The sequence below is a fragment of the Callorhinchus milii genome, unplaced genomic scaffold (assembly GCF_018977255.1).
Source record: "Callorhinchus milii isolate IMCB2004 unplaced genomic scaffold, IMCB_Cmil_1.0 Scaffold12, whole genome shotgun sequence".
NCBI lineage: Eukaryota > Metazoa > Chordata > Chondrichthyes > Chimaeriformes > Callorhinchidae > Callorhinchus > Callorhinchus milii.
In genome coordinates, this window is record NW_024704753.1 from 7598115 (window position 1) to 8609327 (window position 1011213).

General features: G+C 40.7%; 3 protein-coding genes, 1 long non-coding RNA gene and 2 other non-coding genes across 14 annotated transcripts; 4 read left to right on the forward strand and 2 right to left on the reverse strand.

Annotated features, from left to right (window-relative positions):
- Window positions 1-1834: 1834 nt before the first annotated feature.
- On the reverse strand, window positions 1835-9035 carry cunh3orf14 (chromosome unknown C3orf14 homolog). Of its 2 annotated transcripts, XR_488016.2 has the most exons (6): window positions 8976-9035; window positions 6382-6507; window positions 5268-5391; window positions 4640-4714; window positions 4213-4293; window positions 2078-2129 (listed from the first exon to the last, which is right to left on the reverse strand). XR_488016.2 is itself a non-coding variant. In XM_007895166.2 (5 exons), exons 2-5 carry the CDS (start codon window positions 6429-6431, stop codon window positions 1941-1943), a joined length of 438 nt encoding a protein of 145 aa, XP_007893357.1. In that variant the 5' UTR covers window positions 6432-6507; window positions 8976-9035; the 3' UTR covers window positions 1835-1940. The 2 variants fall into 2 exon arrangements, 1 of the variants encoding a protein (XP_007893357.1); XM_007895166.2 differs by lacking the exon at window positions 4213-4293 and having other exon boundaries at window positions 1835-2129.
- A 23794-nt stretch (window positions 9036-32829) lies between these two features.
- Window positions 32830-333449, reverse strand: LOC103179801 (protein tyrosine phosphatase receptor type G). 2 transcript variants are annotated; one of them, XM_042339618.1, is made up of 29 exons: window positions 333317-333449; window positions 309308-309412; window positions 188356-188535; window positions 186022-186170; window positions 150791-150883; window positions 135995-136061; window positions 125687-125844; window positions 123309-123489; window positions 103571-103755; window positions 99216-99324; window positions 96911-96960; window positions 91892-92678; window positions 84041-84179; window positions 73894-73985; window positions 65725-65816; window positions 57960-58056; window positions 57345-57427; window positions 51106-51240; window positions 50745-50879; window positions 50034-50206; window positions 47963-48098; window positions 47566-47712; window positions 46357-46450; window positions 45837-45913; window positions 44799-44927; window positions 39568-39714; window positions 38751-38893; window positions 34665-34800; window positions 32830-34157 (listed from the first exon to the last, which is right to left on the reverse strand). In XM_042339618.1, exons 1-29 carry the CDS (start codon window positions 333396-333398, stop codon window positions 34011-34013), a joined length of 4248 nt encoding a protein of 1415 aa, XP_042195552.1. In that variant the 5' UTR covers window positions 333399-333449; the 3' UTR covers window positions 32830-34010. The 2 variants fall into 2 exon arrangements, with proteins under 2 accessions (XP_042195552.1, XP_042195551.1); XM_042339617.1 differs by lacking the exons at window positions 186022-186170; window positions 309308-309412; window positions 333317-333449 and having other exon boundaries at window positions 188356-188385.
- trnaa-ggc lies at window positions 261427-261500 on the forward strand. The gene has a single exon. It is a non-coding gene; the product is annotated as a tRNA-Ala (tRNA).
- Window positions 333450-335723: 2274 nt separating the features above from the next.
- On the forward strand, window positions 335724-874819 carry fhit (fragile histidine triad diadenosine triphosphatase). Of its 7 annotated transcripts, XM_007895159.2 has the most exons (9): window positions 335724-335900; window positions 336514-336584; window positions 365810-365858; window positions 506848-506978; window positions 709935-710080; window positions 710624-710653; window positions 749808-749876; window positions 873491-873607; window positions 873848-874819. In XM_007895159.2, exons 4-8 carry the CDS (start codon window positions 506873-506875, stop codon window positions 873590-873592), a joined length of 453 nt encoding a protein of 150 aa, XP_007893350.1. In that variant the 5' UTR covers window positions 335724-335900; window positions 336514-336584; window positions 365810-365858; window positions 506848-506872; the 3' UTR covers window positions 873593-873607; window positions 873848-874819. The 7 variants fall into 7 exon arrangements, with proteins under 7 accessions (XP_007893350.1, XP_007893351.1, XP_007893353.1 ...); XM_007895160.2 differs by lacking the exon at window positions 365810-365858; XM_007895162.2 differs by lacking the exons at window positions 335724-335900; window positions 336514-336584; window positions 365810-365858 and adding an exon at window positions 366730-366778.
- On the forward strand, window positions 385893-385964 carry trnae-uuc. Its single transcript has one exon. It is a non-coding gene; the product is annotated as a tRNA-Glu (tRNA).
- A 99142-nt stretch (window positions 874820-973961) lies between the features above and the next one.
- On the forward strand, window positions 973962-979777 carry LOC103179759. Its single transcript, XR_488012.2, has 3 exons — window positions 973962-974016; window positions 975858-976088; window positions 979615-979777. It is a non-coding gene; the product is annotated as an uncharacterized LOC103179759 (long non-coding RNA).
- Window positions 979778-1011213: the final 31436 nt, after the last annotated feature.

The following is a 1011213-nucleotide window of genomic DNA, read 5'->3' on the forward strand; positions in this document are numbered from 1 at the left end:
AAGTATAAACACCCCTGCCTTATATACTTCTTGGCACTCGTTGGAGCTTTCAGTACTCCCAACTTATCATTTGTTTGCTTATATTTCTTTGTTGATTTTTATGAGATTACATAAGGATTTCAACAAAGTATCATTATAAATAGCTAAATAACAATTTATTGATGAGTTGAATATAAAGTTCCTGATTCCTCTGATCTCTGTTCTAGCTACAAATATTTGCTCTTATAGAGCAGAAAGGACAAGTAAGTATTGTAACATGAGAGCAAGAAATGATTGTCTCCACACTACCTTTGATCGTATTTACTGTGTCTTATCAGATCGAGCTCAGACTGTTCATGCGTGGAAGGTTATTTAGGGTCTATGTTGAATGTTTCAAATGAGAACATTCAGAAACATTTTAATAGTAAAAAGAGGCAGTTGACTAATTGTTGTGTTTAAACTCAGTTCCCAGTTATTGTTGTTTTATTGTTTAAAATCTGGGAGCAGGTGGCACGTACGAGGTTAAATCTGGTGGGGAGGGGGGGGGGGGGGGCATGAGTCAGACCAGATCTCAGCCACAGACAGAAAATACAAGTAACAAGAAACATTGATGAGTAACACATCATACCAGACTGTTCTAACCCTCTAACCCAGATGGAGAGATTTGAACCATGCTGCTTTGAACCATTCTACCACTGGAACTGATCCATTTCTCCAGTGATACCAAAGTGCCATGTTAGGAAGCTGTTTCTCTCCTTTCAGATGGGGTTGGTCTGGATAGTGTGGAGGGACCAACACTTAGCTATGCTGCACCTTCTCGCATTTCACTAATGAAATGGGACACCAATTTTCTGCACTGGGTCTGCCATTGAGCACAAAGAACATTAGTGGCATCTATTGTGCAGCATCACTTATGCAGGCCAAAGACTGATAATGAGTATTTCCCTAGCTCCCTCCCAATCTCAGGACATTGATTCTAATTGGAGAAATTTCACTGCCACCCAGCACAGACCAACAACAACAATAATATCAACAAGATTGTATTTATAGAGCGCCTTTCATGTCGGGAGGACGTCCCAAGGCGCTAGACAGTTGCGTCGGGACCCGAGCAGGGGGGAAATGGTCAGGGTGAGGGGAGGGAAGGGAGGGAGCGAGGAGGGGGTAGAGAGTCGAGAGGGGAGCTGAAGGCATGGCTGAAGAGAAAGGTCTTGAGACTGGCCTTGAAGGAGGAAAGGGAGGAAGCGGCGAAGGCACTGGGGGATGGAGTTCCAGAGCCTAGGGGCTGAAAGGCTGAAAGCCCGGCCACCGATGGTAGCGTGGTTAGGGCGGGGGATGTGGAGCAGACCGCAGCCAGAGGAACGGAGGGTACGGGCAGGTAGGTAGGGGGATAGTAGGTCAGAGAGGTAGGAGGGTGCAAGGCCGTGAATGGTCTTGTAGGTGAAGATGAGGATCTTGAATTCGAGAATCAAATCTGCAACATCCTTGGTTTGTATGACTTAGTGCTACATTTGTCTAAGCATTTACTCACCAAGCCAAGTTATGTTGTTTCATCTTTGAGCGCTGCATACATATTCAAATATATACCCAGATACGACAACATTCCTTTGGTTCAACAACATTTGTCTTTATCATACAAGTAAAGAAAATTCATACAAAACCATTCAGAATACAATTTACATAGCACCTTTCAGGTCAGCAGGACATCTCAAAGATCTTCTCAGGATATACTGTAAGGTGTAGTGCCTGTATTTTGTAGGCAAACTGAACTATTAAAATACAAATACAGCATTCAACCACCATTTGAGAACTCTAATAATAATAATCCTTGCATTTGATATAGTGCCTTATCACGTCTTCGAGACGTCTCAAAGTGCTTCATAGAAGAAATCAGCAAACAAAAACAAGTTTTAGGTTACACAATAAATTGTTCAAAATATATTTGAGATACAGTTTAATGGACCTCAGCTTTTCAGTTTGGGTGAGTGTGGAGGAGTCGTGAGATGAGCAACTTTGCCTTTCTCTTGCGTTATTTCTTTTTGTGTTTTTTTCTCATATTTCCGTTTTCTGACTTGGATAGGACTCATTCTTTGCCCAAGTAAAAACTGTTCCCAGTTAGGAAGCTCTTGTTCAACAGATGCCCAGTACCTCGTCTGCATAGGATATAAATAGCAATGGTTTATGCATTGAACTTCCCTACTGCAGTCAATAACATCTGAAGAACATTAAAATCTCAAATGGAACACAATTTTGTTTTACTTCTGCATTCCCTAGTTATTCTATTCATTTTTTCCTCCCTATTTCTGGTCCCGTCACAACAGATTCTAGTCAAGAAGGCCACTATAAAGTGCATGAAATTTTGCCTTACTCTCCAATATTTCCTTCCTCAATGGGACAAACTTTTTGCATAAGCAAAGAACACCTGAGGTCACCTTAAGTAACCTTCTGGTAATCACAAATATGAATCTGAGTCCAAGTGCCACATAGTTCAACATACTTTAGTAGAAGATCACTCTATCAAACATAATTTTCTTTTAGTTGAGACTTACATTGTTTGCAAAAGATCAGCTAAAATAGGTTAGGTTAAACAGTCAGCAGACATTTGTTAAAAAATAGCTCTCTCCCCCTGCCCCATTTAAAAAAATCCCTGACCCAAACCAAAAGTAACAATTTCTGATTTCCTCACATGACTGTCTTTAAATTTCCTCCAAATGGATGCAGGCACCACTAAAATCATTAGTGTATGATAAATGATTGTGTTGAGTTTTTGTTTCTACATTAGATTGCTGTAAACCAGTGAACATAAAAGCAACGCAACAATAAAAGAGCTGATGAAGATGGAAAAGGTGTTATCTTCTATTTTTTGGACTATCGAGACTACCACGAGGGCTGGCTCGATTCCAACATTACAAAGCCAGGCATGCCTGAAAGGGTGGCCGAGGCCAATTCGATAACAACGTTTAAAAACGCAGTGGATGGGTATTTGAGGAGGACGGGTTTGCAGGGTTATGGGGAAAGGGCTGGGGAGTGGGATTGACATTAATTGCTCTATTCAAAGAGCCGGCACAGACTCGATGGGCCGAATGGCCTCTTTTTGTGCTGTATGATTCTATGATTCTATGTCACCTTGGAGCCAGTTCAGCTTCAAGGAGTCCCCGCTTACCTCCTCCCACCAGGGAGGATAGTCACTGGTCGGTTGTTTGACATCCGACAAGCGGAGGTTTGAGCCCTCAGTTAGGGGATTCAAGTGGAGAGCCATCCACTAGGAGGTGCATTGCACTGGCCATGGGTGACGACTAATTTTTCTCCTTACTTCTGAAGGTGTCCCTTGCCTCCAGTGAAGCCCTTTTACATAAGGGCAAGATGAAATAGATAATAATTGATAGAGTGCCTTATCACATCAAAACAGAATTTTTCTGTGAAGTGTAAACACTGTGTATTTTGTAGGCGAAAGCAGAAGCCAATGTCCCTCCCACACACAACCATAAAGCGAATGACCATTTTTTGATCTGGAGGACGATTGCCCAAAACAGTGGGAGAAACTCCCTTTTCTTTTTAAACAGAGAAATCTTATCTGAACAGACAGACAGAACAGATAGTTTAACGTCTCAGTTTAACATCACGAAGAACTGATAAGGAACTTTAAGAATGATTACCCCCTTGCTTCTGGATAGATTAATATGTCTTACTACAATGTTTATTCAATAAATCTTTGGAAAGAACTTAAGTGTAGTATGGTCAATCATTTCTTATTTTCTTTTAAAGAGCAGTTACATGTTACAATCATATGTCCTAATGATTTCATTAGTTGTTTATTTTCTCCCATTTAGCTTTGTTGATAAAATACATGCCTGTGTCTGTTTCTGTGGGCAATATTTATTTGTTCCCATGGAGACTGAAGTGCAAGCCTTCAGTCATCCATATGAACAGAACCAATGTGGACGTATAATGTCAAAAAGGTTTTCCTTCTAAACACCTTGCAAATATGATACTGCAGTTCAGCATTACTTGAAAAAATGGTAAAATAGTTAAAATGTGACCAATCGTTTGAATGATAAGATGGTAGCTCTCTAACTTCTGAATCAGACAATCGTGAATTTCAGTCCACAACAAAACTTGCCTGACACTCCAATGACGGAGTACTGCATGTGCGGTCCTTCAAATGAGATGTTAAACTGAGAGACTATCTACTTGTTCGGTTAGTGCATGTGGATGTTAAATTTCTCATGGCTCTACCTTGAAGAAGAGTAGCAGGCTCTCCTAGTGCCCTCCTTGCTTCTGGATAGATTACCCCTTTGCCCCCTATTCCTCCTTCACCTAAATTCACAGATTAATCTTTCAGTCATCTTAATGCTATTTGTGGGATGCTGCTAATGCCAAATAGTTGCTGACACAGATTAGGTACTACATTTTTCTCCATAATAAAAATGAAATGAGTTAACGGAAGGGTGGCTGAGACCAAAAAANGTTGCAGTAAATTTCATTAGGTTTTCCATTTCCTTATCTTCCTTGCTTACAAAAGCACTAGAGGGCACTGCACTGCAACAGCAGAAAATATTCAATAAAAATGCAGTTCATTGGGCTTCAAACATTCACATGAAGCAAACCAAATGGAAGCATTACTTTAAAGAAAATGTGAATAATATTGGAAGTGAATATCTACCTTGAGTGTGGCAACACTGGGATGAGGATGCATGTGTGAACTAGCCTCTAATCTTTCTTCTGCTGCTTCCAAATCCTGAAAATTAACAAAATGATTTATAACTTTTATAAAGAAATAAGGTTCAGGAAAACAGTTTTACAGTCAACCAACTGACTTGATATCAGTAGTTAGGATTTTTCACTTTGAAAAATGCACAATGTGCCTGTAGAAATTAAATCTATATTTTGTTTGTCATATTACAGAGATATATGCAGATTTTGGCTACATTTTTTAAATCACTTAATTCTTAATTCTTGCAATAAAAACTTAAAATCATGTTATTTATTTGTACTCTGTCTTTAACATTATATTTGACAGCAATTCCTTCAGCCAACTAACTTTAATTCACAATCTGGTATAGGATTCTGCAGATCACAGATTATGCATTTCATGCAAGACCACAAGAGAAAGATCAAACAGGGATCGCATGCTGTAAATCTTTTTTTTAAGCATCTTCTACATAACAATTACATTAGACCTTTTAAAAAATGCTGATGAGAGGATGAGTCACACTAAAAAATAATTTTGATTCCTGACATCAAACATAAAAATCTATAACAAAAATAAGACCTGCAAAAAGCCTCCTTACTTTTAAAAGAGTTGCATTTCTTTTATTAGCTGCTTTCGACTCTATTGCTTGAAGCTGTTTTCCACTTTTCTGATCTTCGAGCTGACTTTCCATTTGCTGAAGCAGTATAGTTCTTTGAGCTAATCTGGAGAGAACAAAAGGAAAAATGCATCTGGCAGTTTTCCTGTAGGCTTTCAAGCAAACATATTGAAATACCCTATCAGATCCCAATACATGTGTATTTTACATTAATTTGGTTTATTAATCTGTGTAAACAATTCTATTTCAACAAGATCTGGATAGTTAGTGGCTATGGGTTATTTTGGTAACACATTTGCCTGATAAATTATTTTTCTACGTCTACTATGATACAAGGATTCAAAATTGTTATTCCCACACAGCATTTTACCCACAGGGAAAGGCAAAAAAATCTAATAAAAAACAGGTTTGCTCCTGTGCACCTCTGAGTGGCGAACTGAAGAAGATCACAAGCAAAGGCAAATAAACGCATAATTTTAAAATAAAAACTGGAAATATACAGCGAATCAATCCCTTAATCACAACTGTAATAGGTTGGCATAAAGAGGCCCTTTAAAGAACAGTGAACAGAGAAATGGATATGAGTAAGGTTAAACTTTTGAAGCTGCTCTTGTACATAGGTCTAAAAGGTAATGAAGTGAGTCAAAAATGAATGTTTCAGCATCCGATCTTGCACCTCACGTGCACTTTACTGTTTCAAATAAAATTCAAAATGAATTTCAAAAGTCAGAATCAAAATTTCAGCACAATTTGGTCACAACTACAAGGTCAGCAAATAGCCTTCAATTTTCCCTTCACACAACCTTTATTTCCGTTACCATCTACAGCTTCATTAAATATTCTGGCAGTGACGTTATTCAAACCATAATTAGAGAGGATTGGTTAAGTATTTTTTCTTAACAAATTCCATATTAACCACTGGATGTTGGTGAAAATTCAATATTGTATTCATAGCAACTTACATGCTGCTAGTATAATTTTGACAAAATCCATATGCTGAATGACATACCAGCCAATTGAGAAAAATAGCAAAGAAAAGTAGTTTTAAACAAATACAGATTAGTCTATGCATACACTTCTGTTAACGCTCACTTACATTTCTTCGTGACGCTTGCTCAGTTGAACTTCATGAGTTAAATAGGACATTTTGATTCATGTAAGCCTATCTGTGCCGTTCAAGGGTATAATTCCTTGACAAAGCACCTTTAACAAAAGGAAGTGTCTGCAGGTAGGAGCAAAAAACAGCTCAGTTAAGGCACGGGAACTTGTGGATTCATTATAGATCCAAGCTAAGTAACAGTTTTCCTTTCCAGCTGATTCTACAGGTCCCAATACAAATTACTAGCTACAATATATAAAGTCACCACACTTTACATTAAATTCCGTGAAGCACTTTGAAACATGCTCCTGATGTGAAAGCACCATCTCCTGCAAGATAACATTTTGGGAGTGCTTCACAATGATGGGGTTGGATGCCGAGCAAGTGGAAATGGAGAGGGAATACTGGCACATTCAACAAGGTAGGATTTGAGGTAGAACTTAAAGAAAGTGTGTGTGTGGGGCAGGCAGATGGTAGAGGAATGGTTAGGATGCATCAGAAATGAAAGCTCGTCCACCAGTGATGAGAGGGCAGGGGATGCGCAGCAAGCCTGAGTGAGCTGAATGGAGAACGGCATGTCCAACAACGCGATTCTCCCCCCTAAGCACTGCACTGGAGTGTCAGAGCTTAAAAAGTCAGGGACACAGGGCTTGAACCTGCAAATCTTGTATGGGTGACATGGTATTATTAATATACAATACAACATTACATTTGTGTAGCGCCTTTCATGTCAGGATGACAACAACAACAAAATTACATTTGTATAGCACCTTTCATGTCGGGAGAACATCCCAAGGCGCTGGACAGACAGAATTTCAGACCTGAGCTGGGGGTTGGGGTTGGGGAGGGTGGAGGGCAGGGGAGGAAGCAGGGAGATCGAAAGCACGGTCAAAGAGGTGGGGCGAGCCAGGATGGTAGTGAGTTTGGAGGTTGCAGAGGTAAGGGGAGTAAGACCATGGAGAGCTTTGAAGGTGAGTATCAGGATCTTGAACTGTAGTTTCTGTGTGATGGAAAGCCAGTGGAGTTGGGCGAGGATGGGGGTGATAAGGTCACGGAGCCTAGTACGGGAGAGGTCACGGGCTGCAGAGTTCTGGATGATCTGCAGCCTATAGAGGGAGGAGTTGGGGAGGTCAACAAGCAATGAGTTTGCATAGTCGAGCCTCGATGTAATGAAAGCATGTATGAGGATTTGGGCGGCCTGCAGTGTGAGACAGTGGCGGAGCTGGGTGATGTTGCGGCGGAGGGAGAAGGCAGAGTGGGTCATGGTGCTGGACAGTCAGGGATTTGGATCTGAGCTGAGGGTTGGGAACGGGGAAGGTGGAGGTCAGGGAGGGTGGCCGAAGGCTCGGTGGAAGAGGAGAGTTTTCAGATGCACCTTGAAGGAGGCAAGCGAGAGAGCGAGGCAAAGGGAAAGTGGGATGGAGTTCCATAGGGCGGGTGCAGGAAGGCTGAAGGACCGACCGCCAATGGGGCGAGCCAGGTGGGGGATGTGGAGCAGGCCATAGTCTGCTGAGCGGAGGGAGTGGACAGGTTGATTTGGGGTCAGCAGGTCCGAGGTAAGGACAGTATTGTTAATATATTGTCAACACTATCAGTATTATGGTAGCCTGATGAGGCCAGAGCGCTACCAAGCGAGCCAGCTAGGTTAACTGATAGCTGTTAAACACTGCCGTTACAACAACAACAAATTATGCTCCATAATTCCTGGGGGTGGGGGGGAGAGGAGAAATAAACTGGGAAACTGGGCCTTCTTGGAACTAAAATGGCTCCAAGGTGACACATTTGGCGACATCATGTTGGAATTGAGCCAGCCATCTTTGGCAGTCTTGGTAGTCCAAGTCCTGAGTCAGGCGAGTTCACAGTATTCCAAAGCACTGCAGATGACAGCACAGCTCAGCCTGACTCATCAGCTGGACCTGGAAGGGCGGACCAGTCACTGGTGAAAATATGTAATAAATATGTAAGAAAATATTACATTTGTATAGTGCTTTCACGCCCTGGTCAGTGATTTGAACTCGAGTTGGGGGTTGGGATTTTGTGGGCATTTCGCTATATCAAATGGATAGGCTCTGGAACTCTATCCCCCAGTGCCTTCGCCGCTTCCTCCCTTTCCTCCTTCAAGGCCGGTCTCAAGACCTTTCTCTTTGACCGAGCCTTCAGCTCTCCTCTCGACTCTCTAACCCCCTCCTCACTCCCTCCCTTCCCTCCCCTCCCCCTGACCATTTCCCCCCAATGCTCGGGTCCTGACCCAACTATCCAGCGCCTTGGGACGTCCTCCCGACGTGAAAGACGCTCTATAAATGGAATCTTGTTGTTGTTGTTGTATTATTATTGTCATCAAAAGGGGTGGACGGCAGGATGGGAGGGAGAGATAGACTGGTGTTTATCAGCTGTTTTACACTGCGCTTTGTGCTGCTGATGTAATGTGGTAATGTAATGATGTAAAAGACGGTCAGGGCGTCCAGGGGGCGGAGCTGTTGATTGTGACCGGGCTGAGCGGCCCTCGCCCGGGGGAGAGCCCGGGGGCCGGCGGAGCAGTGGTTACTCGCGACGCTCGTCCACATCCTCTCCCCGGAGCCACCACCGCTCACCTCAAACCCCGGCCTCCGCCCAGCCACAGCCCGGCCCCGGCCCGACAGCCACAGCCCGGCCCCGACGCCACAGCCACAGCCCGGCCCCGGCCCGACAGCCACAGCCACAGCCCGGCCCCGGCCCGACAGCCACAGCCCCGGCCCGACAGCCACAGCCCGGCCCCGGCAGCCACAGCCACAGCCCGGCCCCGGCAGCCACAGCCCGGCCGCTGCCGTGGCAACAACCGCACCGCAATGCACCCTGGGATAACGTCTCTCTGGCAACAACACTGCATTCTGGGACAGTGGCTTCACATCCGCACGCGGTGCTGCGGTTCTGGGTGGGTTCTGTTTTGGTTGTTTCTGTGCGTGAAACAATGGCTTTGGGCCGGTGCCTAATTTTTTAAACCTCCAAAAGTCTTATCCCCGCCCCACCGAAGCCCTTTTCGATTTCAAGATCCTGTTACTGGTTTTCCAATCCCTCCATGCTCTGGCATGAACAAAGTTGCTGTTGTTTTCTTACACAGCTTCAAAAGCACTGACCTAAATGGGCGACTGCTACCCTTAGGAGGTAATGCATAATATTGGGCTACCTTTGGGCTAGTATTTGGTTGATTTGGCTACAAATGTATTTTAATTTTTGGCAAAACCCTGCCCACACCCCACCCTGGAAAAGTGACCTGCACCTGCATCACACTTTTGTGTTCATCATGAAACTCATAATTCAATATAATAAAGGCTGTGGAATTAGAGATGACAAAGCAATTGTAAGTCTCCAAATAGCAGATTTTAATGATCCATCAATAATTAATTGTATAAATAGTATCTTGAATATGTTTTCATATATTGCAGATCTATGTTTTTCTATATTTTGTATTGCTCTGCTGTTTCTATTTGCAACTCATCGATGCCAGTTTCCATTAATAAATAAAGCAGCAGCAGCAGCAAAGCAATAAAAATTCAGCTGTGCAGGATCAATTTTAATTGAAAACAACAAATCTGTAATACGTTTAAAAATCCTCCCATAAAACAATTGTGTAATTAATGGTTCATCAAGATGAAATTGCCATTTTATTGCCATTTTGCTTAGGTTTATCATCTGATCTTATTACCTTTAGATTACTATATTTATATTAGAAGATATATATGATTTGCTTCCTTTTATAAACATCCAGTTCAAAATAATGGAACCAATTATTATTATCAACCAATGCAGCTTAAAGTAATAATACAACTTTATTGAAGAAAAGTAATAAATAGAAGAAATAAACTGGAAGAGGTATTCATGAAGAGCAGAATTCGAAAATTGAGATCGTAAGCTTTCTGTAAACGTTTTTCCTGTTGTTTGACTCACTCAGAACAATCATTTTTCTTGTAATAATTAATAATTATGTAAAATGAAAAACTCTGAGCATGGATATACAAAGACTTTCACACCCTCCTTCCGCATGACCCACTCCAGTAGGCTGACCTTGCTACGCTGACCCTGTTCTTAGTCTCGCCGTGCACATTTTGGCTGCCGCCACCAAACCGAGCTGCTTCTCCCAAAAATGTTCCCACCCTTGCCCTCCATTAGTCCTGCTCAACCCTTTTCTCTCACTGCCCTCCCTGCCTCCTATCCTTGTTCGACCCTCCCTCAGCCTTCCTCTGCTCCAGCCTGTAAATCCTCCATCATGCCCGCCATGGCTGACCCCGCTGGCTGTTCAACAGTCGCCACCCTGACTGCTCCATCCCTCACCTCTGGCTCAAAGCTCATTGGTCCCTGACCCGGGGGCCAACCTCTCCTACCTTGAGATCCACATCCCCACCCTCCCTGTCAATCCTCCCCACCCTAGGTGACACACTCCCTCTGCTCAGCGGGATCCAGCCTTCTTCATGTCCCCCACCTCGCCCGCCCCACCATTGTTCGACGGGCCTTTTGTCTCTCTGACCCCACCCTCTGAAACTGCATCCCGTAGTCCCTCCACCTCAACCCCTCCCTTGCCTCCTTCAAGACCCGTGTCAAGACCCTCCTCCTCGATCGTGCCTTTGGTCACCCTCCTTTCCCCCCCTGCTCTCCACCCACCCTGATCCCGACCTGCAACACTGATTATCCAGCACCTTGGGACGACCTCCGATGTGAAAAGCGCTATACAAAGGTAATTTTGTTTTGTTGTAGTGTGTAATGTAATATCCTTGGCAAATTCTTAAATAGAATCTTAATTTTGAAGCAATTTTGTTGCAAGTTCTTTAAAGAAATGCGAAAAAATAGCTTGAAATTCAGGATTAAATTCAACAACTTGCCATGTTTTGGACACTCTGAAATTGTAAAAAAAAATCATGATCCAGCTGGAGTTTCTCTTCCATTGATCCTGTGCCCCTACATCCAGAGTTCAAAATATGAAAGATTTTCTTTACCTCAGATGAAAGAATCTGTGCGAGATCATCTGCAATGCACGTGCTGGTTATAGGTACTCTAATATTGGAAATCACATCAATGAATATTTCTTTTAAAAAATATATGCTGTCACCTGTTCAATGACTTAACTCTAGAATAAAATGTGTTTCCATAGGGGGCAAAGGGTTTGTAGAACTTTGCCTCTGATTTGTGAGTATGCCTGGCTCAGCACTCTCACCTCTGAAACACAACAAAACTTTTAAGTTGATAGTCTAGGGAGGATGAAACTCCAATGCAGTGATGGAAGAGCAAGGTACTGTCAGAGATGCCATTTTTTGGATAAGATGTTAAATCAGGATCTGTCTGTTCAGGTGGATGTTAAAAGATTTCATGGCACTATTAAAAGTTTCTTCCTATCCTAGACAATTCCCAAGATAAATTGGACATTCACTTCATGGCCATTTGTGGGACATATAAATGCACAATCTAAGTGCACTTACAGAAACTTTGAGATGTTTACGTGCTATATCAAATGCAATAATTATTGTAATTATAAATACTCAAAGCCATTGCTGTATTGGTATGTCTCAATGACTTAAAAGAGTTTGAAGTTACATAACGTTCTGCCTTTTTTGTATTACTGCTTTAGTGCTCAGAAGAAGTGTAGGTAATTGTGCTCCTTTTTGGAATGCATCACAGGGCTTCTTGTGAACCCGTCATGTGGATTTTAAAAGAAATACAGTAGTGGTTTCCAAACCTGACTTGGAAGTAGAATAAAAAAAATTGAATGTACAGCAAGTTATGAGTGAAGAGACAGAAGCTTGGTATAAATTATTTACTTTGCTTTTCCTTCCATCATATAATCTAAAATGATGCTGTAGATTAAAATTGGAATCTATGAGCACTTGGCTACCATTGTTTATCACAATACCGTGTATTCATAGAATCATAGAATTATACAGCACAGAAGGAGGCCGTTCGGCCCATCATGCCTGTGCCAGCTCTTTGAAAAGAGCTATCCAATTCAAATCCCACTCCCCCGCTTTCTCCCCATAGCCCTGCAAACTTGTCCTCCCCAAATAATTATCTACTTCCCTCTTAAAAGCTGTTATTGAATCGGCTTTCACCACCCTTTCCGGCAATGCATTCCAGATCCGAACAACTTGCTGTGTAAAAAAAATTCTCACCACCCCTGTTTTAACTGCTATTTTGAATCGGTGCCCTTGAGTTACTGACCCACCCGCCAGTGGAAATAGTTTCTCCTTGTTCACCCTATCGAATCCCCTCATAATTTTGAAAACTTCTATTAAGTCTCCTCTTAACCTTTGCTCCAAGGAGAATAATCCTAATAGCTTCTCTCGCCTCTCCTGATAACTGAAGTCCCTCATTCCTGGTACCATTCTGGTAACTCTCCTTTGCCCCCTCTCCAATACCTTGACATCCTTCCTAAAGTGTGGGGCCCAGAACTGAACACAGTCTCTCGCTGAGGCCTAACCAGTGTTTTATAAAGGTTCATCATAACTTCCTGACTTTTGTATTCTATGCCCCTATTTATAAAGCCTAGTATCCCTAATAATAATCCCTCCAAAAAAAAAACCAATAATAAATTGGTCATTTTCAATCTACGACTGTTTGTGGGACATCACTGTGCGCAATTGGCTGCCGCGTTCGCCCACAAATATACAGTCAATTCACTTTACAGTATATTCTGTGAAGCGCTTTGGGACGTCCTCCCGACGTGAAAAGCGCTATATCAAATGCAAGGATTATTATTATTATTATTATTATCCCGTACGCTTTTTTAACAGCTTTATCTACCTGTTCTGCCGCCTTCAAAGATTTCCCTATATGACCCCCAGGTCTCTCTGTCCCTTCACCCCCTTTAAGATTATACCATCGGCTTATATTGCCTCTCCTCGTTCTTCCTCCCAAAATGCAGCACTTCGCATTTCTTCACATTAAACTTTATCTGCCACCTGTCGGCCCATTATACCAGTCTGTCTGTGTCCTCTTGCAGTCTGTTACTATCCTCCTCACTATTTTCTACTTTTCCTAACTTAGTATCATCTGCAAACTTGGAACTTGTACTCCTATGCCCAAGTCCAGGTCATTTATATAGATCAAAAAGAGCACTGATCTCTGGGGACACCACTGCACATTTCCCTCCAGTCAGAAAAGCCACCACTCTCTGCTTTCTGTCTCTCAGACAGTTCTGTATCCACTGCCACTGTCCTTTTAATACCGTGGGTTTCTATTTTGCTTACAAGGCTCTTATGTGGCACTTTATCAACCAATGAAGTTCTGTTCTATTCTCATTCTTTCTCTTGGAACTATTTTTTTGCGCAACATTTGTTTAATTGCAGAGATCTTCCATCAGATGGCGCTGTGCGTATATGGTTTGCAGAAATAACTGAGATAACTTTAATACGCAGTTTGGGAGCTAAAGAGTAATGACGGTCGATCAGGTCAGTTTCTTTTTAAAATCTTCTTGTGAGACTCAAAGCTGTTCATTTACTGTTTTACTTTGGATAGGAAAGTTAGGTTTAAGATGGGCTAGTAAACTATGTGCCATGACATTTCGCTCACAAAATATACAGTCAGTTCACTTTACAGTATATTCTGTGAACCGCTTTGAGACGTCTCGAAGATGTGATAAGTTGCTATATCAAATGCAAGTATTATTACTATTATTACTCCTGATTCTGATTCTTCTCATCACCAGCTCAGGCTCCAAGTCAGCTCTTTGAAGTGCTTTAAGACATCCTTCTAATGTGAAAGGTGCGATATAAATTTAAAATTTATCTTGTTATGTTGTACAGCCTCTCAACTCTAGGAGTGTAGAAAGACAGCACCTGGGGTTTATTGCTTGAAAATTCAATTGATGGTCCCTGACCCCGGGACAGCCACTAAAGGGATTGGAGGATACATAGCAGGCCTGTGCCAGCTGAGTGAAGGGGGTGGGCTGAGGAGCAGGGTACAAGCAGGTCAGAGGAGTAGGGAGGTGCCAGTGTGTAAAGGAATTTCTATGTAAGAGTGAGGATCTCAAACTATTCAGAGATAGGGAGCCAGTGGAGCCTGGTGAGGGTTGGGGGATTGGCATTTGGAGAGTGGCGCATGTGAGGATCCGGCGGCGCAGTTTTATATTAGTTGGACCTTTTGGATGGGGAGACCAGCAAGGAAGTGTTTCAGAAATCAAGGCATGAGGTGACAAAAAGGTAGATACGTTTTGACGGCATGAAGTGTGAGGTAGGGAAGAGGCAGGTACTGTGAAGGAGGTAAACAGTCCTGGTCAGGGATTGAATGTGGGGTAGGAAGGGCAGCTGGGGCTCAGATGCTGAGGTTGTGCACTGGTGAGTTTGAGAGATAGGCTGGGGAGTTTGAGGACATTTAGCCGGTGGTAAGGAGACATTGATGGGAGCCAAGGATGGTTTCTGTCTTGTTCATATTAAGCTGCAGTAAGTTGGTGCTCATCCAGACCTTGATGTCTGATGTCTGACAAGCAGGCAGACAGAACGTCAGTGAACCTGGGTTTGCAACTAAAGGAATATAATGCTGGATCTTCTCCTGTCTGTCTGTGTTAAGTATCCTGCTTGTGTTCCTAAGGAAAGACAATTCCTTGTGGCTTTGTAACCAACATTGACTTATGTGAACCATCGAAACCGTGTTCCATTATCAGCTGTATCCCCAGAGGCAGAAGAAAATGTATCAATCAGATGTTCTCAAGTTTTCTGTAAGGCACTTCAATAATGAATAACTTTTATTGACAGGTTCATGTAAACAATACATGTTTATCTGTAGACACAATGAAATATATAGAATTTACTGACACACAGGTCAACTAAATCTGATCAATTATTCTTGTCAATAATTTATTCTCGTGAGTATAAATACACAGTAGTCAAAGAACCTTCATGATGTTGACTGGAAAGCATATTTGGGGAGGAAGTCTACTTTAATGACTAAAAACATTATTTTTAATTCATCAAGGTATTATTTCAAAATCTTTATGAAAATTTATTATTGGGGTTTAGAAAACTGGGGGAAATCTGACTTTTTATTTCTAGTGCGCCAAGTGCGAAGAGTTCCTAGACTTTGCCTCAAAGATTGAAAACATCCGCTTGGCCTCTCCCTCCACCCTCCTCGAGCCACTGCAGTCTGGTTTTCGCCCTGCCCACAGCACAAAGGTAGTGCTTGTCAAAGTCACAAACGACGTCCTCTCTATCTGTGACCAAGGCTCCCTCTGCCTACTCGTTCTCCTGGATCTCTCTGCTGTATTCGACACAGTCAACGATGCCATCCTCCTCCATCACCTCTCCCTCATCCACCTTAGTGGGACCGCACTCACATGATTCGAATCCTACTTAACCAACCACCTCTGTTTCATCCCAGCATATGTTTTTTCCTCCCACCCTCACCTGGTCACCTGAAGTGTACCCCAGAGCTCCATCTTTGGCCATCTTCTTTTCCTTATCTATATGCTCCTTCTGGGCAGTGTCATCCGCAGACACGGGGTAAACTTCCATTTGTATGTGGATGACACACAAATCTACTTTGCCTCCTCCAGGATCGACTCCAGGTCCGCCGATGTTCTGTCAGCTTGTCTGGCAGACATCAGGGCCTGGATGAGTGTAAACTTCCTGCAGCTGAATGTGGACAAGACGGACGTCATACTCCTTGGCTCCCATCAACGTCTTCACTTCTGTGGCTCTGAACTCCTGGGGCTCTCACTCACATTCACCGAACCAGTGCGCAATCTAGGTGTCCCGTTCGAACCCCAGCTGTCCTTCCTCCCCCACATCCGGTCCAGGACCACCTTCTTCCACTTCCGCCACATTGCCCGCCTCCGACCGTACCTTACCCCAAATGCAGCTGAAATCCTCTTGGATGCGTTTGTCACCTCCCACCTGGATTCCTCAAATGCACTCCTCGCCGGTCTTCCCATCTCCACTATTCAAAAAATCCAGCTCATTCAGAACTCTGCAAACTTACCAGGACCAAATTCTCTCCACGCAGGGTAGCGTCTCAGAGCGTTTAACAGTGGCAGAGCCTGACTCCGAGCCGGGGGGAGGCGGGAGAGGGTATGTGGTTGTAAGCACACAAAGAAGAAAGTTTTCAGGCGGGACTTGAAAGAGGGGAGAGAAAGGGCAAGGCGAAAGGATTGAGGGAGAGTTTTACAGAGTTTTGGGGCATAGTGGCTGAAAGCATGACCTCCGATGGTAGCAGAGAATGCGAGGGACGAGCAGGAGGCCGGTGCCAGTTGAGCGGAGGTACCGGATGGTGGACTGGGGAGTGAGGAGGTCGGAGAGGTAGGGAGTGAATGGATTTGAACACGAGTGTGAGGATCTTGAAGTCAATCCATTCGGTGATGGGGAGCCAGTGGAGCCTGGCCAGAACTGGTGAGATGTGGGTACGGAATTTGGTCCAGGTAAGTATGCGGGCGGCAGAGTTTTGAATGAGCTGGATCTTGTAATTAGTGGAGCTGGGGAGGCCAGCAAGGAGTGCGTTTGAGTAATCCAGGCCGGAGGTGACAGACACATGCACAAGTGTTTTGGCTGCATTTGGGGTAAGGTACAGTCAGAGGCGGGCAATATGGCGGAAGTGGAAGAAGACGGTCCTGGTCAGTGACCGGATGTGGGGGAGGAAGGACAGCTGGAGGTCGAACCGGATGCCTAGGTTGTGCACAGATATAGTCAATTCACTTTACAGTGTATAGACAAATTTACTTGACACCATGTTACTTTCAAATATAGGTTTTATTAACGTTTGAACAGACAAATCAGCTACACTGTATCACACAGAATCAAATCATATTTACCTGATTCGACTCTGGACAACGGCAACAGCTCCTGGAACTCCCACAATCCACCACTACTCCCACTGGAGAAAGCCCTCCTTCTTATGGACCTCACTACTCCTCTTCCAAGTTTAATGGTCACTTTCTTACTGGAGTTAAATTCCTTCACCCCTGTACATATACATAGATACGGTAGAAGTGCGCTGACCCCCTACACAACTCCATCTATTTCAAAATTACATCTTTTATGTGTTTCTAACTCCACCTCCCCTTGTCACAGAGATAGCCCCCACCCTTCACAGACTGCTTTGTAGAGACAGAGATATGGACAACTTCTGGGTAGCCTTTCACAACCTGCTTGTTTCTCAGCCTGGAGATAGGTAGGTGTCTGAGGTTGCAGCCTTTTCTTTCAGTTTTCCGTTGTTCTTCCATCTATGCTCAATGATTGCTCATTATCTCAGAGGAGTGAACATCTTCCCAGGAAAATATGAAATGTAATCAGAAGCTGACCACAGCCCGTCCAGCAAAGCTACTTTTAACCATTTAACTATCAAACCTTCTGGAACATTCGGTTGCTGTTTGAAACATACTAAGGCATCCTGAGGTGATAGTCGGTATATTCCAACAAATGTATCTTGTGAAGCTCTCTGAGATATCTAGAAGACGTGAAAAGGCACTATATCAAATGCAAGCATTATTATTATTTAGACTCTGTCTTCTAGTGATAAGACTGGTTTGCTAATAGCACATTGGAACTATGTCCAACATGTCCAACACATGAGTGTACTATTATTCATTCTTACTGGCCTTTTCCAGCCTAAAGAATCACAAGTGAGCTTGAGTTTAATGAGGCCCATTTGATAATGCTATTTTCCAAATAAGGATGGAGTCCATGTTAATATTTTGTTCTATTAATATAAAACTGTTGGAAGGTACAGAACACAAATGAAATACCACTGCTAAGTCAATTTCCGGACAAAGCAGAATTTTCTCTCAAATGAGGTAGAGCTTGATTATGCAATAAGTTAACCTGTGTGAATCACATCTCTTGCATATTAATTGTGGAACAATATTGACAACAGACATAGAACACTTTTAAATCATTTCACCTTCTTGCACTGGAGAACGTTTAATGAGCAGTACCAACAAGGCAAGGAGTCAACAGAGGACAAATATAGGTGAACATAATAATAATCCTTGCATTTGATATAGCGCTTTTCACGTCTGGAGGACGTCCCAAAGCGCTTCACAGAACACACTGTAAAGTGAATTGACTGTATATTTGTGGGCAAACGCGGCAGCCAATTGCGCACAGCAATGTCCCACAAACAGTTGTAGATTGAAAATGACCAATTTATTCTTGTTTTTCGTTTTTGGAGGGATTATTATTAGGCTCTGTGTGGAGTAAGGAGTAAGGGCCCAAGGTTTCGCCCTCTGCCTGGAATTGAACTCAGGTCTCTCACTTGCAAAGCGAGTGCTCTAACCACTGAGCTACAGGACTCCACAATCTATCACAGCTTCATCTGTGTTTCTGTTTATCATGTTAATTAAATGAACTTTACATTTTAGTGTATCCTATTGCATTAATATTGCCTGCATACTTGGTTTTGCTTCAGGCTAGAAAAATTACCTTTGATACATCTGAAAATCATTTTTCAACATCACCCGCCTGCTTTTAAATTCAATCATATTCATAAACATTGCTTTTGTGCTGAATTTACAATTTTGACCTAATGGTGGAATAGATTATCTGCTACTTTTTGATAGTATCTTTGTCAGTAAACACTTACTCTTGCTTTGCCTACAAACAGAATACGATTATAGTAATGACATGTAATAATCTTAGGTCAGGCACACAGAAAATGAAAGCATTGCAAGTAGTGGATATAATAATTCAAAAACAGAAGTGGATATAATGTATTATATACACACATACATGTAGAAAATAATGATTCCTAGTCACATATACTTGAATCACTTTATCATATTGATTTAGATTTCAGGACAAAGAAATCCATGCAAAAATGGATGTTCCATATTAATATGAATGTTGACATTTCTATTATGTTTTTAGGCCACAGCAGTAATAAAAATAATAATCCTTGCATTTGGTATAGCGCCTTATCACGTCTTCGAGATGTCTCAAAGTTATTCTGTAAAGTGAATTGACTGAATTTTGTGGCCGAAAAGTGGCAGCCAATTGCACACATAAGTCATAAGCTACATTGATGGCACGCATAAGAAAAGGTTTCAATTTTCAAAAGAAATTCAAACTGTTGGTTAATCTGAAAAGAATTGCCAAAGAAATTACAAATCCACAATACAATATTCTGAAGCTGTATGTAAACTGGTGTTTTGATGTACATATTCTGATGTATGTAAACTGCTACATACATCAGTAGCAGTTTATTTGTTCTTGCTAGAGGCTAGGATGATGTTTTGACCTGTAGTGAGCTGTTATAAGCACAGTATGGGTGTGTGTGTGTGTGTGTGTGAAAGCTTCAGAATATTGTATTGTGGATTTGTAATTTCTTTGGCAATTCTTTTCAGATTAACCAACAGTTTGAATTTCTTTTGAAAATTGAAACTGTTTCTTATGCGTGCCATCAATGTAGCTTATGACTTCAGATGGACCAGTAATGTACTTTACAATTTACCATCATTAGGAGAGACATTGTCTGGTACTGCACTGTAATTAATCAAAAAGTCCTCATTGATTTGCTTTTAACCATTGAAAAATTATTGCATTAAGTGGCACAGCTTGCTAACTCAGGAACCTCAGTCACTGTCTGTGAACTGGTCATCCAGGGTAATGAGATAAATGCTTCCTTACACTGCCAGATGTTAAGGGTCATAGGTTATTTGGATGGTTCTCTTGTTTCATATCATTCCATAATACACAGAACTACCAGAGAGATGGAACCCAATTCAGTAATTTCAACTTTGAAAAGCCTATAAACTGAGTTTGAAAAGCCTATAAACTCCTATTAGTGAGGAAGCGAAGTCCATTGAAAGTCACCTATTTCTAAATAGTTTATTCTAAATAGTGTAAAGCCTTGGGTGACCAAATAATCTACCAACACTAGTTGCCTAGGCTCACACATAAGGAATGGTAACCTCTGCATTACAGCTCAGGGAGCAAATGAGTAGGAATCAGAATCTTTAGGAATGGGGAAAAGGTGAGTGAATTGGAGAAGAAAAAATAAATCCAAGGTTACAGAAGAGATAATCGAACACCAATTGGTTTCTATGGTACAGAACCAGGTTAAGCAGATTTTTCTCAAGTACTCTGCGTTAGCAGAAGTTTCACAGTGGAAATAAATAGTCATTCAAATTCTAAAAGAATTTTCGTGGGAGGGAAATGTGATTTGTTGATATATTACTGAAGTTACCTTCTGGGAAGCAATAACCAAGGAGTGAGATCGATGCTGTTCAGCAAATGTCTTCGGGTTCAAGTCTGCTGACCTCAGAGAGAAGAAAATGGGAATCTAAGTTGGGCTGTGGGAAGATAACCTGTCTTTTGTTTACTTGACTTGAATGGATAATAACATTTTCAGGCCAGACCTGGGATTACAAATGATGAATTGATAGGGATCATATATCCAGTTTGTCAGACAAGGCAGACAGTCTAAAGAAAACCAGAATAAAATTCATTCAGCCTTATACACAGTCTTGTACCAATGATTGATTCAAAGGCTTTCATCTTTGATATTAGCAATATTTTGGTTAATTTCTATATGAATTTACTGGACTTGCTTTCATTTGACTAAATTAATCTGCTTTCTGGATTTTTAATGTAAGCAAACAAGTTAGACAACAAGCAAATAATCAATACTAATGTTATACTTCAATATAGTACTTAATGATGTTTGCATTTTTCATGTTCCAGCTGCTTCTATAAAACTATATAAAACTATACAAAACATGAATCAAAGTTCAAATCATCACCTTCATCTGATCTCTTTTCATGTGCTGTTGCTTTCTGCGGGCAATACTTTTATATCTACCAAAATGCAGTTGTAGAAAGATTGCTCTGGAAAATCTTTATCAGCAGGTCTGCGTGTTGTGAATGTGAAATGAAATAGACATATTCTTGACAGAAAGCTTTCTCTCAGATGTTCTCAGACTAAGACTACTGCGGCAATTGCCTCTCTTGCCTCAGCAATTGCCAGCAGCAGAACGAAAATTCCTTTACGTTGTCCACGTTCAAATCCCTGACCCAATTAGTATTCAAATTTAGAGATCCTCAATGCCAAAATTGTGCACAGCAATCAATGCCCCACAAAACAGCCATCAAGCAAATGACCAGTTTTATTTGGGGGATTGTTGGCTGTGACACTGGGAGAAACTCGCTTCTCTTTTCAAATACTGCCATGAAATCTTTAACATCTACCTGAAAACCAGCAGAACATTTGCAAACACTCAGGAGTTTCTATTTGTTTCTAAATTAGTTTTTAAAGTAATTTGATTAAATTATATTTCAAATTAATCACATGACATGTGCTGCAACATTATTCAGCCTATATGTGCTTTAATTTACAAAAGGATAGCACTTTCTTCAAGAATGATCCTAACTTGAAAGTAATGCATAGTCAATGTCTTAGAATGCATAGTCAATACATCGTTGCAATAAGTCTGGCATTCCAGCTGAATGCTACAGAAAGGATTAAAAGTGGTTAAACTGTACAGCTTGCCAATAAAAATAATGATTGGTAATGTTTCGATGTTCTGCATACGATAAGCTTAGCACAGCAATTGCTATCCTATAAACAAGTTCTGCTCAAGATAGCTGAGGAAAGAACATGATTATTCCTCTAGCCTCTGTCTCACTTTGACTCCAGGAATATAGTCTTGGGAGTCTGAATAGATGTCTAGTTCTATAGTGCTGTACATATACACAATTCATCTTAAAAAATGGGAAGTTGAATGACACTGAACTAAAATTGTTCTCATCATGTCTGCTCATACTTTCTTGCTAATGTCCTTACTAAAATGGAACAGTGTGCTTGATGGTCACGCTTAAGATTTGTGGTGTTTCTAGGTTTGTGCAGTGAGCATATCTGTGAAACCAGAGGCACCAACAAAGTGGCTATTAATTGTTCCAGTGCTTTTAAGATGAATTGTCTAAAATACACAATCACTTTTCAGTAAATCCTGTGAAGCGCTTTGAGACTTGCCCCCCTCCCCAAAAAAGCTGCTTTATCAAATGCAAGGATTATTACAAATGCAATTTAATTGTGTGTATGCTCCATGTTTCTGCTCAATGACTGTACACTTTTATAACAGCTGTCAATTTGATGTGCAAAGGTATAAAAAAAATAACAATTTGATATAGCACCTTATCACGTCTTCGAGATATCTCAAAGCGCTTCACAAAATATACTGTAAAGTAAATTGACTATATTTTGTGGGCGAAAGAAAGAAAAATAAAGGTAAAAAGAGTGCAATATACAATTTCAGCTGTGGGTGGATGCATGGTAGATGATTTACCCACTAAATCAACACTGTCAGAATCTTCAGTTCATGACATGAATGCAGATGTTTGAAGCAGATGTCAGAATTGAAAAGGGATATTCAACAACAACACCTTGGATTTATATAGCGCCCTCCACGCCGGACTGCGTCTCAGAGTGCTTCACAGTAACGGATCCCGGGGCCGAGCCGGGGGGGGGGGGATCGAAAAGAAAAGGTCTTCAGCAGAAACCTGAAAATAGGAAGAGAGGGAGCGAGGCGAAGGGAGTGAGGAAGGGAGTTCCAGAGCCTCGGGGCATAGTGGCTGAAGGCACGGCTGCCGAGGGTGGAGCGGAGGACTCGGGGGACAAGGAGGAAGCCAGACCCGTGGTTTGAGTCTCAGGTTTGCAGGCCCTCCCTTCAGGTTTGCCACTATTTACATTCCTATTTGCCTCCTATTAGGAGTGAACCACTGTTATTTTTGCATTTCTGCAAGAAAGAGAATGAAAGGAGAGTCGATGAGGACCAGATCGGCAGATGGGCAACTATGTAACATATATTCTTGTTTTCCAAACAAAAATGACACGAGACAATAGTCCTACTTTTGCATATACCTACTGGATGCAGCTTTATGGGTTATTCACTGCATCAGCTGTTTCTGCATTAAATTGAACAGAAATGACACTTAATTCAGCATAGATTTTGTTTGTCAAACATCCTGTGTGGTTTTATGCTGTATTTTGAAAGAGGTGGTTTATTTCATATTCCTGCAGCAGCTTGGCATGAATTTAGTGAATTATGTTCTCAGGTACATAATTCAACATTAAACAGCCACACATTAAATTACAAATTCACCAGAAAACATGCAGGTTCTGCTCTCCCTGACATAGAAGACCAATGTAAATCCAGGTTAATCCTGGAGGCGAAGGGCAACCCAAGGCTCCTGTTCTCCACCACCAACCGGCTCCTCCGCCCTCTCCGCCACGCCTCGCAGATTCTTTCCTCTGACTCTCATTGCGAGAAAATGCTGGACTTCCTCTAGTCCAAAATCGAGGGAATCCGTTCAGCTGCCACTGCCCTCCCAACTTCCACCCCCTCCCTACCCCCCGCCCACACTCAGACAATTACCCATCCCCATCCCTCCTTCCACACCTTTGAACCTGTCACCCCTTCCTCTGTCTTCACCACCATATACTCCATGAAGCCCACCACCTGCTCCCTGGACCCCATCCCCACCCCTCTCCTTAAAATCCCAGCTCCACCTCCTTGCCCCACTACTCGCCGACATAATTAACCTCTCCCTGTCATCTGGCACTGTTCCTTCCCCCCTCAAAATAGCCATTATCACCTCCAACTTGAAGAAACCCTCCCTTGACCCATCAAGGCTATCCAGCTACCGGTCCATCTCAAATCTCCCCTTCCTATCCAAGGTCCTTAAGAGAGCCGTTGCCTCCCAGCTTCGCTCTTTACTCTCCTCCCACTCCCTCCATGAACCCCTCCAATCAGGTTTCGGTGCTGCCCACAGCACAGAAACTGCTCTGGTCAAGGTCACAAACGACATCCTGACCATATGCGACCAGGGCTCCCTCGTCCTCCTCGTCGTCTCCGATGCTTTTGACACCGTGAACCACTCAATCCTCCTCCACTGCCTCTCCTCCCACCTTAACCTCAGGTCCTACCTTTCACGCCGCCTCCACTTCATCGCAGCAAATGGCTCCTCCAGTCCCCACACCATCTCATGCGGTGTTCCTCAGGGCTCTGTCCTCGGTCCCCTCCTCTTCACCCTCTACATGCTCCCCCTTGGTGACGTCATCCGCAGACATGGGGTAAATTTCCACATGTATGAGCATGACATCCAACTCTATCTCTCTGCCTCACCCTCAACTCCAGGACTAATGGTGTCCTGACCGACTGCCTGTCTGACACCAAATCCTGGACGAGGGACAACTTTCTCCAACTCAATGTCAGCAAGACTGATTGGCTCGCACCAGTGCCTCCGCATCTCAGGCGCTGGCAGCATCAGCCTCCACAGCTACACACTCAACCTCACTAAGCCAGTCAGGAGCCTGGGTGTCTTGTTTGACCCTGAACTGTCCTTTCTCCCCCACATCCGTGCCATGACCGGCACTGCCTACCACCACCTCCGCAACATTGCCAGACTCTGCCACTGCCTGACCCCTCAGGCTACCGAAACCCTCACCCACGCATTCGTCACTTCAAGGCTCGATTACGGAAATTCCCTCCTCATCGGCCTTCCCAACTCTTCCCTTCACAAGCTGCAGGTCATCCAAAACTCTCCAGCTTGTGTACTCTCGCGCGACATGTTCCTCGACCCCATCAGTCCCACCCTCGCCCAACTCCACTGGCTCCCCATCCCCCAGAGGATCGAGTTCAAAATCCTCGTCCTCACTTTCAAGGCCATCCATGGCCTTGCCCCCTCCTACCTCTCTGACCTGCTGACTCCCTACCAACCTGCCTGCTCCCTCCGTTCAGCGGGCTCCGGCCTGCTCCATGTCTCCCACCCGACCCGCCCAAACATCGGTGACCGGCTTTCAGCCTCTCTGCCCCCACACTCTGGAACTCCATTCCACGGTCCCTTCGCCTCGCTTCCTCCCTTGCCTTCTTCAAGGCCGGTCTCAAGATCCTTCTCTTCGATCGTGCCTTTGGTCACCCTCCAACCTCTCTGCCTTCCCTCACCCCTGAAGCACCCCTCCCCCATGCTCGGGCCCCGTTCAGCACCTTGGGACTTCCTCCCGACGTGAAAGGCGCTCTATAAATGTAATTTTGCTGTTGTTGTAATAACAGCAAACCATATTATTACAAATGTGCAGGTTTTTCAATAAATCTTTTGTTTACACAAAAGATGAATGATCAATTCCATCATAGAATCCATTACAAAACTAGATTGCAATCCCGAAACATGAATGGTTTTAATGTGCAGGTAGTTAATTAACCATGACATTTTTGGAGGCTCGCATTTCAATCATAGCTCATGCACCTGCTTCCCCTCTTATTGGTATCTGCTTACTTGTTTAACCACCCCTTTCGGGCTGATATGGATGGTGGTATGATAGTTACAGAAAACCCTCTGGCTTCTAATGAGTGTGTGTTATATTCCCTACAGTGGAGCAAATGCTATCCACACTCATATGACTTGCACTGGAAGGAGTATCATAATATTGAACTGGAACCCATGGTCACAATTGTACTTTGATGTATCTTTTAGTGTGGTTGCAACTTGAGTGCCATTGCAAGTGGATCTCATGGCATAATATGGTCAGTGTGGAGATGGCAGATGGTGGGTCTCCATCTGTGGTTTTAATTTGGGGAAAAAGTAGGGGAATGAGCTAAGAGTATGTGGTTCCAAAAAGACAGCCATCACCAGTACAATGTTCCAGCTGGTTTGTCAAAATAGATTCTTTCTGAGCTGTAAACATTCTACAGCCTGGAGAAAGATTTTCAGAAAAGGTGCAGTTTAACTGGTGGTGATTCTTACATGCAGCAGAACCTGAGGCCAAACAATATTAGTTCACACAGTCACTGCACTTGAGACTAATTATTTGTGAAGTGCTTTGAGATGCTTCTACAGAATTGATGCATGCAGTATTAAATTACAACGACAACAACAAGATTCCATTTATTGAGCGCCTTTCACGTCGGGAGGATGTCCCAAGGCGCTGTACAGTTGGGTCAGGACCCGAGCAGTGAGGAAATGGTCAGGGTGAGGGGAGGGAAGGGAGGGAGCGAGGAGGGGGTAGAGAGTCGAGAGGAGAGCTGAAGGCACAGTCAAAGAGAAAGGTCTTGAGACCGGCCTTGAAGGAGGAAAGGGAGGAGGCAGCGAAGGCACTGGGGGATAGAGTTCCAGAGCCGAGGGGCTGAGAGGCTGAAGGCCCGGCCACCGATAGTAGGGCGGTTGGGGCGGGGGATGTGGAGCAGACCGGAGCCAGAGGAACGGAGGGTACGGGCGGGATTAAATTACAGATTCCAGACTCTGAAAATCAGAAGCAATCAATCGTTGAGTCCATCGCAACTAAGTTTGATCTTGAAATTTGTACAACTTGAAACTTGCCCTTAGTACGTTGAAGATTATCATGAAATTAGCAAGGCAGTGTTCAATCCATAGCAAATTGGCTCAATTTACGATGTGTTTGTGAATATATCAATTGTTGAACACTTGTGATAAGTTCTGCAACTGTATAACTTCATCCAGTTTCATTCACAGTTTTCATTTCACAGTTGCCCACCTCATGTTAGGTACAGTAATCCAACCGATACCAATCACTGAAATTCAATCTCGTGCGATGCCTTTTAAATTGGATTTGGTGCAAATTAGCCACAGGTGCAGCTCAATGAAACGCAGCATATTTTGCAAACCTACTGAAATATGGCACTGATGTGGGAAATGAGATGCAAACAGAGGCTTGTATTTCCAGTTCCTCATGAGAGAGTTTCAGTTGTCTTATTCTCTTTGCAGTTCTACCATCTGCTTACTGGCACTCATTCGTACACTTGGAAGAAATGAGGTAAAATACAAATTTTAATCGAATCTGTGAAATTTCAATCATCAAAGATGTGCTCCATTATGCATTGGTTTCTCCTGTGTTTATTAACGGTAGATAAGTTTGCTAGTTGTATAGTTATAGTGTGTTAGGGATTACTATTTCAATGTTGCGACCGTTTTCATGTTTAACGGGCAGTGTAAGTAAGGCATAGGGTTTGTGAATAATCAATAAAAATATCATTGAGCTTTCTTAATCGTGTTTTTCAAATCTCTGTCCAAATCAAAGGAGGGAGGGGTTTTATATTCACAGGTTGAGCCTACGTTACAGTCTGTTAGTGCGAAGGCCTCTGAAGGAAGCTTCCCTTTGCTAGAATTATAAAGCACTGGTAGAACCTGTTGTCGTGTTGACTCATTAGTGAAGTTTTTATATAGCGAGGGAACTTGCACGACACAGAGAAGGATTCACACAGAGACCACCTAGTATATCACCCAAGTTACATATCGCAGGTTTACAAACGGGTGAGAACCGTCGCACCTTCAAGTATTCAAATCTATCATCTGAACAATGAGACAAAGTTGTAAGCTCATGGTAATGTATATTAAACAATTTTGATAGCATTCAATGGTACCTATTGGAAAATGGAGTCAGGACGAGACTGAACAGAACACTATGTTGTACAGAAGCAGAACTATTTAATAATAATATAATAATCCTTGCATTTGATATAGCGCTTTTCACGTCTTCTCGACATCTCAAAGCGTAAAGTGAATTGACCGTATATTAGTGGGCAAAACACAGCAGCCATAGCAGTGTCCCACAAACAGTCGTGGATTGAAAATGACCAATTTATTATTGTTTTGTTTTGGAGGGATTATTATTAGGTGTGTGGAGTAAGGAAACTTGCCCAAGGTTTCGCCCTGCCTGGAATTGAACCCCGGTGTCTTGCTTGCAAAGCGAGTGCTCTAACCACTGAGCTACAGGATTAAGTATTTGTTTACTTACAGGAAGTGTGTGTATAGTGTGTGTGTCTGAGGAAGTATGATTTTTAAGAAAGGTTGCAATGCTTCAAAACATTCTGCAAAAGCCACAGGACAACAGGAAATAGATTACCACAATGTGAAACAAGGGTATAATAAGCAAAACATCCAAAGCAAAACACAGAAGCCTTGAAGTGCCATATAAACACTCACATTCTCTGGACAGATGACTAAAAAGCAATTTCACACACTCCACAAGGAAGGATGTGTTTTCCCGAGTCCCCACTGTTTGGTAAATATATACTATTTCAAAACAGTTTCTATGTGCAGTTAAAATAATTTGAAAGCATATTTATCACTTTATTCAGCTATTTCTATATTTTATGATTCCCTAATTGTTTGTTAGTTCCAGCCTTGGCCAATTTTAAAAGGCATAATTAACATTGGGTTTATTATGATCGCAATTTTGCAGTATAAACTGATCATTTACATGGTAACTAATCCAAACTCAGAACTCAGCAAGATGACTTGGTTGTGTAAATAGATATCTTTGACTTGATTTTCAAGCAAGAAAACATCATGTTTTATCATATGACGTTAGCATATCAGCTAACAACAATACCAGCAGCCTGACTGTATTGACAAGATAATTTGTTCACCTGATTCGAATGTCTAATTCCTATACGTTTTATGAAAAACAGCTATAAAGGATATTTGGCTACAGTGGCATATTTAGTTTATTGTAGTCAGGGGTATGCTTATTGCTTACTTGACATTACTCTTCCTTGTGTTGCCTTCCTCACCTGAGGAATAAAATTAATTTTCTTGTCTCCCTCTTGGCACAATTTTATATCACCAGAAGAAATGGCGTAGTGCACTGTTGTTGGCACAATATCTTATGTAGGCATGTAGCAGATGGGATTTCAGAGTCAGATAAGGGGTCTGAAGAGCTACTGCTGCTTTTTAACATCCCTGAATAAAAAAAAAGGAAAAAAATCATATTTATTATCCTTTATAATTATTAGGCTTTATATGTTATTCAACATATTCGATTCAAGGTTCCTGAGTGGGGTGGTATGCCATGGTAGGAACATAGTGAACTATAGGCAACAACAAGGGACTATAGAATTTAATGTCTTCCAGGTACAGTTTGGACCTTTAGTTACCAAAGGTACAATTTGTTGCTTTGATAAACTGACCTTTTGAAGACAAAGGAAACATGGGTAAAAAAAAATATGGTTTGTTTCTTTAAAGGATTTTTGTGTCCCAAACGATGTTAACATATAATGGAAAATTAAATAGGATAATGAGAGGACAAAATTGAGGTTTACATCGATTAATATGTCAATTTCAGGATTAATTCTACCTTTGCTTTGTTGTAGTTCAAAGATAAAACTCATGAATTCAGGGGAAAGTGGAATTCACTTTCTGGTAATACTGACACATGGTGAAATATCACCATCAGGGGTGGTTCAAAGACATGGCTCTCAATTTAGATTCCTATCTTTGAATCTAGATCAGTAATTGGCCAGTGTAAAACATCTTTGAGACAAGTTTCAAGAAAATTTCAATAAATTGCATTTATATAGTTCTCTTGAACTATATAAATGCAACGTGGAGTCCTGTGGCTCAGTGGTTAGAGCACTTGCTTTGCAAGCAAGACACCTGGGTTCAATTCCAGGCAGGGCGAAACCTTGGGCAAGTTTCCTTACTCCACACGCCTAATAATAATCCCTCCAAAACCCCAAACAATAATAAATTGGTCATTTTCAATCTACGACTGTTTGTGGGACATTGCTGTGCGCAATTGGCTGCCGCGTTCGCCCACAAATATACAGTCAATTCACTTTACAGTATATTCTGTGAAGCGCTTTGGGACGTCCTCCCGACGTGAAAAGCGCTATATCAAATGCAAGGATTATTATTATTATTATTATTGACATATGATGATACCTTGGATTAGTTCTCAGAGAAAGAGTCAGTCAGACACAAAGCAAGGGAGGAGTGGAAGGAAAGGGGAAGTGACCAAAGGCATTGTCAGTGTAGTAGGTTTTTAGGTGATATTTGAAGATATTCCAGAGGTTAGGGCTAGTTAGAGGTTAATTGTAAAAACAGATAGGTAAACAGCTCAGATAATAAGATAAAACTGGATTAAAGAGTGTACAGAAAGGTAAAAACAGCACATTAATTCAGGCCAAAATTATTGGCAACTGCCTCTATTACAATTACAGTACTTTTAATGGTGTTTTGAACCTTTTACAGATTTGATCAATGGGTTTTCTTGATAAATAGAAATTATTTTATTTTTGAAAGACTTGCTCCTAATTGATATCACAAATAATGCTTTTCAAAATATAAATATTGAGCTCTTTCTGGATCCTTCGCCCAGAGAAAATTCTTTACTCTCTAAAATTAACCTACATGGAGATCAATAATGAAGTGATGCAGTTAATTGAGGGATACTTTAAAAGCAATTATATTTCTTGAAAAAACAAGACCTACTTTTTCTATTGAAGAGAAAAATGAAATGAACTGCTCCAAAACACTGTTTTTAAATTCTTGCCTAATATCATCATTGACCAAGATAAAAATAGAATTAATGAGTATAAATCCTTCTATATATAAAAACCTCTATATAAGAACTCTTAAATTCTTACTGTGATCGAGCTGATCATGTACCAACTGCTGTGGTACAATATGTTCTGTGTGTAGTTATTCCAGCACCAGTGCTGGCATGAGAAATGCAAACAGCTCAGCCAGGTTCATAAAATTTAATGGCAATAGATGATAGATTTCAGGAAATCACAAAGTAAGCAACAAATGCCGCAGATCAGCCATTGAAGAGACAGTCACAGACAAACGTACTTCTAAATAAGCACAAGAATGCTGGGGGAGAGAGAACATAGCATCATTGGGGTTATTTCACTTCTGCACTATTCAATTTATTTCTACAAAGAAAAACACAATCTAAATAATGAAATTAAAAACATTCTAATGTTTTTCAAAGATGCAAAAATGCGATAGAAAAGGAAAATAAATAAAAGGAATTATTGAAAAGTGATTTCGGATGGGTTCAACAGCTGGTCAAAGAAAACGTTAGGCTGCATTGCCAAATGTGTAGTATCCAAAAGCATGGATTTAATAAAATTATTAGTAAATCAAAAGTCAAAGTAAATCATCCAGTGTTGGTCACCATACATTCAATCTGGGCATTAGAAAATATGCAGAGTTAGCCATCAAAGATGAAGAGGCTCAGTTAACTGAGGTAATGTATATCACACGGTTTGGGACATCCTCCCACTGGGAAAGTCACTGTATAAGTAGAAAATGTATTCTACTGTATCAAATATATTCACTTAAGTCTCCATCCCAGAGGGATTTTTTTCTTACATCAGGTTGTGGACATGCTTGTAATGATTATTTGAAAAAGGAGTTAGATAGATTTCAGGATATAAACTTAGGTGTATAGTACGATGGTGGACCTTTATAACTTCACACAACAAAAATATTGGGAGATTTAAAATCCAACTTGAATGTTATTATGAAGCAAAAGTCAAATAAAGACTTCCACCGAGTCATAACAGTGTCACCCTTAGGTCCATCAAAACCCATACTTTATTTCAGGTATAGCAATACAATTTACATATTAAATAACACTATAATAGAACAATTTAATATAGTTTCAACAGAACAAAGCAGATTATTTCAAGTTACAAAACACCACATTTTCAAATGGGTCATGAGACAAACTTATTCAGCAACTGCCTAGATCTATTCCTATTGCACACACCGACAATATCATTGAAAATACCTGCAACTTCAACAACCACTGCTCCCAAGAAGTAATATATGTTGAATGCCTTTGAAATGTGATGACACAGTATTCATGGGTACTACCTCAATGCACAGACAGCTTTTCCACATAGCCACCACAAAACTATGAAGGAATTGAGACTAGAAAAAAATTAGCTTTATATGAAAATATAAAATTCTGTGATTATATACCATAGATACAAAGTCCCCACAAGATGCTCATTGAAGCAACAAAATATTTACAGTTTGATTGTATCTGCTACCCTAAAGAATGAATAAGGATTATGGTTCTCGAGACATGATGCTTAAACTATCTTTGTTTTCCTCTAAAATACTGAAACAAAATTCTTTTGAAACACCACTACCCCAAATGTTGGAGAAACACGAGGATTTAAAAAAATTCAAAAATCTCCTCTTTGTTGAGAAAAGGTCTTTTTTTTATTTTTTCCATTTTTTTTCTTGAAAACAACAAACTTTTTTTAATTCTCTAAAAGTCTGATTAATGTTTTCCACATCAAATGTTTAACCGGTTATATAGAAAATGTCTCCCACTTTGTGAAAATACCTCTCATTAACAAAAATTGTGAAACTTTTTTTTCAATTCAGGTAGCAGTTTTTTTTTGTCTCGTCAGAAAGAAGACTGACAATGTTTTTTTGTTCCACCATTATTATTGTGTTCTTCTCAGGAAGAGAAAATTGCCACATTTGCACGCAAGTAACTGAATATCACACATGGTTCTGATGTACAAATATGGTCAAATCTTTAAAGAGGAAGGCTCCGTTGATATTCCCAATCTGTACAATTCTAAATTATAATAGATGTGAATATTTTTATGTGGATACTATTGTTATCTAATCATGAAAAGAAATATGAACTGGCACCTTGAGGACATTCATCTTATTGAATTACTGTTTGCAAATAAACACAAACAAACCCTGGACTGTAGAGATAGTTTTAAAAAAAGACAATTAGAACCATACTTTTTTTTGGGGGGAGAGAAAAATCCTAAATTCTGCTGAGAACTAGTTTATATCTTTGGTAAAGTTAATAAATTCTGCTTCACTGTCAGTTTTAAGAAAAGGAAAGAAAAGCGTGTCAGATAGCACAATATTCTCAAAACACTGATTATTGACAAGGCAGATGTGCTACGTTATTGATGGATCACTTTCCTCAAGTACACATCACTTGGTAGTGGTTTAAGTTTTTATCACCAAACATAATTCAGTCTCAGGTTGGATCTACACAACCCACTGTGCAAAAACCATGCTTCTAATTTGCCTTTTGACATACACATCCGCAACACCTGCAAAAACAACCAGACTCAGAGTGTTAACGTAAAAAAGTCAGTTTCTAATCTTCAACAATCCTGTTCACTTATTAAGATTCTTTCCACATTTTCTGTCAGAGACGACTTTTCTGTGTATCGTTAGTTACAGCCTCAAGCAATACGTTGTTGCAGATAATATTTCAAGACACCCAGTAAAACAAATTGTTCTATTCATGTGCAGTACAGCATACCTTCCTTTCAGTAATCTACTCTGCGGTGAAGTTTACAGCAAGTGTGACATTTTGTGAATATCTGTAGTCTTGATCGCTGGAATGTAGGCGCTTATGTTATTGGTACTTTACAGAAAATTGCCAGGTTCACACGATGTACAACTTATATATATATAAAATAAGAAATACACCACTATCCATGAAAATAAGGTTTGTTCTGAAGTTAGTCAACAATCAAAATGTGGAATGAGTTTGCTTGCAAGATTGCCTCACAGCCGTCTTGGATCACTAGGTTCTTTGCTACAAAACTCAGATCATATAGGGTTACACATAGAATCTTTTTGTGGAATGTTGTAACATCAGGGAAATCACACATCTTGAACTAGATTTTGTATAGGCAGTAACACTGATCAGATAGTGCAAACTAGAAAGAATTGTGTTTTCTTTTTGTTAAAATAAGAGGTGCAAATACTCAGCAGGATAATAAGACTCAGAATGGTTAAAATCAACATAAAAACATCTCTCATCAGTGTAAAAAGTACGGTCTTTAAACTTTAAACTTTATCTTTAAACTTGGAACCTGGCAAAAAAGGCCTCAAAAGTTCACCCAGTCCTTAAAAGTTTTTCCAATGAAGTGCCTCAGATTACACAAGAGATTCCATGCTTTCTGCTGGATCCGAATCGTCGGTGACAATCACGGTGCCATTTCTGTCGAATGATGAGGGTCCATTTCCATTCTCCTTTGTGCTAACTAAGCTGAGCATTGCTTTATATAAGAAATGATATTGGTCCTATGTAAAAAGGTAGACAAAATATGAAATCAAAAAGAGCATGACAGATCATTATTTGGATACATAATTATTTCAAAACTAAAAGTCGGTTTACAAAGGCAATTTCCCTTCTTCAATTACCGTTGAATCCTAGCTTTACAAAGTGCCCGTCCAAATTTACCATTGGGATGTTCAATGTACAGGTTGTTTTAGCTTTTCTAAATATATAAAATCAACGGTAGTAAGTGATACATAATTTCAGATAGCTAACTGTCAACAACTTGTGCATATTATCTGTGATGCCACAGATGGTCTTTGTAACTTGCAATCAGCCTTTTCATGTTGCACCACATGTTTTAAATATTCATCATAGAATCTGCCTTGTGAGTAATGTAAGCCGTTTAACTTGCAAGGGCTGAAGATCATTTCCATAAAATAAACAACAGCTAGGGAAACACTGCAAGAAATTATTGATTGTGAAAATTAATACAAAATGCCAATCCTTATTATTTTTCACATCACACTTACAATATCTGTGAACACTCCTGGCCTCATGAGGTTTATCATCTTTGCAACTTGATAGACGTCCACAGCAAATTCACTCTCTAGTTGCTGTGACAAGGTGGTAAGGGCACAGAACAATCCAGCAGAGACACCACCAAACCTGCACAACAGAATACAATTAAGTTTTGCTTCAATTCCTCGAATCTCTCTTTCAATGACTTCCTTTTCTTTCCTCCCGTATTTATACCTCCCAGGCAAACATTTGTTTAAAATGACCATTTTAAGAACCCTTAGATCATATGTCGATTAACTGTCTTAACTCAAATTCCTTATAACCATTGCATGAACATATATCACATGAACATAAAATCAAGAAATTTACTTTTGCTGATTAACAGTGTACTCTCATTAGATCAAAAACTCCCAATAGAAAATGGGATTTAACATGCAGCTTCAATTTAGGAATTGAGGTTAAAATACCAACGTGAAACACCGCCTCTCCGCTTTACTCAATCTTCACGGATCTTCACGGAACTCACTAAGCCCTTGCCTGGTTCAATTCCTATCTCTCACCATCACCAATTTGTTGCCTCCACTGGTTTCTCCTCAGCCCCTGCACTGTCAAATCTGGCATCCGCCAGGGTTCTGTCCTTGGCCCTCTCTCTCTTTTAATATCTACAAGCTCCCCTCTTGGTGACATCATCCGCAGACATAGGGTCAACTTCCACATGTATGCGGATGACATCCAACTCTACCTTTCTGCCTCCACCCTCAACTCCAGGACCACTGCTGACCTGACAGACTGTCTTTCGGACATCAAGTCCTGGATGAGGGCTAATTTCCTACAGTTGAATGTGAACAAGACTGAGGCCCTCCTGATTGGCTTGTGCCAGCGCCTCAGCACCTCAGGCTCTGGCAACATCAACCTCCATGGTTGCTCACTACAACTCACCAAGCCAGTCAAGAACCTCGGTGTCTTGTTCGACCCTCAACTGTCTTTTCTCCCCCACATTCAAGCCATGACCCGCTCTGCCTTCCCTCACCCCCGCAACATCGCCCGACTCCGCCATTACCTCACCCCTCAGGCCACTGAAACTCTTGTTCATGCCTTCATCACCTCCAGGCTCAACTATGCAAATGCCCTGCGTGTCGGCCTTCCCGACTCCTCCCTCCACAGGCTGTAGATAATCCAGAACTCTGCAGCCCGTGTCCTCTCCTGCACCAAACTCCGTGACCCCATCTCCCCCATTCTCACCCATCTCCATTGGCTCCCTATCCTTCAGAGGATCCAGTTCAAGATCCTGGTCCTCACAATCAAAGCCCTCCATGGCCTCCCCCCACCCTACCTCTGTGACCTCCTAACCCCCTACCAACCCGCCCGGTCCCTCCGCTCAGCCGGCTCTGGCCTGCTCCACGTCCCCCGACCCACCCGCCCCACCCGCCCCACCACTGGTGGGAGAGCCTTCAGCCACTCTGCCCCCAACCTCTGGAATTCCATCCGCCAATCACTCCGCCTCGCCCCCTCCTTAGCCTCCTTCATGACTGGCCTCAAGACTGTCCTTTTTGACCGTGCCATCGGTCCCCTTCCCCTCCACTCCCTTACCCCCCCGACCCCAGCTCGGGTCTGAAATGCTGTACACTGTCCAGCGCCTTGGGACGTCCTCCTGACGTGAAAGGAGCTATGCAAATGTAATCTTGTTGTTGTTGAACCCAAGTCATGAATTCAACTTCCAGATCTAAAACTACCCCAAAAAATCTTGGTCGAACATGGTAGTTGTGGTGGTGATAGTAGGGTGGGGAGGGGGTTTGGATGGGATGGTGTTTCGCCTACGTCTGCCTAGCAGGCTCAGGTCTTAATAATCCTTGTATTTCATGTAGGGCCTTATCTAGGCCTCAACTAGAGTACTGTGTTCTGGGCACCACGCTTTAGGAAGGATGTCAAGGAAATGGAGAGGGCTCAAAGGAGATTTTCCAGTTTGGTACCAGGAATGAGGGACTTCAGTTATCAGGAGAGGCGAGAGAAGCTAAGATTATTCTCCTTGGAGCAGAGAAGGTTAAGAGGAGAGTTATTAGAAGGTTACAAAATTATGAGGGGATTCGATAGGGTGAACAAGGAGAAACTATTTCCACTGGTGGGTGGGTCGGTAACCCGAGGACACCGATTTAAAATTGTAGTTAAAACAAACAAAGGGGAGGTGAGGAGAAATTTTTTCACACAGCAAGTTGTTCGGATCTGGAATGCATTGCCTGAAAGGGTGATGAAGCCAATTCGATAATAACTTTTAAGAGAGAAGTAGATAATTATTTGGGAAGGAGAAGTTTGCAGGGCTATGGGGAGAAAGCGGAGGAGTGGGATTGAATTGGATAGCTCTTTTCAAAGAGCCGTCACAGACACAATGGGCTGAATGGCCTCCTTCTGTGCTCTATAATTCTATGATTCTATGACTTCTACGAAATGGCTTAAAGTACTTCACAGAATAATACTGTAAAATGAGTTGACTATATTTTGTGGGCGAAACAGCCAATTGCACACAGCAGTGTCCAACAAACAGTCTTGGATTGAGTGACCAATTTATAATTTTTTTATTTTGAAGGAATTATTAGCCTTGGAAAAGCAATCTGCCCATCAACTAACAACCAGGTTTCTATTTACTACTAGGTAAACAGAGGAGTGTGGAGTAAGGAAACTTGCCCAGTGTTTCGTCCTGTTGGGAATTGAACCCAGATCTCTCACTGAGCCACAGGACTCCTTATAATAATAATAATAATAATAATAATCCTTGCATTTGATATAACGCTTTTCACGTCGGGAGGACGTCTCAAAGCGCTTCACAGAACACACTGTAAAGTGAATTGACTGTATATTTGTGGGCGAACGCGGCAGCCAATTGCGCGCAGCAATGTCCCACAAACAGTCGTGGATTGAAAATGACCAATTTATTATTGTTTTTGGTTTTGGAGGGATTATTATTAGGTGTGTGGAGTAAGGAAACTTGCCCAAGGTTTCGCCCTGCCTGGAAATGAACCCAGGTCTCTCGCTTGCAAAGCGAGTGCTCCAACTACTGAGCTACAGGACTCCACAAATCTCGATCTTAATCTTAATCTTAATCAACCTTAATCTCAAACTGCATATCACACCACTAATATTTAAATTTTAACTACATGTTAAACTCCACTGTATTAATTTCACAACCACTAGGTTCATCGGTGTCTTTCATCCACAGACAACTTTTCCTACTAATGAATCCTGCCATCACAAGTAGAGTTGCAGACCGATTGAAATAAAGGCAGCATATGCCATTGGATTACTAATAGCACTTGCTGTGGCCGAGTGAGCCAACACAGACATTAATTATAATGACAAGGTGCTTCAGGAAAACAACATGCTTTTAATCTTTCAAATTTCACAGAACAGTATGTGCAGGAAGTGAATGAGAAAGAGACACTTATTTTATTATTCCGGATCTGTGCATTTTAACCATTTATTGGATATTGCAGAGGATGTGTGTGCTTTAATAAAAAAAGTGTAACGTCCAGTTGACCTTTGTGCTTCCTATATTAGATATTTCTTGGAACTGAATTAAGAATTTGCAAGTGCCATTTAGAAGCAATGGTCCAGAGTTCAAAGTGTCAAGTAATATCCTTATGTTTAGTAACTTCAAAATACTGTATTGCTACTTTTCACCAATTCTGTGAAACAAATGATGGTGTATAGCACATTGTCTCCAATAAGAGGAAAACATCACTGATGGTAGGCATGAGAATTAAGATGCAATAAGAAAAAAGCCATTTCGCCCACCAAACACAGTCTCTCCATAGAACCAAATTTCTCTGCCTTACCCATGACCCAGACAATGCTGCTCTCTGACTGAATCAATGTGCTTGCAGCAGTTATTAATGGGCTGCAGAAAAGGAGACGTTGAAGATTGTCCTGGGTCACTGGCACCAGAAGGTAATGATTGGTGGGCAGGTAAAGGAAGACATCAGCAGGATTTAGAGGTTAAAAAGTAAACAGTCTTCCTCACCACCCACATGTTTGTGTTTGCTTGCTTGTGTGTGTGTGTGTGTTAATTGTCAACAAATTAAAGTAGAAATAATAAAAGTACATACTCATCATGAATGATTGTTGGTCCATCCCTGCTCAAAGCTTCCTCCTTTATTACATTAATAAGTTCAAAGGTGCTGCTGATAGGAGCGTCTGGATTAGGCCACTTCGGGCACTGGAAGTGCCGCACTTCCAGTACGTAATCATCCTGAAATAAAGCAGTTACAGAATGAGGTAACTCACAAACTATTCCATCTTTCCCATCTCATCAATCTTCGTGTAGATGAAAATCAATAATAATAATAATAATCCTTGCATTTGATATAGCGCTTTTCACGTTGGGAGGACGTCCCAAAGCGCTTCACAGAACACACTGTAAAGTGAATTGACTGTATATTTGTGGGCGAACGCGGCAGCCAATTGCACACAGCAATGTCCCACAAACAGTCGTGGATTGAAAATGACCAATTTATTATTGTTTTTTTTTTTTGGAGGGATTATTATTAGGCGTGTGGAGTAAGGAAACTTGCCCAAGGTTTCGTCCTGCCTGGAATTGAACTCAGGTCTCTCACTTGCAAAGCAAGTGCTCTAACCACTGAGCTACAGGACTCCAACTAATACTAATAATAGTTGACCAGGTCATTTGTTACTCAAAATCCCGCACATTTCTTCACAACTAAGACCTATATCTGAGATCGAACCTATCGTTGCCTTCCCCTCCTTTCAAAAGCATTCAACCTTTTCATTGTAAAGTGCTCCAAAATGTTATCATACATGAAGGGTGCTATATAAATGCAAGTAGTATTATAAATAACTAATATACATATTTCTTACTGAAGTTCTTTCTAATGATGTAAAATAATACAGAATAGTTCAATCTACCTGCGTTGCTTCCAAAATGAAATCATGGATGATAATTTGCTCTTCATTCGAGAGGCACAATCTGTCTTTGCTGATGAGGGTTACAGTGAAGGTTTCACAATTCATGGACTCCTCACGGCTGGGCCAGTACACAGACTCATCCTCTGCCTGGAAGAAAGGAAATCACAGGTCGTTTTCGAAAACAATAGCGTCTAGAATTGAATTATGTTTATCAAAATCTGCCACAATTAGGTAACCAGTAAAAACACAACCAATCAACAAAATATAGTATAGTGGCAGGGTTACCCTACACATGTAAGTGCTACCACAGGTAAGGCATAGACTGGTTCACATAAAAAGATAACTGGCCTCTTGAGTAGTGCAGCAGAAATTCGAAGGACCTGGAACTTTTATATTAACACTGATTTACTGCACTTGAGACTTGTAATTTTGTACCAAATTTATACCTAGCCATTGGTGAATCATTGGATTCACAAGCCAGGGATTCAGAACTCAAAACCCAGTCTGAACAACCCAACGCCCATTCACAAAGGACGAGTTTCACAAGTGGCTAAAATGGCCATAGGGTACAGTAGCTCCTTGTGGTGGATTTGGTGGGTGGGGGAGTGGAGGAGGAATGTGTCCCTTTGGCCAGCAAGCCACATCTCATGAAGGTAAAGGTCTTATTTACACCAGTGAGAGCTGGAGGAGAGAGAAAAAGAGAGAAAGTGCAGGTGAGAGGATGATAGTGAAATGCACAAAAACCTTGATTAATACATACCAGGTTAATAATCACTTATTATCTTAGCATAAATTGATGAAAAGTTTAGATTCAATCCTTTTGTTTAAAAGTCTTTTATGGACCATACAATTTGAAAGCATCAACAATTTTACAAGACACATGATATATTTTATGGTTCCAGCTACTGGTTTCAAAATTAATATTTAACAACAGTAATAATTCACGCTGTGTAAATAAAAGATCTATAGCTGCTGCTGAATGGCTCTCTTAGTGTCAATACTCATAATAAACCACATCTAACAAGAATATCCTAACAACTAACTGACCTTTAACCACATTCTTTTCACAGCACTTTAGAACAACTGTAAGGAACGATCTCAGAGGAATATTTGGAACCGGCAGATGCCAGAACTGTCACATCAATGGCTAGAACCAGTAGAATAGATTTATTTTCTGAACATATCAAAGCTGGTTGCTTACAAGCTGTAAAATAGCAACTCTTTTCATACATGTAAGAACAGCGTCAAAAGAACAGCAGATGGTCCTCTGGAGGGAGCCAAGAGTCTCAAAGATCCCTCTGGTGCTGCCCAGCTGGGAAAGATTCGCTGAGCAATTTGTCAGTGTGTGAGGGAGCTAAGGTATGAATATTCAAAAGACATGTTGGCCTCTGTCCATTCTGCCACCACAAGATGACTTGCATTTGGCCAAACACAGTGGGTAGGTTTTACTAGTTGAGAAGCTGACCGCTAAATAGAGCTCCTTGTGATGTCAATTTGGGATTGGGACAGACAGATATTCAGAACCTTGATTGCTTATTTGCACAATGTTGTATTTGTGTTGTTTATCTGTGATTTACATGGCACCTTTTGTCAAAACCAGGACATTCTCCACAAAATAATAATGATAATAATCCTTGCATTTGGTATAGCGCTTTTCACGTCGGGAGGACGTCCCAAAGCGCGTCACAGAATACACTGTAAAGTGAATTGACTGTATATTTGTGGGTGAACGCGGCAGCCAATTGCGCACAGCAGTGTCCCACAAACAGTCAAAGATTGAAAATGACCAATTTTTATTATTGTTTTTGGTTTTGGAGGAATTATTATTAGGCTCTGTGTGGACTAAGGAAACTTGCCCAACGTTTCGCCCTCTGCCTGGAATTGAACTCAGGTCTCTCACTTGCAAAGCGAGTGTTCTAACCACTGAGCTACAGGACTCCACAAAAGAAGAAATGCCATTCTGTAAAAGTAAAGCTGATTATTGTATTTAAGATTTGCATTATTATTTACTCAAAATTATTTTGTAGAATTATAATCCATACATCTCTTTAAGGGTTAGCTTTTCTTCCATATACTACAAAAGGGGTCAAATTTTAAAGAACTACACCCTCCAAGAAAGAACAAGTCATATGTTACAAGATCAAAATCTTCTCCTTCCAAGAGTCTCAAAGAGACCTTATGTGCAATCCAGCAGTGAGGGATTTTCTGAGCAATTTGTCAGTGTGCAAGAGACCATATTGGACAGAACAACTCTGTCTGGGAACCTTTTTCAGTCATTAATTATCCTCTTGGTAAAGATATACCTCTAGTGTCTGTCTGGAACTGTTCTTTGTAACCCTAAACCTTGCTGTTACGTGTACCCAAACGTATCGTTCCAAGTTTACTTTCTCAATTCTATAAAATCTTATAAAATACATTGGAAGTTGGTTAAGTCAGACTCATCGAGGATGGCCATTTGGTCTGGCTAAGAAGTGTCCGAGGGTAATCGAAATACCATTCCCGTCCAGCAGAGGATCGACACTGACTCTGTATAAAAGTATGTAATGATGTTGTTTTACTTGAAGCAATGTTAACTAACCAAACAACACTAAATATTTTAACCTAGGAGGTAAAGTTAAAATCCTATACTCTTAGTGGAATCCTGTAGTGTAGTGGTTAAGTGCACTCGCCTCTCAAGTGAGAGACCTGTGTTCGATTCCCAGCAGGGTGAAACGTTGGGCAAGTTTCCTTATAGCACACGCCTCTTTACCTAGCAGTAAGTGGGAACCCGGTTGTTAGCCGATTGGCAGATTTCTTTTCCGGGGGTAATAATTCCTTCAAAAAAAATGAATTGGTCACTCAATCCACGACTATTTGTGGGACACTGCTGTGCGCAATTGGCTGCCGCATTTCGCCCACAAAATATACAGTCAATTCATTTTACAGTATATACTGTGAAGCGCTTTGAGACCTCACGAAGACGTGATAAGGTGCTATATCAAATGCAAGGATTATTTGATATTTACCTTTGTTTGGCTGCAAATTACCAGCAGAGGAGCAGCGCGGCTTCCTCCATCCCATTGGACGGGAAGGGGACCAATTAGCGGCGAATTAGAGGTGATTGACAGTCTGCAGCCACTTGTGAGTGGATGGGCTCCAGCCATTCACAAGCAACTCAGCTGTCAATCAATCCCAATTTCCCTCCCCATATCTCCGCCCCCCCACTCACTGATTAACAGCCCAACTCCAGCCGCTTGTGAATGGCTGGAGTCCACTTGGAGTTGCCTCTTTAAGACTGAAGAGGAGTTGCCTCTTTAAGACTGAAGAGGAGTTGCCTCTTTAAGACCCTAGCTTGAATGATCACCGTACAAAGCTTATTTCTCTAAAACTAGGGATCATTCTCATTGCTGTCCTTTAGCCCCTGGTATTGTGTCAAGGTGCCCAGAACTGTGCAGTACTTGTGTAAGTACTCTAGGTGTGGCCTGACGAGAGCACTATAAAGCTTCAACATGACGTCTGGGGATTTGAACTGAACTGATTTGGCAATCTTGCCCAGCATCCTGTTTGCCTTGTTTATTGCTGCCTCACACTGTTTTGACATATTGAGCACAGGAGTCATCTAACACCCCTAGAAATCTTTCAGCTTTCCCCTCGGCTAATTTCATCCCTTCCATAGAATACCTGTGCCTCCTATTCTTACCTCCTACATGTTACGCCTTGGCATTTATCTGTATTAAACTTAATATACCAGTCATCAGATAATGTTCATACTTGATCAAGGTCACTTTGTAAGATCTTTTCTCTCTTCTGTAATTCCATACCTCCCTCTGCCCACCACCAACAACTTGGTATCATTTGCAAATGAGCTATTTTACACTAAAGCTGAGAATCCAGTCCAAGTCATTTGTATTATTTATAAATATTACCTCCACAATTCACTTTACAGTATATTCTGTGAACTGTGGGAAGAATGAAGACCTCAGCACAATTTAATGATAAAACCCCCAATAACAAAATCCTAACTGAGTCTTTCTCATTAATTCAGTGCTGAACAGACATCTTGACTCACAGCCTCCTGCAGTGAAGATACGCCAGTAAGTTGAAACAAACATTTTTACACTCCAGCTGTTTCAACCATTACAGTCATCCTCTCCTCAGCTACTATTCTAACACTCAGAAAGTAGATAATTACTTTGTTTAGGCTTGAGACAGCCATAGCTTATAAATGTTAAGGATGAATGTTACCGCTAAACAAATGAACATTTGACACTAGTTTATTCAAACACACAAGTATAAAGTATACAATTGGCACGTCAGGTTCAAAGCAATAGGCAACCCATGACAAATGAAATCCAAAGTTCCATTTACGGTGCTGAAATGCAGGAGTGATTGTCTTAAGAAAAGCACTGTGGTCAGTGCTTTACAGGCTTCATCAAACTCATATAAACTAATGATGAAATATAAATTATTAGGGGAAAGAAACATTGCAACCAACTTGCATTTTGTACAGCATCTTTCACTCCGTACTTGATAAATTTACCAATGGGCTCTGCGTGCCTATTACTCCTAAAACAACACTACAATGGACAATGAAAAATAAGATCAGTATCAAAAAGTCCATAATTTTTAATGTAATATTATATTTCTTTCTTGCAATTTATCCTCTCTTTGGTCTGTCTGACCTTTACACCTCTGCTGCTCAGAATCGTCACTGCTTCCTACCCAGTTAGCCATCAATACTCTCTCCAGCCAACCTTAGCCTCTTTTAAGATGCTACTGACTAGTTGAATAAAGCAGCAATTAATAAAAAGACCTACAGATGAATGACCATTTGGCACACACTTAGCAGAAGCACACATATAAACAGTGAATCACAGAGATATCCAGGCATTTATTTTCCTATTTTCTGAGCAGGACAATTGTCAGCATCACTATTGAAGGGGAAATTAGCATTTGTACAATAGAGCAATGTAGTTGGGGGGGAAAATGTGGGAAACCTTCAAACTTGATTTGCAAAAATCGAAACATTTATAAATCCTGTTTCAATGAAATTAACATGTCATTATACAACCAAATCCCTCGCTGTTCTCCACTAAACCATTTCAAATTGTTAGGATTAATCAAGGGCTATGGTGCCGCCACTCTCTTTACATTTGAAAATAAAATATTAGAAGTTAAACCTGGAAGCAATCTCGTAAAATAAAACACTGGAGGAAGGAGGAGAAGCAAGTATTACAAGATGGGATACATACCAGTCCCTGGTTGTCTGGTAACATGACAATAATCTGAGCATTGTGGTCCCAGATCATTCGCCAGAAGTCCTTTGTCGTGTGTGGCAATGGGTGTTGAGTGACAATGAACTCATTGCTTCTGTAATAGCCCTGTAAAGGAAGCAGTGGACACTGTTTATCAGTAATATTTCTATTGCCCATACAATCCCTCGAAAGTTGGAGAGCTAGCAATGCTTCATTGATACAGAATTTTTTAGCAGTAAGTTAGGAACATGGGAATGAGGGAGGCTATTCAACCCATCAGGACAGTTTCATAGATCATTGAAGTTCTTTTCATCCCACTTCCTTCAGTACCCATTAAATTTCTTACTTCCCAGGCATTTTTTAACCATTCTCATTTGATTTTGTTTGGACACCTTGCCAAGGCAATGCATTCCATTATCACTATTGCTAATGCTAAACTGCAGTTGGCTCACTCCTGTGATCTAATGAATTATCTGTGGACTTTCAGAGTTAAGTGGATCACATAGTCTCAGCATTTAGTTCATGAAAGAAGACACATACTGTCCATGCCGTCCTACATTACACAGAGGAACAATTTATTTTTCACAGCTACAAACGTAGACTGATATCACCAACATAGTTGGAAACAAACACACTTTCCTATTCCAAGAAAATACTTAGAAATACGTGAATATGTAAAAGAACAAGAGGAAAATTGGGCTGTAAATTTGTTTTCTGTGATGGGAATAAAAGAGAAAAACCTTAGGCATTCCGTATTCCAGCAAAAGAGCCCAAATATTCTTGGCAAATGAAAATTAATCTTGAACCTATTTGCCACATCAGAATGGTTTGTAGGTTATGTAGATATTGTGCAAAACCATAATTTAAAATCCTCTCAATTCGTATTTCAAAGCACTCAGCAGGAAAAGGAACATTTGCATTATAAAATACTCCAAAAGTGTGATATTTTTTCACTATTCTTCTTCCTTGGAAAGTTAGAATTACGTGTTTATGACACAGGCCAAAGGAATAAAAAGGATATTGCTTCTGACTCACCATTATATATGAGGCATTAATATAATCGGTTCCTTTCATACCAGGTAATGGTGCAAGTCCCACCCGGGCTCGTTCAGCTGAAAAGATAGGATAAAACCTCCAAAAACAATTCACAACAGACGGTTGGTTGAAAAATAATTCTATTCTATTCAACCTGACTCTACTCCTGACCTCCAAACAAATTCTAAGAAGAATACAGCAGACTTAATCTGCAGTAAAACCAGGATTTTATCTTTAAACCTTTTATCATCAGCCACCCAGATAGGATTACATAAGTGCATTTAGAAAAAAAAACAAGGCATTTTTCCAGCTTACCAACTTCATAGCTATTTTACCCACAACAATCAGAGGTTATTGCCCTTGGCAGAACAGACCAAATCTAAAAGGTCTTCAGAGAATAGATAACTTGGCATCCTCTTTCCCCACCATCTATCATTTGAGAAGCCTTGTTGCTATGATACGTAATCTCCTTAAAATTAAGCCTATAATATGCAAAATGGTAAAATAGTGAGCATCTTACATGGTACAACGGAAGAGTTTCTGTTCTTCTCTTTATTACATTCTTTCTGAGCATTGAAGCACTCTACAAATTTTGCATTGCACTGAGTCACCAGCTGAAAATTAATATTAAAAAAAGAAAGTCTTCATCCATTTCTGTAGTGAGCACAAACACTGTTTAGAATTCAAAGTGGATTTATTTTTGGGGGAGAATTATTAATAATAAGCAACCATAATATATCAGCTTTAAGATTCAATAATGAATATATAGAAAAAAAACATTCCCAACTTATATTAAAAAAACCTGTGACTATTACCATAAAAGAGGCTTACTTTGCATGCACACACGAACACACACACGTGTGCACAGAGCTGCTCAGCTGGATACCCAGTGATCACAAACTTGGAATTATTCTTTCCACAAAAACAATTCTTTAAAGGAATTATGCGCATACATAAAGCAGCCATACTGTTTAAATGGCCCAAGGAAAACATCTTGTAAACATGAAATTGTATATCTCTATCTCTGGAACAGAGACTCAGACAAATGGCATTGAAAACTGGCCAAATTAATGCAGGACTACCATATAGACGACAGTATCAGCAAATCTGAAATATTTCTCTTTTCTATATGCAGTCAACAGAAGGAAAGTACTGCTTGCAGTGGAAAAGAAAAGTTTACTAATAGTAATTTTTGCATTTGACATAGCACCTTATCACGGCAGCAAACATCTCAATCACTTCACAGAATTTAGCTGCATTGTAGTGACTTTTTTTATCCAAGACATTTTCAAACTGGTTCGTGTTCACTAATTTGCCATTTCATTTAAATACAAACTGGGATAAATCTACAATTTTTTGATTATGAAATTGAAGGAATGAATGTGTCTTCCTTTGTACATTAAAAAAAATGAACATTTGGTTGCACTTTGGAAAATGAACCTTGGAAGTGGTAGTCGTTACAGCATTCTGACTGAATAGACTTGGTTCAGTAGGGCTGCTTTCAGATTGCACACTAAAGGAGGTAATATTGTATTTCCTGTGTTGACTGAAGCAATGCTTGCTGCAAATATCATTTTACAGTATTATTCATTCAGATTCCCATGGGGGAAACTGGAAGAAGAAAAAAACATAGCCCCAATCCTTGCTTGATAACGTATCAAATAATATGGCAAAAAAAATTGCATTTTCATTTCAATAACCCCAAAACATTCCCATTTCAGTAACTGACCTTAAACTGCTTCTCGATCCTCATCTTCCCAGACAGACCAGGGGTCAAAATGCTGTTGACATAACTGTGGAGCTGAGTGGCTGGTACCTCAGTCTCTTTCCCATGTATTGCTTCCCGCAAAGTTTCATGGATAAAAATGTATTGCTCCTTAAAAGGAAACGAAAGCACTTTCAAAATAAGAGCACAGTATAAATGTATCATTAAAGAATTTTGCTCCCCAAATATATTGGTCTGATTTTAAACCCCAAATCCATCAAATGTGGGCCTCATTCTGGAATTAACCCAGGAGATTCAAACCATCATTTGTGAAAGATTGCGAAAGTTAGCTTTGCAAACTTACTCAGTTTCCTTTTGAAATCACAACAGTCCACAGGTGTCACTTACAACTGGTTCTTACCTCGGTCTGGACGAGGTAATTTCTCTGAGTCCTGATGTGTTTAAGAAACCCTAGGATATTGACTGTGCTTTTGTCCTTTATTTGCTGGAGCATGCTGTCGAGAACAATATAGGTACCGGTTCTGCCAACACCAGCGCTGGAGAGAAAGGTTGGAAGAAAGCAGAGCATCAGTAAATGTAATTTCTAAGCGCTCTGAGACGCTACTCTGGTAAGAGGGCGCTATATAAGTGCAAGTTGTTGTAACTGCGCACGACAGCCAATTGCTGAATAGAAAACAAATTGCTGATTTTGTTGATTTAATTACTCTCCATTTCCACTCAAAAAGATTTTCTTTAATTTGACTGGAACACTTTGCTAATTAACAGTAGTGGATTAATTTTGTTAATAAGTGGTTCAATATAGATGGGTCAATTTTGCAGCATTTAACAGATTTCTTAATTAAGCAACCCAGAAGCCTGTGACACCAAATCAAAGGAATGCCATTCCAACTCGATCTATTTTTGAAGCATGGTTCCCTTGAGTCACAGTGTCGTGTGACGTACTTTAACTATAAGTCCCTTCCTGAACTTTTATTTAAGAATTTCATTAGGAAATGTTCCACATTGACCACCCCCCGCCCCCCACAGTGTTTAAATGAAAATGTAAGTGTATTATGGGACAGATGCTGGCTGTACAAGGGCAATTAGGACCAAGACACAGCAGTTGATACAAATGTTAGAATTTACACTTTTTGTATAATGTTAGAATCATAATAGATGTTGCGAACAGGTTAACTTTTAAGTTAAGTGTGGGGGGCAACTGGACTGACACTCATGATTAACACTCAAGAGCAACAAAAGGCAACCCTCAAGAATAGCAGCTAACGAGCAAGTTGCTTAAACTAGAGGATTTGGTGCCATCCCGGGATACTGGTAAGAAATAACCAGTCACTTAAAAGGAATGTACTAATGATCCCACCTTACAAAATAACAAACATCAGATAACAGGGGTCTTAAGGACAATGTGTATGTGTGTTGAGGCACGTACACCCCATGAGGTGTTCACGTGAACCCATCATGATTTTGACCAGGTGATCTAATGTCCGCACCATGATTGGACGAACATCGGTATAAAAGTTCTGATAACTGTGTACGGGGCCGTCCCGGGTCACGGAGACAAGGGTACAGGAGATGGGGCCATCCCGGGTCACGGAGACAAGGGTACAGGAGATGGGGCCATCCCGGGTCGCGGAGACAAGGGTACGGGAGATGGAAGACTGAGAGCTAGAAACACTAAGACTGAGGATATCAGATGGAAGATTGAAAGCTGTAAGCAAGAAGACTGAAAGCATGAAGAATCAAGCTTGTGTACTGGAAAGACACAGTGTTGAACTCGAGATATCTACGGTGGTATTACTCTGTTATAAGATCTGTTGACTGTACCGGCCTTTGGTCTGACCCATCGGGATATTGGGGAATAACGAACGAATAATAATAAAACAGTCAGATATCTGGTTAAAGGAATTAGCGTTATTCCCTTACAGATTTGGTTGATTTTATTTTCTGACACAGACAGAACTAACTGGACAAATCGATCGATGGTTTTTAAAAAAAGGTATGTCCTCCCTGGTTGTTTCTCTGTATTTCTTTCCCCTTCTGAGCACTGTAGAAATTGTAACCTCTGATCAACTGTAAACAGACTATCCCAGACCTCTGTCCAATATACCCCCTGATCTGGTTACTGGGCAGCATATGAGTGCAGATCCTTGATTGTCCAGAGCCTTGGGAAGTCATCCTGATGTGAAAGGCCCCATACAAATGTAATTTGGTGGTGGTGTTGGTCTGGGGCCTACTTGCTCTCTGATTCTGCCTCTGTCTCTCACTGTGAAGGATTGAACATGTATCCATCCCACTGCTATATTATTCAGCAGATAAGTTCCCTTAAACTTCTTTGCATTGTCTTCATTATGTATATGTTATAGTACAAAACAAGAATGACAAGCGATCCCTATAGCTGGAAAAAAAATTAAATAAGCAAATTCAAGCGCAATGAACTAGAGTACAATATTCATCTTGAATCTTCACACACGTACCTGCAATGCACCACTACTGGTCCCATGTCTGGTGTCCTGGCAGCAGATGATTTCCTTACAAAGGTGAGCACAGGTAGAGAATACTCTGGTACCCCCATGTCGGGCCACTGTGTGTAATGATATTGGATAACCATTCGTTCATTCTGACGCCCCTTGGGGTTTCCTTTCTGTCCCTGTAACCACAGTTTATTAATGTTAGTATAACATGAAATCTCACTTGGAGAAATGATCTCCAAACCTCAAAATGTTTCCCTGGGAGAAGCCTGATGGTACAGTGGTTACAGCTGCATCATATACACCAACAGCCTGCTGGTTTGAATCCCAGTCCTTGTCGTCTATAATGGGGCTGCAGGTGGAGGCTAAATTGTCTCTTTCCTTCCCTGGATCATGGAGGTTAAAATCAGCCAGGTTTCTGGCTCCTGCTGGTAGTATGAGTGTATAGCTGCCAGGTGGAGAGGTCAGAGTGGCCTTGTTGCACTCTTCAGTTAGGTGGCTGCCAGCCCTCACTGCCAAGGCTCACACATGAGCAATGCCCACGTGAGTTAGAGGGCAACTAGCAACTATGGATGTGTATATACCCCAACGTGAGGAAGCGAGGGACAAGGAGCAGAGGCATATGCCAATGGGGAGAAAATCAATGTTCTTCCCACAGCTGGGATCCGGTTCTGTGTGCGAACGTCATAACCAAAACAGAATGATTTCCACATTTACCCTTTTCAGTTTTGTGTTCCTTATGCTGAAGCGCCGCACAGTGCAACAGGCACGCACTTTTGTGCTCTTCAAAGTGACAATAATGTTGCCGTACTCCTCATTATTCTCAGAAGGCCAGTATTGGTCACATTTTCGCTGAAGTTCAAAAGTAAATTCAGAGGTTTAATATTATACAGATGAATTGGTTACATTGTAATCAACAGCAGAGATGACTATCTTTCACCAAATTCAGTGTACATTACTGAACTAATATTTTCATCTCACTGTATGAATTGTTTTGATAAGTACAATAAAGAATATATCGTATTCACTGAATTAGACTTGATGCAAAAGTCTGAAAACAAATTGAATAGTTACATACCCTTCCCTTTTCCACCAAATTTGTGATCATAACAATGATTCCTGTATTCTGTTCCCAGATCATTCTCCAAAAATCTTCAAATGTGGGCTTAAGGGGCCCCTGTGTTGCTATGTAGGCCTTTGCCTTGTTGTAACCCTATGAGGGGAAAACGCATATATACAAAGCAAACTTTGATACATGGTTCAAAATTAGAAGCATTTGATATGTAATATTCACAATATAAGGTAACCCAGTTATAACAAGCCCCAGTATAGAAAATGTTCCCTTATTGTATAATGTAGGCCCACAGTAAAATTATACAGTTTACTGAAAGTGAGTTATACTTTGAGCTTCTGGCATTAACTGGTTCGCTTCCTCCAAAGTACCTGGGCACAAGTCTTCTGTCTAGCGTTATGCTAAATTACTGGAAACACTCATGAGGGACGTTGCTGGTTTTCTGCATAGCGCGCGCTAACTGATGACAATATACAACAACAACTTGCATTTATATAGGGCCCTTCAAGCCGGACGGCTTCTCAGAGCGCTTAACAGTGGTGGAAGCCCGATGCCGAGCCATACAAGAGTGAGGATCTTGAAATCGATTCAATCTGTGACAGAGACCCAATGGAATTTGATAAGGACTGGGATAATGGAGGTACACAGGTACAATATAATAATCCTTGTATTTGGACCTACTGCCTTTAACATCAGGAAAACATCTCAAAGTACATTACAGGAATATAAGTACAAGTTACTGTTGTTGAATTACTATGTGGTGACCGTTTTATTTGTAGACATCCTAATGACCTGCAATTGCTGACCAAGGGGGAGGGGGGGCTTTTTTTTAAAGATTGTCCTATTATAACAGGGGATCTGAGGTAGACAGGCCAAAACCTTCTGTTATAACAGGGTCTGCCTGTAATTGAAAATCAAGTTATTGTCAATTAAGTGCTAGAGGCTGTTTCTGTGCTTTCTGCTTTGATATTTCTTACTTCTGAAAGTGACATCATCCTTAGTGACATCATCCGCAGACATGGGGTTAACTTCCACATGTATGCGGATGACACCCAACTCTACCTTTCCTCCTCTACCCTCAACTCCACGACCACCGATGTCCTGACAGCTGCCTGTCCGACATCGAGTTCTGGACGAGAGACAACTTTCTTCAGCTCAACGTGCGCAAAACTGAGGCCCTCCTGATTGGCTCACGTCAGCGCCTCCGCACCTCAGGCGCTGACAGCATCAGCATCCAAGGCTGCACTCTCCACCTCTCAAAGCCGGTCAGGAACCTCGGGGTTCTGTTCGACCCTGAGCTGTCCTTTCTCCCTCATATCCGCACCACAACTGGCACCGCCTTCCATCACCTCCGGAACATCGCCAGACTATGGCACTACCTCACCCCTCACGCTGCTGAAACTCTGGTCCACGTCTTTATCACCTCAAGGCTGGACTATGGGAACTCTCTCCTCGCCGGCCTTCCCGGCACCTCCCTCCACAAGCTGCAGGTCATTCAGAACTCTGCAGCTCGTGTACTGTCCCGCACCAGGCTTCGCGACCACATCACTCCCACCCTCGCTCGCCTCCACTGGCTCCCCATCCCCCAGAGGATCGAATTCAAGATCCTCATCCTCACCTACAAGGCCATTCACTGCTCCCTCCTACCTCTCTGACCTACTATCCCCCTACCTACCTGCCCGTACCCTCCGTTCCTCTGGTTCCGGTCTGCTCCACATCCCCCGCCCCAACCGCCCTACCATCGGTGGTCGGGCCTTCAGCCTCTCAGCCCCGAGCCTCTGGAACTCCATCCCCCAGTGCCTTCGCCGCCTCCTCCCTTTCCTCCTTCAAGGCTGGTCTCAAGACCTTTCTCTTTGACCGTGCCTTCAGCTCCCCTCTTGACTCTCTACCCCCTCCTCGACCCCTCCCTTCCCTCCCCTCCCCCTGACCATTTCCCCCCTGCTCGGGTCCTGACCCAACCGTCCAGCGCCTTGGGACATCCTCCCGACGTGAAAGGCGCTCTATAAATGAAATCTTGTTGTTGTTGTTGTTGAAAGTGACGATTCATACTGGTTTTGCAAGAGCTTGTAACCCCTTGGTACCAAGTGCTGATCTTCACATGTCTTCATGGACTAATTCACCAGCTTCTCCAATGTAAAAATGAAAGGGAGACAATGGTGAGTGTGTTTGGAAGGAGGAGAAATTATGTGCCTTGGACCAGTGATGGTCTTTATAAAATCTAAATATTTACAGCGTGGAAGGAAGCCATTCGACCATTCATATCTGTGCTGCTGTTAGCTCTCTCATTAACTATTTACTTTCATCAAATAAAAAGTCAATTCACTTTACAGTATATTCTCTGAAGCGCTTTGAGACATCTCAAAGGTGCGATAAGGCGTACTATCAAAATGCAACGATTATTATTATATGCCATTCACTGTTCTTTTTCCATAACTCTTTAATATTATTTTTCTTAAAAAGTATTTATCAAATTCCCTTTTAAATTGTCCCAAGGACTTAGCTTAACCATCTCTTTGTGATATTTTTATAACCTTCTGAATAAAACAGGCAGTCCCACACTTTCAACAGTGTTTTAGTCAGTGTTCTGTTACAGAGTCTCCTTCATCACTGCAAAGAAAAGTAACGACTTGATTTGCCTCCCATTGTTCTCATTCACTGAACAGTGAAGCACTTTGAGACGTCTAGAAGACGTGAAAAGCGCTATAACAAATGCAAGGATTGGTATTATTATTGTCTCATTTCCAGCCGACCATGCTGTGATTCACTGAACAGAACAAAGGAGTAAAACACAAAATACTGCAGATGCTGGAATCTGAAACAAAAACAGAGAGAGCTGGAAAAATTCAGCAGGTCAGGCAGCATCTATGGAGAAAGGAAGGTGAGTCAATGTTTTGGGTCCACGACCCTTCGAAGCGTTTTCCCAACTCTCTGTTTTTGTTTTAGAACAAAGGAGTAAATGAGCTTTGTAGCATTGATTTATCTATCTATACAACACTTGCTTGCAGCAGACAAATGAAGGGCATATATGTGTATATGTGCTACATAGAACTTTTCTGAAGTTTCAGACTTCATGGATCTCAAGTTCACTCCGAAATGATTTTATTAGAGAGGTGAGTGGGGTGGGTGGGGGCGGGGGGTGCGGGGGTTTAATAATAATAATAATCCTTGCATTTGATATAGCGCTTTTCATGTCAAAAGCGCTTCACAGAACACACTGTAAAGTGAATTGACTGTATATTTGTGGGCGAACGCGGCAGCCAATTGCGCACAGCAATGTCCCACAAACAGTCGTAGAATGAAAATGACCAATTTATTATTGTTTTTGGTTTTGGGGGGATTATTATTAGGCTCTGTGTGGAGTAAGGAAACTTGCCCAAGGTTTCGCCCTGACCTGCCTGGAATTGAACTCAGGTCTCTCGCTTGCAAAGCGAGTACTCTAACCACTGAGCTACAGGACTCCACAATGCCTGAATGGCTTCCTTCCATGCTGTAAATATTTAGATTTTATAAAGGGCATCACTGGTCCAACGCTGGCAGTATATGGCTGGATGCTCTCTTTACTCTGCCACACATGCATGGACCTCAAACTCAAGACAGTACACTCAGAATGGCCAGTTTTCCCACATCAGACATGTTTACTTATGCTTTAAATGAGGATAATCAAATTGGTGCCAAATTACAACAGCAACAAAACTACATTTGTACCTTAGGCTCTGTTAGCATCAACCTCCATGGTCACACACTACAACTCACCAAGCCAGTCAGGAATCTCAACTGTCTTTTCTTTCCCACATCCAAGCCACTCTGCCTTTCCTCACCTCTGTAACATCGCCCAACTCCGCCACTACCTCACCCCTCAGGCCGCTAAAACTCTTGTTCATTCCTTCATCACCTCCAGGCTTGACTATGCAAACGCTCTGCTTGTCGGTCTTTCCAACTCCTCCATCCGGAACTCTGCAGCCCGAGTCCTCTCCCGCACCAAACTCCATGACCCCATCTCCCCCGACTCCATTGGCTCCCTATCCTTCAGAGGATCCAGTTCAAGATCCTGGGCCTCACATACAAAGCCCTCCATGGCCTCGCCCCACCCTACCTCTGCGACCTCCTAACCCCCTACCAACCCGCCCGCTCCCTCTGCTAAGCCAGCTCTGCCTGCTCCATGTCCCCCGACACACCCGCCCCACCATTGGCAGGAGAGCCTTCAGCCACTCTGCCCCCAACCTCTGGAATTTTATCCCCAATCACTCTGCCTCGCTCCGTCTTAGCCTCCTTCAAGTCCCACCTCAAGATCCTCCTCTTCGACCGTGCCATCAGCCACCCACCTTCCCCTCCCCCCTCGCTCCTCCCCCACTGACCCCAGCTCGGGTCTGAAATGCTGTACACTGTCCAGCGCCTTGGGACGTCCTGCCAACGTGAAAGGTGCTTTACAAATGTAATCTTGTTGTTGTTGCATAGCGCCTTTCAAGTCAGGAGGATGACCCAAGGCGCTGGACAGTCAGTCTTTCGGACCCATGCTTGGGGTCTGGATTGGGGAGGGTGGAGGGCAGTGGGGGAAGCAGGGTGAACGAAGGCACGGTCGAAGAGGAGGATCTTGAGATGGGTCTTGAAGGGGGCAAGGTGGTCGGACTGTGGGATGGAGTTCCAGATGTTAGGGGCAGAGTGGCAGAAGGCCCGCCTGCCAATAGTGTGGCAGGCGAGGCGTGGGATGTGAAGCAGGCCGCACCCCGCTGAGAGGAGGGAGTAGGCAAGCTGGAAGGGGGTTAGGAGGTTGCAGAGGTAGGGAGGAGCAAGGCCATGGAGGGCTTTGAAGGTGAGATCCAAGATCGTGAACTGTATCCTCTGAGTAATGGGAAGCCAGTGGAGTTGGGTGAGGATGGGGGTGATAGGGTTGCGGAGCCTAGTAAGGGAGAGGACATGGCTGCAGAGTTCTGGATGATTCTTTGGAGGGAGGAGTTGGGGAGGCCGACAAGCAAGAAGTCTGCATAGTCAAGCCTCAATGTTATGAAAGCGCGTATGAGGGTTTCGGCGGCTTGCGGTGTTAAGACAGTTCCAGAGCCGGGCAATGTTGCGGAGGTGGGGGAAGGCAGAGCAGGTCATGGCACGGATATGGGGTAGAAAGGATAGTTGAGGCCAACGTTCCGGACTGGCTTAGCAAGGTGGAGTGCAACCATGGATGGTGATGCTGTCAGCGCCTGAGGTCAGCATCTGAGCTGACGGTAGCAAATCAGGAGAACCTCGGTCTTGTTGACATTCAACTGAAGAAAGTAGCTCTCATCCAGGACTTGATGTCTGAGAGACATTATATCAGGACAGCAGTGGTCCTAGTGTCAAGGGGGAAGATAGAGGTACAGTTGGGTGTTATCCGCATACATGTGGAAGTTGACTGCAGATGGTGTCACCAAGAGGGAGCATATAGGTATTGAAGAGGAGGGGACCAAGGACAGAACCCTGAGGAATGCTGCAAAAGACAGTGCGGGAGCTAGAGGAGAAACCATTTGTGGAGATGAAGTGGATGCGGTGTGAGAGGTTACAATCTGAACCATTCAAGGACAGAACCATGAAGGTTGAGGTGAGAGGAGAGGTGGTGGATGAGGATAGAGTGGTCAACGATGACGAAGGCAGTAGAGAGGTCGAGGAGGCAGAGGGAGCCCTGGTTCCAGATAGACAGAATGTCATTTGTCACTTTGACCAGGGCTGTTTCTGTGCTGTGGCGGCATGGAAACCCGATTGGTGGAGTTTGTGAAGGGAGTGGCGGGTTTGTACTTCACATTATAGGCAGGTTTGTACTTCACATTCACGAGGAACTGGACTAAGACTGCTTAACTCCTGTTACTTTGGTTTCCCAAAGCCAACAAGCTTCCCACTGCTTGGGCAGCTGGGACCAAGTGGGAAGAATCCTAGTTCCCAGATACTGGGCTCCTTCTTCAAATCCTGCCAACAAACAAGGCTGGCTGACCCTTCATCATCATCAGAGCTCTGGAGGGACTGAGAGCACCAAGAGGATTTACTTTATTCTGATCTTCTATTGTCATGTGTGTTACTATCTCAGACAACAGCAACAACAAAATACATTTGGAATGCGCCTTTCACGTCAGGTGGATGGCCCAAGGTGCTGGACAGATAGATTCAAAGAGGTACCCCATTATACCTGTCCTCCTTCCACAATACAGTATTTTGGTGAATAAGAGAAATAAGAGAATACATATTTTAGTAAATAAGAGAAATATTGATAAATAATAACTTACGTCAACATAATTGGCATTGATGTAGTCACTGTGCTTCGAATCCTTCCCAGCTAATGGTCTTAGCTTAACTCTACTGTGATCATCTGCGGAATGAAATGTCAGTCTAGTAAGAATAATCTCCTTGAACTGCAAAATTCATTGTAAAACCTATGTTAATTGCTGTAAAACCACAGTAAGTATTATGTGAATGGTGCAGTTCAGTGTAAATATTCAACTGTTAGAGAGTTAATAACTGAAATTCATGTTTAAGCTGAACAGAATTTGTAATTAAAATCAAATCTCTGGGTAAATAAATCCCAGTTTCCATACATATTATGGGCAATACATTCCTCTTATCGCTAAGTGCAATGACAAAATATTCATATTTCACATTACAAGTGCACATCATCAATGTTACTAACTTCGTGACAAGAAGCCTTATAATATGCATTTAAATAACACCCTTCATGTAAAACAAACTTCTCAAAACAATTCCTGAAATAAACTTGCATATCATCCCTTATATTTCTTCCTTATACTATTTGAACCCCAAGGCCACAATTACAACACTCTTTATATACCTCAGTAAGATAGATTTGAATAATGTGTTGGAAATATAATATAATGTAGTCTTACATGCTACAATGTTGATGTATCGATTTTTGTGCTTGTTATCTGGATGATTGGAATGTTCTGCTGTGATGTTCATATCAGCTGTGCAGCGTTGCACTTCCTGGAAATTGAAAAAGGCAGGAAAAAAATCTTAATTATTCCCTATATGAGGATTCCAAACATATTTACTACATAAGAACAAAACAAACGACACTACGCACAATAATTGACCAAACCAAAATTTATGTTTGATGTGCAAATTACACAGCAGTAAATATTTTGATTATGGAAATATATAACTGGTGGCTTTGTTTTGAAAAAAAGTTTTATTTCAGTTACTGGAACAAATAACTAGTATTTTATGTTGGTTCAAAATAAAAATCATATGCACTTTACAAATAACAATCCTTGCGTTTGCTATAAAACCTATAACAACCACGACGAGTTGCACTAATATAATGCCTGACTCCTAGCCAGGCAGGGGAGGTGACCGTAAGCTTAGCCAAAAAGGAAGGGTTTTGGGCAGGACTTGAAAAAGGGGAGAGGTGGGGCAAGGCGGTGGGATTGAGGGAGAGTGTTCCAGTTTTGGGGCGTGGTGGCTGAAAGAGTGACCTCCAGAGGATGAGAGGGACGAGCAGGAGGCCGGTGCCAGTCGAGCTGAGGCGCCAGGTGGTGGATTGGGGAGTGAGTTGGTCGGAGAGGTAGGGAGGTGTCAGTGAGTGAATGGATTTGAACATGAGTGTGTGGATCTTGAAGTCGATCCGTTCGGTGATGGGGAGCCAGTGGAGCCCGGCCAGAACTGGGGAGATCATGATAAAATATCTCAAAAAGAATGTCATAAGGAATTGCTGTCAAGTGTATTTTTGTAGGAATATGACTTCCCTTTCCCTTATCCATGGAAATATATTATGGAGGATATTGTATAATTTATTCATTTATATTTGAGTAGTGTAAACCAAGTGTAGAAGGGTTAGGCATTATTGTCATGAAAATATGTCTGCTTTACATATGTTTGCTTTTTAAACACTATAAAATCGTATATACAATGTTTATATTGTATATGGATTAATAATTATTGGAACACTTAAAACGGTTCATTTAGCAGTCTGTGCAGGAAGCTAGGCCAATAATCCCAAATGGGCATTTGGTAATTTTTACCCAGTATTTTTGAAAACCTGATCAAAGTTTCAGTCCCACTGCCCCAGCATTGCATTTATGATATACCAGTTAGTGGGTCCAGCCTCCATCTTATGTAATATTAAAGGGAAGAACGTTTTTTCATTCAAGTTAATATTCCAGTTAAATATTTTAGGTTACTAACGTAATGATAATGTTTACAAGCACAAGGCCTAGGCCTACTCTACCGAAGTCTTTAAAAGTGCGCTTATCATAACAACCCATTTGTCACCATCTACAGCTCTGTAAATGAGCAACCAAGATAATTCAAACATGGTACTCTGTCTCTACTGAGGGTAAAATGTTTAGAAAAAATGTAAACAAAATCACATAAAGATGTTTGAAAATTGAAGCAACAATAAATGTTCAAACCGGGACAGTATCATTAATAATCTATCCTCGCTTCAACTAAAGTGCATTAAAATGATTTATGTGAAAGATGATTTAGATAGGATGTTACTTCATCAAAACTGAATTCATGTGCAGCTAACTTGCAAAGAAATGCTTGAATAAAAAACAATGGGAGTTAAATGAAATAATCCTTTGAAATCACCCGGATTAAAGAACATGCATGTGCTTATCCAGATTCCACTGTAATAAAGCTACGATATAGTAGACAATTACAAATTTAGCTCAGAAAATGTAATTCAACAAATATCTTATTTAAAGTTATCAAAGTTGTAACTTTTCTACAATATGCTTTACTATTTTTAATCTTATCTGCATGTATTTTTTATTTAGAGGTTATGTAAAATATATAGGAACAGGTATTTTACTACCAAATGTATCCCGGTCATATGCAGTTGTGGTTCCAATAGTCAAAAGCCTCCGAAGGTTGTCAGATTTCAAATAAACTTGTAATTTTCTTCAAACATATAATTGTTTAGGCTCACATCAATGATGAGGGGTATCAGTGTTGGGGAATGGAACCCTATTACTTTAGGATGCAGTTTTAGTTCAGTAGTTCTCAGGTTAAGTATAGTACAGGCGAGAGTCACAGTAAAGCTTTTACTTCACCCAGCAATGTGCCTTACACCGATCTTAGAGCAGCCCCTGGTGTGGATTTTTCAACTTTCTCGTCACCTAATTGGCACATATGTCCAGTCTCAATGCCAATGTATCTGCAGTTTTGTCTTGTGGGCTTCACGGACCCTAATTAAATGGTAATTTTAACTCAGTCCACCATCCAATCACCTTCAAAAAAANTTTTACCAGAAGAAATTTCTCAGTTGCTGTTTTATTCTGACATGCAGATGAAGTATGTGAACAACTCAACTTTCAATTAGATTACAACTTTAGAATACTCTCTTGGGTATTACATATTTTAATAGTGTGAGCAGATCACTGTTAACTGGAGAAAATACCAGTACCCGTTCTGATAGAAAATAAGATTTATTTAGTATCGGAAAACCAATTAATTACAATCCTGAGTTCAGATAATATAGATAAACTACCTACAATTTGCTTAGCATAACAATTTTTGTAATGCTCATGTTGTCACTAAATTTTGAAATGATTTTAGATGTCATTAAATAGAAAATCCCTGCTGCTATTATGTCAAAACAAATGTGACCATTCTCCAGTGGAAGGGAAAAGCGGGTGGGGGGGGGAAGGAGGCAGTCTAGTGAATTTCAAGGAATTGAATACCTCCATTGTGCTCAAATTTTAGTCTCATGTTCATGTTACTGCAATCAGCAGCAAAACATACATATGAACCTTCAGCGCAGTCCTGCAATAGGTACGGTTGTGGTCTTGGAACAGTTTAGTTCTGTCAGTTCCAGTTGAACAGAAAAGCACCAGCACAACACAAATACCATTGCACATCATGACACTCTAGTCTTCGTGCAGTGAATAATGCCGTTTGGGTGAAGAGGCAGCAATTTCTTTCCAAATGAACAGGGAACAAATAGGATGAATCCTTCTAGCAGTGTATCCGTGTTTATCAGCAGTATTGCTTAAACAAGCGTCTGATTAACTTTTGCTTTATTCAATCTATGAAAGTCACGTATCTTATTCAACACAACCAACTGATTACTGAACCTCTCCTGGAATGGAACATTGCATTCTGTTTGGCACAGCAATTTATTCTGTGGGGTTGCTAAGTGACTGGGTGTTAGTATACCACAGCAAATAAAACATATACATGACAAGAATAGGAAAAGCCAAATTTAACTGAATCCAAAAGAAAAAGCATTAATAGACTGCTTGGATGCAGATCTGCATAGAACAAATAGAAAACTACAAAGGTGAGGTTTTTGCATGCCCTATATTCCAGTGTCTCACACTGCATGAGCAGGGAACCTGATTTCTATTTACTGCACATTACAAAAATGTCCTGATCCACTTCAATAATAAATTGGTGAGTCATATTTTATTGTGAAATTTACACCTATTCATTCACATGAACTGCAGCACAAATCTACATTCTATACTATGGAGAAATGCCATTGTCTGAGCTCTCTTTTATTTTTAAAGCTGAGGCAGGTGAGAAGGAGTTTTCATTTTCACTGGCAATATCTTAAATATCCACTCTAAGTAAATCTACCTAACTGCATGCTAAAATTCCCTCCCCATCAACACAGATTTGACATTTCAGCTCACATCATAAGACACAGCTTTAATAAAACATCAACGCTGGAAATCCACAGAAGATCAATCAGCATGTGAAGAGAAAAATAGCTTAACATTTTGGGGACTCAGTTCTGCAGCAGGATTGTATCTGTAACGTTAACCTATTTTTCCTCTTTTTCAATGCCAATTTACCTGTTGTGGATTTCCAATACTTCACTTTCAGGACAACAATATTCCACAATAATTTAAACCGTTGACTTGTGAGAATGCAGAATATGTCCAAAGGCTTGAATATAATGCATTTTACAGTGTGCCATAGGAGAGAACGTCAACAGGAGGTTGTGCTTCCAGGAAAGGAAGTTTAATAACATTTCAGTGACATTACTGTTACATCAGTAATGATGCACATTTCTAACTCTCTTCGTAAAAGAAAGCTTTATTTCTCCACCCGCCATCCATTATTTCTGATGGAATGTAAATAGTATTACACTGGATACAGATTGATCATTTTGTGTTGAAAGAAAGATCCAGGCAATTAACAAGTGAGGAAGATGTCACACCAAAGAAACTAAATAACGAATTTTCTCCATATGAATTTCAGAATCAAAATTGAGTCAAAACCACATTAAGAAAAGCAGAATAATCTGTTATATAATGTTTTTGTGTGGGGAGAAGGGAGGTAAATTATGGCCGAGGGATTATATAAAATACATTTTATGGCAAACTTTTATTTCAGTTGGTTTATACCGCACATATGATTTACATCATGAGCTGTGATACTCATGATCCAAAATGAGTCAAGGTTATGTGACAACACACAATTGACAACAGGTAAAACATAATCACTGGTAAATGTAAATCACATAAATATAGATCTTGTGAAGGGCAGCTTCAGGTGCCCTGTACTCTCATTCCCTGGATTATCCGTCCAGTTTATTTCCATTCCTTCCTCCTCTCCCTACTCACAACCATCATGTGGATTGTGCTTCTGAATTATCCAGACTTTTCTCACAAATTATATGAAAGACAGATTATATTGAGAAGCAAGTTCACCTTTATTTCTCTAATCACAAATGTCAGATGTTGAACATTTTTTTTAAACATAACTCTACGTAAACATATGTACTTTAAAGTTGTTCTGGGATCTACGCAGTAATCGCATAGCAAAACTCGCTCTTTTAACAAGAGATTGAGATTTCAATGGACACATTTAATGAACCCAGTAAACAGCCCGGGCTCCAGTAAACAAGAGGGTTAACAATGATACATTCCCATATCCATGTTAATATACATGGCAAAAGGTACCATGAAAAGCTTTAGACATTATTGAATGCTCTATTTAGAAAGACAACCCTTCCTAAACATTACAGCTTTTTACACAATTGTCTATCAGTTAAAAATTGTCTGCCAGCTTCAGGTATTGCAGTATATAGATCTTTATTCTGACTGCAAAATAACATAAAAATTCAGAACAAAGCATACCAATTGTTCACAACAGATTCACAAAACTGACCTTTAGAAACAGACTGCAGTAAGGTTTAAAACAAGATATTGTAAAGTAATCAAGGCAGCCTGAAGGAAACGTGATTAAAAAAAACAAGAAATGCAATTAGCAGCGCAGTATTGTAGCAAGTCAGTGAACTTAACACTGAACCACGCAGAGCAAGGACACAGGTCTTCAACATACCAAGAACCCAATTTGGGCAGAGTCATCCGAAGGCAGTGACCAGACAGCAAGAGAGAGAGAGTAAATGTTAGTGAAAGTGTTACCCTGGGTCACTCTTACACAGATTGCCTGGCCACCTTATTGTCAGGGAAATGGATAATGGAGGACCTACTGTTGGCAAGGATGGGGAAACGGGGGTCGACAGGGAGAATATAGCTTGCAAACAAACAAAAAAAATTACATCAAATATATATTAGATCTCGATGACTGCATTAATTTAGCTAAAAACACAAAGTCTACTATAAATATGGCTGCATTGAAGACATGTAAGACATTATTTTATAATAAACACATCACCTTAACATATATTTTGCTATTTATGAAGACAGTAGAAGTGCACAGATGGGAAGTTATTTACTTTGAAAGACCAAATGATGATTGAGCAGAGATACAGAGGCTTTTAATTGTGTTGACAGTATGCAGGACAAACATTTGGCCCTAGAGAATTGCATTTGATCAAGATGATCTAACTCAAACCAGCTCAAATCTATTATTCATGATCTGGCAGACTATTGCTATTAATCACATCTATTTGTTATACTATTAAATGTACTACCGAATAATTTCATCTTATAAACAAATCAGGATGTGTGATGAAAAATGAATTAATTTATCCAAATGGCTGTTGTGCTCCATCACCTTTCAATCTTGTGTTCCGAATTCCAGCCATATTCATTTTTGTAACAGTTTAAGGTGTTTATCAGAAAAAGAGTTGAAACACATTTTGAAGCCTTACGAAGGACTTTTGTTTGTCTGGTTTGTGAAAAATCCAGTGTATTTGCATCAGTGGAAATTTCATTGTAATTTCATAACAATATTGAAGAACACGCAAAAATCAATTTTTAGCTGTGGGAAAATAGTCTCCATTTACAGGACGTAAGAAAAATTGAAAATTCCAATCATTTGAATACTTAGCAAGTGAATAAATCACCAGTACAAACGTCATAGACTTAATGTCGGGGATGGGGTGGGGGGAGTGGGGTAGAATTCTATGCCATTTGCAATGATGGTAATACACCATTTCTGACAGCAGTACTGTGTACTATGCAGGCTTGTGACAGAGTATTAAGAGAGCAAATGTAATTGAAAGTAGTATTAGGATCACTAAACTTAGAAATGTAGTGACTAAAGGAGCAAGCCTAGGAAAGTATTCATAGATCAACAAGAGCCGTGATAAAATAATTTTCAGGTAATAACTTTATCTTGCTAACATTTGTTATGTGTTCGAATTATTGGAATTTTCGATTTTCCTTAGGTCCTGTTTAGGAGACTATTTTCCAAGAACTAAATTGATTTTCGTGTGTTCTTTAATATTGTTATGAAATTACAGTGAAAGACCCACCGATCCAAAATACACTGGATTCTTCACAAACCGGACAAGCAAAAGTCCTTTGTAAGCCCTCAAAATGTCTGCCTCAGCTCTTTTTCTTATAAACACTTCACACTGCTGCGAAAATAAGAATAAGAATTGCATGGATTTGGGAAGCAAACTTTGGGACCAAGGAGGGGGAAAAAAGAGAGATTTCTTTTACAAAATACACAAACAGTCAATGAAGCACAGCAGCTGGAAGAGATCACATCGTAGAATGCAGGAAGTGGATATCATGAGGCTCTTTGAATCTTGAAAGGGATGACATGCAGAAGAACAAGCACCACTCCAATCCAAATTTCCGCAACACTTCTTCATGAGAGTGCTCCAAGATGCAGACATATGCTGTGCTTAAACCAGTGAAGTATTTTCCAGCCCTAAAGCAGGAAATGCAAAAACTGTGCAGTCACAGACGGTTGATATCAAGAGGCACTTTTAAGTGCCTTCTGAACCAGATCCCCCAATAAAGAAAGCATCTCCACATTTAAATGCTGTATATCTAAAATGTCACAGTATTGAATTCCGCTATACGTTCACCTATACGTTTACAGAATGACACCAGGATATTTTTTTTCTAGAACTTCCAGGGATTTTTCTAGGTGTTTCAAATGAACAAAATGAAAGTGTGGAGCATCTAGAAAAAAATACAGCGACATTTTTCATAATTCACACAGGTACAAGTTGGATAAATGCGTGGACAAATAGCCAATTGTAAGATTATGTGAAGCAGGAAGTTACCAATTACTACCAGCTACAATAAAAAGGAATGTACTGAACTTGCATCTTCAGTACTACCCTAGCTTCCACTTTACAACTTCATTTAAGTGATATCACATAATGAACCGATACAAATCAGTTACAAGCTGAAAACCTTCAATTTATCTAGTGCACAACACCGAGAGAGACAAAAAAAACAAGTTTTATAACTGTTGGAACAGTTGACGTACCTCAAATTCTTCTGAGAATCCATGTTGATTATTGGCCCACAGTTCATTGATATGCTTAACAAACTGCTTGACTGGAATGGCCTCCATGTCATCTGTGGGGGGAGGGAGGGGGGGGGGGGGAATTGAGAAGAATTAGCATTAGGATTTTGCTAAGCAATTCACAGAGGTCTGTGTAGGAGAACAGGACAGATAATTTGTTTTTCTACAAATCTGAAGGTGTTAAATTCAAAACAAAGCACATGTGGGAAGCAGACTCAAACACAGCAGAATTACATTTTAACTAAACTAGGAAAGCAATCCGGTGGGAATTGAGAGCTTCCAATTATTTATTTAATGATGGGAGCAGAATCACACCTGCGCTAGGCGTGAAACAATTAATTCTTCAGAACAAAGCATCGCCGAATATTAGCTTCATTTCCACAGAGGGGTTACACAATGCAGAACCTTTTTTGCGCATTTGGAGTAAGTTAACAAATCTGGTTTGATTTTTCTGGGCAGACAATTAAATTTGAATGCAATAGGAATCAAAATCCTAGTACTAAAATAAAAAAAAGTGAGATTATGTAAAACTCATAAAACATAGTACCTCAATCGGAAATACAAACAGTATGAATCTGACAACAACAACAACAAATTGCATTTATATAGTGCCTTTCATGTCAGGAGGATTAAAATATTTTGAATTGATTTGGACAAAAACTGTGGTTTAAAGATTTCTAGATCAAACAGCAAATTCCAATCAAACTTGTGAAAAATGAAGCCTCAGGCATTAGGTAAGTGTAAGTGGAATTTCAAAGAGGAAACAAAGTAGTGATTTCAAATCATTCGCAAAGGTTAAAGCTCCATTCTTAACTGACATTTGAAAACTCAAAAGTGTATTAGAACAATATGCTAAATAAAACTCCCTTGAAACATAGGACAATATCAGTAGAAATTAAGGCAACTCTGGGGGAAAGGATCTCCATCACTGACATGTTTGAAAGCATTGTATCTCACTGCTTTTCTCAACATTGCCTTTTAGCTCTGGCACTTCAGCAAATTCTGTCTATTGACATTTTGAGCCGTGGAACATGGTTGAAAGCAAAATGTCAGATGAATGGATCATTATTTATTCCAGATTTCTCAATGACTGACATCCCCAGGCTTATTTGGTTCAATAGCCCTTAAAATTCAATTCTCTTAATCAAACCAAAACAGTACAATATGCTTATAGATAGAGTGGCATTGATGCTGTGCATGTTAATTTCAGAACAGATACAGTACCTTGAACTACAAAATGAAAGTGACAACAAATAGCTGAAATTGAGGGTGAGAAGGAAGAGGAATGTCTCTCTTGTAATAAAATACTCAACTGCAGGTTACGCTATTGGCTGAATTAAAGATTGTATATGTGTGGAAATCCATGGGCAATCCATCTGTGTATCTTTCTGATTGCTCCTTAGAAACTAATCAAAGTAGCTCCATCTGACACCTGGGTCACCCCATTCTATTGAAGGCACAGTTGGACCATACAGCAACTTGATATGGGAAGCAATTAGGAGTGTATTGCATTGTGAATCAATTAACAGCACCAGGTTAGAATTGCCAATGGAATACACCCAGAAGGGACATTATTTAAATGTATGACCTCTGGCTTTCTGACGAGTGTCAGACACGTACAACAGGAATGGAGACTTTTCCCTAGGGTGATTGGGCTTTACGTTGAAAATGTTTCATTGTATTGGTAAAGTCACTATTTAACAGGAACACTGAGGTTTGTTAATTAAAGGGAGCTGCTTGCCTTAATTTTGGACCAAACTTTACTTGAAATAAAATGTATTTATATTTACAGAATTGATAAGTTGCTGGGCTGATATGGATCCTCCACCACAGGATTGCACTCGGGATGCAGTGGAAAGTCAGCTGCAATGAAACGGCACCTGGCCTCACAACATCTGTACAAGGAGTTCAGACATATCTGATAAGCTACAGACTTGCAGAAAGGATGGGAACTGCATTTGGTGGCCCAAAATAATTATACTTTACATACTGCTTTGTTTGTAAATATTAGTGCATTCTAGCGCATACTGAGATAGGTTTTGGTTGCCATTTTCCATTTTTGGGATATCGTCCCGACGGGAAAGGTACGACTGTTTGTGGGACACTTTTGTGCGCAATTGGTGGCCACATTTTGCCCACAAATATACAGTCAATTCACTTTATAGTATATTCTGTGAAGTGCTTTGAGACGTCTAGAAGACTTGATAAGACGCTATATCAAATGCAAGGATGATTATTATTTATAATACTAATAGCAATATGCTGTTTTTGTTGTCCACTGAAAAAGCATCATAAAAACATTGATTTGCAGTAGAGCAGTTGTTAAAGAGGTTCTTTTCAATCAACACTGGATGCCTGAAATTCTTGTTGGAAATTGTTAACAACAACAAGATTACATTTGTATAGCGCCTTTCATGTTGGGAGGACATCTCAAGGTGCTGGACAGTGTACAGTATTTCAGACCCGAGCTGGGGTCACGGGGGGGAGAAGGGAGGGGAGGGGAAGGGCAATGGCATGGTCGAAGAGGAGGGTTTTGAAGCCGGACATGAAGGAGGCTAAGGAGGGGGTGAGGCGGAGTGATTGGCTGATGGAATTCCAGAGGTTGGGGGCAGAGTGGCTGAAGGCTCTCCCGCCAATAGTGGGGCGGGTGGGTCGGGGGATGTGGAGCAGGCCGGAGCCGGCTGAGCAAAGGGAGCCGGCGGGTTTGTAGGGGTTTAGGAGGTCGCAGAGGTAGGGTGGGGGGAGGCCATGGAGGGCTTTGTATGTGAGGACCAGGATCTTGAACTGGATCCTCTGAAGGATAAGGAGACAATGGAGTCGGGGGATAATGGGGGAGATGGGGTCACGGAGTCTGGTGCGGGAGAGGACACGAGATGCAGAGTTCTGGATTATCTGCAGCCTGTGGAGGGAGGAGTTGGGAAGGCCGACATGCAGGGCATTTGCATAGTTGAGCCTGGAGGTGATGAAGACATGAACAAGAGTTTCAGTGGTCTGAGGGGGAGGTATTGGCGGAGTTGGGCGGAGGTTACGGAGGTGAGGGAAAGCAGAGCGGGTCATGGCTTGGATGTGGGGAAGAAAAGACAGTTGAGGGTCGAACAAGACACCTAGGTTCCTGACTGGCTTGGTGAGTTATAGTGTGTAACCATGGAGGTTGATGTTGCCAGAGCCTGAGGTGCTGAGGTGCTGGCGCGAGCCAATTAGGAGCGCCTCAGTCTTGTTCACATTCAACTGTAGGAAATTTGCCCTCATCCAGGACTTGATGTCCGACAGGCAGTCTGTCAGGTCAGCAGTGGTCCTGGAGTTGAGGGTGGAGGCAGAAAGGTAGAGTTGGGTGCCATCTGCATACATGTGGAAGTTGACCCCATGTCTGTGGATGATGTCACCAAGAGGGGAGCATATAGATATTAAAGAGGAGAGAAAGAGCCAAGGATAGAGCCCTGGGGCACACTAGACGTGACAGTGCGGGGGCTGGAGGAGAAACCGTTAGAAGCAACAAAGTGGAGACGGTGAGAGAGACAGGAATCGAACCAGGCAAGGGCAGATCCGTGAAGATTAAGTAAAGCGGAGAGGCAGTGTATGAGGATGGAGTGGTCGACAGTGTCGCAGGCGGCAGAGAGGTCGAGGAGTACAAGGAGGGAGGCCTGATCACAGATGTTCAGAATGTCATTAGTTAAGAAGAACTTAGTCAAAATATTAATAACTGAACAATGGTAAACATCATTGATAAATCCCTTTATACAATGGAAGCCGATTCAGACGGACACATTGGGGACCGCCATTTTGTTCGGCACAAGGGGTATCTGAGGTTAGCTGAAATACCATCCCCATCCAGCAGAGGAACACTGCCAACACCGTACAGAACATACGAGTTTACTAGGTGAAAGAAGACCAAGGTGCATCCATCTAGTTCGCCGTACACCATCCTGGCAGTCGCTTGATGTATCGTGTCCCAAACTATATGCTGTATTCCGAGATATTATTTTCTAGCAGAAATCTAGCTAATTTATTCTTGAAACAAATTACATTTTTTGCTTCCACTGTCTCCCGAGGGAGCTTGTTCCATAAGTTTACTACTTGCTCGCTGAAGTCGTGTTTCTGTGGATTTATTCTGAATTTACTGCCCTTCAATTGCAGTATAATAATATGTAATAATGTTGTTTCAGTTGAAGCAATGTTAACTAACCAGTTAAAGTTAAAAATACTCTCACACAATTCAGTACAATATATTTTCCTTTGTTTGGCTGCAAAATATAGTCCAGGATTTTACTGCCCAGCAGAGGTGAGGCGGTGCTTCCTCCCTCCCATTGGACGGGAATGCACCAATTAGCGGCGGATTAGAGGTGATTGACAGCCTGCAGACGCTTGTGAGTGGATGGGCTCCAGCCATTCACAAGCAGCTCAGCTGTCAATCAATCATGATAGTCCCTCCCTTGTTCTTTCCCATTTCTCCGCCCCCCCCAATGATTAACAGCCCAACTCCAGCCGCTTGTGATTGGCTGGAGTCCACTGTCAATCGTAATTTGACTCCTCCCATTTATATCCAGGAGCCCCTTGTGGTTGAAATGCAGCTTCTGGACACATAGAAGGCCTGAGAGAGTAAACACAGCGGTGACCAGTACGCTATTTTGCCCAGAGTAACCGCATTTTTGTCCTAATCAACCGGGATATTTAAAACATCTATTTAGATTTACCCGACATTTGGGATTAACCGGCATCGGATAAAAGCGGATTCCATTGTATTTGCATGGGCTATGGTATGCTCAATCATTTCTTCCTCTAATTTTATGTCACTTTCAAAATAAAGCATATTTTTCCCAGAAGCTCAATATTTTAATGATGTCCCCAAATAGAATTTAAAAACTATTATGTGATGATGCCGTTTCAAGCGTACTGTAAAGTATCATATTCTACATCTCACATATAAACTTAAATCCATAAAATACACATTATGCTCACGACAAGAAACACTCATAATTTCATCCTGCATAATCCAAATTACCCTCATTCTTGCATTCACTCTGCCTCTAGTCTTTGTATTTGTATCTGATCTTCAGTGCAGTCTGGCCTGACATTTTAGTTCTGATTTGATTGTAATAATTTCATAAACTAACAATTTTGGACAACTCAGAATGTACAGCACTGACAAACCTAATATGCTACCCAGAGTATTTATTTGCTTCCGAGATATTCATTTCACTCATTCTTTTTATAGTCAGGTTATGAACTTGTTTATCCCATTAAGTGACACAAATTAATTTACAAGCTCTGGCTGTGACAAAGTCCTTTTGATCCTGTAGCAAAATAGAACCAAAACATCTCTAGTGTTACCCTCATTTGAGAACATTGAAGTTCAAGTGTAGCCTTGAGACTGCTCTGAATTAAGGATGTTCCCTCTGTATTGAGGATTGCCCAGCTGACTCCCCACAGCTCTATGGCACACAAGGGAATTTCAAGACAAAAGTTGCAAAAGCACAGAGGAGTTTGTCTACCCCACCATCCCCTCTTGTTAAGAGTTGTTGAAATTTTTATTCTTATACAGTATTATGCAAGTCAGAAGTTTTAAACATTGGAAGCAATCAGAGGTAACTGAAGAAAAGACCTCAGGGCTCAACTTGGGTCAAAACACTGAATTGAGCAATATAGCAATGATCAAAATAACTTCCCATGATGTTTAATACACCAATGGTTCAAGTTTCTTTTCAGATATTCTTTTACACTGGTGGATGTACAGCAGAATATTCATACTATTTTTTGAAGGTTGCACTAATTCCTTCAAATACTGTTCCAACTGCAACTGGCTATCTGCAACAGCAGATTATGCTGCAAATGGAATTATAGATTAGCTAACTGTTGTGCAACGAGAATGAAAATAGAAACAAATTTTGTATTTTTTCTACTAATGATCCAGAAAAGGGAATTAGTGTACCATTATCAAGATTTACACAATGCCAATTGCTGAAATGCATGCTGCTGTGTCTTTGGTTGCTAAGTAACTGAACACACTCCAGTTTAATAAAAGTCTTCACACTGTTGCTATGTACGTCTCAATAAATTGAGAATATGGTTCTACATTAAAAAAAATCATCCCATTTGGTTGACTACTGGAATTGGGACTAGAGGTTCACTCAGCCTCTCTCCTTTTCAAGAGCTCTGAGACACTATCCTGCATGAGGGGCACTATATAAATGCAAGTTGTTGTTTTTGAGATTGACAAAATGAGTAACATTGCCTAAAATATTCTGTGTGGGGTTGTGAAGGGCGGGTGAAGGAGTGGAGGCAAGTAGGTCTCCACAAGATTGAACTTGCTCTGAGCAGACATGTCTGTATAAGCCAGAGGTCTGCAGCATTGCAAGGCACCAGTGATGGTAGACTGGCTTGTCTGGCTCACCAATGAGACTTGGAGCTGCAGTTATGCCCTCAACCCAGTCAGTTGAAGTCTGAACTCCTTCTCCCAATGCAGTAACTAAATCATTTGTTTAACGACACTCCAGATGTTAGCTGAAACCATATTGGAAATTAATTTACAAATCATTTGCTGAAATAAAATAAGCTAATTTATAATTTGTCACAGATTTCTTGAAGAATGTCGAGTCTGGGTAAGAAATGTGAATTTTGCCATTTTCTAACTGATGTGTAGTGCGAGTGGAATTTTAGCCATGCAGCTGCTATATACAATTTGCAGGAAATGAAAAAAAACTAAAGTACAAAAAAAACACAATAGCACCAAAAATTCAGCGAGTACTGCTGATACAGTGGGAGCCCTGCATGTATTTGCAAAGCGCTTCTCTAGGCTAATGTAACCGTGTCAACATACAGCCTTGCAACAATTATTCAAAGTAAACAGGAGATGCTGATCAACAGCAACCAATGAAAATCCATGACAGTCAGTCAATGAAGATAATTTATCCAGGCAACCTTGTTTGTTACTGCACAGAGCAATAAAGCAATATGCATTCACTGCTACATCTGCTACACTGCTACTAGTATGAACTTATGAACAAGGTGCTGCAAGTAAAATAAACTGTAAATCCTCTAAAGTTAGCTTTCAAAAATATCTTTGTAGATGGCTACAAACTGGTAAAATCTTTGCCCTCTTATTTAAGGGTTAAGTAGCAATGAGTCTTTAACATTAAGTCTGCTGACAGTACTGTGAAGAAGGCGTTGCAGCATAAGGACTGTGGCTTCCGTTCTTACAATCTTACAGCTTATAACCAAATCATTGCCGTCTATCACTTTACTTACAGTTACTTGACAGACAAGAAAATTCAGAACATTTTTGCTTTTTGCTGTTGAGTGCCTGCAATCGAAGAGAAACCCTAATCCACGAAGCAGCATTATATTGACTGAGACATGTAAATGGTTTCAATATTTGTCCAAACCCAGCAGACATTGTTAAAATTTATTCTACATTATCTTGCTAGATGATAATGAAAAATTGTGCAGAAATTTCAATGTGTCCAAGATGATCTGTCTGTTATCCACACTCTGTTCAAAATGATCGTGAATGGCTAAAATACTACAATTTTCATAAAAACATAATAAATACACATGCATTAAACAGAATTCCTTATATGTTAAGTGCACTCACATTCTATGCACATGGACCTCTGAAGTTACCAACCTACTCTTCTTTCCCACCAACCAGCTTAAACAATGTCAAAATAGCTTGTTGTAAACCACGTTTGGAATTTTGACAGAATTTTATTTTTACATGAAATCAATCCTACTCTGCATTCAGCAAGCCCATAAATCATTTACTTCTATTGACAAACTTGAAATATCAATTAATGATTTAATCAGAATATGACATTTTCAATGTGAGGTGGCCAAGACATTCCAGCTAACATTTCTAGCTGACGTTTTCTGTTAATGAAATAAAATACATAAGCTTTTTTTAAAATTACCTTTAAATGTAAAAAAAAGTGTGCCACAGGACCCATATTCACAAAGAGCACTGACACACATTGTTACCTGAAAAGAAGGCAGACTTCAAAGGGAATTTGTGAACTGCAAATTGCTTGTGTAAATATAAAACTGAGCTCAATGGTATTTGCAGATTTGTAGTTGCATTGAGCATGCAAAAAAAAACCTCAGCATCTTAAAAGAATAAGCAAGGCATAATTCACTTACCTGGAATTGGGATAATAGGAATGGTTTCATTGGGAACGACGCGGGGAGAATTGCTATCCTCCACGTAAAAGTGAGCTGTCTGGAAACATTTTCTGCAGAGCAAAAAACAAATAAGATGGTCATTCCCTGGAAAAGTCTATGCCCAGACAGGAATTCAAGCTTTTGAATTGTTGGGGCCTGTAAATAGATCCCTGGCACAATGCCACTCTAAGTTGGTTCCTCATTGTTAACCACTGAATGCTTTTTCGAGTCTTTCAAAAAGTAATCCAAGAATTCAAACCATTACTAATTTAGATTCCTTCTGGAGTTTTTCAAGGGTATCAAAGCCACATCTTCACAAGTTTTAAAAGATAACAAAGCTACACTTTTGCAAATCGAATCCTCTAAAGCTAAACAGAAATTAAACAGTCTGCCCATAGCTTTCAGGTCAATATGTAGCAATAAAGGCTAAATTGAATTACAGCTACTGAGAAAGGGAAAAATCAATAGAAATTGCTCATGAAAAGGCCTCAAAATCAGGCCCCGAAAGGAAGAATATAAACATCACATAGGAGGATTCGAGCTAAACAAATCTGAGTCTGCAAAAGGCATGTGGGCACCCGATTTTACCTGTACTTGATGCAAAGTAATGAACACAAATTGGTCATCATTGAGAAGGCACAGACAAGGAAAGCACATAGAGCTCTGAACATCCTTTGCATGGTGATGTTGAGTGAAGTCAGACTCTAAAACTCCAGCGTCATTGCTCTTCTGATTTAATGACTTGCTTTGGGCTGGAACTGAATATCAAGTGAGTCTCTGTGTGCTCCTGTGACAGGAGGAGGGACTGGTCTGTCCATCAGGGTTTTCTCACAAAAGAATTATTACACTGCAATGATGCCCTTAATAAACCAATTGTGAGCACCTTGCATGCAAGCCTTAATGCTGCTGTTTCCCCACTCATATAAATTTATTGTTATCTCCCCGTAAACAAAAATGCCCTTAATGTTTTTCTAATGCACTGTTCTGTTACAAAGGGCAATCACACACTGTATAATTACTAAGTGATAATTACTGTCTGGTAATTAAGGCCTCATCAGTACTCAGCCCCAGATAAAGGGTTTGATGTGTGTATATTTATTACTCTGCTTCATCTCAACACTTCATGATCAACGTACCTAGTTATTTTCAATATTTTCAATAATTTCAAGCATGATGAATGTCAAGGATTCTGAATAAATGTACTATTCAAACCACACACAGACATGTCTTTGAGGTTTTATCACTTAATTTTCTCCATTAATTAGCAAACCTTTTCAACTCTGTTAATACTGCTCTTTTTATTCAGAGCTAAAGGACTAAATATAATCTTTACCTGGATTTAATGTGAGGATTTAATTAGCATTTTACAGTGTATGTAATTAACATGTGACTTTTGCAGTATATCTACAGCTGCTGTCTCCTGCAACGGAACATCAGCTGTAAAAAACACCAGTTTGGCTCACTAGTAGCACTCGCGCCTCTGAGTTTGAGATGTGGGTTCAAATCCCACTTCAGGACTTGAACTCACAAAGTGTAAGTCTGATAACACTCCAATTCAATGCTGGGGATGTGTTGCAATGTCGGAGGTGCCCTCTTCGGACAAGATTAAACTGGGGTCCCATTTGCCTGTTCAGGTGAATGTTAAAGATCCCATGGCACTACTTGAAAAGAGAAGAAAGTTTCTTCTCAAAGAAAATGTGTAAGTTTCTTCTCAAAGAAAATATGTAAGGTCAATTTATTCATCAGTCTATATACGCGCATAAGAATAAGTCTGGATTGTTTGTGAACACAGTGCCTGACTGACAACACTACATTAGTAGGGCTAGAGGCTACGGCAATGCAAAATTGATCAAAGATCAAACAGAATACACATTAAACCAAGCAGAGGGGCAACCCCAAGTGACAGAACAGATTCCTAATTATTCCTAAAATTATGCTCTTTTTATTCCTCTCCATACACGGCTGATCACATCCAACACATGCAGGAGACCAGGTTTTAGACATCAGCATAATTTCCAATACCTAAGATCCCCTGAGCTTTGGCTGGCAATAGGCAGGTTTCCCAAATGATGGCTGAGCGCATTGTAAAGGCTTTGTTTAGAACATACTTATTGGTAAGCACTAAAATTACAATGAAAAATGGTGATCATGCTTTTCTGTAACTTTATTCATAATAATAAGTAATCCTTGAACTTGATACAGCACCTCATCTTGTCAAAATGTCTCAAAGACCGTTGTAGACAATTGTTGTGAAGTGAACGGATTGTATATCTGTAGCAATCGTAGCAACCACTTGTGCACAGCAAGGTCCCACAACACACATGAGATGAATGACTGATTCATCCCAGACAGGGGAGAAATTCTTTTGTCTTTTCAAATTCGTGTCATGGGATCTTTCTTTTCCTGAGGACCAGCTGACAGGATTGGAGATCTCAGTTTTACAACTGATCCAGAGTGTTGCACCTTTGATAGTGTAGTGTTCCCCTGGCACTGCACTGAAATGTCAGCCTGTGCAGAGTATGGTAGTTGCAAATAGTATAGTTTTGTCATTGCTATTCAGAATACTCCCAATTTCAATTCAACCTTAAACTGTCACAAAGTGCAGCAATAGGTAAACTGTCAGAATTTCTCTGATGTCCATCAGGCTACTTGATGGCACACCACGGAGGGAACTAAATTCAGTAAGGAGATCTGTCTATCTCACACAGACACTATAGTGCAGCATCGGCAGTGGTTGATAGAGATGGTTGGAACTCCAGAAAGAACATAGGTTTCAATTTGAAAATGACATCCATTTTTAAAATTCATCGCCCCTCCTTTTAAGCAAGTTATTTTATTTCTTCCCACTAGGATAGTAGGCACACAACCTGTTCCTTACACCCCTGTTATGCCACTTTTGTCAGAATCTGAGAAAGTTTGGCATGGGTTGACTCTGATCACCTCAAGTTTTGTCTTTGGAAGAATATCTCTTTGCATTAACTTCGGAGAAACATACAACCCATGGAGCTCAGCCTAAAAATAAACAACCTTCCACAATACTGGAAAACGTAATAATTCTCTTCCCCCTCCCAATATGATTATGTGGAATAGACTCAAAGTAAAACAAACTGTGTAATTATCTTATTAAGAATCAGATTGAGAATGATAGGAATACGACTGGTAGAGGGTGATTCATATATAATAATAATAATCCTGAGACTTGATATCGCATCTTATCACATCTTTGAGACGTCTGAAAGAGCTTCGCAGAATATACTGTAAAGTGAGTTGACTATATTTTGTGGGCGAAACGTGGCAGCCAATTGCACACAGCAGTGTCTCACAAACAGTCGTGGATTGAAGTGACCAATTTATTATTAATTTATTTTTTTGAAGGAATTATTACTCCCGGAAAAGCTAATCGACTAACAACCAGGTTTCTACTTACAGCTAGGTAAACAGAGGTGTGTGGAGTAAAGAAACTTGCCCAACATTTCGCCCTGCCGGAAATTGAACCCTGGTCTCTCGCTTGTGAGGTGTGTGCTCTAATCACTGAGCTACAGGTTTTAATGCATGATGATTCCTGTGCAGTTGTGACTAACAAAGAAATTAGCCAGGGCTCAACAGTAAAGATATGGGGGGGGGGGGGAGGGAGGGAGGGATATATAGATAGATATTCTGAAGTTTGGCTCCACTATCTTTCCTAAACTTAGCATAACAATCCCTTAGTGAATTAAATAAGGTTCCCTAATGTAAAGTGAAATACAACATTAGCAAATGCAAGATTATTATAATAATATTATTATAATAAGTAAATCCACAGTATGCGGATGGATTTGATGGACTCAATGACAATTTCTCAATCTACTTGTTTATACTCTTCCAAACTTCCACTACAGAAGAGTGGCTGAGACTGGGAATTGCAACTTGAAAGACATGACCTATCTGTCACCATTCCAGGCCACACCGCAGGTTCAACAATAAATATTTTTAATTAAACAATTTTAGTAATAACAATTGAATATTTATAAGCAAAAGAGTGTCAGCTATTGGCATGATCTGATCTTTCGGCACTCCTGAAATGCCAGAAAAACATATTTTCTGAATTATTCACACTAATTACCAAATTAAGCATGAAAATGCATAAGTTTTTTTTCCAATATTCAGAAGCAGCTAACATTATACAAAATCATCAACAGAATAATTCATTAGCACTATAATAGGTGCACAGAAAGGATACCTCCAGCTTTCCCGAAAGCAAAACGCACAGTTTTATAGGCCTTTAGCCAGAATGTTTATCCTTGTGGGACCAATGCTGTCGAGGGTCTCATCAGCAAGTATACAGTGGAAATGCCACATATGGGATAAAGGAAGTAACTCATGCAAATCACCAATAAGGATGGATGAATCCAGATATTTCAAGAAGAGAAACCAGATTCCAAATGTCTAACTTAATCCCTGGAGTGTTCATTATATGAAATCGGAAATTTGACAAGGCAGCATTCAAAAGAAAACACTTAAAAAAGTTTGCATAACATTTTAATATGAAAGGGCAATAATGAACAACTTAGGCAACAATATGCATATTGTTGTTTCTGATGTGCATAGACAGCAGCATAATATTCTAACATCTACCCTCAGGGATAATTTCTTCAGTAAAAATCTCATAATATCTGTGCATTAGATATCAGTGCTTTCTCTAATCTATTTCACGTGTGGTGGTTAATAGCTTTAGGGATTTAGGGCAACATGGATACATCCCAGCTCAGTGAAATGCACCTTTATTGAATAATGGTTCAGGAATAATTGCAGATGTTTTGGAGGTATTGTACTTGGGACATAATCAGATGCAAGCCCATGTCCTGAAACAGCCAAAAGCAGTGTCGTCTGATAACTCCCACGTACAGCTTACCTTGGGCAAGTTTCCTTACTCCGCACGCCTAATAATAAACCCTCCAAAAAAGAAATTGGTCATTTTCAATCCATGACTGTTTGTGGGACACTGCTGTGCGCAATTGGCTGCCGCGTTCGCCCACAAATATACAGTCAATTCACTTTACAGTATATTTTGTGAAGCGCTTTGGGACGTCTAGAAGACATGAAAAGCGCTATATCAAATGCAAGGATTATTATTATTATTATTCTGCATTAAACACAGTGCAGGTAAGAAGTTCATGGGTTATGTTGATTTTAGCACAGATGTATTCTTACATGACGGTATTCAGTGATGTACTTATCATACTGGCATAAACTGAAGTTTATGAAGTTTACTAGATGAAAGATGGGAGAAGCTAGAATCGTTTTTCTACATGCTAGGTTAGAATGTGGAACCCAAATGGCTGTTGGAGCATAGCTCATTAACAGCATTTAAAAGAGAACTGGATAAATTCATGGAAAAAANTCATTAAAGGTTACAAGGAAAGATCAGGGGAATAGGATTGGAGTAGATACAATAGCTTGGTTAGTGGAGCTGGCATCAGGCTGAATGACCATTCGTTCATGCTGTGTCGATCTCCAATGTCAATTGAAGAATATTCATTCATTCACCATTAAAAAGGTAGAAATCAACAGTTTTTTTTAGTAAGATGATACTCCTTTGGGCAGAATTTAGTTGGATGCAAACTGATTTCCTACGATATTGGAACAAGTTTTAAAATAATTAAAAACCTAAAGTCTAGGGTCATCATAAATTTATTTTAAAAATCAGTTGTTCTCTGAGTATTATTTAGCGTATTAAACTGTACTGACTTACAATGATCCAAGACAGCTCTACGCTATTCTCCAAGAATGATATTCAATACTAATTATGCTTAGAAAGGAACATATCAATAAGAAAAAAATAGAAATTATGCAAATTGACTAAGTAGCATTGATGTTGAAGCAAACACCCCATCTGTAGCTTGAAGCGTCTTAATTATCTGTACTAGAAAGCAGGAGGATGCATGTGAAGGTAGCATGTGTCCCACTAAGTCAATAAAATTACTAGAGAACAAATCTTGATGTAACCAAATTAAACATTTCCAATGGCCTCTGCTCCCCTCCCCTAACACAATTCAGGAGATGAGAAGACAATTGCTGAAACCTTCTTGCCAGCCCCTGACACCCAGGAGTAATTTGGAAAGTGATTATCCATTATGTGATCTTTGACACAGCCAATAAAAGTTTCGCTTTCTGGCTGTTGATCAATACAAGGAACATCTGCGTTGGCTATGCTCAATGATTTTTAGTGAGACACACTGCAGTACTCTTCATCCACTTGCCTAGTATGGCACAACCAATAAACAGGATAGCCCAACTTCCCCCAGCCTTTAAATAAAATTAGCATTTTACTAGTGGATTATCAAAATAGTAACAAACATTTGACTTGTTAGCTAATTCAACAATGAATATGTTGTGTGTCCACACATTTTAGAGACATTAACTCTTGAAGAGATCTGCTGCAATCCTTTGAACTTCATACCCTTGGATGAGAAAAAAGTTGAGAGTTTATTTGTTTTTTCTCCCCTGCCACACACGTATAGGGAAATCAAGTTGAAACAATGCAACAATGGATATGACCTATCAAACTCTTTGGCTGGGACCACTGAGCTATTCTCACATCGACATCGTTTTTCAAAACAAGAGAAGGGAGTTTCTCATCATGTCCTGGCCAACAATCCCCCAGATAAAATTTGTCCCTCACTTTATGGCTGTTTTTGAGACATTTGTGGCTTTTACCGACAAGTACACAGTTGCTACACTTTACAGTAAAAATCCTATGAAGCGCTTTGAGATGTTTTGATGGCATGATAAAGTGTCATATCAATTGCAAGTATTATTATCAGAAGTGTTTGGGTGTCCCAGAACATTAAATAGCTAATAGCATAAAACCTTCAAGAATTTTAAATGTTATCAAACCAACTTGTTTCTGAAAAGAAAACTTTGAAATGAACCCCAAAAATTGCCAAGACAACACAAAACCTGCTCTCACACACTATCCCTGCAGTGAAGACCAAACCAACCATTACCCACTGAGAATAATTTCACAGTATTTTTATGAGATTCTCTTTGTTCCACTTGGGCACAAACAACTATTAAAACGTAAACTTCAACAGGAATTCCTTAATCTACAAACAACTAAAGAATGTTCCTCAACATTAATTTTCTAATTTTCCAGTAGAATTCATAATCAGTACTGCATTTATTTTTAAATTCCAATAATGTACTCAATTTATGAACTATAACATATTGATGAATAATGTGCACGGTACACGGTATGCAAATCAGAGGTCTTAGGTAATCCCTCCAAAAATAATCTCTCCAAAAACCCAAAACAATAATAAATTGGTCATTTTCAATCTACGACTGTTTGTGGGACATTGCTGTGCGCAATTGGCTGCCGCGTTCGCCCACAAATATACAGTCAATTCACTTTACAGTGTGTGAAAAGCGTTATATCAAATGCAAGGATTATTATTATTATTAGGTATCCCATTTGGAATAATAGAAAATCAGTTTTAGAACAGTTATATTTTGCCAAACAATACCTAACTTCTCCAAAAACACCATTGTTGTTCTGAAATTCCACCTAGTCAGGTTGTAAGATAATTTTGTCATAACATTTAAGATTGTGCTGGAATTGTGGAAAATTCTTAAATTTTGCTTAATTTGGAAGCTAGTTTTCTACAGCTCATATAAAGAACCAGCATCTAAATAATGAGTGAATTTAAGAATTTTCTACAATTCTGCATAATCTTAAATTTTAAGACAAAGTTGTCGTATAGGTGGAAATTCAGGGGTTGAAAGACTTAATTTCTCATATGTATAACATTTTTCGAATGAAGTAAAAATGCATTTTTAAATGCGTTGGACAACCAAGAGAAAAGATTGTGTGTGGAGATCTAAAGTTCTTCTTTTAGTGGACATGCAAAATACGTGCAGTTATTGCACAGCGGTAAGATGGCCATTTTCTGCATTCTGCCATATGATGAATTTAATAAATAGTCAGTCACAATCTTGGCCAATAATATTAGCATGGATTTCATTGATAGGAAGAACACTCCAAAGTACAAGATGGAGTGCAGCTATCAGCCTTAGTTACCAAGAACAAACCCACCCTGAAACTACTGCTACTCAGACTTTGAGCTCACTGAGGATAGTACATCTCAACTACATTACATTTTTAAGAGGTTATAATACTGGCAGGATAACCATCGATTCAGGTAAGCATCTCTAAATACACACCTTGAGTAATATGAAAACAAAATTGGGATTCCTTAGGTCATTGTCTTAACAATTAAGATAAAGCAAAATTTTAGGAAAATGTGTCTTAAATTCAGTCGTAATTTGGAAGCCGATTTTTCATAGTCCTTTTTGAATAAAGGAACCATATCATCCAAAAGTGTATTCAAAAACAAATGCAAATGATCTTATTCAATTTTATTTCTTACAAATAAATTTGCACAACCACTGACTCAGGACAAAACCGTCAAATATTGGTGGTATTTATAGTAATTGGCAATCTGTTTCTTATTCCTTTCCAACATTTTGCCAGGATAGCACTTTAATAAATATGAGGTTCATTTAATTAAATTTGAGTCTACACAGCGATTTGATGCATCTTGGAATTTACACTTCTTAATGATAAAAATAATTGATTCAGCTCAGTTCTCCCTGCACTAGGATGTCAACAGGAAGTTGGCTCAACCTACCATGGCTCCCTGCAATTAAGGATGGTCACAATTGGTTGTTAGATGAACAAGTATAAGTTATAGAATCAGAACTGACGAAACGTCATAGAGCTGAAACGTTAACTCATTTTCTTCTCTCCATAGATGCTGCCTGACCCACTAAGTGTTCCTAGCGACTTCTGTTCTTATTTCAGATTACCAGCATCTGCAGTATTTTGCTTTTTGTTAAGTATAAGATATATGTTTGGTGTCCAACTACATGAACAATCACAACTAGGATTCCCTTCTGAACATGTACAGCTGCACATAAAGAACCCAAATCTGTTGCCACTGACTTCAGGTCCACAAAACATTGCCCATCGCTCGGCCACAACAAAGTACATGCAGCAATTGCAGCTCTCTGAATTTTCCAAAGTATTCTGGAATGTTAGAAGGATAAAAATGTAATGCATAAAAGCAGAGTAAACATAGTAAACTCCATCCCCCAATGCCTTCGCCTTGCTTCCTCCCTTTCCTCCTTCAAGGCCGGTCTCAAGACCTTTCTCTTTGACCGTGCCTTCAGCTCCCCTCTCGACTCTCTACCCCCTCCTCGCTCCCTCCCTTCCCTCCCCTCACCCTGACCACTCCCCCCCTGCTCGGGTCCTGACCCAACTGTACAGTGCCTTGGGACGTCCTCCCGACGTGAAAGGCGCTCTATAAATGGAATCTTGTTGTTGTTGTAAACACCACCAAAATGAAATGGAGCCAAGAATCCTTCTACTAGGGCCACCTCCTGATATCAGCACATGCCCATTGAATTGTCTTTAACAACCAAATGGCAACTGATAACTTTGCTCTTTGATTATAATAGCCCTGAATATTTGAGTAATTACCAGTAAAGGACTCTGGAACAAAAAGCAGTCTGACCAGATCTGCATTTATAATGCATACATTTTGTCTTTAATTATTTTTTTTAATAATAATCCTTGCATTTGATATAGCGCTTTTCACGTCGGGAGGATGTCCCAAAGCGCTTCACAGAACACACTGTAAAGTGAATTGACTGTATATTTGTGGGCATACGTTTCTTTTTAACTTTTATCATTGGAGAAAATGTGTGCCATGTAGATTGCTAAGTTTATTCCATTCCCAAGGGACCACCATTTAACTTTAACGGTATTTGAGTAAAGGTTGCATGTCGGGCTCTTAAAGATGATTGAAACTTATGGATTTGTGACAATTCATTTAGCTACAGAAGGTGTGTGGCAGAGTACTCTTGTGCTGTCAGCTGGAAAGGATAGGGGAATAAAAGATGTCAGAAGGCTCAAAAAGAAAGAACTGCTAAAGATATTATTTATTTCAACATTGAAAAACGACCTCACTAGGCCTCACTTTTCCATAAACAGCAGAGTAAAAGTTAAAGCCTATGCCTCATAAATTAGGTCGATTAGCTAGGCCTCAAATATTTGGCAATGGCAAATTAGCAGCTCCGAGCTTACCTCCAGTAAACCAGCACTCCCACCAGGAGAATCAAGCACACAAATGTTAATGCTGAGACAACCACCAGTGGGATTATCCATTCCATCTTGCTGGAGGGTAAATACGGTTGTGTGGCCATGCTGGAAAAGGATTTGCTGTCTGTTTCAAAATAGAAATAAAATGTCAAAAATGCAGAAATTGAAAAGTTCTTGGATACATTAAATTAATAAATTAATGCAGCACAGCTTAATCCTGCTTTACTGTGAATAGCAACAACTACTAATTCTATGCTTCTTACCTGTACAGTTCCAGGGCACCATTCCTATCTGCTTACACAGACTTAATTTGCAATAAAAATGTCAGCCAGATGTCAGGTATAAATGCTTAGTCACAGACAGTGGAGATTTCAATCGCAATTGTGATCTCCAGATGCCACAATGTCTGATGCCATTTTATGTTTAAATAAAGTTTACACCATTTTTCTGCAGTGCTGGAACAAGACGCAGATGCTAGACAAGCCTTGTAAATGCTTTCCCAGACAATTCAAACACAAAGCAAAAGCAAATGCAGGTGCAAGTTTGCACAGCAAGAGTTTGTTCTCATTTAAAAAGAGACCACTGCACCACTGATGGAGTTAATGCCCTAAAATGAAAAGGCATTGTGAAGGTGTTAATCAAACAATGTGGGAGGCGAGTATGCGTGGTGTATGAATGCAGCAAAAGACCTGCAATTTCCAGTGCACCTGGCATCCAACCAAGCAGCAGGAGTCAAATAGTACTTTGCAAAGGAAAGCTAGCAGGGAAACATTTTTTTCAGTCTTCATGGATAAATATTGTACAATAAAAATAATCCCAAATTCTGCAATATTGAACTGCACCCTGAGCCCCAAAAATTCAGCCTACATTTTTATTTCAATTTATTTAAACTTAAACGTAGGCAAACTCCCATTACAGTACAGTGGTTGGTTGTCAAATCCTGCGCATTGCTTGCAATGTGCACTATGCACAGGAATATGTAACTGTCTGTGCTTTGTGCATGTTTTCTACTGCTAAGCTGGGGCACATAACAATGGCATCATCCTCTATTAAACTTTAATTTAAAGCAGACTCCAATTTGTTTTAAATTACTTGGAAAGTAAGTCTCGTGGAAGTTTGCTCATTAAAAAAAGATTTAGGAGGGTGTATTCTTGTTCTTTGATAATAATAATCCTTGCATTTGATATAGCGCCTTATCAAGTCTTCGAGCAACAACAACAAATTACATTTGGATAGGACCTTTCACGTACCAAGGCGCTGGATAGTCAGTGGACACAAGCAGAGGGTTGGGATCAGGAGGGGTGGAGGGCTAGGCGGTTAGGGATAGGAGGATGGCGTGATTGAAGAAGAGGGTCTTGAGGCGTGCCTTGAAGGAGGCAAGGGAGGGAGCAAGGCAAAGGGACTGTGGGATAGAATTCCAAAGGGTGAGGGCAGAGAGGCTGAAGGCCCGCCCCACCATCGGGGCCTAGCGGGGGCCATTGAGCAGGCCGCAGTCTGCTGAGTGGAGAACGCGGACAGGTTGCTATGGGGTTAGCAGGTCACAGAGGTAGGAAGGAGCAAGGCTGTGGAGGCCTTGAAGGTGAGAACGAGGATCTTGAACTCTGTCCTCTGGGGAATGAGGAGCCAGTGGAGCCGACATTCAGCTGCAGGACATTTGCGCACATCCAGGCTTTGATGTCCATCAAACAAGCTGAGAGGTTGAGGAGAATGAGGAAGCAGCGGGAGCTCTGGTCACACAGAGAGAGAGGACATCATTTGTTACTTTGACGAGTGCTGTCTCTGCTGTGGGCAGGAGAAATCCGGACTGGAGGGGTTCGAGTAGGGAGTGGATGGAGAGGTGCGAGAGAAGTTGATTTGCAACCATGCATTCCAAAACAAACCCTGAAACACGATTGGAGGGGTTCGTGAAGGAAGTGGCAGGAGAGGAAGGAGTGAAGCTGGGAAGCAACGACTCATTCCAGGATCTTGGAAAAGAAAGGGAGGTTGGAGATGGGTAATTTGAGAGCAGATATGGGTCCAGGGAAATTTTTTTGGTGTAGCCTCAGTCAGGGGAAGGTGTTGCCTGGGGTGATCCAGGTTTATGTGAGGGCAAGGATGTCAATGTTTCTATTAACAATTAGGTCGTTGAAGGTGAGGGCTTTGTTGGAGAGGGAGCGGACATGTTGTAGGGGACAGAGGGGACAGTTGGTAGAGAAATGTGCGAGACAAGAGGGGGGATAGAGAGGATTGACAGGGAGGGTGGGAACATGGATGAGGGAGGACAGGTTTGTCCCCAGGTTCTGGGGTCGGTGGACCTTGTGATGATAATTGGGGATGGGGCAGTCAGTGTGGCTGCTGCTGGACAGTAAACGGCAAGTACCACGGTGAGCCTGACAGGATTCCCAGGCTGGAGCCGAGGGAGGCTGTGGGATGGTCAAGTGGGGATAGGGGGTGAGGAGGACGGAGGGTGAGGAGGACGGAGGGAGAGTGGGACAGAGTGGGAGTGATGCAGGGTAGAGGACAGGGATGGGGGCATTTTGGGGGAAAGCAGCTCGGGTCGGGGGCGGCAGCCAAAATGCACACGTGAGACTGGAGACAAAGCATAGGGCTAGAGGAGACAGCGAGAGGTGGGAGGGCACTCACTGCGTTATTTACCAGGTTGCCCAACAGAGAAGTTTACAGAGAATAACAGAGAAGTTTACAGGGAGAAGAGAGAGAAAGGGAAGGAGATGGTAGTAATAAAAATAGAACTGTACTAAACCTGATTTCAAACAAAAATGACGTCACACAGGGAGTTTCAGCTGTTGTTTCAGATTTTGAAATGGCATCTCTGCACCTGTACCCACTGATGGCTGTGACTCCCGCACTGATTCCCGAGCTTTGAGACTTTGAGATGTCTCAAAGAGCTTCACAGAATATAATAATCTACTCGGTGAATTGACTGTATATTTTGTAGGCGAAACGCGGCAGCCAATTGTGCACAGCAGTGCCCCACAAACAGTTGTTGATTGAGTGCCCAAATTCTACTTATTTAAAAAAATTTTAGAAGGGAAAGCAATCTGCCAATCGACTAACAATCGGATTCCTACTTTCTGCTGGGTAAACAGAGGCATATGGAGTAAGGAAACTTATCCAACGTTTTGCCCTGCCTGGGAATCAAACCCAGGTCCTCTCGCTTGCGAGGCGAGTGCTCTAACCACTGAGCTGCAGGACATTACTGTGACTAAAGCAGGATATGATTAATAGCCAAGAATGACTGAGGGCGAAGATGAGGTAGATAATAAAAATAAATAATCCTTGGATTTTACATAGCGCCTTTCAAGCCGTGAGAATATCGTGAAGCACTTAACAGGATTTACTGTAAAGGGTAGCAATTGTGTATTTTCTGATGGGTAAAAGTACAGAAGCATGAGATGGAAGCACATTACTTGACTTTGACTGGGATGAACACATATTGTATAAGATGATGATACTGGAGAAATGAGCTTGCAGTGGTTGCTTCACTCACTTCACAAAAAAAGGCCTCATATATTTTCTAATAAAATCTAAAGAAACAAATATTATTACAAATGGAAATTTTTCTCGTAAATAAGAAATTTACTGCATCTGCTGGAAAACAAGCACTTCTCTGAATGAAAATTCATGTCAGTTATTCAACCTATGAGGATGTGGGCAGATACTCCAGAATTCTAATATTCTGTACATACATGTCTGGCCATACAAAATAACTTTGATCTTGGATTGTTTATATAATTTATAGTCAAGAAGTAGAATTGTAACAACACAAGAGACAGGGAGTGAATGAGTTATTGCTACGAATGGCACATAAATTGTGTCTCAAGTTTTATACCACATTTTGGACAAGTAATTAAAATGGAAACAGCTATGAATGTAAAATGCAAACTATTCGGACACAAGCAATGACATCATGGTTATACTTACCATGTCACGGATTATATGCAATGCGAAAACCATGCATCAACGCAGATGTATGGAGGGAACTACAGGTGCACTAGTTTAATTGATAACTAATAAAAAGATTGGTTCATAATTATGGACAAATGTAATTTCCCCTATAATGCACATTGTGCATCGTACACCTTATCTCTATGTATAAGATCATCTGCAATGAACACAGAAAAGAGCTAATATTGTACTATGAAATTCTAATGAACTTTAAATACAAATATGACATTGTTCAAATTTTACTGAAATCATGTCCAGATATATTGTATTGCATATAATGTATCATTCTGGGGCATAGGGCAAAGCAATTAACCCATGTAAACTTGCAATTAATTGCAATGAGCGATAGAATGAGCGTGTACGCTGCAAAAAGGCCTAAAACAGTGCATTTATATTTGGGTACAAATTGTATCAAATGTCACGCAAACTACAGCTTTACGGAAGAATAGCCACTTCGACTCAATCATTTCAGATTGTACTGTACCAATTTGTGCAGCATCAACTGTTCATTGACCTTGTACAAGGGATTAGATTTCTAATCACTGTATGGAATCTTTCGGCAGACATGTATCTAAGATTAGAAATCTACCTAGAACTAGATTACATATGACGTTGGCAAATAAAACAATATGGCAATTTTTAAAAAAAAAACAGAAGCAAATTCCTTTTCAAGTTTTCACTGAAATTTGATCTGAGTGTTGATATATTATGCAGCTCCAAATCAAAGACAGACACAAATGAAAGAGAGTGTTAGAACTTAATAAATGCAACAGATTCTTAACAATAAGGACATTTTCTCTACTTTTTCTTCACAGAAACATGGACAATATAAACTGCAGAAAAGATTTGATCGATGCTTTCTCACGAAAGTCACATTCTGATATATTCCAGGAATCTGAGTAAAGAACACTTTTAGTACATGGCAGTTCCTTAAAACCTTGGTTTGATATGTGCAGAATTCCATGATTGTCAAGATGAAACCATATGGTCTCTTCTACCTGCCAGAGATCACAGGGAACACAGCTGCCTCTTCAGTCTTAATTCACTACACTTTTCCAGCTCATTTGCTCTTTTTAACTTTCCTTCTACCACAGCTTGAGAAGCTGTCTTTGTGTGTAGAGTGGGAAAGGAGGAGAAAAGCCATTTATTCAAGCGTTTGCTGCAGTTTGTGGCTGACTTTCTTGAGCAAGAGAAGTCCTTTCTACAGAGGCTTATTTTAATACTGGCCAAGAGTAGAAAGCAAGGCCATTTGTTCTCAGCATTCAAAAGCAGCAATGAATGATGAAATGCATTCTATAATAAATGTTCAATCATTACTGTAATGGGTTTAAGCACCATCAGCATAAGCTTGTATAGTGCTCACACACATTGCATGAGTAAAACTGCATTTGGCTCCATCTGAACATTATTCCCTTCTCACTTGTTGGTCACAACTCGAATCTCAAATCATTACACAAACTTTGCCAAAAAGTTTAAAACACATTATTTTCACAATAGGAGAAAAAAGTTTTCCTTCATAATTTGCAAACATCAGTTCTTCTCAGGAATGAATGAAAGTATTTAAAGGTAACAAGTTCTCCCCACCAAACAGTTCTGTGAAAAGATATACAACAGTGGCTTCTAACTTTCATTTTGTGACAATATGGATGAGGAAATGTGGTTTACAGTCTAGTTTACTGTCTTCTGTGAATTAAACTGAATTGTTGTAAAGTAACGTGACAGCAAGTTGTAAAGTGAATAAATGTTTATCACAAAGTTCATTCTCCAAATTCCACTTGGCAATGGGTTAAAAGAGAGGTGACTGTTGACATAGTTGAAGAGGTAGATTTTTAAGTGGCCAAAAGCATTTGAAAGCGAATTGAATAAACACAGAACATTAAAAATTTAAAAGGCAACAGAAAAATAGTAGGGAATTGGATTGTAACAGGGAATTAGATTAGAGTAGCTCTAGTGGAGAAGCACCAGCATGGGTTTGATGGGCAAAATCGGTTCCATCTATTGGTGCAATTTCCATGTTCCATGAAATCAGCCAAGCAGAAACACGTGAAGCTTTAGACTCATATTTTTCATATAATTTGCTTAATTATCAGCAAGTGATTGGAAACCTTTACTTATATACAGTCCTACCTGTTTATATTGACAATGCAGGGACCCAGCAAATTTTGTCGACATAAGTGGTAATAATGCTAGTTAGCGACTTGAACATTTTTCAAATTTATGTAGACATGCATCTATATAAACGGGCTTGAGATAAGTGGGGAGCACTGTAATACATGAACTTAGATTATCAATAAAGGGGACAGCAGTGATGACAGACAATACATTTTCTAATCCTTGAAATTGTTCGGATAATAATAATAATCCTTGCATTTGATATAGCGCTTTTCACGTCTTCTAGACGTCTCAAAGCGCTTCACAGAATATACTGTAAAGTGAATTGACTGTATATTTGTGGGCGAAATGACAAATTTGACAATATATATTTTTACAGTAATCAATCGAATTACCAATGAAAACTGCTACTATCTTGGATATGTTACTCAAGCAAACAACAATCGCAATGAATAAACCTCAGTAATTGAATCTAATGGTGGGTTCGGAGGGGAGATGTTATCTAAATATGCTGAACATGTTCCATGATGTACATCAAGCCAGTAGGCTAACTTACAAAATACTGCTTTAAAAAACTGATATTTACTTTTCACATTGAATTTAGCAACAAAGCAAATATAACAGCTGCCTGCCTTATTGCCACCTAGCGTACAAATGGTGTTATAACAGCTTGCTTCTTCATTCATTCCGAATTTACCACAGAATGATGTATAATAAGGTACACTTTACAACAACAAGATTACATTTGTATAGCGCCTTTCACGTCGGGAGGACATCCCAAGGCACTGGACAGTGTATAGCATTTCAGACCAGAGCTGGGGTCAGGGGGGGAGAAGGGAGGGGAAGCAGGGTGAGCGATGGCATGGTCAAAGATGCGGGTCTTGAGGCGGACTTGAAGGAGGCTAAGGAGGGGGTGAGGCGGAGTGATTCGGGGATGTAATTTCAGAGGTTGGGGGCAGAGTGGCTGAAGGCTCTCCCGCCAATGGTGGGGCGGGTGGATTGGGGGACGTGGAGCAGGCCAGAGCTGGCTGAGCGGAGGGAATGGGCGGGTTTGGTAGGGGGTTAGGAGGTCACAGAGGTAGGGTGGGGCGAGACCATTGAGGGCTTTGTAGGTGAAGACCAGGATCTTGAACTGGATTCTCTGAAGGATAGGGAGCCAATGGAGTCAGGCGAGATGGGGTCACGGAGTTTGGTGCGGGAGAGGACAGAGTTCTGGATTATCTGCAGCCTGTGGAGGGAGGAGTCGGGAAGGCCGACAAGCGGGGCATTTGAATAGTCGAGCCTGGAGGTGATGAAGGCATGAGTAAGAGTTTCAGCGGCCTGAGGGGTAAGGTAATGGCGGAGTCGGGCGATGTTACGGAGGTGAGGGAAAGCAGAGCGGGTCATTGCTTGGATGTGGGGAAGAAAAGACAGTTGAGGGTCAAACAAGACACCTGGGTTCCTGACGGGCTTGGTGAGTTATAGTGTGCAACCATGGAGGTTGATGCTGCCAGAACATCCTAACCAAAGTCAATTTTAATGGCGAGGATTCTCTCCATTTCATGACATATATTGAACACTTTTAGACCATCTCAAAGCCAGGTACGTCAGTTTTGATGAAAGATCCAAATATATCCACACTATGACATATGCTTTGTGTTACTAGAATTGTATTGTCTTTATAACAAAGTGTCAAATAAACTGGCAAGTGATAAAGCAAAATCTAAGCTGCACATAAGACAGACATTCTGTTCTAAACAAAACACAAAACACATGAAACAAGAACTATCATCAACTAACCTTGATCCACCATGACAAACTTATTTCCAGCAGAACTGTCACTGTCCAGCCCATTCTGCGTTTTTGATAGGGTTGTAGGTTTGCCGACTGTTTTAACTTGATAGTTCTCGGTTGTTGCAACTCTTGATGATGCTTGTGATGGTTCAACTGTTGTTTGTAGAAAAGTGTCACTTGTATGAACCGCGACTGTGTTTGAAAGGTTTTGTTGACTGGTTGGCTTTTTGACTTCTTCTGTTGAGCCGCTCGGATCTCCAGGGGAGGTTCCTGGCTCAGTCCTATTTTGCGACTCTGTAGTTGTTGGAGTTACAGCATTCTCCTCATTCTTCGCAACCTCTTTCCTCGAACCTTCTTCTTGTTCACTCTCTTCTTCACCCCCTTCACTTTCTTCCCCCTCTCCTTTCTTGCCTTCACTCTCTTTCTTTTCATCTTCACTTTCTGCCTCGTCTGTTTTGTTAAGTGCAGAGCCACTTTCGGAGCTTGGGGACGATAACGCTTCAGTAGTTGAAACTACAGGTCTGGCTCGCTGCTTGGTGGCTGAAGACACAGAGGGGATGCGGGTGGGCCACACAGTACCAGAAAAGGAAGGGACAATACTACCACCGAAACCAAGACTTGCAAGTAAAGTACTTGTTACCACAGAGGCCACAGTTGTTTGGCTTCCACTGGATGAAGGGCCCATTCCAGTTGCCATAGAAACAAAGGGTAAAGTAAGGCCAGAAGAAGTCCATGTAGATGACCCAGAACTGATTGGAGCCATATCAGCAGAAGAAGCAGGGGAGGCTGTGGGCTTGAGTGAAGAAGCAGAGGAATTTGAAAGGGAAAAACAATTTACAGGGTAAGTTACAATAATTGTTTGAAATGGTTCCACATTCATTTTTTTTAGAAAAATAAAATTTCCAAAAGAACTCCCGCAGTCCTATCTCCAACAACCTCCTTTCCATGATCACGATAACTTCATTCCTTTTCTGTTATTGAGAATTCCATTAAAGTTCCATTCAATTCCACATTTCCAAGCCCACAGTATTGACTAAACTGTGTATTAACATTGCAGTAATTGATATAGTTATTCATCATCTTAAATCTATTTGAATATGAACCAAATATGTACATGCTGAAGCCAAAAAGGCATCAAATAAGACAATATCCAGACCACACATACTCGTACGATGGTTCTTTCTGCCTTTACTTCACATCAACACTCGGATAAACAAGAAAAATAAGCTTTCCGTTTTAAACTTTTAGATTTAATCATAGATAAATTATGAGAGCAGGTCCTTCAGGAAGGCACCATTGCATTTTAAAAATAAAATATATGACAGCAAGAAAAAACAAAGTAGCGAAGCGCAGACAATAATCAAGTGCTTATAAAAACATACCTTTGCAAAAAATAATATGCAACACTGCAATTAGTTTATCAAACTGCAGGTGGATAACATTTTCCACATAGTATATTGCCTCAGCAACACCATCTGCAAAGAATTTCCCCATGGGTAGATTTGGGGGAAGTCGGAATAGATCAAAATTGGAGCTTTGGAATATATAGGATTGAAATGCAATCTATTTAGTCTAACATGAAATGAAATATATACTTTATATATTGTATAAAGACATATACAATTTTTTTTACAATATATCTATCTTTCATCCTTCTCAATTGAATTATTTGCCAAATAGCTGAGTCAGTTGAGAATTTGTTGATTCAATCTGTCTCCACTACTCCCCTTGTCTATTACACTTATTAATCGGTCTTGGCGTAAATTATTTAATTCTGAACTTTCTTTTCATCTTCCTTTTTTGCTTGAATCTGTACACCTGGTCCCACCACAGCCTCCTCCCCCCACCCACTCCACTCGCCTCCCCACCTCCGGGGTAGTGATGCAAAATAATTTTAACTCAAGCCTGCAGAATTAAAAGGAAAAGATTCCTCTGGGGAAATCCTTGAATGGTTTGTTAAGTGTCTGAATGTGAAAGCATTAGCAGAACGATGCATCCCCTTATTGCTGTCTTCAAGGACATGATTTTATCAATATTTTTTTAAAAAGATGCAGGACCCACATGAGTTGCGGCCGCTGATTATGTAAATTGATCACAAAACTATTTTTCTTCCATTCCTTAATTAGAGTGTCATCTTATAATAAATTGCTAAACATGTTCTAAATATTCCTAAACCAACAAATAGCTGCTGTCCGGGAAGAAGAATAAATTATCCCAAACTGTCCCATTTATATCAGGCACCTTAATTCATTATCCTCCTATTCTTGGCGTTCAGCTGTGACTTTACTGCTAAGATTGAAATGTTCACTTTTATAGCAGTATAGAGCATGATGAGCAATGATGAATGCTTAGCTGTGACATACAAAAGGAAAGCGCTACTGGCATGTGGGCTGCCACAATAGTGTGCACATTGAGAGATTATCATTGTAAGCATACAGTTCCTCACAATTGATTATGATTTTTTGTGTTTGGTGCCTTTCATGAATCAGGGCAATATTTTTTTTCTTGAATGTTAGTTCCTACCGAGACTTTTAACACCATCAGAGAGCGGGGGAGGCTTTTATTCTGATTTCCAGTGAATTTGAACAAATATCTGTGAGGTGTAACACTAGCATTATGGGCATCGGGAGAGGTTGGAGGACAGAGAGAAGAGAAATTCCACCTTGGTAAATTTATCATTTTTTTTAGCATTTCAGAGAGTGCAAAATCTGGCAAATTCTTGAATGAAGTCTTACAATGAAACCAGTTTTCTGTAATTCTTTAAAGAACCTGAGGAAGACCGCTTTATTTTTAAAACCGCCTTTATGACTGCAAAGGAATCTCTCCGATTCTGCAAAGCGCATTTTCCTTCAGCCAATGTGAAGGATACAAACTACTGATGCTGAGAAAGCTCAGTCTCTCTCCCCGGCAGGTTTAAAATTGTAAGACTCTAATTATGACTTTAACATTTGAGTCGATTGAACCCCTGCCATGTCTTATTGTTTGAACCAATCATACGGTCAGTATGATTGGTTCACTTTACAGTCTATTCTGTGAAGCGCTTTGAGACATTGAAAAGACGTGAAAAGCGCTATATCAAATGCAAGGATTATTATTATTATTATAGTGTCTTACAATTTTAAATATAATCGGATTTAGAACAGAGGAACAGACTATATTAACAGGTGAAGATCCATGATAATATAAAGGTTATTAGGAAAGGTAGTTCAAGAAACAGCATGCGGCTGTAAGGGGAGGAGCAAGCTGAGTATTCTGGAAGGATTAGATTAAATGGATCAAAGAGTCATCTTCATCTGGCCCTCTCTTCTAATCTTGTGATAACATCTTTATATTGCAAACCTAGTCATCAATCTGGATGCCCTGCCCATACAGTTCTTACTTCAAACTCCATCTGCTGTCTATTATGTCAGGCACACGTATTATGCATTATCATCTTCATTTGCATGAAATTACAGTCAGTTATTATTACCTTTTTTAAGTTTCATGCAAAATTATTGAAAAATAGTTCTGCATTTTATTGCTCACACTCACTTAAGATTTTACATAATTTAATACCATAGATATCATGGGGATATTGCAAAAGCAGAATTAAATGTAGAACTGAAATGGTTAAATGACCAAAAAACGTGTTCATAAGAGGCATTAATAGCATTAAATGAACCTATTCATCACATAAAACACTGAACAAATCCTACTGTAAATATTTGATAGCTTCTAATAATCATTACTACTTCAACTAACACTACAAGAGGTTAACATTAAAATTAATGTTCCAGAATACAATATCATCCTGCTCCGTGGTTAATGGAATTATGTTCTTTGATTGATGTGATTAAGCACATCCTTAAATCCTGCGTGTGTAGAAGGCATGAAGAAAATGAATAGCAATAAAGGTCAATAAAAAAATCTAATGGGGGAGGCGGTGGCACGAGAATATATAAATTAATGCTGGCCAGAGAATCCTAGCAGTTTGTAGAAATCCAAAGTGATTGCTTTGCTCTTTCATAAAACGCTAATACTTTGCAAGTCAAAATATTGTCGGCACTTAAGAAGGTACTTATTATTACGATCAGATCAACATTAAGTGTTTTGCCACTCGGAAGACAAGTGCTTCATGTCGTGGACAAACAATGGAAGGCCTATTAAATAGGCTTAACAATCATTTTGCTGCCACCTACTGGTGAACTCTGAGCATCAGGAGATGGGCAACGTGCTTACGAATCAGGAGAATAGTGCTGTTGAAATTCAAATTTCTTCCTTCCTTACATTTCAGATGCGGCAACCTATTATTCAACGTAAATGGAGGAAACCTACTGATAATGTGAAGTCCTGCAATAATTTTAAGCGTGTCAAATCTGGAACGTCCTTAAATATGTTCACAGCAATGACCTTTCTACAAGTACAGCTATAACACGCTTTTGCAGAAAGGTAAGGTAACCTGCCTTTCTGAAACCCACATAGCAACATAGATTTCTTCCAGGTGCCTATAATTCCCTTATTTGTTTTCTTTTTCAAAACCTGGAGCAGGCTTGTTTGATCAAATTCAGCTTTGTACATCCTATTAAAATTAAAACTAAACATTAAACAGTAGCCCAATTCATCTATTTTGTCTTTATTTTTTTTCTAATTCATATTTTTTCCTCCTTTAAGAACAATTGTGCTGCAAATTGAATTTTTAATTTATTTGTGTGATTTGATAATTATCACCGGTGATCATAAGGACAAGCCTGGGACTGAAATTGTCCCTTATACTTCTTGAGAAAGTCTCAAGGATTTACAGAATCAAATTCACTGCCTTTTTCCACTTTAATTTTTAAATCTTAATATAAAAAACGGTATCTGATGAAGAAGCATTAAATTGCCACTTTCCTTAGTTTGGAATAAAAGCCTTCTGGATTCCCATTAGCCCAAAAATATCTCTTGACAATTGTTCACAGATGTACATTCTACCCATTGTTATGAGATAGGCCATTGGTTTGAAATGATTCAAATACAGAAATTCAACAGATTAATTCCTATACTTACCATTCTTGTTTTTATTATCCTGGTTCCTTCAAATATTCTTGTTGTATTAGCTTAAATAAGAACAAAAAGTGATTTAAATGTAAATAAATAATGAACAATACATCTGAGTTTGCAATATTCAAAGGAATTAGAAAAATACTGTAACAAAAAAGGAATTATCTTCTGGCCTTGGCTGCTTTATAGAGACGAACAGGAAACCCTGTTATAATATGGTTGTGTGGGTCCAATATCACAGAGGCTATGTTCTAAGCAAAGTGGAAAAAAAAGCCAACTTCCGGGTTATCAGGTCGCCATCGATGTAACTTCCTGTGCACAAGAGGTCAGCTATTTTTTTAGCCAGCTAGTCAGAACCAGACTCCGTGTGTACTGAAATGCTGGGGGTGAGGGCATTATCACAAGGTTGCAATTTATTTCGAAACAGATATTTTAAACCTCAGGCTCCTTCCCACAAGCTATTTGCTTATTATGATAGAGACCCCCCAAAAAAACTCTCTAGATTCCTCACCATCCATTAAACAAAGTATTACTTTTCTAAAGTTATTTCCAAACTGAAAATGTATGGCTCTCCAGCCAAAAGGCAGGACAATAGTCTCCATACTTTCAAGCAAAACCTAAATGAGAATATCATTCAAGTACAGAATTAAATGTGAAATGAACACACTCGTTGTGCAAGTTCTTGAGTTAGTTTGAAACAGTGATAAAATTGTGTTTTTTACATATGGTGTGCATCCCTTAACCCTTGGACTGAATAATTGCTTTCATCTAAAGATTCCCATATCTGAATTGTCTTTTGGGCTTTTATATCATCTATCTCACTCTCTATAGCGAGTGTGTACTGCACCACCTTATGATTGATTTTGAATTACTTCAACTGTTCCCCATCTTCTGTATGACAATACGCAACAGACATCAATCTTCTCTTACAGCAATGGCATCTTGGTGCTGTTTACTAAGCTCAATGCGTTACCAAACACAGCTTTATCATGGTGTGCAATGCATGTGCAAGAAGGCGATAACAAAAACGTTTTCATCATTCCGCAATACGACTATATTATTATTGAACTCAGCAAGCTACAAGAATGAAAAAAACTGTCACCATGAGTTATGGGAAAGAACAAGAGAGATTGGGAAGAAGGATGATGCCACAATGTTTTTACTTCAGCAGAACGATGCAGCTATAGACTTCACTGCATGAGAAAAACTCCTATGTGAAATTTGGTTCCATCTCCCCTTTTAATGACTAGCTTAGCTGATTGTATTCCCTTTGCAAGTCAGTTTCGTTTTAATATAGTAGCTTATATCTCATTAAATCTAGTGTTGTAAAACACACCACTTCTGGTCTGAAGACAGCAGATTAGGAAAAGTATAGCAGGCATATGGCAAAGCATAGCAACACAAGGAGCCAAAAGGAGGTCAAAAAAGACAAAAGAGCATGAATTATAAATATAAAACACCTCCAAGAGCAGTTTCAAAGGCACATGTAACATTAGGTTGTCAGCAGTCTATGACTGCTTAAGATTTGCTCTTGCCGCCCATGAACTAACCCAAATCCCACAATGTGTCAGGGCCTTGAAATACATTCCTATACATTTTCTACAGCAGAAATTCACATAAAATGCAGGCACCCTGAAGACGCGTAGTTACTGTGTTCTGGTAACTAGCTGGATGGACAGTCAGTCACAACTTGTTTTCATGAGCACAAAAAGCATTATGGAGAGCAGTCAAGGGTGACTAATTCGCTTCCTATTACGTTTTAATGGAGGTACCTGTATTCATACCAATCATTCATTGCAGATCACATAGAATCAACTATTTTAAGGTATTTACACAATAGTTGGAGCTTCTCAAAAGCCTTCTAAATATTCATTTTCAAAAAATTAATGAATCTTTTAACAATCTGAGTTGAATTTGCAGAAGCCCAAAATATTTAGCACCTTACATTACTTATGTTGACCTAGTTGTCAACTATTTTACCAATATTTCCATTATAGTTTCTAGGACAGTTGCCTGTTACCATAATTTGCATACCATAATGCCATAGATTTAGATTTTGTGCACTCAGGAATTGATCAGATGTGTTAAATCCTCTCCTGGCGTAGAACAGAAATATCACAACAAAGGAGTAGAAGATGCACGGCAGGGAAGACACAAAAGCAAATAAGAATAAAAATGAAACAACTAATTCCACGCGAAAAAAGATGGGAAATAAAATAATTGATTAGTGCTTAATAAATATAAATATTTCAAGCTATTGGTCACTCTCCCTATACACATGAACAGAAGAATGTTCGTCACTTCAACTCACCTTGAAACAACATTGTTTGGCTAAAATCACTCCGCAGATCATTCTGACAGACCGCTTGAACACGAAACAGGTACAGTTTATCCAGGGAAACATGATTAATAATTGCTTCCTGTGTTGGAAATACAAGAAAACAAATTACATATTTCACATTCATTAAATAAATTGTGCAAGCAATTAGTATCAGACACGGTCTTAAAATGACTAAAGCTCTTCAGGCAAGAACATGCCACCTTTTGTTAATTTTAAGCACAAACTAACATTAGTTGTGTACTCTAGGTTCATTAACTTGGGTTAATAAGAATCGTTTGGAAAAACAAAATACGAGTTAGGAAGGTTCCACACCCATCTGTTTAAGAATAAGAATGATCTTGCCTGGAGGGATTCAACTATTCCCTAAATCACAGACATACAGATACTTAAGAGACTCCATTTAAACATACTCCAGTATAAAGCCATTATCTTGTAGGTGATAAGGAATAGATTTATGAAGAGATAAGTCAGTCTCCAGTGTGACTTACTGTGATTAGACTGTAGCAAATGGACAAATGCAAGAAAAATAATTTCAATTCAGCTTATTCTAAAGCGGGGAAAGTTACACAAAAGATGTATCCCACGCTTAACACACAAGTATGGACTCTAGGCTTCAGCATTTAACAAGTAAGGCTGAGGGCGAACTTGAAGAACAGTATGGCAAATTCATATTTGTATTGGCCATCTTTAGATTTTTTCTATTCTGAGGAAAAAAAGGGCAAAAGCAGTACCATGCAATGTGGTGGATCAGGCACAGGATAATAGGTAACAACGTATCAGAGTTTGATACAATGCATCGTAAGCTTGAAATAGCGTTGAATTGCAAAAATGAAATGGTTCGTTTTGGGTTAACTCCCCCACCTTCTCCTTCCAACTGCCCAACAAGTGAGCGGCTTCCAGATGGTAAGTCCCAACAGAACTCCCTGATGTGGGAGAAACTGAATCTACAATGCGTGGATTGGTGTTACTCACCAGTACAGCATGTTCTAATCTGTCCACAACTACATCCATGTTAAACTGTATTTGAGTGATCAGGCTACCCAATTATGCCGTCTTTGTAAAGCAATACTCAACAGCAGCCTGCAAAACTCTTACTTCAATTTAATTTATTCTGTTAATTTACTTTATAAAGATCTTAAATCCTCCACTCTACTGAAGGATAGATATTCAATAGGAGTGCATGAAGTAGGGGAAAACATTACAAGATGGTCTAATGTATAATGTTTAATGAAACAGTTATCTTGATGTCATTCTCTAGTGTATGCAAATTGATTTTATCAAATTCCTCCCAAAGTAAATAATCCAAAGTAAGCACATTGCCTTTGTTCTTCCTGCCATATGTGATTTATGCCTGTAATTATTTATTTAATTTAGACAAAGATCTGATCCAAAATAGCCAGCTATGACAAAGGAGAACACAGCAATGCATCACAACACTGACTGTATTTTGATCGATCCCTAGAAGACTTCATAAAATGAGTTATCTATTATTGGAACCCAGATAACAATGTTTTTTTAAAAAGATATTGTAAGTAGAAATGGAAATGAATAAAAGAACCTTGAAATATAACAAATAGACAAAATCTGATTCTATAAAACAGTAAAACAAGGCATGGGATGGTGCCTTTGCATAAAGGATAGTGAAACACTCACATTTCATGCAATCAAAATGCTAGGAACTAAAACATTCTGTCCAGAAAATCTGTGTTTTTTGTGAGGATACAGTAAATTAGTGAACAAGATACAAATACAAATGATACAAAAACAACAAGATACAAAAGATACCAATGAAATTCATGATGTGATATTTTAGAGAAAAGAGCCGGGGAGTGAGAGAATATCAAAATTCCTTCAAGATTTCTCCACTTTAAGTTGAGAATTCACCCTGTAAGTTATTAATTCAGCCCGATTCAGCCTGGGCAGGATGAAACATCGGGTAAGATTCCTTACTCCACAGAACCCGGTTGATAGTCAATCAGCGGATCGCTTTTCTGGGGGTAATAATCCCTTCAAAAAAAATGCATAGCATGCTTTCTCTCTATAAGCCACATTGCAATAAAGTTAAGCAAGGCTAGTAAAAGAAAATGCTGCTTTTGCCTCTCCCCCACCCCAGCGAATTTCAGCAACACTTGCATTGAAAGGGATTTTACATTTAATTTTAGAGGCAGCAACTTTGTGAATGTTATTTCGTACAGTTTCCTAGTTTTATTCTTTGCTGTGCATTTATCAAACTTGTAACTCATGATTCAAAAAACAATTTATCCCTTGCTTTATCCAACATATCCTGCTGAGAACAAAACATGCCTTTTTGACCTCTCTGCTACCTTTGATACCATTGACCACTCTGTCCTCCTCCACTGCCTCTCCTCTCACCTCAACCTTCATGGTTCTGTCCTTGAATGGTTCAGATTGTACCTATCACACCGTCTCTACTTCATCTCTACGAACGGATTCTCCTCTAGCCTCCGCACCGTCTCGTGTGGCGTTCCTCAGGGCTCTGTCCTTGGTCCTCTCCTCTTCAATATCTATATGCTCCCTCTTTGGTGACATCATCCGCAGACATGGGGTCAACTTCCATGTGTATGCGGATGACACCCAACTGTACCTCTCTGCCTCCACACTCGACTCCAGGACCACTGATGTCCTGACAGAATGTCTTGGATGAGAGCTAACTTTCTACGGTTGAACATCAACAAGACCAAGGCCCTCCTGATTGGGTCCGGTCAGCGCCTTCATACCTCTGCAGCCCGTGTCTCCTCCCATACCAGGCTCTGTCACCCTATCACCCCCATCCTCATCCGACTCCACTGGCTTCCCATCACAGAGAGGATACAGTTCAAGATCCTGGTCCTCAGCTTCAAAGCCCTCCATGGCCTTGCACCCCCTACCTCCTAACTCCCTGCCATCCTGCTCGCTCCCTCCACTCAGCAGGCTCCGGCCTGCTTTACGGCCCCTACCTTACTCGCCTCACCACAGCAAGTAGGCCTTCTGCCACTCTGCCCCCACCCTCTGGAACACCATCCCGCAGTCCCTCCGCCTCACCCCCTCCCTTGCCTCCTTCAAGACCCTCTTCTTCGACTGTGCCTTTGATCACCCTCCTTCCCTCCCCCTCCTCTCCACCTTTCCCGTTCCCGACCCCCAGCTCGGGTCCAAAACACTGACTGTCCACGCTTTGGGACATCCTCCTGACGTGAAATGCGCTATACAAATATAATTTTTGTTGTTGTTGTTGCATCGAAATCCAACAAAAATGTGTTGGATGGACCTGTGCACAAAAAACTGAAGAGAACAATGTTCAGAGGAGTGTTCAATGCCAAGGTCTTCCAATGTCCATGGCCAGTACAGTTCTGGTGACTGACTGCCTTTAACGAATCCTGCTAACTAGTTTTTATTACAGTACAATAACATCATTCTTTGCAGTGCCTCTTGTGATTCAGTGTTATCAGTTAATTAGTCTAAGTAAATTTGATTGCTCATTTTCTAATGATTTCATTATTATCCTGGAAAGTGGGTCCGTATTGTTATATAATTAGCTGAGGTTTAATTTAATCAGTTTCCTTCCATTGATGACATTTTGACCCTGAAAAAAATTGGATATTTCTCAGAGGCTTGACTTTGAAAGCTTCATCAAATCAGAAGAACCATCAATGTTTAGCAAAATTAAAATCTTAGAAGAGCTAATGACCTTCTGTTACATTGTTCTATGAAAGAATGTTATTGGGAAAGAAAATGAAACTATTTGTGCAGTGCACATTGAGTTAGACATTCCCTGCTGCATTTGGTGAATCTGCAATTTCTTTCCCCAGCAAAATAAGGCTCTTGGCAGGGCATAGCCTAGGAAGAATTAAAATGGCAAGTCATTCCAAGTGAGAGATTGCTTTCATTAAACCTTAAAACAGAATAAACTTCTGATAGAAAAAGACCAATGCGCTCATTTTGTAAGTTGGTGGAAGTTATTAATTCAGCCTGATTAAGCCCGGGCAGGAACAAGTTTCCTTACTCCACAGAACCCGGTTGTTAGTCGATTAACAAATCGCTTTTCCGGGGTAATAATCCCTTCTATATTTTTAAAATAAATAATATTCATTTGGTCACTAAATCCACGACTGCTTGTGGGACACTGTTGTGTGCAACTAGCTGCCATGTTTCGCCCACAAAATATACAGTCAATTCACATTACAGAATATTCTGTGAAGTGCTTTGAGATGTCTCAAGATGTGATAAGATGCTATATCAAATGCAAGGATTATTATTAAGAAGCTATTGAGTCTGATGTTCATTTTATCTATGGATGCTGGTAAAACTTTGTCTTGAAAGGGACGTACCAAATTGTGATCATTGTTCTTCCTGAAAGTCTGCTCCTTTTCCTCTTTATCTTTAGTCCAGCTGTAGGAGATCAAGTAATTGATAATGGGTGGGTTATAGATGTTTTCTGGTTTGGTCCAGGTGACAAGTAGCGCTGTCCTGTTTACCGGCTGCATAGTCATGTTCACTGGTGGGCTGCTGCACACTGAAACAAAAGCGAGGTTGAATCACTAAGTCGACAAACATAGGAGAGCCAGGAAATATTTTCTTCATCTGCACCAAATAATTTGCAATTCACAACAGATTCACAAATCTGACCTGAACACTTCAAAATGCATTACATCAGCCTGAAGTGCTGAACTTTCATCAGTACTTGATATTTGTAATAACAATTAGGATAATTTAATGCTTTGTATGATAAAAGGAAATGTTGAACAAAAGGGAGAAAGCATTCTTTCACGAATGCACCCCACCCACATTATAATGAGTTGCGCACTTCATGTCCTGGATGAGAGCAACAATAACATATATTTAAATAGCAACATTTACATAAAAGAATGACTCAAAGTGTTTAACAAGCTGAACAATATGTAGAAGGTAAGAAGTAGGAGAAATTTAGAGGTGACTGAAGATAGTCAAAGAGTTTAGTTTTTAGGAGATTTCTGAAAGCAGGAAGGAGGGGTTTGGTGACTACCAGGATTGGTAAATATTCAGACTAATGGTGGAGCAAGAGGGAACAAGTCACGAGCAATGAATCAAAGGCAAATGATTGGAAGGTGAGATTTGAGGCATTTGTTTGGATAGAGTTTGAAAACAAAGACTAGAGTTTTGAAAATCAGCCTACTGTGGTGCAGGGAGCCAGTGAACCAAGGATCGAGGTGATTGGACTTGGGAATCTGAACAGTGCAATAGAATTCTGGATAAACTGAACTTCCCAAAAGTTGAGTCCAAGAAGGGCCAGTTGAGAAGAAATTGTCACAAGCTATCATTCAGCTGATAAAAGGCATGGAAAGGGTTCAAAAGCAGTTGTAAAGGGTATATGGTCAGCATTCTGGAGCGAGGCAGTCCTGGCAATACATCAGATGTGGGGTTGAAACCTCCACTAAGGGTTGAACACTGACGTTGCACATCACTGCATTCTGGCTGGTCGAGAAGTAAGGGAGGTTAATGGAATCCGGAAGCATGGAATCAGCAATGCAACATGAAACACTTGGAAATCATTGTTGCTTATAAATGATATAACAGAGGCTTATAAGTCAGGGTGAGGGGCAACCTATCTGGAATGGCTAAAAAGCTGCTCGTAGCAAAATATTTTAAAGCTGCGTAGAAATACTGGCATGCTTGACAAGCTAATTGTACATTTTCAGAATGAATTATTAAATCACTTTGGGAGATGGGAGTTAATTGGAAGAGAATTTATTATTATGAAAAAAATCTTACTTGTCCTATCCAACTGTCCTGTGACAATTTTGCTTTGAGTAAAGCACTAGAATTACATCATTAAATATTTGATGCAATAACTACTGCAACTAGCTCCTTTCACAGTGTACATACATTGAGCAGTCACTTTTTTTGTTCCGGAGTTTTAAAAAGGTTTTAGGAGAGGTAGATAACTGAAAGCTCTTTAAAATTCATCATTGTGAACAAAACACACAATTTAAATGATTCAAGTATTTAAATTACGATGTAAAAACTAACTTTGTAACACATTCTGAAAGCAGAACCCTTTTGATTTTGTGAATTGCTCTGACAGACAAAGGACCTACACTATAACCCAATTCTGAATTTGTTGATGGCAAATTGGGCAATCTATATTTGGTTAGAAAGTACATTACAAAGGGCAATACATTATTAATTAAAACACAGATTTCCTTCCCTTTCCCTCCTCTCTTAGTTCCTCACACATTTTATTTATTAATCCTGAATGCAGACAAATAACTTGTCTCTAAAACTGTGCCAATCCTGCTCTATCATCAGCAATTTTAAAGCGTTTACATGAGAGGAAGAGGCTGGTTTGCCTACCTTCTCTTTTACTGTGTACAAAAGTTGAGGTGAAGAACAGCATGAGAGAATCCTGAGGGATCAACCTAGCTGAGCACTTCCAAGCACAACAGGTTGTGTTGAAATCTTTGAAAATTCCATCGGTGTACAGCCAGGACCAAAGCACTTACTGGTTTAAGATAACTGAATAACAACTTACAAGCAGCATAATTATGTTTATCCTTCCTATCTGCAAATCTCTTTCCAATTTTAGTTTTATGCTACATCTGATTGTTGTGCTCCTATCCCACTAACTAGCTCCTATCTTTAACACAAGAGAGTTTATTTAAAAAATTTAAAAAAGTCCAAGGAACAGTTTAGGAGAAAACTAATTTGGAAACGTTTTTAAAAACTCTGCTTTCCAAGAGATGCATAAGGTTTTCAATAATTTTTAATAATATTCAGCCAGAATACACTGTGCTAAAGAAACTGTCTGAAGAAGACATTTTGTTTTTTTAGACGATGCCTGCAAAGGTGAAACATCTTCATTGAAAAATCAAATGGTACTCGTGTGAAGGGTGCTATAAAAATGCAAGCTGTTGTTGTAGTAAACTTTAACTTAATGGAATATTAGTTTCATCAGTAAAGCAGGAAGAATTTCAATTTATATTGCTTGATCCCAATGGCTTCTGTTAGGGACTTGCAATTCAGGGCACAGGCAGAGCTCCATGAACCAGCACCAAACAATGGTCAATTTTAATGCTGTTGAAGACCTGGGAGTGTGACCAGGAATAGCATTATTAAGAAGGATCTCTTAAAAGTTCATAGGTTTGAAGAGGCAGACTGTGATGGAAGCCAAATCCATTTGAAAAAATATTTATTTCTCAAAGTTGTTTTGACAAACTGGTTCCAGCACAAATTTCTTCAGTGAAACATCACAGATTGGATCAATAAATAAAAATAATCCTTGCATTTGATATAGCGCTTTTCACGTCTTCCAGACATCTCAACGTGCTTCACAGAATAGACTGTAAAGTGAATTGACTGTATTTTTGTGGCGAAACACAGCAACCAATTGCGCAAAGCAGTGTCCCTCAAACAGTGCTGGATTGAATGACCAAATTATTATTATTATTTATTTATTTATTTTGAGGGGATTATTATCGCCGGAAAAGTGATCCGCCCACCCATTCGACTGACAACCGGGTACCTACTTACTGCTAGGTAAACAGAGGCGTGTGGAGTAATGAAACTTGTCCAACGTTTTGCCCTGCCGGGAATCAAACTCAAGTCCTCTCATTTGCGAGGCGAGTGCCCTAACCACTAAGCTACAGGATTCCACTTTGAGAAAGACAGCACTGTAAACATAGGAGAATATGTGTTCCATTTTGTCACGTACTCCTAGGATTTCTAAAATGGTTTCAAAAACCAATTCACATAGGTTTTGGAATTATTAAATCATCAAATATTTGTGGGAGAAATGTGGCAGCCAATTGCGCACAGCAGTGTCCCACAAACAGTCGTCGATTGAAATGACTACTTTTTTTTGAGGGATTATTATCAGGCGTGTGGAGTAAGAAAACTTGCCCAAGGTTTCACCCTGCTGTTTAATGTAAATCGGGCAATAAAAAAAATTTTCTTCCGAATAATTTTCTATGCCATGCGATCTTTAGTAAAAGCCAGCTTTAGGTTTCAATGGACATTTGCTTCAAAATGAACTCCTGGACATCTGATCAGATGGAGAATAGCAGCTGTGATCCTTGGCAGCAGATGGCACTATAACTCCACAAAACACTAAAAAGCATCCAAATTCAATTCAACACATCAGTCAACATTAGTGTTGACATTTTCATCACCTAACCCTGACAATTTATTTAACATGAAGCTTTTAAATTAAACACTTGATTTGATTAATCAAACCTGCATGATTCTTATAGCAGGAACAGAGTTGCCACACAACTTCAGTTTCCACACAAATTCTTCCAGATATTATGAAAGCAAACCATTACTACATTACCCTCTTCCAATTAACAGAATTTCCATGAATATTTCATTTTTCAGTAGTAGGGATTTCCATACTCTTTATTCAACTTAGCCTAAAATACCTTTGGGGGACATACTTTCGAGTTTTTCCTCATTTACATTTTAAAATAAATTGGCTACGCTGGCGCAGAATTGCATTAAATATAATGATTCAAGTTGATTGATTTATTTCCAGCAGTAGAAATAGTAAATACCTGGAGCAATTGAACACTCACTGACCCCAAAACAACAGAATTTACATTGTGGTTCAACTTTATTTTCTTGTAAATTGGGTTGCCAAGTCATGGCATTTAAGTTGATTTTGGAAATGATCACAATTTATTAACTTTTGACTGTTGAAATACTTACACATCACATCACCAATGTAATTTAAGCTGCAGTGTCCAGTAATGCCAAACTAATTTGGCATGAAGATTAAAGTCAACAAGGTCAAATTAGTCGCTAACTTTTTTTNAAAAGAGTATTATCAGTTACGAAAACATCAAAGTCTTCACATCACAGCTCAATTTCAACAACAATCAGTTTATCTACTATTGCTAATGACTTTTGCTTAGCGGTAAAGAGCAAAGGTTAACAGCACAATTGCACAAACCGTGCATTCCTGAAATTGACCTCTGCAGCAAAACAAGCGATATCTTTGCACAGATGTTATCAAGAAGTTTCTGTTTTATTTAAATACATTGTTGTTTTTAGCATCTATCAGTACAGTATAAGTTTTTACACTTTTGTTTCTCATCATGTGAATGATTAGTTACCAAACCTATATTTTGTTTCATTCTCCATTCTTCCTAATAGACACGTGATCATCGTGTGAATGAGGTTCTTGTTCTAGTATACTATATCATAGATATATCTACATGAAAATTCATCTTCTATGCCTTTGTTATATGTCCTATTATATCTCTAATTTTCTTTCAGGAGCTTTAACCATCTCCAAAAGCCTCACATATAGAACTTTCTCAAATGTTTTTTCAAGATGCAAGTTAATTAAGAATTCAATAGATTCATAAAGCATTACCTGTTACTTCTAAACTGTGCTGACAAATCCTCATGTTCCCTGTGCCTTTTAACTGAACAATGTACTTTGTATACTTTGTATACTGCCTTCAAACATCACAATCTGGTCTAGAATTTTAGTTTCACTTTTTTCTAAATATTGGGTATATATTAAAATTTTACATCTCATAGATTTCAGATCAAACTCCTGTCTGTATGGAAATCCTAGAATGATTGATTGAGTGATATTTTCCCGTTAATTTCCTTTTACTTAATTTTACACGTAATTCAACTCAACTCATTCATCCACGCCAGTGTTTATAATCCACGTGCTTCCACTCTCTCCCATGCACTTCTATTCCATTCTCCCACATTCAAGTTTGTGTGCACTTGAAAACAATCAACACTTTGCAGGTATTTCATGATTTTACTTATTTATAAAACACGCTCTGCTGTGCCATGAGCATACATTCCGTGCAGTTCCCCAATATTGACAGATTGTGTTTTAAGCCTGTAGGACAGACCGAATGCTTTGCAGTGCAGTTCATACAAATTGTCTTCCTGTCTGTTTACCGTTAAACAAGTTTGTGCCATGTAAGTCTGTACAGTATTCTGTTAGCGCCTCCCTTCTGTTGTAACTTGGCTGCAAGCAGGAGGACTGAGAATGCAGTGAGCTCTGCGTTCAGGCACGGGTGTATGTGCATGTGACTGTGTGTGTGTGTAAGCTTTCAAAGTGCTTTTTAATTCTATTGCATTTTTTTTGGCAAGAAGGAACTTGGACATTTAAAGTGCCTACAATTTCGCAACCTCAGGCCCGGTGCAGTCGCTAGTGTAATGACTGTTTTTTGCAGACGGTTTTTCTTCAACAAGTGCGTTTGAAAGTATTGATTCAGTACACAGTGTAATTGAATAGTTGTTTTCAGAAGGAGTGTCATCTAAACGTTTCTTGAGACACTTGCCGAGGATCTTGGTCCCTCAATCCATGACAGTTTGTGGGACACTGCTGTGCCCAATTGGTTACCGTGTTTCGCTCACAAAATATACAGTCAATTCACTTTACAGTATATACTGTGAAGCGCATTGAGACGTGTCGAAGACGTGATAAGGCGTTATATCAAATGCAAGTATTATTATTATTGTTTATTTACGTCTGCTTGGGGTATACTTCCTGAGTCAAAAATATAGGTTAGGAGACTGGTGGGTAGAATCTATTCCACACATCTGCAATTTCCTGATTTGATCAGGAAGAGATTGATCTTAAGGTGGGTTATGAAGGTGAGTAGGGAAGGAGGCAAGGACTGCTAGATGAATTCCAGAGAGTGGGGACAAAGTAGGTGAAGGGTTGTACCCAATTGGCAAGTTTAAGGAATTTGTGCAATGAATAACACTGATAACACACCATTTCTGCTACTACAAACACAGCTAAAATAGTTATTGATTTATGCAATGCCCTTCCCTATACTGCTCTCTTCCATTTTCTTACAATGTTTTGATTGAGCTTAATTTTATATGCCTCCCAGTCCTCATTATTTTTATTTCCTTGCAGACAATAATTTTAGCAAAGGGCTTTAAAGTCAGGTACACAAGAGAACATTTGGTAGGAAAATGTAAAATGAAAGATAATTAGGCATAGTGAGCTTGAAGAGAATGGAGATAAAGTGAAAATGGCAAAAACAGAATATCTTTTAATCAAAAATAAAAAAGTATTGACGCTTTGTAGATAAGGGTTAATATTATAACAATAAAATTTCTGCCATCCAAGTATTTTTATTATTATAGTATTAATTAGTTTACGTTTCATGATGAATATATCAAAATTGTACAAAACTGAACAACCCAGTTGGGAGTGAAATTTCTTTTGACGTCCAGGCAAATCTAAGGGATATAAGGGATCCCTTTATTTAAAGTATACTCTTTATTTAAAAATGTTTTGGAGCCCATCTTAGAAGTTTCTTATCGTCAAATTCTTGCTTCATTTCTTAAGTTGGCATTCTGGGAAACCATATGTCCAAAACCACACTCGTCACTTGGGAGCAGAAATATCAGTAGTTTTAACAAATCCCTGTTTTCAAGCTTCATTGAACAGCAGGCACTTTTAAGCACTTAACTGTCATGAAACTACAAAACTCCCCAACCTAATTATCTTGTCAGAAGCAGGTATCAGATTTGCAAAGGCAGCTGGACTGTTTCTTTCAAAATATGGAACAAAAAGTTAAAGTTAGAATAAAAAACATTTCCACTACATTTTTCTCAAAATAGCAGGAACAGCAGATGGAAATTAGGCAGCTTTTATTTTTGAATCCTTTCTCAGTTGGGCGTGGGGTTGGGAGGGGAGATTGGTGCTTCTCAGTGAATGGTCCGTTAGCCTACACATCAGCTCAGAATCTTAAAAAAGGACCATTAACAGATTAATTCCCTGTGTTATTACGAATCCTCCAATCTTTGGGTTTGAATATCACATGTAACATTAGCTTTATTCTGCATTTCCTATGCCATCCCAGATTTGTTTTGGTTTCATTTTTTTTCCATTATTGGAAACTGAGTTGTACTGGAATGTCACATATTCTTACTGCTGTTTCATCCGGTTGCTTTTTCCTAAACATCCATTGAACAGCATTTCACAAACTATTATTGACCTGTCAAGCTGCTGTTCAATGCATTCTGGTCATTTCTGATGAAAGGTCATGTCATGATCAAAATCCTAACATTTTGTTTTAGTTGCTGATTGACTTGCTGCAGATTTCCAGCATTTCTGTTTTTTTTCTATTTTGCATTAATTTTTCACTTCCTCTATATTTCTCTTCTCCTCTCCCAAAGGTGCTTGACTCCTTTCTTTCTCTTGGATATGGTTCTACGGACATCGGATTTTCACTGGGATCTAACCCAAGTGGCCTTTATTACTGGGTGTGCCTCGACAGTATGCACCTTCCAACAGGAGTCTCAGGAAATCAGGAGCAGGAACACTGGCTAGTTGTTCCTTCCCCATCTGAGGGATTCTACGTATAAATTAGGTTCTTAACTGATGCTCTGACTGGAATGAGCACAGACGTGATGAGAACCTGCAACTAAACTGGCTCTGCATGGGTTGTGCCTTTGGCCACTAGGTCTCGCGGGAGATAACATTCCTGTTGTTATTTCAGATTCCTGATATTTGCACGGCATTCTACTCCAAGCAGACACAAGCTCTCTGCAAAGCAGACATAGATTGAATTGCCCAAGAGTAGACAGGAAGCAATGTGTCTAAGGCATGTGCATATTGATGAGAACCAGGCTTTTTCCAAGTAGGACACTTAAAATGCTTCTTAAATGATTTCCAAAATTTAACTTCCAATTCTGACCTGCATTTGTTTCTCACTTGTGTTTATATATATGAAAAGTCTCCTAGTATTTAACGACGACCAATGCAGTAAAGAATTTTAAGGTGCGGTAAAACCCAATTGAAACACCTCCTTTAAATTAATTACTGCAACTGTCAGTGGAAGTTAAACTGTTCTTGCATAAAAATCTTGGCTGATCTTTTCTGCTATTAGGTATTCAGCACAGAATTTCAGGATAAACAGCCATGAATGACTGCTTGGTTACCATGGTTGCTATGCTTCATGACTATAACAATACCCCTGCAGCATGTAAGGAACATGCTTTTGAAATGAGTGGGAATAGAAATAATTTTCCTGTGGAGAAATATTCACATGCTTGGTATCTTTCTGTCCATTTGCAAAATAGTTACAAAAAAGTGTAGACACAAACACTGAGTGAAAGAAACATCTTGGAGGGAAACAGAAAATATAATCTATTCCCCTTGAAGATCTAGCTTGTCTTAAATGTTGAGGCTGCGCACACCCTTAATTAATGAAGGAAGCTGGCTGAGTTTGACTGTTAGGTCGCCCACTTATCAGAAAAACACAGCGGTATCTTTATACGGTCTGGAAAGAAACACTTTGGTTATTCATTAGCAATGAATAGATCTAAAGCACGAAAGCTACTTATTAAATATGAATACCTGCTCTTTGATGATTTCAACCTAAGTGAATTGGTTTTTGAAACCATTTTAGAAATCCTAGGAGTACATGACAAAATGGAACACAGTCTCCTATGTTTACAGTGCTGTCTTTCACAAAGTGGAATCCTGTAGCTTAGTGGTTAGGGCACTCGCCTCGCAATGAGAGGACTTGGGTTTGATTCCCGGCAGGGCAAAACGTTGGGCAAGTTTCATTACTCCACACGCCTCTGTTTACCTAGCAGTAAGTAGGTACCCGGTTGTCAGTCGAATGGGATGTCTGGAAGACGTGAAAATCGCTATATCAAATGCAAGAATTATTATATTATTATTTAAATTGCCTTATTTTATGCATCATCATAACACATATAGGAAAAAATCATTTTCTGGACTTTTGTACCTGAGGTGAGCTAAGCAAAGTCACAGTGAACTCTGAACCTTGAGTTTCCATTCAAAACAAAAATACACATACTGGGAACTCAGTTGGTGGAACACTGACACTGGACTGGAAAGTTATGCATTTGAATCATGTTGAGTCAACTAAGAGCTTCATCCCTTTGAGATCAATTAATTGGATCCTCCTGGGAGAGGGGAGGTAAGCAAGTTGTGAACTGCATTGCAGTGGAGTCCTGTAGCTCAGTGGTTACAGCACCCGCCTCACAAGTGAGAGACTTGGGTTTGATTCCTGGCAGGGTGAAACCTTGGGCAAGTTTCCTTACTCCAAACACCTGATAATAATCCCTCAAGAAAAAAAGACCAATAATAATTTGGTCACTTCAACCACGCCTGTTTGTGGAACACTGCCGCGATTCGCCCACAAAAATGCAGTCAATTCACTTTACAGTATGTTCTGTGAAGCGATTTGAGACGTCTAGAAAACATGAAAAGCGCTATATCAAATTCAAGGATTATTATTATGATATACCAGGCACACCAGCAGGAATCCGAGGCAGATCTGAAAGTATCTATATAAAAGTACATTGAATGTTACACATCATTTGGCACAACTAGTCTGTGCTGGTGTTTAATCTCCATATGATCTTCCACCCCTCCTAATTTCCTCTCTCATACCCCTCAATTCCATCTTCCTCATGCAATTATTCCCTTCTCCCTAGTGTCCTCAACCCCATGAGCCAAATCTCCAACAAGAGATGCGATCCTCAGGCAACCAGTATCAAGTTTCTAGGTTACCATTTGAAACTAAAAAGATAATCTTTAGACATAGTATACGTTATAGCCCCCAAAAGGGTGAAATGATGAGTAGAGCTATTAAAATTTGAACCTACTAGTCCCAGGTTCACTAATCAATTCACTGAATTCAAGATCCTCATCCTCGCCTACAAGGCCATTCATGGCCTTGCTCCCTCCTACCTCTCTAACCTACTATCCCCCTACCTACCTGCCCGTACCCTCCGTTCCTCTGGCTCCGGTCTGCTCCACATCCCCCGCCCCAACCGCCCTACCATCGGTGGTCGGGCCTTCAGCCTCTCAGCCCCGAGGCTCTGGAACTCCATCCCCCAGTGCCTTCGCCGCCTCCTCCCTTTCCTCCTTCAAGGCCGGTCTCAAGACCTTTCTCTTTGACTGTGCCTTCAGCTCTCCTCTCAACTCTCTACCCCCTCCTCGCTCCCTCCCTTCCCTCCCCTCACCCTGACCATTTCCTCACTGCTCGGGTCCTGACCCAACTGTACAGCTCCTTGGGACGTCCTCCCGATGTGAAAGGCGCTCTGTAAATGAAATCTTGTTGTTGTTGTTGTTGAGCAACACAAATGCTTTACACCGATACTTCATAATCAGGAATGTTAACAACAATGAAATTAATCTGGATTTCAAAAATGGATTTTCACTGTCAATTCTTTTTTTAAAAATTCAGAGTGGCCTGGACACTGCAGTCAATAATGCAGCTGGAAAAATTGCGACAGGTTTAAATAATGTGCAATATAGTTTATTAATAAACAATTCTGAAGAGATTTCATTTAAATTTTGATGGGTCTGCATGTTACAAGAGATTACTAATGAATATGTCGGAAGACATAATGAAGCTCAGTATCTGTGAAGTGAAATGCTGAGCAATTAAGAATGAATGAATAAAATCTCTGAGCAGTGAGAGACACTGCACAGCAAGAGGTCAAAAGAGCGAATTGGAAGAAACAAAACAAAAATAGGGATTTCTTTGCTGGTAAGTTTAACACACCTAAGTTGTTCAGAACCATGGACATGTGCAACCCAAATTGTAGAACCAAGAAGGAACCACTTGCAAAACAAAAAAAACACTTCAAACAAAATCAAAATCAAAAGAATTGCTTTTTTGTGCAGATTGGCCTGACTTTAAGGGAGCACTCTTTCATAAATCAAGCAGCCTTTGCTGAAACTGCTAACTGGAATTTTGTGCAGCATTTGTCTATATGTGTAATGTTTAGTGGAACAAGAGTAAAGAGTTAACACGAGCCATTCCAAAAACCAATTACACTGACAGAGGAGAACAGGTTATCTACTCCCTGAAAGGAAATGATGCAATAATAATAATAATAATCCTTGCATTTGATAAAGCACAATAACCGTTGCATTTGATATGGGACATTGCTGTGCACAATTGGCTGCCCTGTTTCACCCACAGAGTATACAGTCAATTCACTTTACAGTGTATTCTGTGACGTGCTTAGAGACGTCTCGAAGAGGATTATATCAAATTATATCAAATGCAAATATTATTATTATTATTACAGTGCCTTATCATGTTTGTGTCCCACAAACAGTTGTGGATTGAGTGACCAAATTATTATTTATTTTGAAGGAATTATTACCCCCGGAAAAGTTATCCGGTAATTGACTAATAACCGGGTTCCTACTTACTGCTAGGTAAACAGAGGCGTGTTGGAGTAAGGAAACTTGCCCATGTTTTGCCCTGGCGGGAACTGAACCCAGGTCCTCTCACTTGCGAGACGAGTGCTCTAACCTTTGGGTGAGAGATCCTGCCTGTCTGTTCAAGAAGACGTCAAAGAACCCACAACACTAGTCTTGTGTTCACCTACAAACCAGTCACTGCACTTAACAGTAATTACTGTGAAGTGTGTTTCATTTGGATAAGGAGCTATTTCAAATGCAAATAGTTAGTCATAAATTTCTCTGTATCTCACTCTGTCTATAAGCCAAATTATTATAGTTGTCGACTGATGCTACATATGCTGGATTTGCTGCTTGTTTACAACATTATTTGTGCGTGCAGCTATTGAACTGTTTATACAGCTCAGCCACCAGAGATTGCTCATTAATGATGTAATGTTCCTCAATCTGCTGCCCAGGCAAAATATTCTCAAGAAACCAACTATCCCCAGTCATTATAATCTTAAGTGTTTCCAATTGACAATGACTTGCTGTCTTTGGATATAATCAAGAGTAAAACTAGATTTATTACAATTGGCTGACAACACTGTCATCAGCTTGAGCATAAGGATTTTTGGGAACCTAGAATATCGCTGTAATATGAGCATCAGTAATCCTACTTTATTTAGTTGATTTTTTATAGTGTGACAAATTAATAATATTACACTATATTTTACAGTTACCAAAGCTGCTTATAAATGGAAAGCTTGAACATGCTTGCTTGTAATTTTTGAATTGGGGTACATTTCTCTCGGCTTTGGGAAAAACTGCAGCAAAGAAACTCCAAATGATACATTCTTTCTGCCATGCCCAATCTACCAGCCTGATAAATGCCTGCAGCAGAAGCAGAAATACTCTGTGACTAAATGCCAAATAATATTTTCCTTAGAGGATAGAGACAGCATACTTTGAAGAGCATGCTGAATGATAGATGGCTATCCAACAACAACAACAACTTGCATTTGTTCTCTCTCTCTCTTAGGTCAGACCTTCGGGGCTAGGGTGGGGGTGGTGGGAAGGCTATCTTTCCCGCTGCTTGTCCAGCTAGGACCACTCTACTCATTAGTTAGGGCTTTCGCTTGCAGGGTTAACAGGAGCTTATCTCCCCTCCCAGCCCTGACCAAGGAGTCCTGTAGCACAGTGGTTAGAGCACTCGCCTCGCATGCAAGAGGACCTGGGTTCAAATCCCGGACGGTTCAGGGTGGTACCTTAGGCGTGTTTTCCTACTCCACACATACACCTCTATTTACCTAGCAGTAAGTAGGAACCCGCTTGTTAGTAGATTAGCAGATCGCTTTTCTGGGGTAATAAGCCCACCCCCTGCAAAAATAATAATAATAATTTGGTCACTCAATCCACGACTGTTTGTGGGACACTGCTGTGTGCAATTGGCTGTCGCGTTTCGCCCGCAAAATAAGCAATCAATTCACTTTACATTGTATCTTGTGAAGCACTTTGAGACATTTAGAAGACGTGATGAAGCGCTATATCAAATGCAAGGATTATTATTATTATAAGCCCCCTTCACGCAAGGAACAGTTTACAGTCTGACCCCTGAGCCAGGGTAGAGGGAGGCGGGAGGTCACTGTAAGCACGATCAAAAAGGAAGGTCTTTAAGTGGGATTTGAAGGTGGGGAGGAAATGGACATGGCGGAGGGATTGAGGAAGAGAGTGCCAGAGATTCGGGGTGTAATGGTGAAGGCAAGAGCACCGATTTTGGAAAGCAGGGGACAAGGGACAAAGCCAGAGCCAGCTGAGCGGAGACAGCGAGTAGTGGATTTTGAATTAATTGGATTTTGTGTACGGCGTAGCTGAGGCGACCAGCGAGGAGGGCATTGGAATAGTCCAGCTGGGAATTAACAAAGGCATGAATGAGGGTTTCAGCTGCATCGGGCAATGTGGCGGAGGTGGAAAAAAGCATTCCTGGTCAGGGAACGGATGTGTGGAAGAAAGGAAAGCTGGCGATCGAACTGACGCCCAACCTGATCAATCCAGAGCTATGAAGAAGAAAAGGTACAGTATATTTGGTCTTATAAAATTTGTTTATGGGTCTCCAAAACAGTACACATTGTTCAGTGCAAAACATGACATTAGTATGGTAACCGTATTTCATAAATTTAAGTAACTTTGATGAATTTACAACACCAACAAAATTACATTTGTAATGCGCCTTTCACGTCTGGAGGACGTCCCAAGGCGCTGGACAGACAGAGTTACGGACCCGAGGTGGGGGTCGGGGTGGGGGAGGGTGGAGGGCAGGGGGGGAAGCAGGGAGATCAAAAGCACGGTCGAAGAGGAGGGTCTTGAGGTGGGTCTTAAAGGTGGCGAGGGAGGGGGCGAGACGGAGGGACTGTGGGATGGAGTTCCAGACGGTGGGGGCAGAATGGCAGAAGGCCCTCCCGCCAATAGTGGGGCGAGCGAGGCCGGGGTCGTGAAGCAGGCTGGAGCCCGCTGAGCGGAGGGAGCGAGCAGGGTGGTTGGGGGTTAGGAGGTCGGAGAGGTAGGGGGGAGGGAGCAAGACCATGGAGGGCTTTGAAGATGAGGACCAGGATGTTGAACTGTATCCTCTGTGTGATGGGGAGCCAGTGGAGTCGGGGGGGATGGGGGTGAGAGGATCGCGGAGCCTGGTGCAGGAGAGAACATGGGCTGGAGAATTCTGAATGATCTTGTTTGTTTACCTGCAGTTTTGTTACAGTCTAAATTAACTTTTAATGCACCACAGACCGGATTTCCTTAAAACCAAGTCCCAAGGTTCATACAATGACTCAGTGACTTTAATCATTGAGGTTTGATGCATTGATACTGATGTCACTTCCCGTGTGTCCTGTATCTCCCTAAAACAAGATTTCCCAGTACTCAGCTGTCAAGGATCAAAAAAGAATAATGCTAACCTGGTGAGGTACATAAGCATCCATGAAGCTTATTGAAAGGAAATTCTTTCAGAAGAGTCGGGAGAAGGGAGAAAATCTTTGAGGGAATAACACTAGGTTGGTTATTTTGGAGTCCTGTAGCTCAGTGGTTAGTACACTCGCCTCGCAAGCAAGAGACCTAGGTTCGATTCCCAGCAGAGCAAAACGTTTCCTTATTCCACACGCCTCTGTTTACCTAGCAGTAAGTAGGAACCCGGTTGTTAGTCGATTGGTGGATCACTTTTCCGGGGGTAATAATTCCTTCAGAAACCCCTGTTAGAATTTACACTTTTTGTATAATGTTAGAATCATAATAGATGTTGCGAACGGGTTAACTTTTAAGTTAAGTGTGTTGTGGGCAGCTGGACTGAAACTCCCTGCACGTACACGAGATAACGGACTGTCTCAAGGACAGTGTGTTTGTGTGTGTGAGGCATGTACACCCCATGAGGTGTTCACGTGAACCCAGCATGATTTCGACCGGGTGATCTGATATCCACACCATGATTGGATGAATATTGGTATAAGAGTTCCGATAACTTTGTGTACGGGGCCGTCCCGGGTCGCGGAGACAAGGATATGGGAGATGGAGCCGTCCCGGGTCGCGGAGACAAGGATACGGGAGATGGAGCCGTCCCGGGTCGCGGAGACAAGGATACGGGAGATGGAGCCGTCCCGGGTCCCGGAGACAAGGATACGGGAGATGGAGCCGTCCCGGGTCGCGGAGACAAGGATACGGGAGATGGAGCCGTCCCGGGTCACGGAGACAAGGATACGGGAGATGGAGCCGTCCCGGGTCGCAGAGACAAGGATACAGAGATGAAAGACTGAGAGCTGGAAACACTAAGACTGAGGATATCAGATGGAAGATTGAAAGCTGTAAGCAAGAAGACTGAAATAATAATAATAATAATAAACCTTGCATTTGATATAGCGCTTTTCACGTCGGGAGGACATCCCAAAGCGCTTCACAGAACACACTGTAAAGTGAATTGACTGTATATTTGTGGGCGAACGCGGCAGCCAATTGCGCACAGCAATGTCCCACAAACAGTCGTAGATTGAAAATGACCAATTTAATTATTGTTTTTGTTTGAAAGCATGAAGAATCAAGCTTGTGTGCTGGAAAGACACAGTGTTGAACTCTTGAACTCGAGATATCTATAGTGGTGTTATTCTGTTATAAGATCTGTTGATTGTACCGGCCTTTGGTCTGACCCATCGGGATATTGGGGAATAACGAACGAATTATAATAAAACAGTCTGATATCTGGTTAGAGGAATTAGCGTTATTTCCTTGCAGATTTGGCTGATTTTATTTTCTAACACCCCCCCCCCCCCAAATAATAAATTGGTCACTTCAATCCACGGCTGTTTGTGGGACATTGCTGTGCGCAACTGGCTGCGCTTTTCAACCACAAAATACACAGTCAATTCACTTTACAGTATATACTGTGAAGTGCTTTGAGACGTCTCAAAGATGTGATAAGGTGCTATATCAAATGCAAGGATTATTATTATGGTTATTTTGGAGGGGACTTATTTATTTATTTTGTATGTTAGTCTTGTTATTATTTTCTAGCCTGATCTACTGCATATAAGCACTGCATGTGGTTTGTAACCAATTCTGTAAAAGTTCACACAAATATTTCAAAGTGCTAATAAGTTTACTTCTTGAAGCGTTAATCATAAATTCAAGTTTTAAGACTTCAGAATGACACAATCATTCCATTTGAAGTTTAAATACTAATTTAGTCAACTAGAAACTTGGTAATAGCATTCTCACCCTGAAATTGTGATTAATGTGGCAGTCTTAGGTCTGAACAATTATAATTTTCTAATCTGATTTCAATTGCATGCATCACTCCTGATCAGATTGGCAAAAACTGCAGTCAGCGGTTAGTAGACATTTCCAGAAAGGCACATATTCTAATCAATTTGTTAGAGCTAAAAATGACAGAAAAAAATAAGAAAGTGTATGAATTGAACTTGAAAGTAAAATGCCCTTTTGATGAAATTTAAATTCCTAAAATTTCAGCATCAATTATGATTTATGTTCCTGTAGAATTTTCCAAAGACACAGTAATCAAAGTCATAGAGTTCTCTTTATCCTCCCTTTAGTAACTTAAGCAGAATTGGTGCTGTAATTCAGTACCCCTTGATATCAATGAATCAATAGTATTCCATGACCAAGGCATTTTTTCTGATTTGTATCAGAAAAAAAGGACCAAATGAGGGCCGCTGAGTCATGGTATGGCAGAACTGAGGTTCACACTTAAGCCTATGACAGCAGACTGAGAAGAGCTTGGGAGCTGGAAGCCAGATGATAAGTGCACCTGAGCAGAGTATGATTACAGGTATAAGGGGGAGATAGACCAGCAACTGGTGAAAGCACAACCAAGCCTTTTATTGAGTACTTTCCTTTGAATTCTCCTTTTCACTTTATCCACATTTTGTTTTAATATTTATAAAATATTTTGTGGGTTTACTTCCCTCCCCATATGAACACACAGAGCAGAAAGGATTAGAGTTTCACTATACATCTTAAACTTATAAGTCTAGGTCTGATGCATAACAGTTTGTATTCACAAAGTTTTAACATTGGTAAATGAAAAATAATCAACAGCAATTTTTTTTACACTCAATTGTTGTTTGTAGTTCTCTTCTACGTTAAAATCAATTAAATGGCAAATGGATCCCTAAAAGAAAAGTAATTTTTTAAAGGCATACTAATCATAACACTGTAAATTCTTTAACGGAAATACGAAAAAGTGTCATGTTCTTAATGTCTGCTGTAGTTTCCAAATGGGACCATCATTCTCTTAACAGTGAGAAGTTAGAAAGCAATTATGATTCACTTAGACTATCTTTTCTAATCTTCCTGTGACTTTGAAAACTAAACAAATAACAAAAATATTAGCTGAATTTGTTTGCATCAGTTAAGTGCAAGAATTGAATATATAAACTTCAAAACAATAAGGACGTAGCAATTGCAATGGAGAATGACTTCACCTACTGGTATTTACTGAATTCTTTTTTCATAATCTCAATATCCTCACAGCCAGTTTACCCAATTAACATGATGGGTATTTGAAGAAATAATATTCTATGCTCAGAACAGTAATAATCTGTGCATTTGATATAGCACCTTTCATGTCGAGAAGATGTCTCAAAGCATTTCATAGGATTTATTGTAAAGTGTAGTGACAGTGTATTTTGTTGGCAAATTGAACTTTTGGAAATATTATTTTCTGTTAACTGATCACATTATGATGATGTGCCATAGATCGAGCCCCATGATGCCAAATGGATTGGTTCAATTTTTTGAGATGGCTTAATGTTAAAATCAATTCATTGTAGTTATGTATACTGGATGCCTCACTTGCACTTCAAATCTGCTGCAATCAGTTTGTCCAGGAATGTTTAATTTGATTCAAATTGATTCCACCAGTGACCCTAGTGAGACACAATAGCACTACTGATAAAAAGCCTTCAACAGAACAGGTCCCAATCATTTTCCTTTGTCCATACCTGCTTATTCTCCACTCCTTCAAAACGAAGAGAAAGTTGAAACCTAATTTTAAAATAAGTTTTGAAATTGCAGTCTCAGAGTCTGATCAAACTGATGACAAAAACAAGTTAAATTATAGAATTAATATAAACAATACAGTTTGCATTCATTTTGCCTCAGCAAAAATGAGACTATTTTAAAATGAGATAACACTCTCTCAAACAATCATTGTCAGTCACATGATGACAAAATTGTAAGCAAGGTGAATTTTATATCATCATTCAAGGTCAGGATTATCGTTAAACATGTTAGTCAGCCTTCTGCAATTGAATCTGATTCATTGTGTTGTCAAGGCAATCAGTTAAGATGGACTCCAGCACTGGTGTAGCACATCCTAAGGGTTTGTTACAGGAAACCAATGCCAGAACACTTATTAATAGTGTAGCTTTGAGCTACAGAAGCTTCAGTGGTAGCATATTCAACTCCTATCCAATAGGACCAAGTTCAAATCCCGGCCTAGCATATCAAAGCCCTGAATGAGCGAGTTTCTGCATGTTCATTCCTCACCCTCAGGTTGAAAGACTTCACAGTTATCAGACAGCTCCATTTCAGAACAAAGGGATAACTGGCAGAACCAGTGCAATCCCCACAAGCACACTTCCTGTCAGTAAATGATGGAATGGCAACATGGCTGCTGCTTCAGCCTCCTGGCTAAAGAAAAAAACTTCTGTTGGAAGGAGGTGATAATGCAACAGTCGACACCAGTGTCCGCTTTCATCAGCTTTTGATCCCTGTTCATTCCCAAACCACATTATAAGTGATCCACATTGTCTTTGTTAAGTGTTTTGAGGCATTCATCCAATTGAAAGATGCTGCATAAATTCAGGCATAAAAAGAAACAGTCTTTAACTACCCCAATAATCAGTTTATTATCTATCCTGGCAATTTATAGGCCAATTTTATTTCAGGATCTATTGTCATATTGGTAACCCATTTGTAATCAACAGTGCGATGTACAATGCTCCACTAAATAAAGAGTGTAGAGTCCTTCACAAAGTGTTGTAAAAAAAACCTTCAGGTTCAACTTTTTAAACTTTTCTTCGCAGTCATTGTTCATTACACTGGTCTGAAGCCAAAGCAAAAGTATGACCATCTTTTATGAGAGTCTTTAATCAACTCTTGGCTGACGAAGGGTCGAGGACCCGAATTATTGACTCACTTTCCTTTCTCCATAGATGCTGCCTGACCTGCTGAGTGTTCCCAGCAACTTCTGTTTTTGTTTCAGATTCCAGCATCTGCAGTATTTTGCATTTTGTCTAATCAATTCTGTTGAACTCAGATCAGTCATGTAAAGCCAGATTACTGAAGCATAATCATTTCCTGGGCATTATCATTTTGAATAAATCTGTTAAATTGATGGAAAGCTTCAAGAAAAAAAATACCTTCTGTGATGTGCAGAATTCCAGGGTTCTCAGTCACCTGGCTCCAAGAGTCTTTGACTGCAGACTTGTAGATGATCCTGTCATTCAGATTCTGCAGTGGTCGGAAATTGTTTCTTAAGTAATCCACCGATTTGACATGGTCATGCTGTTCAGTAGTAAATATGGAATAAAAGGCGTCCAGCTGTATACAGCAATTAGAAAGGAAGAAATGAACATTTGTCAAAAAAAGCAAATCTTTCAAAACACAAAGAAGATAAGGATGTAAAATGGCAGGAAGTTATGATGCCAAAGCTGATGGCTGTACAGAAAGCGGAGCTGCCCACTGAATCAATGCCAGGAATCTTATCTCAGTGCCTATCCTGCCCATACCCTGGTAACACACTGAACCTGAAGATCCAGCAGCAGATGCTGCCAAGTTAATCTCAACACAAAAGGGACAGCAACCTTCTGTTGCTGAACAGTTATTTCACACACATTTTATTTAATATACCAAAACACAACCTTGTAATCACAAACAATCACTAAACCCTCTCTAGCGAGCTATGTTTAAGAAATACGGAACAACTACTTATAGAGTAGTTCTTTTTAGGGCGTCCTCGTAACGTGAAAGGCGCTATCCAAATATAATTTGTTGTTGGTTCACACTATGTTTTTTAGTTTAACTAGTTACACAAGAAACTGCGGTATTGCATGTTATATCAGATATCATATTGTATTATATTGTATCACACGTTATGCATTTCAACTGCTTAAAATCAAAGACACAACAATCAAAAATATTGCAAACCATAGTATTCATACAATTTTCTTCCAAATCCTGCAAATAATTTGGGCTTAACAAAAGGCATCCGTGTAAATATGAGGAGGCTGCTCATATAAATGTAGTGTGGTTCATTATTTTTCTATCTTGTTCCCCTATGTCTCTCTGGCCTCCTCTTGCTGGGATGCAGTTCCATGGGTTCCAGTATCCCAAGTAGCCATTGCTCACGTGTGAGCCTTGGCGGTGAATGTTGGCAGGGTACTCAACAGCAGAAAGCAGGTGAGCCTGACCTTTACCCGCTGGGCGGCCACACTGCGCACAACCAGTAGCTCATTTCATACAGGATGCAATAATTACAACACAGATGACAACAATTAAAGGTGATAAAACACGTCTCCACATTTGTCTGGTGCTGCTGATGCGCTGCTACTTTGATGTAATTTGCATTGCTTCCTGCTTCTTCTGTAACTAATTTAACTAAAAAACGTAACCAAAGCTAATACTATGTGTGTGTATATATTTGCACAGTGAGAAGAACCACATGAGGATTTAAAGGATAAGGTTAACCAAAAATAATCTATTTTAAACTGGGACTGAAGAAATTGTTGCAAGATGGTAAATTATGCGGAAGATCAGCAGAAAGATACATATAAAGTAGGTAGTTATGGCTGCGTGCCAAAGGAATAATCTCAGGTGTTAGATATATTCTTAAATCAGCACTAGTGCTAATAATGGTCACTTAGAGAAAATTACAAAGTAAAGTCTAACCTGTCTGATAACAGGGTCTACTAAAAAAGAAAAATAATTCTAAAACTATTTATGGAGATATTATACGTCGACCTATATTTTCAGGACTCAAGTTATGAAAAATAGTTTAACCTTTACACACAGCAATTTTCCAGATTTCTCTTTCCAGGCTCATCAATAATAATTTGTCCTTATGACAGAGCTGATTGCCTATTCACATTGTAGAGCTATCCGCCTGATTCAGCATTACAGAGCTAATTAGTTTTAATAGACCAACCTTCTATCTTACATTCTAAACTTCAACAAACATCTTAAACAGAGATATAAAGGCTATTTGGGTATGGAATAAAGTATTTACATCAATATGAATCAGCACAACAAAAGAAAATAGAATACTGTGCTTCAAGAACCTAGGTGTACTCATTTCTTGCATCACCACATTCCAATAAAGATGCTAAACATTACTGACATATATTAAATGTCTACAGACATTGTGCCACAAGTATTCACGGAAACATCAGGCAAGTAAGGTTGAACTATCCATTGGTGAAACATATGCATTTATTAAATTATAATAGTGCATAGTAATTCTTAAATGTGATCAAAGGTTCCCTTGACCTTTGCAAGGTCAAAATGATGTAGGAGATAGCTTAAAGTGCTAAATATAAATGGTAGATAAGCCTGAATTGTTTTCTCACACTACATTTGTTTTACCATATCTTTATTGTGCACAACAGCAGCTATTCACTCATGAGAGCTGAACCAAGAAAAAATGCATTGGTCTGCTGGCAAACAAATTGTGCTTTAGAAACCTCTACAGGAGAGGGCAGAGGGCAAATTCATGCATTCTCATGTTACCAATGATACACACCTGCTCAAGGGAAATGAAGACAGGCCTACTGAAGACTATCCATTCCACAATCTCACTGCACGGTGGAGTTGTCAGGGATCCAGTGTATCTGTAATAGCTTCCAAGTAAGCTTGGCAGTAAGCCTCTTAGGACAAAGGGATCCAGAAAAGTTTCTTTTTCTGCAGCAAAAGAATGAATAGCAATGAACACTTTTATACATCTACAAAATAAGCATTATATTAATTCACCATGAAATAGAATTGCTCACACCACATAGATTCCCATCACATTTGTTTTGCAATAGAACACTGGATCTATAGTGTAACTGCTGTTTGTTAGGGATGTCATTGGTGTATGTCTACATCATCATCATGTTAGTTCAAAATCTGAACGTTGAAAGAATTGAGGAGGGTTGCAGTTGGATTACAGTACAGCTTCCAATGGACAATCTAATCAGAAGGTAAGACGTAGTTTTAAAATTGTGGATTTACTACAGAGTATCTTCTGATAGATCTGGAATATATATAAATAAAAGGGCTTGTCTGCTCTAAAATTACCTGTCAACATTCACAGACAAAGGTCAATCAGAATGGCCATTTGGACGAGCTTGGTTTAAGATCTCAGTCTCCTTTCGATCATAAATCTTACTTCTAAAATGCTCCTGATGTTTGACAGCTCTGCAAATAAGTCAAAACAGCCACACAGAAAGGGGACACACATCCTAAAGTCTTGTTAAGTGTTGTAGATCCAGGTACGCTGCTCGCATACCTCAGTGGCAACTTTCAAATAAATCACTAGTTGTTCCAACTATAAAGTACTTGGGCTTCAAAGTCAAATGTTGCAATAGTGATTGGAAGGATAAAGGAAAGAATACGAGTAGAATACGATACATGCAAGCAGGAAAGCAGAAAGCGAGAAAAACAAAGAAAAATGGAGAAAATAGAAATCGAAGGCAAAAGGAAAAAAGGCTGAAAGTAGTGAAAATCAAAACTGATCAAGCATGGCTGAGAAAACAGCATTTGGTTCAACTCGATTTTTTCCGTAGACCATACATTAACTAGGCCAACTAAGATAATAATAATAATAATCCTGGCATTTGATATAGCGCTTTTCACGTGGGGAGGACGTCCCAAAGCGCTTCACAGAACACACTGTAAAGTGAATTGACTGTATATTTGTGGGCGAACGCTGCAGCCAATTGTGCACAGCAATGTCCCACAAACAGTCGTAGATTGAAAATGACCAATTTATTATTGTTTTTGGTGTTTTGGAGGGATTATTATTAGGCTCTGTGTGGAGTAAGGAAACTTGCCCAAGGTTTCGCCCTCTGCCTGGAATTGAACTCAGGTCTCTCACTTGCAAAGCGAGTGCTCTAACCACTGAGCTACAGGACTCCAGATCTCTCATTTGTCAACATATTTGTATAGATACCACCACACTCCAAAGGTAATTAAGTTAAAACTTCAGAATATTTATAATTTGCCCATTTCCTTTACCCTGTGCGTGTTTGTGTGTGTGTGGTGAAGGGGGGGGGGGGGGGGGCAGGGGTAGAAACAACAAACCTCTTTTGATTTTTGAGGCTTGTTAAACTTATTACCTATAAAGATCAAAATCATCCTCAACTCTGCAGCACTTGTGCCTCAGCAGTTTAAAGGGCTCAAGTGTATAAAAAACGTTGACAGCTTTGCATAAGCCCAAATTTTTCACTGCAGAAGGGACTTAAGGTAATTGTGTTGAAATCTGCACTGGATGATGAGCAGTGTATGAGAAAGCATGTGCAATAAAGTCTGTAGTCACATTCAGGTACTCTTAATGATCCAAGTCCAAGGATATTAATTCAACAGATAAGCTATACTTGCAAAACTTGAGATGGTAATAAGATATTCTGACAGATTTCAGCAAAAAGTTCTTGTGAATACTAATTGTGCCAAAAGTGGCATTCAGAAAACTACATGGAAGTGTTGATATGAAATAGTGATAGCTTACCACAGTTTAAAATCACCCTATCAAAATGGCTTCAATTTTTTGTTTACAGGATGCTGACAGGCTGACCCTCTGACTGCATTTTTTCTTAAATAAATAACATGCATTTGCACCTCTGAAAGGAAACTCATGATATAACGAAGTGCTTACATGTTGCTATACATCCATATATATGTTCCGTCGAATCTGGATATGGGATTTAATCTAATTGACCTCTAATGCAAAAACTACATGGTATTTTAATCCCAAGAATGACCCGTACTTAAGAAAACAATTATATATACTTCAGATGACAAGATAAGTACCATCATCAACTAACAAATTACATTTGTATAGTGCCTTTAACGTTGGGAGCACATCCCAAGATGCTGGAGAGTCAGGGATTTGGACCCAAGTTAGGGGGTTGGGATCAGAAGCGGCGGAAGGCAGGGAGGGTAGGGGTAGGAGGCTGACTGAAGGCGCGGTGGAAGAGGAGGGTCTTGAGACGTGTAAAAAAACTCATAATATAATGAAGTGCTTACTTTGCTACTATACATCCATATATATGTTCTGTCAAAACCCATTAAAGTATTTAATCTAACTGACCTCTAATGCAAAAACCACATGGTGGGGTGGATCAGGTGGGGATGTGGAGAAGGCAGGAGCCTGCTGAGCGGAGGGAGCGGACAGGTCGATATGGCCTCGGTTTTGTTGACATTCAACCGTAGAAAGTTAGCTCTCATCCAGGACTTGATGTCTGACAGACATTCTGTCAGAACAGCAGTGGTCCTGGAGTCAAGGGTGGATGCAGAGAGGTAGAGTTGGGTGTCATCCACATACATGTGGAAGTTGACCCCATGTCTGCAGATGATGTCACCAAGATATTGAAGAGGAGGGGACCAAGGTCAGAGCCCTGAGGAACGCCACACGAGATGGTGCCGGGGTCTGAAGGAGAAGCGTTCAAACAGACAAATTGGAGACAGTGCGAAAGGTAGTCAAGGACAGGACCATGAAGGTTGAGGTGAGGGGAGAGCTGGCGGAATAGGAAAGAATAGTCAACAGTGGCAAATAGAGCAAAGGGGTCAAGGAGGATGAGGAGACAGAGGAAGCCCTGGTTACAGATGGACAAGATGTCATTTGTCACTTTGACCAAGGCTGTTTCGGAAACCCAGTTGGAGGGGTTCATAGAGGGAGTGGCAGGAGAGGAAGGAGTGAAGCTGGGAAGCAATGACTCCATTCCAGCAGAGAGGTCATCATCAAATACTCAGATATGTTATGTGTTCCTCTTAAAAAAACAGTTTATGTGTTGGAACATAATAAAGGCATATAGTGTTTTAATCTATCCAGGCAATCATTATATTCGGGTCCTAATCCTTGATTGTTCAGCAACTTGGGACATCCTCCCGACGTGAAAGGCGCTTCACAAATGTAATTTTGTATTGTATATTCCAGCTCTTAGTTTACAATGACCCCTTTCTCTATCTACAACTCTAAAAGGGGTTTCCACAATGGCAATTTTCACTGGACTAATTTTAACAAGGTATTTGCCAACTTCAATGATAAAATACTCACCAAAAACAGTGCTGTAGAAAATGAACATTAGGTTCAAGGTAATCCAAATCAAGGAAATGAATAATGTATCCTTGTTGCATAGGGAAAGTGCCTAATTGCTGCTCCACCATTGAATTAGTACTGATGCTATATAGGAAAAGGAGTGTTAAAATGATTGTTCTTTCTGCACCTTAGGTTCTCTCACATATCACCTCCATTCCTATTTTCCGTTAAACATTTATATAATTCTTTTTGGGGGACTTGATTGAGTCTTAATCAAGTCTACCGACCGATTCTGTAGAAGTGGGTGAGAGGAGGTTTTGTATAATTGCCATTGTACAATAGCAATTATGCATTTTATGCCTAAGTTTAGTTTTACATGTTTGGTATTTTGATCAATAAGGACTGCTTTGCTTTGCAGTTGTTATTGGTCAAATACAAACATTCAAAAATAAACTTATGTGATGTATGTCCCTCATCTTGTTACATAACTACAGATTAATGTCAACAGATTTTACCTCCAGTACTGAACACCAAGATTACCCTGGTCAAGTAATTGGAAATATTAGAATTGTCCATTGAATAGCATGAACCATCTGAGAATAATCCTATGCTCGCTCACTCAATATTCACATGTATTTATCTCTAGCAGAATCAGAATCAAGAGTAGAAACCTGATTCTCATTAGTCAGGGATACTGAAGCCGAGATCAGCTAAATCAACTGAGAGAAGGGATCAAGATTGGCTGCTTTTCACAAACGCTCATTTAAACACAAAGCTGTTAGGTTTGTGTTCAATTCAATTTTCTCATCCTGCTCTTGCAGATCAACAAAACATACCCTAATCTCCAACCTTTTATCAACAAATGATTTGTAAGATTTGAATAACACAAAAGCTCTAAATTCCAACCGAATCCTCACTTTGAACATATCATAACAGATTTATTTTCTTTATAAATTATGATGAGGAAAAACAGATATCCAAACATAACAACTGCTTTAGGGGATCGACTTTAAGTGTAGAGTGGGAGAATAAACCACCAGAGGGAATCAACCAAAACACAGAGTGAATGGAAGAAATATGGCATCAATCAATGATAAAGCACTTATTTAGGCATCTCAACAATTCCTAGCGATTAAACCAACAGAAGTTATCTGTAAAGACACATCTGCTGAATATTGTCCTGAAGATTTGTTCTAAACAGGAGCAGTGATAAACAGAAAAACAGAAGGTTTGAACTGTATGTATTGGCAACTGGAGCTGGGGAGATCCTGAATACATTTTGATGCTTGAGCTTTCCCTCTGTACAAATGGTTTCTGGCCAAGAAACTTGTGTCACATTTCTGTATGAAGCAGGACACAGAGAAAGTCATGCTTTTCAGTTCTAGTCAAGATTTTCTCAGTCACAAATGGTTGCAGGAGGATTGTGGTCCCAATAACATTAGACTTTGTCTACTCAACTTTTATAAACTTTAAAATTACTTTACAGAGGAAAGTAAGCATGAAATACGACAAAACACAGAGAGGACATTGTAATGGAATCAAATAAAAATTGCAAGAGTATTCTACATGCCTAAAGATGTTTTGGGATTCTTTTAACTATAACACTGCTTTCAATGTCAACATCATTTTCAGAATACTCAAGACTCATCCTGTAGCATGTTTTTTTCTGATGTCAAAAATGCATCACAGTAAGGACGAGATTATATACCTTATGCTTCATATCGCTCCTACTTCAGTAAGAAAATCATTCAGGCATCAGAGTGCAGTAAAGAAGGATATTATTATACACTGGATTTTTACTTTATGGAAATTTTAAATTGCCAGCTTTTAAATATTCAGACACTTCTCTGATCCTTTGACATACATTGATATAAAGTATCCACAACGACAACTTGCATTTATATAGCGCTTCTCACGCAGGATAGCGTTCCAGAGCGCTTGACAGTGGTGAAGCACAACGCAAAGCCGGGAGGAGGGGTGACGGTAGGCACGGTCGAATAGGAAGGTCTTCAGGTGCGACCTGAACAACAACAACAAAATTACATTTATAGAGCGCCTTTCATATCGGGAAGACATCCCAAGGTGCTGGACAGTCAGTGGTCAGGACCCGAGCATGGGGCAGGAGTGGGGTAGGGATGAGGGAAGGCAGAGAGGTGGGAGGGAGACCAAAGGCACAATCGAAGAGGAGGGTCTTGAGACCGGCCTTGAAGAAGGCAAGGGAGGAAGTGAGGCGAAGGGACTGTGGGATGGAGCTCCAGAGTGTGGGGGCAGAGAGGCTGAAAGCCGGACCACCGATGGTAGGCCGGGTCGGGCGGGAGACGTGGAGCAGGCCGGAGCCCGCTGAATGGAGGGAGCGGACAGGTTGGTAGGGAGTCAGCAGGTCAGAGAGGTCGGAGGGGGCAAGGCCATGGATAGCCTTGAAAGTGAAGACGAGGATCTTGAATTCGATCCTCTGAGGGATCAGGAGCCAGTGGAGTCGGGTGAGGGTGGGAGTGATGGGGTCACAGAGCCTTGTGCGTGAGAGTACATGAGCTGCAGAGTTTTGGTAAGGAGGTGGGAGAGGTAGGGAGGTGTCAGGGCATGAAGGGAATTGAAAACGAGTATGAGGATCTTGAAATGGATCTGTTCGGTGACAGGGAGTCAGTGGAGCCTGGCTAGTACTGGTGTAATGGAGATCCACAACTATTATAATGTGATTAAAGACTTACCTGCAGTTAAACACTAGGTTACTCACCACCTTGTATATACTATGAATAGGTTTGTCCTTGGATCACATGCTATGCTGAGCTCCAATTGTAATTTACTTTGCTCGTGAATGGTTGAGTAAGTTAAAGGACTGTTTGTACGTGAGAATATGGGTAGTGGGAGGGAGGTGGAAAACTACCCAGAACAGCTGCAGAACTTTAATTAAACTAATTAGAACTAAATTTGGATTATATGGAGAGTACATTGGCAGAAGTGGCAACCAGTCAAATAAAATTAGCCAATGCTTCTTGCCAATGCAGAACTGGGGAGATTTGCATTGCTGGAAATACATTGCACTATCACATTGTGCCATAATCAACGTGCTATCATTTATAACTGTTATTTGTCAGTACAAAATACACTAATAAATAAATCAGTCATAAATGAAATAAACAGACTATACTTTCTCTAGCAGTAGTTTGGTAGCAACAGAAGGTGAGCAACATCGAGGTTTCAAAAACACACACAGGAGCTTCAAATTGAGATGAAATGCAATATTTCAAATCATACATTTCTTTTCCCATATATTAAAAAAGAGTCATTTACTGCATTGTAACAGTGTACTGTAGGAAAATAAAATCTATATGAAGTACGTTTTTTTTTAAAACTTGTAAATGAATTCCAAGGTCATCTAATAGCAAAACATACTTTTATGCCATAATAAAACCCCTGAGGAACAAGTTTATGCTTCCCATCTATTTGGATTGATACAATTTAGACCAAAGTTGCTTCTGTTGCATGTAATATCATACTGTAATTAATAAGAAGCATGTATACATCAGAATAACTACAGACTATCCAGTTATCTGTCCTCCGACGTAGAGGATGCTTTACAAATGTAATTTTGTATTGTATTATAATCCAGCTCTCGGTTTGTTAGTGGCTACTCACCGACACTGACCTAAATAGTTTAGAGAAACATAGAAACATGGTTTGCTGTTTAGGTAGTTGTGAGACACAACATACATTGACCAGCTCTGTTGCAAAGAGCTTGGTGAAGGAGAAAAATAATATAGTACTCTAGCACTATTCTCAGTGTTCTGTGGTTACAGAGACACAATTGTAAAGTACATTTGTGGATGCACATTAGAGAGAGAATCATCATTGCACACTCATCACAAAGTTAAGAAACAGTGAGTTAGTTTACTTTTTCGATACTCTTGATGAAAGTATGTATTTTCTTTGGGAGACTGAAATTGAAGATAAGGAGGCACCAAGGTGTGGCTAGAGTGTGCATTTTCAATGTATCTGGGTGTATTATGTATCTGAGATGCCATCCAGCATGATGGACAACATATAAAGCAAATGTTGTTGTTGTTTGGATGTGTAAAACACAGGTGTGAGGAGCAATGCAATTCTCACTTGTGCAGCATAAATGTGAGAGCAAGTCACATTGATTTCTCTCCTAGATCCATTGACTGGTTGGACAGTCTGCAAACAGAGCTTTGTTAACATTGTTAAAGAACCACTGTGGGACCGACCAGCTCTTTCTAAATTGTAAATTAATGCCTGATTTTGGTGTTCTCATGTGCCAAGGCATACAAATGCCTCAATGTCAGGTATTATTTTTTTTCTAACTCTGCAGGCAGTATAAACGTAAAGTCCTGCTCACCATTGCTATACTGCTCATCCATCTTCCCCTTCTCCCCTCTCCCCCAAATGAGTTCCCAAATAATCATTAATGCTGCTGTCTGATTTACTAAAAAAAAGACTGTTACTTTATGACAGCAAAATCAGCCCTTAAAACCATACAGCTATAAATACTAAAAATATTCCCAGTCTTATTAGATCTTGTAAGATGTCAGAATGCTTATATTTCTCTGGTAGGCATTTCAAAAAGGCTTAATACTTGTATTCATGCCCAGTGATATTGGTACGCTAAAAACATCAACATGACAGAGCATGGAGCACCTATAACCCATATGCATATGCACATGAAGACTGTGACGGCAACTCTCAGTTATGATTCTGTCACACTACATTGGTTATAGATGTCACATTGCCCTTCCGTCAAAGGAAAATAAATAAAACACAAACAATGGCTTTTGCACTTTGCACTTTATAAATAAAATCAATATATGAATGATGGCGCTTTTTAAAAAAAATGTAATGATGACCACAATCTCTTAATCGTATCAAGAGTAAATATTTCAACTCTAAAGCCTGATGTCCATGTTCCTACGTTGTAAGGTATATAGATATATTAAATGACAATTAAACAAAATGGTTGTCAGTGCAAAACTGGTGAGATTATGATCAAGTTGAAGTTTTTCAATTTCTACAGTATGTGGCACTTTTATTCTGGCGGGCAATTGAACTCATAAATGTTCAATGAAATACATTTTCTTTTGCAGAAATGTTATGCTTTATTTAGGTTCAATATTCTCAGTTTCTTTTGTCTACATGAATATATCCTTAGTTTTATGTCTCTTGGGAAAGAACCTCAGTTTCTGTGTCTATCTGGACATCTTTACAAAGCTAAATCTGTGATACTTTGAAGTCAGAGCTTGATTTACATTTGTTCCATACAGTTTCAATGACAAAAACAAATTTTATTTTCTCTCCCCAATAGCCATATAATCTTATGCCTGACATGTTCAATTCCCTGCTATTGTACTTTGATTTTTTAAAAAATGTCATAAGGATTAAATTCAGTGAATCTATAATGCATTATAAAAGTACAGTTGACACAGTGTTTATAAATGCAATGATTATAGTGTTATTTCTTGCATATTTATACTTTTCAACATACATCAGATCTATCTAAAGATTAAATTGGTCTGTCAGAATAATTAATGACATAACTACCAGTCTTGATGCCCGGAGATTGAAATTGAGCATATCAACATGGCAAAAAAGCATAAATTCATTGACTAAGACATGGCACAATTATTAAATTAGCTTTCATAGACAAGAAACCGCTTATAAAATAATCATTATCATTTTAACACAAGAGGAAGGCAGTATACTATAACTTCATTATTAATGTGATCTGACTGACCAATTTACTGAACTCTTAGCTTGTCTTCCTCCCTCTTTACATCTGCGCACAATCCTCCTCTATAGAAATACTTCTTTAAAAAAAATCAGATTTCTACATCTGTGTTGTTCTGCTCTATGTCTCGGTTAGGAGAAGGCAAGTTTTCACAAACTCAGTTGAATAAATCTTTCTTTATCCTTATGCACCCAAGTACTATTGTGAGACTTTACAGTTGGACTCTGTAAAGTCTGCTTCCTCCAGGCTAACTCACCGTACAAAGTTGTGATCAACCCACTAACCTGCTAAACGGGTCAGTAGTGTCTAAAAAATACCATGAGAATACTCTAGAGAATCATTGTTCTAAGTCTTTGGTTACCTTGCCTCAACACAATGAGGTCTATGTGAATTCATAGATTGAGACATATGAACCAACTGCTTTATGAAGATAAACGTACTTCCTCTACAAATTGTAGCAGTTAATTGATCATTTAAGTTTAGTCGCTATGAACTGCAACAAATTCTGATTGGCTAAATGCCCAAGCTGACAAGGTAGTTCAGTAGTTTATCTAGTCAGTAATATACTGTATGTATTGAACTTCGTAACCAAAAAACATGACATTTGTGATAGGCCGACATTTTCATTGACTTTCATAATCAGAATAATATAATCGCACAGTTAATTCAGAAATCAATTTGTTTTCATCAGAGGCTGATTTTGCTTTAATTTTTGTAGTGGGAAACAAAACTGCGCCTTACCAATTGCAAGTTATATCAGAGATGAAAATACTGTACATTTATATTGCTTTACCACAAAACAGGCGGCACTGGAATTAATCTCTTCTGCTCATTTTTCATGAAAAAAATTTAAATATTAGTAAAAGTCAGGGTCTTCATAATCATTATATTTTAAACTAAAACTCTAAAACAATTAACATATTTAATTTAACAATGCTAGTAAAACCAATAAAATATGCAAGCTAAGCACTCCTGCACACTTATTTTAAATTGAGAGATAAACCAAATGGTGAAGGACATAATTCCAACCAATCTCCCTTTTCTATAAAAGGAACTCTAAGTTGCTTACTCACCATGATGTACGACTCCCTTCAATCCACTGATAATAGGAACCAGTGCGAGATTGTCCTGGTGGGTGACCTATGTGTAAAGGATATGCATTCTGTTAAATCCTTTCAGGCAATAGATAAAATGATCTTCAATTTTAATCTTTAAAGGAAAGATGCTATCTTGCAAGGAGCTCTGCTTTTGGAGCTATCCATGGAGATTACACTGAAGTAAATAAGATTAAAATATGAACAACTGACACCAAAGCTAACAAAAGATAATTACATTCTGGAGAGCCAACCACTTTTCTGAGAGATGCAACTTCACACACTGTGTCCCACCTCATACAAATTAAAGAGGGTATATTCAGAATAACTGAAGTACTAAAGAACTGCAGCTTCTTGCGACAATGCTCCTGCCTTTTTTTTAGATTACGTAAACATTTCTGTTGGCAGCCTCAAGAATCCCACAAATACCTATTACCAATGCCAAAAGACGTAAGACAGTAACAGTAAAACATAGATAGTTTTGTAACCCATATGGCATAAAAATATTATGTATTGAAAATTTTTGGAATGAGCATTTACAATCTGAACTCTCCAAAATAAATGTTTGATGACTCTTTGGTTTCCAAATACCCACAGAATAAAAGATCTGCACTGTTGCAGGACATGGACCAGTAATCCAGTACCACAGAATGCAAGCAGGAGACCCCCACAAAGAGTCAGAAGAGAATTTATTTGGTCACCTAAATGTTTCACAAATTACAATAAATGCACAATGTCAATTCATAGTCTATTGTTTGCTAAATAAAAATCTGGAAATTAGAGGTTAATGAGACTTGTATTCTTTGCCAGTTGTGTTGTTTACTGACGAAATATACAAATTGGTTTGTTCACTGCGACAATTAATGAATCTCAGAACACATAATTTTGAAACTTGTAATTTTCTTTGTGGCTGATAATCCACATTCAAATTGTCATGGTTTGTTCCATGCAATGTACATGGAAGAGGACAAGTTTACAGATGCTAACATCTCTGCCTCAACTTCTACCTCAAACATGAATAAATGAGTCACAAATTGAGTTCGAAGGCAACATGAGAAATCTCAGTGGTAAGACGTAGTTTGGAGTTTTTTTCTGATCATATGTAATCTGATGCATCACCATGACAACATGGTAATTTCAGTCTCATTTTACTGATATGCAGCACACAACATGCCAACTCATGGCTGTTTGTGGAGCTTAGCTGGCCTACAACAAATGCCTACCGCGTATGTCTCCAAAATCAGTTGCTACACTTGGAAATAATTACTATATATAAAAAAAATACTAATAATATTTCCTTGCATTTGATATAGTGCCTTATCACGTCATTGAGATGTCTTGAAGCGCTTCACAGAATATACTGTTAGGTGAATTGACTGCATATTTTAGTTGGTTACACTCCAGCTGTATCCCAACACACACTTCGGGGGTCCCTAAGCCTTGCTAACTTGCACCTAATACTTTCCAATAAACAGGTCTGGAATTTCCAGGTATAGGTGAGATGCATGGAATTTTTAGTTTGGTTTGGATAATCTTAAGGACAGTGATGGATTTCCTCACGGCAGGCAGTCAAAAAAATCTATCTAGATTGTAGCACTTCTAGGTCTTCACGCCGTTTTAGAAGAATCGAATAGAAATGCAGTATTCAAAATATTTCCCTTGATTTAAAATAATAACATATAATAATCTTTGCATTTGATATAGCGCCTTATCATGTCTTTGATACATCTCAAAGCGCTTCACAGAAATATATTTTAAAATAAATTGACTGTGTTTTCTGGGTGAAATGTGGCAGCCAATTGCACACAGCAGTGTCCCACTAACAATTATGGATTGAGTGACCAAATTATTATTATTTTTTGAAGGGATTATTACCCCTGGAAAAGCAATCCGCCAATCCACTAACAACCGGGTTCAGTACTTATGGTTCAGTAAACAGAGGTGTGTGAAGTAAGGAAACTTGTCTAACGTTTCACCCTGCCCGGGAATCAAACCCATGTCCTCTCGCTTGCAAGGTGAGCACACTAACCACTATGCCACAGGACTCGTACATTTGCTACGTGTCAGAAAAGATCCTCCTGCAAACTATTCAGGTTTTCTTCCCTTTCCAGCCACGCTGACCAGTTTGTCACGCCTTCCGACATGAAAGGCGCTCTATAAATTGAATCTTGTTGTTGTTGTTGTTATGATGATGAGAGGACTCATAGATACCGACGACAGTTCCATTCATTTCAAGTGGTGGATGGGGGAAAGAGTTGTGGCAATATGGATCGGAAAGAAGCAATAGAATTAAAACATGCCATTATATTAACTAAAAGGGCTTTCTTTGATCAAAGTAATCCCCTACAGCTTTCCTTCCCTTTTAACAAACACCTGGTAATGGGAACATCTGTTTAAAGGAAACACCTGTTTAAAGGGAAGAGTTGCTGAGCCAACACTTAATTTCCATGAACTCCTCAGTGTTTGATTACAGTAATTGCAACTGTTGCTTGAAGAGAACACTTTGGTTACAATATAGAGCATTTCCCATTCAGACTATTTTCTTTAAATAGGTGCAAATACGGTTCGCAAGGATTTCAATCTTCTAATACTAAATGTCAGTCGTATGAAATTGCAGCTCTTCCCTGCTCCCTCTAGCAAAGTATTTGAATACTTTTACACTGAAATCAATAATGTTTATTAGAGGTTTATCTGTTTATTCTTGAAGCAAAGCAAATATTGAATTCACAACACCTTTACATAAATCATTTGTTTTTATACATTCATTAAACCACCACTTTTGGCCTTTATTCTGTCATTCTGCCAAATATGTTACAATTTAACTTACCATAGTCACCCTTTGAAAATGTTCAGACTAAAATACTAATTGAAGGTGTCTACATTCATTAGTAGTACATATTCTGGGAGAATGGTGCTTTCAGTAATAGTAAAGCTCCATTCTGATGCTATCTCCCAAGCTACAATGTTCAGCAGTTCTCAGCTGGTCATCAACAGCTTTTGCAGAATAAAACACTTTCTCCAGGATGGGGGAGGGAAAGGAAAAAGTGCATGTTGTATGGTGGAAAAAACGAAAACCTGCCAGAAATCATCACAAAGTTACTTTGATTGGAAGCAGAATGGGAACCAATGTAACTTCTTGGCAGAACAACAGCATTGCAGTGATAAATTGGAGCTTTGCGAAAGGAAGAAAGTAGAAGGATGGGACTAGAGAATACTGATAAATATTTCACATTATAAAAAGTAATAAGTCACGGGCATACAACATCTGGCACAGTAGTAGAACTCTTGTCTCTAAGTCAGAAGGTTGCAGGCTCATGCCACTTCGTCGGGACTTAGAATCATATAGTTTAAGCTGACACTCCAATGCAGGGCTGGGTGGAGAGGGGTTGCAGTGGTGGAGGTGCTGTCCTTCGGATGAAACGTTAAATCGAGGCCCCGTCTGCCTGTTCAAGTAGATATTAAAGATCCCATAATAATAATAATAATCCTTGCATTTGATATAGCGCCTTATCATGTCTTTGAGACGTCTCAAAGCACTTCACAGAATATACTGTAAAGTGAATTGACTGTATATTTTGTGGGTGAAACACGGCAGCCAATTGCGCACAGCAGTGTCCCACAAACAGTGGATTGAAGTGACCAAATTTTTTTTTTTTTTAAATTCTTAAGGGATTATTATCAGGCATGTGGAATAAGGAAACTTACCCAAGATTTTGCCTTGCCGGGAATCAAACCCAGGTCTCTCACTTGCAAGGTGAGTGCTTTAACCACTGAGGTACAGGCACTATTCTAAAAGAGAAGGGAGTTTCTGTCTTCCAGTGCCCTGGCCAACAACCCCCAAATAAAAAAAATTGTCACTCACTCCACGGCTGTTTGTGTGACACTGTTGGGCGCAACTGGCTGCAGTGTTTCGCCCACAAATCTGGCAGTCAATCCACTTTACAGAATATCATGTGTAGCGTTTTGATATGTCTCAACTACGTGATAAGGCACTATATCAAATCCAAGGGTTATTATTATATATCTGATACAATCTAGCTCCAAGTCACTAATTTTGTCACTTGAGTAACATAAAAATGCCCTTTCTGTGTTTTTCAAACCTGTTGAAACCACTAAGCTACAGAACATGGAGTCCTGTAGCTTAGAGCAAGCGAGAGGACCTGGATTCGATTCCCGGGCAGGGCAAAACATTAGGCAAGTTTTCTTATTCCACACGCCTCTGTTTACCTAGCAGTAAGTAGGAACGCTTAGTTAGTCTATTGGCAGATCGGTTTTCCAGGGGTAATTATCCCTATAAATAATTAAAATTAATAATAATTTGGTCACTCAATCTACGACGATTTGTGGGACACTGCTGCGCGCAATTGGCAGCTGCATTTCACTCACAAAATATACAGTCAATTCACCTAATAGTATATTCTCTGAAGTGCTTTGAGACGTCTCGAAGACGTGATAAGGCGCGATATCAAATGCAAGGATTATTATTACGTTGAGTGACTTCTCAAATTGCAAGGTATTTTTGAAAACAAGCAGGTTTGAATATGAGCAGGAGTTCAGCAATATAAAACTGTTACTTCATTTAACTTAATAATGACACAGCTGACCTTATATCAACAGACTCTCTTTGGATGCCAAAACTGTCTCAAAAGAAATTGAGGCCAATATTGTGGATAAAAAGCAATTAGTTCAACATTTGAAGCACAAACATGATGCAAATTGTTTTCAGGTTGGCCCTTCTGAACGAACTAGGAGTCAGATGTACAAGATTTTTTCACACTGCCAATTTTTTTCTCTCACCCTCTATTGGTGACATTTAATTCCTTCTTTTCTTTCCCAGGATAGCCTATGACTTGGTAGACTCACTCAAGAGGCCATTATTCATTTGTGAGATTTGATTGTGCACTTGTGCCACACGCATCAAAGTTTGATCCTGTCCTTGTTTGATGCCCACAGATATGCTCTTTCTAATAGGTGCCTCCCTGAATAATGATCAGAAAAGGAATCCTAGCAGCAAAATTGGAGCACCCCAACTGATGTCAGCTGACATAGGTCATGTAATTCTGTGAAGATCAGAATTCAAACATGCATATTTCTGGTTCGGGTGGCTCAGAAGCTGACTGGGCAATACTTTACCCACTAGGCTATCAGAGGAGCTGATGTTAGCTAAATTAATATACAATATTTCCATTGTAACTACACAATAACTTTCCTCTCCCAGCAACTGGACAAATGTAAAACTGGACAGCTTTTGTTACAAACAAAACAAACAAAAAAAAACAATTTAATCAGATATTATTATAAGGAAATGGCATAATCAAATCTAAATTGTTCCAAACATAGATATATTCTCCATCTACCTAGAAAGAGAGCACAGGATGTGCCTGAGAGGACACACTCCAATAAATAGTAATGCAGCCATCAACAGGAGTTACATTTTGGCACAGTCCTACGGAAGATAAATAGGGTGTTGGTGAGAGCCAAGCTAACAGAACCACATCCATCAGATGATACTCAATCTTGTGAGCAATACCTCAAATAGGCTTAAATAGAAAGTTTGTTTGCAGGAGGTCTGTTATGAAACAGTGCAGCCCCTTTGAGAATTGAAAAGCGTTCTCCATGGAGCATGGAGCAGGCTGAGTATGCTAGATCTCGTCGACTCCTTCAGAAAGGAATCTGGCTGACACTGCATCACAAGAACACCATCTTCTCAAGGAGATAAATAGTGACATCTTTGGGAGTCCCGATAAGAAAACAAATCTTGCCTAACTTTCGTTCTTATTGGATAATGGGCTGAATATACATACATCAACAATGTTGCAAATTGTTAATCTCTGAAAAAGTACATTATTTTGAACACAGATATGATGGAATATACTCTCAAGAAAATAAATATAAGAAATAATTAACAAAAATAACAACAACAACCACAAGATTCCATTTCCAGAGCGTCTTTCACGTCGGGAGGACGTCCCAAGGCACTGTAAAGTTGGTCAGGACCCGAGCAGGGGGGAAATGGTCAGGGGGAGGGGAGGGAAGGGAGGGAGCGAGGAGGGGGTAGAGAGTCGAGAGGGGAGCTGAAGGCACGGTCGAAGAGAAAGGTCTTGAGACCGGCCTTGAAGGAGGAAAGGGAGGAAGCGGCGAAGACACTGGGGGATGGAGTTCCAGAGTCTAGGGGCTGGAGCGGCTGAAGGCCCGGCCACCGATGGTAGGGCGGGCGATGTGGAGCAGACCGGAGCCAGAGGAATGGAGGGTACGGGCAGGTAGGTAGGGGGATAGTAGGTCAGAGAGGTAGGAGGCAGCAAGGCCGTGAATGGCCTTGTAGGTGAGGATGAGGATCTTGAATTCGATCCTCTGGGGGATGGGGAGCCAGTGGAGGCGAGCGAGGGTGGGAGTGATGTGGTCGCGAAGCCTGGTGCGGGACAGTACACGAGCTGCAGAATTCTGAATGACCTGCAGCTTGTGGAGGGAGGTGCCGGGAAGGCCGGCGAGGAGAGAGTTCCCATAGTCCAGCCTTGAGGTGATAAAGGCGTGGACCAGAGTTTCAGCAGCGTGAGGGGTGAGGTAGTGCCGTAGTCTGGCGATGTTCCGGAGGGGGTGGAAGGCGGTGCCAGTTGTGGCGCGGATATGAGGGAGAAAGGACAGCTCAGGGTCGAACAGAACACCGAGGTTCCTGATGGCTTTGAGAGGTGGAGAGTGCAGCCTTGGATGCTGATGGTGTCAGCGCCTGAGGTGCGGAGGCGCTGACGTGAGCCAATCAGGAGGGCCTCAGTTTTACGCACGTTGAGCTGAAGAAAGTTGTCTCTCATCCAGGACTCGATGTCAGACAGGCAGCTGTCAGGACATCGGTGGTCGTGGAGTTGAGGGTAGAGGAGGAAAGGTAGAGTTGGGTGTCATCCACATACATGTGGAAGTTAATCCCATGTCTGCGGATGATGTCACTAAGGGGGAGCATATAGAGGGTGAAGAGGAGGGGACCGAGGACAGAGACCTGAAGGACACCGCACGAGACAGTGCGGGGGGTGGAGGAAAAGCCGTTTGCAGAGACAAAATGAAGATGGTGGGAGAGTTAGGACCTAAACCACTCAAGGACAGGGCCTTGAAGGTTGAGGTGGGAGGACAAGCGGTGGAGGAGAATAGAGTGGTCGACCGTATCGAATGCGGCCGATAGGTCGATAAGGACGAGGAGGCAGAGGTCAAGATGTCATTGGTGACCTTGACCAGGGCGGTTTCCATGCTATGGGCAGCATGGAAACTCGACTGGAGGGGTTCGAAAAGTGAGTGGGTGGAGAGGAAAGAGCGCAGCTGGGAGGCGACGACTCTTTCGAGGACCTTGGATAGGAAGGGGAGGTTGGAGATGCGCCGGTAGCTTGATAGCTGCAACGCATCAAGGGAGGGTTTTTTCAATGTGGTAGTGATGGTGGCAGTTTTGAGGGGAATGGGAACAGAGCCAGAGGAGAGGGACAGGTTAATGGTGTCTGTGAGAAGTGGGGCAAGGAGGTGGAGCTAGGAGATAAGGAGTGGATTGGGGATGGGGTCCAGGGAGCAGGTGGTGGGTTTCAAGGACAGGATGAGGTTGGTGACAGAGGGTGGGGAAACGGGTTCGAAGGCGTGTAGGGGAGGATGGGTAGGAGTCGGAGTGTGGGAGGGAAGGGGTGGGGGGACGTTGGAGGGGCAGCAATTTCAAGGAAATCCAACATCCCCTCACAGTGAAGGTTAGAAGAGATGACCTGCGCGTGGTGGCGGATGGAGGAGTCAGGATGTGGTAGAGAACAATAGCCTGAGGTTGTTCTTCGTCTCCAGCATTATCCTGGAGTAGAAGAACGACTTGGCCGAGGCTAGAGTGGAGCAGTAGGTTTTGAGGAGGTCCAGCCAGATTTGCCGGTGGACCGTTAGGCCAGCGTTGAGGCAGGTGCGTTCAGCGGCCCGCACCTGGCTCTTCAGTGAGCGGAGGTGGGTGGTGAACCAGGGGGAGGAGCGAGAATAAGAGACAGTACGGGAGGTGATGGGGGCAAGAGTGTCTAGTGTGGAGGAGAGGGTGTTGTGGAGGAGGGTGAGAGCAGAAGAGGGTTTGGTGAGGTATGAAGGCCAGAGGGAGAGGAGTTCAGAGGACTCCAAGGCAGCGGTTAGGGATTGTGGGGGTAACTTCTTCCAGGGGTGGTAGAAGATGGTGGTGGGTCTGGTGGAGGTAGGGAGGGGGGTGAAGGTGGTGAAGGAGATGAAGTGGTGATCGGAGACTGCCTTACGGTAATGGTGACATCCGAGACACTGATGATGATTCAGTCTTTAGTACTGCTTGTATATATTAGGGTGGCTGATACAGACCAACTGTAAAATGTGGAATTGTACCTCAATACAGAGCTTTAGACTGTTGACCTGCCTCATTTGATCACAAACATGCAACCAAAGACCATGAGTGAAAAACAAGGCACTCTCTCACAGGAAGGGGAGAGGGAGAAGACTCATTGAGCACGTTTTAGTGTCTGCTTACAAAATTACACAGGAAAGGCTTCTAAATCCATCCCTTGAGCTGCAAAAGATGTTTTATATATATGAATCCCCACAGAGGAAAAGGAAAGGGAAAAAAGTCAATCTGTGTTGCATGTGGCTCACTTAACAAATCTAAGTTCTGTCATCGCAAATTAAAAATTCCTTAAGTCAAATATTCAAATGTTAGGCAGCTTGCACAAACTATTTGATGCGATTTTCGGTGCTGTGATCAAGATCAAGCGCAGGAATGATGTTGATCTTCATTTCCACAGCTAGCTGGAGAGACAGAGCAGATCGCCTATCCAAGCAGGTCATTGCCAGTTTGGGGATTTGACGTGGCTGCTTTGACAAATAACACACAAGAGGCACTGTCATGCATCAGCACACTTCTGCATATCCAAATTTGTCAGATAAAAAGCATCGTTGATATATGAATTTTTAGTAACTGGAGTTAGTTGAATAAAACGCAGAATATTGCGCAAGAGGCCTGAAACATCCTCTAGTTTTAGCCTTAAGACGATTCTCTTAAAGTTTAAGATCATGCTACATTTTGGAAACTATTACATTCAATGTTAATTTGGAAACTCCTTTTCCGTAATTATTTTCTTGTTTGCCTGGTTAGGTGGTTAAAATTCCCGTGAAACCTTTGGAAAAATTGGGGTTTTCTCCCGGTGTCCTAATCTCTTTCCGAATCATGCCATTGGATCTTTAATGTTTGTCTGAACAGACAGACAGGACCTCTGTCTAACATGACATTTGAAGGATAGCACCTTCCCCTGGATTTTAATGTAAAACACACATTATATCTAAACGTTTAAAGCAGTAGAAAAGGAATTATTGGAATATTATTGGAATACTAGTACAGAACTGCATTCGAAAACAGATTAGCAGGAGTCAAAATGTATTTAAACTGCTTTATCCCTGACAAAGGTCAAGGTACCATATGTTCAGCTGTATTGTGTTAAAGGTTTACCACTTCCTTCTACTGCATTTTAATATTTACAGTAAATTACTTTGAAGCACACTATACCAATCCAAAACAGTGCCAAATGCTCTTATGGTGTTTTTTTTATTTAAAAGCTACAATATCCCAAGAAATGGAACAAAGGATCTCATCTTTTCAATGGATGAAAATTAGTATTTTTGAGATTTTTACTTCACCATCTCTTTTCGGAATGGGTGGGAAAAACTCACCTGGGTCAAGATTTACTCAATGTAACATTTTAGAGTGTACAGAATTTGGCAAATTGTTCAATATAGTCTACAACAACAACAACAACAACAAAATTACATTTGTAAAGCGCCTTTCACATTGGGATGACGTCCCAAAGTGCTGGACAGTCAGTATTTCGGACCCAAGCTGAGGGTTTGGATTGGGGAGGGTGGAGGGCAGGGGGGGGGAGAAGCAGGGAGATCGAAAGCACGGTCGAAGAGGAGGGTCTTGAGGTGGGTCTTGAAGGTGGCGAGGGAGGGGGCGAGACGGAGGGACTGCGGGGCAGAGTGGCAGAAGGCCCTCCCGCTAATAGTGGGGCGAGTGAGGCCGGGGTCGTGAAGCAGGCTGGAGCCCGCTGAGCGGAGGGAGCGAGCAGGGTGGTAGGGTTAGGAGGTCGGAGAGGTAGGGGGAGCAAGACCATGGAGTGCTTTGAAGGTGAGGACCATGATCTTGAACTGTATCCTCTGTGTGATAGGAAGCCAGTGGAGTCGGGGGGGGAAGGGGGTGAGAGTGTCACAGAGCCTGGTGCGGGAGAGGACACGGGCTGCGGAGTTCTGAATAATCTGCAGCCCATGGAGGGAGGAGTTGGGGGGGCCGACAAGTGGGGAGTTTGCATAGTCAAGCCTGAATGTTATGAATACGTGTATGAGAGTTTGGCGGCCTGCGGTGTGAGGCATTGGCGGAGCTGGGCGATGTTGCAGAGGTGGTGGATGTGGGATAAAAAAATGGTGTCAGCAACCAACCTGCCCGCTCCCTCTGGGTCATGGCACGGATGCAGGGAAGAAAGGATAGTTGAGGGTCAAACAAGACATCAAGGTTCCAGACTGGCTCAGCAAGGTGGAGTGTGAATTCATGGATGGTGATGCTGTCAGTGCCTGAGGTGTGGAGGCACTGATGGGAGCCAATCAGGAGAGCCTCGGTCTTGTTGACGTTCAACTGAAGAAAGTTAGCTCTCATCCAGGACTTGATGTCAGGACATCAGCGGTCCAAGGGTGGAGGCAGAGAGGTAGAGTTGGATGTCATCCGCATACACGTGGAAGTTGAACCCATGCCTGCGGATGATGTCACCAAGAGGGAGCATATAGATATTGAAGAGGAGGGGACCAAGGACAGAGCCCTGAGGAACGCCACACGAGACGGTGCGGGGGCTAGAGGAGAAACTGTATGTGGAGATGAAGTGGAGGCAGTGTGAGTGGTACATTCTGAATCATTCAAGAAAAGAACCGTGAAGGTTGAGGTGAGAGGAGAGGAGGTGGATGAGAATAGAATGGTCAACAGTGTCAAATGCAGCAGAGAGGTCAAAGGGGATGGAGGAGGCAGAGTTAGTCTAAACTCTAAAGTTAGGTTTTCTGTAGCTCTTAAAAGAAACTTAAAAGAATTTGCCAAATTCTAGATATTCTGAAGCGCTAATAAATAAGAGTAAATCCATACTCAGGCAAAAATTCTCGAAATGGGTGTCTGCTATAATCACGTTACATTTTGTGTTACATTCTGTGGAGTCCTGTAACTCAGTGGTTAGAGCACTCGCTTTGCAAGTGAGAGACATGAGTTCATTTCCAGGCAGAGGGCGAAACCTTGGGCAAGTTTCCTTACTCCACACAGAGCCTAATAATAATCCCTCCAAAACCAAAAACAATAATAAATTGGTCATTTTCAATCTACGACTGTTTGTGGGACATTGCTGTGCGCAATTGGCTGCCGCGTTCACCCACAAATATACAGTCAATTCACTTTACAGTGTGTTCTGTGAAGCGCTTTGGGATGTCCTCCCGACGTGAAAAGCGCTATATCAAATGCAAGGATTATTATTATTATTATTTTCCAAAGATAATATCCACCCCAAAATAGCTGAATGGACATCAGAGGAGGTTAATCTTCCTACTATTGCTGAAGCATTGCTGACGCCATTGTTTTATCCCATACCAACTGATCTGAATTACCAAAGGCACCTCACCCCAGTGAACCACTGTTTGCAATTGATAAGATCATAGGGAAGGAATCAGAAATTTTAGCACCGAATGACATCAAGTTTTGGTCCCATTTGGACAAGGGGGAATTGTGATGACATTGATGAGTGCTCTCTATCCTGAGCTTTAAGATCCTGAAAAAAAATTGGACCTGTATTAAGTCTCTAAGTTGTTTGCCCCTTTGTATTTCCAATCCACCCCTGAGTGACTTGTGTGGGGTTACTTTGCGACAGGAGTGCTGAGGCCATAAATAAGTATAAATTGGTCACTCAATCCACGACTGTTTGTGGGACACTGCTGTGCGCAGATGGAGTTTCGCCCACAGAATATACAATCGGTTTACTTTATAGTGTATCCTGTGAAGCGCTTTGAGATGTTTCAACAATCTGATAAGGCGTTATATCGAATGCAAGTATTATTATTATTATCATATTCAGTCCATCATTCACATCTGTGCTAGCTCTCTAAGAACACCACATACACACTGTCGGGAGGTCACTGGCTTGTATCAATCACTGGTTTGCATAGAGTTCCAGTTGGCGTTCCTACTTCTCTACTGTAATGACTCCTAACATATACAGTATATTACTTAAGACCTGTTTTTNACGAAATGTACAATATGATCAGATATATTCTAAATTTAATTGTATGCAAATGTTCAAATTCAATTCAAGGATTCAAATGGACCAGGAGCTAGTTCAAATTGGTTAACGAGTAATTTCCACCAGATTGGATCCATCATTGTCGAAAGAACAGTTACATCTATCGCTAACAACAACAACAAGATTACATTTGTACAGCACCTTTCACGTCGGGAGGATGTCCCAAGGGCGCTGGACAGAGTACAGCATTTCAGAAAAAAGCTAAACCTTTTTCTCTTTGTGCTTTCGTTCAACTAGAAACAATAAACTTAGCGATAATGTTGTTTACAAGTGTTCCCTTTCAACACAAAGGAGGAAATCAATTTTTTTTCAATCTATATTTTATAAATATTACATTTGACAAACTGGAAAGAAAACCGATTACTTTGCTTAAAAGTTAATAGATAGCACTGTCATTAGCTACTGGGCTTTCTCTATTTGTAATTTTCAGAGTGGAGCAGAAAGAGAACTTTTTCACTATCCAAACCAATTTCCATATTAATTATATGCTGACTTTCTTTAGCAACTTTACTGCTCAGTGTTCTAGGGATTGTCTTATTACCATACTGTGCACAACAGAACAGAATTAAGAATGCTATATAATCCCTTTTTGGTCTCATAAACAAACTGCTGGAGTTACGTACACAAGAAGTGCAATATAATTAACATGACAGAACTTACATTGGACAAACCTGGTATGAATTCAAAGAAAAATTTGCTAAGAGGACAGAGCAACCCTATTAATATTTTGACAGATTTCTTGCAAATGAAGTGTGCTAAGATTCTCCTCGAATAACCCTGAGACAATCAGCTGCTGATGGAATGGCTAACATTTAGGTCTGTATTTGGCTACAGGAAATACATTGTAAAAGTTACGGGGAGAATGCACACATAATAATTTGAGATTAAAAAGAGACTTGATTTTGAACTTTTTTTAAAAATTCCATCACACACGTCCGTCTTCTGTGAGGAGTGCACAGTTGCAGATAGCGGCACAGTTTTGGCTGGCTGGTGTTACTCTGCGTCAGACATCTCAGTACAGATGGCAGAAGCCTGCTGATGAATTAGGCAAAGCATACGTTGCTGAAATGTGCTATTTCTCCCCTCCCTCCCATCCCCCAACCACATTGTTGTGGCACTGCCAAGCCGGAAACCATATTGTGACTGCTCTTGAAGTGGGAAAGAATCAGTTTCAGCTTTGCCAGTTTATGAGGGATCTGATTGAAAACCTAAAACTGGCAGCTACATACTGTATTATTTAGTTATCATCTTCGATGCATTAGTTGCACCCTGGGAAAGATTTCAGTTGAATAAAAGAATATTCATGCAAAATAACTGACTTATTAGGTAATTAAATGAATTGCAATACATTTTCGCAAATGTTCTATTTATGTCATTACTGTTGTAGCACATTATTCTATACAGACAAAACCTAGTTGATTTGTTTTATCAAATTGAAACTTTGTAAATGTTATCTTCAGATAACACAGCCATTAAACATCCTGTGGTCAAGAAAAAATAAAATGATTAACTAAACAGTTGAATACTTTGTTAAAGGAAAAACGCGAGTGTAATGAAAGCGATTCTCTCATACACAGTTACACAAAGATATGGCAAAGACATAAATAATAATATAGAGGAACAAGTTATTAAAGAGGCAAACGGGCAGATCCTAAGTGATGCGGAATTGCAAAAAAAATTATAATTTTAAAAATATAGCATAAATATATTTTTATTTTATAGTTACATAGTATTTTGCACAGAAATTTCTCCAGACGTTTTCTTCACATTAAGGAGTCAGTGTTAGGTTTGGAACATACTGTTATGGAATGCAAATTAGGTTTGAGGTTTACTGAACTGCTCTTGGGTCAAAGGCAGATAGTTAGTATTCTGCAAGTTTTACATCTTGAGAAATCTGGGCAATTTTTAAAAAAAAAGCCTATTCTGGCTCCAGCTTTAATGGGCTTGGATCACCTTGAATTCAATTGATCTGTAGAAATAAGGCTCGGGTGTACCTCCAACTGCACTGCTGAAACATTTCCATTCCTCTTTCATGCTATGACCCCCTCTGAGAAAGACTACAGATTCTGTGCCAATGAGTGGCAAATAGCCACTGCTAAAAATCTCCCATTTACAATCTTTTTTTCTCTCTTTCACCAATTTATCTCCTCCAATTTTCTATCCTTTCCGGAATGCATTGTGACTTGTTTTTCCTTCTGCAGGATGGGATGAGACTCCACAGTAATCATCCAGTGTCTCACTCAAGTGGCAATTATTCATAAATAAGTCTTGACAATGAGCACTGACCAAGGGAGAGTATTTTAGTGGATCTCAACCCTATCCTCGGTACCCCTCTAAATGTGCACCTTCCAGCAAGGATGTAAGTTAGCTTGGCACATATTAAGATTTGAACCTAAAATCTCTGTTCTGTGTGGATTAATATATTAAAGTATATAACTTATCTTACCTGAAAGAATATCACCATTCCTCCAATAACTCCTTTGCTTGTAATTGCAGACTCAATATCTTCAAAGTCAGGGTTATAAAAATAAATCTGCATCTGTTTTTAAAAAAGGGAGAAAACAGAATAATTTAATTTCTTTAAGTTACAGTTATTTTCTCTGCCTTTATTAATATTTAAATCAGACCTGCAACAGGTACTAAAAATCAAATTGGTCATTCAAAACCTTTGTTAAATCCATCATCAATCACTGGAAATTGCATCAGTTAAGCCATGCACATTCAGCAACAATATTCTGGTATAATACGTAAACTCCCAAAAGATTGTCTAACATGTATGAGAATAAAGAATGCCATTTCAAAATGACCTTCTGCAAAAGAGGCACCATTAAGAAGGTAATTCTATTGCAGTAATTAGCAGTATTCAGCAAATTAACAACAACAACAAAATTACATTTATAGAGCGCCTTCCACGTCAGGAGGACGTCCCAAAGCGCTGAACAGTCAGATGCCGGGGTCCGAGCATGGGGGAGGGGTGGTTTAGCGGTGAGGGAAGGCAGAGAGATAGGAGGGAGACCAAAGGCACGGTCGAAGAGAAGGATCTTGAGACCGGCCTTGAAGGAGGCAAGGGAGGAAGCGAGGCAAAGGGACCGTGGGATGGAGTTCCAGAGTGTGGGGGCAGAGAGGCTGAAAGCCCGGCCACCAATGTTAGGGCGGGTCGGGCAGGAGACATGGAGCAGGCCAGAGCCTGATGAACGGAGGTTGGGAAGTTGGTTGGGAATCAGCCAGTCAGAGACGTAGGAGGGGGCAAGGCCATGGATGGCCTTGAAAGTGAGAACGAGGATCTTAAACTCGATCCTCTGTGGGATGGGGAGCCAGTGGAGTCAGGCGAAGGTGGGAGTGATGGGGTCGGGTGAGGGTGGGAGTGATGGGGTCATGGAGCCTGGTTCGTGAGAGTACACGAGCTGCAGAGTTTTGGATGATCTGCAGCTTGTGAAGGGAAGAGTTGGGAAGGCCGATGAGGAGGGAGTTCCCGTAATCAAGCCTTGACGTGACGAATGCGTGGGTGAGGGTTTTGGCAGCCTGAGGGGTGAGGCAGTGGCGGAGTCTGGCAATGTTGTGGAGGTGGTGGTAGGCAGTGCCAGTCATGGCACGGATGTGGGGGAGAAAGGACAGTTTGGGATCAAACAAGACACCCAGGCTCCTGACTGGCTTAGTGAGGTTGAGTGTGTAGCTGTGGAGGCTGATGCTGCCAGCGCCTGAGGTGTGGAGGCGCTGGCGCGAGCCAATCAGGAGGGCCTCGGTCTTGCTGACGTTGAGTTGGAGAAAGTTGGCCCTCGTCCAGTACTTGATGTCGGACAGGCAGTCGGTCAGGACGCCAGTAGTCCTGGAGTTGGGGGTGGAGGCAGATAGGTAGAGTTGGGTGTCATCCGCATACATGTGGAAATTTATCCCATGTCTGCGGATGATGTCACCAAGGGGGAGCATGTAGAGGGTGAGGAAGAGGGGACCGAGGGCAGAGCCCTGAGGAATACTCCACGAAATGGTGCGGGAGGAGAAAATGGTTACCGCAACAAAGTGGAGGCGGTGTGAAAGGAAGGACCTGAACCAGTCAAGGACAGAGCTTTGAAGGTTGAAGTGGGAGGAGAGGCGGTGGAGGAGGATTGAGTGGTCCACAGTATCAAAGGCAGCGGAGAGGACGAGGAGACAGAGGGAGTTCTGGTCACGCATGGTCAAGATGTCATTTGTGACCTTGACCAGAGCAGTTTCTGTGCTGTGGGCAGCACGGAAACCCGACTGGAGGGGCTCATGGAGGGAGTGAGAGGAAAGAGCGAAGCTGGGAGGCAACGGCTCTCTCAAGGACCTTGGATAGGGGAGTCTTGAGATGGGCCGGTAGCTGGATAGCTGTGATGGGTCAAGGGAAGGTTTCTTCAAGGTGGGAGTGATAACTCCATATGAAAACATGTTTTGATGGGACTAATACAGATTAGTTGTAGTATTAATAGCTGCTGGCTAAAATAAAACTGGGCACGACAGGATCCATGACATCTTCAGAAACATTTTTATAATACACCAAAATCATGCAGACGTATCTGGAAATTTTTTGTTATTGAAGTGGAATATCTAACTTCGGTGACAACTGCCCCTGCCCAATTGTTTGCTAAATGTGGATAGACTGTTACCTAAAACAAATTTGCGTTCTTCCTGTGTGAATTCTACAATCTTCTTTTATTTTTACAGACTGCCACTGTAATGTATTATTCAATAATCATAGTCAGCCACCCAGCCAGGCAATCATATTTCAGGAAATCATCCATGGTATTATACAATTTTCAGTGGTTGGCAGAATATGAAAAAAGCAAACAGTCCATTGTTAGATGTTTTACGCTGCTGCTCCACCTTCCTGTTGAGAACCTTTATCTTTAACAAGTAAATGGGGAGACAGTCATTGTAAGAATGTTCAACATTTATTGAGATTTGGAAATGTTTTAAAAATAAATTTAATTCATCTTAATTACGTAGGGGCTAATTGCTTTTTTTAAAAAAATTGTAGCTTTGCTCATTTGATCAATAAGAGATTTATAAAAAAGGAGATAAGCGAACATAGTTAATTCACATTACACTGAAGGTTGTTAGAAGTTCCACTGACACCGTAATATTCCACTGCCAGCCCATTTCTGAATCCATTCTCTGGTTCATCTTAATGCTCTTCGAATTCTTTAGGGATCAAATCTGTGTAAACATCTGGTATATTTCAGTTTCAAAGCTGGAGAATATTTCAGCTTTAAACAGATGCTGGATTGATTGTTGGAAATGGTATTTATAGCAAATTCTCAATTAGGATCTTAGTAGAAACAGGACCATCAAGGTGGTTTTGTTATGATCCGATACTGGACTGTTGCATTAGAACTGGCAGATTTTGTGATTTAGAACCAGTGTAGAGTTAGAAGGATGTCTCTACAATTGAACAGCACCGATTGCAAATAAAAATATTCTTCAATCTTGTAGATCAGTGTGGTCCAATGCCAGTAACCTGGTGGGTGATTTTATGAGGCCTGCGACCATTTCCAACATTCCAACGTCCATTCACTCCCTCCCTCGCTGGTGAACATCCTCCCAAGGCAACAACAACAACTTGCACTTATATAGCACCCTCCATGTAGGTTAGCGTCCCAGAGCACTAAACAGTGGCAGAGTCTGATTCCGAGCCGGGGGGAGGGGGTAGGTGCCTGTAAGCACGGTCGAACAGGAAAGTTTTCAGGCGGGACTTGAAGGAGGGGAGAGGGGGGGGCAAGACGGAGGGATTGAGAGAGTGGGCAGCGGCAGGAGCCGGCTATTAAGGGACCCAGCGCCCAGAGCCTTTACTGCAGTCCGTCAGGAAAGCAAGTGTGTTTCTTACCAACCGCATCCTTAGCAATGAACTGCAGGCTCCTGCCACTGCAGATAGTGACCCGCGCTTGGGAGCTAGAATAGGGGAGAGAGTGGGGGAGCGCGTGGAGGAGAGAACAGGAGGGGGAGAGAGTGGAAGGGGGAGAGCGCGGAAGGGGGAGAGAGTGGGAGAGAGCAGGAGAGCGTGGGGGAGAGCACGGGGGAGAGGGGCAGAGAGGGGGAGAAAATGGAGAGAGAGAGTGGGGGAGGGGGGGAAGAATGGGAGATTGGGGGGGAAAGGGTGGGAGGGGGGGAGAGAGAGGGGAAAGAGCGGGAGGAAGAGGTGAGAGGGAGTAGAGAAGGGGAGAGGGATGGGTAGGGGGAGAGAGAGATTGGGAGATGGGGGGGAGAGAGAAATTAGGTGAGAGGAGGGGAGAGAGAGATTAGGAGTGGGGAGAGGGTAGAGGGGGGAGAGGGAGAGAGTGTATGTGTGTGAGAAGTAAGAAGGCGGAGTGAGAGAGAGACTGTGAGAGTAATTGAAAGAGGGAGAGCAGAGAGAGACTGCGAGAGAGTGAGAGGAGAGTGTGGGGCGGGAGAGAGTGAATGTGAGGGAGAGGGGAGAGAAATAAAAAGAGGGGGAAGATTGAGAGAGGGTGTTTGAGAAGGGATAGAGAAATTGTGTGGGAGAGAGAGAAGGAAAGGAGTGGGAGAGAGTGATTGAGAGGGAAGAGAGAGTGTCAGAGAAGGGGAGTGAGAGATTAGTTGAGAGAGAGTGTGTGTGAGAGAAAAGAGTGCCTGAGAGAGAGAGAGAGAGAGAGAGTCACCCCCCTCTCGCTCCCCCCTCCCCTCATCCCTCTCTCCTCCCCTCTCTCTCTCTCTCCCCACCCCCCTCCTCATCCCCCCTCTCCTCATTCCCTCTCTCCCCCCCTCCCCACCCCCCCCCCCCCCCCTCCCAAGCGCGGGTCACTATCTGCAGTGGCAGGAGCTGGTGGTTTGTTGCTAAGGCCCCGGTTGGTAAGAGATGCCCTTGCCTTCCTGACAGACTGCAGTGAAGGCTCTGGGCGCTGGGTCCACCCGACCGCCGGCTCCTGCCGCTGCCCTGGGAGGACGTTCACGGGGGAGGGGGGGAGGGCTGGAATGTCGGAATTGGTCTTGAGCTGGATGTGCCCAGGACCTTTCTCAAATAGGGAACGCGGCCCGCGGCAGCCAAAAGGTTGTCCCGCCCTGCAGCACATCAAGGCACACAAACAGACCGGCGGATGTTGAAGAGAATTTCAGTTACATCTTCAAATATATTGCATGTACAGTAACACCACTGTCATTAGAAAAGGCCATGGAATTAGCTGAAGGGAAATAATACTGTAATGACCGCAGCACTTTCTAGAGGCTGATACTCCACGAACCTTACATTCTTTCGGTAGAATCATCATGCCAACTATTACAATAAGGAATTGCATATTTGTAAAGGAAACATATAACTGGTACGCAATGAGAAGTAGGAATGATTAATAACCATTCACTGAAAGCATCCAGTTGACGTGAAGTTGTTAAAAAATGAAATGTACCTTGAGGGAATTTGATTAGAAGTCAAAAGAAGTTGCTCTGACCTTGCACAGTTAAAAAAATGCACGAGGAGCATTTCTCTGAGGCCCCCATCTTTAAGGAATGTGCTGTATTAGGAGAAACAATTTTTCCACAACAGATTTCCAGAAAAAGTTGTTATTGTGCGGATCATCATCTTCAAAAGGGGTATGAATGAATATTGGGTTATGAATAGAATTCAAATTACAATGTTACAATACTAAGTATAAGTGGGGGATATAAAATACTCTATGCAACACGATTTCTAAAGTTTCTGGGCCATAACTTTATGGAAAGCAAATGATAACAGTGGAGCTTACTTATAAAAAATAAAGTTAGACTTTCTGGTGTTTCACTGGAATAACTGAAGTGAACCAGAGTGAAACTGCAAAATCTTCTTTCAGGAGGTTAATCAAGAATAACATTCACAATGGGGAAAACTCTGTGCACGACCATTGAAAAGATTGCATTTAATTGGCCATACGCATTTTTGCATTTAGTCCTTCATACTATTAAACAATCTCAGCTCCTAAGCTGCTCAAAACTTTAATTCACTCATAAACCAGATAATGATTTGCCAAAAGATCATTATAGATGGCTCATTTGTAGCTAGCAACAACTTACATTATTTTACAAATGAGCTGTGGAGGTAATTTGCAGAGAATACAAAGACATGAGAGTGCTTCTCATTTATTGGCATGAGTTTCTTTGTGAGTATGTATAATGGCACCTGCGTGTGCAATTGCTACCTGACACTCTCCATGTTCCATTATCCATAATGGGTATTCAGAAAGGATATTGTAGCATTGGAAAAGCTTAGATTTCACAAAGATTTTCCCGGGGATGAATGGATGCAGCTGTCAAGAAAGACATGGTGAGCTTTTCTCTGGAGATGAGTTGATTCAGAGGGGAAATGATACAAATGTTACAGATTTGTAAAGTTTTGTAAAATTATGAAAGTATTTCATTTATCTACATTAATAGGCTGCTTCCATTTATTGGCAAGTTCAAAATGAAGGGGTAGGCATAAATATAAGAGAGCTAGTAGCAGATCTAAAAGGATATTTAGGATTAATGTAGAGGGTGAGAGAATTTGAAACTCAAAGCTGGAAGCTGTGATTGAAACAAAAAGCACCAATGTACTTAAGAGGAAACTCGAGGGAGAAGGGAGTAGTGGTATAGGTAGGGATGACGATGGATGGCATAGTTGAATGGTCTGTTTCCCTGCTGTATCATACTATGCAATTCTATGATTGCATAAAGCTGAAGTGTTGCCTCAGTTATACTGATAATAAGAATTATCAGTGGAGTCCTGTAGCTCAGTGGTTAGAGCATTCACCTTGCAAGCGAGAGGACTGGGTTCGATTCACGAACAGGGCGAAACGTTGGGCGAGTTTCCTTACTCCACACGCCTCAGTTTACGTAGCGGTAAGTAGGAACCCGGTTGTTAGTTGATTGGTGGATCACTTTTCCGGGGGTAATAATTCCGGGGGCAATAAATTGGTCACTCAATCCACGGCTGTTTGTGGGACACTGCTGTGGGCAACTGGCTGCCTGTCGCGTTTCGCCCACAAAATATACAATCAATTCACTTTACAGTATGTTCTGTGAAGCGCTTTGAGACTTAAGGTGGCGTGTGCATACTTGCATGGTGATGCTGTCAGCGCCTGAGATTTGGAGGTGCTGACGGGAGTCAATCAGGAGAACCTCGGTCTTGTCGTCGTTCAACTGAAGAAAGTTAGCTCTCATCCAGGACTTGACATCTGACAGACATTCTGTCAGCACAGCAGTGGTCAAGGGTGGAGGTGGAGAGATAGAGTTGGTGTCATCCGCATACATGTGGAAGTTGACCCCATGTCTGCGGATGATGTCACCAAAGGAGAGCATATAGATATTGAAGAAGAGGGGACCAAGGACAGACCCCTGAGGAATGCTACACAAGGCAATGTGGAGGCTAGAGGAGAAGCCATTTGTGGAGATGAAGTGAAGACAGTACAATCTGAACCATTCATGGACAGAACCATGAAAGTTGAGGTGAGAGGAGAGGTGGTGGAGAAGGATAGAGTGGTCAACAGTATCCGAAGGCAGCAGAGGGGTCAAGGAAGACGAGGAGGCAGAGGTCGCAAGTTGTTGCTGACACTGCTGTGTGCAATTGGCTGCTGTGTTTCTCCCACAAAATATACAGTCAATTCACTTTACAGTATATTCTATGAAGCTCTTGGAGACGTCTCGAAGACGTGATAAGGCGCTATATCAAATCCAAGGATTATTATTATTATCAGTATAACTGAGGTAACATCTCAGCTTTATGTGTATGTTTGTTCATGAACTTTGCTAATAGCCAAATGCCACTTCCTTAAATGTAGAAGGTGCAAAGATACCTATCTGGCAGAGGCTGACCCGCAAAGACAGCTGGGCTTGTTGGGGTAGAGATCTTCCGAAAAAGAAAATAATATTTTAAAAGAAGTCAAAGGATTACTTTTTAAATTCCATTTCCTGTAGCAAACATTTCTCCAGATGGATAACCAACCACTTTACTTGAATCCACCTTCTGTAAAAGTACCCAATGGAATACCACCCATGACAATTTGTCTTATCCTCTCTGTTTAATTGATAAAAATAAAATTCAGTTAATATAAATAAATCTTGGGATATTTTTAAGGGAGTTGTTGTGCAATCTTTATTCAAAAACATGCAAAAAACTTGTCAAAGTTTAGAATCCAATCTTGTTAATGAAACGAGCGTCGTAAGCCTTAAAATGGATGTGGAAAGTGATCTCCAGTGAAAAGATACCTCAAGCATGCACACTGATAGATTTCTTGCACACAAGTTTCTATTAATCCTCAAAAACATCTGAGAATAAATCTTAAGTGACAGAACCTATTTGGTGATACAGCATATCTCTTCCCCCCAAAACGTTTAATAGATCTTGTTAACAGTTAAATTGCAAAACATTTTTCAAACTAAATCTATTTCATCATACATACTATCAGTAGATAATATTCTGTGCCCTGTATGCAAGCAATAAAACACCTGAGACAATATTTATCATCTTCCATTTCCATCTTTTTACTTTTGCTGTGCTAGCAAACAATCCTCCAGATAAAATTGGTCAGTTTGTTATGAGCAAATTGTCTGCTGTGTTTTGCATTACACTTTACAGCAAATCCTGTGAGGCACTTTGAGACATTTTGATGACATAAAGCGCGATATCAAATACAAGGTTAATTATTTTAATCAGTGATACAGTACTCTGGCTTGCTTAGTGACTAAAATTGTGTTCAGAGTTTTTTTAAATGGAATACAAAGTCACTTCCAAAATAAATGGAAAACTTTAGTACACTGACACAAATATAGCAACATATGCTTCACAAATCATCTACATCAACAATCTCAACAAAATTTCTAATCAGCCATAAATGAGTGTAAAATGCTTCATCTGTACTGGATGAAGATTTGATGGGTACCATATTCTGGTTAAGCAGATGTGTTTAAATAATGGCTAAGTGTAAATGGCTTTCATTTATCACTAAGTTCTTTCAAAAATAAAATGCTTCAAATTGTTCTCAGAAACTAAATTACAATGAAAGCTTTAAGACCTGCATGCATAGTCTTCTGTATGAAATGCTCTCCTATTTTCCACAGGTTTCTATGGCAACATCAATGATTTGTTATTTTCCAAAATGTGCAGCATTTGTCAAAAACTCAACATGTACGTGGAGACCTGTAGCTCAGTGGTTAGAGCACTCGCTTTGCAAGCGAGAGACCTGAGTTCAATTCCAGGCAGAGGGCGAAACCTTGGGCAAGTTTCCTTACTCCACACAGAGCCTAATAATAATCCCTCCAAAAAAAACAAAAACAATAATATATTGGTCATTTTCAATCTACGACTATTTGTGGGACATTGCTGTGCGCAATTGGCTGCCGCGTTCGCCCACAAATATACAGTCAATTCACTTTACAGTGTGTTCTGTGCAGCGCTTTGGGATGTCCTCCCGACGTGAAAAGCGCTATATCAAATGCAAGGATTATTATTATTATTATGTAGCAAAGCATGCCCCCACAGAGATGAATGTAACACTGTTTTCAGAACTACTCGGGTAGATTTGCTTCATGGGAAATATAATGGCAGTAGAAAGGCTGGTCTTAAGTTCACTTTAGCCTCATATTAAATAGGATTATTTTTTAAAAAATCAGACAACTTGCTTTAGGCTTAAGATACCTATTTGGGGAGGACGAGTTTGCAGGGCTATGGGGAGAGAATGGGGGGATGGGACTGATTTGGACAGCTTTTTTAAAAGAGCCGGCACAGACACGATGGGCCGAATGGCCTCCTTCTGTGCTGTATATTTCTCAGATTCTATGATAATCACAGATTGGGGCAAATATAATACTTTATTCAGGGTAAAATGCTTGCAATCAAAGTAAAAAGCCCTGCAATCAGAGTAAAAATGGCATTAAACACACCAGTGAAGAAAACAATGCATCACACACATATGCATAAGCGCACATATGATACCACATAGACTCGGGTACTGCAACAGTTTAAGTGAGAATTTTAAGAATTTTTATATTTGTGTCTCTGTTGATGTGGTTGATGTTCTACAGATGTGTCAGCATTTGCTTGTTGGCATATTTGACAATCAATATGTACATGATTTGCAAACATCTGCTTATACCACTTGCAAAATACTTATCCATGGAGTGGATCTATTTCTCTCGTATCAAAAATCCAAACAAAACTGTTCAAAACCTCAGGGTTTCTGACTGACTTCACAAACAACTAATTAGAAGTTCAACAAGGATATAAGATACGCAAATGTACAGCCCAGTCAAAAGAAGCTGAAGTTACATTTAGAGTTTACCAATTACCTGAGGACCAGTTCAAATAAAGCCAGTTACTCACATAGTTGGAGATGTTGGATTTGCCTCATTTATTTCCACAAAGAGGCACAACAGTTAGCATACTCTCGTATGCACTGATGTGTATAAGCCGCAACCTCCTTGAGAATGAACCTTCTTCAGCTACCAATGGCAAAAGCACACCAATACTTCTTTTCACTTCTGACAGAAAACAAGGCGATCAGACACCTCTTGAACTTCCTATGCCAATGTGGCACTGGAGCAATGTGGTTAATGCGGAATTACCTTAATCTGTTAAATTTGCGTTTTTAAATGCTGTAAACAAAAGGCACACACTGAGTAATGAATGAGATTGGTGTATATATTGGAAGGTTTACTGTTATCAAATATGCAATACATTTTAAGAAATAACTGATCCATAACAAGCATCTCCAATGTTCACGCCTTTTTACTGTGGGTTTACTTTTATCTTATGCAATAATTTAAAAAAAACTGAACTCTAATCCATAATTGATCTTTAAACATTTTCCAAAGGCCAATCAATAATTGAAGCAGGTTGCCAGGATGGGTGGTTAAGGATGGAACAATGAAATCAAATGAGCCAAAGTGTTAGCCATTCTAACCTCGGGAGGAAGCTAGAGGGCCAACATTTGGCTTCGGTGGTCCTGACAAACAAGGGGAAAATTGCCAATAATAATAATCCTTGCATTTGAGATTGCATCTTCGAGACGACTCAAAGCGCTTCACAGGATATGCTGTAAAGTAAATTGACTGTATATTTTTGTGGGCGAAAAGCATAGCCAATTGTGCACAGCAGTGTCCCAAAAACAGTCGTGGATTGAAATAATCAATTTATTATTTTTTTGTTGAAGGAATTATTACCCCCAGAAAAGTGATCCCCCAATTGACTAACAACCAGCTTCCTATTCACTGCTAGGTAAACCGAGGTGTGTGGAGTAAGGAAACTTGCCCAACATTTCGCCCTGCCGGGAATCGAATCCAAGTCTCTCGCTTGTGAGGCGAGTGCTCTAAGCACTGAGCTACAGGACTCCACAATGCATTGCTTTACAAATATACAGGTTTGGCTGTGTTGTCCTCACAGATGGAAGGATGGAAAATTTCGAGCGAGAGATAAGCAACAGGAGGGATAAAAAAGTGAGGAACAAATTTACAGGATCCTGTATCCTGGATCCTGACGAGAAAAGAACAGCTGTGAATTTTTATTTTAAAAACATTTAACTGGACTCTCAACTCAAAATCCAAAAGTGGCTTACAGTTGAACAGTTCTGTGTAGAAGTTTCATACTTTAACCTCGCAGACTTGTATCAGCGTGGGTACTGAATTCATAACCCAGAGTCCAATGCACACTTGGATGCAGCTATTCTAAAAGTACACATAACAAGACAACTTGAAAGGAAATTTGTTGTTTTAATTGAAGATAACCGACCAAGGTTTTGTGTGGTAGATTCTCCAGAACTAGTCTTTTGTCTTACAAGTATTCATGTTTTGAAACTATTTTAAAGCCCTAACAAATCAGTAATTTAAGAAGACTACTGGGAAATTGGGAGAGTGAGGAGCTCAGATATGCAGTTATGATAAGTCCGTTTCGCAACAGTAAGATTTTGTTCACTGGGATTTCTCCACATTGAGAGACTTTGATGTGATAGGGCACTATATCAAATATAAGGATTATTATTATATAGGAAGGCCTACCAAAGCAGGAAACAAAATGGAACTTTTGAAACTAAAAAATGGATCAGTAAGAAAACGGCCGCCCTGCTGGCACTAATGACGTTCCCACTATGCACTCCTGCTAGCAGCTCTATTATTATTCCAATGGTTTCAAATGTACAGAGGCCAGCCTGCCAGCACTTACTATCAAATCTTACACATTATAGTTGGGTGAGGTACAATATATATATTGGTACAAAGTATAGTTGGATGAGAGCAATCTGTCTGTGAACCCAAACCCCAGCAAAAGAGCAGAAAATGAATAAAAATGGTGAGGAGAAAAAAATGTACTCAAACAATTTAAATAAATAAAATACATCTATGGAAGAAACAAAAGAATGACAATTTTTTTAAAAAAAATGTAGATTAACTGGCAAAATCCTTACTTGACAAGCCTTAAATAAAAAGGCCATTTTAGTTAGATCATTCTAAAATGCTTTGTTTTAATCTCAATATTAAAACATGTCATGCTTGCAATTGCAATACACAATTTGCAAACAGATTACTTTTCACCCAAACACTCGACTTCTACAGTATTTATTGAACTATGTAGCATAATTATTCTAGTTCCACCTCCACACTCAGCATTCAAAAGTTTTAATAAAAAAAACTACATTAGGGTGGTGAATGTTAGGGGAAGTTACTACTGTATCACAAGATTCTGTATCCCAAGAAGTCTGTTGGTTCAGACAATTAATTTTGATTGCACGCAGGCTTTTATCTAACACATAGGCGAAAAACAATCATTAGTCAGTGTGGGTAAATATTACCGAGTACTATTTATCAAATAACATCACTTTTTGTAGAAATGACAGCACTTCAAGCTCTAAGTGTATATTAAGGGTTATTATGAGAATGTTGATAAACAGTTGAAAGCTGGATCAAAACCCATCAAAAATGCAGTTGCATTAATTCATGAAGATATAATGGATCTGGTATGACTTGTTCACTTCAGGATGTTTCAGATCTTAGTCAGCTTTGGCAGGTTCGAAGCTGACAAGGAACATTTCTAGCTTTCCTACTGAATGTAATTGCAATCTTGCTGCAAGAGTAAAATAAGTGTATTTGGGATTGACAGAGATTCTCAACTTTGGAGGGCAGGGCATGGGGGATCCAATTTCAAATACCAAGGGGAAGTATATTCCCTTCTCAATTTTATTATGTAGACTTTTTCCCAATTTTCACTGTAAATTCCACTCTCCTGGATGTGACAATCTATGTTGGATGGATTCAGATCCACAGCTGCTGACTACTTTGCCAAAGCACCAGTCTGGCTCACTTAACAGCATTTCTGCCTCTGGGTCGGAAGGTTGTGGGTTCATGCCCTGCAAGGGGACGTGAACATTATTCATAATCTCATAATTATCAAGGGAATGTGGGTGAAAGTCACCAGCATGTAATTTTAAAATGCAGAAAATTCCTTGTCTACACAGACTGCCTGAAGTCATATGATCCAGTTTCATTATAGTTATTTCAGAGGACAGGCATCAGCAATGACAAAGAAATTCTGGGTGGCTAGGACGAGAACTTCTGAGGATATTGGGAGGCAGACAAAGAGAAGACAGACAGGTTCAATGGAGAACCTTTGACTCTATGAACCCAGAACGAAAAGCAATTTTGTAAAATTGTAGACAGGCATCACGGGTAACCACAATCCCCATGCTTACAGTCTTTTGGATCTTGTTACATTTTTAAGTTTCACTGCACTGTGACCTCTTGTAAAAAAAANGTCTGGTTAGAGCTCCGGAACCGTCCCCAGATCAGCGTGATCTTTTGAATCTATGCTGTGCTTATCAGCTTTGCTGGATGTGTCCAAGGAGTTAATTATCCCACATTAAATCGTTCTACTTGCTCTGTTGACATACAAAACTCAATTTACAAAGGGGGATATTACCAGAATAAAACATGAACACATTCATTTTCATCAATTAGAAATAATGAACAATGTTAACAAGCAAATAAATGTATTGCAATACCAAATCAAAGGTATTCAGAGATACCATTGAAACAGCATAGTCCTTTTTTTCTTTTAAACAACAGCAGACTTCTGTTATGAAGAGTCCTCTATTATACACACCAAAAGTGCTTTGAGTTTATCGCCTATTCACAGCTTTCTGCTCTCAAGAGACTTATATTTCTAGTTTATGAGTAAGGTAAAGAATTCTGTGACACCACATATCCTACAAATGTCCACAACTTAAAACGACAATTTTTGTCATCAGCCACTACCAAAATAATGGTGATGGGATCAAGAGAAGAGGTCCAGATAAAAGTTGTCACATTAGAAGTCATAGCTCTCAGCTTTTGCTATAGTTATTTCAGTGGTCATTTATGGAGAAATGGGTAGCCCATGTTTCTGTGAATGTGTGAGGTCGCTACATATAGGAACACAATAATATTCCTGGTTTTACCCATCCGCAGAAATGAACCTGAAAACCCAGCAATCGTTTTAATATAAAAGCTTAGAGTGTACAAAGAGTCATGCTAAAGTGTTCAGGTGTCAAAGCTTCCAGGGAACAACGATCTGCACATTAGAAGGCATAAAATAACCTGAATATTAAGCCACCTCTTTCTTTATACTACAATGAGACACCTAAACAGCTGAAGGATTTCTTTTGAAGTTTTCATGTAACTTTGATTTTTAATGACATTTCCAAGCATGGTGTATTTTGATCCAGACAATTTTGTTAAAAACAATAATGGTTCAGAATATGTGAATTGCTCAGTTCCTTTCCATAATTTTAATTTTAAGTGGTATTAACTCAACCTACCCACACATTCAATGTTAAATGCCTTTATAATCCTTAAAATGAAATTGCAGACAACTATAACAATCTAACACCTCTCTGATCTTAATCAGAAATGGAGTCCTGTAACTCAGTGGTTAGAGCACTAGCCTTGCAAGCGAGAGACCTGGGCTCGATTTCCAGCAGGGTGAAACCTTGGGCAAGTTTCCTTACTCTACATGTCTGATAATAATCTCTCAAGAAAAAAAAAGCAGTAATAATTTGGTTAGGGTCACTCAATCCACAACTGTTTGTGGGACACTGCTGTGCACAATTGGCTGCGCGTTTCGCCCACAAATATACAATCAATTCACTTTACAGTCTACAGACATGAAAAGTGCTATATCAAATGCAAAGATTATTATTATTATAAATCACAGTCTACGGGGTTGTTTTTCATGAACATCTTACTCATGGCACAAACTTGACTTATGATTCAGGACTGATGCTGGGAATTCTTTCAAATGATACTTGGTTAGTTGACATTGGTAACTTATATAATATTCCTACAATCAATTAAAATAACAAAGGAATGTACCAAACTGACTATTGCCATCTGCCTAGCCAGTCCCAAAGCACTTCACTTGCTTTTCTCTCTCGTACCTCTCAATCGATTTATTTTCTAAATTACAATTTAATTCCCTCTTGAATTTGCTGACTCAATCTGCTTTCACTGATTCTTTGTTAGTCCATTCTGCATTTAATCACTATGGGTTCAAAGTAATTGCATTTAAATGGTGTGTTCACCTTTCTCTTCTGATCCAGAGACTTTGCCCCCATGTTGTAAAGACTGTGACGATGTTAAACATATTAGGGTTTCATTTCCTGGGCCCTTTTGGATCTTCAATACTATTCAGAATTTTTTCATTGTTGGCGTAATTCCAGCTATCCACTTAGGTCATCTTAAATTTCCTGTCTTTTGCCCAAAGATATATATTTTTTAATATTGATTCACCAAGGCCTATTTCTGTGGTGAAATGGAGAATCTGATTAGTTGGGGTGAGAAGCACGAAAGAGGATGAATGGATACGAACATTACGTGTTTGTACATGTAGTGCTTGATGTGTTCTATCTGATCAGCCTCCTAATTTCAAAAATTAAGTCCATTAAATCTTTATAAACTAACAACTACCACAAACAAAGACCATTTTCAATAACACCAAAGATAACAGCAGGAGACAAAATCCACTAAAACTAATCACACTTTTTGCATTGCCTGAGTAGATTCATTAATCAGTTGGAAAACATCCTGAATTATTTTGCATTTTGTACCTACACACTTCCAAGAAAAATATTGACTACCTGATTTGAAACAGTTATTTCATTTGTCAATTAAATCAACCCAAAGGCCTATTTATACATTTGTTAACAAGACAATATCGATATAGCACCACTGTGCAAAAAGAAAAGATCTTAAATGCTTTAAGTAACAGATATGGGGGTGAAAATGCAGCATTTGCAAATCAGAAGACACCACGCTAATTGTAACTTTAGTTTATAACAATAATCCTTGCATTTGATATAGAGACTTATCACGTTGTTGAGACATCTCAAAGCGTTTCACAGGATAAACTGTAAAGTGGTTTAATTGTGTAATTTGTAGGTGAAACACAGTAGCCAGTTTGTGCACAACAATGTCCCACAAACAGTCACTCAGTGAATGACCAATTTTATCTGGGGGATTGAAATTGCATTCCTTACAGAAAATGTACAATTTCCCCTTTGTGGACTCCATTCACTTTACTCACTTTCTGAGGGAATTTTTTGTAAATGTATTGATGTTGTACAGTATTTATATTTTTTAATAATGGGAAGAAACTACACAGTCTTTTCTCGAGAGAAGGACATATCTGGGTGCAATACAATACAAAATTATATTTGTAGAGCGCCTTTCACGTCGGGAGGACATCCCAAGGCACTGATAGCCTGTGGAGAACAGCAAGCTCAGTCAGCCTTGCCCATTTACCTCCTACCACAAACAGTACTTGATCTCTGCTCTTTCTTACTTTGTTTCATATGTTTCTCATTTTGTTTGCCTTACTTTCCTTTCTCTGGGTTTATGCAAAAGAGGTGAGATTTATCCTTTCTTCTGAACAAGGCTAAAACCACTCTATGGGTTCCCCTCTCACTGAGCTGTTTATGGAGTTAGCAGTTTGTCTTTCTCAACCTTGAAGGGGAGCAGGAAAGACACAGCATAAGCTAGCACTTTCATATATTGCATCATGTGTGATGTTCGCTTAAAAATTCCTGGTTTAATATACTTAATGAGCTTAGGCGAACACTAAAAAGAGCTTCTTGTCCTTTACATTATTATTGCCAATTATTAAACATTATTAAAAAGCCTGATAATAATCCCTAAAAAAAACAGAATAATAAATTGGTCATTTCAATCCACGACTGTTTGTGGGACACTGCTGTGTGCAATTGGCTGCCGCATTTCGCCCACAAATATACAGTCAATTCACTTTACAGTATATTCTGTGAAGCGCTTTGAGACGTCTAGAAAATGTGAAAAGCACTATATTATTATCATTACATCTTCTGTATTTCCAACTTTTTTCTTGTATGCTACATGTTCACTATTAACCTAGTTGCAATTAATTCTGAAGGAACTGATTTGGCATAACATCCATGAACAGTCAATGGACCATTAGACCATGATCTCCTGGAGGCAGAGATGCAGATCTTAAATTCATTAAGAAAAATGTCAAAGCAACATTTTGTTACTAATTAAGAGAGTCAGTGATCCAAATGTTTGAAAAAAAGTCATTCTTTAAGAGAGAATAATTACAACATATAATATATAATAATCCTTGCATTTGATACAGGGCTTCTCGCATCTTCTTAGACGTCTCAAAGTGCTTCACAGAATATACTGTAAAGTGATTTGACTGTATACTTGTGGGCGAAACGCGGCAGCCAAATGTGCACAGGAGTGTCCCACAAACAGTCGTGGATTGAGTGATCAAATTATTATTGCTTTTTTTTGTGGGATCATTATCCCCGGAAAAGTGATCTGCCAATTGACTAACAACCAGGCTCCTACTTACTGCTAGGTAAACAGTGGCGTGTGGAGTAAGGAAACTTGCCCAACATTTTGCCCTGCTGGCGAACATGAAACATCTTTAACAAAATAACTAAGGCTGTGAAAAGCTGGAGCGCTCCATAGTGGTTTCATATTTAATCTTCATATTTAAGATGATCATAATTTGGAAACACAATTCCATGACACAACCAGCACATGACTCCTGAAAGTCCAAATCCTTTCTCATTTCAACCATTGATGTGCTTGGGAAAAAAANTCTTAGTTATTGGCTCTTAGACCCTAAACAGTCTACAATAAACAAGAACAAAAAAATCAAAGGAAGCAAGCTCTGTCTGTCGGTGGCTACATTTCACATTTTCACATTCCTTTAGTGCAGCAGTGTGTATCTTATGGTCATCCATATAATTTCCTGCTACAATTCCTGTCTATTGCCTCTTAAAATAATTCAGTGTATGCTTTCACTTCATCATCATTTTTGTATCACACCAAATACAAGCATTCACATGTATAGCAATGTTACTAGAAGCTTCATTAAACAATGGGAACAAGCACAGAACAGAGTGACAAGCTAGTGATTTTAGAGCAAAACAATTGAAGTGGGTCAAATGTATTATATACATTTAAGTAAAATATAAACATTAGTAATGAAATCTACATCAGTATTCTTCTTCAGATTGGAGACCAGGAAGATCTGGGCAACAGTCACCTCAATAATAATACTAATAATAATCTTTGCATTTGGTATTGGGTTTCATGTTGGGAGGATATTTCTAAGCCCTTCACATGGCTTACTATGATGTAAAGTGTACTGACTGTGTATTTTGTATTGTGACAGCAATTTGCACAAAGCAATTTCTCACAAACAGTCATGAAGTGAATGACCAATTGTATCTGGGGACTATTGGCCAGGACACCAGGAGACACTCCCTTCTCTACTGTAATCAGCTGACAGAAAGTGGTGTAGATTGTTCCCTTCTGCTGAGAGGGAGCATTGTTGTTTGTGCAACATAGCAGCCCAGCAGCCCAACAGCAAGGCACAACAAAAACATACTCAAGGAGAAAAATCAAGTTCAAATGACAGTGGAAATCCAAGCTCTTTCAAGGCATATTCAACAATATTCTAATACACCACCAATACAATCAATCCAAGACTGGTATTGTAAATCTACCAGTAGAACCAAGGCTACATTTTAAAACTACATTGGAATCCCACAGAAATGTAGAGAGGTTGTTGCTGCAGCCTTTAAAAAGACTTAAATATTCAGAGGATACTTTCTAATAAAAAGGCTCATGAACTGATCCACTAATACACTCACTCAACAGTGGAAGACAAAGGTCAATATCATTTTTTATCATTGCTAATGCAAGGTCAGAAAACAAACTACAATTGAAGGCACATTAAACTTTCAGTCGTGTGGAGTTCATACAGTTTGACTGTACTAAAAAAAATTGTTTAATTACAATCTGTAACAAAGGCAGCAAGAGAGAGGCATTCATCCTAAGCAATTAGTCCCCTGCGATTTAAACAGTAACCATCACTGATGCTGAAAAAAATTGTCTTGAGTGAAGCAAGTGAAGAGGAGTGAGAACAACCTTGAGGTAATCTGGATTCCTTCAAGGGCAATTAGCAATATGGGCAGATGAAAAATAAAAAATAGTCTATTTTCTCATTAATGGTCACTGTAAACTCAATTCAATGGAGGTGGTAGAAAATGGTGTGTCCTCACAAATCTAGGTAGCTTAGATAAAAAAAAGGTCACTCAATCCACGACTGTTTGTGGGATACTACTATGCGTGATTGGCTGCCGTGTTTCACCCACAAAGTATACAATCAATTCACTTTACAGTATATTCTGTGAAGCGCTTTGAGACATCTCAAAGACGTGATAAGGCGCCTATATCAAATGTAAGGATTATTATTATTATTCTTGGGCTGGAAGGTTCTGGGTTTGGGTTCACTCAGCTATTGTCCTTTCGAGGTTTCTAAACATCAGGTCTAAAATATGTTAGAATTTTCTCCTCAAACTTATCAGTTGGCCATAGAAGTTAACATTGGTGCATTCCATATTATTAACATCATCGTATACCATCATATACGAAAGCTTCTATTGTTCTTCCATTTGAAACTTCATAAAAAATAATCTTTGAAAAAGTTAATTATAATTTAAGCTGCTGAGCTATTTTTAACGAGCTTAGTATGACATTGAAAAAACATCTTACAATGTTTCAAGCACTGACTAGGGTATTGCCAAACAGATCAGCCTTAGACAAGACTTGAATGTATTACTGTTAACATTAAATGCTGGATTAGACACCAAATATTAAATGTAATTTTGATTTGAAATTGAGGAGTAACAAGCTACAAATAGAATTTAATTTCATGGGCTATTTGTCAATTTGAAAACTTGTTATTACATCATGTGAACCCTCCAGTTTGAAAGCAGTCTATGTAAGCTATAAATTGTACACGAATCAACAAAAAAAACACAAAACGTATTACTTGGCACAAGTCACAAAGCAGATCCAATGTTTCTGTATATTTAAGAATATTTAATATTGAGCATTAAATTCACTATAGTTTTCCTGAAAGAAGGCAGGATATAATTCCAAGGGACTGACACCCTCATGTATTTTATACAAGGTACAAGATCCACTTGGTACAGTCTGTGGTTTTGACAGACTTAGCTCCATTACTACAGCTATTCAGTATGGCAATACTCAAAATTGGCAATCTAGCTCAGAGGTCACAGGATGGGTGGGATTAGAAGTGAAAAGCACTGATGCAGTGATGGCAGAGAATACAGATTTACATGTAACCCTGCTATATCCAGTTTGACAGTTTGGTGCGGTCAATGAATTTTCAAAATGTTCCAGCCCAATCACAAAGGTTATAAGAATCAATAAGCACGACCAAAGGAAAACCCAAATAAATAAAATCATTGTACAAATTGCATTTGGTCTCTATTATGATGTATCTGAGGTTCTCGCATCATTACGAATGGGGACTGATGAGCCACTTTTGAGCTGATTCTGACAGATGGGGAGCAGAATAAATTACTGAAACCACACTGTTTGCACAGAGCATTTAAAACTTTTCTTGTAAAATTTGGCCTATGGAAAGTAATTATCAAATGATTTAACAAAAGCCTTCCTAGCTCCAAATTCAGTTATTATTGTTTGGGACATTGCATTATAATTCAAAGGAATTAGCACCACAGAATGAGTGAGAGAGAGTTGCATGATGTTGCTACAGATGAGGAGTTTAACAATCGCAAACTGCAGACAAAGCTCAAATAGCTAATTAAGCGACAACTTGTGTTTGTGTGACCTGTATAAGATAAGTAGCTTCTGGACTGATTAAATGTCAAGGCAGTTAATGAGTGTGAAAGCCATTTATGTGAAGGACACAATGGACAGAGATCTCTCTCAGCAGCAAATAATTTATGATGACTGAAAATTACAGAACAGCTTGTCCAAATAATTTTATTGTAAAGTTGTAGCTGCCTTGGACATAGTAAAAACACTAACACTTCCAACACATCTATATAAAAATGGTCTTAAGATCACCAAACTGTTCCTTCTCAGAAGCCTGAATTTCGGAAGTTACCTATTGAAAAAAAGTCATAATAATTTTCCTTTAATTTATTGGCAATGGGGGAATAATTATGAAAGGACAATTTAGTCACTACTGTATCTGTGGTAGACAGGTCATAAAACTTTGCTCAAGATTGATTTCCAACTCAACAAATCAAGAAAACCTTTTCTAAAACCATTCCCAAATTAATTTTAAACAGATTTTTTTCATAGATTTATAGATTGTACACAACATATTCAAACAGTACTCCACTATATTATATGATTCAACAAGAATGGAAAGACAAGGTGCATTAAAATTCCCTGAAGGCCTAGTGAGTAAAAGCAGCATCTAAATGTAGGAGTGAACCATTGAGTGGAAAATGCCAGGTTCAAATATGAGTTTGTGCTAGGGAAACTGATCTCATCCAGGGCAACAGTAGAGGCTCCTCTGGTTCAGGGAGGGGGAAAATCAAACTTGGCACCTGCTCCAAATTGCTATCCGAAGCTGAATTTACGAAATCAGTTTCTGGCAGAGCCAGGATTGAACTGGAAATGGTATTGTGGTGCCCTGGTTTGTGGGTGGAAAACAAATTGAAGCATAATACGTTTCAATGCTATAACTGAAGGGATTGGCCTATGATGCAGAACAATTACAGAGATGAAACATAATCAAGTTAATAAAATGAATACCAAGCATTACTCTCTTTAATTTCCTCATTGCTACTCAGATTCCATTTTAAAATGGAGAATCAACATCATTAATCCATATTAGAATGTTAGAAGTCCAATGACATTTTGCTTTCATGGTTTTGCATTTAGCCCAAATCTTGTATTTTAGTATGCTGATAATCTCCTTCAAACAAACCTGTATTTTAGACTGTGAGATGCTATTTGAGAAATCAATTAAATTATATTTCATGAAAATACTACATTTTGAGGGAATGGCCTTCTTCTGTGGCACAAATTTCTATGATGCTATACGCCTTCTACCTTTCATGTCACAGTATGCTGATTTATGATAACTATTCCTTCTATGCAATATGTATCTGTGTAACATTCAAATTATACCAGCCCACTTAAAATGAAAATAAAAGCCCAATAAGCTTGCTCGTGGCAAGGTTTTCCCTTAAGTAATCCTCTCTTCTATTCAGAACATAGAAATGCTCCTCATATTTGTATTATGTACCAAACGATAAAAGAAAGTTGTTGCCCATTTGTTACCTGGAGCTAAAAAGTCAATACACATAGTCATAGACTGCATGTTTCAATCAGCAGCTTCTGGATATTTACATTGTGCAGATTGATTCTGTAATTCTGAAATAGCCATTTGCTATTAATTGTGGCATTAAACTGCTGTGAATTAGAGTTTAGTCCGATTACCTAACATTTCAAATAGGCTTTTAGCTGCTATCCATTTATTATCTTGTTATATAGCAAAACAGTTATTTCAGGCAACATGAAATTTCCACAGACGCCCATATTTTCTGCAGATTTCACAGTCTTTCACACCATCTTTGCCACAAAATGGAAATGCTCAATTTCCATCCAGTTAGTTTGTAGATTTTTTTGTACTATTTAAATAATAATCGTTGCATTTGACATTGTGTCTTACCATGTCATTGAAACATCTTAAAGCGCTTCACAGATTTTCTGCAAGCACATGGACTTCATTTTGTAGACCAACTTGCTATTTGAATGTCTATAATTGTATTTAACAGATGTAAAATTGACTTTTGAACTTCTTTTAAAACATCTTCAAATTTCACTTAATAAAATCTCTGTAGAATTTTAAAAAAGCAAGAGAAGAAAGCTTTGCATGAGTAAGGTCATTGAGTCTAAGAATCCTGTTCTATTTATTTACATAAAATACAAAAATCAACCCCATCATTTACTCATAACTGAGTCTTAAAATCATTCTGGATACTCTTTGGAAACTTGACAAAACTATCCAAATGCTGCAGAATATAGGTTGTCAAACATTTCCCATATGTCTAACAAGTAATCTAAACAAGGTTAGAATAACTTCTTCCAACCTGCAGTCAAATGCCCTTGAAGTGTAGCTACAATTTGATTAGCTATGGTGATACGGACTTCACACTGAATGAAAGCTTCAGTGAATAACTAATGATCAATCCTTTTCCACCTCCATTCTATGCCAAAAAGGAGGAAAATGGGAGCATTAATGTATACAGCACTTTCAGAACAATACAGCTAATCTCCCTTTGGGTAGTCTGCTTTTGATTAGTGCACACTTTTGTCTTGCATTGATATGCAAATCTTCATCTTTTGTCTTCAACCTCAAGCAGTTTAACCAGCCATACAAATGAACTTTAAATATATATACGTTCGCACATATCTACATCTCTCCAAGGAGTTGTGCTCTTGTTTAAGTGGTAGTTCACACATTCACAAATCTGCTTTATCAGAGACTGTAAAATCATCCATTGCACCACAAGTTTATTTTTAATGCAAATTCGCATCTCTTGGGTATTCCCCAAATGGGAAAACACCATCTTGTGCACTGATAGATATTACAGTAAAGTTCCATTATTGTCAAGCCTCATTTGATGTCACATATTTGGCTTGCCACTGTGTTTGAGATGCTACCAACAGCGCGTGCATGTAATAATAAGCTCTCACTTAATCACAAAGCCCATTTAATAGGACTAAAATCTAAAGTATCATTTTTTTTCCTCGAACGTAAATATAAATCATAACATTGGTTCCTTTTAGCTATGTAATTTACAAGGTTTGGGATTTTAGATGGATTCTCATTAATTTGCACATTTCATCAAGATACCACTGATCTAACAAACAGGACAGGCTGAGATGCTAAAATACAAGGCAATTAAGAATGAAGTAGTGTACTTCACTGCATTTTGTTACAAATTTAATCTCCCCTCCTCTTTCCAGAAGGTGTAAGCACACTTGATTCGGAATGGTTCTGGAGGCTACTGGCTGCCCTCTGAAAGCTCACCAAGTAAGTGGTCATTCTTAATAAATAATAAATATTTGTCAAGATTCAATAATATCAGCAGGCTATTTCTCCATGATGGGCAGCAAATTTGAATGCTTTCTCCCCTTCCTAACTAGAGGATGCCAATAGGGGATTGAAGCAGCTCATCTGAGCCAAGCAAATGCAACATAGCATGGTTAGTGCATCTGCACTACAGACCATTGGGAGAGCTAACAACTTCATTATTTCAATAATCTGTACTTTTTTTATACATTTATCTGAAAATATAGTGAAAACCAGAAGTACTGTATTTTTGAGTACTGTAAGTATAATCAAGGATTGTAAACTGGATACATTACAATGCATATACATCCTAGTCTCAATACAATATGAATAAAGGTATACTCTCCAGGAAAAGCCTTAAGAAAAGCCTCATTCTCAGGCCTACAGACCTGTGCCTTTCTAAATCTTTCACTTTAGAAGTCCCACACCATTTTGTGCCCCAGATAAAGGTAGGTGGGACAAGTGTTGTTAAATGGATGGGTGATTTGATTCTAATTCAATCAAGATTAGATGAAGTGTGCACTAAACTCAATCAAGCTTCTCAAACTATTCATTTTTAAAAATCCTGAAGTAAAAGGATTATAACCAACCAGTATGAAAATTGTTAGAACACAAGAGACTTAACATGGGAAGGTTCAATGTTTTGTTGACCGTGAAACAGAAAGGTTTGTGACCTGTACAGTTGACACACTGCACGTTCTTGAACACTCTGTTTCTCAATGTGCATGAATGAAAGGAACAAGAGAAATACAGAGGTAGGTTTTAATGCATCTTCAAAGCCAAATTTAGCATGACTGCATAATATACTGTAATTAAATATGAGGGAAATGGGATTCCAAGATTTAGATTGACATTGCCTATGAAATACAATGATTAAACTCTACAATATGTTCTTCGAAGCATTTAAGACGTCCCCGACATGAAAGAAGCTATCAGGATTATTGTATCTGTAGATGTGGCAATGTGCATTAGTGCTTTCAACCTTGAGCCTCAGTCACATTGTGTATTTACAGCCACCTTGTTCAAGAGATCATTATTTATGTGTAAACCAGGCAGAGAATCAGTTGCATCACATTCCAGCCCAACCCTGTCCTCCTCCAACCTCTAAACACACAAACTTTATTTATAACAGGAATCACTGGATAGTGATCAATAATATTTATCAGTGGGAAATCTGACTGAATTTTATCCTACCTGTTCCATGAGTCTTATCCCTATGGTATTGTCCTCCAGCTGTTGGCCTGGCTAATATCAGTTAACATAGCAGAGATAAAGGACTAAAACTTATGACCTTCTGGTCTGTATGGCTTAGTGTTCCAGTAGGCTAGGCCTTTACCTATGAGGCTATCAGTTAAGCCTCAAAAAATGTAGTCTTCATTGACTTTTATTCATCAAAGAATTATAATTTGCATTGAATTATGTTCGGAAATAATGCCTCTCGTTTGTGATCTTATACATAAAGTTTGTGTCAAAACAATTTAATTACAACTATCTTTACATGGAAAAGAGTGCAGCCCATAACATTGAGACTCAGAGTAAATGGCATGCAGTGAGACAACAAAACTGCTGCAGAGAAATTCAGGAAGAATCCCAATCTTTGCTAGGCTGGAAGAAGCTAACGTGCCAGACAAAAAACACTGCAGAAAACAATGCACTGAGCTGAACACATACATAACGTGCTGCTTTAAACCTCAAGTGACAAAAGGTGAAAAATTAAATACGGCAAAATTAAATCCTGCATAAATAGATGCATCCTGCATAATTAAGATGGACTTCACTCATGATTTAAGAATGCCTTTGAAAAGATTTAGCAGATTAAACACCATTGTGAGTTCCTTCAACATATGAAACTGAACCACACAACCTGAACATAAAATCCTACTTGGGTACATTCTGTATCAAAACTGATTCAGCGAACTTGTACATTGACACTGCTTTGGTTGGAGAAGAGGGAAAAAATGATGTTTTACCTCATCTCACATTTTCCCCTAATAATATTTCTTTGAATAAATAAGTGTCCTGTTATAGTGGCTTTCACATAGGAAAACACCTCAAAGCCCTTCAAGCGACAAAATGCCTTTTCCTTTTACCACACATCCAGTGCATTTGAAGCTCACCAAGTCAAGAAAATGAGAAGAAAATATGACACTGACAGAAACCCCTCTCCCAATGTCACAGATGTAAATTAATTTGGTATTTTATTGTACTGAAATATTTCTATGGTATGTATCCTGAAAGGACCATCTGATACCAGCATTCAAAACACAATAACTGACAACACATTAATGCAGTGGTTGAGAAATTGTTTCAAAGCACTGTATCTGTGAATTTGATCAACCCTTATTCCAGGGCCCAAACTTGCCTGTGGAAGATTTTATAAATGTTAGTTTATCTGAATGGGATTGTGCCATTTTACTTCTGAGATTGGATCTGCCCCAAAGACCTATTTCCATTGGCTGGAAATGTAACTATATTCATAAAAGGCGTCTGGTGGAAGCTTAACCTAGTTGCTGGCTGAAGAAAAAGCGAAAGAAAGAAGGCAAGAGAGGAAAATGGAAACATTAGTGGGAAGTGCTGTTTTATGCTGTAACTTAGCAATGTTGCCATGTTTGGGAAACAACTTGAATTTATATAGAATTTATACTTGACCTTGGATAACATCTCAGAGCATTTCACAATGACATTTTTAAAAAAAAAATTGACTACACAATGTAAACCAAAAGACAATGAGCTTTACTTATCTGTAATGCAAAGCATGGATATTGGTTCTTTCCAGGTGTACTCTCAATGGCAATAACCATCTAATTATAATTTAACAAAAAGTGCTGCATAAATTATATGTTACCTTGTCCCTTGTGTGCTTGCATCTAATACTAGGCAATAGACAAGTCATTTTATGAAGATTCCATGGGAAACAGAATTCACCAATCTGATTGAGAATAGACATTTTTGTGTTAGGAAAATGAACTACCCAACCAGTTAGAACTGAAGGATATGATACAGCATGCATATTGGGAGAACACAGGGGAAAAGAAGAAATTCACATACAATTATTGAAGCAAACAAGAAGTACTTTGGGGAAATGGTGGGTACTAATTATAAGGGATCTTAATTACCCACCTTAAAGTGGAATGCGGGTGTGGTTCATCCAAAAGTCTAAATAAATTCATGAAGCTCATGTAGAGCTGCGTCTTGACACAGGGGGACAAAACACTGGCCATACTTCAATCTTGTATCTTATGAGCTTGACAAGAGGGAGAATTTAGAAGCTGGAGAGCACTTCAGCACCAGTGATTAAATGATATTTGAAATCACAGCACGGTTGGAGTAAGGGATAATAAAATTAATTATTCAGATTTTAGGAGGAGAACTGATTTCCCATGGAGAAATCAACTCGAACAGGATATATTCATAAAAATTAAAGAAAAAACATATAAAAACATATAAAAGTACTGTATAATGGAGAGAGTTCAAATAAAATTGATACCGTATAGAAATAGGAGTGTATTACAATATTTAAATCTAGACAAACAGTGAAGTTATAAATAGCAGAGAGACACAATCTCAAGGATGCTAAAGCTAAGACGACCAAGAAAGAGTGACTTAGTTTAACAAATAAATAATAAACAAATTGATCCCTAATTTAAGATCAATTGCAGACAAGATCAGGCTTGTGCTAAGACAAAAGTGGGTTTGAAGCAACTGTGAGATCTTAAAAGGACCAAGAATTGGGGAGTCCTGTAGCTCATTGGTTAGAGCACTCGCCTGGCAAGCAAGATTCCTGGGTTCAATTCCAGGCAGGGCGAAACCTTGGGCAAGTTTCCTTACTCCACACACCTAATAATAATCCCTCCAAAACAAAACAATAATAAATTGGTCATTTTCAATCCACAACTGTTTGTGGGACACTACTGTGCGCAATTGGCTGCTGCGTTTCGCCCGCACGTATACGGTCAATTCACATTCTATGAAGCGCTTTGAGACGTCTAGAAGAGTGAAAAGCGCTATATCAAATGCAAGGATTATTATTAAGAACTAAGAAAGAAGCTAAAATGGTTGATTGGACAACTTATTACACCAATCATATTGCCTATTTTATACAAATATAATAAAGTAATTGATAATTGATCAGGGTTCATCCTGGATTTGAGTTTTCAGTTTGGGGTTTGTGAGTTTACTTACTAAATTTCTTACATCTGTTGTCACTATAGAAAACGAATGGTAAAATGTGAAGCATGTTGTTAAGTTCACAAAGGTAGAAAAACACCAAAGATAAAGCAGGCAATATAGCTGAAATTTAAAACAAAACTCTTTTTTAGTAAAAGTGCTGTGAGAAAAAAATCAAACACCAGGATAATGTCTGTTTTTCATTCTATTTGAGGCATTTTTCAGAATTTTAAGTGCCCTGGGATGCTACCCTGCGTGAGGGGCGCTAAATAAATGCAAGTTGTTGTTTATTATTTATTGAAAACACTAAAAGCACAACAACATATTTGCAAAACAGACATTCAAACTTGGTCCCGCAAAACCTAGTCACAGAACATGTTATCATTCAGATAGATTTCAAAATGTTTCCAAATAAGACTTAAACTTATTGGATTTCTAAAGATAAAAACTTTCAAAGTCGTGAGAATCATGTGGGAAAGAAATACAAGTATTTGATCAAAAGTATGAGGGAAATGTAACTTGGGTTTAATTTTGCCACAAAGGGATCTACTTGCAGTGAGATATCAGCCTGGTTATCAACATGTAATGTTGGATATTCTCTGGTGTAACACTGCAACCCATCAATGCAAAGCATCAATCATATTCCCCAAGGAATATTTGACACACCAGATGGATTGAAAGCCTTCTCAAACCAAAGATCCCTGCCAACACTGATCTCTATCCATCTTTCACTCCAATAATCTGATCAAATTCAAGAAACCCTACAAGCAAGTTCTGCTCTCCTCGATTCACTCCTGAGTGGCCATTGGAGGTAACACAAAGCATACCTGCCAGTCAAAATGTCACACAAATGTGCTTAACAATGAGCTGGAGAATAAATGAGCCCAATAAAAGAAAATGCCACTGTGGTTTCTGCTTTGACAACCACTTTTCATTGGTGATGTGAAACTCTCGACACCCTGCAAGCAACATTTCAAGGACAGGACATTGTCTGCATGCCGCTGCTATCTGATGGCAACAGACCTGCTCAATCTGAACACTGAGTCAAGTATCATTAATCCCAGTCAATAGACAGCTTTCCCTGCCACACAAGTGGAAGTTCCTTGGGGTCTGTCAATCAGTTGAAGTTAGTAAACTCATTCACAAGAAAATACAGCAAAATAAAAAAGAAATGTGTAAGCTTCACTACCATTTCTGAGCTACAGGACTCCATGTGGAGCTCAGTGGTTAGAGCACTCGCTTTGCAAGTGAGAGACCTGAGTTCAATTCCAGGCAGAGGGCGAAACCTTGGGCAAGTTTCCTTACTCCACACAGAGCCTAATAATAATCCCTCCAAAACAAAACAGTAATAAATTGGTCATTTTCAATCTACAACTGTTTGTGGGACATTGCTGTGCGCAATTGGCTGCCGCGTTCGCCCACAAATATAGTCAATTCACTTTACAGTGTGTTGTGTGAAGCGCTTTGGGACGTCCTCCCGACGTGAAAAGCGCTATATCAAATGCAAGGATTATTATTATTATTATGAGGGGTGTTATATAAAGCAAGTTGTTGTTGTCGTCTCTCTCTGCGAGTGCGTGTCTGTGTGTGTCTCTCTCTGTCTGAGAGTGCGCGCATGTCTCTCTCTCTCTCTGTCTGAGAGCGCGCGCGCGTCTCTCTCTCTCTCCGTGTCTGAGAGCGCGCGTGTCTCTCTCTCTCCGTGTCTGAGAGCACGCGTCTCTCTCTCTCTCCGTGTCTGAGAGCGCGCGTCTCTCTCACTCTCCGTGTCTGAGAGCACGCGTCTCTCTCTCTCTCTCCGTGTCTGAGAGCGCGCGTGTCTCTCTCTCCGTGTCTGAGTGCGCGCGTGTCTCTCTCTCCGTGTCTGTGAGCGCGCGTCTCTCGCTCCGTGTCTGTCAGCGCGCGTGTCTCTCTCTCTCCGTGTCTGTGAGCACGCGTGTCTCTCTCTCTCCGTGTCTGAGAGCGCGCGTGTCTCTCTCTCTCCGTGTCTGAGAGCGCGCGTGTCTCTCTCTCTCCGTGTCTGTGAGCGCGCGTCTCTCGCTCCGTGTCTGTGAGCGCGCGTGTCTCTCTCTCTCCGTGTCTGTGAGCGCGCGTGTCTCTCTCTCTCCGTGTCTGAGAGCTCGCGTGTCTCTCTCTCTCCGTGTCTGAGAGCGCGTGTGTCTCTCTCTCTCCGTGTCTGAGAGCGCGCGTGTCAACAACAAGTCCTGCCTGAAAACCTTCCTCTTTGATCGTGCTTATGGCCACCTCCTCCCACACCCCCAACCCGACTCAGAGTCAGGCGTTGCCACTGTTAAACGCTCTGAGATGCTACCCTGCGTGGAGGGGGTTATATACGTGCAAGTTGTTGCTGTTGTTTGCAATTTAGCTCACCTTTGTTCAGCTTTGAAATAAAAGGTAGAAAAACACCAAAGATAAAGCAGGCAAGCAATACAGCTGAAATTTAAAAGAAACTCTTTCTAAGTCAAAGAACTGTGAGAAAAATTCAATCAAACACCAAAATAATGGCTGTTTTGGAAGGCGAGGATGTTTGTTTTTCATTCTCTGAGGCATTTTTCTGAATTTGAATGCAAAAAAAATGCAACAGTTAAAGAGCACATGAATCCAAATGTCAATTTGAAATTTTGATGCTAAGGAGTGAACAGCAGAAGTGAAGGTGTGAATCCAACATGGATTTGTTAAAGGCAAATCATGTCTAACAAACCTGATAGAGTTTTTTGATGAAGTAACGGAGAGAGGGTGGATGAAGGTAGTGCAGTTGATGTAGTTTATATGGATTTTCAAAACAACAACAAGATTCCATTTATAGAGTGCCTTTCACGTCGGGCGTCCCAAGGCGCTGTACAAAAGGCGTTTGACAAAGTGCTGCATAATAGGCTTGTAAGCAAAATTGAAACCCACGGTATAAAGGGACAATGGCAGCATGAATACAGAACTGGCTGGGAGACAGAAAGCAGAGTGGTGGTGAACGGTTGTTTTTCTGACTAGGGGGAAGTGTACAGTGGTGTCCCCCAGGGGTCGGTATTGGGACACTGCTCTTTTTGATCTATATAAATGACCTGGACTTGGGTATAGGAATACAATTTCCAAGTTTGCAGATGATACTAAGCTAGGAAAAGTAGAAAACAGTGAAAGTTATCAGGAGAGGCTAGAGAAGCTGGGATTATTCTCCTTGGAGCAGAGAAGGTTAAGAGGAGGATAGTAACAGACTGCAAGAGGACACAGACAGACTGGTATAATGGGCCGACAGGTGGCAGATAAAGTTTAATGTGAAGAAATGCGAAGTGCTGCATTTTGGGAGGAAGAACGAGGAGAGGCAATATAAGCCGATGGTATAATCTTAAAGGGGTGAAGGGACAGAGAGACCTGGGGGTCATATAGGGAAATCTTTGAAGGCGGCAGAACAGGTAGATAAAGCTGTTAAAAAAGCGTACGGGATACTAGGCTTTATAAATAGGGGCATAGAATACAAAAGTCAGGAAGTTATGATGAACCTTTATAAAACACTGGTTAGGCCTCAGCGAGAGACTGTGTTCAGTTCTGGGCCCCACACTTTAGGAAGGATATCAAGCCATTGGAGAGGGGGCAAAGGAGATTTACCAGAATGGTACCAGGAATGAGGGACTTCAGTTATCAGGAGAGGCGAGAGAAGCTATTAGGATTAATCTCCTTGGAGCAGAGAAGGTTAAGAGGAGACTTAATAGAAGTTTTCAAAATTATGAGGGGATTCGATAGGGTGAACAAGGAGAAACTATTTCCACTGGCGGGTGGGTCAGTAACTCAAGGGCACCGATTTAAAATAGTTGTTAAAAGAAACAAAGGAGAGGTCTGAAAGGGTGATGGAAGCCAATTCGATAACAACCTTCAAGAGAGTAGATAATTATTTGGAGAGGACAAGTTTGCAGGGATATGAGGAAAGAGTGGGGGTGTGGGATTGAATTGGATAGCTCTTTTCAAAGAGCTGGCACAGACACGATGGGCTGAATGGCCTCCTTCTGTGCTGTATAATTCTATGATTCTATGAATCTTGAAATCGATTTGTTGGGAGACAGTGAAAGGAGTGAAGGACAAGTGTGATGGGCGTACAGAGTTTGACGTACCTAAATTTAAGCAATTGTTGGATAAACAGGAGCTTATGGAGTTAAGCAAGGAGTGCATTTGAAAACTCCAACCAGTCTCTTTTCATCATATTTACATAGCAGCTGAGTTCAGTTCAGGAATTCATAGGCCTGAAAAATTTAACCTGAATCCCTTTGCACTCTGGCACTGCTTGCTGGTGACCAACACATTACCATTTGGCACAACCCAACCTCTGCCAAACCCAGATTGAAAATGTTGAAATAAATGAAAAGGAAAGGTGTCTGTGAGAGGGAAAATCTCAAACCCTTCAGATCATTTCACATTGATTTGCTGTGTGTTCTCCAAGGAAAATTGGTACAGGAGTGAACTGAAATGTTTAATCAAATGTTTAATCAAATAACATATTAGAATATTAATCTGCTTAATAGTTATATTTAGGAATGACCATTAATAATACATGGTGACAAAAAAGTTGTGATAACATTACAATGTCTAATAAGTCTTAAAGAATTTTTTTTAGATAATAGGATAGATATCACAACTTTTTGATCACCCTGTATTATAGTAAGAGGTAAGTGTTCAGTGAAGAGAAGCATTTGCAATGTAAAGTACTCAACCGACTCAAGTAATATTAAAAATACATACAATTGTTTCTCCTCATCCACGGAGAGAGTTTCACCAACAAAGTATACAGTCACTTTACAGTATATTCTGTGAAACGCTTTGAGACGTCTCATAGACGTGATAAGGCGCTACATCAAATGCAAGGCTTATTATTATTACTATAGATGTCATTTAGGGTATTCATACACAAGGAGCCACTCAGCCACATCAGCGAATGTCTTCATTAAAACAAACTGTGATCCTAAATCATGGAATCTTCAACACCAGTTGGAGCATGCCAATCAGCCCACAGAAAGACAAATCCTGCATCCAACAGCATTGTGCTTGTTTGCTGAGTGTGTAGCCCTGAAATAGCAGGTCCATACAGAAGAGGACAATTCTGCTAAAAGTTCAGGATGCCTTTTTTTATAAATATTCCTCCCTTCATCACCTTTTCATTCGGAGTCAATCTCCTTAAACTTTCACATATATATGTTTCATAATTCAGTCATTCAGTAACTAGTTGTAATCAAGTGGTAAGCATATGCACTTAGTAAATTGCATGCACATTAAGGAGAAGGAAGAGCTGGGGTCATAGCTTTCTGAGTCCTTTCTGTTTGCAATAGGTTGAGCAGGACAACAACAACAGTACAGTACAAAATTATATTTGTATAGCGCCTTTCACGTCTGGAGGTCACCCCAAGGTGCTGATTGAACACAATAAGAACCAATATGAACCAAAGAAAATAAATTGTGATCATTGTGATCAAAATGGAAATGCTTTCACCATCAATCCACCAACTTTTATTGGAGCCTATTCCTGATGGTGATCTTTTGATCAAGTGATCCTATCCTAACAACGACACAAATGTTTTTTCCTCCCGCCCTTGCCCAGTCACCTGTGGGGTACCCCAAGGCTCCATCCTTGACCCCCTTCTTTTTGTTATCTCTCCCTCTCGTTGATGTCATCCGCAGACATGGGGCCAGCTTCCACATGTATGTGGATGACATTCAAATCTACTTCTCCTCCTCCAGCTGTGACCCTCAGTCCACTGATGTCCTGTCAGCTTCTTTGACGAACATCAAGGCCTGGATGAGCGCAAATTTCCTGCAGCTGAACGTCGGCAAGACGGAAGCCATACTCTTAGGCTCCCGTCAACTTCTTCTGCCCTGCGGGTCTGAACTCCTCAACCTCCCCAGGCTCTCCCTCAGACTCAGTAAACCGGTGCACTACCGCTTGGCTGACTCTGGCCTCCTATTTGTCCCCTGTCCCCTCCGCTCCACCATCAGTGGCCGTGGTACTATATGAATGCAAGTTGTTGTTGTTATCCCTGCTTCAAACAAGGACACATGCCAAGAGCTAATTGGATGTTAGCCACAAAGGAACAATGTTTGACCCCGAACAAGTTGCTGTTCTCAGCTGATGAAGACAGAGGCACTTTCCACTGAATGAATTGTAAACAAAAGACAAGAGTTAGTATCTGTGGGGAATACCAATTATAGGAGCATAACTGAACCAAGGTTAGCAAACATATTTGCTTTTCTGCCAGAAAACTGATCAGCTTAGGATGTCAAGTTGCTAAAAAAAAGTTTGGTATTGCCCATGTGAGGTTTCCAATCTTTATTTATCTGGTACCAATCCTTTCCTTTTTACAATTCATCACTCGGGTCTTAATGCAAACTGGGGCATACAACACACATGCAGTTTATTGCAGCTAACATAATCCTCATGCAGATTAAGACACTGGTTTGAAATCCTCTTTTCTCTCCATCCAGCCATAAGAGTTTGGGTTCCCATAATATAGTTTCAAATTGGTGCAAGTCTGCAACACAAAACAGCGTGTATGTAACTTGGCGTTAATTGGCAATATCAAATTGAGAGGCCAGAAGGATTGCTGCTGTTGAATTCACAGCCTTGAGTCATTTGTATTGAGGCAAATGTACATAGCTAATGCTTGATGTTGACACTGGATAACAAGTCTGCATTTGCATTCCTAATGGATGTTTATCATCAATAAAACTTCGAATTATTTTCTTTCTTTAATTCTGCAATATGTAAATTGAGCAAAAACATGATAAACATACAATCCACAAATTATCTTTTGTATATTCTGCTTTAATCAGAAATTGCACTTCATCTACATCAATGACTGTTATAGCCCTGCGGCGAAACATAGAGACTGAATTGCAAGGTAAATCCTAGCAATTCATGTTAAAAGCTTCAAACTGAAGAGAAAATAGCAAATTGCAGGTAAGGTTATCAAACTGCTTTAAGCACACTATACAATTGTGATTCTGAATGGTAATCGAGTTCCAATTCTCTGTCCTAGAAATAAATCAACTAACATCAAAACAGCACCGGTATAACTTACGTTTGCATGATCAGACAAAACCACCGTTCACCAACTAAAATCCTTTCTCACCTCAATGGGATATCTCTTTCCTTCAAGGCTATGCTCTGAACCTGGGAATCCCCTATTTTGACCCCAGTGAAACTCCAGCTTTGCTGCTTTAAGTCTGCCTGGCAGATCAGCTCCACTGATAAAATAATCATCCTTCAGCAGAATAGCAACTGAAAGACAAAAAAGGTGGCAACAAGGTGATGTTAGCAAGTCAAAGGCACTCAAACATTTGAATGCATTTCTCAAATTTAACTTCATGTCATCCAAAGATCCATTGTTTGTAATGCTTGGCAGTGCACTGATTTTGTTGTTGTGAAGTCCTTTTAAGTTTCTATTTGGTTGAAAGTTTAATTTTTAAGGAAATGTTGTACGTATTAAAACAGTTACCTGTAGAAGTGTGCTATATCTATCACGCTGTTATCAAGGAGGCAGCTTGATCAATCTGAAATATTCCTTTACATCAATGAATTTATTACAAAATATCACAGCAATCACACCAGGAGAAATAGTAAAAAATATATGGAAAACGCGTTGGGTGTTTGTGCATCTTGCATATTTGAGAAAAATACATATGAAAATAGGGGAGAATTTAAATAAGGGAAATTTATCCTTTACATTTTTCTACAATTTAGAAATGCCTGAATTGCCATTAATAAGTGCTTGCAGTTATGCCTTCTCTGCATTTGCCAGCTGACAAGATGATACATTGTAGGAATTGTAAACCACAGAAAAGGTGGGATCAGTTAGTAATTGGCCCAACCATAAAATATGGCCAAAAAGGAGTGGATCCGATCTCAAATACAAATTATTCAATGTGCTCAAAAAGCAGATCAATAAATTGGCTAACATGCAACACTAAACCGTATAAAAAGTATCTGTTAATAATTGTGAGATGGGTCACATTGGTTGCGATGTTTGACTATGCTCTTTAAAAAGCAGGGGAAATGTAGTTTTACATATACGGCAGAGCAACTGTGAGAAACATTACAGAATAAATGATAAAAAAAAGTTCTTATTTGAACAAAGGGTGGAAATAGTTTGAAATTGAAACGTCTATTAAAAAAATAAAAATTGGCACACTCCTTCCACAAACTCTTGCAATCCTCTTCCATCATCATGCCTTCTAACCAGTGTTTAATAAACAACACTGGTAATATAACCTGTACTGCCAGGCAGAGAATATGAGAACCCAACTGGTATACAGCTTTATGACGAAGATTAATTTTATATCCGGCTCATAAATGTCTTGATAAATGATTTGTAAATGCTAACAGAATTACAAACTTACTTCCATTTTCAATTTGAAAAAGTCTACACTCAAATTATCTAGTAATCCTCGTCTTAAAATACAGTAACTCGAATAACATTCTTTGAATGTTGTTACCCTAATAGTTTGCCTTTTCCTTCAAATCTAAACCTTTCCATCTGAAAATAATCAAAAGGTATCAAGCATGCATTCAAATGGAATGGATATATTTTTTGTACCACAAGATGTTTCATTGGCTCCAGTCATATGTAGCAAGCAACACTGGCTCTGAGGTAATGCAACGCTTCTCACTGGAATTTCATCATATCTGAAGTGCGACACTACAAAGAGGGAATTTTGTTTCAGATCATCAATTTTTTAAGTTTAAAATTAAATCCATAATTTATTTGGCAGTTAGGAATCATGTTTCTGATCTAAATGAATCATTAAAGGGATAATTTGGAGGCAGGAACATTTGGAATACTCTCATAATTATTCAGTTGCATAGCTTATCGCTTGTAAAAGAATACAGTACAAACTAAACTGTGAGTCAATTAAAAAAAGGTTCCAATTTCACCGGGTATTTAGGCTGTGTACATCCAGCAATAATGATTGATGTGCACTATCCACAGAAAAGCTAAATTTGGAATAATTCTGGAGAACTGTGAAACAAAACTGGATAAAACATATTGGCAGCTTTGAGTGCTCTTCAATTACTGGGCATTTGGTGTTGGGCTGAAATTTCAGCACATCCTGAAATACAATTTTACATATAATTTTCTCCCCTCAAGTTGGGATATGGTTCCAAAGCATTTGAAGCGGTTTGGGACTTTGTCCAAATGCCTGTTGCTGAGATGTGAGTTTCTTATTTTATTTAAAGTTGTTGAAAAAGTTTGGAGACAACACCCCATTCACATTAAAAATGGGCCACCCTCTAACAAAATGCATTGTCATGGGGCTGCACTAAATAGTTCTTACAGGTTGAGGAAGGACAAAAGCTCCTACATGCTCATTTCTATAAAATGATTGCAATTAAATGTCCCCAGATTATTTTAATTGGCAGTTCAGGTGACTAGAAAAGCTCTGGCTATTCAGATTAAAGGACCTACTTGTCTTTCCAGTATTTTTCATCCGTGTCCTGTTGGAGGATTCAAACTCAAATCCATCGACCTGGATTTCCTGCAGGGTGTCTTTCTCGCTCGCCGTCTGATCTACAATATCAATTGGGGACTGCTTGGTGCCAGAGCAATCAATGTAAGACGTGGCCCAACTTTCCGGTCCATGGATCCCTGAAAGGAAAATAGTTTAATTAGAGCCTCAGTTGGTCAGATATTCCAGGCAGTCTCCACCAATGTAAATTACAAACCTAAAGCACAAGATTCACTGAATTTACACTCACAGTTCTTGTGCCAGTACGTATAAACATTACACACAAGTTAAACATTAATGAAGTTCATGTCTGAAGAATATTTCGAAGGTCAAACTTTTAAAAAAATAGTATTCTGCTTATAAAGACTTTTCAAGATATATGAAACCATCAAATATCATATCAATTGCCTGGATTGCAAAGGCAATTGAGCATCAAATTGGGGGCTAGACAATTTAGGGTTCCAATTCTAGTGGGTTAACTCAGCCCTTCGCCCTTTCAAAGATATTTGAAAAAAGTGCACCACGTATAAACAAGGTAAGATAAACCATTTTCCATAGATTGAGCTGGCTCCATTTGGAGTAGGCCCTACCCATCCCACCCTCCACACCTTCGAACCGGTCTCCCCTTCCTCTCTCACCACATTATAACCCACATGAAATCCACCACCTGCTCCCTCAACCCCATCCCTACCCCTCTCCTTACTTTCCAGCTACACCTCCTTGCCCCTCTACTTGGGATGACACCCAACTCCATTTCTCTGCCTCCACCCCCATTTCAGGACAACTGAATGTCTGTCAGACATCAAGTCCTGGATGAGAGCTAACTTGCTACAGTTGAACATCAACAAGTCTGAGTCCCTCCTGATTGGCTCCCGTCAGCACCTCCACACCTCAGGCACTGGCTGCATCACCATCCATGGATGCACACTCCACCTCACTGAGCCAGTCTGGAACCTTGGCATCTTGTTTGACCCTCAACTGTCCTTTCTACTCCACGTCCTTGCCATAATCCGCTCTGCCTTCCCTACCTCTGCAAAATCGCCCGGCTCCGCCACTGTCTCACCCCTCAGGTCACTAAAACCCTCATTCACGCGCTCATCATATCTAGGCTCGACTACGCCTACTCCCTGCTTGTTGGCCTTCCCAACTCTTCGCTCCACAAGCTGCAGATCATCCAGAACTGGCTCCCAATCCTCCAAATGATAAGAGTTTAAAATCCTCGTCCTCGCCTTCATGGCCCTCCACAGCCTTGCTCCTTCCTACCTTATGAACCTGTCCACTCCTTCCACTCAGCAGGCTCCAGCTTGCTCCACATCCCACACCTGTCCTACTCCACCATCGGCGGTTGGGCCTTCAGCCTCTCTGCCCACCCTTTGCAACTCCATCCCATGTTCCCTTTGCCTCTCTCCCTCCCTTGACTCCTTCAACCTCTTGGACAGCGCCTTTGGCCACCCTCCTACCCTTGCCTGCCATTCAACCTCCCTGATCCCAACCACCCCCCCCAGCTCGGGTCAAATCCCTGACTGTCCAGCGCCTTGGGACGTCCTCCCAACATGAAAGGCGCTATACAAATGTCATTTTGTATTGTATGATGAAGGTAATTAAAGGCAAACATGGAGGTAGAACCATTTTGCTCCACTCTGCAAATTAAAACTCTCACTCATGCTGTGCGGTTACTTGAATTATTTCATGTTTAAAAATACAACCAAACCACAAACTATGCCAAGTGCATAGAAACACCACTACAGTAAAGAAAATAAGCAACTTAAAATACATGGCTTCTACATACAGAGACCACTTAGTATTTCATGCAAGTTACTGCCCAACTCATTACCAGCAGCATCTCCAATGAATAACCGATGCAAGCCTTTTTGTTTCTGAAAAGACAAATCAACCACAACTCTAGATTCTCATGTAACTCAGTAATGTACATCTTCTGTCCTGTCACCAATAATCTATGCACTTTGAGCCTGGGCACTTTGCTCTGAACTCAACATCAAAGGATGACATGCCCAAAGCACACAATTGTGAAAATCTCTACAGAAAGGAAACATAACATTCTGAAATCTAAAATGGCCAAATTATTATCTATTTTACTTGGAGGCCTCTAAGTAGTAGACCGAAAAGATGATTATTAAATGTAACTCTTGTGAAATTAACAAACCACTCTCCTATCATATATGCACCCACACACACACCCACACAAAACGTGTACTTTAAATAAGGGAGAAAATTTTTCAAATGATGGGCAAAGTGGTATGCAGGAGTTGAGAGAGTGGCACTCGCTGAGTATTTCCCGGAAACTTAATTTACTTGCAAGTGCACATTGCCCAATTATTGCAGCTGGTGACAAGTAACCAATATTCTCTGGGGACAATAATGTAGGACACTGCAGGAGTCAACCACTGTTTTCAGATCTGAAACTGCACGACTAAGAAAGCAGTGTAGTTTAAAACATATTTTAAACAGCATTATATAGGCTTACATTTTTATATAAATCCAGTACATTTCATCTCTGTTTTACTCAAGTGTAGTGCTGCAGTGCTGAGATAAATCAGACTAAGGAAACACCAGCCTGAGATAAACATAAGTTAAATGGGAGATCGGTCGACACAAGCCCTGAAATTCCACCTGGACCTAGTCCACAACATTATTTTGTCTTTAAATTCAAAGAATTCATACATTCAGTCTGAATTTGCTAGCTAGTTTCCTACAGTTGTAAATGAACCCTGTTTCCAAATTATATCTTAATTTAATAACTTTCTATTATCTCAAGCCATCTAGTATTTTGAGACAAAATGGCCTTACTTGCTAAGACAAAGTGAAGTTTTGAGCCTACAGTGTTTAGTTTTGATGCTTGAAATACTCTTCATGAAAAATATATTGGTCAAAAGAAAAGTATTCAGAATTTTAGAGAGAATGGTTGGCTAAATATGAATTTTAAAGGTGCTATACAAATGTAATTTTGTTGCTGTTGAATTTTCAACTCTCAAAATAAATTAAATGTTAGTCTCAACTCATACATATGACGCAAGTGGAAAATAAATAAAGCAAGTAACTGCAATTGAACTAAGAAAATAGTAACCATCAAATACGCAAAATGCATTCATATGCAACAGCATGGTCCAAATGGTGGCCCACGGGCCACATCTGGCCCGGCCGGTGATTTTATCCGGTCCAAGATCATTCCCAACATTCCAACTTCTGCTCCCTCCCTCCCTGGTGAGCGTCCTCCCAGGGCAGAGGCAGGAGCCGGCAGTTGGGAGGACTCAGCACGGAGAGTGGAAATAATACCAGCCGTTGCTGCAGTCTGTCAAGAAGGCAAGTGCGTCTCTTTATCCACTGCGTCCTTAGCAACCGCCGGCTCCTGCCTCTGCAGATAGTGAAGAGGGACGGGGGGAGGGACTGAGAGGGGGAGAAGGATTGATAGGGCGAGAGGGGGAGATTGAGAGAGCGTGTGGGTAAGAGGAAAGAGAGGGGGAGATTGAGAGAATGTGAGGGAGAGGGGGAGAGAAAGAAATAGAGAGAGGGAGGGAGAGAAAGGGAGAGCAGAGAGAGAGTGATTGAGAGAGTGTGTGAGAAGGGACGGAGAGAGTGTGTGGGAAACAGTGAGGGAGAGTAATTGAGAGAGGAAGAGTGTGTGAGAGGGGGAGAGGGATTGAGAGGGAGCGGAGAGAAAGAGTGCGAGAGGGAAGAGAGAGTGTGAGAGGAGAGAGAGAGGGTGTGAGAGTGTGTGCGAGAAATGCATGAGCGAGGGTAGAGAGAGAGTGATTGAGAGAGGGGGAAAAGAGTGATTGAGAGAAGGGGGAGAATGATTGAGAGAGAGAGAGAGAGAACATGAAAGGGGAGAGAGAGAAAAAAAATGAGAGAGCAGAGAGAGAAGTGTTTCGTGGTTCACTGTCAGGATAGACGATCTGAGTCTCCCTTGGTCACGGGTGGGGGGGCAAGGACAGAGACCGAGTGATGTGATGTGAGGTTTCCTCACAGAAAACTCCCTCTTTCCCCAGTGAGAAACTCCTGTACATCCATCATTCCGCTCCCCTCTGGAACCTCCCAACCTGGCTGTTCCCTTTGCAGAGCAAACACCAGCTTGCCCCACCATCGCCATTTTGCCCCTGCTCTCTGGAGTTCCATTCCTGGAGTCCCTCCGACTCGCTCTCTCCCTCCCCTCTTTCAAGCCATGTCAAACCTAACTCTTTGACCACGTTTTCGGTCATCTTTTCCCCTCCCCATCCCATCTCCCTTGGCTCCCACTCCCAGCTCAGATGCCCGGTCGACAGTGTCGAGCGCTTTGAGATGTCCTTCCAACATGAAAAAGGTGCTGTGTAAATGTGATGTTTCTGAGGGAAACAAAATATTGCTTATGTGGCCCGCAGACATTTCTCAAATAGGGAATCCGGTCCTCGGCAGCGAAAAGGTTGGACCACCCTGGTCCAGCTGAAATTATTTTTTCATTGTAACAATTTCAAAGCCTCTCCTGGAAATAGATATAGGCTGGGCCCCTGGGAAGGTGTCCAAGGGCTGCTGAGGCTATTTATCATGTGAGCCTCAATTATGAGTTATCACAATATTCAACCATATGTGCACCCCAATTAAACCCGATCCTATCTTTAACAGTTTCCATAACATGTCAATGATAGTGACTGCAAACACTATTTGATTTCCCCAACCCTGCTTAGGGAAACAGAGGTCACCTATACCACTACCTACTCCTGTTTATAAGTCAGTAAATATAGAGACAAGAAGGAAAACCCACATATTGACACAGTTCATTCATGTTAGCTGTAGCAAACCAAAACATTTAGCAACACTTATAAATGTATTAGTGGGACTCTGTCAACACACTGCAGAAATGGAGAGAATGGTTTGCTATTTTAAGAACTGCACAGTAAACAGATTTAGTGAGACCGGGGAACTCTGACATGTAAATATGGAGCATTTAAGACAGCAAAATACTACCCTTCCACCATTGGGTTATTTGATGAAAAATCAAAAGCACAACAAAAAGCTGTTTGCTGATCCATGCTGTAATTATCTGTCTTGGGCTTTGATCACATTTAATGAATTGTGTGTAAAGGTTTATGAAGCCTAACATGCTATTCGGAAGATATTAGATACACATGAAACAAGTTAGTTTCCAGTTAAATACTAGAATGCCAAAAAGCAACTAACCAAGCATCTGGGGAAAATATATGGAACAAAGCGAGCTTTTGTTAACCACTTGGAAACTACGTAGATCCCTCTCCAACACAGCATTCTGTACAGTGAATTAAATTAATCTCACATTTGAGCAGGCACTCGTCACAGTTTAATCCAGTCATCTCTCTCTTGTTGGTCACATTTAGTTTTTATCTTAATTTCAGTTTTCTATTTTCATAGCCTATGGGTTTCTAATTCCGAAAGGGTTTGTGTTTTTGCACGAGGTGCTTAGTAGGAAGTCTACCCGAAGAGGACAGGATTTCTACTCCTGATCCTTCACTAACCTGACAATAGAAAGCAGCAGGCGGTTGCACTCCGTAAATGCAATCATGAACTACGCCCAGTGGGATTCAGCTAAACATCTTTTGCTCTGAGCAAATTTAATGCAAACTTTCACGTTTCTTTCTGGTACAATTTTGATGAAACTGATCTTGCGTTGCAGATGTAAAATTAATTCTGCTCTTGAAGCATCTCACAATTCACGTGAGCTGGTGATGCAAAACCTTTTATAATTAAGAACGGGAAATGGAACAATCCTGCCTACTTGGGAGTTGCTGATTGTAACACATGAAATGACCAACCACAGGGTGCATTTCAGATTTCCTACAAATAACGTGTATTATACTGTATTAGAAATTAATCTGAAAAGAATCTATACAGTAGATATATAACCAGCAAGGGATACTTCCCCTCCTCCTCCAAGGATCAAAGAAAATAAATTGAGTATGAGATAAGCAGCAGTTAGGTATGATCCAATATCTTCAACTGACTTTCTCTTATTTTGGGCTGTGTTCTTGCATTGTGTTTAGGAAGAAATCTGAAAAACAAACTTAGATACAAGTGCATGATCATAGATTATTTTTATTTAAAACAAATGTATAATTAAAACACAGTAAGAAACTGATTACCAACATAAATTTATTCTCCAAACATGGTGACATTCAATTCGATACTCGCAACTCATGACTGAAGAATGATTGGACAGATATAAATGACACAACACAAACCAGTACAGAAAAGACACTAGTTGATGAATGGGCCATCGGATGGGTAAGCTATGAATCAAATCAAGTTCAATATGAACTTCCAGCAGCCAAATACCAATTTTCATTCCACATTTTACAAATAGAAGAGTACTCAGTGTAGGAAAAGTCTATGCTATCTGATGGATTTAGCGAACCCCCCCCTTTAATGCTTGTACTGATCAATTGTTTGACCAAAGCTTATTTTTAAAAGATAATGTCTTTATAATTTGGATTGCATGAACATTATTTAGACATGCACAGATACAAATGCTCTGAATGTTGCAACTGGAGAAGCGTAAACGCTTGGAGCACTTTGTGCTGTTGTGTTGGAATAACCCAACTGTTTGCCTAGAATGGTTGAGCAAGACCACACCCCTTGTTCCACCATTCTCTGGTCTCCCTGAATTTTCTCCAGTGTAATAAGTGCTGATTGATTTTGCAATGATTTGGTCTGTTATGCTTAAAAAACCTTATTCCTACAAATAGTAAAAAGGTGGTTTAAACCTACTTGAGAACTGGTCAGGGATTATAGCCAAATTAATCAAAAAGAACATGCAGTTTTATAGTACCTTATGTCTCAAAACATTTCAAAGCATTTCACAGTAATTATTTTCATTTTTTNAAATGGGGAAGGTATGAGCTCCAATTAATGGGAGGGATATAGCATCTGAAAGTACTGTATTAAGTTACAGTTGTAATGTACAAAAGCTTGAATGGATGAACGTACTATATGAATAAGAGGAAATAAATATTTGCTATTAGTGTGTGGCAATGAAAAGAACAGTTAAATTGTACCACCTGCACTTTGGAAGCACTAGTGCTAACAGCAGCAGGATATCAATAAAAGATTTCAAACATCTTAAAGTTTTTCCCTGCACTCTCCTGGACCTGGTATACAATTGCTGTAACATTGGAACAAGTGCTGAAGATCTGACAACCTGGTTGAAATAATACAAATTGAACATAAAATCTTTTTAAGAACCTTATGAAATGCTGAGTATCTATTGCTTGAGAGTAGAAGTTTCCTGCTGTTTCTTCTCTGGATGTACAAGGGTGACTATATTTGATCTGCATGGGATTGAAGGTGTTGCTTGCTGTTTTCGGTGACACATTCCCTTATAGCCTTCCTTCCTTTTGGCTGATAAAACAGGCTGTGGAATCATTTAACTCCATTCACATCCTTCCTTTGATCAAACTTCAATTCAGCATTGCTTGTTTATAAACATAAGACATGATAACTTTGTCCACTCAAACAGCAGCAGCAGTCTGTAAGTTGGTCTTTGATCCCTATTGTTTTCGCCCACAAATATACAGTCAATTCACTTTACAGTGTGTTCTGTGAAGCGCTTTCGGATGTCCTCCCGACGTGAAAAGCGCTATATCAAATGCAAGGATTATTATTATTATGAGCTCTATAAATGCAGCTGAGCAAAAGACTGCAGTACTTGCATCCTAGGGGAACAAAGCTCTGCGAATGTAACAATGAAACCTATTTATGTAGAAATCTAGAACATTTTGCCAACATAGGTCACAAACACAAGGTTCCAGGTAAGAAGAGACAATGAATGATAAGGAACAGTGTTCAAGCTCAATTGACCAATCCAAACATCAAATAACCACAATGGAGAGACATTGGTAGTATAACAGACATCTTGTCTTTCTGACTGGGAAGAGATACAGATAGATACTATGTCAATTACAAAATAATCATTAAATAAAGCACATGTGCAATTGTGTGGCAGAATGGGTTAGCACACCATTAATTCACCTCAGTATTGTGGATTTGAATATCAGGGATAAGAATCTGTTCTCTGGATGGTTTTGTGAGGCTCATATTAATTGCATTCTCACAGTTTTAACTTAGTTTTTTGGGGGAATGGGCTTAGATTTGGGTATGGGTGAAATAGCTTTCCGAAGAACCAAGCACCTCAGAGACTACAAGAAGCAAACAAATCACCATTGCTGTTAAAAGAGGAAAAGTAAAACAATTGGGGGATGGGGAGAGCCACATTGGAATATTTTGCAAGGCCTCAAATGCTGCTGCAAAAGGACTTGGGAACAGCACAATGTTTTATCATTGCCATCTGATTGCCATCTGAACCCCAACTTTGTATTGCAGCCCATGATTCATTCCAAATATAATTTCTGTTGCCTGAATAGAGAGAAGGGAGGCACAGGAGATCAGACATTTTATGTCTTCAATTTTGAAACTGCAGGGCAACATCTTTTCATTACCTTACACAACTTCAATTAAAACACATGGAAAATCTCTGAAGAGACAATCTTCCTGGAATCCACAGTACTTTGTTTTAGTACAGTATGAACACCCCCAATGTTCCACTATGCCCCATTGTTCTACTTTTTCTAGCACATTAGTCAATTGCCTTGCAATATTTAGGTTTTGTTTCAGTAAAATGTGATGAGAACTCTTAAATGCGATAACTGATATATTAATTCCAACACTGTACTGTTTATAAAGCTCTGGCACAAAAGAAAACTACTCCCACTAGCTGCACACATCTCATTTTGTTTGTTATTGCTCACTATACTGCAACCCAGCCTTCTAACTACTATTTTGGTATGTACTCATTGATCAATGTCAGCCTTACAAAAACTGGAACTTCACTAAATGGTTTCAGCTCCTCATCCAAAACGAGCCCCATTTTCTCCTGGGTCTGCATCAATCGTGATTCAAGACAGCTTTTGCCCCAGTGACAGCAGCTGATGTTGGACCCACTCCTATAATAGCACCCATGCAATTTTTGCTATCATTTGCAAATCAACGTCACATAATTTGGGAGCTGGTTAGATGTACATCACATGTCCACAAAACTATTTTCCAGAAATGATTTGCACTGATGGCCATAATTAACCCCAAAATTCAAGCACAGAAAAAGAACCATGTAATCTACACATGCCCTGTTCTTTGGGAGATCATCTGGTGTTTTGCAGGGTTGGTTTATGGATCTTTGAGATGAATTTTATAAACAAAAAAGTTGAAGTACTGGTTCAGGCACATTTTTTGCACACAAACTTTTCATGCCACACAATGTTTGATAAACCAACCCAATAAATATTGAACATAGAATGTTATCTTGTACCAGAAATGTATCAGAAATTCTCAATAAATATGAAATTTCTCCATAAACCCAATTAGATCCAAATAGGGTCTTTGGACTAAAACTTCAGCCAAGTATGTACAGTGCATTGCTCCAATATCAACTCTTCAATTCCACTCTCCCACCATGGAAATGAACACGACAGATCAATAGTTCTTCTCATCAGAAAAGACACATTTTGAAAACTAAGCAAGCCAAGGGCAATTTGTCATCTGAATCGCTGTTGTGAGCTTGTAATCAACAGGAAAGCAAGTACCTCTAGGTTTTGCACGATAACTTCAAGGTTGCCCTCAGTGATGTAAAATCTGACCAGTCATGCCATGATGCACAGAATGGCTTATTAAGCAGCAGCTGCAATATTAAACCAATATTAATCCATTGCACTCATAAACAATTAGTTGTGCAATCTTTCATAAGAAAAACCTGCAAGGATAGATATACTCGCAACAGAATTTGATGTAGCCAAATCCATGAGATGATCTGCAGTAATAATCAAAATGGATGAAGATCAACCTTCAGGTAACAATTTCACGAGATGCTGTCACCAACTAACAAGCTGCTCAATTGTTCAATGTTGAGCCTCCAGAGATAAGACCGCTACATTTTGTTTGAAAGGAAAATAAAAAGGAACACATCGCCTGAAACAAGATTGGACCCGAAGGAAAATAAAATCACAAAAAATACTCTGCTGACCACTTTAAAGACAAGACAGGAAGTGAGATTTCCTAATAGTTTTCTTAAAATATAGTGACCTTGGTTAGCACTAAAAACGAGTCCAAACTACTTGTTTCAATTGAAATACAGTGTGTAACATCAATTTTTCCACAGTTGTGATGAAAATAGAAACACATAAAACAGGAGTAGGCCATTCAGCCCCTTGCGCCTGTTCCGCCATTCTATAAGATCATGGCTGATCTGTACCTCAACTCCAATTACCTGCCCTTGCCCCATATACCTTGATACCCTGACCTAACAAATATCTATCCATCTCAGTCTTGAAATTATCTTAATAATAATCCTTGCATTTAATATAGTGCATCGCGTCTTAGAGACGTCTGAAAGCACTTCAGTAAGTGTGAATGGATCCAGCATCTAAAGCCTTTTAGGGGAGAGAGTTCCAGATTTCCACTATCCTTTGGGTGAAAAACTGCTTCCTGCTTCCTAAATGGCCTAGCTCTAATTTTAAAATTATGCCCCCTTGTTCTGGATTCCCCCACCAGAGGAAATAGTTTCTCTGTATCTACCCTATCGAATCCCTTTATTATTTTAAAAAATCTCAATCAGATCACTCCTTAAACTTTTAAATTCAAGGGCAAAGAGAGAGACCAAGTTTAACAACAACAACAAGATTCCATTTATTGAGCGCCTTTCACGTCGGGAGGACGTCCCAAGGCGCTGTACAGTTGGGTCAGGACCCAAGCAGGGGGGAAATGGTGAGGGGAGGGAAGGGAGGGAGCGAGGAGGGGGTAGAGAGTCGAGAGGGGAGCTGAAGGCACGGTCAAAGAGAAAGGTCTTGAGACCGGCCTTGAAGGAGGAAAGGGAGGAAGCGGCGAAGGCACTGGGGGATAGAGTTCCAGAGCCTCGGGGCTGAGAGGCTGAAGGCCCGGCCACCGATGGTAGGGCGGTTGGGGCGGGGAATGTGGAGCAAACCGGAGCCAGAGGAACGGAGGGTACGGGCAGGTAGGTAGGGGGATAGTAGGTCAGAGAGGTAGGAGGGAGCAAGGCTGTGAATGGCCTTGCGAGGATGAGGATCTTGAATTCGAGCAAACTGTCTTCATAATTTATATTAAAAAAAAAGATAAATCCAACATTGCCACTTTCCAAAGATCACTAAAAGGCCTGGCATAATAAAAAAAAAGCCTCTTACTTTTCGCTCACCTGAGTCCCTGGTAGACCTAGCATATTTGTCATGCATAATTGACCATCTGGTCTGAACTCTCAAACTACTCCATATCTGAAATTACCTTTCTGGGAAAGAATCTCCTGAATTGCTGCAAGTTAAATGTTAGACGATAAAATTCAGATGGTTAAATAGGGATGGAAATGATTGTAATGACAGTAAATGGAGTGCTGATATTGATTTCACATTGCACATACAATGCAGTAGCAACCATTATTGCAGCCCTCAGCATTGGGACCTTCAAGTGCAATACTAAGATGCATTAACCTATTTTTTCTCTGTGTCAGTCTCGACCCTCAATGTGGCCTTTTGTATTAAGTAGGAGATGGTTAAAATGCAAGGAACGCCATATTAGGAATTAAAGAAGCTTGCATCAAAAAAAAGTCAAATTATAAAACAACAGAGAGATTATGTCCCACAGCGATTTTCCTTCGTTAACCCATAGTCAATATATCTTCTGTTTGGACGTACTCAATCTTTTGCAGATATAAACATGTCAAAAATTAAATATTGTACCCAGGACATTAAAACCTTCAAAATAAAAACAAGTTTCCCTATGAATGAAAAACTGCTCTATAGCTTTGTGAATTTTTAAATTCATGAAATGGCAAAAATATCAAATTATGGCTTCCAATATACATATATTTTATGGAAGTAGATTAAACAGATTTACTGTTTGAATGATAAAAAAATATAATTAGAAATAGAATATTATATTGATGTTTAATATTTCACTTCAGTTCATTTCTTTTGGTCTGGGCAGTCTGAATCTAAAACACCCCTTGGATTTCTCACCTTAGCTTTACATTAACTTCCCTCCTTTTTAGACCTCTGTTCAAACCAAGTCAAGACAGATAGGATGAATGTCTTGAAGTCTTCTCTCTCTGCTCCACTGCAACAAATCTGTTTGACAGTTTAAATAAAGCAACTAGTAACTATGGACTCAAAAGATTAAAAAAAACTCAAATTTACCAACAGATTAGAAATCTCATTCATAGGTCACCAAGATCATTTATGTGGGAAATCAAAAATATCACACTGGGGGAATAGGAGTGTTCTTACGACGTTGGAGCTACAGCACATTGTTGAGACACAGAAGAGGAAATTCTGATATCTGGCTTGCTGTGCTGTACCCGATATGGGAGTACTTATTGTCAACATGCATGGCTGAAGTGGGAAAGTGTCCCATTTCACATTTTAGTAGGTACAGAATATTCCCTTCCTTTCTGAATATTTTACACATTTCTCCCACTCGAGAGAATAACTTGACGGGAACCTATTCCCAAACCTTTAGCCGAAGTCACTACGCAACCAGCTAATGGAAAATATATGAGCAGCTGAACATGACCCTTTCAAATTTCTTCTTCCAATGCGAGGGAGGAATTGTCACTTGGTACCTCCCACAGAAGCAAAATTAAGGTAAGCAAGAGTTTGGCCAAGAGTTTGCATTTAACCATTTCCAAAATGAAGGGCACAGGGCTTTCATTTGCTGCCCCGTCATACTGTGGTCGCCATCACACTGCCCCACCATTACACTATCCTTTCGCAGTGCCCCATCATCGCACTATACCTTCACACCTCCCCACCATCACACTGCCCCACCAACAAATGGGTCATATACTGTACAAGATTACCTTCACTTTCCTAGGGTGACACCATTGTCAAAGGAGAACACAGCTCGTCATGTCATTACAATGTTAAGACTTAATGGACTAACTGGGAAGCAGAGGAATCGATTTACCAGCACATTCATTAAAATGCTACAGTATATTTGGATAAAGGAGTCTTTTCTATAATAAAGATTAATGGGCTAAGTGCTGCACTGAGCTAACATTTAAAATTTTGCCTAGCAGAACTTGGTCATAATTACATTGGACATGTGATTAGGAATTAGAATACAAGAATTGAATAACAATTGACTGAAGTCCACTAGATGAGCCTTCATGGTCAAACAATGGATTAAGGTATCATTTTAAAACTTAAAAATAAAACAAAATAAATATATCTAACATTTCTTCTGGCAGAAGGTGAACCCGTAAAATGCTGTTCCTCACTGTTCATGTAAAATTGCTGGAAGCATTTGACATACACACTTAACCATAGAATATACTCAGCTTTTTCCATAAAGTTAAAGATTCAGATATTTATTAACAATTCTTTACTTAACAGCACCTGTGAAAAACGAACCTAATTAATACCACAGGTTCTGGTATCAATTTCAGGACAAATTTTTATAACCACCCTCACTGCTCTTTAATTCAAACCACAGCTGAAGTCAAAGCAGCAGGAGATGCCTGCCTCCAGATAGTCTTATACTAACTGCGAGAATATTTCACCCACAAATATACAGTCAATTCACTTCTGTGAATATATTCTGTGAACTGCTTTGAGACGTCTAGAAGACGTGAAAAGCGCTATATCAAATGCAAGGATTATTATTATTATCATCAATTGTCCTACCTTCATTGGAACAGAATGGATGTTATATTTTGCTTCTTCTACACCAGTCATGCAAAATGGTCACCCCAATACAGGGTGTAGTGAACTGCTCAAATAAAATTCATAAATTGTATTAATTTATTCTTTATAAGAAATTAAGATTAAGCTCTAGATGTAAGAATTTGCTCTCTAATAATCTGAAAGCACCATTATCTGCCAGAACTATTTTGCTTCTCTCTTCCCTTGAAAAAGAATGCGTTTTAACCAAATGGCCCTAATAGCCAATATCGCGACTCTGTGTGGGACACTTACAAGAAAACACTATTTGATGGACAAAAGAATAAAGAAATCAAGTATGTTAGGAGTGGGAGAAGAAAGAGCAAAGAAGAATAAAGAGTCACAGACATTTAGTTGCAGAGGTGACACATTTAAATTAATTCCACAAATGAGTCAAGGACATAGATTCAGTTCTCAGTAACAGATATTATACTCAGCACCCAACAAGAGGTAGAAGAAAAAGAATCTATTCAGTTGTGTACCTAGATTTCAAAAGCAAATAGTTTTGATAATCGAAAGAAAGAAAAATAATAATATCTAAAAGAACCCATCATTTTATGTGTGTAACAAAGTCATTATATGTTTTTTTTCAAAATGGGTTCAGTGTAACTAAACATATATCAGACCAAACATAATCGCCCAATATATCCTATAAATTGATGACTTTAAACAAAGTGTCAGGTCATTCAAGATTGGGAAAGTGGTTGTTGCTCGATTTCAGCTGTTAATGGGGGAAAAATAAAGAAGGGGGAAAAATAACAACTGGATTGGGTGTATGAATATTTTTTGAACCGTTCATTACTTCTGCCCATTTTCAGTTCCCTTAACAACACATTATATTCTCTCCCATATCTGTGATGGCTAACAGTTCTTCATTTTCTGCAGTATCACCCTGCAAACAGAGGCAAAGCAAAAAAAATCATGAGCACAGCAACCTGAATCCATAAAAGCTCCATCACACATATTCAAATTGATAACCTAGCACGAACCCTTGCGAAGACCTTTTATCTCTTAAAGGTATGACCAGATGTCTCCAATTTATGGGTGAGAATGAATCTAATATTCTAAAGGCTTTGCTGAATATATTTCTTTAGAATTATTTGTGTGCATATGAAGCATCTTTTCGAGGCAGTTCTGCACTGTTTATACAAATATAATTTTGTTGTAGTTGTTTATACTATTTAAATCACTCTTCTCTGGAAAAGGCAAACTTCAAAATCAGTGCCAAATTTCCAAACATTCAATTCATAAATCAAACAGGTGCAGTTCAGAACATATGGGTCTCAGGAAAATAGGATGGTTGGAATTGGTTAATTATTTCAAGTTGTTTTGCCAAATTAAGAGAATCACTGCTCTTTTTCTAACTGTTAAAATAGGAACAAAAACTCTAATCTGTTTTTGTCATGCACTATGCCCTGTTTAGTTTGTAGTTCAATATTTAAGGTGCATCAGGAAAATCCTGGCAAAACTTAATTTGATCTGCTATTCTAAGTCTAATTTTTATACTATGGGCAAATATCCACTTTTTACACTGTGGGCAAAAGCAAATATCCTCCATTTGCTACTGCACATAAACTCTCAGGGTTGTTTAGCTATTTACATTTCTCTATGATGGTTATATTCACTAAATGGCAAAGTGTCTGGTGGGAACCAGGTTTGTCTTCCCACCGAGCACCACAATGATATGCTTTGCTATGGTTTCTTTTGGTTCAGAAGTAATTAGTTTACTGTGTTCGACTTGTTGCATACGCTGCACTACTGAGGCATCATTCATGTGAGAGCACAAGGTTAGAATAACAGTCACATATCACGTTACCTACAAACCGTTAAAATGAAGACTGTAATGGACTATTAGACAAGTGGAGTATGTGGAGCATTACAAATTAGTTATTTTACAGATGTAAGTTAGGAGGGAGACACCAATATTGGAAATAGAACACAATTTTATTCTTTGTAACATTTGTCAGTTTGCTAGTGTTTTTGGCACCTTAAGAGCTGCTGGAAGTCATTAAAGCTTGTTTCAAGGAAAGATATATATTTAGCTTGCAAATCTGCATTATTTGCTGTAACTGCAGTTTCCCTAAAAAATAATCCTCTACTTCTACAATTTGACCCTTCAAATGACAGATTATAATCTGTCATAATAATAATTATAATCTGCATAAGCTTGTGAATACATTTAATTGGAAGATTCTACTCGACTCACAGTAACAGTCCAAAATTTTATTTTTCTTTACTATATGATGATGGATTATTGAATAATTATGTTTCTCTTTTACAACTACTTCGTAAATATTCATCTTTAGAAAAGGCACAGACCAGGTCTATAGATATTGATGAATCTTCAACAATGAAGAAGTTGACAGAAGACAACCACTGAAGCTCACTGTGACTCACTGTGGAGGCACTGGAGGAGAATTGGAACTGAATAGATTCTTATTGATTATATTCACCTCCTGCTCACGTTTATGAGCAAAACAAGAAAAGCGAATGACAAATGTGCTTTTCTTTTTAACAGAAAGAAACAGGAATTGCACAGAACTGTTTATCTATGTTTGATGCATGTCACATGGATTTGTGCCTAGTTTGAATCAGGGATATTGTCGATCTGTGTCCTTTTTTCCCCTTAACATAAATAACTTGGCCTCAGCACCCTGCGCTAGGGGGGATGAGTGGTTGAAGAAAGAAAAATTAGTCAAAATTCGTCCTCCTTATCGCAACCCACATACCCTATAGGAAAGTTTCATTTGTGGACACCAGGTGAATTAAGGATCAAGGCCAGCTGTTATGCTGCCCGATGCAAAGTCAAACAGCCGGTGACATTTATGCTTTTAGCTCAGACATGAATAGACATTTGGATAAGGTATGCACTGCACTTCCTGTGCAACCCTATGTAGAAGGAAATAGGAATCGATGGACCTTGAGAACGGGCGGGAGGGACAATTGGAACTAAATGGGCAAAGAAAAAAATCGTCCTCAATAAAAATGTCTTTAGTCCGTTTGCATTCAGCCAATCAGAACATTGCATTTTCAAACATTGGTGTCATTAAATTTTAATAAGCATCACAGAAATTAGGTCAGTGTATTTTTAAGAGATCCTCACTGTACTTCACTGCAGTTTCAATGTTACACAGATAAAATGACACACAGCACAACACCATGCTCCACATTAGACTTTCAGACCGGTTGTCAACTGATTTACTGCATCTAAAATATAAATGGAAGTAGAGGCTACACATTGGTACTCGGCAGTTCAGGTACTTAGGGATTATAATAACCAGGGCTGATTCATTTTCTGCAGTCCACAGAGATAAAATGATTAGAAACAGAAGAGCTGTATTATGTAGGGTGTTACCATGGCAGAAGCCCTGTGGTACAGGGTTGCTATAATGCGCCATGATCACATGGTCATTAAAGAGCTCAGTGTGGAGCTGTAAATTGTGGAGCAAAACAGAAGTAATGTTCAAGAAATGGATGTTGCAGCAAAGATTTAAACAATGGCACAAGAGAGGTCAGATTAAAAAGCATCATCCACAAAGCACACTTGTATATGTGTCAAGGGACAAGTCACGCCAATTAGGGTGTTCAAAACACATTAAAGCTCCGTTTGCTCTAACTCAACAATCTCCCACAAAAGCACCTCATTATTGCACCAGTGTGACATTTATCCATTTCCCATTCAACCTATCCTGCAGCTCGTCAGTGAAAGTCCCAATTAAGAGGCAGTTTTGTGCTGTGGGCCTGTATTCACCAGAAACCTGCCAAACAGAAATTCTCAAAGTAAGGAGATACCATTACAGTTGGTTTGCGATGAGTTCAAACTGAGATCACAGAGATAAAAGATTACTCAACCCTTCATCCCAATCTTACAGGGACACCCTCTTGAAAACTTCAGCCACAATGAAATGATTCTCACCAATACAAATGTCACCAAACATGACCATATGTCCTGCAAATATTTTCTGCAAAAAGACTTGAAAATGAAATATTGCAAGGAAAAGGTGCAAAGAATCAGGATCCACTTAACTCCATTTTTGTTGGTTAGTACGATTACATACTATTGACAACACTGAGGCATTTGAGCTTTGACTGTGAGGATCAAACTAATTTTATCAAGTTTATCAAAAATGGATTTCAAACAAAATAAATAGAATGTTGTGAAATATCACGCACAGTTGGAGAGGAGAGAACATTACATAGGGCGCTACTTCATTAGCCGACATCTAATTGCTAACTACTTTTGACATGGAACCAGCAATTACTGCAGCAGTAGGCTTTCACTTGAGATTACATGTTTCTTTGTGTATTGGGTTATCTCAGCACAGTTTGATACCCAGATGCAGAATTGAAGCTGAGGCACCTGCACCACACCTACAGATGGTTCAAACCCCTCGTTGGGACCAGTGCCCATGGAACCAGAAAACATCAAGAATCAGCAACTTTGGGAGTGAACGGGAGAAAAACCATGTGTTTTGGGGATTTATTTTAGCGGGCTAAATTCAACATCACTTTCTACTCAGATGATAAAAGGAGGAGATCTTGCAGGTGCTGATCCAAGGTGGGGCCCGCAAGCTCCAACCCCTCCAAAGAATCAGCCAGAAAACAACCCATTTCATCCTGGGCTGGAGACAGCTTTACGGCCCCTTCTGCCAGGTTAAGGATTTGAAGTTGTTCGGAATGTCCATACCTTCATACCGATCTCCCATCCATAAAATCCAGATCATTCAAAACTCTGCCGCCCACATTCTCACCCGCACCAAACTCCGCTCCCTGAAAACCCCAGACTGCACTGGCTGCCTGTCCCAGAGAGGATCGACTTCAAGATCCTCACAGTGTATTCAAATCCCTCCACTCTTCTGCATCCACCGACCTCTCTGACCTCCTCTCTCCTCAAAACAGTACCCGTTGCCTTCGTTCCTCTGGGTCGGGCCTCCTTCTCATCCTCCGAATCCTCCGCTCCACCCTCGGCAGCCGTGCCTTCAGCCACTAGGCCCCGAGCCTCTGGAATTCCCTTCCTCAATCCCTTCGTCTCGCTCCCTCTCTTCCTATTTTCAGGTCTCTGCTGAAGACCTTTCTTTTCGAACGCGCCTTTGGTCACCTTCCTCCCCCTCCCCCTGGCTTGGCTCTGGGATCATTACTGTGAAGCGCTCTGAGACGCCACCCGGCGTGGAGGGCGTTATATAAATCCAAGTTGTTGTAAACGAGCTGAGCTCGATGAGATTGTGAGAGGTTTTGGGGCTGTCGTTTCTCTGCTCTCTAATAATAATAATCCACAAATGTTTGTGGGGCACTGCTGTGAGCAATAGGCTGCCGCGTTTCACCCACAAAACACATAGTCACTACACTTTACAGTATATTTTGCGAAGTGCTTTGAAACATCTCAACGACATGATAAGGCGCTATATCAAATGCAAAGATTATTATTATTATTATTACATTTGAGTGTTTTATTCCACAGTTGTGCACAGTTCCATGCAGTGCACAAGCTCATAAGAGGCATGAGTCTGAAGAAATGTGCAGCACTCTGGATGGAACAGAAATCACCCCATATCCTTTAGATTATTAGATACCTACAAGTGATTTATGACAATGGTACCACCTTCTTAGTGTTCCAAGTTCCCTGAAGGACACTGATTAATTTGTTTACAATACATTTCTGGGAGGGGTTAGTGAAATAGCACGTAATGCTCCAATGAACACAATTAGGAATCATCTTGTAGGGTGGGAAATAAATATGATCAAATGGGCAGCTCATAACACTGGATACAACAACAACAAGATTATATTTGTATAGCGCCTTTCACGTCGGGAGGACGTCCCAATACTGCATTATTGAGGAAGTGGTACATTGGATCTGATACTTGTACGTATTATGTATAGTATACTGTACATTAAATGAAGCCTCATTATTTTTCTAGATGTGGTAATGAACTTAATTGTAATTGTTCTGTATCAGGTGCGTAAGAAAACCCAATGGACGATGTACTGCATCTCACATGAGAGATGCAGGAGTGAAACAGAACATTACACAGGAGGCTTTATGAGCTAATCAGGATATTGAGCTGAGAACTGCTTTAGAATTAAAATGGCACAACAAAGAAAAACTATACAGGTTGAAGACTCGTTATTGTACCCTAAACAAATCTTGAGATAGTGAAAGCTTAATTAAACTATCTTAGTCATAGTAATTAAGAGTTTCCCTTCAACTTCACATTTCTGCTCATCTTAAAACACTTTTAAAAAGGTTTTGCACAACACAGAATAAAAGGTTTGGACATAACTGTCCAGACCCCAAAATTACAGACTTTACACAACAGATTATTGCACAATTATACCATAGAATTCATTTGTAACAGATGTTATAATTGTACTCTATAGACACAAAAAAGCATTTATTAAAACATTTTCTTCTTGGAGTTGATAATATAAATTGTTGAAAAATGCAGTTTTTACATTTGCAATGCAAAAGCCTCATTGTTTATCTCAGAGGCTGTTCAACATTCCAAGGTTCCCTACTCAATTTACTCTGTCTATTTGAATATTCAGAACTGTCACTTTGAACATTGGTTTTGTATGACCACAGATGTGTAAAATTGTCTTTCAACTAGTCCCTTGTTTATAAAATGGCACCTCCCATTACAATTTATGTTTTTCTATATTGTGGATTTAGGTATTGCTGTTCTAGTTTCTTTTACTGAATATACATCAGGAACTTCATGAACTTAACCCATTCCTTCCAACATCCAGCGTTAATTTTCAGAAAATATACTGTATCCAAAATCTTAAAAATCTGAATTTTACAGATGCAGATGTGACCCAATTTTTCTAGAACTACGCCCTAAAATATTTAATTCAGGCTGCATATAATTAATGAGTTCTGCAACATTTATTGTGTCCTTCCAACTATTAACTATTTGGATAAGTACTTGTGAGCAGATAATCATAAGATAGGAAAAGTGATGAATTGGAATAATTGAGAACTTACAGAGAAATAGTTTTTTGAACACAAGTAGACATTTCCAAGCACTTTATCTTACAAATAGAACAATAGTTCCATGTGCACGATCAGCCATCTTGTCCTCAGTCTCTGGAACTCTCTCCCTTCAAAATCTCCTCTTTGACTGCTCCTTTGTGCATTTCCCTCCTATCCTCCCTATCTCCCACCCTGCTCGAGCTCCCACACACATCTTTCTGAAGCATTTTAGGATGTTTATCTATGTGAAAGATGCTGTAGAAGTGCAAGGAGCTGCTGGGATATACAGTTTTGTTCATCAATCTTTTTTGTACACTGAAGAAATAATAACAACAAAATTACATTTGTAAAGTGCCTTCCATGTTGGGAGGGCACCCCAATGCGCTGAACAGTTGGGGATCAGGACCCGAGCATGGTGGGGGGGGGACAAGGTTGGGATGAGGGAGGACATAGAGGTTGGGGGCAGCTGAAGGCACGGTCGAAAAGGAGGGTCTTGAGTTGTGCCTTGAAGGAGGCAAGTAAGGGAGGAAGGCAAAGGGATTGTGGGATGGTGTTCCAAAGGGTGAAAGCCCTTCTCCCAATGGTAAGGCGGGTCAGGCGTGACACATGGAGCAGGCCGGAGCTTACTGAACGGAGGGTGCGGACAGGTTGATAGGATGCAGCAGGTCAGAGAGGCAGGAGGGGAAAAGGCCATGGAGGGCCTTGAAAGTGAGGATGCGGATTTTGAACTTGATCCTCTGAGGGATGGGGAGCCAGTGGAGCCGGGCAAGGATGGGGTTGATGGGTCACGGAGCCTGGTCTGGGAGAGGACACGAGCTGCAGAATTCTGGATGATCTGCAGCTTGTGGAGGCAAGAGTTGGGGAGGCCCCACAAGGAGGGAGTTCCTATAGTCGAGCCTTGAGCAGCAGAGAGGTCGAAGAGAACGAGGAGGCAGAGGGAGCCCTGGTCACAGATGGACAGTATGGCATTTGTGACCTTGACAAGACCAATTTCCGTGCTGTGAGCAGCACGGAAACCTGATTGGAGGGGCTCATGAAAGGAATGGTAGGAGAGGAAGGAGCAAAGCTGGGAAGCTCTTTCAAGGTCCTTGGAAAGAAAAGGGTGTTGTGAAATAGGTAGAAAAATCTCATTTTTGTATTTCATCATTGCTCTCTTCAACATCCATATACTAATAAAAATTTTGGGTACAATTTTTTTGCATGAATCATTAAAAGACACACACAGGTACAGTCAGCAGATTAGGCTCTTCATAAAAATATACTTTCCAAACCCTTTACAAATCTTTATGATTAGGTAATGGATCTTACTTCCAATGTGACCAGAATTACAGGTACATTAAAATTTAATTTTTTCCACATTTAGATTTTAATAACAAGTAAAACTGTAAGTCATCATTTTCCAGGAATTACCTACACTTGAAGTCGCACTATTGATGACTCAGACATTATTCTATGAAGTCTAGACCTTTCAAGAATTATATATGTAAATATATACGCACAGCTAGGAGAAGGGACATTAATTCTAGTCTTGATTGTATTTATATTTACAAGATACATATTTTTGAAACTGATTATGGAAACTGTTTTGTAAAAAGAGAAAGTGACAGCATATTTTTGTAGATGAAGTATGTGTAATTTGTTGATGTGCTATAGATTTGGCTTCCAGATTTTCCTGTGATCCAGTTGTGTATTTTTTTACACGACACTGCTGATGAACATAGTCTTTTCCATAAATTGATTTCTTCTCAAGCTTTCCTTTTCTATTTGATTTGCTAAGCACTGGCTGATGGGACTTTTGCTGACTGGAGTTCCCTTGTGTCATACTTGTCTTGACAGTTCTTGCAGGACTCAAACCCTGAATGATCTATCATAAAGGTGTTATTTCTGTACTCTACATACTGTATATTTCAGCAGCAAAAAACATTCTACAGGTTTCAGATACTTGGTTTCCTAATTAATGTTTTACATGCATGGTGATCTGATCTTTTTTTTCGTATGTAATTTTTACTACAATAATTTCTAAACATTTGGAAAACATCAATAAAATGTACAAATGAGTGCACACCCAATGAATGAGGCTGTTTTTCTATATTGAAAACACAAATTTATACAATAATGGTTCCCTTATAGCTTAATGGATGAAAAGGTCTATTGGTAAAGCAATTGAAGCAGACAAACCAGGAAGTCCTGACAATTAATCGCTTGGCTATACTGGGCAGGCCAAAGCAATTCAGCAGAATTCAAAGGCAAGAGTTGAAGAATTTGCCTCTCTCCTAGGATTCAAGAAAATTAATCATTTATTATTTCCACTCCTTATCTATATCCAGTGCCGGAATGGTTGTGTGTACAAACAAGACTGAGCTAAGCAATGCCACTTGCTTCCCATGGTCCTGTATGAAGTGCTATAGCTCAGTGGTTAGAGCACTCACCTCGCAAGCAAAAACCTGGGTTCTATTCCCATCAGGGCGAAATGTTGGGCAAGTTTCCTTACTCCACACGCTTCTGTTTACCTAGCAGTAAGTAGGAACCCAGTTGTTAGTCAATTGGCGGATTGTTTTTCTGAGGAAAATAATCCTTCACAAAACCCTCACCAAAAAAACAATAATAATTTGGTCACTCAATCCACGACTTTGTGAGACACTGCTGTGTGCAATTGGCTGCTTTTCGCCCACAAATATACAGTCAATTCACTTTACAGTATATTCTGTGAAGCACATTGAGATGTCTAGAAGACATGAAAAGTGCTACATCAACTGCAAGGATTATGGTCTATCGACACTGGGTTTACACATTAAGAGTAGCCACCTTGCCAAGCTCCTCAAGGGATGCTAACACACATATTCAAAGGGCAAGAATGTCTTGGAAGGGGGGAGGGAGGAAGGTGAGGAAGGGAGAGAGGACGGGGAGGGAGGGAGGATTATATTGCCACTTATTTGAATAGTTTCCTACTACCTTGCATACAGTTCTGCAGCATAAAACTGCTTTGATGGAGACAGTTCCACCCAGTTGCCTGTACTCACAAGATTAAAAAATGCATAAACAAAACACCTGTGAGAGCTACATCTTCGTCCTCAGAATTATTTAACACAAAAAGCTAGACTTTTAACTCAAATTAATCCAAATACAAACTTGCACATCCAAGCTCATTTATGATGACTATTCATGGAAACCCACACTTATGTTTCAGCTTTGACTGTATTCTTTCCTTCACTCTACACCTCATATTGTCGGTGACAAAAAAAAATAAAGGTGCTGGAAATGTACAGCAGATTGTAATGCACCTGAAACATGACAGGGTGATGTTTTATTGTGGCCCTTCATTACAATTGACCTGATGTTCTTTTTCAGTTGCTGATCAACCTGCTGAGTATTTCCAGTTTTCCCATTTGATCTCTGCATAATTTGTATCATTTTACCAATTGAAAATGTTATGTCAAATGGTTTGTATTTAATTCACTTTGTATGCCACCTTGGCTCAGTTGGTAGCATTCTCGCTGATGTGGTATCTTTCAGACAAGATGTTAAAACAAGATGTCATCTGCTTATTCAGGTAAATGTTCAAGATTTCACAACACTATCCAAAAAGACAAGAGTTTCTCCTTGTGTCCTGGCCAACAACCCTACAGATGAATTGGATCATTCACCTCATGACTGTTTATGGGACCTTACCAATGCCGCTGTCTACAATTATAAAACTCATTCTGCTCGTGAAAGTAATTATCCAGAAAGCGCTTTTAGTTGTTTTGACATAAGACTCTATAAAAATGTGAGTTGTTTCTTTATCTTATTGGACAGAATCAATCTACCGCTATGCATTTCTCTTGCCAATTCAACACAGATCCTGGATTCAAACTGTATGGCTCAGCACTGTATTAGGTGGTGCTTTACAAGTTATCTTGTAAAAGATAACTTCCCAATCCATCACCCGCCACCTCCACTCGACTGGCACTGACCTCCTACTCGTCCCTCGCACCCTACCTCGCACCATCGGACGTCATGCTTTCAGCCACTACTCCCCAAAACTCTGGAACACTTTCCCTTAATCCCCCCGCCTTGCCCACTCTCTTCCCCTTTTCAAGTCCCGCCTGAAAACCTTCCTCTTCAACCGTGCTTATGGTTACTTCCCCCTCCCCGTCTCAGAGTCAGGCTCCGCCACTGTTAAGCTCTCTTAGACGCTATTCTGCATGGATGGCGCTATATAAATGCAAGTTGTTGTTATCATAATAATCCTTGCATTTGATATAGCACCTTATTACGTCATTGAGATGTCTCAAAGTGCTTCACATGATATACTGTAAAGTAAATCAATTTGTGTATTTTGTAGGCATAATGTGGTAGCTAATTGTGCACAGCAGTGTCCCACATACAGTTGTGGATTAAGTGACCAAAGTATTATTTTGGGCTGTGGGGAAGAGGAAGGCACTAAACATGGGGAGAAATTGCACCCGAGTTTAGATCGACCTCACTGACACAGCAATGTGATGCTCCATCTCAACCGGACCTATTTTGAGAGACTTTCTCTAAATCCTTTGTCTCTTAAACTCCACCAGGTCTCGACTGATATAAATATAACCCAGCCCGTTATTATTTCAGAGAATAATAAATAATATTCTCCTCCCCTTTGCGTTCAAAGCCCTTTCACTCACTCTGAGAGGGTATCTTGACGCACTTCACTGGGAATTTTGTTTACTGGAAAGTGTAGTGACTGTGCGGGGTGAGTGGTGGGGGAGAGGAAACAATGGTGGTCAGGCGGGGGTTGGGACCGGAAACAAATAGAGGCGGGTTATTCCAAACTTGAAGGATCATTCCATGTAGAAGAGGATTATTCCAATCAGGTTAGTCTTCCCAAATATAAGCTATGTCTCTGGTTGTTTATGTCCCCTCATTTCACTCTTATCTGTGTTTAAGGAATCCACAATAAATGTACTCAGCTAAAGGTTACAAAACTGCATTCACAAGAGTAACCTGTGATAGCCATTTAATAAAATACTGACTCACAGCTCAAAGTCCAGTAACTCAAAATGGTTCCCAATGGTTAGAGCAACACAGCTGTGAATTGCTCAGGATGTTCCACTTCCAGCTTAGCAGGGTCAACATTCAGAGTACTGCAGATGTAAAGATCACACTCAATGCTCTGTGGGGTGTAGGAGAAAGCTGGATTGCAGCAGTTTCACTGGAACATCTCACTTGACCTGAAAAACTGAAAATGCTGCATTCACTATCTTAATACACACCAGGGGCAAGAGAAATGAATGAGACTCATCCTGTCTCAAATCACCGATTGAACCTGAGCTCTCAGTCTGCCAGCCGCTACTTTAACACAATGCAATTACCTTAAAATCCAGGTGATGAGTTTTTCAACCCTTAGGCTTCTGATGCTGAAACATTGATGGCTTCCATTGTGGCAATATGTGGAAATATTCAAATTCTGTCAGCAAACAACATACTTCTTTAGCATAAGAGATTTATTCGAACACTTCCATAACATTGCTTTTTTAAAACAAAATGATAAGTAAAAAAAATGAAGTTGTACGTTATCAAGATTGTACTGGATAGAATTTCAACAATGTCAATTGGACCCCAATTGAAGTTGACTTAAAGTGCATGTGATAAAATGAAAGTTACTGTACTGTAGTATTCAGCCGGGCATTTCATAGCCTGTAGGAAGATCTGAACAACACCACCGTGTACAGTTCTTCAGTTTTATTTGCTCCAATGCATAACCAGTTTTCATCAAATGGTAAAAAAAAACACTTTTAGGGCTGCCTCAGATTCATCAATATCCCGTTTGAAAAATCGGATTCCAAGATTCTAATTGTCTAAAAGTTATAGTAAAACAGTAGAGTATAGCTTCAATGAACATTTCTTTGTTTACTTTGAAAGTTTTAAATAGCTGCACAGGCTCCCTCCATAAAAAGGTAATGTACTTGAAGTTCACTCCTGCAACAACCTCTTCAGCATGACATGCGCCATAATTGATGAATACATAAGTGGTTCAACTAAAGGGTCCTCGTTACATTTTCACAAGGCCAATGCATGCGAATCGAAGGTTCTAAAAGAAACCAACTCTTGTTCCGTCCGATAACCTCAAATCAGTGTTGACAGTCTAGAAATTCTGCTGTCCAGCCTTTGCTACTCTTAGCTAGAGGAAGAAACGTGGTATGAAAGGATGTGAAAGCTCAATTTTACCTCCCCTAGATATCCCCTTGGAAGCAACATCATCCATTGGATTAGAATAATGTTTCATGGATTGCAACAGCTCTCTCTCTACTTGTCAGGTGAACCTAGCAATTTGACTCTTGGTGCCATCAAGCCCAGCCCATTACTGTATTATTGCCAGCAGAGGGCCCTGCATGGCAAATATGCAAAGGGAATCCAATTAAATTCTTCCATTCCTCACCCAGACATATCAAACAACTCCTTTCATTCAACCAAGGCTGAGATTAACTCATTTACCACAGATCAGAGATTGAATCCAGATTGTTCCTTGTTTTATGCTGTTCAGGACCACACTCTATTGTCTTGTGCAAAAATACATGCACACAAACATATATACACTTTGGCGTATTATTTGTGAAAGTAAGGTGAATTCATAACTCAAATCAAAGGTAATAATACAAACGAAAAACAAGTTGAATACCTGTCAATATTAAAAAGGCAACTGTTAGACAAAGCTCTACTCTGAATATTGCTCTCCTAAATTATATGGCCTTGGTATTGTATATACTTTTAGGGCTTTCAACAAATAACTTTAAAGCCAACTAAAATCAAGGTTAAAAGTCACCTTGAGCTGATTTCTCAGCAGCTTGAGTTGCTGCCGATCAAGCTATCATTTTTTTTCTACAAAAACAACACCCAAGAAAGACTGGTAAGATTCCAAGAGTATTAACACCAGATTAGACTACATTTTTCCCATCGTCAAAAGCAATTCGGGTATCATTGTCATTCAACATTACAAATGCTGTTTTTAAAACTATAAACCATACATCCGTTAGGACTCATATATCATGCCCTGTATTCTGTCGATAAACTAGGCAGCCAACTTGTGCACAGCAATGTCCCACAAATAGCCTGAAGTGAATGACTAATTTTGTCTGACGGATAGTTGGAGAAGTTGGCCAGGACACACTTGAAGAAACTCTCTTCTCTTTTAAATGAAATATCAAATCCCATGGGAGCTTGAACATCCACCTGAAAAGAGATCCAGGACCTCGGTTTAATACCTCATCCGAAGGATGGCATCTCACACAATGCAGAACATCCTTTGCACAACACTAGAGTGACTTGATGAGTTCAAAGTCTTGACATAGGGATTGAACCCATAATCTTCAATCTTCTGACTCAGAGGCAAGAGTGATATCAGCTGACCCAGAATGACATAGAAATACCCAACTATATTGTTGAAATGAATGTAACAGTGTTCACAAACATCATACAGCTGTTAGCCTAACCTGATCACAAAAACTGGTGTTTATGCTAAGAAAAAAATCACCTCACCTCATCATGCACTATGCACACCTAGCTGTAGGTCCATATTCACTGTAATTTTACAGCTGAATGGGTTTTCAAGGCAGACTGTAAAGGGTCTAGTGGTATTTGCTCAGATTGTACTTCACAGTAAGAAATTTCAACCTTTTGATCTTAGAGTTGCCCTGGGATGTGAAGCAAGTGATTTAGATGGATAAAAACACCTGCTGTCAAACTCCTAAGGGTATTGTGTGAATTTTTAACATGCATCTGGCTGGTATCCTAGGACCACTTGGCACATAAACTGGATCTGGACATCTGTACAATGGTCAGCAGCAGCCTGGGATCATCCTGATGTTAACCAAATAGTCTCTATGGTATATGAATGAGGCAGCTGTTTTGTATGACTAACAAATGCAAGTATACTTTGATCAAATTTCAGCCTGCCCCCAATGCTCATAACATCTAGTGCATTGAGGAATGAGCTCCAGGTCTGCACTTAATAGCTCTAAAACCTTAACCTCTACTCAAAGCTGTGAAAGTTTTGAGTTGTACAGACTGGAGACTGCCATTAACATTTTTTTCCCGCATCTCCATGGACTATTTTGGAATAAGTAGAAGTCTTAATACTCTGCATTCAATAACATACTCTCTTAGAAAAAGGCAAGTGGGAGAAACAGAATGAAGAGCAATTGTTAAAAACAACACAAATTCCAAAACCATCAGGTCAAGAGACCCAAGTTCTCAACATTGAAATAAAGCACATTATAGCCCAAGATGTCTTCCCCAAACTCGTCTGAGGATTATTTCTGCAGCATCAGTAGCACCAATGTATTTGATGTTCAAAGCCTCTTGTGGTAACGAGTGCTAAGTAATGAGCAGTTATTAGTACTGTTCTTTATGCACAGATGGTACATTACTACTGACAGCTGCGATGTACAATTTGTTTTTATGAAAAAAATAAACTTTATTAACTTAAAGTGTCATAATAAGTCAGTCACCAGCACACATGCTCTCCTTAACGCTCCTGCACCACCCACCCATATATAATCCTTAACTTGAGACGGCTCAGTAGGTAGTCCAGCAGTCTTCTCAAACAGAAGACTATATTTTTCAATCCCAATGATACTTTTGACTCCCATGTGGACATAAATTCCATGCAAAATTGAGTTAATGAAAAATGGAGTTTCTCTCTGGTTGTGATAGAAGCTGCACGTTCAGTGATCCCATTAACAAGTCATGTGCCAATATATACAGGGAACTCTGTGAGAAGAAACCAAAAGTTTTAAAAAGAAACAAAAAAATGCAACTTTTGTTTTCATAAATTGAAGAGAACTAGTGGAAGTAAAAGTGGGCATTTTACTCACCAGTGACTCAGACCTTCTGGAAGGTTGGAGTTCATCTCCAAACCTCTGGCTGTTTAGATGTTTTGATCAGACACCCAGCTGACCAAAAAAGAGTTGCATCAGTTCCCAAGCACTTGAGTCACAATTGGAACACTTGGATTTGATTCTGCTAAGTAAATTTATAGCAGATACAAAGTTGCTTACAAATGGTGCTATGGAGAGCTGCTAAACTATTATGAACAGATGCCTCCAACTGTTTTTGATCAGCCAGGTGTTTGACGTACAAGGAATTCCATGCTTAAGAGTCTCCAAACCAAACCACAAAGTTCCACATATATATGGTTTCAATCAGTCTGATATGGAGTGCACAATTTCTCCCTTGAGGACACACACTGCTCATCTAATCCCAGAGAATTTGAGTGCAGATTAGTAAATGCCAAGATTAGGGAACTCAAAATGTGCATTTGGAGTTCAACCAGCCTACCATTATAGATTGCATCTAGGTCCATCCTTTAGGGCTTTGACTTGGAAGGTTTTAAGGAGACAAATTGAATGAACCTCAGCCACAGTTACTGATCTTCTCCAAGACCTGCTAACAAGCTGATTCATCATCAACAATGCCAGGAGTAATGTGTACTTGCCTGGCTCAGATATTAAACTACAAAAGACCACAGTCCATTGCCAGGAGTGTAATCTTGAAAAGAAACCTTGCGTACCTCTTCCCTCCCCAGGTGAAATTCACTTCTGCCTGTAAATATGTACAACAATTAACAAATCTCTTGTTTTCAAATTATCAGCCAAAACTAGGTTTTGACTTTTTATTGCTGAGTGTACCTTCTTCAGGTAATTTTCAATAATGATTAATAATAATAATTAAGAACAAAATGTCAAGAAACAAAGAATACGATTGTATATTTGTAAGATAGAAGCGTTCCGGGATGCTACCCCGTGTGAAGGGCACTATAAGAGTAGGGAAGTCTTGCTTCAACTGTGTAAGGCCCTGGTGAGACCACACCTATAGTATTGCGTGCAGTTTTGGTCTCCTTATTTAAGAAAGGATGTACTCGCCTTGGAGGGGTACAACGTAGATTCACTAGGTTGGTACCAGGGATGAGGGGAATGAGTTATGAGGATAAGTTAAGCAATTTAGGCCTATATTCTCTAGAATATAGAAGAATGAGAGGTGATCTTATAGAAACCTATAAGATTATTAAGGGGCACGACAGAATAGACAGTGGGGGATTTTTTCTCCTGCTTGGAGAAATTATAACCATGGGTCACAGTCTTAAAATTAGGGGTAAGCTCTTTCACACTGAGTTGAGGAAAAACTTCTTCACTCAGAAGGTAGTGAATTTATGGAATTCTCTACCCCAAAGGGCTGCAGATGCTCAGTCCTTGAATATATTCAAGACTGAGATTGATAGATTTCTTGTGGGTAAAGGGATTAAGGGATATGGGAATAAGGTGGGTAGGTGGAGTTAGAATAGATCAGCCATGATCTTGTTGAATGGCGGGGCAGGCTAGAGGGGCTGAATGGCCTACTCCTGCTCCTAATTCTTATGTTCTATATAGCAAGTTGTTGTTTTTGTTGTAGAAGCCTCCATTGACGTCAAGGACTAAACGGCAAATGTAACCAAATAATGTACATTATCTACTGTTTACACCATAAATGGACAAAGAATACATCCATCCCAGAATTTAATATCAGTTAACCAGCCAATAAAATTATTTTAAATCTGTACAAGAATAAATGAACCTCAGGAGTCTGTTTCATGCCATTGCTGATTCTGGTACTGATAGTGGATTTGCAACTGAATTAGTTTCTTTCTTCCCTCAGTACCTATTGTAATTGCCATTTTAATATTTGTAATTGCTTTTTCCATTTCTGCTATGCATGCTCACATCTGTCACGCAAACTATCTTCATGGATATATCTTAAAACAAAACAACAATTAAACCGCCCTGTAGTTTAAAAATGGCATAGATACTCCTGAGTAAACCACCCTGATTTAATTAATAATAATAATAATCCTTGCATTTGATATAGCACTTTTCACATCTTCTAGATGTCTCAAAGCGCTTCACAGAATATACTGCAAAGTGAATTGACTGTATATTTGTGGGCGAAATATTGATGTATATTGATGTCACCAGATTACCGCATGCATTTGGACAAGACATAGGGGCAACAGAGATCACTATATTTAAAGCTGTACAGAGCATATGTTAAGTAATCCCAACCAGAGAAAAATAAAAAATTGCAAAAGTCACACTGCGCAACAGAAATTTGAGGCAACGTCAATAATTCTTAACATGAAGGATTTCAAGGAAAAATAAGCATAGAGTGATTTTAATTTTTAAGGTGTGAATGCTGCAAGACTACAGATGCCATCCTTCCTCCATTAAAATAGCAGTTAATGTTACAGTGGAAGTAGAGTATTTGATAAAAAAAACTGTGCTCTTGCCAAAATTTTCACTTCATCCCAAATCACAAACTAAATATGATCATTCATCTCCCGGTTGATTATAGGACACTGCTGTTGCAGATGAGCTACCACAATTGCCTACATAACAGTCAATGTTAAACTACAACAACAACAACAAGATTACATTTGTATAGCACCTTTCACGTCGGGAGGACGTCCCAAGGCACTGGACAGCGTACAGCATTTCACACCCGAGCAGGGGATGGGGTGGGAAGGGAGGGGAAGGGGGTGGCTGATGACATGGTCGAAGAGGAGGGTCTTGAGGCTAAGGAGGGGGCAAGGCGGAGTGACTGGGGGATGCAATTCCAGAGGTTGGGGGCAGAGTGGCTAAAGGCTCTCCCGCTAATGGTGGGGCGAGTGGGTCGGGGGACGTGGAGCAGGCCAGAGCCGGCTAAGTGGAGTGAACGAGTGGGTTGGTAGGGGGTTAGGAGGTCGCAGAGGTAGGGCGGGGTGAGGCAATGGAGGGCTTTGTAGGTGAGGACCAGGATCTTGAACTGGATCCTCTGAAGGATAGGGAGCCACTGGAGTCGGGCGAGAGTAGGGGAGATGGGGTCATGGAGTTTGGTGCAGGAGAGGACACGGGCTGCAGAGTTGGGAAGGTTGAAAAGCAGGGCGTTTGCATAGTTGAGCCTGGAGGTGATGAAGGCATGGACAAGAGTTTCAGCAGCCTGAGGGGTGAGGTAGTGGCGGAGTCGGGCGATGTTACGGAGATGAGGGAAGGCAGAGCGGGTCATGGCTTGGATGTGGGGGAGAAAAGACAGTTGAGGGTCGAAGACACCTAGGTTCCTGACTGGCTTGATGAGTTGTAGTGTGCAACCATGGAGGTTGATGTTGCCAGAGCCTGAGGTGCTGAGGCACTGGCGCGAGCCAATCAGGAGGGCCTCAGTCTTGTTCACATTTGCCCTCATCCAGGACTTGATGTCCGACAGACAGTCTGTCAGGTCAGCAGTGGTCCTGGAGTTGAGGGTGGAGGCAGAAAGATAGAGTTTGATGTAATCCCAATACATGTGGAAGTTGACCCCATGTTTGCGGATGATGTCACCAAGGGGGAGCATGTAGACATTAAAGAGGAGAGAGAGGGCCAAGGACAGAGCCCTGGGGGAGCCAGATGTGACAGTGCGGGGGCTGGAGGAGAAACTGTTAGAGGCAACAAAGTGGAGACGGTGAGAGAGATAGGAATCGAACCAGGCAAGGGCAAGTCCGTGAAGATTGAGTAAAGCGGAGAGGCGGTGTATGAAGATGAAGTGGTCGACAGTGTCGAAGGCGGCAGAGAGATCGAGGAGAACAAGGAGGCAAAGGGAACCCTGATCACAGATGTTCAGAATGTCATTGGTGACTTTGATCAGGGCTGTTTCCGTGCTGTGGGCAGCACGGAAGCTGGATTGGAGGGGTTCAAAGAGGGACTGGCGAGTGAGAAAGGAGCGGAGCTGGGACACAACGACTCGTTCCAGGACCTTGGAGAGGAATGGGAGGTTAGAGATGGGGTGGTAGCTGGTGAGGAGGGATGGGTCCAGGGAAGGTTTTTTCAGGAAGAAGGTGATGACGGCTGTTTTTAGGAGGTTGGGAGCTGAACCGGTGGACAGGGAGAGGTTGATGACATCGGATAGGATGGGGGCCAGAAGGTGGAGCTGGGAGACAAGGAGAGAGGTGGGGGTGGGATCGAGGGAGCAGGTGGTGGGTTTGAGTTTGCGGACAGTCGTAGTGAGGGAGGAGGGAGGGATAGGGTCGAAGAAGTATAGGGTGGGGGGGTGGGTCATGAGAGAAAGGTGATATGGGGTTGGCTGTGGTGGCTGAACGTATCCCTTCGATTTTAGATTTGAGGAAGTCTAGCATCTCCTCATAGTTGGCGTTTGAGGAGAGGATGAGCGAGGTATGGGAAGGTGGACGGGGGAGACGGTTAGTGGTGGAAAAAAGAAGCTGGGGATTGTCCTTTGCCTTCAAGATAACCTTGGAATAGGAGGATATGGCGGAGGTAAGAGCGCAGCGGTAGATCTTAAACTAACTCATTATGTGAAGTGATTTGAGACTTTATGGCAAGATGCATGATATCAAAAGCAAATATATTTAAAGTGAAACTCAGTGACACCAACTTGAAAAGTCTCATGTCTGTTGAGCTATCTAATCTCAGAAGGGGCAGTGGTAGGTCCATTACAGTGACCTCAGTACAAAGTAATGGGTGGGGGTGAAGTAGAGAAAGAGAGAATCAGCTGGGATTCCTACACTGATCGTTGTTCAGTGATTTTTGGGGTCTAAAACATATGACAATCCACCACCAGGCTTAAGAATATCCAAACCAAACGGAGGGTTCCATGCATCCCACCTATACAAGCAAATTCCAGAGATACATTTGTTGGAATGGAATGTGCCCTCTCTCCCGAGAGGGATGCATCTTGCATATCTAATTCCGGAAAGTATTAGGTGCAGGTGGCAACAGCCAAGGATTGGGGACCCCAGAGTGTGTATTGGGATACTGCTAACCAGCTAAACCTGCATAGATTGCCATTGAGAACACTGGCAATAATCAATCCAGCTGGGACCACTCTATCCATTCGGGCTTTGGCTTGCAGGGTTAATGGGAGCTGAGTGTCAAGAGTCCCTGCCCCTTCCAAATGTTGCTGATGAGCCAGGCTGGCTGTGCTGTCATCAGCAGAAACCTGGAGAGCAGCTGACCCGCCTGGCTCAGGAACTGAACTACAGAGGGTTGGCTCCATTCTGACATTGCTTTACCAGATATACCACCTTGGAGCCAGTTCAGCTCCAAGAAGACCCCATTTAGCTCCCCACCTCAAGAAGGAGCTCTACTACAAAGTGGAAATCAATGAACCTCAAATGAGAACAGCATAACCCTTTATTAATAAGTTTGCATTCCTCAATCAATTGTGGAGTCCTGTGGCTCAGTGGTTAGAGCACTCGCTTTGCAAGCGAGAGACCTGAGTTCAATTCCAGGCAGGGCGAAACCTTGGGCAAGTTTCCTTACTCCACACGCCTAATAATAATCCCTCCAAAAAACAAAAACAATAATAAATTGGTCATTTTCAATCTACGACTGTTTGTGGGATATTGCTGTGCGCAATTGACTGCCGCGTTTGCCCACAAATATACAGTCAATTCACTTTACAGTGTGTTCTGTGAAGCGCTTTGGGACGTCCTCCTGACGTGAAAAGCGCTATATCAAATGCAAGGATTATTATTATTATTATTATTATAAATAGCTTTCAACTGGAGTTTGTTGGCACCTGTGTGGATGGGAAAAAAAGCATTTTAAGGATTATACTCCGTAGACTTTGAAGAATTCTACCCTAAGCAACCCTATGTTAAGTTGTTGTAATGGAAGAAAAGTCTTGTGAAACCTTATAATATTTTCCCCTTTTATTTTATTACAAGTGGAGATCCTGTTCGTCAGGACTCCCACTCAACACCTGAGGCTTTGAAGGACTGACTTCAAAGCTAATTTGATTCTGCATTCTTGTCACTCGCCTGAATGAAAATGTTAAGAATTATGCAGCACATCTTTGGCATCATGCGGCAAGTGGATCACAGATGGCTTACTACTATGAGTAAGCAATCCAGGTTAACAAGATTACTGTCAACTCAACTGTAAGTGGAATCTGAAAATTGAACAGAATGCCTCAGATGAATGATACCTGGGACGATGTAATCCTGGAGAGAATTTTTCATTTGAAAAAAATCAGTAATTGGGAAATAACAGGAAAGACCATTAAAAGTAAAATAAAAACAGCTTTTCTCCCCATGTGCCAAAACCCATTTTACCATAAAGCAGGAAGGCATGTTGCCAGACATCTGGCAATGTGAATCAAAGGTGGTGCACACAAACTGAGTAAGTGAACTCATCTTCATTATTTTCACGTTCTCGGTACAAAGAAATCACCTCCCTCTGTCACCCCTAATGAAATTAGAAACTGCCTATGGGGGAAACCTGGGTGTGAATCCACAGCCTTCCATTTTGTGGCACAGCGCTACCTTGCTTTACCACCAAACCACCCCAACAAGATTGGAAGCTTATCAACCAATCCATTCAGGTCATTGATGTGAACAAAATACTTTTTATCATTTGATTAACCATGTACTAATTCAGAGAAAGTGTTTTGAATCGCTGACGTGGAAAGCAGCAAACAACATTTTTGAAAATAAATGGCTTTAAAAATTCAATTTGGATATTCACAGGATCACAGCAATATATATTATTGCAAAGTTCCATACTGTATTTAAGGTGTGAAATTTTGATTTTGTTAAAAAAAAATGCTAATTTTTTGGGTCAGCCATGCTAAAGAGCATCCAAACCAAACTGAGATTTCCATGCATCCCACCTTCACATGCAAATCCCACAGATACTTTGTTGGAATGGAATGCGCTCTCTCTCCTCTGGCTCCAGTCTGCTCCACATCCCCCGCCGGGCCTTCAGCCTCTCAGCCCGTAGGCTCTGAAACTCCACCCCCCAGTGCCTTCGCCGCTTCCTCCCTTTTCTCCTTCAAGGCCGGTCTCAAGACCTTTCTCTTTGACCGTGCCTTTAGCTCCCCTCTCGACTCTCTACCCCCTCCTCGCTCCCTCCCTTCCCCTCACCATTTCCCCCCAATGCTCGGGTCCTGACCCAACTGTCCAGCGCCTTGGGACGTTCTCCCGACGTGAAAGGCGCTCTATAAATGAAATCTTGTTGTTGTTGTTGAGGGACGCATCCTGCTTACCTAATTCCAGAAAGTATTAGGCGCAGGTGGCAAGAACCAAGGCTCGGGGGTCTCAGAGTGTGCGCTGGGATACTGCTTAAGTCTAACTTGCTTATCCAGCTAGGACCACCCAACCTGTTTCGGGCTTTCGTTTGCAGGGTTAACAGCAACTCAATGGGATGACTCCCTGCCCCCAGTGACTGGTCTGGCCTTCCAGGTCCAAATAGGAAAGTGCGGAAATATTTGCCACAAATTGCAGGGAAATTTGGCAAAATTTGCTGACGGTTGGTTAGTGCTATTGAAGTACATTTTACTGCCAACCTACATTTTTTCCACTTTATTGATCAAAACTAAACATGAGGAAATAACACATATTAGATTGCTGAATTTTTTAAAATTAATTTGTTCTTAACAAAAACTGGGTTGGCCATTTGGGGGATACACCAGCGCAGGCCCAAAGGGCCTGGAGATCCGCCAAAAAACAGATACTCAGGATCAGACTGTGGGGTTACAGGAGCTCACCACCTCCTGCCTTTCAGGACCCGGCTACCACACACAGACCCAGAGAGAGACATACACACACAGACCCAGAGAGAGACACACACAGACCCAGAGAGAGACATACACACACAAACCCAGAGAGAGACACACACAGACCCAGAGAGAGACATACACACACAGACCCAGAGAGAGACACACACAGACCCAGAGAGAGACATACACACACAGACCCAGAGAGAGACACACACAGACCCAGAGAGAGACATACACACACAGACCCAGAGAGAGACACACACAGACCCAGAGAGAGACATACACACACAGACCCAGAGAGAGACATACACACACAGACCCAGAGAGAGACACACACAGACCCAGAGAGAGACATACACACACAGACCCAGAGAGAGACACACACAGACCCAGAGAGAGACATACACACACAGACCCAGAGAGAGACATACACACACAGACCCAGAGAGAGACACACACACACAGACCCAGAGAGAGACACACACAGACCCAGAGAGAGACATACACACACAGACCCAGAGAGAGACACACACAGACCCAGAGAGAGACATACACACACAGACCCAGAGAGAGACACACACAGACCCAGAGAGAGACATACACACACAGACCCAGAGAGAGACACACACAGACCCAGAGAGAGACATGAGGAAATAACACATATTAGATTGCTGAATTTTTTAAAATTAATTTGTTCTTAACACACAGAACCAGAGAGAGACACACACACACAGACCCAGAGAGAGACACACACAGACCCAGAGAGAGACACACACACACAGACCCAGAGACACACACACACACACACACACAGACCGAGAGAGACACACACACACAGACCCAGAGAGAGAGACACACACACACAGACCCAGAGAGAGGGTCACACTCAAGTACACAGACACGCACACAGAGGAAAGAAAGACGCACACACACATTCACACAGACACACACATAAACAAATACACATATAGAAGAGACAGACACACTCACAAACACATACATATAGAGGAGAGAGACACATAGACACACCTACAGAGGAGAAATATATAATATATAATATATTACTTGCATACTCACACACTCATAAACACAGAGAGGAGAGAGACACACTCACATGACATTCACAAACACTCACCCACACAGACACTCATAGACACATAGGGGACAAATGCACACACATATAGAGAGAGACACTCATTTAGAAACATTCACAAACACACAAATCATAGAGCGAGAGAAATACTCACAAACGCATACAGAGCAGAGACACCAGACACACACATACAGACAATCCCCACAATGGGGCTTCTGAGTGGAGCGAAGCCCATTTTCCGCTCACGTCACACTGCGCATGCATGTTTGGAGCCGCTCCACCCACAGTGATGTCATGTAAACAGCATGGGAGTCTTTAAACGTCATTTAATGGCGGGTTTGTAGCGGAGGCGCTGTTTATAGCGGATTCTGCAGAAAAAAAGTGTGGCCACACTTTTCTATTGGCCCAGCCGATGAGCTGTGCTGTCATTAGCAGTGCCCTGGAATACTGCGGACCCACCTGGCTCAAGAACCAGATCCCTGAGCCCGCCACAGAGGGCTGGCTCAATTCTGATATTCCGTTGCCAGGCTTGTCACCTTGGTGTCAGTTCAGCTGCAAGGAGACCCCACTTACCCCACCCCAAGGAGGATAGTCACCCATGCTAAAAGGCGATCAGAATTCTATAAGAGCAGGCAATGCTCCTTACCATTAAACAATCTTTTCACAGTTTGTCAAAACTATATTTAAATTGCTTTCTGTTATATAGGGAACTGGAACCCTATGGGCAAAATCCCTTATTTAGTGTTCGATTTTCCAACTCCTTGTTTTTTCATTAACAGATCACAAATTTATACACTGAGGTGGACTACAAAGGGGGGGGCAAAGGGAACACGACTTAGCCGTTTCCTCTCAGGATCAGCACCAAAAATTCCAGGTCAGGTACAATATAATACTGTAAAATTAAATGCAAAAGGTGACAAGGTTCAATTGATATGTAATAATAATAATCCTTGCATTTGATGTAGCGCTTTTCACGTCGGGAGGACGTCCCAAAGCGCTTCACAGAATACACTGTAAAGTGAATTGACTGTATATTTATGGGCAAACGCGGCAGCCAATTGCGCACAGCAATGTCCCACAAACAGTCGTAGATTGAAAATGACCAATTTAATTATTGTTTTTGGTTTTGGAGGATTATTAGGCGTGTGGAGTAAGGAAACTTGCCCAAGGTTTCGCCCTCTGCCTGGAATTGAACTCAGGTCTCTCGCTTGCAAAACGAGTGCTCTAACCACTGAGCTACAGGACTCAGAATATACTGTAAAGTGAATTGACTATATTTTGTGGGCGAAATGCAGGAGCCAATTGCACAGCAAACAGTTGTGAATCATTAATATAATTTTTTAAATTTTTTTTAAGGTATTGTTACCTCCGGAAAAGTGATCTGCCAATCGACCAACAACTGCGTTCCTACTTACTGCTAGATAAACAGAGACCTGTAGAGTAAGGAAGCTTGCCTAATATTTCTCCCAGCCTGGGAATTGAACCTGGGTCTTCTAGCTTGCAAGACGAGCGCTCTAACCACTAAGCTACAGAACTCCACGTAAGGAATCATTGGAGCTTCATGAGGGAGGTGAATAAGAAATAATACAGAAAAATTCACAATTAAAAAAAAATCCATAACTTGCTTCACTGAGAATTTAGTCCCATTATAAAATTCTAGATTTATACATGGTCCAAACCTATTTGCCATACTTAATCTTAAGTGGCAAGCCTTGTCTGTTGAAGAATATATGCAGCTCACAAGAAGCCCCCTAGCAATAAAAAGAGTGCTGCAGCATTCCTTCACAAACTAACATTCTGCAGTAATGTGTTTTATGACACACTGTAACTTAACCGTAAATTTGTGATCTAAATTGGACTAAAAAAGATGCCATACAATTGCATTGGAAACTAATACCACCTTTGCTTGTCAGACATTGTAGGACACAGCATTTACAACGTGTGCTTCTACAGTAGCACTGTAATTGAGTTTTGAATCCAAACTAGACTGCATCTAAAAGTCTAATTTACTTGCCCACCAATAAATATTCATCTAGACCTGGGCATCTGTCAGGAGAGCTTTTTTAGAGCAGCTTGTCATCCATTCTAATAAAAATTGGGAGTTCCAGCTGTAGGCAAGAAATAGGCATGGCTTTAGTCAGACTGCATTGAAATTTTAAATAGAAATGGTTCAGACCAGCTGCTACCTGATTGATACAAAATTGGATCACATGTGGAGGAAATAATTAAAGTACTGGTAGGTAATACTAATCCTTAATCAAAAGTGTGAACTACCTGACAAAGCTGCTTTATCACCTAAACTGCTTGCATGCAGCAACAATTATATGCATGAACTTCGCTTAAAATGCAGCAAAGAGTGATTCTGAAAGGCCATATTTGGATTAAAGACCTAATTTAGGTTGTGCATCAGATGGCAACATCCTTCCAGTGCACTCATTTCACAAAACACTGGAGAAAAGTGAGATTCTCATTTAGAATTCTGATTAAAATTAAGATCATCAGTTAAAAAAATTATGTAATTCTTGAACTCCTTTTTGAAAAAAAACTAAACTGCAGCCACCATTTTATTTTGAATTACTAAATAATGAACAACTGAGCATTTAGTAATTTAAAAAAAAAGTAATAATCATTTGCTGCAAGTTTTCAAATTTAATTCATTTCTATTCTAGGCTGCAAAATTCCACTAGCCATGGAAAGGCTATTTAACAGTTTACAAAGCAATTGTGCATCTTTAAGATAATACTAGTGTTTTTCTCACTTTAAATCCATTCCCATTTTTCTAAGGGTTAATCTCCATGGATTGAGATTCAATGGAAAGTGCTGCAGAGCAGAAAGTATTCACCAAACAAGTAAATTTTAAAAAATCACATTTACCGCACTGTTCTGCAATCCTACATCAGAAGACCTGTGGTTATCAAGTGGGCGTTGAGAGCTTGAATCTCTGTTCTACTAAATGCGTGCAGAGCACTGAAAACAAAATGGACCATTGTGCAATTGCCAAGTCAAATTTAGCTTCAGACTGGCCGAGCACCTTCAAATGTGCACTTCCCCTGTTTACACTGCACTGGGATTTGTAGTCTACTCTATTACTCTAAAATTGAATAATTTGTTTTCATGCATTTACTTCAGAAGTTCGAAGGCGAAAGCACACAACGGTTACACTCATGAAGCCCTTAACCCAGTGCCAGACGTTCCCAATTTGTCCCTTAATCTTTTCATCTGTTTCAAAGTGGACCTTTTAAGCTTGATTTTGAGCCAATGAAAGTCAGTTTTTTTTTAAACAGTTGCTCCATCTTCCAAATACACTCACACTATACGTAAAACTAAGCTCTGGACAGGAAAGCGGTGCTGATACAATCCATTCTCTGGGGTTGATATCCTGCATGCTGTAAGGTGGCAAATGAGTTGAACACCTGGATGCCTTGAATTAGTCATAGATTTTCACTCAGAATCAATAATACAGTATAAATATGTTTCTCAAAGAGAGAAATTAAAATTTATTTTTCATGCATCACATACTTAGTTGTTTTGCTAGAACTGTTTATAAATGAGTGTGTGTAATTTGATCGATCCAAAAATGTACTTATGTTTCTATTTCTCTGTAATAAACAAACATGACAGGAAAATTAGCCACTTGGGAATCGTGTTCTTTCCTTTTTGCACGTATAGCAAAATGATGTTTAAAGTATTGGGTTTCATGGCTCAAGGTGAATACCATTAAAACCTTATTTAAATACATATTTGTTTAAGCAATGTCAAATTCTTTAAGAACTCTGTAGCTGTAACAAGACTGCAATCATTGTAAATTGACCTTTACACTGAACTGTCAAAGGTTACTATGAATCTTTACACAAAATAGAAATACTGAAGTACTTAGATGTAAATTATAAAAGGATGGTACTCTCAGGATATACTCTTGAAATCCTCTCTTGATGTTGGGAATGTTTTCTGCAATTCATGTAAAGATTTCAAAACACCTTAAACACTTAAAACTTTGTAAAAACCTATTAAGTTATTGCTAACTAGTACTAAAACAAACAAAAGTTTGTTTAAAATAATTCCTTGCTGTTTAGTCCAATTGAAGAGGTGGTGGTGAAGATGCAACTTGGATGGAGTCAGACCAGTGTTGGTGTGCATCGATTCAAGTCTGACATCACTCTTTTGCTTTTGTGAGGTCAAGATTACATCAAAGCAACTCAAGTTCATTTATTTCAAACCCAGGCAGATTAACAACAATCCAATGCATAATAAACCACATTGATTTGAAACAAACAGTCCTCCATAACTGAGCACAGATAATCCGCATGAATGTTTGTAGCTGCAGTATTTGGGCACAACTTGAGGACATTCACAACAAAGTGTGGCATCAAGTGGTAAAACAATAACAGAAAGATCTACAAAGTGAGAAGTTGTGGTCTGTAAGAATTTTTTTCTACAAAATATTTGATACATGAATTCTGCAAGATGTTTTAATTTACCTTTTTAATCACTAAATTATTTGCCACAATGGGACTATCTGTAGCAAAGGTACATGTTTAGGTTAAATCGTATTTGCAATTTAAATATGACAGATATTGCGATATGTGGGGAATTTTATGGATTTCCACTATAAGTATTAATTTTAACAGTAAAATACACCTATAAAGTGAGGGAGAACAAATATAGTGACCTTGAAAACAATAATTTTGAGCTGTGCTCTAACTTGAACTGCAGAGCAGCACTTTCTGTTTTGAATTTGCAGTTTATTCAAATTTTGCTGGTTGTCAATCATACAAGAGGCCTACATGTAGACAATGCATTTTGTCATACAATTGGCCTTTCGGGTAGTGATGGATGATTATGACAAAGGATGTCACTTTTCAGGGCTTGTGATATGAATGGGGCATGGGGTGTGATTCTATCGCTGAATCTTTTAAAGTTCATCTTTGTTGTCATCCCAGAAGGATGTCAGTAGTGGGAATAACAATACACTTGCGTGTGCAAGGCTCTGTCTCCGTCTGTCCTTCTCTAACAGTCCTCTCTCTCCATTTTCTCTGCTCCAACATGCCTCCACTGTTTGTGTGTGCAGTACTTGCCTAAAAATATGCAGTCAGTATATGTGACAATTTTTGTGTAATGCTTTGAGAAATTGACATGATAGCCATTCTATTACATGCAAAGATTATTATTATTATTTCACTTAGTCCCCATTGATTACATTTTTTTACTACTTATTTCTCTCTTAGTACAATTTGTCTTTTTCCACCTGCTGATGCCAAAGACTTCTTTCAACCAGTATTAATGATGTTGGGTATTGACTGACAGACAAGCCAGGAGCAATTCCTCCCCCTAAGATAAAACGCTGTACTGAACCAGCTGGTAATGCTCACCAACTGTGGATCGGAGAATTTGACTGTTAACACAACTCTGGTATTTGAACTTGGGGTCCAGTATTTCACAATGTTAGTTTTTTTTATTTGCTTATTTTTGGAGCAAAGTGATATTCATTGGTTCAGTTTCCTTCCACTCATTACAGCTGAAAAAGACAATGACATAATTATCTAAAATGGGTTGCAGATTGCTTCCAGCATCAAGTGTGGCATTCAAAATGGTACATCCAATTACAGTAATTTCCCCTGTATCTCTACAGTGCAGCTTTGTTAAAAAGTCATTTAAAAAGGAGCCATTTCAGAATGTTACAGACACCCCATTATTTGTTCTTAACCTTCTTTTAATATATATCTGTACCTAGGTATTGTCGAGAGCTTCAGTAAGCCTGTTGAAGGCTTGATGTTTGCGCAATTGAAAAGCTTGCACATGCGCAATTACAGTGTATAACTTTAAGAGCGATTTAAAGTCCATAGCCAGTATTTTAATTTAAAGGAAAATATCTCGTTAACGACATCAAATCTAGATTTGGCAACAATTTGGCATGAAAAAGATCGGAAAGGATCCAGGGAATGGAGCTACAGCGAAACATTGTAAATTTACTAATACTTAAGATACTTTTTAAAAGAGGAGAGGCTAAATGCCCTTAAAAGTAGTAAGCCCAAATACCTCGTGGTTGCTATTCACCTTGTTTTGTCATCAAAGAAGTACATGCCTGACCTGAGGAGGAGTCCTCTGGGTCAAGTTTGTTTTTTCTGTTGTTATACTAACGTGTTTACAAGGCTGCTAGCTGTAGAGTATAGTGTGTAAGGGATTACAGTTCAATGTTGTGACTGTTTTCAGATTTAACGGGCAGATAAGTAAGGCATAGGGTTGTGTTTGAGATGAGTTAAGATTAATCTTAACTTTACACTAGGGGTGAGAACCGTCGCAAGAAGCTCCCATTTACTTGAGATCAGTACAGAACACAATGTGCACTTTGGGAAGTTGACTCACATCGGTGGAAATAATCAGAAATATGAGATTAAAAGTATCATTCTATGACATTTGTTGGAAAAGGCAACATCATTTAAAATTTTGTTCTAACCTTTACACTCATACTCAACCAAGCTCCCTTTCAGATTGTAAAATGTGGCGGTTTGCTTCTGAAATTCATTATCTGCACACTTCTTTCAGAAGAGTTCATCAGAAGAAATATTTGAGGTCTTAAATGTGTAAAAAANCAGGTACAGTTCATAACATCTAATGTTTTCTTGATAACAGTTAACTGTATGCACATGTTAACCGTTAAATAAACAGATACATAAATACAGTAATAATAATCCTTGCATTTGATATAGGGCTTTTCACGTCTTCTAGAATGCTTCACAGAATATACTGTAAAGTGAATTGACTGTATATTTTTGGGCGAAACGCGGCAACCAATTTTGTCCCACAAACAATCGTGGATTGAAGTGACCAATTTATTATTGTTTTTTTTTCTTGAGGCATTATTATCAGGCGTGTGGGGTGGAGTAAGGAAATTTGCCCAAGGTTTTGCCCCGCCAGGAGTCGAACCCAGATCTCTCGCTTGCGAGGCAAGTGCTCTACCCACTGAGCTTCAGGACATAGTGATATGTATGTAAAGAATTTAAAAGGAAATAATAATAGGACAGAAGTAGCAAATGCTTTTTCAGACTTCTATTTGCTATATGTTTTACTGTGTGTTTACTTAGAAGGGAAGTATTCTGGCTCCAATCCTTCAGTAGTTTGCTGTGTAAAGAAAGGTGAGTACCCAGTTGGGCAAAGTTCAAACATTTGATTCAGCAGAATGTTTGCATTGCTTAGTTTCAGGAGCAGCTATCGTCAGAAATGGTATGAAGTTATTGGGACACTGCACATACTTATTTCCTGTAAAAGAAATGTTTATTTGGTGACAATGTCTCTTTGAAGGAAAATAAATGCCCGGGGTGGGACCTTATAGAGGTATATAACATTCTAAATTGGATTGAGAAAGCAAACCATTAACACCATTGCAGTAGAATAAGAGGTCACAAGTTCAGGGTTGCAAAGGACAATTTCAGTATCATTTTCAATTTCAAGACAGACATCAGGAAGGATTTCTTTACCCAGAGGGTAATTAATGACTGGAATGAGTTATCAGGAAAGATGGTTTGCTGGGACTCGATTTAAAAACAGCTTGATACTGTAATGGGAGGACAGTAGGGTGGATACTCTGGAAGGAAATGATCAGATGGGCCGAAGGGCCTTCTTCACCTCAATCTCTCTTGTGAAAGCTGGGCCAACTATACTACACAAATAAATTGCAATGAAGAATTATTTTTATTGAGTCTACTCTAAATGGTGTTCTTTACATTCCTTTAGGGTTTCTTTTGAACAGGGAATTAATAGGAGATGGTATTTCCACAATCACAGTTTCAAACATAAAAAAATAATTTGGATATCTCCTATTCAAATCAATTAAAATGGTTAATGGCAGTAGGACAAGAGGGGGAGTGTCTGTAATTCCTCCAATCTGCTGAATTACCCATTTTACTGTTACTGTGAGAGGAGAACCACAAGGTTCTGCTAGTCTAGTTTGTCTGCCCACTTCCAAACTAATATTGGCAAGTGTTTAGGAGCACTTCTTCTCACTGATAATGCCAAATGGCACCAGGAGAAGAGTAAGCTAAGAAAAATAGAAGTAATTCTCTTTCAGAAAAAAACTAAAACATTCCTATTCACCCAAATACAGTGGGATCCTGGGTGGCTAATGAGCTGCCACCAGAATTTTTTTCAATTTACAATAAGAGGCAGCCAGAGTTCCCTCAGTGAATAATTAAACTACATGCTGAGGCGCTGATCCATACAGTCCAGGAAGGTCTTTGGGTCAATCTCTGTTCTGCACTGAGATTGCTAATCTCAGGTGAAATAATGATGGGGTCACTTTTAATTGGGCTTTGTAAGGCTGAACTAACGAGAGGTTAAAAAAAATCTTATTAGTACCAAGTAAATCCAGCTGGAAAGTCAAGTGAGTGCATTGTAAAATAGGCAGCAAATGTGTGATGTCAAGACTACGGGCTCAGCCATGACATGCGTATCAGTAGGTGAGTCTGGACTGTCGGCTTATCACTGTTGAATTTTCCCATCACTCTCCATTATACCTGCAATGTCCAGAAGGGAAGACTCTGAAAGCAATCAGGGAGTGAAACTTTTATTTATTCTTCCCTTCCTGAACCCCCGACATTGTTCCTCCTCCCCTGCTGCCTCAACATAGATCAGGGTCCCGCTATCAGGAGTTTACTATACATTTCAGTGAAAGGTTTGTGATTTAGTAGGAAGGGAGGGGAGCGAAAATCTCTCTCTCTTCCCCTTCACTGTTCGATACTATTCAGTCAAATCCCTTCTCTCCCACACCTCTCTCTCTCGCTGCCCCCTGAGCAAACCCTCTCCCAGACTGTGAACAGTTTCCCTATGTCATTTTTATAACATAATTTTAATTTAAATGAAGCAATTTAATTTTTTTAATCTCCGAAATAATAATAATCCTTGCATTTGATATAGCGCTTTTCACGTCTTCTTGACGTCTCAAAGCGCTTCACAGAATAGACTGTAAAGTGAATTGACTGTATATTTGTGGGCGAAAAGCAGCAGTGTCCTGCAAACAGTCGTGGATTGAAGTGACCAATTTTATTATTTTTTTTGAGGGATTATTATCAGGCTGTGGAGTAAGGAAACTTGCCCAAGCTTTCACCCTGCTGGGAATCAAACCCAGGTCTCTCGCTTGTGAGGTGAGTGTTCTAACCACTGAGCTACAGGACTCCTATTGAGAAATCTCCTAAGAAATCTGATTATATTGTGGAAGTTAAGTTTAAGTGGGGGGAGGGCGGGGAAAGAGGGAACGGGAGAGTGAGAGAGTCTAGAACTGTTGTCTTTTTCCATATAAAATGGGACAAAAATAATTGAATTTTTTAGATAAATCTACACAGACCAGAACACACTGTCTCTCTGTCCCTCTCGCTGGGTATCCTGTTTTGTTAATAGGATTGCAGAGGTGTGTGGGGGGGTGTTATAATAATAATAATCCTTGCATTTGATATAGCGCTTTTCACGTCGGGAGGACGTCCCAAAGCGCTTCACAGAACACACTGTAAAGTGAATTGACTGTATATTTGTGGGCGAACGCGGCAGCCAATTGCGCACAGCAATGTCCCACAAACAGTCGTAGATTGAATATGACCAATTTATTATTGTTTTTGGTTTTGGAGGGATTATTATTAGGCGTGTGGAGTAAGGAAACTTGCCCAAGGTTTCGCCCTGCCTGGAATTGAACTCAGGTCTCTCGCTTGCAAGGCGAGTGCTCTAACCACTGAGCTACAGGACTCCACGAGTTTGGGATGAGGGGTGAGGGGAAGGTTGTGGAAACCAAATAAAGCTGTTTCGAATTATGTCATTTTACAATCCTACATGTTCACAGAATTTGGAGAATAACACAATATAACAGGTGGATTCCTGTTGCATAGTGGTTAGTGCGCTCACCTCGCAAGTGAGACAACCTGGGTTCAATTCTCAGGCAGGGCAAAACTTTAGGGAAGTTTCCTTACTCCACTCACACGCCTCTATTTACCTCGCAGTTAGTAGGAACCTGCTTGTTAGTCGATTGGCGGATTGCTTTCCTGGGGTAATAATCCCCAAAAAACAACAATTTGGTCACAGTCCACGACTGTTTGTGGGACACTACTGTGCACAATTGGCTGCCATGTTTCATCCACAAAATACAAAGTCACTACTCTTAAGAATATATTCCTTTGAGATGTCTCGAAGATGTGATGAGGTGCTATATGAAATGCAAGGATTATTATTATAAAGCCCAGCACATGCCAGGCATTAAACACACGATTTTCACTGTCAATGTGGTTCAGGAACACACTAAATAAATTCACTAAAATAAACAGCTGAGTTGAATTTCTTTTAATCACACATGATTTGCTACAACTCTGAAATGTGTCAACCATCAGAAAGTGAGGCATTTATCTCCTTCAGTTAATCACATTTACTTTCTTCAGTTAGTCCCATTTACTCAATTCAAACTGCCTTGCCCTGCTTTCAGTGCCATAGCATAGGATTTCCTTTATTGTTCCCCCATGCTGCAGAACTCAGTGCAGGTATCTCTAAATCAAACACTGATGTGCTTTTGTGTCATTCTTGACCATTTTCCAAAATTCAAGTGTTTCATCAATGGCTAAAAGTGAAAATCGAAAAAATGGTTGCATTAGAAAAAAAGCAGTTTGGAATACTGTACAATTAAGTTGCACTATGAAACTTGCAGAAACGTATTTTGCATTAAAATTTATGCTGTAATTTAACCTTTGCCAAGTATAGTGGAAATCATTTTGCAGAACAGGTCAGAGAAGACCTGTGTGTATTAGCAAATGTCCAGGTCACTTGTTCTGCAGACGAGGGCTATCCTGTAGTTCTCTAACCAGCTAAATTTTTGATCAGCATTTTCGTCACGCATTTGAAACAGTTTCTCCCCATTTACTCTATCAAAACCCCTCATAATTTTGAACAGCTCTATTAAATCTCCCCACCATGCATTTGTATCAGGATACCTGCTCAATACAGAAAAAGCAGAGATTTTGCAAAATATTTGTCCCACTCTCTATTCAATTATTCAGTATTTGAACCTGAATGCATTTGATACAGAACAGATTAAACTTTTATAAAGTGCTGAGTGCCAACAAACATATCATTTGTTTGAACAGTTTGTGATGTGATGGTTATGAACCATTCCAAGCCCTAGATCAAGACATTTACTTCCAGACAGTCAAAGTGAAATTGATTTTTACTGCCTATTGCCTGATACAAATATAAATCCAGTCGGGGTCCTGCTCCAGAGACCGCTGCTGGTAAGTAAGCAGAGGTTGCTGCTCAGGTGTTATTTCCCCCCTCCCCCACCACAGTGAAATAGTCTGCTGACAGTGACTGGAATCCCAGGTTATGTTTGAACAAAGTGGTCTAAAATTAGTTACTATGAAACAAGCTAAATTAAAATGATAATAAACTATCAAGACTTTAATGAGGTCAAGTTATGTCATGCGGGGGATGCTGGGACAGAGGGAGCATGAAGTCAGAGTGGATGAATTGTTCTGGTGTGGAAAGTAGTGTCACTATAGATTGTATTAAAAATATTGGCTGAATATTGCCACTGTAAAAATTCAGAAACAAAGTGCAGATCATTTGCTGAGTCAGATTCAGATTGTGACTGCTTTAAAACACCATCTATTTCCCAAAACTTGGTGGTCTGCTCATTTGGTGGTGATGAAATAATGTCTTGAAGGTTTACAAGGGTCTGAAGATTGGGATCTGGTTGCGGAAGTTAAATTCCAGCTGAAATAGAGCTGGGATTCAAACAATATTAGCCCTTAAACAAGTGAATCATTGAGTCTTATCTTTCTCTCAATGTATTTCAACTATGACAATTTGTGAGCATAGAGCAGAGTACATGAACATGGAAGCACAGAAGGAAGCTATTTGGCCAATTGCGCCTGTGCGGCTCTTTGGAAGAGCTACCCAATCGTCCCCCATTGTCTTACAAATTTTTCCTCTTCCAAGTACCTTTTGAAAGTTGTTATTTAATCTGTTTCCACCACCCTTTTAGGTAGTGCATTCCAGATCGTAACAACTCACTGTGTGTTTAAAAAAAAAGTCTCCTCATCTCACCTCTGGTTCTTTTGCGAATTATCTTGAATCTATGTCCCCTGATTATCCACCCACCTGCAAGTGGAAACAGTTTCTCCTCTCATAATTTTGAATAGTTCTATTAAATTACCCTTTAATTTTCTCTGCTCTAAGGAGAACAATCCCAGCTTCTCTAGTCTCTCCACATAACTAAAACTTGGTACCAATCTGGTAAATTTCCTCTGCACCTTCTCCAAGTCCTTGATATCCTTCCTAAAGTGTGGTGCCCATAATTGGACACAATACTCCAGCTGAGACCTAACCAGTGAAGTTTACAGGTTTAGCAGAACTTCCTTTATAAAGCCAAGGATCCCATATGATTTTTTAACAGTTCTATCCAACTGTCCTGCCACCTTCAAAGATCTGTATATGTGAACACCCAGGTCTCTCTGCTCCCACTTTAAAACTGTACCATTTATTGTATATTGCCTCTCCTCAATCTTTCTTCCATTGCATCACCCCACACTTCTCTGCATTAAACTTCATCTGTCATGTTTTATTTTAAATGAAAAAGTGCCCATTTCACCAGTCTGTCTGTGTCCTCCTGCAGTCTGCTACACCCTCCTCACTGTTTACTATGTGTCATCTGCAAACTTTAAAATTTTGCCCTCTCTATCCAAGTCATTTATGTATATCAAAAAGAGCAGTGGACCTAATACTGGCCCCTGGGGGACACTATTGTATACAACAACAAAATTACAATTATATAACGACTTTCACGTTGGGAGGACGTCCCAAGGTGCTGGACAGAGTTTCGGACCCGGGCTGAGGGTTGGGGTGGGGGAGGGTGGAGGGAAGGCGGAGAAGCAGGGAGCTCGAATGCATGGTAAGAGAAGGCTCGTGAGGTGGGTCTTGAAGGTGGCGAGACAGAGGGACTGCGGGATGGAGTTCCAGAGGGGGGATGCAGAGTGGTGGAAGGCCCACCTACCGATAGTGGGGCGAGCAAGGCGGGGGACTTGAAGAAAGCCAGAGCCCGCTGAGCCGAGGGAGCGAACAGGATGGTAGGGAGTTAGGAGGTCAGAGAGATAGAGGGGGAGCAAGACCATGGAGAGCTTTGAAGGTGAGGACCAGGATCTTGATCTGTATCCTCTGTGTGATGGGAAGCCAGTGGAGTTGAGCAAGGATGAGGGTGATAGGGTCACGGAGCCTAGTGGGGGAAAGGACATGGGCTGCGAGTTCTGGATGGTCTGCAGCCTGTGGAGGGAGGAGTTGAGGAGGCCGACAAGCAGTGAACCTCGATATAATGAAGGGGTGTGAGGGTTTCGGCAGCCTTAGGTGTGAGACAGTGTCGGAGCCGGGCGACGTTGCGGAGGTGGGGGAAGGCAGAGCGGGTCATAGTGCAAATATGGGGCAGAACTTGCTGTGCGCAATTAGCTGCCGCGTTCACCCACAAATATACAGTCAATTCACTTTACAGTGTGTTCTGTGAAGCGCTTTGGGACGTCCTCCCGACGTGAAAAGCGCTATATCAAATGCAAGGATTATTTATTATTTATTATTAGAAAGGATAGTTAAGGGTCGAACAAGATCCCAAGGTTCCAAACTAACTTAGTAAGGTGCAGTGTGCACCATGGATAGTGATACTGTCAGCGCCTGAGTTGAGGAGGCGCTGATGGGAGCCAATCAGGAGAGCCTCGGTCTTGTTGACGTTCAACTGAAGAAAGTTAGCTCTCATCCAGGACTTGATGCCACCCGATCCCTTTATTCCATGGACTTCAATTCTGCTAACTAGTCTATCATGTGGCACCTTATCAAAAGATTTAGTCCCATTATTTTCTCCATTACCAGTTTTTATTTATATTAAATCCATTTAGTACTTTGCTTTGGCATAATGTTTACATGTAAACAAAAAAGCAAATGACATGAAGCAACATTTCAAATAATGTTTACTAGGACTGCAAAATATTATTCTTTTTGTATAATCTTCTCAACAGTAATATGCTCCTTTTAGACACTTTAGAAGTTAAAGCACCGGTATATTTTACAATTTTTTTTTCAGAATATCCGTCTGAAACGTTCTTTACAACTTTTTATTTCACATCATGTACATTTGAAGAAACTGCAAAACCAATTATACAAACCTAGTTCTTTCATTCCACACCATTACTGTGTATTAACTGCTTCTCCTTAACAAGGCAAGGCACCAAGATCAAATAATGTACATGAAAGATTTGCTTTAATCTACCCGGTTTTGAACTTTAAATCAATCACTTTGACGAAGGCACCAGTTCAGAATTAAAGGGTACTTGTTCTGCACTGTTGTGAAATTTCAAGTGCTGCAGTTCATGGACCTGCATTCTTTCAGTAATGTCTATATTTGCCATTAATTTTACCATAAAAGAAATTAATGAATAGCTCGATATGCATAAACTTGAGTAATGGATTCTATGTTCTTCTCACTCCCACCCATTCTTTCAAGTTCATGACTTTTGTGAAATGTAGAGTACTTTACTTCGAAATCCATTCCACAGCATAAAAGAATGAATAAGATAAACGTTACCCACGTGATCATATTACAACTGAGGAAAAAAGTAAGGTAGTTTGGAAAGCTCTATGGTTTGTCCACTGTTGATACAATTTTTTTTCAAAAGATAAATAATTGTAGGGAAGGGCAGATCGTAAAACGTTAACTAAGGTGGACAAAAAACAGCTTTTTTACACATTCCTCCCAGTCATTCGTCAGCCATGGACTGTAAGACATACGTTTTAATGGAGTAACACCAATGGAGTGTTGATTTTCCCCGTAGTGGGATGGTACAGGTTGAGGACAGATACATGTATGTGTGACAGCCTTGACTGGGACACGGCCTTCAAACTGCAATGTGTGAGGAAGCAATTTGCTACACCACTGAGTTTCTTACAGATAAGTATCTACACAGAAAAGTGATACTGTACAACTTTCAACACACATATGAGATTGGTACACCATTTGTGCAAAGCAAGTTTTTTTTCTCTCCAAACAATGGAAAGCAAAGACTGCTTGGAAAACTAATGGAAATAATAAATAGAACTTGAGTAGAAAATTTTAAATTTTGCATATTAATCATAATTCCAGATTGGGAATCACTTGTGCTGACCATCTAATGCATTGCTATCTCTGTTCCTTTCGGAACATTGATGTTGATTCCATTTACTAAATACTAAATAAAGGTTGGGGATGGAACCTTACCACCAGAGCTTTGTAACATTGATATACTTGGCATCATAATTCATAACTAAGTTCAGTTTGGAGAAAATAATTTTGTATTTGTTTTCTTGAGGAATTGTAGAAATTTCACTGCAGAGGAGGTCATTCTATCTGTGCCAGCTCCACCACAGGATGTATTTCATAAACCCCATCTTTAACCCCATATCCCTGACATTTTCCCATACCCCATTAATTCTTTTCATGTTTAGATTTATCTTTAAATGTTGTAATTGACTTGGCTTCAACAGCCATTTGTGATAATACTTTGTGCATCCTTAGTGTAATAAAATTCTTCAAACTTCCAAGTGTAACAATTGAGTTTATGCCGTAGACTCATCCATTACTAAGTACACAGAGAAACAAATACTGACTGTACAATGTAAAAATCTGGCTTCACAATATGTTTAATTAATTATATTAATTATAAAATTAAGGTTGTCATCTTCCACAAATTATTAAAATATGTTTTAAATATTAAATTGGTAAGGCTTAGCGCCACTGCTGCAAACAGAATAAGGAAATCTTAACTTGTATTTTTAAAATATATAGATGTATAATTTTCCAAATTTTTACATGTTAACCATGGATTGAAATCTATTCACATATTAAACACTGTTTTCAAGAACTTAATATCCATGGTTTACATATAACTTGTACAACTTCCTTTTAGTTTAATGGATCAGTAGGAGGTTAATGAAAACTGGCAGTAACAATGCAAACCAATGTCACGTTCGTCACAAAAGCAACACCCCATTCAGAATGTTTGCTACAATTCAACCAAATCACAGTTGGTCTTCTAATGTACCAAGCGTAGACAATTCCTGCAAAAAAACTGAAGGCAAACGTTAGCTTTGGCCAAACGCCAACAGCTACAAAGTACTGCTGGATTCAAACATACTACGCAAGAGAGTTATGGCTTATAACCCATTGGCAATTCTCTGATAATTTTACAATTTACAAGTACCATTCACATTTATCATCAGGAGGACACCTGAAAGCGCTTCACACAGCTGGCTGGGGACCTGGGCTGAAGAGCAGGAGCTAAGGAAGGTAGGTACAGATTAATGAAAATGCTATCAAAATGGCAAGGCTTTGATAGTGGAGGGTCAGAGGGACTCTGGAATGCAGTCCCAAAGATCGGGTGCAGAATGAGAATACTGTAGTTTTATAATTTTTAATATCACCAAGGGTTTCTCCCAATTCTGCCTAACAGATTTGGATACCTCAATGAGTGCAAGCAATACATTTTGTATGTTCAGCTTTCATAATATTTGCACTGAGAATTAAACTGATTTACCTTATAAAATGCACCTGTATTGTATCGTTGTGTAAGTCACATTAATTGAAAGGCTTCATAATTTTAATTGGAAAATAATTAAGCCAAAACATTTTTAAACCATATCAAGATGTAAAATTGTTTCATACTCCAGTGTCAGAGGTGACACCAGTTGCCTCTGACTGGCAACTGCCCACAGACATAGTTTAGTGCAATGTAAATGAGGAGGAATAGTAGAAACAAAGTAAACACACATCCAGAGCAACTGAATCAAAATAATTCAAAGGAAAGCAAGCTGACCGGCTGACAGGTCAACCACACATCTGTTCAGTTTCAAGCTATCATCTGACTACTTTGCAGGAATAGCGAAGAAGACTTGTCTGATCATGATAATATATACAAGAATACACAGTGTGTGGCTGGAAATGACAATTTTAGGAATTTTCCACCTCAGTTTGTAATATTAGACAGTTTATTCTATTATTCTAATGTATTGCATCTTGAGTGATCCCCATTGCCAAATAATGAAGCTCTTGAAATCAAAACATTACACAGCATCATATTGGGAAGTATTCAGCACAGCCTGCACTGAAACGTTTTTGCAATACAGCTGTTTTGATCACCAGATTAACTCCATGGTACAGTCATACCTATCTGCTGTGAAGTTTTTATAGTACTATTAGTTTTTTAAAAAAAGCATGCTATTATTTTGGGGCTACAAAAAAATCAGCCAATATGGACGAATTAGGATTTCTATTAAACATGAACTAAGGAGAAGATCAATACCATTTCTACTGAATTACTCTCAACTCTAAACAACTATTAATTTTTCATTGGTGAAAAAATCAAAAACACAGACAAAGTGAAGAGGAGCAAAACGATCAAATACTGGATCAGCATTAAGGGCATCGAAGCAGCAAAATGACAGACATTCCTACACATTACGATGGATATGTGAAAAATCCAGTTTCAAAGTCTAACTGATGTAAATTTGCACAAGCACGCACGTTGAATTCAACAGGATCTTTACAGATCCATCTAATATTGATTCACTTCACACACGATATAATTCTAGCTGTTTAAAATCGCACTAAGTTTGCAACAATGCTAAAATATGATTTAAAAAAAGGGTCATACATCTAGGATCAGAATTTACTCCTTCATCCTCTCAAATTTAGTAAAATGAACAGGGAAACTCTCCAGGAGAGGCAAAGAAACTGAGTTGTATCCCTCAATCTTGAACTAGTTCTCCAGAGATATAGCTGGTGAAGCTGTAGTGTGGGGACACAGAGGAGATTAGAGTATCGTAGAATTAATACAGCACAGAAGGAGACCATTTGGCCCAATGTGTCTGTGTCGGCTCTTTGAAAAAAGCTATCCAAATCGATCCCACTCCCCCGCTCTCTCCCCATAGCCCTGCAAACTTGTCCTCTCCAAATAATTATCTACTTCTTTCTTAAAAGCTGTTATCGAATCGGCTTCCACCACCCTTTCAGGCAATGCATTCCAGATCCGAACAGTTCGCTGAGTGAAAACATTTCTCCTCACCTCCCCTGTTTTAACAACTATTTTAAATCGGAGCCCTTGGGTAACTGAGAACCAACAGACCAAGCTGTGAACATGTGACCTTCTTGTCTGTAATGTATGTAAAGGTACACCCTTTATCGTCAAACCTGTGAAGAGATAGCTTTTGAACAATGAACGATTGTTCATAGTTGTTTATTTTTGATACAGCAGAGGATGTGATCAAGCGTTTACACAACTCTCATGGGAATTGCAGTCCATTTAAGAGTATAATTTCCAGAGTGTGTGCCTACTGACTCCACATATACACACCAAATAGAAAGCACTAGTTTCAAATAAGACTGGTCATTTGCATTACCTCATAACAAGCAGAAAATAGACAATAAAGTAATCACTGAGAACAATACTGAAATTTGGCAGACAATTGATTGACCCAATAGTACATTTTGAGGGCAACTAATAGTTAAATGTCAAGTGATAGAGATGGAAGTCCTAAAGATTTGATATTTACATAAACATGCATTCCTACTGTGTGAAATAGAATAGAGAAAAATGCATGTACACTAATTGCTACTGACTCGTCTCTCCAAATTGTTTGTCCTTGTGAAATATTCTATTGAATGAAAGTTCAGTTTCTACCAGTTATCTACTGCTTCACAATCCATGGCATTGGCATCTCTTCCTCACTTTCTCTCCTCCCCCACACACACAAACCCACACTTAGCTCAAATATAAAAGTGTGCAGAAATAAGCTGGTATCCCAAACAGTAAATCATCTCACCTAATCCTAAAATAACACAATTTGTACTTTGCATCAGTAAACACTTGTTAATCAAGAACAGGGACTGCAACCTCTTGGTTGGGACAGATAACTACTGACGAGGGAAGCAGCGCTGTTAATAAAAGGACCTGTGGAAAGTTGAGAATGCATTGCCTCAGCTAATATCTGTGGATGAGAGAGAGAGAGAAAAAGAGTGTGAGTGGACCTGAAAGAAAAGACACTGTCTAATTCAGTGGGCAGTGTTTTGCCATTATTCATTTGGTGCTGGTTTCTTTTGAATTATGTAGGAGCAAAATTGCTCCCTTTTTAGTTCCAAAAGTGGCTTCAGCTGGCTTCATTGTGGCCACAAGTACCACCATCTCTCATACCCCTGGTAAGCACAAGGATATGAAGGCCAACTGAGGTCTGTATGGATCAGCACTATTTGGTACAGTGCACATATTCACAACACCAAACCATTGGAAAAGTCCTCATCTATATAGTATTAAATGGACTCAGTTTTCTGACAGAGTGAAACCTTGGGCAAGTTTCCTTACTCCACACGCCTGATAATAATCCCTCAAGAAAAAAAACAATAATAATTTGGTCACTTCAATCTACGACTATTTGTGGGACACTGCTGTGTGCAAGTGGCTGCCGCATTTTGCCCACAAATATACAGTCAATTCACTTTACAGTCTATTCTGTGAAGTGCTTTGAGACTCTAGAAGATGTGAAAAGCCCTATATCAAATGCAAGGATTATTATTATTAACTAACTGAAAGTGGCTTTGAATTTGTTGAGCTCCAAAGTTTCTGCTTTCAACAAAAATAAATGCAGTACATTTTGTCTCAATTTTGCTATAACGATATCTTGAAAGCTTATTTTAACAGGAGAAATTTTGATTCAGATGAGCACAGAAATATAAACAAGCAAATCTTAGTTAAAAAAATCTAGAAACAATGGTGGGTTACACCCCTTTGCAAAAGGCCTTTGTTTCCACTCACACAAGCCCAGACACGACTTACTTCACCACAAGCATCATTTTATTTCCGTCTTTAAAATAAGGAAGGTGTAGGATTAGTAAGCCAGCAGGTTGCAGAAGATGCAATGGAAAATTAAGTTTACATCTCTGGAGATTGAAATTCAATGAAATCTTGAAAATCTAGCATTGTTACTTACAAAAACACTATGCCAGTTTTGAACCAGAACACACACACACAAGCTATCACATTTCCTGCATCACTTGTTAAATAAATTCAGATATCAATGCATGCGGTGTGACTCATTTGCGGTAACGAGCCAATGATATTCATCAGGTGAGTTACTCTTTGCTAATATGAATACACTCTGCATTACATCTGGGGATTGAGATGATGTTAATAATATCGAATAACTTTTGTGGGAGGTTAGCAGGGTGTCTTCAGGGCTGAACTGGTGCCAAGGTGTTGTGTTTTTTAATCGAAAACTGGAATCAAGTTGATCCTTTGTGGGGGTCTGATTAGTTCAGTTTCTCAGAAAATTTCTAAAGGGTAGAGTGGCCAGGCAGTGCTCTCAATGGCGAGTTATGGGGTTTTAATTGTGGTTCAAACTCCAAAAGTACCCCCACGCACATTCTGCAAAGTCCCCAGGCTCTTGCCAACCTCGCCCATTTGTGGAATTAGTTAATTAGTGTGCGTCCTTCCAGGGGGAAGAGTACTACTCCATTCCAGCAAAGGGAATTTTCTATCTGGAGGTGGCATCCATTCGAGGAACTCTGTCTGGTTTAAACACCTTTAGGCAGGGGGATGGGTTTCGATATGAGTCAGAATCGCTGTTGACCAAACAGAAGACTCATCTGTGAAGTCAGTGCCCCATCAGGAGCAGAGCCTGTGCCCCATGCATTATAGGCTATTCTACAAGAACCCCTTCTACGTGCAAATAGTAATTATATCCTGACAATATAATTCAAAGGTATTGAAAAAATACTTGAAACATTGTAAGGTACAAATACTTCCACTGAATAGGCATTTAAACACATGTTGTACTCACTACTGCATATGTACTTATAATAATAATACTTACATTTGATAAAGCATCCCACTTTGGGAGGATGTACCAAAACTGTTCACTAGATATACTGTAAAGTGTAGCGATTGTGCATTTTGTAAGTGAAGGCAGCAGTTAATTTGCGAACAGCATTGTCCCTCCCACAAATGGCCATGAATGACTAATTTTAATAAGGGGATTGGTGGCCAAGGCACCATGAAATGACTTGGATATCCTAGGATGAAAATAATAACAATCCTTCTGTCTGATTGAAGAATTAAGCACTATTTGCACACAAAGTGGATCATTTTACATTTAAGAATTGGTCTGAAACCTATGTTTGCTCTTTAAATGGATATTTTTTTGCACTGACCAGGAATAATGTAGAAATGTATACGTAAAAACATGTGGTCCTTGTGCAATGATCAAACAACACCATTTCAAACCATTCTAAAAATACATATTATTCTAAAAATACATAGATTGGGCCCTATACATTCATTCAATTTTCTAGTAAAATGTGTAAATTTAAGGACCAAAATCCAAGGGAGAAGAACTCCATTTCACAGCCTGACCTAATTGGAAACTCTGACAAAGTAGGCAATGATTTCACTTACAGAATGTATGAAATGAGACAGAATGTACCAAAATAATGACTGACATTTGCACTTAAACTAGAACAGCCCTTTTTAACTTAAGATGAAAATAAGAGGACCAGACTGTGCATTAGAAGCATTACTCATTAGTTCTCCAAACATTATTCAAATGAATGGTGCATTTCCATTTTATCTGCTTGTACCATTCTGAAAATGGTACCAATATCGGAACGGTACCCAGGCTTGTAAGAAATAGCACTTGTCACACAGGTTTTGGGTTTGCTTGCCAATTTATGCCAAATCAGAGCACTTTTGTACCCTGCGAACACAACCACGCTCAAAGAACAACCCGGCAGGACTTGAATGCAGAAAGGACTGGAAGAAAACCGCAAAATGAGTTGCCCCCTCAAACAACACTTCAGCTGGACTTTGACGTAGAAAGGCATGCTAGAACATGGCAAAATGCCGCCTAGAGGCAGAGGTCACTCCATTTAGCTGCGCACAACTATGATCCAGGCAGAGACTACAAATCAGATGGCACCCATCATCACTGAAATCTACATTCCATATTGGATGCTTTAGTTGTAAGCGAAACTGCAATGGGTACAGCTAGTAAAAATATAAAAGTAATTTTAACATCTCTGCAGAGGAGTTTTTTAAATCACAGTACAGTATAATTAATACAAAGTCTGACTGATTTAACCGAATATGCATTTAACATTTTAGTGTGAGCAATAATCTGGAATTCTTTGTTCATTTGTTAAACAAATTCATTCATTTGTCAGCTGGCAGCAGCAGCACTTGCAGCATAGACAGATCTGCTAATAACCAATTAGTGCAAGCAAACGCCTAATTATGCACCTCAACTTCACCTGCGATTGAAGAGCACCTTTCTTCACAGAGAACCCACACAATAGAATTACAAGATTTGAGAATTCTCACAGTAAACTGATCACCAGGAAAGGAGTTGAAAGAGCAATGACCTTTATGTATATACTATTAAATATAAAATCCCCTCTATCAGCCCCTCATTCAAGTACTGGGGCTGGTGACCCAATGCGAGATCTATGGGAATGCTGCTCAGGTTGACAATTGCAATATGCAAAAGAAAGGTGTATAGGGTCAAGCCTCAGTTTTTTCTTCTGTTCCTCACAGAAGTTAAGGAATTAGCTTCCTCATAGCACCATGGAACCTTAAAAAAACTCAGGAGGAGGAGGATAAACCTTTGCAGCAACAATCCACATTTCACAGCAAATCTGAGTTCTGTATTTGCTAAAGTAAAATGATGCCAAGTAAGATTTATTTGAAGGTTATGGATGCAGTGACTAAGTAAAACTAAATGGAAATAAAAATAATTAGTATTACTTCCATTGTCAAACAAATAGTGTTCGAAGTGAGGACGTTTAAATGTTTATAACAACAATCTATTCCTTACAACAGGTGGAAAATATGGCTATAATTTATCTAACCAAGAGCAGGTTTACCTTGCACTGCCTGTAGCCTTCACTGTACCTCATCTTACGAATGATGATTATCATGGGATATAATCAGGAAAAACCCTTCAGTCTCTTGATGCAAGATGAACATTAAATATTAATTCAAGCTCTCTGGGACGCTACCCTGCATGAAGGGCGCTGTATGATTGTTGTTGTTGTATTAATGACTAGCTGTATCCATTGGAGTTTGCAACCAAAGGATCCAATATGGAATGTAGATTTCAGTGATACCATTCACAAACCATTTAACATGCTATAAACACCGTCGGTACACCTTAAGCAAAACTGCCATACATGTGCAATGAGCTTGTTTGGGTCATAGCTCATGAAAGATAGAAGATCTTATCAAAGCTACGCTAACCTAAGGGGTTTTACTGTGTGATCGGCAGGTCTTCGAGTTACTGCAATGCAGCCATGCTGTTCTTTGTTCTTCAGATTCTTCAGTTTCATTTAATCGGCTTTCTTTTTTTGTCTGGCATTTTTATTTGTAATTGAAAGGCTAAAAATTGTTCATTTAGGCATCTTTATCTTGTACCCGCCGCTTGGCTTCGTCGGAGTGCGTGCTCCGCACATGCTCTAGGTACATGCTCTGTGACCCATGATCCCACAGCACCACTGGGAGTTGGTGCAGCGCAAAACTGCCATATTTATGTGATGAGCTTGTGTAGGTCATAACTCATCAACAATAGGAGATTCCCGAAAAACAACAACGAGATTACATTTGTATAGCGCCTTTCACATCGGGAGGACGTCCAAAGGCGCTGGACAATGTACAGCATTTCAGTCCTGAGCTGGGGTCGGGGGGGAGAACGGAGGGGAGGATGGATGGACGATGGCATGATCGAAGAGGAGGGTCTTGATGCGGGATTTGAAGAAAGCTAAGGAGGGGGCGAGGCAGAGTGACAATGCCCATGACACTCCCAAAAACAAGACCTTTCCGATGAGGCAAAATCATGTCTCTGCGTCAATTGGTTATTGAGATCTTGGCTGACACACAGACAGACATTTTTGTTTTATTAGTATATATATATAAGCAAGAAGATTAAGAGATATTAGCAATTTAGCACACCAAAGAAAACACATAATTTTAATCAAGAGGCTAATTGGTAGTTGAACTAAGTCAATCATGTTGATTTAAATTTCCAAAAATTTAAAAAACAATGGTGATTGGGAATAACCTATTTTATGCTGTGCACACGCAAATATAATGTGGGCTAAGCACACAGATCTGATAGAAAAGTATGACAACAACAACAAATTACATTTGTACAGCAACTTTCACATCAGGGGTACGAGCCAAGGTGCTGATACAACTGATTTCAAAGATAACCTGAAAGACCTGAAAGAAAGCAGTTTAGTAATCTAGAATAATCTTTGGCAGATCAATTTTACAAAAAGATGGCAAGAAACTTATCACACATCGGGTGACTGTAGTTTCACCAGACCCAATCCTATAGAGATTTTGTGTGTTCATTAACCATCTACAGAAAGCTTTACATAATCTGCTGTTGCAGGACCTAACCCAACGTGAGATGTTCATCATGTAATGCAGTACATTATATTTACATAAGGACTAGTTGTCATATTTCTTATTTGTTGCAATCAAATGATGTTCAGCTTTGCAAAAAAGGCAAACAAGTCCACAAGATTAAATTATTATTATTATGTTCACTTTGAAAAAAAAAGGCAAACAAGTCCACAAGATTGTACACAGGATATTAAATTACATTGTGCTGCATAACAAGTAACAAACATACCCAGGCATCAAGGCAAAGGGAAACAAACCTTTTGAGATCGCAACATAACCAATTGACTTAGTTTGTAATCTGAATGGATATTCACATCAATTCTAATAATGTACACTGCAATAATAATAACAATCCGTGCATTAATATATAGCGCTTTTCATGTCTTCTAGACAAGCACCCATAATAAAATAAATACCACTAAATTCTAAATATTAAGGATTTAAACAATAGATGAGTAAGAAAGGTAAATTAAATCCATAGATCAGAACACAGACAACATTAAAAAACAGTGCATCTGGACACCCACCCACATTAATAACAGTAGAAATCGACCACCTCATAAAACCACAAAAACAAATACGTATTGATTTTAAAAAATCAAGCCAGGAAACGAGCACCTAGTTTTTATTTCAAGTTGCTGTCAGAAAAATTAAAAATTCACAGTTCAATTCTTTGAGGCACTACGAAAAAATTTTAGTTCTTCATGAATTATCTTCATACAGACTCATCTAGAATTTCCATGCCTCACAGCAAGTTTTGCGAGATCAGTGAACGGGAGCTGAGCAAATTGGGTGAGCCCGGCGTGGGAGCAAGGCCTTCGGTCACTATCCTACCCCGATCCTCCCTGCCCTCCACCCCTCCTGATCCCAATTACCAGCTCAGGTGTGGATCCCTGACTGTCCTCCTGACGTGAAAGGCGCTATACAAATGTAGTTTGTTGTTGTTGTTGGCACAGGAGCAAGGCCAGTGGGTGAATGGTGCTGCCCAAGGAGTAAAGGACATCGAGAGAGGGGCCAACACATTGTGTATGCTTGAAGGGCCCGTTGCCATGGTAACATGTTCGCTTGGTTTGACAAACTCATAGATTGCTTACTATGCTGAAAGAATGAGCTCAAATGTGCCAGAGTTTTCTTCATCCTATTGACTTGTCATCAAAATCTTGTGTTGGCTCTCCCCCTCTGTACAACTAATTATAGAGTACAAGTGTATTTTTTGTAAAAAAAGAGGAAAATCCCCAATTATTCCAGTAAATGTTGTTCTTTGTTCAATTTCAATCAATTAAATTACATCATGAGTAAAAGATCAAAAACACATTTCTGTCAGATATCTCCTCCTTTTGCCCTTCAATATTCGGCCTTCTTCATGGCAAGATGTTCACCTTCTCTGGATACAGTGATAGCAGCAACTCCTTCGGGCCAGCTCTTCACCCACATTTTCTATATAAATTAATCGATTTTCACAGACAGTGGGCACTTTTGTAGCCTTTTTAATGTGCTGTCATAATAATAATAATAATAATCCTTGCATTTGATATAGCGCTTTTCACGTCGGGAGGACGTCCCAAAGCGCTTCACAGAACACACTGTAAAGTGAATTGACTGTATATTTGTGGGGGAACGCGGCAGCCAATTGCGCACAGCAATGTCCCACAGACAGTCGTAGATTGAAAATGACCAATTTTATTATTGTTTTTGGTGTTTTGGAGGGATTATTATTAGGCGTGTGGAGTAAGGAAACTTGCCCAAGGTTTTGCCCTGCCTGGAATTGAACTCAGGTCTCTCACTTGCAAAGCGAGTGCTCTAACCACTGAGCTACAGGACTCCACATAATAATATAAAAAAGAAAACAATAGAGGGGGGAAGTTTGTCAAGTCCTGACATGGAGACAATACTCCTTTAAAGTAGCAAGTATCTTAACACATATAGAAATAATTATTTGACAGCTAAATTTGAACAATAAGTTTTGTTCTGTTGAAAGGAATTTAGAATACTGCAAATGTCACAAATGAACATCCAGGTTGGTTTAGTGTTGTTCCTGGTATGTTTATTGAAGATCAAAATTTAGGTGGTTCTCACTCTGAAACAAAAGACTCTCTGTGTGTGGATTTGAAAAACTTTGGAGGCAAAGAAGAATAAATGGCAGTTTGTCCATCAAGTCTTCTCCTACTACAGACCACTTAAAACCTACCTATCATATACATCACCCTACTTATCTCTTGGGGGAAAGCTCTGTGTAGGTATTCCCTAACTCCTCCAAAGACAACTGAGCGAATACCCATTTTTTCCAGAAGACTTTCTCCTCCTAAATTCCAGTCTTTTTGAAAATATTAACAATGTCATTAGTTACAGGATAACAGAGAAGAAACAAGTCATGTAATAACAACAACAATAATTCTTACATTTAAAACAGCGTCCCATCACGTCCTCGAGATGTCTCAAAGCACCCCACAGGACATATTGCAAAGTGGAGTGACCGCACATCCAGTGGGTGAAACGCGGCAGCCAACTGCACACAGCAGCATCCATCATGTCAGATAACATTCCAACTCCATCCGTGAGGTCCAGCATCATAGACATTATTGTGGACAGAGGACTTAGTCATCTCAAACTATAACTATTCCCATATCCTGAGAAAATCTGTTTACCCCATCTAACTTTGGCGAGGCCAGGCTCCAACAGGGAAGCAGAAACTAGGACCTAGCATTATTTGAACAATGACCAGATGGGGCACAGACACACCAGTCACATACCAAAAGTCACAGCAAATTGGCTGTTTTCACTTTTGGCACTACCTCCACCTCAGTTGTTCACGTCAGTATAGTGGGAGGTAGACTAATTATTTATCGGCATAGGGCAAAGGGATTTGTGCTTTAAAATTGTGCAATTAAGTCAAGCAAAAAGAGTGTGTGGAAGTGTATCGTTGCTTGCCACTGTAAATGGCTCAGGTGTTGTAGCTGTCTGAGCTATCATTGCTACGAGTTTAATTGAGTGATCTCAGCCACCCACTTTAGAGTGCAGCAGCCAGCTCACAAAAACACATTTACCCTTTTTAAAAGCTATTAATATACATGACAATTGGAGATTATATCTATCAAAAGGCAAATTATTCCAAATGATGCACAATCCATAGTTCATTAGATCTATGACAGTGCCTATATAATGTATTCAAATAATTTCTTAAGGATTTTCAAAAAAATCACTTGTCAACAGTTTTTGCCATTACTGTTTGTGAACAATCTGTGAAGAAGGAAAGACAAAAGGCCTAAAATATAAAGTACCCTTTTCATTGGTGAATTTTGACATAGGGCCAACACTAAATTTTGTCCAAAATGTTGTACCTTGAATTCCAGAATGCCCCACATGAATGAAATCCTATATTAGATCAAAGCAATGGAGGCACAATTGTGAATTTCTCAGTAGAGTCTTCCATTACGCATATTTTTGAGCGTCTTCCTTGCACTGGTTTATGAAGATATCAAGCAGACGCATGCCAGTGGTATCCACTGCTTTAAATAAATGCTGACTTAAAAGCAAAATGAGGCCACCTGATGGATGGAGAAGCACAAATATGTATTAATACAAAATATTGTGTTGCTCTCTTGGTTTCCTTGGCTACCCCAAACATGCTTTTACTAAAAGAAATGAACTGTGCAAAATATATTGATGTTTTCCATACATCCCCTTTAAAGTTGCAATAATTGGTTTTCCAGGAATCTAATAACACCTAAAAAGCTTTTAAATACAAATGTTTTTCTCTCAAAAGTAGCTACATCACATGTGTGAATCAAACTTTCATAACATACTAAACAAACATTGATTAAGGCTTTAAATAGGAGTGCATTACTCACTCAGCTGCTCTTACATGACATTTTGCTAATTGATTAAAAGCTGTTGTTCTTCCAAATCAATTTGCCGATCTAAGCTACAGTTACTGCAAGCATCTAAGAAAACATTTAATTACTGTATCGACTCTATTAGGGCCAAAAATAACAGAATATTTTATTAAAGATTACAGAATTTCTTTCTGCAAACAGAAATCATTCCAACCTCTAATTTGATTTATTTACCATTGAAACATCCAATTGAAACATACTGCCGGTGCAAGTAACTTACACGTGCACAACAATTAATTGTTTGCAGACTTTGATGAACAGGAATACTGTACTCAAGGATAACATCCTGTGGTGAGTTTATCCTCGAGGACAGTGTTTTAAAGAAGACTCCCATGAATGGGTGAAAATAATTCACAGCAGAAGGGACTGGGAAAGCGGGTGGGAGCAGAGATGAGGTGAAGCAAAACACTGCTATTTTCCAGCCCTTACTGCCAGAAATGTGGCAAAAGATGGTGGTCTGACATCTCATGGAAATTTTTTTTTAAATATTGTGAATTTATACTTCATTTTTGTAGAATAGAAACTTACAGTGTTGTATTTTCAAACAAACACTTGGGGAAAAAAAGACAATAGATTTATCATTGAAGTAATCAATTCACTTAACAAGTTATTTTTAAAAGTCCTTTATTCAATTTGCAATTCCTGACATTATGTGGGGGAAATTCAAAGAATGCCATTTTTATATAGTACTAACTGTATCCTTTGCAGCTACGTTTGCAACCAAAGGATCCAATATGGAATGTAGATTGACACACAGACGGACATTTCATCTTTCTCTAATACTCAACTGCCAGGGCTCCTGTGGAGGACTCAGTGGAAGGACTCAGTGGGAGGACTCAGCACTTTAAAAATGTAATTTTGTTGCTGTTGCCGCAGCTTAGCTTCGTATGTGTTCTTTATTTTGTTCCCACCGCTTAGCTACGTATATGTGCTCTGTGATGCAGGATACCTCAGCGCCACTTTGACTTGGTGGCCAACAGGAGTAACTGCAGCAAAAAACGCAAAACTGAAAATACTTCATGAGCGATAGGAGATACCTGAAAACAAATGTGCCCATGTCACTCTCAGACGCAAGACCTTTCTGATGAAGTATACATCATAATAATAATAATAATTCTTGCATTTGATAGAGCGCTTTTCACGTCGGGAGGACGTCCCAAAGCGCTTCACAGAACACACTGTAAAGTGAATTGACTGTATATTTGTGGGCAAACGCGGCAGCCAATTGCGCACAGCAATGTCCCACAAACAGTCGTGGATTGAAAATGACCAATTTATTATTGTTTTTGGTTTTGGAGGGATTATTATTAGGCTCTGTGTGGAGTAAGAAAACTTGCCCAAGGTTTCGCCCTCTGCCTGGAATTGAACTCAGGTCTCTCGCTTACAAAGCGAGTGCTCTAACCACTGAGCTACAGGACTCCATATCTCTACATCAATCTTTTATTGAGATCCTTCTTGAAGCGCAGACAGACATGGTTGTTTTATTAGTATATAATAAAGATACATTAAATAAAAATATAGAATAACTATGCACAATATGATTTCCATCCATTTTTCCAGCTATCTCTTCTCACCTATATTTGCTCCAGTTAAACAGGTGATATAACTTGGTTGCTTTACTTATGTGGCCCTTCTCACAGTTAGACAATAAATAAAGCAAGGGATAAACTAACAAAAGGTCCAGCGAGGTAATTTGCTGAGCTTAAAATATATGTTAAATGCATCAGAAGATGCAGATGATTTGCTTACTTAGCTTTAATTTTAACTCTTTTACTTCCATTAATTTTAGTCAATTCTAAAAAGCTAAAAGTTTAGGAAAGAAAACCTGTATGGTGCCACCTTAATTGGCATATTCTTCTACATTCATTCTGAAATGCTTTCTAATAGTTCAGGTTATACTTACTAATAAGTGTAAAATGCATTAAGTTGTCTGAAATTGTGTTTATTATAATAAAAACATTTTAACAGCACATTAATATAGTAGTTACCTACATAATTTATGTCAGAGGTTTCCACTTTGATATCGCACTCTACAGATGAATAATTACAATAATTACAAGGTTCTTATGGTCATTATGCTTTCAACTATCTGTTAAATGACAATTTGTGTTTTGTTCGTCATTTTAACATTTAATGAAGCCTTTCGTTACTAGGTGGGCAACATTTAATTATAGGATATCAAAGAATGGTCCCGAGATCCCATGTGAATTTTTTTTTGATTTTGCTGTGCTAATTTAGATGCTGATTTTGTGCAGCCAATGCTGGAGCATTACCAATTCTGCTTGAAGTGCTCTTATTAGGCCATATATACAAATGTCATTTCTTATTTACATTTTGTTTGCTTCTGGGCTTTGAAAGGTCATACTGGTTATCATTTCACTCAGCTCCAAGCTTTTCTGTCTTGCTTAAAGTATCTTCACAGAGGCAAAAATAAAATGGAATGTACATCTGTTGAGACGGTTTTGTTCAGACTTTGTTTTTCTTTATCCAGATGAATTAAAACGGAGATCAATTTCTACCGAAAATTAGGGAATTTCACAGTCACCAAGATATTTTTCACCAAACACAATCAGAATTAAATTTTCATTGATGTTTGTGTCAAAACTGTGCAAAATAACACGCAATATTCCTCCCCAAGTTATTTGAAATGCAAGTTTAAAAAATGTAGAAAGATGTAGAATGCTTAAAGTCTATTTCTGAAAAATGTGCTGCTTTCTTCAAACTTACATCTCAGTCATTTGATAGTATTTTAATCATTTTAAATCACTTCAGAGTCTCAATATCAGAATCCCCTTTAAAAACAAGGACTTGATGTGCAGATCAGCCATGGCTGATAGAATGGCAGAACAGGCTTGAGGGGCTGAATGGCCTACTCATGTTTCTATGAAAGTGAAGATCCACTTAAAAGGCCCATTTCAATTTTTCCCTATCATTTTGGTGATTTTTTAAATTATTATTATTACGGAAGCATAAATTCTCATGTCATCATCGGGGATTTTGCCTTGGGGACTTCACTGATTTTTTTAAAAAACACATCAAGGAAACTGATTTTAACCTGACACTACCATTAACCTAAAGTGGTTCACTGTGTATGCTAAATCAGCTCCCTTACAGTATACAATCAGGCTTGATAATTCCTCAAAGCAATTCCCATCAATAATATCATCAGCCCTCTCTTTCTGAGGGAAAAAAAGCAGAAATGATGGAAAACACACGCAAAGCAATGTCACTGTAAATTATGATTCTTCTTTGTTCCAAGATAACTGGTTATAGTGTTGTGAATTCTGCTCAGTGTACTTTGTGTGGAAAGATCTACAGAATCGTCAGGAACAAGCAAATAATTGCTTGGTCTGAATCACAACTATTTTGTGGTAATGCACACAGTATTGTGGTAGCTCCACAACATCAATAAAACAAGGCTCTTAACAAGACTTGGGTTGTATTACATCTTGAGGAGAGTCTTCAACCCACCTCGGTAAGTATTAGTGCCAGAAATAGTTGCCACTCTTTAGAAAAAGACTGCAGATAAACAATGCTCCCTGTGTACCTTCTCTGATGCATCAATAACATAAATTTTCAGCCAAATTTATAGTGACCATCTCTGCCCAGACGCTCAAGAAAGAGTACTTCTTCTACTATCTCTGGCACTACCCACCTCAAAATTTATCACCAACCAACTGCAAGTAAACAGCCTCATTTTATTGATATTGTGGAGCTACCACAGAACTCAACTGTCAGCAGTAGGTGTGTTGCAACAGAAAACATATCATTTAGTCATGTGATTTTGAAAAATGGGACTTTGACAGCAATACTCTATCTTTACAGCTTCCACACCTTTTTTATTCAGTACTTGTCACATTGAGGCATTAGACATTTTATACATTTTTACCTTGTGGGGTTGAGGAAGATGATTTTTCCTTTCCAATTTTCTCCTGTCTGGAGGGTTTCGAAAATTGGGCTATGGTTCTGTAAGCTATTAGCTCTGTAGTATCTTACACAGTGGACATTGACACACACACAAACCTACGTCTATATCAAATGCAATGACTATTATTATTATCTATCAGCAATAATAAAACTTGATTGGATTTGATTAATCCAGCTGGTGATGCAAAAGGTTTAAACATTAGAAACTACCAACCATTGTGAAATAATGGGTTCTAATCCCTAAAAAAGGTTAAATATTGGTAGTTCACTGGCAATAAATTTACTGTTGTGTTAAACTGATATTAACATATAGAATAAAACTGAGTGGGTCTGTACAGTTTAAGGGATTGAGTGTTGGACCCACTGTTGCTCAGGTAGTTACAAACAAGAATGCATCAAAGTGTAGATTATATCAGTCAGGGTCTTACAGTTACTGGAGATAGTGAATATTCCAAGGTCACATCCAGTTTATATTTTAATTATATTTGCATTTCTGTGCAAGTATGTTTACAGTAACATGCTGTGTAAATATATTTTACCACTTCTCAGGAAAATATCAAAATCCTAAATTTCTGAGGTTGTGTTGTGTAGCTTTGATGAATCTCTACAGAATCTAACTATCAGCTTCATAAATGTATACTTCCATTCAAGGTACAAAGAATGGATATTAGAACTGAAGGATAGAAGTCTTATACCTGGAATAAATTCATCACTAATGTCCCTAGGATAACAAAATCAAACACTTGTTTCTCTTTCACTGTAGCCAACTCAGTGATCATCGTCAAACAGGCACAGTGGCTTCAAACGCCCACTATCTCTTTGTGTAATGTGCATGAGAACATAGGTCAGTCTGACTGGTTGCTTTAGCACGAATGCCTGTAGTGCTTTGTAGGATAACTAAGTGAATAAACAAGGCTGTCTGTCCACAAACTGAACATCTGTATGCATAGTACGCTATCTGAAAGTCAAAGGAACCAGTGAAGTAAAATCATTTATTTTGTTTGAATCTCGCAAGTTAAATCAACATACATCTGATCTGAGCTTCAAGATTGACTTAGTCATAAGAATTAAAATTAAATATCTCGGGTTTTCTTTGAAATCCCAAGATAAAGCCAAATCTGTGTTAAATTATGTTGAATCAAAACTGTGTGATACAAACAATATTTCTAACAGTAACACAAGCAGGGTGTTCCTGTTAAACTGCTGTTGGCAAGGTAAATCTCTAGAAATATGCACTTGATCCCATGCAAAAAATGCTGCTTCACAGCCACTTACTACTGGTGTAATGTTTAAAATGAAATTTAGTTCTTGAGAATAGCAATTAAATTGAAATTAAATCACAGTCTTAAGATATCTACCAAAAGAAGCAGAGGGGAGGTTAGAAGAAATGTTTTCACTCAGCGAGTTGTTCGAATTTGGAATGATCTGCCTGAAAGGGCAGTGAAGTCCGATTCGATAACAACTTTTCAGAGAGAACTGGATAGGTATCTGGGGAAGACGGGTTTGCAGGGTTATGGGGAGAAAGCTGGTGATTGGGGTTAGTGAAAATGACTTGCTCTATCAAAGAGCCGACACAGACTCGATGGGCCGAATGGCCTCCTATGAATCTTTATGTTGACTGTAATTGTACAACAATCAGCTAAGTGGCATAATCACCACTTAGCAGTGATAATAATAATAATCCTTGCATTTGATATAGCGCCTTATCAAGTCTTCGAGACATCTCAAAGCGCTTCGCAAAATAGACTGTAAAGTGAATTGACTGTATATTTTGTGGGCGAAACGCGGCATCCAATTGAGCACAGCAGTGTCCCACAAACAGTCGTGCACTGAGTGAACAAATTATTATTTAAACATTTTTTTTGAGGGGATAATTACCCCTGGAAAAGCAATCTTCCAATCACTAATAACCAGGTTTCTATTTACTGCTACAGAGGCTTGTAGAGTAAGGAAACTTGCCTAAGCACTCCACCCAGAAACTCTAACTACCTTACACTCAAGCAGACCTGTACTCGTAGCAAGAAACTTCTCTTTTGGCACTTGTGTACTGAAAGGTCAGTCTAACACTGATGCCAAATGTGTACGCCAATATGTAGTCCAAAGGTAAAGAATCCATCTTGTGCCCTGGATCTATTTTAAATTTTCGCTACAAAGAGGCAATTACATCTTGGCACCAGTGGTAGTTCCTCTGCCAGTCTTCCTCTCGTCTGTCTGGAGGCATCATCAAAATCACGTCCAACTATTCTGCCATCCTTTTGGACCTGGCAAACTGCAAGGAATTTTCTGGCATTGCCTTCACTGAGTTGGTGCTGGTGGCCTTCCAAATAGCTTCCCCCCATTGTGCAGTAAATCCATTTCATTAGTCCCAGAATACAATTACACACTGCCACACAATCCCATTTCCTGTGGAGTCCTGTATCTTAGTGGTAAGAGCACTCGCCTGGCAAGTGAGAGGACCTGGGTTCGATTCCCAGGCAGGGCAAAACGTTGGGCAAGTTTCCTTACTCCACACCCCTCTGTTTACCAAGCAGTAAGTAGGAACCTGGTTGTTAGTCGATTGGTGGATCGCTTTTCTGGGGGTAATAATCCTTTCCAAAAAAAAATTTTAAATAATAATTTGGTCACTCAATCCCCGATTGTGGGACACTGCTGTGGGACTCTGATGCAGAGTTTCGCCCTCTAAATATACAGTCAATTCACTTTACAGTATATGCTGTGAAGCACTTTAAGATGTCTAGAAGATGTGGGGTGGAGGGGGTGGCGGGCTCCCACCCCCAGCTAGTGTGCCCAGTCGACAGTGTTGCCTTTCCAACATGAAAAAGGTGCTGTGTAAATGTTGTTATGTTTCTGGAAGGGAAACACAAAATATTACTTATGCGATATTATCAAATAGGGAATCCGGCCCGCAACAGCCAAAAGGTTGAACCACCCTGATTTAATTGAATGTCTTTGAGGGGAGATTGCACAATACTGGAGATGGTTATTGGATTAAAGATGCAAAGAACAAGTTTTAGTGCACCTAAATAAAACAATCAAGTCATTTGTACATTGATTAGTAAAAGAATAGAAAGCTGTTTGAACCATTTTAAAATTGTTGACCCCTCACTTACTATTGGCATACAGGAAAGCTTTTCTTATGGGCAAAATTCTGGCTGAATTAACTAGTTTATTATTTGGTAAACCAAGTTTAATTGCTTGGGAATCATTATTTCATGATCTCTGACTATCTTAATAGCCTTCAATCCGACTCCTAATCAAACATTTAACTCATTCAAAAAAAAGCTAATGTATTCAGCATCATTTGCTTGCAGCCTGTTCCACATAGCTGCAATTCTGTGGGGAAATCTTTTAATCACCAGGCTTGCTTGAAGCTTGTTAATTTTGTGTTCTGTACTTGTGTTTTCTGTACTTCAGTCCCAGTTAAATGACCTGCTTACATGCACATTATCCATGCCTCTCAGCAATTTAAAATCCCGAGTCATCTCCCTCTCTGTATTTTTTAAAAAAGTTTTAGTTCCCAATTTAGTGCCTTGGGACGTCCTCCCGGTGTGAAAGGCGCTATACGAATGTAATTTTGTTTTGTTGTTCTCTGCATTGCTTCACAAGACTCATAAAACCCCAAATCATCCTTGTCGTTCTTTTGTGAAACATTTTCTACACATTAATTTCTGTTTTGTACAACAGTAATTTTAAGAAAAATTGCAAGCATAGTAATATTAATATTCTCTCTCCCCACCATCTCGCAGAATTTAAAACTGAACTGTCAGGCTATCTAGTTTGCAGCAAGTCAAAAAGTACAAATACTTTTGTTAGGGACTCTCTATAATAGCATACACAAAATCTCCTGAACAAAACACATTACAGCACTATAACTTCAATTCACAATACTGCTCCTGCAGAAGTACGACATTATGGTTGCAAAGTCCTGTATAGAGCAGATTTATAGCAGGGTGAAGCCAGAAAGGATTAAGAGTTTTGAATCTTCCACAAATGCAATGTTTTTTGCAACATGCTCCCCCCTGTGATAAGGGTTTGTCCCAAGCGGTTCCCAAATGAACACTGTATTTTGTCTCATCTACCTCACCAGCAATAAAATAGGAAGTTATAAGGTTCCTCACAAAATAATCATTCCTCTATGACTTACCACCCTTGGGTACACCACCCAGTAAAATAGCAGCCAGAACACATCAGCCCTGTGATATTTTTTGAAGAAATGTTTTATGGTGTGCCAGTTTTGCTCCCCTCCTCTTAGTGCAGACACTAGGAGCTCTTCAGTACTTCACCTAACTGGCCACTCTACATGTTGGACTCCAGGCCAACATAACAAAAGATTGATCATTTGATCATAGGAACACAGTATCAGGCCTTTCAGCCCCTCGAGCCTGTTCTGCCATTCTATTAGATCGCACCTGATCTGTACCTCAACTCCAATTACCCGCCCTTGCCCCATATCCCTTGATACCCATATCTAACCAAAATATATTCAACTCAGGCTTGAAAATTTAAATGGATCCAGCAACCAGCCTTTTGTAGAGGAGAGTTCCACATTTCCACTTCCCTTTGCATGAGAAAAATGAATCATAGAAATATACAGCACAGAAGGAGGGCATTCGGCCCATCGTGCCCGTGCCGGCTCTTTGAAAGAACTATCCAAATTAATTCCACTGACCCGCTCTCTCCCCACAGCTTTGCAAATTTGTCATCCCAAATATCTAACCACTTCTCCCTTGAAAGTTGTTATCAAATCTGCTTCTAGCACCCTTTCAAACAGATAAAAGCTTTTGTAAATAATCATGATATCATATCAATTCAATGCTTTTGGATTTCAGTCCTAAATGGCCTAGCTCTAATTTTAAGATTATACCCCCTTGTTCTGGATAGTTCTACATCACAGTGTATTATTTTGGCACAAATATTTTTTTAAAGAGAGAATATGAATTAGTTAGGATTTTTGCTTTGCACTTCAAGCTGGAACCAGCGTGAAATATAATAATAATCCTTGGATTTGATATAGTGCTCTTTACATCTTCTAGACGTCTCAAAGCGCTTCACAGAATATGCTGCAAAGTGAATTGACTGTATATTTGTGGGCGAAACGCGGCAGCCAATTGCGCACAGCAGTGTCCCACAAACAGTCGTGCATTGAAAATTACCAACTATTTATCGGTTTGTTTTTTGGAGGGATTATTATTAGGCAAAATGCAAAAAAATCTATAAATGCAATCTCGTTGTAGGCGTGTGAAGTAAGGAAACTGGCCCAAGGTTTCGCCCTGCCTGGAATTGAACTCAGGTGTCTCGCTTGCAAGGTGAGTGCTCTAACCACTGAGCTACAGGACTCGATATCAGCTCTTCACTCAACAAGCTACCGATCAATCATAACACTGCACCTTGTATTATCTCTTGCACAAGGCAATGCCAGCCTTCCACATCCTCCCTTGTTTAAACACTCCGAGACGCGACTCGACATGAAGGGCACTATATAAAAAACAAGTTGTTGTTGTTAGGCTCCACTATTCTCCAGCAATTCAGCTAAGGTCTAATTTTTATCTTATAGCTTTTATCCCACTCATTAGCTGCAGTCTCCTTAGATGCCACTCCCCAGCCCTCTGCGTTCACTTTGTAAACTCAGGTCTTCTTCATGTCCCCACTCAAACTTGTTAGCAAGTTTTCAGCCACTTTGCTCCTGTCTCTGGAACTTTGACCTAAATCCTTCCACCTTGGTCCCTCCCACTTGGCTATCAAAATATGTCTTAAAAACTTATATCTTTGACTCAGCCTTTGACAATCCACCAAAACAACTCCAACGAAATTTAGGCTTCCACCCAGTCTCAAGAAAACATTTTGAGATTGGTTTTCTTATGGGAAAGATGCTCTACAAGTACAAATTATTGTTGAGCTACCTACTGTAACAGTGCATTGATGTTTTACGTTCCAGGACTGAATTTGGATCAGGACAAGGACAGATGAAAGCTTTTGAGAATAACAGGTCAGACATGATATCATATAAATTCAATACTGCAATTACTTATTTTACCCTTTAGTAGTGAATAATATAATTTACTTAAGAGTACATTAATTCACTATGCAAAGAAGAACTTAATCAACTGCCATTAGCAACACTCCAAGACCCCACACCAATTTATTGAAAACCACAGCGACTAATTTTGTCACACAGAGCTGAAAATTGGTTGTTAAAACACAAATGTCAGATTACTGTTTTCTGCTTTAAAAAGTGCAGACTCATCACTTTGCACAAGCTGTGTAAATGTAGCATTCATCATGAAGCTGCAAAGCTAAAAAAAATTAAAAGGTTTTTTAAATTATTCATATTGAAACAACTCCAGCACATTTGATTGCCAACATAACCGCTGTTGGTTGCGATTGTAGCCAGCTATTTGGACTTGACTAACAATCTTCCACGGCTTGACTGTCACAACAACAACAAAATTACATTTGTAAAGAGCCTTTCACGTCGGGAGGACGTCCCAAGGCACTGAACTACACTTAGTGACAGCTACAAAGGTAACATTAGTTTCTAAGAGCTCTTCAAATACAAAGGGCTTGAACAAGAATATTCTGTGTAGAATAATAATGGAGTAGCTTCTACTTCAAAAAAGATGAAAACAGACTTTGTGTGGAAGGTGTAATCTTCTTCCAAGTCATCATGATCTGAAAGGATAATAATTAGTATAACAAATCACCAATCAGTGTAAATATTCTTGAAGAGCAGTCAATGCAAGACTTGGTAGAAACAAAAATGCAGCACTGAATATCAACCAATGATGAGGAAATATTATTCCGAACTCAAAAGGGTCCAAGCAGAATTTCCTCTCTCTTTTCATCATGTGGTTATCACTCCCAGGTAAAATTTGGGCCTGGCAAATCTGGTGAAGTGAGGAAGTTGAAGAGAGAGCAAGAAAAAAAGAGGTAGAGAGAGATAAGGAAAGAGAAAAAAGAAAGAACTCTACGTCTATTCACTGGAAAAAAAAGGTTTCAATAAATTAATCCACGGATGGCTGGACTTGCACCTATATAGCCCTATACAACTTGCACCTATATAGCCCCCCCATGCAGGTAGCGTTTCAGAGCGCTTAACAGTGGCGGAGCCTGACTCTGAGCCGATGGGGGGTGGGGGAGGGGAGGTTGCCATAGAGGAAGGTTATCAGGTGGGACTTGAAAAAGTGGAGAGAGAAGCACGGCGGAGGGATTGAGGAAGAGTGCTCCAGAGTTTCAGGGCATAGTGGCTGAAAACGAAACCTCTGATGGTGGAGGGGAAGGTGCGAGCAGGAGGCTGGTGCCAGTTGAGTGGAGGCACTGGGTGGTGGATTGGGGAGTGAGGAGGACAGAGAGGTTCTGTTATTCTCAGCATAATATGCTACCAAATATTACATTATAATGGTTAATATAGAAAACATAGTGTAGAAATCACCAATGGTGGGTATAGTCAAACATATGTATCACAGATATTCTTATTATTTAAAATACCAACATTTCAAGAGGTAGATTTATTTCAGCAAAGAATAAGGAAACCCTTGCATTTTGAACTCCAATTCTGATAGACATGGGTGCTGTATCCTTTTGGTGTTGTTACAATTGAGTACTTCCACAGGAAATAGGATGAGAAACGAAAGGTTGGTGAAAATTGCAGATGGGAAATTTGCACTTTTATAGCTTATGAGAGGCAGATGAAGAAATAGGGGGTGGCCATTTAGCCCATGTGAGCCTGTTTCACCAGTTTATTAGATCTTGGCAGATCTTTTATTCACCATAACCTTTTAACACCAAGACCCAAGTATATGTCAGTCTCAATTAAACAATTATAATCTGTGCATTTGATATAGTGCACGTCACACTAGGAAGAAAATCAGAACGCTTCACAGGATTTTCTGTGAAGTGTAGCGCCTGTGTGTTTTGTAGGTAATCTCGGCAATCAATTTACACACAATCGTGAAGTGAATAACAATTTTTTATCTGGTGTTTGCTGGCTAAGACACTTGCAGAAACTCATTTCAGTTTTTGAATACTGCCATCGAGTCTTTAATGTTCACCTGAACAGTTAGATGGGACCTCAGTTTAACATCTCATCTGAAGGATGGCATCACTGGCAATATGGGCCTCCCCAAGCCTACAGTAGAGTGTCAGACGGGGCTGTGAGTTCAAAGTCCTGACAACCCACAATTTTCTGACTCAGACTCGAGAAATGCATTACTTGCATGTTATTGAATCAATTTGCATTTTAATACTTTATGGTCTTATGAAGAGCAAGTTTAGTAATTTTCCACAAATACAGGAGTCCTACAAGTGAAGGGCAGAAAATAAGCTACTTTGTCTTTTACAGCATTCAGTTTTTTTAAAAATCAGAAACCTAAACTTGACAGTACATGTATTTAACAATGACTTGTGAAGAAGTATTGCTGATGACAGTTGTATTCCATCAGTGGCTTTCCACATAAGGTAAAGCTCTAAATCCCTCTGGACATTTAATATTCTTACATTCTACAATTTCTCTGTGGAACACATTGTCTTCTTCCATAGAAGTTTAGCCCTCAGTGCAATCAGGGTCATCCAGCAGTTGAACATTACAGCACTGATTATACCAGTGTCAGGTGCCTTGTGATTGCGGCCCAAGCACAGTAATGGGTAGCGAGTGCCCTGGAAACATCTGAAGCTGCTGGGTACTTGCACCTGAGGTATACTCTGTGTGGAGGCGGCTCTCATAGAGGGTGCACCATTTGGTTTCATATGCCCTTCAGCAAGTCAGTGATTATGATTGTTGTCCTTCACCTAAAGTCAGCCAGCACCTTGATTTCACCACTGAAACACTCACTTATTTCATACAATTTACGCTCTTCTATTCTAAAATATATAACTTCAATTCTGTCGTTTAATAAATATTATTGATATTATGATACAATATAAATAATCCTTGTATTTGATCACATCATCAAGACATCTCAAAGCACTTCACAGGATATATTATAAAATGTAGTGACTGTGGCTTTTAAGTCAGAACACAGCAGGCAATTTACACAAAGCAACATCTCACAAACAGCTATGGAGTGAATGGCAATTTTATTTAGGACAAGGTGCACGGTCTCAACCACTATCCCCAACTCTCCTCCCTTGCTCGTCATCCTGTTTTTTGGAAACACTCCAAGATCTTATCCTATGTAAATTGTTGTTGCTGATATTGCAGTTCATTTTACATTACTCCTCTGAAACACATGCTCCTGAGACAAGTGAAAATTAAGGAAAATCAGTTACACCTAATGGAATTCTTACTGCTTCTTTGTGGCTTGACCAAACTTTAGAAGTTTTTTTTATTGTAGGCTATCATGACAACACACTTGCATCTTGACTATTCACATTTAGTTTTAAAATGTTTGTGTCATGGCAGCGATAAAAGATACATTTCTAGTGCTGAACACTGGACAATCGGTTCTTCCATTCCCCAGTGCTCACTTACTTTCTTAGTCAATGTGTGGCACGCACAAAAAAAAACAAATAATGAAAGAGAGATTCAAAAGAAATAAACAAGAATTTTGCAAATAATGTTTTAATGAACCAGTTGTGTCAGCATTCCTAAAATGCAATGGTCAAGAGTGCTATGACTTTAAAATGTCTAATTTATAAAATTAGTAAATTTTGAAAAATGATCAGCTCCAACGAGTCCCCATTTACTGCTCCCCCTCAAGCAGGATAGTCATGAGTTGTTGAGTTGGTTATTTGAAATCCGACAAGCACGGGTTTGTGTCCTAATGTATTAAATACATGATTTTGCTGTACCATTATCTAAACGTTTCACACAATGAGATATGTGATGCAAATAATGCAAATGTATTAATGAGCCAGTGATGTCCTATAAATAGGAATTAGATGAACTGTCAAATTCAATCTTATTTTGCACGAGAGAGGAATGTTAGCAAAAGCATCAGGAGAACTCTCTGCTCTTCAAATATTACCGTTGGATCTTTAAAGACTGCTTGAACCATCAGAGTAGGCAGATGGGACTTCGCAATAATATAATGTTCTAACATTATAATTTCTGCACAGCATACCCTACTCAGTTACAAGTTTCAAGAAGAACACTGGATAATGAATTTTGCATTTTAGCACCATACTTAGAGGAAGCACAACCTCCATCAAACACTTAATAACAATTGCTCTGCAATTATCACTTTATCAGCTCAATAAAAAAACATTTATAGAACATTTAAACATATACAAGGATTTAAAATCCAAATACAGCTACTCCATTACCTCCTTGATTAATAAACACCAGCACTCTGTGATACAAAGAAAATAACAATCAATAAGTTATCACTTTCAGTTGGACCACTTAACGTTACTCACTGCCCTGCTGTTAAGCATAGGAAGGTTAAATAAATCTGTCATGATAAAAGGATGTTACATCATACTCTAAGATCCTTAAAACTAAAATATAAGGGCAAAATAGTTAGGAGGGGCGTCATTTAAAATCGAAATGTACCGGAAAGTTGCTGCAATATCCGCTTTGCATATTCACTCAATTAATTGATCATCATCTTTCCTTGATGCACTGAGAAGTGGGAAATTTCCATCTTTTCTTCGACACTAGCAGGACATGTTTTTATTCTTCTAAAATGCGTTTCACCCACAAAGCACAGTCAATTCACTTGCTAGTATATCCTGTGAAGCGCTTTGAGACGTCTTGAAGATGTGATAAGGCGCTATATCAAATGCAAGGATTATTATTATTATTCTTGAACTCACCTGAATATATAAAGATTAAAATGCTCTGAATACAACCATTTTAAATCATCTACACAACCATTTCAAATTACCAACTAAAACAGGGAACGTCGGGATAGTTAAGTGACTGGGTCAGAGCCTCTGCTAATTCCTCTTCAGTAGCCATTAGATGACGAGAAAGAGCAGGCAGCATGACTTTCCCGGGCAATATTTCCTCTGGGAAAGTGCTAAGCTGCCACCCAACAATTATTTCCCACTGACACAGAAGAGGTCGTAAAACTGCTCTAAAAGAAATCACTGCAAAAGGAGGCTAAATTTCTTGATTTTATCAACCATTTTTCACCTTTAGGCCTACATGATAACTTTCCAACCATCTGCTTGAAATTTACAGTAAAAAGTCCAAATGGGAATGATATATTCACAGTTCCAATGAATCATGATGTTATCTTCAATTGGCTAGATGTATTGAAGGATCTGCGACTGTCCATTCATTTTGTGACTTTGATTTTAACTATTGTTAATCATCTTTGGAAATGATTACACTTCAGCTATTTACCGACACACTTCACTATGAAATCAAGTGTCTATAGCAGTGCCCATTTCAAAGCAATAATAATTTGGCCACTCAATCCACGACTGTTTATGGGATACTGCTGCATACAATTGGCTGCCGCGTTTTGCCCACAAAATACACAGTAATTCCACTTTACACTATATCCTGTGAAGCGCTTTAAAACGTCTCAGCGATGTGATAAGGCATAATATCAAATGCAAGAATTATTATTATAAATCAAGGTTAAATAATTAAGCTTCATATAAACAGAATGGAGTAGATTTGGCTGCATATTAAACGTTCATTTCTACACCAATACTCCATGTTTTGTAATTACTGAATACCCTATTTTAAACAGAAGCATTTGCAATGCCAAATGTAACATTGCTGATTTAAAATTTGCTCTGTAAGCTCTTTTGAAAAAGTTAGAATTTAAATTGCTGATTCAAAATTTTGCAAAACGAAAACTGATCCCATTCATGGTCTTAAACTGGATCCAGGCATTTCACCCAATTAATTGCTTAATTCAAAACAACATGTAGGTAGGCACAAATAGATGACATTGAAACAATGTAAAGCAGTCTTGTGAACCTTGACCACCAACGCTTCTGCACAGAACATAAACAAACCTGGCTCAAGGTTAACTTCTTAATACCACTCTACGTCTTTCTAGTTTGTCAGCTTGAAAGATGTGAACAATGAAAATATGCAGTGTAGCACGAACAATGTGTATCCTGCACCACCAAAGCAGATGGCTCTGGGAATCGATTCAGACCATTAATTTAACTATCAACAGTACAGGGTAATTACACTGTCAAACTTAAATTCCAGTCATGTTCCCACTAAATAGCTATTCAGAATATGCAATATGGAAAAACTCTCAAACAGTTCACACAAATAAACAAATAAAACCTCTACACAATGCACAAACCACTTACGTTTGTTAAAAAGAAACTCCTCTCACAGGATGGGGGGAACAGAGGCCGTCAAGTCTAAACTATTTCTTGTTCATCCACTGGAGCTAGGTCATCGACTCTAATTTGAATTCTCTGCTCTTTTATCATACCATGTTATATTTTTCCTCATCAAAATGTTCCTTTTCAAATGTTATAGTGTCAATACCCACTTTGTAGCTTTGCTTTGCTACAAAGAGGATATTGACATAATAAGAATTAAAAGCTATTTCAAATTCTAGCATTTACAGGAAAGTTTCTTCTAATATCCCCTGTACTGTTCCAGTGACACTCCAGACCTGATGCCTCCTCGTCATCAATGTTTCAAACAGTGTGAATAATCCTTCAATATTTACCTTCTCAAAACTTTTCAGGGCTTTGGTGACCCATAGATTTTCTGTTCCGGATCCAACTTTTGGGGCCACAACACATCCCTAAATAAAATAACCAAATTCAGCAGAGACAAAATTCAAACCTATTTTTTCTCACCTGTGTTGAATTGTTACCTACCAGACCCAGGGCAGGGCAACAAATTATCAAGAAGCCATGAAATAAGGAAGCTATGGGGAGGCACTATTTAAATGAATGCCATGTTCAATGTTACAAAATATGCTATTAATATTTAAAATGTTGTCTTTGTACAGCTGGTAATTTGATTGCAACTAAAGAATTCAAGACTCCCATCTCACTTGCAGCAAGCATGTGTGTTCAGACACGCCGTGCCCTGCCCACGGTGACGTGGGATAAACAGCACGAGAGACCCGGGGCAGAAACTATATTTTATTTTAGTGGGTTTGTAGCGGAGGCGCTGTTCATAAAGGATTCCACGGAAAAATTGCGGCCACACTTTTTTATTGTCCAACAACAACAACAAGATTGCATTTACAGAGCGCCTTTCACGTCGGGAGGATGTCCCAAGGCGCTGGACAGTTGGGTCGGGACCCGAGCAGAGGGAAAATGGTCAGGGTGAGGGGAGGGAAGGGAGGGAGTGAGGAGAGGGTAGAGAGTCAAGAGGGGAGCTGAAGGCACGGTTGAAGAGAAAGATCCAAGGTCATAACACGTTGGAATTCCTCTATGCCATTAGACTAGAATCAAATGGCTTTTGGAGGATCTTCAAATTTACTGTGTTTATTAACTTCAAGGTATCAAGATTGGAATTAAAAATACAGGAGAGTTTTAAGCTTTTAAAATGATAAAAGAGAATATTGGAAATTATTTCAGTCTAAAAAAAATAATATTCAGATGTACTGCTATGAATTTCAATTAAAATGACTTGTTCTTCCATAGGGGCCAGCCAATTATTTATGCATGTACATTGCTCAACCTTCAGCAGATCATACGTCAGGACAAAATCTATTATGGTGTCAGTCGTCAAATGTTGACCAGACTGCACTCTCATTTATCATAAATTTCCAAGTATCCCTAAAACCTGTAACACTTTTGTAGGCATGTGATTTGATCATTCCTATTAAAACATCTGGAAAAAAAAATCGAAATCTAATATTTAAATTGAAAAATCACCACTTGTCATATGAATGATTAAAGCTTATAGTCAAACTTTGTTTTCTCTTAGATAAAGATTAATGATTCCCAATATCTGGTTTACTTCGAGATCTAAAGCATTTTAGATAAATCCACGACTGTGTGTGAGATACTGCTGTGCGCAATTGGTTGCCATGTTTCACCCACAAAATATACAGTCATTACACTTTACAGTATATCCTGTGAAGTACTTTGAGACGTCTTGAAGAGGTGATAACGATTATCAAGTGCAAGGATTATTATTATTAATATTTACAATTTTTTCATTACTATTTCTTCCCAATCTGAACACACAGTATTTTCCTAAATACTAGTATTAAAAGTTAGATGATCCAGTGAATACTAGTTGCTTTCCAGCCATTACTATACAGCTGGACATCTGCAAAAGAGTGCCAAGGGAAAAAAATCTGGTCCAGCCAATGCACAAGCAAATGGGTAGGTATTCTCCTGCAGATAAATTTCCTGTTTTGAAAAATGGTAAATTGTAAATTGTGTGTCAGGGGCCAATACATTTCACGCACAACAATGTCCCACAAACAGCCATGAGGTGAATGACCAATATAATCTAGTGGACTGTTGGCCACGATACTTTTCAAATAGAGTCATTCGCCTTTTAATGTCCACTTAAGCAGGCAGATGGGATCTCAATTTAACATCTCATTTGAAGGATGGGACCTTTATAGTTTATAGTATTTGGTTTATAGTAAAGATAGGTTTGTTTGTGACTAGGCATTGTGGTTATTCTTGTGCCAACTGTGCCTCACAATAATGCAACCAATGATTCCAGGAATATAATCCCTGAACCTTCAAATACTTTAGAGACTGAGCTGGTGGATTTAATAGTGGAGTACTACAACTCATTTCCCCAGGGCCTGGAAAAGCTTTACATGCAATGTTCGCAGAATAAAGCTTTGTTATCTGTTAAGTGTTCTACTGGCTATATAAAAAAAATTATAAAAAGAGAGCAGACCAAGGATTACATTACACTGTACTGTTTTGACAATTTAAAATTATTGAAATTAGCAATTAAGGAAAAACTTATTTGATCATTTTTACAAGTTAAAATACTTTTGTTATTTGAATGTTACAAATATGGCATTAATCCATATTCAAAAAGTATCCTTAAATAGATTTTATTTTTAAAATTGTTTACTTATTATAGAAGTTTGTTGGCACGAAAGTTACATTATATGTTACAAAATAGTCAGTTCACTTTACAGTATATTCTGTGAAAAGCTTTGAGACATCTCAAAGACATGATAAGATGCTAATATCAAATGTAAGGATTATTATTATTAGACATATCCAAGCAGATTTAAACTAGACGTTATATTTGGCCATTAAACTGGATATTCAAAACAAAAAAAAATCAAGTATTACAAAATGAATTCCTGAATTTTCACAAAGGCTTTTTGACCTAGAATACAGACAACAAAACAAATAAGATCTAACCCTTTCCACTTAGCTTTCTTTCGGTGCACAAAAAAATCACTGGTGTACATCTCCTGCCAAGTGGAAGCATTATAGAGTATTGCATTATTTGAGATTTGTAGGATTACTAAACTAAAATATGTAAAATTAAGGCTTAACAATTGATTTATTATTCCTTGAATACACTAGATGGAAGATTTCTTGTTTTCCTCTTTCCTCAGCTGCACTGCACCTTGTGGTGAAAAACAGCAATGCATTTTGGATTATGTGAAAACAAAGCACAGCAAAAATAGTGCTGAAGCAAATAGAAATAATAATGTTCTGTTCAACTTCAAATCATCAGCATAAATGACAGAGTAGAAAAACATCCTCAAGTCTTTTCAACCAACTCACATTTACCAATGCTCTTAGCCTAAATTCTAAAACAGAAAAGCTTCCATGCAATATTCTCTGCAGGAAGAGCAAACACTATATCAATATTCGAGACAGCATCAAAACATCTTGCTAATTAAAACCTGAATTCTTATAGTCATTATGGTAAAACTGTAATGGGCTCTTCCAGACAGCAGCTCAATACTTCTGCTGACTTGCAAATGTTCAGAAGTATTCAGACACTTGTGTATACTGTAAAGCCCATTACAATTTCAGTAGTTCTCCAGCTCAATTACAAGAAGGCAATTTTATTTGAAAAAAAAATAGACAAAGCATAGAAAATATATCCTTTTCTAGTATAGGGCTGATTTTCTGATAGCACGGCTGTTTTGTTTCACGCAAATATTCTGACGTGCCAAGGCACACGTGTGTAAAATTCCATTTAGAATTTAACCTCACCAGCAGCTTACAATAACAGTCAACATTCTAACAAATCAATCCATTGGCTGCGACCTTGAAAACTAACTTTTCAGTTTTGTCTGAAAAAGTGAACATCCCCACATGCTGCTTTGAGGCAATAGTACACACCCTTAATTACAAATGCTAACAGGGCCACAGTAATTCCCACTTCTCTCAATACATTTTTCCAATAATTAGATTGGGGAAAGAGGAGAAACCAGATCCATACTTTTTCAGCAGACAAAAAAGATAATTCAATATTTATTTAATAAAAGTGAATTCTATAAGAAATGAATTGTGAAGGCGTATTATCTATAGAGGGTCTTTTGACCCACTTTATGAATTGTTGGATAGCACAATGACATTATCACCAGTCAAAATGTAAACTTATATGCATAAAGCATGATGATCCAAATTCTATGAATACACAAAGTCAACAAGTCAAAATTGTTGAATTCCCTACATAACACCAACATGGAAGCAAAGACAACATTAAATAAATAAATAAATAAATAAATAAATAAATAAATAAATGAATGAATGAATGAATGAATGAATGAATGAATGAATGAATGAATGAATGAATGAATGAATGAATGAATGAATGAATGAATGAATGAATGAATGAGAAGGTCCACTAGCCTCTCAGGGCAACTTGCTTCGAAAAAGAAAACGACTCAAATTATACTCTGTTGCCTGTAGATCCAACCCTACAGAATGGCAACACCTATACATTTCCTTTCCTTAAGAAAGGTTTAGACTGACTCAACACAAGGTATCAGATATAGATATAGGCCGCTGCTTCATCTTGCACTTATTCATCAATGTTTTTCTGTCAAACCGGATTAGCTGTAATGGAACAGATGCTCATATTTAAAAGCACCTGTTATTCATAGAATCATAGAATTATACAGTACAGAAAGAGGTCATTCACCCATCGTGTCCATGCAGGCTCTTTGAAAGAGCTATCCAAATTAATCTCACTCTTCCGCTCTCTCCCCATAGCCCTGCAAATTTATCCTCCCCAAATATCTATCTACTTCTCTCTTGAAAGTTACTATCAAATCGGCTTCCATCACCCTTTCAGGCAATGCATTCCAGATCTGAACTGTGTGAAAACATTTCTCCTCACCTCCCCTTTGGTTCTTTTTAGCAACAATTTTAAACCTGTGTCCTCTGATTACCGATCCACCCGCCAGTGGAAACAGTTTCTCCCTGTTCACCCTATCGAATCCCTTCATAATTTTGAACCACTCTATTAAATCTCGCTCTTAACCTTCTCTGCTCCAAGGAGAATAATCCCAGCTTCTCCAGCCTCTCCTCAAAACTGAAGTTCCTCATTCCTGGTATTATCCTGGTAAATCTCCTCTGCACCCTCTCCAATGCCTTGACATCCTTACTAAAGTGTGATGCCCAGAACTGAACACCGTCTCTAGCTGAGGCCTAACCAGTGTTTTATAAAGGTTCATCATAATCTCCTTATGGTTGTATTCTATGCCCCTATTTATAAAGCCAAGTATCCCTTATGCTCTTTTAACAGCTTTATCTACCTGTCCTGCCACCTTCAAAGACGCAGAAAATATTGAACAAACCTTTTTTTGTAAGTTAGGACCCCCAATGGAGAGCACAAACAATTTCCAATTTCAGTTTATTCAAATATATATATATTTTTAATAAACATTAGATAGAAAATATCTGTGTTCTAAAATCATAAAAATCACAAAGCTGACAGATCAAGGCAAAGACAATTCTACATTTCTATTCATAGTACCCCAACACTACATAAGAGAGTACTACACAACAAGCATAGCAAAGAAACCTGTCAAAAGAAACTTGCCTTCTTATTCTTGTCAGGTTACATCCTCCCCACATCATTCACAGCTGCGAAGCTCTCAAGAAGCAACAAAGACTTCAATCCAGAAACAGAATGAAAATAATTTCATGGAAACTGAAGAAAACATTAAGGCTGATGGAGGGAAAAATGTGGAGAAACATTGATAAATAATAAAGGAAGCTGATGGCACTTTATATTTGTTACCAGAAAATTTTGTTACCAGCAAATGTCAAGTTGCCAAGGAATCCATTACGTTTGTAAAATGTTCAAGTTTTCAAATTTCTGTGTGCACTATAAATCTAGTTGGTTGGCTATGCAGAAATTTAACAAATGTATTTTCCATTGTGCACCTTATTATCAGAATGTCTGCTCCATCTCAAATAAAGCTCTTACAATCCACAACCTTATCCTGGAAGAGCAAATAGACATTCTCAGGCTCACAGAAACCTGGCTCTCCCCGGTGACCCCATCCCCCTTGTCAAAACCTCCCCCCCCAGTTACACTTCTCACCACACTCCCCCCACCCCAACCAATGCGGCAGGGTGGCCCTCATCTCCAAAACCTCCCTTGGTCTATCCCCCTACTCCTCTGGCTGTTTCCCCTCTTTTGAGCACCTCACCCTCTACCATCCCTCCTCTGTCTCCTTCAAAATTCTCCTAGTTTCCCACCCCCTCCAGAACCTCCTAGCTCTTTCCTTGTGGATATCTCCTGTCTTCTCTCATCCCTGTCCCTCTGCAAAAAAAGCCTGCTCATAATGGGCGATTTCAATCCTCACCTCAATTCTCCCTGCCCCATCTCCTCTGACGTTCCCGCTGTCCTCTCCACCCTAAACCTCACTCTCCACGTAAACTCCCCGCCCCACAACTGTGGCCACCCTCTCGACCTCGTCATCATCCATGGCCTAGACATTTCTGATCTGACCATCACACACAAGGTCATCTCAGACCACTTCCTCATCTCCTTTTCCTCTCACATTATCCTCCCCTTTTCCAAGCCCTCTACCATCTTTTTCTACCCATGGAAAAAGCTTCCTCCCAATTCCCTCACAAATGTCCTCTCATTCTCGGACCGTCTCTCCCTCTGGCTTTCCACCCGCAGTGATCCAAATGCAGCCGTCAAGCTGCTAAATGATCACCTCTCCTCCACCTTCAATTCCCTTGTCCCTCTGAAAACCAGGTCCGTCTCCAAGCCTACCTGCTCCCCCTGGTACAACAGTCATCTCCGCTTCCTCAAATCCCAAACCCGGTGGCAAAAGCCCAGATAGCACAACCCTGGCCTCATGGTTCATGGTCAAATGTGGCTCAAGCATCTTCACACCATCTGCTGCTCCCTTTCTCAAGCGAAAACTTCTTTTTACTCTCAGATTATTCTCAAGGCCAAAAACAACCCCCAAATTCTGTTCTCCACTACCCAGCACCTCCTCCTCGTCCCCTCTCAAGCACCCCCGATCCTCACTTCCGATGCCGAGTGTGAGGAAGTCCTGGATTTCGTTATTTCTAAGGTAGATAACATCCACCTGGCTGCCTCCTCCGCCTACTCAACCGCCATGTGGCCTACCACCCCCACATGCCTCCTTCATTGTCCTCTTCTCCTACCACGGCTCCTAACACAACCTCCACCCTTACACTCCTTTCCTCCATCTCTCCCTCCTCCCTTTCCACCACCATCCCCGAACTGCCTCAACCCGCTCCCCACTCGGCTTCTGGTCACTTAACTCTGCCCTCTGCCCTCAATTAATCCCTCTCCTCAGACACTGTCCCACCCCCCTCAAAACTGCTGTCATCAACCCTCTCCTTAAAAATCCTGCCCTCGATCCCTCGAACCTCACAAACTTCAGACCTATCTGAAACCTGCCCTCCCTGGCCAAAGTTTTGGAACACATTGTTGCAAGTCAACTTTGCTCACACCTCGCCCTCCACTCCCTACTCGAAAACCTCCACTCTGATTTTCGCCCTGCCCACAGCACAGAGACAGCGCTCACCAAACCAACAAATTACATCTTCTCTCTGTGTGACCAGAACTCCATCGGCTTCTCATTCTCCTGGATCTCTCCGCCGCGCTCGACACAGTCGATCACACCATCCTCCTCCACCTCCTCTCCTCCCTCATCCACTTTAGTGGGACCAAACTCGCATGGTTCCAGTCCTACTTACCAAACCACCAACAATATATCTCAGCAAATATTTTTTCCTCCCGTCCTCGCCCGGTCACCTGTGGGGTACCCCAAGCTTCCATCCTTAGCTCCTTTTTCCCTCATCTACATGCTCCCTCTCAGCAATGTCATCCACAGACACGGGGCCAACTTCCATATCATAAAATCGACTCTTAAAAGAGCAATCCAACTCAATCCCATTGGCCCGCTTTCTCTCCATAGCCCCGCAATCCTGTCCTCCTCTGTACATGTATGTGAATGACACCCAAATCTAGTTCTTCTTCTCCAGCTGTGACTCCCAGTCCGCTGATGTCCTGTTAACGTGTTTGACGGACATCAAGGTCTGGATCAGCGCAAATTTCCTGCAGCTGAGTATCGGCAAGACGGAAGGCATACTCTTTGGGTTAGGGTTAGGGTTGAACATCCTTCAACATCTTCTCTCCTGTGGGTCTGATCTCCTCAACCTTCCCTGGCTCTCCCTCAGACTCACCAAACCCATGCGCAACTTAAGGTTCAGGTTCAATCCCCAGCTTTCCTTTCTACTCCGCACCTGTTCCCTGACCAGGACCGCTTTTTTCCACCTCCATTACATTGCTGCCTCCGTCCGTACCTCATAACCAATGCACCCAAAATACTCCTCCACCCCGTCGTCACTTCCCAGCTGGACTATTCCAATGTCCTCCTCGCTTGTCTCCCCAGCTACGCCATACACAAAACGCAACTGCTCCATAACTCTCGCCCGGATACTCACCCTCACAAACTCCGTACGCCCATCACACCAGTCTTGCCAGGCCCCACTGGATCTCAATTACCGAATGGATCGTTTTCAAATCCCTTCTGCCCTGGCAATTCCCTACCTATCCAATTTGCATACACCCCCATTCCCCCAACTGGTGCCTCCACTCAGCTTGCTCCGGCCTCCTGTTTGTCCCTCGTCCCCTCCGCTCCACCATCAGTAACCGTGCTTTCAGCCACTTCGCCCCGAAGCTCTGGAACTCTCTCTCTCAATCCCTCCACACTTTCAAATCCTGCCTAAAGACCTTCCTTTTTGATTGTGCTTACGGTCACCTCTCCCACTGCTCAGCCTCAGACTCCGCCACTGTCAAGCGCCCTGGGATGCTACCCCGCATGAAGGCTATATAAAAGCAAGTCGTTCTTCTTGTATTACAACCTAGTGAATATTTTAATGTTGAATTTGCATCAAATCAAATTTGGAGTCCTGTAGCTCAGTGGTTAGAGCACTCGCTTTGCAAGCGAGAGACCTGAGTTCAATTCCAGGCAGGTCAGGGCAAAACTTTGGGCAAGTTTCCTTACTCCACACAGAGCCTAATGATAATCCCTCCAAAACCAAAAACAATAATAAATTGGTCATTTTCAATCCACGACTGTTTGTGGGGCATTGCTGTGCGCAATTGGCTGCCGCGTTCGCCCACAAATATACAGTCAATTCACTTTACAGTGTGTTCTGTGAAGCGCTTTGGGACGTCCTCCCGACGTGAAAAGCGCTATATCAAATGCAAGGATTATTATTATTATTATTATTATTAAATCAAAACCTGGAACGACTATTATGTATTTTTGATATTCTTCCCTTCACTGCAGCATGCCATTAAATAATAATCTTTGCATTTATTATTATATTATCACATCGTTGAGACCTTCCTTTATACTACTGTACTTTGGTGCGCTCTCTTGAACTATTTCATTAAACTTATGGAAGGGCAATGCAGAGGCAATTATAAACAATAAGGATTTTTGTTTATTTCAGCAGATCTTTCAAACAGAGGATAAATAAAAAGGGCAGAGTTTAATACAAATGTTCGGTAATATGCTTTACGTTGCATTCCATTCCCTAACTACTTGATTTTGTTCCCTTCCAACAATCTATCTCTGGGATTTCCAAATGCAGGTGGGATGCATGGAAATTTCAGCTTGGTTTGGATACTTTTAAGCACAATGATGGGCACGATGATGGGTGATCATCAGACACCCGGCTGACCATAAAATAAAAAACTACTTGAGAAAAGTAGTTCTGTCATGTCACCCTATTCTTGCAGTCCATAGTAATGTGTAAATATATATATATATCATTTAAGGGAAATTGGGAGGCCTGTTCCTTTAAATAGATTCTGCTGCAGAAGCTGTTTGCAAAAGACTGAGCAGCAGAGGATATGAGGTATCTGAGTTGCAACAATGGTCCAGAGCTGTTTGATTGAAAGTCAGTTAACAAGCAACCTGGAGAGAAAAATAACACGTGGGCACCAGTGCGGGAAAAACCCCTCACACTCACATCATAGGATGGGTGGAGCCACACACCTATAAAAGGCAATGGGTCACTTTTGAAATAGGGACTCACACTGACAGGTTAGGAGAGAACAGAGGCCACTCAGTACAAAAGCGTTACTAAAATTTGCACATAATATAATCCTGGCATTTGATATAGTGCTTTTCATGTCTTCTAGACGTCTCAACGCACTTCACAGAATATGCTGTAAAGTGAATTGACTGTATATTTGTGAGCGAAACACAGCAGCCAATTGCACACAGCAATGTCCCACAAACAGTCATGGTTTGAAGTGACCAATTTATTATTGTGTTTTTTTTCTTGAGATATGTACATCAAGGAGTGAGAACCGTCGTAGTTCAAACAGAACCGAGACCGATGGCATCAATTTAGTTTGTGAGGTGCAATTCCAAGCAAACGCAAAATGGTAACTAGACAGCCAAAAATTTCATCCACTGTGGTTTCAATCTTTCAACTCACAAATGTTTTTTCCCAGCATGATGGCCATGAACACCAAGTATTTTGTTTGCTATATTAGATGCTGTTGCCTCTTAAATCTACATTGAGGTATAGTGGTATCAAACCCAGAAACACATTACAAATGATATAAATCTTAATGCTTGGTTGATTGCAGGGGGTAAGATTATGATGCTGAAATCTTTTCAGGATTAGGTTTCAGGTCAGCCTCTGAATGCGTTATCATCTCAGTTCAACCGACAACAATAAGGGTAGTCTCCTTTGAGGTAACCAGTGGCTGAACCAATTCAGTTACTGGAAAAGTCTTCTCCTTCACCTTCATTGAAAGGTGGAGGAGGAGCCAGTAGCTGAACAGATGCCATCAACAAGTTCATTTATGCTTAACCAAACTGCAAATTAAACCCCAAAGAATTTTGTTTCCTACATATTTTGCAAAACAAAATTAAAACCATACAACTGCAGGAATAGCATAAACCAGCAATGACAGCGCTGCTGCCCAAGAGAAAACTGCAGCAAGACCTTAGTGTAATGGTGTAAATCAAATAGAACTTGTTTAAGACTCTACTTGCAGTTAATCCAAGTAATTAAAATCAATCTGTTTGAAGGTACTCGCATTTCAAATAGGTTTAACACAAAATAAAAGCAAACTACAATACTGTATAAGTAATACAAAGCAGTTGATTATGTTAGTCTAAACTATAAATTTGTCAATTCAACAGCAATAATTCTTCATGCTCTGACTTCCATAGAAGTGTCTAGTTTACAAGTTGGGCTAACAGCCCATGTGCAACATGTGAAGGTTGGGTTAACCATAAGCAAATACTAAGGCAATTATAGGTTTTCTTCATTATGTAATTAACAATTGAAAAGGATTACAATAATTAAATAATAATTATCCTTGCATTTGATAAAGCACCTTATCACGTCTTTGAGACATCTCAAGGTGCATCACAGATTATACCGTGATGTGTAGTGACTGTGTAGTGTGTGGGCGAAACGCGGCAGCCAATAGCGCACAACAGTGTCTCACAAACAGTCGTGGATTGAGTGACCAAATTATTATTTTTTTTTGGAGGAATTATTACCCCCGGAAAGCAATCTGCCAAATGACAAACAACCGGTTTCCTACTTACTGCAAGGTAAACAGAGGTATGTGTGGAGTAAGGAAACTTGTCTAATGTTTCTCTCCGACCCGCCCGGGAATCGACCCTGGGTCCTCTTGCTCCAAGGTACGCGCTAACAACCATAAAATAAAAAGTAGTTCTGTCATGATTATCCTCTTCTTGTAGTCCGTAGTAAAGTGCAAATATATATATATTATTTAAGGGAAATTGGGAGGCCTGTTCCTTTAAATAGATTCTGCTGCAGAAGCTGTTTGCAAAAGACTGAGCAGCAGAGGATATGAGGTATCTGAGTTGCAACAATGGTCCAGAGCTGTTTGATTGAAAGTCAGTTAACAAGCAACCTGGAGAGCCTCTCCGCCCCCACCCTTTTGAACTCCGCCTCACTCCCTCCCTTGCCTTCTTCAAGGCCAGCCTCAAGACCTTCCTCTTTGACAACACCCCCTCCCTCCCCAACTTGGTGGGCTGCTAAACTGACATGATGCAGTTGTACTTGGTTAATCCACAAGCCACAAATTCTTGTTATGGCCCTATTAACCAGTGTGCAAATTAGACCTCAGATTCTTTTCCTTTACATTTTTCAACAAAATCCACAGAAAATAAAAATCAATTTCTCTTGAGATTGTTAAAGCTCTGAACAGACAAATTTTAGAAATTTAATCCAACAGAATATTTTTATAGAATTCTTAAAAGTGTTCAATACAATATGTAAGCGTTTCAATTGCAAATTAAAAATGCAATGACCTTGTGAATGGTTTGATAGAAAATCGTTTCAGCACTTTACAGTATGGTCCTAATGGGGGTAGAGAAGATCCCTCAACAGAATGATCTTAAGCAGCAATAATGAAATAGATCTGAGCAAACGGTAGTTATAATCTCAAAATAGTAAAATTCTTTTGGCTTTCTCTAGTGAAGATATATAGCATGAAGCTTTCTTTAAACACCTTATTCTTCAAGTCAAAGTCAGCAAAGTAGAATTCTTTAGGCTCAATGTCTCTTTGAAATGTGCTGCTGGATTTGAATTTCTAAATAATTAGATTGAGGAAGAACTATCTTTTTAGTATGCATGAGCGCGAGTTTATTTTTTTAAAAAATCCTATAATTTCTAATAAGGTCACTTGCTAGGTACGACTGAAGCTTTTATGACCAAAATGTACATTTTGTACATTTATCACCACGCAGTTGGCATCAATGATTGTGGTTTCTGCATCAAATTGATAGTAAAAGTACCAGCAATAAATCAGGTTTTAGGGTCATTGATTGGATTCCAGGTCTAATTTGATTCTATCCATCAGTGCAGTATGTGATCAAGTTTTACTGCAACTGATATGAAAAACTTTTAAACTAACAAAAAAATAATAATCCCTCCAAAACAAAACAACAATAAATTGTTCATTTTCAATCCACGACTGTCTGTGGGGCACTGCTGTGCGTAATTGGCTGCCGCGTTTCGTGCACAAATATATGGTCAATTCAATTTACAGTATATTCTGTGAAGCGCTTTGAGATATCGAGAAGACGTGAAAAGTGCTATATAAAATGCAAGGATTATTATATATAAAAAAGGTAACATTTCTTGTGTGGTCAATTGGTCATACAGTATGGCCAACACTGGTTCCGATGTGAAGAGCGGAATTTTGGGAAATCATCAGCGGAACCATATCCCAAAAAGAATTGAAATCCTCAAAATAAACTGAGTGCAACTAAACAGTACAACTATACCAGGAATCACTCACTAGAAAGTAAAGTTGTTCACTTTGGTTTAAAAAAAATTGAATGCATTTTGATGGATGTCACTTGGATAAATAAACTGATGGATTTGGAAAGGTGTGCAATCCTGGTCACTTCTGCTACAGATCTGATGCTCTCAAGTTGACAGCTTGGACACTTGTGTATGGAATTTAAAAAGCTGCTAAACCTGTCACTGTGCCTTGACAACGCCTTCAGGTCCTCCAGTCAATGTCGCTACCTTTACACTGTTCCAAGGACAGGCACAGAAAGACATTTGGCTTTTGCTCGCAGAATTACCATTTGCTTTTACTGGAAAAATCAGGAGCCAATAATATGTAAATGAGTTTAATATTTCCAAGATTCAGCTTAAATATTATCCATTCAGAGCTGGTCCATTTGATACTTGAAAATATAGATTTTTAAAAAGTTGCTGGGGTTTATTTTCATAGAATTAAGGAAAAAGATATTCTATTCCCAGACTTTTTCCCAAATTATTTATTTAAAAGATGTATAAAGTTAGACTTAAATTGTCTTAAATTGTTATGCATTAAAACAGGAAATAGAATTGCTTCATTTTTTAAATTCATTGGGCACATTGGGCTATTTCCTTTATAGACCCACCTTCATACTAAATGTTGATCCATGTTCCATTTTCCCTAAACATAAACTGCTTCTCGTGATGTTCAAAATCATCTTACACTAGTGATTGATACTAATGTATTTGGCTGAAAGCCATACACACTTTTACAACAGCATTAGCCACTCTTCTGGAAAGGGCATTCTTGCACAATCTATTCTTTCTGGAGATGCTTCTAGTTTATATTGATGCAATCAAGGCATTAATGTGGAGGAAGGGACGTGCCCATTCAGAATAAGTCCTTATCCATTTGCAACCATGCACGTAGTAGACTTCCTTTTTAAAAATCAAATACAGTCATAACAGACTTTGTAAAACATGGGGTGCACTATAAATTAAAATAAATGCACAAGAGAACAAGGGATAAGATTGGGGTGAGGCAGTGAACCTTATTCAAATATGATGCTTCTTTTCTACACAAAATGAGACAATTTTAAATTGAAGAAATCGATTTTAATTGCTGGCTTCTTTGTGGTCTAGACATGGATGTTTGTGCTCTTTTTGCAGTGGATGCAGCAGATGGTGAGCAGGCCTAAAGTCTGTGTTTTTGGTTCCCTGCACTGCCTGTTTACTGCCTTTACCAATTTTTTTTGGAGGTGGGGGGGCATTTTTGTTATTCAAAGGTATTTCTCTCTGGGCATTTACTGAAATCCTGTCCATAGCCCCACTAAACTGAGGTCTGCCATGGTCAATACTCCACCAAAAGGTCCATTAGAACAATTGTGATGATCATCTCATTAGTTGAGATCAATTAAAACAAGGTGTATGGCAAAAATATTTGAACGCTGTTAAAAAATATATCTGAAGGACTTGTCATGTGCTTTTTTTTTAAAAGATATTTTCCACTGTGGAGCTATACAAGTACAAGTAACCACACTGCTGCATGCAGAGGCTGCAGACGAGCAGCAGAGTGATTTGCCAATGGGGAGAAAATTTGAAAATAAATGAACTTATTATTTTTTTATTGCTGCTCACTGGGCTCAATCAGGGAGAGGGCTCTCTGCTGGTCATGTCCTGGGTCAATAGAAAAGTGAGGGAATATTTGCCAAAAATTGAAGGGAGATTTGACAATTTTGTCGAACCTTGCGGGTGAAATTTTGACAAATTTTGCAAGAAATTGCAGGGAGTTGATTGGTGCGATTGAGATTCATTTTACTGCCAACCTAATTTTTTTCATTTTATTGCTAAAAACTAAACATGAGGAAATAGCACATATTAGATTGTTGCAAAACAAATTATTAATTGCTTCTTTAACAAAAGATACTCACACGGACATTCACAGAGAGACACACACACACAGACACAGAGAGAGAGACACACACACACACAGACAGAGAGACACACACAGACACACACACACACAGAAACAGAGAGAGAGACACACACACATAGACACAGAGAGACACATACACACAAAGAAACACACGGAGAGAGACACAGAGAGAGAGAGAGACACACACAGACAGCGAGAGAGAGAGACACACACACACCCACAGAAACACACACAGAGGACACACACACACACAGACAGCGAGTCACACACACACAGAGAATCACAATAGCGGGGCCTCAGAGTGGAATGAAGCACACTTGCCGCTTTCACAGCACAGCTCGCACAGCTCGTCCGCATCCGCTCAGCCCACAACGACATCGGATAAACATCACCTCAGGGCCCGGGCCTGAAACTACACTTTATGGCGGGTTTGTCGCGGAGTCACTGTTTATGGCGGATTCTGCAGAAAAAGTGTGGCGGCGCTTTTCTATTGGCCCAGGCCATGTCTGCCCACGTGCCACACCTGGAACTGCACAGCAAAAATAAACAGGGCAACACCAACACTCATTTAAAATAGTAAATTTAGCAAAGGATCATCTCTCTCTAGTTAATTTGCTTAATACAACTGGATGCCCTTGTGACTGGCAATATTTTAAACGTTATCTGACAACCACTAAACATTCAGCAGCCATTCTGCAGCACCCATACCTTCTGAGGTTTTTTTTAGACTGCAAAAGGCCCAAGGAATATAACCTCCAGTGTCTGTGTAAGCAACAAACATTCAGGAAACTGCAAACCTGAGCAATTCTCACAAAGCTCAGCTCACCAAAAGTGTTGATCGAAGAAAATTGTGGAAATAATAAACACAAACTGCCAAGAGCAGAAAGCATGCAAAAATGCAAATTATCGTTTTAATTTACAATACCAATTTTCTAAGCTATTGCACTATAAAAATTATACTAAATAAGCATTTTATGTGTTCATATGTGCTATTATTAACTGTGTGCTTTGCGTCAGTTTGAAATGTTGATTCAGAGGAATATAAATGTAAATAGAATGGTTAATCCTTCACTGGCAGCAGCTCTGGGGAATTCTGGGCTGTCTATGGTGCCCATTTGTTATAAGCTTCAATTCAGATACCGCAATTCCAAACAAAACCTGAATGTAACAGGCATAAAGCGAAGAGACTCCACTGATACCTCAGTTGGAAAAGTCTCCACCTGGTGTGAAATTGTATCAAGAAAACCCGGGAGGTATCTGTGCTGTGTTATCTACTCTCACGTAGGTCTGTAATAGCGGTACCTCGCTTTGCCTTGCCTTCAAGATTCTGGGTGACCAGAATGATGTTGGGGAGAGTAAGAAGAATGTACTCCCAATTGCTATCCAGTGACCAATACTGAAAAGTGCTGTCATGCCCACTTGCCTGGAAGTCAGCCAGACAAGGAAACCACAGTCATGACTCCGTTATTTAGATGTGAATAATGTGCGCCAAACACAAGAACACAGCTGCATGATTGGTTCTCTCATTTGTCCCACCAGGAGCTTGAATGCACCCAGATCACAGAACTCATATCAGACACTTCTCCCAGAACTTTGAGAAAAAAACAGTATAATTTACAAAGAAGAGAAACACTTAGTTAAAATAAATTAAGTATTTCATAAAATATATCAAGAACATGTTGAATCACACACAATACACACTTGAGAAATGTTTGGAGTTACCATTCTATACTTTATTGATGTATTGTAATTCACTTGTATTTCTCTTACTGCAGAGATTTTTTTTAAAAAACAGCAAGGGTGGTCAAGTATTCAGTCAGAAATTAGCAAAACTTTGGAGAGGTTACTGGTTTAGAGGCAGAACCAAATAAGCAAATGGGAATCTATTTCTGAAACAGGATATGTACTTGACAACAGCTAAAGTAGCCTGAAGCAGCATTTTTGCCCCCCTCCCCTCTATTATTTACACATAAATATATATATACACACACATATATATATGTGTGGATACTGATCTTAAACAGGAAACTTCGCCGAAATGTTTCACTGTGAGCCAGGTCAACGCCTGGATATTCAGATCATTGATTAGAAACTCCAAAACAGCGGTAGGTTTGTTCTTAAATTAGTCACACAACTGTTTGGAGTAGAACAAGGAAATACTTCCCTTCACATAGTGCCTCAGGTTGGCTTGCCGCCCCATTAGTCCATTTAATGTTTTCCTGTCTGAAACCCATTTCCTGTTGGAATAAATAGAATTGGGAGAGGCAAGCAGAATAACTAAAATGAGGCACTTATAAAATCTGTTACCACAGAGTATCCCCTTTTGCAAGAAGTTAATCCCTCTGACAGATTTTGAACTGCAAAGTGGTAAATTTTAAAATGTTTATATGTATACTTGTGTTTTTTTAATAAAAAGTGCCGAACATATTAAACATCAATGAGCCAAGACATTATAAATGTAGTAATACACCATTTAATCTTCATTATTTTTAATGGTTTAAATCTCAACTGCCAAAAATGCAACTTTTGAATAATTATCCTAGATTGTCCTGTTCTAGAAGGTACAGAAACTGAATAAATGAAATACAGGAACTTAAAATCTCTGCTCAATAGAGACGATAAGAGATACTTACACCAACACAATTGAAGAAAACAAAGAGACCATCACTTCTCAATCGCCTGGGCCAATAGAAGAGTGCGGCCACAATTTTCCGAGGAATCCATTACAAATACCACCCACCCCCCACCCCCCCCGCTACAACCACAGTGAACCTCGGGACTCTGTGTGCTGCTGCTGCCCGTTTACTCAATTGTACTACTGTGGCGGAGCTGTTCCGAACAATCATTTACCGGGCGGCATGAGCGGAAAATGGGCTTCCCTCACCCCTCATCACTCTCTCTGTGTCTGTATGTCTCTGTGTGAGTGTCTCTCTCTGTGAGTGTGTGTGTGTCTCTCTGTGTCTGAGGTGATGTAATCCGCAGACATGGGATAAACTCCACATGTTTGCGGACAACCCATAAATCTACTTCTCCTCCCCCTGCAACTCCAGGTCCTCCGATTTCCTCTCAGCTTGTCTGACTGATATCAGGGCCTGGATGAGCGAAAATTTCCTACAAATCAATGTTGACAAGACGGAAGTCATACTCATTGCTCCCGTCAACTTCTTCTATCCTGCAACTCCAACCTCCTCAACATCCCTGGCTGATCCCTCAGAATTCCCAAACCAGTGCGCAACCTAGGCATCAGATTTGACCCACGGCCATTCTTCCTTCCCCACATCCAGTCCCTGACCAGGACTACCTTCCTCCACCACTGCCAAATTGCCGCCTTACCCCAGACGAAGACTAAACACTCGTCCATGCATTCGTCATCTCCCAACTTAACTTCTCAAATGCCCTGTTTGCTGGTCTCCCCAGCTCCACCATGCACAGGATACAGCTGATCCAAAACTTTGTCCGTCGCCCGCACACTCACCGTACTGAACTCGGTGTCCTCATCACACCAGTTCTAGCCAGGCTTCACTGGCTCCCTATCGCCAAATGGATCAACTTCAAGATCCTTACACTCGTTTTCAAATTCCTTCATGACCTGGCACAAGCTGCAGATCAGCCAAAACTCTGCAGCTCGTGTACTCTCACGCACCAGGCTCCGTAACCTCATTACTCCCACCCCCACCCCCCAGAGGATCGAGTTCAAGATCCTCGTCCTCACCTTTAACTACCTCTCTGACCTGCTGACTCCCTACCAACCCTGTTCATTGGGCTACGGTCTACTCCATGTCTCCCGCCCGTCCCACCCTACCATCGGTGGCCGGGCTTTCAGCCTCTCTGCCCCCACACTCTGGAACTCCATCCCACGGTCCCTTCCCCTCGCTTCCTCCCTTGCCTCCTTCAAGGCCGGTCTCAAGACCCTTCTCTTCGACCGTGCCTTTGGTCTCCCTCCCACCTCTCTGCCTTCCCTCCCCCTACACCACCCCTCCCCCATGCTCGGGCCCCGACACCTGACTGTTCAGCACTTTGGGACGTCCTCCCGACGTGAAAGGCGCTCTATAAATGTAATTTTGTTGTTGTTGGCACCTCTCCGACCTGCTTAATCCACAACCCACTGTTTCCGCTCGACTGGCTCTGGCCTTCTGCATGTTCCTCACCAATGGTGGCCACATTTTCAGCCCCAAAACTCTGGAACACTCAGCCTCTAACCCTTTGCCTTGCCCCTTCTTTCCCCATCTTCAGGTCACCTACAATCACCTCCCCTTCCCCGTGGCGTCGTGCTCTGTCACTGTTAAGCGATCTGGGGCACTACCTTGTATGAGTCCTGTAGCTCAGTGGTTAGAGCACTCGCTTTGCAAGTGAGAGACCTGAGTTCAATTCCAGGCAGAGGGCGAAACCTTGGGCAAGTTTCCTTACTCCACACAGAGCCTAATAATAATCCCTCCAAAACCAAAACCAATAATAAATTGGTCATTTTCAATCTACGACTGTTTGTGGGACATTGCTGTGCGCAATTGGCTGCCGCGTTCGCCCACAAATATACAGTCAATTCACTTTACAGTGTATTCTGTGAAGCGCTTTAGGACGTCCTCCCGACGTGAAAAGCGCTATATCAAATGCAAGGATTATTATTATTATTATTATTATGAGGGGTGTTATATAAAGCAAGTTGTTGTTGTCGTCTCTCTCTGCGAGTGCGTGTCTGTGCGTCTCTCTCTCTCCGTGTCTGAGAGCGCGCGCGTCTCTCTCTCTCCGTGTCTGAGAGCGCGCGTGTCTCTCTCTCTCTCCGTGTCTGAGAGCGCGTGCGTCTCTCTCTCTCGTGCGCGCGCGTCTCTCTCTCTCGTGCGCGCGCGTCTCTCTCTCTCGTGCGCGCGCGTCTCTCTCTCTCGTGCGCGCGCGTCTCTCTCTCTCCGTGTCTGAGAGCGCGCGCCTCTCTCTCTCTCCGTGTCTGAGAGCGCAGTGTCTCTCTCTCTCCGTGTCTGAGAGCGCGCGTGTCTCTCTCTCTCCGTGTCTGAGAGCGCGCGTGTCTCTCTCTCTCCGTGTCTGAGAGCGCGCGTGTCTCTCTCTCTCCGTGTCTGAGAGCGCGCGTGTCTCTCTCTCTCCGTGTCTGAGAGCCCGCGTGTCTCTCTCTCTCCGTGTCTGAGAGCCCGCGTGTCTCTCTCTCTCCGTGTCTGAGAGCCCGCGTGTCTCTCTCTCTGTGTCTGTGAGTCCGCGTGTCTCTCTCTCCGTGTCTGTGAGCCCGCGTGTCTCTCTCTCCGTGTCTGTGAGCCCGCGTGTCTCTCTCTCCGTGTCTGCGCGTGTCTCTCTCTCCGTGTCTGTGAGCCCGCGTGTCTCTCTCTCCGTGTCTGTGAGCCCGCGTGTCTCTCTCTCCGTGTCTGTGAGCCCGCGTCTCTCTCTCTCCGTGTCTGTGAGCGCGCGTCTCTCTCTCTCCGTGTCTGTGAGCGCGCGTCTCTCTCTCTCCGTGTCTGTGAGCGCGCGTCTCTCTCTCTCCGTGTCTGTGAGCGCGCGTGTCTCTCTCTCTCCGTGTCTGAGAGCGCGCGTGTCTCTCTCTCTCCGTGTCTGAGAGCGCGCGTGTCTCTCTCTCCGTGTCTGAGAGCGCGCGTGTCTCTCTCTCTCTCCGTGTCTGAGAGCGCGCGTGTCTCTCTCTCTCTCCGTGTCTGAGAGCGCGCGTGTCTCTCTCTCTCTCCGTGTCTGAGAGCGCGCGCGTCTCTCTCTCTCCGTGTCTGAGAGCGCGCGCGTCTCTCTCTCTCCGTGTCTGAGAGCGCGCGCGTCTCTCTCTCCGTGTCTGAGAGCGCGCGTGTCTCTCTCTCCGTGTCTGAGAGCGCGCGTGTCTCTCTCTCTGTGTCTGTGAGCGCGCGTCTCTCTCTCTGTGTCTGTGAGCGCGCGTGTCTCTCTCTCTCTATGTCTGAGAGCGCGCGTGTCTCTCTCTCTGTGTCTGTGAGCCCGCGTGTCTCTCTCTCTGTGTCTGTGAGCGCGCGTGTCTCTCTCTCTGTGTCTGTGAGCGCGCGTGTCTCTCTCTCTGTGTCTGTGAGCCCGCGTGTCTCTCTCTCTGTGTCTGTGAGCCCGCGTGTCTCTCTCTCTGTGTCTGTGAGCCCGCGTGTCTCTCTCTCTGTGTCTGTGAGCCCGCGTGTCTCTCTCTCTGTGTCTGTGAGCCCGCGTGTCTCTCTCTCTGTGTCTGTGAGCCCGCGTGTCTCTCTCTCTGTGTCTGTGAGCCCGCGTGTCTCTCTCTCTGTGTCTGTGAGCCCGCGTGTCTCTCTCTCTGTGTCTGTGAGCCCGCGTGTCTCTCTCTCTGTGTCTGTGAGCCCGCGTGTCTCTCTCTCAGTGTCTGTGAGCCCGCGTGTCTCTCTCTCCGTGTCTGTGAGCCCGCGTGTCTCTCTCTCCGTGTCTGTGAGCCCGCGTGTCTCTCTCTCCGTGTCTGTGAGCCCGCGTGTCTCTCTCCGTGTCTGTGAGCCCGCGTCTCTCTCTCTCCGTGTCTGTGAGCGCGCGTCTCTCTCTCTCCGTGTCTGTGAGCGCGCGTCTCTCTCTCTCCGTGTCTGTGAGCGCGCGTGTCTCTCTCTCTCCGTGTCTGAGAGCGCGCGTGTCTCTCTCTCTCCGTGTCTGAGAGCGCGCGTGTCTCTCTCTCTCCGTGTCTGAGAGCGCGCGTTTCTCTCTCTCTCCGTGTCTGAGAGCGCGCGTGTCTCTCTCTCTGTGTCTGAGAGCGCGCGTGTCTCTCTCTCTTTGTGTCTGAGAGCGCGCGTGTCTCTCTCTCTCTCCGTGTCTGAGAGCGCGCGCGTGTCTCTCTCTCCGTGTCTGAGAGCGCGCGCGTCTCTCTCTCTCCGTGTCTGAGAGCGCGCGTGTCTCTCTCTCCGTGTCTGAGAGCGCGCGTGTCTCTCTCTCCATGTCTGAGAGCGCGCGTGTCTCTCTCTCTGTGTCTGTGAGCGCGCGTCTCTCTCTCTGTGTCTGTGAGCGCGCGTGTCTCTCTCTCTCTATGTCTGAGAGCGCGCGTGTCTCTCTCTCTGTGTCTGTGAGCCCGCGTGTCTCTCTCTCTGTGTCTATGAGCGCGCGTGTCTCTCTCTCTGTGTCTGTGAGCCCACGTGTCTCTCTCTCTGTGTCTGTGAGCGCGTGTGTCTCTCTCTCTGTGTCTGTGAGCGCGCGTGTCTCTCTCTCTCTATGGCTGAGAGCGCGCGTGTCTCTCTCTCTGTGTCTGTGAGCCCGCGTGTCTCTCTCTCTGTGTCTATGAGCGCGCGTGTCTCTCTCTCTGTGTCTGTGAGCCCGCGTGTCTCTCTCTCTGTGTCTGTGAGCGCGCGTGTCTCTCTCTCTGTGTCTGTGAGCCCGCGTGTCTCTCTCTCTGTGTCTATGAGCGCGCGTGTCTCTCTCTCTGTGTCTGTGAGCCCGCGTGTCTCTCTCTCTGTGTCTGTGAGCGCGCGTGTCTCTCTCTCTGTATCTGTTAGTGTGTGACTCTCTCTCTGTGTCTGGGAGTGTCTCTCTCTCTGTGTCTGTGTCCCTCTCTCTGTAAGTGTGTCCCTCTCTCTGTGAGTGTGTGTCTCTCTCTGTGAGTGTGTGTCTCTCTCTGTGAGTGTGTGTCTCTCTCTGTGTCTGTGAGTGTGTCTCTTTCTCCATATCTCTGCAGGGTGGCGGCCCCGAGAGAGTGGAGGTGGTGACTTCCTGGAGCCCCTTGTCAGGACAATCGCCTAATTATAGATCCGAGGGCCCTGCCAATGTAGGGTTATTGAAAAGATTCCCAACTTAAAAATCTGGGCATAGAGAATACCAGCACATATATTCCAGCATCAAGCACTCTTGGATCAGGTACAGCAACATGCTGGAGGCAAAGTACAATTTGCTGTATCTTGGCTTCTGAAGAAAATTTAGCAATAGCTCCTCCTCATCATCATCACTATCACTACTTGGGATAGACTTGCTGGAAGCAAAATTTTGTACTAGGATTAATTCTGCCAACATTTCAACACATACAAAAACAGAAAATAAGTTTTAAACTCCATTCACTCAAGATCCTCGGAACAGTCAAGAGTTTAATACCCCATTCACCTGCTTTGGATGCCAAAAAGTTTGTACTCCATTGTTAAGTTCACCTCAGTTACAAATTATAACAGATAAGAATTTAATATCACATCTGATGCACAATGCAGATGGAAGGATCTAACATCAGTTGGATCCTAAAAATAGAAATCTTCAAATTACATGGAAATGGGATCCTCTGGAGAGACAAATATACTTTTTTTTGGAAAGAAAAAAGGTTATTTTTTTGAATAAAGATTACTTTTTTTGAAAGAATAAAGTTATGTAAAATCTTTCAAATTACCCAAACTTTTAATGAGTCATCAGCTGGACCAAAAGAAAAGTACAATTGCACTTTCTCCGTGGAATCCACTACAAATGTCCTCTTTCGCTATAAATGTAATTTCTGACCGTAGGCCTCGCGTTGTTTTCCTGACATCAGTGTGGGCTGCGGCGGCTCGAGACGCACATATGTGGTGCAAGCGGAAAATGGGCTTCGCTCAGAGGCCCCGCTGTTGTCATTGTCTGTGAATCTATGTGTGTGTCTCTCTCTGTTTGTAAGTGCCTGTGTGAGTGTCTCTCCCTAAGTGTACGTGAGTTTGTGTGTGTCTATGTGTGTGTGTGTCTGCTTCAGTCTGTACGTCTGCTTCTGTACGTATATGTCTGTGTCTCTTCTATATGTGTGTGGGTTGAGTATCTTTATGCGAATGTGTAAGTGTGCATCTCTCTCTCCTGTGAATGTCCCCCTCTCTCTGAGTCTCTGTGTTTGTCTGTGGTGCCAGACCCTGAGGCAGGAGGTGGTGAGCCTCTATAGACACGCTGGTGTCCTCTGCCCCCCAAAAATAACATGGGCCACCCAGTTATTTTTAAAAGAAGCAATTAATATTTTTTTTTGCAACAATTAATGTTATTTCCTCATGTTTAGTTTTTATCAATAAAGTGAAAAAATGCAGGCTGTGCAAATTTCCACGCTTTGTTTGGCAAATATTTCTGCACTTTCCTTTTGGCCCAGGTCATCAGCTAAGTGTACACATAACTTTACATCAATTAATTAGAAATTTTAAAACTCACTTACCTTTTTGTTCAAACTAAATTTGAGTAAAAATTGATTTACATTAGGTAGCTTCAAGCTAATGTTATTTAGGACTTTGAAAATGGTTATTGGACAACAATACTTCCCAACTGGTAGGAGAAACAGCAACATTTGATTGTCGTCATAATTAGCAGTATTCTGTTAACACACTTTTTCAATTGTCTTCCCTGTTCTGACCTATCTTCTCCCCTCTGGACTCTAATTTCCTGCTTCATACTCTGCAGTAAGCCTCTGCATTAAGCCAATCTGACGTTAAAAAGTGGATTCTTCTAAAAAAAATCTCAACAAGCCAAGGGATACTACAAAATTTGTATTCCAATCTCTTCAAAGCTCTCACACGTTGAAGGGCAAATGAGAAAGCTAATCACGCTAATTCAATTAAGACACTACTGCAAAGAAATTTATTTGAATTAAATGCTTCATGTTTAAGTGGACAATGGAAAACTAAAAACCCTGCAAGGAAACAATAATGAACAAATCACTGTTACCACTCATACCTGGAACCGAAAGAATTAAACTGCCCTTTACGATTTTTTTTATTTCAAGCTCATTTTCTGCAAAAATATTGAACACAATTAAATATTCAGTGGCTTTTCACGGTGATGAGAAATTAAGGACTTAACAGATTAGCAGGCTACATTGAACTCTGACACTAGACTCTTGTTGGACCACGCTGATTTATGCAATAGAAATCAGCACAATGGAATAATTGGGAGCCACAGTATATGCACCTCAGGCTTTATGGTTGGGAGTCAACTGCTGAGGCAACAACATTACATTTATAGAGCACCTTTCACGTCAGGAGGATGTCCCAAAGCACTGAACAGTCAGGTGTCGGGGCCCGAGGATGGGGGAGGGGTGAGGGAAGGCAGAGAGGTGGGAGGGAGACCAAAGGCACGGTTGACGAGAAGGGTCTTGAGACCGGCCTTGAAGGATGTGAAGGAGGAAGTGAGGCGAAGGGACTGTGCGATGGAGTTCCAGAGTGTGGGGTCAGAGAGGCTGAAAGTCCGGCCACCCATGGTAGGGCGGGTCAGGCGGGAGACATGGAGCAGGCCGGAGCCTGATGAACAGAGGGAGCGGGCAGGTTGGTAGGGAGTCGGCAGGTCAGAGAGGTAGGAGGGAGCAAGGCCAGAATTAACCAATCATGTTATGAAAATCTGCTGAATGGAAGAAAGTGCACAAGTGTGGATTTCATCTACCAGGATCAGTTTGGCTAAATAGTCAAACAGCACATTACATGTTACACAGTCTGAATTCATGCAATGAATTGTGGAACCATGTCCCAGTATGGGTTGACATCTTTAAAAGGAGGGAAGACCATTTTTAATTGAGGAAACTTTCAGAACGTCCTGATTTACCTTGCATAATATAAAAAAGTTTCCTGTGAAAATTTAAAAAATATTCTTTATAAGTTGCAAATCAATGGATCTTAAAATATATGTTCAACAAAAGCTCCATTTTTGCAGTATTTATGCTTCAATATACAGTAATTGAAGTCATTATTTTTGTAGAAATGAAAAGCAAATAACAACCTGCAACTTAGCTTTGAATTTCATTATTTTACATAAGTTATTTCACTTGAATGATCACCACATAAGATACTAAATAGCATCTTATGTATCTGTACCGCAGTATAAGTTACCACTGGAGAGATAAGAAAATGGAAAAAAATTCTCAAAATTAAAAACATATCCATTCAGGCAAAAATAAGCTAGTGGATAGAATTTACAAAGTTATGAGAGACTGACAGAATTCAATTCAGGGGAAAGTTAAAAAATACTAAGAATCGGCATCATTATCATTGTTTAGTATCTTCTGCAGAGAAAGCACTTCTCAATTGTTAATCACCGACATTACTCTTGATGCACCCACCACGCATTCAAAATCATGTCAGGGATGTGCTGGAGGCACAAGTGTCAATTTTTCAAAAGTTCCGTTCTTTTGAGAATTGCAGGGAAATTTGCATAAATAAATAAAAATTATGTGAAGTTTGCGAAAAGTCCAGTGCATGTGAACAACACTGTGTGTGCCGAGTTTAGTAAAATACTTTGTCTTTCAAAACGGTGACATAAATTTTCCAAATGAGAAAAATATATAAAAGCAGTTAACACTAGGAATATCCTACAAACCCTTTTCAGCTACTATAACTTCCTCAGAGAATGCATTCCCCCAGCTAGTCACAAAACTTGTCAGAATCATTCGAAGTACCCATTTGTCAAACACTGACACCTTCTGTCAAAGCAAGATTGCAATCAGTCTGCAGCTGCTGAACAGATATAAATGTTTTTTTCAGGCTACAATAAACTCTAACAGCAGCCATGAGGCCTGCCAAACTCTCTTCTGCCTTTCACAAGATGAATGTTCGACCTCCTGCAAAGTTGCAACCAACACGCTCCTCATTAGCCAGAGCAGTCACTGAGGGCAATGCTTCCCCATTTACAGGACAGCTGGCTAATGAGCTTCGACACTCAGCGGAGCTGTGAGTGCAAGGACATCAATGAATATGACAGCTACCATATATTGGGAAGCACTTCATCTTGTGCGTTCAGTCCAGCTTGCAGAGCTTACCTTTGACTGAAGAGCATCATGCAGTTATCATCTGGATCTAATTGAAATTAGTTAATATATTACACTACTTGTACCCATTGCAGCTTCACTTGCAAACAAAGGATCCAATATATAATGTAGTTTAACACACAGACATTTCATCTTTATCTATACTCAGCTGGGAGGACTCCTGTGGGAGGACTCCTTTAATATATTTTCTCTCAGTCTATCCCAATTTCCTTCTTTCTTTCACTCAGTCGCGCTCTCCCAGTCTATCTCTCTCAGTCTTTCTCTGTCTCTCCCACAAAACACACAGTCACTACACTTTATAATATATTCCCTCTCACAGTCTCTCTCCCTCTCACAGTCTCTCTGTCTGTCCCACGTGGGAGGACTCTAGCTCCTATGACAACCAGAAAAAAGTGCCATACATTTGTTGCAGAATATAGATGCATCTCTCTGAACCGTGTGTGCGGTTCTCTGTCGCTATGTCGTTGTAGAATACGATGCATACCTCATATTTTGGAGCTCAATTAAAGGATTTTTTTAATATAGCTGATCAACGATAAGAAAATAAAATCAAAAAATAAGCCTATGACACTGCCAGTTGCAAGACCTTCCCGATGAGGTATAAATCGTATCTCTACTTCAATTGCTAATTGCGTGAGTATCAGATACACAGATAGATACTTCATCTTTATTAGTATCGATAGATTAGTTACTTTCTAGACTCATAGTCTTTACTTGGTACATCATCATCAACCAGTTACAAACTGCTGTATATTACTATACTTGTTTTTTTAAAGAAACTTACTCTCTTAAATGCATTTGAACAGCTTTTCTCAATGATCTTTTCAAACTTATTGCCCAGTGGATATAAAATATTTCCACCCGATATCCATTAATTCTTGTAACGATCAACTTGCTTCCTTGGGCATTAAAATCCTCTACAATAATGAATAATTTCCTTAGATCAACCCCTATTTCATCATTATGAAAATTAAAATCAGGTTATCTCATTTTCCCCAAAAAGAACAAGCAAAGTTCATCAGAACTTAGGTTGCCAATGCCTGCAAACATCTTAGCTGCTTGTCTTAGTCTCCTCTCAGAAACAACTTCCTTCCCAATTCTGGTAACCAAAACTACATACAGTGCTTTAGGTGGAATGTAATTAATACATTATACAGCAACAATTTTTTGGATTTATAACTTATCTCTTTGCTGATAGAATATAGAACCGGTGCCTTTTTTAAAAAAAGAAAGTCCAATAGTGAGGCATCTCTTTGTTACCATTGTATGTGTATTCCAATCTGGAATTCTGGGCCATATACCAATTGCTATATTTGTTCACTTATTACAGTGCAAAATAAAAGATTTATATCAGGGAGGCTGCATTGTTTATTCATTGCTCAATATTTATTCTACAACCTGTTTTTCCTTTTCCTGCTGCTTCCCCTCCCTCCCTTTTTCTCCCTGGCCCTAGATCTGCAAAGTAGCGACTCATGCCAGCTGTAGTTTCAAAGCAACCGGGAACAATAATCTATCTGCCTCTTCCTCAATTAGTGGGAGCCTCAATCTTGAGTAATCTGATATGGTCAGCTGGGTGTGACAGAAACCCACCATCGTGTTTAAGAGTATCCAAACCAAACATAGAGTTCCATACATACCACCACATGGAAATTCCAGATGCAATATTAATTAGAATGCAATGTGCACTCTCTCCCAAAAGGGACACATCCTGCTTACCTAATTCTGGAGAGTATAAGGCACAGGTTGGGAAACGCCAATGCTTGGGGACTCCAGAGAGGGTGTTGGAGTACTGCTGGAGTCTAACCAGCAGCTTGCTATTGAAAATATTGTCTGGCAAGCTTTCCCACTGCTTGTCTGGATAGGACCACACTACCCGAGTATCTGAGTGAGAAGAGTTCCTGGCCCTACATAATGTTACAAAGCAATGTCCAAGTGAAATGCATAATTTACTATTCTTCTATTTTCCCTCAGATCTCCCAGGATAAGAGAACATCTTGTGTATTTCATTTGTCTGCATACACTGAAATCTACATACCAGTCTACCACCCAAAAAGAGGGTCAGACTCAAACATTAATGAGATATACTGTTTTTTATGCACATTAGGGCATGCAGCAAATGAGCAATAACACACTGGCAGAAAGCTGCAACTTAAATGAGCTGACATTTGAAGTTCAAATGTAGAGTTAACCATTAGTTAGTAAAGCAGGATTGTCAGAGATTCCATTAGGCTATGGTAAATTGATGGCATGCCCCTGACAATTTCCACATATCTTTCAGTCTTTCCAGCAATAAACAGAATCCAAAGCAGGAGACAACAGACTTAATCATAAATTCCTCCAGCTGCATTTCATTATTCTAGCTAATGTTAAAAGAACTTCAATAACAAGCAGCAAGTCAAAGCTATCTACCCGAGAAAAATGGGAATATGATGAAATGACTTTTTTTAAAAAGAAAAAACTGTTCAAAAGAAAGCTGAGGTAGGTACTCCACTAAAGTATTGTACCACCCACTATAAAAGTATGGAATTATTTTCATACAATACGTGAGCTTTGCCTTTTGTTTATTACACTGTTTACTTATTAGACCAAACTTTCAGGATCTAATCCAACAAACAGCAAGTATTGGCATTACTTCAAAACAAAGGTGGTCATTGGAATAGTAACAAAATATACATACTAGTAAACTCAGATCTGTGATGAAGAGCCGATCAAACATCTCGTGATTTACTCTCCATCACAGATCATTGGAAGGTTTGAACATTAGCAAGTGACAGGCGCAAGAAATAATGCAGGGAGCACCCACCCAATGTTTGATAAAAATAAATAGCAGACAGGCATGTTGTAATATTCTCTTCAGTCATTGTAAACATCAGCACAAATAGAAACAGGAAAGTAAACTTGCCCAAGGCAAGATGGAGTTCTGTTGGGCTAAGATTATTTAATCATTTATGAGTGGAAGCATACACAAAGATTTGTTACAACAAAGGATACATAATTCAAGTACATAATTTCTAGAATGAGAATTAAATAATATTGGTTTGAAAAAATAATCCTAACAGTTTTTTGCAGAATTCTTTGTTTGTTATGAAGGAACATTACAATTTTTGTTGCAAGTGCAGTGACATTTATGCTTATTCCAGCAGTGCTGAGCTGTAAAAGGGAGCAATCATTTGCACCTAGTATTCCAGGTAATTTTCCAAATCCAATTTTACTGCTGGGAAGCCCATACATTAAGGTGTCATATTGTCCCAGTGGCATGAGAAATTCCAATACAAACTTAATTTCTCCTGAATAGCAGAATTATGATAAAAACAGAATTTTGTGTTTGGTCTTTAATATACCATTTACTCAAGACTGGAGATATTTTGTTGCATTCTGAATAAATGTATCTGGACTTGGTTCTATTTTCGCCTTAACCATTTCAGCATTTAAACAAATTCTGCTCAATACAGTACTTCCATCATTTCTACTAAGATGATCAACAACAAAACACTGGAATCGAACAAAATGTTTAGTAATAATAATCCTTGCATTTGATACAGCACCTTACCACATCGTCAAGATTTCTCAAAGCACTTCACTGTAAAGTGGATTCACTGTATTTTGTGAGTGAAAACTTGTAATAAAAATATTCATTTTATAAATAACTATTTAACACAGGGAATAAAGTTTAAAATCACAATTTCCATCTGTATTGAAGAACTCTAGTTTCTAAAGAAAAATAATTTTCTCTAAGAAATACTTCTTTTAAAAAAAATGTTGATAAAGGTTTTTTGTTGGGTATCAGTAAAACTCTAGAGGAAATTGAGAAATAGATTTAACAAAGGAGCATGAGAGTCACTGCAAATAAAAAAGTATCCTCTCTGGAGTACAGTATTGACTAACTGAGAAACAGGGAAATATCATTTGTATGTAGAACCCCTTTCCCAGGTCGATGGCAGATATTGTATTATGTAAAACATTGTTTAAATTCATAAGCACTGTTAATTTAGGATCATTTATAATAATAATCCTTACATTTGATATAGCACCTTTCATGTCAGTAAGCTGTCTCAACATGCTTCACAAGATTTTATTGTGAAGTGTAGTGACTATTTTTGTGATTGAACAGTTAGGTTCTTACACATTCACTGTATCCATGCTGTATTCCAGTCACAAACTGAAATAATCTATTTAGCAGTAAGTTAGTGACTTTTTAAGTTCAAAAGGCTCAGTTGGTAGCACTCTCTCCTCTGAGTCAGACGGTTGTCGGTTCAAGATTTATATTAGGAAGTTGAAATTAGTCTAGAATCACAATCCAATACAGTGCTGGGGTGGCAGGGGGCTTCATTGTCAGAGATGCCTCCTTTTGGACGAGACAAGAAGCAGAGGTCTATCTATTCAGGTGGACGTTAAAGATCTCAAAGATAATGAACTTTTTCCCAGTATCCTGACCAACAAACCCCTCATTTTATGACTATTTGTGGGACATTTCTGAGCACAAATTGTCTGCCTCGATCATCTACAAACAGTCACAACACTTTATAGTAAATCCTGTGAAGTTATTTGAGATGTGTTCTCAATGTGATAAAGCACAATATCAGATGCAAGAGATTTTATTTTAAATGTAGTTAAAGTATAATTACTTTGAAAAGTTTTCATTTCAATACTACAAGCTGAAAAGCTTTTCATCTTATATTGGCCTACACCATTCACAAGAGCCAGTCACACTCAGTTTAATTTAAAAAAATAAATATTCACAATTCACATCTATATAGCACCTTTCACATAAAAGAACACCTCAAAGTGCTTTACATATTGAAATTAAGTGAATATTAAGTAAGGAAAATTGGCATTTAATTTGCAGCCATCAACATTCTACAAACAATTAGACAAGGTGACCACATGAATTTTTCTAGTCAACAGTCCCCCAGATAAAATTGGTCATTCACTTCATCACTTCTTCGATATAAGATCAAAATGTTCATGTCCATATGAATCACAAGGTAGATACGATCTTTGTTTAATGACTCATTTGAAAAATGAATGATCTGAAAAATCCAGGATTGATGTTAATATTATGTGATTAAGACCATTCAGTCATATCAATTAGGACAATTTCAATTCATTGGAACAGGAGTCTTTACTGTACTGGCAGACACTTATATTGCAGGATACTTGTTCCTAAATTCAATAAGCATTTGTTCTGTACATTAATTATGTAAAGGCTATTGAATTGAAACAAAAAACGCTCGGAACTATGTCCCCGAGATAGCTGACAACAATATTAGTAGATTGCTGTGGGACAATTGGAGGATACATAAATCTGCCAGAGAAGGTGAGCCAAAATGCAGGATAAGATGATCAATACATCATATCGAGTGGCCAATGGGTTGAAATCAGACACATTTTAACAAATATAGATTCATGTTGGTGTTGGTTATAAAAGGATTAAGGGCATATTATAACATATTTTATGGTGCTGTTCCAGCTTAATGTTTTTAGGAATTCCAGTCTTAAAGGCTATCATAGATATAGCTGTGTTCCAGATTCCTGCTGATTTTAAGTGATTTCACTCAAACCAACTTACCAGTCCAGGGGGGATGGATGGGGATATGTACTGGATGTGGGACTCATGCAGCCTGAGGGGAGAGGTCATAGTGGAGGTGGGTAATATTGTGAAGGTGGGCAATGTTGTGGAGGTACGAGTAGACAGAATGGGTCATGGCATGTACGTGAGGTTTAAAAGAGAGTTGATGGATGACCACAGGGACAGTCAAAGAGGGAAGGAAGTCTTGAATTGGGATTTAAAGATAGATAAAAAGGGGGCGAGGCGGAGTTCCAGAGATTTGGATGAAGGCACGGCTACTGATGGTGGAGTGGAGGGGTTGGGGGATTTTATTGTGATCCAGATTAGTTTGACCATGGTGAGAAAGGGCTACCTACATTTTTAATATTTAAAATATTCTGGTTTTCCTTTAAGTTTACAATACACAATGCAAATTATCGGATCCACTCACTGGAAGCAAAACAATTTGTGAAAGCTGGTTTCACACTTTTCAGTTTGGATTTCAGAGGTCATTACAACCAGGAGTGGGTTAGGATTGCATTCACAAAGTGCATAATTTGAGAGTGGGGAAAAGGAAAGAGAAGAAAAAAAAGGAACAGAGTGAAAGCAACCAACTTAATACATGAAATAGACCAACCCTCCACTGTTCAGCGGATATTTCAGTTTACAAACATATCTGTGAGGGAGAAATAATACAACTAGGTTTTAATTTTGATTGGTACCAGTGTTAATAAATCAGCTACTGAGTTTCATCTCAAAGTCCAACTTTTCCTTCTAAAAAGAATACTGCTTCATGATGCCATGACCTACGCCAGAGTCTGGAGGCAGCGGCTGTATTTAATCTATCCTCAGTTATCAGCCCTATCCAGCTGGCAGAGACCAGGCTCTGATCGGTATTGATAAGAATTACATGGAATGTGAGATGAGTTTGTCAATGCACTTTCAAAACCACTCAATCTACATCCGAAAAGCCAGTTTCATTTCATAAAATATGCTGCAAATCATTTTCATACAATAGACTGTAAATCACTAATAACATTTGAAAATAAATTATTTTATTTTCTAACTAATGATTGAAGGATGTGCGAGTTGTATTATTTTACTTTAGGATCATTCTTACCTTATGGGCTTTACAAAGTGCTATATATAAAATTGTAAATAGTGTATTGTACATACAATACATATTATAAAAAACCTAATCAGCTTCTTTGGTGGCGTGTTATCTGCACTGCAATATTAATTCTGGGAATCAGACAACACAAACTCAGAATTACAGATTCTAAAAGATTTATTTTTCCAATGATAAAAAAAATCGTCAAACAATGTATGTTTTACCCCCACTTCAATTTTCGCCCATTACCTCTCTTCTACTGAAAGCTGAAACTGCAGCTCATGCTACAGTTCCAACATCAACTTGAAGTCATATAGCAAGGTAGTGTCTTAGAGCGCTTAATAGTGGCGGGGTTGGAAGAAGGGGAAGGTGAGCACATATTATTTTGGTATGATGGTGGCTTCTTTATTGATTTTAGCATGCATAGCAAATTAGGAAGACCTGCTTCAGAGGAGATTAATTAATGCCATCTTGAGCTTTCAAATCAAAATTATGACCCATGTGATTTTGATGTGATAAATTAAAACATTCACAACCTTAGTTACAAATTCTGAAAGGATGTTGCGAAACGTGCAGATGTTGGTTTTCATATAAATTTAGCTTGCAAAATAAAGAACTCAGCAAAATTGGAGATTCTGGATCATTTAGCTCAGGTTTCTAGACAGCAAGATTGATTTGATTTAAAAGTTAAAAATCTTCACTAAAACAGTCTTAATACTCACTGTACCAGGATTCTAAATAGTCTTAAATTGGCGACACATTTTACTAACAAAAGGTCGTTTTTGCCTCCTGCCAGATGTTGCTTTGCTCCACTCAGGTGTAACAGTGATAATCTCAGTAATCTGCCTTTATTCCCCTGGCAAGGGGTGGTAAATTTATCCCCTATTCAGTCTTTGGATTCATTTCATTTATCAGTTGAAGCCCCCCAACAGGTATCTAATTAGGCATGCCACTAATCAGGTAGAATTGTACATGATTGACGACTAAGGATTTGCTATCTGGTCTGCACAAAAAGTAAGATATTCACTTACAAGAGCAAGAGATTCATCAGTACATACAGGGATGCAACAAAATCCAGCAGTTAAGTTTAAGCTAGATGCCAACTCCAAAACATTTTGCTACATAATAATACAGCTTAGAAGGTGGAAATGTTTTAATATGCAAGTATTTCAAATTTGTTTTAAAGCAAGTTTGACTTGTGATGGGTACAAATTAAAATGATAAAGTACAGTGAAATACATAATACTGTATGCAAAAAGTTAGGATGTGCAAATCTTTCATGCAACAATAACTATTTTATACACCAACAGAGAAGTAAATTACAAGCATGTTCCAACAACGTTACAAATTTATTTTTGTCATCAATAATTTAGTCCCAGTCAACAACAACTTGCATTTATATAATGCCCTCCACATAGGGAAGTGTCTTGACCCTGTCTTAATGTGTCATTACCACGTATCCTATCAATATCTCGGCCACATTTATTTATGTATTTATACATGTGCCTGACTCACCACTCTTGCCGCTTGTTACTGAGCTCTTTTCCCTTGGAGTGACAAGTTATCAGGAATTTACTGCATATCCAAAGCAAACATGTGTTTCCATACCATACAGATATTTCCTATTAAACAAGTGGCATGGTTCTGGCAAAAAAATTACCAAAATTGTTTTCACCTTTTCAGTTCTCTCCGAGAACCTCACTCCCACCTTCACAGTTCATTACAGCCAATTGCTTAATATTGCATGAATCTTGGTTGTACTATAGTTTTAAGCAATTATTGAGACTCATTCAATTTTAAACATTTGATTAATAAGGTAATCAGCTCCAGCAGATTTTGTAGTACTCCAATACAACGAGGAGAGAAAAAGTATTAGATTGGCACATTCAGATGATGAAAAGCTTCCATAATCTACGTTGCTAATGCAAACGTAACATTTATTTTATTTTTGGCTTTTCATCAACAAATCAAGGATGTTCAGTTACAGTGTAGGTGGACTGCCTGATAATAAATAAAACATTTCAAATAAAATTAAAAGTACAAAGATTACATTACTTGTACCAATTTTTTAAAGTTTATTAATAACACTAAAACTTAGTTTTATTTTTAACCAGTCCCAGTAAAACTATTTCTTATTCACAGTAAAGCACCTTATAGTACGTGAGGAAAGTTGTTCGTAGCTGTACTAACAGGCATAAGAGGAACCCAGCTTCGACATTTTCAAATAGTTGAACAGAAATATAGCAATTGCAATTCTGGACTAATACATTTTCTGACAGATTTAACTCTGAAGCTACATACAATGCTTAGAATTTTCAGAAATGAAGTCCAAGGCTGAATGTTCTTTCACTGGCTATCATACATAACGGTGAAGCTGTTGTTCAGGTTATCACAATACAATTTTCAATAATATACATTTTTAAAGGGATTGAACTACAAAAAGTTGTTTTCAGGTTTGCTGAAAATAACGTTGCATTGATATAGCATCTTTCATGTAGTTAAACATGCTTCACAAAATATTCTAAAAATGGTATTGATAATTACAAATTGGCATTCAAGGACAAATTATTCACAAAATTGAATACTGCTGGTTCCAGCCAGCACATTTGTGAAGAAGGTTCAAACACAGATGCAAGTAGTAAAGGAAGCAATCTTTTAAGCTTTGCTTTTGATATGCCTATTATGTCAAAAGTTGCAAAGAGCTCCACAGCTTTCTGTCAAGTCTGCCATTTTTAGGTAAATATGACAGCCAATTTGTGCTCAGCAAGTTCCCATTAACAGCGATGAAGTGAATGACCAATTTTATCTGGGGGACTGTTGATTAGGATACTTGGAGAAATTCCCTTCTATTTTCAAATAGTGCCATGGAATCTTTCACTTCTTTCTGAACAGGCAGATGACATCTCAAAAGGTATCACCTGAAGAAAGGTAACCCTGACAATGCAGATTTCCCAGTGCTATATTGGAGCATCATTCTATGCCATGAGTCTCAATATCTCGGTATAGGGCTTGAATCCTCAACCTTCACATATGGAATCAAGTGAGCAAGTGACTTGTGATAACACCATTTTCACCTCACCAATTTAAATGTAACACATATTTGGTCCCTCAACTGCTTTGAGGATGTATATTACAAGCAAGATCAACATGCATTCCAGAAAAACTTTGGAGCCTAGCACCTCTGCAAAACTGGAGGTGACTGACCCCAGAAAAATCTGAGTTGTTTCTATATCCAACTCCCCTCCACCCCACCATGGTCAAACAGTTCTTAATCCGCTCATAGAACAGTTTCCATTTAATTAAACAAGTCCATCTGGATCACACAGAGGCCTCCTCTGCAACATATATAAAAAAGTTATAAAACGAAGATTTAGAACAGTAGCTGCAAAGATGAAATGCTGTGACAGGATAACCCAATTATAACACTCCTCACTGTAATGTGGATTTGTGTATGATGAGATTGGGTTGTGGACCCCAACAACTTATTACTTGAAAATCGGAATTTCGTCATTACACATCAAATTGTATCACTCTGCTTCAAATCAAATGTTGTGATGACCTAATTTGAAGCACAACCATGGGATTGGAAGTGCAATAACATGATTTGAAGCACACTTCAATCTCATTGTCAAGACACTGTAGCTGCACAGGCATTGTCGCACCCAACATCATTGACTTGTAGCATTACAAGGCAGGCTGTCAACTACCACTTTACAATGGGGCCATTCTGTATTTATGTTGACTTTTATTCCTCCCTATATTGATGGGGGGGTGGGGGCAGGGGCAGGAGGGAGGAAACAAACTACTTTTAATCGCAAAATATACCCCATGGCTTCCACTTCTTTTAAATTATTGCTTTTAAATTATGAAACAAATGTTGTCTACTCTATGCTTCTCACAAAGCATTTTAAAAGACCAAAGCTTTCCTTTATTCATTTATAATTGAGTTCTACAAAACAATCCACCATGTTCATGTATTCTAAGTTTGTCCAAACACTTTAAACATGCACTTGTGAAAATAAAGCAAAGTTGACTCGTAGATTGTTTCTAGTAAGCACAACATGAGACAAGCCATTCATATCACATTAATGATAAACTGTTTTCTCTTTCCAATGGCATTGAATGCAATGTGATGAAGTATGAGCAAAAGGTGTACCAGCAGCAACAACACTACTTCTGTTATACACCCTATATGGTTTAGGCAACAAGAAATGAATAATATCGCATTCCACATTTGGTCTTCAGGGACAAAATACAAGTCATGTTTCACTGTAAGAAACGTTCATACTAAAGGCAAATGAGTCTCCAAGGCAAGGACTCAAAAGCTGTGGAAAAACAACATTTTGCAACTGGGAGACATTTTTCATAATCTCAGTCACCAGAGAAGTCCTTTGCTTGTCATCCTGTCAAAATCGCTCTTACCTGAATAAGCCCAGTATGGATCCCCAGATTCTTTGCGCCTTCGTATATGAATAACATTTTTGAGCTTGTTCTCCTGCAGAGATCCAACATGACCTTCTGTCAAAGCTAACAAAAGGGGAAAATGCAAGACAATATTTAGATTAATCAATAAAATAATTTGTTTGTAGATTTATTTTAAAGCTGAAGAAACAAGACTGAAGTTAATGCAGCATATGTTCAATAAAAAATATGTTCAATACATTTTAAATGGTATAAAATTACAACCCATCTTTCCATCATTCAAATACTTATGTATGAATAATGAAGTTGTGCGCAAATGGCTGCCGTGTTTCACCCACAAAAATATACAGTCAATTCACCTTACAGTATATTCTGTCAAACGCTTTGAGACGACTCAGACGTGATAAGGTGCTATATCAAATGCAAGGATTTGTCAGGCATGTCACCTTGGAGCCAGTTCAGTTCCAAGGAGACACTGCTTACCTCCTCCCCAAGGAACATTTTGCCTATCCATACCAAGTCTCATTTCAGATTGTTTTCTTTCCAATCTCATTTCCCCATCTTTTCTTCATATCCCTGTGGATTCCAGTAGCTTAGTTGTTAGAGCAAGTGAGAGGACCTGGGTTCGATTCCTGTGTAGGGTGAAACGTTGGACAAGTTTCCTTACTCCACACGCCACTGATTACCTAGCAGTAAATAGGAACCCAGTTGTTAGTCAATTGGCGGATCGCTTTTCTGGAGGTAATGATCCCATCAAAAAGAAATAATAATTTGGTCACTCAATCTACGACTGTTTGTGGGACACTGCTGTGTGTAATTGGCTGCCGCATTTCGCCCACAATAATAGTCAATTGAACAACAACAACCTGCACTTATATAGTGTCCTCCACACAGAACAGCATTTCAAAGCGCTTAACAATGGCGGAGCCTAACTCCAAGCCTGGTGGGAGGTGGCTGTAAGCATGGTTGAAGAGGAAAATTTTCAGGCAGGGCTTGAAAGAGGGGAGAGAAGAGAGGAGGCAAGGCAGAGGGATTGAGGGAGAGCGTTCCAGAATTTTGGGGCGTAGTGGCTGAAAGCACGACCTCCTTATATTCAGTGAAGCGCTTTGAGACATGTGAAAGGCACTATGGAGACCTGCAGCTCAGTGGTTAGAACACTAGTGTCGCAACTGAGAGATCTGGGTTCAATTCCCAGCAGCTCAAAACCTTGTGCAAGTTTCCTTACTCCACACACCTGATAATAATCCCTCAAGAAAAAAAAATAATAAATTACCCCTGGTAAAGCAATCCTGCAATCGACTAACAACCAGGTTCCAACTTAATGCTAGGTAAACAGGCGTGTATAATAAGGAAACTTGCCCATCGTTTCGTCCCACCCTGGAATTGAACATAGGTTCTCTTGCTTGCGATGCGAGTGCTCTAACCACTAAGTTACAGGGCTCCGCAGCAGCAGAAAACAGAGCACACATCCTATTCAGCATTGCTGCACCATTTATTTCGAACTATGTATGAAATAAAATTCAACAAAGTTCTTTGCTGAAATTTCTAACACCATTAGATCCCAATTGCAGGCCAAATAGAACCAAAATGAAAAAGTTGATATGTATGTATGAGCAAATACAATACATTTAGGTTACAGAATGGCATGGTGCACGCGCACACACACAACAGAAACAACAAATTACTTTCCTAGTTACAATAACATGGGTCGATTGAAAAGCCTGTTTTTTTTATGGCAGCTGCTCATGCTGTAATTATTGAAGCTTCTAAGAAGTAGAGATTCAAACTTCAATACAGCACAGTACTGAGAATTGAAGATAAGCAGGAATGTTTGCCAAAAACCCATCAATGGTTGTACATACAGATTTGGGGCTTAAAGCAAAATTACCGTGTTTCAAAGCTTCATCAAGCATGGCTTTGATATGTACATGTCAACTTCAAAAGCTTTGTTACCATCCCCAATTGCTGTTCACGCTTCCTAATCCAATTTTTCATCTCTCCAGCTTCAGTTCACACAGGTACTGAAACTGAGAAGGGTTTGTTGCAGTCTTTTTATCAACTGTTCATAGAAAGATTACCACCTCTACTAAGAGACCAATTAGAGAAAACACTTTTTCAAATAATTAAAATGGATACTTGTGTTCCTAAGCACTCTGTTTAAAGACGGTCTCATACATACATGTACATCACTTGAAAACTAGGTTTAAATGATACCCAGAAATCCCTGATTGTAGAGAAAGTGAATGGGACCAAATAGATCAGGAACACCAGTGGAAGATTCCGACCCTTCTGTTTTAAGTTACCTGATTTCAACTGGCATATCAGAACACCAGAAAAAAATCAGACAACTTTCACCAACATTGGCTCTTGGTCACAGGAATAGGGAATGGAAGGAAAATGAAGTCATCTGAGATTTCAGGTTCAAATCAATTTTCATTGATCTCTGCTGGAAAGTATATATGCGTGAACATTAGGTCCAGCTTCAGAGGGCAGTGTCATATTTAACTATGTACATCGTTGTCTCACATTAAGAAAAGTCTTTCGAGGGGTGCTTAAGGTTGGAGAGCATCGTAAAGCTGTATCCCAGATTAAATCAGTGCATTCAGTATAAAGAAAATAAATGGGGGAATGGAAGAGTATGGGTTAGGGTTATTTTCAGGGACCTTACAGAACTCTAAAATCACAGATCTGCAATGGTGTGCAGCACAAAACAATACCCGGTACTACACAAAACACACACCAATATAGTCACTTCAAATACTGAGCATAATAATCCTTGCATTTGATACAGCGCCTTATCACGTCTTCCAAGACGTCTCAAAGCACTTCACAGAATATACTGTAAAGTGAATCGACTGTATTTTGTGGGTGAAACACAGCAGCCAATTGTGTACAGCAGTGTCCTACAAAGAGTTGTGGACTGAAGTGACCAATTTTTTTAGCAGAATTATTACCCCCAGAAAAGCGATTCGCCAATTGATTAACAGCTGAGTTCCTACTTACTGCTAGGTAACCGGAGGCGTATGGAGAAAGGAAATTTGCCCAACATTTTGCCCTGCCAGGGAATCGAACCAGGTCTCTCGCTTTTCGAGGCAAGTGTTCTAACCACTATCAATGTTTCTCAGCATACTGATTTACAGTAGAACATCTGTACTTCAAATGTATGATAATAGATTGTAGATCTGTTGTATACTCAGTACTTCATTGAGAGGTAACTATACAAGATAGATTAATAGTTGAAATATGGCAAGAACTGTAGCATAGTATAAAAAAGCAATTTTGCAAATTGCTGTAAAATATTGGAGAATATAAATATTTATAAATATAAATAAATATATCCTGTGATGCAGGAATCATTCCTTTTGCTGTTGAGGCTTGAACCTCAACAGAAAGTTACGACTGACAGGTGAGAACAGCTTTATTTGGAAGAATCTTTACTTATTAATTTATCTTATTGTATTTAAGCAGCTCTAAAGTTCGTAGTTTGAGGTGGGAAAACAAGGATTTTTTTTTAAAAAAGCACTATATGCTTAGGATGCAACTAGAAAAAAATATCTGAAATTAAGATTTCTAATTCTGTAGTAATAAGTTGGAGAACTCGAAGGCTGAATTGCCTTCAAAGTTTTAATTTCTCTGATTCAATGAAGAAATCTAGGGATAAGTTCATTTGGGAAATAAATAATTACAAAAAAATGGTTTGTTTCTTGCCCTCCCAAAAAACTGCTTACAAAATAACCAGTCAACAAGACATAAAATAAACAACAGCATTTTCTAAAATAGATACATTTTGAACAATTCTGATGGGGTTTCCCAGGTCTCCACAGCCTTATCCTGTGTTGCAGGAATCATTCCTTTTGCTGTTGAGGATAAAATAGGACATCATTGGAAAGCATGTTGCTGCAGAGCATTGGAGCACTGAATTGTGGTTTTGCAAATTAGCTTTCCCAATTCACGCACTTTACAATCTCAGCTGTGCTTTTAATGTGTTCACCAGTCATGTGTACCATTCCGCACACTTTGGCATCCCAAAAAATTGCCAGTCATTGAAAGCGCAAACCGTGAACGTAAACATGGTCAAATAAAATCTCACATAATATGAAAGGATAAAGCTTCAAGATGAAACTTGCATTTCGCCCCATCTTTCCTGGGTGGAGCGAAACAGGCAAGTTTCCCTACTCCATGAGCACACACCACACACATGTTTACCTAGTAGTAAGTTTGTGGCAATAGGTGGATCGCTTTCTGGGGGTAATAATCCCTCAAAAAAAAATCTGGTCACCCAATCCATGATTGTTTGTGGACACTGCTGTGCGCAATTGGCTACTGCGTTTCGCCCACAAAATACAGTCAATCCACTTTACAATATGTTCTGAGAAGCGCTTTGAGAGATCTCTGCTACGTGATAAAATGCTATATTAAATGCAAGGTTTATTATATTATTATGAAACAGCAATGATTTGAATGCTTCATGTTGTTAAAAGGTAGGTACCCCTCCCAAGATGACTGTTGTCGGTCCATACTGGAGTCCTGTAGCTTAGTGTGGAGTTCTGTAGCTTAGCTGTTAGAGCACTTGACTCGCAAGCGAGAGGACCTCGGTTTGATTTCTGGCAGGGCAAAACGTTGGGCAAGTTCCTTACTCCATACCCCTCTGGTATGGAACCCGATTGTTAGTTGATTGGCGGATTGCTTTTCCAGGGGTAATAATCCCTTCCAATAAATAAATAATAATTTAGTCATTCAATCCATGACTGTTTGTGGGACACTGGTGTGCGCAATTGGCTTCTGCATCTCCCACAAAATATCAATTCACTTTTCAATATATTCCGTGAAACGCTTTGAGACATCTCAAAGACGTGATAAGGCTATATCAAATGCAAGGATTATTACTGATAATTTAACCTTATTTTGACTTTGGTGCCTGCATACTTCAAATAAAATATTATTACTTTATTTCTCAGCTAGCTTGACATATGTCATAATTCATTAGTTTAACAAATTAGGTGCTGACAAGACAAGAAGAGCAGGCATCTTAAGGCCCTAAAATAGGGGTGGAAATCACAATCAAAATACACTAACTGTTCTGAGCGGATTATTTTCTGTCGAGGGCAGCTCACCCATCTGTTGTCAAGCTGTTCTGTTGATCTGCAAGATTTTATCTAATCACCATTTCTTCCAACAGTGGACACGAGCACAGCTGTGAAGAACCTTTTTCTGCTCTTTAGTTGACTGTTCCATCGAGCAAGAGTATTTAAGCCCCACATGTCACCCTCTGCTGCCATAAAAAGAAATCCATTTTAGCTTGTAGGCAACATAGTTTTCCCAAGGAAAACTGGGTTGAATACAGTAACAACTTCGAAGCAATTTTTCAGTAGTTGTTAAAAGAATGTACAGAATAGGTGTTTCAAAATTAAGACTATTTTAGAATTTGCCAAATTATGGACACTCTGATTGCTGAGAAATCAAAGAACTTGGTGCCTGTTGAAAATATCTCCTCGTCATCTAGTGCTCTTCATTCTATCGTTTTTGACTCTGAATTCAAACAATTGTAATTATTCCCCTGCAGACTCTTGAAGAGTCTGAAAAAAGCGCCCGATATAATATGGTACAAAACCTAATACGAGGAAATAAATCTGCATGGGTTCATTCAGGCTAAAATACTAAATAAATCATATAGAATGATAAATGATCCTGAAAAATACAGTCACTATACCTTAGAATAAGAGGGAGTTTTAACTCACAAGTCCAAGCTAACACTGCAAAGCAGTGCTGTGTGGTGTGTGCAGTGTGGCGTTGTTAGATTTACCGTCCTTTGGATTAGATGTTAAACCAAACTCACATCTGTCTGTTCAAGTGGTCTTTAAAGATCCCGTGGCATGATTCGAAAAGAGAAGGGAGTTTCTCCCAGTGTTTTGGTCAACTATCCCCAAATAAAATGAGTTACACACTTCATGGCTCTTTGAGAGACATTGGTGTTTACAACCTGGCTACCACATCACCTATATATAGTACAAACTATAGTAAATCCTGTGAAGAGCTTTGAGATTATTTCACGGTGTGAATGGTGCTGTATCAAATGCAAGTATTATTATCTGCACTGTTTTTCAGGTGGACGTTGTACAATTGCATGGCACAATTAGAAAGAGAAATAAATTTCTCCTGATTCAAGCAAACATTCATAATAAAATGAGCATTTACCTCATAACTGTGTACAACCTTGCAAATGCATGCGCCTGCAAAACTAGTTACTACACTTGACAGTGTTTACTTGTGAAGAGCTTGGAGGCATTCAACATGAAAAGTATTATAAAAATAAGCTCTTTCCACATAACAACTTGCACTTATATAGCAACCCCCACGCAGGGTATCATCTCAGGACAGAATGCTGTGTGCAATGATTACAAATTTGCAGCATGATTTAATTTAATTGGGATTCACCCTACAGCAATTGGCTCAAGTGATGTTATTGGTTTACTGACAAAACCTGTTTCAGCTGTGTTGTAAATATACAGTGGAATATGTGAAGAGGCACTAACATTAACCAAAGAAGCTTTACATGTCCAAAATAGTATATTCTACTTCACTTTATCAATTAAGAAACATTTTGAAAGGCATCATCCTAGCTCTCTCCATGTTTACTTCAAATTTTGTGCTCACATTGAGCTTTGTTTTCCTTATACAAAAACAATGTTAACTACAGGGGGGTGGAGGGAGCTCAAAGCTCCAACTGTTTGGTTGGAATGAGGAAAGAACTTACTTTTTCCTTTGTTGTATAAAAAAGTGGGCATTCAACATTTCCATTTTTTTCAACAATTTAAAAAAATGTCTTTTACATTCTTGCGGAGTTTCAAATTAGTTTATATATTAGCTAAAATATTATCATTCTTTATAAATGCAAAGTGTGCATCAACATGGTTTGTAAGTCCACTTAGTTCCCTTTTCATTTCCTGTGTTTTGGGAAAGAATGTATTGTTCCCTTTATGTATCCTAACTCTGCATCTTGCACTATAAGGTGAATGTCATAATTGTTTTTGGCTAGCACATAGGGTAATAGGGTCTTGAGGGGTGCCTTGAAGGAGGCAAGGGAGGGAGCAAGACGCAGGGAATGTGCAATGGAGTTTCAGAGGGTGGGGGCAGAGAGGCTAAACGCCTGATAGTGGGTGGGCTGGGCAGGGGACAAGGAGCAGGCCAGAGCCTTCTGAGTGGAGGGAGCGGACAGGATCATAAGCAGTTAACAGGTCGGAGAGGGCAAGGCCATGGAGGGCTTTGAAGGTGAGGACGAGAATTTGTAACTCAATCCTGAGAGATGGGGAGCCAGACGAGGGTGGGTGCGTTGGGAGGCATGGAGCCTGGTGTGCGAGAGGACACGAGCTGCAGAATTCTGGATGATGTGCAGCTTGTGGAGGGAAGAGTTGTGAAGGCTGACAAGCAGGGCGTTGGCATTGTTGAGCCTGGTTGTAATGAAGGCATGTATGAGGGTTTCGGCGGCCTGAGGGGTGATGCAGTGGCGGAATGCGGCAATGTTGATGGGGGAAGGCAGAGCAGACCATGACACAGATGTGGGGGAAAAAGGACAGTTGAGTCAAACAAGACGCCTAGGTTCCTGACTGGCTTGGTGAAGTGGAGTGTGCAACCGTGGATGCTGATGCTGCCAGTACCTGAGATGTGGAGGTGCTGGCACGAGCCAATCAGGAGAGCCTCGGTCTTGCTGACGTTCAACTGTAGAAAGTTGGCTCTCATCCAGGACTTGATGTCTGACAGACAGTCTGTCAGGACATTAGTGGTCCTGGCATTGAAGGTGGAGGCAGAGAGATAAAGTTAGGTGTCTTCCACGTACATGTGGAAGTCGACCCTCTGTGGAAGGTCTAGATTTCTAAGGACAGGGAGTGGACCTCTTAAAGCAAAAAAATTTTTCCCCCCAAATAGTCATTTCACGATTTGGGCCCCAAGCTCAAAATCCAAGAAGACTTGATCCACAAACATAGGTGCCTTGAACTGAAGTGTCAACATAGCTACTGAAAATATTTGGGGACGAAAGTTCCACTTATTGCCCATAGTTGGAGGAACATATTGCATTAGATGATATTTCAATAAGATTCTTAAGGAACTCATATCAAAGCATAAAGTTACAACATGAACTGTGGTCCAATATTTGTCAAACTGCTCTGACATCAGTGGAATAATTCTGAGCAAGAAACCAGGTTTTATTTCCCCAGAATCATTCTCATCTTCTCTTCCCTTATGTGACAAAATACAAAATGTTCCCTGATGAGAATCCATTTCAGACACTCCTGGAAGAGAATCTTAACACGAATAAGGAGTTCTTCCCAATGGGATGCCTGAAGGTCTCCTTTTCTTTGGACAAATTAGGTTTTGACATTCTTGATGCCTGGATGGCCTTCCAGCAGATCAGGTTACTGTGACACGTGCTACTGCGACGGTTCTCACTCCTAAATATTTACCTGCTTTATGTAAAGCACATGGCGTACTAGGTGGCCTCTGCGTAAATTCCTTTCTGTGATGTGCAAGTTCCCTCTCTACGAGAAACTTCACTTTGTGAGAATTAACACGACGACAGGTCATCCCAATGCCTTATAAAGCAACAACAGGATACTTCAGGCAGTGCCCTTTGCACTACCAGATAGCTGACTCTCAGTCACCCGTTTGTGTCTCTCCCTCCCTGAACTTAATAGAGACTCGAGATACACTTTTTAAGAAACCACAACAGTATTTCTTGGTCCTTAAAACCATATGCCTTACTTACACAGCTAATAACAAGATAAACGGTCGCAAATTTAAGAAGCAGAAAAAACATGATACCATAACTATGACACTAGCAGCTTTACTCAAACTTAGTAGACAAAGAAAAAACAATCTTGACCTGGAGGTCAGGCACGTACCTCCTTGATGACACTAAAGGTGAAGAGCAACCCTGAGTTTAAAACCCCTCCTTTTATGTTTTTCTAACACCTTTTTCAATGTATCTCTCGATACCTTTCCCATCATTTCCAATCTCCTCCTTCCAATGTATCACTTGGTTCCCCTCCAGGACACATATGACCCTTTCCTGCTTTTTCTGTTGCAACACTCACCCAGGTCACAGACTCTGTAGTCAAGGCTTTACCGCTTTAAAATTATATTCTGGTCCCTGGACCATAATTGCGCTTAAACTCAAACTCTCTATACACAAGACTATCTACAGCAAATATCATTAGAACAAGTTAGAGCATTAATAAAAACAAGGTATCCATGACACTCCACAAGCTTTGCAATGCAGAAAATTATGAAATGTGAGTCAACAGTGAAGACCAACATATGGAAATGACTGAATCCAGAAATTGGGTGTCAATATTGACTGATAAATGGAAGTCTATTAACTGAAGGTCTCCATAGCCTCATGTGGGAACAAGTAAATATTGAAGAGAAAATAGATTTTTCAACAAAATAAATGTTTACCTATCTGAACAGCTACTCCTTTAATGCACACTTATAGTTCAGACAACAATAGATAGTCATATTCCACAGTTGTTAACTGATCCAGACCTTACTTCATAACATTTGACCTCACTTGACAAATTTGCAGAGTACACCATAGATCAGCAAAGGTTCAGCTGAATAAAGTGTCGCTTGTGAAACTAAGCTATGCTGTGGAAGTAATTGTCAACACACGTCTTAATATAAGAAATGTTTTGAAAGACCTTTCAAACTAATATAAAGGTTCATCCAGGTCCAGTTTCTTCAATGAACTGGCAAAATGTTTATCAACCTACGGACACTATTACTTACAAAAATCTCAATAGTATTACAAGGAAAAATCAAATAATAATAATAATCCTTGCATTTAATATAGCGCTTTTCATGTCGGAAGGACGTCCCAAAGCGCTTCACAGAACACACTGTAAAGTGAATTGACTGTATATTTGTGGGCGAACGCACAGCAATGTCCCACAAACAGTCGTAGATTGAAAATGACCAATTTAATTATTTTTTTTTGTTTTTTTGGAGGGATTATTATTAGGCTCTGTGTGGAGTAAGGAAACTTGCCCACGGTTTCGCCCTCTGCCTGGAATTGAACTCAGGTCTCTCACTTGCAAAGCGAGTGCTCTAACCACTGAGCTACAGGACTCCACGAGTCCTTATACCATGAAAATCTAAAATTGGGCCCAATACAAGCAGCAGGAGAAAGATAATCCATTATGAACAAAATGAAGGAAGCACAGGTAATTCAGCACAACCCTTAGACCACTCAAACGCAAGGCTCAATCCAACTTCCCAGTTCACCTTCCACACAATGATAAGTGGGTAAGCACCACTGCCTCTGGCTGACACTTACATTCGCAGCTGAAGACATTTGGCAGATCAGTGTAACAAGCAACAAGAGTTCATGGATTTTATCTGAGAAGCCATGCTCTTAAGCTGTCCCTCGTGGAAACTATTTGATGCCATGGGTAGCAGCCCTGAGGTATATTACCATGGAAGTGCCTTATGACTAATGATCATCTGAAAGAATACAGGCTTTCAAGGTAGGAATGCACAGTCAAGACAGACAATCTTATGCTCCTTATAAACTTAACAAGGCAATGTTTTCAATAGTTTACATCAATTGTATTGCTGCTTTACTGGAAGATTCAAAATTCTAATATAATGGTTTAATGAGATAAATAAATAAAAGCAGGAACTTAAGGAAAACACAAATACAATCAACTGAAGTATCCAGGAATTTTCATTTTAAAGTCACACCAGGACCTTGTAATCAGGTGATTTTTTGTAAGAGGTCAAGGAGTTTTGACTTTAAACTTCTTCACACCCCTCCCCCCATTAAGTAATATTTCTCCACAACTATATTGTGCACATTTCTAGATGTATTTTTCCTCTGAAAAAAAGATTGTTCAATTGCAACTGCAATGACTGGCCATCCAGGGTTGAACTAAAGACAGGAGATCTGGAGAATGCACGCTACAGAAAAAATGCTAAATGGAAGTTAAAATAAATATTGATCAATAACTGGTCCAGTAAAATAAATCAGACTCAAAACAACTGTTTCATTAGGGCAACAATGAGACACGCCTGCTCAAAATTGATGGGATCTTGGTATTTGCATCGCACAGAAACTGTGAGAATTGAATTAATGGGCACTATTCTAACACAACTTTACAACTTTCATCAGAAAGAACATTATAAATGGAGGATAATCAAACAATGAATTAGAACAATGTCCTCTCTGACGGACCCATATTCAGAAAACATAGGAAGAGAAAGAGATATCAGTAAGTTCCCACCAACACAGCCCCTCTCAAAGGTAGTCATTTTTGTGATACTCTGCTTCCCATGTCCTCACCCGTACCAGGCTCTGCACCCTCATCATACAGGTTTTTGCCAGGTTCCACTGCCTCCCTATTGCAGGAGGGATTGATTCCTAAGAAAAAAAATTGAGATCCTGACTTTCAAATTACACACCTTGCACCCGCCCCCACCCCCTGCCTGACCCCGACTCCCAGCTCGGGTCAAAAAAAAACATGACTGTCCGGCGCCCTGGGACATCTTATTTAAGGGAAAGCTAGGTAGTTACATGAGGGAGAAATGAATAGAAGGTTATGCTTGAAGGTTTAGTTGAGAAAGGGCAGGAAGAGGCTCATGTGGAGCATAAACACCAGCATAGACCAGTTGGGCCGAATGGCCTGTTTCTGTGCTGTATATTCTGATGTATCTTTCCAATGTGAAGGGCGCTATACAAGTGCAATTTGTTGTTGTTTCACTTGGCTAGCTCAGGTCTTCTGCACATCCTTTATCCCCTCTACTTCACCATTGGCAACCATGCTTTCAGTCACTATGCCCAGAATCTCTTGAACTCTCTGTATCAATCCTTCTATCTTGCCCCTTTTTTGCCAGTTTTCAAATCACACCTGCAGATTTTCTTCTTCAACCTGCAGATTTTCTTCTTCTTTCAGTCACCTCCCTTCTGTGTCAAATTGCACCTCTATTAAATGCTCGGAGATGCTACTCATGTGAAGGTTGCTATATAAATTCAATCTCTTATTGTTGGTGTCTGTAGTCAAAAGTCGGTTGCAGTGTAGCCAAAGGATCACTCCTATGGTCAACTCCTTTAAATTAGTCACAGGCAAAATTAGAACAATTGCCGATGTGTAAAAACCTCAGCCAAAAGGACTAGGTCCTAAATAGCAAAAACATAAAGAATTTTTCTTGCAGTTGAAAAAATATATTAAACTATCCATCATCAAAATGCAGAAAGCAGCCTGCACAAGAAAAAAAGGATGTCATTCTGTTATTTTTCACCTTAAACTGTTTAGTAGCATCTTTCCACTCAGCAATAAAGAAATAACTATGGCTAAACCCAAAGGAAATAGAGAAGCTCAAACACTGTGGATGAATCTCATTAATATTTTACAGTTTTCCTGCAAATCATTTCTACTACTTTGCACAAATTGAAAAGGTGTTGTTTTAATAAACATGCAATAACATTACTGAAGAATATTCAGATAGTCAGACTTCAGGACCCTACTGCATTGCACTGACCTATGTACCTCAGCGATTGACAGTATGGAGTGTCCAGAAATGTGTTTGAGACCACCGTCATAGCAGTTTAATTAGATATTCAAGTTTGTTGGAAATCACCTTTTGATAGTCAACAATTTTCCTCTCTCCTTCTTTGTCCTCAATTAACAGGCCCAAGTTCTTGCCCCTACTCATCTGAAATAATGTCCTTAATTTAAATCAGTTATGTTGTGTTCATAATTTAATCTGCCAGAACACTAGAAACCACATCATGCCACAACACAATAGCAAATATTGTCTCATTAAAAGGAATACAAAATGGCAAATTATATCATGCTGATACAGTAAGTCATTGCCCGAATGTGCAATCTTGGAATACTGTAGGCAACAACCATTAGTTCTCAAAACAAAATCTGTAAAAAAGAAAGGAAAATTTAAATTAAAAAGCAGTTAAATTCTGTTGAAAAAGGGAATTATTTTGGAATATCCGCCTAATACACGCCTCGAAAGAATGCTAGTTTCAGAAAAGCATGTAGGTTTACTACGTATTGCTAGAATCAAGCACATTTCCGAAACCAGCACAACATGCAAGTGGGTTTCCAGATAGAATATTTACATTTATTTAGTTATTTCACGTTGCTAGGACGTTCACACTGCTGGAAGGGCTCCTAAGCTGGAGGAGGTGTGGGGGGATGGGAGAAAGAAATGACCAAATCCGCATTCAAAGCAAGTTTTGAGGTGTGCTTTGAGCATAGGGAGGGTGGGAGAAAATCAGAGGGATTCCGAGATGGAGTTCCACAGAGGGAGGGCAAAATGGATGAAAACTCACCAACTGATGGTGGGGCAGATTAGGACCATTGTCGATTCATAAAAATCTCAGCACAAAAGGATTAGGTTGCAAATTGCAAAAACATAATTTTTTCAAAAAAGATATGGGAGACATGATGCAGGCCAGTATTTGTTGAGCAAAGGAAGTTATAATAATAATAATAATAATAATAATCCTTGCATTTGATATAGCGCTTTTCACGTCGGAAGGACGTCCCAAAGCGCTTCACAGAACACACTGTAAAGTGAATTGACTGTATATTTGTGGGCGAACGCGGCAGCCAATTGCGCACAGCAATTTGCCAGCTTGATACAGTTCTAGGAGGTTGCAACGGTAGGATGGGTCTGTGCTATGTAGGGATTTAAAAGAGAACTAGGATCTTGAATTGGAACTACTGGGAAGCCAGAAAAAAGTCAGTTCAGGTTTTAAAATATTAAATATTTTAAAAATGATTTTTTAACAAAGATTTATCAGTGAAAAATAATTGTTCTCCAGTTATCAAGGCAAACACACAAAAAACTGTTGTTTTCAGGTTATACAGAGTCTGATTCTCCTGGGGAGTAGTAATTTGTTCTTAAAATGAACAGTATTCCCAGTACAGTATTAGAAATTTTCCAGTTTAATTAGGAAATTTCTCTTGGATGCGTGTTAATTTATCACAGCAGTGGACTCCATAACAAAGCTGCAAAATTTCAGCTATACAATCGTATTCCAATTCTACTCCCAAATAAGCTTTTTTTTTAAAAAAAGTTACTTTTAAAGAAACAGGGAATACATTAAACCCATAATACATATTCTAAAGCAATCTTGACTTGTCATAGCCTTGTTGAGAAGCTGAAGAGACTTTGGGTTCATCAACATTAAGAATGGATTTAGAAGATAAAACAAAAACTGGTTTGTATGATTAGATTATAGATTCTTAGCAGAATCCTGCATGCCCAAACTGATGTTTTCTTCAAACTGGTCTATTCCGTTCAGCAACTCAAAAGCACTATATGTTCCCTCTCAGTTGTGACAAAAAAAATCCATTCAAATTAAATATAAGCCAAGTTTCTGTAGCTCAGCAACTCAGAAGGCTTCCTTAATCATAGATATATCATTCATATCCTGACTATCAATCACAATGTATATTACGGTTCTCCCACAATTGATACAATCCATTCATGTCAGAATGATCACAAAACCACATATCAAAACACAAAGTATACTTTAGGTTTTCCCTATCTGGCTTTGGTCAGTAACATTTAATCATTTCAAATCCAATGCTTCACAGGGCAGAATAAGTTGTGTAACATCTGATATTTGGTAGCTTTGGATTGAATTTTGCAGGCCTCGTAGGTAATTGATAATATATGCACATGTATTCTGCAAGTAGCTTTGATTACACATCTGAGGCATTTAGTACACTGCAAGTGATTCTTAGTCATTTTGATAATAAAGTGGTCAAATAATGCTATCCCCTAGGTAAAATTGTACATCTGTACCAATAAAAACGAAATGTCTGTGTGTCTGTCTGCCAAGAACACAATAACTGATTGATGTAGAGACATGATTTATACCTCAGTAGAAAGGTCTTGCATGGAGGAGTGTCATGGGCATATTTCTTTTTGGGGATCTCCTATCTTTGATGAGCTATATTAAAAAAATATTAAAACATGCTTTAATTCAACCCCCAAAATGTATGCATGGTATTCTGCAACAAAGTAGCAGCATAAGTCACACATCCTTCCAGAGAGATATATCTATACTAATAAAAAAAATGTCTGTTTGTGTCTGTCTAACCAATTCATAAGTTCAATAGCACATTTTCTTAATCTTAACGGATAAAGATGCTTAAGAAGCGAGGATCAAGCTTTTTAAGGACAAATAAAAATGCTGACGAAAGAGAGAAGGCCGATTAAATGAAACTGGTTGCAAGCGTTGCTGCAACGGGTCCAGCTGGTTATCTATTAATACTGTAAATATGCTGGACAACATATCCTCTGAACAAATGGCAAGTTCCCAAACACTCTTTCACCACACTTAAGGCTCATGTGGAGCATAAATACCGGCATAGACCAGTTGGGCCAAATGGCCTGTTTCTGTGCTGTATATTCTAATGTATTCCCCATACATAAAGGTTCCTATATAATTGATAATACAGATACAAACCTTAATTGCTTCATTCAGTTCTTAAAGCACAAAATTGTTAGAAGATCACTATTAATAGCATCCTATGAACTAAACTAATATGTTGAGGGCTACCAAAGTATGTAGTCAACACATAGTGCCATTTTGTATTTAACCTACTTAAACCTCAGGGCCTGCTCAAGTTTATCGTTATAATTTTGACAGTGAATTACAGAGTGGAATAGGGTGCAATTATGTCATACCTGCTGTTGGAGAGGAAGGTAATTTATATGACATACATACAGCTTGGGAGAAATAAAAAATGTTTGTAGAATTATGGAAAATTCTCACATGTCTTAATTTGGAAGCTAATTTTCCACAGTTCTTAAAAAGAAAGCTTGCAAGTTAAGAACCTTTCACAATTCTATACTATTTTAAATTTTAAGACAAAATGGTCTTGCAGGCTAAAACTGTCAAATTTCTAGCCTTCATAGGCTCCGCCAAATCAATTCAAACCTTTTGCTGTGGTGTGGTGGTAAAGATGCAAGTAGAGGCATTAAACCTGGGTGAATAAATTACAGCATTTAAACGATAAAGGACGTTGTCAGATATAACACATGATACTCACTGTAAGAATATTTCTTGGGTGATAATTTACTGAGTCAGTCTGTGGTCAAGGCTGGGTTCTCTTGCTGTACAATAGGTTCTGAGCTCAAAATTCATTTTTGATGCAAAGTACACAATTTTAGACATTATTGACAAGAGAAGGGTATCCATAGATGTGCCAGACAAATCTAATGGGTTTATTTGAGATGATGAAGCTGTTTTTTGGGGAATTGGAAGTGGATGTTACCTACCTCAATTTCAAAATGTTCCTTCACTTAGGGAACCTGGAAAAAGTTAAGGAGACAGAAGTTGGGGCAAGATTACAGGACTGAAATTTAGCTGATGGGGAAATAAAGGTTGCTGATCCAAATCAGGAGACAGCCTCCAGTGTGTTGCCCACGGGTCCAGTCTGGTTTATAAACTTCAGGATTCTACCTCCGGACCCATATACAACATCTTCTTCTGGTTGAGCAAGCATGAGGCAGTTAATAATAAATAATAATGCTGACATTTGGTATAGCACCTTTCGTGTTGGGAGGATGTCTCAAAGCACTTAACAGCATTTACTGTAATGTGGGATGGTCACTGTCAAAATTAGAGATATAAATTTGAAAAATCCAAGTCGAGGAATATTTTTTTTTCTCTTTTTACAAAGGATTATGATAGTGGAAATGGGATGATATCAAAGGAGATAAAGCAATTACAAAAGATGGCTATATAAAAATAAGTTGACAGAAGTCTAAAAGTGGACAAATTAACGTGGACAATTTAACATGGCCTCAGGGCATGCATCCTGGAACACTTAGGGAATAGCAGAGGCTCTGACAACAACCTTTTAAACATCCTCAGATATGAAAGCTATACCGGAAGACTGGAGAGTTGCCATTGTAACACTTCTATGCAAGAATGGAGAAAGGGATAAGTTGGGTAACTAAAGACTAATTAGCCTCACATCCGTAGAATGTATAAACTTTCAAAAGCAATATGAGCTAACATGAATTACTTGCAAAGGTGATAGGATCATTGTTTTTTTCCCATTCATATAAATGATCTGCACTCCTTATAAGGGGACACAATATCAAAATTGGCAATGACACGAAAATGTGGTTAATGGTGAAAAGAACTGTGCCCTCCCACAATTCGATACATACATCACCAGCACTGCACTGGAACGTCAGCCGAGGCTGAGTTCAAAGGCCCGATTTGGGGCTTGAACCCACATCCTTCTAACTCATAGGCAAGAGTTCTACCAACTAAGCAAGGCTGACACCCAGCTGAAATTAGATAAATATCTGAAAAGGAAAAATATAAAAGGTAACAGTATTGGACAAAACAAATAACTGTTTCAGCAGAAAGCCAGGACTGGCATGGTGGGCCGAACAGCCTCCTTTTGTGGTAAATTCCTAAGATTCTGAAGCTAATGTAAACTTCTACAAAGAATGCGAGAGATTTGAATGTCACACAACACTGACTTGAATAGAGGGTTTGTAGCCACCATTAAATATATGCTTTGCTACATATACCCAAATCTACCAGTTTCTCTGCATAATACAAAAATACGCAGATCTAACAGTTCAACTTCAAAGTCAGTATTGTCACACTACTTAAAATATCTGATCCACAACTTTAATTTAAAGATTTTTAATGACTTAATTTTGTCTGGCTCAGGTTGCACATTAAAACACTTTCCCTGGGTAAAACAAATTGAAATGGAGATTTAAAATATAAAAATCGAATATACACCACCAGGAGACTCAACTATACATATTGTGAGATACGACAAAATAGAAAGTAATCATAAATTACAATAAAACAAAACCTAAAAGTTCAAAAATACTGTCTGTACACCAATAAAATGTGCAATTGTTTGCATGATCCTATATAAAGTACTTGCATTTCAGTTAGATATTTATTATTAACTGCATAGATCACCTCCTAGGAGTATTTCTGGTCACCTAATGTCACGCAAGTGTAAATAACTGGAACACTTCCAGTTCTTAAAAGCTTCACAATCATGCAGCAATGAATTCTATTTGACTTCACTGACTGACTCACAGTCATCTCAAAGCTGAATCTATTTTGCCTCCCATATCAACCAAGAATGAAATCACTACTGTTATAAATAAATCCGTGTGGCACTTTGAATACTGAATATACAGAACACAGAACATTCATAAACCAATGCACCATCTATATTTTTGATTGTCCAACACCAAACAGACAATAAATCTGAAGTGTATTTTCCCGCATCAATGAAGTGAAAAAGATGCTTTTCCCTGCACATGTGTGTGTGTGTGTGTGTGTGTGTATAGAGCAAAGAGTATAGAACGAGCAGGGAATGGTTGTTTAAAAACTAAATTTGAAATCAGATATTGTTTTAAACCCTTTATTTAAAATATCGATCGGATACTGAATGCTTTGCGGATGGAGCCTTTCTTAATCGCTTGTTCTGTATTGTGAGCAAAACTACCTCACCTATTCTGAGTTCATCTTTGATTCTTTACTTTATTAAGTAAGTCATAATTCACTTAAGAAACTCAATTTCAATGTTGTGTAACTTGAGGAATTTATTTGAACATAAAAGCCGATCCTTAAGAAATTGAAGATAAATAGCGAATCAGTGCACCCTTTGCAGAAAAATAGGTATTGTTTTGAATGCATGTTTTATAAAAAGATACATGCAAATGCTTGTGGGTGGTGGTGTACTGGCCAACAAATCCCCCAAATAAAATTGGTTACTCACTCCATGGCTGTTTGTGGAATATTCTTGTAGCAAATTGGCTGCCGCGTTTCGCTCACAAAATACAGTCAAAATACACTTTCATAGTATATCCTATGAAGCGCTTTTAGACATTTGAACAATATGATAAGGTGCTGTATCAAATGCAAGGATTATTATTTATTATTACATTTCAGCTAAACTGCAACCAAACCACAATGTTCACGGCAAGGCACTGAACAGTTTAATGGCAAGTCATACTGCTTCAGGGCAACCACAAAGTTTTTGATTAGACTTCACAGGATTACTATGCAGACCATTAAATAACAAAAGCAGCTTGAATTTATAGCGCCCTTCATGCGGGGTAGCGTCCCGGAACGCTTCACAGTGGCGGAGTCTGACAATGAGCTAGGGGGAGAGGCAGGTGATCGTAAGCAAGATCAAAGAGGAAGGTCTTTAGGTGGGATTTGAAAGTGGGGAGGGAGAGTTCCAGAGTTTCAGGGAGTAGTAGCTGAAAGCACGGCTACCGATGGTGGAACAGAGGGCAGAAGGAACAAACAGGAGTCTGGAGCTAGCCAAATGGAGGGATAAGCAGGTTGGATAGGTAGGGAGTTGCGATGGCATGAAGAGATTTGAAAACGAGTGAGAAGATCTTGAAATCGATCCATTCGGTGATTGGGAGCCAGTGGAGCCTGGCAAGGACTGGTGTGATGGGGTACAGAGTTTAAGTATGCTTTATTTGTTTACTGCTCCCAGGTACACATTTCTGCACAAGTCACAACTTCAGTCAGCTAGGAAAGTGTGAGGAAGTAATCTGCAAACTTTGCCTACAAAATACAGTACAGTACAAAGTGCTTTACAGTAAATCCTGTGAAGCATTTTGAGATGTGCTCCTGATGTGAAATACAAATTGAAGGATTTTTTTCCATAATGGATGATTAATGCCAAATCACATTTGAATCACATGCACCACGCCAGTAATGGAACAAAATGCTCCATCTACAGGTTCAGCTAAGAACCAGCCATCACCACCTCCATGCAAGCAGATTTAATCATAAGACACAACCCTGCAAGGCTTAATTTGTTTTCAATCCCAATTTTTACATTGAAAATTAGATATTTACAGTTAAAAAGGCATTAAACGTTTCAGATTAACACAAGTATTTGTACAATTTTTTTAAAAACGGCACTTTGTCATAAACAAACTTTCATTTCTTACCCCACCCCTCCCTTGCTGGGGCTACAAAAATGGTTAAATCCAACCCTGAAAGTCCTAAGTCATACATTACACATTGCCCATTATATTCAAGTTCCTGTGTTTCCAAATCACTCAATGCAGCCACATTTTGTAAGTAAAAACATTCTCTCAACCCGCTTACTTATAAATAATTGATCTAAATGCAGCATATAAAAGTTAGAAATTATTAAAGATAGTTCAATTTAATGGTCTCAACTTTGCTGGGTACAGTTTGAAATTTTACTGCAACACTACATTCACCACCAATCCACATTTCTCTCCCTGCTTCCTTAAAAAAACACTCCCTCACACAATTCTATCGAACACACAAGAATGCCTCTGAGCCATCTTTAGCATTGTACACTATACATAGTTATATAACAGTAGACATTTGAGGCTGCAAATTTGAAAAGAATACATCACTAAAGGAATGACTGGAGTGTGGTAATATACTGTTAAATACATAACCAGGCCTGTATCCTAAAAAGGAAGCCCACCATAATCCTGTCTAACAATTTCCTTGTAGATTTTTGATCATCATTAATATCAGTTACATTGAACATTTTAAACAAAGCTAAACTTCAGCACCAAGTTCTGACAAATTCATGCATTTTCACTTGGCCAATTATTCCAATTATTGTTTCACAGTTATTTTAGAAACAACTGAGGCTCATTGACCGACTCCAGCCAAAATCAAGTCAATTCAAACATCATACTGTTCATTATTGTCCAGAGTTTGAGATAGGGTAGTGTTCAGCAATGGTAACAAAATGACACACATAAAATCCTTACACTTGATGTAGCACATTACACATCATGAGGATATCTCACTCAGTGTTTTGCAAGATATACTGCAATTGGAGTGACTGTGTATTTTGCAGGTGAACAACAATAATAATCCTTGCATTTGATATAGTGCTTTTCACACCGTCTAGACGTCTCAAAGCGCTTCACAGAAAATACTGCAAAGTGAATTGACTGTATATTTGTGGGTGAAACACAGCAGCCAATTGCACACAGCAGTGTCCCACAAACAGTGGTGGATTAAGTGACCAAATTGTTATTGTTTTTTAAGGGATTATTATCTCCGGAAAAGCGATCCGCTAATCGATGAACAACCAGGTTCCTACTTACTGCTAGGTAAACAGAGGAGTGTGGCGTCAGGAAGCTTGCCCAACATTTCGCCCTGCCGGGAATAGAACCCAAGTATCTGCTTGCGAGGCGAGCGCTCTAACCAGAGCTACAGAACTCCAATAGACCAAATCACACAATGATTATCTACAGTGCTTTTAACATTGAGGTGGAATGGGTCAAAATAATTTGCCCAAAACGTTTCCTTTTTTAAAAAATAGTTGCACATTGTCAAGATTGCAAAGAAATCATTTGATGCAATATAAACTTGGAACAGATTCCAAAGAAGCAATTACAAATTTATGAAACCCAACATTGTGCAAATTTACCCATTCCGAACTCTCCGAGTAGAACTGCTAATCGCAGTTGTAAAATACGCCCAATTTCAAGAATCCTGCCAACAAGATTACCAAAGGGTAAGTCAATTCATGTTGTGAAAAATAATGTCACGCAAAACTACTTCTTTTGTTCAATAACTTGACTATTTGGAATTTACTTTTTAAAAAGTAATTGACAGAATTACAATGACAATGTACGAAAACCGACAATTTATTGTTCAAAGTTTGCTTCATTTTGGAGGCATGAAGATATGAAAACTGTGTCGCTTGTGTCTTGTTTTAAGTTTATGCAATATCGCTCGCCTCGGAATCTCTGAAAGTTAATGCATATTTGATTGTTATTTGAAAACCTGATACAAGTTACGGCATTTTCTATTAACACCGGTACACACGAACTGAACGGTGAGGGAGGGAGGATTATGTGAACGATGACGGTTCAACCTCTGACCACACTAAGTACAACATGTTAATGTTGGTAACGATTTGGTGTTAGATCTGCCCAACAGCTTCAGCTTTGAACAACGCTCTAAGCTGAAGTGGACTCACTGGAATCGAGCAGGAACCCCCCCACAGCTCCCCACCATTATACACACAGACACGAGGCAAACATAAGAAATCCAACCAAAAGGTACTGTTTATCCCCGTCGAGGCTCAACATTATGACAGAACAGACTGCACTGGATTTCCGGGGTTACAGGACGAAATGAGCGCTGTACTTTCCTGTAAACACAGAGCTTTTCTCTCTGATGATGGTGGAGATGTTTCTCCTCTCGGGCTTTCCGGGCTTCTCTGGCTCTTTCGCGATGTATTTATTTATTGCGAAAGGATATAATTACTTGGTGACAACTCCGGGCCGAGGTAAATGCGTTGGACTTGCAATTTACCAGACACACATACAAACATATATATATATATATATAGTTCCTTTAGCTGGTCTGGATCTAAATAATCTGCCTCGACTATTCTGTGTTCCCGTCTGCGAACTATTTTGACCCCTTAATGGACAGTGGAGCCAAAAGCACAACTGGATCTGTGCGACTCCTATTGCTCTGAAAAGAAGCAATTGATAAATCAACATCAGGTATACATGTCGCAACTTCAGATCTTAAGAGCGAAAGATGTTAATCTGAGACAAAAAGCTACACCGACATTTCACACAATGACACCGTCTTATTCCATCCATCATTCCTGCCCTCCGGATAAGGTATAATAGTAACCATAGGCGGGCAATTTAGAAAAGATTTCCCTACTTTTTTTAAAAAAAGGCATATTCTCCAATGTTGGTTCTGGTTGGTTTAGGTAAAGACGCTCGTTTTTTTTCATTGCGAAATCAGGATCCCTTTAGCGTTTACAAAAGACTTTTGACGACGCGATTTGCCCTATAATAAGGTTCAGAGTCAACAAAACAATCCATTTCCAAACACTCGGTCCCTCAACCTTCAGACTCGCGGCTCACACTAAGAAGTGGTTCATCGGCATCAATCAATCAATCACAACTCACTACACTGTCAAATCCAGACACCACCACATGCTGTTCCCTTTAATGCACCTTTGGGTTTCAGACTCATTAATATAATTACAGAACAAACAGTATTATCGGCCAAAGGGATCCGTGTCCCCCTCTTCCCTGTGATGTTCAAGTCGAGATTCAATCAATACAGAGACACAACCAAAAAAGAAAATAAATACACGTGTTTTTTTAAACAAACAAACAAACACGGTTTTCATAGTTATTTACCTGAGAAAAAAAAGGGAACTTCATTAAATAATAAACACTGCAAATCAATTTGAAATCCAGGTTAGGTGTGTGTTTAAATAACTGTCCCAATCATAATCACAGCATCGACTTCCCAGCAATGTTAGTACTGTGGGAGTCTGACCGTACACTCAAGGTCAGCCAAGAGTGAGGCGCAATCAATGAGAAGACTTGTTTTGTACCAAAACTGACTTTGATGGCCACAGTCCCCAACACCAGATGTTTTTAGCCTTTCTGGTATTTCAATAAGGAGCCAAATGAAATATTGTTTTAATATTAGATCGTTACGAAGGCGACTCCGAAGTCCAATTATTGCGTGTTATGCTGTTCTAAATTCCACTTACGCCAACACTGCACCAAAATGAGGGGTTAACGTTTTTTTTAAGAAAAGAGTAAAAGCTGAGTTTAGAATAAATCTCCGCTTCTCACACTCGGCGCATCTTCACAACCTCCCGGAGCTGAAGCTCAGCTCCAGGCGGACACCAACCTCCCGCCCTGTGCCAGAGCGGCGGCGGCGGCGGCGGCCCCTCCGCTCAGACCCCCCCCCCCCCCCGCCGCCGCCGCCGCCGCCGTGTGTGTGTGTGTGTGTGTGTTTTTTAAAAAAACAGAAAACGTTGGGTGTTTTTATATAAAAATAAAAAAAATGTATTTTATACCTGAAAAAAGACTCACATCGCACACGGCGCCACGTCAACCCGAAATAAACACGTACATTAAAAACAATCGGCTTTTTTTTTGCTCAAGTTTTTCTGTCATATATGAAAAAAAACTTACTGGGGAGAGAGTCGCTGGAATAAACCCCACAGACTGTGCAACAGAAGAACAGCGCAAAACCCCGTTCCAGTAGCCTCCACATGACAAATGCACATCCAAAGGCAACTTGTTGAATAGTTTTACTGTCAGAGAGGAGGGGGGAGAGGGGGGGGAGAGGGGGGGGACAGACACAAAAATTTGGAGCGAGCGAGGGAGGAATTTGGGAGGAAAAAAAGAGCCCTAAAATTGAAAAGTCCACGGCTCCACCACAGGGCCTCGACGATGAGCTGAAGAGAGGGAGAGGGAGAGACGGGGGACGGACTGTTCCTCTCCACCAAAAGTGAAACTGCACCAACCGGGAATCTGAGGGGACAGAGAAACCTTTAATCCTGAAGCATATTCCGCCTTTGTCGCGGTAGCGGAGTCACCTCATTCTGTTATAGCGAAGCAGCGAGTGGAGAAGGCAGCGGAGAGAGAGAGAGAGAGAGGCAGAGAGAGAGAGAGGCAGGGGGAGGGGGAGGGGGGGAGGGGGGCGGTGGGGGGGGGAGGGGGGGGGTCCGCCGCTGCAGTTGGAAGCTTTTCCATTCTTCGAAACAGGAAGTGCCATGTGCGCCTCCGGGCACTTTAAAGGCAGATCGTCAAACTCTCGTGCACGCGTGTGGGAGGAGGGAGGGAGTATGTGGGGGGGCAGATGATGTTGTGGGGGGGGGCAGATGATTGTGGGGGGGGGGGGGGGGGCAGATGATGTGGGGGGGGGGGCAGATGATGTGTGGGGGGGGCAGATGATGGAGTGAGGGGGGGGCAGATGTGTGGGGGGGCAGATGATGTGTGGGGGGGGCAGATGATGTGGTGGGGGGCAGATGATGTGTGGGGGGGGCAGTTGATGGAGTGAGGGGGGGCAGATGATGTGTGGGGGGGGCAGATGATGTGTGGGGGGGGGGCAGATGATGTGTGGGGGGGCAGATGATGTGTGGGGGGGGCAGATGATGTGTGGGGGGGGGCAGATGATGTGTGTGGGGGGGGCAGATGATGTGTGGGGGGGCAGATGATGTGTGGGGGGTGGCAGATGATGTGTGTGGGGGGGGGCAGATGATGTGGTGGGGGGCAGATGATGTGTGTGGGGGGGGCAGATGATGTGTGGGGGAGCAGATGATGGGGGGGCAGATGATGGAAGGGGGCAGATGATAGGTGGGGGGGAGATGATGTGTGTGGGGGGGGGCAGATGATGTGTGGGGGGCAGTTGATGGAGTGAGGGGGGGCAGATGATGTGTGGGGGGGCAGATGATGTGTGGGGGGGCAGATGATGTGGTGGGGGGCAGATGATGTGTGGGGGGGGGCAGTTGATGGAGTGAGGGGGGCAGATGATGTGGTGGGGGGCAGATGATGTGTGGGGGGTGGCAGATGTGTGTGGGGGGCAGATGATGGAAGGGGGGGCAGATGATAGGTGGGGGGGGAGATGATGTGTGTGGGGGGGGCAGATGTGTGTGGGGGGGGCAGATGATGTGTGTGGGGGGCAGATGATGTGTGGGGGGCAGATGATGTGTGTGTGGGGGGCAGATGTGTGTGGGGGGGCAGATGATGGAGTGAGGGGGGGCAGATGATGGAAGGGGGGCAGATGATAGGTGGGGGGGCAGATGATGTGTGTGTGGGGGGCAAATGTGTGTGGGGGGCAGATGATGTGTGGGGGGCAGATGATGTGTGGGGGGCAGATGATGTGTGGGGGGGCAGATGATGTGTGGGGGCAGATGATGTGTGTGGGGGCAGATGATGTGTGTGGGGGGGCAGATGATGTGTGGGGGGGCAGATGATGTGTGGGGGGGCAGATGTGTGTGGGGGGCAGATGATGTGTGGGGGGGCAGATGATGTGGTGGGGGCAGATGATGTGTGTGGGGGCAGATGATGTGTGGGGGGCAGATGATGTGTGGGGGGCAGATGATGTGTGTGGGGGCAGATGATGTGTGTGGGGGGGCAGATGATGTGTGGGGGGGCAGATGATGTGTGTGGGGGGGGCAGATGATGTGTGGGGGGGCAGATGTGTGTGTGGGGGCAGATGATGTGTGGGGGGGCAGGAGTGAAGGGGAGTGGGAGAGCGGGAGTGAGGGGGAGTGGGGGCGGGAGTGGAGCTTGTGCGTGTCCGAGGGAGTTTGCTTGTGTGTGTGGTGGGGGGGGGGGGGAGATGGAGTTTTGGGGTGTGGGGTGTTTGTGATGTGCGTGTTTTGGGGTGTGTTTGCGGGGGTTGGTGTGGGTATGTGGGGGGAGGGTTACGATGTTTGGGGGAGAGGGGGAAGAGGAAGCGTCTCACGCGCGCGGCGCGGCCCATGACTAACAACCGCCTCAGCCAATCACGTTTCACAAGATCCGCTCTGACCCCGCCTCCCATTGTCCTCAACCGCAGCCACTCACAGCGGCCAGTAGCGGGGGCGGGGTGTGTGGACTGTTGGCTGCATTGAGCGACGTGCGCGTTGCCGCCGCACTGGCCGCAGGGAGTTGTAGATCTCGCCTTGACTGCTGACGCGAGTGAGTAAGTGAAAAGAACTACAAAGGACCAGCATGCAACGCTCCCCTCCCCGCACACACTTGCTTCCGGAGCCTGTCAGCGATGCCGGTGAGTGTCCCGCTCTTTGAGCCAGAAAGAGATGTGATGTTGAGCGGAGAGAGTGTGATCGCATCCTTTTTTGCTTGTGTTCGAATATAAAGATCGGTGAAAGCACTAAAAAAAACTTCAACATTGACGGCTTTGAGTTTTTGAATCGCCAGAAACGGCGGCGAACGAACCGTCGTCTCAGGTTCACCGGGACTCGCGCCGGGTGACAACCGTCCATGTGTCATAGAAAAGTTGTCAAATTAGACAAGGGAATGGGTCAGAAACAGTATGTTTCATTGTGTTTTTCGCAGATGGTTTTTTTTGCGCCCCTTAATTTCTTATCGTTAATTGAGAGAGCAAGTGTATCATGTATATACGAATACAGTGTATTGTGCACACAGACACACACACACACACACACACAGTGAAGCCGGGAGGGTGCAGCAGGTTTGTTAACCCAACTGTCAACTGGGGTCCACGGCAGTCATCCCCGAAGCAAATCACGCCCGCAGGACTCGTGTTGAAACTTATCAAATAGGGTAGGGAATGGCTCTGAAGCAATGGTAGTCACTCAGTCTATCTCTTCCATTACTCTCCCGAGTGTTCTGATCAATACCCCACTGTCTTCTTTCAGATCTACTGAGCAGAGAGCCGATGCTAACTGCCCTCCAGAAAAGGTCCCGGCCTGAGCCAGCAAAATTTACGGTGTGTTTTTTTGATTCAAGACTAGCAACAAAATCCAGAACAAAACCAGTTTTACCGATCTATTGGGTCTAACGAGAACACAATTTCAGTAAACTCCGAAAAATAATGGTGGCGGGAATGCGTAATTAATACCACTACCAACACAGATTTATACCCGTTCAATAGTTTACGCATAGCTTTATCCAAACGGGAATATTTTACAGTATGTAACAAACAAGTTGTTGAGGATGAAGACCTTTGTTCTCAAGTGACATTTGGATTTATAAGATATTTTTGCACAATAGTAGCTAACAGAATATAAAATATCCACCCTAAAAACTTCTGGATAAAGAAAAATAACTAAGTAATATTTTAGTGCTTTTTTACCACAAAACACTTTATATGAAGGTCTTTATTTCCACATACTGGAACATCATCCATGAGTGTATCAGAAGCCTTTTTTGTAATCGAGAGTTGCCTAAAACTATTGGTTCAACGCTGCGCTGCAATGCAAGGGTCTGGAGTCGGTTCTCCGCTGGGACAATAGAAAACTGCGGAAATATTGTGGGGAGATTTGAAATTGTTGCGGAGAATTGCGGGGTAACTTTTGACATATTTTGCAGAAAATGGGCGGGGAGTTGATTGGTGCTATTGAGATACATTTTACTGCCCACCTACATTTTTCACTTTACTGATGAATATTAAGCATGAGGAAATAACACATATTAGATTGTTGCAAAAAATACTAATTGCTTCTTTAACAAAAAACTGGGGGGCCTTTTTGGGGGGGGAGTGGGGACAGCAGCGAAGCTACCGGGCCCAGCACTGCACATACACCCAAAGAGAGACACACGCTCAGAAACAGAGAGGCACCCACCCACACGGGCACAAACAAAGAGAGAGACACATACACACACAGAAACACAGACACTCATGAATACATACAGAGAGATACACACAGACAATCCACACAAACAATTACAACAGCGCGGCTTCCGAGTGAAGCCCATTTGCCGCTTGCACCGCGCATGCGCGTCTGGACCGCCCCGCCCACAGTGACGTCAGGTAAACAGCCATGAGCCCCGCGCGCCACAAACTACATTTGTAACGGAGGAGGCGGTTTGTTGCGGATTCCGCGGAAAATGCGGCCGCACATATCGGCTCAGGTTCTCGGCTTCATTCAGAGTGGCTTTGTATAGCTATACATTTCGAGGCACTGAGTAGTTCAAAATAAACACCCGATAGCTAATAAGAGACATGGAATACTGTAGTTTACGTATTTTGACATCGATTTACAACAGAGAAGGGGGAAATTGGTCATTTTATTGAGTAGAATAACCTGTTCATTTTTCCTCAGCAAACATGAAATTATGGTGTTGCATATTTTAATGATGATCGAGTCTATCAAATAGAAAACGAATGCAGAGGGGATTTTGAAGTTCATTATTGCAATCAAAAGAAGGTGTACCTGTATTTAGCGTTGTAAGATAGATCATAATAAAAAACTTCATTTGCTTATCATCCTGAAACATCACAAATATCAGGCATTTAATTACTTTGAAATTTGACTCGTTATTCCATTCCACAAACAGTCGTGAATTGAGTGACCAAGTTCCAATTTTTTTTAAAAAAACAACAACTTGCACTTGTATAGCGCCCTCCACGCAGTGCAAACAACTGGGTTCCTACTTACTGCTATGCAAACAGGCGAGTGGAGTAAGGAAACTTGCCCGAGGGTTTCTCCCTGCCCAAGAAATTCTGGCACTTTACTTGAAGGCAATTCCCTGTAAAATACTTTGAGGCATTTTGACATTATAGGTGCTATATTAAATGCAAGGATTATTATAGTTTGCAGATTAGTGAAATTTTGGTCAGGCAAGATGTTTTCATATTCCGATATAGTGGTTTGCAGGAAGTGTCAACCAAAAGATATATGAGTACAATCTGATACAATGCTGAACTGCAATACCTTGACTGAAATTCAAACTGGTCTGTTCTCAGTGACCAAATTTCACTGTTTTGGGTGGACTGTTTGCTGAGCACCGGATAGTGAGGTTGCAGGGAGGCAGATGCAGACCGGGCTTCTAGCTGCTAACATTGAAGAATTTCTTTGAGCAAGATTTACTCCCCTAATTTTTGATAAAATAGAGAACAAGAAATGGGAATAGATATAGAAATTAATGGAGCAGTTAGAGGTGATAGTGTACATTTTTGTAATACAACTATCACAACGGCCAGCAGTAACTGCTAAAAATATCTGATAAATCCAAATGTCACTTGAGAACAAGTGTCTTTATCCTCAACAAACATTTGTTCCTAGAACAGGAATCCTTTTAATTCATTGTTATGTATGTTATAAAATGGGATCAAGGTGCCAGCTGTCATTCAATGAAGACTGTTGGTAATGATTGTCGGAGTTTATCAACTGATTGTGAGAATCATGCATTAGGAATCTGTTTTTACTATTCCACGTATAGCAAAGTGTGACACTGAGCCATGCAGATCAGGTAGCTCAAATTGCCATCACAGTTAGTTATTTTTTATCCTGTGAGAGGGGGATGTTGTTGGATGTTGCATCCCCAGGTCAGCTGGGGGGGTGGGGGGGTGGGGAGGGAATTGTGCAATAAAGGGATGTTTAGCATCCAGTGACTCCCACTAAAACTACAATATTTGTGTGTATGTGTGGACATTATGTGAGGAAAGGATTACTTGGCTGCAATAGCTTAAGTGGTTCATTGCTTCATTGATATTAAATGTCCTGACTATCACATGAAAAATGGCTACTTGTCCAGGTTACTTCAACTCAAGAAATTTAACTTTCATATAGTGCAGCTTTGAGGATTGGAAGAGTAAAGGGAGGAATAAAACTGTCTTACAGGCTGTATATCTTAAGAGTTCTTTGTCAAATGTAAAATGAGCATGATATTGCTTTCTGTTATTTTAACAATAGGAGAATTCATTCAAATGATGTTATAATCGGTCTTTTGTGATTAGGTTATGAATCCTAATCTTAATTTATTGATCTGCGCAGGAAAGAATGTTAAAATAATGCAATTCTACATTTTTCTTCAAAAATAATTATTTATTTCAATACCCTATAGGAAGGGGAGTGTGTACAATATTTTAGATAGTAATAAAAAACAATGTTTTTTCATCCAATCTCAACCAAATAAGTGTACAAAATGTCTGTCATATATCATGATTGACACAGTATATTATGAGCATTAACGTGTGATGGATTTTGGGAGCTTTTTGATGATACAATGTTAATTCAATTGCAGAGGTACACTCTGTTTCTGTACTTCACTATGAAGTGGTAAAATGTGGGTAAATTGCCGCAATGCTACCTCTGATGAAAAAAATATCTCTTGTTCTGTAACATTTCTAAACAGAGGGAGGATCTTGAAGGCTGAAAAAGCTCCTTCTATGCCTTTGCACCCAGTATTTGCTGACAGTAAAGTTGTTTAGCAGCTTGAGGGCAGATTGTGTCGTTCTTGAGTTTTCTGGATGGAAAGATCTAGAGATGAGGATTAATCACTAAAAAGAATGGGGACAAGATTTTTCTTTGACTGACTGGTGCAGTTTCAACTCAGCTCTTGTGCATTTGGGCCCCAAACCTGGCAATCTCACATAAAATAGATTTCAAAATGAATGATAAATAGAAAGTTTGTTGAATTGAAATCATTTCTTTTCTAATTGCACTCACAGCTGTCAGTCACTGTGTCACCTGGGATTAGACCGATTTCACAGAGATTACTGCTATTAGAACCACCATTGTTTTTTTTTACCAGTAAAGATAATAATAATAATCCTTACATTTGACGTAGCACCTTATCACGTCTTCAAGACATCTCAAAGCACTTCACAGAATATACTGTAAAGTGAATTGACTATGTATTTTGTGGGCAGTCAATTGCGCACCGCAATATCCCACAACCAGTCGTGGATTGAAGTGACCAATTTATTATTATTTTTTTGAAGGAATTATTACCCACATAAAAGCGATCTGCCACTCGACGAATAACAGGGTTCCTACTTACTGCTAGGTAAACAGGCGGGTGCATAAGGAAACTTGCCCAACTTTTCACCCTACCAGGAATCAAATCCAGGTCTTTCGCTTGCGAGCCAAGTGCTCTCACCACTGAGCTACAGGACTCTGATGATACCAGATCTTTTTCAGATTTTCCATGATAAACAAAGGGAATTTTACTTTCATAAGAACGTCAAGTGATAAAGGTAAAATGTTTTTTTTAAAAAAAAGCTTTTAGTATTTTTTTCCCAATGCATGAATACAATTTTAGTGGAGGTGTATAGATTTTTGGTCATCACAACCTAGAATGTTAATTTTTTATTCTAATTTCAATACAGTTAAATCTAAATGCAGCACAGTAAAATTAATTAGGCCATATAATTTCGAAGATAAAAGTCATTTAACTCAATGTATGCTTAAGTCATCAAGGTTAAGACTGGATCAGTAGACACTTTTTAATTTACAACTCATGAAAAATATTTGCTTAAAATTTTTTCCAGATGATTTAATAATGAACTCTTGTCCAAAAAATTGTGTTCTTGTGTCTTTGCTAGTGATAACAATTAAAATGAAAATTATTCAGGTTCCCCACAGACTCTGCCATCATGACAGTGTTGTGTAGGTGGATTCATGTTTTCGTTCCATAACAAAAAATGTCCCTACATGGAAAAAAGGCTGGAAGAGCTATTAAGATCCAGTTACCTAGTACCTTTGGTGGAAACCTGTGAGCAGGTTTGATACCCATTCACACGCTTCAAATAATGCTTAAGAAAAAGGAGAGGTGAGTTTGCAACTAAGTATCAAATGCAAGGATTATTATTATTATTAATTATAGATTAATTTAGTTATTTTTAAGTTATGATCTTCAGTTTGCATAGATCCTCCTTTCTAGTTCCCAAAGTGACAAGGATTATTTTTCTCCTCCAATTTGCTCCTTTAAAATTAAGTAAATAGTAGATTTGGTTCCACTGTTCTGCATCATTAATTATAGCAGAAGAATTTCACCAGTGATTATCTGACAAAGCACAGATATGATTTTGGTGCAGGTTTTGCTCTGCCTCCCCAAAGAGGAGGAGAACATAAAGGGGAAGAAAAACATTCAAGGGAAAGTGACAGTAGGAAAGAATAATAATAATCTTTTTTGCATTTGATATAGCGCTTTTCACGTCTTCTCGACGTCTCAAAGCGCTTCACAGAATAGACTGTAAAGTAAATTGACCGTATATTTGTGGGCGAAACGCGGCAGCCAATTGTGCACAGCAGCGTCCCACAAACAGTTGTGGATTGAAAATGACCAATTTATTATTGTTTTGTTTTTGAGGGATTATTATTAGGTGTGTGGAGTAAGGAAACGTGCCCAAGGTTTCGCCCTGCCTGGAATTGAACCCAGGTATCTTGCTTGCAAGGCGAGTGCTCTAACCACTGAGCTACAGAACTCCACAAAAGATCCCTAAAAAAAAATTTGCATTGCATTTCTGTACCACACACAGTAGGTAGGATTACCTCTCTACCTATTTGGAGTGAAATTATGATTGTCACCAAACCAGATGTGACAGAAACAGATAAGAGTTTGTGTTTCGGTGTAGCATGGTGTTGGGATCTGGAAGTTTGGAGAAGGGGTGTTGAATCTATCCTACCAATCTATGGTATCACTCATCAATGCTTCATCAGTTACACTAATTTGTAATGATGACAATATTAATAAAAATCCTTGCATTTGATATAGTAGCACCTTTCACATCAAGAAAGCATCTCATAGTGCTTCACAGGATGTCTGGTAAAGTGTAGTGTCTGTGTATTTTGTAGGCAAGGTAACTTGAAGGTTGATGATACTGGTGAAAGAGCATATAACAAAAGCCCGGTGAACAAAGGTGTGTTTTTGTCAAAAGGCTCTAAAAGTAGCAAACATAAATTACCAACTCATTCTACCAAGACATTTACTGCTTCCAAAGATGTTAAAATGTCACTGCAAATGAATTCATGTCCCTCCTGACATTATCCACTAAGCACTTTGAGGCGTTTCTTCGTGTAAATTGTGCTGTATAAATGCAAGGTGTTGTTAAATTCTGACCTTTAATTGAACTTTAATTGAATAGTTTGATCATAATATTTAGATGGAGACTCTTACGTCTCATGACCACGATCTTAAAATTTTAATTGAGGAATCAAAATGGGCTGTATCATGGCCTCATAGAATGTGTCCCTTTTACCACAGCCTTGGGTCTGATTCAAACCCTTTAACAGTGAAATATTACATATTTAGCTGTCTGACCTCTTGATCCGACCTAGAATTATTCATCTGGATGTTACCTGGACATCCCACAGGCAAATCTTGGGTCTAAGTCTGATGGCTGGTTGAGATTTGATAGGAATCCTTTTCATCACTGTCACATCTGGAGAATTAGATTTGCCCTTAGACTATTTGACTCCCTCAGACTCAAAAAAAGCAAACAGCCTTCCTGATGCTATTTACCTCGTTGGTTTCTACTTCAATCCTAGGCCCCTCAATTTACAATCCTTTTTGCTTATTACATAATTATGCATTTTGCAATTATTTCTTTTTTTCTAGCTTTGGCCGGACACCAGTTTATGTTGTTTACATTTAAAAAAATCTATTGGAAACAAATTTGTGATCATACCTATGTGTATTTGTTACCATTAAGGAATCAATATTGTACTTTGTTCAGCCCTAACTAATGCATTTAAACTAATGCCCCTAGGTACTTTGCAGGGCTCCTTCTTCAGAAGCAGCTTTGGCTCATACTGTTTACTGAAACAACAACAACAAAATTACATTTGTATAGCGCCTTTCACATCGGGAGGACATCCCAAGGTGCTGGACAGTCAGAGTTTCGGACCCAAGCTGGGGGGGGGGTCGGGATTGGGAAGGGTGCAGGGCAAGGGGGGGAAGCAGGGTGATTGAAAGCACGGTTGAAGAGGAGGGTCTTGAGATGGTTCTTGAAGGAGGCGAGGGAGGGGGCGAGGCGAAGTGACTGCAGGATGGAATTCCAGAGGGTGGGGGCAGTGTGGCAGAAGGCCTCCCGCCAATGGTGGGGCGGGCGAGGTGGGGGACTTGAAGCAGGCCGGAGTTAGGAGGTTGCAGAGGTAGGGAGGAGCAAGGTCATGGAGGCTTTGAAGGTGAGGACCAAGATCTTGAACTGTATCCTCTGAATGATGGGAAGCCAATGGAGTCAGGTGAGGTTGGGGCTGATAGGGTCACGAAGCCTGGTGTGGGAGAGGACATGGGTTGCAGAGTTCTCGATGATCTGCAGCCTATGGAGGGAGGAGTTGGGGAGGCCGACAAGCGTGAATTTGCATAGTCAAGCCTGGATGTTATGAATGCGTGTATTCCTGTTCATTATAATCATTATAAAAACATGTGATTTAGCTCTGCAACAGAGTTGAAAGTCGATCTCAACTTGGAAGTTCATCAGAAGTAACATATAAGGTTGTGGGAATAACATATAGGGTTGTTGCTCAAAAATATTGTTGCTGAAATGTAAGAATTCTAATTTCGGTGTAGAAATTAATATTTCATGTGAGAAATACAAGTCAACATTTAGGATGATAAACACAAATCCTCGTATGAAAACTACAGAGATTCAAAATGTACAGTAAATGATATATTATACTGTATTAGCAGTGCTTTACGTGAACAGTGAACCATTGTGAATAAAGCTAAATATAAAATATAGTGTTTATATAAAATATTTCTGCTTGGTCTAATGTCCCCATTAAACCTATTTTTGAAACCTGTGAAAGGAAACATTCTTGAAGTGAGAAAATTGTTACTTCCCATTTAATTAAAGGTATTGATATTGTAGTTCTGAAACTTGTGGCTATGCTTAGATTTTTAAACGTTTTATTATTTTCATTGCCGAGCATGAAGAGAATTTCTTTTCCCGTCCCAATTTGTTCCCCTCTGACCAGAACTCAGATTTAATGTGATGTTGGATTGCAGATCAATGTATGCTGGGAGCCCTCTGGCACATTGCCTTAGCGGCCATTGTCTTTGTGTGACTCCGAACAGTTAGTGTTGGGATGCTGTTCAACTGCGAGAACTGATCTTGACTGCCATACTCTTGCACTTTACAGCAGAAACCCCTGGTTAGTGATCAACAACAACAACTTGCACTTATTTAGCGCCCGCCACATAGGGTAGGGTCTCAGAGCGCTTAACAGTGGCGGAGCCTGACTCCGATCCGGGGGTTGGGGGTGTGGGGGGAGGTGACCTTAAGCATGGTCGAAAAGGAAGGTTTTCTGGCGGGTCCACATTCAGCTGCAGGAAGTTTGGACTCATCCAGGCCCTGATGTCTGACAGACAAGCTGATAGGACATCGGCGGACCTGGAGTTAGTATTGAAAGAGGCAAAGTAGATTTGTGTGTCATCTGCATGTGGAAGTTTACCCCGTGTCTGTGGATGACATCGCCCAGAGGGAGCATATAGATAAGGAAAAGAAGGGGGCCAAGGATGGAGCCCTGGGGTACCTCGCAGGTAACTGGGTGGGGGCGGGAGGAGAAACCATTTACCAAGATGAAGTGGAGGTGGTTGGTTAAGTAGGACTCGAACCATGCGTGTGCTGTCTCACTAAGGTGGATGAGGGAGGAGAGGCAGTGGAGGAGGATGGCGTGATCGACTATGGCAGAGAGATCCAGTAGGATGAGGAGGCAGAGGGAGCCCTGGTCACAGATAGAGAGGACGTCCTGTGTGACTTTGACAAGCGCTGTCTGTGCTGTGGGCAGGGCAAAAACCAGACTGCGGGGGCTTGAGAGGGGAGTGGAGGGAGAGGTGTGACCGAAGCTGACCTGCAACAATACATTCCAGGACTTTAGCAAGGAAGGGTAGGTTGGAAATGGGACGCTAGTGTGAGAGATTAAAGGGATTGAGGGTGAGTTTATTGAGGAGGGGTGTGATAACAGAGGTTTTCAGGGGGAATGGAACACAGCCTGAGGAGAGAGACTAGGTGATTGTGTCAGTCAGCAGGGGGGAGAGGAGGGTAAGTTGAGTGACCAGCAGCTGGGTTGGGAGAGGGTCGAGGCAGTAGGTGGGGAACTTCATGTGGGTGATTGTGGTTAAGAGGGAGGAGGGAGAAATGTGGGCAAAGGAGTGTAAGGAGTGGGGAGTGGCAGGAGCCATGGTGGAGGGAGAAGGCGGTGTGGATGGTCTGGGTGGGGTGGAAGGTATCATGGGCGGGAGGACAATGCAGCCAAGCGAATGTTTTCAATCTTTGAGGCGAAGAAGTCTAGGACCTCTTCGCACTTGGTGTTTGATGTGAGGATAGAGGGGGCTTGAGGGGGTGCACGATGGAGGAGGAGATGGATGGTGGCAAACAGCACCTTGAATTGTTGTTTGCCTCCAGGATGACTTTGGAGTAAAAGTCACTTTTGGTCTGTGAGAGGCAGTAGGTGCGGAGGTGCTCGAGCCACAGCTGGTGGTGAATCATGAGGCCGGATTTCTGCCATCTGCGCTCAAGCATTCAGGTTTGTGTTTTGAGTGAGCAGAGATGACTGTTGTACCAGGGGGAGTGGGTGGGTTTGGAAACAGACTTGGATTTCAGTGGAACCAGGGAATTAAAGGTTGTGGAGAGACAGTGATTCAGCAGCTTGACGGCTGCATCAGGATCACTGCGGGTGGATGGCCAGAGGGAGAGGAAGTCCGAGGAAGAGAGGGCATTTGTGAAGGACTCAGGGAGAGGCTTTTTCCAGGGGAGACAAAGAAATGGTGGAGGGATTGGAAGAGGGGAGAGGGAGGTGGGAGCAGAGGGAGATGAGGAAATGGTCCAAGATGGACAGGTCGGAAATGTCAAGGCCATGTGTGATGACAAGGTTGAGGGGGTGGCCACGGTTGTGGGTTGCCAAGTTGATGTGGACGGTGAGGTTTAGGGAGGAGAGGAGGCAGTGAAATCCAAGGAGGTGGTGCAAGGGGAGTTAAGGTGGGGGTTGAAATCATCCATTATGAGCTGGTGTTCAATGCAGAGCGACAGGGATGAGAGGGCGAGGAGATATCAGTGAGGAAGGAGCCAGGAGATTTTGGGGGGGCAGTAAACTAGCAGAATTTTGAGGGAAAGAGAGGAGGAATGGTAGAGGGTGAGGTGCACAAAGGAAGAGAAACAGCCAGAGGAATAGGGGGATAGACCAAGGGAAGCTTGGGAGATGAGGGCCACTCCGTCGCCATGTTGGTTGAGGAGGGGGTTGTGGTGAAAGGTGTAGCTAGGAGGAGAGGCATCAACGAGGAGGACGGGGTCACCGGGGAGAGCCAGGTTTCCTTAAGCCCAAGAATATCGATATGCTCATCCAAGATGAGATCATGGTTAGTAAGGGCTTTATTGGAGAGGGAGCAGATATTTTGGAGGGAAATGTGGATATCCTGGTGGTGGTGGGGGGATGGAGGAAGCTAAGATAAAGAATAGGAAGTTTGACTGTTTTACATTCCTTTGCGTTGGTGTACTGTATCAACTTAACAACGAGGAAGGCCTGAATTAAGAACTATGTCTGTATGACTAAGTACCACACAGGACGGTTCACTTTATCCACCGTTTTTTGTAGGATCACTTTCTGTTTGCTTAACTCCAGAAGTGATATAGTAGCATGCACCAAATTTGTTCTCAGCAGGATAGCTTTGTGCTCTATAGGATAGCTTTGTTTGTACGCTGATCAAATAACTGGAACACCATCAAGCAGTAGCATAAAGACATACACTGACTGGTTGGTACATTTATAAATATGCCAAATGTTAGCACAAAATCCCGCACAACAAATAGGAAAAATGCAAGCCCAGCTGATGTGCTTGCACAGATTTTTGCCTCCAGGCATGCCCTTTATCTTGAATCCGCTGCACATACAACAAAACACCATGTGTCTCAAAGTTTTCTTAGAACTGTCTGATCTCATTCTGACAGTGTTAAGAATACTACTGTAACATTTTAGGAACTGTGAAACATCATGAATGAAGTAATGATGATCATTTTAATTTTAATTCTTTTGTTTAAATTAATCACGCCATTTGTATATTTTTCCATTGGAATACAGTTTGTTCAAATTACAAACTAGCATTGTTAACTCTCTTTGATAGAAAATATGTTTCAAACTTACAATGGCACGTTCAATTGTTTTAAAGCTAGAGTTGGTGATAGCTCCACAACAGGTGATGTTGAATGAAGTTTTTGACAATTCGTGAAATAACGTCATTGGTTTTCAAGTATACAATAAAAAACGGAAGTTGCTGGGAACATTCAGCTACGATGGAGAGAGGAAAGTGAGTTAACGTTTCAGGTCGATGACCTTTCATTAGAAAGCTTTGTTTTTCAGTCAGACTAATGAACTAATGAATGTTACGGCAAGTAATTTTTCAACAATTTCAATGAGTTTTAAAACAGAAGTCACAATCAAGAAGCATCATTTAATCTGTATTTCAAGTTGACTCCACCATTCCATGCCTAACATTAGGTAGATGATTTGATGATCCTCTTAAGCTGGCCATTTAGAAAAATGCAAGAGTGATCACGTCTAATTTTCCCTTGAGAAAGTTATCAGCCTCAATTTAACATATTTTCAAGTTGTCAAGGCTTGGACTTGAAGTTATGTGAGATCGGGGGAACAGACATTCTATCATCATGTTCGAGCACTACGTTCTGTAACACCACATCCCAATGCCCTGTTTTTCTTCTTAATAAGATGTAACAAAATGCCGCTGATTGATGAGTTGCAGCATTTACAGCTGAATTATGTGTTACATTGCCCACCAACATTCCTAACACAATTAAACCCAACAAAACCCCAACACAGCTGAAATCGTCATCCACGTTTTTTTNGTCTCTGGACTTGATTTCTCACATGCCCTTTTAAGAAATCTTTATGAAAAACCTTTTAAGATGCACCTTTTACAAATCTATAATATTGTAATGTGCTGATTATATTGCATTTTTAGATTACTAAAAATCTGCTAAAATTTCCTTCCTCCACACACGTCTGTTTACCTAGCAGTAAGTAGAAACCAGGTTGTTAGTCAATTGGTGGATCACTTTTCGGGACTAATAATTTCTTCAGAAAAAAAATTGGTCACTTCAATCCACGACTATTTGTAGGACACCGCTGTGCATAATTAGCTGCCGTGTTTCATCGACAAAATATACAGTCAATTCACTTTACAGTATAACCAAAATGCAAAATACTGCAGATGCTGGCAATCTGAAACAAGAACAGAAGTCGCTGGGAACCCGTCAGACGAAGGGTCATGGACCCAAAACATTGACTCACTTTTCCTTTCTCCATGGATGTTGGCTGACCTGCTGAGTGTTCCCAGCGACTTCTGTTTTTGTTTCACTTTACAGTATATTCTGTGAAGTGCTTTGAGACATCTTGAAGACATGATAAGGCGCAATATCAAATGGCAGGATTATTATTATAAAGCCTGATTTCCAAACTACAGTGTGTTTAGTTAATTTATTTGTGCTCTTTCATGTTATAAAGATGGCTACCATTATTCTTGCACTGACTAAATGGTAATTTTAACTCAAAATCATTCCCATTGCAACAACCAGGCCCTGCCAGATTCCATGAGGTAATCAGTGATTGTCATTTACCCTTTCTGCTTTTTTGAAGGCTGATAAATGCTTTATGTTGGAGTATGTATCCATAAGCAAGAGTAACAAGGGTAATTCTTATACTCCAGTTTATAAAGAAATCCTCACAGAACCAAACTTATTAATATTGGAGAAAATAAATCTGAGGCAAGCATATCCAGGTTTAACATGTTGAATGACATGGATAATCAGGCTATAAAGTAGGCCTAAACTGAATGCTGAGAGCCAAACTAAAGGACACAAATACAAGGGAGATACGTTTAGATTAATTCTATCTCCTGAAGGAGCAATCTTGGCCAAGAATCTTCCAGATTAATTGGTCATTCACCTCATCAACAACAACAACAAAATTACATTTATGGATCACCTTTCACATCGGGAAGAAGTCCCAAGGTGCTGGGACAGTCAGGGGTCAGGACCTGAGCATGGGGGAGGGGTGGGGTAGGGGTGAGGGAAAGCAGAGAGGTGGGAAGGTGACTGAAGGCACGCTCGAAGAGGAAGGTCTTGAGACTGGCCTTGAAGGGGGCAAGGGAGGAAGCGAGGCGAAGGGACTGTGGGATGGAGTTCCAGAGTGTGGGGGCAGAGAGGCTGAAAGACCGCCCACCGATAGTAGGGCAGGTCGGGTGGGAGACATGGAGCAGGCCAGATCCCGCTGAATGGAGAGAGCAGGCAGGTTGGTAGAGAGTCAGCAGGTCAAAGAGGTAGGAGGGGCAAGGCCATGGATGACCTTGAAAGTGAGGATGAGGATCTGGAATTCGATCCTCTGAGGGATGGGGAGCCAGTGGAGTCGGGCGAGGGTGGGAGTGATGGGGTCACGGAGCCTGATGCGCGAGAGTACACAAGCTGCAGAGTTTTGGATGATCTGCAGCTTGTGAAGGGAAGAGTTGGGAAGGCCGATGTGGAGGGAGTTTCCGTAATTGAGCCTTGATATGACGAATGTGTGGGTGAGGGTTTCGGTAGCCTGAGGGGTGAGGCAGTGGCGGAGTCTGGCAATGTTGCTGAGTTGGTGGTAGGCAGTGCCGGTCATGGCGCGGATGTGGGGAAGAAAGGACAGTTCAGAGTTAAACAAGACACCCGGGTTCCTGACTGGCTTAGTGAGGTTGAGTGTGTAGCCGTGGAGGCTGATGCTGCCAGCGCCTGAGGTACGGAGGCGCTGGTGTGAGCCAATCAGGAGGGCCTCGGTCTTGCTGACGTTGAGTTGGAGAAAGTTGTCCCTTGTCCAGGACTTTATTTCGGACAGGCAGTTGGTCAGGACGCCAATAGTCCTGGAATTGAGGGTGGAGGCAGAGAGGTAGAGTTGGGTGTCATCCGCATACATGTGGAAATTTACCCCATATCTGCGGATGATGTCACCAAGGGGGAGCATGTAGAGGGTGAAGAGGAGGGGACCGAGGACAGAGCCTTGAGGAACGCCGCACAAGATGGTGCGGGGGCTGGAGGAAAAGCTGTTTGCAGAGACGAAGTGGAGGCGGTGTGAAAGGAAGGACCTGAACCAGTCAAGGACAGAGCCTTGAAGGTTGAGGTGGGAGGAGAGGCGGTGGAGGAGGATTGAGTGGTCCACAGTATCAAAGGCGGCGGAGAGGACGAGGAGACAGAGGGAGTTCTGGTCATCCATGGTCAAGATGTCATTTGTGACCTTGACCAGAGCAATTTCTGTGCTGTGGGCAGCACAGAAACCCGATTGGAGGGGCTCATGGAGGGAGTGAGAGGAGAGGAAAGAGCGAAGCTGGGAGGCAACGGCTCTCTCAAGGACCTTGGATAGGAAGGGGAGATTTGAGATGGGCCGGTAGCTGGATAGCTGTGATGGGTCAAGGGAAGGTTTCTTCAAGGTGGGGGTGATAGTGGCTGTTTTGAGGGGGGAAGGAATAGTGCCAGATGACAGGGAGAGTTTGACGATGTTGGCGAGTAGTGGGACAAGGAGGTGGAGCTGGGATTTAAGGAGAGGGGTGGGGATGGGGTCCAGGGAGCAGGTGGTGAGCTTCATGGAGGATATGGTGGTGATGACAGACGAAGGGATGACAGGTTCAAAGGTGTGGAAGGAGGGATGGATAGTGGTCGGAGTGTGGGCGGGGGGTAGGGAGGGGGTGGAAGTTGGGAGAGCACTGGTAGCTGAGCGGATTCCCTTGATTTTGGACTTGAGGAAGTCCAGCATTTCCTTGCAGTGGGAGTCGGAGGAAAGAATTTGCGAAGTGTGGCGGGGAGGGCGGAGGAGCCGGTTGATGGTGGAGAACAGGAGCCTGGGGTTGCCCTTCGCCTCCATACTTAAGTAGAAGGACGATTTGGCCGAGGTGAGAGCGGAGCGGTAGGTTTTGATGAGGTCCAGCCAGATATGCCGGTGGACCGTTAGGCCGAATTTGAGCCAAGTGCATTCGGCAGCCTGCACCTGGCCCTTAAGCGAGCGGAGGCGGCTGGTGAACCGGGGTGAGGATCGGGAATAGAAGGGAGTTTGGGAGGTGAGGGTGTCAAGGGCATCGAGTGTGGTGGAGAGGGTGCTGTGGAGGAGAGTAAATGCAGAGGGTAATAGATAATAGTTTGTGGGACCTTTCCAGGGCTATTTTTGCCGAGAATCATCTGTGAAGTGCTTTTGAGATGTTTTGATGTGATAAGGTGCTGTAAAAATACAAATTATTTCTCCTTTTAATCAATATTTGAAACCGATGCCTGGAAAAAGCTGATGCCTTCAAAAAAAATTAAAAATTGAATAATATCTGCTCAGGAATAGATGAAAGGTTGTATAAATAAGTCTACCCAATGACGATTGAATACTGCATGGAATACATGCTCTATGTAATAACTGGGAAGCAGTTCAGGAAACTGGCCATATTTGAATACTGAAAAATATTTAAGTGCAGACATTGTGAAGCTTTTCTCATTATTAACCATGGTAGTGGTAGGGGGTGTAGTCTGCTAGTGTGAAATTTTGTAGAGCTTTCCTTCAGATGATTAAAGCGGTAGAATCTGTAATAAGATGGATTATAAATGATATGTACAAGGAAAGGCTTCTTAAGTCAAATACCTTTTTTTGTTACATTCAACTTCCTATGAATATCTGATGACAGTAATTTTGGTCAAGGATTACAGAGCAGAAGGTTACAGGTTTAATTCCTTGCCTGTATCTGACTTCAGCCAAAGCTGCAGCCGTGATGCTACAACTTTAGTGTCCTTGAACTAGGGAGAGGAAAAAAAACAAATTGTTGCTTGGTTGTTATCAAGTCACCACTGCTGCAAAGTGCACTTGGCTGTAATGACTACTGTGACAAAATAGGTTTACTCTCTAGTTTCATGACTTGAAATCCTTTATTGGATATTCACTTCATGGAACAATCTGCCAGCATGAGTCAGTGCCTTCAGGAGTAGATGAGGACATCTTTTTACTTATTAAGTATTTAGGTAGTCAATATTGCTTCACTTTTTAAAAGTGGATTATTATTTTTTTCCCATTAGAACAGTGTTGTGTAATATGTATTGCAGAACAGGTATAACTTTCAGTGTCTTTGTACTTGTGATACTTTCCATTCTTGCCCTTGTATATTTAAGAGAAATTAGCAACACAGACAGCTCAGGTTTTTGATATTTTTCTACTTTAGAAATATTACACAGAATAAAAGTTGAGAAAAACCTAGTTCAGTTTTCTGTGATTGTATATAATTTTTTAAAGGATACAAGTGATGGTATTAAAGAATTAGTCATATCTTTCAAGCTTCTGTAATTACAAAATGTTGAAAATTTGTTCTAAAATGTCATCAGACAATTCCCATTGCCCTCAGCCAGAAGTGTAATTCAATCAATGAATGATCTTGGTTTTCTGTGAATATTTAGACTATCTCCCCTAATTAGCACTATGGTATTAATGAATATTAATCATTGAGATCAAAGTAGATTGTAGAAATCAAAAAAAAACCTTTAAAAAATCACAACATATGTTTGTAAATTGTATTGGCATTATTTGTTTCATACAATCAATTGGGGTACATCATTACTCTCAAGAATTTCAGTGTGTTCCTTAGGATTTTTGTTATTAATAATAATGCTAACATTTGATATATTTAGGTGGACATCTCAAAGTGCTTCACTGTAAAGTGTAGTGATGATGTATTTTGTAGGTGAAAGTGGAAGCTAATTCATGCACAGCAATGTCTTACAAACAACCATGAAGCCATGACCAAAATTATCTTGGGGGTTGGTTGTTTCTGAACATTGGGAGAAACTGTTCTGTTTTAGATCTTTAATGTCCTCCTGAACAGAAAGACTGAACCTCAGTTGAACATCTCAGCTGACTGACTGCAACTTAGTTGTTTTCCATGTTTTTGCTCTAATTTTCTTTGGATAGGTTTTCCTCAACATCAACAAATCATCAACCAGTAAAGAATTTGATGTTTATTTCCAAAGGCATTCATTGGAGACGCCTTTGAATAAGTTCAGAAAATTGAAGGGGAATTTTATCATCTGCATTATGTACAGTTTTGTAAGTACCCACAGGTACATTTGTAATATCAAAATACATACTATGCAAATGCTCACCATTTTATTTCATAATGTATTTTATACAATTATTTTTCAATGGAGATTTGATGGGCATGTGTTCTGCAGAATGCAACCAGTCAGGGATGAATAATGTAGACTGTAATGTTAATTGGCACCATGGAGTAGTAACCATAGATGCTCAGCGGACGAAAATAGAGATTTATCTTGGAAAATCTTCCTGTGATTATTCACCTCCCTTAATAGATTAAATGAGGTGGGAAGAGTCAAAGACTAAATTCTTGCACCATCTGTTGCGAGCAATGGTCTTAATGATCTTCTTTCTTGTTCATACTTGTGCTCCAATGACAGGAACATTTACATAAAAATTTGTCCCATTACCCTGTTTTGAACTTTAGATGGCTTGCATACAGGACCATTAAGCCTATTATCAAGAATGTAAAAGTCTATAAAATTCACATGGCAAAATCCTTTCTCTAAAATGATAGTATAGAAAAATTCCTATAGTTACACTGTGACTTGAGAAATGGATTATCTTGATTTTGTAATTTTTTTTCAAGTTTGGTGAGCCTTCACTAAATAATAGAAGAAGTAATCTTCAATTACACTTATTTCCATATCATAGAATGCACTAGAATAAAATGTAATAGTGCCAGTCTTTGATGACTTAATATGGGCAAAATCTATGTTTCCATTTAAACTTTAACGAACATAACATATTCTAGCGATAAGAAAGGATAGATCAGTTGCTTCATACTTTCTTTCCTAAGCTAGAAAAGTTATGGTGAAGTTACACATAAGTGTTGCCCGCCTATACCAGTTCTGCATCAGTTCAGACTTTTGAGAAGCATGGTTGGTTTCAAGGTTTTTCGGCTCAAATCTACCAGCACATCAAAAAAAGTTATGGTGGATTGTAAAATAGACCCTTTTGTTTTTACCTCTATGATTTGGGATGAAATTTAGTCTGATCAGGTCTGACTTTTCTTTCTAATTGGTGTTATGTACTCTATGGGAAATGAGATAAATTCTGAATTAAGTTCCCAGTAAGTAAAAGACCTCAATGCAAAATTGACCATTTTTAATGCCAATTTATTCAGAGATGTCATAAGAATGCCTGCTATGGGAATATGGAAATATCACACTGGTGTAGTTTGGAGTAGTGTTATTTTTCTGAGACAAGTTAAGACACCCATCTGTGAGCAGTTCAGACAACCAGTTCAGACTTTTGAGAAATTAAGATTTTAAGGTTTCTCAGCTCACTAGGATTTGGGATTGCATGGCGGATGTATCCTTCCTGAAAGCAGTTAACATTCATCAATGCAGTGCAGTATAAATAGAACCTACTTTGATTGCTTCAAAACATAGAACTCTTGGTCCTTCGTGTAAGCATTTATGCTCAGAATACTCTTAAGCCTGACTCCTAAGTGAACTGGAGTACATTATTTTTTTCCGTTCCAGTTTTCTGCCCTGCTATATTTTGAGGTGTTTAACTCATTTTCCTTCTCCTGGGGTATGATTTCAGTGGCTGTCTTCCGGTATCTTGATCAAGTAGACATTATTCATGAGTGACAATTCACGGTGAATGTGGACTGATCAACATAACAGGCCAAAGTCTAGACAGATGTACCTACAGCAAGAATGACTGAATGGTGATTGGAACTAAAAAGGTTGGCTAATTTCTCCTCCTTAGGGTGCTGAGGCCATTTGTGATTTGTTGCTGAATGGAGGCTATCAAGCAGCAGATATTTTACCTAGATTCTGCAATGAATATACAGGTCAATGAGGAATGTTACTAATTTAGAGCCCTTGTATAACAAGTTTAAACATGTCATTGGTTTCTGTGATTGCGAAACCTCTTAGCAGTTATCTATCCATTCATTCTTTGAAATTAAGCACAAATCAAGCTGAGCTAGGCAACTGACAGATGGGAAATGTAAATAATATATCAGGAATAGTGGGTGTGGCACAAGGGAAGTGAATATGAGAGCAGTTTTTCCCAGTCCATGGATTAAGTGAAAGCTGTAATGTGTTTTTAATTTTTAAGCAAATATGTTTGCTTAAGGCTTACTTCATACCGTGCAAGTACAGTTCTCTGATGTATGTAATGTCTTGGTGACCTGAAGCAGAGGTAGAAATATCATTGCTTGCAGTCTTTAAACTGAATCTATAAATTGTGAAAGTAAGCAATATAGTTAAAATTAATTGGATGCAGTGCCAAATCCTAAATCCTAAAGGAGTGACCAAGTTGAGAATAGGCCAATGCATCTGACATTCGGACCCTTTGGCCGTTTGTGGGACATTGCTGTGCGCAAACTGACTTGTGATTCACCTACAAAATACATAGTCAATCTACTTTACAGTATATCCTGTGAAATGCTTTGGGACATCTCGACGAAGTGCTGTATCAAATGCAAGGTTTGTTGTAATACTTTTCATTTGAAAACAAATGCTGAAATTATTGACCAAAGTTATCTTACTCATTTAATAATCCTTGCATTTGATATTGCAAAGAGGAGGTAGTAGGTAACTGAGGTAAATAAATATATTGAAAGGCTACTATTTATGTAACTATCGTAGAATGAATTACCATATTCAGTTAAGGGGAAAAAATGGGAATCGGCATTTTACTGCCCAGAGTGATTACAATGCAATGTAAACTCTAGTGTACAAGGGACAGAGATTCTGATTACAATGTCTATTTGAATGTTTCAACTGAAAGGTACAGCTGAAATATTCAATGGGCATTGTAATCAGAATCTCTGTCTGCAGTATAAACTAGAGTTTATATTGCAGAATTCATGTGTGGAAAATATGATTCTAAGAACTCCCTAAATATTTCTACAGATCTAACTCAACAATCTCAAAATGTTATCAAAATAATTTTATGCTCAATTCTTAAATGTAACTGGGAAGGGACGTAGGAACAGGAGTAGACCATTCAGTCCTTCGAGTCTGTTCCGCCATTTAATTAGATCATAGCAGATCTGTACCTCAACTAATCCTTTCAATTCCAATTTCCCGTTTTCTCCCCATATCCCTTAATACTTTAATTTTATCTCAAACTTTGAAATATATAATCCATACATTGTTTTGTTGAACTATTAAAACATGTCATTACTTTCAGAAAATGTCTAAGACATGTTTTAAACAACAATCAATGGATTTCACCGAATCTTACTGAAAATACACAGCACATAAAAATATTTTAAAAACGTTTTTAAACACACCCATATGTTTAATTTGTGTTAGCATGCTCAATCCCCACTCTGCCAACCAAATATTTTTGGAATTCATTATTGCAACTACACGTTTCTCATGCAGAAACTTTTCCTGAACTTGCCATGCTGGTTCAAAACAAAATCACCATCACGTCACAGTGAGTAGTCAACTCAAGATAACCTACCAAAAATCTATCAACCTCACTCTTGAAGGTGTGGATGGATCCAGCATCCACGGCCTTTTGGGGGAGAGAATTCTAGCTTTCTACCACCCTTTGAGTGAAAAGATGCTTCCCGATTTCACTCTTAAATGGCCGGGTTCTAATTTTAAGTCTATGCCCCTTTGTTTTGGATTCCCCCACCAGCAGAAATAGCTTCTCTGTATCTACGCTATCGAATCCCTTTATCATCTTACAGCCCTCAATCAAATCATCCCTCAACCTTCTAAACTCAGGGGAATACAATCCAAGTTTACACAGCCTTTCCTCGTAACTTAACCCTTTTAGGCCTGGTAACATTCTGGTAAACCTGCGCTGCACCCCCTCCGGGGCCAATATATCTTTGCTGAGGTGTGGTGCCCAAAACTGAACGCAGTACTCCAGATGGGGTCTGACTAACGCTCTATACAGCTGAAGCATCATTTCTTACACTTTGTATTCCAGGCCCCTTGAGATAAAGGCCAACATTTAATTCGCCTTTTTGCTTACAGGCATGTAGTGATTCAGAATTATGTGTCTCAGAGAAAGAAAAAATCAGTTGGGATTGGGATTTATCCTTAAGTGTCACATGTCTGTGATGACCACCAGAGCTAATGTTCTTCATCTTGAGTTGACTACTCACTGTGACGTGATGGTGATTTTGTTTTGAACCAGCATGGCAAGTTCAGGAAAAATTTCTGCATGAGAAACGTGTAGTTGCAATAATGAATTCCAAAAATATTTGGTTGGCAGAGTGGGGATTGAGCATGCTAACACAAATTAAACATGGGTGTGTTTAAAAACGTTTTTAAAATATTTTTATGTGCTGTGTATTTTCAGTAAGATTCGGTGAAATCCATTGATTGTTGTTTAAAACATGTCTTAGACATTTTCTGAAAGTAATGACATGTTTTAATAGTTCAACAAAACAATGCATGGATTATATATTTCAAAGTTTGAGATAAAATTAAAGTCAGCATTTTTCTGTTGGATACATGGGTGACATTTTCTGCAGGTAGCTTGACAGTTTTCCTCTTAATTAAGCAGTGATGGTAGATCTGCATGAAATGATGTCTGCACAGTATGTATAAATAGGTGATTGAGATTCTTTTTAAGGATGGAATGGCTTCATTTAGAAAATGTGGAATGAAAACATAGCGAGTAATGGCTCTGATAGTAAGGGTGTGTTTTTACATGAGCAGTTAAGCAACTTGGACTTGAATCCCCACCAAAAAACTGTTTTGCCTTGTCTGCATCTGTTTTCTAGCATACAGCATACCATGTTACTTGTGGAGACTACAATAATTTAGCGGTTATAGAAACCTTGCTGTCTCTAAAATAGCACAGATAAATATGTGCTACTGAACCATTTTGCAAGTTTAGGAAGAAATAATTTGAGAGATTACTGTAATAAATCAGGATGAAACCACTGCACAAAAAACTTTGTGGCATTTAAAAGTGGCAGAGTATAATGGCAAGGTGCTATAAAGGATAATGCAATACTGTGTACCATGAAATACAGTAAAAACAACCAATGATGAAGGGGGGGGAATTGATTGTAGCTAAGAGTTTGTGTATTGTAAATAGATAAGTGCAACATCCTATATGATTTGCCAAATTATGGACTCTCGAACATGTAAGAAAATAGAGTAAATCTTGACTGAGGTGGAATTTCTCCTCCGGCAGTGTTGTAGGAATACATATAGTGTTACAGAATACATGTTGTTGAGCTAATGAGATATATTTGAGTTTTTATCATTTAAGCAAAAGAATAAATATACAGGTGAGTTCTATTCTGAATACATTTACAGTTTACTGAAATTAGAGTAACTATTGGAATAATCAATCATTTTACCTATTTTTTTGGTCAGCCGGGTGTCTGACACGTGCAGAGACCCATCACCATGCTTAAAAGTATCCAACCAAGCTGAGATTTCCATGTATCCTACCTTCACATGGAAATCCCAGAAACAGATTGTCAGAATGGAATACACACTCTCTCCCTGGAGGGACACATCCTGCTTACATAATTCCAGAAAGTATTAGACTTGGCAAGGCCCAAGACTTGGGGACCCCAGAGTGTGCGTTGGGATACTGCTGAAATCTACACATAGCTTGCCATTGATATTGCTGACTGGCAAGCTTTCCAGCTGTGTGGGATGACTCCCTGCCCTCAGTGACTGGTCTGCCCATTCCAGGACCTGCCAATGAGCTGACATCAGCAGTGCCCGGGAATACTGCGGATCCGCCTGGCTCAGGAACCGGACTGCAAAGACGGCTACAGAGGGCTGGCTCGATTCAGACATTCTGTTGTCAGGCATGTCACCTTGGAGCCAGCTCAGGCCCAAGGAGATCCTGCTTAACTCGTCCCCAAGAAAGATTTTGCCTATCCATACCAAGTCTTAGCCATTAATTAGTTAATTAATTAGCCATTAATTAGTTAATTAAAGAAATTAGTTAATTTCAGGTTGTTTTCTTTCAAATCCCATTTCCCCATCTTTTCTCCATATCCCTGTGGAGTCCTGTAGCTTAGTGGTTAGAGCACTCACCTCGCAAGCAAGAGGACCTGGGTTTGATTCCAGGGAAGGGCTAAACGTTTGGCAAGTTTCCTTACTCCACACGCCTCTGTTTACCTAGCAGTAAGTAGGAACCGGGTTGTTAGTCGCTTGGCGGATCGCTTGGCGGATCGCTCTTCCAAAAAAGAAATAATAATAATAATTTGGTCACTCAATCCACGACTGCTGTGCGCAATTGGCTGCTGCATTTCATCCACAAAGTATACAGTCAATTCACGTTACAGTATATTCTGTGAAGTGCTTGTTGACATCTCGAAGACATGTTAAGGCGCTATATCAAATGCAAGGATTATTATATTATATCCCTTTAAACTCTTACTTTGCACATACCTCTATCTTTTAATTTTTTAAGCAATTGGCTGCCATGTTTCGTCCACAAAATATAGTCCATTCACTTTACAGTATATCCTGTGAAGTGCTTTGAGATGTCTTGAAGTTGTAATAAGGCACTATATCAAATGCAGGGATTATTATTATCATTATTATTGTTTATCTGTCATTTAAACACCTCAATTGATTCTACATCAATCATTCCATATTTTGGCAACACTGCACGAAGAAAGACTTCTGGTCTTTCTGGTTCTTCTGTTGTAAAATTATTGCAGACACTGACTGAATGGTTATGTGCTGCTGCATTTTGCCCTCTGCTAAACTTGAGAAAATATATGAGAAAGGCCCTAGAATAAAATTGGAAGGAGAGCAATCATTGATGTCATGATTTTAAATGTGTTTGTTAGTTGAATAAATCTCGCAAAGCATTATAACTGCTAGCCTATTTTATCTAATTTATGCAGGTAAAGAACAAAACAATAATAGTCTATTTATATTTATTATTCAATTATAAAACCCCAAAGCTTACTTGGTCTTAAATGACGCTGACTTGAATTTTAATTCAGTTGTGATTGGAATAATTTACTGTAAAATTTAAAATTTTTAAATTTTTAAAATTAAATACATTTTCACTGATATTAAACACATCACTGTTGAAATTTTATTTTGCAGTAATATAAAACCACTTTGCAGAATGAAATGTTTTTTCTGTTAATTCTTTACATTTTTGCAACTGTACAGTTTCACCAATATTCTAATAAAGAAAATGGTTGCGGAACTACTGTGAACATGACTTGGTCTCATTGATAACTTCAATGATGTGAAGATAAAAATCATTCAAAAAGCCAATGGGCAGCCATTTAGAGACTCATAATTATTTTAAAATCGAGTGATTTCTATTTAATCACAATGACTTCCTCAAATATATATGACATCAAATGTAACCTTTTTAAGTTAGTACTGCAATCCTTACAAACTAAGGAGGACAGAGGACATTTAATAGTGATGCTATTCAACACCAAATGCAGCGATGATTTCATTGTTCACTATTGAAATCATTGCTATATTTGTTTTTGCCTTTGAAATTTATTACCAGGTATTTTGCGACCATCTTTGAGATAGATGACCATAAGAGATTTATGGCAGTGACCGTAACTCGCTCACAGGTTTGATGACCACAAGTACTGTAGTTGATCTGCCCGTATGTAAAACATAAAATTGTGTGCCATAGGTCTGAGTGGAACCACATTTATATTCATAGGTTCTTGCAATGATTTTTTTAATGCTTTGCTGAGGTTTTTGCAGCTCCAATGTTAGAGCAAACAGTGGAGTTGATGGACAGGATGCTTACTTCAAATCTCAGTGTAATCTAAAGGTTGGAGATGCATAGGGTCTGGGAGTACTGCTGACAGAAGTTCAGTATGCATGATTAGAGATCTGTTCAAAATTAATAGTGAACTACATGTCAAGTATTTCTGATCAATTTCATCAAAGACTCACCACATCAGGGGAAAAGAAACTGTTTGGTGTCCAGATTGGATGCCAGATGGATAATTTAAACAAATTGTCTTGCGTTATCTCATGAAAAGCTGTTAGCTGTGAAATCACATTATTCATAAATGACTTGGAGGAGAGTACTTCATGTAATATTTCAAAATCTTCTAATGATAAGCAAGCTATGTGAACATATGATGAATACATAGGATAAATAGCCTTCATGAGGATCTCAACCAATTATGTAGACGAGCTAAGGAGTGACAGATGAAGTTTAACATAGATTAATGTAAAATAATGCATATTTAGAACAGAAATGGTAACCAGGTACAAGATCAAGGGGTATCAATTTAGCAAAGTTCGAGAAGGAAAAAGGATTTTGCTTTTGATCAGTCACTTAAGATGAATAAAATGAATCACATTCAAGGTTGATATTGAGTACATTGGGCTACATGTCAGTTATTTTAAATGGTGAGGCCATTTTTGGAATGTCGTCTGTAATCGTGGGCACCCTAAACTCCAAAAGGGCATTCATGCATTGTAAAGTTTTCAGAGGTAATCAACCTGAATGAGTATTAGAACTTAAGGGCTATAAGTGATAAAGAATGCAGACTTGATCCTGAATTTGCTTTCATTGGGAAGATTGAAGGATACATGGCTGTGGACTATAAAATGCTGAGAGAAGATGTAGATGGAAACAAGTTTAAACCAGAATTGTAGAATCAGATGACATAAGTTTGAATTGAACAAACTACAAGCAAAGGTAGAGATTAGAAGGATTTTTTCCACCCTGCAAAGAATTTGCTATGTAGAAAAGACTTGTAACAATAACAATTGTTGCCTGGCTGATCATTCAAAAAGGAATGGATGTGTGTCTGGGTGGGAGGAGTACTGGATCAGATTCTGTATTTAAACAGAATATTTCTCCAGAAAAGAGAGTGGGGAGACATTGATTGTTTTTTGGAAGATGTGTAATGGCAATTTTTTTCCCTCTCCATGCCGTATCATTTTAAATCTACTGCATGACTCAAACTGCATATTTTGCTCTTGTCCCTTTCTATCATATGGTAGCAAGACCACTGTTAAGGGGAAATGCACAATTTCCAGAATTATAAAAATAATCCTTACATTTGATATAGCGCCTTATCACATCACTGAGACCTCTCAAGAGCTTCACAGAACATGCTGTAAAGTAAAATGACTATATATTTTGTTGGCGAAACGCGGCAACCAAAAGCACAGCAGTTTGAGGGGATTATTTCCCCCGGAAAAGAGATCCGCCAATCAACTAACAACCGGGTTCCTACTTACTGCCAGGTAAACAGGGGCATGTGGAGAAAGGAAACTTGCCCAACATTTCGCTCACCTCAGAAATCAAACCCAGGTTCTCTTGCTTGCGAGGGGAGTGCTTTAACTACAGGATTCCACATTGAAGCCATTGTCCCATCATTATTGGCTTTTAATGCAGTTTTTTGGAAACTACAAGTCAAGTCTTGCTCAGTAATGTAGGGAAAACATCAAAAGTGCAGCCAGACGATCTTGTGCTGGTGCATCTGTTGTACTAGCAGTTTCTCAGGAACCTCATGGATTGAGAACATCTCAAGAACAATCTCTGAGGTGTTTTACACTGAGAAAACGGCAGGTCAGAGCAAAAGTATCCAAGACAATACAAATGTTTGCTACTGCCAATCAAACTTAACAACTTGAATTAACTGATAGTTAGTTACCTACCAAGGCCAGCAATCTCACAACCTGTTTTCTCCTTGAGAAACCACATGTATTCAGCTTTGCTTCTAAGGATCTCGTTCATCTTACGTTTGGGATCTGTTGCTGTACACGGATTTGGTGTGGCAACATGCAGCTCCTTAATTAATTTCCATCTTCTGGATCTCAGCCTCCGGCTCCCTCTTCTGGAGAAGCAGTACATTGTACATTGATGCAGTACATTGCATCCCTGGACCCGAAGGGTGGACAGTGCTTATCGGTTGAATTGCACTTATTACCCTTTATATGATTTCAGGTGGTATTTATACTTAGTTATTTCTGGCCGCGGTGGGGGTGTTGGTGTTGGCTGAGGCAGTGGATTAACATGCTTTGCTCAGATTGGTGGCAAGAAAGATGCCTCTGTGTTCTTGTGAAGGTCCAAAATGGAACGATTTGAATGGTTTTCATTAAGTTCCAAGAAGGATGAGTCCACAAGCACAAAGTTCAGGCACAAAATTGGCCTTGTCACCTAGAGCCATATGCTCAGCTGGTGTGGGAAGTGGAACATTTACAGCACTGCAAATAAGTTGTTCTTCTTAGATTAGGTTTGAGCCATTTTATTGTGATAGAGTAGAAAGAGCTTGTCTTTATATCTAGTCATATCTAAATCTGACCTGAAAGTTCTTGTTACACTCACTGGGTATCTGTCTAAAGTGGAATATTATTTTGTTCCAAAGAAACCAAACATAGTTTTCACACAACGAGTTGTTCGGATCTGGAGTGCATTGCCTGAAAATGTGGTGGAAGCCAATTCGATAACAACTTTTAAGAGAGAAGCAGATAATTATTTGGGGAGAACAATTTTGCAGAGCTATAGGGAGAGAGTGGGGGAGTGGGATTGATTTGGATAGCTCTTTTAAAAGAGCTGGCATAGACACGATGGGCCAAATGGCCTCCTTCTGTGCTGTTTAATTCTATGATTCTATGATAGATGGATTAAGGTGACTTTGGTATTAAACTGCATTATTACAAAATAAAGAATAGAATAAAGTAAAACACACACCATGATTGTTATGAGGTTTCTTATCCTGTGTTTGTCCCACATGATGTCATTTTAGATGTAACAATGTAGTGTTGCTCACTGGCAGAACTTGTTCATATTTTCAATTAAATCTCTGAATTAAGGGTGTCACGGTGAGTTGTACCAGTCCTGTTCCACTGAATGCCAGAAAATGGGATTGAAGCCAATGATCGCTTGTAGTTTGAGTTTTAACCAAAAGGTTGAGGGAGTGCAATGCAGAATCTAGGGCGAGGCACTTCCTCACAGAAATAGAAAAAATTGTATTATGCATCTCATACCAGTTACCTGAAGAGGGACATAGATAAAGACTTACAAAGAGCATGTCAACAGTCTAGCCCTTGGTATAGGTATAAGACATGGGAAGGGTAAACCTGCCCAAGAGGAGAAAAACAAAATATCCTGAAAATGGGAGAAAGGGAATTGCGTTTTCAAAAGATACTCATCCACGTATTTTCTGAAATAAATTCCTTGAATATTCTTGGTATGATTTCTCTTCAGCTGAAATTCTATGCCATTTTCGAGTTTGTGTTCCATTTCAGTTCCATATCAAGTTTAGTGGTTTCATGGAATAAGGTTAGCCCGTCCCTTGGTTGCAAATGGAATATGAGTTTAAAATGTGTTAACCTGAAAATGCTGCCGAGTGTATACAGAAAGATTTTCAGGAAGATTTGTGCCTGACAGTGTGATTTGATTTGATGCTCAAATCTGGTATGCAGTATTTCTATGGAAGTAGCCTTGAGTTATCAATCATTGGTTTAAAAGTATTGTTCTCAAAAGTATTGTTAAATGATTATCTTCAAATTGGAACATATTTCTACATAACCACTGAAGTACTAAATAGTACAAGTACAATAACGTAGTTTAATTAAATATTTAATTATATTGAAATTGTTCTCTTTTGCTTTTGTATGCAGAACTAATTGCTTAGTCAAAGAAGATGAGTCTTTAAGTTTTGGAAGCAGAGAAGGAGGTGGCAAGACAGAATGCTTTTGGAAGAGTTTGGAAGTGGGAACAAAGTGACTGGAAGCTTGACCACCGATTTCTGTGGGGCAGAGCAAGTGGGGGTGGGGTGGGGAAGGAGGTGAAGTGATGGAGGGAGTCGCTGGTAGTACAGTCCCAGAAAATTGTGGAGCAAGGCATAAGAGGAATTTGAAAGTGAGAGTCTCACAGTTGATTCATGGGGTTAGGGAGCTAGTGGAGTTGGGCAAGGATATGGGAAATAGGGTAATTAAAATAGCTGCTTTGATTTAAGCAACATGTCAACTTTTGTAAATTAAAACTCAATGATTTTTTACAATGAAAATGTTCATATGAATGCTATCATTGTCATTCAATGATATGTCCTGAGGGATGTTTGTAGTTTTTAATGTCTGTGATGTAAAGTAACAAAGCTGGAACAATTGAGTTTAACATCTGGAAATGCTTTCTGTGCATTTTCCTTATTTTGTATTTCAGTAAGTAATATTAATAATATAAGTAAATTTTCAGCAAGAAACTAAAATGTTTGCATGCATAGAGCAGAACTTAGTCTGTGTTTTCACTTTGCTTACAGTTGTCAAGTGCTCTGCTCAGTTTGGGTCCACAGAGGGTGATCCGTGAAGGTAAGTGTATTTATTGCCTTGGATTGACAATAACACTGCTTTACAGCATTGATTTTCTCTCATTCTGGGATTTGTGCATTTTGATTAAGATGACACGAGTCAGGGAGGTCTAAATGCCTGCCGGTCTGTTCCTGCAGAACAAGAACACCAAATAGAGTTCAAGAGAACAAGTGATTTGTTGAAATGCTGAGGATGGACGAAACAATCCCCCAAAATAGCTGATTCTGACTTTCTGAGTCTGTCCAAACTTTTTTTTTGTAGCACACCATAGACTTTGATTCATATTGAAAAAACATAGGATTACTTGCAAAACAAATATTTTCCGCACTGAATACATCATCTACTAATAAACCAATATTGAGATTTATCTGCTCAAAAATGATTCTGTGAGTTGGGTAGGTCAATTCACAGAATCATTTTAGTGTTTATTCGAGTAGACTATCTGCAAATCCTGTGAAGTTCTGGACTGGAAATTGTTGGAAAGACATTGTGCAAGTGATTTGCTCCGCTGAAATCGGGTGTTTAGGTCTTTTTGGTACCATTGCCCCAGTAACTGCTGTGGACAAAGGTTATGTTTTCTACTGACTGCAAAACCTCCAACAGTTCTGACAAATGCCAGTTTTTTAAACAAATAAAACTACTGATTTATTGCTATGTCTTTTCATCAGATTCTATTATCATGGTTCATCTTAGCTCATTATTGCTGTGATTGTATTTACTGTTCTAAAGAAATTATGGTAAACATGGTGTGGAAATCCACATATATACGTGGTTGTATCTTCTTTGATAAATATCTATTTGACTCATTCATTAATTGTTTAAGGGCAAAGTTTGATTAAAGGCTGACGATGTATTTGTTGGCACTTTTCAGAAACGGAAAACATTTATTTACCATTTCAGACAATGGTCTGAAGCAAAAGGTATGACCATTTGAACTCTTGAATTAACGACTGGGGATTGTGTTATGATGGGATACTGAAATACCTAATCATTACAGAGGTTTATTCTGCTCATCCAGTCAGTGATCAAAGATGGCTGGGATGGCTCCCAGTGCAGTTTTTCCTAGCTTTTCTCTGGCAAAGTTCCTGAATTTGATCAGGTGTCTTCCATAAATCCATAGGCAAATCACCTTGTGGGTAAGTGTGGGTACATTGCTGTTACCAGTCTAAGGCATGTTACATTGATGGACCAATGTATTGAACCCTTCCTATCACTGCAGAGTGATTCTATGTGGCACATTATAATACAAAATAGCCACAATATACTGTACTTTTGGTCCACTGAATAGTGTCCGAACCTTATACATTTAACCCTCTTCTTATTATTAGTTATGGCTGTATTTCCTTCTCCTTTAGGATCTTGGCACCAAACAACATTTCCGGTTTAACGGGTAGACTGCCACACAGACAACCTTTTCCCTGCCCTAAGTGTAAAATGTTTCAAATGGGCATGTCTGAGGTCAAAATTCGCCATGTGAATTGAAGCATAAAACCATGTCCTGCTACTCTAGTGAGCTGTAATAGTAAACTAATCATCTGTGTTGCTGGTCTGCTGCGTATGCCTATTGAAGATCTTTGGATTTTACTGTTTGTTTGTTTTATACCACTTAAGAAAACCTGAAGGCCTAAAGAGGACATCCATTTCTGATTGTTCACTTAAATATCTTATTCTAAAAGCACTCTCTTTTCTCATGGCTATGAGCTTCTGAATGCCTTGTTGTCTTGCAAGCACAGTGGTTTGTTGAACAAGTAGATTCAGAACACAAAATCGCCTTGGATTTCAAGAGGGATGGGCTGTGCACTAAGTAACATTTCTGCATGTCACATTTGGCTTCCAAGTTACTTGGTGCATTTTGTTTCTTAAAAGACTGGTTTGTTGAACCGGTCGGTGCTGGAGGCACATTTCATAAGTAACTGAAGAAAACAGAGTTCATTGTGCAGTAGTTAACAGAAAAGGCCTAGGGGCTACTGTACAGTAATTTATCTTCTGCAATTACATGCTTCAGATGTTTTTAGTTATTTAGGCTGGAGGTTTTAAAAAAGCCTGTCTGAGATAGCACATGTAGGTTTGAGTGTACTTTACTCTGAGAAGCAAAATATGTGCAGGGAGAAGGTTTGTGACCATGAAATTTAAACAAGAATTGTGCTGAATTAATCATGTTTTCTGAATAATCTAAACAAATAAATGTCTTGTTTTGGTGCTGAAACTGGCGCTGTAGTCCTCGGAAAGTTAAAAGGGAATTTTTCTTGCACAGATCAATGGTTAGAGATGTATATTTTTTTCAAAGGATTACTATTCTTTGATTAGTTGCAGTCTATAATAATAAAACTCAAATGTCAGGAAATTGAGCGTCAGCCTTGGAGCCTCAAATACCCTCAAACTTTCGCCAATAAAAGTCAAAGGGGAAAAAAATCAATTTGTAAAATATTCTAAATATGATCCAAAAGTACAAAGATTTTTTAATTAACCTGTGTGGTGACATCGTCAACCTGTCCTTCTCCTCTGGCTCTATTCCCATTCCCTTAAAAACTGCCACCATCACTCCCACCTTAAAAAAACCCTCCCTTGATGCGTCGCAGCTATCAAGCTACCGGCCCATCTCCAACCTCCCCTTCCTATCCAAGGTCCTGGAACGAGTTGTCGCCTCCCAGCTGCGCTCTTTCCTCTCCAACCATTCACTATTCGAACCCCTTCAATCGGGTTTCCGTGCTGCCCATAGCACAGAAACTGCCCTGGTCAAGGTCACCAATGACATCCTGACCATCTGTGACCAGGGCTCCCTCTGCATCCTCGTCCTCCTCGACCTATCGGCAGCATTTGATACGGTCGACCACGCTATCCTCCTCCATCGCTTGTCCTCCCACCTAAACCTTCAAGGCCCTGTCCTTGAGTGGTTTAGGTCGTACCTCTCCCACCGTCTTCACTTTGTCTCCACAAATGGTTTTTCCTCCACCCCCCGCACTGTCTCGTGCGGTGTCCCTCAAGGCTCTGTCCTCGGTCACCTACTCTTCACCCTCTACATGCTCCCCCTTGGTGATATCATCCGCAGACATGGGGTTAACTTCCACATGTATGCGGATGACACCCAACTCTACCTTTCCTCTTCTACCCTCAACTCCACGACCACCGATGTCCTGACAGCTGCCTGTCCGACATCGAGTCCTGGACGAGAGACAACTTTCTTCAGCTCAACGTGCGCAAAACTGAGGCCCTCCTGATTGGCTCACGTCAGCGCCTCCGCACCTCAGGCGCTGACAGCATCAGCATCCAAGGCTGCACTCTCCACCTCTCAAAGCCGGTCAGGAACCTCGGGGTTCTGTTCGACCCTGAGCTGTCCTTTCTCCCCCATATCCGCGCCACAACTGGCACCGCCTTCCATCACCTCCGGAATGTCGCCAGACTACGGCACTACCTCACCCCTCACGCTGCTGAAACTCTGGTCCACGCCTTTATCACCTCAAGGCTGGACTATGGGAACTCTCTCCTCGCCGGCCTTCCCGGCCCTCCCTCCACACTGCAGGTCATTCAGAACTCTGCAGCTCGTGTACTGTCCCGCGCCAGGCTTCGCGACCACATCACTCCCACCCTCGCTCGCCTCCACTGGCTCCCCATCCCCCAGAGGATCGAATTCAAGATCCTCATCCTCACCTACAAGGCCATTCACGGCCTTGCTCCCTCCTACCTCTCCGACCTACTATCCTCCTACCTACCCGCCCGTACCCTCCGTTCCTCTGGCTCCGGTCTGCTCTACATCCCCCGCCCCAACCGCCCTACTATCGGTGGCCGGGCCTTCAGCCTCTCAGCCCCTAGGCTTTGGAACTCTATCCCCCAGTGCCTTCGTCTTGCTTCCTCCCTTTCCTCCTTCAAGGCCGGTCTCAAGACCTTTCTCTTTGACCGTGCCTTCAGCTCTCCTCTCGACTCTCTACCCCCTCCTCGCTCCCTCCCTTCCCTCCCCTCACCCTGACCATTTCCCCCCTGTTCGGGTCCTGACCCAACTGTACAGTGCCTTGGGACGTCCTCCCGACATGAAAGGCGCTCAATAAATGGAATCTTGTTGTTGTTGTTGTTTTAGGTCTGTATATTAACCACAATCTACTCAAAGTTTATAAAAGTCAAACCACTATTGTGGTCTTTTTAAAGAGCTTTTCTGATGAAAAACAGCAGCATCCCTGTACTCCAATTAACTCTTCAGGAGATATATTATGTTTAAGTTTAAAAAGGCCATTCACTGGAGAGGTTTGGATGAAGAAAGCCCTTATTATTTAATCCCATCCTTCCAAAATACCCATCCCAGCAGCTTCTGCAGAAGTTATTTCTTAAATGAATCCAGCATTCTGGCCTTAACCACCATACCTGTTCCAGTTATTAATTGCTTCTGAGATAAATTAATATTTCCTGGTGCCCATCCTGAAACTGCTGTTTCATACCTTGGATCTGTAATCTCTTATTCTGCTGCCCTTTCAGATATGCTGGAATAACTGTAAGCATCGTTTGGGGTTTATTTTCTGTTTGAAATCTTGTATATCTCTATAAGCTTCCATCTAAGATATCTCTTTTCAAGGAAGAAGTGCCCAAGCGTCTCTAATAATTTCTTGTTGCTCATTCCTGTAACATTGTAGATCATCCTCGTTGCTTGGGAGGTCAGTGCCTTGGGATGCCCTCCAGAAGTAAAAGGCGCTATATAAATGCAATTTTTTGTTCTCCTTGCATTGCTTCTTGGGCCTGGGTAGCTCCCTTATGTTGTAGCAACCAGAACTGAATGTAGTAGTGCAGGTATGACCTGAGCAGCGCACAATACAACTTGAGCATGATTTCTGGTTATCTAAAATTGACTGGTTTAGTTATATAACTCTTTGCCTTTATTTTGAACATTTTTAAAGTACTAGAAAATCTTTCTCCCTTTCTTCCCACAGTATTAACTCACCAAACAACCTTTAATGTTCCCTGAATGAACTATGCTGGGATACACCTGACATAACAGTCCATTCAATCAGTTGCAGCTTCTGCTTTCAATAAGGGAAGAAGGGGAGGCTTAAATAATTTGGTCATTCCATCCACGATTGTTCGTGGGATACTGCTGTGCGCAAATGGCTGCCGCGTTTCACCCACAAAATATACAGTCAATTCTCTTTAACATCTTCTGTGAAGCGCTTTGAGACATCTCCTTAGCCTCCTTCATGTCCGGCCTCAAAACCCTTCTCTTCGACTATGGCATTGGTCACCCCCCTTCGCCTCCCCTCCCTCTCCCCCCCTGACCCCAGCTCGGGTCTGAAATGCTGTACACTGTCCAGCGCCTTGGGACATCCTCCCGACGTGAAAGGCGCTATACAAATGTAATCTAGTTGTTGTCTCTAAGACGTGATAAGACACTATATCAAATGTAAGGATTATTATTATTAAAAACTGTCTGCTTGAGAGAGAATGGTGCAGAACGGGGAAGTGGTAGAGAAGAACCAATAGGTGGAAGATACCATAGTTTCAAAGATTTTTGCAACAATTGATATGAAACTTACTGACACACACTTTTCAAGTATCTCTTGTCCTTTTTACTAAATAATGGAGTTATAATATCTACTTTCTAGTCCTTAGGAATTTCTTCCGAATTCATTAAAGACACAAAAGAGTGTTTAAAGCGTCACTAATTTCAATCCTCATTTCCTTCAAGATACATGCCTGTAGTTGGTAGATAGATTGAAAACGAGAGATGTTACACTTGATTCACAATGGAGAGGAGGGTAAGGGATTAAAGCTAAAGGAATGGTCAGATTACTTGTGAATCCTGCCCTTAAACTAAATGACTGGTTGAACTGGAATGTCTGAGTAAAGATGAATCAGTTCATCTTTCAATGATCTGATTGATTGAAACTCACTTGAGGTGGGAGAAATCTCTTATTTCAGTGTTGTTAACTGCAGTATTAGTAAACCAAAGATCACATGAAATACTTTCATGTACTGTTCAAAACAAATCAAGTCTCAAACAAGATTGCTTTGAATAGATTTGCCTTACTTTTTGTTTTGCAGTGAATCAAGAAAAAAAGATACAAAGCCTCTTTTCATTCATGAAATTTTAATATTAGTACTGCACTGTGTTTTCAGAATATTGTGAAGCCAAGTGATTGCTCAGCTGAAACACACTGAACCAGCTCATTAAACCCTGGGTTTAATAAGATGCTGATTGTTGGACATTTAAAGGAAAACACCATCCTAAGGTGGTTTTATAGGTTTATCTTGCTGTTATTGAAATGTTAATGGTTTCCAGGGACAGATTGATGGATTCTGCAATGTGTGGATCACATGGTGAGTGAAATTGGTAATGCGCATTTACGCTTTCATTTATTGGCTCCGGCAAATAAAATCTCAGCACCAGGCATATCTCTCCCATTCACCCATGCTCATCGGCTTGCTCTATTTACCCTCCTTAAAATGTAGTGCAGCAAAAAGATATTGTGATTTATTTATTTCATTAAGATTTATTTCAAATACTTTTATTGTACCATATGTGGTTATCATCTGTTTGGATAGAATGATTCAGGAAACAATTTGTTTGACCCCGTGTTGTGTAAAACTACCTTTACTGCCATTTTTTAAAATAGTTGATAAATATGTTTATCAACTATCAATCAGGCAACACAGACTGAGGTATTCAATCATAGAATTGTTCAGCGCAGAAGGAGGCTATTCGGCCCATTGTGCCAATGCCGACTGTTTGAAAGAGCTATCCAAATTAATCCACTCCCCCATTCTCTCCCCATAGCCCTGCAAATTTGTCCTCCCTAAATATCTCTTGAAAGTTGTTATCGAATTGGCTTCCACCACCTTTTCAGGCAATGCATTCCAGATCCAAACAACTCGCTGTGTGAAAAAAATTCTCTCCATCTCCCCTCTGGTTCTTTTGACAACTATCTTAAATCTGTGTCCTCTGATTACTGATCCACCCGCCAGTGGAAACAGTGTCTCCCTGTTCACTCTATCAAATCCCTCATATTTTTGAACATCTCTTATTAAATCTTCCCTTAACAATTCTCTGCTCCAAGGAGAATAATCCTATCTTCTCTCGCCTCTCCCGATAACAAGTCCCTCATTCCTGGTACCATCCTGGTAAATCTCCTCTGCACCATCTTCAAGGCCTTGACGTCCTTCCTAAAGTGTGATGCCCAGAACTGAACACAGTCTCTCGCTGAGGCCTAACCAGTGTTTTATAACGGTTCATCATAACCTCCCGACATTTGTATTCTATGCCCTTTTTTATAAAGCCAAGTATCCTTTATGCTTTTTTAACTGCTTTATCTACCTGTTCTGCCGCCTTTAAAGATTTGCTTATATGATCCTCAGGTCTCTCTGTTCCTTCACCCCTTTAAGATTGTACCATCGGCTTATACTGTCTCTCATTCTTCCTCCCAAAATGCATCACTTCACATTTCTCTGCATTAAATTTTATCTGCCACCTGTCTGCCCATGTCACCAGACTGTCTAAGTCTTCCTGCAGTCTGCTACTATTTTCCTCTCCTTTACCTAGCTTAGTATCATCTGCAAACTTGGAAATTGTGCTCCCTGTATTATTATTATTATTATAAGTCCAGGTCAATTATATAGATTAAAAAGAGCAGTAGTCCTAATACCGACCCTTGGGGGACACCACTGTATACTTTCCTCCAGTCAGAAGAACAAACATTCACCACTAAGCTCTGCTTTCTCCCAGCCAATTTTGCATCCAGGCTGCCACTGTCCCTTTAATACAGTGGGCTGGAATTTTGCTACCAAGTCTATTATGTGGCACTTTATTAAACACCTTTTGAAAATCCATATATACTACATCAACTGTACTACCTTCATCCACCCTCTCTGTTACTTCATCAAAAAACTGTTATCAGTTTTTAATATATGAGTTTAATGCAGAATAACTGTGTGCCATTACTATTTGTTTCATATATTTTTACAATTGTGCAAGATAATCTAAACATACCAGATTGTTTTTGTTCTGTTGTGGCACTGAGCCATGGTTATTTTATCATAAAATGTATTGTCTTTGAAAGCATTTATTAGTTAATGTTGGATACCCAAGTACATGGGTACTAATAATTCCTCCAAAAAACAAAAACAATAATAAATTGGTCATTTTCAATCTACGACTGTTTGTGGGACATTGCTGTGGGACATTGGCTGCCGCGTTCGCCCACAAATATACAGTCAATTCACTTTACAGTATATTCTGTGAAGCGCTTTGGGACGTCTAGAAGACGTGAAAAGCACTATATCAAATGCAAGGATTATTATTATTATTACTATGACACACGTGAAAACCCATCACCATCATCTATTAAATTAGTTGGCAACTATTTCCAGTTCAGGCGAAGCAAATTGTGTTGTATGAGATAAGTACAGTATTTGGCATCTGAAGTTTTGATATGATCAGAAAAGGGGTTCACAATATATGTAAGAATGTATACTGCAGTTTGTATGATATCGGATTGAGTCATCTTTTTAATGTGTTTTTACCAATTATTTAATCGTAGGACAAATAAGATGCCAAAATGCAATTCATTTTGCAGCTTAAACTAAATGATAGCCTCTTGTGTAAATGATGTCAAACACCAATCAATTCAAATTTGCCTGAATGCTTCAATTATGTTGTGCATGTGACAAAGATTGTTAAGACAATGTAAATGTACTTTGTACCAGTTTAATAAGTAGGTATGTGTGAGTAGAATACAGCAATATTTCATGAGTAAACAATTCCATAATGCTTGAGTAATATGAATTCTAATGAGCAATGTAGATTATTTTCCACTAAAATGTGTTCTTTCTCACTCGTACCTTGTTATAAAGTATTGAATGGGAATAGATTAACATGTTTCAGATCCTGTTGCTATACATATTTTCAAACCAAAGTGGATTTCAAAAAGTTATTTTATTTCAAAGTTAATTTGGTGTTTGCTTTTTCCATTACAGTGGCTGGAAAGGAGGTGAAAATTAAACTGAGAAACACAAAGTTAGATGAGCTATACTCCAGGATACTCAGAGAGACGAAAGAGTAGTATTGATCATTCTAAGGGAGTCGAACACTGGGGAAGTTCAGATAGACTGGAAACTAGTATATATTATTCCTATATCCCCAAAGTGAACTCAGAACTTTCAGATATGCCAAAACAGTAGGAAAAGAGGGTATAAGGTCAAAATTGTGAAGAGCAGGTTTGGATAACATCAATAAATATTTCCAAGGGTAAATGATAGTTGAAACAAGTTACTTGAGAGCTGTGATGCTTAACAGGAAGTCAGAAAGTTAGCATTTTTTTGAAGGGATTATTACCCCCGGAAAAACAATCCACCAATTGATTAACATCCAGGTTCCTTCTTACCGCAGGTAAACAGAGGTGTGTGGAGTTAGGAAACTTGCCCATTGTTTCGCCCAGCCCGGCAATCGGACCCAGATCCTCTCGCTTGCGAGGCGAGTACTACAACCACTAAGCTATAAGACCATAACACTTAGGAGCAGGAATAGGCCATTCGGTCCCCTCGAGCCTACCCCACTATTTAATAAGATAATGGCTGATCTTCTAACCTAATTCCATTTACCCGCCCTATCCCCATATCCCTTAATCCCTCTATCCTTTAGAAATGTATCAACCTCAGTCTTGAATATCCACACCGATAGCCTTCCGGGGTAGAGAATTCCATAAATTCCCTACCCTCTGAGTGAAGAAGTGTTTCCTCAAATCAGTTCGAAAAGGCTGACCGTTAATCTTGAGATTATGAGCCCTAGTTTTAGATTCTCCAACCAAGGGAAATAGTCTCACGACATCTAGCCTGTCAAGACCCTTGAGAATCTTGTAGGTTTCTATAAGATCACCTCTAATTCTTCTATATTCTAGAGAATATAGCCCTAGTTTACTCAGCCTATCCTCATAGGTCAACCCCCTCATCCCAGGAATCAACCCAGTGAATCTATGCTGCACCCCCTCTAAGACGAGTATGTCCTTTCTTAAATAAGGAGACCAAAACTGCACACAATATTCTAGGTGCGATCTCACCAAGGCCTTATACAACTGCAGCAAGACTTCCTATTCTTGTACTCTAACCCTTTTGGAACGAACGCCAACATGGCACTAGCCTTCCTAGTTGCTTGATGTACCTGCATGCTAACTTTTTGTAACTGGTGTACAAGGACACCCAAATCCCTCTGAACACTAACACTACATAGTCTCTCCCCCTCTAGAAAATAATCCGCTTTTCTATTTTTACTACCCAGGTGAATAACTTCACACTTCCCCATGTTATACTCCACCTGCCACCTTCTTGCCTATTCACCTAGCCTGTCTATTTCCCTTTGCAACACAACATGATATGAGATTGAAGCCTTCTTCATACAAATCTCTGTTGTGAACAACTACATCTTGTAGGTACCTCTAGCCCTCCTACAAACCAAATATCTTATACGGTGGGTGGCTGGATATCTTATATGGTATCTATTTGTTTTCTAGCTTATCTCTTCATATGAAATTCTTGGAAAATACTGCCAATATTTTCATGCTATTTGAGTTTTGGAACCATTTGCTTTGTTGGCCAATATGTTTTTTCAACCTCCTAGAAACCTTTACACTGTAAAGTTTACAGGATCATGTTTTAGTTGTTGTAAACCATTTTGTTACTTTCAATTGTAATATGCTGTATTTGACCACTTTTTTTTCAAAACAAAATGCAATTAACGTCTGTATTCTGCAAACTTGTAACTCAGAGTTATAGATAACTTCTAGTCCCACGGTGTCTTGAATAATTGAAGTTTGGCTATGTTGCTCTGAACCACAATGCATTAGTGCACAAGTAGGTATGACATCCACAATCTTACAAATGGATTGAAACTGTTCACATATTTTTGCGGAGGGTGAGTTTTGCAAAATACTATTTTGAATATTGGAGTACATGGAAAAAACAGATGGTTGGTTATAGATAAAACGGATGGTTGGTTATAGACTATTGGCATGCATATATAACTGCATCAGGATTTATTTGTAACTTCTCTAACAATCAAGGGAATATCCAGAAGCTATCGACTATGGAGGCAAAACATTTTTTTCCCCTTTCCAACACAACAATCTACCATTTCTGCCGGTTAAAATGAACAGAATGCTGTTTTATTAGGTTGAGAAGAACTCTGCAGCTCGTGTACTGTCCCGCACCAGGCTTCGGGACCACATCACTCCCACCCTCGCTCGCCTCCACTGGCTCCCCATCCCCCAGAGGATCGAATTCAAGATTCAAGATCCTCATCCACACCTACAAAGGCCATCCCTCCTACCTCTCTGACCTACTATCCCCCTACCTACCTGCCCGTACCCTCCGTTCCTCTGGCTCCGGTCTGCTCCACATCCCCCGCCCCAACCGCCCTACCATCGGTGACCGGGCCTTCAGCCTCTCAGCCCCGAGGCTCTGGAACTCCATCCCCCAGTGCCTTCGCCGCTTCCTCCCTTTCCTCCTTCAAGGCCGGTCTCAAGACCTTTCTCTTTGACCGTGCCTTCAGCTCCCCTCTTGACTCTCTACCCCCTCCTCGCTCCCTCCCTTCCCTCCCCTTGACCATTTCCCCCTTACTCGGGTCCTGACCCAACTGTACAGCGCCTTGGGACGTCCTCCCGACGTGAAAGGCGCTCAATAAATGGAATCTTGTTGTTGTTGTTGTTGTTGTTGCAATAAAAAAATGGAAGGAATCTAGAGGACCACTCATCCTTACAACTGTAAAAAAAATTAACTGCATTCAAAATCAACTTCCAAGCTCCATATTGCACTCCGCAGATGGCATGAGCTACAAGCTCATAGTATTTTTAAACCATCTCCAGCCTAGTTTGCAGAAACAATTTGGGCCCTGTGACTGTAGCCCACTGGCAAACTGGAAAAGCACAGCAACTTTAAAATGCTGGTATGTAGGGAGATGATGAGGTAAATGACTGTTTCTGAAAATCACTGCATGAGCATTTACCAGCTGCAGTGACAAACTATCGCAGGACACTTACCAGCTGCATTAAAGTATGCATAGTGTAGATTGTTGATTAAATCGGATTTTCTATGACTTATTGTCTGCAACTCAGAGTTCACTTAAGTCGATTTAATGTTATGGTCTCGACTGATACAACTTGCGTGAGTTTTACTGTATTCACTCTTATGGAAGCATCATGTGGCAAGATTTCTCTTCTATGTTTTTTTTGTTATGCATTGGTTTGAATATTGGAATACCTGGAAAAACAGAGGATTAGTGATAGATTATTGGCATGTGTAACTGGTCTCTTTTATGTTCCAAACTGCATGACCTTAATAATTTATCCTCAGCTACCTGGTATTTACTGGTTAATTCTACAACCGATGCAGATTTTACAGTGAGACATTTTCTTTCTCTGTTGAATTTCCAATAGATCATCTCTAGCATTTATATTCTTGTCTGACAGTGGGTTACTAAAATTATTTTTTCATTACTTTACCAGCAAAACCCAGAATATCTCAGACAGAAATTAATAGCAATTATATTGCAGACCTGGCACATTTTCACAAATGCTTTGTGTAAAACATGAAGTAAAAGCGATCAATCTTACCAAGCTTCATGATATAAAACTGATACACACTAACAAAAAAGATACAGATATGGAGAACGGCTGTGAAAAAAATATGATCAACATTCAAACAGTTTGATCCAGTAAAACTTTGTCTTGCTCAGCTATTTATTCAGTTCAGCTCGGGCTACTGAAATAAGCTAAGATAATTGGGCAACCTCGATGCAACAGTTTATATTGCAGTTCCAATTAGTAGAAAATACTTGAGAGAAACGTGAATTAGAGTATTTTTCTTGACCACTATATAAGGCTGTATTGAAAGACTGGAGGAATGTGTCGGTTTGGTGCAGTGTGTGCTGGAATTACAATTAACGGTTCATTTCCTTGAGGGATTACGATTACCTAAACTGCTGGTCAGATGTAATGTTTTTTTCTCCCCTCAATCTGTGGTTACCCAGTCAGTGACAGACTGAAGTCAATTATTGTAGCATATGCACTATTGTTACAGTACTGATTACACTTATGCTTGCAGTTATTTCTATTTGGCATGGAAGGCATTGCATTTCTGTGCTATGCACAATTCTTTTTAATGCTAATTCCCTCCCTCCCCTGTACTATTTCCTTTTTTTCCCTTTATCAAGCTGCATCAATGCTTCAAGCAGGCGAGAAACCAACTGGGCCATAGACTGAACATGTTTTCATCCCATTAATCTGGGCTGGTTTCAGACCATTCTTCAGAGATGAAAACAATTGATCTGTCATAATGTCATTCAACCTCTTAAACTAACGTTATTGGTGACTCGAAAAAGAAAAATTTAATGAGGTGGTTGACTCGGAATCAATTTTGTGGTATAATCACTGCACTGAATATTGCCACAGTGGACCTTTCAGCTCGGTTTTCAATGGTGGGAACAATGAAGTGGACCTCTTAGAGTTGGATGTCTCACTTGCCAGTTGCTATTTTGACTGACATTTAGCGGAATTCCGGCTACAATAGTTTCTTTAGTAAGAAGTTGATACCCTGCTGATTAGCAGTGGAAATCATGACCATTGAAACCTCCTTAAAATGCTATTGGCATATAACAGTTTTATATATAGTTCCTATGCTCTTCATCGAGGAGACAAAGGTTTTATAATTTTAAATGGGTTATGTTCTTAGGATGTTGAATCAAAACATTGGTAAAAATCTTGGTATGCCCGCTTCAACTTGTACATGCTCCCACTTGGTGACATCATCCGCAGACATGGGGTCAACTTCCACATGTATGCGGATGACACCCAACTCTATCTCTCTGCCTCCACCCTTGACCCCAGGACCACTGCTGTCTGACACAATGTCTGTCAGACATCAAGTCCTGGATGAGAGCTAACTTTCTTCAGTTGAAAATCAACAAAACCGAGGCTCTCCTGATTAGCTCCGGTCAGCGCCTCCACACCTCAGGCACTGGCAGGGTCACCATCCGAGGATGCACACTCCATCTCACTGAGCCAGTCTGGAACCTTGGCGTCTTGTTTGACCCTCAACTGTCCTTTCTCCCCCACATCTGTGCTATGCCTTTCCCCATCTCTGCAACATCACCCAGCTCCGCCACTACATCACACCTCAGGCCACCGAAATGCTCATGCATGCATTCTTCACATTTAGGGTCGACTACGCCAACTCCCTGCTTTTCGGCCTTCCTAACTCTTTCCTCTACAAGCTGCAGATCATCCAGGAGTCTGCAGCTCGTGACCTCTCCCACACCAGGCTCTGTGACCCTATCACCCTCACCCTCGCCCGGCTCCACTGGCTCCCCTCCCCCAGAGGATAGAGTTCAAAATCCTTGTCCTCGCCTTCATAGCCCTCCACAGCCTTGCTCCTTCCAACCTCTGCAATCTGCTAACTCCATATCAACCTGTCCGCTCCCTCCGCTCAGCAGGCTCTGGCCTGCTCCATGTCCCCTTCCGGCATGCCCCACTATTGGCGGTCAGGCCTTCAGCCTTTCTGTCCCCTACCCTTTAGTATTCCATTCCACAGTCCCTTTGCCTCGCTGACCCTCCTCTTCAACTGCACCTTCGGCCAACCTCCTACCCCTGCCCTCCCTGCCCCCCATTCCTCCTGATCCCAAACCCCTACTCGGGTCCAAATCCGACTGTCCAGCATCTTGGGACGTCCTCCCAACATGAAAGGCACGATACAAATGTAATTTTGTATTGTAACAATGCATTTCACTGCAAAACCGAGAACAAGCATTTAGAAGTACCACTGAAACAAGTTAAGTTTCACCCGATTGTCTGATCAAAAAAAATTGAAGATACGAAAGCAGAATATTTTAAAGCTTCATTAATACAACCAATTCTGTGTATCATCTATTCCTTAATTATTTTACCTCATTGTCCAGACCATAAAATCGATTATATGTTCAACTTAGTTGAAACATTCTTTGCTTCATGTGACTTTCTCATGTGAGAAATTGCTAAATTTCTCGGGGCTTCTTTCTGACCTTCATTACCTTGTGGTCGATTGGTCCCGCGACTGTTTTAAAGATCAATCCTACACTGTTCTTGTGCTTACACGAGCAACATAACCACAGGGAAGGCCAGTTGATGTGTTATGTATAATCACAAGGTCTCCAGAATTCAAGAATAATGGTGAGACAAAGACCTCGGAGGAGAAGAAAAGTCTCTAGAGTTGGAATTGACTGTGCTCTAGAACTAACATTTAATCCTATGTCTGTCGGAATCTAAAGCGGTGGTTGCGTAAAGTAGTGTGTTTTATTCCCCAGGCTTCACTTGAATGACTCAGCAAAAGTGGTAAAAGTCATCTGTAAGGGAACTTGGAGTACAAATGTTAGATTCTGTTAGATTTGTACCTGAATCTCCTAGTTAGAGATCATGTCCTCCAGTCTTTCAGCAAGTTAACAGTTACCTTTTGTTTGACCTGCTGGCAAATCTACTGTACCGACAATCCCAATGCAGGAAGAGGAACTGGAGGGGCAGCTATAAAGTTTTTCTGGAAAAGGAACAGTGTTGAATACTTATTGAACCACAAAATATTTATTTAGCCATTCAACACAGAAACCTGCATTAAAAAAATACTTTTGTGGATGTTGTAGAATCTAGTGTTTTTTAGCTATCAAACACAAATTGCGGCTACTTCAATAGTTGTGTTGTGTTTCTGTTTCTGGACCAGCCAATGTTCATGTTACAATGAAGTAATTAATGGTTTAACACAACATTAATAATAGTAATAATCTTTGCATTTGCTATTGATCCTTATCATGCCCAAAACATCTCCAAAGCTTTTCACACATTTTTGCAATGTGTAGTGTCTGTATTTAAAGATAAGCATAGAAGCCAATTTGCAAAGAGTAATATACAGACAAACAACCATAAAATGAATGACCAACTTTTATCTGGAGGTTTGTTGGTCAGGATACCAAGATATACTTCCTTGTGTTTTTGAAAAGTGCCATGATATCTTAATGTCCAACTGAAAAGGCAGAAGGGACTTTGATTAAATAACTCATAATAATAATAATCCTTGCATTTGACACAATACCTTATCACGCCTTTGAGACGTCTCAAAGTGCTTCACAGAATATACTGTAAAATAAATTGACTGTATATTTTGTGGGCGAAATGCAGGAGGCAATTGCACACAGCAGTGTCCCACAAACAGTTGTGGATTGAAGTGACAAATATTTATATTTTTTGAAGGAATTAAAACCCCCGGAAAAGCGACCTGCCAATCGACTACCAACTGGGTTCCTACTTACTGCTCGGTAAACAGAGGCGCGTGGAGGAAGGCAACTTGCCCAACATTTCGCCCTGACAGGAATCTTGCTTGTGAGGCGCGTGCTCTAACCACTGAGCTACATGACTCGTTCGAAGAAAGGCAATTCCAACTCTCTGCATTGGAGTCAGTTTTAGACTAAGAACTCAAAGTTCTGACATGGGGTTTGAACAGCCAACTTTCTGACTCTGAAGCAAGAATGGTTAACATCTGACAAAATGTGGTTGATTCGTGGGTCAATCATAAACGTTTAGATTTTTAAATATTGAGTTTAGAGCGGGGAGATGAACTTTTTTAAAATAATAAAGGAATTTGATAGGGTAGATACAGAGAAATTATTTGTCTCTGGTGGGGGAATCCAGAACGAGGGGGCATAATCTCAAAATTTGAGCTAGCCCATTTAGGAGTGAAATTAAGAGGCAATTTTTCACCCAAAGCATAGTGAAAATCTGGAACTTGCTCCCCCAAAAGTCTATGGATGCTGGATGCATTAAAATTTTCAAGACTGGGGTGGATAGATATTTGTTAGGTCAGTGCATCAAGCGATATGGGGCAAGGGCGGGTAATTGGAGGTGTGGGACAGATCAGCCTTGATCTTATAGAAGGTGGAACAGGCTTGAGGGGCTGAATGGCCTACTTCTATGTTCCTGTATATTCAGTGTATAGTATTCAAGAAAAATAAAACAGCCTTTTTGTTATAATTTCTATTTTGGAGAGATTATTAAGCATGTTAGTTTTATCAGTAGGCAAGAACAAAAAAAACAAGATACAAAAGATACAAGGAACACTAGTTATAATTCAGTTTCAAAAACTGGAGTGATTTCATCAGGCACTTTACTTCAGGTTCTTTGTGACCACAGCTGTGACCATTATATATTCTTTTATTACTAATGGAAGAAATAGAGATTCATCACTCTTCTGTTGTCGAAATGAAATCAACCAAATAAAAGACTTCAGGAGAAGGTAGAGTTGCTTATGGAAATAACAGTAGAGTATAATCTGCTTTGAAATAGAGTTGACGAAGTAGCTTGATTTTATACCAGATGGAACATTTGCTTCTGTGTACCGATATAGTACATTTGAGTGTTCATGGTGGTTAACTTGGTGAGCAACTTAGTAAGCCTTCCTGAGTGGTCAGAATTGACACACTTTCCACCTTGGCCCGTCTTAATCTCCTGCCTGGGGCATTAACTTTGCACCCATATTAGCAATGAATACAGCCAATTTATTTTTCTTATTTGGGACTTTGTGTCTTTGACTTTGGGTCCCAGCACTTTGGGACGTCCTCCCGACGTGAAAGGAGCTCTATAAATGTAATTTTGTTGTTGTTGTAATTTTGTTGTTGTTGTTGGGAAATGTCGCAAAATTATATTAAAACAGAATCCCCAGAGCAGTATTTGTGGATCAAAACAAGAGAAATTGGAAGGAAAAAAAATCAAAGGCAAACCAGAAGTACAAGTGCAGATTTCTGACTGTAATTTCTCCTTTGAGGTTTTGAATAAATTGTAATAATCCTTGCATTTGATACAGTGCCTTATGTTGCTGAGGCATCTCAAAGCACTTCACAAGCTTTTATTCTGAAGTGTAGTGATGATTTGTTGACAAATGAGGCAGCCAGGTTGCACACAGCACCACAAACAGCCATGAAGTGGATGACCGATTTTATCTGGAGGATTGCCGGCCAGGTCACTCAGAGAAACTCCCTTCTCTTTTTGAATGATGCCAGGCAGTGGTGGAATGGCTCCCTGGAAGGGCTTGAGATTGCGGCTAAAATTGGGGCGCCAATTAGTACGTGTGGGGGTGATGCCTAAAACTTCCACTTGTTTAGAAACTTTATCAAGCTTAAATGGAACTTCTGAACTCTGCTGCATGGGGTGGTAAACATCAGGAGCCATTCACAGATGTTCGGGAACCACTCAGGAAATTTTCAGTTTTTTTTTCCCGTATACCCAAGTCCGCACCTATGGTCATAGGAGCTTTAGCATGCACCTGAACAAGTAGACTGGACCTCGATTTAACATCTCAATCAAAGGACAACACTTCTGACAATGCAGCGTTCCCCCAAAACATAGCCTAGACTGAGTTCAAAATCACAAAGTGAGGCTTGAACCTGCATCTTTCTGACCTGGATTCCCTGGATTTGTAAAAAAAAAGTAAATTTTGCATTCAACATTTTTTCCAAAATAAGCAACACAGTAATTTGTGGCAAGAATATTGTGAGGATCTTCCAATGAAGCTTTTCATAAAGCTGCTCTGGTTCTCATAGTAGAAGAAGCAACTGAAAACCACTTGATCTGTTTTGGTGGTGACAGAATAAATAGCTATAAAAAGAAAGATGAAAAGTTAGGAAAATTTCAGCAATATGAATAATGCATATGATGCAGTTATGTTGAAAAGTATATTGGCACTACTTTTTGGATTGTAAATGGTTGGCTGTCGTTCTGAATTTTTTATATTTATTTGCCAACAATGACATAGATAGAAAACTGCTGGAAATTAATTATGCATTTTCCCCTATGCTCTTTGCTGCATTATTCATTCTTAGTTATATTTAATAATACGTCTCTCATGCATTTTAATGGCAATGGATATATGTTAGAATGATATTGTGAACTGACTCGATGCATTTATGATGAATGCATATTGTTTACCTTTCAGTTTTTGATGAAACTATGTGAGACTGGTTGTGTCAATGAGATTCCTAATACGTTTTACAAACATTTGCAAAATCATGTCCGCCTTATCTTGATCTTACCATTGTTTTAAAATAGGTTTTCTAACTCCACCAAACAGAAAATGAAAGACAAATTATTGACATACTGATTTGTAAATGTGCTTTCATCCACAGAAACTCAGATAGCTTCCATTCTCTTTCGAATATATAAGAACAACAACTTGTGCCCTTCATATAGTGCCCTTCATGTGTGGTAGCGTCCTGGAATGCTTGACAGTGGCAGAGTCTGACCCCGAGCCAGGGGTTGAGTGAGGGGGAAGCGACCGTAAACACAATCAAAAAGTAAGGTCTTCAGGCAGGATTTGAAAGTGGGGGGGGGGGGGCAAGACGGATGGATTGAGGGAGAGAGTTCCAGTGCTTTGGGGAGTAGTGGTTGAAAGCACGGCCACCAATGGTGGAGCAGAGGGGGCGAGGGACAAACAGGAGGATGGAGCCAGCCGAGTGGAGGCAGCGGGTGGTGGAATGGGGAGTAAGCAAATCTGATAGGTAGGGAGGTGTGAGGGCATGAAGGGATTTGAAAATGAGTGAGAGGATCTTAAAGTCGATGTGTTCGGTAATTGGGAGCCTGTGCAGCCTGGCAAGGACTGGTGTGATGAGGTGAAGAAGCCACCAGAATAAACATACACGATTAGTGTTTCTGTTTAAAGTGGTCCTTGCTTTCCTACACAAACAATACAAGGTTTGTACAGACATTAGAGTAAAAGTAAATCATTAAACCTGCAGATTAATGATGGAATATGGTCTGTGGTGAGCCATAGTAAATAGTCACACAGAAAGTTCTTCCTTTCAAAAGATTCACTCCTTTAGTAAAAAAATTCCCGTTGAATTGTTGACACATATGAAAAATAGCGTTAATATGCAACTCACATCCAATCAGCAGTTTATTAGTTGGTTGCTTCATTACGATTTCTGAAGAGGACTGTCATCTGCCTTGGACAGCACAGGGTTTTGGTTCATGAATTGTATTTGCCTCCTGCAGTATGAATAATGTGAGTCCTGTAGCTCAGTGGTTAGAGCACTCGCCTTTCAAGCGAGAGACTTGGGTTCGATTTCCGACAGGGCAAAACCTTGGGCAAGTTTCCTTACTCCACACGCCTGATAATAATCCCTCAAGAAAAAAAATAATAAATTGATCACTTCAATCCACGACTGTTTGTGGAACACTGCTGTGCGCGATTGGCTGCCAAGTTTCGCCCACAGATATACAGTCAATTCACTTTACAGTATTTTCTGAGAAGTGCTTTGAGACGTCTAGAAGATGTGACAAGCGCTATACCAAATGCAAGGATTATTATTATTATTATAATCACTGAGAGAGAAGACATCTCCTTCAAGGGAATTGGACACCAATCCATACTAAGTACTTCATAAGAAGAGACTGTTTAAGAAAATAAAATCAAGGTGGCATGAATAGAGAGATGGCTCCAAAATGAAATGCAAACCGGAGGTGAATGGATGTTTCTCAGATGTTACTTGCATTGGCTGTATGTAGTTTGTGGTGTGGCCACAACAATCTGTACTGGGACATTTATTGTATTCCATCCATATTAATGATCTAGAAATAGACTTCGGGAGCATAATTCCTCTGGATGCTTGTGATGCCAATTGCTATCACTATTTTCTGATCAAAGGTGTGAGAATCTCTTAAATCCTCTCTCAGTCCAAAACATGCTTCTACTTTCCTGGGAAATCATTGCTTGTTTACTGCTATAAACTGCAATGTGGGCAGTTGCTCCAATTACACTTCAGTTTCTCAGCTGCATAATCTTCTGACCATTTTGTTAATTTGTAAGTATGTGTATTATTCACTCAGCTGCACAGAAGATAAACCTATGTTGACTATCTTGGAAGTTTGGACCTTGTATCCTGGGATTCTTGTAGATTCATTCTCCCCAAATGAATTGTTCACTTGCCCAAATGAGAAGCTCAAACCAGGGATTGAACTTGGGACTTACCTGGTCTTTATGGTTCAACATTGACCTAATCAATGTATTTAGGGATACACCAAGATTCCCTTGGGGGGGGGGGGGGGCTCAACACTTTTAAAATGGGCAATATTGAGGACAAATGTAACCTGATCTGGTTTGTTTTAAGATGAGCTATCAATAATTTTATACATTCTTAAAATCCTCAAAGCTTTAGCTGCTACATTGCAATTGCAAATAGGTTATATACTCTCTGGTCAACCCAAGCTGTTTAGTCTCTGTGCTGGTACTTGAGAAAACCTGTCGCTAGCTTACCTAGTGAATGCTTGCATTCTCTTCAGATGGAGGAGTTGAGAGCGGGGAGTTGAGGGAGGGGTAGTATCACAGCTGAGGAGATACTGTCCTTCACTGACTTCCATACTGCAAACTTATCAGCAAGGATCAGTGCACAACAATTATGATTGGGAACTGACTCGCAAACAATTTTGATGTGGGTTTAATTGTTGTGCATCTTTTAAGAGAGGCACCTCTCACCTGCTTGAGTCATGCTTCAAAACCCAACTGTCTGAAATTTTCAAAAAGAATCCAACCTCTTAAATGATGTATCTACTACATGAAATATAGTAATTTGTTTGTTATGGAGGCTTGTGTTATATTTGAAGCTTGTAATTCCTTTCTGATAATATTGCTACAACAATTATCGCACCTCATTGAATGAATAGCTTGCTGACAAGAAATGGCACAAAACTATACCCGAAGAGCATTTCTTGTGTCTGTAAACAGAAAATGATTGCGCCATAAATCCTGTCTATTGCTGGTGCATTACCTGTTTGTCACATTGCATAGTGCTCCTTAATGGCAGTGTCTGTAACAGGAAGCAATTTAAATGATGCAGATAGCTGCACAAGTGCTTGAAGGACTCAGGATTGAAATTGCTACTGTTTGTTAGCATCATAGCGATGTGTGTCTTCGTGATTACTGTGAATTGGATCAAAGCTTTTAATATAATACTATGATTGTGGACTGAAAGAAAACATCTGTTTTGTACAAAAATATTCCTTAATACAAAGAAGGTATTCACATGCATCAGATTATTGATTGATAAAGCATTTAGTAATTAATAAATTTCTTGTGTTACTCGGAAGCAGTTGGCACTACAGTATATTCTGTAGACTAAGAATTAAAATGAAAAAGTTGCATTCAATGCTAGTTGACTATCTTTACATCAAAAAGCATGAGTAATCAAAATACCTTTTTTACATTTTTAATAGCATTCATTTGCTATCACTAGTTTTTTCATTTGCCGTTGTCACCTCTCGGCTGGACTACTGCAACACCTTCCTCGCCAGTCTCCCATCCAATACCATCCATAAAATCCAAATCATTCAGAACTCTGCCGCCTGCATTCTCACCCACACGAAACTCCGTTCCCCGATCACCCCAGTCCTTGCCAGACTGCACTGTCTGCCTATCCCAGAGAGGATCGACTTCAAGATCCTCACCCTCGTATTCAAGTCCCTGCACTCCTCTGCACCCCCGACCTCTCTGACCTCCTCTCTCCTCAAAACAGTACCCGTTGCCTTCGTTCCTCTGGGTCTGGCCCCCTCCTCATCCCCCGAGTCCTCCCACCACCCTCGGCGGCTGTGCCTTCAGCCACTATGCCCCGAGGCTCTGGAACTGCCTTCCTCACTCTCTTCGTCTCGCTCCCTCCCTTCCCATTTTCAGGTCTCTGCTGAAGACCTTTCTTTTCGACCGCGCCTATGGTCACCTTCCTCCCCCTCCCCCTGGCTCCTCCCCCTCCCCCTGGCTCCTCCCCCTCTCCCTGGCTCCTCCCCCTCTCCCTGGCTCCTCCCCCTCTCCCTGGCTTGGCCCCAGGATCCGTTACTGTGAAGTGCTCTGAGACGCCGCCCGGCGTGGAGGGCGTTATATAAATCCAAGTTGTTGTTGTTGTTTAATAGATTTTTTAAAAAATACAATTATTGGTGTTCAAGAGACAAGTTTGGAGTGTTGAGAATTGTATCGAAGTACCAAAATATAGTCCTCATGCCGAGGGAACTAAGCAGTGTCTCCTTGGAGCTGAACTGGCTCTGAGGTAAAATGCTTGGCAACGGAATCCCACAATTGAGTCCCGTGACACTATCTGAAAGAGGAGAGAGTTTCTCCTGGCATCCTGACCAACAATCTACAAGTTAAATGGGAGATTGCTGTGTGCAAATTGGCTGCTGCATTCACCCATCATCAAATACATTTACATTCAGGATGAAAATTGGATAGAAATTAAATAATGATAGAAATTAGATAATCATAACTCTGATTTCCTAGATTCTTAAATTTCTTCATTAATGCATTGCATATTGTTGCACTTTTTTTTGACTCCTTTCAGATCACCTATAAAAAGATTGGTGCTGATATTCACTTGTATGACTGCTATTTTGATAAAGATGAAAAGATTGAATGCTGTGAACGAAACTGCTGTTTAATTTTACAACCAGTCTTCTTTCCCTGACCAAAGTCTCTTCCGTTTTATAACTGCGAACATCATCATTGATATCCTTGATGCATTCTGCAGTAGCTAAGTCTTAAGAAAACTAACGGGACTCCCTTGAGGGATTTTTAATGTAATTTACAGGGAACATAATAATGTTAAACTTTGCTCCCATAATCTGATTGTTATTACACTGCAGTGCTGGTTTTGGGGCAATAGTACACTTGGAAATGTAATGTTTGCAACCTTAACATCAAAATTCTGATTGGGAATCAGATGCTTGATGCACTGTGCCACAGAATATGAGCTTATACCTGTTAGTTCATCTTTCAGTTGTTGACCTCAGTTATATTACTGGAAGGTAGTGTTGAACAGAAACCAGGCACTGATGCACCTCATGTATTTGAATGGGGAGGTTGAAGGGTGTCTTCCATTTAGAGCATTGTTAGATCTCTGAGACCAGGTCAGCCAATAATGGTACACAATGCAGGGAGTCGAAAATGTGGTAATGTTCTTGCTGAAAAGTCCTTCATCTTCATCTTTGTAACAAAGATTGTGTGAAGACTTGCAGGTTTACCTAGCAGAGATCAGCTTGCACTATAGACTTGCAAGTTTATGTAGCTGAGATCAGCTTGGACTTCCCTTGATTCAGAAAATATTGTTAAGATAAATGGTCTCTCCTTCTCCAAAAAACGAATTAGATTTACATCATTGCCTTTCAGGAATGAATACTATCAGATGTCAGCTTCTCAGCCTAAGATTAATTCCCATCTTTCCTGAGTGAGACAGAGAAGAAAAGTCATCCATTGACTATCCTAACTTTTGGGCAGCAGTGAGGGGGAAACAAAGTTCTACATCACAATATTTATCCATTTACTTAATTATAAAATGTTTGTCATTCACCAATAAGTCATGATTCCAAAACAATCATGCTTTTCACTGAATTAATTGAGGATTTTTCATGCCTTTAATAGAAAACGCTCTGCATTCTTGCTCTTCTCCAATGGCTTTAAAAAGATTTACAATACTTTGGAAAAGGAAATGCTGTTATTTTTCAAACATTCGGTATATCCCAAATCAAATTTCAAAGTTGCAAGAGCAAAAATATACATTAAACATAGATTTATAGATTGTTTTGAAGCACACTGTTGACCTAGGATTGCACTTTTATTGTCTCATTACAGTGCAAACTTGGATACAAATCGCTTTGCTGATCATTGCCTTTCAGGAATGTTATTTCCTTGGGATTTTGCAATACTGTATTATGGATGATTCAGTAGAGCAGGTAAAGGACAAATGACAGCAAGGGAAACCAGGAGACTGATATTTTATAGATGTGGTGCAGAAAATAAATAAGACTCTTGAGAATAAATGCTTTCCTAAAGTGCTCTTTGGTTAAATGCTCTATTGGTGATATGGCTGAAGAATGTTCATGACAAACTGCTACTGTATAGGCTTTATATCAGTTGTTGATTTCAGACAAAGTCAAATCACATAGTTACTCAATGCTCACAAAATTCAGTTGCTCAATGAAAATTTTCTTACCCCATTTTATTTTTCACATTCGTATCTCGAAATGTATCCATTTGATTTGCAATTTTTTAATAAAATCTATGGTTTATACCGTATATTAAAAAGTCACAGTGGGTTTTGTGCATGCAATTTAAATATTCAAATTGTACCTTTGTTGAATGTATGAGCTAATGAGCCATTTTCTTTATTGTTTTGGCACAACACTCAGAAATGGGCATTTATATTATGTTTACACTGCGGGTGTGAAGCAGCAGAAAGCCTGATTTTTGCTTTGCACTCGGACCCATTGGGACAATTTAAAAACGAATAGCGCCCAGTTTTAGAGTTGGAATTTGGTGTTAGTTATTAAAGTCATCATCAAGGTTTTAATAACATTAAAATTTAGCCTAGGGAATGTTCTTGAAAGCTTATAAGAGAGCGTGAAACCCAAATTTGATTTCATTCACTGTGTTTATCACATAACTGCACTCTTTCTAAAACCACCTCATTGACATTGGATGAGGGGAGTGACTCTGCCAAAAGTGCAGCAAAAAATGTTGCATATTTTCCCCATTTGATTAATACATTGTTTGATTGAGACAAAAAATAAACATTTTAGTTAGATATAAGCCATTTTTTCCATTCCCAATTACATTCTCTGAAATGTTCTATTAATAATACAGCAGATAACATTTCATCCAAATAGATGTAGTATTTTGGGTCATTCTTAAGGTTTAGCATACTTACAGAGCAATTTGTTTCCAACAACAAATTAACTTTGTATAGCACCTTTCGTATCAGGAGGACGTTTCCTTTCAGGCATCGCCAATGAAACTCACAAATCATTTACTAATTTGAAGTTATAAATTGGAATTTTTTTATACTATACAGATGTAATGTCTGTTTGTATGTCTGTGTGTGTGTCCACCAAGAACTGAATAACTGATTGATGTAGAGACATGATTTATACCTCATCGGAAAGGTCTTGAATAGTGGGGTGTCATGGGTATTTTTTTTTCGGGGATCTCCTATCGTTGATGAGCTATATTAAAAGATATATTCAAAATTGCTTTCATTAAGCCCCCCAAAAGGTATACATGGTATATACATGCAATAACTGGTTGCAAGCGTAGCTGCAAACAGGTACTGATAAAACTGCTAATTTGCTCATTTGGATATTCATTACGTGGCTATTTGTGAGACGTCCTCCCGATGTGAAAGGCGCTATACAAATGTAATTTATTGTAGTTATTGTTATGCCAAATGGCTGTTGCATTTGCCTGCAAAATACACTATTCTGACACTTTATAGTGTGCTGTGATATAGTGTGCTGTGTGCCGTTTTGATATTTCTCAACAACGTGATAAGGCGATATTTCAAATGCAAGGATTACTGAATAATTAACCATGATATAATACAATGACTGCACCGACACATATAAATGACATTAACAACTACAGAGTCAAAATATCAAAATGGCACACAGCACACTATATCACAGCACACTATAAAGTGTCAGAATAGTGTATTTTGCAGGCAAATGCAACAGCCACTGTTGATACATATTCGGCATCAGAATATTCTTACCTTTTCTAAAAGCCATAATATATGCTTGTGTGAGAAATATTTTTTGAGGAAAAGTAAATGCTCACCCCAGCTTTTGAACTGTATGTAATATTGTTAATATAAAGTGATCCGTCCTGCAAATCATCCCAAGTGCATTACACCAGTTACGTGCGTTATGCACTGAACTATAATATTCAGTGTATTGTAGAGTAATAAATATTATTGTGGTTACTTCTGGCATTTTATGGGAACACATTTTACTCCTGATTGGCTCGCGCCAGTGCCTCTGTACCTCAGGTTCTGGCGACATTAACCTCCATGGTTGCACACTACAACTCACCAGCCAGTCAGGAACCGAGGTGTCCTGTTCGACCCTCAACTGTCTTTACTCCCTCACATCCAAGCCATGACCCGCTCTGCCTTCTCTCACCTCCGTAACATTGCCCGACTCTGCCACTACCTCACCCCTCAGGCCGCTGAAACTCTTGTTCATGCCTTCATCACCTCCAGGCTCAACTATGCAAACTCCCTGCTTGTCATCCTTCCCAACTCCTCCCTCCACAGGCTGCAGATAATCCAGAACTCAGCAGCCCGTGTCCTCTCCCGCACCAAACTGCGTGATCCCATCTCCCCCATTCTCGCCCGACTCCATTGGCTCCCTATCCTTTAGAGGATCCAGTTCAAAATCCTGGTCCTCACATACAAAGCCCTCCAGGCCTCGCCCCACCCTACCTCTGTGACCTCCTAACCCCTTACCAACCCGCCCGTTCCCTCCGCTCAGGACGTCTCCCGACCCACCCGACCCACAATTAGCGGGAGAGCCTTCAGCCACTCTGCCCCCAACCTCTGGAATTCCATCCCCCAGTCACTCCACCTCGCCCCCTCCTTAGCCTCCTTCAAGTCCCGCCTGAAGACCCTCCTCTTCGACCGTGCCATCAGCCACCCCCCTTCCCCTCCCCTCCCTTTCCCCCCCAACCCCAGCTCGGGTCTGAAATGCTGTACCTCTGTCCAATGCCTTGGGACGTCCTCCCGACATGAAAGACGCTATACAAATGTAATCTTGTTGTTGTTTACAACAATACATTTTCTATGCATAGTGCATGATCACATTCTCAGCCAGAACATATGCGTTCCAATAGATTTGATGCTCTGGAATTATGGACATGTAATTGAATTCGAGTTTGGTAAAGTTCCGGTTCAACTTGTTGTACTTTTGGATCGCTTTCTGAGTCTATTTCTGCTTGGATGCAACCAATATAGAAATCTTGTAAATCCATTCCACTTTATTTTCCCCCATCTACTAATCCATATAGGAAAGATCATCCAATTATTACAAACTCAATTGTAATTTCTTCCCTTAGGGTGTGGTTTGAATCTTGTTCTCATTTAAAGATTATTTTTCTATTGCTTCTGTTAAATCTCCTGTGATACAACTGCTTAATTACAGTTGGCTTTCTCCTCTGGGCTTTTTTGGAAGAAAGTCAAATTATCATCTTGCAGTTCAGGATTTTTTATGCTCTTACACATTTACACTGCAAAAGTATCTTTGTTTGGCATGTACCTCCTACTTCTCTCTTAATTCAATGCAAAGTAATATTATACTTACGGATTTAAATCTACATTGAACAAAGACAGATTGTCCGTGTTGAAGCAAGGAGGATTTTAGTTGAGACAAAATAGGTTCCAATTGTTCCTCAAGTGATTAATAATATTCAGTCGTCTGTACTATTGTACTCTGGGACAAAAAACAGCAAATGTGTAGACTATGATCATCTCCTTTAATAGAGATTGAGATGGAACATCATTTGGCTGCGATTATTGATCATTTAATGAATGTTTGTTGTCATTGTAAAGGAGTTAACAAAGTTAACCAACTATTGGTTTGCACCTAAAGGTCATTTGACTGCAAGTGTATTGGTTAACAAATCCAATTATTCACTTCATGGCGACTCGGTGGGTGGGGGAGTGGACCTTGCTGTGGTCAAATAAAGCATTGTTAGGCACTCTGAAATTCACTCGCTTATTTTTAGGGGAGATTAAATTAATTGTTTGATTTCACGATTGTTTTGAATTTATCTGATCTCCAGAAAGATGATGCTTAATGGGCTGAATTATCTTTTTACATTCTACGCTTAATGTTCTCAGGGATCAACATCAACAATAACTTGCATTTATATGGTGCCTTTCATGCAGGGTAGGATCTTATAGCAATTACTTAATAGTTTATTTCCATAATGCAATGATATGATTTTGAATGAGCTGCTTTGTCTTGGATTCCATGTGGTCGCATAAACTTCCAGTATGTCCAAGTGGACATATAAGATTATCTGCCTTTGTGTGTTCTTGATGTGTTTCTGTGGCAGGTGAAAGGAAGACAGTTTGAGATGAGATCCCTGGGTTACTGCTAATTGGCTACTGAGGAAGAAAAAGAACATGGGATCCTACCGTATGTTATATAAAATCTATTTTTTGCTCCTAATGGCATTGATGGCCATTTGGCCTAAAACCTTAGCGCTTTGGTTGGCATCAGTTTTGAATACTGAGTAATGAGAAGTAATGAGAAATTATAATACCAACTGTGATGGTTCACGCCCCTTGATGTACGTGCAAATTTTATTAAAACTATTGTTCTAAGTGGCTTCTGCTTCTCTCCTAAGCCTGTCAATGTGAGTCCCTATTTCCAAGGTGACTGAACCAAGTCAGAATCACACACAATTCCCAAATATCCCTAATGCCCGGTAACTGGATTGTCTAATTGGAGTCTGCTTGCACTAGTAGATCTCCGATGTTGAAAACTACCATCTGAAGTGCTTATTCATTTTCTTGTCTAGATTACAAGAAACTCGAGGATACATTCGGTGGAAACAACAGCTCTTTATTTAAACCTAGCAACCCTAGACCATCTTGCATATAAGGAACACAACAATGGAAGATATACAACAATGGGAGCAAACACATAACTATAATAACTGGCAGCACAATACTACATTAGTATTGAAATATAAACCAACCCTGACTGTCCAGTAGTCCTGTACATGTCAATGCGTAACGGATGATGACCATTAGTTAGCGACCACGAGGAGCGCTGAGCATTGCTTTATATAGGCTTGTGGCTCTGCCCACCGTATTATGCGAATGCGAGGGTTTTTCCCTCCATGTTGTTTTACTCCGCAGGCTGCTTGTTTAGCCGACTGTCCAGCAAACCCTGAATCTACACTTTGTTGCAATTGGTGTAGGGCTACTGCTAACTCTGTTGCAAGCAGCTTCTGCCATGTGCAATCATACAGAGCCCATTTAAAGGGGCGGCTTCCCCATTTAGCTTAAATGGTATATAGTTATATATACATATTATTTACACATTACAAAAGACTGCAATAATAGGGTAACCGTGACACAACCTTAAAAACACTGCCTATTCACAGATGACTCTCAAAGCAGCTTCAAAAGTCAATACCTGTGCAGCAAATATGCTCTGTGGTAGGGATAAATCCTTACCTAACCACTGGAGTGAAGTGCTTTAGAATGTGAAGGCTCTGGTTTACTTGAAAGATTACTTTGTTAAAAAAAATGAGACAAATGTCCATTCAATGCCTTAATTAAATTACTATTTTAATGTATCACTTAACATCGCTGTGGCTACTTTCACACAGCTCCTGCGGTGTTTGTTAGTATTCATAGATTCATAGAGCACAGAAAGAGACCATTCAGCCCATTGTGTTTGTGCCGCCTCCGAAAAGTTGCCCCGGCAACTCAATCCCACTGGTCCGGTTTCTCTCCATAGCCCTGCAATCCTGTCCCCCTCAAATACCCATCTACTTCTCTCTTAAAAATTGTTATTGAATCGGCTTCCACTATCCTTTCAGGTAATGCATTCCAACTCCAACAACTCGCTGAGTGAAAAAAATTTTCCTAACCTCCCCTCTGTTTCTTTTAACAGCTATCTTAAATCGGTGTCCTCGGGTTACTGACCCACATGCCAGTGGAAACAGTTTTTCCCGGTTCAACCAATCAAATCCGTTCATGATCTTGAAAACCTCTATTAAATCCCCTTTTAATCTTCTCTGCTCCAGGGAGAATAATCCTAGTTTCGCTAACCTCTCCGCATGACTAAGGTCCTTCATTCCTGGTACCATCCTGGTAAACCTCCTTTGCACCCTCTCCAATGCCCTAAAGTGCAGTGCCCAGAACTGAACGTAGTCTCCAACTGAGGCCTAACCAGCATTTTATGAATATTCAACATAACCTTCTGACTTTTGTATTCTATGCCCCTATTTATAAAGCGTTGTATCCAGTATGCTTTTTTAACAGCTTTATCTACCCGTCCTGCCACCTTCAGAGATTTGCTTATGTGGATCCCCAGGTCTCTCTGTTCATTTGCCTCCTTTAAGATTGTACCATCAGCTTATATTGCCTCTCCTCATTCTTCCTACCAAATCTCCGCATTAACTCTCATCTGCCACGTTTCTGCCCATTTTACCAATCTGTCTAAGTCCTCTTGGAGTCTGTTGTTATCCTCCTCACCATTTACTACTTTTCCTAGTGTCCTCTGCACATGTGGATATTGTGCTCCCTATGTCCGGGTCCAATCATTAATATAGATCAGAAAGAGCAGTGGTCCCAATACCGACCCCTGAGCGACACCACTACACACTCCCTCCAGTCAGAAAAGCAACCGTTTACTACCACTCTCGGCTTTCTGTCTCCAAGCCAGTTCTGGATCCATGTTGCCACAGTCCCTTTAATACTGTGGGCTTCTATTTTGTTTATAAGTCTCCCATAATAATAAACCTTGCATTTTGATACAGCGTTTTTCACGTCTTCCAGACGTCTCAAAGCGCTTCACAGAATAATAATAATAATAATAATCCTTGCATTTGATATAGCGCTTTTCACGTCGGGAGGACGTCCCAAAGCGCTTCACAGAACACACTGTAAAGTGAATTGACTGTATATTTGTGGGCGAACGCGGCAGCCAATTGCGCACAGCAATGTCCCACAAACAGTCGGAGATTCAAAATGACCAATTTATCATTGTTTTTTGTTTTGGAGGGATTATTATTAGGCTCTGTGTGGAGTAAGGAAACTTGCCCAAGGTTTCGCCCTGACCTGCCTTGAATTGAACTCAGGTCTCTCGCTTGCAAAGCGAGTGCTCTAACCACTGAGCTACAGGACTCCACACTTATGTGGCACTTTGTCAAATGCCTTTTGAAAATCTAAATAAACTACATCTACTGCACTACCTTCATCCACCCTCTCAGTCACTTCATCAAAAAATTCTATTTGGTTTGTCAGACACGATCTGCCTTTAACAAATCCGTGTTGACTGTCCTTCATTAAACCATATTTTTCTAAGTGAGAATTTATATTGTCCCAGATTATAGTCTCCAGAAGTTTCCCTACTACTGATATTAGGCTAAATGGCCTGTAGTTTTCAGGTTTATCCTTTTGCTCCTTTTTGTACAGGGGAGTAACATTTGCAATCTTTCAGTCCTCTGGCACCACTCCAGTGTCCAAAGAGGATTGAAAGATTGTGGCCAGAGCCTCTGCTATTTCCACCCTTGCTTTCCTCAGTAACCTAGGATGCATCTCGTGCGGACCAGGTGACTTACCTATGTTGAGCACCGACAGCCTTTTTAGTACCTCCTCTCCGTTGATTTTTATCATATCCAATTTCTGTTCACACACACACCTGTGATATTGTGGCATTGGTTTCATCGTCTTCTTTTGTGAAGACAGTTGCAAAGTACTTATTTCGTACATCAGCCATGCCCTCTGCCTCAACAAGATTTCCACTATGGTCCCTAATTGGACCCACCCTACCTTTGACTAACCTTTTACTCTTGATATGCTTGTAAAATACCTTAGGGTTCCCTTTTATGTTTCCTGCTAATCTTTTCTCGTACAATCTCTTCGCCCCTCTTATTTCCCTTTTCACTTCTCCTCTGTACTTCCTATATTCTATTCGATTATCCTGTGTGTTTTGGATCTGACATTTGTCATAAGCCTCTTTTTTCTGTTTTATTTTAATCCCAATTTCCTTAGTTATCCATGGAGGTTTGACTGTCCTACCTTTCCCCTTTTTGGGAATGTATTTGCTCTGTCCTGGAATTATCTCCTCCTTGAAGACTTCCCATTGTTCGTTTGCTATCTTACCTGCCAATCTTTCTTTCCAATCTATCTTGGCCAGGTCCCTTTTTAGCTCACTGAAATTAGTCCGCTTCCAGTTGAGGGTCTTTACCTTTGATTGATTGTTGTCCTTTTCCATAACTATTCTGAACCTAATGATATTGTGATCACTGTTGTCCAGATGCTCTCCGACTGAAACCTGCTCCCCTTGCCCCACTTCATTTCCCAGAACTAAGTTGAGCACTGCTTCCTTCCTCGTTGGGCTGGAAACATACTGATCCAGAAAGTTCTCCTGCACACATTTCAGGAATTCCTCCCCTTCCTTGCCCTTTACGCTGTGTGTTTCCCAGTCTATGTTAGTCTATGTTAGGATAATTGAAGTCCGCCATTGTCACTACTCTATTGGCTTTGCATCTCTCCGAAATCTGCTTGCAGATTTGCTCATCTATCTCCATCTTACTATTTGGAGGTCTTTAGTAAATACCTAACAGAGTAACAGCTCCTTTTCTGCTGCATAACTCTAACCAAATAGATTCAGTTTTTGGACCGTCTAACACATCGTCCTTTTCCAGGACCACGACCGTGTCCCTAATGAGTATTGCCGCCTCTCCTCCTTTTTTCCCTTCCCTATCCTTCCTGAATGGGTTGTAGCCAGGAACATTCAGCTCCCATTCCTGTCCTTGCTTGAGCCAAGTCTCCGTAATTGCCACTACATCATAACCCCATGTGGCAACTTGAGCCTCAGCTCACCACGCTTATTGGTCACGCTCCGTGCATTTACACACATGCACTCCAAGACCGACTTAATCCGCTCTATATTTCTCCCCCGTCTCTTTCCACTTTTTGCTGGACTATTCCTTGTTTCATTTCGATTTGTCTCTCCTTGACCACTATGTAACTCGTTTCCCCTCCTTAATGTTACATTCTGATCCCCATCCCCCCTCGAAATCAGTTTAAACGCTTCCCCACAGCATTTGTTATCCTTGTTGCAATGACATTGGTCCCAGCCCTGCTCCGGTGTAACCCATCCCTTGTGTACAGGTCCCATTTGCCCCAGAAGTGGTCCCAGTGGTTCAGAAACCTGAAGCCCTCCTTCCTGCACCATTTCTCCAGCCAGGCATTCATAAGTTTGATCCTCCCGGTTTGGTATTCACTTGCATAAGGCATTGGGAGTAATCCCGAGATCACCACCATTGAGGTCCTGCTCTTTAGCTTCTTCCCAAGCTTATGATATTCTCCCTGTAGGGCCTCGGGCCCTTTTAGCATCTACATCATGGATCCCGACATGGACCACAGCTTCCAGATTTTCCCCTTCCCCCTGTAGTATATTTTGCACCTGTTCTGTGACGTCATGCACCCTGGCCCCAGTCCCGTCTTTTATGGCAGAAACGCCTGTCTATCCCTTTAACTGTTGTATCGCCGATAACAACAGCATTGGTGTTTTTCCCCTTGTCCCCCTGAACATCTATTACCTTTTGACTCTTCTCGCCTGAGGCGTCCTCAATGGTATCCAGTACCGAGAATCGGTTTGTGAGTGCCACACTCTTAGGGGATTTCTGTACTGCCTGATCTTTTTTTCCTCCATGTCGGATGGTCACCCTTCCTCTGAGCCCTCTGTGTAGCTGGGGTGACCACCTCCTGAACTCTCTGTGGATGTGGGGTGACCACCTCCTGAACTCTCTGTGGATGTGGGGTGACCACCTCCTGAACTCTCTGTGGATGTGGGTGACCATCTCCTGAACTCTCTGTGGATGTGGTGTGACCACCTCCTAAACTCTCTGTGGCTGTGGGGTGACCACCTCCTGATCTCTCTGTGGATGTGGGGTGACCACCTCCTGAAAACTTCGATCCATAAATTCTTTAACATCTCATATCCTATGTAGTGACTGTAGCCTCTCCTCAAGCTCAGCGATCCTGAGCTCAAGCAGCCAGAGGCACTTCCTACACACGTGTTTGTCCAGAACACAAGAACCATCCTGGACTTCCCACATGGCACACAGTATGCATGGAACGGGTCTCAGCTGTGCTGCCAGGTTTTCAGACATGATTTGTAATATATCTCAACAGTTTCAGGGTAAATAGGTAAAAACAAGTATTTTCACACCTTTTATTCCCTTGCTCAGACTCCTTATATACTAAGCGCTTACTCAACACCTACTGCCACAGGAATGTGACCTTTTTTGCAGGCTCTTGGGGGTTTTGTTTCTTCTTTACAAGTTCTCACCTGCACCAAATTCCCCTTCTCACCTGATTCCCAAATAGAATTCTTACTCCGTTCCCTCCTCACCCTCCTGGGCTCTCTGCACGTATTGATTGACATAAAAATAATTTGATAACTTACTTATTGTCTGTTGAAATAGAAACGCAGTGTTGCAATCGCTGCAAGGAGCGCTATACAGACATACTGTGTCCTTGCGAGGGATATTTGAAGAAATATTTACAATCTTCAGTATTCTCATGTGCATAATGTACATTTTTTGAAGAGGAACTGATTTAGAACTAAGGATTCAAGTAACTCACGTTATACATCTTGAGCTTAATCGGACAAGAATGTTGCATGGGTTACCATTAGTCGATGTGCTAAGTTCGCCATATTGAGAGTGAAGCATGGTTTCTGTAAAGCTAAATCTTGTAAATCAATACCATTTCATTCAAATATTTGAATTGCCACATATAATGTGCCATTTTGGAGACAGTGACCTGATTCTGTGTGTTCTACGAATATCATTTTCATTACGATTCTGCGGAAATAGGAATATCACATGATTGTTGAAAGCTCAATTACACACCAAACCTCCTAAAAAGCTTAGACAGTTTAATCGCTGTCTTAAATTGTGAGTGATATGCCTGTTTTTCTGGAAAGAGTTGTTGCTTCCCAGCTTCGCTCCTTCCTCTCCCACCACTCCCTTCACAAACCCCTCCAATCGGGTTTCCGTGCCGCCCACAGCCCAGAAACAGCCCTGGTCAAAGTGAAAAATGACATTCTATCCGTCTGTGACCAGGGCTCCCTCTGCCTCCTCATCCTCCTTGACCTCTCTGCTGTTTTCGACACTGTCAACCACTCTATCCTCATCCACCACCTCTCTTCTCACCTCAATCTTCACGGCGCTGTCCTTGACTGGTTCAGATCATACCTCTCACACCACCTGCACTTCATCTCCACAAATGGCTTCTCTTCTAGCCCCCGCACCGTCTCGTGTGGCGTTCCTCACGGCTCTGTCCTTGGTCCCCTCCTCAATATCTATATGCTCCCTCTTGGTGACATCATTCGCAGACATAGAATCAACTTCCACGTGTATGCAGATAACACCCAACTCTATCTCTCTGCCTCACCCTTGACTCCAGGACCACTATTGTCCTGTCAGAAGGTCTGTCAGACATCAAGTCCTGGATGAGAGTTAATTTGCTTCAGTTGAACGTCAACAAGACCGAGGCTCTCCTGATTGGCTCTCGTCAGCGCCTTCTCACCTCAGGTGCTGACAGCATCACCATCCATGGTGCACACTCCACCTTACTAAGTCAGTCCGGTAAATTGGCGTCTTGTTTGACCCTCAATTATTCTTTCTACCCCACATCTGCGCCATGACCCGCTCTGCCTTCCCCCACCTCCGCAACATTACCCGGCTTTGCCGCTGCCTCACACCGCAGGACGCAGAAACCCTTTCATTACATCGCAGCTTAATTATACAAACTCATTGCTTGTCGGCCTCCCCAACTCCTCCCTCCATAGGTTGCAGATCATCCAGAACTCTGCAGCCCGTGTCCTCTCCTGTACTAGGCTACGTGACCCTATCACCCCGATCCTCGCCCGACTCCACTGGCTTCCCAACACACAGAGGATACAGTTCAAGATCCTGGTCCTCACCTTCAAAGCCTTCCATGGTCTTGCTCCCACCTACCTCTGTGACCTCCTAACCCCCTACCATCCTGCTCGCTGCCTCCGCTCAGGGAGCTTCGGCCTGCTTCATGTCCCGTGCCTTCCTCATCCCACTATCGATGGGTGGGCCTTCTGCCCCCGCCCTCTGGAACACCATCCCGCCATCTCTGCGCCTCGCTCCCTCCCTTGCCCATCGCAAGACCCATCTCAAGACCCTCCTCTTCGACCGTGCTTTCGATCTCCCTGCTTCCCACCCTGCCCTCCATCCTCCCCGAACCACAGCTTGGATCCAAAACTCTGTCTGTCCAGCACCTTGGGACGTCCTCCCGACGAGAAAGGTGCTATACAAATGTCATTTTGTTATTGTTTTTAAATATTTTAGCGTAAAATTAAAGCCCGAATAGTCATTTTTCCAGACAATCAAAGGGTTAAAATCATAGCCATTGGATGGCTTTCCCTTACATTTTGAAGGATTTAAGTGTGCTACTTTAATAGTGAGGTGCACAAAAAACTTTCTGAAGTGAATTCTGAGAGTTTAATACCAATTTTACACAAAGGACTTGTGTGCCATAGAATCATTGTACAACCAATTCTATAATGTAATCCAAAAGCAGCATTAATGTCTGATTTATATAGTGCTGCATCCAGTGTGTTTAATAAGCTTCAGATACAGTTAGCTTATTTATTTAGGTTTTGTGCGATATTCCACCAGGTGCATGTGTCCATTGTTTTGGCCCTATTCAAATTTGTCAAGATATCTGGTACCTCTCCTGATTGATTAAGGATTCTGCAGCTTGAAAAAGGCATACTTTACTTCATTGAAAAACTATCAAACAATTTGTTGGACAAAGAATGATGCGGGGTAACAATCACGTTTTTGTGTCACACAAATTCTTCCCTGTGCAAATTAAACACTTTGTGCAAATGAAAACATATCTGTCATTGAGTGACATTACATGTTTACATGGACTAAGCAAATCTACTGTGCCTCTTTAATTTCTGTATCGAAAATAACTGAGCTTATTTTTATCTATGAAAGACCAATACGCATACCTTGAATGAACAATTTCCAATTACTTGTAAATAATTGTCTTTTGTGCTTATTTGGTATTTTTTTCTTATTTTGCGTTCCTGCTTAATTTTTTCAATAAACATAATTAGTTTTAGCTTAAAAATTTGTGTTTTTCAAGTAATATTCTCTGGCTTTGGAATTAAGATCGGTGGCAGAGCAAGAGATTACATTTGATCTAATATTGTTTATTTCTTCTGAGTTTATTGTTGGATCCACTTAACATAACAATCGCCTATCTTATATCCTGAAATGAATTGGTGCAAGTGAGCTCGAATTAGTAACAGCCACCCAAACTAAATATAGTTTTCTTGCATTCCTTCTGAGTTTTAGTGAAATTTACTCATTTGAAATGCTGGTAGAAATTAAAATACTTGCCTAGCAAATGAACTGTCTTTTAATTTCCAGTGGAAATCCACAGAAGATTTACGTGAATCTTTTATAATAGTCTGATGCAAATTTGCTTAGTAACCCAAGACAAAATGGGAAGAGGTCAGTTTTTATTTAGTCCAAGATATGAACTGTGTAAATAAGTCCCCAATGTACATTTTACTAGAGCTGCTGCTTTGCAGAACAAAGTCTAAATTATAGTTAATGTTAGAGACTAGCACAGTTATCAAAGTGGCTAAAATTGAGATTGCTCATTGCCATTAACAAATATAAAATGACCTGTTTAATAGCTGTGCTGCAAATTCATCCAACTCATCTCCGGAGGTTTGAGGTACAAAGAGAGCATTTAACCTACAATGCAGCATTATTAGGTTTTGCATGAGCACGCAGATCTTTTGCAACATAACTGTCTCTCCAGGAGTATCTAAGCCTGGAAAGACTTTGCTGATGGATCCTTCCACTCAGTCCATTTACTGTAGTTTGTTTATAGTCTTGTTTTGTAAATATATAAGAATGTATTGATTCAAATATTTAGTGATGTTGGAAATGTACTTGATTATATGCATGGACTGAGGTGTATTTTGATCTATAAATAATGTTATTTTTCTAAGACCTGCTTCACTGCTAAATCATTGTTCGTTATAGCTGTACTTATATGTGCAATGCTGGTTGTTGCTGGTCAATTCTTATCTGTCAACCTGACCCACAATCTCATAGTTTTTCAGATGGCATCAATAGATCAAAGGGAAATTTTGAACCAGTCTTCCTTCACAGATATTTGAGCTTGATTTGAGCATGATCAGTACTGAAGGTCATACTTCAATAATGAAAATGAAATGAGGAGTGGCAGGACAGTATAACCCATTAAAGATCATTTTTAATAAGGTTGCTTCCTTAGTAATGTCATAGTAGACAATCAGTTTTGATGCCTGCCTCGATTTCAAGATCCTCACACTCGTTTTCAAATCCCTTCATCCCCTGGCACCCCCCTTCCTCTCCGACCTGCTTACCCCCAAACACACCACCTGCTGTCTCTGCTCGACTGGCTCCGGCCTCCTGCAGTCCCTCTGTTCCACCATCGGTGGTCGCGCTTTCAGCCACTACGCCCGAAATTCTTGAAACTGTTCCTCTTGTGGACTCTTGTGGAGTCCTGTAGCTCAGTGGTTAGAGCACTCGCCTTGCAAGCGAGACACCTGAGTTCAATTCCAGACAGGGCGAAACCTTGGGCAAGTTTCCTTACTCCACACGCCTAATAATAATACCTCCAAAACCAAAAACAATAATAAATTGGTCATTTTCAATCTACGACTGTTTGTGGGACATTGCTGTGCGCAATTGGCTGCTGCATTCGCCCACAAATATACAGTCAATTCACTTTACAGTGTGTTCTGTGAAGCGCTTTGGGACGTCCTCCCGACGTGAAAAGCGCTATATCAAATGCAAGGATTATTATTATTATTATTATTATTATTATTATTATCTGCCTTGCCTCTTCCTTTCCCATCTTCAGATCGCACCTGAAAACTTTCCGCTTCGACTGTGACTACAGTTATGTCTCCCTCCCCTGGCTTGGTGTTATGCTTCGCCACTATCATGTGCTCTGGGACGCTACCCTGCGTGAGGGGTGCTATATAAATGGAAGTTGTTATTGGGTTGAGGAGACTGATAATTGAAGCTTCACAATAGTTTCACAAAATGTTTGATTTTTAGATCTAGTTAGCAAACTCCACATAAATAAAGTACGAGTGCTGGATCCATCCACACCTTCAAGGATGAGGTTGATAGATTTTTGGTAGGTCAGGGTATTAAGGGATATGGGGAGAAATTGGAATTGAAAGGATTAGTTGAGGTACAGATCAGCTATGATCTAATTAAATGGCAGAACAGGTTCGAAGGCCTCCTCCTGTTCCTATGTGTCAATCCTTGCACAGAAATTTGGCCTCCAATGCCAGCAACTATTGTACGTTCTTTAACTAAAAATATTCTTCAAACTTTTCCACAATTCTTTCTTCAGCCTTTCCATTTATCCACCATTACAACAGGTTAACTATGACCATCTCCACTTGGAGCTGCAATATATCTGGGAGCTTGACAAAACGCAGCCAAAATTGGAATGTTACCATGACCAGGATTTGACTCCTCATTTACCAATCTGCATTGCAGCCCTCTAACACAGTACACCAATGGCTACCAAATGCAGGCATTGTGTTTATTAGGATTTAGTTTGCTCAGAATTTGTGGAGCAATATTTTCAAGTGTTACAATGTTTGATTGGAAAAGCAATAGTGAAGGTTAGATCACTTGCCCTGTCACCTCCTCCCTGTGGACAACAGTTGAGCACGACTGAAAGCAGAAATTTATCAACAGAAGCATACTCTGAGTAATAAAAGAATGTTGGAAAATTCTTTCAAATTAAATCATACAGTAAATGGCTGCATAAAATAATGTGATGTTCAAGACTTAAATTTTAATTTTTCATTATCTTTCAGTTAGTGGTAACTATATTTGATATTTATGCAACTAAATTGGCACATTGCTTTCCGAAGTCAAGTCTATTAAGATACTATCATTTGTAAATTATCACAACCCATTATGCACCAGCATGCCCGTCAGCCTGGAAACCTCTATTTCATCTAATGATTTTTTCTCTGACTATGCTTTTCATTAGTGCAGAACTGCAAATCTCTTTTAAAGCTTAAATCTGCACTTTATGTAATACATTTAGTAATGACAAAATAACAGATGCTTTTCACGCTTTTGTTCCTGACTCCTTTCTTCTCATGTAAGGGTAGAGGTGGGGGAAGAAATTCCACCGGGATCTAGATTTACTCTCTTTTCTTTGCATTTCAGAGCACCCAGAATTTGTCCAATAGTTTGTTTTAACTTACTCTTAACTTTGAAGACGTTTTCTGTAATTCTTCAAAGAACTTGCTGGAAAGCAGTTTCAAAATCAAGACTGTAATTTAGATTTATCATTCGACATGCTCGGAAATGTTAAGAAATTAGAATGAATCTAGAATTTCTCCCACCCCTTCCCCATAAGAAAGGAGTCTGGAAAAATCAGTTGTAAGAACATATAACATAACAACATAAGAAGGCGAAAGAAAACCAAGGTCCATCTAGTTCGCCTTCCACCATCCTGGCAGCAGCTTGACATTTTGTGTCCCAAACTTATATACTGAATCCTGAGATATTATTTTCTAGCAGAAATCAATGTAATTTGTTCTTGAAACAAACAACTTTTTCTGCTTCCACCGTCTCCCAAGGGATCCTGTTCCATAAGTTTACTACTTACTTTACTAAGATGTGAAATCCATCTGTTAATTTCTGGAGAATATTTATAAAGTATTGTGTGTGTATGTTTTTCTGTATTTATGTGTGTTTGTCTGTGTTGGTGTGTAAATATAAAATATGTGTGTGTGTTTTTGTGTTTGTGTGATGCATCTTCATGCACGACTGTATGTTTCCCCTCCATGACCTCCCACGTGAACCCATTCAAGTGGAAACAGATGGAAGAATTTACTCTCTGTAGAAAGCATGTGTATATATGGACATTCGTGAGCACTGGGGACACTAATGATAATGTAACTTCAGTACTGGATTATTTTATTATTTTCTGCAGAGCAGGAAGAACTGCTTGGAGTGAGAATAGGTTATCCCAAAACTTCTCTAGTAGAGTTCTGTATTGTGTTCCACTATAATATGGATTAATATGAGTCATGATAATTATTTGGGGAGGACATGTTTGCAGGGTTATGGGGAGAGAATTGGGGAGTGGGATTGATTTGGATAGCTCTTTTCAAAGAGCCAGCACAGGCATGATGGGCCGAATGGCTTCTGTGCTGTATAATTCTATGATTCTATGAGCACTGGTTGAATGAGAAGAAAACATATACATACACTTTTTAGGTTTTTGTTTCTGATTTGGACACTGCCTTTCCTATTTACCCAGGGCTAAGGGTTATCTAACAATCTAAGGGTTATCTAACAATTTTACGCTTGGCTGTTGGGAAGGGTTTCTGTAGATGTTTCCATTTTACTTGGAAGTCCTGTAGCACCTAGAATTGAATAATTAAAAAATTATGTAGAAGCAGCCTCTACTTACACTACAAAACCCTAACATCCTGTTTAGCCAAGATGAATATAGCTATGGGTTATTGCTCATAGACTTGCTAACAGCTTGGGTCCATCACTTTCTGATGATCAAGGTGAATCAATGAGGTGTAAACCACTCCTCTCCACAACTGAGGTTTCTGTCTAATATGAGATAAAAACAAACTTCAGCCCCATTTGTCACTTGAGAACTTCTTTAAAGAGAGCATGCTGATTCTCTGTGACGGATCCGAGCTGGGCAGTCTCAGAGAAGGAGTGGCATCAGAGTTAGATGAACAATTCTCATACACCCTCCCTCTCTCCACCCCCTCCCTCTCTCTCTCCCCCTCCCTCTCTCTCCCCCCTCCCTCTCTCTTTTCCCCCCTCCCTGCTCTCAGCCCCCTCTCTCTCTCTATCTCCTCCCTCTCTCTCCCCACTCCCTCTATCTCCCCTCCCTCTCTCCTGCTCCCCCTCTCTCTCCCGCTTCCCTGTCTCTGCAGAGAGCCCAGCAGAGTGAGGAGGGAACTGAGTGAGACTTCCATTAAGGAAGTTGGTGAGAGTGAGAATTAGGTGCAGAGGGAGAAGGAGGTGCAGGTGAGAAAACCTAACTAGTGCTGAAGTTTATAAATACCGTATATAACAATGAAATACTTCATGCGCTGCAGAGTTGCGAGATGTTTGCCTTCCAGGCCCAGGTTTTGAAGGGATTCATCTGCAGTAACTGCAAGCTGGTGGATTCACTCAAGCCTTAGCGAGCGATTGGCCACACACCAAAGTATTAAGGAGGGAGAAGTCTTTATAAATGACATATTAGAGGAGAGGAGCCCCAGTACCTAGAGGAGGGGAGTGGGTTTCTGCTAGAAAAGGAGTCAGAAGTAAGGAACGGGCATCCCTGGTGCTCTCCAACAGTTTCTCTCCTCTGAAGAGAGATGTTGTGGAAGCCCAAGCGATGGCTGAGACAGGCAATGTAATGCCGTGCACTGAGGCATTCCAGCAGCCTGCCAGGGAAGGAGGGAGAAGAGAAAGAGTAGCAGCCACCCAAGCCAGGGTGAAAGCCTTGATCTGGAACTGTGGGATGAGATAAGGAAAGCCACTAGTAAGGGACCAACCATAGTAGTTGAAGATTTTAACGTACCCAAAATTGATTGGGATAATAATGTGTCTACTGGTAAGATAGGGAAGGGGTTTCTAGAGTTAAAGGAAGACTGTTTTATGACTCAGTTTGTAAAAGAGCCAAGCCAACAAGGGGAGATAACATCTAATATTTGATAATGAGTAACAGGGATGATCAAATCTCCAACATAAAGGTGGGAGAAGCATTAATCAACAGTGGTCACAATACAGTCACATTTCACATCACAAGAATTGGTGAGGTTATAAAAACCCAAAGAAAACTGCAAATTTCAAGAGGACTAATTTTGTGTGCTTGAAAAGTTTAGTCGGAGTGGGCCTGGCAGGCTTAAATATGCCAATGGCAGTGAAGGACCTATGGAGTTTCTTCGAGGAGGTGATTATGAAGGCAATGGAACAATATGTACAAATGCGAAGCAAAGGTATCAATTTTAAAGGCACTCCTACCTGGTTGGACAGGGCTACAAAATAAATCATAAGAGGAAAAAAAAGTATTTAAAACCATGAAGAAAAATGGCACAGAAGTTGGATTGAATACCAGAAGGCATGCAAAAAAGGCATCAGAATGGCAAAGAAAACTTTTGAATTGAACATGGCAAAAGATGTGATAATAACAAAAAAGTTTTTTTAGTTGCATTAAGAGTAAATTAAAAATAAGGAACGGAATAGGGCCACTGAAGGTGGGTTTGGGAGAGAACATGACAAGTAATGCTGCACAGGCTGGAACAACAACAAGATTACATTTGTATAGCGCCTTTCATGTCGGGAGGACGTCCCAAGTCGCTGGACAGTGTACAGCGTTTCAGACCCGAGCTGGGGTCAGGGGGGGAAGAAGGAAGAGGAGGGGAAGGGGAGTGACCAATGGCATAGTCGAAGAGGAGGGTTTTGAGGCTAAGGAGGGGGTGAGGCGGAGTAATTAGGGGATGGAGTTCCAGAGGTTGGGGGCAGAGTGGCTGATGGCTCTCCCGACAATGGTGGAGCGGGTGGGTCGGGGGACGTGGAGCAGGCCAGAGCCGGCTGAGAGGAGGGAGCGTGTGGGTTGGTAGGGGGTTAGGAGGTCACAGACGTAGGGTGGGGTAAGACCATTGAGGGCTTTGTATATGAGGACTAGGATTTTGAACTGGATCCTCTGAAGGATAGGGAGCCAATGGAGATGGGTGAGAATGGGGGAGATGGGGTCACAGAGTTTGGTGCGGGAGAGGACATGGGCTGCAAAGTTCTGGACTATCTGCAGCCTGTGGAGGGAGGAGTTGGGAAGGTTGACAAGCAGGGCGTTTGCATAGTCGAGCCTGGAGGTGATGAAGGCATGAACAAGAGTTTCAGCGGCCTGAGGGGTGGGGTAATGGCGGAGTCGGGCGATGTTACGGAGGTGAGGGAAGACAGAACGGGTCATGGCTTGAAAAAGTGCTAAATAAGTTTTTTGCATCAGCCTTTACTAAGGAGGAGGCGGGTAACCTATCTGATCTGGAAAGAGAACTCAAGGATATCACAGAGGAAAGTTGCGACACTATTCATATCACTAAAAGCATGGTTGCCAAACAGCTGTGCAGACTTAAGGTAAATAAATCTCAGGGGCCGGATAAATTGCATCTGAGGATCCTTAAGGAACTAAGGGAGGAAGTCGCAGAAAAGCTGGCACAAATCTTTCAAAAATTACTGAATACTGGAGAGGTGCCGGGGGACCGGAGAATGACAGATGTTACTCCTATTTTTAGGAAAGGTAACAAAAGTGACCCAGGAAACTACAGACCAGTAAGTTTGACGTTCATTGTGGGTAAAATTATGGAGGCTCTTATTAAGGATAAAATCATAAATGGTAGCCAATATGGGTTCATGAAAGGGAGGTCTTACCAATCTAATTTACTGCTTTTTTTTGATGATATGACAAAGGAGCTTAATAAGGGTGAGGCTTTGGATGTTGTACATCTGGATTTCAGTAAGGCCTTTGATACAGTTCCTCTTGAGAGGCTGGTACTGAAAGTAAAGAAAGCGGGAATCAGCGGAGGTATATTAGAATGGATACATAACTGGTTGACTGGATGAACCCAGAGGGTAATGGTACAAGGAATGTCATGAGACTGGGAAAATATTACCAATGGAGTTCCACAAGAATCTGTTTTGGGACCTCTTTTAATATTTTTATAAATTATCTGAAACTAGAAGTCACAAGCACAGTGGCTAACTTTGCAGATGACATCAAGCTAATGAAGGTGGTAGATTGTGAAACTGAACAAGACAGGTTACAGGAGGATTTGAACATACTTGGGAATTGAGCAGATCAGTGGCAGATGAAATTAAATGTGGCGAAAGGTAAAGTACTTCACATAAGAACAAAAATCCTGGAAGGAACTAATATTTGAATGGAAAGAAAATAAGATGTATGGAAAATAGAAAGGATCTGGGCGTCCTGATTGACAATAAATTGAAGCTCTCCTAACAATGGTCTGTGACAATGAGTAAAGTAAACCAGATGTTGGGATGTATCAAAGAATCGATAGCAAGCCAAAAAGTGCGGTAAACTTGCCACTGTATAAATCATTGGTGAGACCATACTTAGAGTACTATGTACAGTTCTGGTTGTTGCAGAACAAAAAGGATATTGGAGAAATCAAGAAGAAATAGAGGTGGGCAACAACAACAACAATTTGAACAACAACTTGCACTTATATAATGCCAACCACACAGGGTAGCGTCTCAGAACGCTTACCAGTGGAGGAGTCTGCAACCAAAATGATCGAAGGAATAGAGGGACTGTACTCTAGGAGCGACTAAATAAATTGGACATGTTCATGCTGGAAAAGAGAAGATTGAGAGGTGACATGATTGCTGTCTTTCAGATTCTAAAGGGGCAAGGCAATATGGATCATGACAGGCTGTTTCAACTTGTCCAGAATAGTAAAATCAGAGGGCACTGCTTGCGATTGAAGGGGGGAAATTCAGAATGAATCTATATAAACACTATTTTAGTGAGTGAATAGTGAGGGAGATGGTTGAAGTGGGAAGTGTTGATTCTTTCAAACATAGATTAGATAGTTTTCTTTAAGGAAATAACATTATGGGATATAATACCAAGGTAGTTTGGGACATATGTGCATATGACCTCCCCGATAGTGGAAGACAAACTAGATGGACCTTGGTCTTTTTTCGTCTAGCATTTTTTATGTTCTTATGTTCCTGCACATGTGGTTGACCAGTACAAAGAAAACACACTGGATTTCCTACATGGCACACAATGTGCATGCAACAGGTCTTAGCTGTTCTGCCATATTCCCAGAATATTTTTAAAAAAATTATATAAACACCTACTGTACCGAATTCCCACTCTCACCAAATTCCTTCACTAAAGTCTCACTCTGTTCCCACCTCACTCTGTTCAACCAGTTTCTACTGGTCAGCTAACAATTAACACCAGTTAACTGCCAACTGACTTGTTATTCCTAAATTAAGTTTAAATTTCAATTGGTAAACAACAAGGAATTCCCATTCTCATCAAATTCCTTCACTAAAGTTTCACTCTGTTCCTACTCTGTTCTCTCTGCTTGAGCCCAATGTAGTAGTAGAAAATTAAATTTGTAACAGAATTCTTGAGAAAACTAAAAGCTGATATCACAATGAAAGAATGACAATAGCACACTACAAGAACATTGCAGACTGCCAAGTTCCTGTAGGAATCGTCAGGACAGCTTTTTAATCAATCACCCTTAGCAACAGATGAAGTAATTTTTGCCTTGATAGTCAGGCTTTTTAAAACTATAAGTAAAGCCATTTTCCTTGCTGAAAATGGGAAGTGCGTTTTTATCTGCGAACATTATCTTTCAGATTCTCTCACAATAATGTTACTTAACAGCTGTCCAGTAATATTGTTGAAATGTAAAGCAGTGAAAGCCTAGATCTTGTTTGGTTAATTCACTTTCACATATTCCCAGTCTTCATACTAAATACTTTTATCTCAGGTGAGTTTCCATCTTACCCATCAAAGATATTTTTGAAATCTAGATCCACAGCCAATTATTAACAGTAATTCAGGTAACATTGTCAAAGATCTTGCTAATTATTGGTCTGCAACATTAGGAGCCGCTATTTTAAAGGGCAAATACCGGGAGCATCTACTGGAGGTAGAAATGGTAGGCAATTCCTGAATGGCACAAAATAATTGCAAGGGATACAGTTGTTTTTAGATAATGGCAATATTGAGTGGGAACCCAAAAAGGAAAGCCTTTAATAGCAACAAAAAGTGGAAAAGTATATTTGTTTTAAAACATCCCAGCAAAATAATAAATACCATAACTGTATAATAAATTTAATTGGTGAATAGGTTCTACCTTTTTCTTTGTAGAATTTAATGAGGTTCCCTTTAAAACCACAGATACACTTTGTGAGTCAATAGCTTGCCGAACATTTGGCTTTGAACTAAAGGCCACCAATAAGGCTGGGGAAGCGGGAGGGAGTCAACTAGGCTCATTAAGATCTCTGGAGGTAAGGGCAGAGGGTGAATTGATTTCAAATTGAGTTGAAATTTTGACGATGAATTACATTAGTTACAGAGAAGTAGAAGCAGAGAAGTAAAAAAGATACTGCTACAATTCTAAAATAAACTCTACAGGGGACATTAAGGGTTTTGACAGATGTATCAGACAGCCATGAGGTTAATATTAAATCATTTGTGATCTGGTGGATTGGGTAAGCAAGGGATAACCTGTGATGGATCATGTTGTGTATATTTATGCACTTTTTATTCTTTGAAATGCTTCCTGTCTTTCTTGTTTCTGAATATGGATGCCGAAAGCATAGCTGGTGACTTGTGGGTTTATGTGCAAATTGTTTGATAAACAGGCTTAGGTTTCAGTGGTGCTGAGCCTAGCAGTTTTCCATGTAGGATGGTTAGAGACGAAGGCATTAAAATGAGTGAAAAGGATTAAAAATACAGCTACACCCCAGAGAAGTACTGTATATGCAGTTCCAGGCAGAAGGTATGATTTGAATACAAAGAAAAGCTCAAGAAACCCAAGGGATTTATTTGAAAAAGAATTGATTACACATGACTTCTGAAAGGAAGTGTGACCGAGTGAGAGATTATAAATGATGGAGTAATATAACCAGGGACTGAGGAGAGTGTTTGGTAGATAAACAAAGGATGAGGAAGGCAGCAATGCAAATGGGACACTTCCCTGAGCAACAAGAGTATGCACTCAGACCAGATCAGAGAACATTTGGGTGTAAAACAACGGCCTTAAATGAACGACATGAAACAACCTTTCTCACGGCCCCTTCGAGTGAGATTGCTAATTTGTGACACACTGATAACCTGAAGAAACCAGCAGGAGTCTGGGATGATTGACTTACATCCATGGAGGGTGAAATAGCATCTAAAAAATCATCAATAAAAAGTATAATTGTACATTGCTCACCCTCATCCTCTATCTAATTAGGTTTTCAGTTCCACAAAATGCATAGAAAATCAACTCCATTTTACTGATTTCCAGTTAAGAAGATAAGGTTTATGGTTATTTAACTGAAACTGTTTACATTATCATACTGAAGGAGAGGTAAGACTCATTTTTATTGCTTTAAACAATTTCTACATTAATTTACTTTCTTACTCGGCTTGTGTGAATTGTTCTCTGGCCCTGCTTCTTTCCCTGCCCCATCTTCACAGAAATGCTTCTTTTTGCTTTGACAATATGGGGTACTATGTGGAGCCACATTCTCTTTTGCTTTGCTTCAAGACAGAGTAAATTTACTTTGACTGTTGTTTTGCATTTTTTGGATCTCGGTTAGCGGATGATTGAAAATTCAAATAATCAAACTATCTTAACAAGTTAAATCCATCTCCGTTTGTTAAAATGCTGCTTTACCTTCATTCTGTAACATGCTATGCAAACAGTTTAGGCATTTAAATTAAGTCATCGTAACATTTGTTTCTCATTCATTTCCCTGGATTTATACCTGTCCATTGATCAGTTCACACAAACTACTGAGCAAGCATTCCGTGCCAAAAAGGAGCAAATGACAATTGTGAAATTTGCTGCTGATTTCACACTAAAGTTGGTGCTCGTGCCAAGAAAGAGGAAATTCAGTCCATTCTTTATGTGGTTGTTTGCTTTCATATCGCTGATCCATGTTGGGTTCAAATTTTGTGCTTGGAAACCTGAAGGAATAATGGTTATGTTTGATGGTGGTGTAGTATGAGGAATGTAATTAGAATTTTGAATCTAATTTACAATATTTCTAAATGGAACTCATTGATAAGGAACCTGAGCTACACATTGGGGGCTCTTTCTGGTATCAATTAATCACATCATGCTGATCGGCAAAAGTTCTCCTCTGATGCTATTATCGTCCAGAGCGAAACTTAAGCAATTCCATTAACAAATACTACAATTAAAACCCCAACGTGTGCATATGAACGACCGTGAGAGGGGGAGCTACAATGAATTTGATACTGGCAACATTGTAAAGGCTAAGTGCTGATCATTGAATTTATTTCTCTTTTGATCTGTGTGGTGATAGTTGTGTGCAAATATTCTAATTAAAAACTTTGTGATGAGCTGGATTTGGGATACGACCTTCTCATGCCAATGAGTTGGTGTGAAATACTGCTGTTTATTCAATGTCCTGTGAGTCTGTATTTCTGAATTTTAATAATAAATTTAAATGACAAAACACCACAAATCCCCCATCAGTCTGACTGTGATCCTGTAGCTCAGTGGTTAGAGCACTCACCTCTCAATTGAGAGACCTGGGTTTGATTCCCAGCAGGGCAAAACCTTGGGCAAGTTTCTTTATTCCACACGTCCGTTAATGATCCCTCAAGAAAAAAACCCGATAATAAATTGGTCACTTCAATCCACGACTGTTTGTGGGACACTGCTGTGCGCAATTGGCTGCCGCGTTTTGCCCACAAATATACAGTCAATTCACTTTACAGTATATTCTGTGAAGTGCTTTGAATCGTCTAGAAGACGTGAAAAGCGCTATATCAAATGCAAGGAATATTATTATTATCCTGTTATGAAATGATCAGTAATGTGTGGGTTTTTCCACTCATAGTCAGTATATTAATATTCTATCATGTTTCATTCAGAGCAAGAAGTTGCTCTAGGTACATTGTTGACTTATCTTATCTCTGTATAACGAAGGATAGGTTAGCATTTATCATTCCTCAAATTGCTTAGAGAAATTTCTGTCCCTACGTGCAGAAGTCTGAAGGCTCTGATTCACAGTATCATACCAGTCCCTTTTGTTCTATAGCAGCTGTGAATGAAGCTTAGAAATTAATGTGAATGCTTTGGATAGTGAGCCAGGTGGCCTTTTATTGCAGTGTTCTCTTTGTGAAACCTCCTCATGCATTATTGACAAGAGTTAAAACTCAGTAATCCCAATAGGCATTCAAAACTTCCTGAGTTTTCATTTTAATGTATGCCATTTTTGCACATTTTTGTTAGTACCCATATCATTCCGCTGTAGCAGATTGGGCTTACTTAACATTCCAGTATTTTGTTGTCATTCTCACAGAAATGTATTAGTTTTCAGAGATGCTATGCCATATGTAGTTTGAAATTCTCTATCTTCTAAAATGAGTCATTTGAGTCAAATTGCTCTGATTAATGCAGAGAAAATTTCAGCACATAAACCAACTTTTAGGTCTTTTACTAAGACTTTTCCTGCCCTGATGCATCGCAGACTTGTACTGTGTAGATTTATTCCTATATTTCTTCCATGTTTTAAATCCCTTGTTATGTGTCAGATAATCCAGGAAGGCCTTAAACAAAGTCCAGGTACTTACCCCACAGCAAAAAAGAACTGCTGGGTAAGTCCCACCTCTTGCACGTCCTTGGCCAATTATAGAATGTCACTTGCAGAAGCCTTGAGTGCAAATCACCTGCCTGCCCTCCTCATTCAAATTTCCGAATCTCAACAACTATGAATCTCATTCTTGTTTGTCGTACTTTGCTAGTGCAAATTGACTGCCGCATTTGACCACTTAACAGCATTGCTAATTAATTTCATTCTGTAAAGCACTTTGAGACATTTCCTTTCACATGAAAGGCAAATTGTAAATGTAAATTGTAATATGTTTGACTAGAACAGTCTACCCTGAGAATAATCTCAATCTCAGATCAGTACTCCATGATACAATGTTACATTTTCAAAATAATTAGAACTATCGGATTGATAATCTGCTGTATTTGCTGTATTTACTGTAGTTATTTGGTATAATGCTAGAAACTGTCTTTCTGTTTTTTTAAAAAAAAGGTCCTGTAAAACTAGTACAGAAGCATTTTACCAGCTGCACTGCGCTGTGGCCAACTTGCACAATACATATTGACTTGGGCATCAAGAGTGGATGTGCGGAAATTACATGAGTTTAAATGGATTTATTGTGTTTGGCATAAAATTTGACATCTGATCTTCAGTATATATTGTGTGAGGTTTAAACAAGATTTCCTGCTGCCTTAAATGTATAAAAGGAATTGCTGGCGGCTTCACAGCCCAGCGCGTTGCTTGAGAACCCCAGTGGAATTTGGAAGTAACGCACTTTTAAATGGATTCATTACCAGTGACAACTCAAAGATCAGTTTTAGCTTCTTTTAATTTTTTTTAACTCCTTCAGTGAGAACTGCAAGTCTGAATCAGTGTGACTGAACAAAACCATGGTAGGCAGGAGAATCTTAAATGTTTTGCAGTGAAGATTTGGATGAACTTTGACTATGGGAACTCTCTCCTCGCCGGCCTTCCCGGCACCTCCCTCCACACTGCAGGTCATTCAGAACTCTGCAGCTCGTGTACTGTCCCGCACCAGACACCGCGACCACATCACTCCCACCCTCGCTCCCCTCCACTGGCTCCCCATCCCCCAGAGGATTGATTTCAAGATCCTCATCCTCACCTATAAGGCCATCCACGGCCTTGCTCCCTCCTACCTCTCTGACCTACTATCCCCCTACCTACCTGCCAGTACCCTCCGTTCCTCCGGCTCCGGTCTGCTCCACGTCCCCCGCCCCAACCGCCCTACCATCGGTGGCCTGGTTTTTAGCCTCTCAGCCCCCAGGCTCTGGAACTCTATCCCCCAGTGCCTTCGCCGCCTCCTCCCTCTCCTCCTTCAAGGCTGGTCTCAAAACCTTTCTCTTTGACCGAGCCTTCAGCTCCCCTCTCGACTCTCTTCCCCCTCCTCGCTCCCTCCCTTCCCTCCCCTCACCCTGACCATTTCCCCCCTCCTCGCTCCCTCCCTTCCCTCCCCTCACCCTGACCATTTCCCCCCTGCTCAGGTCATGACCCAACTGTGCAGCGCCTTGGGACGTCCTCCTGACGTGAAAGGCGCTTTATAAATGGAATCTTGATGTTGATTTATCATTAATATAGATACTCTACAAAAAGCTCCTTTATTTCTTTGCAAATAAATAACGTAAAAAAATTCAAAATCTTAAATGCTCTGATGTTTCACTATTGACATGGCACAACTTTTAAACTATTTAAATTAAATAAACTCTGTGGGTTACGAACACATTTCAAAGGATTGTGCAGCATGAGATGATGTATGAGATATAGTAAAATCCAATTAAAATCAATATGTCAGATGGACGAGAAAAAATTAGAAGTATACCAATCTGCCTTTGTGTATAAGAAGACAAATATAGCACAATCGTATCTGTACTATACTGAGTACTGGATAATGAAATAGGAGACTGTAATATGAACATAATGGTAAAGAAATCTTGCTATAGAAAATGTTCCATTTTCCATATCAGGATAAGTCCAGATAACTTGTCACTCCAAGGAAAAAAGGCTCAGTGACGAGTTATCCAGAGTGGGGAATTAGTCATATATATCAATAAATGCCGCCAGGATATTGACTGCTTGATGACATAAGTGATAGTGACAAGTTAAGCCAGGGTCGAGTAATCAGTATATGTCATCTTAGTATAACACCTTGAGGAGTGAGTATCCATATGTTTAAAAGTTTTATGTTTCTTAAATGTCTTCCTGTTTTAATCCTTGCAGTTGACAATAGCGCTTTTCATGTCTTCTCGACGTCTCAAAGCGCGTCACAGAATATATTGTAAAGTAAATTGACTGTATATTTGGGCGAAACGCGGCAGCCAATTGCGCACAGAGTGTCCCACAAACAGGATTGAGTGACCAAATTATTAGTGTTTTTTTGGGGGGATTATTATCCGCGGAAAAGCGATCCCCCAATTGACTAACAACCAGGTTCCTACTTCCTGCTTGGTAAACAGAAGCGGGTGGAGTAAGGAAACTTTCCCAACATTTCGCCCTGCCGGGAATAGCACCCAGGTCTTTCGCTTGCAAGGCAAGTGCTCTAACCACTGAGCTACAGGACTCCATGTTTTGAACGAAATGGCAAAAGTGGGCGAAGATGAATGCAGATCTAACATAAATGTGGCTCTAATAGTGTAGTCATGGTATGAACTGGTCTTACCCTGGAATTGTACTGTTGGCTGGAGCCAGCACAACAGATCACAATTCATGTTGCATTTAAGCAACAGTGCTGCCATTCAGCATTGTTAAATACATTGAATTTAACTTCGAGGATGATTGATTGATGTGCTAGCAGGCACCTGAAATTTATGTATGAGATTGTGTTCCTTTCAAATATAAGTGGAATCCTGCATATATGCAAGTGCATGCAAAAAGCATGACCAAATGTGACTCTGAGCATGTATTCTTTTGTTTGACAATGTACGAGGGGAGAGCATATGGTGAAGTTATCAGGGAACAGTATGTGCTATCGAGAAGAGTATCATGGACAGCTTATTGGACAGAAGGCAGTTATTAGCGTAGATATTTCCAACACTTGACAGATAAGATAAGATTATTGCATCATGCAATTTCTGAAATAATAATAAATAATAAATAATAAGAGATTTCTGAGTATAACCTCAAATTATTCATTTACTAACAATAGCTAATCGAAGATGAATGAATCAAAGTACATTTCTATTTATTGGTACAACATCTGTACATATGCTAAAGACATGCCTCAAAATTGTATGGGCTTCTAATATTCTGATTTTAAAAGGAAAACCTGTGCAAAAATCTCTTAAGTTCTTACCAGCTACTTGTACAGAAATTTAATCAAAATATTTATAGAAAATAAAACCTGCGCCTGAAATTCTGCTGATTTTCATTGCTATACCCTTGAGTAAATTTGTTACGTTTGTTTCCTATGTTTTTTTCTTGGTGCATTTTAAGGAATTATGTCTGACTTCAAACAGCACACCTAAATATTTATTTGGCTTTACCAGATCATAACAAGGAAAGCTTTATAAGCATTGAATGAAAGTGAATAAAATTGTAATCCTGTTGTACACATTGCTGTGTATTTTGGGACGTTTGAGCCACTTCACCTTTATGTTAACCTGTAATACCTGTGAACTCATGTGTTTACAGTACTTGCAGCATTACAACTGCTTGTGCTGTGGCTGTGAAACAGTCGAAGGGGAGAAGGGGGGATGCAACAACAACAAGATTACATTTGTATAGCGCCTTTCATGTCGGAAGGACGTCCCATTGGGGTTGAGATTGGGGTCAGAGAGGCTGAAGACTCTCTCGCCAATGGTGGGGTGGGTGCGGCGGGTGGGTCGGGGGACGTGGAGCAGGCCGGAGCCGACTGAGAGGAGGGAACGGGCGGGTTGGTAGGGGGTTAGAAGGTCACGGAGATAGAGTGGGGCGAGGCTATGGAGGGCTTTGTAGGTGAGGCACAGGATCTTGAACTGGATCCTCTGAAGGATAGGGAGCCAATGGAGACGGGTGAGAATGGGGGAGATGGGGTCACGCGGAGTTTGGTGCGGGAGAGGACACGGGCTGCAGAGTTCTGGATTATCTGCAGCCTGTGGAGGGGGGAGTTGGGAAGGCCAACAAGCAGGGAGTTTGCATAGTCGAGCCTGGAGGTGATGAAGACATGAACAAGAGTTTCAGTGGCCTGAGGGGTGAGGTAATGGCGGAGTCGGGCAATGTTATGGAGGTGAGGGAAGGCAGAGCGGGTCATGGCTTGGATGTGGGAAAGAAAAGACAGTTGAGGGTCGAACAAGACACCTGGTTCCTGACTGGCTGGTGAGTTGTAGTGAGCAACCATGGAGGTTGATGCTGCCAGAGCCTGAGGTGCTGAGGCGCTGGCGCGAGCCAATCAGGAGGGCCTCAGTCTTGTTCACATTCAATTGTAGGAAGTTTGTCCTCATCCAGGACTTGATGTCCGACAGACAGTCTGTCAGGTCAGCAGTGGTCCTGGAATTGAGGGTGGAGGCAGAATGATAGAGTTGGATGTCATCCCCATACATGTGGAAGTTGACCCCATGTCTGCAGATGATGTCACCAAGGGGGGAGCATGTCGATATTAAAGAGGAGAGAGAGGGCCAAGGACAGAGCCCTGGGGGACGCCAGACGTGACAGTGCGGGGGCTGGAGGAGAAACCGTTAGAGGCACGTGAGTGAGTGGGAGGGAGGGAATGAACCAACAGTGTAAATGCAAATACATTTTTTTTCTTGTGATGACTGAAATGGGAGTGGGGGGGTGGGGGAGAAAGAAAAATAATTCTGGAATTAATTTGGGAATCATTAAACCCTGAGCCATTTGGTTTATTGAAGAAATAACATTAACACAGTATGTCATGAGGCACTAAAGTGAATTATTACATACTTATTACTACCTGCATGTCATCTGTGTCAAGCATCAGAATTAAAATTCATCCAAATCAATTCAGTTAACTTTGAGTACAAGACTAAAACTGTCACTGATTATTCAAGTACTTGTTGGTACAGTATTTATTAAGCCAGATTTTAAAATCATAATGGGTTGTACAGTTTAAATGATGTGATCGCAGACATTCTGTATTCTTTTGAGGAGATGCAATGTATGTCAAGGTTTTTGGCATAAGATTATCTAACAATATACAGCGATCGTCTCAAAAAAGAGCTTTGAAAGAATAGGTTAAAATCTGTTTAATCTGTTTTCTAAACTATGCGGATTTACAGAATTAATTGACTTCAGTTTCCTGCTGGTATTCATTTCCACCCTATCAATTGAATAGTATGCTTACCCTTGTTTCTTATGATTATTTTGTATGATTAAGCCTTACCTTTTATTTAAACTGTTATAATGATAGGATAGTTCTAATGCCATGGATGTGTTTACATGACATTTGTAAAGTTAAATTTCTTTTCAAATGTGCTTCAAACTAGCATTTTTCCCATATACCTTAAGTGGAAAGCTTGCTTTTAAAATGTGGTCACATCCTGCAAGGATTTTTATTATTTGGGGACTGGTTGAAAGTATAGCAGAAATTGCTTGAAATGTACAATGGGACAACAAGTAGAGTCAAGAAAGGTTAATGTTTTGGGTGTTTTGGGTTTATCAGAACGATTCGGTTGGATAAGCCCTTTTATTGAGGAGAGCAAATAACACCTGATTAAGAAAATCAAATAAAATGCACGTGGGGAACCTCCAAAGAGATGATATACCATGATTTCTAATATAACGCCTTAATAAAGAAACATCAATTGGCAGGAATTCTTCATCAATGTGAGCCATTTATTGGAGTGAAACTGTGGAACAGAATGACTGAGATATTTTGGTTAGCAGGAGCCCTCGCTCTGTCTCCTTATATTAAGGATTCCCATTGATCTCCTCCACATATTAAGCTTCAATGAGTCATTAATTGTCAAATTCTGGAAAGACTTAACAAGCTGAATCCAATAAAAGGTAATTAAAGTTCACCTCACTTCCGGTGCAGATCCACAGGGGAGGGTTCAATTCTGTTCAGGGTGTATTGGTTTATCAGCTGATTTTAAGGGCCTTTTCCTCGTCTTAGATTAGCCAAGATGGCTTCCCAGCAGGGGAGTGTCACTATAGAGAATATTTTGTTAAATGCAAGGTCACAAAGGCTGGAAAGTGGCTGATCGTGCCCTCCTCTCTCCGATGATGCTAAAATTTTAGCAGGTCAATTAAGCATCCCACAAAAAGATGGAAACACCTTGATCCTATAACTAATGCCTTTAGACTTCCACTGTAACCACCATGCATATAGCCATGGATCAAACTTTTTTATTGTATTCATCATTTGAAACAGGAATAATGGACTCTATCCTCAAACTAAAGTCACCTTTGAATTTGTTTGTTTCTGAGTCCATATTAATCTCCACCAGCTGATGTGGCAGGAGGCTAATGCACGATGGTAAACCCTGCTTCACATCTCTGGTGAAATGTCCATCATTCCATGGGAGACATTGCAGGTTTCTGTAGTTGTTTTTGCTTGACAGATTTTGTTTTATTACCATTTGCATTTTTCCGATGGTGCTAATGTTTTATTCAGTTTATCTCCATACAGTGCACACAAAGATTTATTTTTGGATGCCGAAACTTAAAACATCCCCCGAAAACATTTGTTCTTTGTTAATTAAAACACATTACCATAATCTATGGAAACTACTACCTGACAAGAGAGACAATTTGAAGTCTTTGGAAAGAAGAACAACAAAAAAGCTTTGTTACAATTTATTCTTAATGAAAAATTCATTATTATGAATAGCAGCTTTGGTCATAGAGGTTCATTTAAGCACTTGATTTATTCAGTCATCAGGATTAATGTCATTCTTACAAACAGCACCATACAGCAATCTATTTGTTGTGTATATAAATTAATAATTTAGTCATATTAGAATTGAATATTTTTATTCCTTACTCATTATAAATTAATAACTATTAATATCCTTCATCTTGATGAGGAAATTCCTCTCCTGAATTATGTAGTCATAAAGTTACTCTACAGTTTGCTTGAAATTGATTCAGTATTTTATTATTTACTTGCATATGGGATACCTTTATTGAATTCATTCTATTTTGTCAACCTATGAGGAATACATTTTTACAGCTATTTAAAATTCTATTGCTGCAATATTCATGTCCATGTGTAAAATCAAATCTCTGCAAAACCTTTGCTCATGTTTGTTAAAAAGAAAGTATTTGGTTTTTAAAAAAAATGTTCCAGCTCAAGTGTCTTCTGATTGCTGGTCTTCTTTGATCATTAACTTTGGCATTCCAAGTGTGTTGTGGCGTGCTGAAAAGGGGTGCCATGTCATTTTTATTTTTAATGTTTAGACATTAGTTGAGCGAATACTGTTTCTAAAATACATTAAAATCTGCCTGAAAGTCTAGATCCCATGGGAAATCCTGCCATTTTCAGAGGTAATCGATAATGTCATTTTCAAATCTTACCACAATCGTGTAATGAGTTTGGATTGAGTTGGATTTAGACTGAACGACATTAGCATCTATCAGTATTTACAAATCCATCCTTTTCTTCAGTTCAGAACTACTTAGGGAATGGTGAGGTTGTGCCTGAATTCCATTTGAAATTTTGCTGCGCAACAACAAAGGTGACAAATTAGTATTTTGATAATACTAAGCCTTGGGGCAAGATCCCGGCAAGGTCATTGAAGATGAGGAGTCGGCTGTTGCCAAGGGCAAAGTTGTTAAATTTTTTTGTCTGTTGCACAATGAAGGAAACAATAAAAATTTCAACACAGTACATTAACTCATCAGCATCTGCAGCATTAAATAAGAATGTGGAACAGAAGTAAGGCCCATTATATCTCACTCATGTATCTCCTACAAGGTGTTGTAGACATACATGAATGATATTAATGGAGGGTGGACATTGACTGTGGGTTTGAACAATCCCCCAGTATGATTCCCCAGCCTTTGTAGGGGAGTAATATATAAAAATATTGATGTGGAAGAAACGTTTGAAGTCCCAGACTAAAATTACCAGAAGCTGATCAACACTATGACTCAAATTGATTTGTTACAAATTAAATAATTGGCAAAGAGGTTGAAATAACCATTTTGGAGCCAGGAAGGATGCCTGTCATAAAAGTAATTTGATTAGCTGCATTTATATTAAATAGAGTAAAATTATCACAGTAGTGATTAAAAAGATTAACATACTAATTAATTGAAATTGGTTTGTAAAATAACTGTTTATGGTAAATTTTAGTCTGATATCTTTTGAATAACTGATTTGATCATCTGTAACCATTAGATGATTCATAATGAAATAATTAGATTAATTATTCAAAATCTCTAGGTAATTAGATATTGAACATTAAAGAGATTATGTACTTCATTAGAAATTGCTGTTATTATGCACAAAAATTGGTCTTTGAAATGAAATCAAAGCAATAGAAGTAGGGTTAACTGGGATGCCCTGTTGAATGTAGACCAAATGCTTAATTTTTTTTAGAAAATTGAGTTGCCCACAATCTCTGTAATGCAATTAAACTTTCTCTTGATTGAGATGGGTAGCATTTGGTCGAAGATAACAGGAGGACAGAGTAAAAACGTAACCAATGTGCACTGAAAGAAATCATCAGGAAAACGTAATAAGATGAGCTGAGTCCAGGTGCTGCCTGCTTTGCACAGCTTTACGGTATCACCTGACCACACTATTGTCTTTCCAATGTAATCTTTAAATAACTTGCGGTCTGAGTCATGTCATGTTGCTCAGTTTCCTGGCCTTTGAAGTTAAAGATATTGTCTTTTGCTTTAGCAAGATTACCATTTGTCATAACTGCATAAATAAGCTTGTATTCTTATCTTTACTTTCTCCACTTTCTAAAATCTCAGTAAAAGCTGGCAATATTTTATCGCTGGAACTCCCTTTACCTTTTTTTTAAAACTAATAAATATCTCCGATTTCCATGCTCTCAAATAAAATGATTAATTTTTTTTAGCCCAGGAGCTGATGGCCCTGGTTCTCTTGTAATTTCTTTGATAAAGGAACCTGCCTTCATTTAAAAATATACAGTTGGGTTGTAAGTCATCTATTTGTGATATTAGAATTCAGTGTTATAGAAATGCCATCATGTTTAATCCAGAACAACCGTACTGCTCTGGGCTCATTCACCTAAAAATGATAGCATTTATTTCTCTTGATTTCCGCTAAGGATATATAAAACTCCAGAATATTTATTTGCTCATATGGTTCCATTGTTCAACCTTAGCCTGCAACCCTCTCTATAGACAAAACTCCCCCAACTTTCCAGCAGAACTAGAAACAGGAGCCTCTCGCGCCTGTTCTGCCATTTTATAAGATCATGGCTGATCTGTACCTCAAGTCCAGTTACCCCCCCTTGCTCCATATCCCTTAATACCTTGCACTAACAAATATCAAGAGAACAATTGTTCTCTTGAATAATAAATACCTATTGTTTTTTTTAAAAAAACACCCTATATCTGTCCTGTAATACCCAATTCTATTGCCAACTAATTGGAGTTTATAACTAGAAGAGAGAAAAGGCTTTTATCGCATCAGTTTGGGGCTGGATTCACACTCGGGTCCTGGAGGGAAAAAGACCCCAGGATACAGTTCCAAAAATAACATCTAGTAAACTAATGTCAGTTCATTCACCATTGGTAACAATGGCCACAGCCATTTAAGTTTACACTTGGAAAAGAACTCTCAACTGCCACTTGACTTACTATGTTTAGTAGGTGCAGTTGAGCAAAATGTGCTGTGCAGTAATTTTACAGGGTAATGCGAAGTAGAATGTGCAGTTAGCAATATATTATGTACTAACTGTACCCGCTGCAGCTACGTTTGCAACCAAAGGATCCAATATGGAATGTAGATTGACATGTAGACAGACATTTTATCTTTATCTATACTTATCTGGGAGAACTCCTGTGGGAGGACTCAATAGGAGGACTCAGTGGGAGGACTCCTGTGGAAGGACTCAATGGGAGGACTCTGGGAGGACTCAGCGCTTTAAAAATGTATTTTGTTGCTGTTGCTGCAGCTTAGCTTCGTCTGTGTTCTTTATTTTGTTCCCACCGCTTAGCTACGTATACGTGCTCCTTGACGCAGAATGCCTCAGCGCCACGATCAACCAGCGCGGCCACCAGCTGTAACTGCAGTGTATACATACGTAGTTGCTCTGTGACGCACGATGCCACAGCTCCACTTTGACTTGGTGGCCAACAGGAGTAACGGCAGCAAAAAACCCAAAACTGAAAATACTTCATGAGCGATAGGAGATACCTGAAAACAAATGTGCCCACGTCACTCTCAGATGCAAGACCTTTCCGATGAAGTATACATCATATCTCTACATCAAACTTTTATTGAGATCCTTCTTGAAGCTCAGACAGACATTGTTGTTTTATTAGTATAAGATATATATATATATGTACATGATGGAAGATAAAAGATTATATAAAACCACGATCAGCCACGATCCTCCTTTCCTCTTTCTCTACATCTTCCTCCATTTCCTCTCCATCTCTCAAAAAAAAATAATAATAATAATTTGGTCGCTCAATCCACGACTATTTGTGGGACACTGCTGTGCACAATTGGCTGCTGTGTTTCACCCACAAAATATACAGTCACTACACTTTACAGTGTATCCTGTTAAGCGTTTTGAGATATCTCGAAGACGTGATAAGGTGCTATATCAAATGCAAGGATTATTTTTATTATTATTATATAAAACGATAAATCATGCACAGAGGTGGTCCTTCTAAATGTGTTTCCCTGAAAAAAAATGTTTTGTTTCCCTTTGAACTGTGAGGCAGCTATATTTATTATTGGAGCAGATTCACTTGCTACCAATTGAATGCGCAATTGGCTGCCGCGTTCGCCCACAAATATACAGTCAATTCACTTTACAGTGTGTTCTGTTAAGCGCTTTGGGACGTCCTCCCGACGTGAAAAGCGCTGTATCAAATGCAAGGATTATTATTATTATTAATACTGAAAATAACCGCACTGCAAACATGGTATTACAAATATGGATGGGATTTTACTTGTGCTGAAGTAAGATTGCATGGGTGCCAGCAACAGCAATAACAACAACAAAATTACATTTGTATAGCGCCTTTCATATCGTGAGGACAGTCAGAGGTTTGGGCCCGAGCTGGGGGTTGGGATTGGAGAGGGTTGGAAGCAGGGTGACCGAAAGCACGGTTGAAAAGGAGGGTCTTGAGATGGGGTCTTGAAAGTGGCAAGAGGCAGTGGGACTGTGGAATGGAGTTCCAGAGGGTGGGGGCACAGTGGCAGAAGGCCCGCCCACCAGTGGTGGGGTGGGTGAAGTGGGGGACGTGAAGCAGGCTGGGGGAAGTGAAGCAGGCCATAGCCCGCTGAGAGGAGAGAGCAAGCAGGATGGTAGGGGGTTAGGAGGTCACAGAGGTGGGGAGGAGCAGGGTGGTAGAAAGGATAGTTAAGGGTCAAACAAGACCCCAAGGTTCTGGATTGGCTTAGCAAAGTGGAGGATGTAACCATGGATGGTAGATGCTGTTAGAGCCTGAGGTGAAGAGGCGCTGACGGGAGTCAATCAAGAGAGCCTCGATCTTGTCGACGTTCAACTGAAGAAAGTTAGCTCTCATCCAGGACTTGGATGTCTGACAGACATTCTGTCAGGGCAACAACAACAACAAGATTGCATTTATAGAGCTCCTTTCACGTCGGGAGTACGTGCCAAGGCGCTGGACAGTTGGGTCGGGACCCGAGCAGGGTCAGGGTGAGGGGAGGGAAGGGAGGGAGTGAGAAGGAGGTAGAGAGTCGAGAGGGGAGCTGAAGACACGATTGAAGAGAAAGATCTTGAGACCGGCCTTGAAGGAGGAAAGGGAGGAGGCAAGGCGAAGGCACTGGGGGATGGAGTTCCAGAGCCTAGGGGCTGAGAGGCTGAAAGCCCGGCCACCGATGTTACGGCGGTTGGGGAGGGGGGTGTGGAGGAGACCGGAGCCAGAGGAACGGAGGGTACGGGCAGATAAGTAGGGGGATAGTAGGTCGAAGAGGTAGGAGGGAGTAAGGCCGTGAATGGCCTTGTAGGTGAGGATGAGGATCTTGAATTCGAGACAGCAGCGGTCCTGGAGTCAAGGGTGGAGGCAGAGGGGTACAGTTGGGTGTCATCCGCATACATGTGGAAGTTGACCCCATGTCTCCGGATGATGTCACCAAGAAGGAGCATATAGATATTATAGAGATTATTATTATATAATAATATATTATATTATTGTGAATGGAATTAGGTTAGTAGATCAGCGATGATCTTATTAAATGGCAGAGCAGGCTCGAGGGGCCGAATGGCTTATTCCTGCTCCTATTTCTTATGTTTTTATATCATATATTTATTTATTATATATAGAGCAAGCCTCTGATAGGATACCAGAGTATCCATTCTTCACTTGTGAATATAGATCTTGAGTGTTGGCAGATTGTTTGACTGTGCAGAGGATCACAGCTGATCCTTTCCTCACCCAACTTCTACATTAATATGTTCTCCAATAGGGGTTGCTGGATGTGATTAAAGACTGGTTCTCTCCTCCCAAGCCTAGGTACAGTGAGATCAATTATAGAACTCTGGTGGAAGCTATAACTCAACGTAGTATAGGGAATGAACCTGGGTCTTTTTATGACTCAGTGTCACATCAGCCAGTGCATTTATCCACTGAGTCATCAAAAGAGCTATGAATCCTATGTAGTGAAAATCTGTAAAGTTTTAGGCACTTTCTTTTTGCTGAACCATTACAACCTGATCTAGTGATCAGATTTCAGTGGCGAAACAAGATACAAGCTCAAAACAAAGAAACTGAAGTAATCCCAATAAGCGAAAAGCAATGTGGGAAAAAATCTCACCAGAATGATATCATGCTTAGCACAGTTATGAGATAACCAGATGTTCTTCAGCTTCTTTTTTGGTTTACTATCATCTGTGACAGTTGCGATAAATCTTCTGAACTAAGCTGCAGAACCAATATGATCAGTCATAAGAAGGAAGGTTGGAAACTGTTGACTCACAGTTCTGTCTATAGCCTATTTGGTCACTAGAAAGTGGAATATAATTTGTCATGACAAAGAATGAGGAGCAAAACTGAATGAATGGCTAACTTTTTACTTCCCTTTTTGCATGAATGACGATGGGCGACATACAAGTGCAAAATATGTCAAGTATAAGATACAATTATAGCTATAAAATCTCACAAGGGAGCCCATGTTGATTCAGTAACAGGTATCTGGTGTTTTTTGGGTGTGGGGCAATTGATCCAGGTCATTGCCATTTATCCCAAGTACTTAAAAGATGCAGGTTAAAACACCTTTTCTGTTTTACATGAGATTTTAACATAAAGAACAAAAATGCCTCAAAACAGTCTTGTTTAACTATACCACAATAAATCCTCATCCCAACACTCCATGGTGCAGTATGTTGGCTCACCAACTCTGTCAGATATGTACCATTAGATTAGTTGCACCCTGCTGTAGCTCCACAGTCACTGCAGTCTGTTTGTAAAACTGAGACACTTGAACTGATCAAGTCTGAAAATGATGGGCTTAATTGATTCAATTCCTACTTTGCTTCTGGTTTAGAATAATTGGTCTGTTATGAAGTCACTTTTTTGGGACAATTTTGCCACTTTCTCACATATTTCCATGATCTTTGATCTTTCTGATGCAACAAAGCAAGACATTGGGATTTGCAAATCATGGTTCCGAAATCATATTCATAACAATTATACTGAAATACCCAATTTTCTAAAGCATTTATGTCATAAATATGGATTTTTTNGTTCAAATTAAGTACAACTTCTAAAGAGATATAGCCATGCAGATAATAGTTATTATGGATTGTGCCTTCTTTGCATATTTATGAATAATGTTATTTTGACAGAGAACATTTTGAGATGCCTGAAGGTTTTCTGTCTGACGTGGTCCCAGTAATGCCTAGGTTGTCAAGTGCAGGCATTTTCTCCACTGAAAAGATGAGGGAGGGGAAATAAGAGGACAAATCAATCCAGGTGTTTCTGTGACATGTCCTTTTTAGCTTGTTTACAGAGCTAGTGGGACAGGTGTGAGAACCTGTCACTTATCCAGGGAATGGTATGTGTAGCCTATTTTGAGGAAAGAAAAATGCATTTTTTGAAACATTTTTGTTCAATAACAATAATACATGTTTTAACATTTATTTCTTCCCCTTACACATTTTATGTTTCAAAACATGCATTTTTCTTTCCTTATAAAAGAAGTGCACAATAATTGTTTTTCACCGCATTATCCACTGAAGAATGGTGACATCATTTATTATATTATTATATTGTATTTATTTAGTGGAGAATAGCAACAAATGCATCATGACACATGACTGCTTTTCAGCTAATATTTAGTACAATACATATATTTAATTAATGTACTAATCAAATAGAATATCAATAAAATAAACATCTGACCTTTAAACATCGCCTTTTTGGCAAAATGTAATGAAATTTGTTTTTGTGTAAGATAAGCAAATAATAGTTCAGTGTACTGTGGTTCATACGTGCTTTGTTAGTTCCATTCAATTCAAGTCTATTGATGGCTTTTCATAAAGTTAACACAATTAGGTGAGTGGAGTCAATGAGCAGACAAAATTGGGATTTTGTGTTAAATTACTTCCTGAAGATAAGTAGTTTTTTTCATGGCTGTCCAGGTCATTCTGAACTGATTCGTTGAGCTTGTGGTATATATGGCTGGGTTCAGTCCCAAATATCCATGCTAAATTTCTCACTGGCTCAGATCACTTTAAGATGTCGTGGTATTTATCCCAATTCTGAAATTAGCTGTTGATGATAACCCAGATATAGCCGTCAGAGTCCCACAGAAGAAACATACCTAATACTGGAGTGGGCTATCATACAAACTGCAAAATATTGACCTTTTTGGTAAATTTTCCGAATTCTATTTTCTCCCTTCCTCTCTTAAGGACCCTGATACTCCATGACCCTCATCATCCTCCAATCTCTTTCCAGTTGATACCACAGTAGAGCACAATCCTCATTCTCAGAGGATGACATTAAAAAAATGCAGCGAGACATAGATAGGTTAGGTGATTGGGCAGGTAGGTGGCAGATGAAGTATAATGCAGGGAAGTGCGAAGTCATCCACCTAGGTAGCAAAAACAGTAGAGCGGGTTATTTTTTAGAAGGGGAGAGATTGGAATGTGTTAGCGCCCAGAGGGACTTGGGTGTCCTTGTACACCAATCACAGAAAGTCAGTCTGCAGGTGCAGCAGCAATTAGGAAGGTGAACGGTATGTTAGCATTCATTATGAAAGCATTAAAGTATAAGAGTAGGGAAGTCTTGCTGCAACTGTATAGGGCCCTGGTGAGACCACTCCTGGAATACTGTGTGCAGTTTTGGTCTCCTTATTTAAGGAAGGATGTACTTGCCTTGGAGGGGGTGCAGTGTAGATTTACTAGGTTAGTACCAGGGATGAAGGGGATGAGTTATGAGGATAGGCTGTCCAATTTGGGCCTATATTCTCTAGAATATAGAAGAATTAGAGGGGATCTTATAGAAATCTATAAGATCATCAAAGGGTATGATAGAGTAGATAGTGGGAGATTGTTTCCCCTGGTTGGAGAAACCTTAAAATCAGAGGCAGCCCTTTTGCACTGAGTTGAGGAAGAACTTCTTCACTCAAAGGGTGGTGAATGTATGGAACTCACTACACCAAAGGGCTGTTGACGCTCAGTCCTTGAACATATTCAAGACTGAGATAGATATATTTCTTATTGCAAAAGGTATTAAGGGATATGGGGATAAGGCAGGGTTAGGTTATTAGCTGGAGTTAGATTAGAAGATCAGCCATGATTGAATGACGGGGCAGGCTCGAAGGGCCGAATGGCCTACTCCTGCTCCTACATGTTATGTTATCACCTGCTCGATATGACAGTCGCCTAAGTTCAAGTAACTTGTTGCGTATAGTTCTTTGAAACATTTTGAAGTTTTGTCACGATATCAAATCAAAGTATTGTCATTAGAAGGTGGTAGACTCTTCTGTTCGGTTTTAAGGTGAATGAATGTATTTTTTCCTATAAAATCTGAAGTACCTGAACTGGATTTGAACTGGGTTCTTTCATCTTTATTTTCTCTACTGATATAATAACTGTGACACAAGTGATTGGGTTCTGACCCCCAAAATGCCTCATGAATTGTGATAACATTTTGTTTCTATTACTATGTTCGAAAACATTGGCATCTAAAAGAATTGCAATATATTGATTGCTAAGAAGTGAAGGCTGTAGAGAATTTACATGATTGTATTCCATTAACTCTACAATCTAATGCTACGATACGAGTGTTTTCTTTGGCCTACATAGAGCCAACTCTCTGGAGAGAATCATTCCTTCAATCCAGCAACATTTTGCCAATATTAAGAAGTAATGCTGAAATTCCCAGTAACAAAATTGAAATGCACATGGTGGAGGCAAAATTCTGAACAAAACCTTGCCCAGAGGCTTTTACTGAAGTCTTGCATCTGATTGGCATTGATGCACTACAGACCTAGTTTGTCCGTAGAACTTGTTGGAAAACAAAAGAGTGTTCAAAGACATTAGCAACACTGATCCCAATAGGATGTTTATCTGTAGTCTGTGATTACTGAACCTCCAGATTTCGCTGATGTGTTTGTACTAGTTGTCACACGCAACATGCCTGGTTGCAGGAAAGCCGTTCTCAAGCACAGATCAGAGGAACAGCAGTTGTTCAAGCTGTTAATACTTTAGAAACAGGCAAAGCCAGCACTCTATTGGATATGGAATAGAGGGATATGAGAGAGGGGATTAGGAAAGTGAAGTATATACACCAACACTGATGAGATGGCATGTTAATGTTCTGTAACCTATGCAATGCAATGTAATTTTTCTTCTCGTGGGACTTTTGTGATATAAATGACTGCTGCATTTGTCTACAAAAAAATGTCTACACATGACAGTAATTACTTGCAAAGTGGATTATCACTTGTTGGTCATTAGACATCTGACTAAAACAGATTTGAGCCCCTAGTACTGTTATGTCAGCATCTGTCAGTTTAAACATTTTGATGGCATTTCACTTGCTTTGTAATTGTGGTGAACATCCACATGAATGGAAAGGTCAACAATGAAAATTGTGATGCCAATATGTTTGCCACATCTGTGTCTGCTTACTACTGTTTATGCTGTTTATGGATCTAGTGCAGGAACAAGCATAAAGATAGAGCAAATTGCACTTGTGTGTTGGCAATTCTAAGATTTTCTAAATAAATATCTGTAAGATTCATGCAAGTCTGAATAGCAATGACATTTTGACTTCAATCATTGATAAACCACATTGAGGACAGAATGCCTCTAAGAATATTATATGGGTTCATATTCCACGGCCCGACTTGAACTCACATAGTCTAAGATGACATTCCAATGCAGTGCTAAGGGTATGTTGCATTGTCGGAGATTTTTGCAGGGTTATAGGTTTCTTGAGATTTTTCCAATTTAATATTGTTCAGTGCTTGGGTCTCATAGGAAATAAACTGGAATTTTTCATTTGCAGAGTTCCAATCTTCAAAATCATTCCGTTTTTTAAATAAAATTTAAATACTTAGCGGGATTGCTTGTCTGTAGTTACAAATTACAACACAAACTGTGTTGTAATTTCTCACCATTATAAGTTTTGATGAGAATGTTTAAATGTAGTTTTTGCTATTATTTACCAATTGAAGTCATCTGGCATATGGTTTTGTTAAGTGACAACAGTGTGAAATAAAGCAGACATTATTGTCTCTGGATATCACAAAGTACCAGTTCAAATAATAGTGGCCAAATAGAAAATTTGGAAAATCAAGATTCCAAACCACTTCATAACCTGCATGAAAGGGCTTCCTGTTTTTAAAATGAATGTGAGTCCCAGGCTTGATAAAGTACCTGTTTCATGTAAGGATAGAATCAAAGTAGTGAGTTTAAATGTTCAGCTTTCTGTCACTTCTGTATGGTTCAGATTAGTAGTTTACTGTGGTGCCCTTCAACTGTGAACAAAATAGTGTCGGATCACTGTTTCCAAATTTCCTCCTAGTCAGGGTTGGAGACCTACAGAGTTTCACTTGTTTCTGTGGGTGAAAGTTTCCGAAGAATGAAGGAAGCAACAGAAGAAACCGTTTCCACAATTCTGGCACTGTTTTACTGAAAATAGACCCATTGAATCAAATAATGGATTAAGCAGAAACAGGAAAAAACAAATCTCTGTTGAGGTTTATAAATTAGCAGGCTGCTACTTCCTGCTTTCCCCTGCATTTAAAAGTGTGTCATTTTGGCCAAATAAAGAATACACCTGTAGGATTTTGTTTAGTAACTAGACAATCTGTGTTCAATTCCACAAAAACCTCTTCTGCTCTATAAATATATTTGAATAAAAAAATTGTTATATTTTAGTGGAACAAGAAGATGAGGGCACATTTTCACAGAAACTGATATTCTGGAACAGATGTGTTCCATAGAGAATCACTTTAGTTAATCTCTTACCACTGCATTTCTCCCCCCTCATCGTGTCAGCTGCAGTCTCTGCTAAAGGAAGCAGATGACATTCAGAAGCTCTGCAGCCAAGCTTTATGAATACAATTATTTCAAAATGTGAGACAAGCAACAAGCCATGAATGCAACCACAAATGCAACTTTGATAACAACTGCATTCATGGCTAGCCACAATTTCTCAGTGAATAAATGGTATACTTGGTATGATACTGAACCCTACAGATCAGTAGGTTCCAAGTTTGATCCTTAGACTTGCTGATTTAGCTTGTCACACAATGTCGGGAGATTGTGTTCAACCTCACATAAATTAGCTTGGAATCCTAACTGGTACTTGTTGGAAGTGTGCGCTTTTATGTATGTAGATGTGGGATAGGGCGAGGTGAGGTTTGGTTTATCTCACACAGCCTGATGGGACACATTGATTGTCTTTTATCACATTTGAAGAACGAATACCTACTTGGATGGGACCAGCAAGCTGGAGAAAAGGACTCTCTCCAAATAAGCAGTGTTAGAAGTTGAAAGACTGGAGAATTGTCATCCACGATGTATGTAGAGCTTGCATACCACCAGGCTAACTCACTAACACATTGAAGGTGTGATTTCTTTGCCAGCTTTCATGGTGCCGATCAATTGTACTCGGTTATTATGACTTGCCTTTTCTTTTGATAAAATGAGATTTGGTGTCTTACAGGAATTGTGCAGCCAAGATAGTGTTCTTCTCTTTTTTCACACAAGGGAAAGAGTTCCTGTTGTATCATGTCCTAAGCGCATGTTTCTGCTGATTCTAATAATGGCTGTAAAACTACATCTTGTTTGGATCACAGGTTTTTATTAGATTAAAAAGAGGCTGAATATTTGAATGTCATGTTACTGTGCTGTTTCAGCACACAAGCGGCTGTGCACATACTGCTGCAAAGTCTATTTGAGCTGCATCCACAGTGCGAGAGGCCATGGTGCATGTCTCTTTAATACTTATTTTATTATGGTCTGCTTGTTCTTTTATTTTACAAGCCATTTACATCAATAAAGTAATTTAGGCAAGGCAGAGAAAGGTTCCTGGATAGTTTATTAGACTCCAGCAATCTGATTGACTGTCCAACAGCCACAATTACTTGTAGTCCAAAATTCTCAGACTATGTTTAATTTTAATTATGTACACCAGAAATCTTATTAAAATTCAGACCAGCAAACTGCAGAATGAGCCAAACTACCTGCTAGCAGCTATAGTCTGAGAGAGCAGTTTCCAGAATGGGGACTTTGAGGTCATGAATGCTGCTTTTATATTGCTATCACCAGCATTTGTGCAGCTAAGAGAGGGGCAGATTGAATTATACTGCCTGTTTTCACTTCTGGGTTGTGGGGTGTGGCATATATATAGATACATGCATACATACATAGATACATACATGCATGCCCTAACTCCCTGCCTTCCTGCTGTTGGTGAGGATTTTTTTTGCTTCCATTGTTGGAAAGTAATTAAAGGCACAGAAGGTCTTTTTTTAAAAAAGCAAGGTTTTCACAAACCACGCAAGCGGCAACTTCATTTACATCAGATACTGACCAGAACTGACAATTACACAGCATTTTGGCATAACAAACACCTTGGCCAGGAACTGGGGCCAAATGTTCAGTATATTAACAGCATAAAGGAGGAAACCTAAGGAGGGGAGTTGAGAGGTTCGAAAGCAAGGTCAACAGCCATAAGGCTGGCTTTGAAATGATAGGATGAGGACAAGGAAGACTATTTGCAGTGTGGGTCAGTGAGAGCAAGGCCAATGAAGCAGGCCGGAATTTGTTGAGTGGAGCGAGGAGATAGGACAACCACAACAAATTACATTTCTATAGTGCCTTTCACGTTGGGAAGATGTCTCAAGACGCTGGACTGTCAAGGATTTGGACTCGAGCTGGGGGTTGAGATCAGGTGTTGTGGAGGCCAGGGAGGGTCGGGGTAGGAGGGTGACCAAAGGTACGGTCGAAGAGGAGGGCAGCAAGGTCACGGGGTTGTCGAGGTCTCTCTCTAGTCCCTGAGTTTTGTGTCTGACATTCAACTCCAAATGTGTCTGAAGAGACTTCTAACTCAACTTTGAGGGGATGATTTTAGGTTATGGGTAATGCGGTCCAGACTTTTCTCAGTGTCTACTTTTTTTTATCTCTGGCCTTTCCTCACAGATCAAGAACAAAAATCTAGCTGTACTGAACTACCAAGGATGTGGGAAAATATTCAGTTGGTTTTCAAAAATCTGGCCTGTTTTGAACATGACTTTTTTAAAACAAAAGCAACGATATAGCTCAAGCAAAACATCTTTTCTTTTAAATCCCTTTTCTGATTCAATCTAAAGATAACATTTCCATAAACAGCCTGCATGTGATGACTATTTTCAGATTTATTTGGCACAAGAGCTACATAACGTTTTGCAAAGTGCTTCATGTGAATAAAGCAATTTATTCTGAAGGATTGCTCTGTTTACAAAAACGTTGTGATGGATATAAAATGTCAGTGCCCAGTTTCTGTGAGATTCTTGTTGACCCAAAATAAACTCTCAACTGACTTGTATTCAGCACACACAGACAGCAAAGTGAATAAGTTCCATCCAAGTACTGATACAGAAAGCCAGGAGTGGTGCATTCAAATACCGATTTAACCCCTTTAATACTGAACACTCAAGTTCGTCAATTTAAGGAATGACAAAACCTTTGTACTACAGACCTTTTGCTAAGTGCTTTGATTCATGATTTTTCTTTCACAAACTAAAATTGTGGTGTTTTCACTGTAGAGTCCTGTAGCTCAGTGGTTAGAGCACTCGCTTAGCAACCTGGGTTTGATTCCCGGCAGGACCAGATGTTGGCAAGTTTCCTTACTTCAAACGCCTCTGTTTACCTAGCAGTAAGTAGGAACCCGGTTGTTAGTCGATTGGCAGATCGCTTTTCCATTGATAATAATCCCTTCAAAAAAAAGTAATAAATTGGTCACTTCAATTCACGACTGTTTTTGGGACACTGCTGTGCGCAATTGGCTGCCACGTTTCACCCACAAACTATACAGCCAATTAACTTTACAGTATGTTCTGTGAAGCGCTTTGAGACATCTCGAAGACGTGATAAGGCACTATATCAAATTCAAGCAATATTATTATAGTAGACGCCACTTGACGGACACAATTTGGACAGAATTAACTGAGGGGATGAATGCAAATAAGATCTTGACTTGGAACTCCAGAGAATTTTATCATCATAGTTGCAGTTGTTTACTCAGTGCTGTGGGCACCAATTGAGCAGCTGTGGTAATTTCAAAGAGCCAGCTCGTAACTGAACTAGATCCCCCACTCCAACTCCATTTCAACAGAACTGAGTTGAATTCCGATGTTTGCCTATCCGCATTTGATTTTAAAAACATTCATTGTAAATGCAGCATTTCCACATAAAATACAACACCCAAGTTACTGATCAATTATATTTAAATCTCTGCAAATAAGCAAATGCTTGCTAACATAAGAGAACAGGAAAAAGGCTATTACACTTATTTGTTCCTTACAATTTTTTTGCCAACTGCACTACCATAAACTCCATGTCCAGCAGGACGCATGCCTGACTTATTGAGAGGAGCAATCTTTTTTTTTAAAAAAAAGTGAGAGCAAATAAAATGCAAAATGGAGATGGAGAGGAAGAGATTTGTGGAAATGAATGTGTTTTCTGATACGGTGTTGATTTTGTAAGAATGGGTTTGGGGTGAGGAATGGTATCATCTGGAGTCTTCAAAATATTGAGAACCATTAAAGATGTAGATGAAAGTTGGTTATTTAACTTAGACAGTGAGATAATGAGCGCGGCACCATCATGCATGGGTTTAAAAATAACAAGCCTTAGGCAAGATAGGAGATTAGAAGAATTTTGGTACAGGCTTCTTTCCCTAGCCTGGGGGCAAATGTTGTTTGCAGAAGGTAGCGGGCAAGGGTTGAAGTGTGGTGATGTGAGGATGGATGAATAGTTTGTAATTCATACTTGCTTACTTGGTGAACAGGGACTAACTACTGTGTTTCCACAGGTTGCGCATGGTATAATAATGTCGGAAAGATGTCATCAAGTGCAAAGTGGGGATTTACTGAATAGTGATGTGTCTGTGGTAGAAGTGAATGGAGCAGCCAATTTACGTATAGCAATGCCCCACAAACAATCTTGAAGTGAATGATTAATTTTAGTTTGGGAGTATTATTGGCCAGGACACCAGAGAGAAACCCCCATGTGCACCTGCTTGTGTGTGTGTGTGTGTGTGGGGTGGGGGGGGGGGGCGGGGGTTGAATGGCCTTTTCGTTTTTGATGTTGTGCTTTAAAATGAGAGCTTGCATCTCAGAGTAGAAGAAAATTGCAATAAAGTAGATTCTTGTTAGTGTTTGGGTTCCAAAGTATTTATGGATGGGGCAATATTATCAGGAAACAGACGTTCACTGCCATGGTCTTTATATGTCTTTGTGCCACCTGCACATACCAGCTTCTGACATTTGCTTAATTTGCACCTGCAGCAACAACACAAATTTACAGGATTTTTACCCTTCCCCATGAACTGTTTAACATCCGATTAGCTTTGGAGAATTAAATGCTGATTGAAAATATTGTGTAGTGTTGCATCCTGTATTCATTTCTTGAACTGGATCACTATTTTGCAGTTTTCTTTCCTGTGAGCTTGGCTGTTAAAATTCAGTCTATCAAGCTTACGTTTTCCCTAGATCATGCACCACCAACCTTGTCATGAGCTCTGCCATTTATTTAATCCGCAAATGGAAAATCTGCATAATTTTCCCTTATCCCCCGAGTTCATCGAACAATAATCCATAATATCAATCATGATTGTTTTCTACAGTTAATAAATTTATGGTTCCCGCAGGCAGGAGCAATAGAGTCAAAGGAATGTACGTTTAGAGAGAAAAAATACTAACCTCTGATTTCACTTGAGAGTTGTTAACTTTGAACCTGGGTCCAGATGTCTAGCCTTGACCTTGGATTCCTACACTGACAATACAGTGGTTGCAGTGGCAGCTTGCAGACATTAAGTTAAGTTGCATATCTCTCTTTTAACTTGGAAACCTACATTCCAGAATCATCTTATTGGTTTTGCTTATTCTATTTCAGTGGATTGTTGTCCCTTTACACGCCAGGAACCTAAAACTGGACAGAACATTCCAAATGTAGCCTCAGCAATGATACTAGATTTTAATTCCTTCTTGAATTTATAGATATCCTTGAAATGTGATCTGACATTTCATTATTCTGATCACCAACACTTCAGATTGACTGCAAACTCTCAGTAAGCGTTCAATAATTACACCCAGCTGCACAATAATACGGTGTGCACAATATGGGCATTCTATTATTCTGCATACATATTTCTTGTTTCCTGTTCCAATGCGCATTGCTTTATATTCATCCATATTAAAAATCGATTTGCTATTTCTTATCCAATCTTTCAATTGGTGCCGCTCTCTTTGAACGTTATCAATCTACCTTATACGCATCACCTGAGTGTGACATAGAGAAATATTGACTTTTATTGAAAAAAGATGATGTATCAGCAGCAAATCAATTGTTCAGCATCTATTATTTTAACTTTGTTCCACAGATAATGTTGTAAACTTCTGCTTGCAAGAAGGTGTTTGTTGGCTATTGACTATACTTTCAGTGCTTTATGCCACCTTTCCCAAAGTTGTTTTCTGGAAATAACCTTTGTGCACTAACATTTTAAACAGACAGCATTAAATTTCATCACTAGCATTTGGTGCATTCTGTCTTGCAATGCTGATCCATTCAGAATTAACACAATAATGTTGTGAATATGCTTAAGAATCGTTATCATCAACATCACTATTATTTTATTAGTGGTCCGAATGAATGATGATGCTGAATCTGGTTGAAGTAAGTATATGGACTTTTTTGTTGCTGATAGGAATACCTGTGTTCCAGTGTTGCTCATTGCAAAAAGGAATTAAGAACAGGGTAACTGCGTGAAGGACAAGCAAGGTACTTCAGCCCAGAGAGAGAGGGTATGTTGAGAGGATGAGGTAACTCTTTAGGTGGTCAGATATTCCCATGACAGCTAGTTAAGTGCCAATGACCAAAGCATAACGCATTGTCCTGTCTATCATCTTGATTGGAGAATTATGTTGGGCGTGGGAAAGAATTAAATAAAAGAGGAAGAAAATTGATTTTAAAAAGTCTTTTTTGCCAATATGAATTGTGCAAGGACAATAAAGGTTATGAAATAATTGACATGTCACTGGACACTGGAACAACAACAACAAGATTGTATTTATAGAGCACCTTTCACGTCAGGAGGACATCCCAAGGCGCTGGACAGTTGGGTCAGGACCCGAGCAGGGGGGAAATGGTCAGGGTGAGGGGAGGGAAGGGAGGGAGCGAGGAGGGGTTAGAGAGTCGAAAGGGGAGCTGAAGGCACGGTCAAAGAGAAAGGTCTTGAGACCGACCTTGAAGGAGGAAAGGGAGGAAGCGGCGAAGGCACTGGGGGATGGAGTTCCAGAGCCTGAGGCTGAGAGGCTGAAGGCCCGACCACCGATGGTAGGACGGTTGGGGCGGGGCATGTGGAGCAGACCGGAGCCAGAGGAATGGAGGGTATGGGAAGGTAAGTAGGGGGATAGTAGGTCAGAGAGGTAGGAGGGAGCGAGACCGTGAATGGCCTTGTAGGTGAGGATGAGGATCTTGAATTCGATCCTCTGGGGGATGGGGAGCCAGTGGAGGCGAGCAAGGGTGGGAGTGATGTGGTCCCGAAGCCTGGTGCGGGACAATACACGAGCTGCAGAGTTCTGAATGACCTGCAGCTTGTGGAGGGAAGTGCCGGGAAGGCCGACGAGGAGAGAGTTCCCGTAGTCCAGCCTTGAGGTGATAAAGACGTGGACCAGTGTTTCAGCATCGTGAGGGGTGAGGTAGTGCCGTAGTCTGGCAATATTCCGGAGGTGGTGGAAGGCAGTGCCAGCTGTGGAGCGGATGTGGGGAAACGAGCCTGTGAAATACAGCATAGGCTCAGTGTATATATGTACTAAGAGCTCTATGTAGAATTGAAGTAACACTACTCAAATGAGGAAAGAATATTTTTCTATCCTCCCAACCGGAAATTGATTCAATGTGTTGTAGACAATTGACTGAAATCACACTAAACTAATTTGACATGATGTGCAAATGAAGGAATTACTTAAACCAGATTTCTTTCAGTAGGATGAAAATTCCATAATTCCACGTTTATTGAAATTTCAATGTATTGGTTCCATTTATTTTCTCACGTACATCTATGAAGCAGTTGGCAGATTTGGACTTGCGCATTAAATTTGCAATAAAAAAAACTGCATAGTTGATAACCAGCCAGCATGCCCTGAAATATTTCAGTATTCTCCGGCCAATGCAGATGAAAACATGCACATATTTTCACAATGTGTCCTTGTATGACATGTTTCAGATGCTTCTGGCAGTGGGAAGCTGCTTCTGGTCACTGCGACATAAGGGAGCTGGTCAGGCCCTAGAGGAGAGGAACAAGGATGATTCACAGTGATGGACAAATGAACTATAAACTGGACCAGTAGAAAAATGTGGGTGCACTTTCCCTGCATTTTCCCCTGCAACGGCCCCCTTTTGCTGAAAGCCTGCTACAAACAGCCCCTCGAGTACTAATCCACACACACACAGTACGCTAGGCCGCAAGCCTCTCACACTGTTTGCTGGACGCCACTACTGTGGCCGGAGATGGCAGAATGGGTATTCTGGAAAGCGAAGATCAAGTTGACTGAAAAGCCTTCTTCATCCAAACCAATTTTGTGATCTCTGAAATAGATGTTTTAAAGTTTGACGTCTGCAACTATGTGGCTTTTATACAGACTTGTTAGCTTGTTGGCAAATTTGAGTTATTCAGTTTTACAATGCTATGTAGCCACTGTGTTTCATGGAACTATTTTAATGCCACTCCGTGCTTAATGTTCTCCCATTATCACTAAACTCACCCATTTCTTTTCTTCTAAGTTAAGCTATTTACTTTAAACACAGCCACAGTTAGTAAATAGTTAAAAAGCTTCACCATCTTTTATCAATTTCACCACCTCAATTGGGAATAATCTGCCTGATTGCTGTTAACTCTTTCTTCACAAGGAGATTTGAGCTCTTGGTGTAGGCTGGGGGAATGCTGCAGCATTAATGGAGCTACTATGTTTCAGATGAGACATTAAAACCGACATCCCTGTGACTAGTCAAGTGGACATCATAGATTCCATAACACATTTTTCAAAAAATTGTTTATCTGAGCTTTCTCTAGATTGGTCACTTCATGGCTGTTTGTGGACCTTGCTGGTACAAATGGCTTCCAAGTTTGTATACAGAAGCAGTCACCTTGCACTAATTGTCTGAAGATTTTAAGGTGAAGATGATGAGGTTCTTCAAAAATACAAGTTCTCGGTAATATGAACTCCAGAATTGCTATAAGGTGACATCACAGCTAACTGTGGTCTAGTCATCCCAATTCCTCATTTGAACAAATGATTTTAATCTTGGGTCTTCCTTAAGCCTTGTTCATTTTATGTTCAGGTCCTGTGGTACTTCTGGGTAGTCCATGGTAATAATAGGTTGCTTTTATTGCCTTCTGTCAGCATTTTGATGCCTCACTATTTTTGTACTTCAAAGGCTGCAACTGTGATTTAGCTGTTTCTTTCAAGCTTTTAGCATTAAATACTCCTGCAAAACAACATTAAACAATAATGGATTGTAATTCTCAATTGCAAGCCTAAATTAGTAAAGCCTTTCAGAATCCCCACTTACTGGGTAAAGATTCATCTTGGGAAATCAGGAAATAGCAGGCTTTTTTAATATTTAAGTTTGAGTGATGTGCTCTTGGACAGACAATATTATTTTGGTCTAAATGCTGTGAACAGTGAACAACCTTGGAACGTATATATCTATGTGTATGTAGCTGTTTAATGTGTATATATATATATAATATATATAAATAGCAGAACTAATTAAGTTATTGATAATACTCCCAATTTGTCTTACAACCTGGTCAGTCTGCACAATACAAAATTCTCATGTTTCGCCCACAAAATATAGTCAACAACAAAATTTATAGATTTATAGAGCGCCTTTCACGTTGGGAGGACGTCCCAAGGGGTCAGGGCCCCTTGGGACAGTCAGGGGTCAGGACCCGAGCAGTGGGGAGGGGTGGGGTAGGGGTGAGGGAAGACAGAGAGATGAGAGGACGACCAAAGGCACGGTCGAAGAGGAGGGTCTTGAGACCGGCCTTGAAGGAGACAAGGGAGAAAGCAAGGCAAAGGGATCTGTGGGATGGAGTTCCAGAGTGTGGGGGCAGAGAGGCTGAAAACTCGACCACTGATGGTCGGGCGGGAGACATGGAGCAGGCCAGAGCCCGCTGAACGGAGGGAGCGGGCAGGTGGTAGGGAGTCAGCAGGTCAGAGAGGTAGGAGGGGGCAAGGCCATGGATGGCCTTGAAAGTGTCAATTCACTTTACAGTATATTCTGTGAAACACTTTGAGACATCTCGAAGATAACAACAACAAAATTATTTTTTTCTGTAGCGCCTTTTATGAAGACGTGATAAGACGCTATATCAAATGCAAGGATTATTATTATTATACCTCCTGCCTATTGATTCTTTGTTGTTCCTAGGTAATTGTTATCCATCTATCCCTTCTCCCTTCTGAAATATGGTACTTTCTCATTTTCACTTTCCTCTTTATTTTAATGAGTCCAATATCCTGACCTTCCTGGTAATCTGTTCCAGATGAAATTGTTCCAGATGCTACTATTCCTACATGGAAGTAAAGTGGATACAGACTCTATTTCAATTGTGGCAAAGACACACTTATGATTTAGTCATGCCTTAGTTGCAGAGTTTTTGTCTTGTGGAACTATTTTTTCTATTCCTTTGTTTCCTATTACATTAATCTAATTACATTTTCTTAATAAACATTACAATTGAGTTAGTTTGATGCAGAATAATTCATGGGTTTGGCAGTCTGTATTAATACCAATGTGCATTGGATGTCACATGGAGTAATGCTTCAGTGTCCCCAAAGTAATCCAAGTCCACTGGCAGTGGACTAATTCAAGAAACAGCTTGAAGCCGTAACGATAAACATAGTCGTGTTAGCAATCTGGGTAGATGAGGGCCTTACAGGATATTAACATCGAAAGGCCTTCTCCATCCAAACCCCTCAAGTGATCCCTTGTGGCATCTCATCTTGTCTGCCCCTGGACACACAAAAATCTTTGTAGTTTCTCTTGTTAACAATTAAAACATGTAATTTGGAACAAATGTATTATTTTCAAAGGATAGCATTTACTGAATTGCATTTTAGATGGGTTTGAATAGCAGTTCATTAATGCAAACGTCCAATAGCTCACTGATGGATCATAATGTCAAAGTGGAAAGCCCATTTTTAGAAATTCATATGTAAACTAAAATGTATTCATATCACAGTTGGGCAAATTTACTGTTAAGTATATTTTACTAATATAAATCAGCTATGAATTCTGATTGATAGATCTTATTTCATTCGGGGGAGTCACTGTATAGCTTATTAACACAAACTATGGAAAGCTTGTAAACCCCACTTAATGGTTTTCCAGGGTAACAATTCTTTTGACAAAGCTCACAGCCAGTTTTTGTAAAAATATTTAAATTAGCTCAATCTCATCTTTGAGATGGTTGAATTTGACTTTTTTGAGATCTGAATCTGAAGTTCAATCTGAAGTTAACGGTCTGATGTTTTCCATTATTAAAAAAATTCCGACCCATTTCAGAAGGATTGCATCTTGCACGAAAGAACATAATGTTCGAGAGTGACTTCTGTTTATATTGCAGAAAATAAATAATGAATTAAAAAGTACGGGAACAGGGAGAAAAGTGAAGATTGGAGTAAGTCCAGTACTTCTACATTGTGTGATCTCTCATGTGATTGGTGGATCACTGCCCATTGGCGTATTTGGAGATCGGCCCAGAAATGCTACCATAATGACTGTCTTTTAGGACTTGGAACAAATGAAACTGAGAACAGTAAAAAGTTTTCAAGTCGAACTCTTTCAAGGGTTCTGTGGTACTTTGTTAACATATTGGGACAGACTTAATTTCAGGTCATGTTTTCTGCTGAATGGTGTGATTATCCAGAGGGAACTGTACTCTTCATGGAGTAGATCTAAACTTCTATGATTTGAATGTGGACACAGAAACTCTTAACCTTATTACCATAAACTGCATCACAACCCATTGATTGGATCTGTATCTGCTTTGGAATACGTAATTCCAGTGATATCGACTCCAATTCTAATAGTTGGAGTAGGAAAGGCTTTGTATACTCACATTTAATATGTGCAGATCAGCAGTTGAGGTTTGTAACTCAATCTAAAGTCTGAAACAATAAAGCATAATTATGATTCTGTCTGACTTTAATGTGATCCTTCGATAATTGTGAACTTTTAGCTTTTTTTAAAACTTGAACTTTATTAAGTCAGATCAGAAATACTGTCATCTGCTATTTAAAGGATCTGAATCCTTAATTTAACTTCTGACTTCCAGTTAAAGAAGAACGTCACTGTTTGTGATAATGAGAAGGCTATGAGAGACTGGCAATTTGTTTTAGAGATAATATTTCTTACTTCATGGACGTATTTCTACTTATTTCTGTACTGAGCCTCGGCGAGTGCTGAAAGCCCTTATTTAAGAGGGGAATTCAGGAAAGGAAAGAGTGCCAATCTCTGCTTCCTTTTAATGGCAACTTCCCATGCACAGATGTATCTGATAAATTGTCTGAGTGGATATTTTCCAGCCAGGAGACGTGAAGCAAGAGATTTTCTGTAAGCTGCTTTTTGACAGAAGCAAGCAGAATCATGTACTTTTCCGGAGTTTTTGTTTTGCCTGTGGTCATTTAAACAGAATCCTTCACATAAAGCACTTTCCTCCTGAGAATAATGTTCTACTGATTTGAGATGATTTCATTCATACATACAAGACAACAACAAGTTGTATTTATATACTGCCCTTCATGTGGGGTAGCGTCTCGGAACACTTAAAAGACATTACTAAGTGGTTACATTCTAGTTTTACATTTTATTCTTTTGTCTAATTTTTGAGTGGTATAAAATAATAAATGGCCTTTGTCAGCTTTGAAATCAATGGGGAAAGTTCAGAACATCTTATTTCCTTTCTTTTAATAGAATGTATGAATCTCTTTATTAGTTCTTGTTCTCTTCTGCTGTATTTCCTCAGTATAGAACGCATGCCAGCAACTAGGTTCCAGATGCCAACAAGTTCTAATACAATGTGACCCAGGTGGCAGAGGTGTGTCAGATTGAACTTTGGTGATGTACCTGCCAATGATTTGCTTCCTTCCTGTGAGGAAGTGCTGATTCTTCAGCTTCCTCATCTACCAGTGTGATGTAGTCATTGTATATAGGTCATTGTGATGTGGGATTCAGAGCCAGGTTTGCCTCATTGCTTCTGGAGGTGAAAAGATTTCAGTTAACATTTTTCCACAGTGGGTAGGCCAAATTAGTGGGACTTGGAACAGTGTATGAATCGTTGGAAAGAATATAATAATAATATAATAATCCTTGCATTTGATATAGCGCTTTTCACATCTTCTCGATGTCTCAAAGCGCTTCACAGAATAGACTGTAAAGTGAATTGACCATATATTTGTGAGCGAAACGTGGCAGCCAATTGTGCACAGCAGTGTTCTACAAACAGTCGTGGATTGAAAATGACCAATTTATTATTGTTTTGGTTTTGGAGGGATTATTATTAGGCGTGTGGAGTAAGGAAACTTGCCCAAGGTTTCGCCCTGCCTGGAATTGAACCCAAATGTCTCGCTTGCAAGGTGAGTGCTCTAACCACTGAGCTACAGAACTCCACATGGGAAGGGAGAGCAATTAATCCATTGAATCTTATGTTCTTAATACACTAAATGCCTGAAACTTTATCTACTATTAGTCTTTGACCCCATTTTATATTAAAATTGACATTTGTGCAGAATTATTCAACTCTTACAACAATAACAACAACAAGTTGGATTTATATAGTGCTCTCCACGCTGGGCGGCGTCTCAGAGCGCTTCACAGTAACGGATCCTAGGGCTGAGCCAGGGGGAGGGGGAGGAAGGTGACCAAAGGCGCGGTCGAAAAGAAAGGTCTTCAGCAGAAACCTGAAAATAGGAAGAAAGGGAGCGAGACGAAGGGAGTGAGGAAGGCTGTTCCAGAGTCTCGGGGCATAGTGGCTGAAGGCACGGCTGCTGAGGGTGGAGCGGAGGACTCGGGGGACAAGGAGGAAGCCAGACCCGGAGGAACAAAGGCACTGTTTTGAGGAGAGAGGAGGTCAGAGAGGTCGGGGGTGCAGAGGAGTGGAGGGATTTGAAGACAAGGGTGAGGATCTCGAATTCGATCCTCTCTGGAACAGGCAGCCAGTGCAGTCTGGCAAGGACTGGGGTGATCGGGGACCGGAGTTTAGTGCGGGTGAGAATGCGGGCGGCAGAGTTTTGAGTAATCTGGATTTTGTGGGTGGTAGTGGAGGGGAGGCCAGCGAGGAGGGCATTTGAATAGTCCAGCCGAGAGGTGACAAAGGCATGGACCAGGATTTCAGCGGCTTTCGGAGAGAGGTATTGGAGACAACAACAACAACAACAACAAGATTCCATTTATTGAGCGCCTTTCACGTCGGGAGGACGTCCCAAGGCGCTGACGGACGATGGAGGTGGAAGAAGGCGATGCTGGTGAGGCACCGGATGTGGGGGAGGAAGGATAATTGGGGGTTGAACCTGACGCCTAGGTTGCGTACGGGTTCGGAGAGTTTTAAGTGGAGATCGGGTAGGTGGGGGAGGTGAGAACTGTGAGATTTTAGACATTGACAAGAGCCAAAGAGTATGGCTTCCATCTTGTCAACGTTCAGCTGAAGGAAGTTTGCGCTCATCCAGCCCGTCAGGCAGGCTGACAGAATATCAGAGGACTGGGGGTCACATACAGAGGTGGAAAAATAGAGTTGGGTGTCGTCCGCATACATGTGGAAATGTACCCTATGTCTGCGGATGACATCCCCAAGAGGGAGCATGTAGATCAGAAAGAGGAGGGGGCCAAGAATGGATCCTTGGGATTCACCGCAGGTAACCGGGTGAGAGCGGGAGGAGAAGCCGTTTGTGCAGATGTACTGCTGGTGGTTTGTGAGGTAGGACTCGAACCAGGCGAGTGCAGCCCAACTGAGATGGATGACGGAGGAAAGGTGGTGGAGGAGGATGGTGTGATCGACTGTGTCGAACGCGGCTGAGAGATCCAGGAGGACAAGGAAGCTGAGGGAGCCCTGGTCACAGATAGAGAGAATGTCGTTTGTGACTTTCACAAGCGCAGTTTCTGTACTGTGGGCGGAAACCGGACTGGAGGGGTTCAGTCAGCATTAATTTGGAAGAATACAGTCACTACACTTTACAATGAATCCTGTGAAACAGTTTGAGATGCCTTCCTGATGTGTGAAGGCACTGTATCAAATGCAAGGATTATTATTATTTTATCTAACTTTTAAGGAATACATTGTCTGGAAAGTATCTCTTTAAAATCAATGCTGATGAATATTAAAGTACAATAAAAAATGTCAATATATAAATGATTGGCTACCACAATGCCTGCCATACCCTCTCTGGGTAGTGGACAATCTAGTACAACTGTACAACTGTAGTCCTGATAAGTAATGCTATTCGGCATTGAAAAAATAATTCATGCCTTGTTCATACAGTTACTATAAATACCATTGTCACTAGAAATCATATGTATTAAGTAATGCCCGACAGCACTGTCTAACAATAATGGATCAGTGATTTACAGTGTTAGCTCTGGCATAAACAATTGGGTGGAGTTAATGTAATGGCTTTTTTTGTATTGTTTGAGTTCCTGTTTTTGTGCGGTACGATTGTCAGACATGGTTAATGTTCATTAATGAAGTGTTTGTGCAGAACTTGGCAGATTTTAACCAGGTAGAAGGGCTTGCGAGCTATTTGTTGGGAGTCTTGTAGTGTATTGGTTGGAGCACTTGCCTCGCGAGTGAAAGGACCTGGGTTTGATAAAAGGATATTGGAGGAATTGAGAAGATACAGAGGAGGGCAACCAAAATGATTGAGGGAATGGAAGGACTGGACTATGAGGAGCGACTAAGTAAATTGGGCACATTCACTCTGGAAAAGAGAAGATTGAGACATGACTGCTGTCTTTAAGGTTCTAAAGGGGCAAGACAATATAGATCATGACAGGCTGTATCAACTTGTCCAAAATAGTAGAACCAGAGGGCGTGCGACTGAAGGGGGGTAAATTCGAAACGAAGCTACGCAAATACTCTTAACTACTGAGCTACAGGAGTTCTGTAGCTCAGTGGTTAGAGTGCTCACCTCGCAAGTGAGAAACCTGGGTTCAATTACCAGCAGGGCAAAACCATGAGCAAGTTTCCTTACTCCATGTGCTTGATAATAACATAACATGTAGGAGCAGGAGTAGGCCATTCGGCCCTTTGAGCCTGCCCCGCCATTCAATCATGGCTGATCTTCTAATCTAACTCCAGCTAATAACCTAACCCTGCCTTATCCCCATATCCCTTAATACCTTTTGCAATAAGAAATCTATCTATCTCAGTCTTGAATATATTCAAGGATGGAGCATCAACAGCCCTTTGGTGTAGTGAGTTCCATACATTCACAACCCTTTGAGTGATGAAGTTCTTCCTCAACTCAGTGCGAAAGGGCTGGCCTCTGATTTTACGGTTGTGACCCCTGGTTTTAGTTTCTCCAACCAGGGGAAACAATCTCCCACTACCTACTCTATCATGCCCTTTGATGATCTTATAGGTTTCTATAAGATCCCCTCTAATTCTTCTATATTCTAGAGAATATAGGCCCAAATTGGTCAGCCTATCCTCGTAACTCATCCCTGGCACTAACCTAGTAAATCTACGCTGCACCCCCTCCAAGGTAAGTAAGTACATCCTTCCTTAAATAACGACCAAAACTGCACACAGTATTCCAGGTGTGGTCTCACCAGGGCCCTATACAGTCGCAGCAAGACTTCCCTACTTTTATACTCTAATCTTTTCATAATGAATGCTAACATACCTAATTGCTTGCTACACCTGCAGACTAACTTTCTGTGATTGGTGTACAAGGACACCCAAGTCCCTCTGGACGCTAACACATTCCAATTTCTCCCCTTCTAAAAAATAACCCGCTCTACTGTTTTGGCACCTAGGTGGATGACTTCGCACTTCCCTGCATTATACTTCATCTGCCACCTACCTGCCCAATCACCTGATCTATCTATGTCTCGCTGCATTTTTTTAATGTCATCCTCTGTGTTGACACTTCCTCCTCGTTTTGTGTCATCCACAAATTTAGATATATTAACTTTGATGTCCTCATCTAGATCGTTGATGTAGATGGTAAATAGCTGAGGCCCAAGGACTGATCCTTGTGGCACTCCACTAGTCACATCCCGCCAATCTGAAAAGGACCCGTTTATCCCTACTCTTTGTTTCCTACCCGTTAACCATTCCCCAATCCACGTTAATATGCTCCCCCAATTCCATGGGCCCTTATCTTTTAGACTAACCTTTTATGCGGCACCTTATCGAATGCCTTCTGGAAGTCCAAATAGACCACATCCACTGATTCACCCTTATCTATTTTATTCAAAATATCCTCAAAAAACTCTATGAGATTTGTCAAACATGACTTCCCTTTTGTAAAGCCATGTTGACTTGGCCTAATTATATTGTGCTCCTCTAAATACCGCACTACCACATCCTTAATCAATGATTCTAGAATTTTTCCTATCACTGATGTGAGACTAACTGGCCTATAGTTCCCCATCTTTTCCTTTCAACCTTTTTTAAATAGTGGTCTGACATTTGCGATCTTCCAATTCATGGGGACTGTTCAAGAATCGAAGGAATTTTGGAAGATCAGACACAAGGCCTCCACTATCTCATAAGCTACCCTTTTTAAAACCCTGGGATGCAAGCCATCTGGACCAGGGGATTTGTCACTTTTTAGTGCTAACAGCTTCCCTAGCACCAATTCTCTACTAATGAAAATTTCCCGAAGTTGCTCCCTGTCCTTATCCCCTTGGTGCATCCCTATTGTTGGCGGACTTGTTGTGTCTTCTAAGGTGAAGACAGATGCAAAGTACCCATTTAGGGGCTCTGCCATGTCCTTATCCCCCATTACAACTTCTCCCGTCTCTGACTGAAGTAGACCTACATTTACCCTCACTAACCTATTCCTCTTAATGTATTTGTAAAAACTTTTACAATCAGACTTAGCTAGCTTACCCTCATACTCCTTTTTCTCGCTTTTAATGAGTTTTTTAGTTTTTTTGCTGGTTTCTAAAACTCTCCCAATCTTCAGATTTGCTGCTTTTCTTGGCAGTTTTATAAGCTTTTTCTTTTAATTTGATGCTTTCCCTAACTGCTCTAGTTAGCCATGGATGAATTGCTTTCCCTGTGGTACTCTTATTCTGCAAGGGAATATGCGACCGCTGAGAATTATGCACTACATCCTTAAATATTTGCCACTGTTGGTCTACATTTTTACCTCTTAATCTTATTCTCCAGTCTATTTTATCTAAATCTTTCCTCATACCTACAAAATTAGCCCTATTTAAATTCAGAATACTTGCCTCTGATTTAACTATATCCCTCTCTAACTTAATGCAGCATTCAATCATATTGTGATCACTCTGCCCTCGAGGAGTCTTCATACTTACACTGCCAACTAGTCATGTTTTGTTACACAAAACAAGGTCTAGGATGGCCTGTCCCCTAGTTGGTTCCTCGGCATGCTGGTCTAGAAAGTTATCTCTCATACACTCAATGAACTTTTATCTAACTTACTTTTGCCGATTTGGTTTTCCCAAACTATGTGGAGATTGAAATCACCCACTATTATCACTTTACCTTTCCTACATGCTCCACTGATTTCTTGATTAATACCCTGTGCTATATTGTGATCACTGATGGGGGTCTATAAACCACTCCCATTAATATTTTCTGCCCTTTGTTATTTTTTATTTCCACCCATATTGTCTCGACCACCTGGTCATCTAATTTCAGATCCTTCCTCTCCACTGCTTTTATTTCATCCCTAATTAACAGGGCCACCCCCACCTCGTTTCCACAGTTCTTATCTTTCCTGTAAACTGAGAACCCTGGAATATTTAACTCCCACCCTAGATCTCCTAATAATCCTTCAAGGAGAAAAAAACAATAATAAAATTGGTCACTTCAATCTACAACTGTTTGTGGGATACTGCTGTGCCCAATTGGCTGCCGCATTTCCCCCACAAATATATAGTCAATTCACTTTACAGTATATTCTGTAAAGCGCTTTGAGACTCTAGAAGGCGTGAAAAGCGCTATATCAAATGCCAGGATTATTATTTACTTTATTATTATATATTACTTTAGTGAGCGAACAGTGAACCTATGGAGTGGGTTCCCTAAGGAGACAGTTGAAGTAGGAAATGTTGATTCTTTCAAACACAGATTAGATAATTTTCTTTTAAGAAATAACATTATGGGATATAGCACATAGGTAGTTTGGGACAAATGTGCATGCGACCAGCAGGAAGGTGGAAGGTGAACTAGATGGACCTTGGTCTTTATTCGTCTAACATTTCTAATGTTCCCTCTTGAGCAGAGAGCCCAGTGACTTGAGCAGAGAGCCCAGAAGCATGAGGAGGGAACTGAGTGATGTGGAACAGAGTGAAAATTCTGTTAAGGAATTTGCTGAGAGTGGGAATTCTTCAGCAAGAGAGATACCAGTGAGCAAGAGAGAACTTTTTCATTCAACAGAAGAGTGGGGAATCTATCTTGAGGTACAGGTAGAAGTCCCCTGAGAGTGTAGCACTCACAAACCGATTCTCTGTACTGAATACCGGTCAGGGTGATGACACCTCTGAGGAGGGGTGTCAAAAGCAAACGGAACACAGGGAAGAGTGTTAATGCAATTGTCATTGGGGACACAATGGTGAAAGGAGTAGACAGGCGTTTCTGCAACCAAAGACGTGATTCTTGCATTGTATGTTGCCTCCCTGGTGCCAGAGTTGAAGACATCATGGAACGGAAGCAAAACGTTCTACAGGGGGAAGGGAAACATCCAGAAATCGTGGTCCATATTGGGATCCATGAGGTAGGGAAAAAAAGGGCTGAGATCCTATAGGGAGAGTATCAGAAGCTAGGGAAAAAGCTAAAGAGTAGGACTTCCAAGATGGTGATCTCTGGATTACTTCTAGCGCCTTTCACGTCGGGACATCCTCCCGACGTGAAAGACGCTCTATAAATGCAATCTTGTTGTTGTTGTTGTGCAAGTGAGTATCAAAACAGCAGGATGAAACACATGAATGCATGGCTTGAGAAATGGTGCAGAAAGGAGGGCTTCAGGTTCCTAGATCATTGGGACCAGTTCTGGGGCAGATGGGACCTTACAAGGTTGATGGGTTACACCTGAACATGGATGGAACCAATATCCTCTCAGGGAGGTTAACTGGTGCTGTGGGAAAGGGTTTAACCAAATTTGAGGGGGGAAGTGAATCAGGATGCAGAGAGGACAAACAAGTTACGTAGAGGGCTGGGAGAGACAATAGTCCTGTATTGTGAAGTCCTGTAGCTCAGTGGTTAGAGCACTCGCTTTGCAAGCGAGAGACCTGAGTTCAATTCCAGGCACAGGGAGAAACCTTGGGCAAGTTGCCTTACTCCACACAGAGCCTAATAATAATCCCTCCAAAACCAATAATAAATTGGTAATTTTCAATCCACGACTGTTTGTGGGACATTGCTGTGCGCAATTGGCTGCTGCTTTCGCCCACAAATACACAGTCAATTCACTTTACAGTATATTCTGTGAAGCACTTTGGGACGTCCTCCCGACGTGAAAAGCGCTATATCAAATGCAAGGATTATTATTAATAGCAATGTAATCAGGAGTAATCCAGAAAAAGGAGGGATTAAATGGGGGAGAAATGCAGAACAGACTAAATTGGTCTTGGAGTGCATGTGCATAAATACACGGAGTGTGATGGATAAGATTGGTGAGCTGCGGCTCAAGTTGCCACATGGGGTTATGATGTAGTGGCAATGACGGGGACCTGGCTTAAACAAGGGCAGGATTGGGAGCTGAATATTCCTGGCTACAATGTATTCAGGAGGGATAGGGAAGGTGCTAGAGTCTAAAAACAGAATCTATTTAGTTAGAGTTAAGGAGCAGAAAATGAGCTTACTTTGTTAGGTGTATACTATAGACCTCCAAATAGTGGGAAGGAGATAGATGAGCAAATCTGCAAACAGATTTCAGAAAGTTGCAAAACCAATAGAGTAGTGATAATGGGGGACTTTAATTATCCTAACATAGACTGGCAAAATGACAGTGTAAAGGGCAAGGAGGGGGAAGGATTCCTGAAATGTGTGCAGAATAACATTCTGGATCAGTATGTTTCCAGCCCATTGAGGAAGGAAGCAGTGCTGGATCTAGTTCTGGGGAATGAAGTGGGGTAAGTGGAGCAGGTTTCAGTAGGAGAACATCTGGACAACAGTGATCACAACATCATTAGGTTTAAATTACTTATGGAAAGGCACAAGGAACAATCAAAGGTGAAGATACTCAACTGGAAGAGGAAATAAAAGGGGCAAAGAGATTGTGTGAGAAAAGATTAACTGGTAACATAAGAGGGAACCCTAAGGTATTTTACAAGCATATAAAGAATAAAAGGTTAGTCAAAGGTAGGGTGGGGCCAATTAGGGACCAAAGAGGAAATCTTCTTGTGGAGGCAGACGTATTGAACTTTGCATCTGTCTTCACAAAAGAAGAGGATGCAGCCAATAACACAGTATTGGATAAGACGAGAATAAACCGAGCGGAGCTACTAAAAAGGTTGCTGGTGCTAAAGGAAGATAAGTCACCCGTTCCAGTTGTGATGCAACTTAGGTTACTGAGGGGAGTAAGGGTGGAAATGACAGAGGCTCTGGCCACATTCTTTCAATCTTCCTTAGACAGTGGGGCCAGAGGACTGGAGGGTTGCAAATGTTACTCCCCTATGTAAAAAGGGGCAGAAGTCTAAACCTGGGAACTACAGGCCAGTCAGCCCGACGTCTGTAGTGGGGAAACTTCGAGAGACCATTACCCGGGACAAAATAAATTTTCACTTGGAAAAATATAGGTCAATAAAGAACAGCTAACACGGGTTTCTTAAAGGCAAATCATGTCTAACAAACCTGATAGAGTTTTTGGATGAAGTAACCGAGAGGGTGGATGAAGGTAGTGCAGTTGATGTAATTTATATGGATTTTTAAAAGGCGTTTGACAAAGTGCACAAAAGACTTGTAAGCAAAATAGAAGCTCACAGTATTAAAGGGACAGTGGCAGCGGATACAGAACAGACTGGAAGACAGAAAGCAGAGAGTGGTGGTAAACCATTGTTTTTCTTACTGGAGGGAAGTGTGCAGTGGTGTCCCCCAGGGTCAGTGTTGGGACCACTGCTGTTTTTGATCTATATTACTGACCTGGACTTGGGTATAGGGAGTACAATTTCGAAGTTTGCAGATAATACTAAGCTCGTAAAAGTAGTAAACAGTGAGGAGGGTAGTAGCAGACTGCAAATGGACATAGATAGACTGGTAAAATGGGCATATGCATGGCAGATGAAGTTTTATGTGGAGAAATGCAAAGTGATGCATTTTAGGAGGAAGAATGAGGAGAGGCAATAATAATCTAGGTTGTACAATTTAAAGAGGGTGAAGGAACACAGAGACCTGGGGGTTCATATAAGTAAATCTTTGAAGGTGGCAGGACAGGTAGATAAAGCTGTTAAAAAAGCATATGTGATACTAGGCTTTATAATTAGGGGCATAGAATACAAAAGTCAGGAAGTTATGATAAAGCTTTATAAAACACTGGTTAGGCCTCAGCTGGAGACTGTGTTCAGTTCTGGGCACCACACTTCAGGAAGGATGTCAAGGCATTGGAGAGGGTGCAAAGGAAATTTACCAGAATGGTACCAGGAATGAGGGACTTCAGTTATCAGGAGGGGCGAGAGAAGCTATTAGGATTATTCTCCTTTGAGAAGATTAAGAAGAAACTTAATAGAAGTTTTCAAAATTATGAGGGGATTCGATAGGGTGAACAAGGGAGAAACTATTTCCACTGGTGGGTGGGTCGATAACCCGAGGACACCGATTTAAAATAGTTGTTAAAAGAAACAGAGGGGAGATGAGGAGAAATTTTTTACACAGTAAGTTGTTCGGATCTGGAATGCATTGTCTGAAAGAGTGGTGGAAGCCAATTCGATAATAACTTTTAAGAGAGAAGTAGATAATTATTTGGGGAGGATAGGTTTGCAGGACTATGGGGAGGGAGCGGAGGAGTGGATTGAATTGGATAGCTCTTTTCAAAGAGCTGTCACAGACACGATGAGCCAAATGGCCTCCTTCTGTGCTGTATAATTCGATGTTTATGATTCCCAGGCAGGGCAAAACGTGAGGCAAGTTTCCTTATTCCACATACTTGTTTAACTAGCAGTAAGTGGGAAACCAGTTGTTAGTCGATTGGCGGATCGCTTTTCCATGGCTAATAATCCCTTAAAAAAAATAATAATAGTTTGGCCATTCAATCCATGATTGTTTGTGGGACACTGCTGTCCGCAATTGGCAGCCACGTTTTGTCCACAAAATATATAGTGAATTCACCTCACAGTGTGTGCTGTGAAATGCAGTAAAACATCTTGAACATGTGATAAGACACTGTATCAAATGCAAGGATTGTTATTATTAATATTATTTATAGTAGAAGGTGCTGCAGCCTGACGGTGCACTGTGCAGATGGAGTATGACTATCGATGAATATGAAAATCCTTGTTTTTGGAGCTGGTAACAGTTATACGCGTAAAACATATATCTATGGGTTAAAGACCTGTGGCATGATATGTGTCAATGAGATCACTGATGTGTTTCATTCTGATTAGTGGACTTCAGGCTGGTTTTGATTGATTTTCTGGATATGCTGCTCATTCATGCTGTCGCTAGAGCTGAACTTCATGGAGTCAGAGCATACGGATGCTGAACAAAATGTCTGTTCCCTGATTCTTTCTAGCTTACCGCGCTGGAGGTTAAAGAAGGGATAACAAAGGCTCACAATTCCTGTATTTATAATGTGTCACGTGCCCCAGGAACTTTCAGGTGGCCCTTTTTAAAAAGCAGATAAGGAAAACTACCCCCTGATTTCATTATTCTCCACTGTGGTTAATGTGCACATGTGTGGAATGCTGAGACCACCTGTTTTTTTGACTCAATTCAGAGCAGTGAGCTATGTTGACCGTCTCTAACATTTACTCTTAAAACCTGGTGGTTATGTAAACCATTCAGAGCTCTTGTTTTCCTAGCACTGTACTCGTTTTAAGAATCACAGCTTTTACCATGTAGCGGAACCTATTTTCTGAGCTAATCGGTTCACTTAATATCAATCTGTTAATACTATGTAAGAAATCTCTCCTAGATTTTGGTAGATTGACCCCATCGTTTAGTTCTTCCCAAGCAACATGTTCAAGGGGTTTCCCATGCTCGTCACAGCAGCATAACCGTTGAGCTAGTGGAAGTACAGTGTGCTCCCTGACATATTTAAACAGCTAAGTTGAATTATTAAGAGGGAGTGAAATTCACGCAGTGCAGCAGTGATTAAGCATTTCAGTCTATGGCAGAGCATATCACAAAAATATATTTGAGGAAAGTAAGGTAGATGTCAAAAGACTTGTGATTATTAGAGCTGTTATGATATAGCTTTGGTAAGCATTTCTAAATGTACATTTAGAATTTAAGAGCTATTACCATTTAAGTCAATTGAATTGACGTAAGAAACCCTGTTTTATAACAACCGGATGACTTTTTGATCTTTTCATTAAAATAGCAATCAAATGACTTACTATGGTAAACTTGACCATCTTGAAGTCCTAGGTCACATTTCAATGCATACACTGCACTGGAGTGATTCTATCATTAAATCAATCAAACAGATGGTGTGAGTAACGATTATGAAGTATTCCTAGATTGGTAGGACTTTTCTTATGAATCGCCTAAGAAACCTATCAGTCACTGTGGTTACAAAAATCATTTAAGATGTGCAACAATTCCAATCTATTCCTCAAACAGCTGTTCATGGTATGGAGATGAGGAAGATGTTTTGTCATGCAAGGTGCTGGAGATGGTGAAAAATGAAGTGTGTTTAGTGAAACACTTCAACAAAGATTCATTGCACACCTTTTTCTAAAAGCTGCGTGGTGCATTTACAGTCTTATGAGCTTGCCTCCAATGTCGATCCACCTGCTGCTAAAAATAGGCTTTTTTTTATTGCATTGAGCTTAATAGTAAAAATGAGCTGCTTCCACTGATGGCTGATTATTCTTATCACAAACGTGTGTTGCCTTAATAAACATTGAATCCATAGAAATTACCATTATAGGTTTGGTTCCGTTTCTGAGCTTCCAGAATTTTGCTGTTCCTAAGGATGCATTTCTCATTTAGAAAATGATATTCCAGTTTCATCTGCCCATCCATTTGAGGTCCGAACCACAGAGTGACTTGATATTCGAGATTTGGGGACCAATCAATTTGCTCTTTTAATGTGACTAGGAAGTGTGACCATGAATGAAGTGTGGACCGTCAAAGGATAGGAAAACCAAACAAATGCAAATTTTGTTTGTGTATGTGTTTATGGAGTCCTGTAGCTCAGTGCTTAGAGCACTCGTTTCACAAGTGAGAGGACCTGGGCTTGATTCCCGGACAGGGTGAAATAATAATAATAATAATAATAATAATCCTTGCATTTGATATAGCGCTTTTCACGTCAGGAGGACGTCCCAAAGCGCTTCACAGAACACACTGTAAAGTGAATTGACTGTATATTTGTGGGCGAACGCGGCAGCCAATTGCGCACAGCAATGTCCCACAAACAGTCGTAGATTGAAAATGACCAATTTATTATTGTTTTGGGATTTGGAGGGATTATTATTAGGTGTGTGGAGTAAGGAAACTTGCCCAAGGTTTCGCCCTGTCTGGAATTGAACTCAGGTCTCTCGCTTGCAAAGCGAGTGCTCTAACCACTGAGCTACAGGACTCCACAATGTTAGCCAAGTTTCCTTACTCCACATGCCTCCATTTACCTAGCAGTAAGTAAGAACTTGGCTGTTAGTTAATTGGAGGATCGCTTTTCCGAAGGTAATAATCCCTTCAAAAAATTTAGGGACTCACCGGACTGTTTGTGGGACACTGTTGTGCACAGTTGACTACTGTGGTTTGCCCACAAAGTATACAATCAATTCACTTTACAGTATATTCTGAAGCGCTCTGAAATGTCTCGAAGACGTGATTAGGCGCTATATCAAATGCAACGATTATTATTATTATACACATAGAAAATAGAAGATGAAAAACTGCTTGTGTGGCCAAATGAGTTTAGGAGATATTAGTGTGATTTGAAATGCATGTGTGGCATTGCCCTATGCTCTGAGTCTTTTAGTGTGTTGCATTTTTTATGCAACTACAGTACAATGACTATTTTAAAAGAAAAGTATCTGGTGTTATATATTTTGTAGAGGATTTGATTGTGAAAGGCGCAATACAAATGTAATTTTGTTGTTGTTGTTCACGGCCTATTACATTAAAATAAAGTTGACCACCTGAAGGTGCCATTTTGAGCCTCCATATTTGATGGTAATTACCAAGAATAAAAACGAGCTTCTGGAGTTACTACATTTCACTTTCTCTTGATTTAAATAAGGTGTTAGAAATGAGGAGGGAGAAATTAAGTTGCATTCTGTTTTTTTAAAAAAAAACAGGAATGCAGGTAACATTTCTTTTGAACATTTTTAATGTTTGCAACTTGACAGCTGATGAATATCATTTCATATATTTCGAGGGTTGCTCTGCTATAGTTACCGTAGAATGTAAAGTTCGAGTTGAAGTGATGGTGGGAAAGAGTAAAGAGAAAACTGACATTCAGTGCTGTGATGTGTGACTTTTTAAATGAGGTTTCTGAATAAATTTAATATTGTCCCCCTGAAGTGAAGTTTTGGCTTCAGGTTTTTTACGAGTCAATTTGTGAAAAGAGGAGCGGTGTTAACTCTTACACTGCTGAATGGACACCATGTCAAAATACGAGGGTTGTGACTTGCACTTCAAGTAAATCTAATTTTTATTTACTTCATAACAAAGGTGAAGGTGATTAAAGAACTCAGGAATAGCTTTTTTTAAGAATGAAATTGGCCTCCAATGTTCTCCGAGGTCACGTCCCTATATACAAAGCAGTTGGAATCAGCAGGGTTTCAAACTCCTGCATTAGCACTTCTTGTTTAGTTAGAGTGGTGCAAGCCGAGCTGTCAGTTCCCTCCCCTAAGGTTGGCTGTCCTGCTGTCATGCGGCATTGCATGAGATGAATGCTGACAAAACCCACTCAACTAGAGCAAGTAAGTTTGAGTGACAGACACTCTGGGGGTTGAACTCCTGATCTTCCGTTTGGGAGTCAAGAGTCCAGACAGTCAGTGGAAATGTATGTCTGTGTGTTTCAAATAGTGTTGTGAGATCTTTAAAGTCTCCTTGAATAGACAGTCTAGATCTTAACACCAACTTGTGTTTATATAGCGCCCTTCATGCGGGATAGTGTCTTCGAGTAGTGCTTGCCAATCCTGTAAAATTGTGTCAGCCTAGAATATCAGCTCAAGTCCCCATCAGGCTTAAACCCCATATCTTTTTAGGAGGTAAGTGCAATACTAACTGAACCAATACATTTTCACAGTATATATTTCCCTTTCAGTGAGGCAGGAAAACACTTTTCTCATTAATTTTTTCACAAACCATTAAGTAAGTATTTAGTTTTCCCACCAGCACATTTTCCTAAATGCGCAATTGATCTTTATTTCAAAGTGGTTATTCATTATTTTAGGCTACTGGCCGCATGATTGCAGCATCTATGGAGGGCCAATGGTGTGAGGTAACGTTGTGACATTCTTCTGCACACTGTTGCTTCATTACCTGCCTTCAATGCTGTGCATTCTGGATGTGTGACAATGCTCTCTGTAGCAATTTCTCTCTCCCACCCCTCCAGTGTACTGAGGATAACCACCTTTCAGAACTGTGACATTTCAATTTCTCTCACACCTTTGTGGCAGTCTTTTCCCCATGACATTGCCAATCAGTGAATTCTGAATCAGTGCTGTGGACCCACAAGGAGTTGGATTGAGATTGCCCAAACAGCTGCCGTAGAGAGGAGGCTTCCATCCCATTAGTCCATCTGGAATCAGCCCAGTACCCAGTGTTGAAAGCTCTTCCTTTTTTGAATGTTTTCCAGAGATAAGCCTCTGCTAAGTTTTTTTGGGGTTTGAGTAAGATACAATAATGTGATTTGTTTTTATGAGAGTGAGAAATATGGGAATCTGTTTCATTGGAATGTGATGGGATCCATTTGACAAAATTGAAAATCATGAATCATAAGCCTTCTGTTAATAGTAGCTATGCACGTTTTCTTAAAAATCAAATCCTTGCAAAATTGCTTGGGGTGGATTTGGAGATCACTGAAGCCTACGAATACAGAGATTGTTGCCAGTGATTATAGACAATGGGCACTCATAGGTGATTCTACTTTGGAATAATGTATTAAATTCCTCTATCTGTACAATAATCCTGTCATTGTCCCTGCAGATTCCACTTACTATGGCTTCATGTTTTTTTTTAAACTGACCTGGGTTTCCCACCTTTACTTTAATCACTGCATTGACTGAAATTTAGTGCATTTGCGCTTTGCAGTAATGCAATCTCACCGAAATAAACCATACTCTGTAATGATGCCACTTAGGTGACGAATAAGAAAATTAACTTTGTGTTGTAGGAAATGGAAGTCCTTCTTCCCAGCTAGTCCATGGCTTCTCGGATTCCTTGCTCGAGTTTGCTAATGCTCATCCTCTGGAAGCCTAATTGCAAAATTTCTGAAAGCAGATTTCAGACGCAACAGATTTCTGTAGTCCAGGAAGTAAGAGGCTGCTAATGTATGTCTGCTATTTTTCTTTCCTTTTACTGTGAAACTGTACAAGGCCGTTCTATTGCAGAAAAAACAAGTGCAACATCAGGAGGAAGCAGTCGTCCTTAAGCATTTGTGTACAAATATGCTGTTTCTTGTTTTATCGTCAGCTGTAAATATTTTATAAACACATGAATGACAAGATGCAGCCTGGCAGAGCTGTGGCCATGTGGCAAGTTTGTACATCTTGGATGCATGACCAGGGAAACTGTTAGCAGACATTTAAGGTCTAAGACTGGTCATATGACATTTTCTCACCTGTTTAAAAGATCTTTTATTTGCTGTAAAAGAATGGTTTCACGGTGGGCATCTTGAAGAGTAATGCTGAGGTCCTTTTTTATAAAAAAAATGATTGGGAGGAAAATGTAAAGGATAGTCCAAGCTGCATTCCTGATGCCCTCTCAGACTTTCCCACAGGAGGTAGCGCACTTTAGAAATTGACATTCCTCCGGTTGTGTAAAAAATCATTTTAAAGCACTCAAACTTAGTTTTGTTGGATGGATGGGTGATAACCTAGTTTATAAAACACTGGTTAGGCCTCAGCTAGAGTACTGTGTGCAGTTCTGGACACCACACTTTAGGAAGGATGTCAAGGCATTGGAGAGGATGCAAAGGAGATTTACCAGGATGGTACCAGGAATGAGGGACTTTAGTTATCAGAAGAAAGTAGAGAAGCTAGGATTATTCTCCTTGGAGCAGAGAAGGTTAAGAGGAGACTCAGTAGAATGAACAAGGAGAAACTATTTCCACTGGTGGGTGGGTCGGTAACCCTAGGACAACGATTTAAAATAGTTGTTAAAAGAAACAGAGGGGAGGCGAGAAGAAATTTTTTCACACAGTGAGTTGTTCTGATCTGGAATGCATTGCCTGAAAGGGTGGTGGAAGCCGATTCGATAACAACTTTTAAGAGAGAAGTAGATAATTATTTGGGAAGGACAAGTTTGCAGGGCTATGGGGAGAGAGCGGAAGAGTGGGATTGAATTGGATAGCTCTTTTCAAAGAGCCGGCACAGACACGATGTGCCAAATGGCCTCCTTCTGTGCTGTATAATTCTATGATTCTATGAGGTCGATCTCACACTTATGTACATGTTCACTATATGTTTGTCAACTACTGAGAAGAGAAATGACTGATGGATGGTGCAGTTTCTGCCCGACCTGAATTTACTGCAGAACCCTTCCCAATGCCAGGACCAACTGGGGAGAAATTCTACCTGGGTTTAGATTAACTCTATTTATGTAGCATTTCAGAGCAATTCAGTATTAAATTTGAAGTTGTTTTTTCTGTTGGTTCTGAAAAGAAATTCACAGAAAACTGACTTAAACATTTAAGGTTAAATTTGTCAAATTCTTGACACACCGAAATACTAAGGTTACCTTGAAAGTAACACAAAATCAGTCAAGTGGCAAACACAGTTGATGTACATGTACAACCATACGTGTCTGAAAGGAAAAATGTGAATTCAGAAATAGTTGCCCACATAGCCTGTTTGAAATAATTTGTGCCATTTTATTCCGTTCAAGGAAAATTCCATTTTGTATGTTCTTCCTGATTTTTTGAGGGGGGGAAAAAGTACATGTGATATGTGAAATAGTGTTGTAGCTCAGATGCAACTTCAATTGTTGAATGAAATATTAAATTGCAGTAATTTGATTTTAATTTGTATTCTTAGCTGTCTTTCTGGTTTTAAATATGAGGCATCAATGTAATTGCTTGGCATCTTAACCACTCTACCAGTGGACTAAATGAATTGTACTAATGAAATATCGTGAGGTGAAGGGACTGGAATCACAACAGAAATAGTCATTTGCATGCGTTGAGTGAGAAACTTTACAACTTCTGTATAGCACAACCCCATTGAAAGGGTTATTTTAAAGGTAACCTAGACATTTATGTAGCTTTCATTGTCAGATCATAAGTCTTATTGGATCCAAGGAACAGAATTAATAATTAACCATGTTCCTGCTACTATGCCCCAAATTCCTCAGAAGAGCACTGTCTATTGGGAACCCGGAAATTTATTCTATATGTAATCCTAAAGGCTAATATTCCTAATCTAATTATTTTTATTCAATCTTAATTTGAAAGCTGCTTTTTTCCAATTCTTTGTTTTAAAAAAAATTGCAGAGAAACAGCTTCCAAAGTAAGACTGAATTCACAATTTATTCACAATTATTGCATTTTAAGAAAATGATCTTCAGGCTAAGACCAGGATGTTTTAGGTCTCTGGTGGCCCTCTGTGTTAACTATTTGAAATAGAGTTGGAGTCTGTTTTGATTTGTGCTTACTGAGAACTGCACTGAATGTGGCCAATCTCATACTAGAATTCTGATAATAATAATAATTCTGATAGCTGGCAAAGCAGAAAAACTTTGTTCCTATCCACAGAATAAACAAATGTCTGACCAGGACTAGATTAATAAATAATGAATGAAGTAATCTATTCTTAAACACCTTAATAGAATTGAGTTGTCAGTAGCACTTCTGAACATAAATGTCAAGTGTTGTATTAAAAACAAATCCTTTCATCCCTCCTTAGTCCTGCCGCGTACATTGGCTGAACTGTTCATACTTCAACCTGCTCAATGAAGGAGAAATGAAGCACTTCAACTCTTGGACTGAACAAGGACCATGCCTATTGCTCCTTTGAGCATTTTATTCTTGTTCAATTATTTTTAGGGAGGCTTTAGTATTAATTTCCAATTACAAAGGTGTGGAATAATTATTCAACTAGTGACCCATTGACAAAGGAGTTCCTTCAGGGGAAAAACAACATTTGAGTGTTTAAGGCACAAGTAGTTTGTTTGTAAGATGAACATTTGCTACAGTCAGTGATGAAAGGTCAGTGATGAAAAGTCACTCTAGACCATGACCACAATACTAATTAATTACAATTTTGATCGCTTTTCTCTTTTATAACGTTTTATGCAGCATTCACATCTGCAGATGTGATGTGGAATACATGTTAAGTGGTGCATGGAATGCATATCAATTCCTGCACAGCATATTAAATGGCGAAACAATTGCTGTCGAGCAGCCCTAACTTCTTATCCAGTGATCATAGGCAGCTTTTATCATTGTCCAAGGTTCCATCTGTCTAAGTTTTTCAACACCCTTTTTTTCATTATATTGTGAAATTCAAAATAAATACAGACGAGTTGATTTGAATGGTATATTTCCAAGATGTATGTAGATACTATGTAAATGCTGTATAACTAACACATTCACAAAATATTTGCTCGCATGTTTGAGTGTATTTTATAATAAGAAAATCAGAAATTCATCACGCCAAACTGTGAGAGCGATGACCTGAGGCGATCCACTTTCGGAGCAGGGTTCCCGTGGATCAATGTGATGCATGTATGATGTTCCCCAGTTACCAGCAGGCAACTCAACTCAGATTCCTTATTAAGGAGAACAAAACTGAAATACTGCAGATGCTGGAAATCTGAAACAAAAACAGAAGTTGCTGGGAACACTCAGCAGGTCAGGCAGCATCTATGGAGAAAGGAAAGTGAGTCAACATTTCGGATCCACAACCCTTCGTCAGACGAAGGATCGTTGACCCGAAACGTTGACTCACTTTCCTTTCTCCATAGATGCTGCCTGACCTGCTGAGTGTTCCCGGTGACTTCTGTTTTTGTTCCTTATTAAGGAATCTCGTTTGAAATCACCACATATTTAACCCCATGAGCAGTTATTCTGTGTGTTGGTTTACTTATCCAAGTACAACCAGACGTACTGTATTTCTTCCCTGGAACTCTTAACACGTTTAATACAACCTGCGGGGACATGAGACCCTTTCACTTTAGAACTGAGAAATAACGGTTGTGTTGTGTATTGAACAATTTATCCTCAGCATTTAACTCAGCAGGGGTGGAGCAATTATACAGTTGCCCAATTGATTTCTAAAATGGTGAATCCTTTGCCACAAAGATCAAATGTAGTTTAGGTGGAAGAAAATAAAAAGCCAAATGACATGGGTGAAGGATAAGTGAACAGGAGCAGTGTTTTTTATGTATAGCAATGAACCCATAATTTTGCACTTGCCATGATTAATTTACTAATAACAAACTTTTACTGAGCATTGCCCTATCCTTCAGTTTTACATTACCTTACTGTGGGCCGTGCTCACCGCAACATTAGGTCAAATTATTAGAACATGTCTGGAAAATATTTCACACTTCTGCAGTACAATTGTTGACTTAAATGTTCGTTTAGTGTCAAAGTAGTGTGAAAAATTAGAGCAGTTCTCAGGCTGCAATAAAGGATTGACATTTGCCATGTTTCTGTTTAAATTCTCATTTAGTTTCGGAGATGAAGTAGTAGCCATTTTGAATGCAAATTATGTTTTATGTATTCATGAATTTTCCACGCTAATCCGCAAAGATCCTTCTTGTAGGTGACCTTTTAGTCTTTGTACTTATGGGAAAAGTGCCGAATCCATTTGTGTGATCTCGATCCACCTGTATTAACACAGTTGATCAAGCCATCCTCCTCCACCACCTCTCCTCCATCATCCACCACACTCGCTTAGTTCGAGTCCTACATTACAAACCACCAGCACTACATTTCTGCAAATGTTTTTTCTTCTCGCCCCGCTTGGTCACCTGCGGGGTACCCCAAGGCTCCATCGTTTGCCCCCTTCTCTTCCTCATCTATATGCTTCCTCTCGGTGATGTCATCCTCAGACACGGGGTTAACTTCCACATCAACAACAACAACAACAAGATTCCATTTATAAAGCGCCTTTCACGTCAGGAGGACGTCCCAAGGCGATGCACAGTTGGGTCATGACCCGAGCAGGGGGGAAATGGTCAGGGTGAGGGGAGGGAAGGGAGGGAGCGAGGAGGGGGGGAAATGGTCAGGGTGAGGGGAGGGAAGGGAGGGAGTGAGGAGAGGGAAGAGAGTCGAGAGGGGAGCTGAAGGCTCGGTCAAAGAGAAAGGTTTTGAGACCGGCCTTGAAGGAGGAGAGGGAAGAAGCAAGGTGAAGGCACTGGGGGATGGAGTTCCAGAGCCTGGGGGCTGAGAGGCTGAAGGCCCGACCACCGATGGTAGGGCGATTGGGGCGGGGGACGTGGAGGAGACCGGAGCCGGAGGAACGGAGGGTACGGGCAGGTAGGTAGGGGGATAGTAGGTTGGAGAGGTAGGAGGGAGCAAGGCCGTGAATGGCCTTGTAGGTGAGGATGAGGATCTTGAAATCAATCCTCTGGGGGATGGGGAGCCAGTGGAGGCGAGCGAGGGTGGGAGTGATGTATATATGCGGATGACATTCAACTCTACTTCTCCTCCTCCAGCTGTGACCCCCAGTCCTCTGATGTTCTGTCAGCTTGTCTGACAGACATCAAGGCCCGGATGAGTGCAAATTTCTTGCAGTTAAACGTCAACAAGACAGAAACCCTATTCTTTCTCCCATCGACGTCTTCTGTCCTGCGGTTCCGACCACCTCAACCTACCCAATCTGTCCTTAAAACTCTCTGAACCCGTGCGCATTTAGGCGTCGGGTTCGATTCCCAGTTATCCTTCTAGTCTCTACACATGTAGTCTCTGGCCAGGACTGTCTTCCTCCACCTCGCCCATTGCTCGTCTCCGACAATACCTCGCTCCACAAGCTGCCGAAACCCTTGTCCACGCCATCGTCCCCTCTCAGCTGGACTACTGAACGCCCTCCTCGCTGGTCTCCCCTCCTCCACGATTCACAAAATTCAACTCATCCAAAACTCTACCTCCGCATTCTCACCCATACTGAACTCCGTACCCCAATTACCCCAGTCCTTGCCAAATTCCACTGGCTCCCTGTCACAGAACAGATCGACTTCAAGATCCTCACTCTAGTTTTTAAATCCTTACACCTTAGCACTGCCCTATCTCTCCAACCTCCTCTCTCATCACAGCATGACCCAGCTTTGCTGTTGTATCAACAGATGCCTGCTTAGTATTATGCACAATTCTTAGTTAAAAAGACGAAAAAAAGGCTTACATGGAATTCTTAAAAGAGGTGTAAATAATCATAATCATTGTTCTTGTTTGTTTTATCAATAGGAGAGCATGTCAAAATTTTGTTTTTCAATGGAATCCAATGCATATAGTGTTTAAGGGGTCCAGCCTTGCTCCAGCCTGGGACTCCTCTGCCGGACTCACTGTGGCACTCAGAGTTGGCTGTCCAGCAGCAGCCACAAGGCAGTTTGGAAAAAGATGGAATGGATACTCTCGCTGTTCATCCCTGGGGACCTACTGTTACGGCACTCGGTGCTCTACGACCTCTTCCCGGGCACTCACAGTGAAACCCACATTGAGTGTGCTGGAGGATCATATACTCGGTAAAGGAGGCCCTTTGGCATTCCCCAAACCCGGTGTTCTTCTGGCAGAATGAGGGGATGGTGAGAGCCTGCCTCAGGCTCGCGCACACTAGGATCAGGGACTATATACTGAGGGACACACTGAAGCTCGACTCATCCACAGCAAAGGTCAGATGGGGCCTGACCTCGGCAGGAGCCGTTCTTGTGCCAACTGCTCAGGGGGCACCCACGGGTAGCCCACAAATGCATCCAAAACTAGGACTGAAATAAATGTGAGAGTAAACTTATAAACGTACAGATGGACCCTCGAGATGTAAACAAAGATCACCCCAGGCGACACCTTCCCCCTCACTGAGGTCACACCACCCGGCTATACCTCCCACCATACCCCACATCCCAACCGCTGTGGCAGTGGCGTGGCCCTCATCTCCAGTACCTCACTTGCTCTATCCCCTTACTCCTCTGGCTCATTCCACTCATTCGAGCACCTTACACTCTACCATCCCTCCAATCTTTACTTCAAAATTCTCCTCATTTACCACACCCCCCAAAAAAACTCTCCCACCTTCATCTCTGATGTCTCCACCCTCCTAGCTTCCTTCTGCCTCAGTTCTGAACACCTCCTTGTCCTTAGCGACTTCAATCTTCACTTCACCCCCTCCTGCTCTATCTCCTCGGACTTCTCTTCTCTGCTTTCCTCTCACAACTTCTCCATCCGCATGACAATGCCATTTACATTCATGGCCACCCACTCAACCTGGTGATCACCTGGAGCCTCAGTGTCTTGGATATCACAAATACAGACAAAGCCATTTCATTCGCCTTTAATTCCTCTAACCTTCTCCCCGCCACTACCAAACCCACCTCTATCTCCCACCGCCCTGGAAAAAATCTCCCTGCAATCTCTCTCCGCAGCCCTTGGAGCGGAAGGACAACCCCAGGCTCCTATTCTCCACCACCACCCAGCTCCTCCGTCCACCCTCCCATACCTCGTCCATTTTCTCCTCAAGCTCTGACTGTGAGGAGATGCTGGATTTCGTTGAGTCCAAAATTGAGGTGATCCATTCAGCTGCCTGTCTTCCCCTCCTCTCTCATCACCACCATATCCAGGATGAAACACACCACCTGCTACCTTGACCCAATCCCCACCCCTCTCCTTACCTCCCAGCTCCACCTCCTCACCCCTCTACTCTCTGACACCATCAATCTCTCCCTATCATTCTATCTATCCATGGCACCATTCCCATCCACCTAAAACAGCTATAATCACCCCATCCTGAAAAACCTTCCCTGGACTCATCTCTGCTTTATACCTACCAGCCCATCTTCAACTTCCCTTTTCTTTCCAAGGTCCTTGAAAGAGTTGTTGCTTCCCAGCTTCGCTCATTCCTCTCCTACCACTCCCTTCAAGAGCCACTCCAATTGGGCTTCTGTGCTGCTCACAGCACGGAAACTGCTCTGTTTAAGGTGACAAACGACGTCCTGTCCATCTGTGACCAGGGCTCCCTCTGCTTCCTCGTGCTCCTCGACCTCACTGCTGCCTTTGATACCATCCTTCTCCACCCGCTCTCCTCTCACCTCAATCTTCAAGGTTCTGTCCTTGAATGGTTCAGGTCTTATCTCTCACACTATCTCCAATTTGCCTCCGCCAACGGTTTCTCTTCCAGCCCCCGCACAGTCTTGTGCTGTGTTCCTTACAACTCTGTCCTCGATCCCCTCCTCTTCAACCTCTACATGCTCCCCCTTGGTGACATCATCTGTAGGCATGAGGTCAACTTCCGTGTACACCCAACTTAATCTCTCTGCCTCCACCCTCGATTCCAGGACCACTGATGTCCTGACAGACTGTCTGTCAGACATCAAGTCCTGGATGAGAGCCAACCTTCTACAACTGAATTCAGTTGTAGAAGTTGTAAGGTATTCAGCCCTCCTGATTGGCTCGCGTCAGCTCCTCCGCACCTCAGGCACTGACAGCATCAGTGTCCACGGATGCACACTCCGCCTCACCAAGCCAGTCAGGAACCTGGGCGTCTTGTTCAACCCTCAACTGTCATTTCTGTCCTGGTCTACCTTCCCCCACCTCCACAAAATTGCCCTACTTTGCCACTGCCTCACCCCTCAGGCCACTAAAACCCTCATACATGTATTCGTCACCTCAAGGCTCGACAACGGAAACGCCCTCCTTGTCAGCCTCCCCAACTCTTCCCTCCACAAGCTGCAGATCATCCGGAACTCTGCAGCTCGTGTCTTCTCCCTCACCAGGCTCCGTCATCCCCACCCTCGCCCGGCTCCACTGGCTCCCCATCCCTCAAAGGATAACTTCAAAATCCTCATCCTGACTTTCAAGGCCCTCCATGGCCTTGCCCCGTCCTACGTCTCTGACCTGCTGACCCCCGATCAACCTATCTGCTCCCTCCGCTCAGCAGGCACCAGCCTGTTCCATGTCTCCCGCCTGACCCGTCCTACCATCAGCGGCCGGGCTTTCAGCCTTTCTGCCCACACACTCTAGAACTCTATCCCACAATCCCCTTGCCTTGCTCCCTTCCTTGCCTCCTTCAAGGCACAACTCAAGACCTTCCTTTTCGACCGTGCCTTCAACTGCCCCCTACCTCTCTGCTCTCTCACCCCAACCCTGCCACCCCACACTTGGGTCCTGATCCCCGACTGTTCAGCGCCTTGGGACGTCCTCCCGACGTGAAAGGCGTTTACAAATGTAATTTTTTTGTGTTGTGGTTCTCGGTTCGTTCAACAAGGAACGATATCTGATGAGTGCTGTTGTCATATTTCAATTGTATTTCAGTGGTACAGTAAAGTGCACTCAATTGTGCACAAATTCAGTTTGTGAGCATGTTTTTTCCTTCTCAAACCAGCATAATTTGTGCAATGAAATTTTGATCATTTGTAGGCATTTCTTTCAGATGGAAATGCTTTATGCAACGTACCTGATTTGCCTTCTGTGACCTTCACCTACTTGTTTTCTTTCTTGCTTTCAGCCTTTCTGCCCCCATTCTCTGAAACTCTATCCAGGAATCCCTCTGCCTTGCTCTGTCCCTCCTACCTTCAAAACAACAAGAAGAAGTTACATCTACATAAGGCCCTCCACGCGTGTGGTGTCTCAGAGCGCTTAGACCTGCCTTAAGACCTTATGTTTGGTCACTTCTTCCCCCCACCCTGCCCCAAAATGCTTTGGCACAGTCTCCTGGTGTGAAAGGCACCACATAATCATATATAAGTTGTTTTCTTCTCTCTTTTTTCACATTCCTCCTCTCTTACTCTTTCTATTGCTTTCTCTTGTTCTTATATAAATGTAATTTTGTTGTTGTTGTTTCTGTTTCATTGCATTTTATGTAATAAATCACAGCACAACATATTCTCAAATAATCAGCCATAGTGTTTGAGCGTGTCACAGTTTGAATTTGTGAAAGATGAGGTGCACCGTCAAGTTAAGTATCTTGTTTACTTAACCCAACACTGACTTTACTGCTGTTCAGAAAGCAAGATTCTCCTGCTGGGTGGGAGGAGATGCAAATCCACTAATTAGTTTGTACTATTTCATCCAACATAGCAAACCTATTAAAAAATGTATTATTGTTAAACAAATATTTGCTTCCTTGCCGAGCCTGTTACTGTTGCAAATTGAACATGAGAGAAGAGAGCTTGTTAAGGGAATGTCACAATTACATTTTGCCTGTTTCTTAGAGCAATTTTTGTACTTCAGATTGCACATTGTAATTTTCTTTTTTCTTTAAAAAAAATGATTATTTTGTCTGGGGAGATACAGCAGTTGGAGTAAAACCCACAGTCGGGTAGATTTGATTTCTCTGTGAAACGTTGGACTTTTTCTTCCATGGTCCTTTGCATGTTTCACAACACAAAACATGTTGCTTGCTGATTTAGACTAAAAACAATTGAAACTGCATTGAGAGTGTATATAAGGTGCACATGTACATGACTCAAAGCAACAAGGGTGTTGAAGGATTTCCCTTAAAGAAAAACATTTAGCATACATGACAGTTTAATCACTTTGCCAATAGCTGCCCAGGATTATTTTCTTTTGTGTCATAATACACATCATCCTTCATTTCAGGTCTCTGCCTTGTGTTGTGAGGTTTACCCTGAAGCCAGCAGTCAAAATGGGCGAATGCTGTGTCTGCTCCTTCAATATTTTGTAGCTGATGGGAATGCCCCTGGGCTGTTATCATGTGCCATGTTGATTGTGTTCATCGCCACAGTCAGTTTGCTCAGCTTTTTCCAGCAGAAGCAGCACTGGGCTGGCTCTGTGAAGCTGCGAAGGTTTACATTTCCCATTTTCGCTTATTCTTATGTTACAGCCGAAACCCTCGTCCATGCCTTTGTCACTTCATGGCTGGAATTTTCAAAAGCCCTCCTCACTGGCCTCCCCAGTTCCACCATTCATAAAATACAATTAATTCAGAACTCTGCCATCCAGATAAGAACCTGCACAAAGCTCCGAACCCTCATCACACCAGTCCTTGCCAGGCTACACGTCCCCCAATTTCTGAATGGATCGACTTCAAGATCCTCTCTCTCATTTTAAAATCCCTTCAAGCCTTCGCACCTCCCTACCTTTCCAACTTGCTCACCTGCCACTCCACCATCTGCTGCCTCCACTCAACCAGCTCTGGCCTCTTGTTCATCCCTCGGCCCCTCCGCTCCACCACCAGCGACCTACACCCCAAAGCTCTGGAACTCTCTTCCCCAATCCGCCCGCCTTGTCTCCTCCCTCCCCACTTTCAAATCCTGCCTAAAGATCTTTTTTGATCGTGCTTACAGTCACCTTCCCTCTCCCACTAGCTCGGGGTTAAACTCCGCCAATGTTAAGATGTTAAGCGCTCCAGGACGTTGCCCAGCGTGAAGGGTGCTATATAAATGCAATAGTTATAGTTAATTGATATAGTTGTTTCATTTGAAATAAATAAAAGAACAATTATAAATAATAATAATCCTTGCATTTGATATAGCGTTTCTCACATCTTCTCGACGTCCCAAAGTGCTTCACAGAATAGACTGTAAAGTGAATTGACTGTATATTTGTGGGCGAAACTCGGCAGCCAATTGCGCACAGCAGTGTCCCACAAACAGTCGTGGATTGAAAATGACCAATTTATTATTGTTTTGTTTTGGAGGGATTATTATTAGCAATGTGGAGTAAGGAAACGTGTCCAAGGTTTCGCCCTGACCTGCCTGGAATTGAACCCAGGTGTTTCGCTTGCCAGGCGAGTGCTCTAACCACTGAGCTCCAGGACTCCATGTTTCCAGAATATTTCCTTCTGTAAACAACATCACAACAGCCAAAATTAAAACTCATACCCGACATGGACTTTCATTGAGAGCAGAGCTGCAGAGCTTCAGATTTTGTTCTCTTCAGGAAGATACCTGTGTTAGAGAGGTTGAGGGGTGGGGGGAAGAGGGAATGATAGAGAGAGAGAGAGACAATGTTAAACTTTGCAAGCTCCTCCAGATGTGTGGTTCATCTTGCAGAATCAAGTCCGGGTTATATTAACTACTACCTACCCAGCCTAGGAGTTCTGTGGGACACCAAATTTTGTTTCATTTACAACTGCATTACGGCCGTGGGTTGATTTGCACAATCTCACTGCATCTTGACATTATCCCACCTTCAATGTTCAGTCCTCGTTGCAACACGTTGTATTCTTCTCACCTATTTAATTACATTTCCATTTTGATACTTCACTCAGAAAATCAAACAGTATTGCAGCCCACATAGAGTTATGTACATACTGTGGTGTAGTCTTGGCCATCTGTTCATTTGGATTTTTTTTNCAGGTTATTAATGTAACATTTATGAGTAAAATCTAACAGTGCAAAAAAGCTAAACCTACGTGTGTATTCCACAAATGTTTGAGTTAGAACCAAATACAGTAGAAGCTGGTTAAGCCAGACAACAACAACAAAAAATCACATTTGTAAAGCGTCTTTCACGTCAGGAGGACATTCCAAAGTGCTGGACAGTCAGGGATTGGAGCTGAGTAGGGGGTTGGGATCTGGAGGGGTGGAGGACAGGGAAGGTAGTAGGAGGGTGGCTGAAGGTGCGGTTGAAGAGAAGGGTCTTGGGTCGTACCTTGAATGAGGCAAGGGAGGGAGTGAGGTAAAGGAACTGTGGGATGGAGTTCCAAAGGATGGAGGCAGAGAGGCTGAAAGCCCGACCGCCAATGGTGGAGTGGGCTGGCGGGGAATGTGGAGCAGGCCGGAGCCTGTTGGATGGAGGGAACGGAAAGATTAATATGGGGTTAGCAGAGGTAGGAAGGAGCAAGGTGGTGGAGGGCCTTGAAGGCAAGGATGAGGATTTTGAACTCTATTCTCTGGGGAATGGGAGGCCAGTGAAGTCGGGTCAGGGTGGGGGTGATAGGGTCACAGAGCCTGGTGCAGGATGGGACATGAGCTGCGGAGTTCTCAAAGATCTGCAACTTGTGGAGGGAAAAGCGGGGAACACCAACAGGCAGGGAGTTGGCGTAGTTGGGGATGGACGTTTTGTCCTCTACTATCCTGTACTCTCAACAGAATGCAGTAAAACATATTTACCTTTGTTTGGCTGCAAAATACCTTCACACCCAACAGAGGAACAGCCGCTGCGCTTCCTCCCTCCCATTGCTGTTCCCATTGGACGGGAAGGGGACCAATTAGCGACACTGATGTGATTGACAGTCTGCAGCCACTTGGGAGTGGTTGGACTCCAGCCATTCACAAACAGCTCAGCTGTCAATCAATCGCAATTGATACCTCCCATTTCTTCCCTTGTTCTTTCCTGTTTCTCCGCCCCTTCACTGATTGACAGCCCAACTCCAGTCGCTTGTGAATGGCCGGAGTCCACTGCCAATCAATCTTAGACTCCTTCCATCTACATACCTTGTAGCTGAATGTAGCCACTGGACACACAGAAGGCCTGAGTGAGTAGATTCAGTGGTGACCAGCCCAACATTTTGACCTGAGTAACTGGATTTTTGTCTGAATCAACTGGCATATTTAAAACAGTCAAGAATACAAATGAATCGGGGCCGGGTGTTTTGTTTGACTTACCCAGTGTCCAGAGTTAAACAGTGTCCGATAAAGCGGATTCCAGTGTATTTAATTCATTTAATTAATAAGAAATTGGTCACTTCAATCGACTCCTGTTTGTAGGACACTACTGTGCGTAATTGTCTGCCACGTTTTGCCCACAAAATGTACAGTCAATTCACTTTACAGTGTATTCTGTGAAGCACTTTGAGACGTCTCGAAGACATGATAAGGCGCTATATCAAATGCAAGGATTATTATGATTATTATTGTCTCAATCCTCTCAGACAGGGGTCTTACACAATAGAGATGTTCAGCTAAAGTAGACATTGTGTAGGATCATGTGGGATAGGTATTTGGAAAGATGAGTTGGGGTATATTGTACCCACTCTTTGTACTGCTTACATTAAGTAATTAGAATTATTATGAGTCTATTCTTACCCCCCAAAGAGTAATTTAATAATTTATTAAAGACAGAAATTAATTTTCCCAGCCTTTTTCAGCAAAGGCTATATCTCAGCCCCCTCAGTTCCATTTTAACCTGTCACTTTCCACTTTACAACTCTTCATTTATCTCTCCAAGGAGTCTTGCTTCACCTTATGCTTCAAACTCCTACGCTAACTGCTAGCTAGTCTCAGTTTCTTTCATGCCTGTATTGTCCTCTGCCCCCACGTTGTCTGAGCTTAATCATAATATCACTCTGTTTACAACAACAACAACAAGATTCCATTTATCGAGCGCCTTTCACGTCGGGAGGACGTCCCAAGGCGCTGGACAGTTGGGTCAGGACCCGAGCAGGGGGGAAATGGTCAGGGTGAGGGGAGGGAAGGGAGGGAGCGAGGAGGGCTTAGAGAGTCGAAAGGGGAGCTGAAGGCACGGTCAAAGAGAAAGGTCTTGAGACCGGCCTTGAAGGAGGAAAGGGAGGAGGCGGCGAAGGCACTGGGGGATGGAGTTCCAGAGCCTGAGGCTGAGAGGCTGAAGGCCCGACCACCGATGGTAGGACGGTTGGGGCGGGGGATGTGGAGCAGACCGGAGCTGGAGGAACGGAGGGTACGGGCAGGTAGGTAGGGGGATAGTAGTTCGGAGAGGTAGGAGGGAGCGAGACCATGAATGGCCTTGTAGGTGAGGATGAGGATCTTGAATTCGATCCTCTGGGGGATGGGGAGCCAGTGGAGGCGAGCGAGGGTGGGAGTGATGTGGTCCCGAAGCCTGGAGCGGGACAGTACACGAGCTGCAGAGTTCTGAATGACCTGCAGCTTGTGGAGGGAGGTGCCGGGAAGGCCGGCGAGGAGAGAGTTCCCTTGACGTGATAAAGGCGTGGACCAGAGTTTCAGCAGCGTGAGGGGTGAGGTAGTGCCGTAGTCTGGTGACATTCTGGAGGTGATGGAAGGCGGTGCCAGTTGTGGCGCGGATATGAGGGAGAAAGGACAGCTCAGGGTCGAACAGAAGCTTAATCCCGGTCCCTTCATTTTGCTTGTCTCAGTTGCACCTTTACTTCCCACTTGTTTCTGTATTATTCTCTTCAATCTACCTTATAATCCTTGTATTTGATATAGCACCTTATCGTGTCATTGAGAAATCGCAAAGCGCTTCACAGTGTAAAGTGTATTTTGTAGGTGAAGTATCTTCCTGTGCAAGCCTCTTTCTGGACAGCGCAGGATTTAATATTGGATGATAATAGATTCTGGTCAAAACAGAAAAGATGGAATTTGACAGGAATGAAGGCAAACAATGTGGTAACAGAATCTGTTTTTTTTTGTGACTGTTTTATGTGTTGTGAAGACCTTATTAAGGCCTCAAATCCACAACTAAAATCAGTGCTGAAAAATATCTTGAAAGCTTATTAGCCATGCAGCAAGTAAAACATTTCTAGATTTTTCATTCACCACACTGACTTGAAATTGAAGTAGAGAAAATGGATCCTAACATTGATGTAATATGTCGTTAATATTGATGATGAGTTAATGGGTGAGGGGGAACTATTACTGTCTGAAGGATTATCTGTGGTAAGGAAGAGAAAGGAAAAGACAATGGAGGAGGAACTCATGCAGAAATATTCCTTGAGCTTTGTTTCTGTTTCCCACCTTGTCAAAGCTGGAAAATCACTTATCGTAATAATCTTTGCTTTTGATATAGCGTTTTTCCTGACGGTATGAGGGTTCAAAGAGTTTCACAGGATATACTGTGTTCTTCAGTTGTTAGAGCTGTTTTGCAGAACTGCTCAACAGTCGTCCGGGACCTTGTTGTATACCTTTCTCAGCATCTTTTCTTGCTTCACTCATTCTTCAGGACTCTAGGAGGTGCTTGTTGTGTGTGAACATCATGGCCCCTAATAGCCCCACAGCCATGCTTTTGCTTCAAACCATCTGTCCTTCTTGCCACAATTCCATTCCTTCTGTTTCAGTTAGAATGAAACATCAGGCACCCAGAGTGGTGCAGCCTCCAGCTGAAGGCTCAGCTGCCAAATGAAGGGAATAAAGGGATGAGGTATAAATTATCATGGCTGCTAAGGAAAGCTTCCATGGAGGAAATTTGTATTACTTTCCTAATAAGATTTTCAGAGAGGATGAGGGACTCTATGGCATTGCTATGAATCTGTACAACTCCAATACTCTAATGACGAACTGGATGGACTTGGTCTTCTTTTGCCTAGAGAGTTCTTATGTGCTTACGCTCTGGTGGAGTTCAGTCAGAGTGGCATGTGGCAGCTGTTTTGTTTTTCATACTTCAGTACAAGGTGCAAGGTCAGATTGCTTTACAAGGCTGTTCCATCTGAATGGGAGTCTAATATTACTAATAATAATCCTTACATTTGATATTGTGCCTTTATCACATCTTCAAGACACCTCAAAGCACTTCACACTATAAAGTGAATTGGCTGTATATTTTGCGGGCGAAACTTCCCATCTACACCAATGCTTATTTGAGACATTTTACCATTTCTTCCATGGCAAACTTACACAGAGCATTTGCTGATTTTTTTCTCTCTCTTTGATTGTGCAATCAACCATTCTTATAACAGGATATTCAATTAATTTCTTGTTCTGTGGGTTTCCTAGAGTGAACATTATATAAAAATCCACGTTAGAGTCCAGAGTTCCATGTGCTGATACAAAACATTTTTTTCTTCCCACCCGCAGTGCACAGATTCAACCAGTTACAACAACAACTCGGATTTATATAGCGTCCTCCACGACGGACGGAGTCTCAGAGCGCTTTTATTTCTCTCTCTTTGATTGTGCAATTAGTTAACAGTTAATTTATGGTTGTGTGAGATTAGCAAATGTTACATTTTTCTTTTAGTGTTTAAGAAGAATAGTAGATGATTCCTATCAGAGATAGACTGAATAGTTTGGTTGTCAGAGGGTTATATGAGACGTAGTCATATTTAGTGTAATTTAACCACATAATGTGAAATGGACCGTGGGGAATCACAAGTATTCACTTCTGTAGGTAGCCTCTGCTCTGATCCTTACATCGATTTCATACCTGAGAACAGCAGCACAGCAGTTGACAAATTGAACAGGCTTCGAACACATTTATGTACTTGGTGATCAAATGTATATTTTATAACTATATATGCCAACGTTTTATACTAATTGGGGGATGGCGATGGTGGGGGAAATAATAAACCATGTAAGTTTCATGTGCTTTCGATGATATGTAGGGTCATTGGGATTTCTCTATATGCACATTGTTGAAGTTTGCTTCACACAGAGCTCCACCCCAGGGGTTTTCAAATACAAGACTTCCTACTCATCTTGTTTGCTCTCAGTTTGGCTGCTCCATATAGGTTCTTGTAATGTAAAGCTACAATGTGTTCATCTTAAGGAAGATAATAATAATCCCTCCAAAACCAAAAACAATAATAAATTGGTCATTTTCAATCTACGACTGTTTGTGGGACATTGCTGTGCGCAATTGGCTGCCGCGTTCGCCCACAAATATACAGTCAATTCACTTTACAGTGTGTTCTGTGAAGCGCTTTGGGACATCCTCCCGACGTGAAAAGCGCTATATCAAATGCAAGGATTGTGATTATTATTATTATTATCTTAAGGAAGATGAACATTTCATAAAGTTGCAAAAAAAATCTTGGCGGGCCAGTCAGTTCGAAAACTGCATTTTCACTTCTGGGACGAGTTCAGATCCAACATTGACAAATGGGATTAAAGCCTCCTTTATCCACAAGGTATAGATCAGGCAATTGTAACACTTCTTGAGTTGTGCTCCCATGGCACAGAACACCCCACAGAGTAGCATATTCACTACAACAGGCCAGTAGGAGGGCATGTGCAGGAAGTACAGAATCTTCATATAATCTACAATTATATAATTATATAATATAATTAAGTTCTTTTGTGGTAAGGACACTGTGTTGGGGCAGAGGATGCTGTACTCCACATTTGGATTTATATCTTTCCTCTATATTGCACCTGACCCAGGAAGGCTTGATACTACAATAAAATAATAATAATCCTTGCATTTGAGGTAGTGCCTTAGCACGTTGTTGAGACGTTTCAAAGCGCTTCACAGTATATACTCTAAAGTGGGTTGACTGGGTGAAACGCAGCAGCCAATTGCTTACAGCAGTGTCCCACAAACTGTCTTGGATTGAGTGACCAAATTAGTGTTATTATTTTATTTTTACATGTTAAACGTATTCTGTTTTCCTGTAATGACTGGAGTACAAAAGGTTTGACAGGAAAAAAAGTAACCATTATGCATTTGCCACATAATTCTATGAAGAGGGAACCAAATCAAGGGCTGAAGGCTATTTTTTAAATATCCTTTGATTTTCACAAGGCAGTTCATAACGTTCCATTTGTGAGAGTTTCAAAGAACGTCTGGACTATTGGAATTAATAACAAGTTAGCTTGTTGGAATGAATGGTGATAATAGAAAGCAGAAGGTGGTAGTGAATGGGGGAAATAACTGTTGAAGTTGTGTATGGATCTATCTGGGGTATCCTGCTGTTTGCGCTCTTCATGCATGATAATGCGGGAAGGATCCTCTGATAATTGTTTTTCTATGTTAGCTGGGGCTCCAGGAGGGATGAAAGATATCAGAGAAAGGATGAGATGAATTGAAGGGGTGGTTTGGTGATTAGTGGTATTTTCTGTGCCTTAACACATAAAAGAATGAGAAATGGCATGTCTGGAAATAGTATGAAGTTTTCTGATAATAATAATAATAATAATCCTTGCATTTGATATGGCGCTTTTCACATCTTCTAGATGTCTCAAAGCGCTTCACAGAATATACTGTAAAGTGAATTGACTGTATATTTGTGGGCGAAACGCGGCAGCCAATTGCGCACAGCAATGTTCCACAAACAGTCGTAGATTGAAAATGATCAATTTATTATTGTTTTTTGTTTTGGAGGTATTATTATTAGGCTCTGTGTGGAGTAAGGAAACTTGCCCAAGGTTTCGCCCTCTGCCTGGAATTGAACTCAGGTCTCTCACTTGCAAAGCGAGTGCTCTAACCACTGAGCTACAGGACTCCACTTGTGGGTTCACTGCCATACTCAGATAAACTAGGATTTCTGACTGGGATTTGTGCTTATCCCTCTTCTGTTGTCAGGAAATCCAGGTGAATCAGTAACTATGGTTTTACAGATCAGATTGAGAAATATATTTGTTTACCAAGAACAATTGATCCTCTGTGGCATTCCTCTGTGGCATTTATTAGTAACCCAGATATTTATTTATGGGTTACTTTTCTACAATAAATACATTTTCATCCCTTTTGATAGTGATATTTTCTTATATAAGAATTGACTTAATGAAATATCTTTGAGGAATCAGAGGGTACAAGGATAGTTTCAAAATGATCATTTGATGGCAGTATTCGTGTATTAGCTGACAATACTGCTTTTAATATCAGCACAGTTTACTTCCTAGGACTATGACTTCTCACAATTGTACAACTGTGTTCCTTATTTCTTTTTCATCTGCCAAATCCTTTACTCCATGCAGATCTTCTCTCACAACGGGTTAAGTTGAAAATCAGAAAGGACTTGATCACCTGAAGAGTGCCAAAAGCAGTTTCATTATTACATTAGACAAAATAATAATTAAGAATAATGCTTGCGTTTGTTATAATAATAATCCTTGCATGTGATATAGCACTTTTCACGTCTTCTAGACGTCTCAAAGTGCTTATAGCTTCAAGAGGATGTCTTAAGCACTTCACAGACTTTATAGTAAAGTGTGGTGACTGAGTATTGTAGGCAATATTTAGTGATATAAAAAGAGGATTGCTGGGAGTGCAAAGTCAATAATTGGTATTTTGGGTGTGATTTCTCAGTGGGCATGAAAATGGGGAGAGGAAGACTGTGACGGGGAAAGGAGGGGAACCATTGACTTCAATTTGGAAACAGCCATTTCCTCCATTTTTCTACTTCCCACTTGTCACTTCTGCTAAACCAACGAGAAAACGTAAATTAACAGCACTTCTCAATCTGCTAATGACTTAACAAGCTCTCTCTTGATTTAATTGATTTTAAACTTCTTAATATCCTTCTTGACCCTTCATATATTGGTTGTAAGGAGACCCCAAGAAAACCATTTGTCTGAATGAACAATTGTGTCTTGACCTTTTGTTGGGATTGGCAGAAGGTTGCAAGGTTAGTTGCAAGGTTCCTGTGAAGCGCTTTGAGACGTGATAAGGCACTATATCAAACGCAAGGATTATTATTGCATTAGGGGTTGGAACCCATTTTATCTATGTTGATACTCCAGTGTAGTACGATGGTTGTGTCGAATTGTCGAAGGTCCCGTCCTTCAGCTGAGACGTTAAACCAACATCCCATTTACCTAACCAACAATACCCCAAATAAAATTGGTCAATCGCTTCGTAGCTGTTTGTGGACATTGTTGTGTCCAAATTGTTGTGCACAAATTGCTGCTGCATAAAGTAATCAGGCCACTTTACAGTATATCCTGTGAAATACTTTGAGACAAGATATGGCACTATATCAAATATTAATCTTGTTTTCTCTTTTAATTGATCTGTTGTTATTTGTTTTGATGTCAGGTTTCTAGCATTTGCACAAAACATTCCACAATGTTTTCCCCACAAAGCATTTTGTGATGTGACCAGTTAAAGCTCTGCTTTCTTAATGGGTAGTTTCGTAAGAAGGAAAATTACAAGTCATTTGTAGTCTTTCTCACAGCCTGTATGAGATCATATAAAGGAATTAGATTTTAATGGTAGCATTAGCAACAGCAGCACACACCACATTATTTCTGCTATTCTGAAAATATGATTATCTGTTCCGCTCAGTCTCTTTCCAAAAAAAGTGACTTTTTGTCAAAAATATGTTTTTAAAGGGATGAAAATGTAACATCTGATTTCTCTCTCTCTTCTTTCACTCTGTTTTTCTAAACCTTTCTAAACTGTGGCAGCACTTACCTGACCAGCAGTGTGGCTACAGACACTGTTTATATTCAGCATATAAACTAAAGCTTATTTTTTATTTTGAATTGTAGCAAAATATTAATTTTAACGGTTGCGATGCATGAGCAACATTTGAAAATACGCACTCAGCTTCATCCCTTGAGCTTTACACAACTCTGTTGCATTCATTCAGTGTTTCCACAAGTTGTTCATTTGTATAGATATCATTTTGATTTTTTTCAAGTGTAAATATTCAGTATTTTTAATCAAATTCGTAAATGCAAATCATGTCCCAATCGACTTGATCCAGTTCCCCAGTACACTCTTATTTCTTACTGTACTTTTACCACAAAGATTGGCATGTGGATTGATTCCCCAAATTCAAGTTGAGCTCTGCATCAGAATGGTTCTGCAGACTTGATGTCTCTTTTATGATATAATATTGAAGATTCTGTGTCTATGTGTGTGTGAGTGCTTTTTTGCTCAGTCTTGTTCGAGTCGAAGTGCAAGGTTGACTTGCCTTGGGTTTCAATTGGCATCTTCTGCTGTGGAGCTTAATGCTTATTGACCTAAGATAATGTAAGAATTTATAACTATAATTAAAATGTCTTTGCCCATACATCTTAGGGCACTAAATGTTTTGTCCTGGGATTATAAATACTTCTGCGCTGTAAATCATAATTATTATAACTCCTTAAATTGGGAAAGATGTCAAATCGGGTCTGTGCAACTCTGTAGGTTTTAATTCCCAGCTGAATAGTGTAGGAATCTTGCATTAAAAAAAATGATGTCCATACAATAAGGTTGACCAAGGGCATGTCTTATTGTTTTTCTCCATGTACTTGTAATACATGTACAGATGGAATAATAATAATAATAATAATCCTTGGATTTGATATAGCGCTTATCACGTTGGGAGGACGTCCCAAAGCGCTTCACAGAACACACTGTAAAGTGAATTGACTGTATATTTGTGGGCGAACGCGGCAGCCAATTGCGCACAGCAATGTCCCACAAACAGTCGTAGATTGAAAATGACCAATTTAATTATTGTTTTTGGTTTTTGGAGGGATTATTATTAGGCGTGTGGAGTAATATATTACATTTATTATCTATAAGCTCTGGTAATTTCTTGGACCCCTTTTTATGTATTTTTTAAATTTCCACCTACAGAATACCCAGTCACTATACTTTACAGTAAATCCGTGAAGTGGTTTGAGAGATCCTTCCAAATATATAAAATTCAAGGATTATTTATTATTGACGTTTTATCATTTGACTTATTAGTGACTTTTTCTCAGTGAATCACATTTGTTTTGTTTTTACATCTTGATCTGCTTGCCAACCAATATACAGTGTGAGCTATTCTCAAGCAACCTTCAAATCTCTTCCAAACTGATAGAGAAAGCTCACTGGTTATTGTAAGTCTTTAATATTTGCTATTGTGTTCTAAAACCTAAGAATATTTACACACATTGTACAATAGGAATAATAATGCACGGATAAGTGGATCAGGCGGCTTTGGTTTCCTTCCTGCTGAGTGGCTCTTCAGAGGTAGGGAAATGGAATCGGATGTGGTATACAATGCAATGCTCTATTATCAATGTTCTATTGTGTGCAATGAAGAAAATCATTCTACACACCATCATTTTCATCTATCTGCCACTGCTACTTTGCAATTCTAATTTCCAGTTTTGCATTAGAATACACAAAAATAATCAGGAGATATTCATGAAGGACAATTTATATTATAGTGTCAGGGACCATTAATCATTTTTATTCAACCTCCAGAAAATTCAGACTCAAAATACCATGGATATTGCTAAGGAGAAATAGTCTGACATAATTTTCCAGATTAATATTTTACATCCGCCTGAATAACACAAGCCAAATTCAAAGGGAAAAGCTACTAATCCAACCTTGTCTGCATAAATTAGCATATCTGAGCATGGCACATCATGTGCAATCGTGACCCAGCGGCTGTAATATTCTCCAGTAGATTGTATCCCAATCAGCCATGCAGTCTTACAGGGAATGAAACTGTTTTATGTTAGTGAGTAGTTTCTCAGGGGATCTTGCAAGGACACTTCAGATATATTCTTCTCCAACCTATTTATACTATCTCGAGTGTCCAAGTCTTGGACAAAAAAGCCTTACGGGGGCAAAAGGTTATCGCAGAAGTCAGTTAACAAGGTGTCTGGTCCAGGATTATTCTTATCAATTGATTCATGCAAGCTTTTCCGAAAAATGAAATGGAAAATCTGTTTTATTCTGTTTGATAACATTCATTAACGTAGTGCACTAGGAACTTAAAAACTTGCACAGAGATAATGTGCTTAATAACATATTTCCTGAAATATGACATTTCTTCTTAACTTGGAGTCCTGTAGCTTCGTGGTTAGAACGTTTGCCTCGCAGGTGAGAAGGCCTAGGCTCAGTTCCCGAGCAGAATGAAATGTTAGGTAAGTTTCCTTACTAGACATGCCTCTGTTTACCTAGTAGTAGAACCCAGTTGTTAGTCGTTTGGCTGATTGCTTTTCTGGGGGTAATAATCTCTTTAAAAAAAATTTGGTCACTCAATCCACGACTGTTTGTGGGAGACTGCTGTGTGCAATTGGCTGCCGTGTTTGGCCTTCAAAATATACAGTCAATTCACTTTACAGTATATTCTGTGAAGTGCTTTGAGACGACTCAAATACACGCATTATTATTACTGAAATCAAAAGTATGGATGTGTTGTTACAGCTGCGTAACCAAATAATGTTCTGTTCTTGAGTGACTAAATGATGTGGACAGAAATTGGGCTCTCTCAGTCAGTCACAAGCATGATACAGCGCAGTTAGCGCAGAATAGTTATAACAACAACAACAACAAAATTACATTTGTGAAGTGCCTTTCATGTCAGGAGGATGTCCCAAGGTGCTGAACAGTCAGGGATTAGGACCCGAGCGTGGGGGGACAGGGTTGGGAAGAGGGAGGGCAGAGAGGTAGTCGAGCTTTAAGGTGACAAATGAGGGTTTACATGAGGGTTTCGGCAGCTTGAGGGGTAAGGAAGTGGCAGAGTCGGGCAATGTTGCAGACGTGAGAGCTTCCAGAGCGGGTCTTGGCACAGATATGGGGGAGGAAGGACAGTTGAGGGTCAAGACGCCCAGGTTCCTAACCGGCTTGGTGAGATGGAGTGTGCATCCGTGGATACTAATGCTGCCAGTGCCTGAGGTGTTGAGGCACTGGTGCGAGCCAATCAGGAGGGCCTCAGTATGGCTGACATTCAGTTATAGAAAGTTGACTGTTATCCAGGACTTGCCACATGTGCTGTTTGTGTCTTCTATCAAAATAATAATACTTTAGAAATTAGAAATTGGCGCACTTTAGAGTCTAGAGAAGCAAGGATTATTCTCCTTGGAGCAGAGAAGGTTAAGAGGAGACTTAATAGAAGTTTTCAAAATTATGAGGGTGAACAAGGAGAAACTATTTCCACTGACGGGTGGATCGGTAACCCGAGGACACCGTTTTAAAATAGTTGGTAAAAGAAACGGGAGAAATGTTTTCACACCGCAGATTGTTCTGATCTGGAATGCATTGCCTGAAAGGGTGGTGGAAGTCAATTCGATAACAACTTTTAAGAGAGAAGAAGATAAATATTTGGGGAGGACAAGTTTGCAGGGCTATGGAGAGAGTGGGGGAGTGGGATTGATTTGGATAGCCCTTTTAAAAGAGCTGGCTGAGACATGATGACATGAAGACATGATGGGCCAAATGGCCTCCTTCTGTGCTGTATAATTCCATGGTTCTATGCTTCACAATGTTTCTGTGAAGTGTATTGAGTGTATTTTGTAAACTAATCCAGCAGCTAATATGCACCCAACAATGTTCCACAAACAAAGGCCACACTTAAACATGAGTTTAGAACAGAGGGTTGAACTAGATTTGACAAATTTTAATTTGCCATGTTGCAGTATGTTAGCTCAGGTTCAAATAAAAGCTTTAATCCCAGGTCTTCATTGATGGTGGTTGAGGCCAAGACACTCGTCCTATTAAATAGTTGGTGCTGTGATAGGTGGATATGCTGGAAGGATGAGATCAATTGGGGCAAGGGACCTTCTTCATCCAAACTGATCTTGTGATAATATTAAACACTGCAAATAATAATAATAATCCTTGCATTTGATATAGCCCCCATCCCTTCTTATCACATCTTCAAGTCGTCTCAAAGCGCTTCACAAAATATACCGTGAATTGAATTGACTGAATATTTTGTGGGTGAAAAAAAAATGAGTTTGTTTTAAAAATCCACAATTGAAATATCCAGTCTTTTTTGAGTTTCAAGAGCATAATTTTAGTGAAGTCTGAAAAGTTTTCCATGAAACTAGTCTTGTCTCTGTGTTTGATTTACTGCCTGCAGTATTCAAAGTCGAATAGCCGTATAAAACGTAGTGCTTCATAATTCACAGCTATCTTCTTCCTTGTGGAATGAACTGTTTTACATCATTGTTGTCAATTGTGTATCTTCTCTTTATAAGTTCAAGTAGTAAATGGAGCAAAATTATTTACCTGATGGGAGTTTTGGTGAAAACATTGTCAAGTGGTCATTTTGCTTTGCTATCTAATTTAGCTGCCTTACAATACCCTTATTGTTTCAAATAACATTTGAGTTTCTCTAGAACAATTGAAAAGGACAACCAATTAAATGGATCACTTTGAACAGCAAGGTGTGAATTGCATTTTCAGACACCAGTACAATGGTAAAACATGAATGTGAGCTAAATTTCTTTTAATTAGTTTGTTTGAATGTTCTCTGTCAAATGCATAATTATGATCATGGAATCAAGTCTCTAGAAAAGGTTGGACCACTCACTTTTTTTTCAATCATCAATGGCAGACTCCTCTCAGTGAATTTATTCTGCAGATTTTTCTTAAAGTGGTTGAATCTAAGCTAATTTAGGGAACAGTTTATGAATTTGGCAATGGGCTCTTTGAAGACGAGTGATATCAATTGACCTACACGTTCTCAGCGACCTCATTTCAGAATTATAGTAACTGCCTGAAAATTGATAGGACAGGATGAGGAATTGGAAAGAGCATTACTTTAAGAGTAATTTCAAGAAAATTGGATGTAAGCTTCAAAATTTATTCACACACTGTCACTGAAGTGTCTGCCTCTTCAATTATATCATCTAAACTGCCAGGTCAATTGTTAGTTTAGGTAATTCATGGAAATCAGTATAGCAAATGCTTGCTGCTGCCGCACAAAGATGACTTATAAAACTAAATTAAAGAGTGATATGTGAAACTGATTTATTTGTCACCGATCTTAGTCTTCTCAGTCTTGACTAAAGGGTTTAGAGGAGAAGATGAAGTGCTGACAACTAAACTCTTTTTAAAAGTAAGATGAATGTATTCTAAGTTTTAGTTTTAGGTGGATTGGCAGATTTGCTACAGCTCTAAATGAAACTATGAAATGGAGGATAGCCAACATACCTTTCCTTGATGAAAGATTGCCTGTAAATTCTAAGACTACATTGTTCCAGTAAAAATAAACAAGTGAGCTTTTCATGCAGAAAGCTTCAGTGAAGTGATCAGTTTTGATCTAAATTTTTAGTGCAATGCAGAAATTGCAATTATTTTGGATCATTGTGTAAACACGTGAAATGGTAAATCTGTGCTGAGTAGGTGCAAGGAGAGAGATCTAAACTATTTCTGACAGTTTAACCACCAAACCTGAATTTTACACAAGATCAGAAAATTGAATCTAAGTAAGGTCTGAGATTTAAAAAAAAGCATTCGGGCGCTGGGTTTTTAATAAATAATCCTTGCACCCACTATCTGGATTTGTGGATGTATGATTCTTATAGATCTAGGTAATTCTGGGGTTAAATAGATCATACTTTTAGGAAGACTAGATTTAATCTTCTGTTTTTAAATTTAACCCTGTAATTACACAAAAGTACACTAAGTTTCCATGTAAAATCAACTCCTGATGCTTTGTGCATGTCAACCTGGCTGAGTTGCCTCTGAGCCAGAAGACTGTGGGTTCAAGCCCCAAAATGGGACTTGAAACTCATACAGTCTGGGTGACTCTCCAATACAGCACTGGGGATGTGCTATATTGTTGGAGATGCTGTCCTTCTGATGAGATGGGTGGATTTAGGTGGATATTTGCTTGTTCAGGTGGATGTTTCGATGCCATGGCACTATTTAAAAAGAGAAAGGAGTTTCTGGCCAACAATACCCCGAATAAAATTGGTCATTCACTTGATGGCTGTTTGTGGGTCATTGTTATGCAAAAATTGGTTGCCACATTTGCCTACAAATAGACAGTCATTACACTTTATAGTAAAACTTTGAGACATCCGCCCAACATGAAAGACACTAACCAAATGTAAGGATTATCATTGTTTTATTGCAGTGTTCTAAAATGTAGGTAAAAGCTTTTATGTGAAGTGCTGCCTGCACCCGGTAAGTTTCAAATATTTAATGGGTAAAATTTACTAGTCAAAACCAACCATCCATTACACAAAAATAGAGATAAAACAAAATGATCCAGCCTGACAGATCCAACCTGACAGATGTGTCGCTTCTTCCTTCCTATAATTCCTGTTCTAAAAGGATATTTACGAGAAACGAAAATCAATGAAACGCACCAAATTTATTTTCACTCTGTCAGTCCAGCACTGACAGCTCTTACTGTAAAGAGCAGTTTAAATTTAGACATGTATGATTTCTTTACTCATCCTGGCAAGGTGCCTGGAAGGGAACACGTTTTCCCTCTTAGTTCCAGTATCCACATTGAGCACTCTTGCCTTAGGTGTAGGGCGAGTTTCATACACAGGATGTTATTTGTGTCAATCAATATTTTTTACTCTTCCAATCTCTTTGAATTACAGTGTCAATTAGTGCCAAATTACAGGAGGTTATGGCAGACTCAAGAACATTCAGACTGCTTCAAATCATTTCATTTGGATCTTGGAGTTGTCAGAGATCGAAGGGACTGTGACTAAAATATTATACTCTCCACATTAAATGGTCATTGACCATAGACTGGCTCGCAAAGCATGATGGCCTGGTTTGTTATCTAGAAAATGAGAAAGATACCCAGACAATAAGGGTTCGTTATCTAGACAATGAGTAAGATATCCAGAAGGAGGAAGTCCATTGTGATATAATCGCAAGAGAGTGATAATGGTTGCTGCTAAGAAGTGAAAAACAACACTTTGTAACTGCAAGGGCAGTTGAAACCAACTCCATATATGGAAAAACTCACTAGGTGAGCAGGAGATAACAAAAGGTCATAAAATTACCAAATGTCTGTTGAGAAGGCAGGAGAGCTAAGAACTAAGATGAGTGGCTAATTATCTTGTCAAGAACTGGTTAACTTCAAGAAAACAGTAGCTTCGAGCTCTCAGGGTGCCACCCTGACCATTACAAGCCTGAGTCACCCTCTGCAAGTGTAACACTGAAAACTTTGATTGTTGTGACTGTTGATGGATTTATAATAAACTAACCTTTCGTTATCATTCAAATGTTCTTTGTCCGATACTTTACCTCAGCGTCCACCAACTTGGATTTGAGATTTAAACCACCACTGATGAGGATAAGGAAAAACCCTACAGGACTTCCATTAAGACTGGATTGTAAAATGTGGTGGTGTTGTGGGTGGATATTCTGGCTATTTGCTGTGAGTTACTTTTGAGATTGGAAAATACTTTTATAGAACACTCCCCTATAGCGAGAGAGAGAGCTTTATAGGCTGAATAGCTTTTTTGTTCTTCCATTTTTTTTATGGTGTTATTGTCATTTTCTTTTGCGACCTCCTAACCCCCTACCATCCTGCTCACTCCCTCCGCACAGCAGGCGCCGGCCTGCTTCATGCCCCCCCACCTTGCTTGTTCCACTATTGGCGGACGGGCCTTCAGCCACTCTGCTCCCATCCTCTGGAACTCCATCCCGAAGTCTCCGCCTCGCCCCTTTCTTGACTCCTTCAAGACCCATTTCAAGACCCTCCTCTTCGACCGTGCTTTCAATCACCCTGCTTTCCCCCCTGCCCTCTACCCTCCCCGATCCTGACCCCCCAGCTCGGGGCTGAAACTCTGTCTGCCCAGTGCCTTGGGACATCCTCCCGACATGAAATGTAATTTTGTTATTGTTGTTCTTTTGAAGAGTTTGCTTTTAGCTTCCCTGATTTCTGGTAAGTAAAGAATGATGTTGCGCTGAGCAGCATCAATTTAAGGTCAAAGCTTTTGGGCTATGATATTACATCAGGTTCCTATAATTGGCTTTGACATACCCCAGCAAAAATCAGCCAGCATTACTGCTCCTCATGACTATCCAGTAACCTAACAGAATGGCGGCACAAAAACCATGGGAAGAAAAAGTTAACTTTGACCTTAGTAATAATCCACCTTGAGATAATGAGGGATGATGGACTGTTCTACGGATATTATATCTGACAAATAATGCAGAAATGTGCTTCGTACTTTGATGCTGAATTTGATTTCTTGTGAAATTTTACAGCAGCAAGTTTATTTCTAACTGCAATTTAAGGGAGAGATAGGAAGGATGATAGGCTTGTTTTATGTGATCCATTAATATTAGTGTTCAGGGTAGTTCTTCCTTCCTCGTGTTTCTGAGATTTAAAATATTTTATAAGGCTCATTATATTTGCTTTTTGTCATAATATCTAATTTAAGAAAAGTGCCATTTTCTTCCACCCTCCCTCCAGGCATTGCAAACCTTTCAACAACATTCCGTCTTAAATCGTAAGCTATGTTATGTTAATTGCACTGTGCCTTGAGTTGTGTTATCCTGAAAATAATTGATACAACACCTTGATATTCATAGTTTTGGAATCATTCTGTTATTTCCTGAGGCTCTTTTTCTCTTTTTTTCCCCTTCCTTCTCCAAATTTTTGATTGTAATTTTTTAAACCAGTCATTGTGTTTCTTTTGTTAAGAGCAATGCATTATTACATTTCATTGTTATGAATGGAACGCTTCACTTTCTAGAAAAATGTGGTGTACATTTTAAGCACTGAAATTACACCCTTGAATTGCATATATGAAATGCCAGGATGTATTAAGATGTGTTGAATTTATACCCTTATACCTTGAAACTGTTTGTCTCTCTTTGTGTGATTTGATAGGAATGCTGAGTGAAAATAGGTAAGATTTTTTTTCATTTAGCACCGAAAAGAGACTGCCAGCCAGCAAGGGGTGGAGTGGAACATATGGTTTCAGGGTCTGACATGGAGATATAATGATTCATTAATACTCAAGAGTCTTTGTAAAGTTGGAGAAATCAATCTGGAAGCTAAACACAAGCTTTGAGTAACTATTCCATGACTTTTCAAGTACTCCAATAAAACCAAATTGTTATCTACAGTATTCTGACTTTTGCTAGAAACATTACTCTTCATGACATAACCACTTATTAGAATTTGATGAACAAAACACAGTAATATGGACTCTAAAATTTGTCTATTGGACTAGATATTGCCGCACTGATACATTTTTTTGGAACTGCAAGTTCCAGTTCACGTTTTAAATATTGAATGCAAGGAACTTTTAAAATATGCCAAAGCTCTTCACAAATAGCTTTAAAGAAACTGTCTTGAAGAATAAGAAAAACCTGGAACCATGGTTGTCAGGGTGATTTTATTACAGTATCTTGCATCAGTGTAATTTTCCATCATACTTGGTTGTAAGCAGACCTGTATTCATATAAATGTTGATTGCATTTTGTGTTGGGGCAATTGAGGGTCAGATTCAGCAGTAATAATAATCCTTGAATTTGATATCGCGCCTTATCAAAATATCTCAAAGTGCTTACTGTAGAGTGCAGTGGCTTTGCTCTGTCTGGTGACAAGAGATTTGTTTTCTTCTTCAACTGTACTCTATCTATTTTATTTTCCTCCCTTCCTTACTGCTTCCTTTTTTGAAGGTAGTGACTCGTTCTCAGGCACAGGTCCACAAGCACCAGCAAGCCTTGAGTATCTTGCCCTTTATGTGAAAACAGGAGATGAATGTCAGTTGAAGGTCACAACCTAACCTGATACTGTACTCACCTGATATCTACTTTTGCACTTGCAGCAGGAGTTACTGATGAGCTGGACCAATAGAAAAGTGCGGAAATATTTGCCAAAAATTGCGGGGGGAAAATTGCGGGGGTTGATGTGCATTTTACTGCCAACCTACATTTTTTCACTTTATTGATAAAAATGAAACATACAACAACAATAATAGGCTTACATTTGTATAGCGCCTTTCATGTCGAGAGGACGTCCCAAGGCACTGGATGTCCATGAGGAAATAACACAAAGAAAATCATTATTTTCTTCTTTAAAAATAACTGGGTGAACGATTGGGTTGAGGGGGTGGGGGGGGATGGGGGGGGATGCGAACAGCAACGCAGGCCCAAAAGGGCCTGGAGATCCGCCACAAAACAGACACTCAGGACCAGCCTGACTGCTGGGCTACAGGAGCTCACCACCTCCCGCCTCTCAGGGCCCAGAGACAGAGGAAGACGCACACACTCATAGACACACAGGAATACACACAGGCACAGAGAGAGAGACACTTTTTTTTATTATTAGACACAGACACAGAGAGACACACATTCTCAGCGAGAGGGAGACACACACACACTCAGACACAAAGAGAATCATACATTCACACAGAGTCACTCATAAACAAACACACATACAGAGGAGAGAGACACACTCACACGTAGACTCACAAACATACACACACATAGAGAGAAAGAGACACACGGACACACTCACACAGACAATCACAAACACATACAGAAGAGAGAGACACGCTCACATAGAGACACTCACAAACACACACACACATAGAGAAAGAAAGACACAGACAATCTCAACACCTGAGTGAGTGCAGGGTTACGGTGCAATGGCATGTTATCCTAAGGTATTGAGAGCACCTCGCCTTATTATGTAAGGTAAAACTGAGTAGTAAGTGTCAACTGCAGGCAACAGATGTCAGTGAGAATTAGGTATGGTTGAAGCTCAGGGAGATCTACCCACTGGGGTAGAAGGTGAGGGTTTGTGATAAGTCACTGATGGGAAGAGCTGACTGTCTCACTGTGGAACCTAAATGAAGGTAATTGGTCTAATATGTTTATTCTCACTGTTCCTAAATAATATCTGCCAATTTAACCATTTTGGCATTAAAAGTAAGTAGCGGATAAAGATTGGATTGCAATGTTACCAAGCAGACAGTTTTCTTTTTTTTCTCACCCTATCAATATTTTTCAGTTTTCAATCTATCAGAGAGATTGTCCGTCACACTGGGTATCTGTAGTCTTCAAAACAGATAGTGGCAGTAGTGCTTGGTCACACAAAGCCAACCGCGCTAGAATTTTCATTAGAATAGAATAAAGCCGACCCCTATCGATTTCAATTTCTCAAACAACATGATGCTTTTAACACTTTGTAATGACATTTTTTATTTTAGTGAAGAATGGGCACTGATATTGTGTGAAGCATGACAATAATTTTTCCAGTGAAACATGGTGAGGATTACAGTGGAAGAAACCTTGTAGCCCACATTATTATGTGTTTCTCATTTCCATAGATTATTCTCCCCTATCCTTCTCATTTTAAGTTTGCAAGAACAATTCAGAACAGGTTTTTTTTTTTGCATTTATTCCTACGCAAAATGGTTCTACCACACCTCATGCTATATTACGGGTGTTATTGAGAAGATTTGTTTTCTGAGAGGCAGCGATTTAAAATCAATAACTGGTTAGGAAAGGGCACTTTTTCAATGGTTCACTTTGATAGGGTTGACTTTGGAACTGAATGGGGCACATTTTACAAGAAATCTTTCTATTTTACATCGGTTCATGTTTCTACCTGGGAATAAAACAGTAGGACATAGCCACTGTGACATCAGAGAAAGTATGATGTCACAGTTATCGCGTGCGTTGTGCTGCCCTCTGCCCAGTAAGGAGAAAGGTTCAAGTTTAAAGATTTTCCTTCAGTAATCTCCCTTCTGATTTGTTTTCTCCTCAGGTATTTTTTTCTCTCTTACCCTTCCTCTCAAGGTGTGATGCAGTATATTGGAAACTCTTCTTCATCTTACTGATTATTCTTGAGCGAGCCTTGGCAAAGGATATCAATGGCCTGCTCTGTGAGAACTGCGCAGTGTCCTCAGATGTTTTCCAAAAGTGGTTGCTGGCGTGAGGTCAAAACCAGAACCTTGGTTTTTTCTAAGCTATAATAGGAATAATGATTCTTGTAGTGCTTTTATCACGTTTGAGACGATTCAAAGCCCTTCACATGCGTACGACAATTGGAAGATGCAAGATACTGAGGATAGCAAAGCGCATTATAGAGAATGCAGGAGAAGAGGTTAGCGGGTAACATAAAGGGGAATCCTAAAATATTTTACAAGCACATAAAGGAAAAAAGGTTAGTTAAAGGTAGGGTGGGGCCAATCAAAGACAATGACGGCAATCTTGTTGTGAAGGCAGAGGGCGTGGCTGAATGAGTACTTTGCATCTGTCTTCACAACGGAAACGGATGCCCCAAATGCCGCAGTATTAGATGAGAGGGTAGAGGAAATAGATCAGATTACTATAGACAGAGAGGAAGTTCTGAAAAGATTGACTGGGCTCAAAATTGATAAGTCACCAGGACCAGATGGGTTTCACCCAAGGTTGCTGTGGGAGATACGGGTTCAAATAGCGGAGGCTTTGGCCATTATATTTCAATCTTCATTGGACACAGGAGTGGTGCCAAGAGACTGGAGAGTAGCTAATGTTACCCCACTCTACAAAAAGGGACAGAAAGACACACCCGGAAATTACAGGCCAGTCAGCCTAACTTTGGTAATAGGAAAGCTACTGGAGACCATAATCCGGGACAGAATAAATCTCTACTTAGAGGAACATTGGGTAATTAGAGACAACCAACATGGATTTGTTAAAGGCAAATCTTGCCTAACAAATCTAATAGAATTTTTTGAAGAGGTGACTGCGAGGGTTGATGAGGGAAATGCGGTGGACGTTATTTACATGGATTTCAAAAAGGCTTTTGACACAGTACCGCATAAAAGATTAATAAAAAANTTAGAGGCCCACGGTATTAAGGGGACAGTGGCAGTTTGGATTAGGAACTGGCTGAGTGACAGAAAGCAGAGGGTGGTGGTTAATGGGTGTTTTTCGAAATGGAAGGAGGTGTGCAGCGGTGTCCCCCAGGGATCGGTATTGGGACCACTGCTCTTTCTAATATATATTAATGATCTGGACTTGGGCATAGGGAGCACTATTTCCAAGTTTGCAGATGATACCAAGTTAGGTAGGGTAGTAAATAGTGAAGAAGATTGTGACGGCTGCAGGCAGACATACACAGAATGGTGGAATGGGCTGACATGTCGCAGATGGATTTCAATGTGGATAAGTGTGAGGTGATACACTTAGGTAGGAAAAATGATAGGAGGCAATATAGACTTGGTAGCTCAATCTTAAGGGGGGTGAACGTACAGAGAGATCTGGGTGTTCAAGTAAGCGAATCATTAAAGGTAGCGGGGCAGGTAGATAAGGCAGTAAAAAAGGCATTTGGTGTACTGAGCTTTATTAGTAGGGGCATAGAGTATAAGAGTAGGGAGGTTATGGTTAATCTATACAAAACATTGGTTAGGCCTCAGCTGGAGTACTGCGCCCAGTTCTGGGCACCTTACTTCAGGAAGGACATTAAGGCACTGGAAAGGGGGCAGAGGAGATTCACGAGAATGATACCAGGAATGAGGAACCTTAGCTATGAGGACAGGCTGGAGAAGTTAGGACTTTTCCCATTAGAGCAGAGAAGGTTACCCGGGGACCTGATAGAGGTCTTCAAGATCATGAAAGGTTTCGACAGGCGAGATAAGGAAAAGCTGTTTCCGCTGGTAGGTGTGTCTGTGACCCGTGGTCACAGTCTTAAGGTATCTACCAAAAGAAGCAGAGGGGAGATTAGAAGAAATGTTTTCACTCAGCGAGTTGTTCGAATTTGGAATGATCTGCCTGAAAGGGCAGTGAAGTCCGGTTCGGTAACAGCTTTTAAGAGAGAACTGGATAGGTATCTGGGGAAGACGGATTTGCAGAGTTATGGGGAGAAAGCTGGTGATTGGGGTTAGTGAAAGTGACTTGCTCTGTCAAAGAGCCGGCACAGACTCGATGGGCCGAATGGCCTCCTTCTGTGCCATAACATTCTTTGAGTCTATGCATAGTCTAAAGTGATGCGACTATGTGTATTTTGCAGGCAAATGCAGCAGCCAATTTGTACATAGCAATGTTCCACAAATAGAATATATATGCCATCCACCCATAACAAATAAGTCATTGACCTGCATCTATGTATCGAGCACCTTTTGATTTCAATTTGCAGCACTCAGTTGTTCTTTGAATTGTGAGGCCTTCATGGGTTGAACACTCAGTTCTGCATCATGAGGTACATTTCTCAATCAGTGATTGGGAACAAGCCCTAATTTTAATTCAGTCTGTAACCTTTTGAACTTTCTACAAATTTGGAAAGAGTAAATTAACTTAAAAGCAGGTTGGGGCTGGTGGAGATTGGCTTTACAGTGGAAACAATACACAGCCATTGTACGATTACCGACTATATTTGATTTAACTGTTAATATTTAATTTTAAACACAGATACTTTCAAGGTAGAGAAATGGAAAGAAGAGGACCCATTCAGGCATTAATTAAGGACCCTTCACTCGTTTGTAATTCATTCATGACCATCTGTTCTTTTGGATATATAAAAAGAGACCATTTTCCCTCTTGTTTTCCTTCATGAAAAATGTATGTTAAAGGTTGAACTGACTACACAGTCTCATGAATAACAATGGCCTTGAGTGGGTCACGGATATAAAGCAACACAATGTATGTAAAATGGCATAACAATAAGATGTACATTTTCTAACAGGGAAATGCAGAGATTAAGTACCCTGTAAATATGATACTAGAGGGCAGTAGTGATATTATAATGTTAAAGTTAGGTTTCTAGAAATCGTCATTGTTTAATCATTTAAACAACATCAGTTTTGTTTCCTTTTCTATTTCTTTTCTTTACCATGGTTATCCTATCTGCCATCTCATCCTCTCCCAAAGGCATTTATTTGTTCCTTGCTGGGTTATGGTTCCAAATACTTTCCAATCTTTTTGTGTGAGCCTTGACGTGAGTTTTAACAGGGTGTTCAACTGTGGAGGCATCAGTTGTGCCCAACCTTGTCATCACCCAAGATCCATACACGAACACCAACCCAAAGGATCAGTGAATAGCGAGTAGAAATGGGAGGTATTTCCCCTCTTTAATCCATGGATATGGAGACCCATTCTAGAGCCTATACAGGTACCCAAGATGAGACCTGCTAACTAAGCACAGACCAGAATTCAGATTTACTTCCAACCTTCGGGCCTGTTTCACTTTGTGTACCAACAGTTGGGTAACTTTTTAAATGATGTACATTTCATAAAACAGCTGCCTGCAGTTATACAGAGCCTTTCACAGATTCTTTGTTGCATATATTTGGAATATTTGAGTTGAGATGAATATTCTGTAGTTACCACTTGATGCATCTCATCTATCAAACAGCTGCTGAGATCAGAGAAAGGGGTAGGATGAGGGGTTTGGTGGTGGGAAGAGGAGAGGAGAAAAACCTATGAAGGTAACAATAATAATCCTTGCATTTGATATAGCACTTTTCACATCTTCTGGACGTCTCAAAGTGTTTCACAGAATATACTGCAAAGTGAATTGACTATATTTTGTGGGCGAAATGCAGCAGTCAATTGCACACAGCGGTGTCCCACAAACAGTCGTGGATTGAAGTGACCAATTTATTATTGTTTTTTTTTCTTGAGGGATTATTATCAGGCGTGTGGAGTAAGGAAACTTGTCCAAGGTTTTGCCCTGCTGAAAATCGAACCCAGGTCTCTTGCTTCCCAGGCGAGCGCTCTAACCACTGAGCTATAGGACTCCTGAGCACTCAGTTCTGGCCACTGCCATTTCTGCACCCCATTAACCTCATATTAATCCCAGTCATTTTGCTGTATGCATAAACTGATTAGTTTTCTGTGTTCTGTTCTTATTGCGTGTCACTTGGCATTTCTACTGTGCTCCACACCACCATTTAGCTTTCTGGGCATGATTTCCTTCTCAGACCATTTGAACTTAATGAATATTAAGATCATGCAATTCACAAATTTCTCAATTGCACTGTGATGTTAATTTATCCCATCCTCTTCATCCTACACTCCTATTAGATTGTCTAATCCATTTTAATAGATTATTTGTGGAGGCTTTGTGGATGTATCTCCCAGTGCTCCGCCTAGCATGCGTTGGTTGCCTCTTAGTCAATGCAAAGAAAGGACCATTGGCCCTTTGTAGCCATCCTAAAAAATGTTACCGGGTGGGCCATCTGCCCGTCCTGGTTAATTGAATCAAGTTTTCTCTTTAAAATGATGACCCTCATTGTAAAGAGAAAGTTTCATACAGTTCAGAGAGATTTATATATTTCACTGAGCAGCATGTTGATTTAAAAAAAAAGTAAATGTTAACTCTTTACAAAAGTAAATGTAACCTGCAGCAATGTTTTGGTTGATGTCTATGCATAATAGCCTGTCACTACTTGCAATATAGTTGTATATTTTGTAGTTGAAATTACATGGCATTAGTTTTAAGTATACCGTAATCATTCCTTTTTACTGGCATGTGAACAGAAAATGTCCCAGTGTGTTATTTTTGTACCTTTAGACAAATAATGCCACTTGCTTATTTTCAGGAATAATACATAGAGATACAAAGTGAAACAGCACAAGCGCTTTGTTAATAATGGGAGTTTGTTTTAGTATATGGAACAAGTTCAAACCAGCTGACTTTATTGGAAACAACAACAACAACAGCAAAATTACATTTGTAAAGCGCCTTTCACGTCGGGAGGACGTCCCAAGGCGCTGGACAGACAGCGTTACGGACCCGAGCTGAGGGTCGGGGTGGGGGAGGGTGGAGGGCAGGGGGGGAAGCAGGGAGATCGAAAGCACTGTCAAAGAGGCTTGAGGTGGGTCTTGAAGGTAGTGAGGGATGAGCGAGACGGAGGGACTGCGGGATGGAGTTCCAGAGGGTGGGGGCAGAGTGGATTGACTGAATCTGTCAGCGCCTGAGGTGAGGAGGCGCTGATGGGAGCCAATCAGGAGAGCCTCGGTCTTGTTGACGTTCAACTGAAGAAAGTTAGCTCTCATCCAGGACTTGATGTCTGACAGACATTCCGCCAGCACAGCAGTGCTCCTGGAGTCAAGGGTGGAGGCAGAGAGGTAGAGTTGGGTGTTATCCGCATACATGTGGAAGTAGACCAAGAGGGAGCATATGGATATTGAAGAGGAGGGGGACCAAGGACAGAGCCCTAAGGAACACCGCACAAGATGGTGCGGGGGCTAGAGGAGAAGGTGTTTGAGGAGATGGTCGTGTGGGAGGTACGATCTGAATCAATCAAGGACAGCGCCGTGGAGATTGAGGTAAGAGGAGAGGTGGTGGATGAGGATAGCTCAGGAGTCCTGTAGCTCAGTGGTTAGAGCACTCGCCTTGCAAGTGAGAGACCTGAGTTCAATTCCAGGCAGGGCGAAACCTTGGGCAAGTTTCCTTACTCCACACACCTAATAATAATCCCTCCAAAACCAAAAACAATAATAAATTGGTCATATTCAATCTACGACTGTTTGTGGGACATTGCTGTGCGCAATTGGCTGCCGCGTTCGCCCACAAATATACAGTCAATTCACTTTACAGTGTGTTCTGTGAAGCGCTTTGAGACGTCCTCCCGACGTGAAAAGCGCTATATCAAATGCAAGGATGATTATTATTATTATTATTATAGAGTGGTCGACGGTGTCGAAAGCAGCAGACTGGTTAAGGAGGACAAGAAGACAGAGGGAGCCCAGGTTGCAAATGGACAGAATGATATTTGTCACTTTGACCAGTGCGGTTTTTGTGCTGTGGGTGGCATGGAAGCCTGATTGGAGAGGTTCGAGAAGAGAGTGGTGGGAAAGGAAGAAGAGAAGCTGAGAAGCAACAACTCGTTCCAGGACCTTGGAGAGGAAGGGGAGGTTGGAGATGGGGCGGTAATTAGGGAGTAGAGAAGGGTCCAGAGAGGGTTTTTTAAGGATAGGAGTGATGACAGCGGTTTTTAATGCGGTGGGAACAGTACCAGAGGACAGGGAGAGGTTAATGATGTTGGTGAGTAGAGGGGCAAGGAGGTGGAGCTGGAGGAAAGGAGAGGGGTAGGGATGGGGTCGAGGGAGCAGGTGGTGGGTTTCATACGGGTTACGGTGGTGTTGAGAAAGGTGGGAGAGACAAGTTCAAAGGTGTGGAGGGAGGGATGGGTAGGGGTGAGGTGGGAGGAGGAGATGGGGAGGGATAGCAGATGCAGTGGCAGAGGCAGCTGAGCAGATTCCCTCGACTTTGCATCTCCTCGCAGTTGGTATTTGAGATGAGGATGGGCGAGGAGTGAGAGGGAAGGCGGAGGAGCTGGTTCGTGATGGAGAAGAGGAATCTGGGATTGTTCTTAGTCTCCAAGATTGTCTTTGAGTAGAACGATGATGGAGGCGAGAGCGAGAGCGGAGCAGTAGGATTTGACATGGTCCAGCCAGATCGGCCGATGGACAGTTAAGTTTGATATAAGCCAGGTACGCTCAGCAGAACACGCCTGGGCTTTAAGGGAGCGGAGGTGGCTGGTGTACCAAGGTGATTTGCGTGAGTAGAAAATGGTTTGGGAAGAGGGGAGCGAGAGAATCGAGAGTGGAGGAGAGGGAGCTGTGGAGAACAGTAACCGAGGAGGATAGGTCATTGAAGAAGGGCGCCCAGAGGGGAAGGAGTTCTGATGACTCCAAGGCAGCCGAGGGGGAGGGAGGGAGGGAGATTTTTTCCAGGGGCGGTATGAGATGGAGGTGGGTTGGGTGGTGGTGGGGAGAGGGATTGAGGAGTTAAGGGAGATGAAGTGATGGTCCGAGATCGCTTTGTCAATGCTGGTGAGGTCCGAGACTGTGAGGCCCAGAGTGATCACCGGTCCGAGGAGGTGACCACGGACGTGGGTGGCGGAGTGGATGTGGAGGGAGAGATTGAGGGAGGAGATAAAAGAGGAAAAGTCAGCAGAGGTAGAGCAGGAGGGGGTGAAGTGAAGGTTGAAATCGCCAAGGATGAGGAGGCGTTCAGAGCAAAGGGAGAGGGAAGATAGGAGGGTGGAGATGTCAGGGATGAAGGTGATGGAGGGCTTGGGAGGATGGTAGATGAGGGGAATTTTGAGGGAAAGGTTGGAGGGGTGATAGAGGGTAAGGTGCTCAAAAGGAAGGGAAAGTGTGATGGAAGATGTAGCCGGGTGGTGTGGCCTCTATCAGGGGGAAGATGTTGCCTGGAGTGATCCAGGTTTCAGTGAGGGCGAGGATGTCGATGTGTTCATCGACGATGAGGTCTTGGAATGGTGAGTGTTTCGTTGGAGAGGGAACGAACGTTTTGTAGATTGGTGCGGAGGGGACAGTTGGTGGCGGAAAGTGGGAGGCGAGGCGGGGGAGGGGTCACTGACAGGGAGGGTAGGGATGTGGATCAGGGAGGAGAGGTTTGCCCCCGTGGTCAGGGACCAGTGAGCCTTTCGGTGAGAATGGGGGATAGGGCAGTCAGAGTGGCTGCTGTTGGACAGTCAGTGGCGACTTCCAGGGTGGGCCCGACGGATGATTTGCAGGCTGGAGCAGAGGGAGGCTGTGGGATGGTCAAGCCAGGATAGGAGTTGGGAAGGGCGGTGGGAGAGGAGGACTGAGTGGGAGTAAGTGAGGGCAGAGGACAGGGGTGGGAGCATTGTGGGGAAGCAATTCGGGTCATTGGCGGCAGCCAACACACACACACCGAGACTAAAAGCAAGCAGCTGATATTGAACTGATTTTTCATGAATTGCACTGGCTACAACAACAAAATTACATTTATAGAGCGCCTTTCACGTCGGGAGGACGTCCCAAAGTGCTGAACAGTCAGGTGTCGGGGCCCGAGCATAGGGGAGGAGTGGTGTAGGAGTGAGGGAAGGCAGAGAGGTAGGAGGGAGACCAAAGGCACGGTCGAAGAGAAGGGTCTTGAGACCGGCCTTGAAGGAGGCAAGGGAGGAAGCGAGGCAAAGGGACCGTGGGATGGAGTGCGGCTAGCCTGAAAGAGGCCTGAAATTCCACCTAGTCTTAACCTGTAACCTAAGCTTGCCTGTTCACTGGTGCCATGCGATTTTTTCCCTTGCTACATGCATGATTTACTTATCATTTCTCAGATAGCCGCTCTAGAGCCTTCTATGTTTGTCTTCTTATTATCTCCTTGAGTTTGAGAGACTGCTGCATGGTGATTACAATTATATGCAGATATTTATTCTTTGAGCATCAAAAGGAACAGTTCTGTAGAAATTAAGCTTTGACTTGTTTCCCAGCTTCAATATAATTTAAAATCAACATGCTAAAATGTAGGCCAATTTTTTCCTCATGATGCTGGAAATCCAGGAACACTTTGCCCCTGTGGAAATTTACAACTATGAAAAGATACAAAACCTGCTGCATATACTGTACTCAGCTGTATAACTACACAAATGTAAATCAGCTATTTACATGACATCAGATTCCATTTGTTTTTTTGATAATATCAACACTTTGTTTTAAATTGCTGGCACTGGGTTTACTGCTAAATGTCTTACTGAATATTTTGGTTCTTTGTAACACTGAACTGACACACAGCGAAAAGAATAAAGCTTGCTGCAAGCGACACGGTGGAACAATGAGAACATAATGGTGTGGACTTCAATGAATTCCCTCGCTGAATGTCCGTTGAGAGAATCTTCTCGGGAACATGTTGTTTAACTATTTCATACCCAAAAAGGCCACAAAACATGCCCTTCAATTCCTTTGACAACTAGAAAAAAAACAATGATTCCAGTTGGAACAATGCCGAGTGTTGTTCATACTTGTGTCAGCAGGATTATTTCCAGATCTCAGATGGCTCTGAACTGTACCTTCTTCTTCCCAAGCCTGGTTCTGAAAAGTTCGGAAAGGGAATTGCTGTGTGTGTGTAAAAAAAATCTCAGTAACTTTTCACCAGTTTCTGAGAGATTTTATTTTTGCACAAAATCTAGAAAAGCTTTCCAGCATGTGTTTTTTAAAGTAAAGGGCTTTCTTTTGTATTCAATAGGATCAAAATATCCTCTTTTCTGTTGTACTTCTCTCTTACACTTGTGTATGCACTGCTAATGAATCACTGAAAATGCCTCGAGTGGAAAAGCCTTAAAGGTGTTGTGTAAACAAACATGCCGAGTTCAGTTCTGATATTAAGGAAGGAATGTTTGACAGCTCTGTGCTTCCCACTAGTTTCACAAATACTTTTGCAAGTCCCCTTGGAAAAATAACATGGGGGAAATTCAAGGCTGGAATCTTTTATGTGATTTGATACCAAGTGCTGTGAACATAGCGATTGACTGAAGAAATGATGACCAGCAAATCTGTTATGTTCATTGCTTATCAATTTCCCACCAAAATATTGAACATTTGACCTTTCTGCCCTGTAATATTTTTCCAAGATCTGGTGTGCCTTAAGCAAACTTTTTGTGTAAATGTTTACTGAAGGTGTTGAATAATATGGCCAAACATTCTTAGCAGCCATGGGGCAAACCTGTGCATAATTTAATGGACAGATTAGGAAATGCTGCACGGGTTTTTCGTTTGGAAGCTCAGTCTTTTTTGTTAAACAAACCGAAAATTTGAAAGAACGTTACATGAAAGTAAATATTTCTGATAATAATTGCTGATTTTGGTTTCACAATTGGGTGTTAGTTCATTTTGCTCTGTCGCACCAATTTGTATACCTGACACCAAAAGCAAACGTAACACACACTACTTTATATCTGCACCTTCTGTAGTTTCAATGGGGGAATTGTAATATTGTATGTGAATTCCTAAAGTGACACCTGATACATTCAAGGCCAACACAGCCGCACAAGCTTCTCCTGTGGGGATGGAGCCCTTTCTGTGGAACAATTTGCTTCTTTACGTTGCACATGTTCACTCTAACTCCAATACTCCTCCTACAGGGTAGTACTAACAACTAACACGAAAAGAACACTTTGCAACAGAAATGATTTGCAAATTAAGAATAATTCTGCTTCAAGCACTGTTTCAAATATTTCCTCTTTAAAGCACTTCAGCACCTGTTTGTTAGAAAGGCTTGTTCTGAAGAAAAATTCCATCCGGCTTTGAAAAAACACTCAAATCTGGATAAAAACTTTACTTCTGAGACTACGTCCACACCAATATCAAAGCAAAGTATAATTAACCCTAACCCTAGCGTGATTGGAAGAATTTGACAACATTTCAACTTTGTAGGCCTGTGGCAGTGCTGTAATTCCTCATACATTTCTTGCTGTGAAGCTTGTGGCTGGACTTTGTTGTTAATTTGGGCACCATGGAAGATCTAGAGGGTTTGTGTGTTTTAGAGGCTAGTGTTGGCGGTTACTATTGGGAAAAGTGGTCAATTTTTAATTTTTTAAATTTTATTTACAGCCTCTGGACTAGTCAGAAGCCTACTATGTCTACATTCAGATTTGGACAACACATCATCAAGTCCTCTGTAGTTTTCCTGCAGAGTGACTTGTCCTTTGCGTTGGTGAACAGGAAGCCAGTGGTCCGTGGACGTATCCTTTTTTATAAGGCAAAGTTTTAACTCTTTGCTCTTCACAGTTACAGAGAGCACATGGCTGCCTCATTCGCAAACGTAGACAAGGTAAGCCATTACTTTGCACTATGGATGAAACATACAGAGAGGAAAAACAAAAGCTTGTAGCCAATAACTGGAAAATTGCATGCTCGAACGATGCTGTGGCACTTGAGAGGCGGTTACCCAGCAACAGCTTCAATTGATGGGTCAAGGTCCAAGATACCTGAAAAGAAGCATGAGATGAATTTAAACTACATACAATATAAAAGCATCCATGTTGGAGGAAAATAATAATGGTTTTAAGGTTAGTTAGCTGTGACCTGTATTACTGAGAAAATAGGTGGCTTAATGAAAGCTCTACAGAAATGACCACAGTGCAACGGTTCTCACCCCTTGATGTACGTGCAAATTTTATTAACGCTTTCGTACTATGTGGCCTCTGCTTTCCTAACCCTGTCGGTGTGCGTCCTTATTTGAAAGGTCAGAGTCACAGACAAACAGTTAACCCCAGTGCCCAGTAACTGGAATGTCCAATCGGAGTCTGCTCACACTAGTAGACCTCCAACGTTGACAACTACCCTCCGAAGTGCTTACTCCTTTTCTTGTCGAGAATATTGCAGAGGCTCGAGGATACATTTGGTAGAAAGAACAGCTCTTTATTTAAACCTAGCAACCCTAGGCTATCTTGCACATAAGGAACACAACAATGAAAGATATAATAACAATAATCCTTGCATTTGATATAGCGCTTTATCACGTCTTCTAGACATCTCAAAACGCTTCACAGAATATGCTGCAAAGTGAATTAACTGTATATTTGTGGGCAAAACAATGAAGCCAAGCTAATTGAGCACAACAGTGTCCCACAAACAGTCGTGGATTGAGTGACCAAATTATTATTGTGCATTTTTCTTGAGGGATTATTATCTGGCGTGTGGAGCAAGGAAACTTGCCCGTGGTTTCACCCTGCTGGGAATCAAACCCAGGTCTCCAGTTTGTGAAGCGAGTGCTCTAACCACTGAGCTACAGGACTCCCAAGATATATAACAATGGGAGCAAACACATAACTATAATAACTGGCAGCACAATACTACATTAGTATTGAAATATAAACCAACCCTGACTGTCCAGTAGTCCTGTACATGTCAATACGTAACGGATGATGACCATTAGTTAGCGACCACGAGGAGCGCTGAGCATTGCTTTATATAGGCTTGTGGCTCTGCCCACCGTATTATGCGAATGCGAGGGTTTTTCCCTCCATGTTGTTTTACTCCGCAGGCTGCTTGTTTAGCCGACTGTCCAGCAAACCCTGAATCTACACTTTGTTGCAATTGGTGTAGGGCTACTGCTAACTCTGTTGCAAGCAGCTTCTGCCATGTGCAATCATACAGAGCCCATTTAAAGGGGCGGCTTCCCCATTTAGCTTAAATGGTATATAGTTATATATACATATTATTTACACATTACAAAAGACTGCAATAATAGGGTAACCGTGACAATACGACCAATGTAGAGCTAAGATTAGTGCCTTTTGAAACATGACGCTATTAGCAACTAGCATTGGTGGAACACATCTGAAGATTGTGAAACACAGAGAGCATCTTTAATCTTGGCAAATGCCAATAACATTCAATTACAGGAAGATTCTTGGAAGTACATAATTTTTTCTTCCAAAACTAACTGTTAGCCTCCACCAAAACAAGCAGCATTATAGGTGAAATACACTGAAGTTCAAATAATTATATGAATGACAGCAGAGAAGGAAGCCACTCAACCCACCCAGCCAAAGATGGTGCTAATTTATCCATTGGAGCTAACTAATCAAATCCCAATTCCCTGCTCTTTCCCCATAAACTTTTATTTTCCCTCCTCTTCAAATATTTCATCAATTTCTTTCTCTGCCTCCACCCTCCCAACCACCACTCTCTCCCCTTCTCCCATCTCCCACTGCACCCCAACCCCTGCCCATCCCTCCCTCCACATTTTCGAACTTGTCTCCCCTTCCTCTCTCATCAGCACCATATCCAACATGAAACACACTACCTGCTCCCTTGACCCATCCCCACCCCTCTCCTTACATCCCATCTCCACGTCCTCCCCCTTTACTCTCCGACCCCCATCAATCTCTCCCTATAATCTGGCACCGTCCCCAATCACATAAAAACAACTATAATCAACCCCTTCCTGAAAAAACCTTCCTTGGACCCATCTCTGCTTTTTAACTACTGGCCCATTTCCAACCTCCATTTTCTTTCCAAGGTCCTTTAAAGAGTCGTTGCTTCCCAGCTTCGCTCATTCCTCTCCTACCACTCCCTTCAAGAGCCTCTCCAATTGGGCTTCTGTGCTGCTCACAGCACGGAAATTGTTCTGTTTAAGTTGACAAACGATATCCTGTCCATCTGTGACCAGGGCTCCCTCTGCCTCCTCGACTTCTCTGCTGCCTTTGATATTGTGGACCACGCCATCCTCCTCCATCGCCTCTCCTCTCACCTCAATCTTCAAAGTTCTGCCCTTGACTGGTTCAGGTCTTATCTCTCACACTGGCTCCAATTTATCTCCGCCAACGGTTTCTCTTCCAGCCCCCGCACAGTCTTGTGCGGTGTTCCTCAGGGCTCTGACCTCGGTCCCCTCCTCTTCAACCTCTACACACTCTCCCTTGGTGACATCATCCGCAGACATGGGGTCAACTTCTACATGTATGCGGATGACACCCAACTCTATCTCTCTGTTTCCACCCTCGATTCCAGGACCACTGATGTCCTGACAGACTGTCTGTCATACATCAAGTCCTGGATGAGAGCCAATTTTCTACAGCTAAGTGTCAGCAAGGCTGAGGCTCTCCTGATCAGCTCGCACCAGCACCTCCGCACCTCAGGTACTGGATCCATGGATGCACACTCCAGCTCACCAAGCCAGTCAGGAACCTGGGCGTCTTGTTCGACCCTCAACTGTCCTTTCTCCCCCATAGCCGTGCCATGGTCCGCTCTGCCTTCCCTCAGCCCTGAGTCCACCGAAACCCTCAAACATGCATTCGTCACCTTAAAGCTCCACTACAGAAACCCTCTGCTTGACGGCCTCCCCAACTCTTCCCTCCACAAGCTGCAGATCATCCAGAACTCTGAAGCTCCTGTCCTCTCCTCCTCCAGGCTCTGTGACCCCATCACTCCCACCCTCGCTCAGCTCCACTGGCTCCCCATTCCTCAGAGGGTAGAATTCAAAATCCTCTTCCTCACTTTCAAGGCCCTCCATGGCCTTGCTCCTTCCTAGATCTCTGACCTGCTAACCCCTTATCAACCTGTCCACTTCCTCAGCTCAGCAGGCTCTGGCCTGCTCCACGTCTCCTGCCCAGCCCTCCCCACCATCGGCGGCTGGGCTTTCAGCCTCTCTACCCCACCCTCTGGAACTCCATCCCACAATCCCTTTACCTTGCTTCCTCTCTTGCCTCTTTCAAGGCACGAATCAAGACCCTCCTACCTCACTGCCCTCCCTCACCCAACCGTGCCACCCAAGCTCGGATCCTGATCCCTGACTGTTCAGTGCCTTGGGACGTCCTCCCGACGTGAAAGTCACTTTAGAAATTTAATTTTGTTGTTGTTTGTCACATCTGCAACTGTCCTTGAGTGTTCTGGTTAATGCAACAATCTGACAGTTCTGTGGCCTGAATTGCCTGCAGTTCTTGAAGTGGCTTTATGATGCAGTGATAAAGTCCCTTCAACCTTATGTGGCTGTAGGTTTCTGTCTGAATAGGACATTCTTTCCTTGTCAGAGAAGGAAAGAATGGCCAAGGCATTATAGGGTGAAAAAGCACTAAAAATATGGCACAGTTGCCTCTGATAGTCTGGTTTCTGAACAGTCAGGTTTATCCATCAGATCAAGTTCCCATTCAGCATTACAGCACATATTATGGCTGCCAGTGTTTCATATGTAAATATTGAGAATTACAAGTGCTGATTTTACCTGGTTAAAGAAGATACAGCTGATGAATCAGTCAGTGAGAAATGCTGATTACATTTTCTAACAATATATTCCAGATTCTTATACAGAAGGGATCACAATGTGTGATATTGCGTTGGGCACTGATAACTCTTAAGTGTGGCTATAGTATAGCCTAATTACATGTTTCAAGATAAAATGTTTCACCAATACCAGAGGAAATTTAAAAGCTTATTATAATAATAATAATCCTTGCATTTGATATAGCGCTTTTCACGTCTTCCAGACGTCCCAAAGTGCTTCACAGAACACACTGTAAAGTGAATTGACTGTATATTTGTGGGCGAACGCGGCAGCCAATTGCGCACAGCAATGTCCCACAAACAGTCGTAGATTGAAAATGACCAATTTATTATTGTTTTTGTTTTGGAGGGATTATTATTAGGTGTGTGGAGTAAGGAAACTTGCCCAAGGTTTCGCCCTCTGCCTGGAATTGAACTCAGGTCTCTCGCTTGCAAAGCGAGTGCTCTAACCACTGAGCTACAGGACTCGAATTCTTTGCATCAAGATATTTTATATTGCACTCGAGCAAATTTTTTATTTTGTTTCTCGAGCAGTTTCTAATCGGGGATTTCTGCACAATCCGGTTTGAATAGCTGAGGTTTTGAATTTTTAATGAAATGTATGTATGTACTTTTTTTAAAAAAATCAATGATCTCGTAATACCAAAATGGGCCAAGTCCAAAGCTGAATCATTGGGGTTAAAGTGGTGTTTCGTTACTTTGAGCTTTTAAACATTGAAGGCACCAGTACAGGAAGAGGGCTGAGCATTCCACTGGCCCATCATCAGTCACAGAGATAATACTTCATTTCACAGGGTTGTTTTCAGCTTGTGGTGTGAACGGGTTGGAAAATGGTACAAAATGAGACGAAATACTGAATATGGTTTGAAATTTAAGGGGAAAAAATGCTTTCGGAAGCACTGGTGGATCAATTTTCTGGTGTTTCACGTTGGTGATTTTTAGCAGAGCTTTTCATGCTTATTATATTCTAACATCACTTGACCGGATGTTTTCTAGTGGAGTTTTCCTGCCAACTATCCAGCTTTACTGGCTGGCTTTATTTGATGTCCCATCTTGGTGGTGTTGGGGTGGGGTGGGGGGGAGAAAGTTCTCTCAGTCTATCGAGATTTCAGGCTACAGTATCTATTTGTTGATATTTATTCAGTGTCCGTAGGGCACACTTTTAGTGACAAAATGCCTTAATTTAAAAACATATGATGCAAAGGCTTCATGTCTGTAAAACTTGAGATGGGATTTGAAGTCATGATCAATAAGAACTTGACTGCTTTCAATACTGGTTTATGCTTTGAAGATGTAACAAAATGAGCAGTAACATTTCACTTGCCAATAGCATATCTGTTCTTTTGAAAAAGCTTCTCAAGTCTTACTAACGTAGGTTAGTTCCAGGCCAGTATTTTCATTTGCATTTGATTTTGGAGAACAATAGTATATTGTAAGGGTGCATGCTTTGATTTTACTTCAGTGAGTAATTGTAAACACCTAATTGGTTGTGAGCCAATGTGGTTTGAGGCAGGTCAGTGCACACAAGCTAATTTGAATCTCACAGCACGTCTTGAACACATAACTGAAGTCCATGACTGGCTGAGCCAGAATTTAGTGTAAGTCCTACATTTCTGCTCAGTTTGGGTCAGCTCAGATGTATCATTTTGACTCAACAACAAATTACATTTGTAAAGCGCCTTTCACATTGGGAGGACATCCAATGTGCTGGACAGTCAGGGATTTGGACCCCAGGTGGGGTTGGGATCAGGAGGGGTGGAGGGTGACTGAAGGCACAGTTGAAGAGGAGGATCTTGAGATGGGCCTTGAAGGAGACAAGGGACACATAACGAATGCAGGGTAGACTGCATACCCAACTCAACTTTTGATAGTGCATATGTTTATTTTTTTGTCATTTTAAATATATTTTACTATAGTTCATTCTACTGCTCTGAGCTGCTACCCTGCGTGGAGGGCGTTATATAAAGTGCAAGTGTGGTCTGTCTTCTGTTCTCAATTTATTTTTTAAAATCTAAACATATATTGTAAGGGTGCATGCTTTGATTTTACTTCAGTCTTGTTTAATAGTAATAAGGCAGACTTCAAATTCAGTAATAGTAAATTGAGTTCATTCAGTTGTGCAGTGTTTGTAATTGCTGTGTTTAATGTGCATTGCTCTTTCTTTTGCCCCTGTGTGCTGTTGGTTGTGCATATTGGCTGTTATAGTTCTAAATGCAGTGAAGTAGCACTGGTACATTGCCAATTGTGGAGATGCAGGGGCTAAGGAAGGTCTGCTGGTTGTACCTGTACCCAAACCTTATACACTTACATCATCTTCGGGGTGCGATGGTTCTCACCCCTAATTGTATACCCGCGTTATGACAAACCACACCAGGTGGCCTTTGCATCAGTTCTTTATCTGTATTGTGCAAGTTTCCTCTCTGAGTGAAACTCCACTAATGAGAATATACAACGACGACAGGTAATCCCAAAGCCTATTGCCCAACCAAGGGTTGCATACATCAGCGTCCTTCGCACTAGCAGGCAGCTGCCTTCAGCAATAACCTGCTGTGTCTCTCCCTACCTCCTTGAATCTTACAGAGGCTCGAGAAACACTACAGAAAACTCAATGGTGGTCCTTGAAGCCCTTTGTCTAACATTACACAATAACTGTCGCAACGTTATGGAAGAGGAAATACCCTGACACTAAACTATGACACTAGTAAAGTTAGTTAACAAGAAAAAACAATTTTGACCTGGAGGCAAGGCTCTCGGGTCAGGCACGTATCTCCCTGATGACACACAAGCGACCCCGAGTTCAGAGAAACTTCCCCCCCCCCCCCCCCACTTTATATTACTCTGACTCCTCCCCTTTCCAATGTATTGCATTGATACTTTTTCCCTCCGTTTTCAACCTTCTCCTCTTTCAGTTTATCAGTAGGTTCCCCCTCCAGGAGCCACGTGATCCTTTCCCGCTTTTTTGTTTCAGTACCTCTCCCAGGTCACAGACCTTATGTCGCCTGTAACGCGGTCCTTACCGCTCTGAACTGTATTTTGGTCCCTGGATCACAAATGTGCTTAAAGTGAAGGTGTCCCACTTTACACAAAATCTCAACACATACAGAATATCTACATTAATAACCCCGACAAAAGAGGTAGAGAGATAATCTGTGACCATGATAGGGGTTTACTGTGGGCTCAGTACTTTGCTAGGGAGAGGGGTGTGTGTCTAAATGAAGAGCGCAGTAAGTTGAGGGAAATTAGTAATGTCTCACTCCAGAGAAGCATATACCTTGTATATTCTAGATTGCTTTAGGCTATTTGTTGAAAATTATTAAATGGATTGTTGTTGAAGTGGCATATCCTTTGGGAATATGTCAGTATTAAAAAAGAACTCTATGGACCTTCAAAGTAGCAAATCTTGGTTAGTGCATGGAGTTATTTATGCAAAGTACTGTAAAGACATTTCAGCAGCTATTTTTTATAGGAAGGTTACACTCAAGGTGAGTCTCAAGGTGATGTACATTCTCATTACTAGACTTCAAGTATCAGCATCTTGAGACTTCAATCTTTGTTTCATACTGTGTTTTTAAAAAAATATAAAGCACCCGAGATGATTTTCATCTCTTCTTTGCCATGGGCGTGATCCAACATTCTGTTTGGATCAATCAATACGTATTGGTGTTTCAACCTTATTACTTTCTATTTGCAGTGCTACATAATACATGATTGTGTTTTTTTAATAGGGTATTAACCCTTAGTCTGATGGCAGGCTTACAAATACCCCTTGCTGTGGACCAGACTGCTACTGTTTTTTCAGTTTAAACACTGCAAAACAAGAAGCCATTTCAACACTAGGTTTATTACTTATCATCCACTAAAGCAAAAGTAATTCTTTAATAATTTTATTGGCTATCGCCTGTATTTTTTTGCTGTCTGTCTTTGACTACGTTTAACTGTTCTGTCTTTCCTGCTTCATTTTAATTTTTCTTACAATTCGCTGCTGTTCAAAACTGTGCCTGAGTTATTTGAACTGATATTTGTGGGGAAATGGGCATGGCAAATAGATAAGTAGCATTTGTTTATCTTTATGACACACAAAAACATTATGCAGATTTAGAGTGTAATTATAAGCAAACTGTATGCAGAGGGACCACAATGATGCATGCTTTACAGTTCTTGGTTAAATCAACCTTGCAAGTGCTGATGCACTGCATCGAGCGTCCTTAATGGCATCGCCAACATTTTATCACTCTGAGCAGTTTTATGTACATAATGATGTCTCTCTGCAGCTTTACACTCCGTAGCTTTATGTTAAATCGTGGTGGAGCATTGCTCCTGGTTTCAGCAGTAATGGGATTCACTGACGGCTAAGTATAGCTGTGGCAGTTGTGAATTGATTGAGGTTTCAAGGTGTGTTCAGAGTTTCACTTGAGCACTTGAAACATAAACACTGTTCAAATACAGGAATAAAAATAATCCTTGCATTTGATATAGTGGCTATAACATCATAACATTACAACATAATTTCTGTCGAGTGTAATGACTGTGTTTGTGGGTAAATGTAGCAGCTAATTTGTGCATATTCAGTTCCCATAAACAACCAGATGTTATTGAAGAGCCCATTGCCTAATAACAGGATATTTTGTGGGGGTGGGAGCAGGGGCTGTTTTGGCTTCATTCCATCAATACAGCATAAGTTGAGTTTCCAGCTACAAACCAGTTTTGCTTGTGACAATACAAATGCAGAATAAGAGCACATAAAGCACCTAGCGAGGGTTTTTGATTCCTTGACATGCGACTAATTTATGAATCATGCGACTAATTTATGAATCATGTTCCCATCCTGTCGTTCCCAGACAGTAAGTGACAAATGTTGTCTGCACCAATTATGCAACATATGATTTAAATTAGCATATCACAATACATTGCCATTGCATTCCGGAGCTCAACCCATTACTTACAATGAGTGTATACCATATACAGTCAGTGCCCTGTAAATGCTTAGCTCTGCAGTGTGATCCTTAGTGTTATGATGTCTGCAATTATTTAAAAATAACTAAATACCCTACATTTTTGCCTTACACTCAATCTACCAAAATAAATAAACTTAACCGTCTTAAAAACTTTCCCATTTTTCTATTTTTTAAATTATTACATTCTGTTACTAATCACTTTTTGTTCAACTTGCACCATTCATTTTGGAAGATATAACTTTTTTTTACACAAAGTGTGTACCACTTGTTAAAAAGTGGCTTGTGGCAGAATGATTTTACAAACAATGAAAAACTGAACCCTGGAAGAATGTCAGGGCCACATCATAGAGACCGTAGATCCCCATAGATAATACAGAAGCAGGGATGATAATCCTCATATTTGATATAACACGTATAATGTCAAAATGTCTCATAGCACCAGGAATATCTCACAAAAAAAAGCCATAAAGCAAATGACTTAATTTTATCTGGTTGGTTGTTGGCCAGGAGAAACTCCCTTCTCTTTTCAGATAATGTTGAGGGATCTTTAACATCTAACTGAGCAGTCAAACAGGACCTCAAATTAACATCTGTTCTGAGGGATGACACTCTTACAATGCAGTACTGCTCTGGAGTGTCAGCCTCGACTATGATAATGTAGGGCTTGATCAGAAAACCGTCTGACGCAGAAGCAAGAGTGCTACCAACTGAACCGACATTTGAAGTGATTTTTAAAAAAAAAATCTAAACCAAGAAGCAGGAGGTGTGAGCAAATGAATTTGAGGATGGCCTCCATTAATAGATCGGCCTCACGTGAGTGAATTCCTCTGCAGTACCTTATGGATTCTGGCATTAATCTGAATGCTAAGATTGTGCTGAAGCCTTTTAATATATTCCTAAGTGTCTGTCATTCTATATGTGATGTTACAATCTTTAATGTTGCGTTATATATCGAAATGCATTTTTCCATGCTTGATTTTGTTACCGGTAGATTTCCAGGATTCTCCCAACAATATACAATATTAATTGTATATTCTAGTTATCGGCCTTGCTCAATTCAACTGGTGAACAACAAGCAAACAGGGATACACCTCTCCTTTCCTCCCCCCAGTGATGCCACCAGCAGGCATTTTTCAACCAGACGTTAAGAAAAAACAGAAACGTACAGCACAGAAGGCTATTTGGCCTTTCTTGTCTGTGAAAGAACAATCCATTTAATCTCGATTATTTGCCTTTTCCCCATACTGCAAACAACTCCAATTTAGCTACTGTATTTCTGGACCACTCGAGCCAGACAGACATTGGCACAGATGAACCCTTGGTTCACCAAACAGTTTATTCTTACCAGGGGTGGGGAATACGAACTCCAGTGGCCTCTAACCTCCTTGCAGTCCCATATACCCCTGCTCTGGTACACATTATTCATTATTCAGACATCCTGGTCTGCTAAAGACTCTCCTTCCTCGAGTCCCAGAGCAGAGGATACATATTGAAGATATTCAGTTCTTTGACTACCAAAAGGGGTTATTGTGATGGAGATTTATGCTTGAAAGAATCATGTAATGTGGTGAACTCCAAACACCACTCAAGTTACTTGAATGATTTCCTGATCATTCTGACTTTATAGAATTACTGGTGAAATTGGATTTGAATATATGATTTATCGACCAAGAATGAAATGTTTTCAACTATGCAAGGGTTTCAACTTTTGCTGGAGCAAATAGTTGATTGCAGATTACTCCTCTACCGAGAATGATGCCAACAACAACAATTCATACTGTACAGTGGATTTAATTGGCTGCATTTTGGCACTAACAATTTGAGCTGTTGTGAGTTGATTTTTTTTAAAAAGAGAGAACGTGGCTAAATATTTAGAGTTTTCTGAAGGGTGTCAGCATAAAAGCAAGTAATAACCACCTTTTTTGCAGGTAGCAGCAGTCATGCAAGATCTGTTAGATTCCTGCTGTTGCTGACAGTGTGTACATTATATCCAATCCCTCATATGATTGTGGGTAGCATGAACTATCTTCAGATCCTTTGATCCTTCATAGTCCATTGTCTGTGTGGAAAGAGAGTGGGAATTGAACCGTGACAGTCCAATGAGGAAGATGGTCAGTTGTCATGGCAAGGTTATCCTCATGGTATACGCTATGGTGTGCCGTCGCTTAGTGGTTAGCGAGGTTAGATATTCTGTGAAATGCTTTGATATGTGTCAGCGACGTGATAAGGCGCTATATCAAATGCAAGCGTTATTATTATTACAGTACCCTGCTGGAATCTGCATTTTAATAAACTTCTCAGCATTATGATAGCTTGGATTATCCCCACCACCCATCTTTGACGGAAACAAATTCAGCTCTGTGAGCCTCTCTTCATAACTTGAGAGCGTTATGTACTTGAGTCATGAGGGGGAAGGAATGGAGGAGTATAGGAGGGGGATTAGGAGGGCTGGAGGCTCATATGGAGTAAAAATACTGGCACAGACTAGCTGGGTGAATTTGTTTCTGTACTGCATCATTCTGCATAATCATCTTTGTTACTGTTTGCTGAAATGTCTCCTGCATATCAGTTACACTTTGAAGGCCAGATGCCCATTATCTCTCCCGCACCACCCCCCAATACGCCTTCATAAATAGTCTCTGCATGGACGGAATAACTTGATGTAAAGTCGAGGAAATGTCTACAACCGAACAAAATTATCAAGTGAGTACTCAGTAAGAACTGCTAAATTATTCTTTTCATCCGCAATGCTTAAAATGAAAGTTTTCATTAAAATATGCAGCGGTTCTCCTGGTCAGGGTAGTTGTGCTGTCAGTTTCTTGCTAATGAGGTTTGATTGGAGTAATTTTCACAGAAAGTGTATTCAGTCACTAATGCCCATTCCATTCCTTGTGATGTGTAGTAGGATGTAGCGTCCTCCTGACGTGAAAGGCGCTTTATAAATGGAATCTTGTTGTTGTTGTTGTTGATGTAGCTTATTGATTAAAATAACTGTTTCATATTGATTGAGTGGCTCCAAGTCTAGGCATTCAATGCCACTTCAGAAGCTAATCATATGCATGAGCTTGATCAGTTCTTTGCTCAAGTATTCAATGCCAGCATGGTAAGGAATGGTGCAGAAATCCATTTTAACTGGAGATAAATGAAGTGGAGCTAAATGTGGATGAAAGGTTAGGAGGGGCAGAAATGAAGAAAATTACTACTGTAAACTAATTATAGGCTTTCTTGACTGCCCTTATCAATGCAATCTTTGATATAGTCCTCCACAACGTCTGACACAGAATCTGAAATCAAAAGTTAGGAAACCTCTGATCTCCAGTTTGATATGGCCACCAAAGCAACTGGTTCAGATCTACCAAAAGGTTTATTAAAATTCAGATATTCTGCACGCGGATTTCTCCTCTGGTAGAACAGCTGGTTCTGCATTGAGTGGATTGTGACTGCATTGTGGAGTCCTTTAGCTCAGTGGTTAGAGCACTCGCCTGGCAAGCGAGAGACCTGGGTTCAATTATTCCAGGCAGGTCAGGGCGAAACCTTACCTGACCTGCCTGGAATAATTGAGTTTCCTTACTCCACACACCTAATAATAATCCCTCCAAAACAAAACAATAATAGATTGGTCATTTTCAATCCACGACTGTTTGTGGGACATTGCTGTGCGCAATTGGCTGCCGTGTTTCGCCCACAAATATACAGTCAATTCACTTTACAGCATATTCTGTGAAGCGCTTTGGGACGTCTAGAAGACGTGAAAAGGGCTGTAACAAATGCAAGGATTATTATTATTTATAGTGTATCCAGGCCTGGCATTAACTGTATGCAAGCTAGATAAGACATTGACAGGCAGGTGCTTACTAATCCTCTCTTTGAATCCACTTCAAAGCACATACAAAGGATTTGTTGTGATAATCAAAATGAGTTGGAACACAAGGACAATATTAGAGATGCTTTAGAGAATCCCTTGGAATCTATTTATGTGGCAAGCAGTGAAGCAGGGAGTCCAGTTTCCTTTCAGCATACGGCATAGTGATGGCATCTAAGCAAATAATAAGAACCAAGAGAAACAAATTTCATTCAGTTTAACTTGTGATGTATAACCTATAGGAATGAGGGAAAAAATATATCTATTACATACATACGTACATACGTACATACGTACGTACATACGTACATACGTACGTACGTACATACATACATACATACATACATACATACACACATACACACATACACACATACACACATACACACATACACACATACATACATACATACATACATGTATTACCTTAACCATGTAGAACATATAGCATCGGAAAACCAGTAGTGAGATTGCCATTGCTTTTGGTGGGATGTATTCAGGTTGTAGTTTGTTTTAGAACTTGAACTGAACTTGATTCTGGTCACATATTTAACTCGACTCTGAACTATTGAAATCTGTCAAGTAGGAGCTCAGTATTTGGATTGGATAAAGCATGGATTAGAGATTGGGAGATTGGGGGGGGGGTAATGAGATGAAGTTGATCCTACCTGTTAACTAAAATCTTAAGTGAAATGTAACATTGCTAAGAGAGGTAGATCCGTAACTGTGATGTCTTTGATTTTTGTATTGGAAAGATATTAGAGCTCCTCTCACATCCCGAGTAATCTACTGCTGCTCCAACCTTCATTGTAAACTCAATGCCTGCGATGCAACTTGCATGAAAAGGTTTCTTTTTTTCTTCCAGCATATTAATAGGGTGTGGAATGAAGGTAGATTATCCTTTTGAAGAAAGAATCAAAGTCTTCTCTTGAACAAGTAACTTCTGAGGTGCTGCATTTCTTATGAAAGTCTTTGAAGGACTGATTTATTCAGATGAGGTCTCAAGTGCAGTTAACTTCATGTTTTAATGGTAGAAATGGCATTATTTTTGCTTCCTGCCTCTTAAGTAGTGCAAAAGGAGGTAGCCAATCTGTTCACATGATACAATTACTGGATCTTATTACGTGATTAAATATATTCTGTGTCATGACTCCAGGTTCATCTTCTTTGTGTTTGTTTATGTGTATAATTATTTTGGCTCCTTCTGTGTTGGAGCATCTGGATTTAAGTTTTCTGCTCAGGTTCAGTTCTGTTTTCATTTCTGTATCACAGGGTATTGCACAGATGTTATTCGTGATGGTTGTTCTTATACGCATACAACTCAATGATTAATGCAGAAAATGTTCCTGTGTTATAAATATTTTCTTATTTCAGATTGTTGCAAAACAAGCTCACTGGAATTCCAACCTCCAACTTCATTCTTGTGCTGAAAAGATTTGTTTTGTACTTAAAATATAGTAGCCGTATGAGAAAATGCCAGTTTAATTTTGATAAAAGGATTCTCCACAAGACCAATTAAAAATCCAGTTCCATTTTGTGTACTGTATATCTGGAAAGAGATGAAAGAAGGTAGATTAATGTGGCAGTTAAACAAATACCACAGTAATTACCCAATTCCTGACCAATTCCATTTGAATTTGAATAAGATGCAACCTCAAGATTAACAGTAAAGTGGTTTATATTAAACCTTATATAACATAATATTGAGCCAGCACCTTCTTTGTTTGCATCTTTGCAACCTGACATTACACTGTGTAGTTTTAGATTTTATTTTTGACTGAATTTACTTGTCATACTGGTAGATTTTAAAATCGAAGAAAAAGTTGGATGAGAAATACTGGCATAACCATGAATAAGCAAGTCCTAATCTGTAGCATAGAGTTACTATGTAATAATTAAATTGTAAGAGATACATTTTCTCTTTTTATCCCTCTCTCCCTCACATACTGACCATTTTTGGGATCCTAATTGTTCAGATTATGAGTTGGGCCAATAGAAAATTGCAGAAATATATGCCCAAAGTTGCAGGGCATTTGACAAAAATGCGGAACTATTTGGTGACTTGTGTGGATAATTTCAGGGGATTGGTTGGTGCTATTGAGGTACATTTTACTGCCTACCTAAATGTTTTCACTTTATTGATCAAAACTAAACATGAGGAAATAAGAGGTAATAGATTGTTGTAATTTTTAAAAATTAATTTCTTCTTTAACAAAAACTGGGTGGGTCGTTTGGGGGGCAGGTGTGAGGGGGATACTAGGAGCTCCACCAAAAAACAGACACTCAGGACCAGTGTCCTGACTGGGGGGCGACAGGAACTCACTACCTCCTGCCTCTCAGGGCCCAGCCCCGCACACAGAGACAGAGAGAGAGAGAAAACCAGAGAGAGAAACACACACACAGACACACTCATAAACACACCCAGAGAAAGAGACACACAAACAATCACAACAACGGGGGTCTCTGAGTGGAGCAAAGCCCATTTCACGCTTGTGCTGCACTGCGCATGTGTGTCCGGAGCTGCCCCGCCTACACTGACGTTGGATAAACGGCATGAGAGGCCCGGGGCCAGAAACTAAATTTTTAGTGGATTTGTAGCGGACTCTGCGGAAAAATTGCAACCCCACTTCTCTGTTGGCCCAGAGTAAGATGTGTTCCACCTCAATGTCGACTCTTGCTTGGGGTAAAATAAAAAACGGGGAATATATTTGATTTTCCTAATGCCCTGTTAACATGTAAATATGTCTTGGAACAATTTATCTCAACTCCGTTTGAAGCTTTCGTGGACAATTTACAATCAACGTCCTATTATGTAAACCATTGAATGCTGCTGGTTGAAAGGACCATTTTGCTAATGAATACATTGTTGTGTATGTTTTGTGGTGCCAATATCCGATAAGGAGACAGTGGCCTTTTCAGGAAAGAAACTTCCTATCCTTTGATGTCTTGGAACCTCTGCTTCAAAGACTTTCTGAAGGGTCCCAATTTGCCAATTCATTGTAGACCCAGTTAGTCATGGTTTTGCCAGCAATTCAGTTTGATCTGTTTCAGCTTATGCTTGGGTCAGCATCAAGAAAACCTGTTTTATCTGAAGCTGTTATGCAAGCCAGAGTGAATACTTAAAACCATCTCAACCAAAGAGAAGAAAAAAGACTCGAAACAAAATTGGGCTAACATTGTAAAAGCTTGCGTCTAATCTACCAAAGGGTGTATTGTTTTCTTGCCTCGTGTAAATATTGTGCTCTGTTATGTTTTGCCTGAGGTTGTGTTTTCTCAATGCAATTGGTCTAATGCAAACAAAATTAGTAGTTATCTTCGTTTGAAGACTGCCGATCTGTCAGAATACCTACTTTGTAGAGAAATTCCGATAGCATACAGGAGATGCACAGAACCCATTATTAAATTACGATCGATAAAATAATACAGTACTAGCATTAATATAGCACCTTTTCACATCAAATGTCTTGGAGTGCTTCATGCTGTGAGCCCCTTTTGAAGTATAAAAGCAACTCATCTGCGCCAGCAACACCTCACAACAGAAACGAATTAAGTAATAATAATAATAATCCTTGCATTTGATATAGCGCATTATCACGTTGTCTCAAAGCGCTTCACAGAATATACTGTAAAGTGAATTGACTAAATTTTGTGGATGAAATGTGGCAGCCAAATGTGGCACAGCAATGTCTCATAAACAGTTGTAGATTGAAGTGATCTATTTATTATTTTTTTGAAGGAATTATTACCCCAGGAAAAGCGATCTGCCAATCAACGAACAGTCATGTTCCTACTTACTGCTAGTAAACCAAGACATGTTGAGTAACAAAATTTCCTTAACATTTTGCCGTGCCAGGAATTGAACCCAGGTCGCTTGCTTGATTGGCGAGTGCTCTAACCACTGAGCTACAGGACTCCACTAAAATGACCAAATTTGGTTGCCATGAATTTAATGAAGCAAGAATATGGGTCTGCAAATAGGAAGGATTCTTTGCTCCGCTTCAAAATAGTTCAAGGTGATAATAATAATAATAATAATCCTTGCATTTGATATAGTGCTTTTCACGTCTTCTAGACGTCCCAAAGCGCCTCACAGAATATACTGTAAAGTGAATTGACTGTATGTTTGTGGGCGAACGCGGCAGTCAATTGCGCACAGCAGTGTCCCACAAACAGTCGTGGATTGAAAATGACCAATTTATTATTGTTTATATTGTGATCTTGAATGTCCATGTTTAAAGTGCCTTCCACTTGTTAAATGCATCATCAGAAGTATGGCACCTCTAATAATGCAGCTCTCCATCAGTACCACACTGGAGTGACAGCCCAGATTATGAAGCTGAAGATCATAGAATTCTAATCCAGAGGATCCCATCTGAGTTAACCGAGTATTGCATTATAACATGGTTTGCCAGGTTCCATTTTTAACTGGTATAAATCAATATTCATTGGATTTTCTAATTCTCTCCAAATCGAGTAAGATGAATTCCTGTAGCTTAACATTTTTCATTGTTTTTAAGTACAAATATGGCCGGCTTCTGGGTCATAACACCACTCAGGATGTGCATGTTACCCCACATGAAATGATTCCGTGGTGACCTGTGAGTTGAAAGTTGGCCCTTTTGTTAAAAATCCAAGTAAAGGTAACTAAACGTGAATTATTATCTGTTAAACTTTTTTAAAAATCGAACCAGCAACCATAATTATAACAAACAAGATTATTTATCGGGTCATACAGATCTGTAATAGCAAAGTGGCAAACGTGAACAAAATTTTGTAGCACAGGGGACAAAAGGAAGGGAAAGTTGGGTTAATGAGAAATACTGGCAGAACAATTAATAACCAAGTCTTCGTCTACAGCACACAGATACTGGTGCTGTGTTTAAATTGTAGGTTACACTGCTGTATACTCCCAGTCTATGGAGAAATTACAATTCTAGTTTGAACAGAATCAACAGGCTGGATATGAACATATAAAGATGTTGCCATATGTTATTCTCATATTTTTCTTAGCTCAAATTAGATATTGCTATAACTTGATCAGTGTTGAAAATAAACTGGATTTCCCTTGAAATTATGTTAAACTCTCCAAAGATATTGCAAAACGGTACGTATAATGTGTGCAAAATGTGGAGTTTAAATAATCCATGAAATTTGTGGGTATTACGGAATGAAGTGAATTATGCTAAAGGATCTTTAAATAGAGCAGATATTATTCTCTGGAGGTTTTATCTGGGTCTTCTTTATTAATAGCCTGCAGAGGTAGACTTCCTTTATCCTTCCAATTTACATTTCTTTACAAATATTTTACTTTATAAGCATCTTCGCTACTGAGATGGTTTTGCTAGAAAAATCATTCTGAAATTTTCTAATGCTTTTTTTTCTTGCTTTTCCTCATTCATCCTAAAGCACGAAGGAGTTATTTCTAAGCAGCACTGGGAAATGGAACAATTATATTAAGAAGAATCTGGTTATATTTTTGGAATAATAAGTACTGGCTGATAAGGCGTTGGTATCGTATCAAACTGTCAGAATTCCCATTGCTCAGCTTCCAATATAAAACTCCCTACAGCTGGTTTTCACTCATATATTACGTGCGGGTTTTTCAATAGAAAGCAATAAGTATTTGTCTCATTTTCTCTGGAGATTATTACATTAGGGAAGCATTAATGGAGTTGAATTTAACTTTAATCTCAACGGACAGTTACTGCACGATTTTTTTTGATATGAGTATATTAAATGTTATAACCAAAATAGATTTGTCATATATTTGCTGCTGGCTATGTATAGCAACCTAAATCTAATGGTTAAAGAAATTCTAAGTAATAAATAACACCTAATTAGTAGTGTGCACATAATTAAACTGATACTAGTGTGTGTCCAATTAATAATCTGCAATTGTGACCTCATTAACACTGTGAGGTGAACTCACACAGGGATACTAATTGAGTGTGACAGTGATACTCTTTGGTTGTCAAAACTATTTCAGCACATGCTGCTACATAAGGAAGAGGAGATCATGAGCAGTGGAAACACACCTTAAAGCCATCCCAATAATGTGGTCAACTTGCTGATGTGGCCATCTTTTTTGCAGTCTTTTTCATTTCAGCATTAGTATCACACAATGCAGTAATGCAAAGTCACCACTCAGGTCAACCTATTAACGAGGTCAAACTTCCTCAGTCAGTTTGCTGATCTTATTTGCGATACTTGTGAAAAAGCAAAAAAAATTCCAGGTAAGTGTTGTAGAACACAGATTTTTTTGGGTTCTTGCCCATTTGATTGAAGCGTAAAAGCAATATCATAAAATGTACGAATATTTGACGCTACATCTGCAATCCTTGTAATATTAGCCGCAGGATGTTCTATTTCAATGCTTAATTAGCAATGCAAAGTAATGTATCAAAAAGTAACAACCTCTTGTAGGTTTGTAATGTAATAGATTAAAATTTTCAAATCTCAAAAATGTTTTCAAAGTTTATAGCAAGGTGGAAATACACGGTTTAAAATCTATGGGATCACAGGAGAGTACTTTACTTTACAATGTTCACATCATGGCAGGCGCTGACTACCACTAGCCGCATACAGACAGAAGGCTTTTGGGAGGTCATTACTTTTATTGCATCTATTGTTGTGAACAAAAGCTATATTGGGAGATCATGAAATTATTCATTAACATGTGTAATTCTGCAGTAAAGAATAAATAGGAGGCACAGTCATGAGAAAAACAATTTTAGCTACCCAAGCTTTTGATCATTATTGTACATATAATGTAATTGTCTTTACTTGGGGAGGTTTAATAAAAGCTACTTAGGAAGCTTGAACTCTTGAGTCATTACCCTCACAACCTATTAAACAGAAATAAGCAGCATTGTTTCCATCTCTTGGGTTTACGCTGTATAAGTGGAGGAAAATCTAACTGCCATTAATCCCCAAATAAAATTAATCATTCACCTCATGGCCCTTTGTGGGACATTGCAAATGCCTACAAAATACAGTCACCACACATCACAGTATATTCTGTGGAGCACTTTGTGATGTCCTCCTGACTTGAAAGGCAACAACAAGATTAGATTTGTATAGCGCCTTTCACGTCGGGAGAACGTCTCAAGGCACTGAACAGTACAGCATTTCAGACCCGAGCTGGGGTCAGGGGGGAGAAGGAAGGGGAGGGGAAGGGGGTTGGCCGATGGCATGGTCGAATGCAATATATCAAATGCAAGATTATTGTAATAATAATCCTTGCATTTGATATAGTGCTTTTCACGTCTTCTAGACGTTTAATAATACTAATCTCCTTCCCGCCATAAAAATATTTCTGTGACTGATTCGAAGTGTCAAAGTAGAAGTCCAAATTTTGCCTGTTTCAGAATGGCAGTGAACCATATTTAGATACTTAATGTTGTTGGAATCAGATAGTTTGAAAAATAAAACCATTGGCTTTCCGGTGCGATACGTTTTGAAATAAAGATTCACGACACCAAAAATATCTGCATTCCAGTTCTCTAGTTTTATCGTAAGTTCTGCTTTTCGGCAATAGCAGTTGTGTATAATATAAAATGGCTTCAGGAAGATCTCAAATCGAGAAGTTCCCCAAGAAAGCAAGACCGGCAATAAAGAAAAAAAAGGTAAAATACTAAAATGACCAACCCAGCCAGCAAGCAGCAGCTTTGTAATATAGGAGTTGCATTCCTTTTAAACTTGCTGCTGAAAAGTAGCAGGAATCTTATACTTTATTTAAGTTGTGTATAACACATAAATGACTAATGTTGCCTCTGAACAACAGTCATTCAGCACATCATCAGTATTTGACTGAATTCGTAATCCAGGCTGTTATGTCAGACGAGATTACAAATTCATGCCTGCTATGGGCTAAAACTCACAACTTTCTGATTCAAGAGACGAGAGCGCAACTGACTGAGCCAAGGTAACAAAGGAGCAGAGTGTTAAATGTAAATAATGTGATCCTGGTGCATAGAAGGTATTCCCACACAGCAATGATAGGAAAAAGTAGATCGTGAATAATCTTTGAAATAAATTGTACACCACGTGTGTTTTGTGCAACGTAAATGCAGGTTTTGAGCAACTAAAATTGAAAAAAGTTATCCAGATGAGTTTTTCAGTGTGCTTCACCTTGCCTGGATAAGCTCTGCTGTGAAATTGCAAAGCAGGACTAAAATGTTGACAATCTTCATTTACTTAGTTGATTTTTTCCCCCCCTCTACACTTGACCCAGGAAATTTTGCACAGGTCGGGAACTTTAGTAGCTGCACAGCAAGGGAGAACAATTTTCTTCTAGAGTGCAAAGCTTTATGACAGTAAAATGACCAATGAATACAAGGTTTTATTGAACTTGTGCTGGAATAATGAACTAATTTTAGTGCTCGAATAGCTGCAGTTACAACAATAACTTCAAAACAAACACTGACGATTCAAATATTTGCTTTGAATGAAGAGTTAATTACCTTTTACCTTTGGTCGAATTCCCAAATTTTTGGAGGAAAAACATGTCCAGCATTTTGCTATTCAAGGCATTAAGTTTTACACCCTCATTGTTGGTCTAGAACAGGGTGGTCCAACCTTTTGGCTGCCACAGGCTGGATTCCCTATTTAAGAAAGGTCTTAAGGCTGCATCCAGCCCGGCGGGTGATTTTATCCGGTCCGAGACCATTTCCATCAATCTCTCTCATTCCCACTCTCTCCCACACACTCTTACAATCCTCTCTCAAACTCTCTCTCAATCACCGCTCTCAATTGTTGCATATTGTTTTAATGACTTAATCGGCAATTGGACATTGACAATGAGAAGCAAGTACAAAAGGATTCTGGGACAGTGACTGGGCAGATTGTGGAAGAGAGTGGATTAAATAAAGGAACTAGTTAATCTAAACTATATTTTGGATTACAAAAATTACATCAATCTCCCTCTCTCTGTTTCTCTCCCCTTCTCCCTCACTCTCGCTCTCCCCCTCTCAAACTCTGTCTCCCCCGCTCACACTCTCATTCTCTCTCAATCTCTCCGCACTCTCCCTTTCTTACCTCTCTGTCACACACACATACTCTCCCCCCTCTCACAACCCCTCTCTCCCAATCAGCCGTGTGGGTCACTATCTGCAGTGGCTAAGTTGCTCAGGACGCAATGGATAAGGAGACGCACTTGTCTTCCTGACAGACTGCAGTAACAGCTGGTATTATTTTCACTCTCTGCGCTGCGTTCTTCCAACTGCTGGCTCCTGCAGTTGCCATAGGAGGACTTTCATCTGGGAGGGAGGGAGTGGAAGTTGGAATGTTGGAAATAGTCACTGGCCGGACCCAATCACCCGTCGGACCGGATGCCTCCCACGGGCTGCCTGTTGGACCCCACTGGTCTAGAACATAAGAATAACTCAATGAAAGAAGTCCAGGGTCTATCCATTTTGCCTTCCACCATCCTGGCAGTCGCTTGCACATGTTAACTGATGTTGAAACTATATACTGTATCCCAAGATATTAGTTCCTAAGATAAATCTATTTTGTATTTGGGTCTTTTGTAATTATTAGTCTGTGAGATCAGTACTTAATATTTAATATCTCTTTTTAGTGTAATTTGTCTGGTTTGTCTCTCTTTTGTCTCTCTTTTTAGTGTAATTTGTATGTTTGAAAATCTCACTCCCTTTCTGCCTCAAACATGACAATTGTATCATGACAATTCATTTTTTTCGCCACCCTAAACCTACCTTTTATCACTGTGACAATTCCTCTCTCCATGTAAACCATTCTTTGGATGCTTCTATGAAAGACTAAAGAAAAAACTGTCTTCCTAATGGCCAACTTGATGCTGTTGCCTCAGGCTCAATAGATGGTAAGAACTGTCTAAACTAATTTTACTTGGGACTTTTACATCCAACAGAAAGTGGACGTCTCACCCAATCGCTCCAGGGATTGAAATAAAAAGCAAGTACTTGCATTGTTATAGCATCTTGTGTCGAAACATCTCAAAGCACTTCACAAGCCATTACTGTCAAGGGTATTGGCTTTTCTTGTAGGCAAACATAGCAGCTATTCATGTCAGCAGGGTCCCTCAAACAGCCATGAAGTGAATGACCAATTAATCTGGAGCATTGTTAGTGAGGAAACCTCCGTGGTGAAGTTTCTTTCTTTTTTGAATAATGTTTCTGGATCTTTAACATCCACCTGAACTGGCAAACAGGACTTTGGTTTTAATGTCTGATCCAAAAGTTGTCAATCACGACAATTAGCCCAGATTTCTGAGGTGAAAGGACAGTGTGCCTCTTCAGACCCCAGTTAATCATTGTTTGGCTTCATTGTTATACAACCTCTTCCTAGGAATTAACAAAACATTTTGATGACAAGGTTTGAAGGTAATTTTTCAAATCCACGATTACTGTAACATTTTTTTCCAGGTAATTCTTACAAATTACAATCAGTTTGGACGAGGACATCCAGATTTTGTTTTGATACCATTTTGTATTTCAGAGCAAATGAGAATTAGAAATTACATTCAAACGCAATGCCCCATTCAGTTTTTGTCTTTTTTTTTGGATGACCTTGATGTAAGTTGAGATTCAATATAGAAGAATGGAGCGGCTATTGTTTCGTTTCTAATGTTGCACAATCATTTCTTTCAAGTAAAATGGTGTCTGTGTTATAAATTGAATTGCAAACACACATCGTTTTCCAACACATCTTGAAACTAAGAACCGATATGGAAAAGATACTAATGACATTGTTTTTACTCATTTTGTAATTTTTACAGGATAAAGTACAATATAGGTTTTTAACCTTATAAGCAACAGCAGATGTTTTTTAAGGAACTGTAAGATATCTGTATGCCAAATGGCATCATTACTCATGATTATCAAGATTTATTCAGGGGTAAAGTGCAAACACAATGAAACGACATTAATCCATTTAACCTTCAATTTAATATTTATGTAATAACTTCTGCTGGTCCCAAATGCATGAGGCCGTCAACGGTTTCAATGTGGACTAAATGCCAAGGCTGGAAACAGTGTATAATAAGGATACAGAAACTGCTTTTGCTGTATGCATTTTGAAACTGGAGATTATTGTCATTGTGTTCCATAGTGAGTGAAAAACTGCTTTAAGTAACTTTTTCACTGTTTTCCCCTGGAATCCTATTCTTGTTTAGTGATTATAAAGCTACAATATTTATATTAATAAACAAAAGCATCACAGTGATGGTCATTGTTTTATACATCGGTTTCCTTTTGATTTTTGAGCACATTTATTGATTTGTTTCCTTTTTATACAAGTTTGTCTTTATTTCCTTGTTGTTCATTTGTACCATTTCTCTTTTGAAATGGTAGTCAATTGCTCCAGTCAAGTGTTACCAGCAACTTCTGTTTCCATTTCTGTTTTGTTGGTCTAAGAATTGGTTGCTGGTTCCTAGATTTTTCTCTATTGAATTTCAATTTATAACCCGGGCCAACAGAAAAGTGCAGAAATATTTGTCAAAATTGTAGGGAATTGTGTCAGGAAGTTGGTAGATTTTTGCAGAGGATTGTGTGTGTTTGTGTGTGGTGGGGGGAGGGGGGGGGGCTGGTGTGTTGTGGGGTGGGGTGTTGGTTGGTGCTATTGAGAGACGCATTTTGCTGCTAACCTACATTTTTTTTCTCTTTTCTAATTTTTAAAAACTAAACATGAAGAAATAACACATCATAGATTATTGGAAAAATAAATAATTTAATAATGTTTTATTTAACAAAAACAGAACATAACACCTTTCAAAAGATGTAAAAGTGCAATTTCAACACAGTTTGCAGAGAAATTAAAATTTTCAAAATCAGATTTTCACAGAATCAAACAAAAAATGTTAGTGGTGGTTAACCTTTAACATGAGAAGAATCTTCATATTTTCTTCTGTTAGGCTTTGTCTATTATCTTTTAGGGGTGAATAAACAGAAAAAGACTCTTAGAAGAGCTTGTGACACAGTGACGTGGTTCACTTGCTGCAAGAATTCTACTCGAATAAGAAGAGGCTTCTCCCCAACTTTCTGCAGGGGCTGTCCCAGCACTGCCAGAACACTGCACCTGCTGGAATCAGTGGTCTCACTCAGGAACAGGTACACATCCTCAACATGTTTCTTCAAAAATGCTTCATGCTCAGGAATAAGCTCCTTCAAGTATATATTACAAAGCTGTGATGGTGTTGGAATAGTCCCTCCCTGTTTTGTGTTGTTGCATAGAAACTCTTTGAAGGCAGGAGCTTTTTCCAAGCGGAATGTCTACTCTAGTCAAACACCGCACAAAGTCCAATATGAATTATTCCCTCTCCATAGATGATGCAGTGGCTCTAGAGAAGCGGATTGTCAGAGCAAGTTGTCTTTGTGGTCAGTTCCACTGAGAAAGGAAAAACTAAAAATTGATTTTTATGATGCATTTGTCGTTAGAAACGTTCTATCTATTTCTTTTTGTTTGCTGTGGTTGTTTTGTGTGTTTTCACCTCAAATGCCAACTGCGAGGCGATGCTGGACTTCCTCAAATCCAAAGTCGAGGGAATCTGCTCAGCTGCCTCTGTCACTGCATCTGCTATACCCTCCCCATCCGGTCCTCCCACCCCAGCCCCTACCCATCCCTCCCTCCACACCTTTGAACCTGTTTCCCCCTCCTCTCTCATCACCACCATAACCCGTATGAAATCCACTACCTGCTCGCTCAACCTTGTCCCTACCCCTCTCCTTACCTCCAGATCCACCTCCTTGCCCCTCTACTCACTAACATCGTCAACCTCTCCCTGTCCTCTGGTACTGTTCCCACTCCTTTAAAAACGCTGTCATCATTCCTATCCTTAAAAAACCCCTCCCCGGACCCTTCTCTGCTCCCTAACTACCGCCCCATCTCCAACCTCCCTTTCCTCTCCAAGGTCCTGGAATGAGTTGTTGCTTCTCAGCTTCGCTCCTTCCTCTCCCTCCATTCCCTTCTCAAACCCCTCCAATCGGGCTTCCATGTTGCCCACAGCACAGAAACCGCACTGGTCAAAGTGACAAATGACATTCTGTCTTGGGCTCCTATGCCTCCTTGTCCTCCTTAACCACTCTGCTGCTTTCGACACCGTCAACTACTCTATCCTCATCCACCGCCTCTCCTCTCACCTCAACCTCCATGGCGCTGTCCTTGATTGGTTCAGATCGTACCTCTCACACTGCCTGCACTTCATCTCCTCAAATGGCTTCTCCTCTAGCCCCCAGACTGTCTCATGCAGTGTTCCTCAGGGCTCTGTCCTTGTTCCCCTCCTCTTCAATATCTATAAGTTCACTCTTGGTGACATCATCTGCAGACATGGGGTCAACTTCCAAATGTATGCAGTTGACACCCAACTCTACCTCTCTTCCTCCACCCTTGACTCCAGGACTACTGCTGTGCTGACAGAATGTCTGTCAGACATCAAGTCCTGGATCAGAGCTAACTTTCTTCAGTTGAACGAAAACAAGACTGAGGCTCTCCTGATTGGCTCCCGTCAGCGCCTCCTCACCTCAGGCGCTGATGGCATCACCATCCATGGTTGCACACTCCACCTTGGTAAGTCAGTCTGGAACCTTGGGGTCTTGTTTGACCCTCAACTATCCTTTCTACACCACATCCGGGCCATGACCCGCTCTGCCTTCCCATACCTCCGCAACGTTGCCCGACTCCGACACTGTCTCACACCACTATCAAATGCGAGGATTATTATTATATAGTATATATCAAAAGTATTTAACCTTTTTTTTTCTTTATTGCCGCTGCCTTGTGTTCACAATGTTTCTGGGATTTCAATGTTGAACTTATGAACATGGTCAATTGTGTGACGGCAAATGCGGAAAAGCATGCCCCCTTTCTTCATAAAGGTCATCTGGGTAGACTACAATTCTATCTGAGGGACAGACAGAAAATGAGACGTGCTGCCCCTTGGCTTCCTCACGGGATTTATAAAAACGTTTTGACATTTTTGTATTGTACAACCTAAAAAGTGAAACAATCCTGATTAAAATTATAGTAGTGGCATCGAGCAAACAGTGCAAGAGGCCTGGGGCCTAACTTAATGTATGTAAAGGTTACTAGCTGATGGGCTGTTTGTAGCAGACGATGGCCATTGTAGCAGAATCTGCAGGAAAAGTCCGCCCGCACTTTTCTATTGGCCCAGCTTATAATTAAGGCCACAGTGTCATCCAAAAGAAGAACATGTTAATCCTTGCTTTTGATATAGTGGTTTATCACATTGTTGGACGTCTCAAAGCACTGCATAGGATTTACTGTAAATTGGTGTATTTTCTAGTTGAACATTTCTCCATCACTTTGTTCACCTGGATGGGACCACTAATAGCATTTTCTGTATTGAAACACGGAGAACATGGTAGAATCTTAAAGGGGTGAAGGTACAAAGAGATCTGGGGGTTCATATAAGAAAATCTTTGAAGGTGGCAGGACAGGTAGATAAAGCTGTTAAAAAGCATATGGGATGCTTGGCTTTATAAATAGGGGCAGAGAATACAAAAGGCAGGAAGTTATGATGAACCTTTATAAAACACTGGTTAGGCCTCAGCTGGAGTATTGTGTTCAGTTCTGGACACCACATTTTAGGAAGAATGTCAAGTCATTGGAGAGGATGCAAAGGAGATTTTCCGGGATGGTACCATGAATGAGGGACTTCAGTTATCAGGAGAGGCGAGAGAAGCTAAGATTATTCTCCTTGGAGCAGAGAAGGTTAAGAAGAAACTTAATAGAAGTTTTCAAAATTATGAGGGGATTCGATAGGGTGAACAAGGAGAAACTATTTCCACTGGAGGGTGGGTCGGTAACCCGAGGACACTGATTCTCTATGATTCGATGACTCCATGCTTCCAGAATACCATTCCCACTGGCTTTACATTACACCAGCTACCAGTTTGGGTAACTCATTCCTGATAACTTGTTCCTGCTAATTTCTTCTGTACAACCCAAAATGTGCAACCTTCTTGTCCTGATGTCTTGGCATATCTGAGTCGTGTTCTGCCTTTACTTTCTCTATCCCATTTAGCATCTTGTATGCTTCTATAAGGTTCCCCCAGAGATGTCTCTTCAAGATTGAAGAACATTAGCTTATCTCGTTTCTGATAGCTCATCGCTCTAACACTGGGGATCAGCCTTGTCATTCTCCTCTGCCTCTGGGGCCTTTAAAACTCTGTGATGACAAATTCACATTCTGTGGCTGCCTGACATTCAACCCTATTTGCTGCTCTGTAGAGTCTCTTCAGTTTTACTTGAGCAACCAAGTGGAGTGCAAATTTCTTTTTTTAAAAAAAATTCTAATTGACAAGCTGAAATTCTCATTAGTAGAAGTAAGTCACTAATTTACAGTTTTTACAAATTGCTGTGTGAAGGATGCTGTGTGGAGGTCAAAGCCCTTGAGGGGGAAATCTAATTTAAAAATGGAATATTTTGAATAGGTGGTTTGACAAATTCTCCACAAGGTGAACTAAACATCAAATGTTGGGCATATCTGTCGTCGCAGAACATGTACAAACTGTGGAATTAACAATTTAAAAGATAAGATTAATCCTTTTTTAAAAAACAAGCAAAACCAGAATGCATTTGAAAGTTACTGTTTGACTTAATAATTTCTTTCGATCCTCAAAATGGCATTTTGAGCGGAAGCATGTTTAGGAACATGAATTTGCACATCACAAAATCGGCATTGATCTTTGAAGCATGCACAGTAATTTGATGTGACATTTCCATTCTCAGGTTAGCCCACTTCTTCATAATGAGAGTTTACACTTGCTTTGATGCCCAGATATACTAGATAAATCAGGTTTATGAGACTAATGCACAATGAGCACATTTGAAAATGACCCCTTATAAAGTCATACCTGTATGTGTTTTTTGAAATGGATCTCACAACTATTCGAATCCCACCATTTTGAAGACAGAAATAGCTTACAATCTTTATCACTGCTGAAAGCAACTTTCGAAATTTGCAACAAGTGAAAAGATGAGTTACTGAAGTTTTCTGTTGTCCCCCCCAACCATAACAGAAGCAACAAGCAAGTGATAATGACAATAATGCACATTGGGGCCCCCACTGAACTGATTTGGCAAGTTTTTATTGGGTAAATATGGTAATTATTAGTGCAAAGAAACTGATTAATAATCATTTGTGAAAGCCTTTCAATCTCCTGTATGACATTTCGTGGATTAATGTATCCTGGAAAAAATTGTATTGACACTTAAAATAACTCTTAATATAAAGAGATTAGAGTTTCTCTTGGTGTCATGCCCAATAATCCCCAGATGAAATTGGAGATTCATATCATAGCTGGTTTTGAAACATTGCTGTGCGCAATTTGACTGCCACGTTTTCCTACAAAATACATAATCACCTCACATAACAGTAAATTCTGTGAAGCACTTTGAGACATCCTCCTGACTGAAAGTATGGTATCAAAAGCAAGGATTATAATTATTATTTTTAAAATGAGGAGAAAAGGTCATAGGCCAGTGGGATAGTGAAGAGAAAATTCATATAGTTATTTTATGCATTTAGAAAAAAATTATCCTGGGCTTGAGTGAAGACCTTCTCTCATTTCCGAATATTGAGTTGAAATCATAATATTGGGAATTTAGATTGCTTTTCTAAATTCCCTATTAATAATTAATAATAAGTGAAATAAATTGTCAGTCGTTGCCTGTTCTAATCCAAGTAGTAAATATATTGTCCAGGCTCTTTGTGCAAAGCTTTTTTTTGGCAAAGTGACAAGTGTAGTGAATCCTTAAGCCTTAAGAATGTAAACTTAGGGTTTTTTTTACAGCGTGTAGCATGAAGTGGACTCAATGTCTGTGAGTTCCTTTCCAATAGGACTATAAAACTGGACTATTACTGATTATTGCTCATAGTTTGTAAATATTCCTAATTTCCACAACAAATCTGCATAATTGTTCCAACCAACTAATTTTGGTAACGCTAAATAAACTCAGCACTTCAAATCAAAGGACTAACCGTTTGTCTCTGAATTGGGTAGCCCAATCGGTTTTCCAATTTCATCCTGTGAATGGATAGACAGATTAGGTTTGCTTAGAGTGGTGCAGCAATAGAATGGCTCTTTATTCATATGACTTAATGTTTCTACCATCCTGTTCACTCCCTCCACTCAGCAGGCTCCGGCCTGCTTCACGTCCCCTGCCTCGCTCGTCCCAATATTGCATGCTTTATGCCATTCTGCCATTACCCTCTGGAACTAAATCCTGCAGTCCCTCCGCCTTGCCCCTCCCTTGCCATCTTCAAGATCCATCTCAAGACCCTCCTCTTCGACCGTGCTTTCGATCTTCCTGCTTCCCCCCTGCCCTCCCTCCACCCCCATTCCAAGCTCAGGTCCATAACTCTATCTGTCCAGCGCCTTGGGACGTCCTCCTGACTTGAAAGGCGCTATACAAATGTAATTTTGTTGTTGTTCTTTCTCACTCCAGAGATGCACTTGGGATCTCACTGATTCTGTAACACTTATTCCTAGTCAATTGGGCAAAATACACGATAGGAAAGATGGCATGGCCACTTATTTGTTTGACCTCCAATCTAGTCCTGTTGCACATTTTTACTTTCACCTACAAAATATCCAGCAAATTCACTTTACAGTATATTCTGTGAGGCACTTTGAGACGTCTCAAAGATGTGATGAGGCACTGTATCAAATGTAAGGATTATTATTATTATTTATGGAAATCGTGAGTCTTAAATGGAATAACTGGTTCATTCTCCGAGTGGCAAAAAGCCTGTTGAAATAGGTTGTTTTTTTCCCTAACAATACAAAGCTTATTACCATCTTTAGCAGTGCAGTGACAAGAATCTTGTCAATGATTGACAAGAATAATAGTTTGGATTTCCATGCACGATGAATGGTTGGCCTCCTAAATGCCATTGAGGAAAAATATATTATAAATAAACAGTTTAAGAAATCTAGAAGATTTAAAAATTAAACCTTCCATTGATTACAGTCAAACTATAATCAGTGGAAGAATTAACTTTTCACCCACAGAATATAGTCAATGCACTTTACAGTATTTCCTATGAAGCACATTGAGATGACCTGATAAGGAGCTATATCAAATGCAAGGATTATTATACTATTATAAAATCAATTTTTCATTCCAAACAATCAACATGCTATATATGATCTTTAACTGCAAATGAATGGCATTTCATCACAAACTAAACACGTCTTTTCAAGTACAAGCAGGAACAGTTTTGCTTAGAAATAAAATGACTTTGAGGCATTGAAAAATTGCGTAAATTGAGTTCAATTTTAAAAATAATACATTTCTGTGACATATTCAGATGTAAATAATGGTGAGAGATTGTATTTCTCATTCCATTAAAATCTGAAAATATTGTTTTGGTTGCAATTTTTCTACAGGTTTTACCCAGGGGGAATAATGAAGCATTTACTAAGTTATTAGTAATAATATTAATCCTTGCATTTGATACAGCACTTTTCACATCTTCCAGACATCCTAAAGCGCTTCACAGAATACACTGTAAAGTGAATTATCTGTATATTTGTGGACGAAACGCGGCAGCCAATTGCACACAGCAGTGTCCCACAGACAGTCCTGGACTGAGTGACCAAATTATAATTGTGTTTTCTTAAGGAATTATTGACAATGGTTCACAATTAGCTTTGGTTTGATGGCAACAACAACAAATTACATGTGTACAGTGCCGTTCACGTCAGGAGGGATTTGGACCCGAGCAGGGGGTTGGGATAAGAGGTGGAGGGCAGAGAGGGAGGGGTAGGAGGATGGCTGAAGGTGTGGTTGAAGAGGAGGGTCTTGAGATGGGTCTTGAAGGAGGCAAGGGAGGGAGCAAGGCGAAGGAACTATGGGATGGAGTTTCAAAGGGTGGGGGCAGATAGGCTGAAGGCTTGACCACCAATGGTGGGGTGGGCTGGGTGAGGAACGTGGAACAGGCCTGCTGAGTGGAGCGAGGGACTGGTTGTTATGGCGTTAGTGAGTCACAAAGGTAGAAGGAGCAAGGCCCTGGAGAGCTTTGAAAGTGAGGACGAGGATTTTGAATTTGATCCTCTGGGGGATGTGGAGGCAGTGGAGCTGGGTGAGGGTGGGTGTGATCGGGTCACGGAGCCTGGTGCAGGAGGGGACATAAGCGGCAGAATTCTGGATGATCTGCAGCTTGTAGAGGGAAGGGTTGGGAAGGCTGATTAGCAAGGAGTTATCATAGGCGAGCCTAGATATAATAAGTGCGTGGATGAGAATTTCGGTGGCTTGAGGAATGAGGCAGTAAGGATGGGTTCGAGGGAGCAGATGGTGGGTTTCATGTGGATCATAATGGTGGAAAATTTTAAGGGAAAGATTGGAGGAGGGTTAGAGGGCAAGGTACTCGAAGGAGAAGAAGGACCCGGACGAGTAACGGGATAGGTCAAGTAAGGACCTGGAGATGAGCTATAACACCACCACGGAGGTTAGGTCATGCGGTATGGTGGAAGGTATAGCCAGGTGGTGGGGCCTCAGTCAGGGGGAAGGTGTCACCTGGCGTGATCTAGGTTTCTGTGAGGGCGAGGATGTCAGTGTTTCCATCAACAATAAGTTCATTGACAGTGAGGGCTTTGTTGGAGAGGGAGCGGACATTTTGTAGGGCGATACAGAGAGGAATGTGCGAGACAAGAGGGGGAATAGGGAAGATTGACAGGCAGGGTGGGAATGTGGATGAGGGAGGACAGGTTTGGCCCCAGGTTCTGGGGTCGGTGGACCTTGTGATGATAATTGGGGATGGGGCAGTCAGTGTGGCTGCTGCTGGACAGCAAACGGCAAGTACCACGGTGAGCCTGACAGGATTCCCAGGCTGGAGCCGAGGGAGGCTGTGGGATGGTCAAGTGGGGATAGGGGGTGAGGAGGACGGAGGGTGAGGAGGACGGAGGGAGAGGGGGACTGAGTGGGAGTGATGCAGGGTAGAGGACAGGGATGGGGGATTTTGGGGGAAAGCAGCTCGGGTCGGGGGCGGCAGCCAAAACGCTCATGTCAAGACTGGAGACAAAGCATAGGGCTAGAGGAGACAGCGAGAGGTGGGAGGGCACTCATTGCGTTAGTTACCAGGTTGCCCAACCTGGAAAATAACAGAGAAGTTTACAGGGAGAAGAGAGAGAAAGGGAAGGAGATAATAATAATGAAAATAAGACAACAACAACAACAAAATTACATTTATAAAGCGCCTTTCACGTCGGGAAAACGTTCCAAAGCACTGAACAGTTAGATGTCGGGGCCCAAGCGTGGGGGAGGGGTGGTGTAGGGGTGAGGGAAGGCAGAGAGGTGGGAGGGAGACCAAAGGCACGGTCGAAGAGAAGGGTCTTGAGACCGGCCTTGAAGCAGGCAAAGGAGGAAGGAAGCGAGACAAAGGGACCGTGGGATGGAGTTCCAGAGTGTGGGGGCAGAGAGGCTGAAAGCCCGGCCACCGATGGTATGGTGGGTCGGGCGGGAGACATGGAGCAGGTCAGAGCCCGCTGAACAGAGGGAGTGGGCAGGTTGGTAGGGAGTCAGCAGGTCAGAGAGGCTGGAGGGGGCCATGGATGGCCTTGAACTCGATCCTCTGGTGGATGGGGAGCCAGTGGAGTCGGATGAGGGTGCAAGACTGCACTAAGCCTGATTCCAGTAATTCAAAACTGGTGTGAGGAAATGACTTCACGGAGGAAGTTTTGGTCGTTGTCAACATTAGTATCAAATATGAAATTGAAATTGATTTTTTTAAAAAAATACATTTTAGAATAGAATTTTTTTCTCTCAGCATCCATTTTTATCGCTTGTTCTCTATTAAAGTTTGCCTTGTGCTTTAGGATCTAGGAAAGCTCCCAATGTCAGGCTGCATTAGAGACTTCAATTCAATCACACCACTAGAAAGCTACTTGTCAGCAACACTCGGGTCGGGGGCGGCAGCCAAAGCACGCACATTGAGACTGGAGGCAAAGCGTGGAGTCCTGTAGCTCAGTGGTTAGAGCGCTCGCTTTGCAAGCGAGACACCTGGGTTCAATTCCAGGCAGGGCAAAACCTTGGGCAAGTTTCTTTACTCCACACGCCTAATAATAATCCCTCCAAAACAAAACAATAATAAATTGGTCATTTTCAATCCACGACTGTTTGTGGGACACTGCTGTGCGCAATTGGCTGCCACGTTTCACCCACAAATATACAGTCAATTCACTTTACAGTCTATTCTGTGAAGTGCTTTGAGACGTCTAGAAGATGTGAAAAGCGCTATATCAAATGCAAGGATTATTATTATCATTATTATTAACACTCAGGAGCCAAGGCCACACAACCACTGGACAATTGTAGGCTTAACTGGTATACCTATTCAGGGACTTGCAGACGTTGATTCTCCTGAATCATGAGGTGCGATATCAAATGCAAGGATTATTATTTATTATTATTATCATGTTGAGACCATGCAATATGGATATAGATTTCCTTAGGCAAACGGATGTGTATTTGAAGATTTGGTTTTATGTTCATGGTTCTGTAAATTGGGGTTCTCTGCAAAGATGCTATTAGTGCCTATGCTGCTTTTCCAACTACCTTTTAACTAGCTGTTTTGGTCAAACAACAAGTTGGTAGAACACAGGATTGTTGAAAATCCATCAGTCTCTTGTTGAGTACCTACTTAAATCTATGGTACTCTTTCTTTGTACAATTATAGAAGCAGCAATTTCAGTGACTGCACTCTTTCATTCTCTTGTTCACATTACGACACGTTTCCCAGAATGTGAGTTAGAATCCAGGCATTTTGTGGAGAGGCACTTTAATGTAGTTCCTTGCATTGCAACTGACCATAGCTGTACCTAACATTTGAAATATGATTGACACTGTGGCAAGATATACAATGGATACATGTCACAATTCCCAGGACAGTCAACCTGGGGACAGCTTGCTGGTATCAACATACACACACAAGACACTACCCCATTTATGAGGAAATCAATGCTGGTTGTATTTAGCTTATAGCTTATAGCTGATTTGAGAAAACCTCTGCCAACAGTGATTAATTGGTTATGTCATTTGAAAACAAATCTGAAGGTGGCAATGAAAAGTTTATTGACATCACTATACTGAAACCAATAAAGCATATATTTTAAATTGGTGAATTAACAAATCTGCACACAATTGACAATAACTTAATTTGATCCATCTGTCAGTGAAATCAATAGGACCGACATCACAAGTTGTTTTTTTGAGTGGAAACCCCCCAAATTTTTGGAACATTTTCTACTAAAGTTGAGAACAATGCGAAAATATAGATGCTGATCTCAATTGAATCCTGAAATACCAATTTCAGATTTCAATTTTTATTTCTCTATCCCATTAGCTTAGGAAATGTAGTGTATTTTGCAACAACAACTTGCACTTATATAGCGCCCTTCACGCAGGGTAGCGTCTCAGAGCACTTTACAGTGGAGGAGCCTGACTCCGAACGTTGGGTGGGGGGGGAAGGTGACCGTAAAAACGGTCAAAAAGGAAGGTTTTCAGGTGGGACTTGAGAAAAGGGTGAGAGGGGGCAAGGTGGAGGGATTGAGGGAGAGTGTTTCAGAGTTTCAGAGCGTAATGGCTGAAAGCGTGACTTCCAATGGTGGAGTGGAAGGTGCGAGGGACTCGTAGGCGGCCAGTGCCAGTCGAGCTGGGGCACCGGGTGATGGATGGAGGAGTGAGGAGGTTGGAAGAGGTAGGGAGGTGCCAGAGAGTGAAGGGATTTGAACACAAGTGTGAGGATCTTGAAGTTGATCCGTTCGGTGATGGGGAGCCAATGGAGCCTGGGCAGAACTGGTGAGATAGGGGTATGGAGTTTGGTCCGGGTCAGTATGCGGGCGGCAGAACTTTGAATGAGCTGGATCTTGTGAATGGTGGAGACCGGCGAGAAGTGCATTGGAGTAATTGGACAGTTGGGTCAGGACCCGAGCAGGGGGGAAATGGTCAGGGTGAGGGGAGGGAAGGGAGGGAGCGAGAAGGGGGGGAAATGGTCAGGGTGAGGGGAGGGAAGGGAGGGAGCGAGCCCCGCCCCAAACGCCCTACCATCAGTGGCCGGGCCTTCAGCACTGGAACTCTATCCCCCAGTGCCTTCGCCTTGCTTCCTTCCTTTTCCTCCTTCAAGGCCGGTCTCAAGACCTTTCTCTTTGCCCGTACTTCAGCTCCCCTCTGAACTCTCTTTGGCAAGGAAGGGTAGGTTGGAGATGGGACGGTAGTGTGAGAGATTAGAAGGATCGTGGGTGGATTTTTTGAGGAGAAGTGTGATAACAGCTGTGTTCAGGGAGAGTGGAACAGAGCCTGAGGAGACTGGTTGACCTTGTCGGTCAGTAGGGGGAAGAGGAGGAGGAGTTCAGTGACAAGTAGCATGAGTTTACCAATTAATTTTATTTGGATTAATAATCTTGGAACAGCATCGGAAATGAATAATCTCGTAGATGAGCTTCAGACATTAGTGGTTGTGTAACTGCAATATTTGATTTGTGTCTTGTCCCTTAATTTAATGTTGTATTTGAACCTCATATTTTTCTGCCTTTTGACAGTGTGATAATTTGATAGGAAAAGGCTGTACTGGTGATCTGGTTATTGATGCTATATGATCCTGAAACTATTTATTGCAGTAGCATAGCAGGAATCTCACTGAAGAAATTTATTAGATGACCCTATTTAATTTTTGTTAAAATTTAATTCCCATTTCAAGTGAATATTCTTTAATGCAGTCTTAATTTTGAAGCTGCTGTTTGGTAGGTCATTTTCAGAACTACAGAAACCGGCATCAAAATGATAACTGACTTGAAGAATTCTGAAAAGTTCTGAATTACTAAGAAAAACACTAAGTCTAAGATCCTGATCAATTTCTATCCACCCCCCGGGAGGTTGATTTTCTTCCCCTGAAAGATAATTATTTGGTAAACCTTAGCAAGCAACAAAAAGTTTGTATTCTCTACTTATTTGTATATGCTCAGATCTTGGCAGTAAGAATTTGTAAACAGTTTTCTAAATTCATATTGTATTGTTCGGTCCATAAATGTGCTCACCAGCAAAGAATCACTCCCCTTCTCATTCTGTTTAGCCAGTTAAGGATTAAGTGCACAAGATTACTAAAGAGTAAATTGCTCCTTTGGCCCATTTGATCTCATCCTTTCAAATGCCCACATTACTGTCCTCCCATCACAACATGAAGCCTGACCTCAACCACCCAGGTAACCTGTTTGTTGTTATTGAACCTCTGGGTAAAGAAATAATTCCCAAGCGTCTGTCTTAGAAATTGCCCTTTGCAACATTAACATTAGTGGAGTCCAGTAGCTCAGTGGTTAGAGCACTCGGCTCGCGAGCGAGAGACCTGGGTTCAATTCCTGGCAGGGCAAAACGTTGGGCAAGTTTCCTTACTCCACACACACGCCTCTGTTTACCCTCGTAGTAAGTAGGAACCCATTAGCTGAATGACAGATTGCTTTTTCGTGGGTAATAATTCCTTCAAAAAAACTAAAATAATACAAATTGGTCACTCAATCCACGACTGTTTGTGGGTCACTTGGCTGCCGCGTTTCATCCACAAAATATACAGTCAATTCACTTTACAATATATTCTGTGAAGTGCTTTGAGACGTCTCGAAGGTGTGATAAGGTGCTATATCAAATGCAAGGATTATTATTGTTATCATTAAACCCGTGCCCTTTTGTGTTGTCTTGGTGCATTCAAAATAAAAACTGACTTTAAATATACCACGCTACAACACACATTTCTGACTTCTTTTGGGAGGTTATGGCTGTGATTTGACTTGAAGGACTTCTGTAAATTAGTTGCTGAATTGGCAGGTGCAGTTCACGTTTCATCTACACGAAGAATGATATGGAACAAATTAATGGTTCTGCAAGCTTGCATCCTGACTCCCAAAAGATAGTCAAGCAATATCAGTTTGCACTTACACCGCTGTTATTTAAACCTTTTAAGTTGTTTTCCACAGGCATTTCTTTGATCACAGCGGCACGAGAACCATCATGAAGCATTTGATTAACTCTGTTCTTGCTTAGCTCTATACCTTCAGCCCCAGTTGTAGTACTCCAGCCCTGTGCTTGACATCAAACAGGCAGTATCACTATTAGATATAGAGCAAGTAGGCAGTGGAAGGCATTGATTGAGCTGTAATCCAAGCCTTTTCCAAGCCATTTCCTTGCGGCTTCTAATGCTGAAATGTTCGAGTAATCCAGGATTAGTAATCCATTTACAAATCAAAACTGTTAGAAATTGTTGCGCTAACTATTCCACTGAAGTATAGCAAATTGTTTTGCAGCAGGTTATGCTATTTGTTTGAGTGCTAATAGCCTGTATTAGGTAATGAAAACCAATAGTTCATACTGTGGTAAAGGATGATAGACAAGTTTGACGCATTTGCTCTCCAAATGACGTCCCTTTTATTTTATATCTTTATGATCTAACTGAAGTACATGAGGAAAACCCATTCCCATTTTAATTTTAACCTAATTACCTAATTTTAACACAATGGGTCAGTTCCACTATCCTTTGCCATTCTGCTATTGGGAAATAATGTTTTTAATGATAGCTTTTTGTGCAAAAATGCAACTCCCATCAATCATGTTTTTAGTGGAGCACTCCATCATCAGTAAAAAATGTTCACTACAATAGAACACATCAAAGAATCCTAATGTCTTTGACTATTAGGTTGTTGTGTAGCGAACAAACCTTCATCTGAATGTTGGATGTTATCTGAACCAATTTCAGGTTCTAAGGTTCAATGAATTAATGAAGCTGGAATTCTACACTTGTTACTTTTTATTTCAGGTTCTACATTTCGTGTTAACGGGATGCTTGGCATGCATTTTTGAACAGGACTTGGTCAATCTAGCTGTCAAATATGCTATTATGTGGTTGGATATAGAGTCTATATAATTGGTGGCATGCCCTTGGTAGTGAAGGATGAAGTGCTGATAGTGCTTATAGTAATTAATGTGTTCATGACTGCATATAATTGCATTAATAAGGTGTCACTACCTTGGTAACAATGCTGTTTCAGTGAAATGTGGGAATAATGATTGTTAGTATAGGTCAAGATATTAAACTTGAACACAAAGAAAATTGTGTTGCAGAAGTTAACAAGTGGGAAAGTCTCGTTGTTTGTGAGTGGAACCTAGCACATTACCCTTCGATGTGTGATGAATAGGGAGACTAACAAAAGTGCTTGAATTCATAAGAAACAGGAGTGAAATTCCAAAAATGTATCTAATAAAGTGAGATGTATAAATATAATTCCCAACGTGAACGATTTATAAATGTAACTTTGTTGTTGTTGATAATTGGTCCAAAAGAAGGACAGTGCAAATAAAAGGCAATGAAAAATGTTAAGATGCTTTAGGTCCTATTAAGCAAAATTTTCTTTTAAAAGAAAGTAGGGAAACTAGTAAGAGAGCGAGAAAGTTATGATGTAATGGAGTTTTTAAAGACTATTCATAGAATCATAGAATTATACAGCACAGAAGAAGGCCATTTGGCCCTCGTGTCTATGCAATCTCTTTGAAAAGAGCTATCCAAATCAATCCCATTCCCCCGCTCTCTGCCTATAGCCCTGAAAATTTGTCCTCCCCAAATAATTATCTACTTCTCTCTTAAAAGTTGTTATCGAATAGGCTTCCACCACACTTTCAGGCAATGCATTCCAGATCCGAACAACTCATGTGAAAAAAATTCTCCTCACCTCCCCTTTTTTTTAGCAACTATTTTAAATCAGTGTCCTCTGGTTACCGACCCACCCAGCAGTGAAAATAGTTTCTCCTTGTTCACCCTATCAAATCCCCTCATAATTTTGAAAACTTCTATTAAGTCTCCTCTTAACCTTCTCTGCTCCAAGGAGAATAATCCTAGATTCTCTAGTCTTTCCTAATAACTGAAGTCCCTCATTCCTGGTAAATCTCCTTTGCACCCTCTCCAATGCCTTGACATCTTTCCTAAAGTGCGGTGCCCAGAACTGAACACAGTCTCTCAGTGTTTTAGGCTCATCATAATTTCCTGACTTTTGTATTCTATGCCCCTATTTATAAAGCCAAGCATCCCATATGCATTTTTAACAGCTTTATCTAGCTGTCCTGCCACCTTCACAGATTTACTTATATGAACCCCCAGATATCTTTGTACCTTCATGCCCTTTAAGATTATGCCATGTTCTCCTTGTTTCAATACAGAAAATGCCATTAGTGGTCCCATCCAGGTGAACAAAGTGATGGTGAATTATCCAAGCTTATGCAAAAATGAATAGTAGCAGAAATCTCAGGTCATCAGGCTATTGGCAATGGGTACGTAACCAGGGCTACAAGGTCAGTAATGTGATCCTTGTGAGAATACTCCTGGGAATTGCAGCCACGTTAGCTCAATATTTGTACTGGAAACATACTGGAAATAGTTAAAAAAGGAAGTCATTCAAGACAATCCAGTGAGAAAAGATGCAATACATTGAAGCCAACATGAACTTATGAAAGGTAGTGTATGCACAATGCATTTCCTGGAATTCATCGAGGATTTAACTAAGTAGGTTGATGGAAAAGTTGTGGGTGTTAAATAATTTTCTTTTCCCAGAAAGCATTTGGTGAGGTTTTTTGCAGGCTTATTTCTGATGCTTAGCTCTGCTCTTTGGGAACGTGATCACATGTGCTCCTTCACCTTGCAATGTGGCTTAAAACCCTGCAGCAGTAGTAACCATGAAAAATGCTTCGGTCAAATGTAGTAATTATTACCACTACTGGCTCGTTATATTTGGTGTCTATTTGAAGCCCTGTGTGAAACCAATGAGGAATTAGAGTTAAAAGGAGGGTAGATCTTCCCTACTTTGCCTGATCAGGAAAAGACTTACATTTTATCTCCTATGAGGAGCATACAATTGCTGTGCTTACCAGAACATTAGATGATAATAGAACTTTTCTCCAAGCAGGTCCGAGTTTTTCCTGCTTCACAATTACAGAATGTCACAATACATTTTACTTTTATTGCATAGGTATTTCTTTAGTACTATGTTGTACTGTATTAGTTTTCAGTTGGAAATGGCTTAACTTATTGGAAAGATCTTCTTGTATGTTTTATGAGAAGGACTGAGTTATTTGTTCTGGTCACCGTGGAAGTCCAGTTAGGCTGCAGTCCAGCTTTCTGCTTTTGTTTCATTACCTGTCTTTGCCATGAGCAGAAAATCATGCAAACTTTCCATATATTTCAGTGTTACTGAAAGCCTAAGTGTTATCTCAGTTTATTTTCAGTATTTTCAATCAATTTTGAAATTTAGCAATTCCCATCCAATAGATTGCAGAAGAGATTCAACTGGGGGGAAAAAAAGCACAGCCGTCATATTCCTATGAGAAGCCTAATGATAAACGTTATATGAAATGATGTGAAGAATCCAATGTTTGGGACAGAGGATTTAATTATTTCTACCACATAATGTAATATTTCATTGTTCATATTCCTTCTTGTTCCGTTATGTGTTTTCCATTATTTCTTAAAATAAATTAAATCATTGCAACATCCATTCTGAAATCTTCATCACATTAACAACATGTCAACCTTGTTACTAACCTTAAAGGTACTGCAGTTATATTTAAATAAAGAAAAGCAGGTTTCTGCCTCTCTTATATCATGTTTATCCTTCCTACAATCCATCTGTTTATCCATCCATCTATCCTTTCAGTTCTGTTAACGTTCCCCATCTAAGCTACTTCTAAAGTTGATCTGTTTAAAATCACTGTCTCTTTTGTTGCTTAACATCTTACGGACCCTGAAGTCCAAATTATACTTGATGGACATTTTTGTTACGTTTCACACTGGGATGTTTTAGTGCAATTTGACAAAAATAAAACTGACATCCTTGACAAATGCTGTCAGGCAGCTCGACAGCTGCTTTGACTTTCTTTGGCAGGAGGCAATTCAAGGCAAATGTTTACAGGAAAAGTGAAGTTAGAGATTTATAACTGGAGTTAGAAGAAAAGTATTACCTTCTATGTTGGTCAGCTTGGGGAAACAAATGTAAGTGGCAGTGTTGTATTCTTGAGATATATGTCTGACTAAAATATGTTTCTCTGATACAGCTTCTGAACCTCCTGTCCAAACTGTGGGTAAAGACAGCATGCAATTCCCGGACCAGAAGACTCTGAGTGTGTTTCCAGCAGACATTTTGTGAACGTAGCTGTAGGTCACTCTTATCTTCACAGACCCCCTGCGGTATTTTTGTTAGAAGTATCCTTCTCATTTATAGCTTCTTATCATGGGGAAGTCATGCTCCAACTTTACAGTGCAATGCAAAGAGGTTTCAGTTGGTGTACTGCCAGTTTTGTTTGCTGCAACATAAGTGTCCAGTCTCTAGAGGCAGTGCAACAGCACAGAAGAGAGCAGTGAGGCAGATCCCCGATGGTAAAAGAATGGCTGGTAGTTGCCACGACACTGGACTCAGTAAAGAAACTGTTTGATGATGTAATGGATGCAGAGTAGGGATGAAAATAGGACTCGATGAAAAGGATGAAATCAAATGGACCAAAGAGCCTTCTTAGTACCTTTCTTGTGATCATGTGATAGACTACAATACAATATTGTGTGCTATAAGCAGTTCACCACAAATAATTTCAGTGCACTGGATTCTGTTTTGAGAATACCATCTATTTATTGTCACTCTACGGAAAGAAAGAGCCCTGCACCTATACTCATATCCTCCAATACAATACACAATCAGATACCTATCCAATTCTATTCAAAGACTTGATTGCTGCACTATGCTTGTTGTGAATTTCTTCACATATCCAGGTGGGAATACTTGTTTTCTAATCTCTTCTTCCAGGTTTTTGTTTCCCCTGAATTCCCATCTTTTTCAATAAGTAGCTATTAACATGTTTTCTCTCTCTGATGCTGCAGTGTTTGTATTACCAAGTTGACCTGGTCATGCTTATGCGCACCTCATTATTTTCCTCTTGTCACTCAAGACAACTTAAGTGTTTGCAGTTCCCTCTAAATGTGGAATGCAATCAAAATCTGCACAAAATTGCCAAAGTGACTGACAGTGATTTACTTTGAAAATGCTTTCTCTGAGAAAAGCAGTATTGTATTGGAATAAACATTGTTGTTGTTCCTTTATACTTTTTATTGCATTTTCCCCAGCAAAGTGAATGCAGCAGTGATCAGAAGTCACTCTGAAGCAGGCAATATGGCAGTAGTCGCGTTCTATGCAGACAGAATAACCACTTGTGAGGCATTAAAGAGGCACAGAAAATATATAATGTAATGAAGACCCTTAAAAGTTCTTAAAGAAGTAGGGCCTCAAAAATATTTTGGCATCAGAAGTCCCAACAACAGAGTAATACACATAAGCACCATAATAGGACTTCAAACTCAGTCTAGGCTGACACTCCAAGACAGTGCTGCATTTTTGGAGGTCCCTCAGACCGAGTGTTAAACCAAGGTCTTGTCTTCCTGTTCAGGTGGATGTTATAGAACCCATGGCACCATTTGAAAAAAGGAAGGAGTGTTTCCTGGTGTCCTGGCCACCAATCGAGATAAAATTGATCATTGGTTGTTTGTGGGACATTGCTGTGTGCAAATATCTGCTGCATTCGCAAAATGTAGATTTTGCTTGCATTCTGCAAAATACCACCACTGCACTTCATATTGAATCCAGTGAAGTGCTTTGAGACATCCTCCTAATGTGAAAGGCGCTGTATCAAATGAAAGAATGATTTATTTCTTTATTTAGTCACGAAATCCAGTTTGCTTTGCAACATAGTGTTGGTTGTGTGATAGCAGTTTGGCTGAGATGTTGCCTTTCAGATTATCAGTTGCCAATAGGCAACAGATTGTGTAAATCTCTTACTAACATTTAGCAATCTCATTTGGGGGGGGTGGGGGGGGGCTCAAAACTAAACAAAACAAAACTAAAGTATATACTGCAAACAGATGTTGGTATTACTCAGTAGTGTGGAATTGTAGTGTGGAATTGACATGATCAATGTTTCAATTAAGTATTAGATGTAGAACAAAATACACAGAGTTGTAATTCTTGATTGCTATCTGATGCTAGAATGTTAGCAGTTGCATTTTTACATAGAATTCAATAAAATTGCATGGAATCTACAACATTGAAACAGGCCATTCAGTCCCACATTAATCTAGGACACTATGCTTAATCTACATATGAGCTTCTACCCATCCTAAACCCTCACTCTACATTTTTCCATATCCTCTATTCCCTTTCATGTATACATTTCAGTACATTTTATGTCAAGCCAGGTCATGAGGAACTTGTATATAAATGGTTAACAATATTTGTGAGACATATATCACAGCCCCCTCATAGAGTCTCACAGCTCTTTATCATTATTCAGTTTGCACCACAGCACTAAGTAAGTGAAGCAGTAAGCATTTAGATGTAAATATTAACTTATTGATGCACAGATTGCTAACAAGGATCAGATTAGATTGCTATGAATCGTGCTTTTCTTGTAGTGGTGTCTGTATTCAATTATGAGGTTATCATCGTAAAATATAAATGCTAATGATTCATCGAGGAAACCTTGTCACATCTGGTATAAATGATGTTGCTAAGTGCAGATGTCTGTATTTCTGTGCATGTTGTCGACCTGTTTGTACATATCTTGATATTTGCTGGCAAACATTCAGCAAAGGAAAGTTAGGCTTGAATTGCACACCAGTTCCATGCAGAAACAATTTCATCTTTCATTATAATCCCTTATGCTGTGCATAAATTGGCTGCTGTGTTTACCAGCAAAACATACATGATATTTTAAAGTCCATCCTGGTTTGAGATATCCTCTTGATGGAATAGATCCAATATCAAATGTAAGAATTATTTTATCTTGATAGAGCTGCAACTATACCAATCATAGGTTGCCACATCCCCCAAATGGGAAGCAAAAAAACTAGATGAAAGAGTCAAGCCAGTATAGTTGAATTGTGATAAACTTGTGTTAACATGTCTGCACAATCTATTAGCTGTGGGTATCATACAAAGTGGATAAAAAGATTAAAAATGCAATTTAACTAGAAGTACCATTAATACTAAAGTAATATTTAAATAAAGAGTCAAAGCTTACAGCAATTTGATTCTGTTCCATACAAAAACATCTGAAAAATCTATTCTCAAAATCACAAGAAAGATGATTTCTTCAGTCAATTGCGTATCAACCTTCCATAACTACCTTCCCATTGAGCTGTTTCTTAAATAAGTTATTGTAAACTTTGTGTCCTTGCCAGGAGGTTATTTTATTAAAGTGGTATTTAACTTCAGCAGAGACTTGTTCTTAATAAGAGAAAAGATTCATAACATTTAGCAGGTTGATCCTCCCAGCATTATGTTGTCTAAAGACATTTGTTTGAAATTTTTATGGCTTTATGAATTTGAAGGACTCGGTTTTTAAAGTACCAACCTGGGTGTATGTAAAGCACTGCAGCATACCTGTATTTTGCAGCAATGATCAGATAAAACCTTTTCAATCTTCTTTTATGGAAGCTCACAAACATAATCTGCTTCCATAAATGTGTTCATGAAGGAGCAGCACCAGACTTTCTCCAAACCTGCAGTCAACGTTGTTTTCAGTTAAGTTGGAGAGTATCACAGCAGGTGGCAAAAGCCATATCCTGCCATGTAAGGTCCAGTGTGACCACAGAGTGAACTTAAACAGGGCAGCTGCTCTGTCCACAGAGCAATGATTGCTGTAAATCTCCAGCTCTGCATCTCTCCTCTGCAGAGCTGGGAAATTGCCTGATGGATTTGCTCTTGTTTAAATGAGACTTGAGCAGTGGCAAAACACACATGTAAATGAAATAGCCTCACCAGGCTTTTGGGATCCATTATAGGATGAAATGTTCTTAACAGACAATTAGTCAACACTGTTAATCAAATTTAACAGGTGGTGTGTAATGAACTAAGACAGGGCAGCTGCTGTGGCCAGCCTAGATCTAATCTGGTTAGGGAGGTTTATGGTGACTGAAGCTCAAAAAGCTTTGGGAGCTGGTCCATAGTTTTATTATGATGGCACCATTCATTAGTCTTCTGGTTGTTAGTGGATGCTGACACTGGCAGCAGGAACCCATAAGGAATCTGTCCACAAATCTCATTATAAGAAATGTTACCGTAAACGAGTGTCTTACTGCAGTACTCGTGACTGGACTTTTTTTAATGAAGCATCTAAATTTCCATTGGGATTTTCACTGTAGGATTACTAACTTGACAATGTTCAGGTTTCAAATTTTGGAGTGTCACATTTAGATATGTATTTAAATTTAGTAGATTTCTCCAACACCATCATCTTGGTATCAATTTTAAGTCAATTTCATGCCTTCAAAATGAACTAATGAGGTATATCTGTTCATTTGGGCTGAACTAAAAGGAGAATTGTTAAGTAGGTTACTAGAGGAATGTTATTGTTCAGATCATTTGTGAGAGAGCTGTTGGTCATTTTCTTAATCGTTTAAATTGGGGATGGGGTAGTGAGGCACCTGTTATCTGTGCGGCAGGTAGGTGGAGTGGACTACGGCAACATGAAAATAGAGTTGGCTTAATTCAGATTCAGAAACTACCCCAGAGATCATGTTCACGAACACGTTTTGTGCAATTTTTTTTAAAAAAACTAAAATACTTAGTGTTGTAAAACAAATTTCCTTGTAGATATATAAAAAAACTCAATAAAAATAAACATGTATATCAGCCTGGCTAAGTGGTAGCCCTCCCACCTCTGAGTCAGAACTTTGTGGTTCAAGACAATAAAAATGTTACCCATAATAATCTATATAATGGAACCATCCTCTCCTTTGGTATAAAAAACTTTATCTTTTCCAATTTTGGCTGCTCAATTTTTCAAATGGTGAAAAGAATATTCCCATTGTTTTGTGAATAAGGGACATACAGTTCTGAAGACTTAATGCGATTATTACTGGAAGGGCACATTAGAGGAAAATCTCTTTACACAAATGTTGCTTTCTGTTGCTTGTGAATTTCACTTCCAGACCAACTCCGCTAAGTAAGGGTTGATGAAGTATGATTTGAGCCTCATGTAGGATTTCTGGCTTTCCTCCAAGATAGCAAAGGGTCAAATTTGTGAGACAATCTGTCCTCAAACAAATTGCCTCTGGTTTTTCATTTTGTCATCAGTTCATAAAATAAGGCTCTGTATTGTTCTGTTACACTATTGTGTGCTCTTGTTTCTTTAATGGATGATTTGATGTTTGGATATGAAGATACATTTTTTATAAAAATAATCAGTTTCCTCATAATGAAATATTTAGCAAAAGATTTACTCTGTGGCAATCTCTGTATGCAGTTTACTGTAGTAGTATCTTGTCATTTCTCTCATTATGGAATTACATAACAAGCGCAAGCTGCGTACCTCAGTTCGGCAGCTAAATACTATGTGCTTGAGCTGCTAATGGGTCACCAAATTATCAAATGGAGAAAATGTTCTCATTAACTTTACACTTAAAAAAGTGTTTATATCATGGGTCTTTCAAACCAAATACAAATGAATATGTGCTACCCACACTGACATAATGGTATCATGATAACTACATTGATGTCACACCAACTGTGGCATGATATCCCAGCTTCAGTTTAAAATACCAAAGTAGAGCTAGTACTCCAAAACTTGCTATTTAATTGTTGCATGATATAAACACAAACAGCAGCAATTTGCATGTATACAGCACTGTTCACGTTGGGAGGGTGTCTGTGACTGGGACCCTGAACGGGAAGCTAAGGGGGGTGTGGAAAAGGTGAGCAGAAGCATGGTCGAAACAATAAGTTTTAAGGTAAATTTTAAAGGTAGGGTGGGAGGGGGTGAGGTGGAGGGACTCCGGGATAGAGTTGCAGAGTGGAGAGAAAGCTTGCACACTGACGGCAGGTGGAGCAGATTGGACCCCAAACATGTTGCAGTCTGAGTGGAAGAAACAGTCAGAGTTTCAGGAGTACACAGAGTTAGTTTCTAATATCTGATTACATTCCTCTGACGAGCATCAGCTTCACAACTCAATTTTTTTGCATGCGTATTAACATGCTACGTTCCAAATTTGTACGTCATATATCCACTCCACACAATATTGATAAATGTCATTCAGCTATGTTTGAAGAATATAAGTCTAGCACTTGGCATCTGAAGTATCTGAATTCACATTATTTTTTTCTATTGGTATAATCTGACTTTTTAAATTATTATTTGCATTGTGGCAGACATATCTATTCAGTCCTTGTCACCAGAATATGTTTTGCTAGTACCTTACAGTTCTATTAATTCACTGAAACGTTTATCTCTGTTGACTGCACATATCGTCTCCTACTCCTTCCCCCCTTTTCCTATCTCCCTTTAAGCGCTTTGAGACATTCTCCCAAAGTGAAAGGCGCTATATAAATGTGAATTGTATTGTTTAGCATTTGAACCTGCCTTTGTAAAGCGTAGCGAGACATTATCTTACTTGAAGAGCGCTATATAAATGCAAATTGCCTGCCCTCACTCCCTGCCCACTCCCTCCAATCAGCAGGCTGTGGCCTACTTCACATCCCCTGCCTCGCCTGCCCCACCATTGACAGACGAGCCTTCAGTCACTGCCTTCACCCTATGGAACTCCATCCCACAATCTCTCCTCCTAGCCCCCTTCCTTGCCTCCTTCAAGACCCATCTCAAGACTCTTCTTCAATCGTGCCTTCAATCACCCTCCTTTCTCCCCCTTCCCCGAACCTGACCTCCAGTTTGGGTCCAAAACACTGACTGTCCAGCGCCATGGGACATCCTCCCAACGTGAAAGGCACTATACAAATGTAATTTTGTTGTTGTTGCTTCTTTATATTTGAATGAATTACCTTGTAAATTGTAATATAACTCAATCCAAATCAAGGGTGTGCTCGTACTTCTTTATTCAACAATCCAAACTCTCAATAATCCACCATTCTAAACATAAGAACATAAGAATTAGGAGCAGGAGTAGACCATTCGGCCCCTCGAGCCTGTGCCCCGCTATTCGATAAGACCATGGCTGATCTTCAGACCTAACTCTAATTACCTGCCCTATCCACTAATCCCTCTATTTTTTAAAAATCTATCAGTCTCAGCCTTGAAGAACCACACACCTTGTCCCACTCCCAGTGTCCCTTTGTACTTCTGCCCTTCTTCTTATTGGTCCGTTTGTTAATTGTCAATTTACTCTTAAAGGAGTATCCAACATAAATAGCAATGTTTGCAATAACTTGCAATTTATATTGTTTTGTTTTGCACCATTTGCTGCTTTTATAATGGCAGTATTGGTATAAAATGCTATTTTCATCACACCCAGCTTCACAATAACCTAATTGCAATTAACAGATGTGTGGGATGACGCACACTGAAATTGTTCTCTTAGGAACAGTTGATGGGATTTTGAAAGCTGTTGTGTTAGACGGCAGCTGCAGGACTACATAAACATCACTGTCCCTGTGACCAACTGTGACCAACTGTGCAAAAACTCACATTTTCTTTAATCTATTCAGTAACGTAGGATCAGTCAAAGCACATGTAGGAGAACACCAAACTTTTAATATTACCTGTTTTAAAGTTTCTTACTCCCACAGCTTTTCCATTAACCAGAATAGAGAGACGCTAGGGGCCCTCTTTTTGTTAAAAGGTCACTTTATGGAAGAAACCGGATTCATCCAATCATTTTTATCTTTCATTCTCCTCAGCCTCTTCACAAATGTGGATGCCACCTGAAAGCAAGCAAAACTTATGAGTGCATATAAATTTGTGTCACCTTTCCTGTTTGGAACCCAGGAATCTCCAACAAGGTGGCTATCAAAGAACATGAACTGGACATGAAACCAAGTAAAGATAATCAGAGCCCTATAGAGCCTAAGTTATTTTAAAATGGAATTAGCTGGATCCTTGAAAAAGAAAAATATTAAGTGGTACAGGGAGCGAGCAGGAGAGTGGCATTAACCCTTGTGTGGAGAAAAACACAAGTGCATACCTGATGGACTCATGGCTTGTTTCTGTGTTGTAATATTTGATGATCATATTGTTCACTGTACCTTTTTTGTTAAATGCTATACCACCGTGTACAGAAAAACAACAAGGCACAGTCGAAGAGAAGGTTCTTGAGACGGGTCTTGAAGGAGACAGGAGAGGGGGTGAGGTGGAGGGACTGCGGGATGGAGTTCCAGAGGGTGGGGCCAGAGTGTCAGAAGACCCGCCCATTATTGGTGGGGCGAGTGAGGTGTGGGACGTGAAGCAGGCCGGAACCCGCTGAGCGGAGGGAGCGGGCAGGTTGTTAGGGGGTCAGAGAGTCACAGAGGTAGGGGGGAGCGAGGCCATGGAGGCCTTCAAAGGTGAGGATCTTGAACTGTAGCCTTTGTGTGATGGGGAGCCAGGGAGTCGGGTGGGGATGGGGTTGATAGGGTCGTGGAGCCTGGTGCGGGAGAGGACATGGGCTGCAGAATTCTGAATGATCTGCAGCCTATGGAGGGAAGAGTTGGGAAGGCCGATAAGCAGGGAGTTTGTGTTGTTGAGCCTACAACAACAACAACAACAAGATTCCATTTATAAAGTGCCTTTCACGTCAGGAGGACGTCCCAAGGCGCTGCACAGTTGGGTCATGACCTGAGCAGGGGGGAAATGGTCAGGGTGAGGGGAGCCTAGATGTTATGAATGAGTGTATGAGGGTCTTGGCGGCCTGCAGTGTGAAACAGTGGCGGAGCCGGGCAATGTTGCGGAGGTGGGGCAGGCAGAGCGGGTCATGGCCCGGATGTGGGGTAGTAAGAATAGTTGAGGGTTGAACAAGACGCCAAGGTTCCAGACTGGCTTAGTAAGGTGGAGTGTGCAACTATGGATGGTGATGCTGTCAGCGCCTGAGGGTGTGGAGGCGCTGATGGCAGCCAATCAGGAGAGCCTCGGTCTTGTTGACGTTCAACTGTAGATGAAACAAAGCTCTATATGAAACACAATTGATTACAAATGCCCAACTGTTTTAACTGTTTTTAAAGTTGGCTACACATAGCTCCAGAATAATTGATCTAATGTAACATCAAAAAGTGTTTTCGGCATTTGAGTAGCAATGATAAGCTCAGTCTGACTTGCTTTTGAATCTAATAAAGTATGCAGCAATTTTGTAGATCATGATAAGTGGAAGATGATGCTTCAAAGTGGCAATAAATGGGTAACAGGCTTATTTATTTGCTGGCATGTTAGCATAGTGAAAATAGATTTCAGCCTGTCAATTTAAATATATTTTTGGCCATTCCATAATTTTTTTAAAAAAGTGTTCTACTCAGAATAGGCTAGGATGAAATGGCAAGTTAAGAAGCTTTTCTTCATACTCGCTCAACCTTAATGCCTTTCCTTCCACTAAACATACATGTCACCAAATACAAGTTTCGATCTGTAATATTTGACCCGTTGACCAGAGATTAAGTTGTTCTTTTGTGGCCTTATCAACAGAACCTGGTATGAAAGAAGTGTGATTTTGTAACCTCAGTGAAAAGAGTCATTTCCATAACTGCTTTTCATCATTATGCTGAAGAGTGATTATGCTAAAAAATATATTCATTACTGGCGAATGGTACTTTGCGGCTTTGCGGTAATATATCAGAGCAAAGGCTTGTGCTTAAACTAGGCTTTTTAATATTATTACCATAGCATACTAAAGTATACTATAAGCCAAAACGGGTTTGTCAGTACATTTAAATCAGATTTCATACATATAAAAAGAAATTGGTTTAGACTCAACAAAAATCCATTTGTCAGTCATAGCTGGAAGAAATTGTGATGTAAAATAAACTAGAAATATTCAGTGTAGCTTTTATTGCAGAAAGGTCCCCAGATTTTATCGTTCAATTAGCTTTTCCATATCCCACATAAACAAAACTATTGCTCTCACGTATCCAGTCATCTCAATGTGGTTCATCACAGGAATAAAACAGGATAATTTATAAGCTTCCTTGGAAATAAGGGTTTTTCAGTTCATGCCTTTGAGCCTCTCTTAGACCTTTGAGCCTGTCTGATGCCACATCTTTGACAGATTCGGCTTCTGGGAGTAAGTAGGAACGCACAATGTTTTAAATTATAAGAATCACAGGAAGTGATAGTGTTTAAAAAGAGGTCAGCTTTCAGAATCCCATTCTTAGCTGATGCTTTAGCTGTTTTACTGTCAAGATTGTCACTTGCTAGCCATAAAGAGCACTTACTTTTAGTGGAGCTGCAACAATTTGAGGGAGGAAAATACAAAATGAATCACAGCATTGTATAGTCACTCAGCCAATCACTTTATTGAGTGAAACTATGAAGTTCTATCAGTGAAACTGTTGCATTTCCCCACTGACAGGAAAAAACATAGCACTTTTCAGAGGTAATAAGAGAGATGTAAAAGTTTATGCATGAGAAACAAGTTCTGGCAACCTCTCTGCATTGCAACACAGTTGGGGAATAATTAATAAATTTGAAAATCAGTCTGAATGTCTAAATAACCAAAGAAATACTTGCCCATTATTTATTCCGTGGAGGCTCTTACCTTACTGAACTTTTCAAGTGTCCAGTAATACGACTGCTCCATACTCCAATGTGCTATTGTGCACATCACCTTCTTTGATCCTTTGCTTTTATGAAGACAAGAGTAGCTCAATGCAGGACACATGAGCTACGCTTGCCAGTGACGTACAAGTGAGTAAGGCAAGATGTTTTGAGCATGTTAATGAACTGTTTAATTTTGAACTACCAGCTGTGGATGCAATTGAGACAGACAGTTACAAAATAACATTGGAAAAAGGCAAGGTAGTCAGTCGTCTGATTAAATTAAAGCCCCCAGAGTGGCGTTAATTGCAGCTGAGATGTTACAGATTGTGGAGTCTATGACATGACAAAGTGGCCGCATCAAATTACATGCGTTGGAAACCCCTGAAAGAATGCAAAAACAATGACTATGCTATTATCTTTTTAGGCAGATCATCATAGTGTTGGTTTGCTGTTAAAACATGGCTGGGTCCTTCTGAAGGAAATGAATGAACAATGCGATAACTCTGCTCTGTGTGTTTAATGTAGCACATTTATTGATATCTACTAAGTGCTATTCTCTGTTTACTAAGGTTAGCAACAGTTATTTACAAAAGCAGAGGGAAAAATTATCTAAACTTAGTGAACCAAGCAGAACAACACTTAGCATGCATCAGTGAGTTCACTATATTCAGCACAATGAGCAGAATAGCTCCAATTATGAAAGTTTGCACAAGCACACATATCATTGACCAAAAGTTTAAAGAGTGAGTCAAGTTGTAGAGGAATTTGTGAAGTTTAATGAACTGATACTGGTAAAGCTAATAGACTTCTATGCAACATTGAGGTCCTGAAAAAAAGAACTTTATGGTTTGTTTCTCATCACAATGAACACCTCTTGTGCATGGAGGACATATATGGGTGGATAATGAACTGAGCATTTATCTTCTCAAATTATCAGTGAAGTATGACACGGTAATATATTCTCTCCTCTCTTAACATTCTGATCAACTGGATGTGCTGCAGTTGACTGAAGGCTACCTCAATGTGATTTATTGAGGATATTTCCATTTTACAGAACTAAATTCACCTGATGTTACGTTGTACAAGTACAGGTCGAGTGTTTCCTTGAATGGTTACCAAGCAAGTGAACCAGAATGACAGGAGCATTGGACTTCACATGAACATCAACAAACCAAAGGAGATCCAGTCTGATGTAGAAAGCAAAGTAAATTTGCAACTTGGAGGCATTGATCTAGAAAAATAAATTGAATTTATCATCACAGTCAGGGAGATTGGAGTTGATGAATTTTTCAAGAGCAGAGTTTCTTCCAAGACATTTTTTGAAAGTTTTTCAAGTGAACAAGAATGTGAAACCTTTAGGCAATTTTGATGAATGTACTGCTCCATGGAGTTGGGCAGTGACAATAATCACTGGTGATTGCAGATGACATGATGGCTGGATTATTGTGTTCCAAGGATTGTGAAAATTTCCTGAGGTAGTCAAGATTTTTAGTACTAAAATTTGGAAGAAGCCACCCATGGTGTTGACCAGTCCTCTCTTTGACAAAGGTCATGTTGGAGTGGATGGTTGGTTGAAACAATTCTGCATGGTTAACATACTTTATCTCTGTAAAAACAACAACAACAACAACAAGATTCCATTTATAGAGCGCCTTTCACGTCAGGAGGACGTCCCAAGGCGCTGCACAGTTGGGTCATGACCCGAGCAGGGGGGAAATGGTCAGGGTGAGGGGAGGGAAGAAATGGTCAGGGTGAGGGGAGGGAGGGAGAGAGGAGGGGGAAATGGTCAGGGTGAGGGAGGAAGGGAGGGAGCGAGGAGGAGGAAGAGAGTCGAGAGGGGAGCTGAAGGCACGGTCAAAGAGAAAGGTTTTGAGACCGGCCTTGAAGGAGGAAAGGGAGGAAGCAAGGCGAAGGCACTGGGGGATGGAGTTCCAGAGCCTCGGGGCTGAGAGGCTGAAGGCCGACCACCGATAGTAGGGCGGTTGGGGCGGGGGACGTGGAGCAGACCGGAGCCAGAGGAACGGAGGGTACGGGCAGGTAGGTAGGGGATAGTAGGTTGGAGAGGTAGGAGGGAGCAAGGCCGTGAATGGCCTTGTAGGTGAGGATGAGGATCTTGAAATCAATCCTCTGGGGGATGGGGAGCCAGTGGAGGCGAGCGAGGGTGGGAGTGATGTGGTCCCGAAGCCTGGTGCGGGACAGTACACGAGCTGCAGAGTTCTGAATGACCTGCAGCTTGTGGAGGGAGGTGGCGGGAAGGCCGGCGAGGAAAGAGATTCCATAGTCCAGCCTTGAGGTGACAAGGCGTGAACCAGGGTTTCAGCAGCGTGAGGGTGAGGTAGTAGGCGTGAACCAGGGTTTCAGCAGCGTGAGGGGTGAGGTAGTGCCGTAATCTGGCGATATTCCGGAGGCTCTTCAAGAATGAATGAAGACCTTGCAACATATGACACTGGTTTTAACCTTATAGGTGGTGAAAGAGCTGTTGTAATTCAGAAGGTCTTTGAGGGAGGGATGGAGTAACTACAGTTAGTTCTGTTTTAAAATGAATGGATTAAACTTTTGTGACAACAGTAATATTACCCTCTTGGAGTTGGTACACAATATTAATGTTATTGAGACATACCTGCTATGGACCATGGGTTCTTGTGCCAATAAGTATGTAATTCAACGAAACAAAATATTTTGGGACAACACTCTGTTTTTTGTCTCTTCCCCATTTATGAAACACAATCCTCTTTTTTNACTCATACTTGATTTGATTGTATTTCAAAAATGTTTTCTGTCAACGTTGCTTGGTGAGTACTGTTCAATATCATCATTCAAAAATGTCTCTTGTGCGCAAAAACAACTTTGGATTGACACTGACTTGTCAAATGTGAGCCAAAGGATGGAATTGATGATTACCGTAGTGATTGCATTTCAGTGTTCACGTGTATAATAATAATAATAATAATAATCCTTGCATTTGATATAGCGCTTTTCACGTCGGGAGGACGTCCCAAAGCGCTTCACAGAACACACTGTAAAGTGAATTGACTGTATATTTGTGGGCGAACGCGGCAGCCAATTGCGCACAGTGATGTCCCACAAACAGTCGTAGATTGAAAATGACCAATTTATTATTGGTTTTGGAGGTATTATTATTAGGCTCTGTGTGGAGTAAGGAAACTTGCCCAAGGTTTCGCCCTGCCTGGAATTGAACTCAGGTCTCTCACTTGCAAAGCGAGTGCTCTAACCACTGAGCTACAGGACTCCAAAATATCAAAATAACAAAATATCTCGAGCAGGAGCACTTGTAATACTGCTCAGGGAGGAATATACAGCCTGCCTCTTTTTCACCTATGGCCTCCGGTATATCTGTCATCACTTAAGTCTCTGGAATCTCTTCAATTCATAACCTGCAAGTTCTGCAATGTTGCTAGACTTCATAAAAGGCAGACACCGAATAGCAAAAGTTTTTAAAGTAAAAGAAACAAAGTTTTTTTTGAAAACAATAACCAGAGATGGAGTTGCTTTCTCGCTAGATCTATGGAGATACTCTCAAGTAGATTATTGTTTACGATTATGGCTCTTGACATATCATTGATCTTGATCTATTCTATTTGAATAGAGCAGAAGTAATATTGGGATTTAATAAACAGACAGATACAAGTGAACATAATTTTGTCCACTGAAAATACTGCTTCTTAGACTGCCACTGAATAACAGATGATTTGATTTGGTGCCCACTTGGCCAGCAGAAATTAATGTCATTTATTTCCCTTGTGGCATTTACATAATTGTTTCATTACTCTGAGGTCTTGAACTGTCTCAGGAAATGTATTTGTTTTTAGAATGTAGTCAAGGCTTCTGCAGTCCACAGTTATACTCTTGAAGTTTTAAGGTAAATAAAAAAAGTATTTGAATGGATTATCAGCACGTGTGAAAAATGCAGATGATGTTTTATTACAGAACTAGATTACTGTAATCGAATGTCATGCACTAGAACTTCAATCCATGATAAGGTGGAACAAGAATGAGTGTTTTTGCAGCCCCAAAAGATACATTTTTCTCCAGAGCCTATATAATTGGAGCATTAAACCATCAAGCAATTGTATTTATGCAAAACAACTGAAATTGCATCCCTTATTCAGCTGTATTGTAGTGGTAGTAAATTAGTGTTAATTAAATGAGCTAAAGGTTCCTTTAAGTAAAGGTGTCCCATGTCGGGACTTTGAACTCGTAGTGCATGCCAGGCTGACTCCAGTGCTGGGACAGGGTTGGGTTGCCAGAGGTGCTGTCTCTTGGATGAGTTGCTGAACAATGATGTATTTTTGAATACAAAGTAGGAGAAAGAAAGGGAAAAGACTGAGAAGATCTACAGAACCCAATTAATTCCCAACTCAAAAAAGTATTGATGTTTCGATGACATTTCCAGCAATGGAGCAATTCGGAATAGGGTGTCTGATTTATACCTCCTCATAAGCATAGACTCTGGCAGAGACTGAAGAGAGCTTTGAGAACACACAGATCAGTGAATACGCAGAGCTTAAGTTAGTGCCTGGCTCTTTAATAACATTAAAAAGTCCAATAGACCATTCATTCCGCACCCATGAAATATTAAACCAATGCTAAAAGTGCAGAATAACTGGGACATTAATTTAATAAAGATCAATGATTTCAAGGCTGTAATGTAATTTGAGGTTCCGATGGTATTACAACTTTGAGTGATTTATTCAAATCCTGAGGTTAGCTAATGACTTTATAATTGCTCTCTACTATGAATTATTAATAGCATTTGTGTATTTTTTCTATTTGTTATATTTTTGGGTCTGACCTATCATGGCCAAGTTCGATAATAATAAATAATAATAATCCTTACATTTGATATAGTAGCTTTCATGTTGGGAGAATGTCTCAAACTGCTTCACAGGATATACTGTAACATGCAGTGACAGTATATTTTAAAACTACTGTGTTTTGTATAATGTACTCTGTGGTGCAGTGTTTGTAAGATTTCCTTAGAACAAATGACTTCTTAATGACAAATATGAAGATCTGTTGTTGTTTTACGAATGGCCTTTTTAACTAAGTTTCGTTTCACACGATACATCATTTTTTGTGCTGTTTTGAGCAGTTTGTAGATTAAACTTGGTTATATAGGTTATAAACTTTTCAACACAGCAAGTTGTTGCATTGCCTGAAAGGATGGTGGAAGCCGATTTGATAACAACTTTTAAGAGAGAAGTCGATAATTATTTGGGGAGGACAAGTTTGCAGGGCTATGGGGAGCGCACGAGGAATGGGATTGAATTGGATAGCACTTTTAAAAGAGCCGTCATAGACACGATGGGCCAAATGGCCTCCTTCTGGGCTATATAATTCTATGATTCTATGATAAAGCATATGCTTTGCATCTTCAGTTATTTACATCAGATTGATTCTACTGGCAGTGATGAGCGACTAATCTCTTTGGTCAAGCTTCACTAACTGGTGTTTTTTTTGTGTTGTTAGATGGATCTTCATTGATATAAAAAATTATTCTTAAAACGTGAGGTCCATTCAAGAAGTTTTAGGGGCCATTTTTCCAGTGAATCATTGTGAATATTGCTGTATAAACTTTGCTTAAATCTATATCAGGGATTGGATAAATAGCTTTCAAGGTTTTGGATTGAGTTGGGATGTGGATGCTCACAAATGTTTGGAAATTATCAAGTCCGAAGATTGTGCGATCATTCTTGCAATACTTTAGGAAGCATTAATTTGCTCGAAGGACAGTGTCCCAGTGATTTCCCCTGACAACGGCCTTCTTTTGAGGTAGATGGATGTTGTCTATTCAGTGAATGAAGACAGTCATGAGAGAAATGGACTAAATTGACTAAATGGACTAAATGTACTAAAACTGTGTTGATTTTGTTTTCTAAGTTACTTTGCCAATTGTCAAGAATCTCCCCAATCTTTACAACTGCAGCTAGTTAGCAAATATACCTATTGTTGCAGGCATATTAGACACAATCTAATTTGAGTCTCTGCTTGCAAACATCTCAACAAATAATAAAACTTCACCCAGCTGAAAATGTTAAACCAGTACAAGGCCAAGCACATTATTATATCCATTGTAGTAGCAGATATTGCAGTCAGTTTCCCAATTAGACTGAATTTGGTAGACAATTATGTTTTATTTTGACTATATTCATTATTTGTGGTTTAGCATTTTTGTTAAAATATCCTTTTCCAAATGCACAAAAATTGAGTGTTGCCAAATAACATTGAGGACTGTTGCTATTGAAGTGCAATAGCGACTTCAATTAAACTTGTGAATCAGTATTACATAAAGATGAAAGGATATCACTTGCATTAGTTGAATTGAGTTACAATTTGAGATACAAAGAAAGTAATAAGAGGTGATCAAAGGGAATATGAGAAAAAACTTGCAAAGGATATCAGGGGCAACATTAAAAGTTTTTTATAAATAGAGAAAGAGAGTGGTAAAAGGGAATGTGGGCCCATTAAAGACAGACTATAATGGACAATAAGGAAATGGCAAGTTTGTTGAATGAATACTTTGCTTCCATTTTTATAGTAGAGGAAGAGAACAAAATACCAGTGGTACAAGGGAACCTAAAATAAACCAAAGATAAGTATAAATAGGTTTAATATAAATAAAAAATGGTAATGGAGAAAATAATGGGACTAAATTGTTTGATAAGTTGCCACATAATAGACTTGTTAGCAAAATCGAAGCCTGAGGGATAAAAGGGATAGTGGCAGCATGGATACAAAATTGGCTGGGTGATAGAAAGCAGAGGTTAGTGGTGAATGGTTGTCTTTCAGAATGGAAGGAAATATACAATAGTGTCCCCCAGGAGTCAGTATTAGGACCACTCCTCTTTTTGATATACATAAATGACTTGGACTTGGATATAGAGAGCAAAATTTTAAAGTTTGCAGATGACACAAACCTTGGGAACGTAATAAGCAGTGAAAAGGATGGTGGCAGACTGCAGGAGGACATAGACAGAATGGTGAAATGGACAGACACATGGCAGATGAAGTTTAATGCAGAGAAGTGTAAGGTGATGCAGTTTTAAGGGAGTACAGGAGCAGAGAGACATGGGGGTTCATATGAAGGTGACAGGACAGGTTCATAGAGCTGTTAAAAAGCATATGGCATCCTTTGTTTTATAAATGGAATCAGAGTACGAAAACAAGGAGGTCCTGCTAAACCTTTATAAGGCACTGGTTATAAGTTTTGTGTCCAATTCTGGGCACCACACTTTAGGAAGGATGTCAAGGCCTTGGAGAGGGTGCATGGGAGATTTACCAGAATGGTACCAGGGATGAGGGAATTTATTTATGTGGATAGATTAGAGAAGCTGGGATTGTTCTCCTTAGAGCAGAGAAGGTTAAGGGGAGATTTAAAAGAAGTGTTAAAAATTATGAGGGTTTTGATAGCGTAGATAGGGAGAAAATGTTTCCATTGGCAGGTGGGTCGCTAACCAGGGTAGATAAATTCAAATTAATTGTCAAAAAAACAGAGGGGAGATGAGGAGAATTGTGTTCATGCAGCGAGTTATGGTCTGGAATGCATTGCCTGAAAGGGTGGTGGAAAAAGATTCAATAACAACTTGCAAAAAGGAATTGAATAGATACTTGAAGAGGAAACATTTGCAAGGATATGGGGAAAGAGCGGGGTAGTGGGACTGATTGGGTAGCTCTTCTAAAGATGGGCCAAATAGCCTCCTTCAGTGCTGTAATATTTTATGATTCTTTGATAAAGATAGACAAATCTCCAGGACCTGATGGATTCCACCCCAGGGTATTAAATGAAGTAAGGGAGGAAATTGCAGATGCGTGAGTCATAATTTTCCGAAGCTCTCTATATTCGGCAATTGTGCCCTTGGATTGGAAAATTACAAATGCTACTCCATTATTTAAGAAGGGAGGGAGAACCAGGTAAATACAGACTTGCTAGCTTGACTTCAGCTGTGGACAAGTTCATAGAATCTCTCATCAAGGACTGAGCACTTGGATAGTATGAGCTAATCAAAGAGAGTCAGCATGGATTTGTGAAGGGTAGGTCATGTCTGACGAATCTAATTTAATTTTTTGAGGTGGTCATTAACATCGTGAATAAAAGAGTGTCTATGGATGTCGTCTACATGGACTTCCAGAAGGCACTTGATAAGGTTCCGCACAAGAGGTTATTAGCAAAAATAAAAGCGTATGGAATCAGAGGTAACCTTGCGATGTGGCTTGGAAATTTGGGAGGCAGAAAACAAAGAATAGGGATAGGAGGAATGTTCTCTGATTGGCAGGTCGTGGCAAGTGGCAAGTATATATATAAATGACTTGGATGAAGGAATAGAGAGTTTTATATCAAAATTTGCAGATGACACAAAGTTAGGAGGCACAGTACATTGTGTAAATGGGAGCTGGAATTTATAAAGGGAATTAGATAGATTAAGTGAGTGGGCACAACTGTGGCAGATGGAATTCAATGTGGGGAAGTACGGGGTCAGCCACTATGGATCCAAAAATAGCAAAACAGAATATTTTCTAAATGGTGAGAAACTAAGAACTATGGAAGAGCAAAGGGATTTGGATGTCTCAAGACCCTCCTCTTTGACAGTGCCTTTGGTTATCTTCTTACCCCTACCCTTCCCACCTTCCACCCCTCCTTATCTCAACCACCAGCTCGGGTGTGAATTCCTGACGTCCAGCACCTTGGGATGTGCTCCTGCCATGAAAGACGCTATCCAAAGTAATTTGTTGTTGTTATCCACGAACACAAATCATTAAAAACAAGCTCATAGGTATAAAAAGTTATCAAAAAGGTTAATGGGATGTTGGCCTTTATCTCAAGGGGGCTGGAATATTACAGAGAGGAAATTATACTTCAATTATATAGAGTCTTGGTTAGACCATCTGCAGTACTGCATGCAATTTTGGGCACCTCACCTCAGGAAGATATATTGATTCTGGAGTGGGTAAAGCACAGAGTCACCAGAATGATACGAGGGCTCAAAAGGTTAAATTATCAGGACAGGATGCATAAACTTGGTCTCTATTCACTTGAGTTTAGAAGGTTGAGAATTATTGTTTCCGAAATTCACCAGTACTACTTTCCCAGTAAAAGTTCTGTGAAACGCTTTGAGATATTTGATGATGTGAAAAGGCTGTATGTCAAATGTGGCAAATATTATTACTATTTATTATTATTACCAAGGTCATGTAAATGTGGAACACTTCAAGGAGTATAGAATGGACTCACCAGGAAATGAGTGAATTGGCTTGAATGCTTTGGAAGCGCCTTAGGTATGCTTCCATTAGGCCTGATAGGCAATATATCTCCATGGCAATATAATAATAACAGTAATCTTTGCATTTGATTCAATGCCTATAATTTTGAAGCATCTTAAAGCACTTCACAGGTAATTGCAAGTCAAGTGCAGTGAGAGTGAACACCATTTACTTGAATCTAAAGCTAAAGAATCTTAATTTTTGCCTTCAAGGCCCTCCGCAGCCTTTCTCATTCCTTCTCTGATGAAACTCCACTAGTGGGTCTCTTCACAGACACAGTCACTCTCTCTGGCTCTCACACACACACTCTCTCGCACAGTCTTGTACTCACTCGCGTGCGTGTGAGTATGTGTGTATGTTTGTGTGTGAGTAAGTGTCTGTGTGTGTGTCTCTGTGTGTGTGCGTGTGTGCATGCATGTGCTTTAGCGTGTGTAACTTTGCGTATCTGTGTGCGTGCATGCATGTGTGTGCATGCATGTGTGTAAGCACGCCTACCCACAGATACAGTTGCTACACTTTCTGTCTTTCTCTGACTCTCTCTCTCTACGTCTCTTTCACACTCTCACACGCTTGCTTATGTCTGTGCACATGAGTTTGTGTGACTGAATGTTGTGTCGGTGTGCGTGCATGTGTGTATGTGTGCATGATGTGTGTGTGTGAGTGTCCACCTCCCAACAAATACACAGTCACTACACTCAAAGTCTGTCTCTCACAGACTCTCGTATGCGTGATTGTGCATGCGGGTGTGAGTGTGTTTGCATGTTAATGTGTGAGTGCGTGTGTGTGTATGTGTGTGTGAATGTGCGTGTGTGTGCCTCCCCACAGATACACAGTCACTACATCTTAGGATGATGTGTGTTACAGCATTGGGAGACAGGTTTATGTGCTGTGTTAAGGTGTTTAGTGATATGAAATAATAATAATTTGGTCACTCAATTCACGACTGTTTGTGGGACACTGCTGTGTCCGATTGGCTCCCGTGTTTTGCCCACAAAATATACAGTCAATCCACTTTACAATATATCCTGTGAAGTGCCTTGAGATGTCTCGAAGATGGAATGAGGCGCTATATCAAATGCAAGGATTATTATTATTAACACAATGACAGGTATTCCCAATGCCTTATAGTGCAACAATGGGATGCTTCAATCAGTGCCCTTCGCAGTGCCCATCAGACAGCTGACTTCCGCAATAACCTGTTTGTGTCTCTCCCTCCTTGAATTTAACAGAGACTCAAGATGCACTTTTTAGAAAACCCAACAGTATTTTATTGATCCTTAAAACCCTATGCTTCACTTACACTGCCCAGAACAAGATAAACGGTCGCAATGTTATGAAATAGAAAAACCCTGACACCATAAGTATGAAACTAGCAGCTTTATCGAAAGTTAGTCGAGAAAGAAAAAACAATCTTGACCTGGAGACAAAGCTTTCAAGTCAGGTACGTATCTCCTTGATGACACTAAAGGCAAAGAGCAACCCTGAGTTTAACAAATACCCCCTTTTATATTTTTGCTAACTCCTCCCAATTCCAATGTATCCCTCGATTAATTTTCCTGCCATTTCCAATCTCCTCCCTTTCCAATGTATCACTTGGTTCTCACTCTAAGACGAATGTGACCCTTTCCTGCCTTTTCTGTTACAACACACACCCAGGTCACAGACTGTGTGTTGTCAAGGCTGTACCGCTTTAAAATTATATTCTAGTCCCTTGACTATAATTACGCTTAAAGCGAAAGCATATTATTCACACAAGCTCTATGTACACAGACTACCTACAGCAAATATCATTAGAAAGAGGTGGAGCATTGATTAAAACAAAGTGACTGTGACACTATGTAATGTCAGAAGACACTTCATTACAATCAGACTTGAATAAATTCCTCCGTCTCACCCTTATTTTAAAAATTGATTATTCTCCTCACTTACTATTTGCCAATAGTAGCAAGTCAATTTGAGTAAAATTGATGGCTTTGGGTGTTGAGCAAACCATCACAACTTGAGATCACTTCAGACACAAAATATGTACTTGATTTCAAATTAGTTTAACTCTACTTCCCAATTTTTGGGAAACAGCATCACCCCTCTCTCCACCTACAGACATTTTCTCTTATTCCATGGCATATATTTTCTTCCATCAACTGGAAATTGTCCAGCTTCAGCCATTTCCATGGATGCTGATCACAGTTTATCTTCCATTGCTGTGGTAATATGTGTACTACTCCAAACAAATAGCCAGTCATATCACTCAGGCCATCAGTCAACATCGGGTCTTCAGTCTCTTTGTGAGACAACCAGTTTGCAGTGTTACACTGTGTGGATGGCTTCCTTCACATTAATACCATCTTTATCACATTATAACATATTTCATAGGTTTGTATTTGTGTGCAGTCTTTGACGAATAATCACAGAATAAAAAGATCCTGAAACCATTAATACTTTTTCATTCTAAGATAAAAATTCTATAGAATGTGAAGAATTTCACACAGACGATGACTATCGTTCAAGTAAAACTCTTTTTTTTCAGATGGCTCTAAATGATTTGCAGCAGATAGTTCAACAATTGTAGCATGTGGCATTGTTGATAAAGGCAGGAACCTTCAGACCTGGCTGGCAGTTTGTTATGTGGGTGGCAATTAATCTGTCATCTGTGTGATTCAATTTGAATAAAAGACTTTGATGGACTCACAAAGCAACCTGTTTTTGTTTCCCCCAAGAGAGCGGTTGATAAAGTATGCTGAAGAAGGTCAGCCTTGGACTTGTAGTGGATGAAAGGAAAGCATTGAATGTTGAAGTGATGAATAAATGCTGATTGTCCTTAAAAAGAGTTATTTTACACATTGTTCTGCAGATGACAGCTTACCTTGGTCTGATGCATATTCTAATTGACTTGCAATGTGTTATTGTCATAGTAGATTTGAGTTTTCCAGCCATTGATGGGATTTAAGAGTACAGGCTTTCAATAAGGCATTGTTTACATCTTTGAAGACATCAGTATTATAATGCTCTGATTCTTTCTTTTTTCTTTCGTTAACAAATGCTGCAAGAGCTTTGTAATGTGAATCCCATCTTATTAAGTTTCATGTCTCTTTATCAATTAAATCCATTAAGCAAACATAATGATAAATACTATATGTGGATTGATCTTGATCGGCAGTAACTGGTCCCAAAAGTACTCAAGATGGAAGTGGATACATCTTAATGGCAAGATTTCATTGGATAGCAAAAGGCTGTAAAACTTCCCCATTGAATTCCTTAAGAGTAAGTGTATTACGTTTGGCAATATTTGGCTCTTATTCAAAAAGAATACAATAAAATGGTGAATTACAACCAAATAAAATTGACTGTCGCTTTTGCCTCCAGCACTTAAATTTGCTAATTCAAGTGCCAATAATTGATCGATGTCAGCGCTCGGTACAAATCACGGTTTTGAGACAGCAATTCCGGTCGAAAGAGTTTGCTGTAAATCTCCAGTGTTTCATTTGCATCTAAACAGAGTTCATTAGCATTTAAGTGAATGATTTTTCTGAATTACCATTCTCAATAAGAGGATTTGTGTATTCCTTTTTAAAAGCTACTTTTTCTTTTATCTCCCAGAGTAATCTGTTCCCCTTTCATTGGCAAAACTGTTGCTCACTCGGAAACAGGTGATGAACTTGCTGTGAAACTAAATGCCTTGTGATCTTCCTCCCAGGAGACAGGTCAAACTCCACTAAGTAGAATCCAGAACATTGATCATAGACGTGTCTTTTAAATTTAAATATAAGGCAGAGCTCGAACTTAAATACAGGAGTCTTAAGTTCTTGGCTTAATATCTATGATGTTTGGATGACTGACTGGCTGGCTGGCTGGCTGGCTGGCTGACTGGCTGGCTGGCTGACTGGCTGGCTGGCTGGCTGGCTGACCTATGTGAAAACTTTTTTTTACATTGGACAATATGTGAAAAGAAGGTTCTAGTTTTAAAAGTACCAGCCTCACTTTATATATGTAAAATACAACGTAGGCCTCAAGTACATTAGCTGCTTTTAAACCTAAATAACCATGGTTATCCACTTCATGGCTTTTTGTGGGACATTGCTGGGTGCAAATTGGCTGTATATTCGACTAAAAAAAAGTCACTTTACAGTATATCCTGTGAACTGCTTTTAGACTTCTTCCTGACATGAAAGGCAATATTTTAAAGGTCATTATTATTACTATTAATAATAATAACCCTCAACCTAATAAACTGATAACTCATTTAACATAATGGAAATTGCTGAAATGATTAGGACAAAGCTAGGAATATGTTTTCTATTTTTCAATCAAAGCTTCCATCCATGATGGTGTGTAGGTTTCTTTGTTTCCCAATCAGTGCTGTGTAGCGACGGAAAAGTACAGGGAAGCTTGTATCTCCCATATCTCCCAATATTCAATGATCCCATGTTCTGGTCTGGCCTAATATCAGCGATGCTCAACATCTGGCTAAGTCTTTGAACATTTCTCAGATATCCCACCCTTTCTCTGTGTAACCTGTCTCTAATTCTGTGCGCTCCAGGTTGTTCACTTCTGTTCAGACGCAACACCATCCTGAAGTCGGCGATTATTTTTTGATGCTTTGAAGTGTGGCTCTTTCCAGTTGGCAGCCTGGCAGATGCTGTAATGGGAGGATGGTAGGGTTTGTATCTGGAAGGGTGAGATGAAATGGGTGGAAGGGCCTCCTTTATACAACATTCTCTTGTGACCTTATGAAGAACTGACAATTATCAAAGGTGACTTTCAAACAGTCATCCATTTCTTCTGAAATAATGTTGCATTTCTCAGCTTGCCGAATAAAAGTTAGCAGAAAAGGAAGAGGCTGGGCTGAATATACAAATTACAAATGCCAGGTAATATTCTGTCTCATTAGGCTGAACTTGTTAATAGCTGGGGTAAGCACAAGTTTCTGACATCACAAGTCTTTTACATCAACCTGTAAAACTGTTAGAAAGCAGCCCAGGCCTCCAGTTTATTTATAGTATCGGCTTGTAAAGACTTCAGATCAAACATTGCATGGAGTTCAGGGAGGTTACACACAAAGTAAAGTTGAAGTTTGCTCTTGTTCCACTTAGTTAGTATTGGACAACCTTCTTCACAATATTTATCTATTGCTTTTCAAAAGCACAAGAACCTGAATAATAATTTTGTTGAACAGCTATCAGCAATACAACACCTATTTTGCACCACTGTACATTTCTTCTGACAATCAATGTAGCTTTCATACTTCAAAAACATCATGTCACCTGTAATTCTCAGAGACGCAGCAAAGTGTTCCATCAAGCTTAAGATCAATTTTTGTTATTAAAAAGAGATTTGCCCCGTTGACTTAAACGAGAACCTAAACAAGCTAACCGTGTATTGTGTAGTAAGCTCTTGCATCGATATTGACCACTCGCTGTGCAATGAGAAATTGTTCACGGCTAGGTGGTATACTGAATCATTAGAGTCTGCTGAACGCATAATATACTCCACCATCAATATACCAAGGAGGCTCCGTACTATCCCCTGAGGTTGAAGCAACTCTGCACACTGTGCTAAATGGTTCTTCCCATCCATGTCTTGCTGTAATTCAAAAAATCAATAGAGATTCTACCAGGACCAGCAAATTGGGTTCAGTTTAACAGGTTTGGCAGAGCAGTCTTCAAGTTGTTTCTGCACAGTAAGACTGAATTGATCACACAGACATGAAAGAAGATAGACAAAAGATGCCAGTTAAGTGACTGCTGAGATGTAGAAAATATTCTGTGATTGATCTATTTGCAATCAAGGCACAAATAGATTGTCTCTGCCAGTGAAATTGTTTCCAGTGCCCCAAGAAAGTAGTGTTCTGTTTATGCCATGTAAATACAGGCAGATAACACTATTTTGAAGCCATACTTTTAAAAATCGTTTGGATAATTTAATTTTTTGGGTCAGCTGGATGTCTGAAACATGCAGAAGCCCATTACCGTGCTTGAGAGTATCCAAACCAGACTGAGAGTTCCACATATGTGCTAAATAAATACACATAAAAGTCTGCACATAGACATTTTTCTGTGACTGAAATGGAATGCATTTGCTACTTGGAGGGAATGTATATCATTATCTAATTATTGCACGGTGTCTGCAAAGAGCCGGCACAGACGAGTTGGGCCGAATGGCCCCCTTCTGTGCTGTATAATTCTATGATTCTATGAATAAACATAAAAGTCTGCATATTGAAATTTTTCTGTGATTGGAATGGGATGCGTTCTCTATCTGGAGGAACACACCCCGCTTACCCAGTTTCAGAGAATATTAGACACAGGTTAGCAAGAACAAAGCTTGAGGCCCTCAGAGTGTATTTAGATTTTAGTTTATGGCACTCTACATGTAGTTTCTTTTGTTTGCAGAAGTAGGCTTCACTGTAGTTTGAGGTCGTGGAAGATGAAACCCACTTGTCTTTCCGGGGCAATGCACCCTGCAAAAATATCCCACTTGTCACCCCATTCAGTGGCTGTGATTCAATGATTTATTCATCATTTCAAATGCATAAATATGTTTGTCAGTTCATACCCAATAAGCTACAAGACTGGTGCAGTTCTTTCAGTAATATCCACAAAACTGGAATTTGAAATAGATTATATATAAAAGGCTCTAGCAGTAAAGGCCGTACCAGTGATATATTAGTCACTCATTAGTACATTTGGAGAGAGGCTTCTAAATCTTTCTCTTTTGATCTCCATGATAACCATAAGAAAGTGACTAGACAACTAGAGGTTGAAATCTGACAGTGATTGTAAAACAGAATAAATTCACAACATTAGTATTTCATGTTCCCGAAGTAATGAGCTGACTTGCAATATTATAAATTTGCAATCTGATATGATGGCATTCAGGCCAATCTACACAGGTTGGGTTTATGTAAAACAGGAGATATTCATGGAATGACAATATCTTGTTAGTGAGCTTTTACACAGATTGTGAAAAGTGCAAATATGTCTTAAAAGGTTATTCTAGGCTTTAAGATGCTTTTTTTAAACTTGGTTTTGTTCAGAAAGTGATTTGCATAGAAATTTGTGGCCCTGTTCCGATCCCATGGGAGACTTCCTTTTCCACATTTGCATTTCTCAAAGTATTGCATCTGCTACTTGAATCGAATGATTCCAACCTGTCATTCTGTTGACTGTCAAAGAAATTTTGCATGGTTCTAAGTTGAGCGTTTATTGAGGAAAATTTCACTGATCCTGTGATATGGTGAGAGCTGAGTTAATCTGTGGTTGATCAAGTATTTTGCGATGCAGTCTATAGAGTTATTTTCATTTCATTCGATAGATGACACTTTAGCAACTGTCTGGAAGGCCAGGAGAGGAAGATTCAATATCAAGCACATCTCATCAAGGCAGCTTTAGAAAATCCTTACTCTTTCGTCTGAATAATAATCTGTACAAGGCCATGCCTCATGTTTCAATCTTAGATGTGTTAATGTACAGCATTTATATGAAATTTGATATGGAAATGTTACAGAACCTTGTTGAAGCGAGCAATGTTGAAGCACGTTTAATCTTCATACATAAACCATAATTTATAAAGCCTGTCTATTGTTTCTGTGTACGTTCATTTCTATTTGCTGAAATGCATTTATTATTCACAGAATAATTATATTCACATTTTTGTAAAGAGTATATTTATTTGGGTTTAATTAGCAAGAGTTTATTAGTCTGCATTGGAGAGCAATGTAGTTGAACAATTAAAAGAGGCAAAATTAGACATTAGAAACTCACATAAAACCGTTTTGTCCTCCAGCAGATAGAACAAAAAAAATCGAGCAGAGATGCACAGATTTCTGAACACTCTTATACTTCCAGTGGTAGAAGATCCAGATATATTTGCTAATAAGTATTTGCCAATCTGCCCCACCATCAGTGATGGGTGAGCTTTCAGCCGCCAGCTCCTGCCTCCGCAGATAGCTAAACTAAAAAACTAAAAAGTTAGTTGAGCTGAATTAAGGCTGAAAGCCTTGAAAACTTGTCAATGCTTTCCAAGAAAACAAGTGTGGGTTTTTGTCTCACTCTCTTGACCTCCATCTTGGAGTCCATCTGCCTCTCCCCATCTTTCAAATCTGCCTTAAGATTTATCCTTTTTACCACACTTTCAGCATCCCCCCCCCCACCACGCATCTCCCCCCACCCATCCTCCTTAGCTCCCATCCTGACATCAAGGAAGTGAGTTGGTGCTGTCATTTGTGGGGTTATGTTGAAACAAAGCAAAGAAAGCCTGTAAGAATAAACATGGTTGGTAAACAACAACAACTTGCATTTATATAATTGCACTTTGCAGGGAAGTGTGAAATGGAGACTTATTAGCAGTTTTATAACAAGTTTCCTGGTCTTTGTTTTCCAGCTGTTTTAAAGTCTGGAGTTAGTGTGTGTTTTTGAATCATCTCAAGTGCAAAAACATCCAGATTCGTGCTTATTTGTTACTGTGACTGTTCCAGACTCGACAGCATCCTAACTACAGGGTATCTTGTGATGCAAAAAAAATCTTGGATTCCAAGTTGCAGTATGTCACCAGTGAGTGTGTTTCATGGCACACAAATAACAACAGCTTGTATTCAGATCTGTTGACAGATAAATTAGAGATTTTCAATTTTGGCTCCTTTTCTTTGTGGTTCACTTCACACCAAAACAACGCTTTGCGCTGAAATTGACAGGCGTGGAAGAGCAGCACTATAAGTTCTCATTAAGGTCATAACTGGTGAGTATGTAACATAAAAATGATGTACACAAAATTGTTACAGATAATTAAATGAATCAGAATTAGTACCACATAAAGTTGAAGCATGTTTAACCCTGTTTGTTTTGCAGTAAGGTTTCTACAAGTAAGGTTTCCGAGCCTTCAGCTCCCCTCTCGACTCTCTTCCCCCTTCTCGCTCCCTCCCATCCCTCCCCTCACCCTGACCATTTCCCCCCTCCTCGCTCCCTCCCCTCCCCTCACCCTGACCATTTCCCCCCTGCTCGGATCATGACCCCACTGTGCAGCGCCTTGGGACGTCCTCCTGACGTGAAAGGCGCTTTATAAATGGAATCTTGTTGTTGTTGTTGTTGTACAAGCAGTCTTTTGTGTTAAGTGCTTTGCTAAATTCAGTTCAGGGTTTTATTTTGCACCTCTTCATATTTTGGTGGCTGAAAGTGCATTGAAGGATAGATATTGAGGTGGGCTTCGAAGGTGAGGAGCGATGAGGCAAGGTGGAGGGATGGAGTTGCAGTGAGAAGAATGAAAACTAAGCCAACGATGGTAGGGTGGATTGGCTTGGGGACGTGAAGCGCAGTACAGGGCTGTTGGATCTTATGCATGTGTACGTACTTATCGATTGTATTTGTAACTTCCATCACCCTTTGACACAACGTCTCAGCCTTTTTTTAAGCACTATGCATATTATGGATAAGAACATGGCGTGTTTGCAAAATCGAGACTGAGCAGATGGAAGATTATTTTGCCTTGAAACTTTGTGTAGTAAACCCTGTGAAGTCAAGAACCTTATCCAGTCATCCTTGTTCTTAATAATAATCCTTGCATTTGATATAGCGCTTTTCACGTCGGGAGGACGTCCCAAAGCGCTTCACAGAACACACTGTAAAGTGAATTGACTGTATATTTGTGGGCGAACGCGGCAGCCAATTGCGCACAGCAATGTCCCACAAACAGTCGTAGATTGAAAATGACCAATTTATTATTGTTTTTGGTTTTGGAGGGATTATTATTAGGTGTGTGGAGTAAGGAAACTTGCCCAAGGTTTCGCCCTCTGCCTGGAATTGAACTCAGGTCTCTCGCTTGCAAAGTGAGTGCTCTAACCACTGAGCTACAGGACTTCTTCAGGATGATCCACATTGCCCCTGTCACCTGCTCAGCATTGAAGTTCCATACGTTTACTGTGGCATTCTTGGCCTCCTCCACATCCTGGGCAGAAAAGACATGATTGTCTGGGTGTTGTCTGGAGTAACTGTTCTCTGTGACCTTTGAGCTGAATAGATGGGATTCTACCTAGCACATATTAAAAGGAGATTCTAGTCATGCTAACTGTTAGAAATTAGGTTCATATCACTTTTGAATTATCACATATTGCTGCTTATCCTAATATTTACTATTTATGAATTGGCATCAAGTAGTTTTGAATAGCCGCAGATGGAAAAGGTATACCTTGGCTGTGTGTATTTGGCGTGCCTGCTACATGGTTCAGGGTGGTCCAGCCTTTTGGCTACCACGCACCTCATTCCCTATTTGAGAAAGGTCCGGGGGCTGCATCCGGCCCGAGACCATTTCCAACATTCCAACCTGCTCCCTCCCTTCCTGGTGAATGTCCTCCCAGGGCAGCGGCAGGAGCCGGTGGTTGGGAGGATGCAGTGCGCAGAACCTTTACTGCAGTTTGTCAGGAAGGCAAGCGCGTCTCTTACCAACCACGTCCTTAGCATCACACCGCCAGCTCCTGCTTCCGCAGATAGCTAAACTAAAAAACTAAAAAGTTAGTTGAGCTAAATTAAGGCTGAAAGCCTTGAAAACTTGTCAATGCTTTCCAAGAAAACAAGTGTGGGTTTTTGTTCCCTGACATTCTTAGTGGACATCTGCCTATTCACTAGGTTCGTATTATAATAATCCTTGCATCTGATGTAGCACCTTATCAGATCTTCAAGACATCTCAAAATGCTTCACAGAATATACTCTAAAGATTGTATATTTTGTGGCTGAAATGTGGCAGCCAATTGCGCAAAGCAGTGGCCCCCAAACTGTTGTGGATTGAGTGACCAAATTATTATTTTTGTTTTTTGAAGGAATTATTACCCCCGGAAAGCGATCCGCCAATCGACTAACAACCCGGTTCCTACTTACAACAACAACAACAACAACAACAACAAGATTCCATTTATAGAGCGCCTTTCACGTCAGGAGGACGTCCCAAGGCGCTGCACAGTTGGGTCATGACCCGAGCAGGGGGGAAATGGTCAGGGTGAGGGGAGGGAAGGGAGGGAGAGAGGAGGGGGGAAATGGTGAGGGGAGGGAAGGGAGGGAGCGAGGAGGAGGAAGAGAGTCGAGAGGGGAGCTGAAGGCACGGTCAAAGAGAAAGGTTTTGAGACCGGCCTTGAAGGAGGAAAGGGAGGAAGCAAGGCGAAGGCACTGGGGATGGAGTTCCAGAGCCTGGGGGCTGAGAGGCTGAAGGCCCGACCACCGATAGTAGGGCGGTTGGGGCGGGGGACGTGGAGCAGACCGGAGCCAGAGGAACGGAGGGTACGGGCAGGTAGGTAGGGGGATGGTAAACAGAGACGTGTGGAGTAAGGAAACTTGCCCAACGTTTCGCCCTGCCGGGAATCAAACCCAGGTCTGTCGCTTGCGAGATGAGTGCTCTAAATAGGAGTTGATATGTTATGTGGTGATAGTTGTTACAGAGTTCTGGACTGTGAAGCGAGTACAATAGATTCAACTGTGTTTTACCTTGACTTCTGATAACATATTGCTTACTGCCCATTCACTGTAGGGATCTACATCAATTATTGCATACAATGGCATATATGCTCCTTGTAAGGCTTCTAAAGGCAATCCATAAAATTAGTCTGGTAGCACAGGAAGTTCTTGGATTTTATATTGAAAAAGAAATCAAGCTCAGACATTTTGCAGTAACAGAAAACTATAGTAAAGTAGGACAAGTGTACTGGGGGCTACTATGCTTCCATTTAACATGTTTGCAACCAGACCCCATTGTGTGGAGGAATTTCCCCCTTAAGAGTGAGTTAATTTAAATTGAATGCAAAACAGTGCTCGATAAATCTAAAACGTGACTTATTTTTCTTTACTTTAGTGGTTATATTTCTGCTGGATTAGTTTCTGTTAATTTCTTGCATGTTTTATTTTCCTGTCCCGAGCATTTTTATATCCAGTTTCCTTGAGCTGCTCTTGTTTTTTTCTGACTGTCTAATTCTTAAATAATTCACTATTATTACTTGAGGTTAAAGGCAGCAATTTTGCACTCATCTATAGCGTGAAAGTCGTGTCTTTTTGGCAGACAAATGTGCGCGCATATGCCAGTTCAGAGCAAGGATGATAATAGCATAATCTGTCTTTGAGTAAGAATGATCCATTTTCACATCACCTCTATTAACTTTTATGCCACTAAATGTCTGGGAAAAGTTGCTTATTCATTTATAAACTTTTTTTGTCATTGCAGTGCATTCTATTCAACTGTTCTTGCATCTTTTAGCCCATTAATCTGCACTGTTAATCACCAATGTATGATTCATGCAGGGATGGAGGGTGTATGTAGAAAATCAAGAAGCGCCCCTGTGAATGTCCTAATATTTACAATTGTCTGTTCAGATGGACACTTAAAGATCTCATGGCACTATCTGAAAAGAGCGAAAAGCGTCTCCAATTGTCCTGGCCAACAAGCCCCCAAACTTCATGGCTGTTTATGGGAAAATCCTGTGTGTAAATTGGCTATGCTTACTACCCCATGCAACTTGTTCAGAAATTTCATTTAAATCCCAACAAAGATTTTAAACGTGCAAATGTTTTCTGCTTTTTGGTGCCCGCCGTGATTCAGGCTCCCTCACAAATCATCGGCTATATTTTACATGACAATCCTGAACCATATTGGAGAGCCAGTCCGCCGCTGGATTCATACTTATACAAAAAAAAACTCAGAATGTGGGATTGTAATAACCTAATTTTAAATGTTATGTCACTTTTAAACAGATGGGACTGCTGGTTTTAAAACTAAAATCATTCTTCTAAGAATCACAGTTCTTTGATTTCATGTAAAGAGTAATGGTTGTGTATTTTGTGGATGATGTGATAGCCAATTTACACACAGGATTTTCCCATAAACAGCCATGAAGTTTGGGGGCTTGTTGACCAGGACAATTGGAGAGACACTTTTCACTCTTTTCAGATCGTGCCATGAGATCTTTAAGTATCTATCTGAACAGACAGATAGGATCTCGGTTTAAAGTTTAAATCAAAGGATGCACCTCAGAAGATGCAGCCCTTCCCCAGTAATGCATTGGAATGTCAGCCTGGACGAGGAGCTCAAGTCCCAAAATATTTCATGCACAAAAATACAGTCAATTCACTTTACAGCATATTCTGTGAAGCACTTTGAGACATCTAAAAAACATGAAAAGCGCTATGCAAGGGTATTATTATTATTTAACCCACCACTTTCTGACTCAGAAGAAAGAATGTTACCAACTTAACCAAGCTGATCCTTTGTCCATTTGTTACTATTCCTGGGAAAAAAGGGGTTAACAGGAATTCAGGATCTCTCAGTGTGGTGGCTTCCTAGTCCCTTTACTTCTATCACACTTAAGATAATGTTTCAGCAGCTTTCCTCAGAGAATTTGCGTTCAGCTTCATTTATTTCCAAGCATGTGGTTGTCTCTTGCATCTTTAACTTCTCATTTCTAATGGTTTCTTTGAAATATTATTTTAATGAAGGTATGCATCATGTCATTAGACTCCACATTGCATTTGCTTATGATGTGAATGATAATAATATCAATCCATTAAGTAAATGTTTTTCAAAGTAGCACAAATGACAAATAAAGAAAACCTGATGGTCAGAATTTTGCCTTTTCCGTTCTAAGCAATGTGCCACGCCTGAGGAAGTTATGTTTTATGATGGAAGCAATTAAGCCTGATGGGTGGCTTATGGGTGGGCGGATCATTGAGTCTGTACCATCATTAGAGAGAACACTCAAATTCAATGAACTAGATCAATCCTGCACAGAAAGACAAAGGTTACTTCAGTCTGTTAAGATTATTTGAGCTTCAGTCCTTGGTAATCAAGGTAATGCACTAAGTTCAAGTGTTCTGTTAACTTTGCCAGTTTAGTGCTGCGTTCCTGAGCAGTGTGTTTTTTTAATCTAATCTCAGTATCGTCATCCCCTTGAATTCACTTGCTACAGTTGGACTGTTTTCATCAGTTTTGATGGATTTGTAGGTGTCCCTGTGCACCCTGCCTGAACTGTACCTCTTAGTTGGCCCCTGACCACAGTTGCTACCTGCAAACTGGGTAAACATAAATGAATAAAATCTCTTTCTTTGTTTTATAATGGTCAAATCTGTTGAATTCAGATCAACAAAGGCTTTAGAAGTTTTATCTGGCCTTAATCTGTAAAGCCATTCTCTTTTTAAAATTTAAGATTATGTAGAAATGTGGATACTTCTTAAATTCAATCTTATTCCAGAACCTTTTCTGTGGTTCCTTAAATAAGAAAAGGGTTTTTACATTAAAATTAAATTTAAGGATTTTCTACAATTTTGAGCAATCTTAAATGTTATGACAGAATGGTTCGAGCCCAGAAGTCATGCCCAAGCTGTGCAGCACTCTGGTTACACTGCACCTTGTGTACCTCCTACAGTTGGAAACATTTCAGAACAAAATCACCAGCAAAGTATAACATTAGTAATTACTGTACCAAGTAACTGCAATGATAAAGTGGGCTCAATTGTCTTTCAGAATTAAGCTGTTTGTTGTTGGAATAAGTTAAATTCCAAATTTATTTTCTGTTTGACAAATGTTCAATCCATTATGCTAAAGTCTGATTTCAGAGGCTCCCAGCTCACTTGTTCCCGTTGGGTATAAAGAATTGCTGCTCAGTTGGTTTTCCAGATTATCAGACAATAGCAATTCTTCAGTCTCAGTAGAAAAGGGAAGTAGTGAAAGAATCAGTTTTGTGCTGCTTGCATCCCAATTGCCAGTTGATGGTGGAGCTTGATTTGTGGCATCTTCGTGTATTCTGGTATTATCTAAAATATTCTGTCAAATTGTATTCACCTAGAGGGAGTTGGATAATTGTCTATTTAAGAATGGAATTGAATGTTATAGGAATAGATACAGATAATTAAATTCTTTGCTGAACACAATGGTTCTTGTGCTGCTGAACTATAATGCGATCCTTTGAATGCAAATGACTGGAGTTGGCTGGTGAACATCGTAAAGTGCTGTTAGATTAACGTTGGCTTCAGGGGAACATTTCATTGACTTTAATCTTTGCAGAGGGAGAGCTACAAGTGGTCAGTCTTTTCCCGCAGGAGTTGCGAAATGGATTGATTTCCCAACTGATGAAATTAGACATGGCCTTTGGAGACAAAAGCCCATTGAATTAAATGGGCTTTGCTTATTCCATGCTCCTCTTTTTCCAGCTTCATAAATATCAGTGGAGACCTGTAGCGTATTGGTTGGAGCACTCATTTCGCAAGCAAGAGGACCTGGGCAGGGTGATACCTTAGGCAAGTTTCCTTACAGGAGTCCTGTAGCTCAGTGGTTAGAGCATTCGCCTCGCAGATGAGAGACCTGAGTTCGATTCCCAGCAGGGTGAAACCTTGGGCAAGTTTCCTTACTGCATAATAATCCCTCAAGAAAAAAAAACATTAATAAAATTGGTCACTTCATTCCACGACTGTTTGTGGGACACTGCTGTGTGCAATTGGCTGCTGCGTTTCGCCCACAAAATATACAGTCAATTCACTTTGCAGTATATTCTGTGAAGTGCTTTGAGACGTCTAGAAAACTTGTAAAGCGCTATATCAAATGCAAGGATTATTATTATTATTACTCCACACGTCTTTGTTTACCTAGCAGTAAGTAAGAACCCGGTTGCTAGTCGATTGGTGGATTACTTTTCTAGGGGTAATAATCCCTTAAAAAAACGTGGTCACTCAATCCACACTGTTTGTGGTACACACGTGTGTGCAATTGCCTGCTGCGTTTCATCCACAAAATATACAATCAATTCATTTTACGGTATATTCTGTGAAGCGCTGCGAGACCTCTCAAAGACGTGATAAGGCGCTATATCAAATGCAAGGATTATTATAACAAAACATTTCTGGATGTACATTTTTAAAAGCCATGCATGAATCTCATGGTAACCCAATCCCTACCACTTCAGAATTGGAGCATTAAGTTGCTGATGCTGACATTACTGGAATTCTCAACTAGTTCTGAAAGGACATTTTTGAATTGGTAGAAACTGTCCATTTATACTTGGGGTGCTGAATATAATATGATGTGAATTGTATCAAGAAAAGGATTAATGATAAATTTAATTCTAATCTTGTTTCAATTTCCTGCATTCCATAATTTCTTGATAGCTTTTTTGAAATAACAGTTCAACTCTAGCTTCTGTACATTATATGCCACGGCAGTACCTCTAGATTTTTGATCAGCATAAAGTAAATTACCATAGTTATTAAGTTGTCACCTTTTCTAAAAAGTGACATTTGTTTTTGCATTCCATTAACTTGCATCGCTGGGTAGGTACATGAGATGGAATGAGTCAGATCAAGCTGTTAATTTCGGCTAGGCTAACCATTAATACACTGACCCCATAGAAACTGCTTTCTTTTATTTTATAGCAGCAGCAACTTATTGCTTAGTCTACAGTAGGTTATGCTCAGGTTTAATAACTACTGCAAGCACACCTCTTTCCAACCTTAAAGGTTTCAGGGGGTTTCACTTTTAGAAAATAATTGTCAACAAAATAACTTCTGAGTTTAGTTATAAGCTTGCAAGACAACTATTGGGTAACAAAACGGTTGTTTTCCATCCCTCATTTTTCTTTTTCTCTGGATGTAACTGAAAAACATTTTATTGTTATCCTTCACATATCTTGCCATGTTTAGTTCAACCTTTTTCTTTTTCAACCCTGACGTGCCTTCTGATAATGAGTCCCTCTTTATTCTGTGCTATTTTCCTTCATGACCTTATGTGCCTTTTTTTCGTCTTTATGGGTTGTTTTGTGGCCTCGTCCAACCAGGCAGGAGTGCCCTTAAGCTTGGGTACACATTGGTCCATTGGGTTCCACATCACCTTCTTGAATTAGCTCCACAATTCCCTTAGCATGTTTAAACCTGCCAGTCCCACTTTTATAAGACTTCTCAAGCGCATAGGTTGGTCTTAATATTTGGCAATTTTGTTTTTATTTTTATTACCTCACCAATGCTTGTAATACCAAATGTGATAACATTATGATCACTGCTGCTTAATCCCTTGTCTACCTTTGTGTTGGAGATTTGATTGTTCCTGTTACTCATAACCAAGTCCAAGATTTTATTTTCCCTTGTTGCCTCCTTTACCAACTGAGTCATAAAACAGTCTTCCTTTAACTCTAGAAATTCCTTCCCTATCTTACTAGTAGACACATTTTTATCCCAATCAATTTCTGATAAGTTAAAATCTCCAACTACTCTGTTTGGTCCCTTACTAATCTCATCCCAAAGTTCCAGATCAAGGTTATCACCCTGGACTGGGGGTCTATAGCAACCCCCAATAATAGTTTATCTTTGTTGCCATCTATTAATTCTACCCAAAGAATTATTCTGTGGCTGCCCTTTCCTTTTTTATATTCTCTCTCATTTGTGCCTCGATAGTTTATGTATACTGCCACACCGCCCCCTATTCTCCTGAAATGGTCCCTCTTAAACAGTTTGAATCCTTCCAGATTTGTATCCCACTGATTGCAATAATTTCACCATGTCTCTGTGATCCTAGTGATGTCCAATCGGTTGCCCCTTGCAAGACCTTCCACGTCGCACATCTTGTTGGCCAGACTTCTAGCATTAATACAAGCACAGCTCCATTGTTTGTTGCCTTTCCCCTTTATTATTAGTATTATTAGTTTCCTTGTCTCCCACCAAGGGAGTTAGACCTGTTATACTTTGGTTTATGTTTCCACTGGTATACTTTAAGATTTCCCCTAATCGGTTTGGGTCCTTTCTTACACCTACCGCAACCAACCCTGTATCTAGTTAAACATTCCATTACCATACTATCTATCCTGCCTGCCAACACCCCCATCCCCCTTTTGATCAGGTGGAACTGAACTGGTCTGTATAGGTGCCCCCTATTCCAAAAGATGCCTCACTGTCTGAGGAACCTAAAACCTGATTCCCTACACCAATGCCTTAGCCATGCATTGATCTGTTTTGTTACCCTCTGTCTCTTCTCATTAGCACATGATATGGGGAGTATTTCTGAAAAAGTATTTCTCCTGCTAATTACCTGATGACAACTTCCAGAGCCTTTTCTAACAGAGACTCTCTTTTAGGCAATGGGGACTCCTCTCCTTCTCTACCCTCACCTTGTTCTCCTCTAACACCTAATTTATAAAAGTGTCATCCTCCCTAATACTTTGATGTGTGGCCAATCGCTAACTAAGACTGACCACTTCAGCCTTGAGTGCATCAACCAGCTTGCAGTTGTTGCAAATGAATCCCTCCATAACCTGGGCCTGGAAAGCAAATATCTCACAACTTCTACAAAACACGAGTATTCCAATCTCATTGAAGTTTAATTTTAAACAGAGCTGGTTACGTTTTCTTACTTGTTTCTTATCAATTTCTATTGATTCCTATTTCCATTATTTCCTAAATTTAGTGGTGCCTTATTCTACTATACAGTTGAGAACTGAATATTTAAATGGGAGCTTTGTTTTTCAGTCAATAATATATAAACATAATTATACTTAGCCTGATTTTTGAAATTGTAAATGACGTTAATGACGTCAAGGAGTTTGTGCCGTTGGTTCAGGTGGGAGATTTTGACATAAAAAGGCGTCTCCGGTGTGGATCGAACCGTTTGCTGCGACTCCCACGACGATTTCTGCTCAGTCGCCGGTACATAGTACTCACTAGCCACAGTTCCCCGAGACCTCTCCCTGATCTCACTCCCTGACACCCCGAGACTACCAGTCGGTGTCCGCTGGCCTCGCTCCTGCTCCTATTCGGTGATTTCGCATAAAGAATCATATAAACCTCAACTCCATAACATCGCCTGACTCTGCCACGACCTCACCCCTCAGGCCGCTGAAACTCTTGTTCATGCCTTCATCACCTCCAGGCTCGACCATGCAAACTCCCTGCTTGTCGGCCTTCCCAACTCCTCCCTCCACAGGCTGCAGATAATCCAGAACTCTGCAGCCCGTATTCCCTCCTCTCAGCCGGCTCCAGCCTGCTCCACGTCCCCCGACCCACCATTGACGGGAGAGCCTGCAGCCACTCTGCCCCCAACCTCTGGAATTCCATCCCCAATCACTCCACCTCGCCCTCTCCTTAGCCTCCTTCAAGTCCCGCCTCAAAACCCTCCTCTTCGACCATGCCATCGGTCACCACCCTTCCCCTCCCCTCCCTCCCCCCCCCCCCCCCAACCCCAGCTCGGGTCTGAAATGCTGAACTCTGTCCAGCGCCTTGGGACGTCCTCCCGATGTGAAAGGCGCTACACAAATGTAATCTTGTTGGTGTTCTTGTAGAATCATAGAATTATAGAGCACAGAAGGAGACCATTTGGCCCATTGTGTCTATGACGCCTCTTTGAAAAGAGCTATCCAATTCAATCCCACTCTCCTGCTCTCTCCCCATAGCCCTGCAAACCGTGCTGGAACATCTCGCTCGACAACTTGCTTGTCATTTGTTCAATTTGTATGATTTGAAAGATATTAAGTATTTAAATTTAAATACTGTATTTATTTTCAAGTATATTATAATACTTTTGCATTATGTTTCAAAGGAAACTAAGAAGTTTTTTTTAAATCCTTTGCTTATCTTATTTTTTAAAGAGTTGTATTACATTGTTCTCTCTACTGCATACTTATACTATATACTTCTCTATATTAGTAAATTCTGCTGGCTTTAGTAACTGTTTTGTACAACCATCCGCACAATTTTTATGTTAGACTTATTTTTCCTCTTGAAAAGCAAACCTTATTTCATGAGCGAACTGAATGCAGTGAAGAGGAGCATGTTCTTCATTTGTGCACATCTGCTCCATTACCATAGCCACTTAATTTCAGCTCTTCGTGATTTTCTGGCCAGCTGCTGGGAAATATAAATTGCAGAGCTTTGCATGCTTGTCGACGGCTTTCAGTTGTGTTGGGAAAGCAGTAGTTTACCATAATCCTGAAATTGCATGTTAACAACTTCAAACTAAAGGGGCTCATCAATAATGAACATGTAAATTGTGAGAGATTGTCCTCTTTTGACTCCATTGGTTTCAATGGAAGAAATAGACGGGTTCCTCCATTGGAGTAAATGGAGTGGTAAGCATGTCATTTTTCCAGCACATGCAAATTTTACTTGGAGGAGAAGGAAGAAGATGGAAGAAAGAGTTTCTACTCGCTGTAGAATGCTGCCTTTTTCCTGTGGAAAAGTGGACATTTTTTTTCGCAGCACAATATAATGTATTCATAAATGATATTAAATATGTAACGATCATTGGGTGACACAGAATTACATTTTCTCTTTTGAGACCTTTCAGGCAAATTGAATTCAATTTTTTTTATTTGCTAAGTGATTATTAATACTTCATTAAGTTCAAAACTTTTTTTATGAATTAATTAATGCAAAGCTGGAGAAACCGAGATTTTTCCCGTTTTTAAAGCCATCTAACCCATTTAACGCCAACTTTATGCTGTCATCTTGGTATGGTTTAGTTTGGTAATAAATAGTGTATTGTTACAATGCTGCTAAAGTACAGATAAAAAGCGAGGGAGTTTGGCTGTGAAAACTGATATCCTTATTTATGATGAAGCTCAATCAATCATTTCAAACCCAGACATTAATTTATTTATTTGTTTGTTGTTTTAGTAATGCATAATTTCCTTGCTGCTATGGCAACATATGGTTGCATTTGACATCATCATGTTTTATCATTGCAGTTGAGGAATAAACACAATTGCCTTTAAGTAGTTGTACTGGTCTTGATCATAACGACAATTCAGCACTGCCCTTAACATTCATTTCTTACAGAGCAAGTAAACTAAGATCCTCAATATGCATAAACTTAAAATATTGCTCATTGCAAGTACAGCTTTATTTTTGACCATTGCTGCAGCTCTAAATATATTTGAAGGATTTCAGTTCATCAATTCACTTATATTCTGTGAAGCGCTTTGAGACATCTCGAAGACATGATAAGGTGATATATCAAATGCAAGGATTAATATTATTTTGAGCAAGATTTTTTTATTCATGTTTTGAGAGGTTATAGCAATGTATAAAAGGTTAAATGGGATTGAAAAAGTAAACCCAGAAGAAAACTTCAGGATGCACCAAGACAGTGGAACAGGAGGACATAGGTTTAGAATAGCAAAGGACAATTTCTAGACAGATACCAGGAAACTTTTCTATACCCAAAGGGTAATTAATGACTGGAACAAGTTACCAGAAAGAATTAAAGACAAAATACTACAGATGCTGGAAATCTGAAATAAAAACAGAAGTCACTGAGAACACGCAGCGGGTCAGGCAGCATCTATGGAAAGAGAAAAATGAGTTAACATTTCAGGTCAAACATTTCGTCAGAGAGGTTATCGACCTGAAACATTAATTAATTTCTCTCTCTCCATAGATGCTGCCTGACCTGCTGTGTGTTCCCAGCGATTTCTATTTTTATACCAGAAAGAATTGTTGAGGCCAGGGCACTGGACTCATTTTAAAAAAATCGCTTGATGCTTGATGGAAATATGGTAGTATGGGTGTTCTTAGAGGGATGAAATCAAATGTTAACACACTTGGTCTGTGCATGATTTAGGTCAGCAGCATGGTTCAGTAAGATGTAAATACAAACTGATTGTTGCAGGAGGTGACCTTTCAGCTTGCCCACAGATAGGATTTTCGCTTGTATTTGTCTTTTCAAATAAATAGGACAAAGTAGAACTGATTAAAAAGAAGGCTCTGATTAAAATGAAACCAGATGTCAGTCGATTGAAACTTATGTTTGCAAGAACCAGTTCAAAGCGTATGTATCTTTATTGCATATTCTCATTCCTTTTGAAATTGGGTAAGCAGGATCCCTCCAGGGAGAGAGTGTGTTCCCTTCCAGACACAGGGACATTTCCACTTGTAGGTGGTTTATGTAAGTGGGACACTCAGTCTGGTTTGCATACTCTTAAGCATGGTGGCAGGTTTGCACATGCATCAGACACCTAATTAACTAAAACAAACATTTATTTGAAATACGTTTATGGAACTAATGAACAGTCCATATATTTATACATGTTTGTGATATGCAGCTTCCAACAGGTAAAACAACCAAAAATAACAAGAAGTTGCATTTATAGAGCACCTTCCATGAAGGATTACATCACAATAAGTAGGAATATTTAACTCTACTCTAGCCACAAGCAGAAATTTTTCTGATGTTGTGGGTTATAACACTGCAACTTGATCATTTGCAAGCAACCTCTTCTCATCTTTTTTTTAACTGCTTGTTTAACTTCATTTGCCCACAGAAAGGACGATCTATTATTGCACAGCTATTGTCACCTCATTGGATATCTTCTTTATGTCAAAGACCTATTTAATCTTTTTCAGGATTCAGGTCCTTCTATTAATATTCCAAAGTAAAAGGCTGATGTAGGCAAGTTCAGCTTTCTAAATGGTCAAATACTATTATAACCTTTTCTCAGCCCAGCCCTATAGGCAAATGATAGTGAAAGATCACATTCATGCAGCTTGATGACACTAACTTGTGGTCCATAGCAACTGGGAGATGAAACCTGCAGTGAACGCATGAACAGATACTTAAATATTGTCAACCCATCCTTCCCAGTTAATACAATGCTGAGTAATACAGTTTTGAAAAAGTAGCGAAAACTCCACAAAACCCTTTGGAAAAAGCAGCTACTTTTTGCTGGTACAGATAAAACACTGTTTCAGTTGGCAAATTTAGCCAGATACATTTTCTCACTGATAGGAAGAATACAAATGTGCAGATTGCCTCAGTTGTAAACCGTGGGGAATGACTCCAGGGAGACTTTTTGTTTGGTGATTGAATACTGGGTACAAGGCATTGTCTAGTGAAATACTTTGTTGCTTTAATGGAGCACAGCTGGCATTATCAGAAAATAATCATTTTGAAAGCAAGCACAAGGTTTTAATGTTCTATGTCAAATCTGTCAGGATGAATTTTGGTTTAAAATGTCAAGTGCATTTATTTCTGTCATTTTTAGTAAATGAATTAACACTAAAATGAATTTCAAGACAACTTTTATAGTTTTTTAAATACATTCATTATAAAGATATATTATGAAACCATCTGTGCTTAATAAAACTAATTGAAGTCATTCATGTTTGACAAAGAGTTCTTGTTTGCACACACTTCAACTTACTTTTACAATTACACTCTTGGAGACAGCTATCAAAAACATTTACAGTGGCTTTTATGAAGTATAATATGTCACTTTGTGGACAAACGGTAGTTAAACTAATTTTTAATTAAATTTTAATAATTAATGTTAAATTTAAAGTTAAATGTTAATAGTTAAAAGCATTTTGCCCACAGATATTACAGTCCATTTACTTACAGTCTATTGAAGCACTTTGAGATGTCTAGAAGACGTGAAAAGCGCTATGTCAAATGCAAGGATTATTATTATTATGAATGCAAAGTTTAAATTTGAAAATTAATGGATACAGTTTTCTGCACTGCAGTTATTAAATAATTACTGTACAATATTTAGATTATTAGTATACTCAAGAAAGTTTCACAGAAACTCTGTACAGCAAATGATCCCTACTGGTATAACTATTTTTATCCCAGTAATAAGCCAGTCTATTTTTGCATCAAATGGGAAGAATGATTAGAGGAAGTAAAGCAATTCTTGTTTTTTTATATTAATAATCATACATTTGATATAATGCCTTATCATGTTGTTGAGATGTCTCAAAGCACTTCACAGGATTTTACTGTGAGGTGCAGTGACTGTGTATTTGTATGCAAACGCAGGACAGCAAACCACAAATTATAGAAGTATAATTATTAATGAGACACTGTTAATTGGATCTTGGTACCATACGTTGTAAGTCCAGTACTGCCGTGCTACAAGTACTTCACAGAATTTTTTAGACCCTTTAAAATGTTAACTTCTCCAAATAGACAGCTAATCCATTCAGCGATTTCCAACATATCTAAATTATTTTAAAGGTTGAAAATGAATTGTATTCTAAAAACAAACTTCTAGTAAATTTGCTGCAATTTTGACAAGTTTTTCTATGTAAAACCCCTTGTTACACAACAACAACTTGTACTTATGTAGCTCGGTTCACGCCGGGCGCCGTCTCGGAGCGTTTAACAACGGTGGAGCCTAAGGCCGAGCCAGGGGAAGGGGGAAGGTGACCGTAGGCATGGTCAAAAAGGAAGGTGTTCAGGCGCGACCTGAAGATGGGGAAGGATGGGGCGAGGCAAAAGAATTGAGGAAGGGAGTTCCGGGGCGTAGTGGCTGAAGGCACGACCGCTGATGGAGGAGCGGAGGATTTGGGGGACGCGTAGGAGGCCGGACCCAGTAGAGCAGAGGCAGTAGGTACTGCTGTGGGGAGAGAGGAGGTTAGAGAGATAGGGGGGTTGCCAAGGAATGGAAGGATTTAAACACTAGAGTGAGGATCTTGAAGTTGATCCGCTCTGTGACAGGGAACCAGTGGAGTTTGGTAAGGACTGGAGTAATCAAAGTACAAAGTTTGGTTCGGGTGAGAATGCTGGCTGCGGAGCTTTGAATGAACTGGATTTTGTGAATAGTGGAGGAGGGGAGACCGGCAAGGAGGGCATTAGAGTAGTACAGCCGAGAGGTGACAAAGGCATGGACAAGGCTTTCGGCAGCTTTTGGGGTGAGGTATTGTCGGAGACGGGCAATGTGGCGGAGGTGGAAGGAGGCGGTGTTGGTCAGGGACCAGATGTGGGGGAGGAAGGATAACTGGGGATCAAACCTGACGCCTGGGGGTCGCAGCTGGAGGCAGAAAAGTAGAGTTGAATGTCATCCGCAAACATGTGGAAGTTAACCCCGTGTCTGCGGATGACATCACCGAGAGGGAGCACATAGATGAGGAAGAGAAGGGGGCCAAGGATGGATCCTCAGGGTACCCCCCAGGTGACCGGGTGGAAGTGCAAAGAAAAGCCATTTGCAGAAATGTAGTGCTGGGAGTTTGTAAGGTAGGACTCGAACCAAGCGAGAGGTGTTGGTGGAGGAGGATGGCATGATTGACTGTGTTGAATGCAGTGGAGAGGTCCAAGAGGAAATGGAGGCAGAGAGAGCCCTGGTCACAGATAGAGGGGACATTATTTGCGACTTTCCTGAGCGCCGTCTCTGTACTGTGCGCAGGGCGGAAACCGGACTGGAAGTGTTCGAGTAGGGTGTGGAGGGAGAGGTGTGCGAAGTTTGTTGGCAACAACACGTTCCAGAGCTTTGGCCAGGAAGGGCACGTTTGAGATAGGGCGGTAGTGGCCGAGGTTGGAGAGATTGAGGATAGGTTTTTTAAGGAGAGGGGTGATGATCGCAGTTTTGAGGGCGAGTGGCACTGATCCTGAGGAGAGAAACTGGTTATTAGTGTCTGACAGCAGTGGGCAGAGGAGTGGGAGCTGAGTGATCAGCAGTTGGGTGGGGAGGGGGTTGAGGCAGCAGGTGATGGGTTTCATTGTGGTGATGGTGGATGTGAGGGAGGAAGGAGAGATGGGGGCAAATGAATGTAGGATGGGGGCCATGGTAGGAGCTGAGGGTGGGTGGGGTGAGGAAGATGGAATGGGGGTGGTGGTAGGTGACATGGAGCAGAGGGATGAAGCAACCAGGCGGATGTTGTCAATTGTAGAGGTAAGGAAATCCATGACCTCGTCCCACTTGGCGTTAGATGTGATGCTTGAGGGGCTTGAGGGGCTTGAGGGGCGCACGGAGGAGATTTGGGTGGTGGAGAATAGGATTTTGGAGTTTTTTGTTGGCCTCCGGTATGATGTTTCAATAGTGCGCACTTTTTGCTTGCGACAGGGAGCGGCTATAGGTGTGCAGATGCTCAAGCCACAGCTGGTGGTGAACCATGAGGCTGTTTTTCTGCCACTTGAGATCGAGCAGCCGGGTTTGGGATTTTAGGGAGCGGAGATGGCTGTTGTACCAGGGGGAGCGGGTGGGTTTGGAGACGCTCCTGGATTTCAGCGTGGTGAGGGAGTTGAAGGTGGAGTAGAAGCGATCATGGACAGCTTGACAGCTGCTTCAGGATCGCTGCGGGTGGAAGACCAGAGGGATAGGAGGTCTGAGGAAGAGAGGGCCTTTGTGAGTGTCCCAGAGGGAAGTCTTTTCTATGGTTGAGGTCTTGACGGAGGGGAGAGGGAGGCGAGAGGAGAAGGAGATGAGGAAGTGGTCCAAGATGGGCTTGCACAGGGTGGAAATGTCGAGGCCATATGTCGAGGTCGAGGGGGTGGCCACCGTTGTGGGTCGGAGAGTTTATGTGGAGGGTGAGGTTTAGGGAGGAGAGAAGGGCAGTGAAATCTGAGGATGTGGTGCAAAGGGAGTTTAGGTGGAGGTTGAAGTTGCCCATTACGTGCAGGCGTTCTGAACAGAGTGTTAGATTGATTAGAATATGTGGAGGTTATAATACTTTATAGCAATTATAAGACAGTGGTTTAAAACGTTGAAGTTATACTGTGGCTGTTGGTTTCAGGCACTGTGAGAAGCAGGCACAACCTTTAGTCCTGATGTATGAGGTAAGGCCCACCTGGAGATAGGGGGAGACCCTGAGCTTGACACCAGGACAATGGAATATGTATCTGAAAGCTTTTTCTTATAGACTGGTTACACTCTCAAGGACAGTTCTAAGATACGGTTAAGACTTTCTCAATTCCAGATTGCCAAAAAGAAGAGAACCTAATTGCTCAGGTTAGACAGGACAAAGGAAGGATAACATTCTGGAGACCATAATCTTATCTGGCCGGAGCAAAGTTTAGAGGGTAATTTAGTATAATTGGGTTGCCACCGGACAGTGAGGGTTGTAAGCAGAGCCTGAAAGAAAGAGACAACGTGAGCATAGCAAAAGATTGAGCCTGAGGAGCAGACACGAAAGACTGAATTCAGTCGAGAGGCTACATAGAACTGGTAGTATGACTATTTTCCTATTTTGCTATATACTCATAAACGAGTCGTGAATAATAAACCATTATTCTGCTACCTTGATGTATCTGAAAGTATTATTCTCAGTTCACTATCTCAATCCCATTTTAAAAAATTCTTGATGCTCAGTGGCATCAGTTTGTGATTCATTCTCTTTTAAACAAATTAGCATGACTTCAAATGTTGTTCTAAAAATCCATTAAGTGAGTCTCCGAAAAAGAAAACAACAGCTCCCAGGGCAAGCTGACCCAGAGGGGCAAGGCATTGATCTTTGACTCCACTTTGATATTATACTAGTTTTTAATTCCTGTGGCCAAGTAGTTTGTGGAATTGGTCCAAAAATACACTTGAAATCAGTTTCACTTGTGATTATATTTCTGACTCCTCAACAGGTAGATAATATCTGAAAAATATTGCACTAAACTATATTCTGTTGATTTAACTCTGTCTGTGTGTGTGGTGGGGTGTGGGGGGGAGAAATGCAGAGACAAATTCCAGAGCTTATTGCACATCTTGTGTAATAAGAAACTTGTGACTGCTACATCTCCACCCTTACAGCTAAAGGAAATTGTGTGGCAGTAAGTGGCTCATTCAGGGCAAATAAAACATTTAGGAACATAGGAATGGGAGTAAGACATTCAGCCCTTCGAGCCTGTTCCACTATTTAATTAGATCATGGCTGACCTGTACCTCAACTAATCCTTTGAATTCCAATTTCCTGCTTTCTCCCCATATCCCTTGATACCCTGACATACCAAAAATCTATCAACCTCACTCTTGAAGGTGTGGATGGTTCCAGCATCCACAGCGTTTTGGGGCAGAGAATTCCAGATTTCTACGACCCTCCAAGTGAAAAAATGCTTCCTGATTTCACTCTTAAATGACTTGGTTTTAAGACTGTTTTTATTTAGAATAAAAATACATTTTCTTTTTTTTTCTTTCACTCCTTGAAGCCTTTCTTCAACCGAGAGGCAGTTAGTGATGCTCTCTCTTGAATTACAGCTTGTGAGAGTCTAACAGGTCACGTTCTCCTTCCAGCTCAGATGCTGCACTTCTGTACGAAGCTCTTGCTGGCACTTCACTGAGATTGGATAGCCCTTACAAAGGAGAATTGAACAGTGGCGGATTGAACCTGGAGATCACAGGGTTGTGTATCTTGAGTTTTAAATACTACTTAAGTACTTACTGCTTTTCAGGGCTACTCATTCCAAAAAGAGTTGGTGAGAATGATGAAACAGCCCATGAGTATTATACAGAATATTGGCTAGTTTGAATCCAATAATAACATATTGAAGGAGAGTTAGAGTTTTGGTCACAAGATCCAGAGTTGGTTTTGGATCAGTGTACAAATAATTGGTGATAACGATTTGGAGTGATGCTTGATTTTCACTTCCCTAATCTAGAGTTGCTGAAGCCAAGGAAATCTTGTGAGAAGTGGGATTATGATGCTTTCTAAACCTGTCGATAAAGCAAGTTTCGTGATGAGCTTTTGTCCAAATCTCCAAAGTCTTTTACACCAATTTACTGAATAGCTACAACACACGTCACTGGGGGGATCTAGGTCCTTCTGGTAGGAAATATTTTTTGACTGCAGGTTATAATAGTTATTCCTTGTACATCTGCCTTTGAGACTTACTGTGGCAGCCTCCGGTTTGCTGCTTATTTCTGTGCTGCTTAGTAATCTCCAGTTTATAAGTGCTGACCTCTGATGCAGAGCTGTTTGTTTGTTATAAATTGCAAGTGCTACATATAAAGAAAAAGCACGATAAAGCCATCTCATTTTACCCTTACAATTAGTGCAATTACCTGTTCTGGAATAAAATTAAGCGTAAAAATAAATCTGAAACCCTGCCATTGCCCTCAAAAGCTTAATGCCAGCCTGGAGTGAATTTTGGGCGTGTAGAGTATAAATGAATAAAACTGTATAAAAATAATAATAATCCTTGCATTGATATAACGCTTTTTACGTCTTCTAGATGTCTCAACGCGCTTCACAGATTATGCTGTAAAGTGAATTGACTTTATATATGAATAGCAACATATGTGAAATGGAGGCGAAGTAGAATGAACTGGGCAATCCTGTAGCCTCTGGCAGAAATTACTCTCGAGTCTGCAGATCTGCTTCTTTCACGGGCTTTAGATTTAAGCTTCTGTCTACAATTGATGGACAATTTCTGTGTGTAATGACAAATGTTACACTGTGAAGGAAAATAATGAGATGCCACAGGGAAATTTCACCAACACTACAGCAAGATCTATGAAAGAGTTGTGACCTATTTGAATTTTGATGAAGCATCACTGGCTTAACCCACAGGAAGTCAATTGTGTGAAAGACTTACATCATCTATCTACGCACCGGGCTTAGAAATCCTTTTAACCTTGTGTGACTTATTTGTATTCTGGCTTGTCCTATGACAGCATTATAAAAACTTTGTGGAATGTGCTGCATGTTGAGTGTAACCAAGTCAGTTGAATTGAAGGAAGTTAGTTGTTTAAGTGACATCCAGTGTAGGAAAGGAAGAAGCTAAAAGTGGGCTAAGCCAAGAACAGTGTAAATATTAGAGGTGACTGTTCATCCCCCTTTCGCAGACCTTGTGAATTATCTGGAAAGGGCACTCTGATAACTCTTGTGATATGGCATTGAACAACCAGATGATTTGAGTGGGGTCATTTGGACATAGGTTCACACAGATTAATTTCAGCAGTTCTCACCCATCAGATAAATCTGGCAGAGCAAGTGAGAGGGAAAGCAAAGAAAAGTTAGTAGTCTATCCAGATCTTTATACTTATCATAGTTTATCATAGATTTATTTGGGGAGCCACAAGAACACTATATCCTGTTCTCTTACACCTAGAGGTAGGTATAAGTGGAGATTGAGTTCATAGGGAGCAAAATCTTTGAAAATTAAGTGACTTCTCTAAAAGGGACTGGACTTTTAGTTTTGGTTTGTTCAGCTGCTGAGGTTTGTTTGATCTTTTTTGAACTTTTCCACCACTAACCATTCAAATTCCTGTGCTCAGAAAATACCAGCAAGTGTCTTGCAGCCGTGCAGAGATTTTTCTGATGGTCGCAAGTAACTGCACGTTTCAGCGGCTAATTACCACAATAGACTTGAATTTTTGAATGTTGTACCTTGAAATCTTCGAATTGACTAATTAGGAACAATAATCAGCCAGGCAAACATGAGTTTAAAACGTAGTAAGTGGATCTTCTATTAAAATGGAATTCATTTTCATTTAAAAAACAATTGATTAACTTGAGTTGTAAAGCGTCGTGTAGATACAAGACAAGTTTTAATTCATAATTGAATGTGAGAGATATCAGTCTTCAAGTTAGCCACTTACCTAACTAAATTCATATGAAATTAATAAATGCAACAAAAGACAGTATTTTTAGCATTTTTGCATGTTTTCAAGTAATGTTCACAATAGCTAGATAAGTGATGTGTTCTGTTCTTTTAAAGATACGAATATGAATTGTCTAGTCATCCTATTAATCAACATGTTATTTTCCGATTTTATATTAAGAGCTTAATTCATATTTTCTGAAGCTGGATTTCACTGCTTTGAATTTTAATGAACCCTAATAGCTTTGATTATTAGGACCCATTCTGAATGACCCATTCGAGTGAGAGAATTTAACTTATATAAATATGTAAAGTGCATATTTGATATAGATTACATTTTCTTTATTTTAATAGGTCATTCGAAATAGGTACTGATAGGAATTATTATAACAGTCAAATGCAATGCACCAAGAGAGCAGAACAAGAGGACATTGATTTAGAGTAGCAAACAGCAATCTCAGGACAGTATTAGTCCTCTGGATAAGAATAACAGAAGACAAAAAGAACAAATAAGAACAACAACTGGAGCAGGTTGCCAGAAGACTAGATTCATTCAAAAAATAGCTTGATACTGAGATGGAAAAATGGTGGGGTGGGTATTCTAAAAGGACGAGATCAAATGGTCTGAACGGCTTTTACAACAACAACAACAACAAGATTCCATTTATAGAGCGCCTTTCACGTCAGGAGGACGTCCCAAGGCGCTGCACAGTTGGGTCATGACCCGAGCAGGGGGGAAATGGTCAGGGTGAGGGGAGGGAAAGGAGGGAGAGAGGAGGGGGGAAATGGTCAGGGTGAGGGGAGGGAAGGGAGGGAGCGAGGAGGAGGAAGAGAGTCGAGAGGGGAGCTGAAGGCACGGTCAAAGAGAAAGGTTTTGAGACCGGCCTTGAAGGAGGAAAGGGAGGAAGCAAGGCGAAGGCACTGGGGGATGGAGTTCCAGAGCCTGGGGCTGAGAGGCTGAAGGCCCGACCACCGATAGTAGGGCGGTTGGGGCGGGGGACGTGGAGCAGACCGGAGCCAGAGGAACGGAGGGTACGGGCAGGTAGGTAGGGGGATAGTAGGTTGGAGAGGTAGGAGGGAGCAAGGCCGTGAATGGCCTTGTAGGTGAGGATGAGGATCTTGAAATCAATCCTCTGGGGGATGGGGAGCCAGTGGAGGCGAGCGAGGGTGGGAGTGATGTGATCGCGAAGCCTGGTGCGGGACAGTACACGAGCTGCAGAGTTCTGAATGACCTGCAGCTTGTGGAGGGAGGTGGCGGGAAGGCCGGCGAGGAGAGAGTTCCCATAGTCCAGCCTTGAGGTGACAAAGGCGTGAACCAGGGTTTCAGCAGCGTGAGGGGTGAGGTAGTGCCGTAATCTGGCGATATTCCGGAGGTGATGGAAGGCGGTGCCAGTTGTGGTGCGGATGTGAGGGAGAAAGGACAGCTCAGGGTCGAACAAAACGCCGAGGTTCCTGACTGGCTTTGAGAGGTGGAGAGTGCAGCCTTGGATGCTGATGGTGTCAGCGCCTGAGGTGCGGAGGCGCTGACGTGAGCCAATCAGGAGGGCCTCGGTTTTTCGCACGTTGAGCTGAAGAAAGTTGTCTCTCGTCCAGGACTCGATGTCGGACAGGCAGCTGTCAGGACATCGGTGGTCGTGGAGTTGAGAGTAGAGGAGGAAAGGTAGAGTTGGGTGTCATCCGCATACATGTGGAAGTTAACCCCATGTTTGCGGATGATGTCACCAAGGGGGAGCATATAGAGGGTGAAGAGGAGGGGACCGAGGACAGAGCCCTGAGGGACACCACATGAGACAGTACGGGGGGTGGAGGAGAAGCCATTCGTTGAGACGAAGTGAAGACGGTGGGAAAGGTAAGAGCTAAACCATTCAAGGACAGTGCCTTGAAGGTTGAGGTGGGAGGACAAGCGGTGGAGTAGGATAGCGTGGTCGACCGTATCGAATGCTGCCGATAGGTCGAGGAGGACGAGGAGACAGAGGGAGCCCTGGTCACAGATGGTCAGGATATCATTGGTGACCTTGACCAGGGCAGTTTCTGTGCTATGAGCAGCACGGAAACCTGACTGAAGGGGTTCGAAAAGAGAATGGGTGGAGAGGAAAGAGCGCAGTTGGGAGGCGACAACTCTTTCCAAGACCTTGGAGAGAAAGGGGAGGTTGGAGATGGGCCGGTAGCTTGATAGCTGCGACGCATCAAGGGAGGGTTTTTTCAGGGTGGGCGTGATGATGGCAGTTTTTAATGGTTTTGAATGGTTTAGCTCTTACCTTTCCCACCGTCTTCACTTCGTCTCAACGAATGGCTTCTCCTCCACCCCCCGTACTGTCTCATGTGGTGTCCCTCAGGGCTCTGTCCTCGGTCCCCTCCTCTTCACCCTCTATATGCTCCCCCTTGGTGACATCATCCGCAAACATGGGGTTAACTTCCACATGTATGCGGATGACACCCAACTCTACCCAGTTTTATAATCTAAATTGGTCTTGTGAATACTTGAACATGATACAGCCATGTTTTTCATCTGGCATGGTTTCTTGTTGTATGAATGAAGCCCTGGGAGCTATATTACGACAGTGGTTTCAGCAAAGTGGTTTCCAATTAGAATGACGCGTCTATCTAATTATGTCTGTTCTCTTTGCATGTGTTAGAAAGAGTTTGGATTGTAGGTTGCAGGTATTTTGTTTTGAAAGGTAAAGTTATAACACAATTTCTGCCTCCAAACAACCTTGGTTTATCTTTTGATTGTACTTGTGATTTTCTTTACGGCTGGTATTTGAGAGACAGTGGGTCAAAGAAAATATGTATATTTATGAGTTTTCCCAGGGCTTAGTTTACGTTGACATTCTTATATGCTCAGTTTATATTGCTGGAAACAAGTCAACATGGCTTTCAGTCGTAGAGCAATTTGAAATGAAAAACTTGTTTTTTCACCCCATCTGAATTGCTTTTGCCTGGGGTTTCAGAGAGCTTCTCTCACCAATGTTGGTTTCTTATTAAAGAACCACTGGTGCAACTTACTCCTCTGTAACAATAACAAGTCTCTTTCAAATGTATTGTTTTCTTGAAATCATTATGACAAAGTAGCATAAATTGGATTCAAATTTTAAAAAGATTTCATCAAAATCAGACTTAACTGGAATATAATCTTAAGAAATAATAAAAAAATCCTTATATCTGAGTGCACCTTTCACATTGGGGGGACATCTCAAAGTGCTTCACAGAATGCACTGTAAAGTGGAGTGACCCTGCATTTTGGAGTTATTGTGCTTTCAAACTTAATATAAGTACCACTCAGTGTTTTTCTCCAACAATGCCTCAATATCAAGTAATTTATTTTGCTTATTCACTGATGCTATGATCAGAATAACCACAGAGATGGGAAGTGAGCCTCAGAGTGTGTGAGACTTTTGTATCATCCTGCACAAAATCTCCTCCACAATTCACAAGAAATCAATAACAAGTGACCAATGGAAGTTTATTGTGTTATAGCATTAGGTTTCAGGCATGTGGCAGGATGAAGAAAAATCTCTAATTATTGGGTTGAATGAAAATATACAAATGTGACCTTGTCTACTCTGCTGAATCTGTATGGTATTTTAAATCCTTCCATTTTTTTTCATGTCCCTGAGGACAATGGAAAAATTATTAATACAAAAAGCATGTTTAGGTGCAGAAAAATGAAGGCAATTGAGGGGCAATTTGAAATGTTCCTTTATAATGGATGATGTCAAGCGGATTGGGACTTGCTGAAAAAATAAGCTATTGAATAATCCTTTAGTCAATGGTTTCTGGATTGTGTGGCCATGTTGCAGCTCGAAAACCAACAAGAGGATTGGTTCCCTGCAGACACTAAGCAACACATAATGTAGTTTAGCCCATTAATTGTCTTGAAATGAAACAGCTGCAATCTAGCATTGGGGGTTGCTTTTCTTGGCATTCATCCAGATGTGCCTCAATGTAAAGTGAAATATGATGCATTTAAAATTACTTTCCCATAATACATGACCCATGCTTTGCTGTACTTTCTCTTAGTTGAGTCTGTTTCAAAACAGATTTGGACATCCCCCATGTTCCACAACAAAAATGTGCTCAAGCAACTGAGTAAGTCTTAGAAATTAAAGGTTCCAGATCATAATGTATTATTTCATATTCTGTATGCATCACTTTAAGTATAATTATTTTTAATGAATTAGGAAAGCAATTAGAAACTCATAAAGTATTATAATATCTGAATGAGAATTACTTTCACTTGGATATTGCTGTTACCGTTACTTCTGGAATGGCCTCCAGACCAGTCCAAAATGATGGCTTGCATTGAGCTGCTCAAGGATATACAAAGGCCATGTCTGTAAATTAGACTGGAAAATAGTAGATCTTCATGAAGCTGAAGATAACCTGCAAAACTGACTATACTTAATGTTTTCAAGAAACAATAGGGAGGAAGAGGAGGAGAGTGTGAGTATCTTGCACAGTAAACACATTCCTCCATTTCCCTCGAGTTTGACATTTTATTTTCTGTCATTTTGAATCTACAAATCACTGGGGTAACATTCCACCTGGGTCTAGATTCACTCCATTCCAGAGCATTCCAGAGCATACAGAATTTGGTAAAAATCTTAAATATAGCCTTAAATTTGAAACCAGTTTATCCAGGAAATCAACTTCAAAGTTAAGGCTGAATCAAGAATTTGCCAAATTCTGAACACTTTAAATTGCTATATAATTAGAGTAAATCTAGACCCAGATGGAACTTCTCCCCAAGTAGGTTTGAAGTCATTGGGGCAAAAACATCAAACAGTAAGACTGAATACTTTTGTGCTGTTTCAAAACATTCTATTGCTTGAGATCTTAAAATCTGCATTGCCTGTTCCCAATAGATTATACATATATATATTTGCTTATAGATAATGCATGGCAGCTGAACTACACTTTCCACTCCCAATCGCTCTTGTCTACATTAAACTTAATGGTATCCAACTGGTCTTTAATAACATTAAAAGCGATCCCTTAAAAATTCTTCAGCGATCTTAAGGGACCATTTTTGAGTGGCAGCAGCGTTGAATTGCAGTATAATCTAGGCATTAATGTACCAGTGTTGACAGCTCCTGCTCATATTAGGGATGAGCATGCTTATAAAGTTGAGAGGTAGCTGTGTTTCAGTATCAGTGCTAAGAAGAGTTATTTTGTTAGACATATTAATCATATCTTGTCAAAGTGGCAACTCCTCAAAATTTTATAAAATGCTGCTTATAGAAAAATCCAACGAGACAAACAAAGAAGTAGTGTTAAATGTATACAGTGTGCTTCCCTTTTATTATTAAAAGCCAAAGCCCAAGTGTTTTCAGTTGCATTAAGAATTTGGACAACAAACCAAGTGTTGTCATAGAATTCAGAGAATTGAATGAATTGGTGATAAATATTTGACACTATCAACAGAATGTATTTTACATGGATTTTTACAATTATGTTAAGATTTATGGCAATGTTAGTGAAAAGTGGCAAACCTATCAATTTTTAAGAGAAAATATTTTTTAAGGGGGTTTTTGAAGTAAGATGCTGCCTGGAAATAATTACATACACTTTTAGTCTGAGTTTTCCATTTCCATCAGCACTCAACCTTTTCAATTTTTTTTGAAAAAGTGCCAGAATTCCTTGTGTCTTTTTTCTAAAACAAAACATGATCAAATCACACATCTAGAATTGGAAATGAATACAATATGAACACAAAAAGTAAAGTGATGCCATTTGGAATAAAATAACACAAGATAATGTTAATGCTTGAATCCTGAATTAAAGCCCCAAATGATTAGATTTCCAAATCTCTTCTTTGCTGTATGTGTTTTAGAGTTACGGGAGTATTATCTAACAACAACAAATTAGATTTGTATACATTACATTTATACAATTACATTTGTATATCGCCTTTCACGTCAAGAAGATTTGTTTAGCATTTTGAAACTTTGCATTGAATTATTAAATTAATCTCATTGTTGAATTATAATGAAAACAGCCAAATTCCATTGCTGTCGTAAAAACACCTCGAAAATGTTCCAACTTCCCTTAGCATTTATTTGCACGCAAGAATGTACGTGCATCAGAAAACCAACAAAGATTTATGTACTGTTGTAGTTTTTCCTGTTCCCAGTACCACAGAAAAGCCCAGGTTTAATTAGCTAAGGTATAGGAGAAAGGTGTGTAAAACATTGTTTTATTTTGACACATGACCTTTCATCTCCAGCAAGATGAACACAAGCCAGACTAGAAGAGGCCTCAGCCTTCTGAGACTTGGTGGCATTTTGGTTCATCTTCATTCTGAAGCTTTTCTTCTGCGCACACGTATGGCATGCTTGGAGGATGTTGCTTCCTGAAATAATTCAGAATTTTTAATACTTGGAATTAGCGTAAGATTTGGATCTATTTTATCCTCTCTCTTAATGCAGATTAACACTTGTAACTAACTGCACAGAAATATGAACCTTTTAGAAATGGCTAATAAAGCCACTAATTTTATGCAGGGTTCATATATTTTACTTTTGATATTAAACATATACTTATCTTTAAGAGAGAATGACTGAAAATTGAGTACATTAATGAGTAAAATAGTATTATAAATCATAGCCTTTTTATTGTGAACCACCTTAGATGTCGTAAATTTCCAATACCCCACATGATATTCAGCTGTTTCATTCTTTGTTCTAAAATGTAGCTGTGTACTTTTTAAGTCATGTGGTAAGATAATATCTCAAGTAAATGTTTGAAACAATAGTTATATTGTTTGTGCGGTATCAGTGGAAACTCAGCAAATCATATGGCAAAGCCTAGTTGGGCCAAATGTTGTTGAGGTTACATAAATGTAGTACATGTAATATGTCAAATTTACATCTTATTAGCCTTTCTCTGGAAGAAATTCAAGATCCTTTAATTCCTCCTCCCTCCATGCTCTTTCCCCGCCCTACCTTCCTTACCTCATTCCTTCCATTCCTTCAAACTCAGGCCTCTCTCCAACAATCAGTGGCCAAGCTTTCAATCACTGTGATCCCACTTTTTGCAACTATCTCCCCAAATCCCTTCATCTTGCACTCATTGTCTCTGTGAAGCATTTCAATCTACATGAAAGGTGCTTTCAATCATAGAATCATACAATTAAACAGCACAGAAGGAAGCCATTCAGCCCATTGTGTCTGTGCCGGCTCTTTGAAAAGAGCTATTCAATTCAATCCCACTCCCCTGCGCTTTCCCCATAGCCCTGCAAACTTCTCCTCCCTGAATAATTATCTACTTCTCTCTTAAAAGCTGTTACCAAATCGTCTTCCACCGCCCTTTCAGGCAATGCATTCCAAATCTGAACAACTCACTGTGTGAAAAAATTTCTCCTCATCTCCACTCTGTTTCTTTTAACAACTATTTTAAATCGATGTCCTCGGGTTACTGACCCACCCGTCAGTGGAAAAAGTTTCTCCTTGTTCACCCTACCGAGTCCCCTCATAATTTTGAAAACGTCTATCAACTCTCCTCTTAACCTTCTCTGTTCCAAGGAGAATAATCCTAGCTTCTCTAGCCTCTCCTGATAATTGAAGTTCCTCATTCCTGGAACCATTCTGGTAAATCTTGTTTGCACCTTCTCCAATGCCTTGACATCCTTCCTAAAGTGTGGTGCCCAGAACTGAACACAGTACTCTAGCTGAGGCCTAACCTGTCCCCCCCTGTGCATTGAGACTCTTTCCTGTGTCCCCCTGTGCATTGAGACTCTTCCCTGTGTCCCCAGGTGCATCGATTTGCTTTTGACTGCCCTTCCCAGAGGTGTCATCACCCTCACCGGTAGTCAGTACAGAGAACCGGTTTGTGAGTGCCACACACTTGGAGGATTTCTGCCCTGCTTGTCTCCTCTTCCTACCATGCCAGGTGACCACTCACTATCCTTCTGAACCCTCTGTGGCTGTGGGGTGACCACCTTCTGAAATGTTCGATCCATAAACTCTCCAGTATGCTATGTAGTGACACCATCCTCTCCTCGAGCTCAGAAACTCTGAGATCAAGCTCAAGCAGCCGGAGGCACTTCCTGCACACGCGTTTGTCCAGGACATACGGAGCATCCTGGAGTTCTCACATGGCACACAATGTGCATACAATGGGTTTTAGCTGCCTGGCCATATTCCCAGACATTTTTTATATTAATTATTTAATTATACACCTCCTTCCAGCTCTGCACCTAATTCCCATTCTTACCAAATTCCTGCACAGAATTCTCATTCTGTTCCACCTCACTCAGTTAGCTTCTCACACTGCTGTTCAAGCTTTCTGTTGACTTCCAGTCACATGATGTAGAGTTTGCACAAAATATAACCAGAGTGAAAAACCCAATGGGAATAGACTCATGAACAATTCGGATCATGTTTCAAGGGTTCAGACTTGGTTTTTTTAAAAAAGTAATCATCTGGTTGCATTTTTATTAGCAATTTGTGTTTAAAGATGGAGCTGTTTAAAAAAGATAAAATGATTTAGGCCCACGTACATTGGAAATATGAAATGGCACCATATGGTGTCATGTATTATCACCACACTTGTAATTCAAGATTACAAGAATGTGAATCTAAACCCTCAAATCAGATTACTTGTTATGAGTTTCTTACATTTTGCCTTCCTGTGCTGCTAATTGTAAGTAATTTGTTTAATATAATGAATTGTATTCCCCTTCAGATATACTCAAGACCCAGAAAAAAGTAAGAAACGTTTGGTTGTTAAAGATTTGGCAAGTGAGGTTCTCTGGTTAAAGTAGATAGTAAGTGTAGAAAACGATCAACTCTTTAAGTGAATGGTATAATATGAATAAATAAATAAATAATCCTGGCATATGATATAGCGCTTTTCACGTCTTCCCGACGTCTCAAAATGCTTCACAGAATATACTGTAAAGTGAATTGACCGAATATTTGTGGGCGAAACGTGGCAGCCAATTGCACACAGCAGCGTCCCTCAAACATTGGATCGAAAATAACCAATTTATTATTGCTTTGTTTTGGAGGGATTATTATTAGGGGTGTGGAGTAAGGAAACTTGCCCAAGGTTTCGCCCTGCCTGGAATTGAACCCAGTGCTCTAACCACTGAGCTACAGGACTCCACAAATGCAAGTTCTTGACTTCCATTTCAATGAGGCTCAGTTAGAAAGAATAAGTGATGGCTAGAAACACAGTAATTGTGGTAGTCTTGCAATTGTCATGCAGTGAATGTAGTCCCTATTTGTTTTCTCTTGTGAAAATAATTTCTGTGTTTAATCTTTATCAAATAGAATGTATGGGCATGTGGTCTAATATGGCAAGTGAGTTAATTAACAAATGGCTTGTCATTCTCGTTAGTTCCTTGGTTGGTAACTGTGTGTATTGGCACAATGCATCTCTATTATTCACATAATGTGAACAACAGTAAACTGTTGGATAAGATCCCAGATGAAGACTAACTGCAGACCTCTAAACCAATCAATAAATCTTGAAACTTCCTGTAGCAGATCACATTAAGTAACTGAGCCTCAGGATTAACTGCCTTTTGATTAGATTACAAAAAACATAAAAGAACAAGACTTTGCAAAGTCTAAAGCAATACTAGAATGCAACAGCAAACAGTGAGAAGTGAAATTTATTGATGTTAGATGTTCAATCTTCCAACATTTGCAGAAATAATTTTCATCATCTTATTTTAATAGATGTTATCCATGTAAAATAAGAGAAGACTGATGTTTACCTACAAAATACACTACACTTTACAATATATCCTTTGAAGCCCTTTGAGACGTCGCCCCGACAGACAAATTTAATTCTTATGGATAGGAGCACTATCACCAGTGAAATATTCTATTAAGCGCCGTCGGACACTACCCTACGTGAGGAGCGCTATATAAATGCAACTTGATGTTGTTAACTCACATGCATTACAGAACAAGGTTACTAGTTTTTTCAGACACAAGTTTTATGTTTTTAGATTTGTACATCATAGAATCATACAGCACAGAAGGAGGCCATTCGAACCATTGTGTCTTTGAAAAGAGCTATCCAATTCAATCCCACTCTCGCCCCCGTAGGCTTGCAAACCTATCCTCCCCAAATAATTATCTGCTTCTCTCTTAAAATTTGTTATCGAATTGGCTTCCACCTCCCTTCCAGGCAATGCATTCCAGATCCGAATAACTCGCTGTCTGAGAAAATTTCTCCTCACCTCCCCTCGGTTTCTTTTAACAACTATTTTAAATCGGTGTCCTTGGGTTACTGACTCACCCGCCAGTGGAAATAGGTTCTCCTTGTTCAACCTATTGAATCCCCTCATAATTTTAAAAACTTCTGTTAAGTCTCCTCTTAACTTTCTCTGCTCCAAGGAGAATAATGCTAATAGCTTCTCTAGCCTCTCTTCATAACCTGGACCAATAGAAAAGTGTAGAAATATTTGTCAAAAAGTACAGAGCGCTTTACAAATTTTGCAGAGCATTGCAGGGAAATACTTTAGATATTGTGGGAAATTGCAGAGATCTAATTGGTGCTACTGAGAGACGCATTTTGCTGCTAACCTACATCCGTGTCCTCAACATATTTTTTCAAAAATGCTTCATGCTCAGGAATTAACTCCTTCAAGTATATATTACAAAGCTGTGATGGTGTTGGAATAGTCCCTCCCTGTTTTGTGTAGTTGCACAGAAACTCTTTGAAGGCAGGAGCTTTTTTAAGCGGAATGTCTACTCTAGTCAAATACCTCACAAAGTCCAATATGAATTATTTCCTCTCCATAGATGATGCAGTGGCTCTAGAGAAGCGGATTGTCAGAGCAAGTGCAGATCCACCTAGAAAATAAAAAAAAATTAATCTCCATGATGCATTTGTCATTACAAATGTTCTGTCTATTTGTTTAATGTGGTTGTTTTATGCACTTTTAAAATTCAATCAGGGAGGAGGGAGATTAACTTTTGTAATCATACAAATTGAGATTTTCTTTCAAAAATAAAGTGAAAGCAAATGATACATTTGCATTTAATATTATATATATCAAAAGTATTTTACCTTTTTTCTTTATTGCTGCTGCACTGCATTCACAATGTTTCCAGGATTTCATGTGCTCATCAATGGTGAACTTGTGAACATGGTCAATTGTGTGACAGCAAACATGGAAAAACAGGACCCCCCTTCTTCATAAAGTTATGGGTAGAGTATAATTCTATCTGAGGGACAGACGGAAAGTGAAACAAGCTGCTCCTTGGCTTCCTCACAGGATTTACAAAAACCTTTGGACATTTTTGTATTGTACAACCTAAAAAGTGAAACAATCCTGATTAAAACTATAGGTATATATTTCCTGAAAATGTAGTTATGTTTAAAATACTAAATATTTTAATTTGAATAGTGGAGCACTTACCAAGAATTTGTCACAGTATAGTAGTGTGATGCAGCTGCTTTTCCTATTGAGGTTTACTCACCAGCAAAGTCAATTTCCCGCACACACTTCCGCAATCCCCAAATTATATTATTTTAATATAAATGCTCTATAATTATGCACCTTTGTCTCACTTTTAATATATAATTGTTGCCAAGAAAGCAATGACTGTCAATTGGACAGTACAATATCTATCCACCATCCTCACTCTGCTGGACTCTGCTTGAGTGAGGCTTTTGCAAGTCTTTCAATTGGTCAGCAAATTTACTCATCCCCAACACCTGGCCTGTGACTAACTGCGAATTTGACTTGTTTGCCTGATTACATAAAAGGTTGTCTATTCCTCAACAAAAATTTCCCACTCTTCTGCTGAATGAAAGAGTTTCTCTTGCTCGCTAGTATCGCTCTTGCTGAAGAATTCCCACTCTCACCAAATTTCTGCACAGAATTGCCACTCTATTCCGTCCTCACTCAGATGTGTTCCTGCTCTGCTGGGCTCTCTGCTCATGAACAAATATGAACAATTTTTTAAATATATAATTGTTGCCAATTGGACAGTATCTATCCACCAGATACAGAGCGTAACTGCAGAGTAATATCTGCTAGCTAAGCCTAAGTGGCCTCGTTGAAAGAGCTTGACCTATGTGATAAATTCTAGTCAGTTTTTGTGTTGTCTTTTATGGCATGTTTGCGAGACGTCAAACTTTTAGTAGATGTGCTCCAATCATTGTGCCCTTTGGGGTGCAATGTCTGACAGTAAGATAAGCCTCAGGTGAGATTGGTTTAGTAGAAGGACTTTTTTCATTGTCTGCTCCAATAATGACCAATGGTCATTTTGACTAATTTTATCCCAATTGACAGGAAGCTAATTTTTAGTATAAGTAAATTTTTCTACACTAATAGGAAAATGAAGCAATATTGGAAGGTGCAAATAAATAGTTGTTTCACTAGAGACATGTGATATTGATAAGTGTGAGTGATTGTGCACATCCAATTGTTTTATGCCACTCAAGTTGAACCTCATGATTGTTAATTTTTGTAAATCAGCATTTCATTTAAATGAAATGTAAATGCTTGGTTGTTTTATAATGCAATGGATTGTAATACATAATTATAATGAAGACTGACTGTAAATGTAATTTACTGATCACATGTCTGTGGAAGAGGTTAACAAGCGTTAGATTTACACGGTATTCTGTATATTTTAGACGTAATACAGTCTCTGGCTTTGTGACTTTGAATACATTGCTGCATCACTTACATTCATATTTGACACACTGCACCCTCAATTGCGAAATTATGTTCTATTCCATGACCTGTATAAGGTCAGGCACAGTTGGTAATACTCTTGTCTCTGAGTCAGGAGGTTGTGTACGCCTAATAATAATCCCTCCAAAACCAAAAACAATAATAAATTGGTCATTTTCAATCTACGACTGTTTGTGGGACATTGCTGTGCGCAATTGGCTGCCGCGTTTGCCCACAAATATACAGTCAATTCACTTTACAGTGTGTTCTGTGAAGCGCTTTGGGACGTCCTCCCGACGTGAAAAGCGCTATATCAAATGCAAAGATTATTATTATTATTATTACTCATATGCTCTAGTGCAGTGCTGGTAGGGTTGGATTGTTGGTGGTGCCTTCCCTCGGATTAGACATTAAATCAAAGCCCTGTCTTCCTGTTGACTCCTGTTGAACTGGACTTTGAAGATCCCATGGCACTTTCGCCCACAAATATACAGTCAATTCACTTTACAGTCTATTCTGTGAAGCGCTTTGAGATGTCTAGAAGACATGAAAAGCGCTATATCAAATGCAAGGATTATTATTATTATTCAAAGAGAGACCGGAGTTGTCCTGGGGTTTTGGCCCTAAATAAAAGTTCACTTCATGGCTGTTTGTGGGATATTGCTGTGTGGAAATTGGCTGCTGGGTTTGCCTACAAAAATACAGTCATTTTACAATAAATCCTGTGAAGCATTTTGAGACATCCTGAAAGGTGCTGTGTCAAATGTAAGGATTATTATTGCAAATGAGAAGACTTCTTTCTCTTTACACTTGGATAGAGGAAATTCGCTTGATAGGATTAGGTTGATACTGTATTGTAAAATCAACAACAATGATTATGATAATAATTATGACAATAGCATTTTATGTTGTTGACAAGTGGAAAACATCATTGTGTTAGTAAAGACTAACAGGCCCTCTGATCGCTATACTAATGTTATATATCAAACCCCACACAAGTCTGCAATTTTAGCCTGTGCTCGAGATGAAATTAGATCTGTAGAATATACAGTCATCGGACAGACTGCAAGACTAAACAGAGAGGGTTTACAAAATTGAAAAGAAACAGAAACAGCTGGTGAAGGCACTCACTTTCCTAACTGTTATGAAGGCCGTAACTGCTTGGAAAGTGTCATATAGACCAGATATCAGATTCATTTTAAACAGTAACATCTCAGTGATTGCTGAAAAATTCAATGCCAATGTTTACAGTTAAAAATTACCACCGATACCAATAAAACAGTTTGCGAATAGTTGGAGCATTAAAGCCATGATCATTGTTTAGCACCAAAGTCATCTTTATGCAGCAGTCTTGTATATTGTGTATTGCTGATTTAATTCTGCTTAAACTACCTTAAATATTGGACTTGATAACAACTGACAAAAAGCTTCTTTGATGATTTTTTTTTAGTACTCCAAATCTGTATAAGTGGAGGGAACAATGACCACATATTTACTCCCATTGTGCTTAAATTGTAATAGTGCTGTGTAATCTTTTCTGCTATGTTATTAGTTCTATTTAAAACAAACACTGCTCAACTATTTCTAGCCAGTTCTAATGAGAAAAGTTGGCATCAAACTTCACCAGGTGATGAAAGTATAAAAACAATAATAATAAATATAATAATCCTTGCATTTGATATAGCACCTTATCACGTCTTTGTGATGTCGCAAAGCGCTTCACAGAATATAGTGTAAAGTGAATTGACGACATATTTTGTGGTGAAAACAACTGCTGGTTCTCCCAATACAATACAATACAAAATTACATTTGTATAGCGCCTTTCATGTCGGGAGGACATCCCAACGTGCTGGACTGTTAGGGATTTGGACCCGAGCTGGGGGTCGGCATCAGGGAGAGTGGAGGGCAGGAAGGGTGGGAGGTGGCCGAATAGTCCAGTGGATGAAGATGGTGCATATTGTTTCTAGTTTCAAATGTTGTACTAATTAGTTAATCTCAACCGGGGTAGATGTCAGGGTGCTACAAATGTTCTCAGTGAAACCCCTGGTGAAAGTTGTACATGGATGAGCAGCAGGTGAGGTCAAACAGTCTGCCAACATTAACATAATAAATAATGGCAATTTGAGTGGATATTGGAGGGTATTCGGCACCTGTAGAAATGGGCCTGAATAGAAAGGAAAATGAATCAAATGCCTTTTGGAGAAAATGGGAGAGAAATAAGAAAAATAATGACATAAAAATTGCTTTATGAATAAATTTGTGCTTAAAGTTAAACGACAATTGGCTTAAGCTGCATGATGAAGCCTGGTGACTTTTTCCCCAAACTATATAAGTTAGCTTCCTTTAAATGTCATGATGTAGAGCCACCTGTGCACTCTCTTAAGAGACCTAAACTGCCCACACATAACCGCAAATGTGACATTTGTTAAAATTCCCAACACTGAACTATTCTTTGTACATAGCTCTGAGCACTTCCGCACAGATGTCATTATGGTTAATCACCATTGCACAAATTTGCTCCATCAACACATCAATCTGCAGCGCTTGTCACCTGGTTCTGGATCGCTCAGAACCCGTGATTTATTAGCATTTGTGACAACCTTGGAACTAAACGCATTGTTTCATATCTAATGATAGATGCATGATTTGGGATATAGCCTCATCAGACACCAGCTGTGAAAATATATTAGATGTGTAGTGATAATACATGAACCCATATGGAGCATAATGACAAAGGCTATCATTGTAGTTCAGGCAGCCACTTCCAGCGGGATTCAAACTGTTTGGTTCTACATCCTTTCAATTCTGAAACCTCGCAAGGCATTAGAAGCCATTAGAACCTCATTCGTACTTGCTCAACTTGGCGACCCTCTCAAGACCAAATTTACAATTTCCATTTAATATCAAGAAACCTGATTGACAAGATTAGCATACATACATCAGTGTTATACTATACGCAATCCCCTATTGAATATTCATGAAGCGATTTTAGCTACGATAATTAAATTACTTTATGTGAAACCTGTGTTTTAAATCCCATGTGAAATAAAAGACAGAGCTGGCTGAGTACATAATTTATTCTGCATTTTACACCCTTCTTCAGAATATTCATGATTCTACATTTTAAAAAGATTAATTAATAACATCAAGTATGAAGAAAGAGTCCGTTGCTATGCTACAAAAAGAAAATCAAGCTTTCAAACCCTAAGGGACATTTCTGACACATGTTATCCTTTTATTTATGAAATCCATTTAGTCTAATTAAAGGTCATTACAGGTAATTAGCTGGTATTTTACTTTTCTCAGAAACTATAGAAAAAGCTATAGTTCTTTGCCATTGACTCATGCCAAAGCTGCTCTAACATTCACTTCTACTGAAGTAAAATTTCTGAAGAAAGGAGTACACCAGCAGGAGCCTTGTCTCCTTCCATCTCCAGTTATGTAGGTAAGTCAATGCAAAGAGACAGTAGTTATCTCTGAGCTATTGGATGAATTTTGCAAATCTTGACGGTACTGAAAAGATGTCAGTAGAGTTGTGGAGGGAGTAATAATAATAATAATCTTTGCATTTGATATAGTGCTTTTCATGTCTTCTCGACGTCTCAAAGTGCTTCACAGAAAAGACTGTAAAGTGAATTGACTGTATATTTGTGGGCGAAACACGGCAGCCAATTGCGCACAGCAGTGTCCCACAAACAGTTGTGGATTGAAAATGACCAATTTATTATTTTGGTTTTGGAGGTATTATTATTAGGTGTGTGGAGTAAGGAAACTTGCCCAAGGTTTCACCCTGTCTGGAATTGAACTCAGGTGTCTCGCTTGCAAGGCGAGTGCTCTAACCACTGAACTACAGAACTCCACTGTATTTCTTGTCACTGAAAGCTTGAGTTACACAAATCTGTGAAGAGAAATCTCTGACTAATTTACTTTCACTTAACTGAGCTGGAATCCAGATGCTTCCCAACAAGTTGGAAGGATAATTGGAGGGAGAGTCAATGGGCTTAGGTTTGTCCTCAGGTTCAGCTCAGAGCATGTATTGATTGAGTACCTTGTCGTGAGTTCCCTCCTACTCCAGGAAAGCAACAATTAAAAACATGAAATGTTTGCTATGCTTTTTTAACATGGTAGTTAGTCTATGATTTTGTATTGTGCAGAAAAGTATGAGTTTACATGGAAACCTTTGTAAATGTCAGACCAGCCAGGAGCTGGTAACTTGAGGTGTCCTGAGATATTAGTCAGAGGAAAATATTACAAAACAAATCTCAGAAGTTTTATCTTCAGAATTCTCAATGATTCAGTTTGTATACTTAACCCCTTCAAACTCAATCATTTTTGCTTGAGTTTGAAGGGGTTAAGTAGTCTGAGCGGTGTGCCTGATCTCACATACTGAATGATAGGATTTAAACCTTGCCATTTACTGATGCCTGCCGTACCATGCCATTGCACGCTTAACAAGAGAAGTAAAATGAATGGCCCATAATCAACCTTCTATTCATCAGTAGCACAACAAATCATATACAAAAATGACTGATAAGAGTCATTGTTTTTTCATATTCCATTAGATTTAATGAAATGCAATACAGTACATGCATTCAGTGGCAAATTAAATTGTGAGAAGTCTTTCTGTTGTATTTCAATTCTCAGATTTTGCTTCATTCTTAACTACTGTTGGCATGCCTTGAGCATTGTTGCAGTATTTAATTATTTTACAGACATACATTCGTCTCTTTTTTGGATGAGGTAAAATTCTTATATTAACTAAGAACTTGCAGGCAAATCTGTTTCCAAACGATTCCTTAGTTCTTCGATTATGCCACTTATATTTCTACTGTACTTATCATGTTGTCAAAGTGTCTCAAGGAACTTCACGGGATTTACTATAGAGTGTAGTGGCCATATATTTGTACACTGAATAATCAATTTTATCTGAATTATTGTTGGCCAGGACAACAGGAGAAGCTTCTTTCTCTTTTCAAAGACTGCCAGGGAATAGTTAATGTCCACCTGAGTAGGCCTTGCTTTAACATTTCATTCGAATGATGCTACCTCTGACAATGCAGCACTTTCTCAACAGTTAAGTGTTAGCCTAGACTTTGAGCTCAAAATCCCAACGTGGGATTAAATGTTTAGTTGAGCAATCAAGCAATCCCTCCCCTCCGGATGAAGTATAGAGGAAAGTACATTGAGCATCATTTATTGAACCCAACTGCATGTGCAGTAATACCACCTGCACATACCTTTAGCTGCTAATGGACTATATACTTAGATGATGCTTTTTGCCTGCTTTTTTTTAAAGCTGTAGAGCAAAGAAAATCTGAAGAAAATGATTGTTTTGAATTTGTCTGTCACAGTATTGCAAAATGATTGAACAGCAAAATTTCTCCTTGGTGATTTATTGCATTGGATAAAAGAAAAACTTTCCACAAACCTAATGGTACAGATTCCTCACAGCCAATTTGCATGCTGTACTATTTATATGAAGAGATTACTAAGAAATCTCATCTGACCTGTCTGAACCACACCTTGTGAAATGGAAACAGCTCCAGACAGCAACCAAAGCAAGGCAGGCTTGGAGCTCCACTCGTCTGACTGAACAAGCTGAGGGCCAAATGGAGCAAAGCAAGAGGATGATCTCATCATATTCCTATCCTATTTTTGGAAAGAGCTCATCGTTCAAACTTGATCTAGCTCTTACAAACATAGTACTCTCTGATTTACAAAATCTGAAAACTTTAATTGAAGTGCTTCTAAAGTCGTATTTCTTGGTTGGCATCACTTCATCAATCCTTAATCAAGTTGTTATATAGTTGTGGAGTCCTGTAGCTCAGTGGTTAGAGCACTCGCCTTGCAAGCGAAACGCCTGGGTTCAATTCCAGGCAGGGCAAAACATTGGGCAAGCTTCCTTACTCCACACACCTAATAATAATCCCTCCAAAACAAAAATAAATCAGTCATTTTCAATCCACGACTGTTTGTGGGACACTGCTGTGCGCAATTGGCTGCCACGTTTCGCCCACAAATATACGGTCAATTCACTTTACAGTCTATTCTGTGAAACACTTTGAGACGTCGAGAAGATGTGAAAAGTGCTATATCAAATGCAAGGATTATTATTATTATAGTTGTTAAAAGAAACAGAAGGGAGGTGAGGAGAATTTTTTTCACACAGCGAGTTGTTCGGATCTGGAATTCATTGCCTAAAAGGCTGGTGAAAGCCAATTCGATAACAATTTTTAAGAGAAAGGTAGATAATTATTTGGGGAAGACAAGTTTGCAGGGCTGTGGGGAAAGAGTGGGGGAGTGGGATTGAATAGCTCTTTTCAGAGAGCCGGCACAGACATGATGGGCCGAAAGGCTTCCTTCTGCACTGTAATAATTCTATGATTCAAGGTTTTCATTACCAATTGGAACTGAGTCCTTTGAATAAGTTCAAATACAGGCTTAGCCTTCACCAGGTGAATCAGGAATGCCGGTGCAATCATTCATTCATTCATTCATTCATTCATTCATTGGGAATTCTCTGTCTTGAATTTGGAAGCTAGGTATAATTTCTCTATGCCTTTGTGTGGTCTCAGAAATTGCTGTGGTCACATTAGTGAAACATCTTTTTTGAATTGAAGTTCCATCCCTCTGGCTACATCTTGTTATATTAACTAATGTATAAAAAAAGGTTTCATTTTTAATCAAATCTTAATGCGTTTCCAATCCCCAAACTTTGTAGAGCACTCTGAAGTTATTTAAATGTAATTTTTGGTAAGGCAAGTTGGTACTACAGGGATGAAGATGATATCTTAACATTGGGTCCGGGAAGCATGAATTATTTTTGGTTTTGCAGTCAGTACTCGTTTGTACTCTTACTTGTGATACCAAAGAGAATCAGAGCTGTCTCTTTTGAAGAAAAATGATTCCATCAACTTTAAGCAAAGACGTTCTTGGGTTCTTGAGTGTGCTATGTCTCCTCAGAGATTTGAATAGAGGGAATTAAATAGGAAGCACTGAGTGTGGGGTAACAGAATAACCTATGGTGTTAAAAGTATGATGCGTGATAATCCAGCATTTCATGCCTCATCATGTCATTTCAATGCTTCAAAGTACTTCACAGGATTTACTGTAAAGTGCAGTGCCTGGAGTAGATGACCAATTTTATCTGAGTGATTATTAACCAAGACACTGGTAGAAACTCCCTTTTCTTTTCAAATAATGCTATGGAATTTTAACATCCATCTAAACAAGCGGACCTGTTTTAACTCTCATCTAAAGGACAGCAGTACCGATAGCAGAGCAAGGCCCCAAGTCCTGTATTGAGGGTCAATCGTAGACTGAACTCCAAGTCCTGATGTGGAACTTGACCTGTTCATCGATAAGACACAAGGAGAACTCAGTATGAAATATTTAGCCAGCAGTGCTCATGTTTATTCAAAGTGAAATCCTAGATGAACACTTCTATCCTTCAACAAGAGCTTTCTTTATACACTAGGTGCTAAAAACCTCACTTTCATTGATACAGGGATTGTAAAATACTGTATTACTTAAATTAGTTTGCATCCTCAAACCTCTTGTTGAAATGTTATTATGTGGTCCAGGATGAGTATTTGTAATAGAAATGGAAAGAAAATGAAGTCTCTTAATTCTTGCAGTTCTTCGGTATTTTAATAGCTTGTTACATTGAAGTGTTTTCTTGCAAAGCAAAGTGTAGTGATTAAAAAAGGCTTTTTTAATAAGTAAGGTTTACTGTGAGATACTGTGTCTATGTCTGAGGTTTTAGAGCAATTGTATACATTATGCAATTATGTTTATTTTTGTACCTACGCAATTCCCTTCTGTCAGCAACTTTGTAAATGAACACCTATCAGTCTGTTTCTGTACAAACAAGATCATGTGATACAAGGATTGGTAAAGGTTGGTTCAGTCTGAATTGCAGTGGAACTTGAATCAAAGGCTTTTTCAACTCACTTAGGCCCGATGCAACCGTGAACGAATATAACTTAACTTGCCTGAAAGGGTGGTGGAAGCCGATTCGATAACAACTTTTAAGAGAGAAGTAGATAATTATCTGGGGAGGACAAGTTTGCAGAGCTATGGAGAGAGAACGGGGGAGTGCGATTGAATTGGATAGTTCTTTTCAAAGAGCATGCACAGGCACGATGATGTATAATTCTATGTTTCTATGAATATAACTTAAATTGTATATGTTTTACCTCTAAGCTTGCAAACAGAAAGTACATTTTTGAATGCAAGTAGTTTGTAGTATGTTTTGGATTATTTTGTATGTTCTCCCCTTTGCAATATCGTCAATCTCATCCACATTGTTCTTTGTTGGCAAGGTGGTAAAATACAGCTTGGGATCCATACAGTTACACCACTTCTCTGTCAGCATCTGCCAGTTAGTGTTCCTTTCCTTCCCCAATTTCCAAAATTGACACCAGCAAGCTTGCTCACAAACGTTTGAGTGCAAAACCTCAGTGAAGGCTGAGATTTGAACGTGGGTTTCTAAACCAGGGTACTATTTGTCATATAACACAGTCAATCCTGTGAAGCATTTTGAGAAGCTTACAGCTAAGATGCTGTATCAAATACAAGGATTATTATTAATAACAATACCAGTTATGCTTGTGATCAGATGACAATGCTCTGCCTTTTTGTCTGTAGTTCACTCTTTTTTTAATAGTAATAATAATAATCCTTGCATTTGATATAGCGCTTTTCACGTCTTCTAGATGTCCCAAAGCACTTCACAGAATATACTGGAAAGTGAATTGACTGTATATTTGTGGGCGAACCGGAAGCCAATTGCACACAGCAGTGTACCACAAACAGTCATGGATTGAAAATGACCAACTTATTATTGTTTTTTTTTGGAGGGATTATTATTAGGCTCTGTGTGGAGTAAGGAAACTTGCCCAAGGTTTCGCCCTCTGCCTGGAATTGAACTCAGGTCTCTCACTTGCAAAGCGAGTGCTCTAACCACTGAGCTACAGGACTCCACTAACTAAAAGACTTAACTAAAAGACTTAACTAAAAGAAGGGAAAGAAATTCTTTTATATAATATACAGAGCGAGCAATGTTTAAGCAGTGAATTGTAGAGAAGGATCTGATCTATTTAGTTTTGAGTTTGCATGTCTATGTTAGTGAATTGAACTGCACTTGAGACATTGCAATCCATTCCTATAGGTCCATTATTATGTGCATAGTCATTCAATGTTAATCATGCTTCACCTCCCCTACAAGGTAATATTACACACACTAGTTAATTTCAGTTTATTCATATTTTACTGCTTTGAAATACATGAACTGGTAGGAATTGGTTTAAAATGCTTCAGAGACCAGTCAGTGACCTCTATAGCCAAAAATGACTTTAACTTGAATGATTTCAATTACTGTGGTTCACCACAGTACGAGAAGAGCAGGTCATTCATCCACGATGCAGAGGTTACAGAGGAACGGAATGCAGAGGCAGGCAAGATTCACAAAGTTAATAAGCAGGCCAGATGGGATACAAGCACAATTTCACCAAACCTAATCCTTCAACAAAGAAATGTTAGCTTTGAGGTTAGATCCAGTGATGCTGCTTTCTGTTATTAAATAAATTGTATGTGGATGAGACGGGCAATCGTTTTTAAACAAGAAGTGCAGAAATCTCATCCTGAGTTCCTTTGTTTAAATGTATTGTGCCCTTATTGTGGGAAAACCTGCACAGCCAACATGACTGAGGGTTTCATGATTTTTTTTTCAGATGACGAAACATTTCTTCCTGTTCATTTTACACTCTTCATCCTTTCTCAACCACGTGACATCCTTTCTATCATAGACGACCTTCTATGAATAGCTGAAGAAATGTAAAGATGTTGGAAGCTAGGCTCTGGTTTGACACCACATTTCCAGCCTTTGAAACCATAATAACTAAAAATTATTTGGGGAGGACAAGTTTGCAGGGCTATGGTGAGAGAGCAGGGGAGTGGCATTGATTTGGATAGCTCTTTTCAAAGAGCCGATACAAACACAATGGGCCAAATGGCCTTCTTCAGTGCCTTGGGATGTCCTCCTGATGTGAAAGGCACTTTACAAATGTAATTTTGTTGTTGTTGTACAATTCTATGATTCAATGATAATACTGTATAAAAGCGGTTCAAATAAATATTTCGTTATATGCCCACAATTGGCTGCACAAAATCATTCTAATGCAAGAAGTAATAATAATAATTCTTACATTTAACATCGAGAGGACATCTAAAAAGCACTTCAAATAAAGTGAAGTGACTTTTTTGTAGGCAGGCACATCAGCCAATTTGTGCATAATGTCCCACCAATAACCATGAGTTGAACAATCAATGTCATCTGAAGGGTTGTTGGCCAGCACATCAAGAGAACCTCCCATCTCTTTTCAAGATGGGACCTCAGTTTAACATCTCATCCAAATGCATTATTTGGAGTACTGTAGTTCAGTGGTTAGAGCACTCGCCTCGCAAGCAAGAGACCTGGGTTCAATTCATAGATTCATAGAATGTTACGGTACAGAAGGAGGCCATTCGGCCCATCGAGTCTGTGTCGGCTCTTTGACAGAGCAAGTCACTTTCACTAACCCCAATCACCAGCTTTCTCCCCATAATCCTGCAAACCCGTCTTCCCCAGATACCTATCCAGTTCTCTCTTAAAAGCTGTTACCGAATCGGACTTCACTCCCCTTTCAGGCAGATCATTCCAAATTCGAACAACTCGCTGAGTGTAAAAAATTCTTCTAACCTCCCCTCTGCTTCTTTTGGTAGATACCTTAAGACTGTGACCACGGGTCACAGACACACCTACCAACGGAAACAGCTTTTCCCTATCTAGCCTGTCGAAACCTTTCATGATCTTGAAGACCTCTATCAGGTCCCCGAGTAACCTTCTGTGCTCTAATGGGAAAAGACCTAACTTCTCCAGCCTGTCCTCATAGCTGAGGTTCCCCATTCCTGGTATCACTCTCGTGAATCTCCTCTGCATCCTTTCCAGTGCCTTAATGTCCTTCCTGAAGTAAGGTGCCCAGAACTGGACGCAGTACTCCAGCTGAGGCCTAACCAGTGTTTTGTATAGATTAGCCATAACCACCCTACTCTTATACTCTATGCCCCTACTAATAAAGCTCAGTACACCAAATGCCTTTTTTACTGCCTTATCTACCTGCCCCGCTACCTTTAATGATTCGCTTACTTGAACACCCAGATCTCTCTGTACGTTCCACCCCCCTTAAGATTGAGCTACCAAGTCTATATTGCCTCCTATCATTTTTCCAACCTAAGTGTATCACCTCACACTTATCCACATTGAAATCCATCTGCCACATGTCAGCCGATTCCGCCATTCTGTGTATGTCTGCCTGCAGTTGGTTACAGTCCTCCTCACTATTTACTACCCTACCTAACTTTGTATCATCTGCAAACTTGGAAATAGTGCTCTCTATGCCCAAGTCCAGATCATTAATATATATTAGAAAGAGCAGTGGTCCCAATATCGATCCCTGGGGGACACCGCTGCACACCTCCTTCCATTTCGAGAAACACCCATTAACCACCACCCTCTGCTTTCTGTCACTCAGCCAGTTCCTAATCCAAAGAATTCCCGGCAGAGTGAAACCTTAGGCAAGTTTCTTGACTCCACACGCCTGATAATAATCCCTCAAGAAAAAAAATAATAAATTGGTCACTTCATCCATGACTGTTTGTGGGACACTGCTGTGTTTTGCCCACAAAATATACAGTCAATTCATGTTACAGTATATTCTGTGAAGCGCTTTGAGACGTCTAGAAGACATGAAAAGCACTATATCAAATGCAAGGATTATTGTTTTATTATTATAATGGGGTACCACTGTATTCGTCAAATTCCCTTTTAAATCTTGCTGTGGACTCAATTTCAGCAATCATTTGTGGTATGTTCTGTGTGTGGGAAAAAATCCAATTTCTCCCCTTTTTCTTCTGATAACCATTCTCAATTTATGACTCCTTGCTTGTTTCCATGATCAGTGGAAACGTTGTAAAAGAGTAAGGAAGCTGAAACAATGTATAAAGTTGAAATTACACTACTGTTAAATCACTGTGGGTTAAATGATGTTTTGGAACGATGTTAATTAAAATCTTTCTCACTATCAAAACAGTAATTCTAAATTCAGCCAGTTCCCTGATACCATCCCAACTTTAATAAAAGTGTCAAATTATTCTTTGCGTGATTTTTTACCTTGGCATAAGTTTTTTTTAATGGTGACAAGCTTTGAAGGGTTGCCCTCCCTCATTACCTTCAATGGCAGTAGTTTCTGATAAACAACTAATTAACTTTTATCAGTCCAATGTTTACTGCTGTTGAATGCAGCTTCAATGGAGTGGTTCTGTGCCAAAGTGCAATTATAGAAGACAAATGTTGCATTGTGTGGTAGTTTTATTATTGCAAGATAATGAGAAATTGGAAAACCTTTTTTCTTCATTTTGCAATAATTTCAAAATGAAAACTGGCTTGACTTGCTGATTTCATTTTTTTGTGTAGAAATGGCTCCACAAAGAATATAATATAAAAATTAAATTGACTGCATATTGACTCTCTTGGGTGTTGCCCGCTGTACTTGACTGTGCCAGCGTTTCACAGATGGTGTGTGGACAGGCGAGAAGCAAGGCACTGATATAGATCTAACGATCCCTCCACTGGAGTCTCTATCTGTCCAAAGCTCTGTGGAATTTGGATGAAAAAAAATTAGATCAAGTCCTGACAGTTATCTGCTGTACTGCACCTGGAAAGGTACATCCTCAGTAAAAACAGACATCACAAATCATTAGTCAGTCTCCTAAAGACAATTTATATGGAATTGGAAATTTGTAATGGACTTAGTTTGATCAAGTTTTAGAAAACACACTTTTAATAATTTGCTTTGCATTGCTTTTGGAACCAAAACACAGAGGTAAAATGTGGGCTCACACCCATGATATAACCCCTTCCATCACCCACTTCTCCCCCCACCCCCCGAATTTATAACTTGCCAATTTTTTTTACATTTAGTATAGTGAAATGTCTCAACGTGATTTGAGTAAATTGGTATCTATCCACTCTATGCAAATGAGCATAAGGAATTCACACCATTTAAATGCTTTATAAACCCAGTGTAAATGTCTGTAATAATGCCAGTTTAGGTTGCCTCATGGTGAAAGATCTAGGATGGTTGATCTCTAATTTCAGTTTCAAACTTACAAGTTTATTTCAAGTGTGCCAGAAAACATAATGGACCACATAATCAACCAATAATCAAGGATTTGACCTACATTACCTAGTAATGGACATATTATAATGCGACAATGAATGGAACCCTCTTAATTTTTGCTTAGCTTGATGAACGTTTGCAGCATCTTTCTGAATGAACTGACCAGACCAAAGGAAATGTGCCCAATAATTCATGACCCCCATCTGGTTCAGTACTTGGCACAGAAAGAAACAAATATTGCCAAGACATGTAATGGATAATACTAAGTCTGCACATTTGATTTTGCAAATGCCACAGTAAATCTATATGGCTGATCCTTACCCTTTTAACAACAACAAGATTCCATTTGGATAGCGCCTTTCACGTTGGGAGGATATCCTAAGGCGCTGGGCAGAGTACAGCATTTCAGACCCGAGGGGAAGGGAGAGGAGGGGAAGGGGGGTGGCTGATGACACGATCAAAGAGGAGGGTCTTGAGGCGGGGCTTGAAGGAGGCTAAGGAGGAGCCACAACTGCAGGTTACAGATTGAATCAGCATTAAAAATCTGATTTTAAAATTTTAGATTTTAGAAAACTCATTGTGGAAGCCCGAGCAAATGTTTTCAGCTGAAAAAAATAATGTAAATCATTACAAATGCAACCTGCTTTTGTCTGTATGGTGCTTTGCCTCTTGTTTTGTTCCCTGCTTTATAATGTGTTGCCCTTTAACATTGTAGTGATTTATTTATATCTGTAGCAAAAATGCTTCCAAATTATTTATCCACCAACCCACATTTTGTGGCAGTGGATAAACCATCTGGAAGCATTTTCTGGATTGACTTATTTCTACTTTTTTTTTCGTTTCATGGGAATTTGTATCAACTTCACCTTTTTTAATGTCAATCCTTTTAGGCTATAACATTGAAACCCTTGAAAATCTATCTCAGGCAATTGCTGGCAAGTGACAGTGAATTTGTAGGCAAGCTTTTTATTTGGTTTGTGCAATTGATATGGGATTGATGGGCGGGACACCTGGAGTAGCACAAGATGTTAAGCATCCACCTGAGGAAACTTTGATATCTGATCCAAAGAATGGCACATCCGACAATGCTGTGTTCCTCCAGTACTACACTGCAGACTTGAACCTACAATTGCTTGATCCAGAGACAAGAGTGCTACCAGAGCCAAGCTAACGTTAATGATTGAGAAGTAAAAGTACTGACATACTTGATCTTATCAATGGTATGTGTTTTTGCAGTGAATTAAGTCACATCTATAGATAATTATTGCATTCAGTTTCGACCAGAAATTGATCTGATCAGTTAATTGTGTTATAATGTACATTGTGTGGTATGAAATTATAAATCACACAGTGAATTTTTTGTAACGACATAGAAAAACATAATCTTTCCTTGAGAAGTATCAATGCTCTGTGCTAAACCTACAGATGTTTTCATTCTCAGTTACTTTAGATAAGTAATTGAATAAACTAATGATTGTCATTTGAGAATAATGAGGTGGGACATTTCAGCCGAGACCACCACATTGCCTGAGTTGGTAGATAAAGGCTGACAAGCTGAGTGGCTGAAGCTTATGATTGATAGTACAATGATATTTCAACTAAACAATTAGGTTAATGGTGTAGAAAGAAAATTACATTCCTACTCTCTAATTTATTCAATGAAAATGTAAAGTGTATGAGCAATTTGCTTGCACCAAGATGTTAACATATACTCAATTCTTTCTGGCGATGGTAAATTGAATGGCACTTTAAATTCAACTCATGAAGCAGTTGAGGATATTGTTCATCTGCTGGACCTGTCACAGGAAAGGTCAAGCCTGAGCCCAGCCTAGACTTTTCCCAGACATAGCCCTGTAATTGAGAGTAATGACACTACAGTTTTTGGGGAGCATAATAACTATTGGGCTGGATTTCAAGTAGCAGCCTTTTGTCATTGTTCATACTGGAACTATTGAATACTTTATAAGGTCATATTCAATGGAGTTGAAGCTTATCAGTATCCTACCATAATAAACTACTAAATCAAAAGAGTGCTTAGAAATGTCTCTTGAAAGATATACGACAGCTTCATTGATCCAGTTGTAATTGCTTTTGTGATAAGTTTTGACAATCTTAATCGACGAAAGTTCACTGTGAGTTTTCTGCCACCATGAATAATTTTGTAAGCAGCTTTGCAATAGTTCCAGTTTGGGCTGAAAAATGTCCTTGTAGCTATGCAGTGGAGGAAGCAAACAGCGAGAGCTTCAATACTTAAATTGCAGGCAGAATTTGAAAACGAGTATCACAGAATAAAGATTAATGGTAAATAATTGTTATTAGTTTTGGCAAAACCAAGTTTAAAATTATTTGTAAATATTTAAAAAATGCAATTCAGCACAAAAATGTGTAGCACATTTTTATTGTCTCATCTTTGCTGTTGCAAGAGTTCTGAACATAAGAAAAAAGGTTTCTTTCCACTTATTTTCAACTTGATCCAATAACACTTTTCCCATTTCCTAGGTGTCTCAGTGTAATTCCTTCCATCCATGTTGAAATGAGTCTGCCAATTTCCTCATTGAATGTATTAGTTGTTGTTGTATCAGTAATCAGTAATCTTAATTACTCCACTGCAAAAGGTGAATCATAGAATCATAAAATTATACAGCACAGAAGGAGGCCATTTGGCCCATCGTGTCTGTGCTGACTCTTTAAAAAGAGCTATTCAAATCAATCCCACTCCCCTATTCTCTCCCCATAGCCCTGCAAACTTGTCCTCCCCAAATAATTATCTACTTCTCTCTTAAAAGTTGTTATCGAATCGGCTTCCACCACCCTTTCAGGCAATGCATTCCAGTATAAATCTCCAAGTATAAAGCAGTTTCTGTTTAGGTTGTGATCAGCTCGGTTTTCTCAGCTAATGGAGATTTTTTTTGGTCAGCCGTGTGTCTGACACATGTGGAAACCAATCACCATGCTTAAGAATATCCAAACCAAGTTGATATTTCCATGCGTCCCACCTACATATGGAAATTCTAGATAGAGATAGATTGCCATGTAACATTACTACACAATTGCTTTTCCATTGGATACACTGAAAGCACTTTCAGAATATTCAATGGAAACTCCACTTACATGAGCAGTACTTCTAGTTTGTATTTATCCAATTGCTTATGGCTCAGTTCTCAAAAGTCCTTGCACTTCATCTCCACTTTACCATCCAGTTACTGAGTGGACTGGTAAAGTGCATGCAGACAGAATGCCTTTTAATGTTGATCCACAGGAAGGAATAACCTGAGCAGAATATAAGAGCGGAGGGTCTTGCAGGTGAGATAATTGTATTGCAAACCAAAACTTTTTAAACCTGATAACATTGCAAGCATGGTTGAGTTGCAGGTTCCAGGTTCCTCGATGTTCAGCTGAACGGCAATTGAAATGAAATGGCTTTGAGGAAACCACTTCAAGCTCAAGTAAATGGAAGTGACTGTGTCAAATGTTTGACAGTAAAGAGAGATGTTCTTTTGACATGCTAAATAATAATAATGCCTGCATTTGATATAGCGCCTTATCATGTGGTCGAAATATGTTAAAGAGCTTCACAGAAATTACTGTGAAGTGCAGTGACTGTGTACTTTGTAAGCAAATATGGCAGCCAGTTTACACAAAGCAATGTCCCACAAAAAACCATGAGGTGAAAGACCAATATTTTATAATTGACGACTAAGACATCGGGTGAAACTCCCTTTTTTTGGTGGATCTTTAACTTTCACCTGAACAGCTAGACTGGTTTAACATCTCCTCTGAAGGATGGCCCCTCTGACATTGCATCCTCCCCCAACCCCCCCCGACCCAGTGATCGGAGTAATATGGTGGGAAGATCGAAGCACTGGAGAAGAGCAGAAATAGCAGAAAAATAAACCATTGAAGAGCAGCTGCTTTAATTTGAGGAATAGGAAGAGAAAACAATTGAAAAAACAAATTTCTGTGAAATTCCATATCTGCTAGACCTGTGCATTTGGAGGCAAACAGTTGAAACAAGTTTTAAGTTAGAGAATGTAAAGTGAGGTGCTGCATGAACAGGGAAAAAGTCGATGAAAGAGGACGAAACCTGAAAAAGATTAGTGGAAACGGTTTAGTGAATTTTGTAACCAAGTGTGAAGGAACTGACTGCCACAGCAGGCTATGTGCACGGCCTTTTGTCATGAAATACTGAGTTCTGCTCAGTGAATTTATATTGCAGGTTGGGATTGAGGTTAAATGGGAGATTGATTGCTCACGCTATTATTCAGTGTCATCACTCTTGATCTGACTGATTTTGGAATACGTAATGTAATTTGCAAACTCTTAGTATTATTTACATCGTAATCACATTCATCTACAGTCCATGCATAGTTGTATTACACTTAACTGGTGCTGAGAAATGTCTAAGCCTTGCTGGATTGTAATATATCAGATCCGAAATAACATTGATTTGTGAATTTCATCCGCGTTGTGTGGGGATATTTCATAATCGGTATTGGAATGATTTTTAATACCTTGTACTCTTTCTAAACTACACAAGAGGATATTTATTAAAGTGACTTAAAATCCAAGACATCATTCACAACAAACATTTGGTACTGTACTAGCAGTTGACTGACGTCAGCATAACTACACAGCAGGAAATCCCTTTGGGCAGATTCAGATGAGGTGTGGAAATGGAAGTAGTGAAACTACTCTAAGATTGGGGCATTTTCATTTAGCTGCTCAGGAAGCATGTTGAATTCCTCAAAAATTAAATTAAATCCCTTTGGAAGTGCATATAATATATAGTATGTGGTGCCAAATTTAATCGGCTTGTACCAACAACAAAAAACAGGCTGATACCTTGATTATAATCCAGGACCAAAATGTTAACATTCAACCCCATATTTAAACAGCAGGATACTAATCCCTTGAAAATGTAGTGACATTTTTGCAAAGTCAAGCATAGTATTTTGCTTTGGTGGATCAGAAAATGCTGCATTCACATGGTGCTGGGACGCACAATGCAGGATGTTGATTTTGTTGACATACATTGTGTGCTTGACGTCAGGCAACTGCTAGTACAGTACCTCTGCTTGTAACTTTTTCAGAGAGAGAGAAAAGAGGAGGGAATGGGTTGTCCTTCCATCATCTCAGTTATAACAAAATGTGCAACAAAGGGATAAAGGAATCATAACATAACGGGAAAAACAAACTTGGATAGTTGGATAATTAACCTCTGGAATAGGTTCTAGGGAATGCTGCAAATGGGAAGTCAGCAGTCTGGGTATTCCAGTAGAATGAGATCAAATGAACTGAAGAACCTCCTTCACTCAAACCTCTCTTGTGATCTTGTGAAATCTATTTCAAAATGTGTAGCACAGTCAGTTTCAGAATGACCCTTTGGGAGATTGAATATGATGGAATGGATACATAAAATAAAAGCAGTGAAGTGTATTCAGAACTAAAAGAATGCAGACTGTGAACTTACTGGAGCAATTAAAATGAACCATTCTTTGCCTGAAATCACCCCTCTCCTTAAAAAACCTACCCTCAATCCCTCCAACCTCGGCCACTACCGCCCTATCTCAAACATGCCCTTCCTGGCCAATGCTCTGGAATGCGTTGTTACCAACCAACTTCATGCACACCTCTCCCTCCACTCCCTGCTCAAACCCCTCCAGTCCGGATTTCCTCCCTGCCCACAGTTCAGAGACAGCGCTCATGAAGGTCACAAGAGTTATCCCCTCTATCTGTGATCAGGGCTCTCTCTGCCTCCTTTTCCTCCTGGACCTCTCCACCGCGTTCCACACAGTCAATCATGCCATCCTCCTCCTCCAACGCCTCTCCTCCATCATCCACCTCAGTGGGACCGCACTCGTTTGGTTCGAGTCCTACCTTACAAACCACCAGCACTACATTTCTGCAAATGGCTTTTCTTTGCGTTTCCACCCGGTCACCTGGGGATCCATCCTTGGCCCCCTTCTCTTCCTCATCTATATGCTCCCTCTCGGTGATGTCATCTGCAGACACGGGGTTAACTTCCACATGTTTGCGGATAACATTCAACTTTACTTTTCCACTTCCAGCTGCGACTCCCAGTCTCCTGATGTTCTGTCAGTTTGTCTGTTGGACATCAGGAGCACAAATTTCCTGCAGTTAAACTTCAGCAAGACGGAAAAGCCATACTCTTTGGCTCCCGCCGATGTCTTCTGTCCCACGGTTCTGACCTCCTCAACCTACCTGACCTGTCCTTAAAACTCTCTGAACCCGTGCGCAACTTAGGTGTCAGGTTTGATCCCCAGTTATCCTTCCTCCTCCACATCCGATCTCTGACCAGCACCGCTTCCTTCCACCTCCGCCACATTGCCCGTCTCCGACAATACCTCACCCCAAAAGCTGCAGAAACCCTTGTCCATGCCTTTGTCACCTCTCGACTGGACTACTCTAATGCCCTCCTTGCCGGTCTCCCCTCCTCCACTATTCACAAAATCCAGCTCATTCAAAACTCTGCAGCCAGCATTCTCACCCGAACCAAACTTTGTACCTCGATTACTCCAGTCCTTACCAAATTCCATTGGCTCCCAGTCACAGAGCGGATCAACTTCAAGATCCTCACTCTAGTGTTTAAATCCCTCCATTCCTTGGCAACCCCCCTATCTCTCTAACCTCCTCTCCCCCCACAGCAGTACCCACTATCTCTGCTTTACTGAGTCCGGCCTCCTCCGCATCCCCCGAGCAACAACAACAAAATTACATTTGTATAGCGCCTTTCACGTCGGGAGGACGTCCCAAGGCGCTGGACAGCGTACAGCATTTCACATTTAACTGAATCCTCCGCTCCAACATCGGCGGTCATGTCTTCAGCCACTATGCCTCGAAACTTTGGAACTCCCTCCCTTAACCCCTTTGCCTCGCCTCCTCCTTCCCCATAATCCAATTTGGATTCTTGTGGAGTCCTGTAGCTCAGTGGTGAGAGCACTCGCCTTGCAAGCGAGAGACCTGGGTTCAATTCCAGGCAAAGCAAAACCTTGGGCAAGTTTCCTTACTCCACACGCCTAATAATAATCCCTCTAAAAACCAAAACAATAATAAATGTTCAATCCACGGCTGTTTGTGGGACACTGCTGTGCGCAATTGGCTACCACATTTCACCCACAAATATATGGTCAATTCACTTTACAGCATATTCTGTGAAGCGCTTTGAGATGTCTAGAAGACGTGAAAAGTGCTCTATCAAATGCAAGGATTATTATTGTTATTATATTCAGGTTGCGCCTGAAGACCTTCCTTTTTGACCGTGCCTACGGTCATCTTCCCCCTCCCCCTGGCTCGGCCTTGAGCTCCACCGATGTTAAGTGCTCCGAGATGCCGCCCGGCATGGAGGGCGCTATATAAGTGCAAGTTGTTGTTGTTGAAATTCAAAAATAAACTTGTATCCAGAGCTGAGTATGTCTTATTTTTCTAATAATTTCTGATAGTGAAGTGAACTGGACATACTGTTGGTAAATACACTAAAATACAGACTATTCTGCACTGCCGCCACCTCAAAAGAGATGAATCATTGAATTGTGATCAGACTGGTCCTGGCCCAATTTGGATTGTTACCTTTTGACACTGAGCAACAACAACAACTTGCATTTATATAGTACCTGCCCTACATATGGGATATCGTCTCGTAGCTCTTAACAATAGTGTACTTTGATGCCGAGCCAGGGAGAAAAGGTGACTGTAGGCACAGTCGAAGAGCATGGTCTTCAGATGCGATCTGAAGACGGGCAAAGAACATTCCAGAATGTGATTGCAAAGGCAGCCTGAAAGCATCCTTTTGTTTGAAGGCAGCTGGGAATTTGAGCCTGGGCTTGTTGGGGATATAACACAGAAATGCTGCCTCAAAGGAAAATGCAAGTCAGCAAACCCGTTATGAAGTATGGCTCAGGCTTATTCAGATCATGCTGTTTTCACAATGCAAAGAAATGTATTCATTGCCTCCTTTACTGATCTCATTTTCGGAAGAAAAAAGCCTACTTAATAATTCAATAAATTGAAAATTGCAATTGCTATCTTGAACACCAGTAACAGTTATGATATCACAGTTTGGCTTTTTCTTCATCATAAAGAGTGAGAAGATCAGTACAACTTATTACTAGTTACATGTTAAAAATCCAATAAGAGCGTTATACGAAAACTAGAAATCAATGGATATCAAGTTTGATTAATTAATTTTATTTAATATACTGGAGTTGATTCAAAATGCTCATCATTTGAAACCAAGGTAGTTAAGTGAAGTGATTCCATCACCATAGCTAAAATATTCGTAGAAATTGTTCCTTGCGAGATCCACAATGCAGGAAAACAACAAATCAACTGAACTTCCTTGAGAAAGCAAAAGACTATAAACATTGTAAGTGTGAGTTGATTTTTATTTTCCCAGGCTTCATACTAACTATTGAAAAGATGTGAATGTTGCTTTTATTGCATATATTGGCTTGATAGTTTGATGTTACCAGTCATAAACCTCTAAGTCTGATTCTTTTTATATATAGAAACTGCCTTTCCTCCATTTTCAAGGTTCTGCAATATTTTCAGACTGGTCCTGTAGCTTGTCTGGTTTGTTTAAAAATGAAAGGTTTTCTTTAGCTTTTTAAACATTTAATTCTCTTGGCACTTTCCAGATGTCTACTTTTAATATAACTTGAAATAATATGTGAATGGAGGACGTGTTCATTGCATGTATTTCTTTTTGAAATCGTGGGGTGAAAATTGTGCTGTTTCTTAATGCATTTGATGCATTAGTTAACATACTGAATCAGTCAAGAAATATTACAGTTTGCACTTCTATCCTTTTATCATATTCTGAAATGTCAAGTCTTACTGTCCATTAAATATTTTAAATTTGTAAATATAAGTGGGATACTGGTCTTGTCCTCCCATCTTGAAAAGCGCCGACTCTAATCACTGAAGCATTGGATATAAAATACCAAGCTCTATGACAAATCAGACCACGCACTATAACAATGATTCCAGGTGGTCAGGTGACTGTTGATGGCACTTCGTGTTTAGAATGCTAGTGCTGTAAACTGGAAATATACTGAAGTAAAACAGACCTGAGCTATCCTGCAGTGTGTAGTAATGTTTTTTTTCTGTATAAATCTGCAGTGTAAAACAAGTGAATTAATAATAGCAATAATCCTCGCATTTGATATAGAGCTTTATGACGTCTTCAAGACATCTCAAAGCACCTTACAGAATATACTGTAAAGTAAATTGACTGTATATTTTGTGGGTGAAACGTGCAGCCAATTGCTCACAGCGGTGTCCCACAAACAGTCATGGATCGAGTGGCCAAACCATTTTTTTTTGAAGGGATTATTACCCCTGGAAAAGTGATCCACCAATTGACTAACAACCGTGTTCCTACTTACTGCTAGGTAAACAGAGGCGTGTGGAGTAAGGAAACTTGCCCAATGTTTCGCGCTGCCCAGGAATCAAACCCATTTCCTTTCGCTTGCAAGGCGAGTGCTCTAACCACTGAGCTACAGGAATGAATTAATTAATACATATCAAAAATTTATATGATTTGGAGTTATGGCATTTACCTATACTGTAAAAGCTTTTGATGTAGAATATGATGTTCACTCTTGAGGAAGACCCTTGAGTTCTGAGAGTGGGGATTCTATGAGATTTACAATTACTGTCAGGACAGATGCAACAATTTCAGCCTCTGGGTGCCCTGCTAATTGTCGTTACCTCTGCAAGCCGTAAAGCTTTACATAACTTTGTTATGCTTTTAATGATGGTCCAGTGTTTCATTAACTTCAAAAGGTCAAAGTTGTTGACCTGTGTGATAATTAGCTGCAACCTGATGAGGGACAATTGTTTGGGTCTCAGTGAAACAGCTAGTTCTCAGTTTTCCTCACGTCAATTCTAGAGTAACCATCCTCAAAGAAATTATGCATCCATGTATCAGTATTGAGCTGAACTCACAATTGTGCCTTTTCAAATTCATTTTGGAAATTTGCCCAGATCCGCCCTCAAGCAAATGTATCAGCTTCCTGCTTTTTACAGCTCATGGAAGCTCCAAGGACTGTCGTGAACCTGAACCGTATGAGTAATCATTGGGTACATGAGGAGGCTGGAAAACAAGACACCCCAGTGCCTTTGCATTTCGTGGTTGGTTATGTTTTGCAGCACAAACTGAGTGTATCTGATCTGAGCAACCAGAGTCTCATTGTTCATGACACATCCCAACTGTTCTTCAGATGTGATGTTAAACCAAAGTCCCGTCTGCCTGTTAAAGTAAATGATAAAGATCCTATGACACTATTCGAGGAGAGGGCAGTCTCTCCTGGTGTCCTGTCCAATAACCCCCAGATTTTAAAAAATTGGTCATTCACTAATATAACCATATTTTAGATCCTTATATAGCCATGTACAGAGTAAACATTATGTTCATGTAGGACAGGGTGGTTCAACCTTTTGGCTGCCATGGGTCAGAATCCCTATTTGAGAAAGGTCTGCGGGCGCATAAGCATTATTTTGTGTTCCAGAAACATAACAACATTTACACAGTACTTTTTTCATGTTGGAAGGACATCTTGACACTGTCAGCTGGGCACCAGAGCCGAGGAAGGTGGGATCAGGAGGGAAAAAGATGACCGAAAGTGTGCTCAACGAGTTAGGTTAAATAAAATAATAATAATAATTCTTGCATTTTATATTGTGCTTTTCATGTCTTTTGAAGTTCCTTGAAAAAAGGTAGGGAGGGAGCTAGTCGGAGGGACTCCAGGAATGGAACTCCAGAGAGGGGGCAAAATGGCGATAGTGTGGGTGGGGATATGGAGCAAGCTGGTGTTTGCTCTGCAAAGGGAACGGCCGAGTCAGGAGATCGTAGAGGTGGGGGTGGGGTAGGGGCCAATAAAGGATGCAGACAAGTTTTTCACTGGGGAAAGAGGGAGCTTTCTGTGAGGAAACTGGACGTCACTCGGTGTCTGTCCTCGCCCCCCCCCCCCAAAGTGACCAAGGGAGGCTTCGATCGTCTGTCCTGACAGTGCCCTCACTTCTCCCCTCTCACTCTTTTTGTTTCTCCCTTTCCCTGATGATCTCTCTCCTTACTGAAGAAGGTAATAGAAGAACATCTAGAATGGAAAACACAATAAACACTAGTCAGCATGGATTTCAAAAAGGAAGGTCATGCTTGACCAACCTCATTGAATTCTTTGAAAGCGTAACAGAAAGAGTAGACAAGGGTAATGCGGTAGATGTAATATATTTAGATTTCCAAAAGGCATTCGATAAGGTACCACATAATAGGAACCCAGAACTGAGAGGTATACCTATCAGGAAAGGCTGAAAATACTCTTACCTCTTGAAAAGAGGAGGGTAAGGGGTGACCTGATAGAGGTCTTTAAAAGGTTTTGATAGGGTAGACATGGGGAAGATGTTTCCACTTGTGGGGGAGACCAAAACCAGGGACCATCAATACAAAATAGTCACAAATAGATCAAATAGGGAAGTTAGAAGAAATTTCTTCACACAGAGAGTAATGGGAATGTGGAACATGCTACCACAAGGAGTTGTTGAGGCAAATAGTATAAATGTATTTAAGGGAAAGCTCAATAGGCACATGAGGGAGAAAGGAATTTCTATTATCATAGAATCATAGAATTGTACAGCACAAAAAGAGGCCTTTCGGCCCATCGAGTTTGTGCCGGCTCTTTGAATAGAGCAATGTGATGTCAATCCCACTCCCCAGCCCTTTCCCCATAGCCCTGCAAACCCGTCCTCCTCAAATACCCGTCCACCGCGTTTTTAAAAGTTGTTATCGAATTGGCCTCGACCACCCTTTCAGGCAATGCGTTCCAGATTCGAACAACTCGCTGCGTGAAAAAAAAATTTCTCACCTCCCCTCTGCTTCATTTGGAGACTATTTTGAATTTGTGATCTCGAGTCACCGACACACCCACCAGTGGAAACAGTTTTTCCCTTTCTAATCTATCAAATCCCCTAATGATTTTGTCCTCGTAACCGTCTCTGCTCCAATGAGAATAATCCTCGCCTCTCTAGCCTTTCCTCATAATCAAGGTCCCTCATTCCTGGTACCATCCTCGTAAATCTCCTCCGCACCCTTTCCAATGCCTTAACATCCTTCCTATAGTGTGGTGCCCAGAACTGGGCGCAGTATCTAACTGAGTTTTATATAGGTTAATCATAACCTCATGACTTTTGTACTCTATGCCCCTATTTATAAAGCCTAGTATCCCATATGCCCTTTTAACAGCTTTATCTACCTGTCCTGCCACCTTCAAGGATTCATTTACCTGCACCCCCAGGTCTCTCTGTTCTTTTACCCCCCTTAAGATTGTATTACCAGCCTGTATTGCCTCCCCTCATTCTTTCTACCAAAATGCATTACTTCGCATTTCTCTACATTGAAACTCATCTGCCATGTGTCTGCCCATTTTACCATTCTGTCTATGTCTTCCTGCAGTTGGCTCCTATCCTTCTCATTGTTTACTACCCTACCTAACTTTGTGTCGTCCGCAAACTTGGAAATAGTACTTCCTATACCCAAGTCCAGATCATTTATGTATATTAAGAAGAGCAGTGGTCCTAATACCGATCCCTGGGGGACGCCACTGTACACTTCTCTCCAGTCAGAAAAGCAGCCTTTCACCACAACTCTCTGCTTTCTGTCTCCCAGACAGTTCTGGATCCATGCTGCTACTCTCCCTTTTATACCATGGGCTTCTATCTTATTATTACAAGTCTTATTATGCTTGAAAGCTTAGTTGAGGAAGGACAGGAAGAGGCTCATTACAGGAAGATTTGAACATACTTGGGAATTGGGTAGATCGGTGGCAGATGAAATTCAATGTGGAGAAATGTAAAGGACAAAAATTCCAGGAAAGGACTATTATTTGAACGTAAGGAAAATAATATGTATGGAAAATGAAAGAAATCTGGAGTCCTGATTGACAATAAATTGAAGCTCTCACCACAATGCTCTGTGACAGTGAGTAAACCAAACCAGATGTTGGGATGTATTAAAAGATCAATAGCAAGCCAAAATAGTGGGATAATCCTGACACTGTATAAATCACTGGTGAGACCGTACTTTGAGTACTGTGTATAGTTCTGGTCGCAACAGTACAAAAAGGATATGGCTAAAATCAAGAGGATAAAGAAGAGGATAACCAGAATGATTGAGGTAATGGAGGGACTGGACTATGAGGAGCGACTAAGTAAATTGGGCATATTCACGCTAGAAAAGAGAAGATTGAGAGGAAATATGATTGTTGTCTTTAAGATTCTAAAGGGGTTAGACAGTGTAGATCATGACAGGCTGTTTCAACTAGTCAAGAATAGTAAAACCAGAGGACACGGCCTGCGATTGAAGGGGGGTAAATTCAGAACGAATCTATGGAAACGCTATTTCAGTGAACGAATAGTAGACCTGTGGAACAGGCTTCCTAGGGAGACAGTTGAAGCAGGAAGTGTTGATTCCTTCAAACACAGATTAGGTAGTTTTCTTTCAGGAAATAACATTTTACAAATGAAATAACTACCATCGTACATAGGTAGTTCAGGACGTATGTGCATGAGACTGCCAGGAAGGTGGAAGGAGAACTAGATGGACCTTGGTCATTTTTTCGTCTAGCATTTCTTATGTTCTTGTCTACAATAGTTTTTGGCAGCTTTATGGGTCTGCTGCATTGCACAATGGACAAAATAAAACAAAATCAATTCTGCTGTAAACATACTGTAACTTTCATCTGCTGGCATAATAGCGCTCATTCAGCCTAATTGTTATATTTCAGTATAAATAGATGCATGGAATGAAATAGGCTGTCAACTTTATAAAAAGCATGAAGTCCAGATTTTCACATCTCTATAGAATAGTGCAGAGCCTGTCAATTAAGAAAGTGAAGAGTCATTGCACCGAATTACATTTTCATAGCCTGTGGGATGTGACATTTTTCTTTTCTCCCTTAAAATTCAGCACTAGTGCAGAAAGCAGTGCGCTGATGAATCCTCTCACGACCTAACCTTTCCACATACCAGTTTGATGACAGCCCAGCCACACACTCTAACTATCCAATTCCTACCATTCAGTTCCATATTCGCTTTTCCATAGTGAAATCAATAACAGCTTAAAGTTTCAAGGTCTTTGAACTGAATCATGGACAGTGAAACTGCTGTCTGTTATTCAAGTACACTACACTTAATTCTGAAAATCAGTATTTCTGAGATTCTGGTAAGCTAATGATACAAATCAAACTCCACATGTGACATTTTGCCTCTATGTGACCTATAGCATTACTAGGCTTTAAAGGGACATAATGTTTACAAGGAATGTAGTCTGTTCAAAGCACTCCCCTAGGGAATGAAAATATAGTTCACTTTGAAGGAAAGAATTACCCTTTTTTACATCACGTAGATCCCACCTGCTCTACCCCTGGGTCACTCTAGGGATGCATGCTACAGGGAACAACTTGGTTCATCCCAAGATAGCTTCAATGAGTTGCTTTGGACAGGCCTGGGAGCCAATCCACCCTCTAGAAAAAACATGTCACACCTGAGCAATACTGCCTATAGGATGTGATGTACTGACCTTGGATTAGGACGCTCGAGAACAGCTCCCACGGTCGACCAAAGCTCCCATCTTTATGAAAATACGTTGCACCACTCGGAGATCAACATTTTAATGTTATTATATAACATTACTGGAGTCTACTGAGAATGGAAGTTCCAGGTCCCAGATAATGGAGACAATTCAGGATTCCACATGAAAGGTAAACAACACTTCTGTCCTTTCCATATGCGTGTGTGTATTTTTCCAGTCAGCCAGGTGACATGTGATAAAAGTCTCCAAAGTATCCAAACCAGATGCATTTCAAATGCACAAAGTCAGTCCTCTTGAAATTTGGCAATTTTGTTTGGGTTTTTCTAACCTCACCAATCCTTGTGATGTCAAATGTGATTGCATTGTGATCGCTGTTGCTTGATGCTTCTCCCAACTTTATATTGGAGATTTGATCCTCCCTGTTACTTATTATCAGATCCAAGATTTTATCTCCCTTTTTGGCTCTTTTACAAACTGAGTCATAAAACAGTTTTCCTTCAACTCTAGAAGCACTTTCTCTATTTTACCAGTAGACGTGTCATTATACCAGTCAATTTCTGGTAAGTTAAACTGTCCAACTACTATTATTGGTCCCTTGCTGGTCACCTTTCTTATCTCATCCCACAGTTCCAGATCAAGGCTTTCACCCTGGCTTGGAGTTCTATAACATACTCCCAGTAATCACTTATCTCTGTTACAATCTTTTATTTCTACCCAAAGTGATTCTCGCCTTGCCTCCGCTAAATCGTCATTCTACTCCAAGACATTTTGGAGACTAAGGACAATCCGAGGCTCCTCTTCTCCATCACGGACCGGCTCCTCTGCCCACCCTCTCACACCTCACCCATCCTCACCTCAAATGCCAACTGCGAGGCGATGCTGGACTTCCTCAAATCCAAAGTCGAGGGAATCCACTCAGCTGCCTCTGCCACTGCATCTGCTACCCCACTCCCCAACTCCTCCTCCCACCCCAGCCCCTAGCCATTCCCTCCCTCGATACCTTTGAACCTGTCTCCCCTTCCTCTCTCACCACCACCATAACCCGTATGAAACCCACCACCTGCTCCCTTGAATCCCTACCCCTCTGCTTACCTCCCAGCTCCACCTCCTTGTCCCTCTACTCACTGACATCATCAACCTCTCCCTGTCCTCTGGTACTGTTCCCACCCCTTTAAAATCCGCTGTCATCACTCCTATCTTTAAAAAACCCTTCCTGGACCCTTCTCTATTCCCTGCTTCACCGCCCCATCTCCAACCTTCCCTTCCTCTCCAAGGACCTGGAACGAATTATTGCTTCTCTCCTTCCTTTCCCGCCACTCCCTTCTCGAACCCGTCCAATCGGGTTTCCATGCCGCCCACAGCACAGAAACCGCCCGGTCAAAGTGAAAAATGACATTCTGTCCACCTGCGACCTGGACTCCCTCTGCCTCTTTGTCCTCCTTGACCTCTCTGCTGCTTTCGACACCATTAACGACTCTATCCTCATCCACCGCCTCTCCTCTCATCTCAACCTCCAAGGCATCTCCTGAAACGGCTTCTCCTCTAACCCCCGGACCGTCTCATGCAATGTTCCTCAGGGCTCTATCCTTGGTCCCCTCCTCTTCAGTATTTATCACAAGGTTATGGCCCATGGGATTAATGGGAACATATTAACATGGATTGAAGAGTGGCTAACGGGTAGAAAACAGAGAGTAGGGATAAACGGGTCATTCTCGAATTGGTAGGATGTGACTAGTGGAGTGCCACAAGGATCAGTGCTTGGGCCTCAGCTATTTACAATTTACATCAATAATCTAGACGAGGATATTGAATGTAACGTATCTAAATTTGCGGATGATACTAAACAAGGTGGGAGAGTAAGCTCTGAGGATGATGTAAAAAGATTGCAACGGGATATAGATAGGGTAGGGGAATGGGCGAGTAGGTGGCAGATGAAATCTAATGTGGGGAAGTGTGAAGTTATTCACCTAGGTAGAAAAAATAGAAAAACAGATTATTTTCTAGAGGGGGAGAGATTAGATAGTGTTAGTGTGCAGAGGGATTTGGGTGTCCTTGTACACCAGTCTCAAAACGTTAGTTTGCAGGTGCAGCAGCAACTAAGAAGGCGAACGGTGTGTTAACGTTCATTGCAAAAGGCTTAGAGTACAAGAGTAGGGAAGTCTTGCTGCAACTGTATAGGGCTTTGGTGAGACCGCACCTAGAGTATTGTGTGCAGTTTTGGTCTCCTTAATTAAAAAAGGACATACTTGCCCTAGAGGGGGTGCAGCGTAGATTCACTCGGTTAGTTCCTGGGATGAGGGGACTGACCTATGAGGATAGGCTGAATAAACTAGGGCTGTATTCTCTAGAGGCCAGAAGAATTAGGGGAGATCTTATTGAAACATATAAGATTTTTAAAGGGCTGATAAAGTAGACACTGAGGGTCTGTTTCCCCTGGTAGGAGAATCTATAACCAGGGGTCACAGTCTTAAAATTAAGGGTCAGCCTTTTAGAACAGAGTTGAGGAAACATTTCTTCACTCAGAGGGTAGTAAATTTATGGAATTCACTACCCCAGAAGCCTGTAGATGCTCAGTCCTTGAACATCTTCAAGGCTGAGACTGATAGATTTAAACAAAATAGAGGGATTACGGGATATGGGGATAGGGCAGGTAATTAGAGTTAGGTCTGAAGATCAGCCATGATCTTATCGAATGGCGGGGCAGGCTCGAGGGGCCGAATGGCCTACTCCTGCTCCTAATTCTTATGTTCTTATATGCTCCCCCCTTGGTGACATCATCCGCAGACATGGGGTCAACTTCCACGTGTATGCGGATGACACCCAACTCTATCTCTCTGTCTCCACCCTTGACTCCAGGACCACTGCTGTCCTGATAGAATGTCTGTCAGACATCAAGTCCTGGATGAGAGCTAACTTTCTTCAGTTGAACGTTAACAAGACCGAGGCTCTCCTGATTGGCTCCTGTCAGCGCCTCCCCACCTCAGGCGCTGACAGCATCACTATCCATGGTTGCACACTCCACCTTACTAAGTCAGTCCAGAACCTTTGTCTTGTTTGACCCTCAACTATCCTTTCTACCCCACATCTGCACCATGACCTGCTCTGCCGTCCCCACCTGCGCATCATTGGCCGGCTCCGCCACTGTCTCACACCGCAGGACGCAGAAACCTTCATACATGCTTTCATTACATTGAGGCTCGACTATGCAAACTCACTGCTTGTCGGCCTCCCCAACTTCTCCCTCCACAGGCTGCAGATCATCCAGAATTCTGCAACCTGTGACCTCTCCCGCACTAAGCTCCGCGACTTTATCACTCCCATCCTCGCCCAACTCCACTGGCTTCCCATCACACAGAGGATACAGATCAAGATCCTGGTCCTCACCTTCAAAGCCCTCCATGGTCTTGCTCCTCTCCGACCTCCTTACCCCCTACCACCCTGCTCGCTCCCTCCGCTCAGCGGGCTCCAGCCTGCTTCACATCCCCCACCTTGCTCGCCCCACTATTGGCGGGCGGGTCTTCCGCCACTCTGCCCCACAGTCTGGAACTCCATCCCGCAGTCCCACCGTCTCACCTCCTTCCTCGCCACCTTCAAGACCCACCTCAAGACCCTTCTCTTCCGTGCTTTCGATCTCCCTGCTTCCCCCCCCTGCCCTCCACCCTCACACACCCCGATCCCCAACTCAGGTCCGTAACTCTGTCTGTCCAGCGCCTTGGGACATCCTCCCAACATGAAAGGCGCTTTACAAGTGTCATTTTGTTGTTGTTGTTCTGTGTCTGGCCTTTTTTATGTACTCTCTCACTTGCGTCTCAATAATGGAGATTATATATAATAATAATAAGAATCCTTACATTTGTTACAGCGCCTTATCACGTCTTCGAGAATCTCAGAGCGCCTCACAGAATATATGGTAAAGTGTTTGGGTTGTTTGGGTGAAACGCGGCAGCCAATTGCACACAGCAGTATCCTACAAACAGTCGTGGATTGAAATGACCAATTTATTATTATTATTTTTTTTGAAGGAATTATTACTCCTGGAAAATCGATCCCCCCCAATTGACTAACAACCGGTTCCTACTTACCACTAGGTAAACAGAGGAGTGTGGATTAAGAAAACTTGCCCAATATTTTGCCCTGCCGGGAATCAAACCCAGATCTCTCGCTTCAGAGGCGAGTGCTCTAACCTATTGGAGCTATAGGACTCTACACCTCCTCCTTTTCTCCCAATACGGTCCCTCCAAACCATTTATAACCTACTAGATTTGTATCCCATTGATTGGATTCATTCCACCATGTCTCTGTGATTCTAGTGACGTCCAATCTGTCACCCCCTGCAAGAACTTCCAGATTTCGCATTTTATTTGTCAGACTTCTTGCATTAATACAGCTCCATTGTTTTTTGCCTTTCCCATGTACTTATCCCATTTGCATTTACTAAGAGATAGGAGAAGCTTTTTAGTGAATTCTATGGATGTTGTTTTCATCCATATTAATTCCCCAAAGAGCTAACTCCTTTACAAAAACAACAACAAGATTACATTTGTAAAGCGCCTTTCACGTCAGGAGGACGTCCCAAGGCGCTGGACAGACAGAGTTATTGACCCGAGCTGGGGTCGGGGGGGGGTAAGGGAGTAGAGGGGAAGGGGGGTAGCTGATGGCTAGGTCGAAGAGGAGGGTTTTGAGGCAGTACTTGAAGGAGGCTAAGGAGGGGGTGAGGCGGAGTGACTGGGGGATGGAATTCCAGAGGTTGGGGGCAGAGTGGCTGAAGGCTCTCCCGCCAATGGTGGGGCAGGTGGGTCAGGGGACGTGGAGCAGGCCAGAGCTGGCTGAGCGGAGGGAACGGGCGGGTTGGTAGGGGGTTAGGAGGTCGCAGAGGTAGGGTGGCAGTGTGACAGTGCGGGGGCTGGAGGAGAAACCGTTGGAGGCAACAAAGTGGAGACGGTGAGAGAGATAGGAATTGAACCAGGCAAGGGCAAATCCGTGAAGATTGAGTAAAGCGGAGAGGCGGTGTATGAGGATGGAGTGGTCGACAGTGTCGAAGGCGGCAGAGAAGACGAGGAGGACAAGGAGGCAGAGGGAGCCCTGTTCACAGATGTTCAGAATGTCATTAGTGACTTTGACCAGGGCTGTTTCCGTGTTTATAACACTGACTTGCATTTATATAGGGTCGTTCATGCAGGATTCCATTGTACACTCGTGGGGTTTAACGCTGAGCAAGGGAGAAGGAGATGACCTTAGGCAAATTCGAAGAACTAAGTCTTCAGGTGAGATTTAAAAATAGATCAAAAAGGGGGCAAGGATTGAGGTAGTGAGTTCCAGAGGTTAGGCGTATGGTGGCCAAAGGCGTACCCACCAATGGTGAAGTCTAGGTGTCGGGAACGCAGCAGCTCTGGGTTAACTGGGCAAATGGTGTGGGCAGAAGAGAGGCAGGGGCTTTGAGTTTCAACATAGAAATCTCATTTCTTATGGGGTTTCTATTTAAAACAATTAAAAAATATATTTGAAGCATGTTTGTGTGCTTTTGTGCAAACATTTTAAGAAACACACTGTGATTTGCTGCTGAATAGTCATTGAACATACTGAATTAGTTTAAAAGAACTAAGCAACATTTCACACAAATTGGAATCATGTAGTTAGTGAGTGAGATGCTCATTCATCTGTAGGTGTCAGGCTAACTGATTAGCCTTTGGAAAGAACTGAATAAGAGCAATTAACTTCCCATTCAATCGTTTTATTGTGGATCTGCACCATAAAACTACAAATTAGCAGAAATGGATTTCAAAATGGAACAAGACAAATTTCAGGAAATTGAAATGATTCAAGTTTATTAGATACCAAGAGAAGTGTGTTGAATGAATCTTTTGGGAAGTTGGATGAGTAGACTGGATGGAACCAATGGTCGAGGGGTGACTGAAACTGTTACATCTCTACTGTGAGGACTTATAGACATGTCGAAATGGACCTTAATAGAAACAAATGACTGTAATCCTGTCTGCTCAAAGTCTGAACAGTTCAGAGGAGCTGAGAAGAAAGAACAGCAGAACAGCTATGCAAATGACCCCTATGTTTTCGTGAAATCACACATATGGTTCAGTGTGATTTGCGTCACTGTGTAAAAGCAGAATAAAGGCTTAGTCTATTGATCTTGTCTATTATTAAGACATTTATCGTTCTCCCCTACTTAACCAACCATGTCCAACTTAAATAGGACATCTACATGTACAGCACAGGTCAGTGATCTTACTTTACCGATTCTTTGCAACAAAGTCCTAAAGTTCATGCTGAGGAAAATGCAACAAAACATTTAATGAGTAGATTCTCTAAATTGACAGTCTTTTTGTTATTGCTAGGCTTATCAGAAATAGCAATTCATACTTTTTTCTTTGAAGAAGTTACAGAGTTTGCTGTCTTGGGAACTGATTTACCAGATTTACAGCTGATTTTTCACAGTAGGCTCACTGTTCAAGGAACATAGACTAAAACAAAATCCCTATGTGGTGACTATGCATCTCAGGAACAGTTTTCAAATAAAACTTTGTTCCAGTTAAAAGATCAAGTGGCAACTAAACTTAATTGAAATGATGAATACAAAATGATGATCAATCACTTCTGAACACAACATTTTCATTAAAATATGGCTGGAATCCAAATTGCAATATTAGCAAATTAGTCGGGTCTAGTAATTTGAGGCTGGATGATTGGCTTGAGAGGTCAGATTAAGGGTCAGTGATTTTGAAGGTCACCAGCATATGAGAAAGGCTTCCTGGCTTCTGGTAACCTGTTTGAACTGTTAGTTATACTCAGTTTAAAGAAATAATTCCTTGATTTGTCCTTCCAACCCTGAAACTGAACCCTCTTGTCCTGCTGACTTGCCTTATCTGACAGTATTTTCCCAGATTCACCTCATTCCTGTCAAGCATTTCCTAAATTTCACTGAGGTGAGACTGAAGAACCCTAACTTTATAAGTCATTTGCCATAAACTCATTCCTCTTACACTGGGGATCAACTTTGTTGCTCTGTTCTGCTGTGGCTTGGGTGAACCCTTGTGACCAAAACTCTATACAGTACTTCAGCGAGGATAGTTAACTGCACAGCTTGAGTTGACTTTTCGGATAGAATGCAAAGGATTTTGCAGTTTTCTTTCATTGTTTAAGCAATACACATGACGGATATGAGTGGAGATACCTGGAGATGAAGAAAGTGGGATCAATAGAAAAAAGCAATTTAGGCACAGAACAATAGTCTCCTTCTGTGCAGAAAATTTCTGTGTTTCTAATTTCTAAGTTTCTATGAATGGGAGTAAGGCTACACGCTGCCAGTAAAAGAAAGTCTATTCAACGCATTTCAGACAGAATGAATTGTATGCACAGCTTGTTGGACTCATGCTATCTGTCTATCTTACCTGTTACCTCCACAAAATACTGAGAAGGTTTGCGAATCCATTTTCATGGGGGAAATTACCTAAGGTTCACATAAAATAAATAAAATAACTTCCCACATGTATCCAGTTGAGTCCATTCCCTCACTGTGCCCGAATGCTCCAATCTGGGCACTAGACCAATTCGCCTACACAATCTTTGCACCTATCACTTGGGGGAGAGAATTGGATCCTCAATGTTGAACATACTGCACTTCTGATGCTATCCCTGGCTGCTTGCCATGTATCAGCAATTGCACAAATGACAAACCTGGCAGTGCTTAACAACGGAATAACGAAGGACTTCATTCTGCCAAGGTAAAACCCCGCACCTCATGCTTCACAGATTGTAATCTTCACAAATCCTGACATAATGCAGTCAGGAATTCAGAAATGTTGACAGTTTACATTTGCTCTTCCTCAGTGGTTGGGTAAGTCGACTGGCATTAAATAGATGACCATGTTTCCGTAGCTCTGCTTCATGGTGTTAGGTATCCGGTTTATTGCAGTACAGGATTGAAACTAACTTAATTCCTTTAGGGCTAAGTGGTTTTGTCCAATTTATTTTCAAAAAGTGGGACTCTTCACAACATTTCACCGCCTAATTCAAAGTCTGAAACGCAGCTAGAAAGCTTTCATGATGAATTATGGGTGTTACATTTAACGAAGCAGTAAAGAGATCAAGGATTTTAATTTTGAAAGAAATGTGTGAAATCTCATCTCCTCAAGCATAATTGGAAAGTTTTTAATTTTAAAAAATGTTAAAAAGGCATCAAGGACTTCTAGGGTTGAAGTTTGGATAAAATACGGGAGACAGTATTGCTCCAGGACTTTGTCATACATAGCAGAACAGTTGTTGGGAGTTGATAGCAGGTTTGTAGAGAGTATTTCCTTCACCACAAATTAATTCCCAGGAAATTCAAATGAGTATTTATCAATTTTACTTAATGGGTAATATCTGATAAATAAGAGAGTTGTATTACTTCCAGTTTTTATTTCTACCGATTGGCAAGAAGCCATTGCACTGCCTTTAAGTATAGGGTGGAGAAGATAAAATTTTCTATCTTTGTCATTATCAAACGGAATGAGGATTTGAATATAAATACATCTCATTTTCAGTGAATGAACACCTAAAGCAATTACTAACATGGGATATAATTTTGTGTCTATCTCATATTTTATGTGGACATCAACACAATAAAACACTGGTTAGGCCTGAGCTAGAGTACAGTTCAGTTCTGGGCACCACGCTTTAGGAAGGATGTCAAGGCATTGGGGAGGGTGCAAAGGAGATTTACCAGGAATGAGGTATTTCAGTTAACAGGAGAGGCTAGAGAAGCTTCTCCTTAGAGCAGAGAAGATTAAGAGGAGACTTATTAGAAGTATTCAAAATTATGAGGGTGTTCGATAGGGTGAACAAAGAGAAACTATTACCACTGGTAGTCACTTTATAGGTGTTAGATCAAATCCAAATATTATTATCATTAATAATTATTAAGCATTTTGTGCATCGGGCACAATTATTTTTGTTCAGTTGCAAAGATTGTTTTCATGAAGAGGATACTACTTTAAAACTGAACCATCCCTTTTTGTCTAAAAAGTAATGAAATAAATTATTCTGTGGTTCAATAAATCGCAGTGATTCCACTGGGACTCAAGTATGTAGGCATTGTGGGCACTGAAAAATACTTGTTTTGAAAATTTCAAAGGGTATTTAGTGCTCAAGAGGATGAACTGAGTTTATAGATTTTGTCATTGAAAGCTAACGGCTGAGCAACCACTTTTTACTGTTTTATACCACTAGACCTCAGGCAAGTACCTCTTCTATGTTTCTTTGCAAATTAGCTATTGGAGGTGAAATGTCTACTGCCTACTGCTGGGTCCTATTATTACTGTTGTCTCGAAACACAAGTCAGAATCAATACATATTCAACTTTCAGCCCTCAAATGGCTCATTTTCTTTTCGTATGTTTTCACATTGTGTGGGGGAAAATAAAACAACTGATTGTAGAGACCTGAATGGAATAAATCCATAACAACTTCACTATTGCAAAGCCTATTACTGGAATCCTTTTCCTTGGCGAGGAGAACAGTTCCTTGATCGGATGACCTCTTCACCAGTCTGAACTACTTTACTAATCCCTCAGTCTGTCATAGGCAACTTTCAGCCTGTTATATAAAAAACATACTGCAGAATGAATAGTGAATCCCTTTGGATAGAGCAGGTGCCAGACACAATGGTCAGGAACAAAATGCATAATCTCATTTTTTTTACTTACACTTAAAAAAGTACAGAATCATCCAAAAAAACTAGGTCATCGTTTAGCTTGGCACAGTGGGACAGTTAGAAGCTTGATTTTTGTCCCCATTTTCTCTCCCCCACCCCCTCCCCTCCAGTCAGTTTCATTCCAATACAGTCGTGTAAAGAAACCAGTTCTGAAATATTTATTTTCTATCACTTTCTATAAAACATCCATGGGACACACTGTGCACTGAGTTATGCACATTGCAGTGTTTGGAAGCGTTGAGTTGCTGACATCAAATAGAAATTAGAGTATTGTGATCAATTCCAAAACTGAGATAATTTCAAGTCCTTCCTCTCACTCAAACTGGAGGAAGTAGCTTCCTGCCTTCTTCAAAAGAATGATGAAGACATTTTACTTATTGTAGCAATGAGAAATGGTTCAGATCTACCAAGAAATGGGGGCTGCTTTGATTATTTTTCCTCCTTGAAATACAAGTTAATTTCTTCAGAGACGCAGAATTTAAAACATAGTATTAAAACAGAATGGAGCTACCATTACAAATTAATGTTTTAAGAACTTCATTAAATGCACTCTCGACCGGTTGTGTCACAGTGTAATCCTGCTGTACTTTGAGACGTCAACCTGTTGGGAAAGGTGCTGTATAGCAGGTTATTGACTAGGAATTAAACAATATTTTTCATTGCTGTAACACTCTGCCTGTTGAAATAAGTTTTAGAGAGTTGCTTGATTCTTTTGTTGTCACACCACCATTGCTTGAATGTTGATCTATTTCTCAGTTGTTTACATTCTGAATTAAGCAACAGTTTGTACAAATTGTATGAAAGAACAAGATTCTAAAACACTTTGGCCTTGGCCCTAATTTTAATTAAACAAAAGTGTGAAGGTTTTGTGTGTCTCCGAGTGCAGATGCAGTTCTGTGTGTAATCCATCACCAAGGATGGAGGCTTACAGTTTAGGAGAGAGGTCAGCCGTGACACATCAGGCATCAGACACCTGGCTGACCAAAAAAAATGCTAATTGTAAATATATTAATGCTCAGGCAGAGTTGCATCCTGTCTTATAACTAAGGGTTGAGTAAGTAACCATTTTTAAGAGAGGGTTTGCCCAGAATCTTATAAACAACAACAAAATGCCATTTGTATAGCGCCTTTCACGTCAGGAGGACATCCCAAGGCGCTGGACAATCAGTGCTTTGGACCCGAGCTGGGAGTCGGGATTGGAGAGGGTGGAGGGCAGGGGGGGAAGGAGGGTGACCAAAGGCACGTTTGAAGCGGAGGCTCTTGAGACAGGTCTTGAAGGAGGACTATGAGATGGAGTTCCAGAGGGTGGGAGCAGAGTGTCTGAAGGCTTGCCTGCCAATGGTGGGGCGGGCGATGTGGGGGATGTGAAACAGGCCAAAGCCTGCTGAGCAGAGGGTGCAGGCAGGTTGGTAGGGGTTAGGAGGTTGCAGATAAAATCATTCACAGAGATATAATTATTTATTAAATACACAAATAGGCAAGTGGTTATAATTGTGACAGAGTGAATCATCTCTACTGTAGAGAGCCTGTCAGGACACTTGTGAGAGACGAGGGGAGGTTGAAGCCTTTGCTTACTGTGGTTTGTAAGTGGGAGTACCGACAGAAAAGCCAGTTTCAAATCCTGCAGGGCAGGTGTTCTTTCTTTTGAACAGCTCTTGAATGCAATTCATAGGCTTTCAATGTGATTGAAGCACACAACGTGTGATGGCTGATCTCTAGTCTCAGAAAATACTGACTGGTGTGTTTACAATTCCCAAGGGCTTTTGACATCTTTGATCTCCTTGTTCAGCAAGAATTTGCAGAATGTCCTTTTTGGCAATACCTCGCCAAACCGTACAAGGCCATGTTTAGACATATCCCTTTTGATGTCAGAAGGTGTTGGCACGCATGTTCACCAGTGACCAATCTCATCAGTACTCAGCCATATCAATGCATGAGAGCAAAATTGATTTTGACAAACTGCCCTCCTGATGCTCAGGATACTAGTAACAACGATGATGGAAGACTCGGAGATCAGTGAGTCTCACTCAGTTTTTAGGGAACTGAAAAATCTATTTCTATTGTTAGCCTCGAATTGTTCTGTGGTGAATCTCATTTCCTTTTGAAGGTGGAGTTTTATTCCTCTAGACTTTGTAAAAAAAATGTTCGATTTTGGAAAAGTAAAGCAACTGCTAAAATTGGAAACGAGTACAGAGATTATTCTTGGCTTTGATGTTCCTAGATTAGATCACATCTGGAAGATAACATTATTGCTAATTATAGTTTATTATTTGTTAAAATTTTCCAAATGGCGGCTTAGTAATGGCTCTATTTTGGAAGCAAAAGTAATGTTTGACAACCAAAACGTAACTGCTCTTAAAATAAATGAATTGTCTTCAAAGAATTGCTTTTTGTTGTTATTATTTTAATGAGTAATTTGCAGTTTTGTGTGAATTCCACTTCAGTTTAGATTGATTCTATTTGGATTTGCAGTTTGAAGTCTTTTTTGTGTTGATTTTGAGATCAGTAGAAAACCACTAATCTAAGCTAGAAATCTCTTTTTAAGAAAAAACTCTTTTTTGAAAATGGATCTTGTAGTTGCAGGCCCCTCTTCCTCCAGTGCTGTCGGAATTGGTGCATTGTCTTTTGATGATGCCTACTTTAAGATCAGCATCTGATAAGCATTTAAAAACAGGTCTTTTTTTGGGATGATAGTTCGTATTGTGCAGCTGTCTTTAAGTTCATTACATTTGCTTAAACATGTTTTGTTACCTGAAAAGACAGGGCTCCTCTAAGAAAGCTTGAGTTTATCTCATGAAATGTGTGCTCGATCAATTTAAAATGGCTGGTCAGGACAGATTTTAATGCCATAATAAAAATATTTTTATGCATGAAAGGCCATTGTGTGGCTGAACACCTTATAATATGCAAAGCAATTTATCAGTTTTTGTCAATTTATCAGTTTTCGTCAGCTTCTGAAATATCAAATCCATAATTTTTGAATGAAGTTGAGATTTTTAAAAGTGCATCATGTTGCTTAAATAGCCCAATTTCTGATTCCCTCCCACATAGACTCTGTGCAGGCAACTCATTTTGTAAATAGATGCTGCAATGAATTAGAAAGATAATTTGAGCTTTGGTTGCATAGTAACAATACTCCAGTTGTGCTATTATTTGGTTAATATTTCTTCTCCAATTTCCTCTCCTACTCGCTTTCTGTCCTAATTTGTGTGATCTAAAGAGAGGATTCAGTGAAGAACACCCATTTGATTTCATCCTTTCAGAAGACGCACTCTACCGTCTTCCCATTACATCAAGCTGTTTCTTGTTTGAGTACAGCATTCTGACTTTCACCATTCTTCCTGGTAACACATTCCCAGCAGTTGATTATCCATTGTAGAAAAAAAATCCTATACTTCCGATATCTCTCTTAAAATTGCCCATTATTTCCCTGACTCCATGGCCCATTGTTCGGCTGTCTTGGTATAACTGAAAATATTGCTGTATGAAAACTTACTATATCCAAAGTAACTTGAAATGAATTCTAAATCTGACCTGTAGTTAGAAATAAAGAATCATAGAATTATACAGCACAAAAGGAGGCCATTCGGCCTATCATGTCTGTGCCAGCTCTTTGAAAAGAGCTATCCAAATCAATCCCATTCCCCTGTGCACTCCCCAGGGGAGTTCTTCATTTTGTTTGTTGCCTGTGCATTCTGAAGAGTAGAAACAAACTATTATCAATACCAAATGTTACGTCTTTCTGACGTGAAGGGACATATAACTGTTATTTGTAATTTGCTGTTGTAGTTTGTTGTTGTTGTTAAAGACTTAATTTGGTGGCAAATTGGGTAGAAATTCCAGTCAGTTCTTTGGTGTTGTCAGCCACCAATGAGATTTCCTACCATCATTGCACATCGCCCAACTAGTTACACTGCATGCAACTCTGAACTGAATTTTTACCACAATACATTCTTCAGTCAGAACAAAATCTGCATAACTCATTTCAATGTACCAACTTCAATTTGTGTGGATACTTCAGACTATCTTAGCATATTTATAATTAAAGGTATTTTATGATGTATTTCACAGAGTAATTTTAGTCAAGATTCTATTATTTTTCATCATCTTATATAGTTGAATGGATCTGTTTTAAAGCTTTGATGAAGTGATTATATTTCTCGCAATGCATTGTCAATAGAAAAAAACCTTATTGTGTGTTTACTGTTATTTAACTAAATGGAGTAACATTTGCCAGAAATTGAACCTTATTTAGTGCAAGTCATTTTGCTCTTGTTGAATATTGTTGTTTAAAAAGAATCACTTGAAGCATGCAGAGAAATAATCTGTAATGTAAGAACAGTAGTTTACCAGAAAAATATGCTGCTAAACTTTGCAAAAAATGCTGTTGAAAGTTAAATCTGGTTTGATGTTTCAGTCTTGAAAGGGTTAATGCAGATTCCCTTTGTGTCAGAAATTCATTACCACTTTCAGCAAGCGAGGATAATATAAGGTGATGTGCTCTTAAAAGCATTTTAATACTTAATAGATCCTTGCCATTTCAAAGGATTTCATTTTACTAGTTTGAGCAAGCAATTACAGTAGATGCCATTCACTGATCTTAATATTGTAAAAGTTTTATTCCCATTAGACCTTGTGACTTTGATAGAAAAATACCTGCTTGTTTCCCCTGAAATGAAGCATTTAAACTTGAATTGCTGTGAAGCAGTTTAATTTTAATAGAAGCACCAGATTTACCAAGTTCTCCCCTGCAATTGCTACTCCTTCCCATGGTTAGAAGTCTTCCTGGCAGGGTGGTCTGTATTACCTGCAGAGATAATCTACTCTCACTGTATAACGATGACTGAGTTTGATCTTTCCATAACCATGTATTACATAAAAAACCACCAGTGTGTCTGTGCCACTCATCTCTGAGTTTGAAAATCTGCTTCTGCTGTGTGGGTTATAGAAAACAAATCAATGTATTTCCCTACCTACATTTTTAACAACCCTTTTTTCATAGTTTAAAGTTTTTCATTGCACAAGCTTTCAAAGACCTAGATTGAAATCAGTAGCAAACGATGAATTACCTTCTGGTACAAAAGCTGTACTTTTTTCCCCCCACCTGCTCTTTCCTTTTCATTTATGTCTCCTGCACCAGGCTCCGTGACCCTATCACACCCATCCTTGCCCGACGCCACTGGCTTCCCATCAATCAGAGGATACAGTTCAAGATCCTGGTCCTCACCTTCATAGCCCTGCATGGTCTTGCTCCCCCCACCTCTCCGACTTCCTACGCCATAGCATCCTGTTCGCTCCCTCCGCTCAGCGGGTTCCGGCCTGCTTCACGTCCTCTGCCTCACCCGCCCCACCATTCTGCCACTCTGCCCCCACCCTCTGGAACTCCATCCCGCAGTCCGTCCAACTTGCCCCCTTCCTTGCTTCCTTCAAGACCCATCTCAAGACCCTCCTCTTTGACCGTGGTTTCACCACCCTGCTTCCCCCCTTGCCCTCCACCCTCCCCCATTCCGACTCCCAGCTGAAACTCTGGCTGTCCAGCGCCTCAAGACGTCCTCCCGAAGTGAAAGGCACTACACAAATGTAATTTTGTGGTTGTTGTTGTCTGTCTTGAATTAATTTTTAAAAGATCAATATCACTACCCTTCTCAACCAGAGCAACAAAAGGCTTCTCTGTCTGTAAGCTTCTCTGTAGCCACAGCCATTGCCGCTCTGTGTTTGACCAGCACAAGGTGTGGTCCAGCGGACCCAGAACTGTGGAACTGCAGATGTTTCTTCCCTTCCTTCCAAAGCAAATTTGTCTGATCCACCAAGTTTCATTCATGGATGTTTTACCTTTCTTATAGTTATTTTTGAATTGGGGAAAGGGGAGCATTTGTGGCCTATTATCAGATTTCAGTGTACTGCTAGGTGTTCAGGCAACTGGAATTGTTAGGTGAGAGGTCACCTGTTCTCTTTTCCGGCTTTCTTGGAGAAAACAAAGGAAGCATTGTTCCTCAATGTGCTCAACTCCAATGTCATCTGATTTCAAACACAGGATTTGAAGCAAGGTGACCTATTTATACTATTGATTTGCAACTGTAGAAAGTATTTCAGATACTAGCATATGAACCCCAATTGAAAATTATTATTAGTGATGATCATTCTTGCATTTGACATATCTCCTTTCATGTTGGGAGGATGTATCAAAGTGCTTCACAGGGTATACTGTATGGTATAATGACTGTGGTATTCTGTAGATAACCTGAAGTATTGACGTATTAAATACAAATTACCCAAATGTGCCACAAATGGACGCCCCCCCCCCCCCCACCTCCCGTCTCCCCTTCTCTTCCCCCACCTGAGAACACCGTTCTTAATGTGTCAGCCTGACTCAGTTGGTGGCGCTCTCATCTTTGATTCAGAAGGTTGTGGATTCAAACCTCACGTCAGGACCTCAAACTCATTATCATATTGTCTAGGTTGACACCGACATTAAACCAAGGTCCTGTCTATGCCTGTTCAGTCAGACGGTAATCATCCCATGGCACTATTCGTAGAGAGAATGGAATTCTCCTAACCATTATCTCCTAACCAAATTGGCTCAGAACTCTCTCCAAGGTCTGCAAATCTGGTTATGCTAGGAGAATGGTTCCTGGCTAACAATCCTTTGGCTAAAATTGGTTATTCACTTCATGGTTGTTTGTGTGACATAACTGTGCTACTACATTTGCCTACAGTTGATATACTTTGCAGTGAATCCTGTAAAGTTCTTTCAGACACCCTCCCGATGTGAAAGGCAATGTATTAAATGCAAGGATTATTATTGTTATAGTACTAAAAGTGCATGGAAGTCCAGATGCACATTCCGTGGCGATACTGCAAACTTCCCTGGCAAAGTGATGGGAGATTGAAAGAAGACAAAGTGAAAGTAAGATCATTATTTTTCACATTGGGCAATGCATGGGTGTTCAGAAAGAAACCTTTTGTGAGAGAGTGATACTGCAAAGTAGCAGAATCTAGCAATGTTATGATTTGGAGATTGAGAAGGTAGGGAGAGAAATTCCACCTTGCTCTGGATTTAATCTATTTTCTTATCATTTCAGAAGGTGGAGAATTTGACAAATTCTTTTTTAAAAAAAAGTCTAAATTTAGAAGCTTAGTTTTTGTGAATTCTTTTAAGCACATAGAGAACCGGCTTCAAAGTTGAGACTGAATTCAAGAACTTGCCAATTTCTGCACCCCCTGAAATGCCAATAAAAGGAATACAGAATAAATCTAGAGCCAGATGGAAATTCTCCCCCGTAATGTACAAATTGGCTCAGAACTCTCTCCAAGGTCTGCAAATCTGGTTATGCTAGAATCTAGCACTTTGGGGACCATTACCACCAAATTTCCGTTGTTTACTCGAAGAAAGGCCTGAAATGTTTTCCACATATCACATCTGCCACTTCGATTCCTAATTGTTTTTCGTAACATTGGAAGCACATTGAGAATACTAATTGCCAAGAGAGAACTTAAAGTATTTTATAAAGAACTTGAACCCATTATTGATTCTCCTCGGAACTGAAGCATTGCAGCAGCCTTGCCTTAACCACTAATGCTTTATTCACTGAGAGTTGACACCATTGGGATGAAAAATTAATCCATAATAAATGATCCAAATGATATTAATTTGCAATGTTTTTAAAATTTGACTGTCTCATTGAGAACCTTATAAACTGATTTGCTCATCGAACACTGAGTAAGCTTATGAAATATATGCTCCATTCCACTAAAGTTGTTCAATTGTGATGATAAATCCTAACAAAATGACTTGCCAGTCACAGTACAGAGGAAACGTTTAACAATTGAACCCATAATAAAATACCACATTACTGTGCATTAAAATGCACCTATTTTGTAGCCTCCAGGGATAAGAATTTCTTTGTGAAAGTCAACTGTGTATGAAGATTAATAAGTAAATTGGGTAGGGGATCAAAACTTGAACCGGGAGGTCTCGTGTTACGTTGGAAACGTTTTCAATGTTTTGAACCTTGAGGACCATTGGGGCTCTCTTCATCCCAAACAAAAGCAGTTGCCAATTAGTTTTAAATATATTCAGCGCTGATGTGAATCAAGAAGTGCTTTATGCATACGGATTGTAGATATGAAGGAGGAAGTTGCCATGTAGCGGTGCAATTGCGACTTAACCAAGAACTCACACATTTGGAAGTAAACAATGAACAAGGGGGCTCTGAGACGCTATCGTCTGTGAAGAGCCAGTAAGTAGTAACCCGGTTGTTGGTCGATTGGCAGATCGATTTTCCGGGGTAGTAATTCCTTCAAAAAATAAATAATAAATTGGTCAATTCAATCCACAACTGTTGTAGGACACTACTGTTCACAATTGGTTGCCATGTTTTGCCCACAAAATATACAGTCAATTCACTTTACAGTATATTCTGAGAAGCGCTTTGAGACGTCTTGAAGACATGATAAGATCTATATTAAATGAAGGGATTATTATTGTTATTCTTATTATTATCTCCGACGTGTCTTATTCCGTTTCAGTAGAATTAAGCATTCTGTACCCTTCGACTTTCATTTCTAGGTTTTCTGTGCTTTTGGAACCTGCTCTTTTGTTTTGAAAGATGAGTCTGAAAAATTCTCTTACCACTTTACATAATTGTCACTCGCTGTTTTACCAATAATAATCAAACATTTATTTTAAAAACTGCCCGTCCTGTCTTTTTCCCTATCATCACTGGCTTCCAGATTAGGGATAGTACAAGCAGCTTCACAGTGAATCTGCACAATTTGGGGCTTTTTCTGCCCAAATTGACCTTATCTGCCTACAGTTGCAATGGAGTACAGCCACTGACTGCATGCTTTCATTTTGAATTTTCCCGTTTCCCACCCACTGAACGAGTCTGCCAATTGTTGAATTGTGAGCATTCGGCATTTTGCCGCTCAAACCAGCAGCAGCTGTGCTGAGCCTGTTGAAGCTTATTTTGAGGCCTTACGCTTGGTTTGATTTAAAATGAGATTTCTCTCATTTTAAATCAAACCAAGAGTCTAAGAGCTCTTCAACTGCTCAGCTCTTTAAAACCTGAGATGCACTAATACTTCTCCTTGCATTTGATTTAGAGCCTTATCAGTTTCACGTGGAGTGAAGTGTCTGTTCAGGTGGGCATTAAAGATCCCATACCACTGTTTGAAAAAGGAAGGGAGTTTTTCCCATTGTGCTGGCTGACTATCCCCCTTGTTAAATTGGTGATTCACTGCATGGCTGTTTGTGGGACATTGCCTTCTGCAAATTGACTGCTGCATTCACCTACAAAGTAGTCAACGACATATTGCACATATTGCATTACGAGCACCTTAGCACACCCTTCTGCTGTGAAATATCCTATATAAATGCAATTTCTTGTTGTTGTTATTGCACTAAATCCTATGAAGCGCTTTGAGACACTCCTGACGTGATAGGCACTATATCAAAGGCAAGGATTATTATCTTCTATGGAACAGAGGACTGCACATGAAAACCGAATTTGTTGCAGCAGGAATCGTTATTGCACTTTATTTACATAACCATGCTCTTTCATTTGGTAACAGAAGGAATTTCTCCAGGGACGTTTAGTTCAGTTTCCGAAGCTTCAGCCCATTTTCTTCACTTCTTGGCAGCACTAATGTACAATAACTTCAAAACTGAGCACAAGGGAAAAATCACAACACCAAAGAGGATTGAAAACGTTATCCATTACTTTCTTTTGATTGCCCTTCTTTAATTTTTTGAACCAGCGCAATGAGAACACAAATATAATAATTCAGTGTAGAACAATGAAGAGCCATGAATGTTGCTGGACTAGAAGCTAATGGAATCCCAGGGATGTCATTTTCTTGTCATTTTTGGGTGTGTACCAGGGTCTCCCTGCTGTGACAAATGATGTTCAAAGGTGGTTCATGCTGTTGCATTACTTTTGTAACTTTGTTACTACAGAATCAAGAGAAAGGAATTTTCATTAGATCGTAGGGAATCGCCATGCTTTGTGAATATTGTTTAAAATGAGCTGGTTTTAGTCTCTTACCCCCATGCTATGCTGGAAATAGGTTTGATGTTACAGTGCATCCATCTGTCTATCCATCTGTCTGCTCGTGAACACTAACTCATTTCTTTAATAACCAAAAAAAATGCTTTCCTACACTTTAATCAAAAGTGGTCTGTTAAAGTCAGATTCTGATGAGTGCACCGCGTAGTGGAGAGATCTGGGTTTGCGGCCCCTATTCTCCATGTGTGGAATTCCCAGTCTAATGTGTGCCATGATAAGGAGGCACACGGCAGTGTGTTAACAGTGTGTTAACAGTGTATCTGTTAAGCACAAGAAGAGAGAGAAAATGTGATAGTGTCTCTCCCAAGCTGTTTCTCTGCCCTTTAAGGTATCTCTGGAAGGAATTTATTTCCGCCTTTTCAGCTGGGAGCAGAATGTTGGGAGAGGTATCTTTAGAAGATCCACAGCACATTCACCAATCTGTCAGAAGCACTGAATCATCTCAATAACAAAGATTTGGAGTGTCCTCTTGACCAGGCTCTATCAGATGTGGAGTTTTGCTGAAAAGTTACTCTGTTTAAGAACAAGTTCTAAAATAAATAAAAATTTAACTTCTTTACGGTTGTTACAGTCTGGAATGCATTGCCTGAAAGGGTGGTGGAAACAGATTCAATAACAACTTTCAAAAGGAAATTGGATAGGTACCTGTGCTTGAAGAGAAAAAATTGCAAGGATATGGGGAAAGAGCGGGGAGTAGGACTGATTGGGTAGCTCTTCTAAACACCCGGCAGAGGCACAATGGGCTTAATGGCTTCTTTCTGTGCTGTGATATTCTATGATTCTATGATTCTTCAGACTCTTTCATTACCCGCATCAGTAATACATGGAATAAGAAAGACGAGCCTGCTTCACAGCGCAGACAATTTTGGAAACCTGCTGCTGATGATGTGAAGACGCATCAAATTGCATTTTTGATTCATACAGCAAGTCATGCAGTATTTCATTCATTTCAGGGACCTTTGATAAGGGGTGATTGCAGAGTGTTGTCCACATGTCTGATTCAGATGCTGCGTTTGTTTGTAACACATTTTTAAAAAGTGCTTTGCTTTGTACTACATGTGTGAGGCTGCATTACCATAGTTTATAAATCAAACATTTGATGGAGAGATTGACCAATTTTCACTTTCTGGCATCCTTTTCCAATTGAATGGTTCTTGATGCGTACAAATGCACATGTTGCATAACTGGGTAAGTGATTACGCCTTTTATACTTATGTTATGAAATTCATAAGAACATGTTCGAAAATAGCTGTATTCATCTGAGGAAACTATGGATGAGTTAGCTTCCTTGGTGTCTTGTAAGCATCTTAGTTGTTTTCTCAGCCTAATTTTGGTAGTGGATTAGCACAAGAAAGTGGAAGATGTGATATGTGAAAAGCTTTATTAACAGCTTTGTGTGACTCCTCGCCTCATTACTATACGGGAGCACACTTTTATAGGGAATGCTAATTAGCTTCTACATTTGGAGAGTGGATACAGGTCAAGTAGGAACATTGCGTGGGCACTGCCTGTGTATGTGGGGTCTGTGACCAGCAACACTTATGCATGCGATACACTCATCGACCAAGAACTGAAATCAAGTGGAGAAAGAACTGTTCGGCTGTTTGAAGGGATATGTTAACTGTACTTTACTTGCAACAGATCTTCAATGCGTCAAAAGTGCGTGATGGTTTAAAATGTCATTCAGAAATGAGGGTCTATTATATGAGTTGCATAAAAGTATGTGTACAATGTGAATTATGTAAACTGTGTGTATGGAGAGAAATACAGCTGTGTTTAATGATGTAATTACTTGACAACTACTTTTCATAATTACATAATTTCAAAATTACATAATTACTTAATGATTAGTGCAATGGGCTCTTGCTGACATCAAAATGTTAATAGTTTCTGGATGGACAACTTTCAGTGGACCACAGGGGAGTGAGCCCAATGCAATCTTCTCACCTGCCATGTTTATACCACAGGGATGCAGATCGTACCATTTCCTCAAGGTGCAGTATCAATACAGCATAATACTGCAATAGTTGGAGCAACATATTGATTGCTCAATGGCCTTGTGTCATTGTTAAACTGATCACTGAATTGGTATTCAGCAACTGACTTAAAGCCTTCTCTTACAAGACATGTTACACCCTTACATTTGCTTTCTTCTTCCTTGTTGCCTAATGCTGCTCATCTCCACATGAGACAAGTGATGTACAATGGGCAGTTTTGATGATTCTAACAAGACCACCCTCGGAGTCACCGTGGGACTCTGAAGCCCTGAAAACCATGTTATAACACTCTCTAGAAGTGACCTCTCTTCAAAAGTGACCTTTAAAATATGCACAAGGCCATTTTGCTTAACTGAAGGCTGAAGGCACTCATACCACATTGGCTTTTGGAATGAGCAGGGATCACAAATCAGAAACCATTGCTGAACAGCAAGATAACAACAAATGATAATTTTAGTGTGTAACATACAGAGAGAAGATCGGAGGGGTTGAACAGACAGAAGTGTTTTGTGTGCCCTCTGTTCTGGCTCTGTTGTTCTGGAATGTGAAACAAATCAAGAGCATGAAAGAACACAGCACAGAAGCTGCGGAAGTCTTGCAGTTAGTCAACTGGATTCAGTGTGTGCCTGAAGAAGCAAAGCCATCTGGTAGCAGCAGGTTTTAGAATTTCGCATTGCAACGCAAATCATGATCAGCCTCTGTCAGATGCAAAATGTTTTAAGAGTGCTGAGCTGAGTAGTGCTGACGCCTTTTTTCAGGACTTTCCCAATAAAGAGGAAATTGTGCAACCCATAGCAGAAATGCCTCTCACTCACTGGACATGTTGTGAAGGACAAGATCTTCCCCACATGCCTGAACATGTTGTGTGTGCATTTCAAGAATGATTTGCAAAAGTTTGCTGATTTATGACGGTGTGTGCTTTGATGAACCTACTGATGGTTTGAGATTGGCAGTGATTGTTTGCTACATTGTAAGTAAAAAAAATGCATGAACTTTTCAGAGTAGGGAACAATATAATAATAATCATAATAATAATAAAGGAAACAATAGGGCAGGAATTGTTTTAAATTGTTTCAAAGAAGATCATTCTTTGATTGAAAAAATTATCTTCGGTCACCTGCCATATTTGGTTTTATGTTTGATTTTGTGCAGCATCTTTGTCAGGAAACGTAACAAAGCACCAGTTGTTCAGTTTCACTGCTTGCTTCACCCTCACGCACCTGCTGTCAGAGGTTGGAGTGAGCGGTTGGATAATGTCTTGAGACGGTGTTGAAGATCCTGAACTATGTTGAATCGCCATTGATCCCAGGCATTTATTGGACCTTTAGTTGCACTGCTCACCTTTTATTGATGTACAGTAACATCAAGTGACCTAGTTGGGGCAGTGCTTGATCAGTCTGTGGGAAGACTTGATAAATGAGGTTCTTTCTGAGAAGAAAAAAGGTGGCATTGATCCCGAGCTGATAGGTGTACTGTAACTCATCAACTTCATAGTTTTCCACAGATTCTACAAAGTGAGCTACACAAAACAAAACAATGTAAGGTTTGGGAAAAGGCTGAGAATATCTTTGGTGTTCTTTATTGATGAAACCGTCAGATCTCAGCACTGTCTGTCTTGTAGATGTCCAGATTTCCCTCAATGCTGCCTCGAGGATAGAAAGTCCTCACTTTGCTGCTCTAAAGATCTTTTTAAAACATTATGAGCTGCTTTTTGAATCCCTACAATATGGTCCTCTAATAATAACAATAATTCTTGCAATTGATATCACGTCATTGAAACATCTCAGTGTTTCACAGGATTGTGTTGTAAAGATTTTGTAGCTTGTGTATTTATAGATGATTTTTGTAGGTGAACGTGGTAGCAAAACTTCACACAGCATGTAAGTCTGATGTGGAACTCTTAACTGGCGTATCAGTTCATCATTGAGAATGCATCATGACAGTTTAATTAATTTGCCTTCTTAGTTTTCCCTCTTTGCAAGTAGGACGATAAATTGTTAGTCTTCGAAGACGTGACGTTCGCCTGTGGAGTCGGGAGTTTGAATCAGACTCAATGATATATAAGACAGCCACTTCTGAATGGGCACAAGGGTAGATGAATCTCATGGTCTGATCTCCATCCCCTATAGACTCCAGGTAACAGTCAGACTCTATCTCATGTCAATGTGTCTGCTCTGATGCTGATGATGTGAAGACACTGGAGAGCAGAAATGTCACCTTGTGCAAAAAATTGTGTTTTTTTTAGGCTGACCTATAGTCTATCAAAGGTTACATTGCTACGGTATTAAACCAAAGATAACTGGGATGAAGGCCCTTATGGAAGAGGTCTCTATGTAAGTCCATTTCCTAGCTAGTCTGGATGGAAATATAAATAAGCCAGCACATTTTTGATTGCTTGCAGGCATTTATAAACTTTCACTCAATGGTAACCAAAAGAAAGTCTTAAAAAGACATTGCATATGTAACCCGCTGAAGGCTGGCTGATGGATTGTGTTTTTTCATTGTGGCATACAGTGTGCTGAATAATAAAGTTAACAGGTCAATGAAATCTACAGTGTTTGCTTTAATTATATTGATTTGTTAGCTTCAGGATTTCTGAGAATAATTGACAAAAGGAAAACTGTGCTGCAAACCACTCTGAAGTATTAAGCTGAGTTCAGATTCCTGTGCGAGTGACTAATCAAGTCAGCCATGTCAACAGTGAGACTGTCACCCAAGTGTCATTGATCATTCTGATCAGTTCTGCTACTTTTAATATCAGGCAGTTGCTAGGAAAAGAAAGTGAATGTTGGAGACACGGGTGATCACTTCAAAAAAATATCTTCTTGAGCACTTTGGAATCCCTTTGCCTTTTGAACAGAGGAAAAGAGGATGTGACAATGTTTGTCTCCAGAGAAGAGCACACAATCATACTCTGTTCACTGTTAGCATATCACTTGGTTCAGTAAAGCACTGCGCTGAATCGTTCGCAATCAGAAATGAGTGTGTTCCCATAGCAACCTGCTGTGGGGCGGCTGGCAAGTATCACTAAAGTGGTGAGCCAATGCACGATAAAACCTGGTTAGGAATTTGGAGAAGGCTGATGGCGGGGAAGGCTGGAAAGTTTGTATAGGTTAGAAGGAATTCAATCCTGAGCGTGTAATAAACATCCCTCTGACTCCCTCATGCTGCGTTTCGGTCCGATGCCCATTGAATATTGCATTTCAATTGAGTTGGAGATTTCATCTGACATCCTTACCCCTTTGTTTCAGCTATTCTTTGATGACTGCACATAGTTGGTGTTTGATCTAAACCGAGGTGGTACAACCTTTTGGCTGCCTCGGGCCAGATTCCTTATTAAAGAAAGGTCCGTGGGCCGCATAAGCAATATTTTGTGAAACATATTTCCAGAAACATAACAACATTGACACAGCACTTTGTTCATGTTGGAAAGTCTCTTCTTTTCCTCCCCCACCCCCTTCTTTCCCCTCCCCCCTCTCTCTTCCCCTATCTCCTCCCCCATCTCTTCCCCCCCCACGCCCGTTCCCCTCTCTCTCCCCCTCCCCACTCTTTCTCCCCCCCTCTCTGCCCTCTCCCTCTCCCACAACCCGCTCCCCCCTCTCCCCTCCCACTCCTCCCTCCATTCTCAGAAGTTGGAATGTTGGAAATGGTCTCAGACTGGATAAAATCACCCGCGGGCCACCAGTTGGACCACACTGATCTAAACTATCACTTGCCAGTCTTTTAAACATTAGGAAATTTGGTAGTGAGTCCCTCAATTTGAGTAACAATTCCGCATTCAGTATTTGTGCATACACCACCTTTACACTCCCATTGTAACTCCTCCAAACCTCGTGGATGTTTCTTTGAAAAGCTGCAATCTTGCTAGCAATTTTAAAAAAAAGTAAACACCAGGGATTGGAATTCTCTTGCAATAAATGATAAGATAAACTGAATCTCAGTGAAGATAACACCATTTAAACAGAAATCTATAGATAGTAATAACTGTGAAATTGTTCCTATAACTTGGATTATTGAATTGTGGTGCATTTTACAGTGTGCTTTGTTTTTAAACAATTTGTATGAGTGTAGCAGAAGGTTTGTGAATTGTTCAATGAGTGTGGATCAGCCAGAAAAGTCCAGTGAGAGCTTTATTAACATGCCTTGCAAGGTCAATTCTGTCTTCTGAGCTTCCTAGGGAACAGATGCACTTGGAAACAAAAGCAAGGCAGGGCATGCTTTTAAGAAAGAAAATTACTTCACAAATAATTACTGTCAAGTGTAGTGACTGTTTTTGTAGAGAATATCGATAATAGCCATTTGCACCAGTTACCTTTGTCAACACAGTGCTATCTCAGCACTACATTAGAGTGATAGTCCAGGCTCAAGTCCCAGAAATGGGCACCTTTCCAACCTTCCCCAAAGCGGTTCGTGACACCTTCTGTTATAAAATTAAGTGCTACCAAATGAGCAAAACTGACACACAATTGCCACTTGCACAACATAAGTAAGATTTTTGAATGACTATTACAAAATCAAATAATACTTTTAGTCATTTTTGGTTTGCATTGTAAAATTGTGCCGTGTGCTCGGATTATCTTTAAAATCTGCAAGTGTTCAAAATGAAAATTGTTCTTTTCCATAACATGATTTGCTCAAGGACATGTCACACTGGAGTTTCAAAATAACAGCTGTGAATATGCTTAACTCTGCACTGGATCTTTACAGCTTGGCTTTTAGTTCCATTCAGAGAACAGTATTTACTTTGTCTATTTTTTTCTGTAACAGTGGGTGGAGGGTACAAGGTTCGAAATGCAGGAGTGAAAGATACAGATTTGCACTACATCAACCTGTCAAATTATTACGTAGAGCAAGGTACAAAACCCTAGTGTATATTTTCTTTAAAATAATTCTATATACATTGTTACTTGCTACTGAAGACCTATTCCTGCCTCTCTAGTCTTGGAAGTGCGGACTGAATATTACTATTCCAGCTGCTAAAATTTGATAACATTTTCTCTTTTACTAAAAATGCCATTAATACAATAATCTCTATGTAGCCTTTCTCTCTGTTTTCAAAATAATTACGATCATTTTGCATTCCACTTTGTTCAGTTTCCATTTCCACAAAGGATATGTTGCTAAGCTACAACAAAGATTAAAGGAAGCCTCTTACTGTGGTTGTGGTTGCCTCCAGCCACATAAGTATTGTATATTTTTAATTTGGATATTGAACAATATAAAATGATCTGCAATGGGGAAGATAAAGAAAATAATACGCTCTGGATCAGATCAGTCTTGTTTGTGCTGGATTATTATTTGAATTGGTGCAGCATTATTTTGCAGGCAAATTGGAAACAAAATATACACTGCAGTATTCTGGTTTGGTGCAGTTGATAAGCATCATGAGGTGAGGAATTGGAGTGTGAGAACAAGTAAAGCACTACAGGATACGTTCAGAATCGTAAATGTCCATTAGCTTTTCATTAGGCTTTTGATTTATTGGACAATCCGTCAGTTAAACTTCACACAAGAGCTTTGTAGAAAAAGCAAATAAACCCTTAAAAAGATGTGGTCACTCAATCCATGACTTTGTGGGACTCTGCTGTGTGCAATTGGCTGCCGCCCACAAAATATACAGTCAATTCACTTTACAGTACTAATAATAATACTTGCATTTGATATAGCGCCTTATCATGTCTTCGACATGTCTCAAACCGCTTGATAGTATATTCTGTGAAGCGCTTTGAGATGTCTCAATGACATTATAAGGCGTTACGTCAAATGCAAGGATTATTATTATAAAGCGAAATACATTTTTTAACATGTTGCCAAGAAGGAAGAAAATTAGAGTTGTTAATAGTCTGGAATGCACTACCTGAAAGGGTGGTAAAAACAGATTCAATAACAACTTTCAACAACAACAACTTGCACTTATATAGCTCCCTCCACGCCAGGCCCGAGGCCGAGCCGGGGGAGGGGGAAGGTGACCGTAGGCACAGTCGAAGAGGAAAGTGCAGGTACGACCTGAAGATGGAGAAGGAGAGGGCGAGGCGAAGGGGTGGGGTGAGGGAGTTCAAGGTTTCAGGGCGTAGTGGCTGAAGGCACGGCCGCCAATGGTGGAGCGGAGGATTCAGGGGATACGGATGAGGCTGGACCCAGTAGAGCAGATACTGTTGTGGGTACTGCAGGTACTGCTGTGGGGAGAGAGGAGGTTAGAGAGATAGGGGGGTTGCCAAGGAGTGGAGGGATTTAAACACTAGAGTGAGGATCTTGAAGTTGATCCGCTCTGTGACAGGGAGTCAATGGAGTTTGGTAAGGACTGGAGTAATCGAGGTACAAAGTTTGGTTCGGGAGTTTTGAATGAGCTGGATTTTGTGAATAGTGGAGGAAGGGAGACCGGCAAGGAGGGCATTCGAGTAGCCCAGTTGAGAGGTGACAAAGGCATGGACAAGGGTTTCTGCAGCTTTTGGGGTTAGATATTGTCGGAGACGGGCAATGTGGCGGAGGTGGAAGAAAGAGGTGCTGGTCGGGAACCAGATGTGTGGGAGGAAGGATAACTGGGGATCGAACCTGACGCCTAAGTTCAGAGAGTTTTAGCCTATATGCACACAGGGTCAGAGAGTTTTAAGGACAGGTTGGGTAGGTTGAGGAAGTCGGAACCGTGGGACAGAAAACGGCGATGGGAGCCAAAGAGTACACCTTCCGTCTTGTTGATGTTTAACTGCAGGAAATTTGTGCTTATCCAGCTCTCGATGTCCAACAGACAAGCTGACAGACAGAAGGGGACTGGGGGAAGTTTTTTTTGAATTTTCAAAAAGGAATTAAATAGGTTCTTGAAAAGGAAAAATTTGTAAGGATATGGGGAAAGAGCAGGGGAGTGGGACTGATTGGGTAGCTATTCCATAGAGCCGGCACAGGCACGATGGACCTAATGGCCTCCTACTGTGCTGTAATATTCTATCATTCTATGAAATCAGTCAGTTGAGCAAAACAGTGTGAAATTGCACCATTTGGATTTGTTACTAAATTCCAAATTCTTCTGGAAGTTTCTTGCTGTGATCGTCTGTGCAAGTAAATTAAACGTGGCATTGTAATCCATACCACTGAAAAATCGCTTTGAAATTAGTTAGCATTCAAAGTGCAGCAGGTTGTAAAATGTGATGTTATCGCACAAAAAATCTTTGTGTCTTCATAAGTTGTTTTTTTTATTGGGTAGAATTGCCAATTTGGAAAATGCATTTGAAATACTTTACGGTTTATGCACTGCTCTCGTATCAGTTTATACTGCACCAATTGAAATATTATTTGAATTCAGGAATGACGTAAGCAGGGCATATCCCTCGGGACGAGACTGCACAAGCCATTCCAAATTTGAAGGGAAATCTCTGTGCGTAAGTGACATGCATATGTGGAACTCTTGTCTGGTTTAGATAATCCTCACCATGGTGATGTGTGGTAGACAACTATCTGACCAAAAAACAATAGGATAGAAAAGCCAATTCAAACCCCAAACTAAATTTCATCCTTTGAAGACTTTGATTTAACTTTGAAGTCATTTCTTCATCTCAATTCCTCACCTGTGATTCACTTCTCGAACCACTAAACATATAGTCACTGCACCCGTGAAGCATTTTGGGACGTTCTCCTGATGTGAAAGGTATACCAAATGTAAGGATTATTCTGAGCCTCTAATTTTCCAGGTTAACTCTTGGGTTGGAAGGCAGAACAATTACTGCTGATGAAATACTTTAAGTGATGTACCTTTGTTTAGGAGGCACACTGAAGACTGACTGATGGCCACTTATCATATCCTGTGGATCTAAACTCCTCAACCTCCCTGGGCTCTCCCTCAGACTCACCGAACCAGTGAACAATCTAGGCGTCCAGTTCGACCCCCAACTGTCCTTCCTACTCTACATCCGGTCCCTGACCAGGACCGCTTTCTTCCACCTCCGCCACATTGTGTGTCTCTGAGCATACCCTATGCTGCCAAAACTCTTGTGCATGCTTTTGTCACCTCCCGCTTAGATTACTCCAACGCACTTCTCGCCAATATCCCCAGCTCCACCATTCACAAGATCCAGTTCATTCAAAATTCAGCCGCCCACATACTGACCCAGATCAAACTCTGTACCCACATCTCACCACTTCTGGCCAGGCTAGCTCCCCATCACTGAATGGATCGACTCCAAAATCCTCACGCTCATGTTCAAATCCATTCACTCCCTGGCACCTCCCTACTTCTCCAACCTTCTCACTCACCAATCCTCCACCCAGCGCCTCCGCTCGACTGGCACCAGCCTCCTGCTCACCCCTCCCACCCTCCGCCCCACCATCAGAGGTCACGCTTTCAGCCACTACGCCCCAAAACTCTGGAACACTTTCTATCAATCCCTCCACGTTGCCCCGTCTCTCCCCTTTTTCAGGTTCCACCTGAAAACTTTCCTGTTTGACCCTGCGAATGGCCACCTCCCCCGTCCCCCCGGTTCAGATTCAGACTCTGCCACTGGTAAGTGCTCCGAGACACTGCCCTGCGTGGAGGGCGCTATATAAGTGTAAGTTGTTATTGCCCTCGCTGAGACTCTGAAATCTTAACCTCTGCACATAGTTCCAGGGTAAATGTCATTCTCATGCATATCAGGTGTTCTGAGTAGCAAACGTTTCCACCCTGCAACTTTTTTTCTTTTTCTTGAATTGCCACTTCACTAATATAGTTACCATGAGAACAAACTTTGGAACAGGTGGAAGATGTATTTATTTACAGTGCACTCTGAAACATATGGAAAATTTTGAGCTATTATCTTTTTATATAGTGGCAAGAAATATTAATGCATCCCTGAGAAGTAGCTTTTCTCTGACAAGACCAAGCTACATTAGAATTCCTGTGTCAGGATTTTGTTTATATTAGGCTTGAAATTCAAGCTTAGTGGTTAACCCTGTCACTGCCTCATCATTTCCCATTATTGGTGTCTTTGTTTTCCAAAACTGAACAGTGTTTAGTGAATGGCAACAAAAATGTGCGCCCTAAATATGATAGAGGAAGCGATATGAGCTAATTTAAATTTGTTTCAATGTAATTGCTTGGTAAGTGATTTGATTATCACATTATAATATAATTATTGGTTAGGAAATGTCGCAGTTTTCTCCCTAGTAATGCCAAGAAGGTATTTTTGGATTGTGATTAATGCAATGTTATACATGGTTAAAAGCAATTCATATATTATTGGCCGAAAGTCAATATACTGTGGCCTGGGCACGCAAGGTCCCAACATCGTGCAAATGACTGGAACTAAATAATTATCAAGGAATTGGCCCAGTTATTTTGAAGTTATTTCACAATTGGCCTGGAGGGTAAGCATAGTTGGTGTAAATCAAATTTGGTATTAAACAGAGAGGTGAACAGATCCTGATAAATGCTCGAACACTCAAAGATTTGTCAAGCATCTGGACAAATCTCCAACCGCTCTTCTTCATGTTGATCTAATGATACACTTCTTCTGTTTCAAAAATCTAAAGTTGTCAGTGATTGCAAATGAGAACAATTCATCTGAAATATATTTTCCTGTTGAGAGTAATCTCATCCAATCCAAACTTCTTTTGGAGGTGTCTGTCTCCAGAGGAACTGATGGTATGAGGATTGGGGAGAAATTACGATCTGAGTTAAGTATCATCTAGATGGGATCTGACCTTTATTTAAATGGCGAGTCACCATTTAAATTTAAAGAAAGTAATTTACTCACAAGTTTAGTGCAGCTTCAGTAAGATTGCTTATCAAACTGAACCATAACAAAATAGTGTATTGAGTCAGTGAGTCATATGGAAGGAAGCTTTTTATGGGAGATGAACTACAATCTGTCACAACCTCTGTTTTGCCTGAAGTGCATGCTAATACTATCCTCAGTTCAGCGCGTTGATTTGCTGAGTTATTCTTATTACTACTCTGGATAATAAGAATATCACTTTAATTATATTGATAGAGTAACAGACTGCAGGGCGTTTGAGATTGGAAGCTGCCCTACTTGCCGATAAATAATCAAATAAGCTGATTTAAAAGAAGCATAACAATGTTTAACAACATTGAGGTGGAGCCCTCAGAAAGTGGATGTTTCTTTAAACAGGCAGAACCTCAATAGTGCAGAAAGCTGCAAATGGAAAGTGGCCATTCTTAACTGATTGAACAGCAGAATGAGAGAACCTGAACGTACATCTGTAGCTTTGAATATGTATTGCAATGTAGCAGTTTCTGTGAACCTCTGAAAGTACAAGGCATAAAGTGTTAACTGAAGTATTTCAATTACCCCAGCCAGCACTTATTGTGGAGGGAGAGAAGGGTACAGTTATCTTAGTATTGTATGATAATCAGATGAAGGGGATAAAACTTTAAGGATTAGAATGATTGAGTATTTGGGGAATAGAGGGGATGGTGAATGCAATTCACACAGATCTGAGTTTGGTACAGCAGTCATCAACATCAGTGCTGATTTAACATTGAGAAATTAATCATTTTGATCATCGGTAGTATGTTTCAAAATGACACAGAGTTGAAATACTGTGTAGCTATTTAGAAAAGGTTAGAAAATAGTCAGTGAGATCGATGAGTGCTATGAACTACATGATGTGTTTTTTGGCCATTTTAAATGGGAAAGAGTTAACATGTTTGAGAAACTCGGAGTACTACTTTTAGATTTGCAGTAATGATACCCTGCACCTCTTAAAGATAATTGCCTATCAATGAGTCTTGGCCCTGAACTCCCGATTAATATTGAATAATGAGCACTGAAGAGCAAGCTTACAAGCTTGTAATTCAATCGAGGACTTTTGATGATGAACAGAACCCTGGGAATGAATTACTGTCTTTATTCCCTCTTCAGCATCTGTTCTTTTATATAATAAGTAACAATGACATCTTAACATAAGACTGTTTTGTGGTTCGAGTGATTTGTTTGTTTCCACAGAGTGGGCTCAATTACTCCCTTTAATGCCTTCTCTCCTTCTTTTAATACTGAACGAAGTAGTGCAAAATTATTCACAACAGTTGAAATTTCTTTTTGCCAAGTTTCTCCTGAATTTGCAGCCTCTTGTACAGCAAACAACTGGTAATGTTTTGTGCGAGTCTTTATGTAAAAGCTATTTGGCCTGAAATGGTCCAAAATGGTAGATCGGAGCCTGATCCTGTTGTTGTCTGACTTCCACATGTGTGCCCTTCCCAGCATGGGTCACTCCAGGGCGAATGCTGACTCATTGTATCTCTTGCTACTCTGGTGTCCCCAGGCCTTGCGTCTTGCCAACCTGAGCCTAATATTTTGGGGTGTTTTGGTAAGCAGGTGTGTGCCAATGAGGAGAGATTGCTAGATTTCAGACGAAAGGGAATTTCCATGCATATGTGGAACTCTCAGTAGTTTTGTTTGGAAACTCTTACACATGGTGATGGGTCTTCATGAGTGTCAGACACCAGGTCTGACTTTAAAAAAAACCTCCAAAGCTATTAAATGTAATTGTTACACTCCAACTATTGACCTGATTGAGATCAGTGTGCAGCACGTTATCGACCAAGATTTCAACGTAGTTTGTACAGGTTAGTGCTATACTACAATCTACACATTAAGAGTGATCACTTGTGATAACCAGAGAGTTTATCGATTGCCAAGGAATCTACACCAGCCTGAGTTGGTGCATTTGGGAGGAAACTATCATGAAACATGGCCATCAGGTTATCGAGGAAACCTCTGAAATTTAACAATATCTACCTGTTTTTGGTTATTTGGAAAATGTTTATTCAGTTTACTGGCAGTCAAATATCGTTTTACTTCATTGTCAATAGAGGAGTTTAATCATGCCATTTCCTGCAATAGTTTAATTAATCCTCGCATTTGATATAGCGCTTTTCACGTCGGGAGGACGTCCCAAAGCGCTTCACAGAGCACACTGTAAAGTGAATTGACTGTATATTTGTGGGCGAACGCGGCAGCTAATTGCGCACAGCAATGTCCCACAAACAGTCGTGGATTGAAAATGACCAATTTATTATTATTTTTGGTTTCGGAGGGATTATTATTAGGCTCTGTGTGGAGTAAGGAAACTTGCCCAAGGTTTCGCCCTCTGCCTGGAATTGAACTCAGGTCTCTCGCTTGCAAAGCGAGTGCTCTAACCACTGAGCTACAGGACTCAGTTCACTGGAGAATGGATTATAGTGAGTAACGTGCTGTGCTATTGAATGTTGGGTCATAGGTTCCCGCAATTTCTCCACGTGCCTGATGCTACAAAAATAGGAGGACAGGTAATGAGGTAGAATCTGTTCCTCCATAAGGAAGAAGTAGTAATGAAGGGCAATTCACTGTGAGCTTCTCCAATGTTTCTTCTTGATGTAGCTCAGAGTGGTCCAACCTTTTGGCTACCACGGGCTGGATTCCCTATTTGAGAAACATCCACGAGCTGCATAAGCAATATTTTGTATTTCCCTTCTAAAAACAACAACATTTACACAGCACTTTTTCATGTTGGAAAGACATCTTAATACTAGCGGCTGGGCATCTGAGCTGGGGGTGGGAGCTGAGAGTGGTGGGATGCGGAGGGGAAAAGATGACTGAAAATGTGGTCAAAGAGTTAGGTCTTGATGTGCCTTGAAAGAGGGGAGGGAGGAGCCAGTCGGAAGGACTGCAGCAATGGAACTCCAGAGAATGGAGGCAAAATGGCGATGGTGGGGTAGATGGGGTGGGGGGGAATGTGAAGCAAGCTGGTGTTTGCTCTGCAAGGGAACAGCTGGGTCGGAAGGTCGCGGGGAAGGGTGAGGAGGGGTAGAATGAAGGATGTAGAGGAGTTTTTCACTGGGGAAAGAGGGAGCTTTCTGTGAGGAAATTGCACGTCACTCGTTGTCGTCTTCATTCCCCCCCCCCCCCCGTGATGACCAAGGGAGGCTCCGAGCATCTGCCCTGACAGTGACCCACTTCTCTCTCTCTACTCTCACTGTTTTTATTTATCTTTGTCCCCCTCTCCCTCATGCTCTCTCTCAATCACCCTCTCTCTACCCCCTCTCTCTCATGCACTCTCTCGCCCACGCTCTCCTTCTCTCACACACATTCTCTCTCAATTATTGATTCTCACTTCCCTTCTCACACCCCCTCACACTCTCTCTTCCCTCTCACATTCCACCTTCCCCTCTCAATCTCTCTTGCCCCTCTCTTCTCTCACACTCTCTCAATCACTCTCTCAATCCCCCTCTCTCCCACACAATTCTATCTCCTCTCAAATTCTCTCATTCACCCTCTATTAATCTCCCCCCTCCCCTCTGTTTCTTTCTCTTCCTCTTTCTCTCATATTTACAGCCCCTCCCTCCCCCTCCCACTCTCTCTCTCACACACTCTCCCTCTCTCAATCACTCTCTCTCTCCCACCTCTCTCACACAGTCTCTCTCTCTCACTTCCCCTTTCTTACCTCTCTCTCAGACACATACTCCCTTTCCTATCCTCCCTTTCTCCCTCTAATCCCCCTCCCTCTCCCCTCCCTCCTCCCCCTCTCCCCAACCCACTCCCAACTTCGTCCTCCCAACCCCTGGCTTCTGCCGTTGCAATAGGAGAACGTTCAACAGAGAGGGAGGAAGCAAAAGTTGGAACATTGGAAACGGTCTCGGGCCGGATAAAATCACCCACTGGGCTGGATGTGGCCTGCGGGCCGCCAGTTGGACCTCGCTCATGTAGCTAATACATCAAAACTGACTGTTAGAAACAGACCAGTGAAAGTGTACATGATAATACTGAATTAACCATGGATACAGCCCATCAGATTCTTTGCATGTACTATAGAGAACTATAAAATATGTACTCTGTACTAATCAGGTGTAAATCATGCTGCTACAAGTCAAAGTGGAGGTTCACAATTAATTGATGGAAAGGCTGCTTTTTGTACACCGTTAAACCCTTACCCAGTTTCTTCACCTGATAGACTGCCAAAGAAACTAATGAAAATTGCCCCTACTATGGCAGGTTGATTGGAATGATGAGCAGCCCTTGAACCCGAACCTGGGAACATCTGGTAATGAAGTACCATTAGCTCACTAGGCCAAGGTTGCTGCCTCGTTCTGTTAGTTGCAACGGATTGTAATTGTTCATAAATTAAGAAAACAGAATATGTCCTTTCAGCAAACCACAATAGTTACCCCATACTTTAATGCTCTGCTATGCCACTGCCTCATATGGGATTTGTTGTCCATTGTTTATGATTCCTTTACCAATGGAAAAGCTTTGTAACATAATTTTGTATGTCTCCCAAAGCCACATTTTTTGAGAAGGAACTTTTGCATATTTTCCTTTTGCATATTTTCCTTGGGCTTTTATCCAAATTCAGCATTTGACAGATGGTCCATTGTTTTTCTGAAGTTTTCAAAAAATTTCTTCTACATGTGAAATACTCTCTCACAATTTAGTGAAATATTGGACTAAATGGGCTGTTCGAGCTTCCAGTACAAAGTCAATGCAGACTTCTTAGATTAATAGAGGTAATTGTGAGGCGAATGCGGGTGTGTTCGTATCTGTGTACCTGAGAGTTCAAGGTCACATGGCTTAAAAGATCAATATCAACTTTTGAACTCAGAACAGCATTGCATTGCAATTGATCACGTTCTAGATAATGTAAAGGTATCAAGACGTGTGGAAGCGTGCTGCACGGGAGAAAAGATGGAGTCAATACTAGGCTGAAGGATTATTAAATCAATATGGTGCCATCTTTAGATCCCCATATAAATTGCACTAACAATTTTCAGCTTTACATTTTTCACTCTTTCTACAGTTCAGTTTGATTTTGGTTATGTAGGTGGTGTATATGTAATCGCCTGTGCATTTATTGAAGCTCTAAAGGGATAAAAGTCCTTTTGTAGTGTATTTACATGAACAATCAGTCCCCCGTGACGGAAGATTATAGTAAAGGGAACTATCACTCCTTACATTTTAAAGATATCAGCCTACATAATCACATCAGGTTTAATTTTGTCAAACCTTTGATTGCAGCATAAAACAGTGCACATTTTCAAAGGATAGTGTGTTAATTATGACAGTGGAGCTCTTTTAAGTCTGCCTCTGATAAATTACTTCCTTCTAATGTCAGCTATTGAAGAAGCCTAAGGTTGTGTGCTCATAACTGCTATGAAATCATCCCTTTGTTCCAAATGCTGTTACAAATTACTATGCACGTAGCTTAGCTTTGAATGTAAAATATACTTTCTGGAGATGAATACTTTACAATGAAAATACATTCAGCACTAATAAAAAACATTTATTATTAGTGGAATCATAATAATAATAATTCTTGTATTTGATACAGAATCCCAGGCAAAGTCTCCCACAAACATACGGTCAATTCACTTTACAGTCTATTCTGTGAAGTGCTTTGAGATGTTGAGAAGACGTGAAAAAGCGCTATATCAAATGCAAGGATTATTATTATTACAAATTGGCCCTAAATTCCAAAGTAATCTTGGATTCTAAACTTATCCACGTTGGATAAGTGGCATAAGGTTGTTTACATTAAATGGTTTGGATCTGGTTTGGTGCAGTAAACCTGAAGCTACTATAACCAACAATGGGAGGATGAACCACAGGTTCAGAATCTGAGGCTTAATATCCCATAAACTGCTCAGCCCAGTGACTGGTAACCTGATGATTGTTTTTTCACATTTAAGCGTATTTGATACTTTATACTTGAAAATCCTAGAGAAAAGAAATTATACAACAAGCATTCAATGTAACTGGCATGCATCTTCAGTCTGGCCCCTTGTAACCACTAGGGTACAAGGAAACAGCGGTTTAGAGCAGATAAATAGTGATGTTTACATTTGATCCCATGACTTTCACGTCAGGAGGATGTTTCAAAGCGCTTCACAGGAATTGCAGTAAAGTGTAGTAACTTTGTACATGATGAGCAGTGTAGAGATCTTATGAAAGTTTGAGTTGAGTTTTCTTGGAAAAACTGCCTGCATTCTGACAGACTGGCAAGCGGGTAATTTATTACATACAGATGGTGAGTAAAGTACACACACTTAAAACATTTTAAGATTAAAAGTGGTGGGGCATTCTACCATTCTTTACCTGTACAAATTGTCACAAGTACACTTATTAAATCAGGACAGATGCATCTTGTTTAACCTCCCATTATTTAAACTAATAATGCATCCAAAGTGGGCTAACTGGAGAGTCATTAATTCATTTTTTTTGTTCAGGTGCCCCTCTCATTGACTGACGTGTTTAAAGAGGGCACGACAGCCCTGCTATTTCTTTTGCTCTGTCTTCTTCCCCTGGGGAAAGTCATCCCAAGGCTTATCACCTAGCAACCTTGCTGTTAAGTGACAACACTCATTTTGACACCATGTTGGTGAATTTGTGTCAATCTGTCCGTGACGACCATTTGGAGGTAAAGGAAGAGTTAGCGGGCTCTCAGGCTGTCTCCTTTTCAGCACAGAAATTTTGCTTGTTATTACAGGACCATTTTAAAGTAACAGGCATTTCAATGTTAATACTTAAAACAAACCTAGAATGTTCTTGGAGCAAGTCTGAAACAAAGTGACAGGGACAGTTCATAGTTTGTGCTGTTTTGGAACTCAATGCATGCAAACATTTTCTCCTCTCACCCCCACCTCCAGCATCCTGCAATGTACGTATGGACGCTTTGTCAATCAATGTCATGGAACCAATGTGTGAAATAGCCTTGGAAATGTCACACTTTTCACAGTATGTTAAGCAAATGTAAGTGTTCTGCCAGTAGCTAAGGGCAAATTACATATTAACAGAGAGAAAGACTTGTAAATCAAAATTTGTCTGGTACACTGTGGTGCCACTGTTTGAGACTGAATTGATTAATATGTCACCAAGTGAGACATATTGGTAAAACTTTCAATTGAAGAGAATGAGAAATATAAATACCATCCTTGGAATCCATTTTTCTTTTCCAAGGCCCAATTTCATTTTGAGACAGCATGTTTGACATATTATTTTTAATAGGTTGTTGCTTTCTGCTGTGGTGACAGCTTGTATTGTCAAACATCAAAATTGTAAGTGTCATGATTTCCATATATTGTATATACAGGAATAAATATGCACCGTGACAAGCTTTCTCTTACTTTATTTAGCCTGTAAAATGGAGCTAGTGCTCAGTCCTGTTTTGGGTTGATTTCAGAACAGCACAATGACAAACTGATTTGCCATTTGTGTCCATTGTCTGTGTTAGATGATTAGTATTATGTGAGAGCTGTGCACTAAAAGACATTTTAAACTCTTTGTCTTAAGAGTGGAAAATAGGGTTTAACTTTTCTCATAGCATGTACTGTAACTGTGTAACTTCAAGGGTTATTTATTCGTTTAAAAATATGCTGTTAATTACTTGAGAGTAAAATTTTAAAACAAAATATATTTAGTGTCATTGAGAAGGAACCTGCATGTGAATCACGACTACTGTGTTGTTACCCATTTGGGGTTGGGGAAACTGAAGCTTTTTTAAAATTTTCTTTGGCTATTTTGCTTGAGTGCAATGAGATACTAGTAATGATGAGAGCACTCAGATTCCATGTACAGTATGTGATGAATGAGTTTAGTTGGAAATCATGAACTCTAAAATTCAGATTCTTTGAGTAACACGGTTCCTAGGCTCCTTCCTAGATTGCCATTGTATGGTTAAACCACGTAGGGTTGAGGAAAATAAATAAATCCCATAAATTTGTGTTTTAGGGTTGTTCTCAAAAAGCCACTGTAGCAAATGTAAAAGAGCAACATTCTATTGTTTAATTGCATACGAATACAGTCACTGCACTTCACAGTGAAATCTTGTGAAATGCTTTGAGACATCTTGACAACATGATGAGGTGCTATATCAAATGCAAGGATTATTACAATAAACTGAACTCACCCATGAGTGACTGCACCATCAGATTTTAGCAAAAAAACAACCTATTCTTTGGAGTATTGTACCTCAGACTCAGGTGTTCCTGCTAAAATCCTTTTCAATTATTGATAGTGGATGAATTTGTGAAATATTTGCAGAGTCCAAATTCTGCAGTGAGCTGAGCAGTGCAAATGTGCAGATCACTTGGATACAAAGTAACAAGCAGTCAGCAATGAAAAGATTTGCCATTTGTGTCCATTACCTGTGTTAGAAGATTAGTATTTTGTGAGACCTGTGCATTAAAAGACATTTTAAACTCTTTGTCTTGTGAAAAATAGGGTTTAAAATCTTTGCATTGTTATGGTGTTTGATTTTGGTGTGTTTCAAGGGCAGTCTGCTCAGGGGGACTGAATATCTGTAATGTCTGATTCCCTGATCTGTTTGAATTGATAGCCATTGAAACTGGAGTTCCCAGGCAACTTTGAAATGGTTGCTCACACTAGAGTGTATTTGGATTTTGGCTTTAGATTACCGAACATTGAGGGCACATTTAAATTGAGAGTGTGGATTCTGTTCCACAGTCAGATTCAAATATTTTAGTGAAAGTCAAAGAAGCTGCTGATTTCTTCTTAGAGCACAGAAGGTTGAGGGGTGACTTAATAGAGCTGTTTAAAATTATGAGGGGTTTTGATAAGAGTAGATAAGGAGAAACAGTTTCCTCTGGCAGGTGGGTCAGTAACCAGAGAACACACATTTAAGATAATTGGCAAAAGAACCAGAGGGGAGACAAGGAGATATGTTTTTACCCAGAGACTTATTACGGTCTGGTATGCACTGCCTGAAAGGATGGTGGAGGCAGATTCAATAATAGCTTGCAAAAAGGAAACATTTGCAGGGCTGTGGGCTGAGAGTGGGACTAGCACTTTCAAAGAGACAGCACAGGTGTTATGTTCTCAACACTCAATGTGTAGAAAACTCGTATTCTCAGCCCGCAAGTTACAAACCAAACAATCCACAAAAACCCTCTTGTCAGTTCTCCCTGCTTCTGCCTTGCTACCTCTTGATCCTCTTTCATGGTCCTTGTTAATTGGTCCTTATTTTCTTAAAGGGTATCCAACATTGCCCCCTTTTTGGTTTCTTCTTATTTTTTTTCTCTGTTTTCTCAGTCTTGTTCAATTAATCTCCATGTTGGTTTTACTACTCTTCCTGACCTGGTGGTTCTCAATGTTTCTTCTGCTCTTCTTTGGTTAATTTCCCATGATGTTTTTCTATATATTTTTCTTTTATTTCTTCTGTCTCCCTTTGTTTGTCGTCTTCTGTCTCCACACTCCAAATTCTTTTGAGCAACCCCATTTCAATGATATCTTGCAGTCCAAGCAGAGTATTAGCTTTTAATTTTATAATGTGAAACTTTCTCTTGTACGGTCTGTCTTTGTACACCATCTTTATAGCTACTCTGTCCACTGTCTCAATCTCTGCTTTACTGTAGGCCAATAGTCTGCTGGTCCCCTTTTTCAAATTTGTCAATGTTGGGTTCTCCCAGCTGTATATTCTCTTCTAACTACATTACACTGGCCTGCACTCCCATATTCAGTTCGTACCTTATCCTACTCTGCTGTTTTCCCCCACTTTGCTTCAAAGCTTCCTGCTTTTCTGCCTCCTGATCCCTAGTTAATTGGTCCTTATTTTCTTAAAAGGATATCCAACAACAGATACGATGGGCTGAATGGCTTCCTTTTGTGTTGTAAAATTCTATGATTCTAAGGGCATCAACAGCTAATTTTTAATACACAAACGAGAACTCACCCATGAGTGACTGCCCCATCAATTTGTTACAAAAAACAACCTGCTTTAAAATACTGTACCTCGGACTCAGGTGTTCCTGCTAAATGGCCCACATTTTATAGCCAAAAAAACTCACATTATTCTGTGTCTGGTATTAATCTGCATACCCACTGTGATGATGAAAACACATGATTGGATTATTCTAATAATACAGTACTTGCAGTTATTATTAGTAGTTTATGGTTTAATGTACATGGGAAGACATAAAGACGAAAAAANCTACACCCATCCATGTTATTTTTCTGATGTGCAAAGTATTTGTTATTGTTGTTGTGGTAATTTTCTTTTTTTGCTGCTATGTTTCTCATTCTTTGGATTTCACCATTTATCTTAAGGAATATGGACTAAATTCAGAAAATTGATCAGGTTTCTGAAGTGTACTTATTTCTAAATGCGTGATACCTTTATAGCAATCTTTTTTTAAACAAAAGATTCACATAATAATCTTCCTGTTATGTGAACTGTGATCAAATAAAGCATTAACATAATTTGTTAATGAACATTTGGTGTTCTCTTGCCCCATGTCAGGACTTTGAGCTCATAGTCTAGGCCAGGGGTGGGCAAAATATGGCCTGCAGGCCATATCCAGCCGGCCAAATGATTCTATCTGGCCCGTCATTGTGTCTCGCAATAGAAAAAATTATAATTCATTCAGTCCCAGAAAGTCGCACAAATTTTGCGTGTGAATCTGACCAGGAACATCAGCCAATCACACGGCTTAGTTGTGTGCAGCTCCCTTAAGTGTTGAATCAGGCTGACGTCAGAAATGTATGGATCGGCAAATTTTCAAAAGCGCATGTGGCAACCACGGCAATACTTTTCACTGAAGAGGACGTTAATTCAAAATGAGTTTATCAAAGAAGCGGAAAATGGATCCTGAAGGCTGAATATTCAACAAAGAATGGACTTCTACATTTTTATACCAGTGTGGGTGGAAAAGCTGTGCGCTTAATTTGCAAAGAAATTGTGGCAGTGCTCAAAGACTACAACTTGAATCGCCATTTTGAGAGCAAACATGCTTGCAAATATAAGAATGTTTCTGCCGAAGAAAAAGGAAAGAAAGCTGATGAAATGATTGTTCGAGTGCAAAAAGAGCAAAGGATTTCACAAAACAATTTGGGTCCCAGGATGAGATTACAAGAATGAGTTACGTGATTGCACACACAATTGCCAAGAACAGCAAACCATTCTCTGAAGGAGAATTTATAAAGCAATTGACTCTGCCTCGATTTTATGCCCAGACAAGAAAAAAACAGTTCGAGAGCATTAGCTTGTCAAGGTGAACTATTGTGAGACGCATTGAGGATATCTCTGAGAACCTGTATCTGCAGTTACAAAATAAAGCAAGCAATTTTGCATGTTTTTCACTGGCACTTGATGAGAGTTGTGATTTCAAAGACACAGCCAGGTTGATAATTTTTATTCAAGGTATCACCAAATATTTTGAGGTCATGGAAGAATTGGAATCAATGCAGTCAATGAAAGATACGACAACTGGAGAAGACTTTTTGGAGGCAGAAAATAAATGTATCTTAAAATTAGAAGTGAAGTGGAAAAAATTGGTGAATGTCAGCACCCAAATCTGACAGGCAAAAATGTTGGGTTACTGAAAAGAATTCAAGATCAAGTCAAAGAAACAAATCCAGAGCAGAATATTGTTTTTCTACACTGCATTATCCACCAAGAGATCCTCTGTAAAAGTGTTCTAAAACTAAGCAATGTCATGGACACAATTACGAAAGTGGTCAACTACATTCGAGCAAGAGGATTAAACCACAAGCAATTTGTAACTCTGCTTGAGGAATTGGAATCCGAGCACACGGATGTTCTGTATCACACAAATGTAAGATGGCTTAGTTTAGGAAAGGTCTTAAAAAGAGTGTGGGAACTGAGAACAGAAATTGATTTATTTTTGGGCATGAAACAAAAAGATTCGGATTTCCCACAGCTGAATGATGCAAATTGACTCTCTGATTTTGCATTTGCCGTTGACATCATGGGACATATGAATGAACTGAATTCAAAACTGCAACGGAAGGGGTCCTTTGTGCACGATTTGTATTGCAGTGTCAAGTCATTTATGACGAAATTATTTATTTTATTGCGTCAGATAGGAAACAGGCTGTTCGCCCACTTTCCAACTTTGCAGCAGATTACTGTTTGCGATCAAAGCCTTAAAAAGTATACTTTGTCACTACTTGACTTAAATGCCGAATTTTCTCCCCGATTCCAGGATTTCAATTTGATCGAAGATGACCTGTCTTTGGTCTCTTCATCTTTCTCATTTGATGTTGACAAAGCCCCATTTGACCTCCAACTCGAGCGTATTGACCTGCAATGTGATTCATCGTTTGCGGTGCAATTCAAATCAGTGCCACTTCCCAGTTTTTACACCTCTTTTAATGAATATACAAAATTGCAAAAATAAAGGCTCATGTCTGGAGGATGTTTGTGCTGTTTGGATCAACATATCCAAGGAGGAGACATTTTCTGTGATGAAATTCAATAAATCAAAACAACAACAACAGCTTGGATTTATATAGCGCCCTCCACACCGGACGGAGTTTCAGAGCGCTTCACAGTAACGGATCCTGGGACCAAGCCAGGGGGAGGAAGGTGACCAAAGGCATGGTCGAAAAGAAAGATCTTCAGCAGAGACCTGAAAATGGGAAGGGAGGGAGCGAGACGAAGGGAGTATAGTGGCTGAAGGCACGGCTGCCAAGGGTGGAGTGGAGGACTCGGGGGACGAGGAGGAGGCCAGACCCAGAGGAACGAAGGCAACGGGTATTGTTTTGAGGAGAGAGGAGGTCAGAAAGGTTGGGCGATGCAGAGGAGTGCAGGGATTTGAATACACAGGTGAGGAAATCGATCCTCTCTGGGATAAGCAGCCAGTGCAGTCTGGCAAGGACTGGGATGATTGGGGAGCGGAGTTTCGTGCGGGTGGCAGAGTTTTGAATGATTTGGATTTTATGGATAGTAGTGGATGGGAGACTGGCGAGGAGGGCGTCCAGCTGAGAGGTGACAAAGGCATGGACCAGGGTTTAAGCGACTTTTGGGGAGAGGTATTGGCGTAGGTGGGTGATGCATTGGAGGTGGTCGAAAGCAGTGCTGGTGAGGGACCAGATGTGGGGGAGGAAGGATAATTGGGGGTCGAACCTGACGCCTTGGTTGCGTATGGGTTCGGAGAGTTTTAGGGGGAGGTCGGGTAGGTGGAGGAGGTGAGAGCCGTGAGATTTTAGAAAAGAGATTTTAAAACATAGATCTGTGATGACTGATGACCACCTTGCAGCAGTAATCCGCATTGCAATAACAACAACAATAAGATTACATTTGTATAGCGCCTTTCACATCGGGAGGTCGTCCCAAGGCGCTGGACAGAGTACAGCGTTCCAGACCTGAGCTGGGGTCAGGGGGGGAGAAGGGAGGGGAGGGGAAGGGGGGTGGCAGATGGCATGGTTGAAGAGGAGAATCTTGAGGCGGGACTTAAAGGAGGCTAAGGTGCGGTCAAGGCGGAGTGACTGGGGGATGGAATTCCAGAGGTTGGGGGCAGAGTGGCTGAAGGCTCTCCCGCCAATAGTGTGGCGGGGGTCGTGGAGCAGACCAGAGCCGGCTGATCGGCGGGAATGGGCGGGTTGGTAGGAGGTTAGGAGGTTGCAGAGGTAGGGTGGGGTGAGGCCATGGAGGGCTTTGTATGTGAGGACCAGGATCTTGAACTGGATCCTCTGAAGGATAGGGAGACAATGGATTCAGGCGAGAATGGGGGAGATGGGTTCACTGAGTTTGGTGCGGGGGAGGACATGGGCTGCAGAGTTCTGGATTATCTGTAGCCTGTGGAGGGGGGAGTTGGGAAGGCCAACAAGCAGGGAGTTTGCATAGTCGAGCCTGGAGGTGATGAAGACATGAACAAAAGTTTCAGTGGCCGGAGGGGTGAGGTAGTGGCGGAGTCGGGCAATGTTACGGAGGTGAGGGAAGGCAGAGCGGGTCATGGCTTGGATGTGGGGAAGAAAAGATAGTTGAGGGTCGAACAAGACACCTAGGTTCCTGACTGGCTTGGTGAGTTGTAGTGTGCAATCATGGAGGTTGATGCTGCCAGAGCCTGGATTGGAGGGGTTCAAAGAGGGAATAGCGAGAGAGAAAGGAGTGGAGCTGGGACACGACGACTCGTTCCAGGACCTTGGAGAGGAATGGGAGGTCAGAGATGGGGCGGTAGCTGGAGAGCAGCGATGGGTCCAGGGAAGGTTTTTTCAGGATGGGGGTGATGACGGCTGTTTTTAGGGGGTGTGGGAACTGAACCGGTGGACAAGGAGAGGTGGTGACGTCGGACAGGAGAGGGGCAAGAAGGTGGAGTTGGGAGATGAGGAAAGTGGTTGGGAGACAATGCCCATCAGCGCTTTCATTCTTCCCATTGAGTGAGCTTCTCATGTTCTCATCACTATGTGAATAAATGAATAAATATTGAATAAATGTCTGCTCAATGAGTTGTTTTTATTTAACCTAATTTTAATGAATGTCAATTATATAGACTTTAATTTATGCATGCACAAGTGTAAGACTTGATTTTAAGCCATTGTTAAGCATTTGCATCTTTATTAAATGTGTGGCCCATGGAGCTTACCAAAACGTGTGAAGTAGCCTGCCAGCCAAAATAATTGCCATCCCTAGTCTAGGCTGACTTTCCAATACATTTCTGGGGTGATTTGCATTGTTGTAAGTCACACTCTTCAGAGGAGATGTCAAACTGACATCCCATCTGCCTGTTCAGGTGGATATTAAAGATTGCATGGCAAAATTAAAAAAGAGAAGGGAGTTTCTACTGGTACCCCGGCCAACAATCCTCCAGATTAAATTAATCATTCGCTTTGTGGCTGTTTGTAGTACATCGTTATGTGCAAATTGTCTGCTGTGTTTGCGTACAAAATACATGTTCACTGCCTTTACAATATATTCTGTGAAGCCCTTTGAGACATCCTCCCAAAATGAAAGGTGGTACATCAACTGTAAGGGTTATTCAATGTGTCATTCACTACTTACAGTTTGGAGCTCAAATTGGAGCACATTTCCTTTACCTGGGCCCATTTCAACTAAACTGCATTTAAACAAATATTCCAACAATTGTTTTCCCTGCCACATCGCCCTTCTCTTTTTCTATGCCACCACTTATCTGGCTTGAATCATTGTTCTTTCAATGCCAGAAAGGCCTGGATTTAAAACATTCAGGTTCAGAGTAGGTTCAGACTGACTACACTGGGAATGTCATGTGCAGTGAAGTGTATGAACGTTGTCCAGATGCCTCTAAATTGAGATTTGAATCTGGTCCAAACTGAAAAGGAAATAGAAATAGACCTATCTTTATGTTCTACAACTAAATGCTTTAAATCCAGTCTTGAGGAGCATGCTTGCAATATCTCTTCACCAGCCATCTTTGCATGGCCTTTCCAAAGGTTCAGTATCAAACTGTGAGCAATTTTTCCCATGAACTGTTCCATGTAGAATATTTGTCCCAAAAAATACAAACTTATTTTAATTGTTCTACTTATGACATTTTCTGTGCTTCCACTGGGTATCCTGTTTAAATTATAATTATAGCTTGTTAGTTATTTGCTGTGAATGGTTTATGTTGTTACCCGAGCCCCCTCACCCCCTCCCTCCCTCCCCCCTCCTCTCTCCCCCCAAACCCTCCCCCCTCTCCATCTCTCCCGCTCTCTCCTCCTCTCTCTCCGTCCCTCTCGTCTTCTATCCCCACTTGACCCTCCCACAACCTCCCTCTGTTCCAGTCTGGGAATCCTCCGCCGGGCTCACCGTGGCACTCGGCGTTGGCTGTCCAGCAGCAGCCACACCGACTGCCCCATTCCCCACCACTCTCGCCAGCCACCCCGGACACAGACCCGGGGAGTCAACCTCTCCTCCCTCATCCCCATCCCCCCACCCCTGCCTCACAACCTGGACCCCCCTCCCCTCCCACACACCCTTCTGTCAACCGCTCCCTCCACATCGGACTGCAAAATGTCCGCTCCCTCTGCAACAAGGCCCTGGTCATCAACGATCTCATCCTTGATGAGAACGTTGATATCATGGCCTTGACAGAAACGTGGCTCACCCCAGGCGACACCTTCCCCCTCACGGAGGCCACGCCACCCGGCTACACCTCCCACCACATCCCCCGCCCCAACCGCCGTGGCGGTGGTGTTGCCCTTATCTCAAGGACACCACTTGCCCTATCCCCCTACTCCTCTGGCTCTTTCCCCTCCTTCGAGCACCTCACCCTCTCCCACCCCTCATTCCTCTCCCTTAAAATCCTCCTCCTCTACCGGCCCCCTAAAACCTCTCCCACCTTCATCTCTGACATTTCAACACTCCTCACATCTCTTTGCCTCTCCTCTGATCGCCTCATCATCCTGGGCGACTTTAACCTACACTTCACCCCCTCCTGCTCCATCTCCACAGACTTCTCTTCCCTGCTCTCCTCACTCAACCTTTCCCTACACATAAACTCCCCCACTCACAGTCACGGCCACCCACTCGATTTGGTGATCACCCGGGGCCTCAGTGTCTCGGATGTCACTATTACCGACAAGGCCATCTCCGACCACTACTTCATCTCCTTCACCACCTCCACCCCCCTCCCCACCTCCACCAGACCCACCACCATCTTCTACCGCCCTTGGAAGAAGTTACCCCCACAATCCCTAACCGATGCCTTGGAGTCCTCTGAACTCCTCTCCCTCTGGCCTTCAACCCTCACCGACCCCTCTTCTCCTCTCTCCCTCCTCCACAATATCCTCTCCTCCACACTCGATACTCTTGCCCCCATCACTTCCCGCACTGTCTCCTACTCCCGCTCCTCCCCCTGGTACACCACCCACCTCCGCTCACTGAAATGCCAGGTGCGGGCTGCTGAGCGCACCTTTGTCAAATCCGGCTTAACGGTCCACCGACAAATCTGGCTGGACCTCCTCAAAATTTACCGCTCCACTCTAGCCTCGGCCAAGTCGTCCTTCTACTCCAGGATAATCCTGGAGGCGAAGAACAACCCCAGGCTACTGTTTTCCACCACATCCCGACTCCTCCGTCCCCCCCGCCACCCCGCGCAGGTCATCTCCTCCAACCTTCACTGCGAGGAGATGCTGGATTTCCTTGAATCCAAGATCAAGGGAATCCGCTCCGCGGTCACTTCCCCTCCAACTTCCACCCACCACCCACCCCTTCCCTCCCACACTCCGACTCCTACCCATCCTCCCCTACACACCTTCGTACCCGTTTCCCCACCCTCTGTCACTGAACTCATCCTATCCCTAAAACCAACCACCTGCTCCCTTGACCCCATCCCCACTCCACTCCTTATCTCCCAGCTCCATTTTCTTGCCCCACACATCACTGACATCATAAACCTGTCCCTCTCCTCTGGCTCTGTCCCCATTCCATTAAAAACTGCCATCATCACGCCCACCCTGAAAAAACCCTCCCTTGATGCGTCGCAGCTATCAAGCTACCGGCCCATCTCCAACCTCCCCTTTCTCTCCAAGGTCTTGGAAAGAGTTGTCGCCTCCCAACTGCGCTCTTTCCTCTCCACCCATTCTCTTTTTGAACCCCTTCAGTCAGGTTTCCGTGCTGCTCATAGCACAGAAACTGCCCTGGTCAAGGTCACCAATGATATCCTGACTATCTGTGACCAGGGCTCCCTCTGTCTCCTCGTCCTCCTCGACCTATCGGCAGCATTCGATACGGTCGACCACGCTATCCTACTCCACCGCTTGTCCTCCCACCTCAACCTTCAAGGCACTGTCCTTGAATGGTTTAGCTCTTACCTTTCCCACCGTCTTCACTTCGTCTCAACGAATGGCTTCTCCTCCACCCCCCGTACTGTCTCATGTGGTGTCCCTCAGGGCTCTGTCCTCGGTCCCCTCCTCTTCACCCTCTATATGCTCCCCCTCGGTGACATCATCCGCAAACATGGGGTTAACTTCCACATGTATGCGGATGACACCCAACTCTACCTTTCCTCCTCTACTCTCAACTCCACGACCACCGATGTCCTGACAGCCTGCCTGTCCGACATCGAGTCCTGGACGAGAGACAACTTTCTTCAGCTCAACGTGCGAAAAACCGAGGCCCTCCTGATTGGCTCACGTCAGCGCCTCCGCACCTCAGGCGCTGACACCATCAGCATCCAAGGCTGCACTCTCCACCTCTCAAAGCCAGTCAGGAACCTCGGCGTTTTGTTCGACCCTGAGCTGTCCTTTCTCCCTCACATCCGCACCACAACTGGCACCGCCTTCCATCACCTCCGGAATATCGCCAGATTACGGCACTACCTCACCCCTCACGCTGCTGAAACCCTGGTTCACGCCTTTGTCACCTCAAGGCTGGACTATGGGAACTCTCTCCTCGCCGGCCTTCCCGGCACCTCCCTCCACAAGCTGCAGGTCATTCAGAACTCTGCAGCTCGTGTACTGTCCCGCACCAGGCTTCGGGACCACATCACTCCTACCCTCGCTCGCCTCCACTGGCTCCCCATCCCCAGAGGATTGATTTCAAGATCCTCATCCTCACCTACAAGGCCATTCACGGCCTTGCTCCCTCCTACCTCTCCAACCTACTATCCCCCTACCTACCTGCCCGTACCCTCCGTTCCTCTGGCTCCGGTCTGCTCCACGTCCCCCGCCCCAACCGCCCTACTATCGGTGGTCGGGCCTTCAGCCTCTCAGCCCCGAGGCTCTGGAACTCCATCCCCCAGTGCCTTCGCCTTGCTTCCTCCCTTTCCTCCTTCAAGGCCGGTCTCAAAACCTTTCTCTTTGACCGTGCCTTCAGCTCCCCTCTCGACTCTCTTCCTCCTCCTCGCTCCCTCCCTTCCCTCCCCTCACCCTGACCATTTCCCCCCTCCTCTCTCCCTCCCTTCCCTCCCCTCACCCTGACCATTTCCCCCCTGCTCGGGTCATGACCCAACTGTGCAGCGCCTTGGGACGTCCTCCTGACGTGAAAGGCGCTCTATAAATGGAATCTTGTTGTTGTTGTTGTTACCTGTTACTCGCACACCAGGCTCCGAGACTCCCACCCTCGCCCGACTCCACTGGCTCCCCATCCCCCAGAGGATCGAGTTCAAGATCCTCGTCCTCACTTTCAAGGCTATCCATGGCCTTGCCCCCTCCTACCTCTCGGACCTGCTGACTCCCTACCAACCTGCCCGCTCCCTCTGTTCAACAGGTTCCGGTCTACTCCATGTCTCCGGCCCGACCCGCCCTACCATCGGTGGCAGGGCTTTCAGACTCTCTGCCCCCACACTCTGGAACTCCATCCCACGGTCCCTTTGCCTCGCTTCCTCCCTTGCCTGCTTCAAGGTTGGTCTCAAGACCCTTCTCTTCAACCGTGCCTTTGGTCTCCCTCCCACCTCTCTGCCTTCCCTCACCCCTACACCACCCCTCCCCCATACTCGGGCCCCAACATCTGACTGTTCAGCGCTTTGGGACGTCCTCCCGACGTGAAAGGCGCTCTATAAATGTAATTGCGTTGTTGTTGTTGTTTGTGCAAGTCTTCCGTTCAAGTTGATGCAACAATGCAACATATTCATCTCTCAGTTGCTCAGATACAAAGACTTGCCCTTGGCAGAGACCTTTGCTTGATTTTCTTGTTTTGCCCCTGAAAATATGGTTTTTTTTTGGTTCAGCTGCTTTGCAGCAGTGATTTGACTTTTCCTTTTAGCTTTGATGTTCCAAAGTGTCAGTCATTTTGAGGGAATAACTCGACTATTGCAGTGAGTGATCAGTGAGAGTAAGAGCAAGCCCCAAATTGTTTTATTGTGTTAAAACACGTAGGTGTACATTGGCTCATTTTTCATTTACCCTGTACCCATTTCACCCACAAAATATACAGTCAATTCACTTTACAGTATACTCTGTGAAGCGCTTTGAAACGTCTCGAAGACGTGATAAGGCGCTATATCAAATGCAAGGATTATTATTATTACATGTGGAATAAGTTTCATAATCTGAGACCATGATAATTTTTTAAAAACTCTCTCCTGGTTTGCAATCTGTGCATCATACAAATGCTGCTGTGCTACGTTGAAAAAGGTTCTAAAACAAATTTTGACATTAGTTGTAAACGCAGTTAGTTTATAGTTGCACTATAGTTATCCCCGGATAAACTGGGTGGTGTTCCAATATGGTTGTCCTGTATCTTATTGTTTCAAATGGTGCAAGTGCTTCAATGTATCTTCTTGTGGTGCAACTTATTCACTTAAAAAATGTTCACCACAGCCCCAAGTAGAAAAATCTTTTGTGTTTTTTTTAAAAAAAGCAATTTAATTTAATAAAGGCTCCATTGTTCAACCAAATGTCTGTTTTGGTAGCAATAACATTAAACTCATACTCATTATGACTGTCAAAATCCTTCATCTCTTAAAATTCGTTAAAGGTACTCAATGTAATGCTCATTGAAAGGAATTTTTCAAAACTTAGAGAAATCAATTAACTTCATTTCTCAGACAGTGGCCAAGATTTGAATATCTTGGAATTAATTTCTTAATTTTCTTTTACCAGCATCATCAGAATCAAACAGAATGACGTGGGGACAAAGGAAAGAATGTTTGCTGGAATATTTTTGATTACTAAATAGAGTTTCTTTGGGGAATTGAAGATGAATGACCAATTAATCTGGAGAATTGCTGGTTAGGGCACCAGGGGAAATTCCCGTTTCTTTCTGCCTAGTGTTAAGAAATCGTTAATGTTTACCTGAACAGAATATCATGTGAAACCTATGATAATGTAGTATTTAATAATAATAATCCTTGCATTTGATATAGCGCTTTTCACATCTTCTCGACGTCTCAAAATGCTTCACAGAATAGACTGTAAAGTGAAATTGACCATATATTTGTGGGTGAAACGCGGCAGCCAATTGCGCACAGCAATGTCCCACAAACAGTCGTGGATTGAAAATGACCAATTTATTATTGTTTTTTGTTTTTGGAGGGATTATTATTAGGCGTGTGGAGTAAGGAAACTTGCCCAAGGTTTCGCCCTGAAACCTATTTCCTCTCAAGATGCACTTCTGCGGTACCCTACTATGGAGCTTCAGCCTAGAATGTCATTTCAAGACCTAATATGGTGCTTGAACTTTCATCCTTCTAATTTAGTGCACTGCCAACAAAACAAAGTTGAAGGTATTTATATGCTTTATAGCACTTCAGACTATATTAAAGAAAGAAAAAAAAACTGGAAATGTGTTTAAGACAGCAAAGCAATCTTGAGGCCCTGTTAACATTCATAAACCATTCAAGTTTTGGTTTTGCATTTTTGACACGAGAGCTGGTTGAATGAATTACTGTCTTATAACTCTGTCAGCTATCTATTATCCTGGATGTAGTGTGTGCATAATTTTCGCATGAATATATTCTAGACAAATCATTTCCATTTAATTTCTATACAGGGGATGTATGCATAGGATTCGGTGGCTCTAAGTCCTTGAGTTTGAGTAATAAACCAAGTACAAGTAAACCAAGAGATTGCTTTCCAATTGCTGCAAATGTATCCGAGTAAGAAAGAGGGTTTGAAAGTTTAAGTATGGATATTAAGTTAACTCTTAAACATTCTTGCAATATTTCATTTCTATTAAGATTATGTGAAAACTAAAAGAGGGCAATAAATAAAGCAGTCTGAACTGATGTTGATGAAGGGTCCCATTGCATGTGAGGGGGACAAACTTCATCCATAAATATATTTAGTCGCAGTAGCTTTTCCCTGGTTGAGAGCTGGATGCAGGAGAAAGTCAAAATCTCATTATATAAAGAAAACCTGTGAAAAAGTAATCCAAAGTTTGAAATTAGAAAGACAATGCTGACATTCTACATATTTGGAATCACTTCTGAAGCACTTCCTGTCAGCTCTTTCAGCAGTGTATTGCTGGAGCATTTTAGTCACCAAAACCACATTGTGTACTTCCAAAGAATTATTTACTAGATAAATCATCTTGTACGGGATGCACCAGAGGAAACAAAAAAAGCTAATTATTGAATGTAGAGCCAGACCAGAGACAGAAGACCATACGGATCACGGGTTTGCTTTGCAATTTTGAATCAGACAGCCTCACGTTTATTTGCTCTTGGCAGTGTAGGAGGTGAAGTCACATATGCAATAATTGTCCATCAAATCTACAGGCTTTTATAAAGCAGGTTCATTCTCCCAAGTCCTTGTTTAACTTTTGTTCAATCCTGCTCTTCTACCTTGGTGTCATCTTGCATTACGCGGGTATTGACCCTTCAACTCAGTTCATCGTCTTAGAGAGAAAATGGCCTTCCATCCTCTGTTTGCAGATATCTTGATGCAAGGATGAAATGCCCCGTGATGCTAATCAAACCCACTGTATTATTTGCTTGAGCGTGTCTGCCTGTGGTCACATTAACAAGAAGAAACAAAAGGGAAATCAGGCTGTAGTTGTAGAATAGTAAGTGTGAAGAAACAGATTAGGTTCACAGGAAAGAAAAATTGTCAGATTAAGCTAAAAACATGAATATAAATCAAAGTGTTCATGATAATGACTGACAGAGAGGTTACCACCTCTATCTATCAATCAAAAGACTTGGTATACATCGCTGAGCAAAACAAACATCCAACAAGAAAAATCCAGCCTGACATTTTAGATTTTGCTGCATAAACGTGCCTCTCAATTACATGGAAATATTGCACAACAGACAAGACTGATGTCATTATATTTCCAAGAATATGATCAGAGGAGACAATAATATCGTTGCCAACATAGGTTTAAGAAATACCTGCTGATGGTGAGATTTTACCTTAAAAGAAGTGTGGCATTTCCACTTTACAATATAATTCTGTGAAGTGCTCTGAGACGTCTAACAAAAACAACAACTTGCACTTATATAGCACCCTCCACGCAGGGCTGCGTCTCAGAGCACTTAACAGTGGCAGAGCCTGACTCTGAGCTGGGCGGAGGGGGGGTGTGTGGTGGGGGAAGGAGGTGACTGTAAGCACGGTTGAAAAGAAAGGTTTTCAGGCAGGACTTGGAAAATAGGAGAGAGGGGGCAAGGTAGGGGGATTGACAGAGAGTGTTCCACAGTTTTAGGGAGTAGTGGCTGAAAGTGCAACCTCCAATGGTGGAGCGGAGGGTGTGAGGGACAAGTAGGAGGCCAGTGCCTGTCGAGCGGCATGATAAGGTGCTACATAATAATAATAATCCTTGCATTTGATATGGCACCTTATCATGTCTTCGGGACTCCCAAAGCGCTTCACAGAATATACTGTAAGGTGAATTGACTCTATATTTTTGGGTGAAACATGGTAGCCAATTGCACACATGATTGTTGCATATCAAATGCAAGGATTATTATTTTTATTATTATTTCCATGTCTGAGGTCACTCTGGTTTCAGTTTGGCTATGAATTGGGTTTTTGAGTTTTTTTCTTCCCATTGTTGCCTGCTAGCTGGTCTTAACCACTGGATGAGCAGAACAGCAGTACCCCAATTCACACCCTGGGTCCCCAATTCTTGCATTCTTGTCAAAATGCTCTTCGATAAGCAGTGTGCATCCCTCCAGTGAGAGAGCAGGCATTCCATTCCCAACAAAGGGAAATTTCTACGTGTAAGTGGGGTACATTTATGGTACTTAGTCTGGTTTGGATACTCTTAGTTTGATGGGTTTCTGCTTGTGTCAGTTACTCGGCTGAAATTGGACGCAATAAAAACACGGAAATAAATGATGAAAGTAGTTTGACTACAAAATGCAAGTCCCTACACGTTACAGCAAATCTTGTGAAACACTTTGAGGTGTGCTCCAGATGTGAAAGATGCTATATAAAAGGCAAGGATTATCATAATATTATATTATTATGATTAATAACTACCTTGAAGTGGTGCTACTTTTGTTGCCAATATTTCCTCATTCATTACATTATTTTTCTCTCTTATTTGCTGGCAAGACAGTTTTCTGTTGGAACTTTGCTAAAAAGGCTGACTTCCATAAACGTGTATGAACATCTCACATGATTTTTCACTGATACATTTGTGAAAAGAGCATGACATTTTGTATGTTTCTGCTTGAATAAACTATCAGTTTCTAAAATAGTGGAAGTGATACTGTAATTTATGCTACTTTGTATTAATTTTCTGGTCCTTAATTATTTTTGGATTAATTGAAAAATTACTGCACTACTTTGTGTTTCTGTTTTATAAATATTCATAAATCAGCTTTTAATATACTTATTCATAATATCCTTCCTCATAACATGTTGCTACATCAATTCTCTGACTCAACGTAGAATTGCTTTGTTAATTATTATACTTGAAGATGAATTTAATTTTATTTCAGGATTGTGAACACAAAAGATTGGGTTTACAGGTCAATATAAACTATTTCAACCCATTAATTGCTTCTTAGTTGTTTGCAGTCCAACATTTAGAGTTTGAGTAAAGTTGGTTCAAATTCATCATAGCAAATAACCATCTTTTGAATAACCTGGGAGTAAAATTGTAGATTTTGTAATTTCTTGATACTAAAATTGTGTTAAAAACCACAATTATACTTGTAAAATTAAAATGTTTACCATTCTATAAAAGAAACAGAATTAAACATCTGCTTTTACCAGCTACTTGTTCAATAAGATCTGCTGTTGGTATTTACAGAACAGCTGTTGTTACAACTCTAGTTATAATAGCAGAGCTCCATTAGCACATTTTGTAATTGCGGTTTAAGATAGTAAACACAGAAGCTGAACGAGATTGTTGCTTTCTCTCGGATTCAGTGTTCTGGGTTTGTCGTCTTTCACTGAAACTATGATGAAACAAGGTCAGTGATTGACCTCTTTAAGCATACAAACTCTAGGGTGAAATTTACGGCATTTCATGATACATTTCTTGGTATAATTATGGATACTGTCATCTGATGTTCAAACATTTGCATATTGTAGTGGGGGGCGGAGGGGGTGGGGGTGAGGAGAGGGTCATGTGTTGGTGAGTTGGAGCAGGAACCCTGGCTGATTCTTCCTCCTCTGCTGGGATGCTGAAGCTAACTGTGGTTCTGCGTAGATATCTGGCCGAAAGCAGCTATCTCAGCACAGAATGGAAATTCCACCTGGATATATAATCTTTCTGACCTGGCCAGCTCAATACCTGGTGGGGTTCATTAATTTCTCTCAAAGTTAAATCTGGATTGAAATACATTTCTGCTTTGCATAATTTTTTGAGTTCTGCTTTGTTTGTTAAGCCATGAAGAGAAACTTAACTGTTGGCAAACCGCCGACTTAGTGGGATGGGAAGAGATCAGGTGGTGACCATGTTGGTTTTCTGCCTTAAATGTAACTGTGGAGCTAGAAAACAAATGTGCTGGTAAAAACATTTAAAAAATGCTGTTAGTAAAGTTTGATGATTCAGGATTTGCTATGTTGCAGTAGTAAAAGGGCCACCATTTTATTCTTGATGTTTTAGCTCTTCTTGTCAGCCATGAACAAGACGCAATAATTTTAATCGTAGCCTCGGTAAATTTAAGTATTTGTCTAATAATCCCTCCAAAAAACCAAAAACAATAATTAAATTGGTCATTTTCAATCTACGACTGTTTGCGGGACATTGCTGTGCGCAATTGGCTGCCGCGTTCGCCCACAAATATACAGTCAATTCACTTTACAGTGTGTTCTGTGAAGCGCTTTGGGACGTCCTCCCGACGTGAAAAGCGCTATATCAAATGCAAGGATTATTATTATTATTATTGATGGGAGTTGTAGACAACTACGATATCTGCATATCAATAGACTTATATACTTAGCTTAACATACATATATATACTTTTATATATATATTTTAACACATATACTTTAGCAAGTCCCTCTCGGCATCCATATACCCTCCAAGCCAAAGTTTGGCTTAGATACGCCAAAGCATGGTGATGAGTTTCCTTGTGTGTCAGACACTTGTAGAAAAAGTTTTGTTTAGAATAACAAAAGAATAATGAAGGACCATTGTCTTTATAAAAAGAAAACTGCTTTATAAAAAGAATAATATTCCACGTCACCATTTGGTAACCCGTTCCTTTTTGTTTGTTGCGACCAATGATACAGTTGACACTGATGATAGGAATAAACAAACCTTCCACAAGTTAGATACTCAATTTGGTCTGACCCAACCTGAACCCATCAAATTGTACTCAGAGCAAGATCTAAACCACGTAAATTGCTGTCATAATACAAGTGCTTGACTCCAAGTTTTTTTGACAGTTACAATTTGGATTTCTTGTAGAACGGAGGATTGTGTCGTTCTTCACAAAGCTCGACTCTGAGCCTGATTTGTACTTGTTGAGGTTGGTTAGGTTTGCCTAGTTTCAAACCCTGGTGACGGCCTCTGATGTCTTTCTTTTAAAAAGTCAAAATGTATTGTCCACTATAAGTTACCTTATTTGTAAATTCAAGCAAATTGTCTATGTAGAATATCCTTCGTAGGATATCTGACTACTGTTTGTCAATGCTTTCAGGTGTTAAGAAATCATGTTGCTGATTACTCACTGCTTACTCACTTATTATAGACTAGCTTTACCCATTGCAGCTTTGCTTGCAACCAAAATTTACCCCATGTCTGTGGATGACGTCACCAAGGGGGAGCATGTAGAGGGTGAAGAGGAGGGGACCGAGGACAGAGCCCTGAGGAACACCGCACAAGACGGTGCGGGGGCTGGAGGAGAAACCGTTTACTATGATGAAGTGGAGGCGGTGTGAAAGGTTGGACCTGAACCAGTCAAGGACAGAACCTTGTGTAGCATTGGTATGAGAAGGAGGTAAAATAAGAACAAGACCAATGACGGAATTTGGAGAGTAAAAAAATGAACGAGTCTTAAAAACCGTACAAAATCCCATAGGGGCATTTTTATATGATACCAGCTGTACCTGTTGCAGCTTTGCTTGCAACCAAAGGATCCAATAAGGAATGTAGATTGAGACACAGACAGACACAATTACTTTTCCTTGAAAGGTTTGATTTTCACTCAGGCATCTTTATAATAATAAATATAAATGTATAATTTATAATCACTGGGACGTCCTCCCAACGTGAAAGGAGCTTTAAAAATGTAATTTTGTTTTTGTTGCCGCGGCTTGGTATCGTCTGTGTTCTTTATTTTGTTCCCACCGCCTCTTGGCTATGTACGTGTTCTGTGACGCAGGATGCCACAGTGCCGTGTCAGCCACTGAGGCCACCAGGTGTAACTGAAGTGTGTGCGTACATACATAGGTGCTCTGTGATGCACGATGCCACAGCGCCACTTTGACTCTGCGGTCATCAGGTGTAACTGCAGCAAAAAACGCAAATCTGAAATAACTCATAAACAATAGGAGATACCCAAAAACAAATATGCCCATGTCACTCCCAGATGCAAGACTTTTTTGATGAGGTATAAATTATGTCTCAATGTCATTCGGTTATTGAGATCCTTCTTGAAGCGCAGATATTGTCATTTTATTAGTATAGATTATTATACTTTATACAATGATAGTAGAGTCCCCCCAAAAAATGCCTATGCTTTTCTCTGTCGCTACTTTGTTGCAAAATATATCAGTACTCTAGAACGGTGTGTGATTTCCTCTGTTGCTACTTTGTTCCATGCATACCTCATATTTTGGGGCTTAATTAAAGCATTTTTTAAATATAGCTCATCAACAATAGGAAATCCCTGAAAACAACTATATCCATGACACTCACACATGCAAGATCTTTCCGATGAGGTATAAATCATGTGTCTACGTCAATCGGTTATTGAGATCTTGGCTGATATATACACACAGACATTGTTGTTTTATTAGTTGTAGATAGATGTGATGATCTGCATTGCCACTGTCTAATTATTGCAAAGGTTTGCTAAGTCTCTTGAACCACCTTCACTTTGTCTCTTCAAACGGTTCCTCTTCCCGCCCCCGCCCGGTCACCTGTGGTGTACCCCCTCTCCTCTTCATCTACATGCTCCTTTTTGGCAATGTCATCCGCAGACATGGGGTAAACTTCCACACGTATGCGGATGACACACAGATCTTTCAGCCACTACGCCCTGAAACTCTGGAACACTCTTCCTCTACTTCCTCTACTTCCGCATCTTCAGTCATAATTGAAGACCTTCCTATTCAACTGAGCTTACGGTTACCTCCCCCCGTCCCCCCAGCTCGGCTTGGCCACCCTGTGTGATGAGTGCTACATAAATGCAAGTTGTTGTTGAATGACCCAGGTACTTAAACTCGACGCCGGAGCGAGTTCAGCCAGTCGGGGAGCGGCGGCAGGAGAGCGCGGGGAGGAGCCTGGGCCTACTGACCCAGGTACTTAAACTCGACGCCGGAGCGAGTTCAGCTAGGGAGGGGAGGGGACGGAGCGGGGAACTGCGACGTCATAGATTAGTTTTCAGGTACGTGCGCGCGCACAAAAAAAAAAAAAAAAAAACCCTCTGCGCCCCCCCCCCCCCCAGGGCTCACATCAGAGCCCACTATGGTCCTGTTGCGTTCGCTGCCCCAATCTACGGGATAATGCCATCCACCTGACCGCTCGCTCCTGGTCCCCGCGTGCGCACTATGGCTGCCGCTTTGACCCGAGCCTCCTCACCCCCTCCCGCCCCCCCTCCTCTCTCCCCCCAAACCCTCCCCCCTCTCCATCTCTCCCGCTCTCTCCTCCTCTCTCTCCGTCCCTCTCGTCTTCTATCCCCACTTGACCCTCCCACAACCTCCCTCTGCTCCAGCCTGGGAATCCTCCGCCGGGCTCACCGTGGCACTCGGCGTTGGCTGTCCAGCAGCAGCCACACCGACTGCCCCATTCCCCACCACACTCGCCACCCACCCCGGGCACAGACCCGGGGAGTCAACCTCTCCTCCCTCATCCCCATCTCCCCCACCCCTGCCTCACAACCTGGACCCCCCTCCCCTCCCACACACCCTTCTGTCAACCGCTCCCTCCACATCGGACTGCAAAATGTCCGCTCCCTCTGCAACAAGGCCCTGGTCATCAACGATCTCATCCTTGATGAGAACGTTGATATCATGGCCTTAACAGAAACCTGGCTCACCCCAGGCGACACCTTCCCCCTCACGGAGGCCACGCCACCCGGCTACACCTCCCACCACATCCCCCGCCCCAACCGCCGTGGCGGTGGTGTTGCCCTTATCTCAAGGACACCACTTGCCCTATCCCCCTACTCCACTGGCTCTTTCCCCTCCTTTGAGCACCTCACCCTCTCCCACCCCTCATTCCTCTCCCTTAAAATCCTCCTCCTCTACCGGCCCCCTAAAACCTCTCCCACCTTCATCTCTGACATTTCAACACTCCTCACATCTCTTTGCCTCTGCTCCGATCGCCTCATCATCCTGGGCGACTTTAACCTACACTTCACCCCCTCCTGCTCCATCTCCACAGACTTCTCTTCCCTGCTCTCCTCACTCAACCTCTCCTTACACATAAACTCCCCCACTCACAGTCACGGCCACCCACTCGATTTGGTGATCACCCGGGGCCTCAGTGTCTCGGATGTCACTATTACCGACAAGGCCATCTCTGACCACCACTTCATCTCCTTCACCACCTCCACCCCCCTCCCCACCTCCACCAGACCCACCACCATCTTCTACCGCCCTTGGAAGAAGTTACCCCCACAATCCCTAACCGATGCCTTGGAGTCCTCTGAACTCCTCTCCCTCTGGCCTTCAACCCTCACCGACCCCTCTTCTCCTCTCTCCCTCCTCCACAATACCCTCTCCTCCACACTCGATACTCTTGCCCCCATCACTTCCCGCACTGTCTCCTACTCCCCGCTCCTCCCCCTGGTACACCACCCACCTCCGCTCACTGAAAAGCCAGGTGCGGGCTGCTGAACGCACCTGTGTCAAATCTGGCCTAACGGTCCACCGACAAATCTGGCTGGACCTCCTCAAAATTTACCGCTCCACTCTAGCCTCGGCCAAGTCGTCCTTCTACTCCAGGATAATCCTGGAGGCGAAGAACAACCCCAGGCTACTGTTTTCCACCACAACCCGACTCCTCCGTCCCCCCCGCCACCCCGCGCAGGTCATCTCCTCCAACCTTCACTGCGAGGAGATGCTGGATTTCCTTGAATCCAAGATCAAGGGAATCCGCTCCGCGGTCACTTCCCCTCCAACTTCCACCCACCACCCACCCCTTCCCTCCCACACTCCGACTCCTACCCATCCTCCCCTACACACCTTCGTACCCGTTTCCCCACCCTCTGTCACTGAACTCATCCTATCCCTAAAACCAACCACCTGCTCCCTTGACCCCATCCCCACTCCACTCCTTATCTCCCAGCTCCACTTTCTTGCCCCACATATCACCGACATCATCAACCTGTCCCTCTCCTCTGGCTCTGTCCCCATTCCATTAAAAACTGCCATCATCACGCCCACCCTGAAAAAACCCTCCCTTGATGCGTCGCAGCTATCAAGTTACCGGCCCATCTCCAACCTCCCCTTTCTCTCCAAGGTCTTGGAAAGAGTTGTCGCCTCCCAACTGCGCTCTTTCCTTTCCACCCATTCTCTTTTCGAACCCCTTCAGTCAGGTTTCCGTGCTGCCCATAGCACAGAAACTGCCCTGGTCAAGGTCACCAATGATATCCTGACCATCTGTGACCAGGGCTCCCTCTGTCTCCTCGTCCTCCTCGACCTATCGGCAGCATTCGATACGGTCGACCACGCTATCCTACTCCACCGCTTGTCCTCCCACCTCAACCTTCAAGGCACTGTCCTTGAATGGTTTAGGTCGTACCTTTCTCACCGTCTTCACTTCGTCTCGACGAATGGCTTCTCCTCCACCCCCCGCACTGTCTCATGTGGTGTCCCTCAGGGCTCTGTCCTTGGTCCCCTCCTCTTCACCCTCTATATGCTCCCCCTCGGTGACATCATCCGCAGACATGGGGTTAACTTCCACATGTATGCGGATGACACCCAACTCTACCTTTCCTCCTCTACTCTCAACTCCACGACCACCGATGTCCTGACAGCCTGCCTGTCCGACATCGAGTCCTGGACGAGAGACAACTTTCTTCAGCTCAACGTGCGAAAAACCGAGGCCCTCCTGATTGGCTCACGTCAGCGCCTCCGCACCTCAGGCGCTGACACCATCAGCATCCAAGGCTGCACTCTCCACCTCTCAAAGCCAGTCAGGAACCTCGGCGTTTTGTTCGACCCTGAGTTGTCCTTTCTCCCTCACATCCGCACCACAACTGGCACCGCCTTCCATCACCTCCGGAACATCGCCAGACTACGGCATTACCTCACCCCTCACGCTGCTGAAACCCTGGTTCATGCCTTTGTCACCTCAAGGCTGGACTATGGGAACTCTCTCCTCGCCGGCCTTCCCGCCACCTCCCTCCACAAGCTGCAGGTCATTCAGAACTCTGCAGCTCGTGTACTGTCCCGCACCAGGCTTCGGGACCACATCACTCCCACCCTCGCTCGCCTCCACTGGCTCCCCATCCCCCAGAGGATTGATTTCAAGATCCTCATCCTCACCTACAAGGCCATTCACGGCCTTGCTCCCTCCTACCTCTCCAACCTACTATCCCCCTACCTACCTGTCCGTACCCTCCGTTCCTCTGGCTCCGGTCTGCTCCACGTCCCCCGCCCCAACCGCCCTACCATCGGTGGTCGGGCCTTCAGCCTCTCAGCCCCGAGGCTCTGGAACTCCATCCCCCAGTGCCTTCGCCTTGCTTCCTCCCTTTCCTCCTTCAAGGCCGGTCTCAAAACCTTTCTCTTTGACCGTGCCTTCAGCTCCCCTCTCGACTCTCTTCCCCCTCCTCGCTCCCTCCCTTCCCTCCCCTCACCCTGACCATTTCCCCCCTCCTCGCTCCCTCCCTTCCCTCACCCTGACCATTCCCCCCTGCTCGGGTCATGACCCAACTGTGCAGCGCCTTGGGACGTCCTCCTGACGTGAAAGGCGCTTTATAAATGGAATCTTGTTGTTGTTGTTGTTGTATGTATGTGAAACATGTAGGTTGAGAAAATGGGGTTGGGGATCAAGGTTAATAATGAAACACAATAGGTTGCAGAAGAAGGGAAATTTGCTTTCAGTAGAATCTTATTAATTTTGTTAAGACCAGTTGCCTTAAAATTGTGGCAATCATCTCTTTCTTATCTGTAACAATGGACAGCGACGCTTACTGTCGAACAGAAGGGATCACCCAATTTGTTCATCTGCCTTTTTCCAGTGTTATCTCCTCTGGGGGTGGGGTGGGGTGGGGGGGTGGAGACGGGTAGAGGTAAGCACAGTCTTCTTGGAGTTGAACTGAATATATCAGCTTGTGGAGTTTTCTCCAAAACACCAACTTGCATTTAGACGTTGCACCTCATGCGGGGTAGCGTCCCAGAGAGCTTGACAGTGCCGGAGCACGAGTCCAAGCCGGGGGGAGAGGGAGGTGACCATAGGCATGATCAAAAAGGAAGGTCTTCAGGCGCGACCTGCAAATGGGGAAGGAAGGGATAAGGCCGAGGGATAGAGAAATGTGCCAGAATTTCGGGGGATAGTACTTGAAAGTGTGGCCACCAGTGGTGGAACAGAGGGCACAGGAGACATGCAGAAGGCCGGAGCCAGTCGAGCAGTGGCAATGGGTGGGGGTTTGGGAAGTAGTAGCCTAGCTACATCCTTCATGCTGGATTTATGCAGCTTGTTCCATATCTCCAAATTTATGGCAGACTCACTGATGTTCAGAAAATTAATGCCCATTCACAGAGCACTCCAAAGTGCATTGTGTAACAACAGGATGAGCCATCAATCTCATTGCAAATTCTCTGTGTAACACATGCAGTAGTTCTGAGGCAGGACAGAATGACTAGTTTTCATTTGATATCTCAGCAAAACTATAGATGTTGCAATGCACATCAGGGATCAGATTTTGGCTGATCGCAAAACACAGAATAATCAGGGCAATACCGTGCATATTTCCATTATCCTTCTGCCTCTGATGATTTACCCCAGAGGGGAAAAAAAGTGGTGTTCGATTTTGATGAGTGAAGTAATCTAATTGTGTTGGACAAGAAAATACTGCTGTTAGTTTTCCTGTCTTACTGTAGATTATAGCCCTTGTCATGCATCAGAGAGAAATTGTGTGCAATGAGTTCCACTGCTGACGGATTCTATTTAATTCCCTTTGGATAATTGGTGGGTGTTTGTCACATACTGGTTGAAAGTAGGCTTAAAGTTATTTCAGGCGTAGAGTACCTCAAAGTGCAAATATGTTGCTATAAAGTCAGTAGGAGCAAGATCTGCAGTAATTGTCACAGGAATTATGCGTTCACAACCTCTGTTGTTTGTGATTACGGCCCAGGCTTAGGGTCTTTGATTTTCTAACATGGAAGATTAAACTTTGAGTGCGAACACCAACATTTACAGCATCAGTAAAAACAGTGGTTCAAGTCAGAAGGAATGGACTACAACGGCCAGCATGCAGTAGCACTATTCGATAAGAGTTTCTCCTGGTGTCCTGGGCAACAATCTTCTGGATAAAATCACTGGTTGTGGGATATTGCTGTGTCCAAATTAGCTGCTGTGTGAAAGACATTATACCAAATGTAAATACGATTATTATTATTATTAAGAAGAAGAATGACAAGAAAACACAACAAATTCAGTTTGATATTGCATGGAAATAAATTGAGCTTTAATATTTCTATGCTTTAGAGTAGCCTAGAATAAAGTACTAGAAATTCATAGAATTATAGAATCATAGAATTGTACAGCACAAAAAGAGGCCATTCGGCCCATCAAGTTTGTGCCGGTTCTTTGAAAAGAGCAATGTAATGTCATTGCTGGATAGTCTATGATGTATAGAGTCAGTTGTGGGCAGTCATTAAACTAACTAAGGCATAATAAGTTACTAAGAATGTTTGAATAAGGGTTCAATTCCTTACCACTGCTCTGAAGCAGTGTCAAAAACAATAGGAGCCTAATCAGTTTAGTTCTTTGTGCAGAAGAATTTCTGCTCTCTCAGAGGTGATTGCTTCTGACCTTGATTTGAGGATGTTAGCCGTTCTCTCTATGCCTGTTAAACCAACATCTCAGGAACAACTGAATATAAAACCACAGCCAATTCTTCAACTGAGAACTGCAGCTCAGTGCGAAAAGCTAAAAATAATGAATACACCAAGAACAATTTCCCAGCATGTTGGATGTCCTGTGCCACATTGGAGCTGACACAGCAGCTAATGTTTCAGTGGAATGGATATATTAATATGTGACATGTCCAGTTTTACATCCTGAATGTTAATTTGCAAATAAAATATAGATATTCCAAGTAATATCGTGATTACTGAATTGTAGCCAGAAGAGAGAGGGAGATTAATTTATCTTATCTATTTTTTAATGCAGTGTACTTTGCAGTGAATGCAGCTTTGGTCAAGCAGGTTGGAATTTGTCCCTGGCAATAAATAGTAAGCTGTAATACAGGGCACCCTGTTCTGGTGCCCTTTGGTATAGCGCTGCTGGACTAATAGTGTGGGTGACTTATGGTACATTGGGCTTCTGATAATAAATAGTTGCTGATTTTCAGGTTGCCAGTAACTTCACTTCCTGCATGTTGCTCACTATGGCAGGAAGCAATGCTGATTTCACTTTGTAATCAAAGTGACATCAGTTGCGTTTATTGTACATGCTCAGTTTGCAGGAAATGATGCTTAGCATGCAGGAAGTAATATCAGCAGTGACATGCTGACCTGGGGTCTGCCATCTGTTATAATGAAGTTCCCTGTATTTGGTTGTATTCAACTATAAATCACCAGTAATGCAAGATCATATAAATCTGGAATGTTTATTAAATTTGAGAGGTCCACAAATTTATGGACACCATTTATGGGATGGACAATTTGGAATGGGTTACAAGTTAACAGTGCATCTCAGAGTTTGAAACAAATTATTCCCTACCCTTTCCTGAATCCTGAAAATTTCTCAACTTTGAAATATATCACTGCTGTGGATACTCGGTTTTAATAACTGAAGCAATCCCTTTTATGTTCTCTCTTTCCCTTGTACTCGGTACCTACTACTTGCCTGGGCTCTTTGCGACACCTCTTACAGCAATGCACTTATGACACACTGCAGCATTAAGCATCAAACCAAAGCACAATCTACTAAGACAACAGCTTGCATTTATATAGCGCCCTTCATGCGGGTTAGCATCCCAGAGCACTTTACAGACATTCCAACATGACTGGAATCCTCAGAGAGGATCTATGAGGCGAAATTAGCAGAGATTGGTTCTCTGCTTCGCTGGAATGAAGGTTCCTGGAATGTGCATACATTACAGAGGAAAGCAACAAGAGTGAACCAAGAATGAACTTTGGGCAAGCATTAAACAAGTTACGTGTCTTCAGTCCTGAAATTAGATGTCTCAGAGAGGACCTTATAGAGGTTTATAATATTTTAAATTGGATTGAAAAAGTAAATTAGAACAGTACTTCAGATACACCAAGACAGTGGAACGAAACAGCATTTTTACAATGTAGAATTTTAAAGGGCAATTTTAGGTCAGACACCAGGAAGTACTTCTTTACCCAGAGTGTGATTCACAACTGGAACAGATTACCAGGAAAGTTTGGGTTGAGGCATTTTGTTGTTTTTCGGGGAAATTGTAGAGGGAGCTCTGCTGTGATTCTCACAGTACTGTAACTGACATTCACTTTGTTGCCATTAGATCCCTGAAAATGAAACCGTTTGAACACATCCGTGACATGACCCTTTCTATAATAATAATAATAATCCTTGCATTTGATATAGCGCTTTTCACGTCAGGAGGACGTCCCAAAGCGCTTCACAGAACACACTAAAGTGAATTGACTATATATTTGTGAGCGAACGCGGCAGCCAATTGCGCACAGCAATGTCCCACAAACAGTCATATGGATTGAAAATGACCAATTTATTATTGTTTTTGGTTTTGGAGGTATTATTATTAGGCTCTGTGTGGAGTAAGGAAACCTGCCCAAGGTTTCGCCCTGCCTGGAATTGAACTCAGGTCTCTCACTTGCAAAGCGAGTGCGCTAACCATGAGCTACAGGACTCCACAACCTCCCCAACCTTCCCCAACCTCCTCAACATCGCCTGGCTCCGCTACTGCCCCTCCCCTCAGGCCGCCGAAACCCTCATCTATGTATTTGTTACATCTAGGCTCGACTACGCCAACTCCCTGCTTGTCGGCCTTTCCATTTCTTCCCTCCACAAACTGCAGATCATTCAGAACTCTGCAGCCCCTGTCCTCTCCCGCAACAGGCTCTGGGTCCCCATCACCACCACCCTCACCCCATCCCCCAGAGGATAGAGTTCATAATCCTTGTCCTCCCCTTCAAGGCCCTTACTCCTTCCTACCACTGTGACCTGCTGACTCCATATCAACCTGTCCGCTCCCTCCATACAACGCACATCCTCTGCCCGGCCCACCCCACCATCTAATTTATTTTTAGACAATATGTGCATTCTACAAACTTTGTTGATGCTGAAAGATGAATTTAATGATAATAATAGTAATCCTTGCGTTTGTCTTCGAGACGTTTGTCTTTCGTTTATCTTCGAGACGTCTCAAAGCGCTTCACAGAGTATATTGTAAAGTGAATTGACTATATTTTCTGGGCAAAACTTGACAGTCAATTGCGCACAGCAGTGTCCCACAAACAGTTGTGGATTGAGTGACCAGTTTATTCTTATAATTTTTTTAAAAACAATTTATGAAGTTAATTTTAATTCTCACCACCTGCTACCTTGATCCCCTCCCCACACAGCTGTTGGTCACTCAACTCCCCCTTCTCTCCCCACTGCTGGCTGACATGGTCAACCAGTCTCTCTCCTCATGCTCAGTTCCACACGTCCTGAAAACTGCTGTTATCACCCCCCTCCTCAAAAATCCCACCCTCGATCCCTCTAATCTCTCACACTACTATCCAATCTCCAACCTACCCTTCCTTGCCAAAGTCCTGGAACACATTGCTGCAGGTCAATTTCGGTCACACCTCTCCCTCCACTCCCTCCTTGAGCCCCTGCAGTCTGGTTTCGCTCTGCTCACAGCACAGAGACGGCGCTTCTCACAAGTCACAAATGACATTCTGTGACCAGGGATCCCTCTGCCTCCTCATCCTCCTGGATCTCTCTACCGCGTTCAACACAGTTGATCACGCCATTCTCCTCCATCGGCTCTCTTGCCTCATCTACCTTAGTGGGACCACACTTGCGTGGTTCAAGTCCTACTTAATCAACCTCCTCCATTTCATCTCAGCAAATGGTTTCTTCTCCTGCCTCTGCGTGGTCACCTGCGGGGCACTGCTTTTCCTTATCTATATGCTTCCTCTGGGCGATGTCATCTGCAGATACGGGGTAAACTTCCACATGTATGCGGATGACACACAAATCTACTTTGCCTCCTCCAGTACCAACTCCAGGTCTGCCAATGTTCTATTAGCTTGTCTGGCAGACCTGGCTGAGTGTAAACTTCCTGCAGCTGAATATGGACAAGACGAAAGCTGTACGTCTTCACTCCTACGGATCTAAACTCCTCAATCTACCTGGGCTCGCCCTCAGACTCACCAAACCAGTGCGCAATCTAGGTGTCCAGTTTGACCCCCAGCTGTCTTTCCTCCCCCACATCCGGTCCCTGACCAGGACCGCCTTCTTCCACCAACGCCACATTGCCCGCCTCCGACCGTATCTTACCCCAAATACAGCCGAAACCCTTGTGCATGCATTTGTCACCTCCCGCCTGGATTACTCCAATGCACTCCTCTTCGGTCTCCCCAGCTGTACTATTTGCTGTAGCTCAGTGGTTAGAGCACTCGCCTTGCAAGCGAGAGACCTGAGTTCAATTCCAGGCAGAGGGTGAAACCTTGGGCAAGTTCCCTTACTCCACACGCCTAATAATAATCCCTCCAAAACAAAAAACAATAATAAGTTGGTCATTTTCAATCTACGACTGTTTGTGGGACATTGCTGTGCGCAATTGGCTGCTGAGTTCGCCCACAAATATACAGTCAATTCACTTTACAGTATATTCTGTGAAGCGCTTTGAGGCGTCTAGAAGATGTGAAAAGCGCTATATCAAATGCAAGGATTATTATTATTATTATTTATTATTCACCAGGGAGGGAGGGAGTGGAAGTTGGAAATGGTCTCAGGCCGGATAATTCCTTGTACTCGCTGGGTTGGATGTGGCCTGCTGCATTTGTTGCACAGTCGCATCACTTTACAGCAAATACTGTGAAGTGCTTTGAGATGTCCTCCTGACATAATAGAATAGAGTTCAAAATCCTCATCCTCGCCTTCAAGGACCTCCACGGCCTTGCTCCTTCCTACCTCTGTGACCTGCTGACTCCATATCAATAATAATCCCTCCAAAACAAAATACAATAATAAATTGTCACTTCAATCCACGACTGTCTATGGGACATTGCTGTGCACAATTGGCTGCTGCGTTTCGCCCACAAATATACAGTCAATTCACTTTACAGTCTATTCTGTGAAGCGCTTTGAGATGTCGGGAAGACGTGAAAAGCGTTATATCAAATACAAGGATTATTATTATTTATTATTATTATTATTCACAAGGTCCAGCTCATACAAAAATCTGCTGCCTGCGACTGGCCTGGACCAAACTCCGTAGCCATATCCCACCAGTTCTGGCCAGGCTCCACTGGCTCCCCATCATCGAATGGATCAACTTCAAGATCCTTACTCTCGTGTTCAAATCCATTCAATTCCTATCTCTTCAACCTCTTCACTCCCCAATCCACCACCCAGCGCCTCCACTCGACCGACACCGGCCTCCTGCTCGTCCCTTGCACCTTCCGCCCCACCATCGGAGGCAGTGCTTTCAGCCACTACGCCCCAAAACTCTGGAATACTCTCCCTTTATCCCTCCACATTTCCCCATTTCTCCCCTCTTTCAAGTCCTACCTGAAAACTTTCCTGTTCGACCCTGTGAACGGCCACTTCCCATCTCTCCCCGGCTCAGAGTCAGGTTCCGCCACTGTTAAGCGCACTGAGACGCTCTGAGTTAAGCACCCTGCGAGGAGGGCACTATGTAAGTGCAAGTTGTTGTTCTTTTAATTGTGATCAATTATGATTGGAGGGAAATTTACATCCTGCCATTGGTATGCCATTTCCTTGACTGTACAAATTTAAGATGTACTTGTTTGCCCAAAAAGAGGTGTGGAACGTTTTCAAGATCTACGACCGGAGGAGGTGGCAGACTTGTTTCTTGCAAGCCAGAAAGTTGCAAAGATTGTGGAAGAGCATTTCCAAGCAACATCTCTGACTATTGCCATTCAGGTGTGTAATCTTGGTGAACATTAATGAGGATGAAACCAGGCCATGAATGAACAGCTTCTTATCTGTAAATCTAATTTTACAACATGCAAGTTGGAACGACTCTTTACAAGAAGGTGTCGCAAGATCAGTTCGAATGAAGAAAGCTTTCCTCCCATCACAAGACCTCTCCTCCCATCACAGCAACAAGCTGTTCCTTAAATAAGTCTAGAATCCCGGCTTCAGCCACCATTCAGTGTATATTCTGTTCCCTCTATAGTGTGCAAGATTATTATTAACAGTTGTTTTGTTGGTCGGTGATCTTATAAAGGGGAAGGTACCAAAGATCACTTACCGCTTATTATGGTCATTTTTGTTTGCTTGCACACGAGGAAGGCTATTGATGCCACAAATCATGCAGTAGCTCACAGCCCATTCAGCTTTCATGCATTTGTCAATGAGGTTTACTCATCTTGTAATGCAACTGGATTTCATTGAATACTTGCGAATAATGTCAAGCTTTCACTCTTGTGCTTCAAACTTATTTTTAAAAATCATCTCTTATAGGATGGCCCCGAAGCTGGACAAACTGTGAAGGTGAGTACCTGCTATTATTAGCAATACTGTCCTGTGGGAGTTTCGATCCATGTAAGTACTGAATCTATACAGGCACATTACCATTACCTTAACACTTGACTCCATAATTATTCTGGCAATGGAAAATATTTTCTTATCATTATCAGAGAAGACTCATTTAATGTTTTAATTTCCTTGCTGGATGCTGAGAGCTCTGTTATTAATAATAATCTTTGTATTTGACATAGCGCCTTTTACATTGGGAGGATGTCTCAAAACGTTTCACAGGATTTACTGTGAAGTGAATGTGTATTTTGTAGACACACGCGGCAGCCAATTTGCACATAACAATGTCCCACAAACAGCCATGAAGTGTCGCCAATCTTAAAATAAAACACTAATGACATTATCTTTTTGAGCAGTCTTGACAATTAGCCTGTTCGAAAGTTTTGTTTACACATCACATTTTTAGTGCCCTTTTTAACTGTGAGAATGAATGCTATTTTTTTCAGCCCATAGAATGGGCTGTTTGCTTGGTGTGTAAAAAAAANTTCAGTTTAATAAATCTAGCCACGACCTAGCTCTTTGAGTTCATGCTTAACCATTCAATCTGTGAATTAAAATTTATCAGACCCATGTGGACAACTAAATATTCTTCAGCTCTGGTTCGATTCTCAGGTAAGGCGAAACCTCAGGCCATTCTCCTTACTCTACATGCCTCTGTTTACCTAGCAATAAGTAAGTAACCCACTGATTGGCGGATTGCTTTCCAGGGGTAATGTTCCCTTCAAATTTAAAAAAANTGTTGGCACTCAATGACTGTTTATAGGACACTGCTGTGCACAATTGGCTTCTGCATTTCGCCTACAAAATATACAGTCAATTCAAAGCGCTTTGAGACATCTCAATGATGTGATAAGGCACTATATCAAATGTAAGGATTATTATTATTATAAATGGTACATTTCTTACCAAGGTTACTTGTGCTGGTGATGCTTCGCACCAATGCACCAGTTGACACTGGTTTGGTGCGGTTCCAAAGGAAATGGAATCGTTTTCAGAATTTCTCCTCTGTCCGTGCCATTGACTTGATTTCCATCTTCGCTTTCTATAGCTGTGCTGATCCAGGGTTCACTGAGTCTGATCGTACGCAGGTGGAGTGAACCTAACAACAAAGCCATAGCAACAGCCAAATTACCCAGCTCTGCCTGTTACTATGCTGCCTTTGTGATTTTGTGATTTTTAAAAAAAAATTGATGATTCAGTGTGCATAACGAATAACAACATAGCATATCCGTTAAGAAATAATGCATTGTTTAACCCATTCCTTTAAATCAGCCACACCAGCTGTGTGCATGTGGTGCTTGGTGTAGCAATGGGGTAAAAATTGCAAAATGTATTAACGGATTTGTTATTTGATTAGCACATTGAATCACCAATGGTTTTTAAAAAAATGTCACCTTATGCTGTGTCCTACTAGCTGCATTCACTGTAATTACAACAAACAATGGAGCTTGTCAAGATTGGCTTAAATCCAAACGCGAAACCTATTTAATAATTGGGTAACGCTGGAACAAACCTAAATTTCCATTTAGCGGACTATATATTTCTGCTCCCGTCCTCCCATCACAGCTTCATACTTTGAACTGTTCATGTCCCCTTAGTGGAGGGTGTATTATTTATTAGTCAAAAGAACAGCCAGCTGTTCACAGGATTCTGCCATTGCTGGAAGCCACAAGGTTTTATTCCAGTTGCTGGGGCAACTCAGCACCTGATCTTTCCTCCTCCCCCTTGGAAAACGTACTCTCATTAGACAAAAGAAGATTGAAGCCAGATATGATTCATGCCTGTAAAACCTGAGAAACTCAGATGATGTAGATATAAGCAAGCTATTTCACTTAGGCCCGTGAGCACCTAACAAGAGGGTGTAAGTTTAATATTAGAATTCTCGAACAGGGAAAGACTTGAGATTAAGATTTTGGCCCATTGAGCAGATAATACATGGAACAGAGTATACAGTGAAAGCAGTTAATTCTGTATCAATTAGCACTTTTTAGAATAATTGAATGATTATCTGGAAGAGAACAATATTGGATGGAATGGGGACAAAAACAGATCTAGATGAACAAATGCTGCACGCTGCAAGATGATTTCTGTGCTGCCGAGCCCAGAGGGGAGGTGATCTCGGTGGCATGTGGAGGCCACGTAAAAACAGATGAGATTTGGGGAATGAAGACTATTCTAAAATTGATTATTGTGTGCATTCAGGGTGTGTCTATGTGGAGCTTTGCCCCAGAGGATGAAGTACTGTTGATAGTAGTGTAAGCTCTGTGCAGTTTGTAGCCGGAGTGTCACAAGGAAGAATAGCCTTTTCTCATTGTATGCACTCTTATGATCTTAGCTTACTGATTGCAGAATTGCAGCCCAGTAGCAGAGTGCTGTCAAATTCTGATGCACTGCATCACCTTCTTACTATAACGTCCTCTCCTTTATCCACTGAAAGCTTTGATGGGGCAGTAATTACCGATTCCCAAATAAAACTGCTGGAGTCACTAATATGTTCTTGAGTTTGTGTATTATTTCTTGGGTTCCTAACCCTCTGTGTCAGTCAATAAAGAGAGGTGACTTGCACATTGATTTTGCTACAGTTCACGGCCATTTCTGGAGTAAGATTGACAGTTTACACAGAAAGAAAATATTAGACACTTTCTCAGTGAATACATTTCCAGCACGATCGGCTCCCAGGGCCCCATCAGGATATAATTGAACACAAACCCGTGCGGCGAGAATTTGGTTACTTTCTGCATAGACAAGTCACACCACCTTTTCACAGTAATGCAATAATTTATCTGTAAATATTCTCAGGAGGCTACTCTGTTCCATTCGCTGGTCCCAAATGTCTCAAACAGCTAAAAGCACCCCGCCAAATTTGTCGGGATGCTCTTAGCTATTTGGGTTTGCTTGCTGAGGTTTAGTGACTGTGTCCTGAGTAGTTATAAATAACTGTAATGAAGTGTTGTATTTATAATTTCATTTTATTGATCATTTAACATTTCACTGCAGTTATAAACTGCATGAAGCAGTATAGCTGTCTCAGGTTAATATTTCTCATTACCTAGAGATGTTTTGGATCTGTTAATATGATTCGGAACATTCTGACTTTTTTCTGGTTTAGGCAGCAGTTGTCATTCCCAGTGGAAAATGGTCAAAGGTCTTTCCTTAATTAATACAGTATATAAAATAATGGATGATCAATGCTGAATTACAGACAAGTGCACAGTCCATCGTGGCTTTAGGATGTTATGCATAGAAATGGCTTATGTATGTTATCTAGAAATGTAAAGTACACTTTCTGAGGAATTAATAAGTGCTGTACTTTAAGAGCTATGCATAGACCTATGTTTCTACCATGGCACTGAACTCCTTTATAAGAGCAAGTTGTTCTATTCTAAATTAGTATTGTTTCAGCTGCATCGTGCTGTTAGCAAACTGCTTCATTTGTCACAATAATTGACCCACATTGAACTTATAATAGACATAGAAGGTCATCGTAGCCTTATTGATAAAGGCTCAGCAAACTGATAATAATTATTCCTGTAATTGATAGAGCGGCTTATCACATTGTTGAGCCTCAATATGCTTCACAGGATATACTATAAAGTGGATTGACTGTTACTGTTATGCAGTTACTACTATGAGATCTTTGTGATGAGGGACCAAGGGTCAGCAATATAGAAAACTGAACTTTCCTATTTGTTTGCCGCTTAGTTGATAGCACTGGAATAAGAATTCTGGGCCATTATTATGTAATTGGGTCATATTTTATGTAACAGGCACAGTTTTTGAAATGTACATCAGACATCCTGGTCCCTGATGGCAATTTCTATTTGATTTTTCCATATCTTCATTTGTCATGTTCTATTCTGTGCTGATAGTGAAGGCATGCTCCCCTCTTCGCTATCACACTGATCCCAGACACAAGTACTCAAGCTATATAGGGTTCTGGTCAGCCCGCATCTAGAACACTTCATACAGTTTTGGTCACTACAACATAAGTAGCTAGAGTCAGTGCAGAAGACAGCAATAAGAATGATTCCTAGTGTTAGAGGAATGAGCTATGAGTAATGTTTAGAGAATCTAATCTTAATGGCTGTTTGTGGGATATTGATGTGTGCAAATTGTCTGCTGCATTCGCCTACACAGTCACTACAGTTTGCAGTAAATCCTGTGAAACCCTTTGAGATGTTTCATTGACATCATAAACTGCTATATCAAATTCAAGGAACATTATTATTACAACATATACATTATGTAAATAAACAATAGGTTGTACACATTATGTGTGGAAGAGAATCTGGTTGGGGGAATTCTAAACCTTTAATGGTTGTTCTTCGCCCACTGTCAGCACCTCTGCTTCACCGTCATTGTCTTATTCCCATCTCCACAAGCTAAGGCAGGCAGGAGCCTCTCTAAGGAGTCTGATTGTTCCCAGAACTGACTGAGTTTTGCCTAAGTATTTAGGAAAATCAATGCATAGCCTGAGGCCCGAGTCCATGATAGTTTCTCCTCTCTGACGAGCGGTTCCCAGCGCTACAATACTTTAAAAGCGGTATATAAATGCAAGTTGTTGTTGTTGCCTCTTTAGTTTAGAATTGTGTGTGTGTTGGGGGTGGGGGGAGAAGGAGGGCGCTTTAAAGAAATTATAAATAAATCAGAAACTTCGCAGGGAAAAAAGCCTGTGCAGAAACCAGCCATCATTGGTCAAGACCCGATAACCTTGCCATCAAAATAAATTTAGGATTTTTCACAGAGTTTTCAGGTTAGTCCATTAAAATAAAAGTCTAACAGACCAGTGTTTATCACTCTGTGAAAAGTGAATCAATTAGCAGCAATGGAGGGGAATTCTTGATGAGATCTTTTTATTGGGAGCATGTGTCAGAAAAATAAAAGCACTCTCCTGCAGTTATAACAGTACCTCATGGGAAAAATAAACCGGCGCTTAAAGCACCACAGTTGTGGTGAAAATCATCCGCTTTGCAATTCATGCTGTATCAGTTGTGCTTACTGTAGCACCTTAACATAATAGCTCAGGAATTGAAATTAAAAGTGACTAAAATAGTACACAAAGGTGGAAAACATGACTCCAGCCTCAGATAATACTTTGAGGAAGATGGACCCTATGCTGCTTTTAAAGTACAGTTCACTTAGTCTATCCACTAGAATAATTTCTGTTTCAGGCATTGGCAGTAAAAGATCTTCTAAGATCTAATAACCAGATGGAATATGCTCCATGGACTGAATGGCCTCCTCCTGTTTGTGTATTCCTCTGTTCCTATTTTAATTATGTTCTCACCGACCTCAATGTTGTTTGAATAAAAAGCATATAGGCATGTAAATAGTATTGCTCCTAATATAATCTTCTCCCTTAGCCCATTTGATAATGTGGAATAATTTGGCTGCGATGTGAACAAAGGTTAAAATTGTGACATGTGATGAATAATTATCTCACTGACCAAAAAATCTGGTCAAAAGCCAGTTAGTGGCCTTTATGGTGTAACATCCACACCCTCCCCTGGGGCACTAGTAACTAATGACATGTGTTTTTACCCCAATTTTAGTTGTTAATTATCACCGGTAATAGTTATCACATCTCACAATTTTGACCCAACATTTTTGTGGATTTTAAATTTCTACAATAGTTCAATCATACTTTCCTGAGCTCGTTTTTGATCTGCATTTAAAGTTGTAATCTTCAGTTTTACTACCACTTTGAGGGAGGCCTTGGCAACTGCAAGCGAAAACTGACTACATATTTGAAGTTCAACCTCCTTTGTGGAATTTTTCATTTTGATGCATTTACGTTTTGGGCATATGTGGTTAAACAAGTATTATCTGCAATACTAGATTTATACTGATAGCAGTGAAGGAATATTACTTCCAGCAATGAAGCAACGGGAAATCTCATTTACATCAGCAGACGATTAAAAAGCTAACACTAGAAGAATTCAGAGCTCTATGCATGAATGTGACATTCACATTTGTAACATTAACATTTGTGACATTAACTCCAGGTTTGTTGAATGCTGAATCGTTCATCCAACTACTTTGGAGTGAAGCCACATCAATTCTCTGACACCCACCTCTCTAGTGTTACACTAGTGTAGGCTCAAAAATACTCCATATTAATCATTTCACACAGCAAAATGTACAGCAGAAATGAAGCGTTAGTGTGTATGCTTTAAATCCTCATGGGATAGCACTGTGGTAAATGTCACAGTTATCAAAAGAACACCAACCTTAGCCCCTCACTGAACAACCAGGGACCAAATGGCAATTTAGGAGTTTGATTCCATCTTTTGTGGATGATTGTCACTTCCAAGGAGTATGACCCCAAGAAAGCTGTAGATGGGCAGCAATCAAAGCTGTAGTAAAGACTATTGAAAAGTTCCAGCAGTGAGTCTTGAGATTTATAGGCAATAGGAACATGAGGAAATTGTACGTTTTTGAAACTAGCCAAAAATGTTAGTTATTTTTAGGCCTGTTACAATGAGGTTAATAAACTTAAGACAAACTGAGTTTTTTTGCTGACAGGAAAGAAAGCCATCTTTTTAGAAGGCACAGACCTGAATATGTGAAATGCTGAAATCCACACCTCCATTTTCTGAATCAATTAAGTAGCTCGACAATCGGAAATTGCAATTCATCATTTCTCCCCACTGATATATTCTGGACATTTTGTGAGATTAGCATCTTAATGTTATGCAAAATATAGGATTTCTGAGTTAGTTGATCTTCAGGTGACTCCACTTTGGGCCAATTTCACACGCATAACCATTTTTCTTCCTGTTATGTATGTACTTATCAAGTAGTATAACATGATCCCTGCAACAAATAGTATCCAACTATGATGGAAATCTGTCATCATTTACTCTGATGAAAGATCCATCTATTGGAATCTGTATTCAACTACAATGAACCTTCAATATGGTGGGAACAGTAGTGTAGTGGTAATGTTATTGGACTAGCAACCCAAAAATGATGGCTATGGTAGTTACGCAATTGGAACTTCTAAAAAAAAATGATAGTTTGAGCTCAGGCCGGGTGGGTGGGGTGCGGAAACAATGTCACAAAGCTGTTGAATTGTTGTAAACCCCCAACTGATTACCTTATATCCAATGGGGAAATAAATCAGCCATAAGACTCCACTCCTACACTGCATGGTTGACTGTCAACTTTTTCTGAAATGGCCAAATCAGTCACTGTTGTAAGACAAGTTCAGGACTGCAGTGTTTTTTTCAGCGATGGACAATAATTGCTGGCACTGACAATGCTGACCACATCTGAGATGAATTAAGAAAATGATCATCTGGCATAATAGTGGACTCCTCCCCCCACAAAGAAATTAATTTGGCGAATAATCAAGGCTCCACAACATAAGAACATAAGAACATAAGAATTAGGAGCAGGAGTAGGCCATTCAGCCCCTCTAGCCTGCCCCGCCATTCAATAAGATCATGGCTTATCTATTCTAACTCCACCTACCCACCTTATCCCCATATCCCTTAATCCCTTTATCCACAAGAAATCTATCAATCTCAGTCTTGAATATATTCAAGGACTGAGCATCTACAGCCCTTCGGGGTAGAGAATTCTATAAATTCACTACCCTCTGAGTGAAGAAGTTTTTCCTCAACTCAGTGCGAAAGGGCTTTCTCCAAATTTTAAGACTGTGACCCGTGGGTTATAGTTTCTCCATGCAGGGGAAAAAGTCTCCCACTGTCTATTCTGTCGTGCCCCTTAATAATCTTATAGGTTTCTATAAGATCACCTCTCATTCTTCTGTATTCTAGAGAATATAGACCTAAATTGCTCAACCTATCCTAACATGACAAACCTGAGCCTGTTACCAATAAAAGTAATCTGCCTTTAACAAACCTCGCTTATCATTCACTCTTAATTTATTATACTGGCCCAAGAACCATTCAAACATAAGAAGTTACTGCTCTATATGTTCACTACTTAAAATGCTCTTCGAGTAGATTTTAGTCCCTTGGAGAGCAGATGCGGAGAAAGCTAAACAAGCTAAAAGTCAAGAAAAGGAGAAATACAATTGAATAAAAAGTACTCTGCGTCAAATTGTCTCCATAAAGTCAACTCATTTGTTTAAATAAGTTCTAAAGTATCTTAAAAGTATATCAAGAATTTCTCTTGAGAGAGACAAAATCACCATTTGATTTGCTGCCTGTATGTCTGATCAGTTCATGTCAGTGGAGATTTTACTGAGATAGATTGCTGTTTGTTGTGTTCTGTGTTAATCACTGACTGTGAAGGCACAATGTCTGTTTTGTGCATAACTCACCAAGATCCATAGGCACAGTACAATGTACCACTCAATAAAGTTAGGTAAGAAGGAGTTATTGCAGTGGAGTAAGACTGGAGTCCAGGAAGTATGTGCTGAGGGAAGTCGGGGCTCTTCAATACTCAAAAGAGATGTCTCGGATGGGATCTGATAGAAGTATGATATTTTAAATGGGATTAAGAAGTAAATGCAAAACAATACTTTTGGATACGGCAAGAGAGAAACAGCAACAACATAGATTTATATAGCGCCCTCCATGCCGGACGGAGTCTCAGAGCGCTTCGAGAAAGGACACAGGTTTAAGGTTGCAAAGGGCAATTTCGGATCAGACACCAATAAATATACCCAGAGGGTAATTAATCACTGGAACAGGTTATCAGGAATAATGGTCCTTTTTTAAAAAAAAAGAACCTGATGCTGTGATGGGAGGATGGGTATGCTGGAAGGGTAAGTTTGAGAGGCCCTCTTCATCTTTCATCTTCTCTTGTAATTGTATGAGATCGCAGTATGGCTACCTAGTCAATGCTATATGGTTGTTAAATTCATAATGTATTGACGTTCATAAGATTTCATCTTAAACAATGAAGTGATATGTTTTTTCCAAAACTGGCACATCACAAGGTACATCCCCAGCATATTAGAAAACAAACAATGAGAAAAGTAACCAGTAACAAGCATTTATATTACCGGATACAACATTTATTGTGCAGTAGTTATGAGTCTGAGAGAGAAAAAAAGGGGAATGGTGTGCAGCAAAACACAGCCTCGAAGCACGTGAGTATGCCTTAAATCTTGAGGTCTTTCATATGTGGAATTGATTGTGTATTCTTTTGTATACCTGACAATGAAAATCATTATTTAATGATTGGCATTTTTTCAGTAAGGAGAGTGCTTTAAGACTTAAAGTGGCATCCTGTGAAGCTCCACCCTCATTCCCCCCCGTCCTCCACCCACCCCCCATCTGTACCAGTTTAACCTCAAATGTTGGGTTTCTAAAATTATATAGTAGCGTTTGTCTTAAAATCTTTTTTTTTAAATAAGTCAGATATCAATATTTGACCCTCCTCATTGAATCCTCATTGAAGGAAGTGAGGATTAGAATAATTTAGTATTTAGGAAATGAACAGGATTCGATCATTGTCAGTGTGTAAAATGGAGCATTTTTCTTTATAACAGAATTATAACAGGAGAGAGCATTAAAGCAGATAAGAAGATGTGTGTATAACTGTGAATCACATTGAAAACTGCTGTTAATTCATGTAATTTGAATTGTAGATACATTTGCTGGAATATTTCCATTTTGAAGATATAAAATCATTGACATTTTTACCGTGATTTGATATAGTCAGATGGGGATGGAGAGTGCATGATATCTTTGATGACATTTTACTGAGGTACACTATACAAAATTAAATGCTGTATTAGAAAATTAGACATTGTAATGGTATTACGACTTTTTGGTCACCCTGTATATAAGTGATCCGAGACGCTGCCCCATGTGAAGGGCGCTATATAAATGCAAGTTGTTGGTGTTGTTGGTAATCGCGGCAGTGTTTATTCTCATTTGCTTTTTTTCGCTCGTCAAATGTCCGACACAAATGGAAACACAATGCCATACTTGAGCCAAATTGCTAAGACTTCCACATATACCACAAATTTGTCTGTAATGGAGTGTGCATTCTATCTCTTGAGAGATGCACCATGGTCGCCCAATTCTGGAAGGTATTCGGAGCAATTTGGCAAGAGCCAAAGCTCGAGGACCCGGAATGTGCACTGGGGTACTGCTGGAGTGTGAGCAGGTAAAACTGTATTGAGATCTCTTATCTGGCAAGCGAGCTGGATGCGTGGTTCCTTCTGCAAGGGCAGGAGTCCTGTAGCTCAGTGGTTAGAGCACTCGCTTTGCAAGCGAGAGACCTGAGTTCAATTCCAGGCAGGACGAAACCTTGGGCAAGTTTCCTTACTCCACACACCTAATAATAATTCCTCCAAAACAAAAACAATAATAAATTGGTCATTTTCAATCTGCGACTGTTTGTGGGACATTGCTGTGCGCAATTGGCTGCCGTGTTCGCCCACAAATATACAGTCAATTCACTTTACAATGTGTTCTGTGAAGCGCTTTGGGACATCCTCCCGACGTGAAAAGCGCTGTATCAAATGCAAGGATTATTATTATTATTATTATTTACATGCAGCTTCTCAAAAACCAAAATAAACATAACATTCTGGATGATGATGTTCAATTAATGATGGATAATGGATGGTGAAGGGGAGTGTTATCCAATATCTAAATGCAAGATTATTAGTAATAATTATTATCAATAGTAAATTATTATCAATAATAAATAATAAAAATAAATGATAATAATAAATCAATAATTCAATAAATCCTAACCCAATGATCAGAGAATCAGCTGTGATGCTCGCCTTACAAATACACTCACTCCACTTTACAGTTATGTGATAAATCAACTGCAACAAATTATTTTCTTTTATTCAGCTTCCGACATATCATCTACCCCCCCCACTCCCCCCACCACCCCACCCCAATTACTGAAAAAAACAAAAAAGTGTGTGTTTCAACTGGTGGCCAACTTTGTGAGTTTGCTGTTGAGCTCCTCGGTTGATTATCCATAAACCTGGCTGTTAATTATTATACGACACTGGGGAGGAATGCAAATGCATCCAGACAGTGCTGACACATTTGAAAAAAATGCTAAAAATGACACAGGTCCAAACAAATTAGCAAGCATTCAAAACTACGGCAGCTTAGAAAACAAATTAATATTAATCACCTTCAGAACTCTTGATGAGTGTGCGAAAGAAAACGCAGAGAAAAGCCAAATCAAAGTGTGTTTTGTTCGACAAATTATCATTTTAATTGCGCATATAATTGATTATACTCTGTGTGCTCATTAAGTTCCAGAAAAATGTGAAATAACTTTCAAGGTCATTTAAGTAATATTAACTACTGCCAAAATGTAATTTGTAATGAGCCAGTTTGTGTATGGTTAATTAATCCCTCACATCAGTCTTCTTTCACTTCCAAAACATTTGTGCATTGTCAGAAGAGGAAGTTGTTAATATTTGTGCTTTGTTTTTTTCTTTCAAAATCACTAAGCATGTGATTACTGACACATGTTCAAGAAGGGTTTGGTGATGACTTAAATTGGGCCATGATTCCTGCATTATATTGGCACGAGCACTAAATTTAAAGTAAAAGATGTCCTTTTTTTCAGTTGAAATTTAGCCTTTATTATTTTGCGTTCACTATTTCAACCAGGTCTTTACCCCAGGATTCCTCCTTCCAGCCTCAGGAGATGTGACACATTTTCAAAATAATTAGTTGGTAATTTTCTCACAGTATCGCCTTAATGTCACCGCAGTCTGTGACCCATATCATCCATAGAAGAGATTTTGTTTCAACAAAGGTACATGCTGTTTACAGATGCTTCAAGTCTTCTTACCATCTATTGTTAGAGATTGCTGAATTTTCTTCTTCATCCAAAAGGAACAATGCAACAACAGCAACGAAAACAAAATTACATTTGTATAACGCTTTTCACATCGGGAGGACATCCCAAGGCACTGGGCAGTCAGTGTTTTGGACCCAAGCTGGGGGTTGGGATTGGGGAGGGTGGAGAGAAGGGGTCGAAGGAGGGTGATCGAAAGCACGGTCAAAGAGGAGGGTCTTTAGATGGGTCTTGAAGGAGGCAAGGGAGAGGGCGAGGCGGAGGGACTGCAGGATGGAGTTCCAGAGGGTGAGGGCAGAGTCGCCCGCCAATGGTGGGGTGGGCAAGGTGGGGGTCGTGAAGCAGGCTGGAGCCCGCTGAGTGGAGGGAGTGGGCAGGTTGGTAGGGGGTTAGGCGGTCTCAGAGGTAGGAGGGAGCAAGGCCATGGAGGGCTTTGAAGGTGAGTGGATTAGCAGATTTGAAGGGAGCTGTGGATTTTAGCCCAGTTGGTAGCATTTGAGAACAGGAGTACAACATATGGCAACATCTGCCTGAGAAAGTGTGTTGAGAGTTACAAGCCATGGAAAAGAGGGTGGACAATAAATGTGCATTTTCCTGCATTCTGAATGCACCTTCTTTGAAGGCAAACCTCTTCTGAATATAATTATTATATCTCAGTTTGCATTCAGTGTTCATTTGACCTCCTGTCTCAGAAAAAAAGTAAAAGCATCTTGGTAGAGCAAGACCAACCTTTGTGCACTTATCACGGCATCTAATGAATAGAAATCCCAATAATATTCCAACTTGTCAATCCTTGTTTGTCCTCCGATTCCCTAAAGAAAGGCTTTGGGATGCAAAATTTTCTTAATAGAAAGTATAAAATATTAATGTTTATCGCAATGCACATTAATGAGTTATTGCTCTATTAAAATTATGATGTCTTCAGGCCCAAGAATAATATTCTATTACTGAAGTGAAAAGAAATACAAACCTGGAAACTTCACAATACAGAAAATGTAATGACAAGGGGAACTTAGCAGGAACCTGACTCCAGTGAGCAAGTTGTTCCTTTCGACAAATTGCTTGTTTTTCATGTGAAAGGCAATGCTGTTAATATTGCCTGAAGTGTTTGCTTGATCTCAGTACCCTATATTTGTTCTCCACTTTATTCTTTTTGTTAACAAGTGAACGCAGCTTTGCATGTTGTTCAGTTGTTGTTTTTCTGGTCCGAGAACCCATTTGCATCTTTGACTGGGAGCAGGGATGTGTCCTATTATTCCTTGCCTTACTGGGGAGGATCTGGATGGATAGGATTTTGCCATATAAGTGCTTTAAGACGTCTCAAAGATGTGATAAGGCAAATGTTAAATCAAATGTTATTATTGTTAGATTTTCATTTACCATCTTATTAAATTAACTATTTATATCATAACTAGTTGTACCTGTTGCAGCTGTGCTTGCAACCAAAGGATCCAATATGGAATGTAAATTGACACACAGACAGACACAAGTACTTATCCTTGAAAGGTTTGATTTTCGCTTAGGCATCTTTATAATGATAAATATAAATGCGTAATTTATAATCACTGGGACGTCCTCCCAAAGCTTCGTCTGTGTTCTTTATTTTGTTCCTGCTGCTGCTTGGCTATGTGCGTGCTCTGTGATGCAACAGCGCCATGGTCAGCCGGCGCAGCCACTAGGTGTAACTGCACAATACCACAGCACCGCTTTGACTTAGCGGCAACCAGGTGTAACTATAGCAAAAAACCGAAACTAAAATACATTTTATGACATAACTCATGAACGATAGGAGATACCCGAAAGCAAATATGCCCATGTCACCCCCAGCTGCAAGACCTTTCCGATGAGGTATAAATCATGTCTCTACATCAATTTATTGGTTATTGCAACAAGATCCTTCTTGAAGCACACATTGTTGTTTCAATAATCTTTACTGAATAATAATAATAATAATCTTTACATTTGGTATAGCACCTTATCATGTTGGAAGGATGTCTAAAAGCAAAGGATTTACTGTAAAATGGAATGATTGTGTATTTGTAGGCAAATGCAGCACAATTGTGCGCAGCAATGTCCCATAAACATCCATGAAACAAATGACCAATTTGATTTGGGGGATTGTTGGCCAGGATGCTGGAAGAACTCCCTTCTCTTTTCGTGCTATGGGATTTTTAATATCCACCTGATTAGGCAGACGACCAGGACTGTATTGGTGTTCCACACAGAATGCGTTCGTTTAAATTGTGCTGTTCCAATGTTAAAAGAATGTTCAAATTATCCCTTTCAATACTCAGTTTTCCCTGTTTGTACCCTCATAATAAAACAGGAAAGCTGATGCTCTAAATTGTAAGTGTTCACTAATGTAAACATTAAGCAGACATTTCTGCTTAGAGACTGTTCTCCGAATGCAAAAAAAAACGTACTGCTTTCCAATTGTTTTCATATTTCAAAGGGTAATAGAATGTGGCTGTGGCATCTTGAACCCAGTTTTAACAAAATTACAGAAGAACATTGCACACAATGAATAACAGGCAGCACACTTGTTGGATCTACCCCTTGTCCTTAACAGAGAGGGAGTGAAGGAAGCTTTATAAAAGTTGTTCTTTTTTAGTCCTGCAGTTTTAAAAAGCAGCGAAGCAAAGATACATTGGTAACCAATTGTGCATTTTAGCACTTTTTTACAATCCATCATAATAGTGTAGCTCCTTGTAACATGGCAATTAAGGCCTGCAACCATTAGGACATTTTCGCAAGGATTAGTCACAAGTCATAATCGTTTATCAGTTGCTAAATCATTAAAATAATCATTAGCCTCTCCTGTGTTTTCTTTCTGACGGATTTTTAGGCTCTTTCACACTGTGACTGGATGCTGCTTTGTGTTGGTAAAGTAAATTACATCTAGTTGTTAAGATGTTTCTGTGTTTTGTCAAATCAGTTATACTACATTCCTGTTAAACCAGTGGATTAATCATAAATTTTATAATTCTCTCCCTCCTCCCCTCCCCCCTGCCCCCTCCTCCTCACCCCCTCCCCCCCCCCCCCCCCCCCCCACCACCCCCACCACACACACACCATATCTCCAGCAGAACACCTTTTCCTAGTGACAGAATAATGACTTTGTCTTGAAACAATTAATTAACAGCTAATTTTACAGATCTCTTTAGAAAAACATTAATTATAAGTGTCGGGTACTGGAGCTTGCCTGGATTTGGTGTCTGGAAAATCTGCTTTGTATTTAGTTCTCCACTGCTGCTGTACTTTGGTTATAAGCACCATTCTGCTCAATAAATTCATATTATTTTCTCTCAATTCCCATCATATTTGGCAGTTATCCCCCATTTGGTTATAATCTGAGAGGAATTAATGTTTCACTTAATAGACCCAGTTACACTGGAGATACAAATGCCAAACTGGTCCCTGCTGTAGAGCACTTTGAGAGAGTATCTTTGAGTTATGCTACTGGGTCTGCACTGCTCAGATGCAGACCCATGTTGAAAGTATATGTAGGTGGCAAACCTATGTGGAACTCTCAGTTTGATTAGGTTACTCTTAAGCATTGTGATGAGTTTCTGCATGTGTCAGACACACCGAACCAAACCAAACCAAAATCCCCCACTCTGTGCAAGCCTGAGTATATCTGAGTATATCAAGTGTCTGAATGCTGTTCTGGTATTACCAACTGAAAAAGGCAACAACAACGAAAACTTTCGGGGTTATTTTGAGTCTTGAGAATGACCTGTGAATAGAAGGCAATTTTGGCTTGAGAGAGGAACGGCGGTAGATATAAAGATGCTTGAGCCATAGTTGGTGGTGAACCGTGAGACTGGTTTTGTGCCATCCTTTTGCTCAAGCAACAGGATTTGGGATTTCAGGGAGCGGGGATGACTATTGTACCAGGAGAAGCAGGTAAGTTTGGAGATGGCCCTGGATTTCAGGGGACAAGGGATTTAAAGGTGGAGGAGAGGTGACTGTTTAGCAGTTTGACGGCTGCATCAGGATTGCTGTGGGTAGAAGGGCAAAGGGAAAGAATGTCAAGAATGAGAGGGTGTTTGTGAGGGACTTGGGAGAAGCTTTTTCCATGTACGTAAAAAGATGGTGGAGGGCTTGTAGGAGGGGAGGGAGATATGGGGGGAGAGGGAGATGAAGAAGTGGTCAGAGATGGCCTTGTCCGTGATGGACAGACCAGAGATGTTTGGTGATAACAAGGTCAAGGGGGTGGCCACAGTTGTGGGTCAGGGAATTAATATGGAGGGTGAGGTTTAGGGTGGAGAGGAGGGCAGTGAAGTTTGAGGAAATTGGGCAGGAGGAGTTGACGTGATAGTTGAAATCGCCCATGATGAACAGGTGTTCAGTGCAGAGGGACAGGGATGAGAGGAGCGGAGATATCCTTGAGGAAGGAGCCAGGAGGTTTGGGGGGGTTGGTAGACTAGAAGAATTTTGAGGGAGAGAGAGTTGCGATGGTTCAGGGTGAGATGCTCAAATCAGGGGAAATAGCCAGAGGAGTAGGGAGATAGACCAAGGGAAGTTTGAGAGATGAGGGCTACCCCACTGCCGTGACGGTTGGGGTGGGGAGTGAGTTGGAAAGTGTAGCTGGTGGGAGGGAGGCTTCGATGAAGGGGATGGGGTCATCGGGGACAGCCAGGTTTCTGTGAGTCCTAGGATGTCAATATGCTCAGCAAGGATAAGGTCGTGGATGGCGAGAGTTTTGTTTGAGAGGGAGTGGATGTTTTGGAAGCCAATGCGGGTAGGGATGATGATGAGAGAGGGTGGAGGGGCTGAGTGGAGGAGGAGTTTGGGGGGGTTGCAGATTGTGGGGGAGAAATGACCTTGGGTTTTGAGGAGGGGAGAGTTGGAAAGGGTGTGGATGAGGGAAGGGGGGTTTGCCTTCTGGAGGCGGAGGATCGTCTTGTGAAGAGAGTGGGCGATGGGGAAGTTGAGGCTGCGGCTCTGGGACAACCATCGACGCATGCCGCGATAAGCATGGCGGAGGATGCCCAGGTTGGAGCAGAGGAAGGCAGTGGAAGAGTCTAGGAGAGAGAGAAGGCGAGGAGAGCAGTGGAAGAGAAGGACAGAGGTCAAGTAGCTGAGGGTGGGACGTAAAAATAGAGGCATTTTGAGGGGGATTGGCTTGGATTGGGGGCACTCCGAGACCCGGAGTGAGCAATCAGTGGGGCGTGGAGGGGACTAGACAAGACAGCGCCGGTGGAGGAGAGAGAGGGGTTAGCACTGATAGTCTTATCTGTTAGGTTAAACAGAGCCCCAGCCTAATAAATAAGGGTTGAAAGAGAGAGAGGAGAGAGTTGAGAGAGGAATGGGAGAGAAGGAAGGAGATTTCAGGGAGAAAATGTGAAGCGCTTTGGGACTTCCTCCGGACGTGAAAGACGTCTATATTGCACCTCCTTCCCCCTCTGCACCAAATTCCCACTCTCACCAATTTCTGTTGTAGAGGCCTCACTGTTCCCAGCTCACCCCGTTTCCAGCTTGCTCTAGTGGGCTCTCTGCTCTCAAACAATGTTCTCTGTAAATCCATTACTGGTTCTGCTTTGCCAGAAAAAATATGCAGATTATTGTAGCAGTATAAACCTATAGCAGAATTGATATTTAATAGCTTTGAAATAAAGCTCAGCTATCGCCCACACTAGGGACTAAGGCAGCTTCAACTGATACCTTGAGCCATTATTTTAGTTTGTAGCTGGGCTGGGATTGACATTTTAGAGAGCAATGCGTTCCAAAAACAAAGGTAGCAAAATGGCTCGAGGTGAACAAATATTCAGATAATGGGTCTCACTTGTGTATTTGCAGAATTGCTGCAGAATTAATTGAAAGCTTTGGTATGGGAGCGGTAATGGTAAAGCGTATTAGTGAATGTTAATAGCATTCCTTTCTTTCCAATATACAAAAACTTATTAAAACTGATGCAGCGCTTGTGGCACTAATTAGATTTTAAAAAGCAATTTTTATTTCTGGCCTGTGATGGGACAAGATATCAATTTGTAGATGGGAAAACCATTACCCTGGAAATGTATCATTTACCCTGTATCATAGTGTGCACCAGTTCCATTGTGTGAACCAGGTGATTTAAGTTATTAGCATTATTTCCTTATTTTCTAAAAGAGGTATTTCCGTTTTAAAAAGTTACGCCTCTGATGGCACTTACAATTTACATGCAGACTGTCTCCTTAACCCAGAGCTTTGTAGTGCTGTCATTCTGGCTCTTGGAACAAAAATACTGCTTCCCACGAGAATAGCACAGAGTGTTACTCCATATTGCATCAGTGCTGCTAAAGCCCAGAGTCCAGAGATAAGTGTCAGTATTTCAGATTATTAAAGGGCTGCCCGCCGGCTGTCCCACTCTTCCATAACAATAAAAAAGGCTCTCCTAAAAGTTTCTTAGGCATTCTTGAGAGCTTTCAAGAGACCTTGCTTGGCAGTGAGGATTGAACCAATTGCAGGTGGAATTTAGTGTGGGAACGCACCACCCTCCTTTGGCACTGGGCTCCAGTATGAATTGGTCCTGAATTAACTCTAATTTTTGCTGCAAGGTTTCATTGTGAATGCAAAATTGGTGTCAAAATTACAGCAGTTTGCTGCAGAAAAGCAACCTAACTGCACCAGTCCAGACTTAGTTTCTGGGAGCAAGCGGTCTGAATACAAAATAGGAGGAATGTGAGATAAAAATATTGGTGAGATGAGCTTTGCCTCTCTGACTCTTTCATTGCTCCCCAAATGGGGACTGGGGACTGCCTCTTTCCCCATTTTCTACTTCCAATTTAAAAAAATACCCAGACAAATCTCATTTATCTCAAACTAATGGAATAGAGAGGCTGAGGTAAGTTACTATAGTGTATATACTTTAGAATATAAAACAGCATAGAATGAGCAAAGTCTCTTAATTCCAAGAAGACGCATGTAATTTACACTCACAGTGGGGTTCTGAAACTTGGAATTTTGAGAAACAAAGTGGATTCTATTCCTTTTATTTTCACAAGTGAAATTGGCTCTGGCAGAATGTCACTGAGGGCCAAATGAAAAACATTGCTGATTCCCAGCAATGCTGTCACTTACATTGCAGAATAAATGAATAAAATATCAAATTATCGCTTTAAAGCTACACCATTTCATAATTCTCAGCTAAAACGAAACTCTTCCCTATTTAAAACAGGCTGATATCACTTTGAAGCCCAATGTATTTCCTATGTCTCACGACCCCATATAAGGTTTCTCTCACTGTAAGTAAAATAATTTTGTTATATATCATTCCTCACCCCCCACCCCACTCTCCTCCTGTAGTTGCACTACTCTCCTTTATTCATTACTTTCTCTCTCCTGCTGTAAACCTTGCTGTGGCTGTCAGTAGTGATGGTTTGCTGTGATTTATCTAGGAGTACCCTGCTTGTGGATCAGATTTAAGGGTTGCTGTGTTCTAAATGTTTTATGTTTGCGGAAACTCTTGCTTCTTTTTGAAATAAAATGCCACAAAGCTTCTGAGGAAAATCTATTTGGTGTTTTATAAGAAATATTTATATTTAAATATAAAGAGTCGCTTTGAATGTATTGTATTTTCTCTTTAAATAGACTTCCAGAGAACACCCCAATTAAATAGTCCCTATCGGATCTGGGCTGAGAATAGTGTACTCAACTTTGCTAATGTTTATGGGTATGTGTACATGAGGGTACGGGGGGGGGAGGAAGGCTGTTAGCTCTCATCTCATGTTTGTGTACATGAGTCTCATCGCAAGTGTTTATATGCATTGAAGCTATCAGATCTAACTTGGTGCACAGACAGACTTATTGGTTCTTCAGATCTCATTAAAGAAAGGCCAAATTTATCCAAGTTACTCCTCATTCTAACCCTGTTCTTCACACTGCTGCATGCTACTTTGTTCCTGAAACAGAAATCACTGCGCACATTGCAATATTTCACATTCCACCTAGTTTCCCAGCAAAAATATCCCCAACCACAAGACACATCTTGCAAAGAATTATCAACTTGGTTTCTAAATACTGTTCCTGATAGCAGATTTTAAGAATTATCTTTTCAGCAAGCAGGCTGGAAAGGTATCCCTCTATTTCTCTATTAAATAGAATGGAGAAAGTAAACACCAAACAATGCTTTCACATTCGTTAACACAAGGACAGACACAAAGACTGGTTCAGATTCCTAAAGGGCAATTTAGGATAAATCCCAGGAATTGTTTCCTTATACTGGGGAATAGGGAGAATATCAAGAACAATGGTAGAGGTCTGTAAAATAGACTTATTTAAGAAACGTTGTACTGTATGCAGTGTATTCCATTGTATATACTGGAATATTCTCTTCGACCGTGCCTTTGGTCTCCCTCCCACCTCTCTGCCTTCCCTCATCCCTACCCCACCCCTCCCCCATGCTCGGGCCCCGACACCTGACTGTACAGCGCTTTGGGACGTTCTCCTGACGTGAAAGGGGCTCTATGAATGTAATTTTGTTGTTGTTGTTGGAATAGAATAATTGGATTTTTCATTGTAGAAGAAGGCCATTTGGCCCTTTGTACCTATGCTATTTCTCTGTAAGAACTCTGTTTATATGCACTCCCCTGGCTTTTCCCCATATCCTTTCATATTTTCCTTTCTAGCTGTTTGTCGAATCTATTCCCGTTTTTTGTGCATGAAGTGAGATTGGCGGTGACCCAATAAACTGAATTCAGTTTTTTTTAATAGTCTTATCCAAAAAGAGAGAAAATAGGTAACACAGTATGGTTCTATATTGACAGTATCATTCCTGAGATAGCATTTTGTAGCTAGTGAGGTGGCCAATTTGTATTTTGCCTGATATCCAATTAACGCACTGTTTGCTTATCTGCAAAGGAGGGACCAGGCACAATTAATGCAGAGATGTGGCTCTCTACTGCAAAGACGAATATTTGAACCTTCTCAGATTAAGATTACAGTTACGCCCTCATTGTCGCCCCCCTTTTCAATAATGCTGAACCATGAGAAAATCCTTATGCTGACATATGGTAATGCAACACAGCTTCCTTCCCATGCCTTCTGGGCTGTGGTGTGTGCACAGGGGTTTCTGTTGAGGCTGAACTCCATCAACTAACTTCTGCAGGGATCAGTGTTCTGAAACCGCCTTAATGACATCGTAGATTGCAGAAGGAATTAGTGAGCATATGTCGCCAGCACAGAGTAAGTGGTGCCATTAAACGTTAATGGAAATTGCTCTCCCCCTCCAAAGCACTCAGTAAAATCTTTACTTGCCGTGTAATGTATTGTTTTCTGTAATGGGCTGGATTTGTTTAATTAGTTATTTAACTTGCACCGGACACAGCTTTTGAAATGAGAAAGCTTTATAAGAGAAAACTAATTTGTCAGCTTGTCTTAATGCTGAAATAGCTGCCTGCAATTTTATGTTAAGATTAATTCTGAAAGGTATAAATAAAAACAACTGACTACTCAGGTTTTTCTAATTTGCTTTTAATCAAGAAAGATGAATGGACATCTCTTTAAATCCTAGAAGCAGCTCTGCATTTAAAGCCAAAGTGTCCCTTTTCCAACTGGATGCAATTTGCCTTCGAAATGAGTTCCACAGTCTGCCTATTAATGTACCTCAGGATTATTTTAAAAAGTTGACCTATTTTTATGATACCAGTTAATCAAACATGACAGTCAATGCTCACAAATAATCAGCTACCAGTTCATTAAAAGAAGTTAGGAATAGAAGATGCGTAACTTTAATAGAATAATGAGAATAATCCATACATTTGATGTAGCTCCTTATCACGTTGTCAAGACGTCTCAGAGCATTTCACTGTCATGTGTAGTGACTGTATATTTGAAGGTGAATGCTGCAGCCAATTTGCGCTCAGCAATGCCCCGCAAACAACTATGAAGTGAATGATCAATGAAATGTATCCTAAATCCCATAGTTATTAATTATGTTGAGGAACAGGGATATCTAGCAGAGCAGTTGTATGGGGCTTTACAGGTTTAAAAAAAGCCCTAAAAAAGGGAAATTGTATTCTGGATTTTATTTATAGAAGTATTGAATATGACAAGTGTGCAGAACTTTAGTTAGGCTGTAGTTGAAATACTGGTAATTGTTAAATTATTGACCTGTTTAATTCAATCTGGATTAATCAAATATAACCATTTAAACTATTCATTAACTTCTTTAAAGTGATTCAGGCAGATCAGTGATCACTGAGTGAGGCATTCACGCTAATCAGAAGAAGCTCTGGATGTTTTTATTGTCAGTGAGCCTGGAGAGGTGAATACTGTAGTTGTGATGATGGTATAATGTAATAAGGTTTGAAAAACACGACTCATTCATATGAATGATCTTTGGATAAATATAGATGGACTTTATTGATATTGCGCACAATTGCAGCAAAACATATAATTAGCACTAGCTGTACCTTGGTGTTATCTTCAAATAAAAATTCTAACTTTCCTGAAGGTTTGAAAATGGATAGATCAAAAGAGCTTTCAGTTTTGAAAGTGCTGCACTGAACATGACAAATTATACTTTAAGAATGTTAATGTCCATTTTGCTTTAGAATTACCAAATTAGTTATAAAAATAACAATAGGGGCAAGATGTTTTTGGTATTTAATTGAATAGTAAGCATCCAGCAGTGAAGTCTTTTCTGATTCAGAGAGATGAGATAATTACAGGGCCCAGGGGTTGGATTACTCGCAATAGATAAAGCTCTAGGGTAGACGAAGGTCTATGCATTAATTGTGAAGAATGAGGTGAATATTTCAATGTTAACAGCGGGTTTCCTTGTAGCAATGCTGTGGTTTACCGCCTCGTATTTAACTTTCAGATCATCACACGTTTTTAGAGCTGTAAATTATGGAGTGAAAATGAAAAAGAATAAAAATTTGGATTTCAGGCAAAGAAACTTTACATTTTAAAAAAATGAATTTTCTTTCAAGGGTTCCTGGTGGTTCAGCTTTCTCTTCAGCTGTATGTAAACAATGGTTCTGTTAATTGACAGGAGTTGATCTTTTGTACATTTCAATCATTTCAATTGATTCTGTATTTTCCCACCAACAACTTCCCAAGTGAACAAAGTAGCCAGAGAGAATTAAGTGCAGAAGAAACACACCTACAATGGAATGCCAAGGACCCTCCGAATGAAAGCTAAGAGCTCTACCACTAGCAAAACATTGGATTTAACTATTTTAAACCTTCCAGCATGACCTTGAACCCTTAGTTGCTAATATCTTAAATCCTAAAACTCAGAAGCATTGGATTGTTCATATACTGCAGACTATTTAAAACTTGTTTTATTTGTCTAGGTGACATTACCTCCTGAAATTCATTGACATTTAATGCAAATGAGGTTGCAACATATCCTAGGTGTGAATCTTTTAATCCAGATTTTAATGTTATTCACACCCCTCTCATTCAGCATCTGACACTTCATCTGTTTGCTGTCAGATGTTTCTAGTCTGTAATCTGACAGCTCAGCAATACGATTCCACTTCCCAATAGCTTCTTTCTCTTTAGTTTTTAGAAACTTGTGCTGTGTTCTTTTTATTTGTGATTAACACAACAAATGACATAAATATAATAAAAAATAATACGTGCATTTGATATAGCACTTTTCATGTCTTCAAGCCATCTCAAAGCGCTTCACAGAATATACTGTAAAGTGAATTGACTGTATATTGGGTGTGAGAAAAGTGGCACACAATTGCGCACAACAGTGTCTCACAAACAGTCGTGGATTGAGAGACCAAATTATTATTTTTTTTGAAGGAATTATTACCCCCGGAAAAGCCAATCGACTGCCAGCTTCCTACTTACTGCTAGGTAAACAGAGGCGTGTGGAGTAAGGAAACTTGCCCAACATTTTGCCCTGCCAGGAATCGAACCCAGTTCCTCTCGATTGTGAGGCAAGTGCTTTAACTGCTAAGCTACAGGACTCCACTTCTGGAAGGAAAACACAAAATATTGCTTATTTTCTCAAATAGAGAATCCAGTCCACGGCAGCCGAAAGGTTGGTCCACCCTGGTTTAGAGCACTTGCCTTGAAAGCGAGAGTCCTCGGTTCCTGCAGTGATTGTCCTGATAAATTTGATTGTATGCTTCAGAATCTGAATTGTGAAGTCCTGTGGATTGGGGAGTGAGGAGGTTGGAGAGGTAGGGAGGTGCCAGAGAGTGAAGGGATTTGAACATGAGAGTGAGGATCTTGAAGTCAATCCGTTTGGTAATGTGGAGCCAGTGGAGCTTGGCCAGAACTGGTGAGATGGGCATACGGAGTTTGATCCAGGTAAGAATGCGGGCTGAATGAGTTCTGAATGAGCTGGATCTTTTGAAAGTGGAGCTGGGAAGACCGTCGAGGAGTGCCATTTTGAGTAATCCAGGTGGGAGGGCAGAAACGCATCCATGAGGATTTTGGCTGCATTTGGGGTAATTTACCTCTGTAGGCGGGCAATGTGGCAGAGGTGGATGAAGGTGGTCCTGGTCAGGGACTGGATGTGGGGGAGGAAGGACAGCTGGGTGTTGAACCGGACGCCTAGATTGCCCACTGGTTCGGTGAGTGTGAAGGAGAACCCAGGGAGGTTGAGGAGTTCAGATCTGCAGGAGTGAAGACACTGATGGGAGCCAAGGAGTATGGCTTCCGTCTTTTCCACATTCAGCTGCAGGAAGTTTGTACTCATCCAAGCTCTGATGTTTGCCAGACAAGCTGATAGAACATCGACGGAACTGGAGTTAGTACTGGAGGAGGCAAAGTAGATTTGTGTGTCATCCACATATATGTGGCAGTTTACTCCGTCTGCGGATGACATCGCCCAGAGGAAGCATATAGATAAGGAAAAGAAGAGGGCCAAGTTTGGAGCCCTGAGGTGCCCCGCAGGTGACCGGGGGGGAGCGGGAGTGGAAACCATTTGCTGAGATGAATAATAATAATAATAATAATAATCCTTGCATTTGATATAGCGCTTTTCACGTCGGGAGGACGTCCCAAAGCGCTTCACAGAACACACTGTAAAGTGAATTGACTGTATATTTGTGGGCGAACGCCGCAGCCAATTGCGCACAGCAATGTCCCACAAACAGTCGTAGATTGAAAATGACCAATTTATTATTGTTTTTGGTTTTGGAGGGATTATTATTAGGCGTGGGGAGTAAGGAAACTTGCCCAAGGTTTCGCCCTCTGCCTGGAATTGAACTCAGGTCTCCCGCTTGCAAAGCGAGTGCTCTAACCACTGAGCTACAGGACTCCGAAATGGAGGCAGTTGGTTAAGTAGGACTGTGTGAGGACGGTCACACTAAGGTAGATGGGGGAGGAGAGGTGGTGGAGGAGGATTGCGTGGTCGACTGTGTCGAACGCGGCAGAGAATTCCAGGGTGATGAGGAAGCAGAGGGAATATTAGTATTATTAATATGAACAGTGCTCTTAAAACACAGTGAAAAAATTCTGATGAATGTGTAATCTGCTAATCACTTTAGATAGTGCCATTAGAGTATTAGTGAATGATCAGTTGCAACCAGTTTGTAATAAGACAGACTTTAAGTGGTTTCAGCTTGATGGGCTAAATGGCTTTTTATTCATTGTTATATTCTTGTGATTCTAATGAGTGCTGTGATTTATAATAATTTTATGAAATGTACAATTTGGAACTGAAAAACCAAATTACTTCTTCACAATGCTTTGCGGGATTCTCGTCCATTTTTAGAGGGGTAAATGTGTCTTTGGGTTATTCCTGATTACAAATGTTTGTTAGAAAATGAGCATTTTGTCATCTGAATCAAAAAGAATGTGGGTTGCTCTGCAGAAATAGTTCTATTTTGTCCAGTGGATAAATATTGGTTTTGTTTCCAAACCGTAGCAACGTTTGTGTTACACCAATACCCTTAAAACATTAATCTACTTTTCTGAGCTGCTACAGAGATGACATTTTAAAAATGTTTCTTCACAGTCCCCTTAATAATAATCTTGCTTTCTTGCATTTGATATAATGCCTTATGTCATCAAAACATCTCAAAGCACTTCACAGGATTTACTGTAAAGTAGTGATTGTATAAAATTTGACTCCAGGATTGTGTGGAGAGAGTAAAGTGGGAAATAATGATAATAAATATTCCATTTTCTATAGAGCCTACAACATTGGAACACCTCAAAGGTAATTACTGTGCCTGTATTTGTGGACCAAAGCAGCAGCCAATTTGCATGCAATGATCCCCCATAAACAACTACAGGAGAACGTTAAATTTTCTTTGGTGGATTGTTGGCAAATATACAGTCAATTCACTTTACAGTGTGTTCTGTGAAACGCTTTGGGACGTCCTCCCGACGTGAAAAGCGCTATATCAAATGCAAGGATTATTATTATTATTATTAAGGATACTGGGAAAACTCCATTCTCTTTCCAAATAGAGCGATTGGATTTTTAACGTCCACCTGAATAGGCAGACAGGACCTTGGTTTAACATCTCATCTGTAGGATGGCACCTCTGACAATGCAGCGCAATCAAATGCAATCAAACTGATTGTGGATAAATTGGAATAAAACAGGAGTGTGGCACTGTCAGTCAAACAGAGCAATTTCAATCTGACATTGACATTATCTCGACTGTCGCCATGGAAACAAGTATTTTTAAAAATATAATTTTCATATGCAAGGCAAAATATAATTCAACACTACTCCATTTTTTAAAAAAATCACATAGTTGGATAATGGATTAATTCTTTATCAGGAACTGTTGTTTTATTTCAAGCTTGGCTTGGGCCTCATGGTGAGGATGCACCTTTAAAGCATCACTGTGCTGATTAACAGCGGTGTTATGAGAGTGGAGCAGAGATGGGGTAAGCAGTATTCTGTGGATCAGGTGATTAAGTCTGTGATCCCTACTCACCTGCTCTTCTTAGGTATGTCACCCTGGGAAAGTGACCTACAAAGGCTAAACCTAATTCCACACTGACAGCAAAGGAAAGACTTGGACCAGCATGCTATCTCTGAGCAGCACAATACCTGTGAGCTCTCCGAGGCAGGAATGGTGCAGAGACCCAAAGATAGAGAACGCTTCACCGTCAACAAAAAAAAACAAAATCCAAAACCCAGGCTTTCCTTTTACTTCTTCCCTTTTTTTTCACTTAAATTGCGATCCTGAAGAATGCTTTCAGACTTCCACCTGACATGAAAGGCATTTTATAAATATAAACGGTGTATTGTGTACTCATACCCTTCACACAACATCGGAAATGCTGGAGATGTATAGACGGTCAATCTAAAAGAGACAGTCAGGTTGACAATTTGGGTGCCTTCAGACAATGTTGTACTTGTGTATTATGTGGAAGCATGAAGCAGATTGCAGTATAACATCCCCGTCAGTTTCTTTCCCTGGGCGACACCACGTTGTATGTATTTACATACAGACAAATAATTTCCAAAAACAAATTTTCACATCAAAGATTTCGGGCCTCCTTTGGGATCAGAAAATATGTTTACAAAACTTATGCAGGAGCTATAAGGGTGAGTTAAATGATAATCCTAAAGGAATCCAGAGGGCATGATTTGGGTGTTCTCCTTGTGGCATGCTGTTATGCTCCTTTTGAGCATGTTCCTTCGGGTGCAAGTTTGTATCCTCCACAGAGCTCCAATGATAACATGTGGGTGGGGTTAATGCTGTCAATATGTAAATGCCTGTAATGAACGCTGAGTTATTTTGGGGAGCATGATCCAGCTCACGAATAAGTGACCTTATTACCTTATTGAATGCATTGCCGTTTGTTTAAAACAGCAGTGTTCAGTTAAAATAAGTACAAGCTGAAGCAACGTGATTACTTAGGAAAGACAAATCACTGTTAATTTACCGCATCTCCACTTAGCAGTCCTTCAAGCATCTTTGAAAGGCAATGAAGTACAAAAAAAGCCATAAATTTGAAACAAATTTTATGAATAACTGATCAAAAGGAGAATCTAAAACTTGAAATAATTTGTTGAATTTTCCAAAGGTCATTGTTAGTTAAATGTGCAAATGAAAGTAAAAGATTGAAGGGTGTTTGAAGTGGTTGAGGGCTTTAATAACTAGCGAGCTGGAAAGATAAATGTGTCACAATAATTAGAAATTTCTCGCATAAACAGATTCTCAAACTTCATTGCAGTTTTTAAATAATTTATAATAATAATAATAATAGTCCTTGCATTTGATATAGCGCTTTTCACGTCGGGAGGACGTCCCAAAGCGCTTCACAGAACACACTGTAAAGTGAATTGACTGTATATTTGTGGGCGAACGCGGCAGCCAATTGCGCACAGCAATGTCCCACAAACAGTCGTGGATTGAAAATTACCAATTTATTATTGTTTTTTGTTTTGGAGGGATTATTATTAGGTGTGTGGAGCAAGGAAACTTGCCCAAGGTTTCGCCCTGTCTGGAATTGAACTCAGGTCTCTCGCTTGCAAAACGAGTGCTCTAACCACTGAGCTACAGGACTCCACGAATTTATCTAAGACTAACATAAAAATAATTGGTGGCAGCATTGGGTTTGACAATGAATGTCATTGTATTCTCAAATGCATTGACTGCATTGCATCTTTTCGATTGTAACCAAGATTTACCCGAGCAGAGAGCCCAGGAGGGTGAGGAGGGAATGGAGTGAGGAGGAACAGAGTCAGAATTTTGTTCGGGAATTCGGTGCAGGTGAGAACTTGTAAAGGAGAAACAAAACCCCCAAGAGCCTGCACAAAAGGTCACATTCCTGTGGCGGTAGGTGTTGAGTAGGCGTTTAGTATATAAGGAGTCTGAGCAAGGGAATAAAAGGTGTGAAAATACTTGTTTTTACCTATTTACCCTGAAACTGTTGAGATATGTTACAAATCATGTCTGAAAACGTGGCAGCACAGCTGAGACCCGTTCCATGCATACTGTGTGCCATGTGGGAAGTCCAGGATGGTTCATGTGTTCTGGACAAACACGTGTGTAGGAAGTGCCTCTGGCTGCTTGAGCTCAGGATCGCTGAGCTTGAGGAGAGGCTACAGTCACTACATAGGATACGGGATGTTAAAGAATTTATGGATCGAAGTTTTCAAGAGATGGTCACCCCACATCCACAGAGAGTTCAGGAGGTGGTCACCCCACAGCCACAGAGAGTTCAGGAGGTGGTCACCCCACATCCACAGAGAGTTCAGGAGGTGGTCACCCCACAGCCACAGAGAGTTCAGGAGGTGGTCACCCCACATCCACAGAAAGTTCAGGAGGTGGTCACCCCACAGCCACAGAGAGTTAAGGAGGTGGTCACCCCACAGCCACAGAGAGTTTAGGAGGTGGTCACCCCACAGCCACAGAGTGTTTAGGAGGTGGTCACCCCACAGCCACAGAGAGTTCAGGAGGTCGTCACCCCACAGCCACAGAGGGCTCAGAGGAAGGGTGACCATCCGACATGGAGCAAAAAAAGATCAGGCAGTACAGAAATCCCCTAAGAGTGTGGCACTCACAAACCGGTTCTCGGTACTGGATACCAGTGAGGACGCCTCAGGCGAGAAGAGTCAAAAGGTAATAGATGTTCAGGGGGACAAGGGGAAAAACACCAACGCTGTTGTTATCGGCGATACAACAGTTAAAGGGATAGACAGGCGTTTCTGCCATAAAAGATGGGACTCGCGCATGGTATGCTGCCTCCCTGGGGCCAGGGTGCATGACGTCACAGAACGGGTGCAAAATATACTACAGGGGGAAGGGGAAAATCCGGAAGATGTGGTCCATGTTGGGATCCATGATGTAGATGCTAAAAGGACTGAGACCCTACAGGGAGAATATCATAAGCTTGGGAAGAAGCTAAAGAGCAGGACCTCAATAGTGGTGATCTCGGGATTACTCCCAATGCCTTATGCAAGTGAATACCAAACCGGGAGGATCAAACTTATGAATGCCTGGCTGGAGAAATGGTGCAGGAAGGAGGGCTTCAGGTTTCTGAACCACTGGGACCACTTCTGGGGCAGATGGGATCTGTACACAAGGGATGGGTTACACCGGAGCAGGGCTGGGACCAATGTCATTGCAACAAGGATAACAAATGCTGTGGGGAAGCGTTTAAACTGATTTCAAGGGGGGATGGGGATCAGAATGTAGCATTAAGGAGGGGAAACGAGTTACATAGTGGTCAAGGAGAGATAAATAGAAATGAAACAAGGAATAGTCCAGCAAAAAGTGGAAAGAGACGGGGGAGAAATATAGAGCGGATTAAGCCGGTCTTGGAGTGCATGTGTGTAAATGCACGGAGCATGACCAATAAGAGTGGTGAGCTGCGGCTCAAGTTGCCACATTGGGTTATAATGTAGTGGCAATTACCGAGACTTGGCTCAAGCAAGGACAGGAATGGGAGCTGAATATTCCTATTCAGGAAGGATAGGGAAGGGAAAAAAGGAGGAGAGGCGGCAATACTCATTAGGGACACGGTCGTGGTCCTGGAAAAGGACGATGTGTTAGAGGGTCCAAAAACTGAATCTATTTGGTTAGAGTTATGCAGCAGAAAAGGAGCTGTTACTCTGTTAGGTATTTACTATAGACCTCCAAATAGTAAGATGGAGATAGATGAGCAAATCTGCAAGCAGATTTCGGAGAGATGCAAAACCAATAGAGTAGTGACAATGGCGAACTTCAGTTATCCTAACATAGACTAACATAGACTGGGAAACACACAGCGTAAAGGGCAAGGAAGGGGAGGAATTTCTGTAATGCGTGCAGGAGAACTTTCTGGATCAGTATGTTTCCAGCCCAACAAGGAAGGAAGCAGTGCTCAACTTAGTTCTGGGAAATGAAGTGGGGCAAATGGAACAGGTTTCAGTCGGAGAGCATCTGGACAACAGTGATCACAATATCATTAGGTTCAGAATAGTTATGGAAAAGGACAACAATCAATCAAAGGTAAAGACCCTCAACTGGAAGCGGACTAATTTCAGTGAGCTAAAAAGGGACCTGGCCAAGATAGATTGGAAAGAAAGATTGGCAGGTAAGATAGCAAACGAACAATGGGAAGTCTTCAAGGAGGAGATAATTCGGGGACAGAGCAAATACATTCCCACAAAGGGGAAAGGTAGGACAGTCAAACCTCCATGGATAACTAAGGAAATTGGGATTAAAATAAAACAGAAAAAGAGGCTTATGACAAATGTCAGATCCAAAACACACAGGATAATCAAACTGAATATAGGAAGTACAGAGGAGAAGTGAAAAGCGAAATAAGAGGGGCGAAGAGATTGTACGAGAAAAGATTAGCAGGAAACATAAAAGGGAACCCTAAGGTATTTTACAAGCATATCAAGAGTAAAAGGTTAGTCAAAGGTAGGGTGGGTCCAATTAGGGACCATAGTGGAAATCTTGTTGAGGCAGAGGGCATGGCTGATGTACGAAATAAGTACTTTGCAACTGTCTTCACAAAAGAAGACGATGAAACCAATGCCACAATATCGCAGGTGTGTGAACAGAAATTGGATATGATAAAAATCAGCGGAGAGAAGGTACTAAAAAGGCGTCCGCACGAGATGCATCCTAGGTTACTGAGGAAAGCAAGGGTGGAAATAGCAGAGGCTCTGGCCACAATCTTTCAATCCTCTTTGGACACTGGAGTGGTGCCAGAGGACTGAAAGATTGCAAATGTTACTCCCCTGTACAAAAAGGAGCAAAAGATTAAACCGGAGAACTACAGGCCATTTAGCCTAATATCAGTAACTTCAGTAATAAGGAAACTTCTGGAGACTATAATCTGGGACAATATAAATTCTCACTTAGAAAAATATGGTTTAATGAAGGACAGTCAACACGGATTTGTTAAAGGCAGATCGTGTCTGACAAACCAAATAGAATTTTTTGATGAAGTGACTGAGAGGGTGGATGAAGGTAGTGCAGTAGATGTAGTTTATCTAGATTTTCAAAAGGCATTTGGCAAAGTGCCACATAAGAGGCTTATAAACAAAATAGAAGCCCACGGTATTAAAGGGACTGTGGCAACATGGATCCAGAACTGGCTTGGAGACAGAGAGCAGAGAGTGGTAGTAAACGGTTGCTTTTCTGACTGGAGGGAGGTGTGTACTGGTGTCCCTCAGGGGTCGGTATTGGGACCACTGTTCTTTCTGATCTATATTAATAATCTGGACCTGGATATAGGGAACACAATATCCACATTTGCAGAGGACACTAAGCTAGGAAAAATACTTAATGGTGAGGAGGATAGCAACAGACTCCAAGAGGACTTAGACAGATTGGTAAAATGGGCAGAAACGTGGCAGATGAGATTCAATGTGGAGAAATGCAAAGTGTTGCATTTTGGTAGGAAGAATGAGGAGAGGCAATATAAGCTGATGGTACAATCTTAAAGGAGGCAAATGAACAGAGAGACCTGGGGATCCACATAAGCAAATCTCTGAAGGTGGCAGGACAGGTAGATAAAGCTGTTAAAAAAGCATACTGGATACAACGCTTTATAATACAAAAGTCAGGAGGTTATGTTGAATATTCATAAAATGCTGGTTAGGCCTCAGTTGGAGACTACGTTCAGTTCTGGGCACTGCACTTTAGGGCATTGGAGAGGGTGCAAAGGAGGTTTACCAGGATGGTACCAGGAATGAAGGACCTTAGTCATGCGGAGAGGTTAGCGAAACTAGGATTATTCTCCCTGGAGCAGAGAAGATTAAAAGGGGATTTAATAGAGGTTTTCAAGATCATGAACGGATTTGATTGGTTGAACCGGGAAAAACTGTTTCCACTGGCATGTGGGTCAGTAACCCGAGGACACCGATTTAAGATAGCTGTTAAAAGAAACAGAGGGGACGTTAGGAATTTTTTTTTCACTCAGCGAGTTGGGTGACCCGCAGCGAGGCTGACTTGAGGTCTGAGGATTTCCCATGTGAGGAGTTTTATGCCCCGAGCGGCGACAAGGCCCAGCGCAGGGCCTGAGGCCGCCCGGTGCGGTGTGGAGGGACTCGCGAGGGACTCACCGCCTCGGCTGGTCCACACCAGCAGCGCCCGCGCCACCATCCCTGACTCTCTGAGGGCTCAACCAATCAGCAACCGGCTGCCGCGTGACCTCATCCCGCCCACCTCACAGAATCTCGAGGCCAGGACTCACTGGGAAGACATCACGGCCCCATCTCCTCACTGAGCCTTCACCAACCCAGCCCAGTCCAGCTCAGCCCAGATCAGCCCAGTCCAGTCCAGCTCAGCCCAGATCAGCCCAGTCCAGATCAGCCCAGCTCAGCTCAGGCCAGCTCAGCCCAGCCCAGATCAGCTCAGCCTAGCCCAGCCCAGTCCAGCTCAGCCCAGTCCAGCTCAGATCAGCCCAGCCCAGTCCAGCTCAGCCCAGCTCAGCCCAGTCCAGCTCAGATCAGCCCAGTCCAGCTCAGCCCAGCCCAGCTCAGCCCAGCCCAGCTCAGCCCAGTCCAGCTCAGCCCAGTCCAGTCCAGTCCAGCCCAGCCCAGCCCAGCCCAGTCCAGCCCAGGCCCACCATGGTAGATGCCATCAGCTAACCTACAGCACCCACCCTGACTGCCTCTGCCCCCACTCTCGCCGCAAGGTCCACCAGCCCTCAATCATGGGAGTCAACCTTTCCTCCCTCACTCACATCCCCATCCAACCTGTCTGCCCACCCCCTCACACGCCTCATCCCCCCCACGCTCCCACCACTAACTGTCCCCTCCGCATCAGTCTGCAGAACGTCCGCTCACTAACCAACAAGTCCCTCACAATCCATGACCTCACCGTCGAAGAAAATATCGACATCCTCGCCCTCACCGAAACCCGGGTCACCTCAGGCAACACCTTCCTGCTAGTTGAGGCCACACCTCCAGGTTACACCTTTCACCAAACCCCATGGCCTAATCGCCGTGGCGGTGGTGTGGCGCTTATCTTCCGGTCTCCACTCGGCCTTTCCCCTTACTCCTCCAGAACCTTCCCCTCCTTTGAACACCTTACCCTTTACCACCCCTCCAGGCTTTCCTTCCAAATCCTCCTTGTTTACCGTACCCCCAAGTCTTCCCCCACCTTCCTCTCGGACATCTCCACCTTCCTATCTTCCCTCTCCCTCTGCTCTGAATGCCTCCTAATCTTAGACTACTTTAGCGTCCACTTCACCCCCTCCTGCTCTACTTCTGCCGACTTCTCTCTCCTCTCTTCCCTTAACCTCTCCCTCCTCATCCACTCTCTCACCCACGACTGTGGCCACCTCCTTGACCTGGTAATCACCCGGGGCTTCACATCACCATCATCGATAAAGCCATCTCGGACCACCACTTCATCTCCCTCAACACCTCAGTACCCCTTCCCCTTTCCCAACCCTCCTCCATCACATACTGTTCATGGAAAAAAATTTCCTCCCTCTCCCTCTCCACTTGCCCTGGAGTCATTCTAACTCCTACACCTCTGGCCCTCACTGACCTACCTCCCCTCTTCACTCTCTTTTATCCACAACTCCCTCTCCTCCATTCTGGACTCCCTTGGCCTCCTCACCTCCCGAACTGCCTCATACTCCCGTAAATCCCCCTGGTACACCAGCCATCTGCGTTTCCTCAAGGCACAAGTGCGAGCTGCCGAACGCACCTGGACCAAATCCAAACTAACGGTCCATCGGCAGATTTGGCTTCACCACACCAAGACCTACCACTGCGCTCTTGCCTCTGTCAAATCCTCCTCCTACTCCAAGGTTATCTTAGAGGCAAAGGACAACCCCAGGCTTCCCTTTTCCACCACAAACCGTCTCCTCCATCCACCTTCCCATGCTCTCCTCAAACTCTGGCCCTCCCTGACCAAACTGTGAGGAGATGCTGAAGTTCCTCAAAACTAAAATCGAGGGGATACATTCAGCCACCTCAGCCCTGTCCACCGCCGCCCCCACATCACCTCTCCCTCATGACCCACCCCCCACCCATCCCCCCCTATACTCCTTCAACCCTATCTCTCCCTCCTCTCTCACCACGACTGTCCTCAAACTCAAACCCACCACCTGCTCCCTTGATCCTATCCCCACCTCTCTCCTCATCTCCCAACTCCACCTTTTGGCCCCTCTCCTGTCCGAAATCATCAACCTCTCCTTATCCACCAGTTCAGTTCCCACCCTCTTAAAAACAGCCGTCATCACCCCCATCTTGAAAAAACCTTCCCTGGATCCATCCCTCCTCTCCAGCTACCGCCCCATCTCTAACCTCCCATTCCTCTCCAAGATTCTGGAACGAGTCGTCACCTTCCAGCTCCGCTCCTTTCTTTCGAGTTGTCGCTTCCCAGCTGTGCTCTTTCCTCTTGAGATGTCGCCTCCCAGCTGCGCTCTTTCCTCTGAGTTGTCGCCTTCCAGCTGCGCTCTTTCCTCTGAGTTGTCGCCTCCCAGCTGCGCTCTTTCCTCTGAATTGTCGCCTCCCAGCTGCGCTCTTTCCTTTCCACCCATTCATTATTCGAACCCCTTCAGTCGGGTTTCCGTGCTGCCCACAGCACAGAAACTGCCCTGGTCAAGGTCACCAATGACATCCTGACCATCTGTGACCAGGGCTCCCTCTGCCTCCTCGTCCTTCTCGACCTATCGGCAGCATTCGATACGGTCGACCACGCTATCCTCCTCCACCGCTTGTCCTCCCACCTCAACCTTCAAGGCACTGTCCTTGAGTGGTTTAAGGCGTACCTCTCCCACCGTCTTCATTTTGTTTCCACAAACGGCTTTTCCTCCGGCCCCCGCACTGTCTCATGCGGTGTCCCTCAAGGCTCTGTCCTCGGTCCCCTCCTCTTCACCCTCTATATGCTCCCCCTTGGTGACATCATCCGCAGACATGGGGTTAACTTCCACATGTATGCGGATGACACCCAACTCTACCTTTCCTCCTCTACCCTCACCTCCACGACCACCGATGTCCTGACAGCTGCCTGTCCGACATCGAGTCCTGGACGAGAGACAACTTTCTTCAGCTCAACGTGCGTAAAACTGAGGCCCTCCTGATTGGCTCACGTCAGCGCCTCCGCACCTCAGGCGCTGACAGCATCAGCATCCAAGGCTGCACTCTCCACCTCTCAAAGCCGGTCAGGAACCTCGGGGTTCTGTTCGACCCTGAGCTGTCCTTTCTCCCCCATATCCGCGCCACAACTGGCACCGCCTTCCATCACCTCCGGAATGTCGCCAGACTACGGCACTACCTCACCCCTCACGCTGCTGAAACTCTGGTCCACGCCTTTATCACCTCAAGGCTGGACTATGGGAACTCTCTCTTCGTCGGCCTTCCCGGCACCTCCCTCCACAAGCTGCAGGTCATTCAGAACTCTGCAGCTCGTGTACTGTCCCGCACCAGGCTTCGCGACGACATCACTCCCACCCTCGCTCGCCTCCACTGGCTCCCCATCCCCCAGAGGATCGAATTCAAGATCCTCACCCTCACTTACAAGGCCATTCACGGCCTTGCTCCCTCCTACCTCTCTGACCTACTATCCCCCTACTTACCTGCCCGTACCTTCCGTTCCTCTGGCTCCGGTCTGCTCCACATCTCCGCCCCAACCGCCCGACCATCGGTGGCCGGGCCTTCAGCCTCTCAGCCCCTAGGCTTTGGAACTCTATCCCCCAGTGCCTTCGCCGCTTCCTCCCTTTCCTCCTTCAAGGCCGGTCTCAAGACCTTTCTCTTTGACCGTGCCTTCAGCTCCCCTCTTGACTCTCTGCCCCCTCCTCGCTGCCTCCCTTCCCACCCCTCACCCTGACCATTTCCCCCCTGCTCGGGTCCTGACCCAACTGTACAGCGCCTTGGGACGTCCTCCCGACGTGAAAGGCGCTCTATAAATGGAATCTTGTTGGTGTTGTTTCTTGCCATTCCCTCTTTGAACTCCTCCAATCCGGCTTCCGCGCTGCCCACAGCACGGAAACAGCCCTGGTCAAAGTCACTAATGACATTCTGAACATCTGTGATCAGGGCTCCCTCTGCCTCCTTGTCCTCCTCGACCTCTCTGCCGCCTTCGACACTGTCGACCACTCCATCCTCATACACCGCCTCTCCGCTTTACTCAATCTTCACGGACCTGCACGAACCTTACCTGGTTTGATTCCTATCTCTCTCACGGTCTCCACTTTGTTGCCTCTAACGGTTTCTCCTCCAGGCCCTTCACTGTCATGTCTGGCTTCCCCAGGGCTCTGTCCTTGGCCCTCTCTCTCCTCTTTAATATGCTCCCCCTTGGTGACATCATCTGCAGACATGGGGTCAACTTCCATGTGTATGCGGATGACACCCAACTCTATCTTTCTGCCCCCACCCTCAACTCCAGGACCACTGCTGACCTGACAGACTGTCTGTCGGACACCAAGTCCTGGATGAGGGCAAATTTCCTACAGTTGAATGTGAACAAGACTGAGGCCCTCCTGATTGACTCGCGCCAGCGCCTCAGCACCTCAGGCTCTGGCAGCATCAACCTCCCCCCTCTGCTGGCTGCAGATAATCCAGAACTCTGCAGCCCGTGTCCTCTCCCGCATCAAACTCAGTGACCCCATCTCCCCCACTCTTGCCTGACTCCATTGGCTCCCTATCCTTCAGAGTATCCAGTTCAAGATCCTGGTCCTCACCTACAAAGCCGTCCAAGACCTCGCCCCATCCTACATCTGCAACCTCCTAACCCCCTACCAACCTGCCCGTTCCCTCCGCTCAGCCGGCTCTGGCCTGCTCCATGTCCCCCACCCACCCGCCCCACCATTGGCAGGAGAGCCTTCAGCCACTCTGCCCCCAACCTTGGAATTCCATCCCCTAGTTACTCTGCCTCGCCCCCTCCTTAGCCTCCTTCAAGTCCCACCTCAAGACCGTCCTCTTCAACCATGCCATCGGCCACCCCCCTTCCTCTCCCGCCCCTTCTCTCCCCCGACCCCAGCTTGGGTCTCAAATGCTGTACTCTGTCCAGTGCCTTGGGATGTCCTCCCAATGTGAAAGGTGCTATACAAATGTAATCTTGTTGTTGTATCTTGTTGTTGTTGGGATCTGCAATGCATTACCTGAAAGGATAGTGGAAGCTGATTCAATAACAACTTTTAGGAGAGAAGTAGATGGGTATTTGGGGAGGACAGGATTGCAGGGCTATGGAGACAAAGCGGGCCAGTGGGATTGAGTTGGATTGCTCTTTTCAGAGTCGGCGCAGACACAATGGGCCGAATGGCCTCTTTCTGTGCTGTATGATTCTATGAAGATGCGATGGTCCAGGAGAGATGATGATAGCCTGTGATTAAATTACAATGTGATTTGGAACACTATGGCATGGTTAGCTCTGAATTCACTTCCCCTATTTTTGAAACAGTGAGTTTTGTCGTCAGAAATGTATTCCAGTGGGAAGATATGCGCTGAGCATGTGTTAAATGGGAGTGAATGAAGTTGGGATCACACTGTCCCTCTCTGATTCACCTGCTGGCTACTGGACAGAGCACAACTTTGATAGAGGACATCTTTTGCCCACACTATTGCACAATGAGGGTGCATGATGCAAGGGGGTATCACTGAGTGAGCTAAAACTGAGCAGAAAACTAAAATAACTTACAAAGACACAGCAGATTTAGAAGTAGTAACTGGTTAACTGAAAAAACAAATTCTGCTTTCAAGATCCGACTAATTCAGTTCTGTTCACCTCTGCCCATTGCCCAGACTTTATGAACTAAATGCATGACTCATTGTTGCTCTGCGACACAGTAAAAAGTGAAGACTCAGTTTATTCGGATGGTTGAGTATAGTAAAAGTGCAATTTTATTTCTATGCACTTTTTGTATTATGTCTTTGTCCCTGAACTGAATTAATAAGTAGGAATTCACTTAGTTATACACAAGGTCATAAATAAGATCGCTGCTTCTTGATTGCATAGTTACTTTAAGGTCTGTTTCAGTGATATTTTTTTCCCTTTCAAAAAAAATTGATCAAGTTTGCCATGTTTGTCAGTAAGCTGGGATATCAGATAGAAAGTCAAAGGGAGGAAGAATTTTTTTAAAAAAAGATTGTTACAACTTTCACAAACTTTCATAAAAACATTTCAGTAAAATCTATTTTCCACCTTCCATCTCTTCTGCTCTTTCAAATGTCATTAGCTGAAGAGGACTATCACGAAAAATATTTTGAACATGAAAATGTCATCTCCTTAAGTGGCTGCTCAAAGGTGTAAGACAAATTTCCTTCTTCATTCGCACCAGTGAAAAGTGTTTATCTGACATTGTTTTTGCTGGCTGTTTTGTGGGACATTGTTGTGCACCTTTTCTATTACGTCTTTGAACACAGATAGTGTAAACATAGTTAGTGTATCCTGTTTCAAGGACATATAACATGCTATATCAAATGCAAGGATTATTATTATTATTATGTATTTGCTTTGTGATTGATTGCATGTGGGTTGCACCTCTCAAATGATATTTTTTCTCCTTTTGCTTCCAGCATGTACATGTCCATATTCTTCCAAGGAGGACAGGAGACTTTGAAAGAAATGACAACATCTACACAGAGGTATGTTTGTAAACCAGATGCACACAAATCTTGGAAGCTGCTCAGTTCAAGCAAAGGTACTGCATGTCGCTGTAGATGAAAGGAATATTATTATTGCACCTTATAACACCAAAGTGCTTCATGAGTAATTTCGATCAAGTGTTGCAACTTTTTCCTTTCGGACAGATGAGGCTTTGCAGACAGTAGGATCCCTCAAATAGCAAAGTGACCAATTTATCTGGGGAGGAACGAGAAAAGAAACATCCTCTTTTTGTAAATTGTCTTTTAACATTCATCAAAGTAAGCAGATAACACCTCGGTTTAAGGTTGCATCAGAAACACAGAACATCTGAGCAAAGGAGCAGTCCCTCAATGTTGATTTTACACTTGAGAGGCAAGGTAGGGCTTGAGCCCACAGACTTCTGACACCTAGTGCTGCCAGCTGAGTCAATCGTGAATTACTTCAGGTGCCTGTGTCAATAATGTTCTAGCATTGCTCCAGCTTATTCAGATAGCGCACGATTAGTTTCATTCTGTGAAGGAGAATTACTATTTAGTGAAGATTGCTGCAGGTACAGTGCCCACCGTAATATTTAATTACATAGCAATATGTACCACTCAGCTCCTATTAACCGTGCAAGCCAAAGCCCTAATGGGAAGAGTGGTTCTAGCTGGACAAGCAGCGGGAAAGCTTGCCAGACAGCGATATCTATGTGGTTTTAGCTGGTTAGATTCAGCAGTTACCCCAACGCACATTCTAGGCTCCCACAAGTCTTGGTCTTGCCAACCTGCGCTTAATACATTTCAATAAGCTATCTCTGGAATTTCCATGTGTAGGAGGAATTCCATGTGGAATTTCCAGCTTGGGTCCGTAACTCTGTCTGTTCAGCGCCTTGGGACGCTTCCCGATGTGAAAGGCGCTTTACAAATGTCATTTTGTTGTTGTTGTTATTGTTGTTGTTGTAGGTGGGATGCATGGAATTCTCAGTATGCTTTGGATACTCTTAAGCTCGGTGATGGGGTTCCGCTTGGGTCAGACACCCAGCTAATCGCGGTGACAGGTTTCAGACAACTGGGTGACCACAAAAAAAAATCAGCTTTTTGGATGGGGATTTTAACCGCGGTTTAAAACTATTGCCTGCCTTACATAAAATCATAGAATTATACAGAACAGAAGGAGGCCATTCAGCCCATTGTGTCTGTGTCGGCTCTTTGAAAAGAGCTATCCAAATTAATCCCATTCCCCCGCTGTCTCCCCATAGTCCTGCAAACGTGTCCTCCCCAAGTAATTATCTACTTCTTTTAAAAGTAATTATCGACCTGTGTTCTTTCAACCTATGTGGTTTTCTTTCTCTGGCCACAGATAAGACTCCTTCAGGAGACTGGGTGGGAAGGATAAAGGTAGTGGGAATATTAAAGGGAAAAAGTGAATGTTTTATATTCAAGGGGGGAGTGTGCTTTCAAATCAAGCCAGCGTTTTAGCAATCTTTTGGACTATCCTAACACATCCACCCAGTTTGTGATTTTTCTCTGCTCCCCGTGCTGCACTGTGCTCTCAGACTCTTGTATCTGTCGAGTCCTGCAGCTTAATGGTTAGAGCACTCACCTCTAAAGTGAGAGGACCTGGGTTCGATTTCCGGGTAGGGTGAAACATGAGGCAGGTTTCCTTACTCCACATGCCTCTGTTTACCTAACAGTAAGTAGGAACCCGGTTGTTAATCGATTGGGGAATTGCTTTTCAGGTGGAGTAATAATCCCTCCAAAAATATATATGTATATTTTGGTCACTCAAACCACGACTGTTTGTGGGACACTGCTGTGCACAATTGGCTGCTGTATTTCACCCACAAAATATACAGGCAATTCACTTTACAGTATACTCTGTGAAGCACTTTGAGATGTCTCAATGATATGATAAGGCGCGATATTAAATGCAAGGATTATTATTATTGTATGAAGACAAAAACGAATGCGCTGAGCAAGATGATTGTTTCATAAATAATGAACTGGGAACTTTTTTCTCTACACAAATCTGTACCTGACACAAGCAGAATCCCAAGTCACCTGAAGAGTTCCCGGTGAAACGCTTACCGTTCATTTCCATTATTTATAATTCTCACTTTGAACATAACATTTAAATACATTCCACAAACAAGATGTTTCATAGTTGTACTGCTTTTAACATTCAACATATTAAATATTGCAGAGAAACTCAGTGCCAAGTGTCCCCTGGATCATAAGGATATTCAATCGCCAATTTATTTCTGTACAGGACACGTTCCTGTGAAGTGTTTCCTGTGTTTTGATTTAAACTCGGTTGCCAAGAGAGACCAACAATTTTCAATTAATTTTTTTGCTAAGGTTTCCAAAATGCTGGTTCAGGCATAACCTGGATTTAAAAGGAGACACGAGGTGAAATCTGTGGCATTTCAGAATAGATTTAATTCGATAATTATCACACTGAATCTGATATGGAACTGGAAACTCAGGTGGGTGTTGAAGATCCATGGCACTATTTGAAACGACATGGGAATTTCTCTCGGTGTCTTTGCCAACAATCTTCCAGATAAAAATGTGTCATTCATTTTGTGGCTATTTGTGGGACATTGCGTGACATATATTGGCTGCCACATTTTGGCACAAATATACAGTCACAACATTTGCCAGTAAAATCCTGTGAAGAGTTGTGAGACATTGTGGTTACATAGGCGCTACATCAAATGCAACGATAGTTATTATTATTATTGAATTATTATACTCACTAAACTATATCATGAAATACCCCATTACCTTTTCACTTGTACTGTCATTAATCCAATCTTTAATATTTTTTCAACAAAAAAGATTTTTATAACACAAATGCAAAAGGAATATCAGATGCCTGGCAGTGCATTTGAAGACGGAATTCAGACTTGACGCACTGCTGATGACTGTAAACACTCAAGCTGTGTGGGTTTTATCATTAGCACAATTGCTCGAATGAGTCAACTCCAGTCCCTCTCTCTTCCCGCCCTCCAGTTCAACATTATGTATGAAACAAATAGAAAATTAAAATTGTTGATCCTGTTATCTTAAACAATGCATAATTTTAAACAGCAGCAAGCTCGTTAACTAGGGGAATAGAGCAACGATTTTCATAATAAGTACTTGAGAACACTACTTTTTTTCTGTAGAAAATGCAGTGACTTGTACAGACAAAGAGCCAGCCCAAAAAAATTAATGCCAGAAATGCATAGAAGATCAAACAGTGTCTGAAAGAGAAAGGTAGATAAACGACCAGGGTATGACCTTTGATCAAGTCCTGCTTCAAATGTTAAGCCTTTCCTTCCCTTCCAGATGCTGATTGATCTGCAATCAATTTTTAGCGTTTTAGCTTCTGTTCTGGATTCCCAGCAACAAAATATATGGCTTTCTTTTTTTCTATTATTTCTACAAATGATCAGCCATGTGCTTCTTGCGAACTGCTTTATGACAGTACTGGGAACGGGAAGAGTTGAATCTTGGCTGGAAAACAAGTACTGTTTGAAAAATGTGCTGTCAAAGTGATAATAATGATTGTGACTGTGAGTCATAGGTCTGCAAGGCAGCGATGGTAACCAGGCTCAGAGGGTGACTCTTTTAAATTGCTTGGCAATGGTGCTAAATCTGGCAGTAAATCTGCCACAATACTGCCGCAGTGCAGCCGACATAAGGATGGCATTTGCCAGCAGAACCTCATGCAGACTTTGTCAATCAGTTTCACATTTGGAATACCTAAGTACTCAATATTAGTATGGATATTGTTCAAAGATATAAGCTTAATGATTGTTGGTTGAATGAAGTGATCGAAAAAACCTTTGGACAGAATTTCCACCTGGGTCTAGATTTAGTCTTTTATGTTGCATTTTAGAGTGTCCAGAATTTGGCAAATGGTTGAATTCAGTCTTAACTTTTCAAATAGGTTTTCTGTAGTTTGTTAAAAGAAGTTACAGGCTTCAGAATTGAGGCTGTACGTAAGAATTTGCCAAATTCTGCATGCTTTAAAATGCTGCAATAATAGAGTAAACCCAGACCACAATGGAATATCACTCCGACTTATTTTTTAACCAAATAACAATAAGCAGGAGACGTCACCTTTCTCTGTGACCAGGGCTCCCTCTGCCTCTTTGTCCTCTTGGACCTCTCCACCGAGTTTGACACAGTCGACCATGCGATCGTCTCCATCGCCTCCCCTCCCTCATCTACCACACTAGCCTTGTTCGAGTCCTACCTAACAAACCGCCTTCACTTTATCTCTTTAAACGGTTTCTTCTCCTGTCCCTGCCCGGTTACCTATGGTGTACCCCAGGGCTCCATGCTTGGCCCCCTCCTCTTCCTCATCTATATCCTCCATCTTTGCGATGTCCTCTGCAGACATGGAGTAAACTTCCACATGTATGTGGATGACACACAAATCTACTCCTCCAGCTGCAACATCAGGTCCCCCAATATTCTCTCCGCTTGTCTGGCAGACATCAGGGCATGGATGAGCAAAAACTTCCTACAACTAAATGTTAACAAAATGGAAGCCGTACTCATTGGCTTCCATCAACATCTTCTATCCTGTGGTTCTAACCTCCTCAACCTCCCTGGCCGATCCCTCAGACTTACCGAACCAGCGCGCAACCTAGGCTTCAGATTCGACTCACAGCTATTCTTCCTTCCCCACATCCAGTCCCTGAACAGGACCTCCTTCCTCCACCTCCCCCACATTGCCCGCCTCTGACCGTACCTTATCCCAGACTCATCCATGCGTTCGTCACCTCCCAAATCAACTTCTCAAATGCCCTCTTTGCCGGTCTCCCCAGCTCCACTATGCACAAGATCCAGCTGATCCAAAACTCCGCCGCCCGCATACTCACCCATATTAAACTCCTTATACCTCATACCTCACACCAATATACACCAGTTCTTGCCAAGCTCCACTGGCTGCCTGTCGCCGAACAGATCGATTTGAAGATCCTCACATTCGTTTTCAAATCCCTTCATGCCCTGGCACTTACCTCTGACCTGCTTACCCCCCAACCCACAATCGGCTGCCTCCGCTCGACTGGCTCTGGCCTTCTGCATGTCCCTCGTGCCCTCTGTTTCACCATTGGTGGCTGTGCTTTGAGTGACTATGCCCCAAAACTCTGGAACTCTCTTCCTCTATCCCTATGCCTTGCCCCTAAATTTCCCATCTTCAGGTCGCACCTGAAGACCTTCCTATTCGACCGTACCTACGGTCACCTACCCCTCCCTTCGGCTCGGTGTCGTGCTCCGGCACTGTCAAACTCTCTGGGACGCTACCCTGATTGAGGGGTGCTATATAAATTGTTGTTGTTGTGTAGTTTGTTCCCTCAATCTAGACAGTTTCAGGGGACTATCCTCTTACCTTCTTTTTGATCAACAAGTTTACCTGAACTTTCAGCTCATTCTGAAGGCAATTTGATCGCCTGCAAGTAAACACATTGAATATTTATTGAGGAATTGCCCCATTCAGTAACTGTCCCTAAGAAGAAAGTGTTCATTGCATGTAGAAAGGGAATTTGCAATCACAGCTCAAACAGGAGCCACTAAAATGAGTGCTGGAAGCCATTTGGATTGCATGGGTGGGGAACCAGCATAAAGAAAATATTGTGCAAATGCTTCTTTATTGTTCAAATGCAAAAACCTATTTGCTACTATGTAAATGGCACTCCCAACAGTCTGATGATCATATGACAAAATGATTTGTCCTTGATTAGCTTGGTGGAGTCCTGTAGCTTAGTGGTTAGAGGACTTGCCTCGCAAGCGAGAGAACCTGGGTTCGATTCCAGGGCAGGGTGAAACATTGGGCAAGTTTCCTTTCTCCATACATCTCTGTTCATCTAGCAGTATGTAATAATCCGGGTGTTAGTTGATTGGCGGATTGCTTTTTAGGGAGTAATAATTCCTTAAAAAATGAATTTGATCACTCAATCCTTGACTATCTGTGGGACATTGCTGCGTCCAATTGGCTAATAATAATAATAATAATCCTTGCATTTGATATAGCGCTTTTCACGTCGGGAGGACGTCCCAAAGCGCTTCACAGAACACACTGTAAAGTGAATTGACTGTATATTTGTGGGCGAACGCGGCAGCCAATTGCGCACAGCAATGTCCCACAAACAGTCGTAGATTGAAAATGACCAATTTAATTATTGTTTTTTTTTTTTGGAGGGGTTATTATTAGGCGTGTGGAGTAAGGTAACTACCAAGTTTCGCCCACAAAATACACAGTCAATTCACTTTACAGTATATTCTGTGAAGCGCTTTGAGATGTCTCGAAGATGTGATAAGCCACTATGTCCAATGCAAGAATTATGATGATTTGTAAATTTATTTCAGTGATGAATTCATTGCTCTGTGACTTCAGGAAGGTTGTATCAGATGAGAGCCTCTTTTTTCTCAATCAGGTTCATTAAATAGTTGGTTAATGAATAAATTGTCCTATCGATCATGTGCACATAGGGATTATAAAAACAAAGCTAATTACAAAACCGTTTTGTTAATGGTTACTTTAATCACTAAGATTGCCCTTCTTGGCAGCTCAGGCCATTAGAGTGCAGAGTCAGAAGGCAAGTTATCAATGTAAAACAGTGTTATTTAACCATAAAAATTGGGCTCAGGAGTACAATTTAATCTGTCGGTTTATATAGACATACAATTAGATTTTGGCAACTGGGATCTTTAGAAGTCTGTTTCTTGAGATGAGAAACCCTCAATGCCTGCACCTATTGCCTGCTGAATTTGACTGTATGCCTCAGAATCTCAACTGTGAAGTCTGTGAGGTCTTGTAACTCAATGGTTAGAGCACTCGCCTCGCAAGCAAGAGACTTGGGTTCGATTCCCGGCAGGGGAAACGTTGGGTAACTTTCCTTACTCCACATGCCTCTGTTTACCTAGCAGTAAGTAGGAACCTGTTTGTTAATCAATTGTCGGATCACTTTTCCAGGGGTAATGATTTATTTTTTAAAAAATTGGTCACTCAATCCAAGATTGTTTGTGGAACACTGCTGTACGCAATTGGCTGCCGCCTTACACACCTTCAAACCTGTCTCCCCCTCTTCACTCACCTCCATCATCTCAAAAATGAAGCCCACCCATGCTCCCTGGAACCCATCCCCACCCCTCTCCTTACCTCCCATCTCCTCCTCCTAGCCCCTCTATCAACCATCATCATCAACCTCTCTTCATCCAATGGTACTGTTCCACCCATCTTAAAACAGCTGTCATCACCTCCATCCTCAAAAAACCTTCCATGGACCCATCCTAAGCCTTACTCACCAGCTATCGCCCCATCTCCAATCTCCCATTCCTTTCCAAAGCCCTGGGATGAGTCATCGGATCCCAGCTTTGCTCTTTCATCTCCCACCATTACCTCTATGAACCCTTCCAATTGTGTTTCTGTGCTACCCACAGCTCTCTCTGCCTCCTTTTCCTCCTTGACCTCTGCTGCCTTCGACACTGTTGACCATTCTATCCTCCTCCACCGCCTCTCCTTTCAGCTTATCCTTCACAGACCTGCCCTTGCCTGGTTCAAATCCTACTTCTCCCACTGTTTCCACTTTGTTTCCACTAACGGCTTCTTCTCCAACCCCCACACTGTCATGTGTGGCATCCCTCAGGGCGCTGTACTTGGTCCTCTCCTTTTCAACATCTACTTGCTGCCCCTTGGTGACATCATCCATAGACATGGGGTCAACTTCCACATGTATGCGGATGACACCCAACTCTACCTCTCCGCCTCCACCCTTGCCCCACGACCACTGCTGTACTCACAGACTGCCTGTTGAACATCCAGTCCTGGATGAGAGCAGACATCCTCCAGTTGAATGTCAACAAGACCGAGGCCCTCCTGCTTGGCTCCTGTCAGGCTTCCATACCTCAGTGCTGACAGCATCTCCCTTCATGGATGCACTCTACACCTCACAGACCAATATGGAACTTCGATGTCCTGTTCAATCCTCAACTATCCTTCATCCCTGACATCCGTGCCATGATCCCAACTCTGCATCATTGCCCGGCTCTGCCACTGTCTCTCACTGCAGGCCTCCAAGACCCTCATCCATGCGTTCATCATATCCAGGCTCGACTATGCAAACTCCCTGCTTGTCGGTCTCCCCAACAGCTCCCGCCACAGGCTACAGATCACCCGGAACTCTGCAGCCCGTGTCCTCTCCCTCACCAGGCTCTGTGACCCTATCACCCCAATCCTCACCTAACTCCACTGGCTCCCCATCACTCAGAGGATGCAGTTCAAGATCCTGGTCCTCACCTTCAAGGCCCTCCGCAGCTTTGTTCCTCACTACCTCTGTGACCTCCTAACCCCCTACCAACCAGCGGGCTCCGGCCTGCTTCATGTTTCTTGCCTTGCCCGCCCCACCATTGGCGGCCGGGCCTTCAGTCTTTCTGCCCCCACCCTCCAGAACTCCCTCCAAGTTGACTCCTCCCTTGCCTCCTTCAAGACCTGTCTCAAAATCCTCGTCTTCAACTGTGCCTTCAGCCACCCTCCTACCCCTACCCTCCCTGCCCTCCACCCCTCCTGATGCCTACTACCAGCTCAGATGCAGATCCCTGACTGTCCAGTGCCTTGGGATGTCCTCCTGACATGAAAGGCTATACTAATATAAGTTGTTATTGTTATTGCTGTTGCAGCAGATCAAAAACAGTTTAATGGAGAGCAGCAAAGGTGGAAGCACGTGATCTCCTTGTGCTATGGTTGAAGTAAATAACTCACCGGGAGACTTCTGCAAACCATTTGCTCAGGATGGAAAGGTCTTTGACCGTGTAGAAAGGGAAAACATAAGGAAAATATACTTAACAAATAATTAATCTTAAGATTAAGAAGTTAGTTTCCTCCCAGCAGTTGATTAAATCATTTGAATATTTATGCCAATTTTCCTGATCCTTTTGAAACTGATCTTTTGAAAAGCACTTCTTATTTACGCTGATAAAATATGCTGTGAACCTTGAATTTCACAAACACTGCAGCAATTGACTCAGTTGATGTTACTCTCTCCTGTGAATTGTAAGATGCCCGAGTCTCTTGGTATTTCTAGTGAGGAAATGACCCCTCAAACTTCCTTCACTGTGGGTGGCAGTTCTTCTCTGGCACTCAGTTATAGCTCCAGTACACCCACCCGGAAATGTATTCAAAATATAGGAAAATTAACTGATGTATATTTAGCGGTATAAGCACAGCTCTTCACCACCAAATAAAGACAGTTTTCTACTTCTTGTCACCATGGTTTGGATGGCCCAGAGTTGCTGTGTAATGGCACAAATAAACATTTTGCCACTGAAACCCCCACTTCATACAAAAAAAGGGCAGATTGTCAGAAAGGATCATATGGATACATCAGCTGTTTATTGGACAAGCAGCATCTTTAGTTAAAATTTCCAAGATTGCTGCTATTAAAAAGTCCCCAATAGGGGGTTCAAACAGGAATAAGAGGCATTAGTATTTCTGTACTGGAGCAAATCCACTGCTTATATACTTTGGATGCAAGTGATATCCACAGAGGTTACACAATGAGAGTGATGGATTATAGCAAGTAACCATTGTTTGGACTGTCACGTGTAGATTTCTTTAATCATTTGAATTCCCCATGTGTGCTGCAACTCCATGGACTGCCTTTGAATTGGATTTATTTGTTAAGTGTCCACTGTCTTTTTCTAACAACCTCTTCACTGGGTCACTTTGTTACATTTTATTTGACCCCTTTCATCAACATTTTGGCAGGAAAAGGTTTTGGAAATTTTGTAGAGCAGTGAGCTTCTGTATCCCGAGAGTTGGGGGATGGGGAAGAGAATTGGATTCAGAGGATGTGGAACATGTGGGATGGGTACTAAAGTTTGGGAATGTTCACCTCAGTATTTGTGAGCATAACAAAAAGGGGAATATTAAGGAGGAGAAATAATAGAAAAATATATTGTATAATAAAAATAATCCTTGCATTTTATAATTTGGTAGATCCCCTTTCACATTGGGAGGAAGTCTCAAAGCGCATTGCAGGATTTACTGTAAAATCTAGTGACTGGTGTATATATATATTATAATTCATATATGCTGCATGCAGGTCAAATGAAAATGTGTTCTTTCTCAGCAGCCCCAGTGTTCACACTTTAGTTAGGAACAAACAGAAGTTGCTTGAACAGTCGTTGCATCATATGAGTGTCATAAATCTGAAACCAAACCATATCCTTGAGTTGAAGTATTCCAACCTGTTAACAGAAAGATGCGAGACATGTGTCAGTCCTTGTCAGATTGATAGCCAGGTTGTGCCACCAAAGGTACATTTGGCACTCAATGCATTTGGATTCATGGAGACACTCTGACTAAACCAACAGGTACGATCAACAACAGTAATGGCCAAGACTTATTTGACTGTCTTTCCTGTTCCCCCTCCCATTCCCCCCCACCCTTCTCCAAGCAGAAAGAGGCAAGTTATTGTGGTAAAAGAAGAGCGTTGAAAAAAAGAAAAAGCTGAAAAATAACTAAATTCTATGCACTTTATTTTTATGCTGAGGCTCCCGTTTGTGTTGCCTTCAGCCACACACTATTATTAAAACTATTGGGAACTAGGCAGAGGTGCTGTGAATGCAGTTAATCAAGAAATTCCTGTTTCTGTGATAATTGCACCATCAGTCATTTTCTGTTTCAGTAATAAGGAAACTGAGGCGTTAATGGTGATATCAGTAACCATTCCAACTTCATTCCCATGTTCAAATCTTATTTCCAACAGTTTTATAGTAATAATATAACCCTTTCTAATTCACATCCATCCAAGAAAAAAAATCATTAGACTCCAGTCTTCCCTCCAGTTAAAGTGTCAGAGTCATTTTCTATTTAGAAAGTTAAGACTTTTAGTAAGATGAGATCCTGTAGAGTTTAAAAATTCCTCTCGGGGGTCCTATTTAAGGTATGCTTGATACTTATACACCTATAAATTGATATCGTGGAGATTTCCATTGTATTCCTTAAGAAAAGTGCTCAAGAATTATAAATGTCATATTCTGCTGAACAAAGAGAACCTAATAACTTCACAACTGCTCCATTTAACATTCAGGTTTGAGAGATGTCAAGTTTGTAAAGTTTTTCACCAAATTTGGAATAGTTTTATTAAGTACATTAATCTGTATAAATTGTCTAATCTGCATTAATGAGCAGAATTGTTGTGTATTTGTGAGAAAGCTTTCAAATTTTATATAAAACAATAGCCAAGTTGGTCAGAAGAAACTGCAGAGAGTACAGAGATAGGCAGTGCCAGCCCATGTAAGTTAGAAAAAGCCTTAACTTTGAAACAATTTTTTTCTGTAGATCTTAAATAAAACTTACAGAAAGCTGGTTTCAAAATTAATTTGCTAAATTTTGAATTCTGAAACACTAAGAAAATGGAGCAAATCTGTACCCAAATAGCCTTAGGACCTAGAGGCTACTATCTTCCTTATTTCAGATATTGTAGACTAGTAAGGTTAAAAACTCTGGAAACAGAATCCTTTCCCATATACAGTCTATATATAAAATAAGACCATAAAACCATAAGACGTAGAGCAGGAGTAGGCCAATTGGCCTTTGAGCCTGCCCCGCCATTTAATAAGATCATGGCTGATCTTCATGAGCGACATAAAATGTTGCTTTGCAAACATTCAGCAATTAAATGCATGAGTTGTTCATAAGTATTTTTATTAAAAAGCCATCTCGAAAGTACAACCTACAGCAGAGAAAAGTGAGAGTCAGTGCAGAAGAGAGCAATGAGGATGATCCTCAGTGTTAGAGGAATGAGCTGTGAGCAACAATTTGACATGCCAGGGCTCTTCAGGAGAAAAGACGACTCAGAATGGTGTATAAAATTTGAAATGGGATTGAAAAAATAAACCCAAACAGTGCTTTAGGATGCACTAAGACAATAGAACAAGAGGACATAGATTTAATAATGCAAAAACTAATTTTAACAACACCAACAAATTACATTGATGGAGCGCCTTTCATGTCGGGAGTATGTCCCAAGATGCTGGACAATCAAGGGTTTGCACCCTAACTGGGGTGGTTTGGATATAAGAGCGGTATTTCTTTCAGGTCAGATACCAGGAGTGTTTTCTTTACTCAGGGTAATTAATAACTTTTTTTTGTTAGGATTGTACCCCTGCATCGAATGCTCTGGGTCATCCATTATTTTTCACTTCGAAAATGGGCAATATAGCAAGATGTTTGATGCTTAGCCTCAGCTTCTCTACTGCTTCATGCCAAAAGCAATGAGCAAATGGTTAATGTTGGGAATAGAAGCCATAAAAATGACCACTAGCTCCTATCAGTAGCTGCGCCGCAAGCTCATTTTCATTTGTATTATTACCAAAAATGTACTCTTTTTTTGCTTGAGCCCTGGAGTATTACTTTCATGCTGCTCTGTGACGTTTAATGCAGATAATTTATGCCTTTAACAACGAAATCTGATTTCTGCGATCTATAATCTGTACTGAGTACCGTTTCTCAGAGTAATCGATCAACTAATTTACTGCCATTTGGGCATTGAATCAATTGCACTAATACTGAAGAAATTCATGTCATTAATTTAGGAGGTGTTGAAAGACTGACAGGTGCCATTGGCAACAATGCAAAGATTATTTGATTCTGAACAACTAAAATTAGGGATTATTTTGCTATACCTATAAATCACATTCCAAAGTCATAAAAATAGTGATCAGCCTAAATTAGACCTCATTGGGTGGGATTTGACAAGTGAATATATCAATATGCTTCCTTAAATAGCCTTAAATTCCTTAAATCATATGAGCAGAAACTTTTGTCACATAACAAAAACCTTGTGAAGATGAAGAAAATTATCATTTGAAAATATTTGCTGAAATTCTGGTATTTTAGTAACATTTTCTCAGGAAGTTTCTTCCCAAATATTTGTCTGATATACTATGCTGAGCAGCTCTCTTTAGACGTGTTTCAAGCACTCGCAATTTATCAAGATGTGTGTAGGTCCAGTAGACTAAGTGTTTCACTTGTGATGGGGAGCTTATTATTTGAGTTGAGCATTTCATGTTTATGTCATACTCTGTAAAGGAGTTACCACACCTCATTGTCACTAATGAGATAGCCTCTATTTATTCCAACTACATGTTGAATAAGTTGTATCACTTAATAAATGCAGAGAGCAAACGTTTCATCAAATGCAAACCTCCCATCTATCATTCATAAGAGGCACAAATATCTGCAGTTATTATGCCTTGTGTACAGTTTATTGCTGGAAATATTATCACTGCCAATATCCTACGTAAGCAGAATATAAGCATTGACAGTTGTGTTAAACTGCGGGTTGAGAATATTTTTTAAGGTAGGTACAGCCTTGCCAACAAATGGTTTATATTTTCCTATACTGTGGAGTCCTGTAGCTCAGTGGTAAGAGCACTCGCTTTGCAAGCGAGAGACCTGAGTTCAATTCCAGGCAGGGCGAAACCTTGGGCAAGTTTCCTTACTCCACACGCCTAATAATAATACCTCCAAAACAAAAAACAATAATAAATTGGTCATTTTCAATCTACGACTGTTTGTGGGACATTGCTGTGCACAATTGGCTGCAGCGTTCGCCCACAAATATACAGTCAATTCACTTTACAATGTGTTCTGTGAAGTGCTTTGGGACATCCTCCCAACGTGAAAAGCGCTATATCAAATGCAAGGATTATTATTATTATTATTATACTATCAGGGGTTGACTGATATTTTCAGCAGTGTTTCCTGAGGCAACATGATCAAAACAAGAAAACTACAAAAAAAATTATTGATCTTGTGTCCAACTCCTCAAATGGTATCTGCTTGAGAGCAGTGTTGAAGGATCTATGTTGATACAGACCGAGAAGAACAAATTCTTCATGGGACACAATGATGCTCTGTTTCTCAAACCAGGAAGCGGAGAGATGGAGAAAATGTTGTCTGTGGAGCAAAGGATTATTATGCTTTTTCAGACGAGATGGCTACTTGCCCACCTGCTAATAATTGTACTTTGTACATATCTAAGTTGCACATCTTACTAGTAGAAAATTGCTCAGAGAAAGTGGAATAAAAGCATTTTGTTGCCTTTATGTAAAAAGTGAGTTGTCAGAAATCAAGCGCAAACCATTTATTTTTCCATAAAATGACTGATTTGTAAGTTATTGAAAAAACACTAATGAATCAACAATAACAACTTGCATTTATATAGTAAATGCAAGCCCCTCACCCAGGGTAGCGTCCAGAGGCAAATCATAATGTAGAACATTCCAAAAGGCCTACCTGGCTATTGAACCACCTACAGAAAGTGAATTAACCAACAGTAATTCTTATCTAATTGATTATTATTATGCAAGCTTGGAGGTCGTGCAATCATTCACCTCCAAATGACTGCAGTTCTTAACATGCAGAGTAAACGTAATTACAGAATAAAGGCAAGATGACATGACACCTCAGAGGTTGCTTTTATCCTGTGGTAAATAATTTTTATTCTAAACAAGTTTCTGGATTTTTTTCTCTCTGGGCACAAATTTACTGGTTCATGCAGTGATTTGTTGTCATAGCAACAGAATTTTCCCCATCTTCTCTGATAAGTTAGATGCCCACCCCTATACATTGTGAATAGCGGTGCAATATAGGTCCTTGGGTCTTTATATACTTGGTCATTGAATCTGAAGTAGGCTACTGCCGAAAGTAACTGGAAATTGATGTTTCAAGGTTATTCAGATAAGAGTTCAAATTTAATTAATTTGGGTGAAGTTGTATTTTTAAAATTGCACTGCAGAGAGACATCTGTCCAATAATAGATGTTACCCTCATAGACAAAACAGGCAGTAAGAGTATTGAATGCAGATTAATTGTCAAGTTGATGGCACAGTACAAAGGAATGTCCTGAGAAGCAGGTTTTGTAGCAAATCGCTCTGGGTCACAGAATCAATAGGAAAGCTGTTTAATTGTTTTGGAAAAGTGAAAAATTCGATCTAGCAAATTGCCAGTTACAGTAAATGCGGTTTGGGATGAGTAGTACACTTGTTTAAACGTTTCTTAGGAAAAATGTGTTTTCTGCATTGTCATATCTGTAATAAGTTTTTGGAACGATTTAAATAGTTTATTATTTGGGGCCAAATTTGCATTTGGTGGATTTTTAAAATTATTTTATCGTTAAAATGAGTTTTATTTTTCCCAAAAGATGAATAAAAATTTGTTGGTGCGGGTTAGATAAGTGTATCCTGGTTTCTGCTGGAAACAATATGAAGGGTTGTGCAGCTCGGTGGACATGGAGTCCTGTAGCTCAGTGGTTAGAGCACTCAACTTGCAAGTGAGAGACCTGAGTTCAATTCCAGGCAGGTCAGGGCGAAACCTTGGGCAAGTTTCCTTACTCCACACAGAGCCTAATAATAATCCCTCCAAAACAAAACAATAATAAATTGGTCATTTTCAATCCACAACTGTTTGTGGGACACTGCTGTGCGCAATTGGCTGCCGCGTTTCGCCCACAAATATACAGTCAATTCACTTTACAGTATATTCTGTGAAGCGCTTTGAGACGTCTAGAAGACGTGAAAAGCGCTATATCAAATGCAAGGATTATTATTATTATTATTTAAACAGTTGTTGCGAGGTATAACGTAGCAAAAATGCAATAATGCACTTTGTTGAAGTGAATCAACCTATTGCTAGGACGGAGGTTGAAGTTATGTGTAACCAGAAGTCAAGTTGCTTTCTCTGTCCACCTCCTGAGTGCATCTCTTCACATTCATTAATGCTGACTGGCCTCAGGAACCCAATTTGCTCAATGGAAGCAGAAGTTGCTCATTAGGGCAATGTAATTAAAAGTAGTGAGAGCGTAGAATGTGCCAAATCTTGGTCTCTTTTACAAGCACGACTGCACTGATTTCTCAGAAACCTATTACTGGTTTGTGCTATGCTGTCAGTAACAACATCACATTATAAGAATCCTTACTTTAACCATTCCAGTTCTCCACTTCAGGCTGGTTCTTCTCCACTGTCTTGTGAAGTGATAATTTGACAACACAGAAGTTACTTTTTTCTGCTTGGAACAGTTAACATTTACAGATGGAGAAACATTGAAACATTTTAAAGGATTAATTTTCTAGGAATTAATTCTTGGGAATATAAAACTGCACGATCATATCTAATCTATGTAACTGTCAGGTGAGGTGGTGGATGAAGGTTTAGTGTTATGTGTAGATTTATTGGACACATTTATGAAGCCTTACGACATTGCTAAATTGTGGGTGCAGGACATGAAACAAAGGTTTATCTATTTTACAGGAACCGAGATGCAGACATAATTTGATGTAGTCAGACTTGATCTAATTGGTCCAGTCGGTTGGGGGAAGAGATCTAACAGATAGTTTGATAATGCACATTGGAGATTGTCAAAAGATTATCATTATTTGCCATCTTTGTGTCAAAATTTATATGTTTAATTGATTGTTACTGTACATTAGGAAAATATGACTTCTTAATTCCATTACAGTATTTAGAACACAGCATTAGTGGGGCAGGAAAAATATGTCATGGAACAGACAGCAGAAATAACAAAGGAGTATTTTGAGCAAATCACCATCCAAACATCAATACTGTGTGGTTGTTACAATAATCAATGATCAGAATCAATGCACACCTTTAAATTAAGTGTCAACCTTGCTTACTGTTCTGGGCAACTTGGCTTTACACAAAGCTGATTGACGCTGCCTGTTACAGGAAATTAAATAGAACACAGGGCCTTTACTTGGACAGTAAAGGATCATCCTTGTCCCTTCATTGTGGAAGTCAGTGATACAGCAGTTGAACAAAACAAAATGTGGCCCGTTTATATTATAGAATCATACAATCCACGACCTCATCCTGGACGAGCAAATAGACATTCTTGGGCTCACGGAAACCTGGCTATCCCCCAGTGATCCCGTCCCCTTTGTCGAAACCTTCCCGCCTGGATACACTTCTCAACACACGCCCCGCCCCAAACAACGCCGTGGTCCTCATGTCCCAAACCTCCCTGTATTCTATTCTATCCCCCTATTCCTCTGGCTGTTCCCCTCTTTTGAGCACCTCACCCTCTACCATCCCTCCTCTTTCTCCTTCAAAATTCTCCAAATTTACCTCCTCCCCCAAAACCTCCTGGCTCTTGTGGATATCTCCTGTCTCTTTTCAACTTCTTCACAAAACACCTGCTCATAATGGGCGATTTCAACCTTCATCTGAATTCCTTCTGCCCCATCTCTTTTGACGTTCCCGCTGTCCTCTCCACCCTAAACCTCACCCTCTATGTAAACTCTCTGGCCCACAACTGTGGCCACCCCTTCGACCTCGTCATCACCCATGGCCTAGACATTTCTGATCTGGCCATCTCAGACCACTTCCTCATCTCCTTTTCCTCTCACATCATCCTCCCCCTCTCAAGCACCCTCGACCCTCACTTCTGATGCCAAGAGCGAGGAGGTCCTGGACTTCTTTATCTCTAAGTTAGATAACATCTGCCTGGATGACTCGACGACTCAAATCAACTTTGCTCACACCTCGCCCTCCACTCCCTACTCGAACCTCTCCAGCCTGGTTTTCGCCCTGCCCACAACACAGAGACAGCACTCGTCAAAATAAAAAATGACATCTCTCTCTCTACCTCCTTGTTTTCCTGGACCACTCCACCGCGTTCAACACAGCCGATCACACCATTCTCCTCCACTGTCTATCCTCCTTCATCCACCGTAGTGGGACTGCACTCGCATGGTTCGAATCCTACGTAACCAACCACCAACAATACATCTTGACAAATGGTTTTTCCTCCAAATCATCTGTGGGGTACCCCAAGGGTCCATCCTTGGCCCCCTTCTTTCCTTATTTACATGCTCCCTCTCGGCAATGTCATCCGAAGACTTGGGGTCAACTTCCAAATGTACGTGGATGACACGCAAATCTACTTTTCCTTCTCCAGCTGCAACTCCCAGTCTGTTGATGCCAGCTTATTTGACGGACATTAAGGCCTGGATGCGTGCAAATTTCCTGCAGTCTACTGGCCTACTTTATTTCTTAACAAACCTTACCTTTTGGCTCCCGGCAACGTCGTCAATCCTGCGGGTCTGTACTCCTCAACCTCCCCTGGCTCTCCCTCAGACTCTCCGAATCTGTGCGCAACTTAGGCGTCAGGTTCGATCTACAACATTCTACCCCAAAACCGTTCCCTGACCAGGACCACTTTTTTTTAACCAATGTCACACTCCCTGCCTCCTTCCATACCTCACAACGAACACAGCAAAGCCCTTGTCCGCACCTTCGTCACTTCCCGGCTGGACTATTCCAATGCCCCCCTCTCTGGTTTTCTCAGCTCCACCATACACAAAATTCAGTTAACCCAGATACTGACCCGCACAAACCTCCATACCCCCAGTCACCAGTCCTTGCCAGGCTACACTGGCTCCCAATTATCAAATGGATTGATTTCAAGATCCTCTCACTGTTTTTCAAAATCTTTCATGCCGTGGCACCTCCCTACCTATCTGATTTGCTTACGCCCCACGCCACCAACCGCCGCCTCTGCTCGGCTGGCTCCGTCCTCCTGTTTGTCCCTCATCTTCTTCTCTCCACCATCGGTGGCGGTGGCTGTGAAGGGCAGACTCCGCCACTGTCAAGCGCTCCTGGACGCTAACCCGGATGAAGGGCACTATATAAATGCAAGATGTTGTTGTTGTAGAATTGCTTCAAATAGTGAAAACAATAATGAATGGAGATCGTGCCTGCAAACACACCAAATTTTTTGAAAGGAGAATGCAGGGGTCCAAAAAATCCTGACCGTCCAGCGCTTTGGGATGTCCTCCCAACTTGAAAGGCGCTCTATAAATGTAATTTTGTTGTTGTTATTGTTATCTGTGCTGCTGCCTCAAGAGGTGCCAAAGATGATTAGAATCATAGAAATTTACAGCGTAGAAAATGGCATTTCAGCCCATCAAGTCTCATCAGCTCGGAGATCAAGCTCTCCATTCAAACCTACTGGCCTTCTTTATCCCCTACAAACCTTTAACTTTCATGTACCAATTGTTCAGTCAATCTTCATATTTGTGGAGACAGCATTATTGGATCTTTGTTCAGGAACCAAGTCAATGTCTTGGAAGCGAAGAAACTCCTCCACTCAAAACATTGTGTGTTTAATGGAAATAATGACTGCTGGGAACACCGAGTTTGGCAATGTTTCAAAGGATGTTTGATCTGCAGAGGAAGGTGAAAATGATTGTACAGTCATATTCATAAGGTGCTCTTGACAACAAAACAAAATATGTTTTTAACTGGAAAAGCCATTAAAAGCCACATAGGGTATGGAGAGTATATTATGTATTTATGGAGTTCCACGTGTATCACTTAAGTGAAAGTGAAGGCTCAAAAAGCATATTTTCCCATTTAGTGTAGATAAAGCCTTACAGAAGCTGATTTTGTGCAGTATTTAAGTCGGTCACATTATTTATTTGATTGGAAAATCAACGTTGAGACAGAAGCATTTAAGTTGAGATACAAAGTAAATAAGAAAATGTGATGTGCACTCTTTTAACATATCCTCCAGGAGTGTTGATGCGCACTCTATTATCTTGTGTCTCCTGAAAAACACTGGAATAGCCACTGATCCTTTTATTGTTTGGAAACTCCAGACAGGTTTTGCATCCATTAACTGCCCTGCTCTCATTACACATGTAGCTGGCATGTCTATTATGTTACATGTCTTCACCATCTACTATAGTAGTATTGTACTTTACAAATAAAATGATTGAAGTAAACATTTAAAAGACTGAAGAACTGAAACAGATTTAAAATATAAATCCCTGGTGTATATTGCACTTTTATTCTTGTTTATATACAGTGCAAAAATGAAGGTGGTTCTTTTTCTACGCTTGTGCATCTTAACAAGTTTTCAGTCACATTGGCAACTATAAATTTATGTTGTGACAAAGGATCGTGGACCCGAAACATTGATTCACTTTTCTTTTTTCATAGATGCTGCCTGACCTGCTGAGTGTTCCCAATTACTTTTTTGTTATACATTTATGTACTGATTTATACACTGTAAGTATTGTACTCTGCCCTGGTCCATCGTGAAAGTTAAGGTAGCCTCTAGAAAAGCACTGGCTTGTAGTTTAGGCTGCACTCAGACATTGTGCAGATGTAATTCAAGATCATGCAATATTTGTGAAACGATGCATTAGCATAGGCACCTCTGGGAAAAATATACAGTCACTACACTTTACAGTAAATCCTGTGAGTAAGTCCTCCATATGTAAGTTCCCCAGGAGTGCGTTCCGATGATAGCGAAGTCAGCGGGAGCTGGTGGGTAGCAGCAGGGAGTTGACACTAGTTGTGGGCACTGCTGGGTGAACGGGAATCATTGCGGGAGTCGCGGCCATCAGTAGCTCCAGGTGTGGAGAAGCCATTTCAAAATCTCCCGCCTGAAATGGGCCGAAACTCCCTGTGTGGCGTCATTTCTGCATGCCAGTTTTTTCAAATGCTGGAATCACATTTTGTACAGTCTCCTTCCCATTCTGGAGTCCTGTAGCTCAGTGGTTAGAGCACTTGCCTTGCAAGCGAGACATCGGGATTCAATTCCAGGCAGGACGAAACCTTGGGCCAGTTTCCTTAGTCCACACGCCTAATAATAATCCCTCCAAAGCAAAACAATAATAAACTGGTCATTTTCAATCCACGGCTGTTTGTGGGACACTGCTGTGCGCAATTGGCTGCCGCGTTTTGCCCACAAATATACGTTCAATTTCACTTTACAGCATATTCTATGAAGCACTTTGAGACGTCGAGAATACGTGAAAAGAGCTATGTCAAATGCAAGGATTATTATTATTATTATTCTCTATTCTCCCCCTAAACTTCTCTGAGGTATTTTCCAGGTTGGGCAACCTGGTAAATAACACGATGAGTGCCCTACCCCCCTTCTCCCGTCTGCACTGCTCCTGCTCCTCAAACTCCACAGTCATTTCTCCCCCACGACCCCAAATACTCTCTATACCACTCTTTCCTCCATCCCCCCCACCACCAGAAAACCTATCCGCATTTCCCTCCAAAATGTACGCTCCCTCTCCAATACAGCCCTTGCTAACCATGACCTCATCCTGGATGAACACATTGATATTCTTGGGCTTACAGAAACGTGGCTGTCCCCAGTGACTCCATCTCCCTCATTGATTTGTGGAGTCCTGTAGCTCAGTGGTTAGAGCACTCGCTTTGCAAGCGAGAGACCTGAGTTCAATTCCAGGCAGGGTGAAACCTTGGGCAAGTTTCCTTACTCCACACGCCTAATAATAATCCCTCCAAAACAAAAAACAATAATAAGTTGGTCATTTTCAATCTACGACTGTTTGTGGGACATTGCTGTGCGCAATTGGCTGCCACATTCGCCCACGAATATACAGTCAATTCACTTTACAGTGTGTTCTGTGAAGCGCTTTGGGACGTCCTCCCGACGTGAAAAGCGCTATATCAAATGCAAGGATTATTATTATTATTATTATTATTGATGCCTCCCCTCCTGGCTACACTTTTCACCACAACCCCCGGCTCAACCAATGTGGCGATGGCGTGGACCTCATTTCCCAAGCTTCCCTTGGTCTATCCCCCTATTCCTCAGGCTGTTTCTCTTCCTTTGTGCACCTCACCCTTTACTATCCCTCCTCTCTTTCCCTCAAAATCCTCATAGTTTACAGCCCCCGAAAACCTTCTGGCTCCTTCCTCACTGATATCTCCTCTCCCTCTCATCCCTGTCGCTCTGCATTGAACACCAGCTCATAATGGATGATTTCAACCCCCACCTTAACTCCCCTTGCACCACCTCCTTGGATTTCACTGCCTCCTCTCCTCCCTAAACCTCACCCTCCACATCAACTTGCCGATCCACAACCGTGGCCACTCTCATGACCTCGTCATCACAAGGCCATCTCGGACCACTTCCTCATCTCCTGCTCCTCCCTCATCCCTCACCCCTCTTTCAAGTCCTCCACCATTTTTTTCCTCCCCTGGAAAAAGCTTCCCCTGAATCCCTCACAAATGCCCTCTCTTCCTCGGACTTCCTCTCCCTCTGGCCATCCACCCGCAGTGATCCTGATGCAGCCGTCAAGCTGCTGAATCACTGTCTCTCCACAACCTTTAATTCCCTGGTTCCCCTGAAATCGAAGGCTGTTTCCAAACCCACCCACTCCCCCTGGTACAACAGTCATCTCTGCTCACTCAAAACACAAACCCGAATGCTTGAGTGCAGATGGCAGAAATCCGGCCTCATGATTCACTGCCAGCTGTGGCCTAACTACTTAACCACCGTCCATCACCTCCTCCACCGTACACCCCCTCAAGCCCCCTCTATCCTCACATCAAAGGCCACTGCAAAGAGGTCCTTGACTTCTTCACCTCAAAGATTGAAAACGTTTGCTTGGCTGCATTGTCCTTCCTCCCATGATACCTTCCACCCCACCCAGACCATCCACACCGCCTTCTCCCTCTGCCATGGCTCTTGCCATTCTTTACACTCCTTTGCCCCCATTTCTCCCTCCCCCCTTTCATCCACAATTACCCGGATGAAGTTCACCACCTGCTGCCTCAACCCCTCCTCACCCAGCTGCTGGTCACTCTACTCCCCCTCCTCTCCCTCCTGCTGGCCGACACAGTCAAACAGTCTGTCTCCTCAGGCTCTGTTCCACTCCCTCTGAAAACCACTGTTATCACACCCCTCCTCAATAAACACACCCTCAATCCCTTTAATCTCTCACACTACTGTCCCATTTCCAACCTACCCTTCCTTGCCAAAGTCCTGGAACGGATTGTTGCAGGTCAACTTCGGTCACATCTCTCCCTCCACTGCCTCCTCGAGCTCCTGCAGACTGGTTTTTGCCCTGCCCACAGCACAGAGACAACACTTGTCAAAGTCACAAACGATGTCCTCGCTATCTGTGACCAGGGGTCCCTCTGCCTCCTTGTCCTCTTGGATCTCTCTGCCCATTCAAAACAGTCGATCACGCCATCCTCCTCCACTGCCTCCTCCCTCATCTACCTTAGTGGGACCGCGCTCACATGGTTCGAATCCTACTTAACCAACCGCCTCCATTTCATCTCGGCAAAAGGTTTCTCCTCCCACCCCCACCCGGTCACCTGCGGGGCACCCCAGGGCTCCATCCTTGGCCCTCTTCTTTTCCTCATCTATATGCTCCCTCTGGGCGATGTCATCCGCAGTCACGGGGTAAACTTCCACATGCAGATGACACGCAAATCTACTTTGCCTCCTCCAATACTAACTCCAGGTCCATTGATGTTCTATCAGCTTGTCTGTCAGACATCAGGGCCTGGATAACAATAATAATAATCCTTGCATTTGATATAGTGCTGTTCATATCTTCAAGATGTCTCAAAGTGCTTCAGAGAATATACTGTAAAGTGAATTGACTGTATATTTGTGGGCGAAATGCCGCAGCTAATTGCGCACAGCAATGTCCCACAAACAGTCGTGGATTGAAGTGACCAATTTTTTTTTTGGATGAGTGCAAACTTCCTGCAGCTGAATGTGGACAAGACAGAAGCCATACTCCTTGGCTCCCATTAACATCTTCACTCCTACACATCTGAACTCTTCAACCTCCCTGGGCTCTCCCTTGCACTCACTGAACCAGTGCCCAACCTAGGCATCCGGTTCGACCCCCAGCTGTCCTTCCTTCCCCACATCCGGTCCCTAACCGGATCCTTTTTCAACCACCGCCACATTGCCTACCTCCAACTGTACCTTACCCCAAATACAGCCGAAACCCTCGTGCATGCATGTGTCACTTGCTGCCTGGATTACTCAAACGCACGCCTCGCTAGTCTCCCCAGCTCCACCGTTCAAAAGATCCAGCTCATTCAAAACTCTGCCGCCCGCATACTTACCCGGACCAAACTTCGTACCCACATCTCACCAGTTCTGGCCCAGGCTCCACTGGATAATTGGGCAAGTTTCCTTACTCCACACACATCTGTTTACCTAGCAGTAAATAGGTACCTGGTTGTTAGTTGATTGGCAGATCGCTTTTCTGGGGGTTATAATACTTCAAAAAAAAAATAATTTTGTCACACAATGCACAGCTGTTTGTGAGACACTGCTATGCGCAATTGGTGGCCGTGTTTTGCCCACAGAATATACAGTCAATTCACTTTTTCAGTATATGCTGTGAAGCGCTTTAGATGTCTCGAAGACGTGAGGAGGCGCTATATGAAATGCAAAGATTAGTATTACTATTATTATTATTAACTCTGTGACCTGCGAGCCGAGAGCCCAGAGTGAGCTACGTCCGGAGTGAGGCGAGGCCAGAGTGTGAGGGAATTTGGTGAGAGTGGGAATTGCTGCTGTGAGTGTCGTGAGAACTGCTATCGTGAGAACATAACCTAATTTGTTGTTGTTATTATTCAAGTCTTGTAGTAGTTGTTGTAGATGTTTTAAGTCTTGTGTTAGTTAAAATTGCTGATACCATTGGTACATTGGTCTCGTGGGGTAACTTTACAGGGAGCAGCTGTAGCCAATTAGGCCTAGCCAAAAACAAGTAACTTATTGATTAACTTAACTTATTGATTAATTACTTGATTAGGTGTTAATTCCAAATTACTGCTGAACAAATCAGAAACGGGTTGCACCCAGAAAGTATAAATAGAAGATAGCTGCAAGAGCCTTGCTTGAGCCCAGAGTGAGCTACATCCAGAGTGAAGTCAGAGTGTGAGGGAATTTGGTGAGTGTGGGAATTTGGTGCAGGGGGGGAAGTGAAAGCAGGCTATGTATCTATATAATGATTGTGAAGATGGTGTTGCAGGTAAACTGTGAGGTCTGTCACATGTGGGAGTTGATGGAGGGTGCCTTAAGCCTGGGTGACTTCATCTGCCGCAAGTGTCTGGAAATCAGGGAGCTTCAGCTGAGAGTAGCTGAGCTGGAAGCCCAGGTGCAAACACTGCTCTCCATCAGGGACAGTGAGAGGTTCCTGGACAGTATGGTGCAGGAGACCCTCACTCCCCTAGGACTCAGTGATACAATGACAACAAGATTCCATTTATAAAGCGCCTTTCATGTCAGGAGGATGTCCCAAGGCGCTGCACAGTTGGGTGATAGCAGCCCATCACTGTATAGGAACCATAAGAGAGGGGTACTGGAGCCATCGGGAGGTCAGAGTTCAGGAACAGGACCACTCCCAGAGGAGCCCAACACACAGCCACATGCTAAAAGTGATTGGGTGACAGTGCGACGGGGAAAGAAGAGGGCTTGTGCAAGGCAGAGCACCCCCAATAGAGTACCGGTCTCAAATAAGTACTCAGCATTAGCAATTGAGAGCATGGAAACCTCCCATGAGGATAACAGTGAACATTCTGTCCAACAGGACAGGGGCATGGATCACACGGGCAACACTGTTCTGATAGGGGATTCAACAGTGTGAGGCACTGACAGGATCTTCTGTCATAAGAATCGTGAAGCTAGGATGGTTTGCTGCCTTCCTGGTGCAAGGGTAGTGGACTTTACCCAGCGTGTGGACAAGATTCTTCAGGGGGAAGGAGAATGTCCAGAAGTCGTGGTCCATTGGGGGACCCACGATATTGAGAAGAAGAGGGCTGAGATACTCCAGGGTGAGTATCAAAAGTTGGGGAACAAACTCAAGGCGAGAACATCCAAGGTGGTGATCTCTGGGTTACTCCCGGTGCCTCAGGTAATGGGGCACCATAATGAAAGGATCAGGCGTATGAACGACCGGCTGGAAAAATGGTCCAGAAAAGAAGGTTTCTGTTTTGTGGACAATTGGGACCACTACTGGGGGAGGTGGGATCATTACCTTGCGGATGGGCGGCACTTAAGCAAGGCAGAGTTAGCTTCCTGGCCAAGAGATTATCGAATGCTGGGGGTGCTAATTTAAACTAGTGGCGAGGGGGGATGGGTATCCCAGGATAAAGAGTAGATTATGGAATAGAGGAAAAAGACAAGTGGGAAATATAGAGCAGATACATGTGGACAATTTCCTCAAATGCATTTACCTAAATGCACGTAGCTTAGGTAATAAGGTTGATGAGCTGCAGGTTCAACTGGCCATAGGGGGTTACGATGTGGTAGCAGTAACTGAGACATGGCTCAAGCCAGGACAGGAATGGGAGATAAATATTCCAGGGTATAATGTGTTCAGGAAGGATAGAGAAGGAAGAAAGGATGGAGGGGTGGCAATATTAGTTAAGAATACAATTGTAGAAAGGGACGAGACTCTAGAGGGCCCGACAACAGAATCGATCTGGTTAGAGGTCAGAAATAGGAAAGGAGTGGTTACACTGATGGGGGTTTACTATAGACCACTAGATAGCGGGAAGGAGATAGAAGAGCAGATCTGCAACCAGATCACGGACAGATGTAGGGCGAACAGAGTTGTCATAATGGGGGATTTCAATTATCCCAATATAGATTGGCAAAATAGCAGCGTTAAGGGCAAGGCAGGAGAAAGATTCATCAACTGTGTACAGGAAAATTTTCTTGAGCAGTATGTCTCCAGTCCTACAAGGAAGGAAGCATTGCTGGATCTTGTCCTAGGGAATGAAGTAGGTCAGGTTGAACAAGTTTCGGTAGGGGAGCATCTAGGTAACAGTGACCATAATATTATTAGATTTAGATTACTCACGAACAGGGACAAAGTACAGTCAAGGGTGAAAATGCTTGACTGGAAAAGAGCTAATTTTGATGGGCTAAAGAGAGACCTAGAGTTGGTGGACTGGCAAGTAAGAATGGCAGGTAAAACGACCCATGAGCAATGGGAAATCTTCAAAGATACGATAGCTCAGGGTCTAAATAGATATATTCCCACAAAAGGGAAATGTGCGAGAACCAAGCCCGCTTGGATGACCAGGGATATTCTGTCTAGGATGAAAAAGAAGAAGATGGGGTACGACAATTTGCGGATGCAAGACACTGAGGATAGCAAAGTGCATTATAGAGAATGCAGGAGTGATCTTAAAAGAGCGATAAGACAGGCTAAAAGATCGCATGAGAAGAGGTTAGCGGGTAACATAAAGGGGAATCCTAAAATATTTTATAAGCACGTAAAGGAAAAAAAAGGTTAGTTAAAGGTAGGGTGGGGCCAATCAAAGACAATGACAGCAATCTTGTTGTGGAGGCAGATGTACTAAACGAGTACTTTGCATCTGTCTTCACAACGGAAACGGATGCCCCAAATGCCACAGTATTGGATGACAGGGCTCAAAATTGATAAGTCACCAGGACCAGATGGGTTTCACCCAAGGTTGCTGTGGGAGATACGGGTTCAAATAGTGGAGGTTTTGGCCATTATATTTCAATCTTCATTGGACACAGGAGTGGTGCCAAGAGACTGGAGAGTAGCTAATGTTACCCCACTCTACAAAAAGGGGCAGAAAGACAAGCCCGGAAATTACAGGCCAGTCAGCCTAACTTCGGTAATAGGAAAGCTACTGGAGACCGTAATCCGGGACAAAATAAATCTCTACTTAGAGGAACACAAGATAATTAGAGACAGCCAACATGGATTTGTTAAAGGCAAATCTTGCCTAACAAATCTAATAGAATTTTTTGAAGAGGTGACTGCGAGGGTTGATGAGGGAAATGCGGTGGACATTATTTACATGGATTTTAAAAAGGCTTTTGACACAGTATCGCATAAGAGGTTAATAAAAAAACTGGAGGCCCACAGTATTAAGGGGACAGTAGCCGTTTGGATTAGGAACTGGCTGAGTGACAGAAAGCAGAGGGTGGTGGTTAATGGGTATTTCTCGCAATGGAAAGAGGTGTGCAGCGGTGTCGCTCGGTATTGGGACCACTGCTCTTTCTAATATAAATGATCTAGACTTGGGCATAGGGAGCACTATTTCCAAGTTTGCAGGTGATACCAAGTTAGGTAGGGTAGTAAATAGTGAAGAAGATTGTGACGGACTGCAGGCAGACATACACAGAATGGTGGAATGGCTGACATGTGGCAGATGGATTTCAATGTAGGAGGCAATATAGGCTTAGTAGCTCAATCTTAAGGGGGGTGAACGTACAGAGAGATCTGGGTGTTCAAGTAAGCGATTTATTGAAGGTGGCAGAGCAGGTAGATAGGGCAGTAAAAAGGGCATTTGGTGTACTGAGCTTTCTTAGTAGGGGCATAGAGTATAAGAGTAGGGAGTCCTGTAGCTCAGTGGTTAGAGCACTCGCTTTGCAAGTGAGAGACCTGAGTTCAATTCCAGGCAGGGCGAAACCTTGGGCAAGTTTCCTTACTCCACACGGCTAATAATAATCCCTCCAAAAAAAAAAAAACAATAATTAAATTGGTCATTTTCAATCTACGACTGTTTGTGGGACACTGCTGTGCGCAATTGGCTGCCACGTTCACCCACAAATATACAGTCAATTCACTTTACAGTGTGTTCTGTGAAGCGCTTTGGGACGTCCTCCTGACGTGAAAAGCGCTATAACAAATGCAAGGATTATTATAGGGAGGTTATGCTTAATCTGTACAAAACACTGATTAGGCCTCAGCTGGAGTACTGCGTCCAGTTCTGGGCACCTTACCTCAGGAAGGATATTAAGGCACTGGAAAGGGGGCAGAGGAGATTCACAAGAATGATACCAGGAATGGGGAGGCTTAGCTATGAGGACAGGCTGGAGAAGTTAGGACTTTTCCCATTAGAGCAGAGAAGGTTGCGCGGGGACCTGATAGAGGTCTTCAAGATCATGAAAGGTTTCAACAGGCGAGATAGGGAAAAGCTGTTTCTGCTGGTAGGTGTGTCTGTGACCCGTGGTCACAGTCTTAAGATATCTACCAAAAGAAGCAGAGGGGAGGTTAGAAGAAATGTTTTCATTCAGTGAGTTGTTAGAATTTGGAATGATCTGCCTGAAAGGACAGTGAAGTCCGATTCGATAACAGCTTTTAAGAGAGAACTGGATAGGTATCTGGAGAAGACAGGTTTGCAGGGTTATGGGGAAAAAGCTGGTGAGTGGGGTTAATAAAAGTCAGTTGCTCTGTCAAAGAGCCGCACAGACTCGATGGGCCGAATGGCCTCCTTCTGTGCCGTAACATTCTATGAACACTATATTGATCTGTCTGCTTCCTCTGCTCAGCAGGTTCTGGCCTGCTCCACATCCCCCGACAGGTCCGCCCCAACATCGGCGGTTGGGCCTTCAGCCTCTCTGCCCCATCCTTTTGAACCCCATCCCACAGTCCCTTCGCCTTGCTCCCTTTCTTGTCTCCTTCAAGGCATGTCTCAAGACCCTTCTCTTCGACTACGCCTTCGGTCACCCTCCTACCCTGACCCTCCCTGCCCTCCATCTCTCCTGATTCCAAACACCTGCTCGGGTCCAAATCCCTGACTGCCCAGCGCCTTGGGACATCTTCCCAACATGAAAGGCGCTTTACAAATGTAATGTTTTGTTGTTGTTGTGACAACCATTATATGAAATGCAAAGGTTATTAATTATATAATTTATATCCATGTAACTGAATGTTCAACCAATATTGGACATAGGTTGTGAATTATGAATCTATTTGCTTATGGTTTGCTTATGGAATTTGTTCTCTTGTATTGATATCTGCAATATTGTCTGTTACACTAATCTCTCATATACTGTTTGGTTGGTCATAGCTGAGATGGTCAGGCGTGAATTCCATGTTGGAGTTTCACTAGTCAGCAGGATTCACTGTACTGCTGGGATGTTCTGGATGCTCTGGGGGTAAATCTGTATTTTCTGCATATGTTGATCAGAGGGAAAGCTGCACATATTACTAAGAGATCTTTCAGTGTTCAGAGTTAACAAAGAGATGGAGAGCTTGAAATGCATCGCCCAGTAGGTGAAGCATCAGGTGGGTGCGGTACATCCAGTTCTGTTCAAATTGTCATTTGACATGCTGCGCAACTGCCTCAGAGAGTTTCTTTTTACACACAACGACAAGCGATTTACACTTTGCGATAATTGCATTCACAAGCCAAAGCATAATATGGAAGACTGCTGTGCAGAATTTAAATAAGGCAATACCTGCTCTGAATGTGAACCAGGCTGGACCTGTCACAGTGTCACATCAGGGTTTAAAAAAAATGCCAGCAGCAGCTGTAAAACCGAACATACTGTTTGTTTCTGTTCTGCTGCGTTTAAAATGAGTAAACGGGTAATCCCCAGATACACGCTCAACAACAATGACTCTAACAATATTAAATCTGCCTGTTACCTCCCTCTTCACTTTACATTACTGCTGCCAGGTGTCTGATATAGTTTGGCTTCAGATTTTGATTTTTCATTTGTTTATTTGGATTTTTTTTAAAAAATTCATAACCTTGCAAAATAAATATAAAATATGAGAAAGGGTCTGTGGAGCTGCATAGTCCAATGAATCAATATCCACCTCTGAGTCCTGGCTTTACTTACAAACTTTTGTAATTAATAAAGAAAGTTTGCCTTCTCTGCTGGCTGTTATGATCCTAAGTACGAAGAATGGTCTCAGGTCTTTGAGCATAAGCAGAAAACCACCTAAAGTTTGCTCTTTGTCACAGGAGAAAGTTCTGCTGATAGGCTCCCTGATCCCCATGAGTAATCAAGTTAAAACTCCATGATTCAATGCTATTTGCTTTAGGGAACATTGTCAAACACACAGATTTCCCCTCCCTGTAATATCCAGGCATGGTTAAAAATGTTTTGGATTTGAGGTTCAACTATGGTCCCACAAACTGTCTCACATGCTCGTCACATGAGTGTGGTTACAAAGAGATTGGGGCTCAGCTTGTTGCAGGTTCCTTGCAAGCAACCTTGTCTGCACTTGAGAACCTCAGAAATATTAATGAAAAGACTGAGTTATTGAAGATGGCACTTGAATTTTTAAAACCCTAATTAAGTTATGAACTGTATTATAGAAGGTCCCCAGGCCACATATTGCTCTGACCAAAAATAGAAATTCCAGTAAGGATTGAAACAGTGATTTGAGGTCCATTTGCCCCAAAGCTACAAAGCGAGGGTGGTTCTCTTCAGTGAACCTAAATTGCAAGGCACAATGGTCTTCCAGGCAGACTTAGTGGAATTTCTGGCTTCTGGTCGACACAATCTTATTATAATCTATATTAGAAGTTAAGTGTACAGTCTCTAAGGAAGCACGCTCAGCAATTAAGGATTTCCTGCAGATTCCATACTACTTTTGTCACTCAAATGTATTGAATGTGTTTGAAGCATTTAAATTCCATTATACTTATGGGCTCATTAAGGAGAGTGGTGGCAGTGCTGCTGTACACTTATCTGGATTCAAAGGATGAAGATGTATTACTGTTACATTGTAGCCTGCAAACAGTTTGAATGCTTACTTAACAAAGCATGGTTATCAGCTGCATCACAGCTGAGGCTATTATCACCAAGCACTTTTGGTACCACAGCATGTAGGTAGGTAAACACAGTAGGTGTTGCAAACATTGTGAAATAAGTCTTTGCTATCAAAGGTCAATGACTGTGGTGTCTGGATTCTGGTCACTGATGCATTGGTGTCTTAGAGTAGGGTTGGGTGATATGTGTATATGTACCCCTGTTTACATTTGTGGCAAACTAAGGCTCCGCTTGTTTCTGTCTCAAAGGATGTCCTTATGGAATTTTGAAGGCAGTAAATAATATTAGGGGCAAAAATGTAGCATCTGTTCAATGTTAAGTAGATTCAATCAAATTAAACATCAAGGTGTAACAGAAGTGAATTATACTACTTGTAGTTAAATACAGTGGAGCTATGTTAAGGGAGATATTTGTGGATTTATCCCTGCACAGAAACTCAGTAAACCTCTCTGGGAGTGAGTGCACTATCCTGAAATCTGTTTCCCTTTCACCATCCTCAATTCGTATCCCATACTGGTGAATTAAGAAGTGAATTAAGTAGTGAATTCAATGTGCCTCTGTGCTGTGGATTTTAAATCATTGTGGATCAGGCTAAGACTGACAGATCTCATTACAATAAGGAGCTCCTGAGTTTTAGCTGTTGTGTGCTCTGTTCAATCACATAATTTGCTGAATCTGAACTGGAGTTTTGCCCATCCTGAGTATCTGTATGAAATTCCAGGCACTCTTGCTTCTTATGCTGACTGCTCACAATGACAAGAACCTCTTTTGAAGACAACAAGTTCTTCATTAATCTCTCAAGGGTAGAAATGTCCAAATATAGCCTTCTTTGGACATTGCTTTGTCAAGCAAATTATTGGGTTCTTGTTTGCTTAGGGCACTTTAAGATAAGGCTAGATTAGTGCTGACTCGGATAAGGATAAATTGCAGAAAGACCTGACAGCTATGTTAGTAATGGTTGGTTATGTAGCTCAGGAAGTCATTATGGGTTAATTCAATCTGGAATTAAAATGGTGTCATACCGTTAAAAACCTTCATTCGAAATTGCTCAGTTGATGAAAGTGTATGATGACCATCGTAAACTACAACTCTTCAAGTCAAAGTTTCCCTGTGCCTTAAATGGTGATCGTTCTTTGAAAACTTCCAAAGTAATACACTCTACCTGTCAAAAACAATCTTTTAAGATATTTACGTTTTTCTGACTAAAGTAAATATTGTCAAGTTAATTTTGAAATTGTTCAGGTGAACAAGTGCACCATTGATTTTGATGAGTGTGGCTGAGAATTATACGGCAGGAAAATATTGGATTTGGTCCTGTCTGTGCTGAGCTTTCTGATCTCAGATAGGTCGGGGTTGAGGTATTACAATTGGTTTGTGCCCTTGGATTACAAAGGGAAATTTAGCTATCTGACGATCTGGGCTGGAATTGCATGTGAGTCAGAATTGAGATCATCTATGAATCCCACCATAGTTACATAACCTGCCAACACTGATCAACAAGATTCACGCGTGAATAATGGCCATTCTGATGAGGTCCCATAGGGTGTCTGGCTGTCTGGGCTTATGTCTTAAAGTGAAAGAGTTAAGCAGCACATCACCAACCCTGGGGAACGCAAACTTTATTGTGCAATGTTGCTAGTTATTGTGATAAAATGAGTGACAAATGTGAGCCATAAAACTCCAATACTCTCTGAGAAGTGTAAAATATAGTAGGTAATGAAAGCAATGCCTCAAGTAGGTAATGAAGTATTTGAATGACATTCTGCATAGGGCACAGTGAGTTTGCCCTGAGAACATGCTGTAAAGTGAAGAATGAGCAACAAGAAATCAGGACAAATTTGTTTAAATGAGTTTCTGGAGAGTTGAGATGGGAGAGGAAAAAAGAAAAATTACTTAATAAATAGAAAATATGTTCTACCAAGAGATTATCCCACAAGATGTGATGAGCAAGAAGCTAAAAATAGTACAACCAAGAGGAAAGTAGCGATGTAATGTAGTAGTATACATTTTTTATGTGATAATGTTAGCAAGTTGTTAACATGTGAGTTATTCATATAATAGCTCAATGACATTTGGAAGATGATATCACTTGTTGGTCTTCAAAAAAATTTCCCACTTGTGATTGTACAGTGGTGCTTCTGGGAATTCAGTCCTCCAGATCATGTTGATGTCACCTTACTGAAGTGGCTTGGGAAATGCTTCCGCTTGCCACGTTTCCTCCTTCAGTGACGGTGTTGGGAAGTTGCCTGGGGGGGATCAGACCCTCCACAACCAGACTCTTATCTTCAGCTCTCATCATTGTAACAATACAATCCAAGGAGCCATTCAGGATGCAACAATAGATTAAGCACCCAGCACACATCTCCCCACTTTGGTACGTGTCTGCATTCCATAAGCAGAGCAATTTCTCCTGGACCCATGGGGGAAGGAGGTAAGTGAGTCTCGTGATATTGAAGTGGCTCCAAGGTTTGGTTCCATTTTATTTTGTCCATGGGTTATCTGGGATTTGTCATGAAGCGAGAAGTTGGAATGGCACTGTAAGGGGTGGGGGAGTGGGTTCCATACCCCTTATGCTGATTAAAGTTTGAAGTGATGGGAAAATGGGTCAAACTGACACAAGGTCCTCTATTGAAGCCTGGAGCTTCCTGCATTATTCATTCTAGCTTTTGGCAAGTAGATCTGTGCTGTGCCACTTCCCAAATACAAAATGTATTCTTAAAATATGTCAGTGGAACTTTAACACAGTATACGGGTTTCTCACTGACACTTGGATCACAATTCTATTATTAGTATGCCACTAATTTAGTCTAAAATATTACCCACATTTTGTGACAAAATCAGTTAGCCTTTTTGTAGGACAATGTGAAGAACAGATATAGATGCTTATTATAGTTCACCCTTAACCGCATGAGGAAATGGTGCTGATGTTTGTCCGAGACTGACAAGAATTGAATTGCAGATTGGAGGGTAGAAGACAAATTGCATTAAAAAGAACTGCATATCCTGCCGAAAACCCCTGTGAGTTAAATAACTATTTCATTTTTGTTTGATATTGCATGTAATTGTTACTTTTTTAATTAGACTCATGATCACACATCATTCATCATTAGAAAACACACGAGCAGAAACATACTATGAGTATCATTGAAATAATCTTAATAGCCTTTCAAAACAAGATGCATTTCATTTTGATTCTCCGTTTTTGCTGCTGGAAGTCATTTGCCAGAAGGGAGATTCTCCCAGTGCCCTAGTTGACAACCCCTTAAATACAATTGGTCATTCACTTCAGAACTGTATGTGAGATACTGCTGTGTAAATTGACTGCCATGTTCACCTACAAAATACACTTCACAGTAAATCATGTGAAGAGCTTTGAGAAGTTATGATCATGTGATTAGATGCTATATCAAATATAAATATTACCATTATTATTTACACTTATATTTCCTGCTCTAAAATGACTGAGCTATGGAGAGCTCAGCCATATACAACTGAGCTGCCAGTTATTTTTCATTGCTATTGAGTAGTTTGCATGACTGTCACATCATAAACCTAATTATTGAGCAGAATTTTGTGGATGGTTAGGGTTATGGCTATTTCCAATGGGAAACTAAATCAATTTTCACTACCTGCAACAAGTGACATCCAGGAAACAGCACAAGTGAGCTTCAGGGTAATGGAACTAGACTCGTTTAAGAAGGAAAACGCAAAATACTGCAGATGCTGGAAATCTGAAACAAAGGGTCGTGGACTTTCCTTTCTCCATAGATGCTGCCTGACCTTCTGAGTGTTCGCAGCGACTTCTGTTTTTAATTTGAGAAGGAGTTTGATGCTGTAATGGGAGGATTGTAGGGTGTGTATTCTGGAAGGATGAGAACAAAAGACCTTCTTCATCCAAAATGTCTTGTGATCTTGTGTGGGAGTCAATCAAAAGCCACCCAACTGCAGAGAAGCACAGAATTAGCGAGAATGCAGGAATATGAGCCTGTGCTGTGTGCCTTTGGGGTCTGGCTGGTCCAGGTTCCTGCTCCTATTAAACTCTCAAGTACTTCATCTGTAAAAGGACCCGAGGTAATGCAGAACAGTGAGGATTCTGCACCAAAACCTATTTTAAGGGAGTGCTTTGAACACAAAGTACTCTATCCAGCCTTCTCTTCACTTTTAAGACTAGTCATCCAAGGATGATCTTTGAGACACCTCAAAGACATGATCATATCAAATGCAAGGATTATTATTATTTATTATCATTTATCTACTCTAAGATCAAACTCTAAGGAGTGGCTGTGTGTTCAGAGAAGGATGCTTCCACTTTCAGACAGTGTTTAGCCTGCTGTGGGTTTGCAGTAATCTCCAATTTTTATTTCAGATATCCCCTGCCTTTCTTCCACTTTTCATAAATTCCTGGTGCTTAATCCAGGTTTCTGTTTCAATGCCAGAAAACAAAAACCTGTCAGTAGCTGCATTGCGGCATACTGCATCAATCCCAAATCTCTGAATATTAGTGGTAAATCTACATACACTCTGTTTCCAGTTATGGAATCCTTTCCCAGATAGCACTCTGATCAGCAACTTTGCCCTTTTAGCTGCCGCGTGGTGTATTACAATTGTTAGAGCATGAATAAGGCCACAGGATGGCTGTGGGCTTGCCCTGTAGCACTACAGCACAAATCCTCCAGGACATTTTCAGTTCTCAATTGGTGTCAATTTTATGAGACGTCTATCCTTATTACCAGTGCCTCTGTTGTATTCAGTCTATGCCACTTTATGTACCAAACAAAAGTTTCCTGAAGAGTGCTGATGACATTTTTGGGGGGAAATATGTGGAGGAGATTTTGAACCTATTAGTGAAAGAAATGAATGAACTCAGACTGCGGGGAGCTTGATTAACCCTTGACTGGTGGCACCTTCAAGACATTTTATATATCAACCCACAATTTTAAAGATTACAGTAATGTGAACATATTACTTCAGCTCATACATTCTCCTTTTGTTCTATTCTCACTTTCTCCCGATTTTTAATCATTTTAACTTTAAACCTCTAAGCTTTGGAAATGCACTTAGAAGCAGATGTGACAACTGTCTGAGAGGCTAGCTTTCTGGGTTTTCATTTGAAAGGGTCACACTTCCTGACATGTTCAACAGTTTAATCTGTTAATTGTCCAGTAACTGGTTTCTTCACCTTTGCTGACTGTAGGATATATAACATCTCAATTAATTTTATTTGAACATTGACAAACCACCCTAGTGATCCAGATTAAATCTAAAGAGCAGCTGTATGGGCCTGATGGTAAATTAGTCGATACTTGTTTCCGGACCCTGAGTGCGCTGTCTGAGAGCCTGAGTCAGTCGATGACTTTGGAATGTGTCAGCCATATGTTTGATGAATGGTTACTGGGTTTCTTCCAGGCCGCTTGAAGCAGAAAGTCTGAATATTCACAAATGCAGTACTGACGGTGAGATTTAGCAATGTCGGCACTCCAAGATGCTATGTAATGCAAGTTGTTGAATTTAGGGAGCAGCCTTCTGTTCTCACATTTCTATCTCTAAACCTAGTTGACAGGGCTTCATAGAGAGAGAAACCATAGCAAAATATAAATGGGGGTGGGGGTGGCAGGGGGAAGGATTACGATAAAGTAAATTTTTGAGAACATTTTAAGTAGAAACGATGAAAATAGTTTTAAACGTAAAGGTGTCTGACACTAATTGTCACTGTTCTGTGCTTTTGATTTTTAAAGCTATAAACATGCATCTAGGAGATTCCCATTATAACATGCTTCATCATAACACAGGGTTAGCTGATAGTGTGACTGTTGTCTGGCTGTGTGACAGTGCGTTGAATGTGGAAGTGCTGACTAGCTAATAACAGCCTCTTTATAAGACAGGTTGGGATTTTATGATCTCCAACCACTGTTTTACAACCGGGCTCCAATGTATATTGCCATGATGCCAGTCAAATATTATTTGTATTCCTAACTTCCATATGAGTAAATTTACCAAGCTTTACAGAGTGAGTTTATCACTTACAACATTTCATTCAAAACTTTGAAGTGATATTCCAATTGTTGTCTGTGGTGGAAAGTGCATGTGCTATCTTCAGGCCTGCGTACTCTGTTATTCCCTCTGTATTTATATTCCTGTTTTAATCCCTCTTTAATCCCATTTTTTCCACTTGCTCCAAAGCTACCTCCCTGTTCTTGTCTTACATTTTTGTTTTTCCACGTTTCTTTCACTTTTCATTCTTTCACTTTTCTTTTCCTCTCATTGTGTTAAATGACCTTTTATTTCCATGTAAATGTCTCCTGGCCAATATTTGTCCTTAATCCAAAGCCTTTCAACTTTACAGCTAACATGAAATAATGCAAAAAAAACTTTTTATTCAATTGCTTTTCATCTTGAAGATGGCAATGTGAATGTAAAACTCTCCTTTCTAAACACAGTTGCAAAGCTTGTTATTTCTCTGTGATTTATTACATTTATGAAACTGATGTTATTACTGAACTTGGGGACCAGGCAATATAATGAACAAAATCAATGCGTTCTCTCATGTTCTTGCCTTTAGTGACAGCCAGTGATCCATCTCACTGACACTTACCTTGTTAACATTTTGATCTGAGTAGAAATTCATAATTTGTCATGGTAGCAACTATGACTTTTCACACTTCATTGGCCATGAATGAGAAGATGGAAAGTCTGTCTTACTATTTTTTTGATGTGTGGGGGGGAGAGCGATAGTGGGAGGAGGGCACGCACAGTTGAGTGTCAAGTGATTCTTTAGAGTGAAACAGTCACCTTATAAAAAAGATATACCTAACAAGCAGGCAAATGTGTTTAAATGAGGGACATTGAAGAGTATATGGGGGAAGGAAACATGAAGTGTATTGCATAGGCAGAAAACGTGGTGAAAATCTGACCTTAATGATAGATTTGAGAGTGAGGATCCGCATCTTCCCCTTTTGAGAGAAGGTTACGCCGAGCTTCACTGAAGATTCAGTGTTGGTAGTTATCATTATTGGCTTGGAGAGTAATGATTCAATGTGGCTTTGCAAGTTACTTGTTTAAACAAGCGGCAAAGTTTCAGAGCAGTGGAGTCTGAGAAAGTATTGCGCAACCAGAAAAGGAATGTGTACCATTTGCCATTGTTATCCCGTGTCAATGTCTTTGATCGATACTGGCATTGTTTGCCTGCCGAGCCTCTAATGCACCCAACCTGTTCACCTGGAACTTGGCTCTCTTGGGTTGTCATGCGTTGAGCAGTCTTGGAGCGCTGTGAGTATCGAGTATCTGCAAATCTCCAACTCTTAAGTCACCTCGCATTACAAACAACAAATTACATTTATATAGCGCCTTTCATGTTGGAAGAACGTCTCAAGGTGCTGGAATTACTTGTCACCCAATTCATGCTTTAGAGCCGCATGTCTTAAAGTGCTTCACAGAGTCTTTTCTGTGATTTGTAATGACTGTGTAGGGTTAGGGCCGGCCGGCTACGGCCTCCTGTTCGACCCTCGCCCCCTCTGCTCCACCATCAGCGGCCATGCTTTCAGTCACTATATCTCAAGGCTCTAGAACTCTCTCCCACAATTCTTCTGCCTTGCCCCCTCCCTCCCCACTTTCAAATCCTGCCTAAAGATCTTCCTTTTTGATTGTGCTTACAGTTATATCCCCTCTCCCCCTGGCTCAGGGTCAGACTCCCTCACTGTCAAGCATTCCTGGACACTACCCGGAGTGAAGAGCGCTATACAAATGCAAGTTATTGTTGTTGTAGCCGAATCCGGCAGCCAATTTGTGCATAGCAATATCCCACAAACATTCGGGTAAGCCACAAGAGGTGACTGAGGTTACAGCATTAACTATTTAGTAGGATGCACTTCCCCTTTAAATCATTCAGTGTTAGAAACGATTCTTTTTGCTTTAAAATAGATGCTCATTTTTCTTTCATAGAACATCTGGATAAAATCATTTTATTTTATCAAATTTCTACTAAAGGTACTGAATCAATCAAGGCACCGCTGCTGAATTTACAAAACCCACACAATTGATTATTTAAAACTACCGATTTTACATGGGATTTCTGTGACTGTATGCTTGTGCAGTAATTCCTTCAAGGTTAAAAAAATCACAGAATAAAACTTGCAAAGGAAATGGTGTGGAATTACAGAATTGTCTTCATGGGCTTCAATCTTGTCAAATTCTAAATGAAAAATTCAGTGCAACACTTTTATATCTTTTGCCAACTTTGATACTTTGTATGGCTTTAGGACCACTATATGCACGCACAGAGTTCATAGGTGATCTTGGCTCATGTGCTACTACCTCCTATCTGTGCAGAATTCAATGCTCGCTGATCAAATTACTTGTGACTGTTTGGGGTGATTGCTTTCGGTGTAACAGCCTGGAACAGCCAAGGCTGTTTCCATAGTTTCCTTTGTGATATTATCCACACTCGCACCAGCAGCTCCCTGAGCTAGTAACCCTGCTTTGTTGCCGTTCTGATTACGACCCCAATTTGCTGGATTGTGGTCAGAAAAGACTGTCAATGAATGAAGAAAGAGCTTGAATTTTTATCGTGCTGTATTATGTTGAACTGTCTCAAAGCTCTTCACAGTAATCGCTGTCAACCGTAACGACTGATTTTGTACATGGACGTTTTGTACAACACATTATCCCACAAACCCATGAGGTGAATGAGCTGAGGAATGTTGGCCAGGAGAAATTCCTTTCTTTTCACATAATATCATATAATCCACCTGAAGAAACAGCAGCAGGACATCAGTTTATCCAAAGGTTGGCTGCAGTACTCCCCAATCCCGTACTGGAGTGAAATTATAGACTATGAGTTTAATGCTTAAAGTCACAACCTTCTGACCCAGAGAGTCCTACCAACTGAACCAAGCAGTTTAAGAATAAAGCATCACAATGACTTTAGGAGATACTAGTTACAAAGGCACATACTATCATGGAACCATGTGCAGAATTATGGATTTCAAAATAAGCCACCTTTTATGCTGCATTTTTACTGCACATTTGATAGTGAACTGTTATGATTGTAGCAGCCATTCACTGCCAGCCCTATTTCTAGTGGAAATTTCATATTTCTACTGGAAATTTGGCAGTGGATGGCTGCCGGGGGAAGTGTTGAGACAGCATGAATCTCGCTGGAGCCCAGGCCTGACCTGGAGAGGTAATCTGAAGAGCAATGCAGTTGGTATTCACTGCAGTTCAATGTCAGTGGGTGTGAATCGCACACCAAGGGGGCTGGCATTTACTGCTTTGAAGAGCTCCAACTGCGTAGCTGGCTCCTTAATGACTTTCAAAACACTAATCGTTTGTTTGATATAATTAAGTCTTCCATGCAAAACTGGTCTCAATTTGTAAGAACAAGTTTAATTTTGATTGGAACTAAATTGTAGCACGCTGTAAAAATATTGCATGATGATATCTGCTTCCTGCAGCTAGCTTGTGGAGTCCCATAGCTCAGTGGTTAGAGCACTTGCCTTGCAAGCGAGGGACCTGGGTTTGATTCCCGGCAGGGCAAAACCTTGGTCAAGTTTCCTTACTCTACACTCCTGATAATAATCCCTCAAGAAAAAAAAATTGGTCACTTCAATCCACGACTGTTTGTGGGACATTGCTGTGAGCAATTGGCTGCCGCGTTTCTGTGAAGCACTTTGAGATGTCTAGAAGACGTAAAAAGTGCTATATCAAATGCAAGGATTATTATTATTATAGCTTGCTCCCCATGTGCAGTGCACTGGTGAAGAACTTGTAGTGAAGTTGGCATTGAGTTCAAGAACTCGACAAATTCAAGAACTTTAAGAAATTTGTGAGTTTGAGTTGAAGAACTTTAAGACATTTAAAAAAAAATGCTTTTACATGTTCCAGTGGAACCTTGTTGTAATATACTGTGTAAATGCTATCAGTGGTTTTGCTTGTAGCACGTTTAGGGTGTGGACTCCCAACGTAAAAACTCCCATACCCTTCTATCTCTCTCTCCCTCATGTGAAGGTCTCATGTGAGGAATCTTGAAAGCAGAAGGTGGCTTGCTTCAAAACACCAGCCGGCTGCTCACACACTAAACAAAAGCCAACTTCTGGATCATCAGGTTGCCAACCATGGTACTTCCTGTGCATTGCGCATTCTCAGTTTTTTATCATCTAATTATGCTAAATCTGGCATTACATTTGCTGCACTTTTTCAAACTATTGTATTGGAGGTCAGTGTGTATTTAAAAATAAACATTTTAGTTTGTGATCTTATGAATGAGTAAATTGTGATGTGTCGGAAACTGATAAAGTAGCATAATTTTTCTGTGCTGCCTCATAGCTAATAGACTGGATGGAAGAAATTCTTCTTCTGTTTGCCCATTTCAAAAAGCATTAAACTGTCATGGTTACCTGCATGTTTGTGCAATGTTGAACTGTATTTTTTTGTTAAGGAGACATTATGGTGGGGTTTGTGTTTGTACCAAAAGTATTCTGGAGCACATTCCTTGGCAAGTTTTAGGAAGTTACAATTCGAACTTTCCATCCGGAAGCTTTTTAATGTGCGGAAAGAATCAGAGGCTTAACTTATCATGGGAGCAGGGGCTTATAAGTTTGGCAACTCAGAAACAGACTAGATCATTGCATGGGATCATGATTCATTTGGGGATTGCAGGTCAGGCCATCTCTGATCCGTGACTTGACATCGTGCACCTTTTCCATTTACTGCCCTGAAAGTGTTGACATCCCCACACAGCTTCTGTTGCAAAGTCAGTGTGAATATTGAAAAAAAAACTTGTAACCTGTCTGCATATAAAATGACAAGGTGAGCATCTAAACTCTTTTACATGCAGAACAGCTTGTGAAAAGAGAAATAACAGGGTAATTGAGAAAGGTGCTGAGACTGAGATCCTTGGTCCCATCAATCGTGGGTGTGATGCAGTTTTGTTTATGCTTGCACGTCACTTGCAGGATTAGCTGCTACTTTGAGAGAAAACTGATGAACCAAACCACTTGTGTATTTTATGTCAGCCTATTTCCCACCAACGGAAACAGCGCTGATGGACTCTGCCGGTGCACCTATTACAAATTCACCAAGGCTGAAGAGGCTCAACTCTCAGATCTTTTTGGTCGTATGTTTTTTTCAATTCCCCCTAATTCTGGCAATTTTGTTGCATTGATTGTTGGTGTATTATGTACTGATCATTACATTAGATATTGTATGTGGTTAAAGGGATTCCTTATTATAAATGGATTACAGAAAGTGCATTAAATGTGCCAGCACAAGGAACATCGCCCACATACTGTTCATGACAAGCACAGTTGGCAAAGTTCAACGGAACTTAATTTCACAGACATTTAAGTGTTTTATGCTCTTCAGTAAAGTAATAAACCATAAAATAGTAATAAGTTTGCCATAAATTAGGAAAACCATCTTCAATTTAATGCCGATTAGTCCAATTTATATTTTACTATTTAAACTCAACGACAAAATATAAAATGCAAATTGGCTTCACTAATCGATTCTTGTAACATTTCCATGAGCTGCACTTAATGCTATCCTGAATCATTTCAATGAAAGTAGGGGCAGGTTCCATGTCCTGTAATTTTTAAAATCTTGTTATCCAGTTTTCTTCCTACTTTCTTGAAGACACTGACTCTCAGTAGCGTTGGGTTCTATGGGCTATAGTTGCCCCTGGAATCTTAATTAACTAGGCATTCTTCACCTGTTTGAATGTGGACCAAATAACTGTCTGATTCTGATCGCCCCAAAGTCCTATCCCCCTCTCACACACATATCCTTTTCAGTAGGAACAATTAGGGAGTAGGAAGGTTTTATCCCTTGCTAGCCCATTTATCACTGAAGCCAGTCTTAGCAACTGACCTATTGCTCTGGCTAAGATGATCAAACTCAGCACAGCCTGTGAGCTGGTGGCCTGTATTGCAGTGCTAAACCGAAGCAGTGACTTTACCCACTGCGCCATCTGAGGAAGCTTCCAACAATCCTCATCCAACAGCTAGAAATTGATGGTTTTGCCAATCATAACTGGTGCCCTTCAAGCTTCAGGAGACTATTTGCAACTGGAAAAATGTGTAAATGGCCTGCTGTTATTTCCTGTACTTTAAAGACTGAAGCTAAAAGCTTACAGTTTCCTAATCAGGTTTCAGGTTTGTTCAGAAAAGTAGCAGATTTGTAACACACCTAGAAATGTCCCGATATAAATCTCTCTTCCTATTTCAAAAAGAAAATGTCAAGGCAAGCGCCATGCAGGTACGTTAATACCTCTAGTGGATGAACGGACTCAGGCCAGCTCTCAGTACAAACCCAGGGGATCACATTTAGTTGAGGTCATCTGACCTGTGCTGAAAGTGATCTCTGTGGGGTTGAAAGTATAAACGAGGCATTAGTGCATGTCAAATGTGATGGGTTGACTACTACATCTAACACTGAACCGTGGCCTCAGAGTGCAGTGGGACCAATCTAATTTCTTGGTGAATGCCTGCAAGTCAAACGCTTAGGTATATATCCTCAGAGCAAATCAAATTCAGAATCGTGGTTCCATTGACCTGGGCTCTAAATGTGAGTCACTTCATTTTTTTATTCATTTGTTGATGTCAATACAGTGCTTATTAATTTCCAACTTGTTTTATCCAGAAGTAGGCTAGCTCTAACTATGCATTCATTTTACAAAAAGCCAATCCGCTAAATATGGCCACAAGGCAACATCAGTAATTTTGCTTCAGCCCATTGACTTTTATTGTTCCACCTAAAATGCATCGGATTATGATAACTGAGAAATGGCTTGCTGATTAGCAGGGTTTTGCTTATGGTTTGTGTAATCTGGCACTATTAGAAGTGTGAGAAAAAGCACCACATAAAACTCCCACCAATACAGACACAAGCAAGAGTTTTCTGCTGCTTTGTGCCATCAATAGATTTTTCATGATCTGAATATGAGATACAGCATTTTCCAATATATTGAAGATGAATGGTCTTGCAGGCTAAAAGTATGGGGAATTTTGGTCCTATGGTTGGCATACTCTGTGTGATATTGAACTATGGCACTTATTTCCCCATTTTAATTTTTCAGAAAATCATTATTTATTTCCTTCAGGGAATATTTGAGATTACACAATGCAGGCAAGACCAGCTGAAAATTCAGACCTCAGGATTGGAACCCAGAAAGTTATGTTCCCATCAACTAAATTATCTAGGTTTTAGACCTTTTTTAAACAAAATAATTTAAGTTTTGATTTGTTTATTGGAAGTATTTTCTTGCCTTTTTTGCTTAAGGGGGAGATGTTTAAGAGAAACAAATCTGATTGATCTGACATCTCTTGTCCTGTGATCTGGCCAGGTCATTTCCATTGTGTAATTTTCTTGCTCAAGAGCAGGAAATCCTTTTTTTCCTGCATGCAGATTTCTTTCCAGGCAACATGTGACCACTGACTGATTGAGAGGACGAGTGGCATGACTCTTTTTTCTGTGCGACCATTTCAGTGCAGATTTTCAGCTAACCATCTGGAGGTATGGGACAGTCTCTCCGTGACCATGTGGAAATAGCCTAGATTTTGATTTTTGGTCAGCCTGACATGTGTGGAAACCCATTGTCACAGTTGTATCCAAACCAGACTGAGAGAGTTCCACATACGCATGCCACCTCTCCGTGGAAATTTAGCAATGTGCGTTCTCTACCCAGAACGACACTCCCTGCTTAATAATTTCACAGCGTGTTCGACCCAATTTGGCAAAAGCCAAGGTTTGTGGGCCGAAGTATGTGTTGGGGTACTGCTCAAATTTAACCAGCTAAAAGCATACATCTTGCCATTGCAAGCAAGCTTCCATTGCTTGTCCAGTTAGGACCTTCCAATCCATTAGTGCTTTGACTTGTAGAGGGCTATTGGCAGTTTGATCAGGTACTCTGAGGCCTCTGTGTCATCTGTGCTCCTTTATAATTCCATCATTCATTGCATTTTGATTGGCAGACGGATGATTGATTGATTGATTTCAGTAACTTTACATTGAATTCTTGAGACCCTCCTTGTAGGTTATTATGTAAGGGATGGTTGAACAGGAAGAAGTTGTTTGCTAAGAACATTAATGATAGCAAAAGGATAATCTTTGGTCTGTAACTTTTTATTGATTTTAGATAAGACAAAAATAAGCAGTTTTCCAATCCCTCATAGCAGGCAACATTTCATCACCCATTCATCTATTCCAACTAAACAAAATCAAGAAGCACTTCAAAAAGCAGTGTACTTTTACATAAAACTAGGCCTTCAAAGATGTGTTGCAGTCTGCCTGTGAAATTTGCCGGTGATTCACCGCATTTATTGTTAGCATTAAATTGCACAATAGAGGAACATATTTTGTGTGGATCAGTCTGCTTGTATAGAATGGAAGGGACTGGGTTTGCTTCTCTGCAATTCTGTGCATGGATCAGGTTATTAATTTATCTAAAACTGACTAATTTAATACCTTTAATACATTTTGATACTTTTTTGCAATGATTTATAGAAGATGGACTCCCTACTGAGCACTACAATGTTGTAAGCTAAAGTGCTCGTCATACTTTGTGGCCAATGTGGCATTTTCTCTGATTATAAATAAAAGATGGTTGACAAAAGTACTCATTTTATAAATGGTACCTTTCAAGATAATTCCCGTGCATTTGATGTATAGGGAACTGTCATGGTGCAAATTAAAGGATTTTAGCACAGTTGCAGGAACATAACTGTTTATGAGCCAGTAAGCCTTTCCTGATGCTGTGACAATTATGAATTAGCAATATTTTAATCTTTTCGCATGCTAAATTAACTTTGAGGGTGTAACATTTTTTTTTAAAAAATCTTAGCACCCAGAGCTCTCAATTTGGTTAAAAGATTTCAAAAGCAGAACCTTTCTTTAATGATTTTTTTAATCTTCCAAAGCTTCTTTTCATGTTGCCTACATTTTTGCAGTGCTGTGTCAGAGGCTTGTGCAACACTGACTTGGATCTATGTTTGCCTCATATTGATACAGCTCATCATTATTAATAGACTACCTTGGGCCTCTTGGCTATACTACATCTTAAAAGGCTGGATTTTCATTTTGATTTTTTGTTTTAAGCATTTTAACTCTTTCAGCTGCAGAATGTGTATTAAGGAACATAACGAACACTTGGCAACAACCTGAATTTAATATTCACTTTCATTTGTCTTTTTAAAAAATCTGTCCCTTTAATTCTAATTTTTAATATTAATAATAATTTTACATTTAATTTAGCGCTTTTCACATTGAGAGGATGTCTGAAAGCACTTCATAGGATTTATTGTAAATAGTACTGACTTTGTATTTGTCAGCAATTTTATTCAGAGTTATGCTATCGTATTTATTGCACAAAAGCAAATTAAATAACAGAAACCCTGAGGTCCGATATTCCATCTAGGCTTGGCCTATTTTGTCTTAAAATTTAAGATATAGCTTTTGGAAGCTAGTTTTCTGTAGCTGGGGAAGGTAAGTGGGGTCCCCTTGAAGCTGAACTGGTTCCAAGGTGACATGTTTGGCAACAAAATATCAGAATTGAGCCAGCTCTTTGTGGCAGTCTCGGTGGTACGGTTTCTGAGCCAGTCGGGTCCACAGTTCTCCAGGACACTGCCGATGACAGCACAGCTCATTGGCTCATTAGCAGGACTTGGAAGGGCAGATCAGTCACTGGGGACAGGGAATCCTCCTGCTCAGCAATTGTTAATCCTGATAGCCTAACGGGTAGGGTGGTCCTAGCTGGACAAGCAGTGGGATAGCTTGCCAGGCAGTGCTATCAATGTCAAGCTAAGAGGAGACTTAATAGAAGTTTTCAAAATTATGCGGGGATTTGATAGGGTGAACAAGGAGAAACTATTTCCACTAGTGGGTGGATCAGTTACCCGAGGATACCATTTTAAAATAATTGTTAAAAGAAACAGAGGGGAGGTGAGGAGAAATTTTTTCACACAGCGAGTTTTTCAGAGCTGGAATGCTTTGCCTGAAAGGGTGGTGAAAGCCGATTCAATAACAACTTTCAAGAGAGAAGTAGATAATTATTTGTGGAGGACAAGTTTGCAGGGCTATGGGGAAAGAGTTGGGGAGTGGGATTGATTTGGATAGCTCCTTTCAAAGAGCCGGCACAGACACAATGGGCCAAATGGTCTCCTTCTATGCTGTATAATTCTATGTGGTTTTAGCTGGTTAGATTCCAGCAATATCCCAGTGCACACTCTGGGTTCCCAAGTCTTGGCTCGTGCCAAATTGAACCTAATACTTTCCGGATTTAGATAAGCAGGATGCTTCCCTCCAAGGAGAGAGTGCGCATTCCATTCCAAAAACTTATCTCTGGAATTTCCATGTGTAGGTGGGATGCATGGAATTCTCAGTTTGGTTTGGATACTCTTGAGCATGGTGATGGGTCTCCATATGTGTCAGACATCCAGATGACCAAAAAAACTGCTTTTCAAAATTAAGACTGAATTTGAGAGCTTTCCACAGTTATGATAATAATCCTTGCATTTGATATAGCGCCTTATTACATCTTCAAAACGTCTTAAAGTGCTTCACAGAATATATAAAGTAAAGTGTAGTGACTGTATATTTTGTGAGTGAAACGCAGCAGCAAATTGCACACAGCAGTGTCCCACAAACAGTCGTGGGTTGAAGTGACCAATTTATTATTATTTTTTTGAAGATTAGCGAATAGCGGAATAGAGACTAACAACTGGGTTCCTGCTTACTGCTCGGTAACCAGAGGCGTGTGTGTGGAGTAAAGAAACTTGCCCAATGTTTCGCCCTGCCTGGGAATTGAACCCAGATCCTCTCGCATTGAAAGCATTGAAGGAGTGTGCTTTCAGCAAATGGCAATAGCTCAATTGCCGCAACACAAGAGCTGAGCAGCTACTGGGCAAAAGAGGCAAAACTTGCTCCAGTTCTGAGTGAATCTCAATTTTAAAGACAGATGCTTACAAATTCCGTTAAGTGTTACATGCATCACCTTTGGCGATGTCGGCTGCTAATGCAATGATTGAGTTGAGTGGGAGTTTGGATTTCAGTCATCTCACAGTGTTGTGTACTATGCATTTGTATTCAAACATATGCCTCAGAATGAATAGATGTAAATGAATGGGTAATTATTTCAGGTCAGTGTATACCTTATTCTGAACAATGAGCATTGCCAATCCCTTGTAATTCCTGTTTTTCCTTCCCTCCTCTGTGTCTTTCCCCTCTACAGTAACGGGATGTCAGGACTGAAATAGACAAAGGGAGGCTGTGCTTTCAGTGGAATGAAAAATCTAATAGCCAAGTGAAAGAGTTGAGATTAATGGAAGGATAAGTCATGTGAACTGGTCAGACTTGCTTGTTTACTACTGGAAGGCAGTCTGCAACAGATTAAATCGTGACAGCAACAATAGGTACAAGAAAATGTGAGCTCTCCATTTAAACTTCACTTACATTGACCAATGGTAGTGCAAACCTCAATTGCATCCTAGGAGAAACCTCTAGCTTTAATGCACATTCTCTTGCTGTGTTCAGATACAAGACAGATGCATATTTTGGAACAATTTATGTCTCATCAGGAGTTTACTCTTAATAGGATATTGCAGATGCCTCAATTTAGGTCAGATGTGTAGAAAGGTCTTTTGCTGGTGAAAACAACAACAACAAGATTTCATTTATAGAGCGCCTTTCACGTCGGAAGGACGTCCCAATGTGTAGAACAGTTGGGTCAGGACCCGAGCAGGGGGGAAATGGTCAGGGGAAGGGAGGGAGCGAGGAGGGGGTAGAGAGTCGAGAGGGGAGCTGAAGGCTCGGTCAAAGAGAAAGGTCTTGAGACCGGCCTTGAAGGAGAAAGGGAGGAAGCGGCGAAGGCACTGGGGGATGGAGTTCCAAAGCCTAGGGGCTAAGAGGCTGAAGGCCCGGCCACCGATGGTAGGGCGGTTGGGGCGGAGATGTGGAGCAGACCGGAGCCAGAGGAACGGAGGGGTACGGGCAGGTAAGTAGGGGGATAGTAGGTCAGAGAGGTAGGAGGGAGCAAGGCCGTGAATGGCCTTGTAGGTGAGGATAAGGATCTTGAATTCGATCCTCTGGGGGATGGGAAAAGGTTAAATCATGTATTTTTATATTCACTAAAAGTTTCATTTATTTTGGAACTGACTTTTTTTTAAGCTCTTTCTCACCACCTTGCACTAAATCCATGGTGTAAATATTTGTTTTTTGCCAAAGAGTAAATGAAGCTTTTTGGATTTTCACTTTCATAAAAATAGATGCAAAGATGGGCCCTATAAAATTGTTTCCAATTTATCAAACTCTTCTTTGGTTGGTCTCAATATCGATGTGCTATCAAATCTCGTTCACATCAACACCACCTTACATTGAAAAGCGCCTTTCACATAGGAGAACGTATTGGAAATGCTTCACAAAGATAGGATTGGACACTGAGCAAGGGGGGGAAGGGTCAAATGTCAGGAAATTATGTGGGGTAGTCTGAAATTTAGCCATTTTAAACCTGCTTTGAGTATCTTGAGTGTCAAATGGAAAAAGCCATGAGGTTGGATTGTAAAGTTGGTTTCCTCCTCCGAGACTTGGTGGAAATGGTAGATGTTTTAGGCAGGATTTGAAGACAGATGTAGAGGGATGTGAGACTTTGGTTAGTTAACAATTAGGTAACAATCTAACAGTAAAGTAACATCTTGCAATTAGCGACCATAATAAGATTGAATTTGATATAAGGTTTGAGAGGGAGAAAAGAGTTGCAAACCAAGATTTTAAATTAAAGCAAGGTAAACTTTGAAGGGATGAGAAATAAATTAACTACGGTAAACTGGGCTGAACTACTAATGGGTAAACCCATGGACATACAGTGGGAAGTATTCAAAGAAGAACTTGGAACAATACAAAACCAGTACATACCCCTAAAACACAAAAGCCTGTTCAGCAACAATGGTAAATGAAGTTGGATAAAAGAATAGAGAATTGTATATCCAAATTTGCAGATAGCACAAGTTAGGAGGCACTTTAAAATTGTGTAGATGAAGCAGGAAGTTACAAACGGACTTAGATAGATTGAGTGGGCAGATGGAATTCAATGTGGGGGTATGAGGTCATCCATCATGGAATCCAAAATAGCAAAACAGAATATTTTCTAAATGGTGAGAAAATAAGACTGTGGAAGAGCAAAGGGATTTGGGTGTCCATGTACATAAATCACTAAAAACAAGCTCACGAACGGTTGTGCAAAAAGGCTTATTAACAAAAAGCTAGCAAAAAGGCTAATGGGGCCTTTGTCTGAAGGGCCTGGAATATTAAGGAGAGGAAATGAGGCTTCAACTATATAGAGCCTACGTCAGACTTCATCTGGAGTACCATGTTCAGTTTGGGGCAACGCACCTCAGGAAGGATATATTGGCTCTGGAAGGGGTGCAATGCAGAGTCACCAGAATGATACCAGAGTTTAAGGGGTTAAATTATGAGGCCAGGTTGCATGGTCTCTATTCCCCTGAGTTTACAAGGTTGAGGGGTGATCTAACAAATCTAATAAAATTTTTCGATGAGGTAACGGAGAGGGTGGATAAAGGTACTACAACAACAAGATTCCATTTATTGAGCGCCTTTCACGTCGGGAGGACGTCCCAAGGCGCTGTACAGTTAGGTCAGGACCCGAGCAAGGGGGAAATGGTCAGGGTGAGGGGAGGGAAGCGAGGGAGCGAGGAGGGAGTAGAGAGTTGAAAGGGGAGCTGAAGGCACGGTCAAAGAGAAAGGTCTTGAGACCGGCCTTGAAGGAGGAAAGGGAGGAAGCGGCGAAGGCACTGGGGGATGGAGTTCCAGAGCTAGGGGCTGAGAGACTGAAGGCCCGGCCACCGATGTTGGGGCGGGGGATGTGGAGCAGACCGGAGCCAGAGGAACGGAGGGTACGGGCAGGTAGGTAGGGGGATAGTAGGTCGGAGAGGTAGGAGGGAGCAAGGCCGTGAATGGCCTTGTAGGTGAGGGTGAGGATCTTGAATTCGTAGTGCAGTTGATGTAGTTTATGTGGACTTTCAAAAGGCATTTGACAAAGTGCCACATGAAAGACTTGTAAGAAAGAAGAAGCCCATGGTATAAAAGGGAGAGTAGCAGCATGGATCCGGAACTGTCTGGGAGACAGAAAACAGAGAGTTGTGGTGAACGGCTGCTTTTCTGACTGGAGAGAAGTGTACAGTGGCGTCCCCCAGGGATCGGTATTAGGACCACTGCTCTTCTTAATATACATAAATGATCTGGACTTGGGTATAGGAAGTACTATTTCCAAGTTTGCGGACGACACAAAGTTAGGTAGGGTAGTAAACAGTGAGAAGGATAGGAGCCAACTGCAGGAAGACATAGACAGAATGGTAAAATGGGCAGACACATGGCAGATGAGTTTCAATGTAGAGAAATGCGAAGTAATGCATTTTGGTAGAAAGAATGAGGGGAGGCAATACAGGCTGGTAATACAATCTTAAGGGGGATAAAAGAACAGAGAGACCTGGGGGTGCAGGTAAATGAATCCTTGAAGGTGGCAGGACAGGTAGATAAAGCTGTTAAAAGGGCATATGGGATACTAGGCTTTATAAATAGGAGCATAGAGTACAAAAGTCATGAGGTTATGATTAACCTATATAAAACACTGGTTAGGCCTCAGTTAGATACTGTGCCCAGTTCTGGGCACCACACTATAAAAAGGATGTTAAGGCATTGGAAAGGGTGCAGAGGAGATTTAGGAGGATGGTACCAGGAATGAGGGACCTTATAATAATAATCCTTGCATTTGATATAGCGCTTTTCACGTCGGGAGGACGTCCCAAAGCGCTTCACAGAACACACTGTAAAGTGAATTGACTGTATATTTGTGGGCGAACGCAGCAGCCAATTGCGCACAGCAATGTCCCACAAACAGTCGTAGATTGAAAATGACCAATTTCTTATTGTTTTGGTTTTTTTTGGAGGGATTATTATTTTGATTATGATTGAGGAAACGCTAGAGAGGTGAAGATTATTCTCATTGGAGCAGAGAAGGTTACGAGGAGACCTAAGAGAGGTCTTCAAAATCATGAGGGGATTTGATAGGTTAGAAAGGGAAAAACAGTTTCCACTGGTGGGTGTGTCGGTGACTCGAGATCACAGATTCAAAATAGTCTCCAAAAAAAGCAGAGGGGAGGTGAGAAGAAATGTTTTCACGCAGCGAGTTGTTCGAATCTGGAACGCATTGCCTGAAAGGGTGGTCGAGGCCAATTCGATAACAACTTTTAAAAATGCGGTGGACGAGTATTTGAGGAGGACGGGTTTGCAGGGAAAGGGCTGGGGAGTGGGATTGACATTAATTGCTCTATTTAAAGAGCCGGCACAAACTCAATGGGCCGAATGGCCTCTTTTTGTGCTGTTTGCTTCTATGATTCTATGATTAAAATAATAAAGGGATTCCATAAACTATTTCCTGGTGGGGGAATCCAAGGGGGGATAATCTTGAAATTAAAGCTAGGCCATTTAGGGGTGAATTAGGAGGCAGTTTTTCACCCAAAGTGTATTGGAAATCTGGAACTCTCTCCACCAAAAAGCTGTGGATGCTGGATCCATTCACATCTTCAAGACTGAGGTGGATAGATATTTGTTAGATCAGGGTATTAAGGGATACGAGGCAATGGAACGTAATTGGACTTGAGGTACAGATCAGCCATTATCTTATAGAATGGCGGAACAGGCTTGAGGGACTGAATAGCCTTTTCCTGTCTGTATGTTTCTATGTTTCTGGCGAGAAGAAGCTTGGGGGTGTAGCAACTGAAGGCTCAGTTCACCTTTCTTTCCAAAAGAATATTAAATTGTCTTTGACTGGATTTCTAGTTGTGATGCTCTCATTGAGTACTTTCTTCCTATGCATTTTGAATTTCACTGGATTTGATTCTTTACTGTCATTCTGTAATTTTTCTGGAAGCATTTACTAAAGATCAATAAATATAAAACTAGAAACTTATTTTTTTAAGAAGGGGTGGTGTAATATATCTACCTATGGAACTAAAAAACAGCCATGAAGTGAATGACTAATTTTTTGTCTCTGGGGGATTGTTGGCTACGACACTGTGAGAAACTCCTATCTTTTTTCAAATAATGGCACAAGATCTTTACTGTCCTCCTCAACATGCAGATGGGAACTTGTTTAATGTCTCCGCTGAAGGAAATACAGCCTTCGGAATTTATTGTTTACCTTGTGAAATCGTGATAAGATTTTTAAAAATTTGGATTGGAGGATATGAACTGCATTTGACTTCATCATGACTTTGCTAAAGTTGTTTGGTACTACAAGCCAATAAACAAGATTAATTGACTAACTTCCTGGCCCTACTCCTTCTCCCCAGAATGTTGGATACTATCTAATGGGCGTTTTTCAGCAATGATCTTTCCTATTAGCTAAATCTCACAAATGCTCCGAAATTAAACTCCCACATTGAAAACTTGGCAGGAAACACAAAAGTGAAGAAGGATATAAGGGTTAAGGTTCAATTCATCCTCAATGTAGACGCATGTCGGATAAAGAGACGTGGAGCCAAATCAAGTCTGGTGTGTTGTGCAAAGTTTCGCATCTGGAGATCATGTCTACATGAGTAACATTAGGACAGCAAATGCATGATCTAACTTTCAAGTATAAAAATAATGCCTGACATCTGGGGTTTGTTTGCTAGGAAACCTGGAGAAACTTCCTTCTCTTTTTTAAAATAATGTCAAGGGATCTTTAGCATTCACCTGATTGGGCAGATGAGGCCTCAGTTTAAGGTCGGATCTGATGGATGGTGTCTCTGACAATGCAGCACTCCCCCATCACTATATTAGAGTATCAACCTGGACTGTCCCAACATAAATCCTCAATTCCTTTTGCTTGTGAAACATTTATTTCAAATCCTAATTATTGGCCAAATGCTCTGAGGGCATTCTTAAGCAGAAACATTTGTCACTAAGACATAAACAATATTACAGAAATCTATGGATAATTCGTGAAGCTTTGTTTGAAGCTTTGGGCACTCAGTGTAATTAAAGATGGAGAGACCAAAAACAATGTCTTTAAACTAATAGCTGTGGTGCTGAAATCTGTTTTTGATAACAGATTGTCGGCAAGAACAGGAAATGGATGTCTGACTTGTATAATGAGCAATGGGTGTAACATATATATTGTTGCACTTCACGGTGAGTCCATTTCAACAGTAAATTGCTAGTTCCTTTATTGTGCTGTTATCACTCGGAGACCATTATTTCCGTGGAGGCAGTTCCATGGCCGAATGCCATCTTAATATTTACGTGAGGCTTTGAAAAATAAGGAAAATGTTGACACTGAAATTGAGGGTCACTTCTTCCGCCTCTCGGTTCACCATGTCCTTTTGTTGTTTAAAAAGACGAGATAATATTTTGAGACATTTCTTCTCTTGAGAGAGAGAATAACCAAAATGCTATCTTTAATTCAGTCACTTGTTAAAGTAGCAGTGCTACGATTGCTCAGTTGGTAAAGCAAAACCGAGTTAAACAGATCCACACAGTAATATAATGTCATAATAATTCTTGCATTTGATATAGTGCCTTATCACGTGGTCGAAACATTTCAAAGTGCTTCACAGGATACACTGTAACAGGTTTGTAAGAACATTAAAGAACATTGAATGGGAAATGAACATTCAACCTTCCATAGATAGATATAACTGGCCTAATTACTGTTGTCTTTACTGGTACTAGATGTATTGCTCAATAAACAGCAAGTGTTATGCAATGTCACTGTTTGCTCACAGTAACTTATTCCAGGAATAAGCAAACTACTCACTACGTCAAGGTGACAATAAAGTCATAGTGTCTGAATATAATAATAATATTCCTTGCATTTGATATACGTCGCTGAGATGAATCAAAGCGCTTCACAGAATATATTGAAAAGTTGAGTGACTGTGTAATTTGGGGTGAAACCCTGCAGCCAATTGCTCACAGCAGTGTTCTACAAATGGTTGTAGATTGACCAAATTATTGTGATTTTTTTTGAAGGGACTATGACCCTTTGATCTGCCAATCGACTAACAACCGGGTTCCTACTTACTGCTGGGTGCACAGAGGCATGTGGAGTTAGGCAACTTACCCAGCCCGAAAATTAAACCCAGACCCTCACGCTTGCAAGACGAGCTTGCTAACTACTACTCTATGGGACTCCATAAAGCTTCAATAGAGCTTCTCTATTTTTATGATATTGGATGTCTTAAGACGTTGAATTTTTGTGGAGGGGTTGGTGCCATAAGAATGGGCAAAGAGTACAGTATTTTAGCTTTTTTGTTGTATCAGTGAGTTACAAACCAATCCTGACCTTTCCATTCACCAGATGCTGAGCCCTAGGAACGAATTGCGTGCTGTCAGCTTTTGTCTACTGAGGGCTAGATGGGATATGCCAGACGTCATTTCATTGATGACTAACATCTGTCAGTGAACAATGACATCATTTGTAATGTAGAGCATGTTCAATCTATGCTATTTTGAGTCCTTGTGTCCTTTGTTTTTAGTCAAATCATATAATCCTCTGGAAGCCAGCTTTCATTATTTATTGCTGCTCATGCATCAGAGAGAAATTTTGTTCGCAGACATGTTCAAACTTTCAAGAACTTATTGACAACTTCATATTCTAACCTGCATAGGATGGTTGTCATTTATGATCTTGTGTTTAGGATTATAGAGTTTATGGTGTGTAACTGAATACTACATATGTGAATCACATATGTGAATCTGGATGATGAGCATTCTTTAAATTCAAAGTAAATGACTAAAATAGCACATATATAAACCCATTGAGAATTAGGCGGCAGCTCTTAAAATGAATATCCTGGATATCAGAATTGGGCTTATTCATAATACACTAGTGCACCATAGTCCCTATATGGTACTGAGCCCAGATTTAAAGTGCCATGTTTGATCAGATCACTCTGAATTAGCTTCTCAGTCACTATAATATTGGGGCCATGCAGTTTACCTCATTGTCGTCTCCAGACTTCAGAAATGAAAAATCAATGGATTTAATCCTCACTGGAATCTAGCGTGCATTGAAATCAGACAAGGATAACATTATCCTGCTGAGCAACTTATGTTTTTATTTCAGATTTCCAGCATCTGCAGTATTTTGCCTTTTGAGAATAGCATTATGTTTGCTCTGATTTTTCTCATTCAACACCTTATTTCACAACATCTGCATTTAAGCAAGAAGAGTGGTTACACAGTGAGTATCATGTGGAACCATGTATTCCAGTCTTCAGAATAGAACACAATCAGAAAAAAAAAATCAACCACTGAATTATGTCAGAACAGCTTTGAAACAAATTCCAGACATCATCAGGTTCAATATCACTAACTGACAGCTATCCTACCTTTCTCCTCCTTTGAGTATACAGTAAATTCCATCTGTTATCTGTTACAGACCAATGATGTGCTGATAGACAGATGTACAGTTGTGTTTTAGTAAAAAGAATTGCCAGTCTAATTAAAAACTTTCGTAAGCACAGGCATTGTGAGCAAGCTCCAGAATCTGTGGAAAGTTAAAGTGAATTTTAATTGAATATCCAGCTTCAGAAATGTACTACAGGAGATTGAGAGTCAGTGTATCTGAATTGTGTATCTAAATAACGTGCTCTTCAAATTATCATTTGGTTTGAGTGTTTTAATCATCTGGCAATTTTCACTTACTGCAGTTATCTGAGGCAGTCTGGGCAAACACATTCGACAGCAGATTATTAAAAATAATAGTGCAATGTTAATCAATATGACAAGAAAGCAAGGGCAGGACTTGAGGCTGTGTGCCTATCATTTGGTTTGAAAATGTTTAATTGTTAGGTGAACTTTTTATAGCTATACCTTAACTCCAGTGTAAAATTGCAATCTTTGCCATTTGAAACATTCCCTAGAATTAAATCCACCAAGAGAACTTCTGTATCTGAAGATCTCATCTGGACCTAGTTTCTAGGACTTTGCTTCTGCATCAGAAGGTTGCACATTGTAGCCCCACGTTGAGATTTGAGAGATCAGCTGACACTCTGGGAGTGCTATACTGGGTAGCACTGAATTCTTCAAGGTTGCTGTCTTTCACATGAGATGTTAGACCGAGGTCCTGCCTGCCTGTTCAGGTGGATGTTAAAGATCCTATAACATTATTGAAAAAGGAATTTCTCCTGGTCTCATGGCCAGCAGTTCTCCAAATAAATTTATAACTGTTTATGGGACGGTGGTGGTCAAATGACTGGCTTGTTTGCGTACAAAAAAAATTCAAACTAGACAATAGTTACCTGTGAAGCATTTTGAGACATTTTAATATTATCAAAATGATAAAGGAATTTACTGGACCAAAAGTTTTTCTGCATAATAATTTTACTGATAATTTTCTGATGAATGAATATTACATTTAAAGCATGCTATACTGCAGAAAATAAAATAAATAGAACAATTTAACAATAGCATTAATTTATCATCATTGTTACTCCGGACAGTATCCTGACCAACAACTCTACAGATAAATTAGTCATTCACTTTGTGGGACAATTGCTGCACGCAAATTGGCTGCTGTGTTCACCTACAAAATACAGCCACAGCAATTATCTTTAGGACATTTGACATTGTAACGTAGGGCTTTCTACTGCACGGTTGCATGCATATATGGAACCCTGTCTGATTTGGATACTCTTAAGCATGGTGATGGGTTACCATGTGGGTCAGGCACACATCTGTTCCTGACAACTGCAATGAAGCTGTTGCACAAGTGGAGCACTTTCTGTTTTCTGCTGTTAAACATAGGGAAGTAGCTTCAGTGATTTATCATTGTGCCATTGTGATTTGTAATAAAAACTTAAATTGTTGCAAAAGGTCAATTGGCACCTGAAAAGGGTTATATTTTAGGTTTTGCCCCTTCATCAGAACTATTATGTACCATACGTTTAAAAAAACAAGCTTGAGAAATTTGCCTGATGCTCAATGGGTAGTCTGTAATCGCACATCAGGCATTCAATGGATCACTGTTTGATTTTATGGGTGCATCTCTACCAAATTTTATTTGAATCTACTTGCAGATTAATTTAGTTTGATGGGATGTAATGGTGTGTAGAGTGAACCTATAAAATTGCCTTATGAATGGCAGAAAACACCTCTCACCTTTGTGTTTGCCTGTGAGCAAATTCCCGTACGTATGCACAAAACGTTTGCATTGCTTAAAAACTACATGTAGAAATTTTGACACAAAGTGCACTTTAATCTGTGGCAGCAGTAATTTTTTGTCCCAATAGAGAACAATTTGCTCTTACTCTGAGGTAATGATAGGTCATTAAAGATTAAAAGATATCCAGAGGGTGCACTTCTTCTTAAGTATAACTGCTGATTGTTTTTAGAACTATATCGTAAGTAGATACACATCACTTGTTTCTGTTGAAATATGCCCAATTCTGCTCTGTTCCCTGGATAGTAATGTTGAGGACTAATTGGGTACTTATTCCTGTAAATGCTGAGTTTATTGCACACAATGGGTGTTGTTTTTGCATAATTTGCATTTTAACCATTCAAATAAGCCCAGCTGCTCTGACTTTTTTTATTTAAATAAGAACAGTGAACCTTCCTTTTTAAGTAAGAACCCAGGAATGTACAGGAACAGAAAAGATTATTCTGCTCCATCTGGCTTGTCCCAAAGTATTTTTTAAATCCTACATTGCTCCATCCCTCATACACCTCAGTTGAATTTGTTTTGCCAAATGCGACATCAACAACAACAACTTGCACTTTTATAGCACCCTTGATGTAAAGAGAACATTGAAGCACTGTACAGAGATGGTGCTGATTCCCTTTTGAATATATTGACATGTTATTTGCTTCTAAGGACATCTAGTTATTCTATGTTATCCTACAGGAAGGGTGCTATGTAAAAGCAAGTTGTTTTCTTTGATTTTTTTCGCCTGTTTCTGTCCTATTGCGCAAACAGTGTTTCCAGTGTTAATACTGCTCCAAAATTATTTTTTTTAAAACATAGGAGAGTCATTAGCCGCTGCAGAAATGTCTCCCTTATTATGAGTAAACATGGTTGTAAACTTCATTTTATTTAGAACGAACAGTTTGTTTTAAAAGCATTCATTAAAAATATACAAGCTGTGGATTTTTCCTATGATTTATTTGTGGAACTGGAAGACAAAGCACTAACAATGAGATTGTGAATCTTGGCTTTTCTTTAATTAGCAGCAATTCTTATTTCCTTAAATTTTATTCTTTGTGGCTTGTCGCCATCTAACCCTCTTAACCCACAGAAACATATTTGTAAATAAACAGGACAAAGAAAGAGCCTTGCTTTGCTGAAGGACACTTATAACTTACTTGTTGAAAATATCCTGGCTCGTAAGCTAACATTTTAGGCTCAGTGAATGCAAGCAGCAGCCTGAAGTCATTCTTTTCCTTTAAGACATCCACAAGTTTCTCTTTAAGCTCTATAAGGCAAGCTGGAAAGGGCTTAGCTCTTCCCAGCTTGCCTTTGCAAGCTCAGCAGAGATAGTTGGACAGCTAAGTACGAATGGAGGATAGTAACGAAAAGTACACAATTAGTTTAGGGTTCAGGATTAGAGCATCATGGGATATCGGGGGATGCAGCAATGGTCAAGTAGGGACTTTTTTTTGACTCAGGTGTCTGACACATGCAAAAAAACCACCACCTTGCTTTATCTAAACCAGACTGAGAGGTCCACACACTCTCCCTGGAGGGATACCTAATCCCAGAAAGTATTATGGTTTGGATTGTTGACAGGTAAGGCTTGGGGACCACAGTGTACATTTAGAGTCCTGTCTGGTAAGCTTCACATTGACAGTTAGGGCTTTGGTTTACAGGATGAGCAGGAGCTGAGTGGGAAGAATCTGTGCTCCCAGTGACTGCACTATTCTTCCAAGTTCTGCCGATTAGCCAGGCTAGCTGGTCTGTCATCAGTAGTGCCCTGGAGTAATCTGAACCCACCTGGCTCAGGTACTGGACTAATGAGACCACCACAGAGGACTAACTTGATTCCATAATTCTGTTGCCAAGTGCATCAGTCAGCATAACTCCAAAGATACCCTGATTACCAGCCCCCAAGGATGATAGTCAAAATAATGTAATATATAATTGGTATTGGATGATTATGGATGTAATAGGACTTACTACTCTACTGTTTAGCTCCACACGTGTGCCATGATATATTTTTTTATAAAAATGAACAAGATTCATAAAACAAAACATTTACAATGAAGAGCAAAAAAAAGTCAAATTGAATAATGTGTAAGTATCCTTCCTGGAATAAGACATCAACAATGATCTGATCTTTAAAATAAAGCAGTTATGTTGTAAAGAAAACAAACATCTGTAACAATCATTATGAATCATTGCAACCCATTGCCTTTATTGGGTTTAGTATGTTGAATTGCATTGACATTTTATAAAAGGAACAGGAATTGTAGTAGACAACATCAGAGGTCACTCATTGCAAAAAAAAAAAAAAAAAATCCTGCTCGATTTTATTCAGCAACTAATTCGAATTTAAATACATTAATTGGTGTCATCTGAAATAATCAATACAATATGTATTACTATTTGATTTGTGCAGCAATCAATTAACACTAGCATTATGATGTGTTCAAGACTAAATAAATAGAATAGTCTGTTCATGATGTGCATTTCACTCTGTTTCTTTTTAGTGCTAAAATTATGTACATGGGCCACATTCACTTTGTTCAGTATATTGAAACCAAACAGCTCTAAGAATAGTTTCAGCCAGAAGATGTCCAATAGCTGATGTGGAAAAGAATGGGTGTAATTATTGATCATTCACTGAAGCTGTCAAGAAAGCTAAATAAATAAATCCTGAGTTATAGATTGAGGACATTTGACAGAAAAAGCTATTCTTGTATTGATCACTGATGGGGGTCTACTTGGGAGTACGTTGAATGGTTTAGTTTGGGATATTCTACCTTCAAAAGAGCATTAGTGTGTTGGAGAAGGTTCAGAGAAGAAGAACAAGAATGATTCTGGGATTTAGTGGTTAAACGTCTGAGAAGAAGCTTACTCTCACAGGGTAAGTCAAATAACCAACCCTGCATTTACATCATCTATTTCTTCTCATCAGTTTAAGGAAACTGTATCATGCGCCATGCACATAGTTGATAATAATAATCCTTGCATTTGATATAGCGCTTTTTACGTCTTCTAGACGTCTCAAAGCACTTCACAGAATAAACTGTAAAGTGAATTGACTGTATATTTGTGGATGAAATGCGGCAGCCAATTGCACACAGCAGCATCCCACAAACGTGGATTGAAATTACCAATTTATTATTGGTTTTTTTTGAGGGATTATTATCAGGTGTGTGGAATAAGGAAACTTGCCCAAGGTTTCACTCTGCCGGGAATCAAACCTAGGTCTCTCGCTTACAAAGTAAGTGCTCTAACCACTGAGCTACAGCACTTCACAAAGTCCTGTAGAGGTAAGGTGATGTAGAGGTAAGGAGGCTATTTGATTCAGAGTAAGTGGAAGACTGGAGGGCATGGTTTGAAATCCAAAGCTTCAAACAGCACTAGACATTAGATTTTGTTTCTCTCCCCTGCAGAGCAGTGGATTTGTAGAGTAGATTACATATAAAAGCAATTGATTTATTACTGATTAGACTGTAGCCCCTTCAAAAATAGCTGGATAAACATTGCTTCAGAACCACATTGTATAATATAGGAATAAATATTTATAAAGTGAAATAAAGATTTCACTGAAGCTGCTGGGAATTGGGAGTAGGGTAGGAAGTTGATGTCCCAATAATGGAGTTGGGGGTGTCTGGGAGATGAAGATAAATTCTGGACGTTTTCCTTAAATACTGTAGAGCTTTAGGGAGTAAATGCAACACTTTCCCCAGGGTTCGTGGTTGAGGCTTCAGGATTGTGGGTTGATGGTGTAGCCCAATGTAAGATAAGGGTTTTGGCCCTTTTGATTACATATTTTCTTACGTCCTCGTGCTTTTCAACCATTTCAACTTTCTTTTCCAGCTGAGTTGCCAATCCATACTCTCTTAAAGCATTGTCAACCCTACAGGTTATATCACAGAAACATAGAATTGTACAGCACAAAAAGAGGCCAATCGGTCTATCGAGTCTGTATCGGCTCTTTGAAATGAGCAATGTAATGTCAATCCCACTCCCCAGCCCTTTCCCCTGCAAACCCGTCCTCCTCAAATACCCATCCACCGCGTTTTAAAAAGTTGTTATCGAATTGGCCTCGACCACCCTTTCAGGCAATGCGTTCCATATGCGATATATTTAGCAGATGCAATATATTTAACAGATATCACAGGAGGAGCCAGTTCTGAAGTACTCAGCTGTTATGGTATATCAGTCTTGTTGAAGAACTGAACTCAGAGACACCAATTACAGCCTCATGACTTCCAGTAACTCTGTTATGCTATCCTGCATTGACCACTTAACTGAGCAATGAAATAAATTCAAATAGATTACTGTGGGAAATTTTCAGTATTTAATCAGAATTACAATCTGATGAATAACTTAGATACTTGTCATATATGTGCTATGTAATAGAGCATTATCTCATATATAAACAAACTTACGGATTGCTTAATACGCCACTTGGGACAATTACAGAGTCAAATTTAACAGCAGAAGCTGAGGAGTGGTAATTGAATTGAATTTTCCTAATTTTATCAAGAACCAAGCCATTATCTACTGATTACTAAAAGTTGTTCAATAATAGAGAATTGTAGATGGGAAGCAAGGAATGAATCATTTTCAATGAAAACAGTTGTTAAACAGCAACTGACGAAAGGCCGTGGACCTGAAACGTTGACTCACTTTCCTTTCTCCACCTGTTGAGTTTTCCCAGCTCTCTCTGTTTATGTAACACAGTTTGGTTGTGGGGAAGAGTGTTGGATAAGTGATTCCAACAGTCAGAACAACCTGATCTTGCTGTTATGTTCAAGCCATACTCCTTTTGAAGTTCTAGCAGTGTTGATTAAAGTGACTATTATATTGTATCAAATGGCTTTCAACCTTCTTAGTGGCAGCAATTGGACAGCAGACAGACTAAACATAACTTGAAACATTTGCAAAAAAAAACTGTAGGAAGATCTGAGGAATTCCCATTATTCCCCTTTAAACTGAGCAAAACTTCCGATATTTATATTCGTGTCTGTCTCCAATATTTATGGAAACATTTCTCAGCCAATTCACAGAGTTTTTGTTGATCTGCTATAAATGTCATTTTCTGCAAATTACTGAGTATTCATGCTAACATTCCGCAGCTGCTATTTGCAAACAAATTATAAAAAACTGCTTGTTACCAGATGAGCAGACAAGTTGTGAAGTAGGACATTCTGTTGTCAGTGGTGAGCGATTTATTGTGGTGTCCTGTAACTCAATGGCTAGAGCACTCACCTCGCGAGCGCGAGACCTGGGTTCGATTCCCCGCAGGGCAAAACCTTGGGTAAGTTTTGTTGCTCCACACGCCTGATAATAACCCCTCAAGAAAAAAAACAGTAATAAGTTGGTCAAATCAATCCACAACTATGTGTGAGACACTGCTGTGCACAATTGGCTGCCAGGTTTCGCCCACAAAATATACATTGAATTGACTTCACAGTATATTCTGTGCAGCGCTTTGAAACGTCTAGAAGACGTGATAAGCGCTATATCAAATGCAAGCATTATTATTATTGATGAGAAATGGGCAAAGTTGCATTGGGAGAATGCTTATTGGCTTTTTGCATTTACACTTAAGTATTGCTGATATGGCTCACAGCTTGACCTCTCTCTGCTGAAAGATCAAATGACAAGAAGACACTGGCTGTCTAATACCACAACAGGTAATACTGTCAGTTTAATCAGTCACCACAAGGAATTGTTTAAGTAATCTGTATGAGCTCAGGGACTTGTGTCTTCCACCAAATATCTTATTAATGAAACAATGATTAATTATACTGCCTAATTAAAATTCTGGATTACAAAGTTGGTTTTCAACATCACAACAAGTAATAACATAAACATTCTTAATGAAAGTCTTTTAAATAAAAATTGTATTGAGCCAGCATTGTAAGATATGAGCTGTAACATGATAAGTAGTTTATCACGAAAGCCCATAAGTATAGATTTGCTTTTGCTGGCAAAAAAAACAGAGTTAATTCAATTCATTCCAATTCAATTGTCTTCCTGAAGTTAGGTTTTGTTTTCTCTTGTGGGATTTGGTTCACAATAGCAGTGCTTTGACCCCATATGTTAAAACATTTTACAAAATGTGCTCATATGAGGGTTGGTTAGCTTTCATGGAAATTTATGGTTAAAGAGACAAAATATTTTGCTTTAGTGAAAATGACCAGCTCTGATACCTCCAAAAATTATCCAGGAAAGTCACAACGTCTCAAGACTTTTTACTCCTCCTCTAAAAAGATACATTAGTCCCACACAGTAATATAACATGCACTGGCTAACATGGCAGTCTCTCAGATTGAGAAGACAAATGGCTTCAATGGATCCGGAAGATGCTTTATAGAACAGGTCTTGTATGGCACTTGTTGGAATTCCATTTAAAATGTAGAATTCTATTCAAGTTTCATGCCAGTTTAATACTGACTCCTGATTTACAAATTGTTTGCAGAATTGAGTGCATCTACAGACCCCTGATAAAATGCCAAAATCTTCACTGAACTATCTGAGAGGCTATTCTTTTCAAGTCTTCCGGGTCTCTGAGGAGTGCTGGGAGTAAATCCTGTTTAATCCTCTTGTATATACTTTTCAATTCATATGAAGCATTGTAGAGTTTTTGAATAATTCCTAAAGGATACTATAGGATAAGTTTTAAATCCTATATAGCCTTACAATTGTTGCATTACATCTAATACGATTTTTAGTTAAGAAGAAAACACTCTCTTGGAAAAATATCTGTAGAATTGTAAGGAACCATAAATTCGGATAATCTCAGCTCATTCCAGATACAAATAAAATGTGAACACTAGGAATCAAAACAGAAATGCTGGGATTCCACAGCAAGATAGCCAGTGCATGGTATTGCATTCCAAAACATGGGAGTTTCCATGTGTAGAGAGGAAGCACATTTTGTAAAAGGTATTACTGCATGGAACTCAGTTTGGTGTGGATACTCAAGCATTGTGTCAGACACCCGGCTCACCATTTGGTCACACTCCACCATCAAAGCCTTGGTGGTTTCTATAACTTCCTATAACTTCAATAACTTCAAGAATTTATAGCATTTCTGTTTCATTTTGTGTTGGCTACAATTCTATCGTGACAAGACACCATAGCTTGTTCCTCCCCTCTCATTGCCTCTTGCTATCGCCTACCCAAGAGCGTGAAATTAATATCCTATGTCTTTGACTGACATTGCTGTACTTCTTAAAACATTTCTTAATAAAGAATGGGTAATAATTGAATTTCTAAAAAAGGGTTGAATGTCCTAAGGAATGAGCTTGAATACAATTCAAACAAAAAATATTCATCCATCTCCATTATCTCCACTATTCAAACCTGCCACCTCTCCTTTAAAGAACATATTCTATTTCCTCCCCTTTCCAGGTCACAGTATTACATAAATCATTCTGTGGTGTAGAGCATTTGTTTATCTCAGTCTGCACTTTTGCTACATCCTTTGGGAAGTTACTTATCTAATATTTTATTTGAAGGAATAAACACAGTGTCAACTCTGAAACAAAAACAGAGAGCTGGGAAAACTCAGCAGGTCAGGCAGCATCTATGGAGAAAGGAAAGTGAGTCAACGTTTTGGGTCTATGACCCTTCATCAGAACGTTTCGGGTCGTGGACCCAAAACATTGACTCACTTTCCTTTCTCCATAGATGCTGCCTGACCTGCTGAGTGTTCCCAGCTCTCTCTGTTTTTGTTTCAGATTCCAGCATCCTCAGTATTTTGTGTTTTGGACAGTGTCAACTCTTTTTTGTTGGGAGAACATTCTGCATTTCCTCTACCTTGTGAGGACGGGATAGAAACCCTGCTAATCTTTCGTCCCGCTTGAATCTTTTTTAATTTTAAAGGTATAATTAAATGTTGCTGGTATTGCTAATCCACCAACAGCGCATTTACACTGTAGAGAAATTTTCATTGAATTTCCATCTTTGCAATTACCTCATTCAAAATAATAATAATTTGGTCACTCTATCCACTTTGAGTGAGGACACTGCTGTGCGTAATTGGCTGCCACATTTCGCCCACAAAATATACAGTCACTAACCTTTACAGTATATTCTGTTAACTGCTTTGAGATGATAAGATGTGATAAAGTGGTATATCAAATGCAAGGGTTATTATTTATTTGTTAACAGCAGCGGAGTTGTGAAGTGTAATGGGAGTGCATTCTTTCACAGAGATGTTACCCTCACACCCTTGTGTGGGAGTGATTCTACATGATGATGTTATATGATGTCTACTGCAAAGTCTTCCCAAGAGGGTAATTAATGAATGGAATAGGTTGGCAGGAAAAGTGTTTGAGGCCAGGACATAGGACTCATTTAAAAAAAAAAGCTTGAGATTGTGATGGAAGACGGGCCATCTGGATGGAAGAGATCAAATAGACTGAAGGAGCTTCTTCATCCAAGAAGTTTTCCAATGTTCCCTTATCCTAAGCTGAAGGGCACTCACTCATTGCTGGGGTATGGTTCTACCAGCATTAGGAGCCTTCTGGTCCAGCTCAAATGGCTCTTTTTCATTAAGAGCCTGGACAGTGAGTGTCAGCATCCTGTTAGACCTTGGGGGACATCACTGCTGAGTCAACTCCAGCCCTTGCAGGTCATCGTCACATGTCATTTTCGGCTACAGTCACTACAGTGGCCAAGTGAGATGCAAAATGCCTGACACCAATTGTAAAGAGAAGGGAGTTGCTTCCAGTATCCTGGCCAACTATCTTTCAAGTTAATTGTTCATTAATCGTGTAGCTTTTTAGGCATCCTGGCTGGAACAATTTTTTTTTTTGGTCAGCTGGGTATCTGACACATGAGCAAACCCATAATCCTTGCATTTTAATAATCCTTGCATTTGATATAGCGCTTTTCATGTCGGGAGGACGTCCCAAAGTGCTTCACAGAATATACTGTAAAGTGAATTGACTGTATATTTTTGGGTGAACGCAGCAGCCAATTGCGCACAGCAATGTCCCACAAACAGTCGCAGATTGAAAATGACCAATTTATTATTGTTTTTGAAGGGATTATTATTAGGCGTGTGGAGTAAGGAAACTTGCCCAAGGTTTCGCCCTGCCTGGAATTGAACTCAGGTCTCTCTCTTGCAAAGCGAGTGCTCTAACCACTGAGCGACAGGACTCCATCACCATAGAGTATCCAAACTAAATTGAGATTTCCATGCATCCCAACTACACATGGAAATCCCAGAGATAGATGGATGCATTGGAATGCACTCTCTCTCCCTGAAGGGATGCATCCTGATTACCAAATTTTGGAAAATATTAGGTGCAGATTGGCAAGAGCCAAGGCTTGGGGACCTCAGAGTTGGGATACTGCTGGAGTCTTGCTGCCTGGCAAGCTTTCCCACTGCTTGTCCAGCCATGACCACCCTACCTGTTATGACTTTGGCTTGCAAAGTTAACAGGGGCTGAGTGGGATGACTCCTTGCCTCCAGTGACTCATCTGCACTTCCAGGTCTTGCTGATGAATCAGGACCTGGGAGCCAGAACCTGGGAGCTGGGACCTGTGCTGTCATCAACAGTGCCTTGCAGACCCACCTGGCTCAGGAACTGGTCACCCAAACAAGTGAGTTTTAGTCCTCACTAGGTGGATGGTAGGTGCAAGGAACTCCCTGAGAGTTTCCTGGTGGGCAACCCATCTCTGCGTGAAATGGGTGATAGCATTGCCACTATCTTCCTATCCACAGCTCAGGCACACGTCCCTTCCCATTGAGTGATGGTTCCACCAATTGGGGGTGCGGAGTTTAAGCAGCAGCCGCTTGCCTTTCTGCAGGCCAATCAAGGTGGATTCCAGGCGCTGTATTTACGCTCATGTGTTCACAAACTCGAACTCCAGGTAGCGCCTTCCAGGATCGTCACCCCAAACCTCAGAGTTTCTTTATCTATCTGGCGGGCATCTGCATTTAGTGTGGTGGGTGGACCTTTACACAACAGCTTGTGATGGAGGTAACCTCACAACTTGGCTTGGTAATAGGTTGGGAGGCAGGAAACTGAAAGTGAGGATAAAAGGAACATTATTTGATTGGCGGGATGTGACAAGTGGTGTTCCCCAGGGGTCTGTACTGCTTCATCAACTTTTTACCATATATACAAATGACTTGAAGGAATAGAGAGTTGTATAATGATAATAATCCTTGCAATTAATATAGGGCCTTATCACATCTTTTAGACATCTCTAAGAACTTCACAGAATATACTCTAAAGTGAATTGACTGTATAATTGTGAGCGAAACGCAGCAGTCAATTGCACAGAGCAGTGTCCCACAAACAGTCGTGGACTGAGTGCTCAATTTATTATTACTTTTTTGAAGGATTATTATCCCCGGAAAAATGATCCGCCAATCGACTATCAATTTGTATATCCAAATTTGCAGATCACACAGCGAGGCACAGTAAATTGTGTAGATGGGAGCAGGAAGTTACAAAGGAACTTAAATAGATTAATTGAGTGGGGAAAACAGTGGCAGATAGAATTCAATGTGGGGAAGCGTCATGTCATCCACTATGGATCCAAAAATAGCAAAACAGAATATTTTATAAATGGTGAGAAACTAAGAACTGTGAGGAGCAAAAGAATTTGGGTGTCCACAAATACAAATCACTAAAACAAGCTCACAGGTACAAAAAGTTATCAACAACAACTTGCATTTATATAGCACTCCTCACACAGGGTAGCATCCCAGAGCTCTTGACAGTGGTGGAGCATGATGCCGAGCTGGGGGAAAGGGGAGGTGACCTTAGGCAAGGACGAATAGGGAAGTCTTCAGGCATGACCTGAAGATAAGGAAGGAGCAAAGCAAAAGGATAGAGGAAGAGTGTATCAGAGTTTCAGGGCGTACTGGCTGAAAGCACGGCCACCAATGGTGGAGCAGAGGGCATGAGGGATGTGCAGAAGGCCGGAGCCAGTCGAGCTGAGGTGGGATGTAATGAAAGTGTGGATCAGGGTCTCGGCAGTCTGCGGTGAGAGGTAGAGGTAGGCAATGTTGTGGAGGTGGGGAAAAGAGGAACAGATCACGGCACGAATGAGGGGTTTGAAGGATAGCTGATGGTCGAAAAGGACACCAAGGTTTCGGATTGGCTTGGTGAGGTGTCGAGTACACCCATGAATGGTGATAATGGCTGAGAAGAAGAAAGAAGAATCTTTGCATTTGATACAGTGCTTTATCATGTCTTTGAGATGTCTCAAAGCGCTTTGCAGAATATACTGTAAAGTGACTGTATATTTTGTGGGTGAAACTTGGCAGCCAATGGCGCACAGCAGTGTCTCACAGTCGTGGATTGAAGCGACCAATTCATTATTATTATTTTATTACTATGTCAAAACAAACCAGGAAAGGTGGTACTGCAATGCCTCACATCAGTGAATTAAGGTGCTACGTCATTGAGTTTTAAGACACAAATGCACACCTACGATTATCCATGCAGTGAACTTGTAATAAATACCAACTGGAAAATGTCCAGTGGAGGCAGGGCCAAGCAGGAGAACCTCTGTCTTGCCAACATTGAGCTGGAGGAAGTTGGCTCTCGTCCAGGACTTGTTGTCAGACGGACAATTAGCCGGGACATCAACGGTCCTGGAGTCGAGTTTGGAGGCGGCGAAATAGATTTGGGTGACATCCGCATACATGTGGAAATTGATCCCATGCCTGCAAATGACATTGTCGAGCAGGAACATGTATAGATCGAAAAGGAGGGGACCGAAGTCAGAGCCCTGAGTGACACCACATGTGACAGTGCGGGGGCTAGAGGAGAAGCTGTTGGTGGTCATAAAGTGCAGATGGTGCAAAAGGTAGGATTGGAACCAAGCAAGAACAGAACCACTGAGGTGGAGGTGAGAGGAGAGGCGGTGGAGAAGAATAGAGTTATCAACAGTATCGAAAGCAGCTGAGGGGTCGAGAAGGACGAGGAGACCCCATGTTCACCCTATATCTGCGGATGACATTATAATCCTTATAATCCTTGCATTTGATATAGCGCTTTTCACGTCGGGAGGACGTCCCAAAGCGCTTCACAGAGCACACTGTAAAGTGTATATTCGTGGGCGAATGTGGCAGCCAATTGCGCACAGCAATGTCCCACAAACAGTCGTAGATTGAAAATGACCAACTTATTATTGTTTTTTGTTTTGGAGGGATTATTATTAGGCGTGTGGAGTAAGGAAACTTGCCCAAGGTTTCACCCTGCCTGGAATTGAACTCAGGTCTCTCGCTTGCAAAGCGAGTGCTCTAACCACTGAGCTACAGGACTCCACAAATCAATGAGGGAGATGGAGTCACTGGGGGACAGCCACGTTTCTGTAAGCCCAAGAATATCAATGTGTTCATCCAGGATGAGGTCATGGTTAGCAAGGGCTGTATTGGAGAGGGAGCGTACATTTTGGAGGGAAATGCGGATAGGTTTTCTGGTGGTGGGGGGGGATGGAGGAAAGAGTGGTATAGAGAGTATTTGGGGTCGTGGGGGAGAAATGACTGGAGTTTGAGGAGCAGGACCAGTGCAGACGGGAGAAGGGGGGTAGGGCACTCATCGTGTTATTTACCAGGTTGCCCAACCTGGAAAATACCTCAGAGAAGTTTAGGGGGAGAATAGAGAATAATAATAATAATAATCCTTGCATTTGACATAGCTCTTTTCACGTCTTCTTGACGTCTCAAAGTGCTTCACAGAATATGCTGTAAAGTGAATTGACTGTATATTTGTGGATGAAACGCGGCAGCCAATTGTGCACAGCAGTGTCCCACAAACAGTCGTGGATTGAAAATGACCAATTTTTTTTGTTTTGGATGGATTATTATTAGGCGTGTGGTGTAAGGAAACTTGCCCAAGGTTTCGCCCTGCCTGGAATTGAACTCAGGTCTCTCGCTTGCAACGTGAGTTCTCTAACCACTGAGCTACAGGACTCCACATTGCCAAGAGGGAGCATATAGATGAGGAAGAGGAGGTGGCCAAGGATGGTGATCTGGGGTACATCATAGATGGCCAGGTGTGGACAGGAGGAGGAACCATTTGAGGAGATAAAGTGAAGGCAATTTGTTAGGTAGGACTCGAACCAGCTAGTGCAATCCCACTGAGATGGATGAGGGAGGAGAGTTGGTGGATGAGGTTGGCGTGGTCGACTGTTGAACACGATGGAGAGATCCAGGAGGATGAGAAGGCAGAGGGAGTCCTGGTCAGAGAGAGAGAGGTCACCGTTTGTGACCTTGACAAGCGTCGTCTTTATGCTATTGGCAGGGCGGAAACCAGATGGAAGCGACTTGAGGAGGAAGTGGAGGGAGAAGTCAGAGCAAAGCTGGTTAGTGACAATGCATCCCAGAGCTTTGGTAAAGAAGGGCAGGTTGGAAATGGGTCGGTAATTTGTGAGGTTGGAGGTTCCAAGGGTGGATTTTTGAGGAGGGGAGTGATAACTGTGGTTTTAATGGGGAGAGGAACAGAACCTGAAGGAGAGCGACTAGTTGACTGTGTTGGCCTACAGCGGGGAGAGGAGGGGGATTTGGGTGACCAGAAGCTGGGTGGGGAGGGGTCTTGACAGCAGGTGGTGGACTTCATTTGGGTGATAATAATAATAATACTTGCATTTCATATAGTGCCTTATCACATCTTCAAAGCTGTTAAGTGAATTGACTGTATATTTTTGTGGGCGAAACGCGGCAGCCATTTGCACACAGCAGTATCCCCCAAACAATCGTTGATTGAAGTGACCAATTTATTTTATTTTTGAAGGAATTATTACCCCAGGAAAAGCGATCCGCCAATTGACTAACAACTGGGTTCCTATTTACTGCTAGGTAAACATAGGCATGTGGAGTAAGGAAACTTGCCCAACATTTCGCCCTGCTGGGTATCAAACCCAGGTCTCTCGCTTGCGAGGCAAGTGCTCTAACCATTGAGCTACAGGACTCGAGGAGATGGTGGTTAAGAGGGAGGTGGGAGTGATCAGTAATCCAGTTTCACTGGAGTCACTCTTCTTGGGGATAGACACCACAATTGCACTCTGGAATACTGATGGGGTGCATGGCTCAGAGAGGATCCTGTTGGCCAGCACTAGGAGGGCAGCTCCAAGGCGAGTTGGGGGTTCTTGGTTTGGACCTGTAAGCTCCTCACCGTTCTCCGTCTCCTTCCTCAGAACAGCTTTCAGGATTTCAGTATTGATGCCATCCACACCAGCTGCCTTGCCATTGGCACCGCAGTGTGGAGTCCACCTCCTCCCAGTGATCTGTATCATTTAGGCCCTCAATCTGGCCAACATCTTCCACTAGCTCTTCCAACCTCCAAGCAAATGCGTCTTTGCTACGGCCTGTTGGGTCAGACGCCAACTCTGGGTAATGTTCCGTCCAAGCCCCAAGGAAACCCTCATGGGTCTGTGGTAGAACACTGCACCCATCCAATACTGGTACGAGCCCAGAGGGGTCCCTCCGGCCATGGTCGATGACAGACTTCAACCACTGTGAAAAACATTTGGGATCATCCTTGTACAATTGCGCCCCCTTTCGGAGTGACGCAGCCCATTGATCCACTTCATTTCTCTGATGACTTTCCTAGCTTTGTGCCGTGCTTGGTCTTATGTTGCCTTTGCTGCAGTTCTAGCTTGCTCCAAGGACGCTTCCAGAACTGCTTTAAAAGCCTTCTGCTTTCGCCTAATGACTCTTGTTCCCTTTATCGTTACCCTGACCGGGTCCTGCATCTGAGGTGGCTGCCTTGCAGGCTGTAGCTTCAGTTTCTTTACAACCTCAGCTGCAGAAGCAAGAAAGTCCTTGGTTTTCTTGTCAATCGTCAGCCCTCACATAGAATCAGCCCCAGGCTTCATGTCCGGCGATACCCCTTGCGTGCTGGAGTACCTTGGTATGATTACTCGCAGCATAAGACACACCTACAGCTGTAACCAGACAATAACCCTTGTGTCATAGGGTCAGCACTTCCCTCTAGAAGACCAAGGCCTTCCCTCTTCACACTGAAGGTGACTGGCCAGTGGTCAGAGATATCCCAGCGACATCGAACAATGCAGTTCGAATAGGATTGAATAGGACAAGCAAATGGCTGGTGTATTTGCCTACAAAAACAGTCACAATACTTGACATTAATTGCTTGGGAAACAATGAGACAGCTCAACATTCCCAGGTTTCTTATTGACTGTTTCACTCTCATATATTACCTGGGTTATGACAAACCATTTACTGCAGTGTTTAAATGTCTCTTGACAACAATTTGATTGAGTGTCAAAGTCCTGATGATTATTATTACACAGAAAAGATAATCAAAACTCCCCAAAGGCTGCAAAATTCAAATAAGAAAGTAGGATAATTGGTATAAATATTAAAATTGGAAATGAGAGCAGAGATTAAATATTGGTTCCTAAGAGAAGAATGACCCCACGTTTTATACTTAAGTTACATCATCTGGTCTTAACTTGTTTCCGTAGATACAAACATGTTGCATCGTAATGGCAAATTTGTCATTCCTACCATGCCAGCTGGAAGATTGGATCATATTCCTTCTAATAAGGCTGATTTTGATATTTCTAACTGGTAAAGAAACAACCACAGCATTGCAGTGATGCAGAATTATAATTAATAATCACTGATTTACTGTGAAGTGAGGTGACTTTGTATTTTGTGGGTGAACACAGCCAATTTGTAATGTCCCACAAACAGCTATGAAATGAATGACCAATTTTATCTGGGGAATTGTTGGTCAGGACTCTGGGAAAAACACCTTTCTCTTTTCGATTAAATCCATAACCTCCATGTGAATAGGCAGACGGGACCTCGGTTTATCGTCTCATCTGAGGCACGGCACCTCTGACAATGCAGCCCTTCCCCAACTTTGTACTTGAGTGACAGCCTAGATTGTGAGCTCAAAGTTCCAATCTGGGGCTTGATCCCATAACCTACTGACTGGTTTTCGATGGTGAACATTGAATGAGGACAGGCCTGAACTTAGGTGTGTTGTTCCCTACAGTAGAATTACTGCAGATTAATAATAATAATAACATAGCCAAATATTCACTGTCAAAGGCCATTAATAAATCATGGCCACTTGGTAGTCCTAGTGGAACTATTGGAGAAAAGTGAAAATATTGATGACAGATGGGAGAAAATTGATGACAGATGAAAAAATAATTTATTATTTGCTTGGTTGTATCTAATTTACCCCTACTAAATAGATGCTTGCATCCCCCCATTCCCAAATGGACATATTAGAAAAAATGTTAGTTACTTTCTTAGCATATTGGAGTCCTGTAACTCAGTGGTTAGAGCACTCGCCTTGCAAATGAGGGATCTGGGTGCGATTCCAGCAGAGCAAAAAGTTGAGCAAGTTTCCTTACTCCACACGCCTCTGTTTACCTAGCAGAAGTTGGAACCCAGTTGTTAGTCGATCGGCGGATCGCTTTTCCGGGGGTAATAATTCCTTCCAAAACAAAAATAATCAATTGGTCACTTCAATCTACGACGGTTTGTGGGACACTGCTGTGCGCAATTGGCTACCGTGTTTCACCCACAATATATACAGTCAATTCACTTTACAGTATATTATGTGAAGGGCTTTGAGATGTCTCGAAGATGTGATAAGGCGCTATATCAAATGCAAGGATTATTATTATTATCTTCTGTGAAGAGAAATTCCACCCGAGTCTAGATTTACATTATTTATGTTGCATTTAGAGCATCCAGAGTTTAGCAACATTTGAATCCATTTTTTCATAAATTATTTTAAGATCGCAGAAATCTGACTTCAAAGTTGACATTGAAATCAACATTTTGCCAAATCTATGGACTCTCTAAAATGACGCACAAAGCACTAAATCTAGACCCTGGAGGAATTTCTCTCTGCCTAGTATTTGCACCTATTTCAAGTAGTTGTAAGACTGAATCTCAGCAGTTGCAATCATGCAAGTAGTTAATTTGTCAGAAGATTTCTTGTAATTTCAGCCACCAAATTGAAACTTCCCGCACTGTCCAAAAGCACTTTTTGAAAAAAATTCTCTGAACCGTACTCTAATTAATTATTATTAAAAATTGCTTGATGTTATACCAAAATAGATTAATCTGAATGATCACATCAGAAGTCATTACCAGCCTTTTGAATAATGAATTTCTTTGCGGTGTTAAAAGCAAAATAATTTTTTTTTGCTGTATAAGTGTATACCATAGGATTTTGTTTAAATAAAAGACAACTTAAATGAATATTTGCCTAAAATCTGTTGAGAGATAACTGAACTCAACAACATACTGTAACTACTTGTGTGAACTACTAACTTTCAACAACAACAACTTGGATTTATATAGCGCCCTCCACACTGGACGGCATCTCAGAGCGCTTCACAGTAACGGATCCTGGGACCGAGCCAGGGGGAGGGGGAGGAAGGTGACCAAAGGTCGAAAAGAAAGGTCTTCAGCAGAGACCTGAAAATGGGAGGGGAGGGAGTGAGACGAAGGGACTGAGGAAGGGAATTCAAGAGCCTCGGGACATAGTGGCTGAAGGCACAGCCGCCAAGGGTGGAACGGAGGACTCGGGGGACGAGGAGGAGGCCAGACCCTGAGGAATGAAGGCAACGAGTACTGTTTTGAGGAGAGAGGAGGTCAGAGAGGTCGGGAGGTGCAGAGGAGTGGAGGGATTTGAAGACAAGGGTGAGGATCTTGAAGTCGATCCTCTCTGGGACAGGCAGCCAGTGCAGTCTGGCAAGGACTGGGGTGATTGGGGAGCGGAATTTCGTGCGGGTGAGGATGCGGGAGGCAGAGTTCTGAATGATCTGGATTTTATGGATGATAGTGGATGGGAGACCGGTGAGGAGGGTGTTAGAGTAGTCCAGCCGAGAGGTGACAAAGGCATGGACCAGTGTTTCAGCGGCTTTTGGGGAGAGGTATTGGCGGAGACAAGAGTTGCGTCATAGGTGGAAGAAAGCGGTGCTGGTGAGTGATGGATGTGGGGGAGGAAGGATAATTGGGGGTCGAACCTGACGCCAAGGTTGCGTACAGGTTCGGAGAGTTTTAGGGGGAGGTCGGGTAGGCGGAGGAGGTGAGCGCCGTGAGATTTTAGATGTTGACAAGAGCTGAAGAGTATGGCTTCCGTCTTGTCAACGTTCAGCTGAAGGAAGTTTGGCTCATCCAGCTCCTGATGTCTGACAGGCAGGCTGACAGAACATCAGGGGACTGGGGGTCGCAAAGAGAGGTGGATGTCGTCTCCATACATGTGGAAGTGTACCCCATGTCTGCGGATGACAGAGAGAGCATGTAGATCAGAAAGAGGAGGGGGCCAAGGATGGATCTTTGTGGTACCCGCAGGTGACCGGGTGAGAGCGGGTGGAGAAGCTGTATGTGCAGATGTACCGCTGGCGGTTTGTGAGGTAGGACTCGAACCAGGCGAGTGTAGTCCCACTGAGGTGGATAATGGAGGAAAGGCGTTGGAGGAGGATGGCGTGATCGACTGTGTCGAATGCGACGGAGAGGTCCAGGAGGACAAGGAGGCAGAGGGAGCCCTGGTCACAGATAGAGAGGATGTCATTTAAGACTTTCACAAGCGCAGTCTCTGTACTGTGGATAGGGCGGAAACCGGACTGGAGAGGTTCGAAGTGTTAGTGGGAGGCGAGGTATGCGCGAAGTTGATTGGCAACAACGTATTCTAGGACTTTTGAGAGGAAGGGCAGTTTAGAAATGGGGCGGTAGTGGCTGGGGTTTGAGGGATCTAGGGAGGGTTTTTTGAGGAGTGGGGTGATGACAGCAGTTTTGAGGGGGGCAGAGACTGATCCGGAGGAGAGGGACTGGTTGATGACGTCAGTCAGTCATGGGCAGTGGAGGTGGAGCTGGGTGACCAGTAATTTGGTGGGGAGGGGGTCAAGGCAGCAGGTGGTGGGTTTCATGGAGGTGATGGTGGGTGAGAGGGAGGAGGGAGATGGGGAGAAAGAAATGTAGAATGGGGGTAGTAGTAGGAGCAGATGATGGGGAGGGTGAGGGAAACAGAGAGGGCGTGGTGGTGGGTGACAAGAGGCAGGTGGATGAGGCTGCCTGGCGGATGTTAAGTATTTTAGGTGAAAAGAAGTCCATGAACCTCCTCGCACTTAGCATTCGATATGAAAATTGAGGAGGTCTGAGGGGTGCACGGAGGAGGTAGTGGGTGGTGGAAAAAAGGATTTTAGGCTTGTGTTTAGCCTCCAAGATGATGTTGGAGTAGAAGGCCATTTTTGCGCACGTAAAAGAACAATGGTATCTGTGAAGATGCTCGAGCCACAGTTGCCGGTGAACCTTGTTCCACTTTTTCTAGCAAAAAATCTCAAATTAGTGATATAGCTGTGACATAACCCTAATTTCATTTAAAACACATAAGCTGAAATAAATTGCTGCAGCTCTATGAATTATTACATTTACTGATTACTCGGACATCCTTGGGTGAACATTGGACTTTTCTCCTGAGGCCTACTAATGGCAAAACAGCTGTTGTTTATCAGCATTTATATACTATGAATTATTGAAGCATAGCATGGTTAACCTTTTATTTAAAAAAAAGAAATGTCAGGCTTGTACAATTTGATTGTTATTGCTGGTGTGTTATAATAATTCTTGCATTTGACATAGCACCTTATGACGCCGTTGAGATGTCTCAAAAGTGCATCACAGAATATATTGTAAAGTGGATTGACTGTATATTGTGTGGGCAAAATCTGTTGTTAGGTGCACAAAAATGTTCTTTGTTGTTTCAAAGAAATGTAAACTTTATCCTAATTTAACACTAAAAATCCTTGCATCTTATCTCGTGTTGAAATGTCTTTAAAGTGCTTCAAAGAATTTTACTAACTTTTGTGTTTGCCAATTTGCACACAGCAAAGTTCCACCAAATACAATTTAACTAAAATTCTTCATTCAATTTGTACCTGTTGGGCGAGGGCATTGTTGTGTGCAAATTGACTGTTGCGCTCATCTGCAAATACAGACACTGCACTTTACACTAAATCTTGTGAAGTGCTTTGAAACATTTTGACGATGTGATATGGTGCTATATCAACTTCAAGGATTATCATTATTGACCCAGACTGTGACTGTGGATTGGCACTGGTGTTCCTGGCAAGAGAAACGGCTCCATAAACTGATGTACAGGGCACTACACTGTGATGGAAAACTCACAGTCATTATGAAGGTGATGTGTTGAAACGAAAAAAAGTAGAAAAATAACAAAGTCAAAGAACAACTCAAAAAAAACATTTCTGAAGTCATCCAAATCTTCAACATCCATATTTAGATGTTGCCACAGTAACCAAACCTCCAAATTACAGATAATAATATCTCACATAGATTGTGGTATATAATTAGATATTACTTTATTTTCTTGCTTTTGTCAAAATGAGCTAAGCGGCAGTGCAGATTGATAGGCTGACATTCTTTCCATTAGTCTGGCCGATCATTGAGAAAAAAAGTGCCAATAATACACTCCATCAAGTTTGGAAATAATTCTGCAAATTTTTTTTGTTAAGTGAACTTGAGTTGCAAGAAAGTCGAAGAGAAATAGGTGGGCACCTTGACTTGCCCCATCTCTCCAGCAACACAAATAAAAGTTGTTACAGTTAGTGAGTGAGGAATAATAACAACAATCATCTTTGCATTTGGTATAGCACCTTCCACCTCAGCAGAAATTAGTTTTCACAGGATATAAGGTAAAGTGTAGTATGTATTTGTATGCGTATCATGAACCTTTTCTGGTTAGGCCTCAGCTAGAGTACTGTGTTCAGTTATGGTCACCACACTTTAGGAAGGATGTTAAAGCTTTGGAGAGGGTACAAAGAGATTTACCAGAGTGGTACCAGGAATGAGGGTCTTCATTTATGAAGAGAGGCTAGAGAAGCTAGGGTTATTCTGCTTGCAGCAGAAAAGGTTAAGGGGAGATTTAATAGAGGTGTTCAAAATTATGAGGGGATTCCATAGAGTGAACAGGGTTAAACTGTTTCCACTGTCGGATGGGTTGGAAACGAGAGGACATAGATTTAAAATGGTTGCCAAAAGAACCAGAGGGTAGGTGAGGAGAAATTTTTTCACGCAGTGAATTGTTCGGATCTGGAATGTACTGACTGAAAGGGTGGTGAAAGCTGATTTGATAACAACTTTTAAGAAGGAAGTGGATAATTATTTGGGGAGAACAAGTTTGCAGGGCAATGGGGAGAGAGCGGGAGAGTGGGACTAATTTGAATAGCTCTTTCAAAGAGTCAGCACGGACACAATGGGCCAAATGGCCTCCTTCTGTGCTATGATTCTATGACCCTTTTTAATGTGGTCACTTAGATCCAATATCTCAGCGGCTGTGCCTAAGCGAACTGTGAAAAATGGCTAACTTCTGGGTCATCACTTTCTGAAGCACACCTGACATTGTAGAAAATTCTTAAATCTAGTCTTAATTTGAGAAATGGTTCTTCTTAAGAAAAATGGAGATCTGGCTTCCAAATTAAGATGGAATGGAAAAATGTTGTTTGATCTTAAATCAAAATGGCTAAACTAAGTACAGGGTAAAACTTCAGCCCTCTATAGTCAATTGTACCTTTTGAGTGTGGCAACAGAATATATCACAATTAAAATGAGTCATCGGGGCATGAAATGACAATACCCGCCAAACCTGGCTTCGTGCTTTTCAGTTCCTCTTTTAGTCTGACCTTCTATTCTCTCCCTCCCCCTCCCCCCAATGAAATATAACTTGCTCATAGTGCTCGACCTAGCATCCCAGCAGAAAACAGACAAACCAAGAAACCGAGGCAAGCGAGTAACAAGCAACCATGGGACTAATTTGGAACTCCCCAAATAAATATTTCACGAGCCAAAACTTCGAATTTAACAAGATAAAATAATCCTGCAGTTGAATAAAATACACCTGTTATGGATATGTGGAGCTAGCCTGCAGGCTCAGGGAGAGGTTTAAGAGTTAATAAGGAGAGCGGGAGCAGATGGGGGGAAAATCAATGAAATGCAGAAATAAAATGTTTGCTTCCAGTTTTCTTTCATACATCCCAAAGCTAAAAAGGTGTGGACGACTTGCAGAGACTTGTATAGCCCTGTTTGTAGTGAAGTGTTCATTCAACACAATCAATACTAAAGCTTTGAAGGGCTTTTTCAAATCCCCATCACAATATCTCAGATCTGTCTAATCGTTCCGAGCACAGTTCATCAAACAAGGTGAAAGGAACAATGTAATAATAATAATAATCCTTGCATTTGATTTAACGCTTTTCAGGTCTTCTAAACGTCTCAAAGCGCTTCACAGAATAGACTGTAAAGTGAATTGACTGTATATTTGTGGATGAAACGCGGCAGCCAATTGTGCACAGCAGTGTCCCACAAACAGTCGTGGATTGAAAATGACCAATTTTTTTTGTTTTGGAGGGATTATTATTAGGCGTGTGGAGTAAGGAAACTTGCCCAATATAAACTTTCACCAATATAAACCTGCTTTCATTGACTTTGCCAGTCCTGCAAAACAGCAATTTCAGGGTTTAAACATGTTTTCACTAGCAGGATTGTAATAGGCTTTTGAGAAGGCTGAACAGTTATTTTTAATAAGGTTAGCTATGGATTTGTGGCTCTGATTGCTCTGGTGTATAGCAAACATGTCTACCAAGATAAAGGGTACACTACAATCTCTTCTTATTTGGAAAAAATGGGAGTCATCAGGATAGAGATTAAAGAATTAGAGAGTCCTCTAATTTCCTGAGCCTCATACATCCAGGAGAATTTACTTGTTATATTGCATTGACAGGCTGAACAGCAGTAAAAGGATATTGGTGCTTTAAGAAGGCTGGAAGAGATATGCGTATCACGTTTTGCTTCTGTTCGTTTCTTTACTGTCAATTTGCTGATAAAAATCCCTTTCCGCACAGTAAAGTTCGGATAACTAAAATGGTAGTTGTGGTGAATGGTTCCTCTGGTGAATAAAAAGTCTTATTTGTATTAAAGGAGAGAAAAATGGGGACAAGTACAGCATTTCTTCTGCCCTTGTTGCTCAGCGACCCTTCTCAAAGACATCAATTTGTTCACTTTAAAGGTCAAAGAAAATTAGAAGGTTAAAGTTTTTTATCTAATTTTTTTTTGAAATTGTTGCTTCAAATGAGCTGAAAGTTCGGGGGTTATTTTTCTCACCTCTGCCTCTTCTTCCATCCTCCCCACTCCCCACCCCCCACCAAGCTATTCTTTAAATAACAAGACACCTTCTAATGTCAGCGTTGACTCCTCCAATAATCAGCAGCCTGCTTACACCTAAAATTGGAAAGTAGTTCTTGACTGCACATCAGCTAGGGCTATTAATCTACATTTTGCTTAATGGCTAGTCATGTTGAAAATAACATTATTATCCTGAACCTGAAAGTAAAAGATTAATCACTGCCTTGCCACTTTATATGTGCATAAGTCATTTTCCACAGAAGCTCAACATTAAACTTTTTTTTAAAGCACTTATAAAAGCCTTATAAAATCTATTCCACAGAGGGTTTATGTGTAGTCTTCTCCAGACCATGGAGAGTACCACGTTACCATCTCCACATAGAAATGGCCGTATGAATACCATGTTTAAACTGTCCGTACCTTGTCAAAAAAGACAACTTAACAGCTGCTTACTTTTTTCAGACCATCAGCTACGTATAGTAGCGTGGCATTTCAGCGACAGCAACATCAGTCTGTGTTTTCAAATGCCGTGAATGTGTGTGTGCACAGATATCCTACAGCTCACTGATGGAGAGGATTGTTCTGAAGTGACACGAGCCCCGGCTGGTCCTGGCGGTGCTGCGCTGCTCTGACTTGTCACTGTGTAGCCCTCACCTCTCTCTTGCTGTGGTGTCCAGGAACGGTAATCACACCCACATCCTTTTCCTTCAACGCCTCCACTAATAGACACACTTGCATCATGCGCACAAATTTATGGTTTCCTGTCCCAATAAGCAATGTGTTTTATTTGTCTATTTTAGAATCCATCTGCTGTTCCTGGTGCAATGGGTCTCGCTCAGCTGTTTAAACGTTCACCTCACTTGTTATGCTTGTCATCTGGTCGCGTGATTTGCCAGCATGAGCAAGGTTTATAATGGGGTGAAAATTGCAATGTTTGCTAACAGATTTGATGTGCTATAATTATCACATTGAATCTGTTAAGAAACATCGCTATTTTCACCCCGATATTACAGGAGGTATTCATTCTATCGTTCATGGTATGTGTTGTGTGTGTGTGCGTGTCTACAGCAGGGGATCCAGAACAAATCCTTCACTGCTTCAACAGTTTTTTTCAATTAATATCACCCTCTGCTTCTCGTTGCTAAGCTAGTTTTCAGTACAGTTTGCCATTAAATACAGGTTAGAGTTCAACCAGAAACTTAGAAACCTGCTTATCTGGGTAACCACTTTTACCCATTGTGTGCTGTATTGATGCCACATTGTTGGAATCAAACACTCAAAAGTGTAATGTTTCATTGATTTTTATTGTGGACACTAGAGGTTCAAAGTCACTTTTATACATTGTTACCTCAGTTTACAAGAGGTTTGGGAGCACATTGAAAATTCTTCAGGAGGAGCATTTAGGTTAAAGTGTTTTATCTCTTAAATTAAAGGAATATTATCATTAATTATGGAACTACAATATTACTAAATGTTTAAATCTGCAGTGCTTTACTGGGACCAACTTTTTGAAAAAAATTCCCTAAATCTGAATTGAATTTTAAATGATAACAATTGTGTTTCAATGTGCAGTACAAACAAAATTATTAAGCAATACTTTTAAAGATTGTGTAATTGGTTAAAATATAAACTTGTTCCATGACCAGCTGGGATGTTATCACACCTTTTTTATAATTTAAATTGTGTCTTATTAGAACATTTCGTAATGAACAACAGTGGCAAGGAGGAGTGAAACTAACTTTGGCCAGTAAATTGGAATTCCTGCAGCTTAGTGGTTAGAGCACTCACCTCGCAAGCGAAAGGACCTGGGTTTGATTCCTGGCCAGGACGAAACGATGGGCAAGTTTTCTTACTCCACACGTCTCTGTTTACCTAGCAGTAAGTAGGAACCCAGTTGTTAGTCAATTGGCGGATCGCTTTTCCAGAGGTAATATTCCCTTCAAAAAGAAAAAAAAATAATAATTTGATCACTCAATCCATGACTGTTTGTGGGACACTGCTGTGCACAATTGGCTGCTGCATTTCACCCACAAAATATACAGACAATTCACTTTACCGTAGATTCTGTGAAGCACGTTCTGAAAACGTGATAAGGCTCTATATCAAATTCAAGGATTATTATTATTCACTCTGAATATTAATGTGTCCTGTGTCTTACTGCACAGTTGCTACATTAAGTTATTTATCTTTTCTCCTGTGCTTCATTTGGTTACATAGAAACATTGACATTTTCTGCACAGAAGGAGAAGCCATTGAACGCTTTGTGTTTGTGCCATTGTTTACCTGTTTTTCTATATCGCTTTTTTTTATATCGCTTTTTAAAAAATTAATCCCACTTTCTCCTCCTACATGTGATATGTCACTGTGACAGGCTTACTTTGCAATGACATATTTTGTGCGCCATTTCTTCCCAGTTTTTTCTTCAGGTGATTTAAATGTTTAGGAATGAGAACCTGAAGATGGCCGGCTGGGTTGTCGCTTTATAAGATTGGAGTCCTGTAGCTCAGTGGTTAGAGCACTCGCTTTGCAAGCGAGAGACCTGAGTTCAATTCCAGGCAGGGCGAAACCTTGGGCAAGTTTCCTTACTCCACACACCTAATAATAATCCCTCCAAAAAACAAAAACAATAATAAATTGGTCATTTTCAATCTATGACTGTTTGTGGGACATTGCTGTGCGCAATTGGCTGCCGCGTTCGCCCACAAATATACAGTCAACTCACTTTACAGTATCTTCTGTGAAGCGCTTTGGGACGTCCTCCCGACGTGAAAAGCGCTATATCAAATGCAAGGATTATTATTATTATTTATTATTATGGCATTCAGAAAACTGAACATATCCCATTGAAGTACATAGAGCTGGTGTGGATGAGGAGGCCTCAGACCCTGTTCACATGTTTTCCAATGGAGCGGCAATTGAATCCTCCACAGCTTGAGTTACCTTAATATGATTGTTTTTTTATCAGTTTGACTTACTCAGTGGGATGGAGGCAACCCTTCCAGTCACTGAAGTGCTTCAAGAAAGAACACTGTTACTGAACCATAGATCCAGAGAAATTTACAGTGCAGAAAAAGATCATTCAGATCATCTACCCTGGTTCTTTGACAGAGGGATCCAATCAGTCTCATTTACCTGCCCTTCCCCCATTACTGCTGCAAACTACTCCATTTTAGCTATCCAGTTGTTGGCTTTTTGCAGAAAAAAATGGAGGCAGCCCTATGCTGTATGTCAGGTAGGTTATCTTGTACAGCAATCAAATAGTTGTTAGTAAGGTTATAGGAAGCTATAAATTTGGTGGAGTGACATTCTGAAATAGTAAAATAGGATTAAGGAGAATTCCAGTGATAATAAATCTTATAATATGTGACTTCTGAATTTTAGCATGAATCAGCCCATTTAGAATATGTACGTTAGAGATTTGAGTTTAAGGAATGATTCTTATTGATATGTTAGTAAATCCACATTAATTAGTTTTGATGTTGAATACCTAAATTGATTTGGAGCATTCAAAGCTAACTGAGAAACATAAGGTTTTCTTTTCATTAAAGTTCTGTTGAACAAGGAGGCTTGCTTGTATTAACCTCTTCACTGCTAGAAATGCTTCTGGCATTTCCATCATCTTCGGTGAATGCGAGCTTGTCCCATGTGAGTCCTTCACATAGAACATCATCTTGGAGAAGCCTGAATTGCATTCTTATGAAAATAATTTTGCAATAAGATCGTATATACATGAAAATATCCTGCCTGAGCATAATCACGCAACATATACAGTAGCATCAAAATCCAATCATTTGTTAGGTAATACACTATATACTGTAAATTGAAACAAAATAATGAGTGTTGTTTGGTAATGAGAGTAATATTTCAGACTATAATTAATCAACTGAGCACACTTTTTTAGCATGGGGCAATATGTGCTTTGCGGCAGCGCCGGGGGAGCACGGGAAATTCTTTTGCATACGTTTGGTAGCAGAAGTAAAGGCTCATTACTTCTCCATAGAAACTTCAAAACATTTCACTTGTAATTGATCACGGATATTTTTGTGCCAGGAAGCACAATCAAACCCTATGTCTTTTTTTATTCTTCTACAATATAACTGATGTCTTTGTGGCATTTTTATTCTATTATCCTGAATCCGAGCTAATTCAGGCTGCTGTGGTTGGATCAATGGCTCCAAGCACCATTGGGCACAAAGTAGCTTATAGATTAACTTCAGTAGCATTGAGGAGGGAATTCTGATGTGGTGAGGGTTTGAAGAAAACGCACTGATTGGCAGAGGTTGTTAAGATCTCTATATGATCCCATTCTATTGTCTGTGGATTTACAAACAGCTGAAGATTTGAAACATTTTCTTCACTGAGCTGCTTTAGCTCCGGGTTTGACGAATGGAAGGAGTGGAGTAGATTGAATCACAACAAATTGCAAGCACCATCAAGTACTGATTGATTTTTACAACAACCTTTTTAGCAGACTTGTAATCTGTTACATTTTTAATTAAATCGGCTGCAAATCTCACAACTAGGGAAGGTGTTAGTACTAACAAACCAGCACCAAATGCAGTTCTTCTCACGCTTGTCAGGCTGATTATATCAAAAAGAAAAAAAAGTGTACGCCATCCATATGCAGAGAGAAAAAATATAGATTGAAATCTTTCTCTGCTGAAATGTTCATGGCCTGTGAACTTCTCACATTAATGCATGATGTTCACATATGAGTGAACTCCCCAACAGTTAATATTACACTTAAAAATGAGTTTAGGAAGTTTGTGGCTTGGTTACCTCTTTTTTTTAAAAAATCATGTTACCATCCAACGGATGTTGCATTATAGATGGAGCTAGTCATAAAAAAATGTATTTTACAGAGAAAAGCTTACTTTGCTTTCAGTGTAATTCAGTAAAATGTACATCACTTCAGGGAATACTGGATAAATCTGCCTGAATTAGGAGTGGTATCTGTTAAGTGTTTTAGATGTGAATTTAGAATGAATTCGCTTCTGACTGGAGGATTGAATGGTGTGAGTTCTATAATCAAACCATTACTTGGTGCACACCATCCCTGACTCTGTCAGACCCCAGCCTGGGAACCCCCTTTTGCAATCCAGCATCAATGAAATTCAGTAATAGAGGAGCCAGGTTAGTGCAACCATTGAGTTGTTTTGATTTGAATTCTGAATAGAGATATCACTCGATACAATATGGGGTTTCATGAATAAGAGTAAAAAAAATTCCACTGGGAAAATTAAGGAATAGAATGACTTTAGGAAAAATAATTTCTTCCCTTTTATCTCCCATTATCTTACAATGAAAATTAAGTGATGAAAGATGTTGATTGTCACATTACACATGTTGAGTTGTATTGCCGTCTCCAGTATTTAGTATGGACATCACTGGTTCAGTACCAGAGGAGTACAGTATATTGGATTTCCCCTCCCCATAGCAGATATCGCCAATGCTTTGGAATCCAAATACAAGAATGCCATCCCCACCTGTTAGCCCCTACTCTGTTGGGAACTAAAATTCACAGATTTGTTGGATACAGCTTCCAGTTTGTAAAATTCCTTTAAAAGGAATCCCATTAAAATTTCCGTTGATAGGGTGGGAACCCCAATGCAGGAGATCACATCAAAGAGGACAGTGTGGTGCCAATAGAAAGGGCCCCCATTTTCTCAATCAGATTCTGTATGAAAGAATAATAATTGTATTAAAAAATATCACAAACTAGAACCTTCCCCCGCCCAACCCGACTTCACAGCCCTCAATTTATTTCATAAGTAGCCTGTTGTTGGACGATGTTCTCCGCCATTGCTGACAAGTTGTTTGTGATCTTTAACAAGTCCCAGTGACAGAAGACCCCAGTATACAGCCGATTGGATTTATTACAGTTATCTGCTGCTTGGAGAGTAATGTGCTGTCAAAGTGGTGAAGGATGAAATCGTAACATTATGTGGTGGTGGCATGGCAAACAGGATTGCGCGTCACATTTTGATTTGCTTAGCAGCTATCATATTTGACGTGTTTATCAAAAATAAAAAGGAAGACTATTAAAATAGGACAGAACTATTTCACTGAACAAACCATTTGGAATTGTTTTGAATTGAACTCACGATTAATTTTGGGGTTTTAGTGATGACCAGGATTTATATTTATGTAATTCGTATTGTGCCAATGATGATGCTCAGTGCACTAATTGTAAGGGTGTTTTACTTGGGAATGATGCAGAAGAGTGGCTGACATTAACTACTATGCAGCAGAGGTTGCAGAAACTAAGTAATATGAATGCGAACACCCACTCTCTTCTCTCCGCTCCCTGCTAGTCAGCCTGTTCATAATTTAGTAGGAGAGAAAAAAANCTCCCTCTCTGTGCTCATGCAAATTTTTGTGTGTCAATTACTGCAAAAAAGACTTGACAGTAATGTTAAAAATCATATTTTTTAAACTACTTAACACTTCACAATTCAACATATGTGATTAAAAGAACACATTTTACAGATGTTGTATGATAGAAAATGTGCTATTTTGAAAACTGAAAGGAACTTTGGTAACCAGACACTAATAATGGGTGTTGTTTGCACACAGAAGGGGAAGTGATATAAATGCTCAGCGTGTAGCCTCTAACAGTGCATTCAAGTGTTAAGGTTCTGGTGTAGGTTTTCATGGGCTGTAAAGCAGTGAAACAGCCTGAGGAGGTATTTGGAATAAAAAGCCAGTCTCAGTTTATGGATTTTGTTTTCACAACAGCCCACACCTCCTGTTCCTATGTAGCACCACAGTCAACCCTGCACAAGTTTAGGAGAAATACCAGGAAGTATTTTTCGAACGGTTACCAGTAACAATGCTGTAATGAGAAAATGGTAGGGTTGATATCCTGGAAGGGTGAGATCAAATGGTCAAGGTCCTCGTTATCCGAATATCTCCAGTTATATTGTAAACTAGGTTACCATTTTAAGAAACATGGGAAAAATATTTCCGTATAAGGTCTCAAACTCACATTTTACAGGATTTGTATTACTTGTGTTAAAATGTTTTAATAATAATCCTTGCTTTCGATATAGCACTTTTTCCACATCGTTAAGAGATCTCAAAGCACCGTAACATGTAGTGCCTGTATTTTGTAGGCAAACACAGCAGCCATTTCTGCACACAGCAATGTTCCACAAACAACTACAAAGTGAGTTGACCAATTTTATTTGGAATTGTTGGCCAAATTTTATTTGGGGATTGTTGGCTCTTTTCAAACAGTACCATGAGATCTTTAACATCCACCTGAGTAGGCAGATATTCCTAAATACAGGAAGCAACACATCCACCAAAGTAGCTAATTCTTCTCTCAACCACCAAACTGGGTTATTTGATCAGTATAATCAGGCTGCTACATGAAACTCTGAGACGTCAATCCAAGCTGCTTGGAGAGCCAGTCCACTGGTGTGATTAAAGAGGTGGCCTTGAGTGCCACTCTGGATGATGTGTCACTTCAGTCAGGGACTGACCTCTGGAGGTTCTAATTCATCACATTTTAAATCAAATGCTGTTCAGAGGATTAGTCAGATCTATAAGTAAGTAGCGAAACAAACTCATTTCAGTTATTTTACTTTGTAAACATACATTGTAATTTACTTTTTAAAGATTTATTGTTAGATATTTAATCAACTCTACTTCTAGTTTCTCTCTTTCTCTCTCTTCCCCAGTTCACCTCATTAATGCTGATAGCTAGTTACCATTTCATATTGAATGCTTCTCTTGTACTGTCTCTGGGTTTAGCCTTGTTCAGTGTAGACTGTTCTGGCACACGGTGCTTCTTTTCCTCTTGACCCCAATTTTATATGGAAGATGGTGACTATTTACCAGGTTATTCATGAGAAAGTTGTAGACAGGGCAGGTTCTTGCTGTGATTAAGCTCTTTAAGACCATATTGTTGTGGAATGTAATTTTCATGATTCATCCGTTTATCTAAATTCCCTGTATGATGGTATCATAGCAAGCTTTAACGAATCCCTGCAGTGTTGAAACTTCTGGCAGATATTTGTTTGTTGAAGAATGTTTCAATTACTGGGGCCCAGGACCAGTGTGAGGTAGTAGGGTCTGACACATGACAATTTCTAATGGGATTCCCTAATAAGGAAACTGGACTGTAACTGGAAATAATAACATAAAAAATCTTTACATTTGATATAGCACCAAGAACATCAGTGTCTCAAAGTGCTTCACAGTGTTTTCTGTAAAGTGTAATGTAGTAATGTGTATTGTAGGCGAACGTGGCAAGCATATGGAGTGTAATTAACAACTGGAACTGGTTGCCAGGACGGGTACTTGAGGCTAGGACCCTGGACTCATTTTAAAAAGAAAGTGTGATGCTGTGATAAGAGTGCAGTAGGATAGCTATTCTGGACAGATGAGATCAAATGGTCTAATGTTGTGGTCTACATATGTTCGGTCTTGAATGCAATGTGCAATTCAATGTTTTTTTTGGTCAGCCAGGGTGTCTGACCATATGGAAATCCATCACCATGATTAAGAGTACCCAAACCAAGCTGGAATTTCCATGTATCCCTCTTACACATGGAAATCCAGCAATAGATTGTTGGAATGGAGTGCTCACTCTCTCCCGAAGGAATGCATCCTGCTTACCTAATTCCAGAATGTGTGGTGTTCCTCAGGTCTCTGTCTTCAGTCCTCTCCTCTTCTCCTCTTGGTGACATCATCCGCAGACAATGGGATGATTGTCCCATTGCACATGTATGCGATGACACCCAACTCTATCTCTCTACTTCCATCCTCGACTCCAGGACCATTGCTGTCCTGACAGATTGCCTGTCAGACATCAAGTCCTGGATGAGAGCCAACTTTCTACAGTTGAACGTCAGTAAGACCGAGGCTCTCCTGATAGGCTCGCGCCAGCTCCTCCGCAACACAGGCACTGGAAGCATCAGCATTCACGGATGCACACTCCACCTCACCAAGGCAGTCAGGAACCTGGGCATCTTGTTCAACCCTCAACTATCCTTTCTCCTCTACATCCGTGCCATGATCCGCTCTGCCTTCCTCCACCTCCGCAACATTGCCCAATTCCACCACTGCCTCACCCCTCAAGCTGCCAAAACCCTCATACATGCCTTCATTACATCCACGCCTTACTATGCCAATGCTTATCAGCCTTCCCAACTCTTCCTTCTACAAGCTGCAGATCATCTAGAACTCTGTAGCTCTTGTCCTCTCCCGCACAAGGCTTCATGACTCCATCTCATCCATCCTCGACCAGCTCCCCTGGCTCCCCATCTCTCAGAGGATCAAGTTCAAAATTCTTGGCCTCACCTTCAAGGCCCTCTATGACCTTGCCCCCTCCTACCTCTCCAACCTGCTAATCCCTTATTAACCTGACTGCTCCCTCCACTAAGCAGGCTCTGGCCTGCTACATGTCACCCGCCCGGCCTGCCCCACCATCGGCGGTCGGGCCTTCAGTCTCTCTGCCCCCACCCTCTGCCTCGCACTCTCCCTTGCCTCCTTCAAGCAATGCCTCAAGACCCTCCTCCTCGACTGTGCCCTCCACTCTCCCTGATCCCAACCCCCCTCTCTCGCTCAGGTCCTAATCCCTGACTGTTCAGCACCTTGAAAGACATGAAAGGCGCTTTACAAATGTAATTTTGCATTGTGTTGCATTCGGCGTAGGTTGACGAGAGCCAAGGCTTGCGGACACCAGAGTGTGCGTTGGGGTACTGCTGGAGTCTAACCAGCTAAAACAGTATAGCTTGCCTTTGATATTGCTGTCCAGCAAACTTTACTGCTGCTGCACCAGGTAGGACCACCCTACCAGTTCGGGCTTTGGCATTCAGGGTTAACAGGAGCTGAGTGGGATGACTCCTTGCCCCCAGTGACTGGTCTGCCTTTCCAAATCCTGCCGATAAGCCAGGTGGATTCCAGGATGTTCTGTCATCAGCAGTGCCCTGGAATCCTGTGGACTCACCTGGCTCAGGAACGGGACTACTGAGACCACCACAGAGGGCTGGCTCAATTCCGACATTCCATTGCCAGGCGTATCACCTTAGAGCCAGTTCAGCTCCAAGGAGACCCCTTACTTACCTCCCTCCCAAGGAGGATAGTCACTAGTTGGCCATTCGACATCCGACAAGCACGGGTTTGAGCCTCACTAGGTGAATGGTAGGTGCAAGGAACTCCCTGAGAGTTCCCCGGTGGGCAACACATCTCAGCAGGAAATGGGTGATAGCGTTGCCACCGTCTTCCTATCCGCAGCTCAGGTACACATCCCTTCCCATTGAGCGATGGTTCCACCAATTGGAAATGCGGAGTTTAAGCAGCAGCTGCTTGCCTCTACAGGCCAATAAAGGGGATTCCAGGCGCTGGGTGTACTCAATGTACCCAAGTAAATTGCTGATAAATAAGTTACCAAAAGGGCTAAAGAAGGCACACAAACTAAATGATCTCTTTGGATTTAATTGACTCACAGTAATTTGCAACAAAATATGAAACGCCGCTACAGTATCTTTCAGGTAGACATAGATTTTGTATTAAAATATTAAGGTTTGATGTACCATCTGATACTTTGAAATGCAAAGACTGTGCAACACGAAAATCACTTCCCACTAGAATTCTACTATAACTGGATGAACCTTTGCAGACATTTACAGGCAGAAATGAAAGGTGACATAAATCGTTGTTTAAATTAAAGAAGGACTGAATATTTCAGTAATCCAGTCACTCATGTATGAAATTTGGGTAAAATTCTCAGCTGAAGAGCACTATATAGTAAAATTAGAAGACATGAGCAGAAAATGAAACAGAACATGATTAGACAGTGCAAAGCAATTTCCTTCCTCCTTTTTTCCAGCTTATTATATTGTGCACATAACTAATAAGACACAAATCCAGGCAAATATAATTGGTTTGTTAACTCACAGAGGATGATTTTCATGCACTATAAAGTTTTTAAAAAATACTTTAGAGACAAGTTCTCCCCCATCAGAAGTGTTCTTCATGATGCAGAATTCTTTACAAGCAAGAAATGAATGCACGACATCCTTGTCCAAATGTGGTTTAACTTTAAATTTAGATTCTCAACACTTGTAACAGATTGTACAAGAGGCCAAAACATCATGGCCATGAAAAGACATATCCTTACAGTTTGCTCTGGATTCTGAGCTGTATAAGTTCCACTTCGAAATGTTCATCAAAAATTCATAACCCTGTCTCCTCTTAACTGTGTAACATTAAGTGACATAACTTGCTTCTCTTGTGGAGTGCTTGTCCAAAACATACCACTTTGTTTTGTGACCTATTTAACAACAGAGACTAAAATGGATCTTCCAGCTTTCTTACTTTATTTTGATAGGATGTAATTTATATAATAAAATATGGCAATGTGCATATATCAGCTTCAATACTTCTTTTTCTGACAGATTTAGCAAAAAAAATGCCCCATTTTGTGAGTTTAAATTCAATGAAATAAAAATCATTTTGAATAATAGCTCTTCTTTTTTTCAGCACTTTTATGCTATTTTTCTTAGTGCCTTTCAGAGATGGTGGATCAAATACAGAAATGTAAATATTTTCTATTGAGGTTTGCTGAGGTGAAACTCATTTCCTATTTCAATCCCTTCATTTTATTAACGTCCGCTTCATTGGATAAAAGTTGGCAGTCTCTGAATTCTCTAACTAGGGAGGGGAGGGGGGAAATGAATGGTATGTATTGGCATTGACTGTAAGTGAAAATTAACCTATTTAATTAATATGCCTGATAATAATCCCTCAAGAAAAAAAACAATGATAATTTGGTCACTTCAATCCACGACTGTTTGTGGGACACTGCTGTGCGCAATTGGCTGCTGTGTTTCGCCCACAAAATAGTGCAGCCAATTCACTTTACATTACATTCTCTGAAGCACTTTGAGATATCTAGAAGACATGAAAAGCGCTATATCAAATTCAAGGATTATTATTGTTCCACGATGAATTATATTGAGTCAAGCAATGAGCAAGGTTCTAAACTTCTAAACTGACTCAGACTAAACTTGTTACTGCTGATTCTGAGCAGACGTGTTACTGTTGAGCCCACGAATGAACACATTACTGCTGACCCTGTGAAAGGACACTTAATGCTGACCTTGTGAATGGACATGTTACTGCAAAGCCACAACCTTTGAAAGCTCGTTTTCTTCACAAAGACTTTTGACAAATGGTCAAATTGTTAAATGTAAACTCTTGATTGAAACAAACATAATAAAACATTTTGTAAATCTGCTGTGGTCCTATCTTTGAATGTGATAAATGAAGATCATTGTACAGTTAAATGGCCCAAATATCTGTTTGCTTTTGTTCTGTTCTCTTCAACCAGAGGTTGGCAACTAAAATGATTTCCATTAAAAGTGATAAGCATACATAGCTTGCTTTGATTGTGTGCTCATGCTGCAGTAAAATGTAAAATGCATGCATAATTAAACATTGCATTGGAGTTGTATCTGTTCCGATGGAGGGTCACATCTGAAACATTAATTAACACATCATTCTCTTTCAAAACTTAATTTACCTGCCGCCCAGTTCTAGTATATTCTGATTTTATTCCAGTGTAGCAATTTCAGATAACTAGAAAGTGACTGAACTATAACACGTCTTAATTGTGCTGGTCATATCCTGAATATACTGTCCCTTTTACCTCTGGTGGAGGCAGAGTTAATTCAGACTTTATTTACCATGTGAAATCACTGATATAGACCTTGGAACTGCTATGCGCCAGGAAGCACATGAAAGGAACAAACCAGGTGTGTCTATTTGTCAGTCAATTAAATAGGAAATGGAACCTGGTGGACTGTGGTATAATTGTAGCATACTGCATGCAAACCCCGCTCAGGCAGCTTAACCGTTACCTTCTCTTATCAGGACAGTACTGTTTGTTGAATTTTTTTTGCATGAGATGCTACGGTAGAGGTCAAATTAATTGTATGGAGAATGTAGAACTGTCAGTCTCAATTGCTGCTATCCTTTGTACGTTGTCTACAAGAATCAACAGCTGATTCTTTGCAAGACCCATGACAATCTCGTGGGCCAGCTTGGATTACTGCATCAAATCAGCCAGTGCCTATTAAGGAGACAGCTGCACTGATGTAACAGGTGTGGGTGACCTCAATGTAAATATATGGGGCAAGTTGCTTTCATTATCATTGTACTTTTGTTACTCAACTAATTGTTTTTAGATATGCTATTTCAAATTAGTACTGAAAACAATCTGCTGTATTACTCTGATGTGCTGCATCATTAATATTCATATCTATAATTATAAATAGTTCAGGTTTAATTAAACTAATACAAAGTGAATCTGTCGCAGTGTATTTCAGTGGATGGTTTTACAGACTGATTAAAAGATGAGGCTTGTTGCGTTCAGTGAATTGATAGGATTAGCAAGATAAGCAGATGAGCATCGACAGTTATTCCACAGCTTGTGATCATTATAGACATTATACCGGGTTTCATGTTCAACAATTAAACGTGCACGAGAGCTGAATTATTATTTGTTATTGTAACATGAGCACCCACCCCCCACACACACTATCAAGCCATTCTGGAGCTGACTTCCTTAGGGAATCTAATGATGTCAACGGATCAAAGTAGAAAAAATATTCTGCCATTCTTTGCCCTGAGGAACAAAGGAAAACATACATATGGATATATTTTCTGCTGGATATCTGCGGCACATAACTATTTTCAATGTGTTCATGTTTCTTTGTTAAGCCTCATTGAAGCTTTCTTAGCTGAGTGGAATTGACTTTAAAGGTCTTTTTTTAAATTTCATATGCTGTTAATTGAGGTCATTATGCAATCCCTGACCAAATCTCAGAGCATTAATGTCCTGTTTTTGTCATAATGTATACTGTTATTCAACAAATCACATTTTGTGACAAAATTTTTGCTGGAAGAGGCTGTGTTATAAAGTAATTTTGAATCTTTGCTGAAAAGAATAGTATTTGTCTTGGAAGATCTTATTTAAGCCTCGAAAATAAGCATCTTCCAAGACAAATACAATTTTTTTTCAGAGAAGATTAAAAATTTGCTATAAATGCAGAATTTTTCTTTTTCCATGCTCCATTGGATCATTGTAGTTATCTAGAGGTACATGAGATCATGCTTGTTCACAATCCTATCAAATAGGAAAGGCTAGTATATATATTGTACAGCAAAAACTCTGCAAATTATTTTCTCGTGAATCTGCTTTACTTAATCCAGGATGGTAGGAGATATTTCGGGTGTGCAGGTTGTTCACTTACACCTCAATTTCATACTTTGAAAATGTCATATTTACTTGAATAATTTTCAAAATATAACTGGAGCACTCCAATTCAGATTTCCAACTTTGTTACATAAAACTGAAATTATATTATCTGTCTGACACAAATTCACAAGATTGATTCGGATGAAGAGGCCCTTTGATCCATCTGATCTCATCCTTCCAGAAACACCCTTCTGTTCTCCATCACAGCATCAAGCTGTTGTTTAAATGAATCCAGTATTCAGGCCTCAACCATTCTTCCTGGCAACGTGTTCTAGTTGTTAAAATATTAATCCTTGCATTTGCATTTACTATCTGGATAAAGAAAAAACTTTCCTAATATTGGTCCTGACTTTGCCCTTTGCCACTTTAAACCTGTTTACTGTCTACTTGTTTTGCTGTCTAGGTGCATCATAAAGTATTGTTTTGTGTTTGCATTTTCAATTCCATTTAAAATTTTGTGCACCTCTGTGAGGTCCCCTCTGAGACGTTTCTCTCAAGACTATAGAGTCCAGCTTGTCTAATTTTTGCTCATAGCTCGTTTCTCTAACATTGTCATTAGCAACCAAGTGAAGTTTTGATCTCGGAACATTGGAGTGAGTGGAGCCAGAGGACCTGTCCATAAGGAAAAACTGCTCCCCACGTCTTAGCTTCTGATTACAAAGTAGTAATAAAGGCTTGCATCATACTGCCCTTTCACCCTGTGGAATAGAGAATTGGCATAAGGATACATGCATAGTGTACCTACAGAGAGGAATGAGAATCGCTTTAAAATGTGAGGGGAATAAATTATAACAATTGTTATTGGCTATGTTTTTATAAAAACAAAATTAAATTTGCATTAAATAAATCAAACTCACCATATTTTCTGCTATGTATGATGATAATATCCTTTGGGAGAAAAAAATAAATTAAATTTACAATCGAGCGCATCTGATTTCTGACACGCCCGCAATATTTCACCAGCAGATTCCTTTGGTTTGCATATGTTGTTTTCCAACAGTTATTGACAACTTTCCCTTTAACGAGAGAGCTGATGAGCATTCCAATTAAATGGCAGTAAAAAGTGGTAAGAATTGTGTCGGAGTACCCACTTTTTATTTTTCTCAGTGTCCCTTCAGAGAAATTATTTTTTAAAGGTTTATGTTCCTTTAGAATTCAAGAAAATCAGTTAGATAGGTAAATGAGAATAGAATGTACAGTTCTCCCCTGGAGGTAAAATCCATAGCTACATTAACACATCACCTTTGTGGCAGTCCCCAAATTACTTTTATCTTTTCAATTTTTATTTCATCCAAAATAATTATCACATGACATCCCACCTTCAGCATTAGCAAATACCTAGAAGAAGTGTAGCTACAATCAAAAGACCTCTTTAATTGGTTTCAATGTTATTTATTTTGTCTGTTCTTTGATGTTCTGGAAGTTCGTTTCCTGAAGTTTTCTTTTAAGAGCTGTAAAATAATCTGCATTTTGCCTTTAGTGTGCTATAGACACAAAATTCACATTTAATTCACAAGTAGCTATTTCAAGTGTTGCATGTGAGAAGAGTGGACACAGAGCAGTGGACATCACATCTGGGTCAAGATTTATTTTCTTAGCAATTCAATGTCCAGATTTTGTTAATTCTTAAATACAGTCTTAATTTTGAAGGTGGTTTTCTTTATAAGTCCTTTTAAGAACAACAGAAAAGTGCCTTTGAAGTTGAGACTGAATTCAATAATTTGCCAAATTCTGGACTCTGTTTTGGCTCTAACATGCTAAGAAAATAAGAATTAATCCTGACCCATATAGGTGGAGAAGGTCGAATTCCTCCTACAGAGAGTCCATCCAAGGACTCATCCTTTCTTCACTTACTTACAATATCAGGTTTCAACAATTTCTCCACACACTGTGGATGTTGAATAAAAAGAATTACGCTGGTGTTTACTTTCTCATTTCATTCTCTCTGCTTGCATTTGATGATCTGCCAATGTTCTGTCAGCTTGTCTGGCAGACATCAGGGCTTGGATGAGTGCAAACTTCCTGCAGCTGAATGTGGACAAGACGGAAGCCATATTCCTTGGCACCCGTCAATGTCTTCACTCCTGCGGATCTAAACTCCTCAACCTCCCTGGGCTCTCCCTCAGACTCACCGAAACAGTGCGCAATCTAGACGTTCGGTTTGACCCCCAGCTGTCCTTTCTCCCCCACATCCGGTTCCTGACCAGCACCGCCTTCTTCCACCTCCGCCATATTGCCTCCATCTCACTGAGTCTTACCCCAAACGCAGCCGAAACCCTTGTGCATGTGTTTGTTCACTCCCACCTGGATTACTCAAAATGGCACTCCTCGCCGGTTTCCCCAGTTCCACTATTCAAACGATTCCGCTCATTCAAAACTCTGCCGCCCTCGTACTTACCCAGACCAAATTCCATACCCACATCTCACCAGTTCTCCCCATCACCGAACGGATCAACTTCAAGAGCCTCACACTTGTGTTCAAATCCCTTCACACTCTGACACCTCCCTACCTCTCCGACTTCCTCACTCCCCAATCCACCACCCAGCGCTTCCGCTCGACTGGCACCGGCCTCCTGCTCGCCCCTCCCACCCTTCGCCCCACCATCAGAGGTTGCACTTTCAGCCACTACACCCCGAAACTCTGGAACACTCTCCCTCAATCCCTTCGCCTTGCGCCCCCCTCTCCCCTTTTTCACGTCCCGCCTGAAAACTTTCCTCTTTGACCGTGCTTACAGCACCTCCACACCTCTCCCCTCCCCCCCCACCCCCAGCTCGGAGTCAAGCTCCGCCACTGTTAAGCGCTCTGAGACTGTGTGGAGGGCGCTATATAAGTACAATTTGTTATTGTTGACAGTCAAAACTTCCTAGAACATTTCCTAACAGGGAACAAAATGTAACTCTGAGGGCAAATTAAGCTGTGAGTTTATCCTGGGGGCAAAATACAATTATCTGTGAGAAAATTGTTCCTGTTTATAGTTAACGGTCAATGCGAAGTGTAGTGTTGAGGTAGCATTGCTTTCCAAATCAAGTTTTGTGCAGTTGAGCCCTTCAATGTCTGACATTCAAATCTTACAGCACTAATTGAGTGATCAGTACTTGAATCGGCTACTAAATTCCCGGTCCTTCTTGGTAATTCTAGTATGTACACTGTTCAGCGCCTTGGAACGTTCTCCTGACGTGAAAGGCGCTATACAAATGTAATGTTGTTGTTACATGACCATAGAGAAGGCAAAGACACTGATTTTCATATTGTCCTGTTTCAAGCGTCTTAGTTTGATACTGCTCCGGAGCTTTTGTGCAAATGGAAATGGATAAGGAACAACTTTCCTTACTGAGATACACCATGTGGCAGTAAATGGACAAGTATGTGATTGAAGGTTAATTCATCCCTGAATCCAATTGGTATAGTGAGAACCTCTTTTAACCTCAGGAAACAAATACAGTAATTATGAATGACATGGTTTATATTGATTGCTTCTTCAGAACTGGTTGAAATAGAAGTTGTTCTGAACCTCTTTGGGGCTGTTGGAATCCTCAACCAGATGCACTAATGGGGCGGAATTGGTCTCAGCAATGTGAATTACTGCACTTCATTTATGGTGTGTTTTTCATGGTGATTAATTGTTGTGCAAAGCTCAGTATAATTGAGGCATTAGCATTAGATTACAGTGTACTAGGGACCTTCTGAGCACTATGCTTCAGAAAAATAACCACTTTGGGGTTGGGTGGGTGGGTGGGCCAGGTGGTGAATTGGTAAGTTGTCATGCCATCTTATTTGAAAGTAATTTTTCAGTGCCGAATTTTCCGCAACCCCAAAGTAGATTGACTTTAATGTATTTACTTAAGTAATCTTGTTTGTTTCCTGGTGTTTTAAAATATGTAGAGTGTGAGGGGGTAATTTTTTTTTAAACATTTATTAACATGCACCCATGGAGTCAAGTGTTCGAGTGATGATAGCTGGCAATCGTAATGTGATGTGGGTTTTAGAGCTGCTTCCAGCTAGATGCAAGAACTTGTTGGAAAGATTTATCAGAAACCTAGAGGATTCAGATGTCAATAATGATCTCTTTAGGAAAGAGACCTGTTACATGAACATTTTATTTGCCTCTGAGTTACTAAAGAAGATGTAAGCTGGTAAATAGGCCATTTTATCAATATGTCAGGATATGAGCCAATTAGCAAAAGCAATTAAAGCATTCTGTACCTGTGGAATAGACAATCTCTCCGGTGCTTCAAAATGCATGGTATCATGGGAGCGTTTGAAGCAGAAAGGGAGATACAAAGGATGTTGAGAGGCGAGGGTGCGGGCTGTGATTTACCAGACATTTATCTGCATCTAATCAAAATGATTTAAGGAAAGTGGAGCAAAATCGGATGCATGGCATCAATCTTACTGAATCACAGAGCTGGAGGGAAATAGCGCTGCATCAAACTCTTGCATTTAAAACATTTGCATTACCTTAGCAAACATTCATATGGTTTATGCTAATTGATTTTGATTTATATGAAATATTAAAGTTAAATACAAAAGACTACAGCACCATAATTTGTTCAGCAGTACGATGCATCTCAATTCCAAAATATTTCAAAGCTTGTCGAAGCATAGAATTGATCGCAGTATTATTATTAATAAGGATTGTCCAGTGTCACTCATGGCAAATGTCAGCTGGTTGAAAATCATTCTTTGCTGTTATTTTTCACCCTAAAGGTGTTTTATACCTCACCTGAACTGGTGTTTAAATTGATTTTTTAAAAACTGCATCAACCAAAGCATCTATGTAATTATGAAGCACACTGAGATGTTTGCAGCCAGAGTGTATGACTGGTCTTTGTAGTGAATGAAAGGCCCGATAATCCTGTGCTGCACATATCCTGTGCTGCACGTTTCGCCCACAATTATACGGTCAATTCACTATACAGTCTATTCTGTGAAGTGCTTTGAGACTTTGAGAAGATGTGAAAAGCCTATATGAAATGCAAGGATTATTATTATTATTGTTATTATTATTATTATTGTCTTCTGTTGAGCTTCCACTCATTGAGTCCTGTAGTTCAGTGGTTCGAGCATTCGTCTTGCAAGCAAGAGACTTGGGTTCGTTGGGCAAGTTTCCTTACTCACTCCAGGATGCTACCCGGTGTGAAGGGCGCTAGATAAATGCAAGTTGTTGTTGTTGTACTCCACACGCCACTGGTTACCTCGCAGTAAGTAGGAACCGAGCTGTTCGTTGATTGGTGGATTGCTTTTTTGGGGATAATAATTCCTTCAAAACGAAATAATAAATTCATTGGTCACTCAATCCACGACTGTTTGTGGGACACTTGCTGTGCGCAATTGGCTGCTGCATTTCGCCCACAAAATATACAATCAATTCCGTTAATGCAGTATATTCTGTGAACGCTTTGAGATATCTCAAAGGCTATATATATCTCAAAGACACTGTATCAAATGCAAGGATTATTATTATTATTAAAATTAAAGTCCAGGCTTTTGTCTCTCAAAGGTTTCTTTTGATTCTCAGATGATTTGATTACACTGAGTCAGGCCCTACTTATTCCCCAAAAGCTCCAGTGTTAAGCATGATCATTGACAATCTTTCTGTCTTATCCTCTCAGATTCCACTATAAGTTAGATATGTACTCTGGATGCATATCTGGACCATCAGTAAATTACCTTTGATAGTTCCTTTGAAAAATCAAACCACCAGAACAAATGAACCGGTGAGGTGAATACTCCAGTACACAAATCTTCAAGATTTAAGGATAGAATCCGAGTGTTTCAAAGTGCTTCAAGTTCACTCCCATTGCATGATCGGAGCAATAAATGATCCTTGTTAATTACTTATCTCAGAGTTAGCACTCTAATTATACAGGGTGAACAAAAAATTGTGATAATAAGTCTTAAAGATATGATATTTTGTTTGTTTTTAGAAAATAGGGTAGCTTCACGACTTTTTGGTCACCCTGTACATTGCCAGGTTTCACCTGGAGACAACAGGAGAATTTTGAAAGAGATTCAAATGTGTGGAAAATATGTTTTTCCTCCATTGTTTGTGAGTTTTTGCTCAGATTGAATTGTTGAATGAATAATTAAGCGAGACACAGCACTAAGATTTGCAGATTTGCAATTTATACTTCTAGTTGATGGACCTATTGGTCAAACCACAACATTTCCCAATATCTACTGATGTATTTTTATATTTAAATATTAATGAAAACAAATATAATGCAATATGGGCTTTGGTAAAATTTGCAAACGTTTAATTTTAATATTTTATAGAAGAAGGAAGGAATAGGGATAAGTAACCCAGCTTTATTAGGTCGCAACTAAACACTATCAAACTAGGAGATAATAATAATAATGATAATCCTTGCATTTAATATAGCGTCTTCTTCTAGACATCCCAAAGAGCTTCACAGAATATACTGTAAAGTGAATTGACTGTATAGTTTGTGGGAGAAACACAGCAGCCAATTGGTTTAGATGAATGTAAACTATTAAGATTATAGTTTAATTACAGAAATCATTGGAAAAGGAATTTGTTGCTAAAAAATCATGGACTTTATCTGAGGCAAATATTCTCACTGAAAAAATGTCTGAATTCAGATTAGCTGGTATTTGTGGCCTGCACTTGTCCTCAGGATCAATTTTCTAAATCTAAACTCTCCAATGTCATCAGGTTGTAGCCAATTGCTCTCACAGGATAAATAATCACTGTTTGTGTTATCAGTACGCCCCTTATTTTGAGAGATCGAAATCTGTTATTTCATGGTTGTGAAAGAAGGTTCTTTGTTACCGAAAGTACAGGCAATTCCTATGGTCTTTATAAATCACTGTGAAGCAGTTAGCTGATTGCACTATGCCCATCTTGTGTCGTGACATCCTTCAAAACACAACAGAGAAGAGGCATTCTTCCTCTCCTCTCACATAGCGCATTGGTAAATGCCTTCACAAGATAAATTGGAGGCTTAACCGGAGACATTTCAAATATCCACACAACTTCGAGAGTGTTGATATTTTTCAGCCTATCAAAGATAAGTAAAACTGCTTTTCTGGCTCCTTTGTAACAGATAATGATTCATAATATGTTTATCCTGTTGGACTTCCTCCCTTTTAAAGTACTCTATTTAGTTTCCTTTATTGGTGTGAAGGAATTCGCAATGTGGGATCCCACTCTTGAAGACGACTGTAGGCCACTTACAAGGATGCGACGCCCAGGACACATATTAAAATAAAAAACTGTTGTGTCTATTTGTTCTGTATTTGTGCATTGTAGTACCTTCACAATATTCTTCACTCATGGAAGTAAGTTATGTGGAGTCCTGTAGCTCAGTGGTTAGAGCACTCGCTTTGCAAGCGAGAGACCTGAGTTCAATTCCAGGCAGAGGGCGAAACCTTGGGCAAGTTTCCTTCCTCCACACGCCTAATAATAATCCCTCCAAAAGCCCCAAAAACAATAATAAAATTGGTAATTTTTCAATCTACGACTGTTTTTGGGACATTGCTGTGCGCAATTGGCTGCCGCGTTCGCCCACAAATATACAGTCAATTCACTTTACAGTGTGTTCTGTGAAGCGCTTTGGGACGTCCCCCCAACGTGAAAAGCGCTATATCAAATGCAAGGATTATTATTATTAACTATGTATTGTACCATATTCTATTGTCATTCAAAGAGCACAGACATGATAGCCAACGGTGCTTCTGTGTTGTGAAGTTCCAATTGTGTATTTTCTGTAGTTCTTGTAAAACATACTGAACATCCAATAGAGTTTACAGAGGGTTTTATACATGCTATTGGATTTCCAATAGTCTTTAAAGAGATTTTCAGTAGAATTGATGGTGGGATTGATATTTTAGTCAGAGGTGAAAGAAAGTGAACTGTCAGAACCACAGAAAAATTAAAGTTGCAGAGCAATTCCAATGCTCACTTTATGAATACGGGGAAAAAAACAACTTGGATTTATACAGCGCCCTCCACGCCGGACGACTTCTCAGAGTGCTTCACAGTAACGGATCCCGGGGCTGAGCCAGGGGGAGGGGGAGGAAGGTGACCAAAGGCCCGGTCGAAAAGAAAGATCTTCAGCAGAGACCTGAAAATGGGAAGGGAGGGAGCGAGACGAAGGGAGTGAGGAAGGGAGTTCCAGAGCCTCGGGGCATAGTGGCAGAAGGCACCGCTGCCGAGGGTGGAGCGGAGGACTCGGGGGACAAGGAGGAGGCCAGACCCGGAGGAACAAAGGCAAAGGGTACTGTTTTGAGGAGAGAGGAGGTCAGAGAGGTCGGGAGGTGCAGAGGAGTGGAGGGATTTGAAGACAAGGGTGAGGATCTTGAAGTCGATTGTCTCTGGGACAGGCAGCCAGTGCAGTCTGGCAAGGACTGGGGTGATCGGGGAGCGGAGTTCTGTGCGGGTTAGAATGCGGGCGGCAGAGTTTTGAATAATCTGGATTTTACGGATGATAGTGGATGGGAGACCGGCGAGGAGAGCGTTAGAGTAGTCCAGTCGAGAGGTGACAAAGGCATGGACCAGGGGATCAGCAGCTTTCGGAGAGAGGTATTGGCGGAGACGGTCGATGCGTCGGAGGTGGAAGAAGGCGATGCTGCTGAGGGACCAGATGTGGGGGAGGAAGGATAATTGGAGGTCGAACCAGACGCCTAGGTTGCGTACGGGTTTGGAGAGTTTTAAGGGGAGGTCGGGTAGGTGGAGGAGGTGAGAACCGTGAGATTTTAGACGTTGACGAGAGCCAAAGAGTATGGCTTCCGTCTTGTCAATGTTCAGCTGAAGGAAGTTTGTGCTCATCCAGCCCCTGAGATCTGACAGGCAGGCTGACAGAAGATCAGGAGACTGGGGGTCGCAAAGAGAGGTGGAAAAATAGAGTTGGTTGTCTTCTCCATACATGTGGAAGTGTACCCCATGTCTGCGGACGACAGAGGGAGCATGTAGATCAGAAAGAGGAGGGGGCCAAGGATGGATCCTTGGGGTACCCCACAGATAACCGGGTGAGAGCGGGAGGAGAAGCCATTTGTGCAGATGTACTGCTGGCGGTTTGTGAGGTAGGACTCGAACCAGGTGAGTGCGGTCCCACTGAGGTGGATGATGGAGGAAAGGCGTTGGAGGAGGATGGCGTGATCGACTGTGTCGAATGTGGCGGAGAGGTCCAGGACAAGGAGGCAGAGAGAGCCCTGGTCACAGATAGAGAGGATGTTGTTTGTGACTTTCACAAGAGCAGTCTCTGTACAGTGGGCGGAAACCGGACTGGAGGGGTTCGAAGTGTTAGTGGGAGGTGAGGTATGCGCAAAGTTGATTGGCAACAACGTATTCTAGGACTTTTGCGAGGAAGGGCAGGTTAGAAATAGGGTGGTAGTGACTGGGGTTTGAGGGATCTAGGGAAGGTTTTTTGATATGTGTTCATACCAATCACCTCCCTATTTCTTTTAAATGTTTACAATGTTAAATTTGCCCACAAATACAGTCAGTACCCTTTACTTCAAAAACCAGTGAAGCGCTTTGAGTGGTTTTGATGACATGATAAGGTGCTATATCGAATGCAAGAATTATTTCCTTTTTTATCTACTATAATTGGTGTATTCGTTGTACTAACCTGATGGAGGTTAGTACATTGAGCAGGGTAAGTTCTCTGAGTCATAATCCTGTGTGAAAGGTACTGTATAAGTTGTTATTGGTGTTGTAAAGTTCAATATAAAAAGAAGTTCTAATGTTGGATTTTTGTTCAATTTTTATTTTACGCATTGAGTTGCCTTGTTAATAATCCTGTATTTCCAGTGTTGACATTTTGTGTCCAGTAAAGTACGCATGCACCCATGCCTAGCCTTCAGTTACAACGTGTACTTACCTATCACAACTGTTTGTATAGTGACTAAATAATCCTTTTCCATCCTGAGCATGAACTGTCACGAATAGCAATTATTGGCATCGACTGATCATTCCATTGTTAGATCAGATTGGCAAATGTTTGACCAGCAACAAAAATTCAATATTGTGCTTTGCTCATTTAATACTAGGAGGACCCAAGGCTCCGAGGTTTGCTGCATCAGCATGAGATCCCCAAACGGGCATGAGTTTATCTTATCTGATGTCTCTAGGCCTTTTATTTACAGTATAGCATGCACAAGTACTTCACTTAAGCAAAGTTATTACATATTGGCCATCCAATATTTGCAGAGGAATCAAGTTCGGAAAACGGTTGCATTAATTCCATCACTCCTGAAGGAATTGTGGAAATGTACCCTGTTTCCACATTTTAAAAAAAATACTTGAAGGGTTGTGAAACTGATATACAAAATACAGTCACTATATTTTAAAGCTATGTTGCTTTCCCAACAGATGCTGGATCAAATGAAACGATTATAATATTGTTGTTGTACAAATATAGAATTAATTTGAGTTTTGTTGCTGCCACGTTGAATATAATGGGTCTCCAAAGTAATGCATGGTTTTGCGGTAAGCCTATAAATAAAGGTCTACACAATTCACAGTAGCCATCATCGTTGTAAAATGTTTACAGTGATAGAAGCTGAGCAGCCAGATCTGTGAGGTCGTGCAAGTTGTGGCCCATTTCAGGTTTCAAAAAAAGCTGAATTTAACCATTAACCCACATCATCATCAACCATACCTTTTCATTGTTATATTGTGCAACACTTCTAGCCTTCATCTCTCTCTCTCTCGCATCTCTCAACCATTTGTTAAGATGGACATTGATAGGCTGTTTCCACTTGATGAGTCCAAAACGATTGGGAGCATAAATATAGGATAGCCAGTAGCAGATCTAAAAGGGAATTTCGAAGGAGCTTTTTTTACGCTACCAGAAGCTGTGGTTGAAGCACAAAGTATTTAAGAGGAAATGTGATGCATACATGCAGGAGAATGGAATATAGGGGATCAGGAGTGCAGGAGCCCATGTGGAGTACAAACCAGCATTGAAGAGTTGGACTGAATGGCCTGTTTCTGTGCTATAAAGTTCTGTGTAAAATGCCTCAACTGGGCTCTTCTTTAACAACAACAAAATTACATTTATAGAGTGCATTTCACGTCGGGAGGACGTCCCAAAGCGTTGAAGATTCTTTAAAGATTCCTTCGGAGAGACTGGTGTTGATATACTGCCCAGAACATGCATTCACTTTGCCAGTTGTCACGTGCTGATTACATCCACATTTGTTGGTCTTTACCATTGCTTTTTTCCCCTTTGTGACTGAGTCATTCAATACATAAATCAGGAGAAAGGTGAGACCGCTTTATGGCTGCTTACCAGTGACTTCTGTTGCAGGATAATAATTCATTGGCATTTTTAAGATGCTGGGTAAGCAAAAGTTTGGGTTCAAAATGATAGGAAACCAATTTAATAATATTATTTTCCCCAAATGGATTTTGGTCTTCATACAATATTTGTTTTTTAACCTTTAACCCGTCAATGGGTTTACAGTCAACCAGTTCTGTAAATTTTCAGTTCAGGCACTGTGAAACATTTGAAATATATATATTATTACATGAACAAATCTGCTTGAACATTATCTTTTACTGTAATATTAATTCTAACCCATTAATACAAAGCAAAAACAATTTTAGCTAAAAAATAAAATGTTAATTTTATGTTCCCTTGTGGTTTCTATTCTTATAGAAGAATTTGTCAGCTTGGCTCAGTTGGTAGCATTCTCGCCTCTGAGTTCGAAATTGTGGGTTCAAGCCCCACAACGGGACTTGAACTCATATAGTCTAAACTGACTAAGATGACACTGCAATGCAGTGCTGTGGAGGGTGCAACTTGTCCACTGCATTCACGCGCAAAAATACAAAGTCTCTTTAGAATATATCCAGTGTACAGCTTTGGGACGTCTTTCTGACGTGAAAAGTGCTATACCAAGTGCAAGAGTTATTATTATATATTCTCTTACCTACCTTTTAAAAATGTTGTGTTTGTCTTCTTTTCGTTTCATTTATACTTCATTTTGCCGATTACAACAATATCAAATTACACCTGTACAGCGCCCTTCACATCGGAAAGATGTCCCAGGGCGCTGGACAGTCAGAGTTTTTTGGACCTGAGCTGGGAGTTGTAGTCAGGAGGGGTGAAGGGCAGGGGTTGGTGAGGGTGGGAGGGTGGCCGAAGGCACGGTCGAAGTGGAAGGTCGTTGGCCGGAAGGAGGCAAGAGATGGGGTGAGGCGGAGGGATTGTGGGATAGAGTTCCAGAGTGTGGGGGTAGGGATGCTGAATGCCTGACCACCAATGGTTGGGCGAGAAGTGCAGGGGACCTGAAGCAGGCCGGTGTCCCCCGAGCAGAGGGAGTGAGCAGGTTGATATAGGGTTAGGAGGTCGGAGAGGTTTGGGGGAGCAAAACCATGGAAGGCTTTGAAGGTGAGAACAAGAGTTTTATACTCAATTCTCTGGGGGATGGGGAGGTGCCAGTGAAGCCAGACAAGAACGGAGGTGATTGGTTCGCGGAGCCTGGTGCAGGAGAGGACACAAGCTTCTGAGTTCAGAATAATCTGCAGCTTGTGGAGGGAAGAATTGGGAAGTCCAGCGAGCAGGCAATTGGCGTAGTCAAGCCGGGACGTGATGAAAGTGTGGATCAGGGTTATTATTACATAATAATCCTTATGAATACCAATAATCCTTACATTTGTTGCATCACCTATAATGTTGAAATGTCTCAAAGCCCTTCCCTTCAAAGTAATTTCTGTAAAGTGATTTGACCATGTACACTGCAGCCAATTAGCATGCATCAATGTCTTACAAACAGCCGTGAAGTGAATGCTGAATTATTCAGGGAAATGTTGACAAGTACATTGGAGACAAGCTCCCCTCTCATTTCAAATAGGGTCTTGGGATTTTTATCATTTACTTGAACAGGCAGCAAGGACCTTTGTTAGTGTCTTATCTGAAATGCGGCATCTCTAATAATACTCTCAGTATTGACTGGAGTGTCAACATAGACCTATGAGTTTGAAGTTTGGAGGTGTGGTTTGAACTCACAGCTTTCTGATTCAGAGGCAAGAGTCCTGTCAATTGAGCCAGGCTGACACATTCTAATGTACAATTTTTGCTTTCCATTGTTAATAGTTTTCTCTCACAAATCCTCTATGTTCCAGCCAACATGCTTTCAATTTAGAGTTTGCTAGCACAGAATCTTAGTGCTAAATTTCCTTCAAGAGGATTCATATGTGTGGACATCTTGTTTGATTTCTACACTTTAAATGCTCATTTTTCTAATATCAACTCCAAGTACTAAGCAGAAATGCTAATATTTACATGAGAGAAGGAGCATTAGATTGATTGCGGGCATGTACTGATGTGTAATGATTTCATAACAGCACTATAAGACCATTACGTTAGATTCATTCAAACTGTGATGCAAGCAAGATTACTAATTAAACTTGACATGAAGTTATAGTTATAGTAGCAACTCTGCGTTTAGACTTGACGCAATCAGTCAAATGTATCTTTGTAACATTTATCAGTGCCAATGCTCGTATAGTATGCAAATGTGTTTGCTTTGGATGTGTTTCGCATGGAAATGTGATCAAAGGTAAGCAGTTTGATTTCAATGTTTAATAAGTGTTAAATTCAGATTAAGCGGTAGCCTCAGGAGTCAGTCCAACTATTCATGGTGATCAGGTTAGGGCAGTGAGGAACTTTATTCATAAAATCTTGCTTTCTAAAGCCCCTTCTGTCAAAATGGTGCAAGGTGGAGGAGCAAGTGTCATGATTTTAATTATCTGGTGAGATTTTCATCATTGGTGTGAAGACACAGGTATAATTATGTACCAACAAACTTGGGACATTTAGCAGAATGGGTGCTTTAATCTTAAGTGTTTTTCAAGAGCAGAGACTGTAATAACTGGAGAACTAAGGAATATGCTACAGTTTCTGTCCCAAAGTCTGGCTGATTGAGAAGAAAGAGGTGAATAATGCAACGTTCCATAACAGATTTGATGTGATTGCAATGAAGAGAGGTTAGAAGAGGGGTCAGGAAGCATTTCTTCTTGCAGAGGGTTGTGAAGATATGGAATGCTCTGCCCCAGAAAGATGTAGAGGCAGAATCAATAGGGTTGTTTAAAGATGATATACAATACAATACAAAATTACATTTCTATAGCACCTTTCAGGTTGGGAGGATGTCCCAAGGCGCTACCAAAGGTACAGTTGAAGAGGAGGGTCTTGAGGCATGCCTTAAAGGAGGCAACGGAAGGATTGAGGTGAAGGGAATGTGGGATGGAGTTCCAAAGGGTGAATGTAAGATACTTGGGTAGTAGAGGTATTAAGTGGTCTTGTAAAACGGCACAGCATTGCAATTAAAAGATCTGCCAAGATTTTATAAACTTGTGGAACAGACTCAATCGACTAAATGGCCTCCTCCAGTCCCTGTTTTCTTAATATTTCTATGTAATGTTGCACTTTCATCTCCTCACGTAGTTTCTATTGAAATTCAGAAAAGAGAATTAAAATGAATGTTCGTTACTCCCAGTCTCAATTATTAGCTTTGAACCATTCCCAATCTCGCTCATCTCTGCTCTTAGTCAAAAACATATTCTAAACTACATACAGTTTACAAATATTTGAAATCCCAATATTTACAATTAATCCTTTCAGTGGTTTAAACTGAATTAAAAACCAAATCGCTATGTGTAGGGGGAATTGGGAGTGTTCTGTGAATCAAATCCCTCTTAAAGATAGCCTTCATATTAGATCATAGAATTGGAGTGCATTAATGTCACTGTGCCTTTTGAAACCTCGTTTCAATTTGATGTTGCTCATGTCACCATTTTGACTGTGGGGGTCAGCATCTCTCAGTGATAAGTTTTAACCGGAGTCATTAGTGTGACACGTTTGTCAGCTCTAAATTGGCTGCTTGATGTGTGGAAGGCCCACTGATGTGCTCTCCTGAAGAGGAGGGCTGTACATTTCTAGCTACTGAAGGATGCAGCTTGCAGCAGTGTTTTCATATTCTAAATGTGCCCAACCATGTTTGACAACCCAGAATAATGACAGTGCTGCATTTAGTGTGTATTGGGAAACATTAGCTCCTTTTTCCATTAGCCTTTCTATTTTAACAGTAAGTTTCTTCCAGCACAAAGAACTAAAAAGTCTCAATATGAAGCTCTTTTCCTTGCACTTTTTTGTCATGCTTTGAACTCACTTCAATAAGAAGTTAAGAATATACTTAGCTGAAAAGCTTATCCCTATGCAAACCCTCTGCTGTTAATCCTGATTTCAATTAACTGATTTTTATTTTTTGATTTCAACCGATATTGTGCCTGGCTCAAGTACTGCATGAATAAAAACACGACCTATCTTCTATTTCTTTACTGCTTATTCTTTGTATCAGTCTGGCTCAGTTGGTAGCACTCCTCCCTTTGAGTTAGAAGGCTGTGGGTTCAAGCCCCAAGTCACATATAGTCAAAGCTTACATTCAAATGCAGTGCTGGAGTAGTGCAGTATTGTTAAAGGTGTCATCCTTGAGTTGAGATATTAAACCAATTTAAGTGGCCCCAACTCAGGTACTTTGTATTAATACAACCCAATATTGCTTGTTTCTAATCATTTCAGCAGAGGATTGGTATGTCCACTTAAGCATATTGGCCTTGTGTGGAGAGAGACAAGATGTCCTCTGTGTGTATTCACTCATATGCGTTCCATCCTTAATCACATTTTCTTAATTTCCCTATCTCACTTCCTTGCCAATTTAGCCACAATTTCTAGAAAGTTGGTTCTTTTATTTACTTCAGGAATTGTTTTCCTGTATGTCCTTTTTCCAATAACATGTTGATTGTTAATTGAAGACTTTCCCTTATGCTGTGAGGGAGAGAAACCTCTGAACATTGTCTATGATTCTGATTTTATGATTTGAGAAATTGTTGGAAAATTGTAACCTTTTCAGTATTTTAAAACAAAATGTAACATTTATCCTCATAAGATTTCCATGCAAGGATTATTATTTCCCTTTCCCACTGCCTTTCATTCCCTGTAAGACAAAAGGAGAACCACCTGTTCCTAGTGTTGGGATTTCTGATCCCGAGAGTTTGAAATATGACCTGACAATCCAAAATGGTGCAATAATTCTTCTATTATAAGACAGTGAGCTTAATGGTGTATAAAGACGAGCATACTACTGGTTAATCTGCGTAGAACAAAAGTGGAAGAAAATTTCTTGGCTGTCGTCCTGCGCTTGCCCTGGTTTCGCTGGTGTAAATCCCTCGCTTCCCTCCTGCCAGTCAGCCCAACTGACTCCTCTCTCTCTCTCTTCACTAATTATACCCGTTTCTGGACTCTTGCCAGATACCTTCTTTCCTCTCACCACTTATCCTGCACGTACTCATCCTAATCAATCATTGGCCTGGCGCCAGCCTGACCGATATTGATAAAGTGAGTCTCCATTGTCTTGTCTACAAGTCTACTCCTTATCTTCCTAGGCCTAACACATAATGTTTTGCAGACCTTTCCTCCATGTCTAGCTGGTACCCAAGGTTACAATAACACTTAGTAAAGTGCATCTGGAGCGAGGAGAGATAACGGGTACCATGGTTCCAGCCTGTGCCACATTCCGTTAGTAAGAAAGCTAATTTGGCAGCCATTTTGACCCGTTAATACAATTAATTAAGCATATCTTAAAATGAATATATAAAAAAAACTTGTTCTATTCTAAATGATTATAGGGGAATCCCTATATCCCAACACTAGTCCCAGTGTTGGTATTCAGACATCCCTAGAGGGTGAATAAGAAACACACAAGATGGTTTCCTCATTTTTCCTCCCTCCCCATGAGAACTACCATGAACTTCCTCCCCAAAGGTGAGATGGCAATCTCACAATGAGCAAGTGAGCTCCAGTCCCTGACCATTCTGTGGCTTCCAGGCAGTAATTGCTTGAAGCTGTAGGAACAGCAGGAGGTAGTTTTAGTGATTTTTCACATGTCAGAGTGCTGCACTGTGTTACCGAGGGATCACAAAATTGACTCCACTGTACTGACATTCGGCACAAACCCATCACTATACCACTGGAGAATTAGACACTATGGTTCCAATTCACCTGCCAATTACTATGGTGGCTAAATATTGCCCTGTGTATGCATTGGCAACAGAGGAAGAGTGCAGTAAAGGTCAGACTTTTGGTAAAATGTCAGAGGTGATTTAAGGCTATTCGTTTCACAGTGGTTTCCGTACGTCCCATTCATTATCTTGGCAGGCTATTAATGATTATTTGAAGGAACAAAAGAGAAAAGAATCCCTAATGGGGAAGAAATCCACTTAGGTGTAGATTATGTAGCATTTCAAAGCATCCCAAATTTTGGCAAATTGTTGAATTGAGTCTTAATTTTGAAATTGGTTTTCTGTAAATTCTTGAAAGAAACTTGCAGAAAATTGGCTTCAAAATTAAGGTTGTTACTTAAGAAATTGCCAGATTATTGATGCTGTAAAATGGAATAAATCTAGATTGCATAATGACAAGATTGGTCTGGATGTAGAAGGCCTTTAGGTCCATCCGATCTGATCTCTTCAGAACATCCAACCTACCATCCAGTCATCACTGTATCAAGAGGCCCAGGTGAACATCTCCCCACTGGTGGGTTGGGATTATATAATCTAATTCCTGTTGGTCTAACATTGGTATCTGATTTCTTATAGTCCATGAGAGAGATTACACCAGAAATTCACGAAAACCACCTTCTTTGTTCTAGTTTACTTTTCAGTCTGTGCTGAGTTCTCCATTCTAAGTTTGAGCTCTACTTTATTTGGTCAGCCAGGTGTCTGACACTTGCGGGGCCCATCACCTTGCACGTGACTATGTAAACCAGACCAAGAGTTCCATATATGTATACAAACTACACATGGACATTTTCATGTATCTGCAGGGTTAACAAGAGCTGAGTGGGAAGAATCTGTGCCCCCAGAACCTCTCAAAGTCCTGCCAATGAGCCAGGCTGGCTGTTCTATCATCTGCAGTACAGTAGAATACTACATACCTACCTGGCTCAGGAACTGGGACCACCACAGAGCATTGACTTAACTCAAACAATCTATTGGCACACATGTTACCTTGGAGTCCTATTTATAGTCGTAAAGCCTCTCAACTAGGAAGGGTAAAATTCCACCGTGGTTCTCGCTCCTGAATCTTGCTGGCAAGTGCATGTGTGGGAATATCAGGCGAGAACAGGAGTAGACTTGATTCTGATTTCCCCCTCACAATCAGATAACCTGTCAATACCAGCTGTTTACATTCACACAGGAAGAACAGTAACAGTAAGAACCAAGGCCCATAATGCTAGGCGCCACCATGGCTGGTGGATAGGATAGGGGAGAAGAGTTGATATATCTAGATGTAGTGGTTTGATGACACCCCAAGCTCAGGATTTAAAATCACATAGATTGTTATAATAATCCTTGCATTTGATATGGTGCCTTATCACATCCTCGAGACACCCCAAAGCCCTTCACAGAATATCCTGTAAAGTGAATTAACTGTATATTTTGTTGGTGAAACACAGTAGCCAATTGTACACAGCAGTGTCCCACAAACAGCCGTGCATTGAGTGACCAAATTAATATGTATTTATTTATTTACTTATTTATTTTTGGAGTGGATTATTACCCCAGAAAAATGCAATACGCCAATCTTACTGCTTGTTAGCTAACACTACTGCCAGGTAAACAGGCATGTGGAGTAAGGAAACTTGCCCAACATTTCACCCTGCCCGGGAATCAAACCCAGGTCCTCTCGCTTGTAAGGCAAGTGCACTAACCATTAAGTTACAGGTCTCCACTGATAAGAAAAGAGAAAACTGAGGAATGTAAAGTGCCCCACAGTTTTGACTTCCAATGTAGAATAATGTAGGGTAGCTGACAGTGAGATGAGTTTTGATTTCAATAGTCAGGGAGCAGAGGAGTAGAAGAATATTTACATAGATTTGTATAGGTTGTGCAGCACAGAAAAAGGCCATTTGTCCCAACTAGTCCATGCTGCTGTTTGTACTCTGCATGAGCCTGCACCCACTCCTTATTCCCTCCCATACCCTTCTATTCTCTTCTCTCTCATGTGAATATCGAAACATGTCTTGGATGTATATTTATTTAACAAGATAGGAAAGTTCAGAACAACTGTGCATATAGAACAGCTGAAATATAGGAAGAGAAAAATGGTTGCAGTGAAGCGAGAGAGCTGTGGGACGTTAGAGAATTATGGTAATGTAAAGTGTGTTTGGTTTGAAATAAAGTTCAGCCATCCTGTCAATGGCGCTGCTTGAGTATGAAACTAGTGCAAGTGAACATTACCTCACTCCTGACTGACCCTTGGCTGTGTTAAATAGATTGTCCAAATGTTTCATTTAGCTTCTAATCTAAGGGCTTTGCACTTAGCTTGACTGACACGTAGACAGATTTGTACACATTGTACAGCTGTTCAATAGTGTGGTCGCTAGCTAGCCTCATAAGGGTAATTCAATTAATAGCTCCCCTGGTTGAATATTAGCCCCGCTGCAGATTATCTGCCGCTCTGGGGGTGTCTCAGGGACAAAGCTTTATTTTCATAATTTCCTCATTAATAGCTTCACTGTGCATTTTGCATAAGTGCACGGTGGAAATATTTGATTTATGAGATACTACTAAGGTCTCTCATGACTTTTCAGCATTACTGCCATAAAAATATGGCAAATCACAGCCTTGAAAGAGCACAATACAGTCTGTTGCAGACCAAATATTGAAAGTACGGATTTATAGTCATAGTCAAGATTTAATTTATAGTCAAATACATTTTCACCCCTATTTACTAGAGGAATGCAGTTGGCAAAGCACATCTCTTCCAGTGGACAGAAGTTCCTAAAATATTTTATCACACAAATCTATGATGCACACTGTAGGTCCAAAGGCATTGTGAAATCTAACCAAAACAAGATTGGCACATAATTCACAAGAGGGACAATAAGGAAATTACTTTGCAGTTGGAAGTAAACCGATGAAGGAATTAAGAATCTAATATGTGTTGCATAAAGAACAATGTGAACTGGAGCAGATGTTCTTTCTTCATCCTTTCTTGAACCTTTGTGCTGCAAACAAGAATGATGAAGTCTTGAGGTGCTGGGAGGTAAATTTAGAACGAATAAACAAAGGCAGGTGCAAATTACATTATATGCAATGTAGAACTGTGTTGCATTCTGGTGTCACGGTTACGCTGTTCTTGTATACCCTTTTAGCCTATATATAAATAAGTTCTGTAAATAATATATTTATAGTTCATATGTTTGGGAATGCCTGTCCCTTTAAGAAGGTTTGTGATTTAAATATGACAAACCACTTTTATTTAAAATAACAGGGACAGCTTTGGTGACATAATATCTAAAGGCTGTCTGGGTAAGTTGAAACATTTTGTGGGATAGACCACGTTATACTTTGCGTGGGAAAAACACGGCGCTAATACATTGTTTAAGGGGAGGAGCCAAACTCCCTCCAAAGGAGAGGAGGCTGGTTTGACTCAGGGTCGCTCGCTTTTGGTCACTGTCTAAGTATGTGCATGACTTGAGAGGGACTACCTCAAAGTCTAGATTAGTTTTTAATTTACTAACATTAGTTAAGTGCTGCTAGTTTTACAGTTTCAGTCTTGAGGATTATCCATTTCCAATGTTGCATTTGTTTGTTTTATTAAAACCATAAAACCATAGAATTGTACAGCACAGAAGGAGGCCATTCAGCCCATTGTGTCTGTGCTGGCTCTGTGAAAAGAGCTATCCAATTCAATCCCACTCCCCATTTCTCTCTCCATAGCCCTGCAAACTTGTCCTCCCTAAATAATTATCTACTTCTCTGTTATTGAGTTGGCTTCCACCACCTGTTCTCTGCCAGTGGACAGAAGTTCCTAAAATATTTTATCACATAAATCTCCAATGCCTTGACATCCTTCCTAAAGTGTGGAACCCAGAACCGAACACAGTACTCTAGCTGAGGCCTAACCAATGTTTTATGGTTAGACCTCAAAGGTTCATCATAACTTCCTGACTGTTATATTCTATGCCCCTATTTATAAAGCCTAGTATCCCATATTCTTTTTTTAACAGCTTTATTTACCTGTCCTGCCACCTTCAAAGATTTACTTATATGACCCCCAGGTTTCTCTGTTCCTTCACCCCCTTTAAACTTGTACCATCAGTTTATATTGCCTCTCCTCGTTCTTCCTCCTAAAATGCATCACTTCTCATTTCTCCACATTAACTTAATTTTACCAGTCTGTCTATGTCCTCTTGCAGTCTGCTACTATCCTCCTCACTGTTTACTACTTTTCTTAGCTTAGTATCATCTGCAAACTTGAAAATTGTACTCATTATACCCAAGTCCAGGTCATTTATATAGATCAGAAACAGCAGGGGTCCCAATACTGACCCTGGGGGACACCACTGCACACTTCCGTCCAGTCAGAAAAAACACCACTCTCTGCTTTCTGTCTCCCAGCCAGTTCTGTATCCATGCTGCCACTGTCCCTTTAATACCGTGGGCTTCTATTTTGCTTACAAGTGTCTTATCAAATGTCAAAGTCACTTCTATCTCATGCCTTTTGAAAATCAATATAAACTATATCAACTGCACTATCTTCATCCACCCTCTCCGTTACTTCATCAAAAACTCAGGTTTGTTCGACACAATTTGCCTTTAACAAATCCGTGTTGGCTGTCCTTTATTAACCCATATTTTTCTGTTTACTACTGTTTACTTTTCTAAATGAAAATTAATTTTGTCCCGGATTATAGTCCCGGATTAGGCTGACTGGCCTGTGGTTCCCGGGTTTATCCTTCTGCCCCATTTTGTATAGGGCAGTAACATTTATAATCTTCCAGTCCTCTGGCACCATCCCAGTGTCCAAGGAGGATTGAAAGATTGTGGCCAGAGTCTCCGTTATTTCCACCCTTACTTCCCTCGGTAACCTAGGATGCATCCCGTCCAGACCGGGTGACTTACCTACCTTGAGCACTGCCCGTCCCCTTTTCCTACCATGGCAGGGTGGTCACGCACTCATTCTCCTTCTGAACCCTCTGTGGCTGTGGGGTGACCATCTCCTGAAACATTCAATCCATGAACTCTTCAGTCTCCCTGAGCTCAAGCAGCCAAAGGCACTTCCTACACACGTGTTTGTCCAGGGCACACAAAGAATCCTGGAGTTCACACATGCAACTAGTCTCAGCTGCCCTGCCATATTCCCAGACGTGTTTTATATTCTTTAATATAACCTATATATTTTATAATTATGCACCTCTTTCCCCCTCTGCACCGAATTTCCACTCTCACCAAATTCCTTAACAGAATTCTCACTTTGTTCCACCTCACTCAGGTCTCGCCTCACGCTGCTGGGCTCTCTACTCAAGCTGTATAGCTGTATGTAGGGTACAGCTAGTCGATAATACAGCTAAACAGCTATTTGCACACATATCCTTTTGGAAGGACTACTGTGGTAGGACTCCTATTGGGAGGACTCCTGTTCAGAGGACTTAGTGGGAAGACTCAGTGGGAGGATTCCTGGTTGGGAGGATTCCTGTTGGGAGGACTTGCGTTGGGAGGACTCCTTGTTGGAGTCCATCCATGTGTGATGAGCTTGGTTAGGTCTCGAATGACACTCCACCATGCAAGACCTTTACGATGAGGTATAAATCATGCCTCTACGTCAATTGGTTAGACCAGGGGTGGGCAATTATTTTGGGTGGCAGGCCACTTCATGAGTTTTGGTAAGCTTCGCGGGCCACACACTTAATATAGATCCAAATGCTTAATAATAGCTCAAAATCAAGTCTTACACTTGTACATTCATAAAATAACGTGTATATAATTGACATTCATTAAAATTAGGTTAAATAAAAACAACTCATTGAGCAGACGTTTATTCGATATTTATTTGTTTATTCACATATTGATGAGAATGTGAAAAGCTCACTCAATGAGAAGAATGAAAGCGCTGATGTGTGTTAACCAGACAATTGAAGTCAGGCATCGTCTCCGTTGTTGCAATGTGGAGTACTGTTGCAAGGTGGTCATCAGTCATCACAGATCTATATTTTGATTTATTGAATTTCATCACAGAAAATGTCTCCTCTTGTATGTATGTTGATCAAAACAGCACAAGGATCCTCTCGGCATGAGCCTTTATTTTTGGAAAGGTATATTCATTAAGAGAGGAGTAAAAACTGAGAAGCGGCACTGAATTGAATTGCTCCGCAAGCAATGGATCACATTGCAGATCAATATGCTCAAGTTGGAAGTCAAATGGGGCTTTGTCAACATCAAATGAGAAAGATGAAGAGACCAAAGACAGGTCATTTTCGATCAAATTGAAATCCTGGAATCGGCGATAAAATAAATAATTTCATTATAAATGACTTGACGCTGCAATACAAATCGTGCACAAAAGCCCCCTTCCGTTGCAGTTTTGAATTCAATTCATCCATGTGGCCCATGGTATCAACGGCAAATGCAGCTGTGCGTAATCTGAATCTTTTTGTTCCATGCTCAAAAATAAATCAAGCTCTGTTCTCAGTTCCGACACTCTTTTCAAGACCTTTCCTAAACTAAGCCATCTTACATTTGTGTGATACAGAATATCTGTGTGCTCAGATTCCAATTCCTCAAGCAGAGTTACAAATTGCTTGTGGTTTAATCCTCTGCTCGAGTGTAGTTGACCACTTTCGTAACTGTGTCCACGACATTGCTTAGTTTTAGAACACTCTTACAGAGGACCTCTTGGTGGATAATGCAGTGTAGAAAACCAATATTCTGTTCTGGATTTGTTTCTTTGACTTGATCTTGAATTCTTTTCAGTAACCCAACATTTTGTGGAGTCCTGTAGCTCAGTGGTTAGAGCACTCGCTTTGCAAGCGAGAGACCTGAGTTCAATTCCAGGCAGGGCGAAACCTTGGGCAAGTTTCCTTACTCCACACAGAGCCTAATAATAATACCTCCAAAACAAAAAACAATAATAAATTGGTCATTTTCAATCTACGACTGTTTGTTGGACACTGCTGTGCGCAATTGACTGCCGCGTTTCGCCCACAAATATACAGTCAATTCACTTTACAGCATATTCTGTGAAGTGCTTTGAGACGTCTAGAAGACGTGAAAAGTGCTATATCAAATGCAAGGATTATTATTTATTTTTTTTCCTGTCAGATTAAGGTGGTGACATTCACCAAATTTTTCTACTTCACTCGTAATTTTAAGATACGCTTATTTTCTGCCTCCAAAACATCTTCTCCAGTTGTCGTATCTTTCATTGACTGCATTGATGCCAATTCTTCTGTGACCTCAAAATGTTTGGTGATACCTCAAATAAAAATTATCAACTGGGCTGTGTCTTTGAAATCACAACTCTCATCGAGTGCCAGTGAAAAACATGCAAAATTGCTTGCTTTATTTTGTAACTGCACACTGTTTTTATTTGTGTGTGACCTCTGTCACTACTTTGTTGCAGAATACCATGCATACCTTTTTGGGAGCTTAATTAAAGCATTTTGTTATATGTTTTTTAATATAGCTCATCAACAATAGGAAATCCCCTCCAAGAAAATAAGCCCATGATGCTCCCCCATGCAAGACCTTTCCGATGAGATATAAATCAGTCATTTCGTCTTTATCAATATAGATTAGATTAAGTAGACATAGGGTTGTCTAGGACTAATAACAATTTGTGTAACTTCTCAGTCGTGTCTTCGAGCCTCTGTTAAATTCTTAAGGAGGGAGGTAGGGAAATACACAAAACAGGTAGTTGCTGAACTCAGTGGCTTGGTAATGCAATAAGGCTCTGAGGAAAGCATCTCAATTGATTGAGCAGTAAATCAATTGAGAATATATGTGTCCTGTTTGCTCTAAGTAGTGAAGTTCCAGAAGAGTAGGGATTTGCACTTACAGAGATAGATCTGAAAGTAGAGGCCATCTAGAACACTTTGGTTACTAAACTTTGCAGGCTACATAAAGGGGTGAAACCATTGTGCTAGTGTGGTGTTCTATAATGTAATAATAATACTAATCCTGTCTCAAAGCCTTTCACAGAATATACTATGAAGTGAATTGACGGTACTTTCTGGGTGAAACGCAGCAGTCAATTACGCACAGCAGAGTGGATGCGTGACCAAATTTTTAAGGGATTATTATCCCTGGAAAGCGATCCGCCAATCGACTAACAACCAATTTCTACTTACTGCTAAGTAAGGCATATGGAGTAAGGTAACTTGCCAAAGGTTTCGTCATGCCCAGAAATCAAATCTGGGTCCTGTCACTTGCCAGGCGAGTGCTCTAACCAATGTTACGGGATTCCTAACCCTAATGTAGTGCTTTCATGCATAAGAACCATTATCTACGACAATAATTATCCTTGCATTTCATATAACACCTCATCATGCTGTCAAGTCTTCTTAAAGCGCTTCAGAGGAATTACTGTAAAGTGTACTTACTGTGTTTTTTTAATGAACGCAGCAATCAGTTTGCATACAGCAGTGTCCCATGAAGTGAATGACCAATTTTATCCGGGGGTTGTTGGCCAGGATAAGATTCTCTTATCGAATAGTACCATGAGCTCTTTAATGTCCACCTGAACAGGCAGTCAGATATTGGTCTAACGTTTCATCCAAAGGTACCTCTAAAAATGCAGCATTACCCGATCACTGTATCAGAGGCGAGACTAGGCATTCAAGGGACAGACATGGGGTTTGAACCCTCAACTTTCTGACTCAGAGGTGAGAATGTTACCAAGTGAGCTCGGCTGACGCTCTATAGAGCACAAAGTATCACTGTGGGACTCATGTCAACTGATCTGCATACCTTATTTTTTATTCATGGCATCAACTCATATGGGCTTGATATCACCTTTTGTCTGTATTATAACCCCAGGATTTTCAATATTTGTGATTTTGTAGAACAATTGTCACACAGCATAGAAAACACTTTTATTTCCAATGGATTTTATACGTAATATAAATGCTAAATGATGAATAGGACAGAATACCAAATGGTATAAATCCTCAGGCATCGTAACTTAAAAAGCAAGTGCAGCTTGTTTTATTATGTGGAACCATATGGAGAATAACAGATGGTTTGTGAATTACTGAGATCGTTTTGGACATTATTTGCAAACATGAGGCCAAAACCAATGAGGATCTAATGCATGTCTGTAATTTATCCACTGACTGACATTTATTCTAAGAAAATGTACAATCTTCTTTCTTCTACTTGCTATGCTTATGCATGTGTTAGTTTGGCTCAGTAGGGAATTATCTGTGAAGCACTTTTGGACATGATAAGCCATTATTAAAATGCATAATCTTATTATATTGAATACAAAGGGAGGAAGCTTTTATTAATGAACAGCGATGTAACATAAGAATATAAGAAATTCTAGACAAAAAACAAGGTCCATCTATCAATAGAAAAATAATCCTTGCATTTGATATAAGGCTTTTCACATCTTCTAGATGTCTCAAAGCGCTTCACAGAATATACTGTAAAGTGAATTGACTATATATTTTGTGGGCGAAACGCGGCAGCCAATTGCGCACAGCAGTGTCCCACAAACAGTTGTGGATTGAGTGACCAAATTATTAATGTTTTTTTTTCTAGAGGGATTATCAACAGGCATGTGGAGTAAGGAAATTTGCCCAAGGTTTCGCCCTGGCAGGAATCGAACCCAGGTCTCTCGCTTGCGAGGCGAGTGCTCTAACCACTGAGCTACAGTACTCCTAGTTCGTCTCTAGTTCACCTTCCACCTTCCTGGTGGTCGCGTGCACATATGTCCCGAACTATCTATGTACTATATCCCATAATGTTATTTCCTAAAAGAAAACTATCTAATCTGTGTTTGAAAGAATCAACACTTCCTGCTTCAACCGTCTCCCTAGGGAGCCTGGTCCACAGGTTCACTATTCAATGTGTTTATTGTAGGTTATCTGCTCTCCAACCATCTGGTTAATGATGGACTTGAAGGTTATAGGAATAATATGGACTGAGGTGGTTTGTGTCTTCTTAGATCAATAGAACCAATACCTGTGGAATATTATTCTCGGCTGCAGCGTTAAATTGATACAGTGACAATTTACTGGATTGCCTCGGAATCATTTCAAACTTATCTTGCATTCTCTGTTAAGTTATATCTTTGAGGAGATTTAAATACGCTGAGTGCTTATGACAGGACAAATCATAATGTGGAAGAAATGAACTTGATGAGACACAAAGCCCTTGCTCATTCCATATTTTCTTTGCTCTTATGTCACCTTTGCAAGATCAGAACCGATGTCTATTAGAAGTACAAAATCAGAGCAAAATATAAAGTCTTCATATCAGAAATTGAAAATTACAAGCCTATAATATTCTGAAACATAAATGGTACCTACACCATTTACTCTTGTACAGTACTTTACTGGTAACACTCTATTCTAAACCACTAATAGAATCTTGATTGCTTATTTTTTTTTGGTAGTTAAACCATAAAGACACTGTCTGTGACTCCATTTCTGAATACCTACGAAGACCTGTATACAGCAGATTTTGTGTTTTACAAATAATATAACATTAACTAGATTAAACCAAAGTTCACTTCTTTCCAATCATTAACATAAAGGTTGATGTAAGCTTTTTGTTTCATATCTTTACCCTTCCGCCCTCCATATGCAACCACTAAAAGCTCCAGAAACACGACCAAGAGACACATGAAGGATTAGGCCAATGGAGGAACGAGGAGGAGATGGCATCGGAGGCAGCTGACCTCAGGAAGTACTTTGTCTAGTCCATGACAGATACAGTATGTTTTTGTGACATTTTTATGTACCTAGACTTTAAAGATTTATTTCCTTTGTGCGCCAAATTGTAATATATTTCAGTATGCAATAACGTTAAAGGACAAGTAGAATTGGCAGGATTCTTGCCTACCTATTAAGTCTCAACAGATAAAAAAAAACTAATTGTTTTGATCAGCTGCGATGTACTAGCTCCTTAGCCCTTTAGTATCATAACTCTTACCGTCATTGTCTATGATTTCCAGCCAAGAATTTGGTCAGTGCATCAGCCTTGAGAAGAACGAGGATGAGGAAGAAGAATGTAGAAGATGAGACCATTCGATGCCCATTCAGATTAGAATTTCTTTTTGAATTACTCCTATTGTTGTGATTGTTAGCTGACAGGTATTTTCATTGTATTGCATTGGAACAGGAGTCAAGTGTGTCATTAGTAGTGTAAGGAGAGAAATTCCACCTGGGCCTCAATTTATTTATGTACCATTAGAGGGTCCAGAGTTTTGGCAAATTATTTTGAATCCAGTCTTAACTTTGAAGTCATTTTTCTGGATACGTTAAAGGGATTTATAGAAAAATAACTTCAAAATGAAGCCTGTATTTAAGAATTTGGCAAGTTCTGTAAATGCTACACAAAGAAAGGAGCATATCTAGATCTAGGTGGAATTCATCCCCATAATTCTTCGCAGTTATGATGTAGTTATATGCACATTACCTTATTATTGTTGAACACCATGAGCCACAGCACTGCTTTAGATGCAGTGAAAATGAAGCTGTCCAACAACAACATATACAGCGTCCTTTACGCAGCGTGGCATCTTGGAGCCCCTCACCTGCTGTCCATGATATGTTTGTAATGTGGAACCACTGTTTTTTACCAGAGTTAATTCACTGTTATGATTTAAGCTGGACCACTTGAAACTCGCTCTCCTTCTTTACTGTCCCCTTGTTATCACAATTGGCAGCAGTTTGGTTCATTTCAAATCTAGTCATCATTACTTCTTCTTTCTCTCCTCAATAGAACAGCAGCTGCTGTAAACATATACTGCTTCACTGATTGGTTTTGTAACATCTCAAGTGAAGTGTTGAACTGTTTCAAGATTGACAAGTTTCAGTCAAAATAATAGTTTTGCTGGTGACCTGTATATATGACTGCGTTCCTTATTGTGGTGACTTGTTTCAAATATAGTTGTTCTACCCAGTCTTGAAAAAAATTAATAAATGCCATGTATATTGCTGTCTTGTGTGGTTAATGTCATACAGTTTCTATGCAACATTGAGTTAGGCATGATTGGTATTCTGCGCTCATACTTCACTGACTGTGTGAGACGCGATCCTTTATAGTTCTATTGTGCACTAGTAAAGCCCAGGCTTTGTTGTACTGCAGATAAGATAAACCTGAAAAGCTATCACCCTTATTCGATAAGATGAAAGAACAACGCAGTGACAAGGAAAGACTGACCTTTTGGTATAACATGTTATTTCCCATTATGATTCTGTTAGCTTTGTGGATAACCGCAACCAACAGACCTTACAGGACACTCAAGCATTTGCAGATTCGGGCAATAAGAAAGGCTTAAAAATGCATGCAGTAACATTTGTAAATATATGGTGTAACCTTTAGTGGTAATTCAAAACTTTCCTGAAGGGTTCTTTGTACATATTCAGACAAGACATTTCATCTACAATCAGTATTACTGATGCTGCTTGCTGCTAAAGTAATCCCTAAGATTAGGTACATTTTTTTCATACTCTTTCTTTCCATAGTTTTGACGTCATTCAAATATCTGTAGTGCTTTTGAATCAGACTGAAATGGATAAAGATTAGAATAATTTCAAGGCTTTTCACTCAGTGTCTCCAACAATTCGATGTACTGATTCACTCAGCCAAACAATTCCTAATTCCCTCTAGCTTCATGTTGAAAGATACAATACAGGTTTGTGCATGTGTAATGTTAACATTCTTACTAAGAAAGCCATTGAATAAACATCAACCTGTGGGAGCTCTGAAGTAGATTGAGTCATAGTTACAGGTCATCAGCCAGGTTATTATGTACTTCCACTTACCAGGAATCTTTGTTTGTGACTATGAAGAAATCCAGCAAATTAGAGCTCACTAAGTATAAAGAAGAATAATGGATGATTGGTTCTAAACTGCATTACAATTTACATTTTCCTTCCATTTAAGGGATTATTTTTGATATTTGAACTATTCCATTACTGGTCACCTATGACTATGTTTGTACTATTAATACTATTTTCACCCACAAAATATAGTTAATTCACTTTTCCATATATTCTGTGAAGCACTTTGAGATAAGGCACTATATCAAATACAAGGATTATTATTATTAACCATCGTAAAACCTGTATTTTTTCCATTAAGGATTGTTCTTTATCTAGTTCTAGATAACAGATGCAGTTACTCACTTATTTTTAAAGGAAATTGAAAACTGTTCTATGCAATATACCAAGGTAATATTGCATTGAAATTTGACATTACTTTTATGTTTTAGTATTACGCAAAACGATCACCCGGTTTTCACAAATCAATGTTTCCATCCAGGTGCTTCCATTTGCAGAAAATTGCAAAAATACAACACATCCAAACATCACAATATAACATGAGTCCAAGTAATTGAAATATACCTGCACTGAACTGCAGCAACCACTTGTAATGGGTTATATTTAGATTTGAAACTTGAGTCACTTTAAAAAAANCGAAATTGATGTGCATTTCAATGATTATTGTGCATTTCATTATTCAGACCAACTTTGCATTTTTAGAAAAAACATCTTCGGTTGCTGTTCTGTTTCATGTTCATCTCAATCGACCTAAACCTAGTGAAGTCTTAACCAAACTAGCGTAGTTGAGCTCAGAGGTCTTATCCATTGGATGAGACGTTAAAACCCAAATCCGGTCTGCCCATTTAGGTGAATGTTAAGGATACTACTATTTGAAAAGTGAAGGGCATTTCTCCTAGTGTGCTGAGCAATAATACCCAAGAGAAAAATAAAATTGGTAATTTGCTTCATGGTGCATTGTTGGACATTCCTGTGTGCAAATTGGCTTTCTACTTTCACCTGCAAAAACAGTCATTGTACTTTGCACTAAATTCTGTGAAGCGCTTTGAGACGTTTCAATGGACTGATAAAAGTGCAGTATCGAATACAAGGATTAGGAGTATTGCATTTAGAGCTGGCATGACGACTTTCGGCTAATCTCTGAAGTGGCTCATCACTCTGAAGTTTGAAGTTATATTTGAAGTCCTCCTTTGGTCTGTACTTGAATGATTAAAAATCCACACAGGTATATATAATTTAATAAGAGCCCGTCAAGCACATCTGTACCATTTGTCCTTCATTCACAGAATGTCACACAGATGTGAAATTTGACTGATTGTACAAATAAAGCGGTTGAGATCATGCTTAAGTGCATTGAGCACAGACAGCTTGTGCCTTTATCAATTTTTTCTGTAAATTAAAGCATTTTATGTTATAGTTTCTATTCATTCAGTATCATTTATTTCCTGTGATTTAACAGAAAGACCTTGATAATAATCCCTCCAAAACCAAAAACAATAATAAATTGGTCATTTTCAATCTACGACTGTTTGTGGGACATTGCTGTGTGCTATTGGCTGCCGCGTTCGCCCACAAATATACAGTCATTTCACTTTACAGTATATTCTGTGAAGCGCTTTGGGACGTCCTCCCGACGTGAAAAGCGCTATATCAAACGCAAGGATTATTATTATTATTATTGAGTGAAATAATGTAATGAAATGGAATACAAAGTCCCGAGAGTATGTTTGTTATACTCCTCTAAAAGAGGTGACTCATTCCTAACTGTTCAGGTCTGCTTTCTTACAGCTGCATGAAAGACTCCATTTTCCAATGTGAAGAAGGCTGATAAATCAGATGGAAAGGCTGCAATTTTTGATCACTTTAAAGTTTGCAGTGTAAATATGCATGACAGCAACTGGACTTCCCGTAGCTCGCCTGCATTTGTTTTGGCTTTGTGCCTTCATGTCGAAATTTATGGTCAAAGCATGGAACAGGAGGTAAGTGAGATCGAGGAAACAAAGTTGTTTCAGAAAAGCCTTTGGACAGATTTAGATTAGCATGCTTCTAAAATATTCAGGATCATGTCCCTCAGTTCTGCCATTTGAAAAATCACTGAGTGCGAGCCATACATAATGATTTATTTTTAATACATTTGAATGTATTAAAAATACATTGGAAATATATTTGCAGAACACAGTCAGTCATGCACAATACTTTGCTTATTTGTAGTATTGTATGCTCACTGCTATCTTGCTGTAAACTGGATTCAGTGTTGCAGCTACCACAGTCGAGGAGATGCTATTTAAGAGTGGGACAGGCTGTACTTTAGTCAGGTGAGCTGCTATTTATTCATTTTATGTTCTGCTGTTTTTCTCACCAACCTTTCTCCTCCAATACCTCTCCCGCAGGCATTCTGATACATTTATTTTGCCTTTAAGTGGTGTACAGTTCCATAGATGCCAGTTACTCCCACCCACCTCACCCACTAGACCGTCAAAGCAGCATCTGCTATTTATTTCTGCTCTGTATGTGCTAACTGGGAACAGCGGAGATACTGTAGTTTCGTATCCGCACACTTAGAAAGTCACTAGCAAAACAAAAACCCTGTTTAAGCTTTAAACTTTAAGCATAATTCAGATCGATTATGTCACAACCAGATTCAACCAATCCATCCTCTCGATTGTCAGCCTGTTCCAGGTGGTAGAGGTCTCGCCTCTGAATCAGAAGGTTGCAGAATCAGGCCCCATGTGAGGGCTTTGAGCTCACACTATAGCACTCCAATATAGTAGTGGGGGTCTCATCTGCCTGTTTGAGTGGACACTAATGATCCCATGGCACTATTCGAAAAGAGAAAGGAGTCTCTCAAATTGATCAAATTGGTCAATCTTTCATGGTTTGCTCACAGTCATTCCACTTCACAGTAAATCCTGTGAAGCACTTTGAGACGTCCTCCTGACGTGAAAGGCACTATACCAAATGCAACAATTATAATTACTGATTATGGCTGTTTATGGGACACTGCTGTGTGGAAATTGTTTTTCATATTCGCTCACAAAATACAGCCACTTCACTTTATAGTAAATCCTGTGAAGTGCTTTGAGACATCCTTCCCATGTGTTAGATCAAATGCAAAGATTATCATTGCGGAGGTGACCATAGTCCATTTAGAATTGTATAAGTTGTGTATAGCCACTATACAATCAAGTGGAAGAAGAATGATGGAAAATAGTCTTTTAGTTGAATAGTTAACTGAACATTTCATAGAAACGCAGGTTTGGTTGTCAAAACCTACACCCATAGCAGGTGTTATATATAAGTGGAAATAGAATATTCCAGCATTGGAGGAAAATAAAACCTTACATTTACATATATATAACATAACAGAGCGAAATAGGTTGTGGAGTACAACAGCACCATGTTTATTTATAATAATAATAATAATAATAATCCTTGCATTTGATATAGCGCTTTTCACGTCGGGAGGACGTCCCAAAGCGCTTCACAGAACATACTGTAAAGTGAATTGACTGTATATTTGTGGGCGAATGCGGCAGCCAATTGCGCACAGCAATGTCCCACAAACAGTCGTAGATTGTAAATGACCAATTTATTATTGTTTTGGGTTTTGGAGGGATTATTATTAGGCGTGTGGAGTAAGGAAACTTGCCCAAGGTTTTGCCCTGCCTGGAATTGAACTCCGGTCTCTCACTTGCAAAGCGAGTGCTCTAACCACTGAGCTACAGGACTCCATTTATATCAAACATAGATTTACTAGGATTTCCCATATTATCCAGGATCTGTTTCCACTCGTAGTGAAAGCAAAACATGTGTGTTAAAGGTTAAATGTGTTAAATATTTTGTATAGAGGTGTTTGTTATCCGCACAGAGGTGGGAGGAATTATTTTAAGCGAGAACAAATGAAAAAGTTGATAAACTGATTGAGTTAGTAAGGAAACACCTGTTTCCCTGCTCTGATAAAGGATCAATGTAATATATAAAAAGCCTGATCCCCTTTTGGGAACTCTGCAATATAGCACAATGCTTGCGTTTAGCATTCTCCCTTGTGCCTCAAACCGCAGTGTTTTCCATGCAAGAGGTGAAGGAAATTAAAGCTCATCCACCAAACAAATTTACCAGAGAAAGACTTAAAAAATAAATATCATGCAAATAGATTAAATCCATGCAACGTTGCAAAGAATTGTCATGGATGTGATATTGATCATTGTTTTCTTTAATTACCTTATTCACATGGTGTAGAGACCTTGTCTGAACTCATTTCTGCTTGCATGCAGGGGTTTAACGATCAAACTATGATTGATTACCTACATTGTGGAGTATTTTGAGAATAAACACTTTTACATAAGAAATGCATCAGGATGTAAAATCTATTCCAGACGACATGTTTTTTTCAATTGCACTTTTCTTCAGGTCTCTTACCTCCCTGCAAAGTTATTGGAGTAGACGTGCTAGCCCAGAAGAAGTGGGCATTCTTGTGTGACAATGTCACTGCTTGCTAAGGCGACAGAAAGCATGCTTGCCTGCTGTGACCCAAATCTGTTTTTAATGACTTATATGAAGATGCTGTTCTTTGCTAAGCCGAGAGAAAGCATTGCTTGCTGTGACCCAAATCTTTTTTCTTCTGATTTCTCTTCTTCCCACCCCCACCCCGCAAAAGTGTGACACTTCAACACTGTGAAACATCTGGTGATCCAGACGAGAACTAATGAAATGAACCACGTGACAGATTTGAATGTCAGAAAGACTCAGGCTTGAGATTAGACTGACAGAATATTTAGTGGGTCATGATAGTTTACAACACACAAAATGAAAAGCACACAATGTTTGTTTTAACAATTTCTGATTACAGCAATGCCATGAGATGTCTCAAAATGCTTTACACAGCTGACTGGGCACGCTAGCTAGAGCAACGGGCTGGGGAAGTGGCCAAAAGTGTGGTTGAGACGACAATACAATACAAAATTCCAAATGCAATACAAAATTACATTTGTATAGTGCCTTTCACGTCAGTAGGACAGGTCTTAAGATGGGCTTTAAAGATGGGGAAGGAAAGGTGAAGTGGAGGAATTCTGGGATGGAGATTTATAAAACGAGACAGAATGACTGAAAGCTTGCCTACTAATGGTGGGTGGATTAGGCAGGGACATGAAGCCGGCTGGTGTTAGCTGAGCAGAGGGAGCGGCTGGGGTGGAGGGGATGCTGGGAAATGGGCCATTTCTGATTATTTCCCAATCTCATGCAGATGATTTTGTTTAAAGCTTTCACTTTCAATGTGTGGCATCATTTTGGTTTTTTCGAGTACCATAGTGCTGATTTTTTTCATTTGTCTTATGCATACCTTCTTTTGAAATTTCTGTAAGTTTGAATCATAAAATAAGAGACTAATCTTGTCTGTCGTATTTCTATTTGGTGTTTTCCCCATTTGTTGTCTTCCTGTTAAGCTAATGCTACACTTGTGAAGTAAATAGCCTCAAAGACTTGCCAGGACTGCCAATTGACCTCAATAGTAGTTGGCACATGCATAATCCTTAGCTTCCAGCATTGCCAATGACAGATGTTCTCATCTTTCTTCACTGGATGAGCCTAGAAGATGCATGAAGCGATTTCTTCTGTGACACACTTTGATATTCCTGAAATAAGTTCCAGACATGAAAAGATTCAAAGCTACGCACATAAGAGCTGACAAATGAAATAATTCCTTAAATAGCTCCTGGAATCAACATTACCATTTGATTTGTTGGAATGCATTCCTTCAGGAACTAGTGAATGTTTGATGGTAATGAGCACAGATATTTGTAGTGTGGAAGGTCATAGATTGGGTTCAGTTTTAAGATCAGTGCTTCTATTAACAACCAAAATGTTACTCAAAATGAACAAGCTCGCAAGTAAGTAAGTAAGAGATTGCATTATGGTTGAGTTTTGAACCCAGTAATAGCTGACAGACCTATACGTGTGATGAACTCCATTCTTTAGTAACTGGATATTGCATTCCATCTGATTTAAAGGAATAAAGAACACTGACTAACCCTTAGGGGAAACACGGAAAGGTCTCCATCTTGGGCTTCCATTATTTCTGCTGGAAGATAATGTTAGAATAATAACAACAACAACAACAAGATTCCATTTATAAAGCGCCTTTCACGTCAGGAGGACGTCCCAAGGCGCTGCACAGTTGGGTCATGACCCGAGCAGGGGGGAAATGGTCAGGGTGAGGGGAGGGAAGGGAGGGAGGAGAGGAGGGGAGGGAAGGGAGGGAGGAGGAGGGGGAAGAGAGTCGAGAGGGGAGCTGAAGGCTCGGTCAAAGAGAAAGGTTTTGAGACCGGCCTTGAAGGAGGAAAGGGAGGAAGCGGCGAAGGCACTGGGGGATGGAGTTCCAGAGCCTGGGGGCTGAGAGGCTGAAGGCCCGACCACCGATGGTAGGGCGGTTGGGGCGGGGGACGTGGAGCAGACCGGAGCCAGAGGAACGGAGGGTACGGGCAGGTAGGTAGGGGGATAGTAGGTCGGAGAGGTGTTAAGCTAATAATGTTAAGCTCTTAGCTCCTATTCCAGTGGATGATTAATGTATAGAAATAAAAAAAACACAAACTCTCTCTTAAACGTAGTCATTCCAATCAGATTCCACTCTACTCATTCATCATCACTTCAAAATTCCAAATTTGCATCAAAGTGTCTTCAAACTGTTTTTCTGAAATTGCTTTGACACTACCAGTGCTTGGAATGTTATTTCTCGGGCAGTCTTCCAACATCAAAAGCTCTGTAAATTCAGCCCTCAACACAAGCACAAAGTCATTGCTATTTATTTCAAATTTTGTTTCTGAGGTGTGTTTTTTTTTGTTGCCAATTTTCTTCTGTCCCTTGACAACAAATAGCGTGTGGTTCCATAGCCGATGGAAGCTCTCTCCTATCTTGCCCAAGTGGTTGTAGTCACAGTTGAAGCAGGGATTACTTTTGAGGGAATCGGGAAATGTAACTCAGGCTGGTTACTCCTTCCCTAAACTGTGGGTATTGATCCCAATTGTAATGTATACAGTCAATTCACTTCACAGTATATTCTAGGAAGTGCTTTAAGAACATAAGAATTAGGAGAAGGAGTAGGCCATTCGGCCCCTCGAGCCTGCCCCGCCATTCGATAAGATCATGGCCGATCTTCTGACCTAACTCTAATTACCTGCCCTATCCCCATATCCCCTAATGCCTCTGTTTTTTAAAATCAGTCTCAGCCTTGAAGATGTTCAAGGACTGAGCATCTACAGCCTTCTGGGGTAGTGAATTTATGGAATTCACTACCCCAGAAGACTGTAGATGCTCAGCCCTCTGAGTGAAGAAATGTTTCCTCAACTCTGTTCTAAAAGGCTGACCCTTAATTTTAAGACTGTGACCCCTGGTTTTAGATTCTCCTACCAGGGGAAACAGACCCTCAGTGTCTACTTTATCCAGCCCTTTAAGAATCTTATATGTTTCAATAAGATCTCCCCTAATTCTTCTGTACTCTAGAGAATATAGCCCTAGTTTATTCAGCCTATCCTCATAGGTCAGTCCCCTCATCCCAGGAACTAACCGAGTGAATCTACACTGCACCCCCTCTAGGGCAAGTATATCCTTTGAGTGTCTCGAAGACGTGATAAGGGGCTATATCAAATACAAGGATTATTATTATGTGCTGACTGATTAGATACCTCACCACTGACAGTAAATAGCATGATACCTTCTGGTCTCCATAATGTAGTGCTGCACTGACTGAGGTTTCTTTACCTACTAAACCATCACAAAAGAAAATTCAACAATCAACTTTAAATTATCAGTGACCACAATAGTGCACACAGGAAAGTTTTCTATCTCACAGCAAATGAGAACTAGATATCCCCACTTTTAGAAATCAAATCAATTCTGATTCTACTTTTCAAGGAAGTAATAAATAGTATGAACACAACTGTATGTCATTTGCAAAGAGAAAATGATGTTCAGACTGAGGCATTCTTCTCCTACAGGTCTGGGTTCCTAATGATGTTCTTTCTTCAAGTGAAAGCCTGACAGGTAAACCAGATACATGAACTAACACAGAACAAAACCCTCACCGCTACAATCTTTGTTCTTTCAAACAAGTATTATTCATTCTGTGACCATGTCTTGCCATTGATTCAATTAGTATCTTAATGATGTAGAGGGGGATGTATAAATACAGTGATCAGGGAAGCATGCAGCAAAAGCAACGTGGTTGTAATTAGAGATATTAATTTTCACATAGACTGGGAGAAGCCGAATTACTCAAGTAGGCAAGGCAACACATTTCTAGAATGTATTCAGGGCAGTTTTCTGGAACAATATATTTTAGACCCGACAAGGGAATGTGCCATACTAGATTTTGTGTGATGAGCTGGGCCATTAGAAAAGTGCGGCATCCACTACAAATGCCTTCCTCCACTACAAATCTTCTATCTATTTATCTTCTGTCTATACTAATAAAACGTCAATATCTATATGCACTTCAAGAAGGATCTCAATAACTGATTAACGTAGATACATGATGTATACCTCATCGGAAAGGTCTTGGAGTTGGGAGTGACATGAGCATATTTATTTCCGGGTATCTCCTATCATTCATGAGTTATTTTCAATTTAACGTTTTTTGTTGCAGTTACACCTGGTGGCCACCAAGTCAGATTGACGCTGTGGCATCGTACGTCACAGACCACGCACGTAATAGCCAAGCGGTGGGAACAAAGTAAAGAACACAGACAAAGCTAAGCCGCGGCAACAACAGCAAAATTTAATTTTTAAAGTGCCGAGTCCTCCCATAGAAGTCCTCTCAGATGAGTATAGATAAAAATGACATGTATGTGTCTGTGTCTCAATCTACATTTCATATTGGATCCTTTGGTTGCAAGCGAAGCTGCAACAGGTACAACTAGTTCGTTATAAATTAAGTTTCTAGCCCGCGGGCCTTCCGGCTGTTTACCTGACATGCGGCTCCGGACGCACATGCGCGGTATGGCGCAAGCGGCAAATGAACTTCTCTATGTGTTTCTGTGTCTCTGTGTGAGTTTGAGTGTGTCTGTCGATGTGTTTGTGAGTGTCTCTGTGTGTCTCTCTCTCTGAGAGTGTGTGTGTGTGTCTCTCCTCTGTATGTGTGTGCGTGTGCCTCTTTGTGTCTATGAATGTGCGTGTGTCTGTCTGAGAATGTATGTCACTCTGTGTCTGTGAATGTGTGTGTTTCTCTTTTTGTCTGTAAGTATGTTTGTCTCCCTGTGTCTCTCTCTGTGCCTGTGTGTCTCTCTGTCTTTGTGTATGTTTCTCTCTGTGTCTGAGGGTGTCTTTCTGTAAGTCTGTGTGTGTGTCTCTCTCTGTGTCTCTGGGTGTGTGTGTGTCTCTGTGACTGTGTGTGTGTGGCTCTCTCTCTGGGTCTCTGTCTGTGTGAGGTGTTGGGTTCCGAGAGGCAGGAGATGGTGAGCTCCTGTAGCCTCGTTGGTGTCCCCATCCCCACCCCCTCAAAAAAAATGGTCACCCAGGTTTTGTTCAAGAAGCAATTAATTTTTTTTGCAACAATCTAATAAGTAGTATTTTCTCATGTTTAGTTTTGAATTAATAAAGTGAACAAATGTAGATTGGCAATAAATGTACCTCAGTAGCACCAAACAACCCCTGGCAATTTTCTGTAAAATTTGCAAAAAGGTGATGAGTAACAAACTGGAATTAGTTAATAATCTGATGGTAAGGGAACATCTTGCAAATAGCAACCATAATATGATTGAATTTGATACAAGCTTTGCGAGGAAGAAGGGAGAATCGCAAACCCAAGATTTTAAATTTAAGCAAGGTAAACTTTGAAGGGATGAGAAATAGATTAACTATGGTAAACTAGGCTGAACTGTTAATGAGTAAACCCACAGTGGAAAGTATTCAATGAAGAATTTGGTACAACACAAAACTAACACATACCCCTAAAACACAAAAGCTCCACTTGTGTAGTTCAACAACCGTGTGGTAAGAAAACTAAAACAAAAGTCTTACACTAATGCAAGAAAAAGTGGAAATCCAGTGGACTGGGAAACTTGTAAAAAGCAACAAAGAGATACAAAAAAAATTATATGTGCAAAAAGGGAATATGAGAAAAAACTTGCAAGGATTAGCAAAGGCAATAGTAAAAGTTTTTATAAATATATTAAGAGAAAGAGAGTGTTAAAAGGGGAACATGGGTGGCCTCATTAAAGACAGATGTAGGTGAGACTATAATGGACAATAAGGAAATGGCAGGCTTGTTGAATGAATACTTTGCTTCCATTTTCACAGTAGAGGAAGAGGACAAAATACCAGCGGTATAAGGAACCCTAAAAATAAGCCAAAGAGAAGTACTAAATGGTTTTAATATAAATTTAAAAAATGGTAATGGAGAAAATAATGGGACTAAAGATAGACAAATCTCTAGGATCTGATAAATTCCACCACAGGGTATTAAAAGAATTAGGGGAGGAAATTGTAGATGCGTTAGTCATAATTTTCCAAAGCTGTCTATATTCAGGAATTGTGCCATTGGATTGAAGAATTTCAAATGTCACTCCACTATTTAAGAAGGGAGGGAGAAACCAGGTAACTACAGACCTGTTAGCTTAACTTCAGTTGTGGGGAAGTAACTGGAATCTCTCATCAGGGACAGAGTAACTGAGCACTTGGACAAGTTTGAGCTAATCAAAGAGAGTCAGCATGGATTTGTGAAGGGTGAGTATGTCTGACAAATCTAATTAAATTTTTTGAGGAGGTACTAACATAGTGGATAAGACAATGTCTATGGATGTCGTTTACATAGACTTCCAGGAGGCATTTAATAAGGTTCCGCATGAGAGGTTATTAGCAAAAATAAAAGTGCTTGGAATCGGAGGTAACCTTATGACCTAGCTTGGTAATTGGTTGGGAGGCAGGAAACAGAGAGTAGGGATAAAAGAAACGTTTTGCATTTGGCGGGATGTGACAAGTGGTGTTCCCCATGGGTGTGTACTGGGGCCTCAGCTTTTCACCATATATATATATATAAATGAACTGGATGGAATAGAGTTTTATATCCAAATTTGCAGATGACACAAAGTTAGCAGGCTTGTTAAATTTTGTAGCAAGGAGCTGCAAGTTACCAAGGGACGTAGATAGATTAAGTGAGTGGGCAAAGCTGTGGCAGATGGAATTCAATGTGAGGAAGTGTGAGGTCATAGAATCATAGAATATTACGGCACAGAAGGAGGCCAATGTGCCTGTGCCGGCTCTTTAGAAGAGCTACCCAATCAGTTCCACTCCCCCGCTCTTTCCCCATACCTCTGCACATTTTTCCTTATTAAGTACCTATCTAATTCCCTTTTGAAAGTTGTTATTGAATCTGTTTCCACCAGTCTTTCAGGCAGTGCATTCCAGATCATAACAACTCTCTGTAAAAAAAAATGTCTCCTCATTTCCCCTCTAGTTCTTTTGCCAATTATCTTAAATCTATGTGCCCTAGTTACTGACCCATCTGACAGTGGAAACAGTTTCTCCCTATCTACTCTATCAAAACCCCTCATAAATTTGAACACCTCTATTAAATCTCCCCTTAACCTTCTCTGCTCTAAGGAGAACAATCCCAGCTTCTCTTGTCTCTCCACATAACTAAAGTCACTCATCCCTGGTACCACAATGGATCAAAATATAGCAAAACAGAATATTTTCTAAACGGTGAAAAACTAAGAACTGTGGAAGAGCAAAGGGTGTCCACGTACACAAATCACTAAAAACAAGTTCACAGGTGCAAAAAATTATCAAAATGGCTAATGGGATGTTGGCCTTTATTTTTCAAGGAGGTTGGAATATAAAGAAGAGGGAATGATGTGCAACGGTTCTCACTCCTTGATGTATGTTCAAATTTTAGTAATGCTTTCGTACTAAGTGGCCTCTGGTCTCTCCTAACCCTGTCAGTGTGAGTCCCTGTTTCAAAGGTAACTCAATCGAGACAGAGTCACATACAGACTGGTATTCCCAGGTATCTCCAATGCCTGGTAACTGGAATGTCTAATCAGAGTCTGCTTGCACTAGCCCATCTCCGATGTCAACAGCTAGTCACTGAAGTGCTTACTTTTTTTTGTTTTAGAATATTACAAGAGTACCTTCGGTAGAAACAACAGCTCTTTATTAAAACCTAATAACCCTAGGCTACCTTGCATACAAGGAAAACAACAATTTAAGATATACAACAATGGATCAAACATAACTATCACATATAATAATAACAACTGGCAGCACAATACTTGGTAAATTGGTAAGCAGTAAAGTCTATTGGTAAAGTCCTTCGCAAGCAGCTTCTGCAACAAAACGAGGCAGGCCTCCCCATTCACCTTAAATAATATTATATAATTACTTGCTGTAGCTGCAGCTACACTTGCAACCAGTTTCATTAAATTGGCCTTCTCTCTTTCACCTGGCATTTTTATTTGTCCTTGAAAGGCTTGATCTTTGCTTCTTAGGAATCTTTATGCCTTTATGCCTCTAATTCCTTTAAAATAATAAGGAATTGGTCACTTCAATCCATGACTGTGGGACATTGCTCTGGGCAATTGGCTGCCACGTTTCACCCACAAAATAGACAATTCACTTTACAGTATATTCTGTGAAGCGCTTTGGAACATCTGGAAGACGTGATAAGGCACTACATCAAATGCAAGGATTATTATTACTATTATCTTTATCCCTTAAGATTAAGAAAATGTGCTATTAACTCGTTAGAATCCCTTCTTCAGATATTTGCCACGTATGTGGGAGGACACCTGATTTGGAGGATTCCAATTGGTGTCTCTACATCAATTGGTTCGGCAGACACACAGACAGAGATTTTATTTGTATTAGTATAGAAGTATAGAATCTCTCTAGAAGGGTGTGTGATCTCTGTCACTATTTTATTGCAGAATACCATGCAAAGCTTTGGGGCGTTTATTTAAAGCATTTTTAAACATATTTTTTAATATAGGTCATCAACAATAGAAGATCCCGGACAAAAATATGCCCATGACATTCCCCCATGCAAGACCTTTCCGATGAGGTATAAATCATGTCTCTACATCAATCGTTTATTGCGTTCTTGGTGGACAAACACAGACACACAGACATTTTGTCTACTGATATAGATATATACATATTATTTACACATTACTAAGGACTGAAAGACTAAGGTAACATTGACAGGTGCTTCAACTATATAGAGCCTTGCTCAGACCGCATCTGGAGTAGTACATTCTGTTTTGGGCATCGCACCTCAGGAGGACATATTGGCTCTGGAAGGGGTGCAACGCAGAGTCACCAGAATGATACCAGGGCTAAAAGGATTAAATTATGAGAACAGGTTGCATAAACTTCGTCTCTAGTCCCTTGAGTTTAGAAGGTTGAGGGGATGATCTGCTTGAGTTTTTTGTAAAAATAATAAAGGGATTTATAGGGTAGATACACATAAACTATTTCCTCTGGTGGGGGAATCCAGAACAAGGGGGCATAATCTTAAAATTAGAGCTAGGCCATTTAGGAGTGAAATTAAGAATCAGTTTTTCACCCAAATGGTAGTGGAAATCTGGAACTCTCTCCCACAAAAAGCTGTGGATGCTGGATCCATTCACATCTTCAAGACTCAGGTGGATAGATATTTGTTAAGTCAGGGTATTACGGGATACGAAGCAATGGCGGGTAATTGGACTTGAGGTACAGATCAGCCATGATCTTATAGGATGTTGGAACAGGCTTAAGGAGCTGAATAGCCTACCCCTGTTTCTATGTTTCTATGATTATGTCTTAGAGTACACATCCACTTCACTCTTTCAATGTGAAATTCTGTACAGAGCAGAAATATTTCTCTATCACTCAGTCATACACAAGTTAAATTGTATATTGCTTAAGAGGACTAAAGTGAAACAAATAATTATCTTGTTCTTTTTAATTTGGTTAAAAATAATTGTTCTTTCTTTTGAATTGTAGATTTTCCATAAATCAGCTGAATTTATTATTGAGGTTTCTCATTTCTCAGTTAGGAAAATAATATTACAATTTAAATTTTTTTTAATAATCTACATTTCAAAAACTACCTTAAGTAGCAAGTACTTATTTATTGATGTGTTGTTTTTCCTCTGATCATTTATAATTCATATAATTAAATTGTTGCCATGTCGCAACTTTGACATAGTTTCTGGTTCTCCTCTTCAGTTGCTTTAAGCAATGGTGTATTTTGTAATTTAAATTATCATGAACGAGTCCTGTGAACATCTTATATTGGCTGGCAAGGCTTAGAATCTGATTGACATGCTACTATCACCGACCTTTGGGCTACACTGAATCAATATGTTACCATGACCAGAATAGGTTACACATACTTTTTATCTCTGGATTCCTGTTTTACAAATAGGATTTTGTACATCTGTGCTAATGTGAATAATGAGATTCAGCTTTTGCAGTAACATAGAACCTGCTGCATACTAAGTAATTATGTAAGTAAGCATCTCAAAAGATTTCACATCATTTATTGTAGAATAGTGATTGTGTACTTTGTAGGCAAATAGTAACACTGATGGCTGTGATATTTGCAATAGCTTGCACTTTGGTTTTACTTTCTATCAACCTTAAACTGGTTTTGTGTTGTTTCCCCTTTCATGTCCTCCAGTTAATGAGGAGCTCACGTTGGCTATGACTCTGCACTATTTATTTTGTGGTGTCTTGTTTTCAAGATAGTTTTATTTATTTTATGCTTCTTGCTTCAGAAACTTTGATGATCCGGTCCTATTAAAAGCCGATTCCTGTCAGGATGATCTTCTGTCTGACTCACTGCTTGGTGACTTTGAAAGAGTGCTGTGTCTTAATGATTAATGTAGTGGCACCGATTTGTTTTGTGCTTGTGTACATTGAAGTGAAAATTAGTTTTCCAGGTCTAATATTAAAATAACTCTAATTGTCTATATTTCTTTTTTCCATTGCAGTTTCATCTGTAATTTCATTAGGTAAACAAAACACTTTTTCCTCATGATTTGGAGTTTTTGTTGTGGGAATGGAATACAATACAATACAAATTTACATTAATATCATGCCTTTCTTGCAATGCATTCATCAATGCATCCTTCACAAGCATGGAGGCAACGGAAAAGAGGGAATTTAAAAATAATTATTTGGATAATCCCTACATTTGGTACAGCACCTACAATGTTGAAATATCTCAAATCACTTCACTGCTAATTTCTGTTGTGTAATTAAGTGCATATGTATCTGAACACGCACAATATGCACAAAACACAATATGCACAAAACAGAGTCCCACAAGCAAGATCGTAAGATTGTTCACACCAGAAGAAACTCCCTTCTCTTTTCAAATTGTACCACGGATTGTTTAATTTCCATCTGAACATTCAAATAAGATCTTAGTTAAGCGGATGGTACCTATCACAATGCATCACTCCCCCAGCAATGCATTGGAGTGTCAGTTTAAATTGTGGAGCTCAAAGTTCCCAATGTGGGAAATGTTTGTCCACAAAATATAAGGCTTATTGTGGAGCAGTGTGGAGCTTCTTTGTCCACAAAATCTAGTCATCACACTTTACAGGATGTCTTGTGAAGTAAATTGAGATGTCCTTGAGACATGAAAGGCACTATACCAAATATAAACAGTCATTATTATCTTTGAACCCAGAGGTGAGAGTGCTTTCAATTGAGCCAAGATCAGAATTTCAAATCTTAGCTAATTTGGAAATGAGCAGAATAATAGCTTATAATAATAGCTACTGTAATTATTTCAGATACAAATCGTGAACTTTTCAAAAGCCAGTAATGACCAAGACTAAACTATATCTCGCCATAAAATCTATGTTCAGAGCAGAGTTCCCACTGTCTATGGGAGCCTTAAAGGAATTCCATTAAGTATGGCAAACTGGTTAATCAAAGCACAGTGCACAGCAAGTTACACTGCAAATTCTCTTTAGCTATTGTTGAGCTCTGCGTAGTTTGTGGGTGATGATCTCAGATTTTCATGGACATAAAAAAGAATTTACATTTTGAATTCAATTTCTCATTACATTTTTCGTTCAGCCTAATGTGTATGCACCATATTCCCATATTCTTGCAGTTATTGCCATGCAAATCATATTTTGTGAGATAATCTTGTGGAAATATCTGAACAAGGGATCCTAACGAGTTCAATAGCGCATTTTCTTAATCTTGCAGGATAAAAATAATACTAATAATAATCCTTACATTTGATATAGTCCTTTATCATGTCTTTGAGATGTCTCAAAGTGCTTCACAGAATATACTGTAAAGTGAATTGGCTGTATATTTTGTGGGCGAAACGCGACAGCCAATTGCGCACAGCAGTGTCCCACAAACAGTCTTGGATTGAGTGACCAATTTTTTTTGTTTGTTTAAGAAATTATTACCTCCGGAAAAGCGATCCGCCAATTATTATGTGCTTAAAGCGATCCGCCAACTTTACTAACAACCGTGTAAACAGAGGAGTATCAAGTAAAGAAACTTGCCCAACATTTCATCCTGCTAGGAATCAAACCCAGGTCTCTCGCTTGTGAGGCAAGTGCTCTAACCACTGAGCTACAGAACTTCTGTTATTTTAATAAACTAATTATTTGTAAAGTATTGCTCTGGTTACAATAGTGACTATGCATTTAGACCATTACGTGTTTTCTGTCACTCATTTGACTCTGAGGGAAGCATTTTATTGCCGTATAGTTAAAAAAATAACAGATGGGTTGCATAAATTTCTGGGTTCTGGTGCTGGATCGTCCACAAGCAAACAGAATTGGAAGCATTAACAAATGTTTTGATTCCTGGCAAAATAAAATGCTGAAAAGGATTGTCCTTAAGCCCACGTAAACAGCTTTGACACTGTCTCACACCGCAGGCCGCCAAAACCCTCATTCATGCTTTCATTACATCGAGGCTCGACTATGCAAACTCACTGTTTGTCGGCCTCCCCAACTCCTCCCTCCACAGGCTGCAGATCATCCAGAACTCTGCAGCCCGTGTCCTCTCCTGCACCGAACTCCGCGACCCTATCACCCCCATCCTTGCCCAACTCCACTGGCTTCCCATCACACAGAGGATACAGTTCAAGATCCTGGTCCTCACCTTCAAAGCCCTCCATGGTCTTGCTCTCCCCTACCTCTGCAACCTACTACCCCCTACCACCCTGTTTGCTCCCTCCGCTCAGCGGGCTCCGGCCTGCTTCATGTCCCCCGCCTTGCTCGCCCACTATTGGCGGGCGGGCCTTGCGCCACTCTACCCCCACCCCTCTGGAACTCCATCCTGCAGTCCCTCCGTCTCGCCCCCTCCCTCGCCACCTTCAAGACCCACCTCAAGACCCTCCTCTTCAACAGTGCTTTTGATCTCCCTGCTTCCCCCCCTGCCCTCCCTCCTCTCCCAACCCGACACTCAGCTCGGATCTGTAACTCTGTCTGTCCAGCGACTTGGGACATCCTCCTGATGGGAAAGGCGCTTTACAAATGTAATTTTGTTGTTGTTGTTGTATATTCCAAATGAAAACTATTTCTCCATAATAGGGTATGGAGCACTCATGGTGAAAGGACTGCTCTTCATTTCTTTAAAAGTAATGGTCAATAGATTTATCATATTTAAGCACATAATATTCACAAATCTAGGCAGCCTATTCTATTCATTCACAATGTGGAAAATGTTAAAGGAACAAAGAAAACTTTTACCATGTATATATTACAGTAAAGTTGTGTTTAAAGAAATGTTCAGTAAAATTGTTAAACCATAAATCACTGAAATTTGGAATCAGGGAGTTCGTGAAAAAGTGATCCCAGCAGTGGGCAGGGGTAGAGGGGATCTCAGGAACATCCTTGGTGCTATCAATAATATTGATTTAGACACTAACCAGTACAGGATAGCAGTGAAGGCTGGCATCCTGAGGGGGCACTTTTCCAGGAACCAATATGACCACTGTCCACAACGGTTATTAACAAAGACCTGCACCACCCAGGAGACATCCGTGAAGCTTTCATTGCACAGTCTGCTTGTGGTGGACAAGGCATTACGAAGTGGAACTGCAGTCGAAGAAATGTCAGACCAATCGATGTAAATGCTCCAAAGCAAAACCAAAATGTAACTCTCGGTGTCATGGAAGCCTCACTTGTGTTAAGAAATAAATATTTGACTCATCAGTGAATGAAACGTCACATGAAGTTTATGGTGAATAAAATATTATTTTTCATAATGTGTTATTTATTTGCTGATCATGGTAACAAGTGTCAAGGCAAGGTTATTAATATGATCACTTTTTCACGATATCCTTGACTTCTAATTTCAGTGATTTCATGGTTTCACAATTTTACTGAAAATTTCAGGGATTTTGCAAAATCCCTGGTTTCACAATCTTAATGTATAATTTTTCGCAAAATCCCTGAGTTCAACAGTTCAGAGGTTGTTTGCAAAAAGCCAATAAATCCAGTGAATTACTTTAAGCCCACTGGTGGAACAAAAACAGCGCAGTACCAGGAAGATGTAATTGACCTCAAAAAGCATCAGTAAATTATCCTCATGCCAGCATTTGTATATGAATGAATTCTGCACACATTGGCAATAGACATTTTACATCTTTCATCAAGATAACTGCACTGTTGATGTAGAATCATGTTCCCCACCCCCTAACCTCTCCCTACCCACCTCTCCCCAGCCTAGTGTTCAGTCATGTTCAACAAAAAAATAGTCACTTCACTTTACAGGAATTACCTGTGAAAGGCCTTCAGACATTTTCATGTCACATATGCCATATCAAATGCAAGGATTATTACAGATGAACCTCTCTTAGAGTTTTTGCTTGGTCTAAAAATTGAGAAGAATAATGTTCTTTGGAACCAGCCTTCTTAACAAATTCATGTTCATGCTCCACTGACACCAGTCTGGTTCAGCTATTGAGTGACTGGAAATAAATGTGAAATGAAGACTGCTGTGTGCAAGGGAATTCTTTGCATTTGAATACCTTCCTTTTCTACAGTTTAATTCATGCTTAAAATTGTTTTAAAAAATAACTGAAGAAGTTGAAAAGATTAAAGGTTTCACCAATGTACTCCAAAAAATCATAACATGAACCCCCTTTCCAGATGTAAAACAAAGCAGGCGCTGAAATTTAGCACTGGTAAACCATTAACCTAAAGTATTTTCCTTGATGCATTTGAATCGAAAGGGACAATGTTGCTGTGAATGCAACTCTTTCTCACCAGATCACAGGCACTGGAACACTTTAATCACTGCAGTGCTGAGCTGCGGTTTGTGAGTGTTGATGACAATAAAGAATACAGTCGGCAGATCAAAAGGATGTAATAAAGCCCTAGAGACTCTTCTCCTGCAGGAGAATTTTATTAGAATGCTTAAAAATTAATTATATATTTTTCAAAAGCTTCTGGATAAAGACGATGCATCATGGTCTTGAATAGTTCCATCATTGTCGGTCAAAATTTCACACAGACGGATTATCAAATCAAATCTAAAGCAATCTCCCCTTTTTCACGAAGTAATATGAGACTTGTATTGATTTTCAGTTTTTATTTTATTTTTTGCTGAATGTCATAATTTCTTTCTTGGAGAACTGTAAAGTGTAGTAACTGCATATGTTGGTGGGTGCAACAACCAATTTGTACACACAATGTCCTGGGCCCATAGAAAAGTGTGGACATTTTTGCAGAAAATTGCAGTGCGCTTTGCACTTTTGCGCTTTTGTTGTGAAACTCCTGCGAGGGATTTGTGGAGATCTTAAATTTTGCAGATAAATGTTAAATTTTGTGGATAAATTGCAGGGGTCGGTTGGTGTTATTGAGGTACATTTTACTGCTACATTTTTTCACTTTATTGATAAAAACTAAACATGAGGAAATAACACATTGTCGCAAAAAAATTCTTAATCGCTTTAACAAAAACTGGCTGGCCATTGTTTTGGGGTGGTGGGCGGTGGGGAGATACCAGCGAGGCTACAGGAGCTCACCACCTCCTGCCTCTCAGGGCCGGAATTGCACATAGACACAGAGGCCCAGACAGAGAGACACACTCTGAGACACACACAGACACACACGCTCAGAGACCAGAGAGAGAGAGACACACACACTCAGAGACACAGAGAGACTCACAGACACAGAGACACTCACATTCTCAGAGACACACACACTCAGACACAGACACACACTCACAGACAGAGAAGCACTCAGAGACACAGAGAGACTCACAGATACAGAGACACCCATTAACACCCAAACATAGAAGAGACTCAGACAGAAACACAGACAATCACAACAGCGGGTCTCCAGGTGGAGCTCATTTGCTGCTTGCACCACATTGTGCTTGCGGGTCCGGAACCGCTCCACCCACAGTGACATCAGGTAAACAGCGTTTGTGGCCCGCGGGACAGAAATTACATTTATGGCGGTTTGTAGCGGACGCGGGTCGATGTATTTAGGTGAATGCGGGAAAGTTGTTTTTTGTGTTGGCCCAGGCAATGTCCAACAAACAATTGTGAAGTGGATGACTTGCTTTTGTTGTGAAACTCCTCTTTCCTTTTGAGAAGTGCTGCGGGATGTTTAGTGTCTACGTGAACAGGCAGCGGGACCTCGGGTTAACATTACATCTGTAGTATGGCACCTCCGACAATGTAGCCTCAGAAATGGGCATCTCAACCCAAACTGAGGTGGGATTTAGGATTTATGGTTCACAACTCTGTGACTCAGAGGCAAGAATGTTGTATATTAACCCGAGCTGATACCTCAACAAGGAAAATTCTGCAATAACCGACTGCCATGTAACTCAGCCAATGGTTGTTCAGGGAGCTGTAAATATGAAAACTGCGTTTCAGAATTCAGAAGAGTAAAAGTCACTGTAAAAAAAATCTACAGATATCAAATAACCAGTCCAATAATGCCATAATACGGCAAAATCTCTCCTCCAATTTCCCATGAGAATAAAAACAATTGTAACAGTCAGGCTAAAATTGATCAGTGACTGATCAGAACATAGTGAGGTTAATGTAAGAATTAAGTAAAACATTTTGATCACAATTTTTCAAACACATAGCTGTGTCAGCGGATCAAGTAACAATCAGTTGAGCATCTGTAAGATGCCAGTCAAAATATTTTCTATTACAACCATGTTTATGTAGATTATGAAATAAAGAAATAACCTACATTTTCATAGCACCTTAGCATCCACATGTTACACTCTCAAATATTCCGGTCACATTAAACATTGCTCTGAAGAACATGTGAAAATTCCGGAATGTATTAGTTCTATAGGAATGGCTTCTTTTCTAAATCCATATTGTGTTGAACTCAACAGAAATACTTTATGCTTGAATCGATAATTTATGGAATAGATTGCCACCTAGTGCAGTAAATCTGAACTTGGTTGAAGTATTCTAGAAATAAAAAACGGTCTTATACATGAGTTAAAACAACAACATCTGGCTCAGCTGGAAGCACTTTTGTTTCTGAGTTCAAAACCCACGTTGGGAGTTTGAGCTCCTAGTTTACGCTGACTAACTCTTCAATGCAGAAAAATAGAAGGGAGTTTCTCCTGGTTTCCTGACCAACAACCCCCATTTAAATTTGGTCTCTCCTTTTGTGGCTATTTGAGGGATATTGCTTTCTGCAAATTGCTATCATGTTTGCCGACAGAATACACAACTCTAGTAAATACACACAGTAAATACTGTGAAGCGTTTTGACTACATAAAGTGCATAAAGTGCTGTATCATATATATATAAAATGAATTGATTTACTTTTTTCACATGTTGCTATGTTTTTTTCTGTGCAAAGTGTCTCCCCTTCCCCCATTGCTTTCTTGCGATACTGGCAAGCACAACCCATATTCTGCCACACCACAGTGCAGAATACTAGTACTCAAATCTGCTATATGACTAGAGTTAATTGGTAACATGTATGATGACAATAAGAATATTCTTTAAATATTCTGCATCCAACAAGATACCCAGTGGTAAGATATCTTAAAGAGGATATTAGCCCCTTTTTAAAAAGGATTTAAATTATGCTATGAGAAGCTATTAAGTTGTGCCTTTCCTGCTTTTTCATTCCCAATTTCCAACAATTTCTCCTACCACTTTTGCTTTAGTAGATCTGTCCCACCCCCTTAAAAACAGCGGTCATAGCCCCTATCCTCAAAAAACCTTCCCTGGACCCATCCCTGCTCTCAAGTTCCTTTCCAAGATCCTGGAATGAGTCGTTGCTTCCCAGCTTCGCTCCATCCTCTCCCTCCACTCCCTCTACGAATCCCTCCAATCGGGTTTCCGTGCCGCCCACAGCACAGACACAGCTTTGGTCAAAGTGACAAATTTAATTTTGGCAATCTGTCACCAGGGCTCCCTTTGTCTCCTCATCCTCCTTGATCTCTCTGCTGCCTTTGACACCATTGACTACTCTATCTTCCTCCTTTCATCTCAACCTTCACGGTTCTATCCTTGACTGGTTCAGATCCTACCGCTCACACAGCCTCCACATTGTCTCCACAAATGGCTTCTCTCCTCTTCAACATGTACATTCTCCCTCTTGGTGAAAGCATTTGCAGACATGGGGTCAACTTCCACATGTATGAGGATGTTACCCAATTCTATCTCTCTGCCTCCACATTCAACTTCAGGACCACTTCTCTCCCTGACAGAACGCCTGTCAGATATCAGATTCTGGAATCGAACTCACTTTCTACAGTTGAACATCAACAAGACCGAGGCTCTGCTGATCGGCTCCTGTCAGCGCCTCCTCACCTCAGGCGCTGACAGCATCACCATCCATGGATGCACACTCCACCTTACTAAGCCAGTCTGGAACCTTGGCATCTTGCTTAACCCTCAACTGTCCTTTCTCCCCCACATCTATGCCATGACCTACTCCCTCTTCCCCTCAGGCCACTGAAACTTCATCCACGCATTTATTACATCTAGGCTCGACTATGCCAACTCACTGCTTGTCGGCCTTCCCAACTCTTCCCTCCACAAGTTGCAGATCATCCAGAAATCTGCAGCATGTGTCCTCTCCCGCACCAGGCTCCGTGACCCTATTGTGCTCGGCCGGCTCCATTGGCTTCCCATCCCCCAGAGGATAGAGTTCAAAATCCTCATCCTTCAAGGTGCTCCTTCCTACCTCTGTGACCTGCTAACCCCATATCAACCTGTCTGCTCCTTCTGCTCAGCAGGCTCCGGTCTGCTCCATGATCCCAGCTTCTCTGCCCCCACCCTTTAGAACCCATCCTACAGTCCCTTTGTCTTGTTCTCTCCCTTGCCTCATTCGAAGCATGTCTCAAGACCCTCCTCTTCGAGTGCGCATTCGTCCACCCTTCTACCCCTACCCTCCCTGCTCTCCCCACTTGAAAGGCACTTTACAAATGTAATTTGTTGTTGTTGTTGGCAACATTTTAAATTGTTTTTACATTTCAAAACAAACGTTGTCATTGAAGTTTTATGCCAATTGTGAAGCATTATAATAGCTGCTCTGGGTGAAAATTATTTTGTTGCTTTAATTACCGAATGTTTTAGTTAATTATAGCTCTTGGTTTCGATACTCCAAGCATAATTAATAGTTTCATGAGTGATATACATGCAACTAAACACTTGAACATCTCAATGTTAATGTATGTACATGTGAATTAGTACAAATGATAGCAGACTATATAAAGGCCAGTTTTAACAGAATATGGGGTAAGATTGGATCACAAGAGGTACTTTTGAAGAACTCTCTTTGGCCCATTTGATCTCATCCTCCCTGAATATCAATCCTACCATCTTGAAGAAAAGAGCTGTTATTAGCTGTTATAATGTGTTATTTAAATTATGATGAATTCCTTAATTTCTCTGCAAACTCTGTCTTTCTTCTCTGCCACATAATCACAGATGAATTCGATCAAGTGTGTTCATCGCGCGAGCAGACCTGACAGAGTAAAATGTACACGTGATACATCTAAAGTAAATCTGATAAATCATTTCACCAATGATAGCACAACGCAGAACATTTTCAATTTTCGCCCTGAGTGGGAAACAATCATTTGAATTTTAAATTAAACATTGATTTTTCTGTGTGTGTAATGAATTGCTCATTTCATAGACACTTTTGATGAAATACTTAGGCAGCTTGAAATCCTGCTTCTGTACTGAAGCTGAACTGGTTGGTCCCTGTGCAGGAATCCTGCGCCCGCCAGAGCCCAAATCATATGCAAGCAGGTGGAATGGGGAGTAGCAGATATTTTTACCAACTGTATTGGGATTTGAGTAAATCTCGTTTTTGCTGATCAATAAATGTTGACAGCACGGCAGAATGTTGCGCAATTTTCAAAACTGATTTTGTGTACCTGACCCCCATGGTGGTTAAAGTTATTTGAACGCATAGTCTCTTGTCAATGAAATACATTTAGCTGCTGCACGAGAGTCAAAAGTACAGTATCCAATAACCCAATGAAACATTGTGTGAGGAAGAAACTCACAAATTTTCATTTTCTTTTCCCATCCAGAGATGCCAATGATTATAATTGCTTTCAGAGGGGATTCTCTTTCTGAACAACCATTGGATGGGAAAGGGCAAAAGGTGTTTCAGGAGGTTGTGCCCCTCTGCATTACTCCTAGGTAATTCTACCTAGAATCGAAGAATTTATTTGTGAAAAAAAATGTACAATTAAGTTGCAAGTCTGACGTTAAGATAGATTCGGAATAGTTAACAGTGAGAAATCAAGTCCTAAAATGCAATATTTGCAAACTAGGTTCATTGTTAGTCTAGGCTAACACTCCAATGTAGTGCTGGGGGAGTACTGCAATGTAGGAGGTGCAGTCCTTCATAGAAGATGCTAAACTGAATTTCTATCTGTTCAGGTGAATGTTGTAGATCCCATGGCACCATGGAAAAAGAGAAAGGAATTTCTTGCTGTGCACAAATTGGCTGCTGCGTTAGCCAACAAATACACGGTGACTTTACTTTACTACACTGTGAAGTGCTTTGAGACATTTTGTCAATGAAGGCGTATAATGAAATGCAAGCATTCTATGTAACAAAATGTAAGGATTTTCTATTAATTGTTAATATTGGTTTGCACGGACTTTGAAAACAGCAAACTATGCATAACAAGTCGGCAAAGTCTGAGAAAATCGAACTAGCAAAAGGTAGTATTATGCTCATTGTTTCTTTCTTGGACTGTAGAGTCCTGTAGCTCAATGGTTAGAGCACTCGTCTTGCAAGCAAGAGACCTGGGTTCGATTGCCAGCAGGGCGAAACCTTGGGCAAGTTTCCTTACTCCACACGCCTAAAAATAATGTTTCGCCTACAAATATACAGCCAATTTGACTTTACAATATATTCTTTGAAGCGCTTTGAGACGTCTAAAAAACGTGAAAAGCGCTATATCAATTGCAAGGATTTCTTTTCTTAGGATTTTGTTGAATTGTGATTCTCAGTTTTGCAAATTTCATGATTTAATATTCACAAACAACTAACACAACAAATCCAAGCCTGGGAAGTGCTAAGTGTTAATGATGTTGCAAAGGCCTGATGGAGTATGTGTTTGCTCAACTCTTGTAATTGTTGTTCATCTTGTTTACTAATAGTAACAATTTAAAAAGTGTTCATTATTGTCTCTGTGCATTCCTTCGAAACAGCAGCTGCGTTAAGTCCTGAGTTGTCTGCTGGAAATGCTTAGATTTTGAACAGGAGTTGAGAAACTATTCATTTTACAGAATGTAATAGTTTTGCTGCTGAACCTTCTACATGACTTTGGGTCAAATATAATGAAGGCAGCTGAAGGGTTAAAGTAACATTTTTTACAATTTTTTTGTGCGTTTGGAAAAATAGTCCAGAAAAGAAGGTTTCCGTTTTGTGGACAATTGGGACCACTACTGGGGGAGGTGGGATCATTACCTTGCGGATGGGCGGCACTTAAGCAAGGCAGGGTTAGCTTCCTGGCCAAGAGATTATCGAATGCTGGGGGGTCTAATTTAAACTAGTGGCGAGTGGGGATGGGTATCCCAGAATAAACAACAGATTAGGGAATAGAGGAAAAGAACACATGGGAAATATAGAGCAGGTACATGTGGACAATTTCCTCAAATGCATGTACCTAAATGCACGTAGCTTAGGGAATAAGGTTGATGAGCTGCAGGTTCAACTGGCGGTAGGGGGTTACGATGTGGTAGCAGTAACTGAGACATGGTTCAAGCCAGAACAAGAATGGGAGATAAATATTCCAGCGTATAATGTGTTCAGGAAGGATAGAGAAGGAAGAAAGGGTGAAGGGGTAGCAATATTAGTTAAGGATACAATACCAGCAACTTGTCCCAAGGTGCTGGTAGCTCAGTGGTTAGAGCACTCGCTTTGCAAGCGAGAGACCTGGGTTCAATTCCAGGCAGGGCGAAACCTTGGGCAAGTTTCCTTACTCCACACGCCTAATAATAATCCCTCCAAAACCCAAAACAATAATAAATTGGTCATTTTCAATCTACAACTGTTTGTGGGACATTGCTGTGCGCAATTGGCTGCCGTGTTCGCCCACAAATATACAGTCAATTCACTTTACAGTGTGTTCTGTGAAGCGCTTTGGGACGTCCTCCCAACGTGAAAAGCACTATATCAAATGTAAGGATTATTATTATTATTATAATTGTAGCTGTAGAAAGGGACGAGACTCTAGAGGGCCCGACAACAGAATCGATCTGGTTAGAGGTCAGAAACAGGAAAGGAGTGGTTACACTGATAGGGGTTTACTATAGACCACCAGATAGCGGGAAGGAGATAGAAGAGCAGATCTGCAACCAGATCACGGACAGATGTAGGGCGAACAGAGTTGTCATAATGGGGGATTTCAATTATCCCAATATAGATTGGCAAAATAGCAGCGTTAAGGGCAAGGCAGGAGAAAGATTCATCAACTGTGTACAGGAAAACTTTCTTGAGCAGTATGTCTCCAGTTCTACAAGGAAGGAAGCATTGCTGGATCTTGTCCTAGGGAATGAAGTAGGTCAGGTTGAACAAGTTTCGGTAGGGGAGCATCTAGGTAACAGTGACCATAATATTATTATATTTAGATTATTCATGAACAAGGACAAAGTACAGTCAAGGGTGAAAATGCTTGACTGGAAAAGAGCTAATTTTGATAATAATAATAATAATAATCCTTGCATTTGATATAGCGCTTTTCACGTCGGGAGGACGTCCCAAAGCGCTTCACAGAATATACTGTAAAGTGAGTTGACTGTATATTTTGTGGGCGAACGCGGCAGCCAATTGCGCACAGCAATGTCCCACAAACAGTCATAGATTGAAAATGACCAATTTAATTATTGTTTTTGTTTTTTGGAGGGATTATTATTAGGCGTGTGGAGTAAGGAAACTTGCCCAAGGTTTCGCCCTGCCTGGGCGAAAGAGGGCTAAAGAGGGCTAAAGAGGGACCTAGAGTTGGTGGACTGGCAAGTAAGAATGGCAGGTAAAACGACCCATGAGCAATGGGAAATCTTCAAAGATACGATAGCTCAGGATCTAAATAGATATATTCCCACAAAAGGGAAATGTGCGAGAACCAAGCCGGCCTGGATGACCAGGGATATTCTGTCTAGGATGAAAAAGAAGAAGATGGCTTACGACAATTGGCAGATGCAAGACACTGAGGATAGCAAAGCGCATTATAGAGAATGCAGGAGTGATCTTAAAAGAGCGATAAGACAGGCTAAAAGATCGCATGAGAAGAGGTTAGCGGGTAACATAAAGGGGAATCCTAAAATATTTTATAAGCACGTAAAGGAAAAAAGGTTAGTTAAAGGTAGGGTGGGGCCAATCAAAGACAATGACGGCAATCTTGTTGTGGAGGCAGAGGACATGGCTGATGTACTAAACGAGTACTTTGCATCTGTCTTCACAACGGAAACGGATGCCCCAAATGCCATAGTATTGGATGACAGGGTAGAGGACATAGATCAGATTACTATAGACAGAGAGGAAGTTCTGAAAAGATTGACTGGGCTCAAAATTGATAAGTCACCAGGACCAGATGGGTTTCACCCAAGGTTGCTGTGGGAGATACGGGTTCAAATAGCGGAGGCTTTGGCCATTATATTTCAATCGTCATTGGACACAGGAGTGGTGCCAAGAGACTGGAGAGTAGCTAATGTTACCCCACTCTACAAAAAGGGGCAGAAAGACAAGCCCGGAAATTACAGGCCAGTCAGCCTAACTTCGGTAATAGGAAAGCTACTGGAGACCGTAATCCGGGACAAAATAAATCTCTACTTAGAGGAACACGAGGTAATTAGAGACAGCCAACATGGATTTGTTAAAGGCAAATCTTGCCTAACAAATCTAATAGAATTTTTTGAAGAGGTGACTGCGAGGGTTGATGAGGGAAATGCGGTGGACATTATTTACATGGATTTTAAAAAGGCTTTTGACACAGTATCGCATAAGAGGTTAATAAAAAAACTGGAGGCCCACGGTATTAAGGGGACAGTAGCCGTTTGGATTAGGAACTGGCTGAGTGACAGAAAGCAGAGGGTGGTGGTTAATGGGTGTTTCTCGCAATGGAAGGAGGTGTGCAGCGGTGTCCCCCAGGGATCGGTATTGGGACCACTGCTCTTTCTAATATATATTAATGATCTGGACTTGGGCATAGGGAGCACTATTTCCAAGTTTGCAGATGATACCAAGTTAGGTAGGGTAGTAAATAGTGAAGAAGATTGTGACGGACTGCAGGCAGACATACACAGAATGGTGGAATGGGCTGACATGTGGCAGATGGATTTCAATGTAGATAAGTGTGAGGTGATACACTTAGGTAGGAAAAATGATAGGAGGCAATATAGGCTTGGTAGCTCAATCTTAAGGGGGGTGAACATACAGAGGGATCTGGGCGTTCAAGTAAGCGATTTATTGAAGGTGGCAGAGCAGGTAGATAGGGCAGTAAAAAGGGTAGTTGGTGTTCTGAGCTTCAGTAGTAGGGGCATAGAGTATAAGAGTAGGGAGGTTATGCTTAATCTGTACAAAACACTGGTTGGGCCTCAGCTGGAGTACTGCGTCCAGTTCTGGGCACCTTACCTCAGGAAGGATATTAAGGCACTGGAAAGGGTGCAGAGGAGATTCACAAGAATGATACCAGGAATGGGGAACCTTAGCTATGAGGACAGGCTGGAAAAGTTAGGACTTTTTCCATTAGAGCAGAGGTTACGCGGGGACCTGATAGAGGTCTTCAAGATCATGAAAGGTTTCGACAGGCGAGATAGGGAAAAGCTGTTTCCGCTGGTAGGTGTATCTGTGACTCGTGGTCACAGTCTTAAGATATCTACCAAAAGAAGCAGAGGGGAGGTTAGAAGAAATGTTTTCACTCAGCGAGTTGTTAGAATTTGGAATGATCTGCCCGAAAGGACAGTGAAGTCCGATTCGATCACAGCTTTTAAGAGAGAACTGGATAGGTATCTGGAGAAGACAGGATTGCAGGGTTATGGGAAGAAAGCTGGTGAGTGGGGTTAATAAAAGTCAGTTGCTCTGTCAAAGAGCCGACACAGACTCGATGGGCCGAAAGACCTCCTTCTGTGCCGTAACATTCTATGATTCTATGATTCTATGATCACTAGGCTTATTTTCCTTAAATTGGAATGAAAGGCTATATTCCAGTGTTGGGCAGATAATTGTAACAGATACCTGAGAAATAGTTGGATTGATGAGTTTGATGAAGGTTTCATTCATACTGTTTTACTTTGTACCCAGCTTCATTTAATTGAGGATAAAAACAATAATAGGCTGGCACTAGTGAGAAAACACAGGTATTGAATCAAGGCTGAAGCTAGGACTAAATGAATTCTTGCCACTAATTCACTGCACTGCACTGACCCACTCCCCTTTTACTCAGTTTACAATTGCCCTAACAACTTCAATTAAACAATTCAGAAAGCATTGATATCTTTAATAATAATTGACAAAAAAGGAAAGTAGCCATCTTTGGCTATTGTGTGTGAAGCTGAAACTGACTGTCACTTGTTCTCCTGTGAAATTGACTTCAGAAATAATAATCTTTCATTTGATATGGTTCTTTCCACATTGGAAGGATTTTCAAAGTGCTTCATAGGATTTACAATAAAGTATATTGAGTGTATTCTGTAGAAAAAATATTGCAAAGCAATCTACTGATCCACCTGAACAGACCAATGGAACTTCAGTTTAACATGCCATCAAAGGACAGAACCTCTGATAGAGGGGGTGTTCCCTCAGCATTGCATTGGAGCCTGAGTCCAATCTGTGAGTTCTTTGTCCCCATATGAGGCTCGACCCCACAACCATCTGACTCAGAGGTGAGAGTGCTAATAATGGAGCCAGGCCAACTCCTGAAATGCTGTTGTGGTATAAGGGAATTAATATTTGTGTTTGCATCAGATTGCAAGATTCAGAGATTCCAAATAATCAGTTTAAATATAAAATAAATTGTCACTGGGAAAAGTAGAGAATTACTTTACTTCAACACGTGTGTGCAGGCTGGGTGTTATACTTTCATCCCCAGCCAAAATGAACACTCTTCCTCTTCTCTGCATGTACAGAATCACCCTGAGGTCTGGTTTCATAAATGCCAAACACTGGGTTAGTTTAGGATTCATAGCTTTTCAGAGGAGCCTGGGGGGTAAATTGGAGAAAATAAGGAATTTAGTTTGTGGTGAAAAGGCTGTGTTTCGCAGATGCAAACCACCGTGGACTAAACTCCATGTCTTTGCATGAATGCAGGACTTTATTTTACTTTATCTGTTCGGGGAAGTAAAGGATAGCTCTTGCACGAAACGTCTTGAAATCAGCTGTTACAGAGAAGCATTCCCTTATGTAGCATTAAAATCCTTCTAGTTCTGTGACACTAGTGCTCGTGGCTTGTTCCATCCTTTGGTTTTGATGAATCTGTATGTTTCACTAGTATGTTGACTACCACATAATAATATCATTATATTCTGGAATACAAAGAGGCTGCAGTTCTTAACAAACAAAGCCTAGTGTTCACAGTTCTTTCATATGCTGTAGCCCGTTTGATCTCCCAGTATCCACTGACTGTTGGTGCATATCCTCTTCTATCACAGGATGTTCTCCTGGTACTCTGGTAGCTTTTCAATGTCTAGCCTCCTGTATTAATAGATGTCAGGATTCAATTCAGTACACTTTACAGTTTGTTTTCATTTTGCAGTTTACGGTTTGAGATCTCAAGTCTACAAATCACAAATGTTCTGCATGAGCTGCGTGGTAGGATAGTCAATGATTATGTGCCATTTTCAACCTTTTCACTTCCAGATCTTTATCAATAGTATTCATGTTTTCTGAATTACAACCAGGAATATCTCATACTAATAATTTCAGAAATCTTTAGTTTCCGAATTATAAAATCGTATGAGAAGAAGACAATTCAGCTCATTGTGTCTGTGCTGGCTCTTCGAAAGACGAATCCAATGAGTCCCATATAGTTGTCTTTCCCTCATTACTCACAGAAATATCTTAATTAATTAAGAAATCTAGAAGTATATGTTATAATCTCTTTTGGTTCCCTCAAGTTGGCATAGCATGTGAGTCAGAATTTTGGTCACTTTAAGAAATTCCCTTTCAGATCTCTTAATTCTAAAAGTAAACTTCCTAAAGTAAATGGAATTAACATGTTGATGTATTCATATTCATTGCAAGTGCCTGTATATTGCAGTGTAATGAGTTATTGGCTTAGGGTTACAAACTATAATTCACATTGAAATCCCCACCTGAATTTGAGAATCAAAGTTGCTCTTTCTAATTATTTTCTTAATTAAAAAATCCCATTAAAAATACTGCAAGATTGACCCAAGGAAATATTCATATCTAGTGTAGTTTTGTTTTGCAAACTCTAGGCTAAAATAATGAATGTGACTTTGTTTTGTTTTGTCTAACTCCAATAATAAACTCGCAATCGTCTGAAATATTGTAATTTGAAATTAGATCCTGCTGTGCAATTGCATGTAGCTTGATTCATTGGTAGACTCATGCCTCTATATCAGAAGGTTGTGGGTTGAAGTCCCATGTCGGGATTTGGAATCACATAGTCTAAGATGACACTTCAGTGCAGTGCTTGGGTGGGGAGTTAACACCAAGGTCCTGTCTGCCTGTTCAGGTGGACTTTGAAGATCCCACGTCACTTTTCAAAAAGCAAAGGGAGTTTCTCTCTCTCGGTGTCCTAGGCAACAATCTCCCAAATAAATGGCTGTTTATGGATCATTTCTGTACTCAATTGTGTTGCTGCGTTTGCGTACAAAATATAAAGTCAATCCATTTTACAGTATATCCTGTGAAGCGATTTGAGATATCTGAATGATGTGATAAGGCATTCATTTAATCATAGAATTATACAGCACAGAAGGAGGCCATTCGGCCCATCGTGTCCGTGCAGGCTCTTTGAAAGAGCTGTCCAAATTAGTCCCACTCCACTGTGCTCTCCCCATAGCCCTGTAAATTTACCCTCCCCAAATATCTATCTACTTCTCTCTTGAAGGTTGTTATTGAATCGGCTTCCACCATATTTCAGGCAATGCATTCCAGATCCGAACAACTTGCTGTGCAAAAAAAATTCTCCTCCTATCGAATCCTCTCATAATTTTGAACACCTCTATTAAATCTCCCCTTAACCTTCTCTGATTCAAGGAGAATAATCCTAGTTTCTATAGTCTCTCCTCAAAACTGAATTCCCTCATTCTTGGTACTATCCCGGTAAATCCCTTTGCACCCTCTCCAAGGCCTTGACATCCTTCTTAAAGTGGGGTGCCCAGAATTGAACACAGTATTCTAGCTGAGGCCCAATCAGTGTTTTATAAAGGTTGATCATAGCCTCCTTACTTTTGTATTCTATGCCCTTATTTATAAAGCCGAGTATCCTTTATGCTTTTTTAACAGCTTTATCTACCTGTCCTGCCACCTTCAAAGATTTGTTGATGTGAATCCCAGGTCTCTCTGTTCCTTCACCCCCTTTAAAATTGTACCATCAGCTTATATTGCTTCTCCTCATTCTTCCTCCCTACATCACTTCGCATTTCTCCACATTAAACTTCATCTGCCATGTGTCTGCCCATTTCACCAGTTTGTCTATGTTCTCTTGCAGTCTGCTACTATCCTCCTCACCATTTACTACTTTTCCTAGCTTTATATCATTGGCAAACTTGGAAATTGCACTCCCTATACCCAAGTCCAGGTCATTTATGTAGATCAAAAACAGCAGTGGTCCCAATACTGACCCCTGGGGGACAACACTGTATACTTCCCTTCAGTCTGAGAAACAACTATTCACTTCTACTCTCTGCTTTCCCCCAGCCAGTTTTATATTCATGCTGCCACTGTCCCTTTAATACTGTGGGCTTCAATTTTTCTAACAAGTCTATTATATGGCACTTCATCAAAAGCCTTTTGAAAATCCATATATACTACATCAACTGCACTACCTTCATCACCTTCTCTGATACTTCATCAAAAACTCTATCAGGTTTGTTAGACATGATTTGTCTTTAACAATCCGTGTTGGTTGTCTTTTATTAACCCATATTTTTCAAAGTGAAAATTTATTTTGTTACAGATTATTGTCTCTAGAAGTTTCCTCACTATTGATGTTAGACTGACTTGCCTGTGGTTTATCCTTCTCCCCTTTTTGTACAGGGGAGTAACATTTGGAACCCTACAGTCCGCTGGCACCATCCCAGTCTCCAAGGAGAATTGAAAAATTGTGGCCAGAGCCTCCGCTATTTCCACTCTTACTTCCCTCAGTAACCTAGGATGCATCCCGTCCAGACCGAGTGTCCTATCTACCTTGAGCACCGTCAAGCTTTTTATTCTTATCTTATCCAATTTCTCTATCCTCTCCTCTGATACTGTGGCATTGGCTGCATCCTCTTCTTTTGTGAAGACAGATGCAAAGTACTCATTCAGTATGTCAGCCATGCCCTCTGCCTCCACAAGAAGATTTCCTCTTTGGTCCCTAATCAGCCCCACCTTACCTTTGACTAAACTTTTATTCTTTATATGCTTATAAAATACTTTAGGGTTTCATGGAATCTCTTTGCCCCGCTTATTTCCTTTTTTAGTTCTCCTCTGTACTTTCTATATTCTTATATCAAATACAAGGATTATTATTATTAGAAGTAGTGTAATCAATCTTGACTTGTTTATGGTCGGTTATTCACTGCCCAATGTTCTGCTGCAGACCTGCTGTGTTGTCTATATGTCTCTGTCAGTTGTACCAGGTCCTACCAGAAAAAGTATTCCGTAAAACCTCTTGGTTCAAGGATCACATCGGACATCAGAGAAAGCTTTGGTTTGTTCCTCAGTATTGTACATACACATTACCACTGATGGAGAAGATTAGTACATTGCAGTAAGGAGCTCTCTTCCCATCAAAGGCTCCACCAATAGTGGAGTCCTGTAGCTCAGTGGTTAGAGCATTCGTCTTGCAAGTGGGAGAACCTGGGTTCGATGCCCGGCAGGGTGAAACGTTGGGTAAGTTTCGTTACTCCACACAGCTGTTTACCTAGCAGTAAGTAAGAACCTGCTTGTGAGTTGATTGGTGGATCGCTTTTCTGGTGGAAAAAGACCCTTCAAAAAAACAAAAGTAATAATTTGGTCACTCAATCCATGACTGTTTGTGGGACACTGCTGTGCACATTTGGCTGCTGCATTTCGCCCACAAAATATACAGTCAATTCACTTTACAGTATATTCTGTGACGTTCTTTGAGACGTCTAGAAGACGTGATAAGGTGCTTTATCAAATGCAAGGATGATATTATTATTATTATTATAATAGATCATTGTGGTCAACTCCAGGATCTCAAACATGGTTCTCTTTCTGCATCTTTCAAAACCTTGCTGTTGTTCATGTTGCATAATAGAAGATTGGATTTACATTTACTTTACTTGTGCACATTATTTATGAACATTTGTAACCAGATATTGAATAACAGATACCAACACTGGTGAATGGTAATATTTTTCAATTCAGGCATTGGGTCTAAGCATCAAGTTCATGTATGTAGGAACCAAACAAATGCAAAGTGAAATTTTCTCTACTCTGTCCCATTAATGTACCTAAATGAGAACGCCAGAAGAGTGTCTCTACAGTACCATTGCTGTCTATTTAAGATTGGTCACTAAAAATAGCACTCTTTTTACACACAGATGTCATAAAATCTGATCAGCCAACCACCCATCTCTATAAGACACAGCCCCAGATCATAGAATCATAGAAGCGTACAGCACAAAAAGAGGCCATTCGGCCCATCAAGTCTGTGCCGGCTCTTTGAAAGGAGCAGTGTAATGTGAATCCCACTCTGCAACCCTTTCCCCATAACCCTGCAAACCCGTCCTTCTCAAATACCCATCCACCGCGTTTTTAAAAGTTGTTATCGAATCGGCCTCGACCACCCTTTCAGGCAATGCGTTCCAGATTCGAGCAACTCGCTGCGTGAAAAAAAAAATTTGCACCTCCCCTCTGCTTTGTTTACAGACTATTTTAAATCTGTGACCTCGAGTCACTGACACAGTTTTTCCCTTTCTAACCTATCAAATCCCCTCATGATTTTGAAGACCTCTATTAGGTCTCCTCGTAACCTTCTCTGCTCCAATGAGAATAATCCTCGCCTCACTTGCCTTTCCTCATAATCAAGGTCCCTCATTCCTGGTACCATTCTCGTAAATCTCCTCTGCACTCTTTCGAATGCCTTAACATCCTTCCTATAGTGTGGTGCCCAGAACTGGACGCAGTATTCTAACTGAGGCCTAACCAGTGTTTTATACAGGTTAATCATAACCTCCTGACTCTTGTACTCTATGCCCCTATTTATAAAGCCTAGTATCCCATATGCCTTTTTAACAGCTTTATCTACCTGTCCTGCCACCTTCAAGGATTCATTTACCTGCACCCCCAGGTCTCTCTGTTCTTTTACCCCCCTTAAGATTGTATTACCAGCCTGTATTGCCGCCCCTCATTCTTTCTTCCAAAATGCATTACCTCACATTTCTCCACATTGAAACTCATCTGCCATGTGTCTGCCCATTTTACCATTCTGTCTATGTCTTCCTGCAGTTGGCTCCTATCCTTCTCACTGTTTACCACCCTACCTAACTTTGTGTCGTCCGCAAACTTGGAAATGGTACTTCTTATACCCAAGACCAGATCATTTATGTAAATTAAGAAGAGCAGTGGTCCTAATACCGAACCCTGGGGGACGCCACTGTACACTTCCCTCCAGTCAGAAAAGCAGCCGTTCACCACAACTCTCTGCTTTCTGTCTCCCGGCCAGTTCTGGATCCATGCTGCTACTGTCCCTTTCATACCATGGGCTTCTATTTTCTTACAAGTCTTTCATGTGGCACTTTGTCAAATGCTTTTTGAAAGTCCATATAAACTACACCTACTGCACTACCTTCATCCACCCTCTCCATTACCTCATCAAAACATTCTATTAGATTTGTTAGACAAGATTTGCCTTTAACAAATCCGTGCTGGCTGTCCCTTGTTAACCCATATTCTTCTAAGTGAAGATTTATTCTGTCCCGGATTATAGTCTCCAGGAGTTTCCCCACTACTGATGTTAGGCTGATGGCCTGTAGTTCCCAGGTTTGTCCTTCTATCCCTTTTTGTACAGGGGAGTAATATTAGCCACTCTCTAGTCCTCTGGCACCACCCCGTCTCCAACGAAGATTGAAAAATTGTAGCCAAAGCCTCCGCTATTTGTACCCGTGCCTCCCATAGTACCCTTGGCTGCATCCCGTCCGGACCGAGCGACTTATCTACCTTCAGCCCAGTTAACCTTTTCAGTACTTCCTCTTTGTTTATACTCCATTCATTTCCTCTACCCTCTCCTCCGATACTGCGGCATTTGGTGCATCCACTTCTTTTGTGAAGACAGATGCAAAGTACTCATTCAGTACATCAGCCATGCCCTCTGCCTCCACAATAAGATTTCCCCCTTGATCCTTAATTGGCCCGACCCTACCTTTGACTAACCTTTTTTTCTTGATATGTTTGAAAAATATTTTAGGATTCCCTTTAATGTTACCCACTAACCTTTTTTCGTATAATCTTTTTGCCCCTCTTATTTCCTTTCTTAAACCTCTTCTGCACTTCCTATATTCTATTTGGTTGTCTTCTGTTTCTTAGGTTTGACATTTGTCATACGCCTCCTTTTTCTGCTTCATTCTAGATACAATTACCTTCGCCATCCAGGAAGGTTTGGATGCCCTACTTTTCCCTTTTGTGGGAATGTATTTATTCTGTTCCCGAGCTATCTCATCCTTGAAGACTTCCCATTGCTCTTTAGTTGTTTTACCTGCCAATCTTTCTTTCCAGTGCACCTTGGTTAGGTCCCTTTTTAACTCACTGAAATTAGTCCTCTTCCAGTTGAGTAACTTCACCTTAGATGGTTCCTTGTCTCTTTCCATATGCACTCTGAATCTAATGATGTTATGATCACTATTGCCCAGATGCTCTCCCACTGAAACCTGCTCCACTTGCCCTACTTCATTCCCCAGAACTAGATCCAACACTGCTTCCTTCCCCTTTTGGCTGGAAACGTACTGATCAAGAAAATTTTCCTGTATGCATTTTAGGAATCTTTCCCCCTCCTTGCCCTTTGCGCTGTTGTTTTGCCAGTCTATGCTGGGATAATTAAAGTCCCTCATTGTCATGACTCTATTGGCCTTGCATCTGTCTGAGATCTGCTTGCAGATAATAAATAATAATCCTTGCATTTGATATAGTGCTTTTCACGTCGGGAGGACGTCCCGAAGCGCTTCACAGAACACACTGTAAAGTGAATTGACTGTATATTTGTGGGCGAACGCGGCAGCCAATTGCGCACAGCAATGTCCCACAAACAGTCGTAGATTGAAAATGACCAATTTATTATTGTTTTTGGTTTTGGAGGGATTATTATTAGGTGTGTGGAGTAAGGAAACTTGCCCAAGGTTTCGCCCTGCCTGGAATTGAACTCAGGTCTCTCACTTGCAAAGCGAGTGCTCTAACCACTGAGCTACAGGACTCCACAATCTGCTCACCTACCTCCTATAGTACAACCCTACCAGCGTAAAAGCTCCTTTTTTGTTCCTTAACTCTAACCAGAGAGATTCCGTTTTGGGGCGCTCCAGCACCTCGACCCTTTCCACTGCTATAACCGTATCCTTGATTAACATTGTCACACCCCCTCCTTTTTTTCCTTCCCTATCCCTCCTGAGTACATTATAGCCAGCAATATTCAGCTCCCATTCCTGTCCTTGTTTGAGCCAAGTCTCTGTACTGCTACTACATCGTATCCCCCTATGATCACTTGAGCCTGCAGCTCACGAATCTTGTTTGCTAAACTCCATGCATTTAGATACATGCACTCCAAGACCGACTTGACCTGTTCTGCACTTCCCCCCGTTTTATTTCTCCATTTTCTAGCTCTTCGTTTTTTGCATTCCCTTCCCACCTTAAAACTAGTTTAAATCCTCCCCTATAGCATTAGTTAGCCTATCTGCAAGGACATTTGCCCCAGCCCTGTTTAGGTGTAGCCCATCCATATGGTACAGGTCCCACCTGCCCCATAACTGGTCAAAAATGATCCAGAAACCTGAAGCCCTGTTTTCTGGACCATTTCTCCAGCCAAGCATTCATATGCTTGATCCTGCCATTATAATACTTATTTGCCCGAGGCACAGGGAGTAATCCAGAGATCACCACCTTGGATGTTCTATTATTTAGTTTGTTCCCCAGCTTTCGATATTCACAGTGTAGGGTCTCAGCCCTTTTTTTTNAAGCAATATCATGGATCCCAACCTGGATCACCACTTCTGGATGTTCCTCTTCCCCTGAAGAATATTATCCACCCGTTCCGTGATGTCCAAAACCATTGCACTAGGCAGGCAACATACCATCCTTGACTCCCGTCTTCTGTTACAGAAGTCTGTCTATACCTCTCACTGTTGTATCCCCTATGATAACAGCATCGCTCCTGTTACCTATGTCCCCCTGTTCAACCAATCGATTTTTACTGTCCTCCCTGGAGATATCAACACTCTCAATGTTCAGTACAGAGTACCGCTTTGAGAGTTCTACACTATTGGGGGCATCCTGCCCAGCCCGTCCCCTCTTCCTACCGTGCCGGACAGTCACCCGGTCATTTTGCGTCTGAGGTGACTACCTCCTGAAGTGTCTGGTCCATCAAATCCTCACATCCGTTGTACAAGTTTGAAGCCCAAGGCTCCATCACCCCTCTCTCAGGGGTCCCATTATCTGCAGAACTCATGAAACTGGTTGCATTAACCAGATGCAAGCATCTCCCGAGCCTCAGGGGAGTGATGGTTTCCTCCATCATACTGTCCAGGAACCTCTCACTATCCCTGATGGAGCGCAGTGTCTGCACCTCGGCTTCCAGCTCAGATACTCTCAGCTGCAGCTTCCTGAGTTGCAGACACTTGCTGCGGATAAAGTTGCCCGGACTCAGGGCGCCCTCCATTAACTCCCACATGTCACAGTCCTCGCATTTCATTTGCCACATCATCTTCTCACACAGTGTTTTCAATGTATATATTGTTATTTCTTGTTTTTTTGTTTTAATTTGCCGTCTGTGTTGTAGTTTCTGACAGTTTGTCGATGTTTGTCCCTGGGTCTGCTGTTGAAAATGACATCACAGTAAAGAGATTTGTGAGCCAGCTGTTAGACTGTCTCTTGAGGGGAGGACAATGCCTCTGTCTCCTTTCAAATTGGGTCTGTGATGTGATAAGGTGCTACATCAAATGCAAGGATTATTGCATTCAGATCTTTTACTTTAAAATGATTGATCTAACACGATTAACTTATTCTTAACAATTCCAGTCCAAAATCTAGATAAAACTCACTCACAGGTAAGTGGATTTGAATTGGGCTTGTGTAAACAGTGACTGATGAATTCTGAATCTGTTCACCAGTGTAAATGAGGCATTAGATGTAGTGCTTTAGAAATCAAGGGTCTAACTGTGCTGCAGGACTGCACTGTGTGTTTTGCATGAGCTCCTATAAGTCCGAGTGATCACACTGTGTGTGTTAGATTCAGTTCAGTAAACTGCAAGATTGCAGTGGAGTGTGACCTACTGAAGCCACAGCAAAAGAAATGCTCAGTGTCCTTTATATAAGACAGATTGTTCCTATCCACAGCAAATATTGTTTGACAGAAAATGGTCAATTCATGAACAAATTAAACAGAGCTCAAAGGGCCTTTTATTTATTTTTGTATCTTATTCCCTTTTCACATCCCCTTTCCCCTGGATTAAGATTGTCATGAACATCAGTATTTTTTGAAGTCAAGTCAAGCTTCCTCTTGTCAAATACTTGTGCTCTTTGTTGTTTTCGGGGCTGAGGTACATGTTTCAGCCTCTTGATCTTTGGATCAGATGTCAGGGTTGAATATCATTGATTGAATAGTCAAACACTATTTGATAGCAGCTTTGCTTTCTACTCTCTCTATCTTCTTTACTCACCAGGGCGAAAGATTCCAGCCTATATAAATTTCCACAGATACTGGTTAGCTTACCAAGAAATGCAGTTAAGCTAGCAAATTCCAACAAAAGCAGTTATAATTGTGAATGATTAATTCCTTCAAAATACAAGTGGATGAACATTTTGGTCAAGGATAAGGTTATGTGTAGTGGCAGGCTACACTCCACAAATACAGCTACAATGAGGGGCATTTCATAACGCGTTTGATGTGATTATTATCCCCAGGAATAATTATTATGTTCAATGGCTTCTAGGCTGACATCATAGTTTAGGCTGACACTCCAGTGCAGTGCTGGGGCAACATTGAGTTGTCGGAGAAATTAAACGTTAAACTGAGGTTCCTTCTGCCTATCAGGTGGATGATAAAGATTCAATGTCACTTTTGAAAAACAGAACCCAGTTTTTCCCGGTGTCCTGACTAATAATCCCACAAATAAATTGTTGACTCACTTCATGGCTGTTTGCGAGGCATTGATGTGAGCAAATTGGCTGCAGGATTCACCAACAAATACATATTCAGTACACTTTTACAGAAAACTCTGAAGTGCTTTGAGATGTTTCAATGTTATATGAAATGCAAGAATTATGTCTTAAACACCACAAATTTTAGCCCTTAAATCCTGCATGACCATGAGGGGGAAAGGGGAGATGTATTATTGAGTAGTGGTGGTGGGAGGTGGGGTGAGGGGTAAAGGCTTGAATTGAAGCGAGGACATGAATGTGTATTCTGAAACTTTAGCTTGAATGAATGGGAGTAGCAATGAGCACAAGATAGACTCTAATGAATCATACAGAAATGTGGTGTATGGAAGCAAGTACACGCTGTAGATTGCTGAGGAGTATTTGGGGACGGACAAACCTACACATGAAGGAGTGTCTTCACAAAAATATAGGGTAGCACAGCTGCTGGTTTAGAAGACGAAAATGATGATTGAGATTTATTTAAGTTAGATTTTCAGGGGAAGTTCTACTGGCAAAGATAGATGAGAACCTGGTAATTGCAAGACATGGACGGTAATTCCAAGACATGGAAGGAAATAATGTGTTTCACGGTTGAAAGAGAAGCTAAACCATTTATATTAATACAAGGAACATTGGAAATAAATTGTTTAAACTTGAAGACTAAACAGCCAGTGAAATATTGGCATTTTTGACATGGCAGAAACATGATTGGGAACACGGGATTGGGGTGAGAAAGTGAAGATTGTTTTACACAAGAGTAGGTACGCCACCCTAGGGGTCCTCACATACAAAACCATCCATGGCCTCGCCCCACTCTACCTGTGCGACCTCCCTACCAACCCACCCGTTCCCTCCGCTCAGCCGGCTCCGGCCTGCTCCACGTCCCCCAACCTACCCGCCCCACCATTGGCGGGAGAGCCTTCAGCCACTCTGCCCCCAACCTCTGGAATTCCATCCCCCAGTCACTCCGCCTCGCCCCCTCCTTAGCCTCCTTCAAATCCCGTCTCAAGACCCTCCGCTTCGACCATGCCATCGGCCACCCCCCTTCCCCTCCCCTCCCTTCCCCCCCCCCCGACCCCAGCTCGGGTCTGAAATGCTGTACTCTGTCCAGCGCCTTGGGACGTCCTCCCGACGTGAAAGGCACTATACAAATGTAATCTTGTTGTTGTTGGTGGTGGTGGTCATAAACATTGTGATGGCAGAAGGTGTGAGTTGGAAGGCCTAGAACAAGTTAAAGCTGGCATTTATGGCCATTAGTCAATTATTGCATTTTAAAGCTGTGGAATGTATTCTTTTTCCAGTTTCCACATGCAAAAACCTTAAAGGGAATAGAATGTTTGACAGATTATGACATATTTTCCATTAACAGCGAAACACAGCATCACTCACCATTAACCCATAGATTTTTAGCATTCCCATTAGCAGTTTAAGGCAAATAATCATTTTGCTCCAGAATGTTTTCTATTTCTCCAGAGCATGAAGCAATTTCTGTAACAGTTGGGTAGGGGGGAATAAAAAAAATGGACCGAATTGAGCCTTGAACCCTTCGGGAATAGGATCAGTGTGAATTTTTTTATGTGAGTGGTTACTTTGTTCATTGTCTCTGTGATTTGGTGCTTAGGCCATAGGAACTTCTTAGTTCTGTCCTTCTTCAGACTGTAATAGCTCATTGTTGCCCAGGAGGCCTGGGCTTCACTGAAATAAAAAGCATGATAAGCGCACGCAAAATGCTTTGGGTGACTGAGCGATGTTGTGTGACTGCACTTAAAGATGATAGATAAAGATGATAGACAGACAGCCTTTAGGTTTAACTTATTTTTGTGTCCTGTGATTTGCAATTTTTGAAGCCAGTCCTATGAAAGTGCATCAAAATATTGGTAGCAGGAAAATGCCTGTAAGTGACGCTGAAGTCCTATTCAGTTCCTACAGGAATCAAAGCAATAAAATATAGCCAACACACAGTCAAATTATTTTCGAGGAGATTGGGTTATAAGGAAAAACCTGATTTCCATTCAGATAGAAAGTTAATATGATTTTGTTTCTCATTTAACTTCAATCCCTCCGTATATGTACAGCTGGGAGGTGATGCATCAACAGGTTAAATATTGTCAGCCTTATTTAATATTTATTGAACGGAAATCTTATAAGATCTTAATGTGGAATACATGCTTTAAACCACCTTTTGTGGTCACAGTTGCATTGTTATACTGAGAACACATTTAGATGCATGGAACTATTGTCTGTCTCTACTGTAGTTTATGGGCAATGAGAAATTATGAGAAATAATGTATGCCTATCGAGCAGAATTTTTTTTATTTCTGCTATTTACAACATGCTTATTTGAAATGATAAAATCAAGCTAATAAAGCCACAGAACTGAAAGCGGTAAAGATATAACTCAATCTAATTACTCTTCAGCTTTACAGGTCATCTTCTTTATAGTGATGGAATTCTTTTGCTGCTGTATTTTCCTTGAAATGCATTTCTGTCCTGGGTACATTTAACTATATGTTATCCACATTTATCGAGCACCCAGTTAGTTCCCATTTCTAACTGTGAAAATGGTTCTGCATAAAAATCTGAAAACTTTTGAAGTTTTGCTTAATTAGTCACCTTTAGTGCAGAAGTCATTACATTTTCATCTGAATTCCACCGTTATATCTATGACTGCAGCTGATAGAAGCAATTATTATGGTCTGCGCAGAGTCAATATTAGTTAATATCTGAAAGTATTTGTGAATTGAGACAAGAGTAGACTAGGTCTCTTAGATTGTTTCCCCGTGTGACTAGTTTACACAGTTACTGAGATCAGATCACTGAATAAATAAAAATATAATTTAACTGTGGAACATACGTAAATGTTTTTCAAGGTTAATGCCATTATACTTATTCCTCAGCTAAAAGGTCAGTTGTCTTTAGAAAAATTATTATACTGCATCTGGATATAATATGCTGCTGTGTTGGAGCTCAAGCTGATGTGAGTTTATTTAGATCAATGTGATGTTGCTGTGCTTTTCATTGCATCCTTTATTGGATGTAATAAAATTTGGAAGTTTTTTGAGAAGAAATTGGCAGAGAGATTGCAACCAGAACTGCTGTGAACCAACAATCGGCCGAATGGCTTTCTTCACCCAAACCAATCTTGTAATCAAGTGAATTTGCTTTTTGATTCCCAACATCAAAGAGGCATCAGAAATTGGGAGATTAACCTTAAGTTTTAAGTATCAGTATTTTACCTCTGAATGAAAATTTATGAATGGGAAAGTAATATCTGTAATACTTTATGTTTCATTAATGCTAATAACTAGGATTACATAGACAGCACAGAATCAACTTGCAGAAAGTCCACTCTGATGAGTTCAGTAGTTGAACACTTCAGATTGGTAGAATTTTTGTGGAAAGGTGAACTTTTAGTTATCGACAGAAGTCACTACTAGTCACTCAAATCGCTCATCTGCGAGTTGCACGCTTTAGGATCGTTTACCTTTGTGATCTAACCTTCAATCCAGTCTGGACTGATTAGATGAAAGGCTCCTTTAGTTTCTGACTGCAAAAGTCCCGATTGAACTGACATGTATGGTGTCTGAGCCCAGTTCCTTGGTCACATACCAAAAGTGCAAAACAAGCGGTAACAGGACAAATCGGATGCCTATGTCAGAAAGGCCACAGCGTTCAACAGAGAAATCAAGAGAACAGCACAAGAGGCACTTTTTCTCACCCTCACTCTCCCCATAGAGATACCAATGGGACAAGTTAATGTGCCATATGCTTATATCCTGTCTTTTTAGCATAGCTAGGTAATTCTTAAGCAGCCGAGTCTGGGCAACCACTTAGTTTAAGGAGAAGAAATTATGACATGAAGGTGAAAATTTAATAAAAACTGAAAATCAATACATAATATTGCCCTGTCTAGGTACTTTCATATTACTGTGTGGAAAAGGGGAGATTGCTTCAGACTTGATTTGATAATCCATCTGTATGTAATTTTGCGTAGCGATGATGGAACTATTCAGGACTATAAAGTGCTATCTTTATCCAGAAGCTTTTGAAAAACATATAATTAATTTTTAAAAATTCTATTAAAAATTCTCCTGGAGAAGAGTCTCTAGGGCTTTATTACATCCTTTTGATCTGCCGACTGTATTCTTCATTGTCATCAACACTCACAAACCGCAGCTCAGCACTGCAGTGATTGAAGTGTTCCAGTGCCTGTGATCTGGTGAGAAAGAGTTGCATTCACAACAACATTGTCCCTTTCGATTCAAATGCATCAAGGAAAATACTTTAGGTTAATGGTTCACCAGTGCTAAATTTCAGCGCCCGCTTTGTTTTATATCTAGAAAAAGTTTTCATGTTATGATTAAAAAGCTGTCTGGGATCCTACCCTGCATGAGGGGCGCTGTATAAATGCAAGTTGTTGTCGATTTCTAGAAATCTTTAATCTGCATGAATGCTTCTTTTGATGAATGGGAACCTCATATTTGTGCAATAGAGGGATATACTTTGAAGTTGGAATCAAGGTGGACAGTTGAGACTGCACAGGACATCTTAACCTTACATCTGGACATAGGTTTTACGAAGCTGATGTCGGCGTGCTTCATAGTGTGCCTAAGAGGTGCACATCATCCTTTCTCCAGCACTGTCAAGAGTTGCCTGTTCTCCAAAGGGTTAGGAGTGCTAAAGCTATGTAGTGGTGAAAATATGTTAATAATCCTTGATTTTCATATCACTCCTTTCATGTTGGGACTGTACTCCTTGACTGTAAAGTGTAGGGGTTGTGAATTTTGTAGATGAACTCAGCAACCAATTTGTGCACAGTAATGTCCCACAAACAGCCATGAAGTAAATGCTGATTGTTTTGTGGGGGATTGTTGGTCAGGACTCAGGGAGAAACTTCCTTTTCTTTTTGAATGGTGCCTTGGGATCTTAAATGTCTACTTGAACAGGCAGACATGACCAAATTTCCCTCTATTTTTTTTTGCCATGCGCGAAATGAATTTGGGTTTGTGCACCAATATAAAGAGAAGAGGTGAGGAATAGAAATGACAAAGGAAAACCGGCAAGTGGTATTCACATAACACAAGTGGGTTTGGCCATTGGTCCAGGCAGGAGATTTTGAAATGGAGTCTCTGCGCCTGGAATCTCCTCGCCTGTAATACTAGGCCCCACACTGCCTCGCCTGATCACCCGTGGTCTCGGTCCCTCGACGGTCGTTGCCTGCTGGCTCACCTCCACTCTGGCCACTCCAACCTCCTTCATGTCTTCAGGATCAGGGCAAGGTTGATCTCTCGTCCACTGGCCTCGAATTGGCTCCTGTAAGCGCTCTCTTCTCTTCACCAATACCTCCTAGTTCCCATAGCACTCGTCTGCTTGGGTCTGCCGGAATGATTAAGTGTGCGGCACAACAGACTGCTGAAGGCCGCCCACGTGCGCATCTTAGACAGTGTTCACGACCTCAGATTAACATCTTATCTGAAGGATGGCTGTACTCTAATAATGCATCTGCCTCTCCACTTCTGGCCTGAGCAGTCATCACCTCCACTATGAGGAGAGTGGAGAAAGCTCATCTTTAATATGGAGGTGAGAGCTCCTGCACTGGATTTGAACACATTTATAAGTACCACCCTAGCGAAGGTAGAGCAGCAGCACACAAGTGTTATTTGCATTACTGTCTTGAGCGGAGAGGAACAGGGTGAATGATGTATTTTTAACTTGTAGGGCTGACAGGACACAGATTCTAAACAGTTTTTGTTCTCCTTACATGATCAGATGAACGGCTTCATAATATTGACACAACATGTAGTCATTCCTCTTCAGGATTTTCCTGCACACAGTCTCACCAGAACCAGTTTAAATTTCCATATTTAGTCAATACCATTAAACTTTTCTTCTTGATGCTTTGTAAAATCGATCTTTCAGTGCAGTGGTGTTTCATCTTACTCTTTATGTCTATATTGACAGCGGCACTGAGGTACAAATATGATTTTTCGAGAGATGTGCTTACTTCACAAAATGCATTCACATAAACCCTTCAAAGGACAAATTTCAGTAATGGCTTCAATAAAAGATCATTTATAACTCTGCCGTTGGGGGGTCTCTGCAAGATAAATTAGAGCACTCGCCTCATAAAGTGAGAGACCTGGATTCGATTCCTGGCATGGTGAAATGTTGGGCAAGTTTCGTTACTCCACATGCTTCTGTTTACCCAGCAGTAAGCAGTAAGACTAACCCGGTTGTTAGTCGATTGGTGGATCGCTTTTCTGGGGGTAATAATTCCTTCAAAAAAAAATAATAGTAATAAATTGGTCACTTCAGTCCACAACTGTTTGTAGGACACTGCTGTACGCAATTGTCTGCCACATTACGCCCAACAAAATATACAGTCAATTCACAGTATATTCTGTGAAGCGCTTTGAGACATCTTGAAGACATAAAAGGGCGCTATATCAAATGCCGGAATTATTATTATTATTAACTAGTACCAACGTAAATAAACTTAAACTGTCCCTTCTGTGCCTTCTTCTGTCAGGGTGCAAGGATACTCTGTGGTTAGATGATACACAAAGAGTTGTTAATTTTAAAATTAAACATTTTCATTAAAATTATAACTAATAATAATGTTGAAATCTAAGTAACGGTAGTGCATGAGTGCAGTTGTGTACTGGTTGTTTGTGGGACAATGTTGTGTGCAAATTGTCAAGGAGCATTCGCCTACAAATACAGTCACTACACTTTACCCTAAATATTCTGAAACATTTAGACAGCATTGTATATCAAAGGCAAGGATTATTATTATTTATTGTACTGGCTCCCCTTTGAGTTTCAAGGATCGAAAAAATGTTCAAAAAGTAATCCAAGTATTTCTAGCAGTAAAAAGCTACAGTGAAAATCAATTTAACAAGTGATGACTGCTCCAAAACTCTCCTATACTGGGAACATCTGCTGGAATTGGATGTAATGCACAGTTCTTTCAAGCTCAGGTTAAAAAAGAAAATGCAATGAAAATTTAGCACACCTCAACCACTTTATTAGAATGGATGCATGCATAAAATGTGTTCAAGTGAATGAATATCGTGTGAAACTGGCAAGGATTTTGTTATTCTCTCCCTTTCCATTTCATCAAATTAAATTAATGCTTATGAAGGGTTAGTAAAGTTCACTGCAATGGGATGATCAAATTGATACAGTGGCTTTAATGGAGGATTCAACTTGTTAAAGTGTATTGATCCTTGTTGATTGTAGTATTTTTTCTTCAAGATTGTTTGAGGTTAACTACTCTGTTTCTAAAATGCAGCTCTGCTCCTCTAACCCCCCAAATCTCTTATTCTTGATACCTTTTTTGGTCATTTACGCCAGTCTGTTCAATGTGTTGTTAAAAACACCCACCACAAAACTAAGGGCAAACTTTACATTCCATCTTTCCTTGCATTCATGCATTTACATCATATAGTCATCTTTTATGAAGTAAACAAATCCTTGCATCATTGCGATTTTCTTTGGTCAACTTAAGACAACCCAGAATTCTAGAATTGCAGTGAATCCCAAAATCCTAGAAGGCTGAAAACATGGACCTGAGATAATTTGCTGGTAAATTGCTGATTTACTGAAAGTAAATCATTAATGTTATCACCTTGAAGCTGGATAAACTCCAGCCTGGTTCAGTTGGCAGAACTCTTGCCTCTGGGTTAGAAGATTTGGAGTCCTGTATTTTAATGGTTAGAGCACTTGCCTTGCACGTGAGAGGACCTGGGTTCGATCCCGGGCAGGGTGAAACATTGGGCAAGTTTCTTTACTCCACACACCTCTGTTCACCTAGCAGTAAGTAGGATTGTTAGTCGATTGGTGGATTGCTTTTCCGGGTGTAATAATCCCTTCAAAAAAATATATAAAAATAATAATTTGGTCACTCAATCCATGACTGTTTGTGGGACACTCTTGTGTGCAATTGGCTGCTGCGTTACACCCACAAAATATACAGTCAAGACACAGTATATTCTGTGAAGCGCTTTGAGATGTCTCGAAGACATGATAAGGCACTATATCAAATGCAAGGATGATTATTATGTTATTATTATTATTATTGTGGGTTGAAGGCCCAAATTGGGCTGACACGCCATGCACTGATGCGGGAGTGCTGCATTGATAAAGGTGCCATCCTTCAGTTGATACATGAAACCAAACTTCTGTGTACCTGTTCAGATGGGAGTTAAAGATTCCATTGCAGTATATGAAAAAAAGAGATGGGAGCTTCTCCTGGTGCCCTCGCCAACATTTCTCGCAATAAAATTGGTTATTCATCTATTGGTCGTTTGTGGGACATTGGTTGCCACCTTCATCTTCAAATACAGTTACTACACTTCAGAGAAACTTTGTAAAGTATTTTGAGATGTTCTTGATCTTATAAGCACTATATCGAATATAAGTCTTATTATGATATTCCAACATGAAATGAGACTGGGGATCTGGCGCCATATCTTCAACTGAGGTTTCTGCTAAATTTACAGATCTTTGGGTCCAGCTATGATATGATAAGCAAGTAAATCAGAGTAACAGAACAGATGTAGCAACATGTCGCACGTCTAAGCATATAAACAATATCAATCACATTCAGTTTGGGATGATCTAAACTTATTGGCTAAAGCACAATAAAGATTGATGGGTTAAAAGCAGAAATTGAGAACCAGGGAACGCCGTGGCTCAGCAACAAAACGGATGAAGCCATCCCACACCATCACAAGTTGTTATCCATCAAATGTGTTGATTCCTCTATGCAGATTCTGACATGCTACTGTGCAACGTATCTTGATGCATATTTCTTGCTAAGATTGAAAAACAGCACAACAACTTGCACTTGTGCTGTTCCTTTCATCTGGAATGAATATCTCAAAACACTTGACAAATACGTGGGGAGGACCTAGCAGGGAGAATTAATGATAATGACTAGCATTTTGTTGCCAGCGACGTGAGAGTATTTGGATTTGTGCTGTGAAATACGCTGTGATGTTCTCTGATAAATTTTAATGTGTGCAGAAAACACAAATGTAGTGGCAGATTTTTAGTGAATGTATCAAATTATTAAATTAAATTTTCTTTTGTTTTTTGACATGAAAAATAGATAAGCCAAAACAAATTTTTATTTTGTGTCTAAAAGAAGAATTACATGACCCTGTTATATATTATTAATAATGATATTCCTTACATTTGATATAGTGCCTTACCACAGCGCTTCACAGGATTTATTGTAAAGTATAATGACTGCATATTTGTGGATGAACACAGCAGACAATTTGCACACAACATGGTCTTACATGAACAGCCATGAAGTGAATGACTAGTTTTATCTGGGGATTGTTGTACAGGACACAGCTAGAATCTCCCTTCTCTTTCTGAGTAGTGCCATGGGATCTTTAACGTACATATCACAGACCTCAGTTTAACATGTACTCCAAAGCATGGCACCTGGGACAATGCAGTGCTCCTTCATATATACATATATGCATAGAAGTTTCTGTTGGTAAATAAATAACATTATTGAAAACATAGCCTGGCTTGGAGTTTATGCCGTTTTGTTGAGTAGCAAATTGAAACCATAATTCACCTCCCCCATTTCGGCAGGGGGAAACCCAGGGCAATGTCCCATCTAACTTCAGTCAGAGCAACTGGAAGATGCATTGATATGTTCCAGCTAAATAGCCAAGGAGATGGGAATGAACAGCGTGATGGAGCAAATTGAAATTTACTGCTGTAGTGGTGAGAAGACATCTTTTTGGCAGGAATTCAGTGCTCCTTCACTCTTATCGGAGTGTTCTTTCAAAGACACTGAAGTGATGTCCTGTTTACTTCACTCATTATATTTAAATTTCAAAGCGGCTCATTAAATACCAGCATTAAAGTTTCACTGGCGTGTGATAAGAATACCATACTACTCATTTAAAGTTCCTACCCAATTTGTATGTGACTGCACTTCCAAATCACGGAATTAGTCTTAGCGCAAATGTGACTAATTTGATTAATATATTAAACTGCAAAAATATTTTCAATTGTTTGTGTTTATGTGATTATTTTACTGCAGTGTCTCATAAAAACAGGCTCATTTCAATTCATCTGTAGCATGTAACCTTCAAACTTCATTATGCAATAAATACAAACCAGTAAAGTGTTATGTCCACTAGTATAAGGTCCAAGACAATTAAATCTTTCAGGTGTAGCTGCCCTACTGATTGGGTGTAAGATGCTGGAATGGTTTGTTATCCTTGCAAAAAAANTCCTTTCAACGCCCCTCAAGTTACATAAGTAATGAATTACCATAGTCCTGGTAGCTTAGTGGTTAGAGTGCTTACCTTGCAAGCGAGAGAGCTGGGATCATTTCCCGGCAGGGCGAAACCTTGGGCAAGTTTCCTTACTCCACACGCCTGATAGTAATCCCTCAAGAGAAAAAAAATAATATTGTCACTCAATTCACGACCGTTTATGGGACACTGCTTTGCGCAATTTGCCGATGTGTTTCGCCCAAAAAATAGAATCAATTCACTTTACAGTATATTCTGTAAAGAGCTTGAGATATCTAGAAAATGTGAAAAGCGCAATATCAAATGCAAGGATTATTATTATTATTGTTGTTATTATAGCACCATCGTTACAGTGCAGCAAATCCACTTCTAAAATGTATTAGCTTTCCCATCCCATCAAAAGTTTATGTAGTGAAAAATGTAGTGATTGATGTGAGTTATCACTGGCAACAATTAGGACATCACACACCACATTTTGCACCTCTATACCTTGTAACAATCTAACCTGCCAGTAAAAATGTGGCCTCCTTATTGCCCATGCCTGTGAATCCAATGATTAAAAATCCAAAACACACATTGTAGGATTCAACCTTTTTAATATTAAAAGAACAGAAATGATCAATTGTTAGGTTAGACTGTTTATTGTAGTGTAGTTGCAGCTATTGCCTAATGTTCAGAATAGTGTATATGGATTTGCGTGCACAATGAACTACGTTAAGTTTGTCCAAACTAAGTTCATTTGGAAGCTGTAGCAACTCAGTGTTAAAAGAATGAATGATGATCAACGATTAGATAAGCTAGGGCTCTTCAGCTTTGTAAAGCGATGTCTCAAAGGGTCCTTTATAGAGGTCTATAAGACTTTAAATCAGATTGAGAAAGTAAACCAAGAACAACGCTTTCAGATATATGACAAAACAGCAGAAAGCAGGGCACAGGTTCAGGGTTGCAAAGGTCAATATCAGAAGAGACATCAGGAATTATTTATTTTCACAATGGATAACCTGGAAGGGTGTTTGAGACCAGGACACTCTTAAGTAACAGCTTGATGCTGCAATGGGAGGATAGCAGCTTGGATATTCTGGAAGGGTAAGATCAAATGTGCCAAAGAACTTTTTTCATTCAACCTCTCTTGTGATCTTGAGAGGATAGAAGCGATCGTCACTTTACTAACTGAGAAGGAACAGAGGATTCAACATAAGACGGAGTACAATGCTCTATTTTACCCACTGTGCTACTCTTGCTATAAGAAAACACCCTTGTTCAAAATGTAATGAATGGTGTCCAGGTTAAATATTATGGTCACCAGCAAGAAACTCGAGTTGCAATTGAATATGAAATAAGTTCTGAAGATCATTCAAATACAAAAATAGAAATTGGATATTAAGGAATATTGCATTTCTGCTGTAAGTGCTTTTGATTTAGAATGCCTTCCTTTCAAATTTTTAATTAAAATTTAACATTTTCCAGTCTGTCCACTAAATATGATGTCAGCCATTGGTAGGTAGCACAGTGTACATCTATATCAATATTACTGAAAGCCTTTATCTCACAAAATCAATGAGATTCCACACTCTCCATCATCTTACAGAAGCATGAATTTTCTCTGTGTGCAGTAATTGTATCAGTTCCAAATGTTGGCTTTTGGAAGTGAGACGCATTTATTATTAATTTACAATTGAATTTTTCATGTTTCTAATCCATTTCCATATTAGCTTTATGGATGCAGGGTTCCTTTTTTTCTGTGTTACGGAGAATTGAAATGTATTTTGAAATAAGTTTTCAAAATCAATATTAAAAGAGATTCTTCCAATTTCAGAAAGTGCTGAGTCCACTTCCCTACCACCCAGCTGCCTTTGACTGAAGACAGACAATTTCTTCATGTTCTGAGAATCCAATTAATCTTTCAGGGAAGTGTTATCCCAGTTCACTACAATTGGAGACTTAATGTCAAAGAAGCCTGTGGTTCGTGTGTGGCTATTGTATAACTCAGGGTTGCTAGTGGATAGATTGTTGAAACCATCAGCAGAGTGTGCAGAGAATGTAAAAAGTGAATAGAATATCATGGTGTACAGTGAAAGGGATAGAGCACAAGTGATACTGGAAAGTGATACTGGATGTGTTCAGGGTACTGGTTCAACCCCACCAACCAGAGTGCTGTATAGAATTCTGGCCACCATATTGCAAGGGTATATTGGCAATAGTGAAGGTCAATTAAATTGGAGTCTGGAATTGGGTACGTAAGTTATGAGTAGAAGCTACAAAAGTTGGGAATGTTAACTGTGAAGAAAAGGAGAACATATTGAAGTATTCAATCAAGTGTATAGATCAACTGAAACCTGCTTTATAGTAGCACAGAAAGACCTGTCGCAGTCATTAACTACCCGTCACCACCTCCACACCTCAGGCACTGGCAGCATCACCATCATTGGATGCACACTCCACTTCACTTAGCCAGTCTGGAACCTTGGCATCTTGTTTGACCCTCAACTGCCCTTTCTACCCAACATCCATGCCATGACCCGCTCTGTCTTCCTCACCTCCGCAACATCACCCGGCTCCGCCACTGCCTCCCTCCTCAGGCCGCCAAAACACTCATCCGTTCATCACATGTAGGCTCAACTACACCAACTCTCTGCTTGTTGGCCTTCCCAATGCTTCCCTCCACAAGCTGTAGATCATCCAGATCATCCTTTTCCACACCAGGCTCCGTGACCCTATCACTCAGACTCTAGTCCGGCTTGAATAATTAGACTTGGAAGGTAAGGCATCTGTTAATTGTGGTGCAGGAAGAGCACAAGAGTGAGTGAGTGAGCAAGAGTTCAAGTGAGGGAGGGAACGAACGAGAAAGTGAATTTGTGAGTGAGTGAATGGTGCTTTAAAGTACACACAATCTCTGCATTTTCTTTCTTTGTTCCTATTGTTTCATCGTGGAAGAAGGTGGTTGTGTATTTCCTCTGACCAGTAAATGCTGACATTGCTCCACCTGCTGGCAGCCTTGACTTCGCATTTGCTAAGCATCCAAGAAATATGTACAGGGAGTCATGAAAGGCACTGAGTGAGATGTGATTTATATTATGCTGTTGTAGTTGACTATATTACTCATCGTAATGACATTAAATTATTGCCATCATCACTGTTACAACAACAAGTTATGTAGGTCATCCAAACAGTGCCAGATGCATCGTATGTCACTTAGAGCTGTCTCGTATTCTGTTCTATAATGAGTTTTGCTTTACATTTCAGAAGATCAATCATATTGTGATATTTTTAAGAGTTTTTTTTTATCAGGTAAGGGAGCCAAGGTTGTTCTGCAGGTAGACTGTGGCACATTTCACCCAGTGAATGGAGTGTAACAGCCCCTAAATTTCATGCTGACTTTGCAATAAAACTTATCCATGCCATTCTGTTGACGTCTCAAGGCACTAGTGCCTGTATCGTACATCAGACAACTCACTCACAGCTTTCGTTTATGTGCACCAAACACCTAATAGACTAAAACAGAATGAAAAATGCCTATATGATGCATAATAATGCCGACCGGGGAGTGGGTCCAGACAGTGGGTTATGAACCTGCCTGAGCTTCACTCTCCCATTTTACAGATATCATCTGAATCCTCAAATCAGGTTTCAGCCTTACCAACCCGCTGCTCGGTATCCTGATTTGTATTCTGATTCACATCTACTTTGTTTTATAAACTGTTGTGTTAAAGGCAAGTCAAAAGATAGCAGTGTACCTGTCAGTCAGATTTGTCTAGTTGAGAAAATACTAAACCTGCTGAAGAAATCCTGAACTGGACAACATGCAATCTGACAAAGGTGAGAAAGAATATCTGGGTGATAAACGCAATGTTCTTTAGGAGCTTCCTGAGAGACTATTTAGTGAAGGCCAGAGCAGTCAGAACTGTGCCCAATATATCAGACTGTTGCAGGATTGAATCCTGGTCTATGTTGAGTTAGTTGGATTCATCCCAGGGCAGCAGTGGGGGATGTTGTTTACCAGCTATGGACAAGAGTGAGAAATTCTGCTTGGGAATTTCCTGCTCTCCCTATCCAATAACTCCGAGTGAAACTGTGAATGTTTGCATATTGAACGAGAACTGGATGGTGCTCAGCTGGAATGTCCTCAATGATGAAAAAGCTTGCCGGCGCTCACTGTCTGGGTTGACAAGTAAAGAATGGCCCACATGGGCTGAGGTACCAGCTAGCTCCCTGTGGAACTGTAGCCCAGTAAGATGCAGTGTTTTCAGGAGCTGAGGCTGAGAGAAAACTGGCAGGATTAAAAAAAAAGTCTTTTATTTGGTATCTTTATCCACTATCCTATTCAGAGCATGCTGCAGACTGAAATGTGTGTCATTTATTTATAGGACCCGAGTTGCTTGTAAAACCTCCGCTTTTAAATTCCTTCTTTGCGTTGGGGATTTTAATCCTACTGTTGGAATGTTTGGTTAGCAGAATACTTTTTTGATACTTCAAGGATTGTCTTGTTAGAAAAGCCTGAAGGTTTCAATTTTCTTTCAGTTCTTCATTTAAAGCTATATCCCCTCAACTTTTACTATTTCTCTCGAAAATGCAGTACTCTGATCCTACATTGAGTGTGCATATTTATAAACAAATATCTGCCATCTGTTTCTACTGGCTCTGTGTAACACGCTGTAGGCATGAATCATGTCTTCATATTGCCTCAACAAATGCGATTGACAATTCGACTTGCAGATATAAGCCGATAATAATAATAATCCTTACATTTGATACAGCACCTTTGACAGGGGAAGGACGTCTCGAAGCATTCACAAGATTTGCTGGAAATGTGTCATGACTGGGTGTAATGTATCCTTTTTATTTTGTAGGCAAACATGGCATCTAATTTGCATACAGTAATATCCCACAAACAATCATGAAATGAATGTTCAGTTTTTTCTGGAGGATTGTTGGCCAAAACACGAGGAAAATAGCCCTTCTCTTTTCAAGTAACGCTGTGGGGTCTTTACATCCACCTGAATGAGCAGACAGGACCTCGGTTTAACCCATTTAATTCATCTGAAAGAATGCAGCGCACCCCAGCACTGTATTGAAGTGTCAGCCGAGACTGTGAGTTCAGAGTCCCCATGTTGGACTTGGTGACACAGAGTCAACTGAAGTAGGCTGAGATGTAAAGGGTAAAACATTGGGACTTGAACTCGGGTAGTTTAAGCTGACACTCCAATGTAAACCTAGGGGTCTGGGACAGGATGCTACCCTGCATGAAGGGCACTATATAAATGCAAGTTGTTGATGTAGGGGTGTGCTGCATTGTCAACATGACATCTTTTGGTTGAGAGGTTAAACCAAAGTCCCATTCAGGTGGACTTGAAAGATCCAATGATAGTATTCGAAAAGACAGAGAGTTTCTCCTGGTGTCCTGGCTAACAATTCCCCAAATAAAATTGGTCATTCATTTCATGGCTGTTTCTGGGACATTGTTTTGCGCGATTTGGTGCCGCCTTCACCTACAAAATACATAGTCACTCTAGTTCACAATAAATCCTATAAAGTGCTTTGGGGCACCCCTCCAACATAAAAGGCACTATAACAAATGTAGATTATTTATTATAATAACCTATCCATTTTCAAAATGCAGCCCTGTTTTTCTTGATCCCCCAATATTTTGTGAGTCTTCTCGGGTAAAAAGATCATTGGTGTTGGTCACTCTGTTATCAGGCTGGCTGCGTTCAGATACTGGGGCGTTATAAATTACTGGCTTGGGCTGTAAGAGGATGTAATTCTTAGTAAGTTGCTTTTTCGGGGAGCGGCGGCAGGACAGCGCGGGGAGCAGCCTGGGCCTACTGACCCAGGTACTTAAACTCGACGCCGGAGCGAGTTCAGCTAGGGAGGGAGGTGTGGGGGCGGAGCGGGAGAACTGCGATGTCATAGATTAGTTTTCAGGTGCGTGCGCGCGCGCAAAAAAAAAAAAAAAAAACTCTCTGCGCCCCCCCCCCGCCAGGGCTCACATCAGAGCCCACTATGGTCCTGTTGGGTTTGCTGCCCCAATCTACGGGATAATGCCATCCACCTGACCGCTCGCTCCCGGTCCCCGCGTGCGCACTATGGCTGCCGCTTTGACCCGAGCCCCCTCACCCCCTCCCTCCCCCTCCTCTCTCCCCCCAAACCCTCCCCCCTCTGCATCTCTCCCGCTCTCTCCTCCTCTCTCTCCGTCCCTCTCGTCTTCTATCCCCACTTGACCCTCCCACAACCTCCCTCTGCTCCAGCCTGGGAATCCTCCGCCGGGCTCACCGTGGCACTCGGCGTTGGCTGTCCAGCAGCAGCCACACCGACTGCCCCATTCCCCACCACACTCGCCACCCACCCCGGACACAGACCCGGGGAGTCAACCTCTCCTCCCTCATCCCCATTCCCCCCACCCCTGCCTCACAACCTGGACCCCCTCCCCTCCCACACACCCTTCTGTCAACCGCTCCCTCCACATCGGACTGCAAAATGTCCGCTCCCTCTGCAACAAGGCCCTGGTCATCAACGATCTCATCCTTGATGAGAACGTTGATATCATGGCCTTAACAGAAACCTGGCTCACCCCAGGCGACACCTTCCCCCTCACGGAGGCCACGCCACCCGGCTACACCTCCCACCACATCCCCCGCCCCAACCGCCGTGGCGGTGGTGTTGCCCTTATCTCAAGGACACCACTTGCCCTATCCCCTACTCCACTGGCTCTTTCCCCTCCTTTGAGCACCTCACCCTCTCCCACCCCTCATTCCTCTCCCTTAAAATCCTCCTCCTCTACCGGCCCCCTAAAACCTCTCCCACCTTCATCTCTGACATTTCAACACTCCTCACATCTCTTTGCCTCTGCTCTGATCGCCTCATCATCCTGGGCGACTTTAACCTACACTTCACCCCCTCCTGCTCCATCTCCACAGACTTCTCTTCCCTGCTCTCCTCACTCAACCTCTCCTTACACATAAACTCCCCCACTCACAGTCACGGCCACCCACTCGATTTGGTGATCACCCGGGGCCTCAGTGTCTCGGATGTCACTATTACCGACAAGGCCATCTCTGACCACTACTTCATCTCCTTCACCACCTCCACCCCCCTCCCCACCTCCACCAGACCCACCACCATCTTCTACCGCCCTTGGAAGAAGTTACCCCCACAATCCCTAACCGATGCCTTGGAGTCCTCTGAACTCCTCTCCCTCTGGCCTTCAACCCTCACCGACCCCTCTTCTCCTCTCTCCCTCCTCCACAATACCCTCTCCTCCACACTCGATACTCTTGCCCCCATCACTTCCCGCACTGTCTCCTACTCCCGCTCCTCCCCCTGGTACACCACCCACCTCCGCTCACTGAAAAGCCAGGTGCGGGCTGCTGAACGCACCTGTGTCAAATCTGGCCTAACGGTCCACCGACAAATCTGGCTGGACCTCCTCAAAATTTACCGCTCCACTCTAGCCTCGGCCAAGTCGTCCTTCTACTCCAGGATAATCCTGGAGGCGAAGAACAACCCCAGGCTACTGTTTTCCACCACAACCCGACTCCTCCGTCCCCCCCGCCACCCCGCGCAGGTCATCTCCTCCAACCTTCACTGCGAGGAGATGCTGGATTTCCTTGAATCCAAGATCAAGGGAATCCGCTCCGCGGTCACTTCCCCTCCAACTTCCACCACCCCCACCCCCTCACTCCCACACTCCGACTCCTACCCATCCTCCCCTACACACCTTCGTACCCGTTTCCCCACCCTCTGTCACTGAACTCATCCTATCCCTAAAACCAACCACCTGCTCCCTTGACCCCATCCCCACTCCACTCCTTATCTCCCAGCTCCACTTTCTTGCCCCACATATCACCGACATCATCAACCTGTCCCTCTCCTCTGGCTCTGTCCCCATTCCCTTAAAAACTGCCACCATCACGCCCACCCTGAAAAAACCCTCCCTTGATGCGTCGCAGCTATCAAGCTACCGGCCCATCTCCAACCTCCCCTTTCTCTCCAAGGTCTTGGAAAGAGTTGTCGCCTCCCAACTGCGCTCTTTCCTTTCCACCCATTCTCTTTTCGAACCCCTTCAGTCAGGTTTCCGTGCTGCCCATAGCACAGAAACTGCCCTGGTCAAGGTCACCAATGATATCCTGACCATCTGTGACCAGGGCTCCCTCTGCCTCCTCGTCCTCCTCGACCTATCGGCAGCATTCGATACGGTCGACCACGCTATCCTACTCCACCGCTTGTCCTCCCACCTCAACCTTCAAGGCACTGTCCTTGAATGGTTTAGGTCGTACCTTTCTCACCGTCTTCACTTTGTCTCGACGAATGGCTTCTCCTCCACCCCCCGTACTGTCTCATGTGGTGTCCCTCAGGGCTCTGTCCTCGGTCCCCTCCTCTTCACCCTCTATATGCTCCCCCTTGGTGACATCATCCGCAGACATGGAGTTAACTTCCACATGTATGCGGATGACACCCAACTCTACCTTTCCTCCTCTACTCTCAACTCCACGACCACCGATGTCCTGACAGCTGCCTGTCCGACATCGAGTCCTGGACGAGAGACAACTTTCTTCAGCTCAACGTGCGAAAAACTGAGGCCCTCCTGATTGGCTCACGTCAGCGCCTCCGCACCTCAGGCGCCGACACCATCAGCATCCAAGGCTGCACTCTCCACCTCTCAAAGCCAGTCAGGAACCTCGGCGTTTTGTTCGACCCTGAGCTGTCCTTTCTCCCTCACATCCGCACCACAACTGGCACCGCCTTCCATCACCTCTGGAACATCGCCAGACTACGGCATTACCTCACCCCTCACGCTGCTGAAACCCTGGTTCACGCCTTTGTCACCTCAAGGCTGGACTATGGGAACTCTCTCCTCGCCGGCCTTCCCGGCACCTCCCTCCACAAGCTGCAGGTCATTCAGAACTCTGCAGCTCGTGTACTGTCCCGCACCAGGCTTCGGGACCACATCACTCCCACCCTCGCTCGCCTCCACTGGATCCCCATCCCCCAGAGGATTGATTTCAAGATCCTCATCCTCACCTACAAGGCCATTAACGGCCTTGCTCCCTCCTACCTCTCCAACCTACTATCCCCCTACCTACTTGCCCGTACCCTCCGTTCCTCCGGCTCCGGTCTGCTCCACGTCCCCCGCCCCAATCGCCCTACCATTGGTGGTCGGGCCTTCAGCCTCTTAGCCCCGAGGCTCTGGAACTCTATCCCCCAGTGCCTTCGCCGCCTCCTCCCTCTCCTCCTTCAAGGCCGGTCTCAAAACCTTTCTCTTTGACCGTGCCTTCAGCTCCCCTCTCGACTCTCTTCCCCCTTCTCGCTCCCTCCCATCGCTCCCCTCACCCTGACCATTTCCTCGCTCCCTCCCCTCCCCTCACCATTTCCCCCCTGCTCGGGTCATGACCCAACTGTGCAGCGCCTTGGGACGTCCTCCTGACGTGAAAGGCGCTTTATAAATGGAATCTTGTTGTTGTTGTTGTTGTTTTCCAATCATTTCTACATGTAAAGCTGTTGTAAAGAAAATACTCTTTGTCTCTAATAAGTTCTCAGATCACATTGTGCATGTTTGGCCATACTTGCATGCAATGCTTGAGATTTTCCACATACATTTTTCAGTCCTTGAAACTGTGGTTCCAATGCGACTGCACGGATATCTTCTGCTTTATTAAAATACCTTTGATAAATACACAATGTTTCTTTTGAAGTGTGTGTGTATGTCTGTGTGTCTGTCTGTGCATATGGGGGGGCTGGGGTGCATAACTGTCTAAGTCCACCTATGTGTATGTGTGTCTATCTGTGGGCACATGAGTGTATGTCTGTGTGTGGAGTCCTGTAACTCAGTGGTTAGAACACTCACCTTGCAAGCAAGAGACCTGGGTTTGATTCCTAGGTGAAACCTTGGACAAGTTTCCTTACTCCACACGCCTGATAACAACCCCTCAAAAAAAAAACAATAATAAATTGGTCATTTCAATCCACAACTGTTTGTGGGACACTGCTGTGCGCAATTGGCTGCCGCGATTGCCCACAAATACAGTCAATTCACTTTACAGTCTATTCTGTGAAGCGCTTTGAGACGTCGAGAAGACGTGAAAAGTCCTATATCAAATGCAAGAATTATTCTTATTTTTATGTATAAAAATACACATACATTTTATGACAAAAATGTAATTTAAATTTAGCCCCAAATATTTACAATCAGGCCCCACACCTTTTTAGCCATGATCTGAAAAAGCACCCTTCTACCTCCCGTTTCTTCTAACCTTCTCTGAATTGACAGTATGCAGAATTGATCATCCTTGCATTGCTCCATAAAACTGTCCCATTGGATGATACATAAATTCTGCAAGCCTGTTTGGAAAAGGATTGGTGTACTTTATCTCCTCCCTGGCTCCTGGTCTAAACATTTCTTACCTCTTCACCCTATTCGATGAGCAATTCATTGCTGTTCATTTGTGTAATGCCCATCACCATGCTCCACTCTTTGAGGGGTAGTTTGGCTCAGTTGGTAGCGCTCCCATTTCTGAGTCAGAAGTTTGTGATTCAAACCTCTTATAACGACGTTCTATTCGAAAAGAGAAGAGGGTTCTCCTGGTGTCCTGGCCAACAATCCCCAGTTAAAATAAGACATTCACTTGATGGCTGTTTGTGGTACATTGCAATGTGCAAATTGGCTGTTTACTTTCAAAATACAGTCATTGAACTCAACAGAAAATCCTGGGAAGTACTTTGAGACATTTCAATTATGTGATAAAATACTATACCAAATAGATATTATTATTCCATTTCTTCCAGCTTCCCCCTTAACTCTTCCAGTGATAAATCAGAGCCTGTGCTTCCTAGTTATCAATTTATCAACTTTTTTTTAAAAAATCAAAAACTTTTACTCTTAAAAAACTTTACGATGTGCTAGCATGTCTTACCATGGCTGCTGCTCATGAGAAACAATAGCCATTTATCAACGAAGAGAAAATGCTGCCAACTGGGTTATGACATTCAGGGGTTGACCTTGATTTTGTAAATAAAATTGTGGCCTTTTAATTATTATATAAACAATTAAATTTAAAATCCTTTTTAAAAAATTGTGTGATTTTAAAAGAAAAATTTTGTAGCAAACTGTTTATTGTTGCTGGGAATTTAAATAACTGGGAAATTAGATAACTGGAAAGAAATTTTATTTGTAGTCTCCTGTGATCATAAAGTAATCATTACAGTGCAAACTGGAACAGTACATGGCTTTCTTTGTGAAAATGGCCTCTATTGTTTTTATTGTGCTTTACTTAACACCTCTGCTGGAATGCAAATAGGATATACCATACCTTTAAATATTGTCACTATAAATCCCTTGTTTCATCAGAGTGCATAAAGACTTCAGCTCATTGCTTAACAGTACACGGCAACTGGCGTGACATCTGAAAGGGTTTCTTAAAATATTCGGAAACCTTTGGCATCACTTGCTGCCCTAGACCTCATAAATTATGGATGTAGCCAGTCAGCAGCTTCGGCAGAGAGAAGCAGGGAAGTCTCATCTATCAATGTCGGACACTGTCTGGCCAAGTGATTTCAGCCACTTTAATAACTGGGTTCGTCTCAGTTTGTGTTGGTAAACATGTATGTAGTGCAGATGCCTGCCTTTCATAAATCGTGGAGTCCTGTGGCTCAGTGGTTAGAGCACTCGCTTTGCAAGTGAGAGACCTGAGTTCAATTCCAGGCAGAGGGCGAAACCTTGGGCAAGTTTCCTTACCCCACACAGAGCCTAATAATAATCCCTCCAAAACCCAAAACAATAATAAATTGGTCATTTTCAATCTACGACTGTTTGTGTGACAATTGGCTGCCGCGTTCGCCCACAAATATACAGTCAATTCACTTTACAGTGTGTTCTGTGAAGCGCTTTGGGACGTTCTCCCAACGTGAAAAGCGCTATATCAAATGCAAGGATTATTATTATTATTATTTAATCAAAAGAACTTTCTGTTGAAAATATTCAGCAGCTTTATTAAGAATCTGAGAGTCCTATTTCTTTATTAAAACCCGGTCAGAGGAGTGTTTAATTTTTCACTTTCCAAATTGTGAATCATGCTGTCTTCAAGTTCTCTAGCAAAGGAGCAAGCAATTACATTCCCATTGTAGATGCAACAAATCCACAGTGCTTAATCCTTTATCTGAGTAGCTTCTTAACCATTTGAAGCTCCAGCAATATTTTATTGTCTGGCACTGTCTCCGGAATGGTAGTTCTTTAAAATCAAGAAAGGACCCAGGTGACATCTAAGAAACTTTAGAAAAGGAAATTAATGAGCAGGTTCCACCTGGTGGACAGCCAGCACGGATTTGTTAAAGGCAAATCTTGTCTAACAAATCTAATAGAATTTTTTGATGAGGTAACGGAGAGGATGGATGAAGATAGTGCAGTTCATGTAGTTTATATGGACTTTCAAAAGGCACTTGACAAAGTGCAACATGAAAGACTTGTAAGAAAGATAGAAGCCCATTGTATAAAAGGGATAGTGGCAGCGGATCCAGAACTGTCTGGGAGACAGAAAGCAGAGAGTTGTGGTGAACGGCTGCTTTTCTGACTGGAGGGAAGTGTACAGTGGCGTCCCCCAGGGATCGGTATTGGGACCACTGCTCTTCTTAATATTATGTATAAAACTCATCTGGACTTCGGTATAGGAAGTACCATTTCCAAGTTTGCAGACGACAGAGTTAGGTAGGGTGGTAACCAGTGAGAAGGATAGGAGCCAACTGCAGGAAGACATAGACAGAATGGTAAAATGGGCAGACACATGGCAGATGAGTTTCAATGTGGAGAAATGTGAGGTAATGCATTTTGGAAGAAAGAATGAGGGGAGGCAATATAGGCTGGTAATACAATCTTGACGAGTATCAACAAGATAATAATAATCCCTCCAAAAAAACCAAAAAACAATAATAAAAAAAAATTGGTCATTTTCAATCTACGACTGTTTGTGGGACATTGCTGTGCGCAATTGGCTGCCGCGTTCGCCCACAAATATACAGTCAATTCACTTTACAGTGAGTTCTGTGAAGCGCTTTGGGACGTCCTCCCGACGTGAAAAGCGCTATATCAAATGCAAGGATTATTATTATTATTATTATTATTATCTTAAGAGGGGGTAAAAGAACAGAGAGACCTGGGGGTGCAGGTAAATGAATCCTTGAAGGTGGCAGGACAGGTAGATAAAGCTGTAAAAAGGACATATGGGATACTAGGCTTTATAAATAGGGGCATAGAGTACAAGAGTCAGGACCTTTATAAATAGGGGCATAGAGTACAAGAGTCAGTCAACCTTTATAAAACACTGGTTAGGCTTCAGTTAGAATACTGCGCCCAGTTCTGGGCACCACACTATAGGAAGGATGTTAAGGCATTGGAAAGGGTGCAGAGGAGATTTACAAGAATGGTACCAGGAATGAGGGACCTTGATTATGATGAAAGGCTAGAGTGGCGAGGATTCTTCTCATTGGAGCAGAGAAGGTTATGAGGAGACCTAATAGAGGTCTTCAAAATCATGAGGGGATTTGATAGGTTAGAAAGGGAAAAACTGTTTCCACTGGTGGTTGTGTCGGTGACTCGAGGTCACAGATTCAAAATAGTCTCTAAAAGAAGCAGAAGAGAGGTGAGAAGAAATGTTCTCACGCAGCGAGTTGTTCGAATCTGGAACGCATAGCGTGAAAGGGTGATCGAGTCCGATTTGATAACTACTTTTAAAAACGCAGTGGAAGGGTATTTGCGGAGGGTGGGTTTGCAGGGTTATGGGGAAAGGGCTGGGGAGTGGGATTGACATTATATTGCTCTATTCAAAGAGCCAGCACAGACTCGATGGGTCGAATGGCCTCTTTTTGTGCTGTACGCTTCTATGATGATGAACAAGGCAATTGCGACAGTTGCTGTTATCCCTGGAGCCATGACTCGGGCTCCCAACAATGCAAAATCCAGAATCCTTCACAATATGGCTCAGACCAGCTTCCATGACTCTTCCCCAGCATCAACAGTGAGACCCACATCGAGTGCACCTGGAGGATCATCAGTTCAGTGAAGGAGGCCCTTTGGATCCCAAAACCTGATTGTCTTCGAGCCGGAGACGCTCCTGCACTCGTCGCGCTCATATCGGCATCACATTCCCATGTGCCAGGGCCCTACCAGGGGGGAGGGGGACATCAGGGCACACTCACCGGATAACCCACCAGCACACACAAAACTGTAAACTCGTGTGTAATCATGTAACGTACAGAGGATGTTCCATGTGTGACCAAAGAGTGTCTTGAAAATGTATGTATGTCTGCCTTCCCCCATAAAGCAGGGAGTGAGGTCAGGACTCAGCATCCTGTGAAAAGACGGCAGAGCTGGAATTAGCCCACCTGTGTAACTGCTCCCTGTAGAGAAAGGGAACATAATCCCGGCAGGGAGGTCGTGGTGACGGGCGGGACTGGTTTGGTTATTTAGTGTACGTGTATGGGTTTGTGATATTTCCAGGTATTTTATTGGGCAAACGTGTGCGTACAGTGCACATCGGGATGTGATCCAAAATCAGCGTTGACCTTATCAGGGTGTGCAGGAATGTATGTAGTGCACACAAGGACATTTCCTGACTGTGCTTCGAGGAATTGTCCCAAAAAATGTGTGCACATCCAGTGTGATGTTAATCTGTCTGCACTCCCCATAAAGGGGAGGGGATAGCGAGGGGGCACAAGACCCCACTTGTAACTGCACCCTGCAAAGGGTGGCAGAACCCCAACGTGGGGAAGTCTGGGGTTCCTCCACCAAAGTGGAAAGCGCAGAGGCAACTCCCTCCCCCACCTGCCACAACGGGCAGTTCTGTTAATTCCTGTAATAGAAAAACAACGTGTTGCATCTCTTTTTTTCTGTGATGGGTTTTGATTCTTTCTGAGATAAGTATAAATATATATCTACCAATAAATATATATCTTGTAAAAAAAACTTCCACAAAGTGGACGACGTACTCAATCAAAGTCGATAACTCCTCCATCTCTTCCAGTCGACGGTGTGATCACCTGATAAGTAAATACAATCATCCTGAATTGTATTCCGCAGTTGTAAGACTTAACTCTTTAATTGTTGCTCATTGCTGTTCTCATTCACTGTAAAACTAAACGATTATAACATCTTAATTGTTTGAGTGTTTGTCTTATTCTTACCTCAGGATTACCAAAGTAAATTAAAACAATAACAAAAGAAAAGACCCGAGGAGAACAAATTTGTCAGACACCATGATCTTTGAATCAGTTGAAAGATCTACATCTGTTGCGGAGCCCTGGAAGCAATTTGACATCCACAGCAAGCAGCAGCCATGTTCCAAACAACAGCCAGATTCTTTCAAAACTGTAACGTTTCCAACTGCTACCAAATTCTGTAGTTTGAAAAAACTCTTCCAGTGAAAGATTAGACAGAGATGCTCTGTAACTGTGAGCAACCCACTGTGCTGTACAATTTCCCATCGTCTACCACCAAATCTTTCTTATCAATTTTTACTGAGCAATGATAGACAAGGAATGGACTGTACTGTGTTGATAAGCAGAGAAATGTATCTCAACCACAATTTTTTTGCCCAGCAAGAAATTGATACTGAGGAAAGGGAAGCCAATGCATTAATTTGTGAAATGATTCCTTCGCAGAGAAACGCAGCCACTTCATATGCTGGACACAGTTCATATTTTTTCAAGTAGAAAAAAATTATCTAATTCCCAGCAGATATGTTGTGGTGTTTAATATAATTGGAGCTCTAGCTACAGTGAATAATGTAGACCGATTCCTTCTTTATGCAAAGAGATTCCTAGTGGTGCTCTACTAAAATCTAAGAAAGCAGGATCAAGAAAATAGATTTTCTCCCATCAATCCTACTCGTTCCACAGCCAAACAATATCTACCTTATCATAGACTTTACCCAATTTACATTACTCACCTGGGAGACATTATTGTACAAATACTCTCTGATCCTGAGTAAATACTTCAGAATACCCATCTCTACTATTCAACTCCGATCCCTTCCAGCTACCAATAATATCCCCTCAAACCCCTCTAACACACTGACCTCATTGTTTTAGGGATTATTTGTTCATCTCAGTCTGCAGCTATAACTGCCAAAGTTTATTTAACTTGTAGATGAGATATTAAACTTGGATCCTGTTTACCCGTTTAAAAGTCCCACTGCACTATTTGAAAGGAGAGGGAGTTTCTTCCACTGGCCTGGCTAACAATCCCCAAGATAAAATTGATCATTCACTTTGCAGTTGTTTGTGGGATATTGCTGTGTGCATATTAGTTGCTGTGTTTGCCTTTAAAATACAGTTTGTACACTTTACAGTAAATTGGGTGAAGCACATTGAGATGTCCTACTGATGTGAAAGACTATATCAAATGCAAAGATCATTATCTCTTTCAAATGTGGTGCCCTTTTCTATATATCAATTGTAAATTCTGTTTAGCCATAAACTGATGCCCATTTTGCAGCATTCAGAATTTTACATTGTTATTTTTAAAGGATTTGCTAATAACAAGGACGTGAGTCATACATTGCAAAACTACAGGTAGATCCAGTTTCTTCCACTACCAATGAAGCACCCTAAACTCTTCCGTTTATTACAATATAAAAAATATTTTCACGGTTCAATCCTTTCAGGCTTGTAAAACATTTCCTCTGCAGTTAAATGTAGCAAACAATATAAGAACATAAGAATTAGGAGCAGGAGTAGGCCATTCGGCCCCTCGAGCCTGTGCCCCGCCATTCGATAAGATCATGGCTGATCTTCAGACCTAACTCTAATTACCCCATATCCCCTAATGCCTCTGTCTTTTAAAAATCTATCAGTCTCAGCCTTGAATATGCTCTGCTGCTAAGTTTATAACCACAATGATACAGGAAGGAGAACTTAAATCACTCTTCAACCTTAATGCCTTTTGACACGAGTCTGACAGACACTAAATTAATGTAGTTTCTATAATTCTCTAATCCTAAAAAACTGCATATAAGGAGATCTTTGTTCTAGGAATTCTTTCTAAGAAAAATAATTCTTTGTTCTAGGATGATTTCTGAAACAGCTCCCAGATCCCATCATCCAGCAGATATTATTGTCAAATATCTGACCAACTGAATAATATTGATTCTCCTGTTACCATGACAACACATTAGTAGGCAGCATTGCATGCTCAAGCACTAATTTATCAGTCTCTGGAGATTTACATTTTACCACTTGTTCCTCCTGCTCTTTAATTACTTTATTTGATGAAGATTGCAACATTTGTTTTCTAAATGCTTCATTTACCAGAGCAGTCAATAATCCCTTTCCTTTTGTCAGAGATTCAAAATCACCACCAAATTACACAGTTTGCCATAGAGAATATGGAGACTATTAAAACTAAATTGTTGAGCCCTTGAGGTGACTTCTCAAATACATTGGACTCCAAAAGGCATATCGTTCCTCATACAGCACAGAAGGAGGCCATTTGGCCCATCGTGTCTGTGCTGGCTCTTTCAAAAAACCTACCCAAATCAATCTCATTCCCCTGCACTCTCCCCATAGCCCTGCAAACCTATCCTCCCCAAATAATTATCTACTGTCTTAAAAGTTGTTACTGAATTGGCTTCCACCACCCTTTCAGGCAACGCATTTCAGATCTGAACAACTCGCTGTGTGAAAAATTTCTCCTCAGCTCTATTTCTTTTAACAACTATTTTAAATCAGTGCCCTTGGATTATTGACCCATCTGCCAGTGGAAATAGTTTCTCCTTGTCCACGCTATTGAATCCCCTCATAATTTTGAAAACTTCTATTAAGTCTCCTCTTAACCTTCTCTGCTCCAAGGAGAATAATCCCAGCTTCTCTAGCCTCTCATGATAACTGAAGTCCCTCATTCCTGGTAAATCTCCTTTCCACCCTCTCCAGTACCTTAACATCCTTCCTAAGGTGTGGTGCCCAGAACTGAACACAGGACTCTAATCTCTAGAAGCCTCACCACTACTGACATTAGGCTGAATGCTCTGTAGTTCCCAGGTTTATCCTTCTGTCCCTTTTTGTACAGCGGAGTAACATTTATTATTTTCAACCCTCCAGTCCTCTGGTGCCACTCCGGTAACCAGTGAGGATTGAAAGCTTGTGGTCAGAGCCTTTGTTATTTGCACCTTTACTTCCCTCAGTAGCCAGGATGTATCCTTTCCAGACCGGATGACTTGCCTACCTTGAGCACCGTCAATCTTTTTAGTACCTCCAACTTATCTCCTCCAATGCTGTGGTACTGGCTGCATCCTCTTCTTTTGTGAAGACAGATGCAAAGTACTCATTCAGTACGTCAGCCTTCACAGGAAGATTTCCTCTTTGGTCCCTAATTAGACCCAGCCTATCTTTGACTAACCCTTTATTCTTTATATGCTTATAAAATACCTTAGGGTTCCCCTTTATGTTACCCACTAATCTTTTCTAATACAATCTCTTTGCCCCTCTTATTTCCTTTTTCAGTTCTCTGTACTTTCTATATTCTATTTGATTATCTTCTGTATTTTGGACCTGACATTTATCATAAGCCTCCTTTTTCTGTTTAATTTTAATCCCAATTTTCTTTGTCATCCATGGAGGTTTGGATGCCCTACTTTTCCCCTTTGTGGGAATGTATTTGTTCTGTCCTCTTTGAAGGCTTCCCATTGCTTGTTAGCTGTTTTACCTGCCAATCTTTCTTTCCAGTCCACTTTGGCTAGATCACTTGTTAACTCACTGAAATTAGTCCTTTTCCAGTTGAGTATCTTCACCTTTGATTGCTCCTTGTCCCTTTCCATAAGTACTCCAAACCTAATGATGTTGTGATCACTGTTGCCCAGATGCTCTCCTACTGAAACCTGCTCCACTTACCCCACTTCACTCCCCAGAACTATCCAGCACTGCTTCCTTCCTCGTTGAGCTAGAAACATACTGATCCAGAAAATTATTCTGCACACATTTCAGGAATCCTTGCCCTTTACACTATTATTTTGCCAGTCTATGTTAGGATAATTGAAGTCCCCCATTATCACTACATTGGTTTTGCATCTTTCTGAAATCTGCTTGCAGATTTGCTTGTCTATCTCCTTTCCACTATTTAGTGGTCTATAGTATACACTTAACTGAGTAACAGCTCATTGTCTGCTCCTTAACTCTAACCAAATAGATTCTGTTTTTGGACCTTCTAGCACATCATCCCTTTGCAGGGCTGTAACCATGTCTTTAATCAATATTGCCAACCACACCCCTTTTTTTCCTTCCCTATCCCTTCTGAATACATTGTAGCCAGGAATATTCAACTCCAATTTCTCTCCTTGTTTGAGCCAGGTCTCCATTATTGCCACTACATCATAATCCCATGTGACAACTTGAGCCGCAGCTCACCAATCTTATTTGTCACATTCATTTACCACACGCAATCCAAGACCAATTTAGTCTGTTCTGCATTTTTCTGCCATCTAATCCCTCCTTTTTCTGGATTACTCTTTATTACATTGCTATTGTCTCTATCAGTCCTCTATGTAACTTGTTTCTCTTCCCTGATCCTACATCCTGATTCCCTTCCCCCCTCAAAATTAGATTAAACCTTTCCCCACAGCAGCACTAGTTAACCTCCCTGCAAGGACATTGGTCCCAGCCCTGGTCAGGTGTAACCCATACACCTTGTACAGGTCCCACCTGCCCCAGTACTAGTCTCAATGATCCAGGAACTTGAAGCCCTCCATTCGGCACCATTTCTCCAGCAACCTTCCATGTGTTTGATCCTGCTGCTTTGATACTCACTTACACAAGGCACTGGGAATAATCCAGAGATCACCAACTTTGAGGTCCTACTCTTTAGCTTTTTCCCTAGCTTCTGATACTCTCCTTGTAGGATCTCAGCCCTTTTTCCCCTACATCATGGAACACAACTTCTGGATGTTCCCCTTCTCCCCGTAGAATGTTTTGCACCTGTTCCATGATGTCTTCAACTCTGGCACCAGGGAGGCAACATACAATGCAAGAGTCACATTTTTGATTTCAGAAACATCTGTCTACTCCTTTCACCATTGCGTCCCCAATGACAATTGCATTAACACTCTTCCCTGTGTTCCCCTGTCCATCCATTTGTTTTTTACTTCTCTCCCCAGAGGTGTGGTCAACCTCACTGGTATTCAGTACAGAGAACTGGTTTGTGAGTGTCACCCTCTCAGGGGATTTCTGTACTGCCCCTACCCTCTTCCTATCATGTTAGGTGGTCACCCACTCACTTTCCTCATGAACCCTCTGTGGCTGTGGGGTGACCACTTCCTGAAACATTCAATCCATGAACTCTTCAGTCTCCCATATGCTATGTAGTGACTGTAGCCTCTCCTCAAGCTCAGAAACCCTGAGCTCAAGCTCAAGCAGCCAGAGGCACATCCTACACAAGTGTTTGTCAAGGGCACACAAAGCATCCTAGAATTCCCACATGGCACACATTGTGCATACAACTAGTCTCAGCTGCCCTGTCATATTCCCAGACATTTTATATTATTTTAATATAACTATCACATATTTTATAATTATGCACTTCTTTCCTCCTCTCACCAAATTTCTTAACAGATTTCTTACTCTGCTGCACCTCACTCAATTCCCTCCTCACCCTGCTGGGCTCTCTGCTCAAAAGTGGCTCACAAGTCTTCCCCTTTATGTAGGACTCAAACAAAACATCTCTTTTGCTGAAGACTCTCACCAAATTCCTTAACAGAATTCTCACTGTTCCACCTCACTCAATTCCCTCCTCATGCTGCTGGTCTCTCTGCTCAAGCAGAGTTCTTAAAGCAGAATGTTCAGGCTCAAAACCTTGTGATTCAATTACATTGTCCAATCATCACAGGTGGTCAAAGTGTGTCCTTCTCAAGGTAATAGTTGATCTGTATGTGAAGCCCACTTCAGATTCAAGTGTACTCCATGTGCTTTCGTCCCACACACACACACACACACACTTTTTCCTCCACTCTCTGCTTTATTCAAACACAGCGCCTCACTCATGGCTGGAATTAAGCCTGGAGTCACTGCTGGAGTTAACAATACAGATACAGAGAGTGAATATCAAGAGGGACTGGATATACCTATCTAATGAATAGAAATGACAAAATAACACGAGAGATAAATTTAGAATCAATTAAACTGGGTCCTCCATACATTTGTTGGTGGAGTCTACCATGTCATGGCTACTGCGGTGGTTCTCATTCCTTAATATATACCCACGTTATGTACAGTGTACTAGGTGGCCTTTGTCTAGATTCTTTGCTGTGATGGGAAGTGCCCTCGTTATGTGAAACTTCACTTGTAGGAGTCCTGTAGCTCAGTGGTTAGAGCATTCGCCTTGCAAGTGAGAGACTTGGGTTTGATTCCTGGCAGGGCAAAACCTTGGGCAAGTTTCCTTACTCCACACACCTGATAATAATCCCTCAAGAAAAAAAAACAATAATACAATTGGTCATTTCTGTCCACGATGGTTTGTGGGACACTGCTATGCGCAATTCGCTGCCACGTTTTGCCCACAAATATACAGTTAATTCACTTTACAGTATATTCTGTGAAGTGCTTTGAGACGTCTAGAAGACATGAAAAGTGCTATATCAAATGCAAGGATTATTATTATTAAGTGAGAATTAACAGGTAATCCCAATGCCTTACAGAGCAATAATGGATACTTTGGTCACTGTCCTTCGTAATACCAGACAGCTGACTCCCACAATAACCTGTTTCTGTCTCCCCCTCCCTCCTTGAATTTAACAGAGACTCGAACTGTATAGAAAACGCAACGGTATTTTATTGGTCCTTAAATCCCTATGCCTCACTTACATTGCACAGAACAAGATAAACGGTCACAACATTAAGAAATAGAAAAACCCTGACATCATAACTATGACAGCTTTACCCAAAGTTAGTAGATAAAGAAAAGCCAATCTTGACCTGGAGAAAAGGCTCTCAGGTCAGCCACGCACCTCCTTGATGACACTAAAGGTGAAGAGCAACCCTGAGTCTAATGAGCCCCCTCATTTTATATGATTTAAGCTCCACCCCTTTCCAATGTATCTCTCAATACCCATTCCTTCCAATTTCATTCTCCTCCCCTTTCAATGTATTATTTGGTTCCCGCTCTTGGGCCTTTTTTGTTGCAGCACTCACCCAGATGACAGACTGTGTCATCAAGGCTGAATTATATTTTTGGTCCCTGGACCATAATTGCACTTAAAGCAAAACGGCTTATTTCAACACAAACTCTCTATATACAGACATATAGGGCAAATATCATTAGAACAAGGTAGAGCATCAATAAAAACAAGGTGTCCATGATAGTACAAACAAAACTTTGAAGCTGAGAAAAATAGTATTTATTTAGTTTAGCTAGTTAGTTTACACGGCCTGCGAATGCACAGTCACTACACTGCACAGTCACTACACTTCACAGTAAAAACCTGTGAAGTGCTTTGAGATGTCTTGATGATGTGTTGGCTGTGGTGTCATCCGCAGTGCCCTGTAGCACTACTAATAACAGCACAGCTTTGAGATATCTTGATGATAAGGCACTGTATGACTGTAGGATTATTATTATTATGGTTTCAATGTTCAATTTGTTATTGTTCTTCATCACTCCTTATATCTTGAATGTTTTTAAAAGAAAGACGAGCAGATTGACTTAAAATGGGTTCAAATTGGTGTCCAAACAGTGGACTTCACTGTTTCCACAGTGCATAAACTGCATAAAAAGGGAAATTGTAACAATACAGCACATGGATCAAAGTGGTTTTAATTATTGATTTCTTGTGTGTGTTTGTACGAGAAGTGTGACTGAAAAGGTAAATAATCCTTGCATTTGATATAGTGCCTTTCATTTTTCAGAGTGCTTCATAAGATTTACTGTAAAGTGGAGTGACTGTATTTTGTCAGCAAATGCAGAGCCAATCTTTGCACAGTAATGTCCCACAAACAGCCATGAAATGAATGATCAATTTTATCTGGAGGACTGTTGGTCAGGAAACTGGGAGAAACACCTCTTACAGACTGCTTGTGGCCAACAATCCCCTAGATTTTAAAAATGGTAATTTGTATCCTGGTCGTTTGTGGGAAATTGCTGTGTGTAAAGTGGCTGTCTCATTTGCCTACAAGTATACTGTCACTATCGAAAAAACACTGTTGATGTGCTATGAAATGCAATGATTATTATTTTTATTATTATTACAAGTTGTACCCGTTGCAACTTCGCTTGCAACCAAAGGATCCAATATGGAATTGACCCATAGACAGACAAACAGATAGACAGACAATTTTGTCTTTTTGTATACTCAGCTGGGAGGACTCCTGTAAGAGGACTCCTTTTGGGAGTCCTGTGGGAGAACTCCTTTAATATATTTTCTCTCACAGTCTCTCTCAGTCTCTCTGTTTCTGTGTCTCTAGGTCTCTCTGTCTCTAATAGTCTCTCCCAGTCTCTCACAATATCTCAGTCTCTCAGTCTGTCTTTCTCAGTCTTTCTCTGTCTCTTCCACAAAACACACAGTCACTACACTTTATAATATATTCACTCTGAATCTCTCTCTCCCTCTCTCTCTCTTGATCTCTCTCTTTTGATCTCTCTCTCTGTCTCTCAGACATTTCGTCTTAGTATAGATTAATTTCACTACAAAACACATAGTCAAAACCACTTAAAGATATACCCTGTGAAGCACTTAGAGATGTCTAGGTGACATGATAAGGCACTATAGCAAATGTAAGGATCATTATTATTAACAAAATGACAGTTTCTTCATGGCTCATGAATTTCTAACCAACAACATTTCCTACCTGTCCATTTTTTTAAGTCAATTCTCCTGTTGTTCCTGCTACTCCAAGCTTTCTCCTCCTAAGAACATAGGAACAGGAGGAGGCCATTCAGCCCTTTGAGCCTGTTCCGCCATTCAATTAGATAATGGCTGATCTGTACCTCAACTAATCCTATCAACTCCAATTTTCTGCTTTTTCACCATACTGCTTGATACCTTGACCTACCAAAAAGTTATCAACCTCACTCTTGAAGGTGTGGATGGATGCAGCATCCACAGTCTTTTGGGGGAGAGAGAGTTCCAGATTTCTACCACCCTCTGCTTGAAAAAATGCTTCCTGATTTCACTCTTAAATGGCCAGGTTCTAATTTGAAGACTTTGCCCCTTTGTTTTGGATTCCCCCCCCCCCCCCCCACCAGAGGAAATAGCTTCTCTGTATCTATCCTATAAAATCCCTTTATCATCTTAAAGCAATCAATCAAATCACCCCTCAACCTTCTAAACTCAAGGGAATACAATTCAAGTTTATGCAGCCTTGCCTCGTAATTTAACCCTTTAAGGCCTGGTAACATTCTGGTAAACCTGCACTGCACCCCCTCTTGGGCCAATATATCTTTCTTGAGGTGTGGTGACCAAAACTGAACGCAGTGCTCCAGATGGGATCTGACCAATGCTTTATACAGCTGAAGCATAATTTTTTCCCCTTTTGTATTCCAGGCCCCTTGAGATAAAGGTCAACATTCCATTCACATTTTTGATTGCCTTTTGCTCCTGGGAACTATTTTTTTGTGATTTGTGGATATGGACGCCTATAATAATAAAAATCCTTGCGCTAGTAAAGCGCTTCACGGAATATACTATAAAGTGAATTGACTGTATATTTGTGAGCGAAACGCGGCAGCCAATTGCACACAGCAGTATCCCACAAACAGTCGTGGATTGAAATGACCGATTTATTATTGTTTTTTTTTCTTGAGGGATTATTATCAGGCGTGTGGAGTAAGGAAACTTACCCAAGGTTTCACCCTACCGGGAATCAAACCCAGGTCTCTCGCTTGTGAGGTGAGTGCTCTAACCACTGAGCTACAGGACTCCACTAAATCATTTTGCTCCTCTACAGTTCTTAGTTTCTCCCCATTAAGAACATATTCTGCTTTATCTATTTCGATCCATAGTGGATGGCCTCACACTTCCCTATATTGAATTCCATCTGCCCCAGCTTTGCCCACTCACTTAATCTGTCTAAATTCCTTTGCAATTTCCTACTCCCATCTACAACAGCAACAACAAAATTACATTTATAGAGCACTTTTTATGTTGGGAGGACAGTCAGGGCTCAGGACCCAAGCATGGGGGAGGGGTGGGGTAGGGGTGAGGGAAGGCAGAGAGGTGGGAGTGCGACCGAAGGCACGATCGAAGAGGAGGGTCTTGAGACCGGCCTTGAAGGAGGCAAGGGAGGAAATGAGGTGAAGGGACTGTGGGATGGAGTTCCAGAGTGTGGGGGCAGAGAGGCTGAAAGCTTGGCCACCGATGGTAGGGCGGGTTGGGCGGGAGACGTGGAGCAGGCCGGAGCCCGCTGAACGGAGGGAGCGGGCAGGTTGGTAGGGAGTCAGCAGGTCAGAGAGGTAGGAGGGGCAAGGCCATGGATGGCCTTCAAAGTGAGGATGAGGATCTTGAATTCGATCCTCTGGGGGATGGGGAGCCAGTGGAGTTGGGCAGATCATCCAAAACACTTGTGTACTCTCACGCACCAGCTACTTGGCTGTTGCATGAGAGTACACAAGCGTTTTGGATGATCTGCAGCTTGTGAAGGGAAGAGTTGGGAAGGCCGATGAGGAGCGAGTTCCTGTAATCAAGCCTTGAGGTGACGAATGCGTGGGTGAGGGTTTCGGCAGCCTGAGGGGTGAGGCAGTGGCGGAGTCTGGCAATGTTGCGGAGATGGTGGTAGGCAGTGCCGGTCATGACGCGGATGTGGGGGAGAAAGGACAGTTCAGGGTCAAACAAGACACCCAGGCTCCTGACTGGCTGAGTGAGGTTGAGTGTGCAGCCGTGGAGGCTGATGCTGCCAGCGCCTGAGGTGTGGAGGCGCTGGCACGAGCCAATCAGAAGGGCCTCAGTCTTGCTGACGTTCAGCTGGAGAAAGTTGCCCTTTGTCCAGGACTTGATGTTGGACAGGCAATCGGTCAGGACTCCAGTAGTCCTGGAGTTGATCTACACAACTTACTGAGCCTCCTAGCTTAGTGTCTGAAAACTTGGATATAAAACTTTCTATTCCTTCATCCAAGTCATTTATATATATATATATGACAAAATACTGAGGTCCCAGTACAGACCCCTAGGGGACACCACTTGTCACATCCCACCAATTAGAGAACGTTCCCTTTATCCCTACTCTCTGTTTCCTGCCTCCCAACCAGTTATCAAGCCACATCACAAGGTTACCTCCGACTCCATATGCTTCCATTTCCGCTCATAATCTTTTGTGTGGAACCTTAGCAAATGCCTTCTGAAAGTCCATATAAATGACATCCACAGACACTCTCTTATATACCATTTTAATGAGCTCCTCAAAAAATTCAAGTAGATTAGTCAGGCACGAGCTACCCTTCACAAATCCATGCTGACTGTCTTTGACTAGCTCATAACTGTCCAAGTGTTCAGTCACTCTGTCCCTGATAATGGATTCCAGTATGTTCCCTACAACTGGCGGTAAGCTCTCGGGTCTGTAGTTTCCTGGTTTATCCCTCTCCCCCTCTTCTTAAATAATGGGGTGACATTTGCAATTTTCCAATCTAGGCACACAATTCCCAAATACAGTGAGCTTTGGAAAATTATGACGAATGCATCTGCAATTTCCTCTTATTTCTTTTAACACTCTGGGGTGGAAACTATCAGATCCTGAAGATTTGTCTATCTTGAGTCTCATTATTTTCTCCATTATAATTTTTTTATTTAAATTAATTTTATTAAGCATTTCACTTTGACTTATTTTTAGGTTCCCCTGTATTGTGTCTTCATCCTCTACTGTAAAAACGGTAGCGAAGTATTAATTTAACAAGTCAGCCATTTCCTTATTTTCTGTTATAGTCTCACCTACATCTGTCTTTAATGGGCCCACATTCCCCTTGACTACTCTCTTTCTCTTAATATTGTTATAAAAGCTTTTACTATTGGTTCAGATATCCCTCACAAGTTTTTTGTCATATTCCCTTCTTGTTCCTCTTATTACTTTCTTTGTATCCCTTTGTTGCCTTTTGTAGTTCTCCCAGTTCTCTGCAGTCTCACTTTTTCTTGCATATGAGTAAGCCTTTTCTTTCAGCTTGATACAATCTTTAACCTCTTTTGTCCACCATGGTTGCTTAACTACACATGCTTTTGCATTTTAGGGGTATGTACCTGGTTTCTCCCTCCCTCCCTTCTTAAATAATGTATCAAATGCGAACTGTATTGTATCAAATACGTATTTGAATCCCATTGCTCTTCTGTAGGTTTTACCAATTAACAGTTCAGCCCAGTTTCTCTGCATCAATTATGTCTTCCCGAACATTCTGTCCCCTCTCTAGATTCTGGGTTGAAATCGAAACTCAACACGTTCTCTACTATTCTCATTCTTTCCCAGCGGCGTCAAGTCTGTGGAACATCTCATCTCTCATGGTCTATCCTTCCTCAAACAATCTATAGGCTTTTAAAATCTAGGTTTGACAGCCTGAAGCAGAGCACTCTACCAAAGATGTCCATTTCTGTGTGTCACTCTCTGATCATAGCGACTGGTACATTGTAGATCATCCAGATCAGTGAAAATCAGTGATGTGTTAGATTGATGGAAGCAAAAAGCTTCTTTTGAATCTCTTAAGGCTGATCTCAGGAATAGTGAGAGAACGCTTACATTCTGTAGTACGCTTACAATACTAAACACACTACTATCAATGCAACAGAGGAATAAAGAAGCTAATTGAAAGGAGATATTGTAATATGATATTGTTGTGGCATGATATGGCATCATTTGCTTAGCAACATGTATACTTCAATATCAGGAAAAAGCAAGTGGAATAGCATGAGACACTAACAGGATTCTCCTAACCAATATGCAGGTCCCTTTTTAAACTGGTAGGAAACTAAGAAAAGTAATTTTTTCAACACAACTTGTATTTTCTCCCCATTTATTAAAGTTAATCTGCAATTTTTTTGGTATAGACATTTTGTGTCTCAGTGGGGAAAAGAGTATGTTCAATCTCTCTTCTTTCTAGAACTCATTGACCTTGAAGCAGACAAACTCATGCATAGATTTTGAGGCCAGGATTTAGAGGATTCCTCTATGAAGAAAATAGCTGGAAATTGAGACTATACTTTACCTGAACATTTTTTTTTCCAATTTACTTGACCAATTCAATACAAAATAAACAGAGATCCCATCTGCCACTTCAGGTGGCCATTAAAAAGATCACTTTTTAAAAAGAGGAAGGAGATTCTCTCAGGGTCCTGGCCAGCAATTCTCCAGATAAAGTTGGTCTTTCACTTCATGGCTGAAGTGATATTGTGGGATATTGCTGCATGCTACTTGGCTGCCACATTTATCTATAAATCAGTCACAACACTACACGGAAACTGTGAAGTGATACGAGATGTTTCGACGTAATAAGCACTACAGCAAATGAAAAGTGTGTTATTTTATTAAAAGGACTTGATATTTGAAATTAAACAATAGCTCTTAGATTTTTTTGCAACGTTTACACTCCAGAAAATCAATAATGCAACACATTTGCTGATATAAGAAGCCAAAATTTAAACACTCCATCAACAATGCAGTGAATAAGGAATAGGAATTTGTAAAAAGATGTAGATTGTTGACAGTGGAAAAATGTTCCATCATTTTCCAAAGTGCAGGAATTGCTGTCAACGGTACCTAAATACAGTAATTTGTATCTGGTGCACTGTATGTAGCAGAACTGGAGCAGCTGGGGAGGAAGATCTGAGCCTAATACTCAAGTCATTTGCATTACGTTCATGAATATCTTTTCTTTGTTCCAGCCTTTTTTTCCCCTGCCTGCCTCTCTCAAGAACTCGGCCCCCACAAATGCTGCTCTGAGACAGCTGCAGGGAGGTACAGATGGCAGCTTTCCTTTTCTCTTGTGTGGATCCATTTGGCTTGTGCCCAATGTTTTCTCTCAGTTACGTGCCTGAGATCAAGAACCTAGTGGTGGGAGGCACTGTGGATGTGAACCCTTGTCCCAGTAGAACTCCAGTGCCATGCACTGGCGCTCAGACCGACTGAACCATTACATTTCCCTTCAGTCAGCAACATCTTCATTTCGTCCTAATTAAGACTGTTCAGATTCCAAAGTGAATGCACAAATTCGTATGCACAAAGTGGAAACCATGTGTCTTTTATGAAATCTGACTCACAAGTGGGCAAAGCAGTTCTAAAACACATCCTGATCTCCCTTCCCACCTCCTTTAAAAACAATGTATTTCTTTGAACAGAAGTTTATGGCCTTGAGCTTAGAAGAGGGATTGTGAACGAACGGTTCACAATTAATTTCTTTACACCAGAGAAAGGTGAATATGTGCCATGGACTACCCAGGGAGGCGGTGAGGCTGATTGAGTCAGCAGATAGGAATGAGATAGGTACTTGGCAAGAAATCAATTGAGGGTAAGAGTTAAGAATAAGATATTAATTTTTTGTTGTTGCTTTGAGGCTAGCCAGATGGAACACATTTTTTTTTTGCGATCTTGTATATTTTCACCCTTTTGGTTTCATCTTGCGAGCACAAACATTCCTTGGCTCAGAGAGCAGACAGATGGGCTAGACCCCAGTAATGCAGGAGGTGCGAGCAAGTAGTTCAGGGACATTACCCTCCATTTTTTATTCCTTTTCTTGGATGCTTGCAGCCTGAACTCTCACAGTACAGAATATTTTCCTCAAGGTTTTCTCCTCTCCTGATTGACTCTTACTTGGATAGAATTACAAGAGCACTATCAGTTATGTGGTAACTCTAACTCTCTCACTCGCTCTCTTGAGTGGCTGTCCATCATACGTGGGCACAAGTTACATTGTTAAATTGTTAAATGAGGCACATTGTTCACAGACACACTTGCCATTTCGTAAATGTCCTTCTCCAAAAGGCATGTGCTTAGCTCAACACTTTTTTCAATCCTCCTTGGATACCAGGGTAATGCCAGAGGACTGGAGAGCTGCAAATGTTACTCCCCTGTACAAAAAGGGGCAGAAGGATAAACCCAGGAACTACAGGCCAGTCAGCCTAATGTCAGTAGTGGGGAAACTTCTAGAGGCTATAATCCGGGACAAAATAAATTTTCACTTAGAAAAATATGGATTAATAAAGGACAGCCAATACGGATTTGTTAAAGACAAATCATGTCTAACAAACCTGATAGAGTTTTTGATGAAGTAACGGAGAGGGTGGATGAAGGTAGTGCAGTTGATGTAGTTTATGTGGATTTTCAAAAGGCGTTTGACAAAGTGCCACATAAGAGACTTGTAAGCAAAATAGAAGCCCACGGTATTAAAGGGACAGTGGCAGCGGATACAGAACTGTCTGGGAGACAGAAAGCAGAGAGTGGTGGTGAACGGTTGTTTTTCTGACTGGAGGGAAGTGTGCAGTGGTGTCCCCCAGGGTCAGTGTTGGAACCATTGCTGTTTTTGATTTATATAAATGACCTGGACTTGAGTATAGGGAGTGCAATTTCCAAGATGGCAGATGATACTAAGCTAGGAAACGTAACAAGGAGGATAGCAACAGACTGCAAGGAGACATTGACAAATCGGTAAAATGGGCAGACAGGTGGCAGATGAAATTTAATGTGAAGAAATGAGAAGTGATGCATTTTGGGAGGAAGAATGAGGAGAGGCAATATAATCTAGATGTACAATTTAAAGAGGGTGAAGGAACAGAGAGACCTGGGGTTTCATATAAGTAAATCTTTGAAGGGGGCAGGACAGGTAGATAAAGCAATTAAAAAAGCATACGGGATACTAGGCTTTACGAATAAGGGCATAGGATACAAAGTCAGGAAGTTATGATGAATCTTTATAAAACACTGGTTAGGCCTCAGCGAGAGACTGTGTTCAGTTCTGGACACCACAGTTTAGGAAGGATGTCAAGCCATTGGAGAGGGTGCAAAGGAGATTTTCCAGGATGATACCAGGAATGAGAGACTTCAGTTATCAGGAAAGGCTAGAGAAGCTGGGATTAATCTCCTTGGAGCAGAGAAGGTTAAAAGGAGACTTAATAGAAGTTATCAAATGTATCAGGCAATTTGATAGGGTGAACAAGGGAGAAACTATTTCCACAGGTGGGTGGGTCGGTAACCCGAGGACACCGATTTAAAATAGTTGTTAAAAGAAACAGAGGGAATTGAGGAGAATTTTTTTTACACAGTTTGTTGTTTGGATCTGGAAATCATTGCCTGAAATGATAGTGCAAGCTGATTCAATAATAATAATAATAATAATCCTTGCATTTGATATAGCGCTTTTCACGTCAGGAGGACGTCCCAAAGCGCTTCACAGAACACACTGTAAAGTGAATTGATTCTTTATTTGTGGGCGAACGCGGCAGCCAATTGCGCACAGCAATGTCCCACAAACAGTCGTAGATTGAAAATGACCAATTTATTATTGTCTTTGGTTTTGGAGGGATTATTATTAGGTGTGTGGAGTAAGGAAACTTGCCCAAGGTTTCGCCCTGCCTGGAATTGAACTCAGGTCTCTCACTTGCAAAGCGAGTGCTCTAACCACTGAGCTACAGGACTCCACAATAACAACTTTTAAGAGAGAAGTAGATAATTATTTGGGGAGGACAAGTTTGCAGGGCTATGGGGAGAGCGCGGGGGAGTGGGGTTGAATTGGACAGCTCTTTTCAAAGAGCCGGCACAGACATGATGGGTCGAATGGCCTCCTTCTGTCGCGTACAATTCTATGATTTTATGAACACCCAACCAGCATACACCCATCATTCATTCCTCATTACAGGAATTGGAAAGTTTGGTTTCTAGTGAGGATGATCTCTACACTTTATATTTCATATGAATTTTATAATACCCATAGGAAGGAGCCTTCTTTGTCCTTTGAACGACAAATGTCAGAATATTATAGAGAAGGGAACGTCAGGACAATAACTACTTTTATGATAATCCTCTGCATTTGATTTATGGCTTTATCATGTCAAAATGACTCTGAGCATTTTCAGTAAAGTACAGTGCAAGTTTTTTAAATCCTGCTGGACATGCTGTTTGATGGGCTTGTTTGTTTTCCATGTCAAGTGGACTTCTCAGTTCAGCAAGTTACCTGAGAACCAAATCAATTCCTCAGACTGAATGATAAGTAGGTAGGAATCTTTAAACACCACAACAATTAAATCTCTGTAAACTTAAGCCACCATTTATTATCAATTGGGCCAGGGATTTTTACTAGTCTGTTTTAACTGGTTAAACTCCAGCAGTATCCCATTGGGATCCCCAAGCATTGGCTCCTGCCAACCTGTGTCAAATACATTTTGTAATTAGGTAGGTAAGTAGGTAAGCCCCTCTGAGGAGACGCAGGTAAATTTCCAAATGTAGCTGCCATGCATATGTGGAACTATCAAGCTGCTTTGGATACTGTTAAAGCAGAGCTACGGCTTTCCGTATGTTTCAGGCACACAGCTGACCAAACAAAAACAGATCAATTTGATCACTGTTAGTTGACAGGTCAAGATTCCTAACGAGGAGAACTATATCTGTAGTGTACTCTGTGAAGAAGCACTGTCTCAAACTAGAACAGAGCTTGCACAGAATCTGCAATTGCTACATTCTGGGACAGAGCATAAAGTACTATATCGGTGTAAATTAAATTATCGTTTATTGAAGTCTGGATTCACTGCCTCAGCACCTATACTCCCATCCGTCTCATTTTGTGAGGTAATTGCTATAACCATTTCAACTCCAGTCACTGATAGATATGTCACACACAGTGAGGATTCATCTTTCCACTGACAATCCTAATCCTTTCTATGTAATATATCCTTTTATGATAAGCTGTATTTCTTTGCTGGTAAGAGTGCCATCTCAATTAGTGACCCATGAAAAGCACATGTAGCATCATTAAAATCATAAGAGAGCTCTGCATAACGGTGACAAGACTCAAAGCCCCAATTTTTTTAAATTACAAACCTGACGTGTTCATGTTTGCTGTAGAATTCCTGCGGAAAAAATTGTTTAAATTAACAGCTTGGTCAATTCGCAGCAGTTTCATTATATCTCTTAAGAAGCTTGTTACCATTAGCTTAATTGGAACTTGATAAACTTCAATGTTTGCCAATGAGTTCAAGAACATCTTTAGATTCACACTGTCTGCTAGTCTCCTTCACACTTTATTAACAGTTCGAAAAATGCAAATTAAAAAGCAAACAATGAATTAGAAAACGCATTGCACAGACCATCAATGAATACCTCTTTACACTGCGCTTCAGATTTGTTAAGTCATCATTGTAACCTTTCTTTTTAATTGGCTTCAAAAGATGTAAGTGCTATCTTGGAAATTGAAGAATGGAGAATGTTCAGCTTTGACAAAGGGAAATATGCCCATTTCAGATTCAACCCATTTATTCCTTTTTCTATTTTATTATTATTAAATGTTCTATATCTGGAGTCCTGTAGCTCAGTGGTTAGAGCAGTCGCTTTACAAGCGAGACACCTGGGTTCAATTCCAGGCAGGGCGAAACCTTGGGCAAGTTTCCTTGCTCCACATGCCTAATAATAATCCCTCCAAAAACCAAAAACAATAATAAATTGGTCATTTTCAACCTACGACTGTTTGTGGGACATTGCTGTGCGCAATTGGCTGCCGCGTTCGCCCACAAATATACAGTCAATTCACTTTACAGTGTGTTCTGTGAAGCGCTTTGGGACGTCCTCCCGACGTGAAAAGCACTATATCAAATGCAAGGACTATTATTATTATTATATTATTATTATTATATCGCTGCCTGTTACCACAAACTTTCCTTTAGAAAGATGGGGCTTTTCCATGGTTCCCAGCAATGCTCTTGTGCCTCTAATGCTTCTTTCCCTTTTCCAACCAAAAGGGACAACTCTGCTCACTTAACCTACATTGGCCTGGCTGAGACTTTCCATGTAAGCACGAGAAAAAATAATGACCAATTTATATAGTGCTGTACTTTTTGTGGTGAACCATCACAAACAAGGCACATAAATTGAGCTGCATTAATTAGCCTTCAACGTAGATCAGTTGCCTACTATACCAGTGAGAGAGATGTGCATCAATCTACATTGAGCAAAGCTTTCCTAAGAGCAGCACAAACCCATTCACAAACCCATATAAACCCATAAGTCTAGATTAAATCCATTTCAGACCCAGTGACCTATAGGAGATGGTGTCAAAGTAGTTTTGTGTTTGCATGAACAGTGAAATTGGCTTGAGAACAATGGTAAATTCCATATTTAGGGAGATTTTTGTCCTGATTGTGACACGCAATTTAAATGAAATGTTGGGTACTTTGAACACAGGTGAAACAGTACAATGCGAAGTATAGAGAGTGGAAACTTCTGAAATGCAGGTGATTTTTATTTTAGAAAGGGCAATTATAAAAGAAGCAGCACCATTGGGAGTATAGTATTAGTGGTGAGAATAAATTTCAATTTATTTCAAGAATGTAATTAATTATAAATAACATTTGATATATATGAAACATCTCAAATCGATTCCCGGGTAATTAAGTAAATATTCATTTGTACGCAAAAATGAACTTCCTTCTTGAATAATGTCAGGGTTTTTTTAATATCAACCTGAGTAGACTGACTGGTAGATCATTCCTGCAATTCAACAACCCCCAATACTACACTGGACTGTCAGCCTGAACAATGAACTTAAGTAATAATAATAATGCTTGCATTTGATATAGCGCTTTATCACTTCTTTGAGACGTCTCAAAGTGCTTCACAGAATATACTGTTAAGTTAATTGACTGTATATTTTGTGGGCAAAACGCAGCAGTCAATTGTACACAGCAGTGTCCTACAAACATTCGTGGATTGAAGTGACCAATTTATTATATTTGTTTGAAGGAATTATTACCTCTGGAAAAACGATCAGCGAATGGATTAACAATTGGGTTTCTACTTACTGCTAGGTAAACAAAATAAAGTGGAGTAAAGAAACGTGCTCAAAACTTCGCCCTCCCGGGAATCAAACCCAGGTCTCTCACTTGTGAGGCAAGTGCTCTAATCACTGAGCTACAGGACTCCACGATTTGACTCAAAACTTCTCACTACCTACTATCCCAGAGATGCGAATACTCTCAACTGAGCCAAATGACACCTTGTTTAGTGAGTCTATAGATTTCTCTAATCACACCACATAATAGCTCACTCATTGTTTTTTTAGACTTGCGGGAAAAATAGTACAAATTGTGTAGTCCGCAGTAAATGTCAGCAAATCAAATGTTAGATGCTTCTCAGTACAAAACCTCCACAAGTTAACTTGCTGTCTCGTTTAATTAACATTGATTAGTCAAACTTTAAATATCTTGGAGTTGAAATTGATTCTAACTCAAACTGAGAAAGACGCTTAAAACATCTACAACAGCTGTAACTAGGGATTGTGCATTGACATTCAAGGGCTGCAAATCATTCTTGCCTTTTGTTCAGTCATCATGAAACAATTGTAAGATCTAACATTGATTACCTGATTGGTTCAAGATTCCAAACCATATTTGTGATCTTTGAGCCAGCTGCAAAGAAAAGCACACCGATCATCTCTAAAACTCTTTTATTGACAGCATCAACTGAAATTTGTAGCTGATTACCTTGGTTAACTGTCCTGCCAGCAGTAAATTTACCCACCATTTGCTTAATGCACTTCAGGTGCCATAAAACCAGCAGAATTTACTGAAGAATTCAATTTAAACAACAGAGCCATTGAAAAGTACTTAGAAACACTTAGCCTTTGAATCTTCCTTTCCCTTCCCCTCATCCTAACTCTCCGTCCCCTTTCTCTCATGAAAGACTGATAATGCTGAGGTGTAGCCCACAGTCACAGCAAGTCTTTGGCATCTTGTCCGACGTGCCTCTCTTCATGAGTGAAAGTGGTCAATGAGGATCAGGGATCACAGGGGCCACACATCCAAGCTCAATCATTTCCTTGTGCCCCATTCCCACATGCATACTTCAGTCCTTATTAAATGAATGTCAGGAAGAGGAACACTGGCAGCCCCCTTCCCAAATCAAGTACAGAAGCTCTTTTGTAAATTCACCTACAAAATACACAGTCACTACACTTTACAGCATATCCTGTGAAACACTTGAAAATATCTTTCCGACATAAAGGTGCCATTTCACAATGTAAGGATTATTTATTTTGTAAGGATTACATGAAAAACGCTTTACAACTGCTGTTGTTCTCAACATCTACATATTCAAACTGAGCTCCTTCGCTCTACAAGGAACAGAATCAGCCTTTGAACAAAAGTGCACGTTTCCTGTTTAAGAATCACCCACGTTTGAACCCATAATATTTTAGTTCCTTGTGTTCAAAGCAGAAATGATTTATCGTATAACCTGTAGAGATATCTCTTTAAATCCATTACCTAAGAAGAGCATTTTAATCTCACAGCTGCCATTTATTTATATTTTCTTGTTCTGTTAATTGTAATGCTCTTTCAATACATGAGCATATGGATATTGAAAGTGACTGTGAGACAATCTAAATAATCGTTCTATCTGTATTTATGATTCCCAGTATTATGAATACTTAGCTAGCAAAATGATTTGTAAAAGGGGTGGGGTGTAGTTTTTAAACTGTGAATTCACATCCACTCCTAAATAAATAAAGACTGCCGAAAAACATTTCCTGAGTTGCCTTAAGATCTATTAAAAGAAAGCTTTCATCTCGGCGTGCGGGCCAGATCTGAGCACAATTACCACAGATCAAAGGCAGAATGTTTTGGGTTGCAGTTCGCTCTAGTTCTGTGAATTGCAACTGTTGTCGTTATCTATCCCTTTGAACCATGCACCATCAGGTTTGAGGGTGTTGAAGATGCAGTGGACTTGGCATATGTGTCACCTCACCTTGATTCATTATCAGGGTCTGGGGTGGCTTGTCTGGGGTGTCATAACGTTGTTTGATGCATTGCTTCTTTTGTTGTGTAGCTGTCAAATCAATCCTGATCAAAATGTTTAATTATATAAAAAAGGAAAGGATGAATTCTAAAGTCACTATATACTGCTGGATAACCAGCATCCTTGTTATGTCATGTCACCTGCACCCCTCAGAGAGGTATTTCAATCTAATTGCAGGCATTTAAAAAGCAAGCAAATCCACAATATAGCTCCAGTTGTAAGCAATGATATGTTTGACATGAAGACTGGTAGCAAAAAAATCAATTTGCCATGTCATTTCAGGGGAACATCCATCAGTCTGGGAAGATAAATGACACTTGAAGGCGACATACTGGTGACAAATTTTAAGAAGATAGATGTTGTCAGATCTTATTGAGTGGAGCAAATGCAGACCAGAGGAACTTCCAACAAGATTGCCAAATTAGTGCTCAATTTGAGGAGTTCACATTGTGTCCCTAAGAACTGGATGGAGATAACCTAAACTGATTTGATTCAACCTCAACACTGTCGGGTACAAATTGAACTGAAGTCAACAGAGATATCAGTTTAATTTGAATCTGACAGTGTGAGAGATAGTGTTCCAATATGATACATTATTTATAATGCTAACAATTCTTGCATTTGATATAATGTTTTATCACATCAAAATGTCTCAAAGCCCTTCTCAGAGCTTTCTGTAAAGTGTAGTGACTGCATTTTGTAGGTGCAAACGGCAGCCAATTTGCTCACGTCAGTGAACCACAAACAGCCATGAAGTGAAACAATGATACACCTACTTTCTTGTTTTATTTCTCTTCATGATTTCTTTCCATTTCCCTGCATTATTCTTTCTCTCTGACCTCCTCAGGGGATGCGCAATCCCATGCAGCCAACTTTTGTTGAAGGGAGAGGAGATATTGCAAGGATTATTATATTAATTAATAGCCATAAACATTTCTCGTGCCTTACATTCAGTTCTTCTCAGTGATCAATTGGATGTTGTGCAAAAACATATTTGGCTACTTGACATAGAACACCTTCCTGCACATAGCAGCTCATCCCAACAATTCACATGAGTATTAGAATTCCCTAAGTTTAGACTAGTGTAATGAGGCGCAAGATAATTGCAGACCTTCAACTCCCGACCTGCTAAATGGGATCCAATTGAAGAATTGCTTGAACTATTGAGTCTTGTCTTGTGATGATTTTAATTGAAGCAGCCAATTGTGCACAGCAGTGTCCTACAAACATGGATTGAGTGACCGCATTATTATTATTATTATTATATTTTTGAAGCAATTATTACCCCCGGATAAGCAATCCACCAATCGCCTAAAAAATGAGTTCCTACTTACTGATAGGTAAACAGTGGTGTGGGGAGTAAAGAAACTTGCCCAACGTTTCACCGTGCTGGGAATCGAACCCAGGTCCTCTCACTTGCGAGGCGAGTGCTCTAATCATTAAACTACAGGACTCCACTAAATGCAACTTGTTGGTACTGCATTCATCTACAAATACACAGTCACTACCCTTAACAGTGATAAACATCCCCTGAAACGCTTTGAGACATCAATGCAAATGTAATATCAAATGCAAGGATTATTATCATATTTACTTAGATTACTAACAGGCCCTAGAGTAATTGTATTACAGTGGCTTCAAGGAAGGAATTGATAATGTGATGGCAAACAGTTTTACTGAGAATTTAAGTTGGCAGGTTATCAGAGGTGGAAAAAAGTATCAAATTAAAGCCCTTGCAATTATTTCACACAAAGGTTCCTAGAATTCATTAATATATTCTTCGCAATCCAAGAGATTTAATAAATGCCATTAGTTTCATTTTCATCTTACTACAGTATGTACATTTCTAGCTATTTGTTATATTGCATTATATTGAGTCACATTTTGACTATTAGGGAGGATCTACTTTGTATAACACTGTGTTTTATTGAGTAGTGTTATTGTTATGTGCTATATGTATTATCCAATTTCAGCAGCTAATATAATATTAATAGAGCAATACTCTGCAGTTAGGCACAGAGTCATAGAACCTTAGAACAGTGGTTCCATTTAAATAAAAATGACTATTCTCAAGCTTAAATTTAAATGCAATATCAGGACAATGTAGGGGGGTGCTCTCCTTTGTATCTGGTCTTTGTTAGACCTGCTGTGAATCTTTTGAGGACTCATGCCAATGAAAGAGACCAGGAGAAATCATTATCTTCACACATATACACAAAAGAAGTGGTACTTTCTCGTAAATAGTTAGCTTCAAGATTACAGCAAACAAGAAGTCACTTATTAAGAAGAATTGGGGCACACTGTCTTTTTGTGGTGATCACAATGAATAACACAGAATTTTTTTTCAGTCGGGTGTCTGACACAAACAGAAACCCATCACCATGCTTAAGAGTATCCAAACCAAGCTGAGATTTCCATGCATCCCACCTTACACTTGGAAATCCCAGAGATTGATTGTTGGAATGTGCATTCTCTTCCTGGAGGGACACATCCTGTTTACCTAATTCCGGAAAGTATTAGGTGCAGGTTGGCAAGAACGAAGGCTTGGGGACCCCAGAGTGTGCATTAGGGTACTGCTGGATCCTAACCAGCTAAAATAGTTTGCCATTTGGCCAGCTAGGACTACCCTACCCGTTAGGGTTTTGGCTTGCAGGGTTAACAGGAGCTGAATGGGATGGCTCCCTGACCCCAGTGAATGGTCTGCCCTTCCAGGTCTTGCTGATGAGCCAGGCTGGCTTTGCTTTCATCAGCAATGCCCTGGAATGCTACAGAGCCACATGGCTCAGGAACCAGACTACCGAGATCACCACAGAGAATCATAGAATCATAGAATCGTACAGCACAAAAAAGAGGCCATTCGGCCTATCGAGTTTGTGCTGGCTCATTGAATGGAGCAATTAATGTAATCCCGCTCCCTCTCTAGCCTTTCCTCATAATCAAGGTCCCTCATTCTTGGTATCTTCCTCGTAAATCTCCTCTGCACCCTTTCCAATGCCTTATCATCCTTCCTATAGTGTGGTGCCCAGAACTGGACGCAGTATTCTAACTGAGGCCTAACCAGTGTTTTATATGGGTTAATCATAACCTCCTGACTCTTGTACTCTATGCCCCTACTTATAAAGCCTAATATCCCATATGCCCTTTTTACAGCTCTATCTACCTGTCCTGCCACCTTCAAGGATTCATTTACCTGCACCCCCAGGTCTCTCTGTTCTTTTACCCCCCTTAAGATTGTATTACCAGCCTGTATTGCCTCCCCTCATTCTTTCTACCAAAATGCATTACCTCACATTTCTCCACATTGAAACTCATCTGCCATGTGTCTGCCCATTTTACCATTCTGTCTATGTCTTCCTGCAGTTGGCTCCTATCCTTCTCACTGTTTACCACCCTACCTAACTTTGTGTCGTCCGCAAACTTAGAAATGGTACTTGCTATACCCAAGTCCAGATCATTTATATATATTAAGAAGAGCAGAGGGTTGGCTTGATTCCAACATTCCATTGCCAGGCATATCACCTTGAAGTCAGTTCCAAGGCTGAATAACATAGAAGCTACTAACCCCTTCCAGGCAGTTTTTAATCTCTGCTGAGAAATGGAAGTTCTCTAGCTATCTGCTGTATTAATTTTGACTGTCACGGTGCTTACAAAATAATTACTAAATATAATACAGGTTTTATATTGTTGTGAACACAAACATAATCCCAAAGAAGACATTATCAGCCAGGTTATGTTCTCATGTTAAAATTAGGACACGAATGTGATTGCAAAGTTACTTGTGTGGTCACTGAATGTAACAGTAGGATTTTGTTTTATTCTTCTTAAATGCACAACAAACATGCCAGGAAACTTTATTTTCTTCTCTTTTCGAATAGTGGGATCCTTAACATCCATCTGAACAGGTAGGTAGTTTAAAGTTTCATCTGAAGGACGTCACCTCAGTCAATGGAGCACTCAATTGGAGTGTCAGCCTAACTCATTATGAGTTGAAAGTCCTGGATGTGGAGCTTGAATCCATAATCTTCTGTTGTGCTATATTCTCTGCACTAAGCTTCCTCACGTCAGCAATAACAATAATAATCATAAGCTTTGCATTTGATATAACTTCTCAAAGAATATACTGTAAAGTGAAGTGTGTATTTTGTGGATGAAAAGTGGCAGCAATTGCACACAGCAGTGTCCCACAAATAGTGGACTGAATGACCAAATTATTATTATTATTCCTATTTTTTAAGGGATTATTACCTTTAATTTAAATAAAAATATTTGATTAGTCAGCAGTCAAAGAATGAAAGTTAGATAATCATTAGCAAAGGAAACTTTGACTGATTTTTGCCTCCCAGCCCAGGATTCAGATTGTAATGCCCCTCGCTGTTTAATCACCATCCAAAACTCATTGTCCAGGCTCACAGATGAATGCTGGTCACTTTGATCAGGTAGTGGAAAGTGGAAGAGTTCATGGAAAAGTACAACAGGATGAGGTCAGCACTTGAAGAACAGGAAAGAGGAAATGAAATACTGACATTATATTACATTCACACTTATAAGATAATTACATAAGTGGCCCATCGATTAGGAATCCAACATTTACTGTCCAGTCACTCTTTCCTGTAAGCACACTTAAAGTTGTGTTAATGAAGTTAAATGTATATTGTTTTGTATCAGAGTTTTTAATTGGGGATAGTACTGTCCTGTAAATGGGTTATTCATAAAATAAAATAAAATCACGTTCTGTCCTAAGTCTGTTAAACTTTAAAACACTTTTAGGTAAACTTGTGCTACTCCCCTGGGGTTGCACTTCACTGAACTCCATTAATGTTTAGTGGGAAAAGAAACTCTGCAAGGTCAGTGATTTCAAAATGCTTTGGAATTGCCTGAGAAATCTTAGCTTTCATCAGGCTGATTGATTGTATATCAGTGTAGCATGACTTATGAATTGTTAAGTAGGCTATCAGTCCTGGAAGAGGGCGGACCTTTAGAAAGGTTGCGGTGTTTAGTCATTTATTTTACATTTGTTTGATAAAATAAATAAGAAAAATATTTTCAACATTTCCTCCAAACAGTCAAACCGGATTCATCAGTCCATTCTCACTGCAAAGTCCATTTTGCTCAACCAGAGGATCCATTGCTACTTGTGTGCACTTTGGCTTGTTTGAAAATTTTCTACAACCAAAAAAAGTGACAAAACTGAATGGGGAAACGTACTATACATTAACCATCCAGAAAAGCTTATGGGGCCTTGGAGAGGGTGCAGAGAAGATTTACACTAATGATACCAGAGTGAGGGATTGCGAATATGTGGAGAGACTAGAGAGCCTGCGATAATTCTCCTTAGAACACAGAAGGTTGAGGGGACATTTAATAGAGGTATTCAAAATTATGAAGGGTTTTGATAGAATAGATAGGGAAAAACAGTTTCCTCTGGCAGGTGGGTCAGTAACCAGAGGACACACATTTAAGATAATTGGCAAAAGAACCAGAGGGGAGACAAGGAGAAATTGTTTTATCCAGAAAGTTGTGGCGGTCTAGAATGCACTGCCTGAAAGGGTGGTGGAAGCAGATTCTATAATAGCTTTCAAAAGGGAATCTAGGTACTTAGAAAAGAAAAAAATTGTGGGGCTATGTGGTATGAGCAGGGACTAGTAGTAATTATTTCAAAGAACCGGCACAGGCATGATAGACCAAATGGCGTCCTTCTGTGCTGCAAAATTCTGTGATTCTATGATTCGAAAGTGATTAAGTAATAGGGAAAATCACTTCGACATATTTATAACGAAGGCAGGAAGAATATTGCACCAGCAATGAGTATAATAATTATCTCTTCAACCAGTTCTGAAGTTCTATTGTTCCAGTTGAGCAATTTTGTAACATACTAATAAAAAAAATCATTATAAAGCTTTATGTTGGACTTGCGACCCTGTTACATGTCAGTTTTGTCTGTACTCCTGTGTCATCTCTGACACCACAAACATAATAATCCTTACATTTGATGTAGCATCTTTCATATTGAGGAGACGTCTCAAAGCGGTTATTGTAAAGTGTAGCGCATTTTGCAGATGAGCCTGGCACCCAATTTGCACACAAAGATTCCTCGTAAACAGCCATGAAATGATCCACCAATTTAACTTATAAGCAAGATAGAACTTTGTTAGTTTAGTTAATTTATCACAGTCAGTTTGTAGCAATTCGGGCTTAAATAATACGAAGAACTGATGCCAACGAAATATCAAGCCCTGAGAGTATATATGCTATTCCTTTAAAGATTTGTTAAAATTTTCAGAGCATCATGATCTACGAAGTGAATCATGATCTATGATCATGGCAGTGAAGATGAAATAAAGTTTTCAAAATTCATCCCCAAAGGGTTACAAAGACTGAATTATCATTTTCATCCTTAATCACATCACTGAGTCCTGAAAGTCCTAAAAGAGAAAATGAAAATCCAAGTTCAATTTCTTCATGGGAGTCAGATATATGACACAAACAAAGGTGACCTTTGAAGAAAAGGGAAGGTGATGTTCAGCACCAGACTAATTCTGAGAGGTACATTTCTGTGTATTAGCCTGGTCAGTTTGTCGTACTTTCATCTCTGAATCAGACTCACATCAGGACTTTGAACTCAAAAATTCTAGACTGACATTCCATCACAGTCCTGGGGGTGTGCTGCAATGTCAGAGAATTGGTTCTTTGGTTGAGGTGATAAACCAAGTCTATTTGTTTAGGTGGACATAGAAAATCCTGTGGCGCTACTCAAAAAGAAAAGAGATTTTCCCTGGTGTCCTGGCCAAGAATCCCCTAAATAAAATTGGTCATTTGTTGCTGTGCACAAATTCGCTGTCGTGTTTGCCTACAAAATATGCAGTCACTATAAGTTTCAGTAAATCCTTTGAAGCGCTTTGAGACATTCTCCCAAAGTGTACTGTGCTAGATTAAGTGCAACTATTATTATTGTCTGTCAAGTAGTTACCCTGTGATTATTACTGCAATTGTGTGGACTTCTTATCAACGCTGATATAAAGAGAACATTTAAAAGAGGATAAAAATTGCCAAGCTAAGAATAGTTTTCTCTGCTTTCCAAAGTCAATAAGGATGGATATGGGAGGATGGTGTACATCTGCAACGTGACATGACAAAGTACATGAGAAATGGAACAAAGTCTCAAATGCAGAGCACAGACCGAAATAATACATTTTAGGAAAGGGATTTATTAAGACTACTGTAACAGGGGAAGGTATGTGTAATATAAAACAACAACAACCAATTGGTATAGTGCCTTTCACATTGAGAGGACATAATGAATTTAGGATTCACCTACAAAATACACAGTCACTAGACTTCACAGTAAATCCATTGAAGTGTCTGAAATGTCCTCCTGACAGATGAAGGGCACTATTATTTTTACTATATTAAATCTTGTGTAATTCTGAAATGAGTCATCTGAAATGGGCTTTAAATCACATATGTGCTATGCTATCCACTAGATTTGAAACTAATTCAGTATGTATTTGTGGAGCAGGAGTTGGAAAGAGAATGGACAAAATGGTATGTTTTCCTCGGTGCTTTGAAAAAAAATCAATAACATAAAAAAAACTGACTTCTGCTTTGGAAACCCACTCCTAACTTACTTTGAGACAGTCAGTTCACTTCAATTACAGCATTTGGGTCCTCTGCTCAGTCATCACAACCAATCTACTCTGGGGGCAAACGAGTAGCAAAGATGGCTGCCAAAACCAGTGGAAAGTACAGAGCGCTTTGATGTTTTACAACACAGTTGATCAGTTGCTGCAGTTCTGATGGTCAGGTTGCTGAAAAGCATTTTTTTGTGAGCTCAGCATAGTCCAAAGCCATTAAGACCAGAAAGCTTGTTAAAGATGTCTGGTTTAATACCTTCTGTGACTATGGAGAGATGTGGCAAGCCCTTCAAAGAGTTACGATTGGGGTACGATCATAAGAGTATGATGGACTGCTGTGTGCATACGAAAATCAAATGAAATAATACAACACTATATTATTCTATACCATTCCAAACGATTTAAAGGAAACATCAGCAAAAGCCTCCAATATATTTCTTGTCTATGAAATGTTTTCTCAATCATTACCTGCTACTAGTCTTCTTTCGCTTACAAAATATACAGTCAATTCACTTTACAGTATATTCTGAAGCACTTTGAGATATCTCGAGACGTAATAAGGTGCTATGTCAAACGCAAGGATTATTATTAACATTTCCTGTTTTGAAGAGATTCAAATACAAAGAAAAAAAGCACCATTTATTGAATGTAACCCCAGAACTATTTTTTCATACCTTTCTTTGCTTCAGGCAAGCAAAAGTCTAAAATATTTTCGGAAATCTTTCTTTGGTGTAATTCGTACCCTTATGACATTCCACCTGATAACATTTGTATTAATTCCAAAAATGTACTGAAGGTAATAGATTATTGCAGGACAATATCTGTCCAAACAATATCAAAGCTCAAAGTGTATTTTTCAAATATTCTAGCCACATTCTATCAGCATAGCACAATGGTTAATATTCAAATGTAGATGGGAGTTTCACTGCAATTCCCTCTATGTATATAGTGCCAGCAGGACACATGTATAGATGTTGTGCATTCCTGAAATAGAAATACGGCACTGTAGATAAAATGGAAATGTTACCCTGGACAAGCCCAGTCTGTATAAATAATATTCAGTGCCACAATACCATTTCCCCTCAGAGATTTTGTCTTTGTAGTTTGCTCACTGTGAGAAATTAATTAAAATGTTTTCTACTTTGCTTCAATATATCAGAGATGCATTTTTTTTAATGCACACCCTGACTTCAGTCTCATGGATAGCCAATCATAGTTTGATGCCTAGAGCTGCTGGCAAGCACCTCCTTGAAAGGCAATGAATTTAAGCAGGGCACATTGCGGCAGTATTTTCTAAGTACTTGCTGGAAACTATGTGCTGCACTGTATTTAGCAGTGATGTGAGAATTTGCAGAACATTGGCAGTAGTCAGTGAACTGAATACACCTGAAGGTCTGACCGAAAGTTAGTTCCATTATCTGTTCACTGACATTTGAGCCTGGAAGTTGCATGCCATGCTCCAGGCACATCATTTATTTCACAGATAATGAAGCTCTCAAAAGCATGCAAGAATGCTGTCTCAATAACACAGAATGTGAATTCAATTGTTCACTATTTGATACATATATAAATTGTTTTTCATCGTCATATAAAATTATTCATTGGCAGTCACATGTGTGGTGTTGATGGAGTTCTCCTCAAAGTACAGTGTTTGAAGGTCCAGTGCTCGATGAATGATGTTAAAGTTCCCTACTAAAGAATTAGGATCAGTGTTACTGCTATGGAAAATAAAATCGAAAGCCCACTAACTTAATGTGATTATTCTCTGCTGTTAGGTCAACTTACATTTAGACATCATGCTATGCAGATTCGGTTGAACTCTCACCAGAAAAAGTCTATTCAATTTACAAAGCTCTCGTTCATGTACTGTTGAACCACCCAGATTTAGAAGGTCCCATTCTCAAGGTCGGTGCTGAGTTCCTACTCTCAACCTGCTTGATAGTAGGAAACTGAAATTAGTCGCAGTTTTAGTTCTAGTTCTCTTGGAATAGAGAAATAAACGTTCAGCAAGGGTTCCCACTCTTGATCGTAATCAATTAACTCTTGCCAGCAAGTGCTTGATAGAAGATTGGGTATAGATAATATCATGCTTGGTACTGATGCACTGTTGAATGACAATAATGGAATTACCTTCTATTCTTGAATGAAGTGTGATTGGAGCAAGTGGAACTGCATCTGTCAGTGCTTTCAGAAAATGAAAAGGGAACATGAGATGAGAGGATTCTCTTTGAAATTCACAATAGTGTCATTGCCATCATTATAGAAAGGCAATCAAATTGCATTGGTATGATCCAGAGATATATCTAATCAAATTAAGCAATTGTATCAATGGACTGGTCAAACCAGCCCTTCAACTCACATCCGTTGGATTCATACTGTTTATCTCAAACAATTCTGCCTTTCTGAAGCAAATGAACACGCTCTATTGAACAAGCCTGAACCAGAGTCTGATGCAATCCTTTCTATTTCAGTTGTATCCCATAAGGAGAGTCACAATATGAAAGACTAAGGATGGTTCGAAGGGTAAGATAATGACATATTTTTTTGTTGCGAATAATAATGACCAACATCTTGACACTTTTTTGTAATTGCTTATTTGTGGTGCCTAATATACAAATGGTCAACTGGAATTGATACCCATTGTTTGCAGTACAAATGGCTTTTGAGAACACATGGTAGATATTCCAACAATATATGTATGAGTATACTGGTGCCAAGGTTCATTGGCGATTTAATGTACTGTGACACATAGAGTTTTTGCTTCTGTATTCAGATGCTGAGTTCTTAATCTCCAGTTCCATCAGAGGATTAATTGAAAATAATATTGTGTTTTCCTCAATATATGGAACAGGGAACAGTCAAAAGAAAGAAACATACTGTCAACATTGGTGAAAAGGAAGAATGCATTCATAAGCTATCATGTTCATTGCAACATTTCTAGCATCTTGTGCAGAAATACGGGTTCTTACATATATCTATCCATCCATCTATATATATGTATATACTTTTCTTTTCAACTAGTGCCATGTGATCTTTAACGTCCAACTGAACAGGTAGATGGGACCTTAGTTTATAATCTCACCCAAAAGACAGCATCTCATACAATGCAGTGCTCCTGAAACACTGCATTGGAGTATCAGTCTTGAGTTCAAAGTCCTAATGTGGGGCTTGAACCCACAACTTTCTCACTCAGAGAGTACAAACCAACTGAGGCCGGCTGACACATGTAAGACTCATGTACAGACTTAGGGGTGTGTAATACAGACGTAGGGGTATGTAATTAATATATTTTTTTTTAAAATTAAAATTTCTTGAAGCCAGGAATGATTTAAGCCAATGTTTACATTTCGCCTCACTCTGTTGCTGATTATCAAGGCAAATCCCATTCTCAAGGCATCTTTTCTGGGTCCTGCTAGTCATTCGTGTTCCTGAATTTTAAGTGTACTTTTCAATTGTAATTCAACTGTTATTCAATAAAATGCTTTCTAATGGAGAGAAATGGAAGAAGAATTCAGTTCCGCTAACCAAAAAGTGCAGTTTCAGGTAGAACCTTTTCAGCAGCATATTGACTTACTTATTTGTAAAGTTAAGTGGCTTTCAACGCTGAGAATGTCTTAAAAAAAAATATGGCAAATGGGTTGGTAAGTTATTACTTTCTACAAGGTTTCTACAATTTACTAGATGTTTGAGCCCTTTAGAGGTCACCAGGTTCTTAAGTAAAAGGCTCTATACTATCACAATTTCAAACAAGAGTGTTAATGCCATTTTTGCTCTAAAATGGTCTCTAAAAGGTCACTCAACCTGACCAGTTTCAAGAGAATGGAGTGTATCACTAACAATTTGTTGCAATGGAACTGAGCTCTAAAAGCTTAAAGTCATATGCGTGTTTGAGATCAAATTGCATTAAATAATTCATTGCAGACATAGAAGAACTCAACAGATCTTTCGTTGTTTTTTTCCTCCCAGTGGGGAAAACTGCATTCAAGTAAGGTCATTTCCAACTATTAATTATTCCTCCTCAGAGTCAGATTAATGCGAACAGAAAACAAATTGTTCACCTATTTTGGGAATCTGTTGTACATATACAGCAATTCGAGCACAAAGCTAATTCTTGGAGGGTTTTGTATAAACACCTCGTTCCTGATATTTTTTATTTGCACTACAATAACTGCCCTTAAGGTTATGATATTTATACAATTGATGGTCCCAACTGTGCAAATCTCTACATGGATTTAGTCACATATAAATTGCAACATTGTGCATTGTTATATGAAGGTATTGATGACACAGCTTGTGTTAATACCATGAAATTGCTTTAGATTTCTTACTTGAAAGAACATAACCTTGCACTTTACATTGGGCAGATTCCTTGTTGATACACCCATCTTCAGGATAAAGCATCAGCCTAAATGGAAGATCCAAATGTGGTCATAATGGAAGAAATGCATTTTAAAAAAAAGCTGTTGTCACCATTGGCTGCAGAAAGGAGTGACTGAGCGGAGAATGATGTAAACCACTGCTCCAAAAGGAATACGAACTTTAAAAGAATGAATCATTGTGTGTGACCTTAAGGAAATGTGACCTACATGTTTATGGTGAGAATTATTGACATTTTTGATGTGTTAAGTTTATTTGATGTAGACTATTACATTTTTGAGAAAAAAAGATATGGAAGGGGTGGGAGTGGGGGTGGGAGTGTGAGTTTAATGTAGGAAGGAACAAAGCCAGGCAGGCATTTATATCTCAGGATCTGTTGCTATGGTAACACTGAAAGGAAGAGCCTTGCAGGGAGACTATTTTAAATATCTTACAGCACCTTCTTTACCATGAAAATAGTGCACTGCGACAGTGTTGCCCAACACTCCTGGGTTCAAATCCCAAAGCATAGAGCATTACAGACTTCTCTTCCAAAATACAGTCACTACACTTTACAATACATCCTGGAAAGTGCTTTGAGACATCCCCCTAATGCGAAACACACTATATCAAATTCAAGGATTATTCTTAAAAGTACAGAGTGCATAAGAGGAATGAATAAACATTGTTGAAACTTTATATGAGATATTTCCCAAGCTTACTCTGTGCAAATTAGCAAATCATAGAATCATAGAATTATACAGCACAGAAGGAGGCCATTCAGCCCATCAGATCTGTGCCGACTCTTTGAAAAGAACTATCCAAATCAATCCCAATCCCCCGCTCTCTCCCCATAGCCTTGCAAACTTGTCCACCCCAAATAATTATCCATTTCTCTCTTAAAAGTTGTTATCGAATCGGCTTCCACCGATTCATTCAGGCAATGCATTCCAGATCCGAACAATTCACTGTGTGAAAAAAATTCTCTTCACCTCCCCTCTGTTTCTTTAACAACTATTTTAAATTGGTGTCCTCGGGTTACGACCCACCCGCCAGTGGAAATATTTTCTCCAAACACAGGATAAGGAAGGTCATATATCCTCGGGATATTGTTGCATTTTCATTCCTGTTATTCTTATTTGTCTAATACACAAACAAAATCTGGTTTTGTTTCCTTCCTCCTTCACTGCTCCCTTACATTAGTCATCTTTTTAACCACCTTTGTTTTGCATAACTTCATTGTGTACATATATAGATTGTAAAAGAGTCACTATTTTTTGCTGCAGATATCTACTTGGGACAGATTACTCGTGCATTAATTCTGTTTTGTAATTTCCATTTACTCCTGGAAGAAAGCTATGTCACAGAATGTCAAATGGTATCTGTTTCTGTCCTATTAATTAACAAATTTATAGCTAAAACATATATATTCAGCTTCCAATTGCCTCTCAGCCAACCTGTCAGAAAGCCTATATTTAACAAACTCTTCCCATAGGGCCCAGGAAATGTAATGTGTTAGATCATTGTTATACTATCCTTTCACCTCATGAGACGTTGGGTTCAAATTACAGCCAGAATATGGGGGATAATAAAATTCTTCTACTTTTTTGTTAAATCAGTTCTGGCAGTTTCAATCCAGTTCCCAGTCAATCCATTATACAAAAGTGCTATGAATGTGGCACTTATTGATTCAACAGTATCAACTTTGAGATGGCAAAGGTGAAAAGGGTGCAGAGTGGAAATCCTCTGTGATAGTGACGTAAAGGCTGGGGAGGCAAGAGACTTCTTGAGCCTAAGGATGAGATGCTGTGTTAGAACAAATTAGATGGTGGTCAGAATTTCATGTGACGTGCACCAGTTGATGAATACAGTCGAGTGCTGGCGTTGTTTATCGTTCTTTACTGTTCTGGTGACTGCAATTCTGAGTGCCAGCTCTCAGATCTTCCAGCAAAAGTCTGCCACAAGATTAATGTTAAACTTTTTGCCTGTGTGCTTTACCTGGAAGATACAATGTTCATTCATGAAGCATGTCAAGATGCTCATCCTATGGTGAGCCATTCTAGAGCCTCTCTCCCTACCTCCCACCTTTAAAGCCCACCTTAAAACCTTTCTTTTCAACAATGGTTTTGGTCACTTTGTTCCCTCTCCCCACGGACACACACACTCACACATACACACATACTATTGTCCTCATGCCCAGCTCATACTCCCAGTCAGCTTTGTGAGGCACTTTGAAACATACCCCTGACATCAAAGGTGCTACATTAATGGCAATTGTTGTTGTTGAAAAATGCTACATAAGTGCAGTTTATTGTTGGTGTGAGTTTTCCTACTACTCTAAGTAATTCACAATTAAGAATTCTTGATTTTATATGATTCTTTGACCAACAGAATGTTTCAATTTTTTTATTCTGTAAAATGTAACAGGTACACAGGAATAATCTGGGGTGATGACTTGAATGATCTCTTCCCCTTTGTGTCTATGGCCTGTCTGGCACCTTCTCTTGACAGCACAGAAATTGGAAACTTATTGTGCAAGAAATCGTGGATGTGAGTTTATGTTCTCTCGCTCTGCCATTGAGGTTCCCAAACTGAAAATATCCTTCAAACATTCAAAAACTGGCCAATGATTTCCCTGAAATAGATCATGTTGGGGGAGACTGTCTGCGGGACTCTGAGGCACACACACAGAAATCACAATTTGTGACTGCAGCTTATGAATCTCACATTTTAGATCCCAGAAAATCATCAATAACAGGACTGAAAATGCAACAGTTTCTGTTCTAAAATAAAATGCATGGGGTAAAATTCCATCTGAGTCTAGATTTACTCGATTAAAGTAACATTTCAGAGTGTGCAGAATTCAGCAAATTGTTGAGTTCAGTTTCAACTTTGAAGCCTGTTTTCTGAGGTTGTCTTTTTTAAAATAATCTTACAGAAAAATGATTTCCAAATTTGACCATATTGTTTAGTTGAAAGATTGCATTTTACAATTTGACAAATTTCGCATGCTCTGAAATGTCACCTTAATGGAGTAAAGATCGACACCCAGGTGGAATTTTTATTCTCCAGTGTTGATTATGATGGAAAAATCTATTGGAGGTAACTACAGAGGCACATAACTCAATGTAACGACCGGACAAGAATTTTATCATTGGTGGTAAATTAAGTTCATTTGTTCTGAGTTAAAAAAAATGCCATATTCAGAATTTTAAACTTTTTTGTTTCTTTAGCAATCTTAAAAATTATAGGCTATCAAATGTATGCAGGAATAACTCGCTGATACCAACTGCAATGACTGTTTTGAACAGAAAACTCGTAAATAACAGCTTGTGTTCCGATATGTTTATGGTTACTCGGTTGCATACTCATCAATCAGAAAAATGTTTCTGTCCAATATATTTGAAAATATTGGGCAACAGTCATATTGTTAAATTTAATGCAGTACAGTAATATTTTATGCAGTTACATCTCGTTAAGACTGGAATAGAGCTATTTTGTTTCATATTTTAAAAACTGATCAGCAAAATCCATGAATATAAAATTGATTGTGTACAGCATAGAGCATGGAGGTGGTGTGCAGAGTGATGTCTCTTACATATGCAAAGCTGTGCTGGAGTTATGATGCTCAATGACTAAACTATGCCCCTGGAATTCAAGTTTGATTCCCAATGTTTAGGACGCACCATGCATATTATTTAGCAAAGCAAAACAACAACTAGTAATTTTTTTTCCTTTTCTTCCGCATTATCCTTGTAATCCCAGAATTCTGGATTGCTTGAGTTGACCAAAGAAAAATCACGGAGACTCAGGAAAGCTGCCGTTGTGAACAGTGAAAGTATGTTTACAGAGCACAAAGTTTCAACATCATCGTTGATAAGATTTTGATGTTAGCTACACAATGGAGGTTGAATCTGTGTCAGAATAATTTGGAGGAAAGAGGAATATATTACAATCAACATGGATTAACAAGCCGATTCCTCATCAAAGCTATTGTATTTGTCTGATCAATTCATTGCAGTGAACTTTACTAGCTTATCGTAAGCATTAATTTAATTTGCTGAAATGTACAACTTTGATATGCATTTCTTTACTAATTAGTATTAATAAATATCAATTGATTGAAGAATTTGTGTCAGACCTTACTTCACCGCAAGGTCACAAATTTAAGTAACCTTATATCCTTTCAATTCACCAAAATCTCAATTTATTTTAATCAGTCAATTTCTCAAGTAATTTCATTGCTGCACTTCAATGGGCCTCGATTGATCTGGATTTTCTTCATAACGTAAATCGACCTGACTTTACCTTTAAATGAACCTGACTTTGCAACTGTAATTTATTATTCATTATTGCTTCCCAATCTTGCTTTTCTATGTGGCTCTTGTCATTGACTGAGTTGTACTTTTCCTCCCTCAGAGTTTTAATCAGTAAACATAATTTTTACCTTTTCCTGAGCAGAATTCTATAATTAATACGTCCTCCTGACGTGAAAGGCATTATACAAATCTAATCTTGTTGTTGTTGTAGTTACAATACAATACAAAATTGTATTTGTATAGCGCCTTTCACATCGATAGGATGTCCCAAGGTGCTCGACAGGCAGGGATTTGGACCCAAGCAGGGGTTTGGGATAAGGAGGAGTGGAGAACAAGGAGGGCAGGAGGGTTGCTGACAGCATGGCTATGAGCTAAGAGTGGGGGATTAGGACTAGTTGGTAGTTCTTTCAAAGAGTCGGGACAGGTATGATGGGCAAAATGGCCTCTTTCTGTGCTGTAAAATTCTATGATGCTATGATAGGACAATTTTACTCTGCCACACGTTTGTGCCAGTGATTGTTTCTGTGATGATCATTTTGCCTCCAACAATGCACTGTTGTAATTACAAAAAATAGCTGTTGCCAATTTCTCTTGCCCGACATTCAATCCACTACATTATTTTGTAACATTTTGACAAATGGACTTCAGTGGTCCGTCACACCATAGTTTAATTACATTCTGTTCCATTTATTTGAATGGCAGTCTATTTTTTTGGTGGGGGGCGTGGGAGTGGGTAGGATAATTTCAGAAGCGGGCTTCATGATTGTTTTCAGAGTCTTGGAAACCTCAGGCGTAATGAAAGATTCAACAGCGGCTGCACTAATTTGTCTTGTTAAGCATAGCCCACATAGAATGACGCACAGCATGAAAGCAACCAACTTTTACCAGCTATTAATCAACTGCATATTCAATAACATCTGCAGCAAACATCCACTAGAATTTTATAATGTCAACGTTATCTCGAGTAGATCCTTAGTAATGGTATTAGCCTGCGCATTAAGGTGCCTGAAACCCTTACGAAGTGAATAGGCAATGGTCTGTCCCTCCTTTCTGGCAGCTGATCTATCACAAGGTGATAAAGGTGATAGTTTGCAATGAAATGTGTTCTTTCATTCAACACCCTAATGAGGAAACGGCACAGTTCTATTTGATTTGAGAGTTATCTTTCTAAATGACTGAAGACAATAAATTAAAACTACGGGATAAATAAACTATAAATCTGCTACAATTGTGTGTGGGAAAAAAAATCCAACAAGCAGGAATTATTATTGCAAGCTTACTTTTAATTTCTCGGACCTGCCTTAAAATTCCCTAAACTCAAACATGTCAAGCGTTCAGTAACGTTGGTTAGCTTTGTAATTCTTTGCACCGGTTTTTAATAGCACAGAACCAACATGTTTGCCAGACTTAGATAGACAATAATAAATAATATCCTTGCATCTGATATAGCACCATTTATGTCAGGAGGACATTTCAAAGCACTTCACAAATGTGAAGTGTAAAAACTGTGTATTTTGTACGCGAAATCAACAACCAATTTGCGCACAGCAATGTCCCACAAACAGTTTGTAAAGCCAAATGTTCCATTAATTTTTTCAAGAAAAATGCTATTACTTATTTTAATATAACCTTGTCCTTTGTCACCTGATGTGAAACATTGCCCCAGGGCAGGAGCTACAAATGACCTCAGCCATTGCCATGGCTTCCTGGAAAATAAGCAGGAAGTAAGGAATGGTTCCTGCTCCTGTTTGCAATCCATGCACTGTCTGCTGGAAACAGGGTATATGTGGATGTTAAATGAGGACAGGATTACACTGAGGTTCAGAATTATCAAGAGCAAGTTTAGGACAGACATTGCAAAGTATTTCTTTACACACATCTAGAATGGAGTACCACACGACAGTTAATGCCAGGACACTAGATTCATTTAAGAAAAGGCTCAACTGCTTGATAGTGTAATGTGAAGATAATGAAGTAATACAACAATAACTTGACAGAGGCAGAGTCTGCCAGGGGGAGAGGGAGTGGGGAGGTGACCAAAAACACAATCCAAATAATTTGAAAGTGGAGAGCGAGGGCCAAGGCACAGGGATTGAGCGAGAGAATTCCAGAGTTTGGGGCGGAGTGGTTGAAGGCATTGAGTAGAGGGGTTTTTAGGTGGGATTTGACAGTGGGGAGGGAGGGGGCAAGGCGGTAGGACTGAGGGAGAGAGCTCCAGAGCTCCAGAGTTTCAGGGTGTAGTGGCTGAAGGCTACCGATGGTGGAGAGGAGGGGACGAGGGGTGAGCAGAAGGCCAGAGCCAGCTGAGCGGTGGCAGCGGGTGGTGGAGTTGGGGGTAAGCGGATTGGATAGGTAGGGAGGTGCATAAAAGGATTTGAAAATGAGTGAGAGGATCTTGAAATTGATCCATTTAGTAATTGGGAGCGAGTGGAACCTGGCATGTAGATAAGGAAAAGAAGGGGGCCGAGGATGGAGTCTTAGGGTACCCTGCAGGTGACTGGGCAGGGGCGGGAGGAAAAATACATTTGCTGAGATGTATTGTTGATGGTTCGTTAAGTAGAATTGACGGTCGAACCATGCGAGTGGGGTCCCACTAAGGTAGATGGGGAGGAGAGACAGTAGTGGAGAATGGCACGATCGACTGTGTCAAACATGGCAGAGAGGTCCAGAAGAACGAGGAGGCAAAGGGAGCCTGGGTCATAGAGGACATCATTTGTTACTTTAGCGAGCGCTATACTGTGATGATTGCTTTGTCGTGTCTTTTCATGCTTTAGAAGCTTAACATCGTAAGTTGGTTCAGGGTTCAGGAGGCTACCTGGACACATTCAAAATTCACCTGGATTCCAAGCAGCTGCTGTTGCAGATTAGTAAATCTGGAAAATCAGCGCCGTTAAGCAAAGTTAAAAAATACTTTGTGCATTGGCATAAGATGTGTGAGATTTTTTTAAGAAGTGTTATGCAGAATGTGTCTATGAAGGAACAGGGGGTTTGGGGGGGTGATGGAGGGAGAATTATGGCAGTGTTCCATTGAAGAGTTCCTTTACTTCACACACTTTATTTGTTGTTACATAAACTATATCAGCTTCAACATTGTAACTTAACATTTGTCTAAAATGGGCTATGAAAAACATTATGTGCTTAAAAAAAGGCTGTGGCTCGTTACACTGAAAATTATGCAAGTAATGAGAATTTGGCTACATCATTGTTGTCATTATTGACACATTATTGTAATTCTAAATGTCCATTCTAACATAGAAGAAAGGTAAAGTGTAAAGGCTCACTTAATGAAACAGGTTGCATGACCAACTCTCAGTTACTGAGGCATGTACTGTACTTGATGGATAATATATGACTCCATTGTATACCACTGCAAGAATCATTTGAATACCAGCGCAATTTAAAAAGACAGCTCCGAAGAACGTTTCCAGCCTCAGGGTAACTTTAATGTGCCATATTTTCTGAAATAAAATCCTAATTATTCTGAAACAAAACAAGTAAATGATTCATGACAACAATTTTTATGTGCTGCGAATATAATGGGTCTGTAAACGTATTCTGTATGTCACGCATACAAAATATTTGTAGGGTCAAAATTCCACCTAGTCTTAGCCTATGAGGCTTTTTTGTCTTAACACTTCAGAAGATCGTGCAGAATTGCAAAAACACATCTCCATTCTTACAGCATACTGTGTTCCAAATTAAGAATTAATTTGAAAGTTTTCCACAATTCTGCGCAATTTTTAATTTTAAGACAAGTTGGTCTTACAGGTTAAGGCAAGTTGGAATTTCAGGCTTTATGTGTGGAATAATAATGCTGGAGGATTGAAGGCATCTGTAACTGCAACATGGTGGCCTAAAAATGATGGCACTGCAGCAAAAGTATGGCTGATTGATTAAAGACTGTCATGGTAATTCTCTGCCAGTCACTAAATTTAGGACTGATATCAAATAATGTGCATTTCATGCCAAGATCAGTAAATTTACTCACTGACATAAAATCACCTACTGATTTGTAAAGTAAATTCTCTGTTGAGGTTAATTGGGAAACTAAATCAAGATGGTCTGTATTGTTGTTGTATTGAAATATTTCATCAATGTGTAACTCAGTTTTGTGTGGCACTGGCAATCACGCTGGTGCTCCATTGACGTTATTATGTTAAGCATCTCTGCTCCAGCACCAAGCACTAGCTACCATTGAATATGTGAGCATGAAAACAATGGGGTGAATAGTGATAGAAAATGCTTACTGACTGATAGCAGAAGTAATGCAACGAGCAATTGTTACCTTCCAGCTTGTGGAGGGTGGGATTAAGAATTGTGGGGCTGTTTACAGAGATCTGCCCAATTCTGGCTGGATTTGCAAACAAATGAATCATTTTAATGGGGGAATAACCTTGAGGACAAGGTCTGTAGGCATCATGTAAATATTTGAATAGTGTTGGAGATATTTCTCTGTTGCTGTAAAAACTCTTATTTGTGGCAACAGATCTTTAGAAAGCAGCGCTGTACAGGCAAGTTCTTTACATTGCTGAATCTTACCTGTTAACATATCACCCAGTTTGTGTGATCCAACATGGCAGCAGATAGTAAGTAAGTACATCGAAAAATTTCAATGTCTCGGTTTCTACATAACCAGTGGTGTCTTTGAATAAAGCTAACGTTTACAACTTCAGAATGAGATGCTGTTGACATTTGCACGGACTCGATGTTCCTGGTCATGTTGGAGAGTGCTGTCGCTATTGGCAACAGCTTTGACTGTTCTGAGGTATTATCAATCATACACCTCCCTGATGAGACTTCAATGTCCCTTCAAATCCTTACATATGATGAGTTTCATTACTTCTGAGCAGTTGAAGCATCCATCATTTCAGGTAAAATGACTATGATCTTGCTGCTCTCTTTTCTTTTACCCTTGTTATAATATTGAACAAAGCAGTTCCACTTTTTGCAACACATCTTCATACCAGGTTGACTGCAGAGAAGGCCAGTGACAATGGCCATTCAGTTACTGGCACCTGCAAACCATATCCTTACTCCACACACTTCTGTTCACCCTGCAGTAAGTAGAAACTCCCTTGTTAGTCAATTGATGGATCGCTCTAAATAATCTCTCTAAAATAATGGTAATAATCTCTCTAAAAAAATGGTCACTTAATCCAGAACTATTTGTGGCACGCTGCTGTGCACAATTGGCTGCCCCATTTCACCAACAAAATGCAGTCGATTCACTTTACAATATATTGTGTGAAGAGCTTTGAGATGTCTCAACAACATCATAAGGTGCTATATCAAATGCTAGGATTATTATTATATAATATATAGATCACAGGAATGAACATTGTTAGAAAATCCAAATAAGAGACACTCGCTCGAATGGATTATATTGGTTCTTTAATACTCAGAATCCCAATGGGTTAATACACTCGGTTATTTGCCCGCAGGCACGGCCATCGTCCCAACTATCTACGAGTTATGATTGTACCAGACACATAACTTCTGCGAGTACCACGGCCACCTTCCCAACTATTTACTAGTTACGGTCGTACCGGACTCATAAACACGTCAACTGCCGAATGTATTAATTCGGAGTATCCTGCCAAATCCCAAATTGTTAGAAAATAAAATCAGCCAAATCTGTAAGGAAATAACGCTAATTCCTTTAACCAGATATCTGACTGTTTTATTATTATTTGTTCGTTATTTCCCAATATCCCGATGGGTCAGACCAAAGGCCGGTACAGTCAACAGATCTTATAACAGAATAATACCACCGTAGATATCTCGAGTTCAACACTGTGTCTTTCCAGTACACAAGCTTGATTCTTCATGTTTTCAGTCTTCTTGCTTACAGCTTTCAATCTTCCATCTGATATTCTCAGTCTTAGTGTTTCTAGCTCTCAGTCTTCCATCTCCCGTACCCTTGTCTCCGCGACCCGGGATGGCCCCATCTCCCGTACCCTTGTCTCCGCAACCCGGGATGGCCCCATCTCCCGTACCCTTGTCTCCGCGACTCGGGATGGCCCCATCTCCTGTACCCTTGTCTCCGTGACCCGGGATGGCTCCATCTCCTGTACCCTTGTCTCCGCGACCCGGGACGGCCCCATACACAAAGTTATCGGAACTTTTATACCGATGTTCGTCCAATCATGGTGCGGACATTAGATCACCTGGTCAAAATCATGATGGGTTCACGTGAACACCTCATGGGGTGTACGTGCCTCAACACACATACACATTGTCCTTAAGACCCCTGTTATCTGATGTTTGTTATTTTGCAAGGTGGGATCATTAGTACATTCCTTTTAAGTGACTGGTTATTTCTTATCAGTATCCCGGGATGGTACCAAGGTCCTCTAGTTTAAGCAACTTGCTCGTTAGCTGCTATTCTTGAGGGTTGCCTTTTGTTGCTCTTGAGTGTTAATCATGAGTGTCAGTCCAGTTGCCCCCCACACTTAACTTAAAAGTTAACTCATTCGCAACATCTATTATGATTCTAACATTATGCAAAAAGTGTAAATTCTAACAACATGAATAAAGATATTCGTTCTGATAATTGTTTCTCATTAACCTTATCACAATTTTTTCCAACTGATTTGAAACTTCTGGTGTCAAGAAAGGTTCTAGTTTAACAAAAGGGAAATCAAACCCTGCAATATCTGGCTGCATCCTACAGTTATAATTAAAGAAAACAATGCCAGACAATCACTAAAAAGTGGTTCTATTTGTCTTGGTAAATCCAGCCTATGCTGTCGTAGAAATGCACCTACATGGATCACCAACGAAAGAGTTCCAGTGTTGCAGGGGATAAGGATGCTCCATTCAACTTCTACTTTAAGGAAGGATTTTCTGCTGGTGACTTAAAAATAAAACAAGGTTTGAAATGGAAAAAAGAATATGGATGACTCTGCTGCATAGCAAATGCCTTGCATCCAAAATCCAGAGCATTTTGCCGACACATCCATTTCACATATTTGAATTTATGCCACTTTTAGGAAGTCTGTTCCAAAAGGAAAAACAAAAGATAGAAGTATGATAATCAGACTTTAATTTGCTTGCACATTGAAAGGCTTCACCTTCATGGATAACTAAAGGATAATTCAAGGAGCTCCATTGTCATCTGATCTTTTATTCCTACAGGTGAAGCAATAAAGCCACCAGTTAGTTATGAGTCATGTCATGAGTGAAAATAAAACTGGTACCATGCAGACTTTCTGAAGTATTCTGGTCCTGACACGTGGGTTTGATTCAAATCAAGAAGCTTCCATATTTGTTTTCACCTGGAAAATAGGATGTTGCCTCTTGAGTCCTCACGTTGGTACATACAATGGAAATAATGAAAGCGAGGGGGACCTGATAGAGATGCTTAAAATTGTGAAAGTATTCAATGTGATACGATAGGTTGTTTCAAATTGAATCCAAAACAAGGGTGTGTAAATATAAAATAGCCAGCAGCAGATCTAAAAGGTAGTTTAGGAGAAACTTCTTTACTCAGAGGATGGTGAGAATGTGGAATTCACTGCCAGAAGCTGTGGTTGAAGCAAAAAACATCAACATAATTAAGAATAAATTTGCTACACACGTGAAGGAGAAGGAAACAAAGGGGTATACAAAGGGGGATTAGGCAGGATGGATACTTGTGTGGAGCATAAACACGATCACAGACTGGGTGGGTTGCATGGCCTGTTTCTGTGTTGTAACAGTCCAGTCCTGAACCAGAGAAGACATTACAAAAGTCTTTTATTTACCATATTCTGGGTTATGCTGAAATCAGAGATGAAGTATTTTTATTCAGTCCTGCAGCAACCCCATGAATTACATTGATGAGCACAAAATAAGTCTCCAAACATTTTAACAGTGTAATGTTTAAATGATAAGTTTGTCAATAGAATAACAGTGCAGAGAGATGCCTGGAGTCTCATCTTAATGTATGTAAACTGACAAAAATAATTCACAACAACATTTTGATTGGCACAAATGATTTTTCACTTCTGACAGAGAATTACAGTTCTCTACATTATTTCTGTCAACATTTATTTCAGGACTCTAACCACTAAATGAAATTATCTTGTTGAAGCTTCGATATTGTCAGTCTTGACTTCATATTCTCTTGCCTGTCACACTACACAAAATTAAAGTGCAGTGTTGACATACGCGCTCTTATTCGTGATCAGTTTAACAGTTCGAGAATTAAAATATATTTTCAAAAATGTGCATATCTCACATTAAAACAACAAGCTGTCAGCGTGATTCAGTTGGTAACATTCTTGTCTCCGAGTCAGAGCATTGTGGATTTAAGCTCCAAGTCAACACTTTGAGCTCATAGTCTAGGGCCGTCTGATACTCCAATGCACTGATAGGAGTGTCCTGCATTGTGAAACCAAAGTCCCATCTGCCTGTTCAGATGGATGTTATAAAATTCCTGTTTGATTAAAAAAAGGAGATTTTTACGGGCCAACAATTCTTCAGATTAGATTGGTCAATCATTTCATGGCTGTTTGTGGGATATTTCTGTGTGCAAATTGGCTATCATATTTGTTGAGAAATCTTTTATAAGGTGCTATATCAAATGGAAGAATTATTAACTTTGTGATGTGTATTGTTGATTGTGTAAGCTCTTTTTTTAAAAAATAATTAATGTGTTTACTACATTTCTGCATTGAGAGGGGTGTAATAATAATAATAATAATCCTTGCATTTGATGTAGTGCTTTTCACGTCTTCTAAACGTCTCAAAGCGCTTCACAGAATACACTGTAAAGTGAATTGACTGTATACCGGGCGAAATGTGGCAGCCAACTGTGCACAGCAGTGTCCCACAAACTTAGGTTCAACTATTGAAAAAAAATGTCTTTTTAGTCCTGTCCTCCAGTTGAGAGATTGGTCAGTCCAATAGCTAACACATGTGTTAAGTTCTTCTCAATGTATACAGTTCTGTTTAAATACTCATAAATAATGATACTTGCATTTGATATAGGGTCTTTCACGTCAGGAGGAGGTCTTGAATGATTTACTTTAAAGTGTAGTCAGTGTATTTTGTAGGTAAATGCCCAGATTTCTAACCACAGATATGCAGCCCAACCAGAGAGCGCTGTTGAATCAAATCTCTGAGACAGTATTTAATCTAAGCAATTGAACCTTTGAATACTTATTAGACTGAGGCATGAATCGCAAAATTTATAAGTTATAGGTGCAAATTATTGAAAGGACAAGCCCTGTAAACTTGTCCTGCTCAAATAGACAATTATTTGGGGAGGACATGTTTGCAGGGTTATGGGGAGAGCACGGGGGAATGGGATTGATTTGGATAGCTCTTTTCAAAGAGCTGGCACAGACATGATGGGCCGAACGGCCTCATTCTGTGCTGTATAATTCTATGATTCTATGATGTTTTGGCAGATTGCAGGTGATGTGACTAGAGCAACGGTGTAAGTAAACACATGTATGCTTATCGATTAAATCTCTCTTTTCTCTGCTCAGTGTTTTTTCTCTCTTATATTGTAAAGCAGTTTGAGATGTTCATCTTATGTGAAAGATGCTATAAAAGTGCAAGTTAGTTTTTTGTTGATTAGCCTCAGGTAGGAAATGTTCAGTGGTTATTCTCAGTTTACCCATTCTCTGGCAAGAGTCACAGGTCGTTCAACATTTTGTGACAACTCTAAGAACATAAGAACATAAGAAATGCTAGACGAAAAAAGACCAAGGTCCATCTAGTTAGCCTTCCACCTTCCTGGCGGTCACATGCACATATGTCCCAAACTACCTATGTGTTATATCCCGTAATGTTATTACCTAAAAGAAAATTATCTAATCTGTGTTTGAAAGAATCAACACTTCCTGCTTCAACTGTCTCCCTTGGCAGCCTGTCCCACAGGTTCACTATTCGCTCACTGAAATAGTGTTTGCATAGATTCGTTTTGAATTTACACCCCTTCAATCGCAGGTCGTGTCCTCTGGTTTTACTATTCTGGATAAATTGAAACAGACTATCATGATCTACATTGTCTCGACCCTTTAGAATATTAAAGACGGCAATCATATCTCCTCTGAATCTTCTCTTTTCCAGCATACTGTAAAAATTCTAAAAATCGAAGGACAGGAAAAGGGAAAATATCGCTATCCCCCAAATGAGCAACTAAAATAAATAATAATACATTTATTATAGCGCCCACTTTGTAAGGACCTTTCAAAATGCATGATGTGCTTGCAACATGTAGTGACTGTGTAATTGTGACTGCTCTTTAACTGGATCACTGAAATGAATGTAACTTTCCAGATAATTTGGGGAAAAGAAACAGTATCCCTTCAATTATGCCAGTCGGCATTTTTGCTTCACTTATCTGAATGGGCGAAACCTTATTAATATTCAGCATTTTCCCTATTTCATTTGAAGAAACACTTAAAATTCCATCAGATACTCTCATCTGATTATTTAATGTCTGACTATATGACATCTGAGTAAAAGCACTAGCATATATTTGATTTCATATGGGGGGAAATTGCATAAAGACCATTTATTGCATGAAGTTGATCATTTAATGCTCTTCACGTCAACTAGTTTAGACTAGTGGAAAAATTTGTTATACTCCCCCGTTTACGTGTAGTCAAAGATTTGGAGTATATCCACTAATTCTTAAATTTCGTAATAGTCGGTGAATGAAAAGTAAAACAATTTTGACTATGGTAATCTTTTACAAACATAATTATGGCAGTCCATTTACTGACTAGTTTCCATAATTTGCTGACTCCATGTAAACATAGTCTGTCATCACCCGCTGACCCACTACTTTATTCAATGTTTTATCAAACATAGGTTGGTAAAGTCCCTGATCTTCTGACCTCTGTCTCCCCCTCCCCCACCCTACCACCGGACAAATTGAAAACCTGCTGCTATCACACAACATGACTCACCAACATTAAAACACTAAAAAAAATCTAAATAATGGCTTAATGTAAGGAGCGTCATTGTTAGCTCTCTTGAATGCAGTTGGGATCACCTCCCGTGTGATATATAAAGTACATTTCACAGTATATACTGGAGATACCCTTGCAAATCCCACATGAATGCGTAAATAGTCAAAGAAATTTATATCTCATGAGCAACCAGATTTATTACCCAGCTACCTTCCATGTTGGAGAATGTACATAGCATGAGAGATCTGCATACAAAAGAAAATACCATCCCCAAAAATATGATCACAAAAGGCTTTTGAGTTTCCATCAGTTCATACAGCTCAGCACCTAAGCTGTAATTTTACTCATTATCCACTGATAATTGTGTGATGGCAGTACTTATGTAAACACAACAATGTCTCGTTCATTATATACGATTCCTAATTGTCTGAACTTTGACACCATTCAGTTCTGCTTTCTTGTTGCAACCTTGCTCAACCAGAAAAGATTTTGGCTATTACTATGGATGTGACAATGATGTTGATGCATAACAAATCTAATTGTTACTACTTCATTGAAATGAATCATCCTGAAAATGGTTACTAAACTTATTTACCATTAAATTGTTATTAATTAAGTGGTTGAATTGTGACACAATAATTATTTCATGTTAATTCTGTCCTCTCTGTAATGCATTCAAGTTTCTGCAAGACTAACTATCATTTTAATTACCCCGATGAGGAATACGATAAGTGAGACTTATCTGCTTTCTCACCTCTAAAGGGCATCTTTATACATTATTTATGTTAAACTGTGCAGTGTGTTGAAATGGAAGATTACAGGAAAGTGGTAGAGCTTTGACAAATGTACGCTGTTAGAAAATAACAACAAGAGTAATAATGAAATTGAATTGGATTGAAATAAATGTTAAAGCTGCATTTTATTTTATAGGCCTTTCAAAAATACAAGCCAGCCATTGTGCAGCAATTCATCGTGGTACAATGATGTAATAGGTAATTCCCCGTAATGCAGTTACTTTTTCTTCCTCATCATCATATACTGCCAATACTACCTAACATTTTCTCATCAAGGTGACCTCTTTGGAGGTTTTGGTCACTAGTAATTAAAAGTCAACTACTGTGAAGGGAGAGTCCAGACTGACTTGCCCTCTGCCTAACCCGCGTCACCATTATATTATGACAGCAGTTGAATTTGCAGCCATTTTGATAAAACATACTAATTATTATTAATAATCCTTGTATTTGATATAGTGCCTTTCACGTTGGGAGGATGTCTCAAAGCACTGCATGTCTAATGGTATACATTAAAATGCAAAAAGTATGATATTAAATTGCAACTTCTTGCAAATCTCATCATGTAGCCAACACGCCTGTAGAGATTGTATCTAAACTATAATCTAAGGTGAGAAAAAGAGCCTGCAGGGTAATTTTCCATTTTTTTTTGTTAATTGAATGTTTTGCTTATCAATATCAGTGATCAGCTTGACAAGAACCTATATTATTTCAGTAACAAAAGCCCTCTTTAAACCAACTACAAATCTTACATGTAGAAATACATGTAAGGAGTCCTGTAGCTCAGTGGTTAGAGCACTCGCTTTGTAAGCGAGAGACCTGAGTTCAATTCCAGGCAGAGGGCGAAACCTTGGGCAAGTTTCCTTACTCCACACAGAGCCTAATAATAATCCCTCCAAAAAAAACAAAAACAATAATATATTGGTCATTTTCAATCTACGACTGTTTGTGGGACATTGCTGTGCGCAATTGGCTGCCGCGTTCGCCCACAAATATACAGTCAATTCACTTTACAGTGTGTTCTGTGAAGCGCTTTGGGACGTCCTCCCGACGTGAAAAGCGCTATAACAAATGCAAGGATTATTATTATTATTAAATAAATATGTTTGCAATGCTGCAAAATGATATACAGCAGGCAAGAAGCAAAGAACAGAGGTATTGATTACATTATCGATTGACCAATTATCAAATATTAATCATGGTAAAGCAATAGCAATATCTTTCTCAGCTGCATGCTGAACTGTTTGCAGATCAGCACCTCACCTTCAGGGAACAAGCAGGTGTGTGTGACTGTTTATTGCGGCTTCATGTGAAATAAAGAAGTAGGAGTCCCCGTGACAGCTTAAAGATATTTGTTAGAATAAATGCATTTTCCAGTACATATTAGATTTCGAAATCTGTAAGACCTTTTCTGTGATGTAGCCACTTCATCACCTCTCAAAAGGTTTTAGAAGCTATTGTGTTTTCTAAAATACAAACGGACTGAACTTTGCCAGCAGCAATTTATTTGACTAAATCCATCATTGGTGATTACATCCAACGTCAATGATACGGAAAGATTTTCAATGCAGTTTTGCTTGAACACAACAACAACAACTTGCATTTAAGTAGAGCCCTCCACACCGGGTGGTATCCCAGAGCACTAAACAGTGGTGAAGCCCAAGGCCAAGCCAGGTGGAGAGAGAAGGTGACAGAATGTGTGATCGAAGAGGAAAATCTGGGGAAGGAGGGGGCGAGGCCAAGAGGTTGAGGGAAGGAAACCCAAAGTTTTGGGGCATAGTGGCTGAAGGCATGGTTGCCGGTGGTGGAGCGGAGGATTCGGGGGACACGGATATTTCAGGGGAAAATTTTTAAAAAGTCCAGATAAACACACAGGGGAACACATACTCATAATCCAATGATAGCTTTGATTTTGAAACTGGCCAGCAGGATGATCATTCACAAGAAACGTACTGGAGATTTAATGTCTCTAAGTATTTAACTTAATAGTAAGACTGAGAATCTGTACAATTTATTACAAGATTGAGATTTGAGACTCGTGGTGTCCTGTAGCTCAGTGGTTAGAGCACTCGCTTTGCAAGCGAGAGACCTGAGTTCAATTCCAGGCAGGGCGAAACCTTGGGCAAGTTTCCTTACTCCACACGCCTAATAATAATCCCTCCAAAACAAAACAATAATAAATTAGTCATTTTCAATCTATGACTGTTTGTGGAACATTGCTGTGCGCAATTGGCTGCCGTGTTTGCCCACAAATATACAGTCAATTCACTTTACAGTGTGTTCTGTGAAGCGCTTTGGGACGTCCTCCCGACGTGAAAAGCGCTATATCAAATGCAAGGATTATTATTTATTATTAATCAAAATGTTACCAGAGAGGGCGGCAAAGGGCAGGACACTGGACTCATTTAAGAAATAACTTGATGCTATGTTGGGAAGACAGCAAGTTTGAAATTCTAGAAGTCCCAAGTCGGGACTTGGAATCACATTGTCTAAGCTGACACTGCTGGATATATGTTGCATTGCCAGAGGTAACGAGCCTTGGATGAGACATTAAACCGAAGTCCCATCTGCCTATTCTGATGGATGTTAAAGATCACATGACACTATTTGAAAAGAGAAGGGAGTTTCTCCCGGTGTCCTGGCCAACCAGTCCCCCCAAATAAAAAAAATTGGTTCACTCCATGACTGATTGTGGGACATGGGCCAACTGGCAGCCACATTTCGCCCACAAAATATACTATCAACCCACTTTACAATATATCCTGTGAAGCGCTTTGAGACATCTTGACTACATGATAATGCTCCATAGCAAATGCAAGTATGACGAATATTATTATAATAATAAATCAAGCAGGCCAAAGTTGTGACATTGCGTCATTTTCAATCCACGACTGTTTGTGGGACACTGTTGTGCACAATTGGCTGCCGCGATTCGCTCACAAATATACTATCAATTCACTTTACAGTATATTCTGTGAAGCGCTTTGAGACGTCTAGAAGACATGAAAAGCGCTATATCAAATGCAAGGATTATTATTATTATTATTGGGTTATCGATAGTCTGGCTCTCGCCTCTGAATCAGAAGGTTGTTGGTTCAAGCCCAACGTCGGGAGTTGGAATCATAGTCTAAGCTGACACTCCAATGCAGTGCTGGGGTGTGTTGCATTGTCAGAGGTGCTGACCTTCGGAGGAGACGTTAAACCAAGGTCCCATCTGCCTGTTCAGGAGGATGTTAAAGATCTCATGGCACTATTCGAAAAGAGAAGGGAGTTTACCCTAGTGTCCTGGCCAACAGTTTCCCCAAATAAAATTGGTCACTCACTCCATAGCTGTTTGTGGGGCACTGCTGTGTGCAACTGACTGCTGTGTTTCTCCCACAAAATGCACAGTCACTTCACTTTACAGTATATCCTGTGAATCGCTTTGTGACATCTCAACAACTTGATAAAGTGCTATATCAAATACAATGATGAATTTTATTATTGACAGCCCTAAAATTTACAGATTGTGATGTCTACATATCTCACTTCTCATATTTATACCATTCTACTCAGTCTTCAGTAGGGTGGTCCTAGCTGGACAAGCCAACAGGAAGCTTGCCAGATAGTACTGTACGTTCAATGTCAACCTATGTGGTGTTAGCTGGTTAAACTCCAATGCACACTCTGCGGTCCCAAAACCATGGCTCTCGCCAACTTGTGCCTAATTCTCTCCAAAATTAAGTAAGCAGGGTAAGTCCCTCCAGGAAGGAGTGCACATTATGTGCCAGACACAGGAATTTCCAGGTGTAGGTGGGATGCATGGATCTCTATCTGATTTGGATAATCTTAAGCATGGTTATGGGTTTCTGCATGTGTCAGAGACCCAGCTGATCAAAACAAAAACAGTCAAGAGATTTGCCATTTGTACAACTGTTTACAGCATCCACTAAATGAGGATCAAAGATGGCAACATCCATTTCTCGGAATCCTTATTTAATGAACGGAAGATGTTGAGGAATATTAAGCTCCAATAAAAATACAAGAAGGACGAACGTTGGGACTAAATAAGGGCATGTTAAAATTACTTCAAAGTATTTCATGCCCTACTGAAACTATAGAGTTAACAGTAATTTATCATGTGCAGTTATAAATGTATTGCTGTGGCATCAATGTGATTTCAAACCAGCTCCAAAACCCACCTCGGGAATTTCACAGGAATTGGATCGATGCATTGCCTACAGCATGTGGCAGATTTCTACCACAGACGATTCCAAAAAAACATTTAAGCTTGGAAAAGAGAAGTTCTTGGGCTGTCAGTTGAATTGCCTTCAAGCTTTTAATGGCATGGAAGGAGCACTTCCAGCTCTTTATAATATTAAATATGTACCCAACGTTCAACATCAGTTAGCAGAACTTTGCATATCCATTTAATTGCATATACACAGAGCTCTCCTTCCTCCTGTAAATTATTTTTGGAGCAGGAAATATTAATGTTATTTCTCACTCATTACACTATGTTGCGACGTGATGATGAATCACTCCAGCAGAACCAATGAGGCATTGAGCAAAACCTCTTGAAAAACTGATTTGTTGTTATAGGAATGGCAAGGGGATGAGAAAAGGGTGAAATAGGCCATTAAGCAAAGCACAGAAATGAAACCCTAATCTTCCTGTCCAAGATGAGGCTAAGCCAATGCAGAATGTTAAAAAATTCAGAGGTTATGGCGGAAGGAAAGTATCTTACAACAGAATGTGATTAACGGTTTACAGCACCCAATGTTCGCAGGCAGTCTCTCTCTCTCTCAGGTGGTTAAACACAATTAATGTTCACAGATGCAATGATGTGTGAAGATGCTCCTGTGTATGAAATGCACCAGTGTATTTATTTGATTTTGGGTGATTGATTTATGACCTACTCAACTGTGTGCATAGCTGGGGCAATCTTAGGTGTTCTATTGAGTAGGATTCAGGCAATGTCACATGCCCTGCCACACTCGCTGGCTGCTAGCTTATATTGTACCTCAATAAACAGTTTTTGTTTTACTTATCTATGTTTTATACTGCATTCAATTGTAGCGAAGAAAAATAGGTTAGGCTGGGCTAATCAAATCAGGCTGCAGACTATCAGACTCTCTTCTCCAATGCAAGATTATTGAAAACTTTTTGAAATACACTTTGCTGAGATGGATTTTAGATATTTCTAAACTTACATTCCAAGGAAGGTGACTAACGAAAACAAAAAGGTCATGTATTAATTATTAATCCCCTGAAGAACACATCCTAACCAATGCCAAGATCGTTAAAATAGAAAATATATTGAACCCATATTAACAGTGGCAGTTTCATCTTATCAGATAGGGGACTAGTTTTTTTACACTGTAATTAAACTTTAGTATTTTAGTCTAACAGTCATCCATTATTTTTTTCTTACTGTCACATTTTGCGCTTTCAGCTCTTTGAGTTTTCTCCCAAGCAATCACCACCGCTTCTGTCCTCAATCAAAGTGAATGTACAGAGCCCATAGCCGGCAGAGAAGACGTGACATCTTGCAAGATAATCACCCAATAGATGCTGATTTGGAAGTGGTCACCTTGCGATTATTCCTTGCAGAACCATGAAAGATTAAAGACAGGGGAACGATAAGTTACACACTGCGTGCCAGGTTCTTAGAATAGTATCAGAATATCGCAGCACAGAAGGAGGCCATTCGGCCCATTGTGCCTGTGCCGGCTCTTTGGAAGAGCTACCCAATCAGTCCCACTCCCCCGCTCTTACCTCATATCCGATCAATTTTTTACTTTTCAAGTACCTATCCAATTCCCTTTTGAAAGTTGTTATTGAATCTGTTTCCACCACCCTTTCAGACAGTGCACTCCAGACTGTAACAACTCTCTGTGTAAAACAAAAATTCTCCTCATCTCCCCTCTGGTTCTTTTGCCAATTATTTGAAATCTATGTCCCCTGGTTACTGACCCACATGCCAGTGGAAACAGTTTCTCCCTATCTACTCTATCAAAACCCCTCATAATTTTGAATACCTCTATTAAAACTCCCCTTAACCTTCTCTGCTCTAAGAAGCACAATCCCAGCTCCTCTTGTCTCTTCACATAACTGAAGTCCCTCATCCCTGGTACCATTCTGGTAAATCTCCTCTGCACCCTCTCCAAGGCCTTGGTATCCTTCCGAAAGTGTGGAGCTCAGAATTGGACACATACTCCAGTTCTGGATTGTTTTCCCAAAACTACATCCTAGCTGTCGATCTGAGAGGCTGTCCTGTCCTGTCCTGTCCTGTCTGTCCTGTCTGTCCTGTCTGATGAGAAGGCACAGTTGATCGGTCAGCTGCAAAAAAACGAGATTGCTCTTGTCATTTTTCTCCGAGGTAATTCACCAAAGCGAAATATATTTTCTTTCAAAGTCACATATCCAGGAAAGCCACTTATGTATCTAAAATTTACATTTTAAAGTTCATTGCTCTATATCTTTGAGTATGATTCGAGACAATTGCCACTGAAGTTTATGGTTTCTTTTCTGACATGGCTGACGTTTAAATATATAAGGTTACTTTATGGCAGTAACACAGGATTCAGTCCATGTCGTATGTGATGAAGCAGAGAAATGAAGATGTGGCACAGGAGAAAAATTGCCTGCTTAACACAATCCTACAGTCTTTGAAATGAGATTTTGCATCATATCTGTCAAAGAGTGTTCAGGTTCTTTAAACGTCATCCTTTTTAGTTGAAAAATATATGAAGTGTTGCATAGAGGAATTAACATTCAGTCTGCATAATAAGGTCAAGGTTTTGCCTTAAGCATTTGATTACAATTTATTTTTTAAAGTTACAAAAGTAAATCTACACCAATGCAATGTCCCCAGCTTTACTCTGAAATTTGAGTTTTTCTGTTCCATTGTAGGAAAGATTATTCTTCTAGTGCATTGGACTAAAGGTCTCCATTAGATTTTCAGAACAGCTCATTTTTCCTAGGCTAAGATTTATTACCTAGTTTTCACCCATCAACTAGGTTCCATTAACTATATTCCATTAAAGTCTAAAGGCCAAAGATCATATTATATGTAACTAGGCATCTAAATTCTATTGATTTTCTGGGGGAACTGTGTAGCTTCATGTTTGTACTTTCCGGATTCATTTTGACCCCAAACTTAATCAATAATAATAATAATCTTTGCACTTAGTATAGTGTCTTATCACGTCTTCCTAGAAACGTCTCAAAGCGCTTTACTGAATATACTATCAAGTGGATTGACTGTGTCTTTTGTGGGCAAAACGTGGCAGCCAATTGCACACATCAGTGTTCCACAGTCGCGGATTGAGTAACCAAATTATTTTTATTTTTGAAGGGATTATTAGCCCCAGAAAAATGATCCGCCAATTGACTAATGACCAGGTTCCTGCATACTGCTAGGTAAACAGAGGTGGGTGGAGTAAGGAAACGTTTCGCCCTGCCCGGGAATTCAATCCAGATCCTCTCACTTGTGAGGTGAGTTTCTCTAACCCTTAAACTACAGGAGTCAATGCCCTAATCCCCTAGGGTAAAAACCTACGTGTATCCTTCACCTACATTGATAGCTACAACAGTGCAGTCACGTCTGGACTCACAAGGTTATGCGCACTGGCAGGGGAATATTGTGGTGGCAGAATATGATGTGTTTTCTCAAATGTACATTGGACAAAGATTTGAATGAGCTCTCCTTGTCAAAAGCAATGAAACAGCCATACTGTGAGTGATACCAAGATTTTCAGAAAATGATGCTCTTATCCAGGGTGTTTCAACCTTTCTTCTACCGAGGGCCAGATTCCCTATTTTGTGAAAGGTCTGCGGGTCGCATAAACAATATCTGTGTTTCCCTTCCAGAAACATAACAACATTGACACAACTCCTTTGTAATATTGGAAGGACATTTCAAAGCACTCGACACTGTCGGCTGGGCACCTGAGATGGGGGTGGGAGCTGAGAGGGTGGGATGGGAGGGGAAAGCATGGTCAAAGAGTTAGGTCTTGATGTGTCTTGAAAGAGGGGAGGGAGAAAGTTTGTTGGAGGGACTCCAGAAATAGAACTCCAGAGAGCGGAGAAAATGGCGATGGTGGGACAGATGGGCTGAGGGTACAGCCGGGTTGGGAGGTCGCAGAGGTGGAGGGGGGTAGTGGGGGGGACTGAAGGATGCAGAGAAGTTTTTCACTGGGAAAAGAGGGAGCTTTCTTTGAGGAAACTGCATCCGATATAGTATATAGTTTGAGACCTGATACGTCAAGTGACTGCCAGGATAGTGGAACGCGAACTAGATGATGAACATTGGTCTCCCTCTCTCTCACCTCTCACTCACACACACACACTCTCCCCCCTCTCACACTCTCTCTTTCTCACACTCTCTCTCCATGCTCTCCCTCTCTCAATCCCTCTCTCTCTCTCTCTCCTCTTTTCTCACAGTTTCTCTCTTTCACTCCCCCTTTTTCACCTCTCTCACACACACACTCTCTCTCTCCTCTCTCTTATTCAATCACTCTCCCCTCCCCCCCCACCCAACTCCTCTCACCCCCCACCCAACTCCTCTCACCCCCCACCCAACTCCTCTCCCATTCAACTGCAGGTCACTATCTGCAGCAGCTGGTGGTTCACAAAAGACAAGGTGAAGAGTTAGATTTTAAGGTGGGATCTAAAGACAGATAGGAAGCAAAATGGAGGGATTGAGGGAGAAAGTTCCAGAAGTTAGGCCATAGGTGGTGAGGTGGAGAGGTGGAGTCCTGTAGCTCAGTGGTTAGAGCACTCGCTTTGCAAGTGAGAGACCTGAGTTCAATTCCAGGCAGAGGGCGAAACCTTGGGCAAGTGTCCTTACTCCACACAGAGCCTAATAATAATCCCTCCCAAAAAAAAAACAATAATAAATTGGTCATTTTCAATCCATGACTGTTTGTGGGACATTGCTGTGCGCAATTGGCTGCCGCGTTCGCCCACAAATATACAGTCAATTCACTTTACAGTGTGTTCTGTGAAGCGCTTTGGGACGTCCTCCCGACGTGAAAAGCGCTATATCAAATGCAAGGATTATTATTATTATTATTATTATAGAATCTGAATAGAGTATTAAAGAGAGCACTGAAGAGTATTCAGTTCATTCTGATATGGTGCACTTGGCTGGGATTTTTCAAATTGTGCAGACATACAGTAAAGCTTATTCAATCTATTTCAGAGAGAAATAAGTAAAATGGGAAATACCACAGGTGAGATACAAAATTAGGCCCACTGGTGATTATAGCTATGATGAATAGAGATTACTGTGCTCTTACCATGGAGTACACAGAAGATGTGACAGGTTATCAATAATGGTGTTTACACCCAGTAGTTATGCCCAGTGGGAGATTTGCAATTCAGAAAGATGTTAACACCATATTGTGAATAACTTGGTGATCAATGAAGACCAAAAAGTCAGAATATGTGTTCCTGTACGAAATATATATCAAACTGATTAACTAGTGATATGTCAGAAAAAAACATCTCAAGATCAGTTTCAAATTTGGGAAATTGTGGAGTCCTGTAGCTCAGTGGTTAGAGCACTCGCATTGCAAGCAAGACACCTGGGTTCAATCCCAGGCAGGGCGAAACCTTGGGCAAGTTTCCTTACTCCACACGTCTAATAATAATCCCTCCAAAAAAAAAGAAAAATACAATAATAAATTGGTCATTTTCAATCCACGACTGTTTGTGGGACACTGCTGTGCGCAATTGGCTGCCGCGTTCGCCCACAAATATACAGTCAATTTACTTTACAGTCTATTCTGTGAAGCGCTTTGAGACGTCGAGAAGACGTGAAAAAGCGCTATATCAAATGCAAGGATTATTATTATTTATTATTAAAATTAAAGAAATCAGTTTTGACTTTTGTGGTGAGCATTTTAAACTTTTCTGCATTTGGGCAATTTCCGAACAAACACCAAGAAGTATTTCTTTACCCCAAAGGTAATTAACAACTGGAATAGGTTAAGGCTAGGATGCTGGGGCTCAGAGGACAGTTGTGTGGGCATTCTTGTAGGATGATATCAAATGAGTTGTTTGGCCATCTCTCTCTTGTGAACTCTTGTGATTTTGTAAATGCACATTGTGTGACTGGAAATTATAATGACTGAGCAAGAGCTTGCACCTACTACCAATGGGAAATTATGTTGATGGCCACCAGATTGCAGATTACCATACTATTGATGTATTGTTTTATCTTATTGACAATATTTATTTTGATATTTCTTGGATGAAAATCGCTCTCCCTTCACATTTTGAGTGAAAGACACTGACATTTATGCACGTATATCTGCCCAAAATTATGTTGAACCCTTTGCAACAAACATTTTAGGTGAAGAAATCGGAGAGAGAATGGGACAAATAAAATAAAGTAATATATAGAAAAAAATTATGACATAAATTCCTGTACTTTTCAACAGAAGCAAGTTGCATTACCACTTTATTATAATAATAATCCTTGCATTTGATATAGTGCTTTTCACGTCGGGAGGACGTCCCAAAGCGCTTCACAGAACACACTGTAAAGTGAATTGACTGTATATTTGTGGGCGAACGCGGCAGCCAATTGCGCACAGCAATGTCACAGCAATAATAATAATTATTATTCAACCCTTACTCAATAGAAATCACGAGTTTGGCAGCTTGATGATGTCCTTTGAAATATAAAATTGTAACACTCCCACTGAGTCCTGTTGAATATCTCCTGCATTATTCTGGTGTCTGCTTTCAAGCACCCACTGAACTTTTGGCCAATTTACTTCACATAGCAGGTGCCCCACTGCAACACTTCATGCAGCAGGATAAAGCAAATTTGAAGATAAGGTTAGGCAACAGAAAGATTTTATTGTTTTCTGAGATTTTTCATTTAAAATGTCTATACTGGTTCCCCATCCAATGAATTCCTTTGATTCCTTCATAGATTCATATCCTAGCACTGTAGTATCCATCTGTTCTTAGCAGTCTTTGACTCCTCCATTTTATAAGGAAACCAGTTAGCAAGAACCGAAAGCTTATCTCTGAAAACATTCTTTTTTTCTAGATGTGAGGCTTCTTTTTTATTCACACATTTTATCCCAAACGTCTACATGAGGCTGTCTTTGGAAATTATTGGCAAGATACAACAGAGAATTTTGCACCAAAGACAGAATGCTGCAGACTACTCATTTCCCTCCATATGGTTTTAGTTGGCAAACCATTATCTTTACAATATGCTCCCACTGAAGAGGCAGATGCTTGCTGTCTTCATTTACGTCTGCCTGATGTATAAAGGAGTGGAGTCCTGTAGCTCAGTGGTTAGAGCTCTCGCTTTGCAAACGAGAGACCTGAGTTCAATTCCAGGCAGAGCGAAACCTTGGGCAAGTTTCCTTACTCCACACACCTAATAATAATCCCTCCAAAAAAACATAAACAATAATAAATTGGTCAATTTCAATCCACGACTGTTTGTGGGACACTGCTGTGCGCAATTGGCTGCCGCGTTCGCCCACAAATATACAGTCAATTTCACTTTACAGTGTGTTCTGTGAAGCGCTTTGGGACGTCCTCCCGACGTAAAAAGTGCTATATCAAATGCAAGGATTATTATTATTAATATTATAAAGGGTGCTTCTTGAATGGACTGAGATGAGGGTAAGTCTTGCACAGAAAACCTTTATATAGGAGTCAGACCTTTTCTCCAAGCATGAAGAGATTTTGTGTCTCTTGGAGGAACAATAAATTAAATTCAAGAATTGAACCTAGTGATATACAACGCAGGTGAAAATAAATCTCTGACCTTCTATTCGCTTGAATGTTCCAAGTTGTTGCATTTTGTTCACTGGTGCTCAGATTTTAAAGCAGGTTTGGTCTGTCTCTCTGCAGCTTGATGAAATCTGACCCATCTTGTCAGGCAGTTCAACACAAGCCTGTTTGGATGATGTCAGTAACCTCCTTAAAGGTAATGCATGTGTGCCTTCCTTTATCACTCGTTATGAAGGAATTCAACATGTTGACAGGTAGAGTTCAGAAGCATCGGTGAAAATTCTTCAAGCATGATTTGTAACGACTTGACATACAGAGCAAATATTTAACAGGTTTAAGACTTCAGCCCTCGTGCGAGCTTCGATTCCAAGATGTACAATGTGCAATTGCTGTAATGCATTGTGCAATGCCATGTTTCATTTTTGTTCAGTCAGTCAAGGCCACAACTACAGCAATGTTAATTTCTTTTTTGATGCCATTCTTTCCCATTTCTCTAATTCAGATGTTAAGAGTCTTACTGTGTTCCTTAAAAAGAGAAGGAAGTTTCCCCTGGTGTCCTGGGAAGTATCCTTTGTAAACACCCTTAAATTCTCTCCTTTCCTTCCTGCCCCAGTTTAGATCTCCATCATCTTTGTGAAGCACTTTGAGAAGTTGAATGAGCAGAGCTTTTAGAAGTTTTCTATTTAAGCAAAATAGAAGTCCGGATACAGAACTGACTGGGAGACAGAAAGCAGAGAGTGGTGATGAGTGTATGTTTTCCTGATTGGAGGGAAGTGTGCAGTGGTGTCCCCCAGGGGTCAGTATTGGGACACTGCTGTTTTTGATCTATATAAATGACCTGGACTCGGGTATAGGGAGTAAAGGTTCCAAGTATGCAGGTGATACTAAGCTCGGAAAAGTAGTAAGCAGTGAGAACGGTAGTAGCAGACTGCAAGGGGACATAGACAGACTTGTAAAATGGGCAGACACGTAGCAGATGAAATTTAATGTGGAGAAATCCAAAATGATGCATTTTGTGAGGAAGAATGAGGAGAGGCAATATAAGCTGATGGTATAATCTTATAGGGAATGAAGGAGGTTCTTATAAGTAAATCTTTGAAGTTGGCAGGACAGGTAGATAAAGCTGTTAAAAAAGCATACGGGATACTAGGTTTTATAAATAGGGGCATAGAATACAAAAGTCAGGAAGTTATTTATCATAACCTAGTTTATAAAACACTGGTTAGGCCTCAGCTAGAGACTGTGTTCAGTTCTGGGCACCACACATTAGGAAGGATGTCAAGGCATTGGAGAGGGTGCAAAGGAGATTTACCAGGATGGTACCAGGAATGAGGGACTTCAGTTATCAGGAGAGGCTGGAGAAGATGAGATTATTCTCCTTGGAGCAGAGAAGGTTAAGAGGAGACTTAATAGAAGTTTTCAAAATTACAAGGAGATTTTATAGGGTGAACTCAAGAAATTATTTCCACTGGTGGATGGGTCGGTTACCCGAGGGCACCAATTTAAAATAGTTGTTAAAAAACAACAACAAAATTTCATTTGTAATAGCGCCTTTCACGTTGGGAAGATGTCCCAAGGCGCTGCAATGGAGGGCAGTGGGTGGGAGAGGGGGGAAGCGGGGAGATAGAAAAGAAACAGAGGAGAGGTGAGGAGAAATGTTTTCACACAGCGAGTTGTTTGGATCTGGAATGCATTGCCTGAAAGGATGGTGGAAGCCGATTCGATAACAACTTTTAAGAGAGAAGTAGATAATTATTTGGGGAGGACAAGTTTGCAGGTCTATGGGGAGAACGAGGGAGTAGGATTGAATTGGATAGCTCTTTTCGAAGAACTGGCACAGACACGATGGGCTGCACCTCCTTTTGTGCTGTATAATTCTATGATTCTGAGTTGTTTCTTGTATTTCTACAATGTACTCATCTGACCACTAGTTGGGATAAAGCCAAATGTTGTGTCTTAAAATCATCATCCGGACATTTCTTGCTTTTGTTCTCAGTTAATTTAATGCTTTATTTATTTCCTAACATTCCTGAGAATACTCCATATAACAAAGATATACAGCATTACAAATTTCGGCATTAAATAAAACAGGAAAAAGACGTTCTTAGTTACAAATTAGGGATTTGTTTCATTCCCAAACTGATGATTAATTAAATGCTGCCAGAGAATCAAAAATGTATGCAGTTTCTGGTGCCCATGGAAAATTAAATAGTTTTATATACGTCTCTTAATTTTTTTAAATGTCCCAATCTTTCTGAATAAACAACCGAATGTTAAATAAAACCTGAAGTAATCCAATTCAATCTAAAATTTATATAACTAATTTGAACAAAATAAAACTGTAAGCTTGTTTTTGTTGAAACAAAACAACACAAGTGCTACTTTTCTGTTTTCTTAAAACTGTTTTCTTCTCTTACATGTGTGACAGCTGAATATGTCACCTTATTTTGAATATCGTTCTGACTAATCAACACATCAACCAATGAAAGCTACATTTTTGGGTACACATCACTACATGTTAACAAATGAATTGTATTTCCATAAAATGTACAAATTAAATAAATGTCTTCGGAAAAGACAATGCCTTGTTAGACCATCATGAAAAATAATGTTAGCAATGAAATTCAGTACATAATTTTGGACAAATGCAGTTTATTACAGTTGCGTTTTGAATCATTGGAGGGACTCAGCATTCAAGTGATGAATACTAGAAGATTCAGTTTCAATTGATATCAACTGTTCTTTACTAACAAAAAATAATTTCAATAGGCATTCTTGAAGAACCATGCACACTGCATGAAATGTATTTATTAAGTGTAAGTAACAGTTCCTTAAACCGGCAGGTCTATCATGCCTTATCAGCATCCCCATTGACCCTTCTGGCTAACAAATGGCAACGGACTGTTTCAATGATTTTTGTTCATTGCTAATTAGGATGAAGTACCTGCTGCTATTTATTAATGCATCTGTCAGATAGTGCCCTGGCATCCTCAGCAATTGAGTTCTATTTGGAGAACCAAGAGAGCTCACTATATTTTGAACCCCAATAATTGAGATGTATTGTTCTGTGCCAGACTGCGAGCTGCAGAGCCTTGAGGTACTAATGCAAAATATGTTTTAGGAAGGAAAAAGTTTCAAATGCTGTACAATTGTACACATGATGATGTCTCCTGTGGACCAATATAGAGTGGTAATGACAGCAAATGTGGAGGCTTCCTTGGGCTAATTCTTCACACCTGCTCATTTGAAAATCAGTGTGGCAACAGGAAGGCAGCTACTTGCAATAAAATTACACTTGGCTGTTTTTTACATCAGCTGGGTAAGTGAATGTGCAGCAATATGATTACTACAAGCTATTATAAAATGACAACTATTGTAAATTCTGTAAATACTGCAACTAGATAAAATTGGTGATTCACTTCATTGTGTTTATGGAACATTGCTGTGTCCATAAGGTTGGATAACTTTGCCCTGACAAAATAAATAGCATTGAGTACGGAACTGTACAACTGGGCACTTTAGGAAAAAACAGACAAGGAGTCCTATGAAATCAGAAAAGGGTTTCAAAATCAAATTAAAATGTAAGTGTTTAAAGTAGAGATTGTTAAAGGTAATGAACAGGATGGGTTAATATTTGGAGAGGCTAAGCGGAGAGCAAACAGGAAGCTGGAACATCATCAGTAGAATTAACTGATGGAAATCAGCCAGTTCTTGGCAATTCTATAATTTGTGTGTGCAAAGATCCAGAGCCATAATCCTGCTTCAATTTTATTAGCTGCTGCTTCACAAAACTATTTATATAAACCAGAAAGTGATTGAGCCAGCTGTCCTCAACAGATCTTATATTCCAATAGCCTGCTTGCTCTCCTCACTGCGTGTTTTTCCCCCAACTTGCCTGTTTGCTGCTCCTGCTCTCAACATGATAAATTTCAAGTACAAATGAAACAAAGCACTAAATTCAAATGTGCAAAATCCCTCCAGAGAAGCTGTAGTTGATTAGCGGATTACTTTTCTGGGGGTAATAAATCCTTAAAAATAAATAAATATTAATTTGGTCACTCAATCCACGACTGTTTGTGGGACACTGCTGTGCGCAATTGGCTGTTGCATTTCACCCACAAAATATACAGTATATACACTTTACAGTATATTCTGTGATGCACTTTGAGACGTCTAAAAGACGTGAAATGGCGCTATATCAAATGCAAGGATTATTATTGTTAGTAGGATCTAATGGGCAATGATTTGGGAGCTGTTTTGCTCAAGTGTCCTTTTTTCTTGATTTTGCCAACTTTGGATTTGTGGTCTGTGGCAAATGGACGTTATGTATAAGAAGTTCCAATTCACACATCAAATTAGATTTGCAAATAACACATCATACCCCATTTCTTCCCAATGGGTGGATCAAGTCAGCACCACTGTTGATTACATCCTTGCCCCAGTCCAAAATTAATGTACAATGTTTTTGGTGCTCGTCCGGTTTGCAAGCTACATATATGTTGCTTTTTTCCCCCCTCCCTCCCAAGCAAGCGAGAGGACCCAGGTTCAATTCCCGGGCAGGGAAACCCTCGGCACGTTTGCTTACTCCACACACACCTCTGTTTACCTAGCAGTAAGTAGGAATCCAGTTGTTAGTCGATTGGTGGATTGCTTTTTCAGCAGTAATAATCGTTCAATAGAACAAAATTGGTTACTCAATCCATCATTGTCTGTGGGACACTGCTGCTCGCAATGGACTGCCGCGTTTCAAATGCAAGAATTATTATTAATTATTGTGTAATAACTGACAGCTCTCAAATTAATCAATTTTCAACAGAATGAAGCTGCAGTTAATTTTATTCAGAAAATTTGTCTCCGTATCAAAAAGTTTTGTTTTCTCTCCAAGTCTGTTGACTGTCGAGGCCAAATCCATTAAGAACAGATGAGAAATATCTTGTTATTAACATCTGTTCTCCTCTGGCATGTCCTTAACAAACAATATCCTTGTATTCTACCTTGTATTCCATGTACCAAGCCTACAATGACTGCTCAACAGAAAGGCTTAACATGAAAGAGAGATCCAAATAATTCTGGTTCTTAGTTAGGAACAAGTATTTGGTAAACCTTTCTCAGAATTGCATTTCAACATTGCTACAATTTAGGGCAGGAAATAATCTGCTTACCACAATACTCTGTGGAGCTGTGGAACTTCAGGCTTGTAGTGAATAAATCAGTGTAAAAGTTAATGAACTAAGAGTCCAACCCCATCACTGCAAATCACTCCTACATAAAAGGCACTATATTGATGCAAGTTAATAATTTTACAGTGCTAATTGTCCATCGTAGTGGTGATCTGGAGGCAATTTTTTTNCATGGCTGGTGACCTAAGTTTTAAGACTTATTTGTGATCTCTTGGACACTAATATGGATGTTTTACAAAATGATTTGAAGTCTGGCCCATTTTGCACTCTGTCATATGTGATTAGCACCAAGGATAAAAAAAAGAAACTGCAAATGTGCACAACAGGTAAATTAATATCTGAAAGGAGAAAGATGGGTAGAGTAGAGCTCATTATACCATGATGATTGAGGTCCTGTGTATGAGTGCCAATTATTTTTTCTATTGCCTCCATCAAAAGGACATTAAATTAGTAAATAAAGCCATTAGTTTAGCTCCCTGTGAGTGGTAGGTCCTTACAGCCAAGAAAGGTCCCAGGTTTGGTTCCCCAGTTAGAACAGTGTTATCTGAAACAAAAACAGAAGTCGCTGGGAACACTCAGCAGGTCAGGCAGCATCTATGGAGAAAGGAAAGTCAGTCAACGTTTCGGGTCCAAGACCCTTCATCAGAACTGGGGCATGTTGGGAGGGAGTGGCTTTCAATGACTAACAGAGCGGGGGGAGGCAGGACAAGGAAGACAAAGGAAGACAGAGGACAAGGCATGATGGGTTAAGTTGAAACGAATCAGGGGAATAGATAATACAAATTAAAGGGGGGGGGAGAAATTGCAACAAAATAGGCAGACCAGAAAGAGAAAAGGTGGTCTGGGATACAGATGAAGTGGTAATGATCACAGAAGAGGAGGAGAGGGAATGTGAGCTGTTATGGTCTGAAATTATTGAAATCAATATTGAGGCCAGAGGGCTGTAAAGTCCCTAGCAGATAAATGAGGTGCTGTTCCTTGAGCTTGTGCTGTGGCTCATTGGAACATCAGAGCCCACTATGGTCCTGTTGGGTTGGCTGCCCCAATCTACGGAATAATGCCATCCACCTGACCGCTCGCTCCCGGTCCCCGCGTGCGCACTATGGCTGCCGCTTTGACCCGAGCCCCCTCACCCCCTCCCTCCTGCCCCCCTCCTCTCTCCCCCCAAACCCTCCCCCTTCTGCATCTCTCAGGCTCTCTCCTCCTCTCTCTCCGTCCCTCTCGTCTTCTATCTCCACTTGACCCTCCCACAGCCTCCCTCTGCTCCATCCTGGGAATCCTTCGCCAGGCTCACCGTGGCACTCGAAGTTGGCTGTCCAGCAGCAGCCATACCGACTGCCCCATTCCCCACCACACTCGCCACCCACCCCGGACACAGACCCGGGGAGTCAACCTCTCCTCCCTTATCCCCATCCCCCCCACCCCTGCCTCACAACCTGGAGCCCCCTCCCCTCCCACACACCCTTCTGTCAACCGCTCCCTCCACATCGGACTGCAAAATGTCCGCTCCCTCTGCAACAAGGCCCTGGTCATCAACGATCTCATCCTTGATGAGAACGTTGATATCATGGCCTTAACAGAAACCTGGCTCAGCCCAGGCGACACCTTCCCCCTCACGGAGGCCACACCACCCGGCTACACCTCCCACCACATCCCCCGCCCCAACCGCCGTGGCGGTGGTGTTGCCCTTATCTCAAGGACACCACTTGCCCTATCCCCTTACTCCACTGGCTCTTTCCCCTCCTTTGAGCACCTCACCCTCTCCCACCCCTCATTCCTCTCCCTTAAAATCCTCCTCTACCGGCCCCCTAAAACCTCTCCCACTTTCATCTCTGACATTTCAACACTCCTCACATCTCTTTGCCTCTGCTCTGATCGCCTCATCATCCTGGGCGACTTTAACCTACACTTCACCCCCTCCTGCTCCATCTCCACAGACTTCTCTTCCCTGCTCTCCTCACTCAACCTCTCCTTACACATAAACTCCCCCACTCACAGTCACGGCCACCATTCGATTTGGTGATCACCCGGGGCCTCAGTGTCTCGGATGTCACTATTACCGACAAGGCCATCTCTGACCTCATCCTGGAGGCGAAGAACAACCCCAGGCTACTGTTTTCCACCACAACCCGACTCCTCCGTCCCCCCCGCCACCCCGCGCAGGTCATCTCCTCCAACCTTCACTGCGAGGAGATGCTGGATTTCCTTGAATCCAAGATCAAGGGAATCCGCTCCGCGGTCACTTCCCCTCCAACATCCACCAACCCCCCACCCCCTCACTCCCACACTCCGACTGCTACCCATCCTCCCCTACTCACTTTTGTACCCGTTTCCCCACCCTCTGTCACCAAACTCATCCTATCCCTAAAACCAACCACCTGCTCCCTTGACCCCATCCCCACTCCACTCCTTA

Coding starts and splice junctions, on each gene's coding strand:
- cunh3orf14 (XM_007895166.2), bottom strand. CDS start 6,431: ATGTCCTATTTAACTCATGAAGTTCAACTGAGCAAGCGTCACGAAGAA. Junction 5,392..6,381: donor AGCAAGCGTCACGAAGAAAT/GTAAGTGAGCGT, acceptor TGTTCTCTCCAG/ATTAGCTCAAAGAACTATAC. Junction 2,130..4,639: donor CCAGTGTTGCCACACTCAAG/GTAGATATTCAC, acceptor TATCCTATGCAG/ACGAGGTACTGGGCATCTGT.
- LOC103179801 (XM_042339618.1), bottom strand. CDS start 333,398: ATGTGGAGGCTACTGGAACGGGGTTTTGCGCTGTTCTTCTGTTGCACA. Junction 96,961..99,215: donor CCAAACAATGTTGTTTCAAG/GTGAGTTGAAGT, acceptor TTCTTATTTAAG/CTAATACAACAAGAATATTT. Junction 38,894..39,567: donor TCATTTTGGAAGCAACGCAG/GTAGATTGAACT, acceptor GCTTTATTTCAG/GATGATTACGTACTGGAAGT.
- fhit (XM_042339505.1), top strand. CDS start 503,635: ATGGAAGATGTAGCCGGGTGGTGTGGCCTCTATCAGGGGGAAGATGTT. Junction 506,979..709,934: donor GAAGCCAGTGGTCCGTGGAC/GTATCCTTTTTT, acceptor TACAAATTTAAG/ATGTACTTGTTTGCCCAAAA. Junction 749,877..873,490: donor ATGACAACATCTACACAGAG/GTATGTTTGTAA, acceptor AACCACTAAAAG/CTCCAGAAACACGACCAAGA.